Source organism: Pongo abelii, chromosome 10 (genome assembly GCF_028885655.2).
Source record: "Pongo abelii isolate AG06213 chromosome 10, NHGRI_mPonAbe1-v2.0_pri, whole genome shotgun sequence".
In the NCBI taxonomy this organism is placed as follows: Eukaryota; Metazoa; Chordata; class Mammalia; order Primates; family Hominidae; genus Pongo; species Pongo abelii.
Genome location: NC_071995.2, coordinates 5,253,934 through 6,235,000, shown reverse-complemented (window position 1 = coordinate 6,235,000; position 981,067 = coordinate 5,253,934). Strand labels below are relative to the sequence as shown.

General features: G+C 44.5%; 3 protein-coding genes, 2 long non-coding RNA genes and 1 pseudogene across 9 annotated transcripts; 3 read left to right on the top strand and 3 right to left on the bottom strand.

The window, feature by feature from the left end:
- The first annotated feature begins 53,127 nt into the window (after nucleotides 1–53,127).
- Nucleotides 53,128–229,250, top strand: VWF (von Willebrand factor). Its single transcript, NM_001246277.1, is given in 52 exon segments — nucleotides 53,128–53,377; nucleotides 54,601–54,655; nucleotides 56,486–56,650; nucleotides 67,697–67,799; nucleotides 68,083–68,291; nucleotides 81,597–81,721; nucleotides 101,839–102,055; nucleotides 103,651–103,773; nucleotides 104,950–105,061; nucleotides 106,050–106,096; nucleotides 112,146–112,282; nucleotides 113,036–113,174; nucleotides 114,350–114,450; nucleotides 119,362–119,557; nucleotides 120,321–120,536; nucleotides 124,658–124,898; nucleotides 131,436–131,530; nucleotides 133,800–133,960; nucleotides 141,829–141,932; nucleotides 143,493–143,631; nucleotides 146,802–146,936; nucleotides 148,902–149,048; nucleotides 152,358–152,498; nucleotides 152,711–152,824; nucleotides 154,629–154,785; nucleotides 155,511–155,669; nucleotides 156,405–156,540; nucleotides 158,687–160,065; nucleotides 161,485–161,601; nucleotides 161,699–161,839; nucleotides 162,106–162,249; nucleotides 164,691–164,855; nucleotides 166,195–166,238; nucleotides 166,531–166,708; nucleotides 182,383–182,603; nucleotides 184,001–184,193; nucleotides 184,401–184,742; nucleotides 186,561–186,760; nucleotides 192,933–193,035; nucleotides 193,478–193,552; nucleotides 195,195–195,299; nucleotides 196,462–196,667; nucleotides 201,871–202,020; nucleotides 206,418–206,528; nucleotides 208,737–208,917; nucleotides 209,953–209,993; nucleotides 210,515–210,631; nucleotides 224,527–224,625; nucleotides 225,603–225,731; nucleotides 226,238–226,277; nucleotides 228,241–228,338; nucleotides 228,920–229,250. Coding segments are annotated over 51 exon segments (8,442 nt in total). The 5' UTR covers nucleotides 53,128–53,377; the 3' UTR covers nucleotides 229,109–229,250.
- Nucleotides 229,251–232,967: 3,717 nt separating this feature from the next.
- ANO2 (anoctamin 2) lies at nucleotides 232,968–621,484 on the top strand. 2 transcript variants are annotated; one of them, XM_054526733.2, is made up of 25 exons: nucleotides 232,968–233,092; nucleotides 254,574–254,758; nucleotides 256,011–256,337; nucleotides 330,383–330,481; nucleotides 351,150–351,301; nucleotides 353,263–353,317; nucleotides 355,919–355,970; nucleotides 376,141–376,196; nucleotides 377,410–377,451; nucleotides 383,934–383,998; nucleotides 433,241–433,375; nucleotides 440,173–440,333; nucleotides 445,086–445,168; nucleotides 451,857–451,967; nucleotides 537,013–537,087; nucleotides 549,896–550,091; nucleotides 570,127–570,238; nucleotides 572,387–572,444; nucleotides 572,589–572,689; nucleotides 584,895–585,040; nucleotides 605,574–605,726; nucleotides 606,084–606,136; nucleotides 608,073–608,254; nucleotides 618,429–618,534; nucleotides 620,571–621,484. In XM_054526733.2, the coding sequence occupies exons 1-25, from the start codon at nucleotides 233,071–233,073 to the stop codon at nucleotides 620,838–620,840; spliced, it is 2,997 nt and encodes a 998-aa protein (XP_054382708.1). In that variant the 5' UTR covers nucleotides 232,968–233,070; the 3' UTR covers nucleotides 620,841–621,484. The 2 variants fall into 2 exon arrangements, with proteins under 2 accessions (XP_054382708.1, XP_054382711.1); XM_054526736.2 differs by lacking the exons at nucleotides 608,073–608,254; nucleotides 620,571–621,484 and having other exon boundaries at nucleotides 618,429–618,515.
- LOC103891959 (dynein light chain roadblock-type 1-like) lies at nucleotides 600,284–600,577 on the bottom strand (annotated as a pseudogene).
- Nucleotides 621,485–651,275: 29,791 nt separating the features above from the next.
- Nucleotides 651,276–674,823, bottom strand: LOC129049034 (uncharacterized). The gene is made up of 5 exons (XR_008511791.2): nucleotides 674,572–674,823; nucleotides 672,171–672,262; nucleotides 662,515–662,968; nucleotides 653,605–653,680; nucleotides 651,276–652,352 (listed from the first exon to the last, which is right to left on the bottom strand). It is a non-coding gene; the product is annotated as an uncharacterized LOC129049034 (long non-coding RNA).
- A 14,485-nt stretch (nucleotides 674,824–689,308) lies between these two features.
- Nucleotides 689,309–754,839, bottom strand: NTF3 (neurotrophin 3). Of its 3 annotated transcripts, none has more exons than XM_054526732.2 (2): nucleotides 754,605–754,839; nucleotides 689,309–690,274 (listed from the first exon to the last, which is right to left on the bottom strand). In XM_054526732.2, exons 1-2 carry the CDS (start codon nucleotides 754,641–754,643, stop codon nucleotides 689,480–689,482), a joined length of 834 nt encoding a protein of 277 aa, XP_054382707.1. In that variant the 5' UTR covers nucleotides 754,644–754,839; the 3' UTR covers nucleotides 689,309–689,479. The 3 variants fall into 3 exon arrangements, with proteins under 3 accessions (XP_054382707.1, XP_002822842.2, XP_054382706.1); XM_002822796.4 differs by lacking the exon at nucleotides 754,605–754,839 and adding an exon at nucleotides 752,836–753,135; XM_054526731.2 differs by lacking the exon at nucleotides 754,605–754,839 and adding an exon at nucleotides 751,854–752,786.
- A 190,988-nt stretch (nucleotides 754,840–945,827) lies between these two features.
- LOC103891958 (uncharacterized) lies at nucleotides 945,828–952,013 on the top strand. 2 transcript variants are annotated; one of them, XR_008512443.1, is made up of 4 exons: nucleotides 945,828–945,884; nucleotides 949,946–950,169; nucleotides 950,716–950,883; nucleotides 951,731–952,013. It is a non-coding gene; the product is annotated as an uncharacterized LOC103891958 (long non-coding RNA). The 2 variants fall into 2 exon arrangements; XR_008512442.2 differs by lacking the exon at nucleotides 945,828–945,884 and adding an exon at nucleotides 946,624–946,939.
- The last annotated feature ends 29,054 nt before the right edge of the window (nucleotides 952,014–981,067 follow it).

Sequence of the window (981,067 nt, the reverse complement as noted above, 5' to 3'; positions counted from 1 at the left end):
TTGACCTCAAGTGATCTGCCCGCCTCGACCTCCCAAAGTGCTGGTATTACAGGCGTGAGCCACTGTGCTTGGCCTCTTTATTTTTAAAAGTCTTTTAATATTTGAGACAATGACCCATTCTCTATGAAATTGGTTGCAACTGTTTTCTCCATTATTTTCTTTTTCTACTTTGTGTATGGTATCTTTGGCTATATTACATATATATATATATATAATTAAATTTATTTACATTTTCTCACAGAGAAATTTACCTATCCTTTCTTTTTGTTGTTGGTTTTTAAAACTTGAACAACATGGGTTGAATACCCATCCTTTCTTCTAATACTTGTATCATTTCTTTTTTTATATTTAGATTCATGATCCATTTGGAACTTATTCTGGTATATGGTGTGAGGAATGGATCAAATTTTACATTTTTTTCCATATGGCTATCCAGGCATCTGGCTCTTGTAGTTGCCTTCTGAGGTTGTGGTGTATATACTAATAAGGTAAAATTATCCAATGAGAGCAGGTTCAGGGAATCAAAGACAAAGCCACTGAATCCACTTGAGGCAGATTAGAGTGTTTAATTCATTTTTACATATTTTATTACCTTTTCTTGCAGGTAGCCTACTTAGTTTTTATTCATTTTGCTGGTAAATCGATTGGTAAATGAAAATAAATGTATTAACCAACTACTATGCATTGTTGCAGTGGATGGCTACACATGTGCATAGTTGGACCATTTAGCATCTGTTCACCCTCTGGGTAAAAGAGTACCCAAATTTCCCTTAATAACCTATCTGGTCCCACCCTCTGCCCTTGTGATTTGGGGGGATTGATCTAGCTCTGTGAGTTGGCCTCAATTGGCCAAAGCCATATTCCGCTTTCAAAATAACAGTAAGGGGTTCCTGGAGGGGCTTGGGCTTCTACTGGAACCCAGAAGACTGGAGCTGAGCCTTCTGAGAGGGAGGCAGGGTTCTTCCCCGTGGACTTGAACCTGGAAGCATTGAAGCCGGAACCACTATCTCCATTCTGTCATCACCTGTGGGCTGAGATCTCAGATCCAGGAGACCATGAAAGCTGAGCGGAGAACGGCAGAGAAATCAGGTCTTTGTTGTGTATGAACCCCAGACAGGATGCGCAGATGGTGGTCCAGCCTGATGCTGGGCTTCTCAGCTAAAAACCCAATATTTGGTTTCTATGTCTTTGTACTTGCAGCTGAGAGGGCCCTAAATGAAATAGTAGTCATCATTAGGTTTTCCTGATGTCCTAGTGTTTTAGGGATGATGCCTCAGGTAGAAAGTGTAGTGGGATGCCAGCAGAATATCATTTCTCCCACGTAGCCTAGCTCCTTCCATGGGGGGTCCTCGTTTGTGAAACAGCATCAATAACACTGCCTATCATTTTGAAGAAGAAGTGAAAGAAGGTGTATTAGTCTGTTCTCACACTGCTATAAAGACACACCTGAGACTGGGTAATTTACAACTAAGACAGTTTTAATTGAGTCACAGTTCTGCCTGGTTGGGGAGGCCCTCAGGAAACTTACAATCATGGCGGAAGGCGAAGGGAAAGCAAGCACCTTCTTCACAAGGAGGCAGGAAAGAGTGCTAAGGGGGAATTGCAAAACACTTGAAACCATCAGATCTTGTGAGAACTCCTTCACTGTCACAAGAACAACATGTGGGAAACCGCCCCCATAATCCAATCACCTCCCACCAGGTCCCTCCCTCAACACGTGGGGATTACAATTCAAAAAGAGATTTGAGTGGGGACACAGAGCCAAACCATATCAGAAGTAAAGGTGAACTGTAAAGAGATCTTCAAATTTTAGTGACTGTCATTATATGATAGGCTCCTTGAGGGCAGGGACAGTGGGCTTTTATGTGTGTACCCTGGAGGTGGCTAAAGTGTCTCACACAAAACAGGTGCAGTGCTTCAGTTTGAATCAAATTGAATTCTTCTCATGCTTATTCTTTCCATAGACAGGGTCACAGAGAGACGAGAGATGAAGCCACTGGCTAGGAGCATACTCAGGGATTCTGTCTCCTGCCTCAGGCTGAGTCCCACAGTCAAACTCTGTCCCTCTGTGAGGCTGAAAGACAGGGGAGGAGGAGGCTCGTCCGAGGGCCAGCTTTGTCACTCACCTGCTGGGTGACTTTGAGCAAATCCCTTCCTCCCTCTGGAACTTCAGGCATCAGTTCCTTGTCATTCACACAGGGTCAATCCTCACCTTATAAGTACCCATGGGTTCTATATACAGTCATTTGAAGGTAGAAACTGCCTTGCAAGTGTGTTTGCTGTATCACACAGGTAGAGGCCAAGTTGCAGGCTGCCTTGCAGGCCTGCTTAGACGCTCCTGTGGGTAACCAGGGGCGGTGATTCAGGGCATACCAAGTACCTGCATCCACATGATTCGCTTTGATTTTCCCAGGCCGTGAAATACTTCAGACAGACACAATTTCTCCCGGTGACAGGGGAGGAAGCTGAGGCCTTGAGAAGGTGAGTGACTTGCTCAAGGCCATCCGGCTCATTAGAGACGGAGGCAGAACTCACACCTGTGTTTTATGACTTCCAGTTCAGGCCCATCACAGACCTCCATCCATCTGCAGGAAAGCAGGCGGCCCTCAGGGACTTGCTCATGGAGAATGCTCCATACATGCCAAGGGGATGGGCTCTGAGGAAGCTGGATCCCAGGGCAGTGCTGGCCTGGCCACTTTGGATGGCCATACTGTGGCCCAGCTGGCGGGGGCACTGGAGGCCCATGTTACCCTGCACTCTATTTGTGGGGCAGTATGTCCAGCATTCCTGGCAAAGGTTGTGATGCCTCAGCAGGGTTGGGTGAGCAGCTGTCTGGGGCGGCGAGGGGAGGCAGACAGGCACGCCGTCTATTTTGCTGGGCCGTGCGTGGCTCTTCCGGGCATTGTGCTCACCAGCGTGCCCCAGTCATGAACACAGAGACCAGGATGTCTTTGTAGCGATCACAGCAACACCCTGTACTTCCCCAGCATTCCAAGGAGGCCCCAGGCATGGCACTTACAGGAGGCATCCCAGACGCCGCCTTCCTCCTCCTCCTCCTCCTCAACTCCATCCTTCCCAGGAGGAGACAGCCGACTTCATGGCGTGATGTTTGGGACCTGGAGGGCATCCGGCCAACAGAGCTCTCCCGTGAGGCAGTCCTCCTCCCACAGGTGCTTATCTCTGAGCCATGTGTTCTTAACCCCTATATTCTGACTTGGACACTGCACTAAGAGTTTTAATTACGTTCTTGATAGTTCCGTGACATAAATGCTATTGTTATCACCCCCCTCCCCATTAATATAAAGGAGACAGAAGCTTAGAGAGGTCTATATCAGCAGTAAGTGGCAAAGTCAGGACTCAAACCTCACAGGCCAGAGGCTGGCATCTGTGCTTTTTTTTTTTGAGACGGAGTCTCGCTCTGTCACCCAGGCTGGAGTGCAGTGGCGTGATCTCGGCTCACTGCAAACTCCACCTCCTGGGTTCACGCCATTCTCCTGCCTCAGCCTTCCGAGTAGCTGGGACTACAGGCGCCCACCACCACGCCTGGCTAATTTTTTGTATTTTTAGTAGAGACGGAGTTTGCACCGTGTTAGCCAGGATGGTCTTGATCTCCTGACCTCGTGATCCGTCCGCCTTGGCCTCCCAAAGTGCTGGGATTACAGGCGTGAGCCACCGTGCCTGGCCATGTCTGTGCTCTTGACTTTGCCACTATGCTGCCCTGTTATGGAAACCTGGTGGGTTGTGCTTTGGAGACGGGTAGGGATGGAACACAGCCATTCATTCAAGAGTATTTTCTAAAATAATAACTTTCTTATTTTAGAACAATTTTAGAGTTATAGAATTATAGTGCAGAGAATTCCTGTATACCCTGTGCCCAGTGTCCCTATTATTATTAATTTTTTTAATGTTTTCCTTTTTTTTTTGAGATGGTCTCACTCTGTCACCCAGGCTAGAGTGCAATGGCTTGATCTCTGCTCACTGCAACCTCCTTCTCTTGGGTTCAAGTAATGCTCCCACCTCAGCCTCCCAAGTAGCTGGGATTACAGGCACCTGCCATCATGCCCAGCTAATTTTCGTATTTTTAGTAGAGACGGGGTTTCACCATGTTGGCCAGGCTGGTCTTGAACTCCTGACCTCAGGTGATCTGCCTGCCTCGGCCTCCCAAAGTGCTGGGATTACAGGCGTGAGCTACCGCACCCAGCTCTGTTTTTCTATTTCTTTTTCATCCCTTTTCACCATTCCTAATGACAGTCCCCTGTCATTAACATCATACATTAGTGTGGTACATATGTCACTGTTAATGAATTAATATTATTAACTAAAGCACACACTTTATTCAGCTTTTTTTTTTTTTTTTTTAACCTATTGTCCCCATTCTGTCCCAGGATCCCACCAGGATTCTATATTACATTTAGTCATCATGTCTCCATAGGCTCCTCTTGGCTGTGACAGTTTCACAGACTTCCCTTGTTTTTGGTGATCTGGACTATTTTGAGAGGTGCTGGTCAGGATTTTGCAGAATGTCCTTTAACTGGGATGTGTCTTATGTTTTCCTCTTGCGTAGACTGGCGTTTGGGTTTTGGAGAGGGAGACCACAGAGGTAAGTGTCATTCTCATCACATGATTTCTCATCACATGATATCAAGGGCACTATCAACGTGACTTATGGCTGTTGGTGTTCACCTTGGTCACCTGTTTCTTTAGTGTAAAGTTATTCTTTTCTTTGCTCCCTTTCCATGATGTTCTGAAGAATCATTTTTTGAGCACCAAAAGAAGAAACTGATGGCGGGGCGCAGTGGCTCACACCTGTAATTCCAGCACTTTGGGAGGTCGAGGTGGGTGGATCACCTGGGATCAGGCATTCGAGACCAACCTGGCCAACGTGGTGAAACCCCATCTCTACTAAAAATACAAAAATTAGCCGTGCATGGTGGTGCATGCCTGAAATCCCAGCTACTCAGGAGGTTGAGGAGGGAGAATTGCTTGAACCCGAGGGGCGGAGGTTGCAGTGAGCTGAGATTGCACCACTGCCCTCCAGCCTGGGTGACAGTGAGACTCCATCTCAAAAAAAAAAAAAAAAACAGAAGAAGAAGAAGAAGAAACTAGCAACTCTGGCAACTCTCCTAAGAGGGAGGAAGAGAGGAGAAAGGACAGGGCAGGGTGGTGACAAATGTCCTGGAACAGAAAAAAAAATTGCACCTGAGTAGGAGGAGACGCTGGTGGCCTTTGAAGTGCCCATGTGAGAGAAGAGCCAGTTCCAGGATTCTAGTGAGAGCAGCCAGCTCAGCGTGGCTCAGCAGCGGGGGACAGCCATCTAGGAATCCCTGCGGAGCACCCCAGAGAAGGAGCTTCACCTCGGGACCTGGGTCTCATTTTCAGGGACTTCATCTCCCTGAAAAGCAATGTTGCATCAGACACAGAGACGCCCCGACAGAACGGAAAACAATATGCACTGTTCAACATGAAACTGCCATCCATCTCACTGCTGGGTGACTTTGCCTAACAGTTCAGGATAAAGTAATGTTTGTGATACATCCTGAAATTACTTTTGTGGGTTAGCATCATTAGATTGCATTACGCTTTGGGGTTAAAAGCGTTAACTTTGCCATGTAGCTATTTCAAATAGATCACAAGCTCTTTTTTTTTTTTTTGGATGATCACCACTATACTAACGAGGATCAAATAGACCACAAGTTCTGCAACCCTGTTTAGATGTTTCTTCATTTCATAAAGTATAGGTACCAAGAATCTCGGTACCTCCTCCTCTCCCCTCAGACTTTTTCTTGTTGTTCTGGGATCGAAGGGGCCTCATGTCCCCTCTGAGGGACCCTACCCCTATCACGCAGGCTGGCAAGGGGGAGAATGGAGGCCTGAGAAGCCGCAACACAGCTAAACTGAACTCCCCAGCCGAGCCATGTGCTTGCATCTGCCTGTCTGCTCCAGAGTGTGAGCCAAACATCTGAGACTGTGAGAATTCGGAGAGCTGACCCCAGACGTTGGTTCCAGTGTTGGGAGGAACCTGGGAAAATCAAGGGATGCTTTGGTCCTGTCATCGTGCCTGACAAGCAATTAGAGGTGAATATCTGTGAATATTTGGGGGTTTAGAATGTACTTGTTGAAATGAAATGCCCCTGGGATATGAAATAACTTTAGCTGTTGGCATCTAAGCCAACAGAGGCAGCTGGACGTGGTGACTCACGCCTGTAATCCCAGCACTTTGGGAGGCCGAGGGGGGTGGATCACCTGAGATCAGGAGTTTGAGACCAGCCTGACCAACATGGTGAAACCCTGTCTCTACTAAAAATACGAAAATTAGCCGGGCGTAGTGGTGCATGCCTGTAATTCCAGCTACTTGGGAGGCTGAGGCAGGAGAATTGCTTGAATCTGGGAGGCGGACGTTACAGTGAGCCCAGATTGCACCACTGCACTCCAGCCTGGGCAACAAGAGTGAAACTCCATCTCCCCACCCCTGGCAAAAAAAGACAACAGAGGCGTTTAATCAGTCGGCCGCTGTGAGCAATGTCCCGTGAGAATGGGGCCCAAGACAGAAGTCTAGGGAAGGGTGTGTGTGGGCGAGGTAGACACAGATAGCGGCTGTGGACGGAAGGGCTCTAGGACCTGCTTGCAGTCTGTCATGAGTCTTTGGACTATTTATAGCTGGTGACCTCAGATGAGTCACCCCCATGATTCAGTTTCCCCATTTCCCTGAGATATGGAGACGGCAGCTGGTCAGGAAGGGACCCTTTCGCTTCTCTCCGCCTCTCCACTGCCGCCACTGCCGTCACCGGCACCCACGTTCTGCCCACATAGTAGCCCAGGATGCCCAGGGCTAAAGGCTTGACATAGACGACACCTAATGTAATCTCACAGCCCTGGGGCACAGCTGTGGTTATTGCCTCCACTTTGCAGAAGGGAAAAGTGAGCCCTTATAGAGGTTAAATAACGTGCCTGATGTCATACACTGGGGATGGGTGGATGTGGGCCGGTGTTCTGGCCACCCTGACTCACACTTGCTTGGCCAGGGCTTCCACTGCTAAATCCATCTGGGTCAGGGGCTGGCAACATTTTCTTCATCAGGTAAATATTTTAGGCTTTGTGGGGCATATGATCTCTCTTCCTCTCACCCCGGATTTTCTCGTTACTCAACACTTTAAAAATGTAAAAACCATTCTTAGCTAGTGAGCTGCACATAGGAGACTGCTGGCTGGATTTGGCCTGAAGGCCAGAGTTTAGTCACCTCTGATAACAGGAAAGCAAAAAATGCAAATTGCTGTGGGCTGTCATGTCTCCCGGGATTTCAGAGGCGTTCTAAAACTCACTCAAAGAACCCTGGGCCCTGGAGGGTAGCAGGGCTACCTGTGCGGCCCAGGTGGATGTTAGTTTTACTGAGGACCTACTGGGGTGTGGGCACCACGGTGTCTCTCATGGCCACTGTTCCCACCGGCAGTTACTGCCCCTCACACTTGCCCCTCCGTGTCCTGCCCTCTGTGGGGGCTCACTGGGGGCCCAGCTTCTCCACCCTGTCACCATCCTGGCCTCACTTTCCTTTCTCCTGGGACTTCGGTTCTTGGTCAAGTGAGGCTGGACAGGCCCAGCTGTGGCCCCTGGCTGAGCTGCAGAGGAAGCTGAGAGGACCCGCTATAGCTCCTTTTGGCCAGGCTGCCTCAGTGGCCAGCGTGGGGTGGGAGATGCTGAGGCAGAAATGGGGGAGAAGAGGTGGGAGCTCTGCAGCTGGAGGGAGGAGTTCCATGGCCTGGGCAGGAAGCTGGGAAACCTCTGTTTCTTTCTTTTTTTGTTGTTTTTTTTTTGAGACGGAGTCTCGCTCTGTCAACCCAGGCTGGAGTGCAGTGGCACGATCTCGGCTCACTTCAAGCTCCGCCTCCAGGGTTCACGCCATTCTCCTGCCTCAGCCTCCCAAGTAGCTGGGACTACAGGCACCCGCCACCACGCCTGGCTAATTTTTTGTATTTTTTAGTAGAGACGGGGTTTCACCGTGTTAGCCAGGATGGTCTCGATCTCCTGACCTTGTGATCCACCTGCCTCAGCCTCCCAAAGTGCTGGGATTACAGGCGTGAGCCACCGCGCCCGGCCACCTCTTTGTTTCTAAGGCTCCTTAGAGTTAAGGAGGTTTGGGAAAGGAGTAAACACAGTAATTCTGCTTGTGTGTGGGGCCTGCCTGTGTGTGTGTATCACATACAACCCATGACTGTGTTCCTGTGGAGAGCGAGCATGGAAGGCACAGGGGCCCGGGTTCTAGGCAACACACAAAATAGTTAAACCAGGTCTGAAACTGGGATCAAGTCCCAACACCACCACTGACCAACCATGGGAACCAGGTCCAGGTCTTTAACCTCTCGGACACTCACTTTCGTCATCTGTAAAACGGAAATAGCAATATCTCAGCAGATTGTTGTAAAGCTTACAAAGTAACACGATTTATCGAATGCTTCCTACAGGGCAGGCACTATTCTAGGGGCTTTCTATATTCAGTTGATCCTCATCACTCATACATTCTGTATTTAAAAATTTGTCTACTCTGGCCGGGCGCGGTGGCTCATGCCTATAATCCCAGAACTTTGGGAGGCCGAGGCGGGTGGATCACGAGGTCAGGAGATCGAGACCACCCTGGCTAACATGGTGAAACCCTGTCTGTACTAAAAATACAAAAAAAGTTAGCTGGGCGTGTTGGTGGGCGCCTGTAGTCCCAGCTACTCGAGAGGCTGAGGCAGGAGAATGGTGTGAACATGGGAGGTTGAGCTTGCAGTGAGCCGAGATAGCACCACTGCACTCCAGCCTGGGCAACTGAGCAAGACTCCATCTCAAAAATAAATAAATAAAAATAAAAATTTGTCTACTCCATACAATTTACTTGTATTGCCACAATCAATACTCACAGTGCTTGCATGGCCATCCATGAACACAGAGCAGAGAAAAACTTGGCAGGATGTGCACATTCCCAGCAGAGGGTGAACAAGGTGACAGTCTGCCTTCTTGTTTCAGCTCATACCGCAAGCAAGTGTCCTTTTCAAGGTCTACTTGGTACCATGTGTTTTGCATTTTTCTGCTGCGTGTTGGTGATTCCGCTGTTTAAAATGGTCCCGGCATCATGCTGAAGTGCTGTCCAGAGTTCCTAAGTGAGAGAAAGCCGTGATGTGCCATATGGAGAAAATATGTCTGGTAGTTAAGCTTCGTGCAGGCATGAGTTATAGTGCTGTTGGCTATGAGTTCAATGTGAATTATTCAGCAATATATATTAAATAAGGTGTCGTTAGACAGAAACACACATAAGAAAAAGTTATGCGTTGATTTGTTGATGAAAATGTGACCAGAGGCTCACAGGAACCTCACCTTGTATCTCCCCTAGGAGCATTGGTTTGGCATTCACTAATTCAGTGTTTGCAGTGACTCCATAAAACACAGCCAGTATGAATAATGAGAATTGACTGTATTGGCCAGGCACAGTAGCTCACACCTGTAATCCCAGCACTTTGGGAGGCCAAGGTAAGCAGATCACCTGAGGTCAGGAGTTTGAGACCAGCCTGGCCAACATGGTGAAACCCTGTCTCTACTAAAATACAAAAAATTAGCTGGGTGTGGTGGTGGGTGCCTGTAATCCCAGCTACTTGGGAGGTTGCAGTGATCCGAGATCACACCACTGCCCTCCAGCCTGGGCAACAAGAGCGAAAGTCCGTCTCCAAAAAAAAAAAAAAAAAAAGAAGAAGAAGAAAAGAAGACAAAAATTTACTGTATTAACTCATCTTTTGAAAATTTTATTTATTTATTTTTATTTTTTATTGTTTTGAAACAGAGTCTCGCTCTGTCGCTAGGCTGGAGTGCGGTGGCGCGATCTGGGCTCACTGCAACCTCTGCCTCCCGGGTTCAAGTGATTCTCCTGCCTCAGCCTCCCGAGTAGCTGGGACTACAGGCGCCTGCCACCACGCCCGGCTCATTTTTTGTATTTTTAGTAGAGACGGGGTTTCACCATGTTGGCCAGGACGGTCTTGAACTCCAGACCTCATGATCTGCCCGCCTCGGCCTCTCAAAGTGCTGGGATTACAGGCGTGAGCCCGTGCCCAGCCTATTTATTTATTTATTTTGAGACAGAGTCTCACTATGTCACCCAGGCTCGAGTGCAGTGGCACAATCTCAGCTCTTTGCAACCTCTGTCTCTCAGGTTCAAGCGATTCTCCTGCCTCAGCCTCCAGAGTAGCTGGGACTACAGGCGCATGCCACCATGCCCGGCTAATTTTTTATATTTTAGTACAGACAGGGTTTCACTGTGTTAGCCAGGATGGTCTTAATCTCCTGACCTCGTGATCTGCCTGCCTCAGCCTCCCAAAGAAAATTTTATTTTATTTTTAATTAATTAAATAATTAATTAATTTTTTTTTTTTGGTTGAAACAGGGTCTTGATATGTTGTGCAGGCTGATCTCGAACTGGACTCAAGCAGTCCTCCCGTCTCGGCCTACCAAAGTCCTGGGATTACAGGCATAAGCCACCATACCCGGCCGTATTAACTCATCTATTTACCACAACAACCATACTGGGTGGGTGCTCTGCTGTCATTATTGTCTAGATTTTACTGAGGCACTGAGGCACAGAGACGCTGCCTAATTTGTCTGAGGCCATATGGATGGCAGAGCTGGGATCAATGCCAGGCAGTGGGGCCTCAAGGGTCCCCTAGCTACTCCTGAATTAGGGCAACATGCAGACAGCCTTAGGGCAGCCCCCTGTGTCATGCACATTCATCAAGGCTCTGCCACTCGGGGGCCCCATGGCCGTGGGATTAGACAGTCTCTGAAGTTCCTTCCACGTGGATATTCTAAGGCCCTGCAATTTCTGCCCGCTCTCCCAAGCTGCTGTGCACGTAGGAGTGGGCTGTGTCTGCAGGCCCGCAGCGGGGAGCTGCAGCTACAGGACTGGAAATTGGGATGGATGAGCTGTGGGTATGGCAGGGAGGCTGTTGGGGTGGATGATGCCGAGGACTCAGGAGGACCTTGGATGTCACCTCTCTTGGTTGCGCTGGTGTGCTTCGAGCTGGGGGTGGCTGGGAGGGGAAGGTTTGCTTCTTCTTTTTTGTATATGTGGAACTGAAGCTCAGAGAGCTTTCTCAACACAACAGGACACTATGGGACTGACCAGGAACAGATTCACCAGGGATGATATTAAAAATATTAAACAGGCTGGGCGCAGTGGCTCACACCTGTAATCCCAGCACTTTGGGAGGCTGAAGCGGGAGGATCACGAGGTCAGGAGATCGAGACCATCCTGGCTAACACGGTGAAACCCTGTCTCTACTGAAAATATGAAAAATTAGCCGGGCGTTGTGGCAGGCGCCTGTAGTCCCAGCTACTCAGGAGGCTGAGGCAGGAGTATAGCGTGAACCTGGGAGGCGAAGCTTGCAGGGAGCCGAGATTGCACCACTGCACTCCAGCCTGGGCAACAGAGTGAAACTCTGTCTCAAAAAAAAAAAAAAAAAAAATTAAACATTGGTGTGGCACAGACACAAGCTGATCATCACAGATGCAGTTTTGGACATGGAGGCTGTCTGCACGGGGTATGTTGGCTGAGTCAGGCCTGGTCCCAGGCCTCGTCCTGGCTGCTCTGCCCTGTGCCTTTCCCTCCATATCACGCTGATTTGCAGGGCTGGAGCAGATTTTTCTGTGTCCATGAGAGTGATGGGATTGTGCTCTATCAAGTCACACTCATCTTTAGCTGCTGTCTTTCCCGAAAGCTTCTGGTGGTGGTGGTATAAGTGGTAGGGATCCACTCACCCTCACATTCACAATAACCCCATTACTCTCTGCTAGTGAGGGGTGAGAGCAAATATTCTGGAGAGAAGGTCTGAGTTCAAATCCCAGCATTCATCAGTCTATGGCCCTGTGCTAATCGCCTCACCTTGCTAAACCCTGCTTTTCTTATGGGTAAAATTGAATTAAACCACCTACCTCATGGCACATTGTGAAGACCAAGTACAATTCTGTGGGTGACCAAGCTTTATATGCTGGAAAAGTCTGTGCGTCAAATGAAGGGGATTAACCCATTTATGCCGGAAGTTGCAATTTTTTTGAATTGCAGACGTGTGAAAAATCAGACCTTGGCAATGACATTGAGCAGTGGGATATAAATAACTCCCACATGCTTAGCATTCCAATAATGGAACACTAGGCATAATATTAAGTTGGGCTCTGTCCTGAGAGGCTCACACAGAGAGTAGGAACCTAACACTAAGGTCAAATGCAACTGCGTTGGACCTCCCTGTGCCAGAGCAGCTAGCAGTCTCCCTAATTTTTTTTTTCTGGACAGGTTCTCACTCTGTCATTCAGGCTGCAATGCAGTGGTGTGATCTCGGCTCACTGTAGCCTTGACCTTCCAGGCTCAAAGTGATCCTCTCACCTCAGCCTCTCTAGTAGCTGGGACTATGGGCACATGCTACCACACCCAGCTATTTATTTTTTATTTTTTGTAGTGACAGGGTTTTACTATGTTGCCCAGGCTGGTTTTGAGATCTTGGGTTCCAGTGATCCTCTCTCCTTAGCTTCCCAAAGTGCTGGGATTACAGGTGTGAGCCACCATGCCTGGCCCAAATTCACCTTTCCTTCTACCATAGTCATTAATTTAGTTGAAGACATGACTCCCCAGAATAAAATCTCTATTTCCCAGGCTCCTTTACACCCAGGGTGGCTACAGGGACAAGTTCTGGCCAATAGGATGTGAGCAAAAGAGGTGGGGCAACCTCTGGGCATGTCCTTAAAGGGCAGGGGCCTCCCTCCTCCATTCCCCCGACCCATAGCTCCATCCCTGCACACCCCCGCCCCAGCTTCCTCCTTCTGGCCATCCAGAGGGCAGATGTGATGGGCTGTCTGAGCCCATGAGATGCGGCCAGCCTTCCAGGGTGGAACAGCTGGGGCTGGCTTTCTGCCCTGTGAAGCTGCTGAGCAGCCCTGGACTACTTATGTTCAGAGAATTCCATGAGGGAGAAATGCATCCTAGCTCATTTCCTCCTGGGTGTTTGGGGCTGTTGCAGCAGTCAAGTTTATAGCCTGACCATGTGATAGTGAACCCCACAGTGACCTATGTTACTTCTCAACCAGCGAGTTACTAATGTGCTGCTTTTGTTCAAGGATGGGAGTTAACGCTGGGAAGTGTGGAGGGGAGGTGGGTGCAAGAATTCCCTTGAGAAGGGTCAGGAAGTCATCACTCATTAGATTAGTCCCACAGACTTCGTGGGGGAGGCAAGACTTTAGGAATGTTCACGGTGTAGATATTCCTTCTTGCCCTACTGGTTCCCCCATGTCTCCTTTTTGTCCTTGCTGCCCTCCTCTCTCCCTGATCATCATCCTGGCCCGGCACCCACTCCACATCCCTCAGAATATGGTGAGGAAGAATGACTCATTTTTGCCTTGCAGGCCCCTTATGATACAGACTCAGGCCTCTCAGGTCCAAAACCTGGGCCATCCTCCACCCTTCTCTCTCTCCCACCCCATGAAGACGTCATCAGCACATCCTGCCAGAGCTATTTCAAAATATGACTGGGTCACCACTTTCCATCCCTCCTCTCCTGCTCTAAGCCCCCATTGTCTCCTGCCTAAACTTTCCTTTAGCCCCCCAATGACTCTCCATAATTCCACTCTCATCTCCACCCCTGCCAACAGTCTGTTCCCAACAGTGCACCCAGAACGATTTCCTTAAAACGTAAATCAGACCGTGTCACTTCTCTGCACGACTTTCCAGTGATCCCCATCTCTCAGAGGAGACTCCACATTCCTTTCGTGGCCCCCAGGGCCCTAGCTGATGCTCCCACCTTGTCCCTCCCCATTTCACCTGGGGGTGCCTAGAGCACAGCAGGCATGCTCCTGCCTCAGGGGGCTGGCGTGCAGCCCTCTTTGCCTAGATTGTCTATGGCTTGTCTGTCAGACTGGGGCCGGTATTGGTGGGTTCTTGGTCTCACTGACTTCAAGAATGAAGCTGCGGACCCTCCCGATGAGTGTTACAGTTCTTAAAGACGGTGTGTCCAGAGTTTGTTTCTTCTGATGTTCAGATGTATTCGGAGTTTCTTCCTTCTGGTGGGTCCGCGGTCTCGCTGGCTCAGGAGTGAAGCTGCAGACCTTCCCAGTGAGTGTTACAGCTCTTAAGGCGGCGCGTCTGCAGTTGTTTGTTCCTCCCGGTGTGCTCGTGGTCTCGCTGGCTTCAGGAATGAAGCTGCAGACCTTCGCGGTGAGTGTTACAGCTCATAAAAGCAGTGTGGACCCAAAGAGTGAGCAGTAGCAAGATTTACTGCAAAGAGCAAAATAACAAAGCATCCACAGTGTGGAAGGGGACCCCAGTGGGTTATCACTGCTGGCCCGGGCTGCCTGCTTTTATTCTCTGATCTGGCCCCACCCACATCCTGCTGATTGGTAGAGCCGAGTGGTCTGTTTTGACAGGGCGCCGATTGGTGCGTTTACAATCCCTGAGCTAGACACAAAGGTTCTCCTCTTCCCCACCAGATTAGCTAGATACAGAGAGTGGACACAAAGGTTCTCCAAAGCCCCACCAGAGTAGCTAGATACAGAGTGTCCATTGGTGCATTCACAAACCCTGAACTAGACACAGGGTGCTGATTGGTGTGTTTGCAAACCTTGAGCTAGATACAGAGTGCCGATTGGTGTATTTACAATTCCTGAGCTAGACATAAAGGTTCTCTAAGGTCCCACCAGAGTCAGGAGCCCAGCTGGCTTCACCCAGTGGATCCCGCACTGGGGCTGCAGGTGGCGCTGCCTGCCAGTCTCGCGCCCTGCGCTTGCACTCCTCAGCCCTTGGGTGGTCGATGGGACTGGGTGCCCTGGAGCTGGGGGCGGTGCTCGTCGGGGAGGCTGGGGCAGCACAGGAGCCCCCGGCGGGGGGAGGTCTCAGGCGTGTCAGGCTGCAGGTCCCAAGCCCTACCCTGCGGGGAGGCAGCTAAGTCCCGGCGAGAAATCGAGCGCAGCGCCGGTGGGCCGGCACTGCTGGGGGACCCAGTACACCCTCCGCGCGCAGCTGCTGGCCCAGGTGCTAAGCCCCTCATTGCGTGGGGCTGGCAGGGCCAGCCGGCTGCTCCGAGTGCGGGGCCTGCCAAGCCCACGCCCACCCGGAACTCCAGCTGGCCCGCAAGCGCCGAGCGCAGCCCCCGGTTCCCGCTCGCGCCTCTCCCTCCACACCTCCCTGCAAGCTGAGGGAGCCGGCTCTGGCCTTGGCCAACCCAGAAAGGGGCTCCCACAGTGCAGCGGTGGGCTGAAGGGCTCCTCAAGTGCCGCCAAAGTGGGAGTCCACGCAGAGGAGGCGCCGAGAGCGAGCAATGGCTGTGAGGACTGCCAGCACGCTGTCACCTCTCAATATCAGGTCTCTTCTCAAGTAGTACCTGTCCCAGAGGCCCTCCGGGGCTACTCTGCATAAATACCACCCACTCTTGTCACTTGCTGTCCCCCTTACATTACTTTATTCTCTTCCTAGCCCTTATCACCACCTGATTTATATTTGCTTTCTTGTTTTTTGGCTTTTTCCCTCTAAGTGTAAGCTCTTTGTGTGTCTTGTCTGGCAATCTGTACCTCCACTTTCGACAGCAATGCCAGCAAGCACGCAGCCGGGGCTCAGTAGACGCTTACAGGACGCTGAGTGGCCTGTGCTGGATGTGCTGCTGTGCAGGGCCCAGAAGCCAAGCTGCCCCTTCATGGCGTTCAGAGGAGGGATGGCTGGACCTGATACTCGGAGGGTGACGGGGAGGGAGTGCTTGGCCTGGGTCTACTCAGATGGCCACCGGGCCAGCGAGGCCATCGCTCTGACCTCAGTTCTGGAGAGTTCGGACTGGTGGCAAGGGAAAGGGCAGGAGCTGAGGAATGCATGTTTCCATTAATCATGGAACTTTGCCCAGAGGGGTCAGAGGAGTAAGGCAGGGGTTAGAGGGAGAGATAGCATTAGACAGAAGGTTCTGGTGGCAGGGGAGGGGCTGGGGGTGAGGAAAGGGATCCGGGTGTGGGTTCTGGCTCAGCCTTTTCCAGACTTCGTGGCTGCTGCTGCAGTCCCAGAGTCTGCTGGGGCCCCGCTGTCTGCTTCCTGGACTGGCTGTTTGTTTATTTGGCCAGTAGTTTGGGCAGCTGTGGGCTTCTCTTGCTGACCTCCAGAGGAGGAGTTAAATACATACTGGCTCTCAGGTGCAGGAACTAAAACCGTACAGGAAATGTTGAGGTGCCAGTCAGCAAGAGGGCCAGTCCTGGGCTTCCCCTGCCAGGGCCCCCTAGGAGCAGATACCCATCCCCACTCTTTCTCATCCCCAGCTCCTGTGGGAGTGAAGTGGGCTTCCTGTGCTTTCCAACGGAAACTTCACTTGGTTCTCTTCACAGCCAGCATTCATTCATTCTCTTAGTTGGCAAATACTTGTTAAGTACCCCATGCCACCAACGAGCTAGGAATACGGACAACCTTGGTGTAGAAAAATTCACCTTTAATGTTCATAGCCTCCCTGGTCTGCACCCATTCCTCCTCTCACTCATAGAACCTTTCCCCACATCGGGGAGAGGCTGGTTAATGGATACAAAGTTACAGCTAGATAAGCTGAGCGGAATAAGCTTTGGTGTCCTGTACCACTGTAGGGTGAAAGTAGTTAACAACAATTTCAGGTATATTTTCAAAAAGCTTCAAGGTAGGATTTTAAGTGTTCCCAGCACAAAGAAGTGATGGGTGTTCGAGATGTTAGATATTCCAGTTACCCTGATTTGATCATTAGACATCATATGCATGTATCAAAATATCACTTTGAGTCCCATAAAAATGGACAATTATTGTCAACAAAAAATAAGAGGGAAAAAACACCAAATATCTTTCCCCACTTCAATTTCGTGTCCTAGGCTGGTGCTGTGTGCCTGGGAGCAGTGGTGTGCTGATAAATGTTTAACAAGTGGCTCTTTGGAAGAAAAGCCATGATCTGTAGTGTTTGCCAATTTCCGTGGTGTAACTATTTCCAGCATGTCAGATGTCATGTTACCCAGGTGATGTTACTCAATGGAAAACTGGGAAGACTTCACAGTAACACACCATTATGTGTCATTTCCATCACACAGATACAGACATTGGTATGTATAACCTCAAGGGTATAGATAATAGTAAAATATAAAATAATTAGGAAGTATGAGTTTTGAGTCGTTATCTCTGTCTTAAATGTAACTTATTATGATTATATATACTTTAGTATTTAATAATGAATGTATTTAACAACAGACCCACAAAATTCCTGAAAATGTAAAAATTAGCTCTGCAAGCCAGGATGAGATGGCTGTAGCACATCACTGCCTGTGAGCTTGTTGGAAATGCAGATTCTTAGGCCCCACCAGCTCTACTGAATCAGGATCTGAATTTTAACATTTTTAACAATACCCTCAGGTAATCCATATACATTATACATTTAAAAAGCATGCCCTAGGGGAAATAGCTGTTTATTATTTCATTGATATCTTTTTAGACCTTTTCCACAACACAGATGTGTGTATTTTTAAAACTTTTGTTTTTAACAAAAATAAGATCACGCTGTAAATGTTTTGCAAGGTTTTGTTTTGTTTTCAACTTAGTAACATGTCTGATATCCTTCCATGTCAGTCTGTAGAGATCTCGTTATTTTTAATGTCTCTGTAGTATTTTAGGACATGAGTAAATCATAATAAAAAAAAAACATCTCTTGCTGGGCACAGTGGCTCATGCTTGTAATCCCAGCACTTTGGGAGGTTGAGGTGGGTGGATCAATTGAGACAAGGAGTTCGAGACCAGCCTGTGTGACATATCAAAACCCTGTCTCTACAAAAAATACAAAAAAATAGTTGGGTGAGGTGGCTTGTGCCTGTAGTCTCAGCTGCTTGGGAGGCTTAGGTGGGAGGTCGCTTGAGTCTGAGGAGGTCTAGGCTGCGGTGAGCCGTGATACTGCCACTACACTCCAGCCTGGGTGACAGTGAGACCCTGTCCCCTCCCCCCTCAAAAAACCTTCTCTGAAGGAACACATATTGTTTTCCCCTTTTGCTTCAAGAAACTTTATAATTAAAAAGAAAGTTTCCTTGAACTGTCTTTCAATTTCCTTAACAAAATATACCTCAAAAAAACTTCTGAAAGCTAATTTATACCAAAGGGTTAGTGGCTGGCAATAACAGTTTTACAGCGTTTTCCTTCTTCCCCATATTTAAACAGTTTACATTTTATCAATATTTATTGAGATATTTTATGCATAATGTTCTGAATAAGCCGCTAGGGAATAAAAAGAAGTTAGACGGGCTGGGCGTGGTGGCTGAGGCTTGTAATCCCAGCACTTTGGGAGGCTGAGGCGGGTGGATCACCTGAGGTCAGGAGTTCAAGACCAGCCTGGCCAACATGGCGAAACCCTAGTCTCTACTAAAAATACAAAAAAATTAGCCAGGCGTGGTGGTGGGCGCCTGTAATCCCAGCTACTCGGGATGCTGAGGCAGGAGAATCGCTTGAACCCGGGAGGCGGAGGTTGCAGTGAGCCGAGATCGAGCCACTGCACTCCAGCTGGGTGATGATCGAAACTCCATCTCAAAAAAAAAAAAAAAAAGAAGTTAGACATGGGCCTGACTTTCACACGGTGACAGCCCTCCAAAGGGAATGCAATAATCATGAAATGAGGCAAATAATCATAAAATGAGGCAAGACATATAGATACAGAACTGTTCCCAGCAGCTTTAGTGCCATAAGAACATCGGAGAAGGGAGGGGAGAAAAACCTTAACTAAGATACTGGGTGCTACCGATGACATTAGAGACATTGATGGATAAGTGGGGAGGTGTCTGTCCTGTCCTCAAACTGCAACAGGCAGCCTTAGGCTAAGGGCTGGTGGATGTAGGACAGGATAAAAAGAGAGCCCCAAGGGCAATATTTCTACAGAGTGAAGCGGGTACCCTTTTCTTCACAACCACCCTAAAGGGAAATTTTTCCCCCACCCTTTTTATTTTGAGACAGAATCTCGCTCTTGTCACCAGGCTGGAGTGCAGTGGTGCGATCTAGGTTCACTGCAACCTCTGCCTCCCAGGTTCAAGCGATTCTCCTGCCTCAGCCTCCCGAGTAGCTGGCATTACAGGCATGCGCCCACCACACCCAGCTAATTTTTGTATTTTTAGTAGAGATAGAGTTTCACCAGGTTGGCCAGGATGGTCTCGATCTCTTGACCTCGTGATCCGCCCACCTCGGCCTCCCAAAGTGTGGGAATTACAGGCATGAGCCATAGCACCCGGCCCCCACCCTTTTTTTCTCCAGCCCTAACATCTGGTTCCTCAATCTTCAGGAACCCTGATCCCCAAAGATGATAGCAGTTCTGCTTGGTTCCTGTCTGTGCCTGGATCTGGATCTGGGAGGTGCTGGCGGGGCCCTGTTCTTCCGCTCTGGTGGGAATCTGATAGTGATCAGCATTGGGCCACATGCCAGAGACGGCTGCAGTCCTGTGGCTGGCCTGGCCGGCCTCGGTGCTACCCGCCACCCCTCACGTCTTCCCTTCTGGCTCCTTGCACGTCACTGGTCAGTCCGCGAACCCTGACTCTCCATCAGTGAGCTGTGTGGCACTGGGCAAGCGTCTGCCCTTCTCTACTACCCAGGGTACAGAGTGAGCTTCCACCTTTTGGCTTGATTCTCCTTCACATCTTGCCCACCCAGGCTTCTGACTGAATCTAGCAGCTCAAGTCAAATTCAGCTGGAAATTGGCTGCTGAAGAAGCTGTCTTTCACCCTCTGTAACTGAGGACTTACTGTTCCTAACTGTTGCTAAGTGGGGGCTGTTTTCTTTGAGGGAGTTTTTTTCTTCTTTAGCAATTTTATATATAAAATAACAAATGCAAAGTATGGATTATGAGACATGCTAACAAAATGAACATCTGTGAACACGCTACCGCATCTAAGAATTAGAACATTATCAACAGGGTTGTATGTGCCCATGTGTTCTTTTCTGTTCTGTATGCCTGTCTCCCTTGAAGAGATAGCTATTACCCTGAGTTTTTGTGTTTGTTATTTCCTTGCTTTAAAAAAGTAGCTTCATCGGCCGGGCGTGATCCCAGCACTTTGGAAGGCTGAGGCGGGTGGATCACCTGAGGTCAGGAGTTCGAGATCAGCCTGACCAACATGGCGAAACCCCATCTCTACTAAAAATACAAAATTAGCTGGGTGTGGTGGCACGTGCGTGTAATCCTAGCTACTCAGGAGGCTGAGGCAGGAGAATCACCTGAACCCGGAGGCAGAGGTTGCAGTGAGCCGAGATCATGCCATTGTATTCTAGCCTGGGCGACAAGAATGAAACTCTGTCTCAAAAAAAAAAAAAAAGCTTCATCACATATGTTTATATCTACAAACTTTACTTGTTTACTTTTGCTTGTTTTTGAGCTTTGTAAAAATGGTGTCATATTGTATATAGTTTTTTTTTTGGTTGTGATAAACGGTAATGCTATGAATATTCTTGCATAAATCTCTGGATGCAACAGTTCCCATGCACCAGCGTTTCTTCTAGAGAAGTGCAATCGATGAGTTCTAGGGCATGTAAATGCTCAAGTTCACAGATCGTTTTGCCAGTTTCCAATCCCACCAGCAGTATATGTAAGAGTTCTCCCACAATGCATAACTGACTATTCTAGCATCGTTTATTGAACAGCTCAACTTTTTCCAATTGATCTACAATGTCACCTCTGTTATCTAAAAAATTTCTATTTATCTGTGGATCTGCTTTTTGGCTTTTAACCTAATTCATTGATCAAGTTGTCTATACCTGCACTAATATTATTCAGTCTAAAATGCTATGGATTTATAAGAAGTCCTGATGTTGGGTAAGTCCTGCCATCTCATTGTTTTCCTTGAAGAGTAAATTGACTATTTCTGGCCCATTGCATTTTGGCCTGTTGCATATATCAGAATCAACTTGTAATTTTGATTGGCATTGTATTGCGTCTATATCTCAGTTTGGACAGTGCTGACATTGTTGTGATATTGAGTCTAAATATCCATGATATAACTCTCATATTATTTAGGTTTTAATTAATGCCTTCTAATAAATATTGTATTTTTTCTTATGTATCCTGAGCATCTTTTTTTTTAGATCTGTTATTATGTAACTTATAGTTTTGATGTGTGTTACATGAGTTTTTTTTACAATTATATTTCTGTTGCTGGTATATACAAATGTAGTGGATTTTCAGATATTCATCTTATATCTGATGTTGCCAAAATGTCTACTGATTTCCAATATTTTATGTGTAGATTCTTTTGGGACAATGATATTGTATGTCATTAATGACAGTTGTTTAGTTCTGGTCTTTTTTTTTTTTTTTTTTGAGATGGAGTCTCTGGAGTGCAATGGTGTGATCTTGGCTCACTGCAAGCTCTGCCTCCTGGGTTCACACCATTCTCCTGCCTCAGCCTCCTGAGTAGCTGGGGCTACAGGCGCCTGCCACCACGCCCAGCTAATTTTTTTGTATTTTTAGTAGAGACAGGGTTTCACCGTGTTAGCCAGGATGGTCTTGATCTCCTGCCCTCATGATCCACCTGCCTCAGCCTCCCAAAGTGCTGGGATTACAGGCGTGAGCTACCGCGCCTGGCCCTAGTTCTGATCTTTATGATTTTCATTTATTTTTCTTCTCTTGTTTCATTGCCCAGAATTGCCAGTGTAGCTTGAATGGAAGTGGCAAGAGTTGGCGTCTTTGTCTTGTTTTTTATTTTTAAGGGAACTGATCTTCTGTTTCTTACATTTCCTTATTAGAATGATGAGTCACATGTTTTGTTAATTAGGTTAAAATTTTTTTTTAATTCCTAGTTTACTAAGAGTTTTTATGATGAATAAGTAAATCTGGCAAATGCTTTTTCTGCAGCTATGGAGATGCCTATATTTTTACCCCTTAATTTGTTAATGTATATGATAATGATACAATTTTAAATGTGAAAACCACCCTAAATTTCTGGAATAAATAAAACTTGGTCATAACGCACTCTCTTTTTAAATAAAACGGTTGGATTCACTTGCTAGTATTTTGTTTAGGACTTTTGCACCTATGTTCATGAGTAAGTTTTGCCAGGGATTTTCTTTTTCTCATACTGCTCATGTCTGGTTTTGGAGTCAAAATTATATTGGATACATTGTCTGAATTAGAGCTAATTTTCTTTGTGGCAGAGTCCATTGATGATTCTCTAATGGTTATTCTGGCCTTCTAACTTTTAACAACAAAACCCCAATTTTTAGCTGGATACAAAACTGAAGATTATATTTCCCAGCCTCCCTCATAGGTAGATATGGCCATGTGATTAAGTTTTGACCAGTATCCCTTTATCAGCACCATCGTCAGTCAATTCTTTGTAGTTTTGAGTCCTGAGATTTATGATTCCAGCTTTGAGAAATAGGTCTTTGAGGGCATTTGTTTCTAATAGTGATTAATTTCATTAAAACTAAAAACATAGGCAGGGTGGGGTGGCTCACGCCTGTAATCCCAGCACTTTGGAAGGCCAAGGAGGGCAGATCACGAAGTCATGAGTTTGAGAGCAGCCTGGCCAACATGGTGAAACCCCATCTTTACTAAAGAAAAAAAGTTAGCCGGACATGGTGGCGGGCACCTGTAATCCCAGCTACTTGGGAGGCTGAGGCAGGAGAATTCCTTGAACCTGGGAGGTGGAGGTTGTAGTGAGCCGAGATTGCACCATTGCACTCCATCCTGGGCCACAGGGCGAGACTCCATCTCAAACAAACAAACAAACAAACAAAACTAAAAACATGATCTAGTATCTAGATTTCTTGATTTTTTAATACATCAGGGTAAAATAGGAGAAATACCTTCATTGCTTCTTGACCTATATTTGAAGCTTCTGTAGATACCTTCACATAGTAGGAAGTCTAGCAGTTCTCAAGGCCCTACACCAGCCATTATATGCATGAAAGAAGATCAACTGTGAAAAATTTTTGGCTTTTAAAAATGTATTTACCACGTGTGGTGGCTCACGTCTGTAATCCCAGCACTTTAGGAGGCTGAGGCGGGTGGATCATGAGGTCAGGATATCAAGATCATCCTGGCTAACACGGTGAAACCCCATCTCTACTAAAAATACAAAATTACCCGGGTGTGGTGGCGAGCGCCTGTAGTCCCAGCTACTTGGGAGGCTGAGGCAGGAGAATGGTGTGAACCCGGGAGGCGGAGCTTGCAGTGAGCCAAGATCACGCCACTGCACTCCAGCCTGGGCGACAGAGCGAAACTCCGTCTCAAAAAAAAAAAAAAAGTATGTAAAGGCTTCTTCAATTATCAGAAAGTTTGCACCTATGTATATGAACTAATATGACTTTCATATTAAACTGATAATATTCTGCATTTTATATGCATTATAGCAGAATAGACTGAATTTTACATTTTTCATGAGGATTTCTTCTTTGACCATGAATTGGAAATATATTTAGAAGTTTCTAGCCATATGGGAATAACACATAATTTGCTTCTAATTAAATGTATTATGCAGGGAAACACATTGATACTGATTCTTTGAAATCTGTTGAGAATTGCTTTGTGGTTTAGTACTTAGGCAGTTTTTTGTTTGTTTGTTTTTGTTTTGTTTTGTTTTAGATGGAATCTCACTCTGCCGCCCAGGCTGGAGTGCAGTGGCATGATCTCGGCTCACTGCAAGCTTGACCTCCTGGGTTCATGCCATTCTCCTGCCTCAGCCTTCCGAGTAGCTGGGACTACAGGCGCCTGTCACCATGCCCGGCTAATTTTTTTGTATTTTTAGTAGAGACGGGGTTTCACCGTGTTAGCCAGGATGGTCTTGATCTCCTGACCTCGTGATCCACCTGCCTTGGCCTCCCAAAGTGCTGGGATTACAGGCGTGAGCCACCGCACCCAGCCTGGTCAGTTTTTATATATGTTCCAAATGTGTCATCCCTAATTGTTGGGTAGAGAATTCTATGTATGCCCAATAAATCAAGCTGATTAATTGTATTGTTCAAATTTTCTGTCTTTTCTAATTTTTTGTCTGTTTGATCTAATAATAATGGAGAGAGGTGTGTTGACATCTCCCACCATGATGGCAAATTTGTCAACTTCTCCAAGTTCTTTTAATTTTTATAATTTATATATTTTAAACCTATTTTATGAAGCTTATTTTTTAGTTTTATAATCATATTTTCTTATTTTATTAGGTTTATAATAATCTTAGTAGATTGTACTTTTTGTCATTATTTAATGTCATTCTCTAGCCATAATAATGCTTTATTTCCCCAAAGTCTATTTTGTCTCATATTAGTAACAACTACTCCAGCTTTGCTTCAAACACTTTCATGTCCTTATATTTTAGGTATGTCCTTTATAAACGTCATGGAATTATGTGGTATCCACCTTTCAAGATAGCCTGCCAGTGAATCTTATTTCACCAGTCCCACCCTTGTGTAGTCTGATGTTGAGTAGGGCTGACTTGTATAACCAATAGGATATTGTGGAAATAACAGACTCTTGAGGCCAGATCATAAAAAAACTTGTATCTTTCATTTTTCTCTCTCTTGGACTCTTGCTCTGGGTAAATCTGGTCACCCAATGCAGCAAGGAATCGAGGCCTCCTGCCAGCTACAGCACCAGCTGGGCAGCACCGTGCATGAGCCGTCTTGGAAGTGGATCTTCCAGTCCCAGTCGTGCTGGCGCCTTTGGCTGACTGGGCCTTAGCCAACGTCTGAGGGATCCTGAAACAGAACCACTGAGGAAGCCAACCAATTGCAGAGGAATATTCTTCAGCTTCTACAAAGAATCTAGCCTCTCATTTTTCTTGAAACTCATAGCTATCTTGGTGTGTCTTATTTTTTTCCCCTCTTGATAGAGAAGTGCTACAAAGAAATGTTTTTGTTACTTTAATAAAAAGACAAAGTAAGTAAAAAGATAAATGACAACTGGTTTGGACCTCATGTTGGAGATGTGATAGGGTGTACAAGGGACTGGAAACTGGAGAGAACATGCCCATCCCAAGAGAGAAGACCCGCGTTTCCAACAACTTCCAGTCTTCCAAGTGAAGCTGGAAATCCACATTTAAAAACACAGATAAGAATTAATACACACACGGCAGGGCGCGGTGGCTCACGCCTGTAATCTCAGCACTTTGGGAGGCCCAGGCGGGCGGATCACGAGGTCAGGAGATCTAGACCATCCTGGCTAACACGGTGAAACCCTGTCTCTACAAAAAATACAGAAAATTAGCTGGGCGTGGTGGCGGGCACCTGTAGTCGTAGCTACTCGGGAGGCTGAGGCAGGAGAATGGTGTGAACCCAGAAGGCGGAGCTTGCAGTGAGCCGAGATCTCGCCACTACACTCCAGCCTGGGTGACGGTGTGAGACTACGTCTCAAAAAAAAAAAAAAATTACACACAAACCACACGCACCCTGGCTACTTTGGGTAAAAGAGTGCCAGAGAGGATTAGTCACTTTCTCAAGATGGAGGAGGACGTAGATAGAGCCTCAGACCTCCAGGACTCTGAGACTTTTTTTTTCTTTTTTCTTTTTTTTTTTTTGAGATGGAGTCTTGCTCTGTTGCGCAGGCTGGAGTGCAGTGGTGCAATCTCCACTCGCTGCAACCTCTGCCTCCTGGGTTCAAGCAGTTCTTCTGCCTCAGCCTCCTGAGTAGCTGGGATTACAGGCGCCAGCCACTACGCCCAGCTAATTTTCGTATTTTTAGTAGAGACAGGGTTTCACCATGTTGGCCGGGCTGGTCTCAAACTTCTGACCTCATGTTGAGAGGTGACACCGTGCTGGCAGTCCTCACAGCCCTCGCTCGCTCTTGGCGCCTCCTCTGCCTGGGCTTCCATTTTGGCGGCACTTGAGGCCTTCAGCCCACCGCTGCACTGTGGGAGCCCCTTTCTGGGCTGGCCAAGGCCGGAGCCCACTCCCTCAGCTTGCAGGGAGGTGTGGAGGGAGAGGCGCCAGCGGGAACCGGGGTTGCATGCAGTGCTTGGGGGCCAGCTGGAGTTCCGGGTGGGTGTGAGCTTGGTGGGCCTGCACTCGGAGCAGCTGGCCGGCCCTGCCGGCCCCGGGCAATGAGGGACTTAGCACCCGGGCCAGCAACTGTGGAGGGTATACTGGGTCCCCCAGCAGTGCCAGCCCACCGGCGCTGCGCTCGATTTCTCGCCGGGCCTTAGCTGCTTTCCCGCGGGGCAGGCCTCGGGACTGTAGCCTGCCATGCCTGAGCCTTCCCCCGCCTCCGTGGGTTCCTGTGCAGCCCGAGCCTCCCCGACGAGCGCCGCCCCCTGCTCCATGGTGCCCAGTCCCATCGACCACCCAAGGGCTGAGGAGTGCCAGCACACGGCACGGGACTGGCAGGCAGCTCCACCTGCAGTCCCGGTGCGGGATCCACTAGGTAAAGCTAGCTGGACTCCTGAGTCTGGTGAGGACGTGGAGAGTCTTTATATCTAGCTCAGGGATTGTAAACACACCAATCGGCACTCTGTATTTAGCTCAAGGTCTGTGAGTGCACCAATCAACACTCTGTAGCTAGCTGCTCTGGTGGGACCTTGGAGAACCTTTGTGTCTAGCTCAGGGATTGTAAACACACCAATCGGCACTCTGTATTTAGCTCAAGGTCTGTGAGTGCACCAGTCGACACTCTATAGCTAGCTGCCCTGGTGGGGCCTCGGAGAACCTTTATGTCTAGCTCAGGGATTGTAAACACACCAATCGGCACTCTGTATCTAGCTCAAGGTTTGTAAACACACCAATCAGCACCCTGTGTTTACCTCAAGGTTTGTGAGTGCACCAATCGATACTCTGTATCTAGCTGCTCTGGTGGGGCCTTGGAGAACCTGTGTGTCGAAACTCTGTATCTAGCTAATCTGATGGGGACATGGAGAACCTTTGTATCTAGCTCAGGGATTGTAAACTCACCAATCAGCACCCTGTCAAATCAGGCCACTCAGCTCTACCAATCAGCAGGATGTGGGTGGGGCCAGATAAGAGAATAAAAGCAGGCTGCCCGAACCAGCATTGGCAACTCGCTCAGGTCCCCTTCCACACTGTGGTAGCTTTGTTCTTTTGCTCTTTGCAATAAATCTTGCTACTGCTCACTCTTTGGGTCCATGCTGCTTTTATGAGCTGTAACACTCAGCGTGAAGATCTGCAGCTTTACTCCTGAGCCAGCGAGACCACAAGCCCACCAGGAGGAACGAACAACTCCAGACGCGCTGCCTTAAGAGCTGTAACACTCACCGCGAAGGTCTGCAGCTTCACTTCTGAGCCAGTGAGGCTACGAACCCACCAGAAGGAAGAAACTCTGAACACATCCGAACATCAGAAGGAATAAACTGCAGACGCTCCACCTTAAGAGCTGTAACACTCACCGCGAGGGTCCGCAGCTTCATTCTTGAAGTCAGTGAGACCAAGAACCCACCAATTCCGGACACAATGTGATCTGCCTGCCTCGGCCTCCCAAAGTGCTGGGATTACAGGCATGAGCCATTGCGCCCAGCCGTCATTTCTGAGATTGTGATAAAATATATACGCTATTAGTTCAAATCAAGGGTGTGATTATGTCTCTGTTTGCTTGCTACAGGTCAGTATCTTAAACACCTTGGCTTGCTTCTTTGAGCAAGAGGTTCCACCCTTGGTGAATGACTTGAAGGTGGCAGCTTGCTCAAGGCCCACAGTGGAGGATGCATTACATTTTCTGTGCAAATTATAGCAGGTAATTCAGTTTCACAGAGAGAAGCCAAAAATTTAGAACAACAGAAAAATTTGTCCTGTAGTATTTGAGGAAGATGAATAAGATAAGTGTATTTTCCTTAAATCAACTCACCATCTGTAGTATGAGAGTCCATTTTAAATAGTTAATGATATTTGTTTCAGGAAGGCACAGAGACAAGGAGAAAGTTCTCACGGCGTGTGAATGTGTGAGTAAAAGCCTCCTGTGAGAGGATGTGGCCTGGTTCACAAGAGACATTTTCTGTGTCTCAAAGTAGAAGCCTGGAACTGTGGACTAATGAAATTAAAAGCAGGGATTGCTTGGTCCAGCTCACATCATCCCAAGGCCTTTCCCCACCAATCAAGTCTGAACTAAAAGGATTTTGCTTGCATCTCAGTAAATCAGGAAGAGCTAAGCCAGAGACCCTGGGGTCCTTCAGTTTTGCCAAGATGCAAATTGGGAGAATCCTAGAAGAGGTTTCCTTCCGTAAAGTCCTTTCCAGCTGTGAGACCTGATACCTCCACTTTGGGATTTGGGAGCTGAACCATAAGGAAGACTGGACTGGATTGGGAAAAGGCAGTGGGAGCAGAGAGCACTGGGCCAGGAGTTGGAGGGCAAGGAGTAAGCACAGGCTGTTCCACTCCCTCGGTGTGTGGCCTCTGGCAAGTCACTTTGTTACAGGACTCCACCATTTACCCAAAGGTAGCCGCTGGGTCAGGGTTTCTGCACTATAGTCCCTTCTGTGTTCGCCAGAAATATGTTACAGGAAAGGGGTCCCGATCCAGACCCCAAGAGAGGGTTCTTGGATCTCGAGCAAGAAAGAATTCAGGGTGAGTCCGCAGTGCAAAGGCAAAGCAAGTTTATTAAGAAAGTAAAGTGGTGGCCGGGCGCGGTGGCTCACGCCTGTAATCCCAGCACTTTGGGAGGCCGAGGCGGGCGGATCACGAGGTCAGGAGATCGAGACCATCCTGGCTAACATGGTGAAACCCCATCTCTACTAAAAAATACAAAAAATTAGCCAGGCATGGTGGCAAGCGCCTATAGTCCCAGCTACTCGGGAGGCTGAGGCAGGAGAATGGCGTGAACCCAGGAGGTGGAGCTCGCAGTGAGCCGAGATCGTGCCACTGCACTCCAGCCTGGGCGACAGAGCGAGACTCTGTCTCAAAAAAAAAAAAAAAAAGAAAGTAAAGTGGTGAAAGAACACCTACTCCATAGACACAGTAGGACGTTCCCGCAAGTAAGAGGAGGAACGCATCCACCCTAGGTACAATGCTTGTATATATGGGGAGATGTGCTCTGCTACAAGGTTTGTGATAAAGGATTAATTTTCTTAATTACTATATTTTGCAGGAATGGATATTATCTTCAAAGCAAAATTAGGAATACCTTTGTTCGGCTGGGCGCAGTGGCTCACGCTTGTAATCCCAGCACTTTGGGAGGTTGAGGTGGGTGGATCATGAGGTCAGGAGTTCAATACCAGCCTGGCCAACATGGTGAAACCCTGTCTCTACTAAAAATACAAAAATTAGCAGGGTGTGGTGGTGGGCGCCTGTAATCCCAACTATTTGGGAGGCTGAGGCAGGGAATTGCTTGAATCCGGGAGGCAGAGTTTGCAGTGAGCTGACATGGTGCCACTGCACTCCTGCCTGGGCGACAGAGTAAGACTCCGTCTCAAAAAAAAGGAATACCTTTGTACCAGGTTATCTGGACACTCCCAAGTCTGGGCCTGTTCAGTAAACACGATTAATTTGTTCCCTTAACTGTATAAACATGTAGAGGCTAATAATGCCTAACTTTCTGAGAATGCAGCCCAGCAAGTCTCAGCCTCATTTTCCTAGCCCTCACTCAAAATGGAGTCACTCTGGTTCGAATGCCCCTGACAAGTTTGCTGAGCATTCACTTCTTCATGTGGAAACTGGGAACAATACTGCCTGCTCTTGCTAACTCATGGTGGTGGCGTAAGGCTCTAATGAGGTCTGGTCTGGGAAATTGCCCTGAAAACCAAAAAGCATTGCAGAAAGGAGTAACATTTCATCTGACTCCTTCCTACCTCTCCAGCCCTGTCGTCCACCATGCTTCCCCTGATCTGTGTTGCAGCCACAGACTGTGTTTCAGTGTCTTGGTAGGTAGCTTCCTCCTGCAGCTGGGCCTTTGAACGTGCTAGTCCCATGGCCTGAAGTGTGCCCACCATCCTTTGCCTCGCTTTACTCCTACTCGTCCCATAGAACTCAGTTCAGTTGTACCTCTTCGGGGAGGACTTCTCTGCCCACACCCCTCGGCCCCCTCAGTTTGGGTGGGAATACTCTATTACCTGTGTGCCCCCCTGGCACCATGTGTCTTACTCTCATCACTGTTTGTAGTTACAGTTTGTTTGGATTAATGTCGGTCCTGTCAACAGATCATAAGCTCCACGAGGGCAGAGAATGGCGTGTTTTTTCACTCACCTTCGTATCCCAAGAGCCTAGCCCAGATACCAAATAAATACTAGCGGTTGTAGAGTAGGTCCAGGAATCTACGTAGCAGGGATTCTGAATTTAGGTTTCTGGATGAGGGTGCTGGGAATGAGACACCCAGTAAGAGAAGTCTCCTCTCTGAATTAGCCCGGTGTTTGCATCTTTTTTCCCCTCCCTTTAGGCAAAGCTGTGCTACACTATGTAATGTCATGCTGGTGTCTGTCTGTCTGTCTTTATTTGAGACTGAGTCTCTTTCTGTTGCCCAGGCTGGAGTGCAGTGGCATGACCTCGCCTCGCGGCAACTTCTGCCTCCCGGGTTCAAGCAATTCTCCTGCTTCAGCCTCCTGAGTAGCTGGGATTATAGGCATCTCCACCATGCCCAGCTAATTTTGTATTTTTAGTAGAGACGAGGTTTCTCCATGTTGGTCAGGCTGGTCTCGAACTCCTGACCTCAGGTGATCTGCCTGCCTCAGCCTCCCAAAGTGTTGGGATTACAGGCATGAGCCACTGCACCTGGCGAGAAGAATACTTTAATGGCTGCTGCAGCTGAGGAGTGGAGACGGGAGCTCAGTCTCAAACCCATCTCCCTCACCTACAAAAAGTAGGGGTTTATGTAGCAGGGAAGAAATGTAACAATGCCTAGGAAAACAGGAACTAGGGAGGGGCAAGGAAACAATCATGATGAATGAGGGGTCCAGGCATTTCCTTGTCTGGATGTGGTGATCTGGTGAGTTTCAGTTCTTTGATACTTTTTTTTAGAGGCCTGAAGGTCTTTTCCTGAGGAACTCAGATAAAACAAATTAAGTTTTTCAAGCTTTAAGACTAGAAAAAAGGCCGGGCGCGGTGGCTCATGCCTGTAATCCCAGCACTTTGGGAGGCCGAGGCAGGCGGATCACGAGGTCAGGAATCGAGACCACCCTGGCAAACACGGTGAAACCCCATCTCTACCAAAAATACAAAAAATTAGCCGGGCATGGTGGCAGGTGCCTGTAATCCCAGCTACTCGGGAGGCTGAGGCAGGAGAATGGCGTGAAGCCGGGAGGCGGAGCTTGCAATGAGCCGAGATAGCGCCACTACACTCCAGCCTGGGCGACAAAGTGAGACTCCGTCTCAAAAAAAAAAAAAAAAAACAAAGACTAGAAAAGTCAATTTCTATGTTTATCCAAAAAAAAAAAAAAAAAAAAACTGAAAAACTGTCTATGGGATTATTGGGTCGGTTTCATTATAAACACAACCACACTCCTCTCATAGTCCCTCAGCCTCTCCCCTGTCCCTAGCCCTTGGCAACTACTAATCTGTTCTCCATTTCTCTAATTTTATATAAATGAAATTATATAAGATATTACCTTTGGGGATTGGCTTTTTTTTTTTTCACTCAGCATAATTTCCTGGAGATTCATCCACGTTGTATCAGTAATTTGTTCTCTTTTGTTTTTTTTGAGACGCAGTCTCGGTCTGCCGCCCAGGCTGGAGTGCAGTGGCGCGATCTCGGCTCACTGCAAGCTCTGCCTCCCGCCTCCCGGGTTCACGCCCTTCTCCTGCCTCAGCCTTCCGAGTAGCTGAGACTACAGGCGACCGCCACCATGCCCAGCTAATTTTTTATATTTTTAGTAGAGACGGGGTTTCACTGTGTTGGCCAGGATGATCTCCATCTCCTGACCTTGTGATCCACCTGCCTGGGCCTCCCAAAGTGCTGTGATTACAGGCGTGAGCCACCGCGCCTGGCCCATTTGTTCTTTTTTATTGCTGAGTAGTATTTCATGATGTGGATGTATCATCACAGTTTAACTCTTCACCCAATAAAGGACATTTGGGTTGCTTCCAGTTTTTTTTTTTTGAGATGGAGTCTCGCTCTGTCGCCCAGACTGGAGTGTAGTGGCGCGATCTCGGCTCACTGCAAGCTCCGCCTCCCGGGTTCACGCCATTCTCCTGCCTCAGCCTCCCGAGTAGCTGGGACTACAGGCGCCTGCCACCATGCCCGGCTAATTTTTTGTATTTTTAGTAGAGACGGGGTTTCACCGTGGTCTCGATCTCCTGACCTTGTGATCCGCCCCTCGGCCTCCCAAAGTGCTGGGATTACGAGCGTGAGCCACCGCGCCCAGCCTCTTCCAGTTTTTGACCATTGCAAATAAAGCTTCTATGAACATTTGGCCGGGCGGGTGGCTCATGCCTGTAATCCCAACGCTTTGGGAAGCCGAGGCAGGCGGATCACGAGGCCAGGAGATTGAGACCATCCTGGCTAACACGGTGAAACCCCATGTCTACTAAAAATACAAAAAATTAGCTGGGCGTGGTGGTGGCGGGTGCCTGTAGTCCCAGCTATGCGGGAGGCTGAGGCAGGAGAATGGCCTGAACCTGGGAGGCGGAGCTTGCAGTGAGCCGAGATCGCGCCACTGCACTCCAGCCTGGGTGACAGAGCGAGATTCCGTCTCAAAAAAAAAAAAAAAAAACCTTCTGTGAAAATTCACGTACAAGATTTAGCATGAAACTGTTTAGATTTCTCTGGCATAAATGCCCAAAAATGCAATAATAGGGTTTAACCATTGTTTTCTGTTTTTGTTTGTTTGAGACAGAGTCTCACTCAATCACCTGTTCTGGAGTGCAGTGGCGCTATCTTGGCTCACTGCAACCTCTGCCTCCCAGGTTCAAGCAGTTCTTCTTCCTCAGCCTCCCAAGTAGCTGGGATTACAGGTGCACGCCAAAATGCCTGGCTAATTTTTTTTTTTTTTTGGTTTTTTTAGTAGAGATGGGGTTTTACCATGTTGGCCAGGCTTGTCTCGAACTCCTGACCTCAAGTGATCCGCCCACCTCGGCCTGGCAAAGTGCTGGGATTACAGGTGTGAGCCACTGGGCCAGCCCCTTTGTTTGCTTTTTGAGACAGGGTCTGACTCTGTTGCCCAGGCTGGAATGCAGTGGTGCTGAGGTAGGAGGCAGGATCTTACTCTGGACCAGATTGAAGATTGGCTGAAACAGGGAAGAGGCAGGGAAAACACCTCTCCATGACATGCCCACCAGTTGGCTGGGCATGGTGGCTCACGCCTGTAATCCCAGCACTTTGGGAGGTCAAGGTGGGTTGACCACTTGAGGTCAGGAGTTCGAGACCAGCCTGGCTAACATGGTGAAACCCCGTCTCTACTAAAAATACAAAAGTTAGTAGGGCGTGGTGGTGGGCACCTGTAATCCCAGCTACTCAGGAGGCTGAGGCAGGAGAATCACTGGAACCTGGGAGGTGGAGGTTGCAGTGAGCTGAGATTGCACCATTGCACTCTAGCCTGTGTGACAGAGCCAGACTCCGGCTGGGGGGAGAAAAAAAAAAAAAAAAAGACATGCATACCAGTTCCATGTCAGTTTACCATTGCCACGGCAACACCCAGAAGTTACCACCCCTTTCCATGGCAACAACCGGAAAGTTACCACCATTTTTCTAGAAATTTCTGAATAACCCATACCTTAATTTGCAAGTAATTCACAGTGGGTAAATTTATGACTGTCGACCTGCCCCTGAGCTGGTGCTCTCAACACATTGCCTAGGGGTCAGCCCTGCTCTGCTGGAGTAGTCATAAAGTTGTCACACTGCTGCCTCCATAAAGCTGTTTTCTTCTACCAGCAGCTGGCTCTTGAATTCTTTCCTGAGCAAAGCCAAGAATCTTCCGGGGCTAAGTCCCAATTTGGGAGCTTACCTGTCCTGCATCAGTGCAATCATAGCTCACTGCAGCCTGGAACTTCAGGGCTCACGCAATCCTCCTGCCTGAGCCTCCTGAATAGCTAAGATGACAGATGTGTGCCACTACACCTGGCTAATTTTTTCTTTTTTTTAGTAGACATGAAGTCTCACTTTGTTGCCTAGGCTGATCATTGTTTTTAAAATTTCTATCTTTACTGATTTTTAACTGCCTGACCTATGGATAATTAAGAAAGCCTTTTTGAAGTCAATTGTCGATTTATGTATTTTGAAGCTATTTTGTAAGATGCATACAAATTTGAGTTGCTGTAACTTTCTGCCTCTCAAATTAGAACCCCCAGGTCTTGAGATAGTGATTCTGGGGTCAGGAATCCTGCTGTGCTACTGGGGCCAGGAACGCCACCAGATGTAATGGTCGAGTTCTCTGTAGCTCGATAGCAGCAATAATGTGGTGTCATCGTTCCTGAGAACCTGGGAAGATGAGTCTGAAGTTGCACCATTCTTCTGACATTGTAGCGTGGGTAGGTCCTCTCTATTTTGATGATTGTGAAGGAAGTGAGCATGCTATTCTTGCACAAAATGTTTCTCTTTAGAAGAGAGGAAGTAGAAGAGGACAGCTTCCTCTCCACTGGGGGCTAGAACTTTATGCTGGAAGCTGGTCGTCTGGCCTAAGAAATACTGCTGTGTTTATTTATTTTGTGCATACTGCCAAGAAAATTCTCTTTCCTGCAGAATTTACATAAGAGAGATGCTACAAATATACAAAGAAAAAGCAAAGATGGGTCCTCCTAGAAAACCTTTCCTCCCCTGAGGTTCTTTTGCTTTTGTACTAGTTACCTGGAGAACTTACTCCTCAGACAGGCAGAGGTCAATTTACCCATCCCCCTGCCTCTGAGCAGCCCTTCCCCATGCGCCCCCAGAGGTCACGCACCCTTCCCGTATGTGCTTAATGCTGTTTACATCAGCCCAAGTTCTAATGGCCCTCGTACTGTGGCCCTCAGGGATCCTTCTTCCTTGAGCCTCACAGCACTAATTGTCCTCTCAATTATTTGGCAAAGCTGCCTTGGGACACCCTCCACGAGGGCAAGGGAGCAGGTTGTGTGGCATGACATCTCGGCCTATATTAGTTTTCTATTGCTGCAGTGACAAATGACCACAACCTTTGTGGCCTAAAACAACACAAATTTATCTTACAATTCGTAGTTATAAGAAGCTCGAATTGGATCAAAATCAAGGTGTTGGAAGAGCTGGATTCCTTCTGCAGGTTCTATGGGAGAAGCTGTTCTTCGCCTCTATCCACTTCCAGGGGCACATATTCCTTGCCTCATGGCCCTGCATTGCATGACCTCTGCTAGCATCATCACATCTCCTTCCCAGATGCTGACCCTCCTGCTCCTCTTATAAAAACTCTAGTGATTATATCGGTGCACCAGGACACTCTGGGATAAGCCAGGATAATCTCCCCATCTCAAGACCCTTAACTTGGTCACATCTGCAGACCCCCTTTTGCCATGTAAGGTAGCATTCACAGGTTTGAGATGGGATGTAGACATCTTTGGCTGTTCTGCTACCGTAATGTGTTATGTGGTTGGCTGTATCTGCTCTTCTCTTGTCAAGCCCATGGTCTCCTCCAGGTCCTTGTCTTCCCTGTCCGGGAAAGCTCCATCAACCACTGACGGATCTCCCTTTCTCCATCTGACCTCTCACAATACATGCCACTGCTGCCAGAGGGCCTCATCTGGTGTCACAGGATGAACACAAACCCCTACACTGGTTCAAGGTCCCTGAGGACTTGCCTCTTATTCTCTCTCTGGTCTCTTCTCCTGTGAGTCTCCTTTATAGGCTGTAACAACTGGCTTATTCACCTACTTACTGCTGTAGCATGCTCAGAGCTTGTCTGCTTCTAAGCTTTTACTTACTTCCTTGCAGCTGATGTGCCCTTTGCCCTCATTTTTACCTGGCAAAATCCTACTCAGCAAATGGGTAATTAAACCATTGCAACCATTGTAAACCATTGCAATTTTTCAGGGGTGCCATTTGGCCTTACTGTCAAAGGCCTTACTGAAAATGTGGATGGTGGCTGACCCAGTGCTCCACATGCAGGATTTCATCTTGTGGGAGTAATCCTGAGAGTTGTGCATGGATATAGCTTCAAAGATGTTCATTGCAGCATTGTTAATTAAAAAAAAAAAAGTAGGCCGGGCGTGGTGGCTCACGCCTGTAATCCCAGCACTTCGGGAGGCAGAGGCGGGCGGATCACGAGGTCGGGAGATTGAGACCATCCTGGCTAACGCGGTGAAACCCCGTCTCTACTAAAAATACAAAAAATTAGCCGGGCGTAGTGGGCGCCTGTAGTCCCAGCTACTCGGGAGGCTGAGGCAGGAGAATGGCGTGAACCCGGGAGACGGAGCTTGCAGTGAGCGGAGCGGAGACTGCGCCACTGCACTCCAGCCTGGGCGACAGAGTGAGACTCTGTCTCAAAAAAAATAAAAAATAAAAAAAATCAGCCAGGCATGGTGGCACGTGCCTGTAATCCCAGCTACTTGGGAGGCTGAGGCAGGAGAATCATCGCTTGAACCCAGGAGGTGGAGGTTGCAGTGAGCCAAGATGGCGCCATTGCACTGCAGCCTGGGCAACAGAGCAAGACTCTGTCTCGAAAAAAATAAAAATTATATTACACATACACATTTTAATCATATATTTTTAATTTTTACCTTTTTTAATTGATTGATTGATTTTGAGACAGATCTTCCTCTGTCACCCAGGCTGGGAATGGAGTTCAGTGGTAGGATCACGGCTCACTGCAACCTCAACCTCCCAGTTTCAAGCGATCCTCCCAGCTGACCCTCTTTAGTACCTGGGACTAAAGGGATGCGCCACCATGCCTGGTGTATTTTTAATTTTTTTGTAGAGATGGGGGTCTTGCTACATTGCCCAGGCTGGTCTCAAAGTTCTGGGCTCAAGCGATCTTCCTGCCTTGGCCTCCCAGTGTGCTGGGATTACAGGCATGGGCCACTCTACCTGGTGGCATATACATTTTTTACAAATGAAAAGTAATATGCTCAACTTTTTTTTCTTTTTTAAATGGAGTTTTGCTCTTATTGCCCAGGCTGAGTGCGATGACGTGATCTCGTCTCACCGCAACCTCTGCCTCCTGGATTCAAGCGATTCTCCTGCCTCAGCCTCCTGAGTAACCAGGATTACAGGCGTGCGCCACCACGCCCAGCTAATTTTTGTAGAGTTGAGGTTTCACCATGTTGTCCAGGCTGGTCTCGAAATCCTGACCTTAGGTGATCCACCCGCCTCGGCCTCCCAAAGTGCTGGGATTACAGGTGTGAGCCACTGCACCTGGCCTCGACTGTTGATGGTGGTTTTTTCTGTGTGTGTGTGTGTGTGTGTGTGTGTGTGTGTGTGTGTGTGTGTGAAGTGGGCTTTTGGGTGATTTTTGTCCATATTTTCTGTTTTTTTGCAGTGATCACATGTCACTTTTATAATAATAAAAAAGTAATTAAGATTATTAAAAAAAGTTCTACCCACCTACTCAGGCCAAACCCCTTCCTGAAGCCTTCAGTGTTGATCATCCTGGATGAATTGAGTTCTCTCTCCTCTGACCCCCTAGCATTGTGTGTACAGCTCTTTCTTAGTGCACCCTCTTTATTTTTATTTTGTAGACTGCTACAGGGAGACTTCTAGGTGTAGAGCTCTATCTCTGTGGTGAAAGGGCGCAGGGCTCCTTTTTGCCCTCAGGGCGCTCCCTGGAGTGGGAGTGCCCCCTCCGGTACAGCACCCCCTGCCGTAGGAAGCTCGAGTGCAAGGCGGGGGGGGGCGTGGCTTAGTGAGGACCTGCAGGGTTCCAGCTTGGAGCCAGGTGCGCCAATTTGGAAGGTCCCTTTTGCTAAGGGTCCTGCCTCAGGCCAGGAGGTGGGTATAGTCTGGGAAGGCAGTGTGCTTTCCAAATTCCATTCCTATTTTCATTGAACTAGTAATCTGATGGGCAGATAAGGCAATAACGCATGCCATGTTTGTAAAAATACAAAAATTTTCCAAAGATATCTTGTGAGTCCCTGCCAAATGAATGGCATGACATAAGAGGAGGGAAGAAGTCACCACGGGTCACAGAAGAGTTGAAGTGCTCTGGGCACTTGGAGCATCAGGCCAGTGCTCTCAGGCCCCCAGACTGTATGGAAATGTAGCTCAGATACTGTCATGGAGCTTAGGGCTGTTGGCTAATGGCTACAGCTTTAATTTCAAATAGCAACTTTTTATTCATTAAAAAAACCTTATTTATATAATTTCAGGAAAACTAGCACCCTCCATGAAAATATCATCAGAAGAGCTTCCTTGGATGATTTTCATATTTATTAATTGATCAATTGCATAATGTATAAAATATTGATTAAAATCACTAGGCTTAAACTGTCAAATGTAAAACTTGATGGCTTGGCCTCTGACTTCCAGTTTTCCGAACAAAATAGTACTTGCGATGACCACAATTCTGGGCGTGCTGAGTGGTGGAAGGGGTTGGAGAGTTGGTCACTCTGCAGCCTGCGCCTGTGGCCTCTGAGCCTCCCTGCAGCGGCCATGCACTTCTCTGCCATGGTGGGTTTATGCAGCTCTCTTCCTAGGAGATCAGGAGTCCTTGGGGGCAGGATTCCAACCGCATTCATCTCTGTTTCCCTGTATTCAGAGAAAATAATCTTAAGTAGCACTAACCTAAATAAATATCCCATAATATGGAACTGGTTACATAAATTGTGGAATATCAGTAAGTGAACTGTTCCAGCCAAGTGTGTTATACTCTGATAAAACAGACACTTGAGTGTTATTTAGAAATAGTGCCAGAGTGTCATACGAGTTACAGACGCAGACTACCACATGGGAACGTGACCCCAGTCTGATGTCCCTGCCCCCTTGCAGAGCCATCCTGTGACTTTCACTGTGCAATTTCCCCAACCACAGTGACGAGTGCTGTCTTCTGCACTGATGATTTGGAGCGCAGGCAACAACTTCCTCGGGTATTGAGCAATTTTTTTTATCTGCAGTTTCAGTTCTGTAGCTACATTTTAATATTATATGCTAATTGACCCACATCATTGTTCTATTAGCAGGGAGTTCAACAGACATTTATGGAGCACTTACCATGTGCTATGCTCCAGACAGATCACTTTGGAAGATACAGATGAGTAAGGCAAGGTCTTGTTCTAGGGAGAGCTCAGACTGGAGGAGATAAGACAAACAAAAATGCATGAAAAGGCTGGGAATGGCGGCTCACGCCCGTAATCCCAACACTTTGGGAGGACGAGGCGGGCGGATCACGAGGTCAGGAGATCGAGACCATCCTGGCTAACATGTTGAAACCTCGTCTCTACTAAAAATATAAAAACAAAAAATTAGCCGGGCATGGTGGCGGGCATCTGTGGTCCCAGCTACTCGGGAGGCTGAGGTGGGAGAATAGCGTGAACCGGGGAGGCAGAGGTTGCAGTGAGCCAAGATCGCACCATTGCACTCCAACCTGGGCAACAGAGCGAGACTCCATCTCCAAAAAAAGAAAAATGCATGAAAAGATTAGAGGGCCACAGAAACACCCAGAGGTGTTTCAAAGGCAAGAAAAGACGGGGTGAAGGGAGGGAGGAAAGGAGAAAAGGCTTATGGAAGAGTTCCAGGTGTAGTGGAGAAAACACGGACTTTGTAATCAGGTAGATTCAGATGCTGGCTGCCTTTGGTAGCAGTGTGATCCGAGGCAAGGCCCTCACCCTATCTAAGCCTCAGCATCCTCAACTATAAAATGAGAGTAACGCTCTCTTTCCCTCAAACGGTTGTTAGAAGGTACAGTGGATTGAATGGTGACCCCCAAAAGACATGTCCACATTCTACCTCCTGGACCCCGTGAATGTGACCTTCCTTGGAAAAAGGCTCTTTGCAGATGTAATTAAGGATGTCAAGACAGATCATCCTAGATTACTAGATCTTTAGGTGGGATGTGGTGGCTCATGCCTGTAATCCCAGCACTTTGGGAGGCCGAAGTGGGCGGATCACTTGAGGCCAGGAGTTTGAGACCAGACTGGCTAACACGGCAAAACCCTGTCTACTAAAAATACCAAAAAAAAAAACCCAACCAAACAAACAAAAAGCCGGGTGTGGTGGTGGCGCCTGTAATCCCAGCTACTCGGGAGGCTGAGGCAGGAGAATCACTTGAACCTCGGAGGTGAAGGCTGCAGTGAGTCAAGATTGTGCCACTGCAATCCAGCCTGGGTGACAAAGTGAGACTCCACCTCGAAAAAAAAAAAGAGGCTGGGCGCGGTGGCTCACGCCTGTAATCCCAGCACTTTGGGAGGCTGAGGCGGGTGGGTGGATCACCTGAGGTCAGGAGTTCAAGACCAGTCTGGGCAACATGGTGAAACCCTGTCTCTACTAAAAATACAAAAATCCGCTGGGTGTGGTGGCACGTACCTGTAATCCCAGTTACCTGGGAGGCTGATGCAAGAGAATCACTTGAGCCAGGTAGGCGGAAGTTGCAGTGAGCTGAGATTGCACCATTGCACTCCAGCCTGGGTGACAGAATGAGACTCCGACTCAAACAAACAAACAAAAAACCAAAAAAAGATTACAAGGTCCTTCCAGATTACTTAGATTCAATGTCAGGTGTTCTTATAAGAAATATACACTGGGAGACACACAGGGAGATGAGGAGAAAGCCATGTGAAGACAGAGGCTGAGATTAGAGTGATGCTGCCACAAGCCAAGGAAAGTCTGAAGCCACCAGAAGCTGGAAGAGGTGAGGAAGGTCTCTCCCTTACAGCCTTTGTGGACACCTTGATTTCAGACTTCTTCCCTTCAAAACTGTGGGCGAAGACATTTGTGCTGTTCTAAGCCACTCGGTTTGTGGTGATTTGTTACAGCAGCGCTGGGACACTCACAGAGGAGGATGAAGTAACACGATGTTCACAAGCAGCTAGCAGAGTATCTGGTACTTGCAAGGTGTTCACCAAATGACAAATTCGCCCTCTGCAGGAGGGGGACATGGAAGGATGAAGAGGAGAGAGGAGGAGTGGGGAGGAGGCAGGATGTTTGGATGGTGGAACAGTGTGAGCTGAGCACAAGAGGTGTCTGGGAAGCAATGCCTCCGGGGACCAAGCAGACATTCTGGGGTGCAGGGTGTGGGGTCAGGGTGGACGTGGGCGTGTGCTCAGCAAGGGTGCAGGAGGAAGGCAAGTGTGCTGACTGTTGGATGGGAGGTTGGAGAAGAAGAAGGGCCCATCGAAAGGGAAAGAGGCAGGCTGCTGGGGCTCCTCCTCGCCCTGGGGCCTTCCACCTGGGCTGCTCCTGCCTGGTCTCTAGTGTCTTGGTGCTCATGGTGGAGCTGAAGCAGTGCTTGAGGCCATGCCAGAGGAAAGTTGCTGGGCTGCTGGTCATTAAAGGAGTCATAATGGGCTTGGGAAGAAGGAAGCAGCAAGTGGGATGGAGTGAAGGTTTCAGATCCTTGAGTTTACTGAGCACCTGGTAACCCCCTGTATTCTTCTGTCAACCTGACTATGAACATGTAATTAAGGATGGCAAGATAGATCATCCTAGATTACTAGATCGTTAGGTCAGGCCTGGTGGCTCACGCCTGTAATCCCAGCACTTTGGGAGGCTGGGGTGGGCGGATCACCTGAGGTCAGGAGTTCGAGACCAGCTTGACCAACATAGTAAAACCCAGTCTTTATTAAAAAGTACAAAAGTTAGCTGGGTGTGGTGGCACATGCCACCTGGGAGGCTGAGGCAGGAGAATGGCGTGAACCTGGGAGGCGGAGCTTGCAGTGAGCCGAGATCTTGCCACCGCACTCCAGACTGGGTGACAGAGCAAGACTCCATATCAAAAAAAAAAGAAAAAGAAAAAGAACATGAGATGATTCCTCAAATTCCTGTACATCAAAAAACAAACAAGCACACACAAAAAAACCCTCACCAATAAATATTAAAGTGAAGAACTGAAAAAAAAAATCCACATATCAATGTGAGAAAACACTAACATTTTTAATCTTTAAAGAGTTTTTATAGATCAATATTGATAAGCATCTCAGTTAAAAATGAGCTAAAGACATGAACAAGAAATTCACAAAAGAAGAAATACACATGGACAATGTTAGAAAATGTTCTCCCAATAATGAAAGGAATGAGTATTAAAGTAATAATCTTTTTTTTTTTTTTTTTTTTTTAAGACGAAGACTTGCTCTGTCGCCCAGGCTGGAGTGCAGTGGCGCGATCTCAGCTTACTGCAAGCTCTGCCTCCCGGGTTCACGCCATTCTCCTGCCTCAGCCTCCGGAGTAGCTGGGACTACAGACGCCCGCCACCATGCCCGGCGAATTTTTTTTGTATTTTTAGTAGAGACGGGGTTTCACCGTGGTCTCCATCTCCTGACCTCGTGATCCACCCACCTCAGCCTCCCAAAGTGCTGGGATTACCGGCGTGAGCCACTGCGCCCGGCCTAAAGTCATAATCTTATGATAGTTTTTGCCACTTACAGTATCAAATCTGTAATAAAAAATAATAATGCTATAGAAGGGTAAATTGGTACAGTTCTTGGGAGGATATATAAAAGGCTTAACAATTTTTGTGCCCTTTGACCGAGCCATTTCTTTTACTTCTAGGAATTTATTTCAAGGAAATGGGCTGTGTGTGTGAAGATTTATGTACAGGATGTTGGTCACCCTGCTATTTGTAAGGCAAAGCCAACATTTCCACGTCACTTGGCTTCAGAGCTTTATCTTTCAAGTGAAACTTTCAACCGCAGAGAAAACTAGAGAGGATAATGCAGAAACACCCATGTTCTAGCCAGCTTGCTGCATCTTAACATTTTGCCATATTTACTTTATACTTTTGACACAATTAACAAAATATTTACAGAGAGGTATGGCCCCCTAGGTCCCACTCTTTGGATTCCATCTTCTCTCTTCTTCCCCAGAGATAACTAGTATCCCGAATTTAGAGGTTATCACTCTACGTGCATGTTTCTTTTACTGTAAGTAAACGTATTTATTTATTCATTTATTTTTTGAGACACAGTCTCAATCTGTTGCCCAGACTGTTGTGCAATGGCATGATTATGGCTCACTGCAGCCTTGAACTCCTGGGCTCAAGTGATCCTCTTACCTTAGCCTCCCAAGTAGCTGGGACTAGAGATGCACACCACCATACCCTGCTAGTTTTTGTTGTTTTTTTTTTTCCATAAAAATGAGGTCTCTGTATGTTACCCAGGCTGGTCTTGAACTCCTGGCCTCAAGCAATCCTCCTGCCTTGGTGTCCCAAAGTGCTGGGATTACAGGTGTTAAGCCACCATGCTTGGTCAATTAAACATATTTGTAAGCAATATATACTTTTATTTTACTTGGTTTTTACCTTTACGTAAATGGTACGTATCCTCCGATACTTGCTTTTGTTTTTTGTTCACCATTATTTTGGGGGGTTTTCTATGTTGATACATGTAGCCTAGATTATTTTTAATTGCTATTTGTTACTTCACTGGATGAACGTACAATTTATTCATTAATTCTTCTGTTGAAGTATATAGTTAGCCTGGTTGTTTACACATCTTTGTGACTGCAGACACTGCTGCAGTAAACATTCTGTGCATGCTGGTTGGCGCACATGCATGAAAGTTTCTCTAGGGGATATGCCTACACGTGCAGTTGCAGGGCTGTGGGGAAGAGCATCTTTAAATTTTATAGATATTTCCACACTTTCTCCAAAGTGCTTTACCTCTTGTACTCAGCAGCACATAGGAATTTCAGGAACCCCTCCTCCTGGCCATTCTGAAAAGTGGATAAGTAATTGCAGTTTTATTTTAGACTTCCCTGATGACCAGTGGAGTTTAACAGGTTTTGGTTTTTTTTTTTTAAGATGGAGTTTTGCTCTTGTTCTCCGGCTGGAATGCAATGGGGTGATGTTGACTCGCTGCAACCTCTGCCTCGCGGGTTTAAGTGATTCTCCTGCCTCAGCCTCCCGAGTAGCTGAGACTGTGTCCGGAATTGGTGGGTTCTCAGTTTCACTGACTTCAAAAATAAAGCTTCGGACCCTCGCAGTGATTGTTACAGTTCTTAAAGGTGGCGTATCGGGAGTTTGTTCCTTCTGATGTTCGGATGTATGGGGAGTCTCTTCCTTCTGGTGGGTTTGCAGTCTTGCTGGCTCAGCAGTGAAGCTACAGACTTTCTCGGTTGAGTATTGTAGCTCTTAAAACAGAACATCTGGAGTTGTTCATTCCTCCTGGTGAGTTTGTGGTCTCCATAGCTTCAGGACTGAAGCTGCAGACTTTTACAGTGAGTGTTACAGTTCATAATCGCAATGTAGGCCCCAACAATGACCACCAGCAAGATTATTGCAAACAAAAGAACACCCCTTCCACTCGGTGGAAAGGGACCCGAATGGATTCTCGCTGCTGGCTGGGCAGCCTGCTTTTATTCTCTTATCTGGCCCCACCCACATCCTGCTGATTGGTCCATTTTACAGAGAGCCAATTGGTCTGCTTTACAGAGAGCTGATTGGTCAGTTTTGACAGGGCGCTGATTGGTGCATTTACAATCCCTGAGCTAGACACAAAAGTTCTCCATGTCCCCACTAAATTAGCTAGATACAGAGTGTGGATTGGTGTATTTACAAACCCTGAGCTAGACACAGAGTGCTGATTGGTGCTTTTACAAACCTTGAGCTAGATACAGAGTGCCGATTGGTGCATTCATAATCCCTTAGCTAGACATAAAGATTCTCCAAGTCCCCACCAGATTAACTAGATACTGAGTGCCGATTGGTGCATTCACAAACCCTGAGCTAGACACACAGTGCTTATTGGTGTGTTTACAAACTTAGAGCTAGATACAGAGTGCTGATTGGTGTATTTACAATCACTTAGCTAGACATAAAGGTACTCCAAGTCCCCACCAGATCAGCTAGACACAGAGCACTGATTGGTGCATTCACAAACCTTGAGCTAGACACAGAGTGCTGATTGGTGTATTCCCAATCCCTTAGCTAGACATAAAGGTTCAAGTCCCCACCGCACTCAGAGGCCCAGCTGGCTTCACCTAGTGGGTCCCGCACAGGTGCGGAAGGTGGAGCTGACTGCCAGTCCCATGCGCAGTGCACCGGCACTCCTCAGCCCTTGGGCGGTCGATGGGACCGGGCGCCCTGGAGCAGGGGGCGGCGCTCCCGGGAGGCAGCTAAGGCCTGGCGAGAAATCGAGCACAGCACTTGCTGGCCCAGGTGCTAAGCTCCTCACTGCCCGCGGCCGGCGGGGCCGGCCTGCCGCTCGGAGTGGGGGGCCCGCTGAGCCCACACGCACCCGGAACTCGCGCTGGCCAGCAGCGCCGCGCGCAGCCCCAGTTCCCGCCCGCGCCTCTTCCTCCACACCTCCCTGCAAGCTGAGGGAGCCGGCTCCGGCCTTGGCCAGCCCAGAAAGGGGCTCCCACAGTGCAGCGGCGGCAGGCTGAAGGGCTCCTCAAGTGCGGCCAGAGTGGGCGCCAAGGCCGAGGAGGCGCCCAGAGCGAGCGAGGGCTGCGAGGGCTGCCGACAGGCTGTCACCTCTCAGGACTACAGGTGCGCCACCACGCTTGGTTAATTTTTGTATTTTTAGTAGGTGTTTCACCATGTTGGTCAGGCTGGTCTCGAACTCCTGACCTGAGGTGATCCTGCCACTTCAGCCTCCCAAAGTGCTGGGATTACCAGGTGTGAGCCATCATGCCCGACCCGGTTTTGGTATGTTTACTGGCCAACTGCGTTTCCTCCTTTTCTGTAGCTTGCCTTTCCGTATCACTCTTTATTGCCACTGGGTTGTTTGTCCATTTCTTTTTCTATTTTTTTTTTTTTTTTTTGCATACGGAGTCTTGCTCTGTCACCCAGGCTGGAGTGCAGTGGCACAACCTGGGCTCACTGCAAGCTCCGCCTCCCGGGTTCACACCCTTCTCCTGCCTCAGCCTCCCGAGTAGCTGGGACTACAGGCGCCCACCACCACGCCCAGATAATTTTTTATATTTTTAGTAGAGACAGGGTTTCACCGTGTTAGCCAGGATGGTCTCAATCTCCTGACCTCCTGATCCGCCCACCTCGGCCTCCCAAAGTGCTGGGATTACAGGCGTGAGCCACCGCACCTGGCCATTTTTTTTTTAGATGGAGTTTCGGTCTTGTTGCCCAACCTGGAGTGTAATGGTGGGATCTCGCCTCACCCCAACCTCTGCCTCCCGGTTCAAGCCATTCTCCTGTCTCAGCCTCCTGAGTAGCTGGCATTACAGGCATGCGCCACCACGACCGGCTAATTTTGTATTGTTAGTAGAGACAGGGTTTCTCCATGTTGGTCAGGCTGGTCTTGAACTCCTGACCTCAGGTGATCTGCCCCCCTTGGCCTCCCAAAGTGCTGGGATTACAGGCGTGAGGCACCGCGCCCGGCCACATTTGAAATTGTTTTTAACTATTCTTTCTTTCTTTCTTTTTTTTTTTTTTGAGACAGTCTGGCTCCCTTGCCCAGACTGGAGTGCAGTGGCGCAATCTCGGCTCACTGCAAGCTCTGCCTCCCGGGTTCACGCCATTCTCCTGCCTCAGCCTCCCAAGTAGCTGGAACTACAGGCATTTTTAACTATTCTTGATCCTTTGCTTCTCATATGGATTTTAGGATCAGCTTGTCTAATTATATGAAAAACCCTGTTGGATTGAAATTGTATTTAATTTATTGATTAATCTGAGGATATTTGGCATCTTTACAATATTGTGACTTAGTAAATATGAACACAGCATGTCTCTTCATTGGGTTTTCTTTTATGTCTTGGGACAAGATTTATGATTTTCTCCATAATATTGGACAGTTTTTTTTTTTTTTTTTTTTTTTGAGACAGAGTCTTGCTTTGTTGTCCAGGCATGATCTAGGCTCACTGCAACCTCTGCCTCTCTGGTTCAAACGATTCTCCTGCCTCAGCCTCCCCAGTAGATGGGATTACAGGCATGCACCACCACACCAGGCTAATTTTTTGTATTTTTAGTAGAGACGAGGTTTCACCATGTTGGCCAGGCTGGTCACAAACTCCCGACCTCAAGTGATCCGCCCACCTCGGCCACCCAAAATGCTGGGATTATATGTGTGAGCCACCGCGCCTGGCCTATTCTATTTATTCTTAAGTATCAGCAGTAATTGCTACTTTACTGATAGGGCTACTTCAAAGATTGTATTTTATAACTATATGGGAACATAATAGATTTTAAAAAGGAATCTTGTGGCAAACTTCTAAACTCTTATGTAGATTCTTTTGAATTTTTCTATGTACACATTCATATCTTCAAATAATAACTATTTTGCTTTTTCCTAAGCTCCATACCTCATATATCCTCTTCTTGTCTTACTTTGCTGGCCTGGGCATCTGATCCAATATTGACTAGCAGTGATGACATTGAACATGCTTTGTCGGCCGGGCGCGGTGGTTCACGCCTGTAATCCCAGCACTTTGGAAGGCTGAGGCGGGTGGATCACGAGGTCAGGAGATGGAGACCATCCTGGCTAACACGGTGAAACCCCGTCTCTACTAAAAATACAAAAAAATTAGCCGGGCATAGTGGCAGGCACCTGTAGTCCCAGCTACTCAGGAGACTGAGGCAGGAGAATGGCGTGAACCTGGGAGGCGGAGGTTGCAGTGAGCCGAGATACGAGATAGCACCACTGCACTCCGGCCTGGCTACAGAGCGAGACTCAGTCTCAAAAAAAAGAAAAAAAAGAACATGCTTGCATGTTCAAGTAATTATCCTGCGTCAGCCTCCCTAGAAGTTGGGGCTACAGGCGCGCGCCAGCGGCACGCCCAGCTAATTTTTGTATTTTTAGTAGAGACAGGGTTTCACCATGTTGGCCAGGATGGTCTAAATCTCTTGACCTCGTGATCCACAGGCCTCCACCTTCCAAAACGCTGGGATTACAGGCGTGAGCCACCGCGCCCGGCCTTGTTCTGGTTTTTAAAGGGAAAGTGGCTTTCATTTTACCATAAGTATGAAATATGCTCTGTGTCTCAGGCCAAGGACATTCCCTTCTTTTTATAGGTTACTTATGTGTTTTGTTTATTTGTTTTCCATAAATGGGTGTTGTTGACTTTTACAAAACTGAAAGCTTTTCTGCTTTATAATTTAATCGTTTTTTAAAATAAATTTTAAGCTTCTATTATGAAGTGCATATAAATCTATAGATTCTATTTTCCAGGTGCATTGATCTTTATATCACCTTTTTCTACTCTTTGGTGCTAATGATGACTTTGATCTTAAGGTCCACTGTGTGTGATAGTGGTATAAAACGCTTTTCCTTGGTCATCACTTGCCTCTCCTTTCTTTTCTTTACGGTCTTTGTGTCTTTATATTTTAGGACTGTCTCTTCAACATTGCTGGATTGTGTGCCTTTTTAAAGAAATCCAGTTTGATAATCTCTACCTTTTTATTATTGATTATTGATCTGTTTGAATTTTTTGTACTGTTGCATTTTACATTTTATACTATTTGTCTTGCTTTTTCCATTTTTCTCCTAGATCAATCTAGTTTTTTAAAATTTCTTGTTTTTTTTCTGATAGGTTTGGAAAACATACATTCAATTCTATTCTTTTAGTAGCCTCCCTTAAAATTTTACTATGCAGTATAGCCTTAACAAAGTCTAAAGTGATCACAACCTCTTTCTTCCTTCTGAGCCATACAAGGACCTTAATACACTTTCACTCCTGTCTTACATGTTATTGCTATCTGGTATTTTGGTTCTAATTTTTAATAACTCCCCAACTTATCATTACCATTGTTATTGTTTTATATAATCACTGCCTGCTCATATTTATCCCCATATTTACTATTTTATTTATTTATCTTTTCTCTTGGCATCCTGTTTTAGGCTGAATTTTCTTCTTCCTGGCAGGGCGAGGTGGCTCACACCTGTAATCCCAGCACTTTGAGAGGCTGAGGCAGGAAGACTGCTTGAGCCCAGGAGCTCTAGGAGTTTGAGACCAGCCTAGGTAACATGGCAAAACCTTGTCTCTACAAAAAAATACAAAAATTAGCCAGGTATGGTGGTGCATGCCGATAGTCCCAGCTACTAGGGAGGATGAGGTGGGAGGATCGCTTGAGCCCAGAAGGTTGAGGCTGCAGTGAGTTGTGATTGTGTCACTGTACTCCACCCTGGGTGACAGAGACCCTGTCTCAAAAACAATAACAGAAAGTGTTTTTTCTCCCTGAAGTTCCTCCTCCAGTAGTTTTTTCAGAAAGGACTGTTAATGTTAAGCCCCCCCCCACCCCCCCAAAAAAAGGTGTCTATGTTTCCTCAACTCTGAACAATAATTTACAGGTAGACCAGATGTTACAGTCCCCCTCCCACGGCCCTCTAACCCCAGCTCTCCCTGTTTCTTCTAGACTACCAGTGTCTGCTCCTCCGTGCCTGAGGGCCAGAAGTGTTGAGGGCTGAATGCCTCCTGAAGCAGCCTTGACAATAACTGACAGGAAAGAGGAAGTGTAGAAACTCCCCTACTCCCTGACCCAAGAGTGGGAAGATTCGGAGGCATGGATCTTACATTCTCCCAGACTTTCCTCCAGAAGGAAGCTTTCTTGTCCGCTTGGTGGCTGGCATAATAAACATCTTTTATTGGCTGCTTTCCCTGCCCCGTATCACATTCCCACTTCCCTGCCGATGCTTCCTGCCCTCCCAAATCAATTATCTACACTCAAATACTCAGGGTCTGCTTCTGGGACTTCAAACTAAGACCCTGCATATAGAATTCTCCACAAATGGACTTTTTCTCTCAGCACTTCTCTTTGGATCGTCTAATTCTATCATGTTTCTTAATTCTGCCTCCTTTTTTTTTTTTTTTTTTTGAGATGGAGTCTTACTCTGTCACCCAGGCCAAAGTGCAGTGGTGTGATCTCGGCTCACTGAAAACTCTGCCTCCTGGGTTCAAGCAGTCCTCCTGCCCCAGCCTCTTGAATAGCTGGAATTACAGGCATGCACCACCACGCGCGGCTAATAGTTGTATTTTTAGTAGAGATGGGATTTCAACACGTTGGCCAGGCTGGTCTCGAACTCCTGACCTCAAGTGATCTGCCCTGCTTGGGCTCCCAAAGTGCTGGGATTACAGGCATAAGCCACTGTGCCTGGCTGCTCCTCCATTTTTTCATCTCCATATTTGAGTAATTTCTTTAGAACCATTTTTCAGCTTTTTTTTTTTTTTTTTCGAAAATATCTGGTGTTTTTGAATTTTTCAATTAATTCACTATATACATTTCTTAAAGTTCTTTTTTTTCTTTTTTGGGACAGCGTCTCACTCTATTGGCTAGGCTGGAGTGTGCGATTATGGCTCACTGCAGCCTCGACCTCCTGGGCTCAAGGGGTCCTCCCTCCTACCTCAGCCTCCTAAGTAGCTGGGACCACAGGCATGCACCGCCAGGCCCAGCTAATTTTTTATTTTTATTTTTTGTAGCGATGGGGTCTTGCTGTGTTGTGTAGGCTAGTCTCAAATTCCTGAGCACAGACAATCCTCTTGCCTCTGCCTCCCAAAGTGTTGGGATTACAGGTGTGAGCCTCCACGTCTGGCCTTAAAGTTCTTTTTCAAGTTTTCCTCCTGTTCTTTTCTTTTCTTTTTTTTTTTTAATGGAGTCTCACTCGGTTACCAGGCTGGAGTGCTGTGGCATGATCTTGGCTCACTGCAGCCTCGGCTTCCCGAGTTCAAGAGATTCTCCTGCCTCAGCCTCCAGAGTAGCTGGGACTACAGGTGCGTGCCACCATGCCCAGCTAATTTTTATATTTTTAGTAGAGATGGGGTTTCACCATATTGGCCAGGATGGTCTTGATCTGTTGACCTCGTGATCCGCCCACCGTGAGCCACTGTGCCCTGCCTTGAAAAAAGTTTATTCTTTGTAAAGACGGTCTTGCTGTGTTGCCCAGGCTGGTCTTGAACTCCTGGTCTCAAGCGATTATCCCATCTCAGCCTCCCAAAGTGCCAGGATTACAGACATGAACCACCGTGCCTAGCCTCTATTATAATTTGAAACACTCATTTTTTTCTTTTTATCTTTCTCTGATCATTTTATTATCTGAAATTCTTAGGGATCTAATTATTGCTCATGGTAGATTATTTTCTCAAGTGTTGAAAAATTTGTGATTTTGAATTCATCCTCAAGAGAGCTTTATTTGCATGAGTGCAAAGGATGAAAATTCTAGGTCGGGCGCGGTGGCTCATGCCTGTAATCCCAGCACTTTGGGAGACCGAGGCGGGCAGATCACGAGGTCAGGAGTTTGAGACCAGCCTGGCTAACATAGTGGAATCCCGTCTCTACTAAAAATACAAAAAATTAGCTGGGTGTGGTGGTGTGTGCCTGTAATCTCAGCTACTTGGGAGGCTGAGGCAGGAGAATTGCTTGAAGCCGGGAGGCGGAGGTTGCAGTGAGCCATGATTGCGTCACTGCACTCCAGCCTGGCGGACAGTGTGAGACTCCATCTCAAAAAAAAAGAAAAGAAAATTCTAAAGAAAGACTTAATTCCCCCCCCACCCTGCCCCCAAACAAGTAGAGACAGGCAAACTTCCTTATCTTCTAGGTTGGGGGATGGATTTTTTTCCTGGTCCACTGTTTGGAAGATGTTTCCCTTCAAACTTTGAGCTTTTGCAGGGATCTCTGTTCTAGTTCTCCCTCTGGGTCAGGCCCGTAGCTGCACTGCCCATTCTTGCAATGTGCGGCCTCCGGTCTGGAGGGTTCCCAGACTGGCCTACGCTAGGCCACCCATGGGCCTATCCTGCCTCATGCTCATTTAGGCTCCTCTTCCTCATTGACCCTTGAAGGTATTCCTTACTTTCCTCCCAGATCAGCTGTGGATTTAAAGAACATTTGTTGTATTTAGCACAGCATTTAAAGGTATTTTGTAATGAAAGGGTTTTCAGATTAGTTATTTAGTTTTTTTAAATAAGAGCTGGAAGTGGAACTCCCGATGGCCTTTTCTTTTTTTTTTTTTCTTGAGACGGAGTCTCGCTCTGTCGCCCAGCCTGGAGTGCAGTGGCGTGATCTCGGCTCACTGCAAGCTCCGCCTCCCGGGTTCACGCCATTTTCCTGCCTCAGCCTCCCAAGTATCTGGGACTACAGGTGCCTGCCACCACGCCTGGCTAATTTTTTGTGTTTTTAGCAGAGACTGGGTTTCACCGTGTTAGCCAGGATGGTCTTGATCTCTTGACCTCGTGATCCGCCCACCTCGGCCTCCCAAAGTGCTGGGATTACAGGCGTGAGCCACCACGCCCGGCCCCCCAATGGCTTTTTCTACTGTCTCATGCTGATTCTGCCTCTTGTGCCATTTTTCTTCCTTGGGAGTGTGCATCTTTCTCTCCTGGGGCGGTAAAGGGAGTAGTGGAGTGCGAGGTATGTGGGAAGGGAGGAGGTTGGAACCTAGTGGTTTCTCAAAGTCTTAGGGCAGGAGGTATCATGGAGAAGCAGTGAGGAGGTCTTCCATACCCAGACATGCCTCAGGGTGCTCGTCTCAGTGCCTGGAATCCCAGCACGAGAGTCATCTTCCCCCCACCCCTGCCCATTTCATCAGTTACTTATTTTAGTAGGAATTAGTTTAGTAGATGGTGTTGAGAATTAGGCTTTTGGGAATGGGAGGCTGGGAAGAAGAATTGTGTGTCTCTGTGTGTGTGTGTGTGTGTGTGTGTGTGTGTGTGTGTGTGTGTGTGTGTGTGTTTAAGGTCAGGGTACCAGAAGTGGGTAGAAGTGTCCTTGAGAATTAGAATTATTAGAATGTAGCAACAGTAGAAGTATTAGACTCAAACCATCACTCCCCACCTTCACCATTTTACAAAGGCCTAGGCTTGTGGCCAAGACCTTCATCTTTAACCGACCCATTCAACCCTGGCTGGGATCCAAATGGACTGTTTTTGTCAGGGCCAGGACCGGATCCTTCATACCTGGGGTGCATAGGAAGTGTTAGTGCTCCCCTTCCTCCAAACACAGCAGCAAAATTGGCTCAGGTTGAGGTGTTTTTCCCAACTTCCCTGGAGTCCAGCCCTGGAAGCTGATCAGGAAGCTGTGTTGTTCTAGTGTGATTCCAGCCTGGCCTGTATCAGCCTGCCCTGAGACAACCAGCATTCCTGGTTATCCCACACAGGTGGGGCACTCTAGGAAGACCAGGGATCAAGTGTGGGGGTGTAGGGATGGGGGGGTGTTTGGGGAGGGCAAGGCAGTTCATTAAGGCAGCGGCCAGGAAGTCTCCCTCCAAACTCTACAAAGCTTTATCAGCTTGGAGGTATTTCTAATACCATTTCCTTTCATTGTTTCCGTTTGGTAATTAAAAGGAGGCCAATCCCCTGTTGTGGCAGCTCACAGCTATTGTGGTGGGAAAAGGAGGGTGGTTGGTGGATGTCACAGCTTGGGCTTTATCTCCCCCAGCAGTGGGGAGTCCACAGCCCCTGGGCTACATAACGGCAAGACAGTCCGGAGCTGTAGCAGACCTGATTGAGCCTTTGCAGCAGCTGGGAGCATGGCCTAGGGTGGGCGGCACCATTGTCCAGTGGCTGAGTTTCCCGGGGACCTTGGAGATACCCGCAGCCCTCATTTGCAGGGGAAGGTATGGCCTTTGGAAGGAGAGCTGGCTCAGTTGTGGGAGGAAGATGCAGGACTGACTGATGCCTGCTCCTGGGGAGCTGGGGTTCTCTGTCGCTGGACTAGAAGGGCTTTGTTTGGAGGGGCGGTTCAATTCAGCCAGGGATGATCCTAATACTCCCTCCTCCACTTGCCTCTGAGGGTCCTGGGGATGCTTTTCTTCGTGCAGTGGGTTTTACCATTTGATAGTACTTCACTCAAATGAGTTGGAATGAGCTTTGCCCTCACCTCTGAGAACCTGGGAGCAGCCGAATGTACCTGTGTGTTAGGACTGGAAGGGGACACCTGCTTGGAGACCAAGACCTGGCCCTATCTGACATCTCAGTGTTCCTTCCATAGATATATCACAGATTATTTCACCTTTGGCTGGATGGGACCTTAGGTAGGAAAGGAGTCACCCCCAGAGAATCTCAGGCAACAGATTCTTCACTTCATTTAACAACCTTTTCCAGAGGAGAGGGGCTACAGCAGGGGCTCTAAGGGACTTGGGGTATGCTATGCCAGCCACGATTAATTGTCCCTCTCTTGGGGGTCACACAGTGGGGAAGTCTGCCTGCATCCAGGACCGCTGGACTCCTGTGCATTTTTTCAGATGAACTCAGCAAACATTTGCTGGGCATCTCCTGGGTGCTAAGCATCTTGCCAGGTGCGGGGGTTGGAGACAAGGGAGACAGCCCTTGCTCTTGTGAAGGCACTTGTGATACAGGGTCAGGGGCCAACAAGCAAACCGTCAAGTTGGTGGTTCCTGAGCATTCTCTCTGTCTGGGCTGCTGTGGTGGGCACACAAGTGTAAGACGGTTCCTACTCGCCAGTTTGGATGCAGAGGCAGGAAGGAATGAGGTGTGTGTTAGCTCCCAGCTGCTTCAGGAGGCAGGGATGTGAGAGAGGCCCAGCGGGCCTGGAGGGAAGGGAGGGTTTTCCTCCTGTCTTGGGCCTGGGACTGTTGTCTGTGGAAAGGTGTCCATAGGTCCCAGCTCACAGCGATTGTTACCGTTGGGCATGGCACTGGCCAGGGGTCTTTTGGGGGGCCAGAAGGCCATGTTCAAAGGGGAAAAGGGGGTCATGAGGATCAATCTTTTCTCCTGCTTTAAAGAAATGTTTTTGCTACTACATGCCCTGACAGTCGCCACACCAGCAGCCACCTACCTGGGCAGCAATGACCAGCTCACGTCTCTTGCTTCTCTGCAGATGATTCCTGCCAGATTTGCTGGGGTGCTGCTTGCTCTGGCCCTCATTTTGCCAGGTAAGTACAAAAGGGCCTCCATTTCTCATTCCTGCCCCAGAGCCATCTGCAGTGACCCCTTTCCAGGAATCGGCAGGTGTGGCTGGAGCTCACCTGTGTGCCCAGCCCCAATTTAGGCTGTTGGTTGCCTCCTGTGAAGGTTCTGCGGAGTTCCCACCCTTGACTTGTATTCCAGAGACCAGGTGCCTGCAAATGCCCTCTCCTATTGGGGAATTAAGCATAAAGGTGGCACAGAACTGTCCTATATTATGGAGGCACAGGATGAGGAGGAAGGAATCCAAGACTTGGATGGATTATTAGTTTTAGATGAGATTGTGGAGGTCACCTAGTTGAACCTCCCATGGTACAATGAAGAGACTGAGGGTCAGAGAGGAGAAGTGACTGCTCCAAAGTCTCCTAGAGCCAAAATCAGAGGTCAGTCTTCCTGGGTCCCAGGCCAACACCCTTTCCACTGCACTGCATCGTACCGCTGCCCTTCCCTTGCTAAGATTCTGAGCCTGTAAATGGTGGGAGGGGATTTTTGACCTTGGGCACGTTCCACTTAGATGTCTCAGGTCAGCAGCATCCAGCTGCTGCCCACAGGTGAGTCTGGGGAAAAAAAATATACATTTGTCACACTCTCTGCATCTTCCTACCAGGTGGGTGTTTTGCCAGGGAACCCAGAACACTTAGAGATTTACTGCTGTATTTCCCCACCTGCCGACACACACACACACACACACACACAGGCACACACACACCCATAGTCAGTGAAGGAGTTAGCATGTGACGCCAGAGGAGTTCACACTTCATAGAGTCTATGTGTGAGACACACAGTCTGATCTGTTTAAAATTTAACCTGCTCAAGACATGCTAGTAGATTTATGTACAAAGATGCTCACTGCAATCTATTTATAATATTAAAACATATGGAAAAATGCTAGAAACCTAACAATAGAGGGCTATATTATAGACATTCAGATGCAAAATATGGTGCAGCCACTAAAAACCACATATTGGAAGTATATACGATAGCATGACAAATTATTTACAATCTATTGAGAAATAAACAGAGGTTATAGGTAGTTTGCACAAGGTGGTCACCAATTTATAAAAAACCCACAGCTGTATATATGCTATACAACAAAATGGAAAGATGAACATTGAAATGTTAACTAACCATCGCTGAATGTTGGGTTACAGATGGTTTTAACTTCTTTGTGTTTTCTTTTCTTTTTCTTTTTTTTTTTTTTTTTCGAGACAGAGTCTCGCTCTGTCGCCCAGGCTGGAGTGCAGTGGTACGATCTTGGCTCACTGCAACCTCTGCCTCCCGGGCTCAAGTGATTCTCCTGCCTCAGCCTCACAAGTAGCTGGGATTACAGGCGCCCACCACTGCACCCAGCTAGTTTTTGTATTTTTAGTAGAGACAGGGTTTTGCCATGTTGGGCAGGCTGGTCTTGAACTCCTGACCTCAGGTGATCTGCCCACCTCAGCCTCCCAAAGTGCTGGGATTATAGGCATAAGCCACCACGCCCGGCCAGCTTCTTTGCGTTTTCTTCTGCATCCTCCAAATTTTTAATAATGAACATGATGACATTTTAAATCGGTAAGTAAATGTCATTAAAACTAATAGATTTCCTGAAAAACTGTTCCTTAGTTATTGCTGTGAGTCTGGGGTCATATCTGGGAGCTGAAAGCAACAGCTTTAGTCTCATTTAGGATGGAAAATACCTCCCCACAGCCCAATTTCTGTCAGAGGCAGTGTAATTTCTTTGAGGCCAGAGAGGTTTGAGCTGATGGTCCCAGTTGTGGCCTGAGATCACCAGCCCAACCTGTGACCTCTCCCTCCAGGGACCCTTTGTGCAGAAGGAACTCGCGGCAGGTCATCCATGGCCCGATGCAGCCTCTTCGGAAGTGACTTCATCAACACCTTTGATGGGAGCATGTACAGCTTTGCGGGATACTGCAGTTACCTCCTGGCAGGGGACTGCCAGAAACGCTCCTTCTCGATTATTGGTGAGTTCTGGGCAGTGCAAGGAGGAATTTAGAGGGAGGGCTGGCTGAGCTCAGCCCTGGCGTGGGGGAGGATTCCTGCTCTCGGGACAGTGTCTGAGCCGAAAGGTCACTGCTGAGAACAAGGAGAGGAACAGCCTTTCTGTGACACGTAGCCCCTCTTGGCTTTCCCCAGGTCTCTCCCCATGGGAGCCGGGTGGGATGGATGAAGAGAGTCTTCATCTTTGGTAGTTCACTGTGTCCGTTGCTCTGGGTCCAGGCACAGCATCAAGGCGAATGATGAACTAGAGAAGGTGCTTTGGAACGTGTAAAACTCCTTGCCAAAGGGAAGACTTATTGTTTTCTTGGTGGCCTGTGGATCAGAACATCAGCTTATGCTGAGGACTTCCTGTATTCCTGGAGAAGGGCTGGTACTGTCCCTGCCATGTCCCTGCATCCCCACAACAGCCCTGGGATGTAGCTGTAGTCATCCCAGTTTTACCAGTGGAGAATCAAGGCTCTTGGAGGTTGCATAATCCTTCCAAGGCCTGACAGACAATAAGAGGTGGAGCTGAGGCTGGGCATGGTGGCTCATGCCTGTAATCCCAGTACTTTGGGAGGCCGAGGTGGGTGGATCACCTGAGGTCAAGAGTTTGAGACCAGCCTGGCCGACATGGTGAAACTCCATCTCTACTAAAAATACAAAAATTAGCTGGGTGTGGTGGTGTGTGCCTGTAATCCCAGCTACTTGGGAGGCTGAGGCAGGAGAATCGCTTGAACCTGGTTGCAGTGAGCTGATATACACTCCAGCCTGGGCGATATGGCGAGACTCCGTCTCAAAAAAAAGAAAGGTAGAGCTGGATTTTGATCCCAGGCCTCTCAGGCTGACAGAACATTTGTCTGGACTAAGGAGAGAGGACGCTTGCCAAGGTTGGGAGGGGCAGGGACGGAGGATTATGGTTTGGTGACCTCCACATACTAAAAAGTAACCAATGTGTGTGGCGTGTGAGGGAGGGATGCCAAAAACCTAGCAAACGTGGGGACCCCAGCCTTGGAATGGAGATGGCAATGGACAGGCTCATGCTGTTAAAGAAAAAATATTCATGACACTTGTTAAAGCAAATAAGGAAGACTTTCAAGAGGGACTGCTGCCATGGGGGTTTTGCAGAGGGGGAGAGAGAGAGGGCTCAACTTTGAATACAACAAGGAAAAGTGAAGATTTAGGGCCAAGGAGGAGGGTAGGGAGTCAGCGGTAGAAAATTACAAAGAGGAGATGTCAGGAGTAAGAGGGATTCTGGTTAACCCAGCTTGACAGGAGTCTTGCTGAAGGCAGGCAGTCTTGCTGATCACATATTGAGGGTGGAGGCATTTTTCTAAATTGACCCAGCAGGATTCTTGTTAAAACTGGACTGAGGCCGGGCTCGGTGGCTGAGCACCTGTAATCTCAGCACTTTGGAAGGCCGAGGCGGGTGGATCATGAGTCAGGAGTTTGAGTGAAACCCCATCTCTACTAAAGATACAAAAAATTAGCCGGACATGGTGGTGCGCACCTGTAATCCCAGCCACTAGGGAGGTTGAGGCAGAGAGTTGCTTGAACCCGAGAGGCAGAGGTTGCAGTGAGCCGAGATCGTGCCATTGCACTCCAGCCTGCGCAACAGAGCGAGACTCCATCTCAAAAAAAAAAAAAAAAAACCACAAAAAACAAAAAAACTGGATTGAGCAGGCCAAGGACAGAGCCCAAGGCCAAGGCTTAATCTAGAAGAGGGCTCAGATGTGCCCCACTCAAGTTTGGTCAAGGAGGGAGTCTTTGGCAACACCCAGACACTTACCTGAGATCTGGGCTGTAGGGCTCCTGGGGTCATTGCTCCATCAGTCAGCGGGGACTGACGCAGGGTCCTCCGTGTGCCCAGCACTGGGCTAGGCTCTGTCTAGCACCTGGCTATAGCTGTGAGCTCCCCGCATTTCTGCTCTCTCCCTGAGGCCATCTTTGCTACCTGCCCTGACTCTGCTGGGAAACTTACCACATATGACTTCTGGGCACTGCCATCCTTCCCACTCCTCCATGAGCTCCTGAGGGACAAGGAGCATGTCTCACTCATCTGTGTTTCCTGGTGCATAGCTCACTGAGTTCTCTGTTGTGCTGAAGATTATGCATTTATTTATTTATTTTTGAGACGGAGTCTCTCTCTGTCGCCCAGGCTGGAGTGCAGTGAGTGGTGCGATCTTGGCTCACTGCAACCTCCGCCTCCCGGGTTCAAGCAATTCTCTTGTCTCAGCCTCCCAATAGCTGGGATTACAGGTGCCACCATGCTTGGCTAATTTTTGTATTTTTAGTAGAGATGGGGTTTCACCATGTTGGCCAGGCTGGTCTCGAACTCCTGACCTCAGGTGATCCACCCGCCTCGGCCTCCCAAAGTGCTGGGATTACAGGCATAAGCCACCACACCTGGCCTGAAGATGTTTACAGAGTGTGTGTGAGGAGCCCTGGGGAAGGAGCTTTGATTGGCCAGAGAGGACGGGGGAGGGTGCTGCATGCCGTGGGGACAGCATGAGAAATGGGGAGGCTGGAAGGGGCACGTACTCCTGACGTGGAGCCCTGGGGAGGTCAGTGTGGCTGGAGCAGCAGTTGCCAGACTCCAGGCTGCATCAGGACCACCCGGAGGGCTGTGACAAATAGATTGCTGGGCTCTGCCCCTGGAGTTCTGACTCAGTAGATCTGGAAGGGGGCCTGAAAATTTCATGTCTAACAATCTCCCAGCTGCTGCTGCTGCTCTTAGAGTGGGTAACCAGACTTTGAGGGCGCGGGACTGGAGGAGAGTAGGCTGAGAGGCTGGGCCATCGGGTGAGGCTGCAGTGTAGGGTCTTGGGGTCTGATGGGGAATTTGAGTTGATTCCGCAGGCTGTGAGGAACTAGTATAGGGCCTTGTGCAGCAGGGAGGTGGTGAGAGGAAACTGGTTCTTTGCCAAGACGGTCCTGAAAAGGAGAGATGTAGGAGGCGGAGTGGCCTTGGCCGTGGCAACCAGGGAGGTAGTGAAAACGCCAGAGATGCCCCGGGGCATGACAAATCAAGAAAGTCATCCTCAACACCAACCGTGAGGGTCCCAACTTGCTTCAGAGGCTGCAGCTGGGGAGGAGCTGGAAGAGCAGCTGGAGAGAACCCCCAAACACCTGCCCCTGGGAAGCTGAAGGCTCATGCCCTCCCTACTTTGGTGACCCCAGATTTTATTTAAAGTGGATTTTCCCATTTTAGAAATCACAGCAGAGCTGATACAGACCCCTACCTGTGATGGCTGTGGGGTTGTCAGTGGGAATGGAGGGTTAGAAGTGACCGGGGGAGGCCGGGTGCAATGGCTCACGCTTGCAGTCCCAGCACTTTGGGAGGCCGAGGGGGGCGGATCACCTGAGGTTGGGAGTTCGAGACCAGCCTGGCCAACATGGCGAAACCCCGTCTCTACTAAAAATACAAAAATTAGCCAGGCGTTGTGGTGGGCGCCTGTAATCCCAGCTGCTCAGGAGGTTGAGGCACAAGAATCACTTGAACCTGGGAGGTGGAGGTTGCGGTAAGCCGAGATTGCGCCATTGCACTCCAGCCTGGGCACAGAGTGAGACTCTGTCTCAAAAAGAAAAAAAAAAAGTGACCAGAGGAAGATTTTGATGGAGACACTGTAGTGCCCGGGTTGGGGGCGGGGGTCGGGGGGTGGATTGCTGTCTGGACTCCATAATCTGTGTTAGTTTAGCTCTGCTCTGGACTCCCTGCCCCAAGACGGGCTGGTAAACAACACATACTAATACCTTAGTCCCAGGCACAGAGTTCATGTTCTGGGCTCAGAGAGCCAAGTCAGCATGTTGAAAAAGCTCCCTTCCCCTCTTTGAGCCCAACTCCAGACCCCTCCCCATGTCAGGGTAGCCCTCCCAGGTGGGGACATGTAGCGTGTGCTGGTGCCTCTGGGCTGTCTCTGTCACCTCCTTCAGGAAGCCCTCTTGCCTGTTCCACCCGTCCAGCACTGGGCTCATCAACTCGTGCTCACTGGTCGGTTTCCGTCCCACAGAACTGGGTGGCTCTGCCCCCAGCAGGGAATGGAAGCACAGACAGAGCCAGAGTTGCAGTCGGAAAACCCGTGTTCTCCTCTGCTCTCCCTCTTCACTGAGTGTTCCGAGGACAGTTGCGCTGTCTTAGCCTCCAACTCCTCATCTTTTGAAATGGAGTCTCGCTCGTGTTGTCCAGGCTGGAAGGCTGGAGTGCAATGGTGCGATCTCGGCTCACTGCAACCTCCCCCTCCCCGGTTCAAGTGATTCTCCTGCCTCAGCCTCCCAAGGAGCTGGGATTACAGGCATGCACCACCACACCCTGCTAATTCTGTGTTTTTAGTAGAGATGGGGTTTCTCCATGTTGGTCAGGCTGGTCTTGAACTCCTGACCTCAGGTGATTCGTCTGCCTCGGCCTCAGTTCCTCATCTTTAAAATGGAGATACTGTGAGCATCAAGGGAGACAGGTCATCTGAAAATGTGACTGCTTAGCCAAGCTGAGTTATTGAAAGCAGCCAGCTTAACATGGGGTGTTCACTTGGAATCGCTGTGCAGAGGCAGGGGCTGCTGGGCCCCCAGGCATTTCCGTGAGGTCAGGGTCACTTCAGTTTCATCTCCCCCTCATAATCCACACAGGTTTGCACTAGAGGTCTGGCCTCTCGGGCCATCGTTTTCTGGGTTTCAGTTCCCACAGAGGAATTTGAAGGACCATGGAAGGCCTGTCTCCCTCAAAACCCCTTGGTGGGATTCCCCGCCAGGTCGCTATTCTTTTCTTATAAGCTACTTGCCCTTGTGAAGTGTCCATTTTCTGGGAGATTGTTTGCCTAAACAAGGTTACGGATCAAACACACCTTAATGTAAATTGGTTTCATTTTCACCAAAACCGTGCTGCTAACGTCATAGAGAATGGGTGGCTGTTTTGCCTGCTGTTGGTGGTGGTGGCAGGTTTGGGGTAGGAGAAGAGGAAGAATTAGAGGGGGGTGGGCTGGCACTGGTGCATCACGGCAGCCAGGGGCACTGGGTCAGGGGAGGGAACCCAGGACTTGGGCCCTGCAGTTTCAGTTTCCGTGCACATGCCCACCTTCTGTTCCATTGTTCTCCAATGACATCCTGTCTCCTTGACCGTAAATCGCACATCCACATTCCTCCCGAGTGCCTGTGGACCTTATTCATATCCTGGGTAAAGTGTTTATGTACGCACACGAAGGGCCACCTGGTGCCAAGGCGAGGCCCCTGTCCTTGATTCTGTCTCCTGGTGAGGCAGGATCCAGGGTTCGAGGCCAAGGCGACACGGCTCTATGCCAGGCAGCACAGAGGCCAGAGAGAGACTGTGGGAGTCCTGGTTCCTGCTGCTCCGTGGAGACTGCTCTTCCTAAGCTATGGCTGCAGGATCTGGCTCCCAGACCTGCCAAGAGAGAGCCATCAACAACCAACAGCCTGCTGAGTCACTTCCCCCGGGGAGCCTTAGTTTCCGTGGCATGGTCAGACCAGACCCCTGTTCTCAGTTTGGAGGGAGGGTCACCTGCACCAGAATCACAGGCGTAGAAGGTAGAGTGTTTATTGGAAATGCAGATGAATGAGTTCCACACTAAAGCCTAAGAAAGCGCCCAGATCTGACTGTAGTTCCGGCTCCTGGCCTGCTTCTGAAGGTCCCAGAATTCCTCTCTCTCTAATACGTGGGCTAGGAGCTTACTCCTCACTCAGCGCCTTAATCACTGCGTTCAATAGGCCTGGTGGGAGCCTCTGGGAGAGCTTCGCTGGCTTGTCTTGCCTCTTTGGGGTGACAGCCAGCCCCTCTTTTCTTAAGAGTTATAGGAAGTGCTAACCTGGAGGTCTGTGGAGTGCAGGGGTCTCTCCTGGGCTCACCGGCAATTTCTAATGGCTCGTTTTCCTAATGGCTGCACATCAGCTGATCCCCCTGAGTTCTGCATCGAGGGAATGAGGCAAATAAAATGCAAGGCTGATCTGGAGTTCTCCCTGCATTAGTGATGAGTGCAATCTAGAACACTCCGATGCCCTGTTACGCAGCTTTGTGTTGCAAAAAGGGGATTTGGACAGTCAAAAAAGCCTGAGTGTAGGCTCTGCTCCATTTCCACAGTGGAAACCAGGGATTCTCAGTCGGGGTGATTTTCCCCCTGAGGACATTTTGCAGTGTCTGGAGACATTTTGGGTTGTCACAACTGTGGGGTGGGTGCTGCTGGTATCTAGTGGGTAGAGGCCAGGAGGCTGCTGGTTCTCCCACCATGCACAGGGAAGTGTCTGGCCCTGAATGAAATAGTGATGCAGTGGAGAAATCCTGTTGTAAACCTAGGCCTTCGTTTCTCCATCTGTAAAATGAAGTCAGCCTAGATCATTGTTTTCCGAACTGAGTCGTGAGCCATGGGTCCTAAAATTAGTTGAGTGGTTATAACTAGCATTTAAAAAGACAGAATAGAATAGTATAGAAAACATCAGAAAATATCAGAGTGCATGGCACACAGCAAGGGTAAATATGATATGAAACGTGTGTGTGTGTGTCCTGAGTCATAAAGTAACATAAAGTAAGTTGTGTTTTTACTGTGCTTTCTGAGCAAAAGAGGTTAAGAACTGCTTATTTAGATCCTTCCTGCTGCCATAGTATGTTTTTCTGAATTACAGGCTTCCCCAGATCACACTTTGAAAAATCTCATTGCCAGGCTGGACATAGTTGCTCGTGCCTGTAATCCCAATGCTTTGGGAGGCTGAAGCCGGAGGATTGCTTGAGCCCAGGAGTTCGGGGCCAGTCTGGGCGGCATAGCGAGACCCCCATCTGTACAAAAATATACAAAAATGAGCTGGGCATGGTGGCACACACCTGTAGTTCCAGCTATTTGGGAAGTTGTGGCAACAGGATTGCTTGAGCCCAGGAGTTTGAGGGTGAAGTGAGCTGTGATCATATCACTACATGTCATCCTGAGCGACAGAGCAAGACCTCAAAACAAAAGAAAACAAAATCCCAAATTCCCTTGCCACTCCCCTGCTCTGGCTGTGGACTGACTGCTCTTCAAGCCCCCTCAGCCATCCAGGGCCAGGAATTCTCCTTGCCATGCGGTTCAATTCTCACTGCATCTACACGATGCAGCCCCGCTCCTGCCCTTAGACTTCTGTTTTTGGTTTGTCTCTGGGTGGGTGGGGGCTGGTTACCAGAACCTGAATCATCCCTTTCAGGAGCCCCAGTTCCTGCAGTAGGTGAAGCTCCCAGGGCAGCCAAGCCCACCTCCCCTGACTGCCTGGAGCTGCCTCACACGGGCTCAGCCCTGGGCCGCCCCTTGGACTTCCTGTTGCTGGTCTTTCCTGGGGCCGCCCAGAGCAAGCCCTTAACATACTTAAAACAGCACTCGCTTGAGTCCCAGCTGTTCATCACTGACTAGCTCTGTGATGATGGGCAAGTTACTCCAGGGTCTGCTGCCTGGCCAGCCCCGAGTCCCGCAGCCTGTGTGGACGGGTTCCTCTGTTATTTACTCTAGGAGGGCTGGGGCTCTCCTTTCCTCCCACACACTTCTCCTGGTTCCCTCCTGTTTGATTTTTCTGCTGCTGCTGAATTCTTGGTTTATTCAGCCTTGCAGGCCTTACTTTTCAAACTTATAGCCATAGCAACCTCCGGGCTCCCCTGTGGCACCCGCTCAGCTCTGCCTCTTGTGGAACGAGTACCTTGCTTAAGTGATTTTGCATCTTTGGAAGTCTCTAAGAGCTGTAGATCTACAGCTGCAGGGTCATGCCAACCCCAAGCTGCGTGGCTGCCTCTGAAGCGTTCCCTACCCATCCTTCAGCCACAGTCCCTGGCAGACTTGGTCCCACCCACCCTTTCTGCATCCCCAGGAGAAGGAGAAACGCCAAGGAGGGGCTCACGGGGGGTTCCTTTCCCGTTTCCAGGAGGGAGACGCCTTTGGCTCAGAGGTGACATATTGGTCGAGTTACCCAGTGAAGACGAGGCAGAACTCCCTGTGAGATGGGATGGAAGGAGGATTCACTGATGGGGAGACAGGCTCAGTGGTAATAGGGACACAGACGCCTGAGCCCAGACCTCGTGCGTTCATTTGTCTGCCATCCGGCAGGTGGAGGCTTCTGCTCTGGCAGGTCTCCAGTGAGGAGTGTGGAGTGGTTCCCTGCCCTGTCGCATGGGCCCACTCTGGGCTGTGTGTCGTGTTCAGAGCGCCAGCCCCAGAAAAAGCTGAGGGAGGGATTTGGTCTTGGGCCCAGTGCAAATGCCTAGGGCCCTGGATGGGAGAGGGTGCAAACTGGAGGTTGTTACCTGGTTGTCCCATTTGTTTGGTTTTTCAACATTTTCTTATGGAAATTTTCAAACATACAGAAAAGTTGAAAGACTTCAAGATCCATATACTCCTCACTCAGATTCTACCATTACTGAAAAAAAAAAAAAAAAAGTTACTTTGCAGGGCACGGTGGCTCATGCCTGTAATCCCAGCACTTTGGAAGGCCCAGGCAGGCAGATCATGAGGTCAGGAGATCGAGACCATCCTGGCTATGGTGAAACCCCGTCTCTATTAAAAATACAACAAATTAGCTGGGCGTGGTGGCATGCCCCTGTAGTCCCAGCTACATGGGAGGCTGAGGCAGGAGAATGGCGTGAACCCGGGAGGCTGAGCTTGCAGTGAGCCGAGATCGCACCACTGCACTCCAGCCTGGGCAACAGAGCAAGACTCTGTCTCAAAAAAAAAAAAAGAAAGTTTCTCTATGCAATCACTTTTCCAGTTGTTTGTTTTTCTTTGGCCAATTTCTTGCTGTCAGTAAGTTTGTTCAGCTTCTAAAGGTTTGCTTGCTGTAAAAACTGTTCTAGGTGGGAATGTGGAGCAAGGGAGACGCCTCAGCTCAAACAAGACAAGTACCCTTTCATTTGGCGGGCATCTCCATTTTCTCCCAGTTGTGTTGACGTGGAGCTCTGCAGAATGTGGTTTATGAACTGTGAGTGGTCTGTGTGTCTTTCCTGGTGGCTGCTGCTGCTGGCATATCGTTCAAGACTATTCCTAGAATAGACTTATTATTTACATGGGAGAGCCCTCACTGAATTTCCACCAGAAACAAGTCTATTCTGTAGCTCATTCGGGTTGGTTTGGAGTGTTTGTGTGTTCCAGGGTGCATGCTGTGTGTGTGCATGGTGTGTGTGCGTGTGGTGTGTGTGTGTGTGTATGTGTCTGTGTGTGTGGTTGTCCTCCTGCAGCCTCAGTTCAGCCCAGAGCCCTGCTGGGGACTCTTCTTCTCCTGGCTAGGAGTGAGGAGACCCCTGCCCCAGCTCCTGTTTTTGCGGTTCTGGCCATGGCAGCAACACCTTGAGTCAACAGATCTGCCAGGTCTTCTGGGCTTGGTTCCACAGACATCTTAGCTTCTTCTTGCTGAGAAGAAGCCCACACTCCCCTCTCCCTTCTAGGAGAAGAGAGATTTGCTCATTTTTAAGACCAACTTTACTCCTGAGTCCTATGCCCCATTCCTTCAGGACCTCAAGGCATCGTGCCCCACACGTCAGCTCTTTGTTTTCTCTGGCTGCCCCTATCTTCCCTATTTCCATTAATTTCTCAGTCTCCAAGGCTTGAGACCAGACTCTATTTTACCTTCTGGGTCTTTTGATTCTTATGACCAATTAGTTATCTTTGAATATCAAAGACCCACCATGAGTAGCAGTTCTCAGAAACTAGGTGAGGTTTGCTAAGCTTTGGTCACGCTGTGAAAAATGTCTCTTGCCTATGTTTCCCCTTTCATGCCAGCCACCATCCCATCACCCTTGTCACCCTGTTCAGCCCTCACAGTCACACCATTCTCAGAGCCTATTTTATCATGTGTCTGGATCTTCAGACATTTCCATTGTCAACCATTTAGTGTGTCCTTGTTAATTCCATGCGCTGTGTAAGGCATTTGACCCACACGATCTGTAAACTCCTGGATAATCAAATTCAGTAAACTTAAGTGGAGCTTATGAATCTCCATTTTAAACAAACAGCCCAGGGATTCTGACTTGGGCTGTCCTAAGATACCATTTTATTTATTTATTTATTTTTATTTTTTATTTTTTTTTGAGACGGAGTCTCGCTCTGTCACCCAGGCTGGAGTGCAGTGGCGCGATCTCCGCTCACTGTAAGCTCCGCCTCCTGGGTTCACACCATTCTTCTGCCTCAGCCTCCCAAAGAACTGGGACTACAGATGCCAGCCACCTCGCCTGGCTAATTTTTTTTTTTTTTTTGTATTTTTAGTAGAGACGGGGTTTCACCGTGTTAGCCAGGATGGTCTCGATCCTCCTGACCTCGTGATCCGCCCGTCTCGGCCTCCCAAAGTGCTGGGATTACAGGCGTGAGCCACTGTGCCCAGCTGATACCATTTTAAATAGCACTGCTAGGCTGGAAGGGGTGGCTCATGCCTGTAATTACTTGCACCAAGGAGCTCAAGACCAGCCTGGGCAACACGGTAAGATCTTGTCTCTACAAAAAGAAAAAAAAAATTAGCTGGGTGTGGTGGTACATACTTGTGATCCCAGCTACCCCGGAGGCTGAGGTGGGAGGACTGCCTGGGCCCAGGAGGCAGAAGCTGCAGTGAGCCATATTCACATCACTGCACCCCAGCCTGGGCAACAGAGCACAACCCTGTCTCAATGAATGAATGAATGAATGAATGAATGAATAAATAGCACTCTCCTAGAGCACCTGTTACCAGTAACTCACAGTGTTGCCTTTTTGTTTGCTGCCTTACAGTATACTCAATTGTCACATGTTTGTCTTCTATTTATATGCAGGTTGTAAACTCCCAGAAGCAAGAGATCATGCTTTTAGATTTTTCTTTTGTGATACATAAGAGCCCACCTGAGGGCTGTGTATCCAGAAGTCACTCAATAATTATTTTTAGATGAATGGGAAAATGGGTGAGAAAATGAGATTTTTAGGGAGATTTTTGTTGCTCACTTGTAAAGACTTTGGGGCATTTTCTGCTGAGAAAAGGTTATGTAGATAATGGTTCTTAATCAATGTATTCATTTTTTGAGGGGAGTAATAATCATTACTGTTGACTTTTTTCTCTTTCAGGGGACTTCCAGAATGGCAAGAGAGTGAGCCTCTCCGTGTATCTTGGGGAATTTTTTGACATCCATTTGTTTGTCAATGGTACTGTGACACAGGGGGACCAAAGGTAAGCCCAGAATATCTGAGTTAGAAAGTACCCTAGGGATCCCCTGGCACAACCCCCTCATTTTTAGATGAGGAAGCTGGGGCCCAGAGAATGGAAGCAAATGTTCCAAGGAAGTGAGTAGCAGGGCTGGGTGAGAGCCAGGTCTCCTGATTGCTGGTCTAGGTCCTCAGCCACTTTGCACCATGGTCTGAACCCTACAACATGGGGTTGGGGTTAGAAGGTGGGAGAGACATCCAGAAAATGCGTGAGAAGCCCACTTCTGAACTTAGCCTTTGCCCTGCAGAGTCTCCATGCCCTATGCCTCCAAAGGGCTGTATCTGGAAACTGAGGCTGGGTACTACAAGCTGTCCGGTGAGGCCTATGGCTTTGTGGCCAGGATCGATGGCAGCGGTAACTTTCAAGTCCTGCTGTCAGACAGATACTTCAACAAGACCTGCGGGCTGTGTGGCAACTTTAACATCTTTGCTGAAGATGACTTTATGACCCAAGAAGGTAAGATGTTCTGGGATACCATTTCCCTAAAGTGTGGCCATGCTTTTTATTTCCTTGCTCATAAATCTTCACTAACATGCCTTCCCTGGCATTCAAGCCTCACTGTGACCTCACCTCAATTTATGTTGCCAGCCTTATCTCTTTGCATTCCATTCCAATGCCTAGACCTCTAGTTAAACCAGGTCTTAGAGCTCCTCAAAGCTGACTTCGTTCAACTTTGAATTCTCTGTAGCAACTTGCACGTGGCAGATGGTTGGTCAATGCTGGGTAGTTTGAGTCGATCCTCCTCAGCCCATTACAGTGGAGTGGATAAAATCTATGGAGTGGTCCTCCACACCATCCAAAAAGACCAGTTTATGTGTGTGTGCATGTGTGCGTTCATGAGCAATAGAAGGTAATATGGATAATGTGAAAACACTAGGCCAGGCGCAGTGGCTCACCCCTGTCATCCCAGCATTTTGGGAGGCCGAGGCGGGTGGATCATGAGGTCAGGAGATTGAGACCATCCTGGCTAACATAGTGAAACCCTGTCTCTACTAAAAATACAAAAAATTAGCCAGGCGTGGTGGTGGGTGCCTGTAGTCCCAGCTACTCGGGAGGCTGAGGCAGGAGAATGGCGTGAACCCGGGAGGCAGAACTTGCAGTGAGCTGAGATGGTGCCACTGCACTCCAGGGCGACAGAGCGAGACTCGGTCTCAAAAAAAAAAAAAGAAAACACTAAAGATGAATATTTCAATCTTCTTTAATTACATAAACATTCAATTAGTGATGTTCTCTTGCCAAAGCTAAACACTTATATATAAGTTATCTTTCTTCCTTATGACCCAACCACTTTCTGATTAGAGAGTAAACATGCAGAGAAACAATTGACTGTTCCTTTCATTGGAATGTACCATATTGGAAAACAGCATGATAGGTTATTTTTTGGTTTTCTGCAGCACTGATTTTATTGTCCAATACGTACATTTAGGGCTATAAATTTCCCTCTAAATATCACTTTAGCTGCACTGTATATGTGTGTGTGTGTATCTGTGTAAATACATATATATAGTGTATATGTGTGTATATATGTATATATGTAATTATATACGTTGTGTGTGTATATATATGTGTGTGTGTGTGTGTGTGTCTGTGTGTCTCTGTGTGTGTGTATTTAGAGATAAGGTGTTGGTAATTTGCCCAAACTGGTCTTGAACTCTTGGGCTCGAGCAAACCTCTTGCCTCAGCCTCCCTAGTGGAATTGTAGGTCTGTGCTACTGTGCCCAGCTGTACCAATTTTGATATGTAACATATTTTGTTTTATAAATTTTCTAACTTCCATTTTGAGTTATTTCTGAACCTACATGCATTTAAAAATTCAAAAGTTTGAAACTTTTTTTTTCTTTTTTGAGACTGAGTCTCGCTCTTTCGCCTAGGCTGGAGTGCAGTGGTGCGATCTCGGCTCTCTGCAAGCTCCGCCTCCCGGGTTCATGCCATTCTCCTGCCTCAGCCTCCCGAGTAGCTGGGACTACAGGCGCCCGCCACCACGCCCAGCTAATTTTTTGTATTTTTAGTAGAGACAGGGTTTTACCATGTTAGCTGGGATGGTCTCGATCTCCTGACCTCGTGATCTGCCTGCCTCGGCCTCCCAAAGTGCTGGGCTTACAGGCGTGAGCCACTGCACCCGGCCTGAAATTTTTAAAGTTGCCTATTTGTAACTAAGTTCATTTCTAAATTTGGTTAAAAAATTGTGGCCTGGTTAAAAAATTGTGGCCTAGTTAAAAAATTGTAGACTTGTTTGTAGCCTTTTTTTTTTGCAAGTGTTCTATGTATGCTCAAAAATAATGTATTCTCTAATTGGTGCAGGACTCTATCTATACTTGTTGAATTAAGCTTTTTAATTGTGTTTTCCAGATCTTCTATATGTTCACTACTTCTTGTCTGCTTATTAATGACCCATTACTAAGAGAGCTACGTTTTTCTATAATGGTGGTGAATTTGTCACTTTCTTCATGTAATTCTGTCAAATTTTGCTGTGTGTGTGTGTGTGTGTGTATATATATATATATATTTCTTTCTTTTTTTTTTTTTTTTTTTTTTTTTTTAAGACAGAGCCTTGCTCTGTCACCCAGGCTGGATTGCAGTGGTGAGATCTCAGCTCACTACAACCTCCACCTCCCAGATTCAGGCGATTCTCCTACCTCAGCCTCCTGAGTTAGCTGGGACTACATCCAGGTGTCACCACGCCTGGCTAATTTTTATATTTTTAGTAGAGATGAGGTTTCAGCATGTTGGCCAGGCTAGTCTTGAACTCCTGACCTCAAGTGATCTGTCCGCCTCAGCCTCCCAAAGTGCTGGGATTACAGGCGTGAGTCACCGTGCCCGGCCTGCTTTGTATATCTTGAGCCTTTGTTATTAGTGTTTAGAAATACTGAATCTTTCGGCCGGGTGTGGTGGCTCACGCCTGTCATCCCAGCACTTTGGGAGGCCGAAGTGGGCGGATCACGAGGTCAGGAGATCAAGACCATCCTGGCTACCACAGTGAAACCCCATCTCTACTAAAAATACAAAAAATGAGCCAGGCGTGGTGGCAGGTGCCTGTAGTCCCAGATACTCAGGAGGCTGAGGCAGGAGAATGGCATGAACCTCGGAGGCGGAGCTTGCAGTGAGCTGAAATCGCACCACTGCACTCCAGCCTGGGCGACAGAGTGAGACTGTGTCTCAAAAAAAAAAAAAAAAAAAAGGAAATACTGAATCTTTCTAGGGAATTGTTCCTTTAATGTAATGACTCTCATTTTTACCAATGCTTTTTGCCTTCAATCTGTCTGATATTAATATAGCTATTCCACCTTTCTTTTGGTTAGTGTTTGTTTGGTTAGTGTTAGTGTTTATCTTTTTCCATTCTTTCAACCTTTCTATGTGATTTTGTTTCAGATGTGTGTCATGGAAGCACCACATGGCTCAATTTTATTATTGTTCTGTCAAAAGTCAGATTTATTGAGGTTAATTTACAGACAGTAAAATTTACCCTTTCACATACAGTTCTCTGAGTTTTCACAAAAGTGTAGAGTCATGTAACCACCACAATCAAACTATAGAACAGTTTCGTCACCCTCAAAATCACCATGCTCCTTTGTAGTCAAATCTTTCCCCACCTCCTAGCCCCTGGTGGCCACTGATCTTTTATCTGTTTCTGTAGTTTTGATATTTCCAAAATTCATATGACTGTAATCATACCCTATTTGCAGTATTTAGTCTTGTAAGTCTGGCTTCTTTCATTTAACATGGTCCGTGAGAGATTAATCCATGTTGGTGCATGTATCAGTAGTTTGTTCCTATTTATTGCTAAGGAGTAGTTACCACAATTTGTTTACCCATTCACCAGTTGAAGGACACTTCGTTGTTTCCAGTTATGGAAAATTATGAACAAAGCCACCGTAAACATTTGTGTACAGATTTCTACACCCCCCTATTTTTTATTGTGCTATGATACATATAACATAACATTTACTATCTTTTTTTTCTTTTTGAGTCGGAGTTTCACTCTTGTTGCCAGGCTGCAGTGCAATGGGGCGATCTCAGCTCACTCCAACCTCCGCCTCCTGGGCTGAAGCAATTCTCCAGTCTCAGCTTCCTGAGTAGCTGGGATTATAGGCGTCCACTACTATGTCCAGCTAATTTTTGTATTTTTAGTAGGGATGGGGTTTCACCATGTTGGCCAGGCTGCTCTTGAACTCCTGACCTCAGGTGATCTGCACCCCCTCGGCCTCCCAAAGTGCTGGGATTACAGGCGTGAGCCACCGCACCTGGCCAAAATTTACTATCTTAACCATTTTTATGTATATAGTTCAGTGGTATTAGGTACATTCATGTGGTTGTACAACCATCACCACCATCCATCTCCAGAACTCTTCATCTCGCAGAACTGAAACTCTATATTCATTACACAATAACTTCTCATTCTTCCCTCTAGGCTCCTGGAAACCATCCTTCTACTTTCTGTCTATGATTTTGACTACTCTAAGTATCTCATATAAGTGGAATCATACAGCATTTGTCTTTTTGTGGCTGGCTTATTTCACTTTGCATAATGTCCTCAAGGTTCATTCATGTTGTGGCGTATGTCAGAATTTTCTTCCTTTTTACGGATGAATAATATTGCATTGTATCAGAGGAATTTGAGGAAAAGAAAAAAATTTCATTGTACATACAGACCATACGTACTTTGCTTATCCATTTATCCTTAGTAGACACTTAGATTGCTTCTACATTTTGCCTATAGTGAATAATGCTGCTATGAGCATAGGTGTACAAATAATTCTTCAAAACCCTGCTTTCAATTCTTCTTTTTTTTTTTGAGACAGAGTTTCCCTCTGTTGCCAGGCTGAAGTGCAGTGGCCTGATCTCAGCTTACTGCAACCTCCACCTCCCGGGTTCAAGTGATTCTCCTGCCTCAGCCTCCTGAGTAGCTGGGACTACAGGCGCGTGCCACCACGCACAGCTAATTTTTTTTTTTTTTTTTTTTTTGTATTTTTAGTAGAGACGGGGTTTCACCATGTTGGCTAGGAGGGTCTCCATCTCTTGACCTCGTGATCTGCCCACCTTGGCCTCCCAAAGTGCTGGGATTACAGGCATGAGCCACCGCGCCCGGCCTAATTCTTTTGAGTATATTCCCAGAGGCAGAATTCCCGGATGATTTCTAATGGCAATTCTATTTTCTTCATATATTTCATTATTTATTTTTCAGGTATGTGAAATTTTAAAATATTGCCTTTTACAATGTCTATTTCTCTTTACTTAAAAGGAGAAAAATTTGGTATGCAATTTCTTCTTAAACATTTTTAAAATTTTTTCTTTTTAAAAATTTGTATAAGGCTGGGTGTGGTGGCCCACGCCTGTAATCCTGTAGTCCTGTAATCCCAGCACTTTGGGAGGCTGAGGTGGATGGATCATTTGAGGTCAGGAGTTCAAGACTAGCCTGGCCAACATGTGAAACCCCGTCTCTACTAAAAATACAAAAATTAGCTGGGGGTGGTAGCACATGCCTGTAATCCTAGCTACTAGGGAGGCTGAGGCAGGAGAGTTGCTTGAACCCAGGGGACGGAGGTTGCAATGAGCCGAGATCGCCCCACTGCACTCTAGCCTGGGCGACAAAGCAAGACTCTGTCTCAAAAAAAAAAAAAAATTGTATAAATTTATGGGGTACAAGTGCAATTTTGTTACGTGTACACATTGTGTAGTGGTCGAGTCAGGACTTTTAGGGTACAATATACTTTGTACCCATTAAGTAATTTCTCATCATCTGCCCCACTCCCACTCTCTCTCACCTTTCTGAGTCTCCAATATCTATCATTCTACTCTTTCTGTCTGTGTGTACACATTTTTTAGTAACCACTTATCGGTGAGAACATGTAATATTTGACTTTCTGTGGTTTGTTTCACTTAATATAATGACCTCCAATCCCACCCATGTTGCTGCAAAAGATGTAATTTCATTCTTATGGCCAAATAGTCTTCCATTGTGTATATGTACCACATTTTCTTTATCTAATCATCTGTTGATGGGCATTTAGGTTGATACCATGTCTTTGCTATTGTGAATAATGCACAATAACTATACTAGTGCAGGTGTATTTTTGATATATTGATTTCTTTTCCTTTGGGTAGATATCCAGTAGTGGGATTGCTGGATTGAATGGTAGTCCTATTTTTTTTTTTTCCCCCGAGGCAGAGTCTCACTCTGTTGCCCAGGCTGGGGTGCAGTGGCCTGATCTCAGCTCACTGCAACCTCCACTTCCCGGGTTCAAGCAATTCTCCTGCCTCAGACTCATGAGTAGCTGGGACTACAGGCACATGTCACCATGTCCGGCTCATTTTTTTTTTCTTTTGTGTATTTTTTAGTACAGAAGGGGTTTCACTATGTTGGCCAGGCTGCTCTCAAACTCCTGATCTCGTGATACGCCCGCCTCAGCCTCCCAAAGTGTTGGGATTACAGGTGTGAGCCACCACGCCCGGCAGTCCTATTTTTTTTTTTTTTTAAGTTTTTTGAAAAATCTCCATACTGTTTTCCATAGAGGTTGTATTCATTTACATTCCCCTTACAACAGTGTGTAAGAGTTCCCCTTTTTCCTCATCCTTGCCAACATCTGTTATTTTCTGTCTTTTTAATAATAACCATTGTGACTAGGGTAAGATGATACCTCATTGTGGTTTTAATTTGCATTTCTCTCATGACAAGTTATGTTGACCATTTTTTTCATATTCCTGTCAGATATTTGTATGTCTTCCTTTGAAAAATGTCTGTTCATGTCCTTTGCCCACTTCTTGCTGATATTATTTGTTATTTTTCATTGTTGTTGAGTTGTTTGAGTTCCTTGTGTGTTCTGGATACTAGTCCCTTGCTGGATGAATAAGTTTGCAAATATTTTCTTCCATTCTGCAAGCTGTTCACTCTGTTGATGATTTCTTTTGCTGTGCAGAAGATTTTTAGTTTAATGCAGTCTCATTTATCTATTTTTGTTTTTGTTGCCTGTGTTTTTGAAGTCTTAGTCAGAAATTCCTTGCCTAGGCCAATGTCCAGTACAGTTTTCCCAAGGTTTTTTTCTAGGATTTTTATAGTTTCAGGCCTTACATTTAAGTCTTTAATACATCTTGAGTTGATTTTTTTTTTTGTATATGGTGAGAGATAGGGGTCCAGTTTCATTCTTCTGCATATGGCAGTCCAGTTTTCCCAGCACCATTTGTTGAAGAGGGTGTCCTTTCCCTTGTATATATTCTTGTCAGCTTTGTCAAATATCAATTGGCTCTATTTCTGGGTGTCTATTCTGTTCCATTGATCTGTGTGTGTGTGTGTGTGTGTGTGTGTGTGTGTGTGTATGTGTATGTACATATATATATACATACATACATATATATATATATATATTTTTTTTTTTTTTTTTGAGACAGAGTCTCGCTCTGTCGCCCAGGCTGGAGTGCAGTGGCGTGGATTGGCTCACTGCAAGCTCCGCCTCCTGGGTTCACGCCATTCTCCTGCCTCAGCGTCCCTAGTAGCTGGGACTACAGGTGCCCACCACCACACCCAGCTAATTGTTTGTATTTTTAGTAGAGACGGGGTTTCACCATGTTAGCCAGGGATGGTCTCGATCTCCTGACCTCGTGATCCACCCATGTCGGCCTCCCAAAGTGCTGGGATTACACGCGTGAGCCACCACGCCTGGCCAATCTATGTGTATATTTTTGTACCAGTACCATACTGTTTGGTTACTATATTCTTGTAATATATTTTGAAGTCACATATTGTGATGCCTCCAGCTTTGTTCTTTTTGTTCAGGATTGCTTTGGCTATTTGGTCTGTTTTTCAGTTCCATATGAATTTTAAGATTGCTTTTTCTAATTCTGTGAAAAATGACATTGGTACTTTGATAAGGATTACATTGAATCTGTAGATTGCTTTGGGCAGTATGGTCATTTTAACAGTATGAATTCTGATCCATTAGCATGGCAATTCTATTTTTAATTTTTTTTTTTTGAGACGGAGTCTCACTCAGTCGCCCAGGCTGGGTGCAGTGGCGCAATCTCGGCTCACTGCAAGCTCCGCCTCCCAGGTTCATGCCATTCTCCTGCCTCAGCCTCCTGAGTAGCTGGGACTACAGGCGCCCGCCACCATGCCTGGCTAATTTTTGTATTTTTAGTAGAGACGGGGTTTCACCGTGTTGGCCAGGATGGTCTGGATCTCTTGACCTCGTGATCCACCCTCCTCGGCCTCCCACAGTGCTGGGATTACAGGTGTGAGCCAACGTGCTCTGCCTGTTTTTGTTTTTTTGAGACAGTCTTACTGTGTTCCCCAGTCTGGAGTGCAGCGGAGCGATCTCGGCTCACTGCAACCTCCACTTCCCAGGTTCAAGCGATTCTCCTGCCTCAGCCTCTGGAGTAGCTGGGATTACAGGCACGCATCACCATGCGCAGCTAATTTTTGTATGTTTAGTGGAGACAGGGTTTCACCATGTTGACCAGGCTGGTCTCAAACTCCTGACCTCAAGTGATTCGCCCACCTCGGCCTCCCAAAGTGCTGGGATTACAGGCGTGAGCCACCATGCCCAGCCGACTGTAATGATTTTGAACATTTTTAATGCAGCTGCTGTTCAATAAATATTTGTTGAATGAATAAAAGAATCAGCCCTTCCCTTTCTGAGCACATGCAGAATCTGTGCCTTCTTCTGGTTTTTAACTAATACTTAGTTTTAAGAGAGAAAATTCTGCCCGCCCCCATAAATGTCATGTTCTCTCTGTCATTTGGACATGACCCAAAAGCTTAATTTTCTAAAAAGCCAAAGTGCTGGGATTACAGGCATGAGCCACCACACCCGGCCCTGATGCTTCCTATCTTTCATCAGATTTAGAACATTTTCAGTCATTTTTTTCTCCTTTGGGAACTATGAGAAATATGTTGGATTACTTCATTTTTATTTTGTTTTTTTTTTTATTCTTGAGATGGAGTCTCACTCTGTCGCCCAGGCTGGAGTGCAGTGGCGTGATCTTGGCTCACAGCAACCTCCGCCTGCCGGGTTCAAGCAATTGTCCTGCCTCAGCCTCCTGAGTAACTGGGACTACAGGCGCCTGCCACCATGCCTGGCTAATTTTTTGTATTTTTAGTAGAAACGGGGTTTCACCATATCGGCCAGGCTGGTCTCAATCTCCTGACATCGGCCTCCCAAAATGCTGAGATTACAGGCGGGAGCCACCGTGCCCGGCCTGGATATTTTTATTTCATCCCATTTTTAATCTTTACCTTACTTCCATTTTTTGTTTTTTTTTTTTTAAGCTCTTTATCCCTCTGTGTTGCTTTTTAGGTCGTTTGCTTGGCTCAAGTGTTGTGCTCATGCTGGTTGGTGAGAATTGATTGTGTGTCTCTCTTCCCGGCTCCACATTCACTAATATCACATTGGTGGCTTGAAACTGGCTGTGGTAGGAGTATTTACACGACGGAAATCAGCGAATGCTACAAATCAGAGCTTTGCTTTTTTCCTGGAGAGGGGGATTATCAGCTCATCTCTACTTAGATCTGTCTTCTAATCCACTAATTCTCTCTCAACTGTGTCTAACGGCAGGTGATGTCTAACCCCCATCAATAGAGGTTTCTCTTCATTTCATTAACTATATTTGTAATTTTAGAAGGTAAACCTGGCTCTTTTTCTACTCTATTATTTTTCTTATCATCTTGTTCTTTTATGAAATTTCCATTTCTTCTTAACAGCAATAATTTTAAATACGTTTTATAACCTCTATATAGAAATTTTATTATCTGAAGTTTTTGAAGCTCTAATCTTGCTATTTCTGTGTCTTTTGACTCTTGCTTAGAGTGGACTGTTTCCTCATGTTACATAATTTTCGATGGTGAACTCATCTTTGAAGGGTTTTGTGTTAATATTTCAATATGGAGTTACTAAATCTTATAAGAAGTATAAATCGGAATCTCAAATCCATATGAGGGCTTTCCCACAAGTGCAGATTTTGAGGGAGATGTTTTTCCTCACTTATCCAGAGCTTAGACTAGGTTAACAAACTTTTGTTTCCTTGTTTTTTTTTTTTTTTTGAGATAGAGTCTTGCTCTGTCACCCAGGCTGGAGTGCAGTGGCGCGATCGGGGCTCACTGCAATCTCCTCCACCCGGTTCAAGCGGTTCTTCTGCCTCAGCCTCCTGAGTAGCTGGGATTACAGGCATCCACCCCCATGCCTGGCTAATTTTTGTATTTTTAGTAGAAACAGGGTTTCACCATGTTGAACAGGCTGATCTTGAACTCTTGACCTCAAGTGATCCACCTGCCTCGGCCTCCCAAAGTGCTAGAATTATAGACGTGAGCCACTGTGGCCGGCCCATTGTTTCTTAGAGTAGATTTTTTTTTTCTTGTGAATTTTCTCATGGAGGGTGTTGTCATCCTTTAAGGGTCCCAGCTTCACAATGGGGGTCTCAGGATCTCCTTCCTACATCATGGAGATCCAAAGCTGTTAAACCCACACCGCTTCGTTGGCAAGATTGCCACCATTGCCCCGACTTCAACACTCACCAGGTCTGTTTTTCCTTTCTCTCTCCTTATCCTTTTCCTCCTCTTTCTTTTTGTCTTTTGAAATTTCTTTTTTTTTGAGATGGTGTCTCGCTCTGTTGCCCATGCTGGAGTGCAGTGCTGCCATCTTGGCTCACTGCAAGCTCTGCCTCCCAGGTTCACACCATTCTCCTGCCTCAGCCTCCCGAGTAGCTGGGACTGCAGGTGCCTGCCACCACACCTGGCTAATTTTTGTTTATTTTTAGTAGAGATGGGGTTTCACCGTGTTAGCCAGGATGGTCTCGATCTCCTGACTTCGTGATCTGCCCGCCTTGGCCTCCCAACGTGCTGGGATTACAAACATGAGCCACCGCGCCAGGCCTGTCTTTTGAAATTTCTTATACTTTTTTGTGAGATTAGTCATGAATTCAATAGGGCATTTGTCCATTGTAGTGGCACGTTTCAGTGTTTTCTAATCTGTCATGTTGCTAGAAATGGAAGTCCCAGCCCTAAAATATCTTTCATATTCCCAGGCTTTAAGGTTTAAAAACTGAAAATGAATTCTATACTGTGTTGGTGTTTGTTGGTAAAAGTTCAGGACTCTGGTGATATTTCAGAAACCATCCTCAAAGGATTGGGGGTTTAGTTGTCTTTGGTTGTTAAAGACTCAACAATATTTGTCCCCAAACAGTTAACTTTGCTTCCTGACTTCTAGGAATCTGCTCAGCTTGGCTTTTACTCCAGCTCTCAGAGAGTTTTCTCTAAGCAAGAATATTTGTAATTCCATCTCTTGGACAGCCTATGTCTCATTTCAGATATAGCCCATAAAGTTTCACTCCATAGACGGTCAGGGCTAAAAATGACCCTAGAAGTCATCTAGTCTAATTCCTTATTTTCACATAAGGAATTGGGATCAGCCCAGATCACACAGGGTCATAGAGGGGCTTTGCCCAGGCAACAACACGAAACCTCCTCTATGTCCCTTCCTTAATGTGGTTTATTAGAAAGTGTCAAAACCTGTGTGATGTGGAGTGACTGAGTACCCAGAGAGTACCTATCACAATGCCTGGCACACAGTCAACATGCCACAAATTTAAGTTCTCTTGCCTTTGGCTTCTCCCATATATCAGTTTCCTGTGGCTACCAACACATTACCGCAAACTCGGTGGCTTGAAACAACTGAAATTTATTCTGTCATGGTTCTGGAGGTCAGAAGTTTGCAGTCAAGGTGTTGGGAGGGCCAAAAGTCCCTCCAGAAGCTCTCGGGAAGCATCTGTTCCTAGCCTCTTCTACCATCTGTAGTCATACCTGACTCATGGCTACATCATTCCAGTCTCTGCCTCTGTCTTCACATTGCTTTCTCTTCTGTGTGTGTCTTTGCCCGTCTCCCTCTGCCCATGTCTTTATTTATTTATTTATTTATTTATTTATTTTTTGTTTTGTTTTGGGATGGAGTCTTGCTTTGTCACCAGGCTGGAGTGCAGTGGCGCATTCTTGGCTCACTGTAGTCTTCGCCTTCCAGGTTCAAGCAATTCTCCTGTCTCAGCCTCCCGAGTAACTGGGATTACAAGCACGTGCCGCCATGCCCGTCTAATTCTTTTGTATTTTTAGTAGAGACGAGGTTTCATCATGTTGGCCAGGATGGTCTTGATCTCCTGACCTTGTGATCCACCCTCCTTGGCCTCCCAAAGTGCTGGATTACAGGTGTCAGCCACCGTGCCTGGCCTCTACCCATCTCTTATGAGGATACAGATGATTGCATTTAGGCTTACCCAACTAATCCAGGAGAAACTCTTCCTCTCAAGATCCCTAACTTAAGCACATCTTTTGCCATATGAGATAATATTTACATGCTCCAGGGATTAGGAAGTGAATATATCTTTGGTGGGGGGGGGGATCTTTTTCTGCCTATCAAACCCCCACATACTAATTGACTATATTCTAAGGTCTCATTTACATTTTCCTTCCCCAGGGACAGTTTATTTACTATTTGCAAATGCATTACTTGACCTTGAGACATACTTCACTATTCCAGGCCTGGCTATGCAGAAAACTGCTCATCCCAGTACTGCAAAGGTAGTAGTCTCATACTGCCTTTGTAATACAGATTACAAAATTACTTTGCACCAGGCCATGTAGGTCCATGAGGCCCTCACAGTCTATTATGAGTAGCTGACAGTAGCATGAGCACTATAAGTACTAAAGCACAGATGCTGTGAGAGCCTGGTGTATGCAGTCACTTGGGGACTGGGCTTAGGTTCCATGTCATATTCTTACCTTCATTCTGCTAAAATATTTTGAGCATCATAATCCACTACATAAGAATTTAGAGATAAGAGGCACAGCCTATACCCTTAAGTAAGGAGCTCACAGTTGAATGGGAGATGAATATGAGCAAAAAAATACAAACCAAAGGTGATGAGTGTTTTGGTAGAGGGATGCCCAGGGTGCCATGGGGTACAGAGAAGGGACACCCATACAGGCTGGGGTGAGAAATGGGAGTAGAGCTGTTCAGAAAGTCTCCCTGGAGGCAGGCAGTGGTTCTTGAGCTGCATCTTGAAGAAGGAATGGAGATAGTTAAGGCAATAAGGGGGAGGAGAACATTCCACATGGAGTGAGAAAGGCACGTGAAGGCATGGAGAAGTGACAGGGAAAGGGCATTTCCTCATCATCTTTCACCTCATCTCCCTTATTGTAATTGTAACCATCCATCCATCCATCCATCCATCCATCCATCCATCCATCCATCCATTCATTCATTCATTCATTCATCCTTCTTCAGTCTCCAAGCATCTGCTGAGCTCTGACGCCCATGCCCTGTGGTGTTAGGTTGAGCACTGTATGCATGCTTATTGTTTAATTTAATACAAGTTTGATTCAGGTAAAAACAGACCTAGAGCCTGGTGTGGTGGCCCACACCTGCATTCCCAGCTACTGGGGAGGCTGATGTGGGAGGATTGCTTGAGCCCAGGGGTTCTGGGCTGCAGAGCACTATGCATCAATGTGGGGGCCTCCTGGGGAGCAGGGGACAACTGGGTTGCCTGAGGAGGGGTGAACCAGCCAGGCCGGAGATGGGTCAGGTCAAAACTCCTGTGCTGCTCAGTAGTGGGATTGCACTTGTGAATAGCTACTGCACTCCAGCCTGGGAAACGTAGCCAGACCCTGTCTCTTTATAAAAAATTAAAACAAAACACACAAAACCACCAGCAGACCTAGAATTTTCACCCAGAAGTTCTGGGACAGGCATAACTGAAGCATTATTTTCCTGAAACTTCCCTCCACAGGGACCTTGACCTCGGACCCTTATGACTTTGCCAACTCATGGGCTCTGAGCAGTGGAGAACAATGGTGTGAACGGGCATCTCCTCCCAGCAGCTCATGCAACATCTCCTCTGGGGAAATGCAGAAGGTGGGTGTGGCCTGGCCTGGGTGCACCTGGATGGTGTGTGATTTCTGGATCTAAAAGACAGAAGGACTCAGTCTCATATCCTTCCATCTGGGGGAGGAATGGACTTAACGCAGGGCCATTTCCTCCAAAACTAACTGTGGCTAGAGTCTAATTCTAATACATCTCGGGCCTGAGGCTCTAAAAATGGGTCTGGGCTAATGACTTGGTGTAGTGTCTCAGTCCATTTGTGCTGCTATAACAAATGCCTGAGACTGGGTAATTTTAAGGAACATAAATTATCTTTTATAGTTCTGGAGGCTAGGCAGTCCAAAATCAAGGTACCAGCATTTAGTGTCTTGCAAGGACCTTCTTGCTGTGACCTGAAGCCGGGTCCTGTGACTCATTCCTGTAATCCCAGCACTTTGGGAGGCCAAGGTGGGTGGATCACGACGTCAGGAGATCGAGACCATCTGGGCGCCTGTAGTCCCAGCTACTCGGGAGGCTGAGGCAGGAGAATGGCGTGAACCCGGGAGGCGGAGCTTAGCACTCCAGCCTGGGCGACAGAGTGAGACTCTGTCTCAAAAAAAAAAAAAAAAATTAGCTCGGCGTGGTGGCATATGCCTATAATCCCAGCTACTCAGGAGTTTGAGGCAGGAGAATCGCTTGAACCCGGAGGCGGAGGTTTCAGTGAACTGAGATCGCGCCACTGCACTCCATCCTGGGTGACAGAGCGAGACTGTCTCAAATAAAAAAAAAAAAAAAGTACACTGAAGTGCTCTCATCCACCTCTTTTATCAGAGCACTAATCCATTCATGAAGGCAGAGCCCTCAGGACTTAATCACTTCCCAAAAGGCTCCACCTTTTAATAGCATCACTTTGGGGTTTAGGTTCCAACACATGGATTTTGGAGGGACATATACAGTTGAACCATAGCAATAAGTAACTATGCTTTTGTGTTTTAGACTCCAGTGCCCTCTCTTGTCCCCAGATATCTCCATCATCACCTGCTAGGTGTCTGAAATTTTACCGATAGAAAAAAGCCACTTCTTTCTTAAGTGGCTGTTGTGTAAACTAGAAATAGGAGGGAAAGCCTCCTCTCATATCAGATCAGCTGGAAGGAAAACTACTTTATAGTTGCAGACACTGAAGGGAGTCTGAGTGAGAGGCTGTGCCTGAAGTGGCACAGCTTGGATGTCAGGATGGCTTCCTGAGGCTGCTGTAACAAATTATCTCATACTCAATAGCTTAAAACAATAGGCATTTATTTTCTCCCAGTTCTGGAGGCTAGAGGTCCACATTTAGTTTCCCTGGGCTGAGATCAAGGTGTTGGCTGGCTTTGCTCCTTCCAGAGGCTCTAGGTCCTTGTTTCCCTCAGTTTTGGGTGGCAGCGGCATTCCCTGTCTTTGGGCTCATGACTTCAATCTTTGCCTCTGTGGTCACATGGGCTTCTCCTCTCCTGTGTGTGCTAATGCCTGCCAACCATGGCAAGGCTGGGAGGACTACCCCACCCCTTCCACAGAGCCCTATTGCCACTTACAAGGTAGTCCTGTAGCAGCTCTTTCTGCATCAGAGTTGCCATTCACGATCTCACGCACCAGGACCTCACACTGGAGAGAAGGGGTAGGTGGGGGAGGGGTGGCCAGACCACACTCTGCCTTCACTTGCCACAAGTAAAGATGGTCTTTGTGCCTCTCTGTGTGTGGGTGTTTGGGGCAAGAATGCTTTACGTGGGGCAAGACCTCACTCAATGGATAATTCCCTCCCCACTGTGGAACACGCTGACTTGGGCTGGGGAGGTAGGTGTAGCTGTGAAGCTGGACTCCTGTGGGGAACAGGGGTTGCCCTTTTGGGATTGTGCTCAGAGACTCATCATCTGAGAAGCAAGGTTCCTTGGGGGTGCTGTGAGTCAGCCTCCCTGGGAGGGACTTTTGTATGCAGGGGGTTCACTGGGGAGCTCTCAAGAACAGCCTTGGTAAGGAAGTGAGAGAAGCAGAGTTGGGCAGTGGGAGAAGTTGAACTGCTTGTGATAGCATTGATAGAGCTTCAGCGGGGCCTCAGCTGATCCTTCAAGGAGCTCTGGAAGCTGGAGTGGCCCCTATTGGTCACTGGATGTGGGCTGCCCTGGGTAAGGAGGTGGAACTCCCTTGGGCTGAGGGCCATTCCTGAGGAATGACTCAGTGGTGAGCCCTTGGCAGCCAACACTGGACAGCTGGTGGATGAGTCCTCGGGCTCTGAATGGGCACCTACGCTGTGCCCCAACACCTACACTGTGCCCCGACACCCTCTACAAAGCTGCTCTACTTGACAGCACCACATTCCTGCCCTTATCCAGAGAGCAGCCACACTGTCAAAAATGTCAACGGAAGAATCACAAGGTTCATAAACGTAGAGAGGAGGGCTTTTCTTATTAAGAGTTGCGGCCTGCAGGCTGGCCATCCTGCAGGCTTGGAAGTGTAGCCTCTGGTAGAAACTGAAAGCAGGCACTTCAAGGGAGAAAAGAGTGGAATAGAAACTTATTCCAAAAGGGTTGGCTCAGTATACATATTTAACAGGTTATGGGAGGAGCTATGAATATTCATAATGCGAGGAGGCATTTGCATATACAGTAAACAAACATAGATGTTACATACGTCCCATGTTTACTTTGGGATGGGGACTTAACATTTAAATGCATTAAAATTAGCCTCTATAGGTCAAAAGGTGAAATGGAGGACACAGAGGCATCTTGTGCACAGCCTCTGTAAATCAGCCAGAACCATTCCGTGGTTGGTGGTCTCTTACCAGGAAGGAATGCTGGTCAATACGCACACACACGCACACACACGCACAAATTAGCTGGGTGTGGCGGTGCACCAGTAATCCCAGCTAATGGGAGGGCTGAGGTGGGAAGATGGTTTGAACCTGGGAGGCGGAAGCTGCAGTGAGTTGAGACTGCACCACTACACTCCAGCCTGGGTGAAAACGTGAGACCCTGTCTCAAAAGAAGAAAAAAAAAATCTGCGAAAAGGAAGGGGAGTCCCTGCTGGGCCAGTTCTGTTTAACTCTTAGGAAAGAAAGTCTAATGGCGGTTAGTGAGGGAGAGGGTATAAGGAGGGGTGTTCAACCTCCTATCCCATCATGGCCAGGAACTCAGTTTTAACCTTTTTCTGGGGTCCCTTTGGCCAAGGGGGGGTCTGTTTAGTCGGTAGGGGGGCTTAGGATTTTATTTTTATTTCTCAAAACCTACAACCGTGCACAAAGAGGGTGGCTCCTGTCTATACCCAGGACCACGGTCATGATGGACGCGACAGGCCACAGTTGCCTTTGTCTGGGCACGGGCAGCTCTGCAGAGTGAGTGCATACTGCAGTCACCCGAGTGTGCAGCCCCTCAGCAGGGCAACAGGGCAGGTGCTCTGTGATTTTGTTCATCTGATGAGAAAACAAAGCCATAGGAGGTTAAGTAGCTGCCCAAAGTTGCCAGCTGGCAAGGTGCAGAGCCAGGACTCACGGCCCTGCCTGGCTCCCTCCCTTTCCTGTTCGGGTCACATTGGTTCAGGCTACTCAAGTTATTTCTACCAGTGGGCCATTGTGTTTCTCTTGGGGAGTTGGGCTCTGCAGGTTCTTAAGGTTTCTTTAAGTTCTAAAACCCTTTATTAGCCTGGTGTGGTAGCTCATACCTGTAGACCCAGCTACTCAGGAGGCTGAGGCAGGAGGATCACTTGAGCCCAGGAGGTGGAGGCTGCAGTGAGCATGATTGCGCCACTGCACTCCAGCCTGGGAGAGTGAGAACCTGTCTATAAAACAAAACCAAAACTCTTTCATTGTGTGTTTCTGTGGATCGGGCTAGAGAGACAGTATATAATAGGTCTTAATAAATATTGGATGGGTGGATGAATGGAAATCGGTGGTGTTATTTATCTAGGGATTGTGACCTCCGCAATAATCCAGACTCCTTTACTTGTAGAAATCTGATTTATCTAAGTAAGTATATAAGTAGAGAAACCCAGCCCTCTCCTATTCCAGAAACAAAATAAAACACACCCACATCACCCTCCTCCCATCCACCCCCCATCACGGTAACACAAGAAAGCTTCATTTTAGCTGGTTATTAATTTAATGAGTCTTCATCTTCATGGAACAATTTGACCTCTGACCAAGGAGAATGTCAGACCCAGAAAAATATTCTGAGTTGATGCTAAATCCAGCTGCCTAAATTGTGAACAGACAGTCTCCACCTTATAAACAAGTACATTCCAAAAGACTTTTTCCCTTGAACTTTGGTGGTGCTAGGTCCTCTGGTTAGTCCATCAAAGTCTGCATCACCTGGATCCTAGCCCAGTACCGGCATTAACAAAGGTGGACTGAGTTCTAGCACGTGAGGGGAGGGTGCTATCTTGTGGAAGGGAGGAGTTTCCTCTTCTTTCCAGTCAAAGTTCTAAATGCCTGAACCATACCCTTGATAGCCCCTTGAGTGTCTCTCACCCTGGGCATCGGCATGGGCATGGTGCTAAGGGTGTGGGTTTGAGTCAGCCCACTTACTGGCTTTGTGAATCTGGGCAAGACACATGCCTTTGCAAAGCCTCAGTTTCCACATTTGTAAAACAGAAATAGTACCTGCCGGGTCACTGAAAAGGTAAGAGAGGGATAATATGTATAGAGTTTAGCCCAGTGGGGCTCAACTGTTATGAGCCATGATGATGACGAGGAAGAGGAGGGGGAGGGGGAGGGGGAGGGGGAGGGGGAGGAGGAGGGGGAGGGGGAGAGGAGGAGGGGAGGAGGAGGAGAGGAGGAGAAGGAGAGAAGTAGGAGGAGGAAGAGGAGAAGGAGGAGGAGAGAAGGAGGAGGAGAAGGAGGAGGAGAAGAAGGAGGAGGAGAAGGAGGAGGAAAAGTTGAAGGAGGAGGAGGAGGAGAAGGAGAAGGAGGAGGAGGAGGAGAAGGAGGAGGAGGAGAAGGAGGAGGAGAAGGAGGAGGAAGAGGAGGAGGAGGAGGAGGAAGAGAAGGAGGAGGAGGAGGAAGAGAAGGAGTAGGAAGAGGAGGAGGAGGAGGAAGAGGAGGAGGAGGAGGAAGAGGAGGAGGAGGAGGAAGAGGAGGAGGAGGAGGAAGAGGAGGAAGAGGAAGAGGAGAAGGAGGAGGAGGAAGAGGAGGAGGAGGAGGAGGAGGAATTAGCTGGCTCCCCATGTTCTCCCGCTGTCCTGTGTTTTCCGCTGGAGTGCCCCTGCCTTGAGAGTGGGAGCCGGCAGAAGCAGGCCAAGCACACACCGGGCTTTAAGCACAAGTTTCAACACGCATTCTTTTTCTCCTTCCCCTTCCCAACTATAACCCATTCCTTTTGGGTAGCCAAGCACAGCTTGAGGTTAGAAGGGAAGCAAGGTGCCCAGACATCTCCACACCTCCAAGTGGGTAAGTGACAAGAACCAGCCTTCCTTCTAGAGCTGCTTGTGAACCCAGATGGATTTCAGATTGAGTGCACTCGAGGTATTGTGTAAGAGAGGACAGATTTTCGGCCGGGCGCGGTGACTCATGCCTGGAATCCCAGCACTTTGGGAGGCCAAGGCGGGTGGATCACGAGGTCAGGAAATCGAGACCATCCTGGCTAACACGGTGAAACCCCGTCTCTACTAAAAAATACAAAAAATTAGCCGGGCATGGTGGCAGGTGCCTGTAGTCCCAGCTACTTGGGAGGCTGAGGCAGGAGAATGGCGTGAACCTGGGAGGCGGAGCTTGCAGTGAGCCGAGATGGCACCACTGCACTCCAGCCTGGGCGACACAGCGAGTCTCCATCTCAAAAGAAAAAAAAAAGAGAGGACAGATTTTCATAATTTCTTTTTTTCCCAAACATACTGTTGTGCTGTTGGCGGGTGGGTCACCCTCGGCTGCCCTTCAATGTTCTCCAGGCAGATGAAGGGGAGGCGGTGGGTGCCTCAGTGGGTGAGGTGGAGTCAGGGTGGCCATGGAGGTACCTCTAATACTGAAACATGCCTTCAAGGATTTATTATTTTTGATCTCATTTTATTTTGCAAACATAGCCCAGTGCAGAGTAAGTGCTTGACAAATGTTCCCCTCTACCCTCGGAATACAAAGGAATGATCTCATTTATCCATGCTGAGTGGGAGGTAAAGACAGGATTCTCAAGTGGAGAACCTGATCCTGAGGTCGGGTTGAGGAGGGAGACTGGGAGGTTTGTCTTCTGGAGACAAAGGGGAGGGAGAATGCAGGAGAAGCCTTGTTTGCCTCTCAGGGCACCTTTCTGAGGCTCCAGCTGTACCCTAGCTACTCGCTTTGTCTCCTGGGTGCATTGAAGTCCTTACTAACCAGTGTCCTGGGAACAGCTGAAAAAACCGGGTACCAGGTTCTTTGTGTTGGGCTGAGGCTGCAAACACGTGAGACCTCCCAGAGGCACAAGCTCCTCCCAGCTCAGAACTGCCGGTTTCAGGTTGTTTACCTGAGAAGAGAGGACTGCTTTGTCCTCAGCCAGTCAGATAGTGTTTGCCCACAACCGAGGTTTTTTCACTGGCTCGGAAGCACAATGACTCCCAAGAGGTGATTAATGTAGTCTTTTGAATTGTTCACAGCCTGTGTAGTCCCCCAGGGCCCCCAGGTTCAGAAGTCCGGTCTGGTAAATGTCGCATCATTATGAGTGTCTGCTGTTGTGGCTCCAAGGGCCATTCGGGGTGGCAGAGTGTTTTGTGCAGGAATTCACATTGACCTTGAAACTTTCCTTGACAGCCTCCAGAATTTACTTCCCCAACCCTCTGGTGCTTTCTGTCTTTCTAGGGCATAGCAAGGAGTCAGCTCATTCTGAGAGGCAGGTCATATTACTTATTAGTTATACCTAGGGAATGAATGTTTCCTTGTTATGCCAACAAAACCTAATGCCTGTCTCCACTGGGACTGATAATGGCCTTGTTTGATTGCATGCAAATTTGCAGTTTTTTCAGCTTTTCAAACTGAAGGCAAGATGGTTGGAGTTTGGAGCCCCAAGCTATGAACATTCAGATAATTGATGTTCATCTGCAGGTAACTATCACAAAGTGTACATTTGAGAAAGAAAGACCCTTAGATCACTTTAAAAAAATTCGATCAGACTGGGGAAGGCCAGCAAGGACTGAACCTTGCAAAGGGATCTTGGCTTTGTCCTGTAGTCCTGTCTGCAACAGGAAGCCCTCCAGGGGGCTGGGCTTGGGCTGCATCCATCTCATACCATGCTTTTGCTAATTAGAAAAAGGCACCCCTTTCTCTCTCTCTCTTTTTTTAGACGGAATCTCGCTCTGTCGCCCAGGCTGGAGTGCAGTGGCGCGATCTCGGCTCACTGCAAACTCCACCTCCCGGGTTCACGCCATTCTCCTGCCTCAGCCTCCCGAGTAGCTGGGACTACAGGCACCCACCACCACGCCCAGTTTATTCTTTCTTTTTTAGTAGAGACAGGGTTTCACCGTGTTAGCCAGGATGGTCTCGATCTCCTGATCTCGTGATCTGCCCGCCTCGGCCTCCGAAAGTGCTGGGATTACAGGCGTGAACCACTGCGCCTGGCCAAAGGCACCCCTTTCTCAAGAAATTTCACCACCACCTGCCGGGAAACGGCCAAGATAAACATAATAACTGAACATATAATGTACATGTATATACATGTAGTACAATGTCTACCAGATGAACAGTAGTCACTTGGTGTGTTGCCACTGTGTGGACTCTGTGGCCTGCATCATGACATATGATGGTGTTGGCCTGGCTTCCTTAGGAAGGCACAGTCACTGTGACCATCATCTCCTCGCTCAGGATCACCTCCTCAAGGCGATCAGTCTCTATTGAGAAACTGAGTGCACCAGTTATCACTCTACCTACCAGTGGTGAATCATTCATCGGCAGCATCAACCTCCGACAGCTGTCTGAAATGGAAGAAATTTCTTTTCATCAATGTTAGGAATCTTAGGCTCATAAAAACTCAGAGGTGGTGGAGAGTCTGGCAGATATCTAGTTCAACCCCCTACCTGCTGCATGAATGCTCTCTACAAACTGTGCCTGGGTAGACAGGTTATGCTGTGACCTTGACTTTAAGAGTTAAGTCTTGGCCCGGCGCGGTGGCCCACGCCTGTAATCCCAGCACTTTGGGAGGCCAAGGTGGGCGGATCACAAGGTCAGGAGGTTGAGACCATCCTGGCTAACATGGTGAAACCTCATCTCTACTAAACACACACACACACACACACACACACACACACACACACACACACAAATTAGCCGGGCATGGTGGCAGGTGCCTGTAGTCCCAGCTACGCAGGAGGCTGAGGCAGGAGAATGGCGTGAACCCGGGAGGCGAAGCTTGCAGTGAGCCGAAATCGCACCACTGCACTCCAGCCTAGGTGACAGAGAGAGAGACTCTGTCTCAAAAAAAAAAAAAGAGTTAAGTCTTTGAGACACCCTTGCTGGGCGCTTCCCAGCCATCTTGCAGATCTCAGCCCTAGGCAGCCCTCCTTGACTCCCTGGTAAATTCCTTCTTTCGTCATATGCCCATTTGAAGCTAAAGCCCTGTCCTTCCGTGTCCCTGAATACTGGAGAAGCAGGTGCTTTTGGTCTGGTTTCTCCTGGTCTGGCTCAGGAGCTCACATCAATTGCAGTCCCGTCAGTCACTGAATAGCCTCAGATTTCCTGTTTTCCACTGTTCTCTGAATTTGGTGTTTATTAGGTGAACACAAGTCTTATTTTCTTTGGCCATTCATGTCTTCACATTCTCTCGCTTCCTCCATTATCTTGTAGAACTCTTTCGGCCTCCTCTGAAACAGTATGCAGTTCACCTGTGATTCCTCTTCCTCCCAGAAAATCACCTGTCCTGCTTGAGCTAACATTTTAAACAGTCATGTTGACTTTGAATAATCACAGCATGCCTCCTCAATAGCCCGAAGAGGCACAAAAAATACCCATTCTGTTAGAGACAAAGCAGTTCACTCTTCATGTTCTCATTAAATATTGCCCAAGCCTTTTATTTGCAAAGGACGTATCAGCCCTTTCTGCTATTTCTGCTCATGGTGATTCTGAAAGGGAAATTCACAGGCATGGAGGGAGGCAATGTGAGCCCAGCGGACTTGGGTCTCACTGTCTAGGCCCACTTCTGCCTTCCCTCCTCCTTCTCCTTGCCTCTTCCATTCACTTAATTGGCAGTTTTGGTCTGGAATGGACTTTTCTTGGAGACTGGGAAGAATTTTGTTACATTTGTTTGCTTGGTAGCATAGTTGTGATTCATAGAGTCCAGTTGTCAGGGGAGAGTCTGGCCCAGAGAAGGTCAGTATATCTCAAGGAAGGACCCTTGGAACGTAGGATCCCAGAGAAGTTAGTTGTCAGATGATGGCCCTGGTTTTACAGTTGGGGTGCCCACCCACTATGCCCCAGTGACACTGAGCTCAGAGCTGGGGTTTGCAATAAGTACACACGTATCTTTTCCCGTTTTGATGAGAACTGCTCTCTCCAGTCTCTCTTTCTTGAGTCATTGATAGGCTGAGGAATGAGGACTTATTCAAGTGCTTTACTGAGGTCCAAGAATCCAGGGGGCAGTCCCTGGTTTGGCCCAATTCTCTGCATGTCCTCTCGTGTAAGTTACTTTCCTGCTCTGCCTCTCAGTCTTCCCTCTCTAAGGTAAACAGAGCTCCATGGAACCCCCCATGGATAGGCACCCTTTCTGTACAGCAGATTCGCTCACCTGAGTGCAGGATGGGAGAAAGGCAGGGAGCCAATGGTTGTGGTGAAACAGTGGTGACCTTGGCCACTGTTCCCTTGGGGGTCTAGCCTCATGGCAGAGGTCAGTGGCTACCATTGGGTTTTGCAGATTTCCCTTGAGTTACACAGAACTTGGCCTTTAAAATTTTTTTTTTTAATTTTACTTTAAGTTCTGGGATACATGTGCTGAACGTGCAGGTTTGTTTCATAGGCATACATGTGCCATGGTAGTTTGCTGCACCTATCAACCCATCATTTAGGTTTTAAGCCCCACATGCATTAGGTGTTTGTCCTAATGCTTGCTCTCTCCTTGCCCCCGCCCCCCATCCCCCCCTCCACAGGCCCTGGTGTGTGATGTTCCTCTCCCTGTGTCCATGTGTTCTCATTAGAACTTGGCCTTTTATGTTGCTCATTTGACAAGCCCTTGAGGAGAGTTGGGTAAGGTCCTAGTACCCAAGCATTCAATTCAAAGGCCTCCCTAACATAATGTTCCCAAAATCCTTTAACAAACTATTTCTTAGGTGGGTTCCTTTCCCTTTTCCTTTTCCCTGGTGAGGAACAGAATGGACAAGAATCTGATGGTGCCCATAAGTGCATATTCACTGAGATGTTTCATATGGCTTGGGTGATACAAGGTAGACTAAGGGACAAGACACGTAAGAGAAATTAAACCATGAAAGACTGTCTGGGGTTAGTAAATGACAAATCGCCAAGTGAATGGTAAGTGATAGCGCAGCTTAGGGGAATTAGCTCCTGTCACAGAGCTGATGCTCTTTTCTTGCTGGGAGCAGGATGGGTGAGTGATTCAGAAAGGGCTGCTTTCCATCCCCAGAGCTTGGTAGGCCCCAGACTGGGGACCAGGGAATGGTGCCCAGTCCTTGTCCTTCCAGCCTGCATGCCCTAATCCCTAGAAGCTGCTCAGATGCCTCCAGGAACCCCAAGGGGAAGGTGAGGAGGGTCCCTTAGCGAGCTCCATGGCCACCTCTCCTGCTTCTCATGAGCACTGGACCCCAGCTATCTTAGGGAGAGGAATGTCAAGCTCTGCAGAAACCATCCATTTGGTGGAAATCTATCAACCGATTTCACCAGGTCCTTGTGAGTCAGAATCTTGGAATGCGGGTGGGAATCTTAGGCCAGCCAGAAGTTATAAATAGAATCAGCTACCCTCCCCCACCCATCATTACAGGCTGACCCATGAGAAGGTATTCCCTGCTGCAGGGTGAATTCTTGAACCCACTACTTTGGAGCAGCTCAGGCTCCAGGCGCCTCTATACCTACCAGGGGCCGCTGCAGGGCACCCATCCCAGAGCTAGAAAGATCAGGGCCTGTGGAACAATATTGCACTCTGTATTAGACTTTCCTTTCTTTGTTCACTCAGTCCTAGGAATGTCCCCCTCCCTTCTCCTTTGTCAGCTGCTTGGGAGCAAACACAATAGCTAAGCTTCAGATCTCTGGCTCTGCTTTCTCTCCTCCTGCTGCCTGCCACTGAGGAGATGTGCTTGCTTTCCCTCCTCCTCCACTGCACCCGCCTGATGTCTCCAGGGAAGATGCCTGGCCTTCTTTAATGAACTGGAAATGTGATTAAGATGGGCCACAATTGGGTCTGCACACCAACCCAGGCATGGTGAGGTCATGGCTGGATGGGCTGGGGCAGCTGCTCTCCCGCAGCTTCTGGCACCGCCGGCAGGAGTTGAAAGAAGACAGGAGTAGCTGATGCAGGGCCTTGGAGCCAGGGAGATGCTGGAAGTGTGCAAATTAGCTGGCCCTTATTTTGCATCCCTGCCAGAATGGTTTAGCAGAGAACTGAGGAGCCAGTATGGATAGCAGGCAAATGAGAATAGTTATAAGCATTTGATTTCCTGGTGTCATCTCATTCGATTTCATTTTGCAGGAACCATCTAGGGTAGGTCCAGGTATTGCTATCTGTGTCAGTTAGGAGTAGGTTCAGCTGTGAGTGACAGGACTTACACAATCTAAGTTTATTTATCTCTCATGTAAAGAAGCTTGGGGTAGGATGTCCAGGGCCAGGCAAGATCTCATGGTGTTGGGATCCAGGGTCCCTCTGTCTTATTTCTCTGTTGTCCCCAGTGGGGGCTTCTACCTCGTGCACCAAGACGCCAGCTCAAGCTTCAGGCATCACAACTACATTCCCGCAGTAGAAAGAGAAGGGACTAAGGAAGAAGCAGTCCCTTATTTTGAGGATACTTTGTGGAGGTTGCACAAGACCCCTTTGCTTATAGCCTACTGGGTATTGCTTAGTCATATGGCTGCCCCCAGCTGCAAGGGAGGCTGAGAAATGGAATCTTATTCCTAGCAGCTCTGTGCCCTGGGAGGGGGGTGGGGGGGAATTGAAAACTGAGGATTCTGTGACTAAGAAAGAAGGGGAGAATAGCTCCTGGACAACTTTCAACTTCTTCCACTTTTCCCCTCTTTCACAGGTAGGGAAATGGGGGTGCAGAGAGGCGAGATAATTTTCCTTTTCTTTTTTGTTTTTTTGCGACAGAGTCTCGCTCTCTTGCCCATGCTGGAGTGCAGTGGTGCAATCTTGGCTCACTGCAACCTCTGCCTCCCAGGCTCAAGTCATCCTCCCGCCTCAGCCTCTCTAGTAGCTGGGACTACAGGCACGTGCCACCATGCCCGGCTAATTTTGGATATTTTTGTAGAGATAAGGTTTCACCATATTGCTGGTCTCGAACTCCTGGACTCAAGTGATCTGCCCACTTTGGCCTCCAAAAGTGCTGGGATTAGGCCGGTTGCGGTGGCTCATGCCTGTAATCCCAGCACTTTGGGAGGCTGAGGTGTGTGGATCACGAGGTCAGAAGTTTGAGACCACCCTGGCCAACATGGCGAAACCCCATCTCTACTAAAAATACAAAAGTGCTGGGATTACAGGTGTGAGCCACTGCACTGGGCCAAGATCATTTTCTTAAAGTCACACACTTTGAAAGTGATGGCTTGCGAGAGGCAGAGGTTGCAGTGAGCTGAGATCACGCCATTGCATTCCAGCCTGGGCAACAAGAGCGAGAGTTTGTCTAAAAACAAAAAAAGTGATGGGTTGAGATTCTAGCCTAACCATGCTTCTAAAACCTGAGCTACAGCCACTGTATGACCCTGTCTTCTAATCTGATTGCTAGGAAACAGGAGTGGGAGGGCAGGATGGAAAACTGTGTAATTTGTGGTTTGGAATGGACTCAGGGTTTGCACCCCATCACTAGTGTTAAAAGAAAAACCTCAGACAAATTAAATTTAACAGGGTTTACTTGAGCAAAGAATGATGCATGAATCAGGCAGCCCCCGAATCAGAACAGGCTCAGAGAGACTCTGGCCTGCCTCATGGTCAAAGAAGATTTATGGACAGAAAAAGAAAAGTGAGTTACAGAAACTGGAAGTGAGGTAGAGAAACAGCTGGATTGGCTGCAGCGTAACGTTTGCCTTATCAGAACATGGTTTGAACAGTGGGCTGCCCCAAGATGAGGTTACAATGTGTTTACATCTCCAGTTAGGTTACAGTTCATTATGTAGGGAGAAACCTTTAGGCCTAACTTAAAATATGTAAGGGGGCAGCTTTTGGCTAAACTTAAAATTTAACAATTGTATAGCAGTTCTCCAACTGTTTAATCACAGGACCCCTGTATACTCTTAAAAAATAATGAAGGACTTTAAAGAGATTTTGTTTATGTGGGTCATAACTCTTGATACTTACCATATTAGATATTAAAACAGAAATTTAAAACATATTGATTCATTTTAAAATAACAAGCTCATCATATTTAATGTAAAGAATATATTTTTAGGCCAGGCGCGGTGGCTCACGCCTGTAATCCCAGCACTTTGGGAGGCCGAGGCGGGCAGATCACGAGGTCAGGAGTTCGAGACCAGCCTGACCAACATGGTGAAACCCCGTCTCTACTAAAAATACAAAAATTAGCCGGGCGTGGTGGTGCGCACCTGTAATCCCAGCTACTCAGGAGGCTGAGTCAGGAAAATCCCTTGAACCCTAGAGGTGGAGGTTGCAGTGAGCCGAGATTGCGCCACTGCACTCCAACCTGGGCGACAGAGCGAGACTGCGTTTCAAAAAAAAAAAAATTTTTTTTTTTAAATAAAAAGAACGATAAATTCCAAGCCAAAAAATAATTTAGGGGAAAAATGACACTGTTATACAGTTTTGCAAATCTCCTTGCTGTCTGGCTTCAGATACATCATCTGGATTCTCATATCTGCGTCTGTATTTAAATCTGTTGTGATATCTCATGTCCCATAGCCTCGGAAAACTGCACTGCACTCTGGTGAAAGAGTGAGAGAAAAAATTGCAAATAGCATCTTAGTATTATTATACAAACAGTTTTGACCTTGTGCACTGCTGAAAGGATCTTGGGAGTCCCTAGGCGATCCCTGGACCTCACCTTAAGAACCACTGACTTAGGCCGGGTGCGGTGGCTCACTCCTGTAATCCCAGAGCTTTGGGAGGCCAAGGCGGGTGGATCATGAGGTCAGGAGATCGAGGCCATCCTGGCCAACATGGTGAAACTCCGTCTCTACTAAAAATACAAAAATTAGCTGGGCATGGTTGCACGTACCTGTAATCCCAGCTACTCGGGAGGCTGAGGCAGGAGAATCCCTTGAACCAGGAAGTCAGAGGTTGCAGTGAGCCGAGATCGTGCCACTATACTCCAGCCTGGTGACAGAGCGAGACTCCGTCTCAAAAAACAAAACAAAACAAAACAAAAAAACACCCCTGGCATAGTAAATTCTTTACCCACTCCATGCTTCAGTTTCTAAATCTGAAAGGCTGTCTGTATCAGCCTTTGTCTGAGGAGAGCTGTGTTATTTGGAGGTGTCTTCAGGCCTCTGAAGGGCCCATTTGTGGCATGGGTGATGAGATGGTCTCTGAAAGTACTTTAGGTGGGCTAGGAGAGAGGTCAGCTGTGGAGAAGGAGGTGAGGTTTGCCTCAGCCTTTCCTGAACAAAGGAGGATGGGTGGAGTATCTGTGGACGGCCTTCTGGGCAGGGAGCTCTATGAGCCAACAGCCCCCCATGACTGAGTGGATGGTGAGAGCCAGAGATGCCTGGCCTAGGCATCCCGCCTGGCTCCTGCTGCCCACCCCGCCCACTGGTGTGCATGACTCTGCCAATTCCCACAGGAAAAGAGGGCACGCGGAGCCGTTTCTAAGCCATGGAGGGCATAACCTAGGGGGAGTGAGAGAAAGGGGCCTATGAGAACTTCGCGCAGGCAGGAACACACACGGAAGGGTCTGAGGGCATGGGAACAGGCGGAAAGTAGACACCTACTCGAGGAGAGCTTGGTTGGGTTTGGATTATGATGGGGGCCACAACTACCTGCTAAGAGAAGCTGAGGCCACAGACTTGGAACAGCCTCTCAGAGGGCAGCTGTGCCTTTCCTGGGGAATCTGTTGGCAAGACTGGGCTGGAGTCTCAGTGCTCGGCTCAGCCGTGGTGACCCTGTTTCTTCTTCTGCCTGAGCTTATGCCATTGGCTTCACCTGGCATGGCCTCCCTCCTGCCCTGCAGCCCGAGTCCTATATTGCATCCAGGGCCCTGCGCAGACTGCTTCCTGTTAGGCAGCCTTCCCTGGCATCTCAGCTGCAGGTTTCTTGCTGCTGCCATTGGTTGCACCATTGGGAAGACACCTCTAGGTGAGGACCAAGTCTTCAGGCTGTTATGCAAACATCCCCATGGAAACACCCGGTTCAGGTAGACTGAATGCCACTTAAGAGCTGGAGGGCATGACTTACTCCTGTCTGCGTTCATCACCGTTAGGTTTGATTCAGCACGTCCTTATTGCCTGCCATGAGTGCCCTGGGAATACAGCTCCTGTCTTTGAAAAGCTTGTAGAGAAATGGAGGAGACGGCCACAGAAATGGACCATTTCAGTACAAGAATAGAGGCCCCCAGAGGGCTGTGAGAATGCCTAACTCGGCAGAGTGGGGAGAAGGACCTGTCAGAGAAGCCTCTTCCTGGAAAAGGAGGCTCTTGATCTGAAGTGTGGGGTGGGAGTGGGGAGCCAAAAAAGGGGGAAATGCGGGAGGGCAGACGGGATGGGCAGAGGGCAGATTCCCCTGCTGGGCTTTATGAGGGGGATCTGTTTGCTTTCTATTGCATTCCTTGAGCCTAGCACAGTGTGTGAGGCGGGGAGCAGGGAGGGTGAGGCTGGAGAGCCAGGCTGGGGTCAGCTCATGAAGGGTGAGCTTCCTGGCTTTGCTGTCTCCTAATGAGCTAGAGCTTTGCCCTGTCAGCCAGGGTGGGACATACATAGTTAGACTTGCATTTTATATGGGCTTGGACACCCTGCTGGAGACCCAGAGGCCACACTGCTAATGCTTGTTGAGTGAATATTTTGGTCACCACCTGCCTCACAGTGTCTCTGCCACGAGCCTGAGAGTACAAGATGCCAACTCCTCCTTGGACCTATTTCTTTTTTTTCTTTTTTGAGACAGTCTCGCTCTGTCGCCCAGGCTAGAGTGCAGTGGTGCGATCTCAGCTCACTGCAAGCGTTGCCTCCTGGCTTCATGCCAGCCTCCTGCCTCAGCCTCCCGAATAGCTGGGACTACAGGTGCCCGCCACCATGCCCGGCTAATTTTTTTTTTTTTTTTGTATTTTTAGTAGAGACGGGGTTTCACCGTGTTAGCCAGGATGGTCTTGATCTCCTGACCTTTGGATCCGCCCGCCTTGGCCTCTCAAAGTGCTGGGATTACAGGCGTGAGCCACAGCGCCCGGCCCTTGGACCTGTTTCTGTGTCCTGTCTTAGGACCTGGTCTGGTCTGGCAGGGCTACCTGTGGCAGAACAGGGAAGCTGGGAGCAGCAGAGATAGCCGTCTAAACATGCCGTGTGGTATGGCTGCAGGTTGAGTGCGGATCTAGCTGTGGGTGCTGGGCAGACCTCTGCAAGTCCTGCCCGGCTCTCAGACTGTGCCCACTCAGGTGGACCAAGTTCAGGCCAAGCCTGAGCAGAGGAAGACTGAAGGACAAAATGGGAGGACAGACTTTATCTTTTGTTTCTGCTGAGAAAGAAACCCTAGGCAGATTTCAGAAGTTTGTACAGTGGAGGGCAAAGGAATCGTTCTAAGAAGGGAGGTGGCTGTTTCTGCAGAAATCCACTCCCATCCTTCAGGCAAATCATCAGAAACACCCTTCTTGCTAAGGCTTTCTATAAGCCATTTAATGCCTCCAGGGACCTCCCAGGAAATGCGCTGGAGTACTGTTCCCATTATCCCTCTGAGTGGGAAAAGAGTGATTTGGAAATGCTGGAGATGGGCCATGCTGGGCTCTGTCTCGTCACGGCTCTGAGAGGGGAGGGTGCCTGGATTCCTGGGTCTCTTCTTTCCCTTGGCTGGTACTGCGTCCTGCTGGTGAGAATCCCTGGTTTCTTGTCCCTGTGCCTGCAGGAATCAGTCCTGTAGTGCAGGTACTGCTCCGAGCCACTGTGCTACAGCCCAGGTGATGGCAGCAGTCATAGCAATGACCAGGAAAACCCCAGGGAGTGCCTTTTTGAGGTTTTCTCTAGTTTCAAATTGTGGGTGGGGAAAAGGCTAGACAATAGCCTGAGCACATGACCCTTTCTGGGACACCCTCATCTGCACTCTGAGTTCAGTGACCTAATTCCCTGAATGGCATTTTTGATGGGGTAGGCAGCATGGCAGAATGGAGGGAAAGACACAGGCCTCGGTCTCCTTCCCTGAGCCCCAACTTGGCAGTGAGGATGGGAAGTTCTGCCTATTGCAAAGAAGAGAGGTTCCCTCCCTGCTACTAGAAACTCACTTTGTTCTGGAGAAGTGTGAACTTCCCAAATAAAAGATGAATACAAGCAGCCCCTCTGTTCCCTAAGGAGCACCCAAGATACTAGGAAGTGATAATGTTGCCCGGCAACCATTCATCTCAGTATAGCCCAGGGAGATGGAGATAAGGGGAAAAGGACAAAGGTGTCCTTCTGTCCTGCTGGGGACCTGCTCGCTATTCTAGAGGGTAAGCCTAGTGGCTGGAGGGATCTCTCTGGAGGCCAGGAGATGATGAAGATGATGATGATGATGATAGGGGTCATCATTTATTAAGGTAAGTCTTGCGTTCAGTCTTTACTAGTCTTATCACATAGGAACTGTTACTATTCTCCCCTGTTTTGCAGAGGAGGAGGGGTTGAGTAAACAGCCTAGCTCACACGCTAGCATGGGGAAGACGTTGGGCTGAATCTGGGGCTGTGGAAGTCATGATGAGGCCAAGGCAGGCCTGCCCACCTCTGTCAGTCTCCCTGGTCATTGCTTTCAGAAGCCTCAGGTTCCCCTTGTGTAAAATGCTCAGGGTGACCAATGGAAGGCTGCGTGTAACCACCTGAGACCTAAGTGGTCCCGGGACCCACAACAGTGGCCTGCATTCATGGCTGGCCTATGTGGTGCTGGCATTGTGGCATCTTCACACGGCCCCAACAGGCCGTCTGAGACTGGTCATTTCCACAGGTCATTCTCACTCCGGGACACTCTTCTCAGACCAGCTGAGCTGATTTGCCTAAGTCCCCACTGCCAGTAAGTGGCAGAGCTGGGCTTTAGGCCTGGACTTTTCACAGCCACACAGTGGGTGCCGGCTCAGCAGAAGGGGATTGGGCAAGGCAGGGCCGTGGAGGGGCTGCTGTTGGCCCCGAGACGCAGAGCAGCTGATGGCTGTCCCCATGAGCCTGCCCGCTGCAGTTCTGCAGTTCAGCAACCCATGCCGGTGGGTGCTTTCCTAAGGTGCAAAGAGAACCTGGCTTTTTTTTTTTTTTTTTTTTTGAGACAGGGTCTCGCTCTGTCACCCAGGCTGAAGTGCAGTGGCACAATCTCAGCTCACTTTAACCTCCACTCCCGACCCCCGTTCAAGCAATTCTCTTGCCTCAGCCTCCCGAGTAGCTGGGATTACAAGCATGTGCCACCATGCCCTGCTAAGTTTTGTATTTTCAGTAGAGATGGGGTCTCACCATATTGGCCAGGCTGGTCTCAAATTCCTGACCTCAAGTGATCCGCCCGACTTGGCCTCTCAAAGTGCTGGGATTACAGGTGTGAGCATCTTTTCCTGGCCTGCCTGCTTGGCTTTGGTGGTGGAGTGGGTGGAGGCCTAGCAAGGGGCAGGGCCCTAGCACCAGGCACTGGGGGTAGGACACTGATTTCCTTAGGACCAACATCCCTGTGCTGCCCGACTGGATTTCAAGGACAGTGAGCAGATGGGGTCAGGTTTCTATTCCTGTGGGCTTTCTGTGGCGCCGCAAAACAGGAGGCCCACAGGCCTGGCCCCTGGCCCCGACTGTAGACTTACACAGGCTTGCTCTGGAGACCCTTGGTACAATTCGAGCTGATTGAATTTCCCTCTCCTCAAAACTGGTCGTTTCTTTCCTCTTTTTTACTGTCCCCTTTCCAAACACCGATTGGCTCCAGTTTACGCTTCAGGACTCAGTCCTTCCATTGAGATATTCTTGCACTTTTTTCTTTTTAGCTGAAGATCATAAGTTCTTTCATGAACTCGCAGCTTTGTCAGTCAGAGAGTATTGCATTATGCATCCAAGAAGTTACGCAAGAAAGAAATCATGCGGATCATATATATCCATGACTCTGTGTTGTGCCAAAGCTAAGAAAGACATCATAGATTCTAAGACACACCATTGTTCTGTGTATCGCTCAGAAACAAAAGGCTACCAATTCAAATATGATAGCCATCCTAAGACGCAGTCCAACTTCAGAGATGTTACACTGTGGGAAAAAGGTGTATTTCGAGTCATTAACATATAGAATGGAGAGATGTTTCTAGGTAAAACGTAGGGTCGTTTATACTCGTGAGTGAGCAGAAGTAGGAAATGATGACAATTCCAAAGCTGCCTGTGTTATCAGGTTGAGGGCATCAACAAAGTGGTAGAACCAAGAATACTCGTGCCTGCTGCAGTATGTCTGGGACATTCCACAGAATCAGCGCATGCTGTTGCTGACGGGAACTGGTCCCGTCTGGCCCCAGCAAGCACCTGGGGAGTGTTTCAAAAAAAAAAAAAAATCTTGCTGAACCCCATCCCCAAACTACTGAATTCAGATCTCTTAGGGTGAGACCCAGGAATCGCTACTTTATAAAGCCCCTTGTCCCATCCCCCTCATTCATAGTGAAGAAGATCAAGATCAGGGAGGGGAACTGACTAGGTCAGTGCAGAACCGATGCTGACAGCATTCCTGGACTCTGCAGCCACCCAGGCCAACTCCAGGGCCAGTGCTCTTTGTGCTTCTCTCCATCCTCTGTCCGTTCGTAGGACACTGCCCACCACGGCAATCCAGGGCCTTGAACTCTGCATTTCCAGGACTCAGTCTAGGATGTAACCTTAGCCTTGTTCCACTTCACATTGCACGGGTCCAGCATCTTTTCCTTGGTTGATGGGCTGGTGCATTGAACACATGCATCTGCTTGGTGCCAGCCTGAGGCGGCCCCTCTTCCTGCAGGGCCTGTGGGAGCAGTGCCAGCTTCTGAAGAGCACCTCGGTGTTTGCCCGCTGCCACCCTCTGGTGGACCCCGAGCCTTTCGTGGCCCTGTGTGAGAAGACTTTGTGTGAGTGTGCTGGGGGGCTGGAGTGCACCTGCCCTGCCTTCCTGGAGTACGCCCGGACCTGTGCCCAGGAGGGAATGGTGCTGTACGGCTGGACCGACCACAGCGCGTGCAGTAAGTCGGCCCCTTGCCTCATCCTGCCCTGCCAGGGATGAACGGTCTGTCCTGGGTGGTGTCCCTTAGGGCGCTTCGCGGCTCTGTCACGTGCATGTGGCTTTACCACACCCAGCCAGCCAGTGACTGCAAAGCCATGTGTCCCGGACCCATTTCCTGAATGGCTCCTGCTCTCTGTCAAACGGGCTTACCAAAGCCCCGTGTCCTGCCCCTGCCTCTGTCCCGCCCCCATGCCTCCCCTGGCGCCCCCTGACTTCCCTCAGGAAATCTGATCCCTGCACTCACACAGTGTTCTCTGCTTCCCACCAAGATCTTGGCAGTTGCAGTTTTGGTTTTTGTCTTCACTGCCTGCCCGCCTGAATTGATGAGGAGCAGGGCGCTGACCTGCCTGTCCGTGTGTGGTGATCTTTGAGAGAGCAGAAAGCATTGATTAAGTTCTTCTCTTTTATTAAATTTCTCTCCTCCAGGCTAATGACCGCTATCCCTCCTGCCTTACTCGTGGTGCTGTGTGTTTCATCTTGCAGTCTCAATGGGTGCCTAGTTATGGTTACTGTCCCCAAATTATCAGGATTAAGTGGGGCCTTCTGAGGTCACCTTGCAAGAAGTCTCCTCTTTCTGCAGCCCTTCCAGTGATTAAAAGCCATGCAGATGGATAAGCAGTCTGTGATGGTTCCACAGATGAGACGAGCCGGCCACATCTTCACACTGCACACGTGTGTCTCAGTGTGTGGCAAATAGCTGCTGAATTCGAACTTTCCACCTGCGGTGTGGGTGTGAGGAAGGAGGATGCTAGCAGCCGGTTTCTACTCTGTAAAGCCGAGTGGCTTTTTTTTTTTTTTCTTTTTCTTTAGGTCTGTGAACGTAGGGTAGGGGAGATACCTGATGTATCTTGGAGAAAGGTTAAGGGGCAATAGTTTGGTGTCAGAAAGCCCAGAAAAGAGTGCTTATGTGTTCCAGTCTTTCAGTCGGCCTGAGTGTTGCTCAGCTACAGGGTAGAGAGAGGAAGGAGGAGAGCCTGTCCTTGCTGTGAGGAGCTGGTTCCAGTGGGAAGAACAGAGAGTGCTTAGGTGATATCTGTGAAGGCAGCCTTGTGGCAGAGTGGAAATAAATATGGAATGAGTGTCAGCATGCAGGCAAATGTGCCCTGTGCTGGGTGGGGCATTTGATTGGGGCCAATTTCATGGGGAAAAGGAGGAGGGATGGGATAGAGGGCACCATGGCTCCTTGCTTTGTCCTAGGACTCCACTTGTTTTGAGCCTAGAGGAGTTTGCTGTCACTCTGAAAGGGTTTTAGGTGAAGGGGAGGAAAAGAATGCCAAGTTGTACATGGAGAGCAGGTGACCAAGGGGAAGGGTGGGGGTCCTGGGTGCCCCCGATGGGTCTTGGTAAGGGCCTCACAAGATGGAAGATGTTCATCTAAGGGAGGGGTGGCCTCAGGGGGGCACGTGGCTCACTGGGGCTGAGATGGCCCTGGAAGCCTGAAGACAGAGGGGAGCAGTCAGAGTGGGTGCAAGAGGCTCAGGCTGCGGCGTGGCTGGTGAGATGATGTGCCGGTGGGACCTGCCCTGGGCAGACTCCTTTGATGTTCCTTTTCAGGCCCAGTGTGCCCTGCTGGTATGGAATATAAGCAGTGTGTGTCCCCTTGCGCCAGGACCTGCCAGAGCCTGCACATCAATGAAGTGTGTCAGGAGCGATGCGTGGATGGCTGCAGCTGCCCTGGTAATGAACTTCCCACTTTATTTACAGATCAGAGACCTTGCCAGCACCCTTGGCTTTGGGAAGCAAGATGAAGGCCACTTGTGTTTGCTCCCTGTTGCTGAAATCAGAAGCCTTTTATTAAGTTTTAAATGTCTTTGTCCAGCGTGATCAGGATTGAGCTGGTCTTTATTTTTAATGGACGTTGTGCTGTTGTACTGTATCCATGAACGCACTTGTGTCGAGGGAAATTGGAGGGTGGCCTGGGCCCCAACAGTAACTTTGTTTGGGGAACTTGTGGCCCATCTGAGCTGAGCTGTTTTCTCAATTAGGTGTGTCTGGGAACTGATCTGGGAAAAAGATCTCCTGGGCTTGCCATGTGAGCTCAGCTGAAAAAGGGCTCTGACCTAGAAAGTCTTTTCAGGGGAGGCTTGGTGGGCTTTGGGGAAAACCCCTGTTTAATTATTGAGAGCAAGGCTGGGCGCGGTGGCTCATGCCTGTAATCCCAGCACTTTTGGAAGCCGAGATGGGCGGATCACTTGAGTTCAGGAGTTTGAGACCAGCTTGGCCAACATGGTGAAATCCCGTCTCCACTAAAAATACAAAAATTAGCTGGGAGTGGTGGTGCGCACCTATAATCCCAGCTACTTGGGAAACTGAGGCAGGAGAATCACTTGAACCCAGGCAGCGGCAGTTGCAGTGAACCGAGATCGCACCACTGCACTCCATCCTGGGTGACAGAACAAGACTCGGTCTCAAAAAAAAAAAAAAAAAGTTATTGAGAGTGAGTCCTGTGTGTTTCAACCCATGACTTCTCTACTGTAAGAACTTGAACAAAACTCTTGACTCCCTTCCTTCATCTGTAGAATGGTGATGAGTAGTCTTTCCCCTCTCACATTGCATTAATGTGTAAGGGAAGCAGCACACACATTCTTGAGCTTCCTGGAAGAAGCCCTAAGCCCAGACTTGTGCCTCCCCTACTGGATGACCTGGAACAAAATTCTTTTGCTCATGTCTGTAGTAATAGAGATGAGGAATTTCCCTTCCTTATATTGCATTATGTGAAAGATAAACACCACAGAATAAGTTCTTTGAGCTTCCTGGAAGAAGCCCAACCATTGTCCCTGGGGATTCTGTAGTTGTGGGATGAGTGATGCAATGACAATGTTGAGGCCTTTGTCTTGATGCCCTTGACCCCAGAGGGACAGCTCCTGGATGAAGGCCTCTGCATGGAGAGCACCAAGTGTCCCTGCATGCATTCCGGAAAGCGCTACCCTCCCGGCGCCTCCCTCTCTCGAGACTGCAACACCTGGTAATGGGGGCTGCGCAGCGTGCTCTGGGAGACCTGCCCTGGGGACTGGGGAGGGAAGCTGGGTCAGCAGGGGTGGTGGCAGGTGGAAAAGAACCTGGACCGTGCCAAGAAAGAAGAGACTTGAGTTGGAGGCTACTGGTCGGGGCTACGGACAGGTGTGGCAGGCAATGATGGGGAGCAAAGAGTATATTACAGATAAATAAGCCTTGAAGATGGGGAGGTCAGGAAGGGCAGGATCCTTCACGTGCAGACATCATCTCTAGCTGTCTCTCCAAACTATGCTTTCATAAATGATCCTCTCCCCTTGGAGGAGGGCTGTATCACTAAGCAGCACGTAGGTCTTTCTGTCCTTGAAATTTCTCATCTGCTAGGTGGTAGGGAGTTGCAGTGTCCAGTGGAAACTCACACCAGTCTGCCCTCCCTTGGTCCCTGCAGTAGGCCAGGCCCAGCCTGGCTTCTGTCATCTCAAGAAGCACCCCTGGATGTCACCTCTGGCTGGCTTTGCCAGTCTCCTGCACAGCAGGGACAACTTGTTTGGTCCCCAGGCCTCCTCCCTTTGCTGTCTTAGCAGCCTTCTGTGTACACTGAGCCCCCAGGTTCTCAGTCAGCCACCGCCCACCACACTTCTGGGCTGGGAACTACCCATTTCCATATCGCTCTCTTGCTCTCTGCTACTCAGTGTGTGTGGGGTAGGAATTTGAGTTCTTGGTATCTGAGTAGATTTTCAGGGGGATCAGGTAGTTTTTTTTTCTTTCTTCTTTTTCTCTGTTGGGGTTTCTTCCCCTGGGTAATATCTCTAAGATTCCTTTGTGGCCAAAGCTCTGTCCTGTACAATTTTAACCCTATGAAGATTCTGCTAGCACCAACTCCTTTCTTTTCCCACATCCCTTCTTATGGGGACTGTGATAACTACCATGAGCTCTAAATCCATTTGCATACCGTTGTGTTTGCAGAACCACCAATGACCTGTGCTTTTTCCCCCCAACAGCATTTGCCGAAACAGCCAGTGGATCTGCAGCAATGAAGAATGTCCAGGTAGGAGACCTGCCGCTCATTCTCTTCCTCCTTCCCTGAATGGGGAGGCGTCTCCTCCTCTCTTACCAGACAGGGAGGGCCACACCTCAAGGCAGCGAGATGTTGCCCTCTCTGCACAGGTTGGCTGCAACCACGTGACCCCAGCTCTGGTTTCAGGTACCAGCTATGCTAACCCATTCACAGGCCAGAAGTGGGAGCCCTGCAACAGCTGAAAGGGGAGAATGCACCTGCGTTCAGGTGTTATTGTCTGTCCTTATTACCTGTTTGCTGAAAGGATTAAGGTTGATGAGCTGTAAGGCCTGTATGGTCATGATTGACTAAACAAAGAGGATACACATTCTTTGGAAAATTAAGAGGTAGAAGGGCCTGGTAATTCTTTAGGCTTGAAGGGACAGTTCTAATGGAATTTTCCAGAATGCCTAATATGAAGACCATGGCGTGGTCCAAGAGCTAGGAACACCAGGTCACCAAATGATTCCTCCCATCCTGTCCCTGCCCTGGAAAATCTGCTTAGGAAAAATTATTGAGCAATCTCTGCCATTTGCTTTCTCCTCTGTTTGGCCTCAACTCTATTCTATTTACTGCAAACCTTGCCCGTTCAAAGCTCCCTTCTGCCCCACCTTCCAATGACCTCAGACCTTGCCCTCTGTGGTCACTCACGTGGTGTGTTCTATGTGATGGCCACTGTGCTCAGCACTTTCCGGTTACAACCTGTGAGGCAGGTGCAATTTATTCTCATTTTAGGAAAGCAGAAACAGACCTAGAGAGGTTAAATGACTTGCCCAAAGTCACACAGCTGCTACGAGGCAGAGCCAGGGCTTGAACTCACAACTGTCTGACTTCTTACTTTTTCCCTTCCTTTTCTTCTCCTTCCTAGTCCTAACCTTTGGTGGCCTGAAGTGGGTTGAGCTTGGATACCTGGGATTGTATTTAGGGTCTGCGAGTTAAAGACTTTAGGATGACTCAGGACCTTATCCAGTGCCCTCTACACTGGGAAAATTCTGGAACTAGATGTGGGCTAGATCAGTTAGTCTTGCAAAGAGATGGCCACACAGCCAGGTTATCTTTTGTGTAACCCTTGAAGAAGGCACAAAGGAGAAAAGATTGCTCTTGAAAGGGATATCTGTGCTCCACTGAACATAATTACACCATGTCCAAGACTAAAGGAGCTCTTTGGAAGACATATGAGTTGCTGCAATTAACCTGTGAAAACACTTTTAACATCTAAATAAGAAGCACTCATTGTATGAGATCTGTGAGCCACAGTGGATGGAACTAGGAATTCAGTTTATTGTGTGTGTGTTTTTTTAGACGTTTGTAACCACCAGGTTAGGAAGTCTTAGCAAGTACTTACTGTAGGGTGGGTCTTCCATCCATCGTCCTTCCAACTGTCCATTCATCCAAGTACTATTTGAACACCCACTATGTACATGATGGACTGTTTTCTGGGGCAGACAATACAGTCCTCTGGTCTTCAATTCAAAATCTAGAAGATGACTTTGCTGAGGATGTAAGACATTCTCTTGATGTCTTGATGAAAAGATAAACAGTGTCAACTCTGTCTATTAAGTGGTTTGATATTTTGCCAACAAAACCACTACGCTCTTCTCTGCATTCTCAAAGCCCTGGCTCTGACCGTCTTTTTCTAGTTCGGGAGTTTTGTTGATCATCGCCTCCCGGCCCATTTGCGCCCACGCACACGAGCGTATTTCCACACCCTGCCATGACTCAGCAGGCAGTGGGGCTGTCTGATGCTCCCAGTGTGATGGTGATACCTGCAGATAGAGCTTCTGATGGGAAGAATAGGCAGTATGGTTCTGGAGGGGATATGCTTGGCTCTGCTTATAAAGTGAGGAGCAGCCCAGAGCTTCTCTGCAGCCCCTGGAGGAGGATGATAATGACATCAGGCATATGAGAAACGGTAGGAGCCAACCCGGGAGGCAGTTTTAGGTGGCATCGAGGGCTCTGGGCTCTGCAGCCGGACAGACCTGCCCATATTCAGATCCCTGTTCAGTTTCTTTGGGAACTTGGACGAGTTGAACTTCTCTATGCTTCAGTTCCCTCATCTGTAAACTGGGGATAATAATGAGCACTTCGTAGGAGCAATCAATGAGATGGTTTCCATGGAGCACTTGGAAATGCATCTTATGCCAGGCACAGTGGCTCACGCCTGTAATCCCAGCCCTTTGGGAGGCTCAGTGGGCAGATCACTTGAGCCCAGGAGTTGGAGACCAGCCTGGGCAACATGGTGAAACCTCATTGCTACAAAAAATACAAACATTAGCCAGGCATAGCGGTGTGTGTGCCTGTAGTCCCAGGTAGTTGGGAGGCTGAGATGGGAGGATTGCTTGAGCCTGGGAGATTAAGGCTGCAGTGAGCTGTGATGGCATCACTGCACTCCAGCCTGCTGGGGTGAGAGAGATCCTGTCACACACACACACACACACACACACACACACACACGCAAAAAAAAAAAAAAAGAGAAGAAAAAAAGAAAAAGAAAAAAAAATGCATCTTGGGCCAGGCGCGGCAGCTCATGCCTGTAATCCCAACACTTTGGGAGGCCAAGGCAGGTGGATCATTTGAGGTCAGGAGTTTGAGACCAACCTGGCCAATGGTGAAACCCTGTCTATACTAAAAACAAAAACAAAAACAAAAAACTCACAGAAATTAGCTGGGCATGGTGGCACATGCCTGTAATCTCAGCTTCTTGGGAAGCTGAGGCAGGAGAATTGTGAGAGCTCCCGAGATAGGGGCCTCAGTGAGCCGAGATGGCACCACTGCACTCCATGCCGGGCGACAGAGTGAGACTCTGTCTCAGGAAAAAAAAAAAGAAATGCATCTTGTACATTTGGTAGAGATTATGTTGCAGGCTTTGGTGACAGTTTGCGTCCGGTGGAAGTCTGAGTTGCTTTGCTAAAGGCCTGTGGGTTGGCATTTCTGCAGGGAAGGCTTTAGGAGGTAGAGGGTTGTGGGGCTGGGGAAACAAATGGTCTGAGCAGGGCAGCCGCATCCAGGGCTCACTACTGCAAACCAAAGGGTTTGTTTAGAAGAGGTAATGTGCTTCCATCAGATGAGAGGTTCTGTTTTGTGTTTTTCATGAGGGAGGATCTTTATTCACATAGAAGTGGATCTGCTTTAACTTCTGGATTTTTTTCTTTTTTGAGACAGAGTTTCACTCAGTCACCCAGGCTGGAGTGCAGTGGCGTGATCTCAGCTCACTGCAACCTCTGCCTCCTGGGTTCAAGCAGTTCTCCTGCCTCAGCCTCCCGAGTAGCTGGGATTACAGGCACCTGCCACCACACCCGGCTAATTTTTTGTATTTTTAGTAGAGATGGGGTTTCACCATGTTGGCCAGGCTGGTCTTGAACTCCTGACCTTGGGTGATCTGCCCTGCCTTGGCCTCCCAAAGTGCTGGGATTATAGGCGTGAGCCACGACGCCCGGCCTGGATATTCTTTTTTTTTTTTTTTTTTTTTAAATGCTATTTTAGGAATCACCTGCCTTGCATTCGTTCGCCAAACTTCTAGTGCCCATCTCCATCTAGTGGTGGGCCCGCCGTTCGTCGGGGGCTGCCTGTTGCTGACTGACGGGGAATATCCTAGTGTCCCATCCTGGGTGGAGGATGGGTGAGCATGTTCGCATGGCCTATAGTTCTGGCTGACGTTGTAGCTCCCGTGGCTAACGGCTACCTGGCAGCTCACCCACCCTTTTTCCTGTGTTTGTGGCTGTGTTCCTCAGTTGTACCGAGGAGATAAGCTAAATATAATATTTAGACTTCTGATTTGCGAGAAACTTGGGAACACAAGTCAGTGAAGGTCAGAGAAGGAAATCAGATGAGAGGATTAGATGCTGGCCTTGAAAGTGTCCCTTTCAAATATTTGCACATTTCTTGTTGACCCTTCTTTTCCTGGGTATTGTTAAAGAAGACAGAAGTCCATTTTCTTGCTTAGATAAGAGTGCTCTTGAGAAAACAGAGAAAGGTGGGGGCGGCGGGGGGGAGGAATTCCCACCCATTTTTACTGCCCTGGGGTCAAGACATTTGACACAAATGACCATATTACTGTGTTTGTAGAATGATGATAATTTCTGAAAAATGGTCAGTTCAAAAAGGCTTTCCTGACATCTCACTGGACTTGGAATTCCAGCACATCCAGAATGGGCTGGGACGATCCTGGCCCCTATCTTGTGGCCTGCTCTGTCCTCCACGAACAGTCACCCCTCACTCCCGCTCTTCTAGAGGGGGCAGCGGAGAAGGTGGGTCGTGCTGGTGGGAGTGATCTGGGGCCTCTCCACTTTCTCCTAATTTCCTCTGGGCTAGATATGCCCTCCTGACCCACGCTGTCCTGGAAGGGATCCGCTGTCCTGGGGACCAGGCAGAGGGACGTGTACATCCCTGAGGCACCTCATCCTTAATCCTGCCTTCACACACATCCCAAAGGCAGGCCCACACCTGGGTCCAAGCCTGCACAGTCTAGCCTGGCCCCTGGCTGGGCCTGTCAGGGCACATGCGAGCATGAAGTGCCAGACAGTGAGGGCCTGTGGAGCTTGTCCTTGACAAGCTAGAATCTCTCTGTGCCTTTTGGGGACCCCTTGGCTGTGTGACAGGGCCTAGCATCAGCCCCTGGAGCTGGGCCCACATGGGATGGTCTGTAGGACCCTCTTACATTTGTCTCTCCAGCGTTGGTCTAGCATCTGTTCCCCAAAGGGAGAACTTCAGGTGGAGGCTGAGGTAATGCTGTAGACAGCCAAGCTTCCACTGTTTGGAGGGTCTCAGGGGAAGCCCTGTGCACTCTATGTGTCCTCATCTTTGCTTCGATCCTTAGAGAAAGGAAATCACACACACACCATGGAGTGGCTGGGTGGGAAAAGTCTTCCTCCTTCACCAAATGGCAGTGGTCTCTCTCTCTATATATATTTCTTTTTCTGTAGAGTAGGTAGCAAAGATGAGAGCAGGTGGAGGAAATATATAGGGGAGGTTGGGAAGGGATCCAGATGCCCTTTTCAGCTGTAATGGGTCCATGTTTGGCCCTGAAGATGGGATTGCCTCAAGCCAGGCAGGTTGATGGAGAATCACTGGAGACATTGGCAGAGGCCTCCCCCAGCCAGGACACCTTCTAGGATGTATGATCTCAGTTTGGAGGTGCATTGGGCCACAAGTATGGGGCCTAGGCTAGGGCGTGGGGGAGGTGGCGTGGGAATTAGGGTGGGGACAAGTTGAGGGCTTTGGGTTGCAGGGTGATGAAGGGGAGTCCTAGTCCCCACCCACAGATGTGTCAGCCTGGGCTGGGAAGCTGGCGCTGCCGAGGTCAGCACTGCCCGGGTGGTACTGAGATCACGAGCAGATGGCCTCCTGGTTCCCCACTGGCCCTGGCTGGAGTCACAGCGTGGGCTTGCCCCTCTGAGGACACAGGAAGCAATGGCCTTAGAGTCGTCCCTCTGCTGGTGAGGAGGATGGAGTCCCCATTTTCACTGCTGAGCTCCAAGACTGTCCCGCCTCACCCTCCCACCTCATCCTGCCTCTGGGCTGCCTACTCCGCCCCCTGGCCTCCAGGGACTCTCCAGGGGTGACACTGTGTCCCAGAGCCCCTCCACACTCAGGTTCAGAGAACCCCGTGCTATTGGGCAGCCTCCCCCGGCCAGGCACTCCGCTGACACCAGTCTGAGGCTGGTGTGGCACTGATGCCAGTGGGAAGCGTGGGACGTGGCAGTGAGCTGTGAGGGAGGAGGGGAGGCTGCAGGGAGCCTGGAAGCAGGAGCATGGGTTCCTACGTGATTCCACCACTGACTGAGTGTGGCTCTGTCACCTTCCTTAGTTGCCCCATATGTAAAATGAGGCCTTGACCTGAATGACCCAGCTCTGACATCTTGCAGTTTTAGGAGCAGGAACCGAATTCTCTCGTAGAACTCGTTTTTAGACTGGCGTGGGCAAAGGACGTCCATGCAGTTTTGGGGAGACGGTGTCCTGCTTGCATATGCATTCCACCTTGGCCAGCCCAGGGGAAGTCCCCTCACCTCCCATTCTTCTCCCTTCCTCTGTGTCTCTCCAGGGGAGTGCCTCGTCACAGGTCAATCCCACTTCAAGAGCTTTGACAACAGATACTTCACCTTCAGTGGGATCTGCCAGTACCTGCTGGCCCGGGATTGCCAGGACCACTCCTTCTCCATTGTCATTGAGACCGTCCAGGTGAGCTTTACCAGCCCGGCAGCTGGTCGGGTGGTAGCCCAAGGTGCTGCGTAGCTGCTAGGCTGAGTGGGCAGCCCCTGGAAGGCATGGCGCATTGCTTTCTGTGCATGAGGGAGGTCTCTTCTAGACTTCAGTTAGCCCCTCATTCATCCAGAAACCCAGCCCATCCCCTCTCTCCCTAGATGCTGGGGGAAGGCATCCTGCCCTGACAATAATGCCTCCTCAGGGCTGGCTCAGCTCCCCACCCAGGGGAAGCATCCTCCTCGGGTCTAGCCTGTTGACCCCATAACTAACCCTCTGATGTTTGGAGCTGGAGATGGCTGGGGTGGGGGCAAAGAGGGCTGGTCTTGTGTTCTGAACTCTGTAGTACATGTGTGGCTTCCTTTCTGTAGGGATGGAAGCAAAGATGAGGACGAAGAGAATGCACAGGGCTTTCCTTGAGGATCAAAGTCTCTGATTCTCTTTGGAACAGTAGGTCCAAGGAACACGATGAAGCAGAGGCCCATGGTTCTTTATAAGAGACTAGGCCAGGCTGGGAAAGACACGTGCAAGGATGCACTTAGCAAGCCTTCTTGCTGCACAACTCTAGGGGGCCCCATTCACATGGAGTATTCTGGGAGAATGAAGTTGTAGGTTGTGAGAAGGCCAGAGGCTCTCTGGGGTTGGGGCCTTTCTCTGATTAAGAGGGTCCTGGGCTGGGGAGCTGGACAGGCAGGGGGTACAGCAAAGTCACCCTGTGTTCCCTCTTGGCAGTGTGCTGATGACCGCGATGCTGTGTGCACCCGCTCCGTCACCGTCCGGCTGCCTGGCCTGCAGGACAGCCTTGTGAAACTGAAGCATGGGGGAGGAGTTGCCATGGATGGCCAGGACGTCCAGCTCCCCCTCCTGAAAGGTATGCTTCGTCCTGCTCCATCAGGCCTGGGGCTGGCACAGCCCATCCCTTAGCACCTTCCTTCTCAACCCTGGCCACTGTCCTTAAGGACCTGCATGCCTCTTCCATGGGAATGTGATGGAGAGTTATCTTTGGAAGGCAGGGTGGGGTGCTTGGCATGCATCCCTCCAAGAAAGGAAGGCTTCCTGGAGGAGGAAGACTAGAGAAAGAAGCCTGTAGATGAAGAGGTTGCTCTAGGCCTGGGACAGAGTGTAGATGGGAAAAGGGAACCGAGAGGATTTTTATTTGGCTTGAACCAAAGGGGCCAGTTGAGTTTTGGGCAGGTGGTTCTGGTTTGCTCTGGGGTGGGACGGGGCAGAGGCTGATGCTGAGAGATCAGGGGTGGCTGGTAATGTCACACCAGAGAATGCCACTTGAGGCAAGGCCAGGTGACCCTCTGGCGTGTCTAGAGGTAGCAAAAAACCTACCTGTCCAGTATCTTCACCCAGGTTGCACTGTGCCTGTCAAAGCAAACCTGCTTTTGCATAGTAAAGCTCCCAAACTTCAGACTCAAAGTGGCTCTCAGACTCTTGCTTCTTCTCCACAATTGCTGGCCACTTTGTCGCTCATTATCCTAGCACTGCACACAGCGGATGAACTTGGGCTAGTGGGTACCCAGCATGTCCATGGGTGTTATGCTTTGTGTCTCCTTATGAGATAATGTTTGTTCCCCCAGGGCAAGGGGTGTGCTCCTATCTGTCGCCACCTTCCCACAGAAGCAACAATTGCTGTGTTCAGTATTGTACACAGCATCACTCAGACATGAGGTGGTGTGCAGTGGCACATTCAGGTGTCGTGGTGTCAATGCTAGAGAGATCCCCTCTGCTCCAGGGCACCCGCCTACGGCCCAGGATGCAGGAGCCTCTGCCTCCCTCCTGTGGCAGTAGGGGGAATGGCAGGTCATAGCGGGGGTGCAGAGGCTTCTTCCTGGGGGACCCTATTTGCGCTCTGTCCACCTTGATCACCCTTCCTCCTGACACCCCCTTAAACCTCATGGCCACTCCATCTGCCCCTAAGTCATTGCTGTTCATTGCTACTGTCCTTTTGAGACACCCTATTTCCCCCCAAATACATCTGCCTGCCACCACCCTGTCCTCTCCCCACCTCTGCCTGAGTCCTGTTCCGCTGGGTTCCAGGTGACCTCCGCATCCAGCATACAGTGACGGCCTCTGTGCGCCTCAGCTACGGGGAGGACCTGCAGATGGACTGGGATGGCCGCGGGAGGCTGCTGGTGAAGGTAGGTCCCCTCACGGGGTACTGGCTCCCTGCGGCCCGACCCTTACAAAGTACCCCTTGTGCTCTGGGTAGAATGGCTTTGTGTGGTGGGAGAAGAATTCCTTTCTCCTCATGGCCTACACCCTCAGAGCGAGGAACAGGCCTCTCTTGTTTATGAGGCTGGTGTTTGTTTGCTGGATGCCCCTTCTTGGCCCCAGGGATTCTTCCTGCTGGGCTCTGCTATCCCAAGGGCCTCTAGACTGGGGTGGGCTCTTGTGGGGCTGGGCAGGCAGCAGGTTTGCTGTCCAATCTCCTGGCTGAAACAAGGTCCGGGAGCAGGGGTGCCTCCCTGGGTGCCCACTGTGGGCAGTAAGGGAAGAGCCAGATTGGCACTCTCAGCTAAGAGAAAGCCGCCCCGTCTGCCCGGGAAAGATTGCTTAGGAAACCACCAGATTCTTCCCCTTGGCACTGGGACTCTGCATGTGTGGGCCACTTCCTCTTGTTCTTGGTGGTCCTAGAATCACACTGGATAGCAATCCATACTTTTCACTGAGCCTCCATCTACACTGTTTCTCTGGAAATGACCCTGACAGGTGAGCAGTGCAAATATTATTACTGCCATTTTATAAATGAGGCGACCAGGGCACAGGAAGTGGAGGGACGGTCCAGCACTCCAGAACTTCCAGGGCTAGGATAGACTCCTCTGATCAGAGGACTGATCCCACTCTGGCCACCCCCAACCCTGTCGTGGCAGAGCGAGGATTAGTTCTCTGCCTCATGCCTTTCCCATCAGAACAAAAAGTGGTTCTCACTTTTTGGTCTTGAATGCCTTTACACTCTTAAAAATTATTGAGGACCTCAAGATCTTGTAGGAGGATTATATTTATTGGTATTTACCAGATTAGAAATTAAATTAGAGACATTTAAAATACGTATTTATTAACTCGTTCAAAAATTATAATAATAAACCCAGTACACATTAATATAAACATCACTGTTTTGGGGAAAAGTAACTGTTTGCCAGAACAAAAATAAGCAACAAGAATAATGCCACTGTTGTACATTTCTGCAAATTTCTTTAATGGCTGGCTTAATAGGAGACAGCTGGGTTCTCATATCTACTGCTGCATTCAATCTTTTGCAATATTGCATGTCATGTGGCCTCTGGAAAATTCCACTCTATACTTGTAAGAGAATGAGGAGGGAAAAGGCAAATAATGTCTTCATAGTATTATAAAAGTAGTTTTGGTCTCGCAGACCCCTTGAAAAGGTCTCAGGGACCCCTATGGGTCTCAAGACCACACTTTGAGAACCACTGGGCTAGATTATGCCTGGGATCCCTGGAGAGCCTCCTCCTGCCTCCTGGGGTCCTGTGCTCCACAGGGTCCTTGCTATAATCCTGGGCAGCAGGGGCAGGGTGGCGGGTATCGCCCAGGAGATCCTGATGTCCTCCATCCTCGTGTGTCTATGTTCTTTCTCCTGTCTTAGAGTTCCTGAGGGAATTTCAAACTAACTCTTTTTTTTTTTTTTTCTTTTCCTTTCATGAAAATAAACCTGCAACCACAGACCATAAAGCAGGAAGGTCTGGGAGATCCTCTTGTCAACCTCCCATTTCCAGTAGGAAATAAAGAGCCATTATTTCTGGAGCAGGAGTAACTTGCCCTGGGCCTCACGGTCGTTTAGTTACAGGGCAAGGACCAGAACTTGGGTCTCCTGGTTCTGACCAGTCTTGCCTCCTGCACCCCGGTCTTCAAGGGGGTGCTTCACGTTGGCCAGTCCACTTTCTTTTTGTTTTGTTTTCTGAGAGAGGGTCTCACTCTGTCGCCCAGGCTGGAAGGCAGTGGCATGATCTTGGCTCACCACAACCTCCGCCTCCCAGGCTCAAGCAATTCTCCTGCCTCAGCCTCCCGAGTATCTGAGATTACAGTAGCTGAGATTACACCACCACGCCCAGCTAATTTTTGTATTTTTAGTAGAGATGAGGTTTCACCATGTTGGCCAGGCTGGTCTTGATCACCTGACCTCAAATGATCCACCCTCCTCGGCCTCCCAAAGTGCTGGGATTACGGGCATGAGCCACTGCGCCCGGCCAGCCAGTCCACTTTCTTAGTGCTCTCCACCCCCGCACTTTCTCCCCTTGATCAGCAGGGCCGTAACTTCTCATCCTGGGCAGCTGCCCTTCCTCCCCTCAGGTTTCTTTGGTCTTTGTCTCTCCCCTGAGGAGAAGAGAGGCCAACTTCTTTCTGTGGGAGGGGATGTAGGGTTATCTTTGGGGGTGGGTTTGTCTCAGTTTAGCTAACAAGAAGAGGTTTCCTTGGCCAAGATTCAGGACAGGGTCAGATGACCCTATGGCCTATAGAACTGTCTTTTTATGTATATTTTTCGTTTTTCTTTTTCTTTACACAGATTCCTGGGGCTCATGGAAAGGGACTGTCTTGTGGGTTTTATTATGAAGCAGGAAAGGGGGTGTTTGAGATGGGGCAGGAGGTGGGGAGGCTTAGAATGCTGACACCAGGGCTTTTGGGGATGGAAGTGTGGAGGCGAGAGCTGGAGGGAGGCCAGCTGGGGCAGAGGCGGTGCAAGAGGAGGTGCTGCTAGGGGCCTCCTGGTCTCCTTCCCCTGGGTGTGGTGTGCATGCTTTGTCCCCGTGGGGCTGGCGGTCCAGGCAGCAAGGCTCCAGCCAGCAGAAATCACACCCTCTGTGTGCTGTTTCCCTGCCCTGCTGGGTGCCCTGCAGGGCCCAGCTCTGCCTTAGGCATAGTGGTGTGGAAAAGATCCTTGCACAGGCTTCACTTAGTCAGAACTGTCACTGAGCAGAGGTTTATTTCAAATAGTGAGTGTCGCTAAGTGACACTAAGAGAGTCTCTAAGTGTCATGCCCACTCTTCTAACCCTGGCCGAGCTGACCTCTGAGACAAGCCAAGGGGATGGGAGAAGACCTGGTTTTAGAGTGGGGCATGGGGGTGATGGCTGGCCTGGTGGGGGTAAATGAAAACGCCTTTGGGGAGCATCAAAATCTGAGAAAGGAGAGAGAAAAGATGCTAAGAGGTGGGAAGGGAGTGGAGGTGCACCACCAGTTATGCCACCTTGCCCAGGATGCCCTGACTATGGGCATTGCATTCCAGCCCATCAGGAGGAGAACCTAGTCATTCACTTACTTATTCATTCATTTGTTCAATGATTCATTCATTCAACAAACACTTATTGAGTGTCTGCTGGCACTGCTGTGGACTGAATGTCTGTGTCCTCCCCAAATTTATATGTTGAAATCCTAACCCCCAAGGTGATGGTGTTAGGAGGTGGGGCCTTTCGGAGGTGATGAAGAATGAGATTTGTGCCCTTATAAAAGACCTCAGAGAGCTTGCTAGCCCCTTCCACCATGTGAGGACACAGCTAGAAGGCACCATCTATGAACCGGAAAGCAGGGTCCTCACCAGACACCAAATCTGCTGATGCCTTCATCTTGGACTTCCCAGATTCCAGAACTGTGGGCAATCAATATCAGTTGTCTATAAGCCACCCAGTCTGTGGTATTTTGTTATAGCAGCCTGGAAGGGCTAAGACAGGCACCATTCTGGATGCTGAGATTACAGCAGTGAGACAAAACAGACAAAAATCCTTGCCTCATTTAGCTTAAGTTCTAATGGAGAGAGACAGACAATAAACAAAGCAAACAAGTAAATTATATTATAGATCGGAAAGTGATAGATCCTGGGGAAATAAAGCAGAGAAAGGGGCAGGATGTGCCAGGGTTGGGGGGGATTTAAATTTTAAATAAGGAGGTTGGGAGAAGGCCTAATGTGACAACATTTGATATTTGTCAAGCAAACAAGGAAACATTACTCTGTCCCCTTTCTTAACAGTGTTTACTTGGGTTTGATTTCTACGGGCCTGGGACCTTCTACTGGATTGTTAACCCTGCATTTTGTTAGGTTGGAGCTGGAAGCTGAAAAGGGGCTCTAAGAGCTGACCTTAGCCCCTGAGGGATTCAGAACGCAGGGAGGTCGTCCCATCTTGGTAATGATATGCAGAGAGGGAGTCAGGACTCTTGGGTCCCAGCCCCCGCTCCACCTTCAAATCGGGGTCCTCTCCTTAGAAACCTGAGCAGATGCCCCAGCTGTGTGGGGGAAGGGCAGGTTCCACTCTCCTGGTTGTCCCCTAATGTGCACTTTGGGCTCAGAACTTTGTTCAGTTCTGAGAATGGACAGTAAACCACATGCTGATGGCCTGGAGTTTGAACTGTGCCGCTGCTTTGCTGCTGTCACCCCGGCAGGCTGCCTCAGAGCCCCTGCAGACCCCTACTCCTACCCATCAGCACCCCCAGAGTCTTCTGTGGCTTGTGGCCCTTTCTCTTCAGTGATGCTCAGGGCCTGAGTGGCAGGCAGCAGGTTGGGAGGAGGTGTTTCTTGTCATTAACCGTGAGCTCCCTGAGGGCTTGGACCACACCTGGCAGCCTGCTGGGCCCACACCGAGTGACCAATGTGAAGTCTTCCTATACAGAGGGGCCTTGAGTTTGCATGTGACTCTGGGTGGGGGGATCAGGCCCACTGGTGTGAAGGGCAGAGCGCTTTGGGCTGGGCTCAACCTGGCTACTCACCCTAGCTCCGCCACTACCTCCCTGACCTTAGGCAAGTCACTTTGCCTCTCTGGGCCTCCCTTCTCCATCCTTAAATGATCTGATAATTTCTAAAATCCCTTGTGGCAGTACAGGGCTCTGATGATTTGGGAACAGGGATGGAGCTGGTAAATTTACACTGCAGTTCCCTTTATTTTTCCCCCTTTTGCAGCCTAGGGCTTAGCTGCCTTTTATTACATTCATATTTATTTTTCACCCGGGGAACTTTTTTTTTAAAATTAAAACAATCTCATTAGTGAAACAACTATGCCGCTGCTTCCGCGGCAGCGGCTCCAGAGTGGCCTGGTTTCTCCCGCAGCTGTCCCCCGTCTACGCCGGGAAGACCTGCGGCCTGTGTGGGAATTACAACGGCAACCAGGGCGACGACTTCCTTATCCCCTCCGGGCTGGCGGAGCCCCGGGTGGAGGACTTCGGGAACGCCTGGAAGCTGCACGGGGACTGCCAGGACCTGCAGAAGCAGCACAGCGATCCCTGCGCCCTCAACCCGCGCATGAGTATGTGAACCTGGGGGCAAGGCGAGGACCTCGCAGAGTCTCGAGGTCCCCACATCAGTGCAGTGCGTTCCGGAGGCAATGCTCCCACCGCGGGGGGCAGGGGCGGGGAGCGAGGAAACGGGTGGGGCTTTGTTTTTACCGTCAGCACTTGATCATCTGAACTAGGCCATCTGCTCTTCAAAGTCCCTTTATTGGGCGCCCTCCGAGGGCCAACCCCGGGAAAGGAAAAAAAAAAAAAAAAAAAAAAAAAAGGCTACCGAGGCGGGAGGATCGCTTGAAGGCAGGAGTTCGAGACCAGCGTGGGCAACGTAGGGAGCCCCCATTTCTATGAAAATAATAATAATAAATTTGCCGGGCGTGGTGGGGTGCGCCTGTAATCCCAACTACTTGGGAGCTACGTGGGACGGTTGCATGAACCCAGGAAGTCAAGGCCGCAGTGAGCCAAGATCGCATCTCTGCACTCCAGCCTGGGCGACAGAGCAAGACCGTGTCTCTAAAAAAAAAAAAAAAAAAAAAAAAAATCCACAGTCCCCGTCCTTCGACGTTCCCAGTCTACTGCAGCAGCAGCAGCTTACAAACTCAGCTTTAGATGATTGTAAGATAAATGGACTGGGGGGTGGGGGTGGCATTTGCAGATTTCTCTGCGTGGCCTTGCAGCCCTCTATTAGCAGCACTGGGCTATTTCCAGGGGAGTGTTGGCCGGGAGGGCGTGGCACCCCCGTCCTCCCCACCACATCCCGGGCTCGCTCCTCTCGCCCCACAGCCAGGTTCTCCGAGGAGGCGTGCGCGGTCCTGACGTCCCCCACATTCGAGGCCTGCCATCGTGCCGTCAGCCCGCTGCCCTACCTGCGGAACTGCCGCTACGACGTGTGCTCCTGCTCGGACGGCCGCGAGTGCCTGTGCGGCGCCCTGGCCAGCTATGCCGCGGCCTGCGCGGGGAGAGGCGTGCGCGTCGCGTGGCGCGAGCCAGGCCGCTGTGGTGCGTGTCCTCCCTGCCCGCAGCCCTCCGGGCCGCCCCCCAAATCCGTCCACGTGTGCTTTTCGAAGCCCTTTCTCTGCATTATTTCCTGTGGAAAGAGGGCGTAGGGCATTGTGACAAACATGGGTGGGGAGGACGGTTCATTTGCACCCACTTTTGCCTTCCACCTCCCAGCAGGACAGGCGGTGGGGACCGGCTGATGATTCGGGCCTGTTCCAGGAAGACAGGTTGGCTCATCCTACCTGGAGGCATAGAACTTGGGGATCCCTGCAAAGCTTGGGTTTCCCATGGCCGCTGCCACCTAGTGTTCGTTCAGCACACGTAAGGTCAGGCTGTGAAGCGAGTGGGTCCCAGATCCCACTGGGTCTCCGCATCCCTTGAGAGTCCAATGAAGGCAATGGGAAATTCACGTACACACCCTTTGCTTGTAACTCCAGGCAAACCACCGATGGACAAAACCTCTGGCGTTGTATAAAGTTATGTAAAGGTGAATTACATCACTGTTCCCAGTTGGCTTTAGATTCTCACTCTGCACTGCTGGATTCCTGGCACCAGAGTTGGTATCTGCTCCCGCTCTCTGGTCCCTTGGGTGGCTGGATTGTGCTAACTTTTTTGTTTTTGTTATTGCTCTGGGGACATTTGCTGCATGCCCAGTGTGGTCGGGCAACAGCGATGATGTAGAACTACAAACTTACTGTTAGAGTCACAGATGGAAACGGCCGCCCTACTAGGTACCTGTCACACTAAGTGAAAGGATGAGTAGATTCAGGGCAGGGAAAACCAAGGAAGGCTTTCTGGAGGACATGTACTTGGCTATGGTTTTAAAAAGCTGCTTTCTTGGCAGAGAAGACTTGTTTCCAATGGTAGAATCGTAGTAAGCATAGAAGTGAGGAGTATATTCTGTTAAGAATAAGACATAGTGGATATTCTGTTTTTTAGGGTAAAGTAGATGTGTTTAGAAATTAACATGTAGGTGTAGTCCCAGCTACTTGGGAGGTTGAGGCAGGAGGATAGCTTGAGTCTAGGAATTTAAGGCTGCAGTGAGTTATGATCGGACCACTGCACTCTGACCTGGCCAACAGAGAAAGACCCTGTGTATGTATGTGTGTATACACACACACACACACACACACACACATATGTAAAGTAGATGGTCCTGTTGGAAGAGGAGTTATGAGAAACAGTGAAAGGAATTAGCTTCTATATTTAAGGAGCAGTTTAGGCATGGGGACCCTAGAAGTGCTACTATTTTGGGTCCAATGAGCCAACTCATGTTTTGAGTTGTAGAAATGTCATATGAAAGAGGAGCAGAGACAACAGTAAGGGCGAAAGGGACAGGCACATAATGCAGCAGTTGTGCCCTTCCCATTCCTCCAGCTCTGGGATGTCTTGGGGATCCACAGGCTAAGGGCTGGGACAACTGGGTCTGAGTCCTTACTGGCAACTTTCCCGTGAGGTACCAGTTATGTGACCTTGAACTCTTCACGTAACCTCTGTGCACTTCAGTTTCTTCCTTAGCATTTGCTATTTAGAAATTGGGGAAAGTAATGAGGAGTGAATTAGATGCTGCTTGTGAATATTCTTTGCTTGTCCACCAATGTTAGAAATGACGCATTATCAGTATGTGGCAGCATCCGTAGGATTTCCTAATTTAGGACATTCTCCTGGAATGCTAAGGGCCCACTGACATGTTCTTTAATCTGTCATGAGCAGCCATTCTTAACCTCCACTGAACAGAACAGGGGAAACGGGCTGATGCTTCAGTAGTGGGGATAAGATTCATTTAAAGAATGTCTTGACTCCTGAGGCATTATGATAGGGTAGAAAGGATGGTAGGAAGGAGCTTTCCCTGGAGACTGTTAAGGACAAGAGGGGTCTATATCTGTGGGTTTATGTGACAAGAGACTAGGCTGACCAGATGGCCTTGGGCTGTCCCTTTGTACCCAAGGCAGTTGGGTAAGACTCCTGGGTTCTTGCCCCAATCTTTTCTTGACTTGGAGAAGAGCTCAGGCTCAGCTGTCTCGTCTACCCACTTTTACTTTCTCTTCCAGAGAAATGAACAGAGCTCCCTAAACCAGTGAATCTGTTCATAAGAAGAGGTCACATCAATTGGAGACATTCAGGGAGCACAGAATTACCATGTAGCTACTTTGTGGGATGGTATGAGGGATTCAGGAGAAGCCCACACTTTTTTTTTCCTCTTGCAAATTGGTTGTGCTCCCTTTGGGAAGACAGGACCACAGGCTCTCTGAAGGCAAGGACCAGGGCTGGCCATCTCCGCCTTCCTGGGCCTAGCATAGCCTGTGGCATGCAGTGGATACACAAGAAGTGTCTGCTAAACTGAGATGTGCATTGTTTCTTTGGGGAAGAAGGCTAAAGGAGAAATTTAATAAGGCTCCAAGCCAGCTCTAGAGATAGCCTATCAGAACAAAGAAAGTTCTCAAATCTAGCTGCTTTTTAATGGGTAAAATGTGCCCTTGTCATTGTAGGCTCAGAGGGTTGAAAGACATCTCCATCTTTATTGTCTAGCACATCCTGTCTTAACCTACACTCCCTCAATATTCATCCAATAATCCAACCTTTCCATTCTTGCAGAGAAAAATCAATGTCTAATAGGATGAAAGAGCCCCTCCCTTCCCAGCTACCTTCAAACACCAAGTTCAGGGTGGTTGTAGGAGCGGGAGGCTGCAAGGCCTCTCCAGAGGCTCCCCACTCCATTGTTCAGGCTCACGGCCAAGGCTTACTTTTACAACATCTGTGGAATGCTCCGCCTGTGGGTTTCTGCTGGAGCAATGGATTCGAACAGAGAGGGGAAGGATTCTGATGGTCTCAGAAGAAGCATGCTCAAAGTGAGGTTCTCATTTCTTGGGCAGCAGCTGGTCTGCACAGGGAAGGCATTTTGAAAGGGCAGATATGCTTTCCACACCTTCCCTGTCCTCTCTAACCTGCCCATAAGGAATTTTGTTACCAGAATGCCAGAGCTTCTGAGGCCTAGGCCTTTCTCTGGAATACCCCTTCCTTCTTGGGCCTGCTGAGCTGGGGCTGTTTCCTTAGCAATAAGAATGATAATAGTAATTATTATCAGTGAACATTATTAGCAGTGAACATTCTCCACATGCCAGACTTTCTTCTAAATGTGTTAGCTCATTCAACCTTCACAAAGACTGGGTGGATACTGTTATTCCATCCAGTGAGGATACTGCCCAAAGTCACACAGCCAACTATGGTGGACCTGGGCGTGAACCCAGGTATTTGGGATACAGAGCCCCTTCCCTTAGCTGCATTGCCACTTTGCTACACTTCCTCCAGGCTTGTGTGTCTTGCAGTATTTCTCTGTGGGAGGCTAGGAAGGGTGAGGGCTGAGGGCAGACGGATGCGGCCCACTTCGCTGGGGTAGGTATGAGTGTTCCTCCTCTTTGGGACCAGCATGTCCTCAAAGGGACTGTTTTCTTTCTAGAGAGTAATGGTTATGAGCATGAGCTTTAGGGCTGCAGAGAGCTGGGTTCAAATCCTGCCTCTGCTTCTTCCTGTGAGGTACACCCCTAACAAGTCACTCAGCCTAAGTTTCTTGAAAGGGGGTGATGAGAGCTAACTCAGCATGAGGCATAGAGCCCACGTAAGAGCAAGGCATTCAGTAAGCGCTCCATAAATGGTACCCATTATTGTCATTATCATCACTTGGATGCCCTTGCCAGTCATTCCCAGTTCTTTTTAATATTCGCAGCTTCAAAACCTGCCAGGATTTCTACTACATCCTAGGCTTTGAGAATTCAGAGATGACTAAAGCACATTCCCTGTGGTTGAGGAGAGGAGAAAATGTGTGCCCCCATAATTATAATACACATCTGCATGCTGAAAAATACACATTTGCTCATAGTGGGAAAGGAAGTTGGTGACCATACGGATGTAATTGGGGGTCACTTGGGGAAAACTGGGTAAAGCGTACATGGGATCTTTCTGCATTACTTCTTGTAACTGCAAGCAAGTCTACAATTATCTCAATACAAATTTTAATTAAATAATTGGGGGTCACAGCTACAAGGGGTGGCAAGTCCTAGAACCACAGTCCTTGCTGTCCAACATTCCTGGGGAGGCCTTACTCCTTCTCCTCTCTGTTCTAGAGCTGAACTGCCCGAAAGGCCAGGTGTACCTGCAGTGCGGGACCCCCTGCAACCTGACCTGCCGCTCTCTCTCTTACCCGGATGAGGAATGCAATGAGGCCTGCCTGGAGGGCTGCTTCTGTCCCCCAGGGCTCTACATGGATGAGAGGGGGGACTGCGTGCCCAAGGCCCAGTGCCCTTGTTACTATGATGGTGAGATCTTCCAGCCGGAAGACATCTTCTCAGACCATCACACCATGTGGTAAGTGCAGGCAGCAGTGTCAGGGACCTCTGAAACAGCAGAGCTGGGGAGGAAAACAGGACCCCCAAGTCCTTCACTTCATGGATGGGTAAACTGGGGCCCAAGGAAGGAAGTGACTTGTCCAGAATCGTACAGCAAGTCAGAAGCATAGCTGGGATTTGGTCCAGGTCTTCTGACTTCCTTACTACACATGGAACTAGGATTCCTGGCTGGCAGTAGGAGTTCTTGAGTTTTATTGCCAACTATTATGTCTTGGCCCCCATTTCTGGGCTTTAGGTTTCAGTTTTCCTTTTCTGGAACAGGGAAAGGGAGATCTCCCTGTCACCCTCCTTTCCAGCCTGCTTTCAGTATTCTCAAGCTGAAGCATTTGAGCAGGAAGAACATGGACCATTGCAGCGCTGCCTCCGTGGGGTGTTGCTGCCCTGACCTGCTTCATGCACTTCCCCAAAATAGCTCCAAATCATGCTTTCTTCCTGCAGCTCTTTGCCTAGGCCTTCTGTGACTGTCAGTTTCAACAGGGTTGCCATGAGCATAGAAAAAATTTACAACAGGACATTTGTTGAGCAAACACTTACCTGTCACCTGTTCTGTCTTAGTTCTGCCTAAGAATCGGTGATCTAAAGATGAGCCAGGCTCGGGCAGTGGCTCACATCTTTAATCCTCAGCACTTTGGGAGGTGGAAGTGGGAGGAATGCTTGAGCGTAGGAGTTTGAGAGCAGCCTGGGCAACATAGTGAGGCCCTGTTCCTACATACAAAGAAAAAAAAAAAATAGTTGGCCATGGTGGTGCATACCTGTAGACCCAGCCACTTGGAATACTGAGGTGGGAAGATTGCTTGAGCCCAGGAAGCCAAGGCTGCAGTGAACTGTGATCATGCCACTGCATTCTAGCCCGGGTGACAGAGGGAAATCTAGTCACCAGAAACAGTACCTGATAGTCTGCTAGGGAAGACCAGTTAGAAACATCCTGATTGGCCGGGCACAGTGGCTCACACCTGTAATCCCAACACTTAGGGAGGCCGAGGTGGGCGGATCACGAGGTCAGGAGATCGAGACCATCCTGGCTAACACGGTGAAAATACAAAAAATCAGCCGGGTGTTGGTGGCGGGTGCCTGTAGTCCCAGCTATTTGGGAGGCTGAGACAGAAGAATCACTTGAACCCAGGAGGCGGAGGTTGTAGTGAGCTGAGATCTTGCCACTGCACTCCAGCCTGGGTGACAGAGAGAGACTCCGTCTCAAAAAAAAAAAAAAGTCCTGATTATGGAAAATTTCAGACAGACATTAAAGTAGAGAGAATAGTATAAGGAGCCCCAATGTATCCATTCCCAGATTCAATGATTATCAGCACTTTACCATTCTTATTTTGTCTGTTGACTCCTCTGCTGTGTGGCTGGAATAGTTTTTAAAAAAAGCTATAAATATGATGTCATTTCACCTGCAAATACTTCAGTATGTATTTCAATAAATAATTAAAAAAGTAAACCTAACCATAATACCATTATTAACCTGAACATGAACAATAATTCCTTAATAACGTCTAACATTCAATCCATGTTCACTTCTTTTTTTTTTTTTGAGACTGAATTTCGCTCTTGTTGCCCAGGCTGTAGTGCAATGGCGTGATCTTGGCTCACTGCAACCTCTGTCTCCCAGGTTCAAGTGATTCTCCTGCCTCAGCCTCTGGAGTTGCTGGGATTACAGGCATGCGCCACCACGCCCGGCTAATTTTGTATTTTTAGTAGAGATAGGGTTTCTCCATGTTGGTCAGGCTGGTCTCAAACTCCTGATCTCAGGTGATCTGCCCACCTCGGCCTCCCAAAGTGTTGGAATTACAGGCGTGAGCCACCGCGCCTGGCCCCATGTTCACTTCTTTCTGATTTTCTCAAAATGTCTTTTATAATTGGTTTGTTCAAATCAAGACTGGATCAGAATCTGCACATTATACTTGATATGAAGCTTTTCCTCATCACTCCAGTGAGATTAATTTGAAGCCCCTCCCAGCGTGTTACCCAAAGCAGGTTGTTTACCCTTCTATTGAAACACACATCACTGTTGGACTTGGTTGTCAGTCAGCCGTGTTGTGTCTCCCCTCTAGATTGTGGCCAACCCTAGAGTCCAGACCATATCTTAGGCCCTGATCCCCAGCCCCCAACACAGTCCTGGCACAAAGTAGGTACACAATACATGTTTATAGAGATGAAATATAACATTTGCTGGATGTGCCATATCAGAGACAAAAAGTCCCACTTATTCAGAAAAGGAGGGATAATTTCCATGTGGGAGGAATTAGGGAAAACTCCGTGCTGAAAGTGGTTTTGAGCTTGGGGAGGATTCCAACAGCAGAGGTGGGCTGGAAGGATGGAGGAGGATTTTTTTTTTTGAGATAGAGTCTTACTCTGTCACCCAGGCTGGAGTGCAGTGGCACAATCTCGGCTCGCTGCAACCTCCACCTCTGGGGTTCAAGCGATTCTCCTGCCTCAGCCTCCCAAGTAGCTGGGATTACAGGTGCCTGCCACCACGCCCCGCTAATTTTTGTATTTTAGTAGAGATGGGGTTTCACCATGTCAGTCTGGTCTTGAACTCCTGACCTCAAATGATCTGCCCTCCTCAGCCTCCCAAAGTGCTGGGATTATAGGCATGAGCCACTGCACCCAGCGTGGGGGATTGTTTTGAGGTGGAGCAGAAGTCTAGGGACTAAATGCACAAGGTGTACTCCACAATCCCCAAGGTAAGTCCTCTGGCGCAAACACATGCTCTATGAAGGAGGATTAAGGCTGAAGGGAAGTTGGGATGAGGTTCAGGGGTCTTCAGAAGTGAGAGGGTGAGCACTGATGCTGGAGCAGTAGGAATGGGGCCCCTGGAAGGTTCTTAGCAGGGAGCAAATAGGATCCAAGAGTAACTTCAGGGGGTGGGTTTTGGGAGCTGCGTGAGGTATGACGGCAGGGAGAGCATCTGCAGGAAAACATTGACGTTGACTGATAAGAAGGTAGCAAGGCCCTGGATCAAGCAATAGCAGTGGAAATGGAGAATGGAAGCCAGAAGCCAGAGACGCTGGGAAAGCAGATGGACTAGTGGGATGTTTGAGAGGAGGAGGGGCTGTTGCAGATGGCCCTGGAGTTCTGAACTTGAATGCCTGTGAGGACAGTGATGGCAAGAACAGCAAGAGGGCCCTCTGGAGGTAGAGGGCAAGTGATGGCTTTGGTTTTGGCCTTAATGACTTTGAGTTACCATCTTGGTGAACAAATGGAATCAACAGCTTGAAATGGGTCTGGAAGGTGAGTGAGAGGTTGGGGTGGAGAGAAAGATGTGCATGGAGGTGACAGTTTCAGCCACGAGAGTAGTGAGGATCCCTAAGGGGAGTGGGCCAGAGGGCAGAAAAGAGGACTGAGTCCGAACTTGGGGGAATGTTCAGACGGCAAGAGGAAGAAAAAGAGGATTGCATGAGAGAGGCCAAAGATCAAAGGCCAGTAAAAAGGGCAGAACCAGAGCAGCACCATATCATGGAAATGAAGGGCAGAAGGGAGTAAGGACATCCTCTGCGGGATTGATCACTTGGCCTTAGCCCAGTGCTGTTTTACTACAGTTGTCTGGCTATAGTTTTCCAGGAGTTTCTCTCTGAGTCCTTAAAACAACGCTGTTGGGCAGGTAGGGCTTCCTTTTTAGTAAAGAATTTGAAGCTTAGAGAGATTATCACTTTCCTAAATCAGACAGCAAGTGACTAGAACCCAGGGATTCTTGAACTCTCCATATTACAGTGAGAATAGATAGTTGAATTTGGCGATCAGAAGGTCATGGTGGCCTCTGTGTTTCAGTGGTAAGGAAAGAGGCTAGACTATAGGAAGTTGGTATGACTTGGGAGGGCAGCAACTGTTGCTGGCTATTTCACTAAAACAGAGAAGGTGGGAGAAGGTGTGCATTGGCCCTGGGTGAACAGGGCTGGGGAATGACCCTGGCTTTGGGCTCTTTTTAGGGTTTGACATCAGCGACTTCTCCATGTCTGTGTCCTCCTTGTCTCTCTTTTAGGCACCAAGGCTGAAAGCTATTGAGCAACTTGTCTTTCCACTTCATTTAGAAAATTGGGTTTCACGGAGAAGGTGTGTCGGAAGGACCTCGGGGCCTGTGTGCCGCTGTTTATTTTTATTCTTTAGACAACACACTGGAGCATGAGCCTCGCTGGAGCAGGTGCTAGTGGTGGTCGTGAAAAGGTGGCAGGAGGGTGAAATGCCGTGGCCTGGAGGTTCTGCAGACCGTGTGCTTGGTCATCCCAGCGGCCATCACCGCAGAGTGTTTATTCTTCTGTAGACCAGGCTCAGGGCCAGGAGTTATTTTAAACCTATCTTTGAGGCTTTTTAGAAAATTAAGCTTTTGGGTCATGTCCAAATGACAGATAGAACATGACATTTATGGGGGCGGGTGGAATTTTCTCTCTGAAAACTAGGTATTAGTTAAAAACCAGAAGAAGGCACAGGTTCTGCATATGCTCAGAAAGGGAAGGGCTGATTCTCTTGTTCATTCAACAGATATTTATTGAACAGCAGCTGCATTAAAAATGTTCAAAATCATTACAGTCGATTGGGCAAGGTGGCTCACACCTGTAATGCCAGCACTTTGGGAGGCCGAGGTGGGAGGATCACTTGAGGTCAGGAGTTTGAGACCAGCTTGGTCAACATGGTGAAACCCTGTCTCCACTAAACATAAAAAAATTAGCTGCGCATGGTGATGCCTGCCTGTAATCAATCCCAGCTATTCCGGAGGCTGAGGCAGGAGAATTGCTTGAACCTGGGAGGTGGAGGTTGCAGTGAGCCGAGATCGTGCCACTGCACTCCAGCCTGGGTGACAGAGTAAGACTCTGTTTCAAAAAAACAAAAACAGGCAAGGCGCGTTGGCTCACGCCTGTAATCCCAGCACTGTGGGAGGCCGAGGCAGGCGGATCACGAGGTCAGGAGATGGAGATCATCCTGGCCAACATGGTGAAACCCCGTCTCTACTAAAAATACAAAAATTAGCTGGGCGTGGTGATACCTGCCTGTAATCCCAGCTACTCGGGAGGCTGAGGCAGGAGAATCACTTGAACCAGGGAGTTGGAGGTTGCAGTGAGCCGAGATTGAGCCACTGTACTCCAGCCTGGTGACAGAGTGAGACTTGGTCTCCAAACAAAGCAAAGCAAAACAGAACAAAACAAAACTGAATAAAATTATTACAGTCAGAGAAATGCAAATTAAAGCAATGAGTATGACTTCATACTAGACTGGAAAAATTAGACATCTGGATAATGCAGAGCTGAAGGGCATGGAGGCCTCATCTGCTTTTGTAGGGCATAGACTGGTTGAGCCATCTAGGAGAGTACTTGGCACATCATGTGCAGGTCAGGTATTCACACCTGCTATCCCCGCACTTCTGCCTCTGTGTAGATAGACTAAAGAAATCCTTACACACGTTCATTAGGACACGTGTCTGCAGATGTTCAGCACAGCTTTGTTTGTGGTGGTGAGGAGCAGGTGACAACCTATGTTCATCACTGGGACACTGAGTGGGTAAAAGGTGTATTGTGCAACAGAAGTCACAGACAGGTGGTCCATGTCTTCACAGGGATGAATCTTACAAACAGGGTGCTCAATGGGAAAAGCAAAACACAGCGTGCTATGTGATATCATTTATACAAATTAAACATACATACATACAAAGCAACCACACACGTTTTATAAAAATATGCAGTCAGTTAGGAGACTTTTGCATAGTCCAGGCAAGAGGTCATAGTGTCTTGTCTCATGACAGTGGAGATAAAGTGGATATGAATTTTAGTGGTATATTGGAGGCCAAGTCCAAGGGCTTGATGATGAATCAGATACAGAGGATGAGGGAGAAGACAGTGGCAGGGATGACCCTGGGTTTCTGGTTGCGAAGCCAGATGGATGGCGTCACCATTCAGCGAATCAGCCCTGGAGGAGAAATGGCTTTGGTGGGGGGATCGTGAGTTCAGTTTTGAATATACTGAGTTTGAAGTGTGTTTGAGACTCACTACATTAGTGAAACCGTGTAGGCATTTGAATATGTGGGTCTGGGGTTCAAAGGAGCGGTCCGAGCTGCTGATGTGGATTTATGAGTCATGTCTGTGATTGGAGCTGGGGATGGCAGCAGAGTGTGAGAAGAGGAGCGAGCCTAGGACAGAGCCTGGGGAAGGCCGATATTTAAAGGCCAGGCAGTGGGGGCGCATGAAAGCTGAGGCTGAGAAGGAGGAACCGAGGAAGCGGGAGGAGAACCTGGAGAGAGAAATATTTTTTTTCCTAGAAGAGTGGAGTGTTCAACAGTGATGAATAATGTTGAATGGGATCAATTAAGAAAATAACTGAAGAAAGTCCCGTGGGATTTAGTGACATGGGGATGACCCATTGGTGACGTTAGCAAGCTGTGCTTCAGGAGGGGTTATGGGACTGGGACCTGGTTGGAAGGGGCAGAGAGTGAGTGGGAGGTGAAGATGTGGAGGCAGCGAGTATAGACGAGTGTTGTGAAGCTCGGCTATGATTTCTCTCTCTGCAGCTACTGTGAGGATGGCTTCATGCACTGTACCATGAGTGGAGTCCCCGGAAGCTTGCTGCCTGATGCTGTCCTCAGCAGTCCCCTGTCTCATCGCAGTGAGTACTGTCCCCCTGGAAGGCCCGTTGACTCCATCCTGCCCGGATTCCTCACATGTGGAATGGCAGGAGAGAGCTGGGTGACACCGTCTGATGTGTGTGTGCATCCAGGCATGGGTCTGGCTTCGCCCAGGATCGCCATAATTTCTGGGTTTGTGTGAGTGACTTTCAGGCCAAGACATGTCTTTGCATGTGTAAATCCCAATCATTGAGGCAAGAAGTATTTGATTTCGTGTAAGGGGAAAGGCTTGCAGATAAATTTTATGAGACCCCTATTTTGCCCATGGAGACCTTAACTCAGTGGATAGCTGTGAGTGAGTTGGTGGCCTTGATTGTGGTGACAGTCACCCTTCTTTGATGGCCTCTTGTTTCCTATGGACATGCTGATGAAGACAGCTCTTTCTTTAGAAAGCTTCTTGGATGGGTTTGAAAGAGAGAAAGAGAAGGGTTGGGTCCATTGCTCTCCATTTGAAGGTCCTGATGGTGGCTGCACTGCTTTTTTTTTTTGAGAGTCTCACTCTGTCACCCAGGCTGGAGTGCAGTGGTGCAATCTCAGCTCACTGCAACCTCTGCCTCCTGGGTTCAAGCGATTCTCGTGCCTCAGCCTCCCAAGTAGCTAGAATTACAGGCACGCGCCACCACACCTGGCTAATTTTTTGTATTTTTAGTAGAGATGGGGTTTTGCCATGTTGGCCAGTCTGGTCTTGAACTCCTGACCTCAAGTGATCTGCCTGCCTCGGCCTCCCAAAGTGCTGGGATTACAGGCATGAACCACCATGCCTGGCCTGTTGTACTGTTTAAGGACCAGGCACAGAAGGGAGAAGGGGCTGACCTGGTACTGGGGGTTTCACATTCACATTTATGGATCACAGGGTCCTTATTTGCTTCCAGAAGGCTTATCCTTGCTTAGAAAGGACTCTTCCAGTGGGAGAGAGATAAATGGCTGTCTTCAATCTCCAGCTTGACTGCTTCCGTCTCTGCCTCTCACTTTCCATAAGGCTCCTTCTGTCCAAGGGACCCAGTTCTGTGCCATGCTGTTTGCTTCCTGGCTTGCCCTGCGTGAGAGGTCTGGCTCCCGGCATGACTGACTGGAGAGCGTCTCTTAGCCTAGAGCTGGGGCAAGATCCCGAGGGCATGGGTGGCCCAAAAGTTGAGACCAGAACTTGTGACCTCAAGATCACTCCATCCTTCTGCGTCTTCTTCTCTCCCTCTCAGAGCGTTTCCCCCACACCCACTCTGTTGCATTCTGCCTCTCAGACCTACCTTCCATGCTTCTGCTCAGAATCTCTAGTCTGGTCACTGGAAAATGTAATCTTTTTCAAAGTCAGGAAACTCCTGGGATTCTGTGCAGATTGGGAAAAGCCGTTTAGCCTTTTGGAGTTTCAGTTTTTTAACAAGAGTTTCCATATAAAAATAAGGCTAGAAATTTTGACTTTTTTGCCCACAGGAGCGAGTATGTGATACAAATGCTATTAAGTGCACCTGGGCTTTGGAAAGAAAGGTGCTGTATCAGTCATCTGCTGTCAGCATTAGCCAATTAGCCATTGATACCTACTAATTGCCATGAAGTAGGATATGTCAATGAGCAAAGTAGATAGAAATTCCTGGCTTCATGGAACATGCGTTCTAGTGGGCCCAGTGGCTTGGGGAGGACAGTGAACAAGTAAGTGAGATGTGTAGTATATCAGATGGTGAGAAGAACATATACAGGATATCAGAGGGGAAGCAGCAGGGAGGGGAGATTGGAGTGTCCAGGGATGGAGTGTTGCAGGTGTTGCAAATTCACATGGAGTGGCTGGGCGGGGGCTGATGCAAGCAAAGATCTCTTTTAAAGCCATTGTGGTTTGGCCTTCTCTCCCCACATTAGTTGTAACCATTTGGGAATGATTCTGTTGGGTCCATTAAAACTTCTTTTTAGCACCCAAACTCAGGTCTTTTCAAGCCTGGGTCTGGAAATTTCCACAATGCATCCTGATTCAATGTAACCTGCTATAGTAAGGTTAAGGGTGATGACAAGTATGGGACATCAGATGAGAGCTGGGGTCAGAAGAGCTGCCACCAATGTAAGCCAGAGGTCAGAAGCCCAGATGAGAAGATGCCCTCCCAGTCTCACACAGGGACCCTGGCTCAGGCAGCCGCTGGTCCCCGCGAGTGGGCAACTCTGAGTCTCTTAAATTTAGTCACAGCCTCTAGGGGACCAAAGGACAGTGTGGAAGGTAGGTCCATTCTCTCCTTCACTAATCATCTCTTTGCTTTTCCTACCTTCAAGGCAAAAGGAGCCTATCCTGTCGGCCCCCCATGGTCAAGCTGGTGTGTCCCGCTGACAACCCGCGGGCTGAAGGGCTCGAGTGTGCCAAAACGTGCCAGAACTATGACCTGGAGTGCATGAGCATGGGCTGTGTCTCTGGCTGCCTCTGCCCCCCGGGCATGGTGAGTCACCAGGCACAGAGCTGGTGCCTGCCCTTCAGTTTTCTGGTAGGCAGGGATGAGTGAGGGGGCTGTGGAGCCAGAGAGAGGAAGAAACAAGGGCTAAACAAGGATAGTAATGGAGGTGGTGCTGGTAATGGGGGCATGGAGGAGGGGAGGCTCTTCTGTGGCAGAGTCAGCTGCTAAAGTCAGGGAGGGAGTTGTTAGGAAAATGCCTCGGGTTGGTCCTCACAGGATCTGACAAAAATATAAGAACTTAGCTTACAGGAGTGCCATAGGAAGCAAAGATTTTCCAGAAAATACTTACAAGTAAAAACAAGCATTCCCACTAGAATTTTCCCAGGGGCTGCCTTCCATGCTATGAAAATGGAGGGACACACGTATATTTGCATATGATTGACATACATGCATATAACTTTCTATTTCAAAAAAAGACATTGATGTCTCTGCCATGTCACTAGCCAGCCATGAGCCCAACAAGTCTCTTCCTCACGGTAAACCTTATTTTCCTCATCTGACATGTGGGTCGTGAGGTCTTGGCCAGCTCTTAACGTTCCATGACTCCGGTACTGTGCCTGAAACAGGCATGGAGGCCGTGCATCCAAGGCCATGCTGGTTTGCGACTCCTGGCTCCTATGTGGATGTTCTGCTGCTGGTGGCAATGATCTGAGCATGCCTACTCCTCCTTATCTCCCTCCCAAGTCTAATCTTAGCCAGTGTTGTATTAAATAGATTATGCATACACCCTGAAGGATGCAACTTCCAGATGTTTCTCTTTCAAAATGCATCCTGTCTTCTTGTTTTCCCCGACTCCAATTCCTTATACCCAAAGTGAATGGTGAGGGGTTGGGGCAGGGGCTGTAGAGGCCAGAATGGGAGAGGGTGGCTCTCAGATGGCTGTGGAGGGGACTTAGTGATGCCCAGGACTCCGCTTGAGGGGCAGTGTCCTGGACTGTGGGACCTGTCAATATTCTGTAGACAGAATGTGGACCCCATTACCAGTGTCTCCCAGGAAGGCTGGGATTGCAGTGTGAGAAGGACAGATGCTTACTTTTCTACTTCCCCTTCAACCCTTTCTTCTCCCAAACGGAGAGACCAACTCTTGTTAATTCTCCCCTCCTCTGTCTTAGCCTCTGAGGGTTTTGGAACTGTCTTTTCTGATGAGGAGAGCTAGTGATTGGCCAATGAGCACCTTTGAACTGGAAGGGTTGTTTGGTGCCTTAGCAGAAGGTGGATATCAGAAGGTGGATATCACGAAGGGTTTCTAAGGAGGGGAATCTCAGACCTGGGTAGGAACAAAAAATAGGAGAGGGCAGGGGAATCTTCCTTATTGCTCTTCTTTATCCCTGGGGCCTCTTATGTAGAGTGTCTTAGAGTTTTGGTGTGGGGGAGGCGTAGATCATTGTCTCTTCATCATACTCAGCAGGAGAAGGAACATCACTCAGAGGACTATGTCAGCGTCGGATATGCTTTGAAATGAACTTTTTTGTCATGAAGGAAAAAATACTGATAGCCTTAAATATTAATAACCACAATAATTATGACCCCAAATCCAAAAAAGAGGACAGTGAGACCTCAAATACAGGCTGTGGCTGTCCTGTTAGGTGCTGGCTGGCATTCCTGAAGCACTGGACATGCATTCTGAGGACAGCACTTGGATACCTGTCATGTGACGAGGTGACTCGCACTTCAGCCACAGGGGATTATAAACTCGCAAGTTCATGTTGTAAGAGATTGGGTTATTTTCACAACTGCTTCATTACGATGCCAGCGAATGTGCAAATTATTGAGGCCAGATTCGAGAGAGCAGAGAAGTCCGTGTAATATATTAAGTGTGCGCAGCGTGCTGGCTGCAGCACGGGACATGTATTCTTGGCCATAACACAAAGAAGATGGGCCTGGACTGGAAACACCCTGTTGGGCCCATCTGATGGTGCAGACATTATCCCTCGGGGTGTTCCTCTGTCCAGTCTGTCCCTTGTGAAGGGGCAGGGTTGTGGGATGTCACTAAGGGCTTGGGGAAGGGGTCACGGATTCTGCATTCTTCTGAGGACTTGACAGGGGAAAGGGAAGTGGCTTTTTCCTGGGGGCAGATCTACGGAGAGCAGAAAGAGTACCGAGCAGGAATGGGGTGCAGAGGGCAGACCCGTCAGGCCAGGCTTCCCTGCTTTCCCACTCTGTGCTCTTGCACAATCCTTCAGTCTTTACCGGAAGCCCAGTCACCTCATGTGTTATGCAGACACCTAATTCCTGTTCTGCCTCCATGACGCATGGCTGTGGGCCCCAAGGAGATGTGTGTGAAAGCATTTTAAAGCCAGAGAGTTCTACAGAAGTGTAGGAATAGCTTTCATTGTTGTTTCTGTAACTATCCAAGGCTGTCTCAGAGGCTGCACCCATCAGTTCCTCCTGCTGTCCATAGGAGAGACCTGTAAAGGACGCTTTTTCTTAGATTTCCAGCCTGCTGTGGACCCATGCTTTTGTAAATACAATAAAAATGAATTCTCATAAAAATAAAACAAAAGCAATGACAAAAATAATATGATCCCACCCAACTAAAAAATATTTTCAGCCAGGTGCAGTGGCTCACGCCTGTAATCCCAGCACTTTGGGAGGCTGAGGCGGGCAGATTATGAGGTCAGGAGATCGAGACCATCCCGGTAACACGGTGAAACCCTGTCTGTACTAAAAATACAAAAAACTAGCTGGGCGTGGTGGTGGGCACCTGTAGTCCCAGTTACTTGGGAGGCTGAGGCAGGAGAATGCCGTGAAGCCAGGAGGCGGAGGTTGCAGTGAGCTGAGATTGCACCACTGCACTCCAGCCTGAGCGACAGAGCGAGACTCCGTCTCAAAAAAAAAAAATTTTTTTTTTTTTAAATTTTTTCGAGCCAAGAGTTTTGCTCTGTCGCCCAGGCTGCAGTGCAGTGGTGCGGTCTCTGCTCACTGCAACCCCCACCTCCCAGGTTCAAGTGATTCTTCTGCCTCAGCCTCCTGAGTAGCTGGGATTACAGGCGTACACGACCACACCCAGCTGATTTTTGTATTTTTAGTAGAGATGGGGTTTTGCCGTGTTGGCCAGGCTGGTCTCGAACTCCTGACCTCAGGTGGTCTGCCTGCCTCCATCTCCCAAAGTGCTGGGATTACTGGTGTGAGCCACCATGCCCGGCCTTAAAAAATGTTTTCTTTCCTTTTTTTCATGATCCCTAAATCTAAACTCTTACTTCCCACTTTTTATGACATATAACAGACATAACATCACTCTGCCAAATTTCCCTAAGATTTTCTAAACACTTTCTCTTAGTTTCTGTGCTTGCGTCCTCACAGGCTGGCCCTGGCCCAGGGAATGCACTTTGAGCAGCCCTGTTCTCAGCTGATGATTGTCTCTCCTCCTCTAAGGTGTCTCTCAGGGTCCCACCATATGCCCAGAAGCACCTGTTTGAAAATATTGCCGGGGGCAGAGAAAGAGCCCCTCTCTTTCTGATTTGTCCCAGGCCTGGCACCTGCTTAGAGCAGAGGTTTTCTGGTTGACCCCACGAGCTGCAGGCTGTATCTGCTCCTGCCATCGTGCAAAGGTCTCCAGGCATGGGAATGAGGAGGATGGGGGTCCCTTTGCTAAGTGGTCCGCACCGTGATAAATGAAGGGCAGAGAAACCGCCTGGAAACGGCATGGTATCGGAACCTCACACTTCCAGGTTTGAATCCTGCCTCCTAATATCTACTTAAATGAGTGGCAAGTCACTTAATATCTTGGCGTCTTAATTTTCTTATCTGTAAAATTGGCTTGCAGGCTGTTGGGAAGACTGGAGATGAGAGCAGCGAGCACATGGGAGGTGCTTAGTGAGTGGTGGTTTAATGACCACTAACTATTACAGTAAGTTCGTGGTGGGAAACGGTGAATCCTGGTATGAACAGAGATGCTGCAGGGAATTAGCACACACAGGAGCAACTTTTTAGATCCCAGTGTTCACTTTCTGAGACCCAGTGAATCGATAAAATGAGGGGGTTGTGCTGGAAGATCTCCCAGGTATTTTTCTCTAGTTCAGAAATTCTTGGAGCGATGCTTGCCTGAAGTGTCCATCTCTTTAAGTTAGAATATTACCTGCTACCACCACTAGGTGACAGCAAAGCACAACTCACTGCCCTGCTCACCCTTCCTGAGTCCGGCCACAGGGGTAACTCCGGGAGCATCCTAGAGGGCGGAGAAGAAGAAACCCTGAGGTCCCATTATGTCAGCCCCTTGTATCACACGGGAGGAGACTGAGGACAGAAAGGGAACAGAGCAGGGTCAAGCCTTCATAGTTGTATAGTGGAAATTCTGGTCTCCTGACTCCGAGACCAGGGCTCCTCCAATCTGAAACACTTAAGCTTCTGTCTGGGAGATGCTGACTTCCCGTTTGAAACCTAGCAGCTACATCTCCCAAACTGCTGGTATTAGGAGCCTCTTGGCGGCGAGAAGTGTGGTTATGTCCCTGATCCCAGGATGTCCAGTTTCCTCACTGGCCCCATATGAAGACTGAAGGAGTTGGGCACTGCTTCTTAAAGTTCAGAGCTTGGGTTCAAGGGCCCATCCAGAGGCGGCCTCACATGTGGGCGTTGCACATTTTAAAAGACCCAAGGAAGGGCCTATTTCAGGAATATCTCCTACATGGTCCACGATTTGTCACTCAGTCGGGCTTACTGAAATATAATAAGCAAAAATTCATTTTGGTTAACAAGTGAGAGGTTTAAACAAAGCAGAACCTCATAAGTCCTCATAGGAAGAGTCATCACGCTCAGCAGGAGTGCTTTAATCAGATCACTCTCCTCCTTGCAAACTTCTGGCTGAGTTCAGCTGCTTTGGCCTGAAAGTACTGATGGGGTAGGAGAATGAACGAGGGGCAGTTGGAAGGTAAAAAAGATTTTGGAGAGTGGGTCATGATGGTGTTCATGTATGGAGAGTTTGGGGACAATGAGGTCTTTTCAGAGAAAGGTAACAAGACCAGTTTTTTCCTACTTTATAATTTTCTTGGAGTGGACCAACACGTAGGACCACGTTCTCAGCCTGAGCCCTTTCGGACTGAAGATGTCATGAGTTGGTGAATGATGGGACGAGTATTTTTGCCAGGCTTTCTTCTGAAGTCTTCAGGGGACATTCATAGACTTTATCTTAGTAGCCTTCTGATGTCCCAAAGGAACAAACACTAGATGGAGGTGGTTCTCTTTGTTTTAACTGTGAGGTTTAAGTGACTTGCCACAAAATTTGATCAGGGACTGCTGCGCTGGCCTGCCCCGCCTCTCTGCACAGCTCCCCTCTGGGTCTGATCCGTCCCCTAAATCATCCCTTTATTTCCATGCTTGTGTACCTCCATGAATTTCCACCTCCCTGAATGTCTTTGCTGCTTTGGGATTCTCTGGGTGTTTTTAGCTGGGCTATTGTTACCTGCTCTTCTCTCCCAAGTCAGGAAGTCTCATGCTGTGTCCTGGAAACCCTTTCCTCTCATTGAAGGTTATGTTTTGTCTCCTCTCCAGCTCTCTTATGACCTAACTCCACACCACTGTGGCCTTCATAGCAGTCCTCACTTAATAATATCAAGGTCCTGTTATAATATTGCTGTCCATGAATTAATAACCTCCTCTTGCTAACACAAGTCAGGGAAGAGAGCAGCCATGTGGTTTGCAGTGGGTGCTCAGAAGGAGGAGGAGGTGGCGGCTGCAGTCATGGCGTTGTTATCTCACACCTGAGCTGGGACTGGAGTGTTCTGTCTGCTGGAGGAGCGCTGGGCTTCCATAGACCCACACCTGGGTGACAGGAGGGTCTCCCTGAGCTGTGAATGCACGGTGGGTTGTCCCATGGGTTGAATGTCATGGCGAGAGGTAAAAACATGCAGCATGCAGACCAAGAGGCCTGGGAGCCCCCAACCCGGCCTGCCCAAGGGTGAGGGGCAACACGTGCTGCTGAGGTAAAGGGGAGCTTGGCTGTGTTTCCTGGAGACCATCCCTGCACTTATGTCCCACGTGGTATTTGCCACAGGGAGGTGTATTATCTGGTTTCCGTTGAGTGTAAGGTATCCGTGGGATGCCTCTGTCATTCTTATAGCAGCCACTAGGTGGCCACTAGGCGGCCTCAGGCTTAAGTCAGAGCTAACACTGGATGGGGCGATGTGGAAATGAACCCTAATTGTGACATAGGCTTTGAATGCTCTGCTGGAGAGAGGTTTTTCAGCCCCTCCCAGCTCCTACCAAGGTGTCATCTTCCCTACTGGGTGCCTAAGCACATTCCCTCCCAAGAACAGTGGTTCAGGTAAGAGCTACGGAGAGTGCGGTCAACCTGCATCTTATGCTCTGCGCTGTCATCCTGCCCCATCAGCTGGGCTTCCAGAGACGCGGGAACACCTCCTGAGGTTGGGTGAAGGTGGCATTAAGTAGTGGAGGATTCTTCCTATTTCCCTCCCCCCAACTGCCCCAACACACACATGCTCACATGCTCACGTACGATTCTAGCCTGGGTCCTTGAAAGCCCTTTGTTCAGCCCAAGATTGCCCTGTTCCTAGGGATTTGTCCAGCTCCAGGCCTGGGAGCTCAGGCTTGTCTGGGGAGTGACTGAGTCATGTGGAGCTGGAGCTGTTCAGACTGGGAGCTTCTCACCCTGCAGGGAGCTCTGGAGCCAAGGTGCCACAGTCCTTCACCTGGGGGTGACCCAGGCCTCTTTGAGAGCCCCCAAGGCTAGGCCACACCAGGGCAGGCACCCAGGGCTGCGGCCTGGAGTCGGGACAGAAGTGTGTCCGCATGTTGAGCTCAGAGTGGGTTTGGCTGACTCTTCCTGAGCCCACTGGGGCTGGTGGTTCTTAGTTCTTTTTGTTCCCCAGCCCCAACAGACCTGAGGAGTACAACATGCTCATGTAAGTAGTTTCCTGAGGGGCGAGGACGGGGAAGTAGAGCATATCCCGTGGAGAGTGAATCAGGATACGGGAGACTGGGCAGGAGGGGGCCTGTGGCTTGGACCAGCCCCCAGACTCTAGTTCTGATCGATTCCTACTTATGCCCAATATTTGGCCCTCACCTCCAGAGTATTAAGTACATATTAATTTTATTCAATATAGTGTTCATTTTCTTTAATTATAAACATAATACATGCTCATTGAAGAATACTTGGAAAAAAATTTTAAAACCGAAAAAGAAAATAAAATCCTCCCACTCGCCTATCCCAGCTCACCACCTGGAGGCAAATTCTGTATTTCCTTCTAGTCTTTTGTGAAATATATATAAATTTGGAACCATATGTATATACAGTTTTTCTTCCTATGTTAAAAATTAACAGCATAAGTATTTCTCACTTCATTTAAGATTCTTCCAAAGGACCATTGTAATAGCACCATAGGATACTGGCGCCTGGCGATTCCTTAATGGATTTAGTCATTTTCCTATTAAGTGTTTCCAATTTTTTTTTGCAATGATAAATAATTCTCCATCAATCTTTGTCCATAATTCTATTTCCCTCAGAGAAATCCTTTCCTTGGGATGGCTGGGTGTAAGAATATGTGCATTTCAAGGCCTCTGGATGTGATTTTTTGAAGTACCTTTGCAAAAGTGTCCAGGTTACAGTGCCCCAGCAGGGCACGAGAGGGCAGAGGGCAGTCAGTGTCTTTAGTTGACAGGGAGGAGCCGTGTAGATGGGAACCCGTGTTTGCCAAGCCCCGGCCTGGGCATGGGATCCCTGTCCTGGCTTGGCCTGCAGTGGAAGCTGTCCCCCTGGCTCAGCCCTGGTCCTGGTGCCGGTCCCAGTGCTGGGCTTACACGTAGGCTCAAGTCTCCAACAACACTTCCCGGAGTGGGCTGGAGGAGGGCTGTAGATCAGTCACTGTGGCCCTGAAGACTTTTGGATTCTTTTCTCTTAGGTCCGGCATGAAAACAGATGTGTGGCCCTGGAAAGGTGTCCCTGCTTCCATCAGGGCAAGGAGTATGCCCCCGGAGAAACAGTGAAGATTGGCTGCAACACTTGGTGAGGCTCAGTGAGGGGCTGCGCTGGGGACCCAGGCCCTGCGGGTGGAGTGAGGGCGCACGCGGCCACAGGACCTTCCGCACTTGCCTCCAGCCCCCTGCGGGAACCTGGTTACTCTCTGCCTTTCCTCCGTGCCTGTGTTTCTCCATCTGTAAAATGGGGAGAATCTTTTTCATCACCTGTGTCCATCCTGCGTAGACACTATTCAACAGGTTAGTACAGTAGCCCTTATCCGAAATGCTTGGGACCACAACTGTTTTGGATTTTGGATTATTTTGGACTTTGAAATATTTGCATATACATAATGAGGTGTCTTAGGGATGGGACCCAAGTCTAAACATGATATTTATTTATGGTTCATACATACCTTATGCACATAGCCTGAGGGTAAGTTTATACAATATTTTAAATATGTATTTAATGTGTATTCAGTATTTTTAATGTTTGTACATGAAACAAAGTTTTGTGTACATTGAACCATCAGAAAGTAAAGGTGTCACCCTCTCAGCCACCCATGTGGTGTCATGTTGGTGCTCAAAGTTTTGGGTTTCAGAACATTTTGGACTTCAGAGTTTTGGATTAGGAATGCTCAGCTTGTATTTGTGTTCAGGGAGATGGGCCCCAGGAAAGACAGGGACCTCGCCCCACCAGTCATTGCATTTGTGGCCAAGCTGCCAGTGGGTACGGGGTCTGGAGGGTCCTTTTCTTGCAGGCCTTACACTGCCCATGAGCACATCGTGAGTGTGCTTGTAATGGCGTGGTTTGAGGTGAGGGTGGCTGGTTGCCTTTTCCCTTTTCCTTGGCCATCCTACACGTAACCCCTCACCCTGCTCATTCACCCTGCCTTTGACTTGGTGGCTGTGCACAGCCTTGGAAAGAGGCCTACTGGACAGAGGTAGAGAGGGCTGTCTCTTGGGCTTGAGGTCTGAGCTTACCACCTCTGACGCACAAGTGGGCTTCCTGATGTCAGCTCTGGTTATGGGTGGTGGCAGGGTGAGACACGTGGCAGTGGGCAGATCACTATAGATTTTAACATGTAGCTACGTACATGTTAACGTGTAGCTATGCACACAGAACCGCTCCTGGCAGAAGTGCATGCTTCATCACTCTTTTCCAGACTCTGGGCTTTCCCGCTGTTCTGTCTTGTTTTTCCCATTAGCCTCAGGCTTTCAACATCAGTGTGTCTGTTTTACAGAGACCCTGTGGCCAATCTCAGGTAGATGTGGCTTCCAGGGTGAGGCTGATCGAATTCATAACAGGATGCCTAAAGAGCGTCTGGTCCTCCTCCCTGGCTGCCTGACTCACTTTGGACAACCCCTTCCCTTCTTTGCCTCAGTTTCCCCCTTTTAGGGGGAGCCACTAGGCTTCCCTGTCTCCTGCTGGGCCCCGTGCTGGGCCTATGAAGTCCACACTCCACACTACAGGTCCTCAACTTCTTGGGCTTCCTGGAGGGTTGGGAGGCACCCAGAGTATTCTGTGTTCCTTCATTGTCTCTATTGCCCAGATGGGCCCTCAAACCCAAGGTGTCCAACTTGTCATCCCTGCCATGACTGCTCCTAGTGTCTGTCGGGACCGGAAGTGGAACTGCACAGACCATGTGTGTGATGCCACGTGCTCCACGATCGGCATGGCCCACTACCTCACCTTTGACGGGCTCAAATACATGTTCCCTGGGGAATGCCAGTACGTTCTGGTGCAGGTGAGAGGTGGGGAGATGGGGAGAGGGTGCTGTCTCTTTCTAGGAGGGGTGGGAGGCGTGGCCTCAGGTTAGGTTCTGCGGGTCTGTCTGCAGAAACAACTCTGGAGTCTGGTTTCTACTGGAGTATTTCCCAGTCCTTCACAGAAGTGCCTGAAGCGGTAGGGGATTTGAAGCTCAAAGTGGTTGTGCATTTTCCCTCTGCTCACCTGGGGACTTATAAAATGAGACAGAAGCTTGTTTGTTGTTGAGGATTGGTGTGGGAGAAAGGCTACTGCCAGTCCACATTAGCACAGATGTGGAATTAGAAAAAGGCATCTGTTCCTTCTGGTAGACACAGCCTCAGTCAGGGTGCATAGCTCAGGGAGTGGGTTGGGCTGGGAAGTCAGTCCCGCTCAGCCCCCCTTCCAGCACCCTGGGCAGGTGCACAGTCTGCAGGTGTTGTGCAGTGGCCCTGGACGGGGGGATGGTTGAAATGACCCCTGGAGTTTGCTTCCCACGGTATGGCTTTGTGGAATTCTCCGCCATTTTAATGTCTAACTTGATACAATTCAGAATGGGAGGAGAGGGGAGCGTGGACACAGGAAAGTCATCCTGCCCAGCAGATGACAACGAGTCCAGGAATCCTCACCGGTGAGTGTGGGCAGCAGCCCCTCCGCCTCCCACTCCTCACTGCGTGGATTCTTGTAAGTTTCTCTTACTGGTTGACATCAACTGTGTAAGCAAGGAAGTATGAGTGCTTTTCTCACCAGAGCTGAGGCACTGTACTCTGTGAAGCTTTAAACAAATATGGTCCCTCTGTCTCCATTCCCAGGAGGAGGAGGGGTGGGGGCTTGGTGTGGTCTGAATGGAAGACCACAAACCCATAGGAGCCCCAGCCCCAGAGGCTGAGTTGCAGGAGCTGGTGAGTCAGGCAGCGTGGGTGACTGTGGACCGACCACTTGTGTAGAGCATGCTGGGCATGGGGCGGAGCCAGCAGCAGCCTCCGCAGTCCCCACCTCACACCTGGGCTGGCCCAGAGAGGCAGGCAGTGTGCTGGGGACACAGGGCATGCAGACCAGGCAATGAACCTGTGAGCCGGGGGGTATGCGCCCCTCTAGAGCTTTCCCAGAGATTCTATATGGAAGCTTCCCAGCCTCAGCAGCAAAAGACAAGGCGACACCAGCTTTGCAGAACAACTACCCAGCCCATTTCAAATCTGAATATCCAGGAAAACATTAATTCAGTGCAGCAAGGACCAGACAGCCGGTCAGCATCTGCTGCTCCCAGCCCTTCCCTGCCCAGGCCAGCTTTCCCAAGTGGACCAGTTTTAAAGACTCCGCCTCCAAACGGTGCCCTGCGTGTGTGTGGCTTGTTTTCCTTTCCTACAGCTGGTTCTGTTGTCTTCTGATGCATTGTCCTGGGGCCCCTCCCATTTCTGCCATCCTCCTTTGGGGAGTATCATCAAGACCTAACTCCCTCTTTCAGAAATCTCAGCTGAAGATAAGAACAAATAAAGCACTTACACCCTTGTTTCCTCTTTTAACCTTCGCCGTGCATCAGCCTAACACAAAGCCATTTAACCTGACAATTCCATTAAGTTGAATGGAATCTTACAGAGGTCAGATTGTGTGTGTTGTATGGACATACGTATGCATGTATGTGTGCATGTGTGTATGCATGAGCATGTGTGTGTGTATATGTGTGGGTGTGTGCATGTGCGTGTGTGTGACTGTGTGAATGAGTACATGGGTATATGTGTGTGTATGCGTGAGCATGTGTGTGTGTGTATGGCTACGTGTGTGTGTGTGTATGCATGTGTGTGTGTGTGAGTACCTGGGTGTATGTGTGTATGCGTTAGCATGTGTGTGAGTATGTGTGTATGGATATGTGTGTGTGTATGCATGTGTGTGAGTGTGTATGAGTACATGGGTGTATGTGTGAGCATGTGTGTGAGTGTATGTGTGTATGAGTACATGGGTGTATGTGTATGTGTGTTTGAGTGCATGTGCCTGTGTGTATATGGGTGTATGTGTGTGTGTCGGTGTGTGTATCAGAAAAGTAAGTGGTTTGCTCAGTGTTACTAATAAGTGGCAGAATCAAGATTCACACCTTGTTTTTATTTTTTTTTTGAGACGGAGTCTCGCTCTGTCGCCCAGGCTGGAGTGCAGTGGCACGATCTTGGCTCACTGCAAGCTCCGCCTTCCGGGTTCATGCAATTCTCCTGCCTCAGCCTCCCGAGCAGCTGGGACTACAGGCGCCCGCCACCATGCCTGGCTCATTTTTTTTGTATTTCTAGTAGAGGCGGGGTTTCACTGTGTTAACCAGGATGGTCTCGATCTCCTGACCTCGTGATCCGCCCGCCTCAGCCTCCCAAAGTGCCAGGATTACAGGCGTGGGCCACCATGCCTAGCCTCTTTTTTCTTTTCTTTTCTTTTTTTTTTGAGATGGAGTCTCGCTCTGTCGCCAGGCTGGAGTGCAGTGGTGTGATCTCGGCTCACTGCAACCTCCGCCTCCTGGGTTCAAGCGACACACTTTGTTTTTCTAAGCTGAACATTTTATCTTTTTTTTTCATCACACCACAATAATAGCCACCATGGGGGAGGTATTTGCCAGGACTGTGTCTCTTTTTGCTTAATTTTCTATGCAATTGACCAACAAGGACCAGAGCTCCTTATCCTCTCTACTCATCTCGACCTGGTAGCTCAGGATCCATGGAGCTGTGTCAAACCATCTTTGGTTCCATTTCTGGGCCAGCAGTTCAGAGGGATTCAACCAGAATTTAGACCCACAAAGTGCCCTGTGGTCAAACTGTCCCAGTTACCTGGGTGGGAGTCTAGGCAAGGCTCCAGTGGGACTCTAATGGGCTCTAGGCAAGGCCTTTGAGCCTGATGCATCCATCAAAGCAGGCCACATGTCACCTTCCCTCCCTCTCCCTCCTTCCCCACCCCCACCCCACTCACTGCAGGCACCTGGCTCATCTGTCGTGGGCAAGGTTGACACACCTGAGGGCATTCACCTGGGCATATCCCCCGTCCCCCAGACACACACAGAGACACATATGCGCAGCCATGGACATGGCAAGATCCCATCCCGTGACACATACTCAAAGGCCTGTGATGAAGAGATGCCAATCTTCTGGTCTGGTGAGAGCCAGTGGGGATAATGGTCTCCTGGCACTCCTCTTTCCCCAGGATTACTGCGGCAGTAACCCTGGGACCTTTCGGATCCTAGTGGGGAATGAGGGATGCAGCCACCCCTCAGTGAAATGCGAGAAACGGGTCACCATCCTGGTGGAGGGAGGAGAGATTGAGCTGTTCGACGGGGAGGTAAGTGCAGCCTCATCTCTTCCACCCTCATGTCCTGCTTTGTGCTTCTGTCACTTAATAGGAACATTTTCCAAGCATTCATTTAGAACTTGTGTGAATGGAATAATGCACAGCCGTTAAAGAGGATGAGGCAGAGCTATTGCAACTGACCGTGACGTATTATTTTATGAGAAGAACAAGTGACAGAACAATAAGGATGACACAATCCCATTTTAGCCACAGTGCAGAGTGTGTGTGAAGGATGTACACGTGTGTCTGCACAAACATGGGAAGAACCAGTGCTCACCTCTGGAGTAGGGTGGGGACTGGAGGGTAGCCGGGCTTTCTTTGTGTGTGTGTGTATGTGTGTGTGTGTATGAAGTGATGATGTTGCGGGATATGTTTCATATGTTTTTCTGTTCTTTTCAGATAAACATTTTTTTTTTTGAGGGAGTCTTGCTCTTTCGCCCAGGCTGGAGTGTAGTGGTGTGAGCTCTCTGCTCACTTCAACCTCCACCTCCAGGGTTTAAGCAATTATCCTGCATCAGCCTCCTTAGTAGCTGGGACTACAGGTGTACGCCACCATGCCCGGCTAATTTCTTGTATTTTTTGTAGAGATAGGATTTCGCCATGTTGGCCAGGCTGGTCTCAAACTCCAGACCCCAGGTGATCTACCTGCCTTGGCCTCCCAAAGTGCTGAGATTACAGGCGTGAGCCACCACGCCCAGCCAGATAAACATTTTTAAAGGAGCTCAAAAGAGGAGTAAACTGATTCAGTCCCCTGTGTACTAAGAACTTAAAAAGTAGTTCTCATAAGTGTACACAAGACTCCCTTAGGAGATCTTGTTTAAAATGTGGGTCCTGGAGCTCCATCCTCCATCCTACTGACTCAGTAGGGCCCAGGAACCTGTGTTTAAAGTTGCAGGTCATCCCCAGGCTGCAGTTTTGGATCAGCTGCTCTGACTACATGGAGTGTTGTGGAGACCCAGGCTCTGGGCACAAACTTGTCCTGGTATCTTGATTTTCTCCCATGGCCTCAGCCTGCATCTCTGCCTTCTTCCAAATACCCACCATTGACAGCAGGGGCTGGGAGGTGAATTCTTCACCATTATGGAAGAAAACTGCTTAGCAAGCATAACGTATTAACTGTGAGTCAGCAGTGTCAACTCCATTTCAAAGAACAGCTCTATTTAGGGCAGAGTGGCAGTGATGACGCCGAACAGGAGGTGTGCAGACATGTGAGGGATAGATTTGCACATGTGATTAGCTCTGCATGTGATATGTTACTAACGAGAGGAGCTCTGCAAAGGGGTGATGGCGGTTCTCAGCCTCAGCCTCAGTCTGATGAATTGGAGAGTCCGTCACGCATGCTGAAATGGGCCTCCAGGGTGCAGCACTGGCAGGGATTGGGCCAAGTCAGAGGCTCAGGTCAGAGCCCTTCTTGAACCTGCGGTGTGTGAGTCCCGGCACTAGCACTGAGCACCTCAGTTTCCTTTTTCTTCAGCTGTGTCTCCTGATGACAGTGGCTCTGGGCAGGGGGAGGTGGTGGGATACAAGAAAGGTGAGAGTCTACTGCATATTTTTATAGAGGAATAGATGTTTAAACAATTGACTAGAGATGCTTAAAATCATTGCCGTGTTGAAAACCTATCTAGGAGACCACTATATTTAATGACTAATTGTCAATAAAATACTTGCTCATTGGTTTCATAGTACTTTCATTTCATAGTCATGATTTTGCTGCTACCTCTGTTACTGTCTCTTGGTCATGGATGCCTGGAGAGTGGTGGTGGTGAGATGGTCACAGACATGTCCTGGCATGGGGCTGGCCCTACAGGGGTGCAGTGGCAGGTGGGGTCCTGGAGGGGTGACGGTGCCTGCACTCGTGGGCACTGAAGACAGATGGGCAGGTGTAGAGTGGAGGGAGGATCTGGCTGTTGAGCCTGCCCTTCATCCTTCCGGATTTCTTGCTTTGTCTTCCTCCAGGTGAATGTGAAGAGGCCCATGAAGGATGAGACTCACTTTGAGGTGGTGGAGTCTGGCCGGTACATCATTCTGCTGCTGGGCAAAGCCCTCTCCGTGGTCTGGGATCACCACCTGAGCATCTCCGTGGTCCTGAAGCAGACATACCAGGTCAGTGGCTTTCTTGCTTCATCTTGTTGGGGACTTGGCCTTTGGAGTGTTTTCTGCTCCCTGATTGTAGGTCTCTAAGGACTTGCTTTATGAATCTGGGTGCTCCTGTGTTGGGTGTATATATATTTAGGATAGTTAGCTCTTCTTGTTGAATTGATCCCTTTACCATTATCTAATGGCCTTTCTTGTCTCTTTTGATCTTTGTCGGTTCAAAGTCTGTTTTATCAGAGACTAGGATTGCAACCCCTGCTTTTTTTTTTTTTTGCCTTCCATTTGCTTGGTAGATCTTCCTCCCTCCCTTTATTTTGAGCCTATGTGCGTCTTTGCAGGTGAGATGGGTTTCCTGAATACAGCACACTGATGGGTCTTGACTCTTTATCCAATTTGCCAGTCTGTGTCTTTTAACTGGAGCATTTAGCCCATTTACATTTAAGGTTAATATTGTCGTGTGTGAATTTGATCCTGTCATTATGATGTTCGCTGGTTATTTTGCCCGTTAATTGATACAGTTTCTTCATAGCATCGATGGTCTTTACAATTTGGCATGTTTTTGCAGTGGCTGGTACAGGTTGTTTCTTTCCATGTTTAGTGCTTCCTTCAGGAGCTCTTGTAAGGCAGGCCTGGTGGTGACAAAATCTCTCAGCATTTGCTTGTCTGTAAAGGATTTTATTTCTCTTTCACTTATGAAGCTTAGTGTGGCTGGATATGAAATTCTGAGTTGAAAATTCTTTTCTTTAAGAATGTCGAATATTGGTTCCCCCCCTCTCTTCTGGCTTGTAGGGTTTCTGCCAAGAGATCTGATATTAGTCTGATGGGCTTCCCTTTGTGGGTAACTTGACCTTTCTCTCTGGCTGCCCTTAACACTTTTTCCTTCATTTCAACCTGGTGAATCTGACAATTATGTGTCTTGGGGTTGCTCTTCTCGAGGAGTATCTTTGTGGTGTTCTCTGTATTTCCTGAATCTGAATGACAATATCAACTTTTCTTTAGGTTTCTTAACCTAAAGCAGCAAACCAATCATGCACAATATTATTATAACACTGCAGACTATTCTAGGGTGTTGCCTTATCATTGAGTCATGGGCCAGCATGTTTTGAGAGCTATTTGTAAAATTGCTAATAACCAACTTTTGAGAATGGTTCCACTATTTAGGGTCCAACAGTTTGTTGGAACTTGAATGATTTCTTTAAGTGGCATGTATGTGACAAGTGGCTCTGGCTACTCTGGCTGCTGGTTTAGTTAGGCAGGAATGGCCTCCACAGCCTCCCTGATAACAACATTTTCAGCCTGTACAAGCCAGTGAGGCAGCACTGCCCTCACTTCTCTGTGGCAGCCCATCTCATTCCCAGAAAGTATTAACAATTCATTCATTCATTTATTCAACAAATACTAAGTTACTGTATGTGTCAAACATTGTCCTAAGTGCTGTGGATACAGCAGGGGAAAAAAGTCAGGGGAAAAAAGTTTTTTTGTTTAGGGGTGTGTGTGTGTGTGTGTGTGTGTATGTGTCTTCCATGTATTTTTTTTTTTATTGCTGCTATAACAAATCACCAAAAACTTGATAGCTTAAAACAACACAAATTTATTATCATATGGTTCTGGAGGTCAGAAAGCTAAAATTGGTGGGCAGGGCTGCATTCCTCCTAGAGGCTCTGAGAGAGGTCCCTTTTCTTGCCTTTTTTACATTCTGGAGGCTGCCTGCATTCTTGGCTTGTGGCCCCATCCTCCATATTCAATGCTGGCAACGTAGCATCTTCCACTCTTTTTCTCTCTTTCTGCTTCTCTCTGTCACAGCACCTTTTGAACTCTGACCCTTCTGCCTCCCTCTGATCAGACCCTGTGATGACATTCGGCCCACACAGATAATCCAGGATAAACTCTTCATCTCCTGGGAGCCACTGTTTTGCCTTCCATAATCCCGGTGCGGATTATATCCTAGCGGGAATGTTACTGTAGATAGTTTGGGCTGATGGGCCCTGTGAAGAGGGGATGTAAAAGCACAGTCTTTGGGGAAGGGAGGGAATGAGTCATGCCAGTATCTAGGGGAGAGAGTTTAGGCAGATGGAACAGCAAGTGCCGAGGCCCTAAAGTGGTAGGTGTCTGCAGTGGTTGTACAAGGAGGTCAGTGTGGCTGCAGAGGAGGGACTTGGGGGTAATGGTAGTTCATGAGGGCAGGGAGGGGCAGTAGCCATACCATGGGGGCTTCTAGGCCATGGGAAGATCGTTGGCCTTTTTGTCCAACAGTGAGAACATTCTTCTTCTATGTTTCCTGGTGACTTACACCCCTTGTACCAAGCCGAATGCTGCTTATTGAAGCAAGATAGAATACGTTTTTTCTCTGTCTCAACACCAGGGCTCTAAGTATGTTGTAAAAGTATAGCACCTTTTCTTCTCCAGGCCAAATATTTCCAGTTTTTTCTGTAGTTTTTTAAATTTTATTATTATTTTTAGTTGACATTTAACTGTATGTATTTACTGGCGACAGTGTGATATTTCCATACATGTATACAGTGTGTAATGATCAAATCAGGGTAGTTAGTATATCTATTCCCTCAAACATTTACCATTTCTTTGTGTTGGGAACACTCAAAGTCTGCTCTTCCAGCTACTTGAAAATATACAATAAACCGTTGATAATTATAGTCACCTGTGGTGCTACAGAGCACTAGAACTTATCCCTCCTCTTTCTGTAGTTTTTACTTGTTTCTCACTCATTCGTAACTACTTTTTCAGAACTCGTTGCATGTTGCACTCCATGATGGGTGAACATGGAGACAGGTGAGACATATCTTCCTGGTTACATTTATGATAGAGCAGAATTCTGCCCAGCCTGGTCTGAACAGGCTGCGGTTCTCCAGGCAAGGGGACTCACCTGCCCAGAGGCAGGCAGTTCTATAACATTCCCTCCTTGGACCCCTACACCTCCATTGGTGGAGCAGTGGACCTAGCTCCTCTCTCTGCTTCTACGCTTGTTGGGGACAGTGATAGTTCCCACCAGTGATCTCAGGGCCAAGGCTGCCTGATTCCCACCTCTGCCCTTGGCTGACTAGGTGACATGGGCATGTTGCCTCTCTTTGTTTCCATAGCTTTAAATAAAATGGGGCCAGCAAGGAAGCTCAGGAATAGGTCTTGGCAATGGCAAGGCTTTGCTGCTCACCTCGGGCCTCCTCTGAGTCTCTGTCCTGCTCCTCCTCCTCTTCCTCAAATGCCCTCTGCCTCCATCGCTGCCAGGAACGTTCCCCTTTCCCCTGAGCCAGAGAGCATGCCCCTGGGCTTGACGGTGCTCATCCCCTCAACTTGTCTCTCAAGGAGAAAGTGTGTGGCCTGTGTGGGAATTTTGATGGCATCCAGAACAATGACCTCACCAGCAGCAACCTCCAAGTGGAGGAAGACCCCGTGGACTTTGGGAACTCCTGGAAAGTGAGCTCGCAGTGTGCTGACACCAGAAAAGTACGTCTGGGTCTCTGTGTGAACAGAGCCTGAGAGCCTGCTTCCTGGAATGTCCCTCTGTCCCCATTCTCATGGGGGCTGGAAGGGGGGTTGTGGGTGGTATGACCTTCAGGTGGCTGCAGGGTGGGAAGGAGGGTCTCTCGGATCCTTCTGGGCTGAATAACCCCAGTTTGCCCAGCTGACGGCTGGCCTATCTCTTGCCTGGTTCCCAGGTGCCTCTGGACTCATCCCCTGCCACCTGCCATAACAACATCATGAAGCAGACGATGGTGGATTCCTCCTGTAGAATCCTTACCAGTGACGTCTTCCAGGACTGCAACAAGCTGGTGAGGACCTTGAGGGTAGTGGGAAGCAGATGGTCCCAAGGCTTGGCCCGGTGGTATGGACATCGAGTGTGACCTTCTAACATGGACACTACCCTGGTGTCTTGACATGATCTGCACCAAGACACCACTTCAGCTTTTTTTTCTTGGCTTTCAATCTGGGAGACAAAAAGTAAAATCAACAGTTTCTAGGGGAAGCAATGCCTGGCAAAATATTTCCTTCTGCATGAGAAGTAACTCCCCTTGGCATGTGCCAACGCTTCTCTTTCGGCCCCAGTCTTAGGATTTGTTCTCTTATTGAAGTATCTTGTTTTCAACACCAGAGCCAGAGACTTCCTTTTCCTGTTACTGCTGCATTTGTCCAGACCAAAAGACCTTCCTCTCCCACTCCCCAAAACCCCTTGGTACCCATTTCTTGTCTCACAGAAATTCTTTTCTGGTCTTAATTTTGGTGATTTTGAGTCCTCATATTATGACTTATTTTTGTGTCTTTATCTCTAATGACAAGGAGGAATTCCCCAAGGTTAAGTGCAGTTGTCTCTCTCTCTCTCTCTCTTTTTTTTTTTTTTTTTTTTGAGACAGAGTCTCGCTCTGTCACCCAGGCTGTAGTGCAATGGCATGATCTTGGCTTAGTGCAGCCTCTGCCTCCTGGGTTCAAGCGATTCTCTTCCCTCAGCCTCCTGAGTAGTTGGGATTACAGGCGCCCACCACCACGCCCAGCTAATTTTTGTATTTTTAGTAGAGAAGAGGTTTCACCACGTTGGTCAGGCTGGCCTCGAACTCCTGGCCTCAGGTGATCTACCCACCTCAGCCTCCCAAAGTGCTGGGATTACAGGTGTGAGCCACCATGCCCGACCATAGTGCGGTTGTCTCTTATCTGCTGCATGTATGTGTGTACACACATGTGGACATGGGCTTGTACATGGGCATATGTGACTACAGAAGTCTATGTACACACACAGCCATGCACACATACATGCTGCTGTGTAGCACCACCAATGTGGGAGAGACTGGTTGAAAACATGGATCTCAATTCTCTATCTATGCAGTGATTTTCAGTCTCTGAGGACTCCAAAGGATACTTACATTCCCTGGTTTGGTGGAAATCCTGGGCATCTGAGTTGGAAGAGTGAGAACAGGGGAGGAGTTGGGGACATTGGTACTGTTGGAACGTCTTAGAAACAATGACCCACTCAGCGTCTGAATTCATTTTCTGTCATAACTGCCCTGAAAAAGTCCAGTGTGTTTAGAGGCATGTTTTGGGGATGAGGAAAGGTGGGAACTGGTGAACTGGATTTGGAATCAGAGTCTAGGCCCTATTGTCCTGCATACCTGCCCCATAGCACTGCAGTGAGGCAGCTGCAGGGCGTGATGTATTTCCCCATTCTCTTTGCTGAATTGAGGCAAAGAAAGACAGTGACCAGCACGTATGTGTGTTTGTGTTTTCGTAAAAACATCCAAATGCTCATGAGGCTAAGAGTGGGTTGTGAAGACAGATGGGTGGCTGAGCAGGGAGGTAGGCAGAGGGACAGAGGGACTGTTCTTCGGGAAAATCCTCAGGCTCATTGTGTTCTGCAGAAGGCCAGCAGCACTGCATTATTCAACTCTTCTTGCTGGAATGCAGATTAGAAACTAAGAATCTTGCCTTCCCACTCATTCCCTCTTTGAGACCATTGAGTTACATTTCTCCTTCTACCCGGACCCCCCTTATCCTTAAATTGACCATCAGAACATTTGCACCCAGACTAAGAGCCAGAGTTCCTGACACCTGGCCATAGGCCTGGGCCACCTGAGGCTGCATTTGCAGGTGGACCCCGAGCCATACCTGGATGTCTGCATTTACGACACCTGCTCCTGTGAGTCCATTGGGGACTGCGCCTGCTTCTGCGACACCATTGCTGCCTATGCCCACGTGTGTGCCCAGCACGGCAAGGTGGTGACCTGGAGGACGGCCACATTGTGCCGTAAGTTCTGATGCCCTCATGTTCTCAGATGCCCTCCCTTCTTCCCGTGTGTCTATGCTTGAAGACCTTGTGAGTGCAGGGGGATATCTTCATGGGCGAGAGAAGACAGAGTGCTAGTATGGGACTGGATGGCCAACGGCTAAGGAGGGTTAAGACATTGGCTAAGTAAGAAGTTCATATTATGGGTGAGGTGGGACATGGATTCAAGGCATGAACATGTGGATACTTTTCTTCTGGAGAGATTCTGGCAGAGGAGAAGAGGGAAAAGAAGGAAGTCGATTTATGTCTTTAATTAGGCATGATTATATTTGCCAATATGAGTGATCAACTCATACATTCACGTCTATAAAATCTTCCTTCTTTGGACATAAGCAACTTAATGTTTTTATGTAGAAAACTGGGCCGGGCACAGTGACTCACACCTGTAATCCCTGTGTTTTGGGAGGCTGAGGCCAGAGGATTCCTTGAGCCCAGGAGTTCAAGACCAACCTGGGCAACATAGCAAGACCCCCATCTCTACAAAAATTAAAAAAAGAAATGAATTCAGAACCAATAGATTCTGGTTTAGGTGCTTCAACAATCCAGAAGTCTCTAATATTGGTGACTCCCATAGTCCCTTAGTTCCCCAACATTATCTCCAGATGCCCCCAGGCCATTACCACATGGGTCTGCAGTCCTGGAGGCTTTGCCTTTTGTGGTCATGGCCTTGTCTCCTGTCTACACAGCCCGGAGCTGCGAGGAAAGGAATCTCCGGGAGAATGGGTATGAGTGTGAGTGGCGCTATAACAGCTGTGCGCCTGCCTGTCGAGTCACGTGCCAGCACCCCGAGCCGCTGGCCTGCCCTGTGCAGTGTGTGGAGGGCTGCCATGCCCACTGCCCTCCAGGTGAGGCCTCTGTCTCTGGGGGTCGGGCTGGTGGGATGGGATAGGGATGGATGGAAAGCTGCTTCTAGGTCTTGCTTCATCTCAGCCTCCACCTGCCACGTCCCATCTCTGACCTGCAAGCCCGCCGCAGGTTCCATCTCTGACCTGCAAGCCTGCCGCAGGTTCCATGGGTTCTTTGATCAGAGTCAGGCCAGTCGTGATTTTTCTCAAGTCGAGCTCCTCCAAAATGCTTTTCTGTGCCTACTTATGGGATTCTCATCTAAAGCAGCCCCTGTCGATAGAACTTTCTGCAGTGGGGGAATGTTGTATTGAATGTAACTGTGACGAGTGTGTCTGAGGAACTGAATTTTTGAATTTTATTGAATTTTACTTAATTTAACTTAAATAGCCACATGCAGTTTGTGACTATCCTATGGTACAGCATAGCTCTAGAGTTACTGAAGGCATTATTCAGAAGAGCAGAAAGAGCCCTGGAGATAAGATTTCGTTTGTCCTGAGGCTTGGGGAGGTGAGGTAGGGTGAAGGAATCCCCACTCCCAGTTTTGCAGAGGGATCAATCAAGGCACAAGGAGGAGAGATGCTCCTTGAGTGGCGGGATGACCCCTGGGGGTGCGGGCAGGAGGAGTTGTCTTCTAGGGCAGGAGGAGGAGTTGGTTTCTCCCCTTTAGTTAAAAGTGAGGCTTTCTTGTGGGAAAGGGGAGCATTTTGGTTCCTAATGAGAGCTTTCTTTTGCAGGGAAAATCCTGGATGAGCTTTTGCAGACCTGCGTTGACCCCGAAGACTGTCCAGTGTGTGAGGTGGCTGGCCGGCGTTTTGCCTCAGGAAAGAAAGTCACCTTGAATCCCAGTGACCCTGAGCACTGCCAGATTTGGTAAAACAGATTCCTGGGTTGTTTGAAGTGACAAATCTTATTGCTTCTCCAGGGGCCAGCTCAGAGACTAGGTTTTGGGTAAAAAGTCCTAGCTACATGAGTTGAGAGATTGAGTTTATTTGTTTATTTATTTAATTCATTACTTCGTGTAGTTTATTGTTTTGTTTGTTCCTAGGGTTTGCTTCTTTTTCTTTAGGGATGGACTGGACTGCTTCCTCCACATATATTCCTCCACAATGTTTTTGCTCTTAATAGGTTTTTAAGTCCTAAGAGGTTTTTGCTTTTCTCACTGAAGGTGGGGTATGGTCACTTATTGTCCTTGTAGGTCATGACTAGTCTGAGCACAGGTGTCCATATACTGGAGGTGGGGACTCAGGAGAAGAAAGTGAGATGGAACACGGGGCCTCAGGGTGACATGAACGTCGTGGGGGCCATCGTCAAGGTGGCAGGGTGTGGCTGTCATAATGGGGAGGGAAGGTGCTCGTTGCTCTCACCCTGGGTTCTCACCGGACTTGCCTCTGGGAAACTGGCCTTTGGGGAGGTGAGAAGGAGTCCTCAGGGTGAGCTCTGAGCCCTCTGAAGTCCTGCTCATAAGTAGGGAACATTTATTAAAATCCAGATCTATTCAACACCACTCCCTGACACTGATCAAGCCTTCTGGGAGCTTAAACTTGAGAAGGTAAATTCGCTGGGGAGGGGCTATGGTCACAGTTGCCAGAGTCAGATCCTGCCGCCACCGTCTGTACAAACAAGAACGAACACTGCCTGGGGTGAGTTTTCTAGCAAACACAGGAAACTAGAAAGTATGTCACTCACGCACCGTTAACCAAGGATTGAAGCAATAAATCTCGTAGATCACGGGAAGGAGGAATGAACTTCCTAGTAAGACTCTACCTGCGCACACTCTTTATGCTGAAACGTGGACTGTAGGGAGCAAAGGACTGGGTGATTCTGATGCTGGCTTGGGGTTCTGTGCCAAAAGGCCATGAGAGCTTCGAGCCCTCTCCCCACCTCCTTTGCTGGCACACGGGCAGGGGCAGCTGCCACGGTGCACGCTGAAGCTGCAAGCAGTGTGTGGACAGAAGTCCCACAGCAGGCTGGGGGCATCACCTGGTATCAAGCCACAGGGGGACACTTCCCAGGTTCAGGGCACTGCTGCCTTGTCAGCTTTACTGGGAGTGCTGAAGGCCATGTGCCTCCGAGGCTGAGAGTCCAAAGAGGAGATGGTCCTGGCCCATATTGGTCTCCACCACAGGGCCACTTGATTTCACCTGTGGTCTGGCAGGCCGTGCCACTTTCCGGGACACTGGCAAAAAGGTGATGTTACCAGCAGAGCCTGGAAATTTGGCATGGTAGTGTAGGAATTTGTGTGTGTGGGGCCACTGCTCTACTACAGACTTGTGGTGTGTGCTTGGGGCTGGGCACGGAGCCTGGACAGTACCTGGCACATGAGAGGTGCTCACCCTATGTCTGCTGGAGGAATGAGTGAATGTCTTTTCCTAGGCCTAACACCGTAGGGACCCCTGTCTGCTACTCTCAAATAATTTGTTCTGCTAGATAAAGCTGGAGTTTTGAATCTTTATTCATCTTTCCACAATGTTTTTGCTCCAATTTTTTCTCTCTTCATTAGGGCCCAACATATTAAACATGTTTTAAAACTCATGCAATTTACATTCTGTTAGAATATGTACTGTAAAGCATTTCTCTTCAACAGAACATTTACCAGCACAGGTTAGCGTCTACATTTTAGTAACATTTGTTCTTGGAGACACTTGTAAGAAGGCTTGGATTATAATTAAGTATTCATGTTGCTAAAGATGTAGGTTGAAAAGAAATCAGCTTTGAGTGGCTGTGTGGATGGTATAGAACGAGCATATTTTTTCATATCCTAGGATGGGCTAAAGCTTTGGTTTCTAGAATCAAAGGAAGTCAGCTATGTGTGTGTTTTGAAAGGGGGGGCATGCTATTTGGGGACAGATGTTAAACAGTGACATCTCACTTGGGTGTGGAATGGTCCATGGGATCTCAAGTTCAGGTGGAACAGAGGAGATTGTGTGGGAATATGGAAGTGGTCGTACACCGTAGGGCTCAGAAGTGTCCATAGGTTCTTCCTGAACCGTTTTAATTTCTTTGCTCTTTTCTGCAGCCACTGTGATGGTGTCAACCTCACCTGTGAATCCTGCCAGGAGCCGGGAGGCCTGGTGGTGCCTCCCACAGATGCCCCGGTGAGCCCCACCACTCCGTATGTGGAGGACATCTCGGAACCCCCCTTGCACGATTTCTACTGCAGCAGGCTACTGGACCTGGTCTTCCTGCTGGATGGCTCCTCCAGGCTGTCCGAGGCTGAGTTTGAAGTGCTGAAGGCCTTTGTGGTGGACATGATGGAGCGGCTGCGCATCTCCCAGAAGTGGGTCCGCGTGGCCGTGGTGGAGTACCACGATGGCTCCCACGCCTACATTGGGCTCAAGGACCGGAAGCGACCGTCAGAGCTGCGGCGCATTGCCAGCCAGGTGAAGTATGCGGGCAGCCAGGTGGCCTCCACCAGCGAGGTCTTGAAATACACACTGTTCCAAATCTTTAGCAAGATCGACCGCCCTGAAGCCTCCCGCATCGCCCTGCTCCTGATGGCCAGCCAGGAGCCCCAACGGATGTCCCGGAACTTTGTCCGCTACGTCCAGGGCCTGAAGAAGAAGAAGGTCATCGTGATCCCGGTGGGTATTGGGCCCCATGCCAACCTCAAGCAGATCCGCCTCATTGAGAAGCAGGCCCCTGAGAACAAGGCCTTTGTGCTGAGCGGTGTGGATGAGCTGGAGCAGCAAAGGGACGAGATGGTTAGCTACCTCTGTGACCTTGCCCCTGAAGCCCGTCCTCCTACTTTGCCCCCCCACATGGCACAAGTCACTGTGGGCCCGGGGCTCTTGGGGGTTTCGACCCTGGGGCCCAAGAGGAACTCCATGGTTCTGGATGTGGCGTTTGTCCTGGAAGGATCGGACAAAATTGGTGAAGCCGACTTCAACAGGAGCAAGGAGTTCATGGAGGAGGTGATTCAGCGGATGGATGTGGGCCAGGACAGCATCCATGTCACGGTGCTGCAGTATTCCTACATGGTGACCGTGGAGTACCCCTTCAGCGAGGCACAGTCCAAAGGGGACATCCTGCAGCGGGTGCGAGAGATCCGCTACCAGGGCGGCAACAGGACCAACACTGGGCTGGCCCTGCAGTACCTCTCCGACCACAGCTTCTTGGTCAGCCAGGGTGACCGGGAGCAGGCGCCCAACCTGGTCTACATGGTCACCGGAAATCCTGCCTCTGATGAGATCAAGAGGTTGCCTGGAGACATCCAGGTAGTGCCCATTGGAGTGGGCCCTAATGCCAACGTGCAGGAGCTGGAGAGGATCGGCTGGCCCAATGCCCCCATCCTCATCCAGGACTTTGAGACGCTCCCCCGAGAGGCTCCTGACCTGGTGCTGCAGAGGTGCTGCTCCGGAGAGGGGCTGCAGATCCCCACCCTCTCCCCTGCCGCTGGTATGCTGGCACCTTGTGTGCAGGTGGGAGGGCTGGGTGAGGGCTGGCATGACCTTGGTGCTACATGCATCTGCCAAGATATGACTCGGGTTCTAATCCTGGCTTCCCTGGTCTCTGTGCCCTTGGTTGAAACTTGCCTTCAAAGGGCATGTGTTTCCTCACCTCCCTGGCAGGGAGACAAACTGTGATCCTTTTTCGGGGGAAGATCTTTTCTTATGGTGTGTGCTTATATAAATTCAAAGGTAATGGAAGCCTATTGTTAACATTTAAACATTGCCAATAAGGAGTAAAAGAAAATGCAAGTGTTACTTTATCACACAGCCTCTTCCCCACCCAATTCCACCCTCCGCCTTCAAGGTAACCTCTGTTAAAGGTGGTGACGATAAGCTTCATTTTGACCACACTGGGTGGGTGAAATTATTCCGGGTAGCTGACATTCTTCAGGGCGAGACCAGGATGTCAGGTGCCAGGTAGCAGGTGCGGTCTTCAGACACTGGAGTCAGACTGCCTTAGTTTGAATCTTATCTCTGCCACTTGCTAGCTGGGTAATTTTGGGGAAATACTTAACCTCTTTGTATATCAGTCTCCTCATCTATAAAATGGGGATAATAATAGCACCTACTTGCTTAAAATAGTATCTGGCACATGACAAGTGCTCAAAAAAAAAATGCTTGCTCCCACTGCTGTTATTACTGCCTTTTACTGACACTGGCATCTAATCCATTCCCAGTTCCTGAACATCTTTATTCGGTGTGTTTGGGACAATCCCAGAATAACAAGCCTTCTTTTAGTATCTTTTGAGTCTCACACTTGTCAGTACTTCTGTTTCTTTGTTTTTGTTTTTCTTCATGGCCATAGATTTATTTAAATTCTTGTAATATTTCTGCTGAGGAAAACAACAATTACATAATTTCATCAAATCTCAGATGTACTCAGACAGTAACAGGAGCACTAGGCATTTATAGCTGGAATAATCACAGTACGTTCACCTGCCCTGCAAGATCTGAGGACACAGCAGCTCATTGTCCAGGGAGGGGCTGCCGCTACATTTCCTTTTGCAGTCTCCTTGTATTGCCAGGCCAGTATTTTACTCATTTCTAGAAGAGTGGCGGCCCCTTCTTACCAAGGAAGCCCATGCCTGCCGCTTTTATTTGTAGACATTTAAGCTTCCTTTGGGTAGAATTGGAGTCTTCTCAGTGTATCCAAACCTGAGGTAGTCTGGCCCCAGGAACTCCATCTCCGCTATCCCCTCCTCCCTAGCCCACATTGCTGTTGCACTCACAAAGGCACCCCCCACCCCCCTTGGTGGTGCCACGTGGTCAGCACACCCTGCAGATCCTATTGGATGTCAGGTTGTAGGCCTGGCGGCCAGTGTCCCTGCTGGCACCTGTGTGCTCACCTTCCTGGTTGTCTTTGCAGACTGCAGCCAGCCCCTGGACGTGATCCTTCTCCTGGATGGCTCCTCCAGTTTCCCAGCTTCTTATTTTGATGAAATGAAGAGTTTTGCCAAGGCTTTCATTTCAAAAGCCAATATAGGTGAGTGAGTGAGGCAGCTGAAGCAGCAGGTGACAAAGAGGCTCTTTTTGGGGCTCCACTTGATTCAAAATAATCCCCGTTTTCTCATTCCGTTTAGGGCCTCATCTCACTCAGGTGTCAGTGCTCCAGTATGGAAGCATCACCACCATTGACGTGCCATGGAACGTGGCCCCGGAGAAAGCCCATTTGCTGAGCCTTGTGGACGTCATGCAGCGGGAGGGAGGCCCCAGCCAAATCGGTAACGTTGGTGCCACAGGCTGGATGCAGAATCTGCATTCTGATTCTAATTTTTGGCATAATTCCAGTCACTTTGCTCCTTGGCCTTAGTTTCTTCTCCTGGAAAGTGAGGGGCTAGTTGCTCTTCCACGTCTCTCCAGATCTCAACTGGGTGTTCCTTGGAGTCTCTGAATCATTCAGCTTTTAAGTGACTTAAGGATCCACCGTGAGACAGGGTATCCAGCCGCAGTCAGTACTGACTTGGCGTGATCTGTTCTCCATCCTCAGGGGATGCCTTGGGCTTTGCTGTGCGATACTTGACTTCAGAAATGCATGGTGCCAGGCCGGGAGTCTCGAAGGCGGTGGTCATCCTGGTCACGGACATCTCTGTGGATTCAGTGGATGCAGCAGCTGATGCCGCCAGGTCCAACAGTAAGAATCTGGTGTACAGTCCTCAATTCAGGAGAGCAAGACTTCAGAAATGATAGAGGATTAAAAATGGGCTGGGATTACTTTTGGATGTGGTGGCCGATATTAAATATGCTCAGTACCAACCTCTGTCCTGGTTTCAAACAGCAGGAAATTATCCAATCACGATGTGATTAGGAAACCAAACAATAATAAGTGTGTGTTGATCTTATATCTTTATAACTAATTATAACATTTAATTTCTCCACATTTTCCCTTTGTGTCCAGGAGTGATCATACCTCTATGCCCTTTCTTTCTAAAGTAGGATTCGTGGTCTCTTACTAAAATGTCATGTCTGAGGCCAGAGTGATTCATTGTGGGGCCTTGAGAACCAATGGGGACTTTCCTGTATTTAGAGTCCTTTCCTGGTACCAGGTAATGAGCTTGGCAGGGTTGATGGATGAGAGACAAAGGATCATGCTGTAGGAAAGGGAAGGATCCAGATGTCCAGCCTTGTGCTTCATAAGAACATGTGCTTATCATGTTCTTAATATCAACAGGATGTGAGCTGGGACAGGTGGTAGAGTCTGAGGGACCACCTCCCAGCTGAAGGAGGTCTGGGTGAGTGGAGTGACATTGAGTCCCCTCGTGGACACCTGGAGAACTGTTCATCTTTCAGGACCCTGCCTAGGAGTGCTGTCAGAACCTAGTCTTTTCTCTGCTGTCTTCCTGATGTTCTTCCTGAGGAAGTTATTTGCTCCATTCTCTATGTCACATATGAGCTACTCAAAATGTGCAAATCGTATTGTATTGTATTTGTAACATATCTATTCCTTGCAAAAAACTGGGAGTTCTTTGAAGGCAAGGGAAGATCTTGCTTATTTTTGTATCATCTGTGTATGATGCACAAAATAGGTGACCATTTAACGTTTGTTGAGTGAATGAATGTGACATGTTTATGAAATCTATGATTTTACGGTAAAGGACACTAAAAGGGAAAGGATGTATATTTGGATAATATAACGAACTTACAAAAGCTGAAGAGCTGCTAGTAGAAAATCCGTTCCAACCTGAAGCACATTGCAAATTCCTAGAACTTTCTGGAGAGCTGAACTGAGGAATTTCAGGATGGAGATTTTTTCTCCTTTAGTATCAAGAATCCAAAGAAAGATTTTCACTGGGAAAGGAAGCAGCTGTGGTCTTGAGGAAGCAGATATGATCCAGAGCAAGTCATTTAACCGTCCAAAGCCTCGGTTTCTCATGTGTAAATGAGCATGCACATTCTCTGGGCTCAGCCCTGTGATATTTTCTCTTCTCTTCTTACATATACCCCCTTGGTGGTCTAGTTCAGTGTCATGGGTCTAAATATATTTATACATCTCTGACTTTGAAATTCGTATCTCCAGCCTCACCTCAACTCAGCTTGCATGCTCTAACAGGCAAAACTAAACTCCTGATTTTCACGTCCATCCTTCTTATCTTAGAAAATGGCAATTCCAACCTTCCAGTTGTTCAGTTCAAAAAGCTCAGCATCCTTGATTCTTCTTCCTTTTTCCTGATACCTCCATGCAAGCCACGAACAAACTATAGCTCCATCTTCAAAATAGTTTGAGAGTCGCACCTCCCCACACCATGTCCACCAGGGTCACCTCAATCCGAGTCCCTATCATCTGTCACCTGAAATATTGAAATAGCTGTCTAACTGGAACCCCAGCTTCCACCTTTGTCCCCTGCAGCTCATTCTCAGCACAGCAGCTGCAGTGGCCCTTTAATATCAAAGTCAGCCCCCGTCCCTCTGCTCTGTAGTCTTGGCTGGTTTGTTTCATTCACAGAACATGGTGAGCCCTTACTGTGGCCAGTGGAGCATTGCCTGATCCACGCCTTTTCCCTCTTTTGCTTGTCCCTCTCTCCCCAGCCCCCGGGAGCATGCAGTCACACTTCTGCTTTGGGGCCTTTGCACTCACTCTTCTCTCTGCTTGGGATGTCCCTCCCTCAGACATCCTCTTGGCTCCTTCTATCCTTACATCAGGTCTCTGCTCAGATGCCATCTTTTCACCAAATGCTTCTCCAACTGCCATATATGCAATGATAACCCACACCTCAGCCCTGGGCATTCTCATCCCCGTTATCTCATTTTGGCTTTTTCCTAAGCATTTATCCACATCTGAAATTCTATATATTTACTTTGTTTGTGTGTTTGTTGTCTATCTCTCCATGAGGACGGGGGACAGGGAGGGACTTTATATGCTTGGTTCACTGCTGTATCCCTATTGCTTACAATAGTACCTGACACAGAGTAGGAGCTCATTAATATCTGTTGACTGAACATCTTCCTCATAGGGCTGGTCTATATGACCAGCCTGGAAAACATGAGGCTGTATTCAGATGCTGGATATAACGTCAGGCCAGTCCATTTTGAGCCTACTTGCCCACAGATCCTTTCTTGTCTCTTTGCTAACTCTAGGAGTGGCAGTGTTCCCTATTGGAATTGGAGATCGCTATGATGCAGCCCAGCTACGGATCTTGGCAGGCCCAGCAGGCGACTCCAACATGGTGAAGCTCCAGCGAATCGAAGACCTCCCTACCATGGTCACCTTGGGTAATTCCTTCCTCCACAAACTGTGCTCTGGTGAGTCTTATAATACCTTTCTTACTTCCCTCAAAAAAAGTTCCAAAACAAACCCGCCAAAGAAACAAAAATACTATTCAAGAGACCCCAGGGTGCCCATGCATAATATTTGGCTTTGAATGAAGATTATTATATAGACCAGGACCTTTAAGTTTCTGCTCATGGGAGGTGTATACCACAAGCCCCCATGGGGCCAGCAGAAAGCTTTCTGTGTATGGTCCTATTTCCACTCTAATTGTCCATGTGAACTTGGCAGAGAGAGCCTAAGCTTATTTGTGTAGAGGGATCTTGGACAAAAGAATCAGAACACATAAGCAAGGAACCCCAGCGTTCCGTAGATATAGTCTTCTTCCCCATGGGCCTAGACTCACTCTCAACGTGGGTATAAAGGGCTTTAGAAATACAATAACATGGAGACTCATATCAAAGTACCACAGTTTAAGTTGATTTTAGGCCAAAAATATGCTTTTGGCCAGGTGCGGTGGCTCACGTCTGTAATCCCAGCACTTTGGGAGGCCGAGGCGGGCGGATCCCGAGGTCAGGAGATCGAGACCATCTTGGCTAACACAGTGAAACCCCATCTCTACTAAAAATACAAAAAATTAGCTGGGTGTGGTGGCGGGTGCCTGTAGTATCAGCTACGTGGGAGGCTGAGGCAGGAGAATGGTGTGAACCCGGGAGGCGGAGCTTGCAGTGAGCTGAGATCACGCCACTGCACTCCAGCCTGGACAACAGAGTGAGACTCCATCTCAAAAAAAATATATACACACACACACACACACACACATGCTTTTTTTGGGGGGGTTCCTGGGTTTGTGTATTTTCCCGTTACTAGATGTAAGTCAAAACCTGCATAAAGCTACTGTCCTTCAGGGGAATAACTCAATGCAAGTTTGCCCTTAAAGGGCAATAACTCTATGCAAGTTTTGACTTATAGCTAATAACATTAGCTGTACAGAGAGATGGCAGCTCTCCTGGTAGGAATCTTCAAGTAGATCTCTTTCAGGTTTCCAGGATCTTGCTTCATCTCCCCACCTTCCCCATCCCTGGTGTGATCTACATGTGAACCAAGATAATGACAGCGTAAGCTGTAGTTATTGTCGTATTATCGCTGTTGTTGGCATCATAATTATTAATAACCGCAGAGCATGTCTGAAGAACCACAGGATGACCACCTCAGCCTCATGTCCCTGTGTCTCCACTGTTAACCTCGTTCAGATTCTTTTCAGAGTTGAGTTGACTTCAAAAACTAGACCAGGTTGCTTAAGCAGACATTGTGAATGGTTCAGAATTTCTGGGTGAAAGATGGGAACTAAGGTCTTATTTGTGTCTGTTGCAGGATTTGTTAGGATTTGCATGGATGAGGATGGGAATGAGAAGAGGGTAAGTTCCTTTCTGTTGACTTTGAAAGAAAGATTAGAGATGTGTTTGGGGCTCTTGTTCCCACTGGTTAATTTTTCCTCCTTTGGTTTTAGTCCAGTGCTTCCTCTTACTATTATTTTGTTTTTGGGGGTCCATCTGTACATCTTGTGTTTTGCTTCCTGTCTCATGTACAGGAGGCCTCCTTGCTGTGTAGGCCTGTGTTCAATTCTAGGGGTCAGTTGTCTGGCAGATGGGCTTAGAGTTGGAGTACCTTATCTTATTCCCTGCCTGAATCTGCTGTTTTCTTCTGCAGCCTGGGGACGTGTGGACCTTGCCAGACCAGTGCCACACCGTGACTTGCCAGCCAGATGGCCAGACATTGCTGAAGAGTCATCGGGTCAACTGTGACCGGGGGCCGAGGCCTTCATGCCCCAACAGCCAGTCCCCTGTTAAAGTGGAAGAGACCTGTGGCTGCCGCTGGACCTGCCCCTGTGAGTCCTTTGCTTCTTCAGCCAGGGCAGTGTCAAAGGGGCAGTGCTTTTAGCTTGGCTGTGCAGAAAAGTAGAGCAGGCACCGACCAGCCCAGAAGTACCCTTTCCCTCATCACCACATGCACAGTGCTACCTTCACTCACCTTCCTTTCCTCCTGTGCTCTTTGGACATGCATGCAGCCAGTCTCAGGGATCACTGCCGTCTTTCTCTGTCTTCGGAAGGCACGTCCCCAGATTATGCATAACCAGAAGGAAGAATTGCTTTTCTGAGGTCAGTGCTCAGCTTGGCTGTTGGCAAGTCAACCTTTAAGAATGTATGTATTCAGGGTATAGCAGTGGAAGTATAGCAGTGAGAGAGATGCTTCCAGAAAACTCTCCAACCACACCTATAGCAACAGTACATCACCAAGGTGGCCTGGATTAAGAGGAGGAAATATTTAAAGTCCACTCCTGTACACTTGTGGAGAGCATTTCATCCGTGGGCTGGGTTAGCCTTCTGCCTCATGTTTGGGAGAAATGACTGCTTATGGTGACCATGACTCAGCAGTGGATTGTAACCTTTATGCTCAACAGGCACAACTGGTGGGATGCAATCAACACTGTATGTTATAGCTCACTCTCCCTTTAGAATTTATTTAGTGAGATAAATTTCCCTCTTGGTCTAGGTGAAAACTCTGCCAGACTTTATGTTTCTTCTGTTTATTCATAAAGAATTCTATAGTTACTTTAAGTCAGAAGACAAAGTCTCAGCTGATAATTAGATACCCACTCTTGTGTAATAATCAAAACTTTGAATTTGATTAGAGTTAAAACACCTCCGAGTTCCAGTTTGGGCTGCCTGCCTCTGGGAAGGAGGGTGTGGTCAGCTTTCCTCTCTACAAAGAGCTTTGCCTTTTGTGATTAAAAGCACATCCTGGAAATTACTCGATGTCATTTCAAAGAGAACTTCCTAGTACTTTACTGTGTACCATAGGTTACCCAACTGTTCTTCTGTGTATGTGCATTTAGGCTGTTTCCAGTGTTTTGTAATGACAAACAATGCTGCAATGAGTAAACCTGAACATATGAATTTTCATATGGTTGGAGGTATGTCTTCAGGGTAGATTCCTAGAAGTGATCTTGGGTCAAAAAACAAGTGCGTATGAAGTTCCCCTTAGATATTCCCAGATTCTCCTCTAACAGGTGAGATGTGGTTGTGCAAAACTGGAATGTCCATCCGTTTGCTTTTCGATCAGCGAGGTATGAGAGTGCATGCTTCTCCACAGCCTTGCTGAGTGTGTTGTTATAGTTTTTATTTTTTTTGCAAATTTCTTACTTTTGAGGAAAGAAATGGTATCTCAGTGTACTTGAAATTCATTTCTCTAATGATGAGTGAGGTTAAACATTTTTTCGTATGTTTAATTGCCATTTTTTGGTCTAATTTTGTGAATTTTCTGCTCATGCCTTTCCCCATTTTCCCATTAGAAAAGTTGTGATAAAAAACACATGAGATCTACCCCATTAATAAATTTTCCAGTGTACAATACAATATTGTTAGCTATTTGCAAGTTGTTGTACAGCAGATCTCTAGAAGTTTTTGTTTTGTGTGACTGAAACTATGCCCATTGAGCAGCAACTTCCCATTTTCCCTTTCCCCTAGTCCCCGCAACCACCATTCTGCTTTTTGCTTCTATGAATTTGACGATTTTAGATACCTCCTATAAGTGGGTTCATGCAGTAGTTATCCTTCTGTGACTGACCCATTTCACTTAGCTTAGTGTCCTCAAAGTTCATCTCTGTTGTGGCATATGAAAGGATTTCCTTCTTTCTAAAGACTGAATAATATTCCACTGCATGTATATACCACATTTTCTTTATCCATTTGTCCACTGATGTGCATTTGGATTGTTTCTAACTCTTGGCTATTGTGAATAATGTTGCAACGAACGAGGAAGTGTAAGTATCTTTTTGAGATCCTGATTTCAGTGCTTTTGGATGAATACTCAAAAGCTGGGTCATATGCTTTTGGGTGTGGAGAAGGATGCACTCTCATACCTCGCTGATCGAAAAGCAAACGGATGGACATTCCAGTTTGCACAACCACATCTCACCTGTTAGAGGAGAATCTGGGAATATCTAAGGGGAACTTCATACGCACTTGTCTTTTGACCCAAGAATCTCACTTCTAGGACTCTACCCTGAAGACATACCTCCAACCATATGAAAATTCGTATGTTCGGGTTTACTCATTGCAGCATTGTTTGTCATTACAAAACACTGGGATTGCTGGGTCATATGCTAATACTAGTTTTAATTTTTTGAGGAACCTTCTTACAGTTTTCCGTAGTGGCTACACCACTTTACATTCCTACCATCAATGCACAAGGGTTTCAGTTTCTTCACATTCTTGTTAACACTTGGTATTTCCTGGAGTGTGTGTGTGTGTGTGTGTGTGTGTGTGTGTGTGTTTGATAATGGCCATTCTAACACATATGAGGTGATACCTCATTATGGTTTTGATTTGCATTTCCCTGATGATCAGTAATGTTGGATATTTTTTCATGTAATTGACTTTTTGGATGTCTCTTTGGAGGAATGTCTTTTCAAGTCCTTTGCTCACTTTTAAATTGGGTTGTTTGCATTTTTTTTTTTTGCTATTGAGTTGTATGAGTTCCTAATATATTTTGGATATTAACCCTTTATCAAATGTACGGTTTGCAAATATTTTCTTCCATTCTGTAGGCTGCCTTTTTACTCTGTTGGTTGTTTCTTTGGCTGCACAGAAGCTTTTTGGTTTGATGTAGTCCACTTGTCTATTTTTGCTTTTGTTGCCTTGTTTTTGGCAACGATATCCAAGAAATCGTCGCCAAGACCAATGTTGCAAAGTTCTTGTGTTTTCTTTTAGGAGTTTTATAATTTCAGGTTTTACGTATCAGTGTTTAAGTTTGATTTTGGGTTAACTTTGTGTATGATATAAGGTCCAACTTCATTGTTTTTCATGTGGACAGGTCATTGTTAGTGTATAGAAACAGATGGTTTTGTATGTTGATTTTGTATTCTGCAACTGAATTGGTTTCAACTTTGCTGAATTTGCTAACAAATTTTTGGTGAAATCTTTAGAGTTTTCTACACATAAGATTATGTCATCTGCAAATTGAGATAATTTTACTTCTTTTTTGATTTGGGTGATGTTTGTATCTTCTTGATTCATTGCTCTAGCTAAGACTTCTGGTACTATGTTGAATAGAAGTGGTGAGAGTGGGCATCCTTGCCGTCTTCCTGATTAGAGGAAAAGCTTTTAGTTTTGCACTATTCAGTGTGATGTTAGCTGTGGTATTTTCATTAATGGCCTTTATTTTGTTGAGGTAATTTCCTTCTATTCTTAGTTTGTTGAATGTTTTAATCATGAAGTGGTATTTGAATTTTGACAAATGCTTTATCTGCATCTATTGACATGATAGTATGATTTTTATCCTTTGTTCTGTTAATGCTATGTATCACATTTATTGATTTTTAGACGTTGAGCCATTCTCCCATCTGAGGGATAAATCCCACTCAGTCAGAGTGTATGATCCTTTGATTGTGCTGTTGAATTCAGTTTGCTATCATTTTGTTGAGAATTTTTGCCTCTATGTTCATCAGGAATATTGACTTGTAGTTTTTTTTTAATGTGAAGTCTTTGGCTTTGGTATCAGGGTAATTCTGGCTTCAGGTTTCCCACTTCAATGTTTTGGAAGAGTTTGAGAAAGATTGGCATTAATTCTTCTTTAAATCTTTGGTAGTATTATCCAGTGAAAGCATCTGAGCTCTTCTTTGTTGGGAGATTATGATTACTAATTTGATCTCCTTACTAATTGTGGGGCTGTTCAGATTTTCTGTTTATTCATCATTCAGTCTTGGTAGGTTGTATGTTTCAGGGATTTATTCATTTATTTAGGTTATCCAATTTGTTAGTGTGTAGTTGTTCATAGTAGTCTCTTACTAACCTTTTTATTTCTGTGCTATCAATTGTAATATAACCTCTTCTATTTCTGATTTTATTTATTTGAATGTTTTTTTGTCTTGGTTAATCTAAAGATTTGTTAATTTTGTTGATCTTTAAAAAACCAATTCTATTGATATTTTGTATTCTATATTTCATTTATTTTTGCTCAAATCTTTATTATTTCCTTCCTTCTGCTAACGTAGGGCTTAGTTTATTCATTTTCTAGTTCCTTATGTTGTAAAATTAGGTTGTTTGAGATCTTTCTTACTGTAGACGTTTACTGCTGTAAACTTTCCTTTTATTGCTTTTCCTGTTTCCCATAAGCTTTGCTATGTTGTGCTTTAGTTTTTGTTTTTCTCAAAATATTTTCTGATTTTTCTATTGATTTCTTCTTTGACCCATTGGTTGTTCAAGAGTGTTTTTAAATTTCCACATATTTGAGAACTTTCTGAAATTATTTCTATTAGCAATGTCTCATTTTATTCTGTTGTGGTCAAAAAAGATACTTGGTATGATTTTAGTCTCCTTAAATTTGTTAAGATTTGTTTTGTGGGCTAGCATGTGAACTATTCTGGAGACTGTTCTATGTGAGTTTGAGAAGAATGTATAATTTGCTCTTGTTGGGTAGAATGTTCTGTATTTGATAGGTCCACTTGGGCCATAGTGTTTGAGTTCTCCGTTTCCTTATTGATCTTCTGTCTGGATTTTTTATCCATTATTGAAAGTGATATATTAAAATCACTATTATGTTGTTCTATATTTATTATCACTTCTGTCAACATTTGCTTCTTATATTTGTGTGCTTTAATGTTGGGTGCAATGTATTTATAATTATATCTTCCTGGTGAATTGATGCATTTATCACTATATAATGTCCGTTTTTTTGGCTCTTGTGACCATCTTTGACTTAAAGTTTAATTTGTCTAAGTATGGCTACCTGTGCTCTCTTTTAGTTAACATTGGCATGAAATATCTTTTTCCATCTTCTCACTTTCAACCTATGTGCATTCTTAAATCCAAAGTGAGTCTCTCTCTTGTAGACAGCACATAGTTGGATCTTGTTTTATATTTATTTATTTATTTATTTATTTATTTAATTTATTTAGATGGAGTCTTGCCCTGTTGCCCAGGCTGGAGTGCAATGGCTCGATCTCGGCTCACTGCAACTTATGCCTCCCGGGTTCAAGTGATTCTCCTCCCTCAGCCTCCTGTGTAGCTGGAACTACAAGCGTGTGCCACCACACCTGGATAATTTTTTGTATTTTTAGTAGAGACGGGGTTTCACCATATTAGCCAGGATGGTCTTGATCTCCTGATCTCTCATGATCTGCCTACCTCAGCCTCCCAAAGTGCTGGGATTACAGACGTGAGCCACCACACCTGGCTGTTTTATTTTATTTTTAAAAATTCATTTCAGCCACTTCATAGCTTTTGATTGGAGAGCTTATTCTATTTATACTTAAAGTAACTACTGATAGGGAAGGACTTACTGTTGCCATTTTGGTAATTATTTTCAGTCAGTCTTGTAGCTTTTTTGTCCCTCTTTTCTACTCTTACTGCCCTTCTTTGTGTTTCATTGATTTTTTTTGGGTAATGATGAGATTTGATTCTTTTCTCATTTCCTTTTGTGTATCTTCTATAGATATTTTCTTTGTGGTTACCATGAAGCTTACATAAAACAGCCTATACTTATAACAGTCTATTCTAAGCTTATAACAACTTAATTTCAATTGCACCCAAAAACTCTACTCTTTTACTGCCTCTCCCCCACTTTATGTTATTGATGTCACAAATTATATTTTTTAATGTTGTGTATTCATTAACTGATTTTTATAGTGATAGTTATTTTTATAACTTTGTCTTTTAAGTACTATACCAGAATTCTAAGATTTACACATTGTCATTGTAGTATTAAAATATTCTATATTTGTTTATATATTTACCTTTACAAGGAATTTTAACTTTCATATGTTTTCATGTTGCTGCCTAGCATTCTTTTATTTCAACATGATGGACTCCCTTTAGCATTTCTTATAAGGCAGGTATAGTGGTGATGAACTCTTTCAGCTTTTGTGCACATGAGAAGGTCTTTATTTCCCCTCCATTTTTGAAAGACAGTTTTGCTAGAGAGAGTATTCTTGGCTGCCCAGTGTTTTCTTTTGAATAGATCATCCATCTCCCTTCTGGCCTGTAAGGTTTCTGCTGAGAAATTTGTTAATAGTCTCATTGTGGCCCCCTTTTATATGAAAAGTTGCTTTTCTCTTGCTGCTTTCAAAATTCTGTTTTTGTCTTTGACTTTTGACAAATTATTATAATATATCTTGTAGTGGACTTCTTTAAATTTATTCTAGTTGAAGTCTTTTAGGCTTCTTGAAGCTGGATGTCTCTTTTCTTCCCTAAATTTGTTCATTATTTCTACTTTCCATTGGGTTTTAATCTTATTCTTTATTTTAAATATTGGAACTATTAGCTCATTATCTGTGATATAGGTTGTGGTACTATTTATTGACATGTCAATATTTGCCCCAGTGATGTGAGATAGCACTTAATAATAATCATAAATCAAATTTTCATATGTGCATGGGCTTATTTCTGAATTTTTTTCTGATTCCACTTGTTGTTAAGCTATTCATATACCAAAGCCACATTGTCTTAATTACCACACTGTCTTAATTAGAGGAAATACCTCTAATATTTTGTCATTAAAGGCTTTATAGTATGTTTTATTGTCTGGTGGGGCTAGTACCTCCGCATAGCTTTATTCTAAAATGTTTTCCTGGCTATTATTTATGTTTGTTTTTTCCGTATAGACTTTAGTGTCAACTTGTTTACCTCCATAAAAAGTTTGTTGGTATTTTTATTGGAATTGCATTAAATTTATACATTAACTTTGGGAGAACTGGCATTTTTATGATGTTAAATCATCCTATCCAAGAACAAGTTTGTCCACTTATTCAAGCTGACTTGTCTGTCTTCTAGAAGTGTTTTAAGGTTTATTCATTTGGTTTTTGCATATTTCTTGCTAAGTTTATTCTAAGTATTGAATCTTCCTTGCTGCTATTGTAAATGAGACTTTTTTCTTCTCCATTATGTTCTTTAACTACTTATTGTTTGTGTATATAAAGGGTATTGATATCTATATATATAACATATATCTATATAGCTATATATATAACATATATATATCTGTATATGTTAATTTCATATCCTATAGCTTTACTGAATTCTTTTATTATTGAGTTAGTTTTATCATGGATTCTCTAGGGTTTTCTGGGTATGATGGTGTATCATTTGCAAATAGAATTGTTTTTCTTCTTTGTCAATTTTTGTGCCTCCAATTAATTTCTCTTGTATAATTCCATTAATAAACTTTTTAGTACAATGTTGGATAGCAGTGGACTATCTTGCACACACACACATGCACACACACACGTGCACACACATTATCATATATTTTATCATATTATGAAAGTATCCCTCAATTCTCATTTTTGAGTGTTTTTTTTGTCAAGAGTGATTGTGGAATTTTGGTGTTGGTGAAGGCTTTTTCAGCATCTATGGAGATAATCTCTTGATTTTTTTTTCTTTAAATATATTGGTATGGTATATTATTTGAAGGAATTTCCTAATGTTGATCCCACTTGGCTATGTATGGTTTGTTATTTTCATAATGTGGTGTTGGATTCTGTTTGGTAATATTTTATTTAGTATGTTGGTTTTGACATTCATAAGTACTTTTGGTCTGCAATTTTAACACTACTTATTTAAATTTTCAGTAATATACATATAACATAACATTTATCCTTTTAACTATTTTTAAGTATATATCCAGTGACATTATCACAAGGTCAGGAGATCGAGACCAGCCTGGCTAACACACGGTGAAACCCCGTCTCTACTAAAAATACAAAAAATTAGCCGGGCGTGGTGGCGGGCGCCTATAGTCCCAGCTACTCGGGAGGCTGAGGCAGGAGAATGGCGTGAACCCGGGAGGCGGAGCTTGCAGTGAGCCAAGATCACGCCACTGCACTCCAGCCTGGGCGACAGAGCGAGACTCCGTCTCAAAAAAAAAGAGAAGGAAAATCCACATTGTGGTGCAACCATCACCACCATCCATTGCCAGAACTTCTTTCATCTTGTAAAACTGAAATGCTTTATTCATTAGACAATGATACCCCATTTCCCCCTTCCTCCAGCCCCTGGCAATCGCCATTTTGCTTTCTGTCTGTGTGAATGAGACTGCTCTAAGCACCTCTTTTGAGTGGAATTGTACATTTTTCCTATTGGAACTGGCTTATTCTGCTTAGCATAATGTCTTCAAGGTTCATCCATGTTGTCATCCTTTGTGTTTGGTTGATTTTTTTTTTTTTTTGTAGTGAAACATTTTAACTTCCTTTTCCTTTCTTTTGTGTATATTCTATAGCTGTTTTCTTTGTGGTTACCATGGGGTTTACATTTAACATCCTAAAGTTATAACGCTGTACTTTGAATTTATACCAGCTCAACTTCGGTAACAGACAAAACTCTGCTCTTATACAGCTCTATCCCCACACTCTTTCAGTTAGTGATGTCATAAAATCACATCTTTATACATTGTGTGTTCAAAAACATAGACATATATAAATTTTAATGCATTAGTCTCTTAAACCATGTAGAAAACAAAAAGTGAAGTCACCAACTAAGATTACAATAATATCCAGAACTTTTTTTGTTCCTTTTTATGATTTCAATTTCTTTATTGAAATTTCCGTTCTGTTCATACATCATTTTCTTGATTTTATCTACATCTTCTTTTAGCTCTTTGATAATTTTTAAGACAGTTGTTTTAAAGTCTTTCTTTAGTAAGTCTACCATCTGGTCTTTCTCAGGGATAGTTTCTGTTGATTTACTACATGAGACAGATTCTGCCAATGCTATTGTTGTCTAGGTGGGGAGACAGATATTTGGTGCTTCTTACTCCACCATCTTCCCAGTCTCCCACTCTGTAGGTTTTTTTTTTTTGTTTTTGTTTTTTGTTTTTTTTGTGGCGGGGGGAATACTGTCTTGATCTGGTTAAGATATTGGTGTTAAAACTGGTTTCATTAAAAGCTTTAAGAAGTTTTCTCTCCTTTTCAGTACTCTGGAACAATTTATGGAGCATCGGGACTATCAGGTCTTTGGAAGTTTAGGAAAATTTCCTTGTGAAATCATTTGGGGTTGGTATTTTGTTTTTTGTTTCTTTTTTTTGGTGGAGTAACTTTCTTTAATTCCTACTAACTTACTCTAATTCTTCCATGTAAATTGGTGTGCTTAAGATTTGTCTTTTATCTACAGGAGTTAATTTTGTTAATCTCCATTTTCCTAGAAATTTATCCATTTCATCTAGATTTTCACATTTATCGTATAGAGGTCTTCAAAGTAGTCTTTTTTTTAAATTAAAATTTTGTTTATTGTTTGTTTGTATATACTCTAGGGTACAAGTAAAATTTTCACAGTAATCTTTTATAATATTAAAAATTCTTTTTAAATAGTGATTTTCTTTTGTCATTTGTTAATTTATATACATGTCTATTATCTTTTTTCTTGATCAAATTAACTCATGATTTGTCTTTCTGGATGTTTTTAAAAATCAGGATTTCAATTTATTAATTATGTTTAATGTTTTTATATTCTCTACTTTATTGATTTCTGCTTTTATCCTTGCTATTTTATGACTTCTTTCCTTGAATTTTCTTTTAGTTTACCTTTTGTGCTTTTCTATTTAATTGGAACTGGGAATTTCATTCATTTTCATTGTTTTATTTTTATTGACAGAAATGTTTACTGTTAGGAATTTTCCTAGGATCACTTTATATGTATCCCAATGAGTCAGATATGTAGTATATTTATTATCATTATTTTCAAAAGAAATTCTGTACTATCTCTTTTTTTTGTCCCTTTCACCCAGGATTTATATCATAAATTAAAAAAATTTCCAAGTGTAAAGATCTTTTTAAACAATAATTAAAAAGTTTTTAATTTTACTATACTGATGAGAGTATTTGTAATAGTTCTACTTTGTGGAAGTTACTGTTATTTTCTTCGTGATCTAATACATGATCAATTTTTGTGAAGGTGTATTCTCTATTATCAGGGTGTAGAGTTTGAGATCCCTTGCTCTCTTCCTGCCACCCCTCCATGAGAACTACATATTTTGATTTTAATGTTTATGTCTTCTATAGTCTTACTTACCTTTTCCCCATTTTATCTATCTGGTTCTGAAAGGGATGTCTAAAAGTATCCTGTTATTAGTTTGTCTACCAATGTCTCCTTGCTTCTCCTATAGTTTTTGCTCTATGAAGATGGTTGCTGTGTTGTCTGGTGCGTAGATATTCACAGCTGTTATGGTTTCATTGTGAATTATACGGTTCAGAATGCTCTTATTAGTCACATTTAATCTTTTTTTTGGCTAGCATTTTACTTTGTCTGATATTGAAATCTCCATCCCTGTTTTCTTATTGTTTGATATCCTTTGTCTGTCCTTTTACTTTAGCCTTTCTGAATTTTAGTTATATAGCATATAGTTGGGTCTTGCCTTTGAGTCGAATTGAAAACCTTTTTGTTTTAGTAGACAAGTTAAGCCCATTCTCATTTATTGCCATCTTGTGTTTGATCTTCTTTCGTCATTATATTTTATAATTGTTTGTTGTATATTTTTCATTTATAAATGTGGTGATATGTTAAGTATTTGGTGTCTAGGAAGGTTTATGCTTTTGTTCCTGTCATTACCTTTGAAGTTATACCTTTCTAAAATGCCTTCAGGCCCATATTTTTAAATCTAAGCATTCATTAATCAGTTTTTCAGTTTTTAATAGCATTCTTTAACTTCTACCTGTGGCTATCCAACAATCAATGAGGTTATTCTAACTTTTCTTGTTCCCTCCCCTCTCCTGCCATTGTCGAGTTCCATTATTTCTACTTTGTCACAGCATATAACATTTGCACATTAGTCTTCCATTCTTCCTTTGTTTTAGTTTTAGATCTATGACTATATAAATAAAAATGCTCACTTTAGTTCTTTTGTTAACATTTCCTAGTCATCTCTTAGTTGGAGGAAATGTTCTCTAATAGATTTCTTTTTTTTTTTTTTTTTTTTTTGAGACAGAGTCTCGCTCTGTGGCTCAGGCTGGAGTGCAGAGGCACGATCTCGGCTTACTGCAAGCTCCGCCTCCCGGGTTCACGCCATTCTCCTGCCTCAGCCTCCCGAGTAGCTGGGACTACAGGCGCCACCCACTATGCCCAGCTAATTTTTTGTATTTTTTTTTTTTGGTAGAGACGGGGTTTCACCGTGTTAGCCATTATGGTCTCCATCACCTGACCTCGTGATCCATCTGCCTCGGCCTCCCAAAGTTCTGGGATTACAGGCGTGAGCCACCGCGCCTGGCCCTCTAGTAGATTTCTTAAGAAGGGCTTATGGGTACAGAATTCCATTAATTCCTATGTATTTAAAACTGTTTTTCTATAGTATTGATGCTAGAAGGGCACCTTGGCTGAATACAGAATTCTTGATTCACATTTTCTTTCACTAAATTTCTGAAAAATGCTGCTCCATTGTTGCCTTGCTTTGTATATTGCTTTTGAAAATTGATACCAATATAATTCTTTTGTCTTTGTAAATTATTTGATCTTTTTGCCTGAAGGCCTGGAAAATTTTTTATGTTTGAAGTCTAATAGTGTACTGTAATATGTCTCAGAGTTGACTGTTTTGGGTTAATTTTTCCGGACATCTGGCACATGACTCCCATACATAGATTTGGTTCTTTTTTGATTTCCAGAATGTTTTCATGAGTTATATTCTTTAAGTGTTAGTTCTGTTCCATTGTTTTGTTTTCTCTTTTAAGACTCCATTTTTCCTCCTGTCTTACATTTTCATTACTGTCTCTTTGATGTTTATACTTTCTTCATTAACTCATTTTCATTCTCTTGATTGGTTTTTTTGCTTTTCTCTGATGCTCTTTATTAAATTTTTATTTTGATGTCATCTTCCTTGGGTACTTATAATTTAGTCTTTATTTCAGAGTTGACTTTGCACTTTTATTACCCACCCCCACCAAGTTCACTGAGTTCTAGTTTTATTTATTCTTGTCTTTGTTCATTTCTCTTCTTAGTTTTTGAAATTCTGATGCAAGGTGGTTTTTATTTTTGCAGATGTTCGAGTATATTTAATTCATTTTGAGTATTGTCTCATAGTTTTCTTTTATGTCATAACATTTTGTTTTTTGTTTTTTCCTTTCTGTGGAATTTTCATTAGATGAGGAGTGTTGGTTCTCATTTTCTGATCTTTTGAAGAAGCTTTTATAGACTTGCTTAATCTTCTGTTCATTTTGTGAATTTTGGGTTTTGAAAGATTTCTGGTTCAATGACCCTCCTTTCTATTAGTATAGAAAAGTCATTTCCTTAGTGGTGTGTGTGTTTGTGTGTGTGTGTGTGTGTGTGTGTGTACATGTGGATCCTGAAGGATTGTGTGGCCTCTGATTTTTCACGTTTTTCTGGACCCTGACTTTCCTGTTTGCTTTATTTTTATGTCTCCAGTCACTTTCCAAGCACCTTTCCATTTCTTTTTGCTCCCAGCCCCCTTGAAACTATGCTTTTCAGGTTGTCACCAAATATTGCGTGTGTTTTTAGCACCTGCTGTGGTCTGTTGGGATACTTTAAAATATTTTTGCCCTTAGGATGGGCTTTTCTTTCTGGTGGTAGTGGTGGTTATAGAGAAATTTTAGGCTTGCTGCCCACTCTCTTCTCTCTTCTTTTCAGTTTTCCTTGGATTGTCCTTGCTCATGACAAAGGCTAACAGCTAGAGGATGAGGGATTTTTGCTAGGTGGGATTTGGTGTTTTTTCTTTTTTACTTTATTTACAGCTATTTAAAGTTTGGATGTTTTTGGCTGGGTGCAGTGGCTCACGCCTGTAATCCCAGCACTTTGGGAGGTCAAGATGGATCACGAGGTCAGGAGTTCAAGACCAGCCTGGCCAACATGGTGAAACTCTGTCTCCACTAAAAATACAAAAGTTAGCCAGCTGTGGTGGCGCATGCCTGTAATTCCAGCTACTTGGGAGGCTGAGGCAGGAGAATTGCCTGAACCCGGGGAGGCGGAGGTTGCAGTGAGCTGAGATCGTGCCATTGCACTCCAGCCTTGGTGACAGAGTGACACTCCTCTTGGAAAAATAAAATAAAATAAAATAAAATAAAAATAAATAAAATTTGGGTATTTTCTTGTTTTCTAGTTATGCTGAAGGCATGCTATTTTTCATAGTAATTTAATTTGTTCTTACTGTTCTTCACTGTGTTCAGAGGATATATATCTTCCTACATATTTATTTGCCTTGTGGTTTATTTTATTCTCATGATCGTTGGGGCTGGCTCCTTGACTTGACTATATATATATATATATATATATATATATATATATTTTTTTTTTTTTTTTTTTTTTTGAGATGGAGTCTTGGAGTCTCGGCTCACTGCAAGCTCTGCCTCCCGGATTCATGCCAGTCTCCTGCCTCAGCCTCCCGAGTAGCTGGGACTACAGGCGCCTGCCACCATGCCCGGCTAATTTTTTGTATTTTTAGTAGAGTTGGGGTTTCACCATGTTAGCCAGGATGGTCTCGATCTCCTGACCTTGTGATCTGCCTGCCTTAGCCTCCCAAAGTGCTGGGATTACAGGTGTGAGCCACCACGCCTGGCCAACTTGACAATATTAATAGCTGAAGTATTAGGGCCCACTTTGGCTACCTGGATGTCTTTTTGAACATTTGCATTTTGCTAACAATTCACTTTAGTATCTGATATCGTTACATTTTGACAATCAGCCAAAAGTTTTAATATAATATTCAATCACAAATATTTGTATTGTCACTTGGAAAGATAATGAGTAAGAAGATGTTGAAGAAAAGGAGAGAGATGAGATAAAATGATTTCAGGAGATATTTATGGGTGATATACTTTACTCTGTGATAATATTTTATAACTGTGCAGTAACATTTTGTTATATAACTCTAATGTATTAATTTTTAATTGGTTCGGCCTAACTTTCTCTATGTCCTGAACATTGGAATGTGTTAATATATATGGCTCATTAAAACTAATCACTAAACTGGAGTATAATGTGATGGTTTGTTGGGAGGTAATTTGGTATTCTGGAGATGGAGGGACCTCAAGTTTTAATATACCTACAATACAGCAATTTATGAACTATTGAATTTATTTTGTGGCTTATTCATAAAGATTTGGAGATCTGTTTGTTAAACATGCACATGTGAGTCGTGCAGTATTAGGTAGGCATTTCATCTATATTGCAACTAATTCTCACAAGAATACTAGAAAGAATACTAGAAGGTATCGATTATAGGCCTATTATGCAGAGGAGATAGGAGAGGATCAGTAAAGTTAAGTAACTGATCCAAGGTCACAGTGCAAGCAAGTGAAACAGAAACCAACCCCTAGTTTCTCTGGCTGTAAAGTACCCATTACACAGTCACAGTTCATCTTAGGGTGGGCAGAGCCATTCTCACTAACTTGCCTTGTGTGAGCTAAAACCATTTCTTTGCCTTGTGATTTATTCCATCCTTATGGCAGTTGGGCTGACTCCTTGACGTGACAATATCAACAGCTGCGTGTTGGGGATCACTTGCAGCATGGATGTTAGTAAGCCAGTAGTATTCAGTACTGTCACTTAGAAATGACTGACTGCTCAAGGACATAGGGGATTTTTAGTAGAACTTCTGGGGAGGCTGCTTAGCTCTGATGGTGCCTCCAGACCCGTCATTTGTCAGTGGTTGTGCTGCTTGACAGTAACCCCCATAGGGAGAGGTTGGCTCAGGCTTGGCTATGAGTGAGGGATGTTAGTGGGGCCTCCCTGCTCCACCGAATCGGTGTCTCAGCTCTTGGGCATGTATTCACCTGCCATTGTAGATGTGGTCATGGTTTGTCTGGAAAGCTTATCTCCAACTTTACTTAGGTCCAAGATTAGCTTTCAAATCATTTATGGTGGTGGTGCCTTCAATGTGAGGATTTTTATCAAATCATCTTATGTAGGTGCAAAATGATTAGTATTCACCAATAATGTTTTAATAGGAATCTTGAGAATTTGCCGATTATGTGAATGACTCAGGGTCAAATGAGGGAGCATTGAGACTCAACCATTTTTTTTTTTTTTTTTTTGGCTCTGGAAATATTTCTCATGTGCGATCTCTTAAGGGATTAAGTCAACATGGTCACTTGTACCATTACCTTAGTCACTTGGCAGCTGAAAGGACACATGTGTCTTTAGGTGAATTTTCTTTACAATGAGATCATGAGCTCATAGCTTGCTTAGCTTTTCTTAATTTCAACGAGTTATAACATCCCTGGAACTTAACTTTGTTTTCTGGGCCAAGGCATCCCTGTAGAATGGATTATTCACACTGTACATTTACATTTTTTAGAAGTGTGGTTCTATAATTTGCCACATTTTATGTAACATTCTCCAGGAAAATATTTAATGGCCAAGTGTTACTTACCTAAACCTCTCTACCTCTCAGAGCCCCAGTTCCCTCATCTGTAAACAAGGAGGAAATTGGTCTATATGACCTCAAAGGGCCTGTTCCGTTCTCTGCTGTATTTATCTGTGTGCAACTTGGTCACACCTGCCTGTCTGCATGTAGTAGGCATGGGGGCTTGGATAATGTCACATCCATCCTCTGCTTCTCCCTGTCCAGGCGTGTGCACAGGCAGCTCCACTCGGCACATCGTGACGTTTGATGGGCAGAATTTCAAGCTGACTGGCAGCTGTTCTTATGTCCTATTTCAAAACAAGGAGCAGGACCTGGAGGTGATTCTCCATAATGGTGCCTGCAGCCCTGGAGCAAGGCAGGGCTGCATGAAATCCATCGAGGTGAAGCACAGTGCCCTCTCCGTCGAGCTGCACAGTGACATGGAGGTGAGAAGTACTTTCTGTGGATCTGTGGCAAGGCAATAGAATGTCAGGAAAACCACGTGGACCTGGTGGCAGTTGGTTTTAGTTGATGCTCTTGTTAGGAGCTCTGCCTTCTGCTTAAGTAGAGGAGAGGAGTACCACTTTCTTAGAGGGGTTTATTGCCATCCTCTTGTCTTGGCGTGATTTCATGTTGTTCCGGGCTCAGATGTGCAAGACGGAATCACTTTTAGATAGCATAAAATTGTGAATTTAGTGCCAGTTTCTGGCACTGGTGGAGAATTGGGATTGGCATCAGGATTGTTTACTTGGGAGGTATTATGAGTCCAATGCCTAAGCCCTGTAAGCTTTCCAAAGGGAAACCTTTACAGCCTAAATTAGGTCTTTTGAAAATATTTAAGGCCTACATAAAACGTCAGGCTCCAAAATTTGAAAAGAAAACTGCAAAACTGATACATACATATATATATGATTGATTAAATGCTTACAAAAGGTTACATTATGCCAACTTCTTTACTTGTTCATGTAGAAATCATAAATATTTCATTGTGTGAAAACAACTTGTAGGCTAGATTTTCTCACTTTGCAAGAATTCCTGAATTTGAACAATAATTGCAGAAAAATCTTAGCTAGTCATATATCAAGTGAGTAACTCATAGCCAAAAATTAAAAAATCAAAATGATAAAAAAATCCTTCCAAAAATTTTACAGCAAAATTATATTCATTGTGGAATGTGAGTACATTTTAATGTGTTTGATGTGCTATATGGTGGGGCTGTTCAAGAAAGAGCATCTAGTGGTACACATACACACAAAGAAGACTTAAAGTGGTCCCATTAAAACACCGGTGTCCAACCTTTTGGCTTCCCTGGGCTACACTGGAAGAAGGATTGTCTTGGGCCACACATAAAATGCATTAACACTAATGATAGCTGATGAGCTAAAAAAAAGGTCTGGGCATAATTTTCTGATATCCACCACCACAGAGAAGCAAAAATGTCCTTGCATTCAAAGGGTTGGACACAGCTGCTAGATGCTCCTGGAGACACTGCTCTGATGAGTTGGCAATAAGGCGACTTTCCCAGCCTGTCTTAAAGGCATTGCCCTTCTCTGTTGAGTCACATAGACTCAAGGTTCCTTTTAATCTCCAGGCTTTCAGGTTCTTGGTGCATGGCCACCCATACAGTATTATAACAGCCTGTTTTCTGGTCAAGCTCTGTAAACTCAAGCTCTGTTTTCTAGTCAAGCTCTTCTTTATCTTAGAAGAGCTGCCGACAAATATCAAGGTTTGTGGCTAATGTTGCAGTTGAGTGTGATGAATGTGCAGGAACTCTCAGTAACTTCCCTAAAAACCTAGGATTCCTCATTGCTAGGACTACAGATGAGCTTTCTTCTTTGTGCAGGTGATGGTGAATGGGAGACTGGTCTCTGTTCCTTACGTGGGTGGGAACATGGAAGTCAACGTTTATGGTGCCATCATGCATGAGGTCAGATTCAATCATCTTGGTCACATCTTCACATTCACTCCACAAAACAATGAGTTCCAACTGCAGCTCAGCCCCAAGACTTTTGCTTCAAAGACATATGGTCTCTGTGGTAAGAACATTTTGTCAACTCCTCTTCTCCCCCTGCTATACATTTATAAACCTTAGTTGCTCTACTCTGAGGCTCTTGGATGCTTATATTTCAGGGTCTAGTAGCAAGGGTCAGATTCTGGTGAGGATGAAGAATGGCCCGTCTCTGGCATCAATGTTTTTGTATCCAGGGCCACTCAGTTTATCTTTTTTTTTTCTGTTTCTCTAGGGATCTGTGATGAGAACGGAGCCAATGACTTCATACTGAGGGATGGCACAGTCACCACAGACTGGAAAACACTTGTTCAGGAATGGACTGTGCAGCGGCCAGGGCAGATGTGCCAGCCCATCCTGGAGGAGCAGTGTCTTGTCCCCGACAGCTCCCACTGCCAGGTCCTCCTCTTACCACTGTTTGCTGAATGCCACAAGGTCCTGGCTCCAGCCACATTCTATGCCATCTGCCAGCAGGACAGTTGCCACCAGGAGCAAGTGTGTGAGGTGATCGCCTCTTATGCCCACCTCTGTCGGACCAATGGGGTCTGCGTTGACTGGAGGACACCTGATTTCTGTGGTGAGTCTCCAAGTTACCTCTGAAAATCCTGGAGACCAGCTAACTGGGCTTGCTCAGCCTCTCTGTGCCTCAGATTCTTTATCTGGCTAATAAGGATGAAAATCCCTGTATTTCATATGACTTGGGATTACAGTTAGGATCAAATAAGATGGAAGGTGTATATATATATATACACACACACACACACATATATATGTATATGTATACACACACACACACACACACACACTCTGCATGTAGAATTTTTATGTAAATTAATGCATGGTCCTTTCCATTAGTATTTCTATAGTTCAGACAAATGCGATTTTAATGTGTTAGACACATATAGGCATCTGTAAAGCGCTGTGTAACCAGTCACATTGAATTTGAAATTCCACCAAGCTTTAGCACATGCTTACAGTGTAGTCCATGCCTGAGCAGGATTTTGAAGTGCAAGTAGAATCATTTGGTTGCCAAGAGTCTTCTCAATTATAAACACTGTAGGATTGCTAGTGCAGATAGCCCCTCCCCAAAGTCAGCTTCCCTACCTGGACTTGGCATTTATTTAAAGTGTAGGGGAAACTGAAATGAATCAGATATGGCTCCTGTCCCTCAGGGGTGCTGGAGTGAAAAGAATACTGAACTTGAAACCCTCAGTCATCAAATATAATCCTCAACTATTTTTTTGAAGGAAATCAATATGTACATGCACGGTAGAGCCTCAGAGTTTGTCATCATGGAACTGTCAGCAGCTCTGAGCTGGGTCTGGAGGACTTGGGCATCCTAGTCCCCGCTCAGCTGGTGGATGGACTGTTCTCTTAGTCTTTCTGGACCTCAGTGCATCCTAGAATGAGATAGTTGGCCTAGATAACCTGTAGGTTCCTTTGGGCTCTGATTTTCTGAGGCCATGTGGATGATACTGCCTCCTCCCAATCAGCCTGCAAATCAAGGGGCAAATGTTAGTTTCTAAGTTACTGGAAGCACTTTCTCTGCATACTGATTTCTTTGTGTACCTCCTGGTTATTTACTGTGCACACAGAGGGAAATCTTTGGTGCTCCAAATCCTTGGAAACTTCCTTCATCACCTGCCTGCCTTGGTGCCTTGAGGATGTGAGGAAGTTGTTGAGCGAATCAGAACGAGGGAAATGAATCACCTTGTAGCTTCTCTCCCAAGGCAGTTCTTCATAGCTGTGGATTCCTAATTTAAAGATGCTTTTAAAGCATAAAAGACATATGTATTCAAAAAAGGACAACAAAACCTACTAAGGACACACAGGTTTGCAACATTTGTTAGGACTAGATTTGGCTGCAAATAGCAGAGAATTGTAATTTTCTGTCGTATAACTGATCAGAGGCGGTGGCTACAGCTGATTCTGGGCCTCAAACTGGATTCTAGCTCCTTGCTCTGCCCTCAGTTGTGTGTGGTCTTTTTCTTCATGGTCTAAGATGGAGCTCTAGCCATCACATTCATGCTCCAAGCAGGAAGCTGAGGGAAGGAGGGAAGAGGGTCAAGGAGCATGCATAGCTGTCTTTTAAAATGGACTCCTGGAGGCTGCCATGGGATACTATACTTTCTCTTACAGTTCGTTGGTCAGAGCTAGTCACGTGACTACACTTAGCTGCAAGAAAGGTTGGGAAATATAGTCCTCATTCTGGTGGTGGTCATATGCCCAGCCTAAAGTTCTGTTTCTATGGAAGATAGGGAGGATGAAGATTGGTGGAAAATAGCCATCTCTGCCCTGGCAAGTTTGTCTGATGATTAACCATGTTGAATCAGCTGTGCCCATTTCACTCTGGCTGGTGTGGGCCTTTGCAAGTGACCTCCTTCTCTGTCTACAGCTATGTCATGCCCACCATCTCTGGTCTACAACCACTGTGAGCACGGCTGTCCCCGGCACTGTGATGGCAACGTGAGCTCCTGTGGGGACCATCCCTCGGAAGGCTGTTTCTGCCCTCCAAATAAAGTCATGTTGGAAGGCAGCTGTGTCCCTGAAGAGGCCTGCACTCAGTGCATTGGTGAGGATGGAGTCCAGCACCAGGTAGGAGCCTGCGCCTTTCACTTCCCATGGGGCTGCTTCCCTCTTGGGTCAAAAGGGAGAAGTGTTCACCAATGATTGGCTTCTTCCTACTGTGGCAGCAGGGTTGACTCTTACGGGGATCATTAGGGATAGGGAGGCAGTATTGTGTAATGGCTTTGCATTCAGATAGCTCTTGGTTCAAATCCTGCATCTGTCATGTATTATCTGTGGGATTAAACATCAAAGTGTTGTTACCACATTATTATTATTATTGTTATTACTATTGTCTTTATTATTATAGTCATTTAAGCAGAATGATATAGGAACCCAGGAGGGAAAGGGAAAAGAATATTTTGTGTCATAATGTCTGCCATTGTTAAGAGAGATTGTGTACCTTGATTGTGCTAAACACAATATATTCATTATCTCAGTGTTTTCCAAAGGTGTATTTTGCAGGGTATTAACAGTTACTTGTGGTCAAGTGAGTTTAAAGAACACTAGCTAACCATAGTTAAACAGGTTTCTTTATTGCAGAACTCTTTAGAGTTTTTAATATACTACCGTACCTGGCAGATATTTAAGGAAGTTTTTGTTTCTCAAACTTACTTGATCATGGAGCGTGTGTGTGTGTGTGTGTGTGTGTGTGTGTGAGAGAATCCCTTGGGACTGGGATTCCACAGAATACAGTATTGTATCCTGTATCCCTCATAAATACAAAAATCCTATGAAGAAACTAAGACCTAAAGAGCTTAGTAAGTTGCCCATGGAAACAATTTGTAAGTAATGGAGTTGATCTCAGAATTTGAAGCTCTATGTGACTCCAAAGATCTGGCTCTTTCCACTATATGAAATGGCCCTTTTGCTGCATCTTTTTGGGCTGATTTGCTGGGGAGTCACTGAGTCATCAGTTTTTTTTTTTTTTTTTTTTTTTTAGCTCTTTGGGAGTTATTGAGTGTATTTTGAAAGCATATTTACCAAACTCCTCCGTCTTGGCCTAAAATGGCTGTCATCTATCTTCAAAGTTGACCCCGTGTACATTTGTAGGATCTGGGGCAGTGCGTGTCTGTGCACATGTGAACGTGCACATGTGAATGTGTGCAGTGGCCCTGTCCTTCATCCTTGACAGTGATACTACAGACCGTGGTAGAGATGGAAGCATATTTGGCTTCTAGGAAAGGAGAATGTGTTTTGTGATCATGGGCTGCACTCAAGACCTAATGTCTTCATTGCCAAGGAGGACCATTCTTGCTAAGTGGACCAAGCAGAGTGACTTACCACTATGTTCAACCATGAATAGGAGAACTCATGGTAAATGTAGCTAACCAGCCTGCAGAATAATGAAAACAACATTTCAGTAACTACACTATTCTGTCCCTGATGTTATAAGCCAGGATAGGAACCATTTTATATGATTCTCCCCAAAGCTCTGTGGGGTCATAATCGCACATCCTATTGAATGGATGAGACTGAGGCTCAATGGCATGAGGTGATAAAGCTGGGACTTATATTCATAGCATCAGTCATCCTATAGTGTCCTAGCCCTGCTATTGACCTCACTGGAACTGTGAACTGAACTCTGGGCTGACTCATGTTCATTGGAGCATGGGTATCCATTAGGGCCATTACTTATAGTCACTTACAGTGACCTCATCTGCTCTAGTTTAGTTGTTGGGCTTTATCCTAGTGGATCCAACTTGTGCTCACTGTGGAATAGGTGAGCTAAAGTCCTGCTCTACTGCCGTGTTTCAACTCGCCAAGTTAAGTAATTGCCTGTTCTGTGATATTCCCTAAATGAGTTGACAAAACCTTATTTTCCTCTCCCTGATTTGTATAGCTCCTGAGCTCCTGCAGGGCTTGAATGATGTGGACCAATATACATATGGGGCTAGCAACCTGTGGTAATTTCAGACTGGTTTTACTAGTAGTGGCAAAATGCTTGCTCTCAGAAGGAGACAGAAATGATCTTTTCCTTGGCGTTCTGTGATGAGAAGTGAGCTCAAGTTTGCAGCATTTCTGGCTCCATGAGTGTCAAATGTCTGCAAGGTCCTGAGAGCAGGAAGACTGTGAACTCTACCTTAGTGTCTCCAAACCCCTATCCTTTGCTTCTCCTCTCTGGCCCTATTTTCCCCTTTCACTGCCCACCTCATCTTCAGTCCAACACATTAGAATATGCATTCAAGTTGTATAAAGGTTCCATCCAAATATTTTGGATGTAGAAACCATCTTATAAATACATTTTAAAATCAGGTAAAATAAAATTAGTTAATTGAAAACTTTGAAAACAACACAGCCACTTTTAGTGATTTCAGAAAATACAGTTTAAATGAATGAAAACAAACGTCATATCCAGCCACATGCATTTTCAACTTTGACTTTCAAAGCAGAGAAAGAATAAAAACCTAATATGAAGAACATTTCCATTAAATAAACTTTTTTTTTTAACTGAAAAATAAAGCCCAGAAAACCTTTCATTCAGGGAAATAAACTAGGGTATAAAACTATTGTAGTAATTTCAGAAGAGCAAAATATTCACTAGTTTTCATAGCTCTCATTTATTTTACAAAACAGAGTCTAAAGAGGTGAGTCTTTGCAGTAAGATCAGAAGGGACCAAGAGCCTGCACAGGCTGTCCCTGGCTCAGTGGAGCTGCTGGTAGTGGTGGGTGCTGTACTGACAGGCACAAGTTTAGCAGGAACCCTGTCCATGGCCCAGAAGCTCTGGCCTGTAGTCTCCTTCCCTCTCTCTTAGTCTCTGCTGTCGCTAGCTGGGCTCAGTGTTTGCATTTCATTTGCATCCCCCATCAAATCGGCTGTTGGTGGGTGGTGCATGATGAATTGCTTGTGTCCTTCTTTGACCTTGGGCCTTGAAAATGTCAGTTTTCCCCACCTCATTCTCTGCAGGCCACTCTCTTGTCACCTTCATTCAAACTTTAACTCCTGCTGGCTCTCATACCTGTTCTGGCCTGGGGGTGGTCACGCCCGGGTCCTGGAACCTGGCGATTGCGACAGGCCTGCCTGCAGTTGGCCTGGGCTTGTGCAGCAGTGCCATCTTCTGGCCGCGTTGCTGCATAGCCTGGCCAGGCCTGGAGAGCCACTAGTTGCTTTTAGAAGCTTATTTAGCCTTAGCTTTTTTAAAAAAATTTTTTGTTTTTATTATTTCCCCTGTCTTGGGAAGGCCTTAAGCTTCCTGAGAAATGAAAATCCGCGGCGAAGGAGGTCGGACACCTGCTTTTGGTCATCTGTTGTATGTTACCCATTCTCAGGATAGTTGGAAAATTGTGTGATTTATTCTTGAGTTTAAAGATCTGAGGTCTACGTTTAAAAGGAGAGAAAAAAGAACACTGAAACATATACAGAACATGACTCTCTCCTTCCTCATCCCCTCATGTCTGCCAATTCGACCCCCTGCCCCAGCCCTCTGAGGCCAGCGCCCTGGGCCCCTCCCTCCACCTTCCCAGCTGGATTGACAGCTGCTGTGTCTTTTCTGGTTTTTATTCCTAGTCCTTCGCTTTTCCATCCTGCATGCTGTTGCCAGGGTTGTCTTTATTTAGCTCTTCTCTGTGAGGCAGGGTCCTGCTTATGCCTCCAGGCCTGCACCTGCCTGCCAAGGTAAGGCAAGTTCCTGCAGTGGGCACACAGGGCCTCTTCCATTGTCTTCAACCACCTGCCTCACCTGTGATGCCGGGCACTGCAGGAGTGTTCCTTCGTCTGTGCCTTTGTTAGCTGTTTCCCACCTGGAATTCCTCCTCCTTTCCCCTTTGCCCAAGTCTTCCCGTGCTTCATAGGTGTGCCCTTGTGAGACTCTCTGGAGTACCCAATCTTAGTGGACTCTCCTTTTGCACTCTTACTGCTCTTTTATTTTTTATTTTTACAAACAGCTTTATTGAGATATAATTTACATGCCACAAACAGCACATATTTAAAGTGTACAATTTGATAGGTTTTGACATATGTACACACCTATAAAACCATTGACATAACCAAGATAATGAATTTCCATACCCAAAGGTTAGCTTATGCCCTTTTAAATATATCCCTCAACCCTAGACAACTACTGGTCTGCTTTCTGTCACTTTAGATTCGTTTACATTTTCTGGAATTTCGCATAAATGGAATCATGCCTATGCACTTCTTTTCTGCCTGGCTTCCTTCACCCAGCATAACGCTTTTGGGATTCATCCATGATGCTGTGTGTTTTGATAGTTTTCTCCTTCTCATTGCTAGGTAGTAGTCCACGGTGTGTGTGTATCACAATTTATTTTTCTCATTCAGATTTTCACGAATGAGTCTTATTTCCTCAACTTGACTGTCAGCCATTTGAGGGCTAGGACGGTGTGTTCAGACCTGCCTATGATGGGCACTGTGTCTGTCGATGAGAAGCAGTTGTGCTGCAAGAGGCTAGGCCTGTGGTGTCTGGGGCCAGAATACTAAGTTCGAATCCCGGATGTGCCACTTGGTCAAATTTCTTAACTTCTTGGTACCTCAGTTTCATTATTTGTGAATATAGATAATACTACTTATCTGGTAGGGTTATTATTAGGAAAATAAAGTAAGTAAATGTAAAACTCTTAGAAAAATACCTTGAACATATTTATTATTAGTTATCTGTGAGAGGCAGCAGAGCATGGTGGTTTAAAACCATGGATTTGGGCGGGGCATGGTGGCTCACACCTGTAATCCCAGCACTTTGGGAGGCTGAGGCAGATGGATCACTTGAGGTCAGGAATTTGAGACCCAGCCTGGCCAACATGGTGAAATCCCATCTCTACTAAAATACGAAAATTAGCTGGGTATGGTGGCACATGCCTGTAGTCCCAACTACTTGGGAGGCTGAGGCAGGAGAATCACTTAAACTCGGGAGGCAGAGGTTGCAATGAGCCGAGATCATGCCACTGCACTCCAGTCTAGGCGAGAGAGTGAGACTCTGTCTCAAAACAAACAAACAAACCAAAACCAAAACATAAAACAACAAAGAAACAAACCATGGATTTGGATTCAAATCCTCACTCTGTCGCTGTGCCTGTGTGAACCTAGCAGGCGCCTTAGCTTTCTCATTGGAAAAGTGAGGGCAGTGGTAAAAAATATCGTCACCATAGGATTGCAGTGAGGATTACATGAATGATTTAAATAAAGCCCTCAACACAGTGGCACATAGCAGGTGGCATCTGAATGTTAGCTGCTATCATTTATTGAGTGAGTGAAAGGTGTCAAGGGCAGGACCAGAGGAGTTAATCCTGAAGGAGGGCAGGGCACTTTGGGGGAAGGGGGCCTTACTTGGGGGTCTTTGATCTTCCTTCTTAGCCGACTGATTGCTGACCGTGGAAGTAATAAGTAAGACCTTCTTGACCTGGGAACTTCTTAGAGGCCTTTGAGCTACTGGATAAGAATGTGTTTCTTCAGGGGCAATTTCACTTGAATTTAATTTTAAGTTTAAATTTAACTTCATGGTTGAATCCAGAGGGAGACTGAGTCCTGGCTCTGCTTCTTATTAGTGGAGCTCTTTGCTGTGTACCCTGTGCGAATCAGAGTTTCTCACTCCTTACAACAGTCCTGCAAGGCAGGCTTGAGTATGCTCATTTTACAGGTGAGGAAACTGAGGCACAGCGGAATGCAGCCTGTATTAGAGTTTGGGAGTTCCTGACTTCAAAGCCTTGTGCTGTGGGGCTGTGTGTAACTTTGAGAAGGCTGCTCTCTGCCCTGGGCCGTCTCTCATTTGAAAAATCAGAGAACCGCACTCAGGCCTCTAAAGTCACTGCGGGCAGCAAGAATGTGATGCTTTCAAGAGTTTTGCTGTCCTCCCCACAGCTCTTCCTACGCTATTGTCTGAAGTCAATTTCAGAAATTTTTTTCCCCAAGCAACATCCCAGTTTCTCCTTTGGCTTGAGAAATGACTAGCAGTGCGATCCAAGAACTCTCATTTTTCTTTCTTTGCTTGCTTTTAGCACTGTCAACAGAGAAGGCTGTAGTGAAAGTTTCCGCATGTTAGTTTACAAAGCAATGTGGCAACCACCTTTCTGAAAGCCATTAGAACCTCATAACCTCCTTTCAACCTGCTTTTGTTTGCCTGTGAGGCTCTGTCAGAGGGCTGGCTCAGGGACTGGCCCTTGCTGGAGGCAGGGAGAGCTGACCTCTGTGAATTCTGGGCTTTGTACCTAGAATGTCCTGTGCCCTCTCTGAACCTCGCTTTCCCCTCAGTTCCTGGAAGCCTGGGTCCCGGACCACCAGCCCTGTCAGATCTGCACGTGCCTCAGTGGGCGGAAGGTCAACTGCACAATGCAGCCCTGCCCCACGGCCAAAGGTGAGAGTCCTCCCCTCCCTGGTGCCTTCATGGAGGAACAAGGGGCCCTGCAAGGCCCCCCAGCCACCCATCTTCACCTCTGGCAGAGCAGACTCAAACACTGGCGCCTAGAGTCCTAGAGTGGGTGGGCTTCCTTACCCAGCCTGCATTTCCCATCGCTGGGCCTGGGAGCCCCATTCTGCACCTGGGGTCGACATTCTCAGATTAACCCTTGCCTCTGGTCCCCAGCAACGCTCAGACTTAGAGTCCCCTGGAGGGTAAATGTGAGGGTGTCAACAGGAACATGGGGACACTCATCTGTCAGAGGTCCTGTGGCCTGGATCCTTGTGGGACGACCATACAGAACTCGTACTAGTTTTCAGTGAGCAAGAACATTTCAAATCCCTCCGAGGCTGTCCCACCACTAATTTCTCTGACTTTTGTGGCTGTTCCTTTCCTCCAGATCCGACGTGCGGCCTGTGTGAAGTGGCCCGCCTCCGCCAGAATGCAGACCAGTGCTGCCCTGAGTATGAGTGTGGTATGTGTCCCACCAGGGGGCTGTCTCCAGGGCCTAACCCCAGCCCCAGGGGGCACCACGTTGAGGGTGCTGAAAGGTGTCTCTGTTCCCAGGCACAGGGTGTGTGAAAGGAGGTGGGTAAGGACCGACTAGATACTCCAAAAAAATGGAAAGGGTTACCTCTGGAGAACAGGATTTGCTTCCTAGAAGAATCTACTATAAATTACTAAACACAGGTTTGACAGGATTAATACAAGAATGGGGTGATTACTGAAGAAAAGGTCATGCCAAAGCAACCCATTTTCCTTTTCAAAAAGATTTTGAGGCTGCTAGATATAGAGAAGACCACACACTGGGCACCTTGAGTTCAGCAGGTTATTTGCTAGAGGTGTGCGTGCTAGCTTTGCAGGCTACTCTGTGAATAGTGGGCTGAATAATGGTCTAAGTCCGTGAATTCAGAGCTGATGGAATTACGGTTAGCATGGCAGGAAATTATTAGTGCCTTTGTCCCTGTCCTCTCCAGTGTGTTTATTGCTTGTACAGATGAAGACCTAAAGCACAGGCTTGTACAATTTGCAGTGATGCAAATCTTGAAGGGAGAACAGATAGATCAGGGGACAGTCCAAGCAACTAAAAGAAAATCATGTAATCGGAGAAACTTATTTGTACTCATGAAATTGATCAGAAATAAACAAGTCCTGTAGGGGAGGGAGATGTGGCTTGAGAACAATGTAAAGGAGGTCTTAGAATGTTAGCAGTAGAGAGAACTAGAGGGATCATTTACTTCAAGCCCCTCATTTTATAGACATTACTGGGCTCCTACAATGTGCCGGGCACTTTGCCCTTATTATTTTGTGAAATCCTCAGACTGATCCTATAAGGTAGAGTTCCCACCTTCCAGAAGAGGAAACAGGTCTAGAGCATCCAAGTTGACTTGGCTGAGATGTGAAAGCCCTAATGGATGATAAGAATAATCAGTATGTGACTTGGATTGATCGATCTATCTATCTATCTGTCTATCTATCTATCTATCTATCCATCCTATGTATTTATCACCTATCCTATCTCTATCTATCTAACCTATGTATCTATTTATCATCTCTTCTGTCTCTATCTAACATATGTATCTTTCATCTATATCTATCTATGTATCCTATGTATCTATCATCTATCCTATCTCTATCTAAGCTATGTATCTATTTATCATCTATCCTCTATCTATCTGTCTATCATTCATCTATCTATCTATCTATCTATCTATCTATCTATCTATCTATCCATCTAATGTATCTAGTTATCTATCCTGTATGTATGTATGTATGTATGTATGTATCTATCTATCTATCTATCTATCTATCTATCTATCTATCTATCTAATATATCTAGTTATCTATCCTGTATGTATGTATGTATGTATCTATCATATCTATCTATCTATCTCATGTATCTAGTCATCATTCTATCTATCTATCTATCTATCTATCTATCTATCTATCTATCTATCTATCTATCTATCCTAACCTGTGTAATCTCTGTCTCCATCATCGTCACTTACCTAAAACAGTAGAAGTCTGCATGAATAGGAATGTAGTGTCCCACTCACAGGTAATAAAAGAGTAACCTTTCTGAACTCTGCATGGACGTCTCTCTTTCTGGCCCTCAGTGTGTGACCTGGTGAGCTGCGACCTGCCCCCGGTGCCTCACTGTGAAGGTGGCCTCCAGCCCACACTGACCAACCCTGGCGAGTGCAGACCCAACTTCATCTGTGGTAAGGCCTCTGTGGATGAGGAGGGGTGGTGTGGCCTTTCTCTCCTGGTGTGAGGGAGGCCATCCTCCTTCTCAGGGACCTGGTCCAAGATGACATCATTTCCTGTTTTCTACCTAGCTGAATCTGGGTTGGGAGTACATCTGGAACAGAGGGGTTAGGGTCACACCTGCAAGGAATCCTTCCGGCTGCGTGCTGCTGAAGGATACCAGGTGTGGGCACAGCCACAGGCACCTCCTTCTTGGGTTTATGAAGAAGCAGCTGGGGCTGAGATGAGGTGGCCTCCAAATCTAATCTTTATTTACGCCTATCCTCCTGTATGTCATTGAGGGGAGGGAATGTTTCCTTGACTTCCTCTCATCATTGGATCTTATTCCCAAACAAATTTATAGTTTTTTTCCTTTGAAGATGTATATATGTAATCACTATATACTATAATTTAAACATAGCGTTGGACTAAAATAAGACACGACAAGAAACCAAATTCTGTATTTACCTCCCGAGAATCCCCACTCTAACTCCGTTGGCGTTCTTGTCCTGCTGATGTGGACACTCACCCGACTTCCTAGATGTGAGACTTCAAGGTGGGAGGAGAGCATATTGTGTTTGAAGGGAACTGGAAACAGGCAAAGGACACAGGGACAGGATTTGGTCTTTTAAAAGTGACATTGTGGCTTTGACAAGATTGCTGGCAATCTTTCATTCCACACTGATTGCTGGCGGACCTAAACTGTAGGGTATTGTTCTAGGTACTGAGGTGGTGATAGGATCACAAAAGCTCCTGGCATAGAACAGTGCTTAGCAGGGCATGGTGCACCCAGACCTACTGGACTTAGAGATTCTACATCTGACACCTCTGAGAATCAAGGAACCCACCCCTTCCAGACGTACGTGGGAAAGTGATAGAGCAGGGATGGAGCAGCCTTCACTTCTCCTCCATTAGAGTTGCTAGCTTCACATTTCCCTTTTTGATTAATGTTCATATTTTTCTGCAGATGGACTGCTTTTGGTAACATTGAGTAACTCCCATCCTGTGAGATTGGCCCTCGCACATTTCTGACTTAATCTTCTGAGTCTAAAGCTCCCTGGCACCCTATAGCATAGCTGAATACTTAATGAGCCCTGGCTGGGTGCAGTGCTCAGTGTGGCCTTGTCCTACCCTCAGCCTGCAGGAAGGAGGAGTGCGAAAGAGTGTCCCCACCCTCCTGCCCCCCGCACCGTTTGCCCACCCTTCGGAAGACCCAGTGCTGTGATGAGTATGAGTGTGCCTGCAACTGTGTCAACTCCACAGTGAGCTGTCCCCTTGGGTACTTGGCCTCAACCGCCACCAATGACTGTGGCTGCACCACAACCACCTGCCTTCCCGACAAGGTAAGGACTGCTCAGCTATTAACTATCAGTTAATAGTTTACTCATTTATTTATTGCTGTCAGTTTATCCTTCTATCCACCCATCCATTCATCCATCTACCTACCCATCCAATGTTTACTAAGCAACATGTGCTCCTCATGGAAGATTTGCATCCTACTCAGCATTCCCTTCTTGCCCAAACCAAGTGCTACAAGGCTTGGTGGGTGGGCAGTCAGCATTCCAGCTCAGCCTGAGTGGAAATTTAGTTAACTCAGGAGGCATTTCTTGTGAGCCTACTATGTACTAAGCATGGCTAGGTGCTGAGGTTACAAATAATGTGTAGGACATGGTCTTTACCTTTATAAGCTTATTTTAGGTTAGCTAAGGAAATAACATGATTGCATGGATTATTTAGATATCAGTCAATAGTTATACATACATATATATGTGTTTATTTATTTGTTGAGATGAGGTCTTGCTATGTTGCCTAGGCTGGTCTTGGACTCCTGGGCTCAAGTGATCCTCCCACCTCTGCCTCATGAGTAGGTGAGATTACAAGTGCACCCCACCACACCTGGCTAAGAGCAGTTAATAGTTTACTCATTTATTTATTGCTGTCAGTTTATCCCTCTATCCACCCATCCATTCATCCATCCATCTGCCCATCCAATATTTACTAAGCAACTACTGTGTTCTAACAGAATTGGTACTGTACTAGGTGCTATGGGAGAAATGTTAAGATGAAGTTCCTATGTATGCTCTTGTTAGTATATATGACAATAGTCTATAAACTGAATATAGTAAAGTGTCAATGAATGGTACAGATTTTCAATACAAATAGCAGTCTTATAGGTGAAAGAGCCACCAAGATTAGCTATCATTAAAGATTTAATTGATGGAGTAGGGAAGTGAAGGGCGCGAAAGTGGCGGAGTGAGAACTGAAATGAGCCAGAACTGCAGCAGGAAGACCTGAGCATAGTCACAGCTGCTGCACTGAGGGGAGTCCTGACATGCATGACAGAGAAGCTGCAGTCATCTCTCTTTGGAGCCTGTTAGGGCTGGAACAGATCTTTATTTGTCTGGAATGCTTAAGACCTCTGTTCCCCTCTAGATGCTCTTCCAGCTCAGGGATTCTAAGCACGCAGTTTTGGAGAAGTGGGAACAAGTCTAGGAGGCTACGGTTGCTGCTGCTGCTTTCTTATATCTCTGTTCTCCTTCTCATCTTCCTGCCCGCCCCTCCTGCCTTGCCATTTTTCTATTAATGTTTCTTATGTGTTTTTAATCTATAGTAATGCCACTCCCCATTTTTATGCCTTTGATTTGTTGGGGAAGCTGGGTCATTTGTCCTGTAGAATGTCATGAATTCTGGATTTGACTAGCAGCTACCTTATGGTATTGCATAATGTGTTCCTCTATCCCCTGTATTTCCAGTAGACTAGAAGTTAGACCCAGGGGATTCATTACATTCAAGGTCAGTGCAGTAGGGAGGCAAGAATACCTGATCAAGGGTGCCATGTGCATCACACCTAGAGGCACATAATGTCCAGCTGTCCTCCCTTCCTCCCTCCCTCCCTCCGTCCCTTCCTTCCTTCCCTCCTTCCCTCCTTCCTTTCTCTCTCTCTCTCTTTCTTTATTTCGTTCGTTCATTCTTCTTTTTTTTTGAGTCTCGCTCTGTGACCAGGTTGGAGTGCAGTGGCACGATCTCGGCTGATTGCAGCCTCACACTCCCTGGTTCAAGCGATTCTCCTGCCTCAGCCTCCTGAGTAGCTGGGATTGCAGGTATACACCACCACACCCAGCTAATTTTTGTATTATTAGTAGAGACGGGGTTTCACCATGTTGGCCAGGATGGTCTCAATCTCCTGACCTTGTGATCCACCCGCCTCGACCTCCCAAAGTGCTGGGATTACAGGTGTGAGCCACCGTGCCTGGCCCAGCTGTCCCACTTTCAAAGATAGGACTGATTATGTGTTCAGATGAAGTACCTATTTCTGCATTGTGAAGTTTACCCCATCAACAATTTAGTTCATAGTTTTAATATTTATAAGTGTTTGTTGTCTAAGATTTAGTATGTCATTAGGAGTTTCAAAATTGTGACTTTTCTCTACTTCTATCATACTGATTGCATTTATTAACTGGAATTCTCCCATAAGAAAGAACTTTCTCCCAACTGCTTTCAGTTACCCTGAAATAAAATAGACAAAGTAGAATAAGTGCTTGATTTTTTCTTTTCCAGTTTTCATAGCCATGAGTTGATGCTCCAGCAACTGTCAAGGACAGCCAAAGAGGTTTTTTGTTTTTAGCTTCATTATGAACTCATGGATTCTTATGTGTTTGATGTGTGTTGATTCATTGTAAACTTTATTTTTTTTTTTGATATTTAAGTTGTCCTCCCTGGGGTAAATGGGGGCTCCTTTAAGTTGGCTCTGGAGCCTGTTGGCATGGCCTCATGAGTCTTTCATAGCTTTCTTGTTTTCTGAAACAGTAAGGGGTGCCAGGCTCACCCTGGGCATTTCCTGCCCTAGTCCTTGGATCTGCCGTTTTGACAAAAGTCCCCCTACCTTTTAGTGAAAGTGGTATTTAGGTGGTATAATCTGGGTGCCAAGAATATTTATGACTCCTGGGTTGCCACTGCCTTCAGACCTTTTTGCTGAACAGAGCTTAGAAATGCATATTTTAAGACAGGATAAAAACTCGTAAGTTTGTAGTGGTATTTCTGATTCAAATGAAATTACAGGACTTTACTTCTTTGATTTTTTGCTTGTATCACTTCTCCTCTAAGTTGAAAATTCTGGTTTCCTAACATAATTAACTACTTATTTGCTTTATCTTGCAATATACCTGTAATAGTTTCAAAACTAACCTTTAATCCTAGCACTTTGGGAGGCCGAGGTGGGCGGATTACCTGAGGTTGGGAGTTCAAGACCAGCTGGCCAACATGGTGAAACCCCATCTCTACTAAAAAAATGCAAAAAATTAGTTGGGTGTGGTGGTGTGCGCCTGTAATTCCAGCTACTCTGGAGGCTGAAGCAGGAGAATCGCTCGAATCTGGGAGGTGGAGGTTGCAGTGAGCCAAGATTGTGCCATTGCACTCTGGTCTGGGCTACAGAGTGAGACTTTGTCTCAAAAAAAAAATAAATAAATAAAATTTCCTTTCAGTTCTTCTTGTCCTAAAAAAAACTCATTGGGGGATATATAGTGTAAATGCTAGGTTTTGAAGTCATTTGAAATAACTATTATTATATTATGATATTATATATTATATAATAATTATTATAAATAATAATTATGTGCCACTGACTTGATATCTAGTTAATGAGCTATTTCAATTTGTTTTCCATTTTTAGGGTTTGCTTTTTATTTCTTTTAAAATTTAAGATTACTATGGTGTAAAACACTTAAATGATTTTAAACCCCAAATTATAAAACAAGACATATTGCCAGGAGTCTTACTCTATCTGTGTTTTCTGTACTTTATTCCTTCCTCCACCCTATAATTTATATATAAGTACATGTAATATATAACATATATTATATATATGTGTGTGTGTGTGTGTGTGTGTGTATATATATATATATATATAGAGAGAGAGAGAGAGAGAGAGAGAGAGAGAGAGAGAGAGAGTCTTGCTCTGTCACCCAGGCTGAAGTGCAGTGATGCGACTTCAACTAACTTCAGCCCCCACCCCCTAGGCTCAGACGATCCTCCCCCTCAGCCTCCTGAGTAGCTGGGACTACAGGCATATGCCACCACATCCGGCTAATTTTTGTATGTTTTTGTAGAGACAAGGTTTCATCATGTTACCCAGGCTGGTCTGGAGCTTCTGAACTCAACCAATCTGCCCGCCTCAGCCTCCCAAAGTGCTGGGATTACAGGCATCAGCCACCATGCCCAGCCTTTATAATTTTTATTAGTTTTTCTCTTTTTGAAAATATAACTGAATTTTATACATGTATGTTTCTTCCCATTTCTCATAGAAAGGAAGCATATTATGAATTATATTTTAAATTGTTCTTTCTCATTTAACAATATTTGATGGAGGTTATTCTGTATCAGTGTGTAGAGATCTGCCTTATTCTTTCTTATAGCTGCATAGTACTCCATTGTGTGGCAGCACCATAGTTTTGTTTCAACAAGTCCCTTATTGGTGGACATTTGAGTTGCTTCAGCCTTTTGCCATTACTAATTGCAGTAACAAACAGCCATACACATCTGTCATTTTGTGGTCTTGCCAGTGTGTCTTTGGGATAGATTCCTAGAAGTGAGATTCTGGGTCAAATTGTAAATACACATTTACTTTTGCTAAGTATTGCTAAACAATTCTTCTCCATAGGGATGGTAACATTTTCCTGCAGGCCTTTTAGTAGAACAAGGGGTCTCGTTCAATAAGTTCATTATACAGAAGCTAGAAGACTGAGAAGATATATGATAATGGTTTCAAAATGTTTGAACTGCTATTATGACATTCACAGGGTGGAGACCTATTTTGCATAGCTTTGGAGGGCATACTTGGGATTAATTTCAAAACTGTCATTAAGTCCCATGATCAAACAGCTTCCTTAGCTCCTCATTCCAACAAAAGGATGTCCGAGCATTGTCTGTGGCATGCATCCCAGACTTTCCATGTTTCCCTTTCAACCAACCTTTTTCATCTGTTTTCCCACATCTCTACCAGAGCCTATTGTTCTTCCAAATAGGATCCCTTGTCTCTCAAACATATCCCCTGCTCTGTGTCCCAGAGTCTTTGCTTGTTATGTTCCTAGTCACTTGTGGGCAAGGGGACACGCATTCATAGCCCCTGTCCAATTTGCTCGTAAGTGGGCAGAGGGCTAGATGAGGATGGGCTCCAAGTCCAAGGACATTACTGGGTCTGGGAATGTGGGTACAGCTTCTCGGTGACGTAGGAAGGAGTGAAGTGCAGTTAAGGCAGGAAGAAGCAAGACCAAGGCAGCCAGTGTGTTGTATTCAAGTCTGTGGACCGTGAAGGCCTTACGAGGGGCCACCCCTGAGAGACTGGGGATGGCTTTTCTAAGGCTGGCGGGGAGGGAAAGGAGGAGGGCGAAATCTGCTTTATAAGCAGCCCTGCATATGGGCGGAGACCACATTTGGTTTTCTCTATTGCCACATTCTCAGCACCTAGAGCGGCTTCTGTGTAGTAGGTGCTAACTCACCGCTTGTTTCAATGAACCAAATGAGTTCACTCACGAAAACTTATGTCTACAGGTGTGTGTCCACCGAAGCACCATCTACCCTGTGGGCCAGTTCTGGGAGGAGGGCTGCGACGTGTGCACCTGCACCGACATGGAGGATGCTGTGATGGGCCTCCGCGTAGCCCAGTGCTCCCAGAAGCCCTGTGAGGACAGCTGTCGGTCGGTGAGTGGGGCAGAGGGGCTGGGCATGCCTGCAGCCATTAGAGTGGGAAAGTAGAGGAGGGCATCTTAGGAAGGATAAGAAAGGTTCTTTTTTTTTTGAAATGGAGACTCGCTCTGTCACCCAGGCTGGAGTGCAGTGGCACAATCTCGGCTCACTGCAAGCTCCGCCTCCCGGGTTCATGAGGAAGGGCAAGAAAGGTTCTTTAGTGACCTCTGGTTCAAGGCTAGGGGTGAGGAAGAGGGAGGGGGTTAAGGCTGGGTGAGAAGAAAAGGCATGAGCAAAGGATTTCTACATCATCCTTCTGCAGTTCAGGCCTTGGCTAATGGTCACGTCTGTTGTATGGCCTTAAGTCTAAAGGACTGGTGGAATAGGTTTGAGCAGAGACATAGGGAGGACTAAATGCCTAGAAAAGAGGACTTGATGTTTTCCTTTTTCTTCCACCCTCATGTATCACCTTCACCTGTCCCTAGAACAAACGTATGGTCTGAATTTTCTAGGATCGTCCTGGTTTCAGTGTACTCTGGTGTTTCCACATAGACTGTTGATTTACAGACCATGTTTATAATTTGAGGTGTGGAAAACATGATCCCTGTTTCCCAAATCCAGTTTGTGGTGGCTGCCCCTGAGGCTCCTGTGTGTGCTGGGGTGCCCTGTTCTTGCATGTTTAGGACTGATCAGACCCGAGAAAAAGGGAGCAACAGTCTGCAGGGAGGATTGTGGGTCAAATTCTGCTTGCTGGTTTAATGTGATTATTATTACTACATTATTATCAGCAGATAATGATGTTAAGAGAAGAGGTGCCAGGGCAGGCAAGCACATCCATCTTGTGGTTGCTTTTACAAGTGTTAATGGCAGTGAAGACAGAGCTCCTGAAGGTGTTTTCAAGGTGAATGGTTTGACAGAGGAGGGCCTGAGGGCAAATCCCGAAACCCAGGCGCTTCACCTGCTGTTCTACCTGCATTTGGGTACTGAGAGTGAGTGGAGGTGCTCAGTACCTTTGGGAGAGGATGATGCTGTGGTATCCAGGTGTTCCTGTGGGAAACGCTAAGTTTTGGAGACCCTTTGGTTTTCATCTCCTCTCACAGGCCCTCTGAGGCCAGGGAAATAACTTGCTGTCAAATAAAGAGAGTGCTGCTTAGAGATCATTTTTAGAAAATTGACAACCAATATATTTCGTGTTTCAGTGGGGAGTTTCGCTTGCAAAAAATAGAACCCATTCAGGCTAGCTACAATAAAAAGGGATTTGTAGAAAAGATACAGGAGGATCTCTCAGACAGGAAGTGCAGGGTTTGTAGGTGGGCACCAAGGTCCTACAGCATGTCTCTCCGTTTGTCCTAAGAGCCAGTATTTCTGTCCATCTGCTCCCGCTCCTCACTGCGGGCCAGCTTCCTCTGTGCAGAAGTTTTGCTTTCTCACACATTTTGTTTGCACACAGCTTTGTCAAATCTCACTTCAACTCCACACAGCTTTTCAGATTCACGGTTCATCCCTCTCCAATCTGACTTAGTCGGTCTTTGTGTTTCATGGATCAGCTTCTCAAGAGGAAAGTTGACAGGCCCAGCTCAGCCCTTGGATCGGGTCCACTGTCCAGTTCATGCTCTGGTCCAGTCAACTATTCAGGGAGCTGCAGGTCCTGGGGTATAATCCTGGCTGCGTAGAAAAGCTGGGGGCAGTTTCAAAAAGAAGATGAGTAGGGAGGTCAGGGCAGGAGTGGAGGAGGAACCATGTCTAGAACTCTTGACCATGTGATTGCTCTAGGGAATTAGTGCCCTGTCTTAGAGGCTGAATGTTCACATCTTCTGGGGAGGAGAAGGGAGCCTCGTGGTTTAAAATCTCAGGGGACATGGGAGGCTGGGCTTCGATCTGTACTATGTTGAGTGAGGTGGGAGCTTACGTAAGTTACAGATGGTCTCAGACTTCATTCTGCAAAGACGGTAGTATTGTTAGCATTATTAGCTCTGGTCCGACCTCAGAGGCACTTGGTCTCATATCTACCAGTCCATGTGTTGTCTAGGTTGTGACAGAAAAGAAAGAAGAACACTACCATTATCACCCTGAAGCCACAGTCTGCAGAAACACACTTTCCCCAAGCTCCTCTGTAGTTCTCTGCTCTTCATGTCAGAGGAACGGCGGCAGGCAAGCAGGGGCATTGGTGGCTTCTCAGGAATGTTCCAAGCGGGCCTCAGGCGATGGCCTTGCTTCCATATCCATAGTGAGAGGAGGCCTGCACCTCTGTACAAGCCTTTGAGGGGATTTTCCATGAAGCCTGATGGCCATCTGACTCCTCACCGGTAGGCTTCTGAATCAGGCTCAGTCGGTGTAGGAACTGTGTTCTGAGAAGCCAAAGGAAGTCCATTAGATATTATTTACTCTGTGATACCCCTCAGGAGGAAGAAGAGGGAGGGCTGTTCTTCTCAGTATCAGACAGGAAACAGGACCACCCCAGGGAATGGGGTTGGCCAGAACCTCTGTAGCTCACATGAAGCCTGTGGACACTGGAGGGTCCTGACCCGAGCCCAGAGCCCGTCCTGTTAGGCTGGTACAACCCGCAACTCCAGTGTTGCAAGGGCCAGTCTGACCCAGGAAGAGGTTTTCAAACTGTGCTCCTCAGATCGCCTCAGAGGGGACAAGTGACCAGAGCTTGGCATCTGCCACCTCCATTTCAGTTATAGCAATTGTGCTTAAAGGATTGTGCTGCTAGATAAATTCATAATTTATTTTTCAGTGTGTATGTTTTCAGGTTGGGTGGCTAGTAGACCTACTTAGTTCCATTCTTATTTGGGAAACCAATGAAAACAGGATGGAGAAGAGAGCCAGGAGAAGGGCCTGGGATGTGTATTTTGATACAAGATATCAAATGTCAATATAAGCGAGGGAATTTGTCGGAGGAAGGGAAAATAAAGAATTGAAAAATATAGGTTGGACCCTGGTTGTACAGCCAGAAAACAGGGTTGCTGTGGGGTATGAAGGGGAATCTTAGAAAGATGGAAATTTGGAGGCATGGCTAAAAGTGTCTGGGTGTGAGAAGCTAGTGGGGCTGTGGGAACAGGCATCTGGCCTGGGAGCCATCCGTAATATTGACACTGTTTGCCCATGGTGAGAGGCAACAGGAGACAAAAATAATATGCAAATCTCGATCATTCAGCCTTCTAGAGAGGCGCACGAGAATGACAGCAGATCCCTAAAGGTATTAATTACTGTCTTCTGTGTTCTTTGAGTCTTTGTTTCTGACCCCCTGAGACCTTGTTTTTTTTCTTTAATGGCATTTTGAATGTTCTGCTGTATTGTGGAGGGTGTGTACACAGATTGAGGCATCCTAATTTGTTGTCTTCTCCATAATACCTAGTAAATCATAGGTGCACAGTAAATGACTAGAATCTTGGCTGATAAAAGCCTGGAGACAGCTCACTGCACACTGCTGGGAGGTGGGTGGGGATATCAGTAGGTCTCGTGGAGACCAGGTGGGGTTGAGCCAAGTCTCAGGAGTGTTGAGACTGTCCAGAGAGAGGCACACGTGTTGTGCATCTTCAGATTCGGCCCTGCTCAGGAGTGTGCTTGGGGAGCAGAGCAGGCTGCCATCCACACCCATCCTGAACAGCTGTGGTTACTCTTTCTCACTTAAGGACACTGCTCCAAGATGGAACGTAGTCCTGGGTTCTTTTCTCTTGGCTCCTGGGACAAACACACTGTCCTTGCTTTGACTATTCTTTGTATAGACTTTTCAGAGGTGGGTTTCAGTCCAAGTTCATAATGCTTTAGCCAGATTGGGGGACCTTCTAGAGGCAAGATGGGCTGACAAACTCCCAGCACGCTGGTCTCCCTGGCATGCTTTCTGGGGAAGCTTTGTCTGTTGCTCTCTCATCTCACTTTTCTTTTGTAAAGTACACTGTACCCTATAAATTACTAGGTAAATGTCAAGTAACCTCTTGGGGAAGCCCAAATCTGCACGTTGGTGAGCAGTATTGGGATCAAGTGTTCGTCTTGTATGGGAGGCTAGCCCTGCAAGAGCGGAGACAGGATCCCAGTCATCCTGAGTGTGCCTCCCAGTCAATGAGGGGCCCTAGAGTTAGCCTGATAAGGGCCAGGTTGGTAAGCTGCTGCTAAGTGAACTCTGGGCTGTCTTTAATGCTCCCACAGACTGGATCATGGTCTCTCTCAAAGTGGGATCTTTCAGGGGGCAGAATTATATCTCTGCAGCTGATGTAAGACTTCGTTTAGTGGCCTAGTGGTTGCTGCTTCTTGGCATGGCCCTGAGGCTGGTTGACAACAAAGATGAAAGTGCCCAGAGCAGTGATCACTTGGCAGAACCCCAGGGCTCAGTACGCAGGAGGCGTAGGTAAGAGCCCCTGTGTCTTTGCTGCTGGCCTGTCCTTACTCTGTTTTTTCTGCTTTTCCAGGGCTTCACTTATGTTCTGCATGAAGGCGAGTGCTGTGGAAGGTGCCTGCCATCTGCCTGTGAGGTGGTGACCGGCTCACCGCGGGGGGACTCCCAGTCTTCCTGGAAGAGTGTAGGTCCAGGCCCCAGGGACGGGGAGGAGGGCAGATTGGGGCCACTCCAGGGACCAGCGTTGACCTTGGTTTCGTCTCATTCCCTGCCCTTTGCTTTCCCCACTGGGCATTTCACCCAGCTGTTGGTGTTATCCAGATGGCAGCTGGGATGACCCGCCCCTTAGGAACTAGTTAAGACTGCCTCAGGCTTCCCATTTTGTAGATTTTGGGAGAAGCCCAGGGCCCTCCCAGGGGGATTCATGCTCTCTCATTCACCTGTGAATCTGAGGTGCTGTGACTGAGCGGCTGGTTTTGAGATGGCCTCGCCACCCCTCCAAAGTGCCACAGGCTGCAAGTACTGTTCTGGACCACATCGACCCAGGCAGGGTCTTCAGATCTTTTCACTGATCTCTATTGAAACCTCCCTGGTGGTTTTAGGGAGGTGGAAAACTTTACAACCCAGAAAGGGAACAGTATTTCCCACAGTCCCTCTGCTATTTCTGCAGGTCTGGCTGGGGCATCTTGCCAGCCCCCCATCACCCCACTCTTGTCCTCTCCTGGCTGGCCCACCCCCACCAGTCCCTTCTTCTAACACAGAGCAGTTCAGCTGTCCCCCGTGTGCTGCCAGGTTCTCTCTTAGACTCTGATGCTCATCAAGCCATTTTCTTAAACACAGAGGATTCCGTCTTTGGGGATTTTAGTCCAGATGCTAGGAGAATTACAGTTCTTTCAGTCTGGTCAGAAGGATAAGGTGGGTAGTGCCAAGTCCTGGCAGCCTTGGGAGCTGGTGCTGGGAGGAGGTGAGCTGCCCATATGGGCCTTCCCTCTGTTTTCCCCAGCAAGACCAGTGCGCTTCCCTTTGAGAGGAAGGCCAAAGGTCTGCTATCTTGTCCTGAGCCTTCCCCATCTCCTACCTAGGCCCATTGCCTTTCTCCTCCCCAGTGATAACAGAATGACTCACTGGGCTTTTTCAGGTGAGTTTCCACCTCCTCCTCTAGTCCGAGTTGCCTATGGGTTCTCTTCCCTGTGTTCTCCCCTCCCCACCTTTTAGCGCTTTTGCTCCCATGTGCCCTGGATGGAGGCAGGTTTTGTTCCTTCTCCCCAGGGTCAAGGTCCAGCTCAGATCTGAGGCTGCCCCATCCTGGTGGGGCTGAGAGCCGGTCCCTTTGCACTGAGTATTCCTGCCCCTTTCCCCATCTCTCATCTCTCTTCAAGGCCCACCCCACCCTGCCCATCATCAGTGTTTACAAAGCATAAGGTGACCTGGGCTTCTCTCCTCTACCTCAAGTCTCCATCTTACCTAAAAGACTTGGGTGTTGGCAGTGGCTTTGCTGCTGAACCATGTCAGGGGTCAGCGGGGGTGGTAGCAATGGGTCCTCTTAATGAGCCAGTGGCCAAGGCACAGTGAGTGAGTAATCAGAAGAGGGAGAGGTCTGGAGGGTGGAATCAGGCCTGCAGTGGGAAGATTTGGCCATAGGGAGTCAGGAGTGGGAGGTGAAGAGAATGGCTGCAAGTGTTTGGCATTTTCTACACCTCATCTGGAAGGAGAAGAAATAAGCAGGCACCAGGAGAAGTAGGTCAGGGCCTGAGATGGCGGCAGAGGGCACCTAGTTACATATCTGGGTGCCGGCCAACACAGAGGGCACTCGGAGTGACATTTTCTGGGGGAGATCCTCCTGGTGACTTTTCTGAACCATGGTCTTGGGCCCTTTCAGTGCTTTTTGCCCATGGTGACGACCCTTGGGGTCAGGCTACCCATATGCAGTCTTCATGGACAGATTGCAGGGCTGTAGGGGTCCCAGGCCAGCCTTCCCAGGCTTCTGCCAGCTCCCTGTCTCCCCCTACCCTGGGAAGTGGCACCAGCCTGGGAAGTGGGTTGAGCTTCCTGGCTGCACCTTCCTACTGATGGCCCACACTGCTGCTTCTCGGCCAGAGTGTCTGAGCTCAGCTCAAACCAATGCTGAGGAAGGGAGGGTGAGTCCCCTGGCTTCTCCAAGGTGCTTGCCTGGGTGCCTCAGTCAGGTGATTTTGACCCAAACTGTTTGAGTGGTGCTCACTGAGATGAGCCCCACTCATCCCCTCTGTGGGCCCTACCCTGTGGTGGGACTTACATGTTAAGCCAGGCTTCACGTCTAGAAACCACCTCCCTGAGAGAAGAGCACATTCCCATTGGGACCCTGGGCTCCAGCCCTGCCCCAGCTTGTTGGACTAACTCTGGTGCCCTGCAGGTCGGCTCCCAGTGGGCCTCCCCGGAGAATCCCTGCCTCATCAATGAGTGTGTCCGAGTGAAGGAGGAGGTCTTTATACAACAAAGGAACGTCTCCTGCCCCCAGCTGGAGGTCCCTGTCTGCCCCTCGGGCTTTCAGCTGAGCTGTAAGACCTCAGCGTGCTGCCCAAGCTGTCGCTGTGGTAAGGCATACAGGCTGGGGCTGGGCTGGACTGGGCACCACCTTTAAGCCTGTCTTTCCACCTTTGGCTCCTGAATTCTTTGCCTTTTTAGCAACTTAGGGAAATGGATAGGACCGAAATCTTCCCATCTGCTCCTACTGCTTTTATGAGAAAGCAAATAAAATGGGAAAATCCTAGGAATTTCCTGAAGATCACTACATGGCAAGACTGGGATTCGACCCCAGGCTTCTCTGATTTGGAGACCACCTTTGTATGCTGTGACGTTTCACCCAGGGGAAGGCGTTCAACTTGCCACCCCAACCCTGCCAACAAACAAAAAAATGACAACAACAACAAAAACTAGTTCTTTCTACCATATCCTGCTCTGAATTTTATTTGTTTGTTTGTTTGAGGCAGATTCTCACTCTGGAGTGATTGGCGCTATCTCTGGATAGGCTAGAGTGCAGTGGCACTATTTTGGTTCACTGAAACCTTGGTCTCTTGGGTTCAAGCACTTTTCCTGCCTCAGCCTCCTGAGTAGCTGGGATTACAGGCATGCGCCACCACGCTCGGCTAATTTTTGTATTTCTAGTAGAGATGTGGTTTTGCTATGTTGGCTGGGCTGGTCTTGAACTCCTGACTTCAAGTGATCTGCCCACCTCGGCCTCCCAAAGTGCTGGGATTACAGGCATGAGCCACTGTGCCTGGCCACTGAATTCTTGAAAGTGAAAATTTCAAGAGTAGCATTTCATCGTTTCATAAACCCAAACATCCTCCCATTCATCCCATCTCTTAAATGTAAATTCACGTGAGCAAGCGCTGTCGCTTGGAGAACGTACGGGGCTCTTCTCATTGTGGGCTGCATGGGGAAGGGAGGCCGCTGTGGGCTCCAGCAGTAGGACCCCCAGCGCTGGGTTGTGGGGTGGGGGGAAAGGGCTGACTGATACAAGAGGGAGGCCCAGACACGGAGGAGGAGCCCCAAAGAGAGCAGCCTGCTCGCCGGTCTTACCAGGGTGTGTTTTGCCCACTCTAACTCTGCACTTTTCTCTCCCCCAGAGCGCGTGGAAGCCTGCACGCTCAATGGCACTATCATTGGGGTGAGCCGCTGCCCTCTTCTCCAGAGCAAGTGGTGGAGACAGGGAAGGGGGTACTGCGGGAAGGGGAGCAGGCGAGTCATTGTGAAGCAGAAATGAAGGAAACTGGGGAGACCTAACCCCAGCTTTGCACTGCCTGTGGGACGTGCCTGGCGTCCTGGAGCCCAGGCTGGGACCATCTTCCCGACTCTCCAGGCCTGTCTCACACTTCCTGGCCCCCACCTCAGGCACCTGTGCGTTTCTTCTGTGCACAGAGAAGCACTCTGAAGTTATTGTGCACGTTTTGGTTTGTCCTCTCTGCCACTACCTGGGCTGCCTCTTTGGCATGAAAGTTCTCACTCTTACCATCTCCATACTGGAGGTGGGAGGACAGGAAGGCAGTGGGCCACGGGAGACAGGAGGAGCAGCAGAGCGATGGCTCGTGGGAGCTATGGGTGGGTGGGCAGGAGAAAGGGTATGGGAGTGAGGTGAGTGGGGGGTTGGGGGATGCTGGGGCGGCCTGACCCTGGTGCCTCTGCTTCCAGCCCGGGAAGAGTGTGATGATCGATGTGTGCACAACCTGCCGCTGCGTGGTGCAGGTGGGGGTCATCTCTGGATTCAAGCTGGAGTGCAGGAAGACCACCTGCAACCCCTGCCCCCTGGTAAGAGAGGCTCAATGGGGACTGAGGGCATGGACTGGACGCTTGTGGGACCCAGGCAGTGGGACCTCACTGGGGTCTTTAAATAAATAAATCTTTCATAATTTTCTGATTATAAACGATAATTGACAATAATAAGAGACTAAAAGTCACCCCCACAAATTGCATGCCTCAGAAACAATTATAATTTTAGTTTTATAAGTTGCGAACATTTTCTTCCTGAGTTTTCAAAATAAACACAATATTTGCCATGCTTATGATACTATGTTTACAGTTCTGTATCCCTTTATATATTTTAAGAAACAGCACCACCGTTCTTTGAAAATACTAAAAATTAGTCAACAAATATTTATCAGACACCTCCTATGTGCAAGGCTCTACACAACATTCCTTTGAATGGATGTGCCTCATGTATACAACCAAGCTATTATTATGGGACATTTGGGTGGTTTCAAATATTTCACCCTGTTTTTGCCAGGCCATGCTGATGATGCTTGTTCTGAATACTTCCTTGAGGTGGTTCTGAGAGGTGGACTCCTCGTTCCTAGTTTGGGAGAGGAAACTGGCATTCTGTGGGTTTCAGTTGTGACTTTTAGTCCCACCTCACTGGGAAGTTTTGAGCCCATGGCGGCAGGGCAGGGCCTGCAGCTCAGGAGGGGACCTTGGCTTCTTCCTCAAGCTCCCTTCTGGATGTGGGGCTTCTGCTGTTTTAGAAAATGCCATTGGTCAGAGGAGTTTCTTGTGAGCTAGACGCATGAACTGTGGCGATGGCTTTCTCAGAGGGTACAGGAAGTGCTTGTCTCCCTCAGCTTGGTGACAGTCAGGGGGCTGCAGCAAGGTGGAGAGGAGCCTCTTATAAGCAGGCAGCATAGTGGCCGGCGGGGGGGTGGGGTCCAAGAGGTCGTGCAGGTGCGTTTTACACTGTTGAGGACAAGGGACAGGTAGATGTTCTACATCTGTGTTCTTCATGGCACTTAGAGGTATCACGCTCAAAGTACGGGCTTAATAAAAGAAGTATGGAGTGGATGGGTCTGTAGGAGACACAGCTGTTTCTGAGAGAATGATTCAGAGAGAGCATTCCTTAATTAGGAAGAAGCTAAGTATGTGGTTTTCCTTTTGCTTATTTTTTTAAAATCCCAGTTGATGTTTTAGGATTTGGGGCCCAGTTGTGTGCACGCGTGTGTGTGTGTGTGTGTGTGTGTGTGTGTGTATTGTGTAACAACCCTCCTAGAACACGTCTGGGCTTCCATATGGAATGAAACAATGCTGCCTGGAGTCGTGTGGCATCCTTTTTTCCTGGGATGTCCACTGAAGTCCAATCAGGGCAGTCAGGAGACAGCAGGCCGCCCACCTCAATGCCAGCCTGTGGAGACAGCACTGCAGCCTGCTGTCTGGAGGGCAGGCCCGCTCACTCCCTGCAGTGCCCTCTGGTGTTCAGAGGGAGCCACAGCCATTTCCTCTGTGTCTGGAGAAATCCACCTTTAGAATCCAGTCTCAGATGTAGGTTTCCAAATACTCAAAAATCCATGGCCCCATTTGGCCTGTGTATTCTTCTTTTTCTCCAGAATTCTGGTATCTCCCAGGGGAGTGCAAGCCACCTCCTCTCTCTTGAGATCCCTTAGATTCGCCCTCCCTCTATGCATCTCTCAAGACTCGCTGAAGCCGGCCTCTGCTGATCCCGTTCTAGCTCAGCGTCCTCCGCTAGAATTACTACGTCTTCTGCCACGAAGAGTCTCTGGGACACCTCCTGGGGCGGGGGTAGCTGTGGTGAATTAGGTCTAGGTAGGTCGTCTTGAACTGCCCGCGTCTGGCTGAAGTGCCAGCGTTGCCTGAGATGTGAGTCTTCTGTTGCCTCCCGGGGAAGACAATGCTCTTACCTAAAGGCAGAGCAGCAGAAGGCAGTTTGTGCTGATGAGTGGTCGAGATGAGGCTTGACAGCTGACCGCTCAAAGAAAGCGTGAGGAAGAGCGGTCACCTTGCTGTGGAACCCTGGAAAGGCATCCCAGAGGAGGGCGACCTTGAGTGGACCTCGAGCAATGAACGGGTTGAATGTCGAATAGACCTTCTAGGGAAGGGCATGGTGAATGAATAACCGGCAGCCAGAAGCCAGGGTGAGAAAAGGGAAACATGGGGAGATGGATGGGAGGGCTGCGAGGAGTCGATGAAATACATGGAAAGGGGCCCTGAGGGGTGAGCAAGGCAGTTTTAGGAGGACAACTGTGTGAGGAAAGCAGGACTAATTGGCTGCTCAGACCTAAACAAGTGAACTCTGGGGCTGGCTGGGAACTTGCTCAGCAGGAGGAGGAAGAGGCTGCTCCTGAGAAGGATGTTTCCTGCAGTGATCAAATGTTCTGGGGAAAACCCAGAGGGCAGCTCTGCCCTCTCCTTGAACGGGGGAATGTGGAACACATACCCCCAGCCAACAGCAGCCAGGAAATCCAGCAGTGCCCAGACAAGTCCTGTTCATCGTGCGCAGCTGTGGTCTGGACCTGCCGAATAGGAGACATGCTACAGAGCAGGCCGTTTCCTCCATTCACTTCCATGCTGTCTCCTCGCCTCCCTTGCCTCTTCCAAGCCCCTGCCACACCCTTAACACTGTTGCCCCCTTCTGCTTATTTTGTGCCTCCTTTCCCTTTTCTTCCAAATCTTTCTTCTCGCATAACTGCCCTCCACCTTTCCTTTTCTTGGCCTAACTTTGCCCTCTGCCTTCTGCTGTGTGAATTTTGCCTCCCTGACTGCCCTGTCCTCACTGGCTTTTCCTCCTGCCTGCTCCTGAAGACACATCAAGTTCTTGGCTTGATTTATGAGAGCAAATGGTTTAAATTAATCTCTGAGCAAGCTTACCGACTCCTAACCTTGATTTTGGGACAGGTCGTCTGTCTGGGTGCTCCAAATTGACTTGGTGATTCATAATAGAAAAGCCTCAGGACCCCAATGAATGGATCGCTGAGTGATGATCACTAAATGTGGCAAAATGAGAAAAAGAATGACAACAGAGTTGGTTTCTCACAGAACTGAATTGATTCTTTAAAAAATTCTGGGATTATATGATTACGTTCTGTTTTTTGGGGGTACGAAGGTGGAAAGGGTCAAAAGAACTTTAATTTTTTTTCTTCTGAAAGCAACGCTAATAGTAATTTTTAGGGAATGATGAGACAGTGGATGGTAGCTTGGTAGCTTTTTGTATGTATGTATGTATGTATGTATTTATTTATTTTTAGACAGAGTCTTTCTCTGTCGCCCAGGCTGGAGTGCAATGGTGCGATCTCGGCTCACTGCAAGCCCCGCCTCCCGGGTTCACGCCATTCTCCTGCCTCAGCCTCCCGAGTAGCTGGGACTACAGGCACCTGCCGCCATGCCCAGCTAATTTTTTTTATTTTTGTATTTTTAGTAGAGACGGGGTTTCACCGTGTTAGCCAGGATGGTCTCAATCTCCTGACCTTGTGATCCGCCCACCTCGGCCTCCCAAAGTGCTGGGATTACAGGTGTGAGCCACTGTGCCTGGCTGCTTTTTGGTTTTTATTTTATTAAAATTGTTTAAAACACTCTTACTTTGCAAAATAAAAAGTTGCCAACCCTGTTTTTCTCCCAGTCCTGCTGTCTCGAAGCTGCTTCTTTGTCCGATGCAGATATAAATAAGGCGCTCTTACCTTATGTCACTGTCAAGAAGTCCCTAGCTGCACTGAGCTATGATTGCACCACTTGCACTCCAGCCTGGGTGACAGAGCGAGACCTTGTCTCAAAAACTAAACAAAACAAACAAGAAAACAAGTTCCTAGCTGAACTTATCTCCTCTGTGAGTGCAGGGGTGCCAATTAGGGGCCAGGTGCTGGGGATACAAGAGAACAGCAGGGACACAATTTGCAACTTACCATGCTTCTCAGGGAGAAGATTTTTCCAGCATTGTATGGGAGTTCCGGTTACTTCCTCACCAATGCTTGGTATTGTCATGCTTTTCAATTTTAGCCATTGTGAAGTGATATCTTCTAGCATTTTTTCCTTACTGCTTCTCTAATTTCAGAATCTTCTAGTATTTTAAATTTGCATTTCTCTGTTGGCTAATGATATAGAGCATCTTACATACTTATTGGCCATATCATCTTTTGTGACGTGTTTGTTCAAGCTTTTGGCCATTTTTAAATTGGGTTGTTTGCCCTTTAATGATTGATTATGAGTTTTTTTCTGTATTTTGGATACTAGTCCTTTATAAGGTATCTAATGAAATATTCTCTTTCAGCCAGTGGCTCAGCTTTTATTTTTCTTAATTGTGTCTTTTGAAGATCAGAAGTTTAATTTTGATAAATTTCAGTTTATAGATGTTTTTCTTTTACGGTTAGTGCTTTTTATGTTTTTGTTTAAGAAGTTTTTGTCCATTCTAAGGTCATGAAGATTGTATCCTATGTTTTCTTTTAGAAGTATTATAGTTTAGTTTTACATTTATGTCTATGATCCATGAGGAATTACATTTTAAATATGGTATAAAGTAGGGGTCTCCCATATGGCTATCCGTGGGTCCAGCACCATTTGTTGAAAGATGATCCTTTCCTCATTGAATTATGTCGGTGCCTTTGTAAAAAATGAATTGCCGGCCAGGTGTGGTGGCTCACGCCTGTAATCCCAGCACTTTGGGAGGCTGAGGCAGGCGGATCACCAGGTCAAGAGATCGAGACCATCGTGGCTAACATGGTGAAACCCCTTCTCTACTAAAAATACAAAAATTAGCTGGGTGTGGTGGCAGGTGCCTGTAATCCCAGCTACTCAGGAGGCTGAGGCAGGAGAATCACTTGAACCTGGGGGGCAGAGGCTGCAGTGAGCTGAGATCGCGCCACTGTACTCCAGCCTGGCGACAGAGCGAGACTCTGTCTCAAAAAAAAAAAAAAGAATTGCCTGTGTATGTATGGATCAATTGCTAGGCTCTTTTTTTTCTGATCTTTTAATTTGTCTATCCTTATGGTCACACCACTGTCTTGATTACTGTAACTTTATGGTTAGCCTTGAAATTAGATAATTTAAGTTCTTCAACTTTGCTGTTTTTCAAGATTGTTTTGGGTATTTAATGTCCTTTCAATTTCTATATAAATTTAGAGTCATTTTGTTAATTTTTATTAAAAAAATGTTTAAAGTGTGCTGGATTATATTGAATCTATAGGTTAATCTGGAGAGAAAGGATGTCTAGACAATGTTGAGTTTTTCAATCTATGAACATAGTATATCTCTTCAATTATTTAGGTCTTGCTCTCAGTCTGTGCTGCTATAACACAATACCTGAGATTGGGTAATTTGTAAAGAACAGAAATTATTTTTTTTCACTGTTCTGGAGGTCCAAGATTAAGGTACCAGTAGATTTGATGTCTGATGATGGCCTTTTCCTCATAGGCAGTGCTTTCTCATGGCATCCACATGTGGCAGAAGGTGGAAAGGCAAAAGGCACTAGGGCATTCCCTTTGACTTTTTTTTTTAAATAACAGCACAAATTCACTCAAGAGAGTGGAGCCCTCATGACTTAATCACTTAGGCCCCATCTCTTAATATCATCAGTTGGGGGTTTAAATCCCAACATGGGAATTTTGCTATGTGTGTGAGGGACACACACATTCACATCTTAGCAGTCTTCTTTAATTTTTCTCTGCAATGATTTTTTTTGTGTAGATGCAGAAATTTTGTTACACTTATTACCTAGTATTTAAAGTTTTTGGACAATATTGCAAATGGAAGTTTTTTTTTAAATTTTATGTTTTGTTTGTTGCTTTTATAAAGTTAGTTTTTATATTTTGATCTTGTATTCTTCAGCCTTGCTAAATACACTTATTAGTTGTAGCAATAGTGTTTTTTTTTTTTTTTTTTTGAGGGGGCAGATTCCTAAGGATTTTCTTCATAAACAGTTAGTTATGACATCTTCAAATAAAGACAGCTTTTACTTCTTCCTTTGAAATCTTTATACATTCTGTTCTGTTTTTCTTGCTTATCAAACTGGCTAATATAATCAGTACAACATTGAATAGAACTGATGGGAATATTTTCTTTCTGGTCTTAGAGGGAATTAATTCATTAAGTGTGATATAGTTGTATGTTCAACAGCAGCAGTGCCCAGCCTTTTTGGCACCAGGGACCAGTTTCGTGGAAGACAGTTTTTCCATTGACTAGGGTCAGGGGGATGGTTTTAGGATGAGTCAAATGCATTATGTTTATTACGTACCTTATTTCTATTATTATTATATTGTAACATATAATGAAATAATTATATAACTCCCATAAGGTAGAATCAGTGGGAGTCCTGAGCTGGTTTTCCTGCAGCTAGATAGTCCCATCTAGGGGTGATGGGAGACAGTGACAGATCAACAGGCATTAGATTCCCATAAGGAGCACGCAACCTGGATCCTTCGCGTGCGCAGTTCACAGTAGGGTTTGGTTTGGGCTCCTGTGAGAATCTCATGCCGGCTGCTGATCTGACAGGAGGCAGAGCTCAGTTGGTAATGTGAGTGATGGGGAGCGGCTGTAGATACAGATGAAGCTTCACTCATTGGCCCGCTGCTCACCTCCTGCTGTGCAGCCCAGTTCCTAACAGGCCACGGACCGGACTGGTACTGGGGCCACCTGTCCTATAGCATATTGAAGAAGTTCTCGTCTATATTTTTAGTACTGAGAGTTTCTACAATGACTTGGTTTTAAATTTGGTCAGACAGTTTTGCTGTATATTTTAAGATGACCGTATGGTTCCCCCTTAATTCTGTTAACATGAGGGACTGCATGGATTGATTTCAAATGGTGAGCCAACCTTTCATTCTTTTGATGAGTCCCCTTTCTTCATGATGTGTTATCCTGTTTCACATCTACTGCTAGATCCATTTGCTCATATTTTGTTAAAGATTTTAATGTGTATGTTAAAAGTGATAGGTTTCTAATTTTCTTCTCTTTAATGCTTTTGTTAGATTTTGATGTCAGGGTTATGCTAGATCCAACAAAATATGGTAGTGTTTTCTGAAGAGCTTATATAAAATTGGTATTATTTCTTCCTAAAATGCTTGGCAGATTTCATCAGTGAAGCTTACTAGACTTGAAGCTTTTCATGTGGAAAAGTTTTATATATAAAATTCAACTTTTAAAATAAAAAAACAGATTTTCTTTTTTTTCTTGAATTAGTTCGGTAAATCAGTTTTTCATGGAACTTATCCATGTATTTAAGTTGGTCAAATTTAGTTGCACAAAGTTGTTTATAACATTTCCTTATTATACTTCTAATATCTGTGGAATCTGCAATTGTAAACCTTCTATTATTTCTAATATTGATAATTTGTTTCTTTTTATTTTCTTGATTAATCTAGCTAGAGATTTTCTTACTTTGACTAATTTGTCTATTATATATTATTATTATATATTATTATATTATTATTAATCTTTCAAAGATCCAACTTTTGCCTTTGTTGTTTTACTTTTTATATTTTTCTTTTCTATTTTATTGATTTGTGCCCTTATTTTTATTATGTCATGTCATTTAATGACTGGGTCTAATTTGCTCTTCTTTTACTAGCATCTTAATATGGAAGCTTAGCTCATGGTTTTCTAATATAAAATTTAAAATATAAATTTTCCTTCAAGATCTGTTTTTGCTGTACTCCTCAGATTTTGATGTATTGTTTTTTTATTACCTCTGGTTAAAAATAGTTATTTTTTGATCCATGGGTTATTTAAAAGTATTTTATTTAATTTCCAAATATGGTGGTGTGTTTTTCAATACTTTATTGTTGCTAATTTCGGTATAGTTTCATTATATTGAAATTGGTCATAGAATATAATCTCTAAGATTTCAAAATCTGACATTTATTTACTTTTTTATCTAGTCAGTCTCTGTTTATCCATGTTTACATTTTTATGGCCCACAGTTTGGTCTATCTTTGTGAATATTCCATGTGCATTTGAGAAGAATGTGTGCTCTGCAATTTTGGAATGTAATAGTTTATTATTTCCCACTAGGTCATATTGGTTCTTATAGTTTTCCAAATCCTCTATGTCTTCATTTGTCTTTTTCCTACTTGTTTTTATCAATTACTGAGAGAACGTAAAAAGCACTGACTAAGATTGTGGATTAGCCTATTTCTCCCTTTAGTTCTATCCATTTTTGCTTCATATATTATGAAGCTCTGTAGATGCATACATGTTTAGCATTCTTATGTCTTGATGAATCTATTTTTTTGTCATTATCAAATAACCTCCTTTATTTTTTATTTATTTATTTTTTGAGATAGGATCTCACTCTGTCGCCCAGGCCTGGAGTGAAGTGGCACAATCATGGCTCACTACAGCCTTGACCTCCCAGGCTCAGGTGATTCTCCCACCTCAGCCTCCCACCTAGCTGGGACTAGAGGTGCGTGCCACCATGTCCAACTAATTTTTTATAGAGATGGAGTTTTGCTATGTTGCCCAGGCTGGTCATGAATTCCTAGGCTCAAGCGATCCTCCCACCTCAGCCTCCCAAAATGCTGGATTATAGGTGTGAGCCACCGCACCCAGCCACCTCCTTTATTTTTGGTAACATTCCTCATCTTAAGCTGTCTCTAGTCCTATCTAAGCTTGGCAACAATGGACCAAGATAACAAACTAAGAATTACAGTCAGTTATTCACTCATTCAACATATATGGCATCTACTATCATTTATCCAAGCAGAGGGATCAAATTAGTGAAAGAAAACAGGTAAAAATCCTTTCCCTGCTTCCCCTAAGTGAAGAGTAATCTTTTATGTTTATTTATTTATTTTTTGAGACAGGGTCTCACCCTGTCTTCCAGGCTGGAGTGCAGTGGTGTGATCATGGCTCACTGCAGTCTTGACCTCCTGGGCTCAGGTGATCCTCCCATCTCAGCCTCCCAGGTAGCTGAGACTACAATTGTGCACCACCACGCCTAACTGATTTTTTGTATTTTTTGTAGAGATGGGGTTTTGCCATGTTTCACAGGCTGGTCACAAACTCTCGGGCTCAAGTGATCTTCCCGTCTGGGCTTCCCAAAGTGCTGATGTTACGGGCATGAAGCCACCACACTAGCCTTGTTTGGTATTAATACACCTATATCAACTTTCTTATTTTGACTAATTTGTCTATTACACCTTTCTTTTCAACCTATCTATCTAAATTAAAAGCGCATCTCTTGAAAACAACATACTAATTGAGTTTTGCTTTTTAAAATCTAAAGGTAACAATCTCCATTTAATGTAATTATTGATATGGTTGGGGTTAAATCTATTCTTTTGTTATTCATTTTATCTGCTGTCGTCTTTGTTATTTGTTCTGTTGTTAATTCTTTTTTGTCTTTTGGTTCAATTGCGTTTTTCTTTTTTTTCTTTTTTTTAGTATTATATCTCTCTATTGGCCCTTTCATTGTATTTCTTTATATTACTATTTTAGTGGTTGCTCTAGACTTATCACAGTACACTTTGATTGAATAACATTTCATGTGCAATGTACTTTTTCCATAATTTGTACGTTTGTTGTCATGTAGTTTACTTCTACATAAGAAGAGATAAATTCCACAAGGTATTGCTATTATTTTTGCTTTAAACAGTCATTTGTCTTATATAGAATTTAAAAGGTGAACTGAAAGTGATGATTTATATTTACCTACATATTTATAATTTTCAGTGCTCTTCCTTCTTATATATCTGAATTTCCATATCATATCATTTCCCTTCAGCCTAAAGAACTTCTTTTAGTGCAAGGCTGGATGACAGCACATTTCTCAGATTTCATTTATCTGAAAATGTCTCTATTCTGCCTTCATTTACATATTCATGAATATAGAATTCTAGGTTGGCCGGTTTGTTTTTAAATTTCATCACTTTAAGTATATTTCATAGTCTTTTGGCTTGTGTTATTTCTGATGACCAGTCAGCCGCCATTTTTATTGTTGTTTTCCTGTATGCATTTCCCCCCTTCTATTGGATGCTTTAACAGTTTTTCTTTAGTTTTCAGAAGCTTGAGTATATGCTTTTGTGTAATTTTCTTCCTACCTTTTCTATTTTGGATTCATAGTTTCCTGGATTTGTGGGTTGATTTTCTGATCAAATTGAGAAAAAATTCAGTTATTATTTCTTTAATTTTTTTCTGTTTCATTTTGTTTTCCTGTCTTTCTGAAACTCTAATTACACGTACATTCATGTGTTGCTTAACAATGGAGATATGTTCTAAGAAATGCATCGTTAGGTTATATCTGTTGTGCAAAGATCATAGAGTGCACATATACAAATCCAGATGGTATAGTCTACTACACAACTAGGTTATATGGTATAACCTGTTACTCCCAGGTGACAAAGCTGTATGGCATGTTACTGTGCTGAATACTGTAGGCAACCGTAACACAATGATTAGCATTTGTATATCTAAACACATGTAAACATAGAAAAGGTACAGTAAAAAATATATAAAGGATAAAAATGATATACCTGTATAGGGCACTTAGAATGGAGCTTATAGGACTGGAATCTGCTCTGGGTGAGTCAGAGAGTGAGTGGTGGGTCAATGCGAAGACCTAGGACATTGCTATAGTCTATAAACATTGTACACTTAGGCTACCCTAAATTTACTAAAAAATATTTTTCTTTCTTCAATAATAAATTAACTTTAGCTCACTGTAACTTTTTTACTTATAAAGTTTTAAAATTTTAAAAGCTTTTTGATTCTTGTAATAACACTTAGCTTAAAACACAAACACATTGTACAGCTGTACAAAAATATTTTTTCTTTATAACCTTATTCTACAAGCTTTTTCCTATTTTTGAAATTTTTAATTTGTTTAACTTCTTTTTTTTTTTCGAGACAGGGTCTCATTCTGTCACCCAGGCTGGAGTGCAGAGGCATTATCATAGCTCATTGCAGCTTAAACTCCTGGGATCAACTGATCCTCCTGCCTCAGCCTCCCAAACAGGTGGAGCTATAGGCATTTTTTTATCTTTAAACTTTTTTGTTAAAAATGAAAACTCAGCACGCACAGTAGTCTAGGCCTACACAGGGCTGGAATAATCAATATCAGCCTTCTGCCTCCACATCTTGTTCCACTGGAAAGTCTTCAGGGGAAATAACACTCATGGAGATGTCGTCTTCTGTGATAACAATGCCTTCGTCTGGAATACTCCTGCAGGACCTACGTGAGGCTGTTTTACAGTTAACTTTTTATATTTTTAATAAATAGAAGGAGTATCTCTAAAGTATTGATAAACCAGTAACACATATTATCATCAAGTACATAATTGTATGTGCTATACTTTTACATGACTGGCAGCACAGTAGGTTTGTTTACACCTGCATCACCACGAACGTGTGAGTAATGTGTTGTGCTATGAAGGCACTAGGTGATAGGAATTTTTCTGTTCCATTATAATTTTATGGGATCATTGTCATACATGCAGTCTGTTGTTGACTGAAACATTGTTTTTTGGCTCATGACTATATATTATTAAACCATTGATACTATTCCACTGGTCCCTGGGGCTCCATATTTATATTTTTTACATCTTTATTCCTCTCTATGCTTCAGTTTGGGTAATTTCTATTGATCTGTCTTAAAATTAAAGGATCTTTTATTTTCTTGTATCCTGTCTGCAGTTAATCCAATCCAGTGAATTTTTGATTTAGAGTATTGTGTTTTCTAGTTCTAAGATTTCCATTTGATTTTTTTTCTTTTTTTTTTTTTTCTTTTATTATTATTATTATTATACTTTAGGTTTTATGGTACATGTGCGCAATGTGCAGGTAAGTTACATATGTATACATGTGCCATGCTGGTGCGCTGCACCCACCAACTCGTCATCTAGCATTAGGTATATCTCCCAATGCTATCCCTCCCCCCTCCCCCCACCCCACAACAGTCCCCAGAGTGTGATGTTCCCCTTCCTGTGTCCATGTGTTCTCATTGTTCAATTCCCACCTATGAGTGAGAATATGCGGTGTTTGGTTTTTTGTTCTTGCGATAGTTTACTGAGAATGATGATTTCCAATTTCATCCATGTCCCTACAAAGGACGTGAACTCATCATTTTTTATGGCTGCATAGTATTCCATGGTGTATATGTGCCACATTTTCTTAATCCAGTCTATCATTGTTGGACATTTGGGTTGGTTCCAAGTCTTTGCTATTGTGAATAATGCGGCAATAAACATACGTGTGCATGTGTCTTTATAGCAGCATGATTAAAGTTTCCAGATTGTTCCTAATTCCCTGTCTATTTTTCCATTATATCCGTCATTTCTTCTAGAGTCTTTAACGTATTTATCATAGTTATTTTAAAGTTCCTCCCTGCTAATTGCAATATTGGGGCCATTTCTGTGTCTGTTTATATTAAGTGGTAATTCTCTTGGTATAGATCAAATTTTTTTCTTTGCATGAAATTTTTTTTTTACTGTGTATTAGACATTGGTGGAAGATATGTTGAAGAGACTCTTCTGCTGTTTCTTTATAATAAAGGTTAAAGTTTGGTTCTAGAATGTGGTTAGATTATTGGTGGTTCATTTTGAACTACCAATTTTTAAAGTCTTGATTTTTAAACTACATTAGGGAAGGTCTATTTCAGTGTTTTTCTTAGCCCTAGGCTGAATATTTTAGTCCTGAGACACAGTGTTTACTCTGAAGGCTTGTCCCTTATGAAGTTCCGGTAGAAACCCAGGTGTTTACCTAGCCCCTCCAACTTGTTAGAATTCAGATGGCAAACTCTGTCCCGTGTGGTGTGCGGCAACTGAAATTTCTGCTCAGGTCTTTGAGCTTTCCAGCTGTTGTTTTGTCTCTGGGCTCCTTGTAGGCTCTCCTATAGATGTATAATTAAGGGATCAACCAAAGAGTTCAGAGGAGTTTATATGCAGATTTAGGGGCTTCTTCTTTCTGACTTCCTCTTTTCTGACGTTTTCCCTTCAGTTGCCAGCTATTCTAGCAGTTCCAAACTCTGTCTGCTGAGTCCTCAGGCAAATACAACTACAGTTTTCTGCTTGAATTCTGGCTGTCCAGTGCCATACAGACGGCCCTCATGGGAAAAGCCATTTAAACATAAATCTTGTCCATTATGGTTCCTTTTTTCAAGGATGAAATAATCTAGACTTTATTCTTGATTTTGGTCTTCTTCTAGTGCTTTTGAACAGTTGCTTTAAATATTTCGTCAATTGTTTATAATCATCATCTGCAGGAAGGTTAGTCCAATACAAGCCACTGTGCCATAACTAGAGTCAGAACTTCATCAAAAGTTTCTAAGCTGAGGAGTGACAAGAGTAGACGTAGGCTTTAAGAAAGTCATTCTGGCAGATGTGTGGTAACCTGTAGCAGGGGAGCAAGAATGAAGGTAGGAAGACAAAATAAGACTATTACCAGAGTCCCTGGTAGATGATGGTTATTTAGACTCGATGATGAAAGAGGAGACTGGTCATGACAAGCAATGGATCAGTTTGAGATACATTTTTGGCAAGATTTGGTGATAAGCAGAGGATGAGAAAAAAGGGGAAGCAAGGATAACTCTCAGATTTCTTGTTTGAAAGACTGGGTGATTAACACCACTTACCAAAATAGGGAATACCAGAGAAGGATGAGATTTGGGGCAAAAATCAAATTTCCTTTTGGATGCAAGTCTCAAGATGACAATAAAATAATTGTCCAGTAAACAATTGAATTTGTAAGTCTGAAGCTCAGGGAAAAGGTCTCATTTACTAGGTCTGGCTGCTACAACCTGAGTGAGATGTTCACATGCAGAGGGAAGGAATGCTACCTAGGGGATTGAGAACTGACAAAAGCTGGTTGGAGTTGGATGTTGACTTTCTGAATTCTAGGTGAAACTACTGGATAGGAGAGATGAGAGGCCAGCAAAATAAGCCTACTTATAATTGGGATGTTTTAAGGAGGTTAACTGTGGCTGCTTTTTCCCCCTCTGGATACAGGGTTACAAGGAAGAAGATAACACAGGTGAATGTTGTGGGAGATGTTTGCCTACCGCTTGCACCATTCAGCTAAGAGGAGGACAGATCATGACACTGAAGGTAGGAGTAAGCGGAACGCAGGGCTCCCTCACATATCACCATCTTGCTTCCTTTTTTGGAAATTTTTCTTCAAGAAAGAGGGGCTAAGTTTGGTTCAGTATTGGCTTCTTTTTCTACTTCTTTCTGATTATATAAAGACAAGATAGATGACTTACTGCAGGCACAGAATTTTCTCTTTTATTTAGTTATTTTGTTGCTCTTCTTGACAAGAGTGTACTTGGTGTAGGGCCTCACGATTTGGAGTTGATCTTTTTTTTTTCTCTTTTTTGAGATGGAGTCTCGCCCTGTTGCGAGGCTGGAGTGCAATGTCACGATCTCGGCTCACTGCAACCTCCGCCTCCCGGGTTCAACTGATTTCCCTGTCTCAGCTTCCTGAGTAGCTGGGACTACAGGCACGCGCCACCACGCCCAGCTAATTTTTGTAGTTTTAGTAGAGACGGGGTTTCACCATGATGGCCAGGATGGTCTCGATCTCTTGACCTCGTGATCCACCTGCCTCGGCCTCCCAAAGTGCTGGGATTACAGGTGTGAGCCACCGTGCCTGGCCTGGAGGTGGTTGATCTTTAAGATTTTCTCTAGCCTTGGGAGTCTGTAAGACTGGACAGGCCATCAGGGTGAAACAAACTCTGATCTATGAAGTCCGGACTAGCTGGTGGGTCTGGGAGGTAGTGCCCTTGGTTCATCTCTAGTTCAGTTATCAACTAGCCAGTTTGCTGTTGCTATATCTTAATCCTTCAAGCATTTAACTGGTCAGAAGAGTCTACATAGCAGCCCTGTTCATAGGATACAAGCTTTAAAACTGGGACTTCACTTCTGGTCTGTGTTCTGGGTGTGGGGGCTTTATTATACACTGTCTTGTTCTTGTTTCATGGTTCTCCAGATTGTTTCATCAACTCCATGGAGTCAAGCTCATGGTTTGAAGTGGCTTTGTGAACCAAACACTGTCTCTGACTTTACCCACTCCTCTTTCCTTCCAGCGTGATGAGACACTCCAGGATGGCTGTGATACTCACTTCTGCAAGGTCAATGAGAGAGGAGAGTACTTCTGGGAGAAGAGGGTCACAGGCTGCCCGCCCTTTGATGAACACAAGTGTCTGGCTGAGGGAGTGAGTACTCATCCTGCTTTCCTCTTTACTGCCTCAATCTCTAAGAACAAGATCCTTCTGAATAGCGTGCATCCCAGCTCTGGCATAATTTCTCAGTGTCTGAGGCACATCTCTGGCCTAGTTGAAGAATCAGATTACTAAATCAAAGCCTATGGAGAGATAAAATTCTCTGCAATATAGGATGTTTTTAAAAAATATTTTCCTTAAGGGAGGCTGAGTGTGTGATTCTTGAATAAGAAGATGTGAGATCAAACTGATTTTTAGTCTCCCTGGGAATGAAGATCCTGATGACTCAGTTGGAAGAGAATTCAGAATAATCAAAATTGTTTCAGCCTGGTCAGGTAGGGTGGTCAAGCTGCTCACATTTATGATAGGAAAGCATAGTTTACATCTGGGCACTTAAGCACAGGGCTGTGAGTTCAGAGCTAAAAATTGGCCTGGAGTGACCTGAAAGCTGTCTACTCTGTACTGTTTGTGTCTAACCTGCAATTTTGCTGTTTTCTTAGGGTAAAATTATGAAAATTCCAGGCACCTGCTGTGACACATGTGAGTACATTACTAATATCTTGTCCCTTGAAACACATCAGAGCAAGTCTAGGGGCTCTTTGCAGCTTGCTCCTTGAAACCCATTAGCGAGCCCCGTGACTGTTCTTTGGAGTAAGCTTTATTTCAGAAAGATGTTTCATGACCACTGGTCAGTCATTATGTTCAGTCTTGCAGGGGGCAGCCTCCCCTCCTTCGATGTCATCAGACTGCCCTCTTGAACTCCCTTTTAGATGCCCATGGATCAATCTCTTTTCCCTTTTCCTGCAAACTCCCTCCTGTCTCCAGCTTCTTACGTGTCTTTCCCCTCATAGGATCTTTGATTGCTCATAGTGGTATCCTGGAACAATATGTTCCCTCTCCAACCAAAGCTTCTTGAAGACAGGCACCTTGGATCTATGATCTTGACAGAGTAGACTCTCAACACATACCTATTCATGAGCGTGCTAAAGCTATCTCAAAGAGAAAGCAAAGCCACCAGCTGGCTGACAACAGCCCACATGTGCTGTGGGGGCTGCTCTAAGTTTATCAGCCCCTCTTCTTCACTCTGAGCTCCTCTTGACCTTGTAGTTATGTCCTACTGATTGGTTCTCATTGCTCACAGCAGCAGCTTTGGAGACGAGACACAAATTGGCACATCAGACAGTGTTCTTCCCATACATGCTTGTGTTCATGAGCACAAATAACTTTCAGGATCCCAATGCTAATGCCATAGTTTCTGAATATAGAATTACTTGCCTGGACTGAGATTTTTTGTTTTAAGTTAGGGTTTTCTTTTTTGTCCTGGGTTCACAGGTCCATGCTTGTTTACAGATAGAGAAAGAGTGAAAACATGAATACCTTCAGTGTTCAATCATTCATTCTTGACAGCCCCTGCAATTTCTGTAACCAAATCTCAGATCGAGGAAACACTCTGAAAGCATGTCTTTCTGTGATTCCCATTTGAATGGTTTAAGAATGTGAAGTCAGGAACCATCAGAGAAGAAGAATTCTCTCTAGGCACACTGCATGTGGAATTTGATTAAGAGACTGTTAACCTACAAAACCACCACAAAGGGTCTTTGTTGGTCAGTGCATTCAAGAGTCTTTGAGATCTTTAATAAGGACAATAAGCCAGGCTCAGGGCTTTAAATCCACAGCAACATAGTATAGTATGCTGGTCTAAATGTTGTTGTTTTTTTTTTAAATTCATCCTCTTAATGTAATTGGCAGGCTTTCCCTTTACAATGAAATCATCTGGAAATTAGAAGGCAGACTAATATGTAGTTAGGGTTGATTTAGATTTGGAGCCATCTAAGGACAGAAAACTCCCATTCTTCAGACTGGAATGGTGAGCTGGGATTAAATTTTTGAATTCCCAGTGGGCCAAGTAGAGATTCAGATCTGAATGCCACTAACCCCTGTGTGAAAGGAAACCCATGTCAGCAACCTGGAGTCAGCAGTACCCGAAGAAAGGCCTTCACAAAGGTGCCTAGGGATCTTCTCGGTCCCCAGAGAGGCAGGGTATGCCCTTATATCACCATGACTTTGCCTTTCCTCTTACCCCAAGGCAGGAATGAACAGATAGTAATTATACTTATTGACTACTTCATTGCCCATTAGCTTCTGAATGTAGTTACAAGCACAAGAGGGTTGCTTTAGCCATTTGGTTTTTAGAGTCTACAGTGATATAAAGGCAAGTCTTATTCATTTTACATCACCATAGCACAGTGAATTTAGGCTCTTCCTGCAATTAAAATTGTACCATTAAGTGAGTTAAGTCCAGCAATAACTATATCTCTGCATATTTTGGGCCAGGAACAGCTGAGGTGAACCAGGATAACTGAATTCCCTCCCTGTGGCTGGCTTTGGTTATTTGGTTTCTGTGAAAGGGACCTATTTCCAGCCCAGTGAGGGCACTGGGGCTGAAGAGTGTTCTCTAGAACCCCAGCCAGTCCTCAAGTTTCACCTCTCACCTGTCCTATAGGTGAGGAGCCTGAGTGCAACGACATCACTGCCAGGCTGCAGTATGTCAAGGTGGGAAGCTGTAAGTCCGAAGTAGAGGTGGATATCCACTACTGCCAGGTAAGGGCTCTGCTTCAATAAGGCCTGGGTGCGGAGGGCTGAGCCTCCGTGTTTGGATACCTATCCTTAGTTACATTCTAGAAGGATCTGGAAAATTTGCAGGGAAGAGAAGGGAAATGAACTGGAAGCATTTTTTTTTAAAGTAAATATTTTATTGAAGTAACTGAATTTTTGACTCCAGGAGAAAAACAAAAACGGAAGAAAGACTCAACAAATCCTTTACAGAAAATGGAGAGTTATTTATGCAAGATGGGGGCCACAATTCTTGAAGATCAATCAAACATATATAAAAATCTCCTGCATAAAACATGCATAATCAGGCATAAAACATTTTATGCATTAACATGCATAAAAATTGCAGCTACAGGGATGTGGGTATGATATTATTACCATAGAGGAGAGGACATGTCAGACCTATGATCTTCCTTTACAAATTGCCTAGCTGTCCTGGGTGCTTCTGGGTGAGATCAGACCTGCCTTGCTTGGAGGGGGTCAGGGAGAAAGCAGGCTGCCCCAGAGCCCTGCCTAGGCCAGGACTTCCCACCATTGTGAAGCTCCCATCTTCCTCTGCTTTCTTGCAGGGCAAATGTGCCAGCAAAGCCATGTACTCCATTGACATCAACGATGTGCAGGACCAGTGCTCCTGCTGCTCTCCGACACGGACGGAGCCCATGCAGGTGGCCCTGCACTGTACCAATGGCTCTGTTGTGTACCACGAGGTTCTCAATGCCATGGAGTGCAAATGCTCCCCCAGGAAGTGCAGCAAGTGAGGCTGCTGCAGCTGCGTGGGTGCCTGCTGCTGCCTGCCTTGGCCTGACAGACCAGGCCAGAGTGCTGCCAGTTCTCTGCATGTTCTGCTCTTGTGCCCTTCTGAGCCCGCAATAAAGGCTGAGCTCTTATCTTGCAAAAGGCTGCTGGTGCACTGTGTCGTAGGACTGAGATGGCAACAGTGGGCAGGGGCTGAGTTCTGAGACCGGTTCTGAGGAAGGAAGCACAGGCCCCATCTGCAAGCCTCTGTGTCAGTGTGAGATACTGCTAGCCTCTGGGGAAAAGTGATGTCTTTGCCTCCAGGGGTGGGAAAGGCATAGCATGGGGTAGGCCTCTTCTGAAACTCAGCACAAAGTAAAAGGGATTTTCCCAGCAGCACTGGATTCTCCATTCTCTGAATGGAGGGGCTTCTGAACATAGCAGAGGGGTGGGTCCTGGAGCCAGGCTCCTGCTGAGATAGATACTATTGTTGTCACATGGCTGGCAGTGTGGAGAAGGTGTCTGACCAAGTGTGCAAGGATTTCTCTGAGCCCGTGGCTCACAGAGTTCCTCTGTACCCATAGTGGCCCCTGTGGGAGGGAGAGGTGCTGAGGACTGATGGGGACCTGGAAACAGGGTGCTGGCAGGTGCAGTAGTGTGGTCCCCCAACTCAGCCTGAGGGCATGAGCCCCAGATTTGGAGGCAGACCTTGCTCAGCTGTGTGGCCTCAAACAAGCCCCTTAGTGGTTCTCAGACTCAGTTTCCTCATTTGGAAAACAGGAATGTTGGTCTCACTCATAAGATGGTGAGGATAAACAACCTCAGCCTAAAATAAGGCCTGCAAGTCCTTAGGTAACTGTAAATTGCTCTATAATCATGTAAGAAGTGGCGAGAATAACAATGGGGAAATCAAGGCTTTCGGGAGGGAATAAGAGACTCTAATGTTTTTTTTTTTTGGTTTTTTTTTTTTTTTTCTTTTATTGTAATTATTATTATTATTATTATTATTATACTTTAGGTTTTATGGTACATGTGCCCAATGTGCAGTAAGTTACATATGTATACATGTGCCATGCTGGTGCACTGCACCCACCAACTCGTCATCTAGCATTAGGTATATCTCCCAGGAGACTCTAATGTTAACAGCAGAGCATTAGGGATTTCCTTTGTGGTGAGGGCTGGACCGGCTGGGTTTCTTTCGGGCTTTATGCTTGATGCCAAGGTCCTACGTACTCCAGACATCCTTCAGTGGAAGAGGAAGTGGTGTAGATAACACCAAACATCATCCAGTCCCCAAATCAGTAACTGGTACTGTCACTTGCAATTAGAGATGGTCCTTCCTTAAAATTTATGGAAGAGTTTTCATGTACATGCTGGCAAGGTGGTGGGGACTCTTGCTGGGGAGAATGCCCATGAGAAAGAAGGGGATGTCCTGGATTACAAGAATTTGATGAAGAATTGATTTTCATTCCAAATACTTTTGACACAGGAGAAACTCAGCTCATTGAAAGTACTGGATAATGGAGTCAAAAGGGACTTAGATGTCATCTAGTCCACTGTCCCTCCTCCACTCCTTTACAAGTGATGAAAGCAGATCAGAGAACTCAAGTGACTTGCCAAAGGTCATAACTGCTGGGTGGCAGGGCCAGGTTCAGGACCCAGGTGCCTTGACACCTGGATAAGAACTCCCAGGCCACCTCATCAGAGCCACATGATTCCTGTTGCTTACACTCTTCCCGTGCTGACATGGGGACCAGTGACTGCTGCATCCCTAAGTTTCTACCATTTCTGTAACTGCCTGAGCTTAACCTTAAGCCACATTACAGGAAAATGGCATAGACTATGCTGAGTAGGCTTGGTGGGGAGTTCAGTGGGGCAGAAGGGAGGAAGAATGGATAGAAGTTTTATATAACTACTCAGTAATTCAAAGGTTGCTCTCCATCCATCACCCCACTCGCAACTTTGGGTGGCCTCTAAGGTCTCTCTTGGTAGGAAATCAGATCCAGAGACAGGGAATTAACTGTCACTCTTCTGACTGATCGCCTAACACGCTAGCTGGGGACAAGGTGTTATTGGAGGCATCAACTTCAGAGAAATTCAGCAGGAAGGCTAGCACTGCAGCATAGGTCGTTGATTTTCCAACTGCCTATGTCTTGCTAGCTTGAACTTCTCATGTTTACTGATAGGTCATTTTACCATCAAGAAAAAAGCTGAATTGGAAAACCGCATGTTTTGATTATTTAAAAAAAACCCAAAGCAATGGAAGGGAGCTGAGTAAAAAGGATGCAAGAAGAGAAACTGGTGGGGCTGGTGTGTGTGGAGTGGTGTCTCGGCAGTCTTCTTTTATTTACAGGTATTCCAAAGGCACTGTACCTGGTTTCAGGGACCCTCTTTTTTACTCACCCTCAGACCAGGCAAGACAGACTGCCCCAAAGTGGATGTTTTAAGGGGAGTCTCAAGGAAGGAGTATACAGAGACTAAGAAACTGCTGGAGGGAAAGAAGAAAGGTAATGAATGAAGGAGCAATGGTGACCATTTTTCAATCGTTTGGGAATTGAAAAGACATGATAACGGTCCCTGGAAGTAGACAGGTAGAAAGGGGTTGTTAGGGACAGAAAGGAGCAGAATAGCAGAGTGTTATGCCACAGACTCCAGGGCAGGCTGCCTGCTTTGGAATCCCAGGATCCTCTTAGAGGCAAGTTACTTGACATTTAACACTGCAGTCCTCACATCTGTAAAATGGGCACACTGCAGTGATTGCCTCATATACTTATTGTTAGGATTAAAATAACTACTGCAGGGAAGGCACTGAGAAGGGTGTTGGGTGGAGAGGAAGTCCTGTAGAAGCATTAGCCGGTAGTATTGCAGTGGATGGAATAAAGCCCTGGTTTGGGACATCACATCTGGTGGTTTTCCTTCTGCTCTGCCCTCGACTGTGGTGTCACTTACTCCCCTTTGCTTCCCCAGGCTCCTTCTCTATGAAGTGGGATCTATCATGACCAGCCTACCTTATCAATATAGGAGAGAAAATCGTCATGCCTGAAGGTCAGTGATCACAAATGGCATACTTGACCTTAACATAGTACTTCTTCATTTTGGGGGTCCATGGTATTAACGAACTTCTTTTACTTCCGTGCATCTTGGAGTTGCAGATTCCATCGTGCAGAAGGGCCCTTTGGAGGTTTTCCCTCCCATCCCCCTGCCCAGGTCCGTGAACTGTCCCGGGGAGATGGCACTCCTCTTGCCCTCTGGGGATGGAGCTTCCATCATCTACGACCTCAACCTTCCTTAACCCTCCTAGCGTCTCATGGGACAGCTCTTATAAAATGGACCCCTCCTCCTGCCTCTGGCAGCCCCTCCTTCTGTTCTGCGGTCCCTTGTGCACCTACTACCTGCCTCTTCTCCCTTTTGTCCTGCTTAACTAGGGGAAGGTGGGGACAGCTGGTCTCCACCTAGGGTCGAGACAGGTGTGGGGGATCTGCCGTCCAGGGGCTCGCCCCCCCTCCCGCCCCAGGGCTAACCCCTGGACAGTGGATGACCCTTTGGGGTGGCGGGAAGAAGGCTTTGCTGGCAGGACTGGAAACTAATCAGCCAGACAGTTCATGAGATAATCCGGCTGAATTTTTACACTCGAAGCAGGTTGTGGGGCGTCACCCCGGCTCTGGGGGAGCAGGGAGCGTTTACTGTCTCGCCCCTCAGCCCCACGGACCCGAGTGTGTCCTGGACTCAACCCGGCCGCGGGACCGCGCGCGCTCCATTCTCGACGCCCCGCTCCCAGCGCCCGGGCGCCCAGGGCGCAGCGGGGAGAGCTGGGCTCTGGCTGCGCGGCGCCGGCGGCCGGGAGGGATGGGGAGGGGAGGAGGCGGCAGCCGGCGAGGGGCGGGCGCGCCGGGACGGAGCTGAGCCGCGATGGAATTAGCCCCGCGGCGGCATAAGCCTGCCCAGAAGCGCGCGGCCGCGGGCCGGCGGGGTCTGCGTCCACATCATGGCGACTCCCGGGCCGCGGGGTGAGTTTCCCGGCTGGACCCTGGTCCTGGTCGCCCACAGGTGGTAGGAGGGAGGGAGTGAAGGAGGCGGCATCCGAACTCCCACCCTTCGGGATTGGGGACCCCCAAGGGAGCCTGGGCAGGGTGGTGCGGGAAGTTGACCCCGTTTTCCCAGGGTAGGGACTCTGAGGGACGTCTGTGTAATTTCCGAGACTTTTTTTTTTTTTTTTTTTTTAAACTCAAGGAGAGGGAAGGTAGGACAACAGAGGTTTGGGGCGGCCGCTTCTCCGTGATTGGTTACCAGTCCCCACCTCTGTGATGTTGCCTCTCCTTGTTACAAGTCCTGGGGACGTTTTAGCCTACAGCATCTGAAAGTAAACAATAAGTAAACAACCAGCCGGAGTGGGTTTAACTCGGCAGCAGTCCGCTGAGGACAGAGCAAATTTGACTTTGGCATCCCTGGAGTGGCCTCTCAGTTTCAGAAGTTTCTTCCAGTATCTTACCCAAAACCGCATTCAGGAAGGGTTCCAAGATCAGGCATTTACACCCCAGGCTGCAGGGAAACACAGCTATACCTTCCCTAGGGACTTTTCTTAGAAGAAAAGCAAATTGAGGTGGAGTATGGAGAAGGAAGACGTTATTTTATTGCTTTTGGGCAGGACTGACTTTGCCTGGGACAGGGACTTTGTCGGCTGTTGTGTTTCTAGTAATTCTTGAGACAGGCATCAAGAGGGAGGTGCCCGCTCCTTTGGCATGAACAATGAGCTGAGTGAACTGGGAGGTGGTGTCGGTCACAGTCCTGATACTTTGTGAGCAGATGTGGAGAAATACCACCCCGGGACCGTGTGGAACCTCGTCTGGGGCAGAAGGTCCTACTGAGCGAGGTCAGATCTCAGCCTAAAGGCAGGTGGCAGGTGGAGGGAGGATCTTAGACAAGGTGAAGGTGCTTCCAGAGGACTGTGGTCCTCTTGGCCCTCCACCTGCCGGGTCTTTGTCCTTGGGACCTGGCATCAGAGCCCCTGCCCAGTCTCTCTGTCACCCGGGCTCAGCTGCTGGGCATCCAGGGCTCATTTGCTCCTCTCAGTGTGTCTTAACGTGCACCCGTCATTTCCGGAGCCAAGCACCTGATTCAATCCTTTGCAGCAACTGCTTCTGCTCTCTGAGTTGCCTCTATGTGGGTACCAGAGCCACTCTGCTGGTTGATTGTAGAGGCTGTGTGAGGGGTAAGGGTGGGATCCAAACACACACCTCAAGTTCTAGTCCAGTTTCCAGGTGTGCCATCTCTTCATCTTCCATTGTGGGGCAAGGTTGCAGGGTGAGAGGCATTTGGGCCTACTGGGAAGTGTGTCTATAATTTTCTGTAACAAAGACCTGATTTTCTGGAAAGCTACCCATTCTGTGGACCCCTTCTGTGGGCTGAGAGAAGCCCATCCCATCCTATGTATGACATTGCTAGAGCACATGCATAGCAGGTATTTGGCTGCTAGGGACGGCGTTATTGCCTCTAGTACACAATAGAATCCATCTGTATTGTTTAAAAATTGTTTTAAAAATTTCAGTAGATTTTAGGGTACAGGATTTTTTTTTTGGTTACACGGATAAGTTCTTTGGTGGTGAATTCTGAGATTTTAGTGCCTCCTTACCCGAGCAGTGTACATTGTGCCCAATATGTAATCTTTTATCCCTTACCCCTCCTCCCAACCCTACCCACTGAGTCCCCAAAGTCCATGATATCATTCTTATGTCTTTGCATCCTCATAGCTTAGCTCCCACTTATGAATGAGAACATATGATATTTAGTTACCCATTCCTGAGTTACTTCACTTAGAATAATGGCCTCTAGCGCCATCCAATTTGCTGCAAAAGACTTATTTTATTTCTTTTCTTGGCTGAGTAGTATTACACACACACACACACACACACACACACACACACAAACACACTCAAACACAGACATCCCACATTTTCTTTATCCACTCGTTGGTTAATGGGCACTTAAGTTGGTTCCCTATCTTTGCAATTGTGAATTGAGCTGCTATAAACATACATGTGCATGTGTCTTTTTTATATAATGACTTCATTTTCTTTAGGTAGATACCCAGTAGTGGGATTGCTGGATCTAATGGTAGTTCTACTTTTAGTTCTTTAAAGACTCTCCATACTGTTTTTCTATAGTGCTTGTACTAGTTTACATTCTCACCAGCAGTGTTAAAGTGTTCCCTTTTCATCACATCCGTGCTGACATCTACTAAAATTTTTGACTTTTTAGTTATAGCCATTCTTGCAGGAGTAAGGTGGGTTATCTCATTGCGGTTTTAATTTGCATTTCCCTGATGATTATTGATGCTGAACATTTTTTCATATGTTTGTTGGCTGTTTATATATCTTCTTTTGAGAAATGTCTATTCTCCATCACTATTCGTAACTAAGTGGTTAGCGAAGGCCTCTCTTAGGAGATGAATTTGAACAGAGATTGCATTAAATGAAGGAACAAGCCATGCAGATATCTGGAGAATTATCTAGCAAAGGAAGTAAAGGCAAAAGAACCCATGGCAAGGAGATGCTTGGGCCGTGGAGGAATAGTGTGGGGAAGCTAAGGGCTGCAGCAGAGGGATCAAGAGGGAGAGAGGTAAGAGCCAGCCAGGTCGTGTGGGGTCTTGTGGCTCAGGCCATGTGTTCCTGGCATTCAAAGGGAAAGGGAAGACAGTAAGTAACATGGCTCTCATTATCTAATAAAAGGAGACTGGTTTATCTACACTAAAATATCAGGAGTTTGTGGTGATACTGATGTAAGACATTGCCCAACATAATGAGCTGTATTTTCTTTAGTAGGTTTTTAAAATAAGTATTATTTATCATGTGGGCATTTCTCATATTATTTTTAATTTTAAAAGAGGAATGTTTTTGCCTTATTCTTTTCTGGTCCATTCTACCCCATTACACTTTAAAAAATGCTATTTGAAAACCATGAAATTTATATCGTAACTAATTAATAGGTTAAACCTGTAATCCTAAAAGTAGTGACTTAGTCATAGGGAACGCTCAATGGCTAATAGTCTATTTGGAGCAGTGACACTGAGTCTCTTTTTCCTTCGCTGTGTAAGAAAGTGATACGCGGCACTCCATCAGGAAGAGTTCTTAGGAAGAGTTCTTAATTGCATTTCCATTTGTTATCCTTTCCCTTCAGCCTGCAGAACATCCTGTAGCATTGTTGGAGGTGCAGTTCTGCTGGTGACATTCTCTCAGCTTGTGTTTTTATGAAAAATGTCTTTATTTCCTCCTTATTTTTGAAGGATACTTCATTGGATATAGACAAATGGTTTGACAGCTTTTTTTCCACCCCCAGCCCCAGTCCTCTGGGTATCACTCTTTTGGTCTCCATTATTTTGATGAGAAGCTAGCCTAAATTCATATTTAAATATTCTTCATTATCTTATTAATGTATAATCTCTTTTGAATTTGGTAGTGTTCAAGATTTGATATTCAGTTTTGGTTTTCAGTATTTTGACTCTGATGTATCTAGGTGTGGTTTTCTTTTTTTTTTTTTTTACCTTGAGTTTGCTGGACTTCTTAAATCTGTTATTATAAGCTATTGTATTTTATCAAATTTTGAGATGACTTCAGCCACTATTTATTCAACTATTTTTATTTTTTTTCTTCTTCAACTATTTTTTGATCTGCTTTTCTTCTCTTCTTTTTGTGGAACTCCAGTCACATGAATGTTACATTCTTTGGTATCGCCCCACTAGTTTCTGAGGTGCTGTTAAATTTTTCCAATCTTTAGTCCTCTGGTCTCTAGATTTGATTCCTTTTGTTGGATCCATCTTTAACTTCACTGATCCTTTCTCTGCCATCTCCAGTTTGCTGTTAATCCCACCCAATGGATTTTTCTTTCCCATAATTGTAATTTTTAATTCTAGGAATTCCATTGAAAAACAGCTTTATTGAGATACAATTCACATACCATAAAATTTACCCTTTAAAGGTGTCCAGTTCAGTGGCTGTTGGTATATTCACAGAGTTGTGCAACCGTCACCACAATCTAGTTTAAAGCATTTGCATCATCCTAAAGAGAAACGTCACACTCAATGGCAGTCACTCATTTTTCCTCCCTCCCCCTAGCCCTTGGCCACTGCGAATCCACTTTCTGTCTCCATGGATATGCCTATTCTACACATTTTATGTAAATGGAACCATACAATATGTGGCATTTTGTGTCTGTGTTCTTTCACTTAGCATAATGCTTTCAAGGTTAAGGTGTATTGTTACATGTGTCGGTACTTCATTCTTTTTTATAGCTGAAGTCTATTTCCTTGGGTGGATAGGCTACATTTTGTTTATCCATTTGCCAGTCCATGGGCATTTGTGTGTCCTAATTTTGGTTACTATAAATGATACTGCTATGAACTTTCAAGTACAAGTCTTTGTGTGTACATGTTTTTTAGTTCTCTTGGGCATATACCTAGGAGAAGAATTGCTGGGTCATATGTTTAACTTTGATTGTCAGACGATTTTCCAAAGTGGCTGTACCATTTTACATTCCCACCAGCAATTTATGAGGGTTCTGATTTCTCCACAAACTCACCAGCAGTTGTTATTATTCATCTTTTTATTATAGCCATCCTCATGGACATGAAGTAGTGTGTTATTGTGGTTTTGCATGAACCCAGGAGCAAGACAAGTCTGTCACTGGAGAAGGAAAAGCTCTTCTCTGCCTGCAAATCCCCAAGAATGCTTAGGCTTCCTGGTCTTAGAAGTGTGTGCCTCAATGATGGGGAGGACCCTCCACTTGGACGGCTTCTGTGTGGCTCTTTGACTTCTAAAACATACGTTAGAGAACTGATGATAATACCAGTTTAAGAATCAGAGGGTGCAGGAATGGGTTCTATACAATCTATCTAAATTCAAGTGCTAAGTGCTGCTAAATGTAGTTAACTTGTGCCTAAATGATTTGATCCAGTTTATAGGTGTACTGGAGGCATGCCCACCTTCCATATCAAATGGGAAGGCAAGCATCTTTCTCTAAATTGACAACATCGATATGTGGCATTCTAGGAGGCGCCTCAAGAAGCAACAGAATCTGTTGGCCAACTACTGTCACACAAGCTCACCATCCATCCATTCATCCATCCATCCATCCATCCATCCATCCATTTAAAAACCATTTAATAAGCATTTACCATATCCCTGCCTTGTCCTGGGCGCTGAACTGGATCTCAGAGCCTACTTGGGGAGATAAATGTGGAAATGTATAACTTTAACACAATATAAGGTGTGAATATGCCACACCAAGCTTTTCATTTTTGGTAGGCCTCTGTGACAGAGACTACTAGCTGCTTACCAAAATCCATGTTCTCCTCTTCTTCCTGAATACACAGCTCGAACTTATTTCCTAGCCTCTCTTACAATTAGTTATGACACTGAATTTGAGCCAAAGGAATCTGAACAGTGACATGTGCTACTTCTGGCCCTGGCCCCTGGAAGCCTTCCATGCCTGTTCTTCCATGCGCTTTCTACGTTTCAGTAAACAGGAATGGCATTACTGTGACTCGTGGTATCCTTCACCATCGGTGTGGATAATAATAAATTACTTATAAGAGCATTAACCCAGTCCACTGAGAGACTGTTCATGTCAAATCTCCATACTTCTAAGCCTTGCTCAACAGAGCCTTTCCCAAATTTCCACCAACCTAACAGATTTAACCCACCTCACACTTCTGCATACCACAGGTGGGGACAGATACTCAAAGGCAGGGATGGAGGATGGATCTAACTCATCTTTGATCCTTACTGCAGCCTGACACATGGTAGGTCCTCAATGAATGGGTGTTTCATTGAGTAGGTGCTCAAATTGAAATGTTGAAAAGAGGAGCGGAGAGCAATTTCTAGGCAAAGTCATCTCTTCTGTGCTTTGTGGTTTAGAATTCTGGAGCTTTTGATTATGTTGAATTAAGTATTCTCAAGGAAACACAAAGTTATTTATTTATTTATTTTTTGATGGAGTCTTGTTCTGTCGCCAGGCTGGAGTGCAGTGGTGCCATCTCTGCTCACTGCAACCTCCGCCTCCCGGGTTCAAGCGATTCTCCTGCCTCAGCCTTCCAAGTAGCTGGGACTACAGGTGCGTACCACCACACCCAGCTAATTTTTGTATTTTTAGTAGAGACGGGGTTTTACTGTGTTGGCCAGGATGGTCTTGATCTCTTCACCTCATCATCCGCCTGCCTCTGCCTCTCAAAGTGCTGGAATTACAGGCCTGAGCCACCTCGCCTGGCCACAAAGTTATTTTTTGAAAAAAATATTGGCCTTGGTTACAGGTGCTCCTGTGGCCTACCTCAGGACAAGAAAAAAGGTTGGGATCTTAGCTTATCTTGTTTTTTTCTTTTTGAGACAGTTTTGCTCTTGTCACCTAGGCTGAAGTACAATGGTGCAATCTTGGCTGACTGCAACCTCCGCCTCCTGGGTTCAAGCGATTCTCCTGCCTTAGCCTCCTGAGTAGCTGGGATTACAGGTGCCTGCCACCACGCCCAGCTAATTTTTGTGTTTCTTTTTCAGTAGAGATGGGGTTTCTCCATGTTTGTCAGGCTGGTCTCGAACTCCTGACCTCACATGATCCATTTGCTTCGATCTCCCAAAGTGCTGGGATTACAGGCATGAGCCACCGTGCCCGGCCCTTAGTTTATCTTAATAAGTAAATAAAATAGGCCGGGTGCAGTGGATCATGCCTATAATCACAGCACTTTGGGAGGCCGAGGTGGGTGAATTATCTAAGGTCAGGAGTTGGAGACCAGCCTAGCCAACTGGCCAACATGGTGAAGCCCCATCACTACTAAAAATACAAAAATTAGCTGGGCACGTAGCTGTAATTCCAGCTATTCAGGAGGCTGAGGCAAGAGAATCACTTGAACCCGGGAGGCAGAGGTTGCAGTGAGCCGAGATTGCGCCACTGCACTCCAGCCTGGGCAAGAGAGCGAAACTCTATCTCAAAATAAATAAATAAATAAATAAATAAGTAAATAAATAAATAAATAAAATAATTACTTTCTTTTTTAAAGTATGAGGATCACTTTTGAATTAGCATCAAAGAGTCCTGTTATTTTTGGCCCTTGCCAATAATCTCCATTTGACACTATTTGCTAACAGAAACCTTTTGATTACAAACCTGACTGTCATGAACCTCTGCTTCCAGAAATAATGGAATAACTCGTCCTGGGATAGACATTCTGTCATAATTTATAATACTGGAAAAAAATATGTAAATCAATTATTTTCAGGCACTGAACAAGCACCAGCATAGAAGTACAATCCCTGAAAGAAGAGAAATTTAGCCCTCTGAGTGCAGGCTATTTACCAGGGGTCAGGGATCTGGAGTCCACGTGGAGGAAAGGATCCCACTGAACTGAGAAGACAGAGATAAAAATTTGGAGCAGCAAAATGGCTGGAAATTATGGGGAAGAACACAGAGAGGAGGAATGTGTGTGAAAGGAGGTGCCCAGAGGGCTCTTTGGGGACCCTTCATGAGTCCTTGGCTAAGAGTGAGGCTTCACATGCACAGGGTGAGGCATACGAAGTTTGCCAGAGAGAAGCTGCTGCAGCATTGAGATCAGAACAGAAATGGAAGAGGTCGAACGGCACTGGGAGATGTTGAAAGTCCATCCCAGCCAGAGTGGCAAGACCTCATGACCATGTCCTAACACACATGTCCTAACATTCCAGACATGTAGCCCCCAGGGGCTTTGTTTTAGGAGTAAGAACCACGTGGTAGAGAAAAATTTACTCTGGACGGTCCCTGAAGAACACTAAGGCCAAGCCTAAAAAGATCAATAAGGAAGACAAGAGTTTAGAGGCTGAACCCTTCCAGATTAGAGCCTCTTGAGAAATACCTTGGATTTTCCACAACATACCCTGACAACAACAGCAAACTCCTGCATAAGCTCAAAGTGATCAGCCCATAGTTGAACTTCCTGCTAGAAAGTTAAAAAAAAAAAAAAATTCTAACCCTCTTGATAGGAAGATAATGTTTTATCATTCACAATGTCCAGTACACCATAAAACTTACTAGACGTGCAAAGAAATAGAAATAAGTGATCCATGAAAAAGAGACAAAGGAAACAAAATGAAAAGGCAGCCAGTGAAGTGGAAGGAAATATTTGGCAACCATATATCAAATAAGAAGTTAATATTCACAATATATAAGGAACTCACACAACCCAATAGCAAAAATACAAATAACCCAATTAAAAAATAGGCAAATGACCTGAATAGATATTTCTCCAAAGAAGACATGAAAATGGCCAACAGGTATATGAAAAGGTGCTCAACATCACCAGTCATTAGGGAAATGCAAATCAAAACTACAGTGAGATGTCATCGCATACCTGTTAGGATAGCTGTTATAAAAAAAGTCAGGAGATAACTCTTTTGGAAGGAATGTGGAGAAAAAGGAGCCCTTATACACTGTTGGTGGAATGCAGTTTCATGCAGTCATTGTGGAAAACAGTTTGAATTTGCTAAAGAAATAAAAAAATGGAACCACCATATGACCCAGAAATTCCTCTTCTGGGTATATACTGAAAGAAGTAAAATCACTATCTGGTAAAGATATCTGCACTGCCATGTTCATTGAAACATTATTCACAGTGGTCAAGATATGGAAACAACCTAAGTGCCCGTCACTTTATAGTATAGAATTCTGGAGCTTTGATGATGTTGCATCCAAGTAAATATTCTATAAAAATAAAATTCTATAAAAATTCTGGAGCTTTGATTATGCTGAATTCAACTAGAGAGTCATGTACAAAGAATGAAGTTGGACCCTTTCCTCACTCATGCATAAAAATTAACTCAAAGTGAGTCGTAGATGTGAATGTAGTAGTTAAATCGATAAAACTAGAAGACAACATAGAAGTAAATCTTTGCAACCTTGGTTTAGGTGATATTTTCTTAATGTTACACCAAAACCACGAGCACTCTGTCTCAGTTTGCTCACTCTAACAAAATGCCAGAGACTGGCTTATGTATAAAGCACAGAAATTTATTTCTTACAGTTCTCCAGGCTGGGAAGTCCATGATCAAGGTGTCAGCATTCAGTGTCTGGTGACAGCTGCTCTCTGCTTCCAAGATGGCACTTTGTTTTTGTGTCCTTACATGGGGGGAGAAGGGCAAAAAGAGGGTCTAGCTTGTTCCTTTGAGCCCTTTTATAAGGGTACTAACCCATTTGTAAAGGCAGAGCCCTTATGACTTAATCCTTCTCAGAGGGACCCACTTCTTAATTCTGCTGCATTGAGGGTTGTTTCAATATGAATTTTGGAAGAGACACAGATAGTCAAACCATGACACATCAGATAAAAAACAGACAAAATGGACTTCATAAAAATTAAAAATGCTCCAAAAGAGCATTTTTGGTTGCAGGTGCTTCTCTTGACTCCATCAAGAAAATTGAACAGACAACCTACAGAATGGGAGAAAATATTTATAAGTCATATATCAGACAAAGGACTTATATCTGGAATATAGAAATAACTCTTATAACTCAACAATAAAAAGATGAACCTGATTTTAAAATGAGCAAAAGCTCTGAATAGACATTTCTCCAAAGAAGATATGCAAATTGCTAGTAAGCACGTAAAAAGATGTTCAACATTATTGGTCATTAGGGAAATGTAAATCCACCCAAATAGTGGTGCTTCTTTCTTCTAATATTTCAAGATCTGTGACTAGATCTGTGCTCCCTGTTTTGACTCTGTTAGTGATTCTCTAGACTAATGGTCTCAACCCTGGTTGTACCATAGAATCACCCCAGATAAATTGAGTCCAAATCTGTGGAGGTGAAACCCAGACATCAATACTTTAACCTTCTTGGGTGATTCGAATGAATATCCAAGGTTGAGAACCCCTCTGTTCCCATTTGTCTTTTTCCAATTGCGGAATCCTAATATTTTAAGTCTGGCTTCCCATGACAGGCTCCTTCTCCACACAGAATAGGTCTTGTATGCTTCTGTGCCCCTTCTCCTGAACTTTTTTTCTCCCAGTTTTGTCCTTTGGGATATGGTGGCCATAATTTTACAGATGCTCAAATGAGGACATATCCTGGTTTTAAATAAGAGCGATCTGCATTTGGCTAGACCACAGTAGCCTGGTGGAGGAGAAGTTATGAGAAAATAAAAAATGTATTTATCAAAATTTTCCCCCACTAGTTATTATGGTATCTCCAGTCACCCTTAAAGTCTGACTCAGTAATGATGGGAGTCCCTAGGGGTGTCTCCAGTACCTTCATGAACAATTCTCTCGACTTTTACATGGTATTACCGTTGCGGTGGATGTTTGCTGTTGAACCTCCTTTTCTCACATGCTGCCCTCAAAGATTATTATGTGCCAGGCCATATGCTCAGGGCTTAGGATACAGTGGTGAACAAGATAGGTACTATGCTTATCCTCAAGCAATGTGCAACTAGCCCATTAAGCTCACTGTCTATACAATATGAATTTACTCATACCAGTTAAAAAAGCTGTAACAGAGGCATTTTCTGAGCACTTTTCTAGAGATTATAAATAAATATATTTGGGATATTTTATGAAATTCTCAGGATTGTTCCTATCCCTCATGTCTGCTGCATCCTTCCATAACCCCCAGCATCTCACCCAGTTCCAAAGACCTCAGTAGCCTGAGAGTGGGAGCTATGATTGGAAGAGCTGTTTTAGGCTTTAACCTCAGTCCCAGTCCATTTTGGGTAGGAGAAACCTATTCCTACTTTGGAGAGATGAGAGTAAGAAAGATATCGTTAATCTTGGTTACACCCAGGAGGAAGAGATGGGAGATGTTTATGGGTGGTGGAGAATGATGAGGGACACGGAGGGAGCCCGTTGAATATACCCAGGATGTCAATGGAAGAGCAAACAGAGCAAATCTGTTGCAAAACAGGTTATAATTAATAAGCCAACAGACCAGTTTTGACCAATTTTATGTTGTACACTGGCTACTTCCTCATGACATGTAAGGAGGGGCATTTATACCTTAATCTCATCAGCCACACTCCAAACCAAAGTGTAGGATGGGCTGCCAATGAGTAAGTTTCATTTAGGCAACTCATCCAAGTCCCAATTTGTAAATTTTGTCATTGAGAGAAGCACTTCCTGAAATGAATTTCTCATTCGATTACATTCTCAATAAGATAATTCTCTCTTATTCTTATTCTCTTGGTCTTAACTGTTAGGATCTTGGGTCTGATCATTGACTATAAATGCTATTTGTAAAAAGCCCTTTTTAAAGAGTGAGGGATGTTAAGAATGTCCAGCCAGGAAGGGATTTACCAAGTAATGTTAGCCATTCATCTTCCTTTTGCACAGCATTGCTTAGTGGAGAAAAGTGTGGACTGAGTGTGCTGGTGATCTTGGACAACTTACATGGCCTCTCTGTGCTTCAGTTTCCTCATCAGTAAAATGGTGACAACAATGGTACCTACCTCAGGGTTATCGTGAAGATTACATAAATTGATACATGTAAAGTGTTTAAAACAGTGTCTGACACGTAAAGTGTTAGCGATTAGTGTTGTAGTTGTTATTAGTAGGGCAGTTCTATGTTCAGTTCAGCACAGGGGAATCCATCCTGTTTCAAAATTCACTCACAAGAAAGGATTCCTCAATTCCCTACATCTTTACCTCCAAAAGCTTTTAGAGCTCTTATTGCATCCAGAGTCCTGTGCTAGGAATACAAAGATATAAAAGGCAAATCTGAACTTCTAGAGGACTTCCTTCAGTGGTTAGGGAAGGCTTGGTATAGGAGTAGGACTTTACCTGGGTATGACTTAGCTTAGTGGAGAGGATATACCAAACAGAAGTAACTGCCTAGGCAGAGGCACCAAGTGAGCATCAGTGTGGGGACAGGTTTGACTAAAGAGGAATGTTCTTGTCTGATGGAGGGATTTGGCAGCAGAGACATGTAACAGTCAGCTGTGTAAGTGTTTGAATGCCAAGTTGTTTGTAAGCCTCAAGACAATGGAAGTTTTGAGTAGCAGTGTGAACAGTGAAATAAAATTTTGTGAATTTTATAAAGGGTAGCTGTATCAGAAAAGCAGTTAGGAATCTGTCCATCCATTTATTCACCTACCCACCTGTCCATCCACCCACCCACCCATCCATTTATCCATCCTTCTCCTGGCACCTTATTTATCCTCACTGTACAGCCAGGGCCATCTTTCTAATGTAATCTAATTATGTTGTTCTCTTGCTTAAAATCTTTTAACATTATAATAAATTGTGAACCTCATTAACAGAGTGGAATTTGGGGTGGTTGTATGGTTGGGGAGAGAAGTTTAGAGGCAGAAGGGCAAATAAAAAAGCAGATCACCTTCTGGGAGCTGCAGGCAGTTCATTCTCTCTGGAGTTTCTGTGCATGTGTGGCTGTGTGTGCACAAGAGGCGAGTCACTAGCAGGAGATGACAATGGGAAGGTTGACAAGAAAGATGGTAAAGGGCCTCGTAGGCTATGTTAAGAAGTGTGCACTATACACCAGATGGGGCCCTTTCTGTGCCCCTCAAATCCCACCACGTAGCTGGCCCCTTTTGGGGACTCTGCAGGCAGAAAAGGAGGGTGAGGAGGCTGGCAGTCCTTGCTCTCAGGAGGGCCATGATCTCAACCAGCCAGCCCGAGGCCCATTGCAATGGATCATACAAATCACTGCCTTTATTCCTGGAGTCTCCTTTCCTCCTTTGCCCATTGGTAGATGCCTAGTTAATTCTTCTAGGTGCATGCAAAAGCCGTGTCCTCTGGGAGCCTCCCTGACAGCTCTAGGGAGAGCTGAGGGCTTCTGCTTCCATGGATCCTTCTTCATACTTTCATGTTGACTCTCCTCCCATTCTGGAGATTATCTCCTTGTTAGTCTTCCTTCCTCACTAGTCTACTTTCCTTCCTCACTAGTCTACTTTCCTTCCTCTCTAGTCTACTTTCCTTCCTCACTAGTCTACTTTCCTTCCTCTCTAGTCTACTTTCCTTCCTCACTAGTCTACTTTCCTTCCTCACTAGTCTACTTTCCTTCCTCTCTAGTCTACCTTCCTTCCTTACTAGTCTGTCTTCTTTCCTTATTAGTCTACCTTCTTTCCTTATAGGTCTTCCTTCCTTGTGATTACCTAGGGCTTGATGGAAGGAATCACATTCTGTTTAGCTTTAATTCCCAATGTTTTATACAATACCTGGCAAGTTAAATGGGTCTGCAATGAATGAACAGAGACGTGAAATACTGCATATATATCATCCCCACCCCAACCTCCCAAAGAATGGTCATTTGCTGTGCTTGGAGCCTGGCATGATGGTATGTGCAATGGGGGTATAGGGGGAAGGCCAGCAGTAGATGAGTGTTGGGAGATGAAGTGGTCCAGACAGGTAGGTGCGGACTCGCTCATGAAAGACCCTGTATGTCATATATGACAATTTGGTCTTCATCCTAAGAAGAGTAGGAAGCCACAGAATGGGACTAACTTGGTGAGATTGTTTCAAAATGGTAATAGTAGCTGTGGTGTGAGCCCAGGATGGGAGAGAAGCAAGATTAGCAGTAGGGAGGCCAGCTTACTTCTATCAGAGGGGAACAAGGCAAGGATGCAAACTGTGGTGGTGGCATCATCAGGAAAGGGGGGCATGTGCATTGGGGAGAGAGGGCTAATTCTGAGCCAAGGCTGTAAGACAAGCAGAGCCCAAGAGGTGGATTTGCAAATGGATTTTATGTGTGTGTGAGTATGGAGGGAACTGGAGAGCAGTCCTGTTACTGTGGTTGCATACAGAGACTGAGGGAAGTGCTGTTCTGCAGGACCTCTGGGGCAAGGGGTGGGGTAATCAGGAGGGCCATTGGGCCCAAATTTTAAGCCTGGAGCTTCAAATTTTGGTTGTTGTCCTGGGTCCAATTCATGCAAGAAGCACGATGAGACCTGGGTGTAAATGTTGATTCTAACTGAAATGAAGTGCCCAGGGCACTTGAGGAGGGGTCCGGGGGTAGGGTCTTCAAATCTGAAAGCACCCAGGTCTCTCTCAGGCTCCTACGAGGGCATGCCTTCAGCAGGCCCATGGTTGCCTACTCTTCTTAGGATGAAGACCAAATTGTCGTATATGACATACAGGGTCTTTCGTGATCAAGTCCGCACCTACCTGTCTGGACCACTTCATCTCCCAACACTCATCCACTGCTGCCTTCCCCCTATACCCCCATTACCCACACCATCATGCCAGGCTCCAAGCACAGCAAATGACCATTCTTTGGGAGGTTGGGGTGGGGATGATATACATGCAGTATTTCACATTTCTGTTCATTCATTGCAGACCCATTTAACTTGCCAAGGTATTGTATAAAACATTGGGAATTAAAGCTAAACAGAATGTGATTCCTTCCATCAAGCCCTACGTAATCACAAGGAAGGAAGGCTTATAAGGAAAGAATGTAGACTAGTAAGGAAAGAAGATAGACTAGTAAGGAAGGAAGGTAGACTAGAGAGGAAGGAAAGTAGACTAGTGAGGAAGGAAAGTAGACTAGAGAGGAAGTAAAGTAGACTAGTGAGGGAGGAAAGTAGACTAGTGAGGAAGGAAAGTGGACTAGTGAGGAAGGAAAGTAGACTAGAGAGGAAGGAAAGTAGACTGGTGAGGAAGGAAAGTAGATAGGAAGGAAAGTGGACTAGTGAGGAAGGAAGGTAGACTAGAGAGGAAGGAAAGTAGACTAGTGAGGAAGGAAAGTAGACTAGTGAGGAAGGAAAGTAGACTAGTGAGGAAGGAAAGTAGATAGTGAGGAAGGAAAGTGGACTAGTGAGGAAGGAAGGTAGACTAGTGAGGAAGGAAAGTGGACTAGTGAGGAAGGAAAGTAGACTAGTGAGGAAGGAAAGTGGACTAGTGAGGAAGGAAGGTAGACTAGAGAGGAAGGAAAGTAGACTAGTGAGGAAGGAAAGTAGACTAGAGAGGAAGGAAAGTAGACTAGTGAGGAAGGAAAGTAGACTAGAGAGGAAGGAAAGTAGACTAGTGAGGAAGGAAAGTAGACTAGAGAGGAAGGAAAGTGGACTAGTGAGGAAGGAAGGTAGACTAGAGAGGAAGGAAAGTAGACTAGTGAGGAAGGAAAGTAGACTACAGAGGAAGGAAAGTAGACTGGTGAGGAAGGAAAGTAGATAGGAAGGAAAGTGGACTAGTGAGGAAGGAAGGTAGACTAGAGAGGAAGGAAAGTAGACTAGTGAGGAAGGAAAGTAGACTAGTGAGGAAGGAAAGTGGACTAGTGAGGAAGGAAAGTAGACTAGTGAGGAAGGAAAGTGGACTAGTGAGGAAGGAAGGTAGACTAGAGAGGAAGGAAAGTAGACTAGTGAGGAAGGAAAGTAGACTAGAGAGGAAGGAAAGTAGACTAGTGAGGAAGGAAAGTAGACTAGAGAGGAAGGAAAGTAGACTAGTGAGGAAGGAAGGTAGACTAGAGAGGAAGGAAAGTAGACTAGTGAGGAAGGAAAGTAGACTAGAGAGGAAGGAAAGTAGACTGGTGAGGAAGGAAAGTAGATAGGAAGGAAAGTGGACTAGTGAGGAAGGAAGGTAGACTAGAGAGGAAGGAAAGTAGACTAGTGAGGAAGGAAAGTAGACTAGAGAGGAAGGAAAGTAGACTGGTGAGGAAGGAAAGTAGATAGGAAGGAAAGTGGACTAGTGAGGAAGGAAAGTAGACTAGTGAGGAAGGAAAGTAGACTAGTGAGGAAGGAAAGTAGACTAGTGAGGAAGGAAAGTAGACTAGTGAGGAAGGAAAGTAGATAGTGAGGAAGGAAAGTGGACTAGTGAGGAAGGAAGGTAGACTAGAGAGGAAGGAAAGTAGACTAGTGAGGAAAGAAAGTAGACTAGTGAGGAAGGAAAGTGGACTAGTGAGGAAGGAAAGTAGACTAGTGAGGAAGGAAAGTGGACTAGTGAGGAAGGAAGGTAGACTAGAGAGGAAGGAAAGTAGACTAGTGAGGAAGGAAAGTAGACTAGAGAGGAAGGAAAGTAGACTAGTGAGGAAGGAAGGTAGACTAGAGAGGAAGGAAAGTAGACTAGTGAGGAAAGAAGGTAGACTAGTGAGGAAGGAAAGTAGATAGTGAGGAAGGAAAGTAGACTAGTGAGGAAGGAAAGTAGATAGTGAGGAAGGAAAGTAGACTAGTGCAGAAGCCTGGGAGAGTGCAGATGCTCTGTCTCCCCACAGGGCAGCCCTGGGCCTGTCTGGTTTTGCTAGAAGCAGTGGCTTTGGGAGGTTGAGGATGGAGGTGGCCCCTCATTTCAGGGCCCTTCATACTTCAGCCACCAGGAGTTAGGAATGAGACAGTAATGATGCCAAGAGAGAAACTCAGAGGAAAAGCCCAATTGCCCAGAAGTCCAGCTCCCTCAGGACACCTCTTCCTCCTGCTGCTGGTCTCTCTTGGAGGCTCTGGAAGCTGCCTAGGTCCCTGCTGACTCACCTTGCCCCCCACTCCATGCCTAGTGAACTCACTTTCTGCCCTTTCTCTGCACAATCTGGCCCTGTCTTGCTCCTGACTGTGTCTCCTGGTCTCCTTGGCTTTGGTGTTTCCACTGTCAGCTACATGCCCAAGCCTCTCTCACTCTTAACCAGCTCTCCACACTCTGTGCCTGCCCCTCTCCCCTGTTCAGAAGGGCCTTTCTAGCTCTCGGCCCTATGCAGTGACCTTGAAGGTTCCTGCCAGACTGTCTGGGGATGTAGCATTATTTGGAGGTTCCAGCCAGAACTCCTGCCTCTCAGCCCCCTTCCCCTCACCCCATTAGAGATTATGCCTTCAGGCTATGACCTCTGCCCCATCAGGATGTGGGCTTCTGCCATCTGCAGAACCTTTTAATGTTTTCAAAATGCTTTTTACCAATATCAGGACGTCAGTATGGGCTGTTTGTACTTTGGTGTAAATTAGCTGATTAGCAAAGGAGCCAGTGGTTAAATGAGGAAATGGTCATTGGAAGCCCTGATGGTAGATGGACAGTGGAGGGTGGAATATGGGGCACAGAAGCTGAGGAGGGGCTTTGGGCAGGCTCAGAAAGGAGATTTCGGAAGGACTGGTTTGGGGAGACTCTGAAAACAGCCTTCACCTATTTTTTCATTGCGATTTGGGCCTCTCCATCTTTCAGTCTCTGTTCTTTTCTCTCAACGTCTCTGATCCTGCCCCTTCTTCATCTGCCTCTGTAGAGTGACCTAAGGTACCTGCAGTCCTGGGAGGTGGTGAGGTTGGCTCCAATGAGAAGGGACAGAGGTCTTGCCTGAAGCCACTGATATGAAACAGCCAAGACTGTACCTAAAGGTCATCCCTGATGAGTAAATCCACTTGTACTAATGGTGGGGACAGCCAGCCAGTGCTTCTCCTGCTTAGTCTGGGGAAGCTTCCAGGAGGAAGTGGCTGGTGAGCAGGCAGTGGGCTGGGAGAGAAAGGGAATTCCAGGGACTTGAAGCAGAGCAGCTGGAATGAAGGGGAGAAGAGACGGATGAAGGAGGCAGCACGGACGTCCTGAAGTAGGGTTTGATAATTATCCTGTGCATTTTTCATAGCTCATGTACTTCCAAGGAATGTTGATCTTTTCTCTTACTGTATCATCACACTCACTTTATGAGGAAAAGATATAATAATGACACCCTTCCCCCAACCACGGAAGTAAAAACTAAGCTCAGAGAAAGGGCTTGTCTTGGGGCAGGGTGCTAGTGGCGAGGCCTTCCTCCAACAACATCACATGGGTCCTTGTGGCCTGCACCTCCTCCCAATCCTGCACCACCCAGCTTGTGGAACCTTACTCATGTCTAGGTTGGAAGGAAATCAGCTTTTCTAGTAGTATCTGAATATTCTGGTCTTAACACCTTGATTAGCAGCTTTTTGAAACAAGAATGGATTGCTTTGGATTTTCTGGGTCCCTAAGGACCAAAATAGTAGGTGGCCCGCAACCAGATGAAGAGTGTGTAGGGAAGCGTGGTCCAGGCAGAGGGAAGAATGCATGTAGGATGCTGGGCTGGGGAGCGTGGTGTGCTGGAGCAGAGGTGTATGGCGGGACCCTAGGGAGCCAGCAGGAGAGGGGGTGGAGACTGGCGGGGCAGTATGCAGGGTCCCAGCCCGAGAGCCATGGGAGCCCCATAAGTTTGTGCTCTTGAGGGTGTCATGGCCAGATGGATGTTTTGTAAGGACCCCTGGCTGCCTCTTGGGGAACAGGGACAGGGAGTAGGGAGACCTGTTAGGAGGGCATTGCTGTCCCCCAGGTGAAGGAGGCTGAGAGCTGGCACTAGGGTGGGACTCGTGGAGGGGTGAAGAACAGAGGGGTTTGGCAGATATTTCAAGGGTAAAATTTATAGGATTGGTACCAAATTGGATATGGGGCATGAGGAAAAACGGCTATCAAGGCTGCTTCTGGATTTCCAGCTCGTTGACTGTTTGATGGAGCATTTGCAGGAGCAGGAAATGCTGAAAAAGAATCCTGTTTTGGAGAAGATCATATGTTTGGATTTGGGCATGTTGACTTTGAGGGGCTGGGAAACATCCAAGTATAGATGCTGAGCCAGCAGGGGAATGTGTGGACCTGGTGCCTGCAGGAGAGCAAGAGTTAGAGTGAAACTTGGGCATCGTCAGCAATAGGTGACAGTGAAGGTCTCTGGAATGGATGAGAGTGCCCAGGGAGAGAGCTGGAACATGGAGAAAGGCCCAGGCCCCAGCCTTGGGGTCATCCATCTCCTCAACCCAGACATGGGTAAGCCATGCCCCCACCCTCATGGCATTGCAGTCATGAACACCCAAGGATCTGTTGTTCAAGGCAACGGTGAAGGAAGGAAAGAGTCTTTCCAAATGGGTGACACGTTCCACAGGCTGTGTATGACGGCCTTTCCTTCTAATTGACCTCATTCACCTCTTCTAAGCTTCTTAGGGAGTTCTCAAGGTGTGTGCTCACCTGCCCCACCCTTCCCCTTCCTGAGGGCAGGCGTCACTCATGTTCCCCTCGGCCTTCCTCTCACGTCTGAAGGTGGCTCCCTTGTGTCTTTATTGCCTGGAGTGCCTCTCCAGAGCTGGGACAGCTGGGATGGCTGAACCGTGTGCTGTGCTCTAATCACTTGTGGGGAGAGGGAGAGAAGGGAAGCAGAGTTCTCAAGCAGCCGGATCCGTGTGTCAGAGAGCGAGCCGGGGGAGCAACTGTGATGGCTAGTGAGGGCCCTGAATGTCATCCTCAAACTCCAGGTGGCACCTTTAGGGGATGGTGGTTCCTGGACAGCAGCTGGACCAAAGCTTTGCATTGCCCTTGAATCTGAGCTACTCTGAGCCACAGGTGCAAATCTGAATGTAGCTGCCAGGGCAGGGTGGCCCTTGAGTGAACATCATCTTTATCATGTGCCCCAGTGATGTATCCATTGGTCTTGAGCTTTTTAGACATGCATCTAGAGGTTTCAAGGTCTTCTCTGGGGTAGAGTCCTTCTGTTCCAAGTTCTGTTCTCAGGTACTTGGGGGACAGGCATGCAGGAAGGCACAAGGGAAGTGGGAGGAGGTGAGATTGGGCACAAGGGAGGAAGCCCCTTTTTTAGAGCCCTAAGCCTGAGCCCCATCACATGTAAACCAAAAAATATCTGAGACAGGCCTCAATCAATTTAGTTTATTTTGCCAACATTAAGGATGTGGTTGGAAGAGAGGTCTGTGTCTTTCTCCAAAGATAGTTTTGAGGGCTTCAATATTTAACGGGGAAAAGCAGGCTGCGGGGGAAAGAGGGAGGCTGTGGGAATCTTCATGTTGCAAGAGAAAAGGAGCAGTTAGGGAATTATCAATGATGTATTCATCTTGCGCTTTGGACAAGGTGAATATAGAGTAGCTGCCTGTGGAGCTATCTAGCCTTTTATCTGTAGCTGTCTGCTTAGGAACAAAAGGAAAGGCAGCGTCTTGCCTGACTCAGCTTTCAGCTTAATATTTTCCTTTTGGCAGAGTGATATGGGGTCCTGAGTTTTCATTTTCCTCCCACAAGGCGTGCCCACGCCTGCCCTTCTGTGCTGTCTCCCTAGGGAGTGCCTCCCCTGCCTCCCGGCCTTTCAGAAGCTACCCACCCTCCAGGACCCAGCTCTGGCTCAATTACCCCAGAAGCTGACTTTGACTTAGTCCTTCTGGTCTCCCACAGTGTGGACTAGAGCCCACAGTATAGAAAGGAATGATGAAAGCTTTCCTCTGCTGGTTACAATTGTGTTTCCTGCATGTCAGCTCTATCTTCATAAAGAGATTATGTTTCTCAAGTGCAGGGACCGAATGTTCTAGGCCCCCTGAAACTGCGCTGGAGGGCTGAGCACCTAAGGGGCTGCTCCACAAGTTGGCAAAGGGCCAGGAGTTCTGTTTCAACAGACCAGTAGAGTTGCCTTTTGTTCATTCATTCACTGAGCAGGTGCTTAGGGCTGAGTTGGAGGCATAAGGTGTTATTTCTGCTCACTTGGAGGTTAAAATGCAAACACTAACAATTCTAATCACAGCCTTTGATCACATGCCGTCAGGCTAATCACTGCTCTGGGTGCTTTGCAGGCATTATCTCTTATTCTCATTCTCACTGCAATCCTGCAAGTTTGAGATTCTCATTTTACAGCTAGAGAACAAGCACAAAGAGTTCATAGAGCTGGCAAGTGGCAGAGCTGAGGTTTAAGCCTGGGCACTGGCTGTGTTGCTTTGCTAGGAAGTGTTTCTCAGAGGAGAGAATAGATTGAGTCTGACCTGCCCTGAGACCTTGGCAACTCATGGTTCCAGGGGGGTCTGTGCAAAGTGCAGCTGGAGTATCTACTCTCTCAGTTCCCTCCAATTCTAACATGTGGTCATTCCATCACCTACTGGGGACCTTTCCCTTCAGGGGAGACACTGGAATTTTTCTGAAGTAGTCCTGCATTCCTGCCGAGAAGGGGCTGCGGACCTCTGGGGCCTGGGTAGAGGCAGCAGGTGCGTGAGGACCCTGAAAGGACACTGGAGGATAGTCCTTTGTTCAGTTGTTCAGAGGGCCCCCTTGGTCTGTCCTTGCTCTCTCCCCGAGGGAGGTGGGGACTGGCCAGGGTGCCGGCTGGTGCTGCTGCCACGGGAGAGGCCCAAAGCCTAAGCCTTTGGTATTAATTCAAGGTGTCTCTCCAGGCAGTGCCCCCCCACCACCCTGGCTTGCTCGATGCCACCCCTTTCTTGTCTGGGAATTATGAGAGATTATGACAGCCTTGATCCGAAGGAGCTCCTGCTGGTGGCTCCACGCTGTGTGTACGTGTGTATGTGTGTGCGTGTGTGCATGTGTGTGCGCGTGTGTGTGTGTATGTGTGTGTGTGTATATGTGTGTGCGTGTGTGTGTGTGCGTGTGTGTGCAGTCAGGGGGCCGCACTTCCTTCTCCGTGCTCCCTCCCCTGTGGCCGATGTGAACCTGGGTTTTAGGGACTAACCAAGAAGGCAGCTGTGAAGCAAAATGGGCCATTTTCTCAAGGCTAGTGTCTGAGTACGCTCAATACCTCAGTGTCTTGGATTTCCTTCATCTGAGCCTGTTTTTCCTCCCTTGTCTTTCCCTCTCACAGATATCCCCCTGCTCCCTGGCTCCCCACGCCGGCTGAGCCCTCAGGCAGGGGCCAGAGGGGGCCAGGGCCCCAAACATGGACAGCAGTATCTCAAGATGCCAGGTCCCCGGGCCCCAGGTCTGCAGGGCAGTTCCAACAGAGATCCTGGCCAGCCCTGCGGTGGAGAGAGCACCCGCAGCAGCTCTGTGAGTACTGGGCGGGGATGGGGTGGGGGGATAGGCCGGCCCTGTTGGAGGCCCCCAAGGAGCCTCTGGTCCGGGGGATCCTCCAGTTGGGAGCACGTGTGTGCGTGAAAGAGAGAGGCCTAGGGTTTGGGTAGGGCCTTTTCTCTTCTGTCTCCAAGTCAGGTCCACTTTCCCAGTGCCCTGTTCTGGTCGGATGAGGGTCAAGAAAGGAAGAGGCATGGGAGGCCAGTCGATGCTGCCAGTTGGTCTGCAGGCCCCCTGGTTCCCTCCTGCAAGCCTGAGCAACTGTCTTCTCTGCTATGGTGGCTCTGAGTCTCTCCCTTGTGCCTGGAGCTTCATCTGGTTGCCCAGGTGACCTCTCAGGTGGCTGCAGAGGCAGCTGGGTTTCAAACCAGTAATAAACAGGGAAACACCCACGGGGAGAGGCCGGTCCCTCCCCTGCTTCATCGTGTTCTCTCTCCTCCTCTTCTTTCCACCTCCCCACCTCTGGAGTGGAAGACAGCAGAAGTCAGTTCCCTGCTGCTGTCTTTGACAGGGTCCTCACCAGTGGCTGGAGAGGAGGATGTGGGGCTGTGAATAGTGCCTGGTGAATTCCCGTGGGTGGGAGGGTAGGGGTCGGGTCTGGTGACTAGAAATTGGTCTTTGTTCCAATGGATCCAGAGAACCTGCCTGTGAGTATTCTGTGTTTAAATATGTAGTGTATTTGCAGGCAGAGGTGCAGATCTGCAAGGAGGTGAGCGTGTGTGGGCCATGGTGCCTGTGGAAGGGGGTGTGTGTGTTAGAGCACACTCGGGTAGATACGTGTGTACACAGGCCCCTTCACCTGTATGGTGCAGGAGTGCTGGTGCAGGGAGACAAGGGTAGAGGTGGCTGCGTGTGCATTTGCAGGTGCTTGCATGTGTGTGTGCAGGCGTGGGCGTGTGTTTCTGTGTGTGGAGGCAGGAGGTGCGGTTGTGAGGGGTTTGCTGCTGCAGGTACAGTCTGTGTGTGAGTGTGTGTGTGCATGGATGCTGGAGCATGTGTGAAGGCACCGATGCCCAGACTGTCAACAGGTGGGTGGAGGGCTTTGCAAGCTGGCGTGACAGATTAACTTAGGCCATTCGGTCGTTTTACTGGGGGCACTGGGGGCCTTTGGGCCTGAGGGGCTTGCTTCTGAGTCCATTTCCCTGAGCCCAGAGCATAGATCAGCCTCCTCTGTTTCTCACCCCTTACTCACCAGACCTTGCCCTGCCTCTCCTCTCTCTCTGGCCAGGTCATCAACAACTATCTGGATGCCAATGAGCCTGTGTCCTTGGAGGCCCGTCTTAACCGCATGCACGTCCATGACAATCAGAGGAAGGTCGACTATGTGCTCGCCTACCACTATCGGAAACGCGGGGCGCACCTGGCTCAAGGCTTCCCTGGCCACTCGCTGGCTATTGTCTCCAATGGGGAGACAGGCAAGGAGCCTCATGCTGGGGGCCCGGGTGACATTGAGCTGGGGCCGCTCGATGCCCTGGAGGAGGAGAGGAAGGAGCAGCGGGAGGAATTTGAGCACAATCTGATGGAGGCTGGGCTGGAGCTTGAGAAGGACTTGGAGGTGAGTCAGGTGGGTGGCCAGGGACTTGGAGATGGAATGGTACCACAGAACCGGGCTCCTAGTGAGCAGTGCCACCTGACGGAGAGCCTAGGCTTTATTCTGGCAGGTGGACTTTTTTTCCTGCTGGAGAAACCAGATTTTGTTTGTTTCTTTTTTTTTTTTTAATTTTTTTTGAGATGGAGTCTCGCTCTGTCACCAAGGCTGGAGTGCAGTGGCGTGATCTTGGCTCACTGCAAGCTCCGCCTCCTGGGTTCCTGCCATTCTCCTACCTCAGTCTCCCGAATAGCTGGGACTATAGGTGCCCGCCACCATTCCCGGCTAATTTTTTTGTATTTTTTTTTTAGTAGAGACAAGATTTCACCGTGTTAGCCAGGATGGTCTCAATCTCCTGACCTCGTGATCCACCCGCCTCGGCCTCCCAAAGTGCTGGGATTACAGGCATGAGCCACTGAGCCTGGCCTGGAGAAACCAGATTTTCTTGCCCAAGGACTTGAGAAAGAGTCTTGTGTTGCTAGTGGTCCTGATTAGGGGATTCCAGATAGTAGTCGTGGGGTGGTGGTGGTGTGCCAATCTGTTCTTTGGGAGTTGGGAGTTAGCCTAGTTAGACATTAAAGGCAAGAAATTTCTTCTTGACATTCTCAGGCCACATCTGGTGGCCTTCTCCATATGGTTTCCTTGGGAGGAAAACCTAGTTTCCTTGTTGAATTTTGGAATAAAATTCCTCTATATCAGTCTCATTCACTAAGGAATGCGCTTGTCTGGGGTCCCCTGAGGGAGCTGATTTGAGATGTATTTGGAAACTGAGTTGGGACATACATAGGACATATTTTATCAACCTATAAGCTATAGATGCTCTCACCTCTGGTCAGTGCAAGGGAATCCATGGAAATCCATTCATACACATATCCACCCATCCATCCATTCATCCACCCATCTGTCCACCCACCCATGTATCCATCCATCCATCCATCCATCCATCCATCCAACCATCCATCCATCCATTTATCCACACCGCAGTGATCCTTTAAAAATGACCTTCCCTTGCCAGGTGAGGTGGCTCACGCCTGTAATCCCAGCACTTTGGGAGGCTGAGGTGGGCGGATCACGAGGTCAGGAGATCGAGACCATTCTGACTAACACGATGAAACCCTGTCTCTACTAAATATACAAAAAATTAGCTGGGTGTGGTGGTGGGCGCCTGTAGTCCCAGCTACTTGGGAGGCTGAGGCAGGAGAATGGCATGAACCCGGGAGGCGGAGCTTGCAGTGAGCCGAGATTGCGCCACTGCACTCCAGCCTGGGAGACAGAGCGAGACTCCGTCTCAAAAAAAAAAAAAGACCTTCCCTTGCCATCTCCCCCAAACTCATTCCTGCCCTTCCCACCCTCCCTACCCTCCTCCAGGTCATGGGCCTCATCTTGGGTGTGGGCTGATCACCTTGACCTCAGGTCTTTGTGCTATTGCCCTCTCTGCTTTGGGCACTCTTCCTCAGACCTGTGCATCACATTCCCTCTGTTCAGGTCTCTGCTCAAATGTCACCTCCTTCCTGACATCTTCCCTGACCATCCTAGCCAAAATACCCCCACCCCGTCCCTCTCTGTCCCTCGATCCTGCCTTACTTTTCTTCATCACACTTAGCATTGCCACCTGGAATAACAATGATAGACTTTTTTTGTTTGTTTTTTATCTGTGCTCCCACTAGCTTCATGAAGGCAGAGATCTTGTTTGGTTCGCTGCACATCCCCAGCACCCAGGACAGACTCTGGCACATATAGGTGCTTAATAAGTGTCAGCTAGGTATATGAGTGACCTCCCTGAACCTCAGGTCCCTTATCTGCAAAATAATAGATGCCTTACTGGGTTATACTTAAACATGCCTCATCATTAGATGGGGCAATGAAAATTTCAGCACAGTGTCTGGTACATAATAGGTGCTCAATAAATGCTCATTATGATGATTTTAAAAGGTGTCATGCTGAGGCTTGAGGTGCCATTTTCATCAGAAGTTTGCCTGATAAGATTTAAGTTGGCTGGGTGCGGTGGCTCATGCCTGTAATCCAAGCACTTTGGGAGGCCGAGGCTGGAGGATCATGAGATCAAGAGATCAAGACCAGCCTGGCCAATATGGTGAAACACTGTCTCTACTAAAAATACAAAAAGTTAGCCAGGCGTGGTGGTGCTTGCCTGTAGTCCCAGCTACTTGGGAGGCTGAGGCAGAAGAATCGCTTGAACCCGGGAGGTGGAGGTTGCAGTGAGCTGAGATTGTGCCACTGCACTCCGGCCTAGGCGACAGAGGGAGACTCTGTCTCAAAAAAAAAAAAAAAAAAAAAGATTCAAGTTAATGCTCTCCTCAAACCGGAAGGGATCCCCGGAGGTCATTCATCCTTTCCTTTCACTCATCCCTAGGCAGAATGGCATGTGGCCTGACTCATGCCTCGTGGTGCTGGCCTGTGCTGCCTTGCCAGACCTTTAAGGCAGAAGATATTCTTCTTGGGTTAGTCTTTCCACCCATGTAGGAAGAGGGTGCTCTCTTAGGGATGTGTTAGGCTTCCTTGCTGTGGGAGTGCTGATTTTTACTTTTTGAAACCTGAAGCCACTTGGTGGCTCCAGCTGGAGTCTGCTAACATGGTGTCTCCAAGGTAAAGATGCATTCTGAGCTCCAGGAACTTACCAGTGTGGGAGCTGCAGTGCATACCTCTGTTGTTGGGTCTTAGGGAGCAGAGGCCAGGGCTTCACTCAGCTGCTCAGTTGGGAAGCAGTGCTCAAGAGGGTGAGCTCTTAAGGCCAATTACATATGTTCACATTCCAGGCCTGACTTACTAGCTCATGACCTTGGGCAGGTTACCTCATCCTTTTGGTAAAGCTTCCTGGTCTATAAAAAGGAAATAACAGGGCTGGGTGCAGTGACTCACATCTGTAATCTCAGCACTTTGGGATGGTGAGGCGGATGGATTGCTTGAGGTCAGGAGTTTGAGACCAGCCTGGCCAACACGGTGAAAACCTGTCTCTACTAAAAATACAAAAAATTAGCTGGGTGTGGTGGTGCGCATCTGTAGTCACAGCTACTCTGGAGCCTGAGGCAGGAGGATTGCCTGAACCCTGGTGGAAGTTGCAGTGAGCCAAGATGGCACCACTGCACTCCAGCCTGGGTGACAGAGCAAGACTCCGTCTCCAAAAAAGAAAAAAGAGAATAATAATAACAGTACCTTCTTCACTGGGTTATTATGAAGATGAAACAAGGTAACTAAATAAAGTACCTAGAACACTAACAAAGAATATTACTGCTATTATTATTATTTACAGTTGCCAGGTTTAGCAAACAAAAATGCAGCATGCCTAGTTAAATTTGAATTTCAGTTCAACAATGAATACTTTTTTTTTCTTAGCATGTACAATGAAATATTGGGGACGTACACTAAAAATTATTTACTGTGGATCTGAAATTAAAATGTAACGGTCCTGGCCACCTTAATGCTACTCTCAACACCACTGCCCATCTCGGCTGCCCCTGTCTCCCCACCATGCTTCATTCTGGTTTCTGTCAGATGTTCCCCGCTTTGGCTGGGAATTTGGAGGGCAAAGAGATGGCTCTTGGGACTGATCAGTGTTAGACTGGGGTCCTGGGTTGTTGTTCCTGTTGTATAACCACCCAGACTCCTCCCTCTCAGCCCCTACCCATGGCTTCAAGGCCACTCGACACTTCTTCATGAGGCTGGCACAGCCTCTCCCAGCGTCCCTGTCATCAGAGCCTCCACCTTTCATTGTGGCCTGCTGTCTTGCAGTGTTGTCTCTGTCTTCCAAAAGATAGTTATTATGATCAGTGTTGGGACCTCGCGTGCAAAGCGTTGAGTTTACTCTACTTTTCAGCCATGGCACATTACTGTCACTGGTCTGCACAATAACTCTTGGGTTATTTATTTAAATCTCCCCCTGACTCTGCACTGCCTGCTACCTCGCAGGCAGTCATTCCAATGCATCATCGTTCTGGAAAAGATATAGTGTTTTTTTTTTAATTAAAAAAAATACTTTATTGTATAGAACAGTTTTAGACTTACAGAAAAATTGGAAGATTGTACAGAGAGTTTCCATCTACCCCATTCCCAGTTTCCTGTATTATTAACACTTTACATTAATAGGATACATTTGTTACAGTTAACTAATATTGACACATTATCATTAACTAAAATTCACACTTTATTCAGATTTCCTTATTGCTGCCTTTTTTTTTTTTTTAACCTGCTACGATTTTTCTATTCAGAGTTGTCAGGTCTCCTTAGACTTCTCTTGGTGGTGACAGTTTCTCAGAACTGTATGCATTCTTAATTTACATAGAAGATACTATTTTATAGCCCATTCTGTTTTTCACTTTTTTCTCTGGCACTTTATTTTTCAGATCCATTCATATTCTGCATGTACATTGATTCCATTATTTTATTTTTATTTATTTTTGAGACCAGGCCTCACTCTGTCACCCAGGCTGGATTGCAGCAGTGTGATTTCAGCTCACTGCAGCCTCAACTTCCCAGGTGCCAGTGATCCTCCTGCCTCAGCCTCCTGAGTAGCTGGGACCACTGGTGTGTGCCAACATGCCCAGCTAATTTTTGTATTTTTTGTAGAGACGGGGCTTCACCATGTTGCCCAGGCTGTTCTTGAACTCCTGACCTCAAGAGATCCATCCACCTCAGCCTCCCAAAGTGCTGGGATTAGAGGGGTGAGCCACAGTGCCTGGCCAGACTCCATTATTTTAATGAGTGAGCCGTTTGCAGCCACCACAGTGTACCTAGTCACTCCCCTAGTAATAATGAACACTTAGGTTGCTTCCAGTTGTGTGCCACTGCAGAAAAGGATGGAGAATGAATCGTCGCCTCCTTTGGGGCCAGCATTCTGTGATATCCGCCGCTCCCTCCATGCCATGTTGGTGTTAAACCGTGCTTGGAGATTCATCAGCTGGAGCCTGTGAGGTTCTGAACAACTTCTCACCACGTTAAGACGCTTGGCCTTGGCTGTGAGCGGCAGCCTGGAATGGGGGCCTCACAGGAGAAGGGAGACTTGCTTGACCGCACCTGGTGGCAGTCTGGAGTAGGTGCGGTGGCCCCACCTGCTCAGCTGTCCCACCCTTCTGAGCTGGGCTATCTTTTAGGCTCTGGGTTCATTGACTTGAAGGCAAATGGAGAGCAATGGGTTCCTATCAGAGACCCATTAAAAATGATTCACTTAGCCTTACAGATCAAAAGAACTTCGCATCCACTGAACTCTGTTTGAATATCAGAGAATTCACTTCCCACCCTCCTTGATACCTGGGCATGCTTTTGACAGGATGATAATTGGTGCATACCTTCCATTTGGCATTTCACTTTTTCATTTTTTGTGCATATTTCCATGTATTGATGTTGTCCATGTTCATGTTTTAAAGACAATTCAGTATTTTATCAAATGTCTTTATATGTCATTTGATAAAATACTAAATTTTCTTTCAAGTATGAACATTTGCTTTCTTAGTTTGACCATTTCATTAGAATTTCATTTAAAGACATCGTTGGAGATGCTTACGGGTGACAGAGACATCTGCACCTTCACTACCAATTCATATAAATGAGGGCCACCTGTTGGTGCTGTGCATTGCGTCAGAGTGGGAGGCTAATTTAAGCAGTTCAGGAGACTGCCCCAGCCTTGAGTGTCCAGAGAGTTCCCTGTAGTCCTGGTGGGACTGCGAGTGGGTGAGCTGAACAGGCTCTGACACAGCTCTGGGGAGGTCTGGTCGGCCCACCTCCTCCCACTCTCTCTTAAAGAAACCTCCTGCTTTGACCCAGAGAGCGAGCAGGGCAGAGGCAGAGACTCACGTGCATGGGTGTCACCAGGGGTACCTGAGGGAGGGGTCTGAGAACCAGGCACAGTGCAATCCTGTGGAAGCCAGGGGGGCATGTTTGTAGACTTTTAGTTAAAGACCTTCTCTCACCTTGCAGGCCCTGAAATCCTAGCAGACATGGCCCCAAGCTTCATCCTTGCGGGCAGCCAGATAGCTGAAATTGGAAATGGAGAAGACGGCATGACAGGGAGGGCAGGTGCCCCCTTACTAGGGGCTGGCTTTCTTGAGATTGGGGGACCAGGGAACTGATAGCAGAAGTTGGCTTTAAAATTCAGCATGGCCTGGCATTGCCAGCAGGTCTGCGGGCTGTTCTTGGGAGGGACAGCATACCATCAGGGAAGCCTGGGGGCCCACAGCTGCTTTCGGGAGGTGGAGCTCCCCTCTCTGTCTCGGTATCAGGTGCAAATCCAGGAATGGCCCAAATCCTTTCTCTGCAGAGAGGAGACTCCCTCCTCCTATGCCATGAGATGTCTCTGACCCCTGACTCCTCACCCTGTAGGTCTGGCAGAGCCTGGATGTCTGGCATCTCAACCTGAATTGCAGCACTGAGACAAAGGGGGATAACTTGGGTGTGTGACATCGTGCCCTCCCAGTGAGGCCCATTTAGCGGAGAGGACTGAGAAAATCAGAATGTCGCCTCACTTTCTTTCTTTTTTTTTTTTTTTTGAGATGGAGTCTCACTGTGTTGCCTAGGCTGGAGTGCAGTGGTGCAATCTTGGCTCACTGCAACCTCCACCTCCCGGGTTCAAGTGATTCTCCTGCCTCAGCCCCTTGAGTAGCTGGGATTACAGGTGCACAACACCACTTCTGGCTAATTTTTGTATTTTTAGTAGAGGCAGGGTTTCACCATGTTGGTGAGGCTGGTCTTCAGCTCCTGACTGTGTGATCCACCTGTCTCGGCGTCCCAAAGGCTTCACTTTCTTAAAACCAGCTGCCACTGTTTCTCGGGCTCTGTCGCTATCCCACTTTCCCACCTCCTTTTCAGGAAGAGGTGGGGGTGGCTTTCAGAAATTCTGTCTTTAGAGTGAGATTTAATCTATAGTTTTAAGGAAGAAAACGGACTTTTCTGAGTGCCTTTTGTGAGCCTCATCACGTGTGGTTTTGCTTTCACTTGTGCTCATTTAGTCTTCATGAATACCCTGCAAGGGGGTGTTATTCCCATCTTGGAGGAGAGAGGCTGAGTGGCCTGGCCAAGGTCACACTGCCACTAAGGGGTCCTGCTGGGATTTGAACCCCGTCTGAGCTTTGGAGCTTCTGGGATCCTTGTCATCCCGAGGAGAACCAACCAAGCACTTTATAGTAGTTTTCTCTTCCTCCCTCCCCAGAATTTACGGAGATTCTCTGCAGAGGCCAGCAGTTACGTATTCAAAGCGAGACTGATTTATGGAGTACCTATTCTTCCTTTCCAGAAGGAGCGTGTGGCACCAGGGCCGCGAGCCCACTGGACTCTGGGCTTTTTGCCCTCACTGGAGGCTGCTCTGTGGCCTCTGAAGCACAGGCTGGCCCTGGCTGAACATTTTTTGGGACCCAGATCAGTCCTTTGCCTCACAGGGCGAACACTCAGACTTGCCGCTGTCTTCATCACTCTTACCTGTGTAAAACTTGTCTTGACGCAGTTCTCCTCTTATAATTCTCAAGTCTGGCTTGGTTTTGCTTTGCTGGGGAAACTAGGGCTTAGGAAAACCTTGCTGTTTGGTTTTCCAGGGTGACAGCATCGCCTGGAGGCCTTCCTGCCCATTGCTCTGTCTTGGACATCCACAGAGGGCAGACTGCTGGTGCTGGATCGGGGAGTGGTGTATTTCTATAGGATGGGGATCTCCAGGCCCCCATTGACTCCATTATAAAATGAGGCTATTTTCTCCTCTGGAGTGGGATGGGGGCTTGTGTTCCTAGGAAAGGATATAGCAAATGCAGGGAAAATGCAAATATGGGTTTTAATGATGCCCTCATCTCTACTGCTTATTCGTGATGCTGCCATGCTCTCTTGAGTGTAGGAACAGTTATGCCGCTGCTGCTCACACTAATGACTGGGGAACATGTGATGATTTCCCCCTGGCCTTGGCTGTGTTCCTGTCCCACTTGTCCCACCCCGAGGCAGCAGGCTGGGACCTTGGGCTTTTCCCTTGCCTCTTTCCTACCCCGAGGGATCTTTGGGGAACACAACAAAGAACTCTGCAGGCCCTGCCTGCCCCTGGGACCGCACAGCTGAGAGAGGGAGGCACAGTAGGGCTGGCTGGATTTGATCTCAGAGGGGACGCCTCCGGGCAGCCTGGGGTGGGGATGCACAGGGAAAGCAGGGAGGGGCAAGGCAAGCCTCCAAGCCCCCAAATCCAGGTACATGTCTATTTCCATCTTCAAAGACTCTATAATGAAAACATTAACCTTCAACATTCTCCTCTGATGCTCATTTCAGCACCCCCCACCCCAACCTCCCCAACCCTGAGGAGGTTAGAGCAGCTGATGCCCTTTCTCACCGACTAGGAAACGTAAAGCACCTTGTCAAGCGGGCGAGTAGCAGGGCTGGGCCTTGAAACAAGGTCTCCTTGCTTCTGCTCCTCTTGTTCTTTATTCTCTTATACTCCCCAGGGGGTGGCGCTCACCCAGTCACAGAGATGAGCACTGTCCAGGTTTTGCACAAAACTGGGCAGTGGGTCTAGTGAGAAGCAGGCTGAGGGTTTACACGGAGGAGGAAGGGAGCTGGGTGTGGCTCTTTTCCAAGTCCTTTATGTCTGGAGTCTTTTACCAACTGACAGGGTGCTTCTGGAGATCTCTAGGATTCCTCAAAAGGGGCTGGAAGGAGGTTTCTGGGCTTTGATCTGCCATATCCCAAACTGCAGTACCAGATGGCACAGCTCAGCGAATGTCACGGTTGTCCTTGTCAAGGGTTTCTGGTCTGTGCATCACCTTAGCCAGCTGTGTGCTTTGCTGATTTTCTTTGTTACCAGGTGCCAACTGTGATGTGTGAGAAGATGGCATCATAGGACATTATAGTTGTAACAGCTTGAGATAATTTCTTTTAATTTCATCTTAGAGTGGGAACTGAAGCCCAGAGAGAGTATGTGACTGGCCCAAGGTCAGACTGCTGGTTAATGCCTTAATCAGATTAAATACTGACATTATAGAGTCTATGCAGACAAGCTAAGGGAGTCTGGCTTCCTTGCGCTAGTCTGTCTTCCTCCTAGCAAAGTTATTATCTCCCTATCCGACTGGTATTCCTGGTATGACTGTACCTGGTGTTCGTGGCTGGTGCCTGCCCTGATTCGCAATGTGTTATGCTGGTTGTTAAATATCTTGAATATCACCCGTGCTTCCTACTGTCATTCACATCAATGTCTGCATTTGGTGAAGAGAGACTCGGGGGACAGTTGGTCTCTATCTTGCTAATTATCCCTCTTCATGGCACTGCTAGATGTTTTGGGCTCTGAGACACACGTTGAGAAGGAAAGCCCTTCTGCATTCGTCACTTGATAAATTCAGGGTCTTTATTGGTCTGGGGCTGGTTGGGCAGTCACAGCAGCTGTAAAGCAGCTGCCAGGAGGGACCTGCCAGGCTCAGTCTCTGGCCCCTCTCTCCTGCTTTTCATGTAGCAGACATTTACTGAGCACCTACTAGGTGCTGGGTCCTGGGTAGGCTGGGAGCTGAGGATGCCAAGGTGAATAAGACATGGCCCCTGCTTTCAAGGGAAGCAGACCTGACCGGGGAGAATCAAATAGGGTCTAAAAGTGCAGTAACAGAGGTGAGAAAAGAGTCCTGGGAGGGTGACCAATGGTCTGACGGACTGGGAAGGCTTAACTCTGTTTGGAAGGTCTGGGTGAAATCACCTTCCCTCTCCCTGCCCCCAGATGCTGGGGTCCAGCAGGAGTGGGTGAGCTGTGTTTCCTACCCTTGTCAGATCTCCAGGAAGAATTCACCCTCAGGATGCTGAGATGCTGGCGTGGACTGTGCAAGTTTGAAAGGTTTAGCTGAATTGGGTGGTGTACATGGTAGACAGAGTCCTTAAGGCTTTGAGGTCTGAGGATGCAGAATGGTTATATCTGGGCTTGACAGATGATGAGGGTGGTTCTTGGGCCACTTCAGCCTTAAGTGTCCTCCTTCACTGCACACAGAGTCTCCCTGCTACCCCTGGACAGCTTCTTAGGGTGCTTATATCTGATAACTCCTGGGGCCATATGACAGCATCAAGGGTTCTTGAATCTTGAGGGTTTTGTGGATAGAATTCAGGGGTAGAATCCACAAACTCGAATGATAGAAAATTACATCTTTATTTTCATCAACATTTAACTGACATTTAGTATTTACTTCAATTAATGATATAGGCAAAAACCTAGATTTAGATGAGTTCCTATGACTGTCACTAATAGAAATAACACACAGAAGCCAGGTTCTGTGGCTCACACCTGTAATCCCAATACTTTGGGAGGCCTAAATGGGTGGATCCCCTGAGGTCAGGAGTTCAAGACCAGCCTGGCCAACATGATCGAAACCCTGTATCTACTGAAAATACAAAAATTAGCCAGGCTTGGTGGCACGTGCCTGTAGTCCAGCTACTCCAGAGGCTGAGGCACGAGAATCGCTTGAACCCAGGAGGCAGAGATTGCAATGAGCCGAGATTGCGCCACTCACTGCACTCCAGCCTGGTTGACAGAGTGAGACTGTCTCAAAAAACAAAACAACAACAACAAACACATAGATTTGTATCACATCAAATTTGTTGCACAGATCTCGAAAACAAATTATGCTCATTTCTACTTAGAAATTATGCCAATTTTTAGATGTGTCTCTAGGTCTCATTATTTCATGTGTTAACAGAGAAGGAAGTCTATTACTATATCACAAATTTGTGTTTAACTATTTGGATAACTCTATTTCTATACATTTAGTCTCCTTATTGCCTTGGATAATTATTTTATACATTTAAAAACATTCTGAGTAGGGTCCATAGATTCCATCTTACTGTGCTGAGGTTCCGTTCCATGGCCACAAAATGCCTACAAGCCCTTGAACATATTCCCCAAAGCCTAGGAGAAGCCTTAGGTAGAGCATGGCAGTCCTGCCTGGCTGCTGTATGAAGGGAGATCAAATAGGAACGCCCACTGCCTGCTCTCTGGGCACGCACTGCCCAGAGAGGGCTCCTGAGGAGTCCTGCTGCAGGTGCACTTGTGGGGCACGGGATGGTGCTGGGCTCCTGTGTGCTGCTGTGCAGCTGCCTCTCCATGTGCACGGCTATCTGCGCTTTGGAAGCATGTCATTTAGTCCATGGTGTGCCTGAACCCAAGAAGGGAGCTGAGCACTGGAAGACCTGGGTTCTAGGACCTTGTCTGCTGCCAACTGGCTTCTCTCTGGATCTCGACTTCTATTCTGGAAAAAGAGAAGGTTGGGTGTGAAATCAGGGATTCTCCAGCTGTGTATCTGACAGTACTGTCTTCCCATGACTTGGACTAAGGTAGTCTATACCAAAATAAAAAAATTGATAATGTTTTTGCAATTTACTAAAAAGTAACGTGAATAAAGATAGTTTTCTCAATTTACAGTTGTTCTAACATATCTTTTTGTTAAACCTTTGGAAGCTGTTACTCCTTGCCTGCCAGTAAGTACTTGTTGAGGGCAAAAGGAGTGGGTGAGAAGTGAGAGAATATTAATGGGAGCATGTGGAATTGGCCGATCATGTTTAATTTCTAGGCTTAGTTTGGGTTGTGGGTTTTTCTACAGAATTGTTCCTAGTTTTAATGGTGGAATTAAGCATGTCGGTACTTTAAGGACCTTTGTAAAGGATCTTGCAAACAGCATCATGACCTGTGCGTGTTCTCCTAGCTCCCACCAGTCTCCAAGGCCCCTTCCTGCTCTGCTATTTTGTGGACCTACAGCATGTAATGATGCATTCTGCTCAAAAGGCCGATGACTCTTGTTCTGAGTGGACTCATGAATCTGTGTGGAGTGAAGGCCATTCTCCAGAGGAGATAATGCTCCTGTTTACATTCAGGCACCAATACAAGCAATGGTGCACCCCACTTATTCCCTGCCTTCCCTGTTCTGTGCACACAATTGTAAGGGAAAACAAAGCAACAGTTACAATGGAAGCAAAAGGAAGAGCAGCTGTTGGGGCTGTTAGCTGTGTCACTGTCTGCTGAGCGGGACAGATGCACTTAGGAGGCCTCATCTTCTCTTACCTCTCTTGGCTTGCCCAGGAGCTTAGCTGAAGTCAGAGGGTTCCATGATGATTCATGGAAATTGCCATTTATGGCCTAATGGCTCCTAGGGAACCCTGGGTCCATTCTGATGTCTCCCAGAATGTGTTTACCATTCCTTGAGCATCACTGGGTTGGGAGTCTCGGCTACTGCAAACCACTCCACTGTGGCCAGCAGTTGGACTTTCTGTCCAGCCCAGCACCCTGGGCAGTCGGACTCTCGGCTTGGATAGGGTGACTGCTGGTATTCGTATTACTGCCTTGTTGAGTTTCCACTCAGGAATTGATTATTCTCAGGTGGTAAGGGCTGGGGTCTATTTGACTGTGGATATTTTAGCCAGTGTTGTTTATCTGTTCTTTCTGGGCTCTTCTAGCCCAGGGAACTTACACTTAGCTCATCCACAGGCCATTGGAGGGTGAAGGCTTCTCAGGCCTCAGAGAAGACCTGTGAGTCTTAGCACCTTTTCAGGAACAGGAAACAGAAGGAGTGGAATTTGATGGGTGTGCTATTCTGTTGTTCTGTGCAGACATGGGAGCCCCCAAAGGCTTCAGAGTGGAAGCCCCAGGGTCCTCGGAGCTGGTGTGGGTTTGCTGCTGGCTCTCTGCACACGCTGCCCGTGCGTGGTTACGAGTTTGTGTGTGTTGCTATGTACTGCTCTCACGGTGCATTGTGGAGTTGGGGAGGTTGCATTCAGACCAACTCAGGCCACGCCTGTGAGCAGGGTCTGGCATCCCAGCTCTGCCTGCTGAAGGCTGAGAGCATCAGTGGTATGTGTAGGAGCTGCCTTCCCCACTGGGCTCCCCAGGAGCATGATGTAGCAAGAAGAACTTAGGGTATGGAGAGTGAAGGGCCAGGTTCACTGATGTGTGTCTTTGTGCAAGGTTCTTAGCCATGCTGGGTCTATTTTCTTATCTGGGATCTGTAGCCCACACTGTTCATGGGCGAAATACTTCATGAATTATAATGTGTCATAAAATAAGCCAAAGTTGGCTCTCCCACCCTGTCTATCTTTGTGCTTCAATTTTCTTTTTTTTTTTCCCCCCCACTTTATGGGCTGAGTTGAATTTCCTTCCTATTTTCTGAATGAATGAAACTGCCTGATGAGTGGATTAGGCATCCCCAAAGGGAGAAGGTGCAGAAGTTTACTGTCTTGTTAGGAAATTAGAAAATTCATGAACAGAGAGTTAACAGTTCAAGGCATATATGCCAATTGCCTCTTTTCTGGGCTCCCAGAGTAAAAGGTTTCACAAATACCGGTTATTTGAATACCATGATTATGAGTTTGAATACCACTGCTTACTAGATTCATAATTTTAGGCATAGCCATTTACTATCTGGACTATTATTTGCTGAATATTTTTGTTAAATTGGCTCACTTTTGAAACTTAAATTTATTTTAAAGGGAAATATTCTATCATTATCAGAAATGGAGAACCAATATCACTGGCCAACAGATAGACAATAATTATAGAGATAGGCACAACTGAAACAAAATGACATCATTCATTTCTAGCTGGATACTGTTGGCTGCAGGAGATCTGAGACTGGGGCCTGCTTATTCTTTGTTGAAAAGGAAGCTTAGCTAGCATCAGAGAGGTTAAAGACATATTGGAAACAAACGGAGACTTTATTTTTGCAGGATAATTGAAAAGGGACTTTCTTGTTATTTAAAAATGTTATTTGATGCTATGTTGCATCCATCCATCATCTAATGCCCCTCATTCTGTACTTGGGCAACATTACCAAAGCACCTAGTACACCTTCTAGAACTATGCTTGCCTCTGGATGGATTGAGGACTTTTAGAACAGAGACTGTGTCTTTCTGATTTATTTTTATTTCTATTTATTTTATTTTTTTATCTTTATTTATTTATTTATTTTGAGACAGAGTCTCACTCTGTCACCAGGCTGGAGTGCAGTGGTGTGATCTTGGCTCACTGCAACCTCCGCCTCCCGGGTTCAAGTGATTCTCCTGCCTCAGCCTCCTGAGTAGCTGGGACTACAGGTGCGCACCACCATGCCCAGCTAATTTTTGTATTTTTCGTAGAGACTGGGTTTCACCATGTTGGCCAGGATGGTCTCGATCTCTTGACCTCGTGATCTGCCCGCCTTGGCCTCCCAATGTGCTGGGATTACAGGCGTGAGCCACTGCACCCGGCCTTTATTTTATTTCTGAAAAATAGAGATAGGGTCTTGCTATGCTGTTGACCAGGCTGCTCTTGAACTCCTGGCCTCAAGTGATCCTCCCATCTCCCAAAGTACTGGGATTACAGGTATGAGTCACCATGGATGGCCTCTTTTTTTTTTTTTTTTTTTTTTAACAATGTGTGACACATTGATAATATAATAGCCTTTAGTGCTGTTTGTTGAATGATTCAAAGCATAACGCATAGCAAAGATAATATGTTGTAGAGTTGTTCCAGGGAGGCAGAGATGCCCAGGAGCTTGAGTTGACAGGGAAGGCCAACTGGAGAGGAAGCCCTTGGTGCCTTCTCCTAGCCCTGCCCCCACTTATAGCAGCCTGGGATCTCTGTGCATCCTTTTCCTGCACTGAAACCTTCTCTGATTCCTGCCTGGCATTCAACAGCAGTATTGCCTTTGGTTCTCCCATCTCCTTCCTCAGTCTGGGAAGAAAACACCACAGCAATCTGCAGCCCGCTCAGAGCCACCCACCCTGAGGAGACACCCGAAGAGAGCAAAGCTAGAAGCCGGGGTGGGATGAAGGGATGGGGGAGAGAAGGTGAGAGAGAGGAGACCTGTGGGGTAAACCTGAGTCCCTGAACAGGCTGTCCTCTGGTCCAATGTTTTGGGGATTTGGTGAGCTGTTGGGGAAAGAGGTTGAGCCCTGGGGTGTTAACAGATTTTTTTCTATCTTTCCACCCTTCCTTCTTCTCTAGTTCTGGCCTTCTCTTCTTTCTTTCAACCCTCTCTGGCTCTGTGCCATTGGGCAGATTCCAAGGTCATAGTGATTACTGTTGTCATGGACTTGGATTTGTCATGGGCTCTTCAGAAAAAAGACACAGACATTATTTCCTACGGACAGTGTGTCAGGAACTGTCTCCTTGTCCTGAAGGCTTCTGGTGGTGGGATCTTACTTTTCCAGTCATCAGGAATTTCCTATTCAGTGTTGCCAGGAATACCTGCTCTCTCTTTCCTGCCACTGGGGCCTCATGAATCTTGGGCACCTCCCTCTCTGATCACTGTACTTTTCTGCTTTTGAAGTTATTAGTAATAAGAGATGCTCCGCTTTGGGAGCATCACTTTGGGAGGCCAAGGCGGGCAGATCACGAGGTCAGGAGATCGAGACCATCCTGGCTAACGTGGTGAAACCCCGTCTCTACTAAAAATACGAAAAAATTAGTTGGGCTTGGTGGCGGGTGCCTGTAGTCCCAGCTACTCAGGAGGCTGAGGCAGGAGAATGGCGTGAACCCAGAAGGCAGAGCTTGCAGTGAGTCGAGATCCCACCATTGCACTCCAGCCTGGGTGACAAAGCGAGACTTCATCTAAAAAAAAGAAAAAAGAGAGATGCTTCTACCGTGCTAGCAACATAAAGTAACTCATTTAATCTTTAAGACCACTCCATGAAGCATATACTACCACTGCCCCTATTTTGCAGATAAGAAAACCAAAGTTACATAACTTGATCAGGGTCATCCCAGCACTGCCCCCTGAGGTGGTGGGGGAGCTGACATTCCACACGGTCCTCCCTGCCAGAGCCCCAGGTGGCTCCAGGCGCCACACGGCCCTGACACGCAACAGCCCCTGGTGCTCCCTTCAGTTCTTTCGGCGTCATCCCCCAGTCTCATCCCCCTGGGAACCCTTGCTGCCAGAGACGGATTCAGACCCTGAGCCTGAGCTCTCAGTCGCTGCCACGTCCTCCCTCTCCAGGGATGAGGTTCCTGCCATCTGAGCTTGGCATGGGGAATGGGGAGTCCTAGAGTCCACTGTTTGGATTGTCAGCCACTTAAGAAAGTTCAGGGGAGGAGAAGAATACCTCTGAACTTGAGAGTATCCTCTTCTTATCATTTTGTTCCCTGTTCCCTTTGTTCTGCTGATCCTGTCTTCCCTCCTATCAGCCTAGGTGGGAGGTTGTGGGTTGGGGAAGAGCTGGATCCCTGCAGATACCTTTTAATTACCCTTGGGCTGTGTTTGTGGTGAGAATCAATCTGCTCAGGACTGCCCCTGAGACAGGTGTATGGGTCTGGAGCCAGCCGGCAGGGGTGAGAGGTAGCAAGGCTTCCCAGGGGGAGCAAGGCTAGAGGATGACGCTGTGAAATTTGAAGATTGGGAAGGAGCATCAGGTGCTGTGGCGTGTCAGGGCCGTATGGTGCCTGGAGCCACCTGGGGCTCTGGCAGGGAGGACAGGACGGCGTGGAATGTCAGCTCCCCCCAGAAGCAGTACTGGGACAAACCCACAGGTGTGTGTGCTGCTCATTCCTGCTACAGGCATCAGGAGAGGTGATGGTGGGCCTGCGAGGCGTCTGCCCTGGGCACACTCAGTCTTCCTCTTGTGTGGCTTCCCTTCCGTGTGGTTTCCCATCACTCTCCCTCCTTCCAATCCCACTCCTTCAGACCCTTCAGTGTAACCCTGCTTTGCGGCAGCTGCATTTTTCTCAGAGATCAAAGCCTTAGGTGAATGGTGGTGTATTGGGCACCAGCAGGTGGAGCAGGTTCTGGAAATCACATCATATTGGCTCTTTCCTTTTTCAAGGACCATGGTCCCAGATGGGAGTCCCCCCTTCTTTACTCCAGCTTCCATAAGCTGCTTACATTGGAGACTAATGCTGCAGCAACCAGGCAACATTTGGGCTGGAACACTCTTGAAGCTCAGAGGCCTGCATTGCTCTGGGATGAAGAAAGAGCATGATCATGTGGTGGGCACATTTGGGGAGGTCAGTGTTTAACGAAGAAAGCAGAAGGCAGGAAATTGCCCAGGGTCATGCAGGATGACCCATGTACATGTGTGGGTTTCCTCCATATGGGGGCTACTCATGGAGGGTGAGTGCTTAATCTGTTCACCACCTCTTGCATTCTGGGTCACCCCTTCCTGCTGCTAGGATGCTCAGAAGTGGGAGCTAATTCAGTCATTAATCTTAGCCTAAACCAAGCTGAATTACACAGATATGCTGGGATCTTCCACTCTCAAATGCAGAGTACAAATCCCTCCAGGACCAAAGGACCAAAGGGCTGTGGTTTACCTGTGGTAGCACTCATCATCTCTGCCAGTTTGGATAATTGCGAATTGTCTGCACAGACCTTGCTGTCTACACACACACACACACACACACACACACACACACACTGCACAGACCTTGCTGTCTACACACACACACACACACACACACACACACACACACATCTTTGCACATCCTAGCTTTCTTACTGTAATGCTTGGAACCAAGAGTGGCAGAGCGGGGAAGGTTTCTTGAAGAAGAATGTTCTGGTGTAAAGCACAGTGAGAATGCCAGCCGGAATGTGAATTTCAGCTGAGCCACTAGAGGACATATAACCGTGGGGAAATTATATGATACTTCACATCACTTCCGTTTTCTTCTCTGTAAAAGTAATCTGGCTGAATTGTTTTGAAGAAGGATGGCACATAGTGGGTGCTTAATATTTGTCCAGGAAACAAACAATTAAATGATATAATGTATGTTAAAGAGCCCAGTGTAGTGCCTGACATATATCAGAAGCTCAGGATTAGCTGTTCTTAGAGTTTCTTAATATCAGGTCCAAAGATCCCTCAAACTCTTTTGTCTTTTTTTGGCCTCTGGGATGACCCACCTGTAAGTTGGATATAATCTCCCATCCTGATTATTCCCAGTTCCTCTTCTGGCCTGGCTTTACAGACCAGCATGAGACTTCAACACTGCCCGATTGTCCGGTGCTGTGGAGAATCTGCATTCAGAAAGACAGCAGCCTTTGTCCTTCCTTCTTTCTAGAGTCTCTAAAGCTCTTCCAAGAGCTAAGACCCCCATGTTGTATACCTCACCAGGAAGCTGGATGGTCCCTAGGAAGACTCAGCTAAAATCATAGAGACCTTTGCATTCCTGGGTCCATCGATAAGTCATCCACCTTTGTGCCCTGGTTTGAGCTAGAACTCCCCTCCCCTCCCCTCCCCTTCCCTCCCCTCCCCTCCCCTTCCCTCCCCTCCCCTCCCCTTCCCTTCCCTCCCCTCCCTTCCTCTTCCCTCCTCTCCCCTCCGCTCCCATTCCCTTCCCTTCCCTTCTTTTGTGATTGAGTCTTGTTCTGTTGGCCAGGCTGGAATGCAGTGGTGCGATCATGGCTCACTGAAGCCTCTAACTCCTGGGCTCAAGTCTTCCTCTGCCTTGGCTGGGTAGCTGGAACTATAGGCACATGCCACCATGCCTAGCTAATTTTAAAATTTTTCTTTTGTAGAGATGGGGGTCTCACTATATTGCCAAGGCTGATTTCAAACTCCTGACTCCAAGCCATCCTCCTGCCTCAGCCACTCAAAGTGCTGGGATTAAAGGCATGAACCATCTTGTCCAGCCTAGCTATTTTGAATGCCATTCTTAAATCTCACATCCAAATTTAAGTGTATTAATATAGCTTGTTATCATGAGTTTTTTAAAAAAGTGAATAAGCAACCTAATTGATCTACTTTTTAATCCTGGACTTTCAGATGTCAAGTTTATTTGAAGTGAGGTGCACTGTAGCTTTCTTACTATGCTGTAGTGGAAGGGGATGTTTCCTCTCTGTACATCTCTGAGTGTAATCTAGCCTATAAACTGACTGTAGGAAGAGAGAATATAAACTGCCTCTTTTGCTCGCTCATGCACTATCTCAAATCTCAGGAGGAAGTTCTTCCTAAGATCTAACCGAAATCCCTCCAGAGCAACTGTATGTTGGCAAAGGAATAAGTCAAATAGCATCTGTGTGATTGGCCCCTCAGAGTCTAATGTACATGGGGAATTGTCTCTGGAGCCTCATTCTGAGGCTCTTATGTCCTAGGCAATGGAGCAACAGGAGGATTGGAAAATATCTTCCTTGTGGGCCTGAGGAGGAGGGATTCTGTGTCTCTGCAAATAGGAGTTCCTTTCCCAGCTTTGTCTCCAACTCAGAACAGGTCATGTGGTTTTTCCCAGCTCTTGAATTTCCATTCCATTTTTGGGTGGTTTGAGTTCCTCCATCTCTTGTCTCCTGCAACACCTACCGAGCAGGTCAACTCACCGTATGCTGCAGAATCATGCAGTCCTGCGCATCAGATGCTTGAAGATCACCTCATCCATGCCCCCAGCTCTGGACGGGCTGTGCATGTCCAGAGCTGTGCACTTCTTCCCAGGGGGCTTGCCCATGCCTTCACATAATATCTCCCTATGTTTCTGGAGTCTGACCCGAACCTTTCTTGCTGCCATCTTAAACCCTTGGTCCACATAGTGGTGGCCTCCAGGGAGGCAAAGAACAGCTGCTTGGCCTCCCCCTTGTTCCTTCCTTGTTCTTGTTGGGGTATCACCTCCATGCATCCAGCTCATGAATCCCCCAGCAATTTCTTTGTCACCAGATCACATTGCAAGCTCCTGTCCAAATGCTGTCTGGCTGCTTCCTGTTCCAAGCATCTCCCTCCCACCTGAGTATTTGTGTTTCTGATTATTTATCCCCAGATGCAAAGGCCACATTTTTCCAGGTTGAATCTGCTCATTGTTACTTCCTGCCTGGGTTTGCTAACATCTCCAGGTCCCTTTTGCAGCCACCGCTGCAGCCTTGCTCGGTATGGAAATGTGTATTTCCAGGCTTCAGAAAGCAAACCGTGTCGGGAATGGGACGAGGAGAGTCAGTGACCCTGCTGAGAGTGGCCCCACCTCATCTGAAGTCAAGGCCCTCCCCAGGAGAATGTCTGAATTGATGAACACAAAAAGCCATCAAAGTGCTGCCGGCAGGGGAATGACCTAGACTGAGACCTGTCCCAGCTGTTGGGCTTTCTCTGAGTCTCCTGAGCCGAGAACAAGAAGACGCCTTCCTGCCCTCTTGGCCTTGACTGTTTCCAAACAGCCATCACCAGTTCTAATGAAATACTCAGCAGATGAAGTGACCGAGCACCAGAGGGAAGGTCGGGAAGATGCTGTGTGCTTGGCCATTTCCTGTCCTGGCCCCACCCATGGGGAAGGGGATTGTGGTCAGGCTGTGCCAGGATGGCAGGGGCCACACGTTAAATGCAGAGGCAGAGCACATGCTCCCCCATGTTTTTTTCTTTTAAAGGGAGAGTTCACTTTAGTTTTTTTTTTTTTTTCCATTTTATTTTGTGGTAAGCCCTCAATGACTCAGAAAGTGAGAGTTGGAAGGGACCTTTGAGAGTCTTTAATCAGCATCTCATTTTACAGGTGGAGGCCCATGGTAGTTCAGTAACATACTCAAATTCACAAACGCATTTTTAAATTGTCCTCTGCCCTCTAGATGGGTGCTAAACACTGGGCATGCAAAGTTAAATCTCATGACTAGGAGGGGCTCAGAAACGGATGCCTGATCCAAACAACCATGTGTTCCAGGGAGTAAGTCTCAGCTTGCCTGCATTTTTCCTCACTCTTTACCTTGAGCCAGAGCTAGAAGATGAAGCTGGGCATAGTGATGCCTCTCCATCCTCTCAGGGCTCTTGGTTGTCTGTGATTACATTGAAATCCAGGGCTGTGATGTGGGTTGAGTTGGAGACTGCTTATGAGAAACCATCAGAACTTGGGTGACAGGGGAACTGCTGAAAAACTGAACTCACGCATCCTGTCCCCCTTCCCAATTCTCTTGCTTCCTACCCACTGCAGCTTTGGAGTATTGAACATGTTGCTAGTTAGAAGGGCTCCTCAGAAGATGCTGATGAATTTGGAATGATTTTTAAATTCATCTGGGGAAATAAACAGCTGCAGCTTGAAACACAAACACAGACACTTGTGCTGCTGTGTGTTCCCCCTCCCACCGTCCCTCCTCCCCGATCTGGGAAAAGCGCACACACCCAAACCATGTAGAAACACAGAAACCCATGTGCATAAACTGAACAACCACTGTGCAAAGGAAAAGGGATGAGCTCTCCTAGAGACTGGCAGACTCTGTGCTAGACCAGCAGACGGCATGATTCTAAGAACAGTTATCTGGAATCCGAGGGACCTTTGCATCCCTGGTTTGCAGAGCTCTTTGCAAAATGGAGCTGTTTCTCTCTTCTAACAATCTTCAATTTCCCTGGGGAAAGGAGAGGAGAAAGGGAACAAACATTTGTTGGTCACCTGAGTCCATGCCAAATGTATATATTAACAAAATTGTTGTGAAGTAGCAATTGTTGTTAGATTATTATTCCCATTTTACAGAAACAGAGGCTTGTGGAGGTTAAGCTGGGGCTCCAGTTGAGATCTGTGACTTTGCATGACACAGGACTGCTTTCTTATTCCCCTGGCTCTGCGGAGTTGCCTGACTGAGCATCTCAGAATCCAAGGTCTCTGAGGGACCATGTGATTTTAGGGGAGAGCTGCTAACCCACTAAGTGTGTCTGTTTCCTCTCTGAAGATGGGAATCATGCACTTTGGCTATTTGGCTGAGTTGCTAGAATTCTTATTTATTTATTTATTTATTTATTTATTATTATTATACTTTAGGTTTTAGGGTACATGTGCGCAATGTGCAGGTTAGTTACATATGTATACATGTGCCATGCTGGTGCACTGCACCCACTAACTCGTCATCTAGCATTAGGTGTATCTCCCAGTGCTATCCCTCCCCCCTCCCCCCACCCCACAACAGTCCCCAGAGTGTGATGTTCCCCTTCCTGTGTCCATGTGTTCTCATTGTTCAATTCCCACCTATGAGTGAGAATATGCGGTGTTTGGTTTTTTGTTCTTGCAATAGTTTACTGAGAATGATGATTTCCAATTTCATCCATGTCCCTACAAAGGACGTGAACTCATCATTTTTTATGGCTGCATAGTATTCCATGGTGTATATGTGCCACATTTTCTTAATCCAATCTATCATTGTTGGACATTTGGGTTGGTTCCAAGTCTTTGCTATTGTGAATAATGCCGCAATAAACATACGTGTGCATGTGTCTTTATAGCAGCATGATTTATAGTCCTTTGGGTATATACCCAGTAATGGGATGGCTGGGTCAAATGGTATTTCTAGTTCTAGATCCCTGAGGAATCGCCACACTGACTTCCACAATGGTTGAACTAGTTTACAGTCCCACCAACAGTGTAAAAGTGTTCCTATTTCTCCACATCCTCTCCAGCACCTGTTGTTTCCTGACTTTTTAATGATCGCCATTCTAACTGGTGTGAGATGGTATCTCATTATGGTTTTGATTTGCATTTCTCTGATGGCCAGTGATGGTGAGCATTTTTTCATGTGTTTTTTGGCTGCATAAACGTCTTCTTTTGAGAAGTGTCTGTTCATGTCCTTCGCCCACTTTTCGATGGGGTTGTTTGTTTTTTTCTTGTAAATTTGTTGGAGTTCATTGTAGATTCTGGATATTAGCCCTTTGTCAGATGAGTAGGTTGCGAAAATTTTCTCCCATTTTGTAAGTTGCCTGTTCACGCTGATGGTAGTTTCTTTTGCTGTGCAGAAGCTCTTTAGTTTAATTAGATCCCATTTGTCAATTTTGGCTTTTGTTGCCATTGCTTTTGGTGTTTTAGACATGAAGTCCTTGCCCATGCCTATGTCCTGAATGGTAATGCCTAGGTTTTCTTCTAGGGTTTTTATGGTTTTAGGTCTAACATTTAAGTCTTTAATCCATATTGAATTGATTTTTGTATAAGGTGTAAGGAAGGGACCCAGTTTCAGCTTTCTACATATGGCTAGCCAGTTTTCCCAGCACCATTTATTAAATAGGGAATCCTTTCCCCATTGCTTGTTTTTGTCAGGTTTGTCAAAGATCAGATAGTTATAGATATGCGGCTTTATTTCTGAGGGCTCTGTTCTGTTCCATTGATCGATATCTCTGTTTTGGTACCAGTACCATGCTGTTTTGGTTACTGTAGCCTTGTAGTATAGTTTGAAGTCAGGTAGTGCGATGCCTCCAGCTTTATTCTTTTGGCTTAGGATTGACTTGGCGATGCGGGCTCCTTTTTGGTTCCATATGAACTTTAAAGTAGTTTTTTCCAATTCTGTGAAGAAAGTCATTGGTAGCTTGATGGGGATGGCATTGAATCTGTAAATTACCTTGGGCAGTATGGCCATTTTCACGATATTGATTCTTCCTATCCATGAGCATGGAATGTTCTTCCATTTGTTTGTATCATCTTTTATTTCCTTGAGCAGTGGTTTGTAGTTCTCCTTGAAGAGGTCTTTCACGTCCCTTGTAAGGTGGATTCCTAGGTATTTTATTCTCTTTGAAGCAATTGTGAATGGGAGTTCACTCATGATTTGGCTCTCTGTGTGTCTGTTGTTGGTGTATAAGAATGCTTGTGATTTTTGTACATTGATTTTTGTATCCTGAGACTTTGCTGAAGTTGCTTATCAGCTTAAGGAGATTTTGGGCTGAGACAGTGGGGTTTTCTAGATATACAATCATGTCATCTGCAAACAGGGACAATTTGACTTCCTCTTTTCCTAATTGGATACCCATTATTTCCTTCTCCTGCCTAATTGCCCTGGCCAGAACTTCCAACACTATGTTGAATAGGAGTGGTGAGAGAGGGCATCCCTGTCTTGTGCCAGTTTTCAAAGGGAATGCTTCCAATTTTTGCCCATTCAGTATGATATTGGCTGTAGGTTTTTCATAGATAGCTCTTATTATTTTGAGATACGTCCCATCAATACCTAATTTATTGAGAGTTTTTAGCATGAAGGGTTGTTGAATTTTGTCAAAGGCCTTTTCTGCATCTATTGAGATAATCATGTGGTTTTTGTCTTTGGTTCTGTTTATATGCTGGATTACATTTATTGATTTGCGTATATTGAACCAGCCTTGCATCCCAGGGATGAAGCCCACTTGATCATGGTGGATAAGCTTTTTGATGTTCTGCTGGATTCTGTTTGCCAGTATTTTATTGAGGATTTTTGCATCAATGTTCATCAAGGATATTGGTCTAAAATTCTCTTTTTTGGTTGTGTCTCTGCCAGGCTTTGGTATCAGGATGATGCTGGCCTCATAAAATCAGTTAGGGAGGATTCCCTCTTTTTCTATTGATTGGAATAGTTTCAGAAGGAATGGTACCAGCTCCTCCTTGTACCTCTGGTAGAATTCAGCTGTGAATCCATCTGGTCCTGGACTCTTTTTGGTTGGTAAGCTATTGATTATTGCCACAATTTCAGCTCTTGTTATTGGTCTATTCAGAGATTCAACTTCTTCCTGGTTTAGTCTTGGGAGAGTGTATGTGTTGAGGAATTTATCCATTTCTTCTAGATTTTCTAGTTTATTTGTGTAGAGGTGTTTGTAGTATTCTCTGATGGTGGTTTGTATTTCTGTGGGATCAGTGGTGATATCCCCTTTATCATTTTTTATTGCATCTATTTGATTCTTCTCTCTTTTTTTCTTTATTAGTCTTGCTAGTGGTCTATCAATTTTGTTGATCCTTTCAAAAAACCAGCTCCTGGATTCATTAATTTTTTGAAGGGTTTTTTGTGTCTCTATTTCCTTCAGTTCTGCTCTGATTTTAGTTATTTCTTGCCTTCTGCTAGCTTTTGAATGTGTTTGCTCTTGCTTTTCTAGTTCTTTTAATTGTGATGTTAGGGTGTCAATTTTGGATCTTTCCTGCTTTCTCTTGTGGGCATTTAGTGCTATAAATTTCCCTCTACACACTGCTTTGAATGCATCCCAGAGATTCTGGTATGTTGTGTCTTTGTTCTCGTTGGTTTCAAAGAACATCTTTATTTCTGCCTTCATTTCGTTATGTACCCAATATTCATTCAGGAGCAGGTTGTTCAGTTTCCATGTAGTTGAGTGGTTTTGAGTGAGATTCTTAATCCTGAGTTCTAGCTTGATTGCACTGTGATCTGAGAGATAGTTTGTTATAATTTGTGTTCTTTTACATTTGCTGAGGAGAGCTCTACTTCCAAGTATGTGGTCAATTTTGGAATAGGTGTGGTGTGGTGCTGAAAAAAATGTATATTCTGTTGATTTGGGGTGGAGAGTTCTGTAGATGTCTATTAGGTCCGCTTGGTGCAGAGCTGAGTTCAATTCCTGGGTATCCTTGTTGACTTTCTGTCTCGTTGATCTGTCTAATGTTGACAGTGGGGTGTTAAAGTCTCCCATTATTAATGTGTGGGAGTCTAAGTGTCTTTGTAGGTCAGTCAGGACTTGCTTTATGAATCTGGATGCTCCTGTATTGGGTGCATATATATTTAGGATAGTTAGCTCTTCTTGTTGAATTGATCCCTTTACCATTATGTAATGGCCTTCTTTGTCTCTTTTGACCTTTGTTGGTTTAAAGTCTGTTTTATCAGAGACTAGGATTGCAACCCCTGCCTTTTTTTGCTTTCCATTTGCTTGGTAGATCTTCCTCCATCCCTTTATTTTGAGCCTATATGTGTCTCTGCACGTGAGATGAGTTTCCTGAATACAGCACACTGATGGGTCTTGACTCTATCCAATTTGCCAGTCTGTGTCTTTTAATTGGAGCATTTAGTCCATTTACATTTAAAGTTAATATTGTTAAGTGTGAATTTGATCCTGTCATTATGATGTTAGCTGGTTATTTTGCTCGTTAGTTGATGCAGTCTCTTCCTAGTCTCGATGGTCTTTATATTTTGGCATGATTTTGCAGCGGCTGGTACCGGTTGTTCCTTTCCATGTTTAGCGCTTCCTTCAGGAGCTCTTTTAGGGCAGGCCTGGTGGTGACAAAATCTCTCAGCATTTGCTTGTCTGTAAAGTATTTTATTTCTCCTTCACTTATGAAGCTTAGTTTGGCTGGATATGAAATTCTGGGTTGAAATTTCTTTTCTTTAAGAATGTTGAATATTGGCCCCCACTCTCTTCTGGCTTGTAGAGTTTCTGCCGAGAGATCCGCTGTTAGTCTGATGGGTTTTCCTTTGAGGGTAACCTGACCTTTCTCTCTGGCTGCCCTTAACATTTTTTCCTTCATTTCAACTTTGGTGAATCTGACAATTATGTGTCTTGGAGTTGCTCTTCTCGAGGAGTATCTTTGCGGCGTTCTCTGTATTTCCTGAATCTGAATGTTGGCCTGCCTTGCTAGATTGGGGAAGTTCTCCTGGATAATACCCTGCAGAGTGTTTTCCAACTTGGTTCCATTCTCCCCGTCACTTTCAGATACACCAATCAGACGTAGATTTGGTCTTTTCACATAGTCCCATATTTCTTGGAGGCTTTGCTCGTTTCTTTTTATTCTTTTTTCTCTAAACTTCCCTTCTTGCTTCATTTCATTCATTTCATCTTCCATCACTGATACCCTTTCTTCCAGTTGATCGCATCGGCTCCTGAGGCTTCTGCATTCTTCACGTAGTTCTCGAGCCTTGGTTTTCAGTTCCATCAGCTCCTTTAAGCGCTTCTCTGTATTGGTTATTCTAGTTATACATTCTTCTAAATTTTTTTCAAAGTTTTCAACTTCTTTGCCTTTGGTTTGAATATCCTCCTGTAGCTCAGAGTAATTTGATCATCTGAAGCCTTCTTCTCTCAGCTCGTCAAAGTCATTCTCCCTCCAGCTTTGTTCCGTTGCTGGTGAGGAACTGCATTCCTTTGGAGGAGGAGAGGCGCTCTGCTTTTTAGAGTTTCCAGTTTTTCTGCTCTGTTTTTTCCCCATCTTTGTGGTTTTATCTACTTTTGGTCTTTGATGATGGTGTTGTACAGATGGGTTTTTGGTGTGGATGTCCTTTCTGTTTGTTAGTTTTCCTTCTAACAGACAGGACCTCAGCTGCAGGTCTGTTGGAGTACCCGGCCGTGTGAGGTGTCAGTCTGCCCCTGCTGGGGGGTGCCTCCCAGTTAGGCTGCTCGGGGGTCAGGGGTCAGGGACCCACTTGAGGAGGCAGTCTGCCAGTTCTCAGATCTCCAGCTGCGTGCTGGGAGAACCACTGCTCTCTTCAAAGCTGTCAGACGGGGACATTTAAGTCTGCAGAAGTTACTGCTGTCTTTTTGTTTGTCTGTGCCCTGCCCCCAGAGGTGGAGCCTACAGAGGCAGGCAGGCCTCCTTGAGCTGTGGTGGGCTGCACCCAGTTCGAGCTTCCCCGCTGCCTTGTTTACCTAAGCAAGCCTGGGCAATGGCGGGCGCCCCTCCCCCAGACTCGCTGCTGCCTTGCAGTTTGATCTCAGACTGCTGTGCTAGCAATCAGTGAGACTCCGTGGGCGTAGGACCCTCTGAGCCAGGTGCAGGATATAATCTCCTGGTGCGCCGTTTTTTAAGCCCATCGGAAAAGCGCAGTATTCGGGTGGGAGTGACCCGATTTTCCAGGTGCTGTCTGTCACCCCTTTCTTTGACTAGGAAAGGGAACTCCCTGACCCCTTGCGCTTCCCGAGTGAGGCAATGCCTCGCCCTTCTTCGGCTTGCGCATGGTGCATGCAACCACTGACCTGCGCCCACTGTCTGGCACTCCCTAGTGAGATGAACCCGGTACCTCAGATGGAAATGCAGAAATCACCCGTCTTCTGCGTCGCTCACGCTGGAAGCTGTAGACCGGAGCTGTTCCTATTCGGCCATCTTGGCTCCTCCCCCTAGAATTCTTAATAAGATGAAGTCTCTAGTCCTCTGAGGTGTGATTAGGAATGACAATGAAAGAGATGTTTGCCAGTCCTCTAAGCTGGAAGCATCACCCAGAGGTGACTGTCTCAATCAGTGAGTTTACTATGCACTTACTATGCATGGCCAAGGCGTTGGTGGACTCCGGAGTCCTGGCTCAGGTGAACAGCAGGGGGAGTCTCTTCCATCTTAATGAGAGATGAGCTGCTTCTTGGGCTGCAGCTTGGTTTTACAGGCTCAACTTGTTTCCTTGAGAAACTCCTCTTGTAAACCCCATTACCCCCTCTAGCTATGGCCTTCTCATTCTCCTCTCCTTTATAGCTAGGCTTTTAAAAAAGCCTCTTTTGGAAGTATATATATGCTTAGAATATATATCAGAATATACACAAATCAGAATAGTACACAAATTTTTAGTGTACAACTTGGTGAATTATCACTAAGTGGACAAACTAGAGGAACTGCCATCCAGATGAAGAAATAGAACATTTCCAGCTTTCTAGAAGTCCCCCTTGGGCCTCTTTCCAGTCATGACCCCACCCCCACCACCCAAAGGTCATGACTTCTGACTTCTAGCATCACAGATGAGTTTTGCCTGTTTTTGAACTTTGTATAAATGGAATCGTATAATATATATTTTGTGTCTGGCTTTTGTTTTTGCCCAACATTAAGTGGGTGCAATTAATCTATATGGTTGTGTGTAGTAGTGGTTTATGCATTACTAGATAGTATTTCATCGTTTGAATGTACCACATTTTCCTTATGTTGTACTGTTGATGGATGTTAGGGTTGTTTTCTGTTTTAAGATATTATGAATAGTATTGCTATGACTATTCTTTTACAGGTCTTTTGGTAAATGCATTTCTAAAGGGTACACACCTAGGAGTGGAATTGCTGGGTCATATGGCAGGTGATGATCAGCTTTAGTAGACACTATTGGAAAGTTTCCAAAGTGTTTGCATCAATTTATATTCCCCATTAGTAGTGTAGGAGAGTTCCAGTTTCCCTACATCCTACCAACACTTAATATTGTCAGTCATCTTAATTTTAGCCATTCTGATACATGTGTAGTGGTATATCAGGGTGGTTTTAATTTGCATTATCTGATGACTAATAATGAGATAAAAACCTTTTCATAAATTTTTTTCCAGCCATTTGGAATCCTCTTTTGTAAAGTGCCTGTTTGAGTCTTTTAGCCATTAAAAAAATGGGTTGTTTCCCTTTTTCATATTGACATGAAAGGATTCTTCATCTATACTTGGTACGTCTTTTGTCGAATATATATTTTGCAAATATCTTCTTCTCACTCGGTTTTTCTTTTCACTCTTTTAGTGGATAAATGTTCTCAATTTTATTTTACTTCATTTTATTGATCTTTTCCTTTATGTCAGAGCTTTTTGTATTCTGTTTAAGAAATTATCACCTATCCAAGCTAAGAATATATTCTTTAATGTTATCTTCCATAACATTTATTGGTTAACTTTTCATATTTAAGTCCACAGTCCACATATAATTGATTTTGTGTGTTTTTTTTTTTTTTGGTCAGTGTGTGGCATGAGGTGTGAGTCAAAATTAATTTTTCCCCACTTTGATAGCCCATTAACCCAACGTCATTTACTGAATGGACCATTCTTCCTCATTGCTCTGCTAGATTATTGAAGCCAGGAATCAAGAGTTTGTCTTTGTATGGGATCTGCTTCTGGACTTTATTTTTTTCTCTTAGTCTGTTTGACTATCTTTGTGCCAATATTTCATTATCGTAATCACTGCATATCTCACAGACTCTTTTTGGAAGTTGTTTCTACTTACTATGCCCATTTCTTTACCTCTCACTCAGCCTACTCCAATCTGCCTTTGCTTCCACTGCTGTGCCCCAGATGCTCTTGTACAGATGGCTAGGGTTTCTAGTAGGTGCTAACCTGAGCAGTGTTTTTTTCTTTTTTTAGTTCTTAGCTTCCTTAACCTTTGAGCAATATTCAGCACAGTAGACCATTCCTTCCTGTTGGAAACACCATTTTCCCTGATGCTATCCATACTTTTCTGACTTCCTTCCTGCTTCTCTGGCTGCTTCCTCTAAGTCTTCTTGGCTGGGTCTTTCTGCTGTAATGAATTCTTTTTTATTTATTTTTTTCTTTTTTTACACCTCTCATGTCTCTGCATCTATCTGATGATTAAATATTGGATCTTTTCAAAGCTCATCCTTAGGTTCTCTTCAAGAAAGGGAGATTTAAGACCCTAGAAATCTTAAGGAGTGACTTTACAGTCACTCTTAAGATGATTTATTTTATGTTCAACATTTCTGTTGCCATCTTTGTCATAAGAGAGCTCCAAAATTTATATTTCCAATTAGAATTGTCTTCAAAAGTTTAAACTATGGATTATCTCAATTGGAATTTTTTCTTCCAAAACTCTTCCTGAATTACCCTTTTAATCCAGTTTTAAATCCTCTTTAAAAAAACCTTTCTACCTATTCTCTGTGCACTCAGATCCCAACCAGTTGGGGCTTCAAATAAAGGATTTAATTTCTTTGAGATTCAGTTGCCAAAAATCATTAATAGGGGGAATTGTTTCTCTCCTTCATGAGGAAATTTAGAGAATTATCAAAGTTATTTCTGTAAATTTATTTCCTATCTTCAGAGACAGATAATATCTCTACAGTGTTAGTTACCATCCCATTTAGGTTCCTATGAAGCACCCATCATCTTCAATGGTACTGTTTTCATCTTCATTCTGACCATCTAGAAGGTGGGGCTTAAAAGGAGGGGAAAGTTGAAGGCACTGTATGTATTAAAGCTGGAGTTTCAATGTTATAAGTGAATACTAATCAGGATTTTAATAAGATTGAAAGTTCTTTTGTGTAGTCTCTTGGTTCTCAAGTTTGAGCATTATCAGAATCGTCTGGAGAACTTGTTTATGAATACATCTCTGTGTGTGGTTTTATTAGTTGTTGATCTAGGAATTACAACAGATATACTTTTTTTTTTGTTTTAATATTTTTTATTTCAATAGTTTTGGGGGTACAGGTGTTTTTTGGCTACATGGATAAGTTCTTTAGTGATTATTTCTGAGATTTTAGTGGACCTGTCACCTGAGCAGCATACATTGAACCCAATATGTAGTCTTTTATACCTCACCCCCCTTCCAGTCCCCAAAGTCCATTATATGATTCCTCTGTCTTTGTGTCCTCATAGCTTAGCTCCCACCTATAAGTGAGAGGATAGAATATTTGGTTTTCCATTCCTGAGTTACTTCACTTAGAATAATGGCCTCCAGCTCCATCCAATTTGCTGCAAAATACATTATTGCATTCCTTTTTATGGTTGAGTAGTATTCCATGGTATATATGCCACATTTTCTTTATTCACTCATTGGTTGATGGGCACTTAGGTTGGTTCCATCTTTGCGATTGTGAATTGTGCTGCTGTAAACATATGCGTGCATGTGTGTTTTTCATATAATGACTTTTTTTTTTTTTTTCCTTTGGGTAGATACCCAGAAGTGGGATTGCTGGATGAAATGGTAGTTCTACTTTTAGTTGTTTAAGGAATCCCCATACTGTTTTTCATAGTGATTGTACTAATTTACATTCCCACCAGCAGTGTAAAAGTGTTCCTTTTCACCACATCCATGCTGACATCTATTGTTTTTTGACTTTTTAATTATGACCATTCTTGCAGGAGTGAGGTGGTATCTCATTGTGGTTTTAATTTGCATTTCCCTGATGATTAGTGATGTTGAACATTTTTTCATATGTTTGTTGGCTATTTGTGTATCTTCTCTTAAGAAATGTCTCTTCATTTCTTCATTGGTTCTGTTTATGTGATGGATTATGTCTCTGTTTGCAAATGACATGATTGTATATTTAGAAAACCCCATTGTTTCAGCCTCAAATCTCCTTAAGCTGATATGCAACTTCGGCAAAATCTCAGAATATAAAATCAATGTGCAAAAATCACAAGCATTTCTATACACCAATAATAGACAAAGAGAGCCAAATCATGAGTGAACTCCCATTCACAATTGCTTCAGAAAATAAAATACCTAAGGAATACAACTTACAAGGGATGTGAAGGACCTCTTCATGGACAACTACAAACCACTGCTCAAGGAAATAAGAGAGGACACAAACAAATGGAAAAACATTCCATGCTCATGGATAGGAAGAATCAATATCATGAAAATGGCCATACTGCCCAAAGTAATTTATAGATTCAGTGCTATCCCCATCAAGCTACCATTGACCTTCCTCACAGAATTAGAAAAAACTACTTTAAATTTCATATAGAACCAAAAGAGAGCCCTATATACAAGACAATCCCAGACAAAAAGAACAAAGCAAGAGGCATCACACTACCTGACTTCAAACTATACTACAAGGCTACAGTAACCAAAACAGCATGGTACTGGTACCAAAACAGATATATAGACCAATGGAACAGAACAGAGGCCTCAGAAATAACGCCACACATCTACAACCATCTGGTCTTTGACAAACCTGACAAAAACAAGCAATGGGGAAAGGATTCCCTATTTAATAAATGGTGTTGGGAAAACTGGCTAGCCATATGCAGAAAACTGAAACTGGACCCCTTCCTTACACCTTATACAATTAACTCAAGATGGATTAAAGATTTAAACATAAGACCTAAAACCATACAAGCCCTAGAAGAAAACATAGGCAATACCATTCAGGACATAGGCATGGGAAAAGACTTCATGATTAAAACACCAAAAGCAATGATAACAAAAGCCAAAATAGACAAATGGGAGCTAATTAAACTAAAGAGTTTCTTCAGAGCAAAAGAAACTATCATCAGAGCGAACAGACAACCTACAGAATGGGAGAAAATTTTTGCAACCTATCCATCTGACAAAGGGCTAATATCCAGAATCTACCAAGAACTTATACAAACCTGCAAGAAAAAAACAACCCTATCAAAAAGTGGGTGAAGGATATGAACAGACACTTCTCAAAAGAAGACATTTATGTGGCCAACAAACAGATGAAAAAAAAGCTCATCACCACTGGTCATTAGAGAAATGCAAATGAAAACCACAATGAGATACCATCTCGCACTAGTTAAAATGGTGATTATTAAAAAGTCAGGAAACAGCAGATGCTGGAGAGGAAGTGGAGGAATGGGAACACTTTTACACTGTTGGTGGGAGTGTAAATTACTTCAACCATTATGGAAGACAGTGTGTGATTCCTCAAGGATCTAGAACCAGAAATATCATTTGACCCAGAAATCCTATTACTGGGTATATACCCAGAGGATTATAAATTGTTCTGCTATGAAGACACATGCACACATATGTTTATTGCAGCACTATTGACAATAGCAAAGACTTGGAACAAACCCAAATGCCCATAAAGGTAGACTGGATAAAGAAAATGTGGCACATATACACCATGGCACATATACACTATGAAGCCATAAAAAAGGATGAGTTCATGTCTTTTGCAGGGACACAGATGAAGCTTGAAACCATCATTCTCAGCAAACTAACACAGGAACAGAAAACCAAACACCGCATGTTCTCACTCACAAGTGGGAGTTGAACAATGAGAATACAGGGACACAGGGAGGGGAACATCACACACTGGGGCCTATTGTGGAGTGGGGGGCTAGGGGAGGGATAGCGTTAGGCGAAATACCTAATGTAGATGATGAGTTGATGGGTGCAGCAAACCACCATGGCATGTGTATACCTATGCAACAAACCTGCACGTTCTGCACATGTATCCCAGAACTTAAAGTATAATTAAAAAAAAAAAAAAGGAAAAAAAATAAACTACATATAAAATAAAAAAAAGAAATGTTTCTTCAGATTCTTTGCCTACTTTTTGATGGAATTATTTGTTTTCTTTCTTGCTGATTTGTTCGAGTTCCTTCTAGATTCTGGATACTAGTCTTTTGTTGGATGCATCATTTGTGAATATTTTCTCCTGCTCTGTATGTTGTCTATTTACTCTGCTGATGATTTGTTTTGCTGTGAGGAAGCTTTTTAACTTAATTAGGTCTCATTTATTTATTTTTGTTATTGTTGCATTTGCTTTTGGGGTCTTAGTATGAATTCTTTGCCTAAGCCAATGTCCAGAAGAGTTTTTCTGATATTATTTTCTAGAAATGTTGTAGTTTCTTAGATTTAAGTCTTTGATCCATCTTGAGTTGATTTTTGGATATACTTGCTTTTTTCCAGTCTACTTAGAATAAATATTTTACCACTTCAAATGGAATAAAGAAGCCTTACCATCTTAGAAGTTCCTTTGCCTTTCCTCCTTTGTATTGTATTTGCCTTATGTATTATAGTTACACAAATTGAAAACTCTATCAGAAAGTGTTATAATTTTTGTTTTCAGTTGTCAAACATTTCAAAGAATTTATGAAGTGAGAATAGTCTATTTGCTCAGACAGTTAACATTTTTCTGGTTCTTTATTCCTGACGTTCGAAGTTTCCTTTTGGTACATTTTCCTTTTTTCTGAAGAATTTCCTTCAGCAATTCTTTGAACCAAGCCTGTTGGCAATAAATTATCTTAGTTTTCCTCACTGAGGAGTCTTTACTTTCATTCCTGAATGGTATTTTCACAGGTTATAGAATTCTTGGTTGACAATTCTTTTCTTTAAGCATTTTCAAAATGTTGCTCCACTACCTTCTGACCTTCATGGCTCCTCAAGAGAAATCTGTGGTCATTCAAATCACTATTTTCCTGTAAGTAATGCATTGTTTATCTCTGGCTGCTTTCAAAACTTTTTCCTTTGTCTTTTTCAATACTTTGATTATGATGTGTCTAGGTGTGGATTTCTTTGAGTTTATCCTATTTGGGATTTGCTGAACTTCATAAATCTGTTTATGGTGTATACCTCTCACCAAATTTGGAAAGTTTGTAGCTATTATATTTTCAAATATGCTGTACTTGTTCTTCTGACCTTCTGGAGCTTCAGTGGCATTAATGTTAGATGTTTTTGGTTTGCCTTATAGGTCTCCAATATTTTGTTCATTGTTTTCAACATATTTTTTTCTCTCTGTTGTTCAGGTTGGATAATTTCTATTGATTTCTTCAAGTATACTGACTCTTTCTTCTGTCACTTCAATTCTGTTATTGAGTTCATTCAGTGAGTTTTTTTTATTTGGTTATTTTATTTTTTAATTATAAAATTCCCATTTGGTTCATTTTTATGTCTTCTATTTTTTTTCTGAAAATGTCTCTTTCTATTCATTTCAAGAGTGTTTGCTCTTTCTTGGGCCATTTTTATAATGACTACTTTAAAGCATTTGTCAGATAAGTCTAATATCTTTGTCATCGGCATTTGTCTATTGTCATTTCTCACAAAAGATTTCCTTGTTCTTAGTATGTTCAGTAATTTTAAATTGTATCCTGGACATTTTCAATATTGTGTTATGGAAATCTGAGTTTTATTTAAATCCTATTTGTGTTTTATCAGGCAATTGATCTGGTTGGGTTCAAGTTGCAAGTTCTGACGAGAATTCTGTAGGTAGTTTCAAAATCAGTTTCATTTTCACAGCCTTATGCTATTTGAGTGTATCCTATGGATGCTATCAAGTGGCCAGGTTGAGACCTGGTTAGTGATATATCATGTAGTTCAGTCTTTACTTTCTTAAGGTATATAATATGCTATTCAGGGTCAGATCCATGCATATGCAGCTTTAGGGTAAGCCAAAGAGTTCATGAACAGCTTATGGGGGCATTTTGCTGAGCTCTTGCCTTTCCATGATCTTTGCAGAACCTTCCAGTCCCCTGAGACCTTCTCTGCCATCCTTCAGCCAGAAATCTTGGAACCTACTTACCCTCCTCTGCCACATACTTCCCAAAACTGCACCTGTGTCTGGGGCCAAGTGGTGAAAGGACGCACACAGAGAAAAAAGCAACAGGGATTTGCTCCAACCTCTTGGGAGCAAAGAGGAATGTTCCTCTCACTCTCCTCCTTGGGGCCTGTGGTCTAGCATGTGAAAGAACGGAGAAAAGAAAACAATGGGGGCTTCCTTCCACTCTTTCTGAGTGTTAAGAGATGACTTTCTTTTCCTAAAGCCAGAAATAGAGGGCTTCTCCTCGGCTCTCTCTGTCCATGCTAATGACCCCTTCTGGGTTTTGGACTGCTTGAGTCTAAGCTGACTCAAAAAGAAAGTAATTTTGAGGTGGCATAGAAGGAGAAGGTGTCTGAAGAGAAATGTGTGAGCTCTACACAGTCTATCAGGATTGTAAATGGACATACCCCAAAGGTGGAGAGGGTGGAATGTGATAAGGTCTGAATGCAAGCAAAAAGGCAAATTCAATGAAGTGAGTTTGGGAGATTCAAGTTCTATATGAGCTGTGACTTGTAAAATATGGGAAAGGCAGACAATGTTTTCTGTGTCACTGCAAGGGGAAGAAGACAGCAGGTGACCAGTCCTGTAAGTGAATAGCAGATATTCCAGTGTGCTGGGGAGGAAAGCAGTCACTGGAGGGAAAGACGTCAGCCCAGGTTTTTGTAGAAGGCCGTGCAAGATATTTATCCATCAGTAACCATGAACTGATTGTGTACCAACTCAGATATTGTACCTTTGTGAATTCTGCCCCTGCTGCCTCCTCAGGGATGCCCCTGTTTCCTATGCGTGCCTTTATGATGGGCCTCACTGGCTTGCACTGTAAACTGCATGTTCATCTCTACCTTGAGGATGGGGACTGCATCTTTTTCAATCTCTAAGTTCCTAACACAGGGCTTGGTAAGAAATTGTTAGGCTGAATTCTTTCTGTCTCACAATTTAATGTGTGCCTTTAGGAAAATCCTAGGAGAGTTGCCTAAGAATATTTAACTTCAGATTAAGGTATTTATAAAGACAAAGCAGTCTCTTGACATATTCTGACATGTGAACCTCTGCTCTGAGCTGTGGGTAGAAGGACCTCTTCTGACAGGGTCCCAAAGGGCTTAAGACAGGGGTCTATTCCATTATCTAATGTGCTCCAGCGTGACAAGTTGGAGGCACATTCTGCATTGACCTGAATGTGCCAGTGGGTTGGCAGTGAGGCTGCAAGCACCTCCAAGCAGCTGCCATAGTGGAGAAATGAACTCTGGCCATGGGAGGCCTTGTCATCTTCCCCAGGCCCCTGGGAGAATTTTCTGTGCAGCCAAGGGCTCAATACTCGTGGGAATTAATCACTTCTGGGCAGTGCTGGTTTTCCCAAGATGCAGGTCTGGACAGAAAAAAAAAAAAAAGGAATTTTAAGCCCAGAGCCACAGACTGGAGGGGACCTGGTGAGTCCTATTTCCCATCTGTGAACCTGCTTTTGCTTGTCTACAGACACGTTGCCTCTGATTGTCTTTCCTTTCTGGACTTTTAGCCTTAAGGGCTTGCATTATTTGTGCAACTCCCATGAGTCCTCCGGGCCACCAGGAGGTGGTAAAGGGTCTTGGAGGGGGTGCTTCACTGAGCGAAACTCTATGATCAGTAGGAAGTTAATACCTCCTTTAAGAAAGAGTTGACTTCTCAGTCAGGCACTGACCTAAAAGCTTTCATTTCCCCTCTACCTGAGAGCCCTACTTTGGCATTCCTGGGTTAATGGCCTCTCTGGTGGCCAGCATATCACAGCTGTCACCAGCACAGGGGCTGTGTAAAGAGGAAACCCAGTCCTGGCTCCAAGAGACTGGCAGTCTGGGGAAGGAGATGGGATACGTGTAAGACAGGGGTCATTTAAGAGTCCCACCTTTGTGGAGTTGTCCTGATTCCCTCACCTGCGCTCCTGGACACTTATTATGCTGACCCATGTTTTAGCAAGTGTCTTTTTGTAATGTAATGTAATTGCTTTTTGTCCAACTGTCCCTCAGCAGCATGTAAACTCTCCGAGGGCAGGGGCCATGTGGAATTGAGAGGTGACAGCGTGCCGGCAGTCCTCGCAGCCCTCGCTCGCTCTCGGCGCCTCCTCTGCGTGGGCTCTCACTTTGGGGGCACTTGAAGAGCCCTTCAGCCTGCTGCTGCACTGTGGGAGCCCCTTCCTGGGCTAGCCGAGGCCGGAGTCGGCTCCCTCAGCTTGCGGGGAGGTGTGGAGGAAGAGGCACCGGCAGGAACTGGGGCTGCGTGTGGCACTTGCGGGCAGCGCGAGTTCTGGGTGGGTGTGGGCTTGGCAGGCCCCGCACTCGGAGCAGCCAGCCGGCCCGCCGGCCCCAGGCAGTGAGGGGCTTGGCATCTGGGCCAGCAGGTGCTGTGCTCAACTTCTCGTGGGGCCTTAGCTGCCTCCCCGCGGAGCAGGGTTTGGGACCTGCAGCCTGCCATGCCTGAGCCTCCCCTGCTGTGGGCTCCTGCTCGGCCCCAGCCTCCCCGACGAGCACAGCTCCCTGCTCCACGGTACCCAGTCCCATCGACCACCCAAAGGCTGAAGAGTGTGGGCGCACGGCGCAGGACTGGCAGGCAGCTCCACCTGCGGCCCCAGTGCGGGATCCACTGGGTGAAGCCAGATGGCTTCCTGAGTCTGGTGGGGTCGTGGAGAACCTTTATGTCTTGCTAAGGGATTGTAAATACACCAATCGGCACTCTGTATCTAGCTCAAGGTTTGTAAACACACCAATCAGCACCCTGTGTCTAGCTCAGGGTTTGTGAATGCACCAATCGACACTCTGTATCTAGCTAATCTAGTGGGGACGTGGAGAACTTTTGTGTCCACACTCTGTGTCTAGCTAATCTAGTGGGGATGTCGAGAACTTCTGTGTCTAGCTCAGGGATTGTAAACGCACCAATCAGCACCCTGTCAAAATGGATAATTCAGCTCTCTGTAAAACAGACCAATCGGCTGTCTGTAAAATGGACCAATCAGCAGGATGTGGGTGGGGCCAGATAAGAGAATAAAAGCAGGCTGCCTGAGCCAGCGGTGGCAACCCGATGGGGTCCCATTCCACCCTGTGGAAGGTTTGTTCTTTCACTTTTTGCAATAAATTTTGCTGCTGCTCACTCTTTGGGTCCACACTGTTTTTATGAGCCGTAACGCTCACTGCGACGGTCTGCAGCTTCACTCCTGAAGCCAGTGAGACCACGAACCCACTGGGAGGAATGAACAACTTCAGACAACCCGCCTTAAGAGCTGTAACACTCACCGTGAAGGTCTGCAGCTTCACTCCTGATCCAGCGAGACCACGAACCCACCAGGAGGAAGAAACTCCGAACACATCCGAACGTCAGAAGGAACAAACTCCAGACACCCTGCCTTTAAGAACTGTAACACCCACCGCGAGGGTCCGTGGCTTCATTCTTGAAGTCAGTGAGACCAAGAACCCACCAATTCCGGACACAGAATCAACCTCTGCATGTCTATCCTGGAACAATGTAGCTTAGTGGTTAAGCACTCATGCTTTGTGGGCAGACAAACCTGAATTCAAATCCCTGTGCACCACCAAAAGGTTTCTTCTCTCTCTCATAAAACTTCATGTTTCCACTAAAAAAAAAAAAAAAAAAAAAAAGCCGGGGGGCATGTTAGTATCTACCCCATAGAGCTTACTTGAGGGGCACAGAGGATAACGCTTGTAAAAAGCTCAGAGTTGTGCTTGGCGTATTGCAAGTGCTCAAAAAAAGAGTTAGCTTCTCTGCTTCCTTCCCAAGGGTTTCCATCCTTCTCTCTCTGCCTCCTTCTTTATTTCTAAAGCCATATACAGTGCTCAGAAACAACTGATGTCTGAAAACATTAGTTGGATGACTGAGAAAATGATGGAAGAGAGAAAACAAGTTGTGACCCAGTGATACGGCTAGTTGAGCCTCCCAGGGGTAGCCAGTCCTCATTTGCTTGGACGCTGTTGGCGGACTCTGCTGAGGAGCAGGGAAACATGGGCAGCCCTGAGGAGCAACATCCCCACAGTGGAAGTGGTTTATTCCCAGGGCTGGGCTCAGGAGCCCTTCGTGAGTGATCTCTAATCATACATTTTTACTGAGGGTGCTGCTGTATCAGGTAGGGTTACTTACTTAAATAATTTAATATCAAAAGATTTAACTTTCACTTTCCTATATTTCAGTGAATCCATCATTACATTTCATTGGGGTTTGGGGCTAGTGAATGTAGCTCCTCTTTATGTGTGGATTTTATGAATTTCTTATTCCTCTCTGCTTTAAAAAAAATCCTAGCCTAAGTTTTAATTATGATCGCTTTCAAGAGACATAATATTTACTATAAATGTTTCCTTTTATTGTGGTTGAATATACATTACATAAATTTACCATTTTAGCCATTTCAAAATGTATAGTTCTGTGGCATAAAGTACATTCACATTGTAGCGCAACCATCACTACCATCCATCTCCACAACTTTTTTGTCTTCCTCAACTGAAACTCTGTACCCGTCACACACTAATGCCCCAGCCACCCTCAACCCAGCCTTGGAAACCACCATTATACTTTCTGTCTCTGTGAATTTGACTAAGGACCTCATATAAGCGAAATCATGCAATGTTTGTCCTTTCATATCCTTTTATTTCACTTAACATAATGTCTTCAAAGTGTATCCATGTTGTAGCATGTATCAGAATTTCCTTAAAAAAAGCTATATTAAGGTATAATTAATATGCAAAGAAATACATTAATATGTACAATTTGTTGAGTTTGAACACACGCAAACACCCTTGATACCATCACCATAATCAAGGTAATAGACATATCCAACATCTACCAAAGTTTCTTTGTGTCCTTCTATTTTTTAATTCTTTAAATTTCATTTTGTATTTGTGGTAAGAACATTTAACATGAGATCTAGCCTCTTACATTTTGAAATGCATGATACTGTTTTGTTTACTATAGCCACTATATTGTGCAGCAGAACTCTAGAACTTATTCATCTAACATAACCTAAACTTCATACCCATTCAACAACTCTCCATTTCCCCTCAGCCCCAGGCAACCACTATTATATTTTCTGCTTCTATCAGTCTGGCTACTTATCTCACATAGCATAATGTCCTCCAGGTTCATCGATGTCACAAATGGCAGGATTTCCTTCCTTTTTAAGGCTGAATAATATTCCATTGTGTGTATATACCACATTTTGTTTATCCATTCGTTCATTTACAGACACTTGCTTGCTTCCATTTGCCTTGGCTATTGTGAACCATGCTGCTTTAAACATGGGTGTACACATATCTGTTCAAATATCTACTTTTCCTCTCTGCTTTTAAGCTTGCTTAGGATGGTCTGGGAAGCTTAGATTTATGGGCTGGGAAGGGTCTGTTCAGGGCCTCTCCTAAAACACAGTTCCTGAGTCCCAGGTCAGGACTCTATTCAGATTCCTTTTGGCCTGCTCCGGACACCTTCTGGGCATCATTGGCAGTAGGGTGTGCAGTTAGCACTGGTTTCCCATGCTCATGGAGAAGAGCAGTGGTGCAGATCTCCAGGAAGACAGATGAGATAAAGTTTTCTTTGGCTTTGAGTGGAGTTAGCCTTAATGGACTAAGGACCCCTTTCTTGAGTAGGTGTTGATTCATGGTCAGGGTCTGTCTTCCGGAAGGAGGCAGAAATATACTAGCTCAGGAATCTTAATTAGCCATGGACAGTCCTCAATATCCCCATCATGGCTCATTAAGGATTGCAAGGTGTTGAGGGGCATTTCAAAGAACTCAGGGCTTGCTAGTAACGTTGCACAGTGGTTAAGGGCTTGAACTCTGGATTTAGACTGCCTGGATTCAAATATTGACTCTGCCACTCTGGGAAAACCTTTCTTAGGTTCACTCTTTTTTCATCTTTAAAGTGGGAAAAAGAATAGTGTCTACTTGTTGAGTTCATTGAGATAATTTGTGATATAGTGCATTAGAAGCCCTTAGTACAGTGCCTAATATATGGTAAGCTGCACATTTAAAGTGAGTTATTATTGTTATCATCTGGTTTTATTCTTGCAGCCACCTTTCTTTGGCCAGCTTTGGTCACTGGACAGTAAGCATGAATCTCAGACATAGCCTGGGCTGAATCTTTAGTGCAATTTTGATTCAGTTGCTCTTTTCTCTGCAAAACCTTGAGATCAGCTCACCCAACCTGAAAGCTTGGTGAAAGCTCTGACACCTTGTAAAGCCTCACTCCTTCCTAATAACTTTCTATATGAGTCAGGGGCCACCCAGTGTGTTTATACTTCCAGACCCCAGGAGTGGGGAAGGGGTGGTGGCTGCCACTGGCTTCGTAGCTTCCAGGCAGCCAGGGCCAATTGGAGAGGTCAACTCCACCAAAGGAAATTTTGTTCGGCTTCCATGGAATAGGAATATTAATCTGACATGAGGCCAGGGAAGGCTGGACCACAGGGAGATGAAATAGTGGAGTAAGAATGTTGTAGTGCTTTCTGGTAGAATCGGGCAGTGGATGGCTGCAGCAAATCAGAACCAGATTTCTGTACATGGTTCTGATGGTGGTGGGTGGGCAGGGGGTGTTCTTGCTTTAGGGTCCCCTCTGCTCTCCATTAGAAGTCCTGGCTGGGGGCTGTGTTTGCCCTTCTTCATCAAGCTGTGGGAGGAGAGTGGGTTTGCATGCTGGCTTCCTTTTACTTTTGTTTGGTCCATTTTCTGTTCAGATGGTCTAGAGCAATCTGCAGGTCCAGCATATTGTCCTAGGTCATGAGTTGAACAAAAGGATCTCAATGGTTGTTGTTTCCTTCCAATGTACACTCTCAGGCAAGGTGGAACCATCTTCCCAAGGCAGGCTGGCACCTTTGCCTGGGCACCAGGAAGGGCTTCCTGGCGTTTCAGTTGCTGTTGCCTGCTCACCACCTCTGGAGTGGTGCAGAAAGTGCCAGCTGTCGTGGGTCAGTACAAAGATGGCCGTGGGGCCCTGTCAAATCCTGCCTTCAGGCCACCTTGCCATGATGCAGTGATTGCTTTTCCTTGGGAGTGATTTGCAGGTATAGCAGTGATAGGGCCATGGGGGAAGGGGACGAAAGGACAGACTTTAAATTATGTACTTGGCATTCATATCAGCCCACATCTGAGGCTGGTCAGGTGGACAGAGGAAGAAGGATGACACCTCTGAAACTGAAGCTGCCCTTGTGCTTTGAATGGAGGCTAGTAATTTCATCCTCTTCTTTCATGAATTTTGCAATGTCCTGGTGGTGGCAGCCAGAATCACTGCCCACAGTGGCTGTTATCTGGTATTGCCTTGCACCTTGACTGGTGAGAGGCCCAGATTCCAAATGTTCTTCCCTTTATAATGGGGCCATATAATGTCATAGTTAAGTGTGCAGGGTCTGGAGGAAGACTGTCTCTCTATAGGTTTCCCAACTCCATTATTTATTACCTGTGTGACCTTGGGCCACATTTTTAACTTTTCTGTGACTTGGTTTTTTCAATCTGTAAAACAGGAATTTTAATACATACCTGACAAGGCTGGGATTAGTTTTAAGTTAGATAATGCACAGAAAAGGCTTAGAGAAATTCCTGCCACACACGGCTCAATCAATCAATGTTAGCAGTTATAACAATTAATTCTAATTACATGGTGCTATTTAAAGTGGATTTAAGAAATCCAGAAAATGTCAGAGCTAGAAATGACCTAGGAGATCAGTCATCTCATCAAAGTCCTCTTTTCATAGATGGGGAAACCGAGGTCTAGGAAGTCAAAGTGTCTTGCCAAGCCCCAGTTCCTGGTGGTAGAGGAGCAGGGACTTGAAGTGAAGACCTGGGCTCCCAGCCTAGAGTCCCTTCATACCTTGCTTCTCCATGGGGGCCACCTCTCAAAGCTTGAAGAAAGTCATGCAGAACATCCAGAGACCCTGGCAGCTGGGCCGACGTCACACACACACACACACACACACACACACACACACACACACACACACACACACACACACACACACACACACACACACACACACACACACACACACACACACACACACACACACACACACACACACACACACACGCACACCACCCTAATGTCAAACATGCACACATGCACAGACCACCCTAGGATTTGTGCTATTTCCAATCAGTGGCATAAATGACTGAGCAAGAGAAGGTTACTCAGGATGCATATTAAACAGCTAAATGACATTTCCATGAGTGTTTCTACAGAGTGGTTGTGTATTTATGAGAAGGCATCTCTAGGTCTGGCTCAGCAGTAGAGTAGGTGGTCCAAACCCTGGGGGACATGTGTCCTCTACCTCAGGTGAACCTCAGTTCTAATGGAGGGGGTGTATGCTCTGCACTTGGGCCTCAGATATTTAATTGCTCAGTTTTCAGCACGCTAGGCGGGGAGTGACGGGAAGCCCGGAAAGGGAAAATGGAGCCACTCATGAGATTTTAGGCTGACACAGGCTGTCTGTTTTAGTGGAGCTGGGGCTAGGGGTTTCCAATGGGGCACGTGGTGGGTGGTGAATACTCCCTACTGATAAGGAGCTCAGGCTCACTTGGAACCCTGGCAGGGAAGCCACAGGAAGCATCTCTGCTCACGCAGCAGCCGTCTTTGCTCTCATGTCTCCCCATTCAGTTCTTAACCTCATCCTCCTTATAGTTTCCCCTCTGTCTCTTCCTCTGCCCTCCTGTCCAGCATCTCTCCCCTTTGTAGCTCTGAGGACCCCCAAGTGGTCTATGCAATGCCCTCTGGCCCCAGTTTGATCAAAGTCTCTGCCTTTTTTCGTGGGGCTTTAGTCTGCTGCTGTGTCCTTTGCATCAGGAAAACAAAGGCAGCTCTGTTTGGGGATGTGGGCGACTTGGCTGTGTCCTTTTCTCCATTCCTTTTGCTCCCTCCTAATTGCTCTTTCAGACCACCCAGCTGATGCCTCTCCCACCTTTGACGTTTCCTCCAAAGCTTGGAAAAGAAGACCCGTCACATGACCCCAGTCCTTTGGCCAGTTGTCCCTCTGATGTCTGACCAAGCTATGAATGTCCTCTGTCTAGCCAGCAGGCCAGGACCTGAAGCTGGCTCTGTCCCTACTCTATGCCTGTGGGAGGGGAAGAGCAGGTCCCAGCCTTTCTTTTTGAAGGTACCATTAAGGTCCATGCCTCTCAAAATTATCTTCCTCAAGTAGAGAAGATAGAGCAGCGTAGAAGCTTCTCAAGAGGAATGGAGTCTCATTCTGGAAAATAACTCAAAACTGTTTCTCATTTGCAGCATGAAGACCACAAACCCAGTGTTTTATATCCACCTCCTTCTAGTGTACCTGGGGCCCTGATGGGAGCTTGAGTTAGAGGGAGTCATTATTCCTTTAGACTGTAGGATAGGTAATGGACTTCAGTGACTGAGTTGATGAAGGTCAGATAAAATCTCAGTGTGAACCTAGAGATGCTTTGACTATTCCTTTCCTTGCTGTTCTTAACGACTCTTGAAGAAAAACAAACTTGTTTGTTTTCAGTGTCATTCAGCCCCGCCTTTATCTTGCCATAGTTATTTACATTTGAATTCTCTTTCCTTGCCTTCTCTAGCCACCCACCCACTCATCTCTAACCTTTGCCTGAAAGAGTTAATTCTGTTCTTCAGCCCCAGCCAGGAAGTTTCCATGTGCCAGTAGGATCAGTCCAGGATGAGCATGATTGAAATCACTAATTTATTTCTATAGCTTCAGTCTCTGTCCTGGAATGGAACAATGAGACCAAAAAGTGTTCCAGACACATTGTTTGTTTAACAAAGGAACATTCTTCCAGCTGAACTGTATGGCTATTGGATTTTATTTTATGGTTTGATTGGTTAGCCCTCATAAGGGGTTTATATTTCTCCTGTTGGAGCTGGAGGGAGTGATGGGGGGCTGGGGGTCCGTATACCCCTTTAATTGTTGTATTGTGACTCACCTGAACCTGGTCTGTCAGCTAGTCAAAAACCTTGACTTCTTAACATGATGCCTTGCATCCAGAGGATTGGTTAAAGGCTGTAAATCTCAAAAATGAGCATGCTCTATAGCCCCAGGAGAAATTACAATATTGCCCCTTCTGAATTTCAACCCCTTTGGCTTTGAGAAGGCTGTTGATTTTATTATTGATCATTGAGTTTGATCTGATGCATTTCACAGAGACTTGGCTCTGTGGCTGTGCCGTTGGCTCCAGGGGCAGCAGCTATGCTGATGACGAGTTTTTCCGTTCCCCCCGCCAGAAGGCAAGAGGTGGTAGGGTAGATGCACATGTACTCCTCCCTTTCTTCTGGAAAGTCTGATTTGGATGCATGCATATGTGGGTTTCTTTAGATTAGATGGTGTGTGTTAAAAATTGCTCTTGACATTCTGCCACAGAGAGGGGGATAGATGGAGTGAACTTTGGAAGGCCCCTCTCAATAGAATGGTTATAAAGTGTTTTCTTGCTTTTCTGTAGACTGCACATTTCTTTTTTTCTGTAGACATACTTAGAATACTAGACAACTTATTCTGGAAGGGATGCTCTGAGGTCATCTTTGTCCATCGCTCTGGTTCTGGAAAGAATCATCATAAATCCAGTCCATGATGAGGATAGTAGATTCATTTTGGGGTAGCCAATATAGATGCGCTTCCATCCATCCACCCACCCATTCCACCCCCCAATCCACTCATCCATCCATCCATCCATCCATCCATCCCCCACCTACCCATCCACCCATCCACTCATCCTTCTATCCATCCATCCACCCACCCACCCACCCATCTATCCATCCACCCACCCATCTATTCATCCACCTCTTCATCCATTTATCCATTCATCCACTCACCCATCATTTATCAAATATCTACTAAATTCTAGGAATGCTCCTAATCTGCTCCTTACTATTTAATTTATTTTGGTATTTCTGTTAATTGAGAAGATCCATTCAATCCTTGCTTGACTTGATTTTTCTATTGCACTTGAAACAGTTGACTCCTTCCTCCTACTTGACATTTCCCTCCCTTGGGTGTCCAGGAGACCATGATTCTTTCCTGAATCTCCTCTGCCTCTATGGGCTTCCTCTTATTCTCTTTCATGTGTCCTTTCTTCCTTATCTACCATTGAAATATCAGTGTTCTCAGAGTTCTGTCTTCAGATGTTTTTCTCTCCTTTTTCCTTTCCTTTGCTCTTCTTACACACACTTTCTGGGCAATTTCACACATTTATGTGCCCTAAGTTACTATCTAACTACCTGCGATGACTCTCAAATGCTCTCCTTTAACCTGCACTTATCCTGTGTTCCCCAGGCTCTTATGTCTGTCTCCTGAACATAAATGCCTGGGTTTATGTTTTGGAAACATCTCAAGTTTAAGGTCTTCATAAAAAACTCAGTATCTTCTCTGTAAAACATACTCCTTCTTTATTCCTTGTCTTGCTGGTTGTCTTAACCATTCTCCCTGTCAACTACAACAGAATCTGGAAGCCTCCTTAGATTCTCTCTCCTCTTGTGTTCTGGTGGACACCAGGTCATGTCAGTTCCATTTCCCGTATCTGTTTCTACCTTACCTTCCCCATTGCCACAATCTAATTCCAGCACTCACTATCTCCCCTTGTGTGATTGAACTTGTTTCTAGATTTGCCCCTCCAAACCATCTTCATGCTGTATCAGAGTGATCTTTCCAAATGCAAATCTGATTAAGCTATTTCCTCATTACAATCTTTCAGTGGCTTCTAAGCACCTCAGAGCAAGTTCACACTTCTTAAGCATGTTGTACCAGGCTTTCACAATTAGTCTCTTGCCTACCTCTTTGCTTTTACTTGACCCCAAATGCACACCCTAGGCTGGAGTCAAACCAAACCACTTGTCATGCTGCTTCTTGCCTCCAGCCCCTGCCTCTGCTCCTTTCTCCATTTGAAATGCTCTTTCCTCTCTTAATATGTTGGTCTTAGCCAAGGTTGTCTCTTCTATGAAGTCTTCCTTGACGCCTTAGGTTTCCTCTTCCCCACTTGTATTGCACCCTGCAAATATTGTAAAATTTGTTTTCATGTCTGTTTCCCTCCTAGATGTTGAGCTTCTTGACAATGAGAATAGTGTCTTTTGTCTTGGTAACCCTAGTGCTTCACACAGGTCTTGTATCGAGAGAGAGAGCTTACTTAGCACGTGTTTATGACTATACCGTTCCCTAAGATTATTTTTCCTCTTCTAATCTATTTCTGAGCTATAATAACTTGTTTACTTAGACTTTTCCTTTTATCTTACCATGTCAGAAATTCACCAGGAAACTGAAGGGCTTCTGAAATTGGCTTTGTTTCTTGGGCTTGAGTACAGTCCCTTCTTATTTACCTGCCTGCAGCTTCATCTGCTGATTATTGATTATTTGAAGAAAAAATTGTTTATGTGGAATCAGCTTCACTTGGCTCCTTAGCTCTGACCCTGCTTCTGCTTCCTTTCCCTTTTCCCCATCCTTATACCTGGGGAGCCGGAAATGCAAACAGCTTCAGTGTCAAGCCATGTTTTAAGTGGAGAAGGATGAAGAACACTGTCATGTTCTCCCAGGCCTTCCACACTTGTGGACGCACCAACTGTCCCACTTTTAGTGTTCCTGATGGTCAATTCCTCTTTTTTCTTCAAAGCAAATGTTAAGCCTGAGCAGGACATGATTAGCAATCTGCTTGAGGATAAAATGTTATAAGGTATGCCTTTGTTCCCTGCTCCATCTCCTATGGAAAACCGCACCCTCAGTGAAGGTACTGCTGGACAGTGTGTTTCTTCAGGGAGTCTCATATCTCAGTGCTGCTTTTCCTGGCATCTCTAAGTCACAACAGATCCTGTTTCCAGCAAGTTTGTATGGCTAAATAAAATGCTGTGTAAATCAATGTGGGAATGCGATGTTCCCAGTAATCTGTTGGCTCATTTAGGGGTTGATGATCTCTAGCTTTATTGGTATTGGGTACTATGTTATTTGTTTGTCTGTGTTATTTGTCTATGTTGTCTATGTTTGTCTATGTTACTTGAATCTGGCTTAAGAGAAAAATCAATAATGCCAATGTCAGGGGCATGCATCTATCTTATAATTAGTGAATCAATTAATTTATCAAGTGTTTTGGACATACTTGTTATGACCCAGGCATTGTGCCAGGGCTGGTAACACAGTGGGGGACAGAACGGGTGCCCGCCCAAGGGGGCAGCATGGTATTATGGAAAGGCATTTAAGTCCTATAGACCTGAGCATGAATCTCTATTCCACCACTCCTTAATGTGTGATCCTCACCAGATTAGTCAACCTTTCTGAGCCTCAATTTCTTCATCTATAAAATGAAGATTATTCTACTTCCCTTACAGCATTACTGTAAGAATTAGAGATAAAATACATCACACACAATCTGGTTGGTACAGTGCCTCACATTTAATAGACAGAGGGTCGTAATTATTATTCCCATTCATAGTAGTGATTGTAGTAAAATGGAAAACCAGAACTTTGAGTGCCTTGGCTTATTGCAATAGCTGAAATTTATAGTGGTACATTCCCTGATAACAGACATGATTCTTAGTGCTGCATAGGTATTAATGCTTTAAACCAGGGGTCTCCAATCCCCAGGCCATGGGCTGGTACTGGAGGTGAGCTGCATGTGAATGAGTGAAGCTTCATCTGTATTTACAGCCACTCCCCATCACTCACATTACTGCCTGAGCTCCACCTCCTGTCAGATCAGCGGCGGCATTCGATTCTCATAGGAGGGTGAACCTTATTGTGAAAAGTACATGCTAGGAATCTAGGTTGTGCGTTCCTTATGAGAATTTAACTAATGCCTGAAGATCTGAGGTGGAACAGTTTCATCCTGATCCCCCCACCCCAGGTCCATGGAAAAATGGTCTTCGAAGAAACCAGTCCCAGGTGCCAAAAAGGTTGGGGACCACTGCTTTAGACAACCATCTTATGAGCTAAATACTTTTATTATTTTGTAGCAGGGGAAACTGAGGCAGAGGAAAGTTAAATAGCTTGCCCAAGATCACAGAATTGGTAATGGTTGGCTGGGGATGTGAGCCGAGCCTGGGCCCCTCATGTTATGTTCTTCTAGCCACCATATCACACTGCCTCTTCATGAAATGCTCAACCCAGTCATATTTCTAAGTTGCTAACTCTCTTAAGACTGCCAGAACAACTACCTCAAATTTCTTGGCTTGAAACAATCAAAATCCAGAAGTCCAAAATGAAAGTGCCAGCAGGTGGGTTCCTCCTGGAGGCTCTGAGGGAGAATTGTCACACGGCCGTCTCCTCGCTTCCCATGGCTGCTGGCAGTCCCTCATTCCAGTCTCTGCTTCCATCTTTACATTGTCCTCTTCTCTCTGCGTATCCTTTCCTCTGCTTATAAGGACATCAGTCATTAGGTTTAGGGCCACCTTAATCCGCTATGACCTCATCTAAATGAATTCTATCTGCAAAACCTCTTCCATAAATAAGGTCACATTATGAGGTTCTGGGTGGACATGAATTTTTCGGGGTAAGGGCGCTATTCAACCCACTTCAATAACCATTTGCTCTTTACTTTAAAGTGGGAATTGATGAAAGAACGTTTATTTACTGTCTTTTTTTAAAATTATACTTTAAGTTCTGGGATACATGTGCAGAATCTGCAGGTTTGTTACATAGGTATACATGTGCCATGGTGGTTTGCTGCACCTATCAACCCGTCATCTACATTAGGTATTTCTCCCAATGCTATCCCTCCCCTAACCCTCTAACCCTGACAGGTCCCAGAGTGTGATGTTCCCCTCCCTGTGTCTGTGTGTTCTCGTTGTTCAACTCCCACTTATGAGTGAGAACATGCAGTGTTTAGTTTTCTGTTCCTGTGTTAGTTTGCTAAGAATGATGTTTCCAGCTTCATCCATGTCCCTGCAAACAATACTAACTCATCCTTTCTTATGGCTGCATAGTATTCCATGGTGTATATGTGCCACATTTTCTTTATCCAGTCTATCATTGATGGGCATTTGGGTTGGATCCAAATCTTTGCTATTGTGAACAGTGCTGCAATAAGCATAAAAGTACACGTGTCTTTATAGTAGAATGATTTGTAATTCTTTGCGTATATACCCAGTAATAGGATTGCTGGGTCAAATGGTATTTCTGGTTCTAGGTCCTTGAGGAATTGCCACATTGTCTTCCACAATGGTTGAACTAATTTACACTCCCACCAACAGTGTAAAAGCATTCATATTTCTCCACATCTGTTGGAATTATGTCCTAGAATATGATGCAGTTCTAAGAGCACTATTTTAATTACTTCATCTGCCTTTTTGGAATAAGACAGATGTGGAGAAATACTGTCTTATAAGAAGATGTGGAGAAATACTGCCTTATTCCAAAAAGGCAGGTGAAGTAATTAAAATAATGCTCTTAGAACCCCATCATATTCTAGGACATAATTTCTATGGATATTTGGGCCATGGCCAGAATAGCAGACTGAGGGGGATGCTTCCTTCCTCCTCAGCTGGGCTGGCCCTGCCCCTTGGCACCACACCAACTAAGTCTGCAGGGGCAGTTTGAAGCCGGATACCATCCTTCTTCTCTCACATCTTTGCCCTGGCCTTCTCTCTACCCGGTAAAATACCTCAAATTCCTTCATTCGTTTTTCACTGGCTATAGGCTTGAGTTCTTTAGTTTTCTCATCTCTCTTCTCTGAATGAGCTCTGATTTTCCTGACCTCTTGAAATGAACCAGTCATAGAGGGACTATTCCTCTCCATCATTCTAGATGTAGCCTAGGACTTATCATCTTTTTATAGTGGCCACATTGTGCTGCTCACTGCAGTGATTTTGAGCTATTCACAGCCTCTCTGAGCTCAGTCTGCTCTTGTGTATACTGGAGATCATTGCACTTAATCACAAGAATACTGAGAGAGCCAAGCGGCCTAATGTGTTTGATGGTGTCCGTCACCTTTGCAGCATGCCGAATGCGTTAGTGGTAGTTATTAGGCATCTGCTATAGGTTCAAGATTAAAGAGACTGGAAGCTCCCACAGATGTCTGCCTTCTATGGTTGATCCCAGTCCTTGGAGGGCCATCAGTCAGGGATGGTTAGTGTGGGAGGAGATGGAGGAATGGATCCAGGAGCTGGAGCGTCTGGTCCAAACTTTTGATCAGTTGATGTGCCCTTTGATGTAGCAGGAAGGAGTACCCTTCAAGAGCAGTGCTGAGGCCAGCAGGCCAGCTTGTGTTCCCCTGCAATCTCTGGCAGGTATCGTCCAAACTTGTGTGTGTGGATCTTCTTGCTGTGCTTCTTAGTATCTCATGGACTGTCCTAGTGATGATCTCCTTAGGTTGTGAGACGTGAAACAGGTACTATCAGATCGGGGCATTAAGAGGACAAGCATTTATTGGGCACCTATTATATATAAGGCACAGTATCAGACACTGGGATTCAAGAGGTAAAAGACACAAAGCTGGCCTTCAGGAAGTCCAATGTAGCAGACAGACATGTAAACAATTTCAGTGATGAGAGAGGGGCCAGGTGCAGATATATCTATCAGTAAAGCCCGTCCTAGAGCAGGAGTTAGCAAACTGTGGCCTGCAAGCCAAATCCAGCTTCCCACCTACTTTTGTAAATAAAATTTTACCAGAATTCACCTATACTCATTCACTTATATATTGTTTATGACTTCTTTTGTGACTCAACATCAGAGTTGAGTAGCTGTGACAGAAACCACGTGGCCTGCACTTTACAGAAAAAGTGTGCTGAATCCTGTCCTTGATGATGGGTCGGCAGGTAAAGAGTTCCAAATAAAAAAAGACATGGACTCTAATCCTTGGAGGCTCTCTGGATTTCCATATGTAGAACTAACACAATTCAGAGGAAGATGAGCTGGAAGATCTGGCTGGGGGGAGCTTTGCAGACATGTATGAGGTTTCTGATTGGGAAGTGGATGCCAGAAGGCACAGCAAGTTGCGTGAGGCACGGGGGGCTTGGAGAGAGCTGAGAGCCCAGAGGTGCATGCCCGCAGCTGCACAGAAGGGAAGAGAGTGGGGACAGAGTCAAGCAAGGAGCAGGAGGCTGTGACAACAGAGAGGCTTGTGTGGATTTGAGGCCTTGTTGAGGTGACAAAAGTGATTGAATATGAAGCATCAAAGAAGCGTGCAGCTCTGGAGTTGGGAAGGCCCTCAGGGTTCCTCTAATCCAAGCTCTTGCCTGCATAGGGCAAGAGAAGGGAGAGGAAGGGAGGTGACTTCCCCAAGCTCACTCAGCTAGTGAATTGGGCAGATCAGGTCTCAGTCCTGTCCTGACCTAAGCCAGGGTGCTCTTCCCTGGTGGTGAACTGAGCCCTGGGACTCTTACCTTGTGGCCTAGCTCTTTAGGAGAAAGAGGTAGGAAGCTCAAGCTCCATCCCTCACAGCCTCTCTCTTGTAAATTTTCTGTAGCTGTCAGCCTCTTGGTCTTTTTTCCTAGCCTCTTTTATGATTCCCCAGTCTAAAAGCTGTTTGAGGGCAAAGTCTGTGTCTGGTCCAGCTCTTTGAGTTCCTCTTTGTTCATACTGGGGACTCCACAGATGTGTGTAAAAGCACTGAGCATTGAGGCCTCTATCCTGGTCTTCCCAAGCATGCAGACGGGAGGTCTGGGCTTCTCTGGGCCTCTCTTGGTTGGTTTGGGGTACATCAGCTCTGGCTGGTGTCCCTGGAGCTGAGAGGCTCCTCTAAAGGGCTGCGAGGCTGCCACTAGCCCTGGAGGGGCTTCGCAGCTCCCAGGTGCAGTTGTCACATACTTTGTGGCCACCTGCTGAGGCTTTCCTGCAAAACACTTCGCTGCCCCTGCACAAAGAGCTTCTTTCAATGCTGAATGTCTCCCAAGCAGCCCCATTAGCTCAGGGAGGATTCAGTCGGGATGCCATGCATCTTCAGTGATTGACAGAAACACCTCATTTGTCCTGACGTGTTGACGGAAAGACTGCAAGAGCAGCCAGAGAGGACTCTCCAGCTCAGCCCATCCTTAATCGCCAGGACATGCTCCTCCCAGCCTCTTTCAGGCTTTAAGCAGGCTCTGCTTGGCTTCCTCTAGCCTGCTGGATGGGCCCCAGCCCAAATTCCTCCAGCGAGGCAGGGACAAGTTGGAGAGGTCCTGGAGTGTGGTGGGGCATAGAGTGTGAAGTGAGTTGGATGCTGTTTGCCCACAGAGTCCCAGATTCATTTGTCATCTGCACAGCAACCCATGGGTTGTCCTGAGTCAGTGGCTTAGCCGGCCTAGTGACAGAGCCAGAGAGCAACATGAGGCCAGAGTTCAAGAGCCTGGGGACACCAGGTGCAGAGAAAGAGAGAAAGGGAGAGAGAGAGAGAGAGAGAGAGAGAGAGAGAGAGAGAGAGAGAGAGAGAGAGACAGAGACAGAGACAGAGATAGAGACAGAGAGAGCTGCCTCAGGCACTTTCAGGCAAAAGTAACAAAGTTATAATTCTGGTAGGGCTTATAAACTGCTCAGCCCTCACTCCGTCTTTATCTGGTTTTCTTTACAACAATATGGAAATTAGTGATTTACAGTAGCCTTGCGAATAAGGATGGAGTGCTATCCAGCGCAGGTTACCAAATGTTGAAATAAAGAGAGCCCCCCAGTGCAAACGGTCCCCTATTGCTGAAGGAAACTAACATATATGTGCACCTGCCACATGTACACCAGGGAGCAGTGTTTCCCACATCTCTGCACAGTGGATCTTCACAATGGTCCCATGAAAGGTGTTATTTTTCCTTTCTGTGGACCAGGGCTCAGCCTGGTTAAGTAACTACGTAGGTGACACAGATAGGAACTTGGAGGGCTGACGGGTTCCAGAGCCCATTCCTTTGCATTACACCATGCCTTCTCCCAGGACCATGGGCACGTCTTTTTCCTAGAAAAAGGACTATTTAGAAAGATTTTCTAGACCCCTAGTAGGGCTGGCTCTCTTAGTGGGCTGAAATAAAGGTCCAGGTAGCATATTTAAAAAAAATTAAGATGTAATTTTTAATACTGTTAAGTGCACTCTTCTAAAATGTAGAATTGAGTGGTTTGTGCAAACAGCATGTACGTGGCATGATTTGAGGCTCTTCAGAAAGGCCCCTAGACCTCCTAGTGGGCCTGATATCTGCTGTTAGTCACTGGTTTGAGGTGTAGCCTTCGAAGCCCCTGTCACAGTAGAGCTGGGTGGGGTCAGATATTCATCAGCCTCCAATACCTTAAAAGGGTTGCTCATCATAGATTGAAAAACAGCCATGTAGTATTCCCCGAGTGAGGGACCCTGGGTTAGACTATGAGCTCCTTGAGGCCATTCCAAGGACTTCTTTACCTGGAAAGGATGTGGGTTGAATGACAGGTAAGCCAGGATGAGGATGAGTTTTTGGTACTTGCTTTCTGGATGCCCAGGACATAGACTGGTCAGAGTGAGGCCAGAGCAGGTGGGTGATCCTATGGAGAGCTCTGGGAAAAAGCTGGGGGTCATGAGAGGGAAAAAGGACAATGGAAAATGCATTTTGCTCCTGTCTTGTTTACCTGTCCCCATTTAAGAGCTGGCTGACATCCTAGAGCTACTTTCTGGACTGCTTCTCTGACTCTGTGGGTTGCAGGATGAGTAAAAAGAAGTTAGAAGATTGTACATTTCCAGTTTTCTCTGGTCTCAGAAACATTCATGCAGCTTTCCTGAGCATGTCCTGTGGGAAGGTCTGTGAAGGATTCTGAGCAGGACAAGCTGGACTTTCCCGCCCAACCACAGAGGGTCTCTTTCTGGGCTATGAGTTTAGGAGACATGGATGGTTGCACTCCCCACCAGTAGGTTTCTGACATAAGTGAAAACAACATAGTTTGTATCCATTGGTTTTGCTTATCCCATCAAACCGTTTAGAGCAGTGGTCCCCAACCTTTTTGGCACCAGGGACTGGTTTCATGGAAGACAATTTTTCCATGGACTGATGGGTGGGGGGATGGTTTTGGGATGAAACTTCTACCTCAGATCATCAGGCATTAAATTCTCATAAGGAGCGTGCAACCTAGATCTCTCGCATGCACAGTTCACAATAGGGTCTGTGCTCCTGTGAGTTATCATACTGCTGCTTATCTGACAGGAGGTGGCACTCAGGTGGTGATGCTTGCTCCCCTGCCATTTACCTCCTGCTGTGCGGCCCGGTTCCTAACAGGCCTCAGACTGGTACCAGTTTGGGAACCCCTGGTTTAGAGTGCATACTCTATTCTAGGTATAGAATGTCATGTGGACACTTGGACACTGTGTTAGGTGTCCAAGTGCTTGGGACTTAGTGATGAGCAAAATAAGGACCCAGTCTTTAAGAAGTTATTCTTTTATTTGACCTTAAAAAAATATAAATATCCCCAGGAGGGATTCTGCTTGGGCCTATGTGTCATTTACAACCTACGTAGATGACTTTTGTAGATTCCATTTTTGACTGTAGGTTTTGCTTTGGGGCAGTAGAGAGACCATTAAGTGCTCCCATCTCTCTCTGACCATTTTCCTGTGAGTCAGCATCCAGGCTAACGACTGGGGCCATGGCGAGTCCATGTGGTGCCTTTATGCCAATTAGAAAAAGGCCTCCCTTCCTCAAGTTGCTTTTTTAATTAAAAAATCAATTTTTTTGAAATTACTTAATATACCGATTCTGTTAGTCAAAACACTTTGCCATCTTCCAGAAAATGATCATAGTAAATATGCTATTAAATATAAACTATCTTCTCCATGGTGGTGCCCCCTTGAAATAGCACCTTTGTGCAGTGCATGATCTGCGCCACTGCATGTGGCCACCTTGGTTAGGATAGCAAGTACCAAACTTCAATAAATACTGGCATTCAGCGGCTGGGATGTGCTGCATTTCTCTTTCAGCAGGGAGGTACCTCACCCTGAGTAGGACCTTTGATCCCTTCAAGTTTTAGAATATGAGAAGAAGGGAGGGACCTTTAGGGAAAGAAGACAAGAAAAGATGCAGTTCTATTTAGATGGTGGAAATCTCTGTGACTCTGTGCTCTAGCTCATTTCTGGGTTCTCCCAGGAGGCTGGAGCTTTGCAGCCCATCAGAGTACATTTGCAGTAGAATGATTAAGGCTAGTTCTTCATGCTAAGGTGCTGAGAGAATTCCTGCCCTTCGTGAAGTCACAGGATCTTTCAGTGGGAGGGAACCTTCATAGTTCAATGCTGTCATTGTATAGGGAAACAGAAGTCAGAGCCTTGGGGTGGCTCAGGTGTGACGTTGCTAAGGTGCCAAAGATGAGAAGTGGCAGAGCTGGCACCAGGACCTGGTCTCCGTGTTTCCCCCACTGCCCTGGGCTGGGGGAAAGCACCTCTGGAAGGGCGGGGATCCAGATGAGCAGGAAACACTGTGGGCTTCTTTTCTCTAGAGGCCTCTCAGAATGGTCAGAATCCTGTCGGCTTGGGGTGTAATGAACCTGCCATGCACAGCAGGCACCCTAAAGACACCTTCCTCCTCAGGCTTCTCTGCAGACGGATTGCTCTGCACATTTGCCTTTTTACGTTCCCCTCTGTTGTCCCTGGTGCCATGGTGGGCTGAGTGTCAAAACAAGTCTTTGGTACTTACTCTCTTCATCTCCTAAGACATACACATTTAGTGAGAGGGACAGTATTCTTGGGCTGATGGTGTGGGGGAGGGCTCCTGCCTTTCTTCGGAGGAGCTTGATTTCACAGTGGTTCAAGGCAGTAGTTATGTTTCTTCTTAGGGCCAGGTAAGCCTTACTCAAGTTTCCTGAGAACGAGTTATACCTTATTCTCCTGATTATTTTTATCGTGATTATTGATTTTGAAGTTATCAGCTGAAAGGGGGCAGGTGTCTCAGGGAAGCCACTGTCGTCTTGCAGAAAACACTGTCAGCACCATGGCTATGTGAGGACAGTCCCTGTCACATGAGGGACACATCCGCCTCATCATTTCCCCTCTACTTGTGATTTGTCTTCTTTCCCTCTGGCCCCTGAGCAATCTCTGGTTTGTGTCCTGGCCTGAGTAAGGGTTAAACAAGCAATTGACTCGGGTGCCATGCATGAGGCATCGGGATAGGGCCGAGGGCCTAGAGATAAGGACAGAGAGATCTCAGACAGAATTTTGACCCAGCAGGGGTTGGAGAGGGAAATTCTTCTGTTTGTCATGTTATTGGAGATGATGCCCACCCTCATTTTTATTGAAGATTTACCCTGGGCTTTGCTTTGAGTTGGATGCGGGAAGGAGCACAGTGAGCCACAGGGCTGGATCCTTGTCCCCCTGGAGCGCAGAGTTTGGTTGGAATTAAAAGAGTCAGACGTGGAATGATGCCCATGGTCAAACATGACCCTGCCGAGCACAGAAGAGTAATGAGCAGGGAGACTGGTAGGGCTTGCTGTGGAAGTCCAGAAAGGCTTCTTGGAGGAGGTGTGACTCGGACTGGTGCTGGAGCGGAGGATGGACTTTGGAAGCGAGCCTTGGAGAGTGCGAACGGCCCTGCTGGATGGGACCCACAGTTTCCATTTGGACTTCCCTCCAGGCTCCTCGACCCCTGCTTCCTGTTCGCCTCCTGCGCCCATTCTCTCATTTGCCACCTGTCTTCCATCCGCTCTAAGCCCTCATCACCTCTGCCTTTTTCCAGCTTCCCCTTCCCCTCCAGGGTCTATGTTTCTGATTATTCCCCCCAGTTGGAGTTCCTTGCATTCTTCTGCATTGAATCTCATTTTGTGATTTCCTGTCCCATATTTTGTAAACTCCCCAGGTCCCTTCTCATTTATATCCCCGTCCTCTCTGGTGCTATTTGCAGAGCCGCCTAGTTTGTTATCATCTGCAGATTTAATTAGCAGGGCTGATGACCCCTTCTCTTCCAGACCTGCGGTCTCAGGCAGGACTGGTTCCATGTGGTGTGCACGCAGGGTCATGGCTGTGGAAAAGCATGTTTGGGCTGCATAGAGAGGACACGATCCAGACTGGGCTTTCGCTTCATAGAGGGGGAGAAAATGCCCCAGGAGCCAGCTTTTTCTAGGAAAAAAGGGAGGATGCTGGAAACTCGATTGCACAAACCCCGTTAATTCAAATTCTTCTGGCCAGAAGACACCATCTGCAGAATCTAATTATTATTAGCATTGAGCACCTACTATGTGCCAGACATTGTGCTAGGTGTCTTTCTTACATTATTGCTGATATTCACAAGCACTCTATGAGGTCACTATTGCTTCCAGATTCTTATTTTTCTGCTTGGTCAGAAAAGAGACTGAGACTCAGAGAGATCATGTTACATATTGATGTCACACAGGGAGTAAGTGGCAGAGCTGGGATTTTCAGCGGGGTCTCTCTGAGCTCTTCCTTTAATGTGCCCTGCTTCTAGAGACCACATGACCTTCATCCCCTGGCCTCCAGAACACTCTAAGCTAATGGATTATTATTATTTTTTATTTTAAAAAATTTTTAACTTTTGTGGGTGCCTAGTACATGCATATATTAATGGTGTACACTAGATACCCTGATACAGGCATGTAATTCATAATAATCACATTGTGGACAATGGGGTATCTGTCCCTTCAAACATTTATCCTTTGCGTAACAATCCAATTGTCCTCTTTCAGTTATTTTAAAATGTACAATTAAATTATTATTGACTATAATTATCCATTGTGCTATTGAATACTACGTCTTATTTTTTCCATTTTTATTTCGTACTTCCTGTCCATGCCCCTACAATCCTTCCTAGGCTCTGGTAAGCATCCTTTTACTCTTAATGGATTATTTTTGTAGTGCTCTTGGCAGCTGGGTTGATCTGGATATTTCTGGAAGCTCACAAAGTAATCAAATCCACTGTTTTTTTTTTTTTTTTTCCATTAGAGTGATAGGTCTTTTTCTGTGTCCCTGATTAGTTTATCAATATCAGATCCAAGATCTAGATTTTAGCTAATTCGATAGGCTTTATTCATAATCCAAGTTCTTTAAGCTCTACCTTAATATCTCTCAAGGCTGAGTCTGGTGGTGTCAGGGCCATGGGACTTGTGTGATAATTGCTAATCCTGCCTCTTCTATGTCAGGTCGGACAGATGTGCAGGGCAGCACAGTAATTTTCAGCTTCACTTCCCTGAGCCCTAGGGAAGTCTCAGTGGAGCACTGTGTATTCCAGGAAGGTTAATTTTTCCTAGGACTTTCTAGTACATCGAAGCATGTTTGGTGTCTCTCACTTCATCCATTAAATATGAGTGGTGTTTCCCTGTCATTGTGACAGTCAAAAACCTCATCCATTTCTAAGGACTACAGTTCTTGGGGTTTGCATACAAGTGCCACAGAAACCACTCAGAGCCCAAGTTGGGGCTGAGCAGATGGGGCTGTAGTTCTCTGGAACACAACCAGGTAGCCCCTTGAAATAATACTTGGAGAAAGAGTTCTTTAGCTGAAGAAAGCTTGTGACCAATGTTGTAGAAGGTTTTATAGCTTCTTTGTACATGTTCAAAGTCTACACTGCCTCTTTATGTAAGATCTCTGCTATGAAGGAGTAATGGCTCCTAGAAGGAAGGCCAGAGCCTGTCTTCAGAAAACTGCCTCCTCCAAAGGTCACAGCCTGGATCTGTGCCACATGGGAGGCTTGTTCCGTCATTCTGTTTGATCACAGCCTAGACCAACCCCAGAGCAGATGGACACTCCCTGCTATCACTTGTATTTGTTGGTCTCACTGGAGAATGGGAAGAAGTTTCTAATTTGAGCTCCACTGGGAAAGGAGGAAGGCATTTTCTTAAGGGTTCCTTGACTAGGCGGACTCTCTCATCATTTTTTATCTTGTTGAAAATATAATGAACCTGGGTGAAAGTATGGGGTTGATCCGTCAAGGTCACTGTTGCGAAATGCACCAGCAGTAGCAGCATAGTGGGCAGTACAGCCAGCACGGGCCAGTCTCAGCCCTCTGGATCCCCAGGCTCCACTTGGTTTCAGGCCGGCTGGTCTCCATATGCTGCACATTCCTCTCTGCACCTATGTTCATCCACTTCTTCTCTTCCATGCCGCTCACAACGGCGTGTGCAAATCTCATCATGTAGTGGTCAAAGTACAACTCAAGGTCCCTCTCCTCCACAACATGCCCTCTGGCTCTAGCCCAGAGTCAGCTCTTTCCAGTAGTTTCTTATATCAGTGAGAATGCTTGTTCATATTAGCAGAACATCCAACTCAAACCAGCTCAAACAACAAAGGGAATTTATAAGCTCATGTGATCAGGAAGCCCATAAGCACATCTGGTGAGGCTTGATCCCTCAGCTCCCATGATGTCCCTAAAGACAACCAATTTCTCCATCTTTCTGCTCAACCGTCTGCAGGGTCCACTTCATCTTTTGTTTTCTCACTGATCCCCCTTGCTGACCCAGGACTTCCCTTTATGGAGTGAATTGATGGCCACTGTTATCCCCCAGAGTCTGACGGAAGGAGAAATCTGCTTTCCCTAGAAACCCTGGCCATTATTTCCTCACATCTTATTGGTTTTGACCACATTACAAGCATATTCCAGAAGCAGTCGTTGTGGCAGAGGGTTGGATATGCTGATTGGCTCAAACTAATTGGGCATAGCCTTGGATTTGGGATGGGATCAATTCTGCTAAAAACATATGGCTGAGCTCCAGTAGGGGTGTTTCTCTCAGAGCAAAACTTGGCAACTATTGGTGAGTGAAAGGGGAGATGACAAACAAATGGTCATTCATTGTCGTCCTGTCCCTTTGGACATTAATTGCCCTGGTCGTGATCTGTCCCAGGTATTAGATATCATTTATCAGGTTTCCAGAGAGAATAAAAATGATGTGACTGCATGATGGTATGGTGGCATGATGGTGTGAATGAATGATGGTGTGGATGTATGATGGTGTGATTGCATGATGGTGTGATTGCATGATGGTGTGAATGCATGATGGTGTGATTGAATGATGGCGTGATTGCATGATGGCGTGAATGCATAATGGTGTGATGGCCTGATGATGTGATGGCATGATCGTGTGAATGCATGATGGTGTGATGGCATGATGGTGTGATGGCATGATGGTGTGGTGGCATGATGGTGTGAATTCTTGATGGTGTGAATACATGATGGTGTGAATGTATGATGGTGTGATGGCATGCTGGTGTGAATGTATGATGGTGTGAATGCATGATGGTGTGATGACATGGTAGTGTGGTGGCATGATGGTGTGAATTCTTGATGGTATGAATTCATGATGGTGTGAATGCATGGTGATGTGATGGCAGGATGGTTTTAATGCATGATGGTGTGAATGCATGATGGTGTGAATGCATGATGGTGTGATGGCAGGATGGTGTGGTGGCATGATGGTGTGGTGGCATGATGGTGTGGTGGCATGATGGTGTGAATGCATGGTGGTGTGAATGCATGATGGTGTGAATGCATGGTGGTGTGAATGCATGATGGTGTGAATGCATGATGGTGTGGTGGCATGATGATGTGGTGGCATGATGGTGTGAATGCATGGTGGTGTGAATGCATGATGATGTGAATGCATGGTGGTGTGAATGCATGGTGGTGTGAATGCATGGTGGTGTGAATTCATGATGGTGTGAATGCATGATGGTGTGACTGCATGATGGTGTGATGACATGATGGTGTGGTGGCATGATAGTGTGAACGCATAGTGGTGTGAATTCATGATGGTGTGAATGCATGATGGTGTGATAACATGATGGTGTGGTGGCATGATAGTGTGAACGCATAGTGGTGTGAATTCATGATGGTGTGAATGCATGATGGTGTGATGACATGATGGTGTGGTGGCATGATAGTGTGAACGCATGGTGGTGTGAATTCATGATGGTGTGAATGCATGATGGTGTGATGACATGATGGTGTGGTGGCATGATAGTGTGAACGCATGGTGGTGTGAATTCATGATGGTGTGAATGCATGATGGTGTGAATGCATGATGGTGTGATGGCTTGATGGTTTGAATGCATGATGGCATGATGGCATGATGGTGTGATGGCATGATGTTGTGGTGGCATGATGTTGTGGTGGCATGATCGTGTGATGGCATGATGGTGTGATAGCATGGTGGTGTGATGACATGAAGGTGTGGTGACATGATGGTGTGATGGCATGATGGTGTGGTGACATGATGGTGTGATGGCATGATGGTGTGAATGCATGTGGTTGTGATGGCATGATGGTGTGATGGCATGATGGCTTATATTTCTTTCATATGCCCTAACTCTTAGCACATTGCCAAGCACACAGTCGTTGCCCAATAAATACTTGTTGAATTGAACTTTGTTGGGATGATTGAATCATAGGAAAATAGTGTAGAGATTCTTTAAGGGAGAGATGAGTCACTGCTAAGAGAAGGCAGGGGCATATCCTTGTGGGGGAGGGGAGTTAATTACTGATAACATAAAGGGTTTAGAGAGGTGTCCTGAGGTTGGAAGAAAAGTAACAAAATCAAGGAATCATGCAAATTTTAAGTCAGGAGAGACATTAGAGATAATGAAGAGATAGGGATACTTTTAGAGGTAATATGACCAGCTTTTAAATGCCTGGGAATGCTTCTCTCTGAGTGGGATATTTTTCACATGGGCCAAATAAATGAAAGACAGGAAGGGGATACTGGGCATTCTTGCTCAAAGGTTTGATGGCTATTAAGTGTAGTGGTGCTCACAGGGTGATCCTGTGATTTACTTGTCTAGCCTCGGACATTTTTGAGAATGCTAAAATCCTAAACTTGATGGGATGATGAGGCAAGAGGAATAAACAGGGACTGTTCCAGACCAGCCAGGACCTACTGATCATCTGTGGTCTGAGTATCTACTAATGACCAGCTAGGGCACCCCTTTGCTCATTGCTCTCTTGCCTTCCATTCCTCAGGCACTGAAGTGCTCTCCGTGTCCTGGTGGGGGCGAGGGAGAGACACACCCGTTGCTGAGGGTTAGGGTCCACAGCATCTGATTCCACTTGCAGGATGGCGACTGTCCAGAACAATTTCACTGTGATGAATAGGAAAGAGCAGCATTTTCCTTGGGTCTTTCCTCACAGTTCATCCAGGATCCCCTGTTTGGACTGGTTCTGTGTGCTGGAAGCCCAGGCAACAGCCTACTGGCCTCCCTGAGTTTTGGGAGAGGCCCTGTTCTTTCTGCCAACATCTTTGGGGCTTATGGATTGTCATTCTCTCATTTTTGGTAGAAATGTTGCATCTGGCTACTTTCAGCCTGTTATCTTTGAGCATCGCAAACTCCCAAGAGAAATGTTCACTTTTATCTTCAACCTCACTTGGTGGTGTTCAGTTAACATGCCAGGGGCTATTGCCTCGGTGGGCTCAGCTATGATTTTTTTTTATGTGGGATCCAAGAAGCATGATGGGATTCCCATAGGGGTCAAGGACATGTGTTTTTTGACCCTAGGGGCATGGGTATGCCCTGTGCTTTGAGTACCAAGGCAGAGATTTCACAGTGCCTATCCCTGTACTTGCTCTTTAAAAAATCCTTTTGTAGACACTTCATAGTTTACAAAAACCTTCATATGTACAACCTATTTGATTCTGAGATACCATGAAATCATTATTCACTTTTGAATATTTATTATTAATTAAAAGCTAACAAATATATAACATATTGTTAAGTAAATGATGTTTATTTAACATAAAACATTATAATTAAAAATAATGATTTTTTAAAACAAAAAAAGTTACAAGAAGTGTTGCATTGTTTTACATTTTTGCATATCTTTTCTCTGTAGCCTTTTTGAGGTATAACTGATGTACAGTAAACTGCACATATTTAAAGTATCCAATCTGTTGAGTTTTGACATATGTTCAAAACTATCACTGTGAAACCATCACTGTCTTGTAATCAAGATAATGAACATATCTACCACCCCCAAACGTTTCCACAGGTCCTTTTGTAAAGTCTATCCTTCTCTCCTCCAGGTGGTATTATTATTAATTATTAAAATTATTTAACATTGCCTGCCAATCCGAGAGAGCTTTGGTGGCTTGTTGGAAATGGTGCAGCTGGTAAGTGACAGAGCTGGGGCCCAAGGCCTGGTCCTCAGGCTCCAGAACCCATGGCCTTCCCGGGGCCTATCTTACGTGGTGAGGATTATTCCCTATTTCTTCCACCTGTAGGATTTCTGAAGTAGAATAATGCCCAGAGAAGCCTTAGTCACACTCTGTTGCTGACTCCCCATAGGTTAGGTCTTTCAAGGTGCTGTGCTGCCTTTGGGGTCCTCTGCAGCTCAGGGGTTGAGTGGGGAGGAGGTTCTCTCACCCTTGATATGTTGGAGGGTGTATTAATCTGTTCTCATGCTGCTAAAAAAGACATACCAGAGACTGCGTAATTTATAAAGAAAAAGAGGTTTAACGGACTCACAGTTCCACGTGGCTGGGAAGGCCTCCCAATCATGGTGGAAGGTGAAAGGCACGTGTTTGCATGGCAGCAGACAAGAGAGAATTGAGAACCAAATGAAAGGGGTTTCCCCTCACCGTCTCTACTAAAAAAAAAAAATACAAAAAATTAGCTGGGTGTGGTGGTGGGTGCCTGTAATCCCAGCTACTCAGGAGGTTGAGGCAGGAGGATTGCTTGAACCTGGGAGGTGGAGGTTGCAGTGAGCCAAGATTGCGCCATTGCACTCCAGCCTGGGTAACAAGAGTGAAATTTTGTCTCAAAAAAAAAAGAAAGAAAGAAAGGGGTTTTCCCTTATAAAACCATCAGCTCTCTTGTGAGCTTATCCACTACCACGAGAACAGTATGGGGTAAACCGCCCCCATGATTCAATTACCTCCCACCAGGTCCCTCCTGCAACATGTGGGAATTATGGGAGCTACAATTCAAGATGAGATTTGGGCAGGGACAGTCAGACCCTATCAGAGGGTTTGACTCCTCAGTCTCCCTGGGCTCCCCTCACTGCTTCCTCTTCACCTGGGATTTGAGGAGTTGTTCCTGGGCTGCCTCTGGCTGGAGTGCAATGATGTGTGATACACAGAGTGGAGACTGTGGTGATAGGTCCAGAGATCACCCGTTCTGGGTGTCTGCCCAGGTTGGCACCCAGAAATACGACAAAAGTGGCTGAGTTTTCATGTCCATAGGACCCTGGGTTGTCCCTGGTTGTTGGTTGGGAACCAGGTGAAGTCTTTTCCATAAGAAGGAAGGGTCCTGCTGCTGGTCTTGGTGGGTCTCTGGGATGGGGCTTGGTGGGCATTTGGTTCTGTCTTCTGCCTCTGCTTACTATTGGCCACCCTCACCTTGGCCCATGCAGGACAGGGTTGGAGAGGAGACTCCAGTACTCTCATCCAGGAGCTCCCAGGAGAGCAAATTTCTATCTTTCCTTCCCTAGGTAGGAAGTTCTTCCCTGTGCTTAATCCCAAATCCCTGTGTCTCGGGAGGACCAGGCAGAGCCTGCCCCGATCAGAGGCCGTACATTCTTGAGAGCCAAAAGGAAGTTAAGGCTTTGATCTTCACGATGACACAGGTAGACTATGGTGTTCCTCAAATGGAGCAGATGGGAGGCCTGTCTCAGATGAATTCCTGCTCTTATTTCAAAAGCCCTCTGTCTCAAGGCTACACCTCACCCTCCTCCTTTGCCTGTGACGATGGCTGCCCTGGCCACCATCTCAGCACCCCTGTCTTCTAGCTGCGTGAGCTTCAATAGTGATGATCTGAGAGTGTGGGGCTCCCAGCAGGTGCTGTTGGGGGCGCTGGTGATGTCTTAGGGGAGTCCAAGGGAGTCTGTCTCCTCTCTGCTCCTCCATCGTCGACAGGCTCATCCCCCGACCCTTCCTTACAGCGCCATTCCCGGGCGCCGATGTGCTGCAGCTGATGTTCTTAGCTCACAGCAGGGCCCGGGACCAGAGTACACTCAGGCCCCTTGGGTCAGCATGGAGGTGGCTTGGCAGGGCTGTGGGGAAGGAGGCCTGAGGAGTATCAGTTTCCAGTGTTTGGCTAGGGCTGCCTCCCGCTCACTCTTGTCTCTCTAGAGAGAGGACGTTGTCTTGTTTATCCACATGCAAGCTTTGGATAACAACAAGAAGACAAAAAGAATGAGGATAACTTCACCAGGAGCACAGCCTGCAGTCCCTGCTAGGGGCCTGGAGTGCGGAAGAGAGGTGGCTGGGGGTACTAGTCCCTGCTTCCCTCACTCCCTAGCCCATTCCTCCTTCCCCTGCTTCCCTAATTTCTTGTGAAGGGAGGGGCTGCAGGATTGCCACGGATGGTTGGCAGCCCTCAGGATGGCAGGGTGGGATGAATGCTGGTCCCACGAGACCTGGGTCTGCTTGTAATTAGCTGTATGTCTATGCTTATGCAGCACAGACTCTTGGGCTGCAGGTCTTCCTTTGTTACTGGAGAAAGATATGTTAGGTGTGCTTGGAGGTGTTTCCAACTCTAGAGTCCTGTGGCCAAATCAGTTCACCATTCTGAAATTCCTCTGTGTCCCTAAGCTGGCCCTGCCTTGAACTGTCAGCATGGGGTGTTGACTAGCATCATGGCAGTCTAATGCTTGCTGAGTGAAGACATCAAAGACTGACATTTGAAGCCTTGTCTATTTTCCAGAGTATTCCTGATTCTTCTCCTTAATGCTATAACACCCCCAGAAGCCTATGAGGCAGAAAACTTTCTGATATATCCAGTTCAGGTTGTGTTTTGTGAGCACGAGTGAGGCTGTGTCAATTCCTTTGGCCTCTAGGAAAGGGAACAGTGGTCTGCAAATGCAGTGAGCATCTGGGGCTATTAAGAGGATGGAGAGGCCCTCCAAGATCTTTAGATGGTTCCTGGTCAGGTGGAAACTTTAGTAACTTTAGCTGTGAATATGAGAGACACATTCAAAAATGACACTTAAGGGTAATTGAATTATTTTCTCAAAACTGAATTAGATTTAAATTCTGTTGGCCAAAGGTCACCAATTACTTTGTGGGCCATGGTAGCTAATTTTTAGAGATCGGTTACAGGATCCAAATGCAATACAGTATATGTGTACTGAATAGGAATATATGTACTGAATAGGAATATGTGTACTGAATAGGAATACAGTATATGTGTACTGAAGTTGCCAGAAATATTTACTGAGCACTTACTATATGTCAGGTACTGTGGTGGCTGCTAAGGACAAAGCAAACAACAAGACAGACTCATTCTTTGTCCTCATGGAGCTACAGGTCTAGCAGAGAAGAAGGGTATGAGATGCCTAGTGACACAATGATAGTGATAGCGGGTCCATGCTGTGAAGGAGAAAGACGAGGAATTGTACAAACAAGAGGAAGGGACCAGGCATAATCCACGACTCAGGAAGAGGCTCCCTGAGGGAGGAATGTTTAAGCTGAGACCCAAATAGGAGTTGGGTGGGATGGGGGATGATGAGAGCTTTGCAATGGAGGGATAGAATGTGAGGAGGCTTGAGGGTGGGAAGCTGGTGGAACAGCCAGATGACAGTGAGAAGGGCTGGGTGCTGGAGCCTGGGGAGGAGGGTGAGAGGGGCTGGTACCTTAGACCATGTGCAAATCATCAGGCTTGCTGTCGAGTTAACTTTAGAGAGGAAGCGGGGTAGGGAGGGAGTGAGACGTCAGCAGACTGGGCAGGGCACAGGTTCAAGATGAGACGTGACTTAGCCTCTTTGTGAACTCAGTTCTCTACCAGTTTACTTAGTGGAGGACCAGGTCTGGGAAACCAGTGGACATCATGAGTTAAAAGAAATGGACAGGTCAGATGCGGTGACTCATGCCTGTAATTCTAGCACTTTGGGAGGCCAAGGCAGGTAGATCGCTTGAGTTCAAGAGTTTGAGATCAGGCTGGGGAAAATGGCAAAACTCCATCTTTAAAAAAGTATTTAAAAATTAGCTGGGTATGGTGGTGCACACCTGTAGTCCGAGCTTCTCGGGAGGCTGAGGTGGGAGGATTGCTTGAACCTGGGAGGTGGTTGCAGTGAGCCAAGATCGTGCCACTGCTCTCCAGACTGGGAGACAAAGCAAGACCCCATCTTGGAAAAAAAAAAGAGAGAGACCGGTGAACTCAGAAGTCAGGCTCTGATTGAGGAGTATTCATTTTATTCATTTCCTTTGGCCACAGTACTCACACCGTCTTCTTGGGTAACTCTCCCTGATACCAAGATCTAGAGAAGCAGGGTTTGTAGGGCTTTATGAAAATGGAGTCACAGTGAAAGGATTGCATAGTTTTTTGAGACATTTCAACTAAGCTAGAGACATTTCCTGCTCTGTTATATATTTCACATTGCTTGTCCCTGGAAAAATTACCTACTTTAGACTGACAGGCCTGGGCCTTCCTACAGAAATATCTGTGCCCTGGTTCTCCCTTCTCTGATGACAAGGACCAAATTATGTGTTACAGCTCATTTTACACGAACTGACGTTTTAGTTGCCTGTTGAGATTTAGGAGTCCCACCAGTCATATTGATTACTTATTTATAACATCTTCTTTAGGGATGGGTTATATCCTCTGATGGCTAATCTCTTAATGTTGTGTTAAATTTCCTGTCGATTTCAGCAAGTTATATTTTCTGACCTTGTCCCCAAATTCTGGAGATGCACTATATTTTGAACCTGTGATTTCCTTTAGGACATGTGGGACATTTTGAAAATCTTGTAGATAATTTTAAAAGTGAAAGACAATAAAGGAACCAGGATTACTCATTCATACTTTTAATCTAACGGTAACTGGTTTTCCCCAGTGAGGACCTGCTGTGTGTGCAGTCTCGTGCTAGGTGCTTGAAGAATAGAGAAGAAGTTTCAGATACTGTCCCACAGTCGAGAAGCAGTCATTTTACCTGGGTAGAGCTAATCTCTATAGTAATGCCTGACGTTTATTGAACACTCCACATTTCAGGCACACTAGCAGGGACTTCACCTACTTCATCTGCAATTCTCACAACAGCCATGCAACATTTCTCATCCTCCTTATTCAGATAAAGAAGGTGAGGCTCATTTGGTTAAGTGACTTACCTAAGCTCCCACAGCTGCAAAATTCCGGAGGCAAATCATTTTTTTTTTAAATAATTGAGGCATAGGTCTCTGTTTATTTTCAGGCGGTGAAGATTCCAGAATTAGTGGGAAATACTGATTCTATTTGAATCTCTAAACTATGAGGGAAGCTATACACCTAGATAGTTTTTTTCCCTTTCTAATCTTGTTCCATAATTAATTTTGTTTTTTTTCAGTATTTTGCTATTAGAACTAATGCTGTCACAAATATATTTTTTCCTTTTACTTTTAGTTGACATAACTGTACATACTTATGGGATACAGAGTGATATTTTGATACATATATGCAATGTGTAATGATTAAATCAGGGTAGTTAGCATATCTGTCACCCCTAATATATAATTTCTTTGTGTTGTAAACATTCACAATCCTCTCTTCTAACTTTTTGGAAACATACAGTAAATTATATGAATCCTACCCAGGCAGTGCTGCAGAACACTAGAAGGTATTCATCCTCTCTAGCTTAACTTTGGATCCATTAACCAACCAACCTCTCCCCATCCTCCCCTCCCCACGTTTTCCCCAGCCTCTAATAACCACAATTCTTTTTTTTTTTTTTTTTTTTTTTTGAGATGGAGTCTTGCTGTCGCCCAGGCTGGAGTGCAGTGGCGCGATCTCAGCTCACTGCAGGCTCCACCCCCTGGAGTTCACGCCATTCTCCTGCCTCAGCCTCCCACGTAGCTGGGACTACAGGCGCCCGCCACCTCGCCCAGCTAATTTTTTGTATTTTTAGTAGAGACGGGGTTTCACCATGTTAGCCAGGATGGTCTCGATCTCCTGACCTCGTGATCTGCCTGCCTCGGCCTCCCAAAGTGCTGGGATTACAGGCGTGCCACCGTGCCCGGCCCAATAACCACAATTCTATGCTCTACTTCCATAAGCTCAAATATTTTTTAGCTTCCACATATGAGTGAGAACATGTGGTATTTGTCTTTCTGTGTCTGGCTGTTTCACTTAACATGATGTCCTCCAGGCTCATCCATATTGCTGTGAATAGCAGGATATCATTCTTTGTATGGCTGAGTACTATTCCAGTGCACATATGTATATACATATCACATTTCTTTTATCCATTCTTCTCTTGATGGACATTTAGGTTGATTCAACAAATAATCTAATTAAAAACTGGGCAAAGGATCTAAATAAACACTTCACAAAAGAAGACATAGAAATGGACAACAGGTATATGAAAAAATGCTTAACATCACTGATCATCAAGGAATGCAAATCAAAATCACAATGAGATATCATCTCACCCCAGTTAGAATGGCTATTATAAAAAAAGACCAAAAAAATAAAGGCTGGCAAGGATGCAGTGAAAAGGGAACTCTCACATACTGCTGGTAGGAATGTAAATTGGTATAGCCATTATGGAAAGCAGAATGGAGGTCCCTCAAAAACGAAAAATGGAACTAGCATATGACCTAGCAATCCCATTCTTGGGTATGGATCCAAAGGAAAAGAAATCAGTATATCAAGGGGATACCTGCACCCCCATGTTTATTGCAGGACTATTCACAATAACTAAGGATTCAGATCTTATTCTGTCTAACTTGGAAGCTCCAAGGTCTTCCACTCCCCTACTATGCCTAAAAGAACCCACATCCACAAGCAGAGCAGAATGGGTGTTGGAGTGGCCTAGGGGACAAGGAAAAATTTTTTTAAAGTCAATACATGTTAACCTTCGGGTTTAGATTCCTGGGGGATGCATTCGGTGATGGTTGTGCTCCGGAGCTTTCAAGGAGTTATTTTTTTCTCTGGAGACACAGCCAGTCACATCAGCTAATATTTCACAATGGTGGGTATGTTTTCCTTTTTATGAGAAGGTAACAATATTGCACAGTGTGAAAGGAACATGACTAGATCCACAAAACTGCATTCCTGCTTTTGTTTTCATTTAAAATAAGTTCCTTTTGAGGAGAGTAGAGATGCATGCTCTGCCGGAGGAAGTTAACAACCCCATACTGGGAAACGATTTTGCATTGGTTAGTGTAAGATTAGGCTGCAATTGATAGAGCCTCTAAAATCACCGTGGATAAACAAGGTAGAATTCTACCTTTCACGTAAAAATCTAAAGGCAGCCCAGGGCTGCTATGACACTCTCTAGAGCCAGAGCCAGCTTCTCTCTTGACAACTTTGCTGTTTCTGGCCCGGACTTTAACCTCAAGGTCTAAAATGTCTGTGTCCATCTTCCAGGCAGCAGGTTAAGGGGATGGAAGAAAATGACGGGGCAAAAAGCACCTACTTGCTGTGTTTGAAGAAGGTTACCAGATACTTCCACCTCGCGACACTGGCCAGAAATACTGTTTATGGAAACACCTCATTGCAAGGGAGATGTGGTCTTAATGCTGGACAGCCATGTGCTTTGTTAAAAATGAAGAACATGAGAACAGCTGTCAGGCTACAGCTAGCAGTCTGCCACCAAGGTCTTGGAATTTGACCCTTGCCCTCCCAACCCTACCTCAAACTTAGAACATCTGCACCCACTTAATGGACATTTGTTACGCACTTGAGCCACCGACCCTAAAGAAAGTTAAAACAGCATTCATCACAATCTGAAAATAAAGACAAAGGGTAATATGTTAACATTCGTAATCGTCGTGATCTCCTCTTAGCGAGAGGGATGATGCTGTTTGCCATCTTTCACCAAAAACATAACTTCTGGAGCCGTGATGGAGAGCTGGGCTTGCAGGTCAGCTTCACAGATGGTTTCTTTTCTTTCCCTTTATTTTCACTTAATTGGAAAAGCTTAAATTACAGTTAGAAGTAGCAGCAAGTGATTGATGATTCTATCTAGTAGTCCTGCAAAACCAAAGATAAAATTGGGGAGATTTCTTGCTGAAGGCCGCTTTCAGTATTTTGTCAGAACGATGACACACTTGGGATTGGGAAGGTTTCATTTTAAGGCTGCCACATAGGTTCCTTATCAACCCTTGGATTTGATTTTAGCCTAAACACATGTCTTTGTATTGTGTTACAGTCCTTGGGTGTGTTTCTTAATTATCCTGAGTGACTATGTCATATCTGAACACTATTTTTATTGCACTATCTGTGTAACTTTGGGCAAATCATTTACATTTTCCCTGCCTTGGTTTTTTCAGCTGTGGAACAGAGATTGTGGTAGTACTGGCCTTACAGCATAGTTGCAAATATTGTCTGAGCTAATGCACGTGACCACCTAACTCGGTTCTGGCGCATAATACACACTCAATAAATATGCGTTGTGGTAATTGTTATTTTCAGATATTTTCAAACTCTAGACTACCCAAGCCTTTCACACCATAGTCCAATCTCCTTATGAAATCTTGGTTTATTCTTCATTTTTCTGCCTTGTAAGTCATGAGCTTTCTTCCTCAAAGTGAGGTTTGGTTCTGGACGTTTGAATTACTGAACATATTTTGGAGCTGCCATTGAAGAATAATAGAAATAGTTTTCACTTGCATTAATGAGTGCCATCAGACATCTTTTTATTTTGTTCCTCATCTCAAAAACACATGTGAGCACCTCCATAGGCAGTGTTCTTCAGGGGGGGACGTAGTCTTCTATTTGCCGTCTATCTCTCTGCCAGGCACACTGAAAATGCAGACAGTCAGAGCCTGTGAGTTGAAGATTTTCTACATAGTCTTCAACACTAAACCAAGATCAGAGGGCGGAATGAAGGATTGTGCTATCAGCTTGTTCCTTCTCTCTGAACACAGTGAAGGAGTTTAAACACAATGCTTGTGCTTAATTTTGCAGGTAGTTTTAGAAACTTCTCACCAATAATGAGACTTTTGCCAGTTTTTCCTACTTGGTTTTGGTCCTCTTTAGTTCTTTAGTGACAAAATTAATTAAATTCATATCAGAAAGTATTTTTTCCCCTTTGTGTGCTTGTTCTGAAAAAAAAAGTGAGTGTTTATTTGAAGATGAGGTGCCTTCCTCTCATAATCTGACACCTATTTGTAACAGACATGGTGACAAGGGCCAGATGAATTGCTGGGTCAATGAAACCTGATTTTCAAATACTCATCACTGCATTTTCTGTCCTTATTTTTCATGTTTTGAGAGAAATCAACACACAACACAGTCACTTATCCTGAGACATAGATTCATGCTCTGTATTCATATAGGAGCCCTGTTTATATTATCTTGCAATGTACCATTGTCATTATGATTTATAGTATTACTTCTGGGCTCTAGTAGATCACTTTTGTGGTTTGGGGCTATAACGGCATGACAGTAGAACAAAAATACAAACTTGAACAATAAACAGTAAAAACGTGTGAATGGAGACAAGTTGCAGGCTATTCACTGAATGTGAGCAGTGGAAAACCAACCACTTGTTATTAAGAGTGTAATGAGATTTCCATGAAAATCATGATTGCTTATATTTCAAATCTGTGACCAAAATTGTTTTAACTTGCTTTTTTTTTTTCCTCTGAAGCTACCAAACTTCCAGGGGCCACACTTTGGGAACACTATCCTACTGTTTTCGATGAGAGCATTTTTGGAATAGACTGATGAACTGGGTACAGGTGGGAAGGGACTGGTCCCTGGTGAATTTTAAAGAGAACGAAAACGAGAAACTGAAGAACAACGGGTTGGGCTTCTTGGTGTGGAACAGTTGAAGAACCAGGAATTTAAGCTATGTCCTTACAAGTGTTTCCATTTGTTCTTTCTTTGTACCTTGCAGAATAAAAGCCAGGGCTCCATCTTTGTCCGGATACACGCCCCGTGGCAGGTGCTGGCCAGAGAGGCAGAATTCTTGAAGATCAAAGTTCCTACCAAGAAAGTATGAGCATGTTTCTCCTGGGTTGTGGGCCTCCTGAGGGCTGGATGGATGCAAATAATTTGGGAATAGGGCCAGGTGGGATGTGGGTTTTGTGGAATCGAAATCACACTTGCCTCCCCAGGGACCCATGATGCGGGGAGGTGGGGAACGGGGAAGAGTTGGGGTGGGGAGGGAGATCCTCCCACCTAAGAGCACTGGCTGGGTTTGCTCCATGAGAAGCAACACATTGTCCCTGTCCGTGTTCTTCATTTTTCTGTTTCACCTCCCTTCTCTCTCTTCTCAGGGTCCTAGTACAGCCAGACACTTCTTTAGTGAATAGAGTAATGAGAGAAGGCTGCAAGCCACGCTGACTGAGTCAGCAGTGTGCAGGGGAAACAGCACCAATTTACTGTGGAGATAACCTATTCTAGTTACGATTTTGTCACTATATATTGTGTGGTGGTGGGTTTCACTTTTCTCCTCTGTAAATAAGAAGGTTCTTAATCAAGGGAATTGATTGAGATCACCTGCTAAGTGTTTTCAAACTGCTCATGCCAGTGTCGCATCCCTGGGAATTTGACCTACTTGGTTGGTATGGAATGAAGTTCTCATCAGTGTTAGGCAAAAAATCCCCAGGAGGTTCTGATGCACGTCTGGGTTGACAGCCACACAGTTTAGATGATGTTTGAGGTAGTTTTTTTTTTTTTAATCCAGGATGGTCTATACATAATTTAAAAATCTACCCAGAAGCCAGGCACAGTGGCTCGCACCTGTAATCCCAGCACTTTGTGGGGGAGAAGTGGAAGGATCCCTTGAGGTCAGAAGTTTGAGACCAGCCTGGGCAACATAGCAAAACCCCACCTCTACCAAAAAAAAAAAAAAAAAAAATCTGCCTGGGGAATTTCTAGGTGACATGTCTCCTTGTGTAACAAAATCTAGCAAATAGCTCCAAAGAGAAAGGAAGCATGTGCTCACAGATACTCTGTTCTTTATTCATTAGGTATTTTAGGGGAAAGGGGTGGCTATTGACTTTGACCATCTGCGATGTCTCTTAGGGAGGGTCCTGTGGCAGATGGCACTCTAGTTTAACCATGGGTGAACTGTGGGTGGTCTCTCTTTCTTTCTCTCTACCCCCTCTTCTCTCTCTCTCATATACACCACACACACACACACACACACCCCTTTCCATAGTGTAGTTGTATACGTGCTGACTTACCATGGCAAAGATCATCTTGCTCTTTGTAACTACCATCATCATAGTTTTCATGCTGCCCACTGTGAACAGAATTCCATATTTGTTGCCTTCTCTACCACCACTGTAATCACCTGCCCCCTCGTCACCATGCCCACTCTCAGTGCTATCATTATAGTCAGCAACACCATTCTGATTTACATTGTTGGCTAACACCATTTTCACTACCAACAGATCTGCTATCTCCATCAAAAATCACTCATCAAATACCAGCATGTGACTGATACCATCATGAATCCTCTACTTGAGAAGAATAAAGTCTATGGGTTCTGTTCTTATAGATTTATTACAATGGACAATAACTCCATGGCAGCTGGACAAATGCTTATTAAGCAATGAACAAACACAAACACAAATATTAGCTATAAACATTTTGCCAACAAAAGGTGATTTTTGGTGTTGGGGAGGGGGGGGTCACATGCCTGAAGTGTCTCAGTTTCACAAGGAATATGCTGTGTCTTTCCCCTTCAATTGCGCTGCTGCGTTTTTTTGTCTCCTAGTTTCAGTCCTCTCACTCCTAATACTGCAGCCCTCAAATGCGGGCGCCATCTTAGTTTTGGATCTCTGCTCCTCCTTAGCTGATGTTCTCTGGAGTTCCTGGCAACATGTTACTAGTTTCAGCTTTGGGTGGAGGCTTCTGCTTCCTCCTGGTGGGGTCCTATTTTGGCCAACCCTATCTCCTCTTTCTTCTGTCTTCCTTCTAACTCCAATATATTATTCTCCTTTCTCTCTGGTTTATCTGAATGTGTAATGTTCTCTTAACCTCATTCTATTTCTGTCTTGTTTCCTATGTTTTAATCTCTGCTGCTGATCCTTGGAAAGGAGGTGAGCAAAACTCTAATGCCCATGTTATGATTTCCATCCCCCAGGGTAATCCTTTTAGGGGAAACCTAGAGGCATAGGAAAAGTGTGTCCTTTTTCAACCTCCGCTTGCTTATTTTCCTTCTTTGCTTTCCTTCCCATCTTTCTGCTCTCATTCTTTTCCTTCTCTTCTCTCTTCCTTCCACCCCCCACCTCTGATGCCTTCTCTTAGCCTCTCTCTCTGTTCTTTGCACACCCTATGACACCCCCACATCTCTCTTTTTTTTTTTTTTTTTTTGAAATGGAGTCTTGCTCTGTCGCCCAGGCTGGAGTGCAGTGGTGCGATCTTGGCTTACTGCAATCTCCGTCCCCCAGGTTCAAGCAATTCTCCTGCCTCAACCTCCTGAGTAGCTGGGATTACAGGTGCGCATCACCACGCCCAGCTAATTTTTGTATTTTTAGTGGAGACAGGGTTTCTCCATGTTGGCCAGCTAGTCTTGAATTTCTGACTTCATGATCTTCCTGCCTAGGCCTCCCAAAGTGCTGGGATTACAAGCATGAGCCACCACACCCAGCCAGACACCTCCACATCTCTTGTCTTTCTGCCACCTTCTCCTCCTCAGTCCCAGACTTGGCTTCCCCGGTAGTGCTTGCCTTTGGTCCCTCTGGTATCTCCTTTATCCTTTCACACGCTTATGCTTTTTAGAGCATAGTTTTGGATAAATGACATCTTGGCCTTCAGAGTTTCAGTGCCCCTATACATTAGCTGTTTGGAACTTACATCTGTAGTTTTTAGGTGGTACCTGCATTTGAACTTGTAGATGAGTTGGTGAGGGTGAGAACATAGTATAAAGCAGCCATCTCTGGATTTTTCTCCCCACTTTCCATTTTGGTAGACACAGAGCTAGTTGAGTCCTCAGAAGAAGCGACTTTCTAACCTTGGTTCTGCAGTTATTCGTTCTGTGATTTGGGGACATCATCCCATCTCTCAGCGCCTCAGTTGCCTCATCTATGATATGGGCATACTCATACCTGTCCTATTTTTCTTAGAAGGTTGTTGTAAGGATCTGATTCTTAACCCGTGCTGTGTAAATGCAGGATTTTGTTGTGTCTGCTTTCTGAGACATTTTAATGTGTATTCTCAATTCTTAGTCCCCCAGTCAACTTCCTTTCTGACCAAAGAAGCAGCCAGCACTAATAGTGCTCCCTCTGTAAGAAAGTCCTTGGAGAGGCACTGAGGGAGCAGAAACAAGCCATGCCCTCAGGGTGCTGACAATCACAGGGCAGCATAGGGGGAGTGCAGGTGCCCAGACATCAAGGCAGTGATGGGATACTGTGTCAAGTAGTAACTCATTAGCCCAGCACCAATTCTGTTTGTCAATGTGGTGGGTTAGGGAGTAGGGAGAGGCAAAGCCATGTGGTTGCCCCTCCAAGGCTGCAGATAAAACAGAAAGAACTTTTTCCCAAAGTTTCTTGGTCCCAGAATCGACTCAGGGGGACTGTTTTGGCTTCCTTTTACCACATGGCCCCAGATCTTCCTTTTCTTTCTTTTCTTTTTTTTTTTTTTTTTTTTTTTTGAGATGGAGTCTCCCTCTGTCACCCAGGCTGGAGTGCAGTGGTACAATCTCGGCTCACTGCAACCTCTGCCTCCTGGGCTGAAGCGATTCTCTTGCCTCAGCCTCCCAAGTAGCTGGGACTATAGGCACGCACCACCATGCCCGGCTATTTTTTGTATTTTTAGTACAGACAGGGTTTCAACATGTTGGCCAGGCTGGTCTCGAACTCCTGACCTCAAGTGATCCATCTGCCTCAGCCTCCCAAACTGTTGGGATTACAGGCATGAGCCACTGCACCCGGCCCCAGATCTTCTTTTTATCATAGAAGGCAATGGCTTGTAGTGGAGCTCACAGAGGGTATTATACATAGATGAGGAGGGATATAACTTGGTATGCTGGGTAGGATGCTATGTTTGTAAAAATTAATCTGAGGCTCTCATCCCAGGGGTGGGGGGTCTGGGTTAAACCCAGTTCCTGAGTTGAGAGAGGAGCATAGAAAATGGAGGACGAGACTCGCTGTCTGTGGAGGGCTAGTGTTGGGGCTGGTGGCATGTTCTCTTTTTAAAATGGGTTTGGGAAGTGACCAAAATGAGAAAAAAACCACATTTGCTGGGAGCCACATCCTGGCGGCGAGGGGAGCGTGGAGGAAGAATGAGGCATGGCGTGGGATCAGTTAAGCATCCTCCAGGCAGTGGAGGTTTGGATCATAACTCAGTGGGGTCCAGAGAGACTGGGAAGATGGGGAGGAAATCACAAAATCGAGATCTCAAACCTGGACAAATCCATTGTAATGTGTCCAGGGACTCCAAGTCCTGAGCACAGATATTAACTGGGAGGGGGAATCTTGGAAGGAAGCATTTGTTTTCCAAAAACAACAACAGAAGAGCCAGCATTTTGTGAGAGACACTCAAGATCCATGCACAGAAGGGTGTGGGAAGGCCTGGCCTTTGGCCCCAAGCAGCCTGGGAAGGTTTGAAATGGCGGTATGGAAGCAGGTGCTTTCTTACGTCTGCTCATTACCGAGATGGCTCTTCTAGAGATTGTGGTCAACATTTCTGTTGATTTCTCATTTGCTTTTTTTGTATATATGAATAAACACTCCGTTTCTCATCCTTTACATTCTCTTATTTCTCAAGCCTCTAGCAGAGACAAGGTCGGTGCAGGCTATTAGGGATGACTTTCACATCAATGAAATCATATTAATCCAGCCAGAGTCCACTAAATTTGGAAGAAGTGACATGCCTGGGATGGGTGAAAAATCCCTTTTGTCCAATCGTCAGAGCTTTTGTAGCTATTGTTAATAGAGTGACTGATATTGCAGGGGTCTCATTTGCTGTCCCTCAGAGCATGCCAGAACTTTAGCTTATGTGTCCTTTGCATGCAAGTAGATGCTGTTAACTTCCAGCAAGTCATGCCTTTTTAGGAAAGCAGGCTCAGAGCTCCATGCATCTCCAAAACGGGAGTAATACACATTGTGGAGGGAAGAGGTGATGATGTACTCTGAATGCCTGGCAGAGAGGCACACACAACACATGAGAACTGCTGTTATTACTGCTGTTGGTATTGTTATTCATAGCAAGGTGTGCAGGCAGCGCAATTGGTACAAGACTAGGGCTGTTTCTGCTCTTTGACTCTCTTCTCTCTTCTCTGCAATGTTGGGGGAAGCAGGCCCAGTCCCTCAACTCTGCCAAGGCAGCCAGAAATCCAGACATGAAATCTGTGGAGATGCAGGAACAGATGGCCTTTGGACTATGTGCTGGGGATTTCCATTTCCTAGAGCACGGGTCCTTGGGGCATCTGTAAACACGATGGCTCCACCTGCGAGGTCTGCAGTGCAGTTGCTGGGAAAGCCAGTGAGAAGACTACTGGGGTCCCGTGGTGCAGGAGGCAGAGCTTGAAGGCACCCATTTTAAGGGAGAGACAGCAAACGTGACAAGTGGTCCACCTTGAGTTCTACTCTTGGCTCTGCCCCCATTAACCTGGGGTTACTTGATTCATGTCTTAGTCTGTTTCCTAAAATGGACTTGAGATGGATTACAACCAAAAGAATTTTGGTTGTAAAAGGACAGATAAAAAGAATCATGTAACTGGGGAGGAGGGGAGGTAGGGAAATGCAAGGGAAATGATGATAGTGGAAACTAAAAATAAGGGTGATGGATGCAGGTGAGACAGGGTTGCATTCTGGGCTTTCTGGTAGCCAAGACAGAAAGGACTGTGGCTCACAGTCGTCTGTAGGAATCAGCATCTGTTTTGCCAAAGGAGGCAAATTTTTCCTGTTGTAAAGGACATGAACAATACAAGGGACTATTTTTCAGTAATAAGTTTACTTAAGCTTCTGCAATGTTCTTCATGTGACCATTGCTTGCACTGATTCTGGATAAAACTGAGGATGTAATGTTAAACTGTAGTTGAGGGAGGGTTGAATACAGAGTAATGTCTGCAAATTTCTGAGGAGCTAACTGGGTTCAAAGATAAAGGTTCGAGCAGAAATGCCACTGACACTTTAATTCTTTTCAGTTGAACCCATGTTTTGAAATGTTTATGTCTAATAAACTGCATTTATTAAAGAATAAGTTATCTTCTTTTCCTGAACAGAAAACATATGTAATTGCTATTAAGCATTATTTATCAGTGTGAAAAAAATTGGTGTTTCCACACTGAGCTGATAGAATTCCAGTTAAAAAGCAAAGAAACTTGGCATTTTAGTTAGCTTCAGTGGCCTCTTAGGAGGGAAAGGTAATTCCATTTAGCTTTGGAAATGATTGCAAATTGTTCTCAGGTACTTGTTATTGTCTCTCTAGAGACTCTGACTTGGTAGCCCTGGCTTTTGCAAAAGCTTCACAGGAGGACCTCTTCCTGGCTCATGGTGCTCGCCCGGCCTCAGGGACACTACTCAGCCAGGACTGCAGCACCTCTTATTTCTCAGTTATCCAGATTTGCGGCTTGTATCAGTTAGCGTTCTCCAGAGAAACAGAACCAACAGGACACACACACACATACACACACACACACACACACACACACACAAAGAGTGAGAGAGAGAGAGAGAGGTGTTATGAGGAATTGGTTAATACAATTATGGGGGCTGGGAAGTCTCAAGATCTGCAGTTCATGCGAGGAGAGCTGATGGTATAGTTCCAGTCTATGTCCAAAGACCTGAGAACTAGGAAAGCCAATGAAGAAGCTCCAGCAGCCTCAAGACCCAAGAACTGATATTTCAGTTCAAGTTTGAAGGCAGGAAAAGACTGATGTCCCAGCTCATGCAGTCAGGCAGGAAGAGTTTCCCCTTAACTGTGGGAAGGTCAGCCTTTTTGTTCTATTCAGGCCTTCAACTGATTGGATGAGGCCAACCACATTCGGGAGGGTAATCTGCTCTGCTCAGCCTACTGACTCAAATGCTCATCTCATCCCAAAACACTCTCATAGATACACCCAGAATGTCTGATCAAATATCTGGGCACCCAATGGTCCAGTCAAGTTGACACATAAAATGAACCATCACAAGGCTTGTACTTTGAAAGTCAATAATCCTCTTTGTTAGGGAATGAATAGTGGCATTCAAAAAGATATGTCCAAGTCCTAGCCCTGGAACCTGTAAATATAATCTTATTTGGAAAAAAGGTCTTTGCAGATATAATTAGTTAAGGATCTCAGGATGAGATCATCCTGGATTTAGAATAGAACTTAAATCCAATGACAGGTATCCCTATAAGAGAAAGGTAGAAAGAGATTTGAGAGGGGAGAAGGTTATATGAAGAAGGCAGAGACTGGAATTATGCAGGCTTAAAGCAAAGAATGCATGGGGCCATCAAAAGCTGGAAGAGGCAAGAAATAATTTTTCCCTTATAGCCTTCAGAGGGAGTGCAGCCCCACTGATACCTTGATTTCAGACTTGTGACCTTCACAACTGTGACAGAATAAATTTATGTTGTGATAATTTGTTATGGCAGCACTATGAAACTAATACACTCTTCTTCTGGGCAGGAAACAGTAAGCAGACAATTGAAGACCTAGGTCTCTGGTAGGCTTGTTGGCTTTCTCTGTATTCCAAGAATCCACTTTGCAGATTCTAAGATAACTTGGAGTAGTCTTGTTTATTTGTTGTCATTGGGTTTGGGAGTTTTATGGAAGAGACTTGGTGCATGGATCTTCCTGCATGACCTTGGCATGTCTATGATGACTTTTTCATGTTCCATTTCTGTTTGATGGAATAGAAGTAGAGGCTCACCTTGTTATGAATGGTGGAAGGAGACCCAGTGTGGCTCGTGTCAAGAAGAGCTTACTCCACTCAAGAATTATTTTCCTATTTATACTTCTATTTCCAAATACAGTAATTAAGTAACAGCTTCTGCCTCAGTAAGAGGTGTCTGCAAAGAAGGATATTAGCATGTTTTAAAGCTTGTCCATGTTTCATAATTCTTACACTTGACTTTGAGGAAAAAGATTCATAAAACCGCTTTGAATTATGCCAGTCAAAACAAATTATCTTGAGATCAAAAGACTTATAGTTATAGGTATAAGTTGATAAATAGATAAATTAATTGAGTTTTAAATATAGTTAATACTGCATCCCATGTGCTAGACCATTTCGTAAGAGCCTTACGTACATGATTTGTTTTTACCTTCACAACAACGATATGAGGTAGGGATGAGCGTTAGCTTCATTTTATAGATGAGAAAATTGAAACTCAGAGAGGTTAATAAACTTATCCCAGGTCACACAGCTTGAAGGAGATAGTCAGGGACTCAAAATCATGTCTGTCTGACTCCAAAGCCATGCTCCTACTCTCTCACTTTACTGAAAAATCCATAATTGGACTTGAGTTAGTGGATAGTGTGGTCTAGAATGGCATTTCTCAAAGTGTATTTTTTAGAATGAAAGTCTTTGTTCTTCTTTTGGATTTTTTTTTTCTTCTTTTTTTTTTTTTTTTTGAGATGTAGTCTTGCTCTGTCGCCCAGGCTGGAGCGCAGTGGAGTGATCTCGGCTTACTGCAAGCCCTGCCTCCTGAGTTGATGCCATTCTCTGGCCTCAGCCTCCCGAGTAGCTGGGACTACAGGCGCCCGCCACCACACCCAGCTAATTTTTTGTATTTTTAGTAGAGACAGGGTTTCGCCATGTTAGCCAAGATGGTCTTGGTCTCCTGACCTCGTGATCCACCCGCCTCAGCCTCCCAAAGTGCTGGGATTACAGGCACGAGCCACCGTGCCAGGCCATTTTTTTTTTTTTTTTGAGACAAAGTCTCAAAAAAGTCTTGCCCAGGCTGGAGTGCAGTGGTACAGTCATGGTTTATTGCAACCTTGATTTCCCGGGCTCAGGTGTTTCTCCCCCTCAGCCTCCTGAATAGCTGGGACTACAGGCACACACCTCCATGCCTGGCTAATTTTTGGTAGAGACAGAGTTTCCCCCATGTTGCCCAGGCTGGTCTCGAACTCCTGGGCTCAAGTTATCCACCCACCTCTGCCTCCCAAAGTGCTGGGATTACAGGTGTGAGGTGCCATGCCCAGCCTAGTCTTTGGTTTTACAAAAAAAAAAAAAAAAAAAAAAAAAAAAATTCCTAATTCAGAAAACACTAATGATTACAATTTACCAGAACAGTCAAAAGTTTTGAGAAGCCTTGTAGTAAAAAAAAAAAATAAAAAACCAAACAAACACGCAAACAAAAACTGGTTCAATTTTTTTCAGGCCTTTTTCTGCTGAACACTTGAACACCTATGAATATCCTGGGGAACCAATGTTCTGCAGAACATACTCTGGGGAATTCCATCCTAGATTAAAGAATCCTGGTCTAGGAGAGGCAACAGATTTCATTGGTCATTTTTAAAAATGATATTGTCTTGCTCAGTGAGTTATTCCACATTCCTGGATTACAGCTTTCTCACCTGTACAGTAAGAAGATTAGCTCCTAAATTATCTGTCATAGCTTTAAAATGCTGTGGTCTACATGTAAAGCAAATGACAATTTGTGAATTTATTTTTTCCTCTGTTATTGATGTTGGCTGAGGGGCCTGAGGACAGTTACCTTTTGGGGTCAGTTACATTCTGATTGTTCACAGATATCTAAGAGTAAAAGTGTCGTACGTCTGTCACCTCTTCAAGCTTTGCTCTAAATACGGTAGTACACTTTGCCTGTGGTGCCTATTCTGAAACTGCCCTGTGTCCCCATGCCTGGTAATGTCACCGGGCTTTCTCTGGGTTTACCCATGCTGGACTGCTCTTCTCCAAACCATACCTCTCTGTGTAGCCTAGATGGAGCTCCCTGATTTAGACTCTCGTCCAAGCAGAGTACTTTACTCTTTCCTCCATGGGCTGGAGCCTTTCCAGATGCTTTAAGTATTTGTCGTTGGTCCTAGAATGTTCTTCCCATTCCTGTCTGAATAAACAAATACTACTCATCCTTTGCTTCCCAGCCTAAATCTCACCTCCTTCATAGACCTTTCTTTATTCCTTCAGCCCAAACTGATATTACCTTTTCTGGACTCTTAGTCAACAGTCAGTATTTATCTTACCTGTTAGTTTTTCTTCAGCTGCTTCAGGTCCTAACTCTGGTGTTTCCAAATATATCATAAACCCCCTGAGAGCAAGTACTATGGTTTATATCTCTTACGTGTTCCCTGCAAACTCTAGTATGGTGTTCCTCAAACAATATTTGCTCAATAAACACCAGGTTGATTAACCCATTGATGCTTCCCCCGCCCAGCATCTTGTTTGGGTTGTGATCCCTAGCAGAGTCGCTCAGGATGATAAGAGATGTTTCAGCTCACAGCTGTATACTGGCCATGTGAAATTCAGCAATAGGAGTTGCCCCATGTTCCCTCCTCACCCTGACCAACTCCTTCCTTTATCAGAATTGTTTTTGATAGTTCAGTAAATCCAGAAAGAAAAATCAGGAGAAATTCTCTGAGTTTGTTGTTGGCATTTATTTATTTTATTGTTTTATTTTATTGTTTTTGAGATGGAGTCTCGCTCTGTCACCCAGGCTGGAGTGCAGTGGCGCAATCTCGGCTCACTGCAAACTCTGCCGCTCAGGTTCAAGCAATTCTCATACCTCAGCCTCCCAAGTAGCTGGGATTATAGGTGTGCGCCACTATGCCCAGCTAATTTTTGTATTTTTACTAGAGACAGGGTTTCACCATGTTGGCCAGGCTGGTCTCAAACTCGTGACCACAAATGATCTGCCCACCTTGGCCTCCCAAAGTTCTGGGATTACAGGTGTGAGCCACCGCGCCTGGCCTGAGTTTTATTAAGGATGGAGAACTTGCAGATCCACGGTCGTGGGAAGGAGGTTTGCTGCCAACTCAGTCTTCAACATTACTTTCTGGACAGATTCTTGTTATTATTATTGTCAGTAACTTTTTAAATGAGCTAGAACTGATGCCGTTTACATAGGGTTGGTTGGCTATAGGTGGAGTCTTCCTCTTGCTCTCATTGCCTGTTCTCTAACATTTGTTTTCAATAGAGGGACAGCTGGGAGGGTAGAGTTTATATTTAATACCTTTATGGGCTTTTTGGTGTGTGTTCTTTGTTTGCTTTGATTGCTGTTTAAATAGACTGGAAAGAGTGCAGAATGCTTTTATTCATTTTGTTTTCTGTAATGCTTCTCACTGTCAAAAATAAGAAAAAATAATTGGTAGTACCTAAGTGCTGCAGTTCCTGTGAGGAACCTGAGATGGTCACGGCCGTGTTGCGGATGTGCATATAAGCCTGGGAAGACCCCAGGCCTGGTTGACTATGTGGAGGCCTTTCAGTGGACAGGTGTGACTCAGGGCCCAGAAACAGTGAAGTTAAAAATATGAAAATGTGTTACAATAGCAAGTTATTCTAAACCGTTAGCAGCACCCACAACAGTGCCTGGTGTACAGCAGGCACTAAATAAATGCTGGTAGTGAACAAAAGAGTGAGTCATGCACACCAGATCTCACCCAGTGGTGGTGACGTGCTGGAGGGTGATGCTGAGTTGGATTCTGAGGCTGCATCCAAGGGCAATAGGCAGGAATCCTGTGCTCCCTGAGGGCTGCCTGCCAGAAAAAGAGCAGGGCATCATGGTGGCACATGTAGCATTATAGCTGCCCTGATCTGGGTCCTTTGCTAAAGGACTCCTTCAGTTAATGGAGACAGATTGTGTGTAAGAGATCTTTTGGAAAGTTACATTTTCCATCCCCCCATCCGACCATCCAATGAATATTTATTGAGTATTACCATACACCAGGTACTTTGCTGAGGGCTGGTGATATAGTGGTGCTAATAACTGTTCCCTGGCCCCACTGGTGTGGGGAGGATTCAGATGTTGTATGGCTAGTTATAAATTGGGAGGCAAGGCTGGGCATGGCGGCTTACACCTATAATCCCAGCACTTTGGGAGGCCAAGGCAGGAGGATCACTTGAGGCCAGGAGTTCAAGACCAACCTGGCCAACAAAGCAAGACCTCATCTCTACTAAAACTAAAAAAATTTTTAAAAAGTTAGCTGGGTATGGTGGCATGCAACCTGTGGTCCCAGCAACTCAGGAGGCCGAGGTGGGAAAATCACTTGAGCCCAGGAGGTTGAGGCTGCAGTGAGCTATAATCGTACCACTGCACTCCAGCCTGGGTGACAGAGTGAGATCTTGTCTCAAAAAAATAAAAAATAAAAAGTAAAATAAATTGGGAGGCACCCACAGAAGAAAAAGACTGGGGTATGATGAGAGAGCCAACCAGAGAAGACTCATTTAGATGGTAGTGGGGGAGAGGAAGAGAAGGCGCCATTTAAGCTGAAATGTGAGCACCGGATAGGAGTCTGTGGGTGGGAAGATCAGGTGAGAACCTTCCAGAAGAGGGAAGGACATGCCCACAGGCCCCAAGGTAAGAAAACCCTGGACTGTGTGTGGAACTGAGGGGAGCCAGGGTGGGGGCAGCTCAGAGAGGGGTGCAGGGCTGAGGCTGCCAAGGGAGGCAGCAGGCATGGCACCTAAGAGGCCTTGTCAGCCATGTAATTTTAAAAGTTTGGTTTTAATCCCAACTTTTCTAAGTCAGCAAACATTCATTCATGTGTAGAGGACCTACTGACAACAGAATCAAAAACCATAAACAAATACAGAATTAGACATCGGAGAATGTACATTGTGTAACTATATCACTGTCTGTCTACACTCAGTGTTGTTGCTGAGGGGAAACTTACCTGTGGACACAGGTGGGGCGGAGGGGAATGGTCAGCCCCTGTTCTCGCTGTTCTTGGTGTGCACAGAGGAAGTCTTCCTCTGGCTCCAGGTTGTAGCTGACCTTGGCTGCTCCTGGCGCTGTTTCCCTTTTGATCGCTGAAAGGCTTAACACTCACTTGCATGTGTGAATGTGCAGCAAACGAGCAGGGACAGATTTCAGCAGCATGGAACCCCTCAGGTTCTGGCTCAGTGTGTGCCTGTGTGCCTCTTGCAGGCACCACCTGGCGGGGAGAAAAGTGGGTGCACTCCATGGCATTTTTGGCCTCTTTTGCTCCTCCCTTCTTCAGCTCCAGAATCTTCCATCCTTGCCCATCTGGTGACTTGTACCCCTTTCCTACTGTTTGGCTTCTCTGTGTGTCTGAGCCGTTAGGCTGAGTAGAAAGGTGTAATGATCATCTTCAGCCCAGCCCTACCTCTCAAGATGAGTAAGATACCATAAGTAATAACCACGGAACTTCGATGATCCAGCGACTGGAGGAGCAGCAGAGGAAAGCATCAATAAATAAAAAGAGGCAGACGATGGGCATTAATTTCTGTCAGCACGGGTGCTCCCAGCTGCGGCACACGTTCTGTTCTTACGTCTGTTCTGCATTCCTCCTGGGTGACCTTTCCTGCCTGTTGCTGGGAGAGACACTCTTAGGCCTCTGCAGATATTAGTGACTCATGGGTCATTAAGATTATGTTGTTTTTATCTTACACTGTTAGACCTTTTCCTTGATCTTCGGGGTCATTGGATCTCCCAGTGTTTGTGCACCTTGGGTATGTTAGTAAAACTTTCTGTGCCTCAGTGGTTTTAATCTGTAAAGTGGGAACAGTGCCTTGTATACTGTCCAATATATGTAGCTTCATTCCCCGCACCCCAGGAAAGCACATGATTTTAATATAAAAAGGAAACAAATCAGCCCTCAGACCACACTGCTGTGCCCCTCTGGAGAGGAGAGGCTGAGGGAGACAAGGAGGAAAAAAGAAGTAAGAAAAGACAGTAAACCCCTTAGACTGTAACAGTGAGGCCAAAGTGAGCTTTTATGAGAACCACATTTGAGCCCTGGAATAAAAAATAAGAGCAACATATTTTAAAAATTATTTATGATTTTAAGCACATGAAAGGCGTATCATGTACCCAGGGAGGGCATAATGGGGAACAGCTGGCTAACATGTGTCTCGCCATTTCTAAGGTTGTTCATAATTCTCTGATATCCAAGAATCACAGTAATAATGATGCCACTGCTGATTGTATTAATAATAATAAAGAGGATTGGGGTGTCTTTCCTGGATCCTGCTGAAGTAAAGAGGAGAGCCTGGGCTGCTGGGTTTGGCCGGCGTGGAAAGGGGCACTACAGCCTACTTTCTTCTCAGGGGCAGTCCGTGGAGCCCAGCCAAGGATCAAAGGATGTTAGGTTGAAGGAAAGGGCTCTAGAAGGGGAAGGCAGGAAGCCTGGGTTCCTGGCATGATTTTACCACTGACTGTGGCCGTTCCCAGCCCCTCTGATCTCAGTGTTCTCATCTATAAAGTAGAGATGCTAATCCTACCTGGCAGGCACACCTGACAGAGTTTGTATGGACCGTGGATGAAATGATGCTCAGGGAAGTGCTGGGTACACTGCAAAACATTCCATACGTGGAAGGGTTTGTTATCATCCTTGTGTTTCTCCAGGGCTTACCATAATCAACCACCAAGCTCGGGATTGGACATCTAGGAGGTACCCAGAGATGCTTGTGCCATGAATGAACGTTTCTTTTTCATTAAATGTTCAGAGCCACGGAGTGGTAACCTTGGACAATACTTTTTAAAGTATTTAGTCCAGTTCTCTCTTTTATAATTTGTTAGGTGGGTCTGGAGTAGCGCTCAGTCTGAGGCAAATTATCCTCCATTGCCGAGTCATCTGAGCACACTACCCAGTGCCCTGTGAATTAGGGGATTTTCCCGTACAGCTGGTGGGCATAAGTGCTATTCCCTTTCAGACCGTTCCCTCTCCAGTCTTGGGTACTTTCCTCACACTCATGTGCTAAATACTCACGGGGGACCTTCTGTAGATCTCTGGGGTGCTCTGTCCTGTCTAGTTGCCTTGGTCTCCCTAGACTTAGAGCACAGTCTTCTCAACTCAGGGAGTTTCCTGGGCTCCACCTGTCTCCCCTCCTCTCCCAAGGCAGCGAGCTGGACTCATAGGGCTCCCCTTGTCTGTCTCCCATCTCTCAGGGATCACTGCCTTTCGTTGCCTGATGTCCAGTATCTTGAAAATCATTATTTCATGTATTTTGTTTGGGTGTTTTGGTTGTTTTAGGCAGGAGATTAAATGGGTCCCTGTTACTCCATCATGGTAGGAAGTAGAGTTTCCCTTGTTTTCCCTTCGGAGATGAAGAAGCTGGGAGAAGGGTATGACTTGCTCAAACCTGCACATCTCACTGGTGTCAGCAAAGAGGCAGCCTCCTGTCCCCACTGTGTGCCAGCACACGGGCGGGGTCCCTACTCTCCGTAAGTCCATGGTTTGTTGGGCAGACAGACAAATCAGCTGAGAATTTGAGACATGCATAAGTCAAGGAAAGCAAACCGTAATATATTTTATGAGGCGGGTATTCATCCACGGGGTACCAAGGAAGCATGGAAGAAAGTGAGAGGGCAAGGAAGGGCTCCTGGGAGGGTTGGCACATGAGCCTTGTGGTGAAGGAGAGGCAGGAGTCATCCAGGCGGGAGAGGAGGGAGAAAGTCTCAGGAACAGGTAACATGCACAACAGCTCGGAGGCAGGAAGCAGGTCCCTCGCCTCAAGACCAGTGTGTATGGTGTGGTACTACGGGGGAGACCTGTGTGTGTTTTATCGTGGCTATGCACCTGGTCCATCCCCCGACAGAGTCCCTGAAGTCTGGAAATTTCTTCCAACACAAGTCTGCTGTGGTGTTTCAGCCTGGAGATGTTTGTGTAGGGTCTTGTTCAGGGCTATGCAGTTGATGTTACCATGAGGTTTCTGGTGGGACTCTGGCCTTCCACACTGTTGAAGGCAGCCGACAATATTCCTTTCAGTGATATGGAGCATAACAGTCAAAACTTACCCCAGTCCCACTCCTGGTCCCAGTAAAAACAGCGCAGGAGCCCACTCCCTTTAGCCCATTTCTCTAGGTGAGCCCTACCAGATCTATTGCCAAGGTGAGGCTCAGGAACTGCCTGGAGGTTCTCAGCTGAATGTCTGCCAGAGCCAGACCCTGAAACAATTGATGGATTAGAAATCTGCATCAACTAAATGCAGGCATTCCTGGCCCCTGTGGGTGCTGTACTCCTGGGTGCCTTTGCACTTGTTAGGGGCAGGAGGGGGAGGCTTTTGACCTATCAGAGGCCTTAGGCTTTTGGCTCACCTCTAGCCTGGTTTATTTCTACCAAGACCAGACCAGTTGTCTTATGACTGTTTGGATCCCAGTCTGGGCTCCTCCAGTGACAGCAACTGCTGTCATCAATGCTGGATCTCCAGAGATTTCTCATTCATTCATTCATTCATTCATTCATAAAATAATAGGGAACATTTTGGACAGTATCCTGTCCTCATGGGATTATGGTTTGGTAGGGATGGTTGGACATTCATCAATCACTCAAATAAGTATAAAATTACAACTGTGACAAGTGTTATGAAAAAAAGGAATTAGGGCTCATGAAATACAGTGAAGGTGGGACTTGCCATTGTTGGGAAGCCAAAAAAGGCTTTTTCCCAGGAAGTGACAATAACACGAGACCTCATTGTGAACAGAGCTTGGTGAGCCAGCGGGTGGGGGGTGGGGAGGTGGGAGCCATAGGGGCTGGGGAGGAGATGTACCCAGCTCAGCCAGTGTCTGGGTGCAGTCAGCAGGAACTACACGGAAAGGACAATATGGAGACTTCTACAGGTTCCATGGGATGTGTTAAGAGTTTTGTCTTTTTCCTAAGAGCAATGAGTGACTGTTGAAGGCTTTTTAATGAGGAGGCAAGAAGATTAGATTTTTGCTTCAGAAACCTCACTTGGGCTCCAGTGTAGAGACTGAATTGGAGGTAGGCAAGAGTAGAATGGTCAGATAGAACACAGGATGCCTAGTTAAATTTCAATTTCAGATAAACAATGCATACTTTTTTAGTGCATGTCTGTCCCAAATACCACATGGGACATAATTACATTAAAAATTTATTGTTTTAACTGTATTTTAAAAAAGTTTTAAGTAGGTTGCAAATATTGCATGGGACCTAATTATGCTAAAGATTATTCATTGTTTATCTGAAATTCACGTTTAATTTGACATCCTGTATTTTTATTTGTTAGATCTGGCAACCCTTAGCAAGAGAAAATGTGGAGAGACTGGTTATAGACAACTTATTGTTGTAAACTACTAAAAGATGTTTAGGTTAGGGTAGCAGAGGTGGAGACGGAGAGGAGTGGACAGAGAAGGAATAGTCCTGGTTGATCTAAATCTGCCATTCAAAGGCATCTGGAGGACAGAGTCCATCAGCTTCCCTCCCACTCTGAAACTAATTACCACACACATGCCATTTAAAGACATGTGGGTATGGTATGGTGAACTCCATAGTCTCAGTGCAGGTCAGCGGCCTGGTCAGAACCTGCACTGAATGGCCTATAAGAGGTGTGCTGTGACAGTGTGAGGTGGTCTTCTTTCTGTCTCCATCCCTCCAGGCCAGAGACACCTGAGAGATGAGTTCTGTGCATTGCAGTGACTAATGTGTGTGAAGGAGAGGTTTGGTAGAAAGGTCAAGACCTTACAACAATAGAGGCAATATTGTAAGTTGTACACTGTTTTTCCCCATGACAACTCACATTTTACAAATCAAACAGTGGAGTAAAGCAGTCAAGAACACGGGCTTTGCCAGGGGTTTTAAACCCCATCGGTTATTAGCTTGTCTACACTATCTGTGTGATCTTGGCTGAGATACTTAACTCTCTTGGCTTTGCAACATATTTTAAGATTAGCACTAAAGTACATTGAAAGCCAGGCCCACAGGAGATGCTTGGTAAATTGTATATGCTACTAGAATCAACAATCTCCTTGTTTCAGAAGGCAGGCTTACTCTTCGTCTTCTTATACAACTCACTTGATTATCTTCTTAATTCACAGCTCTGGTTTTGTCACCGTTCACACTCTTCACTGTCTTCCACTGCCTTGTGTAGCAGATCTCCATGCACTCGTCTCAGTTTGCCCCAGCTGAGTTTCATGGAGATCTGCTGCACAAGGCAACAGAAGATTGTTGCACATGAAGATTGTCACTATTGCCCATCAGAACCCCTTTGTCCAAGCAAACCAGCCCATGTAACCTCCTTAAACACAGCTTGAACTTTCCACTTTTTTGTTTGTCTAGAATGTCTTTGCCTTTATCTGTTCAAGCCTTATTAATCAAAAGTATTTATAAGTTAACGTTAACAGAAATATAAACAAAACAAGATATAAAACATATATAAAATGAAATAAATGCCTGTCATTGGGGAAATGGCTAAACAAATTAGTATTCATGTCTACTGTGTAATACTACACATCCATTACAGTAGCTGTATGCAAACTGTCCTGGAAAGATACCTATGATATGATGCTAAATGAAAAAAAAGCAAATTATAGAGGAATATGTGAAGAAGGGTCACAGTTGCTTAGGAAGGAACCTAGTTTTATCTATACGGAAAGAGTAGGGATTAAATATATTCCAAATGGTTAAGTGAGGTTCCCTTTGGAGAAGGAGGGTGGGAATTGAGTTGGAAGTCAAAGGAAACTCCTAACATTTAGTTAATATACTTTAATGGTTTAAGCTTGTTCGTTTACCTGAACTGTGTTAATTTTGTAATTGAAATTAAATCAAAATGCATAGAAAAAGGTTTAGAAGAACTAAATAAACTGTGGTTATGTTTCAGTTGTTAGACTAGGGAGGCTCTTGCCCTGTCCTTACTTATCATTATTTTATTAAAGAACAAAATGGTAACGGAAGAAGGTTACCCTTCTGCCAAATCCAACTGAAATGCTACTCCCTCAGCGAAACGTGTTTCTAATTCCTCAACTGAATGTGCTGCCTCCTTTCTTTGAACCCTCAAAGTACTTAATATAACTTTTGTGGCATTTTCTCATTCTATCTTAGTGAGTATTTCAGGTGCCCAAGTATGAAGACAAGTATTTCATACCAGTCTTACTGCCCCTCTGCATTGAAGTAACGTGAAGCTATCATGGTAGAGAAGGAAATAGGATTTTGAGTCAGAGGGTCTGGATGTTGCCTCTTGTTCTGGATGTCTATTGCAGCCTGACAGATTAGCCCACACTTAGTAGCTTAAAGCAACAGTCATTTCATTTTATCTCATGATTTTTTGTTCAGGAACTTGGGCAGAGCTGGGCTGGGTGATTATTCTGCTTCATATGGTGTTGACTGGGGTCGCTTGGTGGTAGCCAGCTTGGAGGTGGGATGGACGGGAGGGTTCAGGAAGGCTTTAGTTGTATGCCTGCTGCTTGGCAGGGCAGCTGGAAGACTGGGCTCAGCTAAGTGCCTTTCTCTTACTGGGTACTTTCAGGACACCTCCGTAGACTTCTTATGGTGTGATTTAGGGCTTCAAGGGATCAGGTGGACCAAGGCTGAGGCTGCCCATCTTCTAAAGCAGTGGTCCCCAACCTTTTTGGCACCAGGGACTGGTTTCATGGAAGACAGTATTTCCATGGATCAAGGGTAGGGGTGGTGGTGGCAGGGATGGTTTCAGGATGAAACTGTTCCACTTCAGATCATCAGGCATTAGATTCTCATAAAGAACATGCAACCTAGATCCCTCACACGTGCGGTTCACAATAAGGTTCATGCTCCTATGAGAATCTAATGCCATCACTGATCTGACAAGAGGCAGAGCTCAGGCGGTAATGCTTGCTCACCCACCACGCACCTCCTGTTGTGTGGTCCGGTTCCTAACAGGCCATGGACCAGTACCGGTCAGTTTGTGGCCCCGGGGATTGGGGACCCCTGTTCTAAAGGATGGAACTGGCATAGTGTCACTCCTGCTATACTCCACTGGTTAAACATCCACAGAGCCAATGCAGATTCAAGGGGGGGTGGGAACAGAGATGCTACCTCTTAAAAGAATATCTGTAAAAAATGTGTGGCCATCATCAATTTATCACAGCTTTGCTATGAGAAATACAACCTCTGTGTCTCAATGACTCCATTTGCAAATTATAAAGATCCAAAGCTATAATGTATGCAAAGCATGCTATGCATTATAAAAAAACTGTATGCACTATAAATATTAACAATTACCTTGGTACTAAATCTATGCCTTACTCAAGGCAGGTACTCATTAAATGTTTAATACTTTGAAAGCAAACTCATTTAAACACAGATGTTTCCTAAGAAAAACACAAAGAACGTGATGCTGGATGATCACATAGAAGTGTGGCGCAGTTTTAGAGTACAGACTTTGGATTAGGTTGACATGAGTTAAATCCAAGCTCTGTCACCCAGTTCCCATCTATGTGGCCTTTGTTAATTCGCCTCACCTCTCTGAGCCTTAATTGCCTCATCATAATATGGAAATAGTATTACCTACCCAGCAGGGTTGCTGTAAGCATTGGAGCTAATTTGTGTCAAGCACCTAGTAGGGTCACATAGTAGGTGTGCAGTTTTTCTAAGATGATTCGAGTCATATAGAAAGTTTGGACTCCTCACTTATTTCTCTGCACTTCTCACCTCCATGAGCTCAAAGGATTGAGAGAAGTCCAGAGTCCAGGTCCTTGTGAAAGCGCTGGGGAAAAGGGAAAGGCCCGCCTTCTTATTTCTCCCAGTCTCTTCCTCTCTCCAATGTTCACCTCTAGGAATCTGTGTCCATGCAGCTTTTTTTTTGTGAAGCCATTCCTCTCTGCTGGAAGTGGCCCCCTTTTCAGACCTGTGGCTCTTCCTTTCATAGATGTATGAGATCAAAGCAGGAGGCAGCATTGCAAAGAAGTTCAGCGCAGCTCTGCAGAAGCTGAGCTCGCCTCTGCAGCCCCGAGTTCCAGAACACAGCAACAACAAGATGAAAAACCTCTCCTACCCATTCTCCAGGGAGAAGATGTACCTGTGAGTATTGAAGCTGCTGGAGCAGGGATGTGGGAAGGGATGGGAAGGAAAATTGAATACTGTTCTATGACTCAGCCCTGGGGCTCCCAAAGTGGGTGCCCCAGTGCCTGAGAGAGAGAGTAGGAAGCATGCTCTCACGGTGACATTGTCCCTGTGCCTGCTTTGTGAACCCCCTCCCCATGTGAGATTATCCCAAACAGCCGAGGGTGATTGTCCAGCAGGAAATCCACCATTTGACCATTTTTCAGGATGGAGGGCAAACCAGGGAGCAGCCAACAATAAACTTTGGAACTCTGTGAGAAGGTGGTCAGACACCTGTGTATCTTCTGTAGGAAAACCTTCTGCCCAATTGCCAGTCTAATAGGGTTTCAACAGGATATGATAAACCAGAGAGAAGGTGGATGAAGCTTCTGGGTTTCTGGATTCCAGCTGCCTACTTGTACACTCAGTGACTCTCAGGGGTCTTCCCCTGTCCCTGCACCCTGCCTAGGAAGAGTGAATAAAAGCTCTTCACAGAGATAGCCACTTGGGAAACGTTTGGAAGGGGGAGCCACAGCTGGGAAGTGGGAGATGCAGCCGCCAAGCATCAACTTTGCTCTAGGAGCTAATGAGAAAATAAACAACTATCGAGGGTGATGAGAAAATGGAGCAAGAGAGGGAAAGGCCGGGGCATGGAAGGGCAGAGAGGACAGAAAGAAGGACCTTCTCATTTTAGGAGGTGGAAGTTGTGGAGCAGTGTTTCTGCTGTCCATGAGAGACCATCTCCTATCCATCTTTGCTGTGTTTGATATTATCCTACACACATGAATATGCTGTTTCATTTGCATATATTTACCCTCTCATTGAGTCCTCATGTCCCCTTGTGAGGTGGTGGGCCAGATCTAACTATCTGCTATTATAGATACCAAAGTCTAGGTCCGTCCAGGGTCACACTGCCCTAAGTGGCTGAGCTGGGCCTTGCATGGTGACTGGTGGCTTGCTGCTCTTTCTGTGTCCTGTGGTGCTTCCCTGCGTCCCCTTCCCTGGGCCTTCATTTATGCTGGTGCTGGCATCTGAATGGTCACTTCCCATGCACCTCCCTTCGTTTTACTTCTGTTGTCCTTCAAGACCGATTCATCAACACCTTCCTTTTGAAGGATATTCTGCTCTTCCCAACCAGAAGCCTGTGCTTCACCTTCTGAACTTTCATAGCAATGGTCTGCATGTTACCGTGTTCTACTCTGTGTCAGTTACTTGGAGAAACGTACATTCCAGTGACTGGGGCTCCTGGGGTGCTGGGAGCATATTTCCTTCCTTCATCAGTGCATCCTCCAGCACAGCTTCCTCAGCATGACAAACATGCCTCATGTACTGTTTTCTGAGTGAAAGCTCAGTGTATGAAGTTAAAAACAGACGCAGCCCTTGCATAATTAAGATTTTTCTAATGGATGAGATGACAGTGACGTTAAATCAAATTTTGAAGAATCAGAGTGATAACCCAACACCCTGAAATGATACTCTTTTTGTTTTGTATTTTTTACTGTCTTTGTTCATGCACCAGTATCTTTTTTACCTACTTTCCATTTGGAAACTTATCATATAATATTTTTCTAACATGGTGTAATCTTTTTCTTTACACAAAGTTTTCATAATTATAAATTTCAATGACTGCATGATACCCTATCCTATAGATTTGGGCATTGCATCTTATTGCTATAATCTTTATTATAAATACCTTTTCAATAAGCATTTTTTATTTATGTTATTTTTCTTTCCTTGTGTTGAATTTCTTCCCTAAGATAAATTTCTAGGATGAATTTTTAGAATTACGGAGTCAAGAAGGGCATAAACATTGTGTGCGTGTGCACCTCATAAGTCTTGCTATGTTGCTTTCTAAAGATTTGTTGTGGGCCTGGGGTGGCAGTGGTCTTGGGGCAAGGGTAATGAAATGAATTTGCCATCTGTTCTCTTGGTGTCTCCAGGTACAACATCCAGGAAAAGGATACCTTCTTTGATAATGCCACCCGCAGCCGCATTGTAAGTAAATGGGTGTACTGTGTTAGGAAAGAGGATGGGGAAAGGGCTGAGTTCCTCGTTGGCAGGGCATTCTCTTACCCTCCCTGCCACCTCACACCGTTATTTGCTTGGAGTTGCCTAGCAACCGAGAAGAGTATGCAAGAGCTTCCCCATTCCACAAAAGAAACAGCAAATAACTGCCCAAGAGGAGCGTCTTCTTCTCTTTATGGGTTCTCCATTAAAGTTCTTCTTAGAAAAAAAAAAAACACAGAAGGTCATAGTTGGTGCAGGCGTTAGTTAGGTGAACCCCTTGATTTACAATTGAGGAAACTGAGGCTCTGAGAAGCAATGCATTGAAAAAAAATTATATAAATCATTAGCATCAGAACAAGGATTGTTAGTGTTAGAACTAGTCCTTCTGATTGTTGGGCCACTGTGTTTGTTTATGCATTTTCCCTTCTTTCAACTCCCATGACAGAGTCATGTGAACTTCTATAACAAGGAATGCTAGTTAGCCAGTTTACCCAAGAACAGTATCACCAGCCCATTCAATAGAAACCCAACGCTCGTGACCATAGCTCTTCTTCTACAGTCGTTTTGCCTTTATGTCAAGTGTTTGAATTTTGTAGGATGATTGATTCTAATAAAAATCTGCATATGGCCTGTGTTTCTGTGGCCCCTGCATGAGCTGTAGAACATCTTCATTCACCCATCAGTTTATTCTCTGTCAATCACCCTAGAGGTCACATAGCCTATGGGCAGAAGAGAGAAAGAGGGGCCCAAGGAATGCCAGAAACTTACACATGCCCACATAGGACGTATGGAAGTGCATTTCCATTGATCCTTACCAAAGAACTGAAGTTTCCACAGGAAGAATGAGGATTAGATACCTAGAAGGACCTCCCAGCTAATAGGGTGGTAAGAAAATATATGAATAAGAAGGGACAGGTGATTAGAGGAGGCTAGGATATTTCCCAGGCACACTGCAAACATGGCATTAACTCTTACTTGCAGGGTGGGTGAGGAAATCTCAGATCCCTTAGCCTAGTGTTTTAGGCAGAGTTAAAATGGGCATAGATCTCTTTTTTTTTCCAATGGAAAAAGGCATTAACATCCCATTTTCTTGGTTGATGCTATTACAAGCCAATTAAATCTCACTGTGGCTTGGGTCCCACGACTGTGGGGGAGTTATAAGGTGTTGTGGAGATTACTCGATAATTGCAAAGTGCTCGTAAAATAATACAATGCCATATAAGTGCTGTTCCTAATATTGCTGTTGAATTACTGCACTATATTAGGAGCAGAATTAAACACTCTTGGGCCCCGTAGTTATTTATTTACCACTCCCTTTAGGCTGTGGCTGGAATATGGGAGTGTAAATATGATGGAATAACACATCTTCTAGCATTCATCTCTCCTTCTGGAAGCATCTTCCTTTCCTCAGTCCACCCCACATTGAGAACAGGGGAAAAGTTTTTTCCTGGGGTCTATTCTGCACTGGACTTTGGTTGGAGGACCTCACCCACATCTGTGGATGTCTCCTCTGTGCCTGCTTCTTTGTGGGTGTCTGAGCACCTCAGCTGTTTGTTGCAAAGCAGACTTCATTGCTGGGCATCTGTTTATAGACTGGCGTAGGCTGGGGACTCAGGAGGTCACTAGTTGGCCAGCAGGTTTACACTGACCCACCTTTGTCCCTCCCTGATTGTTTTGTGGGAAGCACCCCTTTCCTCCCGTGTAAGAAACACAGTCCCCTGCAGGCCCCTTATGCCAGGGGATTCTGTAGGCTGTTTTGGGCATGTAGGGCTTCAGGCAGGCGAAACCACTGAGTCGGCAGCTGCTGTGTGCCTAGGACTGTGCTCTAAGACATGAATCTTCGAGGAAGTGTATGGATATGCTCTGATCAGGGAGGCAAGATGGGGACCCAGGAAAAAAAAAACCAGAGAAATAAAGACATCAATGACCAATATAGAGGTAGCTCCTTTGCTGTTTCAGAGCACTTTCCTGTGCACGGTCTGGCTGGCGTCCCCAAGCAGCTCGGCGAGATGGCCCCATTACAGATGCAAGCTGACCCTCCTGGCGTTTGCTCAGGACCCTGTGCACCTACCTCCACGTTCGGAGCTTTCTGCTACCACATTGGCTTTCCCTGTCAGCCGGGCTCCAGGCTAGGGGAGGGGGCCCGCCCCTCCCTGGGACCCGCCAGACAGAACCCTGCCTTCCCTGAGGTTCCCCGATGTGGGCGGCAGACACTGTCCCTTACTCCACAGACCCAGGGCTTCCTCCCAGCCATCCTGAGGCTATGTGGTCTGGGGTGGGCTCCTCTGTTTTCCTTACTTTCTGTGACTGCCGTCCATTTCTAGCCTTTTATTCATTTGTTTTTCTCAGGGTGGGGCGAAGGGGCGGGGGGTGTGTGCGTGGGGCTTAAAACCCTTGTTTCCTCAAAGTCCTCAAGTCTGAGTGGGGTTGATGTGCGGGCCATGAGCCAGGCACATGCTTGGCTTCACCCTGGCTCCAAATGGGCCCGGGCGCCTCCCTCCCCTGCCAGGCAGTGGTGAGGGTGCTGCACGGTGGAGGGCGGGGGGTTGGGAACGAGGCACTCACAGCTCTGCTGTCGTCCCCTTTTAGGTGCATGAGATCCTGAAGCGCACAGCCTGCTCCCGAGCCAACAACACGATGGGTAAGGACCCCAGCCCGCGGGCAGGGTGCTGACGGGCCTGAGGCGGCTCCTGCCCCGTGCTTTCAACAGCTCCCTTGGTGGGCAGCAAAGAACAAAACAAGCAAATGCCCCCCACGGAGAGGCTGCTTAGCTTAGGCTGAGAAGCCTGCTTTGGCCCCAGGAGCAGTGGGGGTCCCATTTCTCAGTGGGGCTGCTCCCAGGCTGTTGTAACTTCTCCCAGGCCTTCATCCCAGGTCTCCGGGCTTTCTCTTTCTCTTTTCCCTGTACCGCCCACACCTGCCGCTTTATCTGGATAATTCTGTGGCTCCTCTGTTTTTCACCATTTCCAATAGTTTCTAATAACCCAAGAAAAGCATCTTAGAGGCCCTTCAGTCCAACCTCCTCATATTATGTAAGAAGAGACGAACCTCCAGAGAGGGTGCATGACTGTCCTAAGCCCACACAGCATGTGATGGCTGAGTCTGAGTGAGCCTCTTCTAAGTTCAGCATTCTTCTCACCATATCCGGCTGAATCTGTTTGCCCTGTGGTTTGTTTCTTAAATATTAGGGTAATTGTCTTGGAAGCATTTGGGACCAAGTATAAGGCAGGCAGTATAAGGCAGGCAGTCCAGATCCTGATGGATTGTGTGGAAGACATCTGTGATGGCCCAGGTACAATGTGAGCTGTGCCCATAACCCCATGAGCCTGCTTTTTCGAAAAATGTGCCAAAACGTCACACACAAACACCTTTTGCACAGGAGTCATTCTAGCATGTTGAACCCTTGTTTCCAAGGTGCTGCCATCTCCAAGCGGCTTCTGACAGCTTTGGGAGAGCTGCCTTCAGAATGCGCTCTGGGATGGCAAATCTTTGGCTTTTGAGGCAGCTTTAGGTTGAAAAGAGTTCAAAGTCATTTGGAGTCCTGTCTGCTGAATAGAGGAGGTGATCAGGCTCAGGAATAACAATGATAATGATGATGTTAGCTAGCTAATATTTGAGAGTGTGTTGTCGGGCTTGTAAGCTGCCTGGGTACCCAGGGCACAGTGCTGGAGAAGGAATCAGAATGAGTTTTATGCCATGATAGTCTTTTTAGAATAGTGCTTAACCTCTCAACAGGGCAATTATGTTTGCTTAAATTTGCTTTGCTATATTCATCTTGCTACAAGATTCCAAATAACAATGCACTTTTTAAAAATCAGACCTTCCATGTTATGTTATTTGTCTGGAACGCGGTGCTGATGAGACGAGGCTGAGTAAGTGGGTGAGAGAATTAGCCTAAAAAACAGAGAAATTATATATATATATATATATATATAGAGTTTATTAAGCATTAGCCCACCGACTCAAGTGTTAATCTCCTTTGGCAACACCCTCTCAGACACACCCAGGATCAATACTTTGTATCTTTCAATCCAATCAAGTTGACACTCAGTATTAGCCATCACAAGCCCACCCATTGTCAACTTGAACCCATACACATCTCTTGAGATCATACATAATCTTCAAATAAAAGCAATAATAAGGTCATAATTACGCCTAATATAATACAGCTATCCTTCATACAACCAGAAATGCACTCATCCCCAATCCAAATACTATTACATGAAGTTAACAATACCTAAATGCTGATATGAGGTCAATAAATCTTATGTTACTTGATAAAGGAAAAAGGAAATAAGATATTTCTTAGTGCAAGTGTATACATGCACAAACATGTTTTTAACAAAAGAAGGAGGAAATACTCATGACAATTGCAGTCCTCGTTTCTGCAGCTGGTCATGTGGTCGTAGCTGGTATTGGTGACTACCTTCTTCACTAAACATTCTGTATTCCCTTTGCCTTCAACAAGCACCTCAGCAGGTCATGGTTTTTTTCCTGGTGGAGTGACCCAAACCATTCCTGAGGGGTCTGGGCCATTTGTATTCCTGCTTGGATTGGACCGTTGTGGTTTCCCATTGACCTTAATCACAGGGCATGATAATACTAAGAGATGCCCTAACGAATCTCCTGTATTGCATGTACACTCTTCCTTACCTCTGTTGTGGAGTAGTAGACTGATTTCATCTTGATAGTCTGGGTCAATCACCCCAGCCAACACTGTAATTCCCTCCTTAGCCTGTTGACTTAAAGGTAGGAGGAGCCCAAAGTGTCCAGGTGGCAATCTTAACTTCCAGTTTAAGGGAATTGTTGTTGTGTCTCCTGGTGGCAGCACTCCTCCCTCTGAAACTAAGATCTCTAGGCCAGCAGAACGTAATGCTGTGGGAACAGGAAGCAGAAATTTTGCTAGTGGATCACTCGGGGTGATGGTGAGTGGTGCCACTTCCACTTTAGTGCCTTGATTCCTGGACCCGTGAATCCTGGCTATGGGAGAAGCAGTACCATATATTGGATGCTGATTCAGAGCATACATGGCCTTCTGGGGAACTTTGCCCCAGCCCAGCAAAGTATTGTCACCTAGTTGGTGTTGTAATTGTGACTTCAAAAGGCCATTCCACCATTCTGTCAATCCAGCTGCTTCAGGATGTTGGGGAACATGGTAAGACCAGTGAATTCCATGAGCATGAGTCCACTGCCACGCTTCTTTAGCTGTAAAGTGAGTGCCTTGGTCAGAGGCAATGCTGTGTGGAATACCATGATAGTGGATAAGACGTTCTGTGAGTCCACGGATGGTAGTTGATATGGTTTGGCTGTGTCCCCCTGCTAAAACTCAACTTGAATTGTATCTCCCAGAATTTCCACGTGTTGTGGGAGGTACCCAGGGGGAGGTAATTCAATCATGGGGGCTGTTCTTTCCCATGCTATTCTTGTGATAGTGAATAAGTCTCACGAGATCTGATGGGTTTATCAGGGGTTTCCACTTTTGCTTCTTCCTCATTCTCTCTTGCTGCCACCATGTAAGAAGTGCCTTTCCCCTCCCGCCATGATTCTGAGGCCTCCGAGCCATGTGGAACTGTAAGTCCAACTGTAAGTCCCAGCCATGTGGAACTGTAAGTCCTTTTTCTTCCCAGTCTCGGGTATGTCTCTATCAGCAGCATGAAAATGGACTATTACGGTAAATTGGTACCAATAGAGTGGGGCGTTGCTGAAAAGATATCCCAAAAATGTGGAAGCAACATTGGAACTGGGTAACAGGTGGAGGTTGGAACAGTTTGGAGGGCTCAGAAGAAGATAGGAAAATGTGGGAAAGTTTGGAACTTCCTAGAGACTTGTTGAATGGCTTTGCTCAAAATGCTGATAGCAATATGGACAATAAGGTCCAGGCTGAGGTGGTCTCAGATGGAGGTGAGGAACTTGTTGGGAACTGGTGTGAAGGTGACTCTTGTTATGTTTTAGCAAAGAGACTGGTGGCATTTTGCCCCTGCCCTAGATATTTGTAGAACTATGAACTTGACAAAGATGGTTTAGGGTATCTGGCAGAAGAAATTTCTAAGCAGCAAAGCATTCAAGAGGTGACTTGGGTGCTGTTAAAAGCATTTAGTTTTATAAGGGAAGCAGAACATAAAAGTTTGGAAAATTTGCAGCCTGACTATATGATAGAAAAGAAAAACCCATTTTTCTGGGGAGAAATTCAAGCTGTCTGCAGAAATTTGCATAAGTAGCAAGGAGCCTAATGTTAATCCCCAAGACCATGGGGAAAATGTCTCCAGGCCATGTCAGGGACCTTCACAGCAGCCTCTCCCATCACAGACCCAGAGGCCCAGGAGGAAAAAATGGTTTTATGGGCTGGGCCCAGGGTCCCTGTGTTGTGTGCAGCCTAGGGACTTGGTGCCCTGTGTTCCAGCTGCTGCAGCTGTGGCTGAAAGGGGCCAACATACAGCTCAGGCTGTGGCTCAGAGGTTGAAAGCCCCAAGCCTTGGCAGCTTCCATGTAGTGTTGAGCCTGTGAGTGCACAGAAGTTAAGAATTGAGGTTTGGGAACCTCTGCCTAGATTTCAGAAGATGTATGGAAACACCTGGATGTGCAGGCGAAAGTTTGCTGCAGGGGTGGGGCCCTCATGGAGAACCTCTGCTAGGGCAGTGTGCAGGGGAAATGTGGGGTTGAAGCTTCCACACACAGTCCCTACTGGGGCACTGCCTAGTGGAGCTATGAGAAGAGGGCCACCCTCCTCCAGAACCCAGAATAGTAGATCCACTGACAGCTTGCGCTGTGTGTGGAAAAGCTGCAGACACTCAATGCCAGTCCATAAAAGCAGCCAGGAGGGAGGTTGTACCCTGCGAAGCCACAGGGGTACAGCTGCCTAAGACCATGGGAACCAACCTCTTGCATCAGTGTGACCAGAGTCAAAGGAGATCATTTTGGAGCTTTAAAATTTTACTGCACTGCTTGATTTCAGATTTGCATTGGTCCTGTAAGCCCTTTGTTTTGGCCAGTTTCTCCCATGTGGAGTGGCTGTATTTACCAAATACCTGTACCCCCATTGTATCTCAGAAGTAACTAGCGTGCTTTTGATTTTACAGGCTCATAGGCAGAAAGGACTTGCCTTGTCTCAGAAGAGACTTTGGACTGTGGACTTTTTGGTTAATTCTGAAATGAGTTAAGACTTTGGAGGACTGTTGGGAAGGCATGATTGGTTTTGAAATGTGAGGACATGAGATTTGGAGGGGCCAGAGGTGGAATGATATGGTTTGGCTGTGTCCCCCTGCAAATCTCAACTTGAATTGTATCTCCCAGAATTCCCATGTGTTGTGGGAGGGACCCAGGGTGGGTAATTGAATCATGCGGGCTGTTCTTTCCCATGCTATTCTCATGATAGTGAATAAGTCTCATGAGATCTGATGGGTTTATCAGGGGTTTCTGCTTTTGCTTCTTCCTCTTTCTCTCTTGACCTCTTGCCACTGCCATGTAAGAAGTGCCTCCCTCCATGATTCTGAGGCCTCCCCAACCATGTGGAACTGTAAGTCTAATTAAACTTCTTTTTCTTCCCAGTCTGAGGTATGTCTTTATCAGCAGTGTGAAAATGGACTAATACAATAGTCTTGGCAGAAGCATTGCATCCAGGATAGGAAAACCCATATCCTGAGTAAGTGTCTGTTCCAGTGAGGACAAACCTCTGCCCTTTCCATGATGGAAGAGGTCCAAAATAATCAACCTGCCATCATGTAGCTGGTTGATCACCCCCAGGAATGGTGCCGTATTTAGGGCTCAGTGTTGGTCTCTGCTGCTGGCAAATTGGGAACTCAGCAGTGGCTGTAGCCAGGTCAGTCTTGGTGAGTGGAAGTCCATGTTGCTAAGACCATGTGTAACCTCTGTCCCTGCCACCATGGCCACTTTGTTCATGGGCCCATTGAGCAATGACAGGGGTGGCTGGGGAAAGAGGCTGAGTGGTGTCCACAGAATGGGTCATCCTGTCCACTCCACTGCTGAGGTCACCCGCTGGTGAACGCTCACATGGGATACAAATATCTTCACAGTTTTTGACCACTCAGAGAGGTCCATCCGCATACCTCTTCCCCAGATTTCTTTGTCACCAATTTTCCAATCATGCTTCTTCCAAGTCCCTGACCATCCAACCAAACCATTGGCTACAGCCCGTGAATCAGTATATAATTGCACATCTGGCCATTTCTCCTTGCATGCAAAATGTACAACCAGGTGCACTACTCGAAGTGCCCACTGGGAAGATTTCCCTTCACTGCTGTCCTTCAGGGATGTCCTAGAGAGGGGCTGTAGTGCTGCAGCTGTCCACTTTTGGGTGGTGCCTGCGTATTATGCAGACCCATCTGTGAACCAGGCCCGAGTCTTCTCTTTGTCTGTCAACTGATCATAGGGAGCTCCCCACGAGCCCATTGGTGTAGACTGGGGAAGAGAAGGCAGGGTGGCAGGAGTGGAGACCATGAGCATTTGAGCCACTTTCTCATGTAACTTACTTGTGCTTTTAGGACCTGCTTGAGCCAGATCACATATATACCACTTCCATTTGATGATGGAATGCTGCTGTGCATGACCCACTTTATGGTTAGATGGGTCAGAAGGCACCCAGTTCATTGTAGGCAGTTCAGGTGCCATGGTGACTTAATGACCCATAGTCAAACGTTCAGTTTCCATCAAAGTCCTGTAACAGGCCAAGAGGTGTCTCTCAAAAGGAGAGCAGTTATCTGCAGATGGCAGGGCCTTGCTCCAATATCCTAGAGGCCTGCGCTGTGATTCACCTGCCAAAGGCTCCAAACAGCATCCCTATCTGTGACTGACACTTCAAGCACCGTTGGATCTGCTGGGTCATGTGACCCAAGTGACAGAGCAGCTTGCACGGTAGCCTGGACCTGTTGCAGAGCCTTCTCCTATTCTGGACCCCACTCAAAACTGGCAGCCATTCATGTCACTTGATAAACGGGCCGGAGTAACACATCCAAATGAGGAATGTGTTGCCTCCAAAATCCAAATAGGCCCACTATATGTTGTGCCTCTTTCTTGGTTGTAAAAGGGGCTAAATGCAGCAGCTAATCCTTCACCTTAGAAGGAATATCTTGACAGGCCCCACACCACTGGACCCCTAGAAATTTTACTGGGTAGAAGGTCCCTGAATTTTAGTCAGATTTATTTCCCATCCCGTGGCATGCAAATGTCTCACCCATAAGTCTGGTGTGTTTGCTACTTCTTGCTCGCTGGATCCAGTCAGCATAATGTCGTCAATGTAATGGACCAGTGTGATATCTTGTGGAAGTGAAAAGTGATCAAGGTCTCTCCAAATAAGATTATGACACAAAGCTGGAGAGTTGATATACCCCTGAGGTAGGACAGTAAAAGTATATTAATGGCCTTGCTAGCTGAAGGGAAATTGCTTCTGGTGGGCCTTATGGACAGGAATGGAGGAAAAGGCATTTGCCAAGTCAGTGGCTGCATACCATGTACCAGGAGATGTGTTAATTTGCTCAAGCAATGAAACCACATCTGGTACAGAAGCTGCAAATGAAGTTACCACTTGGTTAAGCTTACAGTAATCCACTGCCATTCTCCAAGATCCATCTGTCTTCTGCACAGACCAAATGGGAGAGTTGAAGAGGGATGTGGTGGGAATCACTACCCCTGTGTCTTTCAAGTCCTTGATGGTGGCACTAATCTCTGCAGACCCTCCAGGGATGCGATATTGTTTCTGATTTACTATTTTTCTAGGTAGAGGCAGCTCTAATGGCTTCCATTTGACCTTTCCCACCATAGTTGCCCTCACCCTACCAGTCAGGGAGCCAATGTGGGGGGTCTGCCAGCTGCTAAGTATGTCTATGCTAATTATGCATTCTGGCACTGGGGAAATGACCACAGGATTAGTCTGGGGACCCACTGGACCCACTGTAAGTCAGACCTGACCTGAAACTCCATTAATTATCTGACCTCCGTAAGTCCTTACTTTAACTTGAGGATCACAATGACGTTTTGGGTCCCCTGGAATCAACGTCAGCTCAGAGCCAATGACTAGTAGTCCCCAAAATATCTGATCATATCCCTTTCCCCAGTGCACAGTTACCCTGATAAAAGGCTGGAGGTCTCCTTGGGGAAGGATGGGAGAAAGATTAACAGCATAAATTGTCAGTAGTATAGCGGGGTCCTTCCTCAAGGGGACACAACCTCCCCTTCAATCAAGGGGTTCTGGGTCTGTAAACTGGCTCAAGTCCGGAAATTGATTGATGGGCCATGATTCTCTGTTTTTATAATTCAAATTAGTCTTTTGTCCATTTGACCTAGAATTTTTCTGCTTATATAAATTAAGTAGGAATGCAGTAGGCTTCCTATAAATTTCACTTCCAGGAACACTGTGATTAATAAGTCAATGCCAGAGCTCTACATAAGTCAGACTATTCTGATTGCTGCTTTGCCTCTGCTGTCCATTACGGTAGCTACACCCACCTTGCCTTTGATGGTTGAGTGCTGCCACTTGGCCCCTGCCACTTCAGGATCCAATTATTCCCATTGTATTTAAATTTTGTAGTTGAGTGACTGTGGTTCCCACTGTTAGATCTGACATACAGAGAAGAGCGATTACAGGGCCCTTCAAAGATGGAGGTGCCGCCCTCACAAATCTATTTTACAAGGCATTGGTCAAGGGTATATCTTCTGGACTTCCCAACTGGGATGAGTAGGTCTAAAGTGACTAATCCACTCCACCATCCCAATCTCCCTAACCCTTTGGATCTCTTCCTCTACGTTAAACCAAGGGAGATCAGGCATTTTCAGCTCGCCACAGTGGGCCATGTTTTAATCCATATTTCAGCTAACCAAGCAAATAAACTATTAGAACCCCTTTTAACTCCCTGGGCTGCAACATTAAATGCAGAGTCCCTACTTAATGAGCCCAAATCAATAAATTCAGCCTGATCCAACTCCATGTTCCTTCCACCATTATCCCATATCCTTAATATCCATTCCCATGCCTGTTATCCAGATTTCTGTTTATATAAATTAGAAAACTCAATCAGTTCTTTTTGAATGTAGTGCACCTTCTCATGGGTCATACTGTCAACCTCACCTCTAAGGGCCCACTGGGGTTTAGTCTATTTATAGGTCCAGAAGCAAACAGGGGTGTTGGGGGTGGCTCCTGAGGAGAATCAACATTATTTTGCCTGGCAACTGCCTCAGGGGAGGCCATTACTGTTGCCTTTCATTCTTTTGCAATCAATGCCCTCACTTTAACAGTAGATACCTGGCAAGGCTGTGAATGCACCTTTCACTGCAGGTCAGCCACTCGCATGATAAGAGCTTGTGTCTGTTTTTCCAGAATTTCAGCTCTTTCTCTACAGGAGATAAGACTGTCACTCAGGGCAATCTTAGCAGAATTGATGCTCAGAATCTGCTTTTGAAGTTGGGAGTTAGAATCCCTGAGTTCATCATTTTCTTTCATCACTTTGTCCACTGAACTTAGGAGCAACCAACCAGCTTCATTATGTTCCTTGGTTCCCTGCATATGGTCAAAGGTATTATGTATAGAGTCACTAAACTCCTTACCTCTCATGAGCAGTGAATCAGGAGTGTCAAATGCATTTAGTTTGCATAACCCTCTAAACAGTTCATGCCAAGGACTATCAGTGTTCTCCATGCTATTAGAAGTAGAGTCCTTAGCATTTTGGGGTCTAATCATATTAAGCAGCCAACTCCAGAAACCCCAAAACCAATGAAAGAACTCCATCCTTAATGTTCTGTTCCTCTAGAACCACTCCTGGTAGAAAATCTATATTAGTGTTCTCTAGAGGGACAGAACTAATAGGATATATATATCTCCTATTTTATATCCATATGTATATATAATATGAGTTTATTAAGTATTAACTCACATGATCACAGGCTCCCATGAGCTGAGGAGCAAGGAAAGCCAGTCTGAGTCCCAAAACTGAAGAACTTGGAGTCCGATGTTTGAGGGCAGGAAGGGTCCAGCACAGGAGAAAGATGTAGGCCAGTATAGTCTTTTCATGTTTTTCTGTCTGCTTTATATTGTAGCCGCACTGGCAGCTGATTACATGGTGCCCACCCAGATTAACGGTGGGTCTGCCTTTCCCAGCCCACTGACTCAAATGTTAATCTCCTTTGGCAACACCCTCACAGACACACCCAGGATTAATACTTTGCATCCTGCAATCCAATCAAGTTGACACTCAGTATTAACCATCACACCTCCCATAGTTCATGTTTTTCTCTTCTCAGTATTCATCTTCCACAACTTCCTGCATCCTTCCAAGCCTTCTTTACTGCACCTCCATCTTCTGATAGTTGTTGGAAGGTGCTGTTGACCTACTCAACTGCTCTCCTTCTGTTTCTCCCTCATGAGCCACATTTTCCTTGATTTCTCTTCCTTCTTCCACATTTTAGATGTTGTCAGCTTCCAAGTTCCTTTGGCTTTTGCACTCTCTGTTTTCTCTATATAGATGACTTGCAGCCATCTATTTTTGCTCCTGTTTCTCTCACCAATTGCAGCCCTGCATTTCCAATTGCTGGATGGATACCACCACTTAGATGTTCACCAGAACCTCAAAATAGCATGTCCACTTCTCTCCTCTCTCTCTCTCCTGCTCTTCTTCCTGTTAATGTGACCACTATTTTCTCTATCTTTGCTCATGCTGTTTCTTTTTCCTGAATGTCCTGCCTGTGTTTTTCCCCAATCTCAGTGATGCCTATCCCCAGATCAAACATCACTGTCCTCCAGATTTTTCCTTAAAGCCCTTTCCTTGGAACTCTTATCAAACTGAATCTCTTTCTTGCTTGTTTTCTATACCCATGGCTTAGACTCCTAAGGCAGTGAGTCCTTGAGATGTTTTTGAGTCATCTTCTATGCCCCAGTGCACCTCACTGCCTGTCTTACACATTCTACTCAGTTGATTTGATTGAGTGGATTAATTTAAAAATGCCCAGCCTGCTAGTCCTACAGCAGTTTCTGGTCAGTTTCTGACTATGTGTGTTCATGGACAAATAACCTCTCTGCATCTCAGCTTACTTTTATGTAAAATGGGGATAATAATATCTATCTTGCAGAGTGTTTGTAAAGATGAAATAAGCAGCTGTTAGCTTGTTTTGTAAACTGGAAAGTCCTAAAAACAAAGGTTTATTTTGGGGGACAATCCCCAGGTTATTGGAAGGCCACTAGAGACTAGAGGCCCTCTGCTTTAACACTGATGTTTTTTATTGTGTGTGTGAGAATCTGAGGGTTTTTTGGTGATGTCTCAAAGTCAAATGTCAGGATTTTGTTGTTGTTTTTGAGTTGTATTTATAATTTTGTCTTTCCTTTTTGACATTCAAAAAACATTTAATGAGCACCTGCTATGTGTCAAATGATGTTAGAGAAATGGAGGGATGCCAAGCTGAATTTAGCATAATTTCTACCCTTGAGGGGCTCTTAGTTTAGCCATGCAGACAGACATGGAAACAGATTGTGATGAGGCAATGTGGTAGGTGCTATAATAGAGATACATACAGAGTGCAGTTGGAACACAGGGGAGGAGGCAATTAATGTCCATGTATATGTCTCTATATGTCTAAGTATCAATGTAAATCATTGCTCCCAGGAAAATTATGTATGTCAGGAGTGATCATCTCCAATTACAGATGGGCACAAAGAGGATATGTGACTTGCCCAGGGTTACATCTTGAGTCAGAATTGAGTCTAGAACTTGGGTACTCTTGCTCTAATCCTATTTCCAATACCTTTGGGATGCTACAGACTAGGAGTGGAGTTAGGCTGAGTCTTTAGAGTCTGTTAACTTCACAGTAGCCACTGAGGACTTACTAGCTTTGTAACAAGGGACATGTGACTGAACTCTACTTCTCAGCAGAGGAGAACCCAAAGGCCAGATTTCCGGTGGGTTGACTTCTGCCTATGAAGACCAAGTGCCCTCTAAGCTCTTTGGTGAACTTACCAATCGTATTTAGAAGATAAAAAAAAAAATGAGGAATGTGATAACTCCATGAGGCCCCAAGATAATATGGAGGCCTGAGTCACAGGGTAAATTTAGATTTTATTGCCTTTCTTTCTGGCTTATAAGGGGTGGAAGGGAAGCATGAGTGACTAGAATCAGCTTATATTCCTCCATAAGATTGTTTCCTCATTAAAAAAAAAAAAATGAGAGAAAGGGAGAACAGGACTGGATTTGGAATCATAGGTGTTTTCATTGATCCTTCACCCTCGGGATTATCTTTTGTATGGTCATTTCTTTTGCAACCAACTTACAAAGCTAATTCCCTTTTCCATTGTATCCAATTTAAATATTAGAAAATAGAAAAGATACTAAAGATAGTAATAACTTGGAAACACTCCTGTTTATCTAGTAATGTCTCTTTTTTTCTTTGTAGACAATATGTTTTTATTGAATGCCTACTTTTACAAAGCTTTAACCTATATACAAGTAGTATGTAGTGATATATTTATATTCCTGCCTTGTTCCACAAAATTTCTGGGGTGGCTTACAAGAAAAACAATAAGACAACATAGTATAAAAATAAGTTGAAAAATAAGAACCAGAGAAAATAAATTAAAATAGAATGTCAAAACTAGGAGGAAGAAAATAGAACACGTATTCAAACCATAATGTCTTCTAGTTTCTACAGTTGAACTGCAAATTTAACCTTGAACCAAAGTGAAAGGGGGAATATGGTCAGGGGTGTAGCTCTTGCTGCCTACAACAATATCTTTCTGTACAGAAATCTTTCTAAAATCTATCACACAATTTCCTGCTTGCTTATGTAGAACATGTCTACATATATTCTCCACATAAAGGCATATGAAAAATTTTCTGGATTATTCAAGATCATCATTAAGAACATAATGATTTTCATGTTCTCTCAAGAATTATCAAATCATTATTAGGATTGTTTGCCCCACACTGCTCTGATTTCTTGAATTCTTGACTCTGGTAACCTCCCTCCCCAAGTTTTGCTATCTCAGTTTTGCTTTGCGGTGTGGGAGACAGAAAAACAAGCTCATTAGAATTTTGGGTAAAGAGAGTGTAAAATGCATGGCAGGAGGTCTGAAGGATTCTGCTGTGGAAAAGGGACATCACATTAGAAAGAAGGTTTTGTGAGATCTATTTTAGCTGCTCATTTATTTTTTTCTTGTTTCTGAGTTTTCTGTTGTGAGAACTGAGATAACCAGAGAAGAGGCCTCTGATAAATGAGGTGTTACTGTCACCAGAGTAATGAGGACTCCTTGCATGCTTGCAAGGAGTGTTAAAGTGTTTCAAAACACTTTAACACTCATTATCTCATTTGATCCTTTAAACTGCCAGCAAAGTAGCTTCAGCAGATGTTAATTAACTTCACAACAGAGAGATTAACTGGCATACACATAGCTAGAACTTTGGAGTTGGGTTTAGAACTTAGGTTTCTTGGCTCTTTGTCATTGCTTTTTAACTCATTTAATTAGAAAATGGATAAAGTTATTGGAAAAAGTTTCCCAAAAGAGGTGGAAGCTGAGCCCTTCGCAGTATAACATCCATTCACTCATTCAACATGTATTTACTGAGCACTTACTATGTGACATTCATGTTCTGGACCTGGGGAATGGAGTAGTGAATCCAACAGACACAAATTCCTGCCCTTAAGGGGCTTACTTTCTAGTTATGGAAGACAGAAAATAAACCAAGAAGTAAATACAATGGATAGGATGTTGTGTAGGGATAAGGGTCAGGAGAAAGAATAAAGCAAATAAAGGAGATGAAAATGAAGTGGGAGTGGGAAGGTATTTTAAATAGAGTAGTTGGAGAAGGTCTTCCTGATGTAATATTTGAGGAAAACAGGGAGCAAGCCACATGGCTGTGAGAAGACAAATACATGCAAGGAAAGCAAATAACACAGAAGACATGGTGGTGGCAATTCCAGATAACCAGTTAGGGTCCCAATAGGAACAAATAGCACACCCCAATTAGGATAATTCAAGGTGGGCATATGTGCAGAGAAACCATTTACAAATGGATAGGCAAGGAGTTGGGGAATGCCAGGGATGGCGTTGTAACCTGGAATTAACAATAGCAGAGCTCTTATCATCCCTAGACCCACGGAAGGATAGAGAGGTCACTGCAACGTGGAATCGGGTAGAGGAGGTGGCCTTGAGCAGGTGACTATTTAGGCAGAAGGCCAGGGGTCTCAATACTGCTGATGGCAGTAGGAAGCCAGAGAGCACAGCAGCCTGCTCATGTCAGATAGAGGACAGTAGAGAGTATATCTGGAAGGGGAAGATGGAAGATAGGCACACACCTGGCAAGGCTGGAGAAGTGGATGCCAGTTCCAGCTCTGGGATGAACAAGTTGTAAAACTTCGGTCAAGCCATGTTCCCTGTCTGGGCCAGTTTCTCCCCTCATAAAACAAATGGGGCCTGTCAGTGCTCTCTAAGCTTCTTTCTGACTGTAACATTTCCCAGACTCTGTGATTCAAAGGAGCCACATGATCTGTACCTATGAGCCAACGAGGCCCAGGGAGGGGACTGGCTTTCCTGAAAGTTCACAGAGAGCAGGTACCAGGGGTGTGGCCAGGACGTGGGGTTGCGTGATGTCCGCAGGCCTCAGAGAGCTTGAGAGGAGACAATTATAGTGAAAGGGAAGATGAGAATAAGGAGCATCCAGAGCAGTTGGTGAGGATGGTTGGAAGAAGTTTGTACTCCTATAGCAATTATTTGCATGTGATTATGGGTGACGGTGCTCAGGTGTGGTTGCATGCAGTTGGCATCAGAATCACCTGGCATGCTTGCTAAAACCCTGACTGTCCAGGTCCCATGCCACATTTGCTGAATCAGAATCTGCAGGGGCAAGGTCCCAAGATCTGCATATTTAATAATCTACCCAGGTGATTTTTAGGAACTCTAGAGTGAACAAAAGAAAAAGATAAAAATAAAGATAGGGTGCACGTCGTAGGCTTCATGACCTACTTACACTTGGGAATATGAAGTGTATTGCAAAGTACTCTGCCTCCTGCCTCCTGGAGATTTGACCACTGGGGTTCTGACCCCCCCAAAGATAAACAAGTCTATCTGTGAAGGGCCTAATTTTTATTTTTCTAATATTGTATGAACGTTTGGCATTCAGTCCCTTTTAATGCCCTAGCCATCAGCTAGGTCTCTGGAACTTCTTTTCTTTTCCTTCCCTCCTCCCTTCCTTTTTTCCTTCCTTCCTTCATTCCTTCCTTCCTCTCTTTCATTTTCCTTCCTTCCTTCCTCTTTCTTTCTTTGTTTCTTCTCTTTCTTTTTTTCTTTCTCTCTCTTTCTTTCTTGCTTGTTTGCTTGCCCTTCCTTCCTTCCTTCCTCCCTTCCTCTCTTCCTTCCTTCTTTCCTTCCTTCCTTTTCCTTCCTTCCTTCCTTTTTTCCCTTTCTTTCTCTTTCTTTCTTTCTTTTTCTTTCTTTCGCTTGCCTGCCTTCCCTCCCCCCTCCCTTCCTCCCTTCCCTCTTCCCTCCCCGCTCCTTCCTTCCTTCTTCTTCTTTTCTTTTCTTTCTTTCTCTCTGTCTCTTTCTTTCTCTTGCCTGCCTGCCTTCCTTCTCTTCCTCCCTTCCTCCTTCCCTTCCTTCCTCCGTTCTTTTTCTTCTTCCTCTCTTTCATTCTTTCTTTGTTTTGTTTTCTTTTCTTTTTTCTTTCGCTTGCCTGCCTGCCCTCCCTCCCTCCCTTCCTCCTTCCCTCCCTCCCTCTCTTCCTTCCTTCCTCCCCCTTCCTTCCTTCCTGTCTTTCTTTTGCTTGCCTGCCTGCCCTCCCTCCCTCCTTCCTTCCCTCCCTCCCTCTCTCCTTCCCTCCTTTCTTTCTTTTTCTTTCTCTCTCCTTCTTCCTTCCTCCCTCCTTCCCTCCCTCCCTCCCTCCCTTCCTTCCTTCCTTCCTTCCCCTGCCCTGTGTTTCCCTCCCTTCTCCTTCTCTCCTTTCCCCTCTCTTCCCCTTCCCCTTCCCTCTTCCCTTCCCTTTCCTTCCCTTTTCTTCCCTCCCTTCCCCTTCTTTCTCCTGCTCTGCCCTGCCTCCCCTCCACTCCCCTGCCCTGCCCTGCACTATTTTCCCTGCCCTTCCCTGGCCTCCCCTCCCCTCCCCTCCCATCCCTTCCTCTCCCCTCTTCTCCCCTCCCCTCCCTTACCCTTCCCTTCCCTTTCTCTCTTTTGGGGGTAGTGTTTAAAATTAGTATAAAATGACAAAGCAGGAGGAGTTGACCTTGAAAAAGTGTGGTTGGACTAATGATCAAACTTTTTAGAATTCTTTCATAACCTCAAGAGCAACAACTCAACCTTTCCCTCTTATTTTCTCTCTTATTTACCCCTGGAAGTGGGAGATTATGGATTAATGCCCACCACATTCAGAGACTGAAAATATTTGTGAATTTGGGTACTGCATTGTGGTGGAAGTGTGTGAGTGATCATGATGCCTCCTTAATCAATATCATCTTTCCTAAGGTCAGTTGTCAGGGCCCTGGGAGTTGACTTTACTATTGAATAACTTTTTGTGCACTTTGCCTTGGAAAGAAACTCAAGCCTCATTGACCAATCAGAGGAGGGTAAATACCTTTCTCGCTCCTTCATATGAAAGTTATTGTTGCTTTTTTATGGACAGAAAATTACAGGTTGATGGAACTATATTTTCATGGACATTTTGGTGTCAGAGCCTTTAAACGAAATGTATGCTTTGGGCACCTCCCCTCCCCACTCAGGAGACGATGTCTTAATTATTTTGACCAAAGCCAGACCATGTTGTGTGTTGTAAACATCTGGTTTATCATTCATCCAGCTGAACTGGTTTACATTTTCTTAGAAGAAAAGGCTTGGGATTAAAGGCATTTAAGTAATTAAGCACACGTCAAGACAATTTGGTGATGGGTAAATATAGTCTCTGTTGAATGCACCGTCTGGGAGCTCTGGTTTAGATTTATGTCCGGCTGGAGTGCAGGGATGAAAGCACAATGCCGGGCGGACTGGGCCTTGTTCTGGGGAGAATCAAAACCAAATGGGTTTTCAGGAGTATGGCACCATTCCTCTAAGTACCTGTCCCAGTGGATAAAAGTTTCCTTTGAGTTTGGCCTGGAGGGAATAGCACTGCAGTCCCTGTCACCCAGCAGCACTTGTAGATTTAATGAGACTCTCTTTGGGAGGTAGACCATAAACTTTTGTGCTTTGGTTGTTCCTTTGTGTCCAGGAAACCAGATATGTCTATGAAGCTCAATGCTAGGTCTCAGGCTTTGTATGACGAGTATGTATTTTCAGGTACCAGTGCCGGGGCCTAAGCCTGCCCTGGTCATGTTTCTTGGCTCTGCCCCTGTGGATGTGGGACAGTGTTGCTAGGCCTGGTTGTGTCAGGCTGCACAGATGTGTGGTCCATGCTGGGCAGGGAGGAAACGAGTCTTTTCCTTTGGAGGTTTTTAGTTCTAAGCACTAGGCATGAAGTACCTGGTGATTTGAAGGAGACATGGGCACGTTGACTTCGAGGATCAGTAAGGGGCTCCTCAGCGGCTATACTTCGAGCTGAGACGTTGTTCCTCTTAAGGGAGACAGGGAAAGGAAAATGTCCTCAGCACTTTCTTCTTCTCACTGTTCCCCATCCTGAAAGTAACAGGACAAAAGGTTGGGTCTCTCTGTCTCTCCCTGGGTGGAGAGCTGAGGGGAAAGAATATAGATGCAATCCTGAAGAAGAAAGCTTTGCCATTATGGCCAGATGGATGGCGCATGATGGAACCAATTAGCCCATTTTTTGCTAAAAAGAAAGAAAAAAATCAGAATTTCAATTTTCAAAGCAGGGACTCTTTTTTAAAAACGTTTGATTATTTTCTTCTTGTTTTAAACTGATTTCCATGCTTGTTTGGGGGTAGAATCTTGGTTTCTGAAGTCTGTGGGTGAACCGGGAGGCCAAAGCAATCCCTGTTGTTGGGTAAAGTTGTGGATGGATGCTTACTTTTCAACATGCCTCTCCTGCCCCATTCCTCCTCCTCTAATGTACTTTCTCCTCCCTTCCCCTAGCAGCCACTGATTGGGATTGCCCACAGGATACCACCTGAAAAGTAGGGAGTACGCAGCTAGAGGGAACAGAGAAACATCCAGTTGTGGCATTTTTGGGGGCTCTGGTTATCTGAGTCAGGACAGCTCTGGTTTTATAACTTGAATCTTTGATCCAAAGCAAAGGACCTTTTACCTTGACTTTCTGTCTTAGGAGACAGAACAATCAGCTGGAGTGTAAAAGTTTCTTCATGAGCATAGGATGCTCAACGAAGCAGTGAGGAAGGCGATGAACAAGAGGAGTACTGAGATAACTGCAGCCATAGGGCCGGTGACTGTTAGGGCTGCCATCTCTTTTGCGTTTCCAGCTGTGAGCTAAGTGCTGTGAGACACCCAGGTGAGAGGAGTGCTCTCTGACTCAGGTCAGGCCTCTGGGGAACACAAAACAATGAGCAAACCTTGTCCTGGAAGTGAAGCAAGCTGCCCACTTCCAGCTGCACTGTGCACAGGAAGCTTTATTTGAAATGGGGGATAGGGCGCATAGCTTTAGTGTCCCAATAGTTTGAGACATTTCTGAGGATCTGGCAGCTGGGACCAGGAGTTCAGGTTGTCGGTCTAATGGTCTAATGCTTCCAGACACTCAGCTACTGTGCAAAGTCAAGCTGAGAATTAGCAGAAGAGCTAAGTAGGTGAAAACACCTGCTGGACTTTTCCACAGAGTTTTGGGACTGTCTTAAGGGTATATACAGCTGCCACAGCAACGGTGGGGTGTGACTGTATGGATTGGGTTGGGTAGATTCTGGGGTGCGGTCTAGCTGGGGCCCTACCTGCCTGTGATGCTTCAACCTCTATCCATGCCTACAGCACTTTGTAGCTTTTAACTACAAACTCCCACAAACTCGCCTCCCGGCTTGGGACTCCTCCCTTTGATTATGGTAGGGTGGCTTCACATTGCTGTGGTTATGGCTCTTGAACTGATTAATGATGCTCGGAGTGAAATTGTAGTCTTGTGAGTCAGACAAATCTGCAGCTTAGTGAACCTCCAGGCACCCTTCCCCCATCTGCACTCCCTCTCCCCACCCTCTGCTCCTCTCACCCCACAAAGTTATTTCTCATGTTTTATGTGCATGCCAAGGAAGAAACTTAAAATCAGTAAAGGACTGGCCCTTTGGTGACGCAGCAGTACCAAAACACTTAGCTTTCAACTCATTGGAAGAGCAGCCACGTCTACTGGGCACCCCCGGCAGCCTGCCGCGGGCCTCTGCTCCCACGTGGGGCCCGGAGAATAGTCTGTGCCATCCAATGTCCTGGAACTGTGGCAAATGGGGGCGAGGTTTGAGGAAGAGGAGGCTGATGGAGGGGAGAGGATTGTCTGAGATCCTCTGCGGGTCTCTGAGCATGTGGGTGGGGCATTGGGTAGGAGCGGGAGGTGGGAAGCCATGAATTTTAATGAGTAAATGTTGTCTAGATTTGTTATCCAACCTCGGCGTTTATTCAGAGCCATGCAAATGCAGATTTCTTAGCATTTGGACATCATACATCTTTCCCTCCAAAACCAATTATCTCCTCATCTCACTACAGTCTACAGTCTCTTTGGAAAGAATGGTTCAGGGCAGAAAGTAAGTGCGAGACAAGGGAAATCATTGTGTACCAGAAATTCCCCCTCTCCTCCCCCTCCATGATTAAATGTGGATCCTCGTATGGCGGGATCCTTGGTACTACGAGTTGGTGAGACATAATCCCTCCCATCTGGAAGCCAGCGACCTAGGACAGACCATCCCGACTCAGACAGAACACACAGACCACTTTATAGTCTCTGAAAAAAACCAAGAATGAAACAAGTAAATAACGACGACTTTATGCTGCGCAGAAGGTTCTCTGTTGTGAGTATAATGGAGTTGGAGGGACAGAGCCATTTGTTCATTTCACATTTGTTTAGTAGGGTCTGCTATGTGCAAGTGGTGTGAGACACTGTTGGAATTAAAACATAAATCCCTTGTATAGTTTTCAAACTTTTTGGTCTCAGGGTAACTTCACACTTTTAAAAATTATTGGGAACACCCAAAGGGTGTTTGCATGGCTATGTCGACCAATGTTTACTGCATGAGAAGTTAAGGATGAGAAATTGTGAAAGTGCAAGAATACACAAACACACATGCCATTAGCCATAGGGGATGATGTCAGCACGTGCCACAACACCCCACTATGTACTTGTGAGAGAAGAGTGAGAAAGCAGTTAGAAACCGTTAGTGCTGTTAGAAAAATAGTTTTGCCTCCAGGGACCCCCTGAAAGCCTCATGAGGACTCCCAGGGCTCTCCCCAGACCACATTTTGAGAACCACCACCCTATTGGTTCTTGCCTACCTCAGGGATATTATGGTCCAGGCGGCGGATCAGTCACAGCGAACACTGCCTTGTGAAACAGCAGGAAGGAGCTCAAAGTGCAGTCGGATGCTCTCACACAGACTTTTATAGATCATGATTAAAATGATCCATATAACCATTCCTATGCGGTCATGGAGCACAGAGGTTCTCACCTGATGGTGGTGGAAGGTTATTGGAATGGAATGACTGGAATCTTTGAAGATAGGAGGAATGTGAACTTTGAGACAGCATATTTGATATTAAAACATAATTTTGTATTTAGGGAATGAAAAAATATTGTTCTTATACTAAGAACCAGAGCTTGACAAAAAGTTCTAGCCTGGATGATATAGAGGAGGCTGCAGTGATTCTCAGCTGGGGGGGGGCATGTGAAAGTTTATTTATCAAAAAACAGGGGTTAAGTTGAGAAACGCCTGCCCCAGAGTTACTATTTTCATCTCCCTTTCTTCCATAGGTATTAACTCTCTGATCGCAAACAATATCTATGAGGCTGCCTACCCTCTGCATGACGTAAGTACTATTTTCATCAGCATGCTCTCTGTAGTCTCAAAACGTTGAAAACCACAACTTTTCAGTGGCAGTGAAACGGGTGAATACCTGCAGGGTGAGGCAGGAGTGAGTCATGACATTAAAATACCTTGGCTGACCCTGGACCACTCATTGCTGACAATAATCCCCAGTTTGATTTTTGCCAATCATCTCAAACTGTCTCGCCAATGATTTCCCCAGATGACAAAATAAACTGGGCTTTGTTTGAGCTTTTCTTGTACTCCCTAGCTTTATTTTTAGCAAAAGTGTGACTATACAGATGTGGCATGAGGTGATTAAAGGGAGGAGATATTGATGAGGGTGGTGGATGGTGGTGGAAGGAGACTGAAAGGCCTGAGTAATCCCTAACCTGGACTGTCAGACCTTTAGCTGCCTGAAAGTGATATTTTGTATGTGAGAGTTTTGTGCAGATGTGAAATTCCTCCTTAACATGCAGATACATATTAACGAAAGATCATTATTTAAAAAAAATTCTTTTGAAGAAAATCTCTCAGAATTCCTTGTACAATGCTTTGGTTAAGTAAAGAAAACAGAATGACTGTAATGAAAGCTCTCCTTGACTGGAGATAATGTTACGAACATCCCGTGATACAATGCAATGGTATTCTTCAAGACAATTTATGAGAATGTAACTGGTCCTTGAGCTAAATGCTCCATGGCTTCACTATTCATCAGACTGGTCAGGTCTTGGGCACCTGCCATGCAGTAGTGCCATTTGAGACTGCTGAGGTGGGGCTCCCTGACTGCCAGCAGGAATTTTTCAGATGGGAATCTTCTAATTCCTGACATATTTGCAGTGGCATATGCACTGCTAAGTTCTGCAGTTATGGACAGAGTGAGCATGTCATGGCACAGGTGATTTTCACGTGATGGGCTAAACCATTTAAAGTCTGGAGCTCTGCCATTGCATTGCTATGAGGGGCCATAGGCTGATCTCTGAAGTGTATGAGGGGGCACATCTTCGTGTGAGAAGTTATCCCAGGAAATGTGTCAAGTGTTGATGGCTAAGAAAATGGAATATCAGCCCCTTACCATGCCATGCTTTTGACCTTCCTTAAATGGGAATGAAAAAAAAGCAATGATATTAGAAAATAAAAAAGAAAATCCTTTCTCCTTTGGCACCTGTTTCTGGTAATTTCATTGGCTTTATCCAGCATCCCTTTTTCTCCCACAGGGTGAATACGATAGTCCAGAGGATGATATGAATGACAGGAAGGTAAGCCTGCCTCGTGCAGCATCCTGGACTTTGGGCATGCGAGATTACGGGTGGGTGTGGAAGTGGCTAGAAGTATCTTAGATGTTCTCTTTACCTGCTTATCTACTTTCCAACAATTTTACCAGCTCCCCTGTTTCCCCCACCCAGGTATTTGGAAATGTGAGGGTGGTTGCTACTGCATTTAGTGCCTGGAGAGCCACAATGCCAACTATTCTGAAATATATCCAATGGCCCTCCACACACAGCCCTCACCCCACCCTCCCATGGCAAGAGAGCACCAGTTGAGAAACATTGGCTGTCCAGATTCCTTAACTGAGAGATGCAGAAACGGAGACACAGAAACTTGAGCACCTTGGCCTGGATCACACAGCCACAGGAAACAGAGATGGGGCTCGGAACACCTCTAGCCCTCAAATCCAGGGCTCTTGCTTAAAACATGTGATGATCCATGCCATTATAGCTTTTGGAGGGTCAACTTTAGGTGATTCTTCTTTTCTTTTAGGCAGGCAGGTGGAGTATAGCCACTCCCAAGTTATAGATGAGCAATCTGAGTGTGAGGGAGGCTCAGTTGTGCTTTGTAGTTCAAGAAACTAGGAATTGGAGGTTACAGTTACGGGAAGGAAAATGGCCCCAACCTCTTCACTGGGGATGCACCAACGATCCCCTTATGCCATCCTCCTGCTGGCTTCTCCCCATCTTCAACAACTCTAGTGAGCAGAGGAGGGTGGGCGATGGTGGGAGGGATGAGGAGCTGAAGCTCAAGCAACTTCCCTCCCCCACTCTGTTGTCTGGAAAATCATTCATGCCCCAAGTTGCCTTTTGAGCAGGCTTCTTTTTATCCTGCCTATTAGTCCCTGTTATGAAGTGTTAAGTATTAAAAACATAAAAGGTCTTTTCCAGAAATACTGCGGTGATTGCTTACACATGTCCCCTCTCTGCCTGCCCAGGGAATCTGCTGTATAGTATTGTGATGTCTTAACCTCATCTGTTTTCTATCTGATGCTAATAGTCTTGGTGTTTAATTTCCTGAAAAGTCCTGCATCAGATTTAAAGGAAAAGGAGGAAGCATGTCTCGCCACATCTCACCTCTCTCACCCAACCATTTTCTGTCCTCCCACTCTCTAATTTTTCCTTCCTTCCCTTTAAATGGTGATCACCATCCATTGCCTGCCTAAGAAAACAGGTGGTGACCCCAGCCTGTCTAGGATCATTACAGAGACCAGGAACACACAGCAAGTCATAGGAGAGATCAGTCAGCCTTCTGTTGCCTGCACTAATGGAAGAAGTAAATTGTGGACTATTTACAATATATATGTTATAGATATAAAAATATGTATTTGTCTTTGGAAAGATATGAAATTACTGTTAACCACAGCAATGCCTTTTAACAAAAAATTTTCCCATCAGAAAGTGTTTCTCTTTGGCTGATATAATGAAGTCAGGGTCCACTCCACCTGGTAAAATAGGTGGGAACTAGGAGGCAGGGAGAGCCCAGCCAGGATGGAATTGTATCTCCATGGATAACTCCCAAAGTTGATGTCAGAAAGACGCTTCGTGAAGGTGAACAAGTCTTTGAAGGACAAGATGACCCTTTCTTGTGGCCTTTCCTTGGGCTTGCTGGCCAATCTTGGTGATACCTAGCCAGAAGAGAAGACTGGTTTTAATGTCCCTGAATGTTCGTGAAGTCAGGACTAAAACCTTAGTGTCCAAATCCCAGCTGGTGCTGTGTGGTCATGTTGACACAGCCTCTTCTGTTAAGCAAGAGAGATTCTCACAACAGGGCTAGATTTGTTTCTGTAGTTCTAGTGGTATGTGGGTGGTGCCTACAACATATCCTGAAGGAGAAAGAGCAAAAACGCCCAAATGTGTGCTGCATATTTATTTGTTTTCATTATATTATAACCGTCAAGTGTTCTTCATGGTGGTTGCAGGAAGCATTTTGCTTAGGTGCGAGGAAGGACTCCCTTGCATTTGGAGCTGGAGGACATGGAGAAGGCTTGGGAGCTGCAGTGTAGTGTGGCCTCTCTGGGGCCTCTAGGGATTATTTGCCATGGTGTCCCTACCTGCCCATCCTGCCAGGACCTGGATGTTCTCCTTCACTCTTCCTTACCATTTGTGGCTGTTCCCGTGTTCTCCCCAAGACCCAGGCTCATTGCAGGCAGATTCTAGGCAAGCCAAGAGGCCCTAGAGAATGTCAGTCTCCCTCTCCTGAAGCTCACCTGGTGCTATTGTGCAGTTTCCGTGACTCAGCCCCAGGTAGGGGCTGGAAGTCTCTTTCTTTCCCCTCCTGGAGGGTCGTTAAGAAGAGGCTTCCTCCCTCTTGAGAACAAGGAATTCCTGCCTTCCTAGAAGCCAGGACAACCGGAAGAGGGAGCAGCCTGGGGGTAGATGGGTCCCTCCTGGCTTCCAGCAGCTGCCTAGTTCCCCATTTGCCAAAGCTGCCTAGTGTCCTGGAAATTCCCAGAGAAGTGGCTGTCACCATCTGCTCAGGGCTGCCCGGCTCCCACTGGCTCTCTGTGGCTTCTTCACCCACTTACAGGGGAGAACGCAAAGTAGAACTTTGGATGTGACTTCCTTTAGCATTCTGGAAACCCTTAGTCCTGGATTTTCCAGCCTTTGCAGGTGGATGTCTTCCCTAGTGGATAGTTAGTAAGTGACCCACTGAAAACTGTGGAGAGAATCACTCCTGCAGTTTAAAACTTGCCTTCCTGACAAGAAAGGCACTTTTCTTCTTGGTTTCAACTGAGGATTCATTTTGCCATGCTGCAGGACTTTCATGTTACTGTATGGAGAAGCTGAGACCTAGAGAGGTGGGCTTACTTGCTAAAATGTTCAAATAGGTTAGTGTAGCATCTGGGAGTAGAATCTAAGTCTCTTCCATTCAGGCTGCCCCGTCCCTTGAATGCCTCCAAGGTGGCTAGAGCATCTTTCTGCCCGTCTCAGGTCTAGCTGCTCTCTGAGGAGCTTGTGGCCTCAGGGAGGGCCGTGAGTCCCACACATCTTGATGTTCTCTGGCATTGCAAAGTGTTGTTGCAAAGGGTTTTTAACACTTGAGTTCCCTTATAGTCTCGTGAAATCCTTAAATTGATGACCTCTGTCAAATGTGATCCCTGGGGAGCCAAACTTGCTGCTTCTATCTCTGATCCATCAGGTGGGATGGTTCCTGCTGTAAAGGCTTGGGGCAGACAGACACATCTGGGATTACATCCAGGGCTCTGGAATCAGGCACTGTCCATTAAGAAGGAGCAGTAGTCCCTCCCTGGTTTATTTGCTAGCTTTGCCAGTTGGTGAAGAGAGGACGTGGTGAACCTCTAAGGGAGAAAGTGGATTCACTAAGAGCTGCATTAGAAGGCTCTAGACTCTGCAAGTTTAAAGGGACTGTTATGTGTTTGTGTTTTACTCACACCATGCTGGTCCTTATGGGGCAGGACTCCAGAGTGTGCCTCCCTTCACCCTGACTGCTGGTCCCTTCTGGGACCCTGCAAGCTGGAGTTCAGCATGATCCACTTGCTCTTAACTGTGTGTGACTAACCTTCTTAAAGATTGGGAAGGTTCTACAGCACTCTCCACCTCCCTCCCTGCCTCCCCTGCAGGTGACAGAAGGCGTGTGAGCTGGCCTGGGCATCCAGGCATAATTGCTGCACCGCCTCCCAGCTTTGGTGCTCTGTAGCTCTAACTGTCTGTTTCAGGGGCTGACTGATCACCGCCTCCTCTGTATGCTTCTAGCTTTTCTGTATCAAGCCCAGATAGTTCTCTTGGCTCCTCCTCATCTATATCCACAAGCTATGGATACATCTTTGTGTTTAGAAGAGACCATGGTGAGAGAGGGACTTTCTGGAAGTCTCTTTCAGCAGATCTGGGATTCAACCAGGGAAAAGGCTTCTGAGGTCAGCTCTCAGTTGAGGCCATACTGGGTTCCTGGGACATTTTTCGTTTTTGCCTTCAGGGCAGTGGCAGATAGGTGTTCTCAAGCTCAGGTTTTGGCTGGACATATGACTTGGGGAGGAATTTGCTCTGGAGGTCAGAGCCTATGAGGCAGACAGTGATGTCCCATAACTCTCGAGGGGGTGCCCTGCCTGCACCTCCTGACGCAAGCGTATCTCCCTTTGGGCAACAAATGATGTCACTATGACAACCAGGTGTTGGAGAGCCCAGGGGAGGGAGTAAAAACTCAGGCAGTAGAAGCACCCAAGATGTGGGAGGAGGAGATGTACTAATAAGAATAAGATTAGGTTAGCCACTGCCCTGGAGTGAGCAGGAGCAGTGCTCATGAATTCAGATCTTCCTCTGCCTTCATGCACTGAGTAACCCCTTTTTGTATCTGGGTTTCCTCCATTGCGAGTGGTGGTAACTGCTGGTGCAGTTTGCCCTTTCAGGGCCTATGTAGTCTCTGGTCCTGTTTTGCAGTTGCTGGAAGACATTGTGACAATAAAAGTCTATCACCCTTAAGCAAGAACGCTGGTTCTCATTTCCATTTTAATATCATGTCTTTAAAGATTCTTAGGTAAACAGGATGGCTCCCTGTAGGGCTGATGTTCAGATGGGCTTCTGAAGTACCCGATTAGAGTAGGTTCTCCTTGACAGATTTCCTCGTGAATTGTGTGTGATGTGGTAGGAGAATAAATAATGTAACAAAATAGCAGCTGTATTATAAATCTGTCAGTTCTAGACATATAATCTGATAAAATGCTGATATTGATTCAGCATGGATATGTAGGTGAGGTCTAATGATGATCCTTTAATGAATGATTTTATTTACTGGGATTGATACACAGGTTTAGTGAGACACATGCTAGTCCTGCTAAAGTTGCTGCAGAAATATTCCAAGATGGCCTGGCCTGATGTGTTTGGTTTTGCCCCTACCCCTCTCCTGGAGCCACTCTTGTCAAGGTGATCAGTGACCTCAAAGCCACTGAGTCCATTGGCCACTGCTCATCTGACCTGACCCATTAGCAACATTTGACACAGCTTGTCATCTTCTTTTGTTTGAAATCCTTTCTCCCCTTAGCTTCCTGGATGCCACACACTTCTGGTTCTCCTCCACATCACTGGGCCGCTCCTTCTCTCTCCTTTACTGGTTCTTCATCACCCTCTTGACCTCTAAATGGTGGCGTGCCCAGGGCCCAGACCTCAGGCTTCTTCTATACTTACTATCTCTTCTTTGGCAATGACATCAATCATTTAATGACTTTACAAATTGCCTCCTCTTCAATAACTCTCAAATGTACTGGACTCTTCTTTGAACTTCAGATTTTTATATCTAGCTGCTCACCATGCCCCTGGATACCCAAAGAGCATCTCAAAAAATGCATCCCCAAGTGAGCTCTTGATTCCACCCCCACTAACCTGTCCTTCCCACAGTCTTTCTCATTTCAATAAAAGGCATCACCATGACTCAGTGGCTCAGGCCAAGTTCTTATTTACTCTCATCCCACATCCAATCCAGCAGTAAATCTTATAGGCTTTACCTTTAAAATCTAAGCAGAATCAACTAGTTCTTACTATATCTGCTGCTGCCCCCATGGTGCAAGCCATCATCATCTCTTCCCTGGACCATTCCGATAACTTCCCTATGCCTCTGATCACTCTCAGTCTGTTCTCCACACAGCAGCCAGAGTGAGACTTCTGCAATCTCAGTCAGATTGTTTTGCCCTCTACTGCACATCTCCCAGTGGCTTCCTTCAAAATCCAAATTTCATCCAGTGTTGATACAAAGATTTTAGCATGGCCTGCAAATCCCCAAGAGATCTGGCCATCCTGGTTCTTTCTGACTCTGTCTCCCAAGTTCTCCCCATGCTCACTCTGCCCCTGCCACACTGGTTCCCTGTTCTTCCTAGGATGTACCATATGCACTTGCCTTGGGGCATTTGCACAAGAAGAGTGTCCTGCCTGGGACACCCTCCCCACTTCCTTTGTGTCTCAGCTCAATGTCACCTCCTCAGAGAGGCCTTCCCTGGCCATCCTGTCTACAACAGCACGCTACTCCTCTCCCTTCCTTCACATTCTACTCCCTGACGTTGATTAATTTTTCTTCATTAAGATTTCAAAATCTTATCTGTTTATATGTTTATATTTATCTCTCCACACCAGGGTGTAAGCAGACTGTGGCTTACTGCTGTATCCAGCGTGGGGACAGTGCCTGGCACATAAGGAGATGTCAATAAATACTTGTTAAATGAGTGAATCATGAACATTAGGGCTCATTTTGCTGGACTAGGCAAGATGTGGGAATAAAGAAGACAGGGTTCTGCTAATCAGGTGCAGGACTGCCTCAGAGTGTGATAAGGTTCATCTCTATAGTTTGGGGAAGGAGAAGCCAGTTTCCATAGCCTCCCGATTCTGAACATCTCCCCGTAGATGTCTCATGAGAATTTCTTAGAAGCTGTACTTTGGGGATAAAAATCTGACTTGTTAGGATGGACAAAATCAGGTGAAGTTTCCCGTCTTTACCTCTAACCTTTTTCCTTATTTTCTTTGTTTAGCTGCTATATCAAGAATGGGCGCGCTATGGAGTGTTCTATAAGTTCCAACCTATTGACCTCATCAGGTAAGAGGTGGTAGGGAACTTTTGGAAGTATCCTGGAGATGCAAGTCCTGAAAGATGTATCATAAACCTTTTGACTCTGACAGTCCTTTGCTTAAGTGGAGGGATCTTCTTTTCTAGCTTCTATGATCCCTTCCTCTGTGTCTCATGGGTGGGGAAGCAGCTGGGGACATGGGAGCGACATGGAGGCTGTGTGGGGCAAAAATACTGTACACGGATAGACCATGACCTCCACCTTGAGGTCTTCAACACTGTGGTCTCTTTCCCTGCCTGTTCTCTGGGAGGGGTGCATGGAGCTGTCTCATTTCTTTTCCTTAGTCTTGTCCTAGAGAAGAACCTGGATGAAGCAGATTCTTGGGTTATGCCCAAGTGCCAGCGTTGATCCAGGAAAGGGTGGATTTGGCAAATCACATGGGGAATATGCTGGCTGGCCTGACAGAATGTGGACTTTTTATGGCTTTTCCAAATTAGAAAGGAGGAGAGACTAGGCCCTGGGATTCCTCCCTTCTGTGTTGTCACAGAATGATGTCCTGTTTTCTGGCACCTTGGACATTTCCCCAGCTTCTGTTGAACATTAGTGAAAAGTCCTTTGAAATAACTTACTGGAATATCGTAGGTCTGACTAGTTTAAAATGGGTTCAGGGCTCTAGAAACTCAATCTTCTGGCTGGAATGTTGGGCGGCAGCACTGTGTGACAGCACTGGGCTGAGAGTCTGGAGACATGAGTTCTGGTCCGGGCCTGGCCACTAAGTGCTACCATTTCTTTGGGCAAGCCCCAGTTCCTCTTTGATCTTCAGGGTCCTAGTTGTCCTAACTTGGGAGGCTGAGCTGAGGGATCTGTGAGTTCACATCGTAGAATGTGCTCATTTGGAAAAGATGGGCTGCTGGAGCCTGCAGGAGGAGGCTGCTCCATGGTGGACGTGGTGGACTCACTGCCCTGAAGTCACCTAATGAGCGAATTCGTCAGCCTGAGAATAGAGTGTGTTCCTGGCTGGTTGCCCTGGGCTGGGATTGTGAGAGGGGCAGTGGCCAGGAGAATCGAGTCTAGAGGGAGGAATTCCAGCTTCTTCTTGGAAAGAGAAAGCCGCGTGGAGGCCAGAGTTTGGGCAGCTCACCTCCTACACAGAGATGCAGCAGCCCTCCCAGCGGACAGAGCTTGGTTGGATGTCTCTTGGAAGCAGGTGTTTGTTCCAGCTGAGGACCGTGAACCAAGGTCTTGGGTGGGGGAGCAGGGACATGCGGGGCCTGTGACCAGGCGCCTTCACCCTGTCTCCCGTCCCCTGGCTGCCTTTCATGCGGCATGGGCCACCTAGATTGTTCTCTGGGCCACACCAAGGCTGATCATTCCATTCTTGGTGGGCTTTGATCTTTCTCTCTGGATCTCAAGTGGCCACCCACTCTGTCGCCTGTTTTCTCCAACTACTCATTTTTTTTTTTAAGTATGATTAAAAAATAAAAATTCTCCCTACCAGAGAGCCCTATTTTTTCCACCAGAGACTTCAGGTGACGCGCCGCCAGCTAAGTGGGAAATGGCTCCAATATGCACTCGGTTTTGGCCACCAAAGCAGCCTCACCTGCAGGGGAAGTATTGCCTTTGGAGCGGAGCCCTGCTCCGGGGCCTGGCGGTTCCTGAGGATGGAGAGCTCAAATCTGTCTAGACAGGGCACGGTGTACTGGAGCAGGGCCGGAGGCTGTCTACAGCTCCTCACAGATCAGATGGCCTGGAACACTCCCACGGCCCCTGGGCAAAGCCAAGTCTTGGTCAGGAGGGAGAGGAGGAAGGAGCCTCAGGAGAATGGGGCGCTGGGCAGCATGTGTGTGAGGAGCCAAGGCAGATGGTGATGGTGGTTGTCATCCCAGTGGCATAAGGAACTCTCTGACTTCAAGAAACTGCTGGAAAGAGAAGTGATGGAAGGGCTGGTGGTGGGGAGCACTAGGGGCAGAAGTGGGCAAGTACCTGGATAACTTGTAGAGAGAAATGTGGGCTGGAGCGTGCAGGGAGCAGCTACTTAGACTCGGTGAGCACACCAAAACTCCTCATTTTACGCTCTTTTACCAAATGGTCCCAACTTGCTTTCCCCGATTCTGTCCAAGTCCTCTCCTTCCTCCTCTTCATAACTCAGTAATCCCTGACTGGCCTCACTGTCACTTCCCACTCCCCAGTCTGACTCTGAGTCTTGGGGATTCTTCTTCAGCACTAGTTCTCTCTTTTGCCACTTGCTCTCTATCATTCCTCCCACCTCCTGTCGGGGCCCACCTGCCTGCAGAGTCCAGCCTGTGGCTCCCTTCCTGAGCCATCACAGGCCCCACACCGTGACAGTTTTGCTCCGTGACTACTTACTACCATGCATGGCACCCTCCGTGTGCCTCGCGGAGAAGTTGCCCTCATATGGTCTGTGTTGGAAGAGTGACGGAGCAGGGGAATCTGGCACAGGCGGAACATGATAATTCATGCACAGGCCTGGCCAAGGTCTTTCCCACCCATTTCTTTGGGTATTCAGCTCCTCATTTATAGCGCCAAGCTTCTGTTCCTCCTCTGGAGCCCTGGTGCTCCTCCTCTGTGCCAACTGTTTGGAAGATTCTAAAACCTCTGTGCGAGCCATTGAGAGCTCATGGGGCGGGAGACCTGTTTGTATGTGGAAGGCCCCGGGACTAGCTCTCCTTCCCTTTCCACAGGCCTTCAGGCCTCATTTTGAGTCTTGGGGTTTGAGACACCGTTCCTGGATGTTGAAAGTCGACAGAGGGGAGGCAAGATGCCCTTCCCTGCACCCCTGGCCCCTGCCTCCACCCGGCTGCAGCGTCATTCGTGCCCAGCAGGCTGCACTGTGAGACTGCTGATGGCCTCCAGCCCCGCAGGGCTCTCCTCCCGATCCTGCCTCTGCCCTGGAGACGGGCCTGCAGGCCTGAGTGTGTGTGTGAGCCTGTATGAGAGTGTTTGAGTGTGTGTGTGAGTGTGAGAATGTGTTCGTGTGAGAGTGTGTCTCTGTGTTGTGAGTTTGTGTGTGTGTGCAAGAGTGGTGTGTGTGAGTGCATGTGTGTGAGTATGTGTAAGAGTTTGAGAGTGTGTGTGTGCGCTAGAGAATACGTGTGTCTGGGAGAGTGTGCGTATATGTGAGGGTGTGTGTGTGTGTGAGAGTATGAGCGTGCATGAGTATGTGAGTGTGAGCAGGGGAGTGTATGTGTATGAGCGTGTGAATGAGTGTGTGTGTGTGTGTGTGTGCATGCGTGTGTTGGTGAGTGTGAGTGTATGTGCGTGAGTGGGTATGAGTGTGTTCATGAGTGTGTGTCAGTGTGAGAGTGTGAGTGTGAGAGAGTGTGTTCATGAGTGTGTATGAATGAGCGATTGTGTGTAAGGGTGAGTGTGTGTGTGAGTGTGTGTGTGAGAACTCTCTGGAAAGTTCCCTAGGGAGGTATCCAGCAGGAACCTCGATGAGTGAGTGCACCCCAATCCAGAAGACCTCCTGGGCACTTCCAGCCAGCAGCACTTGTGCCCTGTCAGAAACATGGCTTGTGGCTGATAATATGAGGAATGACTCCTGAGCTAGAGTGAAATGGCTCTTCTAGTCCTTTAGGGAGCTGGAAGAGGGTCCTCACAGCTGGAGAAGGACATTTCTGCCTGCACTTCTCTGGTTCAATGCTCTAAAACCCAGGAGGAAAACAGCCCTTATTTTCTGGGAAAACTTGGGGACTGGAGGCCTTTTCGATTTGTAGAGGTCTGACCCAGTACTAGTCAGGGCCGTAATCTGTCTTTTTACTAAAGTTAATATCTGCTCCCGGGCTGATTTTCTTAGCTTGGACGTTTTGATATGAATGAGACAAAACAATAGGTCTTAAGCATCTTCTGAGTGTGATTTCCCTTCTGACTATACTCTGCTGAAACTTATGTACAAAAAGTTTATTCTAAAGCAGCTGCCACTGCCTGCCTGTGACAGCATGGGAAAGAGAGGGTTTTAGAACTGGACTCAGCTCAGAGGGATTGCAACCTGTTGACTTGTGGGAGTTCACCAAGGGGATAATGCATGGGGAGCTTCACTGTGCCAAACTAGGCCTGCAGTCTGAAGAGGGGTAATGGTCCCTACTCACTCCCACCTGTTCCAAGGGTGCTCACTTCATGAGTGAGGCTTCCTGCACTTAAAGTCAGGTCCTGGGCATGAAGCCCACCCATGTGGAAGCTCTGGAGTTCTCTTAGAAATGTCCCAGCTTGGAGCCTTGAGATATGGAACAGCTTCCATGAGGATCTGAGAGTGATCTCTGTGGGGTTACCATTTCAGGAGCCCTTGGGTGGCACTGTGCCCCAACCTTGCTACACATCTCTACCCGCCCTCTCTAGTCTGACATGCCACGAATGGGATCTCCCTCCTACTGCAAGGCACAGGTCACCATCCTTGCCAGGGTTCCCCAGCACTGCCACCAGAGACTGTGTGGTTTGATCCATCCCTCCTTGTCTCTGGGCTCTGCTTCCACCCTCCTGAACTGTGAGCCATCTGAGCGCCCCCGGAGGGAGACCGAGGAGGCCATGTTCTTAGGCCAGGCTGGGTAAGGACTGGCCAGGCCACAGCTGGGTTAGAGGAGGGACTGGAGAGAGAAAAACGTTGATCAATCCGTGATTACTTATTTCCTTAGCCCTGCTGCTTTCTCCTTGATTTTTCTTTGGGATTGAGAAAGGCAATTCAGCTCGACACAATACATATTCACTGATGCTTACAGTGAGCAAGTCTCTTTGCTTGGCAGCATGGGGAGGCATAACAACGATGAAGGGAGAGCTTATGGCCTTTAAGATCTAGGAGTTATGTAGGGAGACAGATGTGTGCAAGACAGGATATAGTGAGGGCTCTCAGGACTATAATAATGTTCAAACCTATCAGTATGGGATCACATTTGAAGAGTAATTGCTGCTGGAGGAATAAGACAAGATTTCCTGGAAGAGGTGGCCCTTGAATCAGAAATGTTGCTTTCTGAAGGACAACGGAGGTGAAAGAGTGTGTCTTTATCACCAGCCTGGACTGCCCTGTATAAGGATTTATAGTTTAGGCTGATATTAATGACTGAAAATCACATTGACTCAAAGCCAGATCCTTCCTCATTGTTGATTGGGAGTGGTGAGATCAAGAACTTGGCTTGCAGACCTTGTCTGTAAGGATTCCCTGCCAACCTGGCCCAAGTCCCTTGCTCTGCCCCACGAATTAGCAGGCAATCCAGGGTTGGAAGGAAATGAGGCTGGATGCATGAAGGGAAGCTAAGGAGAGATGACACGTGGGATCAGCAGCATGGCATTTGCATGGGTCTTATCATTTGATGGTTGGGTTTAGCTGGAAAACATTTTGCAGCCTGAAAGGAAATCATACCTCATAGGCCTGAAGACTATTCTTCCTTTACCTCTGAGGGTGTGTGAGAAGGGTAGACAGAGAAAAGCAGCAACAGCTGGTTGAGGTGAGGCAGAAACAAGGATGATTATGTTCCGTGCCATTACATTCTGGTCCATTTTATAGATCAGGATATAAGTCATATAAGTCATGCTGTTAATCCCATCAAGCTGTGGAAAGGCTCTGCCCCAGTCTCCTTTCTCTCATTTCCTCCATGGAGTGCCACTCTCCTCCAATTGTACCCTTTCGGAGGGAAGGCTGTTGGTCTTGTGGTTGACCAATGGAAACAGGAGTTGGAGTACAATGCTACCAGCTCCAGTTCAAAATGCTACCAGCTCCAGTTCAAGGTGGCAGCTAATGACTGTGTTGGTCTTCTGAGGGTGGCCTCCTAGCCTCACAACAGCCTTCCAGAGATGGTGGCTCCTGTTTTAAACTTTTCATCCTCCCTCCTGTCTTATCAGCCACATGGTATGGATGGTGGATCCCAAGGCACCAAGAGGCTCCACAAGTTCCCCATGGCCACCTGGAATTCCAGGGCAGAGCTGGGGAAGGAAGGAGCTGTCTGGCAGCAGCTCATTGCCTCCTTGATCAGCTTATGTCATGCCCCAGGAAGGAACAGCTGATATTAGTCTGAAAAATATGACAAGCTATATGTTTGTGCTGTCTTGGCTCTGTTGTACAATAAGCTTTCAATTATCCAGAACCTCTAGGAACAAACCATAGCCTCACAGAGGCAAATGAAGCTTAGAGGTCAGACAGTTGGATACCTGGCCCTGGAAGGAAGGAATGAAGAATTTTTCTTGCAGCATATTCATCTAGCAAATGCCCAGCTTCTGCTTGATTTTTCTTGGAATAGGGAGCACCTTATCTCTGGGACAGTTTGTTTCTGTCTTGGGCATATCTAGCCCGTAGGAAGTCATGAAACTAGAAGGAAAACTGCTGAATTCCCTCATTTTGGTCTTAGTTCTGCTTCCTGGAACTGCACAGAACAAGTGTACCCTGTTGTATAGGTCAACCCTTTAAATATTTGAAAATAACAATTGTGTCCACAACAATGCTCATATACCTAAGCTTTCTTTCCCACACCCCAAATACTCCTAGGCCTTTCTGCATTTTCATATCAACATGTGTTCCCCACACAGCCTTATCATTGTGATCGTCCTTCTTGGGACTCACTGGTGGGGTAACTTGGAAGAGGAGGAGCCTTACATACACCTCGCTGAAGCAGTTAAGCCATCACATATTTTGCATTATCCAGACACTGGTTGTGGGGATACGGAGATGATGTAAGCATGACCCCACTCTCAAGAAGCTTGAGTTCAAAGTGAAATCTCCATGCTTGCAGATGACCACTGGGTTTTCTGGGAAATAAAGGGACAGGCTGATGGAGAAAATTTATAGAAAGTAGCTGTGAGGCTGTAGGAAAACAACATATGGAAAAGATCACGAGGGAAAATTGGCCCTCGACTAGCCATTTGTGATGATGGGCTCAGAGGTATCAGCTATGCATCAGGCAGAGATCTTTGGGGATGATTGTAACTCTTTCTAGAAACATCAGTGTGATGTGATGCAGCACCACAGACCCCTCGAATTCTCAGAATACATTTTAAAACCAAACTAGGATTGCATCACTCAGTGATTTACCGAATCGTGGTAAAACCTCCCATGTGTCTGACTTAGGTCATCACACCTAAAGAAAACATAACCAGGCTGGAACTGTTTCACAGAAGGAAAAGTAATGTGATCAAGGATTTGGAGAAGTGTCTTTATAAAGTTGGACTTAAACAAGTAAGAGTTCCCTATTCTCAGAACAAAATGGAGAAGGAGTGAGGCTGACAGTCAAAAGATGGATAATGTGCCTGTGTATGTGTTCATCACACCCTGACCCACCTGCCCAGGGACATTTCTTTAGACCAGGAACAGTGAGTTAAGAGTGAAAAGAACTCAGTTTTACCTCCAGATTTGTTTCCAGTTGATATAATATTTGGGCAAGTCATTCTCTCTTGAGCCTCAATTTTCTCAGCTATGAAATAGGGATGATAGCACCTGTGCTACCTGCCCACAGTATTACTGTGAGGATTCAGATGAAGAGCTGTACAAATACTGTGATGATGGCTGTAGGTCTAGTTAAATAAATACAAATTTATCGACTCCCTGTGGGGGAAATTATAGTATTCATTAAAGTGGCGGAATTTCATATGGTTCCTTAGCTTAAGAGCTTTGACAAATATTGTATAATCATATTGTATTACTGTAAATCAATACACTATATGCATTTTCTGTCTGTGACCTCTGTGCCTCACAGCGACCCTGTGAGGTGGGTATTCTTATCTTCATTTCACAGGCAAGGATACTGAGTTCAGTGAAGTAAAGGCTTCCCAGAGCCACAGAGCAAGCTCATCTGGAATTCAAACCCAGGCCTGTCTAACTCTAGAAACTTTTATTTTTTTCACAGTACTCTGTAGCTAAAGGTGCCACGGAGTTCCATTCAGCGGATGTCAGGCTAGCTGGGGTTCCAGCCCTCTAGAGTTAATCCCTTCAATTACCCATCTCCCAGGGAAAACCATGGTGTATTCTTCTGGTATGGGCTGCATGCTGACCATAGTCGACCTTGGCTTATGAAGGGGCCATCTTTATGAACATCCCTCTTTGTGCCTAGCAGGAGTAACATATCACTCTCAGGGCCTCTGTTCAGCAACCCCAGAATGCCATGTTTTTGATTTTTCATTTCTATTTTTTATGATCTTTTTTTTTTTCTGACTCCTTCCATGTTGTCAGATTGTCAGCTGTCACTTCTTGCTTTTGTCAACTGAGTAGCTTCTGTTCCCAATTCTAATTTACTGCTTTGTCTCAGTTGCAGCTTCGGCAACCAGACACCCAAGCAAGTTAGCACTGTGCGCAAAGTAAGACGCTTCCACGGTTCATCCTGGAGTCTGGCTTCTGTTGGGTGGGGGAGCTTGTAGAGGGCCTGCTTTTGTGCTGGAAATGTCTGTTTTTGCTTCCCAGTGAGAGTGAAATGATGTTTCTGAAGTTCAAGGGGCCCCAGCAATGGGACCGGAGTGAGGATGCTACAGCAGGGGGCCCTCACTATGAAGAGCTGTATTTTGGCCCCCCTTGCTTGTTTGGGGACGTCATGAAAAATCCACCCTATCAGATATTTTTCTTAAAAATAGAGCTCTGAGTCTGTTAACAGCACAAGAGTCAGTCCCTGCATCAGGATCTGCTGAATGCAGAGCTTTGTACTGGGTGTGGTGTTGAAGCCTCAAAGAAGGGGGAAAATGGGAGCTTGAAGGGTACTGATGGGACACAAGGTACTCACAAAAGAAAACTTCTCGGGTAGGTCACAGAGCTGTCAAATAGCTTCCAACAGGTAACTAATACACAAAGCTGTGTGTAGCAGTGCTGGGCAAGGTAGGGAGAGGCTTTGAAGGGCTTAGTAAGTGGCTTCAGGGTAGCAGATTACACAAAAATGAGACTTACGAGATAGGTGAGTTTTAAGCAGGAAGCAGAGATTTGAAGGAGAGAAGAAATATGGTTGGGGGATTTACAAGATTGGGATTTAAGCATTCTTGGTCAGGAAATGTTGAGAGAAGAGACTTGAGAAGGGGCTAAGGCAGAAGAATGACTGAGAAGAAAGCACCAGGGCTGAGCTAGACAAGGGACATGATGGTGGGGGAACTTCAGGAGAGGATCTCAGGTGTTTTCTCTGGAATTTAGGCAGGTGGAAAAACAGAGGTTTTAAGGAAGGGTTTCGGGTCTCATTGTATTCCCAGCTGGGCAGGTAAGAGTGGGCACAAGGAGTTTCAGTTCTTCCCTCATCTCTCCTGGGGAGTCTCTGGGCAAGTCATTCAGCCCCTGCAGACCTGTTGAAGTTTCTGTCCGTATAGTTGCATCTCTTCTACAAAATCTCTAGGCTGCATGATGGCAGCTGCAGTTCTGTCTGTGGGAATCAAGATCTCAGGTAGACCTGAGGGACTGATCTTGCCTTAGAAGGAGCAAGGGGACTGGCATCCTGTAAGTTACCAGGGACACAGCTCAACTGTTTGATCCCGGGAGCCACTGTTTGACCATGTGTCCCTGGAACCCCTGAGCACCTCAGTCCTCCTAATAATATTCCCTGGAGTGATGTTCTCCACCCACACCACCTGGCTATGTAACCAACATAAACAGAAAACGTCCTAACACACTGAATAACATCAGCGGAACACACGTTACAACAACAACCGCAAGATAGCTAAATTTAATTAGCCCGGCATGCTTAGGCTTTTTGTATAGGCACATGCCTCTGTTTTAGAAACGGAAAACCACAGCATTTTGTGGGTCTGGAAGTCACAAACATAAGAAAGGAAAAAAAAATACACAAACCTTCAAGATTCCTGCCTGGGAGACTGCTGTCTTCTAGTACCTTCTTGGGATTATCTCAAGGTTTTCAAAGATGTTGACAGTTGGGTAGCTGCCAGGAATTACTGCCTGCCTCTGGCAAATTGGTTGGCTCAGCCGTGAAGGAGACTGGGGAGCTCAGCCTTAGTCACTCAGCCTGCGGCAGGGACTCGGGAAACCCTCAGAGATGTAGGCTCAGCCTTACTGGTTTCTTTCATAGAGTCCACATTCAACTGAACCTAGTTAAGAGAGACAGGGGATCGGAGGACTGGGATTTTTAACTTTTCATTTGAGCATTTTAGTCTGGATGAGGGCAGTGGTATGATTTCCAGCTGTCATCAATTCTAATAAAATGGCAGCAATTACTTAGGCTGACATTCTGCCCAGTCCTCAGCCCTGGGGCAGGAAGGCAAGCTGCATGGCAGAGAGAAGCGAGTCAGCCATGTACTAAGGGTGTCCCTGCCCTACTCAGAGGCACTGCATCTCCTGAAAGCCCAAGCTGGTGCCTCGCGTAGATCTCTCTTACTGTGCTTCTGTCCCTCTCCTTTTGTTCATCCTGCAGTGATCTCTTCTTTGTCCAGTCCCATGAGATCACATCCCTTTTAGAAAAACTAGCTCTTTTGACTTCTGTGGATTAAGAAGGTTGGGTCTCCGATGCTCTGGCAGCCGACTAGCAGCATCAGGAGCATCTCTATGGGGACGATACAAAAGAAAAAGGAGGCAGAGCCCCCAGACTCAGACCTCTCAGCATCCACGTGGGACAGACTTGATGTTTTACGAAAGAGATTTAAGAAATATATAATTCAGGCTGGGCACGGTGGCTCACGCCTGTAATCCCAGCACTTTGAGAGGCCGAGGTGGGCGGATCACCTGAGGTCAGAAGTTTGAGACCAGCCTGGCCAACATGGCGAAACCCTGTCTCTACTAAAACTACGAAAATTAGCTGGGTGTGGTGGCGGGCGCCTGTAATCCCAGCTACTAGGGAAGCTGAGGCAGGAGAGTTGCTCGAAACCTGGAGGCAGAGGTTGCAGTGAGCCAAGATCGTGCCACTGCACTCCAGCCTGGGTGACAGAGTTAGACTCCGTCTCCAAAAACAAAAACAAAAACAAAAAACAAACATATAGTTCAGTTCAACTTAATCCAGTCTATTCATAGAGCACCTTCTCTGTGCCAGGTGCTGTATTAGGTGCTGGAGTTAAAGTGATAAACAAGATAGATATGGACTGATGGTGGGCAGTTAGATAATTTATCATCCTACTGGGGATACTTTTTCTAGTGAAAGTGAGAGCTATTAATAATGATGTTGTGTGTGCTAGTTAACTATTATTACATTAATGTTGCATATCAAACCATCCCAAGGTCAGCAGCTTATAACAAAGGTCATTTCTGTATTGTGTTCATGTGTCTTTGGGTTGAATGGGAAAGCTCTGTTTCAGGCTGAGAGTTAGTTGGGCCTGGCTCTGGGCTGTGGATTGTGTTTAGTTTGCCCCAGGTCTGCACATTTTGCTTAGATTCAACAGCTTCTGGGACACATTCTGCTCACAGAGACTCACAGAGACTCAACAGGAAAGAAGGAAAACATGAAGTACTTCTTGCGGCACCTGCTGACATCACATTTGCTAGCATTCCATTGGCCAAAGCAAGTCATGTGGCCAAGCACAAATCCATGGAGCTGGGAAGGCTAGCATAGGAGTTAATATTTACTGACACAAATCCAGTCTGCCCCAGTGCAACGACAGGTAAAAGGCAGGACTGTTTCGGGCACATCTGGACCTATGGTCCAGCTGGGTCTGACCTCACAGAGCTTATGACCTAGCAGGGGAGACAGTGCATAGTTAACCAGAAGTGTGACAGAGATTACTAGAGAGGAGGACAGAAGTGTAATGGGAATGGAGATATAAGGCCATCCAACCTAATTGGAGATCTCTCTGAGGAAGCGACATTTAAACTAATAAGATTTGCTGGATGGGTAAAAAAAAAATGATCCAGGCAAAGATGAGGAAAATAATGACAACAGCTAACAGTTAGATGCTTGCTGTGTGGCAGGCACTGTTCTACCCCTTGGCATTTGCTAACTCACAACACCCCGTCGAGATAGATAATACCATCCTCGTTATACAGAAGAGGAAATTGAAGCGCAAAGAGATTATTAAGTGGCCCAAAGTCACATGGTTGGTGAGAGAGGTAGGATCTGAACTCCTGAGTCTGGCTTCTCCACCATGTGTATGCCCCACTGCTGGGGGAGGGCACTGGGATGCTGGAGCTTCAGCTCTGTAGCGGAGGTGCTTGTGGGGAGCCAGGTCACGGAGGAGCTTTTGGGCTGGTTAGGGATTTTGGACCGTACCCTAAGGAAAGGGTACATCATTGAAAGGTTTGGCTTATGTGAGTGCCCGTGTGTGGGTGTTGCTGGTATGGCCCATTGTCATCAGTTGAAGGATCAGCGGTTCTTCTGGCTGGGGCACTGGAAAGGAACTGGGATTGTGCTTTTTGTGTCTAACAGGATGGTTTCCTCCTATGTGCCCTTTGTCCTTCAGAAGGACTTGTGGGCAGCCTGGCCATCATGACTCTGAGCCCAGAGCCTCTTTTCACTTCCTCTCCTCATCCCCCTGACATCATAACTAACCTATGGTCTCACCAGTTGTGCTTCAGCGGACATGAAGCATCTCTCCCTGCTCACCTATGGTGGCTGTGTTAATGGGAATGTGAATGACTGCTGTGAACATATCACTCAGCCTGCGCTCATCAAGGACCAGTTTACCATGCCCTTTGTGTGCATGATCTAATTGAATTGTCATGGTGACTCTATGAACTTGGCACAATCCTGGTCCCCATCATTTTCAAGATGAGACACAGAGTAGACAGGTCACTTGCCCCAAATCCCAGGCAGTTTGACACCAGAGCCTATTATCTTAACTGCTTTGCCCCACTTTAAGGGAAGAGCACTGTGTTGATGAGACATGCAGACAACTCCCGGGGAGGTGGTGGGGAGGCGGAGAATATGATCGGATGTGCAGCTGTGATGGCAAAGGGACTCTAGGAGGTTTTGGAGCAAAACAGCCCTGTTTCCTTAAGTGATGGGGGCTTGCCATAGATCTTGAAGGCTTAGGAATTTTAGGTCTGGGAGGGGTCTTAAAAGCCATCCAGGCTCATCCTCTCACTCTGTAAGGGACTGAAATCCTCTAATAGAGCTAAGGAGGCAAAGGGACAGGGATATCATGTCTGAGGCCTCTTTCAAATGAAGGGCCTTTAATGTGTGCCACTGTAACCCACCGAAGTTTAATACAGACAGTACTGACCCGGGATGTGTGGGGTCAGAGGTGGTGCATGACACTCCAGGTAGGTCTACTTACACATCACCTTCCTCACCTAAAAAGGAAGGGTAGGCCAGGTGCTCTAGTGCATTCCTTCCAGGACTAACTTTCTATGGTTCTTCAGAGATAGAATCTCAATCCTGAAGCTGGTCTGGGGGCAGGGCCTAGGATCTCACAGGGGGGTCAAGTTGAACCAGGGATTGGAATCAAGGAGTCTGGACCTAGTTGCAGACTTCATCCATTGGAAGCACCACCCCAGGGGCACCGCCCCCTGTCCCCTCAACCAAGTCCCTGGATTTCTCGCTGCTTCTCCCCCAGCCTCTCCCCCTTCCTGAACACCCCCATCTCTGTTTTCTTTTGCCTCTCTGGCTTTGATCACATCTGGAGCGTTTTGTAGAGTTGATGAGTATGTGTTTTCCTGTTGGGACACATGGTGTATATCAGAGGCACTTAAGGAGCTCTGGACGATGAATGGAAAAGTCTGCGTGGCATCTCCGGGGCTGCTGGCCTGGAGGGTAGATGGCAGCTGCATGGCAAGGGGACCTGGCATGAAGGCCAGGATACTCTCTGGGAAGGCCCAGGGGCCCAGCCTGGGGACTGCTGCTCCAAATGGCTTTGAGTTGTCACGTAGGGGTGGTTCATGGGAACCGTGTATGTGTGCTTGTATGTGTGTGTATGTGTGTGTGTGTGTGTGTGTGTGTGTGTGTGTGTGTGTGTACAAGAGGACTGGAAGGGCTCCCTTGTCTTGTTGCCATTGGATATTGCCTTCAAGATTTGCTCTTCATGGTAACTGGGGCTCTTATCTGCACAACCAGTGACATAAACCAATGGTGTGTCACCTATAGGTGGTCAGTGAGTGATGAACTTAATATGGGGTGCTCTGTCTATGAGAAGTGACAGTAACCTCCAGCATGGGCTTGCAGGACCAGTGAGTAGTGAAGAAGGATGAGACACAAAGTGGGCTTCCTGTGGTGAATGAGCTCAAACATGCTCAACCCTGTGACCCCTCTTTGCTGTCCCCCAGTGTCCCCCTGAAGATTTATCCCCAGGCTTTCTAGCTGCATGTTTCTCCCTCTAAGCCTCTCACTGGTCCTCTTGAACTTTTTCCTCCTCCCTCCTCCAATAACCCTAAGCCTTCACCCCTTTTCCCTCTCATCCCGTCTTTACCAATCCATCCCAGCTACTCTCTTTCCATTCATTTCAAGTGACATCTTCCAGCCTTGGGGACAAGTTACCACTGTCTGGGCCTGCTGGAGGTGATCTTAGAAAGTGATAGATGGTATTTATAGGTCCAGGGTAGGGGTGGAGCTGGGGAATGCCATGCAGAGTTCAGCCCAGAAGGTTGTTTATGCTCTTGCAACTCCAGCAGAGAGCAGCCCTGTCTATCCATGGCTCAAATTAAATTGCAGGTGCCCCTGAACTGGGGGTTAGGAACATAAACAACTGATGAGTTGCAGACTTCAAGCAATGAGCAAACTCGGCAGGGGAGAGGCCTGGTGAAGGGCTGGTTGGCAATGGATTTTTCCAGTTGATGTTTTTCCAGGAGGCTTCTCTGACTTCTTGGATTCCAGGGACCAGAGCACTTCTCTTGAACAACATGTCTGGGGAGTGTGGCTCCTCCTTGGTTGTAAGGCATTGGTGGAGACTTCCCAGCCCTTCTTTCATTTAATTTGTCCTGCTCAGGGAGGAGGTTTAGGAAGAGGGTGGAGAACTCAGTGAAAGGCCCAGGGAGTGACATCAGAGAAGTCTCTGACATTTAGATTTTTGCTTTGAGGCAGAGTCCAAGAGGCCAAGCCTGAGCTCAGGATGCTTTGATGGGGACTTAAGTTTGCCTGGCTTGGCCCCTCCACTGCAGGAAGTAAGCAGCCACCCATGTGGTATAACTGGCTCACTCATTAACTCACTCATCATTCAGTCTACTCAACAATTCAACGAATACCTACACTGTGGCAGGAACCAGCAGATTTTTGTGCTAACAAAAAATCCTGGCCCTCAAGGAGCTTATAGTTAAGTTGGAAAAGGTGATTGATAAGTCAGCCAACAGTATGATGAATGCTGAGACACAATATGTAGAGTGGCTCTTGGACAGACACAAGAAGGGCTTCTGAATCCATCAGAGGAGGCCTCCTGGAAGGTTCAGTGGCTAAGCTGAGTTTTGAGTAATGAATTGCTATTGCTATGAGTTGGGTATAGAGAGGGGGATGGACATTCCAGATAGCGGGGAAGAGCATGAATAAGGCATGAAAAGTTGAAAAAGCACAATTGTTGAGGGGTTACAAGTAGCTGACTGTAGCTGGAATGAAGAGTGTGCATGAGTTTAGGGTGGGATGTGAGGCAGGAAAGGCAAGCAAGGTCAGATTGTGAGATTGTGGCTACTCAGCTAAAGTGATGTAGAAGGATTTTAAGTAGAAAACTGGTAAGATAAAACTTTAAGGATGTTATTTGAGGGATAGGAAAAGTTGCCCCTAGTTACTTTTCCCGGAAGTAGGTCATAGCCAGCGCAAAGCAGGGCCTTGTGGAAGTGGGGCACAGGCTGGACCCCTAGTGGGAGAAGGGGTTCCAGAGTGGGAGAAGAATAATAGCTTCTTGAGAAGGAAACCTCAGATGAGGAAGGCAAGGCTCAGGAAAGGAAACTCTATGGCCCAGGACCACATAGCTAATTAGTACCAGAGCCGGGCCTTCTGAGAGACAGCCAAACAGAAATGATGACTTCACAGCCTTGCTCAGGGGTGGCCCCGTCTTCTCCATTTTTAACATTACCTGTTACCTGGTGAAATGAGCGGCAGGAGTATTCATGGGAATGTTTATACAAAGTGCTTATGCAGACTATACATTCACCATCACCCTGGCAATTCGCCATGATACTTCCTAAGAGCTGGGTTGGCTTGTTTGTGTTTCATCTCTCTCTGTTCCCCGTTCCCCTAGGGGTAGAGATTATGAAGAACAAAGGTGGGACTGATTCGTCAGTCAAGAGGGCTGTGTCATGGGCTCTAGTCACTTTTCTGGGTCCTTGATAATGGGAGGCATACCTACCAGATTTTCAACTGATGCCCATCTGGGTAAAGGTTACCTTGAGAGATGACAGAATCAAGATTCAAAGTGTGCTTGACAAGATGAAACCCTGAGCCAAAACCAACAAGATGAAATGTAATCATGGTAAATGTAAAGTCAGTTAGCAGCATGCGGGACAGAAAGGTCTGATTTGGCAGGCATTTGTGTGAGAGATGGGGAGTGTAGGTGAGTTAAACACCCCTGAGCATGAGCTCTCATGTTGCCAAACATGAACTTGTTTCCAAAACATGAACTTGTCTCACACTGAAGTAAATAACTTGTTGAATGTAGATTATAGGTAACTGTGGGTCATCACCTTTGATCTGTTGGTCTACCGTGGAGGATTGTGCTCTGTTCTGGGCACCCCCTTTAAAGTGGTAGATTGATACTAGGGAAGATGCATAGATGTGGCATTCTTTGATTTCAAGGAAGATTTCTGCTAGTAGACATTTTTAAGATTTGGCTCAAAAGATGTTTTAAAAACATTAAATGTGGATATTTTCCATTGGAGCCCATGCTCTCTAGCTCTCTTCAACTCCCAACATCCCCTGTTGCCTTATAGCCAGTCCAGTGGCTTACATTTCCACGATTCCATTTAAACTTGTGACCTTTGGGTTAAAGCAATGGCTCCCAGCTCCAGCAGCATACCAGAATCACCCGAAAAACCTGTAAAATGCAGATTTCCTATGTCTACATCTGGCCATGATGGAGTAACTGGTGCAGGACTAGCTTTTCTGCCATAACCAACTGGAAACATGGTTAAAAAATATAATAATTATTTTCAGATGTTAGACAATAGGCAGGTAATCCCTGAAAAAAACAAGGTTAGTCCTACAGTGGCTCTGAACAAGTACAAAATAAAATAGCGAGATAGGTAGGAAACTTAAATCCATAATGATAATTACATTAAGTATAAATGGTCTAAACATCAAAATTAAGGGGTAGAAATTGCCAGATTTAATAAAAATGCAATACCCAATTGTATGCTGTTTACCAGAAACACGCTTTAAATATACAGGCACAGATATGTTAAAAAGGTTGAAAAAAGTTCTACCATATAAACACTAATTAAAAGAAAACTGAAGTGGCTATATTAATATCAGACAGTAGGGTCTGGGAAAAGAATATTGTCAGACATATGGATAATATTTATATTGACAAAGGGGTTAATTCATTAAGAAGACATAAACATCCTAAATGTGTGTGTACCTAATAACAGAGCTTCAAAATAGATGGAGCAATAGTTGACAAAACGAAAAGGAGAAATAGACAAATCAGTTACATTTGGTGATACCATCTTTTTCAGTAGTTGATAGACCAAGTAGATGATCAGTAAGGATATAGTAGACTTGAACAATATTATGAATGAACTTGTCCTAATTGATATTTATAGAATACTATACCCAAACTGCAGCGGAAACATTATTTTCACATGCACATGGACCATTTACCAAGACAGAACATATTCTAACCTATAAAACAAGTTCCAGTGATTTTAAAGAATTGAGATCCTACAGCATATATCCTCAGACCACAGTGGAATTAAATTAGAGATCATTAACAAAAAGGCCAACCAACAGGTCATCTTGCCTGCTGCCTTGCATTTATGCAGACCATACCTCTTTCATCTGTTGCAAGCTGACCTAAACCATTGCATTTATGTACAATTCTTTTTTGACAGACAATAGTGGTCCTAGAAGAAGTATGAAAATAAGTTATATTTATTGACTAAACATTTATTAGCAAGCATGAAAAAGAAGTAGTTCATACGACCTTTTTAAGGGTGCCCAAATTTACTGCTCTTTTATGTTCTCTGATCATCTCTTTGCCTAAAAGATTTACTCCAGGCAAACATCTCAGTCCTAGAGATAGAACTTTGTCAGTTTTGTAACCAATGTCACAGAAACAGCATCCAGAGACTCAGCTAGGCACAGGGCCATTTAGTGGCTTAACCTGGGGCACCACCCCTGAGTTCAAAGGGTACAGGACTCATAGATATTAATTAGCAAGAGTGAGGAGTATGTATGGAATATGTCTGGCCAGTTCGTATTATTTGAATACGTCTAATTTCTCCAAATGAGAGCCCTTTTCTAACATTCATGATGCTAGTCAACAGGCCATTGTCTTCACCCATAAAAATCCATTTTTGACACTTTGCATGCTAATTAACCAAGTTCTGGTCATTGATAGTGATATGAGGGCAGCAATGCTCATAGCAGCTGCCTCTGAGCTTGGGCTGTCTGAACACCTGGCCTTGAGCCTTCTCGATTGCTACCTGAGCCATATCTTCAGTTCAGTAAGACAAAACTCTCACACTTTCTATGATGAAGTACTTGAAAGAAAATTTTACACATTGTAACATTTTCCTAGATGGCTTTCTCATCTTTTAAAGATGTCCAGGGAAGGACGCCCGTTGGCTTCTCCTTGTAAGCCATCCCAATATCTCACAAAGTCATCAAGGTTTCCTTTTTTCCCTTCCAAAAGCTGTTTGCAGGAACAGATTTATTCTTGTGTTCAGGGCCTCCTTCAAAATATACACAGCCCCACGGCCTGCCCTTCCTTGTAACTTTGATTTAAGACTCGCAGTTCCTGAGGGCAGAGTGGGTTTGGCTGAGTTTCCCAGTTGGTGTGTTTACAAGCGAAGGATCCTCCTGTGGCCACGTACGTGGCCAGTGACTCTCCCTCTGTGGTTGTTGCACTAATTGTTTCATGCTCAGATAATTATTTCCAACTATCACTTTGTTTGCTTGTAGTCTGTACTGAAATCAAAGGAACGACTGAATGTGTTAAGAGCTAGGATGTGCTAATGGAAGTTTCTCTGTTTTCTTCTGTGATGGCCTTTGTAGCCTAAGAAATTAGACATTGCTGTTTAGAGGCCGGGGCACAGAACAAATGACTACTGTAAAAAATAAAGGGATACTGTTTTTATTTGTTTGCTTTTTTACTTTTTATTTTGAAACAATTTCAGATTTATAAGATGTGTTAGGTTGCTGCAAAATTTCGCCATTAAAAATTAATGATATTTCAAAAATAATGCAAAGAACTCCCTATTATCAGCACTCAGATTCATCAGTTGTTCACATCTGCCACATTTACTCTTCTGATGCATATGAATATATATGAATCTATAGGAATATATGCATAGAGGTATATTAATAATAATATGGACATGTTATTATTGAACCAATTAAGAGTATGTGGCAGACATCATGCCACTTTACTCTTGAAGTAATCTATGTGTGTATTTTCTAAAAACAAAGACTTTTTCTTACATCTGATTTTCAAAATCAGGAAGTTTAACATTGATACAATACCGTTACCTATTCTACAATCCATTTTGAAATCAGTTGTCCCAATTATGTCCTGTTTTAGCATTTACTTTTCTTTAGTCCAAGAATCAACCTAGGTTCACATGTCACATTTAGTTGTTATGTCTCTATATAGCCTCCTTTAATCTGGAATCCTTTCTTTGTCTTTCATGACATTGAAATTTTTGAGGACTAAAGGATCATTTTATAGAAGGTCTGTCAATTTGGCTTTGTCTGATGTTTCCTCATGACTGCATTCCGATGACGCACTTTTAGCAGGACACCTACATAAGTCACTTTGGTCCTTTCCAAAACATCCTGAGAGGAGGTGCATGCCATTGCTGTGTCTCTTTTTTGGTGATGTTAGCTCTGGTCTGGATTATGACAGTCTCTGCCAGATTCCTCCACTGTGAGGCTACTGGTCTTCCTTTGTAATTATGAAGTAATTTATGAGGAGGGCCCTTGAGACTATGTGAATTTCCTGTTCCTCTGCAGATTTTCACCCATGACTTTTTGCATGGAGGAATTCTTTTTGGATGTTACATCTATTGTCATAGGGTTTAGAAAGAAGGGTGTTTGGAGGAGGTCCTTATTAAAGGCTTTTGGTCCCTGTTTTCTAAAACCATGGAGTATTCCTGAAGAAAATAGGCATTTTAGATTATTTAAATTGAGAATGGAGAAGGGAGATTGATTTATCTTTAAATGACAGTATTTGTATGTGTTGTGGGGGTTGGGGAGAGAAGTGATTTAAAAGTGTAGAAATGGGAGAAAGAAGGTTGAGTTTGACCAAAGAAAAGGGAGTGAAAAAAGTCTGAGTGTACTCTTGATTGGACACTGTCAGTGCACACTAAATTTTCACAATTAATCAGATTAGCAACCAATCAGGTTTCACATTTTAGATATGGAATCCTGGATCTAGAAGGGTTCTCCAGAGGTCATTTGATTCAACTCTTTTTGCCCTTGGGCAGTAAGAATCAGAAATGTTGGCTGGGTTGGACTTTCCTTCCTTTTCAATACTTCCAGGAAGGAGAGACTCCCATTCTTTCTTGAATAATGCAGAACTGGGAACTTGGGAACCAAAAAATAAATCAGACAAGATCCATACCTTTAAGAAACTTACACTCTTCTGAGGGAGATGTCTCACATAATCATTCTACACCTCCATCAAAATTCTATAAGCCTTTAAATTTACAATTGATCCTACTGCTTTTGGACTGCTCTGGACTCAAAATTTTTTTCTTCTCACTTGATCTCCTATGACACATACCTTATTTGGCACTTAACATCCATTGCCCCATATTGTTCATTACACTTTCATGTGGAACTGGTCTTGGTTCGAGATGACCATATTTCATTGCTTCTAAGAGTCTGCTGATTGTAAGATATACATTTATTTCGTGTAATACTAACACAAAAGAGCACTGCCAATTACATTATGCCATGCCATCTATTGGAATTGCATTTTGATTTCAGATATGTTAGATGTGGGGAAAGTGCATATTTGCATTGAGGAAATATGGTATAAACATCAGCAGCAAGACCCATCATTTGTACTTGTTCATTTATTCTTTCATTTATTTATTCATTCAGATGTAAAATAATGTGACACTTTCTGCAGGATGGTACAAAGAACCCCTTTAGCACTGAGCTAAATTACAGTGAATAAAGAAAAAAATGGAATTAGATACACTTGAGTTTGAATCCTAGTTTTCCGTTATTTCCTAGTTTTATAATACTCATTTAACTTCTCTGTTTTCTCAGTCCTCATCTATAAAATAGGATTAAGAATATCCATCTTGTGGTGCTGTTGTGAAGATTGGAAATAATATTTGAAAACTACTTAGATTAGTGTCTGACACATAACGCTAGTCTTATTAGAGTAGACACTCAATAAATATTAATAAATAGATTGGCTTGTAGGCATGCAATTAATCTGCTTTGTTATAAGAGTGGATTACAACTGGGCATTCCTTTTGATGTCTAAATTGCATTCCGTTCTGTCTGATGGAAGCCGTTCTGTTCCATTTCCAGAGGAGACGGGGAACAGCTGGACATCATCCCTTTGATAAAGTCTGAGGACAGAGGTGGGGTCACCCTCACATGAGTCACCTTACCCGTCCCAGTGTTTGACATTTGGGGGCTATTTCTTTTTTGTCCCCTTGGGCAGACCAAATGTCTGCTCCCACCTCCTTGAAGTCACTTTTCTGGCTGTGAACGTTCATGACAGGGCTGGGTGCTGCTGCCATTTGGATTTGTTGACCAGCTACAGTGATTTTCCTAGTATGTTCCAAGCTCTCTGAAAACCATACTATGCATTTTGGTCCCTGGCCGTTCTTTTGTTTTTTTCCTTTTCATTTTGAAATCTGTATGTGTTTTTCTGGCATAAGGAGAGGAAGATGGGGGTGGGGAGGTGGAATCAAATCCATATGTTTGTGATGCAGTTGCCCTGAAATAATAAGAAAGCATTGCTGGGAAAGAGCCTTTGGATGTCTCAGGAACCATGTTTACAAGCCCCACATTGGCCTTTTGGTCCCCTCGGTTCATGCTACCACTTGCCAGGCTTTGAAAGGACCAAGTTCACATGGGGACACTACTCTTCTTTCTTCTCCTGATTTTTTGCAGCCTTTGCTCCCGATGAACTTGTCTCTTTCTCTGTATCATCAACATGAGGTGAAGGACAAATACTTGAATCTTTACTTCTCTGCAGAGCTCAATGAGGCATACTGCTTTTTGCCGCCCTGTGACGTCACTATCTGAGCTAAATATCATTTCTTCTTGTCATCTGTAATGCTGACAACTCTTGGTTAAAGCTGCCTCAGCTACAGCTAACTGGACCCTGTAAACTTCTTGTCTGTTAAAAAGTGGCTTTTAAATTTCCTCCAAGCTCAGGCTCATATCAGTTTCCACATTTAATTATTTTTAAGCTCATTGATTTTCTTGCCCTTCAATATTTATTCTTTGTGTATTTGTACATACACTGTCATATGTCCCAGGTTCTGAAAGAACTTCAGGTAGGTTTAAATGGAGGGTTCATGACCCTTCCTTAAGATCTAGAAGCTGAGTTCTTTGGGGCCTGTCAAATGTAGGGGCTCCTCTCCTCGAACTTTGGAGTTGTCCTCCAGGTTATGGCATTGTGCTGCCCCCAGACACCTCCAGAGTCAGGCCAAGATTGGGAAAGTGTGTGACTTCGGACTTAACCCTCAAATTCTGCTGAAATTCTATATGTGGATCCAATGAGAAGAAGTCAGTGAGACCAAGACTGTATCTAAGATCAAAGGAGCTTCTCATTCTCTAGTCCTTACGTTAAAATATGCTAAGAGAAAGCTCATGGCCGAGTCCAGGCAAAGGTTACTCACATTTAGATTCTTCCAGGTAACCAGGATCCTGGTGACAGAAACTGGTACCATCCCTGAATGGCTTTCTTCCTAAATGTCTCTCATGCACATCAGCTGATGCATTCTTCCACTGGCCATTACTTGACACATGGAAGATGCTCATGTCACACATTCATTTGTTCATGCATTCAATAGGGATTTGTCAAGTGCTTGGAAAGGACAGAGCCTTGTACAATGCCTGTGTGGGAATAAAAAGATGTATAAGTCCTTGAGGTACTTTCAATGAAGCCAAGTAGAGAAGATACAACCAGTTACATAACAAGAGGGCAGGCAATGGTTGCCAAAGACCTGGTGTAAGTCTCCATATTCACCTATCACAGCTGCTTGGCTCTGGGTCAGTCGTCGAACATCTGTGACCTTCACTTTCTTTTACAAAGAGTGGTTGGGAAGATTCATGTGATAGGGTGTGGACAAAGTCAGTACTGTGGATAGCAGTGATAAAAGAGTGATACCATGCATCAGAAGTAAGTCCTAGAATGTGACAGGTGAGGTATGGGGACATAAGTTCGCCAACAGTGTTCATTGTTGATGTGTGGTCTGAGGAAGGACTGATTGGTTTGGAGATAGAGGGTGGTCTTTTTTCATTAACTCTCGTGTAAATAGCCTTGGCAGGCCTAGATCTTCACCCTCAATCATGATACACGAGGATGGGTTTTAGCTGGTGTTGGTATTGACAGCTTTTAGAGCTGCTTTTGTGTCAGTGTTCAACGCATGCTCCTCTGTTTACTACTGCCCTTTACTGTCAGCATAGCAAAAACTGTAGTTGGTTCTGGGCAAGACTTCAGGTAGGAAGGGTTTCTGCACCAGTACACAGTCTCAGAGGCAAAAGAGGTCTATCATGGAGAGATTAGAAGGAGAAAATTGTTCTGACACACATCTAAATAAAAGATTGATGCACTTTGGGAGGCCGAGGCGGGTGGATCACGAGGTCAGAAGATCGAGACCATGCTGGCCAACATGGTAAAATCCTGTCTCTACTAAAAATACAAAAAATTAGCCAGGCGTGGTGGCAGACGCCTGCAGTCCCAGCTACTCGGGAGGCTGAGCCAGGAGAATGACGTGAACCTGGGAGGCGGAGCTTGTAGTGAGCCGAGATCGCGCCACTGCACTCCAGCCTGGGCGACAGAGCGAGACTCCGTCTCAGAAAAAAAAAAAAAAAAAAAAAAAAAAGATTGATGGTGCTCAGGAGGATGCATCTTGATATTCAGAAAAATCATTGGGAAGTGTTTCATCTTTATTCTTGTATAATTTTTAACATGACTCATATGGGCATATGTGACCTTTTGGGTTAAGATGAGACAATGAACATTGTTCCTGTTTTGTAGAATTTTTTTTTTCTCTCTCTCTCTGTGTGTGCACATAATTATTTCTATTCTCTTATCCATTAATAATATCTAGTGGTAGAAAAGGGAGGTGAAGTTAGCAGTGGAAAGAAAAAGTTTGGAATTGGCAAAAAGTAGGGCAGTGGAATAGATCAAAGGCTCTCAAAATAGACTCGAGTTGGAAACCCAGATGTGTAGCTAACTGCATGTGTGACCTTGGGCAAGGGATTTAGCTTCTTTGAAAATGGTTTTCCTGATCTGCAAATTGGGGGAATAATTTCTGACTCATAGATGAGGGATTAAACCATCTATGTATGTAAAAAACAGTGTAGGTGCTCAATAAATGTTCTTTTTCTTTCCTTGCTTGGTGGAGGAAAGGGTGACAAATTTTGATTAAAAGAAAGTCATCAAGAAGAGATGCAATGTCTAGGTGCAGAACTGACAGGGTTATTTCTAAGGTGAGAAATGCACCTTGAATTTGAAAGACGTACAAATGAGGGCTCAGTTGAAATTTCACATGGATGAACCTGGGGGCAGGACCTGGGCTTTGGAAGTTCTGGATGGGCACAGCCTGTCTCCGTGAAGAGCAGCCCTGTCCCTGGGAGGGCTGGGTACTGACACAGCTCTCCTAGAGGTTCCAACAAGGCATCAGGTATCCTTCGGAAACATTAACACCAACATTGCCCGTGAGCTTTTAGCAAAGGATGTGCTTTGTACCAAGGCATTTCTTCATCAAACTTTTCATATAAAATATAACTCTTTCCTTAGCACAATTGTTACACATCATAGTGCTCTTCTTTCTTTCCCCTTGAAAACACTGAAGGAAAACTTTTTTATTTTTGAGATGGTCTCACTCTGTTTCCCAGGCTGGAGTGTGGTGGTGTGATCTCGACTCACTGCAACCTCCCCATCTCAGGGTCAAGGCATCCTCCCACCTCAGCCTCTGAGTAGCTGGGACTATAGGTGCGTGCCACCACCCCTGGCTACTTTTTATGGATTTTTTTTTTTTGTAGACATGGGGTTTTGCAATTTTCCCTAGGCTGGTTTCAAACTCCTGGGCTCAAGCAATCCGCCCACCTTGCCCTCCCAAAGTGCTGGGATTATAGGTGTGAGCCACTGCGTCCTGCCCAAGAACAACTTTTTGTCATAAGGTGGAAAAGGTTTATTATTATTATTTTTTCTGCCATCCCCACACATTATGGAATAGCAGAGTCAAAAAATTCTTCAAGCTCTTCTCATTCTAGTCTCTGGCTGCTTTCCATTGTGGAAGGATGTCGAGCAAGAAGGCCCCAGTAATTCATCTTGGAATCCTCTGCTTTGGAGTTTTTAAAGCACTTTTCATATGCTGTCTTCGTGGATATTCACAGCAACTCAATGAGATAAGGTCATTTTCATTTAACAGTGACACTAACTTGCTGGGGGACCTGAACCAGGGCCATTGTATGACAGTTGTGCAGGTTGTTCACTGAACAAGGCACCTGACTGACCAAGGGAGTGTGAGGGGTTGGAATGCATCCCATGCTCACTCACCAAGTTGTGAGCCTTGGTGCCTCTTTCTCATTCCTGCTGTAGGGGGCGGCGGCTCAGCCTTGGAGAGAACCTTTCTGGGCTTTGGTTTCTCTCCATCTACCAAATAGGATTACTTTTTGAATTTTTAAGCTAGAAAGATTGTGAATTTTTGATCCATTTCCCCCTTTTCTAATCCATAACTGAATTAGGAATTAGCACATGATGATAAAGATGATGATGATGGTAGCTAACATTTCTGAGTATTTCCATGTGTCAAGTGCTGTTTCAGGCACTTAATTAACTCATATAAATCTTCTGATCTAAGATCCAGTTTCTAATTGCGGCTCTGCCTTGCTGTTGGTGGCGATTTTGGACAAGTCTTGTAATCTCCCTTAGGCTCAGTTCCCCAATCCGTAAAATGAAACAATTATAACAGACAAGTAGCTTCTAACTCCCCTGACCCCTTTTTAGACTTTAGAATCTTGGATTATTTAGAGACTTGGCAAGGAAGAGGCGACACGCTCAAATGGGTAATTGAGGACTACAGGAAATCAACAAAAAATGGGGAAGCACTACTGAGATCGGCAACAGTGGGAGGGCTGTTAACACCTCTGGCAGGAAGGGACAAGAGAAGGAGTGACTACAGAACCCAGAGAGGGCTGTGGCCAGAGCTGGTGCATGGGAGAAAAGCTCTGATAGAAGCTGTGGCACCCACTGCCAAGGCAGGACTTCATAGCCAGGGAACTGGGGAAATCAATACCCCACTCTCTTTACTCTCCCATCCGCTGACTCCTGCTCATGCCTGCTATTAGCCAGGGAGCCTGGTTGTTGCAATCCACAGACATAAGCCTCCTGGGGCAAAGGCCAGGTGGAGCAAGGCAGAGAATGGGTCAGCAGCTCCACACAAACCCCCTTCTTGACAGCACGTGTTTAATCCCCTGGACTCCCTTGGGAGTGGTTATTACCATCCATATTATGTGGTATCTGATGAAGAAATGATTTTCAGCAGAAATATTTTAATTTAGATCTATATATTAGGGGATATTGTACTGTAAATTTCACTTGCATACAATCTTTTATAATATTCACTATACATAAAGACGAGTCTATCCTTTTCTTTTTTAACAAGTGTGGCACATGCTGTTTATGCTATCACATTAAATTATGTAAGAAAAAAACAAGATGTTCCAACAAATACATTTTTAAATAGCAGAGTATATCATCTTTGGTTTGGGTAATGATGTATATAAAAACTTAGATTAAAATTTGTTATCATATTACAGCCTCAAATTAGACAAAATCTACTATTTTAACATGAAATTTGATATGTTTGCCCTTTGAGTTAAACATTTAACTGGTTTTTAATCTAATAATTATCTTTTATTCCCAAAAGATAAGCTAAAGGAGAAGATTTAGGCGACTATGGCAAGGACTTCTGTGTAGATTACACTTGGTAGGTGGAGACAATCTTTACCAATAATGAAAAGCCAATTGGATGTAATTGATGTAATAACTCCCTTCCCTTTTAACATTGGGTTTTCATAATGGAATTCTTTCTCTGTCATATGATACTTTTGATCAGTTGTATGTAGTTTATGGATCTGTGTGAGCATCATCTAGAGGAAAAATTTATTGATTTCTTTCTTGTCATTTGTTTTTGCTCTGCATTAATATGATATTTTTCACCATCAGTGTTCTTTATGTTTTCCTCTTTATTAAAAAATCTGTTGTGGGTAAAAAGTAAAGCAATATTCAATAATGAGAATAAAAACAATGAAACCCAAACCACCAGGCTACAGATGATTGCAGGGCTAGCTGGGGCATGAACATGTGTCTCTAATCACCGTTTGACATGTACTTGGAAGCTCTCATGCTGTTTATTAATGAACAGATGATGTTTAAATAATTTCTTTTATTGCTTTTTAACAAATAAAAACTGGAACAGATACCATCACTGTCTTTTCTGTTGTGAATCCCCTTTTGGACGTCACAAGGTTTTATAAACCATTCAATGAAGAATTCTGTTTTATTTTTGTTTTTAATTTTGAGATAGAATCTTGCTCTGGAGTGCAGTGGTGCAATCTCAGCTCACTGCAACCTCTGCCTCCCGGGTTCAAGCCATTCTCCTGCCTCAGCCTCCCGAGTAGCTGGGATTACAGGCACCCACCACCATGCCCAGCTAATTTTTGTGTTTTTAGTAGAGAGGAGGTTTCATCTTGATGACCAGGCTGGTCTTGAACTCTTGACCTCAAGTTATCCACCTGCCTTGGCCTCCCAAAGTGCTAGGATTACAGGCATAAGCCACGGCGCCCAGCTGAGAATTCTGTTTCAGATGATCCTTAGGATATCTTCCATTTTTTTATAAAATAGAAAATAAATGATAACACTTTTTAAGCTGGGAGGCTTAAATCTACATTATCATCTACACTGTTACTTAAAAGACACACGTCATGGTTAAGCATAGGTTGAAATTAGGCAGCTTTGAGTCTGAATTCTTTTCATTAGCTGTGTGACCTTACATAATTTACTCAATCTCTCTGAGCTGCACTCGCCTCATGCACAGAACAGGGATAGGCTTTATAACCCACCTTATGGGGTTTTGATGAGGATTTAGTCATCCGTTGAACAAATGCTTATTAAGCCACTGCTATGCACCAAGCACATTCTAGGCACTAAGAATACAACAGTGAACAGGGCAGAACAAGTCTCTGCTCTCATGGAGCTTATGTTCTAGCAGTGGAAAGGGACAAAAACACAAATTTAGAAAGCAATGTTAGGTAATGATCATTGTCATGAGGAAAGACGAAGCAGGAAGAGAGGTTGGGGCCATTTGGGATGGGGTGATCACAGAAGGCCTCTCTGAGGAGGTGACATTGGAGCAGGTGGAGGAGGTAGGGGAGTGAGCATGAGGAGAGGGCACAACCATGGCAGAGGCGTGGAAGTGGGAGCAGGTGTGGTGTGTCTGAGGAATGGTAAGGTGCCTCATGTAGCTGGAGCACAGCCAAAGAGGGGCCAGATGCAACAGGACCTTGTAGATCCTGAAAAGTATTTTGGGTTTTCTTCTACATGTCAGAAATATAGTCAGATATAAAGTCAGAAAATCATCCTGAGCAGAGGAAGAAAGAATCTGGCAGATGTGTAGTGAAAAGATTCCATGGGGCAAGGGTAGAAGCAGGGAGGTCTCTGCAGGGACCATGTTTGGCTAGGTTATTGGTAGTGGAGATGGCGAGACATGGTTGGATTTGGTGTATTTTTGAAAGTAGCGTCTATAGGATTTACTGATGAACTGGAAGTGGAATTTGATTTTTTAAAAAAGCCAAAGATGATTACTCCCATGTTTTTGTCCTGAGCAACTAGATGTGGCTCTGTATACTGAAATATGGAAGACTGGGGAGGAGAGGAATCATTCCAGTGCAACAAGGAAACCAAGAGTTCCACTTTGATCTTGTTAACCTTGGGACCCTTGTTAGCCATTCATGGGGAAATGTCAAGTAGACTGGTGGGTTCATGAGATTGGAAACCAATGAGCTGGAAGAATATGATTCACTTTGCTTTTCTGTGGTTCCATCCCATGAACTGGGGCAAATCATATAACTGGCAGATGGGGTTTCTTGGCTATTTTAGGGTCGTTGGGAATCTATTTCCAGTGCTGTGAACTCCTGTAAGGCATTTTTCTCTGCTTCTGTCATGTGGCCTAGTAGTAAGAGCAGGGGCTTTTCTCCCTCAATAGATTAGAGTTTGAATATTGGGTCTGCAACCTAAGGGCTTTGTCAACTTGGGCAAGGTGTTTCACCTTTAAGCTTCCATTCTCTCATCTATTAAATGTAGACAGTATCTCTTCTTCTCGGGCTGCCACACAGGCTTGTGAATTTTGTACATTGCCTATAGGTGCCCAGCTGAGGGGTTAGTGGAGGCTGAAACATAGACCACACTGCTCTCCAAGCTTTCTGCCCTTAGGTGGGGCTGTGTATAATACCCAGGGAAAGGACCCTTCACAAGCCATTTGTTTGCAAAGACCTGTATCCACTTAGATTCTTGTGAGGATCCTAAGGGATCATGCGTGCAAAACATTCAGCAGAGTACCTAGAATGAAGGGTGCATGCCGAAATAGAGTGATTTTATTTTACTCTGAGATCTTCCTCTCCTTCTGGTTGGGGAGGTGTGGCTGTTAATGGAGGTCCATCCATCACCCACTGATAGGAATGTACAGGCAGGTAAGGAGACCTGGAATCAGGACTTGCCTTTACCATTTCTCTTGGATTCAGATGAGGATTCTGCCAGTGCTGTGACTTGGTTTCTGCCTGCTTTGTTTTTCTTGCAGTAGTTTACTTTCCTAGCTCTCATCTCTTGAATGCCTTACTTACCTAAGTGTCATTTGCACCTCATTTCTCTGGTTCATCCTGGACTCAGTGTTTGCTCATCTGGACCCTAGCCCTCTTTCTTGGTCTTTGGGCCTGTTTGCTCCTCTGAATGCATCTGCTGCTTGCAGAGCCAGTGAGAGGCCACGCCAGGCCAGCCAGTCCTGGTTCCTGGTCCCACCTGTACCCCATCAGCCTGGCTCTGCAGCTTCCCTTGCTCCATACGATGGCTCTTTATTTGGAAACCTTCTTAAAGAGAGGACTTGGTTGGAGAGAGGGAACCTCTTATTAAAAGTGGCGCAGCGCAGGAGAGTGTTATAAATCTAGGGTCCTCTCCTTGCAAATGGTGTGTTTTTTTCCTCTTTCTGGAATTTCTGAGCAGTTCTTATCCCATTTGCTGTGTTGTTTCCAGCTGTCAGGGCATAAGCTAAGCCCAACTTCCACAGCGCTGCCATCCCAAGCCCAGCCCTCTTGTTACTGTACTTTCTGAACTAGCTCCATAGCAGCAAAATGTTCTTTTTAGGAAGAGGCCTTTTCTTGGCCTTCCTGGGAGGATCAAGAACTCAGAGCCCTTGTGAGTTCTCAAGAATTCCCCAGTTCTTAAGAACTCAGCCCACTGTTGATCTGAGGAGTGGCTACTGTGTCTGCTGGCCCGTACCCAGCTCAGGGGCAGACAGCCAGGGTCCTGCTGTCAGTTTTGGCAGAGTGGTGACAATCCAGCTGCTGTTGTTCCACAGCCAGTCAGGAGACCTACAGTACAGGCATGGGTCAGTCCCTCAGTGGCCAGGCTGGTGATGAGAAGGCAAGAGCTGGTAGTAGAGGGCTGAGGAGAGGGGCCCAGGTCTGAGGGGCTGTGGCTGTGAGTCCTCCATGCGTGTCTGTGCTCACTGGAGAGAAGGGCCGTGATTCCTGAATTGTGGGTCTTGAGAAAGGAGACTGACTGGTGGCATTGTTTAATGAATATAAAATATCTCTGCTCATAAAAATTTTGAAATCCCTTTTGATATAGACTCTCTTCTTTTCCAACAACCCTTCTGCTTTTTTTTCCTTTTGCCCCTAGGGAAAGGAAGAGAAGATAAACACTCCCTGGGACTGGGGTGGCGGGGATATGACCCGGGGAAATTCCCGCCAGCCAGGAAGGGAGAACAAGCCTTTCCAATGAGGGAAGATCCTTAGAAGGAGAGGAAGAGAAGGGGAGGGTTGAGGACTGATTATTCTTGCCCTTGGGGTCAAACCACACGGTTGTGAGAATGGGTTGTGGAAGCAAGGGGAGGTAGGAACAAAGATATTTTGGGGTGAATCCTAGGGCACAGTGTTTGCAAGAGAACACCCTTAGAAAATTACAGGTCCTTCTATAAATCATGCTGCTATAAAGACACATGCACACGTATGTTTATTGCGGCACTATTCACAATAGCAAAGACTTGGAACCAACCCAAATGTCCAACAATGATAGACTGGATTAAGAAAATGTGGCACATATACACCATGGAATACTATGCAGCCATAAAAAATGATGAGTTCATGTCCTTTGTAGGGACATGGATGAAATTGGAAATCATCATTCTTAGTAAACTATCGCAAGGACAAAAAACCAAACACCACATGTTCTCACTCATAGATGGGAATTGAACAATGAGAACACATGGACACAGGAAGGGGATCATCACACTCTGGGGACTGTTGTGGGGTGGGAGGAGGGGGGAGGGACAGCATTAGGAGATATACTTAATGCTAAATGACGAGCTAATGGATGCAGCACACCATTATGGCACATGTATACGTTTGTAACTAACCTGCACATTGTGCACATGTACCCTAAAACTTAAAGTGTAATAATAATAAAATTAAAAAAAAAAAGAAAATTACAGGTCCTTTAGAAAAGCCCAGTGTCTGGCACGATGTTAGGGTGCCTTGGCACTGCCCAGATAGTAGATTAGGAAGGGTGAGGGACACATCTAGGTACGCAGACATGACATAGCAGCTGCACCCCCTACAGTCCACATATGGGGTCTGGAGGATCCTGAGGTTCTCATGAACCAGTGGACTGGAAGGGGCTGGGGTGGAACAAGGAAGGGACACCTCAGCTCAGCTTCGGAGCAGCAGAGACAAGTTTAGCCTCCAGGGTCTAGACAAGAAAATTCCCAGCTGCAGCCTGTGGGCCGGAGAGGCTCTCCACTTTTCCATCAGAAGGATAAAATTTCCATTCCACCTGCACCTAGCTGCTACCTTGTAAAGCAGATGGGGGGTGCGGGGAAGGGCCCATGCTGATAAATAGCTCGAGTCTTGAATTCACGGAATATTTATCCCAAAGAGTTTGTTTTTAGAGACTGAGATACCATCAACTGTTTCACCATCTGAATCTAATCCTAATTCTAACTTTTAACTTGCCTTAGAAAGTTGGGAAGCATTACATGAGATACTGTGTATAAAGCACTTCGCTTAAGGCTTGGCACATATAGGTGCTGAATAAATGTTTCATTTCCTCTCTTTCTCTCCAGTCCTCACTCCTTATTCACCATAGTCCATTTATAGTATCTTAGAGGTTGAGGGTGGAGGAAAAGAACATTTGTGATTTTGCATGCAGAAACCATGTTGGCCCTGTCTTTTAGGTTCACTAAGGAGAGACTTTTGCTGTCTTGCCTGGCTTCTTCTGTCACTGGGATTTTCCAGCCTGTCTTCCAGAGAAGCAAGCACTGTGAGCTTTAATTAAAGCCTCAGAACTTTCTCTCTGGCATCCCTGCACCTGCCCATGACACTACTAAGAACACCCACATTTGTTTGCCTTTCATCCGTCTCCTGAGGGACCAGGAAAGCCTGACATCTTTCTCTAAGTCCAGGGAGGAAGGGGCTGGGCCAGTGGTCAGCTTGGCAGAGTTGAGAGCAGAAATTAGCCCTCCAGCTGACAGGGCTGGCTCTCCAGGTACATGCTTTGTTGGCAGCCTGCTCCGTGGTAATCATCTCCTGCTCAACTCTGCTCTTCTGATCTCCTGAGAATGGTGCAGCCATTGTTAGGCCTCCATCCTGCCTTGGGCTGTGCTGCCGAATGCCAGCCTTGCTTTTCAAGGCTTGCTGCCTTGTTTTTGGAAGCCTTGTCTTTTGTTAGCTTGGCCTCCTGTGCTTCCTTCAGATGAGAACTCCCCTCGCAGATTAGTCTCCGACTGAGCCAGAGTGTTACATGTGCTTGACCTGAACTGAATGTAGTCTGGCCTGAGAGCAGAGGGACAAACAAGATGACCTCCAGGGAATCTGCTGGTGTGCGTATTATGTGACTGTGCTGCCTCTTTTAAAACCTTTTAAAACCAAAGTATAATATACAGATAGAAAGGCGTGTGTGCCATAAATATACAGCTTCCTGCATCTTCCATGCAACCAATACCCAGGTGAAGGAAAAACATTATCAGCACCCCAGGAAACTCCAGACCCCATGCTCTCCATTAGTGCCTCCCTAGGGTTGGCCATGATCCAACTTCTAACGCAAGAATTATTTTATTTTTGAACTTAATATAAATAGAAGAATACAATACATATATACTTTGGTATCTGGCTTCCGTTTTCAACATTATATTTGTGGGATTCACTTGTGTGGTCATGTGTAGTTGTGGTTTGTTCATTCTCATTGCTATTTAATATTCCATTGGGTGGCTATACCAAAATGCATTTATCCATTTTATTGCTTATAATCACTTGGGCAGCTTCCAGTTGGGGCTGTTATAAATAGTGTTGCTCTGAACCTCCCTGTATGTGTCTTTTGGTGCACATATGTGTGTTTCTGTTGGGCATAGACTTGGGAGTAGAGTTGCTGGGTCATAGGGGATACCTATGCTCAGCTCTAGCAGATGCTGCAAGCAGTTTTTCCAAAATACCTGTACCTGCTTATAGCTTACCAGAACTATGTGGGAGTTCTGGTTTCTCCACATTTTGGCCAGTGCTTGGCATTTTCCATCTTTTTTCATTTTTGCCACTTTGATGGGTGTGTAGAGATACTGCATTATGGTTTAATTTGTATTTCCCTGATGATTAAGGGAGTTGAGCACTTTGGCTATTTATTGATTACTTGGATGTTGTTTTTCTTGAAGTATTCTAGTCTTCTGTTCATTTTTCTACTGAATTATCTATTTCTTATCAACATGTAGAAGTTCTTTTTGTATTCTGGGTACAAATCCCTTATTGGATATATGTATGCAAATATCTGTTCCCATTATGTGGCCTGTTTTTGTCACTCACAACAGTGGTGTTTGATGAACAAAAGTTCCATTTTCATGGATTTTCAGAATGAGGTAACCAAAAGTGAACATTTATTACTTGCTTATTGTGTCCTTGCTCATTCAATTTTCACATTAACTTGGTTTTAAATGGGAAAAATAAAGCTGAGAGAACTTGAGGAGAGACTTTTCAAAGTTAGGAAACAGTAGAGGCAAGATTCATGCCCAGGTCTTCCCACACCAGAGCTTGTGTTCTGTGATCTCTGTTATACCACAAAAGATACCAATACCGATTAATCTCTCATAGACAATATCCAGTTTTCAGATGTCTTTTGTTTGACTTATACAATTTTTTTTTCAATTGAATTAGTTGCTAATGTTTAAAAATTCGAAGTAAAGATTTCTAACTTTTCTTAGCAAATTGTAGGATGTGGCAATGCTGGTCTCATTTTCCCACAAGTCACCCCGGACTGCTGGAGCTGAGTAGTTACTGTTCCCAGGTACCTCGGTTTTAGCTTTCCAATCGAGAGATGCTATGTACAGTTGGTTATGCCCGGTCGGCTTCAATCATTTTGTTATCCGCCTGGCTCCTGTGGGCATCGGGATTTTTAACCTTGCTACTACTGTTTCTCTTAAATGGTATAATTCTTTTTCTTTCTTTGTTTCTTGCATTCTTACTTTAATGCATTCTGCCCTTTCTTCCTTCCTTTTCCAGGTCTCTAGACTCTGTGCTCAGGCTCCCGGTCTGCCTCTCTGGCTGATAGCATTTTTATGGGTAGACAGAATAGTCAACTGTTTATATGGATAGTTAGAAGAGTCTCTCACAATATCCTGCTCCTTCCTTTAAGGGATGAGGCATTGTATCTCTGTAAATGTAAATGTTTTCCTGAAAGAAGTGACTAAGTACTCCAGTAAGCTTTAATTTATCAGATGGGCTCCTTAAGCACAGGCCTAGGAGGCAATGGGAGAATTTTGTAAATTGTGTGAGTGGAGAGAGTGGTTAGGGAAATCTGTCTCTGAATGATTGAATGCCTCAGATGAGATGCTGTGGTGGTACAGCTTCAGAGTTGGAAAAAAGCAGGAGAACAGGGGAGGGCGGGGTGGGGGTGAATAGTGGTGGCAGTGGTGGTGTTGGTAATGGATGGGTAGCCATGTGTAGTCCTGTCCAATTAACAAATTTGCCATGGGCATGTCTCATGCCCAACTATTTTCTTTTCTTCTCTAAATCCTTCCTAGAATTCATTATAATGTAGAGGTTAAAAGCTGGAATCTCATTAGACTTGTTGGATTTGAATCTCGTCTCTGCATCTTACCAGCTGTGCAACCTTGGGTTAGTGAATGTTTTTGTACATCAATTTCCTCATCTATAATTTAAGGATAATAACATACTACCTTGTAGGGCTGTGAGAACTAAAAAGTAAGAGAATATTTGCAATTTCCTTAGAACACAGCTTGGCAATTATCCTCAACACACCTCAGTTACTATTGCTGCTATTACTATATTGACATGGAAGGGTCAGATGAAAAGATAAAATTGTTGCTCTGCCATATACTAGCTGTGTGACTTTGGGCAAGTCAATTTGACCAGGGATCTTCAGTTTTCTCATCTCGAAAAGATGTTGTGAGAATTAGAAGTGAGGTTAAGCAAGGTGATCAAGATGAAAGCCTTAGGGAAGTTTGTGTTTGTTACCTCTTATCTCTCTCCTACCTTTTCCCATCATTTTTCCTCTTCCAGAGTTACATAATGTGAAATAGTGGAGAATATAAGATGAGCCCATGAAAAGATAAGTAGCATTAGCACATCATAATGAAGAAACAAGAACTGTACTGATGTCCTTTCTTTCATTCCGAATATTGGTAATTTCTATCTTATCTTTTATTTTCTTGATTAGTTTTATTGATCCTTTCAAACAACCAGTTTTTAGTTTCATTGACTTTTTTCTATTAATTTCATTGATTTATGCTCTAATCTTTATTATTTCTTTCTTTCTGCTTGCTTTGGGTTGAATTTTCACCTTTTCCCTAAAGTACAAACTTTGATTACTGTTTCAAAACTTTCTTGTTTTTTAATACTACAAATATCTCTCTACGCATAGTTTTAACAGTATCCTACAAATCTTGATATGCTGTTTTGTTTTCGCTGAATTGAAAATATTTTCTAATTTCCTTTGTGATTTCTTCTTTGACCCATAAGTTATTTAGAAGGATGTTGTTTAATTTCCAAATATTTAGGGATTTCTTCCAGATTGTTTCTGGTACTAATTATTAGTGTTGGGGGGAAATACAATTTTCCCTCAACCCTCATACATTTGTAGTTGAGACAGATCAGGTAACAAGAGACAAATTAAGAAAAGAAAAGCAAGGCATGATTGATAAGAAAATTTGCATATTTCTATAGTATACACCATTTTAATACAATAACCAAAATTATGACTAATAGCATTATGCCAAGACATATCATATTTTTAGGAATTTCATACAATTTCTGGAACACATATGAATATGCTCACATAATTCAAAGAAAGTTAAACATCATTTCTTATTTGACAGTACTTTCCATGTAATTTAACGTATTAAATAAGCCTATTTTAATAGTTATTTTTTATAGATCTTTTGAGAGTTCTTGGTCCCTGTGGGATGTCCCAAAATTGGTTCAAGGTCAAAAAGATTTAATTTTGAATTTGATTTTAGAAAATGTTTGTCAATATAACGAAAGTTTAAAACACTTGAGTAAATGGTATCAAAAGTTACTATATCATTCATTTAACCAGAGTGACAATTAAAAGACTTCAAGGCAAATGCAGAAATTGACACAGCTGTATGAAAAACCTTAGTTCTTTTAATATTGAAAAGACTCAATTTTCTTAATTAATTAAAGACCTAATAAAAGACAACATGAAGCACAATAAATTATTTTGGTTAGACACAAATTTTTGTTTAACTTAAAAGGTGAAGAAAAATTTTTCACTATCTCTTATCAATACTCCAAGAAAATCTTGACATTTTAAAGGAGAAGATCAAATTCTAGTTTTGTTTCAATATACTTCTGATATTAAGGCTCATTTTAATACCTTTATAATAAATTCATTCAATTATAGTCAGTTTGAGCATAAGATTTTCTTTCACTTTCTATCTCTTCCCAACTGTCTATCGTCATTAAGTTTTATCTATATCCTTTCTTCCTTCCTTCTGAAACAACCTTTAAGTAACCTCTAAACTAGACAAAATTACTCTTTTCTTTAACAAAAAACTCCGCATGCTCATACCATTTAACATCTTACTTTCCTTTTATATTTGCATATAGTGTTGTTTCTCTTATCATTTTATATATTAGTTGGAAATTTTAACTCTTAGTAACCTTATTTTCTAGTGAAACCCTAAGAGGTAAACAGTTTCAAATTGTTATATAACATTTTGTAAATACACATTTCATAATTTCTAGAAACATATGCTTCCTCTTAGAACAATTTTTCAATGTCAAACAGGATATATTTACTAACAGACCCAAATATTTTAGTACCTTTGTAATAAGAAGCCAAAAGTAGGTAAAGTTAAACCTGATGTTCAGCTATTAATGTTTCAGTATTTTACTTCACTTGGAAATGATCTAGATATGCAGTGAATATCCATCATTTAATTTAACTTAGCAACACCCTAAGAATGTAGTTACCAGAGATTTGAGAAACATCTAAAGTAAACATATCATAAAACAAAATTCTTATTTAAAAATACAATTACAAAATTTTATTCTACTTACATCTATTTAATTTACCTGTTCTTAACAATTATGCTTGATTACTCATGAAAATTTCATAAAACATCAAAGCTAGTCATTATCTGAAATTATTTTCCTGTTAACTATTTTTACAGCGTGTACATGTGAGACAATTATTGCCAAAGCAAGAACTCTGAAGTTAAATACATATTTTTGTTTTGTTTTGTTTGCTGCTAACTCAGAAGACAGAGCTGTTTTCATTAATCTAACAATATTAAAGTAATCTTATTTACCAAAGAGCACACAAGTCATGTAAACCTGAAAAACATTTGGGTTAGTTTCTATAGTTCTAGCAATTTTAGGAGGATTTGGTTTATATGAGTACTGGTTTATCTCTATACCCAACTTTGAAAGAACTTTTTAAAAGGAGTTTTATGCCATGTAAACATAGATGTACACATGGATAAACATGTGAACATATAGACAGACACGAATAAATCTTATAGCTTTCATTTAAAAATTTTAATGATAAGACAGGTACAATAATATAAAGCTCACTAGTTTATAAAAGGGCAGTTGGATCCAAATTATGTTTTTGCACATGGGATAAGTTAAGGTTATCTGCTTAGATGGCCAATTTTTTTTTTTTTACCAATAGTTGTGGAGAATACATTACAAATTGCCATTTGCCCTTGCTAAGTAATCTTATGGGGGATTTGGACTAAATTTGGGGTATAGGACTTTTTATAGCAGTTTGATTTTTAAAATAAAAAGCCTCTTCTTCCCCCTTTCTTCTGTTTTTTTAATCTCAAATGGGTGTAGACATTGTTTTAGTTAACTCCTTAGATATTTACATTTCAGAGACATAGTAAGATTTACAATTCCAAGGGACTGGAAAAAAATGCAGGTTTTCTCTAAGAAGGAGTTTTGGATGCATATTTGCTTATTATCAATGATCTAGGGTAACTTTTAAAGCTTTTTTTCTCTTTAAGTGTAGGACAGTCTACGGATTTTTTTTTTCTTTTTTGCTGTGAGGGTCTTACAGAGCCCCACGGAAGCAAGAGGAGTTGTAAGGTAGAGCAGAGCCTGCCAGGCTGCAAGTCCCCTGGATCTGTGTTCAACTTATTTCCTGGCTGTCAACTTTTACACAAGTAACCTGTATACCCTTGGCCTGGAGATCAGGCAAGAGTGCTTTTTGTAAATCTTGCAGGGAAGTTAAAGCAAGCAGTTGAACATTTAAAGGATTTTCTGGGAAAGTTGGAGGAGTTTTAGGTGTTAAAGGAATCTCTTGAGGGGATGGGACCAGATTTTGAGGAGAGGGGTTTAAGCTAGGGTCCCAGATAACCAGAAGACCTTCTAGAGGGCCAGGGACAGGGAGTTGGAGATAAAGGGAGGTTAGAAGTAGGTGGAGAAGGAGGAATTATAGTGGGTGTGTAATTTGACTTTTGCTCTAATTTCTATTCTTTAATCTTTCTTAAGGAAACCCCTAAAAGCTAGCAGTTACACTCTTCTGTGTCCTCTTTTCAATTCGATCTTACCATAGGTACCATTAGGACAGTTGTTTAGGATGAGAGTTCTCTAAAAAAATTTCTTTTTAAAATATAAAAGTTGAAATAAGATTCTATTCACTGTTCTTACTCTTCAGTCCTCCCGTTAAGGTGTGGACAGAGCTCTCATTTCCCTCTTGTGTTTTATGTCACAGGCTTTTGAGAGATGAAATATATTGTTCCTTGGTAGATTGCATTTTTCTCCTCAGGCATCCATAATTAATATTATCTAAGGGGAAATTGCTTTTTAGAGGCTTAACTGGTAATTTACGAACTTTATAAACTTGGAATAAAAAATATAATGAGTTGGTAAATTTTGTTTTTAAAAGAAATCATTTGTATTATAAAAGTGATTTATTAACAAAGTAGAAAAATTTAAAATGCAGAAAGAAATGAAGAAATAATGGTGATGGTGTTTCAGAAATGGTGATTGAGAAAGCATACTTTAGATAGTGATTTGCCTTTTAAAGGAATTAATAGGAAAAATGTCTCTTACTTGTCATCGTTTTCACCATTTCCGGTACTCTCTATTTCATTGTATAGATCCAAATTTCTACTGAGATTATATTCCTTTTGCCCAAACATCTTTCTTTAACATTTCTTACAGTTCATATTTGCTGGTAATAAATTCTCTTGGCTTTTACTCCCTAAAATAGACATCGTTTTGCCTTCATTTTTGAAAGACATTTAATTTATATATAGTACTCTAAGTTAATAGTTTTTTTTCTTTCCATACTTTAAGGCAGCAGTCCCCAACCTTTTTGGCACTAGGGATCAGTTTCGTGGAAGATAATTTTTCCACAGGCTGGGGGCAGTGGGAGGATGGTTTTGGGATGAAGTTGTTCTACCTCAGATCATCAGGCATTAGATTCTTGTAAGGAGTGTGCATCCTAGATCCCTCCCATGCGCAGTTCACGATAGCGTTCATGCTCCTTTGAGAATCTAATGCTGCTGCTGATCTGACAGGAGGCAGAGCTCAGGCGGTAATGATGGTTCACCCTGCTGCTCATCTCCTGCTGTGTGGCCTGGTTCCTAACTGGACACAGACAGGTACCAGTCTGTGGTCTGGGGGTTGGGGACCCCTGCTCTAAGGTGTCACTTTATTAACTTTTGGCTTGCATAGTTTCTGCCAAGAAATTGGTTATAAATCCTGTATGATGACTTTGATCTTCTGTTGTATCTGATTTCCTTCCCCCACAAGTTTAATTAAAATTTTTCTCTTTCAATCTTTGGTTTTCAGAAACTTGACCATGATGTATCTAAGTATGTGGGGTTTCATTTTTGTTTTTGTATTTATTCTTCATAGGTTCTCTGAACATTGTTTATTTGTGTTTTGTTGTTTTTTTTGTAACTTTTGGAAAATTCTTAGCCATAACATATTTAAATATTCTTCTCTCTTCTTTCTTTTATCCTTTTGGAACTCTAATTACATGTGAGATAGATCCTTTGATATTGTCCTGCAGCTCTCGAATGCTAGATTTGTTTTTCCTCACTCTTTTTTCCTTTTGTATTTTCTTTTGATACATCTTTTGTAGTAGATTCTGCTTTAATCTATTAATTAGAGTTATTTAAAAATCCCTATTGCATCATTCTGACATCTGAATCAAGCTTAACTTCATTGATTGCCTTATTTCCTGACAATGGGATTTTATTTTATTTTATTTTATTTGTTTATTGAATGCCATACATTGTGTATAAAATGACGGTGGAAACTGAGGTGAGTACTATTATGCCTACACGCCTCTTCCATTTCATCAGGTCAGTAGTGAGGAGAGTTGAGTCAATCTAGTTGAGTGAGGTTTTGTTGTTGCAAGGGTCACCTTCAGTGCACCGCACTACAAACTTCAGATGCCTTCAGTGATAGTACACTATTACTTTATGCTTTGTGTGAGTCCTGGAGTGCTGAATTTGTCCTCATTGTTTCTTTTCCACTCTCAGATTTCAGCAGTCCCTGCATGCCTGGGCCACAACGGGGTATTTCTCCATGCCCCTCCCGCTCCCCTAGAATCAGGCTGTTGATATTTGTTGCTCAGTGATAAATGGAGCTTATCACTTATTTACTATAAGTGGGGCTGTGGAGGGAAATAGGGCAGTTTTATTCTCATGGCTGTCTCAGTCTTAGGCAGGCTCTGTGCACTCAAGCCTCAGAAATGACGGTTTCTTAGAATTCATGTCCTCCCTCTGCCCCTGACAATTAAACTCTGTCCTTTACTGGTACAGATTCTTGGGTGGGAGACAGTTTCCTGCCCTTCCTCAGCAGTAACAGACTTCTAATTTGTAATTTTGCAGAGTCTCGGGCCTAGGAGAGTTTCCAACCTTTCCACCAAGGACCATCGACTGTATGTGCAACCCACCTTGGGCTTCAGAAGCAGTGGGTCTTTGCCTAGGTCCTTGGGTCAGGTCCCTTCTTCTGTTTAAGGCTTTCGATTTGAATAAGAGATGATCCCGGGAAGTGCATGGTTTTTCATACCTGTGTGCAACTTAAGGGGACTGACTCTCTTTGGTCTCTTACCTTACCCATTATCTTCCTTATGAGGTTAATGGAAATGACCTTGTGCATGACGGCAAACTGCTCTTGTGTTTGAAGCTCCCAGTTATTACACTCTGTCATGCTAACTTATACTCATCTTTCTGAATTTTTAAAATTTTAGCTATTTCTTCTTACTTTTATGGGGACTATTGTGTCCTTCCATTCTCTGTCAAATGTAAAACTATTCACATATCCCAGTTTTCCTTGGATGGACTTGGCATTAAAAAAAAATTCAGTTCTCCTGGTTACCTTACAACTTCAGCTCTCTGATGAGCTCAAGAAAAGTTATAATTTCACAGATTATCCAGATTTCTCTTGTTGTTAGGCTGGGAACTATATTCTCTTGCAATTGTCTACATCATAAGTGGAAGCAGAACCTCTGGTGGTGGGTAAATATCCTATTCACTGTTCTTCTTACCCTTTAGTTCTTCCATCAATGTGTGGACAGAGCTCTCATTTCTCTCTTGTGTTTTATGTCGCAGGCTTTTGGGAAATTAAATATATTGCTCCTTGGTAGATTGTATTTTTTTCATCACGCATCCATAGTCAATATTTATCTAAGGGGAAATTGCATTTTAGAGGCTTAACTGGTAATTTACAAACTTTATAAACTTGTAATAAAAATATATGAGTTGGTAAATTTTCTTTTTACAAGAAATCACTTTTCATTCTAAAAGTAATTTATTAACAAAGTAGAAAAATTTTAAGTGCAGAAAGAAATAAAGAAATACAGTGACATCAGCAAGATGGCAAAACAGAAAGTCCCCAGGCCTCACCCTTCTACTGAAACACCTGTTTAACAACCATCTGTATACAAAATATACCTTTATGAGAGCTCTGGTTTTCAGGTAAGAGGTTGCAGAACCCTGGTGGAGCTCAAGACCTAGAAAAACTCCATTGAGAATGCAGGCTCATGCTTTCTGGCAGCAGAACCACCAACCATGGGCCTGGAAGCAGCCTTGCTCACTTGAACACCTAGTGACAGCTCTGCCTGTTCACTGCTCATAAGGAACTCTGCCCATATACAGACCCTACAGGAACCTTCCCTACAGGAACCTTCCTACAGGAAGCTTCCCACATCCCCAATGGCAAGACCACTTCCACAGAGCAGGGGACTTGGTGACAGATCCACCCACTTTCCCACAGACCCAGGGGCAGCCCTGCTCATCTGCCCGTGGACCTATCAGCAACCTTGACTGCTCATGGAAACCAAACGCAGCCCTACTCTCATGCAGATCCCAACAGAATCTCTGACTGTCTGTGGCACAGCAGCCCAGTCCTCTAGTGGACCTTGGAAGCAGGCCCACCTGCCCACATACCCGGAAGCAGGCCCACCTGCCCACATACCCGGAAGCAGGCCCACCTGCCCACATACCCGGAAGCAGGCCCACCTGCCCACATACCCGGAAGCAGGCCCACCTGCCCACATACCCGGAAGCAGGCCCACCTGCCCACATACCCGGAAGCAGGCCCACCTGCCCACATACCCGGAAGCAGGCCCACCTGCCCACATACCCGGAAGCAGGCCCACCTGCCCACATACCCAGCAGCAGGCCAGCCCACCCACAGACTCTGGCAACAGGCCCACCCACGGACCATGGCAGCAGATCCACCCTTGGAGCCCACTCAGCTTAAGTCTGCCCACAGACACGGCCTGCTGACTCTGGCAGCTGATCCACCCATAATCTCTGACCAGCATGACTGATGAAGGTCTTTGCCTGCTGAAAACAGTAAGAACTGGAAGAGGTGACTACTTCTCAAATGCACAGACACCAGTCTAAGGCTACAAGGATCACAAAGAATCAGGAATTCTCAATACTACCTTATTAGGAGCTGAAAAAGACTCCAGTAACTTACCCTAAATAAATTGATATCCATAATCTGCTTGACAAAGAACTCAAAATAATTGTCTTAAATGAGCTGCAAGAGAACAGACAACTAAACACAATTAGGAGTATAACATGTCAACAAAATCAGAAGTTCAACAAACATATAGAAATAATAAAAAAGAGCCAAGTGAAATCCTAGAACTGAAGAATACAATGACTGAACTAAAAAACTTAATACAGAATTTCAGTAGCATACTTGGTCAAGCAGAAGAAAGAATCATTGTACTTAAAGACAAGTCATTTGAAATTATCCAGTCAGAGGAACAGAAAAAACAGAAAAGTTAAAAAGTGAAGAAAGCCTAAGGTCTTATGGGACACCATAGAGTAAACCAATATATGCATTCTGGGAGACTCAGAAGGAGAAGAAAGAAAGAAAAAGAGGAAGAAAGCTTATTAAGGGAATAATTGCTAAAAACTTTCCAAATCTAGGAAGAGAAATGAACATCCAAATTCATGAAGTCTCAATGTACCCAAGTACATTGAACCTAAAGAGGTTAACACTGAGTCACCTTAAAATTGAATTTGATGGACTGGATTAAGAAAATGTGGCACATATACACCATGGAATACTATGCAGCCATAAAAATGATGAGTTCATGTCCTTTGTAGGGACATGGATGAAGCTGGAAACCATCATTCTCAGCAAACTATTGCAAGGACAAAAAACCAAACACTGCATGTTCTCACTCACAGGTGGGAATTGAACAATGAGAACACATGAACACAGGAAGGGGAACATCACACACCGGGGCCTATTGTGGGGTGGGGAGGGGGGGAGGGATAGCATTAGGAGATATACCTAATGTAAATGACGAGTTAATGGGTGCAGCATACCAACATGGCACATGTATACATATGTAACAAACCTGCACATTGTGCACATGTACCCTAGAACTTAAAGTCTAATAAAAATATAAATAAATAAATAAATAAAATAAATAAATAGAAAAAAGAAAAAAATTGAATTCTCAAAAGTCAAGTAGAGAATTTTGAAAGCAACAAGAAAAAAGTGACTTATCACAAACAAGGGAACCATTATAAGGCTACTAGTGGACTTCTCAGCAGAAACCTTGCAGGTGAGGAGAGAGTGGGATGATACATTCAAAGTACTGAAATTTAAAAAGCCTGCCAACCAAGAGTACTATATCTAGGTCAAAGAATAAATCAAAAAAGGAAATTAGAAAATATCTCAAGACAAATGAAAATGAAAGCACAACATATTAAAACTTATGAGAGGCAGCAAAAGCAATACTAAAAGGAAGTTTATAGGGGTAAATGACTACATTTAAGAAGAAGAAAGATCTCAAATAATTAATTTTATGTCTCAAGTAACTACAAAAGAAGAAAAAACTAAGCCCAAAATTAGCAGGAGGGAAGAAATAATATAGATTAGGGGATAAATAAATATAAGACAGGATATGAAAACAGAAAAACAAAAAATTGATGAAGCTAAGAGTTTGTTGACAAATCCTTAGACTAATGAAAAGGAAAGAAGTTGCAAATAAATAAAATCAGAAATGAAGGATGAGACTTTGCGCCTGATGTTACAGAAATAAAAAGGAATTATTATGAACAATTATACACCAACAAATTGGACAATCTAGAATAAATGGATAAATGCTTAGAAACATAATCAACAAGATTGAATCAAGGATAAATAGGAGGCTTATACAGACCAATGACAAATAAGTAGATTCTAGCAATAATTGAAAACAAACAAACAAAATGAAACAAAACAAAACTCCCAGCAAAGAAAAGCCCAGGAACAGATAGTTTCATGGATGAATCCTTCCAAACATTCAAAGAAAAATTAATACCAATACTTCTTAAAGTCTTCCAAAAAAACAGGAAAAGAAGAGAGACTTACAAATTCTTCCTGAGACCAGCACCACCCTGATGCCAAATCCAGACAAAGACACTGCAAGAAAAGAACTATAGGTCAACATCCCTGATGAATGTAGATGCAAAAATATCCAACAAAATACCAGTAAATCAAACTCAGCAGCACTTTAAAAGGATCAGACACCATGACCAAGAAGGGTTTTTTTCTTGGGATACAAGGATGGTTCAACATACGCAAATCAATAAATGAAGATAAAAATCACATGAACATCTCAATAGATGGAGAAAAGAATTGACAAAAATCAACACTGTTTCATGATTTAAAATTCTCAACAAATTAAAAATAGAAAGAACTTACATCTCAACAAGTTAGGAATGGAAGGAACATGACTGTCAATGAATTAGGAATAGAAGGAACTAACATCAACACAATAGAAGTCATTTGCGAAAATCTCACGGCTAACATCATATTCAATAGTAAAAAAAGTTTTTTTTCTAAGATCTGGAATAAGGCAAAAATGCCTATTCTTACCTCTCACATTCAACACAGTATTTCTAGCAAGAGCAATTAGGCAAGAAAAAGAAATAAAAGCCATCAAATTGGAAAGGAAGAAGTAAAATTGTGTTAGTTTCCAGATGACATGATCTCATATGCAGAAAACCCTAAAGACTCTACCAAAAAAACTTTTAGAAATAATAAATTCAGTATAGTTGCAGGATACTAAATCAACATGCAAAAATCATTTGCATTTCTGTGCACTAACAACCTATCTAAAAAGAAAATTAAGAAAATACCATTCACAGTAGCATCAAAAAGAATAAAATACCTAGGAATAGGTTTAACCAAGAGGGTGAAAGATTTGCATGTTGAAAACTATAAAATGTTGATAAAAGAAATTAAAGAGGACATAAATAAAAGGAAGGTGTGAAAGGAAAAGAAAAACTTGGGACCCCAATTCACTCTGCCAAAATGAAAAAATTAAACTGAAAACTGAGTGATGCAAGAAGCTGCCCTCCCTTTTGTTCCTAAGCAGACAGCTACAGATAAAAGGCTAAATATCTCCACAGGCAGCTGCTCTATGTTCATAAGTGCCATAGCACTCAACCATAAGTGCTGATTTGCTGAGCACAAGATGAATACTTATTTGACTATTCTGCTACCTGCTCATTTTCTCCTGCAACATCTGGATGACCATACCATACCCTCCCTCTTTCCTCTCCAGCCCACTAGCCCAATATTTCCCCTTTAAATATTGAAGCCCTTAAATTCATCTTTGGAGAAAGGCACTGATAAATATTGAAACCCTTAAATTCATCTTTGGAGAAAGGCACAGACCACAGACTATTTCTGTGACTCCATGTTTTCTTCTTCCAGGCATGTCCTTAACCTTAGCAAAATAAACTTCTAAACTGATTGAGACCTGTCTCAGAATAAGTTTTGGTTTACAAAGTATACCTTGTATTCATGGATCTGAAGAATCAATATTGTTAAACTGTTCATACTACTTACTCTTCAATAAATGATATCAGGAAAACTGGATATCCACATGCATAAGAATGAAGTTGGATCCTTATTTTATGCCATACAAAAACCCAACTTAAAATGAATTAAAGACTTAAATGTAAAACCTGAAACAATAGAACTCTTAAAAGAAAACAGGGAAAAAAGGCTTCTACACATTGGACTTGGCAATTATTTCTTAGATATGGCACAGAAAGCACAAGCAACAAAAGCAAAAATAGACAAATGGGAATATATCAAACTAAAATGCTTCTACACAGCAAAGGAAACAATCAACAGAGTGAAAGTCAATATGCAGAATGGGAGAAAATATTTGCAAACCATATATTTGGTAAGGGATTAATATCCAACATATATAAGGAACTTCTACAATTCAATGGCAAAACAAAGAAACACACAAAAAACCAAATAGCCTGATAAAAAAATTAAGTAAAGGACCTAAATAGACATTTCACCAAAGAAGACATACAAATGACCAACAGGTATAGGAGAAAGTGTTTAATGTCACAATTCATCAGGGAAATGCAAATCAAAACCACAAGGAGATACCACTTCACACTTACTAGAATGCTATTGTCCAACAACAAAAGATAAAAGGTGTTGGTGCAGATGTGGAGAAAAGGTAACCCTTGTTCACTGTTGGTGGCAATGCAGCCACTGTGAAATACAGTATGGAGGTTCCTCAAAAAATTAAAATATAATTACCATTTAATTCAACAGTCTCCCTTTTGGATGTATATCTTAAGGAATTAAAGTCAACATCCTGAGGAGATATCTGCACTCCTATGTTCATAGCAGCATTATTCACAATTGCCAGAAAGTATAAGCCACCCAAGTGTCCATTGACAGATGCATGGATAAAGAAAATGTGGACACACAATGGATATTATTCAGCCTTAAAAATAAGGAAATTCTGCCATTTGCTGCAACATGGATGGACCTGGAGGACGTTTTGCTAAGTGAAATAAGCCAGGCACAGAAGGACAAATACTGCATGATCCCACCTCTACAAGGAATCTAAAACTGTCAAACTCATAGATCCAAAGAATAGAATAGTGGTTAACAGGGGCTGCAGAGAGGGGAAAACGAGGAGATATTGGTCAAAAGGTACAAAATTTCAGTTATGCAATACATATATGCTCAGAGATTTACTGTATAATATAGAGCCTATAGTTAACAATACTGTATTGTATACTTAAAAATCTGCTAACAGGGTAGATCTCACATTAATTGCTCTTAACACAAGAGAAAAGAATTTTTTAATTAAACAAAACAAGGGTGAGAGCAAAAGGAAACTTGGAGGTACTGGATAACTTTATGGAGTGATTGGTGATGTTCTCATGGATGTATACTTATCTGCAAACTCATCAAGTTGTATATGTTCAACATGTACAGCTCTTTGTATGCCAACATACCTCAGTAAAGTGGCTTAAACATAAAGAAATAAAAACCACCCATAAGCCCATCATCCAAAGAAACCATTACTAATATCTTATTGAATTTCTTCTAGTCGTTTTTCAATAAGTGTGTGTATGTTGGTTTGCATACCCAAGTATACATGCCCAAATATATGATCTGTGTGTTTTGTTTAAATAAGCTAGTTCCAAAAAGGTGTGTTTTCTTATGGTTGAGTGCTATGGCACTTATGAAATGATGATGTGTTATTCATGTTTGGTAAAGGTGCCAAAATGTATGGCATATTTTTAGTTTGCTGTTGGGGCTGGATTCTTTCTCATGGCTATCTATTTCACATGAACAGCCAAGACAGGTGCGTGAATGTGATTCCAATGGAATGCACGTCATTCCAGAAAAGCTCAGTTGTTGATTCCTTGTACTGAGGCTTCCCCTTCCCCGTGCAACCTCCATCCCTTTGTTTCCGTCGCAAGAGGAGTGAATATCTGTGTTGACCCATCCTTGGGCATAGAACAAACAGAAATAAGGAAAGTATATGATGTTCTTAATATGTGTTTCATTTTCTTTTCTTTCTTTCTTTTCCAGAAAGTATTTTGGAGAAAAAATTGGACTGTATTTTGCCTGGCTGGGATTATATACATCATTCCTCATTCCATCTTCTGTAATTGGAGTGATTGTGTTTCTTTATGGATGTGCAACGATTGAAGAAGATATTCCCAGGTAAATCAGTTTTAAAGAAAAGGGCTCAGTTGCCATATGTTAATAATTTGGAGTTTCATTCCAGTACAAGTACATTTCACATGCCTCTTTCCAAAGCCCTCACCCTCTATCATTCTCCTTCGCTATGACACATGTAACTTTCCTCCAGAGACAGATCTAGGAGCTACAGATTCTGGGAATGGCTTCAGAGCCATGCTAGGCGAGTCCTACTTCCTCTTCTAGTCAAGCTCTTCTCCAGGGCAGGGGGATGTGTCTGATGTGGGCAGGCGGATAATTCCTGGTAAGAAAAATCATGCCAGAGAAATACTTTTTTCCTCTCTCTCTCCACTTCATCACTTCTTTTTCCTCTGGTTTCCCAAAGACCCAAGGCAAGGTGTGGGGAGTGACACTGGGTAGAAATCACATCTGTGTGGTCAGATGATGCTAGAATAAAGCAAGCTGAGAAAGCAAGCAGCTCTAATGCTGAGGAAGGCATAGCCTCTGTTTCAGGAAGTCAGAAACTGCAGGGAGGAATAGCCCCAAGGCGGGACTCTTGGAGCGCCAAGAGATAGAATCAAAGCTAGTTTTTATGAGGAAGAGAGAACCCACAAAGGAAATATGGGATGAGTATGGTGGCTCACACCTGTAATCCCAGTTCTTTGGGAGGCCAAGGAGGGAGTATTGTTGGAGCCCAGGAATTTGAGACCAGCCTGGGCAACACAGTGAGACCCTATCTCTAAAAAAAAAAAAAAATTTAGCTGGGCTTGGTTTTGTGGCATGCACCTGTAGTCCCAGCTAATTGGGAGGCTGAGGCAGGAGAACTGCTTGAGCCCAGGAGCTTGAGCTTGCAGTGAGCTGTGATTGATTGTGCCACTGCAGTCTAGCCTGGGCAAAAGAGCAAGACCCCTCCGAAAAAAAAAAAAAAAGGAAAAGGAAAGAAGCACTTAGACTGACAATGTTATATATTAGCTGTGTGACTGGACAGTTTACTCCCTGAAGCTTAGTATTCTTGGCTGTAAAATGGTAATCACGACGCCTAAGTCATGGTGTTGTGAGGATTAAAGGAGACTGTGTCTGGCGCATAGCAGAAGATTAATAAATAATTGTTGAATAAACCAAAATATGTGGAAATAGAGTACAAGGGACAAAAGAAACACTTAGCTGATATTTAGAATTTAAACACTCTTGCCATCTTCAGAATTGTCGTTGCAAACTGAAGCTTGGTTAGTATGTTTTAATATTCTTCTGGATGCAAGTGGTCAAAATGCAGCTTGAACTAGATTAAGCGAAAAAGAAAATTTATGATAAGCATTCAAGGAGCACTGGAATAGGGACTCCATTTATCTCCTGCCTCTGACTCTTTCTAGCATTTGTTGGTTTCACTACATATTTTCTCCATTTGGAATAAACATTGCTGCTAGTAACTCATGGGTGTTACACCTTAGAGCTTTATACTTGATTGGTCTCAAGTGAAAAAGTACTATGACTCCGTTTGACTTAGGTGGAGGCCCTGGACCAATTCATTGTGGCTAGGGGGCAGGATAGCTTTGTACCAACTTGATGTTCCCTCCATAGGCAGGTGGATGAGGACACTGGGCGGATCATTAGAGTTGGGGGTGATAATGGGGAAAGTAATGGCCATTCTGAAGAAAAAACCAAAAACTGTGCATTTTAGGAAGGGTATGCATGCATCAGTGGGCAGAAACCTGCTTCCTGGCTCACCTACTTCCTGCCTACTGGTGCATACCCTATAGAAATGGTCTTGCAAGTCAGATCACCTGGAGATGATGTTGTCAATATCTAGAATAAAACTAAATCAATGTCAATCTATGCAAATGGTCTTGCAAATCAAATCAACTGAAGATTATATTGTCAATATCTAGAATAAAGCTAAATCACTTGGTGTAAGAGACAAGAGTTTGGATTTTTTGGTATAAAACCCTAGTATCAGTTGTCAAGTGTTTTTTTTGTTTGTTTTTGCAGGGCAAAGGGAGAAAGGAAGGGGGAGAGGGAGGGAGGCCAAGGGCAAGTGTTCTTGATTGGGAGTTCTGGGACCTTTATCACACGGCTCTGTTTTCCCCAGCACATCTAGCATGAGGGAAGAGCTAATACTTATGAACTATCTACCTTGTTGGGGGCATAATGCTAGGTGATTGTTATAAACTAGTTTCTTTGATCCTGTAAGAGATCAATGTTATACACGCCATAAATAGGCATTATTATTTCCATTGAACAGAGATTGAGAAACTGATGCTACATGAGGTCACATAAATTGTCCAATATCAACAACTAATAGTTGTCAGGGCTGGGAGTTGAACTCTGTTGCCTCCTTTTCCAAAGTCTTTGCTTTTTCTAATAAGCAGAAAAGTTTTCCAGAGGGCTCATATCCTCCTCCACAACTCAGTAGCTTCACGTGGGCTTGCCTGGGTGTGTTCTAAGAAAACATGGCTTTTGGGTTTCCCTTGCCAGTTGTGATCCCTAGACATCTGGCCTCAGGTTGACCAAGGGTGGAAAACCCCATACCGTGCAAAGGGAACCAGTGCCAGTGCAGTGGGTGGGGCACCAGTGGGCTGGTTTATATCAGGGTTTAGAACTTGTGCCCTGGGTCCCCACATGGTAATACACGTGGCAGCAACCACTACAGCTGGAAAGGACGTGGTCTGCACATGCTGCAACGATAGACGTCTACGCACAGATGCACACACCCCACATTGACACACACTCATGCACACGCACACAGATGTCTACACACAGATGCACACACCCACATTCACACACACTCATGCACGTGCAGATAGATGTCTACACACAGACACACACAGCTCACATTCACACACACTCATGCACGTGCAGATAGATGTCTACACACAGACGCACACAGTTCACATTCACACACACTCATGCACGCACAGATGTCTACACACAGACGCACACAGCTCACATTCACACACACTCATGCACGTGCAGATAGATGTCTGCACACAGATGCACATAGCCACATTCACACACACTCATCCACGTGCACACAGATGTCTACACACAGACGCACACACCCACATTCACACACACTCATGCACACGCAGATGTCTACACACAGATGCACACAGCTCACATTCACACACACTCATGCACGTGCAGATAGATGTCTGCACATAGATGCCCACAGCCACATTCACACACACTCTTGCACGTGCAGGGATATTCAAGTGTAAAGTGCAGTCTTTACTGCGGATGTGTCACATTGCCTGTCAGAGTGGACGGTGTTCTACAACTGTGGATATGACAACAACCACTGGTGAGTTGTGGAATCAATTTAATGGGCTTTTAAGTGGACTAAAATAAGATGGGGTAAGATAGGCTAGAATGCAATAAATATTAGTATTCATTATAAGAAGGATGGGTAAGTGTTGCTTCATTAGATTTTGTTTCAGTTTTATAAGTGTGTTTGTGAGAGTGAGAGTATGTATTTGCATACTGAAATCTGATGTAACAGATTGTTTTAACTGTAGGTCACAGTCAAAAACGTTTAAAATTACTACAAAATTGAAGTTTTGGATGTGTTTTTTCAGACTCAGGATGGGGCCTGGCAAATCAGGAAGGTGTAAATGCTAGAAAAAAGTAAACATTTTAATGGATTTCTTTAAAAGCAGAGGAACTGTTTTTTAAACATAATTGTAAATTCATCAGAAGTCCAACTTCTGTGGGTCTGATGGGAACTCAGAAAATGCCACTCCTTATAAACAAAGGGATATTCTCTAAAAACCAATATTGAATCTAAATAAATGCATACTCTAAGGGTTTGTGTCTATCAGCCACTCATAACTGTGATTAAAAACTTACAGTATTCCTGGGATTATTTTAGAGGTTGCTAATTTTGTCATCAAGCCTGAAATTTACTCTCTCTCACTTTTTGAAACCTTTTTATTTTGAAAAATTTTAGATTCACAGCACAGGAACTTGCAAAGATAGTACAGAGGGGCCCAGCATACACTTCATCTAGTTTCCTCCCGTGGTTTCGTCTTATGTAACTACAGCACAACATCAAAACCAGAAAACTCACATTGATTAGGTGGAACTTTAAATGATACCTTTTATTCCCAGTAATTTAACTTTGATATGTGAGATATAAGCATAAGCTTGTAAGTAATACTTCCATGCGTGCATGATACCTCTGTAGAACTTCCCTGTCTCTACTCACCAAGGGATTGATTTCATTTGTTAAGCACTTACATGAACAGAGAACACTAGGACATTTTTTAAAAAGCTGATTAATCTAAACCATATTGAAAAAAGATTGGTTACTTTAGGTCTGAGACCTTAATAGCAGCTGTTTAGTCTGAATTTCCTGAATGATTGCCTCTTTGTACCTTCTCCTGTTGTGCTAACAGGGCTCTGAATCACCTAATCCATGAGCAATGATTTACCCTGAAGAATGTTGCTCACTTTAGGGTCTTGGTTCAATGGACTGTCAAGCCGTTTATCAAGCTTCTTAGGCTTTCTAGAGAAAATAATAAATCAAAGGAATACAGCATTGGATATATAGCCACAGTTACTTCTCACTAGAAACCTGTGGATTATGCAGCTTAGTGAATACCCTAGACCTGATTTCCATTCTAGGCAGGCTTCCCTCATCTTTCAGCTTGTCTAGAGGCAGCCTCTCTCAGAAAATACAAAGTCATTTCGATGTGATTCTTAGCCAGAATTCCTCTAGAATTCTGTTAAAATTGATTACATCAAAAACCCCCCAATACATATATAAAGCATTCTGACTTCACATTTAAATGATTTGAGGAGACTCCATACCTTGGTGGCTGCCATCTTGTACAAATGATGGATAGTTGCCTGCACTCTAATTTAAATACTGGTAATTTACACAGCACTTAGGTTTCAAAGTGCTTTGCACCCGCTTGCCTGCTAATACGTTTTTCATTCCTGACCTTTTAGCATTGACTAGTTCCAACTAGGATTCAGTTGACTAGGTTTCTATCTCTCCTCAGTCCATGCTTAAAAGAAAAAACCGCTGAGTTAAATGAAGTCCCTAACACATATACTTGAAGAGCAGCATTGAGGAACTCATATGTTCTTGGACGTGACTTAAAAGCGAAAGTCTTTTACTAGAATTTACACAGACAAGTGATTTTCTGCGTAAATCTGTCTTTTAAGGGGGTACTTTCCTCTCTGAAAGTAGCAATTCCTTCTCAACTACATAGCAAACACAGGTCTGACCCAGAAGACATAAACTGGGCTCTCTGGTCACCAAGCAGAACATGCCCAGGTGAAACTAGCACAGCTGAATGTATTATTAAGATATGACTATTTAATATTTTCGATGTGGATGAGTCATTTTTATTGACCTTTGCCAACGGAGAGCTTAGCAGCGAGTCAGCGGAGGAACTGGGGTTTATCCTCAGGGACCGAGAATTTCCATTCTCTCACACAGAAGGCCTTTCCCTCCTGTGGACTTAGTAGCTCATTAAAAACAGAAGCCTAGAAACTGGGGCTTGACAGCAAGTGGCAGCCCTCAGTAAATCTGCCACCCTTCAACTTCTTAATGAAGGGGGAAATAGATCCAGGCATCCTTTGGCTTTGGAGGTTTCCTCTGAGGACTGGCTTTAGCACACAGGGCACCAGTTTGCTCTCCCTAGTAGTGGCTCCCACTTGTGAGCCATGCTCTGTAGTGCCCTCTGCTGCTTCTTTCTGTGGGAAACAGCTGTAGTTCTGAGTGCTGGATCCCCCTGCCTCCCCGTCATTGTCTCCAGCTGCCCTGTAAGAACAGCCAGTGCTTTGCTTTCGTGAAATCTTAAGTTCTCCATCCTTTCCCCCGAACCACGAGCTTAAGCATCCTCCCATCTCCCTGGGAGAATATTACACAACAGAGGGATGAGTTCATTCATTTTTCCTACCAGTGTATGGTATAGAGGGTTATTGGGAAAGCCAGTCTGGGCTGATTCTTTGGTTCTTATTTCCAAGCATTCATAGGAGCCTAAATCTGTTGGATACGGCTAGTCAGCTAATGAATGAATGGAATTTCAAATATATTCCTCAGTCCATTAAATGGAAATACACTAAGAATAGGTTGGAATACAGGCCATTAGAGATTATTTGGTTCATGCTCCAAGTATCAAAGAATCTAGACCTTGGAAGAATTTGCCTTGCTCTTTCATTCTCCCTAATCTTATTTCATGGTTATAATAATTCTTATTAGGTTGAGGATATTAATCTCCATTCTACAAGTGGCTCTCCAGCTCATGCTCTTAGGAAAGGGCTTTCCACCCACATCTACTCCATTCTTCCCCACGTAGAACTTCTCCTTCTAGAGGTGAGAGCATGCACAGGTCTAGCCACACACTCGTGTTTGTTTCTACTTGGGACCAGTATCACCTGTTTGTGAGACAGCCAGTAGGCTTTACAAAAACAGCCTAGACTGAAGAATGGATGATGAAATCCAGCTTCCGGCTGTGATTTATTCACAACTGTTGATGCATCCCATTCCACCAGCCTCATGGACCCCAGACGTTCTGAAGGGACTTTATGAGGCATCATTTAATGCCCAATGTCTCTGACAGATCTCACTAACTTTCCAGGACACTTGTAGTGACAGGGAGCTCCATACCCCGTCTTTTCGTTGTTGTTTTTGAACAAAATATGAGTAACACTCTCCAGGTGAAGAATCCAATGCTAACTTCTCTAACATTCCTTACTTATGGGGTTGAAAAACTCAACCATAGATTTGGAAAGGGGAGCTATTTGGAATGGTTTTTTCTTGGAGTGGACCATGCTTGAGCTCCATCTGACCCAACAACCTCCACCTATTGCAGCAGAGAGATGTGTGACCAGCAGAATGCCTTCACCATGTGTCCCCTGTGCGACAAGTCCTGTGATTACTGGAACCTCAGCTCAGCCTGTGGGACTGCGCGGGCCAGCCACCTGTTTGACAACCCTGCCACCGTCTTCTTCTCCATCTTCATGGCTCTGTGGGGTATGTGGCCATCACCAGGCTTGCTTATATGGGTGGTTCCTTTACATGGGTACAGTGACCAAGCTCTAAAGCTCATCCCCTTCAGGTTACTTACTTTCGCATTTTTTCTTCCCATCCCAAGAAGTATTTTAAGGATAACACCTTTCTCTTCTTTACTCATATGTGTGAATAGAAACAGGAATATCCTTCATGTCTTTATCTGTTTTCTCTCAGATGTAGTCATGCTAACCATGTACTAGCCTCATGTGTGATTTATTCAGAATTTGAACCAATGCCTGTTTTGAAAACCCTTAGCACACCTGTAAGACTCCTCCAGGTACACTGACTTAGGTGAGATGGTAGATATCACGCAGCACAATACTTAGAATGGTGGAGTGACTGCCGAGGTCACAGAGTTAGCTCATGGTAAAGGTGGGCTGAGATTTGGTCTCCTGACTCCAGTTCAGTGCGATTGTTAGGACATCATGAGTGTAGACTGTACTGTCCCTGCACTGTTTAATTTAATATGTAAGGCCAGAGTAATGCTTTCAGTATTCCCACCAAAGGGGTTTGTGGAGGAAAAAATAATTCCTTCATTTTTCTCCTCCTCCTTTCCTCCCAGAGTATGGGGGTAATAAACTTGTTCTGAGCCATAGCTATCTGACTGTAAACACACACAGATACACACACACACACACACACACACACACACACTCCTATTCTCACAAACTGGAATAACGTGAGATAACCACCCCATGGTAACTGAGCATTTCTGAGAAGACACACCCATGAGTATTAGAAAAGGGACCAAGTCAACATGTGTCAGCCCATCTGAGTAGCCACCTGCTCCTTTACTCATCACCGAATATGCAGGCCCTTGGTTTGCACATTGGATCACAGACCGGCAGGACCACAGTCCTGCTGCAGAGGCTGTTTTGATTTATCACTGACTCCATGGGGCCCGGAGGATATGCCAGGATGGGCCCTGAGTCACACGTCCCTGAGAGTATGAGGAGAAGGAGGAGAGGGAGAGGCCTGTTCTCGGTGGTTCTTAGGAGAACTAGAACACAACCTTCCTCCATTCCCCGTGGGGACCTTCACGTGGGTGGAGACAGAACTTCACTGGAAAGATTCCCGTATTGCTAGGCCACCAAGAAAAATTTCCAGGGCACACTCTATTCTCTATTGTCAGGGAGAGCAGCTGCATCCCGGGAGCACACGGGCAGTGTTCAGCCCATCGAGAGTTGGAGCAGGGAGCAGGAGGAAATGGAATTGTGACCACAGAGTCCTGGGACTGTTCACAGGCAGGGTCGGTAGAACACACTGAAGTTGGGGCTTGTTGCCTGGGAAGTCACTGGCAGCTCTGTGTCTCCTTATCAGACAGGAGCGTCGTGGAATTACCCCAAGATCCACCTGAACTGATTTGGAACCCAGAATACGTATTCATTTTTTGCTATATTACAACTCTAATGCCCATAATTTGTCTTGCAGATATTACCACCGTTGAGTTGCTGAAGCCTAGTGACTCCAGGTCTATAATTCTTCAAGAACTTTCTTGGGACACATAATCCCCTGTTGTAGGGAAACTTGGTTTTCAATTGTACTTCTAGTTTCAAGTTTCAGCAACTGCCTCTTCTCTTCCTCGATAGCTGTAATGAACAGCTACCTCCCACCCCTTCCAAGATCCTCAGTCATTTCCTACCCCACCCCTGGACCCACTGTCTTCCTCTCACATCACAGTGCAGGGAAAGTACCCAGGGGTGGGATTGCACCAAAGCTTCCTGGCATAGGATAGGCTTTGGTTTTGTATTTTTGACAGGCTTGCTGTGCTTTATGTGATTGTGTATTCAATTACAGCAGCCAAGAGCCTTTAGGCAAGATTGTTTACAAATTACAATTAAAAATAATAGTAATGCCTCTCATTACCATGATTATTATCATGAGTGGTGCTGTGCTGGGTGGGCCTGGGCCCTGGCCCAGGCCTGCCGGGAATAAGGCTGGGAAGAAATGGCTGTACATAGAGAGAGACTTGGGCTGCTGGTGGCAGTGGAAGGGGCAGTGTAGAGTCAGGAGGTCTTGGGGGATACCAGTCAGCAGGACCCAAGTCTGTTGGCTCCCCTGTGGCTCTGACTTCAAACTCCAGGGAACGTTGGGAAAGAGACTGAAGTCCTACTGAAAAGGGAAGGAAAGAGACAGGGTTTCAGAACTCTTTTCTGAATAGAGGTTAAGGACACTGACCTAGGCAGACTTAATGTGTGTCTCAGTTCTGCTCCTTACCAGCTAGGGATCCCATAGCAGGTAAATGTGAACCTAGCTCTGTGTCACTAAAGTCAATACTCCTGACCAAGATGCCCTGTTACCTTGGGCAGATTACTTAATCTTTGGACATTGTTGTCCTCATTTGTAAATTGTGTGAAATAATACCTACCCCACAGTGTTCTTGTGACAGGTGAATGAGGTATGCATGCAGAGCATGTAGTATAGTGCCTGGCATAGCTGTGCACCCAGAACTGGGAGCTGCTCTCCATCAGTATGGTGGTCCTCCCTTGCCCTCACAACTCATCTATCCATGACTCTTTTGCCCTTCTCATCATTCCTGCAGTCTGACTTCCTCCCTTCATGGAGACACCAGTCGGTCAGCACTTTGGGCACTGCTGTGTGCACAGGCCTCCTCGGGAACCAAGGAAGGAGCAGTAGGAAGAGGGGGGACTTAACTACCATTCTTAGTATCCCCAGGCCAGAGCCAGTGTTGGGAGGTCAGAATACACACACTCGAGAAAGGCCTGAAATCCAAGGGAGAAAAACATGCAGATCAGTGCATGCAAAATGTCATGTCAGATGAAAACATGCAAATCAGTGCGCCATAATGTAGCTGCAAGTAAAACAAATGCAGCTTTAAGTAACTGTGTATTCAACCAGTGCATAGGTGTTTGATATTCTCAGTTCTGTGCTGTGACCGAGGTAGACATAGGCAGCTAAGAGCCAGGAAAAGTTTACAGTCCTGTTATTACATCACAGACATGAAGTGCCGGCCAATAGTCAGGCATGGCATGTAGTGAAGCGTGCTCAGGCTCCTGCTAGGGGTGGGGTGGATCTGTAGGGATGGCCTCAGGGAATGTCATGTCCCTCCCTTTCCAAGGTGCCATGAACATAGGGCAGTAGGAGTGAGGAGGACAGGGTGCCGTGGGGACTGATCTTACGGAAGAGGGGGACTCGAGCTGGGTCAGGATAGGATGAGGGTAGAAGCTGGAGGATAGCACAGGAGAGAGGGACAACATGCGCAAGTCGAGTATGGAGATGATGGTGAGGGGATGACCCAGCTGTAATGCGGGCATGGGATTTATGTTGTCAAATGGCAGGATGAGAGATTCAGATGGATAGTTCAGGCTCGACATACATAGTCCTGGAATCCAGAGAGAAGAACTTAGACTGTAAGAAGTCATTGAATATGTAGGCAGATAATGTTGGCACCCTTCCTCTGCTCACTCCTTCAGTGCCCAAATGCCATTGTCCTTCAAAAATCAGCTCGGATGCCTCCTCTGGCAGGTAGCACTTCTCTTCGCAGGCCCACGCTTTTTCATCTGTGTCATTCTTAAGGTCCTGATCACTTTATGTCTTGTAGTTGTTTACAATCTCTTCTCACAGATTGTAAACAACTTGAGAAGAAAAATCCACATGAAGTTCACCCAATCTCCCCAACAATGCCTAGAATGGTGTTTTGTACATTGCAGATACCTTAGTTGGGACTGGTGCTTTTGCAGGATTAGAAATTCACTCAAACTTACTCAAATAACAAGAGGTTTATTTTAAGAAAGCAAGAGACAAGCTCCTGGGTGTAGGAAATGAAATATAACCAGGCCTCTTGGGAACTGGAGCTAGAGATGCTGTGGGAAAGGAAGGCCTTCCCTCCTTTCAGGTGCTGCGTGGTCTCTCCCATCCCTGCTCCTCTTTGTGTCTTTTAGTTTCAATTTTCAAAGGAGGGAATCTGACTGCTCTGTCAGCAGGCCCTGGATCAGATGTTCAGCCCTGGTATAACAAACCATGGCTGTAGGGTTGTGCTCATGGGGGTATCAGGTTCTTCCTAGAGCATGCTGAGAAAGGCATGCTGGTCCTTCAAAGGGCCGTGGGTGGGGCAGGCAAACTGATGGATGTGTAGGTGTGGCAGGCATTCTACAACTATTTGCTAAGCAAATGGAAGAATGAATGCATACTACTTTACAGAGATTATTCTATCAGCTACATGCAGGATGAGTTGGAAGGCTGAAAGTCTGGAGTCAGGTAGAACTGTTAGGAGACTGTTATGTAACCTCAGAATGAGATGATTAGGGCCCAAATGAGGCAAGTGGTGCTGGGGACAGAAAGAAAGAAATGTAGGGAAAAAGTGACAGTGCTGATGATGGTGAATGAGGAAAGAATGTATGTGTAGGCAAGATGAGGCTTGTCAAAAAATCCTACAGACCCCTCCCTTTTTATTTTCTTCATCCTGCCATCCTTACTTTACTTCTCCGGATCAGTGTTTACCCTCTTCTCATAACTTAGAAGTGGAGAAAGGAGTGTGTGTGTGTGTGTGTGTGTGTGTGTAACATATCTATTGGCTCTCAAGGATGTGGAGTATTTCTAGCAGTTTCACCTAGAAGTGGGAAAAAAAAGGCTAAATGCATTAAAGAGAGCTCCTAAATTTAAAATAGCTTATCCCCCACCTCCACTGGTGAGCCCAAAGGGTACAGAATCCACTCTTCAAAAATAATCAAGGTTTTTGTTGTTCTTTTTAAGCTACCATGTTCCTGGAAAACTGGAAGAGGCTACAGATGCGACTGGGCTACTTTTGGGACCTGACTGGCATAGAAGAGGAAGAAGTGAGTTCTCTCACATATTTCTCACATACTTCTGTGGGCTTTGGCTTTGTTTTGACCCTGGAAATGGACTCTCTTGAGTGAGATAACCGTGTATGTTTGCTGTCACTGGCTGGGTCTCACAGTGGCTGCCTGTGTAGCTTGGCTCCATGGACTGGGCCATGGTTGACCTACTCTGAGGCCAAGAGTTCAAGTACCCCCTCTTCCCTTGAGCTGGAAGTCATTGATCCTGATGTTTGGGCAGATGTCCCCGTGCCCTCCTCTGGGGAAAGAGGTGGCAGAAGATGCAAGAACAAGAGGCAAGAGGTAATCTTGAGATCATAAAGCCAGAGAATCAGGGATATGTCAGAATGCCCTGGGGGCCTCCTGAGGGCCAAAGGAGAGGCAGGGTGTCAGGTGCTGGTTGTCTTTGATGTCTGTGAATGAAGAAAGAAACACTAAACCTCTGTGGTATAAGCCCGTGCACTGTGTGTGAAACGGGAGTGGGGGAGGCGTGAGCTAAGGGAAAGGATAGGTTCTTCTAGAGCAGTGTTCTGGACAGATGATCTTTAAATAATGCAAATAAATCAGCCTTCCCTCATAGCTCTCCTGAGGACTAGGTCCCCATTCTTGATGCTGGTGAGCCGATGATGGGCAGTGTGTCGTGCTTGCTCCCATGGTCTATTCCCACCATAATAACTGCTCCTCCAAAAGCAACTCCACTGCCACTCAGCCCTCCTCCCCTCTTCTTTCACTTCCAAGCTCAGCAAGCCCCTCTGTTCTGACCATTAAAACCTTCAAGGCCTCCTAATACCAGGTGCCACCATGGATGGGATATCAAGCAGGGACTCTCAATAGTGTGGATATTGTGGGTGAGGGGCTGAGGGCCGTGTCTAGAAGGGCCAGGAGGCACTTTCAGTTGCCTGAGTACCCACTTGCAAGGGCTGGCCACAGCAGTAAGGTGGCTGCATGGAACACAAGCCTGCTCATTACTCTCCTACAGTGATTGCCTTGGACTAGGGACCTGGGGCCTTGTGGCCCTGACACTTTATAAGAAAGAAGTGGAATCCCTAATTTAGTCTCTTCCCGAGCCTGTATGTCCCCACATCTGTGGCATGTCACCATTTCTTCTCCTTAATGCTCTAAGTAGTCTACTTGCCTTTGAGCAGGTGGGCTGAAGAATGGCAGGACCTGCAGGGCAGCTGCATGGAATGGAATCTACCAGTGCAGGGTGTGCTGCCTGAAAGTGCTGGAAGGAGAAATGTAATGATAGAGCCTTTCTTCACCTCCCATGGGTTCTCACTTAATTGCATCCCCATCCCACTCCACCCCATTGTATTACCATATATTGGGTACCCACTCTACTCCAGTTCTAGGTATTGCGCATATACCCTGAGGCTAATACTATCGTGAACTCTGTGGTGAAAGAGAGAATATACATATGCATTCTTCCTTCAGAGAGGATTCAAATTATTCAGGAAGATAAGCAACAGAGAATAATAAAGACAGTTGCATTTCTTGCAGGAAAATTCCCAAACTGGTCCTTCCAATAGAAAGAACTCTAGAAGTTTGAATGTGGGTGATCTAGTGGGGAAATCTTTGTATTATTGGTCCCATTTGATTTAGCTGAAATATGTCTCATATATATGAGAGAGACAGAGAGAGAGGGAGGCTGGGGGAGGTGGGTAGGGTACAGTGCCTACTCCCCTAATTCTGTAGAATGTTTCCAAAAAAGAGAAGAAGATGCATTTTGGCATCCAAGCCTGTGTGGGGCCAGAGACAAGTTAAGTGTGTCTGCTAAGTAGAGTTGAGGAAGCCCTCACATCTTGCTGTTAGAGAGCAAGTGTAAACATAGTCTCTCCATCAGAAAAGCCTCAGTTATAACTCAATACCCTTGAAATCTCTGTAACAAGTCCCTGGCAGGAGTGAGATTATAATCCATTTTTCTTTCTGTAGCCAGGTTTCCTGTTTATCTGTTTAACCCAATGAGCCATGGTAACTTCCTGGGAGGTACATGATTTGAGGAGCTCATGTGCTGGCTGAGAGGGGCCTGGCCAAAACTGGGTTTACCCAGGGCCTAAGGAGACATTCCGGATGGGATCTCCGTGTGAGGTTGCTGCAAGGCTGGTTGGTTCTGTAGCGTGACTGGCATGCCCCACATGTGCACAGGCCAGCCTCAACTTTTCCTTTAATGCATTTCTAGTTTGGATTAGCACACATCAATTTCAGTTCAATTCTGAACATGGCCATTAAGCATCTATTACATACTAGGTTTTTGTATGGCATATGGAATTATCTCAGGCATAGTGTCTGATCTCCAAAGGGCTGCATTCAGCAGGGTGCTCTTTGGTCTATAAATATTTAGAATAGAATGGAGAGTGTGCAAGAGAAATTGCTCTGGCTAATGTAGAGAGGAAATTCTTAAAAAAATCAGGGTTTTGAAGACTGGTTGGCTTTTAATGGGCAGCAAAGGGAAGAAGGGGCGCCCACAAGAAAGAAACAGCAGCAGCCTTGACCTGGGAAAGCGAGGCAACAACAAGATATCTTGAAAGCCAAGTTGGCTTCAGAGGACAGGGCTCAGTGTGCAGTGGTGACAAGGAAAAAGTATAGTCTGGTGACCGGGTCAGGGAGGGTCCTGATGGCTAATCTGTATCTCCCAGGCCATGGGAAGGCATGAAGGTCAGGATAGCAAGGTACAAATGACTTGAACAAGGGTCCTAGGACTCATATGAAGCATTTAACCCACATTCAAAATGAGGAGTGAGTGGAAGGCAGATGTTACTTGGGCATTGGAGGGAGGGAGGCAGGGGTCCTTGAAAGCCATGATTAGAAGTTTTTTCTATTTTAACCAGACACCTCCCAGTATCAGGAATGCTTGCGAGTCTAGCTGTCTATAACCTTAAGACTTCTTTCTTCCCCATGGTATCCACTGGGAAACACTTGCTTCCCGGGGGAAAGGAGGGTGCCAACTGACATACACCAAAGCTTGTGCACCCTCTAGTCTTCCCACCTGGGTGCCTCCAGCAGGTGGGTCACCCCAGGAGCGGTAGAACAAGCAGTAGGGCTTAAGTTCAGCTTGGAAACCAGAGAGAAGCCAGAAGAAGACTGGAGACTGCTTTCTTATGAGGATGGGGAAGGAAGGAAGCAACCAAGCCCAACGGCCCACCCCCCTGGGCCAGTGCAGGTCGGCCTATGGGTGTCCCTGTGGACATCACCACGAGACTTATTGAAGGGCTCCTCTGATCCTGTTTGTCCTTTTTGCAGGGAGATCTGTCAGACCTCCAGAGTTTTATACTCTAAAATGGGATAATCTTCAGCTCAGTGGGGCACTCTTGCCCATTACCTTCTGTCACATCGGGAATACCCGGGACCTCTTAGAGAGTGTGGCCTTAGCTGAACACAGATATCCTGCCCACCCATCTCTCTCCCACCCCTCATGTATCACATCAAAGCTTAGATATCCTCAGTGACTTCTTTCTGGTTTCATAGGAAACCAAATCCTCTGCCTACCTTTCTATCCTCAGCTTGTGTCATTCTCCTCCTTGCTTAGACCTTCCAGCTACCCAGGCCTTCATTCTGTCTCGAGCTCATTCCAGCCTTTGCCCTGGCTATTCCTATTGCACAGACTGCTTTTCTCCCAGACTCTGCAAGGCCTGTCTTCTAGGCTTTTGTGTCTCAGTGAAAACATTGCCGTCTTCAGATTGGCCTCCCCCGACTCCCCAATCTGAAGCAGGCATCCTGCTTTATTTCTTCTGCTATTCTTATCCTCATCTGCTAGTTTCTCATTTGTGTGCTGGTTTACTCACTGTAACTTTTCTCTACTTGGAGATAAGTTCCAGGGAAGGAGAGATCTTGTGTCTAGGACTGGCAGTATAGCCTCAGTGCCTGGAAAGAGCTCAGAGTGTAGCAGGCGCTTGATGACTCCTGGTTGAAGACATTTGTTGGATGTATCTCTGGACTTACCTCTTTACATCAGACAAGTGTAGTCCTGAGCAGGCTTGGGTTCTGCCTCCCAGCTGGCTCCTGGGGAGACTGACCAAGTGGAAACAGTTCCCAGAGTCTCAATGGGAGGGATGATGATCTGTGATGACTTGGCATCAGATTACCCATCCAGTGCTGTTGTGTTTGGGGAACATCAGGAGTATCAGGCTGATCTGCCCATGGCTGGGTGTGTCAAAGCAACCCTCCCAGGGGCTGGATTCTGCTCTGGCCAGGAGCTCAGTTGTCCACTTCTGAGGGATTCTATAACCTCACCCCACTTGCTTGGCTGCAAACAGGGAGGTCCTTGTCAGGCCTGCTTCAGCTGAGTGCAGCGCAACCTGTCTCTTCTTTGAGTTTCGGATTCGTGTCCGAGTGCTTAGGAAGCTAGGCTTGCTTTAAAAAGGTAAGGGTTATGGCTGGGTGCAGTGGTTCACGCCTGTAATCCCAGCACTTTGGGAGGCCGAGGAGGGCGGATCACCTGAGGTTAGGAGTTCAAAACCAGTTTGGTCAACATGGTGAAACCCCGTCTCTACTGAAAATACAAAAAAATCAGCTGGGCCTGGTGGCATGTGCCTGCAGTCCCAGCTACTCCGGAGGCTGAGGCAGGAGAATTGCTTGAGCCTGGAAGGCAGAGGTTGCAGTGAGCTGAGATCATGCCACAACACTCCAGCCTGGGTGACAGAGTGAGACTCTGTCTCAAAAAAAAAAAAAAAAAAAAAAAAAAAGATGAGGGCGCTCTGAACTGGGGCCCAGCATGGGGGGAGGTGAGCCACAGCCACACCTAGAGGTATTCAAGCAGACTCCTCTGTGTGCTGCCACATCATGTCCCGGAAAGCCAGAGATAATCAGAAACATCCTGCCGGTCAGCTGGGGGTGCCTCCCTTAGCCCCTGTGCAGGGTATGAAAGGGGAGAGGCTCCTCTGGCTTGAAGAGATTTAGAACCCATGTTCTGGAACTCACTGAAAGATACTGCTACAGTTTTTAATTAAAATCTCCCATTGGAATAATGTAGAAGAAAAGCAACCAAATTTCAGAGGCCATGGGGGAGAACCTCAAACCATACTTCTCCAAGTATTCCTGCAAGTTATTAATTGTTACAGGCAAAAGTTGCTCTGCGGGAAATGATGTGCTTAGGAAAATTAAGCAAGCATCTTGACAGTAGTACTTTTCAGAGTTTTTAATATGCTCGTTGTGACTCTCAGAAAGTCGATACGTTCTAGTGTTTTCCAGTCTTTTAGACCTTGGAATCCTTTTTTAGCTGAAATTCTCTTGGCACACACATTAGGAAATGCTGTGTTGGAGAACGGATGAAGGTGAGAGACAAAATCAAGTGCACTTTACAAGCATTTAGAGATTTCTGTGTGCTCTGCATGGTGCCAAGTACTGTGCAAAACATAGAATAATACAGAGCAGGTAGCTGATCTTTATGTTAGGATAAGAAGACTCTCACATGCAAAACAGCTAGGAAAAAATAAAAGAAAAATACGTAATGAAGATCTACAGTGTGTGGTATAAGCTATAAAAGTTTAGGAATTCAGAGAGGGAGGAGGCCCCACCTGGTAGGTATGTTGCAACAGTTGGAGAAGGCCTCCTGGAAGGGGTGGGACTGACGTCCCCTCGGAGAATGGGTGAGGATGGAATGGCACTGCCTGCTGTTGTTTTAGTTATGCTTGTTAGTCACTTACATGGTCTGTCCTCTCCTGCATCATGACGTGTCTTGGGAAAGCCAGAGACAGGTCAAGAAGGCCTGTTGACCTTTGGAGTCTCTGACATATGGACAGGGATAAGGACATGTGTGTTCCCTGAATGGCAGAGCCCATTGTGAGCCAGTACCTGAATCCCTGCCCAGGAGTTATCGATAAACGATGCAGGAACATGAAGTCCTCACACCTGTAGATGTTTGTTCTTGAGCTGGAAACCGTAAGGAAGACCCACCAGTGAGGCCGGGTGTACACAGTTAAATTTTCTTTGAAGTGAGTCATGCATTTTCCTACCCCAGCATCTGCACTGATTGGACCATGGTCCTCTGGATTAGTTAGATGCTCTTTCCCATGCGTGGTGACTCACAACTCAGGTTTGTGTTGCTGAATGGCCCAGTGAGGTCTCTTGAGCATTGCTGTACTTGCCAATGAGTTAGTCACCGAGGCTGTACAGGAAACAGGTCCAGGCAAGTGAGTTTTAAGATTCCCTGTGGCCATCCTTGACTTTGATGTTTATTGGTCGCCATTTTAGCTCAGAGAATAATGGAGCAGGGAAGGAGTTTTGTTGTTGCCCTCACTCCCAGCTGTGGGGCACATCTGTTTCTCCAGCTGGGAGTTGGCTTGTTGAAAGTTAAAGTTTGAGGTCTGACGATAGTTGGTGGGATGACCAGGGATATCCCTCTGCCTCTGGTGAAACTGCTCTGCAAAGCACTGGGCCCCTCTTCATATCAACCATCCAGTTAACATTTCCTCTCTCTTTTCTCAACACCGGCGCTATCCCCAAGGAACGTGCCCAGGTTTGGTTTTCAGTGTGATAGCGAGTGTTGTGTGTCCCTTGTCTCTTCCTCACGTTGTGTTCTTATGTTAGGATGTGATGTCTAGACGCCTTGTGATTGTGTATGGTGGGGCAGTTCAATCCAATAGCATCCAATCCTAAATGCTGACGTTAATGTACATGTGTCTGGTTATAACCCTCAGGCCAAGGTCCTTCTTCCTTTTGTTTACTAACCACTCACTGCTCTTTGGTTTAGGAACATCCCAGGCCTGAGTATGAAACCAAAGTTCGAGAGAAAATGCTAAAGGAGAGCAACAAGTCGGCTGTCCAGAAATTGGAAACAAACACGACGGAGTGTGGCGATGAGGTATGAAGCTGCGCTTGCTGCTCACGGTCCTCTTTACTTGTTGAGATCCTGTTGTCATTTTGTTTGGCACACCTTAGTGAAGGGAGACTGGGCCTGAGAAGGGGTTGATGTGGGGCAGGATGAGATGAGAGCATGACATCTCACATTGTCCTGCAGCCAGAGATAATGGGCAATGGGCTTTCGCCATGACTTGACCTCTCTTTCCAGATAGCAGTGCTATCTGGTCAAAATGGGAGGGCAGGTTGGAGGAGAAACAGTTTCAGGCTTGATTCCTACCATCATCTAAATATTGAATAATAATAACATTCAATACCCCACCAGACCAACCACCACCAGGGTTAATCCTTATCGAACGCTTGCTCTGTGTTAGACACTGTTCTAAGTGTGTTACATTATCTCACAATAAGTCTGTGAGGCTGGTACTATTGCTATGTAAATGAAGGCTCATGAAAAGAGTTATGTCCACAGGTTAAGTCATTTGCCAGAGGCCACACAGAAAGTAAATGGTAGGTGGATCTGGGATTCCACTGCAGTTCTATTAGTCTGTGCACCTAACCACTATGCCATACAGCCTTCAACTGCAATGGGAAAATCAAAGGATAGAGCAAGAAATGGCTCTTAGGGCCTGCAGTGGCAAATTCATGCCTGTATTTGCTCAAGCTACTCGTGCAATGTTCCTTACATTTCATTTTATCTCGGTGGGCCTCCAAACGTGGAAACATGATGGTGACCATGTCCTCTGAGTCATGTCTCTGAGTTTCATGTTGGCATGCAGTCATTAAAACAGAGCTTCAGAATTTGTGTTGTGGTTCGTAAAAATACTCAAGAGTATGTATGTTGGTGGGGCATGGGGATGCTCTTTGGGATACCTGTCTCTGTGTGCCACCCGTCTTTGAAAGCGAGGAGGAGTGGGGGAGAGAGAGAGAGAGAGAGAGGGAGGGAGAGGGAGAGAGAGGGGGAGGAGTTTATGTCTTTCTTAATCTGGTTCTTAAAAAAAAATCCACTAGATTGAAAATCTGTTGCTTTTAGATGTGTCTTTTCTCCATCTTGGATTTTAATTCAAATTTCATTTCGTTTCACAGTCTTTAAGTTGGAACCATTCATGTTAACATGCAAATTTATGCAAGCACCAAAACAGAAGAATGTAGTGTTTTCGAGCCCAAAATGCTGGCATTTTTTTTTTTTTAAGAAAACAGAACTTAAACAGAACAGAGAGGGTGGCCCTCTGAGTTATTTTTTTTCCTAGACGAAGACCAAGTCCAAGACCACCAATTATTCAGGGAAATAATGAATTCATTCTTAGGAAAGACTAATCATCCCTGCCACCCTCATCAGAAAGCAAGCATTCTGTGTTCTGTCAGCTTCGGCAACACCATGCAAACTTCTTTCTCCACCCCGTAGCAATATACAATGGATAATTTTATGGAAATCTCATGTAACTTTTATTGACCCCTGACTCATTTAATTTTAATTCCATAGACGGGAATGCCAAGGAGCTGGAATTGTGTACACTGAAGTGTGGTTCTAATATAAACATTGGTTGGGTATATATGCATGATTGGTCAAATAACTTTCAGGAACCATGAATAATTAAAAAACATCTGAATGCATTATGAATGATACATATGTTTACGTTTTAGCATTCAACATCTATTTTCATTACACTGTTGAGAATGCAAAGCTCAAAGCATCTAATGCCTTATGGGCACTGGGGGGAAATGACCTTCTCAAATGAGTAGTGTAAGATAAAAATGGCCTAGAATTTGATTGTCAGGATCCTTCTTGTGTTTCCTCAGTTTCTTTAACATTGTTAATGCTTCTGTTCTTGCCAAATCCCGCCATAGGTGGGAGATAAAGATGGATGCTGCTCTTGTCTATAGGAAGAGTTGCAGTCAATACCCACTACATAGCATTGCTGCAGGGGCACCATTGCATGTGGAATGTTTAGGAAAGGCACCTGCTTCTGAGGAATAGACAGGGACTAAAGAATCAAATTCTAGCTGGTGGTCTTGGATGTGCTTGTTTCACCCCAGAAGATCACCTTGGTTTTGCCTTCACTGTAATCCTGATGCTGCATATCCCCACCTCTCCTTACTTTCCTTCCTGTTGAATGGTAAAAAGCTACCATTTACTGAGGCCCAGAGTGGTGCACGAATTCGCTCAAGACCACATAGCTAGTTGTGTGGAAGCTGGTAATCAAACCCAGCTCTGCCTGATCCCCAAAGCCTATTTGCTTTTCTTGTTTCTTTTTAATTTTAAAGATACCAAGTCCATTTACTTTTTAAACATGTTTATTGAGATTTAATTTTATACACTAAAATCCACCCATTTAAAGTGTACAATTCAATGGCTTTTAGCATATTCACAGATTCGTGCAATTATCTACACTATTTATGTTTAAAACATTTTTATTATCCAAAAAAGAAACGCTGTACCCAATAGTTGCCAAGCTGTGGGTAACAACTAATCTACTTTCTGTCTCTATAGATTTGCCTATTCTGGACTTTCATGTAAATGGTATTATAGAATATGCGGTCCTTAGCTTCTTTCACTTAGCAACATTTTATTAGGATTCATTCATGTTGTAGCATATATCAGTACTTCGTTCTTTTATATTGCCAAATAATATTCTGTATTTTGGATTTGCTTCATTTTATTTATCGATGCAGTTGATGGACACTTGGGTAGTCTCCACTTTTGGGCTATTAGGAATAATGCTGCAATGGACATTTGGGTACAAGTTTTTTTTGGCCGTATGCTTTCATTTTTCTTGGGTATATACGTAGGAGTAGAATTGCTGGGTCATATGGTAACTCTATGTTTAACATTTTAAAGAACTGCCATGCTATTTTTCCAAAGTGGCTATATCATTTTACATTCCAACCAGCTATTTATGAGGTTTCCAGCATCTCCACATCCTCACCAACACTTATTATCTGTTTTAAACTTTATCCATCCCAGTGGTGTGAAGTGATATTTCATTGCAGTTTTAACTTGCATTTCCCTAATGAGTAATGATGTGAACATCATTAGTAGTCATTTGCATGTCTTCTTTGGAAAAATATCTATTCAAATCCTTTGCCTCTTAAAAATATTGGGTTAATTGGCTTTTGATTATCAGGTTGTAAGAGTTATTTAGATATTTGGAATATATGAAGTTCTTTATATATTTGGGATATAAGAAATTCTTTATATATTTGGAATACCAGTCTTATCAAATAATATGAGGTAGAAATAGTTTCTTTAATTCTGTAGATTGTCATTTCACTTTATTGAAATTTTGAATTTTGAAATAGTTCAACTTATCTAATTTTGTTACTTATGCTTTTGTGTTATATCTAAGAAACCATTGCCTCATCCAATGTCATTAAGATATTTCTAGTTGTTCTTCTAAGAATTTTCTAGTTTTAACACTTGCAGTTAGGCCTGGGATCCATTTTGAGTTAATTTTTGTGTGTGATTTAAGGAGGGGATTCAAGTGTATTTTTCTGCATGTAGATATTCAGTTGTCTCAGCACCATCTATTGAACAGACTGTTTCCTCACTGAATTATCTTGACACCCTTATCAAAAGTCAATTGACCATAAATGTAAGAGTTTATTTCTGGACATCAATTAGATTCCATTGATCTATATGTCTGTTCTTATGTAGTACCACCCTATCTTGATTGCTGTGCCTGTATAGTAAGTTTTGAAATTGGGGGTATGAATCCTCTGACTTTGTACTTTTTTTTCAAATTTGTTTTGACCATTCTGGGTGCTTTGCATTTCCATATGAACTTTATGACTAGCTTGTCAATGTCTATAAGAAAGCAAGCTGGGATTTTGCTAGGGATTGAGCTGAATCTGTAGACTAATTTTGGAAGAATTGCCATCTTAGCAACAGTAAGTCTTCTATGAATGTGGTATATATTTCTATTTATGTAGATCTTTCATTTTTTCAACAATGTTTTATAGTTTTTGGTGTACAAGTCTTGTACATATTTTGTTAAATTTATTGATAATTTTATTTTTTGATGCTATTGAAAATATAGTTTTCTTGATTTTATTTTTGGATTGTTCATTGCCAGCATATAGAGATATAACTGATTTTTCTATATTGATCTTGTATCCCATAACTTTTCTGAACTCATTTATTAGTTCTAATAATTTTTAATGGATTCCTTAGGATTTTCTGTTTGTGAGATCATGTTATCTGTGCATAGAGATAGTTTTACTTCTTTTTTCCAATCTGGATATATTTTATCCCTGCTCCCTCCACCCGTTTCCTAATTGCCCTGATTAGAATCTCCTGTACAATGCTGAATAGATGTGGTGAGGCAGGGCGCGGTGGCTCAAGCCTGTAATCACAGCACTTTGGGAGGCCGAGGCAGGCGGATCACGACGTCAAGAGATCGAGACCATCCTGGCTAACACGGTGAAAACCCGTCTCTACTAAAAATACAAAAAATTAGCCGGGCGTGGTGGCGGGCGCCTGTAGTCCCAGCTACTCGGGAGGCTGAGGCAGGAGAATGGCGTGAACCCGGGAGGCAGAGCTTGCAGTGAGACGAGATTGCGCCACTGCACTCCAGCCTCGGTGACAGAGCAAGACTCTGTCTCGAAAAAAAAAAAAGAAAAAATTAGCCGGGCATGGTGGCAGGCCGAGACTGCGCCGCTGCACTCCAGCCTGGGTGACAGAGCGAGACTCCGTCTCAAAAAAAAAAAAAAAAAAAAAAGAAGTGGTGAGAATGGACTTCCTTGCTTTGTTTTTGAACATAGGAGAAAAAAATTTAGTTTTTCACCATTAAGTCACCATTAAGTCTCATGTTAGCTGTAGGCCATTGCTTTTTTTTTTTTTTTGATTTGTTTAAAACTCTCTCTATAAGGTTTCCCTCTAAGGCCATTCTTGCATTGCTATAAATACCCGAGACTGAGTAATTTATTAAAAAGAGGTTTAATTGGCTCATGGTTGTGTAGGGTTTAGAAAAGGCATGGTGCTGGTATCTTCTTGACTTCTAAGGAGGCCTCAGGAAGTTTATAATCATTGTGGAAGGCGAAGGGGGAGCAGGCATGTCACATACTGAAAGCAGGAGTGAGAAAGAGGAGTGAGTTATAGGGGAGGTGGTGCCACACACTTCTAAATGACCAGATCTCACAGGAACTCACTCACCTTTGCAAAGACAGCACCAAGCCATGAGGGATCCACCCCCATGATCCAAACACCTCCCACCAGTCTCCACCTCCAGCACTGAGGATTACAGTTCAACATGAGATTTGGGTGGGAACAAGTATCCAAACTGTATCAGCTTCCCTGAAAACAATTCACATCACATGTACATGACACTGATCTGAAATGAAATGCTCTGTACTGTAATGATGTGATAACCATATATTAGGACCCCGGGGTAGGAGTTATGGTACCATTACCAGGCAGCTGAGCCTTCTGGGTCTCTTCCACCTCAGCTGTCATGCAGGGAGATCAGATTACACAGCCTCTCCAGTTCTGAGAGTCAGCAGTTTTCTTTGCTGATGTGCAGAGATGATGTTGGTCATCAACCCATTGGTTTGGGGGATTGGACTGTCCCTTATTTATATATATGGTAGTAACTTGGCTCTTACACCTTCTCTTATTGATTTTCAAGGATGTGGGCATAGGAGGATGTTAACAATGATAAAATTATAAGTAACATTTATGGAGTGCTTATTGTATGTAATGTGCAAAGCTTTACAGGTATGATTTCCTTTATTATTTCCATTATGATCCCCAACTCACAGATGAGAAGACTGAGGTCTATAGGGGAACATAAGTTGATCAATGATAATGCATGGCAGAGCCAGAGTCCAAGCCAGGCAGTCTGACTCAAAAGCAATGCTTTTAACCTCTTGCTCCTGTGTCTGCTGAAAGTTTTCCTTCAACAGATCCTCAAACACTCCTAAAAAGTCATGTTTGATTCTTCTTTCCTAAACTAAAGGCAGAAAGGACTGTGGTATTCACTGGAAAGATGGGTGGGAGACAAACTCGCTACCCTACATTAGTGGTTTTGTGTAAATTTTAGTGGGGTGATGCTCTATTTCCACTGAGGACAACAGTGGGGAGAATTAGCTCAGTTTACTGCTAGAGGTTCAACAGACAGTAGGGAAAATTCAGGAATATAAATATAGATATAGATTGTGTTTTCAAGAAAGAATACTGAGTCCGGAACTTTTGATAAAAGAATAGCGTGGATTTTTTTTTTCCTAAATCAGTTTGAATCTTTTCTAGACTGCTGTATCCCGGACACATTTGGAGGTTTTCTTAAGTTTCCCTGCAGGTCACCAATTCTCTCTGTTCCTACAAGATGGTAAAGCTCTAAATTGAGTGCACATGGCAAGGTGCTGGAGCTGGCAGGTTGAGGAGCAGTGCTGGTCTTTGCCTCTTATCCCCGTAACTTTCACTCAGGGCTTTCTCAGCCCATGCCTCCTTTGCTTCCAATAAACTTTCTATTAGTTAGAGTACAGTAAGAAGACAAAACTGATTCTACGTGGGTCAGCAGAGACAATACAAAGAGCTAATTCTAAAGGTGTTAGAGGAACGGATGTTGAGGCAAGCAGGACAGAGAGGCAATGGAGAGATTAGCATGGCAGGAAGTGGGCACCATCTTAGGGCTGCATGGACAGGAGCGGAGCTGGCCTTACCAGAGCCCAGGAGCCAGGACCACCCAGTGGGAGCTGGAATCCCAGAGGAGATGCCATCTGAAGCAGATAGAAAAAGTAAAGGAGAAATACCCTGAATTTCCCTTTTCTGCCCCCCAGGCTCCCAGAATTACCTCCCATTGGCCAGACCTAACCAAAAGTCAGTTGATGAGTTATTCAAGGAAATGTAGTTTTTGGGATCAGCACAGAGCAGAGGAAAGGAACAGCAGAATCTATCTGAAAGCAACCGGCAAAGCGCTGGCACAAAAGTCCAGGCAATAAGTCGATGTAACTTTAGAACCCACTAGCCACAAATCATTTACAAGTGGGGTCCTTGGTTGGAGGTTGGAGAGGCTATCGGGGAAGAGAAATAAAAATTTGACAAGAAGCACAGGAATGCTCACCCCTGACATAATGAATAAATATACCAGTAGTCAGTTTTTCAGACCATCCCTGAACTGTTGAGAGTGTTTGAGTGAGCAGGTGTGTGAGAGTGAGTCAGTGGCATGAGCATGTGTGAGATTGTGTTAGTGTGTATGTGTGTGGGTGAGTGTGTGAGTGTGCCAGTGGTGTGAGATTCTGTTAGTGTGTATGTGTGTGGGTGGGTGTGTGAGTGTGCCAGTGGTGTGAGATTGTGTTTGTGTGTGTGTGAGAGGGAGACAAGGAGAGGGAGCATGTCTGAATGATGGTGTCATTGGAGTGACACAGATGGGCCTAGATGGGCCCACAAAAATATATTTTTGTGTCAAGATGCAAAGAACAAACATGAACAAGTAGAGATGGGGGGCTAATGGCAAATGTAGGTTTCATACTTCTATGAAACGTATCTCTGAAAGGACTTTAAAACAAAATCCTATTTAACTAGTCCTGGGAGTTTCTTCATGGAACTTGTCACCCACATATTGATTTAGCCAGTGCGCAGGCCCCGGCGCCCCCATCCCTGCCTGAGCCACCTGCGATGCTCATTTAATGAATGTTTTATGTTGAGCACTGCAGCTAGAAGGGGACAGGAGCCTAGAGGAGGCCGTGGATAGAGGGGTGTTAATTTACTGCTCAGTTCATCACCCTGGGGACAATTATTTCAAAAGAAAACTCATCTAAAGTTAAAGCACTGAAACATTTACGACAGAAGCCTCTGGCAGGCACAATAAACAAACACGTGGAATAAATTATGCATAATTGTTGGGCCTTTGCGGAGGCTGGAACAACAGCAACAGGAAGCTGGGACATTGTTGGAGCATGCGTGTGAGTAGAGAAGGGAAGCCCAGTGAGCAGGGGATGAGGGTCCCTCTTGCCTCTTACTCTGGGCCAAGGGAGACATGGTCCAGGTTTTCCATGCAGGCCTCGGGTGGTTTATCAGTTCTTTGAGCAGATGAAGTTCCCTCGTGCCCTCTTTTGAGGCACTGAATGACCGGATAACCACTTGAGGGTCAAAAACATAAAGAATCAAAATAATTATCCCAGCCTCTTCTTAGGGTTTCTCGTTGGCAAAGGGAAACACTGAGGCAGAGGAAGGGACTTATTTTGCCAGAGATTCTTGTAGTAAAAGAGAAGCTGAGGTGAGATGTGAGCCTGGTTCTATTTCTGAAATCTGTTTATGGCCTGGTGCTTAAGGGCTCTAAGCATCCTTATTATATGGGCATTTCATGGACTCTGGCTATTAAGGGCTGAATTAGGACACCTGGGATCTTTGTTCTCTCCTGTACGCCTGCATGAGCTGAGGAAGAATTGGCAGAAAATGGCCTGGGTTCTGTCCCAAGCTGAAGGGTGGTCGGGGAGTCAAGCCCCTGTGCTCTCAGACCAGTCCCTGAGCCGGTCTGATAAGAGCTGAGAGGCTGCGGGTTGGTTCAGCTCCGCAGTCCTGTGCTTCAGAGGATCTGTGCACACTGCCCTTGGCCTTCTCATATTTGGTAATAAGGACAATGAAACAGGTCACTTCATTTCAGGGGACATGTAGCTCCCTGGAACCTGTGTCACAAAAGTGGAATTGTTGCTGAAGGCTGCCCCCTGACAATTTTATGTGCTATGTTTTAAACTTTTGCTTTAATTTTTTATTTTTGACAGTGCATGGTTTCTGGCTCTGGCTTCTCTCTTTCTCTTTCTTTCTCTACCCGCCCCCCCCCCCCCGCCCCTTCTCTGTAATTTCTCATGGAGTGGCCTCCTTTTTCACCTCTGATCCCAGTCACATCCCCAGTCATACCCTGGGGCACCCCTGCTAAGAGAAATGGGTGAGCATAGAAGAGAAATGGATGTAGCAAGGAAATTCATCAGTAGAGATGTGGGCAGTCTAGGATGTGGATCTCCTTAGGGGTACTTTAGGACTTAAATTTAGAACTGGATCCTTCCTCCCTTCCCCTCATTGGCGGAAACCAGCCACAAGGCTCCTCCTAGATGAGCAGAAGGCAGGGAAATAGTCCTTACCTGGCAGCCTCCAAGCAGCAGCTCCAAACCACCAAAGGGAGAGCCAGCTTTTACGGCCACCACATCACACTGCGACGTGAGTGGACTGTGAGCATCTGGACTCCGGGGAGGTGGTAGCGGAGGCAGTTAGAGAATGGCTACTGGTGATTCTGATTGACTACCACCTCTGGAGAATTGCTGCCGTGGGAAATGAGAAAGGAAGAAAGGCTCTTGAAAAAAATGCCTTAAGGAATTTCAGTGAGTGAGCCAGAAGCGCTCATCCACAGTGTACCCACAGTGTGTTGGAATTTGGGACTGACCCTTTCTAAACAGAATTTAGCACTCTTTTACATGGCGAAGTTGTTTTTTGTTGTTGTTGTTGTTGTTGTTGTTTATAATTACACAAGTTATACGTGAAAGCATCTTCAGAAAAATTCTGACAAACGCCTCCCTGGACCTACCTCTTTTCCTCCCAATGTTGTCTCCTTAAAAGTAGCCAGAGCTAGCAGTTTGGTTTGTACCCTTCCAGGTCTTTTCTCATGCATTTTTATTCATGTATAAATTCATATTTGTTCTGGGCTCTGGTTGTGGGTTTATTTACACGTGCACACACATACATACAAAAATCATGGACAAATGATTTCATCAGATCATGGTTCCCAATAACCCGAGACACCCCAGGGTGCCTTAGGAAACTCACAGAAGTAACATGGAATTACTAAACATTTCTTAGAGAAGCCCAGCAATGCTTGACATCTGTACGCTGCCACACAGTGTTACCTCAGCAGTGTCAATGTTCTATAGTGCTATTTTTTTTTTTGAGACAGAGTGTCGCTCTGTCTCCCAGGCTGGAGTGCAGTGGCATGATCTCAGCTCACTGCAAGTTCCGCCTCCCAGGTTCACGCCATTCTCCTGCCTCAGCCTCCTGAGCAGCTGGGATTACAGGCGCCCGCCACCATGCCCGGCTAATTTTTTTTGTATTTTTAGTAGAGACGGGGTTTCACTGTGTTAGCCAGGATGGTCTCGATCTCCTGACCTCGTGATCCACTCATCTCGGCCTCCCAAAGTGCTGGGATTACAGGCGTGAGCCACCGCGCCCGGCCAATACTATGTTTTTTAATGTCATCATGTTTTAGTGAAGCTGACTTTTCTATGGTTGCAGCCAGTGAGAACTGCACAAAATCATTGTGGAACAGGAAGCATGAGTGTTGCTGTTCAATCTGATACCAAAATTAGAAAAGTTGGAAGTTGTCTAACAGGTGCACACATCCTGTTAGCTAGTAATTAGGTTTAAGAATGAAATAAATTATTATTATTTATTTCAATTTTTGCATATTTTCCCCAATGGCTATTAATTTGTTAGGACATAAATATTTATTAAGTTATTTGGACTTAACTACTTAACACATGGAACTGTTAAGTATTTCTTTTAGCTTAAGAGCATTGCATAAAAGTTGCTGGGACCTTAAGAGTACTGTGAACCAAGAAGGTTTGGGAACAGCTGCATAATGAACTTCCTAAGTTGGGCGCAGTGGCTCGCGCCTATAATCCCAGCACTTTGGGAGGCTGAGGCAGGCAGACTGCTTGAGCTCAGGAGTTTGAGACCAGCCTGGGCAACGTAGTAAGACTGTGTCTCTACAAAATAATTTAAAAATCTAGCTATGCATGGTGGCATGGGCCTGTAGTTCCAGCTACTCGGGAGCCTGAGGCAGGAGGATGGCTTGAGCCCAGGAGTTAGAGGCTGCAGTAAGCTGTGATTGTGCCACTGCACTGAAACCTGGTTGACAAAGTGAGTCTCTGCCTCTTAAACAAAAAAAAAAAAAAAACAAAAAAAAAAAAACAAAACCCAAAACCAAAAACCAAAAAAACTTTTATGTTCAATAGAGATTTAAGAGTAAAGCAGACAGCCAAGAGCAGAAAGCTTAAAAAGATAAATAGTGAGTTTTAAAGTTGCAGGAATTTATTTCGGGATGGCAACAGCCTGTGGAAACTGTGGACTAGGAAAGTGCCAGGTGGGCTGGCTTCCTCCACACTTGCTCTTTGGGCCTCCCATGGACTTCTCTCTTGGGCCTTACGGTGCATCTGCCGCAGTGTGTATATCCTCTCTCTCTTACTGCTGTGTCTCTGCATGTTTGTGCACACGTGTATATGTGAGTGTGCATGGTAGGAGGGCATTGAGGGTTTCTCATCATGGGCACCCTTGTAAATCCTTGGTATTTAAAAATAAACCCGACAACTTCTAATCCAGGGGACGTTGCTTTACTTACAATCTCCAGTGTGGTTTGGGCTTCATGGAGAAGGATGCCAGAGATGTGTAAAATGTGTCCATAAACATCTCCCTGCATGGAGCCTGTGAATTACGCATCCCAAGTAGACTCCTCGGGTGGCCCAGGCCATCAGATGTGGGGCCCTGGCCCACTTCAGCTGAGAGTCGATTCTTAGCATCAGGAGTTCTGGCTAAAATAAGACCTTCTCCTCTGCTCACTGTATACATTTCTACTGGCCAAGGTCTAAATTAAGAAGTTATAAATAAGGAGAGCCCTGAGGCCTGGGTTATGGAAGCAAAGCTAGAGAGAGACAGGGCAGCCTGTGAAATGAGAGTGCAGTGGGGGAGGAGAAGCTGTGGATCCAGCCTTGGAGCTAAGGTTGGGCAGATTCAGGATGGTATTTCAGACCAGACCCTCATGGCTTCTGGGAAAACACGAGACCCAAATATGTACAATGATTGGGAATGTTGGAATAGCATAGTTGCTAGGAGAGGCCAGCACATACCATTGGGATGTGTGATGTTAGGCACAATTGACTTGCAGTTTGGACTTTTCTTTTTTTGGTTTAAATGATTTTTCCATATATGGCCAGAAGCACGTAAATTAAATTTGTCTTTTGCTGTCTGGGCCAAGGTCGTTATTTCACTTCCTTAGAATTCACTGGAAACACACACATGCCCTTCAGGTTCCCTTGCTCTTTCTCCCTTAATGTGCCAGAAACTCAAAAGTGCTGGTTTAAAAAATTCCTCCAGGGTCAAAATGTGTTCTGGCTCCCTGCGATTCTTTTGATATGATGGTCAAAAGGAACTTTCAAAGAAAACTGACGGGATTGCCCTTTTGTGGATGGAGAAACAGAGGCTTTGAGACTATGCGCTTCTGACAATCATTGCCCAGCTAGAGGTTGCAAAAACCTCCTTCTCCATCCACCACGACAGCCTGCTCAGCCATGATGTAGCTGGTGAGAAGGGGCTTACTGTCCAAATCATCGTAATCCTGTCACTGAATGGACCCCACATTATTTCCAAGCATTACTTTAACTTTCATAAAGAATAAAGAACTAGCATGAAAAAAAAAAGTGTCCTTACTTTAGATTCTCCCAGATGCAGACCCTGAGCCAGTGATTCAAGTGCAAAATTCTGGGGGAGGTAGACTCTCCAGTAGTGGAGTGAGCAAGTGAGAGAGACAAGGGAAGGCAGCCCAGAAGGGGTGCTTGGTCAATCAGATTACCACTGTGGACAACTGGAGCTTAGTTCTCCTGGGAATTCTGGGAGCTGATTTAGAACATGCACTTTAGAGTGGTATTGCATGAGGGGTGAGTGTCTTAGTTGGTTTCTGCTGCTACAGTGAAATACCTTAGACTGGGTAATTTCTAGACAACAGAAACTTATTTCTCACAGTTCTGGAGGCTGGGAAGGCTAAGATCAAGACACTGGCAGATTCAATATCTGATAAGGGCTGCTGTCTGCTTCCAAGATGATGCCTTGTTGCTGCATTCTCACATGGCAGAAGACCGAACAGCAAAAGGACACTTGAGTGCTTCCTTCTTTTTTCAGATCATGAATCCATTCATGAGGGCAGAGCTCCTCAGGACTTAAGCACTTCTCAAAGACCCTGTCTCTTAACACCATCACCTTAGGGTTTAAGTTCCAACATATGAATTCTTCAGGGACTCATATATTCAAACCAGAGCAGTGAGAGAGCTGAGTTTATGTGAGGTCCTGTCAGTCACTGTTATGGGCAGCTCCAAGTGTGAGTGTGTGAGTGTATGTATCTTAATTCTCCTGCACTTCTAGTCTGCCTTGAACGTGCACATGGGAAGAGAAGGCTCAGGCCACCAAAAAGAAACCTTTAGTCAAAGAAGTGAAGGCGCTGGCAGTTGGAAGTTGGACTCAAAATTATCCTGGTAAGCCTTGAGGGAATTTGGAGCAGACACTAACGGTATCAGGGTCTCCTAAGTCCTAAAGTGCATGAGTTAAGATCTAGTAAGACAATCAGAAATCCTGGAGTTCAGTAGAGGGAATTTAATATACGGAGCTAGCTAGGAAGGTGTCAGAAGGGCTGACAAGCTAAATAAGGATGGGCAAGCAACCCAGAGACAGCATCAGCAGGAAGCTGGGGTACCTCCCATCAGTAGGAGGTGGCCCAGGGCCAGGTCCTCTAGTGGGAGCTGGAACCATGCAGGAAACTGCACGGTGGAAATTGGGGCCACCAAGGGAAGGGCAAGTAATGGAAGTATGAAGAGTTGCAGCCGCTGCATGAAGCAGATAGAGAGAGGAGAGGGAGGCTCTGGGTTCCCTTTCTATCTACCTACCTGCCAATCTGGCACCAGTACCTTCCACTGACTGAATCTAGCCAGAAGCCAGTTGGCAAGGGATTCTGAGAAGTGTCCCTTTGGAGATCCACTCTCCTTACATTATGTATTAGACCAGGAAATGGCAGATGTGGGGGTAAACAGGAAGATGATTGGCACTAATTCTAATCCTTTACCTCACATAAACATGTGCTTTCCTCCCCCCATGTCCTTTGCTCTTTCTACTACATGACTGTTGGCTTTGTCATCTCCAAAGCAGACTCCAGGAATTTCTATGGACATTGGGTGAACTACGTTTTTGGGAAGTGACAGATGATAGAATGGGGAACATGCTCTAAACCCTTGTTCACCCCTGTTCTGAAGTATCCCAGGGGCTGTTCCTGTGCCTTGGGCACTGCTGTTCAGCAGCAGAAGGACCATAAATTTCCTGCCTTGATCATATGGGGTCTTTGAGGAGGCACCACATCTAAAAGATGCCCTTTGGCGGTTTCCCCCTTACTTAGGCTTGCTAACGTTTGATGTTTTTGCTCTGTTTCAGTGAGGGACATGTCCTTACATTCTGAAGAATATGTTTCAGAACCTGGAGCACATTTGTGTTCTTTCCCTCTCAAGCTATTGCCATTTAGACATGTTGGCTTTTTATTTATTCCATAAACCCAAATGCCAAGATGACAAGAAATAGCAATCTGAATCTGTGCTAACATTCAGCTCCCCCACCCCGGACTTCCATGTGTTTAGTGGTTTCCTTACTGATTCTCCCAACCTTACTGGAAAGAAAGAGCCTGCCCATGTGCCCTCTTCTTTCAGATGGGGCAGCCCAAGTGAGATTGTCATGAATAATTGGGAACAAAGTCCAGAGGAAAACTGATGTAAGTCAACAGTTCCCTGCGTTACTTCTTTAGAGTTGGCTCCATTTAGGAGCCAACTTAGTCCATAATATTCCCCAAGAACACAGGATCTGTATTTGCACTTTTGTCTTTTTGAACATCCAAGATCAGATCAATGGATGTATTTAATATTCCTAGGCTCCTGCCTGCAATGAGAATGATGCACTGTCATTCCATCCAGGCCAGAGCTGGAGTACAAGGTGAAATACACACTGAAAATGGGGTCAGTGGAGGTGCTAACTCTGGAGGCAAGAGTAGTGGGTGCTTTCATGGGAAGGGTAAGCCCAGGATGTTAAGTTACTTACGTGTCTTATAGAGCCTTCAAGTTTGGGGAACTGGATCAGAGTGTTGCAGGGAGGGAGGTGATCTGTAATTTAACTAGGCTTCTATATCTCTGATCTCTTTACATCAAACCTCTGAGACAAGATGTCCAAAACCAACTCCCTTGGGGTCTTCCTTATTTCTGTTAGCTTGGCTTTCAGGTGAAATCCCTGAGGTACGGTTAGAAGAGAACCTCTGCTATGCAATTCCATACCCTCTGGGTCAATTTGGGCATTCCATTTTCTCTGACAGATGCGCACCAGCTTGTCCCCAGCTTGTCCTCCAACTGGTAGCAGGTGTGGGAAGGAAGAGCGATCCGAGGGCTTGCTCTGTGCTGGGCCTCTGCACAGTTCCCACATACTCGTCATGCCTGTTGTTTCTCCCTGTCAGAAGCTGGCTGCAGCACAGCCTGAGCTGAATGCTGGCCTTTGCAGTGGGATGGTTTGCTTTACCAGTCATTCTTTATCCATAGATTGTCCAAAGTCAATTCCGCATCTGGGAGCTGATGCTGGTGCTTTTCCTAAAAAATACTTCTCAGGTTTTTCCAGCATTCTGATGCCACATTCATGATTTTCTGCATCATGGTTTCATTTATGCTTGGTCTAGGGCCGTGGGCCTGTATTGATTTCCACAGCACCTTTGGACCATTTATGCAACCTTGGTGGGAGATATTTTACATAAGCTTGGAAGAGTTACTGCCCAACCAGGGCCAAGAAATTCTTCTGCCCATCAATGGCCCAGAGTTTGTCCACCTCTGGGCCTGTTGGATACAACTTCGTGATTCTCCAGGAAGGCTAGACGTGGTAGTGTTCAGTTGCGTAGACATTTGACATCCAATTCATTTTTATTATAATGGTGCATGGTCTATCAGCCAGCTTACATAAATTTTCTCCTGAATTTGGGCATCTGCACTGAGTTTAGAGAATTTGTGGCAGGAAATTTTCCCTGGAAATGTACTCAGCTGAATACTTGCACTCCTTAGCATGGAAAGACTCCCATCCAAGAATCTCAGCATGCTTGTCTATACACATGAATGAATTAGTCCTCCCAGCACCACTGTGTGCTCTTTGCCAGCTGGGTTATTTTAAGGGAAGTGACCAACCCAGCAGCCCGTAGTGAGTCATGAAACAGCATGCTGACAACCAGAGAGACTGGACTGCAGGATGGAAAGAGCCAGGGGCCACACTGCAGCCTCCCACCTCCAGTGCTTGAGTGTGAGGAAGGGGTCAATGATTAACACAACAACTCTGGGATCTGGCCACCTTCTGGCTCAGCACATCCTCCTTCAAGGAGTTTATCACCTGCCCCCTAGACCATGGCTTAGTCAAATTAAATAGCTTTCATTTTTTGGAGTATAAAAATAATATGTGCTAAGTGTGGAAAACCTAAGAAGGGAAGTAAAGAATAAAGAAGAAAAGTAAATCAGCTATTATTTCTTCTCCTAGACAGACCACTATAACCCTTTTTTAATGTAAATTGTAACATTGTTGAATACTTAATTTTGTATCATGATTTTAAAAATTAGTCTCAGAACATAAGAAGTTATCAATCTTATTAAATACAGTTTATTAATATTATTTCAACAGTTGCCCAATATTTTATCATGTGGATTTATTAGTCCTTACCCAATGGTTAAACATGTCATGAACACGCTTGTGCTTATGTTTTTCTCCTGTATTTTGGGCTATTTCAGGAGCATTATATCAGAAGGATAGATTACCAGAAGCTCAAGATCTTTATTTGGTTTCTGGGTTCCTCCTTGCCCATACTTTTGTGCTTGCTGCAGGAACTACACAGATATGACCCTCAACACATCACCAGCATAGAGGGGCAGCTTTAATATAATTGCCTTTTTGTCACCGCTTAATCATGAGTGAACTTGGGTCAGGTCACTTAATCCATGTCCAAGAGCTCTCCCATTGACAGGTGCCTCTCCTGGAGAGCAGGAGGCTGTTGCTCTTCTTGCATGTGTCACTGAGAGAACAGATGTCCTGGAGCATAGATGGGTCATCATGTTAGATGTTGGGATCCAGTTCTGGCCAGGGAGAAATTTATCTCATCCTGGGAATGGGTGGGTCACTTGTATCAAATCCTGGAACTGTCCACATCTTCTGACCCCATCACTAGTGGAGAAAGAGAATTCTGGGGCAATGGATGGATCAAGAGCTCTTCAATGAAGGTATTTTATCAGATGGACTCAGGCCAGGTTTTGGCAGGGGAATCAGTGGGACAAATGGTGAGCTGTGGCTTTATGGCTTTAGCTCCAAGAAGAAATGTGTCCCAGTTGGTAAATGATTGACCAAAAAATATATGAAACTCTCTTCAATAACTTAAACTTCTGGAAACAATTTAGAGGACAAGTAGGGTCAGTCTGACTTCCGAGAAAGGGAACATTTTTCTTATTGTTTGGATGCCGATTTTTTTTTTCAACTTTACAACATGTACACACAAACAGTGTTGACCTATGGAAAATATTATTAATCCACAGAAGAGCACTTGATTAATGCTTTAATATGATGTTCTTTACTTTAGTACCATTCTTCATTTGACAGTGAACTCCCATCGATAGTCACTTTATCTCCCCACAGAACCTAGGGTGTGCCTTCACACCCTTTTGTTGAATCATGAAAATGCAGCATAAACCCCCAAACAAATCTGATAGGGCTCTTTGAATTTGGAATGTGTTTTATGCTTTTCCTTACGTTCTTTCCCAGTCGTATATAATTTAGGATAGTGGCTCTTCACATTCTTAAGTATTGCATGTTGTGAATCTAAACTGGGCACTTTGAAATTCTGAAAATGTAAATTCTTAATCATGTCTAAAATAAGTAGATCTTATTAAAAGGGAAGAAGAGGAGGAAGAAGAAGGAGGAGGAGGAGAAGAATAAAGAGAAAGAATAGGAGGAGAAAGAGGAGCAGAAGGAACAGCAATAACTACTATTACAACAATAACAGTAACTATGGACCACAGTGAGCACCATATCAAAACCCAGTTGTGCATATTTTTAGCCTTTATCCCATAACTGGAGTGTTGCATGCAATTTCTAGCTCTCTGGAGACACAGGCAGGAAACAAAGGTGGCAGTGGCACCCAGCTTGTCAGTCGTGGTGCTTGGCTGGTGTTTCTTGTGCTTGGTGTATAACCTGCTATGGCCTTAGTTCCAGCTAGAGATGCTGGGACTAGTCTCCCTGCTTTCTCTGTTCTAATTTAATCCATGTTTGGAGGATAGGAAGGGGAGCGCGTTCCATCTGAGTTTCCCCCTTGACCTTCCTTTAGACTCAGAGACTCGGACACACAAGCAGAGATTGGGGTCTAATGTGAATTTGGCTAAAATGATTCTATGTCCTTCAAGCCTTTGCCAGACAAAGTTAACTCTGGAGTGATCCGGTAGAGTGGCAGATAATCTACTTGTAGGAAAGTGAAAAGAATGGGCCAGAACTTTAGACAATTGGCAGTGTAAGAGAATATAGGCAGGCCTAGGAGAAGCGGGGAAGTTACTCAGAGTCACAGGCTTTGGGCCAGATCCCGATACTGGGTTTTGTTTCTTCCAGTTTTAACATCTCTCCTTCTGTCTCCTGTCTCTGGCAGAAGTGGAGACCTGGCAGATAGAGGGAAGGCCTGAGGTGGATCACCAGAAAAATGAGGTTAGCATCTTTGGGCCAGCTGAGTCCTGAGGGGAAGGGTGGAGATGGGAACACTCATTCCCTTCAGTACTTTCAGCCTATTGGGTAGACAAAAGATTCAAGATTAACTGAGTTTCCCTTGTTTTGGATTCAGCAGAAAGGTCTGGCAACTTGAAATCTGGAAGGTGGTTGGACTGCCAGTTTGAGTCTTGGTAACAACAGTTCTATAAACAAGCCAGGAGTTCCCAGTTCCCCAGAGCCCACCATGTGTCATCTTCCAGCTTTCTTCCAGGAAGGTCTATAAACTTTCTCTCTTTACACTGACCCCTCTTGGCTATTTAATTCCTGTGTTGTCACAATGCCGATGACAATGTTGGCACCCAGGATAGGGGAGTTTAGCATTGCCCTTAGCCACCTGCCAAAGTTCCTTCAAACAGGAACCATCACTTAGCCCTCTGCTTTCTGGAAGGGAATGTTTAAAGAACTTCGAGACCCACAGAGAACTTTAAACACTAAAGTTTATCTCATATCTGTATACGTGGAGTTAAAATAAAGAAGTAAAACAAGAATAAATGCATGTGGTTCATTCTTGTTAAATGACACCGCTTTTGAACAACCCAGTTGTCTACACCAGAAACTTTGGAGCTATTTTGAATTGTTCCTTTCCTTTTACTTGCCACACCTGACGAGCCCCATGGCAGGGTTGAACCACTCACCATCTCTGGTATTTACCCTTTCCTCCTCATTCCCTGAGTTCAGGGCCTCATCACCACTTGCCTGGCCTACTTCAGTGACCCCCTAACTGGTCTCTCCACCTTTGTCAGGCCCCCTTCCCATCCATTCTCCACACTGTGTCAGAGGGATCCATCCAGAATGCAGATCTGATTATGTGACTCCCTTGATTAAAATCCTCTCATGCTCTCCAGAGTTTGGGGGATTATTTTCAAATTTCTTGGCTTTACCCACAAGGCACTATGTGGCCCACCTCTCCAACTTCACCTCCCACTCCCTGACATGAGCCTCTTCTGCCAATCATTTCCCAGCTCCTGGCAGCTCTCTGAGTGTCTCTTGGTGTGTCATGCCTCGGTGGCTGTGTACATGCAAAAGCCTCTTTGCTTGGAATCTGCTTTCCCTCTCTCTATCCAGCACACGCCTTCTTGTCCTAGAAAACTTAGGGCTAATGACATCTGCTCTGGGAGGTCGTCTCTCACTCTCTGGGCAGGCTCAGCTCTTGGCTCTTGTATTCATCTCCCATGGCTGCTGTAACAAGTGACCACAGACGGGAGGGTGTAAAACAGCACAAGTTCATTCTCTCCTAGTTCTGGAGGCCAGAAGTCCAAGGTCAAGGGTCATCAGGCCCACGTTCCCTCTGAAGTCTCTAGGAGAGAATCCATCCTCGCCTCTTCCAGCCCTTGGTGGCTCCAGGCATTCCTTAAATTGTGGCTAAACCACTCCCATCACTGCTTCCATCTTTACATGTCTCTCTCCTGTGTCTGTCTCTTCTCCCCTCTGTCTCTTACAAGGACACTGGGAAGTAGATTCAGGGCCTACCCTAAATCCATGATGATCTCATCTTGAGGTCCTTAACTTGGTTACATTTGCAAAGACTTTTTTTTTTTTCCAAGTCAGGTCATATTCACAGGTTCCCGGGGCTAGCACCTGGGCTATCATTTAGTGGGTGGAGCACAATTCAACTGCTTACTACCCTGTAGCAACCTGTATATTCCTTTTAGGAGAAATTTTACTATAGATGTTTTAAAGCATTAATTGATACTCCTCTCTTTCCTTCAAGATCAACTATCTTTGAGAGCTTCTGTTTGACCTTGTTTCTTTGGCTTCTAGCACAGGGCCTCACTGCAGCTCGGCACAACGTTTCGGTTAAATGTAAGAAATAACTACCTAAGGGCCATTAGTAGGTCCTTATCATTAACTTGGGCTGATATACGTGTGCTTGGAGGTAGGATTTGGACACCATGACCTCTGAAAAGCCTGTTCAGTCAAGAAGTCTGTTTCTGCAGTTTTGTTTGCTTCAGAAATACATTTTTAGGCTAATTGATTTCAAGGAATATCCAAAGGAGGGCCTCGGAATATTACAAATCATGGGGAGGAACCCAAACTCGTTAATCTACATTCTAGTCTGCATTGTCTAATGTATGATGATTGCGTGCACGTTATTTTTAAAGTTCCCAAGTGGCTGAAAGGGAGCAGTTTAACATTTTTGAGCATGTACAGGCACTGTCTGGATTCCCCATATTTCAAATGAGAGCTTGGATTTCAAAAAGAGGAGCAGGTCTTGGGGAACTGGTCAGTAAATTAAAGCGTCTTACATATATGAGACCTGCAATTTTTATTCTCTGGGCCTCTGTATGAATTAGTTGTGCATTGCCATACAGGAATATCTGAGACTGGGTAATTTATAAAGAAAAGAGATTTATGTGGCTTATGGTTCTGCAGGCTGTACAAGCATGGCACCAGTGTCTGCTTGGCCTCTGAGGAGGCCTCAGGAAGCTTTCATGGTGGAAGGTGAAGGGGGAGCGGGCATGTCACATGGCAAGAGAGGAAGCAAGATGGGGCGGAGGGAGGTCCCAGTCTCTTTAACCAGCTCTCACATGAGCTAATAGAGTGAGAACTCACTGATCACCATGAGAATGGCACCGAGACATTCCTGAGGGATCCGCTCCCATGACTCATACACCTCCCACCAGGCTGTCCCTCCAACATTAGGGATCAATTTTTTTTTTTTTTGAGATGGAATCTCGCTCTCTCGCCCAGGCTGGAGTGCAGTGGCGTGATCTCCGCTCACTGCAAGCTCTGCCTCCCGGGTTCATGCCATTCTGCTGCCTCAGCCTCCTGAGTAGCTGGGACTACAGGCACCCGCCACCACGCCCTGCTAATTTTTTGTATTTTCAGTAGAGACGGGGTTTCACCGTGTTAGCCAGGATGGTCTCGATCTCCTGACCTCGTGATCCGCCTGCCTCGGCCTCCCAAAGTGCTGGGATTACAGGCGTGAACCACCGCGCCCGGCCTAGGGATCAATTTCAAAATGAGATTTGGAGGAGACAAACATTCATACTATATCAGCCTCAGTTTATTTTTTTTCTTTAAACAGAATTGATAAGAACATGACTCCCAACTTCTTGATTCTCTCTCTCTACTTGTGGTTAGCATTTTCCCTAGAAGTCAGAACTCCCATGTACCAGTCAGTCTCCAAATGATTCATGTGGCCCTACTGTGTGCTATTTCCTTATCCATGGGCCTGGATAAGTAAAGCCATCCTTTGAAGATCTCATAGTACTTTGGAACATGAAGTTTACATTACTCAGAGGGTTTTCATCTTTGTTTACAGAAGGCGAATGTGAAAAGCATTTGGCAAGAGACTTCCAGCTCCTGTTTAACCACTGCCTCCATTCTTTGAGGTCTCCCCATCCCAACTGTCATTAACAAGCCTGTTTATATGAAACAATCTATTAAATCAAATGTTCTTTTGGAAATGTGGGGGTGGGGGATGCAAACTAATTCTCAGTGCTGGGTAAACTATTTACAAAAGGCTTAAATGTTCTTGGTCATCTCTGCCCTGCATCACTGACAAGAGGGAGACCGGAGTGTCAGGCCTCAGGCCTCTTTCTCTTTGTAGAGCTGAATACACCATTAGTGTCTCTGAGCTGCTCTTGCAGCAGCCAGGACCTGTCCCCTCTCTCCACAGCAATCACCTCTTACCAATTGGCCCTGCTTTCTGGAAGCAAAGTCTCTACATTCTTGGGCTTTCACAGAGGTCTTCCAATCTGCAGGAAAAACTTGTAATTACACTAATCTCACTTTTAAGTTCTTGTCGCTTCTTAACACTTTTCTTCACTCACCAGCCTCCTGGCTAGCATTTCTCCTCTCCTATTGAATCCTCAACCCCAACTACCTAACTCAGCTCACTCACCCAAAGCATGTTCAAGGCCCTGCCCTCTAACTCCATTTTCACTTTCATTTTGTATTTTTTCTATTTCCCACCACTGTCCTGGATCCCTGGGCCATCTCCCAGCCCCTATCCATTTCCTCTTGCAGTTTCATCTATGACCCCAAGACCTTCTGGCCTAAGATGCTCTGTCCTTACAGAACAGCTGATGAGGAGAGGGTAAGGAGAGGAGAGCAGGAGTGAGGCCAATGGACACACTCATTTGTCCTAAAAGTGTCGCTTGTAGAAAATATGAATAGACTCTCAAAGGGATTGATCGGATTGTGAATGAACACAGAGCTGGGTATGGTAACATAAAGAGCTGGGGAAGCCTAAGGGGCGAGGATGCCAAGGAGGAAGATTCCTGCTTCCCATGGCTTACCTGGAAGGCCTCTGGTTGGCACCAAGCCCAGGGGCAAGTGGAACCTGAGTCCAGTCCAGGATTTGATTTCTTTCTGATTGTAGTAGAGATGAGGTTTAGGTACTTAGAAGGAGTTGAGCTAGAAATATTTTGGGAAAAAACACACTGAGGAGAAGGGAGATCATTGAAGGGGAGGGCACACTCCTTCCTCTCAAAGGCATGATCTGGAATTTGCACATCTCGTGTTCCATAGCCCAGAACTTAGGCAATGGCCACTCCTAACAGGAAGAAAGGCTGGAGAGTATAGTGGAGAGTATAGTTTTTCTTCTGGACAGCTATGGACCCTGTTAAAACCAGGAACTCTAACACCATGAGGGAGGAAACTGGATAGAGGGGAACAACTAGCAAGCTCTGTGGGGCAGTATATTTAGTTGATCATGTACTCGGTATAGTACATAAGGGGGCGGCTTTTGGAAAAGTGAACCTGAAGGGAATTTGCAAATGGTCTCAGGTGACATTTTATTGAATAATGTGTTTAATAAGTACTTATTGAGCACCTACTATATGCCAGCCACTGTGCTAGCAGCCGTGGATGCAAAAGTGAATAAGACAGATATGTTCCCACCTTCGTGAAGCTTCCAGTCCGTGGGAAAGACTGGCATTAAAAAAGGAAGTAATTATTTATATCATCATTTTATTCAGTGGCACAAATGGTGTGGGCCTGTGTAACAGGAGAAGCTAGGCTAGTCTAAAGGGTTGAGGAAGGCTGTGCTGATGAACTGACATTTAACTAAGACTTAGTAGGAGCTGGCAAGGCAGAAGAGAGGATTTGAGAGCACCTAGCATATGCTGCATGTCTTACCAAGTGCTGGGCCCTGTTTGAAGCAGTTTTAATCTTTATAACATGGGGCTTATGAGGTAGGCACCTTTATTATCCGTATCTTACAGATAAGGAAATTGATTAAACAATGGCTCTAAGGTCACAGGGCGTTAGGTGGTAGAGCCTGGTTTGGCACCAAGGCAGCTCCACTTTGAGGCACAGTCCCTGAACCACTTTGCTGTGTCACTCTTAACAGGGAGTGCATTTAGCAGGTGGAGGAGGTGAGAGAATGCCTTCATGGTGGAGGGAAGGGTTGGGAGAGTTCCTTCAGATGAGGTTGAAGGTCAAAGAGTAGCTAGATCATGCAGCGATGCAGAGCTTTGTAGCCCTAAGAATTTGACCTTTTTCTTAAGGCCAGTGGAAAGTTACTGGAGGATTTTAGCAACAGGGGCCCTACGTAATCAGATTTGCATTGTAAAATGTTTTGTGGAGAGGGTTGGGGGATATAACACCATATTCAGAGACATTAGTGGGGAGTCCATCAGCAGATGATGACAGTGTCTTCTAGGATAAGAAGGAGCTGTAGATACGATAAGATTACTCAGGAGAGCATTCACTGGGTTTGGTGAAGGGAAAAGAACCATGTGTAGGTGTCTAGTCTGAACAACTGGTAGGTAGTGATTTTATTTACTAAGATGTGGGAAGACTGGAAAAGAAGCAGCCTGGGGGAAAGATCATGAGTTCAATTTTGGATGTGTTGAATCCAGGTGTTTATAAAATATCCATGTGGAGAAGTCATTTAGGCAGTTGGGTCCAGAGCTCAGAAGAGAAGTCTGGGCCAGAAATAGAAATTCAGCATTCAGATGGCACTGGACACATGGGAGTGGACAATATTGGGATGTCTTGTCTGTCAACAAATATTGTTTAGAACATATCATTTAGAAAAAATGAACACAAGACAGTTTAGCAGCACCAGATAGACTGGTACAAATTCCACATACACCATCTGTTCAGAGCAAGGAGAGACCAGGGGAAAGCTGAGCCGGCTTCAAATGTTGGAAATGTTTCAAAGATAAACTCGGAAGGTATGTTTAATTTGGAAAATTGGACTGATGTTGTAGAAAGTTGATTGGGTAGCCTCTGGGGGTAGGGAAAGCTGGGAACACATTAGATCTGGAGAGGACTTCAGAGTCCTGAATTGGGTCAGAAGACTTGCTTCTGATGCTTTCTAAATGCACCACCTAGAGTCCTCTGAACTTCTCCTCTCTATAAAGGATACTATGGACCCATCCTACCTAACTCACCAAGTGGTAATGACTATAAAGAACAGACATGATATAGACCTAAAGGAATTATGTAAATTGTAAAGCTGTGCAAATTTGAAAAGCTATATTGTATTAGTTTGTTTTCACACTGCTATAAAGAACTGCCCAAAACTGAGTAATTTATAAAGGAAAGAGATTTGGTTGGCTCAGTTCCACATGGCTGGGGAGGCCTCAGGAAACTTACAATCATGGCAGAAGGTGAAAGGGAGGCAAAGCACATCTTACATGGCGGCAGGAGAGAAAGAGAGAGAGTGCAGGGGAGACTGTCAATTTTCAATTATCAAATCTCATGAGAACTCCTCACTGTCATGAGAACAACATGGGGGAAACTGTCCCTATGATTCAATCACCTTCCACCAGGTCCCTCCCTCGACATGTGGGGATTGCAATTCGAGATGAGATTTGGGTGGGGACACAGAGACAAACCATATCATATATTGTTAAATACAATTCAAGATTCAGAGTGATGTCATTGTCCCAAGCTCACCTGGCTGGCAAGTGCAGAAGTTGGGAGTAGAATCCTGGTCTTACAACTTTCAGTGAGAAGCATGAGCATTGGCTGTGAATTAGTAGCTCTATGTCCTTGGGAAAGTTATTTAACCTCCATGACTCCCAATTTACTCACATATAACTTAGGAGGTAACACCATTAACTCAAATGTCACAACTGTTTGTTGAGTATTTACTATGTACCAGGTGCTGCTCTAGACCATGGGGTTATAGCAGTGAGCAAAGCCAAGTGCCTATTCTCAAGGAGCTCATATTCCAGTGGCAGGAGGACAGACAGTGACAGAGATAAAGAAATGAGTACATAATGTATCAGGATGTGATAAGTACTCTGAGGAAAGATGAAGCAAAGTAAGGGGACAAAGAGAAATGGGGCAGTGGCTAGAGGGAAAGGCAATACTTTTTAGTAGGGTGGACAGGGAAGATCTCTCTGATAAGGGCATGTTTGAGCAGACAGCATCACAAAGTATGCATATCTGGGGAAAGAGTGGACAGACAGAGAGATAGCAAGTGCAAAGGCCCCGGGGCAGGTATATTCCTGATGTGTTAGAGTAGCAGTCAGGAGTCCAGTGTGACAGGATGGGAAAGAGCAAAAGGGAGTGGGGAGGGGATGAGGTCTGAGAGGCAGCTGGAGACAGGGTCATGTAGGGCCTCGTCAGCCTCCGTCGGAACTTTGGATTTTAGTCTGAGCGAGATGGACAGCTACTTCAGAGTTTTATACAGAAACATAAGTGATTGTATTTGTTCTGTTGGTGGAGGTTTTGTGAGGAGAAAATAAGGTAATGTGCATGAAATTGCTCTGTGAAGTGGGAAGTTCGGTTAAAGAATATTGCCAGGGTCATATAACAGGCCAGGCAGTTGCAAAGCCAGCGTACAATGCACTTTCTCTGACCCTCGGCCACCCGTCTTTCCATGGCATCCCAAATCTCCCCCAGAAGGGCACCATGTCAACCTAGAAAGAGCTCGAACCCTTGAGCAAGGTCAAAGACTCTTCCTCATTCCCAAGCCACAGGGCTTTGTGAACCTTGTCGACCTGGCAGCATTTGGCTTTTGGAAAGAACCGCAGGAGCTTGTGATCTTAAATGGGTAGAAAGAAGGGAGCTGGAACAGTCTGAGGCAGTTTGAAGCTGGGCAGAGGAGATTGTCATAAATTAAATACAGACCTTGTCTACTGAAGGCTGGACTAGAGAAGCAAAAACATCAGGATTTAAGAGGCAAAACCAACAGTTATGATAGGTTTTGGAGAACTCCATTAATATCTAGTTAGGAAGCCATAGAGTGGCCAAAAGCAATAGTGTTAGGGTTTGTAAGAATTCATAGTTGTTTGTATAGTATTAGATGTGGATTAAGGAGATGTAATAGTACATGCATTGAGGTACCCAGAAGTGACCTTGTATTGCATTCCCTTTGGAGGACCAGCTCCTATGGATGAGTACATCTGGCAGAGGGTGCAGCCTGGCCTTCCCTGTGTGTGGATAGATTCACGTGATCCTGGTGGGTGATGAGGGCAAGTGTACCTGTGATTCTTGGTCTGGGAGCCCATGGACAGAAGTCTGCTGCCCTTTGTATCTTTGCTGTTTGTTTAAAGTGGATAGCATTCATGCTCTTCCCCCCTTTTCTTTCTGCTCTCCTTTTTTCTTCTTTCTCTTTCAATTTTTTCTTCTTTTTTCTCCTCTCTTGCCATGAGCAGATGAGCAATGTTTGATTTGCTCTCTATTAGATTTATAATCGTTTAAAAGTTAAATACCCACATAGCTAACACCCAGCATAAACCCCCTAAAAGACAATGTTATCGTGGAATCTCCATTCTCCATAAAACATATCCTATATGCCGACTAAGCGGTCTTCATAAATTACCAGCTCTTAAGAAAATAAAGTGTCATAATTTTTTTCAGTGAACCCTTGTTGGATTCCAACTGTATAGATAAACCATAATAATGTACAATCTGTTAGTGAAATTATGTTTCTGACCCTAAGGTACACTTTTCCCAGAAGTGACAGACAATTGATGTATCAGTTTTAATTACTTAAAGTAGGTTATGTTTTTAAAAATATAACCACCTTAAGGTCTATGTATTTTTCAAATAATTCTCGTTATAATCTATGATTTCTTTGCATGCAGTTCCTTCATATCTGAATCTTGGCAGACTCAGAAATTAAAACATTTTGTCAGAAAGCTTAGAAAATATGGGGCACAATTGGAAATATGTATAGGATGTCTGTGTTTTGGATACACACACACACACACACACACACACACACACACACACACACACACACACACACACACACACACACACACACACACACACACACCAAGCACTTACTCTTACTAAAGAAGCTCACGGTGGGGACTTCCAAGGGCAGAATCAGGTCCAAATGCCTTCAGGGAAGACAGATTTCAAATTCTTTGGGGAAGAACTTTTTTAACTGTCAAATCTGCCCACCAACAGAATTGGCTGCATTACAAAGTTCAGTAAAAGGCTGTTCTCCCCCTCCCCACCCCCATCTCCCCAGGATTTTGAGAATACCAGAAGCTTCCGATGACAGGATTGTTATAAAAACAGCATTCTTTTATGCCCACCCATTTAAAAACTATGCTGTTATAAAAAGTAAAGAATGAGTTACTCTCACCAGGGTGCATGGTGAGTATGTGACCTGTTGAGCTGTGAGTGACTGGTTGGTGATGCTGCAGAAGCCACGTGGGTGGGGGTGGATGCAGATTCTAACAGATATTATGGCACCCTTCATAATGCAGGAGTTGTGAGGGGTCCCAGACATTTCTCCATTTTGTCAAGTAGCTAAGGCTTTGAAATATTTAATTGCAATTCTACAAATGTATTCTATGCTGAAGAGTCCCTCTTCCCCACCCCCACCCCCAGTCTTTTTGTTCTTTTGATCTAAGGTGAAAAACCTCAAAAATAGCACTCATCCTTTTCAGATCAGATCCTGGACGTTCTGAATAAGTAATCTATTGTAGTGAGCTCCCCGATTCTGGAAATGATCAAATAGACCACTATTTGTCACACAGGTGAACGGATATTGTCAGAAACATTAAGTGACGAATTTCTGCATTGGGTGGTTAGAGGAAACTGATACTATTTTTTTTTTAAGTTGGGAAATATTTTGTATACACAGAAAAGTCTAAAGAATAAGCTGCCAGGCATGGTGGCTCACACCTGTAATCCCAGCATTTTGGGAGGTTGAAGGGCTGATGGCCTGAGCCTGGGATTTTGAGACCAGCCTGGGCAACATAAGGAGACCCTGTCTCTACAAAAAAATTAAAAAAACTAGCCAGGTGTTGTGGTGCACACCTGTAGTCCCAGCTACTCGGGAGGCTGAGTTGGGAGGATCACTTGAGCCCAAGGCCTAGGAGGTAGAGGCTGCAGTGAGCCATGATTGTGCCACTGCACTCCAGCCTGGGTGACAGTAGAGTGAGACCCTATCTCAAAAATAAATAAATAAATAAAAATGCTAATGAATACCCATGGAACCATGACACAGCTTTGCCCATAAAAAACATTTTATCCTATTAGCTTCAGATCATTTATAAAGAAAAATGCTGTTACAAATGTAATTGAAGCATGTGGGTGCCGCTTACTTTCTCACCCTGTTCCTTCCCTTCCTAGACGTTACCACTGCTCTTAACTTTGTGTTTACTGTTTTCATATTTTTGTACTTATACTGTGCATACATACACTAAATACTGTATGATATTTTTCGGTGTTTGTAAACTTTATCTAAATTGTATTATACTATACATATTATTTAGTATTTTGTTCTTTTTCTTAATGTTGTTTCTTAGATGTATCCATTTTGATATATGTAGGCCTCCTGCATTCATCTCAACTGAATTAGCATATTCCATTGATTAATATGCCATCATTTATTTACCCAGTTTCCTGTTTAAGGGCACTGAGGTTGATTCCTTATTTTCTACTACCAGGGATGCAGTTATGAATCCTCTTACACATGTGTTTTGGAGGCGTCTATGTTAGAATTTCTCTAGGAATGGAATTACTCTTGGAGTACGCATGTATTTACAGGATATAATCAAATTATTCTCTAAAACAATTGAGCAAATTTATACCCCCATCAGCACTGTCTGAAAATTCTTCTTATTCTATATCCCTACCAGTTCTTGCTGATAGTAGGTTTTAATTTTTTGTCAATTGATGATTATGAAGTGATATTTCATTTTAACTTAAATGCAGTCAAATGTACTGATCTTTTCGATTTGTACGTTTTTGTGTCTTAAGAAATGTCTCTCTATCCAGCAAGATCATAAAGCTATTCTATTATTTTCCTAAAATGTTGGAAGATTGCTCTTCCACATGAATCTTGGAACTACCTGGAATTTGTTTTTGTGTATAGAGTGCAGAAGAGATCAATTTCATTGTTTTCTGTATGATGGTCTTTTTTTTTTTTTTTTTTTGCGTTTTCTGGGTTGCCAGTAAGCGTGAGCATTTTCTCCATGTTTGTTGGCCATGTGAGTTGTTGTTCTCTTTTGCTCATTTTGCTGTTGCATCATTTGCTTATTGGTTTATAGGTGCTCTTTATATATTATGGATGTTATCCATTGTTAATCGTATGAATTGCAAATATTTTCTCCCAGTCTGTGGCTCGTTTTTACTATGACTGTGGTATCATATGTTGAATCAGATTGATATTCTTTTGATTTTTTTAATGGAATTTACTTGTAAAACATGGGCTTGATATGCATTCTGCAGCAGTCAGTGTAGTGTTATTGGTTTTTTAGATCAAGTTTGCTAATTGTGGTTTTCCCATCTGTATACCTGCTGATTTTTTTGTCTTCTTACATTATCAATTACTGAATGTGTTGTGCTGAAATCTCCCCTATGATGGAACATTTATGAAAGTTGACCATACACCAAGCCAGAAGGTCTGAACATGTTTCACGGAATTTGCATTATAAAAATCACGTTTTTTAACCTCCAGTTCTATTGTTTTTTATTTTTTCTGCCTTTAGGAATATTTTAATTCGGTTGGAAGATTAAAACAAACAATGCTTTGAAAAATTAAGAAGCAATAATCAATTGTCCATAATCGAGTTTTAGCTGCTGTTGTATTTAGGTGAGAAGAAAGTTTAACAGGGACTTGAGATGCTAGAGAAAGCTCTAAATAGGTGGAATTTTAGTTGGTCCTTGAAAAATACGCATCTTTGGGAAGAAAGAGGAAAAAGAGACCATTTTAGTTTGAGGAATTGGCATGAATAAAGGCTTAGAAGCTGGAGTTTAGGTACATGCTTGTATGACTTCAATGACACCCGTTTCAATGCAGTTTAAGTGCTAAGGAGTGGTGAGAAAGCTGGAGAGATCAGTCACATGGAGTCATGGAGGGTCTTAAACTAGCCAGAGATATTGGAATTGCTTTAGTAGATAACACAGAATTAAATAAGAGTGCTTTTAAGTGGGTGTGACAACTTTTATTATATTTTCATGAATAATCTAGAAGTGGTGTGTCAGAGGACTTGAATGAAGGAGGGGACAGGAAGCAGGAAAACCTGTCTGGACACCTTTCAAGTAATCTAAGTCTAAACTTATTAGGTCCAGGACTAAGGGAAAACCAAGGAAATGGATAAAATGGGGTAAATTTGAGAGGCATTTCAATAAGAAAAATGACAAAATTTGGCATCAGATTAGGAAGCAGCACACAAAAATAGAAATAAGTCAAAGATAAGCCTAGAATAATAGTGATATCCAGGACAAATAGCTAATGTCAAGAAGAGTCAATAATTCATGAATTCATAGAAATTTAGAAACAGCTTGGAAATGATATCTCTAGGCCCCGCTTTTCAGAGATGAGGAAATTAACGGAGAGCTTGAGTGACTAGTTCCTGGTCACCCTGCCTGGGCGACAGAGCGAGACTCCATCTCAAAAAAAAAAAAAAAACAACAAAAAAAGAAAATGGCTAGAATCCTAGAGGATTTACCCTGTAAGCAGTTGGTTTAATGCTACATCAGTGTTAGACAGATGGATTTGGGAGCATCTGAAAGGCAATTGGAGCCATGGTAGTGGCTGTGCTCTTCCAGTGAGAGATTATATAGGGAAGAAAAAAGAGGAGCAAAGATACAGTCACAGGAAATATCTGTAATTAGGGATTCAAACTAGAAGGAAGATGGTTCCCAAGTAAGTCAGGTAAGGATCAAACAGATGTGAGGAGTCCTCGTGCAGTGGTTACAGGCACGTTGTGGGGTTGAGTGGGTGGATCACTTGAGGCCAGGAGTTTGATAACCTCTTTATCATTTTTTATTGCTTCTATTTGATTCTTCTCTCTTTTCTTCTTTATTAGTCTTGCTAGTGGTCTATCAATTTTGTTGATCTTTTCAAGAAACCAGCTCCTGGATTCATTGCTTTTTGAAGATTTTTTTGTGTCTCTATCTCCTTCAGTTCTGCTCTGATCTTAGTTATTTCTTGCCTTCTGCTAGCTTTTGAATTTGTTTGCTCTTGCTTCTCTAGTTCTTTTAATTGTGATGTTAGGGTGTTGATTTTAGATCTTTCCTGCTTTCTCTTGTGGGCACTTAGTGCTATAAATTTCCCTTTACGATGACGAGTTAATGGGTGCAGCGCACCAGCATGGCACATGTATACATATGTAACTAACCTGCACATTGTGCACATGTACCCTAAAACTTAAAGTATTATAATAATAATAATAATAATAATAATAATAATAATAAATAAATAAATAAATAAATAAATGTGTCCCAGGGATTCTGGTATGTTGTGTCTTTGTTCTCATTGGTTTCAAAGAACATCTTTATTTCTGCCTTCATTTCGTTATGTACCCAGTAATCATTCAGGAGGAGGTTGTTCAGTTTCCATGTAGTTGAGCAGTTTTGAGTGAATTTCTTAATCCTGAGTTCTAGTTTGATTGCACTGTGGTCTGAGAGACAGTTTGTTATAATTTCTGTTCTTTTACATTTGCTGAGGAGTGCTTTACTTCCAACTATGTGGTCAATTTTGGAATAAGTACAATGTGGTGTTGAGAAGAATGTATATTCTGTTGATTTGGGGTGGAGAGTTCTGTAGATGTCTATTAGGTACGCTTGGTGCAGAGCTGAGTTCAATTCCTGGGTATCCTTGTTAACTTTCTGTCTCCTTGATCTGTCTAATGTTGACAGCGGGGTGTTAAAGTCTCCCATTATGATTGTGTGGAGTCTAAGTCTCTTTGTAGGTCCTTAAGGACTTGCTTTATGAATCTGAGTGCTCCTGTATTGGATGCATATATATTTAGGATAGTTAGCTCTTCTTGTTGAATTGATCTCTTTACCATTATGTAATGGCCTTCTTTGTCTCTTTTGATCTTTGTTGGTTTAAAGTCTGTTTTATCAGAGACTAGGATTGCAACCCCTGCTTTTTTTTTGTTTTCCATTTGCTTGGTAGATCTTCCTCCATCCCTTTATTTTGAGCCTATGTGTGTCTCTGCACGTGAGATGGGTCTCCTATATACCGCACACTGATGGGTCTTGACTCTTTATCCAATTTGCCAGTCTGTGTCTTTTAACTGGAGCATTTAGCCCATTTACATTTAAGGTTAATATTGTTATGTGTGAATTTGATCCTGTCATTATGATGTTAGCTGGTTATTTTGCTCGTTAGTTGATGCAGTTTCTTCCTAGCATCGATGGTCTTTACAATTTGGCATGTCTTTGCAGTGGCTGGTACCGATTGTTCCTTTCCATCTTTAGTGCTTCCTTCAGGAGCTCTTGTAAGGCAGGCCTGGTGGTGACAAAATCTCTCAGCATTTGCTTCTCTGTAAAGGATTTTATTTCTCCTTCACTTCTGAAGCTTAGTTTGGCTGGATATGAAATTCTGGGTTGAAAATTCTTTTCTTTAAGAATGTTGAATATTGGCCCCCACTCTCTTCTGGCTTGTAGAGTTTCTGCTGAGAGATCCGATGTTAGTCTGATGGGCTTCCCTTTGTGGGTAACCTGACCTTTCTCTCTGGCTGTCCTTAACATTTTTTCCTTCACTTCAACTTTGGTGAATCTGACAATTATGTGTCTTGGAGTTGCTCTTCTCGAGGAGTATCTTTGGGGCGTTCTCTGTATTTCTTGAATTTGAATGTTGGCCTGTCTTGCTAGGTTGGGGAAGTTCTCCTGGATAATATCCTGCAGAGTGTTTTCCAACTTGGTTCCATTCTCCCCGTCACTTTCAGGTACACCAATCAGATGTAGATTTGGTCTTTTCACATAGTCCCATATTTCTTGGAGGCTTTGTTTGTTTCTTTTTACTTTTTACTCTAAACTTCTCTTCTTGCTTCATTTCATTCATTTGGTCTTCAATAACTGATACCCTTTCTTCCAGTTGATCGAGTCGGCTACTGGAGGCTTTGTTTCTTTTTACTCTTTTTTCTCTAAACTTCTCTTCTTGCTTCATTTCATTCATTTGATCTTCAGTCACTGATACCCTTTCTTCCAGTTGATCGAATCGGCTACTGAAGCTTGTGCATGCGTCACGTAGTTCTCGTGCCATGGTTTTCAGCTCCATCAGGTCATTTAAGGACTTCTCTACACTGGTTATTCTAGTTAGCCATTCATCTAGTCTTTTTTCAAGGTTTTTAGCTTCTTTGCGATGGGTTCGAACATCCTCCTTTAGCTCGGAGAAATTTGATCGTCTGAAGCCTTCTTCTCTCAACTCGTCAAAGTCATTCTCCATCCAGCTTTCTTCCATTGCTGGCAAGGAGCTGCGTTCCTTTGGAGAAGAAGAGGCACTCTGATTTTTAGAATTTTCAGCTTTTCTGGTCTGGTTTCTCCCCATCTTTGTGGTTTTATCTACCTTTGGTCTTTGATGATGATGACATACAGATGGGGTTTTGGTGTGGATGTCCTTTCTGTTTGTTAGTTTTCCTTCTAACAGTCAGAACCCTCAGCTGCAGGTCTGTTGGAGTTTGCTGGAGGTCCACTCCAGACCCTGTTTGCCTGGGTATCACCAGCGGAGGCTGCAGAACAGCGAATATTGCAGAATAGCAAATGTTGCTGCCTGATCGTTCCTCTGGCAGCTTCATCTCAGAGGGGCACCTGGCCATGTGAGGTGTCAGTCGGCGGAGGTGCCTCCCAGTTAGGCTACTTGGGGGTCAGGGACCCACTTGAGGAGGCAGTCTGTCCATTCTCAGATCTCAAACTCTGTGCTGGGAGAACCACTACTCTCTTCAAAGCTGTCAGACAGGGACATTTAAGTCTGCAGAAGTTTATGCTGCCTTTTTTTCAGCTATGCCCTGCCCCCAGAGGTGGAGTCTACAGAGCCAGGCAGGCCTCCTTGAGCTGTGGTGAGCTCCATCCAGTTTGAGCTTCCTGGCTGCTTTGTTTACCTACTCAAGCCTCAGCAATGAGGGGCACCCCTCCCCCAGTCTTGCTGCTGCCTTGCAGTTCGATCTCAGACTGCTGTGCTAAGCAATGAGCGAGGCTCCATGGGCATGGGACTCTCTGAGCCAGGCATGGGATATAATCTGCTGGTGTGCCGTTTGCTAGGACTGTTGGATAAAGTGCAGTATTAGGGTGAGAGTGACCCAATTTTCCAGGTGCTGTCTGTCACAGCTTCCCTTGGCTAGGAAAGGGAATTCCCTGACCCCTTGTGTTTCTCGGGTGAGGCGATGCCTCGCCCTGCTTTGGCTCACGCTCAGTGGGCTGCACCCACTGTCCTGCACCCACTGTCCGACAAGCCCCAGTAAGATGAACCTGGTACCTCAATTGGAAAAGCAGAAATCACCCGTCTTCTGTGTCGCTCACACTGGGAGCTGTAGACTGGAGCTATTCCTATTTGGCCATCTTGGAACCTGTATTTTTTTAATTTTTTTATTTTATTTATTTATTTTTTTTGAGACAGAGTCTCGCTCTGTCGCCCAGGCTGGAGTGCAGTGGCATGATCTTGACTCACTGCAAGCTCTGCCTCCCAGGTTTACGCCATTCTCCTGCCTTAGCCTCCTGAGTAGCTGGGACTACAGGTGCCTGCCACCATGCCTGGCTAATTTTTTGTATTTTTAGTAGAGACGGGGTTTCACTGTGTTAGCCAGGATGGTCTCGATCTCTTGTCCTCGTGATCCATCCTCCTCAGCCTCCCAAAGTGCTGGGATTACAGGTGTGAGCCACCACGTCCAGCCTTCTTTTCAATTCTCACATTTTGTTTCCTTTTCTAGTTGTACTGTATGGCCAGTGGCTTCAGTACAGTGTTGAATAAAAATGTAGGTGCTAGGTATCTTTATTTTATTCCTGTTTTTAAATGGACTGCTTTTAGTATTTTACTGGCAAATAGGATATTTACTATAGTTTTTCTGTTAATACTATTTCTCAGATTACAGAAAGTTTCCATCTGTTCCTATTTTGCTAGCATAATTTAAATTAAACTAAACTATGAAATGCTTTTTCTGCATCAATTTAAATAATCATGTAGCTTTTCTCCTTTAACCTGCAAAGGTACTGAACTTCATTAATACAAATCTTAAACTCTTCATGTACTTCTGACAGAAGCCAACTTGGCCATTATGTACTTATTTTAACATACTGCTATGTTTGGTATGCTTATATTTCATTTAGGATTTTTGCATCTCTCTTTATTAGTGAGGTTGAGCTAGAGTTTTTCTTTCTTGCATTTTGTGTCTGGTTTCAGGGCCAAGATTGTACAAGCCACACAGTATGAGTTTGGAGTGCTCCTTCTTTTTCTGTTCTCTGGAATACATTATAGAAAGGCAGGATTATGTGTTTCTTGAGAGTTTGATAAAACTCATTTAAAAAAAATGTGTGCCAACTTCTGGGTTTTGTGAGTAGATTTTTAATTTCAGGCTTTTTTTTAGTGGTTTTGTTATATTCATGTTTTCATTTTCTTCTTGATTCCATATTGTTATATTTTCCTGTTTATGTATTTTCAAGTTATTGGTATGAAATTTTTCATAGAATTGTCTTTTGAAGAATTTCTACATCTTTGCTATATCTGCAATTATGTTGCCTTTGTGATTTTAAATATTGTTTGTGTTTCTTTCTTTTTAAAGGTCTGATCGATGTGTTAGATATTTATCTATTTTATCTCTTTTGTCAGTCTTTTCAAGAAGCCAGTGTTTGGTTTTGTTCATCCTTCCTATTGTTTGTCTTCTATTTCCTTCATTCAGGCTCTTCTATTTATTATGTCCTTCCTTTTTCTTTCTTTGGACTGAACTCTGTTGTTCTTTGTTGTTGGATGTTTAACTCATTAATTTGCAGACACTAAAAAAAAAAGCGTGTAAACTTTTTATCATTTAACTGTTTCATTTACTATTTTTTCCCCCCATAACTCAACACATATTTATGTGCCAGGCACTATTTTAGGTTCTGTGGATTCATCAGTGAGCAAAATAGTCAAAAAGCCTACCTTCATATCTTAAAAATTCAATTATGAATTCTTTATTCTATGAGTTATTTTATTAATTAATTAATTTATTTATTAGAGATGGAGTCTCGCTCTGTCACCCAGGCTGAAGTGCAATGGTGCGATCTCGGCTCAACAAAACTTCTGCCTCCCAGGTTCAAGCAATTCTCCTGCCTCAGCCTCCCAAGTAGCTGGGGTTACAGGCACGCGCCACCGGGCCTGTCTAATTTTTGTATTTTTAGTAGAGACAGGATTTTGCCATGTAGGCCAGGCTGGTTTCAAACTCCTGACCTCAGGTGATCCGCCTGCCTCAGCCTCCCAAAGTGCTGGGATTGCAGGCGTGAGCCACTGGGCCCAGCCCTCTATGAGTTATTCAGAAGTGTGTTTTCCATTTCTATTGATGTAGGGGTGGATAGGTTTGTATCTTGGCTATTTCTAATTTACTTGCATTTTGTTTGGAGAATGTGGCATGTATGATGTTGATTTTTTTGGTACTTTTGAGATTTGCTTTGTGACCTGGAATGTGCTTTTTTTTTTTTTTTTTTTTTTTTTTAAAGTTCCATGCGTACTTGAAAAGAATGCTGACCAATGATCTTAAGATTCTTTTCAACTTGGCGAGTCAGTGGTTCCATGTCAATGTTAAATAACCCTGCCTGATCTGGCACGTTGTTCAAAGTCGTAGTTAAAAGGGCCTAATTCCTGTTGAGGCCAATTCGGTATTGAGTCAGGAGTGGTGCTTGGAGTGCTCTCTGCTCTAACACAAAAATTTAATGAGGACTGTTTCCTTTTTCTTCTAGGGAGCAGTAGGGCAGAGAATCATGGAATATCAGAAAAATTTGTTGAAAGTTGTCCACAGCCAGCAGCAAACTAGCGGCTTGAAGAACTATTCAGCAGACACTTATGTAGCACTTAAGTATGCACCAGGCACGGTTCTGAGTGGTTTTACAAGTGCCAGCTCACTTCCTCTTCATACCAGGCCTTGACAGAGTTAGTTACTATCTCTGTTTCTCTGATGAGGAAACCGGACCACAGAGAGGTTAGGGACTAAGGGCTCACAAACGGTAAGTGGCATCATCAGCACTGAATTCAGGCCATGTCTGACCCAGGGCCATGCTCTCAGCCCTGCCACCGATGCTGCCTCCCACATGGAAATTAATGCTAGTTAAAAAACAAACAAACAAACAAACAAAACCAGAAACCTACTCCTTTGCTCCACTGCAAACTTCCAGAATTAAATTCTTTCCAGGGGCAAAATTTTGAAATTGATATTCTGATGAATAGCCAGATTTTAGAACTACTCTCAGGCTACCCTCTTCATTTTATAGATGGGGAAACTGAGGCCGAGAGGGGGAAGGGATTTGTTCACTAGTTAGTGGCATATGAAGGAAAAATCTGGCTCCTTGAAACTTGCTTCTCTGTAAACTCTTTGTGGGGACACTGGGGAGCTGGTGATCCTAGCGTGGGCCTTAGGAGGCCTGGCTCACCACTTGCTAGTGGGTCTGAACTGCTCATCCTTCCCCAAAGAGGACCCATGTTGGCTGCCTGTATCTGACACTCTTTCTCTCTCCTGTGGCTTTCTCCTTCTCTCTCCTCTAGCTTTCTCCTTCTGTCCCTATTTGTGTCTGTTTTGTTCTCTCTCTCTCTCTCTCTCTGTCTCCCATAAACCCTTCTGCTAAGGAACTGAAGCAGAGATCCTCGAAGCTTTGGATATTGGTGCAGGTTGGTGGTGCACATTTTTTTGTAGTGGAGAGTTTTGGAATCAAACAGAGCTGGTTCAAGTCCCAGATCGTCCACCTTCTAGTTTTGCTATGTTGACGGAGGCCTCACTCTGTTCCAGGCACGAACTCTGGGGCTGCAGCACTGAAAACAAATCCCTGCCCTCAAGGGGTTTGCAGTCTAGTAAGAAGATACAGACCACAAATGAGTAGATAAATACCAGATAATATGTTCACTAGCAATATGTACCATGAAGGAAAACAAAGCAGAGTGAAGCAGTAGAAAGTGAAGAGGCTGGTAGGGCTGCTCCGGGAATGATCTCTTTGGCACATGGCAGCTGAGCAAACCTGGATGCAAGTGGAGGAGCTGGTCATGTGGCAGTGAGGGGAAAGGAATCCGGGCAAAGGAAGCAGCAAATGCAGAGGTCCTGACGTAGAGCAAACTCGTGCAAGAAACAGCAAAGAGGTCAGTGTGGCCAGACCAGCCTTGAGAGAGGCAGTGGCTGGAGAAGAAGGAAGGAGCGGGTCTGGGCCAGGGTATTGAGGGGGGTCTCTGGATATTTTGAGGACTTTGGATTGACTCCGAATGAGATGGGAAGTCACCAGGGCTCTGAGCAGAAGACCACAGGATGAGTCTAACATTTCTGAATGCTCACTCTGGTTGCTTAGTGGAGACTAGACCGTGAGGGTGGGGACAGAGTGGGGAGCCAGTGGAGGCAGTTGCAGTGGTCCAAGGGGAGGTGACAGTGGCGCAAACTAGGGTAGGAGCCATGGAGATGGTGAGACAGGTTGAGATGCTGACTATATTTCAAAGGCAAATCATTCAGTATTTGTTCATGGAGTGAGTGTGAGGTATGAGAGAAAGAAAGAGGCCAAGGATGATGCCAAGATTTTGATATAAACTTGAAGAATATCAGTGAGGGAAGACATCAGGTATTTACTTGTGAACATGTGACATTTGTGACAGCTGCTGCATATCCATGTAGAAACGTGCAACATTCAAGGGAATCTCTTAGCTGGACAGTCACTGACATTTAGATGATTTTTCAGCCATGAGACCTTCTCAGCTCACCAAATGGGTAGATGCAGATAAAGAAGAGAGATGCCCCTAAATGAACCCTATGTCTGTTTGAAGTTTAAAGATGGGATGATGATGGATGCACTGAAGTAACTAAGCAGAAGTGGCCGGTGAGATAAGAAGAAAACCAACATAAAGTGGAGTCCCAGGGGGTCATACGAGGAACATGTCTCAGGATGAAGGGAGTTATTAACGTCTCCCATTGTTGTTAATAAACAAGGATTTTACAAGATGATTGGCCCTCAGAAACATTACTTTTCAATCTCCTTTGTTCTCAGTCTCTCTTTTCCTTTGCCTGGCGGAAGCATTCCCTCACACTGTCTGCCTCATGAGCTTCAGGCCCTACTACGGGGCGCAGGGGACAGCTTCGTGCCATCACACCTCCAGACCACCTAGGCTACTGACACCTCACTACAAAATCAGGCTATTTCTTGATGCAGGAGTTTTGCAGGAAAACTGCATGGCAGGTGCATGGCACCCCACACTTGGGCACTGTGAACTGCCGCCAGGACCTGAACTTAGATTCTTGCCATTTTCTGAGCCTGAATATGGCCTAAGACAAGGCATGGACATAGGATCTTTAAGCCCTTGGCCATAGGGGAAGGGCTTATGTGAAGTCAAGAATTTGTGGCAACAAATTCAGGAGTATATACATATTCTTGAATTTAACATTTACTAACATCCTGACATCAACCAACAAACAAGTCAACGGCTTAAAGAACTTAAGTATCTTACTTAAGTTCATCCAAATCTCCAGCTTAAACATAGATCTTCCTTGAATATCTTACATAAAGAAAGTGAGGAGGACAAAAACGTAGGAGTCGTCCTAGATTCTTTATGTTCCCTCAAACCCCATAGTTAATCCACTGGTAAGTGCCTTTGACTCTCCTACTAAAATCTATCCTTGCTCTGAACATCTTTCACTCTGTTCATACTGCAAACCTAGTCCAGATCCCCAGCAGTTCTTTCCAGGAGTATTGCATCATCTGCCTGCCTGCTGTGTCTGGAGCCTCATTCCCTTAGAGTCTAGTCTCCATACATTAGCTGAAGTGACCTTTCTGAACTATAAATCAGATCACATCACTCACCCACATAAAACCCACCACAGACTTTCCCCATTGTAGCCCACCAGGCCTCACAAGATCTGGCGCCCATCTGTCTTTCCTTCCATGCTTCACCTTATTCACCACTCTTGAACTACATTCACTTTTTTTTTTAAGATAGTCTCGCTCTGTCACCCAGGCTGGAGTGCAGTGGCACATGATCTCGGCCTACCGCAGGCTCCGCTCCTGGGTTCAAGGGATTCTCCTGCCTCAGCCTCCCAAGTAGCTGAAATTACAGGCATGCACCACCACGCCTGGCTAATTTTGTATTTTTAGTAGAGACAGGGTTGTACCATGTTGCCCAGGCTGGTCTTGAACTCCTGGGCTCAAGGGATCTGCCTGTCTCGGCCTCCCAAAATGCCAGAATTATAGGTGTGAGCCACCGTGCCTGGCCTGCATTCACTCTTCTTTCTGTTCCTCACACACACCAGTGCATATCCACCCCAGGGTCGTTGACTGGCTCTTCCTTCTTCTGGAAGGTTCTGGAAGGCTCTTACTCAGTGATGGCTTTGGCTACCTGCTCCTCACTGTGCCCTCTCCTCATCACCATCTCAGCCCTGGCTGCAGTGATCTGTCTTCCTGCCTTCATCTGTGGAATTTGCTTTATTCCACCTACCAGGACCTGTAATGGTCTTTTTCATTTGCTTATTTCTCTTCTTCTTCTTCTTCTTCCTCTTCCTCTTCCTCTTCCTCTTCCTCTTCTTCTTCCTCTTCTTCTTCTTCTTCTTTTCTTCTTCTTCTTCTTCTTCCTTCTTCTTCTTCTTCTTCCTCCTCTTCTTCCTCCTCTTCTTCCTCCTCTTCTTCCTCTTCTTCTTCTTCTTCCTTCTTCTTTCTTCTTCTTCTTCTTCTTTCTTCTTCCTCTTCCTTCCTCTTCCTTCCTCTTCCTCTTCCTCTTCTTCTTCTTTCTTCTTCTTCTTCTTCTTCTTTCTTCCTCCTCCTCCTCCTCCTCCTCGTCGTCGTCGTCGTCTTCGTCTTCGTCTTCGTCTTCGTCTTCTTCTTCGTCTGTCTTCTTCTTCGTCGTCTTCTCCTTTTTTTTGAGATGGAGTCTTGCTCTGTTGCCCAGGCTGGAGTGCAATGGCGCGATCTCAGCTCACTGCAACCTCCGCCTCCCAAGTTCAAGTGATTCTCCTACCTCAGCCTCCTGAGTAGCTGGGATTACAGGCATGTGCCACCACGCCTGGCGAATTTTTGTATTTTTAGTAGAGACGAGGTTTCACCACGTTGGTCAGGCTGGTCTCGAGCTCCTGACCTCGTGATCCACCCGCCTCAGCCTCCCAAAGTGCTGGGATTACAGGCGTGAGCCACCGCACCTGGCCTTATTTGCTTATTTCTTTGCCGGCCGTCTCTCCATTTTAGTATGTAAGCTCCTGTGAGATGGGGGCTGTTGGACTTGTCATTGTCATATGCTCCGTGTATGTGTCAGTGCATAGCACTTAGTAGGTGTTCAATAAATGCCTGATGACTGACAATCTGAAATTGAAAAATTATTTTAGGCGTAATTTCTGATTTTTATTAGATTTCTGTTTTTGTTGGTGTTCATTTTTATGCTCAGGATGGGGTGACATTCTAAATGTGATGAAAGGAGGTGATTCTTCCTGAGCTTAGGAGTTAATTGAGACCTAGAGTGAGAGACTGTCTTTCTCAAGGGAAGAGTCATAGGCTGCACCCACCCTCCACTCCCAGCCTATGTGTTCTTGCCAACCCATGCCGCATTACGAGGTGATACTTGGGATGCTTAAGGTGTCCTTGGGAAGCCTTGGACAATCACTGTTTGGAACTCTTGCCCCAGGGTGACTTGGCTGATGCCTCAGCTGGAATCAGAAGAGCCCAGGCCCAGAGCACTGTGCTGAGGATGCAGACTTTCAGGAATCCATAGCTGGCCAAGTTGTGTTAATGTGAAGCTGGCCAAGAGCTTTGGTTGCCTCCTTTCCTCCTGAAGATCCAAAGTCAGTAGCAGCTGTGGATCCCCCAGTGTCAGGGCACCCAATCTTATTTGGCTTTGTTTTTTTAAGAGTATATTTCTTTAGGGGAATCCAGAGTGAGAAAATATATTGAGGCTCAGAGGAGGGAAATTTCAAAGCCAGAGATTTTGGTGCTGACTTTGGGACTGGATTCTGAGTTTTTTTTGAGACCTTTGCCACTTTCCCTTTAGTGTGTTGGTGTCCCCCTTCAATCCCATAAGCTCGGTTGAGAATGCCTGTGTTAGGGAGTGACTTCATCATTAACTCCAGCCAGTCAACTGTTTCTCAGCACCAAAATCTGCTTGAGTCACTGTAGAATTGACTTTGCCCTGCTGTGCCTGCTTGTGCAGGGTCTGTGGAGAGCCAGTTTCTGCAAGTAGTCTGAGACTTACACATGTCACTGCTGCTCTCACACTGCCCACATGGGGCAGTCACTGTAGGAGTTTGTCTTATGTCAGCATCTTGCATAAGAAACATTTTGTCCACCTTGCTTTGGGAGACATCATTTCCCATTAGAAGACTCAAAGAAGGGAAGTCAAATGCAACTATTTCTTGAGTGCTTACTAAGTGCCAGACACTTGGCTGGGGACTCAATAAGGCCACATCTTAAGCTGAGCCACAGGGAAGATCGAAGACCGTGGCAGGGCAGATGTCACTTCTTAAGTCTATCCAGTGCTGTAGGCTTCCCCTACAGGGGTCCGTGTCCACCTACTTGTGTGTTATGCTGGGATGGAACAAAAGTACACCAAATTCAGAGATCCTAGGTGAGTTTGGAAGGAAAGATAGAGCCCGTCACAGCGGCGAGCCAGTGTCAGTGAGAGCTTGGAAGCAGGATCTCGTTCACCAGGTTACCATCAATGAACCAGGGAACCTGGCCTGGATGTCACGTCTAGGAAGAGCTGAGAGGCCAGGCCCACATTTAGAACAGCAGATCCTAGATTTCACCAAGAAGGCACTGAAATGAAGCCAATTTATGCCTCCCATAAAAAGCCGGTCTCTGTGCTAACAACCTCATCTCTCCTTGTCTACTCCTGGGCTTTTGCTCTAAAATGATCTCTTTTCTTTTGCATTAATGATCTCTAACTCCTTGTATCTCCTGTTCTCTAACCAAAATTAGGTCAAAGATTCTGCCCTCCTAATTAAACTCTCCCTCAGATATGTACCTGCCTCAAGTTCCCTTGCCTTTGGTACCAACTTCTCCCTTTTCTCAAGATCATTCTTCTTGAAATTCCCACTTTGGTTTCTTTACATTCCTTTGGCTTCTTTAGTAACCTCGCAATTTGTTTTTTTCCCAAAATCTCCTGAAACTGGTCTCTCTAGTGATCACTAGTTACCTTCTTAATTAATAATTAGTTATCTTCCTAATCAATACATCCTGTGGCTTTCACCTTCTCTTTCCTCATTCCTCCATGCCTCTCCATTTCACACCTAGTGAGATCATAAGACTTGCACTTCTTGAGCACAACAGCAGGAAAAGGACATAGGAGGCAGGTGTGCTGATCCTCCTGTGTTAGGCAGGAGACATAGAGTCTTCCTTGGCACTTGAGAAGCTCCGACAAAAAAAAAAAAAAAAAAAGGATACTCCCATGGTTCAGGATTTTGTCTTTAACAAAGTGAAGGAACAGGAAGGCCTAAGTTAGAGGCACCCTAGACTTGGATGAACTGGATGCTGCCCAGGCCCTATTACATTTTGACCTGTTTGCAGAGTAACAGGCAAATTTGGATTAAACTGTGTGTCATTGTTTCTTAAGTTTAGATAAAGCAGCGTGTCTAATTGAGATTTTCACCTTTTGGGTCTCAGCTCATTATATCTAGGTTCCCAAGGATTTGAGTAGATGCAGATAGGATTAGTCAATATTTTAAGCCTCCCTCATAAGGGAGTACAAGAGTCAAACCTTTGTTTGGAGACAGCTGGGGCTTTAAGGATTGACTGGAAGAAAATCCTTTGTGAGGGTTATAGCTGGGGCTTTGGATTAATTAAGAAAGCCCTCTGATTAGAGTAGAGAGGGGTGACCAGTTCTGCTGGCGATGGGTTGTCCTTGCTTTGGCCTCTTGTAGCACTCAGCCAGCCTTTGCCTCCCGGTCTCCAGTTCAGGCCAGGCTTCCTTCCCTTTGCTAATTTCCCAAAGCACTGCACATTCCAAAGCCATCCCATTCCCCAAGAGAATGGGTGAGCTCAGCCCCACTGCTCAGGTCCCGATTCGGAGTATAGTTTTGGCATATTTTCCATCACAGTTGTTGTTTCTAGGTTTCATTTTATTCTTCATTTCTGTTCCCCCGACAAGGTCCTAAAGACTGAACTAGGAACCTGTAAGAAGAAGAGAACGTGGGGTGATGATTAATACAATTTTTCAATGGTCTTGTCAGATTTTACAGGATGTTCATGATGCTAATTCAGCAATCCTTATAATATGTACCTTTCTTTAATGCTTTTAAATCTCAACACAAGGTCAAGGCAAAGTCAGGAGAGGGAACCAGTGTGGGACATTGGACCTGACCTCCTGGTGGTGGTGGTGTTGTTGTTTTGGCAGTCCTGTATTTGCTGTGTAACCTTGAGAAACTTTCTTTCCATCTCTGGGCCTTGTTCCCCCACATACTGAACAGAAGTAATCATGCTGGTCCCCTCCCTGCCTCAGAGGGAATGAGAGGATGAATGAGATCATGTCTGTAAGCATGTTGAATTCCTTGGAGAAAGGTGCTGTGGAAATGCACAGATGTTGGGTATTTGTGCAGCACTCCAAGTTCTTGGAAACCGGGCCTCATGCAGAGGACACCTTGCACGCTGCTAGCATCTGGCCTAGAGCCAAAGCATCCATAACGTGCAAGAGGGACTGGGTGTCCCTAAGCCTCCATCAGGACCCCACCTGACCAGCCCAGACTGATGGATGTCAACTCTATCCATAGAGTTTCTTAAGCAAGGAAATTGCACATGCTTCATTGGAAGTATATCCACGGTTTCAAGAATCCTCCCTTTAGGGAGGTCTTCTCAGTGTGGAGTTGCACTAACTTTCACTTCGTTTTGTCCTGTATGCAATGGGGTGAAAGAACTGCAGGGCGTTCGTTCATATTTACTTACTTTTCTCACCAGGCACAGGATGAAGTGGTGAACAGTGCAATCCTTATGGAGTTGTGGGGCTGGTGGAAAATAACTCAAGAGTGTAGAACAGGAAATGTGTGTAATTCTAATAAGTGGAGGCAGCACCTTGTCTGATCATTTGGTAACCTAGCTTAACTCAGTTGGTTAAAACACTGTTCCTCAACTATTCTCAGTCCAAGATGTGCCAAGTGCTTAACTCAGTTGGTTAAAATGATTTTCTGTATTTCCTAGATGGCATCCCTCTTTTGTTTTCACTTTCTTTTTCATCCAGGGGGTGTCTGTCACCCTTTCTCCCCATCCAGTGTAGGGCATGTGCGTGCACACCCGTATGTCCTCTGCTAGGGCTGGGATCTTTCACCTTTGCTGTCAAGTCTGTTTTGCAAAACCTACCCAGGTTTCCAGAAGCACTAAGTGGGACTTGGTGGATGCACTTGAGGCTTAAGTGACAAGGTGGGCTCATAGTGTTTGCATTATCTGTGTGAGGAAGGAACTAAGGGCATTGATGGAACTGGTGTTGCGAGTCCTCAGGACAGCACGGCTCCCACCACTGCTGTGATCCAGCCGGTGAACGTCAGAGCAGGTGGTGTCCTTGGGTGGGCGCTTGCTGCCTGCTTTGGTGCCACATGCCCGCTTCCCAGAGGGGCCCATGGAGGGGATGGTGGCCTCTAGAGTAAAGGCCCCCCAGCCTTCTCTTAACATGTCCCCACACTTTCACTGGGATTAATTGCTCCCCTCTGTGCTTCTGTGGTCCTTAAATGTACCTCTATTTTATGATGAGTGACAGCCAACTATGGTTTGTGGCACTTTTTAACAGTAGAAGTCTGTTTCCCCTCATTGAGGGAGGGAATTGAGTCTGCTTTATCTTTGTCTCCCTATTAACCCAGCACATAGTATGTGCTTAATATTTGGGAGGGAAAGAGGAATATAGGAATTTTATATGCTGAAGTTCATCTAAGGGGAGCTCTGGAAATTCCTGTCCATGGTATCTAGTTAGCACCACAGAAAATAGGAGTTTAAGAAAGATGCTGATGATGTGGGTAGTGGTCCTGCAGGGTTGACATGTTTGGCTGACAGCCTGTAAGAGCACAAGTATGCTTTTCATGTTGTGGGGGTGCAGAGGGAAGTGGAGAGAGTGGGGAGGGGAAGGGGACTTTACTGTTCTCGAGAGCTACCTGGGACTTGCTCCTGGGGGAGTTTCCCACCTGCTTGCTAGGTGGAGGTTATCTCCCTTGCCTGGGGGCTGGCTTGTCTCTGCTGCCTGATACCAAAGCTGATCCTTTTTAGGATGGGAAGCAGCCAGTTGGTTTTAAGAGAATGCTCTCTTCTGCCCTTGAGGGGAGTGCTGCTCCAGCTGTAGGACTGGGGAAATGGCCAGCCCTCTGTGGGCAGAGCAGCTATTTCCAGAAGCCAGGCAGGCGAGAGAAGCCTATGTCACCATTCTGTTGGACGAGCCAGGCAGTCGGCAGGCAGTCTGGTTTTTTGTTTTTTGTTTTGTTTTGTTGTTGTTGTTGTTGTTGTAGTTGTTGTTGTTGAGACAGGGTCTCACTTTGTTGCCCAGGCTGGAGTGCAGTGGCATGATCACAGCTTATTGCAGCCTCAACCTCCTGGACTCAAGTGACTCAGCTCCCCACATAGCTGGACTATGGGTGGCATGCACCACCATGCCCAGTTACTTTTGTATTTTTTGTAGAGGCAGCATTTCGCCATGTTGCCCAGGCTGGTCTTGAACTCCTGGGCTCAACTGAGCTACCAGCCTCTGCCTCCCAAATGTTGGGATTACAGGCCTGAGCCACTGTGCCCAGCCCCAGGCTCTTCCTGTGACTTCTCTTCTCTATTCCAGTTGGGCAGAGGTGGCATGGTGAGGGCAGTGCTGGGAGTGAAGGAAAGGACTTGATCTGACTGGGAGGGCCAAGCTGTCCTGGGACCTTGCCCCTCCCATCCTTCCCCACCATGGAGACTCGTGGAGACCCCTGGGGCCATGCCAAGAGTCTTATTGCTACCCTGTAAGCCCCGCTTCCCTAGTAGTCTTCCCCAGTCCTCTGAGAATGGCCAGGTTCAGAGACAGCCCATTGAGCCTGATGACCTGAGGACCAGGCCCTTCTCCAAGTGGCTGAGCAAATACTTGGAGTTTTCTTGGCCTTTCCTGCCACTGAGCAGCCCAGGAGTGGACAGGACTCGTGCCTTATACCCGAGCCAAGGTGGGCATACGATGTTGCTGGGTCACATGAGTCTCTGCTGTGTCTGGAACAAAAAGAACTCTGACTTCTTGAGAACCTACTATGTGCCTAAGAACTAGACCATTTACCTACATTAGGTGATTACGGTAGGTTAATGACATACATTGCATAGAGGAAAAATGGCAGCTCACCAAAATAGGTCATATGCCTGAGTCTCCCAGGCTAATAAGCAGTAGAGCCGGAATTTGTACCCAGGACCCCTGACTCCAATGCCTGTGCTGTGAACCACTGTTTTAGCACCAGCTTCTCTCTGGGATCTCTATAGGGAAGAAGAAAACAAGTAAACAATATGGGCTGCATTCTCAAGGGAGTCGTGATCAGAACGGGAGTCGATATAGCACATAGGAAAGAGGCACCAGCAACATCTGCAGAGGGGTGTGGCATGCCGTGTCCCACATGCTCAGAGGTTTAGAGTGGAGTATGGCTAGTTGGGGTGGGTTTCCTAGATGAACTGATGTTTTTGAGCAAGACTTTGAAGGCTTGCTCAAAGACAAGTAGAGTTGCTAAGAAAAAGTTGTACTCTGTGGAGGACTGACATTTCTAGATGGACAGCTGCTCACTTTCAGCCAAGACCACTCGTCCTCCCAGTGCCCCCAGAGAAGGGCAGCTCCCCGCAGAGTGTCTGAGGTCCATGCACTGACTTCTTGTACTCATCTGTTTCCCCCACTGCATGATTGACTTCTCCATGGCAGAGACCTTCTCCTGCTCATTATTAGATTGCTGTGTCAAGCCCATGGCAGGGACTCAATGAATATTTTTAAATTGGAGCCCTGATCCCTATCCCTCTGAGGAGCAGCAGTCCTGGTGCTAGCTGTGACCCAGGCTGTGAAAAACCAGAGAACAGCTGGTGTTTCTGGTGGGGCTGCTTGCTGACAGATCTTGGTGCCACATGGCGAGCAGAGGAGCCCCAGGGCTCGGTGGAGGTGTGGGAGGGACACCTGGCATGAAGGGTCCCAGGGCATATACTTGGCCTGCCTATGCCTTGCCTGTGACTGCAGTGGTGGTAGGGAGTGAAATGGATTACAGTCACCCCTGCACTCCCTCCTGTCCCTGCACACATCTGCCATGGTGAATTATAGCTGTTGGGACACTGTGCTACCCAGGAAGGACCCAAATGGAGTAGACTCATGAGAGAGATGAAAGTAGGAGGGGAGACAAGACAGCTTGGAGGCTGAGCCTTGGAAGAGCCAGGCTACCTGGTCAGCCCAGTGTGCTCACTGCCCCATCCTTCAAGCCCTGCCCTGCCTCCTCCAGGAAGCCCTCTCTGCCCTGCCCTGTCCTCACTGAGTTCTCTCTCTTCCCTCCTCTAAAGTTCTCTTACACCAATCATCTGTTTGACTTTTTGGTGACTCTGTAGTCTACCATGGTTTTAGCACCAAGTTTCCTCTAAGATTTCTTGAGAAAATTAAAATAAGTAAACGGTATGACGACTGTTTTCTGAACTGAAAATTAGGACATGGACATGTGATGTGACATGAGACTGGATGTGAAAATTGATGCTGTTCAGAAAAATACAGTGTATGTGGCCGACACAGAGATGACTCCATGGCCCTCCTCCAAGGTCTGATTTGCCTATTTAAATCTGTTGTTGTTTGCTCGTCTGTTTTTTAACTCATTTGTCTAAGCCTTGTCTCTTCATTTGGATTAAAGTTCCTTGGGGGCTTTTTGTGTATCAAAGGGTGTACATTGCATTTCCTTGGTATTTTTGAGTCTCTTAAAGACCTCTGCCAGTTCATCCCTGCTTTTGGTGGTGGGAGAGAGACACGTCAATCTTTTTCCTGTTTCTTGATTTTTCTTTTTCCCTAAAATAAGATAATTTAGGCACTTACCTGAGCTCTTATTTTCCACCTTTAATTGTGGAGTTAAATAGAGACAGAGACATGGAAGACTTATGATGATAATAGGGGCAGAGCTGGAGGTAGGATGTCTTACAATCCAGGATTGACGTCTACTTCAGAGTGCACAGGGTACACAGAGTGCACAGTACACAGTCTCTACTGGGTCAAGGGTGTGGCAGAGAAGAGGCAGGCTTGGGGGTTTTGGTGACATCATCACAGTCCCCAGTACTCAAGGGGTCCACGGTCCCCAGTACTCATGGTCACCACTCCTCTGTGCTTTCTCTTGAGTGTGGAAAAGAACAACTCAGCATCATCTTGTCCTTCTGTCTGCTTCCAAATAAGATCAAACTTTACCCATTCCACCCAGATAAGCATCTGTTTTGAATGCTCAAAGATATCTGCTAGATGGTTAGTTCCTTAAAGGTTCAGATCCACAGTTTATCCCTTCATTTCTCACTTTAGTTGGCATGGCGGTAGACATGTAGCAGCAGCTCAAAAAATCCTTAACACATAGGGAAAGAGATGGCTGAGTTCTTCTCTGTCACTTGTTTCTGAGCTTAACTGCCTTCACATACAGGGCTCTTCCAGTGCCTAACATGGTATTTCTTGGCTTGCAGGACATGACCTGAGCTGGGGGGCAGAAAGTTCCCAGGCCATTGGAACTGAACAGCGTGAACTGCAGGAGCTCTTAGCCTTGCCTCCAGCCCAAACCCTTGACTGCCATAAGCACGGTTCTTTTTATCTCAGACCCATTACCACCCAGGCCTCCAGCCCCAGTGTCACCACTGACCTCCCATATTCCCCACCCTTTGCCTAGCCCTCCAGCCTGAGAGAGCGGGGGTGGGGGAGTGGGAGAGAGGGGGAGAGAGAGAGAGAGAGAGAGAGAAAGAGATAGATAGATCAGAGAATATAGTTTATAACTCATCAAAAGTCTATAATTCAATTTAGTAGAAATGCTCATTTATTTCTTAAAATCTCAAAAGACCAGAATCTTTGGCCTACTTTTTGTTTTTGTTAAATATAGGAGTTGGGAAAATTTAAGAATGCCAAACTGTGGGATAGGAAGCATAGAACGAGAGAAACAGATCTTAGGATAAAGAATTCAAGAGCCACTGATCTACATGGATCTGTATGCATTCATTTTTTCCCTCCTTCCTTGGCTAAAGGGAAACTTGATTACAGAGAAGAAACTGGCACCATTTTTAAAGTAAGTTGAAAGGGAAAGAAATGGACCTCTTTTCTCCATAATTTTCCCCAATTATCCCTTCCACCCCTCTGTTTTCTAGCAGAATCTGTTCTTACCCTCTGGACCCATGAAAGGAACTTCCAAGAGACCCTCTGGTTTCTTGGGAGCTTAGTGAAAGGGAAATACAGATTTGTGGGTCAAATAGGGTAATAAGAGAAAAGTAGGGCCATCAAGGAAAAGACGTAAAAGCTTAATAGCCTGTTGACTCAAAAAATAACCACAGGGGTCTATAAGTAGTAATGGACTCCAGGGAATAAGAAGAAGATATGAAACTGAATAAGGAAGGAAAAGGTTAGAGGAAGAGAGTAAATTTCCTCCAGGGTGGAAGTGACCCAGAGAACAGTAGGGCATTTGTTCATTAACTTTTAATGCGACTTGCACTTTTAGCATTGTTCCCAGGGATGAGTGGGCAAATGAATGGGGTCAGGATTTCTCAGCCATCAAGTCTCCTCCACGCCTGGCCCCAACTCCAAAAACTCCTTAAGGACCTTGTCTCCTGGGACACTCTACTTTGTCCTCATCCTGGTGGGATATTGACTACACTTTGGACACTCTGCCCTTCCCCAAATCTTCTGTCCAGTGACCTTGATGTCACTGAGACAAAAGTGAAATTCATGACTCATAAAAAATGTGAGTGCTAGAGGGACCAACCTTACATTTCACCAATCCTGCCTTTACTTTACAGAAGATAACACTGAGGCCACATAGTGGAAGTGACTTCCTTGCAATCAGATGGCTGGCAAGCTGTTTTCGGCCCAGATCTTTCACCTGAAATGCTGCCTGTTGCTCTGGGTTTACCTGGAGTCTCTTTCTTGCTTAGCAATCACCTCCCCAGATGGAGCAGAAGGCAGTGCTCTGTGCAAATCCCTATGTGCAGGTTGTGTGGCAGGAACCAATGTCAGGAGGAGAGAGGACACTGCTATTACCAGGGCCTGGAACTAGTACCCATGTTCCCCTTTATTCTGCTTTTATCTCGCCTTGAGCTTGGGGCAGAGGAACTCTTCTGCTCTTCCCTATAGAGCAGGTCTGTCGTGCAGAGGCTGGTTCTTATAAAAGATTAACCTTGTCTCCCTCCTATAGCCTAAGACCACCTGTGAGTCACCTCCCATTAATCCACCTCTGACCAGAATTCCAGCAGGTGCCTAACTGCCACTTATCCCCTATCTGATTCTTATTGTTCCCTGGGATCTTTTCTTTCATCATTGCATGACCCTGAATTTATAGAGTCCCAGTTGGAAGGGACAATTTAGGGGCTTTCAGTAGTGTTTCTACATATTTCTGGCAGGTGCTCATTTAGTGTCTGTTTGAATACTTCTAGGGATGTCGAATTCACTACTTTGTGATGCAGCTTGTTCCCCCTTTTGATCAGGGAGCCCACAATTTCCACGACTCCTAAGGCTGCTCTCTGAGCCCACACAGAGGAGGCAGAGCCAGCTCCACAGGGCCGTTCTTCAGCTGTTTGAAGGCAGCTGTTCTGCCTTGCTTGAGTATCTTCCATTCCTACCAAAGCACTTGCATTTATTTTAGCCATTCCTTACTTAACAATGTTTCCAGACCCTCTCCTAGTCTGGTCCCTCTTTCCTTTTTTTCAATATCCCTCTTAATTGTAGGTCCCAGATAGAAACTCCAAAAGTGGGTGCAGTGGATTCTTTTTCTTTTCATTAACTTTTATTTTAAGTTCTGGGGCACATGTGCAGAATATACAGGTTTGTTACATAGGTAAAAGTGTGTCATGGTGATTTGCTGCACAGATCATCCCATCAGCTAGGAATGAGGCCCAGCATCCATTAGTTATTCTTCCTGATGCTTTCCCTCCCACCATAACCACCACCAACAGGCCCCAGTGTGTGTTGTTCCCCCAATGTGTCCACGTGTTCTCATCATTCAGCTTCCACTTTTAAGTGAGAACATGCGGTGTTTGGTTTCTGTTTCTGTGTTAGTTTGCTGAGAATAATGGCTTCCAACTCCATCCGTGTCCATGCAAAGGACATGATCTCGTTCCTTTTTATGGCTGCATAGTGTTCTATGGTGTGTATCTGTACCACATTTTCTTTATTTAGTCTGGCATTGATGGGCATTTAGGTTGATTCCATGTCTTTGCTGTTGTGAATAGTGCTGCAATGAATATATGTGTGCATGTGTCTTTATAATAGAATGATTTATATTCCTTGGGTTATACATCCCATAATGGGATTGCTGGGTCAAATGGTATTTCTGGTTCTAGGTCTTTGAAGAATCGCCATGCTGTCTTCCACAATGGTTGAACTGATTTACATTCCCATCAAAAGTGTAAAGCGTTCCTATTTCTCCCTAACCTCACCAACATCTGTTGTTTTTTGACTTTTTAATGATAGCCATTCTGACTGGCATGAGATGGTATCTCATTGTGGTTTTTGATTTGCATTTTTATAATGATCAGTGATATTGAGTTTTTTTCATGTATTTGTTGGCTGCATGTATGTCTTCTTTTGCGGAGTGTCTGTTTATGTCCTCTGCCCACTTTTTAATGGGGTTGTTTGTTTTCTTCTTGTAAATTTGCTTAAGTTCCTTGTAGATTCTGGATATTAGACCTTTGTCGGATGGATAGGTTGCAAACATTTTCTCCCATTCTGTGGGTTGTCTGTTCACTCTGATGATAGTTTCTTTTGCTATGCAGAAGCTCTTTAGCTTAATTAGATCTTATTTGTCAATTTTTGCTTTTGTTGCCATTGCTTTTGACATTTTCATCATGAAATCTTTGTTCATGTCTGTGTTCTGACTTGTATTGCCTAGATTTTCTTTTAGGGTTTTTATAGTTTGGGGTTTTACATTTAAGTATTTAATCCATCTTGAGTTAATTTTTGTACAAAGTGTAAGGGAGAACTCTTACTTAATTTGCTCCAAATGTTACACATATGTCAGTGCTGTCTGAGTTTTAGAGGTCGTGTCACACTTTTAGTTTATGCCGAGTTCAGATTCAACTGGCTCCCTGAAGGCTTGTCCACCTGAGCTGCCATTGACATGAGCTGTACCCACTTGCATGCTTTTCTGAACCTAAATGTAGATCCTTACAGTTGACCAGTTCAAATGTCCCTTGTTAAGTTCAGCCAGCCTTGCTAGGCACCTGAGATCTTCACGGATGCACCTACTGCCAAGCAGTGTTTTATCTGCTTTCCAACCTAGTGATATCTGCAAATTTTAAGCTTGATTTTTCTTTATCCAAATCACTGATAAAAAATGTTGATCAGGAGAAGGTGAAAGAGAGTGGCAGGAGAAGGTGAAAGAAAGTCAAGGATTTTCTTTCATCATTTCATTAATGAATACTCTTTAGATATGTTTACTTCACCAATTGCAAGTCCTTCTAATTCCACGTAGCACAGAAGACGGCATTCAGTCCCCCTCAGAAATGCATTCCAGTAAATGCCTTGGAAAACTTTGAACTAAGTCCCCAATCTTTGCCTTTATATATCTTTTTACATAAAAACTGTGGCCCCAAATATGTCCATCTTTCCTCTGGCAAAGAGAAGGCCGAGAATTTGGCTTCCTAACCCGGAGCCTGGAGATACCCCTGCCACCCAGTTGGCACCCTGAGGATCTCGGCTCAAGTGTGGGCAGGCTTGGAGCCAGTGTCCAGGCACTTGTCCAGATCTCTGGTTGGACAGCCCTTCAGAATTCCTAATGTAAATGATGCCGTCACATCTGGTGGAGGGTAGAGATATAGCCATCAAGCATATGCAGCCCATGTTCCAAACTAAGTCTTTCTCAATCAGCGTCAGGGCATCTTTAAGGCCACCCCAGGAACCTACATGTAAAAATCTGCCAGCATCAATTATCTAGGGACTACTACCTCTGAATCAGGACTGAAAAGTAGCGCTTCTCACAAAGGAGCAAGCTTGGTCCACATCAGACCTGAGGGGTTTGATGGCTTAAGGGTGGGAAGCTGGGTGCCCTCATTCTCACTCTTTCCCTGGGGCACACTTCTTCCCTACCTCTCTGATCTTCCCTCCTGCTTATCTTGTCCAAACTGCAGGTTTGTTTTCACAACCTTCCATTCACTGAAATGCCACTCTGCTGCTCATCCCTTCCAAAGATGCCAAGAGGATGTGGCCTATGGGAGAAGGGGAGCCATCTAGGGAGATTGCCCCCATGCTGGCAGTGGGAACGGCAGGGAAGAGGGCCCTATTTTCCATTGAAGAAAAGCTGGGACAAATGCTTCTTTTCTCTTTCCCAGGAATGAAGCACCTTTTGAAAGGTGTAAATCCTCATTGGTAGTCATTTCCTTTGGGTATGGTAGCTGAGCCTTCCTCTCTCCCAGTGCTTGACCTCCAGTAGGCATGGGTGGTGCAGTGGTATGGTCAGGGATGGAGGTGGGTGGGATTCTCGTGACCTCTGCTCCTCAGAGTGGGGAGCAGCATAGAGAAGTTTCCCAGCTCATCAGAGGCACGTACACAGGGGTCTCAGCAGAATCAGAACATCTGTTGCTCCCCTTTCTGCAAGTTTGTTTCTTGCTAAGGTGGGAGAAGAGTAGGGATAGAGAGGGGATTTGGGTGCTGTGAACTTTCTTTTACCTCGAAGGAGGACATCAGCTCCACATGGATGGTAACACCACTTTACCTTTTTGGGTCTCTAGATTTTAGGGACAGAATAATTTCTTTGCTTATATTCTGAAATAGTGAGTGGCTTGACACTGTTGCCTTTGGGGACATAATGGTTTGCATTTCCTGTTTGTGACAGCAATTTATCCTTCGTGCTACCTTCTCCTTCCCCATGGGTGCCAAAGGCCTCCCCAGCACCACGCCACTGTTCCAGATGTGAATCATGGAGCCTCTTCCTTTTTCTGCATCATTCTCCACCCCCAATCCTGAGACCCCCGTCTCTTCTCTTATGCCTGAAGCTCTTATGTTTCCTTCTTTTTATTTTTTTATTTTTCGAGACAGAGTCTTACTCTGTCACCCAGGCTGGAGTGCAGTGATGTGATCTTGGCTTACTGCAACTTCCACCTGCCAGGTTCAAGTGATTCTCCTGTCTTAGCCTCCCAAGTAGCTGGGATTACAGGTGTGCACCACCACGCCTGGCTAATTTTTGTACTTTTAGTAGAGACAGGGTTTCACCATGTTGTCCAGGCTGGTCTTGAACTGCTGACCTCAAGTGATCCGCCTGGCTCGGCCTCCCAAAGTGCTGGGATTATAGGAATGAGCCACCGGGCCCAGCCTGTTTCCTTCTTTTTAATTGTATGTCATCTTTACAGTACAGTTGTAAAGGGACAAACCTTTTATTTTTAGTATTCTACTTTCAAAAACTTAGGATGAGGGGCATTTAAAAATAAGTTACTATATTTTTTCTCTTTACAAAATAAGCTTTGTTTACTGCAGGGAAAAAAAAAAGGAAATGCCTCGATAAGTTCTTTAGAAAAAAAGCAAAGAACAATTATTTTGAATTTGACCACCATTAACATTTTGGTATAGTTTCTCCTAATCCTTGCATGCATGTGTGTGCTTGTGGGTGTAAATAAAACGAGATGTACTGTACATTTTGTGACCTGAGTTTTCTACTCAATAATTATTGTGAACAGGGAGCCATACTTAGCCTGGCATTTTGGCACGATGCTTCTAAAACCAAACAGAGGGGCATGTTTTTGTTGTTCATCCCCTGCCTGTTCAAGTGACTGCCCTGCATGTTTGCCTTTTATCTAAGCCATGGCTGAGTGTTCTTTTCATTTCTCTCCGTATGTCCATGAGATCTTGTTTCTGTGGCTTGATGCCTTTCTAAACACATATTTCTTACTTTGGTATCTGGGTGCCCAGAGAACATCTTCCCCTCCAGGAGAGGCCATCAGTGACTTTTGCTGCAACTTTGTCTACTCTTGATCCTGTGACTGGGAAGGTCAGCATATCTCATCCCTGGTGAGGAGCAGAAACCCAGATGAGGAAGTGGAACAAAGTGGTGCCCAGAATTGTCAGCCTGGAGGATGTGATGTGGCTCCGAGTCCAGAGCCCTGTGTCCAGAAGAGGCCTGGAGAGAAATAAGTGTGGAAACTAATGGAAGGAGGAGGCTGGGGTGGGACCTAGACAGGCCTCCCAGTCTCAGAAGGGCCATACAACTGGAAGTACATGTGTCCCACTCTCTGTGGCCCTGAGATTGGGGCAAGCACATGAGTTGCACAAATGGCCAGAGCAGATGAGAATGCAGAGATTATCAAGACCTTTATTTTAGAGATGAAAAAACTGAATCCCAGAAGAAGAACATTCCTATGGCAAATAATGACAGAACTGGATCTTGGAACCACATCTCCTGTCTCTCAGGACAGAGTTATCCTATATCCCAACCTTAGGGCAGATCTGAGAACTGATGATAGCAAGGCGAGGGATTGGGTTAGGAGGCCAAGGGCAAGTGTGGCTCCTCAGTGAAAAATGTCAAGTGTAAAGTTGAGTTCCCTTCCTCTTTCCTGTAAGAAAGGCTAGGGTTTGGAAATATGAGGGTCTGGAGGAGGTGACAATTGGCTCCCTTTCCCCCAAAAGAAGCCAGCCAACCAGAAAGTGCTTCTTAAGAGCCTGATTTAAGCTGAGACTGAGACTAAGAAATCCAGTGGCTAAGAAGTGGTCTCTGCCCCCAGAGAGTTTGAGGTCTAATAAATTGTTATATTGTGTGGCAGAGACTGTGTGTATTATGGGAGCACAATGGGAAAAGATGGGTATGATGAGCTGCAGTTGTTGGAAAACCCTTGGAAGATGCTGGTTTTCCAAGGACAAATAGGATATGTGTGTGTATGTGTGTGTGTGTGTCTGTGGAAACGGAGCAGGAAGAGTGTAGCATCTGACCATGGAGTCACACTGACCTAGGCTCAAATTCCAGCTTCTCAGTTATATTCATTCATCCATCCATCTATTCATTCATTCATTCATTCAGCTTATATTGATGGAGGGTCAGGAACTGTTCTAGGTTTGGGGAACACAACAGACAACCCCCCTATTCTGTGGAGCTTTCATTCTGGTAAGGCTGCAGAGTGACCTTGGGCAACTCAACCATCCATCCCTTAGCTTTCAGGCTGGAGTACTGCCTCCCACCTCACAGGCTGTGGGTTCCTAAGAGGCATAATAACGATGATAAAATAAGTACTATTTATTCAGCACTAACAACCAACAATACTCTGCTAATCATTTTGCAAAGATAATTTTCTCTACTCTTCATAACTTCCCCAGGGGACAGGGCTTTACAGATGTGGAAACTGAGGCTTAGAGAATTGAAATAATGATCCAGAATCAAGTGACAGAGACAGGATTCAAACCCAGCAATCATAACCACTGCAGTCAAGGTGGCCCACCTGAAGTGTGTTGGGAGTGGCTGGAACTGACACCTGAGGGGCTCTGTGACCCAGCAGAATTCTGTGCTTTTCCTGGGGAGAGCTTCTTCTAGGAAGAGGTGGCCACAACAGCTGATAGAAGGCTGTGACCTGAGTGCAAGCCTCGTGCCAGCCACTTTCTGTATGTGAGGCCGTGCTGCTTGCTAAAAGCTATTAGTTCCTTCCATTCTGGCTGGCTGGGAGAGATTTCTCATGGTTGTACGTGGGGAGAGTTGACATGTTTATGTGGAGGTAATGACTGTGTTGGCTCCTTAAGGAAGAATTAGGATGAGAGCCCAGTTCCCTGTTTGGGGACTTGAACTTAGATTCTCTGGTGGCCTGGAAAAGATGGATACCTTGCAGGTTAATGTAGGAAGTTACCATCCCATGACAATTTTATTTTACTCTTCTTTCCTTTGCCCATTAGCTACTGCAAACTTAAAATTACCTATAGTGAAGAGTGGTAATAGTCTACTTCAAAAACAGCAAATTCCCAGGGATTTGCCCTCACTTTTGGAATCTTAGCTAAATATTTTTTTCACTATGGGATCACCCTCTTTTGCATGTGACTGAGGCAAGCCTTAAAGATCAAGCTGATGTCAGAGCAGAGGAACTGCTGGTTGGTAAGGATGCCTCAGAGATGAAAAGGGGAGGAGGTTGGTCTCAGAGAACCAGAAGGGGAGTGGGAAAGTAGGCCCTGGAAGAGGACTTCTCACTCCTTCCCCAAGCCTTGCCCTGTCTCTTGACCTCCCTTGACTCCCTGCTCTTCCAGCTCAGCTTTGTCCATGGGCTGGACTGAATATTGCCAGCAGGTAGTCGTAAGGACCCATGCGATCCCCCAAATCAATACTGAATACAAAGAAAGCTGTTGTTTCTGCTTCTCTGGCAGAAGAATAGGAAGTGACCACTGGCTTGAGAAGGGCTGTGCTACCAAAGTAAACCATCACGGGACTGGTTCTGAAATGATCCAATTCCCTGTCTCTTTAGGATGAATCTCTTTAATCCAAGTACCATTAAATTGGAATGTAGTGATCATTCAGATTCAACTAATGTTTATTTTATGAAGTGGCTACTATGAACCAAGCACTGGGATAAAGCTTTAGTACAGTTAGGCCATTTTATTCACTTAAAGAGCAAAGGGCTCAAAGTTTACCTTTCCATGATCTATGAGAAAAAAGGTTTACCAAGCAAATGAGTGCTATATGCAAGATTGCCAAGGGGAGGTTTTAAACCACTTACAAGGACAAACTGCTTCCCAGAAGCCTGCCAGTGCTTCTTAAGTACTCCCTTGTGTGGGCAAACACAGATCCAGGAGACAAGTGGGAAGGACCTAGGACAAAAAGTCAGCAGGCTAGATTCCACTTCTGGTTCTGCCCTGAACTAGCCACATGCCTGCTATTGCATGGCGTCATCTAGTCCCCATTTCTTGTCCACAAAACTAGCATGAGCCCTCCACAAAAGCCTTGCTGAGCAAGGGGTTCAGTGTGCCCCTTTTGCACAAAAAAGGGAGAAAATAAGAATAAACATGCACACACATTTGTATTTGCTTCCATGTTCACAATGACATCCATAAGCTTATTCAAGAAATTAATAATCATGGTTACCTATGGGGAGTGAAGAGGTAGGAGTGAGACCTGGGCAGATGGAGACATAGATGGGAGGAATATTCCTCCCCATGGATATATTGGGTTTTGTTGAACCGTAGGAATACATTACCTATTTAAAAATTTAATTTGTGGGAAGGGCCTCCTAAAATCCAGACATAATACTATGTAGAACTTCCAAACAAAAAGAAAGTAATGTTGGCATTACCTGTTTTATTATACTGATGTTGGCTCTTCATAATCATTAGTTTTTTTTCTAAGTGCTCCCAAACTATCCTTAAATTGTTCATTTCTAGACTCTTGCCTGGGGTGGATGATATTCCTCAGTGCCAGGTCACTGGGCAGAGATTTTTCACTGTATTGGATCTCTTCTGCTTTCTCTACTTTCTTATTCATGAAAATATGTGTGCATACACACAGAGACATACATGTGCACACACACACACACACACACACACACACACACACACACGAGCTGACTCCCTTAAACCAGGTAGCTGACCTCCATGGGTCCACACTCTGGGTCCAAACTCAACTGAAGGAAAGTGAACTGAAGGAGGCGTTTGTGAATTTGCCTAAAATCCAACCTAAGGACTTTGCTTTTCAAACCAAGAGTGTTCAGAAGGGCACAGACTGCAGAACATGAAGACTTCTGTTACCATTAACATAGTTCCCCGGCTCCATGAGGCATGAACAGCCTCTCTGAGAATGCACCGACAACTCAGCATGCCTTGTAAACAGACCATAATTATAGAGCTTGGTTTGACTTTTTTTCCAGGGACTTAAAGTTGATATATTTTTACATTTCCCTGGATTGGAGGGTAGAGAGCATGGCTTTGGGTTTAGGTTTTGCTCTGCTGATTATCTCTTGGCTCTGTGAAAAACCTTGGCAGTGCTGTGGGGAATTGGTGCGGTGGGGAATGGAGGCTTGAAGAGTCAGTTGACCTGCAGACCAAGATAGAGCTTAAGGTGGAAACTTGGATGAAACCTTTAGGCTGTCCCTTCCAGGCCTCAGCGAGAACCTAGGGATCACCATGTGCAATGCTATGTGGATGTGGCGTGTCACACCACAGGCACCAGAGGGAGTTTCTGAGGTTGCAGAGGTGACTGGGCAATATCTTCCAAGCTCCCTGGTGTATTCTGGTTTGGCCAAGCAATGTGTTGCTGCAAGAACTCAAGGAAAAGTTAACACATGGGAAGGGAAAGCAATCCATTGGGTGACTACATTAATGGATGGGGAGAGACTTCCAGGACACAGACTTTGGCAAAATATGGTCATCATAAAGAAAATGGCTGAGTATATCTCTAGGCTTTTGAGTATTGTCATTTGCACTGTGTTATTTTTCCCTCCAAGGGGTTATTTGGGGAAAATTGTATACATCCCAGGGTTGAACTTCCAAACAAGTGCAAGCTGCAGCCAGCCCCAGAGCTGCAGATGGGCATGTCCCTAGGGTGGCTTTAGAAAAGTGTAGTTCTCTCTGTGCTCAGCTCAATCTGCCCCCTCTGCCCTGAGATGCACACATACACACACACACACACGCCACTCCCCCACCCCAACACACACACACACAGTTCCTTCCTTTGCAGAAGAGATGAGAAAACCTCTCTTTCTTTCCACTGTAGAGCAATTCCTTTGGAGGACAAAGACTGTTGCAATGATCTTTTTGTCTCAGCAGAGTTTGCTAATGCATTTTAAAATATTTATTGTGAATGGGTTGGAGGAGGTTGCTGTGGGAAGCCCTGTGTGTTATGTATACCTTTGCATGCTTCAGCAATGCCTGCCCAGTGCTTTGGGGACTCAGCAGATGTCCACAGATGATGATAGTGACTTTGAGGAACCCCCATATTTCTTGAATTTTTTCATAATGAGTGTAGAAAGAGGTCCCAGCACTGGAAAGGAAGGTGGGGAGCTGTTCCCCTCATTGCTTACAGTGGTCTACCACTTGTAGACACAAACCTCCACCTTGAGGAGCCCCTTTCCGAGGGCAAGTGTGCTTCTGAGAGGGCAGGTGCCAGCCATGCATCACAATCTAGGGAGGTGGAAAGTGTGAAGTTGTGTGGAGGTAGGGAACCTGGGCTCTAGACACGACTCTGCCTCTAATGTTCTGTGGAAACCTCAGGCTTCTGTAGCTTTGAGCCTTGGTTTTCCATGGGTAAAGTTAGACCATGGAGACCCACCTCACATAATTGTTGAGAGGATTGTTTAAAATACATGTTTTGGCCAGGTGTGGTGGCTCACACCTGTAATCCCAGCACTCTGGGAGGCTGAAGCAGGAGGATCATTTGAGACCAGGAGTTCGAGATCAACGTGGGCAACATAAAGAGACCCCATCTCTATAAAATTTTTTTAAAAAAATTAGCCAGGAATGGTGGTACAAGCCTCTAGTCCCAACTACTTGGGAGGCTGTGGTGGGAGGATTAACTGGGTCCAAAAGTTCAAGGTTGCAGTGAGCTATGATTGTGCCACTGTACTCAGCCTGGGCAATAGAGCGAGACCCCATCTCTAAAATAAATAAATTTAAAAAATTAATACATGTGGAACATTTCAAAAATGTGAAATAATAGGGAAAACAATATAGTGAAACTTCATTTTCTCTCATCCAACTTCAGTAATTGTCAGCTCCCAGTTTTGTGTCATCTCTATTCCCACTCCCAGCCCCTTCCCATTATTACCCCTCAATGCCAGAATATGAGGACTTCATGGCGTGGAACAGTGGCATGGAAGTGCCCTCTAGAGTATCTAACACATAGCACATGCTTAGAAAATGTTTGTGGAATCTGAACTATTTAATAGTACATGCTTTATAATTATTACCTACTGTAGCATGGCCAGAGGGTACAATATTTCTCACCGCCTTATGGATGAAATGACCTAGTCTCAGGTCAAGTGACTTGCCTAAGATCATGCAGCCACATAGGAATATGGTGCTATCCTAGAACCATGGTTTCCAAATCCCATGCGTGTACTCTTGGCAGTATGCTCTGCTGCCTCTGTGTTGATTTTTCCTTTTGAATATCTTCTTAGAGAGGAACAGCAGACTTGTAAAGTTTTATGTGGGCTCACAGTGTAAAGAGAACCTGTTTATGGGGTTGTAATAACCATGTATTCATGGACACAACTGCTTATGTCTGCGAAGGATCAGCAATTCATCAGACACTTAGTGAGTTACTTTCTTCTCTGATTGTCAGAGTGAAAGGTGAGTAAGATCTCTTCTCTCAAGGAGCTCACAGTCATATGCACTGAGTCACATGACATAGAGTGGAGAGTGATGAGCGTAATGGCAACAGCATGAACCAAGTACTGAGGGTGCATGGAGGAAGGTTGTTTAACTCCTAGCTTCTGTCTTCATTAAGAATTATCAATACTTCCAGCCATTTATGACAAACCCACAGCCAATATCATCCTGAATGGGCAAAAGCTGGAAGCATTCCCCTTGAAAAGCAACACAAGGCAAGGATGCCCTCTCTCACCACTCCTATTCAACATAGTATTGGAAGTTCTGGCTAGGACAATCAGATAAGAGACATAAATAAAGATATTCAAATAGGAAGAGAGGAAGTTGAATTGTCTTTGCAGATGACATGCTCCTATATCTAGAAAACCCCATCATCTCAGCCCCAAAGCTTCTTAAGCTGATAAGCAACTTCAGCAAAGTCTCAGGATACAAAATCAATGCGCAAAAGTCACAAGCATTCCTATACACCAACAACAGACAAGCAGAAAGCCAAATCATGAATGAACTCCCATTCACAATTGCTACAAAGAGAATAAAATACCTAAGAATACAGCTAACAAAGGGAAGTGAAGGACCTCTTCAAGGAGAACCACAAACCATTGCTCAAGGAAATAAGAGAGTATACAAACAAATGGAAAAACATTCCATTCTCATGGATAGGAAGAATCAATATTGTGAAAATGGTCCACAGTAATTTGTAGACTCAACGCTATTCTCATTAAGCTACCATTGAAATTCTTCACAGAATTAGAAGAAACTATTTTAAAATTCATATGGTACTAACAAAAGAGCTTATATAACCAAGACAATCCTAAGCAAAAAGAGCAAAGCTGGAGACATCACGCTACCTAACTTCAAACTATACTATAAGGCTACAGTAACCAAAACACCATGGTGCTGGTACAAAAAAAGGCACACAGACCAATGGAACAGGATAGAGAACTCAGAAATAAGACCATACATCTACAACCATCAGATCTGAGAAATCTGACAAAAGCAAGCAATCAATGGGGAAAGGATTCCCTATTTAATAAATGGTACTGGGAGATCTGGCTAGCCGTATGCAGAAAATTGAAACTGGACCCCTTTCTTACACCTTATACCAAAAGTAATTCAAGATGGATCAAATAGTTAAATGTAAAACCCAAAACTATAAAACCGTAGAAGAAAATCTAGGCAGTACCATTCAGGACATAGGCACGGGCAAAGATTTCATGACAAAATTGCTAAAAGCAATTTCAACAAAAGTGAAAATTGACAAACAAGATCTAATTAAACCAAAGAGCTTCTGCACATGATAAGAAACTATTGCAGAGCGAGCAGGCAACCTACAGAGTGGGAGAAAATTTTTGCAATTTATTCATCTGATAAAGGTTTGATATCCAGAATCTGCAAGGAGCTTAAACAAGTTTATAAGAAAAAAAAAAATTAAAAAGTGGGGAAAGGACAGGAATGGACACTTCTCAAAAGAAGACATTTGTGCAGCCAACAAACATGTGAATAAAAGCTCAACATCACTGATCATTAGAGAAATGCAAATCAAAAACCACAATGAGATACTATCTTACACCAGTCAGAATAGCTACTATTAAAAAGTCAAAAAACAACAGATGCTGGTGAGGTTGCAGAGAAAGAGGAACGCTTTACACTGTTGGTGGGAATGTCAATTAGTTAAACTATTGTGGAAGATAGTGTGGAAGTTCCTTAAAGATCTAGAACCAGAAATACCATTTGACCCAGCAATCACATTACTGAGTATATACCCAAAGGAATATAAATCATTGTATTACAAAGATACATGTACATGTATGTTCATTGTAGCACTATTCACAATAGCAAAGACATGGAATCAACCCAAATGTCCATCAATGATAGACTGGATAAAGAAAATGTGGTGCATATATACCATGGAATACTATGCAGCCATAGAAAGGAATGGGATCATGTTCTTTGCTGGGACATGGATGGAGCTGGCAGTCATTGTCCTCAGCAGACTAATCCAGGAACGGAAAACCCAAACACCGCATGTTCTCACTTACAAGTGGGAGCTGAACAAACGAGAACACATGGACACAGGGAGGGGAACAACACACACTGGGGCCTGTCGGGAGATGGAAGAGGGTAGGGAGAGCATTAGGCAAAATATCTAATGGATGCTGGGCTTAATACCTAGGTGATGAGTTGATAGGTGCAGCAAAATACCATGGCACACGTTTACCTATGTAACAAACCTGCACATCCGCCACATGTACCCTGGAACTTGAAATAAAATTAAACATTTTTTAAAAAGAGCTATCAATACTTCCAAAAGTTGTGACCCTGGAACCATGGCAATTTGTACTCACGCTTATACAATCCTAGAAGCTGACTACTAGGTTTAATCTTTTCAGGAACTAGGAGTCTTCATTAGGTCAATGTACCAGATGACTAGATTAAGAATGACCACACCAGGAGAGGTGCCATCTACTTATCTATTAATCAGTATTAACACTGAAATTTTAGGCCAACTGTAAAGAGCTAACCAACTGTGAAGTTTGGGAACTTGATCTACACTTCTGACAGCAATTGCAAATTCAAGGGTCCTGATAATTTGCTAGAAGGACTCATAGAACTCACTGAAGTCTGTTGTACTTAAGGTTATGGTTTATTACAGGGAAGGGATGCAGGTCCCTTCTTCAACTAAGGGAAGAAATGCATAGGGTGGGGTCCCAGAAAGCAGCAAACGCAGAGCTTCTGGGTGTCCTCCTTCCATCAAGCCAGGACAGTGTTTCTTTCTCAGCATCAGCATGTGACAGTAAGTTCAGAGTATTGCCAGCCAGGGACACTCATGCAAGCCTTGAGTCCAGAGTTTTTACTGAGGCTGGATCACATTCCACCTGCATGGTTGACCTTCAGTCACCAGCCCTTCTGGGGGTAGACCTGATACAATGTGGCTCAAAACCCCCTTCATAGATCTTGTTAGATTGTCCAGTGGCCAAAGCCTCAAGGCAAAGAAAGACACTCCCATCAGGCAGGGCATTCTATGGAGATCACTTCCCAGAAGGTGAGGGCGGGGGCCAGCTGCTGCAAAGGCGCTCTTTGGTTGAGGTTAATTCTTTGCCCCACAGCCACCAAAGAGTCTTCATCTGAGAACATCTAAATGGCCAGCTTTTGGAGACCAGGGGGAAAAAAGCGATGGACCAAGTAATGAGCATTGTTCTGAAAACCGTTTTATTTTTTCAAGGTAAAATTTGGTAATGAGGAGCTTAAACAATTTTTTTTTCCTTCTGGGTCATGAAATGTCACACAGCAGATAAATAATGGCAGAGCTCAGGTCACTGTGCATTTCATGAGTGCTTGTCAACCAGTGGTGATGGTGAGCCCTGACTCAGGCAGTCCTGGGATACCTGCCCAATGTTTTCCTCCCCAGACTAAATAAGGGGTGAAAGAAGAGGACACAGGGGTGGCCCCCTTTGGGAAGAGCAGAAGTTGAGGCTCTCGTTCCTTCCTTTCTGTCTTCACTCCTTCCTTTCTGTCTTCACTCCTTCCCTACCATCAATGTTTCTCTACTGCATGATGAACAAAGATGGGTGGGAATGAGAGAAAGACTCTCTTCATTTCTATTATGCATTCATTGTCCTGGTAGTTTTTCCAGGTTGCCTACTCTTTTCAGTGAGGTAGGTTTCCCTTCTCTTTCCCAGCTTCAACCTTCACTATTCTGTTTCTGTATCAGAAGACAATCAAAACCTAACACATCATCCACAAATTCTGACCTGGCATGTCCAGGATTCCAGAGAGCCCTGGTTACCCTTTGTCCAGGGCCTGCAGTTGGGTGATGATGATGAGACCAAGGAGAGAGCAAGCTCTTACATTAAGCTGTGCATTTTGTTCGCTAAGTAAAGAGTTGCCTTGTGCGTGTTCTGGAGGCCAACTCCAGCGCCTTCTGTGTGTTAATCATTTGTTATGATTTGAGCTCATTGGAAAAAAATCCCCCAGCCAGTGGCACAGAGGGGTGGCTCTGTACCCTGTGGTGCAGAGTAGGAAGCCTGGCTGGATCAACTGAGGCTGCGGATTCCCTGGCTGTCACTCCCCAACCATGCACTGAGTCAGGGCCTGGAGTGCAAAGAGATGATGTGTTGACTCCCTGGGTGGGGGTGGGGGTGGGGCGTGGCGGGACCAGAGTGGGACTAGGGACCGGAATGTGGGGCAGGCTGCAGAGTGGAGAGGCTCGCTCAGGTGAAGGCATGACTGTGTCACCATTGGCTCCTGGGTCCCGGCTCCAGGTGGGGAGAAGCAGTTTCTCTTTCTGGGGCAACAAATAAATCCCTCCGGGCACAGGAGTGCTCCTTGCTGGTTGGTTATGCCAGTCTGTCTCTATTTTTAGAAAGAACTACAAGAGGGAGGAAAAGAATCTAGAGAAATAAGTACAGATGGATTCCTCCCTGAGGCAGAAGCTGGGGTCTGCGGGATGAAGCACAGACGCAAAGCCATTGTCCTGCCACCCAGCAGTGGAGTTGGAGATAGATGGCATGAATCTAGAATACCTTGGGAATGGGTCCTTGCCCTGGGCTAGTAAACATTTGAGGCTCAGAGCCAGGAGACTGGATGAGAAGATTGCAGTGATGAGACCCACAGAGGGCAGCAGCCATCTCTTAAGGGGTCAACTTGGAGACCAAATCCATCACTTCTTGGAGGTCCATTAGCCCCTGCACCCTCTGCGCTTGGCAGAGACATCCTGCAGTTCAGGGAAGAAACGGAGCTGAAGGGCATGTGGAAGAAGAATGTCACGGAGTTGCAAGGGGTTGGGTTATTGGTTAGCTTAAGGTCAAATCATTATTTGCTGCCTGAAGAAAAAAAAAAAGACCTTTCTTAGGGACAGAAGTCCTTGTTCTGGTCTTAGGTCAGATGAGGGGGTAAAGGAACTCTTCCAACTGTCAAGGAATTGGGTATTTTGCCACCAAAAAGTTTCATGATCAAATAATGATGATCATAATCAGCAAATGCTGGATTAAACTGAAAATAGTACAGGACTTCTCCGAGCCTTTACTATGAATTTGCCCATTACATTCCCTAAAAGAGACAGAGAGGCTATGCGTATTGAATATCTCTTAGTACCTGGAAAATCCAGTTTTCTGTTTTTCAGTATGGGGGAGAACAGAACCCCATTTGAGGGTTGAAACAAATTCCTCTGAACACAGTATGGGGAATTCAGAAGAGATTAAAAGAACATACGATTGGAATTATTCAGATCTGGATGAGAAGCCTGGGTCAGCTGTTTACTAATGTACTAGTGTAACTCTGGTCAAGCAACCAAACTTCTTAGGTCTTAATTTTCTTATGTATAATATGAGACTAATAATTCGTATCTCATAAAGTTATTGAGAGGAATAAATGAAATCAGATATGTAAAGAATCCTTAAAAGAGCCTATAACATAGTAAGCATGTAAGAAATGGATGGATGCATGTATGGATGGATGGATGGATGGATGGATGGATGGATGGATGGTTATATGAATGGATGGATGGATGGATGCCTGGATGGATGGTTAGATGGGCGGGTGGATAGATGGAAGGATGGGTAGATATATGGATAGGATGATGGATGCCTGGATGGATGGGTAGATGGGTGGGTGGATGGATGGAAGGATGGGTAGATAGATGGATGGAATGATTAATCTTGGCTGACTACCTTAGCTAGACAGAGTCATTGTTCTAGCGCATACCCAGACCACCAAGCATGAGTTTGTGTGTATGCACGTGCATGCATGCACACATATGTGCATAAGTACATGTAAGCACTCATGCATGAATTTTCCTGAATATTTTCCAAAGACAAAAAAGTTAGACACTCTTCCACCATGCTTCCATAATATCCTGGCCATGGCTACATCACAACTACTCCACTGCACTGTAACTGTTTCATAACCCATCTCTCTCTCTCAGAACACTAAGCATCCTGGACCACAAAGGTCACAGCCCAGTCCCTGGAACACCATGAATGCTTATAAAATCATTGTAAAATGATTCTTCTCAATTGTCTAAGCAGGTAGGGCCACTGCACCAGTGACATCTGAGAGGCCTGACCCAACCAGCCTATCAGTGTATCTTAACCCCTCTTGAGGGTCAAAACAAATTCCTCTGAACTCAGCACTCACTAGGGAGTTGGAGGGGGCTGATGACAGGGCTAGTGTCTAGAGTAGGATGAGATGAGTTCTGGGAGCCATAGCAGTGCAGAGGTTCCTGCCATCAGCATTTCAGGGTATAGGCTGAGCATTTCAGCATTTCAGGGACCTGGGCTTGGGTCCCAGGTGCTTCCCTTCCTTGCCACATGGGATGGTGGGTGGGTGATCATGTGCAGGAGCTGAGTCTTAGTTGGATTTGTGGAGTTCATTCAGTCTGCTCTCCCATGCTGAGACCTGCATATATTGCTGTATTCAGTAGTCCCCTGCGCATGGGGCCTAGTCCTGGGCCTTTTGGGTGAGAGTGAGGAAGGAGGAAATAGACTCTACCTGTTCATTCACCCACAGTGTAACCATTCCCTGCTTCATTTCCTCCGCTTAATGGATTTTTCTTCCTCTCTTTGGCTCCACTTTTCCTCTCTGCATCAGGGCTTGTTGACCCACAGAGGGCAGCAGCCATCTCTTAAGGGGTCAGCTTGGAGACCAAATCTATCACTTCTTGGAGGTCCGGTAGCCCCTGCACCTTCATGCCAAGGCTGAAGCCCTTCCTGCCAAGGACACAGACTTACTTCTGCCACTGAGCTGTGGCTCTATCCAGGATGCCTTCAGCCTAGCAGGACAGGGCAGACTCCTGGACATGGAGAGCACTGGGCCCAGAGAAGAGGCAGGCATGTGTGGGGCATGGTCTCTCCTCGCCTGCAGGCCACGTAGGAAGGAGGAATCCTTCTTACGGGTCATTTCACTTACTCATTTCAGAACTGGTTACTGAGCAGTATGTGTTATAGTGGCTCTGAGTGTGTCTGCAGGAAGTCACAGGGCCCAGCTTTGGAAATGATTCTGTTCCCCTGAAACGTAATGGAGAACTCGTCCCTCAGGGTGTTTCCCAGGTTTGGAGAAGGTCTAGGAAGTGCTTCCCCATGTCCTACCCAAATTGCCTTTTTTGGGGTCCCATCCCATTTATTCTGGCCCCTTGATTTTAGTAAAGAAGAAGAACTAACCACCGTTCTCTATTAGTTAACAAAATTTGAAAGCAAACCAACAAACATTGCGTGCTAGGGGAGTTCAGTGTTATCAAATATCATGATGAGGGCCAATTGCAGCGTCTGTTTTTTGCCAGTTTATTATTGTTGCAAGTTCCTGAAAATGGTTTCTTCTGCCATCCTAGTTAAAAAACAAACACTATTTTAGATGTATGTTGTCTGCATCCTGGCATAAGAGCGATGACTGTCCATAGGTGGAGGCTAGAACTGATTGATGTTGCTAACAAAACAATGAACAATGTTTCTTTACTTTTCTGACCAGAACACATGAGTGTTGGCAAGACTCATTATTGTGCATGTGAAATTGATTTCAAAGGGCACAATCTTTAAATAAAAATTACCAACACATTTCAAAATGTCATTTTTTTTTTCACACTAAGAAGCCTGGCACCTCTGCTTTGAGTGGAGGACACCAACCATCTCTTAAGGTGTAGGATCTAAGGTACTTGTTAAAGTGCTTCGTGTGTGGTGAGGAATTTTAAAACCCAATAAATTCACAAAATGCAAGGTAACTGCATAGGTCTAGGTCTTCTCTGGTGTGTCAAGCAGATGCTTTGAAAATCAAAACAAGCTTTGGCTGCAGGCCTGGTGGCACGCCCACCTTCAGTTCTTGCCTTTCTTACTCTCTGAACTACTGAGGGAGTGCAGTGGGTCTGAAGTTCATCCCTGGACTGAGTGTAATCAGCATCTGCCCTAGCCCTGTAATCAGCTTGAGGGTGGGGGAGAAGGGAGGGGTGCCATGGGAGCCAGTTGGCGAGTTGGCGGGGCTGCCTGACAGCTGACATGGCGGATTCTGTGTTGACACCATGCATGAGGGAATTGTCTCCAAGCTTATTTCCACCCTGTGAGCTCCTCTCAGAGAATCTGTTCACAGAGGAACAAGCCACAGGAGTACAGGCCCTGGAGCAAAAACAGCGAGGGAGGGGCAGTTAAAGAAGAGCATTTCCCAGCATTGCCCGTGAAGCATTTTCAAAAACAGATTCCTGGCCCTCCCCCAGGTTCTGAGTTGGCAGATCTAGGGAAGGGCCGGGAATCGGGGTATTTTTAAAAGCCCCCCATGTGATTCCACGGATTAGCTGATGTGGGACCCAGTGGCATTGCCCTCATGTCCCATCCCAGCCTCTGCCTGTCACGGTGGTGGCCTGTCTTCCCCATGGCCTGAGCGTCACTGAGTGCCAAGCCCCAGCTCTCCTCTTCCCATCCTCCTGGGCTGAAGGCCTGTGTTTCAAGTCCCCACCCACCCCCAGCACAGTAAGCTGTGGGCACCCCTTAGAGCTCCATCAAGGCACAGAAGGGAGTTGATACAGACAGGAGCAAAGGATTCTGATTCCCTTCCATGTTTATTTAGTAGGAAAACTAATGGTAGGAACTAGGAGTATTGAGCCTGAAGAAAATAAGAATAAGAGATTTCATCAAGAACTTTTAACGGATGCTCTAAGGATCCGTTCTCCAGTCTGTGGGCTAGAATATAAAGAAAAGGACCCAAATTAAGCTGCAGGCCTGGAGCTCAGACTAAGAAATTCTGTGTTACCCAAAGGGACAGGAAACACTAGGCGGAGAAGCTACGTGTGGCTGTAGGATCGCTGTTGTAGAGGTCTTTGTGATCAGCACAGGAGGCTCATGGCCTGCTCGCTAGAGGCAGGAGGGTAGATCAGATCATAGCTGGTGTCACTTAACACTCCTTGCTGCAATGCATATGAGAAAAGCTGCTCTTGAAGTCTGTGGACCATGCAATTGACTATTTTTCTCAAACTGTTGAGAGGTTGCTGTGAACCTTTTGCATTTTTTCCATCGGTTTTCCTCAGATCCGTGAGAGATTGGCACTGGTGTGTTACCTGAAGCAGTGGCACAAAATTGCTTTGTGGGGTTCTTCCTATGCAAAACTAGATTTGACCAACCCAGCGACTGAATACTCATTCCCAATATTATGAGCATGGAGCACCACCAAAATGAGCCCAGCTATTGTTTCCAAACTGATATCCACTCTCTGAGTCATCCATGCAAATGAATTTGTGATCAGTGTGATCCAAGTGCTGGATCCATGCTGAGTGACACTTGGAGTTCCCTGCTTTTATGGAGCTGATGTTTTCCTTAAAAAGCGAGTTAGGAGATGAATAAATAAACAAGATCACTTTGGATAGCGATAAGTGCTGTGGTAGAGAATAACAAGGACCAGGGATGGACAAGGGGCGTGGGAAAGTTCTCATTGTGGGAGTGATGCTGGAATCGAGAACTGAAGGCTGAGCTGAGGGAGGAGCTGGGTGGAGAGAGAGGAGAGGAGTCATGCTAAGGTTTTGCTATGGAAGCCAGCTTGGTGTGTTCTAAGAACAGGAAGGAAGCCAGTGTGGCTGAGATGGAGTGCACAAAAGATTGCATGGCAAGAGATGAAGTTGGAGAGGAGTCAAAGCCCAGATCATGGTACGCATTGGAGGCCACAGCACAGGGTTTAGATGTATTCAAAGTTCATAGTCATTTGGCTTAAGATGTTCGTATGATGGTATAGAAAAGGCTGTATATCAAGGATTCATATGTCAAGATGCTCCTTGACTTACAATGGGGTTATGGTGGATAAACCTGTCATAAGTCAGAAATATTATAAGTAGAAAATGCATTTAATGGCCTGATAAACCTGTTGTAAAGTCAAAAAATTGTACGTCGAACCATCATTAAGTCAGGGACCTTCTGCAGTACTAATGGAGGTTGCTGATAGCTTTAGGCTGGCCTCTCCATTTTGCAGACAAGAAGGCTCAGAAAGGGATGACGACTTGCTTGCCCCAGGCGTTCCCACCTCATTAGGAGCAACCCATCAAAGACTCATTGTACCACTATCACAAAATAAAAGGGCCTCCCTTGAGAGTGACTGGGGAGAGGCGTCTCCAATCCCAATCCAGGCAGGGCACACAGCAGAACAGCTGGGATTTAGGGAATGGCCACAGAGAAGCTCAGCCCAGTACTGGAATCCAGGGAGGACAAGGCAGCGAGCTGAGAAAAAGAAAGTGGAGCTGCAAGCTCTCTGGGGAGCCAGAAAGAGCAGAGTAAGTGAGCTGGACCCCAGGAGGGGAGAGAGGGAGCCAGAGTGTTTTTCTGTGTCTGCTAGGAAAACCAAGCAGTGGGAGGAATAAAGAATGTTTTCCATTTTAGCCACAAATTACACTGCGTTCTGTCCTGGGCTTTAGGCGTGCCTGCAGACTTAGGTGCTGTGCCACATGACTGCCTCATGCCCTTTTGCCAAGATTCCCCTCCTAGACTGAGGCCCTGTCCCTGAAGTCTTTCTCTACTGCTGGAAGGCTTCGAGGGTCAGTCATAGGTGAGTCCATGGGGCTGAGGGGTGGGACCTGGAGGCTCAGCTTCAGAGAGGCTGGGTGTGCTTGGGCTGTGGGGACCAAGACCATTTTGCAGGCTGACATTATGGTGACCGGAGCTATGGGAGGCTAACACTCAGTGAAAGGAGAGATATGCATTCAAATACTGGCCTCACTCCTCTGGTCAGGCCATGAAGGCTTCCTGGAGGAAGAAGTATTTTAAGAGGGAGACCTAAAGAGAGAAAGAAGATGATGAAGTTGGTGGGGGAACCTCTGCTGCTACAGTAGGTGCTGTTTGTGAGAGGCCTTGAAAGCTCGCCCAGCGGAGAGAGCATCGAGCAGCTTGGGTCTGAGGGGATAGTGGGACCAGGTGGTGGAATGAGTTCACACAAGGCAGTTGTGAGACTTTGGGATAAGAAGAGCAGCCCCTGGGTTTGTGCTGTAGAAAACATTGCCCATAATTAACTGGGTTTCCTTATCAGTTAGGGCCACAGGGTCCCTGGTGGATAAAGCAATGATGATGATGATGATGCTGATGCTGATGATGATTTTAATGATGATAATGATGATGATGATGATGATATTGATGACAATGATAATATTGATGTTGATGATTATATTGATTTTGATACGATGATATTGATGATGATGTTGATGATAGTGATGATGATATGATGATGATGATGATGATGATGATTATGTTAATTTTGATGGTATGATTATGATGATGATAACAATGATGATGATGATGTTGTTGATGATGATGTTGTTGATGATGATGATAGGCAACAAGTACTGGGTTCTAACTATGTGCCAGGCACAGTTCTATGCATATTCCGTGCATTAGCTCATTTCATCTCCACAGCAGCAATCTCATACTGTTGGCACTATTTTCAATCTCTTTGTTATGGGTGAGGAAGTGGAGGTATAGAGAAGTTGGTAACATGCCTGAAGTCACACGTTCAATTAGTGTGCAAGCTGGGAATTGAACCCAGGCAGCCACCTCCAGGCTAGACCATACTGCAGTATTCCCAGGACATGGTGAGATGCCCAGCTCCAGCAAGGAAGAAGAAAAGGGGGATGAGGAGAGGGAGAGAAAGACAAATGAGCAAATAATATTTTTTCTCAAATGTAACTTTATGGTCCCATTTCACAGATTGCTGGCCCTGAACCTCACTATCTCTTTCTCCTTTGTTTCAGTCAACATATGTGTGGAGGGCTAAGGTGGCCTGAAGTCACAGGCCAGGAGATCACAGCATAACTCCTCTCAGTTTATGGCTTGCATTTATTTTGTGAAAGCAGCCAGAGTCCCCTCTCTGCCCTTGAACATATGCCATTCTGTGAGAGGCTAAATTTATGGCATTGGCTGCCAGAATTATTAACCTCCACCTGAAATTGCACTAGGGAATCCCCCACACCCAGGGCAACTGATGCACACAGTGGGCTGGCTCATAAAAATGCGTAAAGCTCATTAACCAGAGACCTTCAGCCATGTGAGACCAGATGGCCACTTGCACCTCCTCCCTGAGCCCAGGAGCACCTGGGTTTTCCTTGATTCTCATCTCTGACAATGTCCCAAGGGCCCTCAAATGGAAAAGTATACTGCAGTCCAACCTGGGTGACAGAGCAAGATCCTATTTCAAAAAAGCATAACAAAAAAATGGAAAAGTATATTGCACTTCTTCACATTTTTCCTCTCTTTCTGGAGTTTTGCTGTTTCTCGACCTTCCCTCTTCTAAGTGCTCCACATATTCATGTCTCCTCAAGTCAGCCATATCAAATCACAATGTGTCATGGAGGCACCCAGCACAGGAATCTCATAAGTGGTGCTTGATCAACTTTAGGAGCTTGTGTTCTTGATGAGGACTTTGGAACAAACGACTGCTATTTGACTCTTTCTCAGACATAGTTGAACCTGGGCTTATTTAGCCTTCCACTGCCACCCCGACTCCCAATCAAGTCAATCTCTAAATCCCACTCTGCCATGAGTCCTTTTGTCTGGGACCAGCTCCTATCTGTCATGCAATTTAACCTGCCCTGGTTTACTGAAGTCATTCTTGGAAACAGCCTCCCCCAAGTGACTTCCCTCAGAAACCCTGTCCCGGCCCTGCCAACCCTCTCCATCCACAGTTCCCTGTGGTGTCTCTGACCACAGGCGTTTGGCTTCAGTCACCTCCCAATCCGTAGAAGACCTCTGCTTGCTGCAATGTCTGGATCCCCCGTCCTGGGAAATCAAGGCAGACAGCGTGTCCATGAAGACAGGGATGAGAAGCTGTCCATTTTCTTTCTACCTGCCACTGGCCTCAGTGAATTCTAATAGTGTCTAGGCCATGCCCTGCATGCCTCCTTACATAGAGAGGGATCTAAGTGAGGCTGGTTAAATGTTACCAAGATTGTTTTCAGAGTTGAGGTCCTGATAGCACCTGATAGGAGACACACTGGTTAAACAAACAATTAAGGAGCTTGCACTATGTGTCTGACACTATGCTTAGACACCAGCTATATGGCCTCTGCTCTCCTGGAACTGACAGTTCATGAAGAGGAAAGACAAGAAAATCAATAGGTACAGTGGATGGGGAATGAGTCAGCTGTGCAGGGCCTGAACTAAGCCATCAGAAGTACGAATGGACAGGAGAGGAAGATCAGGAGAAGGTTTAAGAAGTGCACCCCACGACACCTGGGGCTGATCAAATGTGAGTGTGTGGGAGGAAATAACCCAAAGGAATGCCTCTGTTTCAGGTGTTGCCCACTCAAAGGGTCGTGGTTCAGTTCACGTGGTTGAGTTAGGATAAAAAAGAAGGTTTAAGGAACAAGATGATCCATTCTTTTTGGGACATTTGAGCTTAGGACATTCCACTGAAGATGCTCACTAGGCAGTTGGACAAATGAGTTTGCAGCTTAACAGAGAGATCTGGGCTGGTGATAAGAATTTGAGGTTCCCCAACATGTGGGTGGTCATTTTTAGCTACGAAAAGAGTATGGGGAAGTGCTGGTATTAAACTCACTGCAACCCTGTGTTCCCTCCAACTTCTTAAGAAAGCAAACTGTATCTGCTCTCCCCTCACCTTCCATCCACTTCCTCATCATCTGCAGTGTTGGTTTTACTTCCACTATTCCCTTGAAATTTCCCCACAAAGGTTGCAGATGATCTTAATGGCAAATTCTAATGGATGCCTTGCTGCTGTTAACTTACTCTGTCAAGAAGAGCTGTGCCTCTATGTCCCTCCCTGAGTTTTGGTCACATTACCCTCTTCTGACTCCTTCCAATATTTTGGCTACTTCATGGTTCATGTATTTTTTAGACGACAGAGCATTGCACCACATGAGAGGCTGTGGAGTACAAGGAAGGCACTGGACTCACACACATTGGATTCCAGAGCTGCCACTTATTCACTTGTGAACGAGTTCCATAACCTTCTGGAACCTTCAGGTCCTATGGCTATAGAATGGGAATAATAATCATACCTCACGAGTTATTGCAGTAATTAAATGGGATATGTCTAAGGCACATAGCCAATTGTCAGTCACATTGCAAGCAATTTAAAAGTGGTGGCTCTTAATATTTTGGTGTGTCTGCAGGCTGGTTGGCCATACCCAGCAGAAGGAAATGGTTTAAGAGAGTTAATACAGTTCCCTGACTAGCAGCAGTACAGCAGCAGCAGCACTCACTATACCTGAAAACTTGTTAAAAATGCAAATTCTCAGGCCCCATTCCAGAGCCACTGAATCAGAATCTTTGGGAATGGAGCCCAGAAATCTGTTTTAACAAGTCCTGCAGATGATTTTGAAGGTACCTGCAAAAGTCTGAAAACAGTTTTAAGATAAAGGAGAACAAAGTCCTTGAAGAGAGGCTGAGATTTAAAGGAAGTGTGGAAAGACTGGCAGTCAACAAGAGGGAAGGACATCTCTCCAAATGAGACAGAAAGGTCAGATGTGAAAAAAACGAAGATAAAATTGTAGGTGGCAAAAGGAGAAGTTGAGATTCTCACGTGATGATCTTGAGTTTTTTTTTTTCCCAATAAAAAAGTGAGGTTATGTAATGAGTGGGAGAAAAGGGATAGAAGAATAGGGGACTTGTGTAGAGAGAGGGGCAATTTGGACACAGCTGATGGGTGTATAGGAGAATGAGAAAAGTATGGCCAGGCAGCAACGGGGGCACACCTGATGTTGCCAGTTGTGACTGTATAGTGACGTCAATCCATGCAGTTGTGTAATTTTTTCAGTGGCACTCAGGATCCCTTATCTTATTGAGAAGTGGGATGGCTGCTCCGATTCAATATGAGGCACTGTTATGTGGCTCTGTTGGATGAACTCAGGCACAGAAGCATGTGTGTGATGTTTAGTGTGACTGGAGTGATGGTCCAGACTGTAAATAAGAGACTAAGAGTAGTGGAAGAATAGGAAGTGAAGAGTTCCAAATATCAGCATTACTTGGACTGTGGTGAGGAGCTGCTGGCCAAAGTGAAGTAGGGTTGACATTAGGACATTGAGGAGCAAGTCAGTTTCTGGATCTCAGTTGCTTGTGACGATGGCAGGATTGGGGAAGATAGTGAGGCAGATGATAATCACAAAGTACAAGTCCTTATGGCTGAATGGTGTGCCCCCCAAAGGAGAGGCTCTCATAGACAGAAGAGTAAAGGCTTGGAAGTGATAGGCAGACAGCACCTCAGCTCCGCTCCTCAAACAGTACACAGAACCGAATGCAAGTAAGCAATTGCTTTCAATATTTTCCACCATCAGAATAAAACAACTATTATGGCATTAAAACATAATTCATGTTTTAAAGGCCCCTGAATATTATTTAGAATTAAAAATCTAGAAGCAACCATTCCTTATAAAGGAACCAGTTAGCAACAGCGTTCTCAACAACTGAGCAGAAATATCAGAGGCCCTGTTCTGGTGTAGCCTGGAATGAAGTCGCTGACTAGCCATGGGTGTGTCACCTCTCCTCCTGTACCTCAGGACTGATCTGATCAGTAAGGGACTGGATTATTTGTCCTCTATGACCCCTGCCAGCCTACTATCAGATGACTTGCTATCTGCTAGTTAGAAGTCTCATTCTGTTCTGATTTTTGATCCTTCATGTCATAATGAAAGATGCACTATAGATTACCAGGTAGTCAGGAATCTGAGTTAACCTTATCTATCTAAAACCCTGCTGCTGTGTATAATACTAACCTCTCATTACATGGAGCCATTTGATCGTACTCTGTGTTACGGTATCTCCATGCTTTTGCATATGGTGCTTTCTCTGGAATACCCTCATCCCCCTTTTCATCCCGGGAAACTCTAATCATTCTTTAATCACAGTTGAAATGTCTCCTAGTCATTGAAGTCTCTCCTTAATCCTCTGGGCTGGAAGTCACTCCCTCCTCTATGTTTCCATGACACTTTGTATGTCACATCATGTCATAATTTGTGTTCATCTTTCTTGGTTTCTGCTACTAGCTAGGGCCAAGAATGTGAGCTGTTCTTCTATGTATGCCTAGTGCCTGGTGCTAGCATGACGCTTGGTACATATTTGATGTTCAATGTATGCCTCCTGTATAGAAACGAGAGTAATACAACTCACAATTGTACAGAATTTATAATTTTCCAAGTACTGTCACATATGTGGTATACTCATTGAGTGCTCAGTAAGGAAAGTTACCAGTTGTCCCATTAGACCCCATTAGAGATGCTGATTTGAGGACACAGATGATTTGAACAATATGCCCTAGGTTGCTCAGCTTATAAAGAGGTGGAGACAGGGAATGAAGCCCATGTCCTGTATTTCCAAATCCATTGTATTTCTCTTCTCTTTGCCACTGCCCCCAAAATATTTGCCAGAACATAGGGTCAATGTATGAACATTTTGATAGAAGCCAATCTGACCTATTCCTGGCCCTCTTGTTATTGTCTGGAAGGTTGAGGCAGATGATGATAATGAAGCTGCCAGTGAGGATGGCAAGGTTTGGCTTCCTGTCCTTTGTGGGCTTCCCAAAGAATGAGGACCACAGCCTGCTTCTTTTGAAGCCCAAACCCAGTTCCACTCCAGTCCTGGCCACTTGGCATTTATCATCTTCATTCTCTTTTTAGGGTTGGGAGTAAGCTGCACTGGTTTCACATTGGTATGACTGAGTATCTCTTCTTTATAGTCCTGCTTTAAGCAAATTCAAAATATAAAAATCTGGATTAAAAACCTAGGAGAATCCGTAGATACTGCCTCTTCAGAGAGGTGGAGTGTAATTCCCACACCTTAAATGTGGGCACTTTGTGACTTTCTTCTGAAGAGTAAAGTATGGAAAGGAGAAAAAAAGAAACTTTGCAATAGAAAAATCTGACAGATATTATCTCCACCAGGAGATCAAGGTTGACATCATCAGTGATCAGTTATATTCTAGCCTGTACCCTTGATATGATGTGATGAAAATGGCCCCTTCCCTCTGTGGTCTTCCTCCCCCGAGTGAATAACTTCAGTCTAATCATGGGAAAAACTTCAGACAAGCCTGTGTTGAGGGACATTCTACAAAATACTTGACCAGTACACCTCAAAACTAACAAAGTCACTACCAACAAGAAAAGTCTGAGAAACTATCACAGCTTAAAGGAGTCTAAGGGGGCATGACGACTAAATATAATGTGTTTTCTTGGAGGGGACCCTGAAACAGGAAATGGATATTAGGTAAAAACTAATATAAATGGTATATTATTAAATTTAAGTAATATTAGATTTTATGTTATATTTATAAGAAAATATGGATAAAGTATGAACTTTAATAGTACTGTACAATATCGGTTCATTGGTTGTGAAAAATGTACTTAACTAATATAATAGGGGAAACTGGGTGCAGGGTATATGGGAACTCCTTTGAAGCTTTCCTGTAAATCTAAAACTATTCTAAATTAAAAATTTATTTAATAAAAGAAAGAAAATAGAGGAAGGAAATACCATATCTTATTAATGGAAATTCAAAATGGTACACCCACTTTGGGAAGTTGTCTGGCAGTTTCTTATAAAGTCAAACATATATTTACCCTATGACTTGGTAATTCCATTTCTTGGTAATTATCCAAGGGAAATGAAAACGTATGTTCACACCAAAAACAGTACACAGCCACTTTTACAGTGGCCTTATTCATAATTGCCAAAAACTGGAAACAATTCAAACATCCCTCAAATAGTGAAAGGATAAATGAACTGTGCTACATCCACACAGTGGAATATTATTCAGCAATAAAAAGGAACAAACTACCAAGACATGCAACCTCATGGACAACATGAATTTCAAATGCACTGTGCTAAGTCAAAGAAGCCAGACTCAACAGCCTGCATACTCTATGAATCCACTTATATGACATTTTGGAAAAGATAAAACCAGAGGGGCATAAAACAGATCTTGTCAGGTTCTGGAGATTGGGAGAGGTGATAGACTACAAAGGGACATGGGAGAATAATGGGAAGTGATGGTATTGTTCTATGTCTTGATTGTGGTTGTGGTTGTATGACTATATATTTATCAAAACTTACAGAAGTAAACACTAATGAAGGTGAAATTTACTGTGTGTAAATTATATCTTAATTAAAAATGAAGCCATCTGTGGTGTCCTATGCCTGTAATTTCAGCTAATCTGGAGGCTGAGGCAGGAAGATCACTTGAGCCCAGGAGTTCGAGCTCACTGCTATGATTGTGCAACTGCGCTCCAGCCTGGGTGGCAGAGTGAGACTTTGTCTCTAAAAAAAAAGAAAAAGAAAAAAAAAAAAGAAAAGAAGAAAACAACTCAAGGATGATTGCCACTTTACAAAATTATTCTTCAAGGGATTTGTTTAAATAGCACTCTCACCTATTGCCTTTTCAGTGATTTCATTTCCAAATGTTTAGCTTGCCAAAAGGGCACTTATGTGGTTTTATTACTGTGCTACTTGCTGTCTGGAGGCTCAGAATGGGAGCCATCATCAAGGGACATAGACACAAAGAGCTGAGACAAAGAAGCTAGCACAGAGGACAGCTAGGCTCCTGTCTTAACAATGATTGCATTAGCTAAGTGCTTTATAGTCACCTGCTTTTGATATAACCATGAAGCTGGTTAGACCTTACTTTTATGAGCCTTCCAGTTTACAAAGCTCTCTCATATGCATGCACTCATGTGATCCACACAATACCTGGGCCACTTAGGTGGGACAAGTGTTATTTCCATTTTAAAAGGCGAGAGAGGTGCTAAGAGTTCTCATACCTCTGTGTGCCTGCACTCTCTTGACCCGCTTCATAGGTTGGGTAATTTTAAATGCATGGTAATTTGGTGTGCTAGATATAACTGTATTTTACAGATAGGGCACATAAATTATTTTACGGATAAGGAAGCTGATGATCTGGGAATTTCCCAAGGTCACTCACCTAAGAAGTACCAGAGCCAAGAGTTCAAAACTTGGATGTCCTGGTTCCAAGCCTACTTCTCTTTGTACTGTCTTATATGCTGGCTATAGGATTTTTAAGCAGAGTGTATTTAAGTTAAGGATATTTTGCTGCAAGTCTTCATATTGTTAATGTATCCGTGAATGGAGAGTTTTAATTGGCTTCCATTATTAGAGCCAGATTATTATAAAGACTACTTTACTCACTGTCATGTTTACTAGTGACTTTGGGAGCTTGGAAGACAGCGGTGCAATCTTTGTCTTGGCTTCTTATGTTGGGAGTATCTGAATGCATGAGCACTGTGTGTGTGTTGGGAGCTGTGACTTCCAGAAAAAAGAGATCACCAATGTAAACATGAGAAGGGGTGATTTTTCAACATACAGTAGAATGTTATATCAAAATGAGCATTTTTTCTTTAAGTTGCTTTGAGAGGACATTTAATTTGGTTGCTTTTTAGTTATGTCTCATTTTTATGCAAAATAGTAATGCCACTTTCCTAATCAGGTTTAGCTTAGAAGTGTTTTTTCTCGTTTCCTTGGTGGCCTCTGAGCTCCTCCTGGGCAGAGCTGAACCTTCTCCTCAGCGTGTCCTCAATATCTAGCACAGAGCCTGGCCCATTGGCACTGCTCAGACTGTGTTTGTTGAGTAGGACTGAACCAAGACTCCAGGGGGGCTCAGGAAAAGTCCCTCCCTGGCCCCTCAAATTTCTCTTCAGAATCCTTATTAAGTGTTGTCATTCGTCAGCCCATCCTCAGTTTTCCTTGTCAACAGCTTAAAGAAAAATCTTTTAAAAATACCCTTAGGTGGCTGGGTGCAGTGGCTCACACCTGTAATCCCAGCATTTTGGGAGGCCAAGGCGGGCAGATCAGATCACGAGGTCAGGAGATCGAGACCATCCTGGCTAATACGGTGAAACCCCGTCTTTACTAAAAATACACACACACACACACACACACACACACGCACAAACTTAGCTGGGGGCATGGTGGCATGTGCCTGTAGTCCCAGCTAGTCGGGAGGCTGAGACAGGAGAATCACTCGAACCTGGGAGGCGGAGGTTGCAGTGAGCCAAGATCATACCACTGCACTCTAGCCTGGGCAACAGAGTGAGACTCCATCCCCACCCCCCAAAAAATACCCTTATGGAAAACGTCAGTGTGTGAGTGAAACTAAGAATTAATACTGAAGGAAAATGAAAGAAGCTCTACTCCCTCTTGATGTTTGGCCTTATTTAGAAGAATATGAATGAGTCTTGTTCCAATCCCATCAGAAATAGGTTCATATGTTCCTATTTCTTCAGGATGGCCACAAGATGTAGTTACCTTGTTCTCATTGTGTGATGGAAAGCCTGTTGGGCTAAGAGTCTAGCAACCGGATTCTATCACTAAGTCTGTGCAAACCTGAATCTATTGCTTGTTTACATAATCTGTAAATGCAAGTGCTAATAACTACTGAGTGAATTCAGCTATAACACTCATTTCCACCACAATTTATTAAGCCAACTCGACCCATTGCTCAGTTCCAGGCATGCACTGAGAATTTTCCTCTTCTCAGATCCCTCAGGCAGGCTCCCAAGATAACCCTCACTCCCAAACTGACCAGGGATTCTTAAACCTTTCGGTGTGTGGGTGTCATCTCTGTTTCCTTAGCCTGTGAGCCCCCCAGGAGTAGTGATCATGTCAGTTTTCTTCTGTCTCCCACTGTGCCTGGCACCAAGATCAATGCACAGTTGGCCCTAGAGGGATTTTTAGAAAGAAATCTTTTAGTATAAGGACGTCCTTCGCTTACAGTACAAGCTTTCAAAGGCTAGATGGCACTGTTGCTAGCACCAAATCAGGTGTGTTCTGAGTATCAGTGGTGAGGAGGAGAGAGGAGAGAGAGCAGGGGCCCTGGAGCGCTCACCACTGAGCCCCATTCAGACACCTTGCAGAAGTACTCCTGGATTCTTGCCTTACTGGCAGGGAGTGCTCTGCCATATTCTCGGCACCTTCCCAAACACGGCTTCAGATGGTCTTCCCAGCTACCTTGTGTAGTAGGCAGGACAGCTGTATCAATTCTAATTTTATAGAACTGCAGCTCAGAGAAATCAAGTGCCTGAACTAAATTTATACAGCAGAGCTGTTTAATTAGCAGAGCTGTTTACCATTCATAGCTGTTGGCAGCCCCTCCCCTGTCCCCCACCAAAGGAGGGTCCTCAGAGCATGCTGAAGGAGGACTCTGGTTAGTGATACGATTGTCCCAGGAGAATGGCCTGGGCGAACTGGACCCAGTCCAAGCGGAAAAGGATAGGATTCTCAGCCAAGTTGACTGAATGGATCAGCTTAACCTGTGCCTCAAAATGTCTGGATTTGTGACAAGGGGGAGCACATAATACTACATGGAGCCTCTTTGAGGACAAAATTGTGGGTAATTTGCACAATTACTAGGCTCTGAGATCAGTGGTTGATGTTTCATTTAACAGATGATCTATTTATGGGGTGCTGCCCTGTGGTTGGGTTGTATCTGTCATTTGTCCATTGCTTTACTATATTCACATGGTTCTAACTCAAACAAGACAAAGAAAACTGTCCTGTGTAGTAGGCAGGGCAGGTGTCACTACCGTGCCCAGTTTACAGATGAAAAAATAAAAGGTCAGAAATGTTAATAAGAGACATATCTAGGATCATACAGCTGATAAGTGGTTGAACTAGAAATTCAGCCCAGTGTGAGGCTGAAATCAAATCTTGTTTTTTCACTGTAGTTTTTCCAGGCTATGCCAGCTTATCTAGAAATTACAAAATTAGGAAGGCTGTTGTTGATATGGAGAGTAAGGCATCAGTGACTAGAAATGTATCTATATAGAGTGAAAATGATCAATCATGTGCAAATATATGCAAATTGAGAGCAAATTAATATCTATTATTTGTGCCTCCTGATTGTCTCTACTCTCCCGTTTCTCCCCAGGATGATGAAGATAAACTGACCTGGAAGGATCGTTTCCCAGGTTACCTGATGAACTTTGCCTCTATCTTATTCATGGTAATTTCCTTGAGGGGCCACTTGCCTGTGACTGCATGCATGTAGATGCTGTTATGTGACTACTGTGGGTATTATATTCTGCTATGGAAATAATGAAAGGCTGGTAAAGGGCTTTCCCACAGTCCTATGTAGAGGGGCAGGATCTTGTCTGATAGTGAGGCCATTGACCACCCATGCTAGAAGTTGGAACTTCCAGGGAGTGGGTTGCGAGATGGTGCTTCTGCATCGAGACAGACCAAAAACTTGGAGAAGGAATCAGGTAAGATGGCTGCAATTGCAGCAGCCTGTTTGGACTGTGGGGTGGCTCTCTCTGACATTTGTGGATAGACCAGAGTCTGGAAGCCACAGGAGATAGCCAGCTTGGACTCGGTAAGTGTGATTCTTCAGCTTTCCTATAGTTGCTGGGTTTATTTCCTTGCGCTTTACCTTAGAGTTTGGTACAGCCCTTTTGCAAGACCCAGATGGTCTCAGCTGTGTCAGGGAAAGCTCAGGGAAAACCCTGTGATTCGTATTTGAGTTAGATCAATAAAATGGTAGCAGTTCGTTCTTCGTTGCCAGCATGGGCAAGACCGCAGTACCTGAAGCTAGAGGACCTTGGGGAAGGCAAAAATCAGAGGACTAAGTTAGGATTACTAATACCCCATATCTCTTTATGGAAATATTCCTTACAGTATTCAAGATTGGAGGTACTGCTTTACAAAGGAGGGTGTGTACTCACAGCTCAGAGCATTTCTAAGTAGGCCTACACGTTAGTTGCAGGGTGGAAGAGGGATCACTTATTCCAAAAGTTGGTCTGGAAATTGTTGTAACTCTGACTCTGGCCTGAGATTACCACTACCATTATTTTTGCCATCATGACCGTTAACTACAGGAATTGTGTTTTCGTCTCAGAAATTTAAAAGGTGAAGGAAACTTAGATATCACCAATTCAACTCCTCATTTTTCAGATGAAGTGCAGAGTTGATGGGTGCCTTGCCAAAGTTTAGAAGTCTAAATTTGTTTTCTTTTCATTGCTTAACAAGTGCAGGGCATGTGGAATTTATTCAAGAGGATGTGGTGAGTTGCCGTGTGTTAAGCTGCAATGATATAAGGTTTAATTTAGCACTTCAAAGCCTCCCACAGTATGCATATTATTGTTAAAGAGTTTATTCATTCATTCAATATTTAATGAGTCAAACTATGTGCTTGACACCATTCCTAGACACTGGGGATACAGCAGAAAACAAAACAAAATAATCCCTCTCTTAAAAAATTTGCAGACAATAAATAAGTAAATAAATAATAAAAAAACAGGTAAAATAGACTTCTAGCTCCAGTAGTAGTAGGTTAGGATATTTGTAACATCCCATTTTGCTAAAATTTATGAAAAAAATGGATAAATATATTTTTCAATCTTCTCAAAAGCCTCAAAGGGCTGACAGGATAGGAAGTAATATCAGGCTAAAATCTAAAGAAAATGAGAACCAAAGAAACAAATACCTGGGCACTAGAGCTGCTTTTACCTTGAGAACATTTTCCCATCTAGGCAAACCTAGGCTTTGGTTTTGGTGGTTTTATGGGAGCAAGGAGGATAGAAATTAGGGATGATGGATGGCCCCAAATGGGGATTGTAACAGGATGTCCTCACCAAATTAAATCAGAACTCCAAAGGGCTATGTTCAGAGTAAAGATGAAACTGAACTATACACACCCTTTCCCACTTATGAGACTACAGAAAAAAATTGTTATGGATCTAAGCAGAAAAGGGGAAACAAAATTCTGTCCTTAAGAAGTGGCCAGGGGCAATCCCTATTATGGCTTTCTCTCCTGGGTCACCACATAAGACGATCAGGGAACCTCAGGTTGTGAACTTAACCCAGCACTAGTAGGGCTCCCAGGTGCGCAGCAGAAGCAAATACAACCTCTCTCTGTAGGGAAGCATATTTATGCCAGACCTCAAAAAATCACCCAAAAGAATTTTTCAAGGGCAATGAAGAGAACACAGTCAAAAACAACTAATTACTCAAGAAGTTGAAGCACCATGTGAAAGAACCAGTGGGAACAGACAGCAAAGACCAGAGATATTGAAAATACCAGTCACAGGTTAAAACAGAAACCTTAAAAATATATACAAGGAATAAGAAACTATTTTGGAAATTATCTAGCAGATGTGAAAACTAACCAATAAACCTTTATCTGCTAGAAATAAATATATATAGAAATTAACAAAAATATTATTGTTATATATATGATTTTTATATGCCATGTATATATGTGTGTATATATGTTTATACACACACACACACACACACACACACACACACACACACACACGACCATGGATAGATTTTTTTTTTTCTTGAGATGGAATCTGATTCTATCGCCCAGGCTGGAGTGCAGTGGCGCTTTCTTGGCTCACTGCAACCTCCGCCCCCCAGGTTCCAGCGATTCTACTGCCTCAACCATGGATAGACTTAACAACAAATTAGACAAAGCTGAAGAGAGAATTTGTAAACTGCAATACAGGCTGGAATAAATTATCCATAATATAGCATAGCGATAAAAAAGATTGGCAATATGGAAGACAGGTTGAAAGAGAACAGGTAATGAATGAGATATAAGGACTGGTGGTTTCCTAATTTGTTGCAGAACACCAATCCATAGATTGAAGAATCCTAGTGAAACCCAGGCAGAAAAAGTAAAAATAAATCTGCATCTAGATGCATCATAGTGAAATTATAGAATATATAAGGCACAAGAAAAGTCTCAAAAGCAGCCTCAAATCCAAAGGCAAATTACCTTCAATGGAAAGACACCTGGACTTACAACTGATATTTTATAGCACATTGGAAGTCAGAATACAATGAAATGCCCTCTTCACTTGCTGAAAACAAAACAATTTCTAACTAAGAATTCTATGCCCAAGAAAAATATCATGTAGTGATAAGGATAAAATAAAGATATTTACAGACAAATAGAAACTGAGAGTTTGCTATCAACTGAATCTCTCATTAAAAGAAATTCTAAGAATGTACCTTGGATGTGATCCCATATGGAAGACCATGGTTTTAGAAAGGAATGAAGAACTTTTAAAGTGGTAAATATGTGAGAAAACCTATATGAACCTTGACTGTGAAAATAATAATGCCAATTCTCATGAGGTTAAAAAAGATAGAACTAAACTATATGCAACAATACTATGTAAGTTGGGTGAGCAATAAATAGAACAATAATGTTCTAAGGTCTTTAGATTGTCCAGTCGATAAACTGATTTTAAGATTGATATGGAAGCACAAAGGCTAAGAATAGTCAAGAAACTCTTGAAGGATGGATATGTTACTCTAATTATAAAACTACAATAAGTAAGATAATGTTACATTCTTGTGAGAAGAGATGATTAGACCAATGGAACAAAATAGAAAACCAAGAACCAGATTAATGCAAGTGGCACTGCATATAAGTGGGGGAAAGAATGAACTTCTCAGTAAGTGCTTCTGGGACAGTTGGGTGTCCATACAGAAGAAAATAAAACTGGGCCTTATTCACACCACTCAAAAACATCAATTCTACGTGTATTTTAAAGATGGACTGTGAAAGGCAAAACAATCGAGTTTTTAAATATATAAGAAAAAAATATTTTCATGACCTTGGGGTAGGGAAGAATTTCTTGAGCAAGATACAAAAAGCACAACCATAATAAAATGCTGGTAAATTCGACTATATTAGAATTAAGAATTTAAGTTCATAAAATACCTAATAAACTCTGTGAGAAGACAAATTATCAGAATGGGATAATATATTTGCAACAACTATAACTCTCAAAGAATTTTTCTTGACATATATAAAGAGTTAAAAAACATGGAAAGCAGTAATTCAGTACAAAATAGGAAAAAGATGAATATGTACTTCACACAAGAGGGAATCCAAATGGCCAATGAGCCTATAAAATGGTACCCAATCTCATTAGTAATCCTGGAAATTCTAATTTAAACCGCAATGAGATACCATATATGCCCAAAAGTCTGTCAGTAACAAGTGTTGGAAAAGATATAGATCAAAAGAGCATCTTAAACTCTACTACAGGGAGTATAAGTTGAAGAAACAAAAACACTTTGGATATAGTTTGGCATTATCTAGTGAAACTGAAAGTACATATATCCTGGGGCCCAGAAATTCTACTCCTGGATGTCTGTCTTAGAAAAACTTGTGTACGTGAGCAGCAAAATACATGTGCAAGAACGTCTATGGAAGCCCTGCTTATAATAACCTGGAAACAGTCCAAATGCCTGTCACCACCAGAATGATACATAAATTGGGGCATATTCATACAATTAAATACTACACAGTCATGAAAATGAGCAAACTAATAGCTATGTATAACATCAAGAGTGAAAAAAACAAGATGAAAGAATATATACAGTTTGATTCTACTCATAGAGAGTTCAGAGACAATACTCAACTATATTGTTTAAGGATGCATACCTCTGTGTTAAAACTATCAAATGAGCAAGAGAATGATTATCATAAAATTCTGCACAGTGATTGGATCCAAAGGAGCAGCAGGGATGGGAGATCATGTATGTGTATGGGGGAGAAGGGAATTCAGAGCCGCTGGCAGTGCTGGTCTGGGCTGTACCGGTGTTTGTTTTATTCATTGTGTGTGTGTGTGTGTGTGTGTGTGTGTGTGTGTAAAATGGATTTTTCTGCATGTTCACAATAAGATTTAAAAAGACACAAAATACATATATTAAATAGGTTGGTCAGGTAAGTTCTCAGTAAGATGACATTTTATCAAGGATCTGGAGGAAGTGGAGGAGCCAGCCACATGGATATTCTAGGGGGAACATTCTGGGCAGAGGAAACAGCAAGAGAAAAAGCCCAAGGGGAGCAATACCTGACATCAGGAGGGACAGCAAGAAAGAGCCACAGCGTGGCTGGAGCTGAGCACTCTGCAGCGGGGAGTGCAGAGGGGGACACAGTGAGAGAAGTAACGAGGGGCCCTATAGGTAGGGCCCTGGAGGCCACGGTAAGGACATGGACTAATTCTATGTGAGATGAGAACACCTAATAGGAGGTTTTGCGAGGAGTGACATGACCTGACATACATTTCAAAAGGATCATTCTGGCTGCTGGGGTAAGAAAATGCTGGTAGAAAGGCAAGAGTGGGAAGAGGGACATCAAGTAGGAATCTGTTGTGATAATGCAAGAAGTGTGGTGGCCTGGGCAGGGTGAGATTGAAGAGTGTTCAGATGCTGGTTCTATTTTGAAGCTGGACTGAAAGAATTTGATCATGTGGTACAAAACTGAAAAGAAGTCAAGAATGACTCTAAGGCTTTTGTCCTGAGCAGCCCAAAATCTGCAGTTATTCCTTAACTCAGTTGCCCTCATGATGGATATGAGTCTGGAGTTCAGGGAAGACGTCCAGGCTGGAGACCTAATCACTATAGAAGACATTTAAAGTTATAAGATTGCACGAGATCACCAAGAGAATGAGAATAGTTAGAGAAAATGTCCAAGGACCAAGTCCCAGGACACTGATGTGCTGAAGTTTGGGAGCATGAGGAGGAGACAGAAAAGAGAACTGAAAACGGATAGGGGAGAATAGAGAGTCCCAGAAGTCAAGAAAGCATTTCAAAGGGTCAGGACAATCAGTTGTATCAAATGCCGCTGATAAGTCAGGCAAGGAGAAGACTGAAACTAGGAGCTTATCTGCTGCCTGAGAGAAAAATCTGTATCATCATCATCGTCATCATCATCGTCATCATCATCATCATCATCAACAACAACAACAAATAGATCACTGGACCACCATTCAACAAATACTAAAAACTGGTTCAATGGTGGGTCATCTTGCCAAAGTTCTAAGGTTTTTCTTTTTTCAAAATTCCATTGATACCTCCTAAAGCTAGACTGGAAAGTGGGAATATTTTTATTGTTCACAAATAATACATAACTATCTCTCCTTTGTAAAATCTTCCCTTTCCCAACCCCACCCAACTCCAAATCTTGATATAAATGCAAGATTCTGTATCAGAACCAATAACTAATTGAGAATCTCACTATGCCTGGGGTCCCACAACTGCCACCAGCAAGTTCTGGGAACTGAATCATGTGGACAGGAGCTGGGAGAAGAGTGGTGGGAATGGGGAGAGCCCCCTTTGCACATCACCCTTCACAGTCAGGTGCTCAAGCTTGTCCAGGCTTAAGCTTCCAGACCGGGGGAATTATTAATAGCACTTCTTCTTTACTCTCAAAAGTATTCCAGATTGGACAATACATTATGTTGTTTCCTGCCTATTTGATTTTTAAAAATCCTTATTTGACACTAACTTGTCCCCATTTCTTTTTCCCACTTAAAAAAAAGCCAATTTTTCTTTATTTTTTAATTTTTAATTTTTTATTATGCTTTAAGTTCTAGGGTACATGTGCACAACGTGCAGGTTTGTTACCTAGGTATACATGCTGCATCTGTTAACTTGTCATTTACATTAGGTATTTCTCCTAATGCTATCCCTCCCCCTGCCCCCCACCCCCTGACAGGCCCCAGTGTGTGATGCTCGCCCTGTGTCCAAGTGTTCTCATTGTTCAGTTCCCACCTATGAGTGAGAACATGCAGTGTTTGCTTTTCTGTCCTTGTGATAGTTTGCTCAGAATGATGGTTTCCAGCTGCATCCATGTCCCTGCAAAGAACATGAACTCATCCATTTTTATGGCTGCATAGTATTCCATGGTGTATATGTGCCACATTTTCTTAATCCAATCTATCACTGATGGACATTTGGGTTGGTTCCAAGTCTTTACTGTTGTGAATAATGCCGCAAGAAACATACGTGTGCATGTGTCTTTTTAGTAGATTGATTTATAATCCTTAGGGTATATACCCAGTAATGGGATCACTGGGTCAAATGGTATTTCTAGTTCTAGATCCTTGAGGAATCGCCACACTGCCTTCCACAATGGTTGAACTAGTTTACACTCCCACCAACAGTGTAAAAGCATTCCTATTTCTCCACATCCTCTCCAGCATCTGTTGTTTCTTGACTTTTTAATGATCGCCATTCTAACTGGTGTGAGATGGTATCTCATTGTGGTTTTGATTTGCATTTCTCTGATGACCAGTGATGATGAGCATTTTTTCATATGTCTGTTTGCTGCATAAATGTCTTCTTTTGAGAAGTGTCTGTTCATATCCTTTGCACAATTTTTGATGGGGTTGTTTTTTTCTTGTAAATTTATTTAAGTTCTTTGTAGATTCAGGATATTAGCCCTTTGTCAGATGGGTAGATTGCAAAATTTTTCTCCCATTCTGTAGGTTGCCTGTTCACTCTGATGTTTTCTAAAGAAAAAGGACTTAGCATTACCCTAGAACAAGGTGTGGAGCATGAGATGAAGGGGTCAGGGTGGTGCTTAGAAGCAAGTAATTTTCTGTGATAAAGTTAGGGTAAGCCAAAGACACCTACTGTATCTCTCATCTCATTCGTTTCTTCACCCTTATGCTTGAACCTAGGCAGAAGATGCCAGGACCATGGGCATTAGGAAGGTTTCAGGCATGCCAGTCTACCAAGTCAGTTGGGAATGCTTTTCATGGGGTGATGAGAGCAAAGAAATGCCCCAGTGCTATTTCATCTGCCTCCTTGTGTTAGAGGCCAGCATGGACAAAGACGAATTTCCTCTCTCTTTGCCAATCCTGTGTGTTCAGCTAAAGTTTCCTTTTTGAATGGGCCCTCCTGTTTTCTACTTGTAAGCGGGGGATTGTCAGAGGCAATGTCCCTCCTCTAGAGCTAGGTGCCTGAGCTTTCCTCCTGTGCCCCAGATAGTCATTTCCTTACACTTGGATATTGGGAGTCCACCATCAGAAATCCTCCTCCACAGCCTGGATTCTCATCATAGCCCCTTCACTGATCTCCCTATTTGCACACTGCCCCTGACGGATCATCAGCATGCTAACTTTTAAAACCTAAACCAACTCACATCACTCTTCTGCTCAGAACTCTCTGATGGCTTCCCATCTCCTGAGGCGTGGAAGCCAACATCCTCACACTACAGGGCCCCCTCCTGGATGCTTGCCCATCTCCCTCTCCACCTGTCCCCTTGCTCACTCAGTGTCAGCCACTGCCTGTCTGAAACACCCTTCCCTTAAATCCTTCCTTTAGGTCTTTGGTAAAAGGTCACTTTCTCACCTATCTCTTTCCCAACCACCCTATTTTAAATTGCAACCGATCCCTATACCCTGTTTGCCTTCTTTGTCTCCACGGTATTTCTCATGCTGAAGGTACTACATATTTTACCTATTTATTAGTTGATTGTCTATGTTTTCCCACTAGAAGATCCACTCTATGAGGGTAGTGCTTTCTGTTTCCTTTTTCCACTGGAACTGAGACTGGCACAAGGAGGAGCTTAAGACACATTTTATGAATGACTGAATGGGTAAATAAACTAGGTGGATGTCATAGGCAGCGTACTATGTCGATGATGAAGTTGCTAGTGTGTGCGTGCGCCTGTATTTTTATACTTGAGCTACTATTGTGTGCCATGCTGGGGATCAGCAGGGGTTACTTGTGCCTCGTGCATTGCTACTTGCTCCCTCTTCCCTTTTCTGGAAAGTTCTTCCTTCTTATTCTTTCCTCTAAGTCCTTCCCATAGGAAGCCGTTCCAACACTTTTTTCTGTGGAGTTTTCTCTGACTAATCCCCCTGCTCTCTGCTAAGAGCATACCAGAAGCTTGTGAACGGAGGCCTGTGACTCCATCCAGCTGCTACTAGGATCATCTTTGTTGTATGTGTGCAATGATTTTCTCAACTTTGCTTCAGAATGCAAGTTCCAGAGGGTGGCGAAGAGGTCCCCTCTCTTACCTGTCTCTTTCTTGGCGTCAAGTAGGACTCTGGACTTTGTAGCCTGGGTTATGTTGCATTTTGTTTATGTCCCAGAAGTAAAGTTATGATATTAAAACACCAAAAGCAACAGGAACCATAGTAAAATGACCATGTGCCGGGCAGCCAGATCCCCTAGAGCTGCTGACCAGAGAATCTTTACCAAACCAGTTCTACAGGAGGTGCTGCTGTGAAGTGGCTTAAGGCACAGAATGTGGTAAAAGACAAACCTCCTTTTGACCTAGTTGGAAGAGATTGACCACAAACATGGAATATACCCAGCGCAGTGGTTTGCACAATAAGTGGCCAGAAAATATGTATTGAACTTAATAAAGAAAATCAATAATGTGAGCCGGGCATGGTGGCTCACGCTTGTAATCCCAGCACTTTGGGAGGCCGAGGCAGGCGGATCACCTGAGGTCGAGAGTTGGAGACCAGCCTGACCAATATGGAGAAACCCCATCTCTACTAAAAATACAAAAGTAGCCAGGCGTGGTGGCACATGCCTATAATTCCAGCTACTTGGGAGGCTGAGGCAGGAGAATCGCTTGAACCAGGGAGGCAGAGGTTGCGGTGAGCCGAGATCACACCATTGCACTCCAGCCTGGGCAACGAGTGAAACTCTATCTCAAACAAAAAAAGAAAAAGAAAATCAATAATGTAACCACAAGTGGTGGAAATAGTACTAGATTTAGTGCTGGAAAACCTGGGTTCTAATGTCAAGATGGGATTGTAGACTTTGGAACCATGGAGCAGGGTTCAAATCCTAAATCATTATTAAATCTCATCTATTAAAGGCATATCTTGCATGGTAGTTAAAAGAATCAGTGCTGGGAGGCCGAGGCGGGCAGATCATGAGGCTAGGAGATCGAGACCATCCTGGCTAACACGATGAAACCCCATCTCTACTAAAAATACAAAAAATTAGCCAGGAGTGGTGGCAGGTGCCTGTAGCCCCAGCTACTTGGGAGGCTGAGGCAGGAGAATGGCATGAACCCAGGAGGCGGAGCTTGCAGTGAGCCCAGATCGCACCACTGCACTCCAACCTGGGTGACAGAGTGAGACTCTGTCTCAAAAAAAAAAAAAAGTATCAGTGCTAGTGAAGATATGCATCGAGTAAAGACATCTAGAAGGCACAAATGGTTCAGCTGGTATTGATGATGTTATCACCATTAACATCTCAGCTCTGCCATATACCCTCCAGACCTTGGATCAATCACATTGTTGCCTCTTGGGCTTCAGTTTCCTTATGTATGAGACTAAAGACTGGACATAGATGATTCCTAAATGCTAAGATTTTAAAATTTCTACCATGATCCAGAAGAGTAGCATTGTAGTCCACACCTTATGGACTTCAGCAAATCGCATCACTTTTCCATGCCCGTTTCTTCATCTCCAAAATGGTCACTTGAATGGGTTGGTGCTCTGCAAGTTCCTGCAGCTCGAAAGCTCTGTGAATCTTGAGATGCTCTGGGAAACACCAAACGAGAGGTTCAGAGCTTGATTTCTATAGTGGGATAGGAAATTAAGACCAGAGAAGGTAAACCTGCAAAGAACCAGAGAGCTGAAGTGAGGTGTGCCAGGGGTGGAACTAGGGAGGAAGGGAGGGTGGGAAAGAAGGCTTTTCTAGATAAGTAGAACAGTGCTCCTTGAATTTGAAAAAGAATTCTGTTAAAATGCAGGTTCCAGGTCAGTAGGTCTGGAGTTGTGCTTGAGATTCTGCATTTCAGTCAGGCTTCCAGCTGATGCAGCTGGTCCTTGGACCACATTTTGAGTAGCAAAGAATGTTCTTCCTTCTCTAGTTTAGCAGCTGGGCCTCTTAGAGAAGAACAGAAGCTGATCTTCTCCCCACGTCTTCCTTCATGTCCCTCCCACAAGACCCTAAACAAAGGATGTGTTTGCCATTGTTTTTTTTCCCCTAGTCCGTCTCCCAATCCCAACCCCAAATACACACACACGTACACACACACACACACACACACACACATTCACTCACTCCTCAATACCCGCACCTCCCCAGCCTCATCAATACTTTCATCACTGGTCTTCACTGCAAAAGTGATTTTTGGGGAAAAGAATCTCACACCACATTTTCTGGGCCCTTACTATCTGGCAGTGACAATCCCAGAGGAATGGGAAGTGAAAATGTCTACGTTGTTGGAGAGGGGTGATGTCATGTCCAGGTTTTCCCAGTTACACGGTAGTAGTCCCTACTTAGTCCTGAAGGCTGGTGTTTCTGCCGCTCCCCACCCCCACCCTGCAGCAGAAGAGGGGCCTCACACAGAGTGTTTTTCCCATCTAACCTCTCCTCTCCCCACACCCACACACACCCAAACACACACAGCCTTCCTCTACCCAGAGAATGCCACCTTTCTGCCTTCCTTACCAAGGGCTTCTTTTTCACAACATGGCCCATAGGGCAATTACTGGTATTTTTTGAAGCCCACCAGGATAAAGAGCTGAGACTGCCACCAGCACACCCCAGGTACCCCCCAGAGGTCTGAAAACATCCATACCTGGACACATCTGCAACCCATTGGCAAGCCACTAGAGTGTCATTCACCCTGCTTGCAAAGCACTGCCCAAGCCAGAGGCCCCCACTTCCCCTCCCCTTTCCTCCTGTGCCTCTCCTCCCCTCCTCTTACCCCCCCCTTCCTGCCTCCCTCCCCGTGTGTGTGTGTGTGTGTGTGTGTGTGTGTAGTCCAGCACAGTGTGTGTGTGTAGTCCAGCACAGCTTATTTTTTCAGGGAGCCTTCCACCTGCCATTTTCTCTCCCCACGTTTTCTATTTAGTCCTTCATAGCCAGTGCCCATTCTCTGTCCTGCAGAGGAAATAGGACCTGAACAGCTTCCTTTACAGAAAGAGTCCTAAGAAGGAAGGCTTCTTTCTTGAAGAAGTCTTGACTTGACTGAAGCAAATTAGAATTTGCTCTGAGCGGGGCATGCACCTAGCAGTTGTCTCTCCTTCTTCTATCCCCTCTAAGAGGCTTACTCAGGGCACTTGCTTCTCATAGCATCCTTGTGCTTCCTGGAAATGATCCTTCCTTGGTTACAATGGGGACAGGAGGGGACATGGGGACAGAAGAAGGAAGAGGGGCTGTTGGGCAGATCTAGGTCTAAGAGAATCCCTTATTATTCTTAGGTTCTAGAGAGAGGAAATGAGGGGAACCCTTAGAGGTCACATGGCCATAACCCTCCTTTTGGAGCACAGCAGCTAGACATTTCTGTACCAAATGAGGAATCTGAGTCCTCCATTTCAAGTCACCTAGTAGAGAAATCTTACAGTGATATTTTGTTCATCTTGAGGACTGAGATTCCTAAAATCTCACTCCTGATGTATTCCCTCTTTTCTCCTTTGAGCAACCTTCTTGCCTCTACTTATCAAGCTGTAACTCATCCCTTCTCAGCTCAGATACCTTCAATGGCTTTCTATTTCTACTCATGAAAACTCCATTTTAAATCCCACTGTCTCCACAAACTATTCCCTGACCACTCAAATTTACTTTCTCCCGTGTACTTGGAGTTCCTTCAGCAATTATACTCTTCATTTAGCACTTAATACATTCTTGGGCATTATTTACTATGGTTTATTTAAAAGGAGTTCATGTTATCTCTTTAGAAGATCAAAAGCTCCCTAATGAAAGAAATTGCATCGTGTGTGTTGAACACTCCACAGGGTCCAGCATGTTCATCCTTATTGTGTGTGTGTGTGACAAATCATTTGGAATCTGACAAAAATTAAGACATCCTCCCCTGGAAAATGCACCTCCACTCAGAACTCTGCCTAAAAATTTGTTACCCACCCAAATATTCCAGACTAATAATATCTGGAATCCCTTGTTACCCAACAGAAGATTCCAGATTAATAATATCTGATAACAGCAAATGGTACTGTTGGCAGAGCAAATAGTAGGTGCTCAGTAATTGCCTGCTGATGTGTACTTCTCTCTGTTTTCCCCAGATTGCCCTGACATTCTCAGTCGTCTTTGGGGTGATTGTGTATCGAATAACAACTGCAGCCGCTCTGTCTCTCAGTAAGGCTACACGCTCCAATGTCCGGGTGACAGTGACAGCAACAGCAGTCATCATCAACCTCGTGGTCATCCTCATCCTGGACGAGATCTACGGCGCTGTGGCCAAGTGGCTCACCAAAATTGGTACTGTGTCACCGAGCCTTCTGGCTGTCCTAGGCCCTCTTTAAGTCAATGTGTGCAAGGCTTTTGGTGATAATGACCCAAAATAAAAAAAATGGGACAGGGACAGGATGCTTTGTACAGTGCATTTTAATTAGAGGAATGGAGAAGTGCAATGTGTGTGTATTTGTAGGGCTGTCAAAGGGCTTTCTCTAAAGGTGGGAATCCTTCCTGTAATGTTCTTGATCAAGTCCTCTGGCCTGTGTTGATTGCCTCATGTGACAGGACACTCACTATCCCCTAAGGATAAACCGTGGGGTCTGTTCTTTTTAGCCTAACCTGGGAAGCAAGGCAGACTCAAGACTTCCTGTTAAAAATTAGAGCTTTAGCTCTCATTTTCCCAGCAGCATCTATAAAGTTGAGGAAAGCCTCTTGATACTTGAGCCCAAGAGGGTCTTATTGGTCTTATCTATCCCTGTATTGTCAGAGGCCCCAGAAAATCCACACATTCCCCAGGCACTGAGTAGACTTCAAAGAGGCATATCAGACTTCCCAAGCTTCAAGCCAGTGAGAAAAATGCAATGGCCTCAATATTCAGACGTGTCATTTGAGCTGCAAGCCACTGTTGCCTGAGCACCACATCTTGGCATTTGGCATTCATGCTTATTGGGTGGGGGAAGCTGACAGTCAAGACCCTGTCTCATTGTATTTATTCTGGGTGGCCTGGATTCATCCCTTCACTCTCTGAATGTAGGGATTTCCCTCTCTGACCCTACTGACGAGGAGTCCCAGCTTCTTGTTAACCTCATATGGAGGTTGTATTCATGGTACGTATGATGTCTTTAATTCACGGACCCTTGATAGGATAACCACCTCCTCAAGAGCCTTCTCCTGATGACTGGAGAATTCCAGAAAGTTGCTCTGTCTGTGCCTTTCCCCTGCTTGGCCTCTACTGTAACACTATCCATGGTGAGCACTGTGCTTTGACTTCTGCGTTGCTATCGGCAGCTTACCATCCTCAGGGGCAGCTCTGCTCTTTCCAGGCATGTGCATATTTATGAATGTTGTCTGTGTTTCTTCATAAGCATCTTGAGAAAAATAAGCAGAGAATTTTAATTCAGCATATTTAATGATAGACAGGATTCTATGGAAGCACTTTGGAAGAACATCCAACACTCCTGGGGACTCAGGAGGCTTTGGAGGGAGAGGCATTTAACTGGAGAGCCCGGAGATAAGTGAGAGTCAGATAGGCACGCGTATAGGGAGGAGGGGATGGGCAGGAGGAGAGGAAGAGTCCTGGCAAAGGAAACCCAGTGAGAAACACGGCACTGAAGGGAGTGATCAGATCCCTGGGGTCAGGAAAGGCATGCAGGAAAGTGGCAAATGAGCCACTTGGGTGGTTGGGAGAGTCTTGGTCAAGCTAAACACCAGTGGAGCAGGAGCTGAGCTCAGCGTATGGGAGAAAGAAAGCATGAAGCATGCGCAGGATGCCAGGGGAGCCCAGTGCCGGGGCTCTACATCCAGGGCACATCCAGGGCACGATGGAGTGGGAAACTGGGCTGATGGAGTTGACCAGCACGTGTTTTTTTGTTTTGTTTTGCTTTTTGATGGTAAATCTAAAATGCCAGGCTGAGGACTCTGATTTTTTTCCTAGACAATGGAAAAGTGTTTGCTGCAGTTCCCAGGGGCATTCAGCCATAAACAGTAGCATCTTCCTGGCCTGATTACTGAACCAGCTGAGAAATTAGATCAAGGCAAGAGTAGACAAAGCCAAAATATCAGCTGTAAAACTGAGAAAGGCTACATGGGAGGTAGTAGCTTAGGAAGAGAGCCAAATAGACATTCTCTCTCCGTGGCAGGCAGCAGTGGATGGGCCAGCCCTGTGAACTTAGAACTTGGAGAGGCATAGAAGAACACCTGCTTCCTGCAGGCCGTTTGCTCCCCTCCAAGGAAGGGCAGAAAAAGAGGCTAGGCAAGGAATGCCAGCGTCCTCTTCCAGACTCAACAGTAAGATAAGCTACTCCTCCTTCTCTTACCCAAGAGGAGAAATGGTTGAGCTGGGGGAAGACAAGCTGAGGCTTTACAACTAATTATGCTCCCACCGCGTGGAGGAAACATCAGGAGTAGAAATAAATGTCCCCTACCCGCTCCATGTGGTCCTGATCTGGCACCACTGAAGTTTTTTTTAAGAGTATGGCCTGACGGGAGCTGTCTGCAAAATTACTTAGCAGGGAAATAGGATGTGACAGAATAGGGAGAGGTAGGAGATCCAGTGTAAAGGGTATTGCTGAGGGTGTGAGCAGGAAGTAGGGAAAAGAGGGACAAGAAGTCAATGGTGATGTAGACCTTTCTTCTTCCTGTTCATTTGTGTTACATTATCTCACTTTTCTTGCATTGCTCTAGATAGTGGTAAAGATGAAAGACAGAGTTGGCAACAATAGAAAACTCATTAATAAGTATTCAGTGAGTATTTCCCATATGCAAGGCGGGGCCTTAACTCTTCTGTTTAAAACCATAAATAAAATGGGCTGTAACAGAGCTTTCACATCATGAGCTGTGTTCACTGTTTCTACTGGCACACCCTCCTTGCCCAGACCAAAGCGGCTACCCTGGGCTGTTAAATCAATGTCCAGGACTCCATAGGAAAGTCTGTGCCCTGGAAAGGAGATAAAATCCTAACAAGTACATTTTGCTCTCTCTGAGAGTGATACTCATAAAGTATTTTTAAACTTAAAATAAAATTTGTAACTCCATTTCATCTTCACAAAAACTGCATGGCCAGCAAGGGAAGTATTATACCCTCACTTCACTAAGGTTCAGACTCAAATTCTACCTCTAAAATGTGAATCTCTTTTGTGTGACTTTGATGTCAGTTTCTCACCATCTGTACTGAAGTGGTGTGTTGGGTCTCCATCAGGAACCCCAGCGAGCATTGTTCTGGGGCATTGCTTTTGTCTACCTTAGACTGGGTACCCCAGAGGGCTCAGAGAGGGACCGCTGAATTTGAGAATCCAGTGGAAAGAAGCTTTGAGCTCTAGACCTGGCTCCTTCTCCTCCCCCAACTGTGTGGCAGTGGGTATCAGGGAACTTTTTTGGGCAAAGATTTCCTGATCCTTCCTTCATCATATTCCTCCTGTCCTCTGGTCATCCCCTCTGTCTGGATGGTTTTCACAGCCTAATGCCTATGCCATTGTCCTCAGCCTCTTTCAATGGGCCTCCAGCTTGGAAATCCCCATCCAGCCACCCTGTCCCGAACAGTGGGTTTGGGGACATTGCTCCCAGTCAGCATCCTCAGACAGCTTCCCTTGGTCCTAGAGCACCTATGGTTAGCATTTCAATCTTTCAGCTACTTTCTTCCCACTGTGCTTCTCCACCCCAACTGACCCACTCAGCTCATGGTCACCCTAGCCTCCCTGTGTTTTCCCACCCCGGCCTTGCTCATGCTGCTGTGACTGCCAAAACGACCTCAGTGACCCTCCTTCAAAGGGCTTCTCGAGGGCTCCTCCTTTGTAAATCTTCTTCTGGCCTCTCAGCTGTCAGTGGTCATCCTCCCACTTCCAGACTCCCCTGGCACACACCCTCTGTTTCTGGGTTCATCCATCAGCTGTTGATGGAGTGCTTGCTCTGTGCCAGGCACAGTTCTGGAAACACAGCAAAGACAAGTGACAAGGTCCCTGCTCTCATTTTGCTTTCACTGTGGCCAGGGAAAGATGGACAGCAAGCAGGGCCATTCCACAGAATGTGAGGAAGGTGTGATGAGATAGACAGTGGTCTGGGGCTGTGCACTCTGGGGGAGTTGGTCAGGAAAGGTCTTTCAAGGTGGTAACTTTATAGCTGAGACCTGGATGGCAGGAGGGAGCAACCCACAAAAAGATCTAGAAGGAGAACTCTTAGGAAGATGGAACAGTAAAGGCAAAGCCTGCAGACTAAGGCTAAGCTTGGAGACTCTTATCCACACTATTCATTGGATGCTGATCAGGTGCTGTCCGATCTTACCGCATCGCACATATATGTGTGTTCCCAGTGTTAGAATAGACTAGGCTCTGCTGGGGTAATAAATTCATCTCAATATCTTGGTTGCATCACATAAAGTCATCTGTGTTCTTGCTCAGCCCACGTATCTAGTGCGATCAGGCAGGGGTCTCTGCTGCACACAATTGCTCAGGGACCCAGACTGATGGGGGCTGCTGTGGACACCATGTCAGGGAAAGACAGCTGGAGAGTTGACTGGGGCTGTTAAATGCTTCAGCCTCCAAGTGTCGTCATTCACCCCGTCTGCTCACAGATCACTGGCTAGAATCAGCCTAATTATGAAGAACTTGGAAAATGTGTGAAAGTACATGGTCATTCTGTAAGCAGGAAAAGTCTCTGTCACTTGCTCCCAACCAGGCTGCAAGGCTCTTGAGAACAGTGACCCTGTCTTTCGTTTATTTTTGTTTCCTGCACAGTGCCTGGCCCATGGCAGATCTTAGCACATTTTTGTCAATGCAGTTATTGGTGAAATACATCTCTCTCTTCATTCATGCATGCAAAAAGACATTTTTCAAGGAATGCCCATAGGCTAGGTGTCTTTTAAGTCACAGTAGAGGCTACAGTGAGCATTTATGTATTCCTTTTTTTTTTTTTTTTTTTTTTTGTCTGCCTACAGAAGGATGTGATCTTATTGAGATGAATAAGGCCAATGCAAAGCTGACACAATGGGATAGTGACTGAAAGAGGCACCAAGAGTATCAGGAGACTTGAAGTTTCCTTAATGGCCAAGAATACCCACACTAACAGAGATGGTCCCACAAAGTAGGTCCCAGCAGTATCCCCACAGGCAGAGATACGGTTACAGGGTTCCCCCAGGCTCCACAAGGACATAAAGCTATGGATAATGCCACCTAATGGAATGAGAAGTCTGCCAGGCTTAAGACTTCCTTTGCCATTCTCACGCTGGGTTTAACACCCGCTTGGCTTCCTGCCCCAGATCTCTTGATAGTTGAGGAGGCTGTGAGTATGCGCTTTGCTCACCAGGTGCAAACAGCTGGTGTCAATAACCCCAATAAGTCCCCAAGTGTTTCCCACAGGGCTGAGTAATGGAAGACCAGTTTCCTGGGAGCATCCCTCAAGAGGCTGAGGTGTCAGGCCTAAATGAGGTCCATTCTTGCTGCAAAAATGTATCACAGAAGGCAAGATTTGTTAATTTCCTTGAGAATGATATCTACCACTAGCAGCAGTGTCAGATAAAAACAGTGATTGTCCCCCTGGCTGCCATAGCAATACTCAGGAGCTTAGATGCAAGGCATGCTGGAATCTGGAGGCAACACAGCACTGGTGAGGCAGGACTGAGCTGAACCCTGGGGTGGTGGGAAGGGGGCTTTCTAGGGAATGCATTTGGAGCTGTGTCCTAGAGGGAGCCTGGCTGGCCAAGACACAGTGTACAGAGTGTGTTGCCAGTGTCAGCAAGCATCAGTATTGGAGTTTGAGTGCTGCGGGGGTAGGATTCCAGTGTACGGGTGGGACAAAGTCTCTTAGTCCCCAGTGATCCATTCACTCCAGGAGGGGATACAGGTGGTGGCTGTAGAGAAAGGGTCCAGGTCCTAGGGGAGGAAGCAGGCAAAATCTGGGCAGGTCACTGGGCCTCTGGACATAACAGCAAACAGGACAGGGCTGCAGCATGGTAGGAGGATAAGGCGGGAGGCAAGAAGAAAGAGCAATGGAGCTGACTGGTGCAAAGTGTGCTTCCTCCTCGGGTCAGGACCCAGGGGGGTATTGTGACTTTGAGCCCTACACCTGGGAGCAGGAAAACTATAGGATCTTAGCCTAACCAACATAGGCAGTGGTCAGGCTTGGCCTGGAAAGGCAGCCTGTCTGTACTCTAGCTTTGGAGAATTCTTCAAATAGGAGGCAGGATGGAGGAGGCACGGCTGATGGCAGGCTTCTAGGCTGAATACTCAAAATGCTGTTGGCTTGCTACCTCCTTTTCCCTCTTGTCTTTTCTTTCAAAACTCTGTGCGGAATGCTGGCTGGCGTATGGGGTGGTGCACTTCATCCCTCCCTTGCCGTCCAACCTCTCCAAGTCACAGGGTTGGGCTCATTGTAGTTGCTTGAAAAAAGAGTATTAGTCAAGTCAAGGTTTTAATGAAAATGCTTGGGAGGTGCTTAGACATTGTTGATAGCCCACTCCTGAGCGTCACTGCCCCAGATGCTCCTGAAGCGTCACTGCCCCGGATGCTCCTGAAGCGGGGCCAGGGATGGGAGTGAAAGGAGGGATGGGGAAAGGCCGTGAGTTCCATTGAGGGCCCACCTCATACCAATACTGGTTTGCATACTTTGCCCCACATTATGACAGTAACACTGGGAATGGGTCATTTCTTTGATTTTACTTACGAGAAGGCTGAAGAGGTTTAGAAACTTGACTGAAGCATACAGTTAGTAGTGTGCATGAGTGTGTGTTGATGCACACCCTGCTTACCCTATATCTCACACACATGCACACACTTGCACACACACATGCATGCACGTGCGTACGCACACACACACACACTGCTTACCCTGTACCAAACATTGTTCTAAGCACTTTACATATATCAGTATGTTTAATCCTTAAAACAGCCCCAGCAGGGTAGGTAATCTTAATACTCCCCTTTAGAGACAGGAAGACTGAAGAGACAGAGCATAAAATTAGAGGCCCAAGGTCATGGAACTGATAAGTGGTGAGTCTGGCCTCATTGTCCTTGCTAAAACCGTGACACTCTAGTGCCTTTTAATATGTAGCTGTCCTTGTTCCCCAGAAAAGTTTAAATTTATTGGGAGAGCAACAGGAAACACCACAAAGGCTCCAGAAGATTTAGAATGCAGTGAATGACAAGAGGTCACATATGTGAATGACAAGAGGTCGAGTATTTCTGGGGATGGGGACAACCGTGTGGGTCAGATGCCCCAGGCAGGGAGGACAGCAGGGAGGCAAGCTGTGAGTGCAGCCGCCTGTCCCACATGCACAGAGAGAGAGGAGCTCCACAGGCTTTGGGGTCCTGCAAGCTTTATAAGTTTTAAAAAAGAAATAAATTTTTTTTAAATTGGAAAGGCCACCAGGAATCTCTCTCTCTGTTTTCCAAAATAGACAGGGTCTCGCTCTGTTGCCCAGACTGGGGTGCAGCGGCATGATCATAACTCACAACAGCCTTGAACTCCTGGGCTCAAGGGATCCTCCCACCTCAGCCTCCTGAGTAGCTGGGACTACTGGTGTGTGCCACGGCATCTGGGTAAATATTTTTTTTTTAACTTTTTGTGGAGAAGGGGATCTCATTTTGTTTCCCAGTCTGGTCTTGAACTCCTGGGCTCAAGTGATTCTCCTGCCTCAGCCTCCCAAAATGCTGGGACTACTGGTGTGAGCCAGTGTGCCTGGCCCCTACCAGGAAGTCTTGAGTCTAAAGTTTTCCTCCAATTCTAAGCTACTCTAGCAAAAGACAATATATTATTACTGAGGAGAGAAGAGCAGGAGGAAAGGAAAAGGACAGGGGAAAAATCAGTATCACAGATACAAATAGCTGCCGGGCACCAAGCATTCTTTAAAGAAGAATATTTTGAGCATATATGAATCTAATTTTCTAAATGTGGACAGTGTTTGTTTTTGGAGCACGGGGTGAAAGTGTTGGCTTTATTGGATGCAGTGCTCTGGGATGGGGGGTCTGCTCTCTGCAGTGGAGCCTGATCAGGGATAGAGTCCAGCACAGGACATGGGAGGGCCTGGCCGGCGTGGGCTGGAGAGGGGAATGGAGCCTATGCCTCGCTGCGGGGACACCACAGTGCTGGCCATTTGCAATCTGGCCTGAAAGTTGGGTCTGTTGGCTTATATTCTCTTCCCGCTTTGCACCAGGATCCTGGCTCTCTGGGGCTCCTGGCTCTCTGGGTGGCCTCAGGCAGTGGGGGAGAAAGAGCCTTCCAGAGTGTGGCCAGGGGGGATTCTATACTTGTTGGGGGGCTCCCTCCATGATGTTGGCTTAGATTATTCTGAATGTTGTCTGGGAAACAGAGAGGATGGCAGGAGGCTGTGACTACTAATAAAACGATGTGAGTACGGTTATAGCCCAAGTATGTGGAGCATCCCTACCAGTTATATAAGACTATGGTCAGTAATTCTACTGTTTAGAACACTTAGTATAACTGGTAAGAGTTCCTTCCCAAACATGAGCTGTGACCATGAACACATCTCTCATTTCCCTACAAAGTCCTTGCAGCACTCATCTCTCCTGGTAGCAAGAAGTCCAATATCTTCCTCTCTTTCTCTTTGGATTTTCTAGGAGCCCAGGGACTAAAGCATCCAGAAGAGAAGGAAGGGCTGTGGTGCTCCTCCTTTGTTTGCACCTTTTCTCCCCAGATCCCCTCTCCACCTCACTAGGGAATTGGGGTGTTTTCCTCTGCTTCTCCATGATCCTCCCACATCTCTGGAGAAAATTCATGTCTTCATAACTGCAGCTCTTGCAGGATGAATTCTCTCTCTTGGTTCTTCCTGGGCATCAGCCATGCCATTTCCTCTCCTCGTCTCTTCACTGCTGTGAGTAAGGGCTTCATTAGAGTCACTTCCTTTGAACCATCCAAGGGGAATTGTGTCCTGCTGCAATCCTTGGTGGTAGAGGGGTCAGGCCAACATCCGAAGTTAAACAGGGAGATACCTGGGTAGAACCTGCCCTTCGCTCCTTGGGTCTCACTCCTACAGAACATTGCTGCTGGACACCGGCCCCACCCCTCTGATGGGAGAGGCTGGACTGCAGCTGAGGTGGCCCCTCCATACTCCAGGCCTGGACAGCATGGGCTCTTCCAGGGAGGACACTCTTCTCCTTTAGGGTGGGCTCAGTCAAGGGGCTGCAGCTGTCAGGGTTTCCTGTTTCTAGGACACATATGTTACCTCCACCCGCATCTCCAGGATGCCATCCGACACCCTGACCCATAGCAAGGGCCCCTGCTCTCCCTGGGAACCCACCCTGGGAGCACACAGCTTGCCACTTTCAATCTTCAAAACGCAACAGATCCTGTGATTGCCTGTTTCACCTCCCTGGCCCTCAGTGATTCCTAGGGACCTCACCACCCCAACTGATGCCAAAATGCACTCCCCAACTTTCTAAGAGTGCTCTGTAGGGGATTTTTAGCTAACTTGCTAACACTTCTTTTACTAAGAAGTGGAAACAAATGTGCAAATCTCTGGAGTGCCTTGCTGTGCCATCATAATAAGCGCAAATCTTTGAGCCCTTACACCATGCTTGATGCTTTCCATGCTGTATTTCCCAACAAATGTTGAAGGAAGGTACCATTTTATGAATTAGGACACTGAGGCTCAGAAAGATAAATTCCCTTATCTGGGGACTCTTAGACAGAAAGGTCTTCTGACTTCCAGCCCAGAGTCCCCCTCTATTCTTCCATCAAAGCCTCGTGAATCATATTGTAGAGCACAGAAGACCAGAAGCAGGAAGGACCGGGGAAATCACCCAATCCAACCTTGACATTGAGGCTTGGATTTGCTTGAGGTGCTGACTCCTCCAAGCTGGCTGGGTACTTCAAAGGATGATTCTCGGTTCATACAATATTCTAACGGCCTTGGGTCATGAGCCGGGGTTTGGGGGTTTTGGGTTTTGGGGAGCAGAATCACAGGGGCCAAGGAGAAGCACAGGGGCCAAGAATTTAATGTGTCCAACTTTGAACACTTAATTTTTCCTCCAAACCTGGTGCCTTTCACCGATTCTTCCCATCTCAGGAGATGGCACCACCAGCCACCCAAATGCTCACTTCAAAGTCCAAGTGCTATCCTGGCTCTCTCTTTCTCTCTCTCTCTCTCTCACCCCTGGGATCCAGTCTGCTGGTAAGTATTGTTCTTTCTACCTTCAAACATATCCCAGATCTGACCACTCTTCACAAGTTTCATCCTCATATTGACTGGTTTGTGCCTGGACAACAACACACTCACAATTTGTCTGTCTGCTTCCACTTCTGTCTCCCTGATGCACTCCCCCCGACACAGTTCACTTTCTGTGATTTTTTAAAAATTTAATTTCATCACATCCTTCCCCTGTTCAGAAACCTACAACAGCTTCCCATTGTACTTCCTGTGGCTCACAGAGACCCACATTTACTCTCCAATCTTCCTCTCCAATTCCCCCTCCCAGTACTTCCATCAGACTCAGGATGCTCCGGCTGTGTTGTGTGGACTGGCCAATTCCTTGCACAGTCTTGGGGCTCTCCATCAAGACTTTACCCAGGCTGATGCCTCCCCCTGGAGCTCTCCCCAGCCCCTGGGGCTGGTTCCTCCTTACCCTGCAGGTCTCAGCTTAGAGGTCACCTCCTCAGAGGCCTTTCCTGACCACTGTGACCAAAACAGCCTTCCCATCGCCCTTTCCTTCTGCTTCTCATTTCACTACATATTCCTTCAACACTCACCGCTCTCTAAAACGGTTGCAGTTGTCTCCCTCACCCTTCTAGACTGGGAGCTCCACACGGCAGGAGTTTATTGGATTGTCCACCACTGCACACCTGGTGCCCAATGCCTGGCACATGATCATCCTCAATAGATATTTGTCGAATGAGAAAAGATAATGGTGGGAAAGGTAGGAGAATTTCCTGTGGGTTGTTTTCCTCTGGGAAGACATGAGGGGTGGGCTGAGGATGGACTGACGATATGCCTCCTCCCTCAGGTTCTGGACCAGTGTGTGCATTTGCCAGATGACGCAGGGGTGTTGGGGGTGTCTGTGATCAGGGACAGGGCACACCTTCCTGCTCTCGCCTCACTCCTGTCCTTGCCACAGGGAGAAAAATCTTAGGGAAGCTGTCAAGTGCTTGTGTGGTGCTTGGCACATAGTAGGTGCTAGATATAGGAGGATTCTCATGATTGGCCTGTAACAGAATACGTATCTGTCTGTGTGTCTGTCCGTGTGTCTGTCTGTCTGTCTGTCTGTCTGTCTCTCTCTCTCTCTCTCTCTCTCTCTCTCTCCAGTGCTCCCTTCCTGTTTAGGTCCCTTTTTTCTTAAAAGGAGATATGCCGGGGGCACTGTCACGCTGGCCTAGGCTGCTAGCCAGCACAGTAGGTCTCATGCTGCTTTGCATAGGGGCAAGAGTTACCTTCCTGACTCTGAGGGACAGGCACCCTGTGCTAGGATGCTCTCCAGGGCCGCAAGAGTATCTCAGACACACCCTCTGGATCCCCAGTTCAGGCGCTTTCAGCTCCCTCAGGTCATGTGCTGGCTGCCTCATTACCCAGCTGGCTGGCTTCTCCTAGGGTGATTTCCACCCTACCCATGGCACTACCAAGGCAACAGCATCACACCAGGTACGCAGAAAGTCCCTCCACCCGCCCCCCATTCCCAAATGAAGGGCAGTCCAGATGGTTGTGCTGTCAGCAAACATTGCTGTTTGCAAAGGCATGACCTGCCTTAGGGAGAGGTAAGGGGAAGAGCAGGCACTTTTGCTTGGGCATCTTCTTGTTCTTTTTTGCTGCCATCATTATGCATTTGCTAGCTGGGCTGTCGAAGACACCAGTCAGGAGGAGCTGCTTTTCCAAGATTCAGAGCCTGCAGCTGGCGTCCCCTCCTGGCCGTGCTGTTTCCATAGGATTAGGATGGAGCTCTGGGGACTTTCAGTCCTGAGCTGGCCCCCTGGGATGAAGCTGGGCTTTCATACTAATTGTTTTCCAAGGCAGTTTACAGCTGAGTCATTTGTACTCATATTTTTTCATGACATGATGCAGCAGAGGATTAACACTTAAAAGAAAAGGGCTGATGGTGGGAATGGCTCTGCACAGAAATTCCCGATTGTCCTTTCTGGCGGGAAGTGGAGTCTGCCCTCTTTGTTGGGATCCTGCTCCACAGGTCGGAAGCAGGTGAAACTTTCATATGGCCTCTAATCAACCTGGGGTGCTTCCCGGTGGAGGTGCTATGTTAGGGGCACATGAATAATAGAGAGGTTGCCTGTCTACCTCCTCACCCTCTCTCCATTAGATTCCCCTCCATCGTATCCCCATAGCCATGGAATCTAAAGGTACTTTATTTGGAGTTGTTCAAAGCCCAGGGCTGGACCGTTTTTTCATGGAGTTGACATTCAGACCCATCCAGAAGTCTGTCTTATGAAGAATCCTGCCTAGTGACCTGAGATGCAGACAGCCCTTCCTGACCTTCAGATGTCACCCCACCCCACCTGGCCTCTGGGAACACTTGCTCCTTTGCATTTCTTCATTTCTTTTCTTTCCTTCCTTTCTTTTCTTCCTTTTTTTTTTTTTTTTTTTTTTTAGATAGAGCCTTGCATCGTTGTCCAGGCTGGAGTGCAGTGGCACGATCTCAGCTCACTGCAGCCTCTGCCTCCTGAGTTCAAGCGATTTTTGTGCCTCAGCCCCCCGAGTAGCTAGGATTATAGCTGCACGCCACCACGCCCAGCTAATTTTTGTATTTGTAGTAGAGACAGAGTTTTGCCATGTTTGCCAGGCTGGTCTCAAACTCTTGGCCTCAAGTGATCTGCCCTCCTCAGCCTCCCAAAGTGCTGGGATTACAGGCATGAGCCACTGCACCTGCCCACTTGCTCCATTTCTTTAGCCATGTAGTCTTTGTCTTAGGCAGGTGAGGCCCTCTGTGTTGGCTTGTGAAAGGGATCCAAAAGTCAAAGTGGCGCTCCAGGCTGTGGCATCCCTCCTTGCCTCAAACCTCACTGGGAGGTGCTTGCCTGAGGCCCCTTTCCCAGAAGTCTCGGCCAAGCACACACTGTGACTCAGAGCTGCTCCAAGCTGGGGCGCCAAGCTGATTTTGTGGCCTGTCACATGGATTTGGATCGTTTCTTGGAAATGCTCCTTATTTATGGTGGCTTATGGCCCTAAAGCACAGGCACAGGCTGTTTTTTAGAAATAAAACTCATAAATAATAGCCAGGCTTATGATTTATCAGTATGGAGGAAGGGAATCACTTATTTCCAGTTGGAGGAAAGGCCTCTGAAATGACTAGATCCTCTTTGCAGGGAACTTGGAGGAAATTCCTATAGGGACTGGGAGATCTGAGGACACACAGTTCAAAGGGGATGATAAAATAAAATTAAAGACACGTGCCACTCCACATCTCATCCCGATCACCTTCTAGATATGTTTTCCAAATCTTCAGACCCTCAGATCTGATTACTTATTTTTTTAGGTGACGTGGGCTTAAATTTTCTTGCCCCCAAAATATTTAAAACAGATGAGATGTGGTTGTGTTATTGTTAAATTGGATGCCTCAGGCACACTGGACAGAGGCTCAAATTCCTATTGAAAAAAAGAAAAAGAAAAAGAAAAACATCCTATTGGAAAGTTCTCCCTTTCTTCCTTCCATTTCCTTTCATCCCTTCTCCCTCTTCCTCCTTCTTTTTCCCTCTTCCCTTCTCTTTCTTCTTCCTCTTCTCCTCCTCTGCCTTCCACGGTGTCTGCCTGTTTCCCTAATCTCTCTCATTTGTTATCCAGATCAGTCGCTGCTCCTTCCCCATGCTCATCTTGAAGTAGAACCCAGTCCTTCAGCAGTCCCCCAAGAGCGAATCCAGAACAATTTCAAGGAATCATGATTGAAGATTATGTGGAGAGGCACACGAAGAGGTCACGCTGCAAACCTCACAGCAGCACTCAATGAAAATTCCCAGCGGGCCCTCCCCGCACTTGTCAGTCCATTTCCTCTCTGCCCTTCCCCTCCCATCGCACTGGCCCTCACCCTTCTGGGTCCTGCCTCCAACTCCAGCACCCCCGCCTCTTATGTTAGGTCGGTGAGTTTGAGTCTTCTGGCTGCTCCTGTCATATGGTTACACCTGTCATCTGCTCAGAAAAAAAGTCCCTCCTTAGAATTTGTCCTCCTTGGAATATGAAGGGGAATTTTTAATGTGGGACAAATTTTTTTTTCATTCTTCCGAACACATTTTTCCTGTCATTCATTCACTCATTTATTTATTCAATGCATGTTCATAGTAGAGCACATCTGGCAATAGCTGGGGTCTGCCTGGAAGATGTCTCTCTGGGACCTTGCTGATGGAGAAAAGCCCTCCAAACTGTATGCGGGGGTGGGGCCAGAGTGGGAGTGCGGCGAGCGTGAGGGTTCAGAGTCATATGAGGGTGCAGAGTGATGAGATCTCGAAACCGAAAGTGACCTTTCAATGGCAGACACTTCCACTGGGCCTCAGAGTTGTCTCCTGTATTAAGGGGAATGAGAATCAGGCCGAAGATGGGGATGTGGCACATTCAGGCAGGTGAGGACCTGATATGCACAAATCAGGCAGGGAGGACCTGGCCTCTTGGTGGCAGAGAGGGGAAAGGCCTAAGAAGCTTAAGATCTTACTGGGCATTTGCTAACATACTTAACTATAGAAGAAATGACAGAAGCAGCAGTGCTAGCTGTAAATGGTGAGCACAAATCATTACCCAGATGATTATTTGATGAAGCAGTGCAGGATCACCCAGGTCTTTTATCTCAGGGGGCCATACCCACCCAGGCAGGACCGGAAGGAGAAAACCACAAAGCCTTCTACCAGCAGAGGAATATCATGGAAGGCTTTTCCTACTCCTATAGAATTCTAGTTCAACTCCTGTAGAATTCCAATTCAACTCCTGCTGTAGAATTCCAATTCAACTCCTGCTATAGAATTCCAATTCAACTCCTGCTATAGAATTCCAATTCAACTCCTGCTATAGAATTCCAATTCAACTCCTGCTATAGAATTCCAATTCAACTCCTGCTATAGAATTCCAATTCAACTCCTGCTATAGAATTCCAGTTCAACTCCTGCTATAGAATTCCAGTTCAACTCCTGCTATAGAATTCCAATTCAACTCCTGCTATAGAATTCCAATTCAACTCCTGTAGAATTCCAATTCAACTCCTGCTGTAGAATTCCAATTCAACTCCTGCTATAGAATTCTGATTCAACTCCTGCTATAGAATTCCAATTCAACTCCTGCTATAAAATTCCAATTCAACTCCTGTAGAATTCCAATTCAACCCCTATAGAATTCCAATTCAACTCCTGTAGAATTCCAATTCAACCCCTGTAGAATTACGCTGCTGTCTCCAGATTCCCTAGCAGGCAATGCTCTTTGCAAAGTAGTGCCAAAGTATCGCTTTGCTTTCCCACTCTCAAGTCCCTTCCCTGGGCCCGTGGGTCCTAGGGTCTCACCCCTGCCTGTCTCTTTAATAGGTCTCTGATCAAGCTCGGACTATGACAGATGCTGTTGGGTCCCCTGGCTCTGCTGCCATTCTCCACTAATACTGTTTTACTACTGTATCTACAGCTTAGAAATTTCCTCTCTGAATTACTGCAGGTCTTTCTTAGAACCCCAAAATGTTGTTTTACTTGCTCAGTTTTGGAGGATGTGCTGTTTGGATAATGTTGGCATTAATTCCCAGTGATTTATACTAGACGGTATTAGAGTGTCACACTCAAACACTGTTTCTCTGAAACATACTTCTCCTCACCTACAACTGAACACTGGCTCAACAGGCATATAGGCCTTGGACTTTGGCTCTAGCCACCCTCAGTGACCTCTGGGCCTGCTCAGAAACGCTGTCCATACTTTACAAGGCCTTGAGTTGGGGCAAATCTTTCTCTTCATTTAGGAAAGTTACAAGTGGTACCTCAGGACCTGCCTGTCCCAGTTTCCCTCGCCAGCTGCAGTAGTTCAGTTTCAGCACATCTAAATGTTGGTGCACATTCAGGAGAAATATTGTAAGCCTCCAACATTTAGTTCTTGCTCCTGTTGTAGTTAAGCCAGACATTTGGAGGACAGCCCTCCACATGGCAATTCAGGAATCTGGGCTTCCTCTTTCCAGTGGTACTATTGACATTTTCCACAGGAGATGAGGGAAGAGAGATAGAGAGAGCAGAGGACCTCACAGGAAACATTGAAGCCCAGGCTTGGAAGCATCACACGCCACCTCCACTCATGTCTCTCTGTCCACAGCTCCTTCATATTGCCCCCATCTAGCTGTGTATCCAGGAGGAGGGAACGCGTGTGATGAGCCCCTGGCCAATCTCTGCCTCCCTATCTCACCCAGGAGGCTGGGGAGGCCTCGCACAAGTAGGACTCTTGGGGGTCTGCTCTTGTCCTCCAGAGTTATTCTTCCTGCAATAACCCTTGCTATAGATGAATTTTTAATATTAAAATCTGTATGTGTCTACCCATATTTTTATTAAATCTTTTACAACATTTTTACCAAATATGGTATTTCCTAAACAATGCATTACGCAGTTGAAGATGCTCAGCAAAGTAATCCTATTCACTACAGTTCTCAATCCCATTGAGTTTTCTCTGGCAGCTTAGTCCCCACACAGAGACCCCTACATTGGTGGTCTTCAAGCCTTGACACATTAGAGGCTCTCCAAGACTCAGGGGAGGCCTAGGTGTTTTGATCTTCCTCTAAAGGGCCATCTTTGCACATGCAGTTGTGCAGTGTGAGAGGGTTGTTGGTAATGCACCAGTAAGAGCAGTCATCGCTGCCAGCGGCATCATCTCCTAATATTCAAGACAGTGTTGTAGGATTGGCAGTGAATTAAGGGCTCACTGTGCTGTGTGGGAAACTGGAACAAGGCAATGCAGCCTTTCCCTAAGACTCTTTCTGCCATGAGACGGGAGATGATAGTCTGCTGCTGACAGGTCAATCTGGGAGAGACTTGGCAGTGAGCAAAAGCCTCTCCACAGAGACCTTGCTCAGTGAAGCTCCTTGAAGGAAGGGGAAAACTTTATTCATTTTGGCCTGGCACCTGACACACAGCTGGTGCTTGATGAATGTGACCTGCAAAGTACAAATATTTCTTAGGCGCATCAGGTTAGACTGGGAGTGGAAGGTGGGAAGGTGAAAGAGAGTGTTTAATGAAAACAATAATGGGTCAAACATTCTGATTGCAAAAAGTGGTGTTGTTAAAAACTAGCTTTTTTGAGGCAGGCAGATCTGGGTTCACATCTTACATCTGTCACTTATCTGCTGTGTGATCTTGAGCAAGGCTGTAACCTCTCTGGGCCTCAATTCCCTTCATCTACAGAAGTGAAATGTAATACCTCCCTCACCCAGGGAGGTGAGGATTAGGTGAGATAATGACAGTGCACACCTGTGTATGATGCCTTCTGTCATACACAGAGGTTGGGAGCAGACGCTTTTGTGCAGCACCCACCTCCCATTGGCCCACCCTGGAGGTGACCTTCAGATGGTTACTCTTTGCACCAATGGCTTCCTGCCACTCTCTGTCTATGGGTGTTCTCTGATTGTGGGAGCAGGTTCACCCGTGCATAGGACAGGCTGGAAGAGCCAGGGAGTTAGCCCCAAAAGTGACCTTCAGGCAGGGAGGGGCTCCTGTTTGGTCTCCCCTTTCAGTGTGCAAATTTGGAGGTGTGCTTCACACAGTTTCTTAGGAGGTCTCCAGTGGGACTGAACCCCAGTTAATGCAGCATTAACCTGTTCATGAGCACATTTATCTTAGGTTTCCACTCTCCTCGTTCTCACCATCCCACTCCTTCACAAAGCTTTCTGGGAGCCCCTCTCAAATAAACTACTTCCTCCTGAATCCTTGCCTTAGAGAGAATCCAAACACATGGACTGAGGAATCAGTGATAATGACTATTGTCAGTTTTCAAAGGGCATGGGTGTGGGTAGTTAACACAGGGACATATAAAGCATAACGGAAGAAAACAAAAAAATAACTACCTGCTGAAGGCATGTAGTAATGCTTCCGGAAAGAAAGTGTGGCACTGTGTGATCTGGAGAGTGTGGCACGCTGTGATCCGGAGAGTGTGGTACACTGTGATCTTGAGGTTGTGATACAGTGTTATCTGGAGAGTGCAGTACGATGTAATCTGGAGAGGGTGGTACACTGTGATCTGGAGAGTTTGGTATGGTGTGAATTGGAGAGTGTGGTACATTGTGATCTTGAGGGTGTGGTACAGTGTGATCTGGAGAGCATGGCATACTGTGATCCAGAAGGTGTGGTATGGTGTGATCATGAGGTTGTGATACAGTGTTATCTGGAGAGTGCGGTACGACGTAATCTGGAGAGGGTGGTACACTGTGATCTGGAGAGTTTGGTATGGTGTGAATTGGGGAGTATGGTACATTGTGATCTTGAGGGTGTGGTACAGTGTGATCTGGAGAGTGCAGTATGGTGTCATCTGGAGAGTGCAGTATGGTGTAATCTGGAGAGGTTGGTACACTGTGGTCTGGAGAGTGTGGTACATTGTGATCTTGAGGGTGTGGTACAGTGTGATCTGGAGAGTGTGGTACGGTGTAATCTGGAGAAGGTGGTACACTGTGATCTGGAGAGTGCTATGGTGTGATCTGGAGAGTGGCACTCTGTGATTTGGAGAGTTTGGTATGGTGTGAATTGGAGAGTGTGGTACTGTGTGGTCTAGAGGATGCGGTACTGTGTGATCTGGAGAGTGTGTTATGGTGTGATCTGGAGAGTGTGGCACTGTGTGATCTGGAGAGTTTGGTATGGTGTGAATTGGGAGATTGTGGTACCGTGTAGTCTGGAGGATGCAGTACTGTGTGATCTGGAGAGTGTTGTACAGTCTGATCTGGAGAGTGTGGTAGTAACTCACCTGGATATTAGAGGATATAAAGGATTTCTGCATAAGGAGATGGGTGAGGGAAGGGTATTCCATGGAAGAAACAAGGTTTTTTGTCCATTTCTTCAGCGATTCCTACAAAAGCTATATGTGAATTTGTGGAGCAGGCAAGTTAGGGGGCCCATACACTAGTCTCATCTGGACACAGAACTCCTCAGCTGGCATGGCCCTGTCATCATGTATCTGTGCTCAGCCCACTTTCAGGCTGTGCTTCTTGGTCCATATGATGTAGTGTTAGTGCTTTTCTTCTACCTCTGAAGACTGTGGCCCTGTGCTATAAGCCTAATATTTGTGTTCCCCAAAATTTCTATGTTGAAATTCTAACCGCCAAGGTGATGGTATTAAGAGGTGTGGTGTTTGGGAGGTGATGAGGTCATGAGGGCAGACCACACATACATGGGAAAGAGTCCTATATAAGAGGCCTGAGAGAGATGCCTTTCCCCTTGACCATGAGAGGACAGTGAGAAGGTGCTGTCTATGAGCCAAAAGACAGGCCCTTACCAGACACCAAATCTACCTTGATCTCAGACTTCCAAGCCTCCAGAATGTGAAAAGTAAAGCCAGGTTTTCATGACCACTCAGTTTATGGTAGTTTGTTATAGCAGCCCAAATGGACTAAGAACACCCTGTCACCTCTTGTCCTTGCCATGCTATTTGTCATGGTCTGTGGAGTCCCTCCTAAGGGTCCTGAACCGTTGTCCACTGGAGCTTCTTGTGTCTCTAGTCTTCTGAAGGCACCTATGAGGTTTCTGCTCAGTGTCTCTGAGTCCTTCTGGGAATGCCAGCTGACTCCTCTGCTTGGACCTGATAGAACACCCTGGGCCCGTGACCTACGAGTCTGAGACCTTAGGCTCAAGCTGTTTGTTTCACTCATCTTGTCTATAACAAGCCTTCATCATTTGAGTGTATGACCGGGAAATGTCTTAGGTTCCCCACAGGACATGCAGATGAATGCTTTCCTACATTCATCCAAATTAATGCTCAAATTCATTCAGCATTTTTTCTGCTAGAAATGAAGGAGAGAAAGAGGAATCAAGTCATGGTACCCTTGTAACTCTAGTTCAGTGGCTAATAAGCTTTTTGACCAGGGACCTTGGTTCAAGTAAAATCTCATGGAAGTGGAAATGACACAGGTGAAAACTGAATTCCCCTTGGTGCAGAAAAGGGGGTGGTTGCAAGCTCTGCATGCTCATGGCCCTCTGAGGAGGGCAGTGTGAAACCACTGCTTGAGTAGACAGGAGGAGGGAGGTGGACGGAGAAAAATGGTGATCCTATATTTTTTACCCTTCTGTAACTTCGTATTACCTGGCAGACCACCTGGGGCCTCCCAGATGACTTCAGTTCTAATGTGCCTGAGAGATGGGTCTCGTGATTTTTGCTGTGAAGGAGTTAGCTGAGAGATAGTAGCTCGTGTCTAGGTCAAAACTCTGGAGAGGTGAGAAATCTCACCCCAATCTCATCAGCCTCGCTCTTCTCTTACAGAGGTTCCGAAAACAGAACAGACTTTCGAAGAGCGCCTGATCCTCAAAGCTTTCTTGCTCAAGTTTGTCAATGCCTACTCCCCCATCTTCTATGTGGCCTTTTTCAAGGGGAGGTGAGTATAATGGTGTCATGTGTAGAAAGGCAATTTGCCACTAAGACTGAGTTCTCTACTGTCAGGACAATAGGGTCAGCCTGTCCCTATTGTCCACTCAGCGTAAGCCCCTTCTCCACCCCACTTTCACCTGCCTTCCCATGGAGAAGGAATTTTAGCAGGCAATCATTTTGAATTAGCATCTTCAGACTCTGATGACCCTGGCACTTTACAGGGATTTGGCTGTGGTCCCTGAAGAGAGAGTTTTGAAAGAATTTGTGTCTCTCAACTTTGAGGATGAGGCAGGAGGGAATTGCATGTCTAGCCAGTGGCTCCTGGGTCTTGTAATGCAATTCTGATGCCAACTACCTGTAGTTAATACAGATTTCATAGGTTAAGGGCACAGCCCCTCACAAGACTTCCCTCATTTCAGATACCAGTGGCAAGCTCTGGGATTCTCAGGCCACTGGCAGTTGTGACCCACTGGCTGTAATTCCAGAGCTCTCATTACTCCATCAGATTCAATAATTCACTAGAATGACTCAAAGAACTCAGAAATGTGTTATACTTACAACTGAAGTTTTATAGTAGTAGAGGGATGTAAATCCAAATCAGCAAATGGAAGAGACATATAGAGCTAGGTTTAGGAGGTTCTTAATCATGAAGCTTCCATGTCCTCAGGATGTGTCACCCTCCTGGCACACTGGATTGTGATTCTATCAATCATTTGTGATTCTATCAATCATTGCTAGTATCACATTGATCTTTCTGGCATGGCCTGCCCACATCCTGAGTAATCTCATTATCATAAATTTAGGTGTAGTCCTAGGGGTCTGCCAGGAATAACAAAGACGCTCCTATCAAGGGAAATTCCAAGGATTTAGATGTTCCTGCAGGAACCAGGGACAAAGGCCAGTGAAATTCTTTATTTTACAATCAGTCTGGATATAAAATCACTTTGATAAATATTTTTGATGATCAAGCCAGTTGGCTACTTACAAGGAAATTTCCCAATAGGCGTCAACCAATAACATCAGGAAAGCTTCCCTAGAACTAAAAGCTAATTAAGCAGGCACTAATAGCATGAACTGTCATCATCCACACTTGATAGTTTCTTACAGAGGTGTTTGTCATCCAAACCACAGCCCCCTTCTCAGGACCTCTTCCCTTGGCTGTCATGAAATTATGGAAGCAGAGAGACTGTCCATATTAAGAAGTATACACTTCATTGGTGCTTTCAATGTAGATTTAGTGGCAATAGCAAATTACATGCATATGACGTTTTAGGCAAGAAAAAAGGATCCTGACCCTTAGATGAGCTGTGCTATACCAGAAGAGATAGTCTTAGCAACAGCACACTGTAATCTCCAGTAAGTGATTATATCCAGTAAGTGATATAATAAGAGGTATAAAGTGTTGGGGGAACAGTTATGAATGGAGACAACAAGAAGACTTCAGCAAAGGAAAGGCTTACACTGAGCCTTAAATGGATGAGTAGGATTTCAACAGGTGAACACGGGGATGACACTGCAAGTAAGTAGGGTTATTCTGATTGTCTGTCTGGTTCCGTGGTGGGCTTTTACCATTTTGCTTCCCTGACCTGCACAGTCTTATTATCCCCCAATAAAATAGACTCTACTTAGAAGAGGAATGAGACAAGCTTCTTTTATTCCTTTGAATATTTTCAGCAAGAAGTCAAGATTTTTTCTTTTCTGACCCCAGGAATCTCTGTTTGCAACTTTAGTCCATCTCACCCTCACTTTCCTGGGAATCAGAAACTCTTACTAAGGAGTTGCAACCAGAGCTGTGTTCTTGACACTAGCTAGGGAAGAAGGTGTGACGACAGTGCACTTAGAGATAATCCAAACTGCATGTTTAGGCTCACACACACACACACACACGCACACACACACCAGGCCCAGCTTCATCTTCTGCCCAGCGTATTCCTATCCTATGACATTTGACTGGGTTAAGAAGTGAGCCCCAGGTGTTATAGGGGATTACTTGTTGATAATGGTGTGCACTCCTATCCCTGAGTGATCTAGCACTCACCCTGACCAGTGCTTTCGAAAAGGACAGTCGTGGTGGTATTCCCCTCAGAAGACATGTCCTCAAGCCACCCTGCATGCTTTCTCTTCCCCTAACTCTTCCCACACTGTTTGATTTCAGGTTTGTGGGCAGGCCTGGAAGCTACGTCTATGTATTCGATGGTTACCGCATGGAAGAGGCAAGTACAGCCACTGGTGTTTCATGCCTGGCACCCCAACCCAGCCCCATTCTTATCTCCAGCACAGCATGGCTTCATTCACGCCCCTGCTTCTCAGAGCTCCCCTTTATTCTAACCGGTCCTTTCCTTATCTTCTCCCTGCAGTGTGCTCCAGGGGGCTGTCTCATGGAGCTCTGCATTCAGCTCAGCATCATCATGTTGGGGAAGCAGTTGATCCAGAACAACATCTTTGAGATTGGAGTCCCGTACGTAATGAACTCCTCTAACCTCTCTCCTTGCTGCCAGGGGTTAGCCCAGAAGTACCAGCCTTTCAGCAGGTTTTCTATGGCCTTTCCTCTTCTTAGACAGCTTGGTGATTTAATTCTCTGTCAGTTTGCCAATAACTTTCCCCATGGGGCAAACTTTGCTTGCCAATCTGATTTGGGATGTTGGAGGCTCAGAAAGATTTACCCTTTGCTTAAGTACACATAACTAGTAAGTAGCGGAGCCAGGAGTCAGATGTCTTGGCCCCCAGAGTGCATAATATTTTAATGCTATTTGTCCTCTCAGTGAGTGAATAAAAGAGACGTTCAGTATGGTGGATAGATGAATGTGAATTATTGAAATGTAATGGAATCATTTAGGACAATCTCTAAGAAGAAAATGTGGAATACATAATCTTAGGAGGGGAGGGTGGAATAGTTGGTGAATGAGTTATTATCATGTGGATTCCCCCCTATGCTCCCCAGGGTTTTATGAAAATGTCATAGGACTTCTTTCAATCAGGTTTTGCGTTTAGATAGTCACGAAAATAAACACGGACTCACTTTGTACTGGACGTAAAAGAAGGATGGAGCAAGTTAAAATATGCTTACAGGTCAAAGAAAAATGTAACCCCCTCTGCCTTTCCTTCCTATTGCCTTGTAGTTTTGAAGGAGAATCTGTTTCAGGGGATGCTTTTAGGCAGCCCAGCATCAGAGAACTAGGGAATGACAGAGATGCCCAGGGGTAACCGAGAGGCTGGGCCAGTTCTGCTTAGGAGGGTAGGATGGACAGGGACAGCTTGTTCCAGGCCCAGGGTTCTTCCTAAATCACTTTAAAGATGACCATTCTGGGATGGATGTAATCGTCAGACAGGACCCGTAAGATTCTGTGACACACTTTTCATCTGCTTAGAGATACATTAATTGTTTCGAGAAGTCCTCCAATAATGAACCTTTTAAAATCCCTTTCTTTCCAAATACATTTCTTCATGTTTGCCCAGGGTTCTTAGCTGCAGCTGTTGGAATTCAGTGTGGCTACTTTAAGCAACAAAAGCATTTGTTTCAGAATAAAGTGGCTGACAGAGAATATTGTATTCTTTAAAGGCCAGAGAGTAGGCCCTGAGCTACATAACCAGGAAAAACACTATTTACACTGCAGGAGGACTTGCAGGGGATACCACTGCCTCTATCTCGTGGCTCATATGGCTAAGACAGTAAAAGAAAAATGTAGATGAAACGGCCCTTGTCTTCTCAGAGCTTAACTTTTTAGTCTGGGAGACAAAATAGACCACATATAACTGCATATTCTGTGTATGAATTCAGAATTCAGAATAAGTAAAGGTCAGGAGTTTGGGAGCAGTCAAAGAAGTCTTCAAAAGCAGAGAGGTTTCTGGCCAGGTGCGGTGGCTCACCCCTGTAATCCCAGCACTCTGGGAGGCTGAGGTGGGCGGATCACGAGGTCAGGAATTTGAGACCAGCCTGGCCGATATGGTGACACCCCATCTCTCTTAAAAAATACAAAATTAGCTGGGTGTGGTTGTGTGTGCCTGTAGTCCCAGCTACTCAGGAGGCTGAGGCAGGAGAATTGCTTGAACCCTGGAGGTGGAGGGTGCAGTGAGCTGAGACCATGCCACTGCACTCCAGCCTGGCAAGACTCCGCTCAAAAAAAAAAAAAAAAAAAAGCAGAGAGTTTCTTCCAGGATGCGTCTGTCTTGAAAGAAGACTGCCACCATCATATGCTACAAGATGGGCTGTAATCATTTTCTTTAAAGAAATAATTTCCCTTGGGGGGGTGTGTGTGTGTGTGTGTGTGTGTGTGTGTGTGTGTGTGTGTGTGTGTGTGTGTGTGTGTGTGTATGTATGTGTACGGACAACTCTGATAGGCTGGGCCAGCTGGGCCATGAACATGATAGACTGGGCCTTTTCCATGTTATTTATTTTCATATATATATATGTACACATACATGTATTTGCCCTTGCCAGTTCCCTGACATGCCCCAAGACCCTGGTCAGAGATTTATATATAAATATATAAATATATTTTTTATATATAAATATATTTGTTTTATATATATTTTATAAAACATATATAAATATATATGTTTTACACGTATACAAATTTGTGTATAAATTTATATCTATATGAAATATAGATATATTCTATAAAATGTATATATACATTTATGTATAAATATAAATATTTTTATATAATATATAAATATATCATATAGATATAAATTTATATACAAATTTTTATATGTATAAAACATATATACACATTTTCTAAACAAGCAACAGACTAATTCTGGTTTTATCACAAACACCTATGACCCAGTTGGTGCTACAGGTGGAGAAGGTAAGGCCCAATGAGCTGGCAGTTCTTTGACCAGGGTCTTGGGGCATGTCAGGGACCTGGTAAGGGCAAAAGCCCAGAATCTCCCTAAATCTATTGAAAGATTGTGGAGTCCTAGGTTCCTTGGGCTGAATGGAACCACTAAAGGATGTATATCCCAATCCCCCATTCCATGTAAAATTATACTAGAGCCACCTGCTCCCTTGGTCCTCAGAGAAGGCTCCCTTTTGGTCTTCCTCAAAAATATATTTGTAGAGCTAAAGTTATAATGGAGACAATGTAATTTACCTGGAAAGAATATCATTTTTAATGAGAGCCCTGCTTCAAGGAATGAGAATCCACAACATTCCCTTCTGACACTGGGTCATCTAAGCATGCAGGGTGCTTTTCTGACCTTGTACTGGGACAACCTCAGAGGGTACTTGGGCATGTGTTTTCTTTGGGGAGGATTGGCGGGATCATTGGTGTCTGGGTGCCTCACTCCACCTCCTGCCTAAGCCAGCCTCTAGTCATCAGTCAGGAAGTCAGCAACCTTGAGAAATTCAGCCTCTGAAGCTGTGCCCCATTCCCTGCTTTCTGACAGAAAGTCACTTAGGGATAAAGTCAAGCAAAGCTGGATGATGCTTGTTCTTGTTCCAGGCAGATGACACTTGTTCTCTAGGAGCTTACCATCTTAGAGAGACATCGTTTGTTATGGAAAAACAACCAGAGAATATGCAGATGGTACCAAAGCCACATCTGGCCCCTTTGAAACCATGAGGCCAGCCCCTCCACAACTGCTACAAAGAAAAGTCTTCATCCCCATTCAAACATCTGGGAAAAACACCAGCCTTCCCAGTACATTGTTATTTTGCTCTGAGTAGAATTATTTACAGCTTGTGGGCATGGAATGCCCATTTTTTCATCCTTGGTCATCTGATCTACCACTTAGCTCATTCTCTCTGGACCCAGAAGGCTTTTGTAGAATACAAGAGAGGCAAGAACTCGGGCATGTGTTTGGACAACACATTGGCGTGTCTCTACCCCTCAACTCCATCCACTCCATAACAGGTGAAAATAGCACATGGTGTATGCCTTGAAGGCCAAATTTTCTTGTTTATGATTGATGTGTGCTTAATACTTTGTATGTTTTAAAATGTGCCACCCTTTAAACAATGGCCATTGCACAGTAACTCATAAAGCCATGGGCAAGCTGCTTCTCCGAGTCTAACTGTCCTCATCTCTTGATGAATATGGTGGCATTAAAAACATATGTAAGGTGTTTTCAAGCTCTAACACCCTATGAACTTCTCTCTAATGAGCAAAGCTGGTCACTGCTGATTCCAAATACACACCGCTCCCTTTCAAAAGAGTTTCCTTTCAATTTCTACTCTGCCAGAGGATGTGTACAACATAATTATGTAGTTAAATTCAAGGATGTAGAACAAAAATTCTTTTGCCAAATCCTAGGGTCTTTTATCTCCAAAGTTCTTTATAATTTGTATAATTATAAAGGTTGCATTTTGAGTTTGGTCATACGAGATCACTGTGATTATGATTACTGGATCTTCCACTCTCAATAAATCAGACCCCTTCAATTCAGAGTTGAAGTACCTGGCATGGATGACACAGATGAAACATAAACAAGAAAAGAAGTCTTTCATAGTCAGAAGAGAAATGATGATTGAGCCTGCCAGTGAGGAAGGAGTCATGTAAATTATAAAAATTAGACCCAGTAGTTTTTAACACATCTGTAGGGCAAAGATTTGGTGGCCTAACACAGTGGTCCCCAACCTTTTAGGCACAGGGGACAGGTTTCCTGGAAGACAGTTTTTCCATGGACTGGAGGGGTGGGGTGTGATTTTGGGATGATTCAAGTGCATTACATTTATTGCACACTTTATTTCTATTATTATGACATTGCAATATATAACGAAATAATTTTACAACTCACCATAATGTAGAATCAGTGGGAGACCTGAGCTTATTTTTCTGCAACTAGACAGTCCCATCTGGGGGTGATGGGAAACAGTGACAGATCATCAGGCATTAGATTCTCAAAAGGAGCACGCAACCTGGATCCCTCGCATGCACAGTTCACGTAGGGTTCACGCTCCTATGAGAATCTCATGCCGCCACCGGTCTGACAAGAGGCAGAACTCAGGTGTGAATGAGGATGGAGAGTGGCTATAAATACAGATGAAGCTTCACTCACTCACCTACTGCTGTGTGGCCCAGTTCTTAACAGGCCAAGGACGGGTACTGGTCTGTGGCCCAGGGATTGGGGATCCCTGGCCTACCAGATCTGGGTTTAAATCCAGGCTTTACAGTATACTCACCTTGGCAAAGTTATTCTAGAAAGATTTCCATCTAACTTAAAAAAAAATGTTTTTACGTTAAAACAAAACTAAACTAAAAACCAGCTTGGATAAATGCTTAGCTATCTAGAAAACATAAAATGTGGACATCTGAGGAAAAACGAACCATTCTTGGGGTTTCCAGGTAGCCAACATTTTACCATGTGGTGTAGGCTTTTATGTTTAATGGTGATGCTTTGGAAGTGTTGCGACTCCAGGGAGTGAAACTGGAGAGAACAACTCAGGGACAGTCGTTTTCTCTTCTGTTCCTGGCTCAATGGCTTTTAGTGGCCAGTAAGCTCTTATGGACCTTCAGAGTCTACATGGAATTCTTTCCCCAAAGGCGATACATATTCATTTTAAAGACCAGATTTTTTTTTTTTTTTTTAAATAGAGGCAAGTCTGGGGAATTAGGTGGGTGATTGTGCTGGATAAGAATATTTGGGAATAAAATTGTAATAAGAATTTACAATTAAAAGATTTATCATCTTTAGTTGATCCTTTACTTCTGAAAGCAATTTTCTAAGATTCTTCCAAAGAAAATTTTTAAATGTTTAAGAGTGTCTAATTGACCCTTATTAGTAGGCCAGGTAGTCAGCTATAATTTATCTCTTTCTCTGAAGGTGCAACATTCTCATTAGATTCTGTATGTGCGTGTGCACAAACATGCATGTGTGTGTGTGCATGTATGTGTATTGAAAAAAAAACATAATTTTGATGGCCTTGAGAATCTTACAATCTAGCAGGCTTCTTGAATTAGAACATTGCTTCCCACTCTTCAGTCATTTTTGAATCAACTTTTAAATTTCCCCCCATTATCTATGCAAACAGCTATTTGCATATTAGTTTCCACCAAACCAACTCGCTTTTTAATTAAAATCCTCACATTTCTGAAATTGGAAAACTAACACCATCAGTTTCCATAAATAGGAAATGATGTGAAAAGAAATACAACAAAAACAAACCATTATTATTAAGCAATCAATGACATTATTTCCTCTCCAAGGCTTTCCGACTAAGATCTGCCTTCTCTTTGTAAAAAATGAGAGTGCAAACCCTGGGAGTTGTCAAAGGCATACCAGTAGCAGGCCAAAGATTTTTTTTCTTGGTGGTAATGAGAGAGACTGAACAAGATCGGCAAAGGAAATAACTAAATAACTCCTTCCCAAGGGCCTCTAATGAGATGCAAGGCCAAGTGCAGGATCTTCCAAAGGGTCGCATGAACTGCCACCTCTACTTCTGGCAGGTGCCCCAGACAGGACTACTGTGGAAGCCCCACTCTCTGTCCAGGCATCTTCCATCAGGCAGCAGCCACCCCCACCATTGCGAGGCCTGGCTCAGAGACCCTGGAGATGGGAAACAAAATGCTTCAAAGGAAGGCAGTAAAATGGGGTCACCGAGCACTTGAAAGGCAGCTCTGTGACTAATGCCATAATAATAGATAAAACTTGGTTGTGTGATCTGGCTTTGGATGGCCCCCACTCACACAACCCCAGGCTCTTGGGGCCTGACACAGTTGTGGCCGATGCTTCCCAGAGAGGATCGGATGGTTTTAAACATTTTGGGCCCCAGGATGATGTTCATACGCATCTCCTTCTGAGATTACTTCATACATGGCGAGCAGCGTGGCTGAATCTGATCCTGTGGTATTTATTATCTGAATCCATGGATGGGAATTTCCCCCCTCCCCTCCCTGCACCTTGCCTTTCCCATATATGTTCATGCAAAATAGACTTTGGATCCAGAATGCATAGTGCCCCCGAAACACATGCCACACCACAGCCCAACTCTTTGCAATAATTCCATCTCAAATTTAGCTCCGGTCCACATCGAAGCAAAATTGGAGATGGGCTCTTCTCATTCAGAGAGATGGGTTTTTGGTGAAAGGGTAAATGCCACCTTTTTCATGTGCCACGTTCTTTCCTGGGCATGCTTTGAGACAGAAAGAGCAGATAGACAGATCAATACTTCCACGGTCAAAATGTCTCGCCATCTCTATTCTGACTAAAAGCTCCAGATCATATCCAAAAATAGCTGTTAAATGTACCCCTGGACACAGCTAGTAAGATTTCATAAACTTTCTGCTTTCTTTTTGTAAATGTGATAAATGTTATATTTCCAGACATAAAACAGGCTCTCTTTAAAGCCATCACAGGAGGGAGGTCTGTGTTCTCCTCAAATACAGTGGAATCTGGCCATAAATCAGAAGTTTAAGGAACAAATTTGAACCTTGTCAGGTATCAGGAAAAGGAATAGGAATACATAGCTTAGAAGTCGATGTGTTCCTCATCTTTGGTCATTTAGGGCTAGGTTCTGCCTTCTTTATTTAATGAGGCTAAAGATCTGTGGAGCCAGGTCTGTAGGGACCTGTCTAGGGCCCAGATTCCTGCTGCAGGGAGGCCCAAGGTGTGATGGACACTCACCGTGGTCCTGGGGTGATTCTGTGGGGCACAGGCAGAGAGAATGCTCTGAGCCTTCCGGAAAGAGTTTCTGAGACTTGTCATTAAAAAAGGACGGAAAAATAGCAAATTAAAAAAAAAAAAAAAAAGAAAAGCAAGGAGGTAACATCAAAGGAGTTATTTTAATGAGTGAGTGCATCATACGGTCGGAATCATAATCTGAAGTTTTCCAAAAGCCTATCTGTATGTTATACAACTTCCAGGATTCCTGTTAAATTCTGCTCTGGAGGGACTTTCTTTATTATTATTTTTTTAATGGTCACTGAGATATCCAGGAGGAAATCTGGGAATGATAAATTCACAGGACTATTTGTGGATATTTTCCCCTGCATTTGTTTTGACCTACCCACACTCGATGGGACTTTGACCACAAAGCCCCTCCCATAGCCCCTGTGTCTTCCCTTGCCTTTGCCACACAGTCTTACAGTTGCCTTCTGTTCCCATGACTCTCCTTCCTTGTCCTTTGAAGGCTCCTTTCCCTCTACCTCATCCCATAACTTTTCTGACGCACGCTCTATCCATAGTTGACATTGCTCGTTCCTAGGGCTTCCGCCACTCTTTCCACGACGATTCTCAGATCTCCATCAGTCCCAGATTGTTCCAGGGCTCTAGGCACAGATATGCAGTTGCCTACTGGACATCTCTACTTAGTTGTCTCGTGGGTTTCTCCACGTAGATATGGCAAGAACAACTCCTCCTCCTCCTCCTCAACCTCATCAAAACTGCCTCTTACATTGTGTTCTCTATCACAGCAATCGCACCGCCATCCACACACATGCCCTAAGACCATGAGAATCATCGCTGATTCCTCATTGTCCTTCCCTTCTGTGTACAATCCACCATCCACTTTTTAATTCTACCTCTTATGCATGTCTCAAATATATCTACTTCCCTTCATGTCTGTTGCTATCATCCCAGACTCTGCTACCGTAATCTCTTGCCTGAACCACTGCATAATATGGTGTACAAGGCCTTTGATGCCATAAGCCTATACTACCTTTCATCATTTTCTTGATTGTACTCTATGCTGCAAGCATTTTGCATTCCCTTCAGTCTTTTCTATGAGCCATTTTCACATTTGCCTTAGGCCGTTGCATAAATAATTCTCCCTGCCTAAAATAACCTCTTTGCCCCTCACACTCTCTTCACCTTTCTCTTTCTTCTTCTACCATCTTTCATTATTTAGTCTTAAATAATAAGAGTAAACTATTTATTTAATAAATTAACTTAATGAATTAAATTAGTTTACACATCTCTTCCTCAAAGAGAACTTTGCTGCCTTAGGCCAGGTTAGGACTCTATTTTATGTTCTCATAATCACCTAAACTTCTCCCTTTATAACACTCTTATATTGGTCACTCTTGTTTTATTGGTCATTATTGGTCACTCTTGTTTAAATGTCCCCATTGCCAGTGAGATTACTTCATCAAACACATCACCTGTCTTATTAGTCACATTTTTTTTTTTCCTGGAGATGATTTCTAGGAATCCTCTGTTCTCCCGTGCAAACTGGAGCTTCTCATTCACTAAACCTTCTATAGAGCTATCAATCTGAGTTAGCTTCAATACCTACTTTCTTTTATGGGGTTTCTGTTTGCTGGATTCTGTATGTTTTCTTCCTTGCTTTATGTCTTTGGTTGGTGAAATTCATCCTCCAGGAGCTTCATGAGAATGGATGCATGCATAGAAAGTTCATTTTTTTAAAACCTTGCATACTTAAAAGTGTCTTTAGTCTGTCTTTGACTTTCATGTATACTTTGGCTGGGTATGGGAGTGTATGCTGAAAATTATTTGCCTTCTGAATGTAAATACATTTCTGCAGAGTCTTCTAGTGTCAAGGGATGATCTGGAGAATTGCAACCTATTTTTGATTCCCAATTATTTGCAGAGGATCTGTGTTTGTTTCTCTGGATCTGGAAGTTTTTAGAATCCTTTCCATCATTCCTAGAGTTCTGAAATCTCATGACGATATGTTTTGCTGGAGGCTTTTTTTTCACCATTATGTTGAGTGGGTCCTTCCAATCAGAAAATGCATGTCCTTCACCTCTGGGACATTTTCTTATATTTCTTTTGTACTTTCTTCCCCACCATTTTCTCTATCTTCTCTTTTTGATTAAGTGTTGGAGTTTCAGGCCGGGTGTGGTGGTTCATGCTTGTAATCCTTGTACTTTGGGAGGCCCAAGTGGGTGGATCATGCGAGCCCAGGAGTTCAAGACCAGCATGGGCAACAGGTGAAACCCTGACTTTACTAAAAATACAAAAAATATTAGCTGGACCTGGTGGTGCATGCTTGTAGTCCTAGCTACTTGGGAGGCTGAGGTGGGATGATAGCTTGAGTCTGGGAGACAGAGGTTGCAGTGAGCCGAAATCACACCACTGCACCCCATCCTGGGCTATGGAGCAAGACTCTTGTCTCAAAAAAAAAAGAGTTCCTAGGTCAATTAATTTTTTAATCTTTTCTTTCCTATTGTCCATTTCTATGCCTGTTCTACTTTTTTTCCGAGAGATAGTATTGATTTTAATCTTTCTGTTATTTTATTGAATTCATTTTGGATCTAGATTTTTCCTGGTTCATTTTTCTCTTCAGAATAAACTTCTTGCTCCTGTTGGTATTGGGAAGTGCTAGTCACCTAGGAAACATGCGTACAGAGACATTGGCGTCTACTATTCCTTAAGCAGAGCTTTGACCAGTCACCACCCCCTGCTGTGGGCATACCTGGTGCCTCCAACTCCTGAGCCTTTCTGAGATTTTATAGCATGAGTTGGCTTGTTTCTCTCTGTCATCTTCCACTGTGAACAGTTGATATCAGACACACAGCTTTGCTGACTCCCTCGTACGCTGTCAGTCTTCCAAGATATTCATCAACATTCCTCACACACTACTATATTCATGACTATTTTCATTAATTTGTGGTTTTATACATTTTTAAATTCATTCATTGGTATTTTAGTGGCATTTCAGAAGTGGATAAATATATGTTTGTATTCAATTTTCTATGTATAATCAAAACCACTAATTCTTTACTAAAGATTTGAAGAGGTCATCTGATTACTGTTCCTGGAGAAGAAGTCTCACTTTGAGTTCTGGTTCTAGACTTCCCTCACTTTCCTTTCTTCTTTTCTTCTCTCTCTCTCTTTGATTTTTCCTGCATCCTCTCCTTCTGTTCTGACTCACAGACAGGATCACAACCAGCCCACATATTTAGCTTCAGAATCTGTAGGCTCCATCTAGTTTTTTTTCAATTTTTTTATTATCACAGAATTATTGCTTACTTTTTTCTTAGAAATTTTTTACTATGAAATTTTTCTTATGAAAGTCTAAAGAATTTCAGCTCACTGTTTAAATCCTTCTGTGATAAAGATGATAATAGGGACAATGATAGATATATTTGTCTATCTTTATTTATCTTGATAAATGTCTATCAGAGCATCTATCTTGGTACATGCTCTTAACATGTATCAAGCCCTAAATGAAGCATGCTGTATAGATTGTCTTTTAACTCACCCTATGGGCAAGTTAATATTTATTTCTCCATTTTAAAGATAAGAAAACTGAAGCTTATAGAGTTGTAATAACTTTCCCATGGACATATAGTTGGAGATTTGTGAAATCTGGTTTTATACAATTTCTGACACCAAAGATGAGACTTTTATCCACTATACTACATCCTCTTGATGGGAAATAGGAATATTAGACCAGAAACTGATCCAAACATTATTTTGAACTATTAGATTTTCATTAGCTGTTAGAGGCACTTTCAAACAAGGATGGGATGCCTAATCATACCAGAAGTGCTCCTCTGGAAATATCTACACAGGGGTTGGGTGGTCTTGGGTGAAGAATGTTGGGGCACATGGGGAGGTTCCTACATCCAGATGAAGCATGGACTTCAAAATCCCGTTTAAACACTTCAAGTCTTTGATTCTTACCATTTTACTGTCTCCCAACTATTAGGTTGCTGCTTAAAGTAATTGCAGTTTTTGCCATTAAAAAGTAATTGCAAAAACTGCAATTCCATTCCCTATACATTGTGCATCAATGGGAAGTATGAAATAACTCCACCCGAAGGTGTATTTTAGCATTCGGTATTAAAAATAATAATAGGTATCATCTATTCAATGCTTACTATGTCCAGATATTGTGCTAAGGACTATATAAACATTGTTTCACTTAATTCTTATTTCAACCCTGAGAAATTGGGCCATTCTTATCATTCTAGACCAAAAAAAAATCCTGAATGTGGTTGTCTTAGTCTGCTCAGGCTGCTGTAACAAAATGCCGTAGGCCTAACTGACAGAAATTTATTTTCTCATAGTTCTAGAGGCTGAAAAGTTCAAGATCAAAGTCCAAAAGGGTTGAATTTCTGATGAGGGCTCTTCTTACAGGTAGCTGCCTTTTCTCTGTGTCCTCAGATGGTCTTGAGATATCCCTTTCTCTCTTCCTGTACTCATAAAGCCACCAATCCTATTGAATTAGGACCCCACCTTTTTGACCTCATTTAATCTAAATTACCTCCTAAAAGTCATATCTCCCAATACAGTCACATTGGGGATTAGAGCTTCGACAAATGAATTTCAGCAGACATCATTCAGTCCATAGCAGTGGTGGGCAATGTTTAGCTTGGCTTTAATGGAAAGATGATGCTATTAATGTTATTGAGACTTGAAAAATGTTTCACCTAGGAGGAGAACACTCCTGTGATCCCCCATGAAGAGGGTGGATAGATCACCTGTTGGACAATAGGACTGGTGCCATCTCAGCATTGGCAGGAAGGGCCAACTCTCTTGTTGCTTGTCAGACAGCAGGAAGAATTCAAAAGGTTTTTGGGGTTTGAAGAAACCTCATCCTTTGTGGAGGGAGTCTGCACGATCTTGATAAAGGATTTCCTCAGGTTGTCTTTAGGAGAAAAGTAGTCTCTTTAGTGTCTCTCTATCTCTACTTGTTTTTGGATCAGAGATGGCTTTAGTGTCAAAACTTTGTGTTCTTTTTCTTTTTTCTGTCTGCAAAACCAACCCTGTTCTCCAGAGGCTTTTTGTAACTTAATCCATTTCTTTTCCAGGAAGCTAAAGAAACTATTTCGAAAGCTGAAAGATGAGACCGAAGCTGGAGAAACTGACTCTGCCCATTCGAAACATCCAGAGCAGTGGGACCTAGACTACAGCTTGGAACCATACACAGGACTGACTCCGGAGTACATGGAAATGAGTGAGAACTCATGGTCCTGCCTTCCACTGGGGGCAGGTTCAGACAAGGGGTCTGTGGGGTTGAAGGGGGAAGATAGGGGATTGGGGAAAATGACTGGGACAGCCTCTGCTTCTTCATGAGCTTCATGGCTATTCAGTGTTCCCTTCAGTGCCACATGAAAGTTGAGAAGAATGGGGCAGAAAGAGACCTGGAAGGAGAACCTGGAGCAGCTCAGTCAACAGTTTGGTGGATAATTCTAAGATGATGTTCTCTTTTCCTTGTAATTCCTCTCCTCATCTATAAACTAAAGTTTGATCTCTCAGGCCCCTTCCCATGGTTTCTATTATTGATAAAGCTGAAAGGGAAATAGTACAATCTGAAATTTAAGAATATAGTTTCCATGAAAGTCTTCATGGAAAGTATCCGATGACACTTGGGTCAAGGATATCTACATTTTGACTTGGAGAATATATAAGAGCGTCCCCTATTTTGATCAGATAAGGCTGGATAAGATGAAAGCTTTTTAACAAAAAGTTGGGTCTATTTCGGTAGGGAGTGAGAGGTGTATTTCTAGTTGCAGAGCCTCTAGTTGTTTTGGATAAGGCTTGAAGGCAGGAGCACACGTAGTACAGGCTGATGGAACACAGTCATTTTAGATGTGGCTTGGAAGCCATGAGTTCTTTATTATGAGAAGGGTCCCAACTTAGGCCAGCTGCCTTTGCACTCTTGGCTACTTGACTATAATCCTGATCTTCTATTGGGATGGATGTTTGAGAAGCCTCTTTCCAAGACTTGGGGCTAATGAATTAAAAGCATAGGATACCAAAGATCAAGAGCTTAGGTATAAGACAAGTGCAGTGGCTCATGCCTGTCATCCCAGCACTTTGGGAGGCAGAGGCGGGTGGATCACCTGAGGTCAGGAGTTTGAGATCAGTCTGGCCAACATGGTGAAACTCCATCTCTACTAAAAATACAAAAATTAGCCAGGAATGGTGGCAGGCACCTGTAATCCCAGCTACTTGGGAGGCTGAGGCACGAGAATTGCTTGAGCCTGGGAGATGCAGCTTGCACTGAGCTGAGATTGTGTCACTCTACTCCAGCCTGGCCAACAGAGTGAGAGTCTGTCTCAAAAATAAATAAATAAAAATCTTAGCTATAATGTCTAAACATTGTAAACATTTACTCAATGGGGAACCATCAATAAGATCCATCAAAAAAATCACTCAGTGTTTAATTCAGTACTTAGTATCATTGCACCTATCATTGTGTTTGCATATGGCTCCTGCTCCCTTCACCTAGTCACTTGTAGCAGAGGGCTGTCAGTACCTTTTTGTGCACAGGATACCTCACTCGTCATTTCTAATGGGCATTCCTCCTATTCTGTTATAAGAAATTGCATGTGTTTGTTAGCAGTGGAGTAATGGGCAGGGTCTAGATCAGATGGCCATGGAAATATTGTCCTAGCCCTGGGATGTCTACAATTCTAGGGAAAGCTTCAACTTTGTAATCTGAAACAACTCACCAGAGAAGAAACAATCATTAAGTCTGCTTCAGAAACAATAGGTAAAGAAAATATCAAGACCTGGTTTAAGGAAACGTGTAGTCCTTTTATGCTTTTCATGTTTGGCTAAAAGCTCCCTCTAATCCCTCTCTGATGCTGTATTTACACAAAGGTGATTGCTCATATTTCAGATGCCATTCTACATCTGCCATCCTCTCACCCAGAATGAAAGAAAGTGCTGCCAGAGATTGGGACTTCCATTTGGGAAAGGGCTTACATTAGGAACCCCTGAGATCTGTCTGTCTGCCTCCACCCTCTGACACCAGTGGTCCCACTTCCGCTGCCACCAATTAGCTGTATGGCTTTCACATGCTTGTCAACCTGTCTGTTCAGCTATTTCAAAGCTTCCTCTTTTGAGTGATTAGAGCAGAGACCCTAAAATTTTCTAGTTTATGTACATAGTGGTGTTCATAATAGCAAAGAATGTATTCCACCTAAATGCTTATCAATGACAGGCTGGGTAAAGAAAACGTAGTACACTGTGGAGTACCATGCAGCTGTGAAAAAGAATGAGTTCATGTTCTTTGAAGGAACATGGATGGAGGTGGAGGCCATTATCTTTAGCATACTAATGCAGGAACAGAAAACCAAATACTGGATGTTTTCACTTATAAGTGGGAGCTAAACCATGAGAACACATGGACACACAGAGAGGAACAACACACACTGGGGCCCATCAGAGGGTGGAGTATGAGAAGAGGGAGAGGATCAGGAAAAAGAACTAATGGGTACTAGGTTTAATACCTGGGTGATGAAATAATCTGTACAACAAACCCCCATGACACAAGTTTACCTATGTGACAAACCTGCACTTGCACCCCTAAACTTAGAAGTTAAAAAAAGAGAAATAAAACATTAAAATACAACAAAGAGGAGCAGAGACCCTTGAACCATACTTCCTGGGCTCAAATCCCAGCTTTTGACCAACTAGCTGGGTAACCCTGTGTAAGTTATCCACTTGCCCTTATCAAGACCCCTATGTGTCTCGATTTGCTTGCCTATTAAAAAAAGATAATAATATAGGATTGTCATGAGTAGTGAATGAATTAGTATTTGTGAATAGAAGAGGGTCTTAGTGCTTAGTGCTAATACAGTGCTTAGAAGAGGGCCTAACACATACAAAAGCTGTGTATTAAGTGTCCAGTGTTATTCCTCTTAATGGTCTTAAAGCCTGAGGAAGGCAGAGTTAGGGAAATATACTCTACTTTGTCAGGGCTATGCCATTGAATACACGTCTACCATGTTATTATGTGTTTCAACTTGGGTGCTACCAAGAAATGAGAAGAATGAAAAAAAAAAGTAAAGAACTAGAAGATTTACTTGGTGACTTTGGGAAGGAATTCACACCAAGATTGTAGAGAGTGAGATTCAGACCATAGACTGAAAAACCAGAAAGAAAAACAAACCCCAAACCCCACACCTTAAAATTAATAAAACAATCTTATACCTGGAATCTTGAAAACAGAAGAGAACATGTCTCCCAAATCCAACCTTTTAATTTTTTTAAACCATTTTGGTGCTGTTTCTTAGACCCTTTTTGTATGTACATGAATTTAAAAATAAAATTGTGATCATACTCACACATTTATTTTTTATTTCCCATTATATGGATAAATATTTTAAGTTATCACATAACTTTCAAAATGAATAGCTGTGTAATAATCCCTTTAATAAGCGTGCCATAGTTCACTTGCCTGTCTTCCAGTGAGGCTTATTTAACAATTCTCCCTATTTTAATCCTCTATCTTTGTTGCTCAGGCTGATCTTGAGCTCCTGGCCTCAAGCAATCCTCCTGCCTCGGCCTCCCAAAGTGCTGGGTTTATAAGCACTATCTTTGTGCATATAATCTTTTATTTATATTATTATTTCACCCAGATAGCTTCACATAGGTGTGATTAGGTATGGTCATTCTATGGTTCTTGATTCATTTTACCAAATTGCTTTCTGAAAGAATAAGAACAATTCACCCAGGCATGGGCAATATATGAGAATACCCTTTCAGTGAGTATAAAACACTTAATATCCTGAATCTTGAAGTCATGTGATATGAAAGAATTATCAGTGTATAGGAAGCTTGGGATTCCCAGCCCCCTACGCCACTCCATTCCACATTGTTGACCTGAATATTCTAGACTCATCCTTACCTTAGTTTTACACGGTGCTTCCTCTAGGAAGTCTTCCCAGGTCAAGCCCCAGTTCCTCTTGAGAGAAATCATCATTTGTTTCTGTCCTAGTATTGTGTTTGGTACAGACGCTGATGGCATCTTACTGAATTATGGTAGTATTGCTTACATATGTGTTCTTCAACAGACCCAGTCAAGGGGTGACTCTAAAGAGCAGTGGGTAGGGACCATGGTTTATTCATCTTCACAGCCTCCAGAGTCTAGCACATTTCCTGGCATATAACAGACACTCAGGCCAGGTGCAGTGGCTCATGCTTATAAACCCAGCACTTTGGGAGGCCGAGACAGGAGGATTGCTTGAGGCCAGGAGCTCAAGATCAGCCTGAGTAACATAGTGAGACCCTGTCTCTACAAAAAGGAAAAAAAAAAAGGAAAAGAAAAAAACAATAGAGTGTAGTGTTTTACACCTATAGTCCTAGCTACTTAGGAGGCTGAGGTGGGAGGATTGCTTGAGCCCAGGAGTCTGAGGCTGCAGTGAGCTATGATTGTGCCACTGCACACTCCAGCCTAGGTGACAGAGTGACACCCCATCTCTAAAAAAAAACAACTCAAACACTCGGTATGTCTGATACACAAAGATGAGGGAATGAATGAATGAATGCATGCATTAATTAATGAGAAAAGGTTTCTTGACAGAGTTAACTCTATAATAATAACTTTACAAGACAAGTAAAGGATTTACATTTTCAAAGCAGGGCTTAATTGATGGTGAACTATGGATATTCTAAAGAGATTTCCAGCTGTAGGTGGGAGATTGATTTAGTAATCCCAAGATCTCTTCTGATTCTGGAGATCTACATATAGATGATGAGAACAGAGAAGAGCATTCCAAGGAAAAGGACTGGCAAGTGCAGCGAGTCTCCTGGCCATGAGTAACTGTTTTTGTTGTTGTTGTTGTTGTTGTTGTTGTTTTGTTTTGACACGGGGTCTTGCTACGTCACCCAGGCTGGACTGCAGTGGCACCATCATGGGTCACTGCAGCCTGGACCTCCCAGGCTCAAGTGACCCTCTCACCTCAGCCTCCCTAGTAACTGGCACTACAGGCATGCACCGCCAAACCCGGCTAATTTGTTTGATTTTTTGTAGCTGTGAGGTTTCACTATATTGCCCAGGCTGGTCTCTAACTCAAGCGATCCTCCCACCTTGGCCTCTGAAATTGCTGGGATTATAGGCATGAGCCACCACACCCGGCCACGAGTAACTGTTGACAAGGAAAAGCAAATGGTAGTTTTGAGGTATGGAGGGTTCAGATACAGACCTGGGATTAGTGGGGAACCCTGAAGACCAGACAGGTTTGCATTTCACATCAGACCATATGGAGTAGTTGTAAAATCTTGGCCAATGTGGTGACTGTATACTCTTTGCTTGGGAAATTGGGCAGCAAGTGCAGAGGAGGGATAGTAAGGCTCAGGAGGAAAACAGAAAACACAGGTGCAAGAATTCACTTATCAATTCATTCGTCAGACATTTGTTAAGCACCTAGAGGGAGGAGCAAGTCTGGAGACCAGGACAGTCTCTTCAGCAATTCAGGTTGTTCCTGATATTGACTGAGTCAACAATTCAGTTGATATTGATGCAATCTTATCTGGAAGAGGAATCATACAGAGGTTTTTCAAGCTGGATTGGCTCACAGAATTCTTTAGTCCATTTTGCTGTGACTTTCAATCTTAAGAGATGTGTTTTAGAGACATGGCTATTTTATTTCATATTTTATTAAGTGTGAGGACAGCGTTTTCTGGATTAGGTTTCATTCATCTCTTTTATCTCTGGACTATCCTCTTAATCCTTTAAGGACATACTTTTTCTCAAGTACAAAGACTGGGCTGCAGAATAACCCTCATTAAAGTTCATCTAGCAGCTAAGTGTGGATAGGGGTGGGTGCTGCCGTTGAACCACTGGGCTTTCAAACCTAACCCTGCTGCATGCTAGCTACATGACTCTGGTTTTGAGGCTTAAAGTCAGCCAGGTCCAATTCTCCCATCTGAAAAGTAGTTTGATGATAATAGCGCCTACCTCATAGGACTATTCTGGGAATCAGTTGATGCATGTAGAGTGGTAAACAGTGCTTCCACATGTAGACTGTCAATGAACATTGGCCACCGTTGTTATTGTCCAGAGTTCAGTTTCTCTCAAATCTAGGAAGTTTTTGACTCAAAACAGTTTGAAGCTCCTGAATATAGTGATCTCTGGAGGTTCTTCCTGTACTGTGAGTGTAGGCTGTGCCCTAACTGTTAAAGAATGAGGGTACCAGACCCCAAGGCATACCTAAGAATCAGAAGCCTGAGCTCTAAACACTCCAAGGTGTTTGTCCTTTCAGTAAACTCTAAGCCCTCAGGGCTCTATTGACAAGTCTGGACTCTCAGATGGGCTCTTTTTGTCATCTGTTTATCTAAAACCCACAAGCTTTTGTTCCTCTAGTCATCCAAAAAATAATCGCTATTATAATCCTGCCTCAGGAATTCAATTATCTCCCTTAGAGCCTTCCCCCAGCTTCTTAAATGCAACCACAATTTTGAGGCCCTTGGGCTATTACTGTGGGAGATGAGATGAATTTCTTCTGTCATTCATTCACACAGTCATGAGAGCAGATCTTATTTTTCTTGGTCGTGAGCTTATATCCTGTCAAACCCTCACAGAAAGGGAAGTGCATCCGTGATTGCATGTTTACTTATTCATTTATTTGGAGTAAAAGCCAGATAATTATTTTGAAAGGCAGAGGCCCCCAGCCTCTCCTGCTCTCTGGAAGTGTGCACCAAGGCCTGTAGAAATCACCGTGCCAGGGAAATGCATAGGGCAGGTTCCTCATGGAGACCAGACGTTAAAGCTCTTGCGGCCACATTCAGTTGTCTGCTGAAATGGCAAGTCTGCGCTTCTGTGTTCAGGAGGAACGTCTGTGGACTCTTAACCTCCATGACTACTTTCTGACTTTGCATCAACCCTAACTGGGGAGAGTTTCTATTTGTGGATACTTACCTCGCTGACTTTGCCTCTGCTGAGAATTTTGGATTCTTGTTTGAACCCTCACCATTTCTCCTTGGAATTACTGGAAGTGCATCCTAAGTTGACTCCCTGCTTCTTTTTCACTCCTTCTACCTTTCCTTCTTGCTTTTTAGAATGGCTTTTAAAAGATGCAAACCAGACTGTTTTCATTTTTCTACTTAAAATCCTTCAATGCTACTGACTTCTTTTCAAATAAAGTTCACACGCCCAGTACAGCAGATGAGGTCATCCCAAGCTGGCTCTTGTTTTGCATCTTCTTGCAGGCACGCATGTGTGTATCTGGTTATCTCACACTCTCATGTCCAATTTGCCTATGCCATGTCGCCTACCTGTGACTGCTTGCTGAGTGTTGCAGGCTCAGACACATTTGCTCTTGGCACCATTTTCTCATTCTCCCATCCTCAGTTTTTCTCTTCCCCTCTTCTCCTGTACCTGCATCCTTTCAAAAATGTGAGTGCTTTGGGGACAGGGACAATGTCATTCCTCTCTAGTCACAACACTCAGCATGGGTACTAGAACCTGATAACTCAATGAAATAATTATTAAATGAATGGCCTCTTAAGTCCTTTTCCTTCATTGTTAGAGAAATAGAAGTCCCGCTTCTCTTGATCCCATAACCTGTGGGCCACCTTCTTCACTATGGACATATTTGTGTAATTTTTAATGTGCAATAATTTTAGTCTCCTAAGACCAAAGTGAACCATGTTTATTATCAGAGTTTCCCTCAAAGAAAAGTCACCTCTGATTTTAATTTATTCCTTTCCCTTAAGGGGTCAAGTCATTAGTGTTAGTGGACAGGGTGAGATAATCTCTTTCAGATTTGGCTCTGACCTCAACTCCAAAGCCACATCCCTGCCTCTGCAGTGACCCCCCTCCTGCCCTCCCCCGGGGCAGTGCTGTGGTGTCTGCACTGCTGCCAGACACTGGGGACACAGAGACAACAGACATGTCTGTTCCCTCCAGAGTTTCAGGGTCTGGTGTGAGAGAGAGATGTGTGAAGGAGCTCAGGGAACTTCACCCCAAAGTATGACTCCCTGGCATAGTAAGTATTTTGATTTAAAGATCCTAGAGATGAACAATGCTAAAGGAGATTTTCCTCCTATGTATGTAAAGACCAGTGGGACCCACCAAGGAGAACAATCTCTCCCACCCTTCTCTCAGTCCTCTACCTCTCTCAACACAGGCTGAATTTCCCTTAGCTGCCTAAAAGTCTGGACCTACTAAAGAAAAGAACAATTACCTCCAATCCCTTCCCTGAGTTTTCATGAACTGAACCCACATTGCAGGAAAGAAGACTAAAGTCGGTCAACAAACCTGGACAGACTTTTGTCACAAATCATTATCTGCTCTGCAGATTCAATAGACTTTGCCCCAAACCATTGCACGTTCTTTAAGCCCATGAAATTCCTCTGAAATCACTTACTATTCCCCTAAAATCATCCGCACTTCCCACGCTCTTTCCCCTAAGAAGCAGGGTATGTAAGCACCTGTACTACATTGGGATACTGGCCAATCTCTCTGTGATTTTCCCCGTGTGCATAGCAGTAATAAATTGGTAGTTTTTGTTTTGTTTTGAGACAGTTTCGCTCTTGTTGCCCAGGCTGGAGTGCGGTGGTGCAATCTTGGCTCACTGCAACCTCCGCCTCCCAGGTTCAAGCGATTCTCCTGCCTCAGCCTCCCGAGTAGTTGTGATTATAGGCATCCCCACCAGGCCCGACTAATTTTTTGTATTTTTAGTAGAGATGGGGTTTCACCATGACCAGGTCTCAAACTCCTGACCTCAGGTCATCTGCCTGACTTGGCCTCCCAAAATGCTGGGATTACAGGCGTGAGCCACCACGCCCGGCCGCTAGTTTTTTCTCTTATTAATCTGCCTTATCGTGACTTGATTTTTCAGCAGACCTTCCCGGGACAAAGGGGAAATTCCATTGGTCCCCATATGGGCAAACAGACAGTTACAAGAAAGGACCTACTGTTCTAGAAAATAGTTCGCCTAGTATTGCTTGCTGCAGAGGCTAGGTCTTTGCAGCTTCTGGTTGACCAGCAGGGAGGTGTTCTCGAAGATCGCCTGCTCTCCTCATTCTTTTGGCCTTGTCTTTGGGTTTTAGAAACCACCTACTGAGGCCAAGCAAACTCTGAACTGGATGCCGGAGGCTCTTCTCCCACTTACTGCCCCAGGCTTGTCTCGAGACTTCAGACAAGGCAGGGAAGGGCCCAGTCGAGAATCCATTTCAGGGGAAACATTTCTAAGCCTTTCTGCCTGCAGGCTTCATCCCCTTAACTGTTTTCTCAGTTCTCTGCCACGTTAATGGCCCCACCATCCTCCAGGCCCCTGGCTGAGAAATCCAACATCACTGCTCATTCTCTGTTCCGTCTCTATATGCCTCCCGTCCAGTGGGCTTGCTGTGTTGGCGATCTTTCCTCTAGAGCTGGGGTGTCCAATCTTCTGGCTTCCCTGGGCCACATTGGAAGAAGAAGAATTGTCTTGGGCCGCACATAAAATATAGCAACATTAATGATAGCTGATGAGCAAAAAAAAATCTCATTATGTTTTAAGAAAGTTTACAAATTTGTGTTGAGCCACATTCAAAGCTGTCCTGGGCCTTATGCAGCTCATGGGCCAGGGGTTGGACAAGCTTGCCATCGGGTATCTTAGGAATCTGCTCTGTCTGCTCTGCCTCCTCCCTGGTGCTTTTTCTTTCTTTCTTTCTTTCTTTTTAACTACATCCTCAACACAGCCACTTGCAGCCACCACCGTCTCGCCACTGCCTCATTTATTCCTTCCGAGGTGTAGTGTTGGTCATATCCCTCCGGTGTCCAAAACCATCAGGGTTCCCGTGCTCCTAGCGAGGCCCTCCCAGAGCATCCTTCTCCTTTATTTAATCCTAGGTCCTTCTCCATGTCCTGTGGTCCAGGAAAGTGAATCCTCCGCACCCTACAGCTCCCTCCTGCCCTGTCTGTCCTGAGTGCTCTTCTGGCCCTGGACTTGCCTGCGCCTTCTCATGCACGCATCCAAATCCAGCTCTCGTGTCACCTGCTCCTTACCACCTCCCCCTTCCCCCTGCCCCACAGGATTTCAGACAAGCTGTCTCCTAAAATAGAGATGCCTTTGGTAATTAATTTCCCAAGGGCCGATTCTTCAAATTGCAGGGCCTTGCCCAGCACCCCCCCTAGGGCATAGGCACTAAAAACATATTGGGTAAGCCTGTAAAGGGGGGTAACTGAATAAATGAGTGTATCATTTATGTCTTCAGCTTTCTCTTACCTAGGCTAACAGAATCTCACTTTCTAGTGATGCTGAGCTGTGGTCAATTCTCATTTATTTATGGGCTGATAATCCAGTGAGTGGATTATCAAGAGAGATGGTTATCCTTATTTCTGTTTCTCCTCTTCCTCCTTCCCTGTCTCCCTCTCCTGCCACCCATTTTCGTCCTCTGCTTCCTCCCCTCCCCCATCCCAGGCTATTAAGCATTCCTTTCTAGCGAGTAAGCCAGGGAAATAAGAGAAGGTATAATGTGAACCCACACATGCAGTTCAAAGATAGCAGCAGCTCTGGGAACTAGCTTGGTGGGAGAGAAGACTGAAGTCCACAGCAGATGTCAGAACTTCGTTGGGGGCAATAGTTTCTGCCATCTCCATGGATAACTAAGATTTGGCGGTAGTCACCATATCATTACTTCTGATTTCTCTGCACCCTTGTCTTTGAAGTAAAAGCTCCTTCACATCTGCTGCCTCTTTTATCTTTACATGATCATTGTAGGCCGAGTGAGCGTCTCTCCTTCCCATGTTCCCAGGGTGTCAGGTGAGACTCGGGTGCAAATCCAGCTCTGCTTCTATCTCGCAGTGTGCCCTAGGGCATGACGTTGTATAATTTCCCTGACTTCCCTTTTTCCTGGAAATTATAGGGAATTAGACCAGAGAATGGGTTTTTCCCTGCAGTGATGCAACCCACTGGTCTGTGGTCAAAACCAATTGTGCAGTGTGTCACAAGTAATGCACTACTGCCAATGTTTTAGAAATACAAGGTAAAACAGAGTCAGTGCCACCCTCACTTTCTTAGATTTCTAGATGTTTTTTGAGGAAGGGACGTTTCAGCATACACAAATGGAAGTGCAGGTCATCATTTTTCATTGAGTGTCTTGACAGGAATAATAAGTTTCAGACCACGAGACCAGCTGACCTTCCGGGTGCCTTCCAGTGATGACATGGTAGTTCATACATCCTAGTTGAACAATGCACCTCAAAGCCAAGAGGCCCAGGGTAATGTGAGTTGCCTAAGGTCACCCAGATGACTCACTAGTGGAATCGAGGTTAGAGCCCCTTTCCAGACCATTCCGTGGGAGACTTTCTTCAAGACCTATAGGAACTTGGGCTTCTGTGGAAGGATGGAATGAAGTGAGGTTTCCTCCTTCCTTCCCAACTGGCTAGACCTCCCCAATTCCAGAAGGGCCCATGTCTTGGACTTTGAACAAAAATGAGAGCAATGAAACCAAAGCTGCCCACCGCCTCTGGTGTGCTTGACATGGTGATCCCCTGCCCAGCTCTCAGCTGTCAGCCTCTTTCCCTGAGATCCCCAGGACCACCCATGCAGACAGGAAGTGCGCTGAGCCCACTCTGGGCCTGTCAGTAGGAATGGTGGGGCAGGTCATCAACGGAGGGAGGCAGCAGGGGGAGATGTATTATATTTACATTTTTCTAAATTGAGCTGGAACCTGGGCTGGGGCCCAGCAGGCTTGGGGGAGGGGCCGCGAGGTGAAGGGAGGCTGGGATCAGCCTGAGGAGGCGTGTGGGGGTGGGGAGCCTCCTCAGGCCGGTGGATGTGGGGATGGGCTGGCTCCAGACAAAGGGAAACCTGAGAGGGAGGGATTAAGCTGGAGAAACCTGGGAGGGGAGCAGCCGGCTTTTGAGGGAATCTCCAATATCAAACCTTTTCCTGAAGGGCTTACTAAGAAAGACTTCAGGGATCGTCTCCCACTCCCCCATCTCGGAGGGGATGAAAGAAAACTGGCCCAAGAATTGGCCATGACATTAATCATCACTGTCCCCTACCCCAAAATGGGGCTTCAAAGCTCCATTGCCGCAGGCCACTCACAGCCCTGTCGTGGGGTTTTCCTCAGGGCCTGATGAGAGGAAATTCTTCATTTGCTTTAAGAGCTACAAGCTTAAGTTCTCTGGACACTTGCAGCCATTTGACTTTTCCTCCTGATCAGAAAGATGTAGGCCCAAGTTTAATCCCGGAAGAGTTTAGTGACAAGTCCCAAAAGAATCTCTTGGTAAAGTTTTATCACGATTTCATTCAGATAAATAAATGATGTGATTGTCGGTTCTTCTCACCTGAAGACCAATGGCCCAGGGTCATGATACTCACTAAATTGTGATGGAAGCTTCTTGAGGGTGAGATTTGTGTCTTACTGATTGACAGCACTTCACCACAAGGCCTGGCGTACAGTAAGTGCTCTATGAATGTTTTCTTAAGAAGGAAGAATGAAAGAAGTGATCCTGTAGTGAGGACCTTCTAGGCCCGGTGGGTGTGGGGATGGGCTGTCAGTTGGACTCTGCAGACGTTACCTTTCATGAAAACTCTCCAGACATCCTTGTGGTATTGATTTAGTGGGGACAACCTACTCCACCCCTTGCAGTGCAAAGTCGCCTTATTTTGATGTGCTAGTAATTAGGGAATGCTGTCATCCATAGAGCAGGTCTCCTATAGCAGCATAAATTGATGAACTTATACAATTATCTGGATAGTTCGGGAAAACTACCCCATATATTAGACAACTACTGCTATGATAATGCTTTATAGCAAATACTCCAAAGTCTCGGTGACTTAAAATGGAGACAGAGAATCAAAAACAATGAAAATGACGGGCTCTGGTACTGAGTTCCCTGCCTGACAATGATCAGGCGAAAGTGGCCACTTATTAAAGGAGCAGAATGGCCTGAGCTTCAGATGGAAGGATAACTTAGGTGACACCACATTCTTTTCAACTCTGATATTCTTTGGTCATGGATGGTAAAGACTGCAATGGGTAATTTCCAAATTTCCAGCAGAGGCTGGATGTAAGTGATCAGATTTTCTAGAATACCTGAGAAACCATCAGCACTGAGGCCCACATATTCTGTCACAAAGAACTCCAAGTGTATGTGTGCTACAAGCCAATGGCTCAAAGAACCAGGAAATTCCTTTCCCTGGGCCATCCTGTTTACACACACTGAGTCATTCCACTGGATAATGAGGCTCCTGCCATCTTCTCCAAATGGCATTTAAACACAATTGAGGCAGCATCCAGGGGCTGGCTCCAGCATTTCTGGGAAGTAGGTTGAGTCCCAGGTCATTTCTCTCCTTTTGCTGCTGAGGCATACATTACTTGGTGTTATCTGTACTAGACTCCCTCCCCATGCATACTTAAGAAAAAAGGCAAAAGTGTATCTGGATACCACAGCCCTCAGTGTACCACAGAAGGCTTCTGGGTTGCAGAAGATGCCCAGTCAGTGCTTCAGGAGGGAGGGAAGGAATGCCTCCATTAAATTAAAAGGCCGTCTTTTAGTTTAAAACTGATGAAGAACTGTACTGCTGTCCCATTTCTCTTCTTGCTCTAACAACCAGGAAGCTCAGAGTAAACGTTACTGCTCAAACATAGCTGCTTTGTGGTTCCCCGAGTTTTCTTACTTGTTTTGTCCTATTTTCTGTGCTCCTTATTTCCTTTTTCTAAAATCCTATAAACCTAATTTTATTTTCATTTTGTTCACTTTTGCAAAAACCTTTTGGGAAGAGGTAGAGGAAAAAGAATAAAGCAAAGAAAGGTCCTCAGTAATGATTTGTTGCTTGGGAACTTCTTTCCAATCATGACTGGTTTCATTACCCTTAGAACTCATGCACTACATTACCACAGTCCAAATGAGAGGATGGAGGGATGGGAGGAAGGATGAATGAATAATTGTCCTTCACACTCCCATCTTGCAGGTGGATAATGTAAACAAGAGTGAGAAAGCCAGACCATTCATTTGTTCTTTCAGTAAATATTTACTGGAAGTTCACCAGTCTGTCCTCCAGGAAGTGAATCAGTAGATCTTGCCAGCTCAAGTCTCCCTAGCTTTGATGTGGGACTGGAGAAAAAGCAGGGACTGAGTCTCCTTTAAACAAAGAAATGAAGAAAACTCGGAGCCAAATGTGCCTTGCTGATCTGTCCCAGCATTGCATTGCTTTGCATGCAGTAAACTCTTAATACCTAAGCTGTGACTTCAAGCCTGTCCCTTCCTGTTATGACTTCCCAGGCTTTCTGAATCAGGCCTGATCCATTGTGTAAACCCCCAGGTGACTCCATGCAGACTGAAAGGGAATTCCACATATTGTCCTTATTTCCTAAGTCTTTTTTTGTGAATTTGGATCAGTGAATTTGCAGGAACGACCTTAACTACCAACCATATAGCAAATCTTCTTATGCCTCTTCTACTTGTTCTTCACGTGGAGCCCAGTGATGAATGGTACAAAGCCCCCGTGGGTCTGCTGGTGAGAGTCAGTTACCTCTTCCCACTCTTACCACTCTACAGCACCGTTAATGCTGGCATTTTGTTCTCACCATGTGAGGCTGTCAAGGATTGTTTCCGTGTCCATCTTCCCCACAGCATGCTCTGAGCCCTTGGAAGGATGCCACAGTAATCTGCTCATCTTTGTATTTAGCAAAGCACATGGTCTCCAGTATATAGAATGTGCTCAGTAAATGCTTGCTGAATGAATGCATGAGTGAGTGGATAGTAAGTGATGGATGTTGAGAACTCTCTCATGTTTCTGTCAAGGCTTCACCATTTTTCTAAGCAATGGAGGCCCATGCTGAGGATCTAAAATAGCTCGTGCCTTTTCTTCTCACTGTCTTTTCCTATTTATGTGTTCAGTCGACACTTGCAATTCTTTTTATGCCCGATGTTGTCAGCCCAAAGCATAGTTGGCTTCCCTTGCTCTTGGGAAAAGGGGATCCCTGGGCACAGCCTTAAAATATGGGCCGATGAAATAAACAGTGATGACCTTCCCCTGCTGTGCTCTTACATAAGTATGTATTAATGGGCTGTTTCTAGCGGAATCTTTCACTTACTGCCTCTTGAGTGAGAAGACAAGCTCATACCAGTGTGTCCGTCCATGATTCCCTTGCACTGCTCATTAATGGCTCACAAGAAGGAGGATTCTTTTTTTTTAAAGCATTTCAGTTATTTTTAATTAAAGAAAAACAGCCTTCTCCAAGGGTGACAAAGTGAACTGAATGTCAGAAGGAAGCTGGGTGTGGGTTTCTCACAAGCTCTTGCTCCAAAACCTGGTAGTGAGGAGAAAGGGCCCTCCCGGAGCTCTGGGGAAGGTTGGCGGGGTAGGCAGAGCCGCCAGCCCACACATGGTCACTGGATTGGTTTGCTTGCTCTAAGGCAACTGCCACGTGCCAGTCTGTTGACATGATCGACATTAATATTCTTGCGGCAGGGTGACGGGGGGTGGTCATTAAATTAAGGAATGACATAGGGAGCCAAGAGAGTGACTTATTCATTTGGATTCTGAATCACAATCAGGAAATAGTCTTTATCTGGTGCAACCATAATTTCATTTTTCTTGGAGCAAATTTGAAGGAAGGTGAGATCATTCTGGGGGTCATTTTCATGCACGGTGCTCCATGCCTTCAGGATGAAGCTGTGCATGAGGCTGGCGCACTGTGTGGTGCTGAGGTTGACCATGGTGCTCTTGATGGGAATGCCATCTTTGTTCACCATGGTGATATTCTGCAGTCCCCTCTGGCTCTGAAGTCACTTCAGTGTCTCCTCCACCTCTGACATTTACAACCGATCTGGTAGTCCTGCTTTGCCAACACTCAAAAAGCAGAATTCTTAAGCCCCCAATATTCACCTTCTTTAAGCAGACTGTGTTGCTTTTATTAAACAATAGAAAGCATTTTTTTTAAAGCTATAATCATTTTCATTAGAATTGGACTCTCCTAACCAACTGTTTTTACTACAACTTTCTTTAAAGTCTTCTGTGCAGGTTGCAGCAATGAGAATTGTGATGTAGAGGTGTTAATACTTCATGTCTACCTCTCTTTTCACAATCATCAAGTGCAGTGCTCTGAGGTCACACATTTTCATTTTTGGCCTTGTGTGTGTGTGTGTTTCACAACTGGTGAAAATAAGGTCAGATTTATGAAACGGATAATCTTTGAGCCTCTGCTATGTGATAGGCACCACAAAAAGATGGTGAGTGAGGACCTGGAAAAGAATCAAATAAGGCCTCTGGTCTCAAGGGGCTTTCCATCTAGGGAGCACGTCAAATAAACAGAGAGGCACGTCAAGGCATTATGGGAGTGAGGATGAGAGATGCCTAAGGCACCCAGTTCCACCTGCAGTGCTGGTGGGAAATGGAGGTGGAGGGGAGTCTTCATACAGAAGGTGAAGTTTGAGTTGAGCCTGAGAGATGAATAGCATCCCACTCAGCAGACCAGAAGAGAAGGAAAATTACAGACAGTAGTGGCGTGTACCAAGGCTCAGAAATGTAGAAGTCATGGTGAGTTTGGGGAAGTACAAATGGTTTTGGAATGGTTGGAAGGCAGGTGGAGTTGATCTCCAACATATTTGCTAAATATTTGCCCTTAGCACAGAACATTGGTGGGGAGGAAATGGGTCTGGATATGTTCACTGAAAAATTTTAAATAAATGAGTAAAAAATCAGAATTGTATTCCATCAAAATCTTCTCCACCAATCCTGGCAAGTCCGTTCTATTTTATCTACTATACTGTTTGTGTTCTCTAAACAGATTGTCTTGAAACGTCCTTGCTGAATGTTGTCTTGGTTAATTTAACCCACTCCTCTTTGTTATTTTAACCTAAACTCAGGAAATCACTGATGCAGAAACGTCTCCAGCTTCAGGCAGTGTAGGGCTGACGGTTATTCTAGAAGATCCTTGGCTGCTGAAGGGTGAGAAGAGAAAACCAGTGGGGTTTGCATGGAGGGGTTTCCAGCCTTTGAGCTCAGCATTACTGGAGCATTTTACAGCAGGCTTTATAAAGATTTGGTTGAAAATCAACTCAAAGTTTCCTCCCTAATTGGCTTGGCCAGGTTTAATCTGTTATTGGTCAGGCCGAGCTGGCTTCTATTATGGAGCGCACGGAGGATTTCCGGTGTTGCTCTTATCCTAATGGAGGCTTGCTGCTTTTAGAAACAAATCTTGGTGTTGGCAAAAGCTGGTATCATTGTATCCTCTGAAGTGAGCCCAGAAGGACTCCCATCTGATACAGCATTTTAGACCTTTGACTGAAAAGAGCGAGTCTGGGATTTGGAATTTGCATGCTAGAGAGTTATGGTTTTATGTTTTATTCTCCCCCAAATAAAACAAAACTTCCTATTTGTTTCTGCCTTTTTGGGTTGAATCCTGGCAATGCTCAGGTTACCCAGTCTGAGCAGGCGACATCTGCAGCAATGGGATGTCTGCAGAGAGGGCCTATTCTTGGCCCAGGATACTGTGGAGTAACACCAGAGGAGGGGACAGGAGGATCTTGTCACTTCAGGTCCAGCATTGCTGAGTCCAGTCTCTGGAGGCCATCCAGTGCTGAACATAGAGACTTCCATGGCGAGGGGAAGGAGGAGGGACATTTTGTTATGGGACTGGGGTAATTAACAGGAGCTATTAGAGAGCATCGAGCCAGCACTGGAAGATGTTTGTGTTGACAGAAGAGGGACACCAGAGAGTCCATGTCTGGAGAGTTTGTGAAGGTAAAGAAGCAAACCAGCAGGGAAGCCCTAGAAGAGAGCATTCATGTCTGCCTCTGGAGTTCATATGAAGAGAGAAGAAGTGGAGAGTCCCATTTTCCCTATAACCCTGGAAGGAAGTTAGATTTCAGAGTACCACTTGCACAAATGTGGTGAGGGCATGCTGTGTACATTTGCAATCCCTCAGAAGTAAACTGCCCTTCTCCCTCCCCATCAGTCTCCTTGCCAAACCCTTGCGGAGGCTCTGGGGAATTTGCACATTTCTGCTGGAGGAAGTCACTCATGATAAGAACATTTGCCCTGCTGAACTGAGCTCATTAGAATCAAGAAGACCAGCTTATAACTCCATAAATATACATCCATCCATACACTTAAACACAGACATGCATTTTACAGGTTTTAGAATGCTAGTCTAACATCTGTTTTCCTTTCCTTGTTAATTCCATTCATCCCCACACCCCCCTGGCCTTATCCCCATTCCTGACTCCAAAGTGAATTCCTCAGCAAAGCCTTATTTAAAAGATGAGAGAGATCCTGCATTTTGAATTGGCTCCCAGAGCTTGTTTTTGGGGATTTCTCCACCACCCTCCAATCCTTGTTGGCCAGCCAGCTAGTCAGGTGATCACTCTAAGGTCCCAACCTTGACAAATCTGTATCTTCCGGTGCAGGTGTCTTGCTACCGACCAGCACCTGCCGGCCTCCTACGGCCTGCGGGAACCTACTGGGCACCAAGGACAATGGCAGTGGACAGGGTTGAATCAGCAAGAGCAGTGACCCACAACTGTGGGCTGAGCAAACTGCCAAATCAAAAGCAGTTGGGCTGGGGAAAGTTCCATGCCTCTTCCCTTTCCTGAAACTTCTGTTGTGGTTGCTCTTATCCCTCTGTAGAAACGGAATTTTTTTCCCATTTGTGTCATGTTTTTTCATTCTTTATTTGAATATTCTAGACTCACGAAGCTTGTCTAAGACAATGCGAACCATAGCATCACAGCAAATCAGAGTTGGAGGCAATTTAAACCGGTCCCTTCAATTTATCAATGAGGTTGCTGATGCCCATTGAAACAAACAGGCTTGGCCAAAATCATACCTCCAGTTAGAAGCATATGCAGGTCTAGAAGTCGGGTCTGTCTCATTCAGTGCTTAAACCTTAAGTTTGTGTCTGTTTAGCATGTAAGTATACAGTATACATTGCAGTCATCTGTACATGTTGATATTTATTCCAATAAGAATAAAATTACACATAATAGATACCATTTATTAAACAGTTATTATGTATCCGACATTGTACATATTGTACATTGTATGTACATTGTACATATTTTGTATGTAATATCATTTACCCTTCTGGGAACCCTATTGGGTGGGTATTACTATTATCTTCAATTTACAGTTGAAGTACCTGAAGCACAGAAAATTTTAATAATTTGCCCTTAGTACATAGGGGAGTCCTACTACATTGTAACTTTCCTGGACTCTGGGTTGTGTTTCCATCAGCAAATATGTATTGAACCCCTAGAAGGGACGGAGACCTTGCCTTCTCAGTGGGAAATAAAGATGTGTGAGCAAGTCAATCACAGAAGCACACAGTGATGGCTGCAACAGAAGCCTGAACACAGGGTGGTGGGGTCCAGAGGAGGAGGGATGGGGCTTCGCCAAGGAGGTGGCATTTGAGTGATCTCAGGGATGCCTAGAAGCTTGCCAGCCAGAGTGTATGCTTGTGCACAAATGAGTGGAAGGAACTAATGTGGCAGGGGACAATTAGGAGGGTGAGAAGGCAGGACCATGGTCATTGCTGGGGAGATGCTGGGAGATGAAGCTGGGGAGATGCTGGGAGATGAAGCTAGGGAGGCAGATTGGAGGCAGATTATAAAGCACCTGTATGCAGCGGTAGAGAATGTGGATTATATTCAGTGAACAGAGTGGAGCCAACAGGAATTTTTATAAGCAGGTAGATAACAGAATCAGATGAGAGGGGCTGTGTGCTGGATAGACTCTAGCATCCTGGGAGAATGGTGACAAGAAACCCTGTCAGGAGGCTGTTGCAATGGTCCAGGTAGGGCTGGACTCTTTCCAGCTGTCTCATGGGCATGGGCTGTGCCACCATGCTTTTGCTCACACTGCTTCAATAGCTTAGAAGGTCTCTTTGACTTAATCCTCAAGAAAACTGCATGCCCATCTTTCCAGACTGTGCTCAGGGACTCTGCATGGAGACCCCCTTCAGTCCCTTCCCTGAACGATGTATGTTCCCCTCTATTTGGGCCTTCTCTATCACTAGTACATTCTTTATTCTCTCTTGGCACACATAAAACCTTGTTGCACGTGTTTGCATACATTTAACTCTCCCCTTTCAAACCCAGCTTCTTGCAGGCAAGACCAGACCTTTGCCTTATTAAATACTTGGTACAGGGCCTGACATTTATAAATGCTCTCCATAAATGCATGATGGATAAATAAACTTTCTATAAACAAAGGCAGTGACTATAGACATGGAAAGAAGAGTCCAAATTTGGGAGGTGGTTTTTAAAGCTATATCAAGGGAAGGCAAACTGTGGCCCATGGGCTGAATCTAGCCACTTTATATATTGCTTTTGTAAATAAAGTTTTATTGGAACTTAGCCAAGCCCACTTGTTGATGTGCTGTCTATAGCTGTTTTTACTGTATAATGGCAGAGTTGAGTCATTGTGACAAAACCATATGGCCTGGAAATCCAAAAATGTTTATTACGATCTGGTCTTTTACTAAAAAAGTTTACCAACCCCTGAGTTAGATCAGTAGGATTAGTGACTGGCGGTAAAGGGTGAAGGAAGGAATTAAGACTTTTTTTTTCCTCGTATCTCCCCACCATGCCTAATCCAGAGCTTTGCTCCCAAGTGATGGCATTGACCAACAGGCCTGCAGGTACTTAGAAAGAAATACCGTGTATGTGACACAGGAGGAAAAGGGAGACTAAAAATTACCCCATATGGGAAAGATACCCAAGGAAGAAAGGACAAGGGGCTGTAGCTGCAAGCCAGAAGGGACCTGAGTCCTGCTTGCTCCTGCTGAAACCCTCATGCTGTTCTCTCTCGCAGTCATCCAGTTTGGTTTCGTCACCCTCTTCGTGGCCTCCTTTCCCCTGGCACCTGTGTTTGCCCTCCTCAACAATGTCATTGAAGTGAGGCTCGATGCAAAGAAGTTTGTTACAGAGCTGAGACGGCCGGATGCTGTAAGAACCAAAGATATTGGTATGTGCCCCACTTAGAGGTCCCACCAGGCCCATCCTTCTGCCATTCTGTCCCCTCTGGCCACAGTCACACCACACCAGGAATCAAGAGGGCTGGGAAAGCCCCTCTTCCCTTTGGGTCCCTCATCCTCATATCCTGAAGTGCAGGGACGCCTTCTGAGACCACATTATCCACCCCCACTTGTGATCTGAGCTTCCAGACAGGGGGGCTACCTAAGCCTTTCCAGACAAGCCCATTCTGGGGGGCCCAGCAAAGCTGCTCTGTAGTTCACCTGCAAAACATCACCTGGAGCTTCAGCGTTGTCATCACTGGGCCGAGGGTGGGAGTGAGCCAGATGCTCTCTTTTCTGTCTTGTAGGAATCTGGTTTGACATTCTCTCTGGAATTGGCAAGTTCTCTGTTATCAGCAACGTAAGTACTTACATTCGTGACACACTCGCTCTGTGGGAAGGTCTTCCAGAGAAGCTGAGGTCTTCAAAGTGGGAAGCCAGCCCTTGCACCTCCCAGCCTTTTCCATTTGGAGCTTTATTGGTGACAGCGCTCTGGTTAACAGCTCACAAATGCCTTGTAACTCATCATGCTGTCGCTGAGGCTGTGTAGGTTTATTTTTAATTTCACAAAGAGAAAGAAAAGTAGTTATCCATCAGGATGCATACCTTGGCCCTGACGGTCAAAATCAGATCTTTCCTCGGAGCCAAGAATAATGAGGAAAGAATTCCATGTATCTATTCATCTCTTTCCTTTCTTATTCTACTCCTGAGTTAAACAATACCTGGAGCATTGCCCAGGCTACAGTCCCTAATTACGGTTCCTCCAGGTTGTCAGTGCAAAATCTTAATTATCCCTGTGGACTCTGGCACTGCGTAGGTTAAGATAGGACATAGAAGAAGGGTCCCACCTGTGGTGACCTCCTTAACTCCCTTGCCAGACGTGTCTACACTGCAGAGGAAATCCTGCTGGGCCCCAGCCAGCTCCTTTTCTGCTGTATTCTATATGGACAGTGGCCAGGAAGGGCCTCCTTTCCCACCTCCCAGGAACATATCAGCCAGCTCAGTGCACGCAAAGAAAGCCACAGCCCTTTTCCCTTGGGAGGCAAACAGTGATTTGACTCTGACCTGATTTCCTACCCAGATCACATAAAATGGCTGGAAGGTGTGAGGTGAGGCAGAGAAAATCAGCCCACTGCATTTTGAACGTTGTGATGTAGGAAGTGCGCATCTCGAGGCTTAGAAATAAGGTGCAATTTGGAAAACAGATCAGTCCGCTACTTTGAAGTTGTGTCTGCTAGAACAGAGGCCCTGAGTATTAATCACTGTCCTTCTACAGTACGAAATGATGTGCAGTCTTACCTCCCTGGCCTCGTTAAGACTTGTTTACTTGTCTGTCAAATGGGAGATAATAATAGTACCCACCAAGTAAGATCATTTGGGAAATTAAATGGCATGATGAAAGGACATAACAAGTGCCCAGTAAGTTGTAGCTATGATTATGATGTTATTTGTTCTCAAATATGGTTCTGGCCGTTCACATTCACATGCACATTTAGAGAACAATGTCTGAACTACATTTTGGCAAAGGGCTTTAATTGTTGGTGCAGGATGCAGTATAAACACCTGCCAAACAGATTTAAGAATTTCTTTGCAGAAAGTACCTCCGTGTTCAAATATGCAATCATTCATTTGCCATTTGGTTTGCTCCATGGACATTTATAGAGCACTTAGACGTGCCAGATGCTGTGTTGGGTGTGTGTGGCTCCATCCAGCAGGACCTGTTTCTTTCTCCGCTGTGTCTCCGTTTTCTTAAGTAAAATGGATACAAGAATAACTTCTATTACATGACATGCTAAAAAGTGTTGAGAGATAATGGTCAAATTAAGCAAACTGTGGAATCATATTCTTGGTATTTCTGGCTTTCTGGTACTACTCAGGGGCAGATTTACATGGGCATTCCATTTCCTTGCCCATTATACTTGTGTAGTACCCTCATCACTATAGGTAATTTTTTCAGGAAAGCGTGCACGCCGTTTTGTCTTGCTCAACAGCAATGTTAGATATCTCAGAAGTGGTTTAATCCTTCCAGCACCAAATGGTCCAAACTGACTTAGCATCCTTTGCTGCAGTGGTTGACGTGTGCTCTTTTGACAGCCACTGTCTGGTGGACTTATTATACTTATACACATCAAAGATGGAAAAGGCATGTGACTCAGCTGCATGAGCTCAGGGACCTGAGCATGCTGCATGAGCTTCTGTGTCAGTCAGAGCAGCTCCTTCTGATGGAGAGCCTAAGAGTGGACAGTCCTTTTTAGCATCAATCCTGGCTACTCAGTGCTTATGGTTCTGTCCCTCAGGCTTTTGTCATTGCGATCACCTCCGACTTTATCCCCCGCCTGGTGTACCAGTACTCCTACAGTCACAATGGGACTCTGCACGGCTTTGTCAACCACACCCTCTCCTTTTTTAACGTCAGCCAGCTGAAGGAGGGGACGCAGCCAGAAAACTCACAGTTTGACCAGGAGGTTCAGTTCTGCAGGTAAAGTAATCTTCAGGAGGAGGGCAGCAGAGGACCAGATGCAATAGACCCAAATAATTATGGGGATGACCTAGAATTACAACCCTGCACAACATGACGATGTTTTGGACAACAACAGACCACATATATGGCGATTGTCCCATAAGATTATAATACCATATTTTTACCATACATCTTCTGTATTTAGATATATTTAGGTACACAAATACTTACCACTATATTACTGCCTACAGTATTCAGTACAGTAACATGCTGTACAAGTTTGTAGCCTGGGAGCAATAGACTATACCTTATAGCCTAGGTGTGATGTAGGCTATATAGCATCTAGATTTGTATAAGCATGTTCTGTGATATTTGCAAAGTCACCTAATGATGCATGTCTCAGAACATATCCCCATCGTTAAGCAACACACGACTGTACATCATTCTCCTTTCCCTCTGTCTCCTGCTCTCTCTGCAGTTGTTATAAATCAATTGTTATAAATCAGTTTTGATGACTCAAAAAATATTTATGGGCTGCCTTTTTCTAGACACTATAGAGCAGACAAAGAGCCTTGTCCTCACCATCAAGGGGGCTATGGTCTGGTTGAGAAGAAAATAAGCAGAACAGTTAGGAAATAGCAGGTTATTTGGTGAGCTTATGGATAGACCATGAGCATTGTGGGTGCTCAGAGGAGAGGGAGATTACTTGAGGGACTAGAATGGAAAGGGTGGGCCTCCTGGAGGGGCTGCTAGGTGTTGCAAGAGAGAAAAGAAAAGCATTCTAGGTGAGGAGTCGTCATGGGCAAAGTCATGGGGTGGGGACAAATGTGGGCTGTTGGATAAAGACTTGGGGCTAGGCGATATGGTTAGCAAGGAGACACAGTAAAGGGATTAATAAAGGAAATACAGTAAATGTAGAAACTCCTACAACAGCATAAGCCAAAAGGTTGTTGAATTTGAATAGATGGGATAAAGTACATAACGGGAAGTCCTGAAATCTGACGGGAATAAGAATGTGATGCAATGGGAAGACACTGGACTTTTTTAGTGTCAGGGAATGATAGGATAAAGGGAAGGTTTAGAGAAATTGATCTGGTCTCAGTGAGGACAATGGGCTAGAGTTGGTAGGACCCAGGGAGGGCAGCTGGGCTGCTGCATCATTTAGACATGAACTGTGCTGGGCATAAAGCAGGGTGGTGGGAGGAATTAAGAGAAGGGGAGAAGATGAGCTATTTCACATGAAATATTGCAGAGTTGGTGACAGTAGACATAGGAGAGTGACTGAGCTAGGATTATCTCCAAAGCTTGGACTGAAGTCAGAGGACTGGGAAGTGGTTACATTGATAGGGAGAGGGAATATGCTGAGAGAGTCTAATTTTATGCTACATATGATGAATTTGATTTCAATCATGTTACATTTAAAATGATGTTAAGAAATCCAAGGGGCCATTTTCACCCAACTCCTTGACACACTAAGCTGGACTTCTGGAGACGTCCAGCTTAAAGCCCTGATTGAAGGTCATCAGCACAGGGGTCACTGAAGCCGAGAAATGGAAAACTCTCCACTATTTACCCAAGAAGGGCAAATAAAGAGAATAAGAGCAGAGGGGAATAATTTATTCAACCCGTTTGTACCCTGGTTAAAAGATAGTCCCAATAAAGCACTTGATCAAAGATCCTACCTCATATATATAAATCAGAATAGTTAATTACACCAATAACAAAAACCTAAGAGAAGGTATTGTGGGACCAATATAGGGCTTTCTTAGACCATCCCCAATAATAGTTGATGTAAAAGCGGTGTTTTCAGTTATGCTGGCAGCAGTGATGACCCTGGGCATGTCTGCCATGCTTTCCCACCTGGGGCCCTGGTGCCCAAGGCCAGCCTTTTGTAAGACAGCCACTTAGGTACAGATTCGTGGTCTGAGACCATGAATGAGAGAACACCAATAGGTTTTCCCAACCTGGGTGGCTGAGTTAAACAACTGTACCAATCTATGGTTTAAATAGAAGGGTATTCTGGTTCCAGGAACAACAACTTCAGGGTTGCACTGTCGTCAACCAAGAAAAGATAAAAAATGAGGAACCAGACCCAAGAATGGATGAATAAATTTACTCATAAGTGTCAATTTATATTAGCCTAGATGTTTCAGGATTTTTTGCATCTGGGCCTATAAAGAGTCTGACTCTCATACTAAAATCACATTGCAGGCAGATTTGCTGCCAGGCCATGCACTGCCTGGGGGCCCCTCTGCATGGCTGGCATGCTAGACTGTCTGTCCATGGTGCTGGACTTGGGTCTGCAGACCCCAACGACATAGTTCCACAGCGCAGAGGGTCTGGACCAGCTCGAGGCCTTTCCAGTAGCATCTAGGTCTTCTCAAAGCAGAGTCTAAAGCTCACATCTATCTAAGAGCGCAGGTCTCCACCTCCATGTCCAATGGGAGGCAGCACCAGTGTGACTTGTTGTGTGGGAAAGCCAGGCTCACATCATCTGTTTCTTTAGTTGCTCTAGAAGCACTTGTCCTCATAGAGCACAGGGGTCTCTGATCTTGCTCTTGACCATCGGATTTTCCACTAACACCTATGAATATGCTTTTCAGATATATCACTGGTTAAACAGGCTTAAATCAATAGGGATTTTAATGGTCCCTATGGGAATTTGAGGGTAGGTCTAATCTTAGGCAAGTTTTCATTCAATCCAGTCTGCCCAAATCCAGTCTCTGCCCACCTGCCAGCTCCACTGCAGTCAATGTTGACTGTGTTTTTAAGTTACATATGATTGCCAGGAACTCTGGTGAGAAGTAAGGCAAATGGGTGCTACTCAGCCAAAACAACCAATGCCCAGGACACCAGGTATTGTGAGTATGTGTGGATCAGATTCTTGTATCTGCCTTCAGAGTCACTGGATTTTCCGGCCAGCTGTAAGGCTCTGATAGTCATCTCCCCATTATTCCCATGCAAGTAGATAAGATTATGGCTTGTTTGTGGCCCGTTTTAGAAAAAAATCTGACACTGAGTGGCAGAATATCAGTGGGCACATGCATAGAAAGTGCACTTTCATTCTATATTTCTTCCAAGAAAATTTATTTGCAGAAAATAAATCATCCCAAGTTCAAGCTGAAGTGACTTTGAAGCATCCGTCATTTTTCCTTCCTCTCTCTCAGTACCAGTGAGGATTACAGGTTCATTAGGCAAATATTTTTGAGACCCTACTAAAGGCTTGGCATTGGTTGTATAACAGGGAGCAAGACATAGTGCCTCCCTCAAGAACTCTAGATGGAGCAGACAAGTAAGTAAACAAGGAATTAAAATTAAAATATAGCTTTAATGATGACAATAGGGCAACAGCAGAGAGCTAAGGGATCCCTGAGGAGGGAGGCCCTGCACCTAACCCAGACTTAAGTGTTTAGGGGATGTTTCAAGGGAGATGAAACCTGAAGAATGAACAGTACATGAATGGCCATGGAGAGGATCACATTGAAACTCCTCACTCATGTGGCCACGTCAGCCTGGCTGGTAAGTGGGGTGGGGAGGGTGGTGGGCCATGGGGCAGCAAGGGGTGTGTCAGGTGGTGACGGAGGTTCCGAGAGAACACTGTATTCCAGGGAGACAGGCTCAGGCGAGAGGTGTAAGCTATGAGAGAGGAGGCTGAAAGAAAAAACAAACTCCATATTAAGGAGAGGACGCTGGTCCTGTTGAGGTGCGTGGAGGCTCTCTTAGGGCCACAGGGTACCACTGCAGGGGTTTCAGAGGGCAGTGATGAGATCAAGCTTTTTATTGGTGTTATGTCTCTGCCTACAGTGTGAAGACTATTGGGTTATACCGAGGGTTACATTTAACATAAAGAGATGCCCTACTGTGAAATGTAGGTAGATGTTCAGAAAATAGGGTCAGCATGTGATCTAGACATAATATGTCAAATAGGTGTGCTCTGGGGGCTGCGTTTCCTAGATTGATAAGGGTTGTTGATGGAAATCTCTGCCTCATGTGAGTCTTATCCACTGCCTGCTGTGTGAACTTGTCTGGGTCACTCAATTCTCTGGAGATTTAGAAAGCAGAGGCATAACCTCTATGGATGTCTTTCTAAGTCAGGAATTGAGATTCTTGAGATAATTCCGTATACATATATATGTACATGGAAGAGAGAGAGAGAGAGAAGAAAGAGAGAGGGGAGGAGGAGGAGAAGGGACTATGATAGAGAAATATTTTGAGAAACAGAGATAACTCTTCAGCTAGTCCTAGAGCTGGTTAAAACTGCTTCTGTGGTGGGAAACGAGGTTTGCCATGATTTTCTGGCAAATAGCGTTGGGAACTTGTTGACCCTTCTTATTCTTAGCTTTCAGTGACCTCTGGAGATAAATGTGGTCAAATAAAACTGAGGTCTCCGGCTCCAACCCAGCCTCGCCAGGGATAGAGGTATCTTAAAAATAGCAATAAAAGTTAGGACAAGTCTCCAGCTGCCCGTTTGAGATGCGTTCCCAGCATTTTGGAGCGATGCTTGCCTCTGTGATTTGACTGCTCTGGCAGGGCTGCTCCGTAAACAGTCCCGTGACATCAATCTGCAGGCATGATTAGCAGCATTTGACAGGGTCGAAGGGCTGCCACGTCCTGGAGGACGGATGTGGGCTTGACTTCCCAGCTCAGCTGGAAGGGAGCAGAGATATCTTGTCTCAGAGCTCGAAGAACCTACCTGGGCATTGTTGACCCAGCGGGTCTGCTAGGAGGTGCTTGTTGAGCATCCAGCAGCAGCTTCTGTGGATGGCTTCTGCCAGGTTTTCCTGCAGGTCCTAAGGGCTTGCACACCCCGTATCCTGAGAAAAGTCTTTGAAGAGGCGTGCTCCCTTCCAACCCATGGCTGCCTCCCATCTGCTTCCCACCGAAGCCAGAGGCTGTTAGCTTTTCTGGGTGCCACCTTTCCTGATTCTTATCAACCACTGGATTGACATGCTACTCATTAGTTCCTAATTGCCTGTACTGTTTTCCTTTGTTAAGGGCCAATTCCAGAAGGCAGTTTTAAGTAGCTCAGATGGTACGAAAATATTGTATGTAGTTGTGTTCAGCATTAACATGACATTAATTTCCACTGGGGCTATTAAAATGTTTCTTACATGCCACTATTTGGAGTTGAGACATGCATTTACTAGCTGATTCATTACATAACAAAAGCTCATTAAAAAGCTGTTACTGATCGTTGACTTCAGCACCGTCCCTGCCCACAGTGATTTTGTGTTGTGATGAATTGTGGCAGATGTCACTGTCACTAGTCACCCTGCAAGTGAGGACAGGATGAGGACATCTGAGCCCTGAGTCTTTCTCCTCTCTGTACCTCAGTTTTTTCATCTGTAAAAATGGGGATTTTGGAATAAAAAATCTTCAAAGATTCTTTTCGTTTTTTTTTTAAAACTTCAGGTTTAATGACATGTCATTTATTAATCTAGTTCTACAAAAATTCTAAACATTACAGGTAACCACTCCACCTCTGTTTTGCCTCCACCCTAACCCCTGCCCAACCCCAGGCATCCTTCCAACAGTAATAGGGTGATACTTACGGGTGAATGTTTTCTAGGCATTTTTCTATGCATTAACTTAGTATTAACTTGTAGAACTTTTAAGGTATTGTTTCATGGGTTTGTTTTATAATGAAAGATATTTTGAGTTAATGGAAATCTTATTTAAGTCGTGTACAAACTCAATTCAATCAATGTGATTTTTCACAAAGTTAGAACAATCTAGATAAAATATTAACATAATTTTAAAGCTAAAACATAATGTTGATTTCTGTATCAGTTTCATTTATTATATGAGTCTCTTCAAATTAACACTATAATTTTGCTCAGGAAAGCTTAATATAAAAATCTACTTGAATCAACTATGTATTGCCATTAATTACATTCATCTTTTACCATTTTGAACTTTTTAATTATAAAAGTAATTAATTTCATAGACACATATTGTGTACGTATATAAGAAGAAAAAGGTCACTTCTCAGCCCCCACCCCAGCTGTTCTATCCCAGAAGAAACTGTTGTGTTCATTTTCTGCAAAAGCTCCGGAAATCATATTCACATAGATCGTCTTATTTAATTCTCACAGTGTCTTCCTTTAACATGCAAGGTATACACACAAGCAGACACACACGCACACACATCTATTATTCACTCCTGGCTGGGATTGAGACAGCTCCTCTATGCTCAGCGCTGGGATACACATTTTGGGAGTTCCACTCTGTAGATCAGGGACCTAGGTTTGGAAATGTGGAATGACTTCCTTGGTCTCTTACAGGTAGTAACTGGCATAGCCACTCCAGGTGCAGACTAGCTTTTTAGACAGGCTAGTTGTCTCATTATTGGAAATCTCTCCTTATTAGAAAACTCAGGGGAACTCTCAAAATTTATGTTAAGCCTCAAGGAAAATCAAGGAAAATGAAGGAGGACTGGAGGGGTGAGGGTGAGATCCAGGAACATCCCTAAAATAATATGCCGGGGATAAAACTCTGCTCCTCTTTGGGGGCCACGGCTGGCAGCTGCAGGAGGCTGACCAGATGTGGGGGCTCACCCAGTGCTGGGGAACTCAGTGGGACTTTGGGAGACCCGAGCTCCCCAAGCCATGGGAACAGGTCTGTTGTAGAGCTGTCTGGCGGCCTCCCCCCACCAGCCAGCACGTGCCCATTTCATGCTATTTACCTGGACAGAGGTCCTGAGAGAAGCCCTGTGCGGCTGTGCCCTTGGCTGACTCCTGATTTGCACTAAAACTTGCAGCATTTAGTGCTTGCATGTTCAAAAATCCTCCTGGAGAGCTAGGAGGAACTGGAAGCCGCTGTCTACATGCTCTGTCCTGTTTTAACAGAAAAGGTGTATTCCATAAGTAACCTCCAGTGAAAAGAGAAAGAATAGTTGCTATTTATTGGGTTCCTCTGATGGGCCAGATAGTGTGCGGAGCACTCGGTGCTGCCCCTCCGTCTTCAGAACCACTCTGTGATGGAAAGTTCAGGCCCATTTTATAGATGAGAAAGCTGGGCATCAGAAGGTTAGGTAACTTGCAAGAGGACAGAGAACTACAGTGCTGGACAGGGCTTTCAACCCCTCACCTGCTGCCTCCAAAGCACAAACTGTTGCCAGTGCTAAGCACTGGGTTTAGAAACAAAACACTCAGCATCACAGTGGTGGAAATAATTAGGTTGATTAGCCACTCTCTTTGATGAACACTTCTATTCTTACAGCTAATTATCTCTTTGTTTAATTAGTGTCTTCTAAGTTACTCAGTGAAACATTTGATAAGCCCGACTTCTTAGGGTAAAATTTAAAAACAGTTGTGAAATCTGAACTTACATTGGAATGTAAACAACAAGTCATTTACCTGATGGTAGGGGCTTAGGAGAATCAAGGTTTTTCAAACTATGAGTCATGGTTCGTTAGTGAATTATGAAATCACTTTAGTGGGTCATGATCGGCATTTTAAAGAATAGGGTGGGTTGGCCAGCACGGGTGGATCAGGAGGTCAGGAGATTGAGACCATCCTGGCTAACACAGTGAAACCACCTCTCTACTAAAAATACAAAAAATTAGCCGGGTGTGGTGGCGGGCACCTGTAGTCCCAGCTGAGGGACTGATGCCGAGGCAGGAGAATGGCGTGAACCTGGGAGGCGGAGGTTGCAGTGAGCCGAGATCATGCTCCTGCACTCCAGCCTGGGCGACAGAGCGAGACTCCATCTCAAAAAAAAAAAAAAAAGAGCATAGGGTGGGTTAGGATCGGATAGAGTAGAATAGGAAAATACTAGTGCATTCTAGTGCATTGCACACAGTAAAGTATGTTTTGTGTAATTTTTATTGCAGTCTGTGTATGTGCATGAATGTAAAATGTATTTCTCACTGTAGGCCATAGTTTTTATAAAGTTAGCTTTGGAAAGAAATGTGAACAGATGAATATTAAATTGCTCACTGTTCTTTTCTGTGGCATGGCTTACCATCAGTTCCTAACAGAACCACACTTAGCCTATCTGCATCGAGCTATTTTCAAGTAGAGTTTTCTGAACAGATCTCTGTGTTAATCTTTCTGCAGATCCTCAATTAGATGGATATGCTTGTTAAACTTAAAACATGTTTTAGACACTGAGGGAGGACAAAGTGACATTTCCAAAAGCTGGGGTGAGTTAATAGCAGAGGTGGAACCAGAATTAGATTATTTATGGATTCTTTTCAGACTGGAAAAAAGAGGGGTGAGCAGTGGCTCGCATACTGAGGTCAGTGAGCAGCTGTTCCTGCAGAGATGGAGCTAGAGAACAAGAGAAATGGACTTTCATTGTAGCAGTAGGGATTGGGCTGAACCTGGAGAAGGATTTCCCCATGGTAAGGAGTGTGCGTGTGTGCACACATGTGCGTGTGTGTGTGTGTGTGGCACCCTCCTCTGGAAGTCTCTAGAAGAGTGAGATAAATTGCTGCTGCCATGGCGTCCTGTCTGGGGGCGACAGGAGGATAGGTGAGTTGAGGTTTTTCCCACCCCAAGATGTTCTTATTCATTTAGCCACGCTCTCCCTCTCTCCCATCAGCAAGGATAATCTGAAGCTGGCCATGTTTCTGTCCTCAGCTGAGGATGGTTATGATGAATCCCGTGGTGCTCTGCTGGGCTGCAGTTAGCTTTGCTTTTCATCCGGATGTCAAACCAAGCTTGCGGCAGCTGTGATCAGCTGTTGGGAGAGAGGGAGTCGGGCAGGGAGAGGGTAGCTCCTGGCCTCCTGCCAAACCCTAGTTGAGTCCCCAGTGTCCACCTCTCAGTTGTGTCTTTCTGTTGCTGACTCTATCACTGCGCCCTTTTCTATCTTTGTGTGTGCGTCTCTTTTCCTCTTTTTCTCTTCTCTTCTCTCATCTCTCTTTGGACAATGGAAAACAAACTGGCTTTTGCATGGGCCTTTTAGAGAAGCTAATTCATTTATGGCAGGAGAAGGGACCAAAGAGCACTTACTTGTGAATGTCCCCTAAACTGCAGCCGTTGGTAAGATGCCCTGTGATAATGGGAAGAAAGCCCAGATTTAGCCAGACTCGCATTCCTACCTGACTCCACCTTTACTGGTCATGAGACTCTGGCCACACACTTCAACTTCTCCAAACCTCAGTTTCCTCCTATGTTATGCTGGGGTAACAATGCCTGCCTGAGGATGTTGTCATGAAGATGAAATGTGAAACCTTCCAGAAAAACCCTTTGCTCAGGGATTGACCAGGGCAGAGTCCCTACCTGCCTTCCTTGGCAGCCACTATCACTGCTTGGTGGCCTGATGCCACCCACCTCTTTCTCTGGCTCAGGACGAGCAAAGATTTGTTGAATTCCATGGAGAAAACTGTTCCAGGAAGGGTCATAGTTCTGGTACCAGCCCCTTGTCATTTTTCCAGGCTTAGAAAAATGAGAGTCTGAGAAAATGAGCTAGTTTTCACATGAATCATTCTGGAATGGGGGTGAAAAGGCAAGGGTGAGGGAAAACCCAAGGCTTCTCTATGGGTCTGAGAAAGAGGCATGAGCTCACGTCAGGCATTAACGTTTTGTAGTTTAAACCATGCGGACAGATCAGGAAGATGATTAGCAAAATAGAATACCGATCAACTGTGATGGTTGATGACCCTCCCATCCCGAATTCACTCAGCCTCCAGCTTGGTCTGGATCAGCCTTCTTTTTGGTTCAAGAAGGCAGCCATGAAGGAAGGCCAGCCCCTCTAGTGGCCATAGTCCTGAAGCATCTGGAAGGAGAAGAAGCCCAAGACTGCCTGCTGGTGTCTGCATCTTCCCCGACCCCCCTGGCTGCAGAGCACCATGCAGGGTGTCTGGGTCTCCCCTACTCACACAGAGACCACAGGCTAGTGGAAGGCCCAGGTGGACCCACTGGCCTGGACTACCCTCAGACGCCCTGGGCTCCTTTGGGAGTTGATGCCTGACACCAAAGTAAGCTTTGGGAGCTATTGGAGAGGGTAGTAGAAACATCTTTTTAGGACATTTCTAGGCTGACATTGGCTTTTTTGGACTTTAGTCCTTTTTGGAAATTTGTTGGTTAGGCCATAGATTCCCCCCACTTCCCCCTATTTCCCAAGTCAACGCCAAGGGCATGCATGCCTGATGCTCCAGCCAGCCCTTGAGGTTTCACCCAGAGAATGACCACCCTGTTCTCCATCCTCTCCCGATCTTAACACCACATTTCTCTTTGGGCAGGTTTAAGGATTACCGAGAGCCGCCATGGGCCCCGAACCCTTATGAGTTTTCGAAACAGTACTGGTTTATTCTGTCCGCCCGTCTGGCTTTTGTCATAATCTTCCAGGTGAGTTGCTGGGATAGGGAATAGCCCATTCGAATCTGGGCTGCAGGAGTAAGGACACTGCACTCATTGCTTGCACCTACCTCCAGGTTCCCGTGGTACTCTGTGACATAAGAAAGCTTCATGTGTGGCAGGCAGAAGTGAGGGCTTCTTTCCTGGGTGAAGCAGGAGGACTCTTGAGAGGGCTTTCTTTAACGGGTGGACTTTGCAGACAGAATAAAACACAGTGTAAGGTTACAAGACAGATGTGGACTAAGTTGCAGGGTAGAGACAGATTCCTGCTTAAACCTAAGGCAAAGAAAGGAAAAGCGCCATTGAAACCAGAGTCCCAGCCTGGGGCAGACAAACAGCCCCATCTCATCTCTGCAGCCATGAAAGAGCTCAGGTTTGGAACCTTTCTTCTTGCATTCTGGGCTCCCTCCTTTGTTAGTGTTGTTTTAGCCACAAAGACATCTGGTGAGAAGGGCCCCCAGAGCCATCGAGCCATCCCTGAATGAATAGCAAACTCGAGCCCAGTGATTCCTATCTGGGACAATAGCCACAGCTCCAATTGCATCGCTGAGATTCTCTGAGCTTGAGGGCCCCCAATTCCCACTCTGGGTGCCCCCGGTCTTCAAGCAGGGCTGGAGAACGAGCCCAGATCCTTTTCTCTTTGGCTCCCTCAGGCTTTTGTATTCCCTGAAGGCAGATCTCTGGGGGGCTCTAAAGTATCCTGCCCCCAGACCCCAGCCCAGAAAGTGGAGAAGCCCATCGGCTAGTCTTTCACCTAAAGAAGACAGCCATTCTTCCTCTGGAGAGATGGAGGCGATATGTTTGAATGATCGCTCAGACATCCCCTGCTGCCCCACCCCCAGGAGCCTCCTCACTTTCCCGTATGTCACATGTCACATTTCATTCACGCTGGAAGGAGTGGATTCAGAGGAAGAATGTGTGACTTGGTGAAGCAGCTCGCAAGCACCCAAAATGCCCAGGAGCCTCTGGAAGCAGCAGTTGGTCCCCAGCGACTTCCCCTGAACCCCTAGGAACATGTAGGGTTCAAGGGCTCAGTCCCAGTCTCAGAGGGGAAAAGGCATGTAAGCGTGCAACTGGCCGCCAGAGAAGAGTAGCACAATGGGAGGAGTGTGTTGGGTAAAGCTGGGTGAAGCGTGGCTTGGGAAAATGGATGGGAATCAGATGCATTCATTGAGCCATGCCAGGCATTGTTGTCCTGTATTCATTCACTGAGACAGTAAGTGCTCCGGGGAAAAGGTAGTCCTAGCCTACTGTGTGCACCAGCAAAGGGATGTGGCTTAGCAGCCAGAAGGAAGACCACTGCAAGTGTGCGTCAAAGCCTAGACCCAATCGAGGCAAGCTGGACACAGGGGTTCCCAGACAGGCAGGGTTAGCCGAAGTGGCTGCAGTGACTGAGAGTGGTATAAGGTGAATGTCAGCAGTGGGTGGGGTCAGCGAAGGCCCGAAGTCAATGCAAAAACCTCAAGTCCATCTCTAGTGTAGAGGATAGAGAGAGCCAGATGGAGGGAGGACAGGAGCAAGTGGCACAGTGACAGCCCAGGAGAAGCCACTGGGCTTTGTGGCCACTTGCTAGAAAGCCACTTTCCATTTTCTAATGGAAAATGGGCCTGGAGGCTTAGAGGCCAAGAAGCAAGAACTCCTCCAGGGAGGGCCTGGAGGCTTAGAGGCCAAGAAGCAAGAACTGGACACATGGGAACACTCTGACGATGGTGTAGGGGCACAAGTCCTGGGGAAGGGAAGAAACAGTAGCTACTGCTGACGGAGTCCTGCTCTGTGCCAGGCACTGCCACAGGTGCTCCACATGTATTAACCCATTTCATCCTGACAACCAACCACTCCAGGGTAGGCAGTGTTTCCGCTCCATTTTATGGGTGAGGACACCGAGGTAGAGTTAGGCTCACTGGTTGTGATCACTGGGCTGGTAAGTTGCAAAGCCAGGATTGACACGGAGGCATTCTGCTCCAGGGCCACCACCTCCCCAGGCCAGGCCTCTCCAACTCAGCCCCTCTCTCCTTGGCTTTTTGCAGAACCTCGTGATGTTTTTGAGCATCCTTGTGGACTGGATGATTCCAGATATCCCCACGGACATCAGCGACCAGATCAAGAAAGAGAAGAGCTTATTAGTGGACTTCTTCCTGAAAGAGGAGCACGAGAAGCTCAAGCTGATGGATGAGCCGGCCCTGAGGAGCCCAGGAGGTAGGGATCGAAGCAGGAGCCGGGCAGCCAGCTCAGCACCTTCAGGCCAAAGCCAGCCAGGCAGCATGATGTCGTCAGCCTCTCAGCACACCAACGTGTGAGCAGTTCAGCCTGCAGCCGAGGAGGGCATGGCAGCAGAGACAACGCACATGCACGTAAGCATGTTCCTACACCCACATGGTGTGCTGTCTGTCTGCAGGGGCCTGGCTTGATGCGGTCTTGAAGAGGGAGTAGTGTGTAAAAAGAAAGCCTGAGAGAATGAGTGTAGGAAGGAAGAGAAATGATGCTACATCTCAGAAACTTCAAGCTTAAGTTTCTTTTAGGTCCCCTTTTAAGCTGCATCCTTTTGAGGGATTGGAACCCCACTGGGGTCTCTCCACCCCAGAGTTCTCAGGCACCGCGAGCATTCCCATGTGCCCTGGGGCACCCTCTTGCACTTCACCATCATTTCTGACTTTGGCCAGCTGTAAGAGAAATGCAGTCAGGAGCACAGCATCCCCTACCTACTATCACTACAAGAAAACTGAGTCACTTGCAGTGGAGCTGCCACAGTCTCAGCAGATGCAAATTAAGTTACAGGGCTGAATGGTGCAGCTGCTGGACCTGATAGTAAGGTGCAAAGGACCAAACCTGGGCTTGTCTCCACTTCACGTCACAAAAACGTTTGGAGCTAAATGCAGATAACCATCATTTTATGAAAGTTCAGATTTAAAATAATAAAATAAATGGACACATTCTTTATAAAGATGCATCTGTTGTCTTTTGGTGCCTTGTCTCTCTCTCCCTTTCCTTCCTTCCTCCCTTCCTTCCTTCCTCCCTCCCTCCCTCCCTTCCTTTCCTTTGGATATTTATTGAGCTTCTACTATGTGCCAGGCATTGTTCTCAGACTGGAGATAGAGCAGAAGATAAAGGAGACAAAATCCCTGCCTCATGAAGCTTACATCCTGGGGAAAGACAGACGATAAGCTAAATGTACAGTGTTTTGGATAGTAATAAGTGCTATGGAGAAATAGTAGGTAAGACAAGTAGACAGGAAGTGTGAAGGCATAGGAGGTAAGGGGTTTACCATTCTAGATACAAATTAATGACAAACCCCGATGGCGAAGAGGTTACATCTTGCAATACTAACATAATCAATTGGTAGCAGCTTCCCAGAGCGCCATGCTGAGATTGTGATGTAAAGTTGGAAGCACGGGCCAAACATCACTCATCATTGCCGTTCATACACCTCAGGCCCACCTGCTGCCCAGAAATCTGTTGCACAATCGCTTCATCCTAGTTCCTTGCAGGTCAGCCTGACTAGAGTCCAGCTGAATGCCTGAGTGGAAGCTGCAGGGGGGAAGGTACTCCAGAGGAAAAATGAGAGCTATGGTTCTGCTGTTTGAGCACACCTGGCAATGTGCGGGCCTGTAGGTGCTGGCTGGTCACCAGTACTGCCCACCACTTTTCTGGTTTCCTCCTAGGAACATGCAGAATTGCACTGACTGCCAACCTTTGCTCAGGAAAGTGGCTTCTTCTTTTGTGGGGCTAATAAGACTTAGATACAGCTCTTAGTGAGAGCAATAGGCTAACGTGTACCAGGCCACTCCTGTACAGGAAATCTTACAACCAGTTTTAATTTCCTTAATTTTTTTTTTTAAGACGGAGTTTCACTCTTCTTGCCCAGGCTGGAGCACAACGGTGCAATCTTGGCTCACCGCAACCTCCGCCTCCCAGGTTCAAGCGACTCTCCTGCCTCAGCCTCCTGAGTAGCTGGGATTACAGGCATGCGCCACCATGCCTGGTTAATTTTGTATTTTTAGTAGAGATGGGGTTTCTCCATGTTGGTCAGGCTGGTCTCGAACACCTGACCTCAGGTGATGTGACCGCCTTGGCCTCCCAAAGTGCTGGGATTACAGGTGTGAGCCACCGTATCCGGCCTCTCACATCTTAATATGCAAACTTACCACTTGAGCTGAGGTTCAAACTACAGCAGTGTGGAACATTGCATCATTTGACAATAGGCTTTACCTGATTTGGGGAGAGTGCGGTGACCAGTGGGAGGAAGATGTTATTGCAAGGACCACTGATGACACGGAGATTCCAGGCCTATCAAAGGAAGCAGTCCCCAGGGATGACTGCCAGTGTGGGTGGCGTTGACATTTGTAGGAAGCAGTGACTGTCCATGGTCAGGGTCGAGGGCTGCCTCCACCGCCAAGACACCCACTTGGCTCCAACCGTGCTATCTCCAGGCCCACTGGCTGCTCATGGCTGGTTCAGGACCCACTTGTTTTTCTTCCTCTTTTTTAAATTAAAAGAAACATTTTTGTATCATCATAAAGGTTAAGCTTGCCTACCAAGAAATGTTCAGATAGTCCAACAAACAATGAAGCAAATAAAATCACCCACAATCCCCAAATCTATAATCGGCATTGGCACTTGCTGTGTCTTGGAGACTCTCATCCCCCCTCAGACACATCTAATTTCTTTTAACCACAGCTATGCTATTTTAAAGCAGAAAAGTATCTGAGACAAGTCTCAATCAATTTGGAAGTTTATTTTGCCAAGGTGAAGGACATCCCCAGAAGGAAAGAACATGGAATCACAGAAAGTCTGTGTGGTCTGTGCCTTTTTCTGAAGATGATGTTGAGGGCTTCAATTATTTAAAGGGAAAAAGTGGGCTGGGGGTGCGTAAGAGGGAGGGTGTGATCTCATTACTGAATCCACACGTTACAAGAGAAAAGGAGCCGGTAGGAGAACAGCCGATTGTGTGTTTTTCTGGAGCTCAGTAAATCGGCATTTTACATAAGATAAGGTGAACATAGAGTAGCTTCCTGTGGAGCTATCTAGCCTTTTCTGTGCCGCTCTCTGCTTAGGAGCAAAAGGAAAGGCAGTTTCTTGCATGACTCAGCTTTCAGCTTCATTTTTTCCTTTTGGCAGATTGCTTTGGGGTCCTGAGTTTTTATTTTCCTTTCATGCTATATGTGCTGTCTTCTCATCTTTTTTCACTACATGTGTCTCATCAGTCCTTTTATTCCAATAAACATAGATTCATTCAAAAGTGTGTACTGAGGCTGGGTGCGGTGGCTCATGCCTGTAATCCCAGCACTTTAGGAGGCTGAGGCAGGTGGATCACGAGGTCAAGAGATCAAGACTGTCCTGGCTAACATGGTGAAACCCCGTCTCTACTAATAATACAAAAAATTAGCCGGGCGTGGTGTCGGGTGCCTGTAGTCCCAGCTACTGGGGAGGCTGAGGCAGGAGAATGGCGTGAACCCAGGAGGTGGAGCTTGCAGTGAGCCGAGATCGCGCCACTGCATTCCAGCCTGGGGGACAGAGCGAGACTCTGTCTCAAAAAAAAAAAAAAAAAAAAAAAAAGTGTGCACTGAGCTGCTACTATGTGTCAGCCTCTGTGAGGCTCTTTGGATATATCACCCAACAAAACACAGATTCCTGCCCTCAGGAGCTTATGCTCTGTATGTGGGTCAGAAAGGCAGAGCAACAGTGAGAGCAAACTATTAATACACAGTGGGTCAGAAGGTGATCGCTGCTGTGCAAAAGGAAAAAGAAGAGCAAGGTAAGGGTGTTGGGAGTGAGGGTACGAGCTCTCTGGCTGCCACCTCCAGGAACCTCCAGGTGTTCAGCTGTCTGGCAGCTCTGGAACCCAGTCATTTTTGGTTTTTATGGAAGCTTCGTCAGTAGGCAGGATTGGTTAAATCATTGGCCATCCTTGAACAACTTAACCTACAGCCCCTCTCCCCTCTCCAGATGTTGGGGGTGGGGCTGAAAGTCTCAACCCTCTAATGCTGCCTCAGTCTTTCTGGTGACCAGCCCCATCCTGAAGCTACCCAGGGTCGGCCAGCCATCAACTCATTAGCATACGAAATGACGTTTCACTTTGGGATTCCACTGATTTTAGGAATTATATGTCAAGAAACAAGGATGAAGACCAAATGTGTACTTCACTATATCAGACCATAGACAGATTTATGCTCCAGAGGGATTCAACTTTCTTCCCCTCTTCCACTAGAAGGAATATAGGAATTTTATAATTTGCCCCCATCCCCAGGCCCAAAGTCTCAGTAGCACTCATGTTACTAGCCAGACCACCAGATGTGCTTGCTACCCAGCAGTGGTAGGTGTTTAGGCTAAGTAAACAGAACTTTCCAACGGGCTTGCTAACCTGGGTGAAGACATGGTAGGTGCATGTTTAATTTAAAAATAAAGCAAACAATAAAGACTCCTTCCCTGAGCTCTTTAAGGAAATAATGAAAAATTTTTATTCCATTGTGACATGCAAAAAAAAAAAAAAAAAATTGTGAGCAAAAATCTGAAACACTGAAGAAAGAAAAAGAAATTGCTCATTATCCAATTCCTCCTTTCTAGAAATAATAGTAGTTAATAATTCAGTTTAATTGTGTTCCTATGGTATATGTACAATAACATTCATTGATTTGTAACAGCATTTATTTTGTTTAATTATAAAAGGGATCCATGCTCATTGAAGAAGACTTAGAAAATGCAAGAAATAAAATGTCAATTAAAAAGTCTAAATTACCTGAATTTTTACCTCCAAGAACTAATTTGCAATCAGTCTTTTTTTCCATTCACTTATTTTCATGTACAATTGCAATCACTCCACACACACTGACTTCTAGACTTAGTTAACAGAGAGACGTCTGCCAGCCCCAGGTAGACGTTATTATGAAGGGTTGTCTATGACTGAGTGGTTTTGTCATTCTTTTCTTATGAAAAACAAAAATAAATGAAATCAACTTGATGGTTGATTCAAATAAATAATCTTAAGGGTATTTTCTTTATGTGCTCTTTGTGAAAAAGAATAGTATAAAGTAAGAGATGAGACTTTCCTTCACGTGCTTTCCTTCACAGCCCTTCCAGATCCAAAGGGTCTACTATATCCCACTTGTGATGATGGAATTATTCTATCCTCAAGAAAGCTTTTAAAGATGCAGAAAATTACCACTATATCTCTGCTCAATACAATGGCCTAATTTTGCTTTTCAGTAAGAGAAATGGCAGTCTTTTGTTTTGCTAATCCTCCCAGCACAATATTCTAACCTTGCAAGTAGTTTAGTCATTGTTAAGAAAAATAGAAAGGGAATGTGCCAGTTGCTCTTCTGAGTGGTCATAAATTGTAATAGGACATTCTGATAGATGCAGGAGGAAGATAAGGCGGACAGTCACTGGAGAATCTTCCACCAGCCTGCACTGGGAGGAGTGGGTGGAGACTTGGGAAGTTTGAGCAGTTTGCAGAGGGGAGGAGCCTAGCCTCTCCAGTTCCTGGGTGGTGACCTGGGATTCAGTCTGTGAGATGGGGGTCTGTTAACAGGAACTCCTCTCACTTTGCTGAGAGATTCTTTCCTTTTCACGCAATAAACCCTGCCCTACTCACCCTACAATGTGTCCATGTGCCTAAATTATCCCGGGCATGTGACAAGAACCCGTTTTTTCCTACAACAATTCCAGCAGGCTGTGGAAAGCATTTCCTGGAGCAAAGAAAAGAATGAGATGGGAAACCAAGGGACGAATCTTTGCCCCATAGCTGATTTGAAATATATAGCCATGCAGGGTTTGTGGTTAAAAATGAATTCGGAAAACTCTTTGGTCTTTTTATATTGTCATATCCATCCCTTAGTTCACCTGAGTACACCTTCAGGTTGAAAAAAAATTAACAAGGTGGTGTTAAAGATACCACCAAAGTCCTTCAGGACTTAGGTGCTCATTCCCCAGCTGGTGATGGTCACGGGTGAGTCACTCTGGAATTGCCTCAAGTGTAAGGGAACTGCCCGGGCCATTGTCACTGTCCCACTCTGGGGCAGCCCACATCTAGTGACTCATCACTGCAGGGGTGTAAGGCCCACCTTGCCTTGATTCTAACTCTAAATGCTACTCCAGCTCCAGAGCTTTCTGTGGGATTGGCTGAGGCCTCTGTTGCAACATATTGCAGTTCAACTTCTCCCTCTGCCTAATTCTGCTTCCCTCACTAAGCAGATGCTCCAGGAATCTCTAGCATGCAAGGTCTGCAGGTCTTAGACTCTGCTTTCCAGAGAAACTGACCTAAGACACGGGGTATTTGGGTGGTATATTCTCTGAGCATATACATCTCTGAAATTGCTTTTATGTTGGAACAATGACTTGGCTGGATTTACCATTCTCAGGTCACCATCCTTCCTTTCAAAACATTGTGGCTATGGCGATTAATCCACACTCTTCTAGGGTTTCAGAGGAATAGCCTCTGGAAGAAGCCTGATTGATATGCCTTTGTAAGCCTTTTTCCCCTACTGCTTTGGTGCTAGCAGGGTTTTGAAATTTATTCTTGTAACTCAAAAATTTCACTGGGATGTGTCTCCATGTGAGTTTCTTTTATTTAATGTGCCTAAAATGTAATGATCATATTTGGTCTGCACAGTTACTTACTTTTCATCTCTGAAAAGTATTCTTCCAGTACAGGAACGGATCTCAGCATATCTATTCTGACTGTTTTGGTTGCTTTGGGAAAACACTCCAGTTTTAGCTTGGTTCTCCAGTTTTTAATCTTCAGCCCACCATCTTCTTTCTCAACATGTGATGTCCTTGTCCCATTCCCCTATACTTCAGAAGCACACTCCTCCCAACGTTACTCTTTTCTCTGTCCCCTTCCCCTGAATCAATCTATTCTCCCCACTATGTTTTTTACAAGCAGCATCTGAGCTCTTGCTCATATGAAACTCTCACGGTTTCTCTGGAAGAGAGTAGGGCTAGCCACCATAGCCCTACTCACCTGCACTTCCTTTGCCGATGATGCCTTTACCTTTACCTACAGTGTCTATTTTCCAACACACATTCCTTGGCTAGCGAATCAGGAGGCTGGGCTGGATAAGCTCTAACATTCATTCCTGTTCTGTCAAGTACAATCCAACAGGTTCTCTACAGTATGGCCGAAGTGAAGAGTGTGGATCACTGTCGATGACTCAGTCTTACCTTCCACACTGCCATCGTCTTCTGCAACTCAGGCCCTGGGCATTTGTGTCTCAGATATCCCAATCCAAGTAAGTGGGGGTAATCATTGACCGTGATTTTCAGCCTTGCCCTGCCTATGGCAGTATCTGATCCGCTCTGCTACAGCAGAGGGCGCCAGAGAGCAGAACCCGCCACTTCCGGCTCAGCTGGAAAGCACAGCCGACGTTTCCTCTGAAGGCAGCCACAATTAAAAAATTAATAATAGATGTTGCCGTGGATGTGGTGAAAAGGGAATACTTTTACACTGCTGGTGGAAATGTAAACTAGTACAACCACTGTGGAAAACAGTTACAGGGATTCCTTAAAGAGCTAAAAGTAGGCTGGCCGTGGTGGCTCACACCTGTAATCCCAGCACTTTGGGAGGCCGACGTGGGTTGATCACCAGGTCAGGAGATGGAGACCATCCTGGCTAACACGGTGAAACACCGTCTCTACTAAAAATACAAAAACAAAATTAGCCGGGCTTGGTGGCGGGCTCCTGTAGTCCCAGCTACTAGGGAGGCTGAGGTGGGAGAATGGTGTGAACCCAGGAGACGGAGCTTGCAGTGAACTGAGATCACGCCACTGCACTCCAGCCTGGGCGACAGAGTGAGACTCCGTCTCAAAAAAAAAAAAAAAAAAAAAGAAAGAAAAAATTAGCTGGGCGCCACCACGCCTGTAATCCCATCTACTTGGGAGGCTGAGGCAGGAGAATAGCTTGAGCCCAGGAGGTGGGAGTTGCAGTGAGCTGAGATCGTGCCATTGCTCTCCAGCCTGGGCGACAGAGCAGGACTCCGCCTTAAATAAAAAGAACTAAAATATCTACCATTCAATCCAGTAATCCCACTACTGGGTACCGACCCAGAGGTAAAGAAGTCATTATATTAAAAAGACACTTGTACACACATGTTTATAGCAGCACAATTCGCAATTGGAGAAATCTGGAACCCAAATGCCCATCAACCAACAAGTGGATAAAGAAAATGTGGTAAATTTGTACTATGGAATACTACTCAGCCATAAAAAGGAATGAAATAATGGCATTTGCAGCAACCTGGATGGAGTTGGAGACCATGATTCTAAGTAAAGTAACTCAGGAATGGAAAACCAAACATCGTATGTTCTCACTTATAAACGGGAGCTAAGCTATGAGGATGCAAAGGCGTAAGAATGAGATAATGAACTCTAGGGACTTGGTGGAAAGGGTGAGGGAGAGTTAAAAGACTACTCATTGGGTGCAGTGTGTACTGCCCAGGTGACTGGTGCACCAAAACTTCAGAAATCACACCTAAAAATCATCCATGGAACCAAACAGCACCTGCTGTTCCCCAGAAGCTATAGTAATCCTCATCATAATAAAAAGAAGGCAGCCCTATTTGCACATCTGGTGAGCCTCCTGCCCCCATCCTCTTCTTTCCTGTTCTCCTCCACAGCAGCAAATGGTAGTGTTCCCAGGGACAGATCCCTTCTGAACCAGGCTGGAAGTCATTCTCAGAAATTGCATCCTGACCCGGTGGAACCCACTTAACTCTTCGACCTTCCCAAGGCTTGTACAGCTTTATCTCCAGAAAGGAAGTACAAGGCAAAAGCCAGATGGGAATTCAAAAAGACAGCTCTGCACATGAGTTCAGGAACCTTCCTGTTTTATTGCCCCTCCTTTCTCTCACTTCCTGTTGTCCTAACAGAGAGAGGAGTGGAGGACTGAGGCTTCCAAGCCAGGATGTCCTCTCTAATTAGGGGAATGAAGCCACAGACCCTAAAGGAAAGAGGCATTCTTTTGACATGGATCCCACATCATAACCTGCTCCTAGTTTTCTCTCAGCATGATGGACTCTGGTTGGCCTGCATCAAATTCTTCAGAGTATGTGTCAGCTTCTATCAAGAACCACATTTGCTTGGTCTGGGTGAGGCTGCTAGTTGAGAAACAGATGAGGCCCTAACATAGGCCTCCCTATCCCTTTTCGATGGGCCTCATTTCTACTTCTCTGGGAAACTCTTCTTGTTCCCTGTCCTGTCACCTTCAGACTTGGCTTTCTCATTTGCCAACTCCAGGCTTTTCTAGATCCACTTGTCTCTTTTGATTCTTTTTTCCTTCCTTGATTTTATCTGTCTTCTCAGTGTCCCTGATCTCCTTCCAGATACCCCTGTAAAGTTCTTCTCCACGTATGTGGACAGCAGAGGTACAGCACTTTTCCATGTACATTATGTCAAAAGCAGGTAGTATCATTAACTCAGGCAGATCCTGGTTTTGTGGGGATGGAAGATCCTATAATTTTAGAGACTCTTTTAAAAAAGCACCCACGATTATAGAATAGAATTAGATGCAATTGTGAGTATTTATTTAGCATGAAAATGGAAATCACAACAAAATAGAAATTTCAGGCTAATATCACACATGTCATCAGAAAACACAAATAACTTCACTTTTTATGAACTGACACATATGTTTATAATATTTCAATGCTTTCCCCTCCACATCTTTGGCTGCATGCTCTTTGATTGCTTTTTCATAACAATATTTTCAATCAGGAGAAGAAAAGATAATTCAGTCTTTCTTCCAGCAAGTTTGATCAACATTTGCTTTGTATTTCTGATAGAAAATACCAACTTAGAAAATTTTCTTTCGGTTCCACACCTGATTATTGGTAATTTCATGTGAATCTTACTGTCAAATTTGGGAAAATGTCTATCAAGTTGTTTTTTTTTTTTTTCCCTATATAAGCTCTAAGAAAGTTGTTTCCCCTCCACTATCCATATATCCTTAGAGTACTGGGCACCCTTGAAAGGTGCCTTGAAGTCAAAACTATACTAGCTTCACTGTAAATTTACCCATCATCATTAACTCTGTTTTAATAGTCACTGAACTGAAGCCTGGAGGGGTTAAGCAACTTAACCCAAGTCACACAGCTACAAGGACTTCCACTCTGGGGTTTAGACTCCAGCCCGGGCTTATGAATATGATACTGCCCACCTTGGACTGCACGTGTCCCCCCGTGTTCTCTGCCGGAGGCCTAAGGAGAAATGCCAGTGGACAGGGTGTAATAATATTAATACCACCACCATGCCACCTACTAGGAACCACTTTCTGTGCTGAGAACTCCCCACTCATCTCCACGTTCAGCCTTCGCCAGCTCCTGTGAACAGTTTGTATTGCTCATTTTACACTTACCTAGTATGATCCATACCACCAACTTGGATTAAAGTCCCTCTTTTCCCCATTAATCACATGCAAGCCCACATGGTTTTTCACAAAGCTAGGTCAAGAGGTCATGCACATTTCCCTCTTGAGGTCTCCTGCCCTAGATTCATCCAAATTCCCCAGGGCATACTTCATTCAGAGGAGGTTTTCAGACACTCCCCTAAAGAAATACCAGAAGAGTCTTCAGTCCTCTTTGGCAAATGCTCCATGTGGCACATGTGGAGACACTTGCCCTCTCCACATTGCTGCTCTTGATGAACAGGTTTCTTTTCTTTCTTCCTTTCTTTTTTTTTTTTTCTTTTTTTTTGGTTACATGGATAAGTTCTTTAGTGGTGATTTCTGAGATTCTGGTGCACCTGTCACCCAAGCAGTGTACACTGCACCCAGTGTGTAGTCGTTCATCACTTACCCTGCCACCCTTCCCCCTGAGTCCCCAAAGTCCATCGTATCATTCCGATGCCTTTACGTGCTCATAGCTTAGCTCCTACTTAAGAGTGAGAACACACAATGTTTGGTTTTCCATTCCTGAGTTACTTCACTTAGAATAATGATCTCCAATTCCATCCAAGTTGCTATGAATGCCATTATTTCATTCCTTTTAATGGCTGAGTAGTATTCCATGGTGTATATATACCACATTTTCTTTTTCCACTTGTTAGTTGATGGCATTTAGGCTGGTTCCATATTTTTGCAATTGTGAATTGTGCTGTAAACATGCATGTACAAGTGTCTTTTTCATATAATGACTTCTTTCCTCTGTGTAGATACCCAGAAGTGGGATTGCTGGATCACATGTTAGATCTACTTTTAGTTCTTTAAGGAATCTTCATACTATTTTCCATAGTGGTTGTACTAGTTTACATTCCCACCAGCGGTGTAAAAGCATTCCCTTTCTACCACATCCATGCCAACATCTATTATTTTTTGATTTTTCAATTATGGCCATTCTTGCAGGAGTAAGGTGGTATCTTATTGTGGTTTTAATTTGTATTTTTCTGGTAATTAATGATGTTGAACATTTTTTTCATATGTTTGTTGCCATTTGTATATCTTTGAGAATTGTCTGTTCATGTACTTTGCCCACTTTTTGATGGGATTATTATTTTTTTCTTGCTGCTTTGTTTGAGTCCTTGTAGATTCTGGATATTCGTCTTTTGTCAGATGCATAGATTGTGAATATTATCTCCCACTTTGTGGGTAGTCTGTTTACTCTGCTGATTATTTCTTTGGCTGTGCAGAAGCTTTTTAGTTTAATTGGGTCCCATCTTGATGAATAGATTTCTAATCACAATGAAGTCATGAGCCACACTTGGGCTCCAAGGTTGTCCCTATTGTGCCACAAAGACGAGATCCTGGAGGGTCTTGGCCTCACCACATACCATGCCAAATTCAGCTCTTCCCCAGGAACTCCCAGCTCTTTGTATTAGGCCAAGTTCACTAGCCTAAACTCCTCTTCCATGTGGAGACATCCCCTCTGTGGTGGATCCACTCTGATAAAGACTGATTTTGGATTAGGAATAGGGTATCTCACAGCGTCCAGGAGAATCAGTCTAGTTCCTTCCCAGCAAGAAGCTCTCCAAACCAAGATGAATCTAAGAAATTGCCCATCTTAAGCTACAAAAGATCCCACTCTGTCTCCACTCTGAGTGATGTATTATCCCACATTTATGTAAATGTCAGCCCTCACTGAACCTAGAGTCTCTCATCTGACTGGGCAGAGATGGTGTATGGGGTGGGAGGAGAGGGGAAATGGAGGCTCAGAGAAACGCTGCCTTTGCTCAAGCACCCAAAACCAGTGAACACCAGAGCCAGAAGTCAAACTGCATCCTGCCGCAGCCCAGAGTCTGCTCCTGACCCTCACTGGAGAAAAGGGAAAGGCATATTTCTAAAGCTGTCCCTGTTTGGGTAAAGTGTGGCAATAGGTTTTCATATGGTGATGAAGAAGCCTACTCTAGTGGAAAATGCTCTCTGTTTCAGAGCCAGACTTGGGTCCTAGTCCCTGCTCTCCATTGAGGTAAATACCATAACTTCTCTGAGCTGCTTTCCCCATCTGGAGGATGGAAATCCTTTCCCTGCCTCCTTCTCACGGTTGTCTTTGGTAAGCCATAGAGCGCTAGATCAATATCAGGGAGGTACTGTAATGAACACATGCAAATAGAAGAAGACAAACATTATCATCAATGACCAAAATAAGTTTATGTCTAATATAAGATCCGTTGATAGAGACTACTGTAGCCAATGATGAACTTAAAGTCCAGGTGACGCCAGACCAAGAGGTGGGCGTATGTGCCAGGAAGTGGAATATTTGTGTGCGGGAACCATCTCTGCTGAGGACACGACACTGCCTGGTTAGTATTCTTGCCATCACTATGTTTGCTAAACTCTGTTTCAGGACTGGGTTTCCAGATGAGTCAACTATTGAGGAAGACCTCAAACGCAATGCCACTGTCCAGGATTCACTAAATAATTATTGTCTTTTCCCCCCAACTTCTGTTAACATGCCTTGGCTTTTAAAACAAATGTCCTGCTTTGACGTCGAATAAATATGTAGTGGTTTCTTAAAAACATTGCACTGACTTCATTAAAAACATATCGAGTGGTGCTTAAGTATAAATTTCAGTCACTAGACCATGATTTTCAGAAAATACATTAATTTAAACTAATTTTTCATGGTTTTTGTGGTTTCCTTAAGTGGCTCCTTATAAATATCGACCAAAGAAAAGAGAGTTTATTGTGGGAGAGGGTAACTTCTGTATTGAAATGCTTCATCATCAAGACTGAAATCCCTCAGAAGAAAATTGGCTTTTCAACTGATTTTTGGGTGATCTCTCTAGAGCTTCACGGCACATCTAGAAACCAAGAGGGTGACTCTAGACACACCACTTGTTAGAGATGCTATGTTAGTCTGCTTTTGCATTGCTATAAAGAAATACCCGAGACTGAGTAATTTATAGAGAAAAGAGGTGAATTTTGGCTCATGGTTCTGCAAGCTGTACAGGAAGTGTGGTGCCGGCATCTGCTTTGGGTGAGGTCCTCAGGAAGCTTCCAATCGTGGAGGAAGGTGAAGGAGGAGTAGGTATCACATGGCAAGGGAGAGTGCGAGAGAGAGAGAGGGAGGATGTGCCACACTCTTTTAAACAACCAGGTCTTGTGTAAAGTCAGAGCAAGAACTCACTCATTATTGTGAGGATGGCACCAAGCCATTCATGAGGGATCTGCCGCCGTAATCCAAACACCTCCCACCTGGCCCCACCTCCAGCATTGGAGGTCACATTTCAACATGAGATTTGGAAGGGGCACACATCTAACCCATAATATCAGATGCCACACAGGTGCAGTTATATTCCAGGATCACTTAGTCGGAAAATGCCCAAGCACCTGTAGAGAGAGACTTGGTGAGTGAGGAAGAGTGTCTTGACATCCCTACAAGTGTCTTCCACTGATCAGTGAGGGTCTGCAGTGTCAAATCCATTCCTAGTAAAGGTGGAAGTGAAGAATCAGATGCACCTTAAAAAGCACCAACTCGAATAAGAATTTATATTTGGATAGATATTACGTAGGCATTTCTCTGCCCCTTTTTAGTGGGATATGAAGGGGCTGGGATGTGGTTCTGAAAGCAAAGGATCAGATAAAAGCATATCTTGTTGTTAAAGAGATTTTTAAGAACAGAAGATACTGGTTTTTTATAGATTACCCACTTTCAAAAGAGATTTGAAGTTGCTATTATAATAAATTTTGAAGTTGCTATTAAAATAAGCCAAATACAGCTACATGGGAGGCTAGGGTGGGGGATCACTTGAGCCCAGGAGTTCAAGGCTGTAAAACACAATGGCCACACCTGTGAATTGCCATGTACTCCAGCCTGGGCAGTGTAGCAAGACCTGATCTCTAAACTAAAAATAAACAAAAACAGGACAGTTAAACTAGGGAAAGAGATCAGAGACTATACTGAGTGTGTCAGGTAACTGACAACAGGATTATCAATTCACTAAGTTCACTAAAACAACAGAGGTTACACTGCTTTGCTGAATATCTAGCTAGGCCCTTTGAGTACACAATCCCTGTTGTTCCAGCAGGAGCAGTGCCACTCCAAACCGGCTGTGGGTCCTGCCGCCGAGCCTTCCCCAGTGCCCAGCTTTCATGGGGTGCCCACCCCTGGCCTGGCCTCCCTCTGCATCTGTACCATCCCCACTCGGCTGAGCTCTGTGCCCTTCCCTCAGCTTCATGCCTGGGACTCCATCCACAATTTTATGCCAGCCTCATCCCCTGTCCCTGGGCATGCCCTTCCCTGGTGCTCCTTAGGACTGGAAGGAGACTTCAGATCTGCTGTGGTCATGCCCATGTGGCACAGGCTTGGAGCTGCACCAACTCCCTCAATAAACTTCTCCCCCATCACCTTCTTCATTCTGTGAGGGGGAACTCCATAGCAAATGTGGGTCTGGGGTTGGAAGGGCTGTGGAGTGAGAGTGAGGAAGGTGGGTAGGGACCAATTCACTGGGACCAGTTTTATAGCAGGCACATCATATTCATTATTTCTAATCCCTGCAACACCCATACGTTAAACATTAACTCAATTTTATGGATGGAAAAGCTGGTGCTCTAAGACATTCTCTAACTCACCCACAGGCAGGTAGCTAATACACTCAAGAGCCAGAAGTGAAACCTCGGTCTGTCTCACAGGCCATGCCATTTCCTCAATGCCAGCCTGCTACCAATTTTCTTCCTGCCCTATTTTCCACTATTTAATTGCATAAACCCTTCGCTGTTGCCTCCTCTTCCCTCCCTGTGCCTTCACTGCATCTGGCGTGCTTGTCTCCGGTTTGCTGCCAGGTCCCAACCTGTGGTTTTACACTGACCTGTGGTTCCCCATTCAAGGCTGCTCACTTCTCGGCCACACAGTGAATAGCTGGCTCTTTCCTTTATACCATATTTCACAGACTCGGACACAGCCTTCTCACACATTCCCTGCTCTTCAAGCTTCTTCCACCAACCCCCTGCTGCTTTGCCTGGGCACTGGCAGCTTCAGAGCAGAGCTCCCACTCAATGGAAAGGTACACACAGCCCACTCATCTGCATGACTTCCCTTAAGGGAAGTGGGTGTACATTCATTATCATTAGAGTCTGAAGCCTGATACCATGCCTGGAACACAGTCACATGGTTTATGTTCAGTAAAGATTGGTTGCTGCAAGAAAGGAAGGCAGGAAAGGAGGGAGGGAGGGAAGAGGAAACGTGGGGCTGGAGTTGCTGTGGAGTATTTAGGAGGTGGGTCCATGATGAGGCTTTTGTCAGAAAGCAACAGTGCTCTCCTCTTCCAAGGCTCAATGCATCTCTCTTCCTTGCTACATCAGAGAGATTGAAAGTTGACATTTGGTTGACACATAACAGCAGGACCACACCAGGGACTAAGAATGTGGAAATACTTTGGTATTAGATTGTAAATGGCTGTTACCCCACAAGTACTCCAAGTGTGCCCCTAGACCATCCCAGCTCCTCCCTGGAGGCCCCCTCGTCCCCTCTGTGATCCTGGAAGTAGATAAAGGAGTGATGCTTATCACAGCAGGTGGGCTCTGGATCCTTTAATTGCTAGGAGTTTAGGTGCACCAAGTGCAAAATGTTAAAATATCTCCACACACAAAGCTACCAATTCCTGGATACCTAATCTTGGAAGTCCCACCAATTCCCACTTGCCCTCTGCCCTGCCCCACCCCTCACTGGAGAGTTGCCCCCTCTTGGCTCAAGGCTTTTACGTCACTGCAGGCGGTCAACATAAACAAACCCAGGAGAAATGTGCCTGAGTTCATTCCAAAGGAAACAAGTGGGGTAGCTGCCTACCTGCGCTTTGACTCCAGAACATAAATTAGATCCAAGATGGGAAAATCTTTGGTGTCTGTCAACTTGGCTTCTCGGTGGAAATCTTATCAAGAAATTTTGGACCTTCCAGATTTCCTGATAAGGCTAGAGTGAAGACAAAAGTTTGTGTGTCTCCAGTTCCTCATGTCCCCCCCCTTCCCCATCCCACCTCCCCAAATGCTAGTAATTATCATTTGTAATGTAATCCTGTGGAAATGTATTAATTACAGCCTCAGAGCCCTAGAGATCCTCTGCCTTTATTATGCTCCAGTGCATTTACTGGGAGACAATTGGGATCTTTTCCAAGGGCTACCAAGTGGCTAAGATACATCTGCACTGATGGCAACTTACGTTTCCTCAACACTACATCATGGATTTACATGCTGAGAAGCCCACTTTAATGAACACCTGCTATCTTTTCCATGCAATAAATTGTTTCCAGCAGTGGGAGGACAGCACTTACAGCATTTCCCTTACTACACTTAATTCATTTCCACCCCTTCTCTCCCTCCTGCCAAGAAAGGACCTCAAGATGCTGAAATGTGCCAAACTCTGGCCCAGTTGATCGTGGCATGACTCAGAGATACCGATGATTCCAGTGGCTTGTGGATTTCTCTGGAGGTTACCTCACTCATCTTCCTGCCTCCAGGCCAGGAACCCTATCAAACTCATCCCAGACTGGTATGACAGAGACTAAATGGGCAAATGAGCTCGGGGCCTGGAAGAAATTAGTCTGAGATGAAAGGAAACCATGTTCTGAGTAAGAGAGAATGGCAACTGGAACAGATAAAACAGACCAGCCTTTCGACACAAACTTGCCCCAGCCTCCAGTCAGTATCATGATAACCTTGGCAGGGGTGGGAACAGTGTTCAGAATACTTGAAATATTTGAGGAGGGCAAAAGACTAATATTTAGAACTTACATTCGGAATTTATTTGATTCAAAATTGTTTTTAGGAAGTAGAATTCCATGGCCACTATGAAGTAGCTCTAGGGGTGTGGGCTGGCTTGGGTGGGAAGAAGGAGGGGTGGGTTCTGAGATGAGCCCTGCAGTGCCAGCACCCCAGATGGGCAGGCCTCATGGCTTCCTCAGCTATGCTAATCTCCTGCACGTATGGCCTCTGTGCTCGAGGGTCTTTTGCTGAGATCTTCACATTGCCTGGTCCTGTGCTTTATTTGGTTCTCTGCTCAAATATTACTTTCTTAGAGAGGTCTTCCCTGGCTATCTTCCCAGGGTATCTCCTAGGACTTAGGAGTGCACACACTGAAGACATGGTCCATATTGGGGAGACAGACCCAGGGAAGACCACACAGCCTTGCAAATGGGCTTGGAGCCATACAGTCAGGAAATCCTGGGGTCCTGGGTATATGCAAAGTGGTTTAGAAGGGGGTACTTCTCACTGTGTGGGTAGGGGCATGGCTAGAAGGCAGCTGAAACAAACACACAGCTCCTCTGGCGGGGATCAAGAAATAGTACTGGTGCTGGCTCCTCTCTCAAGGCCACATCAGGGCTGCCAGGTGACCTCTGCTCCAGTCATCCCTTCATTCCAGGGAAAAGTAAGGAGGAAGTGGAGAGTAAAACAGGAGACTGCCTGCTGAGTTAGACTCCTTTCTGAAGGAATTTTCTGGAAGCCCCACTGATAACTTCTGTCTACATGTTATTGTCCAGGACTTAGTGACACAGCCACCCCTCTCTAAAAGGAAGTCTAGGAACAGTAGTTTTCTTTGCTGGACACATTGCCCCATCACCTTACAAAGGTGGGGTCTATTGGTGAAGGAAAGAGGAAGATAGATTTTGCAGAGGCAAGCAATAGTCTCTGCCCCCTTCCTTCTACTTCTCCTGGGCCTTTAAATACAAGATAAAGAGGCCGAGCTTGAATTTGAGGGTAAGTGAGACAGAAATGCTAGTGGGAGGTAAGCCTGCTAATCCAGGAAGAGGCAGGTCACACCAAGCACTGATGCCATGCTCAGAGTCTCAGAGGCACTCCAGGCTTGGCTTATGAGGCTTCAGGTAGATGCATGGCTCTTGTGTTGTGAGCTCACTTTATATGAAGCTGACCCTTGAACAACATGGGAGTTAGGGAAGTCAACCCCTTGCAGAGCTGAAAATCTGTGTATCACTTTGGACGTCCCTGAAACTTAAGTAACAGCCTACTGTTGACCAGAAGCCTTACCGATAACATAAAAAGTTGATTAACAGGGTACTTGATATAATTTCAGTTTTCTTAAATTTACTGAGGCTTGTTTTGTGGCCAGTCATATAGTCTACCTTGGGGAATGTTCCATGTGCTGATGAAAAGAATGTATATTCTGCAGTTGTTGGGTAGAATGTTCTGTAAATATCTGTTAAGCCCATTTGTTCTAGGGTATAGATTAAGTCCATTGTTTTTTCTTTGTTGACTTTCTGTCTTGATGATCAGTCTAGTGCTGTCAGTAGAGTATTGAAGTCCCCCAATATTATTGTGTTGCCATCTATCTCATTTCTTAGGTCTAGTAATAATTGTTTTATACATTTGGGAGCTCTGTTGTTAGGTACATATATATTTATGATTGTGATATTTTCCTGTTGGACTGATCCTTTTATCATTGTATGATGCCACTCTTTGTCTTTTTTTAACTGTTGTTGCTTTAAAGTCTGTTTTTTCTGTTACCGAAATAGCTACTCCTGCTCACTTTTGGTTTCCATTTGCATGGAATATCTTTTTCCACCCTTTTACCTTAAGTCTATGTGAGTCTTTATGTGTTAGGTGAGTCTCTTGAAGACAGCAAATACTTGATTGGTGGATATTTATCCATTCTGCCATTCTGTATCTCTTAAGTGAGCATTTAGGCCATTTACATTCAATGTTGTTATTGAGATGTGAAGTACTGTTTTATTCATCATGCTACTTGTTGCCTGAATACCTTAGGTTTTTTTCATTGTGTTATTGCTTTATAGGCCCTGTGAGATGCTTTAATAAGGTTGTATTTTGGTGTATTTCAAAGGTTTGTTTCAAGATTTCAAATTCTTATCATTTCTGATAGTGCTGGCTTGGTTGTGGTGAATTCTCTCAGCATTTGTTTGCCTGAAAAAGACTTTATCTCTCCTTCATTTATGAAGCTTAGTTTTGCTGAATACAAAATTTTTGGCTGGCAATTATTTTGTTTGAGGGGGCTAAAAATAAGACCCCAATCCCTTCTGGCTTGTAGAATTTCTGATGAGAAATCTGCTATTAATCTGATAGGTTTTCCTGTATAGGTTACCTGATGGTCTTGCCTCACAGCTCTTGAGATTCTTTCCTTCACCTTGGCTTTTGATAATCTGATGACTATGAGCCTAGGATATGATTATTTTTGCAATAAATTTCCCAGATGTTCTTTGAGCTTCTTGTATTCAGATGTCTAGGTCTCTAGTGATGCCAGGGATGTTTTCCTCAATTATTCCCCCAGATAAGTTTTCCAAACTTTTGGATTTCTCTTCTTCCTCAGGAACACCAATTATTCTTAGGTTTGGCTGTTTAATATAATCTCAAATTTCTTGGAAGCTTGGTTCATTTTTTAAAATCTTTTTTCTTTGTCTTTGTCTGATTGGGTTAATTCAAAAGCCCTGTCTTTGAGCTCTGCAGTTCCTTCTTCTACTTGTTCTAGTCTATTGTTGACACTTTCCAGTGCATTTTCTATTTCTCTAAGTGTGTCTTTCATTTCCAGAAGTTGTGATTGTTTTTTCTTTATGTTACCTATTTCTCTGGAGAATTTTTTAAACAATATCCTGCATTGTTTTTTAAATTTCTTTAAGTTGTTTTTCACCTTTCTCTGGTATCTACTTGAGTAGCTTAATAATTAACCTTCTGAATTCTTTATCTGGAAATTCAGAGATTTCTTCTTGATTTGGGTCCATTGATGGGGAGCTAATGTGTTCTTTTGAGGGTGTTACAGAAGCTTGTTTTGTCATATTACCAGAATTACTTTTCCGATTCCTTCAAAATTATATCAAGTGCCCTGTCAGACCACAATGGAATAAAACTAGAAGTTAACTCCAATAGGAGCTTTCAAAACTATACAAATACATGGAAATTAAATAATCTGCTCCTGAATGATCTTTGGGTCAAAGATAAAATCAAGGTGGAAATTAAAAAATTCTTTGAACTGAATAACAACAGTGACGCAACTTACCAAAACCTCTGGGAAACAACAAAAGTGGTACTAAGATGAAAGTTCACAGCATTAAATCCCTACATAAAAAAGTCTGAAAGAGCAAAAACAGACAATCAAGGTCACACCTCAAAGGAACTATAGAAACAAGAACAAACCAAACACAAACCCAGCAGAAGAAAAGAAATAACAAAGATCAGAAAAGAACTAAATGAAATAGAAACAAACAAACAAACAAAATACAAAAGATAAATGAAAGAAAAAGCTGGTTCCTTGAAAAGTTAAACAAAATTCATAGACCATTAGCAAGATTAACCAAGAAAGGAAGCGAGATCAAAATAAGGTTAATTAGAAATGAAGCAGGAGATATTACAATCAATACCACAAAAATACAAAGATCATTCAGGTTAATATGAACACCTTTATGCACACAAACTAGAAAATTGAGAGGAGATGGATAAATTCCTGGACATATACAGCCTGCCTAGATTAAATCAGAAGAAATAGAAACTCTGAACAGACCAATAACAAGCAACGAGATTGAAACAGTAATTTAAAAATCACCAAAAGAAAAAAAAGTTCAGGACCAGGTGGATTCACAGCTAAATTCTATTAATACATTCAGAGAAGAACTGGTACCAATCTCGCTGAAACTATTTCAAAAGATAGAGAAAGAGGGAATCCTCCATAAATCAGTCTATGAAGCCAGTATCACCCTAATAGAAAAACCAGGAAAGGATATAACAAAAAAAGAAAACTACAGACCAATATTCCTGATTAACATAGATGCAAAAATCCTTAACAAAATACTAGCTAACTGAATCCAACAGCAAATCAAACAGATAATACACCATGATCAAGGGGGTTTCATACAAGGGATGCAGGGATGGTTTAACATATGCAAGTCAATAAATATGATACATTACATAAATAGAATTAAAAACAAAAATCATATGATTATCTCAACAGATGCAGAAAAGGCACTTGGCAAAATCCAGCATCCTTTTATGATTAAAATTCTCAGCACAATTGGCATAGAAGGGACATACCTCAAGGTAATAAAAGCCATTTATAACAAACCCACAGCCAACATTATACTGAAAGTGAAAAAGTTGAAAGAATTCTCCCAGAGAACTGGAACAAGACAACAATGCCCACTTTCACCACCTCTATTCAACATTGTACTGGAAGTCCTAGACAGAGTAATCAGACAAGAGAAAGAAATAATGGGCATACAAATAGGTTAAAAGGAAATCAAACTTGTTATTTGCCAGTGATATGATCATATACCTAGAAAACTCTAAAGACATCCAAAAAGCTTCTAGATCTGATAAATAAATTCAGTAGTTTCAGGATACAAAATCAATTGTACACAAATCAGTAGTACTGCCATGCACCAACAGCAACTAAGCTGAGAATCAAATCAAGAACTCAACACATTTTCCAAAAGTTGCAAATAAAATAAAATACTTAATACTTAAGAATATACTTAACAAAGGAGGTGAAAGATCTCTACAAGGAAAACTATGAAACACTGCTGAAAGAAATCATAGATGACACAAACAAATGGAAACACATCTCATTCTCATAAATGGGTAAAATCAGTATTGTGAAAATGACCATACTGTCAAAAGCAATCTCTAAAATCAATGCAATTTCCATCAAAATATTATCATCATCATTCTTCACAAAATTAGAAAAAACAATCCTAAAATGGAACCAAAAAAGAGCTGACAATGAAAGTGAGACTAAGCAAAAATAACAAATCTAGAGGCATCACATTACCTGACTTCAAACTATACTACAAGGCCATAGTTACCAAAACAGCATGGTACTGGTATAAAAATCAGCATGTGGACCAATGAAACAGAACAGAGAACCCAGAAATAAAGCCAAATCTGTACAGCCAACTGATCTTCAACAAAGTAAACAAAACATAAAGTGGGGAAAGGACGACCCTTTTCAACAAATGGTGTTGGGATTATTGGCAAGCCACATGTAGAAGAATGAAGCTGGATCCTCATCTCTTACCTTACACAAAAATCAACTCAAGATACATCAAAGACTTAAATCTAAGACCTAAAGTCATAAAAATTCTAGAAGATAACATTGGAAATACTCTTCTAGACATCGACTTAGGCAAAGAGTTCATGGCCAAGAACCCAAAAGCAAATGCAATAAAAACAACGACAAACAGATGGGACCTAATTAAACTAAAAGGCTTCTGCACAGCAAAATAAATAATTAACAGAGTAAACAGACACCCCAGAGAGTGGGAGAGAATATTCACAAACTATGCATCTGACACAAGACTAGTATCCAGAATCCACAAGGAACTCAAACAAATCAGCAAGAAAAAATGAATAGTCCCATCAAAAAGTGGGCAAAGGACATGAATGGATATTTCTCAAAAGAAGATATACTAATGGCCAACAAGCATATTGTTCAACATCCCTAATCATCAGGAAAATGCAAATTAAAACCACGATGAGATATCACCTTACTTCAGCAATAATGGCTATAATTAAAAAATAAAAAAATAACAGATGTTGGTGCAGATATGGTGAAAAGGGAACAGAACACTTTTACACTGCTGGTGGAAATGTAAACTAGTACAATAAGTATGGAAAACCATATGGAAATTCCTTAAATAACTAAAAGTAGAATGACCCAACAATCCCACTCCTGGGTATCCACCCAGAGGAAAAGAAGTCATTATATGAAAAAGACACATGCACACGCATGTTTATAGCAGCTCAATTCGCAACTGAAAAACTATGGAACCAGCTTAAATGCCCATCAACCAACAAGTGGATAAAGAAAATGTGGTATATATTATGTATACCATGGAATACTACTCAGCCATAAAAAGGAATGAAATAATGTAATTTGCAGCAACCTGGATGGAGTTGGAGACCATGATTCTAAGTGAAGTAACTCAGGAATGGAAAACCAAACATCATATGGTCTCATTTATGAGTGGGAGCTAAACTATGAGGATGCAAAGTCATAATGATATAATGGATTTTGGGGACTCATGGAAAAAGGTGGGAGCCAGCTGAGGGATAAACTACACATTGGGTACAGTGTACATTGCTCAGGTGACAGGTACACCAAAATCTCAGAAATGACACCTAAAGAAATTTTCCATGCAACCAAACACCACTTGTTCCCCAAAAACTATTGAAATAAAAATAGTTAAAACTTTAAAAAGTCAATAGTGCCAAAAAAGTTAACACATATTTTGTATATGTATCATATACTGTATTTTACCATGAAATAAACTAGAGAAAAAGAAAATGCTATTAAGAAAATCACAAGGAAAATATATTTACTATTCGTTAAGTGGAAGCAGGTCAGCGTAAAGCCCCTCATCCTTGTTATCTTCAAGTTGAGTAGGCTGAGAAGGAGGAGAAAGAGGAGGGGTTAGTCTTGCTGTCTCAGGGGTGACAGATGCGGAACAAAATAAGTGGATCTGTGCAATTCAATGTTGTTCAAGGGTCAACTGTTCATGATTTCATTTAATCCTAATAACAATGCCATGAGGTAAGTTTTATGGTTTTCATTTTACAGGTGAAGAAATCGAGGTTGTTCAGTGTCTTGCTGAAGGTGATAAGTAGTGTAGCCTGTCCTTTTTCCTGTCTGTACCTGATTCCAAAGCCTACACTCTCATGTTGCCCATGCAGCAGCCTCTGGCCAGCTGTGCAATGGATGGAATCTACAGTCCCTAGAATCTTCAGTCCTCTTTGTGTTTTTTTTCCCTTTTCCACCGCCCCCTATCCCATTCCTTTCTTTGGCAGCTTTTTTCCTTTCCCATGCTCCATGGATCCTGGAAATTCAGGTTGGAAATATCTCTTTCCTAGGCCCAGTGTGTTTCCCTAGCCTATTCACTCTGAGTAAAAGTTTCATTATCTCTCTTCTCCCTTGAAACCCTTAGCACCTCCTCCTTCACCCCAATTCTCTTTCACTGAGGGAGTGGGAGCCATTAGTGAACAACTTCTCCCCTCTCTGGCCCCCAATCCTCCAGCCTCTCTGCCCCTGAGCTTGCACAGCCTGCCCTCCTGTCCTCTCCATGGTCCTATCTGGGACCCTCCCCGACACCAGATTGCACATCCCTCTTCTCTGGGAGGCAGCCGCCTCGCTTCTCCTGCATCACTAGGTTCCTCTGGCTCTTGGATCATTCCCATCAGCATACAAAGAAGTTCTAATATCTCCCATATTAAAATAAAAAATGTAGAAAACCTTTTTTCTCTAATTATGACCCCATTTACCTGCTCCTCTTTACAGCAAAATTCACCCGCAGAGTTTTAAATTGTAATTGTCTGCACTGGGAAGAATTTTTCTCCTATGTTCTCTTGAACTCTTACCCATCAGACATGTATCCCCACTACTTCCCCTAAACAGCCCTTGTCGAGGTTGCAGGCCACTGTCTGAGTGGATAACCAGTGGCATGGCATGTGGGACAGCTGGTTGCCCTTTCTGCCTTCCTGATACACTTTCTTCATCTGGCCACCACAGCATCTCTCTCTTGGTTCTTCTTCCTCACTGATTGTTCCTGCTCTATCTCCTTTCCTAGGTTTTCCTAATTTGCCCCACAGCTTATTCCTTGGGTCTTTTTTCTCCCTACCTTTACTCCATTATTTCTCATCCAGTTTCAGGGTTTTAAACACAAACTCCAGATTTGAAACTTGTCTACTGGACATTCTATGAATATCTACTTTTGATCTCAAATTTAATATGTCCCAAACCAAATTCCTCCCCCAGGATTCCTATCACAGCAAATGGTCACTCTGATTTCCAATTGCTTAGTTCAAAAACCTTTAATTGTCTCAACCCTGTAATGCCTTTCTCAGTCCAAGGGCCAGTCTTTCGCCCAAATGCCAGACAAAGCTAGAAAGGCCACCCACTGTTTTCCCATGCTTGTTGATGGAAACTCCATCCTTTCAGTTGCTCACATCAAAACCTTTTGCATCATCCTTACGTCCTCTCTTTCTTTATACTCTGCATTTTTGTGTTCAGCAAATTCTGTCAGCTCTATTTTCAAAAAATATCTAGAATTTGACTTTTTATTTTTTATTTTATTTAATTAATTAATTTATTTTTTACCAGTGGTACCCCACCTAAGCCCTCGCTGTCTCTGCAGGACTGTTACGGCCACTGCCTAGCCTCCCTGCTTCAGTGCTTGCTCCCTTACAGACCATCTTCTGCATTCTCCTCCTGGCAGCCAGGGTGGCCATCTGACATGGAAGCCCCCAAGCTGTGCCCCTGCTCACAACTTCCGAGGGGCTTCCCTGATTGTTCAAGGGGAAGAACAACATCCTTACTAAAGGAGTGGCCTGCCCCTCCACACCTGTGGGCATTTCTCATCGGGTGGGATGAGAGACTGAGAAAAGAAAAAGACACAGAGACAAAGTATAGAGAAAGAAAAGTGGGCCCAGGGGACCAGCGCTCAGCATATGGAGGACCCACCGGTCTCTGAGTTCCCTCAGTATTTATTGATCATTATCTCTACCATCTCGGAGAGGGGGATGTGGCAGGACAATAGGGTAATAGTGGGGAGAGGGTCAGCAGGAAAACATGTGAACAAATGTCTCTGTGTCATAAACAAGGTTAAGAAAAAGGTGCTGTGCTTTGATGTGCACATACATAAACATCTCGGTGCATTAAAGAGCAGTATTGCCGCCAGCATGTCTCACTTCCAGCCCTAAGGCGGTTTTCCCCTATCTCAGTAGATGGAATATACAATCGGGTTTTACACCAAGACATTCCATTGCCCAGGGACGAGCAGGAGACAGATGCTTTCCTCTTATCTCAACTGCAAAGAGGCCTTCTTCTTTTACTAATCCTGCTCAGCACAGACCCTTTATGGGTGTCGGGCTGGGGGAGGGTCAGGTCTTTCCCTTCCCATGAGGCCATATTTCAGACTATCACATGGGGAGAAACCTTGGACAATACCTGGCTTTCCTAGGCAGTTATCCCTGCGGCCTTCAGCAGTGTTTTGTGTCCCTGATACTTGAGATTAGGGAGTGGTGATGACTTTTAACAAGCATGCTGCCTTCAAGCATTTGTTTAACAAAGCACATCCTGCATAGACCTAAATCCATTAAACCTTGAGTCCACACAGCACATGTTTCTGCGAGCACAGGGTTGGGGGTAGGGTTACATATTAACAGCATCTCAAGGCAGAAGAATTTTTCTTAGTACAGAACAAAATGGAGTCTCTTATGTCTACTTCTTTCTACATAGACACAGTAATAGTCTGATCTGTCTTTCTTTTCCCCACACCTTACCACCCGATCTGGATCCCAGCTCCCTCTCTGACTTTGGGTGATATTCAAAATGCTAAACAGCACAAAATGCTATGGCCGGGGCACTGACCAGTTCAAAACCGGTACCCACTACAGGTCTTGAGGAGGGTTCTGAAGCACTCTAACTCTGCCAGGCATTACCATGGGGGAGTGTGGAAACAACACAAACCATTTTTCCTCTGTTCTCACATCACAACAATCAACACAAAAGACTTCTGTGACCAAATATATATGGGTTTTTCAAGTTTGAGGGCTTAGTCCCCATGGCTGTCTCCTTTTCAGACACATCACAAGTCCCAGACCTCTGTCCTGAACTTCTGACCTGTAGTTTCAAGTTGGGATTCCCTGCCCCCTCTTTGGGTTGGATTAATTTTCTAGGACGGCTAACAGAACTCAGGGAAACACATTTACCAGTTTATTATAAAGGATATTACAGGCCAGGAGCTGTGGTTCACACCTGTAATCCCAGCACTTTGGGAGGCCAAGGCAGGCGGATTACCTGGGGTCAGGAGTTCAAGACCAGCCTGGCCAACGTGGTGAAACCCTGTCTGTATTAAAAATACAAAAATTAGCTGGGTGTAGTGGCGGGCACCTGTAAGCCCAGCTACCTGGGAGGCTGAGGCAGGAGAATCACTTGAATCCAAGAGGTGGAGGTTCCAGTGAGCCAAGATTGCGCCACTGCACTCCAGCCTGGATGCCAAGAGCAAAACTCTATCTCAAAAAAAGAAGAAGAGAAGAAGAAGAAGAAGAAGAAGAGGAGGAGGAGGAGGAGGAGGAGGAGGACGAGGAGGAGGAGGAGGAGGAGGAGAAGAAAAGAAGAAGAAGAAGAAGAAGAAGAAGAGGAAGAAGAAGAAGAAAAAGGATATTATAAAGGATGCAGATGAAAAGATGCATAGGGTGAGGGATGGGGAAGTGGCACAGAGCTTCCATGCCCTTCCTGGACGCCACCTTCCAGGACTCCATCTTCCACAGAACCTCCATGTATTCAACCATCTGGAAGTTCCCAGAAGCCATTCCTTATTTATTTATTTTTTTATGGAGGTTTCAATGTATAGACATGGTTGACTAAACAACTGGCCATTGGTGGTCAACTTAACCTTCAGCCCCTCTCCCCTTCCCGAAGGTTGAAGAGTGGAGCTGAGAGTCTCAAACTTCTAGTCCTGCCTTGGTCTTTCCTGTGATCAGCCTCAACCTGAAGCTACCCAGGAGCTGCCAGCCCTCAGTCAACTCATTAGTATTAAAAAAGAAATCACTTTGGAGAGTCCAAGGATGTTAGGAGTGGTATGTTAGGAAATGGGATGAAGACCAAATATATATTTCACAACATCATGTCCTATAGCTGAGGGATATGAGTAGTCTAAGCTTGTTGGGGGAAGGGCTGGTGTGGCATATGAGAGCTCAGAAGAGTGGCTATTTTCCAGCCAGTGTGGAAGTTTGTCAGTTGTGCAATGGTTAGTATTCCCACATAGGTGCACCCTGGCTGGACACCAGCCTTGCTGCTACCAGCTTCCTCCTTGTGTGCTCACTCCTGCCCCGGTGGCTTCCATACTGTCATTTGACAGGTGTCCCTCTCTGTGGGAGGCTCCTCTCCCATTAGGCTTATCCCTCACCTCTGCAGATCTCTGCTCAAGTTTCACCTCCCTCAGAAAAGCCCATAGTGGCCACTAGACCATCCCCAACACTGTTATCTTCCTTATGGGCATTGTTCTCCAGAGGTCTACCAACAATCTGGCATACTATTTATTTACTTGCTTATTTTTTGTTCCTTGTCTTTCCCCATTGGCATGTGAATTTCAAGGGGAAAGGGGCTTTGCTTTTCTCTTCTGCATCTCCTGTGCCTATACCTAATAAATACTCACACACATTATTGGATGAATTATACATTAATGAGCACTCTGTCATTAATTAAAGCTAATCATTAGTACCAGCCATCCCTCTCCTAAAGCTACAGCTCAGAATAAATAAGAGTTTTTGGAGAGCCAGAGCTACCCAAAGGTGGAATGAGCTGTTTCACAGAGCCGGTGTGCTCTCACTTTTGGGAATTTGTGCATTATGTTGGGAAATCTGGGCTCCATTAACCGTATGCAACATACATGGTATGTTGCAATCCCATACATAGCCTGGGACTCACCGTCTGCAACATATTTCACCATGACCTGGGATTTGCCATATGCAACATACTTCACCATGGCGTGTGTGTTCTCATCTGCAAGATGGGGTACTATCCGTCATGCCACAGGGTCGTGGCAACCACGTACACAAAGTGCTTGTCACAATGCCCAGTACATATTAGGTGCAAAATAAGTACTGATTCCTCGCCCACACATTCTCTCATCCCTACAGGCGTTTGGTGGCCCTCAGATGGACATATGGCTTCAAGGACTCAAGAGTAGGTGGGGGACACAGAGTTAGGCAAGGGCTGGAGATGGGGGTAGTGGTAGGGATTGGTGCCATTGCTCCTGCTGGGCTGGATCCCAGGCCTGCCGATTTGGAGGGCACAGAGCAGACCCCATCTGTGCCACCAGGCCTTCTGTGATGCACTGGGAGTAGTGACAAGCGTTAACCCAAATCATGCATATTCAAAGCCCGGTCTGGTTCCCTGGCACAACGGGCCAGAGCAACAAATCAGGTAACAGCTTGCCTCCTTGAGTAGAACGCGGAGAAACTGGGTCTTTCAGGTATGAACTAATAGGGCAGGATGTGACCCCAAGAATACATGACATTTTCCTTTTTTTAAAAAAAATTCAGGTGGATTATCTGTAAACCCAGATTTCTTATCCAAAAGTTGGCGACTCCCTGGGCACCTTAGAATAGAATTCAGAGGGCCCAAAAATTCTAATGAAAAAAAAACAACAACCTTATTTTTACTGATCTTTAACTTATAGTATATACTTCTATTTTGAATATAGGTAACAAATCACATTATGATTTGTGGCACTGGTGTCTTTGTTAGCAGTAGAATTTGGAGATAGTTCTATATCATATTCTAGTTGTTGCTGATATTTCAAAGTATCATCCATAATCATCATTACTTTGAAATAATGAAATTGTAGAGAATCATTGCAGTATGTTGTTATCTAATGCATTACTAAATAGGTTTTTTTAATCATACTTTGCTGTCATATTGACAACTGTATTTTAATGTCATTGGTTTCATTTTTAATCCTGTATGTGTGAATATATTCCACATATTTTAAAAACATCATACTGAGAAGGGTCTACGGACTTCAACAGACTGCCAGAGTGCTCCATGGCTCAAAACTGTTTTCTAAACCATCTCAAAGAAGACAGGTAGATGTTTGCTGTGCTGAGTGTGTGTGTGTGTGTGTGTGTGTACACGTTTATGCTGTACACACACGTAGATGTGCTTGTGTTCAGACCCAGAAACAAACCATGAATCCAATTTCAGGAACACTCTCCTCCATGTCAAACTTTGATCCTTTCTTCCTGCCACAAACTAGGTTGCCTGGTGTCAGCAGACCTGAAGGATAACTCTGCTGCCCATTGTGCCCTAGTGTCCCCAGACCACAGTGACGTCACTGGCTCCTTCCCCAAGTGCCTGGCTGGGTCAGTGGACTCCTTCTCTCTGGGCCTATCTCTCCAGTGCTATCATCATCCATTCACCAGGACCACACTGGCACTGATTATCCCCCTGAACTTGCTCATCTTTCCCCATCTGTTACTCACAGAAGGGCTGAGCTTCTTTTTAGATCCAAGAACTTCATTCCACTTAGAAAAACAAAATATGGCACCCTCAGTAGAAAACTGGTCAATTGTTAGGTCCCTATATAAAGAGATGGGTGCTTCAGAAGAGCCCAGAAAGCTTTGCTAATATCTGTCTCGTTGTCCCTCTTCACCCCTACTTCTCTGGCCACATTGACTGAACTGCTCAACCTGAAACCACTTGAGAAGCCATCTTTCCTGTTTTTTTTTTTTTTTTTTCATTTCGATCAGATAGATTGGGTGAGTGGAGATAAGAGACAAAAATGGCAGAGTGGAATGTTCAGAGTTGATCACGAATACCTGTAATGTGGAGTTATGGAAGGCCAGAAAGATCCCTCACCTACTTCCATCTCAAATGGCTTCACTATACAGGCAGGGAACAAGGGATAAAAACACAGACATGTAAGGAGCTCATACCATCCTTGGCCCTGGAGATGCAATGATGAGCAAGATGATGTCTCTGCTCAAACTCTGGAGGGGAATGCAAAGTGTAAACAAATGAAAAGAGAACAACATAAGAGAGTATGTTAATGACAACCTTGTAGCTGCAAATGACAGAATTCAATTCAGACTAGTTCAAGACAAAATAATTCATTGACCTATTAATTAACTTTAATGTATAGGTCAGCTTTCACTGGATTTTGCTTCAGTAACAACACTCTCTCCCCAAAATTTCAGTATCTTACATGTATAAAGGTTTATTTCTTACCCAAGATACATGACATTCACAGAGTAGGAAGCCTGCAGTTCTCCTCTATATCAGTTTGCATTTCTCAACCAGGTTGATGGAATCACCTCTTTCTTGTAGAAGAGGGTAAAAGGCAGTTCTGAAAGCACACACTTGTTCTTCCAGTTCCTGCTCAGTGGTAGCATGTATCACTTCAGCTGACAATGGCTAAATGTTTACATCGGTTTCCATTGGCCAAACCAGTCATATGGTCAAATCCAGTATTAACTGTGGTGACAGGAATTAGCAATGGAGCCAGTCTCAGTTTCCTGATGTGGAAAGTCTGCAGGTTAACCTGTCTCTTAGTTCTCTTCCATTCTACAGCTCTGATTTTAAAGTGTTCTCTCCTACCTCTGAATCAATTAGGATGTTTTGGTTGCAAGTCACAGAAAACCCTGACTCAAGAGTTTTAAACAATAAGGGGGTTTATTTTCTGACATGGGAAGTTGCAGGCAGAGCCAGCTTGGTTTGTGGGGACCCTGGTCCCTCTCCTTGTGATTCTCCTGGCTCTGATCTCTTCCATGGGCTGGCTGTTTCTTCAGGCTGATTCCTCTTGTGGTCAGAAGTTGGCTGCAGTCTTTCCAGGCATCCCATCCAGAAATGACAATGTCCAAAGGAAGAATCTTGTATCTCTTGTCAAGAATGAAGAAACAACCATGATCTCCCCTGAAGAATAAGCTCTCTGAAAGTGGATAGCTGAACAATGTCAGGTTCTTTTAGGAGGGTCAAAGGAGAAATGGCTGTTGGATACACATTAAATAAACTTTGCGTACAATTCTCATTTAGAATTGGCTCTTCCTAAGACACCTTCCATTTCTCCCACCCCTGGTTCTTTTTGCTACCTGGCTAGCAGAGGTGGGGAATGTGATATTTCTCTAGCAGAACTCTAAGAGTACTGGCAAGATACAGCCAGCATGAAAATGACATACTTCTTCCACATGTGACTCTGCAAACAGAAAATAAGATTGATCCCAGGCTCTATGAGTTTCATTTATTTTTGAGTTTTTCAGTAAAGAGTCAATCAGGGCTCCAAGGGCTGACTATTTCTCAGAGGATGAGAGAGCCATAGCCCAGTGGCCTGAGAGATAAATGGCTTTCCCATTTTGTGTTTTTCAATGTAGATACCATAAAGAAAGAGAAAAGGACATAAAGGGCTAGGTCAGGGCCTTTTACCTTCTTCTCAAACCTAGTTCCTAGGATTAGCCCCTCCACCTCCTGGCTGGAATTCCATTCAAGAAATGGGCTCTTTTCTTTGGAATAATCTCACACAGCAAACTACTGTTTCTCTCTTTATTAATCTCCAGCCTCAGGGAAAAAAGTCAAAATCACACCTGAAAATGCTTTAGATATTGGAATCATCATGTGAAGCCTATAAAGAAAAAATTGCTAAGCTTAAATAAATGAAAATCTGACTTTAAAAAATTAGCAAGACCAAAGATTATAAAGGAGGCCAACTAGATTTCAAAAGTGAATCAAATATAACTTTTAGAAACAGAAAAATATCACAATTAAAATTAAAACTCAGTGGATGGATAAAACAGTAAATTAGACAGCTGAAGAGAGAATTAGTGACTCAAGGCAGGTTCAAAATTTTTCCAAAATGAAGCATAGAGAGACAAAAACAATTTAGGAAAGGTAGGTCAAAATACGTGGAGTAAGAAATTGTAATGCTTATACTACATGTTGAGCATCCCTAATCCTAATTTGAGAATTCAAAATTCAAAATGTTCCAAAATCTGAAACTTTCTGAGTGCTGAGATGACACTCACAGGAAATGTTCATTGTAGCATTTTGGATTTCAGATTTTAGGATTGGGATGCTCGATTCTAAAATTGTAATAATGTAAATGTTCTGAAAATAAAAAAGAAAATTCCAAAATCCAAAATGCTTTTGGTCCCAGGAATTTAGGATCAGGGATACTCAAATGGTATTTTGAGGATGTTCTTACCTTTGACGAATTGCATACCCAGCAATTACAGTCCAAGCCTTAGTCAGTCCAACAAATCCCAACCATGGTAGAAGAACTGTACATTAGGAGAGACAGACAAAAATATTCATGGCATCAATGCTGAAATAGCAAAGACAACAACACCAAAATACCAAAACTAAAAAACAATAGAAAAGCAGATAAGTAAATTGCGATAGTTATTTTATATGTATATATTATATAGAAATCATATTGTGATTATGAAATAGCATCTAGAAGTGAAAATTAATGAACTACTATTGTACACATAAACATAAGTCATTGAAATAATATTAACAAAACAAGGAAGTCACAGAAAGATATAGATGATTTTTTTCATTCATACAAAGTTCAAAAGCATAAAAAATAGAATGATTTACTGTGTAGGAATATATGACTATATATTCATATATAGTCATATATGAAAGTCATAAAGAAAAGTGAAGAAATGATAGATAAAAATTTAGGTTATCTTTGAAAGCTGAGGGAGAGTGATAGGATCAGGGAGAAGCACACGGGGAGCTAATGTTCTACTACTTGAGCTTAGTAGTGGCTTTGTGAGTATTTTTATTTTTATACCCTCATTATGTTAGAAATACCTTTTTATGTACTCAATATATAAAAATGTATGAAAAATATATATCAAACAAATATGTACCAAAAACATAGCAGGGTGTCAGTTTTATCAGACAAAATGGATTTTGAGGTAAACATTATCAAAAGAAACAAAGAAAGGTACTATATATCAGTAAAATAGTATCTGGTACTACAGATAACACAATGGCCCCTAATATATATGCACATAATAATAAAGTCTTGAAGTATATAAATTTAAAAACTGAGACATAACTGATATGGTTTCCTTGTGTCCCCACCCAAATCTCATCTTGAATTGTAGCTCCCATAATCCCCATGTGTTGTGGGAGGGACCTGGTGGGAGGTAATTGAATCATGGGGATGGGTTTGTCCCATGCTGCCCCCATGATAGTGAATAAGTCTCATAAGATCTGATAGTTTTATAAAGGGTTGTTCCCCTGCACACATTCTCTTTTCTGCCATCATGTAAGGTGTGCCTTTGCTCCTCCTTCGCCTTCCGTGTTGATTGTGAGGCCTCCCTAGCCATGTGGAACTGTGAGTCCACTAAACCTCTTTTTCATTATAAATTACCCAGTCTCAGGCGTTCCTTCATAGCAGTATGAACATGAACTAATTCCATAACTATAGGAATAAGCAGATACATCATTTATTATAGTTGGTAATTTTAACATATTTCTCTGTGAAACTAATCAATTAAACTAACAAAAAGAAAATAAATGGTAGGTTTGAATTACACAATTAGTAAGCTTGAACTAATCCAAATATATTTCACACCTAATAAATATAGAATGTGTATTATTTTAAAGAAAACATGGAACATTCACAAAAGTCAACATTGAACTTGGGTGACAAAGGAGGCTCAATAAATTCCAAAGAGTCAACATCACCTCATAGACTATACTCTCTGGCCATAATGCTATAAAATTAGATGTCGATAACAAAAGGATAGCTTTAGGAAAATCCCATATGCCTGGAAACTAAAAAGCATACTAATGAATAATCCTTTGGTTAAAGCGGAAATCACAGGGAAAAATATGAAATACTTGGACTTGAACAAAATAAAAGCACCGTTATGTCAAAACTTGTGAGACACAACGAAATCATTTCTTTGAGAGAAATTTATAGCTTTAAGTATATTTATCACTAAGTAAGAAAGAACAAAAACAAATGATCTAAACTTTTAGCTTAAGAAGTTAGAAGAAAAGAAGTTGAGTGAACCCAAATAACTAAGAAGGAATGAGAAAATAAAAATGAGTTTAGAAATCATCAAAATGAAGAACTAAGAAAAGTGGAAAACAAACAAAACCCAAAGTTGGTTTTGTGAAAAAGTTTATATTTCTGATAAGTCTCTGGCAAGGCATTCAAATTTTAAGAAAAGGAGAAAATACACAAATGAAAAAATATAAAATGAATGAAAAAAAAAGACACAACGGAGTTTTTTTTTTTTTAATAAGACTATCATAGATTATTATAGAAAAACATTTCAAAACTTAGGTATGATTAATAAAATCCTGATAAAGCAAAACTGGCAGAAGAAAAGTTAAATAAATAAGTCATAATTAAAAAAAATTATTGAGACCGGGTCTCACTCTGTTGCACAGGCTGCAGTGCGGTGGCACGATCACAGTTCACTGCAGCCTGAACCTCCTGGGCTCAGGTCCAACCTCAGTCTCCTGAGTAGTTGGGACTGCAGATGCATGCCACCACGCCTGTCTAACTTTTTGTATTTTTCGTAGAGATGGGGTTTTGCAATGTAGCCAGGTTGGTCTGGAACTCCTAGACTCAAGCAATCCACCCGCTTTGGCCTCCCAAAGTGCTGGGATTACAGACATGAGCCACCATGCCCAGCCATTTATTTTAAAAATTGAAATATTAAATGCTCCCCCAAATTCACACATTTCAACAAAGCCCAAAACTCAGAAAGTTTTATAGAAGAGAGGGCTATTAAACTTCAAACAATATATAAATATCTATCTTATGCAAGTTGTTCCAGGAAAAAGAAGAGAGAAAGCTGCCCAACTTTTTATGAGGTTACTATAACCCTGATTCCAAAGTCAGCGAATGATAGTTCAAACGACTTATTTCACTTTTGAACACATATATGATTACTCCCTATCACAAAAAGTATTTGTTAGCTGAATCTAACTCTGTATTTTTTTAAATCATGATTAAAGTGGTTATTTCCAGGAAAGAGTAACAATATAAAAATTTTTTCAAAGTAATTCACAAAATTAATGGACTAAAGGAGAATAAAATAATATGATTATCTTTGATAGATGCAGAAAAATAAATAAATTTCAACAACTTTTTAGAGTAATAGTAAAAATAGTAATAGTTCTCACAAAAAACTAGTAATAGAAATCTCTTTACTTTATTAAGAATAATACCAAAATTCTACAATAAACATTCCCAAGAGAGAAACTTTAGACACATTTTGTTTAAGCCGAGGCTCAGCATAAGGAATGCTTGTCATTGCTACTTTTTAACATGTACTGAAATTACTGGCCCATGCAATAAAATCACAACAAAAAAGTATGAGAAACAACAATAGAAAGAGAAGAGACAAAAACTACACTACTGGCAGGTGGTAGAATCAACCACACAGAGAAACCAATAGAATCATCTGTCACACTGTTGGCACTAACAAGAGGGTTCACCAACTCTTACAGATAGAAGCTCAATTAATAAAAAGCAGTAGATTATATTATTTCCGCAAAAATCCAGTTAGAAACATATAGAAATAAGTGAGACACAACTAAAATAACAATAAGAACTAGAATAAGCCTTTTTAAAAAAGATGTATAAGATCCTCAGGTAGATATGTTAAAATTCAATTAAGTAAGAAAGACTTAAAGTAAATGAAGAAATGTATTTTGCTCATGAATGTACAACCTAACATTGTAAAGATGCCAACTCTCCCCAACATAATCTATAAATTCATTGCAATTTCAATTTAAATCTCATATGGATTTTTTAAGGAACATGACACATTTATTCCAAAATGTGTATCAAATAATAAAGATTCCAAAATAGCTAGTTAAATTTTGTAAAAGCAAAACCAATTAGGACAGGTCATCTTACTCAATACAAAAATATGAAAGTTCTACAAATCCATACTAGTGTAGTAACAAAATCAGTGTGATAGATAATGAGATCAGTGCAATAGAATTGAGTGATAAAAAAGCTAATTATATTTGTATTATATATTCCTTACATTAATTCACATGTATTAATCACTACAAAATCATAAAGATAAAAAGAAATATATTGAGAAAAATTAAATTATATACCTGCCTGACCAAAACTAAATGTTAACTTTTGATAGACTAATGCTCTATTTATGAAAAGTAGAATCATAATATTAACAACAGAAATAGACAATATATTTGTAACTTTGTCATGGAAAGAGATTTATTAAACAATACTCCAAAAATACAAAGCACAAGGATATAAAAAAAGACAGATTTAACATTATCAGAATTTTTGTTCAACAAAAGTTAGCACTGTCAAAGTTAACAAACCAATAACGGATTGAGAGATGTTTGCAAGAACCAAAAATAAGCAAGGGATTAGTGTCTAGAATGTTCAACAAACACTTGCAAATCAGCAACAAAAACATGGCAACCCAATGGAATAATGAGAAAAGGGTATGACTAGACAATTCACCATAGAGAAAACCCAATGGCTAACAGGTGTATGAAGGGGTGGTAAACCTCATTAAAACTGGTAATGTTAGTAGTAGCAATAGGAAGTACTACCTGTACTACTACCAGTAGTAGTAATTACTGAACACTTTTCATTAATTTATTAGATCCTCACAACCACCCCCTATGGTAATTATATTAGTATCTCCATTTTATAGATGCAAACACTGAGGCATATAGATGTGGCTTATCTGCTTTTATGTGGTCATATAGCTGCTGAGTGGTGGAGTGAAACTTGAATCCACACAGGTAACTATCACAACAACCGAAACTTTGCATCCGTCAGATTGTTGGCAGTTGGTAAGGACCAGGGAAACAGAAAGTTTCGTGCCCTGCTGGCAGAATATAGGCTGGTGCAGGTGTCCTGGAGATAAGCCTGGGAAAGTTGAGCTCAACTAAGGATGCTTTGACCTGAGGACCCAAGCCCTGGTCACCAGGGGATGCGAACAAGAAATTGGGTGCAGATGAGGCACATATCCCCACGGGTGTGGGTAAGACAAAAGGAGGCATGTGGACCATGGAACACCAGGCAGCTGCAGTCAAAACTGAGACTTAGAGGGTCATACAGCATCACAAGCAGGTCTTTAAAACATAATGTAAGTTTTTTAAAAAAGGAAAAAAACCCAGAAAGTCCATAGCACAATGTCATTTATGTGGATCTCTCTCTGTCACACACACACACAAACACACACACACACACACACACACACAACATTTAAAATGTATTTTTAAAAGTGTGTTCCCATTCAAAGATTTATACCAAACACATCAGGGCTGGGTAAGAGAACTCGTGACCAAGAATGAAGGAGACAAAGATGAATAGAATAAAACCATAACAGCCTTATGCACAAACACAGTTTACCGCAATCTGAGGAGTATGAGTTACTGTGACTTCTATCTTTAGTGTTCATACCCCTGACCCCAACAACAGCAGGCCATGGCTCTGAAGCCGCCTGGCCATATGGGCCAGTCCTGTGGTTTCTGCCTAGTTGCTGTAGCTTCTGTGAGGCTGGAGCTCCCCTTGGCTATGTGAGCCCTAGAAGGCGAACCCCGGGCTTGATCAAGGACTCACATCTGGGTATCGGCCTCTGTCTGCAGTGGCCAGAGCTGATGCTGGGCTCTGCCCCACCAGAGATGTGCTCCAGGGGAGCATGGCTTCTCCTTGCCAAGGCCCTAGCCTACTCTACTCCACCTACCCAGTGCTAAGTTCAGCCGGGTCCTCCCAGCAGTATGACTGTCGTATTTTAGTGCTGGGCTCTCGCCTGCTCAGAGGACCACAGTGTCACCAACCCAGAACTTCTCTTTTCCTTTCCACCCTAGTAACTAGAAGAGAGATGCCCTTCCCGCTTTTTGCCCTAAGCTGGATAAGAGAGTCTTCTCCCAGACACCACATCCGTCTCCCCTGCGCTGGCTCACACACAGGCCTGGGCCTGGGCCTTGACGTTCACGGGGTCAGACTTCAGGAGAGTGTCGAGTGTCCTCTGACTCGGTCTAGCCTGCTCCTGTGCTCCAGCTGTGTGGGCTTCGAGCATTTCCATGTTCAGTCTGAGCTGTGTCACTTGGCACTTTTCAGTGTGTTGCTTTCTAATAAGGTCATTTCCTGCATATGTGTTTAGTGTCCCCTGCTAGACTGATAGCTCTCAAGGGACAAGGCCATCCCCCCCACCCCAATTCCTTGAAAATGTGTGTGTGCCCTAGGATAACATTGGCACTGTTTGTCAGTCATGAGACGGACAGCCGTGAGTACCTTCCTGTCCTAGCTCTCTCACCCTCCATGGGCAGACCTGACCAGGGTGGAGTAGAAGCTGGGGAGGAAAACCCACATGCTCACATGGCGGTCTGGACCTGCACAGCTGACAAAAGCCCTTTCACGTCCACTTTTCCATCTCACTGTGCCCACCTCCAGGAAGCGGAGCACCTTGCCCACGGCCACACAGCTGGCAGGCCGCTGAGGCAGGTTTGATTTCCTGTCTTCTGAACTGACATCACCATGCTTTCAGATACCCTGAGGCTGACTGACTCCTGCCTTCTTCCTGGGAGTGGAAATACACTCCGCCTATTGTCTTGAGTTCTAGCCAGTTCTCTGGCCCAGGACCCTACCCTGTCAGCAGAAGCAGGACTCCTCCAGGACCTTCTCAGCTGGCAGGCAGGAAAAACCAAACAGTTTTAACAATGCCTTCCCCAAATGGCTCTTTCCCAGTCAATCCCAGGAGCTCCCTTTCGGGCCACAGGGAGATGCTGAACGTGATGCTCTCAATACTGTGTGCCACGCAGTAGCCACATCCACCGTAAATACCCCGAACTGTGTTCAGACAACATGAAAGGCCCAGTGAACAGCAGGAAGCTGGGGTTTAGGGCCCTGCCTGCGTCCTGGGCTTGCCGCACACACGGGACAGAATGAGCACGTGTTTGCCGTTGGTTTCTTGCAGCTTCTCCGCATCACGCCCAGCACCTCAGGCAATGGAAGTGAGGACATGGTACATCTCCATCACCATCCCTCAGCGAGGCTGGTGGAGAGAGCTTGTGATGGAAAACGGAGTCCCTGCCTTCTCCGCCCCCGCCATCCCTCCCTCTTATGGGTCCAGGGTACTGATAGGACGACACAGCTCCAAGGTCGGGCTGGGCCCGGTCCAGGGAAAACACTGTATTATTTTCCTGTGGCTGCTGTAATAAATTACTAGAACCTTAGTAGCTTAAAACAACGTAATGTATTCTCTTGCAGTTCTGGGGGCCAGAAGTCTGAAAACAGTTTCCCTGGGTCAACATCAAGAGTTGGCAGAGCTGCACTCACTCAGGGGCTGGAGGGGAGAATCTGTTACACGCCTCTTCCAGGGTCCGGTGGCTTATGGCCACATCAACTCCAATGTTCAAGGCCCGTGTTCTCAAGCCTCTCTCTACTGGTCTCCACACTGGGGCCTCCTCTGTGGAGGCCTCTCTTTGCCGTCTGATTATAACAATGCATGTGACTGTTTTTATAGCCCACCTAGATACCCCAGGATAATCTTCCCATCACAAGATTCTTCATTTGCTCACATTGGCAAAGACTCGTGTTTTTCCCTCCTATAAGGTAACACTGACAAGTTCCAGGTATTAGAACTGGAATATCTTTTGAGGGGCCATTTCACAACCTTCCACAACCACAAACTCCTTATGCTGTTTGTTTACTTGCCCTCTCCGGGCCAGTTTCCCCACTTGTGAAGTGAGAGGGTTGGGTTAGAAGCCCTTCTGTGACCGTGACTCCATTTACCTCGTCTCAAAGCCCAATCTGCTGGGGCAGCCTTTCCCTGGTCCCGCCTCTCCTCTCAACCCTGGAGTTTGTGTCCAGGGTTGGGGGCATGCCCTCCTTCCCACACAAGGCCATTTCCTGGGGGGTTTCCATTGCCTGAGGTGCTGGGTGGGTGACTGCAAGGCCGATGGAGCAGCCTGTGTTCTCATACGTGCATGGCAGACCGGTCGGTTGTGTCTGCACCAACATCCACCTAGCTCAGGAGCTTCATTTAGGAGGGGCCGTGTGGCCCAGGCCCATGAGATGGAAACAGGGCTGGAGATGGGAGGGTAGAGAGGCTGGGCCCTTTCCCCTGACCCTACACCTAAGGCATGCTTTGCTTGAGGGCCTCTGATCAAGTCCCTCTGAACACTTTGGGGCCCACCCAGCCCCTCTGGAGCACTTTGAGGCAGGCAGAGCCTCTGCCTGGTAGCCCCCTCTCCTCACCCAGCTGCACGGCTCCCTGCAGTAAATGCATGACCTCACGTCTGGCTGCCTGGCATTCTGGAGATCATCCAAGAAGCTGAGGCAGGTGGGTATCCCAAGTCTTCAGTATGGAGCAACCCCAGCCCGGGCAGTGCAGTCAGCCCATTCCTCTGGGATTTGAAAGCCCACCTCTGCGAGCCAGCTGCACGCCCTTGCTCTGCCCTGTCTGCTCAGTGTGAGGCAGCCCTCATGTGCCTCCTCTGCGATGTTGTTTATGGTCCTCTTGGACTGTGTGGCAACCTCTCCTCAACTTCCCCTCAGCATCCCTGTGTCTCTTCTCCTTTCACCTTGGAATCTGAGCACCATCAGCAATTACCCAATTATAGCTCAGCTTTGGGAGCCCTACACAAGTCAAGTACTGTGCTGAATGCCTTACACAAGTGGTCTATCTCATGTCTCAAAAAAACGACCTAAGAAGTCTGTGTTATTGCTTCCATTTTTACGGGCAGGGGACTAGGGACTCAGAGAAGTCATGGATGGACCCATGGCCACCGCACTCGACACGCGGCAGCCTGGGATTTGACCGTCAGTTGGCCCCGCTCAAGCACAGGCTCGCTAACCTCCACCGTGAGCCATCCCACACAGCATTCTCGCCCCAACCAGAGAGGTCTCCCATCTGTCTCTTTGCCAGGCATGGCCTTCTCCACCTTTCAAACTGTGATCAGCTCTCACCAACATCAATAGCCCAGCAAAATGATGGCTTTTCCAGCAGCCTCCTTATTCCTTGGTTCATACCAGACTGCACAGGTTTTTACTGTAAAATTTCCCTGCAGACACTGGGTTCATGTGGACTGATGCCAGATGGGGTCTCAGTCAGGTCCTGGGTGGTTATTTTCTCACCTGTAGTTGGGGGAGGTTGGACACATATGTTGCCCTGCTGGCTTCACCACTGTCTGGACTTCCTGCACCCAGGTCTCCCCACCAAGCCTGGGGATGCAGCACACATCCCACTGGAGAGAGATCAAGAATCAGCATTGGCTCTGGCCCCTTACCCCAATCCCCCAGTCTTAGCATAACCAACACCACCCAAGGCCTGGAAGGCTGAGGAGACCCACGCCTGCTGTGGAGTCCTTACCTCCCATCAGCAACTCCAGCCTGCCTCGGGGGACGCACCCTGACCTGGTTTCTGCCCAGCCTCTCGTTCCTGGATTCTGATTAGCCTCCCAGCAAAGGGCACAGGCATTGTAGTCACATCGTCTCAGATTTCAACACCAGCACCATTCTGCTCTGTCCTGGAGACTCTCCACCCTCAGTTTCTTCCCCCATGCATTGGGGAATACAGTCCTTCAGAGTGCTGTAAAAGATAAAACAGCGCAGCACAGTCATCTCATGAGGTAGGACTGGCTAAGGGGAGCTCCTCTCACTGGCCTCCCTCTCCAGAAAGCCCAGACATAGAGCCTGGGGTACAGCAGCCCTTATGTGGGGGACTAGACCTTGGTGTCCAGTCATGGGCTGGGGCAATGACACTTATCACTGCCTGCTGCCTGGAAGCCCTGTCTCCCAACCTGTCTTCAGGATGGAGCCCAACTAATGTGTGCCTCAGGCCTCCTGATACCTCTGCAGGGCCAGTCTCTGCAGTATCAGTCCCCTCCCCTTAAGACCGCAGCCTCCTGACTTGCCCAGTGGGGCCAGGTTGTCCTCCTAACACCCAGACCTACCCCTGGGCCTCTGCATGCTCCCACTGTGCTGTTACTTTGTTCCATCTTCTGCATTGTCACCTCTGTCCCCCTAGCTCTTGCAGCCTCCCCATGGAAAACAGACCATGACTCACGTGAAGACACAGCCCCCGAGGCACCTGCTTATCTACGAAGCAGCCAGTTTGAGGAAGAACCTAGAACCAAACACATGGACCTTATAAGTTGTTTGCAGGGAATTCTCGGCAGACTGAGAAGGTGCAGAAAAATATTTTGAGCGTCCATATGATTACAACCTGTTTTGATCAATGAAGGTGGGATTTTACTGGGGTTAGGTGAGAAAGCATAATATGTGATGCACAGGCACAGCCAAGACAGTGTAACAATCTCATATGATGTTAGTAATAAAAACCAACAAGGACTCAGAGAATAGGCAAAAAAGTTTCGGTCATTGCACCTCTCCCAGCTGCACATCCCTGTGCCTGAGAAGCTCTGCCTCCCTCCCCACCCTTCCGCTGAAATTCTCTTCCAGCCGATTGTCTCTCTATTATCTCTAGAGCTTTCACCCATGGAGCAAGAGGGTGCCAGAGTGCCAGGCTGGTAGGACCCTAGAGAACACTTGGGCTTATCAAAATCACTACAGCTGATTGTGACAAATACAGATTCCTGGGTCGTGCTCCTTGTCTACTGACTGAATTTTCAGGATAAGAAGCCAAGGAACTGAATTTTTAAAAGACTCCCAGGTCATTCTCCCAAGCACTCAGACTGTGGAACCTTTTCGCTCATCTGATCCTCTCACTGTGCAGGTAAGGCATGAAGGCCATGGGGAGTGGTGACTGACTCAGGGCCGGGGTCAAGCACAACAGGACCGGATGAACCCACAGAGAGGTCCCCTGGCTCCCCTTGCTGCCCCATGATCCCACTTCTGTTGTCCTGCAAAGCATCTGCCCTCAGCTTGTCAGATTATTCCTGTGCACGGGTGTGCTTGTGGCCATCAGGGCTGGGCTCTGAGATCATGTAGCAATTGTAAGTCTCATCTTTCATCTGTAAACGGTGGGTGGCCATGCAGTTTCATTTTTCCTCTGATTCCGCCCAGGGGGCTTGGTGCTGGGCTCTGCCATTGGGGTCCAAGTATGCGATCTTTCCAGCTAATTTTGCCTCCAGGAGAACAGGCCATGGAAAATAATTCCATGTTCCATTCCAACTTTTGAAACTTTCTAGATGTGTCTGCATTCTTCTGTAGTTCTGAACTCTGCCGTGGAATACATGTTCCTCCTGTACCAGGTCACTCAGGCCGACAAAGTCTTAAGCTGTCAAGATGACTCTCTTTATCTTCTGCAAGGCACAAAGCACTCTACTGAATATCACAGTCCATGTTTTTAATCCGGGGAAGTTGAGAGACAAAAGGAGCACCCAGATTTAAAGTATCTCAGCGAAACAGGGGCAGAGTTGGTATTAGAATCCCTTAATTCCTTACTTCTGCACACTCAATAGTCTGTCAAGCAAGGACAACACACATGGCCTCCTAAAGTAAGGAAAATATTTTCTGCCTCTGATTTCATAGTAAAGAAGACAGTATGTCCCCACAGCTTTTATGTAGTTTTCTGTTTTGAGGATGAAATGAGCACCAGCCCTCCCACTCCAAGTACAACATTGACATGTTTCATAGTTTACAAAGTACTTTAACATACAATATCTCTCTTAGCCCTCAAAATCCTGCAAGATAGGCATCATTCTATCACTATCAGACTCTTAGGAAACTGAGTCTCGCTCAGGAAATTAAAGTGCCTTCCATCCCACCACTCTGTTTCACTGAAGGCAGAGCTGGTCCTGCTGGGGTCAGTCCTGCTCAGGCTGATTGAGGAGCAAGGGATACCACATCAGGTGTCCCATCCCACCTTCCCCCTCACTCCCTCTACCACCAGCAGTGGTTGCTTACTCCTGTTCAGCTGTAATATAAGCCCTGGTTTAGGAGATGCTGAACTATTTGAGGCAATTGACATATATTGCCCTATTTCCCTCTTAGGAAAACTTTGCAAGGTAGTTATTATCACCTTCTGTTTTTGAGTCGATCCACAAAGACCAAGAGTGTCCTGTAGAATTTCCGTTTGCTGCTCCAGATCTACTCTCCACCCTTCTCCATCTGCTCGGTGCTGCCGGCTGACCCATTTGGACCACACCAACAGGCCCCAGTGCCTGCTGGCATGCAATTGGTCCAGCCCATGCAGAATGCCAGCAGGAGATGTGAGGGAGGGAGGACAGCGAGGTCAGGATGCTCCCCCAGCTCTTTCTATCCCTGCAGAGGTCTCAATTCCTGCCACTGAGCCCCCTCCACACTCCCTGCTGTGTCTGCATTTCCAGTAAACACCTCTCTCCTCCCGCTGGGAACCCTGGGAACAGTGGGAACCGCGGTGTGCTGCAGGTCCATATTGGAGCCTGAGGTCACAGGAAAACTCAGCGCCCCTGCATACATGTTTGTATAATGGTTGTTTCCCCCCTGCCCCAGAACTAGTTGAAAAAATATTGAAAATCTGGGAAGTAGATGTCTCAAAACTCACAGCATTATTTTAAGCTTAGATATTTCATTTTATCTCAAACCGAATGTGTTATGATTTTATTTTCCTCACTTTAATGGAAGCAAATTCATCAATAATACTTTCAAAATCCACTTTGATCAACTTTTTTCAAGTGAAAGTTGTGAGTTATAACAAATGAGAATAAATAACTTGACATGCTGGATGAAAGTAAAACTTTAGCATGAGATATAAACGTGCTTCCTAAATTTGGAAATAAATTTTTAAAAAGTGAGGAAACTAGAAATATATGATTCATGGCTAAGAGTATCAATTACAATGAAACCAGCTTAGATCAAATAGAAATCAAAATTTTAAATGTCTCAAGTTCACATTTGAAATAGACATGCAAAAATTAAATATCTTCAGATTTTGAATTTTTAAGTGTAGAAAAATTAGAAAACTGCAGAAAAGTTTTCATGAATAGATCTTATTTACAAAAATCAGTCATTGATTGGACTCTTAAATATTCTGACAATTTAAGTCCTATTGAAATTTCATCTGAAATAGTTTTAACATGTAATATCAATAAATTACAATGCAAAATCAGCATTAGATTTGAATCTCTAAAACAGATTCAGGAATTTTGCTTAGTGTAGTCTTATCTAAACCTGGACATGGCCTTGAGAATTCCTTTTTTAAACAATACTAGTTACAGTGCTGTCCAGGGAAAGTGAGCTAAAGTTAATTAACAGTTATTTAAGGTAGTCACTTGGTCAGTATGCTGTAGAAATTGTTAAACACGGCAATTCTTTCAACTGAAAATGGCATAAGTAAGTAAGCAGGTTTTGAAAATAGTATTGATGAGTTTGCTTCCATTTTAAGCCAGGAAAGTAAAATTATAATACATTCTGGTTTTGATATAAATAAAATATTTAAATTTAAAATAATGTGAGTTTTAAACACTTCTCAATATTTTTAAAACTCATTTAATGTTCTGGGAAAATAGTAACCATTAAAAATGCACAAATACACATATATAGGGAAGCACAGTTTTTCCTTTTGCCTCAGGCTCCAATATGGCTTGGCAAGGCATTGTTGGAGCCTGTTTTTATTTAAAATTTTGATATTTTCTTCATCATGGATTTTTTTAACATAAATTTTAACTTAAAAAATATTGCCTTAAAATATAATTTATCTGATTGCTGAGTTTTTTGAAGTTTCCTTAAATTGTATACCCGAAGCAAGCGCCTCCTTTGTCTCATCCTAGTCCCGGCCCTGGTTCCTGGTGCCTGTTGTTTCTGGCCCTAAGGCACTGCACCATCCCTATGCCTGTGCCTTAAGGTCATACTGCCAGCATGCAGCCAGGCCAGTGCTCACATTCAATTCTGTATAATTCTAAATTTCTAGCTCACTCCTCTGGGCTGTGACCTCTCTGGGGAGAACCAGGGCTTGCAGAAAGTGAGCCTCTCTCCCCAAGTGAGCTGGCCTACCAAGGCACCTGTGTTTCTTCTCCTGTCTAGAAGCAGAGCCTGCACCAGGCACCAGGGGCAGGATTCTACAAGCCGCCCCCGCCGCCTTCCCGGCTGGGCATAGTGTGGGCTGCTTTCTTTGCAAGCAGAAGAGTGACAGGGCCCTGGCTCCACCTGGGAGTCCTCAGGCCTTGGGCAGGCAGGCTTCAGGACAGGCTTTGATGCTGGATTTTTTTTCTTTTCCAAGTCATTCTCTAATTGAAAATGACTCCATGCAGCTGTCAGCCTGGAGGCCTTGGGTGTCTGCACCCCAGCCTGTGCCAATTTCAGAGCTCCTGGTTGTGATGGCCTCAAGCACCTAAGTCCAGGAAGACATTAACAACTGTTTATTTGTGCCTGACGAGAAGCCTCTGGGAAGTGCAGGCCTTGGAGCTCCTGGAGGCTGAAAGTTCTTCTAGTAATCCCACATGCACAGAGACTGTTCACAGAACAGACGGAAGCAAGTCCCACCCTGTCCTTCCAGGGGATGGGGCCCAGCTGGGCAGAGGGGCGCTTTCCTCTGTTATAAGAAGTGAGAACACAGCCTGCTTGGATTTTGCATCAAAACTTATCCACGGAGTGATTTTCTCTGGCCTCAATTCCTGGGCAGAATTGAACTTCTAAATCCTCTTCCTGAGACCGCAAAGACTGACTTGACCTTTTCTGGGCCTCAGTTTTCTCATTGATAAAATGGAAGTAACTATAGTACTTACCTTTTAGGTTGGGAGGGGAGAGGGATGGTTTTACTTACTTTGAAGAAGGAAAACAAATGCTCAGAGAAGGGAAGTGAGTGGTCCAAATTGTTTTCTTTTTCTTAGAGAAGCAATGGGATTTGATGTTCATTTCCTGAATTCCAAGAGTGATATTGTTTGAGCTATATGATAGACTTGCCCATTCACTTATTTTACAAAATAAGATATTTACAAACATTAGCAGAATGAATGTGAACACTTAGGGATTCATTCCACAAACATTTATTACGCAGATGACAAAAACAAGGTACTGTTCAAATACTTAACATATGGTAGCACACCAGACAGCCAAGACCCCTGCCTTTAGGGATCTCATCATGGCAACAAATAAGTAAATAAACAAATACATGGTAAAATATAGGGCAGTGGTAAGTGCTGTGAAGAAAACTAGAGCAGGGCAAAGGGATAGAAAGTGAAGGATGTTGTGGGATAGTGGTGATGGTGGCTTTTTTGGCTCTGGTGGTCAAGGAAGTTCTTTCTAAAGGGGTGGAACATGAGCAAAGCTTGAAATGCCATAAAAAAATGATCCATGAAAAGGTCTGGGTCAGGAAGGCAACAGGCACTAGTGCAAAGGTGCTAAGGTAGGAATGTCCGCTGAATGTAAAGAAAAGCAACACTGCCCATGTGAGTAGAGCAGGGTTAGAGAGGTGGTCAGGGCCAAGTCATCTGGGGCCTTTGATTTTATGTTAAGTGTGATGGGAAGATAGCAGAGGGTTTGTGATCTAAGGATTAACCTAATCTGACTTATGTTTCAACAGGATCTTTCTGCCTGCTGGTTAGAATAGAAGGTGGGAGAGAAGGATGGAAGCAAAAAGACCAGTTATCAATTTTTTTGCAAAAGAATAGGTGAGAGGTGCTGATGGCTTGTACCGGGATGGTGGAGGTGGAGGTGGTGCGAACTGGCGGGATTCTGTGTATGTTGTGGGGGTAATGCTACAGGATTTGCCATGGATAAGATATGTATAGAACTAGGTGAATGAAGGTGTATCATGTACAGAGGTGGGTAAGACAGGAAGGATGCGGTTGGGGACAAGACTGGAAATCACGTTTGGCTTTGAATATTAGTAGTATTTGCAAAGAGAAATATAATTTGAGTAAAACTTGAAGAACTATAAATACGTAAGTAATATAAACATCACCCTAATTGATTTTTCTAATTGTTGGTCATTGATTAATCTGGTTTTACCTCCTGACTTTTAGGAGACAGAGCTAAATTCAAATCTAATGATTTATTGGCATATACTTGTAGCGGTATTTTGCACCTTTAGGATTATGAACTAGTAAGTGCCTTCAGGGCAGGGATTCATTATTTATCTTTGTCATCTCCTGGGTTTAGCTGGTGCCTGCTTGATTTACAATAGACTTCTAATAAATGTTAATTTATTAGAGAAAAATAAAGTACTTGCACAAGAAAACAGGGTCAATTCTTAGCAAAACTATGAGTGTGGGCATGCCTGGGGGCTCTGCTTCCAATCCCTGCTTAGTTCCGGTGACCTCATGGAGGCCTCTCCTGGAGCACTCTGTCAGGTCTGCGTTCCCACAAAGCCTCCTTCCCAGCCCCATAAAGGTCATTCCTGCACCCGATTTCCACTTCACCTATCATGCCACTGGGACAGGAGGTAGGATGTGTGCTCCTCTATATGATGTGTACTATGTGTGATGTAATTCAGAAGACCAAGTCTTTCGGCCACGGTTTCAGATACCGTGGCTGGCCCAAGTAGCTGACACTTTATGGCACCCAGTTTTAAAGAGACCCTGAAAAATAAAATTCTCTCATGTAAGCGATTGCCTGTATGCTTCTATACACAGGGCCGGACTTACAGGAGGGAAGTGATATTTTTAAGAAATAAACTAGGCAGTACAGAGGCAGAAAGGGCAGACCATGTGCAAGGATGCTCAAGAAGGCAAACTAAGGGAGATGTGGGATGTCCTGGGGGTAGATCCAGGGTGTATTGTCAATTAGCCATTGCTGTGTAACAAACCACCCTGAAACAATCGGTGATCGTGACTCGGGAGTCTGTGGGTCAGCTGCACACTTCTGCTGATCTGAGCCAGGCCTGCTGATCTTGGCTGGGCTTGGCTGGGACTCATTCACATGTCTGGGGCTCAGTTGGCTAAGTTGGCTGTTGTTAATCTAGAATGGCATTGGCTGGGTCGGCTGGCACTGCTCCATGTGTCTCATCCTCCCACAGGCTAGCCTTGGTGTTCCTTCATGGCAGCTACAGGGGTCCAGGAAAGACAGAAGGGTTGGGCAAGGCCTCTTGAGGCCCAGGATCCACACCTACACCTTGATACTTTTAGTGCATTCTTTTGGCTAAAGCAGTCACAAAGCCAATCCAAATTTCAGGAGTTAGGGGATAGGCTCCAGCTCTTGTTGAGAGGAGTGTGAACTCAAAAGGCAAAGGACTAGCATGCAGGAGTGGAGAACTGGGCCATTTCTGTAGTCTGTTTACTCTGGGGAACAATCCTGCATTTCCACTCTTGATATCTAAGGTCCTCATGGTGCATTGTAGTGGCATATTCCAGGGGAAGGATGACAAGGGGACAAGCAGATGAGGGCCTGGGTGCTAGGAAGGAGGCCCCCTTCTCCCTGCCCTTCCCGGGAATGCTTGGCCACAAGCTGTCCCATTGGAGGGGAAGGCAGGTCCTTTGTGGGTGTCACTGGGGGAGTGGGCATCAGAAGCTCACAGCCTTTTAGAGCTGGCATGGACCTGGACAATAGCCAGCACCATCTCCTCCTCCCTCTACAGAAAACTGAGCCCCAGAGAAAGGAAGTGACTTGCTCAAGGCCACATAGCTACTGTTGGCTTCAGGAGGATCCAGAGGGATAGGAAGTGTTTCTTTTTGACTTTTAAAATGTAAAGTGACAACCTTTCCAAAGGCAAAGGAGCAAGTCAAACTCATTAGGTTTTAGGAAAACATTTTAAAAACGAGAGAGGGATTTCAGGAGCAGACAGATTAGGGATATGATTTACAAAGGTATCAAAAACCGAGGTCAGGGATGTTTGGAGGTCATTCCTGTGTCTCCAAGCTGCCTGGCAGCAACCATAATGGGCTTTGGTCTCAAGGTGCTTGTCTATGGGCAGGTTGTCCTTGAGGGAAGGAAAACTGGAATTCTTTTTCTTTGCTGGTCCAGATTCTTCTCCTCAATCTCCCTTCAGCAGGCTATGTTTTCTCCATCTCTTCATTAAAGAAAATGCACAAGCCAGGTCTTCAACATCATTCATTTATTCCAACTAATAAAATATACGTACTGAATGCACACTCTTGGTTGGGCACTCTTCTCTGTGCAGGTAACAGTGCAGCCAAAAGAACGGACACAGACTCTGTTCTCAAGGGACTTTGCATTTTCATGAGCAGAGCTCATCCATCAGTGAGCACAAAAATAGCAGGCGAAGAGGACCGCCAGGAAGGGGTTACAGCAGGACAGTGACGGAGTGCCCGGGGAACGACGCTGGGTGGTCAGAGAAGGCATCCTTGGAGAGGTGACCCTTAAAATCGCAAGTGGAAAGACAGGGAGGCGATGGCCAGGTGTAATCTGAGGAGGTGCCAAGTGCAAAAGCCTCCCTGAGCCAACCCGGGAGGGGGTCCTGTCTGCAGCACAGCCTCGCTTGTCACCTCTAACACATAGCAGGTTTTGCTCTCCAAACAAAGAGTTTTTAAAAAACACTTCTTCCTATTTGAAAACAGACTGTCAGAGTTGGCTCAGAACCCATTTGCTGGGCTGACAAGGGAATAAACGCTCAGGCCCTTTCGTCTCCATGCCTTAAGTGGAGCCAGCGCCCTGATGTGTGGGGCAAGAAAGATTTGAACCCTGGAACCGCATCCAATTTCCCCCAAACCCCAGTAACAAGATCTCATAGATTTGACAAGCGGGCCCTGTCCCCACTTCCCTCTAGCCTCCCCTCATTCTCCTACCCGCACCGTCCCTGCCCCCTGGAATTCACGGGCAGAACAGCTGCACTGGGGGCTCAGTTTTCAATGAAACAATAAAATACTCCTGCGTGTCCCTAAGAGTATGGCATTTATGACTGGAGTGGGCTGGCTTCCCTTCGCAGACGCCCCCTCCCCAATTCCCAGACTCACCAACCCAGACGCCCACATGTCCCGCAGCCGTCCTTAAGCCTCTGGGAACTGCAGCATGGGTGCCTCAGGAGGTCCTTGCCCAGAACACAGTCCTGGAGGAAAAACAAATGCACATCCAGTGCGCGGAGCACCTTTGCCAAGGGCAAGCGAGTGCACATCTGTGTCGAGGGCCATGTAGCACAGCACCCCCCCGGAACCCCCCTCCTCCCCCCATGCACACAGCTGCCTGAGGGAACTGTCTGCTCTCTTGTTCAAGGACAGGAACGTCGTAGTCTCTGGCTCGGGGAGGAAAGCTAGCGGGTGTGGCCCACATCCCCATCAGCACTGCACCCCCACCCCTGCCCTCGGGCTCTTGTCTAACACGCCACGAGGTCCTTGACTTCATAAGTTTCTCTTTTGCACAGCGTGAACATTTGGGCACTAAGCCTGGACCCCCTGAGCTGCTTTCCAAGGGCCAGATAGGAACTTCCATGCCTAGGGGGCCAAACGTTGCAAGCTTCCACGTGGGGGCGCAGCGTGCCAGCCGACGGTTCCGTGTCACCAGGCACCCGGCGTCTCCAGCACAGAGTTTGTGCAGTTATTTTGCACATTTCATTTAATTTTGTCCTTACTGTTTTATAAAGATGAGTGGAAAGCTGGAGTAGATAGCACAGATCTCATGAACTTAATATAAATGAGACAAAGATAGGAGTCCTTAGGCACGCCCAAGGAAGACCAAAGAAGCCACAATCAGATGCTCACCACAATTAAGCTGTGTTCAGATGCATGCCAGGCACGTTCGCGCCTTAGGGCCCTGTACCCAGAACGCCCTTTCCTTGATTTCCACGTGGCTCACTCCCTCACCTCCTTTCCAAGTCATTGCTCAAATCTTAGTGTATCAATGAGGCTTTCCCTGATCCTCCCGTTTTAAATTGCAACCTGCACTCCACCCTCCACCTGCATTCTGGATCTTCTCTCTTCAGCTCTGCTTTTTTCTCCCTTTTTTTCCTCCCTATAGCACTTCTCACCATCTAACATTTACGATGTGAATTTTTCATTATCCATCTCCTTCTATTATTAGATTGTGCACCCCACGAGGGATATATTCTGAATACCTGGAAAGGTGTCTTGTACCTAGGAGGTGCTCAACAAATATCTGTTGAGTGAATGCATGTTGAATTGTAGCAAAAGTAAATGAATGAATATGTTCAAAATATGGTTAGTATATTGCAAAAATTATGCATAAAATGTGGATATAATTATGATTTTACAATCTTTTTTTAGCTCTCTGGGAAAATACACCCCTATGCCATATAAATCTCTGGCTGTGCTTTTGAACATTTGCTTTTGGCTCACAATTCGAGAAACACACTAGCCATGGTTAGTAGGGGACAGTTTTGGACAAGCTGAGCCCAGGGTTACAGGAGACACAGGATATGGGCAGAGTTCAAGGCAGGGCAGTGAAATCTAGAGAGGCTTCTCGGAAGAAGCAGTGTGACCTGTCCTTCTTGTGATTGACATTTGGCACACCCCAGGGCAGATTTTGCCAGATTTAGCAGGGAAAGCCTAGGAATTGCAGCCAGAGTTTGTCTAGAATACTCTCTAGGTGTTTGCTAGCTGACCTTTGAGGCAGGTAAAACCGCCTCATACACTGCAAGGAAGGAGTTGGAGCCAGAGGAAACCCTCTCTGATGGGAAACAGGAGACAAGACATCTGGCTGTTTCCCAGGCCAGAGGAGCAGAGGGTGCAGCTCCTAGTGAGGCCTGGAGAAGAAAGGAAGGGAGGAGTTCCTGGCATAAGGACAGGGCCCTTGCCCCCTCCCAGTTTCCTCCAGTTCTGTGCATCAAACCCTTAATATACATGTTCCCTTTCCCGTAGTGAGCAGTTATGAAGCGCTAGGCCCTGTACAAACACTTGAGCTGCAACGACTCAATTCCCACAACTCCCATGTGCTGCTCATCACTTTTCCTCTGTTTTACTGATGAAGAATGGGAAGAACGGAAGGGTGAGTTTGTCCCGGGACTACGGTAGGAGGGAGTCAGTGTCAGAGCCCAGCTGTTTGGTTCTGGTGCTCACACTCTTAAGCACTGCCAAGCCCAGGAGGGCCCCAGGCCATACTGGGGGGCCCAGTGGGATTCCTCTCACCCACCTCTAAGGATTCCATCACCCCGCATTCCATCCCAGAATGCAGAGGTTCTGTGGGGAGTGGACAACAGAAAATAAACCCTTTAGGACCAAAGTGGTAAAAAGACAAACAAAAACAGCTTATATGCAACTTACATGCAAAATCAGAGAAAATCTTGTTTTGGTGAACCAGATGGCTGGTCGCCCAGAGACAACTTCACCTCGGGTTGAGGAAGTTGTTTCTCTCTTTCTCTACATACAAACTTAGAAAATGTGCATAATTTCACCTTATTCTCACCTTAGTCTCAGAACTTTGCTGCAGCCTGGGACCATGGGTCTGAAGAGTGGGTGTCGCTGGCTGGGATGAGTGTGTACAGCTGGAAGTATCTGTTGGTTCAGTTCTTCTGAGCCACACCTCCAACCTTGACCAGGGTTGACTTGCCACAAAGCTAATGGAGCTTCAGCTTCAGGTTTCTTCACTTTCCTCTGTCCTTCCAAAGACTGCAAGGCATCCTAGCAAGGTATTCACGTGGTTATTATATGGTTTTAACAGTTCTGTGGAAGTAAGGTTAAAATTATTCTCATATGAAGAAATAAATTGTAACAAACAATCTTAGATCATACTAAAAGTATTAATTCATTAAGAGGAAGGCATACATTTCCAATCGTTATTATACATTTCCAATGGAAGTAATAAGTAGGCTCTTGGATTGTAATATAGCCCAGTTAAAGGAAAGGGATGAATTATATGCTCACATTGGAAAAAAGATTTTCCCTTTTTTGCTGACTCAACATAAAATCAGAACACTGACCAGGATAGCATAACTATGGTGCAGACATTGGTGACCGACTGGTTAATGAGTGTTGTCAATTCAAAGAGCATTTAAGATTAATCACTGCATTAATAGATAATGAAAATGTCCTGACATTTATCAGCCGATCTATGAAAGAAACTTGATAGACATTTTCCCAAATTTGGTACCAATTCTGAAAATGTACATGCTGTTACCGCTGATAAGTTGTGAACTTCAGACTTTTCCATATCGGAAAAAAATCTGATTAACCATGTTACAAGAGAAGTTAAATTATCTTTCTCTTCTCTCTATAGAAAAGAATATTATAAAACTATTGTCACATATGAAGACTATTCAGCCAAAAATATGGGAAGTAAAGTATGACAGGCAGTTAATGCAGCTATGAATATCATGTTATTCTTCCACATTTCCAGATTTTTCAGTGGTATCTATCAGCTTTTGAGGTCTATAATTGATTGTGATTTATTTTATCTCTAGGTATTTGTACTGGTTTGCCGGGGCTGCCTTAACAAAGCCCTATGGACTGGGAGCTTAAACAACAAGAATTTATTGTCTCGCAGTTCTGCAGGCTGAAGTCTGAGATCAAGGTGTTGGCAGGGCTGGTTTCTAAGGGATCTGAGGGAAGGCTCTGTTCTAGGCTTCTCGCCTTGGCTTGCAGATGGCCATCTTCTCCCTGTGTTACCACATCGTTGTCTCTCTGTGTTTGTCTCTGTCCTAACCTCCTTTTTCTTATAAAGACATGAATCCTATTGGATTAGGGCCCACTCTTACAATCTCGTTCTAATGACTTCTTTAAAGACCCTACCTCCAAATACAGTCACATTCTGAGTAGTGGGGGAAGGGCTCCAACATACTCATTTTGGAGAAACATAATTTCTGCCCATCACAGTATCCAATCTAGTATTTTGTTTAAAAAGAGGAGTCTACAATTTTTGTTTGCTTGTTTCAAGCACCAGAAAATTTAGACCGTCTTAGACACATGGGTATCTCTTTTGTTCTTAAAATCACCTATTCTGAAATTTACAGTCTCTTGTCTACGAGAAATCTTTCCACACACGTTATTGAGGGTCTGCTGTGTGCCAGGCATTGCTGACCCTGGGGCTTCACAAGGAAAGCTAGGGATGGTGAGTGCAGGTGAGGAAGCCCCAGGAAGGGGCGGGGCCACTTCATGGGTATGGGACCTGGGTGGCCTCGCTGGGTGCTGAGTGTAGAAGAACCCGGAGCTTAGGGTTTAATGTTTGCTGCCACCATTTTGAAATTCTCCATCATTTATGAACAAGGGATCCCGCCTGCATTTGCATTTTGGGACCTGCAAATTATATAGCTGGTCCTGAGGAGGGGAATTGATTCAACTTCTAGTTACAGCCTAAGTTAGCCATAGAAGGCTTTTCCTTCAGAGGAAGGGAGGGCCAGCAGGAAGAGGAGTACGTGGCGAGACACGTAGGCAAGAGTCAGGGAGCACTGCTCACGTGTCATTTAGCACTGTCTCCCTCTACTGAGGGAAAGGAAACATGCTCTTCATGGAGAGCACTCTGAGGTTTGAGCACTGAAGCTGGAGTGCGTGGATTTGAATGCCAGCTCTCTTGTTTCCCAGCTGTGCCTTCAGACAAGTTACTGACTCTCCCTAGAGTCCAGCATCCTCATCTGTCAAGGGAGGAAAGTCATACATTCAAGACTCAGGATTGGTAGGTGTGCATCACTTTTGAGTCACAGTAAGGAGAAGCAGTTGTGTGGGCTAAAGATTGTGGTCAGAAAAGGATCCCTGGAGGATGGGGAACAGCCCATGCTGAGGCTTGGAAGTGGAGATGTGCAGGTCAGGTATGAGAAATATGGAGAAAGGCAGTGGGGCTGTTATCAGTGTCAGTGAGAGAGAAACAGCCAGAAAAGAGGCTGGGGCTACTTTGTCAATGACCCCAAATGCCCAGCCAGGAAGCCAGGACTGTATGTAGACAGTGGGGAACTCCTGAAAGCATTGGGGTGGGGCCTGATGAAAGTGGTCTTTGATGAAAATCCCTGTGTGGGAATGTTCTCATTCAGCTCCTTTAGAAAGCCAGGTCTGGAGAGAGGAAAGTCAGCTATGCCGGGGCTTCCTGAAGGATGGGTGAGATCCCACCTCCAGCCCCACCAGGTGTGCAACACAAAGGCACACAGGGGGCAGCAAGGAACCTTGTGCTCCTAAGGCCAGCAGCCCTGTTCTGTCTTCCCAGCCACCTCAGGAATTGCAGTGTTGTTGCCAATTATGGTTGCTGGCCTGGAACAGGGCCTGTGGGGCTTGGAGGCTGAGCAAGGCCGCAAGACCCACCCCGGGGATGCTGACTTCATGGGGGTTGACAGTCACACTGACACAAAGCAGGGTTTGTGTCAAAAGTTCAGGAGGAAGCGTGACAGGATAAGAGGGAGAGGAAGCAATGTGGACAGCTCAATTATCCTGGGACCAAGATCCAGCATCTGGATTTCCAGCTGCAAAAGACCAGAAAGGGCAGGGACCGGAGCTGGTCCTTCCACCAGGGCAAGGGGATGAGTGAATGCTCAGGGTGGTTCTGAGCATTGAGTCCCACCCAGATGAGGGGAAGGAGTGATGAAGCTGCCCCACCTTCTCCAAACCTGCCTTTCAACACAGCAGCGTGCCTGTCCAGGTCTTTCCCTTCCATCTGACTTTGAGCATGTCCATTCTCCAGAGGAGATGTCACAGAGGATCCTGAGGTCTGCACTGGAGCTGCCACGTCTTCTCCCTTGTCTTCAGGCAGAGCTGGATTGGTGTGGCCACAAACAAGCAGCAAGTGTAGATAACGCAGCACACCAGAGGGTGGAGAGAGAGGCTCACAGCCCTTCTGGACAGAAGAGCCACTGGGGCCTACGGTGACCTGTCTATGCAAGGCCACTCTCCCGTGTCACTCCTGCATGGCCCAGGCTTCCTCTCTTTTGCAAGACTAAGTCCAAGCTCTCTAGCGCGGCACATGGGTCTCTGTGTGCTGACGCTTGCTCTCTTCACTCTTTAAGTTCCAACAATATAAACATATTTGTTGGCTCCCTTGTACTTTGCAGTATCTGGAATATCCTTCTCTTGTTTCCTTGCAGGCATCATTAGCTCCAGGGAGACTTCCCCTCCCCTGCCGCCTTAGGTGAGGCAAAGAACCACCTATCTGTGCCCTAATAGCAAGCCTTCATGAAAGGAATTAAAGCATCAATCACATTGTATTATAACTGTTTGTGTCTCTCTCTCCAGGAGACTGGGCTGCAATCTGTATGCCCAAAGGGAAGGGTGGGAAGGTCTGACACACAGCTGGTGCCCAGGAAGAAGGAAATGGATGTGGCCCAGAGATGCCTGACTCACGTGAGGTCATGCAGTGAGACTGGGGTTCTAGGATTCACATCTATGGCACTTGCTGGGCACCAGGCTCCTGCTTGTCTACACGACGTTTCTCTCAGCTCTTGCTATCCTGCAGTGGCTGATGGGGTCTGTGGGCAGTCAGCAAATTAAAGAGTCCAGTGGCAATCAGCTCACCCAGGCTTCACCAGGGGCTGGCACAGACTGGGCCCCTGAGAAGCTGAACTGAAAGGACGAGAGCAGGGGGCAGTGCCCTACCCAGTGGTAAGGGCAGGCCTACACCCTGCTGAGGTCACTGTCTGCCAGAGCACCAGGAGGATGCAAGGTTGATGTTGCAAAGGAAACCCATAGAAATCAACAGTCTTCTGCTTCGCAACCTCCTTTCCCATCCAGTTTGTGCCATGCTTTTGGAGCAGAGGGTATTTTTGCAAGCATTTAAGAAAAGTTCCAGATTTAGCCTGGACTTAAAAGTCAAAAGCACTAGAACTGACTTGGGCTACAGTGTAATGAATTTAGGCAAGAAACCAAGAAACTTCCCTAGAAGTGGAGGTGTCATGAGCAGCAAGGTATTGCATGTGTCTATGTGTCTGCACAGTGGGGCCAGCGGGCCATAGGATTTCCTCCTCTGGGGGCTATAGGCACAGACCCCGTCTCTCAGGGGGAGGAAGCCAATGTTACTGAGCACTTGCTAGATGCCAAGTATTGTGCCAACGGCCTTACGTGTTTGTCCTCCATCCTGACAACCTCCCTGTGCAGTAGGCAGACTGGATGTCAGGCTGGAAGGTGGGCCAGTTAGCGATCATTGCTCTCCAAAACCCTTAAGTGATCTCTTACTACCTGGCTGCCCTGGCCCTTCCCCTGGAGACCTCAGAAATTCCTTATGAAGGCCCAGAGGAGGCACCCCAGGACCTGCTATAGCCTACCATGCTCTGCTGGTGTCCAGGTCACTTGTTACAGCTACAGACAATGTAACTGTCACCCCTGGAGGTAGATATTATTATCCCCATTTCATAGTGAACTTGAGAAGGAACAAAACTGGGGAACTCGCCCCGGGTCACATGATTATCAGTGGTGGGATCAGGGTTCAAACCTAGGTCTGCCTAACTTTGGCCACTGCATCACAAACATCACAATATGTTTACTCCATGATTAACAATATGTGAATGCAACCTCCTCCAGAGGTTGAGGGTCTGACAGCCATGAATTAAACCTTCCATGTGCACAAATCCAGGTTTCTGAGAAGTCCCTAGGAATGTAGAGGCAGGTGCTGGCAGATGCCAGGGGAGTTCTGCAGGACACTTGCAGAAGCTCTTCTGCTGGCCCACGGGAGGTGTCTGAACACCTCACATCACTCACTCCTGTGGTTTCATGTAGAAGGGTGTCTCTTATGGCAGTGTGGCATAATGGAGGGAGTCCTGGACTGGAGGACAGATCTGGTTCTCATTCCAGCTCTGCCCTACATATAAGCTGTGTGGCCTTGGCTGGGTTACCTAACCTCTCTGAAGTCAAGCTGGCTTAGTAGGTTGGGTTTGGAGGTGGTTCTAGTGGCCTTTTGGGGGGATTCTCAGAACCCCTTCTGTACAATCTGTACTTGATTGTACAGATTCTGTACTTGACCCCCCTTGTGTATGATCGCAAAGCTCTCATCCTTGCCACTCATTCTTAAGGTAGCCGGGGTGAGCTCCCAGGATACGTTTTGTCAAATTAGAAATGTTTTTATATCCTCTTTTAAAGAAGAAAAACTGATGGAGGGTTGTAGAGTACAAATGACTCAATTATAATCCCAAGAAAAGTCCCAAGAGTAGTTTTCTTGATGCATGCCTAAGATGAAAAGAAAGTGCCCTTGGGGTGCCAGAGGCAGAAACCCAGCCCTGGGTTGGGCAAACCTCCCCACCTCTCCTTGTTGGGGAGCTGCCAGCAAGAGCCAGAGGCACTGGAATTCAGAGGGAGTGGCCCTGCCCATCACCTGCTCCCCACCACCCCAGCCCCCAGGCTTTTTGGCATCTGGAGGGGAATCAGAGGGCCCACCCCTGACAGCAGGACAGAGTGACTGCATCTCATTCCTCTGGAGTGAAACAGGTTCGACAGGGTGAAAAGTCCCTGGAGAGACAGAAGCAATACTCTGCGTAATGCCCGCCTCTGTTATGGGGAGAATGTGGTGTAACGTCTAAGGTCTCCGATAAAACATGTTACCTAGTGCTGAAGAATAGAGAAATAATTTGTGGATTGGGCCCTGTGTGCACTATTGCTGAAACTTGGCTTTTGATTTTTTGGCTAAAAATCCTCTGCTTTAATGACAACCATTAATTGCTCAGAGCTTATGAAAATGTGTTTGACTTCCCTTAGGCATACTGAGATTTCATGCCTCGAATTTCACAGGAGCAAGCATTTTAACCATGAAAATATACAACATGCAACACCAGCACCGCCCTCGCCCAGCCCCCCTTACTCATTCTCTACCCTTTTACTGTATTGTATTTCTTCTAGGCAGTTACCACCACCTAAATCATTTTATCTACACATTTGCTTGTTTCTTTCTTCTTCTTCTTTTTTTTTTTTTCCTGTCATACCCTCTACAAGGTAAGCTCCATTAAGGCATGAACCTCATCTGCCCATGTTTGTCATTGTACTAATCAATATCTGAGAAGAGGGCTGGTGCATAGTAGGTTTTGATATAAATTAGTTGAACGAATGCATGGCTGAGTGGATGAATGACAGCTCAAACAAGACATGATGTTCTTAATCTAAGAAGTATAAGCATAGCCCTGGTTCATGATCTTGTATTTTGTTTCCCATAACTACACTTAAAAGTCTTCTTTCAGTTTGAGTCCTTTCCCCAGCGTTTTGCCAACGGAATAATGGAGCCACCAATCTTTGGACTAGAACAGACATCATGATTCTATACTGCTGAGCCTCTTGCCTGCCCTTACTCTCCATGGATGTCTAAAGAAGTAAACAGCAACCAACCTCCCTCCTCCCTAATCCATTCTCCCCGGTGCTTGACTCCAGTCCTTCTTCCTGTTGTAATCCCCATTTATGAAGGGGATTCATTCACTCATTTGTACAACAAACATTATTGAGTGCCTACTGATGGCATAGGAATTGTGCTCAGCATTTGGGATAAAGTTCTGACGAAAATCAGCATGACTTAGGGACTCATGTAGATGACAGCCAAATGGGGCAACAGGGCAAACAAGAATGACACAAATAATCCCACAGCTGTAATTTCAGTTGTGTTATGTGATAGGATCATATACATTGTGAGGAAGGGTCGACCATAAGTAACTCAGGAGGAGGCGTCAGGAAAGATCCCCTGAGGAAAAGGAAGGCTGAGCAGGTGGGAATCAGACAAACAGAGCCTAGCAGGAAAGAAGAGCATTTAAGGCAGAGGGAACTCCTGCCCGAAAGCTCTGCAGCAGAAAGGTGTTTGCCCACTTCCAGGATTTTCTTAAGAAAGAGGAATCTTTTTTCCTAATAGACCAAGAGGCTTTCAAGGAGTCAAATTAACAACTGAGAAGAGTTCTAGCCCAGAAAATACAACCACAGTAAGTTCTTTTTTTGACAAGAATCTTTAGCTCTCAGCTTCCCAATAGCTGGCTTTTTCCTTTAAAATACAACCTGAAATGTCTCTGATGGTGGTGTCTGAAGCTGGCTGCTAAGGCCTACGGCCATGCTGTGACACTTATCTGAAGATGCAGATGGTGTGAGTCTCCAAATGGTCATTTCTTTCTCCTCAGCAATCTCCAAGCATGTTTTCCCCCAACTTCCAAAGTGATCAAGTGGATGAGCACATAACCCTTCTGAAATGGAGGCCAGAACCATAGATCCCCATTGGGAGTCCAGATTCCCACACCCTGATTCGCTGATGAGCTTATGATTTGGGCTTCCACTGAGCTTAGACTAGAACAATTTGTACATGGCTCATCTATGCTGGATTACTTCCAAATGAACAAGAGGTGTTTTTTCATAATTTCAAGCATACTTCTATCTTAATAACCAGCTGTCCATCAAACATTACTTTGATGTCCTCTGAGAACCTCGCACCTAGTGCCTATAGTTCCTATATAGTTCCTGTCTTCCTATCCACTGCCTTGCTGTCTTCTTGCATTTGATTTAGAACCATCATGCTTTGAGAAGTGCTAGAGTCATCTTCCTAATGCCTTCCTCCTTCGCCTTCCACATCCACTTGGTTACCTAATCTTGTTGACTGCATCTCAAAAATACTTTTCTAATCCAATATATCTCCTTACTCCTACTGTCTTCTCTTTAGTCTAGGCCCTCACTTGTGATCAATCTGATCAGTCTGTCCCCAGTCCATCCATCAGTTATACTGCCACCAAAATTATCTTCTTAAAAAATGCAGAAAAAAACCCCTTATTGACTCCTCATTGATTAATAAATCAGTGATTCTCCAAGTGTGTAGCAGCTGCAGTATCCCTGGGAACTTGCTAGAAATGCAAATTCTCTGGCCCCACCCCAGACCTAATGAATCAGAAACTCAGGTGATGGGCCCCACCACCCACCCCCACAATCGGTTTGAACAAGCCCTCCAGGTGATTCTCATGCAAGCTCAATTTAGGAGTTCCCAAACAATCAAATCCAACTTCATAGCTGTTCCCTTCAGCCTTGAATTACTTGGTCTCAACTTCCCCTTTTCCACAGTCCTAAAGTCCTCATTACCCCAAACCTTTCACTTTTCTTTGCATACATTAGGCCCTTTCCCCATTCTGCACTTTTACCCCAGGCTGTTCCTGTCTAGAATATTCTCTCCATCTTTCCCTACCAAATTCCTACTCATCCATTAATAGCCAGCTAAGAGGTCACCTCCTCAAGGAGGCTTTCCTTGACTGCCTCAGGCGAGCATTTAGTTAGTTGAACTTTGTTGACAACCTAGTTATAGCTATTTTGTCTGTAGATGTGGCTTTAACATTGGAAGGGGCTTTCTATTATATGGTAGAGCTGTTTCAAATTAGAGCAAGCTGCCTGGTGAGGAAGAAGTGGTTATAAAGAGGCCATGGGAATTGTCTAAGTGGCTATCCCTTAAGGTCCCATCTTTTCTACTCATTGCTCCTCCAGGAGGGATGGCTCCTCATGTGCAGAGCCCATAGAGTTGAGAAGAAAGCCTGGAGCCTAGTAGGGACTTGACAATTTTTTTTAAAAAAAGTATCAATGAATAAAAATAGATCTCTGCCTTGTAAGGAAGGATAGGTTACTGGATCTCAAAGATCTTGTCCAAATTTGAAATTTCTGTCTTCTATCTATTTGCAAAAGCCCCAAAGGGATATTCCAGATGCGCTGATCCTTATATTTTAGGCAGAAGCACAACCACCTTCCCCCTAGCACAGATTCTTCAGTTGTTAGGTGGGGAATGAAGTGTTTGGGATAAGAGACCCATTCCTCTTCCCTAACCTCCTGAAAATGTCTGCTGCAGTAAGCCAGTTACCCATGAGTCTGGCATCTCCCTCAGGTAGAACAATTGTTGTTATCACTGCGGCATTGAACCTATGATTTCTTCCTGTGTGCCAATTGCATGTCACCCTCCTCACTCCCTCCAGCCCATTGCAATTCAGCTGTCAGGGCCCTCTGAAGCACTTACTCACATAGTTAAGAGCATGTGCTTCCAAGCCATGTAGGCCTCTTGGGTTCCTATCTGTGCATTTCCTTTTACCAGCTGTACAACTTCAGGCCAAAGTCCTCAGTCAAAAGTCCTCAACTGCACAAAAGGGTTAAATCTACCAGGGTTGTCACTGCGTACCCATGGAGACGTGTACACAGTGCCTAACTTGGAGGAAGCAGCTACCAATAAGAATGTTTATTATTATTTATTCCTTGGTCTGATCTCATCTCCACCCCTAATCCCAGCACCAGCTTTGAATGCTTTTCCACCAAGTCAGAGAGCCCACAAACCCAACTCCTTCTGTTTAGGTTGCTTGGAGTCCGCTGGATGCCTTTTCTGTCTATAAATCCTCCACCCCATCAGCCTGTTTTCAAGCCCCAAGAATGTTCACTTTCCATATGCACCCCAGCTGGCCCCCAGTGCAATCTCCTAGAGGTTAACCTTGTGTTCAGGAGCATTCTTTTGCAGGCATTAACTTTCCTTAAAAAAATGCAATGCCTCTGTGGTTAGGATATCAAAGCAACCATGCACACACACACACGCATGCATGCCCACCCATTCATATGTCTCACGTGAAAATCATCAAACTCATTAGGCTGTGTTTCACAATTTCCCAATAAACGTTCACGTTTTCTTGCCACAGAGACTTCTATAATTTACCTGGCAACGGCATTACTGAACTCTGCAACAATTCAACCCAGCCCAACTCATTGGTGGTAGCCAGTTTCTAGGAGAAAAGGCTTTTGACATCCTTGGAGTTTTCCCCTTCTCCACTCTTCCTTGCTCCTCCCATCCCTGGCCCCTACAACAGGCATATTTGTGCTTGTTTCATTGGCCTGCCATAGCCCGCAACCAAACATAGGTTGAGGATTGTAGGAAACAAACCCATAGTCCCTTGGAGTGCTTCCAACCCGCTCTGTGGCTCTGCTTATTCAAGCTGGGCCAATCTCCATCCGAACCAAACAGAAACCCAGGGGGCTATGTCAGCACAGAGACGTCTGCGTCTCAGCTTGCTGTGAAACAAGTGTGCTTTTTGAGAATCCCACTTGCCCACTGTAACATGGGCAGAGCATGTGTGAGGAGTTTGGGTCTCCTTAGATTTGGGGGTGGGGTCTTTGAGAAAGAAGGTTAGGCTGGAGAAGTTTCCAGCTGAATCCATCTTCAGTGACTGCAGCTGTTCCTAGTTGTGGTCTTCAGTGACTGCGGCTGTTCCTAGTTGTGGAACAGAGCATGTGCGAGGCCCTGGGGCCAGGGCTGTGGAGGGTGGAGTGTTCGTTGTGGACAGTTGGCCGCTCCCCAGGCTTCAGAGCACCCTCACTGAGGCAGAGCCTATGGTGCAGCTGAGCAGGGCAGGAGCTCAGCGAGGCAAAGCCAGGCTTCACCGAGGACCTGGCATTGGCTTTGCCAGGTCCTTCAGAGTCTGAAGCCTGGGCAGGGGGTACGTCTTCCTGGTGAAGCCAGGCAAATCTCCAGGTAGCAATAAACTGACTACACAGCCTTCATTCCTGAACACATGTTCAAAAGCAATAAAATAAATGCAGATGGCTTCTCCAAGCCTCAGTGGAGGATTTTTACATTGACTAAATGAACTATAAAGCACATATAAACACACATGTGCTCACACACAACACAGGAAAGGGAACAGCAACAGAAAAGTCCTCAGAAATACCAAACCCTAAAACACCAACACCAGCCTAGAGGAAGCATTGTTGAACACGAGAGAGAGACAGAGACTGAGAGGCAGAAACACAAGAGAAAAGCCGTGCTATAGTTTGCAAGGAGGAAACAAAACATACATGCACACTCACACACTCACACACTCACACATGTACACATCAGAGAAGCATGTCGGCAGAACTTCTGGCAAAAAAGTACATTTCACTGCTTGGAAGGGTTAGAAATACCTTGCCTGGTTTGTCAACTGAGGATTAAAGGCCTTGTCAGTAAGACTGGGCCAGTAGTTTTGTTGCAGAGACCTGCAGAAAGGAAACGGGCAAATGCCACCCTAAGGTCCACCTCTCGTAGTTTTGTTGAAGAGACCTGCAGAAAGGAAACGGGCAAATGCCACCCTAAGGTCCACCTCTCGTAAGGTCCATGATTAATACATGTTAATTATGACTAATCCTCCACTACGGAGCTTGGAAAGTCCCACCAAAATTACAGAATGAGGGATCCTGCAAACCTTGCAAACATCATCATCAACGCTGAAGGAGGCTTCTTATGTGCCAGGAAATGGACGACTTTATTAGATCGCCAAACAATCTTATGAAGTAGCCACTATCCCCACTTTACAGACAAGTAGACAAAGGCTCAGAGAGGCTAGGTAATAAGCTCAGGGTTGCAGTCTGTAAGAGGGGAGAATTGTAGAGACTCCCATGTGGCAGAAAGGAGTCCCATCAACAGGCAACAGAGCTTCTCACCCTAGCATTCATTAAGGAAGTGAAGATTATTCATCTGGACTCTGCCCCTCTCTGCAATAGAATCTCATGATGTTGAAAGCCCCAGTTAGGACAAGGGAGTTATTTAAGGTCATGCAGCTATTGGCAATAAAGTTGGCCCACAACCCATTTTCTCCTGTGCACTCAAGTTCTTCACACTGCAATATACCTCTGCTTAATGAAGCCCCTGCAAGAAATTAAGCAATAAAGGAAGATAAGGAGAGAGTGGAGTTTTTCCAGGAGCCAGATACTAGCCCTCCAAGCCTCTCCTATCTCAGAGATGGGTTTAATCTTCAACTAACCCCAATGGCAAATGTGTACATTGGATAGAAACAGGCCTCCTATCCACCTAGAGAAGGCTCTGCCCTGGGCCCAGAGCTAACACCTTGACTCTGGCAGCATCTGAAAAAAGTTACTGACATGGAACTGGGTAATGCCGCATTGCCCTGGCCTTCCGAATGGGTGAGGCTGAGCCGTCAGATGGCCTGCAGCCCAGAGTTCCTTTCGGGAATATTTCTGCCTCATCCCCAAGTCTCTTCTCCTCAGAGCTGCACCTGCCCAGAAGCATGCTGCTCCAGACTTGCTCTGCACAAGCCAGCAAACTCCTTGCATTCCAGGCAGAGCTCAGGACTCAGCTCTACTCCTTAGGGTCAGTGCCTCGCAAGGCTGGGCTCTGGGGTCCTGTCACTGAAGACCATCTCCCTAATAAACCAGACCACCCTCTACCATTCAGAAGTTCCAGAAGAGGACCTTAAGGGCACCTCAACTGTAGGCCTGAGGCTAGAAGAGATGGCCATACAATAGGCAGGTGAGGGAGCATTTGCGGCAACTCCTCAGCAGGTTTCTCCAACTTTCTAGGCTCTACTGTTAACCAGAGCCATAAAACTGCTTCTTTACATTCTTGTGTTGCTCCTGCAGTGCTGGCTAAACAATTGAGACTCAAGCTTTATAGACATGCGTCAGCTGCAGTATCCCTCAGCCTGCTGTTTCAGGGGTGGAGGGATTACTAGAAGCCCAGGGAAATGGTCACTTTGAAATGATGAGCTCCTGATAACTGGGCTTGGGCTAGTCCTAAGACTCTCCTTGTCCTATCAGCTGGTTTATTGTGTTCTTGATGAAGGCTCAGTGAAACAATAGGACAAAAGGTTCCCATGCAGAGGGCTGTGCTTTTCATATATCTAGGACTATAATACCTACTCTGAAATGTGATGCTGCTATGTGGGAAAGGGAGAGACCGGTGATGAGGGGTCAAGACTGTGCCGTCATTGCCACGTAGATTACAATCTTCACTCTGCCACTTACTAAATGACCATGGGCTAGTTGAACCCACCAGCCTCAGTTTCCTCGCCTGTAAACTGGAGATGATACTGGCTCCCTCAAAGGATTTGTGACAATTAATGGTGGCAGGGTTTGAATTTGCCTGGCCCATGATGGGCACGTGGTCAATTCCTTATTTCCTTCCCCCATAGTTTAGGCATCCAAGATCAAGTGCGGTGTCATGATGTTCCTAACTAAGGCTACTGCTATTTGCTGAGTCTATTTCAAAAGTTCACATCCCATAAAGGACACATTCCATACAGGTGTGTGCTAAGGAGATGTCAGTGTGTAGGCTGCTTGAGGTAAGAGCACACGTGGGCCCTAATGAATGCTGGGCAATCCAGGTTGGGCAGAGGGCGGGGCTTCAGGGCAGTGCTGGATTAGCGGACACCTTGTACCTCCGCCAAGATGGGAGATGAGCGTCCTTATGTTCCAACCCCAAGAGGATGAGCTGCTTTCAATGGGAAATGGGCATCAACAAACTCCTTGACGGACATCCCTGGTGTCCCCTCAGTCCTGCCTGGGCATGACAGGTGAGGCCATCACCACAATGACCCCTTGGCTGTCATGGACTCCTGTTGGGACTCAGAAGGCACCAAGAAGGTCCCTTCCATTTCGGCATTTTACATCTCGGGGGGATGGAAGGGAATGGGTGAGGGACTAACATTCTTGAATGCCTGCCCTATGCTAGAAAGTTTCAGCGGTTATAACCTTCCTCGGACGTAGGCAAGGACCCCTGTCTGACTCTGACCCTAGGAAGCACAGGCTCGGAGAGTCTCTAAAACCTGGAGAAGCTCACAGGGGAGGAGCTGGAACTGGAACCCAGGTCCGACTCCAAAGCCCTAGCACTTTCCAACTCTGCTCACGTCTCTAGAAGGGGCTGGCAGGTGAGGAGGGGTGGTCACAGGCTGACAGTCAGCCATAAATAAATTTATCCTCTATGTATAGATGATTCACGATCCGTTTCAGTTTGCTTCTGGGTAGTCATGCAATTATTCTGTTACAAATAGTTTAAAAAAATTCCTATGTGCCTAAAAAGATGAAACCACTTGCAAAAAGCAAAACAAAAACCAAAGCCAAAACAAAAAAATTCAACACTTAAACGACCCCAAACCCCAAAATGACAAATGTGCTGCAAAGAAACTTCCAAAACTAAAATTGCCAGGGTCGTTGTTATTGTTCCAGGACCATAACATTGGAGCAAATCATAATTCTAATTTTCCAAGCTAACAGCAGAGATTTTGATATAGAACTTGCTGGCCAGAGCTACAGGGTATCATTTTCAGTGGAGGCCATAACAGTTCTTTTAATTCATTAACCCAACATTAAATGTACCAGAAGAGGGATATAACTGTGTTTATACACAACTCTGACATCATCTGATTTTAACAAGTTTACTAAAATGACAGTCATGGCCTTGACAATACTGAATGCAAAATACTGGTGTACACAGATTTTACAGAGTGACTCCTGAGAGCCGGATCACAAAACAAGTTTTAACAGATGGGAGAGGCCTGAGGGAAGGCAAGCACACTGATTTTATTGAGAAAAAAGCTTATATACTGTAGGGTTGCTGAAGTTTAATAAATAAAGGTCAACTTATAATATATAAAAACAATATAAACATTTATATGCTACATGCATATCATATAATTTAAAGTAATAATTTATATATGGGGAGAGATGCCAGTTCATGTTCTTCCGATTTTTCTCGACAAGGCACACACACAGGACGTGTCTATCCGTATCCACCGCCAGCCCACGAGTTTATTGTTTTCTGAAGTCAGTGCTCGGACGTAGGTTTGGGACGTTTTGCACTGAGAGTTCCAGTGTTTATCATCAATGCCCCTGCAACCGTTTTTGACTGGCCTGGCTTCCTTACATCGCGTTTCATAAAAATATTGTTTGACGGGAGAGTTGCCCGTTTTGATCTCCCCCAGCACCGTGACCTGGTGTCCCCGAATGTCGATGGCAGATGACTTGTCGGTCACCCACAGACTCTCACTGTCACATACCGAGTACTCCCCTCGGTGACTCTTATGCTCCGCGTACCGTTTCCGCCGTGATGTTCTGTTCGCCACCACGGGGTTGCCCACGTAATCCTCCATGAGATACAAGGGCGGGGGCTCCAAGGGGGTGCTGTCGCTCAGCAGGACCCGCGGTGAGTTGTAGCGTCTCTGTTGTCGCAGCAGTTCGGTGTCCATTGCAATCACTGGCTGGAATTCGGACTTGGCGGGCTCTCCCCGCTCCGGCTCTCGGGGAGCCTCTGCTTTGGGCAGGGTGCTCTGGTAATTTTCCTTAACGTCCACCATCTGCTTGGAGAGCTTGTTTTTCAAAATATCCGCCTGGATCAGCTTAATAATCAGGGAATTGAGCGAGTCTTCTGGCAAACTCCTTTGATCCATGTTGTTACCTTGGATGCCACGGAGATAAGCGAGAAATATCACATAAAACAAGATGGACATCACCTTGTTCACCTGTAAGAGCTGAAAAGGAAACACAGGTGTTAAGAGCAGGCTGTGGCAGCTGAGTCTGTGTTATTCTGGCACCAGCTACCTGAGGCTGAGTAGCCCTGTGAGGGCAGGAGAGAGGGTACCGCCCCCCAGGTAAGCAACGCAACTCCCCTCTGGACATTTTGAAGAGGTGATTTCTTTCCCCCACCCCCGGGAAATACTGTGGAATGCACTCCAGGTCTGCTGACTCTGCTTTTTGCGCGGGTTGTATTTACATTCGATGTCTGCTTTATCCTGCAGTCTCTGCTTGTGGGTGGACGATGTCCTACCGCTTCTTTAAACATCCCTTGAGCCTGCAAAGACGCATGATTCACTCTACCTTGGCAAAGCATGAAAACTTCAAACCTGAGAATTGTGAACATGGAGTAACTTCCCTTCAGCAGCAGCAGCGGTGGCCTTGTAATTGTCTCAAGAAAGAGTTCGACTGCTCCCTAGCTGCAGCCCCTGGAACACACTGAGGCTGAGGACTGGTTCAGTTGCCCCCATATTGCAGTGTCAGATGTGGGGTCATCCCTGGCCAGGCCGCAGCTGGAGCAGTCTATTCTCCTGCCCTTGGAAATGAACATGTAGGGCGACTACCCACTCTGCGAGAGGGCCTGCGTTCCAGGGTGCTCTGCTGAGCTTTCTGCTAGACACGCATCATCAACTGATCTGCTCCATCCCCAGGGACCCTCTCCACAAAACACAGCTCTGCCACAGCACTACTTGCAGAAGACAGAGATGCAGAATAACCACCTTACATAAATGGGCTGGACTTGCTCAGAATAGAAGAGTCATTGTTGATTCACTTGCCTCCTTTAGATTTTTAACATTTCTGCTACAAAATGTTCCTTTTAGTGGTTATTTCAGCCCATCCACGCTCTCATTCTGTTGCCGTAGTGGAAGCTTAACACTGGGCTCCTGTGGAGTCCTGGTGGAATTACAGTGCTGATCTCAAGATACCTTCATTGCTAGTCTCTCCCTCACTAGAGCAAAGCCCAGATCTTCTGAGGGTTAGCGCTGGAAGGAGATGCTCCAGGTGGAGAGGGGCAGCTGAGCTAGTGATCTCCCTGATTCGTCCACCTCCTTGAGATATTCACTCCTTAATTACCATCGCTGCCACCTCACTGGCTCCCAGCGGGGTACATCATTTCCTCTTTACAGTTCTGTCTAAACATGGAAAATAAAAACTCTTCCCCTGGTTCACCTTTGGTATTTTCGGAAAGACTTAGTACTAAGTCCAGGGGGAAAATAGAGAGGAAATGAACAAAGCCGACACAAGAAACAGAAAAGCAGTCCTGCTAACCAGCACCTATTTCTGAGCCTGCCAGTGCTCACTCGCTCCCAGGACTCACAGAGAGCCTCTTTCCCAGCTTGTCTGAAATACTGCTGGCTCGCTTGTCCCTAGAGGTCAACAACAGTGAGGCACTCTGCTCATACTGCCTCCTCTTGCCGCTGTGATAAGGAGACCATCTTCTTTCCATGGGAACTAGTCTTTGGGAAAACTGACTCCTTCAAGGTCAAAGCCAAGAGAGGGATTCTAGCTTTGCTGCTTACCCTTAGAGATGACTCTAAGGAACTGTACTATCCTAGGAAAATGGTTCCTCTACAGCATAAGGAATCTCCCTCCTATTCTGCATACAAGTGACATTTTCTTCAATATTACAGGCCCAACAAAATGCAACTTGAACAATACAAAAAATATGGCATACAACTAGGATTACATTCCCTACTCCCCTCAAAAAGAATAATACAGCTGCAATAAAATCATTTAGGACTGACAGTCTATTGAAAAACAATTTATTAAACCTCCCAAAAGCTCAGCCACTGTAAGCTAAGAATACACAGGATATCCGCTCTTAAGGAAATAAATCAAGTATGGTTAGCGACGGGAGGTCCCAGGTAGAATAACAGTCAAGGTGCCGATGAGTGAGGTAATGACCAGGGTGCACTGAGAGGGAGAATGCTGGCTGATGCTGATGGATTGAGGAGGAAAAGCAAGAGTCTTTATGGGTGCTGGCTGGAATATGGAACCAAAGTTTATTAGAAGTAGATAAGCCACATAAAGAGGCCATCTAATCTTATTCCTTCATCTTATAGGTGAGGACAACCTAAATGCAGCTTAAAGAAGAGGAGAAAGGCTAGGCGTGGTGGCTCACGCCTGTAATCCCAGCACTTTGAGGGGCTGGGGCGGGTGGATCATGAGGTCAGGAGATCGAGACCATCCTGGCTAACAAGGTGAAACCCCGTCTAAAAAAAAAATACAAAAATTAGCTGGGTACAGTGGCAGCCTATAGTCCCAGCTACTCGGGAGGCTGAGGCAGGAGAATGGTGTGAACCCGAGAGGCAGAGCTTGCAGTGAGCCAACATCGCGCCACTGCACTCCAGCCTGGTTGAAGAGCAAGACTCCGTCTCAAAAAACAAACAAACAAACAAACAAAAAAAAAACAAAAGAAAAAGAAGAAGAGGAAAGTGAGAGGGGTTCTCTGCACTCCAGCCCTCACCTCCCTTTTCCATGTGATGACTGGGCTCACAGCCCTCTTGCTCCAACCCCGTTCACACTCACTGCTACTCAAATCTACGACCCACGTGCACTGCCTTTCCTGTTGAAATTTCACCTGTTTTTCAGTGCCTGGTTCCAAAGCTGACCATTCTACAATGCTCCCCCAAGATCCCAACGACAGCACCTGCTACTTCCTCGCAACCCCAGCCTGCTCTCCCAGTGGCTGACCATTTCTTTCTTACTTGCCATGATACTTTGTAATAAGTAGTGGGAGTAAGTCATCTGCAGGCTGGTGAGTGTTTCTAAACTCTTTAGAAGTCTGTCTTAAAGCCCTGCAGGCTTCCTGTGGACTCCATTTTAATAATCGACTTCTAGCTTTTTTCGTAGAGAGCAAGTCCAAGAATGTTGCTAACTCCCCAAAACACAGAGGTTTGCAGCTGGAAAGGACCCTAGACAACCTCCTCATTTATACAGATAAGGGAACTGAGGCCTGCTGTCCTGGTGAAGTGAGCTGTCTAAGGTCAGACTGCTAAACAATGGCAGAGAGTGACGGGCCTGTTTGGTTCGTAGGCTCAACAAAAATCATATGGCTTGTGCACCATCAAAGTTATTGTGAGGGGTAAACAATTAAATCCACATGGAAGCACCTAGCATAGTATCAGGCACAGAGTGAGCACACTAGAAATGTTAGAGAACATGAACCTGAATGGCCTGTGGCCACGGTAGATGATGCACGTCTGCCCTTGATGCACATGGGCGAGGGACCCAGCATCTGGCGAGCTCCCTCCTCCACATCTGGTTCACAGCAATCTGTACCAACACGGTCCCCACAAGGCTTTCCCCCAGATGCCATGGTGCCCGACTGGTTGGATCTCAGACCAGTTACACTGGTTGTAGGAGAAGAAAGGAATATTATGAACTGGAAGCCCAGAGAACAGACAAATGATGAAAGCAAACACGGGCAAGGGAGAGGTGGTGTTTCTGAATTCCCTGGGGGCAAGAATAGATGCATTCTGATCTCTGGTCACTTTTTGGCCACCAATACCTTCATTTCTCACTCCACGTCTGGGGTGGGAGTCCCCCAGTGGGCCAGTTCCCTGGAGTGGGGAATGGAAACAGGAAGGCAGTGCCAGCTCCATCCAGGCAAGGCACAGCAGCGAGTTCTTCTATTTAGGGGGATGTCTATGCTCTTTCTCTAGGGGTCACTGTCATCTGCAGAGAGCTTCATTTAAGCAATTGTCATATTGTGCTATTATTATTGGTGTGCCTCCTCTTTGACGACAGGGACCATGTCCTTTCCATCCACACATCCTTGACTCCCAGCACAGGGCTGGACATGCTTCGGAGTTTCAGTGCCTATTTACTGAATGAGTGCCTGCTACGATTGAGACCTACCCAAGGCACCGCTTACTGGCTGGAGAGCCTGCATGGGCTTTTGCCAAGCCTGGTTTTGGAAGCCAATCAACTCTGCCTTCTTTTCCCAAAGAAAATACAGGCCCTGGCTCTGAAGTCGGCCATGGTCCCCAGGCTCTTCTTGGCTATAATTAGAAAAAGACCTGTTAAAGACCTTAGTAAACCCCCTTTCTACACTCTCCCCAGTGCCCATTTCCCCTGCTCAGAGTTTTCCAAGATCCTGACCGACGTGCATGTGTGATTTTCCTCACTTAGAAACGCTTTCCCACATATGGTGTTTTCTCAGTCCCTGGAGCAACATTCCTACAAGGTTTCACCATCCCTCAAAATACTCAAAAGAGAGCAATTTCTGACTCCTCCTTTTTGGCTCAGTTTACAGCATCCACAGAGGGCTTTGGGGGTATTCAAGAAGCAGCTGACATGGAAAAGGAAGCTGGGGTAGACAGTGGCACAGAATCTGAGCCCCCAGCAACCTGAGTCTGCCCTGTCATGTGCAGAGACGGGGCTGCAGCCTTCAGGTTCCAATTCACCTCTCCAGGACCAGTTTCCCTACACAGGAGCACCTCCCAACTGTGTAACTAAAGACCCCTCTTGCTGCACATGTGTGGAGTAAATTTTTAGACTGCTTAGGGGTGAGATCACCAAGAATAAAAATGCAAAGTGCCAGGTACCGGCTTACATAAATCTTAAATCCTAGTAACAACCATCCTGAAGTATGTACTATTATATTTCCCATTTTGAATGGGGAAATCAAGGCAAAGAGGGGTTCCACAACTAGCTAACAAGCAACAGAGCCAGGATTTGCACCTTCTGGCTCTAGAGCTCATGTTATTAATGATGACACTCTGCTGCCTCTCCATCTGTCCCTGCTCTCAAACATTCTAGAGAGTTTACTTCCAGGCGAAGCCCAAGCTCTAAGCCTGGAGCCAGGATGGCTGCTGTCAGCAGGCTGTGCCCTTCCCCAAGAAGCCTCAGCTCTAAGCAGAGTTTGCAGAGATTTGAGGCCATCACTCCTGTGTCCTCCTCCCTGTATTCCCTATGAAAACATCCCCCACAAAAGTAAACACAATCCAATTCCCTCACCCTAGTCCCTCCTGGGCCTGATGCTCTCCAGTGTAGCCATCTGCAGGTCACCTGTGCCTGCAGAGGCCCTGTGTTGTAGTGGACAGAACACGGAGTGCACCATCTCACATCCTGGGTTTGAGACCAGCGCTAGAAATCTGGGTGACTTACAAAGAAAGCAGAAAGGCTCTGTTTTAGCTTTCCTCAGAGGGGAGTCATGAGAGCAGAGGTAAAAGCAGTTTTTAATTTGCCAAAATTTTAATATGCAAATTCAACAGATTTCATTATTTCTGGTATAGCCATACTCTCTGGAGGCAAATGGATTCTCTGGCTGGGGTCAAAGAGGACACTGGCCAGCTGTGTCCAGAAGGGCCTGATTCTTTGGAGAATTTCTTCGGCTATGACATGGTCTCTGACTAATGCTACAGGCTCAGGAGACATCCTGCCAGATAACCCTAATGTCTTGTTCAGGGACTGGAAAGGGAGAGAGGTGGGAAAGTGATAGATTTAAAGTAGAATGACAAAAGGGAAAGGAATGTGGTGGAAATATTAAACTAACGCCATATATAAAAGACTGGCTATGCTTGTTCCCCAAATCTTAATTGAGAAATTAATTCACACTGGCTTTGCTCTGAACATAGGTCTTGAGGCCTCAAAATTAGTCAATGGGGCCACATGATGATGTTCTGACCCATGACAAAGCTGAGAGCTGGGAGAGAGAGATCCTGGTGGAGCCTCCACTGGGGATTGGTCTGGTTTTGGTTAATCTCTTTATTAATGATCCGGAAGCAGGAGGGAGGAAAAAGTGGCAGATTAATTAAAATGCACAGATGACGCTCAAAGGGAAGGTGCTGTAGACACCAGTGAGGACAGACCAATTAGGCTGAAGCACCCGTGGGGGTTGGCAACCTGGAAATAGCATGATTAGATTCAAACTAAAACATGCAGGTTAACTCACCGGGGGCACGATGGATCCAAAACCAACAAGGGAGGGAAATGCTTGGAAAGGGATGAAGGGAGGGGGTGACTTGGAATTGCTACAGGAGTAAATGAGAAATGAGCTCACATGAATAAAGCTGTGTGGGTTTCCACGGCACCTTCTTCCCTCCTAGCTCTGCGTCCTCTACCTCATTCACTTTAGCACACCTCTCGGGCAGTGGTAACCATGAAACTCCCTGTCTTATGGAGCACAAAAAAGACATAAATTGAGGGACAGAGCCAAGATCAGAAAGCAGGCCAGAGATGGTCCCCAAAACATGCTGACGTGCATGCTCTAAAATCACGGAAAACCAGAAGCCATCAGTGAGCTCAAGGAGAAACAGCTAGTCTCTCTGTGAGTATTTGGTGAGGCCTCATTAGACAATCCCCGAACTCTGGACAGGTCTGTATCTATGTAGTGTCAAACTAGGTGAGAGAAGGGGCAGGGAAGTGGATTCCTATCCTGTTCTTTAAGATATCTAATTCTACTGTTGTTCCTCTCCTTAAAACTTAGCACTTAAAACTCAGGGCTCTGAAACTGACTAACACACATGGTCAATCCTCGGCCCAAGATCTGAAGCAGGACAAGACCCTCAATTTTCAGAAGATGCTGGCTTCTCAGCAGAAATGAGACAAGACACACAGTCAACAGTGAAGGCATACTCTAGGATAAAATAAAATAAAACAGAGAACCTCAGAAGACTGACTTGCCTCCCTAAGAAAGGAAGTATTGAAACTTGTCCTTCTGAAGGCCAGAAAGTGAGGAACAGGGACCCCTGAACAGACAAGAAACCTATATCCCAAAAGAAAGCTATGAGGACCGAGATGGAGGTAGAAATCTGTGAGTTTCCTTTGCACAGTTGTTGGGAGAGGAATTTCACATTGTTCAAAGCATACCCTCCTCTGGCCCCGAGGCCGTGAAAGATGGAAGGCACGGCACATGTCAAAACAGTGTGCGCCAGCCGCTCCAGGGAGGAAGGTAGGACAGTTATTCCCCAGGCCAAAGAATCCTCTGGCTTAGCCCCGTCTTGGCAAAGAGAGATCTTAAAGGAGCTTGGTATGCCGACACAAGCCCCAGGAAACTCAGGTTTACTTCATCCTTTGCATATCACAAAATCCTATGTCATGGAAGGAGGGTGGACTAGGAAGGATCTGCAGAGAAAATCTGAGTCAATCCAGCTACTAGCCATCATGGTGTTATCCTGCATTTAGTCGTATTTGTTTTGGTAATTCACACTCATCCACCTCTGTGCATACAGGTGTGCTTGCATGGGTTTGTGTGCCTACACACACACACACCACGTAATTACCTGAGGTGAGGATGGGCTCTAGTCGAACTATTTTCAAATTTTTGAATTTTGAAAAATTTGAAACTATTTTCTAATTATTGAATCATTTAATGTTCAGAAATGTTTCAATTTTGGTATCATTTTCTGTGTCTGGATTACTCCAATCTCTAAGTGTGAAAACACACAAGGGGAAGTTGCTTCAGCTACATAGGCAGCTGAAGGTACAGCTGGAATTAAAGAATAACTTTGACCTCAGAGAATAGCTGCCCAAGTCAACGTTTTTGTTTTAAATTTATGCTTATGTTTGAGTTGAGTTTATGGTCAAGTGTATACGTTGTCTGCAAAATGCTATACAACTGTAAGTGATACCATTACAAGGTAGGGGCTGCTGAGTAATTGATTTTCAATAATTATAATTAATAATAATGATGATAATGATGAAAGTATTTATCTTATCCACCCAGACAGGCATGAGTCTCAAAATGGTGGAATAAAGAAGCTGGCTTCCTCTTGAGGGTTGAAGGCTAAGGGAAATCCCAAAGCATGCCTTCCATTCAATTCTTACTCTGGTTGCCTCTTCCAAACCAAGACCACAGCTGGCTTGGCAATGGCCAAACCTTTTTCGTGTGCATCAACCATAGCAGCAAGTCGGGGATAAACTCAAACCATACTGATTTGGCCTGCAGAGGACTTGGCTGCAGAAAGTGTGGTCAGATGGCGGGCTGACTCCTCTAGACTTGGCCAGCAGGCCTGTGTCAAATATGGCCCCTCCTGTCTCCCTGCCACCACACAGACAACCGCCTTTCACAAGGATGAGGTATATTGACTGGTGGTCTGCAGCTATATTGATTGGTGGTGTGGTCTGGATCCCTCCTCCAGAAAACCATGGTGTCTGAAGACTGACAGCTGGGACTGTCTTTTGCTCCTCCAGGTGTCTCTCCCCTCTGTTCCCTGTGGCCACCATCATGCTCTTGAGTACTTTTACAGACTAGGGAACTGAGGCAGAAGAAACGTGTGTCTGGTGCTTTTCTGAGTCTCTTCTCACCCACTCATGTAGTGATGCGGGGATGTGCACACAGGAAGAAAAACCAATCTTCCATCAAAACTGGAGTGTGTAGTAGGCACTTAATAAACACTATGACTCCAGCCCCAAACACTCTAGTGACTCTTTCTGGGCAGCTGGGCAAGACTGAAAAACCAACCCAGAGCTTGTCCTCTGAAAGCAATTTTGGCACAAACACTCTGAACCCCAGGCTGTCTTTAATCACAGACACAAGTCATAATAATCGCTTGTAATAACAGCTCACGTTTATTGAGCCTCACCATATGCTAGACTGCGTGGAACACTTCACATGGATGATCTCAATTAATCTTTGTGGATACGATTATTATCCCCACTTCTCAGCCGAGGAAACTGAGGCTCCGAAGGATTAAGTACTTTTTCTCAAGAAGACACATCAATTGAGAGGCAGAGCCAGGGAACAAACCCCTGTCTCTGTGATCCCACAGGCCTAACTCTTAGCTAATATTGCGGAATATCTCTCAATTTCACTCCAAAGTCTAAGGCACCTGCCACTTCATTGCAGTAAACTAGGTAGCAAGCAGCATGCTGGTATATTAATGTTTCTTTCTTTGTAGAGTAAGAGACATTCAAGACAGATCCTCTGAAACATAAAGGGGAAATTTCCAGTCTAAGGCTTGCCTCACCAATTCACAGTAGCTGAAGAGCATATCTATGTGATATGGGGCTAGTGGGATCAATTGTTTATGGTTTAGTTTCTCTAAATGTAAAATATTCCTTTCCTCTTTTCTCATTTGATGGTAAAAAACAACCAAGAACCCAAAGACTAATTTTTAAAAATGGCTGGAGTGTTGAAGGTGGAACAGATTTCTGATTCTTTTGTTTTCACAGATTGCAGCATATTTGCAGCTGATGATGAGAAACAAAATAATGTAGGCTCTTGGCACATTCCCTGTTTCGTTCTGTTAATAAAAACCAACTCTGCCACTAATGAGCTTTGTGGCCATGGGAGAATCACTGTGCATCTTGGGGGCTCAGTTCCTGAGTAGTGCTTCTCCTGAGGGGTGCTACTGGGATTTCAAACAGGACAGTTTTTTATTGTTAAGTTTAATCCCCCCGGCATGCAACGCAGGCCCCCACCTACTAAATATCCATCGTGACCCCAGTCATGGTGACAACTGAAAAAAAGGACCCGCACATTTCCAAATGCCATCTGCGGAGACCCCTCAGTTATGAATCACATAACGTGATGCTGGGGAATTAATTGTTTTATGATCGTTGGCCCTTTTACAATGTAATCAATGCTAAGGAATCCTTCTGCTAAAAAACCACACATGTGCCCATAAAGAAAAAATATTGCAAAAAATTTCAAGGTGATTGAAAGAGTCCATAAAAATCATCGTAGTGTCCCACAGATTTTAGATTTAGAATTCTTGAACTAAAGATTTTCAAAGACTCTTTCTAGTTGACATACCCTGTGCTTCTATTATCCTGTGCCAACCCTAAATCATGTCTTCTCCAGACCAAATAGAGAAGAAATTATTATTGTCAGCCTAATTTTCTGGTCCTCTCTGTTTCTCTGTGTCCCTGTGAAGCCCAGGAACTGGCATCCAACTCTATTAGGATTGTGGTACAATGGAAAGGTTATGGGGGGAAGTGACTTGCCCAAAAACCAATCAATCAATCAGTACAAGAGCTGGAACCAAGCCCAGCCCTCCAGATGACCAGCCCTACACTGCTCATCCACAGGCACACACAGAGCAGTCAGTGTATTTAAGGACACATGGAGGGAAGCCTGCCCACACCTACCAATAGGGTTTCCTGGGGGAGGCACAGGGGTCCCAGGTGAGCCTGACCAACACAGCATGTCTCACACTATGTGTGAAGCCTGAGGCCCCAGCAGCCCCACTCAGCCCATGGAGGCAGACTCTTTCCCTTCTTCCTTTCACAAGTGTCTGTGTAGCACCATCTATTGGCATCCACCTTCCTCATGGACACCAGGAATCAGAGCATTTTCCTTTCTGTCCATAAACCTGCAATCACTCTGGGTGACTTCACCTCCAACCTGATGGATTTTTCATTCCTTGGTCTCCATGTTCCTGCACATCCTCAAGACCTGTGTTCTCCGTGATGTTTGGAAACGCAAATGCGATTCCTCAAAGAAGACCTAAAAACAGAAATACCATTCGACCCAGCAATCCCATTACTGGGTATATACCCAAAGGACTATAAATCATTCTTTCATAAAGACACATATGCACATATATGTTCACTGAAGCACTACTCACAATAGTGAAGACATAGAATCAACCTAAATGCCCATCAGTAATAGACTACAGGAGGTGAGGCATCATCTTGTAATGTCACCAAGGTCAAGGTCGTTCCATTAAATTTGCTCAGAAGGGCCTGATTCAGTACCTGGATGAGGAATCTACAGTGGATCTCTAGGACGATTACTGATGTTTACCAACTACTCGGGGCTGGAACCCTGAAGAACATGGGAGTGCCCTGGCACTGTTGGTCTCCTGAAGGTGTGCGCCAGCGGAGGGTCTGCAAACCCCACAGGTCGGACTGCAAAGTGGCGAAGCAGAAAGGCGAAGCCACCCACTGCTCATGGAGACTTCAAGTAAGTGGGTGAGTGAGTGCCAGAGAGAGAGACAGAGATAGATAGAGAGAGAGAGAGAGAGACTGGGAGAGAGAGAGAAAGAGATAGAGATACAGAGACAGAGAGAGGCTGAGACAGAGAAAGGAAGAGACAGAGAGATATTGAGGGAGAGGGAGACAGAGATGGAGGGACAGAGAACAAAGAGGCAGAGAAAGGATAAAAAGAGAAAGAGACAGAGATACAGAGGCTGAGAGAGATAAACAGAGACATAAAGACAGAAAGAGGCTGAGACAGAGAAACAGAGATAGGGAGAGAGGGAGACAAAGATACAGAACCGAGAGAGGGAGACAGAAACGGAGATGCAGAGACAGAAAAAAAAAACTACACAGAGAGAAAGACAGAGGGAGAGACAGAGAGATAAAGAGAAAGGAGGAGAGATAGAGACAGAGATTGAAAAAAAAGCGATACAGAGTGAGAAACAGAGAGAGAGGCAGAGAGACAGAGAAGAGAGGAGAGAGACACAGGGAGTGAGAGAGACAGAGAGAGACAGTGAGTGGGGAGGAGGAAAGAGACACAGTGGAAAGGGGGGTCTCTTTCTTGTACAGGGGGTTTCAGCTGAGCCCAAGACTCTGGGCGGTGGCTCTTCTACCTGGTTGGGGAAAATTGGAAAGGTGGCAGAGAAGGCCTGTCTGAAGCCAGCATTGCTGTAGGTCCAGAGGGCATGTGCACTTCCATTCACATTAGAGACCGCTCCACCCTGCCACCGTCCCCAAAGCCAGTGACTTCCCTGCACTAACCTACATTTCTTTCTACTGCCAGGGAAGTGAACATGCGAGTGCTGTAGATGCAGCAGGTGGCCAAGGCCCAGCACCACGGGAAAGATGAAGGCACGGGCACTCAGTGTCATAGTGCTTCCTGGCTCAGGAAGAGGCTCTCAGAACAGGCCGTGATCACACAGGCCACCTGTACCTTGTCTCAAGAGGGGTGGCAGTGCCTGGCACCCCGGCCAACACAGGCTGGGACAGGAGGGCTACAAGCAACAAGCCAGTACCCGTCTTGTGGGAAACAAGTCAGGCAGTGTGTGTGTGTGTGTGTGTGCGCGTGCTCGTGTACGCATGAGCACGCAACACGTGTCTATGCGTGTCTGTGTGTGTGTGTTGTATGTCTCTATGTGTGTAGTGTCTGTGTATGACTGCAGATGTGTCTGTGTATAGTATGTGTATGCATGCATGTATGCCTGCGAGTGTGTCTGTGTGTTTGTCTCTGCGTGTGTGTGTGCTGTGTGCATATCTATGTGTGTGTGGTGTCTGTGTAAGCCCGTGGGTGTGTCTGTGTGTTGTGTATGTGTATGCATGTGTGATGTCTGTGTATGTATGTTTTTGTGTGTGCATGTGCATGTGTGTAGTGTGCATGTGTGTGAGTATGTCTCTGTATGGTGTGCATATGTGTGTGGTGTTATTCTGTGTGTGTGTGGTGTGTGTGTGTGGTGTTATTCTGCTTGTGTGGTGTATGTCTATACATGTGTGTGCGTGTGTGTATTCTGTGAGTATATCTGTGAGTGTGTCTGTTTGGTGTGTGTGTGTGCATGTGTGTGTATGTCTGTGTGTCTGTATGTGTGTGTGGTGTTATTCTGTGTGGTGCGTGTATGTATGTGTGTGTGTGCATATATGTATTCTGTGAGTGTGTCTGTGTGCGTGCGTGTGTGTGTGGTATTCTGTGTATCTGTGTGGTGTGACTGTGTGTGCATGTGTGTTATGTTATTGTGTGTGTGATGTATGTCTGTATGCATGTGTGCATGTGTGTGTGGTGTTATTCTGTGTGTGTGGTGTGTGTATGTCTGTGTGTGCACGTGTGTGGTGTTACTCTGTGTGTCTGTGGTGTGTGTATGTGCGTGTGTGTGGTGTTATTCTGTGTGTGTGTGCATGTGTGGGTGGTGTTATTCCGTGTGCGGTGTGTGTATGTCTGTGTGTGCATGTTTCTGGTGTTATTCTGTGTGTGTGGTGTGTGTATGTCTATGTGTGCATGTGTGTGTGGCACTATTCTGTGTGTGTCTGTCGTGTATGTGCATGTGTGTATCGTGTTATTCTGTGTGTATGTGCATGTGTGTGTGGTGTTATGTCTGTGTCTGTGGCGTGTGTGTGTGTGCATGTGTGTGGTGTTATTCTGTTTGTATGTGCATGTATGTGTGGTGTTATTCTGTGTGTGTCTGTGCTGCATGTATGTCTGTGTATGTGTGCATGTAGGTGTGGTGTTATTCTGTGTGTATCTGTTTGGTGTGTGTGTCTGCGTGTGTATGTACATGTGTGCTTGGTGTGCTGGGCAAGGGATGCTGAGAAGGGGAGATGCCAAAAAGCAGAAGGGATCAAGAGCCTGTGTCTACTCCCAGCCTCCCCTTTGGCCACTGAGAGTCCCTGGGCAAGTCTGTTTTTCACTCCCAGCCCGGCATCAAATTGCTCCTCCAGCAAGGGCAGGAACCGGAGTAAATCATCCAGAGACCATCCCGGCGCTAGCAGCCTGCTGTCGTCCACAGGGGTCTAAAGCCAGGCAGGGCTCTCGCTCTCTGGGTCCCTTTCAGCACAGAGGAGCAAGCCAGCTCTGCGGGTCCTCCCTACCCCGCCACCCACACCCCCAGTGAGGTGCACGTGGAGTCAGGCACAGGGCTCCAGTGGCCTTCCTGGGTCCCCATGAACTGGAAACATGTGAGAACAGGCAGGGGAGAAGGCCTGAGATGGAAGGAGAAACTCTAGGTCAAGTTTGCATTTCTCATTATTTCTCCAACCCTTCTCAAATTCCTTTTGTTTAGAAACCTTAAGTTTCTGAAGGCTTCCCCCTCCCCCACCCCACCCCCTGAAAAACTCTAGGAGCTCCTCCAGCCTGTAACCCTTCCGGATAACACGTTCCATATGTCGGTCACTCTCGGCATGAAACGTTTGCACTCACTTTTCTGGTCACCTCCTCCGTGGTCTCCCCACACTGCCTCTCCCCAGAGTGGCCCCACCAACCCCTTCCATAGCCCTCTGTTCAAGAAGCAGGGACTGGGGTCAGGTTGGAGGGTCCTTTGGTCTCCCTCCCTGGTCAACTCCCATGCAAGATTCCTGCAGGTTCGCCTCCTGAGTGCCCCAGAGTGCGCCTGCCTTTGCTCCAGCCCGCCCGCCGCCAACAGCTGCAGGGAGACCCTCCTTTAAGCTCTGGGGCTAATTGAACAGGGCTCTGACTGAGCTTGCCACATTATTTGCTTAGAGCAAGCTTTTACAGCAAGGCAACACAGCATTCTATTGTCTTCCTTTCCCACCCAGCTCCCCCTCCTCCCGAGGCTACCCACTGTGGTAAATAAAGGCCGGTGGGATTGTTTTTCCACCCTAACTTCCAATGTTCCCATTGCGAACGCAAACAGGCATTCTGGCCTTCCTTGCTTGACCCTCACCCCAGGGGCCACCCCCTCCACCCTCCTGATGCATCTTTTGATGAGTGAATTTGATGCTGGAAAGCCACACAGAGCACAACCCCATGCAAGGTTTTGTGGGTTTCCCGAAAGAGGAAAAAGGTGGCGTTCAACAGCTCTGGAGGGGCTGCACTGGAAGAGCTGAAGATGACTTTGAATTGATCAAGGGAGCCTGAGAACTACTTATAGTTCTTTTTCCTTGAGAGCACAGGAGTCCTTAAAGGCCTCAGACTCCCAGGGATGCTCCAGGGATGAAATAGAGGCCTCCTTGAAACAGGTAATGAGGCAAGCCCACGACCCAACACTGAAGGCAAGAGCAACTGGGAAAACGTGAGGCCTAGAGGCCAGTCTGAGAGCAACAAGACTTTCCCAAAAGACACGGGGAGACCTGTCTGGGACATATATGGCTGAGCCATCAGCTATCTTGAAGGACGGAAGGATGAGAGATTGAGCACCTACTATGTGCCAAGGACTGGAATTTAAAACTTACATCTCCAGCTTTTTGGGGAGAGATGGAGTTAGGAAAACTATAAAGAGAGGATTTTGCTATGTTAAAGCCAACAAATCCAGGGCATAGAGTAGGTGAGGGATGGGCTAAAAGTTGTTACTGCGAGATGTAAAACTACAAGCAGAATCCCTGCTTCCCGACTCCTGATCCTACAGTCTTCCTAAAAGATAGCCTTCTCTATTTTCAAAGTCCTAGAGCCCAGCAGGGTGGACCACATGCCTGTGATCACCAGGTAAGTGGAGCTCCTTCATCCGGCTGTAAACCTAAGGGAGAGTCCTCATATCTACAAAATGCAGACCATGCTGTATCAGTATCTGTGAGATACTCTAACAGTATCTGTGATGCACTGGTTTACACAAAGTAGATCATTTCCGAAGTGGAACCACCTCTGGCTGCAAGAATGTCCTCTTGACTAGGGAGATGGACGGGTCCATTATTGGCCCAAGTTCTGCATCCACTTCTCTCGAATTCTAACCAGAGGGAAGCTTCACCAGCCTCACTCGCTATCTCCTCTCTCCGGCAAATCTTGGCTCTATTTAGGATTGTATTCTGGAGATCAAACAAGTCAGGCAAAATTGTATCTAAAACAATCTTTTTTCAACAAGACTGGTATTAAGAAAATGACAACAATAATGAAGGAAAACATGTTTGATGATGAGTTTGGATGATGCATGAGGGCTAATGAGACAACTGAACTAATGTAATTGAGGTATCTGACTTCAGAAGCTCTGATTGTGCTGACGGGCTTGGCAGGGAACCCTGCAATTTGGCACTAACGAATGGATTAACAAGGAGGATCAGTCGGAATCCAACATTGTGCAGAAATGTGCCCTGACATTGTGCTGGGCACATACAGTAGGGGACAATGAGGACCGGATGAGCTGAAACAGAAAAAGATTAGAGCCCTCCTAAAAGGCAACAGACGAGCTCTTCTGCCACTGGACCAATGTGCAAAATGTTAAAGTCGTTGATTTGAAGATTTATTTCAGTTTACTACCAGCAATGCTGTAGTGTTTCTAGACATGCAGGTCTACACGACCAGATTAAAACTGGGTTTAATAGAGGAAACTCCAAAAAGTTCCTTCAAGACCTGAGGGTCTGTGATCCTCAGCTGATTTTGAAAAGGCTAAATGCTGCCCCATGGGGAGGCCTGTCGGGCACAGGCCTGTATGAGCCACGAGTGACCCTCACCACAATGCGAAGTGAGTCACATGGCTGCTGGGGCGGGGATCCCTGCCGACTGTAGTCAGACGGAAGGGTCTGGACATTCTTTTTATACTGGCATTGATTCAGAATGTGAAACTTTTGATCCTCTAACATGATACATTTTAATTCCTCCTGGTGATGTTATAATGTAGTTGGCTGACGCCACACTAACAGAATTTGCAATGCATGGATGCTCCCAAGAAAAAGGAGGAAGTAATAACTGTCATCTTGCAAGTGGACCTCATTTTGCCTCTATTTAGGCTTCTGAAAAACGTTGAATGCAAATCAATTTTTGTGAATTGAATTGCATTTTAAGGATACTAGGAGGGTTTGCAACAAAAAAATCTTCTTGTGGATTCCTGTGGAAAGCAGTAAATAACCACTTTTCAATTAAAAACACATTTGATATCCAGCTAGTTTTAGCTTAAAGCACAGTAAACCTTTAAATGTACAGCAACTATGGTGTAAATACATTGCCATTTTATAATGAACACATGTGCTTTGAGACTAAGGCAGTCATCAAGGGAGTAAGGCTTACTCCTCCATTAGCTCTTCAAGTATTTGGGTGTCCTGTTAATGTGCATTATATCCCACAGCTAATTTCCCAGAAAGCAAGAAATCTGGAATAAGAAAAGAAGCAGGAAAATATCTCTGCTGGAACTTCCCATTTTTGCACTCCTGTGTCCTAAACAATGCCATCCTAAATTCTCATTATATGTGATACTTTAATCTTCTCAAACATCCCAATAAAGGAAGAAATGGAGGGAAGAGGGGCAAGCAGAAATCATGCACTCCATACTTAGTGAAGGCTCACGAATAATTATAGAATCAATAGTGATGATAACTAACTTTGTCAGTACGTACTCTCTGGAAAGAACTGTGCTAAGAACCCTGCAATCACAACCTGACTTCATTCTACAATAACCCTATGAGGCAGATCCTGTAGTTCCCAACTTACCTGAACCCTGCATATTATCTCATACCCTCCGTGAGATCTGGGTGAACATCCAATGATTAAACATGTTAATATTATTTCCACTGAAAAATTATATTCACTGAAGTGAAATAAAGACTAGCTCAATTCAGGTTAGGTTTTACAGCCAAATGAATTTGCTGTCACTTTAAGAAACGACTCTGGGTTTTCAGGGCTTTTTGGGTTTTGGAATTATAAAGAAGAGACTGGGGATGTGTATTATTCTGCCTCATAAATAAGGGTAGCGCTTGAGATCACACCATGGCAATACTATAGCTCAGCTTAGCGGAGCTGGGATTCAAACCCAGGCATGTCTGATACCAAAACCCACGTTCTCAAACACTAGGGCCATGCTGCTCATCTTCCCCATCCCGGGGAAACTAGAGAATAGAAACTCCCTACAATGGTTTTCTGAGAAGGTCAAATTAAACTGTGATTACAAACACCCTTTTTTTACGTTTATTTTTTCCTTAAATAATTTTTCCTAGAGAGATGTTTTTTCCTTATTATGAAAGCAATATGATGAACTTATTGAAGAAAAATTTAAAAATTCAAAAATATATCATCTATCAGCTCCCACAGGTATCATTATGGAATATTTGTGCCCAACCTTTTAAAAATAAATAAAAAAATCTCTATGCATTATAGGCGAGATGGTTTAATATACATCATTCTGTAACCTTCTTATTTCACTTACTATTACAATCTAGGCTTTCTCCCCTTATATTACAATTCTACCTAAACAAAATCTTGATGGCCACATAATATTCCATCACATTAATTTGCCGTAATTTACTGGATGACACCCCCTTGTTGGACATTTACTATTTTGAATCCGCTGCTCCCATAAACAATGCTGCAACAGGTATCTCCATGTGCAAAGCTTACTACAGGTGTGCTATTCTCATGATCCACCACTCCAGCCACTTCCTTACCCTCTGGCCACATCTGCCCTGTGCAGCTCCAACCTCAGATCAGTTTATACATCTGTTCTCCCAGCAGACACGCAGGCTGCTAAAGACGGGGAAATGTGGCCTATGAACTATTTGGTCCCCAGCAAACTGATGTTCTCAAGGGTCCGCTCAGCCCTTACTGTAGATCAACAATTTGCTCTTTTTCTCATTTCAGGTCTTCCCTCCCCTCACAGCAGCTCCTATCTCCTCAAGCCTCTTGGAACATCATACAGAGGATCCTGCCTCCTGCTGCACAGAGTCCTTCAGGTAGGAGCTCCCTCAGCTGTCTAACTCCACCTACAAATCTCCTTAGATGTATACTCTGAGGAGACCAGATACTTTATCACCTAAACTTTCAAAAGTGAAAAGGGGTGTAAGCAATAATTTTGTTGGGGTAATGGCTGCACGGTAGGACTGTCCTGGGTCAACCAGGAAGTGCGATTACTGTGAAAATAACCAGAATTTCCTCTGAGTGGCAGGGCTGACCTTATCATACTCACTCTCTAACAGGCCCTATACCGACACTCTGGGACCCACACCCATTTCCTCAGAAGCCTTCTTCCATCAGGGCCTCCATCCCAGATGTATTTTCTCTTCTTTCTTTTTCTTTCTTCCTTCCTTCCTTCCTTCCTTCCTTCCTTCCTTCCTTCCTTCCTTCCTTCCTTCCTGCCTTCCTTCCTGCCTTCCTTCCTGCCTTCCTTCCTTTCTTTCTTTCCTTCCTTCCTTCCTTCTTTCTTTCTTTCTTTTTCCTTTCTTCCTTCCTTTTTTTTTTGAGGTAGAGTCTCATTCTGTCACTCAGTCTAGAGTACAGGGGCGTAATCACAGCTCACTGCAGCCCCGACCTCCTGGGCTCAGGTGATACCTCCCACCTCAGCCTTCCAAGTAGCTGGGACCACAGGAATGCGCCACAAGCCCAGCTAATTTTTTGTATTTTTTGTAGAGATGGAGTTTTGCCATGTTGCACAGGCTGGTCTCAAACTCCTGGGCTCAAGCGATCCTCTCGCCGTAGCCTCCTAAAGTGCTGGGATTATAGGTGTGGGCCACCGTACCTGGTCCAGACATATTTTCAACCTCCCCCTCCATAAAGGTTTTCCTTCCTCTGTAGATAATGTTCAGATGTTGCCAGTATTAGAGAAATGAAATAAAATAGTTGTCATCTAACTTTGTAACTATCTGATCCCAGCCACATGCTGTCTCCCAGAGAGCAGCATTCCCTATGTCCATCATCACCACCTGCACCAGGTCCCTAAAAAAACAGCCCCACCTAGAATATCATTCCTCATTTCAAAGTCAGGCGGGCATGCCCCTGCTCCCTCATGCTCTCTGAATCACTGGACACTCCGATCCCTCCTCCAGATGGCACCTCTCCTGGTCTTCCTCCTACCACCACCAGCACTTCCCCTGCATTCTTTCCATATTCTTCTCCGACATTCTGCTTTCCCTTCTCATCTGAGGATATGATTGTGCAATCTCATCCACCCTGCTGATGTGTGGATACGTCTATGCTCACATCTCCAGGCACAGACCTCAGTCCTATACTCCAAACCCATAGACATCCATGGGACATCCATGGCCTACTAGACATCTCCACCTGAACTGCAGAGGAATCTCAAGGATGCTATATCCAAAGCTGAAGTCACCATCCTCCCCCAAACCCTGCTCCTCCTCCAGCCTTTTGGATTTTCTCTCTTGGGAAAAGGCAGCACCAGAAATCATGTTTGAGTCCTCTTTCTTCCTTTCTTCCCTGCCCCCCACATTGAATTGATCTTTAATAATTCCAGTAGACTCTGCCTCCTCCCATTTCTCAAAATCCACCCTCCTTTTCTCTATAGCCCATGCTACCTCTTTTGCCTGGATTACTTCAATAGACTCTTAAATGGTTTCCGAGACCCTATTTTGCCCTCTCCCAGCCTTCCCTATCATTTCTTCCCCACACTGGAATGGAATTGGGTCATTCCTCAGCTGGAGAAATTTCTGTTCTTCTCTATAACCTCCAGGATCAAGCTAAAATTCCTCAGCATCGTCTGCCCTTCATCGTCTGGCTCCTGGGCGCCTCTCTTGCCAGCCCTCCTCTCCCTGTGCACGGCAGCCTCAGCGAGGGACCTGAGTTTTCCAAACACACTATGTATACTCTCACCTCTGCCAGGGCTCCCCTGACAACTCCCTGTGCCAGGAAGGCAATTTCTGCCTCTCCTTCCCTGGCTAACTACTATTTGACTGTCTGACCCTCTGCTCATACATCACGTCTCTGAGAAAGACTTCTCAGCACTTACCGCATTCTTTTACAACCATCCTTTTTCTTGCCTGTCTGCTCCACTTAACTGTATGCTCTCTTTTGATGTGTTTTGATATCCTCAGCACCTGCAATGGTGCCTGGCTCATGGTAGGTACTCCATAAAAGATTCCTAGAAACAAAGTCACTGGATCAAAGGGATGAAGCTCTTAAGAAGCCTGAAATATGCTTTTGTCCTGGCATCATTATTGTCAGCTCACCCTTTCACTCTCGAGTGTCCCACTTTGGATAATAAATTCCATGCTCACTCTTCTCCGAAGGCCTTCCATATGGATACCTGTACCCTTTAAAGATATTTATTCAGAGCCAAGAGCAATAGACCAACTAAGGTGAATCAGAAGGGGACTGAAGATGCGCGTGTGAGGCTGAGAGAGGTAGGAGGAGTTTCTGGGTGTCCTGAAGATGACGGATGACATGGGTGATCTCACACAAAACTGCATGTCAGCAACTGCAAAGGAAGGATTCAGATGCCAAACAGAAAAATAAAAATCTCAATTCCAGCAGCCCTTGCCCACTGCCCAGAATGGCATGGTTGCCTCTCTTTGGGAAGGAGAGGCAAGAAGGAAGGCAGCTCAGTAGCACATGGAGAAGGATAGCTGCACTAGGATGGGAAGGGACTTGCCCAGAATTCAGAAGCCCCTCTGGCCTGAGTCTCCTCTCTCTCACGCTCCACCTACTAGATGATGATTCCCCCAGCAGGGCTTCCTGGACCTACAGCTCTAACATATGATCAGCACTGGATTGAAAATTTTTAGGAATAAGAGAGAATGCATAAGGCTGGAGAATCTGCAAATAAAAGCAAGTAGGAGTTAACATCCAGGGGACTTGTAAAAACTAGGGCCGGAAAAAATGCCCCTTAGCCACCTCTGTGAAGTCAACGTCTAAGCACGGACAAGGCTCTGGGAGGGCTTCCTACCACATCAGGGAACTCAGTGTAGCTCTAGGTAACCACTGGATTTCAAGTTTCTGAGGGCAGGGCCCACATTTCATTGCTATCTACAGCTCCAGTGCCTAATGCGGTCCTAGCACAAGTTGCACAATTATGTGTGTGGAGTGGAAAGAATGTACTTCCTAGGGATGTACAAGGATCTGGGGAGGGCTGGGCAGGCAAAAGCCAACGAGAAAAGAGGCATAGGTCTCTCACAGTGGCAGAAAGAGAGGATAGCAGTCTGAGGCTTAAGTTCAGGTCTAGGGGTGGGAGGAGATGTTTTTAGCAAGACCATTTAGAGAGGGGCCAGGAGCTGTTTTTGAACTAAACAAGACGGGAACTCTGCTGCTGGAGCCTTTGAAGAATATATCTAGCTTGCAAGTAAAACTCTGAGAAAGTGCTCTCCTGGCCCAAAGAAAAAATAATACTGGAGAATTTTTTCCCCTTAGGAGATTCACTGAATAATGGCTGTCGGGATAAATTAACACAGGCGTCAACATAGATATCTATGATCACTGGTCCCCTAGAACAATGCAAAAAGGCTAGTTCTGAGGCCAACTCCTGCGAATCAGTGGTCTCTGACCTTGCCACAGCTTTCTCCCTCAGTGTCACCCTCCCAGGAACACTGAGCCCAGGGAAAAGAAGACAGGTGCAAATGAGAAGAGAGACCAGCAGTGGCAGTCAAGCCAGCCTTGAAAACCCTCCTTGTCACCTGGCATTGTGAGGGATCAGCGCATGTCCCCACTTGAGGCAGGCCCAGGCTAGAGTAACAGAAGCTCTGACCCAGAAAGAGGGACAGAGAGTAAGTGACCACTGGAGGGAGAAAGTGAGGGTGGCAGTGGAGGTCCCGAATGTTGTATAATTCCCGACATTTATACTGTTCGGTGTATTTTCAAGTTGATCATGATAGTAGCCCAATTCATTTCAATATGAGGACAAATATTTTCTTTATTTTAAATGTAAGAAAACTGAATCTCAGGGAGGGTAAATAATTTGTTCAATGACAAACAGCCAGTAGGTGACACAGCTAGAATTAGGCCTGCTATTCTATGATTTCTGTTCTGTTTCCCAAATGCTCAGGTACATGAGCTGCCTGCTTATACTTTCCCTTCCCGTCACATCAACCACTGCCCTTCTTTCACCCAACAAGCCTTGAGATTCTTATCCATTCCATGAGGGTAATGTCAGTGTGTAGGAATGGCAAATTATTCCCATTGATAAATTTTAAAATGAAACTTTACAGAGGCTAATTACACAGAGATGGTAACCTTACAATTGGCCAAATACACTTCTTGCCAGGTGATACTTTCTTGGCCAGGACCTCAGACCACACAATTATCAAAATGAAACCAAGTAAAAATGGACGGTGTGCAGAGGAAGGTCTTGGGGCTGCCAGGCTTGCTTTCTATGTTGAACATAAGACATCTCTGCATGAGACTCGCAGGCATGATGCGCATGTGGGAGATTTGATTCTCCTCTCTCTGCAAGCTCTTTTATCACCCACCAAGAAAGAAAACTTCCAGGATGCCTGAAGCCCACTTTCTACTTTCTGCTAGGAAGAGATCTGTCTCTGGGAGACAGATATGCATGAGGAGATCTGTCTCTGGGAGATGGATATGCACGAGGAGATCTGTCCCTGAATTCTACAGAGATCCAGAAATAAATGCCCAGTGAGCAGAGTCCAGCCACTGTCCAGAAGTCTTCCCTTCTATACAAACATCCTCATGTCAAGTTCTCACTGTTCTTCACTGCCCTCCATCCAGAACCCTTTTCTTATCTCCAAAGAAGAGCCCCTAAATGCACAGACACAGAAAGAGATGCCTGCAATAAACAGCCAGCACCGAAGCTGCCTCTCCTGCGACGCTCCAGGTAAGGACCTGGCTCCCCTCAGCAATCCCTGCTCCAGTGCATCCAGCCATCTCCTCAAAATCTTCTTGCAATGTCAGTTCCTTTGTTTGATGTATTCTTGGAGGGAACAGAATATCTGTACTTTACTATTATTTTGTACATTTCAACATAGTATTGGTTTCCCAAACTCACACAGTGCTTCTGTATGACAGATAAGTGAACTGAAGCCGGACAAGGAAAGTGACATTTCTAAGGTCACCCACTAGTTGACGCGAGGAGAAATACGAATCCAGGTCTCTGGGCCCCCTGTGGATTGCTGTTTCTAAAGGCTGTCTGTTCCACATTAATAGCCCTTGAAATAGTCTATAAAAACCAGAGGAATTTCTAGTGTTAGAAGAGACCTAAAAGCCCATGTTTCTCAACAGAAATCACACTGTGGACAAATAAACTATTTCAAATGTTTATTGTAAGATCTAGTAGTAGGGGAGAAGAGAGGAGACCAGTAATGCAGAAAATGAATGGAAACTTGCATTGCCAAAAGGAAGGGTGGGAAGGAAAGGAGCTCAAAGCAGGTGTTGACAACATGTGCAGCTTCTGCGGGTATCAGTGGCTGAGAGACATACATATGTATTTCAAAATAATAGACTTTATCAGTAATCATCTGGGCTACACATTTGTCTTATGAGCAGTATTTTATTGTAGAGAGCCTGCAGGCTGGGTGGCATGTTCCACACATGCGTTTGACTTCATAGGTAAGGGGAATGCTCTGTCTTCTGGTCTTACAGCTCTGCTGGACAGGTATGGGCAGGCCGAGCAGAGGGGAAGGAGACACAGTGCTGAATCCCACGTGAAGCTGCCACAGCAGAGATCTGGGAGAAGGCAGGGAGCACGTTCACCCAGGGACGGGAAATGAAGAGGAGGGCATGGCCCCCTGCCCTGCAGCCATGGGAAGAAGAGGTAGCAGGGGAGACTTATGGATGGCTCACTCAGGTTACAGCCAAGACTGCAAATGGAATGCCCTAGGAACACGGATGTCCCCACTTCTGCCTCAGCATTCAGACTGCGACACAGGATTCAGGAATCAAACTTCGGCGTAAGGGGGTGTTTTCCTGCTGCAAAACGTGGATGTTCTAGACACTCCCTCCTGGAGCTTGTGGCAGTTAATCCAGCTTCCTGCTCTTGGTGGAGATGAGAGAGAACTCCTGTCCTCATATCAGAGAAAGGGAAGAATCCCAGCTGTATAACTTCTTCTCATTTAAACCTCTAGGCCAGAAGTCTCTCTTAAAATGAGCTCAGGAGGCTGGGTGCCGTGGCTCATGCCTGTAATCCCAGCACTTTGGGAGGCCGAGGCGGGTGGATCACGAGGTCAGGACATCGAGACCATGCTGGCTAACACAGTGAATCCCCATCTCTACTAAAAATACAAAAATTAGCCGGGCGCAGTGGCGGGCACTTGTAGTCCCAGCTACTCAGGAGGCTGAGGCAGGAGAATGGCGTGAATCCGGGAGGCGGAGCTTGCAGTGAGCCAAGATCGTGCCACTGCACTCCAGCCTGGGCGACAGAGCAAGACTCCGTCTCAAAACAAAACAAAAAAACAACGAGCTCAGGAACTCAGGAACAAGTAACAGTGTCAAAGGGAAACAGGGTCCCTCTCCCTCTTTTTTTGTATCAATACAGGGAATCTTACTGAATCAAATATGTGGGTAACTAAAACAACAGTGGATGCCATGAGTCTAAAATTATCCCCAAATAAAAAAATTAAATATTAAAAAATACATAGTTCAAAAATTGTTGTTATTTTGAAATGTGAAAGAGAGACACATTCCCTAAGATCTGTGAGCTTCGAGGAAGGTTTGGTCAGTGTTTCTACATTTTTTTCTTCATCGGCCTTGCTGGTCAGAGTTAGTTCTAGATTAATCATGAATTCTTATGTCCATATGTCACCTACATTTAAGTGAAGCTGTGCAATTTTCCCCATTAGGCTGTGCACTGTGACAATCACAGTGCCCTGGAGACTGTCCACCGGCCCCACCATGGTGACCTGGTCCACTAAAGATGCCTTCCAGTGCAGTTCTGTCTTTCTCATGGGACTCTACGCAGGCCACCTTTCTGCCGCCACTTCTCTCCCTTCGCAGCAGGTGTCTAAGCTCTGCCGCCACCCCTCCAAGGCCTCCCCTTCTAGTCTGCTGGTTGGGAAAATGGCTCTCATGTCATTATGGTCTGACTCCTCCTGACTTCAGCATTCAATGAATGCAATTACATTTTTGGAATTCACAAAAACGCTTTTCTCTCTTAAGTGCCTAGCTCTGGCAATTAAAAGCCACAATATGCCATAATTCTCTATTACAGATTTGTAAGATGGATTCAGCAACTTCTCCCTCTTTTTTTTTTTTTTTTTTGAGACAGGATCTCACTCTGTCTCCTAGGCAGGAGTTCAATGGCACAATCATGGCTCACTGCAGCCTCGACCCCCTAGGCTCAAGCGATCCTCCCACCTCAGCCTCTCGAGTAGCTGGGACTATAGGCGTGCAACCCCAAGCCAGGCTAATGTTTCTATTTTTAATGGAGATGGGGTTTTGCCATGTTGCCCAGGTTGGTCTCTTACTCCTGGGCTAAAGCAATCCACCCGCCTCGGGCTCCCAAGGTGCTGGGACTACAGGTGTGAGCCACCATGCCCAGCCGCTTTCTCTGTTCAAGGTGGTATCCCTCCTCCCCTCTGAGTGATGAGTGTTGATGACCCACTTGGTGGGGGGAGATCATCCCTATCCCCCAGCAGGGTGTTCTGTGTCACTCTATCCCAGCATAACCGGGGCAGCATCAGCATCAGCATCAGGCTGGTAGAATTCAGTGTGTGGGGAGTGTCCTGAGAGGCTACCATTAAGCTCTAAGCTACCATTTTTTAGTTTACATCCATATTGTCTTTATAGCCTCCATGAGAGCTTTCCCTGGGCTGCCTCATATCTTTTCTTTCAAATACGAGAAAGGACTTGTAACAGCATAGGCATGAAGACTGAAGAGAAAACACCGTGGTACTGGTGAGGAGTGTATCAAATGGAGAAGCAAATGCCCCCTCACTGGATACAACTCCATTACCTGCCCTCACTTGATAACTAGTTTTTGGCCCAGAATTAGATAGCTGTTCTTGAAAAGTAAAAAAAGGCCCTAGTGTTCTCAAAATGAATCCAGTTTAGGTGATATGCATTAAGATACTGATTTGGAGGAAGATAAAAAGTAATTACGGGCATGGTGGAAAACATCTCTCTCTTTCAATACATCATATACATACATCCTATGTAATATATACACATATATATGAGCACTTAAGTGTGTATATATAAAACAGCCTGAGGAGGTGGAGGACGCAGCATGAATCACACAACCAAATCAAGGCAGAGTTGATAGCATCGAACAGACTGTGATTATGTTGATTGAAACCAGATTTAAAGGACCTGGGGAATTTGTTTGGGAACAGAGAACAGGACCAAAATATTCCCTCAGAGAGGAAATCTCATCAGAGGGAAAATGTGGGGGGTGGAGGGGCAGGGATGGTAGGGAGGTGGGGAGTGGTGCTTCAGGACAGAGTTTGGGGAAAGGGAATGAGAATTATTCTCTCTCCACTTTCAAGGGTGTCCAAGGAGTACAGCACGATAAATCCAGGGGAGACGCTGATGGGACAAAGGGAAGGAGGGAGGAGAACAGGACAGGCAGCTGAGGAGGGCTGATGTGTCTGTTGCTGTGCTGCAGTGCTGCAGTGCTGGGAAACACATTCACTCCGATTTGGAAATTGAACAGTGAAACGTACCTCATCTTTGTCGGAATTCAAGGATGGACGTTCATCATGTGTAGGTTTGAAAGAGGTAAGATTAATGGACAGGTCTAACAGGATGCATCAGAACAATCTCTTTAGACACAGCCATGTGACGAGGGGTGAGAGGAGGAGATGGAAACATCTGGCATTTGGCCGATCCTTGGAGAAGAAACCGGCACATTCAGAATCCCACCCCTGTGAGCTAGCCAAAGCCACTGGCAGCTGTAGGAAGCACAGCCTTTCCGAGTGGCATGAGTAAACCTCTCAGATACAGCAAGAGGCCACACTCACCTGGGGGATCCCCATGTACGTGTTTTGAAATGACGGTGGCATTTAAAAAACAATAATCACAGAGAAGCAAGATTTTAGCACTCTGAGGAACTCTCAGCTTTCACTTTATAGCTGAAGAAACCATGGTCCCAAAAGTGCAGGGGAGCTGCCCAAGCCACACAACCAGTTAATGCTCAAGCTGGAACTGGCTTTTGTGCCTCCAATTAAATAACAGTTTCTATCTGTTTTACCTTTCAAAATTTCTGCTGCTTTTGTAACAACTTTGTAACCCTCAATCAATCAATGAAATAATAAAAGACACTCAAGGGAATATGTCCTAAGAACAGGTAAATTAGATATGGGGAGGAACACCCAGCACTCTAAAGACGTCTGCCTCCCAGGCACTAAGATATCCACATCTGGGGAATCACTTCTCTTTTAATGCAATGCTATCATTCCCATCACTGACCTGTGGACAAGACAGAAGAAGAGGTCTGATAAAGGTCACAGAAACCAGCTCTTAAAATTTTCCTCACATTGCCCCAAAAAGCGAGCTTGCAAGCTCCCAACTTTTTTTTTTTGAGACGGAGTCTCGCTCTGTTGTACAGGTTGGAGTGCAGTGGCATGATCTTGGCTCACTGCAACCTCCACTTCCTGGGTTCAAGCAATTCTCTGCCTCAGCCTCCCAAGTAGCTGGGATTACTGGCGTTCGCCACTACGCCTGGCTAATTTTTGTATTTTTAGTAGAGATGTGGTTTCACCATCTTGGCCAGGCTGGTCTTGAACTCCTGACCTTGTGATCCACCTGCCTTCACCTCCCAAAGTGCTGGAATTACAGGCGTTGAGCCACCGCACCCGGCCAAGCACCCGACTTTTTAAGGGTACGAGGGAGAATTCATAGGGTTAGCAGGTCCCTGTTGCTTCCTCCCTTCCCTCACCCCTCCCATAAACAACGCTAACAAGTACACAGAGTTCAGATTCGACAGTCAGTCTCAGGGCAGATGGCTGTCAGTCCCCCCCAGGAAACCCAGCCTACAGCATTTCTTGCCTGTTCATTTTGAAGTGGAGGAATTTTCATTTTCAAGTTTGAACAGGAAATTCTACTCAGGAAAGAATATAAAAAGCAAATAGTATTTTGGTGAGTAGGCAGTACTTTCTGGATATATTTCTTTACCACATTTGAGCAGATTTCGAGTTCCCATTTCTCCTCTTATCCCTTTGCTTGTCCCCCCTCAAGCATGAGTGTTTGCACACACATGCCACTTCTGGAATGAAATGATGGCTAGGAAAGTCTGGATCAAAAGAAGAATTTGTCAGAAGAATTATGAGGGAACAAGAACTTGTTGTAGAAGACACCCTTGGAGCTGGCAGGACATTTTTATAGCATTATCCTTGCAGGCTGGTTTTAGAACTCGAGTGTACAAAATGGGACAGGCTGTAGTTCCATTTATACTCAGTTTATACTCAGTTTACCTCTGGAAACAGCACGGAAGCAGAATGCCAATAGCTGCTCTCACCACAGTGCATCTCACTGTAGGATGCAGCGGACAGACTTGGGTTAGCCATTTAGGAAGAAGTTCCTAAATGACACTGAGAGGTCATGGAGCTGGCCTCTCCCAAGGATGGATGTAAAGCTCTGATGAGATGACAAGCTGGAGGCAGCTCAGCCTGAAGACTGTGCCAAGGGCTGCATGATGCCCACACATCCCTTCCAGGTTCCTTTTCTGGCCATCTTGATCTGATATTCTTCAGGGAGGCTGAGACACATTGGGCACGAGTGAGGCTGAAAGTTGGGGGACTTGCCTTTTAGTTCCAGCTCTATCACTTACAAGTTGGGTGGTCTTGAGCAATTCCTATCAGCTCTCTGAGGCTCGATGGGGAGCTATAAAGAGAAGTTTCTGGTGGAAATGTTTCTTGGGTAGCTACTCCTGGTACATGGTTCCATTAGACAGGCACGGATGCTGCAGTAAGATAGATGCCAAGTCCTTGGTGGAGCTGCTACTGCTATGGTTTCCCTGATGGAGGAGCTCAGTAGGATCCCTGGCCTGGAACTCAGAGGATCCAGTTCCACCAGGTGAGCTGGACAGCACAGTGTGGTGGGGATGGGGGCCTGGAAATCAGAGAAGCTCAAAGCCTTGTGTGGCCATCAGCAGTCTGAGTGTGAGCCACATGATTTCTGTAAGCCTTGGGTTTGCCAAATGTAAAATCAGGCTACAATTATGAGGAATAAATGAGGCATTTCATGATATATGCCTGCTGTGCACACTGCTTGGCAGATGGGAGGCATCCAATAAATAGTAGTTCTCTTCATTTAGGAAAGTCCTACCTTTGACCTCAATTTCCCACTGGTAAACTTCTCGGGAATAAACTACCTTCTCTCTGCTACATATGAATGCTATGCAGATGAAATAGCACAAACACACGTTGTTGTGGTGTTACTACCTGAGAATCCAGATATAAAAAACCTCATTCTCAGCAGCAGGAATCATTCCAGATCAAAGGTGTGTCAGCTGCCCTATTCTAGGCAACAGCCTGCAGCCAAAGTTCTCCATTGCCTTAAATCTGGCTCGCCCTGAAGCTGTCCCCAACAACCCAGCCCACAGTGGCCTCTCCCAGCTCCAGAACCTACTGCTCTGGGGAGGAGGATGCTTCTCCCATGAAGTGGGGAGAAGCCCTGGACTGAGGGCGGGAGATGTGAGCTTGGACATATGGATTCACCTCTCTGAGCCTCAGCCTCCACATCTGGAAATAAAGAGATAACAACACCTGACCTGCCTGCGTTAGGTGGCTCTTTTCAGTCTCTAGTGATAAAATGTGAGTCTTAAATGAATGCTGAAGAGAAGAATGAAGAAGACGACCATGATGTCATTTCACATGTGAATGACTTGCCTTCCTAATGAGGCTGCCAGTTGTTCAGGTGCTCAGAAGTGAAGATCTTAACATAGTCTGGCTTATATTCTTCATCTCTACCCCCCAAACCTGGGATGTAAACACCTATATCAAGCACTTAGGATACTCAATAAATTCATATAATCATAATTTACTCATGTAATACTGAATTCATATGAATTCATGTAAGTGCAAGCAAGAGAGAACATGGTCACCCTGAGCAGTGATGACACAGCATCTTCTCTAGATCAGAGGTTCTGAAGCTTGGCCCTGCACCACACTCATCTTCAGCAGTTAGTATGCAGATTCTCAGGCCCCACCCAGGCTCACTGGATCATCATCATCAAGGGATGGGGCTCAGGAATCTGTGCAGATGCTCCTCAACCTATGACCCCTCCTAAGTTGAAAATACTGTAAGTCAAAAGTACATTTTTGATTGACAGTATCTTCAATTAATGATGGGTTTATTTCACATAACCTCATTGTATGTTGAGAAGCATACTGAATGCCCGTCACTTTTGCACCATTATAAAGTTGAAAAATTGAAAGTCCAACCACTGTTAAGTTGGGGGCTGTCTGCTTTCTAAAAAGTTCTTCCACAGTGACTCTGATAAGCATCAGGTCTGGAAACCACTTCTCTGTCTTCCTGTTAGCCTTAGATTGGCAGGCATCTCTACCCCACATAAGCCCAGCACAATGTCTAGCACATGAACCAGTCAAAAGTGTTTGCTGAACTGAGCTGAAATTCCAAGTTGGTGGTCCTGCAATATAGAATCTGTTGGGGCCTCTCAGATAGGAAGGAACAGTCACGCTGTCTACCTGCATCCCTTTCCAGGCAGTTAGTTACACCAGTGTAAAGGGTACTGGGCCAGTGCAGAAAACAGACAAAGCACAGCTCAAGCTAAGTCCAGAATTTGCCCCCTGGCTTTTATTTTCATGTGGAAACAAATACCACTTTATTCCCACTCCCATTTCAAAGAGGAATGATAAAGAAATAAAAATAAATCACTTATTTATTTCATTATTATGCCAAGACATAATTCAACCTCCTAATTTCATAGATATGAAAACTGAGGCCCAGAGAGAGGCAGTTGCTTGTCTAAGGTCACACAGCAAGTTGGTAACCCAGTAGTGTGGTATAATGGAAAGATGGCCGAACCATCTATGCAGTTATCTAACTATTCTGCAGACACCATACTGGGGTCATTTTAGTACCGGGAAGCACCAGACTTCTGCCTCTAAAACCTAATTTCATCATAAAGAAGAATCCTTCTTCTTAGGCCACATCCTTTACATAAATCCATCCTTAATAATTTGCACCCTTCAGTGCTCTTTTTGTCCACATCTTCATTCTTGTGGTTCCTTCTGTCTGTCTCTCCTACCGCCCACCCCCAACCATCTCTGCCTATCCACCTATAACCCTGCTGCAGGACTGATTTCAAATGCCACAAAGGCTACCTTCTCCACAAAGCCTTTTGTTATCTGCCACCTTCGAACTCCCAGGATATTTTCATGATCTCTTTTGTAGCTCTTCTATTTTACCTTGTCGTTTGTGTATTTGTTTACCTCTCGTGACAGTTTCTAAGCTGTGTGAGGGCAGAGATTATGTTTATACTGTTGGACAGAAAAAAAGATAGTTGATTCAGAAGGCACTATATGTATAATTTGAGAAAGGCATTTTGAAGTCACTGATATCTCAGGATGTATGAATTCATGATTTTAAGGATTTGATTTGCTCAAAACATGTTCTCTGGTGTTGCTGCTCTGAAAATAACCCTTTACTAGTCTGGAGGCAGGGTCCAATGCTAGTCTAATATTGTCTTGAAGAAGGCATCCCCCAGGATGCCCTGCAGACCACTTTCCAGTCTTCCAACCCTGGATTGAGGTGATCTATGGTGAAACTTTTTCCAAAGAAGCCTGTTCTCCTACCTGCAAATCATCCTAGCTTTCTGTCCTCTCCATCAGTGGGAAACATTCTGAAAAGAGTCATATAAAGAGCTCTACCAAGACCTCTTCCCTGGTTCTCTTCAGTCACAGTGAAGCTGCTCTGGAGAGCCAAAAAGCTAAGGCAAGCCTGGCCTTGGCACATGGCTATGCATGCAGTGTGCGTGAAAAGAACATCCATCATGTCATAATACATGAGTGTTAACTCTGTCCTTCCAGGGTAACAAGGAAGCATTATACTAGTTCAGGAAAGAGAGATTTAATAAGCATCTTAAGAATGTGAAGTTAAAGTCAGGTAGAATTAGAGGGTCCAGCTGTTCTCCGTCTGCCTTCACTGGGGATGTTAAAAGAAGCAAAGGTGAATGAAACCTTATCTATTGTTCCATATCTGGGGTGTGGCATGATGTGTCCATGCTGCTGCAAATTCATACTTGGCTATCACTTGCTGGATGCTTACAATGCACCAGGTACTATTCTAGGAACCATCACACAAATTATCTTACATGTTATATATTATCTTACTTAATCCTTACCTTGAGCCTCTGTGGTAAGCATTATTTCTTATTATAGAGGAGAAAGCTGAGGTTAGAGAATTATTAAAATTAATTATTAATAAGTAGTAGGTCAGTAACTTGAATTCAGGTATTCTGACTCTAATCCTAATGTTCTTTCCATTAAACTAGAGATGGCAAACTGGTAATCCAAGTTCTAAATCAAATTAATTGGCATATAGCTACTTAGAGACCTATGTGGAGGATTAAAAAACCTTTGAAACTCAATGAGAGAGAGTGCTGTGATTGATTAGTGATGTCTGCTGTGGGCAAAGGCATGACAGTGGAAAAGAATGTTGTAATTGATTAGTGATGCCTACTGTAGGAAAAGATGTGAGAATGGCAGCACAGGTGCTGTATTTATTTGTCATTGCTGCACTAAGACATAATTCAATGAAAGAACAGGCTGTCCTGTGACAACATTTTACCACAAATCCAGTTTTCTACCACATTCTTTTAAAATTTCCCCATACACATCATACACATAACCCTTGGACATTTTCAACATTCTCTAGTTTTCTTTTCCAAGTCTTATGAGTTCTTCACATTTCTTTTTAAATAGCTATTCCAAAATAAGAGTCGTGGATCAGCATGGTTTACGGCCACAGGTTTCCCTTCTAAGGGCTTCTTCCTGTAGGCTGCCCCAGTTCAACCTTCCTCATTATCCAGAGAGCTCCTTTGGGGACAGAAAACCTTCTCAACACATAGAGAGGGCATATTTTATATGACCCTTGAATACGCTCCCCCAGGACAATCATTATTGACAGAGGGCTGTTGCTGATGGAGCATGAAGAATGAAGTCAAGGAGAGGCAGGTGTATGAGGACATGGTGGGAGGGTGGTGAGGAGATGGGGATTGGCTTGGGGGTGAAAAGGCAGAAAGTAGGCAGCTGAGAGGTCGCTTTCAGGGCTTAGTCAGGCTGGTGCAGCCTGTCTTGAGCACAGAGCTGAGGAGAGCACAGAGAACATGGAGAATGACCAACAGCCCATGTAGCCAACCATTTAAAAACTAATAATAAAAAGAAAGAATAAGGGAAAAAAATCTCTTCTTCACTTTAAGTCTGCTGTCTTAATCATCTAAGTCATCTGGATGTTTTGCTGCATGGAGGACTGACCACAGCTGAGAACCTAGAGAACAGATCCTACCCAGGGCCTCCTTTAAAGTGATTAAACTTGTATCAGACTATGCTGCACCTCCTGACAGCACATGCTTGGACGTCAGGCTTGAAGCAGCAACCCTGGGAAATGCTCATTGGGCAAATCAAGACCTTAAAAAATAATTATGGCTTGCACATCCTGAAGCAATAATGACTTCAAAACTCCCTTCACATGTGATTTATACATAAGTATAGTTCTCCCTTGAACCTTCCCCGCCAATCCCACTCTGCACACTCCACCCAAATCCAAATGGTTAGAAAGTCAATATTCATAGGCCCTGCTAAAAGGCCCTGATGGAAAAACCCTGGTCTGTATCAGGAGGAAAAGAACTGCTAACACCACCTGCCATTAAAATTCTCATACACCCAATTGTGCATAAATGCGAATGTGTGTGTGTGTGTTCCAAGATGTTCAAAGAAAAAAGGAGAAAAATTAATTAAGCCTACACCTTTCTGCCAAGGAATCAAATGCTCTCTGGGGCCTGGTATTAAGGCAAAGAAATGCAGTCTTACAGAGCTGCTGGTTCTGATCCAGTTTATTGTGGAAAGAAGGGAGAATGAGGTTAAATCTGGGATGGGGGCTCTGCTATCGACCTAGCTGGTTTTATTTTTGTTATCCCTGGGAAGGTGTCCCAGGTGGTGAAAGGGAATGTTCATTAAATGGATACCTATTCTATGCCAAGCAGTGGCACACATAGAACTAGAAAGGAACAGACAGAGATGGAGAAATTCCTTGGATGACTGGCCTTGTGGTGATAAAAGGATGAAAGCAAAGTTTCCATGGAAGAAACTTAAAATGCATATTGCTAAGTGAAAGGAGCCAGTCTGAAAAGACTACACACTGTATTATTCCAACTACTATGATATTCTGAAAAAGGCGAAACTCTAGACAGTCAAAAGATTGGTGGCTGCCAGGGATTGGTGGCAGAGGAGGGAGGAGGCATGGGCAGGTGGAGCACAGGAGAGTTTTAGGGCAGTGAAACTATTCTGTATGCTATAATGGTGGATACATAACATTATGCATTTGTCATAACCCATAAAACTGTATAACACAAAGAATAAACCTTAATGTAAACTATAGACTTGAGTTAATAATGATGGGCTAATATTTGCTCATTAATTGCAACAAATGTACTGCACTAATGCAACATGTTAATAATGGAGAAAACTGGGGAGTGAGGAGAAGGAGTTATATGGTAACTCTGTAATAGCTGGTTAATTTTTCTGCAAACCTAAAACTGCTCTAAAAATTAAAGACTATTAATTTTAAAAATGAAAGGAGACTAGCTCTGCCTCTGTGAAGCTCCAGTGGGAGGGTGGTGAGGTGGGACCAGGAAAAGGGAAAAGGCCAGAGGACAATCTGGCCCTTTAGGACAATTTGCAAATCAGGACGAGCATCTGGAATGGCAAATCAGATATTTTTTCAATGTCAGACTTAAAGGCATGAATCAAAAGCACAGATCTCACATGCTAGAGAAGAAAGAACTGGAGGCCAGAGACCCCAAAGAGAAAACAGCTGAAGGAACACAGCCCCTTGAAGGTCCTGCTGATAAAATCTGCTCTGGGACCAAGGCCTTTTCTGGGAAACAACAGCCACAGCACCTTGATAACCTGCGTCTAGGACATCCGCTGAGCTTTGGCCTTTTCTCTCTCGTATTGCAGCTGCAGGTGTAAAGAAATGGAAATGAAATTTCACAGCCAGGCAATGATCCAATATGCACGTTCCTCCCTGAAGATAATTGAAATAAGAAAACAGCACAAGAGAAGATGAAATCTGCTTATAAGACCCCTGGGAAATAGCCTCTTGCTGGGGTGTGAAGGGAAGGAGGGAGTGCAGTGTATCACCCTAGCAGGGGAGCAATGGCAACATCTTTGAGAGTGAAGGACAGATGTGTCTTTAACTGGGGGACCTGGGGACAGACACTGAGCCTTGAGCTTCTCAAGCCCTCTTCTCAGACACTCCTCCGCTGGCAAGAATTGGCTGCTTCTGGGTATAGGGGTTTCCAAGAAACTTTATCAGGGTCAAGGAGGAAGGGTGTGGTTGGCCTCCATCCTCTGACGTCATCTCATTTGAGAATCCAGAAGAGGAAGAAAAGATGAGCTCTCAGTACAGAAAGAACGGGTTTTAGTGAGCCAAACCAGGCATTACCTTTGGGAGGAAGGAGAACACAACTGCAGTGCTCACCAGGGGAAAAATGGAGACAGAAAGGAAAGCCAATCCGCAAAGAGTAAGCTCCAGGCTTCGTTGTTACAGTCAAACCTGCCCGGCCCCCAGTTCTAGGGTGAGTGGGATTTTCCATGGCACATTAGGAGTCTAAACTAAAGAGTGAGTTACCATCCTATAAAATAGAAGAAGGGTTTAGGCATGCCCATGTGAGTGAGCAAGGTTGTTTGTCAATGTGTGTGTGCACGTGTGTGTGTGTGTGTGTATGTGTGCTCGCTCTCCCTACTTATTGGTCACAGAGAAATGAGGACCAGTTTGTCTACCTGCCAAAATCATTTCAGAGCTTGTTTAAAGGACTTTCAAAGAAGGAATAAGCTCCGTGTGGGAAGGGATTAAACTTCATTCAACTTTTTGCCTGGTTGTGTGGCATGGGATAAACATTTGCCAAAGTGAATGAGGGTTAGTCACCTGTTCTGGGAATTCATAGTGCCATCCCAAGGAAGTTTTTTCCTTAATCCCAGCTCTGATCTTTGATCTTATTCCAGATTTCTGCTAGGCAAACACCTTTGGTTTTCACTTATTCATTCATTCATCAACTTTTTATTGGCTGCTTATTATAAGCCAGACACTGTCACGTGTGGTTTGGAATGCTACTAGGAACAAGTGGGAATTGTTCCTGCCTTCAAGAAGTCCAGAGTCTCTTGAGAAAGGTGTTGAATCAGGAACTACAATAAGGAATGCTGGGTGCTGAGGATGCTGCAGCATGCAATGGGAGTGTGTGATAGGGAGCCCCAGAATATGACAGAGGACTAGGGACAGCCTCCCAGAGGCAGTCATGCTCAAGCGGCCACTGCTGCATACTAACAGTCAGGCAAGAAAGGCATGGTGGCAGGGAAGAGGAAAGCTGCAGTAGTGGGAGCAAATATCCAGGTGCTGTGGCTCAGAGGCCAGAAGGTGCATTGTGCATTCTGGGAAACAAAAACAGCAAAACTCAGGATGGCTGGTGCATGGGGTATGAGTCAGAGAGAGGTGGGGAGAGTGTGAACAGTGTTGAATAAACAAGGACTCAGAGGCACTGGAGAGCCATTATAAGATTTCAGGTAGAAAAATGACACAATTAGCTTTGCAAAGTGTGGAGGATGGCAAGAGATGATGGTGGTTTTGATTAGCGTAGCGGCAGTGGTGATGAGGAGATCTGGACAAACTCCAGAGGCATTATGAAAGTTAGAATGATGAGGACTTGGAGGCTGCCCGATCCCGCAGATGACAGAGAGACAAGCTGAGGTGACTTCCAAGTCTCTGACTGAACCACACACTAGAGTCGCAGGTGGTTCCATTTATTAAGGTGAAAAACAATGGAGAAGATTCACTGGAGTTGGGAAAGTTTGGGGCACAAAAGGAGCCCCTGTTCAGCTTAGCATACACTGAGTTTAGGAGCCTACAAAGACATTTGAGGTATCTATAGGGAAGCTGGGTATACAGGTCTGTAGCTAACACAAAGTAATTGTGTATTTGAGATATAAGATATAAGAGACCTGGGATGCTTAGAATAGGCTATGGAGCGTGTATGGAGAGAGGAGAGCCCAGGTCAGATAAAGGAGCAAAAGTCAGCTAAGGAAAGTGTGCAGAAACAGCCACAGAGGTAGGACGAAAACCAGGATGCCGTGATATCCTACCAAGGAAAGAGAGTTTCAAGAAAGAAGACATCATGGAAGGGCCAGGCAAGACAAAGCCAGAGAAGGGTCTGTGATAAGGAGATGGTAGAAGCCAGATTGCAAGGGGTTTAAGCATTGAACAGGAAATGAGGAAATGGAGCCTTCACTAAAGAAGTTAGGTGTGAAGAGGAGGACACAGTCAAGGTAGGAGCTGGAAAGGAGGAACAGAGGAACATCAGTGGCCACCAGTCACAGAACCCCGAAACTTCCTGGCAATGACAAGATTCGGTTAGTTTCTAACTTCTGACCATGTATACCTCAAATCCTAATATGCATGACTTTATACAGTTGCTGCTCTTTCTGGAATGCAAAACACTTCCTGTTTCCTCTTTGTTCTCGTTTTATCCTGTGCAGCAAAAGGAGCGAGATCTTATGTTCTTCCTCTTGTGGGTGAGCAAACCCAGGCACAGACCACGTCTGTTCTGTGAGCCTGTGGACCTGAGGACAGGCAGTGGAGATGGGAGGCTGCTCTGCAGGCCCCCTGCCTCCCTCGGCACCTCTCTCATACCTGCCCCTGTGGGCCACTCAGCACACTCATGGTAGCTACACAGCAGTCATTTAGGGACTCTGGGTCAACTCGGGCCCAAATCACTTGACCTACGGGAGCTTGCTCTGCTTCCCTGTCTGTTCCAGGAAGCCTGGTAAAAGTCTTGGCAAATATCAGAGCCCAGGAACAGAATCTGGTCCATGTCATCCCATCTGTGCTGAACTGTGGGAGGGAATCTTACCCAAACCTCCCCTCCCAGAGCCAGACACTCAGCAGAGCTCCGACGCTGAGTGCCTGCTCCAGGGGCTGGGGGTGGGGGTGGGGGTGGAAGAGAGCCCCCAGAGCTCACAATCAGGGCTGCAAACAGAATGCAGACCCTTTCTCTCTTCTGTCCCAAGAGCTCTCTGAGGAGCCAGGTCCACTGTGCCTGAGGTGGTTAGGTGCCGTCGGCCCCACAAGTGGGGATGGATTAAATACTCTTGGCTGGGTTCCAACTGGGTCTGAGGGGTACACGGCTCCCAGGGTCCCACTGATTTCTGGGGTGGGTAAAGGAAGCTAAAGGCCGCTGCAAAAATCACAAAAGCAGGCTACCATCCATTTATTTTTCACTCATCAATCAATGAGATTCTATGTGATTCTCAAAAGGGCTGTCACTGCCCTACTAAAGGGCACTTGGAAATGTGTCAAGATGTTTCTGGTTGCCATGGTGACTGGAAGGGGATGATGCCACTGGCATTTAAAGCTTGCAGTGCATCCTGTACCACTAAGAACCATCCCAGCCCGAGTGACCAGTGCTCCTGCTAAGGAAAGCTCAACCTCAGCTGACGACTGACAGCCCACCATTGACTGGAGGTCCCGGCACGCTTGGAGGAAGAAGTCACAGAGAAGCAAACATTTGCCTCTCCTGCTCCAAACATGCCTTCCTTTTTCTCTAGTGGCCCACACAACTGTGAGGGTTATCTGGGCTGGGGTGGGCGATCATGACCCCCAGCTTGCCAGAGAATGTCTTGCTTTCTCAGACTCTGTGGACTGCCTGATTCTAACCACTGACCCTCACTCCTGACACTTCTCCCTGCGTATCCCTCACCATCCATGAAAGGCACTTCAGCCAAAAGAAGGATAGAGCCAGCTTCTTGCAAGGCAGCATCTTGGAGTCAGCAGCATGTTCCCGATCAGCTGCTGTGTGCCCTGAGCAAGACATGAACTTCTCTGAGCCACACCTCCTTTCCATTGTCCCCAGCACCCATCTAAACAGGGAATAGACCTTTGTCTCTCACTGTCGAGGGTGCAGGTGGGCTATCCTGGAGGATATGAACAGGAACTGGGGCCCCTTCAATCACAGGGGCTGTGTGTGTATGTGTGTGTGTGTGTGTGTGTGTGTGTGTGTGTGTGTGTGTGTGTGTGTGTTGGGGAGGGGTTACTGAGGCCAGATGGATAGGGGGCTGTGGGCTCTGTTAGGACAAGACTCCTGGAGTCCAAGGGGAGGCCAGGCCCAGGCACTTCTGCCCTAAGCCCTGACTTGCATGCATCGTCCTCCTGCCTCCTGGACAGCTCACAACACCTAACCCAGGCAGTCATGGGTTATGCTCAAGAAGCTTGGCATAAGCCTCCCAGAGCTGACAACGATCAAAGACAGATGTATGCCGTCAAACAATACTAATGGGGATCATGAAAAGGAGTAGCACGCTTGCGTGTGCAGAGAGACAGGAGCTGGGAGGGGAGCAGTGGAGGCTGTTTCAAGAGCGCAGGCAGGCAGCAGATGCGTGCCGCATGACCCTGTGGGCAGGGCAGCCCCACTGGAAGATGTTTCCACAAGAACAGGGGCTGTGCTCGCTGCAGGAGGCTGGAGCCCAGTGCTCCCATTTGCTCCACACGTCAGGCTCCAGCTGAGAATGCTGTTCTGGCCAGGAAGGGATCCTAGAGAGAACCCATCCACCTCCCAATCTTGCCTACAGAGAAACTGAGGCCCGGAGAAGGTAAATACCTAGGCCACAGACATGCAGCCTCATGGCAGGGCCAGGGCAAGAACCCCTGGCTGCCAAGCAGCCTTCTGCACCTCCCCACCAATGTGCCGCTCTGCTCGCTATACCTTCCTGTCCTCTCTGCCTTCCTAGGCCCTCTGCTTTCCAAGACCCTCCATCTACTCCCCCTTTTTCTTGCCACTGTCCTCCTTGCTTTCCCTGCACAGCTCCTAGAGATTCCCAAATTGTTGGAAGAGCAAGGCAGGCATTGTGCTAAAAACATAAAAAGCTGAATTGAGCCAAGGAAAATGAGATGCTTTCCTCCCTGGTTGTTACTGTTGCTGGCGTGGACAGAGACCCCCACATGGGGGCCCTGCCCCTAGGCCTCCTCACCCCAAACAGAACTGACTATGTGTTAGCACACAGCTCACCCTGCACTCTGTGGGTGTTTGGAGGAGTTACAGGTGCCCAACATCTTTCCTTCCCATTATGGGTTGAATTGTGTCTACCACCAAGATATGCTGGAGTCCTAACCCCCTAGTACTTCAGAACATGACCTTATTTGGAAATAAGGCCTTTAAAGAGGTAACCAAGTTAAAATGAGATCATTAGGGTAGACCTTAATCCAATTGGGCTGACATCCTTATAAAAAGGGACATCTGAACACAGATATGCACAGAGGGGAGACAGTGTGAGACAAAGGAGAAAGCCATATGAAGACACAGGATTTGACAGATGCATCTATAAGCCAAGAAATGCCAGAGGCTACCAGAGGCTAGGAGAAGGTGTGGGGCAGCTGCTTCCCTGGGCCTTCAGATGAAACAGGGCCCTGACCGCAACCTTGATCTTGGACTTCTGGCCTCCAGAACTGTGAGACAATATATTCCTGTTGTGCTAAGCCACCCAGTTTGTGGTGCTTTGTTACGGCAGCCCCAGGAGACTCATATACTTCCCAACTCTCAGGGGTAGTCTTAGGCTACCTGCCATGCCCAAGGGCCTCACTCTCTTGTCTACAGGAGACAATGGAAGGTTGTGTTTTTGTTAACCTGCCACAGGGCACAAGCCAAATCATGTATACCTTGGATCAAAAGAGCTCCTGGAATGTGTCTAGGAAACTCAAACTCTACCCTACACAGTTCTCCAACATCTTCCTCCCTCCTCCCCCTCACTAAGCCCTTCAGAAAGTCTTGGTTGCGGGGCCATTCCTGGGCCAGGGAGACCTTCACGACAGATGGCTCCCGTCTGTGGTCAGCTGGTGAAAAGATCCTGAACAAGTGGGAAGCATGAAGGGGCATGAGACTAGGCAAATGCGAGAAGAAAATCCTCTCGTTACCCAAAACATCTGTGGGAAGAACAAATACAGCTAAACATGGATCAAAGAGATTTCTAAGCAACAGAGAGAACAGTTTTACAATGCAGCGCACAGATAAAGCCAACTGGAAAAGCTGCCGACCAGGTTCCAGTTCTTCCCAACTGGAATAAGATAAGGAGAGAGAGTCCAACAATGATGGGAAAGAGAAGTGTGCATATGTGGGCAGATCTGGAAGCCAGAGGAAAGCCCACACTCTGTAAAACAGCAATGTTCTTAGGGAAGGGGAGGCAGGAGGGTAGGAAACACTGAAGGTGAAGACAGAGCTGGTACCAGGGACTGGAAAAAAGTCTTTGCAGTAAGTCACACATACACCACAGTGCTAAATATGCTTGCAACAGGCTTTGAGAGTCAAAACAATAAAAATAGGCATCAAAAATGTTCATCATTGTTATTAATTTATTCTTTCCAAATTAATTTAATACACCATGTATTAAATGCTTCATATATGCCAGGCATTGTTCTAAGCATTCTACATGTGTTCAGTCATATAATCCTCATACAATCCCATAAGGCAGTTACATTATTATCCCCATTTTACAGATGAGAAACTTGAGGATGATGGAAGTGTAAAGGATCTTACTCAGTCACTTGGCCAGTAAGTGATGGAGCTGGGATTCACAGCCAAATCAGCCTGGCTCCTGCCTTACGGTTCTTTTCCACTGCACTACATGAGATGTGCACTTAGCTGTAAGGTCGGGGTGGGGAGTAGAAAGAGAAAATAGGAGAAGACCAATCCGAAAATTAGACCAAGAAAGCACATATGCTTAGTGGATCAGCTAATGAAGCAAAGGGGAGGTGACAGTCTCATAATCCAGAGTGCTCTTCCCAAGGCTGCCCTAGGTGGGGGGATGCGTGAGTACACGTGGGCCAGCCAGTGTGCCTTTCCGCTATCCTGTGGTAACCATCAGCCCCGGCTCCCCACTCAGAGCTGTCAGGGCTTTCAAGAATAACCATCTTGCTTTAAAATGTTAACATCTTCAAGCTTGGAAAGGTAACTTCTGGAAATCTATTCTGAGAGAATAGCCAGATATGTGTATTCAAAAGTATGTAAAAGGATGGCAACTGTAGTATAAAAAGTGTGACCAAAATGAAAATTTGCCACAGAAGCAAAATGGTTAAAGAGTGGTACGTGATGGAACATTAATGCAGTGAAAAATCATCTTATGCAAGAATAATTAAAGACATGGAGAGTGCCGGGCGCAGTGGCTCACACTTGTAATTCCAGCGCTTTGGGAAGCCGAGGTGGGTGGCTCACGAAGTCAAGAGATCGGGACCATCCTGGGCCGACATGGTGAAACCCCGTCTCTACTAAAAATACAAAAATTAGCTGGGCGTGGTGGCGGGCACCTGTAGTCCCAGCTACTCAGGAGGCTGAGGCAGGAGAATCACTTGAACCCAGGAGGCGGGGGTTGCAGTGAGCTGAGATTGCGCCACTGCACTCCAGCCTGGCAAGAGAGTGAGACTCTGTCAAAAAAAAAAAAAAAAAAAGACATGGGGAGATATGTACAATGCAATAAAGACTGGAAAATACCAGGTAAAAAGTGTTTATATTGTATGGTGAGCCCCTTATTTATAAAAGGGAGCTAGGCATGGTAGCTCACACCTGTAATCCCAGCACTTTGGGAGGCCAAGGTGATAGGATTGCTTCGGGCCAGGAGCTTGAGACCATCCTGAATATAGTGAGAGCCCGTCTTTACAAAAATTGAAAAATTAGCCAGGAATGGTGATGCATGCCTGCAGTCCTAACTACAGAAGAGGCTGAGGTAGGAGGATCGCTTGGGCCCAGGAGTTGGAGGTTGCAGTGAGCCATGATTGCCACACCACTGCACGCGAGTCTAGAAGACAAAGTAAGACCCTGTCTCTAAAAATTAAAGTAAAAAAACAAAAATAAAGGAAATACATACGTATAGACACAGAAACAAAGACACACAAACACACGCACACACAGGGAAGGAATGTCAAAGGGTATTGATGGTATTTCTGGTCATTGTTTTGCTCTTTATCCTTTCCCCATTAACTCTCTATGTTGAACATACATTAGAACAGATATTTACTTCATGATCAGAAAGAATGCTGTATGTCATCACTACTTCTGGAAGGACCCCCAAAGGCTTAGCTGTTATCTTTCCACTTTCCACTTGCTGGGTGCAAGAGTGTGGTACTTCTGGCAACCTCAGTCAGTTCTGTGGTACTTCTTTGGTTTTAAGCTTAATCTAGGCAAAGCCAAAAATCTTGAATTAAGGAAGCAAATGCTTTGTGTTTCAGATTAGATTAAAAGAACTAAATATATTAACTATACCTGCTGATTTAAAGGCCATGGTTAGGAGGCAGAGTAGGATAAAGCTACCATGCAGAGGGGTATAATCCCATAAGGTAGTTCATTATATCATCCCCATTTTACAGATGAGAAACTTGAGGTAGCTCACTGCGGCCATGCTTAAAATTACAGCAAGAAGGTGTAAGGCACTGGAGAGGGATTGAAGAGAAGGAAAATGATTTAAAAATAAACAAGAAGGTAGTGTGGGATAGTGGTTAGGACTGTCTGGACTCTGGAATCAGAAAAGAGTCATCCTAAGCTTGGTGCCACCACTTCCTAGACATTCAACCTTGGATGAGTTACTCAGTCATTTGAAAAACCTTTACTAAGTAACTACCAGGTGCCATGCAGTAGTCCAGGTGCTAGAGATACAGCAATGAAGCAAGGATACAAAAAGCCCTGTCCTCATAGAATTTACATTATAATAGAAAAATCAGATCATACATTAGAAAAATAAGTACAACATAGTTTCTCAGATGATCTTAGGTGCAATGTAGAAAATGTGTGGAAGTTTCAGTTGCTTTGTCTGCAAAAATGAGATAATAAAATTGCTATTTCTTTGAGTACTGTGAAGATTCCTGAGATCACATATAGAGGGCTGAGTATGGTTCCCAGTTCAATAACTATTAATCAAGACCATTATTTTGAGATGAAGAGGGCCAAATCTATTCTTGTTGTCTGAGTGACAGTGCAGGGAAATTTTAAGAAATGGCTGCAACCATTCAGAAGTTGCAGAGGCAATGTGATGGGGAAAAATTAAACCAATAGCACTGTAGCAGGGTCTTGAGTTTCCTAATGGCTGAAACAAGGAGCAAAATTCTCTTCACTTTGGGGTTTATCCAACCCTACAAGAAGTCAGAGAAATCCCCAACCATTTCTATCATTTAATATGGTATCTCCACTCCAGGATGGAATCTAACAAGGTACTAAGTCTGGGTTTCACCTGTTCCCAAATGCTGCTCCACCATGATTTCCTCTGCTATGTTTCTCTAAGGTTGTTTAGACACCAAACTGTGTTCTTGGAGAGGCCCAGAGGAATGGCTGTCTGTTGCTCTTCTAAATTCACACATTTTGGACCATCTGGGAGTCAAGAGATTAGTTAAGGTACTGGAGTGGAGCCAGACTACAGACCCCAATGCAGAGTCCAACCGAGGCTTTGGGGACAAACCCCAGAATGCAAGCTACCTCTGATCCTTGCCCCAACCTCTAGGCCAGTGGCCAATGATTCTCCAGGGGAAGGCAGAAAAAAAAAATGATATCCTGGTTAAGCAGAAGAAAAAACTTCCCAGAAGTCATGATTTATAAGCCTTGGATTCCTGCCTCCTGGAGGAGAAGAAATCATCAGAGGCTAAGAAAGGGCACAAAGAGAGATATGTGTATATTTGTATGTATATGAGCCAGCAAATGCATGTGCGAGAATGTTCTAAGTGACTAAATGCAGGACTAAAATCAGATGGATTATCCTGGGGCTTCACAAACCGGTAGCTTACTGTTGGAGGACCTCAGAGGGGCTAAGTGATTTGTGTGCACTTGACACCAAAGAGGATGGCTTGTTAGTGCTTTTCTTACTCCCATAAGGCCAGGTTTGGCAGAGCTCTGTAAACTTGGGAGTCAGGAATGTGAGGGGTTTTCTCTGAAGCCCTGACCATACTCCAGGTAAGTCGTTTCTTTGCTAGGGCTGGGATGGCAGCAAAATAGCAAAACCCATACCAAATACTAAATTTAGAGAAATCGTTTGGGAAGGCTGGATCTCAAGCACTACAACCTGCAAAACGTAGAACCCCAAGAGATGAAGCACAGTGTTAAACAAAGAACAGAGGAAGTTTCCAAAAAGTTCAAAGAACAAACTAAAAGCAGAAAAAAGGGAGAAAAGCCATGAGAGTGAGCAATAGGCTCTTTCTCCCAAAACCTCGATGCCCTGGGAGGGGCTGAGAGAAGCTGCCCCGACACAGAGCTCCTATTAATGCTCTGTGTACATTCCCTCCCTTTCAGGCGTACTGGTCAAGCTCTGGACACTCCACGCTTGTTTCCACTCCTGTGCTGTCTGTGCTATCCCTATCCCTTCAAATTGCTTACCTGATCCAGGGCTCTCCTCAGTCACCCCTCAGAAGTCTTAGGAACTCCAGGTACCCTCTGTGTGTTACACTCCATGGCCCTAGTCATTTCCATCTTGAGTGTTATTCAGTAGGGGTTGTCTTATTTCCCTACATGTACTATAAGTTCTTGGAGGTGAGGAACCGTGCAGTTTTGTATTCCTCTCCAGCACAGAACACAATACCTTACCATATCAAGAACTCAGAAGTGCGTTGCCGAATGAGTGGCTTTTTTAGAAACAGAGTTTATGCCCATTAAGTCACTGAGCAGAGTTCATTTTTCATATTAGATAAATGAAGCATGCTGAACATTCTATTTTTCTTTCTCTTGTGCTTCTAGTAATAACACACACAGTTCTCTCAGAAACTGTAAAGTAAGTCAGCTCTTTCTGGCAGGCTTAGGAATCCAAGAACAATGGAATAGCTTCCTTCTGGGGCTTTGATTGCTCCTTCTTCCATTATATCTTTCTTTCTCTCACTTTCCACCACTCATCCATTAGCAAGTCCTCCCAGCCCTACTCCCAAAACAATGTAACAAAAAGTACATTTAAAATAAAATTATAACTGTCTAGGTTTGACAATAAGAAGGGGGACTTTCATTGGCTAGAAGCTGTGAGAAATTCCTGAAAGAAGGTAAACATTCAGGACACGAGAGCCCAGATAAAAAGCTAAAGCCAAGCACGGAAGCCACATCCAAGGCATGTCGGAGAATCTGTCACAGAAGATAAACTGGCAATAAGAATCAGCAACCACCCAACTCAGGAGAGCCAGCACCATCAAAACGAACAGCAAATTCCACCAATAGAAACGCCCAAGCTTAAAGAAGAGGTGAAAACAGCAATCAGAAAGGAGCGTGAGTATTTAATAATCTCAAAGACATGAAGCACCATATCTACAAAATGGAAATATGGATGTTTCAAGGGTATTTTCATAAATGAAGTAAACAAAAAAGGCAGGGGACATTGTGTTAGGGGAATCCATTAGATTTGCAACCAGATCCATTCTCATGTAAGAGGAGGAGCTCTGTTTCACAGATGCAGGTGCAAGTGTGTGCAGAGAGTCCATCAAGAGCAGCTGGGGGCGAAGTAGGTGACTGAGTTGGCAGAAGTGTGGGCAACCCATACTGAAATAAACCCAGGTTTCCTGGACACCATTTTTACTGGGCAGCACATGCCCATGTCCCTCACTAAGGCTATCCTGAGTCTCTTATCCCAAGATGACATTATCAGAAATAAGTAGACTGATACATTGTTATTCTTTCAAGCCAGCGCTGTAACATTTCTTCCCATGTCTTATGGTGCTTCCTCAAGGTTCCCAGAAACAATGTTTGGGGAACACCTAGGTATGGCAGTGTCTTGTCAGGGAACATTATCCCAGCCTGACTTGGAGAACAGCCGTCTTCCCAACAGAGCAATGTGCTACTCGCTTAGGAATGTACCAGTTGAAACCATAACATATATTTGTAATTTACAGATTTACAGCTTGCCAAACATGATCCTATGCATCATCTCACCTGAAACCCCACATTAATTGTGTTAAGTAGGTAGGGTTTATTATCCCACTTTGCAAAAGAGGAAACTAAGGCTTTGAGAGGTTGTGCGTACAGTGATTGACAGAAATGGAACTAGAACTTGGTTCCTTCTGCTTAAAGGTTAGTTTTCTCTGTATTTCGCTGTAATGATGCCTAGCTCTAAGGCAGAAATAGCCTGAAGAACATTTTTCCTTCAATGTGCATAATCCCATAGGGGAATTATTGAAGGATCACTCTTAACTCCTCCTTCCGTCATTGTACCTAATAGTCCTTAATACGATAGTAAACTTTTTACTCAATTCACGGTCTCTTGCAAACATCTAGATTAGACTTTGAAAAACAATAAATTGCCCAGTGTCCATACATAAATGCTTCTGTTCATCTCTCTTCTCCCTCCTGGAAATATTACTGTCCCTTAATCAAAAACCAAAAGCTACAGCTGAAGGTGATGCTGTATATTTGGGGTGGGATGGGGTGATAGTGGCAGGTACACATAGCCAAGAGAGACTTACTTACATGATAGACACAGAGATAGGCCTGTGTTTTTCTGCTTCCACTGCTCTCGGCAGGGCTTGTCTCCGTGATGTACAGTTCACGTAGTAGTACTTTGTGCAGAAGAAGCCTGTCTCCATCCCCCTGCCCACCTCTGCAGATCACGGTTGTCTCACTACCCAGCCTGCTCTCTCCGGCTACCATCCGGTCCTCGCATCAGGTCGGCATGGCTCATTCCAAGCATTATGTTGCTAAACTACACGTAGGTCACTCAGCAGTCTGGAGAATCCCAAATCCAAAGCTCTTACCGAAGCATGCACTTAGCAATGGGTGCTAGACATCCGGCTCCAGCATGCCTGACAGCATACATAGTAATATCTTTTGCAAAAATTGTAAATGAGAAACCCAGGGATTGCAATGATTCCATATGGTCCACTCTACAATTTGGGAATATATGGTTGGAAACTTAACTTTTTCAGGTCTTGTTTTTTTTAGCCTCCTTCTCTGAACCTCTACTCCCTGGCTGTCCTGCAAGCCATGGCTTCCTAACAGGGAAATGGCAAGGAAGAGAACTACTATTTTCTCAATATAAAGGCCTGTTGGTTAAAGCATGTCCTCAGGTTGGGCCTCCTGGAAGGACCAGCCCAAGATTGCTGAATCCCACAGAACAGAGAGAGGGGATAGGCGCTTTCCTTCCCATTGAGCCATCAGTGCAAGAAATCAGCAGCCCTGATCATAGCTAACCCTAGAGGAGGGTATCTGGCTGATATGCAAATTACCGGGGAGAACCAGTGTAGGAAGTCTGATCATTCCAAGATCACAAGCCACTTTGCATTATGAATGCATTATGCAAACTATGCCCTCAAGTCTGGTATAATATCTGCCTCTGTGAGTTGTTGTGCCCTCAAGCCTGGTATAATATCTGTCTCTGTGAGTTGTTGGGGGAACTAAGGAGATGACACATATAAATAGGTGCCTGTAAGCCTGGTATATCTGCCTGGTATAATATCTGGTTCTGGGAGCTGTCGGGGGAACTACGATGACACATATAAATAGGTGTCTGCACCTTGTTACTGCCCTGTGGATGCTGGTCTTTCTCCCTGCTGTTCCCCACCATTCATCCTCAATACCCGCTGCAGCAGATGAGAGATGGTGAGCGCTTCAGAATCTGCTAAGAACCTGTCTTATCCTCCTAGCGTCCAATTTCTCAGGCAAATGCTGGATTTTTAGGGGATAGGAGGCCTTAGCTCAAATTAGTTGAACATCCTTAGAAGAACTTCCTTAACTAAGTGAGGAGTTCTCAGCACACTGAGGTGAGGATGGGACAGATATCATGGCAAAGCTGCCAAAACGCAGGGAGGAGAGCAGAGTAGATGAGCAGTGTCAGCTAGTGGTTCTCAACATGGCTGCTTCTCGTGAGCTTCTGTCCCAACCCTAGACATTCAAATTTAATTGGCCTGAATGACATCCTGAGCAATCACTGTTAGCAAAAGTTAAAAGATCTCAAAATGCAAAGTGAGATTGGAATAGTCAGGACATGGGAGAGCAAAGACACTAGAGGTCCTCTTTGGCTCCCTTTGGCTTTACCAAGGAGTATTCCCACTCCCCAAGCAACCGGATGGCATGCCGGCTGTCCATCTGGGTCTCTGCTGCACACACTTTCCTTATACATGCTAAGCAATGTGGCCTTGAAAGAAATTATCCAGATATCCACTACTGACAAAAAAAATGTTCAATAGCACTTGGTAATTTTCAGGAGATTTTGAAACTTTAAATACAAACACACACACACACACACACACACACACACACACACATCATTTAATCCACAGGAATCATCTATGGGTGGATCTTATGTCCAGAAATCTGGGACCCCTTCATATGCCCAAGAAACTTTATCATCTGTCCCTACTCCACGATGAGCCTATGAAAAGGTCTTCCATGCAAGCAACCCTCTCTGGAGCAAGTCATTGCCATAGTTTCAAATTTTCTGGGATGTAATTTCAAAAGCCATCTTCTTTTTTGATTCTGAATGAAATCAAATTAGGATGGAAATGCATTGAAGAGGGAAAAAGTTTCAGAAGTCCTCCCCACTATCAACCACCATAAAATATCAGATATTTTAATCCATGTGTCCTCACAGCCAGAGCCATTCTAATCAATGCATTGCTCCCTGGCCTCCCAGGCTGAGATAATCGCCCCTGGAGCCAGTACTGGTCAAAGTAACCAGAGATCAAATCAGGCTTGCTGCGTTCCCTCTGCATCTCATTCATTTGTTTGCTCATTCATTAATTCTTCCATCAATCCAACCATCAGCCATTCCTTCCTTCATTGAACAACTCTTTATTTAGAGCCACATTGCAGCTGGAGGGATCTTTTTAAAAACAAAAGCTTAATTGTGCCCTCAGAGTCTTCCATAGTTCCCATGCACCTGGGAAAAAAAAAGTAAGCTCCCAGTTGGCTCCCGCCCACCTCTCCACCATACGGGATACTGAATATGTGGGATGTTCTCTGTTCATCCCCTCCCTGGGCTTCTTTCAGTTCTTTAAGTCCCTGCTTTCCCTCACCTTGGGGTCTCCTCCCATGGAACTTCTCTACCTGTAACTCTCCTCTACCCCATCTCCTCCTACTTTCACCAGTGATTACAAAACACAACTCAGGTCACCAGGAAGTTTCCTAGTTACTTCCCAGGGTTGTTTGGCTCCATGTCTATTGCTGGGGACTCCTGCTCTGTCTCCACATTGGTTGGTTTGGGGAGAATCTCCCTTTTATCTCTGTCCCACCCCCTGCTCACGCTCTCTTTCTGTGGACAATAGTCACAGACATCAGCATACCACAGGAAAACACATAATCGACAATTGGAACCTTTCTCCAATTCCCCAACACATTTTTTTATCTTTGTCCAAAAGCTGACCGTCTCTAATGGCTCTATCCTTGACTGTGCCTCTGTCGAGCAGTCCCCAAAAGAACTAAAGAGACTTGCTGTAGACAGACAGTAACTTTATACAGCTGCCCCAAAAGGAGATGTAAACATGGAAGAGGGAATGGGAAGATGTATTCTTGATTCAGACAAGAGCCAAAAAGTAAAAGAGAAATGTCAGAGGATTACTGTGACAAGCTGAGGTCTCTCAACCTGTAACCCAATCCAAATTCAACTTGATTTCCTAGACTTGCTAATAGACCACAGTCTAAAATATCTTTCTCTCTTGTACTCTCTCGCCTCTCCTCTCTCCCTCTCTTTTTTTTTTCTCTCTCTTTCATGCACACACACACATCAAAAGGCAAGAATATGCAATAAACACACTGGAGGTTTCCTTGGTGGTGGTTTAAATGCTAAGAAAGAGAAAAAGAGACAAGGAGTAAAGAAAAAGAGACAAGGAGTAAATGAGTTATAGAAAACAATCTTTTCCGCATTTTAATCCACGGCCACCAAAAGTCTCAAATACTCAAAGAAAACCTCCATAAAAACAATCATGGAATGAATTCTAATGTGAAGGAATCTTAGATTTGAGCTATGAACAATGCTAGAATACTAATACAGTTTCTTTTGGGGGAGCTACCTTGGACTCAAAGCACCATGCACATATACTTTTGGAAGGAAAGTCCAGGAAAGCTCTGGAGAGGAGCAGCATGCAGACGCTGCATGGAACATTTCCCCCCTTTGTATTTTAACAGCACTCAAAACTCCCCTGGGGAAATTCTCCCTCTCCTGCTGCATGTGGGGTTATCACCACAGGGCCCTGCATCCAGGTATCCTTCCCGCAAGGGATCTAATTGACTCTATTGCTCTTGACAAGCTGGAAACCAGGAAACCACCTCCCACTGCATGCAAGAGTGGTACATGATGCAGGGTTGGGGATGGGAGGGCCCTTACATGACAAGAAGACCAACAGCCTTGCTTTGAGGATGCAGAACCCAAGGCCCTGGGTCACAGGGCAGGACTGACAGAAGCTGGACTAGACATCAGGCCCTCCAGGTTCCTGAGTTTCCAGTTCATAGCCTGTCCCACAACATCGCGCAGCTCTTAGAAGCCTCTTCCTAAACACTGGGATTGCTAAAAGGAGACCCATACTGGTCTTTCCCAAATCCGCTGGCCTATAAGGGCTCCTCCTTCCTCCAAACCCCCAAAACCTCTGTAGTCCCTACCACCCAGATGCCTCTTACCAAATGTCTACTGCCACATCCTGTAGTCTGCTTCTCTGCAAACTTATCCTGTATTCCCAAGTAGACTGCAAGGCTGTTGAAGGTAAGGCCTTGCTTTGTATCTCTTGGTATCCCACACGGCACCTCGCACAGCGGCCAGCAAGACTCAGTGGCAGCAGAGTGGCCCCTTACAATAATACTTTGTAAACAGATACGGAAAGCATCTGACAGATGTGCTATGCTTTTTAAAGGCTCCCTTCTAAATTCTAAAAAAATTACTAAATAGGACTCCATGTCTGTTTCTCCTGGTGTCCGGACCTATTAAAAACAGGATGAGAAAAAATAAATGCCTCCTTGAGCAGGAGGGACTCAGGACAGAAGTGGACAGTAGATGGCAGTCTGTTCCTGTGTCAGAAGTGGTCACAGAGCCAATACACGCTGTGTAATTAGAAAGGAAGTAGAACCACAGCTTAGGGGCCTGAGGTGGACTCACCCCCACCATGCCACGAGCAGGGATACTTCCGAGAAGTACCCTGGTGAGCACGCACACCTACACCTCCGGAAGCCCCAAAACCTGTACAACATGCGTGTTCCCCCGACTCTCCCCACAAGAACCAAGGGCTCCCATCACGATGGTCTCTGAGCATCCATCACCCTAGCCCTGGGAATTCAGGGACAAGAAAACCACTGTCATGTGGAAGTGGAGACCATTCCTGGTCCCTCCAGCTTGCTCCTGAACCAAGAGGATTCTCAATCATGGTTTGTACTAAAAAACAGCACCTGAAGTGGGAACCCTGTATTCCATCTTCCTTGTTTCCCTTGTTCTCCCTGGAGCACTATGATTGTAACCTGTCTGCCTCCTTCACCAGTTTTCAGACCCCAAGGCCAGCAGCACTACATTCATCTCTGCATCTTCCCCAACATTTAGCACATGACCACCAACAGAATGCTTAATGAATAATCTGTACACGTGTGTTTTGAGTTGCTTTCTGAGTGTCTAAGGAGGAGTTATCCTAATGCGTATGCAATGACACCCAATTCCCTGTGACCAAGAGCCCCAATTTGCAGGAGAACTAAGCAGGCTAAGACATGGGGAAGAAGGGTCTCTAAAAGGGCGTAAGAACAGCCTTTTCTGGCCATCAAGCATGGAGCATTCATGACCTTAGCCTTGGGACAGGCCAAAAGGGGGATAAAGGTAACACTGTTTTGAAGCACTGGCAAGGTACACTACCTCTCTGAGCCAAGTTCCTGGCACTGTCACATCACTACTGCACATTCTGAGCTCACAATGACCGGTCACGCATTCGTTCACTCAACACATTCCTGTAGCTGTCACTATTCAAGGTGTTGGGGGACACAAAAATGAAAACAACAGATCCCTTTCTCTGTGAAGTTCATATTCTAGGAATGCAAATTAAACACAGGCTGCTAAGTGGTATAACATCGGGAGGCTGGGAAGGGAGCCCCAGGCTCTCTGGGGAAATGCAGGGAGGCTTCCCAGGTTAAGCAAATATGTGAAGGATGATTTCAATATCATTGATGATGATGGAGGGGTAAGCATTTGAAACACAATATATGTACAGAATATATCCTCCAATGCTATCTCTGATTCAAGAATACACGTATCACTTGTACAGAACATTTCTCTCTATATTTAGGCCATTTGAGGTAACCCCTTCTCCATCCATGCATTTGTCCAGATTTTTCTACTAGCTCCCAATTCTCACAATGTAATTAACGATAAGTCAAGAAAGACCTTAGAGATAATCAAAGCCAGTAGCTCTTAATAGATGAGGAAGTGAGACCTAGTGTGGTTCGGGGACTTCCCAAAATTGTAGTTAGCCTCTGTTGGAGTTAGAGGCGGGGTCTGATCTCTCTGCAGAGTATGGGATCTCTCTGATTTAGCTTATTGAATTCAGCTACCCACAGACAATTTTAATCCCACATAAAACTCTCCCATACTCCCAACTTCCAATCCAAGATCCGCTACGAATCTGGCAAGCTTGTTTCTTCAGTGCTTCATAAACATGCACTCATCCATATGTTCAATGACTTATCTGGCATCACATAACTTAATTTCCTCCTCCACCCCCTCCAAATCTCTCTACGTAAGTCCTCTAGGCCAGCAGGGATACCTGAAAATCTCAGGCATGGACCACAGTGTGAGGCCGAGGGAGCAGTGGAGTCATGGAAGATGTGATCTGTCACACTAGTAGGATCCTTGTGACCCTCTAGTGAGTCCAACTCCTCCCTTTTCCAGGAAAAGAGGCCCATAGAGGGAAAGTGATTTGCTTAAAGTCACACAGCTAGTCTGGGCTCTCTGCAGGGAGACTGTGGCAAGCTATTTAAGGTAGCGGTAGCCAGGTGGGTATTAGGAGGACTGGGCTTCTTCCCCACCATGGGACACACCTGTTGGGAAAGCAAGTGATTTCTAGAGCTGTGTCTTCCTCTTGAACCCAGTGGAAGTACCTTATGAACCATTAGAAGCAGGTCCTCTAGACATGGGATGAAACTAATCTCAGACTGAGAACTTGAAACAAACTCCCTGAGGGATCACTTAGAGCCAGAGAAGGATATTTTTAAATGCTGGGGTCTTAGATCTAGAAACAGAGGGAAGGGGGAAGTAAATTGCAAGAACCTGGCTATCAGTTTTTAAAAGGCTATATGCTCCATATAAAGAAAAAAATTATCACCCTACACATGAAAAGTTATTTTAAGCAAAGTAAATACATAATTTTTGAGTACCTATGGTCTCATAGGCATTAGGTTAGTGTTCAACATTTATTTGTACATGCAAATATCTTTAAGCAACAGAACAAAGTCACCTGTCCTTAACTGTCTTGATGATGTATATGTGGTAGTGATGGTGGGGAAATCAGTGGAGGAAGAAGGAATGAGCCTTTAGTCACAATCTTCAAAAAGGGCACCATCCACCCCAAGAACCTGTTTGGCTTCTCTACTTCTGGTACTGCCCAGAGAATGGCGTGCAGTGGCAAATTCTCGGCTGGAGGGCTCTACAGCTGCTCTGCTCTGCATCAAACACAGCCTGGGGACCTCAGTCTTTAGCAGTGACCCCTGACCCCCAACCTCCCAGCAAGAAACCTACCTTAACTTTGGCCCCAGTCTAAATTGTGTGAGTTCCCTAGCCTATCAAAGAAAGCCATCTTCCAAATTTTAAAGATACCTCATGCTCTCCATTCATATTCTTTTTCACTTTGATTCTGTGCAATTCCAGGACTCAAGAATGCTGGGACCTACCACCTCTCGTGGGTGTGTGGATCAAAAACAGATGTCCAGCTCCAATTTTATAGAGTTTACAAGGAGGCAATTGTGGCTTAAATCAATATCGTGTTCTGTAAGGGCAGATTCCCTTGTCAACAGAACAAGAAGTAAAGGGAGAGGGCCAATGGAAGCTGAGACAGAACTGACACATGCTTGCCAGCAGGTGGCTAGAAAACCTAAACATTTGTCTTGCACATGAAAAGGAGGCTTCTGGGGGTAGGGAGCAGGTTACCCTATGGGGTGACCAACTTTGCAGAAGAAGATGGACCCAGCTCCCATCTGGATGACATCACAAAACATAAAAAACAGAATCTGACTGGCAGGTGATGGGCTTGGGATGCCACAGACTTCAGGCTGGAAAGCCAAGAACATCAGCATACCCCTTAACCTCACATAACCTCAGTACCCCCATCTGTAAATGAGATTATTTTGAGTATTGAGATAATGCCATGTAATAGCTGTAATAATGCCTGGCATGCAGTAAGTACTCAAATATTAACTGTCATCATAATCATCATCCATCATCTTAAAGATGGATGCTTACCTTAGTCAGAGACATTGCCACTGAAAGACATTCACGTGGAAGCTGAATGATTAGCACCAGACCTACCAGAAAGCCAAATCCCACCCCTTTCTGCTCTGCACACCCTGTGTAGGCTAAGCCAATGTCTGGAGCATTCTTGGCCAAAAGGAAACACTCTGGCAAATTTTTTGCCTGCCTTTCTGCCTTTGACTCAGCCATTCCCCAAAGATAAAAACAGGAGCTCGTTAAGGGCGTGCCAGGGTGCACTCCAAGTGAGGTAATTCGCACTGATTAGGTAGGAGGATGTGGCTACTGTGGACTCCTACAGTGGCAGGGCTGGAATGGGACTGGGAGATCTTCTAATTCAAGCCCTTCATTTACAGATGGCAAAGTCATGTCCTAGAGAGAATGTCCAGGGTCACACAGTAGCAGCTAATTAGTGACAGAGCCCAGTCACTGAACCTGGTCCTTCACTTCTAAGTCAGGCAGCTACCTGCTGCCTCAGGCTACTGAAGGTCACCCTGGCCTGGGCTCTTGTTAGCTACTGTTTCCTCCAAAATCTCTGGACTCGAATGTTGGAGAACCTTAAATCTTCCAAAAATCTCTGACTGAACAAACCCACAAAAAAAAATGGGGCTCAACAAATGTCTTCTCTGGAGATGTTACTAAAAAGTGAGCAATCACAACAGACCACACGAAATTTCATGTCAAAATCTGTTCTGTTTCAATGACGTCACAGTCAGTCATAGGTTTGTCCTGTGAGGACAACCAAAGCTGCAGCAAGCTCTCCGTAGTTCCCAATTAATCCTATTTGAGAAGGACCACCGCATAGATGGGGATGTGAAGAGCAAATGCATTCTGAGCATGTGGGGGTGTGTGCAACCTCTAGCCTCTCAGTATTTTTAGGTAAAACAAAAGACTGAGTTATGGAAAACTATTAACAACAACAAAAAATACTTTAACGCTCTGGAGCCATATACATGTGTTCTCACGGGTTCTAAAATGAGTCCTCTGAAAGACTTTTTTTTGTCCAGCCTCAATCTTGTTAGAAATCCATCCAGGCAAGAATGAGGTAACATCTACACTGGCCTCATACTTCAAAGTTCAACATGCCTATATAAAAATGATCTGAAGGAAGGTGTCCCCAACTTTTTTCTCAGGCTGGCCCACCTGTAAGAAGCAATCCAATGACAATCCAATCTGCGCCAAGCATCCAGATACCTGCCACCCATAACATAAGCTCTACAAATGCCCCCTGTCTACCCAGGGCAGCTCCTGTGCTCACGTGTCCCCCAGCACGCACGCATGCACATCCTGTGGTCTCCTCTTACTCCACACATGCCTGTCCATGCACAAAGTACATCCACAGACCTTATCAGCAGCACCACACGGGGCTTAGGCTTGTCTCCAGTAGAAGATTTGGTCCTTTTCCAACAAACTCAATTTCAAATAAAACTAAATCTAAAACCCTAGCAACAGTCATTAGTTCAACATCCCCAACGCCAGAAACTGCCTGTCTCGTTAAAGAGTAAAACAGCAGTGGGTGAGGCTTGAGGCAGGGTGGTGGGCTCTAAAGATCTTCTGTGTCAGCCCGCATCCCCTCTCTCACTTCCAGGCAATGCACAGACTTACATTCCCTCCAGTTGGGGTGGGAGTGCTGTAACTGCTCGGGAAAAGGTCTGGAGAAGCTTGCAGCAGAAGCCGCCTGCTCCGTCAGGCATCCTGAATGTAGGGAAAGAGGAGAGGCCTGAACATCTGATACATCTGGGAGTGGAACTGAAGAGATGGGAAATGTTATGTAATTAAACTCTGCTGGCCTGTCCTGCCTGGGGAATGTGAGACCCATCAGCAGTGACCTCTTCCAATCAACTTAATTGGCCCAATCTCGCCAAGAAAAGCAACAGAATTAGTTTAGTGCCTCTTGGAAATAGCTTAGCTCCTGACTATTTATGGCCACTGAACTCAAGGATGGGAGCCTGACTCTGAGCCAGGAGTTGACAGCATGTACTAACTTCTGGGAGGAATCGGAGGTTTCAGTGTGTTTCCATGCCCTTCTGCGTCTCCATCTTCATCTCTGGGGAAAGTGGCTGTACCCAACTTGCTGCACTGGGCACAAAGAATTTCAAAGACCCAAAGCCCAGGCTTTCCTCTTACCAGGCAGGCTAGACTTTGCTCCTCTTTTATTCAAATGGTGCCTATGTCAAGGGCAATTATTATTTTTGCTGTTCTCCAAGTCACATTTGTTTTGGTGCTGTTGTCTGCATAGCTGATGTTAAAAAATAAAGAAATGTCTGTCTCTGATCATTAATAACATTGATTCTTAGACTACCTTTCCTCTGAATAGCTCAAAGATCTTAAAGATTTCCATCATCTATAATCTAGGCTTGGCTGCCTCCAGCTTCTGGATGAGTAAACTGAGGCAGTTATAAAAAGTTTTATTTACACAACGAGTGAGCAGTAGAGATGCTGTGGGCATCATGATTACTGATTAAGTTGCATTGTAAAGAGAAAGGGGTCCAGATCCTGTTTTCACAATGACCTACATACATGCTAGCACCTGTATTTAATTACACTTCATCTTTGTATAGCTGTATACAACTAAACACACCAAGTTTTGATGAGGGAAAAGAGGAGTGAACTTTCCTCCTCCTTGAGTCATTATATTGCCCCTTTACAAAAAGAGAAACAGAAGAGTTAAAGAGATTAAAAAGGTCCCCAAAGTCACACTTTTCCCAAGTGGTAGAACTGAACTAGAACTAAGACATTCCCAGTCCAGTCTTGCACTTCACCACCCTGCCCTCAGAAATATCTGTCCCCGGTCTTCTGACCAATAGTCAAGCCCTATCTAAACTATCTCTTACACAGATGAGTTTCCCCCTCAAAAATAAGGTAGACCATTAAAATGGCACAGCTGTAACTTCATGAATTGAAAAATGTCATGAGTCAAATAAAGTCCTCCCAAACATATGCCCAACGGTGGTCAGAACCTAATCAAATGGGGATCCCCATCGCCCTGTCCAGACAGGCAGATATGTGCATCATGAAAGCACAGCCTTCACTCTGTTCCTATCCAGTTGCCTCACTAGTCATCTCAGGGTATGGACCCGATCAACTACACCTTTGTCTCATTCCCCAAAGTCTACGGCCCTTCTTTTGTATACAACTTTTTTCGCTAAAGATGCACACCTGAGTATCCAAGACAATTTTTATCCTTCCCCAGACACACAGAATTCCTGCAAAAACACATACTGGCACCCCCTTCACAAGAGCCAGAATATCCACCCCTCCTATCCACCTCGCTGGTTTTCTCCCAGTTACATTACTCCAGGCCAAAGTGCATGTGCACGCACCTGCACGCACACCCACCCCCCCAACACACACTCAGGTTAGCTTTACATTCATAGCCCAGAAAACATCAAAGATGAACAAACGCTCCCAGTCCATCTCTTCCCTGATCACGACTTCACCATTCTCCAGCTCCACATAACAAGTCTCATTCCAGCTATGAAGGAGGCTCTGTGTACTCTTAGAAACTCAGTCCTCAAAGGGATCTGGACCTGCATTCTGACCTGAAGTGCAGCACCCTCCAATTCCCAGCCCACACCCCACACAAGAAACAACAACACCGTCCAGCTCCCTTCCCAATACATAAAAGTCTACATCATCCCTTTCTTTATGCCTCACTTTTTACAAAACCAGAGATATATTTCAAGTCAGCTTCCCTTTGGCCCCCAAGATCCATAAACATCTCTAGAAACTGAATTATAGACCTTGAAGAAACCTCAACAAGCGTCGAGCTCTGTCTATTTCTGGCAAAATTGCATCAGTTTTACTGAGCCTGGAGAAGGAATTTTTCCAGGGCAGTGTGCCATGCCCCAGTACCCAGCAATGGGCTGAGCATCCAGTAGGCACTCCATTAGCTTTAATTGATTATCAATACGAACTGGTGATAGTGAATTCTCCTATTACATAAGAAACCCATTACAAAACATTATACAATATGCATCCCTGACACCAGGCACGGATAGTGCATTCCTCTACTTACTTCAGTCTTATGCACACATCTCTTCCTGTTCCCACCCAGTGCCAATGCACAAGGACTTTTCCCCTTAAATGTACATCCCTCATTCTAAGCCTCCTCCAATTCTCTTCTCTCTGGGGAGGAAGGAGGGGGGAGGCAAACACCAACCTCAACCCGGTGTCCTTCCCTGCAAATGCTTTGTCTTTCCATAAAGAGGATCTGAGCTCACACTTTTCTACCCCCCACAAGCCCCAATGCCATTCCAGCCAAATTTCCCAGTGCACCCTCATGAAGTTCAAACTCCGTGCTCCTCAGATAATCTTTCCCCACCCCCCACACACATCCCTTTGGTAATCCTCAGGCGCCCAACCTTCCACATGCATCCACCTTTCGCTCACACACACAGCCGCCCTCCTACACCACACCCACTCCATGTGTTTGTGCAGGCATGCACAAGCCATCTGTCTTCAACAGGCTGCACCTCTCCTCCTGCTCTGACACCCTTCATAGGCACAGATTTCGCATTAGCTACACCTATGTTCCTGCAAGCTCTTGTCTCCCGCTAAGCACACAGATGCCCATCCGACAGACTCCCCAGAAACACACACCTCCCAGGCACCAAAGAGGGATGGGACTGCAGCTCTTTTGCCACCTCCCCCTACACACACACACACACACACACACACACACACTTTGGAAAAACACCCCCATCCCTCCCTGAGCACTCACTCAATGGTCACTATCTCACTCCATAGACAAGCATATCCCATTCACACACAACCAAACCCTCTAAGTCCAGCTGCACTCCACTCCTCACCAACACAAAATCCCACACACTCTCCCTAGGGGAAATACCCCAGACTTTCCATCTCCCTTCAACACTGTTTACCGGAGCCTGCATTATTTTCCAACCGCCTTAACTCCTAACAGGATACCCAAGTCTGTGTGTTTGCGCCCAAGGCAGAGGGGGTTGGATTTTATCCTCTACATTCTACCTCTCAGCTTTCTTTGTGTGACATGTCAGAAAGGAATTGAGGGCAGGCGGGAGGCAGGCTGAGTATGCTGGAGAACTTGTGAGTGTTGTGAAAACAGGACCGCTGGAAAAAGTCTCCTCTATGTTACAACTTTCTCCCATCCTGACGTTTAGGACACAGCGCTTCCATGTTCTCCTCGCTCGCTGTTTTGCGGGATAGGAGCGGGCACCTCTTTATTTAAAAAGCAGGTCGCTCAGTACACTCCATAATAAGCTGAGTTACAAACATCAGGCTCCAGGAGAAACACCCACCCCTTCCAGGCTCCCCTCCCCTCTCAGCAGGCCCCCGCCCCCACCTCTTCACACACATAAACAAATCCACAGGCGCACAGTCTCCCGAGCTCTCTAGCTCTGAGCCCGGCGCTCCCGGGAGCAACCTCCATTCGGACTCAGAACCTGCCGCCCGCCGCCAGAGGCCGAGGCCAGACGACCTTTTCGGTGTTTCCCCTACCGGGAATCCCACCCGAGCCTCGATTCCAGCAAAAGGGATCCTTTCTAGTCCACAGCCCCGACACCGTTCGACGCAGGGGTCTCAGTGCCGTGCATCGGAAGCGCAGACGACGAATGAACGCAGCAGCCAAACTCCCGCAAAGAAGCAGCGCCTCCTGGACGCGCACCCACTCCCGCGGAGAGGAACAAGCAGAATCCTACTCCCCCACCCCATGCCCTCGGCCCTCGCCCCTCCTGTCCCTAACCTTCAACTCCCAAGCGTCCCAAATTTCATCAGGAGCATCCCCACTGAGTAAAGCTCTGGGGCAATGGGGCAGTTCGGTCCGTCGTGGGACCTTTAAACTCCAACCTGGCTGGCTGCGCGGGTGCCCAGGTCTCCCGGCCTCCCACGCCACCGCTCAAAGTCCGAGAACAGGCTGGACGATACCGCGAGGAGATCCCCGGGGATGGCCGGGCCCGGGTGCCCGCTGCTCCCCGGCGGGGTCCCAGATGTGCGGGCTGCGTACGGAGCTCCAACATCTGCGCAAAGGCCCAGGGTGGGGTGGCCACCGGGTGGGCGCTGGCCAAGAGGAGCCCGGGGCGCGAGGTCTTTTCTGAAAAAAAACCCTTTCGGGGGACTCCAACGCAGGTACGCGGCGCGCGGCAGTGAGTCCCAACTCCCAAAACTGGAACGCGAGGTTCCGGGTCCTGAGCTGCGCTTCCCCTCCCCCAGCCCACGCCCCGGCCAGAGTGGTGCTGGGGCGAGCTGAGAATCAGGCTCAGTGGCCGGCAGAGTGCAGGGCGTGTTCAGGGGAGCTGCGGCGGCACCTCCCCGCCCGGAGTTCTGTCTGCCACCCCCTTTTGTTATAGGATGCGCTAGGAGCTTTCTCGGAGGAGCAGGCGGGTCGGTTGGGGGTGGTGGGTGGTTGATTCTGTTTAATCCCTTTCCTGCTCTTTCGTCGTCCCCATTTCCCCTCGCCTGCCCCCACCTTTTCCAATCCAGGTCCCTTAAATGATCACTTTCCCAGATTGAGGGAAGCTTCTTGGGCAGCCGAGGGACAAGAGGGGAGGAGGTGGAGAAGGGTGTCCGTGTCCGTGTGCGTGTGCGTGTGCGTGCGTGTGTGGTGTGTATGTGTGTGGGGGGGTGGTTGCGGTTGCGCTTCGGCCTTAGCAGATCCCGGCGCAAACTTTGGGGAAGACACAAGCCCGGGAAAGTGAGTGAGCGCGGCGCGATGGGGGTGGGGCGGGATGTGGCTTTGGGGCCCCCCGCACCAGTCCACTGGAAAATCCCTCCCCACGTGGACCCCCATCCCCAAACCTGCCCACCCAAGGTGCCCGCCGCCTCCCCTTACCGTGGCAAAAGTAACCATGGCATCCGTGTGGCCGTTTCCAGGGACGTCGACATGAAGAGAAAGGTGGACGCGAGCTCGGTCATTCAAAGTCTCCCCCACCCCGCCGCAGCCACTACCCAGCAGGGGAAAAAGGAGAGGAAGAAAGAAAGGAGAGAGAAGAAAGTAGTTGCGCCGGGCTGTGTCGCGGGGCGGTGCGCGGAGCTGTTCGGAAGGGAGAGGAGCTTCAACTCTGAGTCCCGTGAACATAATCTGCGCGGTTATAACCAGCCAACCCGGCCAGATGGCTCCTCGCTCAGCGCCTTAACCCCTTCCGCGCCGCGCCGCCCTCCCCCGCCGGCCCGCGCCGCGCCGCGCACGCCCGCGCCCCAGAGCCCCTCCGACCTCACTTCGGGACCCGTGGCGGGGAAGGGGTCATTTCTCCTGGCCCCTCTTGAAAAACAAAAAGAAACAAAACAACAACAGCAACAAAAACTTCCAAATTTGTAGTATTCTTCAGTAACCCCCACCCTTGAGTTCCCTTTTAGAGATCCAGGAAAATACGAAACATGAAATGTATCGTAACAGGTTACATGTTAGTGTCTTCAGCCTTTCTTAGTTGCTTTTTTTCTTGAAATTTTTCTTTTTGATCTTTTTTCTTTCAAGATTTTCTTTACAAGGCATCAGGGCCTTTTCCTGCCCCTTTCCTCAGGCGGATCAGGTCTGAGGCGTAAACTCCTCCTCCAAACCTTAGACCCTTCCAGCTCCAGATCTCTCCCCACCCCCTACCAAGCCCACCCGCCACTCCTCCCCCCACCCCACAACACGAACACGCCCAAGGACAATCGCTCCCCGGCGAACTCGCCGCTCCCAGGACGCTGTGTCGGCGGTCAAGGGAGGTCCCGGTAGAGGGGTGTGGGGGCGGGTGGTCCGAGGGACTAGGGAGGGGCTGTGTGTGCGCGCGCGTGTTTGCGGGAGCTTGAGTGTGGGAGAGGGAGATGGATCGCAGCCTCGCATTTCACCCATCCTCCAACTTCTAAACCCCTTCCTTCCAAACTAGGAAGGGGCCCTGCAGCTAATCACTCGCCCAGCACCCACCAGTCTGCACGCGGGGACAGCGCGAGAAGCAGGAAAGGCGAGCAACAAACAAACCTCTTCGTGGCGCCCCGAAAGTAATGACGCTCACTTCCCCACCGGTGGATTCATTCGAGGAAAGGATAGGGGGAGGGGGTCAAAATCTCTTATTTGGAGATAATTTTAGCTGCTCGTTAGACCCCACTTGCTCCGAGCCGTTCGCTCTAAATTTACCAAGTTAAGTCATCTTGATTTCGCCCATTTGCCATCGAGAGAAGGGGGGAAAAATACCACTTAGTGATCAATGAGAAATCGAGAGCCCGGGAGCAGAGTTTTGCCCTCTTGCCCCCTTCCCGAGTCCTTGCGTGGTGGACCTCCGCTCCAAGCCCCTCATCCCTTCCTCGCTGCCACTTCAGCCGCTCCTCACATCATCTCCTGCCAGGACCTTTTGACTCAGGCGCGACTGGGGAGGGCAGCGAGTATCCCGTTTCCTCCCTGCCCTGTCGTTCGAGGTGTCTAATAAGCAAGCCGTTCCGTGTTTCGGTTAGGGCCCAGGTTCAAAAAATCCAAATACCTTGAAATTGCTTGAGAATTTGGTTAAACATCGGAACTGCACCCACCAGTTCAGGACCAACCGACCGCAGAGAGTAGCTGGGGGGTTGGATGGGGAGGTGGGAAGGGAGGGGGAGTCTGGGGGCTGCGTACTAGACAGATTGTACCTGCCTCATCATTATCCTGGCTGATGGGGGTTGCCACATCGAAAACGGCCAGAAGCGCCCACCGAGGCCCAGGGGCGTCACCTCCTGCGGTCCCTCGCAAGGGTAGGGTCGTCCTTCAGTGGCTCCCCTCGTGCCAAAATATCGACGTCTTCCTCAGGGCCAGAAGAGGCTGCCGAGTCGTTCCCTCCACCCCGCCACACAGCACCATGAAGGTTTGGATTGGGCGTGCTCTGTCGGGTTCTGCTTTTCTCCCTCTCATCTGGCCCGCCTCCCTGCCCTCCCCCACTTCCCGCACTTGCCCCCCTCCTCCAGCTTCTCGCCCTGGTCAAAGGAGGGATTCAGGCCCCAGTTTCAGATCCACTGGCAGAATTCTTTTCTCAAGCTCCAGGTCCTCCGGGAACCTGAAGATTGCAAGGAAAGAGGTGGTTGGCTCCTGCTGCAGCAGGGAAGGGGTTAAATACATGTGCGGGCTGATCTGCAGGCAGCTCCCAGGTCCCTGGCAGTCTGGAGGGAGGAGGGGAAGGGGGGCAAACAAACTTGAAAAATCAGAAGAAACGAAGGAGAAGAAAAGGCAGCAAGCAGTGCGTTTAGGACTTGGATTTGTTCTGCAGATGCCTTGCACTGGCTGGCCGCCTCACTTTGCCAGGACTTTCGGGGATCCCAGGAGGAGTTTGTATTGTTTCCAGCTCCAAGGGGTTTTGTCCTGAGCTGGTGGGTCTGTCTTTGCTTGCAATCAACAGGCCTTGTAATATGAGAGGTGACACCTTAATCTTGCCAAATATGTGCTGTGTCTTTGTGGAGAGAGGGGAGGAGGGACTGAGGGAAGGAGAGAGGAAGAGGGAGAGACCCAGACAGGAGCAGAGGGTGAAAGATGCACTTTTTCTCAGGATTGGTTTCCCAAAGGGAGAGCCTTAGCTCTTTTCTGAGTAGCAGACCTCTTTCAGACAATCTCCCTTGAGCACCGCCAACTGCCTTTTCCTTTACTGTTTTTCTTTAGACTTCAGACCTAAAGATTTCTTCCCTCTAAGACTGGGGACTGATCCCCCAGCTCTCGGTTGTGGCTTCCAAGGGAGTGGCAAGGTGCTGAATGAAGAAGATGGGAAGAAAAAAAGAATTAGGTGTATTTTTAAGAAGACAGAATAAAAAGATTATTATATACTATGTAGAGCCATTTTTAAACTAGAATATTGTGACTTCTAAGTAAATCCATGTTTCTAAATAGAGATTTTTCTTTTCTATAGAAATACCATTGGTATGGACAGCAAAAGCAAAGATCAGGCCTGGAAAGTAAGCTGGCTGCGAGCTTGTGCCCTGTACATAGCGCTGGTTAAGGAAGCATCCAGGATGAGATCTTTTAGGATTCACTAGGTAGTTGCTCCTCTCCAAGTTGACTTCATGGCCATGACTTTGGCTGTCCATCTGTCGACTATATTTTTAGGTTGCTGAACTTTCTTTTTCTCCCTGCTGCATCTGAGAGTAAGGCCCTGACTCCTGAAAGTGATTTCTGAGAGCAGGAACCAGATCTTGTTTTTGAAAACCCCCTTTAAAACTCTCTCCTAAAGCAAATTTCCAGAGCGTGCCTTCTGGTTACCCTTATCTTTTGCAATAGCACCACTCTGTGGTTGGAACACTGAACAGAAACAAAACGGCAACGTGGGATTGAATTTTGCCCTTATCTTGTGAAAACAGCACTTATGTCCTCTATGTTTGAGCTCAGTGGACTGAGTGCTGGTGGTGGGGGCTCAGCATGTGGTGAGGGAGGGGTCTTGCGCAGTGGCAGTATGTGGTTAATTCATTGTGACATGTTGACCCAGGAAATGAGAGAATTGGACCGAACGGTCTCCAAGGACCCTTTCCGTGTCAAAGACAAGCTTGTTTTTTTTTTCCCCATGATCACGTAGCTAGCCTTGAATGTCTGTCCTCTTCCACTGCTTTTCTTTTTCTCTCTTTTGAGGTTACTGAAATAAACACCACACTTCTCACTGATCCTAAAGTATTCGCAAGTTGCATCTTCTGCTGCTGGAGGGCGCTGTGGGGAGGTCTTGCCCTACCCCCTCCATCCCCACCCCCATCCACCCAGACAGCTGCTAGAGCTGATGGAGTCTGGAAGTCTTCGTTTTTCAAACAATTAAAGTGAATGCAAAAAGTGTTTGCACAGGGACTGGGAGCTTAAGGGTCAGGAAAGGCGGCTTCATGCTACCTTTGTGCCTCCGCACTTGAAAGATTCCTGGCTGCCCACCCATTACTATATACTGGCATTATTAACCAACAGCTACAGGCTGTCAAGCCATATAGCAATTCCTCTCAGATGCCCTGGAGTCATCTATGAAACATTATTCTTTTCTTTCAAATTGCATGCAGTTGTCCACAGAAACTGAGTGGCTTGTTTATGTTTATTTAACAAGCCCAGGTCTTCCCCCAAATTTCTATCATTTTAAGAAAGCACAGCTTTGCTCCAAGGACCAGCATTGATTTCTCTACACAGAATACAGACATCAGAGATCAACTTCCATCAGCCCCTATGTCCCCCACTCTGCATTTAATAACTGAGGAAACTCAGAATAACAAAAAACAAAAATAAAAACATAATAACAGACCACGACCTAGAATTTACTGCCAGAGTAGATTTTGGTGCCTGAGAAAAGCAGGTTCCCCTCTGCCTTCTCCACTCAGTAGCCATGTGCTTTTGTACAGGTTTCTTAACTTCTTAGAACCCATCTGGAATTGGTGAAAACAACACCAATCTCATAGAAGTAATATGAGGACCAAAGGAACTAATTAACTTAAAACATTCAACACAGTGCCTGGCACAATGTGAATGCCGATCCCAATCTGCTAGTCCTTACACTGGAAACACTGTCACACCACTGGGGAAATGAGCTATCTTTAGAAAGAAGCTTGGCTCTGGAATGACCTGTGTATTATTATTTGTCTGCCACTACACATTTCATTAATGTAATTTTATGGATGTATATTTTCCCCTTTGGACAAATGCAGAAATAAATCAGCAGAATGAAGTAGTGGACATATTTAGAATTTATATAGCTTCCTAACGTGGACCTCAACGTGCATGAAAGGCAGAGTTGAAGGATTTCAAAATCTCGTCCTACTCATTCTCTGCCTTTCACCCAGAACCACCTCATCATTTAAAAGGAGATTCCACCATATCCTTCAACTCTTAACAGATTGCCTGGTATATTATTGGTTTGTTGTTATTGCTAATTATGTTCTAGGGCTTACATTGAACAATATAATGAATTGCATTGAACAACGGTGAATCAACTTATTTTGTGATATGGCATACATATTCATAATTATGTTTCAAGAAATTACCTGTAATGATAGAGGGAAGGTATGTATTCCTACCACACAGGTGGATGTAGAAATCATAATAAAGTCTCCTATTTCACCAGTCATGACATGAATTCCTAACCACCCTATAAATTAACTTTATGCTGCACCAAACTCCACTCATAAAAAAATGACATTAAGGTTTCCTAGGTAACTAATGCATTTCCAAAGGGAATAGGTCTCAGGAGACAAACAGGGCAGGGAAAAGGGTGGGGAGGGGAAGTGAAGAAAAGAGAAAAAACATTCAATGAGACCCATGTGACATAAACAAAACATTTCACGGGGAAGAACCCATAAAGTTTTATTACCTGGGTCTGACATAGATATGGCATAGCCATTAATTCCATCTTTGGATGATAAAATACTCGATGGACTATCCCTCTCATCACATATGCTGGCATTTCATGTTTCAGATCCAGTTCTACAAATCTTGAGAGGGATTCGACCCTTCCATTCATCTGCTAAGCTGTGTCCACTCAGCAGCCAGCTGACTCTTGTGCCCTCCACCAAATGTTGAGATGAATGTGAAAAACAGGGTTGATTTGCATGTTTCAGGATATACAGATGCTTTTGATCACTGTGGACTCTTAACATTTTGGAGTGCGTCTGTTAGCCTTAGCAGAAGGCTGGGGCCTGAGAATTGAATTATGGGGGTTTGGTTTGCAACCCCTCAACTCAGTGGCGTTTTCACTGCGGCTTTCTTCATTTGGAGGAGGGTCTGGATGCAAAAGAACATCTTGAATGCTTTGGACAAAAATGGCAAGTTGTAGGTGGAGCTTAAGGCTGAAATTTACACTGCAAGAACAGAGAAATTCTGACACGCAATGCAATCCAGAGAATCATCCCTGGGTTAGAGACAGGGTGATAGGGAAACGAGATCCAGAGTCTTGTCACTGTTTTGTGAGCTCAGGGAAGTAACTAAACTTTTCAGTTTCTTGGTTTTACCATGTGTAAAGGTACTTAACCTCATTTTCTTTCATGACTGTGAATATAAATAAGAAAACAAAGAACACACTAATGTGAATACAGTTAGAAATTTTGTATTATCTGATTTCTTCTATTTTCAGTAGCCCCAGAGTGACATCTGTGAGTGAAGTCTCCAACTGGTTACAAGACACAGCCAGGTGACTCCTATATTCAAAGTGTGGCAAGCTTCCCTGTGAGTCCCATGGCTGATGTGCTCCTACCCATGAGCACTGGGCAGTCAATGTAGAGTAAAGCCTGCCTTTTGCACTTTCCCTGACCTGCTGGAGAAAGGACACAGGACACAAGTTCATGGCTAGAAAGCCAACTGGAAAACTGGAACTGTTTCCATCACACAATGTCTTCCATTGGGTTTGAAGTCATTTTAGGCTTTAACTCTGTTGGGGGACTTGGAGTGGCACTAGGGATTAGAAAAGCATTCTGGCCACACCCTCCATTTACCACTTTTACTGGTAGTAAGGGGCAGGGAATGTCTGGGAAGTAAATGCCTAGTAACTCAAGGTGCAGCCTTCACAGGGATTTGAGACCAAGCAGGATGGGAACCTAAGTCTCCTTACTCCTAATTGAGACCCATCCAGGCTAGCCGTGCCTAAGAGCAATGCATGATGAAATGCCCCTCGAGGACTCACCTCCTATACACCTGCCCTCAGAATCTGAGGCTGGGGGATCCTGCAAATGTCACTTCATTCATCTTCCTGCCCCCAAGACCAGCCCTCACCTTCCACTGATAGATACAAAGCAGGTGAGGTGGGGTGCGGGGCAAAGAAGGTTCATCCTAATCTCCTCATGTTTCCTTGAAAATATTCCTCTGTCTACTCAACAGTTCAGAAAAACTGAAGAAAGAGAATTAGCCACTGAGTTTTTACTTTAAAGACCCTCTGTCCAGTGTTCCCATGAAACATTAAAAAGAGGTATTAGTTCTTGGAGGGGCTAGAAAATATGAGTTCCAGTTAAAATAAGCTTACTTATTTTAACTGCATACCTCTACTATCTCCAACACACACAAACATATACAGACAGACACACCCCGTGCAGCCAACCCATTGGATGATTTGCTATATTTACCAGTCAATTTGCTGATAGTTCTGCTCCTGTCCCCACCCTGAGAGCAGGCTGTCATCAGGCCCCACTTTAGAATGCAAACAATGCTCAAAAAGCCAAGGGTTCCCATGCTGGGCTCTCGTCTGTTCAAACCACAAACTCCCAGCACAGGAGGGAATGTTAGCACGTGGAAACTTTCTCTACAGATAATAGCGATAGGTAACATTTATTGAGTACTTACTGAGCACTGGGTACTTAATAATCTTAGCATTGTAGGCCAGGCACTGTTTTAAGCACTGTGTGCATGTGTGTGTGTATAAGTGTATATATAAAGGTATATATACACACATGCAAACACATATGTGTGTGCATACAGATACATATACATATGTATACATAAACCAGCACACACACGTACATATGGATATCTATACCTATATCTGTGTTATCCATGCCAGCATACATATCTATATCTGTATCTATACAAGCATGCACACATGCACACATGCACTGGTTTTAGCACTAGACTAAGAGACAGAAACCTGGTTCATGTCTGAGCTCCTCTGTGTGATCTTAGGCAAGTTACGTGTTTTCTCCTAGGCTTCAATTTATTAAATATGTCAAGTGGAAATAATAATGGCACCTACTTTGTAGGCTTTTTTTGTAAGGACTCATGATATATAGGTAGGTACTATTATTAGCTCCACTTTACAGATTAAGGAAATTGAGGTATAAAAAGTTTATATAACTTGGCCAAGGATACATAGGTAGTGAATGGGTGGCAAACAGAGGTTTGAACCCCAGCTGTCTGTCCCTCTGCACCATCTAACCTTGATAGAGTGACATTTTTCTCTTTATACCTATGAAGAAACTGAGTCACAGGAGGAGATAAGCAACTTGCCTAAGATTACACAGAGGAGCTCAGACATGAGGCAGGTCTCTTGTCCCTTAGTCCAGTGCCAAGACCTGCAGTAGGAAGGTTGCAATATCCACAGAGCCAGCCCTCCCGGACCCCAGGTTGTCCTAGGGCATGAAACAAGGAAGGAAATGGAGACTGAAAGTAGGATAGGATCAGGTGAAACCATAGGCCTTTGTGTGCGCTAGGTGTGCACACCTTTCTAGGTGAATGTAGCTCACACCAGGACACTCACTTGGCACATGGAAGAAGAACTGATTTCAACACCCACCCATCTCTTCAGCTGGTTCCTTCATGCAGACATAACCTATGTAACTCTTTATGACAGCCTTGGGTACAAGAGCTCCCACAAGCAGACAAAGCCACTCAGTGCCAGGTTGTTAAGAAATTTGTCCAAGGGAACAGGCCATTGGCTTTGCTCCAAAGATTAAAAGGCCGCTAATTAAAACTACCAGGGTTTGCAATATCAAGATATACATGAAAAAAGTTGAGCCTTGAGTCTCTAGTAAGTATTAACTCTGTAAATGCCTGCTCAGAAACTACAGGATGTTGGATTAGAACATTATGGGCAATTGATATTCTGTTACCTATGTTTCATTTGAATCCCATCCAGGCACAAATGTCTACTCATGCAAATGTCTCTTCCTTTAACACAGACATAGACTTAAATGTTGTTTAGACCTCAGACTCCAAAGGCAAGCCAGTGTTCAAAACCTGCCTTTGAATGAGTTTTAAAATCTGGAGCTGCTGTCAAGATAGTATCTATGGGCATTGGATTTGCATTTTTTTTTGTTGTTTTTTTGAGATCAAGTCTCACTCTGTCGCCCTGGCTGGAGTGCAGTGGTGCATTCTCGGCTCACTGCGAGCTCCGCCTCCCGGGTTCATGTCATTCTCCTGCCTCAGCCTCCCCAGTAGCTGGGACTACAGGCGCCTGCCACCAGGTCTGGCTAATTTTTTTGGTATTTTTAGTAAAGACAGGGTTTCACCGTTTTAGCCAGGATGGTCTTGATCTCTTGACCTCGTGATCCACCCACCTCGGCTTCCCAAAGTGCTGGGATTACAAGCGTGAGCCACCGCGCCTGGCCCGGATTTGCATTTTACTACTCCAGCATATCTGCCTCTTTGTCTCCAAACAAAGATGAGAAAATTCCACTGGTCCTTTTCCCACTACATAAAATAATTTTCATCAGAAGTTTTCAACAATGAGTACAAAAGCCAGAAATTAGTTCCACTGGAGTGAATAGAGAGAATAACTTTACAAATGATAACAACTATTATCTTTCCACCTATGTTCATCTCCCCTAACTGACTGTATGGATACCTTAAAAATAAAGCAAATAAAAGAGGTGCATAAGAAAGTTGCAGATAACCTTCTAGACATAAGAAATTAATGAACTAAAAACAATGTATTTTGCCCATGGTTAGCAAGGAGTCTGTGGTTAAGTTGAGACTGAAATCACAACTGGTAGGAGATACCCATTGTGAACTCTGGTCCACATCCCATATCTCAAGTTGGAAAACAGACTAGCTGCTAGGTAGACGCAATGAATGAAGGACATTTGTTCATTGGGAGGTAACTCAGATTCCCTTAGTCAAGCCCGTCATTTTTACAGAGGAAGTAATTATAACCCAGGAAAATGAGCATACCTGCCAGAGACCACATAGATACTCAGACTCATCAGTGAGAGTGTGGAGCCCACGCACCTGATTCCCAGGATGCTGCTGTTTGTCTACTCTGTTCATATGGCCCCCAAGAAATAGGCACATCTGCTTTCTTTCTGGAAGCGTTTAATTTCCCTCCAATTCCTCCCTTCCATTTCTTCTTTCCTCTCTTTCTTATTTCAGTGTATTTTAATATTTCCTTTGTTTTGTTCCTGTTGTGAACCACTGGTCACACAAGGGAAAATTAACTTAAAATGCAGAAGGTAACGTTTTAGTAGGAGCTAGAAAAGAATTTTAATCACAGGTGAGGTTAAAAGACAGCTTTAAAAGTGTAATTACTACTTTCTTATTTCTGATGACATAAGGTTGGTCTTTTCTGAAGAAACAGGATTAAATAGATGAACTCTATCTCTTTTTCAATAATGCTATTATAGATGACCTTATAAGATTCCCACCTGAGGAAATCTTTTTTCTCCATATCTTTCTTGCTTTTTTTATCTTCTTTGCTTTGTATTAAAGATAATGAAAGGATCTATTTTGCTGAGGAAATGTTTCTTTGATATAACTTTTTTTTTTTTTTTTGAGACGGATTCATCTTGCTCTGTTGCCCACATTGGAGTGCAGTGGCATGATGTTGGCTCACTATACCCTCCACCTTCTGGATTAAAGATATTCTCGTGCCTTAGCCTCCTGAGTAGCTGGGATTACAGGTGTGCACCACCATGCCTGACTAATTTTTTGTATTTTTTTTTGTAGAGATGAGGTTTTGACACATCGGCCAGGCTAGTCTCAAACTCCTGGCCTCAAGTGATCTGGCCGCCTCGGCCTCCCAAAGTGCTGGGATTATAGGCGTGAGTCACCATGCCTGGCCCCTAGAACTTTTAATTTTATTTTTCCTGTGATAAAGGTATCAGTAAGTCCTGGGATAAATTCTTAACTCTTGTATCTACCTGCTAATTACTTTTTCATAAACAAACTGATACCAATATCTAGCATTAGCATTGTGGATCCCAGGAGCCTAGGAACATCCAACAAATAGGAGTAGAAAAGATCCAGGTATCTACAGGGTCATGAAGTAAATGGAAAGTGTGACTAATCTGCAAGATTCCAAGGAGTAAAGCTAGGATTGATGGGTGGAATTTACAGGGGTGCAGATTTCAAGTCAAGACAAAGTTGATGGTTCTGATATGCAGAATTTCCAAAAATAGAATCCTTTGCCTCCACAGCTGAGGAGTTGTTCTCTGTCACTGGATGAGCTTAGGTATGAGACCACTTTGAAACATTGTTGTGTAGGGGTTTCAGATTTGGATAGGTGGTACTCAAGATTCCTTCCAAACATGAGATTGCACATATCAGTGATCTGGTCACTTTAAGCAAGCATGTACTTTCCCAAAGCATAATGTTTTTGCCACTGACATGGAAAATTATTTTTGATGGTACATGGATAAACATTTTACATTTTAATAGTTGTATTTAATTTGTTTTACTTTATCAAATTTATTTATGGAGATACAAAAATTCCTTTAAAATACATTTATTAGGGATCCTTACTTATGGTTATACAGGCCAATTTGTAATATATCAATTCTTCCATCAGAAATGCCTTAAAAAGATGGAAAAAAATTTTTTTGAGACAGGGTCTCCCTGTGTCATCGAGGTTGGAGTGCAGTGGTGCAAAAACGGCTCTCTGCAGCCTCAAACTCCTGGGCTCATGTGATCCTCCCACTTCAGCCTCCAGAGTAGCTGGGACTCCAGGTGTGTGCCACCACATCCAGCTAATTTTTTTGTGTTTCCGTGTTTTTTTCAGGCTGATCTTGAACTCCTGGGCTCAAGTAATATGCCCCTCAGCCTTCCAAAGTGCTGGGATTACAGGTGTGAGTCATCATGCTTAGCCTGGAAACAATATTTTTAAAAACCATGCGAAGGTTCCACTTATAGTACAGCTGAGTGAGCTCTTCTAGATCAATTCTCTTTCAAACAAAAACTATATGCTGGGGCCCAAAAGTGAACAAATGCAGGCAGATTCTGAAGGCGAGTTGACTTTTCAAAACAGGGAGGGGTATAGAGATGGTTTTATTGCTTTAAAAATATTTTTTAGCTTGAGGGCAGACCACAGTTGGTACCACATGAGAGAACAAAAACTTACAGATATAGAAGGAGAAATAGACAATTTACAATAAAGCTTGACATTTTAATAGCTCTCTTTAGGAAGTTAGTAGAAAAAAATAATCAAAATGTCAGTTAAGGTAAAGACAACACTATTGACCACCTTGACTTAATCACTATTTGTAGAATAGTAATTAAATGTGGCATACACTTTATTATCAAGGACCCCTGGTATATATTTACCAAGATAGACCATATGCTGGGCCACAAAACAAGCCCCAGTACATTGAAAAAAATGAAATCACACAGAGTATATTTTCTGACTGCAATGGAGTTAAATTATATGTCAGTGAGAACAAGATATCCGGAAATCCCAACGTAATTGGAAATTAAACAACACATTTAGGCATTACATAGGTGAAAGAAGAATTCACATAGGAAATTAGAAAATATCCTGACCTGTATGATAATGAAAATACAATATATCTAAATCTATGGGATTCAGGTGAAGCATGGTAGCTCACGCCTGTAATCCTAGAGCTTTGAGAGGTCGAGGTGGGATGACTGCTTGAGGTCAGAGTTCAAGACCAGCCTGGGCCATGTAGTGAGACCCTGTCTCCACAAAAAAAGAAAAGAAAAATCTATGTGATCCAGCTAAAGCAGTGCTTAGAGGAAAAGTTTTAGCTTTTAATGCTTGTAAATAGAAAAGAACAGAGCAAACCAAAAGCAAGTAGAGTAAAGAAATAACAAAGATATGAAATTAATGAAATAGAAAATAGGAACTAAAATTTGTTCTTTAGATAAATCAACAAAATTGATAGTCTCCTAGCTAGACTGGTCTACAAATATGAAGGAGAAAAAACTTAGCAATAAAAGATCTAAAATCTCAGACCCTACAGAGGTTAAAAGGAAAACGGGACTTTCATGAAAAATTTCAGGCAATAAATTTGACAAATTAGGTGAAATGGAAACATAATTTGAAAAATACAACTTACTAACACTTATGCATGATCAAGTAGAAAATCTGAATAGCCTTTATCTATTAGCAAAAATTAATTTATCATCAAAAACTTTCCCATTAACTAAACAGTAGAAAAAGATGTTTTCACTGTTGAATTCTGCCAAAAATTTAAGGAAGAAATAGCATCGGTCTTGAAACAACTCCTATGTTGTTATATGTGTCAAGTACAATCCTAATACCAAAACCTGGCAAAGAGACAAAGACATTACTCTCCTTAAGAAAAATAAGTAAAAAATAAAGTTGCAGACCGACATCTTTTATAAACAAATGCTGAAATTCTATATTTGTCTCTTCTCACAATGCTAATAAAGACATACCTGAGACTGACTGGGTAATTTATAAAGCAAAGGGGTTTAATTGACTCACAGTTCCACATGGCTGGGGAGGCCTCATAATCATGGTGGAAGTTGAATGAGGAGCATAGTCACGCCTTACATGGCAACAGGCATGAGAGCATGTGCAGGGGAACTCACATTTATAAAACCATCAGATCTCGTGAGACTTATTCACTATCATGGGAACAGCATGAGAAAATCCCACCTCCATGATTCAATTACCTCCCACTAGGTCCCTCCCACCACATATAGGGATTATGGAAGCTACAATTCAAGATGAGATTTGGGAGGGGACACAACCAAACTGTATCACAAAATATTCATGAAATATCATGAATAGAATATATATATATATAGACCAAGTTGGGTTTATCCCAGCAACGCAGTCAGTTAACATTGAAAATCAATCAATGTAGTTCACCCTATTGAAGGATAAGGGTGAAAAACCATAGAATCTTTTCAATAGATTCAGGAAAAGCATTTGATAATATTCAGTACCTGTTCATGATAAACACACACACACAGAGCAAAGCAGGATGCAAAGGGAACTTCCACAATCTGATAAAAGGTTCAATCTGATAAAAAGCATCCATAAAACTGATATAATATTTACTAGTGAAATGTTGAATTCATTGCCCCTAAGATCAGAAACAGGGCAAAGGATACAAATATCTCAGGTATCCCTCAAAGGAGAATGAGTAAACAAACTGTCGTGTATTTGTATAACAGAATATTCCTTAGAATTAAATAGGAATAAACTATGGATACACAGAGTACTATGGATGAACTTCAAAAATGTTATGTTCAGTTAAAGAAGCCTTACAAAAAATTATACATTTTATATGATTCCATTTTATGAAGTTTTACAACAGGCAAAACTAACCTATTGTACAAAAAATTATAATAACAGTTGCCTCTGTGGGGATGGGGCAGGAGTGAGGAATAATGGGAAAGAAGCACTAGGGGACTTCCTGGAATGATAGAGACTTGGATTATACAGCGTATACCCTTGTCAGTCTATGTTCATTTAAGATTCATGCAAATTGTTTATTTAAATTTTGTGTCTAATGAAAAATATTTATAAAACAATGTAAAACACTAGTTAATGAAATGCAGGCTGAAAGATTTAAAAGGGAATGTCCTCATGTCCTTAATGTATTTTGAAATTCATCAAAAAGTAAGATTAATTGACAGATGGACAGAGGGAGAGACATATAATAAGTCAATCAGGATGAAATTTAAATTATAGAATCTGATCTGTGGGTATAAGGCTGTTTACTGTAACACACTTTAACCTATTTTTTATATCTGAAAGTTCCCATAATAAAATGGCAAGTAAAAAGGAAAACATACTTTTGAAGTAATTCATCCATAGCAGCATGAATAAGCGAGGACAAGATCCCAGAGAAAAGGGGAAGTACAGAGGAGTGAGACTGATCTTCAGCTCCATGTTCTTCTTGAGGCATATGCTGATTTGTAAGTGGAAGCTGAGAGGATAAAAAATGGAGATGAACTTTTAGTAATCTTTCCAGGCTTCAGAGACAAAAATTGGATCTCAAGATTCACTGAGGGAGAAGGGCTTTCAATTTGGATTGTTTGGCTGCAAACAATCAAATGGCTACTTCTTAGGAGTAAGAGAGAACCAAAAATAGAATCACTTTTGCAATAATAAAAAAATGTTTCAATCAATTCAATCAATAGGTTTAAGATGATTTTTTCTTAGCCTAACTGACAGAAGCAAAGGAAAGATGAAGAAAGAGTACACCATGCTTCAAGTTATTTGTACAATGCTCCATACAGTATCTCCATCGTTCAATAATAAATTATGAGGAAATATGTCCAAATGATTGAGAAACAAATGAAAAAAATCAGACAATAGAAAGAAAATCCAAGAATATCCATATATTGAAGTTATTAGACACAGACTTTTAAATAACTAATTACTATGTTCAATATATACATAGCAAAAGGAATAATTTCATGAAAGACTAACAATGTATTTAAAAGACTCAAATGTAAATGTTAGAACTAAAAACCTACAACAAACTTAAGAATTCAGGTTAAATGCAACTGAAGAGATTAGTAGGCTGGAAGATAGATTAGTAGAAAATATCTAGGCAGAAATGTGGAGTGAAAAATAATGGAAAATGCATAAAAGAATGTGAGACATATGATACATAAAAAAGTTATAATACATATATAATTAGCATTCCAGGAAAAAAGGGAGAGAATAATGAGTAGCAATCGGTGAAGAGATAATGTGAAGAATTTTTGAAAATTGATGAAAGATACTAACCCACATTTTCAAGAAGCTCAGCATGCCTGAAACAGGATAAATAGAAAGAAAACCACACTAAATCTGATGAGTCACAATAAATCTGCTGAAAATAAAGACAAAACCAAAAAAAAAAAATTACCAGAGGGAAAAAGACACATTACTTTCAATTGCAACAAGACTAATGAGTTTTTAACAGAAATTGTGGAAGTCAAAATACAAGAGAATATCAAAGTGCAAAAGAAAATAACTGTTAATTTCAAATTCTTTATCCAGTAAAATGTTCTTTAAAAATATCTCAAATAAAGTTATTTTCAGATCATTAAAATTTGAGGTAACTTTTATTGGAAGATGTGCACTAAAGGAAATATTACAAAGAGTTATTCCTGCATAAGAAAAATAATTTAATATAAAAGTATGGAAATGAGAAATAAAGCAACAGAAAGCAACAGAAAGGTTAAATATGTGGCAAATATGCATGAATATTAACTTTACAAAATCACAAAATATATTGTAGAATTAATTAATGACAGAAATAGCACAAAAGGCAGTGATTTGTAAGTAGGAAAAGGAGTCTAAGGACCTTTCATTCTTTGGGAAGTAATAAAAATACTAATATATAGTAGACTTAAAAAATTCAAGGTAGCATGTTGTAGTCTCTGTGATAACCACAAAATAAATGGTAAAAGAATGTTTATTTAAGATGCTAATGTGGGAGATGAGAAAATATTAATTAATTCCACAGAAGGCCAGAAAAGAGTGAGAATTGAACATGGTACAGATGAAGCACATACAAAACCAATAATAAAGTAGTAGAGAATTAAACCCAAATATATTAGTTATGTATATATTAATGAATAAATATAAAGAAATAAAGTAATTAAATAACTCAATTAAAGCATACAAACTGAATTTTTAAAAAGACCACTACATGGTCATTACATAAAGAAAGGTTGAAGGCAAGAGGTTTGTAAAATATACACCATTAAAACATAAATTTAAGAAGGTGGTACAACTATACTAATAACAGGTAAAATCAATAGTAAGACAAATCTCATTGCTAGAAATGAAGACTATTTAATAGCAATGTTTCAATACACTTAAAATCTAAATATGCGTCTACCTAGTAACGTGCATATGTTTTACATATATGATATAATAGACACACATTTAAGAACAGAAAAATCCCAAATGATAGTGGGGGATTTTAATATACACTTCTCTGTAACTAATAGATCAAGTAGAAAAAAATTAATAACATTATAAAATACTTGTACAACATGATAAATAAAGCTGAACTTATTGATGACAAATATTTAAAATACTGCAACTTCTATGGACTAACCTAAGGTGCCCTCAAATTCATATGTTGAATTCCTAACACCCAATGTGATGGTACTTGGAGATGAGGCCTTTGGGAGTTAATTAGGGGCTATGGTTTGAATTTTCCCACCAAAACTCATGTTGAAATTTAATTGCCATTGTAATAGTATTGGGAGGTGGATCCATTAAAAGGTGATCAGCTCTTGAGAGCTCCTCCCTCGGGGATGGATTAATGCTGTTATCCTGGGAGTGAAATAGTTATCACAGGAATGGATTTCTGATGAAAAGATAACTTGGGCTTGCATGCTAAGTGTTGCCCTTCTGCCATGGAATGATCCTCACCAGATACTGGTGCCTGCTCTTGGATTTCCCAGCTTCCAGAATCATAAACCAAATTAACTTCTTGTCTACATAAATTACCAAGTCTGTGATATTTTGTTCTAGCAGCAAAAAGTGGACTGACGGAGACATTATGTTTAGATGACCTTATGGGGGGGGGCCCTTGAAATGGTATTAGTGCCCTTGTAAGAAGAGACAACAGAGACCTTGCACTCCTCTCTCTCTCTCTTGCTCGCTCTCTCACTCTCGCTCTCTCTCTTGTTCTCTCACTCTCGCTCTCTCTCTCGGCTACGTGAGCAAACAAGAACACTCTCACCAAAACCTGACCATGCTGGCACCCTGATCTGAGACTTTTGAGTCTCCAGAACTGTGAGAAAATAAATTTCTGTTGCTTAAGCCACCCAGTCTATGGTACTTTGTTTTGGCGGCCCAAGCTGACTAATATAGAACCTCACAATTATTTTCAAGTGCACAAGTGACAATTAAAAGAACTGACCGCACACTGGTTCATAAAGCAAGCATCAAAACTTTTCTACAGTTTAAAATCATACAAAATATTTAATTTGACTACAGTTAAGCTAAGCAATCAAATTCCTAAGTGTTTGGATATTAAGCAATACACTTTTATATAATGCATAAGTTAAAGAATCACAAGGTAAATAACATTTCATACTGGATGATAATGAAATATGATATACAAAAACTTGTGACATACAACTAAAACCATGATTAAAGAAAACTGTACATCCTTGAATGTATATATTAGAGAAAAATAAAAGCTAAAAATTATTTAACTAAATACCATCTCAAAAAGTTAGCAAATTGGCCAGGCACAGTGTAATCCTAGCACTTTGGGAGGCTGAGGTGGAAGGATTGCTTGGACTCAGGAGTTCAAGGTTGCAGTGAGCGATGATCATGTCACAGCATTCCAGTCTGGGCAATAGAGCAAGACTCTGTTCTCCTCATCACACACAAAAAGTTAGCAAATAAAGAACTTATTGAATGCAAAGAAAACAAAAGTAAGAAAACACTGCACAGAAGAGCAGAAATTAATGAAAGAGAAAACAAACAGCATAGAGGAATTCACAAATTTTAACATTTTTCAGATGTCTTTATAAATGACTAATATAATTGATATTAAATATAATTGATATTGGCAAAGCTAATCAATAAAAATATAGAAGGCACAAACTAACAATATCAGGAATAAAAAAAGGGGAATCACAGATCCTAAAGACTTTAAATAAGGATATATAAAAGGATACTGGGAACGAAATTATATCATATTTAAAAATGTATATAAAGTGTACAAATTCCTAGAAAACAACCACTAATTCTTAAAAATGACATAAATTACTTTTAAAGAAATTGAGTCTGTAATTAAAATCCTCTTGAAATAAATTCCCTAGCCTAGATAACTTCCCCAGTGAATTCTTATAAGTATTTAATGAAGAAATAACATCAGCCTTACACACAGTCTATTAGGGAATAAAATGAGGGAATACATTCCAAATTATTTATGAAGCTAAAACCTGTAAAAGATACTAAAAGAAGAGAAAATTACATACCAGTCTCTCTTATAAATGTAGTTGCAAAATTTTTCATTATTAGTAGGCAAAATCCGAGATACAAGAAAGAATAAAATAATGTTCAATTTGTGTTTATTCCAGAAATGCATGATTGATTGAACATTGAAAAAATCAGTTTAATTCAGCACATGAAGAGCACAAAAGAAAGCAAGCATATGATCATCTTAATAGATGCAGAAAAATTATTTGGTGAAATTCAATTCTCATTTGTGATAAAACTAGCAAACTCAGCAAATTAAAAACAGAAAAAATCTCCCAAGTCTGATAAAGTGTATCTACTCACATACACACACACACACACACACACAGAGACACACACACACCACCCCCCACACAACACCAACAAACCTACAGCAAACATCTTACTTTAAGATTAAGTATTGGGAGCTTTTTTCTTGAGAACAGTAACAAGACAAGGACATCTGTAACCTAGAGATCCTAGTCAGGATGAAAAGGCAAAATAAATGAAATATTAGTTGGTGCAAAAGTAATTAAAAATAATGGCAAAAACCGCAATTACTTTTGCACCAACCTATATGATAAATTGGTTGAAAAGGAAGAAATAAACTTGCCATTATTCATGGATATAAAGCTGTCAAAAGAATCTCCTGATAATGTATTTAGAGAGTGAATTTAGTAAGATCACTGCATACAAAGTAATCACACAAAAATCAGCTTTATTTATTAGCAGCAAATGATTAGAAAATTAAATCTAAAAATATGCCATTTCAACAGAATAAAAACATTTTGTATCTAAGAATAATTTTGATAAAGGAAGTACAGAACCTCTACCTGGAAGAGTACAAAGTATTATTTAAAGAAATCAAAGAAGATAAATAAGAGATACAACATGTTCATAAATTGGAAGACTCAATATCTTAAACACGTCAGTTCTTCCCAAACTGATTTATTCGTTCAGTATAATGCCAAACAAAAATCACAGGAAGGTTTTTGTATGTGTGTGTGCACTGAGGTATGAAATTGATGAGCTGATTCTAAAATTTATATTATTAAATTTATTCTGAAAACCACCAAGTTGAGCCAAGTCGATCTTGTAAAATAGCAAAGTTATGTGACTTTTACTACCTGATATTCTGAATCAATATGAAGCTACATTGATTGAGACTGTGGCATTTGCACAAGAATAGGCTAATAGACTAATGGACCAGTGTAAGGAATCCAGAGCAAACACATAGTATGTGGGCACTTATGACTCTGCAGAGAAAGTTGAAAGGATACATTTTTAAACTAAATTGGGTTGAGTAAAGTATATATCCCACGTGAAAAAATATGAATCTTGCTCCTACCTCACCCTATATACAGAAACTAACTACAGGTGAATGATAAACCTAAATGTAAGAGGTAAAATAATAAAGCATATATAACATATTGGGAAAATTTACTTATGACCCTGAGCTAAGAGAATATTTCTTAAGATAAAAGGAAAGCACTAATCATAAAAAGATTGACAAACTGGACTGTATTAACTTAAAAATGTTTATATAAAGGTACCTACCATTAAGAAAGTGAAAGAGTAATTCCTAAAGTGAGAGAAGCTATTTGCAATACATATTATAAACTAAGGGCTTGTGTCCAGAGCATATAAATAACTACTACAAATAAATTAGAAAAAAGTAAGATGACCCAGCAAAAAAAGGGGGTGGGCAAAAGACTTGAACCAGCACTTCACTAAATAGAATTATCTAAATATAAAGGTGCTCTACCTCAATAGCCAAAATGCAAATGCAAATTAAAACTACAATGCAATACTCTTGCACCCAAATCAGAATGGCTAAAAATAAAAAGACTGACAATAGCAAATGTTGATAAAGATGTAGAGCAACTGGAACTGTCATGCACTACTGGTGTGACTATAAATTGGCACAGCATTTTAGAAAACTATTTTATCAGTATTTATTAAAGCTGAACATACACTTATCTTTGACACAGCAATCCCTTCCAAAATATATACTCGACAGAAATATGTTATACTTCCACACAAAAAATATGCAAAAAATGTTTGTAGTAGCAATATTTTGGAAACAATCTAAATGCTCTCAACTGTAGAATGAATGAATACGTTGCAGTGTATTCATACAATGGAATACTCTACAGCAAATGAGTTAATGAATTACTGCTGCATGCAACAAACTTAGACAAATCTGACTACCAATATGTTGAAACAGAAAAGCCAGGCACAAAAGATTACATAATATCTAACTTCAAAAAGCCAGGTATGGCGGCACATGCCTGTAGTCCTAGCTACTCAGGAAGCTGAGGCAGGGCGATCATTTGAGGCCAGGGCTTTGAGGCTACAGTGCACTATGATTACGGTAGCCACTGCACTCCAGCCTGCACCACATAGTGAGACCCTATATTATATATAATACATATCTATGTGTGTGTGTATATATGTGTGTATATATGTGTGTGTATATACAAACACACATACATATATACATGTACATATACACGCATACATATATACACATATTAAAAACAGAAATATGTATACATACAAGTATGCATGTATATATGTATATGCACACAAAGATATACATATATACAATTTCATTTTTAATAAATTTCTATAAGAAGCCAAACTAGTCTGTGGTTTTTGAAGTTATGACAGTGATTACCTCTGAAGAGGAGAAAAGAGGCATTTAGAGGGAGGTAGAATAAGGACTTCTCGGGTACTGGTATTCATTTCTTGATCTGGGTGATAGTCACATAGGAATGTTTACTTTTTGAAGATTTACCAAGTAATACATTTGTGATTGGGGCACCTCTCTGCATGACTATCAGACTTCAATAATTTGTTAATAAAAAGAAAATGTTCCTTTAATTAAGTAAAACGGGAGATATGCATATCTGGGAAAACAACTATGTGGTTTGCAAAAGACATAAGTTTGGAAAATATCGGACTTCTAGCAAGTTATGTTCTGCATAGCCCAGAAAGATGCCTATTTTCCCAGAGATATGCATATTTGGGAAAATCACTACGTGGTTTGCAAAAATCAAACATTTGGGAAATATTGAACTTCTAGCAACTTATGTTCTACGTAGCCCATGTTTTTTTCTGCATCTTTTTGGTGTCCAGTTAGGCTGGGGACAAAGAGAGCCTGTCCTGACTCTAGTTATCTCCTACTGCTCACATGTTGCCCTTAGGGCCATATCACAGTTTAGAAAGCATCTTGTCCAAACCCTCTAACTTCACAAGCAGGAGAAGTTTCAAATAATGTTACATGCCTCCCATCTCTAAATCTAGCCTTCATTCCAGTTGACTTCCAATAAAGCTTGGTGACTTTAGCATATAACCCCATCCTGCTCCCACAAAATACCTCCCACACTCCCTCTTGGATGACCTCTATCCTGAAATGGGCTAATAGATGTGAGAGAACATAGGATGATTTAAAAAAAAAGAGGAAAAAAAGGAAAACAACAGCTATAGAACCAAACAAACTTGTTTTGAATCTCAACATTTTTAAGCCAGTTTCCAGCTGGAGAACTTGGGCAAGACCTTTAATAGCATGTAATTGCTTCTCTGAGCCGATGTTTCCTCATCTGTAAGATAAATTGCTGTGATGATTAAATAGGATAAAAGTTGTGAGGCCCTTGGTAGTGTGCCTGCAATGTAGGCACCACAAAGCTATGAGCTCTGCAATGTCTTAATATTTAATTGCTTCAGCAGAAGGATTAGGAGGGAAGAGGTGATCTCAAGGTATATTGTGTGTCTCAGGCACAGTGTAATTAATTATTCACCACACACCAGGCAGATGACACCATCACGTGATGGGAAGGGCAAAGTTGACTTTCTTGAGAACATCTTTAATATATCCTTTATGGAGCCTGTAGTTGAAAAATGTTTGTTGAATTAAGTTCATGCAAAGGCATTGTCTCTGGATGATGTCCCCCAAGAGCCATATGTGAGCAGGAGAGAGAGTTTTGCCTGACAGTGAAGAACACAAATTCTGCAGTGCTATTTGGGTTCAAATCCCTTTAGCAGCTATGCAAATTTAGAGGAATTACTGAACTCTTCTGTGCCTCCGTTTACACATCTATAAAATAAATATGATGATGATAATACTAGTACCTGTTTTATAAGGTTTTGTGAGTATTGAATGAATTAGTATGTTAAAGTACTTTGAAACAGCACCTGCCATAAAATGAGTGCTTCACGAATTGCAGTTATTACTATGTTGAAGAACTAGGATGGGTGAAGGGAATGTCAGAGAGGAGGGTATAGGGACTGTTCTAAGCAATATCTATGAGAATTGTGTTTTCTTCTATTTCTGGTTCCTTACTTAAATAGTGCTCTTGAATAAAATTGTTCAAAATTGTGTTATTGTTTAGCCCAAATCCGTTGCACCGTTGGTAACTGTTTCGTCTGATATGCCATTCAGGGTTTAGAAAAGTAATCCAGTAAAATGGAAAGAGCCCAGGACTAGGGTCAGAAGACAGAGGTTTTAAAATTGTCACCATCATGGATACAACATGGAATACTCATTAAGCAACTTTCCTTGTGTGAGATTCATTTTTTTATCAGCAAGATGAGGGCGCTATCTAGATAATCTCTGAATTCCTTCAGGTTCTAAAATCTTACAGTCCTTTTTAATTTGCTAGTCAGTTTCAGGTTCTGAGATGACAAATGTGTTGGAGACATGCCATGACTACATGATATTGCCATCTGACCTCAGGAGACATCTTTCTTGTTCTTTGTCCTGTGATCTTGAGTGAATAACTAGAACTTTCTGATCTCTTGACAAACAGATAGTGAGGGGGGTTTTCACAGGTGTGTCTATGGTGCAATAAATAGATTCCAAATTTTTCTACTTGTGGCCTCCATGGGAGAATAGGCGGAGTCAAGAGGACATGAGGCACTTTCTAAATTTAAACCTCCTGGCTCTACTAAACCACTAAGTGAATTATCATTTATGATCTTAGACAATTGTTTATAACCTTTGAAATATCATGAAAAATGGATTAAATATTGGATATGGTCAAATGTTTTAGTTTCCAAAACAGGAGAGAAAGATGACTTTGGGATACTATAGATTAAATGGAATATTCTAGAATTCAATATTAAATATTATTTAATATTCTAGAATATTATAAAACATTTGAATATTAGAATATCTAGTATCTATAAAGTATTTAAATATGCTGAGGCCATTTATAATGAGAAAAAGTTACAAATACTACTAATTTATGTCTATATTTTAGAATAGATCATTGAATTGGTGATTCTGAATTTTTAGACTGGAAAGTGACGGTCTCTAGGGTCTAGGAAGCATTCACTGAAAACATGTCACAGAAGCTGGACTGGCCAATAGGGAATTTGACTGTCTCAGTAGGTTGAAGTCAACCTGTAGTCAGGTCACAAGGAAAATTTACAGAGAGCTGCATCCACGTTCCACACTTTTCATCAATGACTTGGAAGAAGACAAGAGTTCATGCTTTCCAAACTTGTAGATTTCTCCAGTCTTGGAAATATTTGTTCATACAATGAATGATAGAAATAACATTCAGAAGAAGTTGGAGATTTGTAAAGCTGGGTAAAAGTTAGCAATTCAAATTAAAAATGAAAGAAAAAGACAAAAACTTCAAGTCTTGTGTTTAGATTCAAAAGACCATGCGGCCAGATTAAGGATGCAGCGATGTGGCTTAACAGTGAGCAGTTCTGCAGGAGTGAGCAGAGGTTCAGTGGAATGCAGACAGAGGCAAAGACGGAGACGCTTCTGTGCAGAAGCAAATGCAACCTGAGACTGCATTGGAAGAAATCTAGATTTCATTTGGAGAAAGTGAATCCCGGGGAACTGCACTGGTCATATGTGTTGGAGGTAGGGAGAGATGGAATTGGCAGAAGTCCTTAAAGCCTGCAGTCTCTCACAACCAATGAATGAAAGGGTCCCCATGAGTCTCAGGGCAGAATTTCATCTTCCTGTCTTGGCTATGAGTGCAAGGAGTTTCCTTTTCTCTCTACTGGACAGTTTATCTTGTACATAATTATACCCAGAGCACCAACCCATTAGAATGATAAACACCACTGAAATTAACCCAATTTATTGAGTAGTTCCTTTAAAAGCATTTTAGCAGCAGCTGAAAAAAAGCTGTGGAAGCAAGCTGCTTTATTACCCAAGGGACATGCTCAAGGGTCTTTTTACACTCACAGGATGAAGCTGGATTCTGCAGGGAAGTCATATCTCTCTCTGAGGTAGCATCAAGAAGAGGACAATTGTGGCTTATCAAAGAGATGAGAGAGGCTCTGCAAGTTAAGAGCTGGGCTCTGCAAGTCAAATCCAGCACAGGGACAAAGAGCAGCTCAAGGCCTTACCAGCTGGGTGATCTTGGGTTTCTCTGTGTTTCTGTTTCCTTGTCTGTAAAATGCAGAGCATGCTTACAATAATAGTACCTACCTCATAAAGGTGTTGTGAGTATTAAATGAGCTAATATGTTAAAGTGCATAGAAACAGCTGGCCTTGATCTAGTCACTTAATCTTACTGATCTTTGATTTTCTTGTCTGTAAAATCGGGATGATCCCTGTTACCTACTTTTAGAGTTTGCTGTGAAGCTGAAGTAAAATCATGTACAAAGTTCTTCCCATAGTGTCTTGGCACTTTGTATGAACTTGATAGAGAGTAGCCAGAGGAAACCATAAGATTTCTGTTGTCTTTTGGCCTATATATCCTATTCCAAAATGAGTTTCCTGATTTGATGCCAAGATCCAAAAATGTCATCACGCTTTACACAGAATAGTGACTGACTTTCTAACATCCATTAACTGAGAATTTTCATGATGACAAAAAGGTACAAATTCAAATCATTTTTTAAAATGGATGCTTATTTCGATAATCCTAACATGTACTTCCACCTAAAAAGTGATAGCCCTTGTATGTACACAACATATGTGTGTATGGAATTCCTCAATGCTGGCTCAGTAAAAATACAAATGCAGTAATCTGTGGACATCTTTCCGGGTGCTTAGGTGCAGTGGGGACGTGCTCTGCTCCCGTGCCTCTGGGAAAATCAGGACGGGTGGGCTCTGCAATGGTGTCTCCTCCCATTCAGATATCCAGGCTTTTGCTTCACTTGAGTCAAGGATTTTCTCTCTTCTATTTCTCTCCTTACAAAACTTACCCCCAGAACTCTTGCTAGAGTAAAGGGGTGAGGAATTGGAAATGGGCTTTGCATTGCAATGGCTCACCCCTTGCTGTCTGTGTGAACTTGAGCAACTCATGTCACCTCAGCTTCTTAACTTACACAAAAGATCCTTTCAGAATTAAATAATATATGTGAAATACTTAACATGATGCCTGGCCATCAACAGATGCTACCTCTTTTACTCTTCTCTTTCCTCTCCCGTTGTTGATCTTCATTTGCCCTTCTATACCCTTACAGTGCTCAAATCCAGCAAATTTTATACAACAGGTAGTTAATAGATGTTTGAGTGATTTAATGGATTGGCTGCCAGTTCTGTGTTTTCATAGCTTTTGGATACTTGGTTATCATAAATGTTTGAGCTGAAGTTCCAGGTAACCGTGCAGGTCAATGAGCCATATAATTGGTCCTAGGATCTTGGTAGATGATCACACCACATACAACATGACATCCTCTGTCAGAAGATGACAGGCAGTCAGGTATGGCTCTTTCTCTGGAGTCATTGGTTCATAGTTCCAATGAGGTATCCATTATGCAGTACTTTAACTCATCCATTTGTATTTGCCTGGTCCCTACCAGACAGCAAGAGATTTTGCTGGACCAGGTTATAACCATCTTTGTAGCATCAATGCCTATCACCATCTTGACACATACAAGGTGATTGACAAATGCTGAGTGAGGGAACGAAAGCTTTAAGAAAAAAATCAAGTTAAGCGGGCCTTCTTGAAATAGGAACATTCTCTGCTCTGCCATCTGTAGAAGACAGGTTTTTGCTCCCACTGGTAGAGAAGCTCCCTCTGATCCAGTGGGTGAGACCCACCTTGACTCACCTCTTAAGTAGTCCCCAGCACCCGTTTTCAGGACTTGGCCTTGACATTCAGAATTGGACACACCAGACAGTTAGCAGAAGGCACATGTTTTTCTTCCAAGAATACTGTAATGAGAAAGAGAAGCTATAGCTCACTTTTCTAAAAATTAATTAAATTAATTGGTGGCAGCTAACATGGCCACCAAGATTCCCCACATATCTTCCGGGAGCTTCTGATGTCATTCCTTTCTTCCCTCAGTATGGTTTCAGTTCAAGTACAAGGGAAACCAATGGGATTGTGCTGGCATTTACAAAAAAGTTCTGGCCAATGACCTTCCCTTGAGTCTGACTTGACTGGCATTTATCTGTTCTGAGAGATTAAAAGGGCATTGGGAGTCTTTTTGGGATGCCCCATGCCTTTGCGGTGACTGCAACCTCTACCCCTGACCCTGTGGCTTCCTCACTGTTCCACAATGTCCCAAACCTCTGCAGTCATTTCGTAAGCGGAATCCCTGAGTCTCTGCCTTCTCTGGTCCATTCTTCACACAGCCACCTAAAATCATATGCCTTTAAAAAGAACCACTTGCCACTGGAGGCCTGTAGGATGAAATCCAGATCCTTAGCACATATGTCCAGCATTTTAGTCTCTGGGTCCAACCCACCTTTTCTCTCCTCTCCTAACCCTCCCCCAAAAGACAACACCTTACACATGCAACTTTTTCACTAGGATCTTCCCATGCCTGTGCTTTTGCTTCATCTGTTCCCTCTGCCTAGAATTCTCTTTGCATGTTAAACCTCTACAGAACCTGAAATTGTAGAGGTTTCCCCATACACCTGAGAGAAGGTCAAGTCATCAGACTTGTAAGAAGTACCTAGTGTGACCAAAAGTGCTTCAACTGTGATTCAGCTTGTTGGACCTTTACACAAAGTGAGGCTTTTTTTTCATGTGAGTTGGATTAAGATGCCTGTTTTATCATCAGTAAAGGGAGGTGACTTGCTGTTCTGGGCTGAACTGTGTCTCCCCCAAATTTATATGTTGTAGTCCTAACCCATAGTAGTTCAGAAAGTGACTGCATTTGGAGAAAGTGCCTTTAAAGAGGTGACTAAGTTAAAATGAGCCCTTAGAATGGTCCTTAATCCAGTCTAACTAGTGTCTTTATAAGAAGAGGAAATTTGAACTCACAGAGAGACACGATGGACGCACGCACATGGAGAAAAAAGGCCACGTGAGGACACAGCGAGAAGGAGGCCACCTGCAAGTCACGGAGAGAGGCCTCAGAAGAGACGAAACCTGCTGACACCTTGCACTTCGGCTTCTCCCCTGCAGAGTTGTAAGAAACAAATTTCTATTGTCTAAGTCACACAGTCTACGGTGTGTTGTTACGGCTGCCCTAGCAAATGAATACTCTAGCAAGACGGAAAATTTTATTCATCTTTAAGTTCTTAGCACTTGGAGTTTCTTGGAACAGAAGATAATCAATAAATGTGTATTCAATGACACAGGGTCTCTGGGACTGGCATTATCCAAGGGAAGTGGGATGTAGGTACCACATTCTGTGTAAAAGGAGGCATCTAGCCATAGAGGAGATCTAGGAAATTCCTGAGAGTGTAGGGCACTAATAAAATCCTAGGGGGTTCAAGGCATTGCTGTGCATCCCCACCAGCCTGGCATATGCTGAGCTACCCTTTGAAGAGCTCCCTTCTCTCCTGAAGTTCTCCCTATCACGTTGAGATGACAATGAGTTTCAGGAGTTTGGGTTTGGTTTTCCTTTATCATGAAGAAGTTAGGGGTGGTCTCCTTTTTTTTATGTCAAATTTATTAGTATAACCTCCACCCCACATACCATCTTCTACCCCTTAAAATAGGACATTCTTCTCTAGTGAAATAATATGCCAGCAACAAAGACAAATGGAGAGCGACAAGAAAAAGAACTGGGGTGGGGGCGGGTGGTGGCTGTGAATTGTTTTCTCTCTTTCCCATATAAATATAGTAATAGAATTTTCGAATGCATAATAGTGCTCTGGGTAAAGATCCCAGCCCATTTTTAGGGGAAGAGTTAGGACTCTGCTGCTTTTTCCTTAGCCAACTTCCACTAGAGGGAAAATTTATCTTGGAGCCCAATTATGCCCAGGGTGACCTTTTCCCTCTCTTTCTCCTCAAACCACAACATTTCCAGATTGTTTTCTGGGGTTAACTTTCCCGTTTCACACTACCTGTTGTAATGTACCTTCACCTACATACTTATCCCATTTTCATGTGCATAATCTTGTGAGTTCTTCTAATTTATACTCCTGAGTATTTTTGAAATATATTCACAGAGCTTTTGTTTTAAGGTATCATTGTCTAGCTTAGTATCTGATGCCCAATAGGGTTCTATAAACGTTTGTGTACTATATGAACGAAAGACGGATCTTAAGCTTCTCTTCCCTACCCCCACCCTGTTCATACATGCACACACACACACACACACACACACACACACACCTTGACTAGCTCTCTGTACACATCCTTGGTTGACTGTGGCTGAAGAGCCTGCCAACCTGGCTCAGTCTACAACTTTAAGGCACAGGGGAAAACAGTGAATTGTGATGCTCCCAGGGAACTTAGAGGGTCAAACACTGAATGATAGAACTGGAGAGGAATTAAGGCCATTCCCCACTACTGGCAGAGCCAGAATGGAATCAAGGCCTCTTGACTTCAGTTCTGTTTAAGCACTGGCAGCCCAGCCATCATTTGAGACTGCCTGCTTTGGGAGGCTGGTTTGCTAGCTTGCTCAGCGATTCCGAGATCTATTTAATATGCCTTGAATAAATTTTACAAGGGGTTGGGGGAAGAGGAAATATAGAGGTAGAGTAGACCACAGGGAAGATGGTAACAATGACTGGCCCTCCTAAAGCTCTGTTGGGCAGCCTGACTGGGGAACTTCTCTCAACTAGCCTCCTTCCCTGTGCACATACATGCATGTGTGCACACAAGTAATTCTCCATTCTTTACTCTTTCCTTGATAGCACACCAGGCTCAATGGGCTGCCAAACTTTCACTTGTCTGACAGGGTGTCTTCACTCACATTTGTCTTTATGCAGGGTCTCATCCTCTGTACTGCTAATTCTTTGTCAGTTGTGTCAGAACTGCCCCATCTCAGTTCTTGTCATGTCAATCGCTCCTATTCCAGGAAAAAAACAATTATCAGCACAAGAAATGAATGGCAGCATGCCAAGTATTGCCAGAGGCTAATGGAGAAGAGATTATTTTAAGGGGAAGGGGTCCTCTTAGAATATACCACAGGTGTTTCCTGTATTTTAAGCTGGCTCTGCTGGGCACATTGGGCGGTAGGCAGCCTGCTGCAGAATTTCCATCTTGCTAAGAGTTCAGAGAGAAGACTGATTAGACCTACATCTTTAGCATGGCAAAAGGAAAATCCCATCTACTTTGGAAAACACATTGTCTTCTAGATCTATGCAGTTGCAACATTTAAGTATGCATCAATCTGATCATTTCATATTCAGTCAATAACTCACTTAGATGCTTGTTTGTGGTTTCTTAGTGTGCAATTCTTCAAGAGAGCAAGACTGTACCTCCACTTCTCCTTAAGGGTATTGAGACTAATTATCTCAACCCTTCACGAGCTCTCTGGAGTTGATGACAGCCGGTCTGCTAAAGTAAATTGGACAATGCAGCTGATGAATGAAGCAACATTAATTAATAAACAGAGAATGAATAACTTGTGGTAATTCATTCATTCAGCATATATTTACTTGCAAAGCATCGTTGCTTTGTTTTTCTCAAGGAGACTCTGCCATATCCTGTGAAATATAGAAAAGTAAAAATGTGTTGTTTTTAGAAATAATGGGCTAGAGAAGCAAGACCAAAAATTAGGCTCCCAATTTTAAGCGTCGTAAGTCAGAGCATGTCATATGTGATGTAGCAAGGACATTATATTCCACTTTTATTTTTTGTCACCTTCTTCCACGGGCCCAGGAAGCCCTGCTATTCTTTTGTGTGGCTAATACAGGGATTCCTAAGGTTCCTCCAAATTCATATGTGTCTCAAGCATTAGTTTTAGAATGAATTACTTGGGAACCATTGATTTTGTGGAAAAGCTCAGGCTTTTGAATCAGTAAGATCTGGATTTCAACTTTCTAGTTTGGGCCAATTAGCTCATGTCTGTTAGTCCTGTTTTCCTCATCTATAAAATGGGGATAATTGTGCTCACCTTGAAGGGTTGTAAACAGATGTGTGTGCTTTATGCAACCACAAAGAATGGAATGGAGATATGAAAAATGATTCAAAGAATAAATATACCTCCCTTACAGCAAGTGACAAAAGAGCTCTTCTTGAGAAGCATTTTTGGTTAGAGAAAGACTCAGGCCTGTTGTCTACATAGCTTGAGCTTCTCTATTTTATGCTTAATCAAAACTCAAACAAAACTCTGAAGGACTGCACATCCTAGCCAAAGACAACTGTGCACTAACCTCAGTAATCTTCCCCAAATATCCGGCAATTTCCCAGGCTCTCTGGTGAAAGCCTGCTTGGTTTGCATTAATTTAATCAGCCATGCAAAGGAAACAAAGGTGTTGCCTTTGGCTTTGGGGAATTTGTGTTTTGCTGTTTTTAGAAGGGAATACTACCTTATGGAATAATATCAGGAACCAATCATGTAACACCAGACCTGAAAGAGGCCTTGGAGAAAATCCAGTTTAAGCTCAGACCAGACTTTAAAGAACAGGAGACTAAGACTCAGAGATGGAAGGTACCTTGATCAGAGCTACACCAGTGTTGTAGTTGGTGACAGATCACGGGCAACAACCCAGATTTCTAGTTCAAGCTCTATCCTGTATATGTTGCTGCCTTATCTTTTTGGTTCTGGCATGGCGGTTCTGTGGTCTTTGGAATCCAATATGGTGTGAGGTTTGTATTCATCATTTATTTTTAAACAGGGGTGATTTTTCCTATTGCTCTTATTTTAGCCTCTGTTGCTTCAGGGTCACAGTGAAAGATAGGGATGAGTGAATGGAATCTGTGAATCCAGCTCTCAGTCTGTCATCTGGCTACCTGCACTGGCCTGAATTAACTGCACAGTGGACAACGGTGGGCTTTACTTGGTGCTAGCAAATAGTGATCTTTTTTTCTCACTCCCATGTCTGGGAGAGTGAGCAGTCTGTGCCTCTCATTTAATAGGGGCTCCATGACATCTTGCTAAAAGATACAAAGGAAGAATGAATGAATAAATAAGTAAGTGAATGAATGAATTCCCGTCTATTAGAGTTCCACTCCATTTTCTTTACCCTTACTTCCTTATTTTTTTTTCACAGTACCTAGAATGACAGATTTTTAGAACTAGAAAAGAAACTTCCTAGATTACAGGTTTGGAGAGAACAAGTGCCTGGTCCATGGGAGCAGAGAGACTCAGTGTCAGGGCTGGGCCTGGGTTCCCGGTCCAGGAACTGTTTTTTCTATGTCTTTATTTCTCCTGTTCTGGTGTCCTCCCCAGGAAACATCTTCTACCTTAGCTGGAAAATATGTTCTAGGAGCCACTTCACAAGCTCACAGTAAGGTATGCTCCAGGGTGGCATCTTCATCAGAAAAAGCTTAAATAGCTAGAAGAAAGGCAAGTGTGCAAAGCACAGATGATCTTCTTTACTGAGAGACAAACATCTGCCTATTCCTCTAACCAGAAGGGCCACCCCAGCCCAGCTGGGACACACGGTGAGTTGACTCCCTCAGAGTTGCTGAGGACTGGAGCCAAGCAATGAGGTGAAAAGCATCAGCAGCATTCCTCAGTGCATGGCACATTCCAATCTACTGCTTACTTTATATGATACTCATAGGTCTGTAAGGTTGGCAGGGTAATACATTACCCATTCTTAAAGATGTGGAAACTGAGACTCAGAAATTAGAATGACTTGGCCAAAGTCTCATAGTTACTGTGATAGAGTGGGGACTGGTGTCTGACTGATGGGTTTAGGATGAGATAGTAAAGTGGATGCATATTTTCATTTTCCAAAGCTGACATCACAGAGAACAGCTACTACTTTTCACTTTTCACACATTCCTTAACACCATAGTGTGTCAGAGAATTCGAGTTAGAGAATTGTGATTCTAATACTGATGCAATCAGTTTTTTTCCTAAGAATCTCAAGAAGAGGCCATAAAAATTGCAGCATTTGCAATAACAAGACAACTGAAATATAATCTTTTGTATAAGATAAAGTGTTTTCTCTACTTCATAGCAGTCCAGAGGCGAGTGGCTCGGAAGAGCAGGGAAGCTTTGCTCCTTGAGGTCATAGAGGGGCCCAGATTTCTTTCACATTGTGTCTCCCTCATTCCCTCGGGTGTTGTCCTCCTCTGCATGATAGAAATTTGGTCTTGAATAAGTCTCTCTTTTAAATAAGAAGTGAAGACAAGCAGTTGCCTTTAACCAAGTGACATAGAAATTGCACCTCTCTTGTTTTTACATTCCATTGGTAAGAACTTCGAGTTGTGGGCTATGTCTATGTGCAAATCCTGAGAAATATAGTCTGTAACTATGTGGGAATGTGTCCAGCTAATTTTTGTGTGTGTGCTGACAGTTCCCTGGGATAGTGGTGTTGATTATACAACTAAAATAAAGAAAGAAAGTAAATCCTAGGGAGCAGTTAGCAGTATCTAGCACAATGGTTGAAAAAACAGGTACTGCTCTGAGCCTAATAAGAAAAATAAGAATAGTGTATCTTCATTGACCACATACTGAAGGCCAAGTGCTGTGCTAAGTAGTTTATGAATACTGTTTTATTTAATGCTCAAAATAACCCTGTAACTGGTGTACTATTATTAGTCCTGCTTTACGCATAGGAAAGCTAAGGCTTGGCTCATACAGCTAGTAAGTGACAGAATCAAGACTGGTATTCCAATCCAGCTAACTCCAAAGCCCACAGTCTTAATTTTCATGCTATATTTACTTATTATTTAAAATCTGAATTCAAAACTAATAATTCCTGTTTAACAGGATGGCTTGGGTAACCTAAAAAACTCAAACAAAGAAAATATCCATTGACTGCTGTTCTTCCACAGTTAAATAGACTTAATATAGAAAAGGAATCAGAATTGCTGTCCCACTGACTAAACCCATGCAATCCAAAGTGGCATTTATAGACAGTTCATTCATTTACTCATTTATTCATAAAGCAAAACAATATTTGGCACCTTCAAGGTGGCAGGTCCTAGGCTAATCATTGCGTATTCAATGCTGAGCAGAATAGACATGGTCTTTGTCCTCAAGGAGCTTATAAACTAGAGAGGAAGTTGGACATTAAATATCTAACAACAACAACTACTACTGCTAATAATAATAATAATCCCACAACTACACATTATGGTAATTGCTATATGGAAAAATCCATCTAAGAAAACAATTGAAAAAGGCACTTCTTTTAAATTGAGTGATCTGGGAAGACTTTTCAGAAGAATTAGGGCTCCAGGGAACAAAGTTTCACAACCACTGTTTTTGAGTTATTTTTGTATACTAAATATTTTAAAATGTGCCTTTATTAAAATTTGTGCATAATTTAGATGTCATAACTAGTAAAGATTGTATTTCTTCTCAGTGAGTTGAAAGTAGTGCTATTAAAATGATGTTACAAATATATTTTTAAAAAAGAAGTAGCATCTTAGCTGTGCTGTAAAATATGAAAAAGAAGCATGAAAAGAGTATGGGAGGGGTCTCCAGGCAGAGGGCACAGCCTCTGCAAAGGCCTTGGGGCAGGAGGGACTTGGCATGTTCAAGGCATCATAAAGAGAGCAGACTAGCTGGAGCTTAGCGGGTGGAGGAAGCCAGGAGGAGCTGAGGATGTTTGAAAGGCAAAGGTAGGCCCCCTAGGGCCTTGGAGGCTGCATGAAGAAGTTTCATTTTTATCTCACAATGGGACACTTTCAGGAGTGAAACCATCCATTTATATTTTAGTAGGATCTCTCTTGTTGATGTATGGAAAGGAGATAGGGGAAATGCGAGGGTGAAAAGGAAATAAAAGTTAGGGATCTGTCGGCGATAGTTCAAGGAGAAATGATGGTGTCTTGAATTAGGGAAAAGGACGGGTTTAAAGTGATGGATTGGGCTGGGTGCAGTGGCTCATGCCTGTTATAATCCCAGCACTTTGGGAGGCCAAGGCAGGCAGATCAGTGAGGTTAGGAGTTCGAGACCAGCCTGGCCAACATGGTGAAATCCCAACTCTACTAAAAGTACAAAATTTAGCTGGGTTTGGTGGTGCATGCCTGTAATTCCAGCTACTTGGGAGGCTGAGGCAGGAGAATGGCTTGAACCTGGGAGGCTGAGGTTGCAGTGAGCCAAGATCGTGGCACTGCACTCCAGCCTGGGTGACAGAGCGAGACTCTGTCCCCCAAAAATGACAAACAAATTAATTAAAAAAGAGTAATGAATCAAGGTGATAAGCAAGGGGCTTAGTGAAGATTTCAACAAGTACAGTGGCTAAAAGACAACAGATTTAGGCTGGGCCTGCTCTGGGTGAACATTCTATTCACATGTTGCAAGGGCTCAATGGCAAATCCTACGTGAGACAGTGGATCCCTGGGTTAGAGTCAGTTCATCAGATCAACCCAGGGATGCTGTGGACAGAGCATCTCAAACTGCACCTATCAAGAGCCGTTGCTAAATCAGGGGAGAGTGATAGTGTCCCCGTGGGAACCAGTGTTAAAGAGAAAACAAGCTAGAAATTACTTTGATGTCATCTGCTTAATCATGAAAGCTAACATGAGCATTTTTTCTATTTCATAATATATGCATGTATATGAACATATTACATCATATATCAATCTAACATAACAATATTACCATTGTTAATATGAAATTATCTCAAATTACTTATAATCAAGTAAAACTGACCATCCAAGAAGAAGTATCTCATGTATACTACGGTTTCACGCACCTTCTGGAACGAAGCCAAACATTCCCAGCAGTGTATGTCCCCTTTTCTGGGAAATATTGTCAATAAATGAAAATTCAAACAGGAATGAGTAGATCGAGCTCCACCATCATCTCAGATCTTGGGTGAGACAGTTTTCCTGTCCCTGACATGATGGTAATACTGCCCCATCTATCAAGCCCACAGTGACCACTGATTCAGTGCCCCACCAATACCGCACATTATTTTACTGGTCATCTGAGTAGGCATTGTCTGTCTCAACAGGAACCACAGTACCTTTCTGCTCCTAAGCTGTCATTACATGTGCAGAACAAATTAATCTAAGTAGTTAACAGCAAAGCTGTGATACTATGGTGTGTGTTCCTGGAACTGACCCAGGACACACATGCACAGGCAAACAGACACGTGCAGGATTCTTGTCTGAGGAGGAAGCTGCCTCCCCAGTCCTGGGCTCCAATTCGTAGAAGGCGGAATGGGAGACCTGGCTGGGAGATGACCTTCATTAGCTCCGAACCAGCACTTCTTCCTCTTTCTTTCCCTCCTTAGAGATTTATTTATTCATTTGCCTTGGCGTAGTTAATGGGGACTCAGGTTGGAAATGGCGGGTGGCCAGCAGGCTGCCATAGAAGGAGGGTGTTATATATTGCTTCCTGAAGGGCGACATCTGGGGGAGGAAGGGAGGGCGGAGGGAAGAAGATGGGCGCTGAGTCGGCTCTAATTGAATACCCAGTGAGCAAGATGGATGATCCCTGGTCCCCCGCTCCTGAGAGCAATTAGAACATGAAGTAGCAGGAAGAAACAGGAGGAAGAAGGCTGGGTGGGGAAGGAGACCAGGAGTCAGGGAGACAAGACCCAGTGGTGTTCAAATCTCAGAGTCAGGCAGATAAGCCAAGCAGCAACAGTGGGACTGGTTGGTTGGCAGGGGAGGGGTGCCTCACCTGCCTAACGGCAGACACACCTGGACGGCAGGGTGGCTGGGCGCCATTGGAAAGGCCCTGTGTTTCCATGTTTGATGATGCATTCAATTCATTATTTAGGTTTAGGATTTTAAGTCCTCTGTGGAAGGCAATATTTTAGGCTGTTGCCATTGTTTTGTACCACAGTGTGAATGAGCTGTGGGGAGTGGAGAGGGAGGGTGTTGGGAGCTAGTTAATACTGGGGAAAAGCAAGTCAGGGGATAGGAAAGGGAGGCATAAGGAGTGAAGGAATCAAGGACCCTGAAAACAGATCATTTTATCATCCTAATCCTGGTGCTCTGTGGCTGAATCTGGATGGCTCAGTGCCCTAACAGAAACAGACATGATGCAGGAAGGATGCTCGAGGGAGGTGGAGGGTGAGGTCAAATGACCATGGGTGGGGAGCAGGGCTAAAGATTTAGGATCAGTATGTAGAAGGCTGGTTCTGGGATAAGGAAGTACCTAAAGTACAGGTTTTTAGAGGAAAATTGATGGAAATTCGATTCAAAAGGAAAATGGGTGAGTGGTGGGCAAAATGTGAAGAGTCTTCCACGTTTGTTATGAAGTTTGGATGTGATTTTATAGATCTCCAGGAAGAACCACCAGAGCACTTTGTGCAGGGGGGAAGAGAAGAGGAAGTTGAGAGGGAGAGTGAAGAAAGCCAGCATTTCTTCCATGCCTGCTGTATACCAGCGTTTCATCAAAGCCTGCCATAAACCAGACTCTGGGCCTCACCACATCTGCTCTCCAGAACCCCCTGGGAAGGATGGTCTTACACTCTCCTTTCTTTAGGCAAGAAGAGGCTGTGAGGCTATACAGCTTGCCCAAGGACATTCTGTTGAAAGGTGGTAGAGGTGAGATTCAAACCCAGGTCTCTCTGACTCCAAAACCTGTGTTTTTCTGTGACAACAGTTGGGGTGTTTTAGTAATACAGAAATTGTTTGCCAATAGGTCATATTTTCTTAATGAGTGTATTAGTGTCCCATGGCTTCCATAATGAATGACCACAAACTCAGTGGTTTAAAAATGACAGAAATGTATTCTCTTACAGTTCTAGAGGCCAGAAGTCTGAAATCAAGGTTTCCTCCTTCTGCTTTTTCCAGCTTCTGATGGCTTCAGGAAGGCCTTGATTTGTGGCAGCAGAACACCAGTCTCTGCCCCTGTCTTCACATGACCGTACCTTGTGGCCCTGCCACTTTCTTCTCTCGTAAGGACACCTGCCAATGGAATTGAGGCCCATCCTAATCCAGGATGGTCTCACCCTCACATCCTTAACCTTAATGTGTCTATAAAGACCCTTTTGGTAAATAAAGTCACATTCACAGGGACTGAGTTTACATATCTTATAGGGGCCACCATTCAGCTATAGTGAGCTTGGTGAAAATTACATGGAAACCGGAGGCTCTGAGCCATGCTTCCTCCTGTCACTCACAGAGTTCTTATGCTGTGTGGCCAAGGCATCTTCTAGTGCTCCACCATCCATGGTTCTATTGTCTTCTTGTAACTTGCTGTCTTCTCATGGGCTTATTTTCAAGGGAAGGAGAAAGAAGGGTTGGTGCTTGTCCTCTATAATGGGGAAATGAGATCCCGCATCTGAAGATTTATCTTGTGGGTTCACAGTAATATTGGAATTGGACTTCTAGTTGGTGATTAAGAGGTTCCAGCAGTGTGGAACTAGACTTCCAGAGGTTCACAGTAATACTGGAACTAGACTTCCAGCTGGTGGTCCAGAGATTCCAGTGGTGTGTGTGTTGGGGAAGTGCAGATGAGGGAGGCTGGGATTTCTTTAACATCTGAAACAGCTGCCGGTCCCAGACTATCTAGAAGAGTCGTAGCAACTTTTCTTCTGTCTGTCAAGACCAATTTCCTGTTACCCAAATTTTGACCCTGCACCCAGTAGTAAGAGACCTTTAACTTAAAAGACCTTTAGCAAATGTCTACAGTCCCATGTCTGCAAGGCAAGAAGAATGTTTGAATAAACTTGGCCAATAAGAAAATTTTGGTTACTGGCCTTAAGAGAGTGAAGGGGGCAACTCTCTCGTATTCCGGGTGTCCCTGGCTGGCTGGTGCAACAATTATGAATGCTGAGCTGCTGACGCCTGAAGATTGGCCTTGCCAGCCACCTTCAGGGCTCACCAGTTCTCTTTCAGGGCGGCTGATGTCTTACATAAGTGAACCACCCACACAGGCTCTGAACCCGAGGTTCCAGTGCTGCCCTCCGTACAGCCACAGGGCAGGAGGCACCTCGAGACCCCTGGGAAGTAGTCACTGGATGGGTCTGGGGGGTGGAGAAGGAGGCACACGTTAGCGTGAATGTGCTTTATGTGTCAGGAGAGGGATCTGGGAGTATTTCCGAGGCCCTGAAGGTTCCAAGTTAGACGTTGAACCAGCCCTACCTGTTATAAGTTTGAGGAGCTGCTTTTCTGTGCTTGACTCAGATGTCTGACACCTGTTTGCTGGGAAGTGGGAGAATAACAGGACAGAAGTTGGAGCAGAGAAGGGGAATGGGGAGAAGAAGGGGAAGGAAGAAGAGGAGAAAGAAAGTGAAAGAAATTGATGAGGGAATAGGACTGGGGGAAAGGCAGAGAAAGATAAACAAAAGGAAGTGAAAGAAGAATGAATGGGCAGGAAAAAAGTTATTGGTCCTGTGTGATGGGAAGCTGGGGTGACTCTTGATTGATTTCTTCATAAGAACAGACAGCTTTAATCATTGCATCCCACTGACTGGGAGAGGGCTCTTTGAAGCCTTAAGCAGTGAAAAGGGTTGGGTGAAAATGTGGAAAAATGCCTGCTGGAAAGTCTTCATTCCAATAATAATAATAATAATGATAATAATAATAGTTAAAAGTAAATTCACCAATTTTGATTTTTATGATGACTTTTTAAAAGTAGAAAATATTACTTAATAATATTTTTAAAATAGCAAATTTTATCTTCCAAAAAATGTATATTTTTAATGATCCTCCTTTACAGATGCTCCAAGCCTGGGCTTAAAGAGAGGCTTCTCAGGTATTGTACACCAAACAGATACACATCTGCAAAATGAAGATGCCATCATCAATGAGATTCCCTATATTGGTTTTACGGCCCAAAATTTACAAAGCTCTTTCACAGGTACTATGTGACTTAATCCTGTGAGGAAAGATAAAGCAGGTTTTTACTTTTAGCTGGAAAAAATGTATGTCTAAATAAAAACAAGTTATTTCAATCTCTGTACCCAACCACTCCAATTACTGACATTTCTTCAGATATGTAATAATTACACATATGGAAGGATGTCCACGCAATGTGAAGAACATTCTGCTTCAAAGCTGCCCAAGAGTAGAAGATGCAGCCTCAGAAACGAAGTTAATCATCAACAGCCTATGTTGTGGATTGAATTGAGACTCCCTTATCCAAAAGATATGTCTACATCCTAACTCCCCTGTACCTGTGAATGTGAACTTATTTGGAAACAGGGTGTTTGCAGATGTGATTAAGTTCAAGATATGGAGATGACATAATCCTAGATTTAGGGAGGGCCCTAAATCCAATGACTGATGACCTTAAAAGAATGAGGAGAGGAAGATTTGAGACACAGAAACAGAGAAGGAAGCCATGGGAAAACAGAGGAAGAGACTGGAGTGATGCTGCCATAAGTCAAGGAATTCCAGGAGCTACTAGAAGGTGTAGGAGTCAAGGAAGAATTCTCCCTTAGAGCCTTCAGAGGGAGCATGGCTTCTGAAGACTTCTAGCCTCCAGAACTATGGGAGGAAAAACAATTCTGTTGTTTTAAACTGTCAAGTTGGTGGTGATTTCTTGTGGCAGCCACAGGCAATGAATATAGAGGGGTTTAGGCAGAAGATATATGCCCCCTTAGTGAAGACATCTCCTAAGGGACCTGGGGATCAGAAAATAGGTTGTTTGGTAAGTTAAACTTTAAGGTTCTTTCCAATCCTCAGATTTTACAACCCAGGGTATTTTTACGCAGCTGCACTGTTGTAATGTTCTGCTTATATATATAAGACAATTTAATATATGAATTTTGTTTATATGCAATTTCTTATTTTTATCTTTAATGACTATAGGATATGCCATCAGACGAAGGTATCATAATTCTATTAACTCTTTTCCTGCTATTAATGCAAATTGTTTTCATGCAATGCTGCCACAGACCTAACTGCAGATACAACCATCTTTCCTTTGGTACTCTAGGACAATTGTTCTCCGCTGTGGATGATGTAGTCCTGCAGGGGATATTTGGCAATGTCTGGGGACTTCGATTGTCATAAGTTTGGAGGAGGTGTTGCTATTGGCATCTAATAGGTAGAGGCCAGAGATGCTTTTAAGCATTCTACAAGGCAGAAGACCTCTCCCACAACAGAGAACTGTCCAGTTCAAAATGTCAATCAGTTATGATGAGGCTGAGAAAAACGTGCTGCAGAATAAAATCTTGGGAGTGGAATTATTTGATCCTTGGGTTTGGCTCTTGATATGTATTGAAGGAATGTAAGCACCCTGGTTACAACAGAGGTCCAGAAAGGTAAAGAGATGTGGCCTAAGAGTAACATGCTAGTGGCAGGGCCAGGGCCACAGCCTTGATCCAAACCTGTAATCCAGTGCTCTCATCATCCCAGCCTGGCTGCCTCTTCACAGTCTAAAGCCCAGAAAGCATCCAACAAGGTGTCTCAGGACAAAGAGCCAAGGAAAGATAAACATACCTGAACCATCAGTGCTGAGGCTCTTGATAACACAGAGGAAATAAAGTTTGTTCCTACTTTGAACAGAACCCCACATCCCTCTGTGACAGGAAGACTTCCCAGTGCCTCTCCCTGTCTGCACTTCCCATGAAGGCACTTTAATATGTTCTGGCACATGGTGGGTCTTAATAGATGCTTAGAAAATGACTGAATGATGATCGGTTCAATAGCTTTCCACAAGCTATCTTGGGTGTACAATCATTGGCCTGAAATAGTGACGGCTGGAAAATATATTCTTCATGAAATGTGGCATGGCAGCAAACCTCCACACCCTCCTCCATCCCTTCTGAGACTCAGGGGTTGAGTCTCGGTGACGATGACCGGGGAAGCCTATCCCATCAGTACTCACAGCACAATGCACCCATAGGCAACCTGACCATCATCTGGGAGCTCGTTAACAATGCTGATGGATGCATTATAGGTTTAAAATCCATCACCTTTCCTGGAGCTCAGAGCTGCGTTTTACATGTGAATAGTGAAGGGGATGCCCCCGCTTCCCTACCACAATTGGAGAAGGACCATGACGTGTTCAATAAAATTGATTTGGGCAAGACACCATTGCCTGCCAGCAAATGTGATGAAACTGGAATAAAGCACAGGGCAGGGAAGGGGCAAATACTCCTTTAACATAATAAGATGAGGGTTATTATCTTGCAAGAATTGAAACTAAATAAAAGGAATACAAATTTCTCGTGAAGACCAGACAAAGGTCTTCAGAATGGTATTAATTCTCATGAAAGTATAATGTGCTGGTTTCAGATTATTTCTGGAGAAAAATGGACATAATCCAGAGTAAAGCCTGCTTTGGCCCAATTTCTCTTCCTCTGCTCCCCATACTCTGGACGGAGTCCAGAACTCCATCCCCACCTCACCCATCTCACCCATTTGAGTTGGCCAGCACTGAGATTAGAACGTGTTCCTCCTTTTTACTGAAGCAACAGAAGTGGAGGAATTAGACAAAGTCATTGGGATTTTAAGTGGATGTTTCAGGCATAAGAAGCCTGAAGGGATGGGGGTTCATCACTGGGAAGATGGCACATCCTAGGCAAGAAAAGGGAGGTGAGACTCGAAAGGGAGGAGGCTTTAAAGGGAGAGAGCCACAGCAAGTTGGAGAGAAGAGAAAAGAGGAATTGTGCATGGGATGCCTCACTTCTTTGGGAGATACCTAGAGGAGAAGGTAGCAAGGCCAGGGGCTAATAGATGCTTAGAAAATAACTGAAAGATGATCAGTTTAATAGCTTTCTGCAAACTATCCTGGGTGAACAATCATTGGTCTAGAATGGTGAAGGTTGGAAGATGATTTCTGCTTCCCATCCCTTCTCCTAAAGCCAATGAGAGTGACCAGACCCTTCCGGTAGGGAGCTGCTTCATTGAGACCCAGAGCATATTCAGTTGGAGGAAGGCAAGAGAATGTTTATAGAAACAACAAAATAAAGGAATATCCCTGACATGACCCTCAACCCTAATGGGTCATCTAATGGGTATGAACCACACCTTCTTTGTGGCTTTTGAGGTGGCAGAAGTGTCTCAGATGGTGACTCAACTGGAAAAAAAGTAAGTGAAATTCTCTGAATTTCTATCATACTCTGTGGAATGGAAAACAAGGATTCTCCATGCAGGTTATATTCCAGATGAGAAAACTGAGATAAGAGAACTAGAGGAGGGTACTGACCACATCTTGGTGAAATAAATAGGATATTGCAGGCTCAATAAATGACCAAGAATCCTGTAACTGTGCTCTTCCCCAATATCTGACTGTCTGTGCTCCTAGGAGGATAATTGGGACCTGCCTGTATGGTCTCTGGGGCGGGAGATTGTCAGGCAGGGGTGCAGCCCTCTGTCCACACAGCCAAGGGAGGGATGTGAAGTCCCACTCAGTGCAGCACGTGATATTAATGACCCCAACATGGAATTCACATCACTTACCTTTTCTCCTGCATGTTGCAGTGAAACTGAGAGGGGTTTTGTCTCAAAAAAAGCCTCAGGAGAGTCTTCAAAAGGCAGTGATAATATAATCAAGGCACATGGCTTCACTGAAAAACAGTTGGGTTGCAATAGAGCAAGTGTGAAATGTGCTGTGAATAGAAAGCCCCTATTGTTGGACGCTCAGTCAAACAAGGTACACTTGACCCCTTTCAATGAGATTCTTAATATTTTTAAAGGAGCAAAAATATCTTTCCTGCAGCAAAAAACGTTCACAACCCTCTTCTTACCCACCAAAGTTCCATTTAAACTTAACCTTTTCTTTTCTGTTTTACGTATTTTTCAAGAAAGGAATGTATTGACATAAGCCTGAGTTTTCTTGCCTTCTTGTTTTCTTCACTTTTTGTTGCCAATTCTGTCCAAAGTAGTGGAGGCTGAAAGGTGGATGTGGAGCATGTAGTCACCATGGTGGTGAGAGGATAGATTATATGGAACACTCAAACATCTCACACATATGTATTTATTCATGCACTCAACAACAAAAAGTAGTGTTTACCCACTTCAAGTATGTTTACTGAGAACCTATCATCTGAAGGACCCACAGGTGAACAAGACAGGTTTAATTCACAAGATAAAGTATGTATCCTGATTACTACAATAGGAAGGAAAAAGTTAGTGCCTTAAGATATACATACAATGACATAGGATTTGAAAGCATGGAGAGAGAACTTTCAGCTCAAGAGCTCATGAAAGGCTTTGTAGAGTCTTGAGATGGCATTTTTTTGACCCTAAAGAATAGGTAGGATTCAGGCATGAGGAAGTGAGAAGTAGTAGGGATTACTGGCAAATAAAACTGCATGAATGATGTAGAAACTGGGAATCATAGGTCAAATACTAAAAGAAGTAAATCATATATGTGTTAGTCTGTTCTTGCAGTGCTACAAAGAAATACCTGAATAAAGACAAGAGGTTTATTTGCTTATGGTTCTTCAGGCTGTACAGTAAGTATAGTGGCTTCTAGGGAGGCCACAGGAAGCTTTCAATCATGGTGGAAGGTGAAGGGAAAGCAGGCAAGTCTTACATGGCCAAAGCAGATGTGGTGGCAGGTGCCACACACTTGCAAAAAAACAGATCTCATGAGAGCTCACTATCATGATGACAGCACCAAGGGGCATGGTGTTAAACCATTAGAAACCACCTCCCTGATCCAATCATCTCCTACCAGACCTCACCTCCAAACACTGGGGATTACAACTGAACATGAGAATTTGGTGAAGACACAGATCCAGACCATATCAGTATAGGATGAATGAAGTTTAGAAAAAGCATATGATGAGAAGCAGCGGAAGTTATATTTGGAAAGCTATGTTGGTATCAGATAGCAGGCTGTATTTGGTGTATTACTGTGGCTACATAGGGGTTGAATCTGATTACAGTAGTACTTCAACCACACTCACAGACAGACACATAAAATGGTGGAAGTGAGGGAGAAAGAACAGGTATAAGGCTATTTCATTGGCCCAGAATATGACAAATACCTGAGCTGCAAAAATCAAAGTTGGGACGGAGAGGAGAGTTTTCTATTATAGATATTAAATTGGGTAATCAATTACAGATAAGTTTATAATTGATCATTTATCAAGCCAAGGGAGAAGGCAAAGTTCAAGATGACTTGGAAGTTTCAATGTTGTGAAATAAAAAGTAAGGTGGTCTATTGAGAAACAAAAGAAAAGTAGTTGATTTTGTAGGGAAGATCAGAAATTCAGTTTGGAAACCTTGCAGGTGCTGGTCCATTAGGATACCTGGGTGAGGATGCACAGTAGCAGCATTTTCTCTGCAAATGAAAAATTACAGATTCAAATTTGGGAGTCCTCAAATAAAGGTTATAGCTGGAGCTATGAAGCTGGCTGAGATTATCAAGAACAAGTTTGGAGAGAAAAGAGGGAAGATGGAGTAGAGAAAAGAAGAATGATTTGGTCAAATCCCTGGAGAAGATGTGTTTTCAAAGGCAGAAAAAAGAAAAAAAAGTTAAAAAGAAGAAGAACAGAAGGAGAAGAAGGAGGAAAAGGAGGAGAAGGAAGGAGAGGAGGGACAGAGAGGAGTAATTTGAGAAGCCAGAGGACAAAAAGAATGCTACAATGCATTAGAAGCTAAATCACATATGATTAGGTTTTCTGTAGAAAATGTAAAAACAAAATAACAGTGGTTTAAAATTTTTGAGTTTTTTTTTTTTTAACATAGGAAAAATCTGAGGTAAAGAATCCACGGGCTGGCAAGTCTTCCCCATGTTGTCATTAAGGATCCTGGCTCTTTCTGTGCTTCTGTTCCATGATCTTTCATGTAGGGCCTCATGATCCAAGATGGCTGCTGTACCTCCAACCATCATGCCCGCATTACCATAAATGGAAGAAGAAGAAAGGGCAAAGAACTTGTGTCACCATTTTGCAGTGCCTTTAGGGATTCTCCTATAAGTCCTATCAGACAACTCCTGCATCTGAATTATTGATTGCATTTCACAGCAGTGAAGCTGGGAAATATAGTATTTACATTGCTGCCTAGAATAAAATCAGAGTCTATTAGTAAGGAAAAGAGGCAGTTGATATTGGATAGGCAATAGGTAGCAGTCTCCACCAATGAGCCAAAGGTGGAGAGGGTTTTAGATAGGAAAGAATAGTCAACAGCCGTGTTCGGAAGTATGGGCACAAACTCAGCCGCTTCATTATCACCTGGGAACTTATTAGAAATGTAAAACCTTGGGCTCCAACCTTGGCCTACTGCATGAGAAACGCTGCGGGGGGGAGCTAGCAGGAGATGCTTTAAAAAACCCTCCAGGGGATTTGGATTTTTGCAAAAATGAGAACCATTAATCAATCAGTATAAATGCTGCCATTTATCCCAAAGGGTTTGTTTTAACAATCATTTGTTGAACAATTATCATGTGTTAGCCACAGTGTTAGATGCCTCCATCTATATTATACCATTTAACAGAAAGTTTATTCATCTTTTGTTTCTTGAGGCAGGGTCTCACTCTCACTCAGGCTGGAGTGCAGTGGTACAATCATGGCTCACTGCAACCTGGACCTCCTGGGCTCAAGCAATGCTCCCACCTCAGCCTCCCCAGTAGCTGGGATTACAGGTGCACACCACCATGCCTGGCTAATTTTTGTATTTTTTTGTAGAGATGGGGTTTCACCACATTGCCCAGGCAGGTCTTGAACTCCTGGGCTTAAAGATCTGACCACCTTGGACTCCCAAAGTGCTGGGACTATGGGGGTGAGCCACTGTGCCCAGCCTAGTTAAAGAATTGTAAGAGCAAATAAGAATGTGATAGTAAAATTACATGAAATGGCTAAAGACTTCTTTGGTAATTTAGAAAGGTCTTATTATTACCAAGTGGCATTCTTCTGAACGCTGCTTCTTACATCACAGGACTACACAAAACTTGGTTCTGTGACTATTCTGTTTATCAGAATTTTTAGTTGAAGAGATTTTTGACCTAAATGAATTATCAATCTATTTGAATATCTGTTCACCTTGGAGGCAGTGTCCCAATAGAAAACACATAATTATCTGCGTGTTTCCTGTAAAGGAAGAGAGGAGGTAAACTGTAAACCTAAAACTCACCAGCAATCTCATAACTGTAGGGTCATATAACCATGGGCAGTTCCTGCCCCTTACAACGTTTGATGAGGTTTGTGAACCAATAGACTGAGTTTAGGTTTTCTTTGTTCATGTTTCCCCTGCAAGGAGACAAGTTAATTAAAAAAAAAGATGCCAAAGACTATTAGAAAACTGATCCCAAAGATTATTAGAAAGAAAATAGTTCCAGATAATCAGCCATGGAGTTACTAAAGTTTCTGCTCATTCATTTAAGCAGCACTTTTAGAGTACCTACTACATGGAGCATAGTACTGAGTGTGGGATACAGAGAGAAGCAGGCCCAGTGTCCTAGCGAGGACTGTACATGCACTCCAAAGAGAAGAGATGGATGGGAGAAACACGTGCGATGTAGAGTCACAGCAGTAGTCATGGGTGTGCAAAGGTCAGTTCTTTCTAGGGGAGATAGGATCCAGTATTTCACTCTTCTAATTGGCTTGTGCTCTAGAATTGAAGTTTTTCAAAGGTGAATTCTTCTTTACATTACAGACACTCATTTCTCCCATTGCCAGGCAGTGGGCCCTGTAAATCTTGAATGATAATAGTTCTGCCACTGCTGTAGCCAGTGAACTTGCAGATAGCAATGCCTTGAATATTCAGAACCTCCTGCTGTTGCATGATTACTATGGATGTGCAACGCACATTAATATCCAAGGGCCAACCCTGAACCATACAACTGCTTTGATTATCTAAGTGTGTGTGTGTGTGTGTGTGTGTGTGGTGTGTAACATCTGGAGAAAATTGAGAAAATAGAAAATCCCAGCTCCATCATGCAGAAACATGCCATTGTTATTAAACCCAGATGCCCCATAAAAAGTTTTCTTTGACTCAGAAAGGAAATATTTGTTCCTACACCTGTTGTTGCCTGTTACCAAGTGACTTCCTATGGTCTTTGGTCAGCTGCATTTTTTTTCTTCTTTTGACATTTTCTTCCCTAAGGTCATTCTGAATTGCTCCCATGCATTGTTCATCCACAAAGCATGGTGAGACACCAAGGGGCTGGACAGACCATTTCCAATGATGGCCATTGCTACTGCTCCTTCTATTCCTATTGTAAAAATGCCTGCTCGGGGAGATGTACTTTAATTCAACTCACCACCCTATAAGGGGATGAAAAATAGAAGGCCTACGGGATAGCTACATTGTGTTGACAAATGAGGTGGTAAAGAGAGTAGCTTGACTGGAGTGCATTGTTTAAGTTGGATGGGAAGGCAGAAATTGTTGAAGTTTGAATCTAAGACTAAAGAGTCTAGACTTCATTTGTACTAACAGCCACAATGACCTTGGACACATCTTATCCCTTCTCTGGACCTCAGCTTCTTCTGTAAAATAAGTCAGGTTGAATTAGAAGCCCATTTTGATAGGATATCAGGAGGAGGCAATTAGAGTACTTCAGTGGCATGTTGGAAAGGTTTTTAGGGAGGATTAATCTGGACTGTAGAATGGATGGCATTGAGGAAATATTGGATCCAGGAATTGACCTAAGAAGTTATTTCAGTAGGCTGAGTTCCTTCTCACTTGGTGCCTAGGTCTCTAACTGCTGAACCTAAAGCAAGAGACATTGTTCATCTGTCCCCATTACTGTTGTCCCCATCTCCACTTCTCAAGAGTCCCAAGTCAATGGTAAGGCTAATTTACTGGTGTAGCCATTCCTTGGTTTCCCCAAGAATAAAGCATAACTTCTCCTTTCAAAAGGCTGCAAGATAGGGTCTCAGAAGTGGTGGGGTCAGCTGTCTTCCCCTATGGTCCTCAGATAGCCAGTCAAGCATGTTCTGCAGAAGAAGGCTGCCAACATCAGCATAGAGGACAGACCGTAGTTTGTTCTTGTGCACAATTTCTTCATTGCACCTGCAGCTCCACGAGAGATAAAGAAGAGATGTGAGAAGGCCAGTCTATTTATGTTGTAGCTTTCCCCTCTCTCTGGAGAGAGAGAGGCCTTTCTACTGCACAAGGACTAGTACTATCTCCTGCATTTGCCACTTGTATTTGCCTGACTTCTTTACAATAACATTTGTGTTTGTGCACTAAATTAATCCTCAGAAGACACCTGCAAATAGGTGGGACAGAGGCTGTTGTGCCCGTTTTCTAGATGAGGAACTTGAGATTAGTGCTGGGGCCACATATCCAGTTCATTGCTGGAACTCCACCTGAGTTTTCTGACTCTAAATCTGTGGGTTGATTCTGGAAAAGGGTGCTACCAGAGCCCAGTGAGTCCTCTCAACCTGGAGAGACTCCGCTAGTGGGGAAGACATTCTCCGTTCTTGTTTCTCCAAGGACCTCCATTGTCTGAACCCATTAGGAAGCTTGTGGCAAACAAGTCCGGGTGCTTTAGGGAAGGGTGGAGAAGGGCAGAGAGCAGATCTAGGGGATCCAGGCTGTCCAGGACACCTGGCTCCTCGCTTACCTCCATCCTTGCCCTTACACATGGAGCAGTTTCCACTAAAAAATGGCATCCTAAAAGCGGCCCACATTTAGTGCCCACTGCTCTAGGGTAGAAGTTCCTAACTTTTTCTGACTAATTCAGGGGGTCAGTGAACTTAGGTTGGTAGAAATGACATTTTTGTTTTCACTAAGCTCTAATTGAAATTCAGCATTTATGAAATAGGCAGAAGGCCAAGATCGAACGAGCAACTTCCCTGTGACATTGTAATCAATACTGTATTTTTGTTATTTATGTTACAGATTTTGCAGATAGTTGGAACTCTTCCCTACTTCAAAATCGTAGTGATTATTAGACCTGCCTGTAGAGCATGTGTGATGGCTAATACTGAGTGTCAACTTGATTGGATTGAAGGATACAGAATATTAATCCTGGGCATGTCTGTGTGGGTGTTGCCAAGAGAGATTAACATTTGAGTCAGTGGGCTGGGGAAGGCAGATCTACCCTTAATCTGGTGGGCACAATCTAATCAGCTTCCAGCAAATATAAAGCAGGCAGAAAGATGTGAAAAGGAGAGATGGGCCTAGGCTCCCAGTCTACATCTTTCTCTCATGCTGGATGCTTCCTGCCCTTAAATATTGGACTCCAAGTTCTTCAGTTTTGGGACTTGGACTGGCTCTCCTTGCTCCTCAGCTTGCAGACAGCCTATTGTGGGTGGGACCTTGTGATTATATAAATTAATACTTAATAAACTCGTATATATGTGTGTGTATATGTGTATATATATATATCTCCTATTAGTTCTGTCCCTCTAAGAGAACGCTGACTAATACAGCTTTTTATTAATATTTAATATATTATAAAATAGCACAATTATTATTGATCACAAAATTGTTTCTTTATTATGTTGACAACTGTATCTTTTAAAAACTAGTATGCTTTTTAATCTCCTTCTTTTATTTTATGCACTTAAGAAGACTTTTTTGAGTCCATAGATTTCACCAGACTGCGAAGGGGTCCATGCACAAAGAAATTCTAAGAATTGCTACTCTTGGAGACATGACAGTAGAGGTCTGGGGAAGTCCCACCAAGGCTGTGTTTCTATTGCAAAAAACTCTTTACTATGCCTTTGGTTTTAAATATATATAAAAAGATAAAGTTCGAAGAGTATTCTGGAATGGAAAGATGATGACAATGAGGAACTGAATCATACAGCATAGGTTGTCCAGAGAGGCAAAAATTATTATACTGTCAATCATTTTTGTTTTCACTGGCCACACCATAGAGGAGGGGGTTTGAGTCCAGGGCTCAGGAATGAAGGCAGGGAAGAGGGGTACACCATCTGCAGGAAGTCAGCATCTGGTCAAGTTCTCCCTGGAAGGAGCATGGTTGGTGTGCCCAAGCAGCTGCAATCATCCATACCAAGGTTTGGTTTTCCTCTTCTGTATTGTAATCTCTTATGCTCTCCTTCACTCTCCAGATAAGTGTGTAACAGCTCAGAGTCAGTTCTGGCTTGGAGAATTCAGGGCAAAACAGTGCAAGGGAGGGGCAACAGCCTGGAGAAGTGAGACTGAGCTGATGGATGTCCAGAGATAGTGGGTCATGTCTGTTTCTGCAGCTTCGAGCACAATGTCTTTCCCATAGAATATGCTCCAGAAATGTTTGCTGTATGAATAACCAACTGGCTGAATGTATTAATGAAAGCATGAATTAGTGAAAAGTGTGGTTCAGTGGCATATCAACGTGGCTAGAGAGCTGAGGGAGCTGTCCACCCCAGAGGGAAGGATTGTTTTATCACTGACATCTTTAGGATTTTTAGCTCATGGTGATAATAAAAGGCAGGCCAACTTTTCATTCATTTTATCATTATTCTTAAATTCTCTGCTGCTGATGAACGCTCTTATTGCTTGCACCCAGGCTAGACCACTTGCCAACTCCTCTTTGTGCAGCTCATGTGAGTGTATGCAGTGGTGAAGCTCCACTTCACTTGGCAGTGAATTGAACCAGAATAAATGTCTGGTTTCTGACTTAAGGAGTCATGGCCTCTCTTTGTTTGAGATTTTGCTCTGCTACCCTGCAGATGCTGAGGAGCATGGAGAAGATGCATTGAATGCAGAACTGAAACACCAGATGAACAAACATACAGCCCTTACTAAGTATTTCCGTCATGCCCCATATGCCGTCCCCTCCCCTTTTCACTGTGACTAATCAGCACCACCATTCCCATGAGAAGTGATTCCCTGCAGGAGCCACTGAGCATTTGTTCCATGACTTTTGTGAGCACCTCTGCTTTTGGCACCATGATTTGGGAGAAGACAGTATCTACATGGGGCTGCTGCCCCTGTGAGCTCCGCCTTCTAGCCCTGCCCCCCAGGGCCTGGCCCAGGGCTGACTGGGCCACATTTCCTAGGGATGATGGGGGAGGGAGGGAGAGAGTAGCTGACTGCAGCCAGGTGGGTTGTTAGGATGACTTGTGAGGCCTGGGGCAGCCCTATATCCATGAGTCACCATGGCTAAGTTTAGTGCTGGCTTCAGTCACAGAACAGGTGGGCAGTCAGGGCAAAGGCATTCTGCTGGACTCTAGCCAAGCATGGCCCTGTCCAGTTGGTGCCCTAGGGCTGACCCAGGGCAGCCAGGCCTGAGCTGACACAGACACATGGAACAGTGCTCCCAGGTGCTGGGAACAACAGGTTGAGGGCAGGAACCCATGATTGCCCATCATTCTTTCTCCACTAATTCATTCAAAAACTTTTATTGAGTACCAATTATGCAAAAGTAAACACCAGCCCTCCTTCAAAAGGCTTACAATCTAAATGGGAGATAGACCATATGGAAGATAGCTACCTTGTTACATCAACAGGATGCAGATAGATGGAAATAGACAGACAGGAAATAATAATGACTAAAATTTGGGCAGTGTTTTGCAATTAATAAAGCATTCTCTCAAATATATCATTTTATTTGCTTTAAAAAGTAGTCATAAGAAGTTGTATTATTAGCCCCAAGTGACAGATCAACTCGCTGAGAAATAAATTAAGTTGCCCAATGTCCCAGGGGGAATAAAGAGAGTTGGCAGTTGAGCTCTTGTCCCTCAATTCCAAATTCAGAGTCTTTTTCATACCACTCTGCCATCATGTCAGTTTCATTTTTTCAGGGTGGGTTATGAAGGACATGATACCCATTTTCTTGGCAGGGAGAGAGTGTGGTTTAAGAAAGTCTTTGGTGGTGGGTGCCTGTAGTCCCAGCTACTCAGGAGGCTGAGGCAGGAGAATGGTGTGAACCCAGGAGGCAGAGCTTGCAGTGAGCCGAGATCGTGCCACTGCACTCCAGCCTGGGTGACAGAGCGAGACTCTCTCTCAAAAAAAAAAAAAAAGTCTTAGTTCAGAATGGCATTGGTAGTTGAATGATCTCAGCGTCTCCTGGCCCCATCACTCTTTCAGCCTCTGTCTATTTCTCTCTATCCCTTGGAAATGACCTGAATGTAAAGTACCAGGGCCTGTGTCCCAGACAAGGAGAATGGGCAAGTTGGTGGGAAAAAGTGGATGTGATTTTTATAGAAGTGATAGGAAAGTGCTCTGATACTGTCCTTGAAGCCTTCACTGACCCTTTCAGTGGAAGCTGAGTTCCTTCACAGCATCTCTCCAGAGTTTTGGTCAGAATTCAGTACAGTGGCATCCATTTCACCTCACACTCTAGAAACTCAGGCCCACTTGCAATTTCCTCAGGAAAACCCACTCTTCCCCCAGGTGGGGAAATCCCAAGATGTATCATCTGACGTGGGATCCAGAGGACACATCTCTTTCAAGTCTCTGCTACCCTGCAGATGCTGAGGAGCATGGAGAAGATGCCTTGCCTGAAAGTTTATGCTTTCAGGCAATAACGGAGACTTTGTTCTAGGATCTGGCAGGATCCTCCGATGGCCATTTAGTGGGTTTTCAAACAAGCTGTCTGGTTTCCCTTAGACATAGCTCTTGCTCATTTCCAAACTCAAATGTTTAACACAAAACAGAAAAGTATCTGCAAGCAACAGACAAGCTCTGGCCACTCTTTTGACTGGGGCCAAGAATCCTGGTGGATGTCACTTCCTAATGAGTTGGTCTGGTCTGGATATCTTTGGGAGGTGGGGAGGGAGGAGGCTGAAGGGGAGGGAAATTGCGTGGGTGGAGTAGTGTCAGGGTGGGGGTGGGAATGGCAGTGTGGTTTATTGATGGCCCGCAGCATGACATTCTCGTTTCATCACATGATGAGTGTTTTCAAGGCACTGAGCCAAGACCAGCCATAAACCTGTCGAGAGAAACATCTCCGTGAAATACTTCCAGGCTCACAAAGCAGATGTCGGCAGAGGCAGCACGACTCACCTGCTTCACGCCTTTGAGGCAGCCATAAAACATGTGATCTAGAGAAGGTGGAGGTGGGTGGGCTTCTAACAGTCAGCTGGTGACAGAGCCAGGCCTGGAACTCAGATCCATTGACCCCTAAGTTCATGTTCTTTTTGCAACCCCAGAGTATAGATGCTCAGATGACCGTCATTCTGCTGAGATCTTCGTATGTTACTCTTCCTTGCTGGGCTTCAACTTCTTCCTCTAGAAGATGATGTTTTGGAAAAGTTGACCCCTCTTCCATAGGGGCAGGGATGGAATCCCTAGAGCATGCAGTGCTGGCACTCAGCAGGTACAACGTGAATACCTGTAGAGGGAATGGATCAATGTTCTATGAGTGTATGAGCATATTAGCTCCATGACTTTCTATCTGCTCTCCACTTGTTTACACCTGATCTTCCATGCTCTGCCTGTTTTATAGGGTGAGTCTTTAAAGGGAGAAAACTGTCTCTAGTGCATCCTATTAGCATGGTACCCATTGCAACACAGAGATTTAACTTGTTCTATTAACAGTGATGACGGTAGTGGTGGTGGATATATGGAAACTTTAGGTGTCAGAATCTTTTCCACTTGAATGATGGTTCTTTTTTCCTCTTTCTCTTAAGCCTTGGGTGATTGTTCTGTATCATATTAATGTGCAGTTCTCTGTATGTTATAGTTTTAGGTGTATGAGAAACTGTGTAACCATGAGTGTGTATGTGTGTGCCCTATTCTTCAGTGTTGTGGACCTGTATTGTTTTTGGTCTCTCAACATCCACTTCCCCTTCTTCTTTTAACACTTTGGTATTCTTTAGGTACCATCTCTCTCCCACTGTCACAGCTGACCCCATCTCCTTCAGGGCTGTGATTCAGCTCTGGCTGATTTGAGAATTAAACCTTCCTAGCCTCAAATCCAGAACTTTTGATCCAACTACTGAGAATGAAGACTTTATCTTTCTGCTGGACTTAGCAGGTGAACTTCTAGCAGGTGAACTACCAGCAGGTGAACTTCTTATCTCCATCACATGGGGAAACCTTGCCTGAGAATGGGGTCTACACAGAAGACAGCAGGGCTGAGGGACAGAGACAGATATCGTTTGAGCACCTGGAGCCGCTGGGCCAGAAGCCAAAACCTCTCCTGAGGTTTTGCTTCATGAGCCAATAAATTCATACGTTTACTTAAGCCATGTTGGGTTGGGTTTATGTCACTTGCAAGAGAAAGAGTGACAAAATTCCATGAACTGGTGATGATCTTGAGAGTTGGAACTGGTGTTTTCCTTTCATCTGCATCCCCACTCATTGCCAAGTCCAAGTTGTGGTTTATCTGCTCTCCAGCCTGGATGTTCCGCACAGCCTTGCACAAAGCTTCAGATGATGATGGCTCTGTGGGTATCAGGGATGCTGGGTGGCATTGGGTTACACTTGTCTCTTTATACCACCAACCGCTTCTCATAGATGTCACCATACTTAAATCTGTTGTCTCAGGTTTCAAGGAAGTTTCAAATCAATCAAATGTTTGATTCCTTTATTTCAGGGAAAATTCCCCCTATTATATATATGATACATGTAATCTTTCTCTGGCCTATTTGTTGAATGCCTTACTTCCGGAAAATCAATAATATACATTAGTCATATGTTCAATTGTCTTTCTCTTCTCCACGTCGATTATATTCCAACTGATTTTCAAACATTATATTTTTCTTCTGTATTTGCTAGAATTATCTTGAGCGTTTTCTGTGTTAGTACTTTGATTTTTGGCTAAAATTGTTCTTTTCCTTGCTGTGTCTTATTTATTTATTGTTCCATGATAGTATTATTTTTTTTCTGCCTCAAAATTTGCCCTTAATTTGCAAACATCTCATTTCATTGTTTTGTCATCTGGTCTTTAAACTATTTTATTTATTTGTTTTTTTGAGATGGAGTTTCACTCTGTCGCCCATGCTGGAGTACAGTGGCATGATCTTGGCTCACTGCAACCTCCGTCTCCCAGGTTCAAGCAATTTTCCAGCCTCAGCCTCTGAGTAGCTGGGATTACTCCCACCACCTGCCACCATACCCGGCTAATTTTTGTATTTTTAGTAGAGATGGGGTTTCAACAACTGGTCAGGTTGGTCTCAAATGCCTGACCTCAGGTGATCCACCGGCCTTGGCCTCCCAATGTGCTGGGATTACAGGCGTGAGCCACTGTGCCCAGCCTATTTTTAAAATTTTGTTCCAGCTCTTAGTAAATGTTTCAATAGCGTGAAGCACAAGTGTTTTGATTCTGTTCTGGGATTATATTTCTTCCATGCTGAAGTTTGCGCTGAACTTTTCATTATTTCAATGGTTGTCTTCATTGTGGTTTGCACACAATCACCATTTCTGTGTGTCCTGTCACACCTGATGTGAGTGGTTTGTCTAGACCTTCTAGTTGCTCTGACACCAGTAGGTGGTTTTGGCTTGGCTTCTCTCCCTTCCTTAGGTGACTTCCCTCTTTACCAAAGTCTGAGAGAACAAGAATTATAGTTCATCTTCTTCTCTATACGAGGGTCTGATAGGTTAGAGGAGAAGTCAGTTAGGGCATGGCCCACTCCTTTTAATGTCCTCTATCAGAATTCACCCCCCAGTGGGGTGTGTAATTCTTCTGTCCTGGGGAAATCCTCCGAAATTCAGAGTAGATCCCAGGACCTTAACTTCCCAACAGAGAAAGTCAGATTATGTTGTTTATTTCCGTTTTCACCTTTCTCTCCTTAATAGGCCTATCTACTCCCACCCAGCCAGAAGTGGAGAAATACAGAGGCACCCACTTCATCTACCTCTCCTAAGTTCAAGAGTTCTGGTAAGATTTTTCCTATTTTGTCGACTCACTAGTTCTGTTTCAGAGGTGAGAGGATGGCAAAAAAAATTCTCTGTTTCTCTCCTTGGGTTCTGCCTTTGGCAGTTTTTAGCTCGAGGTTGTATCTCTTTCCTTGTTTGAGTGTGATAGTAAATTTTTTGCTGGATTTTAATGTTTTTGCTTATTTCCCCGGTCTAAGTGAGGGAGACCCCCACTAGGGGCACATGGCATCCTCAGAAGAACAAAGGCTCTACAACCTGACAGGCCAGCCATGGGACCCTGGGTTCTTCTGAGAGTCACTTTATCCTCTAGTCATGAGAACAGTCATGATTACTCTGCAGATTAGAGATGCCGTATGCAAACGTTGGCACCTGAAATGTGCGCACAATGGGGTAGGGTGGATGCTTGACCACACAGAGTGGGCAGCCCTCAGGGAAGCATTGTACAAGGCGGGAGTCTTCATTTCTGGGCCCTGGATTCCCAGGTGCACCTTCCTATGTTTTTCATAAAGCTCTTTGGCCAGATGTGGAGTTTGGGGGATGGAATGCCATCCTTGCTCTCACACCATCCTGGCCCTGTGATTTGCATGTTTTCTTTTAGGGGTTGTCTTGGGACTAGATGGTTTTATCAGGACACTCTCTTGGTTTACCACATTTTCTTTTTTTTCTATAAATCCTTTTATGGGGGTCACAGATGGGCACAGGCAGAACTGTGACCTAAGGTAGAGGGACAGTATCTTACCATTTTTGGCATAGCTAGGTTACCTCCTGAAGGTAAGAAACCCACTGATTTTGCTACCCAATTCCTCTCCACCATATTTTGTGGTAGGCAGCAAGGCTTGCCAAGCAAAGAGCTCTCCATGATGCCCACATCATGCCTAGCCATGGGCAGGACCAGGACTTGGAGTTTTCCCAGTTCATCTGTGGGCTCTCCCTGGACACTCCTCCCAGGGAATGCAGAATGTTTGTAGGAAGGCAGGAGCAAGGAGGCCACTCTGGCACAGCAAGTGGCCTCTACATGGTGTGAAGGTCAAAGGCAGCCATGAGGGTATGTATTACCTCATTAAATATTAGATACAAGAAATCACATCTTTCAAAATCCTGAGGCAGCCTTTGTGTCAGGCCTGCTACAGTCACTGCAGTAAAATACAAGATAAAAGAACTGGGACCACAGAGCGGCGTGCAGGAACGCAGTGCTCTACAGGGACACACGCCTGTCTGTGTTCTGGAGACCTGCCATGTCTCCCTGAGCGTGGATTCCTCATCTGTAAGATGGGGATGGTAATAGTACCTACATCATAGTTTTGCTGTTAGAATTAAATGTGTGTAGAGTGACTAGTATATTGCCTTGGAAAAAGTAGGGACTTGGTAAGTGGAATCTGTGAACATTATTTCCTTAGAGTTATGTCTATTTACCATTAATAAGCAGAGCTCGTGGGACATATGCACACACACATAAACACACAAGCAAAGGAGCCGTGCAGTCACCCCCTTCAAGGTACAATCTTGGTGCCTATTAAGGGGAAGCTAGGGGCTGTTCTCTCTTCTTCATTTTGTCTTCAGTACCTGGGCATCAGCAGGAACTTGATATATTTTGTTGAAGTAGCTACAGTATGGTGCCTAGACAGAAGTGTGGAACAGTGTTGGCACAGAGTTGGTATTCAGTAAATATTTGCTGAATGAATGTAAATGAATGAACAAATCATCTTTTTAAAATATCTTAAAAGAAACTGAGCTTAATCTGTAGTAAGCAAAATATAAATGAACTATGAAGGACTATAAAGGACAACTTCTCAACACTGAACAATGACAGACTATAAAAGATGATTTAGAGAAACTGTGGGCTCTTTTTAAAGGAAAATAGAATAAGTCTTGGGGAACAAATAAATTAGCTTTCCAACCTCATGTAGTCCTTAGACTCTAAAACTTTATTGACGAGAATCTTTGATGTTAAAAAAAACTACAGAAAGATGAGTGTTTTGAAAACCTTTTTAAATCACAAATTAGAAGAAGCAAATACTTTGAGAGTAGATTAAAATGAACCAACCAGCAACTTAACCCACAATATAACAACCTAATCAAAATCTCATGCTCCAGTTTTGGGCTCCTGTCAGAGGTCAGGGTCCTGTGTAACTTAACTTGTTCACGCTAGTCAGAGTGAAGGCACAACCCTCACAAGTAGAGACATGAATATGAAAACCCAGAACAGGTGGGTGTGGTGGCTCACGCCTGTAATCCCAGCACTCTGGGAGTCCGAGGAGGGCAGATCACCTGAGGTCAGGAGTTCAAGACCAGCCTGGCCAACATGGGGAAACCCCGTGTCTACTAAAAATACAAAAATCAGCTGGGTGTGGTGGTGTGCACCTGTAATCCCTGCTACTCAGGAGGCTGAGGCAGGAGAATCTCTTGAACCTGGGGGGCGGAAGTTGTAGTGAGCTGAGATCGTGCCATTATACTCCAGCCTGGGTGACAAGAGCAAGACTCCATCTCAAAAAAAAAAAAGAAAAGAAAAGAAAAAGAAAACCCGGAATAGTGTGTATTCTCTCACCTGTGAAATACAACCCCAGTATCTTTGTCCCACATTAATGTTGAATCTTATTGAATACCCAATTCTGGAAATCTTAGTATGGGCACAGAGTGAACTGGATTAGACACTCCAATGGCTCACTTTCTATGAAAGAGATCGTGTCCATGGGTCTGTGGGTCTGTGTGTCATGGAGGGAAAAGGAAGAGGCTAGAAAGAGCCCACATTTCTGACTAGGAATCTAGCACTTCATGACAATACTACACTGTCTCTACTGGTGATTGCCACCCAAGGTAGCACTGAATTATTTTCAGAGAGTTTTGCACGTGTTCTTTTCTTTTCTGTCAAAAGCAGGAAATACATCTTATACTCTTCAGAGCTCTCAAGTGCCTAGCTCAACGCAAAAAAGAAGGGCTTCTTGATTGCCATGGATTGACAGATTTTCCATGATTAGGTGTGGGCACCAGCAAGACCTCATGGGACTGAGTATCAGATGCCTGACAGAGCCCAGCATAAAAATCACCCATGTGGGCCTGGCATGGTGGCTCATGCCTATAATCCCAGCACTTTGGGAGGCTGAGGCGGGCAGATCACTTGAGGCCAGGGGTTCGAGATCAGACTGGCCGACATGGTGAAACCCCATCTCTACTAAAAATAAAAAAATTAGCAGGGTGTGGTGGCACACTCCTGTAGTCCCAGTCACTTGGGAGGCTGAGGCAGGAGAATTGTTTGAACCTGGGAGACGGAGATTGCAGTGAGCCCACACTGTGTTATTGCACTGCAGCCTGGGCAAACTCTGTCTCAAAAAAAAAAAAAAATCACTTATGTGAAGGAGCTGAGTTAGCTCCTAGAAATTTCTGGCGTTTATGGCTTTTTATTTTTGTCCTTGGTAGGGAGAAAAATTAGGAAGCCAAACCCATGTGGCTTGTCAACAGGGAACTAGGAGGAAAGCAACAATTAGAAGTGTCTGTGGAATTTGGGCAGATATGTTTGTAGGGTTGGCATTTTGAAGACAGGATAGAAATACTGCTTGTGTGTGTGTGTGTGTGTGTATGTAAGAATGTGTTTAAGGGCCTACGATGGGAGCTTCTAGGAGGATTAGAAAATATAGGAAGAAAGAAAGCCTGGGCATACTATTTTTTGTAAGAGATATTTTGAAAGAAAAAGCATGAAAACATTACACACTTTGGATATTTTTTTCTTTTGCCGCAGTGACAGCATCTATCCGGTACCTGCCCAACCATGCCCTAGGGCAAACAGAGGCAGGTCAACATTGACAGAGGGGAGAATCCAGGGCAAAGTAACTGTGTGTGCATCACCAACACCAGCACCCCCCAACTTCATGACCCATAGACCATTAAATGCTTGGCCAACTATGGCACCATGTTGGTGCCATGGAACTACTAGCCAGACATTGTTTTCACTGAGATGGTATGATAATTGGGGCAGGGCCACTAAAACATGCAAAGGCAAATATAATTCCTGAAGCACACTATAATTTAGGTGCCATACAGTAGCCCTAAAAGCAACGAGAATCCTTGGAAAGAGTGTACATGGCACAGGCATCTGGGTTTTTTGTTTTGTTTTTTTTTTAATTTGATCACTCCCTTTTGAGCATCCTTTCTTCTCGGTAGCCCAGGATAACAGGGATGGCAGGGCTGGAGGTAGCCGACTGACAGATTGCTAGGTACTGGGAGCCTATGTGTGTGTGTGAGCAGGTGCATGTGCATGAGGGGAGGGCACACAGGTACTGAGGAGAAATAGATATAATCGATTTTGAAGAAAATTTGTTAATGCTGATTTAACTATTTACTTCTTAGGGTCCTGAAACTACAGAATCAAATTCACCTATTCTTAGATTTTTCTGATCATCACTGAATCCCTTTCTCAGTGAAAAAATAGATGCAGGCTTGGGTTCAGGTCAGATTTTATTATTTCATAATTGATCTAGACAAAAGGAAGTTTTTAAACTAGGCTTCACATAATGAGGCAGAATTTATGAAATGCTCTTTGGATCTATCACCAGATACTTTTAAGACAGAATTAATCATAGACCCCAGAGAAGAGGGCTGCTGGAGGGGAAGCCTGGGGGAGGGGGATGTGTCTGAGCTTGGTGGAGGGAAAGGAAGAGAGACGATGCATGGAGGATGGAGGAGAGGGCTGCATTACCTCATCCTTGTAGTCCCGAATTGCTTCATAATCTCAGTTTGCTTTCCAGAGGGACTAGAGCTAGTCTCTCCCTCTTACAATCTATCCTAAATACCATGGCCTTATTAGTCCTCCTAAATCACTGCTCACTTCTCATCACTCTTTTTCAAGAATCAGAGGTGGCTGCCTATTGCCTGCTAAATCAAATCCGACTTCTCTGCTTCACTTGCACTGATTTCCGGAGCTCAGCCCCTCCCAGCCTGTCCGGCTTGATCTCCCACCACCACTCTCAATGGTCACCTCTGTTCCAGCAGCCCTCTCACTGTTTCCATGGACCAAGTCTTTCCTACCTTTGTGCCTGGGCTTGTGCTGTTCAGCCTGGCGGAAATATTGCACTGCTTCTTCTACTGAGTCTCCTTCTCTGACCCTTCACACCTACATCGAGTCTAAGTCTCAATTCCTCTTTAAATGTAGCCCTCCCTGACTACTATCACCCTCTCTATTGTCCCTTCTCTCTGAATCTGGTGATGTGCTGGTAGATGTTTGACAACGGACTCTCCAGGGAGAGAAATGTATGCACTAATATGCGTACATTAGCTTATTCCACATGTTACTGAAGTAAAGGATGTGTAGTACACAACTTACAAATAAGAATAAAAATATGCAATACGCTTTATTGTAAGTGCTATGTTGCTAGATGATTTTCACCGAATGCTTTCATCAATGTTTGTCAAACTCTTTTATCTGTAGCCAATCTACGACTGCAATTGACAAACAAGTATTATTCTGGGATGAACGTTGGTTGATATTTTAATGAATAAAATGAAAGTAAAACAACAAAGACATATGTAACAATTTCTCTTGTTTATCAACGACAAGAGAGCCTTCTTGGTTGAATAGGATAATAGTTTTTAAATACAGGGTTTGTGTGTGTGTGTGTGTGTGTGTGTGTGTGTGTGTGTTATTCACAATGTAATGATTACAGACATTATAAATTTAGTCTGCATTAACATTTTCTTTGTCACTTTAAGTCTAGACAATCAACAACACAATAAATCAAGCCCTGATTTGTAGCATTTGCCAATTTCTGTGGTATAAATAGTCCTACCATGGCCGATTCCAAGCTACCAACATAAGGTTACTAAATGTGGAGATGGAAGAGACGTGCAGGGGCATGTGTGCACACGGCATTTCCACCACACAGGTACGACAGACATAAATAGCTCCTCCAAGTGCATAGATAATAGAAAATGTTGTAACATCATTAGCGAGGGATGAATTTGGACTACCTCTAACTTTTGTTTTAAATATACTTTATTTGTTAATTTGCATACTGTAATTTTTAATATCAGCTGACAAAATTCCTGAAAATGTAAAAATCAATTCTCAGAAGCCAGTGCAGGGTGTCAGTGCAAGTGGATGCTGTCACACCACTGCCTTGACTCAGCAAACTGTGAAGGGCCAGGCATCACGTGGGGCCCTGGAGATGACAGTGGATAACTTCATCATTGCCTTTAAGGACCTCATGACCCAGTGGGGATGACAGATATGTTACAGATAGTGATGATGTGTTTGTACTTTCATGGAGGCATGAATTAGAACATTGAGGATTCTAGAAGACCAGAGAGAGGGGGCTGTTAACTCATGATGGTAATCAGGAGAACTGCACAGAGGAGACGATTTTAACTCGAATCCAGAAAGATGACGAGGAATGGGTCACAGGGAGTAAGGATAGACATGCCAGGCAATTGGAAGCACATGTACAAAGATGCGTATTCTTGGGACATCAGGTTATTTGGTGTGGCTGCAGAGGGGTTCTGGGGCAGGGATGGCCAGAGATGGGAATATGAGGGAAGGCTTAAGCAGATGGCAAAACATTCATAATCATTACCATGCACTTCACTGTTGAATTGCTCCCTGATTTTTCGTGGGTGTATATTTTTAAAATATTTACTTTTTCATGAAGCTAAATCTTAATTTTTACCCATGTAATACTGACTCATTTATCTGCAGTGCAGGCTGTGGAGAGAGCCAGAGAAAGAAGAACATCTTCACCTTCGAGAACTTTTTGGATTTTTACTTTTATTTATTTATTTTAGAAACAGGGTCTCACTGTGTTGCTGGGGCTGGAGTGCATTGGCGTGATCATAGCTCACTGCAATCTCAAGCTCCTGGCCTCAAGTGATCCCCCTGCCTCATCCTCCCAACTAGCTAGGACTACAGGTGTGCACCATCATGCCTGGCTAATTTTTATTTTTATAAAGATGGGGTCTCGCTGTTGCCTAGGCAGTTTCGAGCTCTTGACCTCAAGTGATCCTCCTGCCTCAGCCTCCCAAAGCACTGGGATTACACATATGAGCCACCACACCCAGCCAACTTTTCGCATTCCTAGCATTGGGCTTGGCATCCAAGAAAGCATGTGAGACCTTTGTGGGATTTTTTTTTTCTTCTCAAATACTTAAACTCCTTTGTTCTCTTTTATTCCAGACAATGGGACACAAGGCCTTCACTCTTCATTATTCAGGCCCCAAAGTGATGAAGGCTTGAAAGAATCTTAAAGATCAGTTCAGATATTTTGTATTTTACAGAGTCACAAATTGACAGTGCTGGGGGCTGGGTTAAAAAAAAAATCTAGTTATTCTGACTTTCTGTTCAGGCATCTGCCAGTGATTCCACCTTAACTCCTATATCTTAGCCACACGTCACTCACCGTCTTGGGGAGCCTGTAGTCCTCTGAGGCATGGTGAGGTGGGAAATGGTGGAAATGTACAAGGATGTTACATGAATTGTGTTGGTTGGCCTAAAACACTGAGCCGGCTTCAGGCGGGAGCATGCAACATGCCTGAAAAACAGTTAAAGCCTTGTCGGAAACATTTTGGAATCCAAAACTTTTGAACCCAGTATTGTAAAAGAAAGATCTTAAGACATTGTTTGTTTTTGTGTGTGTTCAGTATATTCAATTAATATGAAAGCAGCTTGGTTTCCAAACATATGGAAGAAATTTTTCATCAAAAGAAGGACTTTTTAGTGGGTTTCAGATTTCTACTTGTTGCCTGTCACTTGATACAAAATATCTGATTTTCTAGATTCTTTGAAGCCAAGTGGAAAAGTAGATAAAACTGCTTTCTCTCCCCAGATGGGATGGATGTGTGTTTGTGGGGGCTTACAGAGGACACAGCCCCATCGGTGACATTGTGCCAAGTCAATACAGCCTGGGAAAGGCTTTCCCAGGAGGAAAGGCTTGGGGCATCCCCAGGGAAGAGGATTCTGGTCTCCATGGTAAACTGTGGAGGGAATCCACAAAGAAGAAAGCTGTGGGAACACTTGAGGAAGCTATGTGGCTACCTGGATCAGAATTACCTGTGGTGAACAAGCGGTGAGGAATGCTTTTATTTACTCTAGGAAATACGGCCTTAGTATCAGTTCAGCAACAGAAAACCTAGGTCAGCCAGTCCTTCCCACTTGTCTTCACAACTCGCAGGTCATCCAGTTTGGTTTCCCAACAAACCTCCCAGCATCAGCCTCTTCATGCTCAAAAGGAAAAAGACTGAAAGGGAAACTGAGTGGCCGGACTCCGGCCCTGACACAGCCTTGGGAAAAGATGTTGCTGTGGCCCCCATGCACGACCGGGACTTTAATGACTGAGACCAGCCTAACCCTGGATTTGCTGTCCTCGCACCCCATCACCTCCATTGTAGTTGTTATTATGTTGCTTTGTAATGTTCTGGTTATTGCTGGTTTGCTCCACTGCACAATAAGTACCTTAATATTACTCACTGCTTCTCATCCATCATTTCCAACACCAAACACAATTAATTGGACGAATGATTTTAAAAAATTGTACATGGGATATATGTATAATTTTTTTAAAAAAATTATACTTAAAAAATTATACATGGGATACATGCACATGGCAAACTTGTGCAGGTTTGTTACATAGGTATACACATGCCATGGTGGTTTGCTGCACCCATCAACCTGTCATCTACATTAGGTATTTCTCCTAATGCTACCCCTCCCCTAGCCCCCCAGCCCCCGAGAGGCGCTGATGTGTGATGCTCTCCTCCCTGTGTCCATGTGTTCTCATTGTTCAACTCCCACTTATGAGTGAGAACATGTGGCATTTGGTTTTCTGTTCCTGTGTTAGTTTAGTTAGCTGAGAATGATGATTTCCAGCTTCATCCATGTCCCTGCAGGGGACATGAACTCATCCTTTTTTATGACTGCATAGTATTTCATGGTGTATATGTGCCACATTTTTTTTTTAATTTTTAAGAATACATTAGGCAACACCAGACATATCATTATTCTCTCTAGGACTTATTTGTCCGTATTTAAGATGTAGCAACTGGTATAAAGCCTCTTCCAATGGTCATGTGTTAGGATTCTAGAAGCGGGAGGGCGGAGTATGAGGCTAGGGACAAAAAAAACTACACCATTAGGTACAGTGTGCACTACTCGAGTGACAGGTGCAGTAAAAGCTCAAAATTCACAACTTTGTAATTCATCCGTGTAACAAAAGCTACTAGACCCCCAAAACTATTGAAACAAAGATTTAAAAAAAAACTCCTTGTGCTCTCCCTATTTATTCCTTCCACCTTCCTTTCAAACCCCTGGAAACCACTGATAGTCTTAGTATCTCCATGGTTTTGCCTTTCCAGAATGTCATATAGTAGGAGTCTTGCAATATGTAGTTTTTCATATTGAATTCTTTCACTTTGCAATGTGCATGTAAATGTTCTTCCATGTCTTTTTATGGCTTGATAGCTCATTTTATAGTTGAATAATATTTATTTTCTGTATGCACCACAGTTAATTTACTCATTAATCTACTAGAAGATATCTTGGTGTCTTTCAACTTTTGGCAATTGTAATAAAGCTGTTGTAAACACTCTTGCAGGTTTTTACATGAACGTAAGTTCTTAACTCTTTTGATTAAATGCCAAGGATTGTCATTGCTGGATCATATAGTAAGACTATGTTTAGTTTCATAAGAAACCGCCAAACTGTCTTCCAAAGTGTTTACACCATTTTGCCTTCCCACCAGCAATGAATGAGAGTTTCTGTTGCTCCACATCTTTGGAAGCATTTGGTGTTATCAGTGGAAAAAACTTTTTTTATTAAGTAAGATGTGTCATTGACATTTACAACTTCATACATCTGAATTGTGCTCACTCTCTCCCTCTCCAAACTTCCTATGTTCCTTACCTTGAGGAATGGTACCGTCATGCCTCGGGGCACTTAAGAGTATTTCATGTCCTCCTTTCTCCATCACCACTCAAGTAAACCAGTCACTAAGCTCTGTTGATTCTCACACTTGTATTTCTTTGAGGTTTGTTCCTCTTTTCCATCCTTTGTGCCTCTTTCCATGAAACAACCTCCTTCACTCTTCTCCCTTCCTCTGGCTTGCCCTGCTCCACACTACAGGCAGCTATCTTCCAAAATTCTGTGTTACTTCATTATTTAAACAACAACAACAATAACAACAAAAACCTTTGACGTTCTCCCACTGCCTTCGGATTAAAGCTGCAACTCCCCTGGGTGGCCTGCAAGGTCTCCATGAACTTTGCTCTGCCAAACACCCTTGGCCTCATTAGTCACTTTTCTGTCCCCCACCCCAACACCCTGCATGCTATTTGCAGTGTTTGTAATATCTGCAGTTCCCCAAACATGCAAGGCTGTTGTAAACCATTGCATGTATTATTCTACTTCCTCGGAACTCTTGTCTGGAGAATTCCTACTCAGGTTTCAAGATTTAACTCAAACATCACCTCTCTTGACAACTGAGAGAAAGGACTTCTTTTTCTGGGTCCCCAGTGAGTGGCATGGTCTAGCTAAGTTATGCCTTCATCTCCCTGACAGGCAGATTTATTTGTTTATGCATCCATCTTCCCCTCCTACTCCGTGTCTGTGCATTTCTGTATCCTTCCAGCTAGCCACTGATAAAGTTTGCTGCATTAAATTTATAAAAGGGCAACAGAAGGCTGTGGAAGAAAGAGCTAACTGTGCCATTGATAGGACTTCATCACTTCAGAGCATGCATGACCTCTCAACCACCACCGGCTCACTTAACCACATAGACTGGAAAACAACAGGAGAAAGAGATAAGAGGGTAACTGTACTGAGTAGACCCTAGCCATATATATTTTCTCCCTCTAACCATTTTGAATAGGTTCTGAGGGAGAAGAAGCCAAGGCCACTGCTAACCACTACTCTTATACTGATGGGGGAGGGGAAATTGTAAAATGTGAGCTGTGCAATTAGTTAGGTGAGTGCAGAAAGACCATAAAAATTACTCATTGTCACAGGAAGGATTTATTCTGGCTCATGAAAATTAGCCTGCTTAGAGAACAGGTTTGCAAGGAATTGCATCAATTCTGCCGGGTTCTCCATGGGAGCTAAGCCTGGCCCTCTGTGTAAGCTCTTGCAGGTGCGGTTGCAGAGGGATGGGCCAGAGGGGAGGAGCAGGTAGTAACTTTTAGGTGGGAGTAGCCATCCATTTTTCTCTTCTGGCTCATCAGTAAAACTTCCCATGTTTGGCAAGTTCTTTTTGCATTTCTTTTACAGATAACCCTTTTGATAATCTTGGAAAATGTGCCCCAGCTACTGCTGAGGTCACCTGGGAAAAGTGCTCAGAATGTGATAGTGACTTGGCTGTGGTCACTCAGCCTGTCAGAACAAGCCCCAGACTCTGGCCTCTCCCACAGGCTTGGTTGGTTATTTCTTACAAAACTCCTCCCAGCTCTTTGAACTACCCTAGGAAGGATCCTTAGCCACTTATTTCGTATGCTTCCTTGTTACATGTTTTTTCAGCTGCTTGGAAGTAGTGATGCTATCTTATTTTGTTTGTCAGCAAGCCTGAACATATATGTATTTAATTATTTTGACTACATTGCTCTGCATCTGGCTTTGAGTTAAGCCACTTCTCAATTTTAGCCTAGGCCTACTGGCCTAGTGTGCAGCTGACTTGATACTGGACTCCAAAGGCTCCAGGCTGTGAACGAAGAATGGAACAGGTAACGGCAGAACATCTGCTTCGGTCCTGGCCTCCCATCAAATGGAATGATATAAAAGAGAGTGAAAATGGCGGCCCCCAGTGGATGCAGCACTTGCCTGACCTTCATTTCTGGCAAGTTCCTGGCTTCCCTTCCACACCTTGACATTTCTCCTTGCAATACTCCCTGTGCAGTGAGATCTCCCACACTAGGGGATGCTCCCTGTAGGTAGAGTAGGGTGGCTCAAAACGGCTGGGAAGCAATCGTTTAGCCAAATCTACCTTCCTTACAGCTGAAGAAACCCAGGGCCACAGTGATAAAGGCGCACATCACTCAGTATGACAATGGCAGGGCTGGGACTAGAACCCAGGCCTCCTGATTTCTGGTCTGTGTAGGAACCAGTCAGGGCACATTGAGAATCAATTCTTATATTATCTAGAGGGTGTGCGATTGATCAGTGATGCTGCAAAGGCTCTGATTAGACCCTACAGTAGGTCTGGGGAGGGGCAGCAATTCTGAGTCCCTGGAATCTGGATTCATTCATTTGTCCATTTACTCTTCATTTATTCATTCATTCTAGCCCCCGACTCTGAACTGCTGAGAGGTAATCTTTTACTTTTGTTTATATCTCCTGCAGTGATGCTTAAAGTTCAGTTCTTTGCACCATCAGCAGATATAAAATCACAGGTAAGCAGCATCATAGTGTGGCTGAAAGTCACCAGAGTAGTAGACAGATAGCCCTGGGTTCTAGGCCTGGCTCCACACAGCATGTCTGCATCATCTTAAGCAAGTTATTTATTGTCCATGTGCCTATGCATTTTTAAATGGGGAGTGGACCCCTCACTGAGGCCCTTCCTGTGGATCTTCGATGTTGATATTGATGCTGAATTATTTCCCATTCATTGGGCATTTACTGGCAGACAATGGCCAGAAGGAAATATCTCTCATTTGTGTGAAATTCACCTCAAATTTGTTAACTCATGAGTTCGTTGCTACAAGCCTTGGACACCCAGATGTGAGGGATGGATGGAGGAGTCCTCATACTACTGCAGACTGAAACAGACACTGGCTGAGCACCTCCTGGAGGAGAGGACCACATTGACCCTGGGGACCCCCCATCACCTTGAAAGGGAATCCTGAAAAGGCAAGCCTCCCTCCAGGGTTCTAAGGGCACTTCTCTTCTTTTGTTCTTCCATATACCAGCTCTTTCACCTTGGGCATATGCTTAAATTCTCTGCATTTTAGGCTCCTCATCTATAAAACAGGTAAAATAAAATAAAATAAAATAATGCCTACTTCATAAGGCTGCCGTGAAGATTAATTTTTTTTTTTACAGAAATTAGTACAAGGGCAAAGTAGCCACTCCACTGAGGGAAAGGTCTGACTCTGCAAGTTCCCATGCAGGTCAGGGGACCAAAAAAATGTGTCACTGCCTCTTAGAGCGTATTCCCTTCCAGGTGCTTCACTTTTGCATTGATGTTGAATATGAAAGGTTTGAGACCCGTGAGAGGAACTGAACAAGTTTTCCCTTAGTAGCAATGGGTTGAGATAACACGGTTTTGTTGCCTCGTGACTAGATGAGGGTAATTTCCTTGGTGTAATCCAAAGGTTTGAACACAGAGCAGAGATTAGCCACAGGTGAGAGTCCCAGAAGGAGAGGCTTACAGCAACCCCCAGCTTTGGCCTGCCCCGTCCCCAGCAGGACCTCAGACCCTCTGATCTGGGGCTACCAGAATCTTGCCTTACAGAGATATTACACTTGTTTGGTTTTCCTGCACCTTCTGAAAATGCTAGGCCTGCTGAGAAATGCTGACCAGCTGGGGAGGGGTGTGGTTGGCCACCCTGGGTTGGGAGGAAAGGGATGATGGAGGTGATTGGGCTACAGTGTTAGGCTGGGATCAAAGTCTCTGGGTTACTTTCTCTGTTCTAATGTAGATGCAGTGAATTTTATAGCATACATCTTTATGGCCATTACATGTAGTTAAAGGAAACCTATCTGTGCAATGGAAAGAAGAATATTGACCATGATGCTTCTTCAAGATTTCAGTGAGCAACCAAAACAAAACAAGACAACAACAAAACAAAAACCCATGACTTAACATTTTTTATTCTGAAATAATTTTAGGTTTACAAAAGAGTTGCAAAGATAGTACAGAGTTCTAGCATATTCTTTACCTAGCTTCTTCTAATGCTAACATCTTATATAGCTGTGGTACATTTATCAAAACTCACCTTGGGAGAATACTATTAACCAAATGACAGACTTTATTTGGATTTCTCTAGCAGTTTCCAAGATTTTTAACCCTGCCTCTTAATCTCAATGGTCACCTTCCAACTCAAATCCTCCCTCATTGCACTTGCCTTGTGCTCCCAAGAGGCCCTCAGTACTTCCATTCCTTCTCTTTCCTGAATGCACACACTGGAAATCCAACCCTAAGTCAGTGCTCTAGACTCCTCCTCTAATCTTATTTCACCATCCTGGAGCAATCTCAAAACTGAACAAGGCTACCACCAAGTAGGACCTCCAGGTCCAGCCAGCCCCTCAGCCTGATGTGCTCTTCAAAGTCTCCACCTGTGCTAGAAGAGCCTCTTCTGCCATTCTCCTTAGCAATGCTGAAGAGCTCTCTGTTCCCCCAAGCACGCTACTCACTCCTCACCCCTCAACTTTAGAAGATACAGATTTTCATAGAGAAAAACATAAGATCATCATGTTAGGTGTGATTGTCTTTATCCGTTTAACCTTTATCTAAAATCTCTTCACAGCCACAGCCATCTTAACCACCCTTCTTCTAGTATTTAATGACAAGGTTTCCATCTTTTTATTCACAATGCCTGTGGCTCCCCGTGCCAGTAGCTCTTTCCCTCCAGCCTCCTTAACAAACCTGACTGTATCAGTCCCCCTCTTTCTGTTCCATACAGGTTGAGCATCCCTAATCTGAAAATCCAAAATCAAAAATACTGCAGAATCGAAAACTTTTTGAGTGCTGACACGTGCCACAAGTGGAAAATTCCACAAATAAGTACTTAATACAAACCTTATTTCATGAACAGAATTATTTAAACTATTGTATAAAATTACCATCAGGTTTTGTGCATAAGGCATATATGTAACATAAATAAATTTCGTGTTTAGACTTGGTCTAAGCTCTAACTAGTATATCTCTAAGATATCTCATTATGTATTTGCAAATATTCCAAAATCTGAGAAAAATATGAAATCTGAAACACTTCTGGTCCCAAGTATTTAGAATGAGAGATATTCAGGCTATAACTACATTCCTTCTCTAATTATAGGTTCCCCTTTGTCAAGTCTGAAACTTGCTTAATTCTTTCCAATTCCAAAAACAAAAATAAAACATAACTTATTTTTACCTTTAGTACCCCTTTATCTACAGATCGTTCTCATCTTCTCTCACAAGCTTCTTGAAATATCAGTGTATATTTTCCCCTTTTAATTTCACATTAATCCAAGTTTGAGAGGGTTTTTCCTCCTAGACTTTCATTTGCCATTTTTTCTTTGTTATGTTTTAGAGATGGGAAAGAATATGGAAGAGTGAAGAAAAATGACTTTTAATCTACCTGCTCCTGTAGAAAAAAAGTATGATATCTGATCTAAAATATCCTTAAGGTCTATTCAAATGTTTTGAAAATAAAAGTTTGTAAAACAGACACAATCCTTTCTTTCTTTTCTTTTCTTTTTTTTTTGAGACAGAATCTCATTCTGTCGCCCAGGCTGGCATGCAGTGGCGTGATCTCGGCTCACTGTAACCTCCGCCTCCAGGGTTCATGTGATTCTCCTGCTTCAGCCTCCTGAGTAGCTGGGATTACAGGCGCACACCACTATGCCCTGCTAATTTTTTGTAGTTTTAGTAGAGACGGGGTTTCACTATTTTGGCCAGACTGGTCTTGAACTCCTGACCTCGTGATCTGCCCGCCTCAGCCTCCCAAAGTGCTGGGATTACAGGCGTGAGCCACTGCGCCTGGCAGACAATTCTTTCCAACTCTACTATCTATATCAATATAAGAGTGTAATATCAGAGTGTATCGGTTTCCTAGGGCTGTCCTAGCAAATCACCCACCACGAACTTGGTCGTCTAAAACAACTGAAATGTATTATTTCACAGCCCCTGCTGTGCAGAAGTCCAAAATCAAGGTGTCTGCAGGGCGGCATTCATACTGGGTACTTGAGGGTCAAATCTATTCCTTGTCTTTTCCAACTTCTGCCTGCTGTGAGCATTCATTGTGGTGGCATCACTCCAATTTCTTGCCTCTACCTTCACAGGTCATTCCCTTCCATGTCTTCTCCTATTCTGTCTTTTTAATTTTTAATTTTTTAATTTTTAATTTTTTATTTTTGAGACAGAGCCTGGCTCTGTCACCCAGAGAAATCAATGAGAAATCAATGCCTGGCTTCAAAGTTTCAAAGTACAAGCTGACTCTGTTGTTAGGAGCTAAGGCAACTGATGACTTTAAGTTGAAGCCAATCATTTATCATTCTGAAAATGTTAAGGCCCTTAAGAACTATGTTAAATCTACTCTGCCTGTGCTCTCCAAATAGAACAGTAAAGCCTGGATGATAGCACATCTGATTACAGCAAGGTTTACTGAATATTTTAGGCTCACTATTGAGACCTACTGCTTAGAAAAAGATTCAAAATATTACTGCTCAGTGACAGTGCACCTAGTCACCCAAGAGCTCTGATGGAGAATTACAAAGAGATTAACATTGTTTTTATGCCTACTATCACAACATCCATTCTGAAGCCCATAGATCAAGAAGTAATTTTGACTTACAAGTCTTATTATTTAAGAAATACGTTTCAAAGGACTATAGCTATGGCTATATCTGTGGCTATAGCTGCCACAGATAATGATTTCTCTGATGGATTTGAGCAAAGTAAATAGCCTTCTAGAAATAATTCACTATTCTAGACACCATTAAGAACATTTGTGATTCGTGAGAGGAGGTGAAAATATCAACATTAACAGGAGTTTGGAAGAAGTTGGTTCCAGCCCTCCTGGGTGACTTTGAGGAGTTCAAAACTTCAGTGGAGGAAGTAACTGCAGATGTGGTGGAAATGGTAAAAGAACTAGACTTAGAAGTGGAGCCTGGCTGGACACGGTGGCTCATACCTGTAATCCCAATGCTTTGGGAGGCTGAGGTGGGAGGATTCTTGAGGCCCAGAGTTTGAAACCAGCCTAGGCAACATAGCAAAACCCTGTGTCTACAAAAAATATATAAAATAAAAATTAGCCAAGCATTTTGCTGTGCACCTGTAGTCCCAGTTACTTGGGAGGCTGAGCCAGAAGGATTATTTGAGTCCAGGAGTTTGTGATTACAGTGAGCTATGATCTCACCACAGCGACACTGTTCCAGCCTGAGTGATGAAGCAAGACCCTGTTTCTTTGAAAACAAAAAAAAAAAGGTGGGGGATGGGGTCTGAAGATGTGACTGAAATGCTGCAATCTCATGATAAAACCTGAACAGAGGAGGAGTTGCTTCTTTTGGATGAGCAAAAATCTGCTTTCTTGACATGGAATCTGCTCCTGGTGAAGATGCTAGGAATGTTGTTGAAATAACAACAAACAATTTAGAATATTACATAAACTTAGTTGATAAGGCAGTGCCAGAATTTGAGAGGATTAACTCCAGTTTTGAAGGAAGTTCTACTGTGGGAGAAATGCTATCAAACAGCATTGCATGCTGCAAAGAAATCTTTCGTGAAAGGGAGAGTCCATCAATGAGGCAACCTTCATTGTTGTGTTATTTTAAGAAGTTGCCACAGCCACCTCAGCCTTTAGCAACCACCACACTGATCAACCAGCAGCTGTCAACATCAAGGCAAGATCCTCCACCAGCAAAAAGATTATGGCTCACTAAAGGCTCAGATGATCATTAGCATTTTTTAGCAATGAAGTATTTTTAAGTTAAGGTATATTCATCTTTTTGTAGACACATGCTATTACACACCTAATAGACCACAATATAGTGTAAAATAACTTTTATATGCACTAGGAAATCTAAAAATCATGTGACTCACTTTATCATGATACTCCTTTTACTGTAGTGGTCATGAACCAAACCGGAAATATCTCCAAGGTTTGCCTGTATAAGCATTAAATGTGAATTGTAATTCAAACATTATTTGAATTCAAAGGATTAAGAGCTAAAATTGAGAAAAGAAGCTGTGTATTTGGAGTACTCCATATACCAAGATTCTAAGCTGTGTTGTATTGATTTCCTATTTTGGCAAACTTTTCCTGTTGGTTTTGGATATTTGCTATCGTATCCATTGCTCGGTATCTATTTCCTCTACTTTCTCCCATTTGGTAACAGCACTGGGAATTTCTTCTCTTAGTCACTAAATTTTTATGATCCTGCAACACATATGAAGCAGGCCTTCCTTAGCCAAAGTGATTGGTTCAGGGATGATCATATGACCCAATCTCAGTGAATGAGATTTTTGCCGGGATTTCTGAGAAAGGCAGGGAAATTTCTCCTTCAGATTGGAACCTGAGATGATCTGAGGTTGAAATCAACACAATAACGAGCAGAACAAAGCCTGCCAACATCATTTGAGCCTTTATGATAAGTCACTTTTGAAGCATACCCTTTTGTTATATAAGCCCACAAATTCCCTTTTGTTGCTTAAGCAAATTGACATTGGATTTTCTGTTACTTGCAATCAAAAGAGTCCTACTTGATAAACCATTCTTTCTAAATACAACAAATGTATACTAAGCACTTCAGGGATTTTAAGAATAATTTTGTACAATTAAGCAGTTTTTGGTATATTCACAGAGTTGTGCACTAATTCTGGTACATTTTCATCATCACAAAATGAATCCCTATACTCATTAACATTCACTCCCCACTCTGCTCTGCCCCCCAGATCCTAATGACCAGTAATCCACTTTCTGTCTCCATGGACTTGCCTATCCTAGACAATTCATATAAATAGAATCAACTGATGTGTGGCCTTTTGTGTCTGGCTTCTTTCACCTAGCATAATACCTTCAAGTTTCCTCTATGTATCAAGTATCAGTACTTTATTCCTGTTATTGCTGAAAAATATTCTATTGTGTGGATAGAGTACATTTTGTTTATCCATTCCTCAGTTGGTGGACATTGAAGTTATTTCCACTTTTCAGCTATTATGAATAATGCTGTTATGAATATTTGTATGCAAGTTTTTGTGTGGACATATGTTTTCATTTCTGTTAGGTATATGTAGAAGAGGAATTTCTAAGTCATATGGTAATTCTATGTTTAACCTTTGAAAGAACTGCCAAACACATTTTAAAACTGGCTGTACCATTTTACAATCATGCCAGAAATATATGAGGCTTTTAGTTTTTCTAAATCCTCACCAAACATTGGCTATTGTATCTCTTTTTGATTAAAGTCATCCTAGAGTATGTGAACTGATGTTTCATTGTGGTTGTGATTTGCATTTCCTTAATAACAAAGGATGTTGAATATCTTTACATGTTCATTTTGGCCACTTATATGTCTTTTGGAGAAATGACTATTTAAATCTTTTGCCCATTAAAAAACATGGTTATTTATCATTTTGTTTTTGATTTGCAAGAGTTCTTCATACATTCTGAATACAAGTCTATTAGCAGACATATAATTGGCAAGTATTTTCTCTCAATCTGTGAGCTGCCCTTTCACTTTTTTGGTGGTGTCCCTTGAAGTACAAAAGTTTTTAATTTTGATGAAGACCAATTTATCTATTTTTTTCTTTTTTGCTTGTGCTTTTGGTGTCTTACCTAAGAAACCATTCAAGGCCCAATCCCAGGTCATAAAGATGTACTCATTTGTTTTCTTCCAAGAGTTTTAATGTCTTAGCTCTTACATTTATAATTATGGTCTGCTTTGAATATGGTACAAGCAAGGGGTTCAAGTTCATTATTTTGCATGTTGATATCTAGTTATTCCAGCATCATTTTTTGAAAAGACTATTATTTCCCCATTGAATTGTCTTGGCACTTTTGTTGAAGATTAATTGATCATAGATATACATATTTACTTCTGGGCTCTCAATTCTATTCCATTGATGCTAATACTACACGGTCTTGATCATTGTTGCTTTCAGGTAAGTATTAAAACTAGGCCATGCAAGTCCACCAACTTTGTTCTTTTAAAAATTGTTTCAGCAATTCAAGTTTCCTTAAATTTTTATAGAAATTTTAGAATCAGCTTGTCAATTTCTGCAAAAAAAAAAAAACAAAAAAACAAAGGCAAATGGCATTTTGATTTAGACTGTGTTGAATCTATAGGTCAACTTGGGGAATATTTCCATTTTAACAACATTAAATTTTCTGATCCATGAACATGGGTCATGTTCTTCCATTTATTTGGGTTTTTGAAAATTTATTTCACAATGTTTTATATTTTTCAGTGAACAAGTCGTGCTCATGTTTTGTTAAATGCATTTCTTATTATTTTATCCTTTTTGATGCTATTATAAATAGAATTGTTTTCTTAATTTTATTTGTGATTGTTCATTGCTAATTTGTAGAAATCCAATTGATTTTTGTATATTGATCTTGTATTCTGAAACCTTGTTGAACTCAGTAGTTACCACAGTTTCTTGTGGATTCCTTAGACTTCTTCAATATTCAAGATCATGTGATCTGAAAATAGAGATAATTTTACTTTTTCCAATATGAATGTATTTTATTTATTTTTCTTGCCTAGCTTCTCTGACCAGAGCCTCTGGTACAATGTTGAATATAAGTGGTGATAATGGGAGTCTTTTTTGGTATCTGATTTCAGGGAAAATATTTCATGTTTTACCATTAAACATAATGTAGCTCTGGAATTTTGTATATGCTTTTTATTTGATTAAGGAAGTTCTCTTTTATTCTTAACTTGTTATGTGTTTTATCATGAAAGAGTGTTGAATTTTGCAAAATGCTTTTTATGAGTCTTTTGATGTAATCATGTGGTTTTTGTCCTTTAACCTGTTAATAGGATTTATTATACTGATTGATTTTCATATATTAAATCAACTTTGCATTCCTGGAATAAATCCTATTTAGTTATGATGCATAATCCTTTTTATACATTATGTGTTCGCTTTTCTAGCATTTTATTGAGGATTCTTTTTATTTATATTTATAAAGAAAATTGATCTTTTACTTTCTTTTGTGATACCTTTGTCTGGGTTTGGTATCAGGACAATATCAGCTGTGTATCATGAGTTAGCATTTCCTCATTCTCTCTACTTTTTTTTTTGAGTGTGTGAACAGTTGGTGTTAATTTATCTTTATGTGTTTGATAGAATTCATCAGTAAAGCCATTTACATCTAGGTATTTTTATGGGAAGTTTCCAAATGATTAATTCTAGCACTTTCCTTGTTATAGGACTATTTAGATTTTCTATTTTCTTTTGAGTCAGTTTTGATAGTTTGTGTTTTTCTAGAAATTGTCCATCTTATCTAGGTTATCTTATTTTTTGGCATACTACTGACAGTAGTATAGTACTATTTATTTCTGTTAGTTTGGAAGTGATGTTCACTCTTTATCTTTCATTACTGATTTTTGTAATTGAGTGATCTCTTTACCCTGTCCCCTCTCTTCCTTCTTTCCCTCCCTCCCTCCCTCCCTTCCTTCCTTTCTTCTTTCCTTCCTTCCTTCTTTCTTTCTTCTTTCCTTCCTTCCTTCCTCTCTTTCTCTCTTTCTCCACTCCCTCCCTCCCTCCTTTCCTTCCTTCCTTCCCTCCTCTTTTTTTTTCTTTCTTTCTGGCAGTTTAGCTAGCTAAAGGTATGTCAATTTTTAAAATCTTTTCAAAGAAATGACTTTAAGTTTTGTTTATTTTCTCTGTTATTATTTTCTATTTCATGGATTTGTTCTCAAATTTCTATTATTTCCTTCCTTCTGCTCATTTTGTATTTCATTCACTCTTCTTTTTCTAGGTTTTCAAGGCAAAAGGTTAGGATGTTGATTTGAGATCTTTCTTCTTTATTGCTTTAGCTACATTCTGTAAATTTTGTTATGTTTGGTATGTGTTTTCAGTCAGCTTATTTCCCTTGCATTTTTTCTTTGACCGTATATTAGTTTTCCAGGGCCACCACAAAAAAAATACCACATATTGGGTGGCTTGAACAGCAGAATTTTATTTTCTCACAGTTCTGGAGGCTAGAAGCCCAAGGTCAGGGTGCTCTCAAGGTTGATTTCTGGTGACAGAATGTCTTCTTGGCTTGCAGACATGGCCTTCCCTCTGTGTTCACGTGGAGAGAGAGAGAGTTCTGGTGTCTCTCCCTCTTTTATAAATATGCCAGTCCTATCAGATTAAGGTCCCACCTTTATGACCTCAATTAACTTTAATTATCTGCTGAAAAATCATTTTTCCAAATAGAGTTACTTTGGGTGTTAGAGGCATAACACATAAAATTTTGGGGACAGAATTGAGTTCATAAAAGACTTACTGGCTATTTAAAATGTGTTATTTTATTTCCATATATTTGTGTCTTCCTGAAATTTCCTTATTTTTCTGAACACTTTTAAATTTATTGAGGCTTGTTTTACGGCCTAATATATGTTTTATCCTGCAGAATGTTCTATATGCACTTGGGAAGAATGTGTATTATGCTATTTTTAGGTGGGGAGTTTTATAGATGAATTGGTTTATACTATTGTTGAAGTGTTATATTTTCTTAATTGTCTTCTGCCTAGCTCTTCAATCTATTATTGAAAATAGAGCATTAAACTCTACCAATTATCATTGCATTGTCAATTTCTCCCTTCTTTTCTGACAGATTTTGTTTCATGTATTTTGGTCTCGTTGTTAGGTGTATATATGTTTATAATTGCTGTTTCTTCCTGCTTAATTAATCTTTATTATTATTATGAAATATATTTCATTGTCTCTAGTAGCAACTTTTGTCTTAAATTCTATTTTCTTAATATGAGTATAGCTACTCCAGTTTTCTTTTGGTTACTGATTGTCCGATATATCATTTCTACCTTTTTACTCTCAATCTATTTGTGTCTTTGAATTTTAGGTATCTACCTGTAGGCAGCATATAGTTAGATAATTTTTTAAACATGCATTTTGTCAGCTTCTTTCTTTTTATTGAAGTATTTAGTTTATTTACATTAAATCTAACTACTATTAAGATAGGATTTGTATCTGTCATTTTGCTATTTGTATTTTGCATGTCTTGTGTTTGCTATTTGTATTTTGCATGTGTTGTGTCTTTTTGTTTCTTTGTTCCTCCATCACTCCCTTTTTTATGTTAAATAGATATTTTTAATGTGCAATTTTAATTCCTTTGTTGTTTCTTTTAGTATTTATTTTTGAATTATTTTCTTGGATGCTCTGTGGATTAGAATTAACATCTTTGGTTATAAAAATCTAGAACATCATCTTAATTTTAATAGTATACAAAAATGAGTCTCCTTTGTAGTTACAACCTCCCCCTTATGCTATTGTTGTCATAATGACGTTTTTGTGTATTGTGTCCATCAACAGATTTGTATCATTTTATGTAGTGTTTTTAAATCAGATACTAGAAAAAGGAGTTACAAACAAAAAATACATTTATACACTGTTTTATATATACCTTATGAAGTTAGAGCACCTTATAAGTGCTGTTTATTTCTTTTCCTTGACTTTGCTCACTATCTAATGTCCTTTTATTTCAGTCTGAAGGTCTCTAGTATTTCTGCTAGTAATGAATTCACTGTTTTTATATATCTGGGATTGTTTTAATTGTTCCTTTATTTTTGAAGGATTCTTTTTCTGAATATTGAAATCTTGGTTCACAGTCCCTTTCTTTCAACATTTTGAATATATCATCTCACTGCCTTCTGGCTCCTGTGGCTTCTAACAAAAAGTCAGTTGTTTATCTTATTGAAGGTCCATTGTACATAGTAAGTCACTTTTTTCTTGCTTTTTCAAGATTCTTTGTTTCTGTCTTTCAACAGTTTGACTATGGTAGGTCTAGTTTTGGATCTCTTTAATTTTATCTTACTTGAAGTTTGTTGAGAATTCCAGGTATATAGATTAATTTTTCATTGAATTTGAGAAAATTTTGACCATTACACTCCTTTCTTCTTCTCATCTCCTTCTGCTACTCTTATTATGTGTATGTTGATGGTGTCCCTCGGGTCTTTGAGACTCTGTCAATTTCAGGTTCACTGATTCTTCCTTCTGCCATATCAAACTTGCTGTTTAGCTTCTTTATTAATTTTTAAATTTCACTGGATTTTCAATTCCAAAATCTCTATTTAGTTGTCTGTGTGTACCTGTGTATGTGTGTGTATATTTAAAAATATTTCCTATCTCTTTATTGGTATTCTCTATTTGCTAAGACACTGTTCTAATACTTTGCTTTAGTTGTTTAGAATGGTTTCCTTTAGTTCTTTAAACATACTTACAGTAGCTGATTTAAAGTCTTTGTCCAGTGGTCACCAATCGCAGCTCCCTCAGAGACGATTTCTATTGAATGCCTTTTCCCTGTATGTGGGTGATACTTTCCTATTTCTTTGCATGTCTCATAATTTTTGTTGAAAACTGGAAATTTCAAATAATAGAATGTGGTAACTTTGGAAACCAGGTTCCTCTCCTGTCTAAATTATGTTATTCTTTCTGTTTTTTGTTATTTTCTGTGGTTGGTGTTTCTCTTGCACTATTTCTGTAAATTCTGTACCTTTGTTCTATGTGGCTATTGAAGTCTCTATTGGTTAGTTTAGTGGTCAGCTGGAAATTAGACAAAGTAATCCTTAAATGCCTTTAATCAATGAATCTTTATTTTTTTTGTTATTTTCTGTGCTTGGTGTTTCTCTCGCACTATTTCTGTAAATTCTGTATCTTTGTTCTATGTGGCCATTGAAATCTCTATTGGTTAGTTTAGTGGTCAGCTGGTAATTAGACAAAGTAATCCTTAAATGCCTTTAATCAATGAATCTTTCAGCTTTCACTGTGTGTTGGGGGATGGATTTTGTGCTTTGGTAGTTCATTACTCTGCTTTAACCTTCACCTCCTACTTGTACAGAGCCACAGTGTCAGCCAGAAATGAGAAATTAGGGCCTTCTCCAGTCTTTTCTGGGCATATGAACAACTCTGCACACGAGTGTGGCATTCAATTCTAGAACTAATCAGAGCTTTTCAATGTCCTCTACGTATGTCTAATTCCCCAGAATTTCCTTTGGAGCTTTTTTGTAAACCTCTTTGCCTCATCTTATAACAGCTCTAATGTTAAAAAAAATTGTCATTGGTTGTTTTTTTTTTTTTTTTTCCAAAAAACACTCTGGGGATAGGGCTGTTAGTCCTGAGTCAGGTACAGTAAAAATAAGACCTGTGAATGGGGCTTTTCCAGGAAACTGTCAGACAGATCAAATAGTGACAATTGCCTAAGTATGGGGCTTTGGGGGCAGCTCTCAGCCCATTATACTCTTTTTTTTTTTTTTTTTCCAGCAGCAGCTGCTAGGCTACTGGTCTTCATAGCCACCATGATTGGGAAGCTGTTGGTTTTCAAGACAACCACAATGCTAGGGAGAGGGGATGAAAACAGGGCAGATTTAAACACCATCAATTTCACTCTTCATACCAAGATGTAGCCATTTTCCTGAATAAATACTCCCTGGGTTGTTGCAAGCCTTTGGTTAATTTCCAGAGTTTAAAAAATTGATTTTCATCATTTTGAAAGTGTTCTCATTCCTTTTACGGAGGAGCATATTTTCAGAGGTCCTTACTCCACCTTTCCAGAAGTGTTTTCTAAACTCATCTACTCTTCATTGCAAAGGATCATGATGGGTGTTGTTATTTTCCAATTTACTTATGTACAGAAGCTGGTAAATGTAACCCTTTCAAATCAATTCCTACCCCCTTTCAATCTGACTCTGATATAATGGCAAACCATCTTCTTTGTTTTCTTCTCCTCCCCATGTTGGGACACTCTATTTTTCACTCAAATGTTCCTGAAAACTGAAGGTCCATCTCGACTTGACTGAATTATGCCTTCTTAAACCAATAGTCCGTGGGATGGAGACATGCAATTCCTGGCTAGCAATCTGCACAGTCATTGCTACCATTCTAAGACCCAGGTAATGTGACAAGAGTGTCATCTTTGTTTTAAAACTTTGTGCATTAATATGGGTAATAAGAATAAAAACGAAAACTAAATTTCTATAGCAACTTAATTCTAGGTAGTGGCATCCTGTTGCTTACCAGTCTCTAGCCTCTTGATCAAGTTACACTCTTAGCTTTAGATTGTTTACAGCATGTTATAATAATTATAATAATAAACTCCCACTTGTAGGGAAGAACAAATAACAAAGAATGTGTGAAAGATTTATAATTAAGTGCTGCAAAAACTTTTATAATTCAGCATGAAACTGATTAACCACTTTATTTTATGTGCTTTATTTTATGTCCAGGATTATTCAATAATTTGTCCAACACCTAGTAGGAATGAGTGACAAACCAGGAATATTAGAAAGCAACTTATGTGCTTTACAGTGAAAGTGTGTTCCTCCTTAAATTTTGCTCCCCGGTTACGTAATTTGCCTTACCCTAGTCTTATCCCTGTTATGCATTTTATCCTCCCCCATCTCTTCCCTAAATACTGACATTTTTGTTTGTTTGTTTTTTACAAGTGTGGGTGGTGGAGGCCATATGCAGACAATTTAGGCAATTTAGTGGCTCTAGATTACAATATGCCCCAACAGACTCAGGGCAGAGATTACTAGCCCTCTTATCAGTCCCTCGTACACTGTCTCCCTGGCGCTGGCTGCTGTGGTCAAAGGAGGCTGTGGAGTGCTTGGGGGAGAAGTTCTGCTGGGGAGGGATTTGCTTGCTAGAGCAGGGTCCCTGTGTCAAAGGAGCTCCTTCCGGGAATTCAGCCCCATGGAACCACAGGTATGTGCAAACAGGGAAAAAAGAAATCAGTGAATGTTTGATCTGTGTCTGGGCTTGTGGAAAAGGATTGCATTTCCTTTCTTTTTGTCTATTCATAGATTCTCAGACCACTAATTCCTTTAATCAATAGCAAAGATTTGTACCAGGTGTCTCAGAAATTTGCTTGTCAGGTTAATGCCATTTAATCCTCTCTCTAGCCAAGACTGCTCAGGGACTCTAAGCAGAAATTACTTGGTGGCTGGCTGCTCTAGAGCAGTCAGAATTGTACGACCAGGTATTGAGGGAGGCAGTGGCAACTTCTGTTTTACTAGTTCTTACTTATTTGCACAGCACTTCCCAGTATACAAAACACTATCACATTTATATTCTAGCAGGCAGGCAGGCAGGGCAGAGGTTACCACATTTCAGACTCTAAGAGAAATTCTCAAATTAAGATATGCACAGCATTGATTGCAAGACACATCCTGACTTCAGTGACATGAAAATACGATAATATAAATATTTGCGTGTGTTTGTGTGTGTATCTTGGAACCAATGAAATTTAGTTCCATGCATATTTAATGGGCAAAAAAAAAAAAAAACCCTTCAAGGTCCAGATAAGCGCAAAAGCCAAGTTCTTACTTCACTGGTTCCTAGTCTTCCGGTTCCTAGCTCAGTGCAATTCTTAATACAAAATTTGTAGCACAGTATTTAAGAAAACTTGGACAAATCATATATCTACTCTGGTCTTTGCTTCTTTTATTTGTAAAATTAGGATATGAATATTTGGCTTTACTGCCTCAGAGGATTATTCTGATGTTCAAATGAGAAGATGCATGGATCTCTTATTTTTTTACTAATTAGAATTTACTGAGTGTCTCTTCTGTGGCAAGCACTGTGCCAAGTTCAAACAGTTGAATAGAGTAGCATATGACCCCTGCCTTTATGAAGTTTCAAATATAGCACTTAGTGATGTGCAGAGGACTGTGCGATTATGAGGCATTGTTGTTGCTATTGTTATTGTGAGAGATGCTGACAGCAAAACCCTTGAATGGAAGAGCTTAATGGGGCTGACGATGAGGGAGTAGAGGGTGGTGTCCCACCTTTGCCCAAGTTGAACCTCTAAATATGGTGGCTGGAACTTTCCCAGGCCTAAAAGAAACACCTAAGCTTTTAAAATTGGAATTTGATCCCCAGTCTACCTCCCTAGTCCTCTCATGCTGTGTGACTGCCTATTCCTCTTCCAGCCCTTTGAACTTGCCATGAGCATTCTCATCTGTGTGTCTTATTCCCATCTTTTCATCTTCTTGACTTTATTTGGCAAAATCCTGCAGATCCTTAAGCCCCAGGTTTTCTGAATATTCTTCTAATCATCTCAGACCACAGTGATTTTCTTCCCCTAAATTCCTGTAGCATGTTCTTGCAGCATTTATTATGTTCCACTTTCACTGAACATAGTGATGTACATGCCTTTTCTTCCTACCTGGGGAAAGGGCCCTATTCTACTCATCTCTCCTTCAGGGTCTAATATTCATATATTGATTAATTTATTGTTATTGAGACTTCCCTCATTTTAAGCTGCCTCATCATCCTCACCCATGAACTATGTCTTACGTAAGTGAATGTAGCATTTTACAAAATGAAAAGCAAAACTCTATGTGGTAAAACCAAAGGTAGAAGCTGTTGTAGCACCAGGTATTGAAAATGCCCTCCATGCTGAGAGCTGAGGTCAAGTGACAAATGGACTTCCTGAGTATGTGTGATGGGCCCCACACCACTCTCCTTTTTGTTGTACTTTTCTAGCACATGCCCTGTGCTCTTTATCTCCCAACCTGCTTACTTTTCTTCATAGTACTCACCACCACCTAGTGTCACCATAGTCTATGTGAAGGTATCGCCTGGGCATTTGCAGCGTGTAGCCTGTGTAGCCGCATGTGGTAATCCATCTTTAGTTGACATATTACGTATATATTGTTTGATGTCTTCATTGTCTCTCACCACTAGAATCTAGGCTTTGTTATAAAGATCCTTGTGTTGTTGTTATTGTTGCCGCTCACTGTATTCCTAGTGCTTAGAACGAAGCTTGGCACATAGTAGATATTCAATAATATTTCCTAAGTGGATGGATGAGTAGATGGACAGGACCTAAGACTATGTTTCCAGCTCCTCCTCCTCATGTCTATAACATGGCATTGCTCTTTTCTTTACATATATTGTCAAAGAATAGAGAGCAGTGTTCTAACAACTGCTTTCATGGATTCATACCACGTCAGAGCTTGTAGGACATTAGTGACCATCTTATGCAAACTTATTTACATGGGCAGAAACTAAGACCATGAGGGATGCTGTATTTTTTCCTAGATCACCTCACAAGTTCATAAACTAGTGGGAAACCTAACCAGAATCCGGATTGTCTGATGTTCATCCTAGTGCTCTTTCAATCTACATTATTGACACTGCCCACTTGAGTGATGGAAGATTTATTCCCTCTAAGGTACAAAGCAGACCCATACTTTCAATCAGAGCTTTTTTTTTTTCAGTCATACAGTTGGCAATTATTTTTTATGGTCCAGAATGGCTTTTAATCTACTCTGTTGAACCAAAGCCATACTCAGGCTGTGTTCCTAACATGGACCTACTAATAATAAACATTGATCCAGATACAAGAAAATTCCATGGTGTCAGGATCCTCTTATCAAGCAATCAGAAGACTGATAAATGATCCTTTCTTGGTGGAGGTATCCAAAAATATTATGAACACCCCAGGCATTATATAGGTCGGTACATACAAAGGAGCCACCAGCCAGCCAGGTAACTGTTCTGACAACCTATCCTGGGCTCAGTAAATCCTGAAGTTATCATGGAAGAGTAAAGGCCCAGGTGAATTCAAATCTATCAAGTCTTTATTGAGGGCTACTGTGTGTCTAACACTAGGTTTCAATTTATTTGTAGAGATGAGATTAAAAGCTATTATTAAGTGCACAAACCAAAACTTTGAGGCTCAACTGTGTATATGGAAAAGAACATTCAGGAAGGGCTGGATGAGTCAGAGAAGGTTGAAGGTTTCAGAGAAGAGGTAGTAATTCCACATAACCTTGAAGGATAGATAGGGTTCCTAGACATGAAGCACATTCAAAATTTGTGCAAAAATGAACAAAGTCATGGCAGTGGGAATGGTCTAGGACCTGGATTCCAAGTCTATTTACTGGACAGATCAGGCTCTAGTAAAAAAAAAAAAAAAAGTATTTGCAGCAGTGGAATATTATAAATAGCAGAGGCATGTTTTGGGGAGTTAGAAGTGAGAAAGAGGAATTCAGACATGATGCTATAAGGGACAGATGCTCTTGTGAGAAGAGCGAAAAAGTGGCACGGTGGAAGGAAGGTGCTAAGAAGTTGATATGGGTTGGTTTGAAGGGAAAGGGAAGAGACCAGGCAGAAAAAGCCATGGAGAAGGCTGAGCTAGGGAGGAAAGAGTTCGACTAAAGATGAAAGCCACATCTCTGCACTTGGGGCACTCAGCCTCCAGCCTCCTCAAATATATTCCACATGGCCAGGTGCAGTGGCTCATGCCTGTAATCCCAGCACTTTGGGAGGCTGAGAAAGGAGGATTGCTTGAGCCCAGCAGTTTGAGACCAACCTGGGCAACATAGAGACACCCCGATCTCTACAAAAAATTAAAAAATATAAATTAATTAGTTGGGCATGGTGGTATGCCCCTGTAGTCCCAGCTACTCAAAATGCTGAGGCAGGAAGATTACTTGAGCCCAGGACATTAAGGCTGCAGTGAGCTATAATTGCAACACCGCACTCCAGCCTGGGTGACAGAGAGAGATGCTGACTCTAAAAAAATTTTTTTTTTAAATGTATATATTCCACCTTAGTTAGCAGGTTTAATTATTTAAAATATTAGGGAAATTAGATCTACAGCTTTTCTCAGGGTCCTGCCTTTTTCATTCATGATCCCAAAAGTTGGAGAGTTCTTCCTTTAATTCTTCTCATGACCATTTACATGTTTCCTTTCTCTGTACCCAGCGGTGAGAGGAAAGTAGATTTCATAAAGTAATCAGAATGGTACTACTGGAAGCAAACTTTGAAACCATTAAATTTCACCTCCATATTTTAAAGATTAGGAAATAGGGAAGAAGGTCAAACAGCTAGTCTGGGACTGGAAGCTCCTACACCATCCGCTGTGTCCCTCCAATCCCTTGGTCAGTAAGAACCTGCCCCAACCTGCTGCCACCCACACTCCCATGACCTCCAAAGAGAAAAGCTTTACCAGTCCTCTCTGGGAGCAGTCCAAATGCAAAATTCCCTGAATGGTTTATCCTGGGGCAAAAGAGCCTTTATCTTTAAAGGGAGATATTGATTAGATTTACCATTACTGATATACCATTGATGATTTACGACCTTCTATTTGTTTCCAAATTTATCATTCTCAGCGCACAAGGGCACATGCACCTGAGAATCTGACCTCATATTCCTTTTGGCCTTTGACATGATTCATGAGCTGACTAGATGCCGTCCCAGCTCCTTACAGCAGCAGCTGCAGGCACAGCCTTTCATGGCCTTGATGGACACACATCTTTACTCACAGCTTTAGGCAATCTTTCTTTTTTGTGTGTGTGTGTGTGTGTGTGTTCCAACAATCTTTATTTATGGACTTTGAATTTCATATAATTTTCATGTGTCACAAAACATTAGTTTTCTTTTTAAAATTATTATTATACTTTAAGTTTTAGGGTACATGTGCACAATGTGCAGGTTAGTTACATATGTATACATGTGCCATGTTGGTGTGCTGCACCCATTAACTTGTCATTTAGCATTAGGTATATCTCCTAATGCTATCCCTTCCCCCTCCCCCCACCCCGCAACAGTCCCCAGAGTGTGATGTTCCCCTTCCTGTGTCCATGTGTTCTTATTGTTCAATTCCCATCTATGAGTGAGAACATGCGGTGTTTGGTTTTTTGTCCTTGCGATAGTTTACTGAGAATGATGATTTCCAATTTCATCCATGGCCCTACAAAGGACATGAACTCATCATTTTTTATGGCTGCATAGTATTCCATGGTGTATATATGCCACATTTTCTTAATCCAGTCTATCATTGTTGGACATTATCATTGTTGGACATTATCATTGTTGGACATTATCATTGTTGGACATTTGGGTTGGTTCCAAGTCTTTGCTATTGTGAATAGTGTCGCAATAAACATACGTGTGTATGTGTCTTTATAGCAGCACGATTTATAATCCTTTGGGTATATACCCAGTAATGGGATGGCTGGGTCAAATGGTATTTCTAGTTGTAGATCCCTGAGGAATCGCCACACTGACTTCCACAATGGTTGAACTAGTTTACAGTCCCACCAACAGTGTAAAAGTGTTCCTATTTCTCCACATCCTCTCTAGCACCTGTTGTTTCTTGACTTTTTAATGATTGCCATTCTAACAGGTGTGAGATGGTATCTCATTGTGGTTTTGATTTGCATTTCTCTGATGGCCAGTGATGATGAGCATTTTTTCATGTGTCTTTTTGGCTGCATAAATGTCTTCTTTTGAGAAGTGTCTGTTCATAGCTAGGCAATCTTTTCTCCGCGTCTTCAGCTCCAAAGCTGTCCTTCTTCAGCCTGACTGCCTGGAATGCGCGTGCCTGAGCCCTGGATTCTATCCCCTTCTCTAGTATGTTAACTGCAGGCAAAACCACAAGTAAGTATTTCCCACAGTAAACCCACTTCAAACACACATACCTAGCTAATGTTCACCAGGATTGGGGTTGGGAGGAATGTACAGACCTGATCAGAACTCACATGCCATGGGTTTTTTTTTTCTCTACTTGTACCTAGGACACTGGCTGGGGAGATGACTTTTTTTTATCTCAAGACAGTTTGCTGTGGTCAACTTATTTTTTGGTTCACCCAACTTTTTTCCTTCTTTCCATTTTGGCACCCATTGCTCCATGTTGGTCAGTATGTAATAGGAAGCAGAATGTGCTTGCACATTGGAAACTTTCAAACATGTAACCCATTTAGTGTGGAAATTTGCCTCGGAGCAGAGACCAGGCTTTCCCAGGGTCCTGGTGTAGGATATGCCCATTCAAAGCTCCCTAGTCCAGAAATTGACCTGCAGGGTTTATGAGCCTTCTAGGTTATCTGAGGATAAGCCGTGCCAGGAAGATAGCTTTCTCCAGTTTTCTTCAAGAGTTCTAAAGATGGAGATTTCAGGCTGCTCTGCTGTACTTCTTTAAGAGCTTGGAGAGATAAAATATTCTTGCCCCTACTGAGAGAACCTTGGCACTGGAAGTTATCATATTGATAAGGAAGCTGAGACCTCTGAAGATTAAGTGATGTGTGTCCCTCAGCAAGGTGAGGGCCTAGGACAAAGGACTGACTCCTTGTCAAGGCTCCTTCCTGCAGGCAGGAATTTGGAACATAAGGAGATAACCTACAACACTGAGTTCACGTCAGAGGCCCTAGTGGGCCTAGAGGATCCTGAACTACATCACTCAAGAGCCCACTGTTCTTGATTTCCTTTCCTTTGGACTTACTCTGCTTCCTCTCCATAAATACCCATTTTTGTCTTAAGCAAATAAATCTCTCATCATCTCTTTGGCTGAAAAGTCACTTAGGCAGTCACCTACAGTTCATTCCCCCATCTCTCACCAAGGTCACAGTTCATCCAATGATCATCCTGTTCATGATTCAAACATGTTTGGATCAGAGAATACTGTTGTTACATGGAATCCATTCCTCAAAAGAGTTATATCATCTGACTTTGATTTCAGAAGCACAGAGGGAATAAAGAGACAAGTCACCAGATTAAAATATTGGCACAGGATTTGATTAGACGTTTCTCTAAAGAAGTTCTACAAATGGCCAAAAGCACATGAAAAGACACTCAACAGCAATAGCCATTAGAAAAATGTAAATCAAAAGCCCAAAGAGACACCACTTCTTACCCACGAAGACGGTTATAACAACAAAAAATATAGAAAATAACAAGTATTGTCAAGGGTGTAGAGATATTGGAACCCCTTTACATTGCTGAAAGTACTGTAAAATAATGTAGCCAGTTAGGAAAACAGTTTGGCAGTTTCTCAAAAGATTAAATATAGAGTTGCCATACAGCCTGGCAATCCCACTCCCAGGTATACACAGATAAATGAAAAAATATGTCCATACAAACATTTCTACATAAAGGTTCAGAGCAGTATTTATTTATTATAGCCAAAAAGTGGGAACAACTGATATGTCCATCAACTGATGAATGAATAAACAAAATGTAGTATAGCCATAAATAGAGTATTATTTGATCCTAAAAAAGAATGAAACACTAACACATATTACAACATAAATGAATCTGAAAACATTATTCTAAGTGAAAGAAGTTTGTCATAAAAGGACATATATTTATGGTTCCATTTATAAAAAATGTCTAGAATAGGCAAGTTCATAGAGATAGAGAGTAGACTGGTGGTTGCTCAGGGCTGGGTGGAATGGGTGATGAAGGAGAGGGACTGCTAATGGGTGCAGGGTTTCTTTTTGAGGTGATGAAAATATTCTGGAATTAGACAGTGATGATGGCTGCATGGCTCCGTGAATATACTAAAGTCCACTGAATTGTACACTTTAAGAAAGTGAATTTTATGGTATATGAATTATATCTCAATAAAGGCTATTATTTTTTATTTTATTATTATTATTATTATTATTATACTTTAGGTTTTATGGTACATGTGTGCAATGTGCAGGTAAGTTACATATGTATACATGTGCCATGCTGGTGCGCTGCACCCACTAACTCGTCATCTAGCATTAGGTATATCTCCCAATGCTATCCCTCCCCCCTCCCCCCACCCCACAACAGTCCCCAAAGTGTGATGTTCCCCTTCCGGTGTCCATGTGTTCTCATTGTTCAATTCCCACCTATGAGTGAGAATATGCGGTGTTTGGTTTTTTGTTCTTGCGATAGTTTACTAAACAGCCATCATCGGCAAACACACACAAGAGAAGAAAAGTGGGCAGTTTAAGTGAACCAGACAATGAATCCATCATAAAACACTTTCCTTTTTTAGTGTGAATGAATATATTTATCACCAAATTGATGTATTCTGCAATATTGTGATTTTAAAATCTGTGGTTTTCTGAAACTGAGGCCCACCCAAGAGCCATTGCTAATATGAGCTTCTGCAGGCCCTTCTGACAGGGGCGGCGAAACTAGCACTTTTTTATTTTTATTTTTATTATACTTTAAGTTCTGGGATACACGTGCAGAATATGCAGGTTTGTTACATAGATATGCACATGCCATTGTGGTTTGCTGTACCCATCAACCCGTCATCTACATTAGCTTTTTCTCCTAACGCTATCCTTCCCCTAACCCCCCAACCCCAAACAGGCCCCAGCGTGTGATGTTCCCCTCCCTGTGTCCATGTGTTCTCATTGTTCAACTCCCATTTATGAGTGAGAACATGCAGTGTTTGGTTTTGTGTTCCTATGTTAGTTTGCTGAGAATGATGGTTTCTAGCTTCATCCATGTCCTTGCAAAGGACATGAACTCATCCTTTTTATGGCTGCATAGTATTCCATGGTGTATATGTGCCACATTTTCTTTATCCAGTCTATCATTGATGGGCATTTGGGTTGGTTCCAAGTCTTTGCTATTGTGAATAGGGCTGCAATAAACATACGTGTGCATGTGTCTTTATAGCAGAATGATTTATAATCCTTTGGGTATATATCCAGTAATGGGATTGCCTGGTCAAATGGCATTTCTGGTTCTAGAACCTTGAGGAATTGGCACACTGTCTTCCACAATGGTTGAACTAATTTACACTCCCACCAATAGTATAAAAGTGTTCCTATTTCTCCACATCCTCTCCAGCATCTGTTGTTTCCTGACTTTTTAATGATTGCCATTCTAACTGGTGTGAGATGGTATCTCATTGTGGTTTTGATTTGCGTTTCTCTAATGACCAGTGATGATGAGCTTTTTTTCATCTGTTTGTTGGCTGCATAAATGTCTTATTTTGAGAAGTGTCTGTTCATATCCTTAGCCCACTTTTTGATGTTTTCTTTTCTTGTAAATTTGTTTAAGTTCCTCATAGATTCTGGATATTAGCCCTTTGTCAGATGGATAGATTGCAAAAATTTTCTCCCATTCTGTAGGTTGCCTGTTCATTCTGATGATAGTTTCTTTTGCTGTGCAGAAGCTCTTTAGTTCAATTAGATCTCATTTGTCAATTTTGGCTTTTGTTGCGATTGCTTTTAGTGTTTTAGTTATGAAGTTTTGGCTCATGCCTATGTCCTGAATGGTATTGCCTAGGTTTTCTTCTAGGGTTTTTATGATTTTAGGTCTTACATTTAAGTCCTTAATCCATCTTGAGTTAATTTTTGTATAAGGTATAAGGAAGAGGTCCAGTTTCAGTTTTCTGCATATGGCTAGCCAGTTTTCCCAACACCATTTATTAAATAGGGAATTCTTTCCCTATTGCTTGTTTTTGTCAGGTTTGTCAAAGATGAGATAGTTGTAGATGTGTGGCATTATTTCTGAGGCCTCTGTTCTGTTCCGTTGGTCTATATATCTGTTTTGATACCAGCACCATGCTGTTTTGGTTTCTGTAGTCTTGTAGTATAGTTTGAAGTCAGGTAGTGTGATGCCTCCAGCTTTGTTCTTTTTGCTTAGTATTGTCTTGGCTATATGGGCTCTTTTCTGTTCCATATGGAATTTAAAGTAGTTTTTTTCTAATTCTGTGAAGAAAGTCAATGGTAGCTTGATGGGGATAGCATTGAATCTATAAATTATTTTGAACAGTATGGCCATTTTCACAATATTGATTTTTCCTATCCATGAGCATGACACTTTTTTAAGGTCCTTGTCACATCTTTCTCTTTTTACCTCTGCCTCTCTGTTAACCTGGCAGGAAGCTCATAATGAATCCCTCCTGCACAATCTGGTGCAATGAGCCAGTGACATGAGTTAATGTTGGAGATTCTCTCAGCTGCAGGTTGTGGGTGAGACTGATTTTCTTTTATTGTGTCCTTCAAGGATAGGATGGGGTGTGAGAAGGGTTGGCTATTGAATGGGAATATTTCAATGCGAGTCTCTGACTCGCAATGAAAGTGACTGATTCTCCTCTGTGAATGCTTTAGGGAATAAGAGACTATTCTGGAGTCGAGTGAGGAGGCACTATTCATAGGGAAGATTAACAATAGCAGTTAGAAGGTGGGTTGTACAGAACACCTCACTTGGCATCATGAGCCACTCTTCAGGTCATCATCTTGACAATCTGCATGCCTTGGAACAGTCACCTAAGTACTCTGGGCTTTGATTTCCTCAGCTATAACATGGGAATAATGATTCCCTTCCTGCTTGAATTTCATAATCACAAGAGTTGTTAGAAATCATCTAGCACAGTCTATTTCAAATCCTTCCTCCTCTTGGATCTCACCCCTGACTTTCACACACCCACTTAGGGTTTTGACAAATGATTGGCCATTCTCTACATGAGTTGGCCAGTTCTAAAAAGTGTGCTTACATTAAGGTGAAGTTGTTAGGTTGCCAAGTCTTCACTGGTATCCTTGGGTGCTCTGACCATAGCTTCCACACGATAGAAGTCTGAAGACCAAGGCCCAGCGCCACTGACAGCTTCCCTTCTCCAGGCTAGATCCTTCCTGCTCTGCTATCAAAACCTCGTGTAACCTGGTTTCAAGTTCTCTGACATCCTGGTTACTCTCTGAATACATTCCAGACTGCCTGCTTCTCTACATACTAAAAACAGTACTGAAAAGTCATCAGAATAGAGTGGGGTTTTACCTTCGTTGCTCTCTACAGTAAATTCCTATGAATTAGTATACATTTGCTTTCATTTTCTTGGCAACCACGTTCACAGGAGATTCACATTCTTATTACAATCTAGGAAACCCACATGCTCTTTTCTCCGTGAGATCCTTTAGCAAAATTTCCTTCAATCTTTTCTCTTGTGCCCTTCATTTTTTTGTTTTTTGGACTGAGATGTCAGATTTTACATTTTTCTCATTGGGTCCAATTATTTCAGCCCATTTGCTGTACTGCAGATGAATGTTTGGTCGGGAATGTTTGATAATGCAGTGATGAAAAGGAATGGAACGGAGTAGAATGGAGATGGCAGTTCTGCTTTGAAGGGTCTCTGTGAGGAAATCAGTATCTCCAAGTCTAACCCCAGAGCCACTAGAAGTGAGCACAAAGAAAGCACTCTACCCATCCAAGCCCAGGCTCTGCTCACTCGAGGACAACTGTTTTCTGGTTATCTCATCTTCAGATCTTGAGTCAGAAATCATACAGTGGTCATCTGGGCCAAGATAGAAGGGTTCAGCAAGGGAAGCGGGCAGAAGAGAAGAAAGGAGAAGAGGAGTAAAGGGGTGGAGACAGAGTGAGATATACTGGATGACTCGTTGAAATGTCTCCTTGGTTTTGGTTACATTCTTGTTCCTAAGTTCTATGGACACCCCTGTATTCTTTTTTTCTTTTTCAGAGACAGGGCCTCACTCTGTCACCCAGACTGGAGTGCAGTGGCACAATTACAGCTCACTGCAGACTTGAGCTCCTAGGCTCTACTGCCTCCCACCTCAGCCTCCCCAGTATTTCGGACCACAGATGCACCAGCATGCCTAATTATTATTACTATTATTATTGTAGAGATAGGGCTTCAGTATGTTGCTCAGGCTGGTCTTGAACTCCTGGCCTCCAGCCAGCCTCCCACCTTGCCCTCCCAAAGCGTTGGAATTACAGATTTGAGCTACCACACCAGGCCTCCCCTCACATTCTTATAATTTCTTCTGCTTTATGTATTTGTTTGTTTTATTTATTTATTTTTTGCATATTCTAAATCAATGTGGTTTCTCTTGCTTGAAGTAGTCTTCCCATCCTATAGAATCTAAGGACAAAGCCATAATTATGCTCAGGATTTTAACCAATGTGGAATCTGAGGCCAAGACATGTGCAATCAATTGTTTGAAACTGTTCAACACTCACTGGAGCAATGCAGAAGTTTTTTGTTTGTTTGTTTTTGTTTTTGTTTTTTTGAGATGGAATTTTTTTTACTCTGTCACCCAGGCTGGAGTGCAATGGCATCATCTTGGCTCACTGCAATCTCCGCCTCCTGGGTTCAAGTGATTCTCCTGCCTCAGCCTCCCGAGTAGCTGGGATTACAAGTGCCTACCACCACACCCTGCTAATTTTTGTATTTTTAGTGGAGACGATGTTTCACCATGTTGGCCAGGCTGGTCTCAAACTCTTGACCTCAGGTGATCCCTCCCACCTCAGCCTCCCAAAGTGCTAGAATTACAGGCATGAGCCACCATGTCTGTCCACAATGCAGAAGTTTTAAGATGTCCCAATGACTTAAATAATGGGCAAGGGGATCCAAAGACATTAAGTATAGAGATGAGAGGAAAAGTAGTATTTCCAAGGACAGGAAGATTTTAATGAAAAGTAAAAGGCAGTTGCTTTAACTAAAACAGGAGAAATTTTGGAAGAGCACAAAGACATTCCCCAGGTCATTAAATATCTGAACTTTTGCCTCTGCAGAACTTCAAATTAGGCCAGTCAACCAATGACCCTGAATGGTGAGGCATTCAAACAACATTCTCTGAGCCTCTATTACACATCTGGCAATGTGCTGGGTACACAAGAAATGCTATACACAACCCTGCCTGTAAGAAGCTTAAAGTGTCATTAGGGACATAGAACAAAATCATTAGCAAACAATAGAAGGCAGCATATAATTAATTTTCCCAAGGCGTTGTACTTATTGTAAGAAAGAAGTGAATGGAAAATTTAGCTTACTCTGAAATTGTTGGGAAAGGCTTGAAGAACAAGTTTGGACTTGAGCTAAAGTAAGACAGGATGGAAAAGATTTCAGTAACTCAAATGATAAAAGGATAGTAAGAGAAAGAGGAAGGGAGGAAGGTGAGAAGAGAGGAGCGACCATTTAGGAGAGGTGCGGTGTACGCCACAAAGGAAATAGCATGGCTGGCATAAGGAAATGAGCTTGGCAGAAGACTGCTTTCACCTATGGTCTTCTCTTTGTTCCTTTTCTCTACCCCAGCAACCCCCTTTATCTCTGGTCCTACTCTGGCCCTGCTTTTTCATGAAATCCCTCCTACCTTGGAACTCTTGGAAATCTTAACATGCTTTCCTCACTCTTGCATGTGCCTTGTAGAATTTTAGTTAGTTGGTATTACCAATGTTTATATCATATTATTAATTTTTAAAAATCTTTCCAATAGGGTGATAAACTCCTCAAAGATAAGGACTGTGCCCAGTATGTTTTAGCATTCACCCAGAGCCAGTGCAATATGTTGAATGTCAAGTTCTACACAGGCATTTATTAAATGAACCAGGTGGAATCTGAATACCACTGCTGGTTCTACCTTTTCTGGGAGCCACCGCCTTTTAAATTTTTAGTTTTTCATTCTAAGACTTTGCTAAGGGTTGAAGTCAGCTGGTGGGCATGTGAAAGAATGAAAACAAAGCCCAGTTCCCTCCAGAGACTGCATCTTTTGTTGTGGTTGTAGGAACCAACTCATCTCTGTTCCTGCTAGGTGAGCACTCTAACCTTGAGTAGAAATTAGGCACAGTTCATAAGAGGTCAGGAAGCAGGTAAAGATTTATATTAAAATAGGAAGAAAGGACCCCTGTTTCTCCTATTACCTGCTGGCACACCTGCTTGAAGATGCCAAGTGCGTGATAGAGAGTTCAGCTGGTGCTCAGAATAATTGCACCCAAAAGGACTTCAGAGCTCTTCTGAGTCCTTCAGGCAGGATTTAGATTGCTCCATCACATCTATGTTGATGGTCTTCATATGCATTTTGCAAATCAAATTTTTAGGTAAGAAGGGAGTCAGATGTTTCAAATGCATTTACCTCCAGATATGGAAACATTTGGAGTATTATGATAAAGCCTGGAAAAATAATCTGCTGGTCTTCATTTATCTTCTGGATTTGGGACCAATTTGATTCTATTGTGAATCTGGCTACAGATCACAATGGCCATGTAGACCCAGCCCCTGGGAGCACAGGTGATGCCCCAGCTCAGCTGAGATGGAGAAGTGGAACTAGCTTCTAGAGCATGGAGTTTGGGGGGAAACTAGCTTTTTTTGGATTCATGGTGTATTCTGTCCTCACTGTGTCACTTATAAGCTGTGTGCCTTTGGGCAGATTATTTAGCTTGAGTCTCAGTTTCCTCATCTGTAAACTGAAAATAATAATAATGTGAAACTGACTGGGTGGTTGCAGGGATTAAATGCGATCACATATATTTGTATAAAGCCTGTGCATAGCAGCTGGGCAGAGTAAGCACATGATAAATCATAGCTACTGCAATTATTATCACTCACTGCATCTGGAGCATCATACCCTACTCAGCCCTGCCCAAGAAGTTCTGTCTTGAATAGGGTTTGGGGAGAGGAGAGAAGAGGTGATAGGTCTGCGTTTGTGGCTGGCCTCCTGTGTTGATTAAGAGCGGGTATGTACATCCTGAGAAAATTGCAGTTTCATGGGTGTGTCTCAGCCCCAAAGCATGTTGGAGAATCTCTGACAAAAACGAGTGACGAGTCAGAGCCACATGGGTTGTTCACGGCCTGGGCAAACCCTGCTTTCCACTCTGCACAGTGTGCTGCTCTCACAGGAAAGAATTCAGCAGTCACAGACTTTTCTTTTGTATCTGTAGCATCATTATTTTTAAATAGCAATAATATGACAGAACTTTTCATGTAACGAATACGATCATCAGTATAACAGGCAAAATTAAGGCTAGCAGAAAAGAACTCTTTTCTTTAAAAAATTGTAAAACCACTGCACTCCCCTCTGAACGATAGCGCGAGACTGTATCTTTTTTAAAAATTGTAAAATTCACTTTAATTTTTTAAATTTAAATTTGTAAGAAAATTTTAGATTCAGGGGATACATGTGCAAGTTTGTCACTTGTCATACTGTGTGATGTTGAGGTTGGGCTTCTATTGAACCTGTCACTCAAATAGTGAACACAGCACTCAATAGGTCATTTTTCAACCCTTGCCCCCCTCCCTCTGTCTTCTCAAAAGAAAACATACAAGCGGCCAAAAAACATATGAAAAAATGCTCAACATCACTATCAGAGAAATGCCAATCAAAACCATGATGAGATAGCATCACCTATCAGTCAGAATGGTTCTTATTAAAAAGTCAAAAAATAACGAATGCTGGCAAGGCTGCAGTAAAAATAGAATGCCTATACACTTTTGGTGGGAGTACAAATTAGTTCAGCCCCTGTGGAAAGCAATTTGGAGATTTCTCAAAGAACTAAAAATAGGACTACCATTTAACCCAGCAATCCCATTACTGGGAATATGCCCAAAGGAAAGCAAATCATTCTACCAAAAAGACCCATGTGCTGGTATGTAATAAAGCACTATTCACAATAGCAAAGACATGGAATCAACCCAGGTGCCCATCAACAGTGGATTGGGTAAAGAAAATGTGGTACATATATACCCATGGAATGCTATGCAGCCATACAAAAGAATGAAATCGTGTCTTTTGCAGCACTGTGGATGCAGCTGGAGGCCGTAATCCTAAGTGAATTAATGCAGGAACAGAAAACCAAATACTGCATGTTCTCACTTATAAGTGGGAGCTAAGCACTGTTACACACTGACATAAGGATGGGAACACTAGACACTGGGAACATCAGTCACACGCTTAAATTTCCTTTCTCTTTCTGTCTGTCTCTCTCTTCTTGGTCTTTGGACTGAATAGAACAGCTGGGGCCATTTTAGGGGCCTCACTTCATCCCACTAAAGGAGCCAGCATAGCATGTGCATGATGCACCTATCTGTACCTACCGGTGAGTGACACATGCTGTTCCACATCAGGGGCTGTCCAGGCATATCTGAGTTGGACTGACATGAGTGGATTAGATGTTCACTCACAGGGGATGACTTCAGAAAGCACCAAAAACCTTGCCCAGGTCATCTTGCCATTTATCTACTATGAAAGCAGAAGTTATGCCGTACCAGAGTCCTTCTTCAGTGTCAAAGCTTTGTAAAACTACAAATACTGGGAAAGACTGACTGCTTAAGTCAAAAGCAGTCATTAACTCCTTCATGTGAAATAGTTCACAGGAATTTCATTCATTAGCGAAATTAGGAAAGAAAGAATTACGGGACTATAAGAAACAACACAGAAGCATTGGGTGGAAGAGCAGAGGTCCTGTGGCACAGCTGGGGTCTGGAGAGGGGAGCCCTGGGCCCTGCTGGAGGATACCGGCCTCAGGTTGCCTGGAGAAGTCTATTGAAAGGGAGAAGGGAGAGCAAGGACAAAGCTTTGACCCCCTTCATGATCCTGCCTAGATGCTGAGGAATCGTTCCTTTTGCCCTGTCTGGAACTGGAACTGAAAAGGCCAGCTTGGAGACAGAAGGCAGGGCCTTATCAAAGAGAACACATGGAACAGGATTAGGCCCCACGGACGCGAATAACTCAACCAGGCCGGCGCTGATGTCTTCCCGATGTGCTCTGAAGGGAGTGATCCCGCAGGCTGAGACATAACCTCACCACCAAAGCCAAAGTATGTCATGGAGCTTTTAATAACTCTGCCTGTCCCTGCCTCCCCCACAAAGGGGAACAGCTGGCCTCACCCTCCCTTCTGCTCATTGTCACTTTCTCCTCTGTGATTCCAGGGTATTGTCTTCGAATGGGTGTCCCCATGCTAAGATGCATACTTTGGGGATGTGAGCAGTCATCATTTAATAATTTCTTTAATGCTATTGTTGCAGGGATTGCCTTTCTACGTGATGGTTTCAAAAGGCAGATGGGAGATTCATTCTAATTAGGGGCCCACCAAACTGCTCCCTTGTCTGTAGTTTCAGTCCCACCCATGTTTACCTGGGCCACCCAGGCCCCACTACGCCTGCCCTCCACACTGGAGAATTTTAACACAGTCTGTGAGAACCTCAGACCAGCACTGAGGGCCAGGCCTGCATGGGGACTTCCTACCGCTCCCTTTCGGTGTCTCTCTGCCCAGTCGTGGAGCCCTCCGCAGTGTGCAGGAGCCAGCATTTCCCCAGCAGCATACATGAGCCAATTGCTCATTTCTAGGAATTCTGTGGGCCAGTTGACATCAAATTGGAAGCTTGAAATTTCCACGGTGGGAGTATTTACACCATTAAAACCAGCAAATGCTTTAAAACTGCACACCACTGCCTCTCTAAAACAGCACTCCACAGCACATCACCCAGGAATTCTGCTCCTCCATGTAGCCTACCAAGGCTTTTTCTTTCTTTTCTCTCCCACATTACACTTTCCTAGGTCTGTGGCCTTTCTCTTTTGCTCTCCACTAGCTCTGATTGAAAAAGATTTAATAAGGTTCTTCCTCCTATTGTTTTAAGACACAGTCATAACTGCCACCCCTCTGGTAACCCTTGCATTTTAACTTTAGACAAAACCCCGAATGAAGGGAATAAGCCTGTGATTCTCTTCATGGCATTCAGAGTACCTAAGTTGGGGCGGAGACCTTCCTAGAACCCCTGCTCCCCTGGAAATTCTCCCAGTGCACTGGGTGGCAGGTGGTGTCATCTCCTTGCCTGGAATGTCAGGGTGGACTGGCATGGAGGTGATCAGTTAGCCAGGTGAGCCTCCTCAGTGCCCTTCCTATGTAAGAGCTCAATCTTATGTCATGTTTTTAAATATGTGTGGATCTCTCCATACTAAAGGCACCTACCTTTTCAAGATTTAGTATTTCCCTCCAATTGAATTAAGGTCCCCTAGAAACAGAACCACACTTTAGAATTGTGTGTGTATTCTTGTTTTAACCCCTGAAATCTCCTATCATCACAGACCAGGGCACTCCAGTCATATTTGCATGTCCAGCTGGGGCAGAGAAGCCACTATCTTCTAATAAGAGGCACGTACTTGGAAAGGGCAAGTCAGTGGGCTCAACTTCTTGAGCTGTCTTAAGTTTCTTTCCCCGCTTTTCCCAACTATTTCAACTTCTCCATGGCCCTTCCTGACCTCACTGCACATTCTCCTTGGATGATCATGGAACCCAGAGTTTGACATAGATCTCCCTAGGATAGAAGGCGAATGTAGGATCACCAAGTTTCCATTTTAAATAGGGACATGAGCCCTCCCACACTGAGGCACAAAATGTTGCTCCTCACATAGGATTCTGCAATGAAGGAAGGCCCCATGTGATATATTATGGAAAATAAAGGTTAAAACCTTGATTTCTACTTCTGTATCCCAGAGGCAGATTGGTTTTGGAAACTATAGCATGGTGTCTATTACTGCTGCTTTCCTTGTTCTCAACCATGACACTCATCACAACCGTAATTATAGATTTGGAGGATGACTTGTTTAAATTATGTCCCCTTTCCTAAACTGTAAGCTCTATCCAGGCAGCAGTCATGCCTGTCTTATTTGTCAATACATCTCCACTGCCTAGTAAATGATGGTTGCTCAGTAGATACTTGTTAAATGACCTTAAGATCTTTCTCAGTAAACCAGAATTTACTCTTCTTCCCCTATTTTGAGTTTGGATTTGTTTTTCCTTCTAGAGTAGTAACTTGGACTTAATGTTATTCAAACCAGGAGGCAGAGTGGTTAGAAAGCACAAATTCTCTAAAGGTTTGTGCTTCCTGGCTGTATAGTAATTCTGTTGGTGAATTTAGTTGCTAACCCTGACTCAAGGATCTAAGAGCCCCATGGCCCTTCTCAACTTGTTAACACTTTTTGTGACCCAGATAGCTCAGCAACTTATGCTACAATATTAATGAGGCCATGGTCAGAATGAAACTAAAAAGGGGAATAGACTGCATCTTGAATCTCATCAATTTACTGCTTATACAAGGCCTCTGGAAAGAGACTCTACATGGCTGTACATATACTCATCTGCCTTGCTGGCAAAACAACTCCTCAGTAGAGTCTTTGCTGGGTCAACAAAGGTAAGTGATTCCCCACTCAACTCCCAAGCAGGACAATTATCCTTGTGCTCTGTGTTGCAGGCTTGTTTTAAGAAGCTGAGATCATGGCTGCAGAAGCCCTTTAACAGGTCTTCTGTAAGGCCAGATATAGGTTATAGACATTATCAACTGCTCCTACTAGCTGCTGGATTTTCTTAAATTCCAATGACATCTTTCAAGGTGCAGATTGTGACTCCTGAGTGCTCCTCTTCCAAAGTCCCTCACCCTCACAGCATTGAGCACATGTGAGTCTGGGCTCAGCCCCTGAAGTCATCTTTTGCTAAATAGGTTCTTTAGTCAGGCCTGTAGATAATTACAGGTTGAGTATCCCTCATTTGAAATGCTGGAGACCAGAAGAGTTTCAGATTTGGGATGTTTTCAGATTTTGGACTGTTTGCATATATATATATATATATATATATATATATATAGTGAGATATCTTGAGAGTGGAATCCATCTAAACATGAAATTCATTGTGTTTCATATATACTTTATACACATAGCCTCAAGGTGATTTTATATGATATTTTAAATAATTTTGAGCATGACACAAAGTTTTTATCTTGTTACCCTTTGTGAGAATTTGGTTGTGTGTGAAAAAGACCACAGCTGAAGGGGGCTGGGAGGGCCTTGTTTCCCTTAGGGACACTGAATTGACGGTGTGCTGTGTGCCTGCATTTTGACTGCCATTTGTCACGTGAGGTCAGGTGTGGAATTTTCCACAGGTGGCATCATGCTGACACTCAAAAAGTTTCTGATTTTGGAGTATTTCTGATTCCAGATATTTGGGACACTCAACCTGTATTTCCTAAGCATGACCATTAACCTGCTGGGAGTTCATCTGAATGTTTCGTGGTCTAGACCAGAGGTTCTTAAAGTATGGGTACCTGAACCAGCAGCACCAGCATCACCTAAGAACCTGTTAGAAATGCAAATTCTCAGGCCCCACCACCACCAACCAATAAATCAGAAACTGGTAGTGAGACCCCAGATCTGGCTCTTAATAAGATTTCCAGATATTTCTGATTCATGTTCTAGTTTGAGAACCACTGGCCAAGACTATAGTTTAGTCTCAGAATTCCTCCTATGAGATGTTGCAATGGAATTGTCCAACAAGAAGTCTTTTTTAAAGATTAGTTTGTCCCTCCTCATTTTTCAGGTGAATAAATCGAGGCTGGAAAAATTTGTGGTGCAATCCCAGCTGAGTCCAGGGTTCATGGATCCACATTCAGAACTCTAGAGTATGATCAACCACTCTCATCAACCGTGGCCTTGAAAATGTGTTCGCTTGCTTGTGTCAGGGCAAAAGCTAACCTTTCTTAGACTTTGACCCTTGTCAGCTGAGACACATATCTCTCCTTCCCCCTTCTAATCTTTCCTCCTAATCTCTAACTGCACCCAAAAAGCAAAACTGTCTTGGAGAAAAAGAAATCGCCAAGGGCTTGGTGCAGAAGTTTGGTTTCTCTTCCGGAGCTCCAACAGGTGATTCCCAAATGTAATTGTTACCCAGATTCCCTGCATGCCTAAGAACAGATGGGCAGTCTGTAAAGGACTCCCTCCTGGAATTTTGGGAAAACCTATTCACAGAAGTGGGGGAAGGGCAGCAAAATGTTTCTGAGCAGGTCAGCTGCAAATGGACATGGCCTGGCAACCTTCACTGCCCTTAAAAAGGAAAGAACTTGCTGTGTTTGGGGACAGTCCATTATCACTTAGCCGGGGGGGAAAAAGCAACCAAAACCCTAAACCTCCTTCCAGCCTTTGTTGCTTACGTCTTTCCAGCTCAGGACAATTGCCAGCTTTAAATTTCATCTATCATTTGAGACCATATGTGGAAATTCTGATCACTGACATTTTTATTTTTATCTCTCAGACTGAAAAGGCTTGTCTCTCTTCCAAACTGTCTTATTAAAAAGGCTAGAGTTGACTCCAACTGCTGCAGGCTGAATGGTGACAAGTGAGAGGGAGGAAGAGTTTGGTGCTTTGGAAAGGACAGAGCTGGTGCAAGTCACAGTAGGTCTCAGGCCCTCCTGGAGGGTGCCTGCATCATTCACAAAGACTCCACTGACTCTGTCTTCCAAAGACCTTCAAAAGCCTTTGACTTACACAATCTGCCCATCTTCTCTCCCCCAAACACAATTCTGTGTATTACTCTCTATCAACAGAGATTTAAACAGCAAGTTGTTGGAAGAACATTGGTTCCTTCTGCTTCCAAAATATATATATATATTTTCTGGCTTTGACATTATATTTTTGGCATTGGATGCCCCAGCTATTTGCCTTCAGGAGATCTGTAAGTTAATATTTTTAGAGAGATGATCATTAAAAATCTTTATGGGTTCACTGAGGACTGGCCATGTGGAACTAGCCCCATTTCCCCATTTTAAAATGGTTCCCAGGCAGTAAATCGGAAGAATGCCATAGCTATATAAAGTATCTTCATTTCAGAAAGGCATTTAATAGCCTGTCATGATAGCTATATTTAAACAAACAAAAAACCTGAAGAAATAGGGTTGTACTTGGGTACTGCATGTGGCTTCACAGTTACAGTCAACTTGGAAAATGTCATTTGTGTCTTTCTCTGATGCCTTGCTTATCTCTTCAGTAATTTCTTTTCTTTTCTGTCTTTTTTTTCTTTCTTTTTTTTTTGATGGAGGGTTGCTTTGTCAACAGGCTGGAGTGCAGTGGCGCAATCTCAGCTCACTGCAACCTCCGACTCCCTGGTTCAAGTGATTCTCCTGCCTCAGCCTCCTGAGTAGCTGGGATTACAGGCACGCACCACCATGTCCAGCTAATTTTTGTATTTTTAGTAGAGACGGGGTTTCACCATGTTGGCCAGGATGGTCTCAATCTCCTGACCTCGTGATCCACCGGCCTCGGCCTGTTTTTTCTTTAAGAGATGGAGTCTCGCTCTGTCACACAGCCTGCAGGACAGTGGCACAATCTTACACCTCACTGCAGCCTTGAACTCCTGAGCTCAAGCCATCATACCACCTTAGCCTCTTGAGTAGCTGGGACTACAGACACCTGCCACCATGCACAGCTAATTTTTTTTTTTTTTCATAGCAAGCGTGTCTTACTATGTTGCTCAGTCTGGTCTCCAGCTCCTGGCCTCAAGTGATTCTCCTGCCTTGGCCTCCCAAACTGCTGGGACTGCATGTGTGAGCCACTGCTCCCAGCCTTCTTCAGTGATTTCTATAAAAGCATACAATGGTTATTTAACAAATTTGTGTGAGGTATATTACAGAGAAAGACAATAGCATAAGGATTCAACTATTCTCAAAAAACAGGAATGTTTAACTAAAAGGTAAAAGGTAGAATTTTTAACACATAAATTCCTGCAATCAATTACATGAACAGAAGAGGAAAGAGACCTGACTTTATAGTTGTCAGTTAGAAAAAAAAAAAAAGAGAGAGTGACACTTGGCATTCCCATTGCTCAATGCAGCTGCCAAGAAAGTAAAACATGTAGAGGCTCTATTATAGAAGTATAGAGACCAGATCAAGGCAGATGATGGCCCCACTGCACCCTGCACTGGGTGGACTATAGCTGGACTATCACTTTGTCCTCTTCCGCAAACCATATTCTAAAAGGGAGACAAATAGGAGAGTATTCAGGTGGCAGAAGGTGAAATGATGAGAACCCTGGATTCTGATTCATCTATGCTGCAAAAAATGTGAAATTTCAAGAGGCAAAAATTATAAGGCAGATTTCAAGAAAATAAAAGTAAGAATTTTTTTTCTTTTTCTTTTTCTTTTTTTTTTTTTTGAGACGGAGTCTCGCTCTGTCCCCCAGGCTGGAGTGCAGTGGTGCGATCTCAGCTCACTGCAAGCTCCACCTCCTGGGTTCAGGCCATTCTCCTGCCTCAGCCTCCTGAGCAGCTGGGACCACAGGCGCCCGCCACCATGCCCGGCTAATTTTTTTGTATTTTTAGTAGAGATGGGGTTTCACCGTGTTAGCCAGGATGGTCTCGATCTCCTGATCTTGTGATCCACCCACTTCAGCCTCTCAAAGTGCTGGGATTACAGGCGTAAGCTGCCGCGGCCGGCCAAAAGTAAGAATTTCTAATAATTAAAGCTGCCCGATAATAGTGTGTATCTACTCACAAGTTACTGAACTGCCTTTCAAAGAAAACACTTAAACCCAAACTTTCAGAAACATCAGCTATTCTAGCAAGAGGATTTCTGTGTGATATGGTAGTCTAAATTAAGATGAAATTTGACTTCTAGTTCCTTTCTAAGACTGCTTCCAACTCAAGGTTTTGTATTTGGGCTAATTGTCTCTCCAAATCAATACCCTGACCTGGGAATCAGGAGACCTGGATTTCAAATCCGATTTTGTAAGAACTAGCTGTGCAAGTCACTTCTCTCTGGCTTCAGGTTTTTTTTTTTTTTTTTTTCCTTCCATTCAGAATGTGAGAGGGGTGAATTGTATGACATCTAGGCTTACTCCTAAAGGAATATTTCATTTCTTATATATTTTTGAAATTATAAAAATAATTGAATTAGATAAATTATCATTAATTAGGTGAAACTAGACTCTTTGGGATCTTATCTTACAAAGCATAAATTTCTAGGCCTACTTGAAGAAGTTATTTATTTGTTCCCCTGTCTCAGACCCTGATGGGGCTATCTAAGAAGGCAGGCAGCCCACTAATTGCTTATAGCAGTGTGAAAACAAACTAACACCTAAATGCCCATCAACATGGTTGAATAAGCCATGATATGTCTATCCAAAAAACACTAAGCAGTTAATGAGAGGGTAGCATTGTAAAAATCTACATGACATAGGAGTGAGGGAAATAAACAAGTTGTAGAATAATATATTCAACACAATATTTCTAACCATAGATAAATGTCATTTGATCTACACATAATGAGCCCTGAACTTTGCTTTTAATTTTTCTGACTTTGTGGCTAACATTTTAAATTGATAAATTTTACATTAAAGAATAGATTTATTCTTTAAAAGAAGATTGACTTTTAAATCAAAACTGATAATTCATTGTGTATATAGCAAAAATACATGACAATAATAGCACAACTGGAGGGGGGATACGGAGAATGGAAACATACTGTCAAGAGGTTCTTAGACTATAGTTTTAATGATGTATTTCAGGGTAGGCTCTAATAATTTAGAGATTATTGTGAACTCTAGAGCACCACTTAAAAATTACAACAATGAGGTAAAGCTAATAAGCCAATAATATAGATGAAACGGAATAATAAAAGTACTCAATTAACCAAGAAAAGAAAAGACCAAAAAATGAGAAAAAAGGAAACAAAAAATAGATGGAACAAAGATAAAAGAAATAGGAAGATGATCAATTTAAACCCAAACATTAAACACATTAAATATAAATGGTGTAAACACCACAATTAAAAAGCAGAGATTGTCAAATTGGAAAAGAAAATAAGACTCAGCTAAATACATTCTATAAGAAATTCAATTTAAATATAAAGACACAGATAAGGTAAAATAAAAGATAAGGTAAAATAAAACGATGAAAAATATATACCATGCAAACATTTATCATGAGATAGCTAGAATGGCTATATTAATATCAAAAAGTAAACTTTAGAAGGAAGAACATAACCAAGGACAAAGAAGTATATTTAATAATGATATATTTGAGTAACTTCCTCAATAGTTTATAACGGTCCTAAATGTGTGTGTACCTAGTAATAACATTCCAAAATATACAAAGCAAAAACTGGTAGAATTTAAGGAAGAAATAAAAAATCAGTAACTATAGCTAGATATTTCAACACTCTTCTCTCAGTAATTGACAGAACAAGTAGACAAAATGTTGATTGAAGACTTAAACAACACTATCAGCCAACTTGTTCTAATTAACATTTACAGCACACTGTATCCAACAACAGTAGAATACACATTCAGTGCACATCCACCAGAATAAATTATGTTTTGGGCCATAAAATGAGTCTCAATACATGTAAGAGAGTTCAAATCGCACAAAGCTTGATTTCAACCACAATGACATTAAATTTTAAAATGGCTTTTAAGAATTTTTAAAAAGCTAATTATAGATGTATTGGAGGGGTTGAGAGTTTCCAGAAATAAATTTGCTTGAAGTCATTAAGTGTTGAGCTGGGCTGTCTTCCTGACTTTTAAGGTGGAACAAGGCAAGACTAATTGTCTCATTCTTTTTACTCCTTCAAGGCCACAGACCCTTCCAAGACTTATCATCTAGGATCCAGAATTCCCTTGTCACAGAAACAAAGTAGGCAGTTGCTCATGAGGTGTGTTCTGAAATGTCCAGTAAAAAGCTTCCATCTCCCAGTATCTTCCCTATTGCCTGTCATGGTGACTGCTGTTAAACTTGTGGGGACATTTTGTTAAGGAATGTAATTATGAAATACTTAAACCCCAAAAGAGATGTGAACATCAGTCATAAACATTTTAGAGTAAACCACTTTGTCAGATGTAAATAAGTCAGGCCATTAATATACCAATGTGTTTTTTATGGAGATCATGAGAAAAAAAATCAAAGTATATAGATTATGGTTCTATCGAAGTAGAACAAGCCTGGATGGGATGCTTCTGCACATGCCCTGAAGAAGCTCAGAGTAGTGAGCATTAAAGAAAGAGGAAGATCCAGATACAGTGCAGGAAAGAAGGTAAAATAACATGATGAAAAACATATACCAAGCAAATCTTGCAGACCCAGGGCAATTTATGATTTTCTTATGGCCACTTGTGTAATGGAAGGGCAAGACCAGTGTCAGAAAACTGGTTCTTGCCTCCACTGTAGGTGTTGTTGCAGATCTGATCCGAGTAAAGATTTCCTTTCTCACTTTTCTCTGCCTCTTTAGTGGGGAGCTGAATGACTGAGACATATCCTGGCAGGTACCCTATGAGAGACAAGGCCTTTCCTATGCAATGTTCCATGACGTGGACCCAATGGCTCCAGAGGGAATATTTTCCTAAGGGTTACTGGCTGGAAGATTTATTTTCCAGGATATGACTAGCTGCCCTTGCTCTACACCACCCCTACTCTTAACCATAGGTTATCTATTGAATTTGTGGTGGCAATGCTAGCCTCTTACTCCCTGTCCCACGGGAAACCTAGCGATAACCTAACAAGTAAGACAATCAGTCACCTTGTGGTGTGATTTGAGGAGCTCTTCCTTCAAGCCACTTTCTTTTTCCAAATCTCTCTTTTTATAGTTACAGTCTCATTTATTTGGCTGAGGCTTGTAAATTATATCCTTTTGCAGGTTAAGAAGTCTTAATCATCTTTGAACTCCATTGAAGAAAGGTGAAACCACTCTTCATTCAGGGCTTCTCAATATGCAGGTGAGATTTATCAATATTTGTTGGATTACATTGCATTTTGCTCTGTTAGAATGCAGTCTCTTGAAGGAGTGTAGCATCAAACCTAATCAGTAAGATGTGTATTATAGTAAATTGGAGAATTCTCTCCCAAGGGAATTATAATGGGAAGGAAAGAATAGAGATAGTAGATAACATTTTGAAGAAGTCACACAAGGTGCAATAGAGCATTAGAACTTCTTCCTCCTATCAATGCTTTTACACTGTTGGTGGGAGTGTAAATTAGTTCAACCATTGTGGAAGACAGTGTGGCAACTCCTCAAAGACCTAGAGGCAGAAATACCATTTGACCCAGAAATCCTGTCACTGGGCATACAGCCAAAGGAATATAAATCATTCTATTATAAAGATACATGCACACGTATGTTCATTGCAGCACCACTCACAATAGCAAAGACATGGAATCAACCCAAATGCCCATCAATGATAGAATGGATAAAGAAAATGTGGTACATATACACCATGGGATACTATGCAGCCATAAAAAGGAATGAGATCATGTCCTTTGCATGGACATGGATGGAGTTGGAAGCCATTATCCTTGGCAAACTAATGCAGGGACAGAAAACCAAACACTACTTGTTCTTGCCTATAAGTGGGAGCTGAATGCTGAGAACACATGGACACATGGGTTGGCGGGGGAACAACAGACACTGGGGCCTGTCGGAGGGGTACTTGTAGGGAGGGAGAGCATCAGGAAGAATAGCTAATGGATGCTAGGCTTAAAACCTGGGTGATGGGATGATTTGTGCAGCAAACCACCATGGCACACATTCACCTATGTAACAAACCTGCGCATCCTGCACATGTACCTCTGAACTTAAATGTTAAAGAAGAAAAAAAAAGAACTTACTTATTCCTCCTATGTAGCTGTAATTTTGTATTCATTATCTAGCCTCTCCTTATCCCCCACTTTCCTCCCCTTTTCCCAGCTTCTATTACCAATATTCTAATCTCTAATTCTATGATATCAGCTTATTTAGCTTCCAAATATGTGTAAGAACATGTGGTATCTGTCTTTCTGTGCCTGGCTTATTTCATTTAATATAATGTACTCCCGGCTCATTTACATTGTTGCAAATGACAAGATTGCATTCTTTTTAATGGCTAAATAGTATTTCATTGTGTATATATACCACATTTTTTAATCTAATCATCTGTTGAGGGACATAGGTTGATTCTGTATCTTGGCTACTATGAACAGTACTACAATAAACATAGGAGTGCAGATATCCCATGACACACTGATTTTATTTCCTTTAGCTATCCACCCAGCAGTGGGATTTTTGGATCGTATGCTAGTTCTATTTTTAGTTTTTTTGAGAAACTTCCATACTGTTTTCCAAATCGGCTGTACTAATTTACATTTCCATCAACAGTATATCTGTTTCCTTTTCTCCACATCTTGCCAGCATTTGTTATTTTTTTGTCTTTTTGATTATAGCCTCTCTAATTGGGGTGAGATGATATCTTACTGTGGCTTTTATTTGCATTTCCCTGATGATTAGTAATGTTGAGCGTTTTCTCATATACTTGTTGGCCATTTGTAAGCCTTCTTTAAAAAATTGTCATTTAGATCATTTTTCCATTTTTAAATCAATTTTTTTTGCTGTTGAGTTGTTTGAATTTCTTACATATTCTGCATGTTAATTTCTTGTTAGATAAATAGTTTTCAAGTATTTCCTCCCATTCTGTAGGTTGTTTCTATTAATTGTTTCCTTTGCTTTTTAAGAAGCGTTTTCATTAGATATAATCTCATTTATTTAATTTTTTGTCTGTTGCCTATGCTTTTGAGGTTTTAATAAAATCTTTGACCAAACCAATGTCCTGAAGCACTTTTCCTATGTTTTCTTCTAGTACTTTCATAGTTTCAGGACTATAATCCATTTGGCATTGATTTTTTAGATGGTGAGAGATAGGTATCTAGTTTCATTCTTTTGCATATGGATATTCAGTTTTTCCAGCACCACTTACTGAAAAGACCATCCTTTCCTCCAATGCATGTTCTTGGTGCCTTGTTGAAAATCAGCTGGCTGTAAACACATGGATTTATTTCTGGGTTCTTTATTCTTTTCCATTGGTCTGTATGTCTGTTTTTATGCCAGCACCATGCTGTTTTGGTTACTATAGCTTTACAGTATATTTTGAGGTCAGGTAGTATGATGCCTCCAGGTTTTTTTTCCCCCTCAGGGTTGTTTTGGCTATTGGGCATCTTTTATGATTCCATACAAATTTTAGGATTGTTTTTTCAATTTCTGTAAATAATGTCATTGGTATTTTGTTAGGGAGTGCATTGATTCTATACATCACTTTGAGTAGTATGGTCATTTTAACAATATTTATTCCTCCAATCCAGGAACATAGAATGTCTTTTCATTTTGTGTGTTTATGTCCTCTTTAATTTCTTTCATCAAAGTTTTATAATTTTCATTGTTGATACCTTTCATCTCCTTGGTTAAGTTTATTCATAGTCTGTGGCTATTTTAAATGGTATTGATTTCTTGATTTCTTTTGCAGTTACCTTTTTATTGATATATAGAAATGCTACCGATTTTTGTATGTTGATTTTTGTATCCTTCTACTTTACTAAATTTATCTGTTCTAAGAGTTTTTTGTTGAAATCTTTAGGTTTTTCTACATATAAGATGATGTTACCTGCAAACAGGTGCAGTTCTACTTCATTTTTTCCAATTTGGATGTTCTTTATTTCTTTTACCTAATTGCTTTGGTTACGACTTCCAGTACTATTTTGAATATGAGTGGTGAAAGTGGGCATCCTTATCTTGTTCCACTTCTTAGAGGAAAGGCTTTCAGCTTTTCCCCATTCATATTTGTCATATATGACAAATATATGACAAATATCATATGAGTTTGTCATGTATGACTATTGTTGACTTGTTCCAGTTTTTTTTTTCTCTTTTTTTTATTATTATTATTTTACTTTAAGGTTTAGGGTACATGTGCACAATGTGCAGGTTAGTTACATATGTATACATGTGCCATGCTGGTGTGCTGCACCCATTAACTCGTCATTTAGCATTAGGTATATATCCTAATGCTATCCCTCCCCCCTCTCCCCACCCCACAACAGTCCCCAGAGTGTGATGTTCCGCTTCCTGTGTCCATGTGTTCTCATTGTTCAATTCCCATCTATGAGTGAGAACATGCGGTGTTTGGTTTTTTCCCCTTGCGATAGTTTACTGAGAATGATGATTTCCAATTTCATCCATGTCCCTACAAAGGACATGAACTCATCATTTTTTATGGCTGCATAGTACTCCATGGTGTATATATGCCACATTTTCTTAATGCAGTCTATCATTGTTGGACATTTGGGTTGGTTCCAAGTCTTTGCTATTGTGAATAGTGCCGCAATAAACATATGTGTTCCAGTTCTTAGAAGAAAGGCTTTCAGTTTTTCCCTATTCATATTTGTCATATATGACAAATATATGACAAATATCATATGAGTTTGTCATATATGGCTATTGTTGACGTGTTTCTTCTACATCTAATTTGTTGAGAGTTTTTATCATGAGGGGATGTTGAATTTTATCAAATGATTTTTCTACATCTATTGAGATGATCACACAGTTTTTGCCCTTCATTCTATTGATGTGATGTATCACATTTATTCATTTGTGAACGGTGAACTATCCTTGCATCCCTGAGATAAATTCCACTTGATTATGTTGTATAATCACTTTGATGTGTTGTTGACTTTGATTTGATTTGCTAGTATATTGTTGAGGACGTTTGCATCTATGTTAATTAGGGGTATCAGCCTGTAGTTTTCTTTGTTTGTGGTGTTCTTGTCTCATTTTAGTATTCAGATAATGCTGGCCTCACTGAGTTTGGAACAATTTCCTGTCTTTCAATTTTTTGGAATAGTTTGAAGAGAATTGGTGTTACTTCTTTAAATGTTTGATGAAATTCAGCCATGAAGCCATCCAGTCCTGGGCTTTTCTTTGGTTGGGATACTTTTTATTATAGCTTCAGCGATGTTACTTGTTATTGGTCTGTTCAGGTTTCCTATTTATTCCTAGTTCAATCTTGGTGGGTTGTATGTGTCCAGGATTTACTCATTTCCTCTAGGTTTTCCCATTTGTTTCTGTACAGTTGTTCGTAATAGTCTCCAATTACCCTTCGTATCTGTGTTATCAGTTGTAATGTCTCCTTTTTTGTTTCTAACTCTTTTGAGTCTTTTCTCTTTTTTTGGTTAGTCTAGCTAATGGTTTGTCAATTTTGCTTATCTTTTCCAAAAAAAAATTCCAACTTTTTGTTTCGTTGATCTTTTGTATATTTTTTAGTCTCTATTTTGGCAATTTGTGCTCTGATCTTCATTTCTTCTCCTACTAATTTTGGGCTTAGTTTGTTCTTGCTTTTTTTTTTTTTTTTTTTGCAAGAGGTGCATCATTGGGGTTTTTTGTTTGTTTTGTTCTGTTTGTTTTTTGTTTTTTTTGACAGAGTCTTGCTCTGTTGCCCAGGCTGGAAGACAGTGGGGCAGTCCTGGCTCACTGCAACCTCTGCCTCCTGGGTTCAGGCAATTCTTGTGCCTCAGCCTCCTGAGCAGTTGGGACTATAGGTGTGCCCCACCACACCTGGCTCACTTTTGTATTTTTGAATAGAAACAGGGTTTTGCCATGTTGGCCAGGCTGGTCTCAAACTCCTGACCTCAAGTGATCCACCCACTTCAGCCTCCCAAAGAGTTGGGATTATGGGTGTGAGCCACCGTGCCCAGCTTCATTAGGTTGTTGATTTGAAATCTTTCTCTCTCTCTCTTTTTTTTTTTTTTGTAGGCATTTACTGCTAAAACTTCCCTGTTGTTAGGGGGATATAAAGGACACAAAAGAAACTTCAACTGCCTCACAACGTGACCAAGAATTGATCATAGGTAACTCTTAAGGATACCCACTCTGTCCACAAAAATGGCTTATCAGCAACTGTGTTCCTGCTATGTGACTCTAACTCCACAGCCACAACTGGTTGGAGCAGGAGTGAATATCTGATTCAAGTTGAATCAGAGCTATTATCTCTCTCAAGCATTGACCTGAGACAGGGATTGGGAGCTGGGAGTGAATCAGTCTCAACAGTGCTATTCTGGAGGGTGTGTCCACATGCTGCAGCTGCCACATGCTTTTGTAGAGCTGGATTGTTCAACTTCTAGATTTCACGAGCTCCGCTATCCTTCCAAAAATGCTCACTTTTGCTTAAACATTCTTGAACTAATTTCTGTTATTTTTTAACAATAGAAATGTAATTAACAGAAAAACAAATTTTGTTGGAAAAAAAAAGTCTTCCTTTTCTTCTTCATTGTGTTTCCCATTTCTGAGAGCAAGAGCCTTGGCTGATTATTGAGAGGCCTGAAGGAAAGTGCTCAGGCTTAGAAGTCACACTAAAATCAGGTTGAATCCCAGCTCTATCAATCACTTTTTATGAGCTCTGTGACCTTGAGAATCTTATCCAAGTTCTTCAAGACTCAATTTCTTCATCGGATAAAAGGAGTTAGTAATCTTTCTGTTACTGGTCTGTTGTGGAGAGTAAAACAGCCAATATGTGCATAAGGCCTGGCATGTAGTAATTGCCAAGTGAAAGCTAGTTTCGAACTTTTCCTCCTGTGTTGTTTCAATTTTTCATTCATTCATCAGTCAATGTTCCCACAAGCATGTAGATACTCTGGAGGCTCTAAGGAGGTTTTTCTTTAAGGCTTTTGAATAACTTAGCTTTTGTTCACTTTTCAAGTGTGCTAGTATATGCATAATAGAGACAATACGGTGCTGAAATGTGAGTACAGAATAGGAAAAAAGAGAGCGCGTTCGAGTACTGACTTGGACCATGGACATGGTTGTGAGACTTACACATACCGTTTCCTCTATCTGAGACTGTTTCTCCATCTGTACAGTAAAAAAGTGGTGTATATTAGAATTCCTAGTGTGAATTAGTATGTACCCAACAGGGATGTTACTGGCATTTTGGGTGGAATAATTTTTCATTATGTAGAAGAACTGGTCCTCGTACTAGATGATGTTTAGTATCCCTGGCCCCCACCTTCTAAATGCCAATAGAGCCTCCAGATATTGTGACCAAAATGTCCCCACAGATATTCACACACAACGAGGCAGGCACTATGGCCCAGGTGGAGTATCACTTTGTCAAGCAAAAATAAAATGGATTCAGTGATCATAGTTTTATGAGACATCAGATTAAGCAAAGTTGAATAGGTTTCTTTAGAGTGGGATTTCTTAAAACCTTTTATGTGAATGTACACAATGAATGGGTCTATTTTTCCCTTAACCTAATTCTTACTTGAGATGGAGCTTGGATACATCAATAAAGAGCAGATTTATGTCCCAGGGAAAATGTATTTTGTACACTCAGTGTGAACCACAAGCTTATGCATTCCATGTTACCACACTTCATGCCAGTGCAGAGCAACCCATTGTCTAAGGGACAACATATAATAATAATTTTTTGTTATTGTTAGAGAGTCCAATATAAGAAAACTCTGGCTGTTATGCACTTTTTCAATCTGTCTACAAGCAATTCACCTGCAGGGAAGAAGGGTAAGAGTAAGAAGGTTTAAGTGGGAAAGCCAAATGGCATGCTGCAGCTAGAAAAATGCAAGAATAAAATGGAGCAATGGAGTATGTCTGGTTTCCACACTTCATTTGGATTTAACAGGCCAAGCTTGCTGAAGCAGCGACAGCAAAAGAGTAAAAGTCTCTCCACTGTGTCCACACTAATTTAATATTTCATTACCAGTGAAGATTGAATTTTACTTTTTCAGGTCTTACCTCTCCATTTAAACATAGGCGCTATTCCAAGATACACAGCTCAGACATGGAGATCACAGCTTCATTTGCAGAGATGGTCTTGAAGGTCTAGAACAGATTCTCTTGGTTGCCATTATATTTTCATTAAAACTGCTACATAAATTGGTTCTGTTCCAGTTTCCGACTTCTCCTGCGAATGGTGTTGGCTGATCTGATAAAAAAAGTTGACTAGAACTGGGGCCAATACGAAAGGTGTTCTCAACAAAATATTCTCAGGGGCTTCAAGGAAACCTCAAGGAGTCACAGAAAAGGCTGTCCAGACAGCTCTGGGGAGAGGCCAGACCTGTGACCTGGGGAGTGGCCAGGTGGGAACTGGGGCCAGGAGACTGTCATCTCAATTTTGGCATATTTTAGCTAATTTACTAATTAATTCACTCATTTATTGAACAAATATTTATAGAGAACCTACTCTGTGCTAGGCACTGCTCTTGATACTGGGAAAACAGCAGAAAGTTTCAAGTCAAGTTCCTTGCGCTTTTTTTAGCTTGCCTTAAAGTAAGGGAGACAGACAATAAACAACTAAGCAAGTAAATAAATAATAAAATGTTGGGAACACACAAGTCCCATGAAAGAAAAATCAGGGAAAAGGATTAGTGAGTGATAAGATGGGGTTAGAAGTAGACTCTTTTATACAGAGTGGTCAAAGACAGCTCTCTAAGAGGGAGAGGGTAATAGCCAAGCAGAGGCATAAATGAAAGGATGAGTTATATGAAAATTTGAGGAAAGAGCATTCTAGGCAGAGGGAAACACAAATGTGAAAGCTTTAAGTAGAAATAAAGTTGGTATGCTTAAGAAGAGCCTGAAGGCCAGTGTAGCTAATGCAAAGTGACCTAGGTAGGAAGTGTTAGAAAAGGAGGTGAGAGAAGAATTCAGGGCCCAGATTGTGTAGAGGCCTAGAGGCCATAGGAAGTAACTTGGCTTTTGAAGGTTTGGAGCAAATCTGTTTCATATTTAACAAAACCGTTTGAACTGATAGTTGGAAAACAAAAAGTTGGAGGTAGCAAGAATGGAAGAAGGAATAGATCATATTGGGGCATGATTAGGACCAGGAAGATTGGTTAGAATACATGCAGTATTTCAGGCAAAGGTGGTGGAATGGGCTAGCATGATAGTGGGGGAAACATTAAGAACTGCTTGGATTGAGAGTGTTCCAAATATTTAATTTACTCCCCTAATTTTCCAAATCTTTCTGCATTACCTTAGGGCCAGCTGACTATTTCTGGCCATGAGTAGAACTGATACATGTCACTTCCCAGAATATGGGAGTTAATGGATATTGTGTCTCCTCATTTATCTCCTCCCCTTACACAGCAGTCTTGGACATGATACCAGTATGTGCATGCCAAAAGACAGATGAGGGTCTCCTGACCCATATTGGGCAACTTTTTCTTATGCTAAACTCAGAAATACAGTGTTTATTTTGGCATCTAACATGTTTACCCTGAGAAACACAGTATATATTTTGGAGGTGAATTCAATAGGACTTGCTAAGGGGATGAAAGAAAGAGAAGACTCCAAGATGAAACCACACTTTTTTTTTTTGCTTGATCATGAGGGTGAATTAGATGTCGCTATGCAGATGGAGAACACTAAGAAGGAGTATCAGGCTTGAAGCCAAGAGTTTGAATGTGGACATATTAAGTTTTCATTGCTCATTAAGCATCCAAAAGAACCTTCTAAGCAGATGATTGAACACATAGTTTGGAGTTCAGAGGAGGGTCATGACTGTCAATACAGATTTTGTAGTCATCATCATTCAGACTGGGATTCAAGACCATGGGACTAAATTAGGTTATCCAGGAAATTAATGCAGGCAGAGAGGGGTATTATTAAATATAATGGAATAGTAGTCAACTCAGTGTGGTCTCTGGTTTATTGGAGGGGCAATACAGCAAATCAAACAGATAATGATTACTCCCCCCACACACCTTTTCTCCCCTGTCCCACGCCTGGTCTAATTTTGATCTGGCTTCTAGAGGATGATTATATGGTGATGATGGTGGTTTCCAAGAAGATATGAAGGTGGTACCTAAAGAGTAACAGGAGGATGGAGTTGCTTCACACAGGACCAGCCAATATTGGATCTTCCTCAAGTTAGAAGATTCTTTCACCCCAGCCTAAATAATCCTCTAACCCAATACTCTCTTTTGTAGTCTTCTAACCCAATACTCTCTTTACTATAGAAAACTCAGTCCCACAATGGACCTCCAATATAGGCTATGGGAGGCTGATTTAAATTGGGGTGAGAAGAACTTCAAAACTGAAGATTGATGCAAGTTTCACTGTCCTGGGCATTTAACTGGCAGGGCATCATTTGCCTTATTTTAAAAAGGGGAAAGAGGAAGGAAGCCAGCAAAAATAACAGAGTAAGAACTTGTAAACATTTACCAAAATAACTAAAAATTAGCAAAATGGTCCAAATCAAGTTTTTCAGAACTCTGGAAATAAACCAGCTGAAACTCAGTAAGAACAGCAAGACCTGTGGCATTTAATTTTCTTTAGTACCATCTTCCACTCTGCAGTAGCCTCCAAAAAATGATAGCCCACAGGTCCAGTGCAGTGTGGCAGCCACTGGTAGGAGCAGAACGACCTAGAACTTTTTCAATTCATTCCCAAAGAATTGTTATTATTTTACCTGTCTGGTGGTTCCTTAGAACATTCCACTTATGAGACTGACTCAGAGCTTGTTAAGTATGTGCAAAGCCTTTTCCTTGCCAGGGTAGAGAGAAAGCACTGGTTGAAACAATTATAGGCAAGTGTTTTAACTTTGTAGCTGCATGAGGTGATGGCTAACAGTTAGACAAAGTATAGACTAACCAGAAGCTTAAAGGGAAAAGCTGGGAAATGAAATGTCAATAGGGCTTTCAAAAGCTCTAACATACTCCTGAAAATCTAGAAGGTCATATGCATGCACAGGCTTCTGTACATGCATAAAGAAAATGTGAGAAGGCCTTAAGCTTTAACCTCTGACTGACCTCGAGGCTCTACATAAGCAGGAAGTGAAGGCTAAGGCAGAGCTGTAAAATGCCTGGTTGGGTGTTGAAGATTGCTCTAAGACATACAATATCCCAGTCTTGGCAAAGTCTTGTTGGTAGATTTATTGAAAAGAATTATGTTTTGCTGCAACTGACAGAAAATCTAAATAAAATAAAGCAAACAGTAGAAAACAAAACAAAACCAACAACACAGTGACTTAAACAAGATAGTTTATTTCTCTCTTATGTAATGAAAGCCAAAGGTAAACACTTCAGGACTGGAATTACAGCTCTGGACATCAGATCCAGGCTCCTTCTAGCTTTCCATGTAATATACCTGGGGTAGCCCATGTCCTCTGAGCTTAAGATGGCTGCTAGACTTCAGCTATTATATTGGCATTCCAAGGGCAGGATGGACTAACGAGCAAATAAGAAAGGAACAAATGATACTCATAGCTATTTTTCTTTTTTCGTTTTTTTTTTTTTTTTTTAGATGGAGTCTCGCTTTGTCACCAGTCTGGAGTGCAGTGGTGCGATCTCAGCTCACTGCAACCCCCGCCTCCCAGGTTCAAGCCCTGCCTCAGCCTCCAGAGTAGCTGAGACTACAGGCATGTGTCACCATGCCCAGCTAATTTTTGTATTTTTAGTAGAGATGGAGTTTCACCATGTTGGCCAGGATGGTCTCAATCTCTTGACCCTGTGATCCACCCACCTCGGCCTTAGCTATCTTTTAAGGTTTCCCAGAAGTGACATTTACTTGTCATTGAACAAAGCTAACTCACATGACTACATCTAGCTGCAAGGACGGATGAAAACTGTAGGTTTTAATATAAGAGGCCGTATGCTCAGCTTACAGTTGGGGACAACAGGAGGAAGGAAATAATGGATACTTGCGTAGGCAACTGACAGTCTCTCCCATTATATGATAGGACAGCTGGCAGTGGAAGAGTAAAGAGATACTGAGATCAACATCAAAGTTGGCATAGGGTTAAGACACAGACTGCACGAAAGGATGGCCGTCAACTGGGTACAATATCGATGATGGTCCAGAATCCAAAATGGAAACAAATCCTGTGCTAAAAACAAAATCTTACTCTCATGTTGCAAGAAGGCCTTATTTCAAGAACTTGTTAAGACATCCTTTTATAGTCCCTCGTCAGTGGTTTTGGAGTAACAGAATTAAGATATTCAGCAAAATACTGTTTTTGCCTAGATGACCTTTCCAGTCTTTTAAAACCCAAGAGCCCATCAAATAAAATTGAGAAAATGTAGTGTAGTATACTCTTGGAGATTAATAATAACTATAATATGTTCAAAGCTCAGGGATGCCTTGCAATAAAGAAACTTAACTTTGTAAAAGCTAGTGCATATAGTTATTTGACCAACACGTTTTTCAGCATGTCAATAAATGCTGCTGTTCATCAGAAAACAGTTTGGAAAAATGTGCCACAGAAGAGTCCCTATTTATCTGTAGCAAAAGAAAGCCTTTTTAAAATGTACAACACTTCATGGGCTGATACCTTTATTTATTAATAAAAATACTATAAAATAAATTACTAGAAAAAGGAAAAAAGTCTCCCAAAATATGAACCAAATACTTTATCATTACAGTCAATAGTCATAAAATCAATCTGTCAAAATTCTGACAAGGATTTAAAGCACTTAGTCTCAGAAGGCTTCCAACAGTTTACCACAGAAAATTCTGTAGTTACTTCACTTTAGATAGGGAGCACAGAGTTGGTGGATGGACCACACGTCAGCACTACCACCAGGCAGCATTACTCTCCTCCTATATCCTTCCTAAGGTAGACTATCTCATGTCTCACCTGCCCTCACCTTATAATGCATGTTTTGCTATTTTTCATGACCCAAAGGACAATATCTGTAGCAAAATACTACCTATGGGATTAGGCTTCACTCAAAGAAGCAAAACAAGAAAAACCCACGATTGGCTTTTATAATTTATTTATTTCAATATAAGAAAAAGAATCTTCTCTGCCTACAAACTGGGCTTAGCTGCCCCTATTGGCCTTTTCACATTCCTTTCAATTCATGATATATCCAGAGGTAACTGAGACGAGACCTTAAATGAAGAGAGGAAGCAAGCCACCTTCACCATGGTATCATTGTCCATCTTAACATCGTGTGGGCTAGCTTGGCTTCCATCTTCTGCCCAGGTGTTGACCCTGCCTTTTTGACACCTTTCCAGTTGCCTTTGACACCACCTGCTCCTTCCAGACTATTTACCTCTGCAGTTGGTCCACTGCTTACCTGACTTAGAATTCCTAGTGTGGTGGGCTTCTGGACTTTCAGGATACCTAGATCGCTGATATTAGAAAGAAACCCCAATTTTCCCCTACCTCTTTGGAATATAAAAGGTTCAGCTTCATGTTCCTAGGAGAAAAAGAGTGTGAATGGTTGATCCTAAGAAAGGAGGACATGGGGATGAAAAGACATCTAAATGTCAAGGTTGAGACACAGATAAAGAAAATTTGTCAGCAGACGAGTTATTCAGCATGGGGATCCTCCCGGTATCAGGGGAGGGTGATTTGGAGGAATAAAGACCAATAAAAATCAGTTTTTTATCTTCTTTACTATGAACAACTGACTTGGATGGAGGACTGCTCTGAGACAGGACAAGTGATAAGTGCTTTGAGATCTAACTAGTTATTTCTAAAAATGAGGCATGGTAAGGTGGCTCTGTTGGTAGCAGAAGGAGGACAGCAGTGTGCTTCAAGGAAGGAACTACAGGACAACCTTCCACAACCCCTTGCATTGGCAGAGTTTCCTGCATCAGTCTCTACTGACCCACGCTGACCAACTATCTCCCACCAGCCAACACAACAGTCAACATAACACAGAGGGTAGGCAAAAACAAACAAACAAAAAACACAAAACACCACCACCAACAACAAAAAACAAAAACAAAACTATCTCTAAGCATCATCACTAAAACAAAAGATGGGAAAATTTAGATGGAGGGAGTCATATGATTGGCGGGAAGTGGTGGTGGTGTTCCCTCCTCTTGAAATGTCCTTCCATATGTGTCCATTAGCAGAACACATCTGGTTTTCCTCCAACTCCTCATTCATTCCTCCCTGAGACAGGAGAAGTGACTTTTCTGGTTGGTGAGCTTAAGATGGAGAATTGAACCTGTGTGGCTCATCTCATCCTTCTTTGGGATATGCTTGCAGTTTATGTCTTGAGCTATTCTGAGCCACACAGTAAAGTCCCTACCCTGATGTGGTGGACTGTGACTGTCCCATCCTGTGTGTGCCTAGGTGGGGGTGATTGCCCAACTGGGAGTTTGGTGTTAGGAACCCCACTGTTGCCACACTTCTAAGCCATGTTCCTTAACAACTTATCAATAACAATGAAAACATTTTACCCCATAAATATAATTTTTAAAAATCTTGATTTGTTCAGGATTCAGGCTGAGAAAAGAAGAGTGTTACATATTGACCCCCTCAAGCCCCTAAGTAAGTCATTGTTATTTACATTGCCTCTATGGAGGCAAGGTCTATGACAGGGTCACAAAACTTACCTTGTAGGGTTCTCAAATTTTTAATTAATCAATTTTTATGAAGATAGTTCTAAATTATGATGTAACAAGCTGATGTAAACAAGTAACATTGATGATGATGATGATGACAACTATAAACTGAAATATGAACTTCTCATCTTGGTCCTTGCCACCAATTCCCTAATTCCTCTCATCTCCTCCACAACTCTACACCAGCCAACATGGTGTCAGGTAAGTGGCGAATGCCCTTAAAATTAAGTAGCTAAAACTGGATTATGTCTACAGAGTTCAAATGCTCATTAATTTTCAATTCTAGGAAATGCAGTAGGTAGTTCCCGGAAAAGGCATATTCATAACATTTACCAACAACATTTGGGGCTGTGAAGATGTTGAAATTATTTCTAACAAGTGGGTTTTTAGAAAAATGATAAATGGGAAGCTGCTGGAGTATTCAAGTTCCTAAGAGTCACCAAACATTCTTGCTCTGACAATCAGAAGCAAAACAAATGCTTCCATGTCTTAAACATTTCCTGGTATGATGAACATTTCCCTTTATTTAGAAGAAACAAATAGTTTGAACTGGGACATTGTGCTTAAATTAAATAGTGCTTGAGAGAGCAGACAGTTTATTTAGAATTTTTTTTAAAGCGATGGGATAGACAGACCTTTAATGTCTACACTTCTCAACTTTTAAAATAGTGGGGAGAAAAAGAAGTAACAATAGTATTTCCTTCCTTACAGGTCGTTTTGAAAATAAATGAATTAGTGCTTATTAAGTGCTTGGCTGAAAGGTGATGTGAAAACTATCAAACATCATCTCTATTACTGTAGTCCAATGTTCATGTGCCACTAATAAAAGCCTGAGCCTCAGGCACAGTCTTTTGTACTCTTGTCTTTGGAGAGAATCGCCTACGAGTTTCCTTTATCCTGGTGATAAATCATAATTAATAATTCATCCATTATACTACCACAGATGCATAGCCAAGGATGCACCGCCCTGAGTGTTGGCAGCCTCCGCGGTGCTGTCTCGCTCTGCTGCCTGGTATTTGTTTGCAGTGCAGAGACACGTCCGTGGCAATGGCCCGCGAGGCCTGAACAAGGGAAAAACACTTCTTGGCTCATTCAGATCCCTGACTTTGGAGACTCCCTTGGCACCTTACATGGGGATGGCCCCCATTAGTGGAATTTAGAGACTGGAGAGGGCAAGGAGGAGTCAAAAGGTGAGGGGATGGGTCAGACCCCAGCCAAGCCTGGGAGCTAAGTGAGCACAATTTCCTGACTCAGCCTCTCTGGCTTGTGGTGGACTTCTTTGGTGTAGCTGAGCTGTCAGCAAGTTCCTGTTGGGCTCTGCCTATTCCATGTGCCTGTCACTCAGCAGAAACTCATCAACAAATTTCAAACTGGAGGTGTTGCTGAATAGTCAGAACATTTTAAGAAACCACCACCCTCCTTCTTGAATTTACGAAGTATAGGAAACTGAAGGCAATCATCATGTCCTTCGGTTGCCGCCATGACCCTACATCTACCCTGTCCTGTTTTTACTTTGGCCATAAGCAAATGTCTGTGATTAGGCCAGGATTCATAATGGGATGTGCTAAGACAATCTGAAATGGGAAACAGTCACGAGCTAAAGAAACCATCCAGTAATCCAGGAACTGAACAGGCAGCACAGGAGTGATCGACCTAATCTGCCTGCTAACGGCTGCCAGACTTTGGTCACTGGCCATACCTCTCTGGGGAGACAACAGGGTAAGCTTTCATCCCAAGGTCCTTTCCTTCTCGGGTCCATGTCATGAATTGGTAATCACCACGAAGTATTCCTGGATGAAACATTTAGAGGCAGAATAATGGGCTGGATGGGCCGATTGATTTAGAAAGTGCTACTTCAGAACACATTCAGAGGATGTTAAGCGGTACGGGACATGGAAGGCAATTCAGTAACCTCCTCATTTTATAGATAAGAAAATAAAGGCCCAGGGAATGGCTTACCCAGAATTGCATGTTTGTTGGTGCCAAAGTCAAGACTCTCAGCATGGGAGTCTCCCCAATACACCAGGGGAGACTTCATAATGATGCCCTCTGATTTTGCAACAAACTATACTTTTTCTCTTCCATAACATCTTCTCATTGTGCAAAGAACAGAGCAATATGAACTTTGTAGATTCCCCCACAAACACCACCTCAACATCGCTTTTACAAAACTTCTCACTCTATGTGGCTGCCTACCTTTGCTAGGCTTTGAGCCCAGGTCTTGCACACAGCAGGCACTTAATAAAATTTTATTTACTTGAATGGCATCAGTCACAATATATGGAAAGAACTCAGAAAAGCCAAGTGGTGTGAGATAGACACAGTTGGAAACACTTGCCTTACAGGGAAAATCAGAAATGTCAAGGAAAATCTAGTTAAACTCTGTTAAGTCTCAAGGGATGAGTATAAGAGGCAACATTTTGGAAGCTATAATGTGACTGAATGATGAGAGTCTGTAGCATTGCACTGTATTTCCACTTTCAGTAATTTTATATATGGCTTATTTTGAGCTCAGACCACATTTATTGTATTTTAGGTCAATTTAAGAAAAATTTTCTTAGATCAAAATCAACCATATTTGCAACATGAAATGAAGTCATCCTATTCCTTGGCCACTATTACACAAATGCTAAAGCATACAGAACTCAGAGCTTAATGCCCTGTTTCTGAAGAACAGTCAGCCACAGGGAATGTAGGTGAGGGCTGAGGGATATACCGACACCCCTCACAACGGGTGTGGAGGCTTGGAGGTTAGGCATGCGGTAAAACATGGTGCTTTATAACATAGGCCTGGAGCAAGACCACAGTCAAATCTCACTTTTGCCAGTTCTAGACCTATGACTTTGGAAAAATTGTTGAACAACTGTAAAGCCCAATCTTATATCTCATGGGCTTATTCTGAACATAAATTAAAATCCTAGTCTATACCTGGCATATAGTAAACACTCAATGATGGGTGTTACACTGATGGTAGTTTTTAATGATGGAAGAAAGGTCAGGTTTTCTGTTCTTTCTCATTGCTCTACCTATATCCCATCTCCCATCCTAGTGTGCTTTTGCTCATCTACCCACCCTAACTAGGCAAAACTCACTCTTGGAATCTGCATTGGCATAGTGTGGTAGGTATGAGTCTCAGCTCTACAGCAAACCACCAGAGTTTACTATGAGGCCTTGGGCAATTCATTTAACTTCTCTGTGCCTCAGTTTCCTTAACTAAAGATAGGTAGGATAGGAAAATCTACTTCGCACTATTATATAAGGATGAGATTAATCAGCACACATAAAACTTTGGGGGCATGCTTGACACACAGTAGTCTCCCTCTCTACCCAAGTAAATGTTAGCTAATTCTCATTTTCTCTCACTTCCTGAAGCACCAGAGTCTTCCTCCAAAGTGTGCTTTTCCTCTTTGCAGGCTCCTGCTGTTAACCTCTGTGTACTGAGAAGACCTGTCCATGAGCCACTGCAGAGGTCAGGAAAGATGGAGAGAGGATGAAGGGTACAGTCTCAGACCCCTGCAATACACAGAAGCCAGGGGTCAAGGCAGATTCAGAAATGCAGTATGAGGCAACACCCAGAAGTCAAGAGAGGTTTCAGATAAACACTCAAGGGGACAAAAGCAGACACAACAGGCAGGACATCTGAAACCTTGAGACTGAGGCATAGCCACCCAAGGAAGAAAGCATTTTTGGGCAAGTTCTGTTTTTAGAGATTTTCCAGGGCAAGGTCCCAAAAAGCAGCTCTATGACCATGCATAAGAGACGGAGCTTATGAATTCATTTTTTCTAATAAATACATGCTTAGCACTTGCTATGAGCCAGGCACTGTTCTAAGGACAGGACATTTAGCAGTGGGTCAAGAAGGCAAAACTCCTTGCTCTCATGGAGTTTAAATTCTAGTCAATTTTTAAAATAAGTTACCTGCACATGTCGGATAAATTTCCAAGGGTAAACTCTGAATAAAGGCTGAATTCTAAAGAAGAAAGGCAGTGGGTTAATGTTTAATTTATCTGTGCCACACACCTTCACCCCAGTCAATGTATTCTGTGTCACCCAAGACTAAATATTGGAACGAGACATTATTTTAGGCGTAATCCTGGATCTTCTCCAATTTATACCTAAAATAAACAACTCACTAGCAAAGATGCGTACTTTCTCATTAGTAACAGAATTTTATCTTCACCTATCTCCGATCTCCTCCCACTAGGGGGTGAGTTTGGATGCAAGGTCTTAGGTCTTTTGATGTAGCTTCTCACTGCTCTTGGCAGATCCTGAAAGATTAGAGACCTGGTAAAGATATCTCAGGTGACAGAGACCCTACATTTAGCTTTGGAGAAGTTAAGGGCCCTGCAGTGTTGTGGAGGTTTGAGGTACCTCTTCTCCCCAACCTGGGCACTAATCACAGACTCATTCCAAAGCAGCTTTTCCCCATGGCTGGTGCCTGTGCTGAGAGGCCCAAAGCCAGCCCGTCTGCCCAGGTGCTGACCGAGCACTTTTCTGCCCAAGTTTGGAGCTGCCTTCTCAGCATGGTGATGTCACTGCTGCCTCAGTCTGACCACTGGCTCCCCAGAATCTCAAAATGATAGTGTGACTCTGTTCTGGTCTTTTGTGGAGCCGGTAGGAATTTCTGTTGTTTCTTGGTTATTATGGAAACCACTTCCACAAATAAATATTTAGATAAGGATGAGGAACAAACCCCCTCAAAAATTGTGTGTATTTTATTTAGTGCTGAAAGTCTTTAGCTATAGTACAGAGTACAAGTTAACAGGCAATGGTCACGCCTCTGCAGAAGGAATGTAGGAATGTTCTTTCTCTCTGACCATGTATGTTCCTTTACCATCCACACTCCATTCCTAACTTCTCCTTTCCTTCCCTTCTCTTTCCCTATTATTTTCTTATTTTTCCTTTGTTCTTTTTCTCTTTACATTTTTCTCTCTTATTTGTCCTCTTGGCATCTGGTCTACCATCCTCTTGTCGCTCTCCTCTTCTTTTCTTTTCTTCTAATCTGTCTCCCCTTCTCTCATTATAAAAGAGAGTATTCAGACAACTAAATCTGTGCCTGGTTTTGGTCTGCTCTGGTCCTCGAGACCATGAGTGACAGAAGACTCTGTCCTTGGCCGCCCGTCACACCATAGGCCTGTGGCCAAGCCCCACTTCCGGTGCTTGCTGGAGAGCTGCTGAGAAGTCCTCCTGGCCAGGGCACAGATGGTGGGTGATGGAGTCCGGATGCCGAGACTTAGGGCGGGTCAAAACAATGATCACTCAAGTGTAAACTGTGCTAATTGCTGGGGACAAAGGGAGAGGCAGGCCCCAGTGGAGTACATTAGGGTGGAGTACCAAAAGCAAGGGATGGCTTCTATGGTCACAGATTAATATCAAGGGTTCTGGCCTAAGCTTCTAGGCTGCCTTTGTTTTCATTCTCATTTTATCGATGTAGAGGCTGCGTCATTTTACCCCAGCATGTAAAAGTTTATTTTGATCATTTATGGACAATTTCCCGATGTTGGAGATATTGTTCTTGCAAGACATCTCACTTAAAGCATAATAAACAGACAGACAGGTAGACGATAGATATGTAATACATACAGATACACACACAAATATAAATACAGAGAAATAAGCGTACAGTTTACTATATATACACCTACCTATGTACGCATTTTATTGTAAAATAAAGCAGAGAAACAGAACAGTACAAGACAAATGTGTAGCTTAGTGGATTATCGTAAAGGAAACACTCCTAAATCCACCCAGATCAAGAAAGAGAGCCTTGGCAGCCACCTGAGGGGCCCCCTCCACACACCTCATTGCAGTCACAGCACCATTTCTCGCTCTAGCCCTTGTGTTTCTTTATAGCTTTATCACCCAAGTGTGCATTCCTATATGTTGTAGTTTAATCTTGCATATTTTTAAAAGCATGATTTGTCTTTTACATTCTCTTTGATCTGAAGTTTCTCTCTGTCTCGCTCTTTTTCTTGCAACTTATCTGTTGATGAACCTTGCATTTGACTTGCCATCTAGTTTTTGCTGAACTCTCCTTTGTCCTCTGTGTTTCCTGCAAATTGGCAGCTGGAATGTGAATCCTGACCAGACTCACATGTGATCCCCCTGGCAAGACAGTGGCGGTGTGTTCTTTTATCAAAGCATTATGTTAGGTTTTCATTCTTCTTTTTTTTGGTGTCAGTAGCCATTGATGCTCAATTCTTAGATTCATCAATTCATAGGGAGTTGGTGACATCTTAATCTATTATTTCATTTTTCATCTAATAGCTGGACTAACTGTGTAAGGAAACACTTTTCCTCATCCAATATTTTGTTACTCAGTAGTACAGCTCATATAGGAAAGACAGGATAAATGCTTGAATCAAGATTATGAATTGGTTTCCTGTCACCCTCTGAAGGTGATCAATTGCAAATATCATTATATGTCTGTGGATTTAGAAATATTTGATAGGTTTTAATTCATTGCAATCCTTTGCCTTATTGAATCTGAAATTGTCCTCTCTTTGGCAACTGAGAACCTTTTCAAGTCAGTTCCCAAGTCCTTTTTACATGTCTCTAATAGTCTCTCATAGTGTCTGGTACAGCAAGATATTTCAGACTCATTTTGCATATTTTCTTGAGAATCCCTGCTTTTGTTTGCTTATTTTAAAATGAGAAACTGTATTTCAAAACCACAAGGGCATCAGAGATACTGATTGCTACTGGGTTGTATATACAGAGTATGTGCATACACATGTGTCATAGGTAAATAGACAGATGATAGATAACTGTAATCTCCTATAAACACATATAATGAATTTCCGTATTCATACTGATATTTTCAGTTCAAACTCATAACTACATGGTATTCTCTCAACTTCTTCTAAATTACATATGTATCTCCTCCCATTCATTTTTACAATCTCGGTTCTCAAGGATACCAGGAATGGTGGAATTAGACTGTCCCTTAATTATTTATTTGCTTACTACACGTACAAGAGTCTCAGAATAATAGTATTATACTACCTCCATGGATTATTATTACTCAAGGCAGAAAAAAAATTTTTATATATGTTGTCCTCAATGTCCCACTTATTTTTTATTGTACTATATTTACATTGTCAAAGCATATATCCACTCCATACTAAGATCTCTCCTGCTTTATGCTTATTTAACCTCTTTGCTACAAGTGCATATATATTTAATAACCACTATCAATTCTCCTATTTCTCTCTGGTCGTTTTGGTGGCCTGAAGCTCATTCTCTAGTAACTTCCTTAAGAAGGGACCATGGGAACAGAATTCTCTGATTCTTGATGTAGACAATAGTGTATTTGCGCATTTATACTTAAAGATTAGTTTATAAAAATAGAAAACAATTTTCTTTCACTGAGTAAAATGACTCTGTTTTCTTCTGGTGTATAAGTCTGATAAAAAGTCTGATGATAAAATAATTTTTTAATCCCTCTCAGTGATATGCTCTTTTTGCCTAGATGCTCATATAATTTAAAAAAAAAAAAACTTTAGTAATATTATTAGAATACATCTTTGTGATCGTCATTCTGTGTTGATATTCTCAGGTACGTTGTGTACTTTTTCAATATATGGCTTCAAATGCTTTTTTATTTTAGGAGTTTTCAAGAAACATTTGTTCTTTTCTCTTGTTTTGTTTTTCTTCTTCAGAAACACCTAACATTGGTGTGTTGGGTCTTCTTTAGGTATCTTTAATATTTGTCATTTTCTCTCAAATACTTTTAATCTCTTCATTTCTTTATGATTTAAGCTTTTTTCCTTTTTACATTATATTTCTTTTAAGCCATCATTTGTTGTGTTTATTTGCTCTTGTGTATCTTCTAGTTTAGTCTTCATTTCTAAAATGATTTTTTAAATTTATTTCTAATTTTTTCTGTCACCTTTTTCCTGAGTTTTTCAAAGTCTGGTTTATGTTGCTCTCTCATATCTTGTATCACATTAACATCTCTTAGCTCATTTCAAAATATTATGTTATAGTTTTGCTTTTTTAAAACCATGTCTTTCTGGAATTGTCTGGGAATGGGATGCAGACTTTTCCTTTATCAGGTGCTGGGATCTGAGATCCTACAAGTTTCTGGAGTGCCTCTTTTGCTTTACATACTTGGTAATGGCCCTGAGAACCTTCTGGAGATTTCTCTCAGTTCTCATGCCCTATCCTCAACCTTTGGACGGTCTCTGCATTATACTTAGTGGGTGTCTGAAATAACTTGGAGGAATCTCTCTCAACTCTCCTTCCTTATCCACAGCCTGCAGAGAACTACCCCAAAGCACATGGTAAAGGTCTATACAAAAGAGTTAGGGGGTAGGTAGACTGGTTTTGTGGCTGGGGCTCCTTTACATTCTCATCCCTTGATCCAGTCCATAGCCACTGAAAGTTCATTGCAAGCTTGGCTGATTTCTTCTTACCCCATCTATGGTACATTCCTCTTTCTCCCATTGCTCTGCCAGGGCTAAAATCAGCCATGAGTCTCTTCTTTCCTAGGAAGTCCTCATCCTTTCTGGAATTAGTTCATTTAGACATTTTTGCATTTCAGCTCTCTGATGGTGTCCTCAAATAGCCATATTTTTCACCTTATTAGGCTTGTTCTCATTGTTAGGATGGGATCTCAGTCTCTTGTCACTTTCTGTGTCTGACAGGACACAGTCCCACATACAGTCTTCTTGTTCATCCTCTAAAGTTCACACTAAAAATGGCTGTGTTCCACTGTGGCTAAAGCAAGAGCCATAGAGAAACCAAAACAGATCCCTGCATTCAATAAACATTCTAAGGTCTTCGTAGGCTGGAACAATTTACTTTATCAGGCAAATGCTTATGTGGGGATCATGTGGGGTCTCACTCATTCTTTATCTTCCCCAAGATTCCCTTTCTTCCATAATCTCACTCCAATTAAGTACTTGCAACCCACACTGTCTTCTAAGAGATGGGATATGCTCCCTCCCCTGGGAAGTCTTATGGAAAACGTGTGCTTTAGTAAGTAAGATTTGGAATTCACTCACCTGGACTGTGGTGAGAAAGGCATAGGGATTGAGCCTGGTGATTGGCTAACAGGTGTGGTTCCATGAACTCACTCTGCCTGACACCTACCTTTGGCCTCTCTCAGAGTTCATCCAGGTCATTGACCCTCCTATCTCTGAAGTCTCTTCCAGGAAGCTCTGTATAAATGCCTCACTCTAACATTTTTATTCTTCTCATATTTTCCCTTTAGTATTTCTGCACATTATTTGTGCATATTTGATTATAGGCAAAAATAAAACATAAATTCATAATATTCACTCCCCTGATGAATGGAATCATCCAGTCTTATGGCTTTATATACCATCTATATGTTGATGTACATACCAGTACCTACCTGCTGATATCAGTCTTGCCTACAATATTATAGAGAACAGAATTAGGTCTACTATTTTGGATAAAGCAGGTGTTGAAGACCAAGTTATTGACAGACCCAGCCCAAAGTCTCAACAATACAGTAACAACTCTGCAATCTAGCCGAGGAGGTTAATTAGCAAATCATAGAATGTCATAATCCACATCACCACAGCAGGGTAAAATACAATGGAGGGACCCAGCTGGGTAACACTCAAATGTTCAGGTTAGCCTGCTGCAGGCAGCTGCTGTTAGAGGTAGCCTGACTACAGCCAATAAAACTCCAGCCCCCAATTAGTGACTCCTCAATGACTCTGCCTTCTGGGAAGGAGTGGCCAAATGCAAGCTATGGTTCAAGTCTACAGGGCAGCTAAGGTGCAAGGCAGATGAACAAGACAGAAAGTGGCACACAGGTAAAAAGATCTAATAGTGATGGATTGGGTCTGAATCCCTGGATGTACCAACGATTAGCTGTAGTATCTTCAGCAATTTAGCTAATCATTCTCGTTTTCAGTTTTCTCCACCATAAAATGAGATCAATAATAGCTACCTTGCCGTGCTTTGGCGATAGTAGTGAAAATAATGAATAGGAAATTTCCTGGCTCATTATAAACACCCTTTCAATATTTTCTCCTCTTCATCTGAAATTATGGCACTTGGTGTTTGTTTGTCTTTGATCAGTCCAAGCTGATTGTGGATTTCTGCAGATGATATTACTATTACTCACTGTCATCATCATTGTCTTTGTTATTGTGGTTGTTGTTACAGAATTTGTAGCACTTGGAAGGAAAAGACAATTAATTAATCACCACAGAGTCTCTGGTATTGTTGACAAATAGCTTTTCAACAGTTTCATTTGTGGGACTTGGGAAACAAGGTCGGATCAAAGAAGTGGCTTGAGAATAATTTACACTTGCAGCAAATGAAGCTGATGTTTGCAAGCCTGTGGTTGTAGGAGCAAGTTTCCCAGTTCACACACATGCCTAGGATGGAGTTTCTCCAAACTCCCTAACAGTGTTGATGGTCTGGAGTCTCTTCCTAAAGAGGTAGCAGCTCAGGCAGCTTTCTCTCAGAACCACTCAAAGCACCGACATGGAAAGCCAATCATGGGCCTGCACAACGGCAAGCAAGTTAGAGTTCACATTAGTCTGTATTTGCACAGCTTGTTATGGTTGATGAATTAGACAAAAAACATGGAAGGAGAACAAAGCAACGTCATTCTGCATAAAGACCATTATTCAAGCTCACTCGTCTGCCGGACCCTGGCTTTAGAAGATATGCAGAGTCTTGAAACACATGTTACCAGCTACATTTGGATAGAGAAAATAGCTAACACACTCACTATGCATCACCAACTTTGAGCCAGTCTCTGAATTGGTTCCCACTTCACCGATGGGTCTCAAAGGTTGTTTTTGTTTTGTTTTATTTCTCTTTTTATTACCTTTAACAATTTCATTCTCAAAAAGGAACTAGGGAAAAGGGAAGAAACACTTATCTAATTTTGACTGCGCATCTGCCCCTTTGCAAGGTACTTTTCAAACAGGGCATATGCTTTTATGTAGCAATACACAGTTTGAAATCTAGCAAGTTTATGGCAATACATAGCAAACCTGCCCTTTTGGTATAGCTAAGACAATTCGGGGTCTTCTGGTTCCAGTCTTGTCTTCTTTTTTGAGTGCTTAGTTCAGTCTGTTTCTGCATCTCAGATTAGTCCATACTGGGGCTTGTCTATGTGGTTGTTTCCTTTTATAAAGCTGCTTTCATAAATGCAAAGTGATCTCAACACCCCTCTCTCATTCTGCATGTCTTAATGTTAGGATTTTGGGTACACAGCCCTCAGCAACTATAGGTCTATAGTTTTGGCTATTTTTGCTCCTACTGCTAACAAATAAATCCATGCAAAACCTTGAGAATCCCTTCCAAGTAGACAAGTATGTCTGCTGTTCTTACCTGGGAACGTTTTTTTTCCCCTGCTTGATCTGGAAGAAAGTTCTATAAACTTCCTTAACTTTAATCAGAAGTCTGAGAAATTCCTGAAAATATCTCTCTCTGCTCAAAATCATTATTTCCTACAACTTCACTGGTTGTTTTTTATTTTACATTATTCTATGTCATGCTTCAATCCAACCCCAGCTCTATAGCAATGTGTGCAGTTAAAACTGCATCCACTACTGCCTTACTAAGCTTTTTTTTTCTGATTACCAGCTTGGCTCTCATTATTATATGAATGTGCTTTGTTTATACATATGTTACCTCATTTAATAACTAAGCAAGTAATAACTTAAGCATCCTTACCACATCCCTACAAGACAACTCTTAGAAGCTTTGTATAATAGATTAGAAAACTGATGGTCAGAAAGATTGAATAACTTGTACAAACTTATATATCCAGGAAGGGGTAGAACTAGACCACAAATTTAGGGCAATCTTAATCTAAAGCTATGTTCTTTTTATTGACTCTGGGACCCTAAGCTGTGGTCACCATAAGCTGGGTGACTCCAATGCCGTCAGATCAGGTACAGTTCTATAATGCTGCTTTTGAGCAGTATACCAGGTCTACATACCACAACACCCTCAGAGAGTTTTCAGTAAGTCCCTCTGTTTCTTCCCATGGCTATACAATTTTGTTCTGTGGAGCACAGACTGCCACATATCTTTTAGGAGCAGCTAAACACAAGTAATAACATCAAGGTTCATAATATTTAATTTCTCATTATATTTTTCATTCTTAGGCTATATTCCAATAGTCATGGAATATCAACACTGGAGAAGAACCTGGAGATCAGGTTAAGCTCAGTCCATTGTCTTTCAGATCAAAAAGATAGCACAAACAATACCCAGCCTACAACACTACCCAGTAAGCAGACAACCGCTGTCCCTGCAAGAACACGGTTGGGAAGGTGAAGATGCATCATCGAAGTCTTTGAAACCTGACAGTAAGAACCAAAAGATAATCCCGTGTGCAAGAAAGCTTCATGGTGATGCCTCACTAGGAATTGGCTTGGCCACAGGTGCTTTGTGTTTAGAATTCACACTGGAGAAGATGCTATGTCTATATTGTTCAGTGTCATTGTATAGGGTTTTATGATTACTGTCACAAAGTAATTACTAAGACGTATTTTAGTAATTGATCAAACTCAACACAAAGCAACAACACAAAGCTACCTCCTGTCTTTTAGGTGCTTACCCACTAAAACTTCCAGAACACCGAGACCAATTGATTTAAAGCCACCGATAATCTTTAACTTCTTGTGCTATCCATGATGTCCATGCCATCATTCCTAAATAGACAAAGTCTAATAATATGTCACTTTATTTATTTACTTTTATTTTTATTTTTGAGTCAGAGACTCATTCCATCACCCAGGCTGGAGTGCAGTGGTGCTATCTTGGCTCACTGCAACCTCCACCTCCCAGGTTTGAAGGATTCTTGTGCCTCAGCCTCCCAAGTAGCGGGAATTACAGGCATGCACCACCATGCCTGCCTAATTTTTTTGTGTGTTTTTAGTAAAGACAGGGTTCCACCATGTTGGCCAGGCTGGTCTCGAACTCCTAGCCTCAAGTGATCCACCTATCTTGGCCTCCCAAAGTGCTGGGATTACAGGCATGAGCCACCATGCCCAGTCTGTAAATTTTATATTGCCTTTTACACTTTACAATAGGATTTTGCATAAATCTTTTTTCTTTACTTGGTACCATAACCCTGAAAGTTAGGTAGAACATATATTGTTCCTTTCACCAATGAAAAATAGACACTCAAGGAGTTTACTAGACCAAGGTTACACAGCTATGAATTAGCAGAATTGGGACTTCAATGCAGGTCTTGTATGTCTACGTCTGCAACCTTTCCATACTGTCATAAGCCCAGGTACTTTCTAATGTGAGCTTGAACACAAATGCCTAACCCCTGGGCTTTGCCTAATAGTCACAAACTTCTTCCCAGCGTCTCAGGGCTCCTGGCCTCAGAACTCTGACACAATTTTCTCAGGTATCAATGTCTTTGAACCTTATTCATTCAGTGGTTCATTGTTAAGTATCTGTCTGTACGTGGCACTGGGAACATGCTCAGGGAAGATACAGTATAGTTTGCAGGACAGACAGCTAAGTAATAACTAACCTTCACAGAGGTAGCACGATGTGGCACCTTTCACAAGGGGATGAGCTCAGAAAGGGTCCCCAGGCTGAGACTCAACTGAAGGGTATGAGGAGAAAAGTGCTGGGCCAGAGGAATAGCTTGCATATGAAGGCCCCGTACTGAGAGCACACATCATATTCAAGGAGAAAAAAGAAATCTGCTGTGATGCTTGGACCATAAAGTGCTGGGCAGAGGAGGTTCAGAGATAAAGCTGGAAAGTTATATAGGGGCCAGGACACAGATGGCCTTGTAAGTCATGATAAGCGTTTGGAGCATTGCCCTGAAAACAGCAAGAAGCTAACAGTGGGTCTTTTTTTTTCTTTTCTTTTGTTTCTTTCTTTTTTTTTTTTTTTCCATATCAATGGGTTTTAAATCAAGCTGTGACTTTAGACCTATTCTTTACAGAGATAACTGATTATAATGGAGAGGGGAGTTTAAAGCCAGGAAAAAGTGGACACAGAGAGAACACTTCGAAGGCTGTAGTTTTCATTTGTTACAGAGCTGTGTCTCTTAAATTAGAAGATTCCCTGAGGAAGTTTATGTTGTTATCTTTTCATTTATGTCCTCCTCATATGCTCATACAGCATTGCCATTAGACATGGGACAGAAGAGCTCTTGTGCTAGGCCCTGTGCTTTAGAGAGCTCTAAGTATCATAAACACAGGATAAATCAATGTATTACAGAATATTTGGGTATCTCTTCCACTTGTTTTTAGCACTGGCTGAACATAAATGGTAACCCTATAATTGTCTATGGGGATCAACGTTGTTTAGGCTTCAGGAAAACACTTTTCTTCTCCATCTCTGGCTGAAAGGCAAGTATGTCCAACTGGGGTAAAATTCTGTGGGTCATGCCAATATTAGACAGCAACACTGCTTTAGAGGTGGGGAGAAGTAAACCAGTGGAAACTGCTGGGTAAAAGAAAAGACAAATCAATGATAATATCCTTCTTCTCAGTTGGAATGTAATAAATTTTCTTTCTTTGTAGAGATGGTATCTCTCTAGGTTGCACAGGCTGGATGCTAACTCCTGGGCCCAAGTGATTCTCCTGCCTCAGCCTGCCAAGTAGGCCATGCTGGCCTGAATGTAATAGACACTTGCATAATGAGATGTTGTTTCTCAATAATGTCAAAAATTTGTACTATTGTTTATCTTCATGTTCCAATTCTTTGTTCCACCAATGCTCATAAAAGAGCATGACATTCCCAACAGTTGTACTTGGAAACTGAGGATTTATTTTTTGCAATTGCAAACACTTTATATTACCCTTAAATTTGTGTATCTGTAGGCCTAGACATAGCACATGTGAAGTATAACATTACTGTAAAGATCTGTATAGTGATGATGGCATTATAATATAAGCCACAATGATAAAATTAAAATATTTTGTATTATAGTTTATAATAATAGTTTATCACATGCCATTTCATTATAATATTTGAAGAGGGTATATAAAGTTCCAAATATAAGTACTATCTGAAGAACATTTTATTAACATTATAATTGATAGTACATCTATAAAACATAGTTCCTTTAAATTTAAGTTAATAAGTGTCCTGAAACTAAAATGACTCAAGAAGTGTTGTGTAATTTGCACTATGAGTAAAACACAAATTAAGTACAAATCTTGATTGTAAGAACATAATTAGCAATTTTGCTGAAAGAAAGGCAATAAAAAATTTAAAAACAACCGTTATGGAATGAAAATATAGTTTCTATGAATTATGTATGTTTTGTTAAATATTAATAATAGTGCATATTATTATGTGTGAATCACTGTTATAGAATAAAATATAGTTTTTTATGAATTATGTATGTTTTGTTAAATAATAATAATGCATATTATTATGTGTGAATCACTGTTATGGAATAAAAATATAGTTTTTTATGAATTATGTATGTTTTGTTAAATATTAATAGTAATGCATATTATTGTGTGTGAATCATTGTTTTTATTTTATTACTCATCTAAATATTGCCAGTTCATTGCCAGAACATTCCAGAATGTACAATAATAATTAAATTCAATTGAGTCATCTTTGGTATTTCAGTCACACAAAAACAGTAGGTACTCGTATTTTTTCTTTTTGGCCTTAGGAAGGGAGGATTGAACCTTTTTAATCTAACTATGTGTTATCTTGATTTTAACTTTTAAACAGTTAGACAGCCTGTGGGCCTCCACAGGCACTCCTGCCTCCGGCCCTGTAAATGTCAAGGTGTGCCTTCCCCAACATGCATGTTCTTAGAGTTAGTCTTCGGCAACCCTCTTTCTAAAAACTCCCTCTTCAATGACTTTCTTCTTGTTTTTGCCTCCAGCTCTCACTCTTGTATAATGATTTGCACATTGCTATTACCCAGTTTCCCATCCTGCATCCACCAATTATTTTGGGCATTATATTAGTCTCCCAGTTGAAGATCATCTGTCTCGGGACAGCACAGCCCTTGGATTATATATTCTTTTCTCTAGCCCTCCACAGTACTTAGCACTCTACTTTTCACTTATGATTAATTTGGAGATGAAGGACAGATGGAGAGGCCATGAAAGGTTTCAGACAAAATTGCATGGAAATGTGGATGACAAAAGACGAATATAGAAATTAGGGAAGGATGGTTATTGCTGCCAATACATATCCTGCAACCGTTAAGATCCAAGAGCCTCAGAGTCAGAAGAGATATTGAACATTATTCAGTCCAACTCTCATTTACAGATGAGAAAGTGGTGGCCCAGGTAGGGGAAGTGACTTCTACAGAGCCACATAGCTACTAAGTGTCAGTCTAGGACTCCAGCCCCGATTTCCTGAAGCCCAGATGCCCCCTTCAGAACTGAGGTGAGGGGTGGAGTATTGGCTACTGGTGGTTCACAGCCCAGTCCTTCGCTGGACCTTGCTCTTGACTGAAGGGAGAAAGCCCTGGAGCTGCCCTGCCCAGGGTTACCTGGACCCTGGAGGACAGCCTGCCCAGGGTTACCCAGACCCCAGGGGAGAGCCTGCCCAGGGTTACCCGGACCCCGGGGCACAGGCTGCATCCAATGCTTGGTTAGCGGAAGGGCACAAAGGCTTGCTCTTTGCCCATGTTCACACATCCCTGAAAACTCGTCCCAACTGCAGAGTGCCCTGCTGGACTGGCTGGAGCCTCTGATGCTACTATTTCACCGTTCAACTTCTCTCTGTTCAGTTCTGCTCCCCTCACTCCCCGTTAAACTTATAGAACACAAATGTCCATCTGAGAGCCTGTTTCATGGAGAACCTGGCCAGAGAGATAATCTAACCAGGCTCTCTCTTTTGGAAAAAGAGGCTGACAGACAAATGGAGTCTCTGATCCATAAGCACTCCGGTTCTGATTGAAAAAAATAAAAGGGATGCCTTTGCTTCTAGCCACCTCCCCTTCCTCCTCTCCCCTAGTACTCCTCCCACTGCTCAGCCCATTTGAGGAGTCACCTACATGTCCTGACAATTGCTGGGGATTTTCTGACCCCAGTCAGCTGAGGCTTACTTTTCAGTCTCCCTCTGGAGCCTTCCACAAAAAAATGTTTTCTATTTGTAAAATCCCTCTTGGCAAGAGTGGGTCAGAGCAGGTTTATATAATACTGCTTCCTATCGTGCATAACGCCTTTGAATCCAACCTGCCTTCCTGGGCTGGGTTGTCTCCTTCTAGCTGTCTTCCATATCTTGTAAAGTAGCTGAGTCCATACAGCTTGAAAGCAAGAACAGAAGGAAGAGGATGCTATTCTTCACCTTAACCCAGGGCACGCCTACCAAACCTCTCCTAGCAGCCTGCTCCCCAGGCACTAGTACCACAGTCTTCCTGGGGCAGGAAAAAATACAAACACACATTGGGCTTTTGATGGCTGGGCCCGATTCTGGGAGCCATAAAACCAAAGGTGGGCTCTTTATGTAGTGCCAACCAAATAGCTTCATCCCCCTTCTTGGAATTGTAGTAAATGGCCACCTTTCTCTAGGAAGCCTTCCTTCATCAACCCTACCCATTGTGCAAGCTATCGACACAGTTCTTGGCTCAATACCATCACTCTATTCTCTCCTCTTCTTAAACCTCTCTCCCCACCTAAGCATATAGTATAATTAATCATGGCCAATCGGCCATTATGTGTATATTTGGATAGACCTAGAAGTACTCTAAACTAATTTACAAACTGACAGGATGGGCTTTTTAAAACTGCGTGTTCACACCCTCACTGCACCTCTGGCTACTCCATTCATTGGAAAGCCCTCCTCAGTTCTTACCCTCGCTCTTCCTTTCATATGCCCCCTGTGCTATCTTATGCCCCCTGTGCTATCTGGAAAGCTGTCTGTCTTCCCAACTAGTCTGGATGTTCCTTGGAGGGCAGGAACCACACTGATCATCTTCGTATCTAATCTCTGCTCCTCCCCATCCCACTGCTTCTGATTTGCACCTGTCAAGTGCTCATTAAATACACCTTAAGTAAAACTACTTAATGCATGATTAGGAGGCACAAATTAGAGCTTGTAATTCCCAAGAAATATCTCTCACTCATCAGCGCCACGAAGCATTCCATGTCTCCCATTAAGTGGCACTGCTCTGTGCATAATGGGTATGGAAGGAATGTGGCTTCCGTGGGTGGCAGAAGGAATGTGGCTACCAGTCTGCAGTGCCAGCTCCCTCATGTGTGATCAGGGGGACCTTAGGCACTTCTCTTTCATGGACTTCAGTTTCCTCATTCATAAAGAGTTGGTGCTGTCAAATGCCACCTCAAATACTCCTTAAATGACTCTTTATGATCTTCTAGGTTCCCAGATGAATTAATTAAAATCATTGGCACCAACCCCACCCAGCCTAGTGGTGCCCGTGTAAATCTCTTTTCTGAGCCTGAACCCAAATATAAGGCGATCTCTCACACAAGAGCAACTTGACCTTAGTGCAAAATGCTAATCCTTTCAGATGCTGAAGACAACTCATAATAGTAAATGAGCTTTTGATTGCAGCTTTCTGCTCAAGCTTTCTGTATGGATATTCGCACGTCCAACCCAGCCCTCATCTTCCTTGGATTTTACTAGGAGGTGGGAGTGACGTGGGGAGGAACAGGTAAGGCTGTACATATTTATAAATGTCTTTGTTGCGATTCTAGTTTGCACAAGTGTGTGCCACTGTCTGCCACCCTAATTTGTGAAGTTCTTGTTCAAAGTGATTATTGTTTATTACTTTGGAATCCCGCCTTGTACCCTGACTCCAAATCAACATTACAGTTTTGTCAAAAAGCTTTGCATTGGAAGAAATAAAGGGTCTTACCTGAGGTCACAGAGAGAGAGAAAGAGTAAGTGGCCTGTAAGGGCACAGGAGTGCAAATAAACAACAATGTATCTGAAAAATAGAGAAGATTGATTTAGTTCCATTTATTATAAGGGTATGGAGGAGAGTGCAGCAAAGCACAGGTTTTTCAGATCCAAACACTAATTTGCATTGGACCGGCATATATTTGACATGGTGGTCTTTACTAAGATGAACTGAAAATTAAGTGAAATCATTAGTTAGAACCATCTTTGGTATTTTTCTGTCAGTTACAGATGGTCTTTGAATTAGTTTGTTCAGGTTGCCATAATAATATGCTACAGACTGGGTGGCATCAACAACAGATATGTATTTTCTCACGGTTCTAGGGGCTAGAAGCCTAACATTAAGTGGTGGCAGGGTTATGTGGGGGTCGGTCCCCCTCAGCTTACAGAAGCCACCTTCTCTATGTCCTCACATGGCCTTTTCTCAGTGCCGGTGCACTCCTGGTGTCTCCTCGTCCTATAGAGATACCTGTCCTATTAGATTAGGGCCCCACCCTACGACCTCATTTAACCTTAATTACCTCCATAAAGGCTCTATCTTCAAATACATGCACATTAGGAACTATGACTTCAACCTCTGAATTTTGGGGTCATTATTTAGTCTATGATACTCTTCAAACCCAGTTTTTGTAATGAAAAACATGGAAATAAGAGGGCTAGTTTTAAAACCAAGCTGGAGTCAATTCACCACTACTTATTCTAGAAACAGGATGCTGAAAGGATTCAATTTAGTTATGAACCAGAAGGCCACTTGTGTTCAGCTTTAGAAAGTATTTTTATTTTTCTCTCATTTTGCATTAGGTTGAATTTGAAAATTAACTGTCTGGTCTGGTTTCCCAAGCCCATCTTAATTTTCCCTCTTTTCTAAATAGTCTTGTTCCCCACTGCCCCAAATATTCGCCCTCTTTTAACCTGGCTGATTTACTTTCTGCCCCACAATCTAAACCATGCATGAAAATTAGAAAGCACATTTTTCTTATATTGATTAAATAAAAGCCCAGCCAAAATAATACTCCTATTCACCAAAAACACTGTTCAACAACCAAAACATTTTTTGTAAAGTATACTAATCTTTACTGACTTCTTTGCAAAGTCTAAAGTAAAATCATATTCACTCTCAAAACAAAAATTTAAGCAATGTATTTTTCACATCACTCTTTTAAGACTTTATAGCTGCCTCCAAAGACACATAGACTCTATTTCCAACCTCCTGAAAATTCTGCATCAGCCTATTCAGGTTCTCCCCAGTCTCTCTCCCACTTCTTCTTTTTCGCCAGCCTCTCATTCTCTCTTCTCTGATTTATTTAAGTCGTCTTTTACCTTTCTACCTTCCAGACTCTTTCCACATTAGCAATCCTTTCAAATTTCCCCCACCCAGTGCATGTAAATTCCGAAAGTCATCCAGGAGGGTGAAATGCTTCTTAGTGGGGAAGTCTAGGAGAGGATGGGGATGAGGAAGGGGGCACTGGCATGTGAGTATGTGAGGGGCCATGCATTAATATGCTCTGCAAACTCCCTGTTACCCACGTTCATGCCTGCCTGTAAGTTATTGCTTGTGCTAGGACCCGGATTAAGTGTTTTCCCATTATGTTGCTAATTGATTGAGCCTAATGATCTTAAAAAAAAAAAAAAAAAAAAGCAACAAAAATGTCTTGGCCATTTCAAGCCCTTATCTCTGAACTTTTGCCAAAAAATGTAGTGGTCAGTTGGATGCTTTCATATCGTTTATTGCTATTTGTGTTAGAGATCTTGTATCCTTCACTAAACTTACATGTTTTCATAGCAGGACCCAGTGCCAGTAAGATCTCTACTATCTCTTCTGATTCTAGCATGTCATTCAATGAAGATTTGTTGATTATGTCTTGCCAAAGGTCCTATGTGTTCATTTCTAAAGCACAAACAAATTGATAATTGGATAGGTGACACAGAATCATTTTCAGGAGTAAGAGGCCAGACTGAGATCAACATCTTCCTCAAAAAAAATATATTAATGGATGGTTAAGAGCCGTTGTAACTGAAGTCCATGTAGTTCGGAGAGTACAGCAGAAGATTGGTCTCCAGTCTCTCTCTGTCCCTATAGATAAGTTAATCTGATTATATCTGATTGTATTTAATTAGCTTAATAAAATATGCAGAAAAGGTGGGCTTTGAAAAATACATAGAAATTCAACAGGTGAAGAGAGGGAGGGCATACTTCACAAACTAAGTTGTCTAGTGAGCTGGAGGGCAAAGTATAGACTGGAAGTAGGAAAGCAGGGGCCAGTCAGCATGGAAAGGTAACAAGGCCAGGAGGCCAGAACCCTGACTTTCTCTCCAGCTTGACACCTGGGAAGGGGCAGACCTGGAAGAACCACCTGAGAAGCCCCTGGAGCAGCACTTGTGGATCTTTGACAGGAGGTGAGTGTTGATCTCACGGCCGGGTCAAATTCTCTCTTCTCCTGCCATATAGAAGGCAGTTAAGCAGATATTACAGGTGAAATTCTATCCAATAAAGCCACAGCTCTGACTGGTTGGCTTCAGGGATTCTTTTTGGAGAAATTCTAAAATAGGCCTTTAGAATTCCACATCAGTGCTGTGGGTTAATTTTGGAAATCCTAGGAGTTCAGCTGTGAAGAAAGAACTTAAAACCCTGCCTTTATGTGGCTACAAATCTAAAGAGGAGAAACAGATCACAGACAAAATAAATACATAAGACACCGTATACGTTGAGTTAGATGGTGGAAAATGCTATGGAGAAAAACAGAGCAGGGATGGGAGATCAGGAGTACTGGGGTGAGAGTCAAACTACAACTGATGGGAGATCAGGAGTACTGGGGTGAGAGTCAAACTACAACTGCTGTGAAAGTGATCAGGATAGGAGACACCGAGAAAGGCATCTGAGCAAAGACTTTAATGTTCCTTTTGGGGGGAATATATAGGTTATTTCCAACCCTTTACTATTAAAGTTTTGGGTGCGTGTCTTTTTGTACGTCTGTTTGAGAGTCTCTGTGGGGTTTATACCCAGAGGAAAATTGCTGGGCATTGGGTACCTGGAAACTTGACCAAATACTGTACATTTTGTATCAAAAATAGCTGCACTGGCTTACCCTCCTACCTACAGAGGTGTGAGAGCTTCTATTTTTTTAGTACTTGCTATTATCTCAATACTTGATTTATTTTCTTATTTTTGCCAGTTTTCAAGATGTAAACAGATATCTCAAATTATTGTTTGATTTCATGTTTTCCTAATTAGTAATAAAGTTGTGTTATTTTGTCAGCTTTTACCTTCAATTAATTGCCCGTGTATTTTCTTGACTTATTTTTCACTTCGGTTTTCTGTCTGTTTCTTGCATACCTTTCCTTATATTCTAGATTACAATCAGTTATGTGTTTTGCAATATACTTCCTCGCCTGGTAACTGTTAAATTAGTGTAGAGAGCTTTGCAGAACAAAATATTTCATTTTTGTGTGGCCAGATCCAGAAGAGTTTTTCTCCTTTATGCTATATTCTTTTGCATTTTGCTTAAAAAGTCTTTATCCAATACAAGAACACAGAGATAGTTTCCAAATTTTCTTCTAATAGTTTCATAGTTTTGCTTTGCTATTGATTTGTGAGCTCTCTTCCATGATGAACCAGGCTTCTTTATATATATGAGTTCTGCTTCTGAATCCTCTGTTCTGTGTAATTGCTATATCTGTGTTCTTATACTAGTGTGCTGGTTTTACTTGGTCTTTGTAACATGTTGTACTATCTGATAGCTAAAAAAAGCATCGTATTTTTGTTCTTCTTTTTCAAAATACATGATCTTTTCAAAGACCTTTATTGTTCTACATAAATTTTATCTGATTCAGCTTTATCTGATTCAGCAAGGATTTACATTAAAATGGTCTAAACTTTATATATTACTGTGGGAAGAGTTGGAATTATTACGTGTTTTCTCATTCATGAATGCAGTGCAGTTCTCTAGGTATTCTCTTATATCCGATCAGTTATTTTGTCATTTCTCTCCACATAGGTCATGTGTATTTTTAAACTTAATTTCTAGTTGATTTAAAATTATTAATTCCCATTTTCAATGATATTTGCATTTTCAGATTCTCTGTGAGTTTATTATCTTGAAAATGCGATTTTCTAAGACATTTTCTGGTTGGTTATTGCTGTTATAGTAGTTTGTTGATTTTCTTGGCCTATGTGAATTATCATTTTATCTATTATGATTTTTCTCTTTCCTTCTGATTCTTGTGTCTCCTTTCCTTTTCTTGTCACTCATCCATTGATCAGGACTGCTAGTGCTCTGCTGAATGAACAATTGCAATAATAAACATGTCTTTATCATCTTCTTGTCTGTAAAGGGAATGCCTCTAAAACATCTCTAACAAGTAAAAAGAACAAATCCAAAACACTTATAAGAAATTTTAGAAATCTAATCTTAAAAAAGAAAGAAAAATGTTTAGGTGATGAACAATGAGTTGAAGTTGTGGGTAGATACCATGGCTTGTAGGAAGCTATGGGCTTGCTCTTCTATTGTTGGAAAGGATGTTGACAAGAGTTAAAGAGGAGACATTTATGCAGCCAAAAAGACACATGAAAAAATGCTCATCATCACTGGCCATCAGAGAAATGCAAATCAAAACCACAATGAGATACTATCTCACACCAGTTAGAATGGTGATCATTAAAAAGTCAGGAAACAACAGATGCCGGAGAGGATGTGGAGAAATAGGAATGCTTTTACACTGTTGGTGGTATTGTAAACTAGTTCAACCATTGTGGAAGACAGTGTTGTGATTCCTCGAGGATCTAGAACTAGAGATACCATTTGAACCAGCCATCCCATTACTGGGCATATACTCAAAGGATTATAAATCATGCTGCTATAAAGACACATGCACACGTATGTTTATTGAGGCACTATTCGCAATAGCAAAGACTTGGAACCAACCCAAATGTCCACCAATGATAGACTGGATCATATATGTTCCATGGTGGCACATATACACCATGGAATACTATGCAGCCATAAAAAGGATGAGTTCATGTCCTTTGTAGGTACATGGATGAAGCTGGAAACCATCATTCTCAGCAAACTATCACAAGGACAGAAAACCAAACACCGCATGTTCTCACTCATAGGTGGGAATTGAACAATGAGAACACTTGGACACAGTGTAGGGAACATCACACTCCAGGGCCTGTCGTGGGGTGGGGGGAGGGAGGAGGGATAGCATTAGGAGATATACCTAATGCAAACGACGAGTTAACGAGTGCAGCACACCAACATGGCACATGTATACATATGCAACAAACCTGCACGTTGTGCACATGTACCCTAGAACTTAAAGTATAAAATAACATAAAATAAAATAAAACCTCAAGAAAAAAAGAGTTAAAGAGGAGCTACGAACATACCAGGATTTTATAGTTTCTCCCGGTGATTATATCAGAAATATCAAAAGAGAATCCAATAGGCAGTTTGCTGACAATGAGAGTCAAGGTTAATTCAGTGCTATGTCTGTATGTTATTTAAAATCTTCTATGCCCCATATTTTGGGAATATTTCTAGAAAATGGGTACTTTTAAGAGTACTTTGAGCAAATAAGTGACATAATCAAAGTGATAAAATGATTGCCCTGGATTATTTCTCTCTCTGGCTCCAAGTGCTGGAGGTCACTAAGTCTTGTGGATTCCTGAAGACTATTCAATTCCATCCCATCATCTCTGTCCATGTGGCCCTATTATCCCCAACCAAGACTATGGGACAAGCCTCCTGACTTCCCTGGCTCCCTGCTTTCTCTTTTAGTGTGTTCTCCACCCTGTTGCCAGAGTAACGGGCTGAAGAGCAATCTGACGCATCCCAGCCCACACTGTGACTCACTCTGGAATATCACATCTGTATAATGGAAGCACCAGCCCCTTAGACGCAGATCTGCTGCTGAGAGAACAGTGTCGCTGGAGTTAATTTAGCCCGCTCTCCTGCATGTCATGGGTACTTCCTCATCGCCATAACCGTTCTTGCTGCCTTTGGATCCTGACTTCACCGTTTCTCTGGACTTGACCTCAGGCATCTGCTGTAGGGTCCCTGGCACCTTCAGGGTCAGGTGTGACCTGTTCACCAACCTCACTTTGACACTTGGTCCACTTACTCCATAATAGGATTTGGTGTTCACCTTCATCTGCCTCTTGCTGCTCCTCCAGACTGGACCACGATCTACTCCTGGTCTTCTTTTCGCCCATGGCTAAACTACCATAGCATCCTCTGCTGGTAAGCCTTTTCAACTCTCCATTGCATATAAGAAAAAGCCATTATTCCTCAATGTGACATATAAGGCCACGGTCTACCTCACCAGCATCTCCCCAGCCATGGACAGTATACCATGGACACCTCATCAGCTGCCATTCCTCTTGCAAGCCATGCACCCTCATGCCCCTTCGTCTGTCCTTGCTATTCCCTTTCTGTTGAATGCAACTTTCTTCCTCTTTCTTTATTTTTTAAGCCCCTATGTATCTCCTTAAAGAACCAGTTTAAAAGTCAGCTCTTCTGAAACTTCCCCCACGTGACCTGGGTAGTTACTAATTCCTTCCTTTATGCTCTTAACAGCTGGGTGTTTACATGTGTATTATTGTCTCACATTATTTTTTGATCATAATTGGTTTTCAAGTGTGTCTGTTCAACTAGTATATGTACGTCTTAATTTTTCTTTTCCAAGAAATCATTTTAGTGACAGGGACTTAATACATGCTGAAAAGAGTTTGTATAACACAAGCGATAATTAGGAAGATTGATTTGGTGGTCATATGCAGGATGGCTCATGATGAAAGACTGGACAGAGAGTCCCCAGAGGCAATTGCTATGCCCTGACGATGATCTAGGTAGGGCTGGAGCTGGGGCGAGGATAGAAACCATGGATGTCAGATCCAGGGGTAGAAAGACTAAAGAGGATGGTAGATAGGAACAGTGAGAGAAGAGAAGCATTTAAAATGTCTCTGGAATGTTGAGCATAGGTGCCTAGGGGAACGGCAGTCTAGCAACAAAAGCAGGGAAAGGAGAGGCAGTGACCTGGAAGGAAAGCCATATTGAGTTTGAAGTCATCCAGGATATACAAAGGCAAAGTCCCACAGGACTGTAAAGTTAGGCTCCTGTACTGGGAATGTGGATTTCACACCAACTAGGGAAATGCAGTAGTTGACACTGTGGTGAGAGACACGAGGTGTTACTATGCAAGAGAGTACAGAGAAAGGAAAAAACAGATTCTCTGGAAAATTGCTGTGCTGGGGGAGCAAAAGGAAGAAAATATGGACACAGAGAAAGGGTGAGAAAGAAGGCATGAACCACGAGAGTGTCTTGCTGTAGAAGCCAAGAGGGATGAATGGCAAAGAGGAAAAGGTCAACAGTATCAAATTCTGTGTAGAAAATGGGGCTGGAAAGAGGTTGCTGGACTTGGCCATGGAGGGCCTTGGTGACCTTCAAGAGAGCCCTTTCTGGGCAAAGGAGTGGGGTGGGGCACTGCCGGATGTGAGGGAGAGAGTGGGCGGGAGGAAGCAGAGGTGGCAGGTGCCTCCCGTTCTCCAGGGAATTTGGCAGGGTGAGGAGGGAGGGGGCTGGTGGGGCTGTGATCCCAGTGCACAGGAGGAGGCTGGCCCTCCCTTCACTGCACATCCAAACCCTTGCCAAGCCAGGTCAAGTCTAGCTGCGGATGACATCTCATTGTCTCTTTTCTATTCCAGCGGCCATCACCTCTTGCCTTGACTCCAGAGCAACCGCAGGGATTTTCTCTTCCATATCTATTCACTCTATTGCTTCCTTCATGCTGGGAAGAAAGTCTTCTCCAAGCACTTTTCTGATCCTCGCTTCCGTGGTCAGAGACAAAATTAAGCCCAAAGGCTCCCCCAACAACACAAGATTCTCCATGCATGGGTCCCCATCTTAGGCTTCAACTCCACTGGGCCGTCCCCTGCCTGGGCATGTCCCTCGCTTCCCACCCCTTCCCCCTCTACCTGCCCTTCCCCTGGGGGAGCCATCAAGCTCCTTGCCTTGATTTCTGGTTGAACCACCCTCCAAAGTCACTCTCTTCTTGTTTGCTTGTTTCACATTTCCTTTTTTCTCTTCCTGTGCCTGAAACTGAACTTCAGGAGTTGGTGTCTGTCACAAGACATAATGCTTTATCTCTTTTTCAGAATAGGCATTTCCATTTTGTGTTGGGGCATGCTACAGGAAAGGCTGCATCTTTTAGGCAGAGGGTGAGCCCATATTTGTCCTACATGCAAGCCAGAGCTCTCCCAAGACCATGTGTAAATGCCCTCTCCACCATGCAGACCTCCTGGATTTCCAACTTCTTGTTGCTTTAAAACACTTTATAATGTTTTGTTTATAACAATTAAACAGGACTTATTATATTCTCTGTCTCTTTCTCTCTACATATAAAATACACATACATATATAGTGTTCATATCCACAAACACCTGCTGAACACATGTACACACACACACACACAGCCTTCCTATTGCTCTATGAGCTATTTGAGGGCGGCCTTGTGCCTTACCTATTTTGTATTCGTGTAAACGTACTACAGGTCTATATCCTAAGCACTTAATCTTGAAGTGAATTGCAAAAAACAAGTCCAACCCCAGACTCAGCTGAGAGGGTGTAGACAAGGGCAGGCACGTGTAAAGATGGAGTTTTCCACTGCCCAGACAGAATGGCTCCACAGTGGGTGGCAGGCCCTCCCCCTGCCCTGAAATCAGACAGACACCCTATTGTCAGTGCCCTCTAGCTCGGCTGGGGGCTGAGGGCGGCTGTCAGTGCCACACAGGTTGGCACCTGGTGATATTTAATTCAGCACCTTATCGCAGGTAGACCGCCGGGTATTGTTCTTTAATTGTTTCACGTGTGGCTGTCTTTTCACTCTAACAAGATTCAACAATAAACATTAACCGCGTCTCTACTCATTGTGTGCCAGGTGCTTCCACATAGTTATATTTAAAACTCACAAAGCCCTGTGTGGTGGGCTTTACTATTGTTACTATAGTTTTTCAGATGAGCAATTGAGCTTCAGAGTCTGGCGGAAGTTCATGTAACTGATATAGGACAAAGCCAGAATTTGGATGAGCAGAGCCCATTTGCACTTAGTTACAGGCTTTTTTTGAGAGCAGGGCAGGGCTTGACCCTCTTCCACCTTCCTAGGGCGGCCCTTCGTCCCCATAGGGGCCAGGCTCAGCCCATAGCTTATGACGCACCTTTGGAATTAAGTTGAAGGTTAACGTACCTTCCTTGCTGCTGTGCGCAGAGGATGGAAACCACCATTCTCTGATTCCTGCTGGTGCTTGGTGCTCAGCTAAGCTCCTACAGTCCAAACAAGCAGCCCCTGCAGGTGGGAGAGCAGAGCTATAAATATGTGCTGCATTGTTCTCCTCATCAGTGCCAAACAACATCGTGCTCCTTCCCTAGGGAAGCTGATAAATAAATGAGAGATGCCACCAAAACAAAGCCAAGACCTGCCTTAGGCTGTGTCTGGGTGATTCCAGCTGAATTGTTAAGAGGTGTGAATCTTTTAGCAACCTTGATGATAGAAGGAACTGGAGATCATGACTAATCTCTACTGGCCACATAATACCCCAGTGCAGTGCCAGGGCCCGAGGGAGGGAGGTGCCCCAAATGCAAGTACCTTCAAGTAGTGTCTAGTGCCAGGCCTTGGTGAACACTGGCACTGCTCACTTCTCCTCCCTTCCCCTCTGTAGCACCACATGTCATCCTCCCAACACCTTATGGAGCTGGGTCTATTTTTATTAAAAACATTTAAAAACCCTCACGTTGTAACAGAACTTTGTAATTTACAGGAAACTTCTGAGCAATCTAACAAGGCAGCTGAAGAGGGTATATATGACAAATCTCCCTTTCTAGACCAGTAAACTAAGGCTCAGAGAGAAGAAGTAAGTTGCCTAAGGGGACACACAGCAAGTAAGAGGCCCAACCTGGACCCAAATGCCTGTCTCCTGGCTCCAGGTCCAGGGCTCTTTCTATTTTTCCATAGCTGTCTCCCTTAGCAGGACCTCCAGAACATATCAGTAAGGTGCATACTTCTTACCACAGTTCACCATGGGAATCATGTTTGTTTCCTATCTTCTCAGGTGAATAGTGGTTGAAACTGGATAGTCTCCAAAATAAACATTACTCCTCATGTCAATTTACAGCTATGCAGAAGGGGTTTGGGAAAGGAGCTCTTGGCAGGGACTTTGATGCCTCTGGTGAGATTGCCAACAGTCTCAGTTATGTCTGAATGGCTTGGAGCAAAGGAACAGCTACTGTCCAAGCCATTCCTGAAGTTCTGGGAGCCACTTGTAAAAGAGGGGGTCCCTATAGCTTTACAGAATTTATATTACAGAGTAAAATTTGGAACCCTCAGCAAACTTTTGATGGAATGTAAATATCCCTGCTTTGCATGTATTAATAAAGGTAGTAAAATTAATCGTGGAATAATTTTCAGAATTGTTTTTGTGATACTGATTGGCACTTGGGCACTGCTTAGCATGTGTGAAGGCAGTCAGCCTGGCCTGGCTCCCACCCTCTAGGGGATTACATACGCGCCTTAAGGAAAGCTCTGGTCCCCGGGATAGCATCCCTTTCCTAGAGCAAGTGCTGCGAGGCCCTGTATGTTGGTTCCTCTGACTTGCTGCCAGTTGACAATGGGAGGACTTTGGGATCCACAGCCGGGGCAGGACCTGGCCTTGGCTGGCACCTGTGTGAGCTCACCTTGCTGCCTTCACATGTTCAAGAACCTGTGTCACCCACAGAACCTCGTGTTCTCCTTGGCCTTAGGCCTCCCAGACCTGGAAGTTGCTGAGAAGCCAGGGTGAGCCTGTGCCACGGGGTGGAGCAGGGCCCGAGCGGTCAGTGCTGGGGACTGTGTCTAAGGTCACCTCCCTACATATTGGTACTGCTTCCCCTTCAGCTTCTCCTCTCCCTGGGGTCGAAATAGGGCCTTCTTCACTGCTTCATTCATTTGACTTACATTCATTCATTCACTCTACTTATTCTGTGAGTACCTTCGAGGTACCAGGAATTGTTGTAGATATCGGGAGTACCGCAATGAATCAAACAGATAAACACCCCTCCCTGTAGGACTTAAGTTCTGTTGGGTGAGTCTTTGGTGGAGTGTTTAGTGTCTGAATATAAGTAAGGCAACAGTAAGCTACATGATGCTGAGAGTTAAATGATGTGGGAGACCCTGGGGCCTTTCACAGAAGAGGATTGTAATTTTCAGTGGAAGCTGCTAGGTTAGGCCTTACAAAGAAGGTGACATTTGAGTAAACACTTGAAAGAAGTGGGGGCATGAACCCAGCAAGTGTCTGGGGTGAGATCGTTGCACGCAGGGAGGACAGCTGGTGCCAAGGTCTTGGTAAGAAGGTTGGTGTGGTGGAATAGAGTGGACAGGAGGTAACAAGGGAAATGAAAGGAGGTCAGAGGTCTTGGGGGAGGCTGAGTCCTTTGGGTCAGGTGGACCATTGTCAGGACTTTGGCTTTCCTGCCAGGAAAGTAAGGAATCGTTGCGGGGGCCTCCTGACCTAACTTCTGTCTGAACAGATTGCTTTGGAGGCTGCATTGGAAATAGGACATTGGGAAGCAATGGTGAAAGCAGGGAGACCAGTTAGAACTTTTTCGGTACTCCAGGCCCAGGGTAATGGGAACTTTGACCAGGGAGGTGGCAGTGTGAGCAGGGAGGTATATCAGAATGGATGTATTTTGGCGGTAGAGTCAATGAAATTTCCTGTAAGAGTGGATGTGGAATGGGAGAGAAAGAATGAGGTCAAGGTGACCCCAAGGTTTTTATGCTGAGCAGTTGCAAGGATAGAAAGGCCACCCCTGAGATAGGGAAGGCTGTGAATGAACGTATTAGGGGAGCAGAACCGGAGTTCCAGTTTGCACTTGAGTTTTGAGAGACCACACAGTGCAGCTCGATGACCCTGGGCAAGTCACTTCCCCCTCAGACCCTCCATCTCTTCTTCTGCAACAGGGAGGTGATATCAGTGCTACCTACTTCAAAAGAGTATTACGAGGGTGCAAAGCCCTAAGGAGATTAGCGAAGCACGTGGCACATAACGGGATTAAGTAAATGGTGCCATGGCTCTTTCTCATCTCAGGACCCGGGCAGTGGCAAAGAGCAGCAGTAAACCTTTTCCAGGCTCCAAAAGGCGGAGTCTATGTGTGACTGGCAAATGCCTCTTTTGAAGTCTTAAAGGTCAGCGCTTTGCCAGCTGCCTGCTGGAGACAAAAGGCAGCACAATTTTCTCCATTGTCGCTTTTTGTTTCTTCCTCATCTACCTCAAACAGAGGGCCTGAGGCCAAGTGCCTGACACTGCCGGGACAGTGGAGACTCCCTTGCTGCAGGCAGAGTTAAAACCCCTCTGCACAAAGAGTAGGGGCTCACCCCTGCCACCCTCCCAGGGGGCTCCTGGAAGGGCCGCCTCATGGAAAGAAGGCTGGCTTTGAGGTCACAGACTTGGGTTCCAGGCCTAGCACTAGTTAGTCAGGTGGCCTTGACAAAGTTACTTGCTTTCTTGGGTTTGTTTTCCTCCTCTGTTGAATAGGGTTAATCCAACACATTCTCAGGGTGGTTGGAGCTGTGCTTCATGCCCTGGGTCCATGGGTTTGAATTCTGACTTTTCGTTTTCCACCTGTGTGATTTTGTATAAATTACTTAAAACCTCTGTGTCTCACTTTCCACATTTCAACCCGGGGATTATAATAGTATATACCTCATATGGTGGTTGTGAGAATTAAGAGAAATAAATACAAATGTGTAAGACAGAATGGAACATAGTAGGTTCTCAAAAAATATCAGCTATTATTCCTATATAGGGAATACATAAAAGTGCTTCTAAATGCTATTGCACTTTAAACATATGACATGGTTTTATTATGATTGCCTTGAACTTATGAAGTTCCCAAACCTGTGCCCTGATTCTCATATCAGAGAGTCACATGTTTTCTATGTTAGTATACAGGAGCATCTGCATACACCCAAAATATTAAGTGTTTTTTGGAAGTGGAAGCTTGCATGACATATATTAATGTCAGGGAAAAAATTGCAGCTAATTTTTTGACAGAATAAAAAATACCTCCAAATTTTCTGAGTTTGTACATTGGGTTGTTGTTGTTGCATCACTGAGTTTTCTTAATGCAAAGCCCACCATCTCTGGCTTATCTCCATGGGCTGTGATTGCCATGGAGTTAGGCACCACATCTCCCAGGAACTCAGGGTGTGTGTGTGAGCTGATGGTTTACAAATGGCATGGGTTCAGACTGAGCATAGAAAACATGTGGGCATGTGTCACAATGAATTTTTAAAAAGACAAAAGAAATATCTGAGAAGCTCCAAGATTTGCAGTGCCGAGAACACACTCCAGCAGCAGTCAGCATGTACTGTGAAACAGTACTCGCTGGTTGCCAACTATGTGTCTTAAGGCCTGATTAATCCATGCTCCAGACAGATGTACATGGCATGCCCCACATAGAAGGCTGCCAAACACAGCAGCCCCTCTGCTTGTTCAATTTGTTCCTCAACTACTGGGTTCCTAGTTTATACCAGGCCCTGTGGTTGACCTAGCCCATAGGTGGGCTCACCGTGTGTGTCTGTTCCTGTAGGTACGTTTCTTTTCACTCATGTAGAACTGGACTCTGCTTCCATATCCCGCTGGGGCCAATTGTTTACATTGCCTAAACCTCCAAACCTCAATTTCCCCATGAACAGCCTCAGAGTCATACTACTCATTCCTCAGGGTGGTTAGAAGGATATGGGTGAGTTTTATAAATAAGTGCCAGTCATGAGAAGGTATTGCTGCCCTGACCTTGCATATGCCTTTCTGTCTTTCTGCATCTAGGTCTCTGGTCTGCGACACAATAGTCAATAGCTTTCTGTCATCTAGAGCATAAAGAAGATTAATGAGCACCAAGAGGCCAAGGATACTCTTTGCTCCTTTTTTCAAACTCCCTATTCAGCTCTATGGCTGTTTGGGCCAAATGGATCACCAGGGACATTTAGAAAAGAGAGCAGACACCTACCACTCAACTTCTCAGTCACACTGATGGGCTCCTGTTGTGATTTCTCGCATATGGCACTGGACACTGGGTCCTGACTCAATCTATACCATTAATTCATTTAGCCTTGGGCAAGTCACTTCTCTTTCTTTAAGTTCAATTTTTCTTCTTTGTAAAACAAGAGGTTGTATTAAGAAATCTCTAAGGTCCCTGCCAGCTAAAATATCCCATTATTGAATTGTATATTTCTGTCATTTGATTGACAAACATAAAATATTTAGTCAATTTACTCAAAATAGTAAGATACATTTGTTACTAATTAAAATAATACAATCCGTTGATATGCCTTAGTCTCCGGGGTCTATGTACCTTAAGCATTTCTGGAAGCCTCTTCAAAGAAGAGCAACCTGGAGTTGGATTCTCCATCAGCCACAGGAAATCTTCCAATGGCCCGACTCACCTCCATGCCTGTGGGTTCAAGAGCCAAGAAATGGTCGGACGCAGTGGCTCACGCCTGTAATCCCAGCACTTTGGGAGGCCGAGGCGGGTGGATCACGAGGTCAGGAGATCAAAACCATCCTGGCTAACATGGTGAAAGCCCGTCTCTACTAAAAATACAACAACAACACCAAAAATTAGCCAGGTGTGGTGGCGGGCACCTGTAGTGTCAGCTACTCCGGAGGCTGAGGCAGGAGAATGGCGTGAACCCGGGAGGCGGAGCTTGCAGCTTGCAGTGAGCCGAGATCGCGCCACTGCACTCCAGCCTGGGCGACAGAGCGAGACTCCATCTCTAAAAAAAAAAAACAAAACAAAAAAACAAGAAGGATTTTACATAATGATAGGGAATGGGAAAGCTGAGGAAGTTAGTAAATCCAAGGACTAACCATTTGAAGGAGAAGCTATGACGAAACGCACATTGTATCTTGGATGGCACTCCCAAAGTTCTGGGGTCTTCAAGGAGGTGAAAAAAATCCACAAGGAGGAGGATGAAACGTAAGAGGAGAGGAAGACCTTTGCTTTCATTCAGTTCTATGCCCTTTTTACTGAGGCCCAGAGAGAGGAAGTGATGTGCCTAAGGTCACCTGATGATTAAGTGTGTTTTCCTGGAACTCAGGCCTGCCTATTTCTACTTTCTCTCTCCTTTAACTGTTTCCCAAGAGAAGGTGGTTTCTTTCCATTTTGAAAGAAGAAGCAAGATCTGAGAAACATTCAGTACAGGGTTACACTGCATTTTGTTGTCATTAGCAAATCCATTTCTCTGGTTAGCTTCCTTATGTCATGAAATGAAGGTCAACTGTCCTATGTCTACACTTATTTAATTCTTAAAGCCGTGGCAGGGTCGTTTCAATAGTCTGGTTTAGTTATCTGATTAGACTCTCCAGCAATGTGTACTGTACTCTGTTTATATTTGTTGGGAAGCTATAGCCTGAATACATATCTTCTTAAGTGCCTCTGTTCATATACACATATACACACATGTGCACGCATATACTTACTCAGGATGTATGTGTGTGCACATGATGCCTGTGGAAGATGGTGTGACTTTGTGGATTTCATAGCATGGCAATGGTTGTAAGAATTGCTCATCTTCCCAAAGGCAGGGCTCTGGACCCGAGGACCATTTTGGGTGCTCTCTAGCTCTGAGAGTTATAGTTTGTGATTTTGTGTTGACTGAGGAATTATTGAAAACTTCCAGTTCTCTAAAAGCACATACCTGCTTGCTTCCTCAAAGAGAAGAGACCAGATCCAAGCCATTTCATTCTTGATGATTACCCTATGGGTGGAAATGAGAGAAGCAATGTAGGTCCTCAAAGGTGGAGCTTGCAGGGGGAGAGAGCTTTGGGGTCCAGGAGCCTCCGGAGCCCATAGACCTGTCTCTGTGCTCCAGTGCCACACTTGGGCAAAGCAGTGCCACAAGCAAGAGGGTGGGGTCTTCCTTGATTGCCATCTGGACTATGTCCTCCTGTGCATTTACTCCCTATTAACCATGTGAGAGGCAGAGTTGTATTAGGTTCTGGAGCACCAAGATAATAAGTAAGGAATGGCTTTCACTGTTGCACAGTCCATCTGTAACAGGGACAACAAGCACATTTTTAAAGAAGTATAATCCAAACATGGTGAACCTCCGGGTTTACTGAAAATACAAAAATTAGCCCAGTATGGTGGCATGTGCCTGAAATTCCAGCTACTTAAGAGGCTGAGGTGGGAGAATCGCTTGAACCTGGGAGGCGGAGGTTGCAATGAGCCAAGATCGTACCACTGGACTCTAGCCTGGGCAGCAGGAGAGAAACTCTGCCTCAGAAAAAAAAAAAAAAAAGTATAATCCAGTATGCTCAATGTCCTTCTAGAATATAGCTATATGAAATTACTGTGGGAAGACAGGATAGAATATAGCTATTTAAAAGTACTGTGGGAAGACAGGAAAATAATTCTTCCTTGGAGGAATTTTTCTCCAACACTGGCATAGGGTCTGCTAGATTGAGGTAAAATATCCTTTGAGTGCCTTCTATGTGTTTACCACTGTGCTGTGTTATCAGCTGGGAGGGAATGAAAGAAAGAACCCATTTTGAAGAGGAAAAGGACATCCAGGAAGCAGAGCCCAAGTTTCCTAATTCCCTTTCATTTATCCATTCAACATTCACTAAGCACAAACACTGTTTCACGCGACAACTGGACTCTGAGCATATGAAGATAAGTGAGAGAGGTCCCTGCCCAGTTCCGCTAGAGGACCCATCCTCAGGCCAGCTGCAGGTGTCCATAGGGGAGTCTGTTCTTGGCCAGCATCATAATTGTTCAGAGAACCCACCTGCCCTGAGCTCACCCCACTGCAGAGCCTCGCCTTGGGTGGCGCATTCTCTTTGGTTCACTTTGATGGCAGATTTGTCCATGGGTCTGGTTCTGGTGGCCCAGATGCAATGAGTTCTGTTGTCATGGTTCCTGGCTCCTGACCTCATTCACGTCTCACTCTCCCTCTGCCTCAAGCAGTAAGTTTGGGCACCCGGTGTCATACACGCTTTGCCTCTCAGAGCCGGCTGTTTGTAGGGCCTCCTTGTGCTTTGTGGTAAGTGCTGTATTAGAGCCAGAGGAGGCTCTCCTACAACAGGTCCACCTGTGGCTGGGATGGTGAAGACCTTTCCCTTCCCTTCTCTCTGCAGCCAATTAGGTGTGGCTCTGGAGGGCTCCCTGTTGTGAGCCTGGTTGGAGATGGGGGTGGAGTGCACAGGAAGGTGCATTGTGCTCTATTTTGGGTCTCCTGGAGCATAAGTGGTTTCCTGGAATTGCCAGCAGAATGCAATTCATTAAAAGTCAAATTGTGAAAGTTGAATGGGTGCTAGGAAATGTCCTATCATATAGGGTCCTATAATAGCAAACTAATACTTTCGCATTATGTGACTCTAGAGGGCTAAGATTGGGTTTCTCTCAACCTAGTACACAAACCAAAGTTCCCTTGGTTACAAAAGGAAAAACAGTGGGCCTTTCATTACTCACATTTCAATTTATCTCCTGGAGATCTTGGGGAGGGGCAGTGGTTTACTTGTTTACGCTTGTTCCAAGCTGCAGCTTGTGGCCCAGAGAGAGTAGCAAGAGACAGCGTAAGGCCTCCCTTTTCCACCAGAACACTTAATTAGAACACCCTAGCCTCCTCTAAGATGTGGTTTAGAGGTATGAACTTGCCAGACAGTGAGTTAATTAAGACGGGGAAAGTTCTGCTTTTCCAGTGGGGCCGGCCCAGGAGCCCACCAGTAGGGGATGATTGAAAGAACTCCACTGCTTTCCTGGCCTCCGTAGGCTCAGTGTCAAGTGTAATGATTCAAAACAAATCCTACACATGCCGGATGGTCCAGTGCACAAATAGGACCTTCACAATAGTAAAATAGCCCCATATATTTTAATAGCATCTTACAACTTATAAGGAATTTTCATGTATTATCTCATTTGAGCCATGGAAACCCCAGAAAGAAAACAGTATTCTCATTTTACAGATGAAGACACTAAATCCAGAAAAATTCAAAGAATTTCCCAATGTTTATGTACTCGCTCAGTGATTAGCCATGACTTAGCCTTAAGTCATCAGACTCATTAAGACCCTTTCGCTCCACATCTATTCCTAACCCAAATAGGAACAATTTTTCTATTGTTAGCTTTTTGAGAGTCTATTAGGTTGGTGCAAAAATAATTGCGGTTTTTGCCATTAGCTTTTATTTTAATTTTTATTTTAAGTTCTGGGGCAAATGTGCAGAGTGTGCAGGTTTGTTACATACTTAAACGTGTGCCATGGTGGTTTGCTGCACCTATCACCCTGTCACCTAGGTATTAAGCCCAGCATGCATCAGTTATTTTTCCTAATGCTCTCATTCCCCCCAACCCACTCCCTGACAGGCCCCAGTGTATGTTGTTCCCCTTCCCATATCCATGTGTTCTCATTGTTCAGCTCCCACTTATAAGCAAGAACAGGCAGTGTCTTGTTTTCTGTTCCTGCATTAGTTTGCTGGGGATGACAGCTTCTGGCTCCATCCATGTCCCTGCAAAGAACATGATCTCATTCTTTTCTATGGCTGCATAGTATTCCATGGTGTATATGTACATTTTCTTTATCCAGTCTGTTATTGATGGGCATTTGGGTTGATTCTATGTCTTTGCTATTGTGAATAGTGCTGCAATAAACATATGTGTGCATGTGTATATCTTTGTAATAGAATGATTTATATTCCTTTGGGTATATACCCAGTAAAGGTATTGCTGGGCCAAATGGTATTTCTGGTTCTAGATTTTTGAGGAATTGCCAAACCATCTTCCACAATGGTTGAACTAATTTATATTCCCACCAACAGTGTAAAAGCATTCCTATTTCTCCACAACCTCACCAGCATCTGTTGTTTCTCGACTTTTTAATAATTACCATTCTCACTGGTGGGAGATGGTATCTCATTGTAGTTTTGATTTGCATTTCCCTAATGATCAGTGATGTTGAGGTTTTTTCATGTTTGTTGGCCGCATGAATGTCTTCTTTTGAGAAGTGTCTGTTTATGTTCTTTGCTCACTTTTTAATGGGATTGTTTTGTTTTTAATGGGGTTGTTTGTTTTTTCTTGTTTATTCTTAATTTGCTGATAATTTTTAATCCAGGTGGATATTATATTTTGTCTAATGCTTTTTCCACATCTACTGAGATTATCATGTGATATTTGTCCTTCCTGTTTTAGGTTGATTTTCAGATCTGAAATTAATTTTGCTTTCCTGGGATAAATTTTTGATAAATCTGGGATACTTCATCTTTGTGTATAATTCATTTTATATGTTGCTGGGTTTAATTTGATAATATTGTGTTAGTAATTACTATGTCTATGTTCATGAAGGCTATTTGTCTATAATTTCTTTTTCTTGTGATGTCTTTGTTTGGCTTTGGTATTAAGGTAATACTGGTCTCATTGAATGAGTTGGGAAGTGTTCCCTCCTTTACTTCCTAAACAACTTTGCAAAGGACTAGCAATGCTTCCTTAAATATTAGACAGAATTCACCAGTGAAGCTATCTGGGCCTGGATTTGTCTTTGTGGAAAGATTTTTAATTACTAATTTACTTCATTTATTTGTTATATGCCTACTCAAATGTTCTATTTCTTCCTGGGTCAAATGTGTTAATTGTGACTTTTTGAAAATGTGTTCGTTTCATATAAGTTGTCTGAGTTATTGGCATAAAGTTATTAATAATATCCCCTTAAAATCCTTTTAGTTTTGATTTGGGTAATTTGTGTCTTCTTTTCTTCTTTTTTTAATCCATTCATTTTATTTTTTTATTTTTTTCTTTATTTCTTCTAAAAAAAAAACGGGATATATGTGCAGAATGTGCTGGTTTGTTACATAGGTATACATGTGCCATGGTGGTTTGCTCCACCTATTGACTTGTCCTCTAAGTTGCCTCCCCTCTCCCCCGACCCCTCAACAGGCTCTGGTGTGTGTTATTTCCCTCTCTGTGTCCATGTGTTCTCAATGTTGAGCTCCCACTTATGAATGAGAACATGCAATGTTTGGTTTTCTGTTCCTGTGTTAGTTTGCTGAGAATGATGGCTTCCAGCTTTATCCATGTCCCTACAAAGGACATGATCTCATCCCTTTTTATGGCTGTAGTATTCCATGGTATATATGTACCACATTTTCTTTATCCAGTCTACCATTGATGGGAATTTGGATTGATTCCATGTCTTTGCTATTGTAAATAGTGCTGCAATAAACATACGTGTGCATGTGCCTTTATAGTAGAATGATTTGTAATCCTTTGGGTATATACCCAGTAATGGGATTGCTGGGTCAAATAGTATTTCTGGTTCTAGATCCTTGAGGAATTGCCATACTGTCTTCTGCAATGGTTGGACTAATTTACATTGCCACCAGCAGTGTAAAAGTGTTCCTATTTCTCCACAGCCTCACCAACATCTATTGTTTCCCGACTTCTTAGTAATCACCACTCTGACTGGTGTGAGATGGTATCTCATTGTGGTTTTGATTTGCATTTCTCTGATGATCAGTGATGTTGAGCTTTTTTTCATATGTTTGTTGGCTGCATAAATGTCTTCTTTTGAGAAGTGTCTTTGCCCATGCCTATGTCCTGAATGGTATTGCCTAGGTTTTCTTCTAGGGTTTTTATGATTTTAGGTCGTACATTTAAGTCTTTAATCAATCTTGAGTCAATTTTTGTATAAGGTGAAAGGAAGGGGTCCAGTTTCAGTTTTCTGCATATGGCTAGCCAGTTTTCCCAACATCATTTATGAAATAAGGAATCCTTTCCCCATTGCTTGTTTTTTTCAGGTTTGTCAAAGATTAGATGGTTGAAGATGTGTGGTGTTATTTCTGAGGCCTCTGTTCTGTTCCATTGGTCTATATAACTGTTTTGGTACCAGTACCATGCTGTTTTGGTTACTGTGGTCTTGTAGTATAGTTTGAAGTCAGGTAGAGTGATGCCTCCAGCTTTGTTCTTTTTGCTTAGGATTGTCTTGGCTATACAGGCTCTTTTTTGGCTCCATATGAAACTTAAAGTAGTTTTTTTTCTAATTCTGTGAAGAAAGTCAATGGTAGCTTGATGCGGATAGCATCGAATCTATAAATTACTTTGGGCAGTATGGTGATTTTCACAATATTGATTCTTCCTATCCATTAGCATAGAATGTTTTCCCGTTTGTTTGTGCCCTCTCTTATTTCCTTGAGCAGTGGTTTGTAGTTCTTCTTGAAGAGGTCCTTCACATCCCTTGTAAGTTGTATTCCTAGGTATTTTATTCTCTTTGTAGCAGTTGTGAATGGGAGTTCATTCATGATTTGGCTCTCTATTATTGGTGTATAGGAATGCTAGTGATATTTGCACATTGATTTTGTATCTTGAGACTTTGCTGAAGTTGCTTATCAACTTAAGGAGATTTTGGGCTGAGATGATGGGATTTTCTAAATACACAACCATGTCATCTGCAAACAGAGATAATTGGACTTCCTCTCTTCCTATTTGAATACCTTTATTTCTTTCTCTTGCCTGATTGCCCTGGCCAGAACTTCCAATACTATGTTGAATAGGAGTGGTAAGAGAGGACGTCCTTGTCTTATGCCAGTTTTCAAAGGTAATGCTTCCAGCTTTTGCCCAATCAGTGTGATATTGGCTGTGGGTTTGTCATAAATAGCTCTTATTATTTTGAGATATGTTCCATCAATATCTACTTTATTGAGAGTTTTTAGCGTGAAGGGGTGTTGAATTTTATTGAGGGCCTTTTCTGCATCTATTGAGATAATCGTGTGGTTTTTTTCATTGGTTCTGTTTATGTGATGGATTACGTTTATTGATTTGGGTATGTTGAACCAGCCTTGCATCCCAGGGATGAAACCAACTTGATCATGGTGGATAAGCTTTTTGATGTGCTGCTGGATTTGGGTTGTCAGTATTTTGTTGAAGATTTTTGCATCAATGTTCATCGAGGATATTGGCCTGAAGTTTTCTTTTTTTGTTGTGTCTCTTCCCAGTTTTGGTATCACGATGATGCTGGTTTCATAAAATGAGTTAGGGAGGAGCCCTTCCTGTTCAATTGTTTGGAATAGTTTCAGAAGGAATGGTACCAGCCCCTCTTTGTGTTTCTAGTAGAATTCACTTGTTAATCAGTCTGATCCTGGGCTTTTTTTTTTGGTTGGTAGGCTATTAATTACTGCCTCAATTTCAGAGCTTCTTATTGGCCTATTCAGGGATTCAACTTCTTCCTGGTTTAGTCTTGTTATGGTGTGTGCATCCAGGAATTTATCCATTTCTTCTAGATTTTCTAGTTTATTTGCGTGGATGTGTTTATAGTATTCTCTGATGGTAGTTTGGGGTCAGTAGTGATATCTCCTTTAGCATTTTTTATGGCATCTATTTGATTTTTCTCTCTCTTCTTCTTTATTCATCTAGCTAGCAGTCTATTTTGTTATTTTTTTCAAAAAACAGCTCCTGGATTTGTTGATTTTTTGGAGGGTTTTTCGTGTCTCTATTTCCTTCAGTTCTTCCCTGATCTTAGTTATTTCTTGTTTTCTGCTAGCTTTCGGATTTGTTTGCTCTTGCCTCGCTAGCTCTTTTAATTGTAATGTTAGGGTGTCAATTTGACATCTTTCTAGCTTTCTGGTGTGGGTATTTAGTGCTCTAAGTTTCCATCTTAACACTACTTTAGCTGTGTTTCAGAGATTCTGGTATGTTGTGTCTTTGTTCTCATTGGTTTCAAAGAACTTCTTGATTTCTGCCTTAATTTCATTATTTTCCCAGAAGCCATTCAGGAGCAGGTTGTCCAATTTCAGTGAAATTGTGTGGTTTTGAGTGAGTTCCTTAATCATGAGCTCTAATTTGATTGCACTGTGGTCTGAGAGACTGTTTGTTATGATTTCAGTTCTTTTGCATTTGCTGAGGAGTGTTTTACTTCCAATTATGTGGTTGGTTTTAGAATAAGTGCCATGTGGCACTAAGAAGAATGTATATTCTGTTGATTCGGGGCAGAGAGTTCTGTAGACATCTCATAGGTTCACTTGATCCAGAGCTGAGTTCAAGTCCTGAATATCCTTGTTAATTTTCTGTCTCATTGATCTATCTAATACTGACAGTGGGGTGTTAAAGTCTCCAACTATTACTGTGTAGGAGTCTAAGTCTCTTTGTAGGTCTCTAAGAACTTGTTTTATGAATCTGGGTGCTCCTGTATTGGGCACATATATATTTAGAATAGCTCGCTCTTCTTGTTGAATTGTTCCCTTTACCATTATGTAATGCTCTTCTTTGTCTCTTTTGATCTTTGTTGGTTTAAAGTCTGTTTTGTCAGAGACTAGGATTGCAACCCCTGCTTTTTTTTTCTTTCCATTTGCTTGGTAAATTTTCCTCCATCCCTTTATTTTGAGCCTGTGTGTGTCTTTGCATGTAAGATGGGTCTCCTGAATACAGCACACTGATAGGTCTTGACTCTTTATCCAATTTGCCAGTCTACGTCTTTTAATTGGGGCATTTAGCCCATTTATATTTAAGGTTAGTATTGTTATTTGTGAATTTGATCCTGTCATCATGATGCTGTTTGGTTATTTTGCACACTAGTTGATACAGTTTCTCCATAGTGTCATTGGTCTTTATAATTTGATGTGTTTTTTCAGTGGCTGGTACTGGTTTTTCCTTTCCATATTTAGTACTTCTTTCAGGAGCTCTTGTAGGGCAGGCCTGGTGGTAACGAAATCCCTTAGCATTTGCTTGTCTCTGAAGGATTTTATTTCTCCTTCACTTATGAAGCTTAGTTTGACTGGATATGAAATTCTGGGTTGAAAATTCTTTTCTTTAAGAATGTTGAATATTGGCCCCCAATCTCTTCTGGCTTGTAGAGTTTCTGCTGTGAGGTCTGCTGTTAGTCTGATAGGCTTCCCTTTGTAGGTGACCTGGCTTTTCTCTTTGGCTGCCCTCAACAGTTTTTTTTCATTTTGACCTTGGAGAATCTGATGATTATGTGTCTTGGGGCTGATCTTCTCGTGGAGTATCTCAATCGTGTTCTCTGTATTTCCTGAATTTGCATGTTGGCCTGTCTTGCTAATTTGGGGAAGTTCTCCTGGATAATACACTGGAGTGTGTTTTCCAGCTTGTTTCCATTCTCCCTGTCTCCTTCTGGTACTCCAATCAATCTTAGGTTCGGTCTTTTTATGAAGTCCCATATTTCTTGGAGGTTTTGTTCATTCCTTTTCCTTTATTCTTGTCTGCACGTCTTATTTCAATACAGTGGTCTTCAGACTCTGATATCCTTTCTTCTGCTTGGTCGATTTGCCTGTTAATACTTGTTTATGCTTCATGAAGTTCTCATGCTGTGTTTTTTTAGCTCCATCAGGTCATTTATGTTCCTCTCTAAACTGGTTATTCTAGTTAGCAATTTCTCTAACCTTTTATCAAGGTTCTTAGCTTCTTTGCATTGCTTTAGAACATGCTCCTTTAGCTCATCACAGTTTTTTATTACTTACCTTCTGAAGCCTACTTCTGTCAATTCGTCTGTCTGATCCTCCACCCAGTTTTGCACTCTTGATGGAGAGATGCTGCGATCATTTGGAGAAGAGGCACTCTGGCCCTTTGGGTTTTCAGCATTTTTTTGCTGATTCTTTCTCATCTTTGTGAGTTTGTCTAGTTTTGGTGTTTGAGGCTGCTGACCCTTGGATGGGGTTTTTGTGGGGCCTTTTTGTTGGTGATGCTGTTGTCACTTTCTGCTTGTTTTTCTTTCAATAGACAGGTCCCTCTTCTGTCGGGCTATTGCAGTTTGCTGGGGGTTCACTTCAGGCCTTATTCATATGATTCACTCACGTGCCTGGAGATGTCACTCAAGGAGTCTGGGGAGGAGCAAAGATGGGTTCCTGCTCCTTCTCCTGGGACCTCTGATCTTGACGGGCACCAATCTGATGCCAGTAGGATCGTTCCTGTAAAGGGTGTCTGACAACCTCTGTTGGAGGGTTTCACCCATTTGGGTGGCACGGGGAGCAGGACCCATTTAACAAAGCACTTTTTCCCTTGGCGGAGAGGGTGTGTTTCACTGAGGGGAAACCCACTCATCTGGGCTGCCCAGATTCCTCAGAATTACCAGGAGGAGAGGGTAAGTCTGCTGGTCTGAAGAGATTGTGGCCACCCTTCTCCCTAGGAGCTCAGGTCCAGGGAGATTTGAATTCTGTCCCTGAGCCTCTGGCTAGAGTTATTGGAGATCCTGCAGGGAAGCCCCACCCACTAAGGAAGGATGGGTCAGGGTTAGACCTAAAGAGGCACTCTGGCTGCAGACTGCCACAGCCTGTGTATTGGGCTATGGGGACAAGTCTTGGGACCAAGTCATCCAGCTTCCCTAGCTCCAGCAGGGGAAAAGCACAGCCTGGAACCATAGAAATGGGTGCCATGCTTCTCCCGCCCACGGACCTTAGCATGTTAGGCAGTTTCAGTGCTGGTTGCTGCCCCTCCCCCAAGGAGTTCAAATGGCTTAGACAGCAAGCAGCCACAGCTGCTGATGGTCACCCCTCTCCCCTGGAGTTCGGAGTTTGGTAGGCTTAGGCAGATTCCAGCTGAGAGGCTCTGAGAATCTGCACCTTCCAGGGTTGGGACACTAGGCCCGGGTGACGTGGGTTCGCCAGTGGGATCTTCGATCTGAGGGTTGCTCAGTTCTGTGGGAAAAGCACAGTTTCCCAGGCTGGGTAGCGCACTCACTCACCGCCTGCCTTGGCTGCAGGGAGGGTTCTCCTTTCCTATGTGGCTCTTGGGTGGGCCCATGTGGCTCTCAGGTGGGCTGCCATACCACACTGCTCTTCCTTCTCTCCGCGGTTCATGCAAAAAAAAAAAAAAAAAAAAAAAAAGACAGTCTCGCTCTGTCGCCCAGGCCTGCATGCAATGGCGCAGTCTTGGCTCACTGCAACCTCTGTCTCCCAGGTTCAAGCGATTCTCCTGCCTCAGCCTCCCAAGTAGCTGGGATTATAGGCATGCACCACCATGCCCTGCTAATTTTTGTATTTTTAGTAGAGACGGGGTTTTGCCGTATAGGTCAGGCTGGTCTTGAACTCTTGACTTCAGGTGATCCACCCGCCTCGGCCTCCCAAAGTACTGGAATTACATGCATGAGCCCCTGCGCCCAGCCTCTAGTCAATTTTGATGTGAGAACCTGGATACCTTGGTTGCTAGTGAAGAATTCACATGCTTTTTTTTTTTTTTTTTTTTTTTTTGCCATGGGAGCCTCCAAACGGTGCTGCTTCTAGTTGGCCATGTTGGCCACGCTGTCATTACTTTTAAAAATTACATTAAGGCGGGGCGCGGTGGCTTACGCCTGTAATCCCAACCCTTTGGGGGGCCGAGGCGGGTGGATCATGAGGCCATGAGTTCAAGACCAGCCTGGCCAAGATGGTGAAACCCCATCTCTACTAAAAATACAAAAATTAGCTGGGTGTGGTGGCGGGCGCCTGTAATCCCAGACACTCGGGAGGCTGAGGCAGAGACCTCCTAGACTACAAAGGTGGAGGTTGCAGTGAGCTGAGATTATGCCACCACATTCCAGCCTGGGTGACAGAGCAAGACTCCGTCTCAAAAAAAAAAAAAAAAAAAAAAAAAATTAAATTAAAAGTAATGGCAGAAACCACAATGACTTTTGCACTAACCTAATATACGCCAGTCCTCTTCTTCAATAGCAGAGATAGAGATAAACAGGAACTGATAGAAAGGCCTGCTCACTGTTTTGAAAGAGATGAGGAAAAGTAAATGGAATTTTCAGTGTGTGAAAAAGTTGCCAAGGAGTGGGAAAGTTTTGGATAGTGTCAGCAATTAACGTCTCTTAGATGACAGTGCCAGCGCCTTGTCTAGATACAGGGGAAGAGAGACGATGCGGTTGCAAGTCACCATCTAATTTAGAGGCTGTGAATCTCTTCTTAGAATTTTTTATTGTGTCTCTTTATGGAGTACAGTGTAGTGCTTTGATCTATGTATACATCATAGAGAGAGTCAATCTTGCTAATTAATATATCTATTGCCTCACCAACTTATTATTTTTTATGGTGAGAATGTTAAAAATCTATTCTGTTAGCAATTTTGAAATGCACACTACATTATAATTAACTGGGGTCACCATGCAGCCCCTTGCAACTATATTTGGAACCTCCTGAAGGCCTCCATCATCCTAGCACCTGGTCACCTGGCCTTTTGAGGCCCCCCTCCAAAGACACAGAATGCTCATGTCAGCACCTTACCAAGGTCCTGGGAAACTGATCATCACCATGCGGCAATGTAAGGCATGCCTCTGTAAAAGTCTGGCAAACCTCTTAGTTGCTATGCTACACTGCATAGAAATACAAGGTAAGATTTTGTTTTAAAGAACCCCCATCTTGGTCTCCAAAAAAACTTGTTTGAAGTCAATATTGAAAATGTCATCTCTACAATTAGGCAAAAAATGATGCTATGTGTTTAGAATTTACAAAGGCATGACACATAACTCTGTAATTTTACTAAAGAAAAATACTTAAACGCAAATTTAGGGCAAGTAATTCATTACACTAGGGTATAATGTATCCTATACAAATATAATAAATTAAAAAATAAAAGTTATAAAGAAATCAGCAGAATTTAAGAAATACAAATGACCAATAATGAGCAAAATGTTTCTTATAAGCAGCAGTAAAAGGGAGACAATGATAGCTTTTATCACTTGAAGAAGTTAAAAATAAGATTTTACTCTAAGAGTTCAATCACTAACTAGCAGAAAATGAATCAGAATTGAGCAGATTTCTCATGCTCAGTGCTATTGTCATTTTAGGCTGAGTAGTTTTTTGTTGTGGGTCTGTCCTGTGTATTGCAGAATGGTTAGTAGCATCCCTGGCCTGTACTCACTAGCAGAAAGCAGCACTCCCATCAACAATTCCCCCCCAACTGTGACAATAAGAAATGTCTCTAGACCTTGCCAACATTCCTCTGGGGGGAAAATTGTTCTCTGTTGAGAACCACTAGAATAGAGAAACATCAAATTAAAAAGAAAGACTTTAGAACTTACAAATCCCCACTTTAACTAAATATCTAAATCTATGTAAAAATAAAGAGAGGGAGGGCAGAGGGGACAACTTGTGAAGTGCCCATCCAAGTATTTGCCAGCGTGCCTTTTTGTCCCTTCAAACAGTAAGAAAGTTAAACCCCTCTGGACGGCATGGCCATAGCTGCATGCATTTGGGCATTCTATGTTCCTGACTCCCCTCATTCTTGATTTTTTTCACCAAATAACCCTCTAATTATCCACTGTTGCCCCAAATAGCTTTTCCACTATGAGATGCTTCACTGGCCAGAAGATGGGAACACACATCTTGTCCACCTAACAGCAACATTTTTCTTGGTATAAGAGAGAATTGATATTGTAATTTATCTATCATTTTCTGTGTGTTTGGTTAGCATAAGTCATTATCACCTACTCTGACCTATGCTGGGATCTCAATGAAGACTAAAGTTTTGAGTCTTTACAATTTAATGAGTTTAACAAGATGACAACATACCTGTGAAAGCTCTTAGAAGCCAACCAGCCCTCTTCTTCTGGTTATCTACCATTGTATATCACACCATTCCAGAACTTGGTGGCTTAAGTCAACAATCATTTTGCTATTCCCAATTCTCTAGATGAGAAATTCTGGCAGGGCTCAGGGGACACATGATATCACTGGATTCACTCATGTCTGCTGGGAGCCTGGGGTGCTTCGTGCTCTTCCACTTGGTCTCTATCTCTAACAGGATCGTCTGATTTCTGTGGCGTTGCACGGCTCTAAGAGAACAAAAGTAGAAGCTTCCAAGTTTCTTAAGGCCTTCCTTGGTCTGGAAGTGATACACAATCACTTCAGTTGCATGCTGTTAATCACAGCAAGTCACTGGTTCAGCTTGGATCCAGTGACAGGAGTAACACACCTCAAATCATGATGGAAATACTGGCAAAGTCACATTTCAAAAGTGCATGTGAAATTGGAAGGAATATTGTGGCCATGGGAGACGATGTACCATAGTGGCACAAAATAATCTCCGTAAGATTCACAGAAAAATCTATGAAGTTTTTAAGAGAAGTGTATTCAAGAAAGCCCCACCAGTTTGTATTTTAGGACAGAGGCCATCAAAAATAAAGAGGTCTCTGGGCCTCCAACTTTCTTTGGGAAGAAAGCAGGCTAAGAAAGCTGCTCCGCTGAGGACACAGTCCATTTCTTATAGAAAATGAAAAGTATTTCAAAGAGTGAAGTCCAGAGAGCAGATCTAAGACCTGAGGAAGCCAATAAATTGGGGAACCATTTCCAGAGAGCAGAAATGGACTCTAATTAAGGAATGTTGATTGATCCTGGAGTCAGGGGAGCTGACAGTATAGGCCTGGATTTCAGGATTGCTCTGAATCAGTGAATGCTTTGTGCTTCTCAACATCCCCTTGAAGGGAGTGTCCGTGTCATACCCTCGCATGTCGTGTGTGATGGACAGGCAATTTGTCCTTTTAATTCACAGATCTCTACAGGAGTCTCATCCACATTTGGACCTGCCAGAAGTCCCATCAGTAGGTGAGGTCTCTTTCCCCTCCCCCTTGAATCTGGGCCAGTCTAGTTGTTGTTTTGACCGATAGAATATGGTGGAAATTGTGCCACGTGACTTCTATACCTAGAGCTCATGAGGTCTGACAGCTTTCACTTTTGTACCTTTGGAACCTCGACCACCAAGTGAGGAAGTCCAGCCTAACCTACTGGGAAGAGAGACTGAGTGGATAAAGATGCTGGATAAAGATGTCCTCGCAGACTGCCAGCATCATGTGCCCACATATGTGACCAAGGACATCTTGGATCCTCTAATCCCTCTAACGCAGGACAGAGTTAGGACATTCTGGCTGAGCCTTGTCCCAACTGCGGATCTGCAAAATCATGAGCAAATTAAATGGTTATTATATTAAGCCAATATATTTTGGGACAGTTTGTCACATAAGAAAGAAAAAAAAAACCTTGAAATACTTCCCATTCCCACAATATTCCGTTTCTTTCTTTATTTATTTAAAAAAATGTTTTAGAGACAGGGTCTCTCTCTGTCATCAGGCTGGAGTGCAGTGACACCATCATAGCTGCCTGTAACCTTGAACTCCTGGGCTCAAGCGATCTTCTTGTCTCAGCCTCCCAAGCAGCTGGGACCACAGGCACACACCACAGCACCCAGGTGATGTTTTTGTAGAGAAGGGGTCTTGCTATGCTGCCCAGATTGACCTCAAGTAATCCTTCCACCTCAGCCTTCCAAAATGCTGAGATTACAGGTGTGAGCCACTGCACCTGACCCCGATATGCCTTTTTAAAAAAATGTTTTACACATTTCCCTTTCTCTCTGAATATTTTAAAGAAGTGCTTGAAACTTGCAACTTCAAAGCAAGGTATAGGATATTCCATTGCTAAAACAATGGCATAAATATCAAAAACAATGACACGAAGGGACACCCTGATCCTACTAATGCAACAACCAAAACTCGGTAGATAAATACAACCAAAGACCTATAGCCTAGAGTAGACTTAGACAGGCATGGGAGCTACCACTGTAGACCTCCAGGGCTTAGGACCCTTCTCTCCCTCTCTACTCTCCATCAGGAAAATGCTAAGTCACAGTAATTCTGGGGGACTCACTCTTATTCTTCCACCACATCCCCCTCAATCCCAGAAATTACTCCCTGAATTGGGCACCATCATCTGTGTCCTGCCTGCTTCTGCTTGCAGTGTGCTGTGGAAACTGTTGCAGTCCCCAGGATCTCAGTCCACAGGGAAGAAAGCAGACCACCAGCTGTCTCTTGGCTTTGAGAAAAGTCACTAATTGTGGCTCTCTGCTTACAGACGAATTTTGGGTTGCCTTTAACCTCTGTGGGTGCCGCTAATAAATCAACTGTCAGGCATTGTGCCCTGACGTGCACTGGTCTCCCAGATTGCTGAGACCTAATACAGGCTCTGATTTTCCGTGGTGGGATCTATTCCATGGCAAAAGTGGGGGAAAAGAGGTGATGTGAAGAAGTTTGAGTTGTTGTAGGTTTCAGAGCAGCAGATACATTGAGTGGCCTGCTAATTTTATCTTGGGACACGGAGGCGATGGAGGGCTTCTGTTTCTCAGACTTAATATCTACATTGTACACAGGGTTGAAAATAGCCTTACTTGACATAAACTAAAGTTCAAACAAGGAGCTGGGCAGCAACAGTTCTGGGAATTTTTCCTAAGCTGTGCAGACACAGAATGACTTCTTTTGGAATTTGATGAGAAATAGAGGAACTAGAAACCGATGGTATGAAAATATCACAAACCCTGAAGATTAATGCTGCAACAGAGCTGTCATCCTCTGAGAATCTGTAGAACTGGGCTTGAATCCCAGCTTGGCCACTAACCTCAGCTGGACTCTCTGCATTTGTTGATGATCCCTTTATACCCAGTGATTTCTCTCCCTAAGTCCATTACTAGACCCCACTCCACACTTGCAGCACCACAAACTTGATTCTACTTTCTTAAAAAATGAAGCCCTTGAGAATAAAATCTTCAACTTCCTACCCCCTCCACTACCACACTCCTTCAAATTTATCAACTCTTTCTTTATGTTCAGCTTCTTACCTTTGGGGTCTGTAGATGAGTTGTCCCTTTTTGGTTCCCAGTTCCCTAATGCTTGTGGCTCTTGATGCCATTCTTCCCTGCTCCCGTAGAAATTTATTTCAACAACAGCCTCCTTCTTTACTGTGTGTTCAACCTTTTATTCTCTCCTGGCTCTTTGTCCTCTGCTAATAAACATGCCTAAGTCTCTCCCCTCTTCATAAAATCCCTCTGTTGACTCTAAATCCTCTTCCAACCAACAACCAGTCTCTCATCTTCCTGAAAAAATCTTGTGTTTCTGGAATAGATATCTACACTCATTGTCTCCACCACTTCACAACCTAATGACTCCTCAACCCACTTTCAGTCTGATCTTCCTCACTGGTCCATTTAGGTGGCCCTCGTCAAGGTCAATATGAGGCCAGGCTCATTCTTCCACACCCATTATGTTTGTCAGCCCTTTGTTCTCAGAAATCGTTTCTGCATTTAACATTGTGATCAAGGATATCTACTCACTTGCTGTCTGTGGGACTTGTCTCTTTTGATTTGGCTTGCACCTCTCCAGTGATCTCTCTTTGATTTGTTCACAGAAGACACCTCAACCTCTCCCTTAAATATGCTCTCCTCAAAAATAAGGCCTTCATCCCTTATTATTCTTTCGGTAAATGCTTTTTTTTTTTTTTTTTTTTTTTTTGAGATGGAGTCTCGCTCTTTCGCCCAGGCTGGAGTGCAGTGGTGCGATTTCGGCTCACCGCAAGCTCCGCCTCCCGGGTTCACGCCATTCACCTGCCTCAGCCTCCCAAGTAGCTGGGACTGCAGGCACCCACCACCACGCCTAATTTTTTTGTATTTTTAGTAGAGATGAGGTTTCACCATGTTAGCCAGGATGGTCTCAATCTCCTGACCTCGTGATCCGCCCATCTCGGCCTCCCAAAGTGCTGGGATTACAGGCCTGAGCCACTGAGCCCGACCGGTAAATGTTTTTTGAAAGGTCTTGGTAACTCCCTGTATTAAGGACTCCATGCATGTTGAGATCATTCTCTCCAGCCCTAATCTCTTTTCGGAGAGCACTCTTGCCCTCCAGCTGCCTCTGGTCATAGCAGAACTTTCCTTTCTCCCTGACTTTCTCATCCTGTTTCTTGTTCCTCTATCATCCCACTTTCTCAACCCACAATTCTACCATCCATCTTGTCACCCATGTGAGAAACTTGAAATCATCCTATACTCCTTTTTCTTCCCCATCCTCCACATCTAATCAAGTCCAGCTTACTTTGCCTCTTAAACAGCTTTCAAATCTGTCCCTCCTCTCTCCACTTCTGCTTCAGCTGCCCTCATTCAGATCCTCATGAGGTCTTACACAGCTCATTGACATCAGCTACCTTTTGAAATCCTTCTTTCCATATTAGTCCTTCAAAATCCACTCCCCAAATGAAAGCAGAATGTTCCAATTAAATGTAAACATGTTACTCCCCTGCTTAACCTTCAATGACTCTCTGTTATCTATAAAAATAACTCCAATCTCTTTGCCAAGGCATAAAAGCCTTATCTAATCTTATCTCCTGACACTCCCCATTCTTGTGCTATATGTTCCCATGTTGTCAGACTGCTGGTGATTCCCCCATATTCACCTTTGTCTTGCACACCTGTGCTTTTGCACAGAATGAGATCTTTCTCCCTTTGACTGCCTGGCTAACTCATTCTCCTCCAGAAGCAAATTCAAGCTTCATCTTCTCTGAGACATTTCCTCCAAATCTGCAGGTTGGACTCAGTGGTCTCCTCTGCCCTCACAGTCTCTGTGTTAATATCTGCCCCTCTTTGTCACTTACTTTCCCTGCCACCTTATATCTACCCGTTTTATGGATGTGTTTGTCTCTCTCACAATATGATAGGCTGCTTAAGAACAGGGACTAATTCATCATTGTAGTCTAGTAATGAGCATATGGTCTAGGCACAGGAGGCACTTGATAAATGTTTAAATGGAACAGAACTATCTGAGTGACCCTTAGATAGTCTCCTCCCCTACCCGGGCCTCCGATTCTTCATCTGTAAATGAGAAGGATTGAATTACATGTTCTCCATTAAAAGGTTTCTTTCTTCTATAACATCCTGTGGTTTTGTGTGATTCTGAGCAGGGAAGTGTTGGCAGGGCAGAGTTGTCTAAATGCCTTCTCTTTTAGCCTACAGCCTCTGTAGTAAATTTTTTAAAAAGCAGATGTAAAAATAGAACACAAAATAGCTGACACTTGCCATGTGCTGCTTTGTGTAGGCACTACTGAAGACCCTTTGAATGTAATAACTTATTTGATATTCATACCTACCCTATGAGAGGGTATTATTGTTATCCTCCTTTTCATTTGGGGAAACTGAGGTACAGGGTAACCTTACTAAGGTTACCTGAGTAGAAAAAGGCAGAGTGCAGGCCTGAATGTCTGGCATGAGAGTCTGCACTCATAACAATTAAACCATAATACATAGATAGACACATAGAGATGCACAGACAGATTGATTGCTATGACTAAGAGAGAAGGGGAGTTACAAACCCCCTCCTCCCTCTGTTACTCACTCTCTGATGCCCACATGGAGCCTGACTTAGCTCAGCACCTGGAAAAGCAGTTGCATAGTGGTATTTAAGCCACCCGTAGCCTTCTAGGCATCGTGTTGGCAAAAAAAGGAAGAGTTTGTAAAATTGGACTTTATAAAGAGTCTTTGGGCATAATGAATTCCTCCTGCATTTGTCATCATAGTGCTAATTAGGCTACATTTTGTGGGCTTTAAAGTGGCTCTGGCCAGAATTTCCTAGATATTTTATCGTAATTTAGCATTAGTCAGGCTTGAGTTAATGGAAACAGGTGGCTTTATTCACCCCGGTTTGGGCCTCGACATTGCTATTACATCTTTTGATATTCATCCTCGTGACGCTAATCAGCAAGTATTGATTTAGACATTGTACATTTCCATAGGAATTCCATTTTAATTCAACATTAGAGTGCCATTAAAATGTAAAGGAAAGGGCACATGAAAGTCGCCTTAAAGCACTACCGTCTTAGGAAATCTGCTGGGTTTAACCATTCTGCCATCTCCACTTGGGGTAGGACAAAGGCCCAGGCACGAGGGAGGGAGTAGCTTTCCTTTTGATTCATCCTGAGGGCCGGTAGCTGCTTTATGGCATGGCCCATTGGCCAGCGTTTGGAGAGTGGTGATGACAGTGGCTTGGGATGTGGGGGGGACACACTCTTTTGTCTCTGCCCACTAAGGATTCTGCTGGAGGCTGCATCTGCTCACAGCATCCTCAGAGCAAGACAGCAGTGGGAGAGGAGGGAGTTGATATGGGAATGGATAAGTCAGTCCAGCCTGATAGTTGGACAGAGAGAATGGAGTGGGGATGCAAATGCTTTCTCATCTGGAATCTTCCCTGCCCCCAAAAGTAAGGAATTTCAAGGAGGTTCATGGGGTTCAACTGTGTCTTAAAAGTCCTGTGCTTCCTCTCTATTCTCTCTCTGTAAAACTGTATTAGTCAGGATTCTCTAGAGAAACAGAACTAGCAGGTTGTGTGTGTGTGTGTGTATGTGTGTGTGTGTGTGTTAAGAGATTTATTATAAGGAATTTACTCATGTGGTTATGGAGGTTGAGAAGTCCCAATATCTGTAGCTGGCAAGCTGGAGTGTCAGAAGAGCCAATGGTGTAAGTTCCAGTATGAAAACCCGGGCTCAACACCCAGGAAGAGCCAATGCTTCAGTATGAGTCCAAAGGTGGGAAAAGGCTGACATCCCAAGCCAAGCAGTCAGGCAGGAGGAGGTCCCTCTTACTCACAAGTGGGTCGGCCTTTTTGTTCTATTCAGGCCTTCAGTTGATTGGATGAGGCTGCCCACAATGGGGAGGGCAATCTGCTCTACTCAGTCCACTGATTCAAATGCTCATCTCATCCAGAAACACCCTCGTAGTCACACCCAGAATCATTTTTGACCAGATATCTGGGGACCCTGTGACCCAGTGAGGTTTACCCATAAAATGAACAATCACAGAGACCAACAAACAGGCTTTCTTGGCTTGTTTGCCCCTTATATGTCCTCATATCTTTGGCTTGCCCAGATCATATTGTCAGCATGCTTCCCTTTCCATGAGGTATTCTCCCCTGGGCTCAGGAATGTTAGACATTGCTGTCAGAAACCAGAAGCTAGCAGGGAGGTAAGAAACAGATTTTCCCTCAAAGCCTCCAAAAAGGAACCAACCCTGCACACACCTTGATTTCAGATGTCTGACCTCCAGAGCTGGGAGAGAATAAATTTCTATGGTTTTAAGCCACCTGGCTTGGGGTACTTTGTCTTGGCAGCCCTAGGAAACTGATGTACATGCTGAGGCAAGACACACATCTCACCTCCCTTCCCCTGGGAATAAGGTTCCCTGTTGCCTACAGGCTTAGGTCCAAACTCCCTGGCAGCCCCACCAGGTAGCTCTATGGGCTGTGCCCTGCACACTCCTCAAGCTCAGCCTCCTGTCACCTAGTCCTGCACAACACACAACACACACACAGCATATTCTATCATTTTCCTGAAGTTGCCAAACTAACTCACCCCTTTGTACATGATGTGCTGAAATTCTCTTCCCTTCCTTGCCCTTATGGAAAACCAACCATGTCCTCTTAGGAGCCTTCCTCAGTCCACCCAGAGCAGAGCCTATTGTTCCATCTCTGTGCTGCCTCTTTACCTTTTCCCTGCTTAAACACTCTTCCGTTACAGCTCTCATTGCACTGAGTAGCAACTATAATTATATACCTGTCTTGTTCAATTGCCTGACTTCCCCATAGGCTTCCAACAAACACTTTTTTATATATACTTTAATTTCAATAGCTTTAGGGGCACAAGTGGTTTTCGGTTACATAGACGAATTGTGTGGTGGTGAGGCCTGAGATTTTAGTGCAGCCGTCACCTGGATAGTGTATATCCTACTCTACATATAGTTTTTTATTCCTCATTCTCCTTCCTACCCTCCCCCTTCTGAGTCTCCAATGTCCATTATACCACTCTGTATGCCTTTGCATACCCACAGCTTAGCTTCCACTTATAAGTGAGAACATATGGTATTTGGTTTTCCATTCCTGAGTTACTTCACTTAGAATGATGGCTTCCAGCTCCATTCAAGTTGCTGCAAAACACTTTATTTTATTTTATTTTTTTATGGCCAAGTAGTATTCTATGGTGTATATACACTACATTTTCTTTATCCAGTCTTTGGTTGATTGACACTTAGGTTGTTTCCATATCTAGCAAACACCTCTTTACAGGAGGTTGATTGGTTGAGAGGATCAAAATGGAGCCTTATTTATCTCTGAGTCGCCTGAGCCTAGCACAATGCCCAGAATGTAGTAAATGCTCAATGAAAGTTTGTGAAGTGAGTGAGAGTAGGGCCAGCTCTTTGAGGAGCAGCTGTGTTTAGGAGATAAGGAACCAGAGAGGGACAGAGGGAGGCAGCTCTTCCCTGCATGCGCTTCTTTGCCTAGGGTCTAAATAGACTACTTCTTCCTTCATTGTCCACTTGTTCCCCTGTGTCTGCCACATGGTGAGCATTCAATATGGAATTGCTGGAGAAAAGAAGGAAGGAACAGTTAGACGGGAAGTTGTAGTAGCAGGTAAATATCTTGCTATGGATGCCAAAGAAGGAGGACACAGCATTACCTGGAGCTTCACCATCCATTCTTTATGGGTCCTTGAGATAGATCTGATGATGGACAGATAGGATGAGCATTTGTATTCTCCCCAGGAGTCTACAAATCTCCAGGGCAGCTGTCTATGCAGACCCTCAGGCTCATTTAAATTTCTCTTGGAAAGAATAATCATAGAATTACAAAATTTTGGAGTTAAAAGATCCATTATAGAATATCTAGGCTTAAGGATTCATAATTTTAGAATTATAAGGAAGGTTGGAGTTTATTTAGTTTCTGCTGCATCTGTGTCTTGCTTATGTTAAGGAGGAAACTGAGGCCCAGAAGGGGGAGGTGGCTTACTAAAGACCATACAGCTGATTGCCCTTGGTTTCCGTGACCCCATTCTCCTGTGTTATTTTGATATCTGTGTAACATTGGTGTTTTATCCAAAAGCTGAATAAACTACATCCAAGAGCAAGAATTTTTCACAGATGGCACCATGGTCTTTTCCAGCCTTCATGCACCCTCTTCAGCAGCCTTTAATCTTTTTCTGACCTTAGAACGAGCTCAGGGACCATTGTGAATAATGAACAATTTATAGAAACGGAATGAGCATTGCAAAGGCCTGAGGGGGAGAAGGAAGAGAGAGAGCTCCTTCTTTGGAGCTATGAGAACAAGGTTTGAAGAGAAAGTGCTGGTGCTGAGATGAAGGCTGGCAGTAGGAGACAGTGGGAGTGGTGCCTGACAATGACAGGAAGGCAGCTGTACATGTGAGCAGTGGGGGGGTGTTCCTTTCCTGGGCTCATTAAGAATGGTCAACAGATTATAAAAAGATGCTCAACATTGCTCATCATCAGGGAAATGCAAATTAAAACTGCAATGAGATATCATCACACCTGTTAGAATTCCTATTATCAAAAAGACAAGAGATGACAAGTGTTGGTGAAGATATGCAGAAAAGAGAACCCTTGCACCCTGTTGGTGGGAATGTAAGTTGGTGCAGCCATTATGAAAAGCAGTATGACGGTTCCTCAAAAAATTGAAAATAGAACTGTTGTATGACCCAGGATTCCCACTTCTGGGTATATATCCAAAGGATATGAAATTAGTATGTCAAAGAATTATCTGCACTCCCATGTTCATTGCAGCATTATTTGCAATAATCAAGATGTGTAATCAACCTAAATGTCCATTAGTGGATGAATGGATAATGGAAGTGTAGATTATATATACAATGGAATACTGTTGAGCCTTAAAATAAAGGAAATTTTGCCATTCACAACAACACAGAGGAACTGGGAGGATACCATGCTAAGTGGAATAAGTCAGGCACAGAAAGATAAATACTGTGTGATCTCACTCATATGTGGAATCTAAAAAAGTTAGACTCAGATACAGGAGTAGGATGATGGCAGCCAGGGGTAAAGAGGAGAGGAAATACAGAGATGTTGGTGAAAAGGTACAAACTTGCAGTTTGTTATAAGATGAATAAATTCTGGAGACCTAATGTACAGTACATGGGGACTATAGTTAATCATACTATACTGCATACTTGAAATTTGGTAAACAATTAGATCTTAAGTGTTTTCACTATGAAAAAAATAGTAACTATGTAAGGTAAAGGATATGTGAATTAGCTTGATTGTAGTGATGATTTCACGATGTATACGTATATCAAAACCTTAAATATGTACAATTCTTATTTGTCAATTATACCTCAATAAAGCAAGCTGGAAAGAAATAAAACAAAACAAAAGAACAGCCTGAGTTGCTTAATAGCTGGGAAGCAGGGCAGGCCCCGCCCCCAGGCTCCTCTGTCTGCCCCTGGCCTCTGGTTGTGCAGCTGGCTATCAGGAATGTTGCTTGTGGATTTTCCAGCCCATTGGCTTCTACTTCTTTCTTTCTCTGGCTTTTATAGTCTTCTTTTTTGGCAGGTATGCTTATGAAACCAAGGAGGCCAATAGGCCTGTGGTGGCCCAGCACTAGGGCCAGGACTTGGGAGCAAAATTTAAGGAGGCACTCACTTTCGGGGCCAACTCTGCACTAGCACAACCCTGAGGGTGGGGACCATCCTGATTCTTACTCCCTAGGTGGCCCAGGCCCTGCTCAGCACTGCCTGTGTCTGGGTAAGAGTGCCCTGTTCCGTGATTCAGTGTTAGGAAGTACTCTTGCCTGCAGATATAATTTCTCCAATACCAGTTGTATCACAATAATAGAAATGACATTTGTTCTCTTGTTTGCACTGGAGAAAAGCATCTGAGAGGTGGTATTGCATATTGAGAGTTTGGGCCATAATGCAGAAAGATACCATCCCAAATGCCATAATCCTGAATGTTGAAATCTGGAAAGATCAAAATCTCAAAAATATGACTGTAAAATGTAACCCTAAAAATTCTTTAAAAGATGTATATTTACATTTTAATCAGAAATTTATTTGAGAAACATAAAAACATGACAGAACATTTCATAGACCATTTTATACAATAAAATATGTAATGATAACATACATATTTTTTGCAAGCATAAGCACTCAGGTATACTAATGACAGTTGTATGGATATAATGGCTATCTATAACACATGAACCGTATTCATAAAGAAATTGCTTATATAAATGTGATCATCTGAAATACTGTAATGGACAGCCTAAGCCTTTTGACAAGACCCATCAAAAACTGCAATGGGTCACAAACAGCAAATGCAGTTGCCCAAAGAGCAGATCACCGATTGTTATCTCTCCAACATGGAGATGTACAGAAAGGACATCTCTTCATTTATAGAGGAAATTTCAACATTCTTATGTGTATACATAATGTTTGCACACAAAGTTAACATTATGATAATGTATTTTTGTGGAGTCAAATTTGCCAAAAATGCATAAAATGAATTAGAACTCTCCAAATGTCTTTACACCGTTTATACCTCCAGTGTTGGAAACAATGCGAAAGTGAAATACATAGCGAATGTAAAATGTAATGTAATGTAAGAAGTATGTAAAAAGTGAATGTAAAAAGTAATGCTGACAATTTAAAGTAGTGGAAAAGGCCGGGCACGGTGGCTCACGCCTGTAATCCCAGCTCTTTGGGAGGCCGAGGCAGGCGGATCACGAGGTCAGGAGATCTAGACCATCCTGGCTAACACGGTGAAACCTCGTCTCTACTAAAAATACAAAAAATTAGCTGGGCGTGGTGGCGGGCGCCTGTAGTCCCAGCTACTGGGGAGGCTGAGGCAGGAGAATGGCGTGAACCCAGGAGGCGGAGCTTGCTGTGAGCCGAGATAGCGCCACAGCACTCCGGCCTGGGCGAAAGAGCTAGACTCCTTCTCAAAAAATAAAATAAAATAAAACAGTGGAGAAAAAAACTACAAAAATAAAAAACATCCCTCCCTATCAAAAAAAAAAATGAAAATTCAACATATGAAAAAGTCTTACAGGGATAGATTATGGCAGTTGCAAGGAGGTAGTCTTTAAGAGCTGGTTGGCTTTCACAATTATTAACTACATTTTGAAGCCTTGTGTTGCTTTAATCGTTGCTTTTTATCTTTTATAGCATGGGTCTCCTTGGGAAATAGGTTCACATTTATTGTCTACGTGGTGCTACTCTTTTTGAAATTCTTCTATGATTCCATATACACTGACATAAGCATTTTCTATTAAATTTACCCATCCTTTATGCCATGTTTCTGTGTTGTTTTCAGTATGTGGAAATTCATTCTGCATGCACTCCTGTACACACCACAAATATGGCAGAAACAATACTGGTGATGGAATAGTAACAACTTTGTGTAAGTGGCTTCTTATCCTAATGTGCATATAATTATTTTCAAACCTGTCAGTAACTTTGCTGGCTTCTTCAGGCAAATGCATGCAGCTTTAATTCATTAAAAGTTCCTGAAATTTCATCAGCTAGAAGGAATACCAATCCAAGCAAATAATGCATTTTTAATTGAAGTTTTTGTCATTGCCTGATCACATAGCCAATCCACTCAACTGAATTTTCCACGAAAAGCAAATGGAAAAAATGGAAAAAAACAGACTTCATTGGTAACTCCTTGAAATGTACTTTTAGAAACATTGGTGGCACCTAATTCCTAATCTGTCATGGTCTGGGGATTTAAGTAGGGATTTTAGACTTTAGGAATTTAGACTTCAGGGATTTTGATCTTTTGGGAGTTCAGCATTTGGGATTATGGCCTTCGGGATTGGGTCTTTCGGCATTATCATCACCACTGGCACAGTGCAAAGGTGCTGAAGTCAGATACTCCGGGCTTGTGTCCTGGTTCGCACATTTACCAGCTGAAAGCCCTGAGCCAGTTACTTAATCTCTTGGGGGCCCCAATTTTTTTGTTGGTAAATGGGAACAATAATAGTAACTCCCTTATGGGTTTTTTTCAGGATTAAATGAGTTAATACATAATAAAACACTCAAAAGATGGACATTTAATAAATATTCAATAAATGTTAAATAGTAAGAGTTTTTTTTTTTTTTTTTTTTTTTTTTTTTTTCTTGAGACGGAGTCTCTCTCTGTCGCCCAGGCTGGAGTACAGTGGCACGATCTCGGCTCACTGCAAGCTCCGCCTCCTGGGTTCACGCCATTCTCCTGCCTCAGCCTCCTGAGTGGCAGGGACTACAGGTGCCCGCCACCACGCCCAGCTAATTTTTTATATTTTTAGTAGAGACAGGGTTTCACCGTGTTAGCCAGGATGGTCTCAATCTCCTGACCTCGTGATCCGCCCGCCTCGGCCTCCCAAAGTGCTGGGATTACAGGAGTGAACCACTGCACCTGGCCAATAGTAATAGTTTTTAATAGATCACGTGAAGTGGGAAAAAGCACAATCTGTACCTTGATGTTTACATTAATTTAAATATTATTTTAATACTTCATTAGATATTTACATTTAAGTATTATTTTAATATTTATTGTAGTTTTACCTTTCTTTAAAATAAATTTGAATACTTGATGATTAAACAGGTTTATTCTTACATTAAGTTCTATTTTTATAGTGATTGCTTAAGTAATCGGGTCAATGTGTATTTCATTTTCCATCAGGTGCAGAGGTTGGCTCCTGCAGCCCTGTCCCAAGGCATCCCTGCCCTGTGCAGAAGTTACCCCAATTGCACGTGCTTTGTCAAGAGAGAGTATTCAGCTGATGAATAGCTTATGTCTGTGGCCCATGATTAATGGCAGTCATCACGGCCTTGTCTTTCCGTGGCATTGCCAGTTTCTGGGCAAATGAGCCTCAGTGTCTTTGGGCCTGGTATAATGGACACATTTACATGAGATGTTTTAGAATTTCTTAACAAATGTGTATTTCACAAATATATCATGATAGGTGTAATCAGTTTGGAACTACTGGGAAGAACTCCAGCTCCCCATTACCCTCTACTAAATGTACCTACCAGTGGTGTGCTGGTAAATATTTGGCAATCCATTCTTTGAGGAAAAAAGAAAAGCCCTGATTGGCAGGTAGCATTTATCAGTTTCGTGGTATGAATGCTCCTGCCATGGCCAATCTCAAGCTATCAGTGAATGCATAGTCTGGGGGAAGTGTTTTAAGTCACTGAATGCAGCGTTTGGAGAAGAGGGGAGAAACATTGGTTTTTGTGGACTAGTACAAGCTGGCTTCAGCACATCATTGTCCCTCAAAGTATACATCCCTCATCACGAAATTGTCAGATTAGGAATTAGTTTCATAAGAGAGAAATTCACTCACATGAGTCCTCGCATTATCAAGTCTGCTAGTACATCATACTTATTTTAGGCCAGACACTATTTTAAGCACATCACAAATCTTAACTCATTTAGTTCTCAGAGAAACTATATTTTCTATTTACTGAAGTAATGGAGGCACAGAGAAGTTAGATAAGTTGCTCAAGGTCACACAGCTGGCAAGTAATAGAGATGGGATTCAAACCGAGGCAGCCTAGCTCCGGTGCCAGCACTTTTTAGTAATGGCACTCTGTTCTCTCTCATATCACAGCATTCTATTTGTTTCCCTAATGCATTCAATACAGGCTACAGTTATTTTATTGCTTTGTTACTTTTTGTGTGTATATACCTCTCCTACCAGACTACAAACTTCCTGGGAACAGGTACCATGACAGACACTCAGATAAATAGTACTTAGATGTAAGAATAAATCTTATATCAGTCTCTCATATATTCAACAAATGTTAATAGTAAGAGTTATTAATAGATAACGTTGGCTGGGCATATTGGCTCATGCCTGTAATCCCAGCACTTTGGGAGGTAGAATGGAGCAGATTACTTGAGGCCAGGAGTTCAAGGCCAGACTAGCCAACATGGTGAAACCCTGTCTCTACTAAAAATACAAAAATTAGCCAGGTGAGGTGGCACACGCCGGTAACCCCAGCTACTCAGGAGGCTGAGGCATGAGAATCGCATGAACTTGAGAGGCAGATGTTGTAGTGAGCCAAGATCATGTCACCACTCTATCTCAAAACAAACAAACAAATAAAGAAAAGATAACGTGAAGAGGGACAAATAGGCCAGGTGAGGTGGCTCACGCCTGTAATTCCAGCACTTTGGGAGGCCAAGGCAGGCGGATCACAAGGTCAGGAGATTGAGACCATCCTGGCTAACATGGGTGAAACCCCATCTCTACTAAACCCCATCTCTACTAAAACTACAAAAAAAAAAAAAAAAAATTAGCCGGTCGTGGTGGTGGGTGCCTGTAGTCACAGCTACCCAGGAGACTGAGGCAGGAGAATGGTGTGAACCCGGGAGGCGGAGCTTGCAGTGAGCCGAGATTGCACCACTGCACTCCAGCCTGGGCAACAGAGTGAGACTCCTCTAAAAAAAAAAAAAAAAAAAAGGGACAAACACAATCTACACCTTGCTAAACCTTGATGTTCACATTTATTTAAATGTGTTGTGTAGTTTCATCTTTCTTCAAAATAAATTTGAATGCTTAGTTATTATTAAACAGGTTTATTATTACTTATGTAAGTCCTATTTTGTAGTAAATTCTTAAGTAATTGGGTCATTAGGTGTTCATTTTTCATCAGTTCCAGAGGTTGGCTTCTGCAGCCCTCTCTCAAGAACTCGTAAAGAGATCTGTCTCTTTACTAGAATATAACATACATGAGGGAAACAGCAGAGACTACATTTGTATTATACTACCAGTAATTAGTACAGTGCTGGGACACAGCTGACACTAATAAATATATCTATGGCAGAAATTAATTAAACTGTCAACAAAAGCCAAAATTGACAAATGGGATCTAATTAAACTAAAGAGCTTCTGCACAGCAAAGGAAACTACCATCAGAGTGAACAGGCAACCTACAAAATGGGAGAAAATTTTCGCAACCTACTCATCTGACAAAGGGCTAATATCCAGAATCTACAATGAACTCCAACAAATTTACAAGAAAAAAACAAACAACCCCATCAAAAAGTGGGCGAAGGACATGAACAGACACTTCTCAAAAGAAGACATTTATGCAGCCAAAAGACACATGAAAAAATGCTCACCATCACTGGCCATCAGAGAAATGCAAATCAAAACCACAATGAGATACCATCTCACACCAGTTAGAATGGCAATCATTAAAAAGTCAGGAAACAACAGGTGCTGGAGAGGATGTGGAGAAATAGGAACACTTTTACACTGTTGGTGGGACTGTAAACTAGTTCAACCCTTGTGGAAGTCAGTGTGGCGATTCCTCAGGGATCTAGAACTAGAAATTCCATTCGACCCAGCCATCCCATTACTGGGTATATACCCAAAGGACTATAAATCATGCTGCTATAAAGACACATGCACACGTATGTTTATTGCCGCATTATTCACAATAGCAAAGACTTGGAACCAACCCAAATGTCCAACAATGATAGACTGGATTAAGAAAATGTGGCACATCTACACCATGGAATACTATGCAGCCATAAAAAATGATGAGTTCATGTCCTTTGTAGGGACATGGATGAAATTGGAAATCATCATTCTCAGTAAACTATCGCAAAAACAAAAAACCAAACACCGCATATTCTCACTCATAGGTGGGAATTGAACAATGAGAACACATGGACACAGGAAGGGGAACATCACACTTCAGGGACTGTTGTGGGTTGAGGGGAGGGGGGAGGGATAACATTGGGAAATATACCTAATGCTAGATGACGAGTTGGTGGGTGCAGTGCACCAGCATGGCACATGTATACATATGTAACTTACCTGCACATTGGGCACATGTACCATAAAACCTAAAGTATAATAATAATAATAATAATAATTACAATAAAAGAAAAAAAAAAAAAACTAAAAAAAAAAAAAAAAAAAAAAGAAATTAATTAAACTGTCTACTTTTGTAGATTTAGCTGTTTCTAACATAACACTATTAAAGTAGCTCATCTTCAGGCACATCCATGCATATTGCACTTGCCTTTGTTCATACCTATGTGCTTGTCCTTGTCTCTTTGCATTCTTGGCATGGGAAGAGACTGAGTCTTATTAACTTCATAGCTCTAGGATACAGCATAATGCCTAATGCCCCGTAGGTGTGCCAAACATGTTTTCAGGCGGAAGCAAACAGTAGGTGTTCAGTAAGTACTTATTGATCAGTGGGCTAGTAAGGAAGAAGTTGGTTCTCAAAGCAGACTATGCCTGATAGGAAAGGTAATCAAGTTGTTAATACAGATACTGTTAATACATCCTGCTTGCCATCCAGGGTGCTGGTGACAGAGGGACACGTTGAAGGATTGTGCCGACGTGCTGTGAATGACTTGGAGCATCATTTTGCAAAAGTAGCGAGGTGCTCCAGGAAGAGTATTGGCCTAAGAGCCCAGAGTTCAGAATTTCAAATCTGGTTCATCCACACATCCACACATGTAGGTGAGTTCCATGTTACCTTGTGGGTTAAATCTTTTCAGCTTATGGTTCTCGATTAAAGACCTAGTATATTCCTAGAAGTAGGAAGTTCATAACCAATAATTGACCTGGAACCCTAAGAGTTAAGCATATGCCTGCTACTCAATAGCAAAGATGCTGAAGAGCTAACATGTGACCATGTATTTGAACACTTTATTTCATAAATCTCAATGAAGCATAATGACCTGATTAATATGTAACTGCCTTGTCTTTGCTTTCCAGGCATGGGGTGAGGATGGAGGAAAAAAAAGAAAGAGGGAGAACAGGAGGGACTGAATTCTTAAGTGACGTGATTCAATTACCTCCAAAAGATCTCCAAAGATGAGCATGCAATTGCTACTAATTGCAAATAGTGCTACTGATAATGATAACAATCAATCACTTTGCTTGGCCCTGTTCTAAACAAGACTACAGGCATTCCCGCTGATTAATCATGTTAATGATGAGCGTTCAGGGGGCTGCGGTCACTAAGGTTTGGATACTTCTGTATTCTGAATGGTGGAGTAAGAGGATCCAGAGACCGCAGGAAAAGTTATTTAATCCCACCCTCCCCCACAACCCACCTCTGGACTCTGCCTCATCTAACCTAGATACGTGAGCATCCTGTCTTCTGATAATCACATTTTTAAAAGCGACAACAGTGACAACAATAACCTTCCTTTAATCAGAGTCCTAGAGTGATCGTTTTTGGAAACTGCTTCCCGGTGACCAATGTACCTCATTTTTGTTGCAGTTTATCCTTGATTGGAGCCCAAGACCTAGAAGGGTGGACACAGATGCTAGAGAGTACAGTTCTGTTTCCACTTCTATGGACCTACACAGCAAGAAATGGAACCTTGATTTTTCTGCCTATAAGACAGAAATGATACCAATTATTGTCTCTTTCCCCACTGTTCTGTTGCAGTTGAAATTGCATGGGAAATCCATAGTGTGTCTTTGAGCAAACAGCTCTGTATATGTAAATCAGAGATTATTCTGGGCTTTCTTCTGGTACTTCTAAAAAAATCACTATGACTGTGCATGTCAGAAAATTAACGGACCATTCACACCTAAACAAAAACAATCCTGGTTAACTATTATTATTAATGCATCTCTTTGACAACAGAACACATGGCAAATGTCTGGTATCATGAAACAGTCCATCCCAGAGATGACACAGTGAGGCAGTTTCTTAAGAGATGCTGGCATTGCTCCGTACCCTCCACAGCCAGCCTGGCACAGATGCAGGCAGCTCCTCCTTGCCACTCATGCATGGGTTATCCACTCTATTATTCCTCCAAAGAAGCTTTGAGTCCCATAGTCATTTCCTCCTACTAGTTCTGCATTGAAAAGTCACACATCATTAGAAAAGTTAAATGTTTTTACCACTTCCCCCAAAGTGAAAGGAAGACACACACAAAAGCAAAGGGATGCGGCTTCCCAAGGCCAGTGCAATTTGGTCTCTCCTTTGCCTTGGATTCTCCACACCAAAGTTCTGACTATGTCGGTAGAGTTCCACCTGATTCTATTAGTAGAGGGAGCATCCTACTGTATGCCTTGTATACCTAGCAGATTGTTCCTCAGTAAAATGGAGCTAATCTCCCTGTAGGGAATTATAAGCTTCTACAACGACAGAAAACAGCTATATTATTGTGCAAGACATCAGCTGACTCTCTCCTGTATGCCTGCTTTGATCCTGAAATATGGAAGCCTAGCCATAAAAGGTGCTAGACAGGGGAGTTCCCCAAGGCAGCGTTGTTGCTTTGGAGTTAGAGATCCTGGAGGATCAAGTTAAAGTAGCCCTCGTCCTTTTTTGTCCAGAGCCAAGTGATCATCCTCATTGTCTACTTTTCCAGATGCAGGTATCTGAACATGCCTGAGCATCCTTATTTGTCTTTCCCAGAATGATCCACTTGGACGGGTTCTTCTTCAGATGCAACAAATCATTTTATACCCATTATACAGGTACTCACACAAATACAAAGGGTAATTTTCAGAATAAAAACCTAGCACTGGATCAACAGGCTCCTGTGATACACCCGAGTTCCTCTACAGCCTTAGCTTAGCTCCGAGGAGGGGACCCCCAAAAGCTGAGGCCAAAAGGGTTCATCAGCAGAGGGTGTCTAGTTCTAAAATTCCCACACTCTTCCAACCTCAGTTCAAATCTGTGGTCACAGTCACTGCACATAGTTGTCATTCTTATGCCACCAAGAAAATGTGGCAGTGGAAAATATCTAGGGCTTTGCTGCAGGCCTGAACTCGGCTTCTCATGCAACCAGATGCTGGAATCCAACAGGCGGCCCCGGGAGCCACAGCTGCCTCTAATCTCCCCTGTTTCACTCTGATTTCCAATCTATGCCACTGATAAGACCCTGATCCACTACCTATATACCAGGGGGAAGTTTCTGGAACCATAGTGAGCAGGAAGTTACCTGGTGGGCCTGTTTAATATGTATCTAAGTCCTATCCCCAGAGTTCCTGACTCACTAGGGGTAGTGTACAACAGGAGAAATCTGAATTCCATCCAGCTCCTCAGGTGATCAAATGCACTCAGGTGTGGAGAGCATGCTGAGGTCCACAGCAGAAGTGGGGGCTCTTTCTGTCTGTGAATTCTAGTCTGGAGACCTGAGACTTCATACTTGCTTCTTTTTCATTAACCTCTCAGGATTCAGTTTCTTTGTCTATAACACGGGAGAGTCCATCCTTCCTGTAAGATTCTATTTTTTTTTTTTTGGCAAAATGAGGGTCCAGGGGATGGCATCCCTGTAATGGGCTAAATCATGTCTCCCAAAACCAATATGTTGGAGTCCTAATTCTCACTACCTCAGAATATGACATTATTTGGAGATGGGGTCTTTACAGAGGTAATCAAGTTAAAATGAGTCCATTAGGATGGATCCTAATTCAATATGACAGGGGTCCTTATAAAATGGGAAAATTTAGACATGGGGAAGTGTATGCAATCAGGGAGAACGCGTGTGAAGGTTGGAGTTATGCCACTAAAAGCCAAGGAACTCCCAGAAGCTAGAAGAGAGGTCTGGAACAGACCCTTCCCAGCCCCTTCAGAGGGAGCATGATCCTGCCTACGCCTTGATCTCAGGTTTCAGCCTCCAGAACTGTGAGACAATAAATTCCCATTGTTTAGGCTGCCCTGTCAGAGGCCCTTTGTTAAGGAAAACTTAGGAAACTCGTGCATGCCTAATGCTCTTTGTTCCCCAGGAACAGGAACCTTGAGGCTCTTCCTCAATGAGATGTGTGAGTGCACTCATGGGCCATTGAGCTCCTTCTGCTTCTCGTTTGTCAGAGTGAAGGCTCCACTAAGCAGGGCTCGGCAGAGGGCCTGGTTCCCTCCCATTCCTTTTAGTTCCTTCAAGTGGAGTAGTCAGGAGATCCATGTCACTCTGAGTTACTCCACTGCAAAAATCAACACCAGACCTCCTAAAAGGCAATAGGACTGTATCAACTCAGGTGATGGGGGAAGGTGTACACTGTCAGTCGGCATCAACTGAGCTCTTACCAAAGACCAGGCACTCTTCCCACTGCCATGTATAGATATTATTCGGGACATTTCACAGATGAGGAAGCTGAGGGACAAAGACATGAAGTCACTTCCCAAGGTTACATACCTAGGAAGTGGGCAAATGTCAATCTGGCCCAGTAGACACAGAGAAAAAGAATGGTATGAAGTACAGAGAGATCCGTTTAATCACAATTTTTCTAAAAGATTTCTTTTGAACTAGTTCTTAGTGAAAAATGTTCCTACTAGTCAAAAAAAAAAAAAAAAAAAAAAAAGGTTGTGGGCTGGGCTCAGTAGCTCACACCTGTAATCCCAGCCCTTTGGGAGGCAGAGGCAGGAGGATAGCTTGAGCCCAGAAGTTCGCGATCAGCCTGGGCAACATAGGGAAACCCTGTCTCTACAAAAAAAAAAAAAAAAAGTTCGTCTAGCATGATGGCACACACCGGTGGACCCAGCTACTTGGGAGGCTGAGGTGGGAGAATGGGAGGATCGCTTGAGCCAGGGAGATCAAGGCTACAGTGAGCTATGATCACACCACTGCTCTCCAGCCTGGGCAACCAGAGTGAGACCCTATTAAAAAAAAATGTGTGTGTAGGAGTAAAAGAAAGCCTTCCTCTAGAGAAGGTGTGAAGCTTCTGCCAAGTGTGGGTGGGGTCGCTGTGTTCAGGGAGGTCTAAGACATTGGGCCTGGAGAGAGGCGTGTGAAAACAGAGTGCAAACCCCATTCCTAGTTCCTATTCCTTACTGATTTCCAGAGATGGTCACCATGAAGAGGACTCACTATTTTTTCTAGGACATGCTCTCCTAACAAGCCACTACCATCCTCATCACCATTATCATCGTTTTCCCTGAAATTGATATATTATTTTGCAATCTATAAATGCCCCTCACAAGATTTTCTTCAATTTGCTCATCAAAACAAGCTATGAAATAAGCAGAACCCCAATCCAGAAGAAGGAGGACTGAACGAATTTCAGTGATTTGCTTGAGATCTCCAGCTGGCTTCTTTTAGAGGCCGGCTTGAAATCCAGAAGAGCTGACCCTTTCTACCTACGCAGGCTCCTTGCACTCTAGCCCTGACCCACTCCCCACCCCAAGCTGCGGGCTGCCAGGAGATGTTGGTGATGGGTGCTCTGTCTAAACCCCTGCTGCTCCTTGCCTTGCTAATTATCCCCAAAGCTCCCTGCCCAGAGGAATTCAGAACATGCTGCAGTTATTTGTGGAGCACTTTGTCTCTGGGAGATGGGGGGCTTACACAGCTCGGAAAAAGCAGCACTTGCCCACACAGACAACACTGCCTGGGGCTATTAATATCCAAGCACAATAGCTTCAGGACGAGGTGAAGTGTGGCTCACCCTGGCCGCAGGGCTTCTCAGCCATGGAGACTGTTTTATTTTACAGCAGCCCTGCAAATACCCCAGCAATCAGACTCTTGCCCCACCTTCTGATCCAGTGTAAACAGCAGAAGAAAGGTGGAGGGCCTTGCATGAAACTGCAATTGCCTGTCCTCACAGTGTGTCCTGGGAGATAAGGACAAATGGAGACTCGAAGTCTCAAAATAATATTTGATTAGTGACCCCCCAACCCCTGCTTTTTCTAAAGCATCCCAAGCATTCTACATTTGTTGTCTTTCTCAGTCTTAAAGTTATCTTTGTGCATAGGGAAAGGGTCAACACTTTTATACTTATTCACTCACAAAACTTGTATTGATTATCTACTATGCGTCTAAAGCACCCGGGCTCTGATGATACTAAGATGAGGATGATAGAGTGCATTCCCTCAAGCTTGTAGCGTGATGGAGAAAGACAGTTAATACACTGTTATATCACAGTGTGATTATTGCTGAAATAAAGCTAAGCATAAGAGGCTATGACAGCATAAAAGAAGGAGTGAAAACTCAGTTTCAAAAGGACAAAGTCAAGGAGACTTCAAAGATGAGAAGTGATTGCACTGGGCCTTAGAGAGGAAGTTCAGCAGAACAAGGTGAGAAGGGCACGATATCAGAGGTAAGGGTATGTGCAAAAGCAGGGAAATATTGACCCGTCTGGAGGCCAAGAGAGGGAATCTAGGTAATTTCCAGAGAGAGAGAGTGGGGAAGTGTGCTAGAGAAGAGAGAAGATGGACAGGAAAGAACAGACTTGCAAGTCATTAAATGTCTTGGGGCCTCAGTTTCTGAAGACAGGATTCTCATGAGCCCCTCTGAGTGTTTTTGCACTGGGTGATAGTGACAACCACATATCTGGCTGTGTGCCCAGGCCTCATAGCCATGTGCTCCAAAGGCTCTGTGAGGGGCCTCAGGTTCTCCTGCAGTCTAGAGCACTTCAAGAACTAGTGTGTCTCAAGGCAGAGAATACTTTGCTTGAAGATGTGTGTGGCTCAATGATGGCCAAGGCAGACATGACAGAATTAAGATAATGAAAACCCACCAGCTGTGACTAATGAAACCAAACCCACTCTCATCTACTTTGGGAGCATGAAGGCTGGGAAGGCCCCTCTGACTGCCACATCAGCCTGTGGGGTTCACTCACTTATTTGTAAAATTTAGGAATCTGCTGACAGACTGACGTATTATTAATGCAAATTACCCAGGTTCATCTGTAGCCCTAGCTCTTTGCTTCAAAAAAGATCACAAAGCCTGAGGTACTTCAAGATTGAACTGTGAAATGTCATTAGCTAAATCTCAGTCCTCGCAGATCCCAGAACTAATTATAGAGCTAGGAGTGGCTGGGGCCAGACCCCTCTGATATAAAAAGATTTTATGAAAGGCGAAAGGGGGAGGCAACAATAATTCTCACCCTATTATATTCCTTTCAATTATTTACAGTAAGAGGCACTGATGGTGAACAAATATAGAGACTGGAATCCAGTGAGGTCACACAGGCGCTCTGGAAGCCAGTGATGCAGTATCAGAATCTGGGAACACAATGAGGCAATGTTTCAGCTGCTTGTGCATTCTTCACCTCCCATTGTCTCTGTCTCTCTCTTTCTCCTCTGCTTCCCCTCCCCCCACAACCAAAGTCAAGAGTGCAGACCCCATGGTGAGAATTCTCGTCTTCATCCCACATCCAGGACTTGGCAATATCTTTTATCACGGGTTTTAACAGGACATTTGCAGTCTTTCTCCTAACCACACAGTTGGGGGGCGGAGGTGCAATGCATGCTGGAAGCCCAAGGGCAGCGTTGGGGTGGAGCTAGTCAATGTGGCCAACAGATCCTCTGGGTGTCACATGGCCACTAGGAAGCCCTTGAGCAAAAGCTCTGCAGCACCAAAGATCCATGTGCTCTTCTGGATGCCCAGCCTCCCTTGTATGAGGTTGGAGCCTCCACTTGCTGACTTCTGGCTAATGAAATAAGCACAGTGAGATAAGCTGCGTGAAGCATGTCCCTTACAGACAGCCTGCAAGATCCTTCAGCTCTTTCTTCCTCCACCACAGTGGCCTTAGATGGCACATGTACCAGATGGTAGAGCTCTGAGACAGAGAGCCCTCTTGACCCACCGGTTATTGGACTTCAATGTCAGCAAGAAACAAATGTTTGCAATAACATTAAGCCACCGATGTGTCAAGGTTTGTCTGAGGTGGCAGTGAACATTGCTTTTTCTAAATCGTATAAACCTCTGATAGCACAGGCACTAGGCATGGAGACATTCACTGAGCACAATGAAAAAAGTCCACTATATTAAATAAATTCCTCTCTTTTTCTTGACCTAAATATTTATGTTTCAGAGACTCCTTGAGCTGCAGGTTGAAGGAGAGGTCATAGTGAATAAGTCACTGGAGATAGATGGGCAGATGCTTATGTTACCGTCTTGGAGCTAAAACAATTTAATTCTCTCAAGGGTAGTGGGGGAAGGGAACCTCTTGGGGGTTGCTGTGTAATCAGAAATGGTGAGCTAAATAGCAACAAACTTTGGTAACAGCTTTTTGCAAATGTTTACGTACACACACACACACACACACACACACACACACACACACACACACAGACATACATCCTTTTTCCCTGTGGAATCATCTTGCAATGTATGTCCATCATTGGAAAATTCTCTAATAGAGAAAATCAGTTGGTATACCCATTATCTTGGATGTTGTGTCTATATTTCTGGATGGTCCAGGACCCCTAGCTGTCTTTTTTTGTTTGTTTGTATTTTGAGATGGAGTCTTACTCTGTCGCCAGGCTGGAGTGCAGTGGCGCAATCTTGGCTCACTGCAACCTCTGATTGCTTGGTTCAAGCAATTCCCCTGCCTCAGATTACAGGCACGTGCCACCACGCCCAGCTATTTTTTTGTATTTTTAGTAGAGACTGGGTTTCACCACGTTGGCCAGGTTGGTCTCAAACTCCTGACCTCAGGTGATCCACCCGCCTTGGCCTCCCAAAATGCTGGGATTACAGGTGTCAGCCACCACGCCTGGCCCTAGCTGTCTTTTTTGAACCAGTGAAAATTTCTTTTCTTTAATAAATTCTTTTGTGTTTTTCTATAAATTTCCCTCCTTTCCTTCTACCTCTACGTCAAGCTCTAACCTCTGACCTCAAATATCTGGCTTCTTCTCCTATAATCTTTCAGAAAAGGGCACATTAAATAGCGTAGAAAACAAGACTCCCATAAATGTAGACAGGCAAAATATCCTGCGTAAGTAGCCAGAGGACTGTGATCAGAGAGGGTCCCAGCACTTGGGACCTTCCTTAAGTCAGGCATTAGATGGTTTTTATCAACTGGTCATTAAGGCACAAAATTAGAAACAAGACAGTTCCAGAGTCCATTCTATTTGGCTGTTCAAAGCATTGTGTCAGGAGTCATTTAACCCAGGGATTGCACTGGAGAGGATGTGTGGAGGAGGTTTCTCTGCCATGTCTCCCTTGGCACCATCTCCTTCCTAATTGCCACCTCGCTGAGGCAGGCACTCACACCTCCTCTTCCAGGACATTGCAATGGCCTTCTTCTATTTCTTCTCCTCCAGTTTACCCTATTTGCTGCTATCAGAGTACTCTCCCAAGGTACAACACTGACCATTCCTGTGCTCAGAAGCCTTCCCCAACTCCCCGTTACTTTGTGCCAGAAACTTAACCTGGCATTCTGAGCCTCCAAAATCTGTACCCACTCTACTCTTTCAAGCCCACCTTTCTCTATTCCTTTTTCCATACTTTTAGTCAAACTTCTTGTATCAGTTATATCCCATGCCTCCCCACCAACTTCTTCAAGGCCACCATACTCATCTCTGACTGGAAAAATTCTATGAACCCTTTGAGACTTATCTCAGCTGTCACTCCCACGTCATAACGCCATGGCTTCCCTACTTAACCCAACACTGTGCATATATGGTCTCTCCCAGTTTAAAATGCCCCAGGACTTTGAACTTTTCATCTATAGCTAACACGTTCAGCCTTCTATTGCAGTTGTTGTTATTTGTTTAGCTCCACTATTAGAGAATCAGGCCTCTGAGAGTGAGCATCATGCATTATTCATGGTTCCTCTTTTATGGTGCATGTCTGCATGTCTGTCCTTTTGCAGGGTAGTTACTTAACAAATATGTGGGCTATTGAATTGAATACAGGGCAGCCTAACATTAAAATTTAACCAGGCTATTATCCAAAGTGGGAATCAAGAGTTGACCGAACTTTCCTGAAACTTGATCAGGTCAATCTTTAAAGAGCAGCCTTTCTTGGAAAAATAAAGTGGGGGGTGGGGGGGGGGGCGGGGGGGGAGGGATTCAAGTCATCAGCAAAATAAATGGTAGCCCCCAGATTTTAGGGCTTAGCCAAGGGTTTGTCCATCTGCAAAACAAGGTCTGGCACTACACCCCCCACAGAACAACAAATTGCACAGCTTATGGTTCAGAAGGCTGCACAGGAAGAGATAGTACTCTCCATTTACCAAATGTTTTCTGACTCTGCTAATCGGGAATCTCCATTAGAAAGTGACACCAGGTGTGTGTCACTGAGGTTCACCCACTCTCAGGCCTGCTGGTGCCTCCTAGACCCTTTGATCCTCTGCTCCCATTGTCTCCTGAAACCAATCCTTTCCATTTTGTATTTTTCCTCCTAGATCACCTGATACCTACAAGCAAGCAGGTGTTCTTTTCAGAAGCCAGAAGCTGATAACCTGGGCTTTCTGATCTAACCCCAGCCCAAATTCTTTGCAATGGAGGAATGGGGAGGAGATTCTTCCTACTGAGAAGTGGGTGCCAACTCTCCCTTTCAAATTTGTTCATCAACAAACTAAAGGGGATGCCAGAAATGTCTGGAGCAATGGAAGAACCACTGGAATAAGTAAATAACTTTACAAGACAATTGTAATGTGGAATTCAATTAGTCCTATTCTTTGTAGACCTCACTTAAGGAATTATCTTCACAGCTTGATTATAAATTCACTGGTGCAAAAAATTGTGTCTTAGATGATTTTCGTGCCTCATGTTAGGTCCAGTCCTAAATTGAAAACATGATAGAATCCTATGCCTCGTTGATTCTTGCTTCTTTAGTTGTTCCTGGATTAGATGATTTCTTGGATTACACCCCTCACTGGTCTCTTCTACTAATTAAAACAGCTAATTCAAAATACTTGCTCAATACTTGATTAGTTCTCATAGAAAGCTCAGTGGAAAAGTAGGCACGTTTGTCATTCTCCAGATACTTTGAAATCAAGAATTTGAGGTCAAGACCAGAGAGTGTGAGTAATTTTCCAAATATCACTCAGTAAACCAGGTATAGAAACCCCTAAATTGGGGGAAAATTTTACAAGAATAGGGATTGGCCTCATAGTAGGTGAATCTACTGAACAAAGTCAATTGATTTATGTGGTTGCATTTTTTAAAACAGAGAGTCCTCATTGCCTAAATCCATCTTGATTGCAACTCAGTGTCCAACATCTAAGGAGAAATGGATTTAACAGAGTATGACAACATTGGCTCATCTTGAGTCATTCCTCTTGTTCAAAAGGACAAACCACCACTAACTTTCCACAGAATTAACTCTTGAGGGATACAGGTATGTGCTGAGGCAAGGGAGAGTGAAAGCATGAGGCTGGGCTTGTCCTCACGACCTGTTTTGATGTTCAGCCAAGCACCAATTTATTCCTCCTTATGTTTCCCAGAACACAGAGGGTACTTCTATAGTATGGTCAGTGACTGTCTTCAAACACATGGAGATATGATAGCATACCAGAAAGCAATGTCCTGTTCAAGCATCCTAGCCAATGGATAGGGATCTGCTGCAGGTCTATGTCCATACCTAGGGGCAAATCTTGCATTTACACATAGGCGCCAAGATTCCTCCAGAAATCCAAGATTCAGATCAAACTGTACACATCTCCCCTTGCTTGGCTGGTCCCAGGGATACAAGCTTAGGATCAAAGGCAATAGTGCTTCCATGACATTATATTCATGGACTAATTCTAGGCATCTTTACAATCTGTGGTGCAATCTATTTGTATGATGAGCATTAATATTTTAAAACACTTTCAAGATTTGGAGTGCAGGCAACAAAGCTTGATGGTGCAATAGGAAGACCAAAGTGCACTTTTGCCAAAAAGCTAAGACGGCTTCATTTCCCCCACAATAAATCTACTGAGATAAGTCACATAATATTTTTCTCAAACTTGGAAGAAGCGGAGACTTTTGGATCAGGACACCTGAGTTTGGGTGGAGTTGTTTATTAATTGTGTGACTTTTAGCAAATTACTTCCCCTGAGTCTCAGTTTCTTCACTTGAAGAATAAGAACCTCATACTTACTTCACGTGTGTATAAGGATGAAATGGGATAATAATATATGCATAAGTGATTTGAAAATAGTAAAGAACAATACAAATATGCCTTTCTATTGTTTTATTCACAGTGCTCCTGCCTGATTGCATCTACTTAACCCACTCTCCAAGAGCTAGAATCAGATTTCAACCGTATGGAATCATCTACAATGCAGCAGATGGGTTTACAAGTCTCTTGGTCTCTTCGTGTAATTAACAGCCAAGAAGTCTAAAGCTTGCATTGTTTACGTGGAAGATGTTTCTTGCCCATTCCCACGCCATGCCATCTGAAATCGCTCCTTTTTTTATTTTTTCTGTGCAGTTTTTTTAACTTTGTGGGATCCTCTGCATATAAAACTCCATTCAACTACTTCATCCTACTGTAGAAAGCTACTTCCCTATGAGTTTAGCTCCATGATTTACAATGGTTTCTTTTCCCATTTGCTGTCTGAATTATGTTTTACAAGAACCCTTTGAAATAAGGAAGGCATGCATCATCTTTCCCTTTTACAGGCAAAGAAACTGAGGCACAGAAAGGCTTAGTAGTAGGTGATCCTGCAAGAATTCAAATGACTTGTCTGGTTCTAAGTTGAGTGCTCTTTTTCTGAGGCCACATGTCTTTTCTCCAGAGAAGTAACCTACCTAGACCCAGAGGGAGCTTGAAGAGAGATTTTCGTCTTACTGTGAGAAAACAAAGACCCAGAGAGTGGAGGGTTTGAGACCATCCTGGTCATTGCCATTATTTCTTTTCAAAGAGACAGAGGCCTCTGTATGGAGTTGCTTCTGTGTTTGTGGTTTGAATTTTGCTGGTGAGATGTGAGACACAAAAGAAATTTGAGAGATTGTGTCTGACCTTAAGGAATTTACTAAGAAACCAGGGAGATAAAGCTATCTTATAAGATGCTTAAAACAACTAAAGGCAACCTTAGATTGGGAGCTACTCCCTCCAAGATAGAAATTTCTTAACCTTTGCTTTGAAGTCTGGTTTCTTTTTCAAGATCCAGAAGCATAATCCATGGTTAGATTTAGGTTCAAGCCCTTCCTAACTGATCATGTTCTAAATTCCTATAGTGGTAATCAATGTCATGTCAGCTCATGTGAAGGTTTTTTTCTCCCTCTTTTTTAGTGGTGAGGAAAAGATGTAGTAGTATTTTTCATGGACTTTGCAGCCTTCTTCATGGCAAATAACTTATTGGATTAGTTTTCTGTTCTTTTTAATCGAGGAGCTCTACATCTGACTTAGTAGAATACTTTTTCTAAAGGAGACTTGGGTGTCTTACTTAACAGTTGCTGAAGTAACCTGTGCTTTCTCCCCTGACTCTCCCCGGGAAGAAGGAGTAGCAATCGTGTCCCAAGTCCTTGAGGACTTCACAGGGCATTCCAATGTCCTGAGAATATACCTGCCTAAGGTAAGGCAGTCATGGTACCCTGGTATTGATGCGCTTCTCACCCTCCACTTTGACTGTCAGAGGCATTCATAAGACTTTCTACATAGGAGATCCTAGGGTTGGCAGAGGTGGTCTTTGGATATGTAACGGCTACATGCTGGCCTACGGAGCCCCTTTCCTGTCCTAGTACTCTGCCTGCTAAGATAGAGAACTGAACTGCCATGACTTTATAGTCTCTGAACACCTTTACCAAAACCACCTGATTCTTAGGACAGACAAGTGGGATCACCTGGTTCTTAGGACAGACAAGTAGGATTAAAGAGAGGGAAAGCTCTGGGCCCATAGTTGAATTTGAAATGGGACATGGAATGGTGCAGGTGGGGATTCAGCAGCCGTATTGGACTGAGGTTTGCAAACCCTCAGTGATGGCAGGCCCTACAGGAGTGCTGGGGCAGTCAAGTTCCAGAGGCCAGGCAATGTGGCATTTGGAGTCAGAAAGATCTGGCCATGAACTCCTGTTCCTCTCTATGCCCTCTGTATGACCTTGAGCTTGTTTAACTTCAGAAACCTTCCATGTGGCCTGTCTCCTGGGAGGACTGTATTAGTTATAACATACGTAGGCACTCAAAAACGCTGGCTAGCTGTCATCATTTTTATCCTATGCTATGTACAGAGAAAAACATGATCCAAATAGAGTAAAGAATTACAAAGATAATTCCTGGCCTAGGACCAGAAGACTTTCCTAAAGCGAATTAATTAAATATATAAATGTATAATATTAAATATATTTATATTTAATAGATTATATATATTTAATAATATATAATCTATTAATATATATTTAATAGATTAATTAAATATATAAATATTAAATATATTTGAACATATAAATATTAAATGATTAAACATATAAATATTAAATATATATTTAATTGCTCATATAAAAATAATTATATCTTTTAATTATATATCATATATTTATAATAAGCAGTAGTGTAGGGGGCAAAGCTACATGGCAAAAATCATGAAGTTGGAAAACAGAGAGACAAGGGTATAGCCTAGCCTTGCATCTCCACTGCCTAGCTGCCTAACCAAGTAAGCTTGGGCTAATCACGATCTCTGTCTTTCTCAGGTTTCTCATCTCTTAAATAAGTATAATAAGATTCCCCTCGTCTATTGTGCAGAGAAAATTTGTGAAGGAAAAAATACCATTCTGTGTGTCAGCCTGCTCTGAAAACATAAAGTGGTCTGTGATTATGAAAGATGATGATTAGTTAAACCTAAACAAGGCTCTGGAAATGGAAATATCCCCACACCTTACGACCAGAGCAACATCATCACATTTGATTCTTCTCTTTCCTCACTCTCCACTCTGCCCAGCACACCATTCTGACCTGCTGCTCCCTCTCCACTGCTCAAGTGCTCAGGATTGCATGGTGTCCTCGGCAACATATATTGGAAAACCATTTTTAAAAAGGCACAAATGGGCTGGGCACAGTGGTTCACGCCTGTAATGCCAGCACTTTGGGAGGCCAAGGTGGGTGGATCACTTGAGATCAGGAGTTCGAGACCAGCCTGGCCAACATGGAGAACCCCATCTCTACTAAAAATACAAAAATTAGGCCTGGCGCAGTGGCTCACGACTGTGATCCCAGCATTTTGGAAGGTCGAGGCGGGCTGATCACAAGGTCAGGGGTTTGAGACCAGCCTGACCAACATAGTGATATCCCATCTCTACTAAAAATACAAAAAATTACAGGCGTGGTGGCAGACGCCTGTAATCCCAGCTACTCGGGAGGGTGAGGGAGGAGAATCACTTGAACCGAGGAGGCGGAGCTTGCAGTGAGCCAAGATCTCGCCACTGCACTCTAGCCTGGGTTACACCGTGAGACTCTGTCTCAAAAAAATATAATAATAATAATAATAATAATAATACGCACAAATGTAGCAATCATCTATGTGGAGGCAGGGAAGACAAATTTGATGAAGGACTCTCCTGCTCCCCTGGAAGTTACAGTGCAGAGCAGCACTATCGTTCTCACAGCGGGTGGGTGATGGGGATTTCAGGGAGTCCATCCACCTGTGCTCACTGAGCCTGGGCCTGGACCATTTGCCCAGCCAATTCCTCCCTTTCATTCTCCTTCCCTCAGGCAAGTGCTGCCTCCTCCAAAGCCTTTCTCAAAAGACCCTTGAGATTCCCTAGACTGAACTCTATGAATGTTCTTTCCGTTTCTCCAGAAATTTGGCTATAGCTGGTATTGGGTCCCTCAAACCAGCCCACCTGCGCTATGGGAATGTCAAAACTGTCCTGGCAAGCTGAGGGGCATCCAGAGGTCACCCAGCTTTCCCCTGAAGCGTTGCTCAGAGGCCACTGTACCATAAAAGGGAGTTCCCATCCCACACTGGTTCTGAAAGCCCTGGTGTCCAGGCCGGTGTTGTGATCTTTTCTCCTCTGCCTAGGGCGTATCTGTTAGGGAGACTCCCATGAGGGAGGGGAGCCGAGGAAAGAGGCTGAGTGGGATGAAGAGAGTGTGTTTGTCCCTCCAGCTGTGCCAGGGTCTTCTCAGCCCTTCTCACAGACGGCTGTCTGTGGACCTCTGTTCCTGGAATCACCCCTCTGCACCACCCAAACTCCCTGATTATGAATTGCACAATACATCCCTAATTCAAGCACACTGCACTGGTTTTCTGTAGTCACATGAAAATTAACTCACACAAATTCACTTTTATTGACTACCTACTGTGTGGTAGGCACTGTGGTGGGATTCTGCCATTCGAGAATCTCAGACTAAGATCATCTGTTTCAATAAGCATTGATCAAGCACCCACATTGCAGCTGGCACTCCGCTTGATGGTGAGATGATCGTCAAGACCAGTTCCTTATTTTACAGGGAAGGCCGTCAAGGTTCAAAGTGGGAATTTCCCAAGGTCAGAGACAGAGTGGCAGAGCCAGTCCATGCACTCTGGTCTCCTGTCTCCCGTTCCAGTGCTCATTCGTGACACTGCTGCTGTCTCCCAACACTTCATCCCACGAGAATACTCTTGAGAATATTGTTCTTGGCTGTTCCAAATAGGAAGATCATCTGTCCATTATTCAGGTGATATGGGCTGAGGTCTTGCCTCTACTAGACACTTGGAGAAAGTTCCAGAAGCAAAGACTATGTACCTAATATTCCTTTAACTCTGTTTTCCTGGGGCCATATTTAACTATGGGTGTTTTCTGTTTCAACTGGTGGCCTGCGGGAAAGAGGTAGTGCCTGGCAGCCTGGCCAAGGACACGGGGACTAAAGAACAAGGTTGGAAGGAGATGGGGGGCAGCGTGAGGGAGGAGGCGAAGACATATTGTGGGGGAGTCTTCACCCCAATTGAAGTCACCTAAAATCACTCTTTTCTAACTAGAAGACTAAGAAACACTTGTGAAAGCAGGTGAAAGCTGAAAGCACATCTGTGTGTGTGTCGGGGGTAAGTGGGAGTTGTGGCCGAGAGGCTTAGCTGAAGGAAGTCTCCTGGGCTGGTCCCCATATCTAAAGCAAACACACACACAAAACCTTCTAGTGTGACTCCCTCTTCTGCAGGATATTCCTTCCCAGGGGCTCCAGACTGGAAAGGTCTTCTCTCAAGCCTAGGGAAAACAAGGAGTTTCTACTTTTTGCTCCTTGCCCCCAAACACAATGGCCTTGTGTATGCAATGGCACTTTTGTCAAGATGGAGCCGCACAGCTTCCATGAGGCTGAGGTGAGGAAAAGTGCATCTCTGCGAACATGGCTCGGCTCCAGCTCCCTCCACTCGGTGCTCTGCCTGCCAATTAGTGCATCCGTCCTTCCCCACAGGTGGGGAAGTGGCCCGTACTGCTGTCTGGCTGCCTGGGGCCAGCACAGCCGGACTCTGACACCCCACCCAGGGATGCCCTGCAGGGATGGGGGACCCCTCAGGAGAAGAACACTTAGGTCCGGAACCAACCCTTCCTCCTCCTCCTTGCAAGAGGGAAGAGGGGGAAGACCAGGCTGGGGATGGCAGAGAAACTCGGGGGCTGGTTTAAGGGAAACAGACTGAGCTGCTTAGATCCTGCTGAGGCTGCCAGCAGCCCCAGATGGCTCCGAACCTGCTGCTCTTGCTGAAAATTGATTTTGGAGGCAGTGAGGGGAGGAGGAGGGATGGCAGGGGCTGCAGGGCAGGGGGCGGTGGTGGGAAGAGTTGCTGCATGGAGGGTGGAATTTATAAGCCTTGATAAAGACACTTAGTTGAAACTCTAGGGGCAGAGCTAACACCCTTAGCAAAAAGGGCAGGGGTCTGTCAGGATTTCTGCTTTGATGTGCTGTTTCTTTCTCACCTTGCTCCTTTTTCTTCATTTGCCCTCCAGCCCCAATTATCAATCATGGAGGGTGCCCCTGGATGCTCCTTCTGGGCCGTGGGGTGGCATGCGCTGCGCAGGCCTGGATTTGAGAAGCACCCCCACCAAGGCACCTCCTTCACCCTCGCCCAGGGAAGTGATGCGGGAGCTGAGGAAGCCTGAGCTCTACACGCCTCACGATGCAGAGATCTTGTATCCAACTCTATATTCATAATTTTTATTTATTTTCCTTGGAGATAGTGCCAATATTTATGTAAGCATTGGGTCCCATGGCACCTGTATCTGCCTTTGTCTCATCCCAGTTATTCATTCATTCCCCAAACACTAATCAGGCACCCCTGAGGGCTGGGCACTGAACCAAGCACTGGAGAAAAAATGTCCACTACCAGATATCATCCTCTCTGAGCTCCTAGAACAGGAAGAAAAATTGTACAAGTTCAGCAAAAAGTCACCATATTTAGTCCACAAGAGCAGGAGAAACAAGGAGGGGTCAGAGAAGGGAGAGCTCACTCCCATCGGATCCTTATAAGGGAAGGTTGCAGAGTGAAGGCTATATTTGATTTCAGACTCGATGGATGGCAGGATGGCAGGGAAGCTGTGGATCTAGAAGGGTAGGCAGGGGGCCTCTGCAGGCAGAAGTGCCATAGAACCCTGGGGTAGAGCAGAGGGGAGGGAGGTGGTGCCTTCTTGTCTCAGTGGGAACAATGGGAGATATGATGGACAAGCCAGCCATCACACACCAAGGCTGGTGTAGCCATGCCTGGCGTTTGCACTCATGTCCATAGACAACGAGACCTCACCAAGGCACCAGGTAGGGCTCACAGGAGGGGCTCAGATCCTGTTGGCAGAACAGTAAGCTGGAGGATAAGGGCAAAGCTGTGGGAGAGTCCAGGTGAGCTGTATACGAGGAGCAAAACCCCGATATTGTTGGTGGGAATAGTAACAACTTGGTCTCCATAAAGAAGAGACAAGGCAGGTAAGAGTTTCCTCCTCTTAGAAGCAAGCGAGGCACGAAGACCAAGGGAACATGATAGGCTCCCCGGCATCTGGCTAGGAAGGCTGGGTATTCAGCCTTCTCATATGAATCCATTGCCAGCTCCCAGTGGCTCCTCCAAACAGCCAAGAAGAGAGCTGTGCATAACCCTCAGCATCCATATTACAGAGGAGGAGACAGCTTCAGAGACAGAAACTACCAGGCCCACCCAGGTCAGTAGAGGTGGAGTCAGGAAGATAACTTGGTTTCTAGACCCTGCTCTCCCCATTACAGATGTCACTAGGAATCACACACAACCCAGGGCAGTTGTGAGCACTGAGATGGAAAGGTGACACCTGCATTCTCCAAAGACCCATTAGGCCATGTGCCCCATGGCAGCAAGGACCATCCCACCCTGTTTCTGCCTCTCCCAAAGCATTGGGAGCTCAACAGTCTGCCTTGCTGATATGGCTCTCCCTTTCTCTCATTTGATTCTTGCCTGGACAGGGGCTCATATCATTAAAAAGGAACAAAGAGGCCCTAACCAAACCTCAAAGAGAAGGAAAGGGACCTTTTTCTAAATGGAAGAGTTCTTTTGTAAGAAATGATGAAGAGTTAGAACAAGCATCTGCATAGCCTGGGAAGGGCCACTCTCTCCCAAGGCATGCTGCCGCTTGCCTCTGATGTCTGGACGCAAACAGCAGATCCTCAATCTGCTCCAGGATGTGAGGGCCAACCCTGACCTAGTAAGCTTACTCCCTTCTCTTGGGCTTAGCCACGTCTTGAAAGGGGAGATAGGGATTACTCTGTGCATCAGTCCCTCTGTCTAGTCCAGTGGACCTTGTCCTTATGAAAGCCTGTGAAAAGATCTTAGCCCCTGAGCAGTTATGCAAGTTGCTTGAAGCCTTTGAGATGTCCCCCAGGAGCTGAGTGTAGAAGCAGTTCCACTACCCAGCCTGCATTATCTATACACGACAATTAGGCAGGGCTCTGGGAACACTATAAGGGCCAGGGATGAGGGAGAGAATCAACCTTGCAGTGCCACTGGTTTGGGGAGGTCATCACCACACTGCCCTGCCTCTATCTAAGGAGTGTCTGACCCCTGGAAAAGCCGCAGTCATGGCAGTCCTGTGGAATCCTGGAAAACACCATCCAAACAGGAGAAAAAGCCTGAAATGAGGGAGAGAGGTTTCCCTTCAGCCCTCTGAGGAAAGTAGAACACAGAAACCCTGGACTGAAGGGGCCCCCAAGTTGGCCTGTGCTATCCCCAACTGCTTCTCTCTGGATGCTTCCCACCCTTAGATTAAACCTTGCTTATTGACCCCATAGAGGCTCCATGTTCTCTCCCGGCTCCTCCCAAATTGCCCACCGGAATGTATGTGATGAGGTCATTTGTAGTAAGCTACAACTTTTGTGGTTACCCCTGGCAGGGCTATTTACACCATGATAGGAAATAAAGTCTGTGTAGAACACACTAGTGCTGGTGATCTCTTTGGGGAAACAGGGGTCAAGGAGGTTGCTCCAAGAGCATGACAGAGTGGGAAGAGGACAGATGTAAGAGTGAGAGGCTTTGGTCCTCAACTGGCTCTGCAGTTAACTTGTCGGCTGGCCTGAGAAAATCTCCTAAATGCTTGGGCCTCCATTTCCTCCTTTATGAAATAACATTAAAGTCCCAACTTCCCAACATGGTTCAGGATGAAAATACATAAAGTGCATTAAGCATTGTTGTAGACAGACTGTTTATGTTCTGCCCCATTCATATGTTAAATCCTAATGCTCAGTGTCATGGTATTTGGAGGTAAGACCTTCAGTGAAGCTGTCCTAACAGGGTTAACAAGATTTCTGGACAGGGCTGGGCATGGTGGCTGATGCCTGTAATCCCAACACTTTGGAAGGCCGAGACAGGCGAATCGCTTGAGTCCAGGAGCTTGAGACCAGCCTGGACAACATGGCAAAATTGCATCTCTACATATGTAACAAACCTGCATGTTGTGCACATGTACCCTAGAACTTAAAGTATAATAAAATAATAATTTAAAAAACCACAAAAATTGGTCAGGCATGGTGGTGCATGCCTGTAGGTCTCAGCTAATTGGGAGGCTGAGATGAGAGCAGGAGGCGGAGGTTGCAGTGAGCTGTAATGGTGCCACTGCACTCCAGCCTGGGTGACAGAGAGAGATCCCATCTCAAAAAGAAAAAAAAGATTCTGGACAGAAATATAATTAAGCATTAATCAGGCTGCTCTTTGACCCACTTCCTTGTGGTAGAAAGTCACATAGCACTAGATAGTGACCATTTGCATTCCCATTGCTTCTGTAGATAGGATTTCTGACATTAGAATCATAGGGCTTTTAAGAATTTCTGACATTAGAATCATAAGGCTTTTAAGAATTGCAAGTAGATCCTGAATTCCAGCAGAACGGGTGATGCTATCCAATTTGAAGACCTCCACAGAATGAAATCAGCATGAGAGTACAGTTTCTTCATCTCCCTCTTCCATGATTTCATCCTCTATACTTTGACCAATTGATATGGTTTGGTCGTGTCCCCACCCAAATCTCATCTTGAATTCCCACATGTTGTGGGAGGGACCCTGTGGGAGGTAATTGAATCATTGAATCACAGGGGCAGGTCTTTCTCATGCTGTTCTCGTGATAGTGAGTAAGTTTCAAGAGATCTGATGGTTATTATAAGGGGGAGTATTCCTGCACAAGCTCTCTTTGTTTGCTGCCATCCATGTAAGACATGACTTGCTCCTCCTTGCCTTCCTCCATGATTGTGAGGCTTCCTCAGCCACATGGAACTATAACTCCAATTAAACCTTTCTTTTGCAAATTGCCCAGTCTCAGGTATGTCTTTATCAGCAGTGTGAAAACAAACTAATATACCCATCAACTGTCTCTGTACTTTGGCCCACTCCAAAATCCTTAAAATCCTAGCTCTAAATTCCTTGGGAGAAAGATATGAGGTTTTCTCCCATCTCTTCATCTCTCCCTGTGATTAAACCTCTTTCTCTGCTGCAACCTAGTGTCTTGGTTTGTTGACTTGCCATGCACATCAGGCAACAGACCCATTATGATTGCATTCGGAGTTGATTAGGCCATGAGGGGAATCCTCATGATGAAATTAGTGCCCTCATCAAAGAGGCCCCAGAGAGCTCCCTTGCCCCTTCTGCCATGTGAGGACAGTGAGAAGACAGCCTTTTAGAAACTAGGCAACAGGCCCTTACCAGACACCAAATCTACCGGTGCCTTGATCAGGGACTTCCCAGTTTCCAGAATTGTAAGAAATAGATGTCTTTTGTTTATAAGGTACTCAATCTACAGTATTTTGTTACAGCAGCCCAAGCTGACCAAGACAAGCACATAGCCCACCACCGTGTCTGGGAAGTCAGAATTACAAATGGATCTGTTTGCTCATTCCTTCCTTCATTCCTTTACTCAACTGCTCACAAAATCGCTCATGAGGCCTCTGTTTCATCCGCTTGTAGGCCATCCTTGAATCTAAGCCCCAGGCCTTTGCATGCATAAAACTCCATGTCTTGAGTCAGCACTTCGCCCCCATCTCTTTAGGAAAGCAGAATGGCCAGCCATCAGAGACAGAGTTTTCCAGAGGACTGGCTGGAAGGGGTGGGGGCCTGAAAGGAGACAGTCTTAAGCACCAGCTTAATCTCATTTAGGTCTTGTCTCTGGGTGGCTGAGGAGGCTGTTTTTAGCTTCCTGCTAAGTTTCTCCTGAGACCTGGCACTGGCTCTACTCACACTTCAAGCTTGGGGAAGACAAAGCTCCAGGAAGGGCTGGGCAGCAGGTACCATGGTACCCCCTGAAGGCTGTGGCAGAGGGTGAGGCCAGGGTAGCACTGTGGGGAAAGGAAGGAGACTGGGCTGGGTCTGGCTTGAATCCCAGCTTTGACACTCACCCAGCTCTGGGTGGCCTTGAGAAGACTTACTGGGCCTCTTTGGTTTTCTCATTTTAAAATATCAATCACAACATGCCTAAAGTGCCTGATATGATGATATGTAGTTATTGTTATTATCATTGTGGTTATTGCTATTACCATTAGAAGGCTGTAGGAAGTCAAAGGGCCTTGCAGGAGGTCTTACACACAGAAGTTGGGGGTTGCCTGCAAGGTGTTCTCAGTGGGGCTAGCAAGCCTCCAGCACCTCTTTGATATTTCTTTTAATGCGTGGCTAGAATTTCTCCTTAAGCTTCAACTTTCAGATTCAGACTTTGGCAGTTTTAGGGGAGAACATGATGACACTCCTTGATCCTTTGTAAGATGACAGTGCACTAGGAGAGCAAGGCCCTCCTGCCAGGTGGATATAGAAGCCAGAGCCTGGGAAGAGCCTTTGGGAACCATCAAAGAGAGTGGGAAAATAAGGGTGATGAATAGTCAAAACCACATTTCTCGAATGTCTTAGCTAGTCCTTGGCCCCAAAGATTGCTCAAATGATTGTTCTTCTGCAAAGCAGAAAGGCACTAAAAAGAACCCTCCCATCCCCCAGACATATGTTTCTTGAAAAGAAAAGCAAGAGGCATCAAAGAATGGAAGCCAAAGAAACTCCATTTGCTACTGTGTTCGTAACTTATGTCTAAAATTGATTTTTGTGGTTTGAGGCAGGTGGAAATTTTCATAGCAATTCTACTCGATTCCCTATTTCTGAGCGCTTTGAGATTCGCTTTCATTCATTTTCTCATTTGATTGCAACTCCAGATCTCACTGATATAAAGTGGATGAAAGGGAGTGCAAATACAGGTTCCTTTTTCTCCAAATTCCATACTCTCTACCAGTGCTCTGGGATTGGTGAAGAATTTTGGGCCACTATCTCTGCAGTGTTACACAAGCTAGTGGCAGGAGAGGTGCCTCCACAATGCAGCACGCAGCTCCTCCTGGGCGTCATTAGCATGCAGCCTACGTTCTTCAAGATGGCGCACAGTTCAGCCTGTCAGCGAGTGATCTATGATGTGTCACTTGTGCTATTAACAGGCGTTTTCAATTTCGGCGGCCTCAGCACATTTAGTTCCTCTCCCATGTGATCACTGCTCTGTCCTCCATTAATAACCACTTTCAAACCCTTCTAGCACCCACCCACCTGGGCAGTTCCCTCTCATGCCTTCCTCACAGGGTAGGGCTGGACTCTTTGGCCATGGGAGATGATTGGGGACAATCTCTGTCCTGTGGGGTAAGCTGAACAAGGGGCAACTGCCCTACACATGTGGACCATCAATAAATCTCTATTAATGAGTGAATTAATTAAAGACAGACACAAAAAATGACTTTCTTGTTGGTGGAGATTGTCTGTTGCAGAGAAAGGTGATGTCAGCTCTCTGGAAGAGGCTGAGGAAGGAGAAAAGGATGAAGATGGAAGAAGCCCTGCCTTGTTGATGCTTATGCTTAGAAAGACTGGGGAGACTTGCATGACAGTATGCAGTGAAGGGTCCCCAAACGGGGCTTAATCTGCCGACCCATGAAGGATATCAGGCATGACTGGGCCTGTTGGAACATTTCAGAGAATGTCAGCCAATAATAATAAAATCTTCCTCATTCTACATGCTCTTGCCAGTTTAAACACTTTTTATCTGAGTTATTCCCTGCTCAATAATCACTAGTCGTTAGGAGGGGAAGACCTAAGCCCTCTCAGAGTTTCTATCTTACCATCCAATTTCCACTAGCTGTCCCAGTCCACTAGTGGTAGGGTATGGGAATCCAGGAAAAATGGATTAGTAAACAAAACTATTCTTGCTTAATAAAATCCTAGGTGTCTCCCAAATGGACTTCCAAATCACAATCAGATTCAGAGCTCACCTTGGCATTCAAAGCCCTCTGTAATCCAATCTTATCATATGTATCCAACCTTAGTTCTCTACCTTCCCTCATGTAGAAGGGTGACGGGAAGAGGACGTCTCCATGCCTTCCCTCAAGGCATTTCCTATGTCTAGAATTCCTTCCTTTCCTCTCACTTCTCTAAAGCCAACCAGAAGTCAGTCCACTTTCTCTGGGAGCCTTCTCCACTATCCTGGCTTACATTCTTCCTTTTAAAAAGTCCCTGTAGCAAGGATGCCATATTGTCCTGAGCCAACAGGGGCCATATTGTCCCTCTCCTTATGTTCCATATTTTGCCTAGTATGATGCTCAACACTGAGGAGAAACTTGATTATGCTAAGACCCAACACAATGGGCATGGCTAACTGGAAAACCCCATAGATTCTGTATTGGTGGCCTAGGAGAGTGGAAGATAAAGTGAGGAGAAAGGAAACTAAAGGGAGAGAGCAGAAATGGGGCCCAAAATATGCACTTAGGTGCTTCCTGTACCTTCAATTAAGAAGCAGTGACTGAGAACAGCTTGGTACACTCCAGAAGCCCTCAGTGGTACAGGGATGGTGGCCCCAATGGGGATCTTCAGGAGAGAGCTCAGTCGTCTCAGTTACCTTATAGAAGTTATCAGTGCCATCCTGTGGCATCCTGTTTGATCTTCCTTTGAAACCACCACCTATTTTCCTTGCAAACCAAAGAAAAAAAAAAAGAGAGAGAGATGTATCTATGGACCAGGAGGAAAATAGCAAAGCCAGCTTGGAACCAACTTTGGCCAAGGAAATGGTGCAATCTAGTTGTAATGCGATTAAGTCAAAATTAATTCCAAAAGGAGATGTAATTATGACAGCAACTTCTTTGGGGGCAGGCTGGGATTTATTCTCTTTTGGAGAGCCAAGACCGGATTTAGCTTTTCATGAGCCTGGGGCAGCAAAGATATGGGGCAGCTTATGACGTTTTTCTTTCACAGAGAAAAAAAAATTTAAGCAAAGGAGAAAACTCAGGATCAGCAAATGAAAGAACAGTGCTTACAGGGTAGCTAGGGGTAAATGGGGTGTGGGCCCCAGTGATTTGGAGGCAAGGAATAAACAAAAGAGTGTGAAGATCCCTCTCACCAAGGAAGACCTCTGGTAAATTCGTAGTTCTGAGAACAGATGGAATGACATCATGCTTGTGGCTCGCGTGTGGGAGGCCTTCAGGAACATACCATTGACCTATGTGACATTACATTGATACATCCAAATCATGCTGAAGGCTACAATTCCCAAAAAAATGAGCTTCCAATATTGATCCTCATTATGAGCTTTGTTCCAGGCCAAGAACTTAACATTCCGTAAGTGAGATCATCCTCATAACAATTCACTGAGGTAGGAATTATATCCATTTTACAGATGAAGAAACGGAGGACTAGAGAAGCCAAGCTTATCTAAGAGCACCCAGCTTGTAAGAGGCAACACCAGAATTGAAACACAGGCCTTTCTAACTCCAAAGCCCATTCTCCTGCCTCCTGATCCAATATTTGGGGCTACATGGAGACAAGCTCAAAGCTTTTAGTGCTCTTGCATTCCATGTGTACCTTCATCCCAGTGTGCATTAGGCCTTGCTATAATTATTTATTTGCTTGTCCCTCTTCCCTGACAGACAATGAGCATTCCGAAGTCACTGCATCCTTGGCACTTAGCAAAGTGATTGCTCTTTTAGGTCAGGTTCTGCAGAAGCAAACCCTGAGAGGAGTATCCATGTACTAATGACTTAAGGAAGTGCTCCCAGGAGATACTGCTAAGAGAGTATGTCAAGAAAGACAGAAGAGGACAGGAAGCCAAGCAAGGGTGTGATTTCAGGGGAAGCCCTAGCTTCACTGGGATGCTGTACAAATCTCTGTAGCATAAATTTCAATTTAGAATTTGTGTTCCCTGGAGGCAAGGGGGCTGCGGCCACCCTAGGAGGAGGATGTGGGAGAGAGTTGTAAACTTCTAGCCCTTTCCAACTCTTGCCAGGAGCCCAAGGAAGGGGCCTCTGAGGAAGGGCACAGGTGCAAACCATTAGTAGCAAATCACCCAGAAGCTGGGAGTGTGTACACAGACAAGAAATTTCTGCTACAATAAGCTTCCAAATCTGTATTGGAAGCCCCCTGTTGAGCACTGCAGAATTTGTCACATACATCCAGCCATGGTTTCTATTTTCTAAAGCTGGCCCTCCACCAATGTTGGCATTTCCCAATTATTTCCATTTCCCTGATCCCCTCCATTCACAGTCCCCTAGATGTTTTAGAAGCCTTCATTTATATCCCAGTTGCCATTGTAAAACATGGTCAAGGGAAGGAAATTTGACCAGGTGGAAGCGTCCTTCTTTGACCAGGACAATCAAGGCAGAAGCATCCTTCATGCCCTTGTGGGGGTGGCAAAGAGCCTCATCGTAGTATGGCACAGAAGACAGACATGCTGCTGAGAAGACTCCAGTTCAAAATTCAGCTCTATGAGTGTTTATAAAACTTCTCCAAATACCAGTGTTCTCCTTTCTAAATGGGCCCCATAATAACGGACACCAGAAGCAATGATTTGTGTGCAGGTAATATATTTTGGGGAGTAATCCCAAGTAGCAGAAATGGGGTCTTGGGGATAGTGAAACAGGAAAGGAGGGTACACCAGAACAAGGGCATGTTATCAAGTCAGGGGGCATGGCTATGAACAAGGAGGACTCCTTTCTGCTAGGACTTTTGGAGGAGCCACAAAGCATTCACTTCAAAGTTGCCCACCTGGGGAACAAAAGAGGGGGGCATTTGTCTGCCAGCTCTCTTCCCCACTGGGCTCCTTCTTGAAGGACACTCATGTAATGGAGCTGGTGAGCTTTGGGGCAGGAACCATGTCACACGGCAGCTGAATAAAGGCCCATCAGTTATACCTGCAGGAAGCTGGTTGCCACAGCAGTGGCTGGTGCATAATGCAGGTCTGGGGGCCACATGGCAGGGCATAGGCAGTGTCCAGTGCCACACACTGTAGTTTAGTTGTGACACGTGGCAGTGCATAGGCAGTGTCCAGTGCCACACACTGTAGCTTAATTGTGAGTGTGGGCATGGTGGAGGCCCCCACATGGATGTCCAGAGCCCACTGTTGAAGGGAAGGAGGAGGAAGAGCTTGGCACCGGGTTGCTCCATTGAGTTGGAAGAGGCAAAAGGGGACAGCCAACTGAGGAAAGGGCCAGATCTTTGGGTTGTAGAAAGATGATTTGATAACTCAGCCCCTAACTGACTGTTCAGATGCCTAAGAGTCCTTTAGAAATCCATGGATGACATGCCCAACTGAATATCCAGCCTGAGAAACAGCCTCATACTTCATACCAAGGGCAAGCAGACTGTTTTCTCTCCCATCTATGGATCTCATTGTTCTAATGATGACACGAATAGGCCAGGAACAGGGGTAGCAGCCTGTGGAGAAGGTAAGGAAAGGTCCATATCCTCAGGCAACCTCAACAAGGCTGGTTCAGTTTTCCAAAATAGGAGTAGCTGGGAGCCAGGGCAGGGAAGTGGCTCTGCTGAACAAGGTATGCATTGACAGAGGTTGGAAAAGACAAGAACAAAAGACAGGGGAGGGGGTCTCCTTGGCTGGCAGAAAGGAGGACACTAAAGCCAGGTCTCCTGGGGCAGTGTGTGGGGGTGGGGATTACAAACCCTCTGACAGAGAGCCAATCTGCCCCTTTGCCTAACAGCTTTACCTCTCAGCAGGGGCCCGGCAACCCTGCAGAGACTGTACTCCCTTTTTCCTGGCATCATTAGCCTACATCAATTGACTTCTTCCTCTAGGACTAGGATTGGGAAACTCCCTGAACAAAGACACTTGTGCAGCATCTCAGGTTCCGCCAGTTGCAGTTGGCCCCCCTGGTGCTTTATCCACTCCCTTCCCCAGCCCTCTCCCCACACGCAGCCACTCTGAGCAACAGCTTTGATTCTACCTCCTCCCTATGCTTCCAAGACTAGTCATCACCTCTTGTGGCTTCTTTCCTTAAAGTGTCTCTTGCATTTTATCTGCTTTCTCAGGCCTTGAGATAGAGAGGAAAGAACATAGTGTGTGTGTGTGTGTGTGTGTAGGTCTCTGCTCAAATACCAGCCTTTCCACCCACTGGTCCTGTGAGGCTGAGTGTTTCTTTCTTGTCTTTCTTCCTCCTGCACCTTCCCTTCCAGGCTTTTGCCCTCTACCACCTAGAATGCATGGCCACAAACTCAGTGTCCACCAGCCAGAGGGAGCTGTGTGTTTGCTTCTGCCCGGCTCCCCAGATGCTCCCACGCTGGCTAGATGCTCACAGTCACCTACCATAGCCAACCTAGGGTTGGTTTCCACCCTCAACAGACTCCATCCAAAGTTCTGGTCCTAAACCAAAATCTGACCAAAAATAAAACTGTGCGTTTTTGGAGTTCTAGACTCAGATGCCTGACCTGTCTGCAGCCTGTTGATGAATGAGGCCGGTGGGATGACATGGACACTTTAGTACAGACTTACATAGCACAGACTTACATAGGAATGAGTGGATGCCAAGGAGGTTAGAGCTGTTAGCGTTGTGAGCAACAGGATTTAAGGGGGTGGGCGGAGCCAAGGAAGGAAAACTACGGCCATGGGTCTGTGTTTTGGAATGTGGTGTATTCATAGCAAACTGGAGGCACAGTAGGGCTAGTAGATCAGGAGATGATTGCCACTGAAGCAAGATTTTGTTACTCACAGTTCCAAGAGGCAGAGGCAGACGAGGCGAAGGAACTGTGAACAAAGGCCTTTATTGTGGTTTCTGTGGGAAAGAATGCACAGGGTAAGCACGCTTAGGATTGTATAGTTTGAATAACTTCAGCAGGTCCTCAGGCATAGGGGCTGTCCCTAGGTGACTTATGCCAGGCCCTGAGATGATTAAGGCAGGCGGATAGTGGCTCAGGGTGTATAAGGCTGATAAAAGAGGTGGTTGGGTGTGGGCTCTGGATTGGCTGGTTTGCATTTGGTTTGAATTCCCAGGCAAGTTGTTTACTATCTCTAGGAATCGGCAAGGGCGCAGTTGTCAATGCATTGGAATACAAAAGATAAAAGATGCAGTTAATACAGCAAAGGCAGTAAAGAAAGAAAGGAGGCCGTTGCTGGAAAGCACTTACAGCAAGCCTATTTGTACCGAGTAGAATATGGTTCTGTCTCAAGGGAGGAGTACGTTAGCTAACATATCTCCTCAGGGTTCACCACCACGGGGAAAAGACACCGTGAAGGTAGGCTCAGAGGAAGCCTTTGCAATTCACCCCAGCTCATGAGAGTAAGGCATAATGTCTCTTAATAATACTTAGTACTGATTAATCCCCTTGATCCCAACAAAGAATTCTAGTTTTCAGGAAAATCCTAACTTGGACTGTGAATGATGAATATGTGAATAGTGGTTCTTTGTTAGCCTAAACTGGATTTTAAATATAACATTGAGAAGCCTTGGGAGCAAGTATTAGTACTAATAGTACAATGGGAATAAATTCCTTTTTTCAAAATAACAAATCTGTGTCACTAGTGTATGCCCCTCCCAATTTCTAAGCAGGCTGCCCACTGATAAGAACTAAGTGAGTGCCAGATGCCTCCACTTGATCCCTGTCTCCCGCCATGCCTGGCACACTGGAGTCACAAGGAAGGAGGCAGACAGGGCATCACACGGAACAATACAAGACATGCAGTGCAAACGCGCCGAGCTATGTGTAGGCATCACATTTAAACACTAAATAGAAATAAGATTTATGAAGTGCTACAGGGCCGTCTTGTTCCCATAGATTAATGCCTATGAATGATTCATTAGCCTGTTCTCTGAATGTGCAGAGGATATATGAAGGTCTAGTGTTTAGGAAAGTTTAACCTTTGCAATTTTCTTGGATCTCTACTTCTTAGTGTGAGTAGAAGCCTCCTTATTTCTTCTCCATGGCTAGGTAGGTAACTTGGATGGCTGGCTCAAGTGGAGAATCAATAAATACAGAACACAACTATGATAAATACTTTATTCGAACTCAAAACATAAATGTGTATTTATTGTGAAACTTTATATGTAGGGCCAAGGTCACAGGCCTGGAAATATGGATCTGAAGATGAGTATTCCAATCTCTCTTGCTTTTTGCATAAACCATACTCTTAATGCATCCTTGGCAGTTTCCACTTTCAGTTTCTTTAAAGTAGAGCAAGAACTTACATGTCTGAAGAATCTGAATCCAGAAACTTTGATTTTTATTACTTTTATTTCCATCCCACATCTAAGTGACTATAACTCTTTGTAGTAATTCACCTTTATTGAGACATTCCAGAGCATTAAATGTGGTTTTCACAAAAACTGATTCTCTTTAAACATATATTTGATGTAAATAGTACTAAATACAATTAAATTAAACTTGAAAACAAGCACAACCACATAAACATGCGTGATAGCAAACACAACTGGCTCTTGGTAGACACACCTCCTAGGTGGAGGCAGCAGATGTATGCAGGGGTCGAAGAAGCAGCCCACCCTCCAGACTGGAGCACACAGTGGACATGGCAGCCCTCACCAAGCATTAGGAGGGGACTGTGCTTCAAGTGGAGATTGGCTAAGAGACCTTCCACTGTATTTCCTGATCCCATCCTCTTTTTTCATTTTCATGGTAACAGTAATTTATCCAGGTATAATTACATATTTTTAAATGTGCAAATTTGAAGTACCCATCTCAATGCATTTGTGTAACTACCACCCAGACCAAAATAAAGAACTTTCCATCACTCCAGAAAGTTTCCTCCTGCCACCTCCCAGACAATCGCCGTCCCTCAAAGGCAACAACTATTCCAATTTCTGTCACCGTGGATTAGTTTTGTCTGTTCTTAAACTTCATATAAAAGAAATCATATCATCCGTACTTTGTGTGTCTGGTTCCTGTTCTTTAATATAATGTTTCTGACATTAACCCACATTCGTTGCCTGTATCAGTAGTTTTTTTAAAAATTGATTCTTATCCTCTTAACTGAGTTCACTGATGCTCTCTGAAGTTGAGGAGACAGAGTATAAGAAGATTCTCTTTTCCTACAGTCTTTCTAGCCATTATTCAAGCTTTGCAGACTTCACTAGAACTTTCAGCAGGAATGTGTTCATCCAAAGGCCCAACAGATCCTCTCCTTCAACAGCTAGTGCACTGATAGACCAAAAACCTATCAGTCACATTATCTGGATGGTTGAGGATTCACAAACTTATTTATCTATGCTGCTCTTTTCCCCCATCCCACTCCCACAAGCATGGAAGAGCAGCAGTTTTGGAAAACTATCTTAGGCCCAGCCATCACAAGACTAGTAATTCATTCTGGCTTGCTCAGAAGTCATCAGCCCATCCCCAGTACCCACCAGTAATACTATCAAGGGGACTTAGTCATCAACATTTACACATCCTACCTGAAGAAGCCTACTAGGTTGGGTTTGCCTATGTTGCTAAATGAGTCATTCATGGGTAGAGGACCCGGTGTTGTTTAACATAGAGTTTATTTTGTAAACATCTTGTGAGGTTAGAATTCAATAAGCCCACTTTGGGGTATGCTGAAACTACGAAAGGATAGCAGCCTTGTTTCTCTCCTGAGTTCAGTGCTTTTGAGAATTTCATCTCGTCTGTATCAGGAGGCATTGGCGGCCCAAAGCCAAGTCCATTTGGCAACTCTTGCGACTGCCCAGCATGCCTGACAGGGCCAGGGGTTGTGGAAAGGCGCGAGGAGAAAAGCGGGGGTGGAGCTGAGATCGCTCATGCTGGGCAGTTGGCAAAGACACACTTCCAAGGCCGGACAGCACTCCTAGATCAGCAGAGACGATAAGCAAGGCAGGGGACAAAGTCTGCCTTTTGCCAGGACTGGTCCACATTGCATCATTTGGTTTGGTTGGTACCAGTTGTCCAAAAATCATGAGCCTGGTGTCTGGCAGGAGACCCTTGATGAGCAAAGATAAAAGTTGCCGTGAGATTTTGGCCATACGCCTTAGCTTCTTGTTGACAGCTCTAGAGAAGATGAACAAGAAAGGCCGAGGAAGGGTAAAAGGAACATTGGGAAGGAATCTCTCTACTCTTTTGCCTGCCTATCTGGACACTTCTCTCTCTCTCTCTCACTTCCCTAAAGAAAATGAGAGATCTGTCTGCTTCCATGCAGGCAGGAAAACTGGATTTTATGCTTAAGAATCTACTGACTGAGCTCAACCAACAAGATGATAATCTCTTGATTTGCGGTCCTGTGAATACTCCAAGAACTTGCCATCATTCTCAGCTTGGTTCTACTTCTTTCAGTGGAGATCTGAGCTCTAGTAGATGGACATCAGGCCGGAGAGCTGGGACTCCTGTGTCTGAGTCTCAGGTGACACATTTTGTGACATCAACAAGACACTCAAGGTTTGCAAAGGACCTGTCCTCCCCAACCACAGAGGGGGACTTTCCAAGGTGTGTTAGAGAAGTCTTTTGCAAACTGCTTAGAAATCTGGGTAAGATTATAAAGATACAAAGACAGCAGTCCCTAATAGCCAAACTTATAGCATATTCTTGAGTTTATAATCCAAGCTGAAAATCCAAATGTCCTAACAAGGTCTGAGAGCCTCAAGGGTGCCCTGAACAGGCTGGGGAACCAGAGTGACAAGATGGGGTCTCTCTAGGAGACTATATGTGGGAGGAGGGCCTGATTGTGCCACTCAGTCTGCCCAGCTGTCAGGTGTGGGGATAGGCAGCAGGAGGACTGTCCCCTCTCAATGACGAGCACTCATTGCTTACATGAAGCCAGCTGGTCAATCCCATCAATGTGGGAAGAACTAGAGGGCAGTAGGGAGGATCAGAGGAACCTGATTCTGGTCAAAGATGCCTTTAGACTTCTGCTTAGATTCACATGAAGAACAGGACCTGGACTGAGTTCAAAATGACCTTCAGGTCTAGGAGGAGATTTGCAATGAGAAATGTTCTCTCCACTTCAGCGAGATGGGAGCAAAGGAAGCCAACTGGATGGTCCAGGAAAGACTACAGGACTGGTCTAGGGGAGAGCTTTGAATATTGTAGCTGGTGTGATGATCTCACCTTCTATTCAGCCAAATGGAGTGAAAGTCTCATCCATGCTTAGGGACCCCACTTTCAAAGAGAAGCACTCTGATGTTCCTTCTTTTATCTTGGAACACATGCTCAACATCTCTGCTCACAGATTCCACCCTGAACCAGCAGCCGTGAGAACACAGCCCTCTCCACATGGACCTAAGCCTAGACCTCCCTGCTACCACCTCTTTGTTTTCCCATCACTGAGCTTCTCCCTCACACCCCATCCCCTGGATCCCACCTGCACCATGCACTGCTCATGGCATACATATCGTTCTGCTCAACCCTTAAGTGAAGGCCCACTCTTCTAAGAAGCCTTCCTGGGTTGATGCTACCCTAAAGGGATGTAAAATATAGAAACATCTCACCCTTGTTCCAAGAGCCTGACATTCCCGTTTCTTTGACTCTGCATTTCTGCCTTTTTTGCAGACACCTGGCTTGGCATGTGTATCTGGTGTACAGCTCTGGAGATAAATAGCACAACCACGGACAGTGGTTGCTATCATGGGGCTCCAGGCCAGTTTGTTGTATCACTCCTATGACCCCTTCCTGGTTGGGAAATACCTGGGGACAAAGAAACTTTAAGACACTTTAACTGAGAAATAACTATTCTCGGCTAGGCTCCAGACCTGGCCTGGAGACCAGTGACTCAGAAGCTGTTTTCCCCTCTGTGGCTTCCAGAGAATCTCTGAGGACTCAGGCAATTGTCCATCACATGCTGAGCTTTCTGTCCACCCCAGTCAAGGCCACGTGGAGCTGGTGGGCCGTGTCCCTGGGCAGGCTAATCACAGGTGCCCTGCACACAACTGCTCTTCGTGTGTTCACCCTGCTCTTCAAGCAGTAGCTGTGTGCTATGAAGGGAATAGCAGAGAATGAAGACCCCCAATGGCAGGCCTGCCCTCCTCTTGAGCCCTGAGCTATCTTGTTCCAACCCCAAACTTGCTGCCCAGTCAGCCAAGCCAGAGCTTTGCAAGATGGGGGGGCAGAGTCTGTGGCAGGTCTGGTCCACCCCACACTGCTTGGTTTGGTTGGTACTAATTGCCCCAGAATCATTAATGAGGCTGGTGTCTGGCAAGAGACACTTGATGAGCAAAGGTGCAGTTTGCCCTGAGATTTTGGTTATGTTCCTTGGCTTCTTGTTGAAAGTTTTAGGGAGGATGAGCAAGAAAGCTGAGAAAGAACAAAGTAAACAAACATTGGGAACTGGATAAACCCTCTCTAGGAAGCGATTGTTGCTGGAGCACGTCTCCCTGGGGTCCTAACCTTTACCCCCAGAGCTCAGAAAATAGTCCTTGCAGCATAAAGTACTCTATACCTATGATTTTCTTCATCTGAATATACTTCCAGGCCATGTTTAGCATTCATACTTTGATACCCAGGAGTTGCCAGCTGCCTCAACCCACATCCTACCCTTCATGGAGCACTTCTGGCACTACTCCTCCTCCAGAGAAATACTATAGCAAACATAGGAAGTGATGACTGGCACCTCATTCTGGGGATAAGCAGGCTGTCCATGTAAACTGTTTTCTTCTAGGTTGAGGTTGTCCAGAGGAGAGGAAAGAGGGTCGTGAGGGTTACGTTGAACCAAAAAGTTAGGGTGCTGCAGAAAATGGACTGTGTGATGCTTGGGGGTGGGGGAGCAGGCTCTGCTGAGGAGGAGGAATAAACAAGAAGAAAGGTGGGAAAGAACAGTTTGGCTTCCCTCAGCCCTTGGCAAACTCCCCCAAAGTCCTAAAAATGACTAAACCGCATTTGGGGTTTCCTCTACTGTCCAGAGCCAGGTAAGCAGTGTTTGTCAACCTCTACTTGCAACTGTCACCAAGTCTTGAGGCATGCCTACCTTCCTTCTCAACTGCATTGTAAGAGGTGAAGGTGAATATGAGGCTGAATGCTACTACAGATATCCCATCTGAGAACCAAGTGAAGCCCAGCAGGAATGAGAGTACCCTCTCTTGACTCAGTCTCTGTCAACATGTGCACGTGTGTGTAGGTGTGGGAGGAAGGGGAAGCAAGGCATCCCGGCCAGGTCGGTGGGTCACCATTACATCTCCCGTACATTATATTTTCCAGGCCATCACTACACAACAGGACACTAGAACGCCACTAGCTCCTCCCCTCCAAGGATGGGGATGTGTGGATCAAAGGAGAAGGGATGGTAAGAAGGCAGTAGACAAATGCAAGAGATTATGATCTTCCCAATCGATGACACGGGGCCCTTCCCAGGCTTCAGCCCTGGTGACCCTCATCCTGCCAGCAGGGCGTGAGTCTGCACCTCCCACAGCTGCTCGATTTAGAGATCCTGCGGAGGAGTCCCCGCTGATCCCTCGAGACCCACGGGGCTATTTACAGCTCTCCGGTTGTCTCCGCCAAGCCCAGGGCTTGTGCATCAAAGTGACCAGGGGAGCCCCGTGACTGCTTTTCTCTCTCCCCTGTAGAAGTTATGAGCCCATGCCTGTCCCCAAGGCCTCTTCTCTCAGCCAGGAGCAGGGATCCACAGACAGTCTGAGGGCTCCAGCTTCACAGATTATTTCTGACCTTCCCACCCCAGTCCAGGTAATGGAGGTCCCTTGTTAACTTACTCAAGGTCATATGGCAGGCTGTTGGCAGAGTCCACAACCAAACTCAGGCTTCCTGACTCACGACCCTGGGCTCTCCTATGTCAACATTGCATGTTACTTTTGTTTAAGAACAAACAAGCAAAAAAAGGACACTTATACCCATGCCCAGTATTAATGTCAAATGATCTAGACCAGCCCCAAGAAACTGCAACTGAGGCTTGTGTGTCCTGGATCACTCACCTCTCATTCTGCCTCTTGCAGTGCAAGCTGCTCTCCAGACCCCAGTTTTAGAGTCCTCCTCCTAACTCAGGTTTATTTTCTCTTCTCCTCTTAATGCTCTATATCCTACAGCAAATTTGTTCCTGTCCCTGCCCCCGCAACATATTAGAAGAAAAGATTAATCTCTAGGGAATAAATGGTTTGTGGGATTTGGTATCAGAGAGACCAAGGCTGGGCTCCTGCTGGCTGTATGATTAGGAACAGTCTGCTTCGTCTCTCTCTCTCTCTGAGCCTCAGTTTCCTCATCTGTACATTGAAATAAAATGAAAATTTTGTCCTGACTATATGTCTAAGCAAGATGTACCACAGGGTACTAGAGACTACAGAAGACCATGGGTTGCAAGTTACATTTACCTTTAACCTTTTTCTTAGAAAGCTATTTTTACCTAAAGAGTAGAATTCCTTGCAGGAACTAGAATGTACAGCCAACGCACTATCTATGCCAGCAGCTCAGCTCAGCTACAGACACGACTCTGTTCATACTCACATCTGCAGACTTGGCATCAGGATAATGGAAGAAGATAATTTTTTGTTCTTTTCAGGTTGATTAACTGTTTATTCTTCTAAATGGGTACAAGATCTAAGAGTCTGAGGTCAAATGAAGACGAAGTGGGTGAAGTTTTGAGAAGAATAAAAACTGGAGAATTGACATGGCCCTGGAGGACCCCTAAATATCTATCCCAAGCCCTCTGCTGGCCGCCCCGACAAGGTTTTGTTTACTCTTTTTCTGGCTTCAGTTCTGGGTGCCTGGGTCAAGCCCACTTTGTTATTTTGGAGCAGGAAATGATTGGCCCGTAACACAAACCTATAATAAATAGCCTCATGTCATAAAACACAGGCCCTCCGCAGCAGCCCTGCATTTGGAAAACATTAAACCATTTGCAAGTTGTTGCCCAGAATATATATTTGGTATCTTGCTGCTCCCTCCCCTTCTTCTACAGAACAGGACACAGTCCAGGCAGGACAGCCCACAAGCCTGGCAGGAACCAGAGGCAGCCCCTCACCAACAGAATGACCACTCAGGGAGATCTTTTCATGTTTATTCTTCTGTTGCATGCTCAGGACCTTTTGCTGAGGCATTGAAATTAGCACATTTACAAACATGGCACACACACAGAGGGGATAGCTTTCAAAGAAGCAGGTCACAGTTGTCTTCCCAGCAAAGTTCTGCCAGTATATCCTTCACCATCACCACCCAGGGTAAGGAATCGATCCCAAAGCCAGCATGCCCTCTGCAATTCCTCTGGCTCAGCATCCCCAGTCTCTGAGGCCAGATAACTGTGGGCACAGTGGTGTATGAAGGGCCCGACCTGGAGTAGGAATGGCCATGCCATGCAGATCTGGGCTCAGCTCTGGTGATGAGCCACTCCCTCTAGTTGGACTCAGCTTCTGGAGAGGCTCTCTGAACCTTGGTTTTTGAGGTAGGAAGACAGGGCAGAGAGCAGAGTGGAGCACACCGTGCTCCTGGACTGGACTTCTCTAGTGAGGCCCCAACTGAATCTTCCAGAAGTGCCCCAGGAGCTGTAGAGCAAACTCCTAATATCTTGGCAAGCTTGACTGTACAGCAATGGGACCTTTCTTTTCTTTCTGTCCTAACTTTCTGGCTCTACCCCTTGTCTGATCCCTGATGAAGATGGAGAGTAGCTCTGGGTCAGCCCGAGAAGCAATTAACCTGGGCCTGGTCTGGGAGGAAACATAAGACCCCGTTCCCTCAAAAGCTCTTTCTTTTTTTCTTTCTTTCTTTCTTTCTTTTTCTTTTCTTTTCTTTCTTTCTCTTCCTTCCTTCCTTTCTTCCTTTCTCCTTCCTTCCTTCCTTCTTTCCTTCCCCCTTTCTCCCTTTCTCTCTTTCTCTTCTTCTTTCTTTCCTTCCTTCCTTCCTTCCTTCCCTCCTCTCTTTTTGACAGGGTCTCACCGTGGTGCCCAGGCTAGAGTACAGTGGCACCCTCACCACTTACTGCAGCCTCCACTTCCCAGGCTCAAGTGATCCTCCCACCTCAACCTCCCTAGTAGCTGGGACTGTAGGCACACACCACCACACCTGGCTAATTTTTGTATTTTTTGTAGATATGGGGTTTTGCCATATTATCTAGGCTGTTCTCAAACTCCTATTCAAGCGATCCACCCACCCTGGCTTTGCAAAGTGCTGGGATTATAGGCATGAGCCATTGCCTGGCCCAAAATTATCCTTTCTAATGCTTAAAGCTTTCTCATTAGTGTTTCATACTTTTCCTGTAAGGCTTTTTCTTTGCTAGTTACAATGTAAATATTTCTGATTGGAATAGCACTGCAAAACCATGCATATTTTAGTATGAATAATTTTGTGATTGTATTGGGAAAAGATATGTACAAGAAAAGGGAGGGTCAGAGAAGAGAAGAGCCTGGACTTTCTCACCTGAGGGAATGTGGATTCAAGAAAGAAGTAGGCTACTTGGGAAAGAATAGAAAGAAGAGGGGCAGGAGCTTAGCACAATGGAGCATGAAAATTTGAGTCATAAGATCAGGGTTCAACTCCCAGCTCTACCTTCTATTCAGCTGGGATTTCTTTTGAGCCTCCATTTCATCATCTGTAAAGTGAGATTAATTATGTCTGCCTCGCTTGCCTGCCTCCCAGGGTTGTTAGATGACAATGGAAAAGTGCTTTGTACAATGTACAAGGCTCCCTGATGTCAGTAGTTTTTATCTGTAAGCTGCCCCCTTGGTTCTTGCCAACCCACCTTCCGCCTTTCTGCTGGTTCTCACACGTGGCTGCTGTTGGCGAGCCATAGACCTGCTGACTGGGCTTCTGGCAGAGACTGCAAGTGTCACCCCATCTCCTACATGTCTCCAGCCTTCCAGCATCAGCATCCTCCTGGACACTACCTGCTGCCAGCCTCAACCCCCCATGAAAACCAATGCGAGGAGCCCCCAATGTCAAATTAGGGAGGCCATGCCCACAGGCAGTGGACGCGGAGCAGTGCTGTTGCCGTGCAGAGCAGGAGGGATGACAGAAGGGAGCCCTGGGGGGCATAAATGCCTTGGCTCCAAGCCCTCCGTCTCCAAAGGGCCTGATCTATGTCTCTCCATGGCAATGGCTGGAGGACAGAGCCAGGTTGTCAGGGCATGATGCTGGGAAGGAGGGGTTTTGCCAAACTGAACTCTGGAGCCTGTCACATTGACATCTTTAGGGAAGGAGAAGGAGGCAGAAGCGTTCTTAGGCCTGACCTAGCCCCAGCCCTAAGGCTGATCAGAGACATGGGATAACGGCAGGTTGTTTTTTGTTGTTGTTTGTTTTCGTTTTTTGGTTTTTTTTTCCTCTCATTTTGGGTTTTTCTTCTAGAGGTAAATCTTTGAAGCAGGCTGAATCCATCTCCAGCATCGCTGAGCCATGCTGGATGGGCACAAATGTGCACACATAGAGAGAGGTTCTGTTTTGTCACCTCTAATGTTATTACCTGCCCCCGAAGTACCCACTGAAGCTGTGCACATTATGTCATACCTTTGTTACCTTCTTCTTATACCCCTCCAAAACACATGCCCCCAAAAATGTATCTGTCCAGGAGAGAATCCTCTGACTTTCTGATGACTCTAATTCAGGCATGCAGTAAGTTAAAAGAAGAATCCAGTTCAATGAGTTTATCTGAGGAATGCAACGATTTAATTATTTAATCCATCTGGAATTTATTTTTGTATTCACTATGCAGTAAAAATAGAGAAAAGATGGAAAGCTACCCAATTTGTCACAGAAAGTCACTTTTACCCTGATATAAAACAAACAAGAAAATACTACATAAATGTATGTAGTACCAATTGCCCTGTGTGTTCAAAACCCTTTGTAAAAGACTTGCAAAACAATTCAATTCAAACTGTATCAGAAGTGAAATTTTGCTGTCTATTAAGATGGTTGTGTGTTTTATCTTGAGCATAGAGAATAGAAGCAGGGAAAGAAAGAGTTTGGAAAAATACCAGGATATATAAAGAGCTCCTTCAAATGTCTGGTATGAAGCAGGCAGTCTAGGGATGTTGAGACCATCCAAGGCCCCAGGGAAGACCTCTGCCAGCCTCCTAGAGAAATGCCAAGGAGCTTCCCAAAGGGTGCTGGGACCCAGAGGCAGATGGGATACTGATTTGGCTCATGCTAAATCAGGATGTTTGTTAGGGGAGGTAAGCTCAAGACAGATTGCCATGGTGGCGGTGGAAGGCTCCAAACCTCAGGCAGCTGGGTCCAAAGAGCATCATTATCACTTGGTGGGGCCACATGACCTCCTGCTGACTGGGGCTGCCTCCGCTCTCTCTCTACCTCAATCCATGCTCCACACCACTATCCACATGAGCTTTCTGAGGTGAAAATTCCAGCATGCTACTCCCCTGAGTCAAATATCTCAATAGCTCTCTGTCACCAACACACAGAGGTTAAATGATCTTAGTTATTTATTTATTCAGAGATCAGGTCTCACTCTGTCACTGCAGACTGGAGTGCAGTGGCACCATCATAGCTCACTACAGCCTCGATCTCCTGAGCTCAAGTGATCCTCCTGCCTCAGCATCCGGAGTAGCTGGGACCACAGATGCATGCCACCATGCCTGGCTAACTGTTCTACACGTTTTTGTAGAGACAGGGTCTCACTGTGTACCCCAGGCTGGTCTCAAACTCTTGGCCCCAAGTGATCCACCTGCCTCTGCCTCCCAAAGTGTTGGCATTACAGGTGTGGGGCAGCACACCCAACCTAATGGTTTTATAACAGTCTCTGACTAGTGGGGACACCATGCTCTTCACATACCTTACAAGACATATCTACCTAATGCAGGCCCAATTCCACAATGAGGCACAACAGGTCTTCATGACCTGGCCTCTGCTCAAGCTTTTAGAACCCTTTTTGCCACCTCTCTCCTGTAGCCTGTTCTCTAAAACCATTTTCAGTTTCTTGAACATGGCCTGCTGTTTCTTATCTCTGTGCCTTGCCGTATGCAACCCTCTTGGCCTAAAGTTCCCAGCCTGAATTAGGCTTCCTCTGCTGTTGGTAGTGCAGCTGTC

Excerpts from the sequence above, each read along its gene's own strand:
- NTF3 (XM_002822796.4), bottom strand. The coding sequence starts at position 753,081 with ATGTTCACGGGACTCAGAGTTGAAGCTCCTCTCCCTTCCGAACAGCTC. Across the intron at positions 690,275-752,835 it reads CCATGGTTACTTTTGCCACG|CTCTTACAGGTGAACAAGGT; the intron begins GTAAGGGGAGGC and ends TTTCCTTTTCAG.
- ANO2 (XM_054526733.2), top strand. The coding sequence starts at position 233,071 with ATGGCGACTCCCGGGCCGCGGG. Across the intron at positions 585,041-605,573 it reads TCCGGAGTACATGGAAATGA|TCATCCAGTTTGGTTTCGTC; the intron begins GTGAGAACTCAT and ends TCTCTCTCGCAG. Across the intron at positions 605,727-606,083 it reads TGTAAGAACCAAAGATATTG|GAATCTGGTTTGACATTCTC; the intron begins GTATGTGCCCCA and ends TCTGTCTTGTAG.